This window comes from Mauremys mutica, chromosome 9 (genome assembly GCF_020497125.1).
Source record: "Mauremys mutica isolate MM-2020 ecotype Southern chromosome 9, ASM2049712v1, whole genome shotgun sequence".
Classification (NCBI taxonomy): domain Eukaryota; kingdom Metazoa; phylum Chordata; order Testudines; family Geoemydidae; genus Mauremys; species Mauremys mutica.
In genome coordinates, this window is record NC_059080.1 from 60,738,691 (window position 1) to 61,813,678 (window position 1,074,988).

A 1,074,988-nucleotide genomic window follows, 5' to 3' on the forward strand; every position below is an offset into this window, starting at 1 on the left:
ACCAGCGGACCCTTCGCAGGCAAACCGCCGGAGGCAGCCTGCCTGCCGTGCTTGGGGCGGCAAAATCACTAGAGCTGCCCCTGGAGCCAGCACTAGGCATAAGCACACTAAGCAATTGCTTAGGGACTGAGCAGTTCAAGGGGCTCCCTATTCACTTTTTATTATCATTATTATTAATAATATTGTAGGGGGCCCCAAAATATTCCTGCTTAGGGGCCCCGATGGGCAAACACCACCTCTGACATTGACTTCGGCCTGGTCTACACTATGACTTTAGGTCGAATTTAGCAGCGTTACCTCGATTTAAGCCTGGACCTGTCCACATGACGAAGCCCTTTTTTTTTTTTTTACTTAAAGGGCTCTTTAAATCAATTTCTTTACTCCACTTCCGATGCGGGGATTAGCGCTGAAATCATCCTTGTCAGGTCGAATTTGGGATAGTGTGGACACAATTCGATGGTATTGGCCTCCAGGAGCTATCCCAGAGTGCTCCATTGTGACCGCTCTGGACAGCGCTCTCAACTCAGATGCATTGGCCAGGTAGACAGGAAAAGGTCTGTGAACTTTCGAATTTCATTTCCTGTTTGGCCAGCATGTTTGCAGAGCTCATGCAGAGCTCATCAGCATGATGTGCACATTGCCGGGGCACATTGCCAGGCCCGTAGTTTGTGAGAAGTCTATGACCATGTCCTTCTTGTCACCGCGCTGCCGTCGCCTCCTCGCCTGGTTTTGCGTGACACAATTGTCTGCCGTTGCTCTGACAACATGGCTTACAGGGAATTAAAATCAGCAAAAGGGGTGGCTTTGAATCAAGGAGAAACACAAACAACTGTCACACAGAATGGCCCCCTCAAGGATTGAACTCAAAACCTTGGGTTTAGCAGGCTGTTGATTTCACAAAACAAATCGGGTCAATTTTTTGTTTTGATCCATCTATCTTTTACATCTTAGGCTGGCAGCAGATGGTGTAGTACGACTGCAAGCCATCGTCATCTCCTGGGTGCTTGGCAGAAGACGCTGCATTACGATTGCTAGCTATCATCCTCTCCTGGCTGCTCGCCAGAAGACAGTGCAGTATGAGTGCTAGCCATCGTTGTCTCCTGGATGCTCGGCAGAAGATGGGAATGACCTGGCTGAGTCACTCCCATGTCTGCCCAGGCGCCCCTGACCGTTCTCACTGAGGTCGGCTAAAAGAGCACCCAGGAATATGACGATGAGGGCTACCAATCGTAATGCACCATCTGCTGCCAAAAGGCAACGAGCTGCTGCTGCGTAGCAATGCACTCCCATGTCTGCCAGCACCCAGGAGACGTACGGTGATGGTAAGCTGAGAGGGCTCCATGCTTGCCGTGGTATGGTGTCTGCTCAGATAACCCAGGAAAAAAGGTGCAAAACAATTGTCTGCCGTTGCTTTCACGGCGGGAGGGAGGGGGGTCCTGACGACATGTACCCAGAACCACCTGTGACACTGTTTTTGCCCCATCAGACATTGGGATCTCAACCCAGAATCCCAATGGGCAGCGGGATAGCTACTCACAGCTACCCACAGTGCAATGCTCCGGAAGTTGACGCTAGCCTCAGTACTGTGGACGCAGTCCGCTGACTTAATGCACATAGAGCGTTTTGTGTGGGGACACACACAATCGACTGTATAAAAACCATTTCTAAAAAACTGACTTCTATACATTCGACCTAATTTCATAGTGTAGACATACCCTTAGGAATATATCACTGTAAAGACCAAAGTTACTCCATCCTGTGTTATCCTACTGTTACTACATATGAATCAGATTTCCCACTAAAAAGATAATTTTGAAGGCAAAAAAAAATGCTGTAAATTCACTGAAGAAACTGCTATTAATTGAGGGCAATGCAGGACATTTATTTCATTCTGTTATCAGTCCTTTGTGTGTCTTTCTCTAAAGTTCCCTCTGAAAAAGAGTACTCCCATGGTCTAAGATATAGACACAACATAGGAATGGTCATGTGCCTTAAGAGCAGTGCTTAACTTGATAGTATATAATAGCTTGAGACCAGTACAGATGTTCATAGGCTACAAGTGCTTGATTTCAGCATTCCATTACTATGCAGAAGATTTTGCTCAAATGCTACAAAAATGTAACCAGACCACTCCCACTTTTTATCATTCAGAAGGACAATGTCCCAGAGACCAATACTTTTGGAAAGAGATTTGTGAAGCACTGAACAGCAGATCCCAAATTCTTCTTTTGTTGGATCTCATGCTTTATCCTCCTTCAACCTTGGATCAGGACAGACCTATATTGGTTTCATGGGGGGAGGGGAGGAATGATAAAGCCTTGAATAAGGAAATCTGCAGAGCAGCAACATATGCATCTCTTGACTGTAGTGGAACAATGCAGAATTGATGCTTTATCTTCAGCTGATGCTACATTCAACATTACAGACCAAAATAGCATAAGTAATTAAAACAATTATCTTATGTTCAAGTGTTTATTACCTCTCTCCCAATACAATTACATACAGTAGAACCTATTTATATCGGGAAATTGGTTATAAAGAAACTGATTCTGATGTAATGAAAATTCCAAATGGCTTCAATGCATTAGCATGGACTTTCACACTTCAAGCCTTGTCTACACTAGGATAATTACCTGTTGCTAACAGTAGGTGTCAGCATGAAGTACAAGTAATGCTTGAGGGGGCCATTTAGGGATTTGGGGATTGGTCCTGCTTTGAGCAGGGGGTTGGACTAGATGATCTCCTGAGGTCCCTTCCAACCCTAATAATCTGTGATTCTATGATTCTAAACTGTGGCCAAACATAGGTTCGCTGCAAGTGTAGCAATGATAAACATTGGTCAGCACCACTTCAAATACCATGGATATAACCTTGTTTTGAATACACCTTTATTTTGGAAATGACTTGTCACATAGGATTTCTCTATGCAAATAATACAAGGTATAGGCTACTAAATATCACATTTTTTTAAATGGCCCAAATTCATCTGGTATAATCCCTCTCAAGTCAATGGAGTTGTATCTGGGATGGAATTCATCCAGTATGTTTTTCATTTTTCAATGTATGCATATTGTGAGGCAAACACATCGCATGAAGGGAGACAGAAAATTCATTATGGCTACATAACAGGTTAAGGCGTTATTCCTGGGCCTGATCCCCAGAGGGTGTAAACTAGTGTTGCAATAGAGCCATGCTGCTTTATTGCAGATGAGGATCTCATTCCTAATCCAACATGTGTTGCCATGTATCTTGAAAAAAAATCTTCTGCCAGGACTAAACACACATCCATAGTGTTGGATTTTTCAAGATGCAAGATGACGCACGTTCATGTTCTTGAGATTAAAATAGAGCTCTTAATCTGATTCCCATCTAGCCAAGCTCCTAATGAACAGAGAGCATGAACAGGAGAAGAGCAGAGAAATCCAGGAGTAAGAATAGGTCAAAGTCACTAGCACACCTTTAATTTTTGTCTTCAAGTTTTACAATGCTGCTTCTGAGCACAGTATGGATATGAAATTGCTTGCAATTTTTGCCCAAGGCCAGGGCTTCTCTCTTGTGCCTAAGAAAGCAAAATTTAGCTCCATTGCCTCTGTTGTAAAGGATGCCAGGAAAATGTATTTTAAAAATACTTTAAACAGAAGTTAGTTGGAAAAAAATGGAACCTCGCTTTCAAATCTTCCTTGCTGCTTGACAAAAGCTAAGCAGTCAGGTGCAGTGACTCACTCATTGTGACATTTTTGGAGAGAATGCTGCCTTTTATAACAACATTGATGTTCCCCCAGTGATGTCTCAACACTGGCCAATTTAGAAAAGAAAAATGTAGTGCAAGGTTGAAAGGTTATAGGCCAGCCAAAGAACTTAGAAATCATGGGACCATGAAAGAAGTACAATTTTTAAAATAAAATAAAATAACATAAAATAAATAATAGCCATACAAAAACAAAAACAGAAACTTTCTAAAGGCCAGGAATTGAATTTGAACTCTTCCTTCACATACTGTACAAACATAAACTTCACTGCAAAAGCCACTAAGGGGGTTCTGAAGAGTTTCCCTCCGGAGGTCACATTAATCTATATTGAATGGAAGGAGGGGAGAGGAAATCTTCCATTCACTTTTTGAAAGCTGTCAGGCTTCTTTAGACTCCAATATTGCCATTGTCTGGCCAGTACTCTTCTTAACTTATTCTCCCCACAGTCTGCAATGCCTCTGCAGCCTAGTGAGTGTGAAATTAAATTATGAAATATTTTATTATTTGTGGCTGTTGCATTCTGCTCCATCCTCACTCGTTTCTATTCCTTTCTCAGTCTCCCGTTATTTTTTTTCCTGGCGGAGACAAGAGAGAAGGGGGAAAAAACAATGCCTATAATAAAATACATATATTTCTCCAGTATTAGATGGGCTGCTGTTTGCATCCCAATTAGATTTTAGGATTTTGATTTGAGACTAACTCAGCTAGATTTTTTGTGTCAAGTCCTTTCCATAATCACTAAGCCACAGAGCATCCTGATTTTTTAAAAAGGACACTAATGTCATTTATACCTAATAATAATTGTATCTAAAATAGTTATAATATGATTAAGAACATCCTTCAGATTCTAAATAAAGCAGATTTTAATACCTGCTATGGTGTCGGACCTCCAAAAACACCATTGGACTGAGGTGTTGTGCTCTCCTGTTTTCTCAGCAGTAGCAGTTAACTTACAAATATTATTTGCTGATGCAATATACATAAACCAAGTTGCTTTGGCACAAGAAGGTGTTATATAAACTGAAATTATTAGGCAAACAGACATCTTAACTGCAGCTCCACTTAAATTAGAAAAAACAAATGGTTTCCCAAAGGAATATGGAACAGATAAGGGAAGAAATTATATTTTCAAGGTTCATCTCTTCTGAGTGTAAGAAATAAAAAGAGAAAAGTTAAACATTTGATCCTACAGTGTACTTGACTCTGCCTTTCAGGATCTGGGCCTAACTGACGTAAGAACTTAATCAAGAACCCCATATGGTACTTTCCGGATAATCGCCTGGGTTGCTCCATAAGTATTTCCTTTTTTCCTGTGAAAACTCCATTAAGTACCTCTTGACTCTCAGAGAGTGCAGGGAATTTTAAACATCCCTTTTCCCCCGTGATCTCCCTATTTCCCTCCATGTTTCAAGATCGCTCCAGTTAATTACACACATGAAGAGTAAACCGGAAAAAAAGAGTGAGGGGAATCAACCTCCCAGCACCCATCATTTATCTACTGCTAGTGATCCTTGTTTCCTCTTCTTTGGAACTCTGCCACCTGAACCAGATAATTACTGGACATAATAATGGTAGCAAGCCATAAAATCCACATAAATGCTATCTATCTCGCTAAGTAGAGACTCCCATGCCGTGCCTGACATGGGACTTTTCTACCAAGGCCTGAGAAATTTTTGTGGAAGCCTATGCATCTACTCTACACTGCCTAAGGGTAAATATAGAGATAGGGAGCTTCTGAAGCGGGGGCAGATTTGTTTGTTTCTGATTTAAGCCCTAAATGAACAACTGAATTAGCTTAGAAAAGAAAATATTGTCATTTAGCATTCCCCACTGCTTCTACTGAGATGGCCACTCCTAAATCCTCAAAGAGGTAGAAGGGAATTTAGCCTGACTTGATTCCTAATAGCTGTATTAGGGCATGTTTACACTTATAGAGCTGCAGTGGCACAGCTGTATTGGTCCTCTGCAGCACGTGTGATGAAGATGCTCTATGCTGACAGGAGAGCGGCATAAGCCCCATGAGTGGCATAGCTTCTCCTGCTGACATAGCAGTGTGCACAATAGCGCTTATGTTGCTCCGCGGGGTGGAATATTCACACTCCTGAGTGACATAAGTTTTGCCAACATAGGCGGTAGCATAGGAACAGTCTAAAAACCTTATAGCTAAAACTGCACAATGCCCTAACAATGTACCTCAGATATTCAGACCAAGAATACCAATGCCTATAAAGTATTAATAAATTATAATGACATGCTAACTAATCTCCTTACACATGCTTAGGGCAATTTTCCCCTCATTTTCTGCATCTCACAAATGTCTGTTTCACCTAAACAAGAAGAATGAGCTGGTGAACTACAGAGCTCATAACTCATTTTTAAAGTGGAAAAATGGAATTTTCCCCAAATCCCCGTTTACTAATGTTTTGTGAAATGAACTGTTCAAGACTATCCATCTGAGAAAGGACTGAAAGTCTTCCTCCTCGTCCTCCAGAAGTGGCATAATAAATGCACGTCTGGTTCCTCATGGGATGTGTAGTGTAGCCCATGAGAACGTGGGTTCTGTTTCTTAATACATAGATTTTGCAGACATCCATTATGCATTCACATGGACTTACTTTGCAGCTTTCTTTTTCCTTTTTGCCTTCATCCTTTTAACTGTGGCTTTTATTCCAGGAAAGAAGAATGAGAAGTGGACAAAATATGAGACAAACAGGACAAAAATTGTTGCTTGTTCAGGTCACAGACAATAGAGACTGATTGCAAACTCTTTTCTTATGCAAAATGCCCAACATGGGAATTTTGCCTGAGTAAGAAGTGCAATACTACGTCCCTAAACTTTACAGAGTATACAGTTATAAACTAGTCACCTTAAACCCTGTAAGGTTAGCCATAAATCATTGGGTTAACATTTTACAGTCCAGGAGCCCACAGCTAGGCACCTAACTCCATATTTAAGTGCCTCAGTGGAAGTGTCCTGATTTCCAGAGATGCTGAGCACCTTGACCATTCTAAGTAGGGGGTTGCAGGTGCTCAGTACTGCTAGGCAACAGGCTCAGGGCTCCTCAAAGCTATTTCAACACCTGTCCTGAAATGTGCCAACTGCCTTCTGTGTGGTCAACTGTTGTGGACCTTGGTGGGAGTAGAGGGCACTCAGGACCTGCAAGAGCTAGTGATAAACATCACACAACCGTGGATACAAGGGTAAGTGAGACATGTTAATACTGTTTATGGGGAACCTTTCCAAAACTGTCCTTAGTGCTACACATCATAAACCTATCATGATACTATTAAATAGTCTAAAGTCAGAGATACTGAAGGAGATCAGGTGAGTGCACTAATTTCCCCTGTCACTGCCCTGCCCTTAAACATCTTTTCTGGAGCTCTGAGAGTCATCCATTTTTCTTGCTGCTTTATCCTCCTCAGCTCACAGCCTGTCAGCAATGTTCTTTAATCAGCTGGAGGGCTTAGCTGCAAGACACTCCTTTTCCTTTTGAGGGCAGAATGCTTTGCCTCCCTAACGTGCCTGCAGACCCTGCTATCCAGGGAGCATGAGACTGGCCAAAGGAACTGAGCTCGGAGCTTCTGAATGACAATGAAGAGCACTGTGACAGATGACCTTTTAGTTAACCTCTTTTATATTCATTTTGCAGTGTAACCCCCATGGTTTAACTGTGGAGGGGCTTTAGTTTGTTTACAACAATAGTCAGGGTTGGTACAAGAAAGTGAAGGGCTCCCAGTAAAGCCAGATTGGCTTCCCATTTTTAACACCTCTATTCAAGGTTCTCTACATCCACAGGTTTGATTCAACTCCAACAAAAATTCCTGGGGATACCCCACAAAAACAAAAAATAAAGCCAGATTACTAGGCATCTCTGTAGTTCATTGGTTGGGAACTAAGTCTGCCTGCTTTTAGTTTCATATAATCAGAATGCATGGACTTAATAAGAATTCTTCAAACAGTAATTAAAAAGAAAGAAGCACTAGAGCTACAATAGTTGCCATGGAGGATAAGTCAGAAATCTTTAGTTTTAGGTTGGGTGAGACTGAAAAAAAAATAAATCAGAAGGCATGGAAATTAAGGCAGCACCTGTCAGGGATGGTCTAGATAATACTTAGTCCTGCCTTGAGTGCAGGGGACTGGACTAGAAGACCTCTCAAGGTCCCTTCCAGTCCTATGATTCATTGGAGAATATCGAAGGCAGCAAAATATTGAGAAATGCCTCCAAGTGTTACACCTGTGACGACCACAGGTAAATCTCCTATTGGAGTAACATATCTGCTCCTCTGCTACGGGACCCTGTTACTATCTTGCAAGACATGGGGAGAACAGCAGTGATGGAAAAGACCCACTATGGTCATCTAGTCCATCTTCTGCCAGTGCAGGATTATCGCCTATTGTATATTTATACATGCACTAAGGTTTCTGCAAATGTATAACAGGTTCTCAAGCTAGAGGTTATGAACAGGTCTCAGGGAGTTGCAGTCACCTTGCCCGTCCCATATTGCTAAATAGGCGGAGGGTCTTGGTATGGCAAAGGTTGAGAACCAGTGTTGTGTAGAATCTTTTACTGTATCTCTTGCATTGGCAGGGCCGGCTCCAGGCACCAGCATCCCAAGCAGGTGCTTGGGGCGGCAATCTGCAAGGGGCGGCAGTCTGTGTGTTTTTGCCCCCAAGCAGCACGCCGAATTGCCGCCATGGACGGCGGGGGCAGTTCGGCGCACTGCTTGGGGGCAAAAACAGTAGAGCCGGCCCTGTGCATTGGCACAAACTGCATGGAGACAGCTGACTTAGTTCAACATTCTTGTCGTTTCTACACTATCTGTGGCTTTGTTCCCAGCTGGGATGCAGCCATATGATATCAGCCAACTGAGGGTACACATGCTAAGGAGAAAACAGTCCCTCCACATTTTTACATTACACTTTTTGATTAAGGCAGAAACATGTTTTACTATGACAAAGACAAACACCCCAGGGATAAAACTACCCAAGGGTTTTGCTTATTAGTGTTTTAAACCTCAGTTTTGTTAATCCAGCTCTCTATTGCTCTGCATGCTGTGATGCCACTTGAGCTGAGCGGAGATATAGACAGCCTGTATTCTTTTAACCTCAGCAGGCTGTCACCGGCTTTTGATATAGCAGCTGTCTCAAAGGTACCACTAGATTTCAATTAAAACAAGCCTGTATTTAGGGTGAAAATAGGGTTATTTTAACTGCCAGACCTGCCAACTTTTATTCACTCTCAGTAGTAGTAATTTTATTTGATGTTCCTGATTTTAAGCTGTGCCATCCATAAAATTAAAAGATACTGGAGTTATGATGTATTTTATATTCACATCACCAAAAATCCATCATTAAAAGAAGCACTTCTACTGAGAAGAACATGCTTAAATATGATAAATAATAAAATGCTCTCCACTTATAGCCAGTATTGCTAGCATAGGCTTTCAGTGGTAGGGCAATACAAATGGCTTTCCTATGCCAACAATATTAAGCTCAATACATTTCTCACTGATCACAAGGGTCTGTTTCTAAGAACATTAATGCTCCAGAGAGGGAGCTGGCATGTGGCACATGGGTATAACAAATTTTGTATTGCCAGACACAAGCATTTGTCTTAAGAGCAGGTCATATGATCCAAAGTAAAATAGTTGTCTCCTAGTGTTTCCTTTGCAGCTAGTCAGAAGTTCCCTTCCCATGCTACCTATATTATAAAATTCACATTCAAGCAATAGCTAATACACCAAATTCTCTGCTGATGTAATGCCACTTCAGTAGAGTTATGCCAGCAGAGGACTGGCCCCAATAACTTTTAGGCGCATTCCTAAGGGATAAGGCTTTTAGCACTTATTACGCTTTTTTGTTTTGCCATGGTGTGTGGAAAAAAACCCAAACAATAAATGTGCAGGATGAACTTTAGAATTGTGATGAGCACCACCTGAGAAGTGCTGATCTCCCTCAGATCCTGCTAACGTCAAAAAAAGTTGAGGGTGTGAAGCATCCGACAGAATCAGTCCTTAAATGCTCATGATATCGCAGAGGTGGTGAGTGAGGTAATATCTTTTATAGGATCAACTTCTGTTGGTGAGAGACACATGCTTTTGAGCTTTCGTGGAGCTCTTCTTCAGGTCTGGAAAATGTACTCTGAGTGTCACAGCTAAATACAAGGTAGAACAGATAGTGAAGCATAAGTAGTTAACGTATATTTCAAGGTACCATTCAAAGTGAAGTGGTCTGTGAACACCTCTCAAGTCATAGGGGGGAAGGAAAAGAAAAGCTGAGGTGGGGAGGGTAAGTGGGTTATAAACTGTTATAATAAATTATAAATCCAGTGTCCCTATTCAGTCTGTGATTTTCAGTGTCTAGCAAAGTTATGAATTTATGCTCCCAGGTGCATCTTCTGAAGGTGTTATACATATTTCTTTTGAGAATGAGGATGGAGAGGTGACATATAAAGTGACTGTTTTGTGAAAAGTGTTCACCCACAAGTGATAAGGTGTTTTCTCTTATCATTTTTTGGTGTGTGTTCATTCAAGAGTGTAGTGATTGTCTTATTTTACCCACATAGTTGTTATTGAGGCATTTAATGCACTGGATGAGGTACATCACATGTTGTGATAGGCATGTGTAAGACCCATGGATCTTGAAAGGTGTGTTGTGCGGGTGTTAATCATCATAGCATTGGAGATATGTCTACAGGTTTTGCATCTTTTGTTCTGGCAGGGTCTGGTGCTGCTTTGAGTGGGTGTGTCCTGGTCTGTGAGGAGCTTGCTTCTTATGATGAGCTTGGAGAGGCCAGAAGAGGGGGATCAGGAAAGATTTCTCTCAGTATGGGGTCCCCATAGAATATGAGTTGTGATATCTTTGATGATACCCTGTATAGGTTCTAGTGTGGGGTAGTAGGTGACAACTAGGGGTATGCAGAGGTTTTTTTGTTTTTTTGTTTTTTGTATTGAAGCAGGTTCTCTAGAGTATTTATGTGCCCCATTCCATGATATGATCTACTTTGCCTTCTCCAAACAAGGACATTTCATCAGAAGTTCTAAGTGTGTTAAGGTGAATACTCCAGACTTTCTCCTCGGAGCATATTCTGTGGTATCTGCATGTCTGGCTGTAGATAATAGATTTCTTGGTGTGTTTGGGGTGGCTATTGGGTCTGCGAAGGTAGGTGTGGTGATCTGTGGGTTTCTTGTATATTGTTGGCTGGAGGCTATTGCTGAAGCTGATCCTGGTATCCAGGAAGTTGATGCTAGTGTGGGAATGTTCTAGAGTGTGTTTAATGGATGGATGGTGGTTGTTATGGGGGATCCTCCAGATCTGAGATTTCTATGCTGGCAAGAGTGGCAAATTCTTCCAGAGATAAGACAGCCTTATTGGCCTTCTACTAGCCATTTTCCTACAAGACTATTCCAAGAGGATGTCTGCTGTACCTCCAGTGGAAGAGTTTAAACAATCCATCTCCCTCCAATGGAAGATAAAATTTTGCTCTCATATCAGGAAGCATTACAGAAACCACAGTCATGCAGGTTGTCAAAAGGATATAGCCAAAGCTATTGCTCTAGCAGAAATATCTGAGGCATCAAATGCTGTCTTATGTTCATGTTTGGTCACATTTTGGTCCTCCATCAGAATGGCATTAGCCAGCTTCCTCTGATCATCTAAAAGATTGTCAATAAGGGAAGTCACCTTATTCCAAAGATGATAATGATAATGTGGCATGACAGCTTGGTAATTGGCTATCCTCATTCCTGGGGTTGCTGAGGAAAAGATTTTTTCCCCTGCACATCCATTGTTTTATCTTCTTTATCAGTGGGCATAGAATACACATTACCACTCTTTGATCACTGAATTGACACTACAATTATCAATGAATTTGGGACTCAGTGATTATGAAACATCCCCAAACCCTCCTGAGGGAACTGATATAGCTTGTTAGGCTTTCTAGACATGGGTTGAGTGGTTGATGCTGTGGACCAGATTGACTTTGCTGGCTGGGATAAGCCATCCAACAATGGTAAATCACTCTCACGCTAGCTGAGGAGCTCAGTTTGTGAAAGACTGGAACTGAAGGCAACCCTAAAGCTTTCACTATTTTCTCAACCAGATCTTGAAACACATCCACACCCTTTGAAGACAGAACCAAGTTCACCCCAGCATTAGCAGGAGATGTTTGTTATTCTGAATCAGGCTCCACTTCTTGCTCAGTTTCAGTCGGCTCTGGTTCCTCTTTTTCAGAAAAAGTGTCATGTAATAGAAGGGGTCTTGCCCTTAACAACAGCTTCTATTCTCATACCCAAACTCCTCAGCTCTGGAGCTCTGAAGTTTGGAAAAGATGCTTAATGTGGTCAGATTAGAACTATGCTCCCTGTACTCCTCAGGTTCTTCAGGTTTTGTAATATCTATTGTTTTTTACATCAGCTGGGCTATCACCACCTATAACAGTTCACATAGCAGCAATATCTGCCTTTCATTAAGGGGTTAATGGCAAATCATTGTTTGTGTATAATTTAGTTAAAAAGTTTCTCAAGGGATTAACTAATTTATATCCATTTGTTAGCTCTCCATATCAACCTGGGATCTTAACCTGGCTCTTTTAAAGCTCATGTTGTCACCATTTGAACCACTGGTGAAATGTTCACTGTTTCACCTCACTCTCAGAAAGTTTTTTGTTGTAAACATTACCTAAGCAAAAAGAGTTAGAGAGTTACAGGCTTTAATGACATCCCCTACTTATGGTTTTTCATAAAGATAAGGTGGTCAGGGGCGGCTCCAGGCACCAGCACTCCAAGCACGTGCCTGGGGCGGCAAGCCGTGGGGGGTGCCCTGACGGTCGCCGCTAGGGTGGCAGGCAGGGAGCCTTGCCTCCGGGAGGTCCGCTGAAGCCACGGGACCAGCGGACCCTCCGTGCTTGGGGCGGCAAAATGTCTAGAGCCGCCCCTGAAGGTGGTCTTAAGTTCACTGCTAATAACAGTTCCTCCATGTCAGCTGCACCCAGCTGGGACATCCCGTGAGTATGAATATGCAGAGCCCATTGTGAAGAACTCCAGTGACAGGTAAGTAACCTTCATTTTGTTTTTCTTCATTACATTTGTTTAGATGCTCAAAATATGACAGCCAGTTGACAGTTTCAAGCATGGGACCCAATCCTGCAGCTCTTACTCACATGAATAATGCAACTGAACATAAAGGAACAACTCAGGTGAGTGAGGGGTTCCAGAGCAGAACAATGTCCTGTTCTGTAACTGTACTGAAGGTGAACTATCTTTTACAAAACTAAGCTCCACACCTTCCAAAATATACAGCTTGCTTATTTTTGTGGACAGCCTAGTCCATCAGCAATCATTAAAATGCTGCACTGTATGTAGTCTTACTGTAGTTGTGATTCTAGCCAGGTAGTAAGATCCCAACATCTCTATTCTAAAATGTGAGACTAGCCCACATTTTTAGATAATATAGTTATCTCCAAGAAACTGATGCTGCATATTTTCACATGAACAAGAAGGAAAATCTTAGTATGGTATTAATGTAACTAGGACAAAAGAAGAGGTTTGTTCAGCCAAGAAGCCAGCTCATTGACAGTCCATTTTAGCTTTTTGCCTCTTGTTTGAAGATGTGGATTTTTTTAAGCAGAGGGTTGTTTCTAGAGAGAGGTCCTAGGGGAGAGGAAATTAAAACCAGCCCGATCACATCTCGATATCTGTCCTACATAAAATGTTGGTTGTTTAATGTATGAAGCGCCCACTTCTGAAGGTGATCAGTGTTCTCAACTCCAACTGAAGTCAATGGAGCCATTGGATGCTCAGAACATCTCAGAAGAGGCTCAGCATCTTGCAGGATTGGGCCTTAAAGGTACTTTTTTCCTGACCAAATGTGCTGGTGGAGCCATGATAGTTGTTGCCCAAGAGGTATGTAACATTATCCAGACTGTTACTGGAATATGATGCCCAGTTCTGGCATCCAGTCTTTAAGAAGGAAGTTGATAAGTTGGAAAAGATTCAGAAAACAGCTACAAGAATGATTCAAGGTCTGGAAAACCTGCCTTGCAATGAGAGAAAAAAAAAGACTACATTTATTTAGTTTATCCAAGAGAAGATTAAGAGATGTCTTGGTCACAGTCTACAAGTGCCTACATGGAGAGAAAAATTCTCAAAGCAGAGGACTCAATACCCTGTATCACAGCCATCATCGTTTCGGACAAGGACTGGATGGGACTCTTTGGAGCTGCTCATTAATTAACCAGAGGAATCATTATTAAATTAATGATGCTTTCATACCAGCAGCTGACCAAAAATCCAGAAATGGATCTAGAATGGATACAAGGCACTTACAATCAAGGCCCCTTTTAATGTGCCTCATCTTTTTAACGGGTACCAACAATGACTTTGGAAAATCTTGGCCCATCTTTCTGCATCACTATCACTAGGCTACAGGAATAGTTCTATTAAACCTCACACCTTCACATAGCACATATTCAAGTGTGAATCCATGTTGCTGATTTACAAGCTCTAATCTAATTGGTTCTCAATTTTAATAAAGTCCTCTTTGCCTCTTCCAATTTTGAACTCCTTTTACTTCCTCCTTTTGCTGCAATTTAGCCCCATGCCTGGTCTCTCGCTGTAATTTGACATTATTCCTGATCTCTTCATCTCTCACTATAATTTAGTACTACTCCTGATTCAGAGTCTTGTGTCCATTTAACAACACTCAATTTTTTTTTAACCTCTCTCTAGGTTTTCAGCATTCTTGAGCTCCAAGGCGCTCACAGTTTTCTGCCACTCCTTGTCAATTTATTCTGTTTCTGATCTCTATGTACTGGTTGCCAATTTCCTCCCACTCCTTGGTGTGAAATTGACAAGGAGCACAGTAAAAGTGACATGAAGAGGCACAGAGATCATGCATGAGTGGTATGAAATTGACAAGTGGCAGTGGAACAAGCGGCAGTGACCAGGTTTTAACCCTGAGATCTCCTTTCATATTTAATGTTATATGAGACTGTGTCTGAATAAACAGATATTACAGTTTTCCTCTTTTGTGATGTATATTATGAAGGGTGAGTAGTGACTCCAGAGCTAAGACTGCATTAAGATCTGGACTAAGCCACCTCTGTTCTACAATTTCACCATATAATTTAATATCCAAATCTGGCAATATAAATGGGACAATAGAATTTTTGATGTTATTTTTAACAAAACATTTGTTTAGTGTCCTTTGCAAAATGTTAATATTTTCTTCTTTTTGGAAATGTTGCCCTATTTCCTCATATTTCCTTGTGTTTCTCGAGTTAAACAATCACAGTCCTCAGAAAACTCACACACCTACACCGTGATAATATCCCAGACTGAGGCCCCTCTTGAACTTTTACATCATGCCCATTATTCAGAATAACCTGAGTTTCACCAAGATCAGCTGATGGAACCGTGCAGACCTCTAGGCTATTTCTCTCATCTGACATGGTCATCCTGACTAACTAGCTTTGCTCAGCATGGAGACCCTGCCCTTCCCCACAGAGTGTGTGTGGCCACTGCTGCAAGGTCTCTCACCCCCCACACCTGCCTGTCACTTCCTCAGCAATTAATCCTCCTCCTCCATCCTCTCCCCTGAATCAATTCTTCCCCCCGAGCCCTCACATCATTTCTGCTCCTGCACCAGTTCTGGTTGTCGCCCCCCACCCCCACATGAGCTCAGCTCACTAGCAGTTCAGCCCCCTTCACCTTCCCCCAAGTCCCTCTCAGTTCAGCCCCCCGCCCAGCCTCATCTCTGCTCTTGCAGGGGTTCTTCACCCCCTCCCTGGGGGGCTTCAGCAGGGCCACATTCTCTCTCTTCCAGGCTGGGAGGCAGCTCCAGGGGATCCTTACCCCCTCCCCCTTCCCAGCCTGAGTACTGCAGGGGGAGGAAGAGAAACAGAGGAGCTGTCTCTGTTGCTCACCAGAGGGGAGTGAAAATGCAGTTTGCTGGTGGACTAATTCCCTCTTGCAAGAACGGCCCCTCAGCAACATGAAGAGGGGGAGAGAGAGCTGTCCACATCTGCTCTGATCCGTAGCTCTGCTCCAGAAGGTGGGCTAGTGGAGCAGGCAGCCAGCCAAAGTGCTTAAATTCTCAGTTAGGGAAGCCTTTTGCATAGGAATATGTATATGGACAGTATGCTGCATGTATATGTGCATCTGTCATGAGTGGGGGATCTGTATGCAGCTTATGCATTCTGGTTGAGGTCTCAGAACTGCAGTAAAATAAATGCCTCCATGTGTCTGGAACCCACCATTTGCTGACAAGGGGTGTGTCACTTACCTGCCAGGCCAGGGACAATGGTTGGCCATTACATTTTAGGGGTTGCCTAGTCAAGTGGCAACAGCTTGGGACTCAGGAGTGGCAGAAGCTAGGAGAACTGGTTCCTCCAAATACTCTACAGAGAGAGGGAAGTGCAGAGTGGAAAACCCACAGCAGCAGGTGTTGGTGATAGGTGATATAAACTCTCAGAGCATGCACAGGAAGCATTTGGGTAGAATGGAGGGCCAAGGGAGCATGCAGAGGGTTGCGGGAGGTGAAGCGAGAGAGAGAGACACTCCATGATTCAAAGGAGCAGCCACATGCAAGAGGGGGTACCTGGACTCCAGCAGACTCTGCCATAAGCCCAAAGAACACAGTAGAGTGACGAGTCAACAAAAGCAAGGAAATGCACGTTGTGACAAAGTTCCTCCTCTACCCTGATGGGTCCTGCGCTTATTGGTGGATTTTGCTAGCCTCAGAGATCTTCCTGTGTTGGATCAGAAGTTGGGAGGTTTTGGGGGGGACTGTGGACTGCAGCTGTCTAGAGTGCCTCCTGGTACAGGTGTGTGACAGCTATAACCCCCTGGGCTACTTTTCCATGGCATCCTCCCAACACCTTCTTTGTCCTCACCACAGGACCTTCCTCCTGATGTCTGTTAACACTTGTACTCCTCAGTCCTCCAGCAGCACGTCCTCCCACTCCCAGCTCCTTACACACACCTCACTAACTGAAGTGAGAGCCTTTTTATACCAGGTATCAGAGGGGTAGCCGTGTTAGTCTGGATCTGTAAAAGCAGCAAAGAATCCTGTGGCACCTTATAGGTCTGTTAGTCTATAAGGTGCCACAGGATTCTTTGCTGTTTTTATACTAGGTGTACTGATTAGCCTTAATTAATTCTAGTAACTTCCCAATTGGCTACAGGTGTCCTAATTAGCCTGCCTGCCTTAATTAGTTCTAGAAAGTTCCTGAGTGTTCTTGAATAGTCCCTGTTATCTTACCCAGGGAAAAGGGACCTGCTTACATTAGTTCCAGGTTATCTACCTTCGACCACTCTCTTGTAGCCATCTGGCCTAACCCTGTCACAACGTGTATATGTGTGTGTGTGTGTGTGTGTGTGTGTGTTATTTTTGTCTGGGTCTGAGTAACTGTGTTTAGAAACCCTGACAAAGCCTGCACGTCTCTACTTCTCACTATCACATAACCCTGAAGAGTAAACCCACACAGGGGAGCTCTGGGAAAGGGTATGCAGCAGCTGGAAAGTCTGAGGGGAGTGTGTGTGGCGGGGAGGGGGGTCAGCACTGGTTCTGGAGGCCTTGGGACAGCTGGGCTCTGTGGTCCCATTTTGGTGAAGAAGTGACAGACAGTGCTCATGTGCCAGAGTCGGCACAGGAAGAAAGAGTGCTGCAGCCTACTTGGAGCAAGGGGTTCTTTAAGCCGACAGGGGCTCAGGGAGGTGACTCCAAACACTGCCTTGGTGAGTGTCCAGCTGGGGAAGCTCAACCAGGGAACTGTGTGTGACAACATCACATTACACAAGCACACGCAGCTGTGTGTGGTGCTTTTGCAAAGCACTGTTTTAGGTACATATGCACACACCTATCTATGTGTGTGTGAATGTGGGTTTGGATATAAAATCACAGAAGTGAAGGATGGGAAGGGACTTTGATGGTTCATCTAGTCCAGTCCCCTGCACTCAAGGCAGGACTAAATAACTAGACCATTCCCGACAGGTGTTTGTCTAACCTGTTCTAAAAAATTCCAATCCAGAGATTCCACAACCTCCCTAGGCAATTTGTTCCAGTGCTTAACTACTCTGACAGTTAGGAAGTTTTTCCTAATGTCCAACCTAAACCTCACTTGCTGCAATTTAAGCCCATTGCTTCTTGTCCTATCCTCAGAGATTAACAAGAACAATTTTTCACCCTCCTCCTTGTAACAACCTTTTATGTACTTGAAAACGTGTGTCCCCTCCCTCAGTCTTCTCTTCTCCGGACTAAACACATCCAATTTTTTCAATCTTCCCTCACAGGTCATGTTTTCTAGGTCTTTAATCACTTTTGTTTTTCTCCTCTGGACTTTCTCCAATTGGTCCACATCTTTCCTGAAATGTGTTGCCCAGAACTGGACACAACACTCCAGCCGACACCTTATCTGCGCAGACTAGAGTAGAAGACTGTCTTGTGTCTTGCTTACAATACTCTGGCTGATACATCTCAGAATGATGTTTGCTTTTTCTGCAGCAGTGTTACACTGTTCACTCATATTTAGCTTGTGATCCACTATAACCTCCAGATCCCTTTTCACAGTGCTCCTTCCTAAGCAGTTGTTTCCCATTTACTATGTATGCAATTGATTGTTCTTTGCTAAGTGGAGTACTTTGCATTTATTCTTATTGAATTTCATCCTATTTTCTTCAGATTGTCCAGATCATTTTGAATTGTAATCGTATCCTCCAAAACACTTGCAACCTCACCCAGTTTGGTATCATCCACAAACTTTATTAATATACTCTCTATGCCATTATCTAAATCATTTATGAATATACTGAACAGAACCAGACCCAAGACAGATCTCTGGGGGACCCCACTCAGTATGGGCTTCCAGCTTGCCTGTGAGCCACTGATAACTACCGGTACTCTCTTTTCAACCCTAGTTTAATCTCATTTGTGCCTTGGCCTTTCTAATTTTGTCCCTATATTCTTGTGAGTTTTTTATATTTATCCTTCAAAATTTGACCTAGTTTCCACTTTTTGTAGGGCTCTTTTTTGAGTTTCAGATCATTGAAGATTTCCTGGATAAACCAGAGTGGTCTCTTGCCATACTTCCTATCTTTTGTATGCAGTGGGATAGTTTGCTCTTGTGTCTGACACAGATATAACTGCAGAAATGTATGTTACAAGCAGCGTATGGTTAACAGTTTAAAAGCAAAAGTTCACAAAATGCCCAGTTTCTAAAGCCTTACAGCTGTTATCTGTGCAGTAGCCTCTGTATACAGAAGAGATTTTGTATTGATGATGCCTAAGGTGTTTCAGTCCAAATTGTGCTGGTATGGTGACAGACTTTAAATGAATGGCAGTGGGCTGGAAGTCCACTTACAAAATATGCACAAATATTTGTATATTAATTGCTGTTGGCAGTGTGTATTGAACTTGTTGAACTGTGCAGGGTGCCCATATTTTCAACAGAGATCAATCCCTCTTTGGAGCTTTGTGTATCCCCTTGTGTCAGAATGAGAACTGAGAACTTCAAGAACTGAGAACTGCAAGAAGAAAGAAAAGGATAGAAAAGGATAGAAAATATTTTTTAAAGTGATTTGTGTAGAAACTGTACAGAAGTCTTCACTCCACCCGTTTACAGCATAAAATACTGTATAAATCCTAAGAAAAACAGGACAGGTATCTTGCTTTGCTCACCGTAATATCTTCTGCCCAACTATGAAATTTTGGTAATTATTTAACTTCTAGTCTTATTCTTTATCCTGTAAAAATGAAGGAAACTGCAAATATACTTCCCAATGGATACTAGGAACTAAGCAGGATTACTTGCCTTTATGAAGATACAGACATCACATAAAAAGGTTACATGGAAGAGCTAAACTATATTTACTGAAAAAAATCAATGGATATGTCTCAGAAATTTGCACTTTAGAAATGCCAGGATTACATTTATTTTTAAGAATGGCTCAAAAACCATATTCCAGGGGCTTAATCAAAGTACTGACTGGAATATGTAGGAACTAGGCATAAATGCTCATGTTATGCCTGGAGAAGCAGAAGTGCTGTATCCAGGAGTTACCTATGCAGGACAATTGTGTGAGATTGCACCAAAGAGATCTTACTGTTGTGAACAGTTAAGTTTTTTTGAGGGGGAGGGCCTAATCCAGTATTAACCTAAAATCAGGTTTGGGGTGATTCACCATTTAGTAGCTTTATTATTACTTCTTGTATTAGCGTTGCTATTAGCGCTAGCTTACTCTTAAAGATTCTTGTATGGTGAATCCTTAAAGCCACAGGAGGATTTCTTCCAACATTTTGGTTTGGATAGCGGGAGGTATTGTATTTTTCTTACAGCAAACAGAAGCCAGAGAAGGGAGAGAGGGAAATGTATGAAGAAAAGTCAGTGGGGCATTTAAATTATTAACGTCTAGATGGCTCTACAAGGCTGTACCATACAGAAGCTAAAGTCTCGTTTTAAAAAAAGAGCATGCAAAATGTACTTAGGACCTGATCCAAAGCCCAGGGAAATCAGTGGGAGTCTTTCCCTTGACTCTAGTGTGCTTTGAATCAGGCTCCTGGATTGTAAGCTTTTTGGGGCAGGAATTTTCCTCTATGCATCTGTAGAGCACATAGCTCAATAAGGGCCTGATCTTTGTTGGAGTCACTAGGCACTAACGAAATCCAAACAACAACCTCCATGAGGTTCCATTGCCAGTCACCCAAGGCAAGCAGTGTATTTTGTATACATGGATCAGAAAAGTGACATTTCAGAGAACAGCAGAATTTAAGCACCATTCAGAGAGATTTATTCCATGTCACATTCATTTCAGAGAAATCATGAGCTAAACAAATTTCCCTTCTTCACACTAAACTCTAGCTTCAAAGTACAGTGTCATTATATATTAATTCCCCAGAGGATTTGAGGTCATACCACTCTAAATATGCTTTAAGAAGCTAAATTATACATCTGTTGAAAAATTAGAGCCCAAATTTTAAAACTCAGTTACGGTAAGTAGCCACGACTTCACAGCTGATGGTAAATTGACCTTCCTGTATTTCTTTCCTTATTCTTTGTAATAAGGTGATTGGTGGTTAATTATTAGCATTCAAGTGGATGCAATATGTAGCTCTTTAAGAACTATAATTTAGCATTAATTAACATCCACTTTAGATAAAGTTAACAGCCAATCTAGTTGTCTGTTAAACAAATGAAAATGGAAATTAGAGTCTAGTTGTCAGAGAAGGGGGCTAGAGTGAATCTGGGAGATGTAATTTTTGAAATTTGATTTAAATCTAAAATCAACATCTAGAAACACAATTGTGCTAGGAAAATCTTTTTATCCTTCAAGTAGAGCAAAGTCTAATAGACCAATATTTTTCAGTTTAAATGTTATAACGAAATATCCACTGGCCGAGCTTAGTATAGCCCGGTGGTATTAATGGAATACTAATTAAAAACCCCCAAACAATTCTCTCCTCTATTTTAACAGGAGGATTGCACATATTGAACATTAACTTCAGTGAATATCCAGACTGAAATAGGGTCAGGTATCTGAAATCAATAAATTATGCTAGAAATTCCTTCAATCATCTTAAACCTCATCTATCTGAATTTATCCCACATTCCCCATGACACTTAGATAATCAAAGTTGTACCATACACATATAACACCATTGTGACATTATTACATGAACTGCAACCATATAGATCGTTGTTGCAACCAGGGTCCTATGGTTGCACCAGGTCTTGTACAGAGGAGGTCAAGTGGGGTGTCTATGGAAAGGTTGTAGTTTGCTGGTTATGATTATGCTGTGTGTATCATTTTTGTATTTGAAGTTATGAATATTGGCTATGTACTTGTATCTCAATGCGTTTGATTCTAAGTAGCCTCAGTGAAGCATTTGGTCAGCTTCTTGAGAAAGGACTATTCTCAGTAAATGCCCAATCAAGAAACACTTAACTGACAATGGACTTTGGGAGATGCCAATCCACGTCTGAGCTTTCCTGGGAACGTTCAAACTAACATGTAAACAATGGCGTCGACCTGCAAAAAGCTGAGTCATTCATGTACATGTGACTTGCCCAGGTGGCTAAAAACTCCATCTTGTGGCTGTGATTTTGCACAGAAGAACAAAGGGTTTCTGCCCACAAGAGAGAGAATATAAAAGGCCCTGGAAACTCCTCCATTTTGTCTTCAGCTGGCCCTAAGAGATGCCTGAAAAAAACTGGAACAAAGGACAGTAACTATTGGGGTGTGACTGACTGCTGGACACAGATTAGGAAGGAGTCCAGTCTGTGAAAGAAGCTTATTGGAACATCTCTGTGGGTGAGATTTCATCTGTAATCAGTTTCTTAATGTATTAGGCTTAGACTTGTGTGTTTTGTTTGGTTTTCCTTGTTCTGTCTGCTACAACTTGGAGCCACTTACATCCTACTTTTTATACTTAATAAAATCACTTTTGCTTATTAATTGACCCAGAGTAAGTGATTAATACCTGGGGGAGCAAACAGCTCTGCATCTCTCTCTATCAGTGTTATAGAGGGCGGACAAGTTATGAGTTTACCCTATATACGCTTTATACAGTGTAAAACAGATTTATTTGGGGTTTGGATCCCACTGGGAGCTGGGTGTCTGGTTGCTAGAGACAGGAACACTTCTTAAGCTGTTTTCAGTTAAATCTGCAGCTTTGGGGCATGTGGTTCAGACCCTGGGTCTGTGTTGGAGCAGACTGGTGTGTTTGGCTCAACAAGGAAGAGTTCTACAGGCCCAAACTGGCAGAGAAAACGGGCTCAGAGGTAGTCTCAGCACATCAGGTGACAGTCCCAAGGGGGTCTCTGTGACCCAACCCGTCACAACCGTACCATTAGTTTCACTGGAAGGGAATTTCTGTTATGCCTTTAGCTCACTGAGAAATTAATACATTTCCCCCTCCAATATCTTGCTTAATAAATCCCCAGTCCTGCATTCTAATCTACATCAGATCCCTATGAAAGTAAGTGGGATTTCATATTGGTGTAGGCATCTTCCCTTGGCAATGGGTTGGTAGGACTGGGGCCAGGTATAAAATTCATCCCAGTGCAGAGAGACCAAACAAGCTCCATTTAAGTCGTCATAGCAGAAGAACATAAATTGGGTTGAAGTGGTGGAGACACCATTGTGTTCGCCCTTTCTGCTGGGATGAATATCACAATAAATGAAATAAGACAAAGTATATAGTAACAAGAACCCAGGGAGGGCTACTGCATTCCAAGAACTGTGATTGCTTTGTGTGGGATTGGAGCCTTTAGGCTCAGGCCCCTGGATGGTGATGCCGCACCTCTGCTGCCCCTCAAGAGTAGCTGGAGGAGGAAGCTCAGGCAAGCATAACCCCTCCCCACTGCTCCAGGAGGTAAAAGTACTTTGCTACAGCCTTTTTCAGGGCACAGCGCTCCTCCTCCTCACCTCCGCTTGTCCCCATGCCTAGCCAGCTCTGCTGGGCTGTGTGCTAAGGGTGAAGCTACAGCTCTGCCCACTCCTTGCCTGTTCTTCCACCCATCTGCTTGAAGGGGGACTGTAACCCCCCGTCCCCGTTCTCCCCCACCGAGCTCAGAATCACAATCCACAACGCACTAACACAACAGAGGGTTCACTCCCATATACTCCCCATTGTGGCTGCATTAGACCTGACTACGACTGACCCCACTATTAGCAAGATGTGCGCTTTTAACCTTCACTTAGTGTATCAGATCAAGAGGAGCTATTTTGCTACACTTGTCTTTCAAACATAGATTTTTTTTTAAGTGACCATTTTACAATGACAATTGCAAAACCGTTCCGGAACAGTGGAGGGTAATCTTGCCTCCGTGTCTGGGTGCCATGCCAAAAGCATCTGGACCCAGAGACTGAAAGGCCTCTATACCAAAGTACTAAGTGTCATTACATGTCTGTTTTTTGCAGAGCACCCCCATAGGAGTTACAAGGGAAGCACAAGTGTGTGGGTCCAGTTGCATGCACTAGGGGGTGTAGCCAGGGGCGGCTCTAGGGATTTTGCCGCCCCAAGCACGGCAGGCAGGCTGCCTCCGGCGGTTTGCCTGCAGAGGGTCCGCTGGTCCCACAGGCGGGAGGTCCACCGGCAGGGCGCCCCCTGCGGCTTGCGGCCCCAAGCACACACTTGGCGTGCTGGGGCCTGGAGCTGCCCCTGGGTGTGGCAGTCTGGCGGGGCCAGCGCTCAGCCCTCCAGCTGAGCCCTTCTGGCTGTTCCTTCCCCTCTCAGGGTCCCAGGGGAAACAAACGCAACATCCCACCATCAGCAGGCAAGGTTCAGTAAAAGTATAAAGGAAATCTGTAGGCAGCTTCCACGAGGATATTAGCGTCTCTCATTTCCGAGGGCAGTGGCAGTGTCACTGTCTGCCCCAGAGTTTGCTGGGTCTCTAGTATAACAACTCTCAGTCTCTATCCCTTTCTTAGCCCAGGGGATCTTTGTCCTTCCTCTGCTAGGGTAGAAGCTGTGGTGGCTGCCAGCCCACTCTGAGAGAGCTCAACAGCACATGCACTTCCCAGAGTTCCCCCTTCTGAATGGAGTTCCCTCCTTTTAACTCCTCCTCTATTTCTGGCATGATTTTCAGGTGTGGAGAGGGGGGGCCACTCCAGCCCAAAGCCGCTCCCTTTAACCCCTTCCACTCTGGTGCAGCATTTATATACTCCATCACAACCGTAGCTGGGACCTGTTACCTGTTCTGTACTAGGGAGTACTTTCATTACCCAACAGTAAGGTACAAATAGCAAAAATCAATCAATCAGTAACTTATTTCTAGTATATTTTAGATTTTGTGTCACCGGGTACAGGCTTATTCCTGATGTTAAAGCAGGTAGAATACATTTGCTGTTACACTAAGAACAAATAATGCTACTTGCAGTTCTGGTGTTTGGTTGGTTTTTAACAGCACCAGAGATATGCCCTGTGTAAACTATGGTAATTAAGTGAATGCCATCAACATGATCTAATACCATTAACAACTAAGAAGGAAGGATTCCACAAAGCTGAAGTTTAGCAATGGATTTGGTTAAACAAGGACATACTGTAATTCCTTTGTGTTGTTTGTTAATTGTGGTGGTGTCTCTGATTACACCTTGCAGAGGAAAATGTTCTCTGAATGGAGACTTTCGCTGCCATTGTTAGGGGGCTTGGAACCCAGGATAAAATAAAATCACATGTATAGAATATAAAGGCTATGGAAATGTATCCTTGACACTGGTTAACCCACCAGGACTGGCACTGAGAAGATTCTGGCTTCAGTTCCTGGTTCTGCCACAGACTCTTGTGTGACCTTGGACAAGTCATTCTAGCTCTGCCTCTTGGTTCCCCAGCTGTTACCTGGGGATAACTATATTCCTTTTGCCTCCCTCTGTCCATCCTGTCCACTCAGATGGTAAGTTCTTCAGGGCAGGGACTGTCTTTTGCTGTGTTTGTACATTGCCTAGGACAATGTAGCCCAGTTTGGCTCTTTAGCCGCTACTGCAATATACTTAATGAGTCCTCTCAAAGTAGTGTTAAATTAATAGTGGTTGAAAATTATCTGTGTGCTCAGAATCATAAATCAATTATTGTATTTTGAGACTCTACTCCCCCTCATAAAGAGAATTAATGAGCAAAGTTTTATAACTGAAACCATCTATTGTTTTCTCTTGTCAATATTCTGAAATATTCCTTAATTCTCCCAGTGAATCCTACATGAAAAGGAAACAAAGGATCTGATTTTTTTTTAAAAGCAGGCCTAATTTACATGCATAATTATTACAGTTGTGTTCCCAAATTGAACCATTGCTGACATTCTTCAAAGAGTGAGAGAAAAAGAAATTGACATCAAGCTCAAAATTAATAGCCAGAATCAAACTTAAATTCCTGGGGGAATTCTGTGCCATTGCATGTATGCAGAATTCACGTCCCCTGCAGATTTCTTTGCTTCCCCCAGAAAATTACTTTCTGAAAGGGAAGCAAAGGGAAGCCGCAAGAGTGGTTCCGTGCCCCTCCACAGCAGTGTGGGTGCTTTGTTTCACAAGAACATAAGAATGGCCATACTGGGTCAGAAAAAAGGTCTATCTTCTGACAGCGGCCAATGCCAGGTACCCCAGAGGGAATGAACAGAACAGGTAATCAAATGATCCAACCCCTCTTTGTCACCCATTCCCAGCTTCTGGAAAACGGAGGCTAGGGACACCATCCCTGCCCATCCTGGCTAAATGCTATCGATGGACCTATCCTCCATGAATTTATCTAGTTCTTTTGTGAACCCTGTTATAGTCTTGGCCTTCACAACATCCTCTGGCAAAGAGTTCCACAGGTTGGCTATGAGTTGTGTGAAGAAATACTTCCTTTTGTTTCTTCCTTTTAAACCTGCTGCCTATTAATTTAATTTGGTGACTCCTTAGTTCTTGTTATGAGAAGGAGTAAGTAACACTTCCTTATTTACCTTCTCCACATCAGTCATGATTTTATAGACCTCAATCATATCCCCCCTTAGTTGTCTCTATTCCAAGCTGAAAAGTCCCAGTCTTATAAATCACTCCTCACATGGAAGCTGTTCTATACTCCTAATAATTTTTGTTGCCCTTTTCTGAACCTTTTCCAACTCCAAATCAAGGTGCCTGGAGCAGCCAGCAGAGAGGTAAATCACCATGGGGGGCAGGGAAGGCTGGGGCTGGGGACGCTCCAGCTGGTGGCTCTTACCCTGTGTCGAGCTCAGCTACTAGTCCTGGCTGGGCTGGGGAGGACAGAACTTGCTCTTCTCCTGCAAGGAGAGGCCAAGACGGGTGAGATCCCACCCCAGAAACCTTCCCTGGCTGCAAGAAGCTCCACATCCCCGCCCCTGCTTCCTGCCCCCATTGCTCCTCAGCCCGGGGTGGGAGGGTTCACTGTGTGGGGATCTGCTCCCCTGTCCGCTCAACCCCCATGCATCTGGACCTCCCATACCCAGCACCGCCCCCCCCGAGCCTCACTCCCCCTGCATCCAGACACCCCTACTGAGCCCCCTGCACTCAAACCCCACCCTGAGAAGCTGCACCCCCACTGCACCCAGACCCCCACTCCACTGAACCCCAACCCCCACCACATCAAGCCCCACTCCCACAGCACCTGCACCCCCGTTGAGTCCCCCCACATCCAGACCCCCTCTACTGAGCCCCATCCTGCCACCAAGACCTCCAACCACTTTCACCTGGACCCCCCTGCAGAGTCCCATTGCCCCTGCACCTGGAATCCCGCAATGAGCTCCTGTGCATCCAGATCTCCCCACACCCAGATGCCCCTCTGAGTTGCCTGCACCCAGATTGCACCACACAGAACCCTCTCACCCCACACCTGGATCCCCCGCCCCCACACTAAGCCCCTCCACACTTGGATCCTGCCAGGCTGACCCTGCCTGCCCACACCTGGTTTCTGGGGAAGGCCTTGAGCTGTGTCAAGGTTGGGTGCAGCCTCACCGCTGAGTCCATGTTCCAGAGCGGTGGGGGGATGCTGCAGGGTGATCTCCCACCTCCATACAGCCAATGGCCTGCACTCCTCATTGCCATGCTGGAGCCTCCACATTTATTTATTGACAAATAACATTTGCAGAATTTTAAAATATTGTGCAGAGAATTTTTATTTTCTTGGTGCAGATTCCCTCAGGAGTAAAACTTAGGACAGGAAGGAGAGCAGGGATTATGCTCAAGATGGCCCCAGTAATCATTACACCTAGAAGAGAGGGGAGAACTTGATTGGCCTTCTGAGCAGTTGGTGCTGTGCTTTCATATCCTTGTACATTCTTAGTTACTATAATGGAAGGCACTTTAGAAATATAGGGAGATAGATTCACTTCTGGTCCTTGCAAATTTGGTCCCTAATCCTGCAATTTACAATGTGCGGCTGTTTTCCTGTGACCATGCAGATCCCCACTGAACTCAGACCATGCCTGTCAAGGGTTTAGCCACCACATTTTGCTAGCACCAGCAGCCACAGAGTCACTGCTTCTGCTCCGTTTGGTTGCATCCACTGACTGGCTCAGAGGAGGAAGCAGATGGTGTATATGCAGCCTACAGATGCTAGGAATGCTGTAGTTAGCTCTGCACAGCAGTGTCAATTAACATAACCAGGGTTGGTAACAGGAAGGTCTTATTTCCAGGCCGGCTAGATTGGAATAACAAAAGTTCAACATCATTTAAGAAATGTGCACTATGCTGCCCCTTTTCAGCTGGCCTTCCCATCTGTGCTCTCAGTCCGTTTGGGTTTCTGTTCATGTTCTGAAGTTAAATCTATGAGCAGAAAATTTTAGTTTTTGAACTAAACTCTGGTAAAATATTCCTAGAGGATAAGTTGAAGCACACAAAGGATGCTGTATGATACATAAAGAGCCTCTTCCGGCTGATAGCTACAGGGAGGGTTATGTATGCAAATGCACTGCCCAAATTCTGAGGCTACTCTAAACTACCCTAAATCTTAAGAGAGTCTAGATTAATATATTTTAAGACTAGCAGGGACCATTAGATCATCGTCTTCCATTTTTCAACATGCAGAGAGCAAAACTGGATGCAGTAATCCAACGTTAGTCTAGGGTGACCAGACAGCAAATGTGAAAAATCGGGACGGGGTGGGGATAATAGGAGCCTATATAAGAAAAAGACCCAAAAATCAGGACTGTCCCTTTAAAATCGGGACATCTGGTCACCCTTCGTTAGTCTCATCAAGGCCAAATGGTAAAAATTACTTCCTTTCTCCTACTCTACATCCTTGTTTATACATCCAAGGATCACATTAGCCTTCTTTGCCACAGCATCACACTGGGGGTAAATTGCTCATCCACTACGACTCACAAGTCATTTTCAGAGTCACCGCTTTCAGCCCCATCACCTGCATTCTTTGTTCTTAGATGTATGACCTAATGTTTGTCTGTATTAAAATACATTTTGTTTGAATGGGTCCAAGCTTGCCATATTCCAGATCACTGTATGACTGCCCCATCGTCAGCTTTATTTACCACATCCACACATTTTATCAGGGATAATTTCATATTTACTGCCAGATCATTGATGAAAATGTTGAATAGCATCAGACAGAGTAGCAGAAGCCCACTAGAAACAGCCATGTTCGATCGTGATTCCCATTAATGGCTACTTTGAGATCTGTCAGCTACCTCTTAATCCATTTAACATGTGCTTTACTGATAGTGTATAGCGCTAATTTTTTTTAATGAAAAAGACGTGTGGTACTAAGACCTTATGAAATGTACAGTACAGTACATCTACAAGGTTACAACCAAACTAGTAATAGCATCAAAAATGAAATCAAGTTTTTTTTAAAAGACTATTTTTCCATAAACTATGCTGACTAATATTAATCATATTCCCATTCTTTAATTTTTTTAACAACTAAATCCTGTATCAGCTTTTCAATGATTTTGCCTGGGATTGATGTCAGGCTAACAGCAGGGCCGGTGCAAGGATGTTTCGCGCCCTAGGCGAAACTTCCTCCTTGCTCCCTCCCCCGTTCCCGAGCCCCCGCCCTGAGGTGCACCCCCCTGCAGCAGCTCCCCCTCTCTGCCCTGAGGTGCTCCCTCCCCCTGGCGGCAGCTCCCCCCCTCTGCCTTGAGGCGCCCCCCCGTGGCAGCTCCCCACCCCCCCTCCGCCCTGAGGCACCCTCCCCACCCCAGCTCATCCCTGCTCCGCCTCCACCCCAAGCACGCCGTCGCTGCTTCACTTCTCCCGCCTCCCAGGCTTGTGGCGCCTAAGCTGATTGGCACCGCAAGCCTGGGAGGCGGGAGAAGTGAAGCAGCCACGGCACGCTCAGGGAGGAGGCGGAGCAGGGATGAGCTGGGGCGGGCAGTTCCCCTGCGTGCCGCCTCCCCCCCTTCCTTGCTGCAGGTGGCCCTCCTCGTGCTCCCCTTCCCCAGCTCCCTCCGCCTAAATGCTGGTGGCGACCGGGGCAGACGAAGATCCGGCCGCCGCGGTTGCTGCCAAAGAAAATGGTGCCCCCCAAATCTTAGTTGGCGGTCGCCTAAATGGTTGCACCGGCCCTGGCTAACAGGCCTATAATTAATCGAGTCATCCCACTTCCTCTTTTTGAATGGTGGCACAACATTAGCAGTCTTCCAGGGGTCTGTATTTTTCCTAGTATTCCAAGATTTATTAAAAATTAATGTCAGTGGGCCAGAAATCTCTTCAGCCTGCTCTTTAAGGATACTTGGGTGCTAGTTATCCAGATCTGCTGATTTTAAAATGTTCATCTCTAGAAGATGTATTTTAACATCCTCCTTGGTTACTAATAGACTAGAAAGCCATTAACCCTCCTCATGTGATATGAATGCATCATCCTGCTTCTTTCCAAATACAGAACAGATATTTACTGAACACTTCTATCTTTTCTGCTTCATTAACAATTTTATCATTTTCATCTAGTATCTTATGATTTCTTTTGTTCCTAAAACAGTTTTCTCCTCCTAATCCTTAGCCGTGTGTAGAATGGATTTTTCTTGGATATCTTTAACTTCCCTCATCTATTTTCTACACTTTATAGCTCCTGACTTAGACTGATTGCTATCTACTTCCCTTTTTTCATTTGCTTTATCTAAATCTATAGATATATTATTTGTAATTACCTTCACTTCTCCACTGAATTAGGAAGAGCTTTAACCCAAAGTTGCCCTCTTTCTTTATTATGACATTGTGGCCATATTAATTAATTTGCATTCACATTTTCCTGTCTAAATTTTTCCTTCAAATCAATTTCACTCAAATTATCATTACCTTTGTGAAATTAGTACTTTTGAAGCACCTACTATATATATTACTGGCTGTGACTGTCCTGTTTACACATATTGAATATTATCAGGTCACGATCACTGGTCCCTAAGGAAACTACCAACTTCTAGTCCAGAGAGTAAATAATCTTCCTCCATCAATGAAGTCCAAAGGAGTTACCTCATGTTAGGTGCAATACCTTTTTGTGTTAGAAAATAATTATCTATAATTTTTAGATTGGTATAACCTACAACTTCTTCAGGTTGCTTCCTCACCCTCCCAATGCATATGTTACAATAGACTTCTTTGACTCACTCCCATTTGCCAATGTTTAAGCTTCTTCTGTTGTGTAAATTACACCCACTAAATTCCCTTATATCGTTCACTTACACATAACTGGGCATAAATTACTTGTGATGGATGGTGTCCTCTGCTAGCATTGCTTAGTGGTTAGGGAGCTAATCCTCTGCTCACCTTGCCTCCAGTATTTCCTCTGGACCACAGTCACGTCCTGTGGTAGTCTGCCTTTTGGTAGGGGGTGGATGGTGACCTGACTGGAAGGTCACAATCATTCTTATCTCGTTTCAGGGTAATGGAATCCCAAGGAAGATATGGGGTCCCCTTCCCTCACGGTTTGGGGGGGACTATCAGTTCATCTGTTGATCCCTATGGGTGTCCAATCCCAGCTGTGGGATACTTTGGGTCTTTACCCTGTCATTCTTTCCCCAAGGAAGAGTCTAGAAGTGAGGCTTTTCATGCCCTTCATAACAAGGGGAATTGGCAGGGGATCCCAGGCCCTCCCCCTCCACCAGGCTGTGGCCCAGACACCTGTAGGAGGCACCAATGTCCAGCACCCACGAGTGTCTTAAAGCCTGTCTCATCAGGCTACTTCCTACCACCCACTCTCTCACCAAAGTTTTACAGTTTGCCTTAAAGTACTAAAAGAAAAAGAATAACTGAACCTTCAGCCCCTCTGGGCTCAGCAGGCAGGCTGAGCTATCTCATCTCTTAAGTTCTCTCTCAGGGAAAAGGCTTCTGCAGAGCCCTTCTTCAGGATCTTGTAGGGTAGGTCTCTCTCCCTTTCAGGCCCCTTCTGAGCTGTCTGGCTGTAAGCTTCACCTCCAACTGGAGCCTGCTGTGCAGGTGGGGTCACCCGGGCCCAGCATTGCTCCTGAACCCCTTCAGTTCCAGTGTGGGGTTTATACACATCACGCTCGGGGAGACTAGACCTAAGTTATGTCACCTTCACACATTGCCTGTCAATTGAATCCTGCCATCAAATGGTTTCTGCTATATGGTGCCTACTTCTGTGATATCTGACTATCAGCTGGCATGCAACAATGCTCAGAAAGAAAATTCATGTATGCAAAATGGTGGAAATATTCATCCCATGCAGTATGGCATTATAAACATAATAAAATAAACTTTAAAAATGCTGTTTTTGTTAAAACTGGACTGAAATGGCAGGGTTTTCTTAGAGCTGTGATTACTTCCCCCCGCACCCCCAAAAAGGATATTTTTTACTTGTTTTTATGTGATCCTTTAAGCTCAGTTATTGAGAGTATTCGGCATATCAGTTAAGTGGATTCTTGAGTACTTTCTTTTTAGTTTCCCATCAGTATTATCAGATTTTGAAGGGAGACGTTTATAACCCATTATATACAAATATCCTTCACATCTTCTAAAGAAAGACTCTCTCAGATCTTTTTGCACACTAAGTTTCAATACATCATTCACTTTTAAGGCTATGTTATAAACTCTTGAAAATAGGTGGTTTTTTAATGGAAATTTGGCAGATCCTTAACTACAGTGTTGCTAGGATGAAACTATAATAGAGATTTAATATGGTACTGTATTGCTATATGCAACATTCTATTCTATTACTTTCAACAGAACAACAACTGCAAACCAGAAATGCTGACCTGACTTTTCTTTTTTTAGGAAAGGCCTGAATCATGTTCTGCACATCACAAAATGGAAAGGAAGATACCTACCGATATCAACTTTCATCTATGTTGTAAAATAATGTTCAGATTGTAAATAGTCAATTTAAGTCACAGGGCCAGATACTCAAGAGGTGTAAATTGTTGTAGTGCCAATGGAGCCTTGCCAATTTACACCAGTTGAAGATCTCAGCCATAGTCCTATATATCTCAAGTATCACATACCAGTGCTTGAGTCAATGACTGCTCTATTGTAATTTCTTTCAGCAGGTGTTGTGTGATACTGGGTAGATTACCTCGTATGCTGGTCTGATGTACTAAAAAGCATAAGAAATCTGACAGCATTCCAGCATAGGAAATGAAAACATGGCTTTGAAAATAACTGTTTGCTGCATTTCCAATACATCTCCACTCCGTGCATGGATTAGGAAAGAACAGCAGCACAGCCTCCCTGAAATCCCTGCTGAGGGACTTCTGGTTATGTCATACTGTAAAATTTACATAATATAGGGGAGAAAAATAAAGCTAGTGTATACTGATATAGTACAATACGTAAGTCAAAGTTTCAAAACTCTGACCTGTTCATTAATTTTGTTATATAGCACATCATTAATACATACTATTTAATACGTTTGTGTATATTTTTAATATTTGTGTATGGTCCTGTGTATTGTAGAGTTGTTATGATTTTGTTTTGAAAGTCAAATACAGTAAAAACTGTTTTATCCACTTCACCAACTGGAAAGCTCTATAAACTGGCATTTCTGATTTTAATTGAAAATCTGATTTATAGTCCGGTTGGCGCAGGGCCAGCAGGCGGTTGGGGCATGGGAGGGGGTGCAGAATGCAAGCTCTGAGAGAGAGTTTGGGTGCAGAAGGGGGCTTGGGGCGTGGGAGGAGGTGTGGGGTGCTGGATCTGGAGGGTGCTCACCTTGGGTGGCTCCCCTCAAGCAGCAACCTGTTCTGGGTGCGCTTAGGTGGAGGTGAGGCAGGCTGCTCTGTGTGCTGCATCCATCCGCAAGCGCCATCCCTGCAGCTCTCATTGGCCGCTGTTCCTGGCCAATGGGATCTGCAGAGCCAGTACTTGGGACGTGAGCAGCACGCAGAGCCACCTGCCGCCCTTCCACCTAGGAGCAGCCGGGACGGGTGGCCACTTGCGTGGAGCCACCTGAGGTGAGCCCCTACTCCTCCGGATCTGGTACCTGGCACCTCTTCTTGCACCCCAAGCCCCCTCCAGCACCCAAACTCTCTCCCAGAGCCTGCATTCCCTCCTGTGTCCCAACCCCCAGCCCCACACCTCCTCCCACACCAAAACTCCCTCCCGCTTAGTTAACCGGCATTTTTCACTTACCGGCACCCCCCATTTCCCCAGCATGCCAGGTAAAACAGCTTTTACTGTATATAGGAGAAGATATACTAACAAATCTCATTCATAATCTGTGCTTGTTACCTTTTACAAGACCCATTTGTTGTATATATTCTATATCCAATTCAGTTTACACATGCACTCAAGAAAACTCCTTTCCTTTGGCCCTCACTGCTCTTTAGATGGGAGGGTTGGTTGCCAGAAGACATGGCTTTCTTAAGGACGGATGTATAAAATTTCTGGTCTGCCATTTATTGTCCCTCTGATGACCCTACCAGTTACTTCAGCTCTGATTTGGAGTATTTTTATTAAATACCAAAAAATAGACCTGTTTCTTCAAATTATTCTACTGCACATAACCATTCATCTTCACAACAACTCTTCAATGTGTATTCTTGCACACTCTTTTGTTAACCAATTCTTTTATGAAAAATATATGGGTCAGATCCTCAGCTAATATAAATTGACACACCTCCATTGACTGAAATTGACGTATACCAATTTGCGTCAGCTGAGAATCTGGTCTATAGGATATAACTTGTGACAGCCCTCACTCAGGATTGGTAGGGGAGCACTGCCTAATTGTTAGGGCTTAGACTGGTGACATACAAGGAGTGCTGATCCTCCCACTCCACTGGACTCTAACCCAGGGTCCTTTGAGGGCTATCAGTGCTCCAACAACTGGGGATGCTTTAGGCTGCCCTCCCTGGACCACATCCTACCACCTCCCGGCAATTGTCCCAAAGTCACCATCTGGGGGTAAGGCAGCATGAGGGCAACTGCCTCCTCCTGGGGCAGCTCAGTCCAAGGCTTTCCCCTGCTGGGATAGTCCAAAAAAATAATAAAGGGGATCAATCCAGTCCAGGGTTCATAGGAGAGGGCAATGCTTCCCTCTCAGTGTGCCTCTGCAGCAGGCCCCTCCTTCCCTCAGGGAGGGGCCTTTGGGCGAGATTCTGCCTTCCCTCAACTCATCTTCCTGAAGCTGCAGGTTGCAGGTCTGCTCTCCTGCCTGGTCTGCCCCCAAATGAGCTGCTCTCCTACCTTTTAGCTCCTTCAGTGGGTGCATTTGTTACAGGCATGGCATTGGGGGCTGGCTGAGTCCAGAGGAGTTCCTTAACCCCTTGTGACTCAGTGTGGGGTTTGTACATCCCATCACAAACATGAACAGAACAAAGTAAAAGTAGAATTTACAGCCCTAGCTATCTAATCTATTTGATCTATAGTGGAACCCATAATGGGAACCATGCTTATATAGCTTAGACAGAGATGAATCTGGTATTGTAGAGGTATATAAAATAATGAAAGGTGCAGAGAAGGTAAACCACTTTGCTTATTTACTGTCTCAAAAACACAAGAACGGGGGACATACAAAGAAATTAAATAACAAATTTAAAACTGATTAAAACAAATTGTATATAATTTAACTTATGAGTAACTTGCAGAACTCAAGTGTGTGCATATGTCTTTGCAGGATTGGGGCCTGGGGTACCCAACTCCAGGCACCCAAGTTTGCAAATGTTGCTTGCATTAACCCAAAATCAACTTGGGTGCCTAGTTGGTGACAGCTTAAAGGACATGATTCTCAAATGCCGAGCACCAACCTTCTGACAATCAGGTCACTTCAAGGGATCTTAGTTTACACACTCCAAAATAGGATCACCATTAAGGCTATTAACTTTAACTTGTGACTTTGCTATTGTTATAGATGTCATATGGAAGGGGCTCAGATATAATGGTGATAGGCGGGAGTATAAAACCCTAAAATAGATAATTTGCCCTCATTAATCAGTCACTCCATTACACTTATGTATTTTTGTTGCTGTCCCTAGGCAGCAGCTCCTGCCATGATAAAGTATATTAATTTGTTCATTTTGAACCTTCATTTAATTGTTCTGCTCAATTGGGTCAATAATGCTGATTCTCAGGTCTTAGTCATCTCATGATTTGCATCTCCCCCCAAATTTAGACTTAGAAAATGATGGCTGGCTGCAGTGTTTTCCCCAGGAATTGAAATTAGGGGCGGGTGTTGGAATATTCAGGGGGGCTGAGGGCCAATGTGGGTTGAGACCGTGAGGGCAAAGGTGGGCTGTATGGCACCAGAGTAAAAACTTAAAAATGTTTCATGACCATTTTATTAGTTTTAATTCATGTTTTAAAATCATTAGAAAAATTAAAGTTGTCTACTCAAACCTACTATGAAGTGCTATATCTACAGCTTTCTTGGTTTCTTGTTGTAATTTTGCACTCTTTGGTGTCTTCTTGTGTGTCCGGTACTTCCAGTCCTTCATAATATGTTCATGATCAGGCAGAAGGCGACTTCTTTCAGAACACAAAATTCTATTCAATGAGGAAAAAGAATGCTCAACTGTAGCTGTTGTGACTGGGAATAGCAAGAGATGAATTCCTACTTCTTTCATCCCAGGAAACATAACACAAAGATTGGGTTGAACCACTAGTGATGATAAAGAAGTTGAAGTTAAATCTTCATTCATAGCAGCCCCATTCTTGGTAGTGCCTCACTCCACTCAACTATAGGTGTTTTAAGACAGGCATCTGTAAAAGCTACGTGGAGGTTGAGTAGAATCCAGAAATTGCTATTGTAGATTTGTAAGAATCAAGTCTGTGTACTTTTTCAGCTGTCTTAACAAACACTTATTGTCCTCTTCACTTAAGGAGTCAATATAAGTACCTTCATTAGTCAACTTCTGGACTGAAGTCTTTGCTTCTTCCAGTACATTTTCAATGGATAGCTCTCTGATAGATCCAAGAGTAGCTTCTATAGCTGGACAAATATCAACTACTGTTGTAGCAGATGCCTGGATGATGGCATTGTTTAATGACCCAAGTGGTTTCAACAGTAGACTTACAAGAGAGAGAATGGCAATAGTCTTCTCTGAACTTAGTAACAAAAGTAGTCCAGCCTCACTACTTAGATCTGTCCTATCTTGGTGAATACTTTCCAAAGCCAGTAATAATGGCTGCAATAATTTTAAGACAACAGCCAAGAATCACTCACGAGAAAGTCAGTGGGTTTTCCGACATTGGACTAATTTGAACTTCAATCCCAATATATCTTCTATTTGTTTCCAAGACATTCAGTCCTTTTGGACTCTTGCTGAAAACAAAGGGTATAAAAAGCCATTAAATGTATGGCTTTTTAATGTCTTTTGAAGATTCTGCAGCTCGTACTAGTGCTAGTTGGAGTAGATGGCCTCTGCAGTGTGTATAGGAGAGTTTAGAGTTACACTTTTCTCTGAGCAAAGCTTGTACTTCACTATGTCTTCCAGATAAGTTTGTAGCTCCATCAAATGTACAAGCAGGCATCTGTTTGGGGGTCAATTTACAAGCATTTAACTCTTCTAAAATGTCACAGATGCAGCTGATGTGTCTTCTATAACCTGAACATTTAGAATGCATCTACTGGCCTACCGTGGACATCAAGATAACACACGCAAAGACTTAAAACTTGATGCTTATTTCCATTGGTGTGTTCATCAGCCTTGTATGCACATATTTTGAATATGGTGAGAGATTTCTTCACTTTTTCAACTGCTGAATCTTTCACTGTTGCACCGCATGTTTCTAGAGAGTCAGCTGAGTTTTTTCAGAAAGATAGTGAGCATTTGCCAGTCTTGTTCTAAACCAGTGTCCAATTTCAGGATTAAGAAATGACAATGCACTTAACATTGGCCTCCAGTTTGTAGTATCTCTTGCTTAAATAGAAAATATGATGCAACAACCATGTTGGTTCACATAAACTGAATTGGGTCTCCAGCATTCTTAACAGCCTCATTAAGTTCTTTTATAATTGGCTTTGACAGTGACTGGCTTATAAGGCTTTCTGCATGTTGATGCAGTCAAGAGGCATGGTGTTTTGCACTCTTTTCATATAGGTTGTCAGTATTGGCTTAGCTGATCAGTCTGGCAAACCAAGCTCCTCCACTTTTACTATATAAATCCATGATATGCCTACATCTTGAATACTGCATGCAGTTCTGGTCACCCCTTCTCAAAAAAGATATATTGGAATTGGAAAAGGTTCAGAGAAGGGCAACAAAATTATTAGGGATATGAAACCGATTCCATATGAGGAGAGATTAAAAAGACTGGGACTTTTCACCTTGGAAAAGAGATGACTAAAACGGTATATGATAGAGGCTTATAAAACCTTGACTGGTGTGGAGAAAATGAATAAGGAAGTGTTATTTACCCCTTCACTTAACACAAGAACCAGGGGTCAACCAATGAAATTAATGTGCAGCAAGTTTAAAACAAACAAAAGGAAGTATTTCTTCACACAATGCACAGTGACCCGTGGAACTTTTTGCCAGGGATGTTGTGAAGGCCAAAATTATAACAGGATTCAAAAAAGAACTAGATAAGTTCATGGAGGTTAGGTCCATCAATGACTAATAGCCAGGATGGGCAAGGATGCAACACAATGCTCTTAGTGTCCCTAGCCTCTGTTTGCCAGAAGCTGGGAGTGGACAACAGGGGATGGATCGCTCAATGATTCCCTGTTCTGTTCATTCCCTCTGAAGCACCTGGAATAGTCACTGATGGAAGACAGGATACTGGGATAGATGGACCATCGGTCTGACCCAATATGTCCATTCTTACATAAAAAATAATTATAATAATCAAAAAGTTTAGTACAGAAACTCCCCAAGATAATGACCTCTTGAGATAATGACCTTGGCAAATAATGCATTTTAAAAACCTTGGCCTACTAGGAAATGTATATTTATATAAGTTTCCCAGTCACAAATCTAGCATTCTGGAGTGAAGTCACTAAACATAGTCCAATGTTCTGGCTGCTGTTTGTCATGCCACAGTTCACTCTGTTGTTCCACCTCAATGGCCTTGCGCTGTCACCTTCTGCTGCCCCCTGCCACTGTGACCTCTGCGAGTTGGTCTCTCGAGGTTCTATCCAGCTCTCAGTGATTTCAGCTGAGCTCTCAGTGGGGGAACCTTGCTGCTAGTGCAGTCTGGGCTGTCTCTTCCACAAAAACACTGTCCCACAGCAGATCTAAGCACTTAGACCTGATTATCAGTGATTTCAGCTGAAGTGGTCACTTAACAAAACAAAAGACTATCTATGGAGCCTAATCAGCTCTGTCTTTAAATAGTGGAGCGGGGCAGGTCAACTAGTACTTGTGACTCAGGCAGACCATCAAGCAAAACACCTGTCCCCACCCTCTCTCTTGATGACCTCAGTCAGCACAGGGTAAGTACAGTTCTACTGCCCTTTACTCATACAATAAGAATAACAACATTACCTCCCTCCCCCGCATTCAAGTGGTTTGTAACCCAATCCCAGCCAAAATCTATCACTTGGGCAACACAGTTCTATTTGCTGTATACCTGGGTAGATTAGGTGTGAATGTAAATACAATCTGGTCCTGAAGCCTTTCCCCCCAGCCCCAGCTCATCTCTAGCTGTCAGGGAGAGCTCATTTAGACTTTGCTTGCAAATCATCATTTGAAATTATTAGGTTGGCCAACATCACCAAAATGAATGCACTGACATTGTCATAAAAAACAGCTGTATACAGAAGCTAGTCTATGTTCATACTTTTAAAATCTATTATACTTTTTCAGATATACGTATTTTATCGTACACTGTATATGCTTTTAAAGTGTGTATTAATGTTCAATTTCAATTAAAATTTCCAAACAATCACTAAATTGGCAACACTGCATGTAACTAGTTCACAAAACTAGGGGCGGTGTTGGGGAAATTCGGGGGAGGGTGGTGGTGGTGGTGGTGGTGGTGGTGGTAGGGAAATCCCTGGATGGCTGCATCTTGTTACAGTTTTTGTATTTTGACTTCTTGGAGGAATTGTGGTCAAGTTTGTTAAAACTGCTGGAATAAACTAGAACTGGCATGAATAAAACAATCTAATGAAAACCATATGCGAAATAGGTGTGAGCACTGGCTAGTGGACAGGTGATGGAAAATGCCATTTCAGTAGCAATGTCTTCCTGTCCCATGTGAACACTAAAAGTCTGGCCAAAGCCCTCTGAAGTCATTTGCAGTCTGTCCATCGATCTAGATGGGCTCCACATCAGGCTCTAAATTCAGTTAAAAACAGATGTACAGACAACCCTGGGGAGGCAAATGGTGTGCAAGTGATATACAGGTCATCATCATGACACATGGCACAGAACATGTTTGTCTAGAACATCTCTGGACAAAAGTAAAACAAAAGGAAATGACTGAGTTTAACAAACAGAACTGCATATTGTCACCTCACATAGGTGACCTTTGGTAAAAATGTACATTGCTGTATCTTTAATCTTAAACTGAAGAGATTAAGGGAATGGGGCCCTGAGGCCTAAAGAAGTTAATCATAACAAAAAATTTTCACAGTGCTCCAAGGCAACTAGAATTAAAGCACTTCTGTAGCTGAACACACCGTACTGAAGAATCTTGACTGCAACGCTGTACAAAATAAAACTTATCTACTCATATACAAGCTATAACAGTAAGGAGACAGACTGCAGCACTTCAGTGCATCCTACAAATAATGACACAAGAGACTTTGGCTTACTAGTGTTAAGAACAAATGAAAGGAAACTGTGAATCCTGAAGCTCCAGTTAATAGAAGTGTAAAGGGAAAAATTGGCAATTTTGCAGTTAGTCAGTGGGCTGACTGCTGCCATTGGCAATGCCTATAAATAGATATTTTCAAGAAAAGCACTGGTATATTTTATTACATGAAAACACAATATGTTTCTCCTACTTTGGGTTTGTAAAGTACATAGATTTTGTGTAAGTGAGGTGAGCAATGCTTTGTAAAAGTTTTTCACAATATTAGATTCATTCAGTCCATTTTTATTTGACTCCCCCATGTGCTTCAAACATCCGTTCCTCTTTAATTTAAAGACTCCTGTGTATGTAGCATTCTAACCCTTCCTGGTATGGATGCACCATAGAATTGTATTTAGAAGATGTGCCTTTTTTACAACAGAACTATTTAAGTTCTGTTTCCTAACAGTATGGGTCAGGTCTTCAGCTGGTGTAAACTGGTGTCTCTATACTGATTTCAATGGAGCCATGCTGATTTACAGCAGCTGATTTACACCAGCTGATGATCTCAGCTCATATGTTTCATGAGCCAGTATCTTGCACTCCTTACTCAAGCAAAAGATCTACTGATGTCAACAAGTATTTTACCCGAATATGGAGTGGAGGATTAGGACCTACATTTACACACACTTGGCCCATGAGTTAGAGTTACTGAAGTTTCCCATGCTTGGTAATGGAACAGTAACATTAACACCCATGCTACTTATACATCAAAAGATAATTTCAGATTAAATTGTACCCAAGATCTTGCAGAGGTAGATTATTTAGCATGTGTCCTGTGTAATGCTTGTTCTCCAGCCATGACTTTGGACACTAGCAATAACAATCACAATTGAAAGTGATTGTTGAAGTAGTGCTTTTACATCTTTATAAATAAAGATTTCCAGATTAAAAGGGAATGCTAACCTCTCAGTAGACAGCTGTACCAGGATCCGAATAACCCTTGAACACTTAGGTTAGGATTTTCAAAAGCGCTCAGAATTGGCCTAACTCTGCTCCCATGGACACATTGTCAATGTAAGTTTTACTATTGACTTTAGTAGGAGCAGTTTTTGGCCAACGATGCGTGACTTTGCACACATTCATAGAGATATAGATTAAAAAAATCCATGACCAGAAGGGACTTCAGTGATCATCTAGTCTGACCTCATGTATAACACAGGCCATAGAATCTCCCCAAAATAATTCCTAGAGCAAATTTTAGAAAAACTTCCAACCTTGATTTAAAAATTGTCAGTGATGGAGAATCTACCACGACCCTTGGTAATTTGTACCAATATAATAAGATTTCTCATTCTACCACAGTAAATCTATAGACATCTTAACATAGCAAACAAAACCTCTGTACACATTCAGACAATCCCAGCTCCACAAAAGCTTGGGAGAAAGGGTGGGCACAAAAAGTATATCATACTGTTTGGTACCTTATTGTGAAAGGCCAGACAGCCAACACATGGGAAGGGCTTATTGCAGTCCCCTTTACAAAATGCTACAGGTCCAAATTCTAATACCTTAATTTACTTTGAGTAGTGCCTTATTCCTGGACTATTGATTGCAATGGGATACTCGAAGAGCTTTTGGTGGGATTTGGTATCTACCAGAGACACAGAAAAAAATAGAAATCAATGGGACTGCTCAAGAAGTAAGATACTAGCCAATGAGAGTAAGGCCTATTGTTTTTTAGAGTCTTTTGTTTGTATGTGGGTACATCTCCTCAGAAGTGACCATCTTCAAGGTGGTAGATACCTTGTGAAGAATCATAGAAATGAGATGTATGAGGCCAAGCGAAAGGTAGAAAGTGAAGGGATAGTTAAAACAGATGCAAAAGAAGGTGGGGTGAGGAGGAAGAAGCAGAAAAAGAGAAGTGTGGTAAAGAAAGAAGAGAAGTGGAGGATTAGTAAAGGTTCAGAGTCGAAGAATGGTTATGAAGCGGAAAGGAAAATGGGAGCTGTAACCAAATTCTTTCTAATTTGCAAACAAATATGTTGATTTGGTGTCTAGTCTTTTTACCTTTTAGAAACTAACAGCTGTCAGTCTTTAGTCTCAGGTCAGAACACAAAGACTTCAGAACACAAGCAATAAAAAAAGTAACAGAGCAAAGAAAGGAATATTGTATTGTAAGTCTAAATACACTGCGGTGATGAAAATAATTAATGAAGGTATAGCCTATGATGAATCACATCAAGGCGATATTACAAGAATGAAATCAAATGAGTGAATATTGTTGAAAAATTCCTTGAGTTACTCTGCTCTGCTGAACAGAAGCAAGAAACTAAAAGCTCAGACTCTCTTCTTCACAAACAGTGTAAACAGAGGAGTTTAATGGTAGTCACTTCCTTAGGGTCAGATACCCCAGTACTTTACTTGGGGCTTGGCTACACTTGCAAGTTGCAGCGCTGGTGGAGGCTTTCCAGTGCTGCAATTATTCTCCGTCCACACTTGCAAGGCACATCCAGCGCTGCAACTCCCTGGCTGCAGCGCTGGCTGTGCACCCGTTCGGGTTGGGGTATAAGGAATGCAGCGCTGGTGATCCAGCGCTGCTCATCAGGTGTGGACACACACCAGTGCTTTAATTGGCCTCCAGGGAATAAGGAGATATCCCATAATTCCTGTTCAGCCACTCTGCTCATCAGTTTGCACTCTACTGCTCTGGCCTCAGGTGACCCTCCCTTTAAGTGCCCCGGGAATTTTAAAAATCCTCTTCCTGTTTGCTGCAGCCAGGTGTGGAGTGCAATCAGTTAATCTTTCCAGGTGACCATGCCTCCACGTGGCAAACGAGCCCCAGCATGGAGCACTGGCGAGTTGCTGGACCTCATTAGTGTTTGGGGGGAGGAAGCTGTGCAGTCCCAGCTGCGCTCCAGCCGTAGGAATTATGATATCTTTGAACAGGTATCAAGGTCCATGCTGGATAGGGGCCATGATCGGGACGCGCTGCAATGCAGGGTTAAAGTAAAGGAGCTGCGGAGTGCCTATTACAAAGCCCGCGAGGGGAACCGCCGGTCCGGCACTGCCCCCATGACCTGCCGTTTTTACAGGGAGATGGACGCGATACTTGGGGGTGACCCCACTGCCAATCCGAGGACCACGATGGACACTTCTGAGCAGGGTGGGGGACAGGAGCACAGGAGGAGGAGGAGGAGGAGGAGGAGGCGGCGGCGGCGGCGGGGGGTGGAAACCGCGAGTGAAGCTACTGGGATGGGGGAAGACACCCCAGAGTCCCAGGAGGCATGCAGCCAGGAGCTCTTCTCAAGCCAGGAGGAAGGAAGCCAATCGCAGCAGCCAGCAGTTGCTGAAGGACAAACAGAGGAGCGAGTTACTGGTAAGCGGCTTTTATTTTCAGGGTGGAAATGTTTCGGGAGAGGAGGGGGGGTTAGGGCTGCATACATGCATGCCTAGATGTGGAATAGCCCATTGATGTGGTCTATCACGTCGCGGTAATCGGCTGCAGTAATCTCCTCAAAAGTTTCAGCCAGAGCGTGGGCAATGTGCCTGCGCAGGTTTATAGGGAGAGCCACTGTGGTCCTTGTCCCAGTCAGGCTAACATGTCCGTGCCACTGTGCCGCGAGGGGTGGGGGGACCATTGCTGCACACAGGCAAGCTGCATAGGGGCCAGGGCGGAATCCGCATTGCTGTAGAAGACCTTCCCACTCTTCCCTTGTGACCCGCAGCAGGGAGATATCTTCCAGGAGTAACTCCTGTGGAAAATGTTGGGAGACTGTTTAGTGCAGATCCCCCCTGTAGCTGCTTGCTGTCCCCAACGCACAGAAACCCCTGCACAGCCCTGAAGCAATCTCAGTACCCCTTACTTACCATTTTGTGTCTCCTGTTGTGTTATGTGTGGTCTTATTTGGTATGGGAAAAGAATGCTAAAGTGAACACTGAAAACTCCTTCAGTGTGTGGGAATTACTGCTTGGATGAGATAATTAACAATGCTACCCTGTTAAATGTTGCCATTTTTGCCTTCAAGAAGTGACCTTGACTGCTGGACTGCCCAGAACTACCACAGCACAGAGACTACAAAATCTGAGGAAAAAGCCGCGAAAAACCAAGGAAGACATGCTGAAAACAGTTATTGATCACTCTGCTCGAGAGAGTAAACAGCTGCAGGAGTGGAGAGAAAGGGAAAGCAGGATCCGCCAGAGGGAAAGCAGGATCCGCCAGAGACATTGGCGGAGAAACGCTGTGGCAAAGAGGAAAAGCACAGACCAGCTGCTAGGCATCCTGGCGCGCCAAGCAGACTCTCTCCAGGCACTCGTAGCCATGCAGGCAGAGCAGTCCCGTGCTGCCCCACAGCCCCCCCGTCCCAAATTTTATTCTCTTCTGCCCCAATGTTAGCTCCAAACCCCCTTCCCCAGCATCCAGGTTCTTACCACCACCAGCTGCCTCCAACACCTGTACGTTCACCAACCAGCCCTGAGAACTACGACCCTTACCCTCTGCACTCAACTCCCATCACCATGCAGTATATGCACCCTGAAGTGCAGCAGCCATTGCACAGCACTGCAGACAGGACATATGCAAACTTGTGACTTTACAGTTCACCAACCCACCCCCCTGCCCTAGGTTCCTGAAATGTTGTGTGTCTGTCAATGAAGTATTTTTCTTTTCAATAAAATAAATCTTGGCTTTGAAAACAGTCTTTATTATTGCAGATAGTGAAAGATACCTTATCCCAGTAAAGAAACAGTCACTGGAAATCATGTTAGGGATAATAGAATCCTAACAGTGTAACCACTGCACTTCACTCCCATGCAAGGCAGCAAACATTACTGTTGGCTTTCAGCCTCAAATTGTTCCCTCAAGGCATCCCTAATCCTTGTAGCCCTGTGCTGGGCCTCTCTAGTAGCCCTGCTCTCTGGCTGTGCAAATTCAGCCTCCAGGACTTGAACCTCGGTGGTCCATGCCTGACTGAATGTTTCACCCTTCCCTTCACAAATATTATGGAGGGTACAGCATGCGGATATAACCGCGGGGATGCTGCTTTACCCCAAGTCTAGCTTCCCATACAGGGACCGCCAGCGGGCTTTTAAACGGCCAAAAGCACACTCCACAGTCATTCGGCACCGGCTCAGCCTGTAGTTGAACCGGTCCTTGCTCCTGTCAAGCTTCCCTGTATAGGGTTTCATGAGCCAAGGCAGTAAGGGTAAGCGGGGTCTCCAAGGATCACAATGGGCATTTCGACGTCCCCTACTGTGATCTTCCTGTCTGGGAAATAAGTCCCTGCCTGCATCTTCCTGAACAGGCCACTGTTCTGAAAGATGCGTGCATCATGCACCTTTCCAGGCCAGCCTGTGTAAATGTCAATGAAACGCCCACGGTGATCCACAAGCGCCTGGAGAACCATAGAGAAATACCCCTTCCGATTAACGTACTCTGATGCTAGGTGGGGGGGTGCCAGAATAGGAATATGCGTCCCATCTATCGCCCCTCTACAGTTAGGGAAACCCATTTGTGCAAAGCCATCCACAATGTCCTGCACGTTCCCCAGAGTCACGGTCCTTCTTAGCAGGATGCGATTAATTGCCCTGCAAACTTGCATCAACACGATTCCAACGGTCGACTTTCCCACTCCAAATTGGTTCCCGACAGACCGGTAGCTGTCTGGAGTTGCCAGCTTCCAGATTGCAATAGCCACCCGCTTTTCCACCATCAGGGCAGCTCTCAATCTTGTGTCCTTGCGCCGCAGGGTGGGAGCGAGCTCAGCACACAGTCCCATGAAAGTGGCTTTTCTCATACGAAAGTTCTGCAGCCACTGCTCGTCATCCCAGACTTCCATGACGATGTGATCCCACCACTCAGTGCTTGTTTCCCGAGCCCAAAAGCGGCGTTCAACGGTGCTGAGCATTTCCGTGAATGCCACAAGCACTGTAGTGTCACACGCGGCAGGCGACTCGATATCATCGATATCATCGTCGGACTCCTCACTGTCACTTTGGAGCTGAAGGAAGAGCTCAACTGCCAAACGTGTTGTGCTGACGACACTCATCATCACAGTCCTCAGCAGCTCGGGCTCCATTTCCCACAGAAATCGCGATTCACAGACAGAGAGTAAAAAACAGTAAGCCACTCACAATGGCGCCAAACGTGGCCGGAAAAACTGTGAATGCTGGGATGCGAAGCGATGCACCACGGGGCGTTGGGACAGGAAACAGAATGACCCGCACCCTTCCGTCCCCTTCCCACAACCCACAGCGCCAAAATGGGACGAGGTGCTCTGTGGGATAGCTGCCCACAATGCACCTCTCAATACAGCGCTGCAAATGCTGCAAGTGTGGCCATACTGCAGCGCTGGTAGCTGTCAGTGTGGCCACACTCCAGCGCTGGCCCTGCACAGCTGGACGACCAGCGCTGCAAACTACCAGCGCTGCAACTTGCAAGTGTAGCCAAGCCCCCTGGGCAAATTTCTCTGAGAAATCCGTCCCATAGACAGGGCTTGTGGCAAAACCACAATTTAGGCAATAAAGTCTTATGCTTGTATTACAAAATAAACTAGAATTAATTTCTAAAAGGAGAATTGGTTAAGTGCTTTTCTGATTATGCTTTAAAACAACATAGTGATGAACTCAGATGATGACTCAATGGCTACTCAGACATTGGTGGAAATAATACCGCTCTGGACACTTTCCAGTGTAAGCCACAATTAAGTACTGAAAACAGCCTACAATGCAGTCTGGCCAAACCAGTACATTTGCAATAGTTGCAAAAAGCACTGGCTACATAATCTTCACCGGAACATCCAAATCCATGTTTTGATTTTTAAACCAATGCTAGTGCCTGTTCCCAAGCCATAGAAAGAATCTTTCCACTGACTCCAGTGGGCTTTGGATCAGGCTCCCAATGGTGCGATTATCCGCTAGCAAGCCATAGAGAGGTTCAGGCTGGAGAGAGACCTTAGTCTAGTTTATTACAGAACCTTCATTCAACACATCATAATGCTATTCACACTTCTTCTCCACCCCCTCCAATGGAAATAACTCTTAATATTAGACCCAGTGATGGATCATACAGCTCTAGCATTGATGCACACCATGAGATGATTCATTCCTGGTGTAACTCCATGAAATTGGTGGAGGATGAATTTGGCCCAATATGCATTAAGCACTTGATGTGTAGAGGGAAAAGTTCCATTTGCTTTAAAGGCAGAAACATCCCACCAGAGCTGAGTGATTTACTGACCTTGGAGCCTAAGGCTGATTGTCTGGTGCTCGTGAAAATGAAAAATTCATCATCATGTACCAAAGATTTTTGATTGTCCTAGAAAAATCAAATATTAATATGGTTTAATACAGTATGATTGAAAACCCTGAATGCAATAAGACTTTCATATCATGCTAGTCCAGGGATTTCTTTTTATTATTCATGTAGGTAGTAGAATATCCTTTCCTTCCTATTTTGAGTCTTCCTTTCCAGGGCTGAAACAAAAAAAGCGCTTCTTTTGGTGTCTTTAATTGTCCTTTCAGTATGCGGGCTCATAGGTATTCTCATTCTTTCGCATACATCTTTCATTCAGCTGCTTGCAAACAATTCTACTTAGATGAACTCCAGAATCCTTTGGACTATTTCCTAAAATAGCACTTCAACAGTGGTGGCACAGGCAAGACCAGTGCAATGGTCTGTGCGGTGCTTTGGCATCTAAAATAAATCCACTTCAGCAGGAGAGCTGAGGTAGGAAATGGGGACCTTCACCAAAACAGCTGCTGGTGACTCTTAGGGTTTTACAGCTCATAGAGCTGGTAACAGATTAACTTCATAGATCAGTATAAGGGAGACCAGAAAAGACCAGCTGTGAAAGATGAGTAATTCTGTCTTACATAAGCTGAGACCAGGATGTCACAGAGGAAAAGACTGATGGGATACCTGAGAATAGTGTAAAATATGAAATGGCCATAGGCAAGTCATATTTCTTAATTAAATGCCAATTACAATAAATTAAGAAGCTATAGCTGTTGTGGGCTTGTCTATACCACGCAGCTTTTAGCGACAAGGCTGTGTCGCCATAGCCTTGTTGCTAAAAGTCAGTGTGTATAAACGCTCTTTGTCGGCACTTTTGCCAAAAAAATACTTCCAGCCCTGCAAGCAGTGTTCACACTGCCACTTGCATCGGCAAAACTTTTGTCTTTTGGGGGGGGAGGGGGGCTTTTTTAAGTACCCGTGAAAGACAAAAGATTTATCGACAACTTTGCAGTGTAGATATACCATCAGTGCTAATGATGGAAAACCAGGTTATGGCTGTCACATCAGGTGCTGAATCATCATTTATTTCTTTTAACCATAGCGAATTTAGGGTTAATAGAAGGGACTGGAGTGATATCACTGGATATCTGCACTTGAAATCCTCTGTCCACAGAACAGGTGCCTCCCAGCCAGAGGCAGTGCATGTGTCCCCACACTGCTCTTTGAATGTTGCCTCAATGTCCAACTGCAGGAGCCAGAGTTGATCCATCTCCATGTCTCTTCATTCCCTGTCTTTTCTGCCAAGGGGTGCCAGTTAGTGTTGATGTTTTAATTTTATGGGTACCTTTCATAACACTGGGTGATAATTTGATTTCATATCAGTAAATGGAGGATGATACCAGGGAAACCTCACATCGTAAACCTCAATATTTTTGTCCCCCTGCCCTCATCCTCCTCTTCTGCAGGTCTTTCTGTGGAAGATGGTGATCTAGGTGTAAGTCTTTGAAGCCCATTGAGTTTAAGGTAAACATTCAGTATAGGGTTTAAAGCAAAAAATCATTTAAATTACTTTAGGAAAAAGCAAGCATGGCAAAGATGTGTCTTGCAACTTCCCATGAAATACACGTGGTAAGTCAATCAAAATATTTGAAATTGACATTGTTTGAATGTGGTTAAGTTCTTCTCCTTTCTCTTCAACTTGTTTCTCCAAAAGTGGCCAAGCTAGGTACTCACACTCCATTGTCACATTGTATCCATGTTTTCCCCATGCTGGTACATTTCTATGTCCGCATTCGTCCCTTTCATAAACATCTGTCACATCACACAGCACTACAGGCCTCATTCAACAGACTCTGGAGTCAATGGTAATTCTTTGCTGGGCACACTTAATAAATGGCCTGTTTTATTTGTTCAAGTTGCCACCCATGTGTTGTTCGCATGTTTTCAGGAAATGACGTTTGAAAGGAATTAAGAGTCCCACACAGCCAGGACACTTAGTAAAGAGGCAGCTAGTAGAGTGCAGATCAAAGTTAAGGACAAGCTTCTCAGTCTTATTGGCCACTTAACTTAGACATGTCTTGAAAAGGCTTTATAGTGAATTTAGTGCTAGATTGAACAGTGATGGCTGAAGTCTGATTTACTCACAACCGCTGATACTATCAGTTTTATTAATGTAATTTCCATATTCCACAAAGCCTTATTTTCCCTAAAGAACTCTCATTGTAAGAAACACCTCTTTGCTCTATAAATTCCCCCATAAGCCAGAATGGAAGAAAACCAGATGATTGTGCTTAGTAACTACACATGATTGAACCTGGAGTAGGAACAAGAACTAACACTGCATTCAAAGTCAGGAACCTGCATTACATTGTAGAACTTAATGGAGATCTGATCTGACTGCCTGTACACTACAGAGCATTTAAGAACATAGGAACTGCCAGACTGGATCAGACCCATGGTCCATCTAGTCTAGTATCCTGCCTCCAACAAGGGCCAGCACCAGATGCTTCAGGAGACAATACAAGAAACCCCACAGCAGGCTGATGTGGGCTAATCTATGAAGTACTTATATGGCTCACTACCAGGAGGTTTTATATCCCTTCCAAAATTTGTTAGCATTAACTTGTATAACTCTGGATATTGCTTTTCATATAAATACCTGATCCGCCTTTGAATGTTGCTAAATTCTTGGCCTCAGTGACATCTTAAGGTTCCAGGCCTGCAATGAGCTCTATGTGGCTGTGACCCCACAAGAACGATTGACGTCAGTGGGACTCCATATGGTTGCTGGAGTTTGTCTGCATGGAACTTATTGCAGAACTGAGGATGGCAATACGTGCCTTATAAAGACCTAGAGAGCGCGAGAGGAGGCTAGAGCAGGGATCTCAAACTCAAATCACCACAAGGGCCACATGAGGACTAGTACATTGGCCCAAGGACCACATCACTGAAACCTTTTCATACAACAATACAAAAGTTTAGTCAAAAATGAAAAAAAAGAAGAGTAATATAGTATGCTATTAAAAGTCAATGTATTAACTTTTTAAAAACTGTAATGTGAAAAGTCAGTGCTAGTTTTGACGGTCATTTCATTTTTGGCCACTTAGCTGGCAGCGTTTTGCATCAACCAGAGCATCAATATTAGGTTTGATATCCTGAGACTAAACCAATTTCAGTGTTGCTTGCAAATTGTACCACATTCCATACAAAATACTACAGTAAGAGAATGTTAAGACTGCACAGTTAAGCACATATGCCAGAATTAGGGTTGCACACACAACTTTTTCTCTGCCCTTTTGAGACTGTGTGTTGTCATGTAATCTTTTAATTACAGGGTCACATACTGTTTCTCATATAATATATACCTTTTTTCTACACCCTTAAATTGTATAGCATCTTACAATGATTTTTCTACTGACTTTTATTGTGTTGTCACAGTTGCCCAAAATATGCTTACTAGCAAAGGACTTGTCACTTAGCCACTCAAGTTTATGGTAAGTATGAATGAGGGTGGGCAAATGTGTGGGAAGCTGTGTTGATTTGTGCCTGGGTTGTGTTGTGCTGGGAGATTTTGGTTGATTTGTGTTGGTGGCAAATAAGGGGTGTGTGCTGGGGTGAAGGGCTATCTGTACAGACGCTCCCCGGGTTACGCAAACCCCAATTTACGCAAACCCGCACTTATGGAAAAAATTCCGTAAGCAGTATATATATATTTTTTCACGCAATTGTCGGGTATACATCCCCAACTTACGCAAAATTCGACTCACGCAAGGCATTCTGGAATGGAACACTTGCGTAAGTTGGGGAGTGTCTGTATTTGGACTTGCTGGTTGTGTTGTGTAGGTGGTTGTGCTGATATGTGAGGCAGCAGCTAGGTACAAGGGTGTGGCAGTCGGGCCAAATAATCCACCATTTGTAAAGTCTCCCTCATACAACCAATAAAACTGTAGCATGCAAATTAGCTATTGAGTAAGGGTGGTGATTGGTTGAGTTATCTCTGATATCACAATGGTCTAGTACTCTTGGCACAGCACAGATACACACCTTTCTGTAGTTGTACACGAATTGTCAAGTCAAAATAGCTGAGAACTTCAAAATTGGATGGTAACAGACTGCAGAACCCCCACTCCACCCCTTCCATGAGGCCCCACCCCACCTCTTCCCACCCCTTCCCCGCCCCCATTCCAAACCCTTCCCCAGAGTCCCCATCCCAACTCTGCCCTCTCCCTGCCCCTATTCCAACCCCTTCCCCAAATCCCCGCCCTGACCCGCCTCTTCTCCATCTCTTCCCCTGAGCACGCTGTGTCCCCGATCCTCCTGCCTCCCTCCTGGAAAGTCCTAAGCGCTGCCAGACAGCTGTTTGATGGGGGGAAGTGCTGGGAGGTAGGCGGAGGAGTGGGGACGCGGCGCACTGCGGGGGAGGAGAGATTGGCTGCTGGTGGGTGCTGAGCACCCATTAATTTTTCCCCATGGGTGCTCCAGCTCTGGAGCACCCATGGAGTCGGCACCTATGGTGGGGTGCAGGAAATAACTCCGTGGGTCGCATGCAGCCCACAGGCCACGTGTTTGAGACCCCTGGGCTAGAGATTACTAGACTAACAACTTGCAAAATTTCATTAAAATGTAATTGTAAAACCCAGAACCCTAAAATTGAGCTGATGTTTGTTTATTTAGGCAATATTTTGCTCTCATGTAATTTACAGAAAGACCTAGCCAGGCCAGTACTTTTTGTTCAACGTGTGTAAAACAAGAAAAAATAACGTTTGCCCCAGGCTTGAGCTGAGCCTTGAAGTCCTTTCGACTGAGGTACACATAAACCATCTGAATAGGAATTCATAATAAAAGATAATGCTGCCAGACTCAATAACCTGAGCAGCACAAACTGTGCCATTGTTAGTAAAGTAACTTGCATTTTGGATTTTAATTGTAAAGCTCCTATCCCTCTCTAGGACTGAGAGAGAGAAAACAGTAGTGGCTACAGTCAGTGCTCTTAAGAATAATTGCGGTTATTTAGGACCCATAATTTACCCTCTTTTTATTGCACTACTTCTGCCTCCTGCAGCTGAGATCCTGCAAAAAAGGTCCACAATCATTTCCCTAGCACAATCTATTCCCCATATTTCAAATTCTGGGCTGTACCTTGCCAATGAAACCTACAGTCTGTCTGTTTAGGTACCTATGTACAGGGTCAGATTAAGGCAGGGGTTTTAGGGACTGCAATCCAGGGCCCCAGCCCAAGGTGGGGCTCCTCAAAAATATATCATAGGCAGCGATCTCCAACTCGGGGCTGCTAAAAGTCCCGTGGTGCAGCGGAGCTCTCAGGCAGGCTGCCTGCATGCTGTGGCCCCACGCCGCTCCCGGAAGCCACTGGCTCCATGCGCTGCCCCTGCCCCCAGCACTGACCCTGGAGCTCTCATTGGCCAGTTCCCGGCCAATGGGAGCTACAGGGGCATAACTTGCGGGCATGGGCAGCGCACAGAGACACGCCGTCCCCCTGCCAGGGGCTGCAGAGACGTGCTAGCAGCCAGCCGCTTCCGGGAGCAGCGTGGAGCCATGGCATGCAGGCAGCCTGCCAAAGCCCTGCTGCACCGCTGGCTGGGAGCCACCTCTGGTAAGCGCCTCCTGGCCAGAGCCTGCACCTCACACCTCCTCCTCCACCCCTATTCCCTGCCCCAGATCAGAACCCCCTCCTGCACCCAAACTCCCTCCCAGACCCTGAACCCCCTCCTGCACCCCAATCCCCCTGCCCAAGCCCCATCCTGCACCAAACTCCCTCCCAGGAAAAAGACTTGTATGCAGGGGCCCCGCAAAATCTAGTAGCCCCAGGCCCACAAGAGAGTTAATCCAGTCCTGCCTATGTAGCCACTGTCAGAGAATCTGAACACCTTCTGCAGTATCTGAACATCTCATGGAGTCTCACAAATGCCATTGTCTCCTCCTGAGTCACCTGAGATGACAGTGAAGATACTGGAATCAGTCAGCCTGAGTCACTAGAGTGGTATGTCAATTCCCTTAAATGGATTCTGGTACATGGAAAAGTAACAAACTTAATGAGTTTTTGCTAACAGAAAACTCTTCTGTTCAATTCCAATAATGACAACTTTGCATGTAAAGGCGCATAGTCAAGAAGGGCAAGAGGGAAGATGGTTTGAAAAGGCCTGCCCACTACAAGCAGCAGATAGGCTTATTATAGTGGGAAAAGAGCACTTTTTTAATGTATTTGCCTGTATATAGTGGAATTACACCAAGGATGAATGAGCCACAGTAAATGCCCTGGAAGCTGCTCTACATATGCTCTTGTTATATGAACCAACAGGGAAGTTTTCATTCTATCAAATTCAGATGTGTACATTGTACTGTAAATAATTTGTTACATACAATGTAAAGGGACATCATCAAGTCAATTTGTCCTAAACTTGCGATTGTGTTAAAAAACACACTGTTACTTATCACAGTGCTCCAGATCACATTTTTACATCTGGAGAAGCAGGAGCAAATAAGCATTAATCTGTAAAATAGTTCCACCACACACAAATATCAAGAGTGGTGGAAATCGGAACAGATGTAATGTGAATGGCAAAACTAAAAGGCTAGTTTTGAACTTCCATAGTGAAAACAAGTGTGTTACCAACATGTCCCGATATATCGCACCTGGGATGGAGCTGGTATAATGCCAATTAAATCAGATGCCATAGATGAAAAGGCTTGACTCTGCCTAGTAAAGGTATGAAATGTTGCATGTATAAGCGTGAGGTAAAAACTGAAGAGCAGGATAATTATGGTCATATGTTCAGTGCTGGAAAGGACAGACTAGATAGCCACATGGGTTTCTTCCACCTCTAAGTTATTCACCATGGGAATGAATTATAGAGGCAGTCACTCAATGCAAACAATTATTAGGGAAACATCAGTCCCCTGCACCTCTTACATACCATGAGAATGTTACTTCTGGAAGGAGGCTTGTGTCTCCTTACAACACACTGGAAGAAAGTATATCTTGTTAACTGACTTCAGAATGGGAGCCAATGGCTCATTATAGGCTTTGGCCATGTCAGTCTGCCAAGGCTATTTATATCTATTAGCATGATGGAATGCTATTTCTAATTTTTTTTCCAGCCCTGGAAAAGAATATGAATGAGAAAGAAAACATGTTCTTTCAAAGTCTTGGGCCATTAAGTTGCCCTACCTTGATGAAGGTGAACAACAACAAAACCGGGGTGGAACATATCACTGTTAGAACTCCACTGAAACCATACACCATGGAGGAATCTGGCCTAAACACTAACGGCTTGATCCTGCACAGTGCAGGGGTGAACTGTTGTGCATGTAAGTGCAAGGTAAAGAGTGGTGATACTGTGTACTGGGAAAGATGATGAGGGGTTGCTATTGAGCAGACCAAAGACAAGAACATGTAGCTATGCATTGCACTAGGATACTGAGGATCACACTGAAGCCCATGTCTCCTGACACTTGTCTATTCTCCATCTACATCTCTACATTTCCTTGAGATTAAGTGAGTGCGAGTGCAAGGAACTCGAGACTGACTTCCATGCATTGTGAAGGAACAAATCTGTGCTCAACTTTATTTCCTCAGTGCACAGCCTTTGTGCACCACAAAAGGAACTGCAGGGTCAAGATCATATTTCTTAGCCAGCCATAATTAACACATTGGTAATATATTGATGTGGGAGCAGTTTGGAGCCAAGCATTACACACAGTGGATCAAACACTGCAGTCCTCACTCAGGCAAAACTCTTAGGGCCAGAGTAAGCTTTGTAGAATCAGACCCATTGTGTAAGCAATTATAGTCATTAAATCAAGCTTCCAGTGGTGAGGTTTGTTACTCAAACATCATCAGTCTTTGCTTGGCCGCTATATAGTTCAGATCCTTGTAGTCACATTCTCCACTGTAAATTGCTAAAGCTGTTCCAAAAGACCCGCTCATCTATTTTGCTTCTCTGTAAGGACGGTAATGTAGAAATTAGTTTTGTATGCGGAATTTCTGGGAAAGTAGTTTTGCTTCACGCTACATTTTACACAGAAAAACTAAAAGGCATAATTAATTGATTATCTACTTTACATTAAGTATTCATATAAACCTCTAATTAGGTAGTTGGGAATAGCAGAATTGCAGTAGTTCTTGAATTTTTTGTATCCTGCTGTACATGATTAAGTGATGAGCGACTGAAATGTAGAGAAAAACTGGATATTACTAAGTTGTCTTAGTAGCAAGAAGGTAAAAAGAAACTATCCTGTTAAGGGTATTCTAAATATCATATTAAAAATATTCCTCCATATAGTGAAACATTCTTTATCCAAGTGAGTATCTGTGGAAACATTTTTGAGGTTTTGTATTTGCCCAGATCTAAAAACAACTCACGCCTGTCCAAACTGATCAGTGATTCTGGTATTGCAAACATTTGTGTGGTATTTGTTTTACGTTTCTCCATATCATTCCAAGGAAGGGCATGATATTAGATACAATATTGGCAGCCAACTAGTTATTTAGATGCAGCTTGTTAAACTGGAGGGAAAACTGAAAATAACCATCAGTAACATAAGAGTAAAGAATGTTACCAGAGTGTAGTGACCTTTAGAAAAACTCTCAGAAATCTAAGAAATTCAGAGTTAAGTTTCATGTACCAGAAGCTCAAATATTTGAAAGTATGGAACAGGCAGCGACCCCTAAAAAACTTTAACTCTGGCCCTCTAGTGATGTTGTTCATGTGGTTTCTGGAGCTGGCAGTGACCATTTTCTGTGTAATGGATGCCCAGGATCCACAAGAGAGTTAATCAGGCCCTGCCTATATAGCCACTGTCAGAGAATCTGAACACCTCCTGCAGGATCTGAACATCTCAATGGAGTCTCACAAATGCCAGAGCTAGAGCTTAAAACTACCCTACCCTAGTGGAGGACAGCTGCTCTCCCTCAGGGCAATTCCTTACTTGGGCATAAGAAGGGTGCAAATTTCACCTCCCTGCACGCACAGCGGGATGATTTCAAGCCCATCATTTCCATTTCAGTGTATGTAGCAAATGTAATTCACCTGCTTATGGGCTGTGCTTCTGGGAGGAACGAAAATGCAGAGCACCTTCAGGTACCCATGGTGTCCAATGAAAGATACAGGTTGAGATTTTCAAAACAGTCTAGGGGTTTAGTGCATTGCATTAATGGTTCCAACCAGGGCAGGAAGCATAAGAACATAAGAACGACCATATCGGGTCAGACCAAAGGTCCATCTAGCCCAGTATCTGTCTACCGACAGTGGCCAATGCCAGGTGCCCCAGAGGGAGTGAACCTAACAGGCAATGATCAAGTGATCTCTCTCCTGCCATCCATCTCCATCCTCTGACGAAACAGAGGCTAGGGACACCATTCTTACCCATCCTGGCTAATAGCCATTTATGGACTTAGCCACCATGAATTTATCCAGTTCCCTTTTAAACATTGTTATAGTCCTAGCCTTCACAACCTCCTCAGGTAAGGAGTTCCACAAGTTGACTGTGTGCTGCGTGAAGAAGAACTTCCTTTTATTTGTTTTAAACCTGCTGCCTATTAAAGCAGACGTGCTGAAGTATGACACTTGCTGAAAGCAGGGGCGGCTCCAGGCCCCAGCATGCCAAGCGCGTGCTTGGGGCGGCATGCTGCAGGGGGCGCTCTGCCGGTCACCGGGAGGGCGGCAGGCGGCTCTGGTGGACCTCCCGCAGGCAGGGGTGGCTCCAGACCCCAGCACGCCAAGCGCGTGCTTGGGGCGGCATGCTGCGAGGGGCGCTCTGCCGGTCACCGGGAGGGCGGCAGGCGGCTCCGGTGGACCTTCTGCAGGCGTGCCTGCGGGAGGTCCACCGGAGCCGCGGGACCAGCGACCGGCAGAGCGCCTCCCGCGGCATGCCGCCCTGCTTGGGGTGGCGAAATGTCTAGAGCCGCCCCTGCCTGCAGGCATGACTGCGGAGGGTCGGCAGATCCCGCGGCTCCGGTGGACCTCCCACAGGCGTGCCTGTGGGAGGTCCACTGGAGCCGCGGGACCAGCGGACCCTCCGCAGGCATGTCTGCAGGAGGTCCACCGGAGCCGCGGGACCGGCGACTGGCAGAGCGCCCCCCGCGGCATGCCGCCGTGCTTGGGGCGGCGAAATTGCTAGAGCCGCCCCTGGCTGAAAGGCTGTTCTCAGGACATTGGCAGTCCATTGGAAGCAGGATATAACTCTTCAACAAACCCCAGTCTGAAGAGGTCACCAGCCCCACAAGGGTGGAAGAATTTGGTAAGCAACTGAACTTTAGGTGCTTGTCCAAACTGAACTGAATTCTCCATTGGAGGTCCCCTCCCTCTGTTTTATTTCAGTGTCTCCCATCTCTAGTTGAAACAGAATAAAACACCTGTAAAATGCCCTCTCCGTCCTCCAGTGAGCTGTTTCAGTCCTCTTATTTTGGCTTTCGTCACCTCTCTGTCTTTAAAATTAGTAGCAGTAAGTCTTTCCGATGTGGGTGCTCGAAAGCTGCTCTGCCACTTCATACATGTGGTTCTTAGCCATACACTACATCTATTTTATCTTCTTGTCTGTCTGTCCTTTTATTGTCTCCTGACAGTCTTTGTCCCTCTCTGCCTGCTTTTTGCACCTCTGGTTAAATGGGTGTCAATTTTCTCTCAGTTCCTCCTCGGAAATGTTCAGCCAAGTACTTATTTGTCCCAGTTCTCTGACGATCATGCAGTACCTGCAAGTAGTAAAAATTATTCAGAGAGATTTTCTTTGACAGCCCATAACAAAAGCCTCTGTTCTTTCCCACATAGAACAAACTTGCTTATGTTGCACTGTTAATTACAGCAAAAACTAACATACACAAATATGTCCATTAATTTAATGCAGAGTTACACTACCCCAGTCATTAAGACCATATCTTAATTTGTTTCCCCATGACTAAATTGTGGCTCTCATATGAAATAAGAACTGGTTACAACAAACTTAATTGCTGTTTGAACACAAGTCTATTATCACTTGATGTTTGCTAATGTATCCAGTGGTTAGAGTTTATCTTTCAGAAAGAATTATTGTTTATTTTCCTCCATCATTACCTAACATTAATTAATTTAGCCCATCTGGAAATATAACAAAGGGAATATTTGAATTCCCATGCCCACGATCAGAGCTGGTCAAAATGTTTTGCTGGAACAAAACGATGACAGGGTGTGAAAGACAGAATGTTTCATTTCTTTTGATATGGTCTGGTTTTTAAAATGTTCTCAAGAAAAACAAAGAAAAATAATTTCTTATTTTTTGGCAGAAACAGTCCATTTTCTGACTCTCTGAGCTCATTGCTCTTTTACAAAAGCACGGGGCATTCCCTTAATCCTGTTACTTTCATTAGTGTGGATCCACCTTTTAGATTGAGGTCATTTTGATGTGTGGCTTCCCCAGTGTGGACAGTATGAATGATTAATAGGGGGTAAGGGGTCTCCTTTGCTTGACAAGTTTCCAGTCTGAGGGGCAGCATGAGTCAAGCTAGGGTTATTTTCCATGAAAGTGATACAACCTCCATTGGCCCTCTGTGACAACCCTCATGCAGGAAGATGTGTCAGTTTGTTGGCTGAAGGCATCTCAGGCTATTAGAGGAAAAAGCATATTGATTTCAAATAATTTAGATAAACATTCTTTTATTATCTGTCTCCATTCAGAACAAACCTGACACAAAAATGGGGTCATTTCACCTAAATATGGTTAGCATTTTAGGATTAGATTTTAGATAAGTGTGTGTGTACATATAGCCACAGAAACTTACAATTTAAAGGAACATGGAGATTTTGATTTATTTTTTGTACTGCCTGGCTCTTTAGTATTGGTATGAGGTTGCTGCTTGTGTGTCAGAGGCACCTAAAGGCTCTAGATAGGGTACTTTCAAATCTAAAGAAAAAAATCTCTGTATATGCTATATATTAATTTATACCTTAATTTCCTTTTTGTTGTATCCTTACTTAATACCGTACCTATATTACAGAAGAAAACATATGTTCTAATTTCAGTTTTACAATACATTCACTATAGGCACACACACATTTACATATAGACTATATGCATGATATATACGTGTAGATAAAATTTTTGTGTAGGTTTTAAATTAGAATGTAGAGCTTTACAACTATGTAGGTGTGTATATACACATTAAATTAGAATACCCTACAGATAATAATTTACTTGGTATTGTAATCTTTATACTAATATCATAAAATAAAATTTAAGGTGTACAATAATGTATGTAGCATTTCTTGGTGAAGGGTTACAAGGTAGTTAAGCAGAGGATGTAGGCATTCAGCACACAATATAAATCTATGAGCATTAGATTAGGGTTGTAGATTTTATAGGGAGTTTCCAGATGGTTGAGTGCTGCTGAGCTCCTGAAAGGGTCAGATTCAGACAGTGGTTTTGTGACACAGGATTAGAGACTGACTACAACCCCAGGGAACAGGGCTGAGCCATTGGTGGTGATGAGGAGACTAAGGGTACGTCTACAGTATGAAATTAGTTCAAACTTATTCTATTCGAATTTTCGGAAGCGATTTTAAACATTCGGTGTTGTGTGTCCCCACTAAAGCATGTGAATTTGGCAGAGTGTGTCCACAGTACTGAGGCTAGCATCGAATGTCAGAGTGGTGCACTGTGGGAAGCTATCCCACAGTTCCCGCAGTCCCCATCACCCATTGGAATTGTGGGTTAAGCTCCCAGTGTATGATGGGGCAAAAACTTTCTTGTGAGTGTTTCTGGGTTTGTGCTGTCACTTGCTCCTCCCTCCGTGAAAGCTACGGCAGATGCCCTACTGCCAGCAGACGGTGCAGTACGGTGCACCGCGGTGGAACGCCTGTCTCCTGGTACTATGAATCCACCCTCATGTCCTCTCATCTTTCTATCTACTCTTATCTAACCATTTCCCGCCTTTTTTCGGCTACCGTGAACTGAGCAATACAGCTTCTGCTGCAAACTCTGCTCTCCTGCTCTTGAATTCCTAGCTAGTTTTCCCATGTTGTCTGTCCTGGGCTCGCGTGCAAGCTACAGAAGGCAACAATTCCCTGCCATTTTTCGGCCATCATGAACTGAGCTGCACAGCTTTCGCCGCTTTTTCCATGTTGTCTGTCCTGGGCTCCCGTGAAAGCTACAGAAGACAACCATTTACCACCTTTTATCGGCCATCTTGAACCAAACAGCTGTCCTACGTTTCGTGCCCTTTTTCCAGGATTACCCGGGCAGGCACCATAGCACGGCAAGCATGGTGCCCACTCAGATCTTCGCTGCAGTTTTGACCATTGTAAATACCTCGTGCATTATCCAGCAGCATGTGCAGTGATGACAGTGCAATTACTATACTGATGAGGACATGGACATAGACATTCCTAAAAGCACGGCACGTGGCGATTGGGAGATCATGGTGGCATTGGGCCAGGTTCATGCTGTGGAACACTGATTCTGGGCCCAGGAAACAAGCATAGACAGGTGGGACCGCATAGTGTTGCAGGTCTGGGATGATTCCCAGTGGCTGCGAAACTTTCGTATGCATAGGGCCAGTTTCATGGAACTTTGTGACTTGCTGTCCCCTGCCCTGAAGCGCAAAGACGCCAAAATGAGAGCAGCCCTCACAGTTGACAAGTGAGTGGCCATAGCACTGTGGAAGCTTGCAACACCCAACAGCTACCGGTCAGTCGGGAATCAGTTTGGAGTGGGCAAATCTACTGTAGGGGCTGCAGTGCTGTAAGTAGCCAATGCAATCATTGACCAGCTGCTATCAAGGGTAGTGACTCTGGGAAACGTGCAGACCATTGTAGATGGCTTTAGTGCTCTGGGGTTCCCTAACTGTGGCGGGGCGATAGATAGAACGCATATCCCTATCTTGGCCCCGGAACACTGGGGTGGCCAGTATGTAAACTGCGAGGGGTACTTTTCCATGGTGCTGCAAGCACTGGTGGATCACAAGGACGTTTCACTGACATCAACATGGGATGGCTGGGAAAGGTGCATGACGCTTGCATCTTCAGGAACTCTGGTCTGTTTGAACAGCTGCAGGAAGGGATTTATTTCCCAGACCAGAAAATTACTGTTGGGGATGTTGAAATGCCTATAGTTATCCTCGGAGACCCAGCCTACCCCTTAATGCCATGGCTCACAAAGCCTTACACAGGCACCCTGGACAATAGTAAGGAGTAGTTCAACTATAGGCTGAGCAAGTGCAGAATGGTGGTAGAATGTGCTTTTGGACGTTTGAAAGCGCGCTGGCACAGTTTACTGACTCAGTTGGAATATTGGTTGTGCTGAGATCTAATTGTAATTGCTGCTTGTTGTGTGCTCCACAATATCTGTCAGAGTAAGGGGGAGATGTTTATGGCAGGTGGGAAGTTGAGGCAACTCGCACAGCTGGACAACAAGGCGATTAGAAGAGTGCAGCAGGGCGCGCTGCGCATCAGAGAAGCTTTGAAAGCCAATTTCATGACTGGCCAGGGTACGGTGTGACAGTTGTGTTTGTTTCTCTTGAAGTTACCCGTCCCCTATATATATGAAAGGAAATAAAGTCAAAATTGTTTAAAAACTGTTCTTTATTATTTGTTGCACAACACATTGAGAGAAATCAGAAGGAAGACCGAGGCGGGGGGTATTGGGTTATGGGGGTGGAGGAGGAGGGAAGGACAAATCCAGAAACCAAATCAAAAGTTCGCATATGCCAGCTTTCTGCTGCTTGGGCAATCCTCTGGGGTTGAGTGTGTGGGTCCCCGTAGCCTCTCCCCTCATGTTCTTGGGCGTCTGGGTTAGGAGACTATGGAACTTGGGGAGGAGGGAGGGCAGTTGCAGCGGCAGTCTGTGGTCTTGCTGCCTTTCCCACATTAGATCCACCATACAGCAGAGCATGTCCGTTTGCTTCCCCATGAGTTTGACCATAGCGTCCTGCCTACTCTCATCGTGCGCGTCCCTCCTCTCTTCGTGTTCCTGTAATGCTTTACGGGACTCCGCAATTGTTTGCCTCCATGCATTGAGCCAGGCCCTATCAGTGCAGGGGGACTGCATGAGCTTGGCAAACATGTTGTCCCAAGTTCGTTTTTTCCATCTTCTAATCTAGACCAGCCTCTGGGATGGAGTAGATAGGGGCCACGTTGAAACATTTGCATCTGCGGGGGAGAAAAAGGGAGGGTAGTATTTTAAAAGATTCATTTCAGAGAACAAAGGGGACACTTTGGTGTGAGTAAGCCATCACACATGGCCGGGCAACAGAATTCAGCTTGCAGGCAGCCTAGAGGCACGTGGGGTTCTGCTTCTTCTACATTCATTTCAATGCTTTCAAACTGCTGGGCCCCCTTTCCCATAGCAAGCAATGCCTGGTGGGTTTGCCATATAAAAGGAGGGCCTGCGGGCTCTTTGGGATGATCGTTTCACACAACACCCCCCTCCCCCGCACCCACCGTGTGGCTCCGATCAGGCTCTCACTCACCAGAAATACCATCTCCAGGGTTATGGTTACGGGAGCCCGCCTTGGGAGAGGGGGGAGGCTATTGGCTCCAGAGTTAAGAATAGTTCCTGGCTAGGGGGGAAAAATGGATTCCCCATTTGCCACCTGTGCACTGTCCTCCTCCTCCTCTTCATCCTCCAATGACTCTTCCGCCTCGCTCTGTGCAACTCCCCCCTTGCAGGTGTCCATGGACAGTGGTGGGGTAGTGGTGGCGTCACCCCCCATAATTGCATGCAGCTCACAGTAGAAGCGGAATGTATGGGGCTGTGACCCAGAGTGCCCGTTCGCCTCCCTTGCTTTTTGGTACTCTTGCCTGAGCTTCTTGATTTTTGTACAACACTGCTCTGTGTCCCTGGAGTAGCCTCTTTCCGTCATGGCCCTGGAGACTTTAGCGTACGTATTTGCATTCTTTTTTTGGAACGTAGTTCTGCCATAACAGACTCGTCTCCCCAACATGTGATGAGATCCAGTACCTCCTGTTCGGATCATGCTGGAGCTCGCTTGTGAATCCGGGACTGTGTGATCTCTTGTGATGGTGGACTATGCTGATGGTCACCTGTGCTGATGGTGACCAAACAGGAAATGAAATTCAAAAGTTCCTGGGGCTTTTGCTGCCCACCTGGCTAGTGCATCGGAGTTGAGAGTGTTGTCCAGAGTGGTCACAAGGGAGCATTCTGGGATAGCTTCCGGAGGCCAATAATGTCGAATTGCATCCACAATACTTTTAACCCGGGATTGCAATCTTGATTTAAGTGCTACTCCACTTGCTGAGGTGGAGTACAGAGATCAGATTAAAGAGCCCTTTAAATTGAAAAAAACGGTTCGGTTGTGTGGACCGAATCATTTTTTTTTTTAGAATTAACTTGGCTAATTCCGAAATAACTGACTAGTGTAGACCAGGCCTAACTCAAAGCCTGATTTCAGAAAGTACAAGGGAAGACACAGGGTAGGTTTACTCTTGTATTCCAACAAAATACCAGCATGTGAACTGAATTCCTTTCTAATGGAAAACTTGGCCCGGGTCGTGTTTGTACAGCACCTAGCATAACGGGATCCTGGTCCATGACTAGGACTCCTAGGTACTGCAGTCATATAAATAATAATTGTGATATGATTTCATGCATGTTTGTCTGACTGCTGATTATTTAAATCTTTCTTGGTGAGCTAGATTAGCTTTTTTTGATCATTTATCTATAATGTTTCAGCAAGCCTGCATACCTGGAAGATAGTTACGCTGATAATCAGTTTTGTATATCCTTAATTGTAGAGTTATTTTTGTACATGACAAGGGCATGAAAGAAACCCACACAATGTTATACTAAGTGCTCTAAGGGAGATCTTCCAGGTATACCATGTATATAGACTGCTTAGCATAGTGGAAAGGAGTCTTTGTCCTCTTCACAGTTGTTTCTTCCATGTCTAGGTGCCAATGAAATTATTACCAGTCTCTCCAGTTCAGTTTAGTTGTCACTTATTTAGTCTGTGGAAAATTGTTCCAGCAGGGATTCTTTATTTAGACCCTGTGTTTACTTTGACATGGCAGCATGTGTATCAAACATATAAGGAAAAAGGCTGCTCAGAAGAATTAGCTGTAAAAATGCGGATGTCAGAGGAGACCAATGCTTTGCATGCATCTGGAGCTCTAGCAGCTAGGTCTGCTGTGCTGATGGGCAGACTGCAAAAAGGTCAAAAGTTTGGTTGCGACAAGCACTGAACAGTTTGACTGCTAACACAAACCTGAAATGGTGAGGCTCTCTGTTACTTCTTGTGACTTTTTCTGGAGCTTGTTGCCACTAACATCTACCTGACATCCCATAATAAGCCCATTAAGTCTGCTGCCAAGACACCTGAAAACTTCTTTGATCTCCCAGATCCCCAGCACCTACTAATCTCTTTCCATCAGTGTCTGAGTCCTGGCCACCTTGCTCTCAACCTTCATGACAAACTCCAAATTCCTAGCCCCTCACACTCAGGCATCCCAGCCATTGTTAATGAAGCTGAAGGCTCAGCTGTCAGAGAAGCCGAATTCCCCTCAGGCTGATGGCTCTCTCTTCAGATTTTCCATACATCAGGGTCTCTCCTATCCTGGGCACACAAAGCACATTGCATATCATAAAGAGTACAGTTTACCAGCAGACTGCTACAGCTTCACTGACACTTTACAACAGTACTGGGGCCTTGGATGAAGGTACTTCCTTTATATGAAATGGTCTGAACCACAAAGAGGCATGGGTTTGAATGTGATCACAGATTGGGCTGCTAATCATCCCAATTTAGCCCAGACAATACCGAGTTTTTGCCCTTGGTCCTAGATCTTCCTGTGTGTTTTAGGAAGCCGGGACCTGAGTGGGAAAGTAGTTTATTCACAATTCTTGCCTTGGACTAGTTAGTAGAACCTGTCACTGTGGCTACTGGAGCCTGCAGCTCCTGGTGCTCCGCTGCTGTGTTAGTTGTCCTCCCCCGCCAACTTCACTGGAGGGAGAGAAGGAAGCTGCCTTGCTCGTCTGTCACCCTTTGCAGTAGAAGCTGCTTCTTCTCCCTTCAGGGAAGTGGGTAAAGAGAGAGACAGGAGATACCCTTGGAAAGACATGACAACTAGCAGAAGGGGTGGAGGGAAGCTTAGGAGAGGAAGAGGGAAGAGATGTCCCACAGCGATGTTGGATGGAGAAGATGCCCCTGAAGAAGCAGGAGTGGTGGTCAGTCAGTTCAGAAATGAGATCTTTATGAAGAGGCTGAATGCTGCATCTTTAGCCTGAGGATATTGATACCCCTCACTAGAGCACGCACAGCCCTCTGGTAGCCTGCAAACTCTGGCTTATTTGAATTTGGTTCCTGGGAATTTTTTCCAAGTGTTGTCAACAGTGAGTTTGGGCTGGATCTTATTTTAGCCAGCCAGCCTACCCATCATTTTTCTAAAACCAGAAAGGATGCACCAACACTTTCTTCCCACTACCATGGTTCTCTGTTGAGATCAAGAGACACAAAAACAACCCCAAGTCTGCCATTGATTACAAAAAACTCATAAACATGGAGTGGGTGGCTAGGACAGCCCAGATGTGCGGAACCATGTGTTGTGACCAGAAAATTCACTGTGTATTATAAAATCTAGGGGGCTCATGTGGTCAAGTTAACCAAGCATAATGTGTTTGTTGCATACCAGCAAACAGCTATTGGAAGGCTATTTTTGGATTTCCAGATGTCTGTTGATTTCAGTCTTTTTGTTTTACTTGCTGTTAAACTACCAGATGCTGAGATGTCTGCCATGATTTGCTGAGTGGAAGCTCTTCCCCAGAAAGAAAACATTGAAAAACTTCCTTCCCAAGCAAGAATTTGCTGTTTAGAAAGTCATGCCCAGACATACAATTCCATACCCCAACTCTATGATTTGCTTCTCCCTTGGTCCAACAGAACCCAGGGGCCAGATCCTCAGCTGGTGTAAACTGCATAACTCCACTGACTGTAATAGAGCTATGGCAGTTTATGCTAGCAAATGACCCGAGAAGTCTTTGGATCTTCAGGTCATGCTGTAAGGCCCACCTGTTATCCTGCAGTCTTGGAGGAGAAGGGACAAGCTGGAAGGTGTGTGATTTTGAGGGGTGAGGGTCTTAATAGTCTGGTTGAGTATTGATAGTCTCAATGAGTTGGTTATCAGTAAAGAATTGACTCATATTTTATTTGTTTAAAAATACAAAAAGCTTTGGTAAAATTAGGGCTTATTTTACTGTGCCTACATCAAGAGTACAGATATGCATTTTAAAAGACTAAAATAGATTACTAGAAAGGAGACTGTCTAGTGAAATCACAGAAGGAATACTTAGCTGAAGGCGGCCAGAATTTTTTGAAATACTTTGAGAAAACTGATAAAGTTGGTTTTTCAGAGATTTTTCTTTTTTTTAGGGGAAAACTGGAGAAAGAAAAAAAGGGGGGGGAGTACAATTAAGAGGCAAACTGAAAAGGGAAAGATTTTTACATATTGTGTCAAAATTGGAAAAGTTAAAAAAAGTTTCCATGAACATTCTTGGGGGTGGGGAGTGAGGGCTTTGTCTAAACGAAGCTCAAATGAAAAATTTGGACCAGCACTAATATTTAATATCACTGTAAATGTCCAGTTTATGTTTAAGTCTGACAGCCAATGGAGTGCAAGCATGGGAGAGACCTTCTGTTACATGTACTGGAAATGGACATGGAATGCAGGAAGAGAATTGGGTCAGCAGCAGTCATCTGGCCTGCGTGAATGCCCATAGCAAGGACATTCAGAAACGCCTGATTGTAGTGGAAATAATGTGATTGAACAGTATTCCTCAGCATAGTTTTATACTTTCCATAAATCATTTGTGGCTGTTTTAAGCAGGTTAAAGAGCGAATGAAGTGCTACCACCGCACCAAGTAGCAAGTAGTTTATATGCAAGGTTCTTTCAGGTAAACACCCTCACTTTGCACATATGTGGATAGGGGTTTTTGATGTGGGTTACAGCAGCACAGGGAGGGCAGTTTATAGATAGTTCAATTCCGCTGGCTGCCAGGGGTGATGTAAGATGCGAATCATTTTGGTTTTATTTTATCCAGAGCTCTGGCTAGGTGCTCCTTTATTACAGCAGACATCCAAACAAATCTATAAAATACAGAGAGCACAAGCCTCCTCCTGATTGAAATCAGTGGGAGTTTCACCATTGCCTTCCAGGAGAGCCTTACTGGGGGCATAAATCTGTGTAAGTTCATTTGTAAATGTAAACCCTGACTGTACAATTTGTTCTGTGCAGGTGGACACTTGGACACATATGGCACATGAGTCAAGATACTTGGTTGCATTTGGCTCACATTTTCAAGGTTATCTTCACAAACCTCATGGCTAGAGACTTAAGTCAAGCTCGGGTTCTTGAGAGACTCAAAGATGAAGAATTGAGTCATCAACCTGGTGTAATCTGGGCCAATTTGAGCCCTGTGCCAGTGTGACCAACGCAGTCAGAGAATGATGATTCAGTATGTCCTTGTTGCAGTCTCTCCCCCAGTTGAGCATTTTTGGAGCCCACAGCAAAAACTAAAGTTGCATTGGGCACAATTCTTGAGGGAGACAGTGGAATGCTCCTTTTATGGCAAGTAAATGCCCTGGGAAAGCAGTGGGCATATCTGGTCTGAGGGATGCAATTTACACCTCCCTGCATTGGGAGTGGTGGTGGTGAATCTGGCCCTGTTTGTTAGCTTAAAGCTTTAAGTTTCTCTTTTAACTTCATTAAAAATGTAAATGAATTAACTGTAAAGAAATACATTAGTACCATATGGAGACTAAGATATTAATAACACAAAGGCCAGCAAGTTCAGAGATTAAGTTCCCTTGATGGTCTTAATCTTGCCCCTTGTGCATGTGACTTTTGCCATTATACAATGAATACTATACATTGAGGGCAGGAAAAAGGAAGCAGGTGGTAGAGCTGAGGATATTGTGGGGAAGCCAGAACTCTGATTATTCCAACTTTAGTATAATGAAAGCATCAGTCTTAACCATTCATTAACAGAGTTTTGCATCTTTTCTACTGTACCCTATGTGACACTGTACAGAATCTGGGGGACACTTGAGGATATTATGAATATCAATAGTGTAAAATTGCAATGAATTATGCCAGATATGCTGTGATAAGGGCGGGTAAGCTTCCTTTTATGGACACCAAGCCAGCCAGCTAGCTGTAAAATCCCTCTTTGTAGCTTTTCTCTACTTACTTTACCTGCAAAGTGTTAAAGTCTCACTACAGGCATAGGTAAAAGGAAGTGAGTGGGCACCTGGCCAAAAGAGCCAATGGGAAGTGTAGAACTTTTTAAAATTGAAACAAGCCTCCCCTTTGTCTGTCTGTTGTTGTTCTCCAGAGAGAGGAGACGCAGAGCAGGAACAGGGCTAAACCATGCCGTAGAAAGCTTTAAGCCAGGTCTGAAAAGCCATCAGATCATACCTAGAGACTACTTATCTGAAACCCCAGATATGTAAGTAAATCAGGGAATGTCTAGGAAGATGCAATTAGGGTTATTTCTTATTGGCTTATGGACTCCTCTGTGCTAACCCCCAAATGCTTTTGTTTTGCTTGTAATGATTAAGCTGGACCTCAAGAAGGTTATTCTTGATGTTAAATTTTTGTAAGTGAGTTTTTAAAATCTAGCAAAAGCTTAAGTTCCAGATGTATTTTCTTGTTTTTAATAAAAGTTACCTTTTTTAAGAACAGGATTTGATTTTTTGTGTCCTCAGAGGTTTGTGCATGTTATTTAATTAGCTGGTGGCAACAGCTGATTTCCTTTGTTTTTCTTTCTTAGCTCTTCCCCAGAGGGGCGGTGAAAGGGCTTGAGGATACCTCACAGGAAGGAATTCCCAAGTGCTCCTTTCTGGGTTCTCAAAAGGAGGTTTTTGCACTTGGGTGGTTACAGCAAGAAGCTGTAACCTTGGGAGTTTAATACAAGCCTGGAATGGCCAGTATTAATTTTTAGAATCCTTGTGGGCCCCACCTTCTGCACTTGGAGTGCCAGAGCGGGGAATCAGCCTTGACATATGCCATGTAAGAGATCTACAAAAATGTTATAATTTGCCAGATATGATAATCTCATTTATGTGTTTGTATCACCTTTGTGATATGAGTTATAGTTATGTATATATGTCTGTATTTGAAACTTGTGCTATGCTTCTGGGTGACAACCCCAGACAGTTTGCCATCAGCTCTGCCTAGCCTGCTTGATGGCCCATTAAGGACCATCAGCTATACAATGAACCCATTGAGAGAAGGCAGAGGATACACCTTATGACTCAGCAAGGCATGCAGGGGCATGTCTACAGAGAGAAAAGGCTTCTAAGCCATGTGCTGGGCAGCTTGTGTTGGAAACAAAGGAAGCACAGGCCTTGTGGCAAAAGACTACAAAAGGCAGCTGCATCTTCTCCATTGTGTCTTCAATCCTGCTTCTCACCTCTGGAGGAACTTTGCTACAAACTGAAGCTCTAAACAAAGGACTGAATGACCCATCCAAGCTATGGATGTATTCCAGAAGGCCTTTCAAGCCAGCAAACTCACCACTACTGCTAGAAACCTGATATTTGGACTTTGACATCATTGTAGGTATGTGGCTGTTTTACCATTTAGCATCTCTCTTCTTGTTCTTTTTTCTTTATAATAAACCATTAGTTTTAGACACTAAAGGAGTGGCTGGCTGTGTGGTATTTTGGGTAAGAGCCAAACCTATACTGGCCTGGTAATGTGGCTGACCCTCTGTATATGTGAGCAGAGTTATTTTAAATAATTTCTCAGTGTACTGGACCTAGGTGCTGATTGGGAGCCAGAGAACTGGAATGCAGTAAGGGAGCTGGGTGATTTCTTTTTTTGCTTCTTGATAACTAGTGTGGGAGAATCAGAAGCACAGTTTGAGACTGGTTAGGGAGTTTAACTTCAGTGTTACCCACCAGTCTTGGGTGTATCTGCTCTCCCTTTTGCGGCCTGCACTGACCTTGAGATTTCCAGTGATGACTGCCTCAGGCACGCTGGGTCACACCCTATATACTCGTGTGTGTGTGTGTGTGGATATAGATATATAAAGATATATGAAATTTAGAGGGTGCATGGTCTTGTGGACAGTGTAGGTATTTGAGAGTCAAGGATTCCACTCCCATGACTGCCACTGACTCACTGTATGACATTGAGTAATGGGGCACTTAGGAGGTTTTGAAAATCCTACCCAAGTGACTTCAGCTTCTAAATCCCCCTTTTAAAAGTGACATAAGGACTTAGGAATCTAAGTCCCATTGACTTTGGTGGGAATTAGGTGCCTAATCTGTTTAGGCACATTTGTAAATCCTCAATAGTGCCTAAACACCTTTGCAAATTTGGCCCTATGCCTCAGTTTTCCCACCTGTAAAATAGGGATATTATTTGCCCAATTTTGGGAGCTCCTCCTGATGAAAGGCACAGTGTCAGTGCAAAGTATAATCCCTTTTATATAAAATTTCCAATTAACAAAATCCTAGTTAACAAGAAAAATGGTAACTTAATTTATATGAATCAGACAGGTTCTTTTTCACTCAGATTATAAATTGTAGTTTATTTTACAGCTGATAAATATTTCCCAATAAAATTAATTTACTGAGAACCCTATAGGCAAGCCATGCCGCCCTAAGTCTGAGTTGCATCTAAATGTTAAATAAAGTCTTAATATACACTGACTACCCTAAAGGTATCCAACTCTGCATATATAAGAATAATTTAACATACAGCGCAGTATTGTCAGCATCACTGGTATATAACATATTACCTGTGAATATGCTGTGAAAGTTTTTGATAAAAGAACAAACAGAACAAGAGATAAACAGCTTCCATGATTTTCTGCAGCTCGGTTTATTTAAGCAGTTGCAGAGACAGCATAATGGCTTGTCGTTTTTCCAATACCTCTTCCATTTCATTATGTATTCTCTATAAGCCTGAAAGATGTATTCCACATTATTTATTTTACACTGATGGATCTAGAAGAGCTATGATAGCATAGAAACCTGGTGAGTCTCCAAATAGTGTGCAGTCTTAGCATTGCTGCATAAACATTGCACCCATAATGCACTGATGAAACCAACAATAGAGATGCTATTTGCCAGATCAGATTTTAGCTTTGCACAGAATTCTGCTTTGTTTGTATAGATCCACCATCTCCTCCCTCCACTGAAAAATACATATATATTGTGGTAGAAATAAGCAACTTAAAATGGATTGCCTCAGAAAAGCTGCTGAAAGAGCCCTGGTTAATTCTACATTTTATTAATTTCTGATAGAAAGAACTTGGGACAGTTAAGGGGTTTAATAATTCAAGACTATAGTTTACATGGAGTTACTCCATGATTTTTTTTTTTGAGAGAGAAAAAAATGTTAAGGGAGCCATGAAAAGGCTCTGCTCTGATGGCAAAACAAATCAAACCTTGATCAATATTGCTGTGGTCACGTTGCAGTTTAGTAGACACCGCTGTGTTGTTTTGAATACAGTTTGAAATAGAGCCACATGGTCCCCTGCTTTCCTGATGTTTTGTGGTAATGAAACCCATGGGAAGTCATTTTTGAGTCAAGAAAAGAGCTGTCCTCATTCTACTATTTTCTTTTCATATTTCCTTTGTGGTGTTGCCAAAATTGCAGAGGAGGCTCAGAAGCACGAATGATTGAAGATGATCTAAAGCCATCCCAGTGAGGTCTGAAGGACTTAGAAATGGGATTCAAGAAAGAGTTAGTCAAGTAATATTTTGGGCCATTGATATTTCCCCCACACATACACAGGCTAAAAGTGTGGGAGTTGGGAATAAAAAAACCAGTCTAACTATTTAGATCACTATAGGCTCTTGAGTGGTGATTCTATCACTGACAAATTTTCTCTCTCTTAACAGAATTATTTACACCCATTTAAACCTTTCATTTGCTCGTTCATATCAAACAAGTGTAATCACTCAAATTAACAGAGTTTGTATGCAACGTAAAGAAATTCTCTAGTGGTTGGTTGGGTGGCAATTATTAGGAGACAACCACCACATGTTTGGTAGTTAGGGACAGCACAGCTATCTACTTCCAATCTTACCAGGTGGAAGCCCCAACCAAGTACAGGGCCCCATTTTGCTTGGTACTGTAAATATATAGTAAGAGACTGTCCCTACCATGAATAGATTACATGGTAGCCAAAGCTGGCAGGGTGGGATACAACCTACAGTACAAGAAGATGGGGAACCTAGGTACAAAAGGATTTAAGGACTTGGTCAAAGTCACACAGGAAATCTGTACCAGAACAGGGAACTGAAGCCACACCTGCTGAGTCCCCATCTAGTGTCTTGCTGTACAGAGTTCCCCCACTCCACTCAGTGAATTAAAACCACAATCTAGCTCATACTGTGAACAACAACATACCTCTTCACCCTCTTTTGATTACCTGCTGCTATCACTTTGGGTAGCAGTAGATTACACACTTGGACTAACAGTATTTGCACTGCAGAAAACTAACACTAAAACTTGAAAGCATCCAGCTACTTTCAGAAGATTATTAGTACTTGAGAAGCCATTCCTATTGCGCACACATACTGAACAATAACATCCTCCTGAGTTTGAGCATAAGAGAAGCAATTTTCTGCTATGGGTGGTTGTAGATGAAAATGTAATGGTAACCAAAAAACCTAAAGTATTTAAAATGCTCTGAATTTTCTTCTGGGTCTTTAAGCTGCAGAACTTTCTCCCTCTCAACTTCAGCCAACTGCGAGCTGTGTTGTGCAGAAGTAATGTGATTTCCAGGCTGTAGATCTGGTTTCTGAAACCTTGAAAACTTGATAAAAGGTGAGGAATGTTTTTGTCTAAGAACTATGATCGCCAATGGCTAGATACACACTCAGCTAGACAACTGCTCCCCATTTCCATGGACAGCCAAGTGGTCAACTTTAGACGCCTAGAGATCAGAAAGTGAGTCAATTACCCTTCCTGTTTTCAATGCCACATTAGCAAAAACATACCTCATTACAAGGAACCACATTTGTTGCCACCTTGTAGACTTCAATCCCGTGTTGTTTTTATAAACATGGGTCTTGCTGCTGGAAACTGTCCACGAAGAAGGAAAAGATACAAGGCTATATTCTCAAAAGTGACTAGTGAGTTTGGGTGCTTCAATTTCTGAATGCCCACCATTGAAAACATCTTAAAGAGGCCTGCGTTTTCAGTCCTTTTGGAAAGTCAGGCCTCTTTAAAAGGTCTCAGTTTAAGCATAAGTGCAGGATGAGGGAGACCAAGGGATGGAGAATCATCCTCTCCATGTGAAGATTTAGGGTGACTGCACAGATGAGCCATACCGATTTTATTGTCTCCTGCTGCTTCATAAAACATATTATATGGGACAAAGCCCCCTGAAAGTTAACTTTTTGCATTAGGAAACCAGCCCCGTGTGTAGGAGGAAGTTAGAGAAGGCAATTAATTGTCAGCGCTCTCTAATCTGAGGCATTCGAGTGTATCCCCATTTATTGGGGCATGGTGTCATAGTTTAAAGTATAAATGGTGTAATCTAAGCTGATGATTTTTTAAGAGTATGTAAGTAGCTAACTTCTCGTTGTGGCCCTGACTAGTGCACATGCTAAGATAGCAAAGGGGAGGGAGGCTGGAGATAGCTGAAAATTTGTGGTGAGCACCGGAGCCATAACTAGGGAGTTTAGCACCCGGGACAAGCAAGCATATTTACATCCTTTAGAGACAATGCAATGGGGGCTTGTAGGCTCATGAGGCCCCCTAGATTTATACCTTCCACTTAGCACAGTGCTTTTCAAACTGTTGGGCATGTCCCATAGGGATGCAGACCCCAGAGTTTGAAAACCGTCATATTCCTACCAGGTGTGGTCGAGTCAGAAGCTAGTGGGAGCCGACCAGCCCGCTTGGCCCCTGGCTGGCTGCCTGCCCAGCAGCCCCCTCTGCCCTGCTCCCCAAACCAAGCTGCCTCGGCATGGCTGGGTGCTCGCCAGGCGGTGGGGGGAGCACAGCTCTGAGCTCTGCCCCTGACATGCTTTTGCTTCTCTCCTGAAGGAGCCTGGTGCCAGCCAGCAATTTGCCCCAGAGCGTCAAATACTTTGAAAACTTCTGTTTGAAATGGAAGGCAGAAATCTAGGGGGGGACATGATCATTTTTCCACCCCTGTGGCTTTGTGCCCTGGGCAGCTGCCCCACTCACTCTGCCCCCGTGAGCACACAAATTAGGATCTATTTATGCAGCTTCAGCTAAAGGGTGAGGAGTCCCATGGCACTTTATAGACTAACAAATGTATCGGAGCATAAACTTTCATGGATGAATACCCACTTCATTATGCTCCAATACATTTGCTAGTCTATAAGGTGCCACAGGACTCTCTGTTGCTTTTTACAATCCAGACTAACACGGCTACCCCTCTAATTCTAAAGGGGGAGGGAGAGCTCAGTGGTTTGAACATTGGCCTGCTAAACCCAGGTTGAGAGTTCAATTCTTGAGGGGGCCACTTAGGGATCTGGGGCAAAAATCAGTACTTGGTCCTGCTAGTGAAGGCAGGGGGCTGGACTGGATGACTTTTAAGGGTCCCTTCTAGTTCCATGAGATATACCTATCTCCATATATTTATTTTTTTTAAAAGGTGGTCTTGTGGTTAAGACACTGTATTGGATTTAGGTGATCTAGGCTAAATTCCTACTTCTATCAGACTGTGTGATCTTGTGGTAGCCCTGTAATCTCTGTGCTACATTATCCCCATTTAACAGAAAGGGAATGAACACTCCCCTGCCTTGTCTATTTGCATCATATGTTTCTTGGGTCAGGGACCGTCTTATGATGTGCATATACAGTGCCTGGGCCCTGGCTGGAGTCTCTAGCCATGACTGTAATACAGGTAACTGGTGCATGTTCACTGGGATATTTGCATGAACAGGCCAGGTGTGTGCACTTTCAAAAGGTTGGGCCTACATGTCTTATTTGTAAGAAAGACATTCAGAGCTACTTCTCCCTTTGCCTTTTTAGAGGAAGATATTGACCGTTGGATAGGGTCAGGGCCTATGCGTGGGTTTTAACACTCCCCACTTCTGAGGAGACTATCTTAATTTTTTTTCTAAACTCTCTGCTGGTGATTAGTGTTATACTGCACTTACCAAGCTCTCCTCTGTATCTGGGCTATATAATTCCCTCTTGCTCATCACATGCTCATCAAATGTTCAGCTTGCAAACTTTCTGTGGTGCATAGTGGAATGTCAACGTGTTCAATGAAAAAACTCCTGCAGCTGTGCTTTTCTCAAACTGCATTTTTAATATGGCCATGGGTTTATGAAGGCAGTGCTAATTGCTTAATAAAATTCTAACTTTTAATCCTAATTGTACTTCTAATAATTCATTTCAAAGTTTAATTAGTTTTAGATGTAATAATATTCAAGAAAAGCCCACTTCAGAGAAGAAAAATCCTTCAAAATTACACCACATACTTTCCCACAAAAGTCTTCATGATATTTGTTTTTATAAGCCATATTCCTAAGAGTAAAGAGATGGGTCTGAAATAAAAGACCCAGTTCCAGAGCCTCTGAATTGGGGGACAGTTTGGGAACCACATCCCAGTCTCACAGCTAGCATCTCTCTCTCTATAACGGGCTGAACACTCTTAATCCAAACTCAGCCAGATTGCGAGTGGTATACAATCTGGATCTATTGTTACGGGTCTGGCTCATCCTACTTAGATGGGCTATAACACTTGCCTGACTTTCCTGTTCCAGGTGTACATGTGGACTTGATCATGTGATAGTAGTAAAGAATCCTAGAAAGCCTGGTCAATGTCTTGCCTCAAGGGCGATTTGGTCTAGTTGATTCACTTGCATTATGAAACTGAGTTGTGTCTTTTTGATCATTTTGTAGGACTCCACCTTTCATTCAGCTCTCATCTCCCATTGCCTCGCCATACTCACATTCTGGCCCACTCATCATGGGAACAGGGGCGGCTCTAGCTTTTTTGCCACCCCAAGCAAGCAGTCAGGCACCCTTCGGCAGCTTGCCTGCAGGAGGTCCGCCGGTCCTGTGGCTTCAGTGTACCCGCCGCCAAATTGGTGCTGAATCCGTGGGACCGGCGGACCTCCCGCAGGCGCACCGCCGAAGGCAGCCTGACTGCCACCTTTGCAGGGACTGGCAGGGCGCCCCCCAATGGCTTGCCGCCCCAGGCACACGTTTGGAGCACTGGTGCCTGGAGCTGCAGCTGCTTGAGAACCACTGAAGCCCCTCATGTACCCTTTCCATTGCATCAACCTGCAAAGGACTTTGGGACTACAGACTCAGTCACTTTATTCCTAACAATGAATGAAGAAAATTTTATAATTCCTAAACTTACTATGTCTGTCTCTGCTTCATTGTAGAACTCTTGCCAAGCTGTCCCATCCACCCTGACTTCCTGCCACAGATTTAAACAGTACACATCTTCACACAGATTTGTTTATATCAAATGATTTAGTAAAAGGAATTAAGTTTTCTTTAAGACATCACCTTATTTTCTTTTTGTGGGTGCTCTCCATACAGTATTCACTCTATTTCCTAGATTTTAATATAAATATTCAGGGGCAAATTTTGCTCTCCATTTAGCCTGTCAAACCCCTACTGATTTCATATAGTGCACTATAGTACAGCTACAGCTACTTTTCTACTGGAAACAAAACCACAAGCTTTCCCCAGTGTTTGGAACGTCAGTGTGTGACCTGAAAATTTCCTAGTTATTAATTATACTTTGTGGTTGAAATGTGCTTGTGACTAGTTTGGATATTGTGCTAGAGGACAGTCATTGTGAGCAACACTTCGGGATTCCAAATCCATAAATGTGATGGATCCTGTTACACAGCAGATATTTAACTCTGGTTTCACATCAGAGTTACAGCATGAAGACACCATTGCAGAACCCATTCCATTGCACAGGGCAGCACTTCTTGAGCAGTATTAGGATGGGAATGTTCAGACTATCATGTTGATACAAATTTTAAGGCCAGAAGAGACCATCATAATCATCTACTCAGACCTCATTCACATTGCAGGGCACAGAACCTCCCCCAGCCACTACTATAATAGACCCAAAACCTCTGGCAGAGTTACTGAAGTCCTCAGATCTTGATTTAAAGACTTCAAGTTACAGAGAATCCATCATTTACTCTAGTTCAAACCAGCAAGTGACTCATACCCCTGCTACAGAGGAAAGTGGAAAAAAACCAAGGGTCTTTGGCAATCTGACCTGGGGGAACCAATCCCAAATATGGAGATCAGTTAGACTCTGAGCAAGACCCATCAGCCAGACACCTGGGAACATAGGTACTGAGTTTCTTTTTCCCAGCAATGCTCCAGTCCCACTCTGCCCTGAGACCCCACCCCACCCCATGCTCTCCATCGAGGCCCCACCCTCACTCCACCTCTTCCTGTTCTTGCACCACTCCTTCCCCAAGGCCCTGCCCTCGCTTTGCCTCTTCCTGTCCTGCTCCGCCCCCTTCCCGAGGTCCCCACTTGCTCTCTGCCCTTCTCCAAGCCCCTCCCACAGCCACCAAACAACTGTTTGGCAGTGCCTCCATCCAGCTAAACAGGGGTGCCTCCATTCAGCTGTGGCTGGTGGGTGATAAGCACCCACTATTTTTTTTTTCCTGTGGGTGGTCCAGTCCTGGAGCACCAATGGAGTTGGTGCCTATGCCTGGGAAAGAATTCTCTGTAGTAACTCAGAGCCCTCCCTATCTAGGGTTCCATCTCTGGCCAATGAGGATATTTGCTAACAACAGAGAGAGCTCGGCAGTCTCATACCATCCCCTCCATAAACTTATCAAGCTCATTCTTGAAGCCAGTGAGGTTTTTTGCTCCCACTGCTCCCCTTGGAAGGCTGCTCCAGAACTTCCCTCTGATGGTTAGAAACCTTCATCTAATTTCAAACCAAACCTATTGATGGCCAGTTCACATCCATTTGTGGTGTCAGGACTCACCCTTAATATAAATAACTCCTCTCACAGCTTGTTGTTTATCCCTCTGACATATTTAGAGAGAATAATCATATCTCCCCTCAGCCTCCCTTTGGTTAGGCTAAACAAGCCAGCCTCCTTATGTCTCCTCTTCATTCCTCTGATCATCCTAGTAGCTCTTCTCTGCACCTGTCCCAATTTGAATTCATCTTTCTTAAACATGGGAGACTAGATTTGCACACAGTATTCCAGATGAGGTCTCATCAGTGTATAATGGCAATAACAGGTCCCTATCTTCACTGGAAATGCCTCACCTGGGGTATCCTAGGATTGCATTAGCCTTTTTCATGGCTGCATCATATTGGTGTCTCAGAGTCATCCTGTGATCAGCCAATATACCCAGGTCTTTCACCTCCTCTGTTGTTTCCAACTGATGTGTCCCAGCTGTAAAGAACAAATTTCTGCCTGGCCATAGATAACAGATTTCTTGGTATTAAACTCCCTCATAGATTTCTACCACAACTTCAACAACTACCACCCATCCATTAAAAATCACTCTGGAATACTCTCACACTAGCATCAACTTCCAGGACACCACAATCAACTTCAACAATGGAACTCTACAGAGAACCATACACAAGATCACCACACCTACCTTCATAGATCCAGTAACCACCCCAAACACACCAAGAAATCTGTCTACAGCCCAGCAGTTAGATACACAGAATATGCTCCAAGGAGAAAGTCCAGGATATACACCTTAACATACTTAAAACCACCTTAAACAAGAACACTCCACCAGAGAAGACTGCATCATGGAACGGGCCACTGAAATAAGCTGAGTGAACCTACTTCAATACAGAAATAAAACCCTTTCTGACTGCACACCTACCACTCTACACTGGAACCATATGGGGCATCATTAAACTACAACCCATACTCGATAGTGACCCTCCCCTGAAAGAAATCATTCCTGAACCCTCTCTTCTGGCCTTCAAACACCCCACCCCCCAACCTCTCCAAGCTCATAATCAGAAGCAAACTCGCTGTAGGCCAGGACACACCAACTCAAAGCAGCACCAGACCCTGCTAGAACAATAGATGCAAAACCTGCAGACAAATCTCCACTGCTACAATAATCAGTACCCCTCAAAATGCACCTTTCTAGATCCATGGGTCCTACATACGCCTCTCACAACATGCGGTCTACCTCATCCAGTGCACTAAATGCCCCAGTAACAGCTATGTGGGTGAAACCATGCAATCTCTACACTCTCAAATGAACTCATACAGGAAAATGATGAGACAAAACAACCTATAACCTGTGAGTGAACACTTTTCACAAAGCCATTGCTCTATATCTGACTCTCAGTCCTTATCCTCAAAAGGAAATCTGCACAATGCTTTCAAAAAGCCTGGGAGCTTAAATTCATAACTCTTCTAGACACTAAAAATCATGGCCTGAACAGAGACACTGTTCACATTTAGAATCATAGAAGATTAGGGTTGGAAGAGACCTCAGGAGGTCATCGAGTCCAACCCTTTGCTCAAAGCAGAACCAACCCCAACTAAATCATTCCAGCAAGGGCTTTGTCAAGCCTGACCTTAAAAACCTCCCTAGGTAACCCATTCCAGCGCTTCACCACCCTCCTTGTGAAACAGTGTTTCCTAATATCTAACCTAGATCTCCCCTATAGCAATTTGAAACCAGTGCTCCTTGTTCTGTCATCTGCCACCACTGAGAACAGCCTAGCTCCAACCTCTTTGGAACCCCCACTTCAGATAGTTGAATTTATGGCTTATTACAACAATCTGTAACCCACTAACCTCCTATTTTTGTCCTATGACTGCAGAGGTGTTAATGGTCCACTCTGCCTTAGAATGTGCACTAACTGCTTATGTTAAACAATCTGTTCCACCTTGCATTTAGCTGTGACACTCGGAACACCTTTCCCAGACCTGAAGAAGAGCTGTGTGTGGCTTGAAAACTTCTCTCTCAGCAACAGAAGTGGGTCCTCTCTCTCTCTCCTCATCTACCTTGTCCTTCTTACTGAAATCCAGGTGGATTAGATCTACTGCATTTCCTTTGTCTAAGAAAATTGGTTATGTTCTCAAAGAAAGAGCTCAAGTTGGTTTGGCATAATCTAACTTGTTGTATTTTAATCACATGATCTGTTTGGCTTGGTACTTTATTGCTCAGTTAATTTCCTCATGAGTCAAGACTAATGTTTTAGCGTTGGATTTTCAAAAGCACCTAATGGAATTAGAAACTTTAATTCCCACTGAAAGACCGTGGGAGTTAGGTGCCTATCTTACTTGTGTTTTTTGAAAATCCTAACTGTAATTAATGGTTTTGTGATTGCAGAAGTGTAACATTTTCAAAAGCACCTAAAGGGAATAAATCCTATTTATTTTCAATGGGGACATATTCTCTTTTTTAAAAAAGTTACCCAAGGAAAATAAGCAAAAGTTTAAAAACATAGGAGCTGCTATCCTGGGTCAGACCATGGTCCATCTTGCCCAGTATCCTGTCTCCAACAGGGGCCCGTACTAAAGCCTCAAGGGAAGTGTATAGAATAGGGCAGCTTCAGTGACCAGAATTTTCTAAAATCAAAGCTCTGAAAGCTGTGTGAAACTGCTACTGTTTTTAATATTCAAAAACCAACCTATCTTGGTTGAAGGCATAACTAACCTTAAGGTTATCTGAACTTCATATCAAGAAACTTTATACAGACTATGTAAACCAGCTGAGCTCTGCTTCAATAACATGCCTTCGATTCTAAGCAAGTCCTATCATGAAATAAAGTACAGATTTGCCAGCAAGCCAGAAAACAAACAAAAATAATAAAGAATAGATCTTTAAGTTGAGTACACCAGTAAAAATCAGGCTCCTATTTCAGAGTTTGATTCTGCAAAGACTTATTCACATGAGTAATCCTTACACACCTGAATAGTGCCTTTTATGGTCACTGTGCAAGCATGACGGTCTGCAGGATCTGGCACTTAGTGTCTATTTTGGAACACCAGATGTGCGGGTTGAGCATTTGCTCTTGTAGAAGTGGGCTCAAACTCTCTTGCTTCAAAGGGTATTACTGACCTGACATTAAAAATTAACCTCTTTGTGGATGTCCACAGAAGTGCAGCTCTTCCTCAGCAGCCTCAGATGACTCCCAAAATGTATACCTATGTGCCATTTATACATATTTTAATAAAAGTTTTATATTAGTTTGGCCCCACATTATATATGGCAGACAAGGCAAAAAACCCCAAACATTTCCCACTCATCTGTATGTTTAAGATACTCATCAGCAGAATTATGAGATAGAGCTGTGTCACATGCTCAGGCTCCAGCTATGAAGGCTGTCCTTGTAGTCAGAGGCATGAAAAGCCCTGCCACCTCTCCATATCGAGCCATGGAGAAGAGTATGCTGTGCCCCCTCAATGGGCAGTAGAGGGGCTTCATTCCCTCCAAGTGCTTGGTCACTCTGGGAAGAGCAGTTTCTCTTTCAGGGCAGAGACCCTCGAAGGGAGTCATGAACCACTGAAGGGCAACCCGTGCCACAATTTAGCCCGGAAATAGCGACAATGTATATAAAGTGTAACACTCCTCGGGTTTAGCAATAGGATTTAATGACTTTTTGTGTTATTCTCTCAAAGCTTCATTTCACACTAGGAATATAGCCTTGCTGGTGACCATGCGTTACCATAGCAGATAAAGTTAATTAAGTTAGGCTGATGAGTTCCAAATTGACTCCCTTGAAAACTGCAGTGTAAACACTGTATGAAAATCCATATCATGTCAACAGATACTCTACAGATCTTGGATGCTTTTAAAAAGCATCCTGGAGTCAGTCAGATATGCTGACAGGATATAGATTTTTGGCACTAATTGATGAACTGTAAGTCAGAAGGATGAAGCCACTATTTTGTTTTTTGTCTGAAATTGGCTACAGGTGTTGTTCTCCCTCACATCAGCTGGATTCTGTTTGATTGTTCTAAAAGAAGCAGTTGTATTTCTATTATTGTAACCAAATCTGAGAAAGGAACCCCATGGTGCTCATGGCATTGTACAAATAGAGCCTGAAATCAAAACAGACAAAGGGAAAAGATACCAAAAGAGGAAGAAACTTGTACAGGCTAGAAGAGGAGCCAGGTACAGAATCCTGCTCTCTTGAATCCCAGGGCATGGCTACACTTAAAGATGTGCAGTGCTGGGAGTTAAAGCTGTCTTCGTACAGCTGTGTAGGGAAAGCGCTGGTGTGTGGCCACACTCACAGCTACCAGTGCTGCAGTGTGGCCACATTTGCAGCATTTGCAGCGCTGTTGGGAATGGTGCATTATGGGCAGCTATCCCAGCGTTCAAGTGGCAGCAACGTGCTTTTCAAAAGAGGGGGGTGGGGTGGAGTGTGACAGGGAGCGGGGGAGAGAGAGAGTGGATTTTTGGAGCCGACACTGTGTGTCAGCTCCCTTGCCTTGCAAAAATCTGAACATTTCCTCGACCCCTCATTCACTCAACTGCAAATAGCCTGCAGACCAGATAAGCAGCTGCTCCAAGGGACTCCCTTTCTCCCCCTCCTTCCCTCCCACCCCGTTTCTCTCCTCAAGCAAACAGCATTCATCCCCCTGCCTGCCTCATTCACAGCAAGGTAGTGGGTTATCTCAATTGATGGTTCACAGTCAGTTACAGATTGATCACAGCAAACAGGAGCTGTGTTTGTTTTTTAGATAAGCAGCTCCGGGAGCCCCGAGTTCACAACAAAGCAAAGAGGCATCATAACAAAACAAAGAGTAATTTAGTTAAGAGCATTCTGGGATATCTCCTAATACCCTGGAGGCCAATAACAGCGCCTGGTGTGTGGCCACACTTGACGAGCAGCGCTGCAGCACCAGCGCTGCACTCGTTATACCCCAAGCAGACCAGGTGTACAGCGAGCACTGCAGCCAGGTAGTTGCAGCGCTGGATGTGCCTTGCAGGTGTGGACAGTTACTAAGTTGCAGCGCTGTAAAGCCTCCACCAGCGCCGCAACTCTCCAGTGTAGCCAAGCCCCCAGTCTAATGCTCTATCCACAGCACTGCTATCTCTTGTATCATATGATTTTGGCCGCTGCTGGAGGTCATCTGTCAATGAGGGGGGAAGCTCCAGTCCTTGTGCTCTTTGCAGCCCTGCCCCACTGACAGGTTGACTTGCTCCCTTTTCCACCTTCTGGGGAAGAGCAGCCAACCATGGCTGCCTCAGGAAGCTCTCCCTGCTTCCTTCAGAAGCCAAGAAGAGTTTTTAGGTAGGAGTGGGGGGAGAGGAAGTGGACAAAACCATTTTTACAGGAGGAAAGTGCAGAAAAAAGGGAGCAGAAAGTGTCCACCAGCTCAGGGTGGCTGTACAGTCTCCTCCAGTTTAAAATGGGGGAGTCTGCTCCTCCTCCCACTCCTCTCTCCATCCCTGCCACTTGGAAGAAGACCACCTCACTGCAGCAGTTCCCCCAGGCCTGGGAGAAAGAGTGAAGAACTCCTGGAGCTGCAGGAGGAGCAGAGGTGTGGTGAGGGCAATAGGTAGATGCAGGGTCAGCTTCAGCCTTTTTGCCGCCCCAAGTGGCGGGAAAAAGAAAGAAAAAGAAAAACCTGATTGAGCTGCTGCTGAAGAGGAAGAGAGGGAGCGAAGGACCCACTGCCGAATTGCTGCCACAGACCCGGATATGCTGCCCCAAAAACCAGGGCCGGCTCCAGACCCCAGCGCAGCAAGCACGTGCGTGGGGTGGCCCTTTCCCCGGGGGGCGGCAGGCTGGGCCGGCGGACCTGCCGCAGTCATGCCTACGGGAGGTCCACCGGAGCCCCGGGACGACCGGACCTGCCGCAGGCATGACTGCGGAGGGGGTGCTCGTCCCGCGGCTCCAGTGGACCTCCCGCAGGCATGACTGCGGACGGTTCGCTGGTCCCGCGGCTCCGCTGGACCTCCCGCAGGCGTGCCTGCGGCAGCTCAAGTGGAGCCGCCAGACCTGCGAACCGTCCGCAGCTGCGGGAGGTCCAGCCGAGCCGCGCGACCAGCGGACCCTCTGCAGTCATGCCCGCGGGAGGTCCGCTCCTCCCGCGCATGACTGCTTGGGGCGGCCAAAAAGGTAGAGCCGCCCCTGCCAAAAACGGATGGAGTGCCGCCCCTTTGTATTGGCCACCCCAGGCACCTGCTTCCTTCGCTGGTGCCTGGAGCCAGCCCTGGGTAGATTTGGGGCTGAATGAGGAGATTGGGGAGGGCGAGGGACCACAATGAATTAAAAGTGAGAGGTGTAGCGAGAAGCTGGATGTTCCACACCAACAGGCAGCATTTCATGCAAACCTGTGTAATTTCATCTCAGTTGGGTCTCCTAGTGAGAACTTCTGCAGTGTTGGCACTACTAATTGTGCATGTGCGCACACACCCACCGTGTGTGTGTGGGGAGGGGAGGGAAGAAATGGAAAGACACCAAAAAGCACATAAAAAAGGAATTGTTTTTGGGTCAATCTCATAATCTTGGGATGTCTGGGGTTGTATCACTCTGCCTGTCTCATCACCTAAATGTAATTCCAGTCTAAGAGAATGGATTTTCAGAGTCAGAGCACTGAACAAGTAACCAGGGACTTTTGGTCTTCCTCTTCATACACCATTTAAAAAAAAAAAACCATCTGGGGAACCGGATGTGATCAGTGAAGGGCTCTAGAAAGATTTACATGGTTCCTTTCCCCTATGAGGACACAACTTGTGGCCAAATAGTGCTTTTTGAAGCAGTTCAGAGAATATTTCAGTGCATTCTTGGACAGGCTGCTGGGTCTGTGGGTTTTTGCCCAATTTCCTGTTCTGTATTATTGTGTTGCCCTGTGCTGCAAGCCACAGACCAAGATGGAGATATAAAAAGAGATCAACAGCATACTGCAGTATTATTATTCAAGCCTAGTTGTTCAGCTAAGGATATATTAAATTTAGCTATTGGCTTGTGCCTTTCTTTGGGGAGAACAGGTTTTTTCCTCCATTTTGCCTGGAGGATGGATAACTACCTATGGGACTGCTGAGAGTGCTGCCTCTATAGCAGGCATGCTATCTGGTACTGTCTTTGCAGAATGCATGAGTTCATACAGCCTTCATCTGAATAATGGGTTTGTTAGAGACTAGCCTTACTGAATCATTTCCAAACAGGCTGCTCCTGCTTTCACTGAAGTCAATGGTAGATTTGCCTCTGACTTCAGTGGAGGCACAATTGCCGTCTCCTGCCCCCATCGCTTACAGAATGTTTAGCAATTAGTGACATTTACTAATTCTCTGTGTAGAGAAAACATTATGAAAAATGTAAAGCTTTATACGACCATAGTTAATCTTCTGCTTTTGTTACATTTGCCCATGGTTTATGGGCCTCTGAGGAGAATAAATGATCAGGGCATGTGCTCACATTGTTATTTGTCTGGGTAGAAATACACATGCTCAGCACTAAGCAAGAGTTATTTTTCATGGATTATGTAGCTTTAGGACTTTTCAAGGTCAGGAGAGAAAAGCGGCAAGTGACTGCCTCATTTGCTGCCAGCTCTCCCCTTTTAAGTAAACTCACACTGAAGTAGCCTGGGGAGGCCTTAAGACTAAGAAGCATCAAGAAAGAACTGCTACTGTAGCAAGTACTTCTGTTACCATCCTCATATTAGCATAGTCACTTTAGTACAATACTCTATATGGGAAAATGGTAAGTCTATAGAAGTATGATGGTCAAGTTCACGACTGATGTGAACTGACAGCTCCAGCTTCTGCTTCTCTGCTGATACAAATTAGTGCATTGAAATTGGCTCATGATGCATTTGGTGCATTGAAATATCCCCCCTCCCCCAAAATAATAATTAAAATGAGCCCATAAAGAATGTGAACACTTTGGCCTGGATTCATTTGGATAACAGGAAGATATTTCCAGATTTTAAGTTTCCCTGAATAGGGACCACCATATATCAATATCAGCACCTAATGCTTTGTGGGCACGAGCGTATTCATGCTAAGTGACCTTGTAAATTACAGAGCTCGTTGTGGTTGAGGCCATTTCTTCATTATGCATATACAATGCCCAGCACAGCAGGGCCCTGATCCTGATGTGATGCCGCTGTGTGCTAAAGCTATCCAATAATATCCACTGTAAGGATAATTCTAGTTATAGTGCTCATATTTCTCTGTATATTTAAAAAATAATCACAAAATTGATAATAGTGCAGTTCAGCATTTCTGAAACATTTTACTCTAAATATAGAAATTCAGTAATTATAGCTACTGTGACAAAGTTCCTCCTCTACCTTGGTGAGTCCTGCGCTTATTGGCAGATTTGCACACCTCAGTGATCTTCCCCTCTGGTGGAACCCACAGTCTGGGTCAACTCCTCCTGTCTCTGATCAGGAGTTGGGAGGTTTGGGGGGAACCCAGGCCCGCCCTCTACTCCAGGTTCCAGCCCAGGGCCTTGTGGATTGCAGCTGAGAGCTACAACTCCCTGGGCTACTTCCCCATGGCCTCCTCCAAACACCTGCTTTATCCTCACCACAGGACCTTCCTCCTGGTGTCTGACAACGCTTGTACTCCTTAGTCCTCCAGCAGCTCTCACTCTCAGCTCCTTGCGCCTCTGGCTCCCAGCTCCTCACACGCCCACCACAAACTGAAGTGAGCTCCTTTTTAAACCCAGGTGCCCTGATTAGCCTGCTTTGATTGGCTGCAGGTGATCTAATCAGCCTGTCTGCCTTAATTGGTTCTAGCAGGTTCCTGATTACTCTAGTGCAGCCCCTGCTCTGGCCACTCAGGGAACAGAAAACTACTCATCCAGTGACCAGTATATTTGCCCTCTACCAGACTCCCCTACCCCACTGGTCTGGGTCTGTCACACTAGAATAATTTACAATTTGAAAGAAGATAAAGATTAAAAGCACCATTATTTGTCTAACTTTGACAAGCCAGAATAGCTAGCATTTGTCCCTTTCAGCCATCAGAATCTGCTCTCTATACCTGAAATGGGTCTTGATTTCAGTGGGCTTTGGATCAGGCCTTTTTACTGAAATCAACGTGAGTCTTTCCATCACCTCCTATGGGCCTTGGATCGGGTCCATATTCCTCAAAGAACCTTGATGAAATGTAAAACATGGATCCAATGCCATGTAAAACAAAGGAGGGAAGTGAAACATGTTGCCAAAGTAGATATCAGATAGTGCCAAACATCTGCTGTTTGAGTCCTCAAAACAAAGACTCATTTATTCAGAAGGTGGTATCAAACAACATACAGTAACAGAGCAACTCATATTCACACCTCTCAGTTATCTTTGTTCTGATATTTTGTCCCTCTCTTTGTTTCCAGTCAACAAAAGATAGCAAGAAAAATTATGAGAATTAGTCTTCCCCCAAGTCACTGTCTGGTTAAATGCATTCCTTAAGGTAGTTTTTGCTTTCAGAAAACGGTTTTAAAAATGTTTGAATTTGTGCATCTTCACTACAAAGTAGCCTTATTATAATAATTCTGACTTATCTCCCAGAGACATGAGGGTAAAACATATTTGAATCCAACCTTTGTTACCGAAACATCATGGAAGACACTGAATAATATTTTCAACATATGAATCTGTTTTGGATAGCATGTAGTTTGCTGTGGATTGCTGAGATTGTACCGCGTATATTATACTGCTAAGCATAAAATATATTTACACACAAAGCAGATATGAATTTCTCAATTATCACCTATACAGAGGTTGCCATAAAGGAAACAATGTATTGCAATATTACTGTTGGCTTGATCTCTTTTTATGTGACTATGTTTTAATTGAGGGAAGAGATGTCTAGAGCAGGTGCCTTGTATATTATATTGAAGTAGCTAATAATATCCATCTGGGCAAATTTACTTCAGTGGGATTGCATAGGTGTAAATAAGGGAAGAATTTGTTCTATACAATTCAGCAATGGTAGAGCTTTACCTAGTTAAACTGCTCTCAACAGTATATTTTCTAGTGTTTTCTCTAGCTTTGTGTTAAATATCCCAAGTAATGGCAGTCACCATTTCCTCTGGAAGACTAAAAATACTCATTGTTAAGAAGAGAAATAGTAAAATGAAAAGAATCCCCATTTAATTACAATCACATGAAGGCAGACAACTAAATATTGAGAAGTTTTATAAAGTGCTTGTATACAAATGCTAGAATTCTACAGTCTGGTATTAAATGAGGATATAACAGTGTACAAAATATATAGGCTTGACAGAATAGATCATGCTGATGGGGGAGTGGCACTATATGTGAAAGAAAGGATAGAGTCAAAGATAGTAAAAACCTTAAATAAATCAAAACTGTACCATAGAATCTCTACGGATAGAAATTCCATGCTTGAGTAATAAAAGTACTGTATATAGCACTAGGGATATACTACCAACCACCTCACCAGGTGGATGGTGGAATGCTCCAGGAGCTTAGAGAGATTATAAAAATAGAAAACTCAGTAAAAATGGTGGATATCAACTATCCCCATATTGGCTGGGTACATGTCACCTTAGGACGAGATATAGAGAAAAAGTTTCTAGACACCACTAATGACTGCTTCTTAGGCAGCTAGTCCTGGAACCCACAAAGGTAGAGGCAATTCTTGATTTAGTCCTAAGTGGAGCACAGGATATGGTCCAAGTGGTGGATATAGCTGAACTGCTCGGTAATAGCGACCATAATATAATAAATTTAACATCCTTCTGGGGGGTGGGGGTGGGAGGGAGAATACCAAAGAAGCACACCACAGTAGCGTTTAAGTTCAGAAAGGGGAACTACACAAAAACGAGGAAGCTAAATTAAAAGGAACAGTCACAAAAGTGAAATGCCTGCAAACTGCTTGGAAACTTTTAAAAATCACAATAGAGGCTCAAATTAAATATATACCCCCAAATTAAAAAAAAATGGTAAGAGGACCAAAAAATGCCACCCTGGATAAACAGAGTAAAAGAGGCAAAAAGGCATTCTTTTAAAAAATGGAAGTCAAATTCTACTGAGGAAAACAGAAAAGAGCAAGCCAAAAAGAATTTGAAGAGCAACTAGTCAAAGACTCAGAAACTATTAGCAATTTTTTTAAGTACATCAGAAGCAGGAAGCTTGCCAAACAATCAGTGGGGCCACAGGATGACTGAAGTTCTAAAGGATCACTCAGGGAAGACAAGGCCGTTGCGGAGAAGCTAAACGAATTCTTTACGTCAGTCTTCACTGCAGAGGATGTGAGGGAGATTCCTACACCAGAGCCTTTTTTTAAGGTGACAGATCTGAGGAACTGTCTCAGATTGAGGTGTCATCAGATGAGGTTTTAGAACAAATTGATAAATTAAACAGCAATAAGTCCCCAGGACCAGATGGTATTCACCCAAAAGTTCCGAAGGAACTCAAATATGATATTGCAGAACTGTTAACTGTGGTATGTAACCTATCACTTAAAACAGCTTCTGTATCAGATGACTGGAGGTTAGCTAATGTGATGACAATTTTTTTAAAAAGAGGCTTCAGAAGCAACCCTGGAATTATAGGCTGGGGGTAAGCCTAACTAGCAACGGGCAATACCAGGAAATTTGGTGGAAAATGACAGTAAAGAACAGAATGATCAGACACAAAGATGAATGTCACACCTCAAATCTATTAGAATCCTTTGAAGGAGTCGACAAACATGGGGGCAAGGGTGGTCCAACTGATATAGTGTATTTGGACTTTTAGAAAGCTTTTGACAAGGTCCCTCACCAAAGGTTATTAAGCAAAGTAAGCAGTCATGGATCAGTAACTGGTTAAAAGATTGGAAACAAAAGGTAGGAATAAATGATCAGTTTTCAGAATGGAGAGAGGTAAACAGCAAGGTCCCCCCAGGGTTCTGTATTGGGACCAATGCTGTTCAACATACTCAAAGGGTTAAGCAGTGAGGTGGCAAAGTCTGCAGATGATACAAAATTACTAAAAAGACAGTTAAGTCCAATGCAAAATTCAAAGAGTTGCAGAGGGATCTCGCAAAACTAGGTGACTGTTGTGTATTTGGTTATCATGGTTTTTGGTTCCTATGGTAACTGAGTTAGATTATTAGGGGATAGCTCAGCCAGCTTCAGCCGGCTGGGTGAGTTCTCTGAGTCTGTAAATAAAATGGTGGTTTTGTTAGCTGTCTGCTGTCTGGCCTCAAGTGATTTCTTCCTAAACCGGCTGCCCCCCAAGGATATAACAGTGACTGTGATAAGTGCAAAGTCATGCACATTGGAAAACATAATCCCAACTATACATGCAAAATGATGGGGTCTATGTAAACTGTTACCCCTCAGGAAAGATCTTGGAGTCATTTTGGCTAGTTCACTCAATGTGCAGCAGCAGTCAAAAAGGCTAATAGAAGGTTAGGAACCATGAGGAAAGGGAGAGATGAGACAGTAAATATAATGCCACTATATAAATCCATGGTATTCCCATGCCTTGAATACTGTGTGCAGTTCTGGTTGCCCTATATAAAAAAAAAGATACATTAGAACTGGAAAAGTTAGAGGAGGGCAACAAAGATGATTAGGAGTATAGAACAGTCCTTTTGATCTCTCCTCATATGGAAACTGTTCTATACTCCTAATCATCTTTGTTGCCCTCCTCTAACTTTTCCAGTTCTACTGTATCTTTTTTTTTTATATAGGGCAACCAGAACTGCACACAGTATTCAAGGCATGGGAGAACCATGGATTTTTATAGTGGCATTATATTTACTGTTCAGCTTGGAAAAGAGATGACCAAGTATTGATATAATAGAGGTCTATGAAATCATGAATGGTATGGGTAAAAAGTGAATAATTACTCCTTCACTTAACACAAGAATCTGGGGTCACCCAATGAAATTAATAGGCAAAGGTTTAAAACAAACAAAAAAGGAAGTACTTCTTCACAGAATGCACTGTCAACCTGTGGAACTCATGGCCAGGGAATACTGTGAAGGCCAAAACTGTAACTGGGTTCACAAAAGAATTAGGTAAGTTCATGGAGAATAGGTCTATTAATGGCCATTAGGCAAGATGGTCAGGGATGCAACCCCATGCTCAGGGTGTCCCTAAGCCTCTGATTGCCAGAAGCTGGGACTAGATAACAGGGGTCACTTGATAATTGCCCTGTTCTGTTCATTCCCTCTGAGCATCTGGCATTGACTACTGTTGGAAGACAGGATACTGGGCTAGATGGACCATTGGTCTGACCCAGTATGGCCATTCTTATTTGAAGTTCTGATGTTTAGTCTAAGATTTATTTTCCTTTATTGCATCCCATTACACCTTGGTATACCTCTCTTGCATCAACCTACTAAGTAATTCTTCCCCTTTCTAGAAGGTTGTAGTCATCATATTTTTGGAGAAGATAGTGATTGCTTAGCCACGCTCCATTTTAATCCCCCCCCTCCCCAGAAATCTTTCCATTGTTGATTCTGGTCTCTGGCATTACTTAAATTTGCTTGAATCTTTCTTGTATTAATATGCCTAGGACAGCCATTCTCACTTCTGGGAAGGGACTATCACCTCCTTGCTTGAATATGATGCCGCTGCTTACATAGAGAATTGCCTTGACCTTTTTATCTACCTCATTGTCTAGTTGAATCCATCAGGAACTCTCCTGCTTGTCTGTGCCACTGTAAGGCCTGGTCTACACTAAAAAGGGGGTTCGAATTAGGGTACGCAAATTCAGCTACGTGAATAGCGTAGCTGAATTCGTGGTACCCTAATTCGAACTACTCACCCGTCCAGACGCGGCGGGGTCGAACTCCGCGGCTCCAAGGTCGACTCCGCCACCGCCGTTTGCAGTGGTGGAGTACCGGAGTCGACCGCGGCGCTTCCGGAGTTCGAACTATCGCGTCTAGATCAGACGCGATAGTTCGAACTCCGAGAAGTCGAACTCACCGCGTCGACCCGGACGGTAAGTGTAGACTAGCCCAAACATTCTGGCGGTTTATCCTCTTTTTGCTTAATTCCTCAAAGCCTTGCAGGTCCAAACCCTGGGCTGACTCCCCTGAATGCTTCATTGCCATGCAAATGAAGGTAACTCCCCCTTCCAGGCTAATTGTTGCATAGCAATCTATAGAACACTGAAATATTACACTCACTGTCAGATACAATTCATGTTAGACATACAAGGCTGCACACACAGGCACGTAGGTTTACACGACAGACAAGGCGGCTTGGTAGGAATGGGGCAGTTGGCAGAAAGTGAATCTTCCTGGACAGCCACTGCCCTCCCTTTTGCTACCCTGCGCAGATTGTAGCAGCTTCCCTGTATGACATCCCCTCAGGGCAGCCCTTTGATTGTCTGCCAGGAGGGACAGCCCCACTATCTATCCTTTCCCTAAGCCAGAGATTCTCAAACTTTTTCTTTCTGAGCCTCCCCCCTCCAAACATGTTATAAAAACTCCATGGCCCATCTGTGCCACAGTAACTGATTTTCTATATACAAAAGCCAGGCCTGGCATTGGGGGATAACAAGCAGGGCAGTTGCCTGGGGCCCCATGCCACAGGGCCCCTGCGAAGCTACATTGCTCAGGCTTTGGCTTCAGCCCTGGGTGGAGAGGCTCAGGGCCCCGGGCTTCAGCCTCATGCTGTGAGGCTTCAGCTTTCTGCCCTGGGCCCCAGTGAGTCTAATGCTGGCCCTGCTTGGTGGACCTTCTGAAACCTGCTTGCAGCCTCCCATGGGACCCTGGACCCCTGGTTGAAAACCACTGCCCTAAGCTCTCTTATCAGAGCAGGTGTTTGTCCTCCCCCTTGCATGAGACAGAGTGGGACACTTGTTGGTAGCAGTCCAAAGGGCCACACAGGAGACAAGAGTAGACTGTTGGGTCAGAGGCTACAATCTCTGTTGGAGAAGTGGGAGGCAGTTTGGAAGGGAGCTTCATTCTGCCAGCTGCACCTAACCCCTCAAGAAGCCACTTCCTCCTTGTTTTCACCCTCCACCTCTTCAAGGCAGTTCTTATTCCAACCTGCCTAAACAGGCCAGTTCCTTCACTTTTCCCTTTATCCTGGGCCGAGCGCCACTCCAACTTTCTTATTTTGACTGATGGTGTAGTATAAACTAGCAACAGCCTGCTGCTTGTTCTGCCCCAGAGGCTGATATACCAAACTCTCCATCATCTTACTAGGGCTTGAAATTAGATTTACCAGATGGGAATTGCCAGGCTTTTTGAATTCCACTGTTCTGAGACATGCACAAATGATAGACGACCCTCCCACCCACCTGAAATGTGTTTTGGGTCAGAAATGAACCTCAGAAAAGCAAGGCAATTCAGAATCCAGACACACTTCATAAAAGCTTCTGGATTGCAGGATTTTACTAGAGTAATGAAAGTCATTTGACAGGAATAAATGAATCCTCTCACAGTACAGACACACTTGAGACCTAACCGGCTCAGAGAGGAGGAGGGCTACATAAAGCTACTTTACTACTCTAGTTTTATCTTAATTTTTATGTTTAGAAAAGCAGTGTTAAAGAGCAGGATACCCAGTAGCAGAGGCCAAGCTACTGGAGGCTCTCTCCTCACCCCTGTGTTGCAGCCACTTACCCTGTTTACACTACAACATCCAGGCAGTCGGTGGTTTTTGGGGTGTGTGTATTTCAAAATGATACTTTTTGAATTCTATGCAGATGTTTAATGTTTTTCTAAACGAGGACACCCCTTGGGATAACAAGATGCAAGTGCTGATGGAATCTGACACAGAGAACAGGCAGTTTGTTTCAAGCCCTGTCCCAAGGTTTTCTCTTTTCTATCCAGCCTGACATTGTCCCATAATCTCCCAGATCAACGTAATAGATCTGTCACCTGGAGTTTCAAACTCCCCCTTTCTACCTTGACTTACTAAAGCCTCAGATTTCAGCATGTTGCATCTTCCAAACACATCTCATGTCTCAAACACCACCACTCTGCAAACTCATGGTCTGGACACAGCTTTCCTTTATGTTGTAACCAGTTGAAGTCAGTGGCACCTTCTCCCATTGTACTTTGAGACTGGAAGCAACCCTCCAGTCTTCTTTGCCCTGTCATGATTTGCACCTTTATTGCTCCTTGAACGACAGATATCAGCCCTCATGTCATACACAGGATTTATTGCTAGGTCACAATAGGTCTGCCATGTGGACTCTAATTTCTGCACTTCTCACTGAATTTCATTGCCAAAATTCAGTGGCAGTTGCTATTTTGGTTGCTCTTCCCTGGAACCTGCGCGTCAAGTAACAAAACAGAGGGCTTGTAGACATGGTATTGGTAGTCAACCTCTTATTTCATAGTCATTGCCATCTCTTTAGTTCCTTTAATCTATTCATTCTGTATGTGGAATTCCATGTGTTTTATCTCATAGCGGAGAATGGGTTCCCCTCCCTTTTCCTGTATTTAAATGGATAAGTGCCTAGATCCCACCCAGACTGCATGACACAAGCTTGTAGTTCCTTTCATTGACCTAGGCTCTCTCCTCCCACTCACACAGAGGGTGGGCACAAGTCATAGAAAATAAAAATTGATGTACGTTATTCTTTTTATGAACCAAACCTGTAGGTCTCTGCATGTGCTTAACCGTCTAATTTAGTTTGCTTCTAGCTCTTCATCATTACTTGTAATACAGCAATTAATTCCATCATAATTTCTCACTACACTGATGGCTGTGCTTGTACAGAGCTAATAACTCACCAGGAATCCAGTTCTGTATGTACAATGTGCTCATTTTGCTATAATGAGCTTTTTTATCTTACTGACAATTGACATGTTGATGTTGTTAAGGTTAATGACCCACTGATAAATACCAGAAAACACTTTTACAATCAAATAATCTCTAGCCATAGCTGCCATGAAACAAGAATATTTTGTGCCTGAATTTGTAGACTTCTGGGACTTCCCAAATATCCCAAGCCAGGCTTCTAAGCAGCAAGATGGCTTCCCTGATAGATGGTCTTGAGGCGGTGTATGGGGTTTGCACGTGAGCTTTTCTTTTACAATTTTTAATGGCTTGCACTGCATGTTCAGTGTGGTTGATTTTCACCATGGTGGTTTGGAGAATCTGATACTACTATTGCTTTTTTGCATTGTATTGTTAAAGAGCAATACCAAGGAGTTCATTGAATCGTCATTTAAATCAACATAGGCCACCTACAGATGGCTAGAGAAGCACTTACCATCTTTAATTTGAGGTCATTTACAAAATTATGTGTCTGAGTGAAGGGGACCCTTTTCAATTTAAAAATTTAAAGGACTTAGTGCTCATGAAAGGTGCTGGATTGATAGCACTGCAGCCAGAATTATTATCCACAGAATACACACAGGATGGGCAAGGGCATTCTAAGCAGCTCTAGGATTACCAGCCAATGGGCCTTAACTTTATTCTGGAATGTGCTATATTAAAAATGCTAATACACAAGCTTTAGCAGACTCAATGCCTAATACTCTTCTGATTCAGTGTCATCTTTATCCTGTGCTGCAAAAGAGCTCAGTATATTAAGAGCACATCTGAGACAGTGACAACTAGGGGAAGAGGAAAAAGCACTATAGGGGAAGGGAGAAAAGAGAAAGGTGAAGCAATAACTTAATCTCTTCTTCCGAACTCAGTCTCTGTTTCTGCTTCTGGGATTGAATAAAAGGTGGAAGCCATAGGGTCAAATATGTGTCTAGATGAGCAGTCTGCATTGCTGTAGTTATGCTATTACCTACAAATGCTGAGGGGCTCTGGCAGTTCAAACACAGAAGGGAGTCTTAATGCATTGGAGGAGCCTATTCCTGTCTTAAGAATTCCAACACTAGCTCCATAGTATGGCTTGTAAACAGTGGTGCAAGTAGAAATCATTTCTTGCCAGTACTGTACTCATGGGAGGGACACATGGGGGGGGATGTAACCTCCCCACATGACACTCCATGTGACTCCTCCCCACCCTGGGGACCCCATGCTCTCCCCACCCCCTCTGATGCCCCCTTTTGTATATACAAAGATCAACATGCTTAACTACTCACTTTCCCCCCACATATGTAGTATTCAGTCTGTTTATATGGAATATGGGAGTTGGGTGAGGAGCCATTTCAGCATGTCTGACTTATTAAAAGGCAAATTTTAAGTAGAACTGTATCCTGAACTGCTTTATGGTGTTGTTCCCAAACATTGCATTTCAATGGGGGATTCAACTTCCTTTAGGAACAGACACCTGAAACTCTTACCAGCCCACAAAAGTGGTCCATAGTAATGCAAATAGTCTTATTGTCTTCAATGGGATTGATCAAATGATTAAGGGTTTATAAGATTAGGTTCCAAGTTTGTAAATTGTTCTGGATGAAACTGACAATGCCTGAGCTATCAGATCAGAAGGAGCTTCATTCGAATAAAGGTGGGCAGACATGTGATAAGTCTTAGCTCTGTTGCTAAGATGAGGAACATTTTCAGCAAAGTTCTTGGCCTTAAACCAGCAGCCTCAGGAATCTGCCATCAGTGTCTGGCATTATAATCTTTACTTATAGTTCTCTCACCCACAAAGCTGGAAAATGAGGCATTTGCTTTCTTTGTTTTGCTGCTCCAGTTCCAGGTAGCAAAATGCATCTTAAACTAGTTGGGCTGCAAAGAAGAATTCTATGTACACTGGGTACAACACCTGATTCCCATCATGCTGCAGAACTGACATCACAATCCAAACATCTTCTGGTCAGTGCAAGCAGAAGCATTCCTCTCATGATTTGGACTTGATGTGATGCAGTATGAATGTCATAGATAATTCAGACCAATGGTAAGAAAATAAAAAACACTGTTTAAACACCTTCCATCCCCCGTTCCCCCTTGAGGACTCCTGACCAATATAACAGCACAATACATATGCTAACAAACATGTAAACAAAGCCTTTGTTTACATGTTTGTTAGCATATGTATTGTGCTGTTAAAGCCATTTAAAGAATGAATGTTCTCCCTAGCCCCGTTCTGCTCCTTTAAGGAGCAGGGCAGAGCACAGCCCCACCCCACCCTCTGGAGGGAGTGGGGCTAGCCCCAAGTCTTTCCGGTACCCCGTACCTTCTAAAAATCTCTTGCCGGTACTGCATACTGGAGGGTACTGCCCTACTTGCACCCCTGATAAGAGGTGATAAAAACACAATAATGAAGCAATTTTCCTTTTGCTTTGTTTTCCTGTAAAGCACACTATTAAAATTATAGCGATTTCACCAATATAGCAGAGTCTGGGTAAGACACATAATAGAAGCATATGCTGTGCACATTGTATATTTTTATATCCACATTTTATACATACATATGGAAAAAGCAAAGTCAGGGAGGAGGGACCTATTTATTACAGAGTTCTGCGGTCTCAAGCCTGTACCAATCTAGGAGAAGTAAGGCCGAAGAGTCTAGCTACTAACAAGCTAAGCACCTTGTGGGATCAGGCTGTTTGTTTAGTTATTTCAAAACTGTGTCCATCTTCTGTCCATCTTCTGCTAGTTAAACTTCCAAAAAGAAATGCTGCCAACAAGAAGTTTTGAACAGTTTGCCCAGTCCTTGACATTAACCAGTAAATCTCAGAGCAAAATGAGAGTATCAGCTTTCAGGAGGGAAAACAATAGTCCTGAATTAGTGCCTTACCTCAGACATCGCTGCCAGGGATGATCCACAGGTATCAAAGATGTATCAAGATGCAGATGATTCAGGTGGTAAGCAATCAATTCAGATACACAATGGCTGATGGATCCCTGAAGGCAAAAAGGAAGGGGAGGGGGAGAGAATTGACAATAGATTAGAGACACAGATGCATAAACTTGGCATTGGTCTATGGAATTCTTGGATACACTTGAAAGGTTCTTCTCAGGAATAAAGTACAATTTCTATTTGTTTTGAACCTTGAATAATCTGACATCATTTGACATTTCAGACTTGTTGCGTAGTTTCTTATAAGGGGCTGCCGCTGCAATTAACTGATCAGAAAGCATAAGGCATGATTGTTTCTGTAGACGAACATTTTTGGCTGATGAATTACAGCAAGTTAAATTAAATGATAGTTATCGTTGTCAGATAATTAGCTGCATGCCAGTTGCCAGGAATTTAAGAGCAAAGTCTGTCAGACTCCCTACATCATTCAGATATTGGAGAACTGGATGTAAAGCATCGTTATATAGCTTGATAACTACTCTCTTGCTTTACTGTTCTTATCTTCACGGCATGGGTGTCCATGCAAGGACTGTATCTCACTCCATTGACTCCAGCAAAGGAGACTCATTTATCCTAGGCAGTGACCAATGCGCCGATTCAGCCTAGTTAGTGCAGAAGCCTATTGTTTAAAGATTTCCCCACCCCCAATCTTCATTGAAAGCCCACTCTTTCATTAGCCTCAAAATGAACAATGCCTCTCCCTATACAGCTACTAGGGGTTACTGGGTCACCAACATACTCTGCTAGAGATACTACTTTTGGGTGTCTGCCTGGTTTGGAAAATTTCAGGCACTTTTTGCCCAGTTTTGTTTTAGCAGACATCAGTACTGTGCTCAGAGGAGGAATCGAGAACCGTAGCATGATGCCAAACACCCACTGGGTGGTTTGAAAAATTATTAGCTATAGAGGGTGTCACCTTCCAGGTGTTGCCTGGGAAACATGGGCGATAACCAGAAGGAGTGAAGAGATGAACAGAAGATTGCATTTTAAACAACAATTTTTTTTAGTCTAATGTCCCATAAAAACAGTTTAGTTTCACTTACAAGACTCCAGTAACAACACTCATGCAAAATAAACACCCTTTTAGAAAAATCCATCTTTAAGGACAAGAAGGCTTCTGGCCAAAATCTAAGCAGCTCTGGGGTAGCTTCTAAGCTAGGGCAAGCTGCTCTACTAGGTAAACTTTAAGCTAAAATTAATTCCTACCCCAGGATATCAGCTTTAGAGGCCTTCAGCTCCTCCCCCTTACCAGTTTTAACCAATCAGCCGCTCCCAGGCCTCCCTCCTGTTTAAATGGAAAGCTGTTGTGCTGCCTCCCTTACAATGCTGCATTTCTAACACCAGAGTAAATATCATCATTCAAAAACACTCCCCCATGACCCACCCTGGCGTCTAACAGCCAGCAGCAAACCCTGCTTCTGCAGAAAATGCCAGTAGTGAGAGTGGCGTGGTGGGGTTTTTTTTTGGTATTTGTAATAAAGTTAAGGGCAATTAGTGGAAGCCAGCTCTGTAGATGGAGTCTGTTTTTATTTTCCCTTGTCATTTTATATAAAAATAGTAAGGGGTTTCAATACACACAGCTCTTGATGACTTTTCTGTATTCTTCCTTGCTGTATCACAGGTATCAAGCTGCACAAGTTTCATACCCAAAAAACCAAACAAGGTCACAGAAATCTTGTCTTAAATTGTTGCCCAACCCTAACCTCTGTTTTGCACACTATTTTCTCATTGTCATTTTTTTCTGCTCCCCTTCCTCTCTCTCAAGCAGAATGTGAAGCTGCTAGTATTTAAGTTGGAGTATAACTTTTCCTCCCAAGCTGATCACGGATGGTTTTCTAACCCACGCGTCATAGTGCAAAGTATTCTGAGTTCCCTGGTGGTATTTTTGTAAACATTCAATACTGCTGATGGGGAGTGGGGAGGGCAGCAGAGTGAGGGCAGCTGACTTCAGCAGTGTTACTGAGCATGCTCAATACAAGCCAAATAGCAAATCTGGATTTTATTTTATTTTATTTTTTTTAAGAACAGGACAGTCATTTAGTGATTCTTCCCAAACTGCAGGACACAATGATTCACTACATAACAAAGCTATCTGATGGGAAAATTTCACAGACTATGATGCTTGCTTAATGCACTATAAAGGGTCTTATTAGTTTTATTGTCAATGTTACTACTTACAGCACAGGTGTTCCCCAGTGCAATCAAGTTGTGCCAAATCAGTGAGCTATTGCTTGGTTATTGCTTTCCATCTGTCTATTTCTGTTTGCCTTGTCTATATACATAGTCAGACAGTCCTGCCTTGATCCCAGCTCTGATATCTAGGCACCACTACACTATTCAGTATTTATTATTTGTACTTCTGTAATGCCTAGGACCCCCAGTCATGGACAAGGGCTGTACAAACAAAACGAAAAGATGGTCCATGCTTCACAGAGCTTACAGTGCAAGCAGTAATAACATTGGCAACTATAGAGCACCATTATGAACCAGAGATTGTGACAAGAAAATAGAATGCAAGATCTTTGAGGCAGGGACTGTGTCTTTGTTCTGCTGTTGCACACTGCCAAGTGCAGTAGGACCTGATGTGGAGGCCTTCCCATAAAACAAGTAATGAGTGTGTGAATTAGTGTTGTATAGAAACATAACACTGTAAACACCTCACTGGTCTGATCTGGAATGACAAATCCTGAACTTATGCTACTTGTGTTTAGTTGTACCTATATTTACAATTTTGGCCCTATAACGAATAAGTGAATCACTATTACAGAATTCTATTACTTTTTCTAAGAGAGTCACAGAGTGGGGGAAAATTACTTGGGGAGTGAGTGATCTGGCACTAGAGCATACTTATGGCTTGGTATTCTAATGGGTCTCTCTTAACACTAATCCTGATGTTGTGTAGATGTTTCTAAAATAAAGAAACTGCTAGGTGCATGGTAATACTATTCTACTCTTATCATTGTATATAGCAAGAGAGAGGCTGGAAGAGAGAGGCAATGGGATGAGGGAGTCGGGGGAGGGGGAATTGGTAAGTCCCTTTCTTCTAAGGTAAGAACACATGACCATATGCCCCCTCCTACCTGCCAAGTTCTCTCCTGCATGGGACAGGTGACTGCACACCCTGCTATGCTTCCAAGACAAGACCTTGGCTTCCAAAACTCACATCTCCAGGAATTAAATCTCAATCTTCCCACACACTCATCTGACTCCCACCAAGCTGCCAAAGTCCTGCAACATGGGAAGCCATGCACCTCATCCTAGCTGCCAGAATTGTTCTTTAAGCCCCAGAAAAAGCTGCACCCGATCTTATTTCCATGATATTGCTTATTGCTCAAGGCCTAGATTGGATTCCTTTTAGGACACACCATCTTGCTTCTTGCTTGTTACCAGGGTTGATTCAGAACAACATGAACCCTCATTTGAGATAGAACATCTGCAATGCATGCAGTTCTAGATAGCTGGTGGAGTGAAAGACTAGACCAGGAAGTAGTACCTGGCAATGAATTACACTGACCACAAAGCAACAGATGGCAATTACTCTTTAGAGATACTATTTGTTGCTGTTAACAATAAATGATTCAAATAATTAGGGTTAACTCTTAGAATCCTAAGTAATAAACTTTCCCTCATCTTTGGGGTTCAAACATGCAGAACACGAGCTGAAAAAGCTCCCATCTCTGTCTCTTCTATGCTTATCTGAAACAACCTCACCCCGCTCCCACTCTTCCTTAACCTCCCTCTCAGCACCTTATTGAACCTCTCCCTGTACAGACCTTCCCTGATTCCTCCAGGAGCACTGAAAAGAGCCAACCGACCAGGCAGAAAGCATCTATCTCCCCACCTCTAGCCTGCCCTGCGGGCTGGTGTTTGAACATGAAGATACTATCTGGCTTTATGCCCATTCTGCTCTGTCTGCTTCCCAGAGTGGAACGAGGTGAAAGCATCAGAAGGAGATTCAGGAGAAGGCTGTATAGAAGAAAAGGACCATTCTTGGCAGGGAAGAGGCAGGACTCCTCAGGACAGGATTATCCAGTATCTTATTTTTGTCAAGCTTCCCTTTGAAAGGAAAGGAAGAAAATTCTATGGCAAGACAGAATGCTCTGAGCACACAAGCTTAATCATGATATCTGATCACCTATGGCCTTGCTGATCCCTCCCGTGGCCTTCTACTTTTCCAGGCAGTCTTGTCTGGTCACTGTCAAAGGCTGGTGAAATGAAGCAGTAACCTTCCATCACAAGAACTCCAAAGGAGGCGAAGGGATGGTGTCAGATGGAGAAGTTCAGTGGCTAATTATAACTCTAAGCACAGGCAGACTGGCTACCTCAGTACAAAGTCAGTGTGTTTTGATCATTCATATCCCTCTTTCAACTTATCTTTCTACCATTGATAGCATTTTCAGCTACTGTGTCAGTTCATGTCACATTAAATTATATCTCATTGTTCAGCAGTAAAATGATACACCATGACAGAAGTTATATGAATATCATCTGTGGCATGTCAAATCCAAAAAGTTACAATATTTAATATAGGGGCCTGACCATCCCATCAGTCTTTTACATCCCTCTCTCTAGCTGAAGTTGATCAGAGTTCATGTGTCAGGATAATCAAGACCCAGAAGTGGAAGGAAGGAAGGAAGGAATGACAGGCTATCTGCAGTGGTTTTACTACCAACATTTATTTCAGTTAACCTAGCATCTCTAATTCTCATAGGAGTCTGTGGAGCATTCCCTGTTGTCATAATGTCAATTAATGCCATTGAGCTTGGCTAGTCACTTACAAAGTCTTGAATAAGCCTAAGGAATAATAATGAATTGCTTTAAAGCTATTCACCTTCGTTTTCTCTGACTCCATTGGCTTTCCGAAAGGTATCCAGAGCAAGCTGCTTACATTTCCTCCCATGAATTCTTCTGCCTCTAGGTCTGTATGATAGTGCAAGACTTGGTTTAAAGAAGGCAGAAATTCAGCAGGCACCATAATTATAGCCTTACTGTGCTTACTACAATGAAGGCTTCCTTACAACATAAGGATAAGCAGCGCCAGATATTCTGTCTGGGGTCCAACCTAGACAACGTTCATACCAGCAGCTGTTAGTTTTCTCTGTCCTGAGCACTATTTTTAATATATGAAATCTTGAGCTGATGACAGGGTAAAAATAAGAGATGCATAAATCTGGCATCCATACATAAGAACTAGCAGGTATACAGTCTCTTCTATTTTGAAGGATTTTTTTTTAAATCAAACTATATATATTGTACTTAGTCTATGACTGAAGCACAGTCAGCTCCTGCATTGAAATAAAGTGAGTGTTTAACACACAGCAATGCTGCATGACAGTTTATGGCAGGATCTATAGAATATCCACGTACAAAAAAAAAGTCAGGAATTTAGCTGGGAACAGTGTAATACAGAGCTGGAATATGGCCAGGCTACTAGAGTTTATAATCCTGCCCTTGCACAAAGTGTCTTGGAATCTGTAGTTATCAAGTAATGAGGATTTCAGATTTTCCTCAGCTGAAAGACTGTTCTGGAGATACACCTCAGTAGTTACTCAGGATACAGCCAGGAAGATAGTGATATCATCTGTTTCTGTCTCCTCAACTTGTCTGGTCAGAACACCTCTGAGGATCAGGAAAAAGGCAGCTCACTGTAAGGAAGTGAAAAACACTAGGCACGTGGTAGTAGTGATGGCGATGTTGCTGCAGTTTCCTTGTCATGTTCAGAGTTCACTGCCACACTTTCTCCAGAAAGGAAATGTCCAATAGAGGTGGCAACCTTGTCCCATCAAACTTGCCAATCAAGACAAATGTCCAGTGGCCCACAAACGCCCCCCTCTTCCATCTTACAAGCCTGATAAAACATTTTTGTAACTTCTCCAGAAACCTTCAACTCCTCCTTATTTATCCAATCAAGCTTTTATTTTATTCAGACAGACTGTTTAGGTCACCTTTGGTCCCATTCTGTGCTCTCTCTCAACCATTTTACAGGTCACATTTAGAGGCTAAAATGACCTTTCTACCACATTTCACCCCTTTCGGGCAATTTAAGATTTCAAGATTCAGAAGAATAGTCAGTCAGCAACAACGAGATTTGCATGTTAATAACTTTGTAAGTAGAATGAACATTTGTGTCAATAAGAATTTGATTCGTTCAGCATATTTCCTATGTCCCTTTCAAAGACTGTCTCAGCAAACTTAACTGGGCTACACAAAGGAAACAGGACACAGGAGGAGGATTAAACAAACTAGACATTAGTGGGTCCTAACCCACTTGTGCAGTATCCCAAAGGACTGGAGGACAAGCCCACCTAGGCACCTAAATGATAATAGGGGGATAAGTAAATAGCCAACATGGATTTGTCCAGAACAAATTATGCCAAAGCAACCTTATAACAGGTTGGACAAACACCTGTCAGGGATACTTGGTCCTGCCTCAGTGCAGGGTGCTGGACTTGATGACCTCTCGAGGTCCATTCCAGTCTTACATTTCTAGGATTCTACAACAGATGGATACAAATAGGGGGAGTACAAAGCAACACTGAGACAATATTGGTCAGCATGATAGGCGGGGGGCTCAGCAGTTAAGGAGGCCAAAGTTTCTTCATCCCGCAAGTCTTGATGCTGTTCTTCTAGGAACTCAGTTCAGTATGAGGTTATAATGAGGCCTTTCTGCACAGGAGTTTGGTGCACCTCTTCCCTACACCTGACTATAAATCAAATCTTCTCTTAGGGGACACATTATCCTGCATCTGCCTTCCATGTTACCTAGCAGCTCTGTGATGACATGTAGGGGTATGGTTGCTCTCCAAACAGCGGAGGAAACCAGGACTATCCTGCACCTTCCGCCACCCAGGAGGCTGTCACTGGTTGCATTTGATGGTATATGTCCCTTTCGAAACCACAATGGCTTACAGAAGAATGGGACGGAGTCTGGTGTGGTCTTAGTTTGATAACAAAACTTAAGTGACTCCCCCGTGGCAGTCTGCATGCAATTGGCAACACTTTCCCAGGGCAACCCGAGGAGTTGCTGACAGCGTAGAACTGGTAGTGACACTGCAGGGCCAGGGGTTGCTTCCATTCCCATAGAATCCATGCATGTGGTACAGCAATTTTACTTCCTGAGTTCCTGCTGGCAAGCACCTCCAGAGGTATCACAGGTTCAGCACAGAGCCTGGACAACATCAGACTCCAGACACTTAATGAACAGCAGGAGACTGATGCAACACTGGGATGTCATGGTTCGTGTTCAGGACCAGTGAGGGGGCAGAGATGAAAGAACAACTCCCACACTCCCTCCATATATACTGGGAGAGTCTGGGACCAATATTGCAGGGTGAACATGAAGCAGTGACCTACATGAGGGTAGCCATAAGAGGTCAAGGACTTCTCTGGCCTTTTCCTGCCTCAACATCAGGGTAGGCACACCTTCTTGTCAACTGTTGGAAATGGCCAACGTCCACCTTGATCACATTGGCCTTGTTAGCACTACAACAATAGTTTTCCCTCTCTTGATATTCATTCCTTGTCAACTGTTGAGAATAGGCCACTTCCACCTTAACTGAATTGGCCTCGTTAGCACTGACCTCCCATTTGGTAAGACAACTCCCATTTTTTCATGTGCTGTAATATATATACTGCTTACTGTATTTTTCACTCCATGAATCTGATGAAGTGGGCTGTAGCCCATGAAAGTTTATGCTAAATAAATGTGTTAGTCTCAGGTGCCACAAGGACTCCTCATTGTTTTAGCACCTGTAAGCACTCCCTTGACTGGAACTAGCCATAAGGGTTGGGATGAATGGCTAGTTCATGTGACATGGGGCCAGCCATGTAAATAGAGTAAAAAGGGAATTAAGTGATTGGATTGCACCTGTAGAAACAGGAATCTCTTTAGTTGATGCTGCAAACAGACGTTCTGGCTAATAAACTCATATGCCACCGAAAATATAGGAAAGATGGGAACCCCACTAACAGCATTGTTGAAACAGTTAAGTGAGGAACAGCAGTTAAGTAAGGTATTTCCTGGGTGGAAAAAGATGAAGAGTTAATGATGTCTGGTGTACAGTCCCTCCAGAATGTCTCATTGATCTCAGTGCATGAGCAAACTCAGGCTCTCACCCAGAACATAATCATGGGAATGATTCGGCAAGCCATAGCAGAACAAATTCCCATGGAGGCAATCAGCTTAATTCAGCCCCATGTAACGGAGGAAAACTAGTCTCCACCAGGGCCAGAGGACTAATTTAACACTTCATACAATCACCACCAGCAAAACTTGTGGTTATTCTTGATAACTGTGGCAGGCAAAGAAATTAGAGTAATCCACCCAGTAGTCCCAATGGAATTACAGATTAATGATAACTCAGTAATGTACTCCAGAGACCCTAACACTTGGGCCTGGCAGAAAGATAATGTATGGAACACGGTAAATGTAAAGGGGTGTAGGAGAAAAGAAGGTGGGTTATATATCTGTGAACACCAAGCATCTAAGGAACATGATGAATTCTTCTTCCCACAACCTGGGAATAAGTCTCACTGTTCCTTTGACGTTATCCAGGAAAAGGGGTCTGTTTTTATGTTGGTAAAGCATGTGTGTGTGTGTAAGAACTAGATGTAATATTGTATTAATGGACACTGGATTCAACCTATGGTGCCTTACGTTAATCACTGTTTCTGTAATGTAACCACTATTGTTAGTTGTAATATTAAGTTTACTGTGCCTATATGGACATTTGAAAGCCTATCCTGAGCTCTACAAGGATGTTTCCCTCATTTCCCTGGGAGTTGGTCTCATTGCCATTAAGGGACTATTAACTCATCCCTCCTTACAAACTGAGCTACAGAAGCTCCGAACTTTGGACAAGAATGGCAAACTCAAGATTCGACACCACAACCAGTAGATCTCCAGGCTAGCAGCTACAATTAAAGACACAGGCCATCACTGCTGGTGGGATACTTTGCTTGGGTGGAGCCCCAGTGAACAGGTCTTTTAAATATCATGCTTCACCCCATTGTGGTGATCATTGGTTTCCAAATTATTCTAGCAATTGGTCTGGTTCTGCTGGTTTGCTGGATCCAGCGACTGATGTGGTGGCTGCGACGGTTTGAAAATCAGACCCAGTACCATGGAGTAAGGATGTGATGGGGATACTCGCTCAATGCAAGCACCCCATCAATGGGGGGGGGGCTTATTACCTAGCAGCTCTGTGTTCTTGGGGAACCAAAGGCAGTATCCACGAAAGACCCCCTGCACCCAGCCTCTTCCTGAACCAAATCTGCATCAGAAAAAAAAAGACTGACAAAAAGCAATGAAAAGGCAGTGAGACACACACCTAACCCCCTGGGATAAGGATGACAGGATTAAGAAAACTCCCCTAGCTTCATTTGCATCAAAGATGGGACAAGGAGGTATCTCCATTAGCATACAGAATGGAGAACGGATTCCAAGGCAAGAACCGTACGGAACTCGGACCAGAAAAACGGAGAAGCACACTTGCACACACCCAGCTCAGTAGTTATCAGACCAATTCTAGTAATAAATCCTTTATTGGTATCCAAAATAGTGAAGCTCCCTAACTGCATTGTGAGCTACGTCCAAGGAACACCGCCCAGAGCCAGGAATGATCAGCTCCCATGTCTAGCTTGAACAAAACAGCTTTGGTATTCTCCCTTGTTTACACAAACAAATCTAGTGTTCTCCCTTGAACCATTGTTATTTCTCTACAGAAACCCCTATTCACGCTCAAGTCAGTGTTCTGATGCCTGGATCCACAATTTGCATCAGTTTCATTGAGACTTCATCTTCTCCTGACGGATCATGCTGGGGGCTCTGCCTGTCTCCAGCACTCGGACCCTCAGCTACCACCACCACTTGGGACCCTCGATCGATTCAAGCTTCATGGACTTATGAGAACCCAGCTCTCTCTCGGTACAGCCTTCTGACCTTGACTTGTGTGATCAGTTATAGTTTTCTAAACCTGACTTTTACAATTAAGTTATAATATTAAAACTAATTTAAACTGTTTTGTTTGGCTCCCCTATGGTTATTACCTGGCAATAAATAACTCATGATTAAGCTAGTTGCTTCCCTCTTTTTCTCGATCGTGGGAGTTTTTTGGTTTCCTCATTCGCTCTGCAGCAACGCTTCTCATACCTAAGCTAAAAGATTCCTGCAGCACCCAAAAATCCTGTGGGGTTTGCTCATCAAGTGGGTTACAACCAGATTTTATAACGTGAAAGTGGGGATAGAGACCTGCTGAACCAGGGGCATATGACGATGACAGCTTGGAAGTGCTGCTCGACCCAGCTTACTGAGTCCAGGGACATATAAGGGGTCAGCTTGGGAGTGCTGATTAACCCAGTCCTCCACTGAGAGGAAGCTTGCAGCAAGGAGAAGTAGAGCTCCCTATGAGAACACAAGTGACACAAGCAGTACATTGATAGAAGTACAGAACCCCCCCCTACAGAAGAGTAACCCTAATAAATGAGTGTACTCCAAAGTAACAGGCAAAGCTGGTAACAACCAGGAAGGTTTCATGCACTTTCATCTGAAGCATCTAGTACTGGCCACTGTTAGAGGAAGGATACAGGACTAGACAGATCACGGTTCTAATCCAGCATGGTGGTTCCTATGTTTCTATGGTGCCAGGAAAAAAAAGGGACATTCTGCCGAGTTCTGCCTTCAGTGAATTCCACAACAGCATAGTCAGCCACATTTATTTTGTTACAATAAAAATTGTCAGACTAAAAATGAACTCCTTGAACCAAGAATCCAGAAACTCTTCTTTGGGAGTGACTATACTATCACTTACTTCATCATAATTTACATTGCTCAGGGTTGCATACAATCCACCCCTGAGCGATGTAAGTTACACTGACCTAAGCACCAGTGTAGACAGAGCTTCTCCTGCCAACATTGCTACCACCTCTTGCAGAGGTAGGAGCAATAAAGTTGATGGGAGAGCTCTCCTGTTGGCTAGGAGCGTCTTCACCAGACGCGCTATAGGGGCACATCTACATCAGTGCACCATGCAGCTGTGCCGCTGTTAATGTAGACTACCCCTTAGTCTTAGACTAATGTGGAAACGGAGCAGAAATTATCAACAAGAACTTTGAAAAATTGATCCAACCTCCCAACTGCTCAGAAAACCTGATAAATGGCTTATTTGCCATTGAACCACAGCGTTAGAAACCTTGACCACCACATGGAAAACTTGATAGATGACAGCTCTTGCAACAGTATTTGGAAGCCAAGGCCCTAAGCACAATATTAGTGTCTCATAAAATAGTTACAGATTAAGCCCATGGATACGTTTATTTATGCAATGGTTAGAGTGCATTGTAATGCATTGGTAACTGGCATTTAACATCTGGAATAACAGCTTTAGTCCAGCCATAAAATTCCCTTTAATTAAATGTTTGCAAATGATTTTAATGTTATGTATCACTCAGCCAGCCACTGCTAATGTTCTACTGTATCTAGCCACTGCATAGCTGTAATTCATATAATAAAACCCCCAATGCTTTGCCTATTTTGGGGAGAGTGTGGGGGAAAGGTGGTCTCAAATGCAGCAGCTTTGTTCACAGAAGTCTGAAGGCTGTGCTGCCTGAGAAAGTCTCTCTCATTCCTCACATTGTTACCATTCTTCATCACCTTTCAGTGTGAAGATCAGTTGCCCTTATTCCAGTGAAGTAATTTACAATCACATCAGCTTTGCTTCACTCACTCTACTGTGGGAATCAAACAAACATTACCATTCTCTTGCCTCTCTTCTCCCTTTGATTTCTACAGTGAGACAATACCTATCTTCTGGTAGGCCCTGGTCCAGCAAAGCATTTAAGCACATGCATAACTTTAAGGACTCCCACTGACTTCAGTGAGCTTTGAGTCCAGCCCATTGTTTTCAATAGAGCTAGTCATGTGCTTAAAGTGACGCACATGCTTAACCGCTTTGCTGGATCAGGGTATCTTATTGGCAATAGGAGGCTTCTCCAAAAGCAAACTATTTTAAGGGATCATCTACACAGAAAAGTGTTAAAACATATGATTGCTGCCTCACCCTAATTAGTTCAGCTGCTTGTGTCAACATACTGATGTAGCACAGGTCAAAGTTATTCCAGTTGTAACTCTGATTGTTACACACAAACAGCTGATCATTTTAACAGAGGCATCCAGATAGAAACATTATCTATAATTTGGCTGAAAGTTAAAGATGGAAAAATATTTAGGTCTACAGTGTACAAGGTGTGTGCTGGCTTGAATTGATCTGTGGAAGAGTAGAACACCAGTAGTGGGAAGGGAGAGGAGAGCAGAGCAGTCCTGTATGTATGTGGTAGGATGAGCAGATCCTGGACTTTCAAAAGGAGCTGGCCAGAGCGGCTTTTGGAAGGACACTAACTCTGCATATAACTACATAAAGCTCACCCCTCGCTGTAGGTCTAAAGTCTCCTTTTAATCACCCTCCAAAAAGGTGGAAGATGTTTTCAGATGCTTACAATATTAAGCTCTGGAGAGGAGCAGCTACCAGTGGAGTCAAGGAGTAGAGTCACTTGTTTGCAACTGCCAGGACAATGAGGTTTATGATGGAAGCTGTGTCCTTTTTTCCTGTTATAAGGTGGATGAGTGGGGGAGTCTTTGTATTCAGCTAATGGGGGAATGGAAAGAAGCCCTGGTGTTTGCTTAGAACTGCAAGCTATTCCATAGGCCGCTTCAGGAGTGTTCTTTCCCGGTTTCTGATTTGGCAGCAAATGCTCCAGAAACCCGAGTATGACACTTGAGCTTGTGTTGATCAATTTAATCTTAGAAATTTGAGGGGAATCAACAGTTTAGAAACTTTTAAACTAGAGACCTAATGCCATATTTAGTCACTTGAATAATTGGCCTGATTTCCAAAAATGTGAAGTGCCCAGAAGCGGGAATTCTTGGGTGGCTTAGCACTTTTGAAAACCAGACCACTATTTAGGTACCTAAAACCTGGGCATAGATGTTTCAGTTTAGCCTCCCAGTTTTGAAAAAAGTCACAACCCACATCATCTTATGCAGAGCCATTTTCAGCAGAATCCAGAGACGTGAAAGGTCTCAATATGACTCTACAATGTTCTATTTTGCTTTGAACTGAGTTTTATCAAGAAAACATCCTGAATTGCCATAAATGCTGCTGAGCTAGACATTCAGGGTTAATAAGAGGGCTGCTATTTGTGCAAGCCTTGTTGGAAGTGCTTCTATTTCTGAACAAACCTTGTCTTTGGTCTTACAAGACACGTATAATGTATGCCTACAGAAATAGTAACAACGGCGGAGTTTCTCTCTGATTAAAATCTGAACAATTATAAGCACATTGGGTGCATATCTTGGGCTCCTTAGACATTGCCAATACAGCCATTGGTGCTATAAAACATGGATTCCACTGGCCTGAATAATAATTCTTAGTGCTCAAGTAGTAGGTTTCATCCACAGAATTTCAAAGTCCCTTACAAAAAGTTATTACAGATTAATATCCCCAAGGGAATACTGAGTCAGAGAAGTTAACTGGCTTGGCTAAACTCAGAGCAAGACAGTGGCATAGCTAGTGACAGAACAGAGTGCCCTGTACATGGAACATCCATACACAGTATGAATAGCCACCATTGAACGCATGTGCTATGTAATTTGCATTGAAAGGTTGAAGAAAAAGACCAGCTTGTATATGGAGCTATCAAGCACAGTACTACAGAGCTAGCAAGCCAACATATTTTTTTTTGTATTCTAAATAATTTAACCAGTAGTGTTGAATAATAAATGATTTTAAACATTTCATAAAATATAGCCATTAAACATTCATTTTTTAAAACTTTCAATACCTTTTATCTTTTAAGTATTTATATTCATTGGCTTGCTCTAAAAACATGGTCTTAATTACCTCCTAACTGAACATTTGCAGCAAAAAAGTAAAAGCAAAATCACTAGTTATCCCACCTAAGGTGTTTAATGCATGTGAAAGCAAAATATATTTGTTTGTAATTTTAGATTGTGCATCCTTTACATTCTTTCTTCACGTTTGAAAATAGTATGATCCTTGGGGGTGTGTGTGTGTGTGTGTAAAATTATTCCCTACCCCAGAGGAATCTGCTGCACTTCAAATAGAATTTCTTCTATTTAAGAAAAAAAAGTCCCATGCATAGTAATAAGGTGCTCCAATTTCCAATTATTAGAATTATCTGAATAATAATTTTGGTCATGGATGCTTCCAATGTTTGTGAAATATACAGAAACTAATATCTCATTTGATTAGATGAACTGTTACATTTTTATTAAAACAAAGGAATGTATTGATTTGGGGAAGGTCAATTGCAGATGGACAAGGTCACATGTTTAGATTTTATTTTGCAACAAAAGTTCATTAAAAATTCACAGCAAACATAGCTGAATAATTTACATTGCCTTAACTCACTGGGCAGCATAGTTGAGATAAAAAGACTATGGTCATTCAAGCAGCAGAAAGAATATGTCCTAAGAAAAGTATATTAAAGGCATGTACTTTTAAATGGTGGGCTAGATGGTTTTTATGTTTAGCCAGTAATTTTAGGTTCTAAACACAGTAGGTTTCCAATTTTAAGAGTCTACTTTAGTAGTGGAGTTGGGTCCCAACCCAGCTATTCACACTGAGGTCATGGAAGAAGGATCTTTAGCATTTTAGATCTTTACCTAATATTGACTTGAAGGATCATAGAGGTGTACAGTACTCTTAATCTTGAAGGTGAGATGCCATTACATTTTAACAGCTGCCCTTGTAATGATTCATGGCTACACAGCACATACAGAGATGATGGTGGCCAGGCACATCACAATGCAGCTTGGAGTATAGAACTCATGACCTTCAGCTCTATAAACACAGACCTCTAATTAGTGGGCAGCCCCACGAGCTAAGCCTGTGAACATATTGATAAACGCTTCAGGAGTTCTGATGTAGTCTATGGAATGATGTTGGTATTAGTTCTGTAAGAATATTGAGGGTGGGGTTTTCAAAGCTGCCTAGAGAATTTGGATGCCCAGCTCCCATTCCTTGTATTGTAATGCAGCATCTAAATCACTTAAGGGCTTGGCTACACTTGCAGCTGTGCAGCGCTGGGAGTTACAGCTGTCTTCGTACAGCTGTGTAGGGAAAGCGCTGGAGTGTGGCCACACTGACAGCTACCAGCACTGCAGTGTGGCCACATTTGCAGCGGTGTTGGGAGTGGTGCATTATGGGCAGCTATCCCAGCATTCAAGTGGCTGCAACGTGCTTTTCAAAAGAGGGGGGTGGGGTGGAGTGTGACAGTGAGCGTGGGGGAGAGAGAGAGTGGATTTTTGGAGCCAACACTGTCAGCTCCCTGCCTTGCAAATTCTGACCACTTCCCCGACCCCTCATTCACTCTTAAATGCAAATAGCCTGCAGACCAGATAAGCAGCTGCTCCGAGGGACTCCCTTCCCACCCCCCGCCGTGCTGTTTCTCTCCTCAAGCAAACACTAGCTGTAGACATTCATCCCCCTGCCTGCCTCATTCACAGCAAACAGGAGCTGTGTTTGTTTTTTAGATAAGCAGCTCCGGGAGCCCCGAGTTCACAACAAAACAAAGAGAGGCATCATAACAAAACAAAGAGTTCTTTAGTTAAAAGCATTATGGGAAAATTCTGGAGGTCAGTTACAGCGTAGTAAGATTAATCACTGTTTACACTGGCACCCCAGCACTGCAGCACCAGCACTGCAGTCGTTATTCCGCAGGCAGACGTGGAGTACAGCCAGCACTGTAGCCAGGGAGATACAGCGCTGTATGTGCCTTGCAAGTGTGGACGGTGAGTGAGTTGCAGCGCTGTAAAGCCCCCACCAGCGCTGCAACTCTCCAATGTAGCCAAGCCCTTAGGCTTTGAAAATCCCACCCTTAATGTTGTTCTTACAGAACGAATACCAAGCTCTGCTTTGTCTCCAATCAACCTGCGAATGGAGGTCTGCATATATGAGTAAGTTCTGAGGCATGGGATTCCATTCAAGTCTGCCAGTGAAAGAAACACCTTGGGATATGCAGAAAAATCAGAAAAATATTAAGCCTTTATTATAGAAGCTTGAAATTGTGGCCTCGTAATAGAGCTTATAGTTTTTTTTTTAAACTGTTGAATCCACAGAGCAGAGATGTGAAAAACTGGAATCTTGACTTTTTTGAAAAGTCAGTAGAATTTTTGAAAGAAGACTGGAATCTTTAGTTCATGCCAGGCCAGTTATAAATTTCAGGAGTAGCCTCACAAAATACACACTCTTACCATACTAAGTCTGGGCCATATGTTGTCAAGTGCCATCGCTTCTACAGAGAAGGGTTAATTGATTAAGGCATCTTAATCAGCCTCAAGCTATTGAATAGATAATATTCGAAAGCAGTACATTGGGCAATTTACAGGAACAGTAAGGATGGGCTTCTAGTCCTCATTGAAATACGCGGGAATCAGTGAACTTGTAGATGATTAAGTGAAACAATGTTACTATTTTGGCTAAACTATGGCCCTCTCCTTTCTAAATGAGTACTGTAGTAGATATGTATGTTGTAAATATACTCTCCGCTCTGTTTTATATGTACCAAAGGCATGTAAATTATCCAGATTCAAAACTGCTATTAGCACAGATTTCTGACACAAAATACTAGCCATACTCTAAATATTTCTACAGTACATATTTTGGCAGAAGCTCAAATAAAGTGAGGATCATATGCCGCTCCTTTACAATGCTGTGTAACTGAGTGCACAATATATCTCTAAAGAATTATTTTAGGAAGCTTGTAATACCCCAGATGGGTTATCTGAAAACTGAGTGGCAATGTAGAATATCCATCATAAATTAAGAACCTGTATGAATAATTATCTCCGAGATAAGCAAAGCCGAATAAAGATGTTCTTTATTAACACCATCATACAAATTTAGGAAGAAAACAATAACAGTTGCATTGTGATTGCTCAGTAAAAAGTAATAGTCTGGAATTGCATCTGACATCTTACTTAGATTAGTATAAGAAACTGCACATCAATTAAAATCAACCTTCTGGGGGTGTTTTTCTGAAAAGGTTACAACAAGTTGTGCACCTTTCTAATAAAAGTGTCAAGCAGTTGTAAGCCTAAGAACTTCTGCCCAGCTTCCATGAGCCTGATGACCATTGAATTCTCTAGAGGATAATTTCTTCAGGGCTGACATGGCCTGGAATATTGGACATGAGGCAGATTTAGCCAATTTTTTAATGCTGCTTTTCACTGAGTATTTAGCTAGTCATAAATGTTCATGTGCTAACATTTTGGGAAGTAATATACAGACATCAATGGCAGCACTGCCCCTATTAGCCTGAAAATGCTGTTAAGTGATTTTAGCATCCTTATCAGCTCCAAAAGAAAAATTCCCATTAAGGGCAGGTTTTGTAGCTAAAAGATTAAGCCAACATTTTCAAAACTGGGTACCTTAATATAGGCTCCTGCATTTAGGCATCTAATTAAGGGAGTCAATTTTTGATGGTGCTTTGCACCCAGCAGCGTCCACCAAGGATGTCATCATTCCATTAGCTACATACTTCACCTTTTAAATGTAGAAGTTGCCCTGCCTGCTAAGAGGCAGCTGCCACTTTATGTAACATACTGCATCTGAACCACAACACAGAGTCTGTGTGCTCACTTTCTTTCTTATGGAAATTTTGTTAGTTTCTTTAGTCTGGAATAAATTCTATTTAGACTGAAAAGTACATGCTTCCACATTTTCAGTTCCTGTCACTTCACTACAAATTGAGCTTGCAATTCTCAATACAAGTAAACGCTGATTATGTTCCTCCTCTGGGGGGCGGAGGGGCAGGGAGAATAGCTGAAACCTTTAGCCAGAGTTTAGGGTAAAAGGAATTTGCTTTCCTATATTAATTTTGGACACTGGGCAGAAATGAAATTTGAATAGCTGGGTTTACTTGTATTAACATGAAGGGCCCAATTATAAGAGTGACTACTACATGTCAGGTCAATAAACAGGTCTAAATGCCCCTTAACTTTGAGGTATTAAAATCTAGAGCTAGATCTAAAGCTAAAAGTTTGGCAGCTTGAGTTCATATTTATTGGCCACCAAAATTAAGAATTCAGCTCCTGCAATTTGAAATAAGCAGGAGGTCCCACCAGTATGGGTAACAGAGTCCAAGATCCTGCACTTACATGTGAAAACAGGATTTGTTTGTACAATGTAGTCATCTGTATTTGAAAACAGAGCCCAGTGTCTTCCTTTTCTCTTTCCACCAAACAAATAGAACGCTTTAAAATAATGTATCTGGAATGGTGTAGTGAGAGGTTGTGTTTTTAACAGGGATACATTTTTGAGGGACCAGACACACAACTATCATTAAAAATGTATTCTCATTATTGTGAGTCACAATAGTTGGTTTTTTTAAGCTCCTGCTCTCAGATTTGTAAGAATCTCAGCTTCAGTTAAAAATTCTGTAAGTTTCTAGGCCTAGTGAAAAAAAAAAGAAAGCTGGGAAATGTGACCCCATTGCACACTGATAGCTTTGAAATGGGAAGACAAATAAAAAAAAATCTCAAAATTCATTGTTTAAATAGGATTCTTTGAGTCTGACTTATTTTTGCATGCTTAAGGTTAGATATACTGTATAGTAGGAATGGAAACATATAGCTTACATACTCATCACCAGCTCTTTTTACCTTAAGTTTTCCTAGATCAGGCATTAGTCTTTCCATTGGAGAACATGTGCATTTTGCTTGCATTTAATAAGATGCTTCTTATTCCCCAGTTAAATTAGGCTAAATAAACCCCAAGAAGCACGGCAGAGAGAGCAGGTATAGTAGAGAGGGCTTTTAGGTATTGGAATGAGTTGAAGGATAGCCACCAATCACACTACTCATCCTCTTTGACACAATTAACATGAAGGCTTTATGACAGCTTTGTGCTTCTGGAGCGGAGGAGGTCTGGCTCCCCGCCGCCCTGAAGGGGGATGAGCCTCTCTGGACACCAAACTGGGCGGAGCCAGCAAACCCTGCGCCTGCCCCTCAGAGGTCAGGGAGCAGGACAGGAAGTATAAAAGCCCACCCCCAGAGCTCACTTGTCTCTCAGCCACTGGAGCGACCAGACGCTTGCGGTGTAGCTCCCAGCAGGGAGACCACAGCGATTGGCAGCTGACCCGAGGACTGGCCAGACCGGACACCACCTGATGCTAGCCCAAGCCCAGAAACGCTGCCAGGCCTACCGTGTGCCAGTTACTCTGAGGAACTGCCAGGCCTACTGTGCGCTGGTTCGCCAAAGCCTCGGTCTCCAGGCTGACCCATGCCTGGGGACGATCCGGCTACAATGCATCCATAGTGACGTGCGACCCTACCCCAGTGCCCAAGTCCGACTGACCCTGGATGGAGTCACGCAATCGATGGTGGTCGGCTTGGCTCGGCCTACCTGGTGATCCTGGGGCACGATTGGCCAGACTTCCCGGAAGTCCTCTACTCCAGTGCTGCCAAGACGCCCACCACTACCGCAGCACTGGAAGGGAGCTTCCCTGAGACCCATTCGGAAGACGGGGAAGTGCCAGACTTCCACAGACCAAAGGAAGAGCCCGAGGACTCCTCTCCAGAAGCAGTGGCGGAACCCCTGCTTCACACTGACTTTTGTCGGGACCCAAGGGCAGATCCCACCCTCAGTCACGCTTACGAACAACTAGCCATGGTCGATGGGGCCATCATTGACCCGCACCGGGCCAAGCAGTGACCACACTTTGAACTGCATCAGGATCGGCTCTATCGGATAGAACAGGACCCATGCACGAGAGAACCCCAGAGCCAGCTGCTCGTGCCCCGATGCCACCAGTGGGCAGTAATGAAACTCACCCATGACATCCCTGCTGCCGGGCACTTGGGGCATGAGAAGACTCTAGCTCGGATACTGACATGCTTCTTCTGGCCTGGATTGCATCAGGAAGTAAGGACCCATTGTAACTCCTGCCCAGAGTGCCAGCTAGCCGCACCCCCGCGGACACCCAAGGCCCCGTTGGTCCCCACACCCGTAGTAGAAACGCCCTTCGAATGCGTGGCCATGGACCTGGGGAAGCTACTCCTGAAAAGCATGGCGGAATTTCATAACCGAGACACGCAGAGCTGCGACTTTAAACCCAGGAACCGGGTCCTGCTTCTCCTGCCCTTGAGTGAGTCCAAGCTACTGGCCCACTGGCAGGGCCCCTATGAGGTAGTCCGGAAGGTGCGGCCCGTCACCTACGAGGTCAACCAACCAGATCGGCATAAGAAAATCCAGAGGTACCATGTCAACCTCCTGAAGCCCTGGCGGGAACGCGAGGGCCTATTAACCCTTACCCGCCAGAGCCAGAACTGGGCCCCCCATGTCGCTCTAACCCAAGACACCGGGGGGCCCCAGCACAGAGACCCTCACGGACAAACAACGTAAGGAAGTCTGGTGCCTCCTGCAGATATTCCCATGAACCTTCACTGGCCAGCCAGGTTATACAACCCTGGTCTATCATACCATTCAGACAGAACCTGGGGTAGTGATCCGAGAAACAACCAGGCCCTTGCCACACTGCATGCGGCAGATCGTCAAGGAAGAGGTATAAGCCATGCTAGAACTAGGCGTAATTGAACCCTCACAGAGCGAATGGCATAGTCTGATAGTGCTTGTACCCAAGCCCAACGGAACACAGTGCTTCTGCATCGACTTCCAATGCGTCAACGCCATTTCCAAATTCGACGCATATCCTATGCCACATGTAGATGAGCTGCTTTGCTGGTTAGGGGAGGCTTGTTTCCTCACCACGCTCAACCTCAGCAAGGGCTACTGGCAAATCCCCCTTGACCTCGCTTTGAGGGAGAAGACCGTGTTTGCCACCCCAACAGGTCTATGCTAATTTACCTGGATGCCCTTCAGTCTCCATGGCGCCCCAGCCACGTTTCAGCGGCTGATGGACCGTGTCCTCCAACCCCATCGAGACTATGTGGGTGCTTACCTGGACAACGTGGTCATCTACAGCCGCCAATGGGAGGATCATTTGGTATGAGTAGCTGTAGTCCTGAGATCCCTGTGGGCTGCCAGGCTGACAGCCCACCCAAAAAAATGCCACATGGGATGGCAAGAGACTACTTATCTGGGCTACACCATAGGGAACAGACAAATGAAGCCCCTTGTGGGAAAAGTCCAGGCCCTGGCGGCCTGCTCACCTCCCACCACAAAGCATCAGGTGCAACAGTTCTTGGGCCTTGATGGCTATTATTGGTGTTTCATCCCCCATTTCACATCGATAGCCGCCCCTTTGACCGGCCTTTTAACCAGGGACAGCCCTCGATGTGTGGTTTGGACCCAGGAATGCGAGGACGCCTTTCAGCAACTCAAAAAGAGAGTCTGCCATGAACTGGTCCTCTACAGCCCAAATTTCCACTGAGATTTCAGCCTCCAAACTGATGCCTCTTCCGCAGGAGAATAACTACACGGTGGTGGAGAAGGAGGCCCTTGCAGTGAAATGGGCCTGTGATGCCCTATGTTATTACCTTCCAGGAGCCCCATTCACCTTAGCCACTGATCATGCCCCGCTTCGGTGGATGAACAGAATGAAAGACAAATAATATGAGGATACAGCGTTGGTACCTAGTGCTCCAACCCTATGCCTTTACAGTTCGCCATAGGGCAGACAAGGACCACACCAATGCTGGACTTCCTGACCTGCCTGGGAGGTATGGAAGAGTCTGGCCCTGATGAGCAGGAGCCAGACTTAAGGGGTGTGTGAGTGTAACGTGGAGGTCTGGCTCCCCGCCGCCCTGAAGGGGGATGAGCCTCTCTGGACACCAAAGTGGGCAGAGCCAGCAAACCCTATGCCCACCTCTCAGCAGTCAGGGCGCAGGACAGGAATTATAAAAGCCTGACCCCAGAGCTCACGTGTCTCTCAGCCACCGGAGCGACCAGACGCTTGTGGCATAGTTCCCAGTGGGGAGACCACGGCAATTGGCAGCCAACCTGAGGACTGGCCAGACTGGACACTGCCTGATGCTAGCCCAAGCCCAGAAATGCTGCGAGGCCTATCATGCACCAGTTACCCCGAGGAGCCTATGGGGTGTGACCCTGCGGAGGATACTGTCCGGATCCAGGTACCTCTAGAGGGGGAGGAAGGAAGTAGCCTGGGGGCAGTCGACCCAAGTCTGGCTGCAGCACTGCCAGAGCCCATGTCAGTGTGTTGCGGTCAGGATCCCCACTGACACAGCAGCGGGTCTTTGGCTGCTGCTAGGGCCCCAGGCTGGAACACAGTGGAGTGGGGGGGCCTGCGTCCCCTCTGCCACCCACCTCACGGATGGCAGTCTCCCCCTCTCCCTGGCTGCTGAAAGCCAGGAGCCTGGCGTTTGCTGTTGAACCTGTCTGCTCAGCCCCTGCCTGAGGGCCTGAGCTACTGACTGTTTGCTGCCGAGCCAAGCTAATTCCCCAACGTACCAGACCAACGTAGTGAGGTGGTCTGGTTCCCTACCGCCCCGGAGGGAGACAAGCCTCAGCCAAACAGCCTACAGCTTCTCATCAGCAATGCATACAAATGGAGTAAAAATGTACAAATAATGCAGCAGACCAGGACCTGGGTCACGGTTTTAAACCATACCATATACTTAGGCTTTACACATAGTTGGAACTTGTATCCTCTGGTGAAGGATGAATTTGAAATACCTACAAAAAAATAGGTTAGCCCTAACTTAGATTTATTCAATACCTCAGTCAAGGCACTGATTGAATGTGTCATTCCTGAATATATTTTCAGTGCATTTGTTATGGTGCAGAAAGCTAGATTAATGTGTGAATACATCCTGCCTGCTGAAATTCTCATATTTTAACTGGATAAGGTATTTCACCTTGCTTCCTGCCCTGGAAAGTGTTGAAGTATTGATGGCACCTTTATAACAGAACTGGGGCTGCTGCATCCCATCCAAGCCATGGCTTTGGTTTGGTGGGGGATGGGGTGATTGCCAGGTTTATAGAGTTTGTAATTATGTAAAGCACCTTGATGCACCCAAGAAGTGCTACAAACATCAATGATTATAATGCTAAACTACGAACAATGCACATGGGTTTATGGCCATTGTTATTTAGGATTAAGAAATGGCCATTTGATATGATGTGTATCCCCCATTCTTATTGCTTTAAGGCTTAGAATAGTAGATTGCAGAGTGTTCTTCACAATAATGTGTTGCACATTTTTCAGAACTGAGCATTGGGGTGTAGTAGATATAGTAGCATGATGTTCAACCAATCTTGGCAGTCTTCCCAAGCATTTTTGCTATTCTTCTACACATCAGTAGTGACTAATCTGATCACTTTCTGATCTTTCTTGAGGACTCCTGAGCATCTTGTGTAAAAAATTACAGAATGCATTTTGCAGCAGCAATTATACAGCATGTTGTCCTACCCTCCCAACCCCAACTATCAATCATATGGTACAGATCATAAACTTCTTGGTAGAGTGGCCATGTGAAGACAATGCTATTACACTAATGATATGGATTTTCAAATTGCTCATATTACAGCTTTATAGGCTGAATCAGTAGATACGGCTCGTCTTCTCCAGTTTTTGGCATTTCTTGCCTTTGTCATGGAGCTGTCTGAACAGTTTATTGCCTGCACATCACAGAATCTCACCCACACCCTCTTGTAACAGGCCCTATTTTTCCGCTGTTTATTTCATTCAAGTCAATTTTTCAATTGCTCAAAGCCACAATTGGGTCCATATTTTAAAATGAGCTCTGTTCCCATAGGCACCAAAATAATGTGGCCATATTTTCAGAACAGCTCTTCAAACAAGCAGCTGCCACTTAGGGAAGCTGAGGGGCACAGACAGTCTGGGTCTTCACATTCAGATGGTGTCAAGTATTTTCTTTGACTTTAATCACTAGTTCCACTCACAGTATGGGCCTGATCCTGTAGCTTCCAGTGAAGTCAAGAACATAACCTCACCAGTACCTTGGAATTGAGGGGTGTGTTACCCCAGAATTTGATCAAGCTAATTGCATCCATATTGTGTCCATTCAGCCACCATGAATTAGTAAAATAGACCACCACATAGTTAAGGGTTAATTTGGACAAGCAAGGCTTTTGGAGGCAAGGTCAAATGCTAACAGAAACTGCAAGCCTGAAGCTAATCAGCATGGGAGGAGGGGAGAAAAAAATCAACAAATTATGAGACAGAAAATAAGTAGATGAGACCTTGAGTTTGGGCACCTTTGATATAGAAGCTTATTATGGATAAGATTGTTCTGAACTTTTTGTTGATAAGTAGGTGGAGTTAGGAGAAGTGATGACTCAGTAGGGGTCACTATGAGCTATGAATTTTGTAAAAATTAGTTATAAGGTGACTAGCTATAGAGTGTACTTTTGAGCAGTTATCTGAAGCTATCCTGAAAGACTGTATCCTGACACCAGACTCCCCAGCAGGGAAGCGACCAGCCATTGCTGATGTGCTGCTAATGACTCAAAACCATCTCAGATTTTAGTTAATTTCCTAAACCCAGTACTTACATCTCTGTGTGCTTAAATCTAGTAAATAGTAGCTTTAGATAAGAGCACACTTACTGGTATCAACCTTTCATCAGCTGGAAGTGCTGTGTTCCCATTGATTTATCCCTGACACCACCTGGAGTTAAACAGTTAATTTACCACTGCTTTGGGTTCTGAAAACTCTGGATAACAGCCTCTGAAATTTTCAATTTAGTCTGGATATTTTGGTCACCTCCAGACAAATCCTAAGAAATACAGAGCTGCATCATAATCAAAGCACTCTGTCTGACATTTCTAAATGGATTCCAGTGGCAGTGTGTTCAAAGGTTGTATAAGCCAGACAGATTTATATAGGTTTCCTGATAATTAGAAAGTTTATAAAATTCTGTAGCATTTTGACATAAGTTTTGTAACGGACTGAACCATTTGAGAAAATTATGTGACTTCACATCAGTCAACATTTCAATTTTATTTTTTTTAAAGAAACATTAACTGCACTAATGACAGGTTTCAGAGTAGCAGCCATGTTAGTCTGTAACCACAAAAAGAACAGGAGTACTTGTGGCAACTTTGAGACTAAAATTTATTTGAGCATAAGCTTTGTGTGTGTGTATATATATATCTATATCTTCCTACTGTATTTTCCACTGCATGCATCCGATGAAGTGAGCTGTAGCCCATGAAAGCTTATGCTCAAATAAATTTGTTAGTCTATAAGGTGCCACAAGTATTCCTGTTCTATTAACTGCACTTAATACAATGCAATGCAACTTGAATACGCAATACTTTGTTGGATGCGTGTCTTGACAGAAAACAGTACAAGTTCAATGAAAAACTTGAGTCAAGAACAGAGCAGCTGAACCAAAATTTGATCAGACTCTGAACTTGAATCACTTGGTAATCTCTACCACACTGGTCCTGCCAGTACCTCCCACTTCACCCTCCCCCAATGGAGGCCTATTTCCTTCCCTTATTTAGCCACTCACTCCTCCTTCCCCCATGCCCCCATCCCTTTCCCTCCTCCCTCACCTTTAAGGAGATCCTGGGAAACTGTGACAGGCACAAGGAAGGGTCATTGTGGTAGAGAACAGTCTGTTAGCTTTTCATTGGTGCAAGAAACTTCAGCCCTTAATCTCTGAATTTCTGTGAGCATGGGATGAGGTTTGTGAATGCCTCAAACATCACAGGTAAGGCTCAGTTCAAGCGGATTTGTCAGAAGTATTTTGCACAGCTTTAGGCCTGGTCTACACTACACGTTTAAACCGAATCTAGCAGCGTTAAACCAATTTAACTCTGCACCTGTCCACACAAGACCCTTTATATCGCTATAAAGGGCTCTTTAAACCTATTTCTGTATTCCTCCCCGACGAGAGGAGTAGCACTGAAATCAGTTTTGCCATGTTGGATTAGGGTTAGTGTGGCCGCAAATCGATGGTATTGGCCTCCGGGCGGTATCCCACAGTGCACCATTGTGACCGCTCTGGAAAGCAATCTGAACTCGGTTGCACTGGCCAGGTAGACAGGAAAAGCCCCGCGAACCTTTGAATTTCATTTCCTGTTTGCCCAGCGTGGAGCTCTGATCAGCACGGGTGGCAATGCAGTCCCAAATCCAAAAAGAGCTCCAGCATGGACCATACAGGAGATACTGGATCTGATCGCTGTATGGGGAGACAAATCTGTTCTATCAGAGCTCCGTTACAGAAGACGAAATGACAAAGCATTTGAAAAAAATCTCCAGGCTATGATAGACAGAGGCCACAGCACAGTGCTGTGTGACAAGCGTAACAGAAAGCCAAAGAATCAAATGGACACTCATGGAGGGAGGGAGGGGGTACTGAGGACTCCATCTATCCCACAGTCTCCGAAAAGCATTTGCATTCTTGGCTGAGCTCCCAATCCAGGGAAAAAAGGCGCAAAATGATTGTCTGCCGTTGCTTTCACGGAGGAAGGATTGAGTGACGACATTTACCCAGAATCACCCGAACACTGTTTTTGCATTGGGATCTCAACCCAGAATTCAAATGGGTGGGGGAGACTGTGGGAACTATGGGATAGCTACCCACAGTGCAACGCTCTGGAAATCGACGCTAGCCTCGGTACATGGACGCACACTGCCGAATTAATGTGCTTAGTGTGGCCGCGTACACTCAACTTTATACAATCTGTTTTACAAAACCGGTTTATGTAAAATCGGAATAATCCCGTAGTGTAGACATACCCTTAGTAAACATTCACAAAGGACTGAGGACGTGGGGTTCACTTAAATTGGAGAAGTAGAGCTGCCTAGCTAGAAAGATGGCAGAACTGAAGCAGGAGAGAACAAGTTTGTAGTGGAGGAGGTCAGCCTGATCATGGGATTTTTCACCAGAGATGCTCTGTAGCCTGAGAGTAGGAGCACAGGAAGCTAACTTTGGGGTTGAGCCAGGGCAGATCTTGGGTGGGGGCGGGGGAGAGGAGAAGTCAGAGCGGAGAAGAGTGAAGCATGGAGATTGTCAACAATGGTACAAAGTAGGGGGCTGAGAGCAGATGAGAAGTAGCCAACACTGATGTACTAGAATTTGTGGATTGTGAATGAGGTGTGAGGGAGCGGCTGATGGATGTTGCCAAAAGATGTTGCCAGATGATGGTCACAAAGGGGGAACTTGGCAACAGAGAGATCCCAAAGAGTAGTGCTTGGCAAAGATACTCAAAATATGAGTTTTATTTTGATGATTAAAAGCTAGTGATTAGAACTTCTGGATTTCCATTCCATAATGTTTTTTACCTTATGCAATATCTGCCCTATATTTCCATGTGTCTCTTTTTCAAACCTATTAGGACGATTCAAATTTGTATTGCCCTCCTTGGTTTCCCCAGTTTGGAATACATTATTCTTCCATTTTGTCATTTCAAGTTCTCTCTCTTCCCCCCCACCCTTTGGCAATTGATATACTATGAACACATCCTTAACCACTGGACCATCTTTTCTTCCTATTTAGACTTGTATGCTTGCATTAATTTATTTAAAAAACTAACCTTCAGTTTGTCAGTTTGTTTAGACCAGACTACTGTACCCCTTTCTGGAGTCTGGGGATTTCTGCAGTGGCCTGTGAACATCCACCATTACCTATCAGGGGACCCCCACTCCTAGAACCAGGGCCCTTGTAACAAGGGAGCAGAGGGAAGAATGCCCTGAGTTAAAAGTTCCAAGTGAGAAGGTTGGTGGTGGCGACAAATATCTGAGACTGGGTTCAAGGAGACCCAGGATTGTGACAAGAAGCTTTTCTGTTTTTGGAGGGTAGGGGTGCAAGTGACAGGTTGCTCCTTTTGTATGTCTCTTGGAGCTCTTCATACTCTAAAGTTCCCCCTCTGAGTCCCCCAGGTCTTGCCTACCACCTCCCTTCTACACCCTATGTAATGTGACTTCATCAATCCACGTGGGTTCAAACAGAAACTCTATGCTGATGATTCAGCTATGCTTTTCCATTCATAACCTGTCTCTTGCATTTCAATCTGGCATCATCTCTCTCACTTGGGTGGCTCACCCTCAGTGGAAGTGACAGCTGCCATCTTGGCTGACCCCACAGATTGAACTGGGACCCTCCAGAGCTAAGTATGTGTCTCTACAGTTTGAGCTAGAGCTGTGGATCAGGCAGGATTGCAGTGGGGGAGAGAACACGCTAACCAGTGGGTTAGACAAGCTTAACATAGCATAGAAAACTGAACTCCATTTTCCCCCACCCCCACGTCCTCTGTTTTCCACTACTTGATAGCACCACCTTTCTTCCTGTCTCCCAAGCCTATAACTTAAGGCTTACTTATTGGCTATCTATGGTAAATGTTACCAGGCAAGGTGAAGCTGACATGACAAGTGGGGGAAATAATTGGTATAAAGAATATTCAAAGAAAAAATAAAATGCAATTAAATAATTTTATTAGTACCTATAAATTTTTTAATAACCTTAATTTTAATGTTGGGGGGGGGTTTGTGGTTAGCTATAAAAATTGGATCACTTTCCGGCTAGGAGTAATGAGATTTTAAGAGAATGGAGTTTGTAATATCATATCTGCTAATGGAAGATAAAGATCTTTTGTTGAAATCAGTTGCTAAATGCACTCTTGCTGAGGAACAGCAATAATATCAATGAGTGTCTTTTGTTGAAGGAAAACTTAATCAGATGTTACATCTTGCAAGGAATGGTGCAATGGCAAAAGTTCACCCTCTCTCCATGTGTGTGATTAAATGAAAGGCAGTATTGTCTAGTGATCTAAGCAAGCAACTGAGCGGAAATCTTGAGTCCCACTGTCAGCTTTGCTACTAGTAGCTGTGCAGTTTTGGAAAGTCCAACTCTCCAACCTGAATTTTTAGAAGTCACTAATGACAGTGAAATCCTGGCCCCATTAAAGTCAACCGTTGTTGTTTTGTTTTAAATACCATTGACAGTGGGGCCAAGATTTCGGAGACTCAAGCAGTTGCAGCAGGTACAGAAGCATCAAGGAATGTGGAGGTGAGATGATATCCCTTCCCATGCACACAACACCCTTTTATGGGTTCAAGGAGCAAAAGAAATTCCAGAGCAGAACAAGGCCGCCCAGAGGATTCAGGGGGCCTGGGGCAAAGCAATTTTGGGGGCCCCTTCCATAAAAAAAGTTGCAATACTATAGAATACTATATTCTCGTGGGGGCCCCTGTGGGGTCTGGGGCAAATTGCCCCACTTGCCCCCCTCCCCCCCCCGGGCAGCCCTGGAGCAGAATCAAAGCATCGAACCAGCAGAAGCCATAGGAGAGACACCTGTGGTCACTGATAGTCATCAGCCTGTCTTCTCTGAGAATTGACTCTGAGCATTCTCTCCCCACTGCCAGCCTCTTCCTCCCCATCCACTGCCTCCAAGTTTCTTCATGTCACTATCCTGGTCAGGTGGTCTGTAATATAGCCCTACTGCTACATTATTTTCCAAGCATGGAATTACTATTCATAGAAATTCTATAGTACAATTTAGTTCATTTAAGATTTTTACTTCATTTGATTCTATGCTTTCTTTCACATATAGTGCCACTCCCCCACCAGCATGACCTGTTCTGTCTTTCTGATATATTTTGTACACTGGTATTACTGTGTCCCATTGATTATCCTCATTCCACCAGGTTTCTGTGATGCGTATTATATCAATATCTTCATTTAATATTAGGCACTCTAGTTCACCCATCTTATTATTTAGACTTTTAGCATTGGCATAAGCATTTTAAAAACTTGTCATTTTTTGGCTGTCCCCTATTGCATGACATAATTGAAGGGGACTTTTTTTCATTTGACTGTTTCTCATCAGATCCTCTCTGTATTTTATCATTTTCCATCCTCTCCTCCTTATTAGGATATAGGGAATCTGCATTTATAGATCCTTCTTTAAGGGATGTCTGAACCACATTCTCCTCCACACCTGTCAGCTTTCCCCCAGCCCTTAGTTTAAAAACTGTTCTACAACCTTTTTAATTTTAAGTGCCAGCAATCTGGTTCTGTTTTGGTTTAGGTGGAGCCCATCCTTCTTGTATAGGCTCCCCCTCTCCCAAAAGCTTCCCCAGTTCCCAATAAATCTAAACCCCTCCTCCCTACACCACTGTCTCATCCACGCATCCATCTTGACCTCTCAACCACCTTCAATACTGTGTTCACCATGCTCTTCTCCTTGAAATTTTGTCATCCTTTGGTTTCTGTGTCTGCCTTCTCCTATCTCTGTAATAGCTTCTTACTGAGGATGCAGCCCTCCTGCTTTCTGTGAGGGCTCTACAGGTCTCTGCTCTTGGTCCCCTTCTCTGTTCCTTCTACACCTTGTCTCTGGGTAATTTAACAGAAACAAATTCAGCTACTGTCTCTATGCTGACAACTCTCAGATCTAGCTCTACTCTAAGCCTTTCTCCGTTCGTCCAAACTAACACCTCAAGCCTGTTTCAACTAACACACACCTCAAGCCTGTTTCTCTGACCTCTCCTCATGGATGTCTACCCATTAGTCAAGCTCCACATAGCCAAAACAGAGCTCAATCTACACCCTCCTCTCCACCTCTTTTCTCAGTTACTATGGACCAGTGGTCCTCAACCTGTGGGCTGCATGTGGACCAATCAGTACACAGCTGCAGCCCATTGACATCAGGCCCATACAGGTAATATAGATATTGCGTGGATGCGGCCCACATAACAGAGCTGCAGATGTGGCCCATAATGGTAAATGAGTTGAGAACTACTGCCACCATCCTGTCTGTCACCCAGACTCAACCTGGGCATCATCTTTGACTTGGACCTCTCTGGGTCCTCATATCCAGGCAGTCACTAAATCTCACCTGTCCTTTCTGCATCACATCTCTAAGAGATGACCTTTTCTATCCATGCACAGCCAAAATGCTTGACCAGGCTGTCATCAGCTCATGTTTCTATTACAAGAATGTTGCAGTATGTGTCAAGGCCAGAGAAAATCTTGCCTTGGTCATATCCATTCAGACTGCTGCTGCAAAGATCATTTTCCTAGCCTGTTTCGAGAATATCTACATGTGTGTCAGGGATGGGGAAAGTGAAAGCAAGGGAAAATAATTCCATTATTAAAGAGTGCAACACCTGTCTTCAATTTCTGTTTACTAGTCTGCAGATAGAAAATAGCTTTCTTCACAAAAGACACTAGCTATTAAGGGAAACATGCATTGCTCTCATTTAAGTCATTAAAACCACAAAAATTTCTCCATGGGTGGCATGTGGCTCTTTCCTCTTTCTTCACAGAGAGACTATCAATCATTTTTCTATAGTGTGATGTCCACACTTTCCTGCCTCAAAGCACCAGACTTTTATATGTACAGTTTCAAACCATCCTGCCCACCGGGCTTCTTATAATTTATCATGTTTTAAACCCGGGTGGGGGGGGAGGGAGGGGATGTTTGAGAAAAATGAAATTAAACGAAAGCTTTGACATTTTTCTATACTCTGAGAACTCTGAATAATGGAGCACAACAATGAAATTTTTCAGGTGCAGATTGTTTAAGTACAGCAAGGGCATTATTTCTTGAACAAACTCTTAATGCGCAGTATATTTTATGTTTTCAATCTTAAAAATCTATGGGTGGGTGTTTTTGTCTTACTTCTTTTGTGCTTAATGCTAGGGCTTGACAAGAGATTCTCTGTGTTGCGTTCACTTTGTTTAATGAGCGGATTTCCTGAGGCCATGTCTATTGTTTGTGCTTAAAGATTAGCTTGACAAACATAACATTGAGATGCAACTTGTACCACTAGGGGCCTGATTACTGAATTTAGTCGTAATGCAACAAACTACTCTCCAGTCTACACTGCATCTGGGAAAAAAAAGAGTCCCACTCTGGATCCTTAGACATGTGTTTAGCAGGGCCGCAGCTGCGCTCTAAAGCTAGCCATGTAGGCGGTGCTTTGATGTTGTGGGTCAGGAACTCAAGCCCACCTGCCACCCCGCACGGCCTCAGAGCCCAAGCTCCAGCCTGCACTGCAAAGGCTACACAGCTACTTTTAGAGCACTAGCCTGAGCACCACTAATACAAGTCAGGGGGAGGTTTAGGCTGGATATTAGGAAAAACTTTTTCACTAGTAGGGTGGTGAAGAACTGGAATGGGTTACCTGGGGAGGTAGTGGAATCTCCTTCCTTAGAGGTTTTTAAGGTCAGGCTTGACAAAGCCCTGGCTGGGATGATTTAGTTGGGTTTGGTCCTGCTTTGAGCAGGGGGTTGGACTAGATAAGAACATAAGAACATAAGAAAGGCCGTACTGGGTCAGACCAAAGGTCCATCTATCCCAGTATCTGTCTACCGACAGTGGCCAATGCCAGGTGCCCCTGAGGGAGTGAACCTAACAGGCAGTGATCAAGTGATCTCTCTCCTGCCATCCATCTCCATCCTCTGTCGAACAGAGGCTAGGGACACCATTCTTACCCATCCTGGCTAATAGCCATTTATGGACTTAGCCACCATGAATTTATCCAGTCCCCTTTTAAACATTGTTATAGTCCTAGCCTTCACAACCTCCTCAGGTAAGGAGTTCCACAAGTTGACTGTGCGCTGCGTGAAGAAGAACTTCCTTTTATTTGTTTTAAACCTGCTGCCTATTAATTTAATTTGGTGACCCCTAGTTCTTGTATTATGGGAATAAGTAAATAACTTTTCCTTATCCACTTTCTCAACATCACTCATGATTTTATATACCTCTATCATGTCCCCCCTTAGTCTTCTCTTTTCCAAACTGAAGAGTCCTAGCCTCTTTAATCTTTCCTCATATGGGACCCTCTCTAAACCCCTAATCATTTTAGTTGCTCTTTTCTGAACCTTTTCTAGTGCTAGAATATCTTTTTTGAGGTGAGGAGACCACATCTGTACACAGTATTCGAGATGTGGGCGTACCATGGATTTATATAATGGCAATAATATATTCTCAGTCTTATTCTCTATCCCCTTTTTAATGATTCCTAACATCCTGTTTGCTTTTTTGACCGCCTCTGCACACTGCGTGGACATCTTCAGAGAACTATCCACGATAACTCCAAGATCTTTTTCCTGACTCGTTGTAGCTAAATTAGCCCCCATCATGTTGTATGTATAGTTGGGGTTATTTTTTCCAATGTGCATTACTTTACATTTATCCACATTAAATTTCATTTGCCATTTTGTTGCCCAATCACTTAGTTTTGTGAGATCTTTTTGAAGTTCTTCACAATCTGCTTTGGTCTTAACTATCTTGAGTAGTTTAGTATCATCTGCAAACTTTGCCACCTCACTGTTTACCCCTTTCTCCAGATCATTTATGAATAAATTGAATAGGATTGGTCCTAGGACTGACCCTTGGGAACACCACTAGTTACCCCTCTCCATTCTGAGAATTTACCATTAATTCCTACCCTTTGTTCCCTGTCCATTAACCAGTTCTCAATCCATGAAAGGACCTTTCCTTTTATCCCATGACAGCTTAATTTACGTAAGAGCTTTGGTGAGGGACCTTGTCAAAGGCTTTCTGGAAATCTAAGTACACTATGTCCACCGGATCCCCCTTGTCCACATGTTTGTTGACCCCTTCAAAGAACTCTAATAGATTAGTAAGACACGATTTCCCTTTACAGAAACCATGTTGACTATTGCTCAAGAGTTTATGTTTTTCTATGTGTCTGACAATTTTATTCTTTACTATTGTTTCAACTAATTTGCCCGGTACCGACGTTAGACTTACCGGTCTGTAATTGCCGGGATCACCCCTAGAGCCCTTTTTAAATATTGGCGTTACATTAGCTAACTTCCAGTCATTGGGTACCGAAGCCGATTTAAAGGACAGGTTACAAACCTTAGTTAATAGTTCCGCAACTTCACATTTGAGTTCTTTCAGAACTCTTGGGTGAATGCCATCTGGTCCCAGTGACTTGTTAATGTTGAGTTTATCAATTAATTCCAAAACCTCCTCTAGTGACACTTCAATCTGTGACAGTTCCTCAGATTTGTCACCTACAAAAGCCAGCTCAGGTTTGGGAATCTCCCTAACATCCTCAGCTGTGAAGACTGAAGCAAAGAATCCATTTAGTTTCTCCGCAATGACTTTATCATCTTTAAGCGCTCCTTTTGAATTTTGATCATCAAGGGGCCCCACTGGTTGTTTAGCAGGCTTCCTGCTTCTGATGTACTTAAAAAACATTTTGTTATTACCTTTGGAGTTTTTGGCTAGCCGTTCTTCAAACTCCTCTTTGGCTTTTCTTATTACACTCTTGCACTTAAGTTGGCAGTGTTTGTGCTCCTTTCTATTTGCCTCACTAGGATTTGACTTCCACTTTTTAAAGGAAGTCTTTTTATCTCTCACTGCTTCTTTTACATGGTTGTTAAGCCACGGTGGCTCTTTTTTAGTTCTTTTACTGTTTTTCTTAATTTGGGGTATACATTGAAGTTGGGCCTCTATTATGGTGTCTTTAAAAAGGGCCCACGCAACTTGCAGGGATTTCACTTTAGTCACTGTACCTTTTAACTTTTGTCTAACTAACCCCCTCATTTTTGTATAGTTCCCCCTTTTGAAATTAAAGGCCACAGTGTTGGGCAGTTGAGATGTTCTTCCCACCACAGGGATGTTGAATGCTATTGTATTATGGTCACTATTTCCAAGCGGTCCTGCTATAGTTACCTCTTGGACCAGCTCCTGCGCTCCACTCAGGATTAAATCTAGAGTCGCCTCTCCCCTTGTGGGTTCCCGTACCAGCTGCTCCATGAAGCAGTCATTTAAAGTATCGAGAAATTGTATCTCTGCATTTCGTCCTGAAGTGAAATGTTCCCAGTCAATATGGGGATAATTGAAATCCCCCACTATTATTGGGTTCTTAATTTTGATAGCCTCTCTAATTTCCCTTAGCATTTTATCATCACTATTACTGTCCTGGTCAGGCGGTCGATAATAGATCCCTACTGTTATATTTTTACTAGAGCATGAAATTTCTATCCATAGAGACTCTATGGAACCTGTGGATTTGCTTAAGATTTTTACTTCATTTGAATCTACACTTTCTTTAACATATAGTGCCACTCCTCCCCCTGCACGGCCTGTTCTGTCCTTCCGATATATTTTGTACCCCGGAATGATTGTGTCCCACTGATTGCTCTCAGTCCACCAGGTTTCTGTGATGCCTATTATATCTATATCCTCCTTTATCATAAGACACTCTAGTTCACCCATCTTATTATTTAGACTTCTGGCATTTGTGTACAAGCACTTTAAAAACTTGTTCCTGTTTATTAGCCTACCTTTTTCTGATGTGCCAGATTCTTTTTTATGTGACTGTTTATCATCTGATCCGGCCCTTACATTATACTTCTCATTCCTCTGCTCCTGACTATAACCTGGAGATTCTCTATCATCAGACTCTCCCCTAAGAGAAGTCTGTGTCCGATCCACACACTCCTCTGCAGCAGTCGGCTTTCCCCCATCTCCTAGTTTAAAAACTGCTCTACAACCTTTTTAATGTTTAGTGCCAGCAGTCTGGTTCCACTTTGGTTTAGGTGGAGCCCATCTCTCCTGTATAGGCTCCTCCCATCCCAGAAGTTTCCCCAGTTCCTAATGAATGTGAACCCCTCCTCTCTACACCATCGTCTCATCCACGCATTGAGACTCTGAAGCTCCGCCTGCCTACCTGGCCCTGCGCGTGGAACTGGGAGCATTTTTGAAAATGCCACCATAGAGGTCCTGGATTTCAGTCTCTTCCCTAGCAGCCTAAATTTGGCTTCCAGGACATCTCTCCTACCCTTCCCTATGTCATTGGTACCTACATGTACCACGACCACCGGCTCCTCCCCAGCACTACACATAAGTGAGTGCTGAGGAGGTCCTGAGGTCCCTTCCAACCCTGAGATTCTATGATTCTATGATCTAAGTCTTTGGACCAGAGCTAGGAGGCTTGCTCCCAGATGCAGTGCAGACATGCCCCCTATAGGTCTTGAGAATGTCCATTCAGCACCAACCCATAGGATGCAGCCTGACGCTCTAACACGCACACACATGTGCACACACCCCACTTTGTTCTGGGGATTATTTGATTCCATGGGTCTGTTTTGGCACATCTATACTGCAAAAAAAAAAAAGAACCCACCGCAGCAAGTCTCAGAGCCCAGGTCAACTGACTTTGGCTCAGAGGGCTCACGCTACAGGGCTAAAAATAGCAGTGTAGACTCTCAGGCTGGAGCCCAGGCTCCAAGATCCTCCCTGCTTGCTGCCTTTCGTAGACTAGGCTCCGCCCAAGCCCTAGCCTCTACTCGGCCATTTTTAGCCCTGCAGAATGAGCCCTGCAAGCCAGAGTCAACTGACCCTGTCACTGAGACTTGCTGCTGTGGCGGGAGGGTTTTTTAGTGGTTGCTGCATAGACATACCCCTAAATGCATTCTCCTGTCCACCCAACTAATAAGATCAGAGAAAAATCTATAATGAACTAGTAACCTCTTGGTTAACATTCCTCTGAGGAGAACTACCCCTAATGTGAGACAGAAAAAGTTAATTATAAACACACATTGGAAAAAGCTAAAAGGATACTTCTTGTGAAACATGAAACAATACGACTTCCACATACAGTGTTTAACAACTTTCCAGTGGGCAGTTTTCCAGTAGCATTAATTAGGTACAGGAAAAATTAGGTCTTTGAAGACTACTATATTTCTCTTCTCTGTAGAGGAGCATGGTGGTGGGGCATGCCATAGCAGCCTCTTAACCTGGTCCCCCTGCCAACAGTCACTCTGGTCATACAGTGGTCTGCTTCTTCTCATGGCTTAGCCCTCCAGCCAGCTCACTTTAAAGTGTCACTCCTTGCAGGGTGCTGTACAGTGTCCCACACAACTCTAACGATCAACAGCATCTTTCACCCATCCTGGCCTCCTCTGCAGCATTCCCACTCCTCTCTCAGTACTAGGTTTTCAGGCTCCCCCCACAGAATGCAGAAACCCCCGAGACAAAACAAACCCAACAAAAGCAACCTCCTGCATGTCAGAGCTCGAGCGTCTAGTCCTTCTGGGTTCTCCCCAGCTCCCTGTTCCAGGACACGGACTCCCTCTGCCCAGGGCTGCTTCCCCAAAGCCTTGCCTCATTCCCAGGGCCTACTACTGGGTACCGTACTTCCTTTCCTACAGCTGCCCATGGTTCTTTTCCCAGAGTGAGACCTCTAACAATCTCTCTGCTGTGTCTTTGCCCTGAGTCCTTCTAGACCTTTTCCCAGCTGTGTCCAATTAATGGCAATTAAGCCACCCAATCAGGATCACTGGGAGATGGCAGCAGTCTCACAGGCAAAGCTGAGCCTAACTCCCCTTAAAGGACTAGCCAGCCTCTGACACCATTCTTAAAAAGCATATTGTCACTTTTTTGAATGTGCCGTTTACGATGAACTGTATGAAGGAACCCATTTAGGTCCATTAGCCTACTGGGTCACTTATAACAACCTTGCTGCTTTGTGGCTGGCTGTTACTGACACTACTCTGCTCCCTGTTCATTGTGGAAAAATATGGGGAATGGGATACGGAAAATAAAATAGCCCTTACCTCCCATAGTCTCCAGGTTTTCCTTCAGAATTAAGATAAGCAGATGTAGCAGCAACTACACTTCCTTTTGCATTGCACCTCTCTAGCCCCAAGGGCCGCGCTGTCTCCTCTGAGGGGATGAAGTGCACAGAAAGATTAGCCCCACATAAGCCAAAGAAGAAAACAGGAGTGATGATGCAGTGACTTTACAGCAATGATATGAAGCAGCTTTTCCTTGCAGAAAAGCCTCAAACTCAGCACTGTAGTAGTGATCCTTTTATGATCAAAACTAGTTCTTAGAGTGCTTTCACCCAAAAACCTCAGAGCACTTTGCAAAGGGGGTCAGTATCATTACCATTGTGCCGAAACGGCAGCTAGGGCACAGGGAGGTGATGTCCCCTGCCCAGGCTCCTGAGTCCTAGCTCTGTGATTGTGGGTTCAGTCTTTGTCCAAGTCGGGGGTCAGCAACATATGGCACACATGCCAAAGGCAGCCCACGAGCTGATTTACTGTGGCACGCTGCTGCCGGCCTCGCTCAGCCCATTACCGGCCTTGACTGAACCCCAGGCCGGCAGCGGGCTGAGCAAGGCCAGGACCCTGGCTGGCAGGGGCCAGCAGAGAGAACCCCAGACCGGCAGCAGTCTGAGTGGCTCAGCCCACTGTCAACCTGGGGTCCCAGCCGCTGGTCCGCTCAGCCCACTGCCAGCCTGGGGTTCCATCCGCCGGCCCCTGTAAATGTAAAATGTATTACTGGCACGCAAAACCTTAAATTACCGTAAATAAATGAAGACTTGGCACACCACTTCTGAAAGGTTGCCGACCCCTGGCAACCTTTGTAGAAGCAATATGTAAGCTGAACTGCCCTTTGCTTTATAAGTGCTTCTTACATGGACTACTATATTCAATCAGCCTGTAGTTTACACAAACTTCCTTTTACTCCGCATTTCCAAGAATTAGAAGTCAGTGATTTATATCCTCCACCAGTCGTTCATTAAAACATGCACAGCTCAGTGATAATATTGACTAGTAACAGGCAGAAAAGCATTGAAGTGAAGCTGTTGATTCTTTCCAACATTTCTATTGTTTTGATCTTGCTTTCCTAGGCTTCACAAATGTATTTTGTGCCTCTGTAAGTCTGTAAGCTAGGCCCACCTCTACTGCAACAGCTGTAAGAACTCATCAACTAAAGGATGGCCCAGGAAACTTATGGTGTTTGTTTTAAAATGATTTTGAAGCCATCAAGGTGTGTTTCCCCATTTCAGGGAAGCACATGTGTAGTCTCACTGGAATCAAGTTTTGTACTTTGGAGCTTGATTTGAATGGTTTTTAATCAGACCATTTTAGGCTGCAGCTGAAGAACTGCACAGATAGAATATTAGGTTCTTGGAACTAGGGGGCAGAGCATTAGCTCATGTAAATAGGCAGCGTTCTACTGACTTCAGTGGAGCTATGTTCATTTAGAAATGTGGATGTTTTGAGTCCATGAGTTTTACACCTCTACCTTGATATAACGCGACCCAATATAGCACAAATTCAGGTATAATGTGGTAAAGTAGTGCTCGGGGGAGGGCTGTGCACTCCGGTGGATCAAAGTAAGTTCGATATAATGCGGTTTTACCTATAATGTCGTAAGATTTTTTTGGTGCCTGAGGACAGCGTTTTATCAAGGTAGAAGTGTATTATAATCTCTGTAAAGAATATAGTTAAGGTTCTCTGTGTATTGGCTGAAGGATTCAAATATCTTGGAGTACGGAATTCAAGGTGACCTTCAAATGGGAAAAAGATGAGCTTGTAACATTTTGCATCTTTGCTATAAAAAGACCACCTGAAAAAGGTTTTATTTTTTAAAAGCCTTTGTGAGTTTGCACACTGAAAATGCAGTCCTCTTATCCTAGGAGACTGATGCCTGGAAACCTAGTGATGGACAACATCATAACAGTTGAGAGTGAAGGAGGGAAGAGATTTTTAATAAAGACTACAATCAAACTTTTTCATGGACTTCTATGGTTATTTTACATCAATGGCAGCTTAACATTCTGGAGAAAGGACATCTGCATTAAAGTTTCACCAAATTCTACATTTAAAAGGTGAGGACACCCAATTCAAAACATTGGACACCATCCTCCAAAACATCCAGAAGGTCTTTCATCAAAACCAAGACTGACCTTCCAAAAATTAAAAGTAGTATTTAAGAAAAAACTTCAGAAAGCAGAAACTAAAGAGCTATAATCCAAGCAGAGAATTGACTATACCATGGTCTTTTCCCAAAGTTTTAAAACACAGTACTACATGTATCTTGATATACAGAACTAGACAGGGAATGGAAGAGTTGGATTAGATTTCACAAAGAACTGTAATAGTGTGAAGATGACCATCTCTACTGTGTTTATGTTCATACATTTAACACTGCTCTCTTTACACATGATTTCACTCTCAATAATTACCTTTTCTGAGAAGGAGTTAAGAAGGAGCACACTTACTGAATGCACATATGTGATGCATAAGCTGACGTTTCCTTTTAATATAGTTTCAGATAAGCTATCATCTCTTGTGTTCTTATTCCCAGGTGATTTGGTGCATGCTTGCATTTGATGGAGCATACTTTTCCTTGAACTAGCCATATGCACTTCACTACCATAGGAGATTCCTATGCTGCTATTTTACATTTTCTAACAACTTTCATACATTCAAGAGCATTTTCTGCATGGACCAGGGTTGGAGTTGAGATCCAGCACTTGAAGGGTACTTGTTCTAGGTGAGTGTCTGACATTGTTAGCCACACCCTCCTGGCTGTCCAGCCCTGTGCTTTACATGGCCTGTTTCTATTGGAGTTTTTTTTTTCTTCCCCTAAATAGCTTTTCAAAACTGAGGTCTCCAGGAGTCCACTCCTCACACCCTTTGCCTAACTCAGCATATATTTTTTTTGGATCAGTGTTTAAAACAACCCTGTCAGGATGCTGATTTACTTGGCATTGTACCTTGTGGCAGCAGTGGATGGTCAGCAAAACTGTCTGAAAGTGAAGATGAATTTTTATGGGTTTCTAGGAGTGACTTTGCAGTGACTCTTGAGTTGTTTTACCCATGCACCCTTATGCATGGTACAGTGTAGCATGGAAAAGAAATGATTGAAGTAGCAAGAAATCCAGCAGCAGCACCTAGAGCAACATCCTTATAGTGATTCACAGCATCTGGATTTCATCCCCCTCCAGTGAGACTACCAGATACACAGGAATTAAAAATAGAGGAAATTAAACAAATGCTAATAGTTTACACAGCTGAGACCTTGCACCCAGATAGGCTGGAATCTACTACTCATTTCTTGCTAGACTCCTAGGGACAGGATTTGGGTTATGGTCAGGCTGTGCTCAACTCCAGGACCTGAGGAGGGTTAAGTCACCTTTATGGCTCCTCTATCCTGGGCATAAACCTGGAACTGATCCCAAAACAATTCAGAGCAGTTTCAGGGCTGCTCAGCGCTTCTTAGGGCTATTGCACCAGCCAGGATCACTACAGCACAAGGCATTCTGTGCACACACCTTTCCTGCCTCTGATTACACCACCTACATCAGAGAGGCTAGGCATGGGTAGTGTATAGAGTTGCTTCCATCAGCTTTGTGCCATCTGCGATTCCCCTACATAACGGGGATCCTCAGCTGGCTATTTAAATGGCACAAAGAAGATGGAGTGGGGCCAAGGGTCTGGCTTACGGTTCATGTTTTTAGATATCTGGATGACTTTTTATAGTTTCCCTTCCCAGATATTTAAGTTGTAGATAGAGTAGATATTGCACCTTTTAATATCAGGCACCCTCCTTAGCTATTCTCTAGGGCACACATCCAGCCACAATAAGCACACAAAGCTCCCACTAACTCACTTTGGAGTTGTGGGTGCTCAGCAACTCTGGGAACCAGGCCCTGACTGTACAGCATTTAATTCCAGTCTTTAATATGTTAATTTACTTGTGCACACATAGCTTTGAGCATAAGATACTTTTTCTGTGGATAGGAACCTTTCCTCTCCTTCCAGTTCCAACTCATTCCATCTTATTTGTTCATTACTGAACCAGTATATCTTCCTGTGTAGAAAGCTCTTCTTGTGCTTATGTTTGATGGCTTTCCTCTACCTTTGCTGCCTCCTATATGGGCTCTACGCAACTATGACCATAAGTCAAGCACATTCAGACCCAAAGGATCATCTAGAAATAATGAATGCTTAACTCAACCAGTCTCCATCCTCATCTCAATGAGTTAAGCAAGCACCCACACTGACATGGTGAATACATGCAACTTAGACTTCCTAGTCCAATATAGAATCCTGAATCTAAGCATGGAATTTCATTAGAATTTTTGGAATTACACAGTATGTGGATATTTGCAAAATATTGCAAAGCTTGTTCTATCATTCTGTTCCACACTCAGAAAAGGTTGTAGGAGACTAGCTGATATTTAGTAGACACAAGCAAGATGACTTCCCATTAGGCTTTGAGGTTGTTTGGACAACTGAAATTGAGGCAAAGATGTTTCATTTTGTGCATTAGGACTGGTTACTGCATATCACAATTTTTACCAAAAAAGTTCCTGACAAAGGGATTGATCCTGCTGCCATTGAAGATAATGACAAAACTCTCAATGATTTGATTAGAAACAGAAGTAGGTTGCGCATGAACTTACAGAGTCAAACAAAGCACAGCTCATTTACTCTTCATTTTCCATCCTGAACTGTTAAGGTATTTCTGTGTACTGCTAACACACCATATAGGGTTGCATTTTACTGCTGGGTGAAGTGACTCTCTTAAAATGTAGGGACAACCCCTGATATCCTTACTCAAATTCACATTGTTTAATGGAAGTTTACCTGGGTAGCGACTGAGTACAAACTGAGGGGCGGCCAACTGCTTGATCCTTTGGCAGAAAACACACTGTATAAATTTGCCTGCAGTACTTAGAACGTAAGCTCTTTGGAGAAGGGGCTGTCTCTTGCTGTATGTACAGTGCCTAGCACAATGAGAACCCACAAGGGTTGAGGCCTCTAGGTGCTCCCACAATACGAATGGTTAAGAGGATTTGTATATTTCTCACTATCATTAGATTAAAGAGATAAAAATGAAACATTATGAACATTTCACACAAGAGCCTATATAGGCTCAGGCTTCACCACATATAATGGGCTCATTACACTGCTCCTTCCGTTATGGAACATTTTAATACAATCTGTTGACAAATCCATTATCTATGGAATAATATCGCTTACAAATGAAGCAATCATTACTTTGGAAGACACGTTTCCAATAGTTTACTAACCAGTTTGTCAGCTATAGTCACAACGATGTGAAGATGGAAGTAGTTAACATGAAATAGCTTGGTGGTCTGACTATAGCAAGGCTCAACTTTGAAGTGACTAGTTCTGTTATAGGCCGCCATTTCATTAAGGATTTATGAAACTGCAATGTTCCTGTTAATAAAACACAACTGTAGCCTCTCAGAGAGACTGATGTGGAATACTTTGCTTGTTTTATGATGTAATACAGGGGGGACTGGTAAACCCTTTTGATAGAAAATGAGAGAAGAGATGAATGAGCCAGACAGCAGCTTTGGCCTCAATTATGCCTCTTACAAGACAGAGTGAGCAATGAAGATATGCAGCCCAAACAAGGGTGCCTGAAGGCATTATTGCTATACAAGGAATGATGCCTCCTGGGCACTGTAGGTAGCGCACACTGGCTACGCTGGTATAACTGGCTGGAGCAGAGCTTTCCAAGTGTTGCTCTGTTAGCATGTTGGGAGCAGTGAGCACGCATGCTTTACTGGAATATATTGCCTCAGGGACCTGATGGTAGCAATGGCATAAACCATCTTGTCCTGAAGCTTTTCCCTCCCTGCAGTTGAATTATGATCATCCTCTACCTACGTAGCACTTCTGCATTGGAGTAGCCAGGATCAGGCCTTTGGGGTGGAAGTTTCAGAACATTTAGTATTGGCCCAACTGAGCTGTAAAAACTCCCATCGGCTGCAATGGGACCCGAGTTTGGCCCAGGCTGAGAGATTTTGAGAATACACAGCCGCAGGTCTTTTCTGTGCTTGCCTATGTTTGTATCAGAGCAAAGCCGAGAGTATCTATGGCTGCACCGAGTCAGGATGAGACTTTTGGCATTTTGGTCAGTTACTCTATAGTTTGGTCTACCATTGGCATTCACTGAAGGCAAACGAAAGAGGAGGATGTGATCTTCATGGATTTGCTGGGATTTTCCACACCGAGTGCTGCTAAGCCTTTTGATTCAAGGCTTTAGCATAAATCTGCATGCTCAATGAGGGTGTTTTCCCCCCCCCCCACCATCTCCCTCCAAACATCATGCAGATGTGGGCATGCAGAGGGCAGGGGCGGCTCTAGCAATTTCACCGCCCCAAGCAAGGCGGCACGCCGCGGGGGGCGCTCTGGCAGTCGCCAGTCCCGCGGCTCCGGTGGACCTCCTGCAGACGTGCCTGTGGAGGGTCCACTGGTCCCGCGGCTCCGGTGGACCTCCTGCAGACGTGCCTGTGGAGGGTCCGCTGGTCCCGCGGCTCCGGTGGAGCATCCGCAGGCATGCCTGCGGGAGGCCCACCGAAGCCGCCTGCCGCCCTCCGGTGACCAGCAGAGCGCCCTCCCTGGCATGCCGCCCCAAGCACGCGCTTGGCATGCTGGGGACTGGAGCCGGCCCTGGCGGAGGGAGGCAGGGGGTTTCCTATCCTAAGATGGTGAATAGGTCCCCTCTCCTGACCTGGGGTGCGTGTTTGTGGAGGGAGCTAAAGGAACAGTGGTTGGCAGCTTCCTGATAATCAGCAGGTGGGAGGAATCTGCCATATGGCCCAGACAGGGCTATGATAAGGGTGGGGCAAGAGATGATCCTGACTCCCCCACACCTGAGGGGTGGCTTAGGTTATCACCACAGCAATCTGACACAAAACAGCTCACAGTCCTCACCATGAGGCTCTGCAGCATCAGCTGTAAACACCACACTAGTGTTTATACCCATCCCTAGTGGAGCGGGGCTCCTAGGGGAGCCAATGGCAGCTGCAGCGTTGGGAGCCTGGTGTGAACTAGCTCTTCTGTCCGGGCTGCAGTGTGGGGATTTCCATTTTCATGCTGGCACTGTCTCTCAAGAAATCAAACTGCCACCCGTCATCATCTGTACCCCCCAAGCCCATACAGCCCCTCAACACAGCCTGATCCTGAAAGGTACAGATTTCCATTGACTGTACTGGGAGTTGGGTTGGGCTCTGCAAACATAAATGCCATGAATTTTATCTAATGTGAATCAATTAAAAAGATTTGAGTTATCCTACACACCCTTCTCTGCTTCCTCCAACAAGTAAAAGCTAACCCAGGCCCTAGCTGGCTTAGTGATCACTTTCGCCTCATCCTAGGTGATGGGTTTTTCAAATGGTGTTCACTCAAGAGCAGCAAACTGTCCTGATCAATACACCCCTGTCACCTCAGACTCTTGTGGGCAGTTTATAGAAAGAAAATGGACATTTTCCTCATTTTTCAGCCCACGTCTTTGGTCTCTTCTGTTTCTGATCCCTGCCCCAAATCTCTTAAGTCCCCTCCACTTCTGCTAGCCAGCCACCATCTAGTTTCTAAACATTATGCACTGCTCATGAAGCACAAAGAGCCCACATTAAATCAGCCTTCCTAAAATAGTTCAGTACATTTAGTTATTGCCAGTAGAGAAAGAACCCATGAAATGAGCAAATCAGAATGTCATTGGTTTAGTATGTCATATACCAGAGTCATTCCAGCCTGCCATATTTAACAGATTTTTTGAACCAAGGTTACAATTATGGAGTAAATTTAAAAAACCCAATAGATTGACAGAGCAGCATTATACTGCAGCAGTACCCTCTCCATTAAGCCTTGATCCTGCAAAGCTGTATGTGCTGAACTTTATTCTTGACTTTAATGGAGCTACTCAGAGTGTGAAAAGTTAAACAGATGCATAAGTATTTGCATGAGTGGGGCCCTCATTGTTTCTAACCTTGGTCCCCCTGAAGTCAATAAGATTTTTGTCATTGACCTTAAAATAGAGCAGGATTGCATATTATTTTAGTCTACTTATCAAAGTGGCAGCACAGCCAGAGAGCCAAGAGGAAATGGGGGTAAAAAAAGAACAACTGGTTAGAACAATAAACCTACCAGATGGGTAGGTTTACGCTTTTATGATGTTTATAGAACCAAATACCAAACAGCAAGAAAGATTTCCCAGGGCAGAACATGACAGTTTGGTCAGAATCATTTAGGTTATACAGTTTACTTATGAAAACTCCCTTGAGCAACAAAACAGAAGCCCAAGCAACATCAAAAATTGGTTTATTACCACCCACATATTTTCTTAGTCAAAATAGTATGATTTGAAAAACCTATTCAAAATTTCTGTAAAAGTTTCAGCTATTAAAATATACTGTATGCGAAACAGGACGAGAGATATTAAAAATCATTCTTTCCAAAAATAATGAAGCAAATGAAAATTAGAGTTTAAACTGAAAACATTAGTTGCATTTCCTCTTTTGAGCTTTAGGTAAATAAACTGAGAATTGAACGTCTGGCTGTATTTGCAAACACTGTATACACTACCTATTAAGTATAAGTAAATATACAGCAATTAATACTGCAATGCTAATCGTCTTGGAAGAGAGAAGAGGCTGAAAGAAATATGAAGGAAAGGAGGGAAATTAGGCAAAGTGGAGAAATGAAAAGCAAGAAGTATGTTAGAGTTATACATAACAGATAAAGGTAAGTTAGAGTGCAGAAATATGAAGTATCTACCTAGAAGGCCAACCTTTTATAATGTGCTCATCACCAGGGAATCTGCTGGATAAAGAGTAAAGGGGAAGTAGAGAAAGACCCCATGTGGCAAGCAGTTAACCAGCAGACCTAAAACAGACTACAAGAGTCCAACAAACTTTGTAACGCTTGCAGGTTAAGAACTAGTTGTTCACACAGACTCCTTTCAGGATTTGTCTTGCATACCCGCATGTTTCCCCTCACATAAAAACTACTTGCTTACAAAATCAGACATAAAAATACAGAAGTCACAGGACATTATTACTGAAAAATTGCTTACCTTCTCATTTTTACCATATTATAAAATCAATTGAATATAAATATTGTACTTACATTTCAGTGTATAGTATATAGAGCAGTGTAAACAAGTCATTGTATGTGTGAAATTTTAGTTTGCAGTGTCTTCGCTAGTGCTTTTTATGTAGCCTGTTGTAAAACTAGGCAAATATCGAGATGAGTTGATGTACCCCCAGAAGACCTTCGAGTACACATACCCCTGGTTGAGGACCACTGGTTTAGACTACCTGATTTAGTTATCTTCTCCTTGCATTGCTTCCATTTATTTTCCTACCTATCCATACTTCTGATTCTTCTCTCCTGTAGACAGAACCAGTTAGGCTAAGATTTTCAAGGTGATTTGGCAGCTTTAGTTCTCAAGCCCAACTTGAGATGCCTAAAAAGGGCCTGACATTCAGTGAGCAGGTGCTCAGCACTTTCTGAAAATTGGGCTCCCAAAACAGAGGCAATCAAAAATCACTGGTCGCTTTTGAACATCTTGGGCATAATGGGCAATCTTTTACAACTGCAGACACCTGACAGCCTTTACAAGGAGGAATCCACATATTTCAGGTACCTGCTCCTCAATTTCTAGAGACCAAAGGAATTTTTAATCAGTGACTGATGGCTTTAGAGAGACTCTCATTTTTCTTGTGCTGGATTATGAGGATTTGAAAAGGAGGCTATCAAGTCATACTTTGAAGTGTAGCTGTCAATCAAGGGTAATACAGGCAACATTACATTTTTAAACCTCAGTTACCAGAAGCAATTAATGTTGCATACACTGAGTATTTATCCTCCCATATAGGGCGTATTTGCTAAGCGGCCACTCAAAGCTAGGGGACATTTCAAAATCTACATGTGCTCTGGGCATCTAGCATACCTAGCTAGGACATTGAGAATGCTGATCTTTATGCCACATGCTGGGGACACTTTTGTGGTCTTAAATTTTGGTGAAATATGACATTTTTGAGATGGACACTCTACAATCCCCTCTTCCCCCATCAAGAGTGTGCTTTATTTTTCAGGGCCTCTGTATTACTCAAAGGAATTTTTGTGGCATAAATAAAGACTGAATTCAATATCAATAATGCAGTTGAAATGCATGGTGTCCAACAGTCTGGGCAAAATTGAAACCAAGGACATAGGAGATCAAATGTTCAGTTATGTAATAGGTGAGACTTTGTGCAGTGTCCTATACATAACCTTAGGTATAGGTATCACTGCCAGATCAGCCTATAGCAGCTGGAAGCCAAAGTAAGATTGGCTAGACTACATGTGCTGTGATGAAGGAATTTAGACTGTTACAGTTTTGTCTACATGAATTCTAACATGCTGAAGGTGATTTAAAGAGTGAGGAGAAGTATCAGTTAGTGTGTTCTAATAGTTAAGCCTAGGTGAGACCCAGGTATGAATCAGATGTTGAGGTGCATGTCAAATGGTAATGTGAAGTAGTTTGAGTGTTTCATGGTGGTTTGAGATAATTTTGAGGGGAAAAACCCAGAAACAAGACAACCAAAACGTGTATTTCTAACCCGGGTCTCATCAGTGGAGACAAATTTGGCTCAGATGATGTAGGGCCAAATCTTTGTTCTGCTGAAGATTTCAGCAAAACAACCATTGACTTGAATGACAAAAAAATAGCCAAGATGACGACACTCCAGCAGCTAGGAAGAACTAATAAAAAAATCTTTTTTCCAATATTAAGCTTCAGACTAAATGCTCAGGCTTGAATCTTGGGCTTATAAATACTAAGCCATAAAAGCACTTGAGCATAGAGTCCAGAGGAACAGATACCGTCTATTAATGCAGATAATTAGATCTTAATAGATATTACTCACAATCATGACTGATGGCCAAACCCATATCTCTGAAAAAAACAGAGCCACAAACAACGGGCTTTGAGATTAAACTACAAAAATAGGATCACACTATGCCATTTCAATCAGCTAGCTTTGCAAGTTTAACTGGTGTGATCCCTACAAAAATAATGAGTCTAATTGTATGTGCTAATATAGCTAACTGTATGCAATAGCCTCCTGTGATGCAGTGTCTCTATAATATATCTTGTTTGTGCACATCACGATCTGTGCATCTGTCCATCTTTTTCTCTCTGAAATCTCACCTTACAACCTCATTTGTGTCTGAATTAGAGCACGCTTCCTTCCTTTGTGAGAACACACTCATTCACAGCTTGACATTACAGTACATCCAGACTACTCTGAAATGCAAACTTGTGTGTGTTGCATAGGGTCACAGCTTGCTTGTATTCGTTTCCCCTCAAGATATTTAAAATTAAATTAGTGAAGCTTGTGTCTGGAACAACCAACTTTTTAAAACTAAAATCACGTACACATTCACCCTCACTTTCACACTCTCCCCACTAGCTCACACCTTCTTTCGAAATTTCTGAGTGCTATGGGGTGCAGTTGCATTCATTTCAAGTTAGAAATGCATTAGCACATTTTCCTTAGGCAGTAATCTACTTGAATTGCATACCGAGAAGATATTGTTAAGGTTAATGACCTAATGATTAAACTGCACATGACACCTTTGCAATCAAATGAAGTGCAGTAGCTGAATTACTAAAAATCAACAGTGAACTCTGGTCTCTTTCAGTTTTGTTCATCAATACATAATGGCAGGAGTGACATCTTCCTGAATCATGACTTGTCATTCAACAACTGCCTCTTTAACCTAACGAATGTTGTGACCAGGTTTTATAATTTTTATGAGGAAGAACTGCATTTTAGTAACAGGGAAATGATTTCTCAAAATGTAAGACAGAATTGGCAATTATACCAGTAAGCTTTTAAAAAGGTTACGGAGCAGCAATAGCTACAGGTCAGGAGAACGGCAGACTCTACCAGCATTTCAGAGGAAGACCATACTCTTATTCACAGATAATATCATCGATGGCAGATTCTCCATCTATAATCTGTGGAGTAATGGAAGCAGCATGGTTTTGGCCATGGAGCTATAATAAGGTGAGGTGATGAGTGATTTAGCTCCATACAGGCCTTGCCTATATTACATTTTTTGAGACCTGACAGTGTAGGTGGCTGTTGGAATTTTTAATCGCTGTCTGTACCTGATCTGAGCAGGGGTTGATGGCAGAGAAGTAAAACCAGCATCCTGTCTATGGAGTGGTCCCACTGATGGAACTGTCCCACTGATAGTGGAACAGTGTGGGAGCTCTGGGTCGAAAATTCTGTCCAATGAATGTTTTCAAGAATTTGAAACTTGTCCTGATGCAAATGAGGACAAAACCAGACCTTTCAAAGTTTTCTATGGAAAACTATAGCACCCCCTCCCAAAATAGTCAATAGCCTGGTGGTTGGGGCACTCATCTGTGATGGGGGAGATCCAAGTTCAAATCCCTGCTGTGAATCACTTCTGGTAGAGCTATTCCACCTCTTATAAAGATTTATTAGAGCAGAAATTTGAACTTGAGTCTTCCATATCTCAGCTGTGAGTGCCCTAACCAATGGACTGTTAGGGGAGCAGGAAGGGGAAAAACACCCACTAGTTTAGACCAGAAATTTCATCTGGGATCTAAAAAACCTTTCCTGACAAGTAGTTCAGTCAAAACTGGAAGGTTCCTGAAAAGTTCCAGTTTTAATGAATCTGCATTTTCCAATTAAAAATTGTCAAAAATGTCCTGACCAGTTTACTCAACAGTCTGGCCAGGCCATAGCTAGAGTCTTGCAGACATTCCTGTCCATTTTGCTCACCTGCAAAGCTCCATGTTACTATCAGCCAGGGCCGGCTCCAGACCCCAGCGCGGCAAGCACGCGCGTGGGGCGGCCCTTTCCCGGGGGGGCGGCAGGCTGGGCTGGCGGAGGTCCACCGGAGCCCCGGGACGACCGGACCTGCCGCAGGCATGACTGCGGAGGGGGCGCTCGTCCCGCGGCTCCAGTGGACCTCCCGCAGGCATGACTGCGGACGGTTCGCTGGTCCCGCGGCTCGGCTGGACCTCCCGCAGGCATGCCTGCGGCAGCTCAAGCGGAGCCGCCGGACCTGCAAACCGTCCGCAGCTGCGGGAGGTCCAGCCGAGACGCGCGACCAGCGGACCCTCCGCAGTCATGCCCGCGGGAGGTCTGCTGCTCCCGCGGCTCCGGGGCGCCTCCCACGCATGACTGCTTGGGGCGGCCAAAAAGGTAGAGCCGCCCCTGCTATCAGCACTATGGGCTCAAACCTAATCTAGTTTTACCAATAGTTTATCCAAGACGCAAGACTATGATTGGTTACTGAACCTGGTGTAACCCTTCTGCCAGGTGGAGCCAACAGCAACCAGGGCTGGGTTCAATATCTAGGGGTTCCTTTCCATTGACAACACAGAACCAGCTTAAGCCCCCACCCAGTAACCTGGGAAATTTACACACCACTCCTGGGCACCTCTGAAAGGAAATACTTTCCCACTTGCAAGCACAGAGTCAGAGTGTAGAAAAGAAACTTATTAAAAGGAGGGAAGTAACTGGGTGTTAATCTGGGAAAACACTGTGAACAGGGTTCATTAACATAAACCATGAGTAAAAGACCCACCCCCCAAGTATGTTGGGCAGTGTCCTTTTCCCCTCAGGTTCTTAAGTCCAGCAACCCAAAAGTCCCTTTCATGTACCTGATGCTTCTCTGCACCCCACTCACAGTTGCTGTCCTTGGTCAGTGCAGACCCAGAGTTCAGAGGTGCATCTGCAGAGTTCATCTCCCACCCAGGTGGGGTAAAGAGATACCTTACTCGCCCCGCTGCTCTGGCACTCTCTTGCAGCCCCTCTCTGCCACCACCCTGCTGGCTGCTCACCAGCTGCTCCTGCCAGCCACTGCTCATTGCTTCAGCTGGCAGCCTGCTCACTGCACCGCTCCACCAGCCGCCCCATTGGCCGCTCATCGTATCTCTGTGCCACAGCCCTGTTGGCCGCCTGCTCACTGCTCTTCTCCACCAGCCACCCTGCTGGCCACTCATCACGCCTCTCCTCTGCACCAGCCACTCATTCACCATCTGACAGAGTCACCTTCTGCTGCCCCTCTGCACTTCAGTCTCTTAGTAATTTTCAGCTCTTTGCAGGCTGGGCAGAAACAGTCCTACCAGCACTCATTTTAGCTCTGACTGAGCATTTAACGAACAAAAAGGCTCCTAATGAAGCCTATTTAACTCTATTCTTTTAACAGTGGGGAAGAACAGGTTAAATCAGTTTAAGGGTGTGCAGTCTACTGACTAGGGATATCTGTCCCCAGCCCTCTTACTTTCACAGCACTCTGACATTTAACCCGCTGGCTTAATGAGGTTCTTTCAACTGAGGGTGGCCCCCTCATTTGGGACAAGTTAAGCACAATCCTGCTTTCCTGCAATCCTACAATAATTACATTGGTAACCATATTTCACTACCCCTGCATTCAGTACTAAGGTGATTTGTACCCAACACCAGCCAAAGTTGATCACTTTGACACTGCTGTATCTGATGAATATGTAAACAGAGCAGGAGCAAACTAAATTTACATAAGCACTCCCAAAATCTCTTCCCCTCCCAGCCAGCTGTCAGGAAAGCATTCATTCAGTCCTTGCTTACACTGGTGTTTGCTGTTGGCAGTGCAGTGCACTCCCACTGAAGCCAGGGGCTGGCCAAAGAATCAAATCTGTAGCAGCATAAACTGAACATGATCAAACTTGAGTACTTGTCTAAAAGGAATACAATAGCTAGCCAATGCCATTGTAGGCATGCTAAAATAACTGTGCCGCTGCATAGTAGCTTCAAGATTTGTGCTGAGTCAATCCGTGTAGGTGTGTGTGGGGAGTCTAGGTATTCACTCTGATTTCAGAATGCATTCACTATTGTCATGTGCTGTGTTCACTTTCCACAGGTTTTGAAACAACATAGTTCTAGTCAGGTTGAATGTTCCACGAAAAGGGAGTTTTAAAGCTTCTGTACTTGAGTATTCCTGTCAGAAGTGGTACATATTAATTGGGTTGGGACACTACAGCAGAGGTTCCAGAGACCTGGCAGAGAAGCAGTCAAGAAACAACCCCCATCTCCCCACAGACAGACAAGGATAGAACTATACCCTTCACAGCTAACATGCTCCCAGTTATTGTGCTGGGCTGTATTGATGACAGTAAATTAGACCAGTACAAGCATGAAATACACTGGATGAGAGACTATTCAACTACCCTAGTGAATACCTTAAGTATGTGAGGAGACAGTATTTCATAGAGATGGGGGTGGGGAGGGCAGAGAGTTCCCAAATCCCACACCAGAGCCTCAGTATCAAGGCTGTCAAATAGGAAGTGCAGGATTTCTCTCTCTCAGATACCCTTCCTCTCCCCACTTGTATGTGACTGATGAGAGAAAAGTCAATTTAAACTCTCCACAAAGCCAATGAACCTAGTAGCCTGTCACAGGGCACACCACTCACCGCTGTTCAGACACCTCCTCCTGGTCTCTCTGGGAATTAACTCTGAGGTAGATGCCTTCTTCTGCAGATTGCACACCATCATGCCAACTCTGGTCTGCAGCACCTCTCACTCCAGGACCCCCAGCATCTACTTCATGACTTAGCCCTGCAGCTGGGTCACTCAGCATGCCCCCTTCCAGGGCTCAGTCCATCAGCAGTGCTAGGCAGTCTTCCCATTCACTGACTTAGTTCTATACCATTCCTTCAGTAGCTGGTAGGGGAACCCAGGCCTGCCCTCTGCTCCAGGTTCCAGTCCAGTGGTTCTAGGCTTCCCACCTCTGCCCACACTGCTCCTTTCCAGGACTGCGTGCACGCGCGTGCACACACACGCGCACACACACACTCTCAGCTCCCAGAACCCTCCTCCCTGGGAATGACTCCTGCCTGCAGCCTTTCCTATCAGCTCCCCAATTTCCTAATAGGCTTCCCCAGCAGCCACTCTGTGGCCTGCTACCTGGCTTTATAGGCTCTGCCTGTTCTTGCACGGGTGAGACTCTGTCTAATTAGATGCCTTCAGGCAAAAGCTCCCCTGTTGGCAGCCTAATTAGCTGATTGGGCCCACCTGGCCTAATTCAGCTCTTGCACAGCCAGTGTGGGGGTGTACACCCCATCACATAGCCTAATTTTCCTAGAAATGATGCTTCTGGCAAGGCCTACATGTGGCACAAAATTAATTTTTTTTTAATAATTCCCCAATTCTGCTACCAGAACTGCAGCAGGATCAGGGCATTGTGAAGGTGAGCTTTAATTCATCTTTGTGTATACGTACCTCCACCCTGTACAGATCACCTACATCTGAGGATCAGTCCCCCAGTCTATATTTCTCTCTCTCTCTCTCAGGATGAGAGTTACTGGGTGAAACATAGCAACTGCTTAACAGTGCATGATGACTCTTCACAACGGGGTAGGACAGAGTGAAAACTGCTGTACCCAACTGAAATTGCAGGGGGAATTTTGGCAGTGAGGCTATAACAAGCCCTATAGGAATTTCATCCAAGTGCCAGGGCTAGCACCCACTTTTGCAAAATGTGCCATTGGAGTTTATTTGCCACACTGGTAGTCAGCACTCAGCAACCTGGCTTTACATCATACCCCCAAAGATGTCTGATAGGCTAAAGTCTGCAATCAGCAGGAGATATGAAATACATTATGTACAATAAAATAGACAGAGAAGGGGGCTTAGCTATTATTCCAGGGGCCTTTAAAATGTATTGCCTGTAATTTTAATCATATCATTAAATAAGCCTGTTAAAGGACAATCCCCTATGCCCCCAGGAACCTGCCGAGAGAGCACTTGGTGGTGGGGGGAAAGGAGTGGATTGCTCTTTAAAAGGCTCCTATTTAACACAGTTGCAAAATATCTCAACAGCACTTACACACATTTTAAACAGTCAAATACTTTGTGGTTGCCAGTGACCAGCATAGGTGGAAAGAAGTGCTGCTCTTTAGAAGGCTGCCCTTTGTGAAATTGCTGTATGTAGATGGGTGGGAAGGTATCTCCTTTGTACATTGTAGCAGATTAGTTACTTAAATTGTACAGGAAACTCTTTATGTCAAGGAACCTAAGGAGTGTCCGATAGCTGTGTGTGCGCACATGGGAGACGCTAAAGGGCAAATCCACCAGAGGGAAGAATATGGGAATATATATGGGCGAATGGGTATGTATGGGACTTCCACAGATGGGCTCCATTAGAGTTGTTCGAAATCAGAGGGTTTTTGTGTGTGCTGAAAAGTGAATTTTGTCTAACAAGTTTTTCTTTTCCATGCCAAAACTTCTTTTTTTTGAAGAAAATATATGGGGTTTGCTTGAAGAAAAAAAATTTTGGCTACAAAAAAATAAAAATGGATTTTGGTTTTTCAGTGAAAACTCAAAATTTCTCACAGAAGAATTTAAATGTACGGGAAAGATTGTTTGTCAAATTTCACTGGGGGGAGACAGTTTCCTGGGCAGCTCTAGGCTCCATTGCTTGGAGCTCTGTTCCACCGGGGTTCCTGACACCGTAGCCTGCAGGAAGCTTGCAGTAGGGCTGGTTTGAGTTAGTAGATCCACAACTAAACAGATCCATCAGAAGGTCCCCCCGCTTATAGAAGAGCCATAATGCTGTGCAATGTTAAGGATGCAGTAGCTCAGCTAGTGTGCCACAACCTGGGGAAGCAGGGGTGGGTCCTGTCCTCTGCCAACTCTACAAGACAAACTCCCTCCCTGTGCTAAGTGACTTGCCCTTAAAAGAATGGAAAATAATTGGTGTTGTATCAAATTGAAACAAGATTAGAGTCACTCCGCATGAAGGTACATGAGTGTCAATAAAAGCACTCATGGGGTCATGTGAATAACAATTCTAACTGCATACTGCTAAGCCAGAAAGGGAAGTTTACTGCTATCGCACACTGGAAACCAGTTGAACTAGGGCTGGTTGTGCATTAAAATGCATTGTCTTAGAAAAATAGACTTTGTGGAATCTGCAAATCGGCACAAGAACAAAAATATATTCAGCTTCCAAATTCATATATTTACGCAGGTGAGGTGGCCTGTTTTATATCCCACATTTAAAAACAAAATATCAAAGACCTTGTTTGCCATCTTGCTGGGTTCTGTTTGCACAGGTGGGGCTGGCACACTCACACTGTTTTGGAAAGGAGCTGGCATCTTTGTTAGTGGGTCTTTTAGGAGCTGCAGATGGCACTGCTCCAGTATAATGTTTTTCAAGCCATAACATGAAAGCCCCTAAGACAAAACACGCATACAGTATAAGTTTAATATCAATAACTCAGCTTGGGTTGGTTCCAGCTTACATCCTTCCAGGAATGGAAACCAGTCCCACTGGGTACCCTGACTAAACTGGGTCACTACACCTTTGAGATGAAAGTGAAAGCACAGACATGAAGAACCAAGGTGGGGTGGGGAGACATGGGCCATTATTTTCCATTTAGAAATAAAACACTCTGCAGATGATGACATCACCACCCTTGGGGGATGAATCTGCAGTTGCACCATTCCATTCACCCTGGGGAGTAAGGGGGCAATGGAGTTAGAAGCTTTACTAACCCCAAATGCAGCACATCCTCTGCCAGTATCTCCAAGGCTGTTTAAATTAGTTATCTGTGCTGCGGGGCAGTCAACAAAGCCCTGCATTGTAACAGAACTCTGAAATCTCCGCTGTAGCATGGCAGCTCATTTAAGCATCTATAACGATTAAGTTTCATATGCCAACCACTGCTGGAAAAAAAGCAGGGTCATTCTGATTTGACTGTTGCTGTCTCTGCCATAGTTCAGTCTTTGTGGCTGAAGATTGCAGCGGGTATACTATATAAACTCAGCCGGCTCTGAGACTCATGCAATACTCTAGGCACAATAGGGTGAATTAAGAGGATGGAGTGACAGTCCCAAATGAATCTTCTTGCTTTTGGCTTTTCAAGTGAGACGCTAAACCCTATGTTTTCAAGGAAGTATCTGGGATTAAAGTCACAGGCTGGTACAAGAATAAATCCCATGACTGAAAGTGGAGGGGTTATTTTTATTTTAAACTTTAAAAAACAAAATCTGCTCTCTCCAGTTTCTCCGGTCACTTCAGTGCATTCTCAAGCTATCTAACCCAGTAATTGAAATGCCCACAATAGGATTTTTACTGGTGATTCAAACAACTCAATACAAGTTTTAAAGCTCACCAAAGCTGCCTTAGTGCTGCTGCTTTGACACAAAGGGATACAGTGGCTTCTCTTAGGCCAGCTCATCTGACCCCTATCAAGCTTGCAGGGTTTTCCCCCAAAATGGGAACACACACATAGGGGGTCAGGTTTTTACCTCCATACCACTGTTTCCTCACTCCTGCCCAATAAAATCCCCCCCTTGGGGGGTCAAGGATCTGCAGCACAAATGGAGTCAATGTGGGGAGTGCTGGAGTGACACGCGTTGTCCTTCTACCACACCTTAGAGAAAACCAGACAGGGGACCTTTGGGGTGGGGGGTGGAGCTACAGCCCATTCCATAAGCAGGCAAACATTCTCTGCTCAGGGATTGATCTTGACCCAACCTCATCCCCATTTCTGTGGGCCCTTGTGCCTATTCAGAGTTGGGAAAAAATGTTTCTTTATAAAACTCGGAAGAAGGGTGGTTTAGATTTTGAGAGGACAGTGCAGGCTGGTTTACTTTCAGCAACACGCTGTGGATGCTATTTTTCCACAGGTAGACAGTAGAGTTAGGCTGGAAAGAACACAAGGAAATTCTGAGCTCCAATGAACTGTAATTAAAGGCATTATTTTTTCCCCCATGAACACAGAGCTGTACCAAGCAAATACAATACTGCCAAATCCACCTGCAGCATGCTGAATGGCTGCTGCCAACTCACCAATTTTCCCTTATTCAAAATGGGCACCTGTTTTGAATCTCCTATTATGGTCAGTGGGGCTGAAGCCAGCAAGATAGCCGCCATTTCCCCACAGTCTTTCTGCATGTGTAAGTCACGTCGTCCCTAGTAAAGTGGGCTGTTGTGTCCCATTGTTTTCAAGAAGATTGAAGCCACGGCCAAAGACAAAGTGGCTGCCACTCTGTGGCTCAGGGGCAAGATAGGACACAGGGGCTGTGAGAAGCAGCAGAGACACTTGTGGAGAGTAAAGGGGAGCAGGAGGCAGATTTAGGGGTTAAAGGGGAATAGAGGGCAGGAGGGAGGCTGAAGGGGGTGCAGAGGATGGTGATGGAGTGGGAGATAGAGGGGATAGAATGGCAGCTTCCCCAGCCTGGGAGTAGTGGTGGGGAAAGCTCCGAGCAGCCAGGGGAAGGCAGGTTGACCATATTGCAACACCTGACTTGACCATGAGTCCTGGGATTTTGGAGCCTGCAGCAGGAGCTGTTGTGATGACGTGAGAAGCTCCTCCAATTCTGCGATTTTGGGGGCTGGACAGAGCTCTGTGCAAAAGTTTGGGACTAAGATCACAGATCTTCCTTGTCACTGAGCCCTGCTTTTTATGTATGGCCCTATAGCAGTGAGAGGGTCCCAGGGCAAGAGGAGGCAATGGGGTAGGGAGCTGCTGCTGGGTCCGGAGCCCAGACCCAGGGCAACACTTCTGTGCTGCAGGACTTCTCCTCTACATGGGATCTGGGCAGAGGAGAAGCTATGGGTTGCAGCAAGGGAGGAGGGGAGTCAGGGAAGTGGTGGACCCAGGTCCAAGGAAGGGGAGAACCCTGGGTGGGCAGCAAGGCAAAGGGAGGAGAGAAGGGGAGCTGATGTGGCCAGGTCCGGGGATGGGGTGAATTCCAGGGACAGCAAGGTGCGTGTGTGTCCATGGGATGTCAGGGAGAACACCAAGGGTAGTAAGGTGGTGGTGGGGTAGTCAAGACAGTAATAAGAGAACTGCCAGCCATTTCCAAACCTGGGGGTGAGGAAAGGATAAGTGGGAGATGCATGCTTGTAAGATTAACTTTTGAAGCTGAAATTATCACACACATTCACAAAGGAGTAGAGGGAGTTAACAAGGTAAGAGACTAAAAACATGGTTTGATGTTTTTAAACACTCACGATTTGTTGTGTCAGTCTTGGGATTTTTGATATCTTACAGGGGTCCATCTCATGTGTTTGGTCTCTCAAGGTCAGCAATACTGCAAATAGGAAGATGGAGTTGCTGCCTACAGAGCATAGTGCCAGATTTTTAGCAATATTGAAACCAGTGGGAGTTAGGAGCTTGAATATCTTTAAATATCTGGCACTTGGCCCGACTCATGCAAATAAGATGAATGAGACCTGTCGCTGTATGGGGACACTGCCAGTACAAACATTTGCAAGAGAAGGTTCTGTGTGGGGAAGATTTTCAGGAGGGGAGTTGAAGGTGGATGGAGAGAGGGCTTGGCACACAGGAAACCAAAGGCTGCTCCAAGGCTAGAGGGCTAGGTTGAAAGAAGAAGAAATCAGAGATAAAATATATGAAAGACAATATGTGACTTCTAGGAGCACACTTTGTTAAAAGAGCAAGTCTCTTGAGCTACCAATGTGGATCATAGAGTGTATAGATGATGTGAATAAAATAAATCAGGCAATAGCTTGGCAATCTAAGTGAAAAGCCTTGCATCAAGAAATATAGTTCAATGGTGCAATAATTATATAGGAGAATATCTTGTTCTCTTGGCAAAAGAAATGCCAGAATGTTTCCCCATATTTCTGTTTTAGTTAATTCTGGTGAAAGAAATGGCCACAAACTAGGTAAGGATGACACATCACTGTAGATAAAGCCTACTGAGATGGCTGATCAAAACTGACTCTTTGGCACATTTTGGAATATGCAGGATTCCACAATCATGTATGAATCTTGCTGGGCAACGTGTGATAAGCTTTAGGAACATGCCATTAGGAACAGTTCATCATGCTGAAATTCTGGAAACTATATTTGTGCTCACAGGGGTAAAGTCAATTTAGTATTCAGCCTTAAGGGGAGATAGAAAGTATGTCCATAGACCAAACTGAAGTGTAGTTAACATCAAACCAAAGCACTGCAGTCATCTTGAGTATAAAACCAGCGATTTCACAGCAGCTGGAGGTGAACGACATGTTCCCATAATACAGCTTTACAAAAAAAAATCACTTAGTATTTTACAAGCAATTCAGTGATGAGCTATGAACAAGCAGGACAGAGTCAAACAAGCAATCTAGTGGGAAATGTTGGTGCTTTAATATTACATTAAGCTGATTTGGATAATTAAGAATCAGAGGGTGCACTTGCACCACAATAAACATGCAATAAAATAAACAAACAAGCAAATAAAAACATATAATCCTTTCAGTGGCTTGACAAGTAGAGGTAAACAGGGAGAAAATTTCATGTATACACTGATGAGATTATATAAATGCAACCAGATGTCTTATGCTTCATAATACCCTGTGAACCTGTGAGACATTCGCAGAAAGTGCTTTGAGGATATCATTTTGAAATTCTGCCTTCTGCTTCCTTTTCACTAATATTCTGTTTCCTTTTACAATGGGCAGGTTTGCTTGAAGCAGATGTTCAACTTGGTGCAATTCAATTCTCTTTATTTTAACAGGATAAGGAGTTGAAAATAAGTTATGAATTTAGGGTTCCCAAGGTTTCTTGCTTGAGTAATGCTTGCACCAAACAGAATTATTATAAGATTAAAAATGTGAAACCCGCTTTCCCAACACCATGTATGTATTTTCAGTTTAGTTGTATGCTGTATTTTTAAAAGCTTTAGAATCATGATATAGTGTTGATAGCAGAATTTAGCTACCATGGTGACTTTTTTTATTCTTCCTAAGATTAATATGAACCTGGCCGTAGAGGGCTGGATCATTTAAGGCTTGTTCCTGAGGAATATTGATAAAATGTTGCCATCCATTCCAAAAACAGATAAGATAATCCTCTTAGGGGACTTTAACACAAGAGTTGGGGAAAGAGCCAAGCAGTGCACATACACTGTAGTGATGTGAACCCAATACACACTCAATTTGTTTTTAAAAAACATCCATACATGCCCTTTGAAACTGTCCTCCTGAAGAACTTCCTCTTGGTAACAACTCATGCTCCATTGGGTCTGACAGACAAGGGGGAAAGAGACTTATTTTATCAGTTCTTTTTGAGGAAGGTTTAACCTGCCTTGGAACCTTTCATCTCCCCTCCAAGTCTTTATGGTCTCCCTGTAGCACCCCCTTTTAAAAACACTCCTGTTGGAGTGCGGGTCCTTCTTTTACTGAGACATCTATACCTAGCAATGTGTACTAGAGATAGTGCTGGGGCCAGACCACTGGACAAATCTAGATGCTCTCTGGAGACCTAGTAAAAAGAAAAGTATCCTATATACACATGGAGTGTCATTGAATTCTGTCTCCCATGTTCATCCAACTGTATGTGCTAGTGAAAACTGGCTACATGATTTTTTATTTATTATTATTATTATTTTTGGCAATCACCATAGGGCGGAATTTAACCCAAGAAACTTAAGACCTAAAGGAAAAGAGGGTTAAGTAAATACTGTGATAGATGAGAATGTTTGCCTTCATTTTGGACACTTTGGCAGCAGCAGCATGGGTGCAGCTCAGATTTAAGCACTATATTGAGTTAACTTCCCCTCCTGAGCAGACAGCAATGAAGCAGGAGCAAAGATGGGCAGAGAGCAGAAATCCAACAGGATGAACAATAGAGCTGAAATTGGACAGAATGAAGAACAATATAGAGAGCCCAGGAGGAAAAGAATGAGGTGAGGGAGAGAAAATAATGGAAAACTATATATATATTTGTATGGATACGGATGGGAGAAGCATACGTGAGAAATCCCTCTCCAAAAATTATAAAGACCTTTTAAAAGAGGGAAAAGAAATTAAATGCTCTATAGATTTGCAATAAGAGTTAGGCACTAGAGCCGGATATAATATTTCAGCCAAAACTTTTGTCACCCAAAATGCAGATTTGGATCGACTGAAACATTTATGAATTCATCTTCACTGAATTGTCTCTGTTGGAAAACAAAGACACCAGAATTCTGACAATTGAAACTCTTCACTTGGACATTTTCTAAAGGAAACAGTTTGATTTCTTGATTTGAAAGTACTTTGTTTCAAACTGTACTTAAATTTTATTCTAGTTTTTTAAAAAGCTCAAAAATGAGAAAACACTGTTTGACCCCAAATTATTTTTTTTAACTTTTCATTCACTGAATTTTTTTAATCAAAATTGTTTCAGGTTGACCTGAAACAAGGTAGGGTTTTGTTATATATATTTGTTATATATAATATGGCTAAAAATCTGTTTTTCCACATAACTCCTTTGACCACTCAACTCCTCTAGGCCTCTTTGAAGTCCTAGTCAAGGGGCTTGACCTCCTTCACGGTGGGTTCTTGTATCTGTAACACTGTACACTTAACACTAGGCTTTAGCTAGAAAAAAACTTTTTTGTTCTTCTTTCACTCACTTAAAAGACAACTAACTACAACTCCAGTTTCACATACAGGAAGAAAGGTTTGCAATCTCAGACTTGTTTTGTGAACCCATAAAATAATGTGTGAGGTTCTCAAAACCCCAAAGTTTGGGCATCACAAAGTTTGCCCAACCCTAGGCATAATGCCCTTTCTGAAAACACAGACCTTGGACCACAGAGATGCATTTTCATTGAGCAAGTTTAAGTGAGGAGCAGTTTGGCTTAAAATTTTTTTAAAAGCCACCGTGTACACTCTTCATCTTCTCTAATAGAAAACCAAATTAAAATGGGACGGGGAGTACGCACAAAAGAAATTAGAGCATACAGGCCAGCAAGAAAATAAAACACTCAATGTAGAAAATAAAATCCTTCAGGACACAGTTTTCCCTTCAGCACAGCTGAAGAAATTTCCTGGCAAGTCATTTTCTTCTTCCCTAGAGTATTTCCTGAGAAATTATCCTTGATTTCCTTGGACTCTTGACGTTTGAATGGTTGTTTCTATAAATTAAAGGTATCCCAAAGGAAAAGTGGCTTTCTCTTCTGTTATTTCAAGCATTCTGTGTATTGATGAGTGTCTTATGCTCTTCCGTTGTGTTCGCAGAATGGGTTCTCTCTTGATACTTTTGCTTGTGAATATCAGTAATCAGATTCTAACTTCACACAGGGTAAATCCAGAGTAGCTGTGCCTTAGCCACCAGACAAATCTTTCTCTCATCCTCCAGAATTCCCATTACATCACACACCCACAGCTCCACTAGACATGGCAGTTGTGTTCCTGGGAACTTCAAGGGCTCAGATTGTCCTAATGAACAGGGCTCCTCTCTGATTTTTATTTTGAGATGATAAAACTTTTATTACAGCCGCAGAGATTGGCCACAGTAATCATGGCTCCTACCCAAAGCTCTGCTCAGACTTGGATGGGAGGATTCACTGTGTTTTGCCAAGAAGCAGACAACTGGGAAGCTTTAATTTTGGGCCAAGAAACTTCGTCTCTCCCATCTTGGCTGGATGCTTTTCTACAATGTGTTAATCTTTGGCTACTTCCAATCACAAAACAATTTCCTCTGCAGTCCATTACTTAGGGTATAAGGTCAGGGATAAGCTCTGGATATCTTCTGTTGTATCCTTTGCTAAAGATTAGCCTGATGTTCATAATTCTACTCTAACTCTTGTTTGAGTTCGCCTTAGTACTGTTACTGTCTCTCACTTTCTGTGTCTGCCTGCCTGCCTTCCTTCTCCAAAGTTTGTCTCTCACCAACAGAAATTGGTCCAATAAAAGATATCATCTCACCCATCTTGTCGCTAATATCCTGGAACCAAAACCACTACAACAACACCTCCTTCCCAATTACAATAGTCTGTTACTAGCCCTTGCTATCCTGCCCTCACGTGCAACCAAAATAAGTTGTTGCCTGGAAGTTAAGCAGAAGAGGTGCTTAAATGGCCTCTTAACTAACTTAATCACCCTACTTTATTTCTCCCAGTGGGAAAAACCTGCAAGTGTATATAGGAAATGTTCTGCCTGAATAGGAGTCAAGCGTTTTTGTTTTTAACTCGTGAGTGCCTCCGCTTAGCATCCCTGAAACAGAGCTATGACCCAAACAGGCACGTGGGCTCCACCAGCTCCATTTGGTATTGCATCCAGAGGCTGACAAGTTAAACGTTACAACACAATGCTCTGGCTGCACGTGTAAGTACAGTGTTAGCCTTCATTTCTGAAAAATCAGTGTGATCAAAAATATTTTGTAAATTACATGCCAGTTGTCAGCTATTTTAGTATTATCAACAATTGCAAAATGTGTGCTTATAAACAGAAATAACACTCATTATTGCCTCGTGTTCATATTTAACATTAACATACTGCACGTCGCTAAGTTGTAGTGACTCTGACGTGCTGTAGATTCTGCTTTGTTGAAGCTTTAGACCTATTCGTAATCATTGCCTCCAGCCAACAGCAGCTGTACTATATTTGCCGCCATATACATCCATAGGTCAGCTAATCCAGTTCCCTGCACTGAGACAGGACTAAGTAGTAGGCGGTTTGAGGATACCTTAAAAAGTGTCTCCCGCTGCTCACCCCCGCAGCTATTTGCCGATACTAGTGATGGTTTCCCAGTCAGAGCCATCTCCTAAGAGTATTCTTGCTTTCCGCTGTCATTATAACTCATTTATTTAACTCTGCAAATTTGATCACCAGTTATTGTCATGAGGAAGTAATTGGCACATTTCAGTTGATTGTCTGGGCCAATTACATGTCCCCCTGCTATGCCAATTAGATTCACAGAGAAACCCTAAACCTCATGAGAAATAGTTCCTGTCCTATTAAGAAAATACTCTTGAACTCTGTCTCCTCTACATCAATTCTGTAGTCTTGGCATTCAGCGGAGATCACAGTAGCTATACCTGCTAAGTTAGAGAGGGAAGCTTGCCCTACATCCTCTTATATTTGAAGTTTGATATTCCCTATTCAAGAGCAAAAAGGTTCCCTAATTTGCTCCTGTAGGGGTGGCAATGATTTGCCTAAGCCATGATGAAAATGAAGTATATGAAAAGGGCATTGCTTGGAAGCACTGTTTGCCTTGTTCCTGTGGCTGTGTGGCTGGCTGGTATTTAGGTAGGAATGAAACATATTTCACATTCTTATTTTGCCCTAGAGTGGGAGGTGGATGGCAGCATCAAGGAGAACTGGAACAAATACTTCCCCATTATATATCTATGACTGCTGCCAGTGCCAGGGTTGTTTTGCATTTAAATTTTCTAGTCTGTAAAAAAGGGGCTATTACAACTTACTTGCATATCTGTGGCTCTGGACATAATACGTAGATGACATTAGAAAGTCAACATTTGACAACATGGTTACCACTGAGATTTCCTGTTTAGAGTACTAGTAGTCAGCTACCACTGGATAATAACTTGGCACATGCTGAGTCTTTAATTCCTAGTGTTTTCAGATAGTAACTATGGTAAATATTATTTCCACTTTACAAGCAGGAAACCAGAGTTTCAGAGAAGTTAATGAACTTGTCTGTGAACATTGTGTTCTATTGAATTATGCACAGGACTAGAAACTGGACGTAAGTTCTGATTGTGATTCTGACACTAATTTATGTGACCTTGGTGAGAGTACAACACTCTGAGATCTATTTTCCCAGGCAAACAATGACCTGTGGTCACTTCTCTGAAGTTGGTTACTTTTTCCACAGGTGGTATCACCACTGTAGCTTTCTTTGTATTTAAAGAAAGGCCAAAATGTAACTGAGGCACTAAAAGTGGCTCAAGAGCTTTACATTCAATTTAAGATGGAACCAAAGCTGAAAGAATTGAGATGACTGACTGCTAGCTGAATCCGCTGGAGGGAAAAGCTGTGATCAACCAGTCATGCAGGTGGGAAGGCCCTTGTGCTTTGGTAGAACCGCTATCACTATTACTAGTACCTTGTATCATTTTTTGGTGCTATACAGTGAAAGAGAGCAATGTGCAGTGTTGGTGTAGTAGGGGGCTAGTTGTTGATAGGTGAATAGAAATCCCCATTTAAATCCAACAAGACTAGGACACTTTCAGGTTGTGCAGATCTGAATTGCTCTATAACAAAATGTTAATTTTCAACGCGGAAAATCTGACCACTTCAGATTGGGGAAATGGATGCAGCCTCCTTAGCATTTTGTGTAACAAAATAAAGGGATCAGTCTCTGGAATTACCTTGCTGCTTCAGAACTGGGGATATCGTTCAAATCTGCATCAAGTGCTGGGATGTCTGAAAAAGTCCCCTCCCCCTTTTCTAATGGATTATTGTAATGCTGTGGAGTCTCTAAGGAGCTAGGCCCCATCTGCTTCTGGGTGCAGGGGACTCAACAGTAGTGTGGGAAGTGCAGGTCCCATGGCAGCAGCAGCTCCCTTTCTCTTCATCCTATAGAACACTAGTTCCAGTGCAGGGATTGGGGATGGTGGCTCACATGGCAGCCACAGCATTGTGCCGTGTGGCATTCCCCATTCCTCAGTGCAGGTCATAGTCACTGGGAAACACTAGCAGCAAGGCTAGCTAGAGGGTCTGGAAACCAGCTGTATGGTCCTGTGGATCTCCCAAGATCTGTGAAACCAAACTCCACCCACTTGGATGAACCCCAGCCATTTCCCCAGTGGGCAACCCCAGTGGAACAACTGAGTGGTAACCTTGTGTGTGGGAAGTTGCTTTCTCTCTCCCATGTGAATATTTTCCCCTTCAGAATATGATCTGGGCCCAACGGAGACATGTGAGAGAAGCCCTTAAATAGTTACTGAGTAGCCACTGGCAATGGACAGGCTACACTGGTCCAGGTTAATCTCCTCCTCCTTTCTTTGGAAAAATGTATCCTTTCATAGAGATGGCATTTCTTCAAAATGGGGCTGCAAGAAGTGACGGTGGTAATGTATGGGTTTAAATGCACATTTAGGGTGTGGGTTATTGTTGCCACTGGAGTTCAAAACCTTCCTATTTGTGTCCTGTAAAGTTGCCTTTGAATCTCACTGGAGAGGCAATACATGTAAATAAAATCAGTCTCTGCTCATCGAAGCAGAAAGTCTTTTGGTTTAGTCCTTGGGGAAGGGCAGGAGATAATTTTTGGTTTCCAGGTGGTTAGATATGATGAGCATTCTTTCCAAAGTGACTATTTCCTTCAAGATGTGAAGCTGGCAAGCAAAGTTTGAAGGGAAATCGTTATACAGAAAAGAAGCCAGACTTCTCCTCTATTACTTGCGCTAATTCTGGTAAGGCTCTTCGCCACATCTAGAGCTGTATCACAGTGGAATTTCCAGGGTGAGGGAGGCTTTCCTGCACATCCAGACAGTTCCTTGAGCCAAATGTCGCTATTCTGTTAAAAAGGACTTATTCGGGCCCCTGCAGGGACTGCTGACAAAGCCCTCATACAGTGTTACAATCATTTCTGTCACTAGAATAGCAGGAGGGTATGTTACTCTGTAGTGTTGGAGAGTTTGGGCCTGCCATTAGGAAGAATTAGCCTTCCAATCACACTTGCAGGGGGGGTTGTATATTTTTTGGGGAAATGACTATCGAATTAGAAGAGAATCAGGCTTTTAAAATAATGTTTCTATTTTGAAATGTAAAAAGAAACATATTTTTAATGTAATCAGGAAAAAAGTCCCTTGAAGTGAAGTGAGTCTGGACTTCAGAATGAGGCAGTTCCACAGATTAGGATGAATGTGAGAGCTTTCAAATTAAAAGGCCTTTTACAAACCAGTGCTTCAAAGAGCAAGCAAGCTTCTTTCTTCAGAAGAGGAGAAGCTGCTATTGGGAATGTGGGTCAAAAACCTAAAGCTTAGCAGAGACCGTGTTGTGTGGACTGTGAAGCTGAGGCTTTTACCTATAACGCAGGACTTGGAATGGGAAGCATTTTTAACCAAGTATGCATGGAGGCAAGGGATGCTTTAAAAGGCACCACTCAAAGCACCTTAGACTGGGAAAATAATCTGAATAAGAACAAAAAGACTTGGACTGATAGGAGGATGAGGAGTCATTTATATACAGTAACTGGAGAACTAGGCTCAAAAGTGTGTTGTGGCTCATTGGTCTGTTCTGCCATACAACCCATTTAAGAATTACGACAAGAGGAAGCATGGAGATATTAAAATAAAGGTAAATAAATTAAACAGATATGATGTCTAGCCAGCTACTTTAACAGAAGAAGGAGACTGTTCTGACATAGGGATAAAAAAGATACTCTTTAAAAGAATTTAAAACTGTGTTCCAAAATGGGGGTGTCCATCTTTGTCATCTCTTGCGTGGCAAAGCAATGACTGAGATAGATCAATAGTCAGCCACCTGGTGGGAAAAATCTAGGATTGGTTTCACTTTCCAAGGCAGAAAGATAGCACCATAGTGCCTACTGGTGACAAAAGTGGGATGTTTCTATCTCTGGACATACACTGGCTGATAGTAGGATAGGATAGGACAGGACTACATTTCATAAACCTGAATTCAGTATTTGGCAAAGGGCACAGCTATTCCAAGGCCTGTCTTTTTGCTGAGGTGAATGAAGTGGTTGGGACATGGTGGGGGTGACTGTTTATGGAGTCTTGTCTATTGGTTGCATTAGGGGTAGAGATTTACTGGAGTTTTCCTGAGAGATTGCTGCCAGTTTTGTGTTATGTTAAAGAATCCCAGAATAGCAGATGGGCACCTGTACATCTCTTTAGTGGCATAAATGGCAAGAAAGTGAGAAAACTGCTACATACTAAAGAAAATGGTCATTTCTTAACCTACGGGTATGTGTACACTGCAGTCAGGCATTCCCCAAAAAAATGTGATCAAAGTTTACTCAGGTATGCCTACACGGACTGCAATCATGCCTCCTGATTGCAGAGCAGACATACTCTAAGTGTGACCCAACAGGCTTTCTAAGCAATCCTAAAGTTCTGTATCTGTCGTTCAAAATACAATATAAAGAGGTTAAAATCTTTTTATTTTAGATTTTATCAGTTCTGTAACTTACAATAAAGATGATGAAAAATATCCAGAAAAAAGTTACAAACAATTCAAATAGAGGACACAAGATCCTGTTGTGGATTATGTATTTTTATTACCATTCACAGTTCACCGTCCTTTACAAATCACACCATTTATTACAATGTCTCAAAGTATCCTTGCTAATTATTATTAAGCCAATGATTCTGGACTGCTTTTTAAAAACTCTTTTTCAGGTTCAGTACTGAAAACAAACTGAAGAAAGTTGATGAGTTAATTCAATCAAATACAAGTAAAAATTTTGAAAATAAAACAAGTGCTCAGCTGATGTGAATAGTTACTAGGGTTTGAATATAGCTTAGGGCCAAAACAATCTACTTTGGAGTTTAAAATACACACAATACAATTAATGTAAAATAAAAACGTAAATGTCCTATTAGTTTCCATAAAAGAAGGTGAACTAAAGAAGACCAAGAGACTATAAGTTAATTTTTTAAAGGCCTAAATAACAAAGCAGGATTTTTTATTGTAACTTCTACTCCTGGTGTATTGTAAACATTCATACTATATTAGTTTTGATATATTAAAGTACAGTAAATACAATAAATGGTTGTATGTTGCAGGTTTAGTATACTGGTTTCTATTTTTTATTCTAGTATTGTCCCATATAATAAATGAGGTACAATAAATGTTTTATATAGTATTGCTGCTACATCAGCCTTTTTCAGTAAACATTTGGAAAGTAGTGGAACATGTTCCATCCATTCTTCATCGCTAACATGGAATTAGAAAAGCTCCAGTCAAATGAATGTTTTTAATTTTCCAATTAGAGAACAAGAAAAGTCTTATTACTGCTTCTCTTGGATACTGTTTATGAAACTTGTCTAAGTGTTTTGCCCATATATGTTTCATCATCCATAGGGCATGAGCTGTCTCATCACTCTTTTCAAAAACAGAAAATAGCCCATGTATGGTCACTCCCTTTCCTGTCAAGTGGGCAGAATTCGACTCAGTTTCATATTAAAATGAATCCCTTCCCAAAATGCACAATCTTCTTTCAGGCCAGATTCTGATTTCAGGTTGTACCAGTGTAAATCATTGTAGCCAGTGGAATCCATGTCGAAGTAGTGCACGCCCCTGGGTCCTGTTTCACTCCTCACTAAACTTGGAGGACCAGGTAGTATCACTTTCCAAAAATGCCTTTTTTTCACCTCCAGCTTGCTAGGAAAATTTGTGTCTTCCTCCCAGATGAGGAGCTTGCCACAGCGATCCATGCATTTGTTACCTCAGGGCTGGATTACTGTAACCAGGCTGGATAACTGTAACTCCTTGTATCTGAAGTTGAATGTGAAGATATGCAAGCTCCAACTGGTACAGAATGCGGATACCCACCATCTCCATGATTTAGACTGCTCTGAGCACATGAGACCTTGATCCGACTTTTCAAAGCAATAATAGAGCAAGCCCCAGCTACATCAAAGACCAGATTTTGATCTGTGACCACTGTGCTCCTATGGGACAATGCAGGTCACAAAGTCCAGATTGAAGTATATGAACGCTGGGGACAAAACATTCTTTGTTGAGTAGATCTGGCTATGGAACAATCTTCCAGAGGAGATCAAGCAAATCCAGTCTGACTGTCTTTAGGAAATGCTGCAAAATCTTCTTTGAGAGAACTTTTTCACCATGAGTGATGCTCACAATATGAATACTCTACTTCTCCTATCCCAAGCAGAGTTTTAACCCCCAAAGGGAGAAGTATCAGAGATTCTATGGACTTGTCTACAAAAGGATTCTGGAAAATTAATCTGAATTAACTAAAGGTGTGAATTTAAAGTGGATTAGTTAAACTGCATTAAACCCTGTGTGGGTATTCTCATTCAGAAATAAAGTGACCTTAATTTGGTTTAGGTTCTAAACAGGAATTTAATGCAAGAAGATTGAATTCATTTTAAATTCGCACTGTTAGATAATTCAGATTATTTTTTCTAAGTATCCGCATGGGGCTATTGCTATTGATTTTATGGGGAAGGTGCTGATATACTCTAGTGATGGGTGGCAGTATAAAACCCGAAAACAGCGAGATTTGTAGTCAATGGAGTTACTCTGAATTTCCATAATATAATATCAGATTTGTGCCTGAAATAAGATTCTGCTCTTTGGGAAGGATTTTATGTTCTTGGGCCAGATCCTTTGCCAGTGTAAACTGGCATAGCTCCACTGAAGCCAGTGGAGGGGATCTGGCCCCTTCCTAACAGTCGGCCTCACAACCACATGGAAAAGCCTCAGAACCTCTGCTTCCACAACATTTATGAAATAAGTAAATCAAATGTCTGATGTTGGCATTCTTGCTGGAAAGTTTGTCTCAAATCTCCTTTCTTGAAAGACCAAGTGATCTTGCTCAATTTACTGCACATTTAAATAGAAAATGTAGCTAGCTAAAAACTTACTTATGTCACTTAATCAGTCTGATCCAATTTCCACAAATTTAACATCATATCCTTGACACTCCAGTATTGCAACACTTTTGATATAGTCTCTGATCAGCAGAACTTCCTAACATACGAATATGCAGATACAGAATTTCATTAGGAGATATGTTCTTGATGTCTCACTGCTTTCTTTTTCATTACAGAATAAAGCAGGCTACAAATCTGATATACTGTAATGAATTATGGAAAAGAGGTATCTGACTAATTCCATTTTTAAAGTGCATGAAAAATGTCAGTACCTATTCTTGCTATTGCAGCCTAAAAGCCTACCATGTAAACTCAGAAGATATATGAAAACATTGTTTTCTACTTAGCTGAAAAGTAATTACACAAGTGTATATTTGCAAGGAGTTTATAAAACTAGCAGTACATTACTGGTCAAATTAAATGTCCATAGCTTGTAGAATAATTCAACCAGGTACTAATTAGGTGCACAGAAAGGCCATCATGGATAAATTATATATCCCCCTGTTACAGACAAAGTGAATAAATGTTAATTGCTTATATTATGCAACAAATGATTTTTTAAAGATGGTGTTACATTAGATGCTAATATTATAATTACAAAGTATTGGGCAATTTACTAAAGATTAACTATAATGATAAAGTGCAAACTGTAGAACTTGTGCAAGGCAGTACTAATGCATTTTGCACAGATATGAGAACATTAGCAGTTGATACCTGCTATCTAATGAAGAACTTTCTGTATTGCATAAAAAGCACCAATAGATTTCAGTTAGTGTATGTCCATATATAAATGAAAATCATACTGTTGTAGAGTAACAGCTATTCTAATACGTTAATAAAGCCCAGAATGTTCAATACTATGCCATTGTAAGGACCTGATACTAATCTCAGTCACAAAGGTGCAGCATGAAAATGTGGCTGATCAGCTGTGTCCTGGAGTCTCCTCTCAGAACTGTAGCAGCACTGCGGTAAGGCTGTCTTTCAAAAGACATTTGAGCAAGATGGATGTATTGAATACCTGCCCTAAAATCCAAAAAAGGGGGCACACTTTGATCAGAAGTAAGAAATATTAGCTTTCATAAGTAAGAAATCTAATGCACCCATTATTTCTATGCTTCTTTCTGAGTCCAGTGACTTAGACTCTCATACACACATTATGTTGTGATATACTCTCGGTGCATTTAAAAAATTTGGTCCAGTTCTAGAGATATTAGTGAGTCTAGCAGTGTTCCCCATTTGAAGTCCAGGAAACCATTCTGAAATCTATAATCTCTATAACCAGAATTAATTTTAGGTGTACCCATTTTCTATCTTGGGCAATTTTTTTTTTTACTTTTTTAGTGTCTTAATATTTAATTCATGATTGGGAAGAATTCTGGACTTTTGTGGAGATGGAATAGCTAATCTAACATTATCACTGTGGCAAGTGTGGGGTTTTTTTTTGTTTCTCTTTTTGATGGGAGCATGTCACAGCTAAAAAAGCCAAGTTTTGATCCACTTTTCACGGCTCATTGACAGACATGCCATGTGCCACTAAAAGCAGTAACCCTAAGAGCACAGTGTTGCAGTAGACACTATGTGACTTGAGCATATACTATTCCTAGGTTATATGAAAATTCAACAATGATATTGTGAGAGATGATGGCAAATATATTATACTGCAGATGGTATTTCCTATTCAGAGTGAAATCTGCCTCTGTGCAGAGAGGATGAGCAAAGGCTTATGAACAGCTTGGGTGCTATTTGAACAGTGCATAGGCCTTACGGGGGTTCTCTGACAGGGGTGAAATTTCACCCACATATTAGTTATGTGCAATTCAGCCAATTTCAGCCAGACTCGGAGCTTTGCTTATTACTGTCCATTCCTATTCAGTTACCACACTTAAACACATGCTTAAATTCCATTGATATGAATGGGACCTACTTAAAGTTAAGCATGTGCTGTGCTAAATAAGGATGGCTTGCTGAACCAGGGTTATAATGCTTGTAACAGTTAAAATAAGGCTCTATACACATGGGGAAAATTGACTTGGGTTAACGACAGACCAGATGGAGCATATGGAGAGAGATGGAAATCTTACCCAATCTCCATACACAGATCTTCTGAAACAAATGTGGCAGTAGATAATTATTGCTGTGCAGCCTTTATAGAGCTCAGACAGATACTATTTGTACCTCTAAAGATTCATTACTGAGCCAGAGTCCTAAATTTCTCTATGCACTAACACAATAGCATGTGCACTTGAAAATACGTCTCACTGTTGCAATATGTAGGCTAAAATTATGGGCCAGATGCTGGGGTGTGGTAAGTTGCACAGAGTGCAAGTAATGGCATATGAGCATAAAGCTGCCTTAATAGTACCTTTGCAATCTTCAAATCCTGCTGCAACTGTTCACAGGGCCACTCTCCCTGTACCTTCAGGCTGCTCTCACTTCAGCAGGGCTTCAGTAGCCCAGGGAGGTTGAAAACACAGCTGGGGATCAGCAAGGCATCTCAGCCACACACCATTTCTTCCAACGAGCATACCCACTTTTCTCTCTGCTGGCTCAATGCTGTCAGGAGCATCTCCCTTATGCAGGGATGATCCTCCCTAACAGGAGCATAACCTTTATGTTCAGGCCCAGGATAGATTAGTGGTGCAGTGCAAAGCGGCGACAGCACATCAGACAATTTCTCTCTCTATGTTAAGAATTACACATCACTATTGAAAAAAACTCCAACAAAACAAACAAACACCCTCAGCAGACTCATTTTAACCCACAAATGAGCAAGTTCTTGACGTGCCAGTCTTTGCATTCACCAACACTGGATATTGCAAAAATAGATTATATCAAAACAACAAACATAAAAGAGCACTGGCTAAATAAAATTCATAATTGCTTGGCAAAACTATGTTTACATCTCATTTTTCATCTGAAAAGATATACTGTACTCCATTTGTTGGATATGATCAGCTGTTTTTGCTTTATTTGGATGTGAATTTGATTCCTAATGAAGAATATTCCTCTATTCAGCTCCAACTCACCTGTGAAGAAAAATGCTTCGTAATGTGTTAGATACAATATCCTATTATGTCTTTAAAGCTGCAGCACATTTCTGATGTACACTATGAACATGTTACATGCTGGTTTGACCCTTACTCTCTTTAAAGTGTTAAATTCAGTAGGAGATGTTCTAGTTATGTTAATGTGAAACGTATTGATGTTGAGCTCTCCATAGTAACTTTTTCTCCCTTTCCTCCTCTGTACCATCTGTATTTATTAAAATATGGGTTGAATCCAGTGAAGTGAGTTGATGAATTTTTCTCCCTACAGTTTGTGCAGTGTTATTTTAGTCTGGTTAGTTTGAAAGGGGCTGGATTAACTATTGTCTTGTGTAATACACTAGACACATGTGGAAATTTATAAACCAAAATAAAGATTAAAATATTTAATCTTTCAGTTTAGCAAGACTGATTCAGAGTCTACACCAACCTCCAGCTAATGGGGATTAGGAAGAAAATTTCTCTTTGGGCAGGGTATTTCATAACTGCCTACTGCAGGGTTTCTTGCACCTTCCTCTGATGTACTGGTATTGACCACTCTTGGGTATATGATACTAGGCTAGATGGATTGCTGTAGTCTGATCCAGCAGCACAATGACTCTTACAGCACAATTCTCAAAAAGCAGATTCCGGTACGCTGTGGATGTTCAAACTCTCTCACAAACTAGAAGTTGCACATCTGGAGAGACAATTTCAAAACACAGACCCAGATCCATATTTTGGCACCTAAATACACATTTGAGATATTCAGGTGCTGATATACTCACCTAAATATTGATTTCTAGGTTCCCAACTATGAAAATACTGACTTAACAGCCAGATCCTCTTCTGGTGTACATCTGTGAATGACTTCAATGGAGTTTTGCTGATTTACGCCAGCTGAGGATCTCACCCTAGGTGTCTAAATCAGCATTTGGGTACTCATTGCTCATATTTAGGTGCCTAATCACGGATACAGCTGTCTAAAGGCAGGTATCCCATCTGGTCCTGTGAAACTGTAAAGAATTAGGAAATCACTTCAAGGTACAAAAGGAAGAACTTGCATAACTGCCCATGTGAATGTACACTTTTCTAAAAGGACTCAAGGGCTGTAAAAATGTGCATAAATGGCAATTTTACTGTATGCCTGCATAGGCTGGTGCTGTTCATTTACTGTATCAGTGAACTCTGAAAAATTGTATGACAGCAACTTTCATACTATGTTTGCAAGATTCATTCTCATTAATACAATGTGAACTCACTACTTATTAACATGTTGAAAAGTCAGAATTCTAACACTGAATGTTTCATGATAATGCTCTAAGCATCTTATTCCTTTTTGTCTTGGTGGTGCCAGATTGTTTTTCCAGCATTACAAGAATTGGAATGCGACTCTGCTTGACGTGACCACTCTCAGTTTCCACATGTGTAAGCTTTTGCTTATGCAGTTATGCACTTACACATTTTTAAAGACCAAATGCAACAATGTCAAATCTCCTCCTTTGCGAATATAGAGCTAATTAGTAATTTTTGCTAACACCGCATGAACACATACAAGTACAATGACATCCTGCCCTCCTATTCTATACTGTCACACCCAGAACTGGTTGATATGATATACTGTTTGTCTCTTGAATCAATGTCAGTGCTTGTATAAATCTAAGTGCTGAAAGAGATGTTTTACTCCCCCTCCCCTCAAAAAAAATTAAAGGCAAATGTCTTTACATTAAATCTTATCATAGCCTGCAGCATGAAAATGGCCATTAAATGGTGGAAATGGTTATGAAATTAAGTAAAATGTGTTAACAATCCCAATGCTTCATATATTTATCATTAATCACTGTACTCATACCGTATCGTATGTATATATTTTCAATGGCACTATAAATACAGTTGTCAGAAAATACACATATTAGTTCTCAGCGCATCTAATTACATCATCGTACCTTTCCATCATAGTTTCCAAACACGTCAGTGTTTCCTTGATTTAAATAAAAAATTCTCATCACAATAACATGAAGATTTCTGACACTGTCTAGTATAGAAAATCAAAGTGAGAAATGACTGATAAGGTTGTTCTAGATTTCAGATTGTTTTACATTTACTTCTTTTGTGATAGCACAATTTAAAATAGTAAACATAATTAAATAATACATGGTTTATGGAACATATTGTACTATAGAGATCTACAATTCATGGAGACCACTTTTTGGGCAAGAGGAATTCAAACACTTTATATCTCTGACATCTAGGTGGAAACAAGGTCCTCTCCAACAGGAAACAGGTAAAATACATTTGAACTAAATTAGCTTTTTTCATATATAACTGCATTCAGCTGATTAAAACATTATAATGTTTACTTATGTTTCCCTTTGTCAGACATTCATCCAGTAAGCTTTGAGCATATGGTAATGAAGTTTTGTGTGGCAGGGAAACTCATTGTCTATATGCCTCGGTAAAATGTTAAGTGTTTCTAAAAATTTGTTTAAATGGTAAAGGCAACTATACTTACACATTACAAACATACCATATGTTTTTTTATATTGTGTCCTAAAATCTAAACAGTAAGAGCGAAAACAAAAGGGTCAAACATGCTCTTACCTTCTTGGCCACTTAGGAACTTTATGAAACTAGTAGAGAGTATTTCACTTGACATGGTTCACCACTGTAGACATAGGTTATTAGCTGTCACTAGAGAAATACCATATGCATTAACTTGCACCAGAAGAATGATCGTTCATTTGAACTTATTGCAAGAATTTAACAAACAGAAACAACCAGTGAGATTACCCAGTGAGTAAAATGGGAAAAATGCCAATACAGTAATTTACAATTTTAGTGTTAATTATTTCTACCCCAATAACTTAAACTACTCAGATCCCCTGTCATCATTCCCTTTATATCTTGAGTGGATAAGATATTATCAAGGACCTTCTTCAGACACAGTGTAAGTGCTGACAATCACTATCAGCCAATCTCAGCCTTTTTTTTAGCATTCATTCTAACATACCATATAATATTAGAGAGCCATTTAACTTTATTTTCCATTGGGTAAGGCTGTAGGTATAAATGACAATGGACAGAAATTCTTGGACAGTTGTTGCAATACAATGCAGCTATGACAGACAGTGCCACAAAATCGCTAGTGCTGTTACAATGAAAAATGAGGAACTGGAGGCTAGATTGCCCACATTTCCGGCCAGATTGTGTTTAGAAGATGACTTGGTTGTGGTTGTGGTAGACGTGGTGTCAATCTTTTTCACAGTTGGTTTTGGTTCATTCCTATCTTCTGAATAGGCCTTCTTTTCTTTGAGTACATCTGACAGGAAAAAAAAACAAAAAAACAAGAAAAGAGAACATGATGTCACTTGCCCATTTTAAGGGGATGCTCAGTACAATGTCTATTACTAGAACACCTTCTGAAGTAAGCACTCTGACTTGTATCACAGATGCTCTCATCTGAGCATGTGGGAATAAGACTAAAAGTACATATAGCAGAGCTGGTTGAAACACAGGAGCAGCCTGGGAACTCCCCCTGGAGGTGGGGTCCCCCACTGCAGAGCTGAGAGCGTAGAGGTCCTGAGAGCCCTTGCTCCAGCCATGGCTTCCAGGGCTACCAGCCTCCTCTTTGCACATCAAGGAGCCTGGAAGCCCCAAGAGTCTGGGCTCGCTGGCAGGAAATGAGGCACATTTCCAACACAATTGTGTTTCAGTGGAAGTTCATTGAAACCGAGACTGTTGCCACAAAACACTTCACAACCAGCTCTAATGTATAGTACCTTCTAGTGGAAGGTTCCAAAACTTTGTTTCCTTCTACTGCCCTCATCCAACTTCAAAATGTCAAGTGCAATGGGATCTCGCCATAGGCCAATGATGTTTTTCTCCTGTGGTACTGGATTAGCAATTGATGGCACTATGTAAGGTCAATCATGCTTTAAATCATAATGTTAGGGGTCAGATGTGGTTTTGTATGGGGCACTGTGATGGTGGGCTGCCCTGGGAGCAGACTGACTCACTCACTCTCTGCTTCCTGGTTTCCCCTTGCTCTCTAGGACCTGGGAAAGTACCCAGCACCATCCCTTTACCTAATGCAATGTGTCTCCTTTGACACACTGATATAGCTGTGTTGACCAGTGTAGTATTAGGTGGAGCCAAGGCTCTACTATTCCCCAACCTTTCTGCCCACGTGAATTGGGTGGGGATGTAGCAGCCTGACATAAGTTGCTTTCTCCCTAATGCATCTCCCCAGTGAATGGGTAGATGACACGGACAGTAAAGGGATGTCCCTTTGCTCCCCATTATGGGTGCATAATCAGGCTCATTGAGAAAAACAAGTCAGAAGGTAAACTTGAAATATCTTTTCCCCTCAAACCAATCAGATACATCTACAAATATTCCCATATTGAAGCAAATATCTTGTTTAGCAGGGTCAGTTCCCATTTTGTTTAATTACTTTTCCTGGCCATTAATCAGTTTCATTTTTTTAAAGGTTGAAGTATTAACAATTTAGCACTGTTATTTTTCCCCACACAAATTTCCTATTAGGACCCAAACCCATTAATTCCTTTTCATTCCTGAAGTTACTTTGTGACAGTCTGTGGCTCTGTTTCTTCCTGCAGATCTTGCCTTAGGATATTTCATTCTTATTAGCGCTACTGTGCCGCTTGCATGCTGTCCTATTTGTTTCCATTCGGATTATTCAAACATGCTTTGGAGTATGTTTGCTGCCTGGCCTCTCCATGTGGAGATGGATGTACTTGGATTAATAAGTATTAGATCATGTGCAAGTCTTAATTTGTAACGGGTGCACATTAACACGTGTGCATGTTCATGCACAAGTGGAGCATGAGGCATAATACATCCAATTCATCAATGGAGGCTGGTGGAAACCAAGGCTGAATCTGACCCAACATCTCTAAGGGTAAGTGCAAATGAAGTCAATATGAAACCATTTTCTTCTTGCATGGAAGTTGTTAAAAATTATTTCCTTAGTGGATTCCTACACAAAATGAGGACTTTTAAAACAATGAGCTGACTAATGATGGTAGTTTTGGAAAGTCCAAGTAAATAAAGACATCTACTTGTGTGTAGTCCTGAAATCCTACTGTCTTTGAGTTTTTTTATTACCACTGATAGAAAAATTACCATTTCATCCAATACTGAGTGCATTTCATTTGAAAAAACCCAAATGTCTAGCAAAAACCAAAACAGCTTATTAATTAGCAGCCATTGTTCATGTCCATACTTTGTGAAAACAATGAATGCAATGTATATTTGCACAGAGAGCAAATACATAGATTTGTAATACGGATTAAGCAACAGCCCAATTTTAAGATAACTCCGAATTATAGAAGCAAATTCTTGGAACAGATTCCAGAAATGTAAATGCAAACTGAGATTATTGTTTGTAAGTCAGTAGTTTTCAACAGCTGTCAATAAACTCACTTTTAATAAAAATGAGTGATTGTATTGGAAAATACATATTGTTCTTTCACCAATCCTTCATCTGTCTCATAATATCAACATTAATCTGGGAGGAACTAATAATGTCTAAAACTGAACCAAGGTTGAATGAAGGGAAGGGATGCTGGCAGATACGCAGTGGAAACAGATTAGCCCCTCCAGCTGCATTCACAGTTCCACTACAGAGCATATACAGTAGTTACAGTTTCTCTTCAATAATAACTTTGTGGCAGAGTTCAGAGAAGGAGAGGGAAAAACATGTGGCAAACATTTAGAAAGTATCAGTATTCTGAGAACACAAGGAAAAACAGACAACCTTCAGAGGGTCATTAAAGTAAATTAAGAATAAATCACTGAAATAGGTGTGTTCTGACAGTGCTTAGCTTCCCCTTCCATCACTGTCATTCTCCTTTTCAACTGTGGTAAAGGTAGCTCTACTTTTATTTCTCTACTGCGGTTTATATCATCCCAGCCTGCTGACTTCAGCTCTCTTGGGCCAGCTGATTAAATTAAGACCTCACTCAGGTAAATCTATTCCCCTCATTCACTTGGCCATGCCTAGCATTGTAACTTGATTGGCCTCTATAAATCAGGCAGGCTGAACTGTATTAATTCATTTATTTTTTTTATATTGACTTAACCAAAAATCTAAGGTACGATTTAATGCTATCAGGGAGGCTGTTGGTTTTTAAAAGCCTTTGTCTCAGCAGTGACTGCTTAATGCACTGCATAACAAGCGCTAAATAATACATTAGAAAATTCTGCCTTTAACATTTACAGGGGAAGGACTAACATTTTAATCCTCTCTCTCTGCCTTTATAGCAAAGGGTATTCTCTGATACATTTCTAATTTTGGGTTTAAATGTGCAAAATTGGTATTTTAAGATGCATGGTTTTAAAAAGGACCTACCATGGTTTAAATTCTTTTTCAAACATGTATTTACTTTTCATTCTACAAACTTAACTCTTAAGTATTTAACATTTTATTGCACTTTGATAGGCATGCCCATTGCTTGTCCATGTGTTTTGGTTTTGGTGTTTGCTTACTCATGTCTCTCTCTCACTCATCATCTCAGAATTGGGTCTGGTTATGTTCAGTTTAGCATTGACATTCACATAGGAAAGAATAGTGGTTGTACTAAACATGTGTCAGTGTTACCACTGGCTTAAAAAAACCCCAGTCCTAGTGCTGCCAACCCCAAACCTTCAAAAACCAAGAGTCAAGCCCCCAGAAGTCATAATATTTCTTTTAAAAATAAACTTTGGATTCTTTTTACATTATTCTTCTGTTTTTTGAGACTTTAGGGTTCATGCTTTAAAGCTTTTCTCCACAGCCATGACTTTTAAAAAACTGAAAGCTGCGAGTCTCATGTAATCACATGGCTCCAGGAGCTCGGGCTTTAAGAAGACTCCAGATAACATGAGACTTGTGATAAAATTGAGAGAACTGGCAACATTGGATCTTGAGATTATATTATGTTTCATTTATTACATTTCAGTTAATTAATTAATTATATTTTTTAGTAACTTCACTGTATTTAATATAGGGATTACCTGTGAAATGCAGCATTAGGAAATGTAGTTTGTAAGCTCTTTGGAGTAGGACCATCTTTGTGTTCTGTGTTTGTACAATGTGGCCCTAGTCCATGACTGGGGCTCCAGGTACAACCACAATACAAATAATGCTGAACTAATGTTGTCTAAGGCAAAATTTTAAAGTTTTAAAAAGTGGCCGTGTAGCAGGGTGGACCCCTGCTCCTGCCCTGAAGGGGTTAAAAACAGCCCTGGGAAGGGGCTGAGGCTGGAGAAAGCAGCCTTTAATCTGGGCTGATTGGGGAAGTGGCTGCAGCTGGGCCACACCCCATCAGGCCACAGCTGGCCCCTATAAAAGGCCAGGGAAGCCAGAAGCACAGGGGCAGTCTCTCTCTGCTTTCAGAGAGAGAAGGGCCTGGCTGTAGGGAACTAGATCAGGTACCTGAGTGGAGCAGGGCTGGGGAAAGGCCGAGGAGCTGGGGAGCCCCAGGCTGCGGCCTAGCATTGGGCTAACAGGTACTGGGGGTTGCAGAGGGCAGCCCAGGGGTAGGCCAAGGCAGCAGGTCCAAACCCTCCTTGCCAGTGATGAGTAGGCTGATACTGCAGTCTGCCCCAGGACCAGGGGCTAGACAATGACTGGCAGTAGCCATATACTGAGGCAAGGTGGGGATAGAGGGTGGGGGTTCCCTGGGGAGGGGAGACCCAGAGAGAAAGGGGTTACTGCCAGGGGGAAGCACCCCATGTAAAAGGGCACCGGGTCCAGGGAGGGACATGGGGGCCAGAGGACAGGCAGATCACTGGCCTGCAGAGGGTGCTCCTGAGCTGGAACAAGCTAATTCCCCGGAGTCACCAGCAGGAGGCGCCGCAGGGGTGAGTCGACCCATCTACAGGCCACTACACATGAACAGGAGGATTTCAGTAGTCCCAGCTCTCATGAGGTGATCTTCAGAGGACTAAATGCTTTGACAGCAGCACTAGCATAGCATGGTGAATTTCAGTGTGTTACTTTCTTTTAGAATTATTGTTGTGAATAACCTCATTTGTTAGCTAGATATGCCCTTTTTCTGTTGGTAAGTTATCTGAACACATCATGAATTTTTTACTGATTTGTCACTCAATTCGTATTATTTTATGAACAAAGTTGAGCCCATGGGTTATTTGTGTGCTGTCTACAGTGAGTCCTCATTCATGGGAAGACCTGCCAAGACAGACAATGAAGGAATAAAAAAGGACAGTGGAGAACAAGATTTTCAGAATGAGGGCATGAAGCACAGCAGACAAATCAAGGAGGATGAGAATGGAGTAGTGGCCCCAAAATATGGCTAGGAAGAAGTCATTGGAGATGTTGGCAAGAATAGTTTCAGTGTCATAGCCAAAAGAGAATGAATACATTTAAAGAACAAGGCAAAGGGAGGAGCTGGAAGGGAAGCAAGTGAGAAAACTTGGTGGTGATGGTGGTTATATGGCAGAGGAGGTTGCAAGTGATAGAAGGGGAAGAGGAGGAGATGAGACATCATGGTTGAACTTTGGCAATCGCTTTGACATCAGCAAGTTGTTACATGGCGAGAGATAGGTGGTGTGAGATCTGAGGGTGGGAAAGTAGTGTCGTTTGGCTAGGAAGATGGGAGAACTGGAGGAAGAATTAATTTATAGCGGAGGAAGATTGTGCAGTCATAGGACCAGGAACTGAGCAAGCCAGGGTTGGATGTTTGTGAAAAGCATTTTGTGGTGAAAGAGGGCCAAAAGCCAAGAGCGGAGATACTGAGTGTCTGTCTTCCCTCTAATTTAAAGTTGTATTTATTAATTTTGTTGGAAAAAGCCAGGAGTTTTAAAAGACTCTTACTTTCTTCCTCCCAAACATACCGTGTCAATACACAAAGTATTGCTGGGTGATCACCTTACACTTTGACTAAGTGTTTGAATGTGAATATAGGATTCTAGGGAATATATGTTTATTTGTACACACATTTTAGGGGGATGGAGGAGTGAGTGGGCATGCATTCCTGTGTTTCACAAACAGCTCCTCCACAAACACTGGTACAAACAATAAATGATTCTACAAGAGCTGCTGGAAAGGTGGAAGAAAGTTTGAGCATGGTCAGATCAAATTCCAATTCTGATCTTGTGAAAATACTTGTGAACCATTTCCCAGCATTCAGCCAGCTCAGCTGCCCTGTACATTGTAAACGTTTAAGGGATGCAAGTGTATTTGTTTCTACTTTTTCAAATGTTTATTGATAATACAAGGCCAAATGTATCAGAATAAGATATAAAAGCTCAATCCAGGTTAGCTATTTACAGATTCTCTCTTTTTGCCAAAGCTCACTGAATTAATTTTACTGAAGAGATGCATTATATCATTTTTGTCAATTTGTCTTCTACATATAGTTGCATCTGAAAAATTCCAAATAAAATCTAACCATTCCTTTTTAAACTGTAGCAGTTTCCAGCGATATTTGGTGTCTCTTCGTCCCCCTTCCCCTCCAACATTGTATCCAATCACACTACACTTTAATCAGAGAATTCTCTCATGGCTTAAGGTTGACAACTGACGTAGTATGAAGGATGTTAAATGCCTACTTAGATACAATCCAAATAAAGACTTCATTCAAAAGTTTAAAATAAAATAAACAATAGATGGATGTACATTCATGTTCCTAACTTTGCCTTTAAGAAAGATAGCCTTTCCAAAATCCGTCATCTCTATATCTGATTGAACTATTGGGTATAACAGATTTGAAAGAGCATTTGCAAGGAAGACACATGCCAAGAATATATGGCTATGTCTTCACTGCAGAACTTACTCAAGTTATCTACACTCAAGTTACTCCTCTCAATTTAGCCTCATATGAGTGAGAGCAGTCACACTGTGAAATGACACTTGAGCTGCTGTGTTCACCCTGACACTGCACTCACTCATAAGAGGCACTAAGACTTGCAGTAAATTGAGCTACTCTAGGATTTCTTTCCCAGTGAATTGTGGGAGAACTTGTCTGTCCTTCCTGGACATATGAGGGGAATTGTGGGAAGGCATTGGAGGACTAGTGGCACTCAGAGGACACAGCCTGCATCCCCACTGCAGAGTGCTCATGTTGGCAGCCAACCAGTTGTGCTCACATGAGCTCTAGCTTATACCCCCACACTCCAATTAAGGGGTTTTGTGTGTGGCTGTGACTCAAATGATCTCTGCAGTGAAGACAAGCCCTATGATTTCCTTGGGTAGGTACAAAAAGAAAAGTTCATGATTTGTTCACAAGAATTTCAACAATTAGCACACAACTATGTTTTCCTTCACATAACACCTACTCTGCACTATGTGCCACCCAGTGGCCAACTGAAAAAGAGAACAGATTGTGAAACACCTGTTTGTAAAAAGCTAAGCGCAGTGGGGTAGACCCCTACCGTTTCATGCTGGAGAACAGAAATACACTAACAGGTGACAGTACTCAACTACCACTGAGTTATCGTTTACATTTCATTTTGTCTTTCATAAATCAGCAGTTAAAGCTAACTCATCAGGCGAACTACAGCTCAAGAAAAGCTTGCAGGTAAAACAAGTCCAGATATTACAACAGGAATGTTAAAGCCTCACCTCTTTCCCAGGAAACAGAGTGGTGTGCATACAGAATCGGGATGATCAGTGAGAACCTGGCACTGTCAAAGCCTAATTATACTAACCAAGGTAGAGACGAATAGTGGAGGAATGTTCAGATGTAACCACAGACCTTTGCTCAAGTCGCAGTCGGGTGATTCTGATTAATTGCAAAGCTCTATTTCCAGATCAGATGCCAATTTTCTAACCGTGCGGATGATCAAACCTAGTAATTTGTTGCCAGATCCTCAGAGAAACCCTAAGACAGGGACAATCATTATATTTATTATGCTGACTGTGTTGTAAAACTGCCTGAGAGACTGAAACATTGATTTGTTATGAATATTCAAACATTAAGTTATGAAATATTTGGCAGAGAATAAATTCAAGTCTTTTAGTACTAATCACCAGTGAATTTGAAAATATTTTTTTTTCTTATGTAAGCAGGGGGTGTAACATTATGGGAAGTCACCAGATGACACTATTGCAGATGCTCTTGCTAGTTGTTTCTCTGAATTTACTTGAGGTAGATCTTGAAGACAGTCTATGGCCTGCTTTTCTTTTAGAAACTGACCATTCTAACAGAGCCTAAACCTCATTCTTAGGTCTTAGCTACTGCCTACAGCAAGCAAAGGTGGTACATTCAAAATCACTGGGGTGGCTAAGAAAGTGTGGAAAATAGAATTCAAAACGGAGTCAATACGTTTAGGGTTTATTATGGTAAAACAGTAACACACAACTGTGATGGGCCAGATCCTGGACCCTGCTCTGCTCTCAAGAGACACAAAACAGCCATAAAGCCAGTTTAAATGGGCAGCGGAGGATTCCCTCTGCCTGTGATATTAATATGTGGTGGCATATAGCCACCATAGTGGCTCGTATGCCATCCCCTCATCTTGATCCCCTGTGTAAAGGATATGTCTGGAACATCCATATATCCCAGCGACTCCCAGTTGCTGGAACAGCTTTTTGGGGCAGTTGAATGCCAATTAGAGCAGCTTTGAGGCTGTTCTGACTCCTGCTGAGGACTAGACCCATCCCTGGTCAGTAAAGATGACTCAAAATCCGCTAAGATCCTCCCATTTTGCACTGAGTACAGCTCATCTAGACCAGAAGATCTGGGCCACCGTTTAACTGATCTTGCATCCTTGTTAGCAGCTGTTAAAGTTGCCTCTTGACAACACAAACAAAACACTTAATGAAAATTACTTGACATTGATGTTTAGAGCATTTAGTGTTATCTTCACCTCAAAGATCTAACCACAGATTGCTATACAGTAATGTAACTGCCTCTCAGATGGGGCTGAGAGTCTCATAAATACTCACACCAATCAATACATTCCTTTGGAGAGGCTAGCCAGCATGCTAGGGGAAGTGGAACACGTGAGGCCTTGTATTGTGTCTCCATAGCTTTCATGTAATTGTTCTGCAGTGTTGCCCTGGTTGTGGCCCTGACACGGCCAATTAAAGTTCATCAAATTCTTTACTAGAGTGTACAAATACTACTGCCCTCTACTGAACACAACCAGGAAGTCCTGCTTAAGTGTGTACTAGGGTTTTTTATTGACGCTCTGAGGGATGGGCAAGCAAATTTAATTCAAATGAGAACTATTAGTTTTTGCCCTTGTGTTGGAGTGAGCTAAGCTCAAACCTTTCTCTGAGGTTACAAAACATTTAGTGTGCTGTGGTGCCTCCCCTCACAGAAACTGCTGTACTTGCTGAGCTTCCCTCAATCCTTGACAAAATAATGCTTCCACTGAGGCCAAGAAGAGACTGCCAAGTCCCCTTTGACTGCTAGTGATGCTGTTGTCAATGAAGAGGGGCCGTAAAGATAAGAGGTAAGACGGGGAATCTTCTCAAAGTATGGGGCACTTGGATAAGCTTCAGATGAACATTTGAACTGGATATTGACAAGTCCATCTCTTCTTAGTCTCACCATCTGGTGGCTGCACAGTGAGGAGAATGTTACTGACAGGGAAAAGACGGTTACTCACTGTAGTAACTGTTGTTCTTCGAGATGTGTTGCTCCTATCCATTCCAGTTAGGTGTGCGCGCCGTGCGTGCATGGCTCTCCGGAACATTTTTACCCTAGCAACTCCGGCGGGCCGGCTGGGCGCCCCCTGGAGTGGCGCCGCTATGGCGCCGAATATATACCCCAGCCGGCCCGTCCGCTCCTCAGTTCCTTCTTGCCGGCTACTCCGACAGTGGGGAAGGAGGGCGGGTCTGGAATGGATAGGAGCTACACATCTTGAAGAACAACAGTTACTACGGTGAGTAACCGTCTTTTCTTCTTCGAGTGATTGCTCCTATGCATTCCAGTTAGGTGATTCCCAAGCCTTACCTAGGCGGTGGGGTCGGAGTGAGACGTGGCAGAGTGTAAGACTGCTGAGCCGAAGGCTGCATCGTCTCTGGATTGCTGCACCAATGCGTAGTGGCAGGCGAAGGTGTGGACAGAAGACCAGGTGGCCGCTCTACAGATGTCCTGGATGGGGACATGGGCCAGGAAGGTGGCCGACGAGGCGTGCGCTCTCGTCGAGTGAGCAGTGAGGCGGCATGGTGGCACGCGAGCAAGCTCGTAGCACGTCTGAATACATGCCGTTACCCAGGAGGAAATCCGCTGCGAGGAGACCGGCTCGCCCTTCATGTGGTCGGCGACTGCTACAAACAGCTGGGTTGAGCGCTGGAAGGGTTTCGTCCGCTCGATGTAAAAGGCAAGGGCCCTGCGGACGTCCAGGGTGTGAAGCTGTTGCTCCCGAGGGGAGGCATGCGGCTTCGGGAAGAAGACCGGGAGGAAGATCTCCTGGTTGAGGTGGAACGCCGACACCACCTTTGGGAGGAAGGCCGGGTGTGGTCGAAGCTGTACCTTGTCTCCGTGGAAGATGGTGTATGGTGGACCAACCGTTAGAGCACGGAGCTCAGAGACTCGTCTCGCTGATGTAATTGCGACGAGGAAGGCTGTCTTCCAGGAGAGGTAGAGCAGAGAGCACGTGGCCAGAGGCTCGAAGGGCGGTCCCATAAGCTTGGCCAGAACGAGGTTCAAATCCCAGGTCGGGGCAGGATGCCGCACTGGCGGGTACAAGTGGTCCAGGCCTTTAAGGAAGCGGGAAACCATCTGGTTGGAGAAGATGGACCGACCTCCCATAGATGGACGAAAGGCGGACACTGCTGCCAGGTGTACCCTCAAGGAGGAGACCGCAAAACCTTGCTCCTTAAGGTACCAGAGGTAGTCCAGGATGGTAGGGACAGGGACTACAAAGGGATTGAGTCCTCGTTGATCACACCAGAGCGCGAACCGCTTCCATTTCGCAAGGTAGGTGGAGCGAGTGGAAGGCTTTCTGCTCTCTAGCAGGACTTGCTGTACTGCCGCCGAACAGTCCCTCTCTGCGTGGGTCAACCACGCAGGTACCAAGCTGTAAGATGGAGGGACTGCAGGTTCGGATGGCGGAGTTTGCTGAAGTCCTGCATGATGAGGTCCGGCCATAACGGGAGGGGGATGGGATCCCGAACGGAGAGCTCGAGCAGCAGGGTGTACCAGTGCTGCCTCGGCCAGGCCGGAGCTACGAGTATGACGTGGGCTCTGTCCCTCCGAAGTTTCAGTAGCACTTGGTGCACGAGCGGGAACGGAGGGAAGGTGTAGAGGAGGTGATCCGTCCAGGAGTAAAGGAATGCGTCTGACAGGGAGCCTGGCGAGCGACCCTGGTATGAGCAAAACAGGTGGCACTTCCTGTTCTCCTTGGAGGCAAATAGGTCTATCTGGGGAAAGCCCCACCTCCGGAAGATTGTGTGCACGACATCTGGACGGAGGGACCACTCGGGGGAGAGGAACGACCTGCTGAGATGGTCGGCCAGCGTGTTCTGCACTCCCGGAAGAAAGGACGCTTCCAGGTGAATTGAGTGGGTCACACAGAAGTCCCACAGGAGCATCGCTTCCTTGCAGAGCGGGGAGGAGTGGGCTCCGCCCTGCTTGTTCACATAGAACATCGCCGTCATGTTGTCCGTGAACACCGCTACGCATTGGCCTTGCAGACGGGCGTGGAAGGTGTGGCACGCCAAGCGAATTGCCCGCAGCTCCCGGACGTTGATGTGGAGGGAGAGCTCCTGGGGCGACCAGAGACCCTGGGTGTGGAGGTCACCCAGGTGGGCCCCCCATCCCAGCGCCGAGGCATCCGTGGTCAGCGTCACGGATGGACGAGGAGGGCGGAACGGGACTCCTGCACACACGACCTCTGGGTCCAGCCACCAGCTGAGCGAAGCGAGGGTAGGCTTCGTGACTATGACTACCCTGTCTATGGAGTCGCGGTGCGGGTGGTACACTGATGCCAGCCAGGATTGAAATGGGAGAAGGCGCAGCCTCGCGTAGGCGGTGACAAACGTGCACGATGCCATGTGGCCCAGGAGGCGTAGGCAGGACCGAACTGTCGTAGTGGGAAAAGCGTGCAGGTCTCGGATGATGGAGACCATCGTCTGGTGCCGAGTTCGAGGGAGGCAGGCCCTGGCCACCGTGGAGTCGAGGACCGCTCTGATAAATTCCACTCTCTGCGATGGAGTCAGTGAGGACTTCTCGGCATTGACGAGAAGGCCCAGTACCCGAAACAGGGATAGTATCTCGGAAATTTGGTCTGTTACCAATTGTTGGGACGGCCCGCGAACCAGCCAGTCGTCGAGATACGGGTAGACGTGAACTCGACGACGGTGGAGGTCTGCAGCAACTACCGCGATGCACTTGGTGAAGACCCTCGGCGCGGTGGATAGGCCGACGGGTAGTACCGCAAACTGGTAGTGCGCACTGTTGACCATGAAACGTAGATAGCGTCGATGGGGAGGGTAGATCGCGATATGGAAATACGCGTCCTTCATATCGAGGGCGGCAAACCAGTCTCCCGGATCCAGGGAGGGAATGATGATCCACAGGGTTACCATGCGAAATTTGAGCTTGACCATGTACTTGTTGAGCTCCCGGAGGTCCAGTATGGGTCTGAGACCTCCTTTCGCCTTGGGGATGAGGAAATAACGGGAATAGAATCCCCTGCCCCACCTGTCGTGCGGCACCTCCTCTATGGCACCCAAACTCAACAGCGTCTCGACCTCTTGTAAGAGGCATTGCTCGTGAGAGGGGTCCCTGAAGAGGGACGGGGAAGGTGGGCGGGAGGAGGGGGCGAAATAAACTGAAGGCGGTAACCATACTGGATAGTACGAAGTACCCAGCTGTCCGATGTTATTTGGGACCACGCCGGGAGGAAGCAGGAAAGGCGGTTGCAAAACAAAAGGGTTGGATCCTGGAAAGAGTCTGATGGGCCGTCCTCGGGCGTCCCCTCAAAACTGTTGTTTGGGCCCTTGCGGGCCCTTGGACGACGCCTGGGCCTAGTTGCGCCTGCTGCCGGAAGGCCTACGGCGGTTTAGACCGTTCCGCCGACTATTATAGGGCCTTGACCTGGCCTGGGTAAAAGGCCGGTAGGGTTGTTGCTGCCGGAAAGAGCGCCTCTGGGTAGCTGGTGTGTGCATACCCAGAGTGCGGATAGCTATACGACCGTCCTTGAGGGTCTGTATCCTGGAGTCCATTTTCTCCGAGAACAGACCGTGAGTCTCAAAGGGGAGGTCCTGTAGGGTATACTGCACTTCCGGCGGCAAGGTGGAGGACTGCAGCCAGGAGATGCGCCGCATGGTCACTCCTGAGGCCAAAGTTCTGGCCCCTGAATCCGCCGAATCCAGAGCAGCCTGGATGGAGGACTGGGAGGCTTTTCTGCCCTCTTCGACCAGAGCCGAGAACTCTTGTCGGGAAGCCGTCGGGATCAGCTCCGAAAACTTAGTGAGGGACATGAAAATGTCAAAGGTGTAACGAGCTAGGAGGGCCAACTGGTTTGCAATCCGCAGCTGGAGACCCCCCGCCGAATACACCTTCCGGCCCAACAGGTCCATGCGCCTGGCGTCCTTGGACTTTGGGGCCGGGGCTGGCTGTCCGTGCCTCTCACGGTCGTTAACAGACTGCACGACGAGTGAGTCTGGAGCGGGGTGGGTGTACAAATACCCGTACCCCGTGGGGGGGACCGAGTATTTTCGTTCAACGCCCCTTGCAGTAGGAGGGACGGACGCCGGCGACTGCCAGATGGTAGTGGCATTTTTCTGTATTGTCTTAATAAACGGGAGGGCCACCCGCATCGGGGCCTCGGCTCCGATGACGTTGGTCACTGGGTCTTCGTCTTCCGGGACCTCCGCCACCGGGAGGTCAATAGCTTTCGCCACCCTGCGAAGAAGGTCCTGGTGGGCCCGCAGGTCAATCGGGGGAGGGTCCGCCGTAGCGGCACCCGCCACCGCCTCATCCGGTGAGGAAGACGAAGAAAGAGTCTGTACCACCACATCTGCCGGTGATTGCTCCGGGGCTTGGGAAGCTGTATCGTGCCCCGGATGCACTGCGGGACCTGACGGCGACAGGGCCTCTCCCGGTGGTGTTGGGGGAGGCCTGCTCACCGTGGCTTCTGGCACCCTGCGTTCAGCACCCGCGGGACGCGGGGGAAAAGGGAGCCCTTGGGGCTCATGGTAGGCCCAGGGGACCCAAAAACCCCACTGCTGTGGTCCAAGGTCCTGGCTCTGGGTGGCAGCCCGGAGATCTGTCCCACTGCCCGCCTGGGAGGTGACGGATGGCTGACGCGAAGGCCACGGGGGGGGCAGAGGCGCTGATGGAGTGCGCCGTGGAAGGAGGCAGCTTGTCCCCGGATGGTGCCGAGGATCAGAGCCGGCCGTCACGGTGCCAGGATGGAGATCGGGACCGTCGACTACCTCGGTACCGGGAGCCTGACCGCGACCTCGATCGGCGGTGACGGGAGCGGCTTCAGGAGTCATGGTGTCGAGATCGGTACCGGGAGCCGGACCTCCGACGGTACCGTCGGTCCGGTGACCGGGACCGTGAGCGTCGCCGGGAGTGCGACTGGTACCGCGATACTAAGCGGTACCGGGACTGCGACCGGTGCCGAGACGGGGAGCGGTACCGAGACGGAGATCGGTGCCGGGATCGGGATCGGCGTGACGGCGACCGTTTCCTGGATCGGGACCGGGTCCGAGACTTGGAGCGCCGTCCATCCCGTCTGTCGGGGGTCGGGGGCCGCATCATTGCTGCCTTGCCCACCGACTGAACAGCCCGCACCGGCGGTGCCGGGGGCCGGAGGCTCGGTGCCTCTGCGAGCTCAATAAGCTCTCTCGCCGTCGCGAATGTCTCAGGCGTGGACGGGAGATGCAGCTCGACCGCGGTCGGCACCGGGGAGCAGGGAGGTACCGGACTCGACGGCTCTTGAGGTGCCGGAGTCAACGGAACCGTGCACGGCTTGTGCACTACCACAGCCGGTGCCGGAGGTGCCGGTGATGGCTGGGTAAGCTGTCCCGAAGTTGGAGGCTTAGGAGTCGAGTGCGCCGTCTTCCGCTTCCTCGGTGGGGAGAGGGAACGGTGCCGGGACTTCGGTGCTGTCTGCGACTCTTTAGCTGCGTCGGTACCAGGGCGGCTCGGTGCCGCTGGTGCGCTGCGCGCCGAGGACGGTTTCGGTGCTGCCGGGGACGGAGCGGGAGGCTGAAGTGCCGACTCCGTAAGGAGCTGTTTGAGGCGAGAGTCTCGCTCCTTTCTCGTGCGCGGCTTAAATGCCGTGCAAATCGGGCACTTATCTGTCCAGTGAGATTCCCCGAGGCAGCGCAGGCAGGAGTCGTGCGGGTCGCCAATGGGCATGTGCCGCTGGCAAGCCGCGCAGGGCTTAAACCCCGGTGCCTTGGGCATGAGCCCGCACCGGTTGTGGAAGAAGAGGGGCTAACCCCTCTAATTCCCTTACTATACTATAACTACTAAACTTATTCAACTAATCTAACAACTAAACTAAGTTAACCAACTATATACACTGAAGAGATGGAGAAACGCTAGGGCTGTGGAGGTAAGAGAGCACTCCACTGTTCCAACTGGCCGTCACGGGCGGTAAGAAGGAACTGAGGAGCGGACGGGCCAGCTGGGGTATATATTCGGCGCCATAGCGGCGCCACTCCAGGGGGCGCCCAGCCGGCCCTCCGGAGTTGCTAGGGTAAAAATGTTCCGGAGAGCCGTGCACACGCAGCGCGCACACCTAACTGGAATGCATAGGAGCGATCACTCGAAGAACTGTTTCTACTTTAGTGCAAGAGGTAAAACAGTGACGTTTGTGGAACGGGAAGTGAGCCATGGGCTCATGAGTACTATTCCGCATGCAGCCTGCGTGTGATCAGCTGACAGCTGTGGAGTGTGTGCACATATGAGGCCCGGGATCATTACGCAAGATGAACGTACAACCCCTGTGGGGTTTGCTTTGAAGAGAGTCACAGAATTTCTTTTGAATAAAACGAAATGCAGAGCTATTTGCCAGTCTACTCATAATTATATGGGCTTCGCGCGTTGTGGGGAGAGCTGTGGGGACCAGCTACTACCACTACAACTCTAGGCTAGGACGAAACAAAATAGGGAGCTTGAGTCAGTTCCCAAACACCTTAAGGAGCATGAGCTTTTGGGGAGAACTTTCACTGTGCTGAAATCTGTGACCTTTCCTGGGTTTGGTTCCCCCCCTCATTAACTGCATAAAGTCAAACCTGTCAGGGTCTCCTCAGGCTTTCCTGCAAGTGCTGTACTTTGAAAAGACAAAAGGTGTCAGTGAATATATTGGACAATTTGTGCCTTGGTCATGAGTGAATTATCATGGTTGGAATGAGACTCAAAACATATGTTTCAAGTGAGGTATCAGTACCTGCTGTCACTCTTGACGTTGGTGCTCAGTCACTTGGTGAGTTTTACTTCTATCTTAGTGAGAAAATTAAAGCAAGGTGCAACCTGCTGGAACAGGCTCTTAAATTACAGTAGGTGCAGTATTATAATTAGCTTTTTATCACCTCTGGAAGCACAAGCTGAAATTACTTTTACATATCCCAAGGAAGGAGCCCTGAAATCTCAAAACAATGTAATATCCCTAAAATGCATAATTATTCAACAGCACCAACAATCTCCAAATGATGTATTATCCTGACATCGTGACCAATACTAATTATTTTCAAATGTAGCTGCGGCAGACAAATGGGAGAAATGAAAGATTATACCTCTTATAGGGGAATTTGAGAACTCTCCAACTGTCAAAAAACCTCCTCATCAAGATTGGAGAATTCATAATGAAATTCCAAAAATGTTGGGTTTTTGAGTGTAACTCTTTCTGCAGAAACAAGGGACGGGGTAGATAATGTGATGTTCATTGAAGCAGTAAGAGGTAAGTTTAGTACACAAGCTTTGGAGCCAAAACGACCTCTGAATTAGATAAATAGTAATACCTTTTTGGCCTCCGAATTTATGTAATGTTCTTAGTGTACCAAATTCTTCATATGAATTTGAGAAATGTGTACCCGATAGGCTGTTTCCACACAAAGCTCCTTATAGGATTGCAACTTGAGGTAGTGGTGAATGAGGAGCTATAGAAATCTTAAGGAAGCCCTCTGGAGTTAATACAACACATAGTAGATTCACAAATGAAAACTTCATAACAAGTTTCTGAGGATACCTTCCTTTCCATTCTGGGAAGTTTGATGTGTGAAGTCCTTGACTACCCAGAACTGTATCGATGACAGCCGACTTGCCTCAGTTTACTAATTTAAATAATTAGTTATCTCGATGGGTTTAGGTCAGAGAGAGGAAGATACCTTGGGAGACAAGGTTGTGAGTGTTAGTTGACCTCTATAGTTGGCACTGGTGCGACCACCGCTGGAATACCATGACCAGTTCTGATGCCCACAATTCAAGAAGGATGCCAATAAACTGGAGAGGGTTCAGAGAACAACCAGGAAAATCATTAAAGATTAGAAAACATGCCTTAGAGCAATAGACTCAAGGAACTCAATCTATTTAGCTTAACGAAGAGAAAGTTAAGGGATGACTTGATCACAGTCTATAAGTATCCACATGGGGAAAAGATATTAGATAAGGGGCTCTTTAATCCAGCAGAGAGAGGTATAATATGATCTTCTAGCTGGAAGCTGAAGCTAAGCAAATTCAGACTGGAAATAAGGTGTAAATTTTTAACAAAGTGTTATTAACCATTGGAACAATTTAACAAAAGTCATGGCAGATTCTCAATCACTGACAATTTTTAAATTAAGATTGGATGTTTTTTCTAAAAGATCTGCTCTAAGAATTATTTGAGGGGTGTTCTATGCCATGTGTTGTACAGGAGCTCAGACTAGACGATCACAGTGGTCCCTTCTGGCCTTGGAATTTATGAATCTAGTCCATTTGGGACCTCAGGTGAGGGACAAGTTCTAGAAAAAGTAGATGGGAGGCAGGATGAACTTGTAAGTACAGGATTGGATGAGGGCCCAGAATACCTGAGTTTAAATCCTTATTCTGTAACAGACTTCCCGTGTGCTCGTGGGCAAATCACTTATTGTGGGTACAATGGAGATAATATTTCTTCCTTTTCCCCACCCTTTGTGAACTTTGAATGTCAGCTCTTCAGGGCAGGGCCTGTGCCTAGCATATCGAGGAACCAAAGTTGGCAGGAGTTTCTAGGCACTGTAATAAAAATAAAATGTGTGAGAGAAAGGCAAGAGTGTGTGATAACTGTAGGACAAGTCGAGATGTCTGGCACACACAAGTCATACTTAAACTGTAATGGCAGCCTCCTTCCACCACTCCCAGCAATCAGTACTGTATATAAACTTATGTGCAAGCAACATATTCAGTATCCCATTGACTGAGCCATATGGTAGTAAGGAAGCCTGTTCCTATATTTGTTTTGCTTTTGATATACAGCTGCTACAGTAAGCCAGGCATGATTTTCATGAGGCACAATAAAATTCTATTAGTTCCAAGAGCTAAAAAGTAAACCCACAGAGATAACTGTCTCAGCCTCCACAATGATAAAAATGTCAAGGTAGGCCAATCTTCATTCCTTTCCTTGGGAAGAAATCGTCTAAAACATCCAACCTGGGTGTACCAGTGGTAGTTCCATAATCAGTCAGTCATCCACAACAAAAGATTTTATAACATTGTGTGTATTAATATAGGACCTATTCGAATGCAGATAAGCTGAAAGCATGTGTCCAAAACATGCCAAGCATGTTTTACATTTCCTTGAAACATCTGTTTTTATTGCAGTAGCAGAGACGCATTTATCATGGTTTCATGTTTAGGCTTAATTAGCTTGCCCAGTACCCCGAGTGTATGAAGCACAGCTGATATTGTATTCTGGTACATAATATGGAAGTATCTGTAAAACATGATGTTCCTGGTACATTTGCTTATCTTTTGTTGTAAGTTTTCTTCTAATGAAAGAAGCCATTAAAAAGCTCTGTGACAGCCTCACTGTATGGTACCATTAATTAATTATGCCTAAAAATTCTGTACATACTTCACTAGTAACCTACAAAAGCCTAAGAGTGACTCTGATCCTGCATGCTTTGCACGCTCAAGACTCCCATTAAAGTTAATTGGAGATGGGGGATGCAAGGAATGCCGGATTTGCCTTTATGGCTAAAGACAAATGCATGCTCCCAACTTCAAAGGTTAGGTATTCCTGCCAGTCTAGGGGGTGGACGCGATCACAGCACCAAGCACTGAAGGCATCTGCTAAATGTCATGCCACAGCTAAAAGCTGTAATTAAAAAAACCAAACAGACTGAAGAAAGAAAAATATTAGTAATAATTGAAAATGCTTTGGCTGTTGCATTCATCCTGATGATCTCATTCATTCTGGTTAAAGAAACTACTCTCAATTGGCTGACATGGGGTGTGCTTTGTTTGTGTTCTCATTCTACCCCCATCTTTCCCAGTTAACTTTTATTGCTCAATGCAAAGGTCAAACCAAAGACTTAATTAAATTGAATAGAGGGAAACTATAAACTTATTTTGGATGGGGGAATGAAAAACCATTTAAAGTCATCTCATTCCTCTCCCCCACACACTCCTCATTTTCTTCAGACTAAAAAGAGCTTGTATTGAGGGTAATCATTTGCTTAAAGATAAACTGCGCCTACTTCACTTGAAAGTTTATATAGCAAGAAGTGTTTCAGCCCATTTATAAACAGCTAATAGCATTTACAAAGCTGCAATTATAAATGCCATTTTTAATTAAGCTTGGCAAATTCTGAGGCAGATGAAGCCCCATCTTGCTAAAACCAGACAGTATTTATGATACTGCACCAGCAGTAAGGAAGTCCAACCTACAGCAAGGATCTAGTCCCCTGTGCTTATCTTAAAGGACTTCAGTGGTGTCACTGAAGTAAATGCAACTACTCACATGCTTAAAGCACATGTAAGTCTTTGCAGGACTGGAGCCTAACTGTAAACCAAATTCTCTCACAACTAAAGAGTCAAACCTCAATCAATTTCTTCCATCAGCTCACCCCCCAAATTTCAGAAGCCATGATTCTTGTAGCATGTTCTACTGTTCACCAAATCCAGGTTTCCTCCACACTAGTGATTACAGCAATGAGGAAATAAAATGTTTCCTGCATTTCTGGTTGTTTTTTTGTTTTTTGGGGGGGGGTGGAATTACTGAAAATAAATCATCATATTAAAAAAAGACTTTAAGTCCTGGTATGATGGAGTCATGATTTATGTTCAGTTACAGAATAAACACACCAGAACCACATTTAAGCAGACATTAACTGAGTTTTTATTGCACCTGTTAAATTAGATGACAATGGAGGTTAGTCATAATGTCAAGGGAAAGTTCCAGTCCATAGATAAATTCATAGGAAAAATTTATTTGTTCATTGAATTTTGATACTGTTCACCTTCAGTGGGAAGTGAAATAAAAAGAAACTATAGCAAGGTATTATTTGAACTAAACATTTTAGACATATTAACAAATGCAGTAAAGAGAAAACATCATAGTATTAGACTGGTTTCTCCTCTGCTCTGGAAAGTTTACATTATCCTTTTTTCATGCTCTAGTCTGGTAATATTCAGCATGCATACCCTCCATTTCACACTGATAGGCTTATCTGGCAACCAGAACCTCAGTTCTATCATAGCTGACAGTTATTGATGGAGAAGTTGATTAGAGCCATCACACTACTGAATATTGATAGCAAGAAGAACATGTTTCATGTAGAAATACCAAAAGGTTTAGAAACATTATTGTATTAATAGCATACTGTGAAACTGATGAACCCTTTTCTCATTCAACAGGATGAATATTCAAATCAGCGTCAGTATAAAGGAGACAAAGAACTAAGGATGGAAAGTAAACTTTTATAATAAAATGTTTCTCAAAATGAAGCGTATTTGCAATATATTAGCATGTAAGAAAATTACCTGCAGGCAACACATGGCTGTGCAGCAAACAAGAGAAAGGGAATTCACATTCAAAGCAGATACTGCATTCTAATGGCCCAACTCCACTTCTGGGAGTTTGCACCAATGTCTTTGGCTGGAGTCACCCAGGCACATCTAGGGGTTGAATTTGGCCATTTCTCTTGTGCTGAGGTATTGTGGCACATGTGATATTAGATCAATGGGTTCTAAACTTGTCTGAAACCTCCTTTTTCATAGCAGGAGCCCCCCATAAACCTCACTCTGGGTTAGACAGCAGCTGTCTGAGACTCCCCATTCCTCCATTCAGCAATATTGGAAGGGCAAGGTGGTCCCATCCCCTGACCTGTCAGTCAATAGCTGAGGGTTGTAACTCCCATGTTGACAACTCCTGTGACAGATGAACAACACATTAAGAATAAAAACTGAGGACCCCAATGGATCAAACTTTCAGCAGGCCTCTAGGTGTGTTCATGTATTTGCGCAGGTGGTCTTAGTGATATAAAAACTGTGTGCTTTCCCATAGCTTCGCCTTACCTGCAGCACCCCACCAATGGCTGATGCCCTGGGGCTGAGAGTGTAAAATGTTTTTGTTTTTAAATAGGAAGAAGCTAGAGGGACGGAGAAAAGCAGGTGCCTCAATGGAGGCAAGCAGAAAGCAGCTGGAGTCTCCTGGTCAGGGAATTGAAGAAACTGCTGACCTACTAGGTGATCCTTGCAGATTCTCTGAAAATATGGGAGACCAGCAATGCTTGTTTGTGAAGCAAAACTGACATGTACATATGCAAAGTGGTTAGTTCAGTGACTAAGTACGGTACTTGATTTGTGCATGTTTTGGTCAGTGCAAAGAGGCTTTGACATATGCTCAGCTTCATCTCTGAAACTTATCTGTTATTGCCAATTTTCTTTTTCATAAGAGCTTAAATCAGGGGAAAAAATCTGCTAGAACTTCATGAGTGCTGACAAAATGTGCTTCAATGGATCTTTTGGCACTGTTGTGGTCTATTATGTAAATATGCATCAATAGATTTCATAAAACAAATTATGTAAATACCTATTTAGAGACTTTTAAAAATGCATATTGCTCACCTGATCTTTAGAGACAATTAATGTCTATCATGTAAATCTGCACTTAGGAATCGCTACGTAACAGTCTCGGGATGTCAAGGCCTAACTAACCCTTCTCAATATGCAGATCCAATCTTGCCATGATAGACTTATGCTGTAAAAATCAATGATGTCATGACCTACTGAAGACACATATCATTGACACTTTAGGTTGTAACCACTCCTTCAATCCAGCTGCTATACCAGTGCTTTAAGGGCCTGGTCTTGACTTCACATACGCAGCTCTGATAGTCATTCATTTAGGGCTGGGGCGATTTCAATTTTTTACATACTAAACCCCCATATTTTTAGGAACATCAAAACGTCTGTGGGGGTGGGAGATTCAGAGCCAAAGTTACTGTGCAGTAATTACAGTATTTATGGTATTTTTTTAAAAAACTGGGCCCAATCCTATACCCACTGGAGTCAAAGGCAAAATTCCTTCTAGATGGGAAAGACTGGGCCCATGTAAAATTTTTTGGATTATAGTGGTAACACCGTATAGCGCAGGGGATTGGGAATGGGGTACAGAGCATTTAACCTGTACTAACTACTTCAAATTTGGCCTACCATTGGCCCAGGACTAGACTTAGTATTTTTTTGCAAAACAAATTTTACACTTCACAAATCAAATGTATGTGACTTTTGTCCACTATGTAAAATTGGTGTGAAAGGAGAATCTGGCTCAAGGGGAAAAAAGGTATGCTTAAGACAAGGCAGAAAAGAGTGAGGGAAGCTATTAACACCAGTATAAATGACCAGCGCTATCTAAGAGTGACAAAGACACAGAAGAAATATCTATAATAGGTAGACCAAGATCTGAAGGATTAGGCCTGAAGACCAAAAAAATCAGCATGGAAAGTCAAGATACAGCACGATTCTAAGACATGAACTGTTGCTTTTGCAACTGAGAAATAATAGGTCTTAATGAAACAGCTGAGTCTTTATGATTTTACTCTTTTTACACATCTATGGAAACCGGGAAAGTGTTATGTTCATAGTTCAGTTAAAGATAATTGCTAATTGTATAAGAGAAAGCTGCTCTTGAGCTTAAAAATAGATTGTACAGTGATCCACCAGAGGTGGGTTTCAGCTGATGATTCCTAGAAAGCCAAATATCAACTTTCCTGATGTAGGGAAACACAAAAATGTTGGTACCCTGTTTCTAACTGGCACTTCATTCTTGTTTAATCACGTAAGAGCCAGATTTTCAAAAGAACTCAGCTCCCATTTAGGCATTTAGCTGAACTGACTAGGTTTTTCACAAGTTCTGAAGCATCAAACATCTTCCATTGTTCTCAGTGGGAACTGCTGGGCACGGAGGTCTTTTGAAAATCTTGTCCTAATACTACAGTGGTTTGCTAGAAAAGATTCCAGAAAATCTACCTTGGCAAAGAATACAGGAGAATTGGTCTTTCAGGAGTAGTAAAAGCAGCATTTGTTGAACTTTATTAAATCCTTGTCTAACTTAAATTGAGATGGGTGAAATTAACCTTTATATCCCTATAGTGCTCTTCTTTTTGAAGCAATTGAATCAAAGTAGTGTTAGCAAGGGCATCATTCCATTTTATAATCTCAAAGAACATTTATTCAGAGATAGCATGTGAGAACCACTTAATTGGAACCAGCCTACAGTGAAGGAGCTGCATACCAAGTTATTAAAAAAAAAAAAAAGACAATTTGAGACGAGATTGGAGATCTAAGACAAAAGTTAGTAAAGACAGGTGTGTTACAAAGAGGAAGTAATCGTTTTCTAGAATGACAGAGGTGGTGCGGGACACAATGGAACAGTTCGAACCACTGCTGGTCTTGGTGCATTTGCTGGGATGTGTGAACTGGCAATGAACCACTCTCCAAAAAAACCCATGGAACCAGCAAGACATTTGCAGACCACCACTCTGCTTTCTCTACTGTTACATTGTATTGCTTTTACTGAACCCTACAGCCTTTCCTTTTCAGTACAGATTCTAAACTTTTTAGGGCAGGGACTGTAATTTACATGGATTTGCAGCACTTCCTACAATGGGACCCTGATCCTGGTTGAGACAGCCAGGAATCACTGTCATATAAATCATTACAATGAATCAAAGATAGGTACTGTGAGGATTAGAAAAGAGCAAAAAGATAAAATTCACAATTTTTGCTTTAATTTCAAACTAACCATTCACTGATGTGCACATCACAATTATCCACCATCCATTAGCATCAAAACTCAGCTCGGGAGCCTCCATAAATCTGCTGCCATTTAATTATGAATTTAAATTAAAGAATTACAAAATAATTATAAAATGCAATCGGCCTGTTCATTTCGCTGAACCAATCTGCATCTAAACTGAATTATAATTAATATGCACTAAAATAATATATGACAATAAACTCTCAACAATCCCAAATTTTATAGACTCAGTAATATATGATTACTAAATCTTCAGAGTTTACAAGGATATTAACACTCTCTATTATTGGACAGTTTGCTATGATAGGAAGTGTAAATGTCTTCTACTCTGACACATCCCATATCAAATATCACACGATATGCGATAAAACTGAGCTATGGCAATGCTCAAAGTTCCTACTTCTAGCTCCCCCTGGGAGGAGCAAGAGCACATAGGGAGACCATCTCAACCTTATCTCCCCGTGCCAGAATCCTGTTCCTTAGTGAGGTCAAGAGGGGAGGGTATAGCTCCACGATCAGAGACAAGTATTATGAGGTGGATGTGCCTGGGTGAGGCCAGTGTCTTTAAAAGCAACTCTATAGCCCCGAGTTTGCATTTCCAATAGGAAGGAGCCTCTAGTAGAGACAGAAGTCTAAGAAATGCTGCAATACCTTCCTTTTTGAGAAAACTTTTCCACCATGACACTCACAACGGCTCCTTCTACACCTAAACCCTCTACCAAAAAAGGGAGAGAGAGAGGAAATTAATAAACCCGTAAAAAAAAATCAAGTACCCTACCCCAAGCAGAGTTTTGAACCTGAAAAGGGAGAAGTGCCAGAGACTCCATGAAGCCCACTTGGGCCTTAGCTATTAATTTTATGTGGAAGGTGATCAGATATGATGGTGATGAGAGTCAGTATAAATTCAGCACACAGACAGAAAGAACTAGCTCATAACGTTGTGACTGGTCTAAACATGATCCTTCTCCCTAGACCCTGCTTTTCAGAAGTTTAAATCGGTTAGGCTAAGGAAGGCCCCTTCCAACAAGAAAGCAAGCCAGTCACCCAGCTCACCAGGCAGCTCTCCCTGCCTCCTGATCACCTTTTTCTCTCTCTGGCTTCTATGCTTCCTCCTCTGTAATTTTCATTTGGGCTTTGTAACCCATTTCTCTAGGGACCACCCCTTATGTCAGGGAGTGGGAGGGAGGGAGGTGAGAGCTCTCTAGCTCTATTCCACCCAGAAACTCCCTGCTTTGTGACAGCAGCATACAAAGGAGGGTCTGGCTACTTACCTCCACAGGAAAAATTAATTCTTACATACATGTGTGATCAGCCATCTTGACTGACACACCAGGGCTTGACCTGGGAACCTCCAGAGCTGAAAAAGGAGCTATGACAGCTTGACATAAAGAGCAAACACTCCCTCTCTGTGGGCTGTAACAACTCATATTCTCTGACAGGCAGCACAGAGGGGGATACATTACACACAACCACCCACCCACGCCCCGGGTTACACAGGCAAAGCAACAGGCATCTGACAGGAGACCCACTTAGCCATAATTCAGCATACGCAGAGTGTGGGTAACTACTGAGTAATCACAATGGAACAGTCAAGGATTACAGTTGGGTGGTGAAGAGGGTTTCAGTTTCATCCACAAATTTTTTAGTGTTTCTAATTAGAAAACTGGATATTTGAAACCCTGGATACTCTTCTGATTCTAGATCTGAGAAATGGCAAAATTTGGCTATCCGGTATGTGTATGTGTGTGCACGCCCCATGTACTTGCAGTCTGAAAAGGCAAATGAAAAATGAAATATCTGATTAGTTTGTGTGACTGAATTTGTAATAATCTCTAAAAACGGAGTGTGAACATCTTGTAGATGGAATATACATTGGGAGCCACTACTGCAGAAGAGCTAGCCGCATGGAAGAAAGCCACACAAGGCACGGTTTTAGCCAGTGAGAGGAATTGCTGCATAGTGTAAAAATCCAATATGGATGATGCACGGAGGGTATGTGAAGCAAAGCAAATTACGAAAACATAGACATTGTGTACAGAGGCATGGGTGCTGATTAAGGAGTCCCTGTGCAGGAAACTCAAAGGCTAGCCAAGTTCCTGTTAATTTTCAGGCACTCATTCAAGCAGCTCAGCTAGTAAAGAGAGCATTTTCTGTGATGCAAGCATCCATAATGGTGAAAAGTTGTATAGCGATGGATGATTTGGAATGTCATCGTGAGCTACCATAACTGTTTCAGGACAATACTTCCTTTAAAAACCTCAGTAATCTTGAATGAAATTTTAAAGAGTGAGATTTGAGCAGCCCAGCTCCAGCATTCCTTAGCAGCATGGGACAACTGGGATTGTGGGTGGATGTGCTATGTGTCACTGTCACATTAAACATCTGACATTTGGAGTCTCTTCTGTTGTAGTTTTACTTTCTGAACATTGGGTACATAGCAACACATTTGCAATGTGCAACAGGAGTATTAGTCATCAGCATTCTCAAGGCCATGGACAATTGTTTCTGTTCCTCTGCAGAGTTCTGTTATTTAGCTAGTTTTCTCTTTACTGTTCTTCTCAAGATATCCTATTTCCTTTTACTTAATTATACGGAAGCCTTCCCCTTTAATCCTCTAACTGAAAAACAACCAAATGGCTTAGAAAAGCCAGAGCACTCTAATTGGGCCTAGATTTGTTCAAAAGGAGAACATCTGTTTACAACTAAGCACCCTCCTTTTTCACTTTGAATCAGAAACCATGTATTATTTAAGCACTAGGTCAAATTCTGCTCTGGTGTGCAGATGGAATAACTTCTTTGGAACTATTTTAGATTTACACCAGTATGTCTGAGAGCTGAATTTGACTCACTGCAGTCAAATAAGGATTGACTTAGTAGAGGGGCAGGGAGATCACATTGTGCTTCAGTTGGGGTAAATTGCTAGATTTGGCAAAAAGCTGCCAATCTGACCAAAAGTTTGTCCATCTGAAGATCAGCAAGTTTTGATTCTTACTCTTTTAAGAGAATCTGCTGTAAACAAAAGCAAGGGCAGAGATGGCTGCTCAGAAATTTACTTAAATTTCATTTGTGGGCTGTACCTATTGGGTTCCAGGAAGTGGGCACCCGCTCCTGCCCTGAAGGGCTTGAAATCAGCCCTTAAAGAGGGCTGCAGGGGTAAAAGCAGCCCTGGAGAGGGCTGCAGCTCTGAAAGCTGGGCCAACTGGGAAGCAGCCACAGCTGTAGCTGGCTTAATAAGGGCCCAGCTGGCCCTTATAAGAGGGCAGTGGGCCAGAAGCACACACAGTCTCTCTCTGCTTTCAGAAAGAGAAAGAGAGGGGCCTGGCTGCTGGGAAGCTGAGGGTGCCTAGAGTGAGGCAGGGCTGGGGAAAGGCCAGAGGGGCTGGGGAGCTCCAGGCTGGCAACTCCCCAGGCTGCAGGGCCTTGTCCAAGGCCCCATAGAGGTACTGGGTTGCAGAGAGAGGCAGCAGGTCCAGACCCAGCATTGTCTATGATGAGTGGCTGACACTGCAGTCTGCCCCAGGGTGCTGGGGTGAGTTGGTGACTGGCAGTAGCCTACAACTGAGGTGAGGTAGGGATAGGGGGAGCTTTGCGAACAGGGGCTGCTAACAGGGAGTTTCACAAGGGAGTTCTCCAGGTGAAGGAGGAGCTAATACAGCATCTGTGGGGTAAATGACTGTCTGTAGTGTGTGTTTGTTTGTGTTTGGGGGTTACTTGCTGTGTGCTGAGCTTGTGTTTGTTAGTCTGTTTGTTTGTTTGTTTATTTGAGGGACCGTGTGCTCTGGCTGGCAGTTGGAGGCAGGTTTGAAAGCTCGAAGCCTCTGGTAATTGGCTGAGCCTTAATCAATGGGCAGGGCATTCACTCAGGCCAGGGCTTTATAAAGCCGCGCACAAGCGACCAGGGGCTGCTAACAGGGAGTTTCGCAAGGGAGTTTAGAAGGGGAGTGGGAAGGGAGTGGGAGTCCCTCACCAGCCCTAACCCCTTCCCTGTGGTGCCCCTAAAACCTATAAACCGAACCACATTCCAAAACCCCTTCCTGTAAACCACCCTTCCACTAACTAGGAGACAATGCAGGCAGAAGCCCAGCAGCAGAGTGGGGGCTATCCAGTTTATTGCACTGAGTGTTGCATGTATGATTACCTGCCCTGTGGGCGGGTGGCGTATGTGTGCAGTCGGTGCAAGGAGCTCCTGAGCCTCAGAGACCATGTATGGGCTTTGGAGGCCAGGGTGGCGGAACTGGAGGAGCTGAGAGAGGCAGAGAGGTATGTTGATGAGGCTTTCCGGGACACTGTAGAATTGTCCCACCTCCGCTCAGACAGCTCCTGTGCTGTTGAGGAGGAAGAACGGCCCAGGGAAGTAGAGCAGTCAATGGGAGCAGAGGGAAACCTTCCCATAGTTGGGACCCTCCTTCCAGATGGTGCTGGGGTTGCCTCTTGCACTGAGGTTGCCTCTCTGGGGGAGGGAACTCCAGTTTCTAGGAAAAGGCAGGTGTTAGTAATGGGAGATTCGATTATTAGAAATGTAGATAGCTGGGTCTGTGATGACCGGGAGAACCGTATGGTGACTTGCCTGCCTGGTGCGAAGGTTGCGGATCTCTCAAAGCATCTAGATAGACTTATGTGTAGTGCTGGGGAGGAGCCGGTGGTCGTGGTACATGTAGGTACCAATGACACAGGGAAGGGTAGGAGAGATGTCCTGGAAGCCAAATTTAGGCTGCTAGGGAAGAGACTGAAATCCAGGACCTCTATGGTGGCATTTTCAGAAATGCTCCGAGTTCCACGCGCAGGGCCAGGTAGGCAGGCAGAGCTTCAGAGTCTCAATGCGTGGATGAGACAATGGTGTAGAGAGGAGGGGTTTACGTTCATTAGGAACTGGGGAAACTTCTAGGATGGGAGGAGCCTATACAGGAGAGATGGGCTCCACCTAAACCAAAGTGGAACCAGACTGCTGGCACTAAACATTAAAAAGGTTGTAGAGCAGTTTTTAAACTAGGAGATGGGGGAAAGCCGACTGCTGCAGAGGAGCGTGTGGATCGGACACAGACTTCTCTTAGGGGAGAGTCTGATGATAGAGAATCTCCAGGTTATAGTCAGGAGCAGAGGACTGAAAAGTATAATGTAAGGGCCGGATCAGATGATAAACAGTCACATAAAAAAGAATCTGGCACATCAGAAAAAGGCAGGCTAATAAACAGGGACAAGTTTTTAAAGTGCTTGTACACAAATGCCAGAAGTCTAAATAATAAGATGGGTGAACTAGAGTGCTTTGTGATAAAGGAGGATATAGATTTAATAGGCATCACTGAAACCTGGTGGACTGAAAGCAATCAATGGGACACAATCATTCTGGGGTACAAAATATATCGGAAGGACAGAACAGGCCGTGCAGGGAGAGGAGTGGCACTATATGTGAAAGAAAGTGTAGATTCAAATGAAGTAAAAATCTTAAGCGAATCCACATGTTCCATAGAGTCTCTATGGATAGAAATTTCATGCTCTAGTAAAAATATAACATTAGGGATCTATTATCGACCACCTGACCAGGACAGTAATAGTGATGATGAAATGCTAAGGGAAATTAGAGAGGCTATCAAAATTAAGAACCCATTAATAGTGGGGGATTTCAATTATCCCCATATTGACTGGGAACACTTCACTTCAGCACGAAATGCAGAGATAAAATTTCTCGATACTTTAAATGACTGCTTCATGGAGCAGCTGGTACGGGAACCCACAAGGGGAGAGGCAACTCTAGATTTAATCCTGAGTGGAGCGCAGGAGCTGGTCCAGGAGGTAACTATAGCAGGACCGCTTGGAAATAGTGACCATAATACAATAGCATTCAACATCCTTGTGGTGGGAAGAACACCTCAACTGCCCAACACTGTGGCATTTAATTTCAAAAGGGGGAACTATACAAAAAAGAGGGGGTTAGTTAGACAAAAGTTAAAAGGTACAGTGACTAAAGTGAAATCCCTGCAAGTTGCATGGGCCCTTTTTAAAGACACCATAATAGAGGCCCAACTTCAATGTATACCCCAAATTAAGAAAAACAGTAAAAGAACTAAAAAAGAGCCACCGTGGCTTAAACAACCATGTAAAAGAAGCAGTGAGAGATAAAAAGACTTCCTTTAAAAAGTGGAAGTCAAATCCTAGTGAGGCAAATAGAAAGGAACACAAACACTGCCAACTTAAGTGCAAGAGTGTAATAAGAAAAGCCAAAGAGGAGTTTGAAGAACGGCTAGCCAAAAACTCCAAAGGTAATAACAAAATGTTTTTTAAGTACATCAGAAGCAGGAAGCCTGCTAAACAACCAGTGGGGCCCCTTGATGATCAAAATACAAAAGGAGCGCTTAAAGACGATAAAGTCATTGCGGAGAAACTAAATGGATTCTTTGCTTCAGTCTTCACGGCTGAGGATGTTAGGGAGATTCCCAAACCTGAGCTGGCTTTTGTAGGTGACAAATCTGAGGAACTGTCACAGATTGAAGTGTCACTAGAGGAGGTTTTGGAATTGATTGATAAACTCAACATTAACAAGTCACCGGGACCAGATGGCATTCACCCAAGAGTTCTGAAAGAACTCAAATGTGAAGTTGCGGAACTATTAACTAAGGTTTGTAACCTGTCCTTTAAATCGGCTTCGGTACCCAGTGACTGGAAGTTAGCTAATGTAACGCCAATATTTAAAAAGGGCTCTAGGGGTGATCCCGGCAATTACAGACCGGTAAGTCTAACGTCTGTACCGGGCACATTAGTCGAAACAATAGTAAAGAATAAAATTGTCAGACACATAGAAAAACATAAACTCTTGAGCAATAGTCAACATGGTTTCTGTAAAGGGAAATCGTGTCTTACTAATCTATTAGAGTTCTTTGAAGGGGTCAACAAACATGTGGACAAGGGGGATCCGGTGGACATAGTGTACTTAGATTTCCAGAAAGCCTTTGACAAGGTCCCTCATCAAAGGCTCTTACGTAAATTAAGCTGTCATGGGATAAAAGGGAAGGTCCTTTCATGGATTGAGAACTGGTTAAAGGACAGGGAACAAAGGGTAGGAATTAATGGTAAATTCTCAGAATGGAGAGGGGTAACTAGTGGTGTTCCCCAAGGGTCAGTCCTTGGACTAATCCTATTCAATTTATTCATAAATGATCTGGAGAAAGGGGTAAACAGTGAGGTGGCAAAGTTTGCAGATGATACTAAACTACTCAAGATAGTTAAGACCAAAGCAGATTGTGAAGAACTTCAAAAAGATCTCACAAAACTAAGTGATTGGGCAACAAAATGGCAAATGAAATTTAATGTGGATAAATGTAAAGTAATGCACATTGGAAAAAATAACCCCAACTATACATACAACATGATGGGGGCTAATTTAGCTACAACGAGTCAGGAAAAAGATCTTGGCGTCATCGTGGATAGTTCTCTAAAGATGTCCACGCAGAGTGCAGAGGTGGTCAAAAAAGCAAACAGGATGTTAGGAATCATTAAAAAGGGGATAGAGAATAAGACTGAGAATATATTATTGCCCTTATATAAATCCATGGTACGCCCACATCTCGAATACTGTGTACAGATGTGGTCTCCTCACCTCAAAAAAGATATTCTAGCACTAGAAAAGGTTCAGAAAAGGGTAACTAAAATGATTAGGGGTTTAGAGAGGGTCCCATACGAGGAAAGATTAAAGAGGCTAGGACTCTTCAGCTTGGAAAAGAGAAGACTAAGGGGGGACATGATAGAGGTATATAAAATCATGAGTGATGTTGAGAAAGTGGATAAGGAAAAGTTATTTACTTATTCCTATAATACAAGAACTAGGGGTCACCAAATGAAATTAATAGGCAGCAGGTTTAAAACAAATAAAAGGAAGTTCTTCTTCACGCAGCGCACAGTCAACTTGTGGAACTCCTTACCTGAGGAGGTTGTGAAGGCTAGGACTATAACAATGTTTAAAAGGGGACTGGATAAATTCATGGTGGCTAAGTCCATAAATGGCTATTAGCCAGGATGGGTAAGAATGGTGTCCCTAGCCTCTGTTTCGTCAGAGGATGGAGATGGATGGCAGGAGAGAGATCACTTGATCATTGCCTGTTAGGTTCACTCCCTCTGGGGCACCTGGCATTGGCCACTGTCGGTAGACAGATACTGGTCTAGATGGACCTTTGGTCTGACCCGGTACGGCCGTTCTTATGTTCTTATGTTTCTTATGGGGTGGGGGTTCCCCTGGGTAGGGAGACCCTGAGACTGTGGGGGTATTGCCAAGGGGCAGCACCCCAAACACAAGGGGCACCGGGTCCTGGGAGGGACATGGGGGGCCAGAGGCAGCGGGACACCAGGCTGCAGAGGGCGCTCCAGAGGCTGGAAAAGCTAATTCCCTGGACAACCAGCAGGAGGTGCCACAGGGGTGAGTCACACATTGCTACATGGGCATATTAAAATAAGAAATCAAACCCCTTAAAGTTATATTTACAGGTGATCTGACTGGTGCCTGTGGATATTACTGTAATATGCATAATATATGCATGGGTGTTTAAAATTTTAATTTTATTCAGCTTTGTTTCTTCATTGGTCTAAAGTAGAAATCATTGACAACATCCCATTTCAAATGTAAGGCCAGCATTTTCAAATGTGAGGGCCAAAATGATTACGATATTCAGAGCATCTCTAGAAGATACAGCACAAAACTAAGCATGCAGCTGCATTCTGCATTAACTGGTTTCCAAATGGTATTTCAGGTATAGCACTTTCTAGCAATCCAACCTGGAGATGATGATAAAAAAAATCACTGTGTCAAAGCCAATACCTGAAAGAATGTTGCTCAAATGCAGATTAGAAAAACACACTAATTCCTGAACATGAAGAAGCATCTTAGAATCCAACAGGACCATTGAACTGCAAATGTGAACAACAAAACCCTTCAATACAGGGGACAGACATTGCCTTCACCATTCTCTTTGCTTTCCACTGGTTTCCAGCACTACCTGGATCATATCTTGGAATGGGGTTGCCAGGGGAGGGATAGCTCAATGGTTTAAGCATTGGCCTGTTAAACCCAGGGTTGTGAGCTCAATCCTTGAGGGGGCCATTTAGGGAACCGGGGTAAAAATCGGTCTGGCAATTAGTCTTGCCTTGAGCAGGAGGTTGGACTAGATGACCCTGAGGTCCCTTCCAACCCTGATAGTCTAACTTTCTACTCACACAAAACTGAAAGCATTGCCCCACCCCTCCTTTGAGGCTCTGTTGCTCACTCTCCCCAACCTTGCTCATTTTCATCAGGCTGGTTCAGGGGTTGGGGTGCGGGCTCTGGACTGAGACTAGGGATGAGAGGTTTGGGGTGTAGGAGGGTGCTCTGGGCTGGGATTGAGGGGTTTGGAGGGCAGGAGAGGGATCAGGGCTGGGACATGGGTTTGGGGCACAAGAGGGGGTCAGGGGTGCAGGCTCTGGGCAGTGCTTACTTCAAGCAGCTCCCAGAAACAGTGGCATGTCTTCTCTGCAGCTCCTACATGGAGGTGTGGGCAGGCAGCTCTGTGCACTGCCCTGTCTGCAGGCACTGCTCCCACTGGCACCGGTCATGGCCAATGGGAGCTGTGGAACTGGTGCTTGGGGCGGGGGTAGTGCCTGTGGAGCCCCATGGCTGCTGCTCCCACGCCTAGGAGCCAGAGGAGGGACATGCTGCTGCTTCTGGGAGCTGTGCAGAGCCCAGGCAGGCAGGGAGCCTGCCTTAGCCCCGCTGTGCCACTGACTGGACTTCTAATGGCCCGATCAGCAGTGCTGACTGGAGCTGCCAGAGTCTCTTTTCAACCAGGCATTCCGGTCAAAAACTAGACACCAGGCCACCCTATCTTGAAATGGGATCATACACGTAGTTTCAGCTCTCTTTTTAAAAAATATGGCTGGTGCTTGAAAAGGAAAATGCACAGCATATATAAGGCCTGATTCGCCACTTCCCTGACCCTTGCTGTCATTTTACATATGTGAAGAATGGGTGCAACGCACTACTGACCAATCTAAGTGTGGGGAGAATTGTGACTTGGTAGAACTTATTTTGCGGAGGTGTAAATGACTATGTAAGGTTCCAAGCAGTGGTGAATAAGGCCCACAGAATTTTTCTTTCACTTCCACCATTAAATGCTTCCCTACAGTGCAAGGTACACTGGGAAAATCAGACCTTCAGTGCTGCATGATGAACCAAATCCATCATGACGGCTGTGCAATTTCAGTTGAACGGAGTATTAAGAGAACAGTGCCACAACACAAGCACTGCAGTAGAAAACCAAAATTCTAAGCAGTTGATATATCGGCATTAGTAGGTATAAAATGAAAGCAGTTCATGGGTTATTTTAGCCAGTACAATTAAAATCAAACCTCCTTTTACAGCTGCTGCAATTGATACTGTTAATGTACCCATATAATTTTTAAATGGTCTCCCTGAAAAACATAATGGAAATAAGAATGCAAATAAACAAACAAAAAACCCAAAGAAGCACCCCACTCCCTAAAACCATCCTCCTGCAAACACCACATACTTTAAACACTGTAATACTTCTTCAGTGGCTGAAACAACTGTACTTTGGCTGAATTCCCACAGCCTCTTTTAATACAATTTCTGATGCAGCAGCTAAGTAATCTATATCCTTCTCTGGATTCAGCCCTCTACATTCTGCTTCATTATGGATGCCAGCTTCTATACTATCTTCTGTCATTTGCCATTCAAAGCTTTTCTTTAGTGTTAACATAATCACGTGACTCACATTTTCTTTGTAACTTTTTACAGGAAGGTGTCTTTATTCATAAATCCCCTCTCTCTCCTTTTCTATGCTTTGAGCAAGATTGGGATACTCCTATGCTGAATGGTAGTTTACATCAAGAGAAACCCCACTGATGTCAACGAGAATATCTGTGGAGTAAGGTATTACCTATTGCATGCAAGGGTAGCACAGTCTGGTCGGATGATTCAGACTGAAATGAACACAGTTAGTTATTACTGTAATACACATGGTAAAGGGAAAGACTTGGGCAGGTGGAGAACCCATTCACCAGACACGGTATGTAAAGCATTGCTCTTGTCACCTTTAGTTTTCTAATAATCAAAATGTCCAGTGGAAGTACTGATCACACTCTGCATTCCTATAGCATTTTCCATGTAAGGCTCGCAAAGCCTTTACAAATACTGAATCTGACAATGCCATTGTGAAATATTTCCCTCATTTTTCACATGAGGAAACTGAGGCAGAGAGAGGTTAGAATGATTTGGCAAAGCTCACACAGAAGCCTGTGATGGAATCAAGAACACAGCCCATGTCTTTGACTTCTAGCCTTGTGCTTTAATTCAGACCATTTCTAATTAGGAATGGACTCCTGCTTAGTCATTTGCTGCAGGCACTCTGGTTTAGCTAAGAGCACAAAGGATTAATTATACAAATGTATAATATCAGAGCCTTGTGTAACTAGCAGCTCATCACTCTTCTCTTTAGACCCCTCAATTAAGGTACAAACCACTGACTTCAAGTGACTCAAACCCCTAGGACTTTCTCCTCAGATCCTTGGTATGTTCTTAATGGTGGTTTGTCACCTCTGGAACTCCAGCCCATAATCCATCTAGACCTGACCTTGGTCACCTTAAGAGAACACTGCAAAAATATATCTTTGTTCAGGAATAAATAGTAGGTATTGGAATCTCCTTTAGGCAGCATGTAGAGTACAGACATTGCACTCCCAGTTAGCACAGGTATGAACAGTAATATAGATGGTGAGGCATAGCTCAGGTGATTAGAGTGCCCTACATGACTGAACCCCCAGGGTATATATTCTACATGGCTCTCTATATGATCAAGCACTCCTATTTTTAGCAGTGGAGTGTCCTGCTGTCAGAGCCTTTCCCCTACCACAGTGGAAAGGTTCTGGCAGTGGGGAAAGGCTCCGGCAGTTCCCCACAACTGGAGCCTTCCTTGCTGCCTTTCCTCTGCCAGAGCCTTTCTTTGTTGCAGTGAAAGGCCCCAGCATGTATATGTATATATACATCCCCACTCCCAAACAGTCCACTCTAAAAAGGCCAGTGATAATGTATCTAATAGCTCATCTGAAATTTCTTTCCCAGTTCTCATATGTAACACTATTTAATTCACATTCATTTCCAGGGGAACTCCATACAATAGCAGATTAATTCATGATATATAACTGAAGTTCCTATGGGGCTCAGGATAAAATGCTACTTTCTTATCTTTACAAGTAAGGGTAGGAATCTAGTAAGAAGCGTATGTTACAAGCCATTGAAATGGTCTATGGAAAATCTCTTAATTATTAGTGGAGCTTTTGTTAAATTTGTTAGCAAACCTCCTTCTCACTGTCTGGCTATACTGAAAGAAGGACAGGAGACACTGAGATGGGTTTAATCAGGCCACAACTTGATTATTAGATGTCTGGGACTACCCAGCAGATAAAAGTGTACAGTGCAGGTAACCCCATGTTTATTTCATAATTACCCTTTTACCAGCTCCCTCTCTTTTTCCATCCAGGTCCCTCCAGCAAATCCATTGCCAGAACCTTACCATCCACTCTCCCCCTCGCAGGAGGCTTCAGGTGGGCTATAATCCTGGGGGTTGGCTCCCTGACGTACCAATCAACTGCCCCCTGTTCATTCCTTTACTGAACACCTCTTTTTAAGTCCTTTTCCAAGCCATTTATCTGCTCACTGTATAGCTTTTCTTTGGAGTACCTGCACTGGACATCCGCCACAAGGAGGTGCCAAGGAATTTGGCTACCCCAGGCTCACAACCCACCTGGAGGATAACAAATTCACCCTGGCTGACTTGATCCATCTTTGACCGTTGCAAGTTTAATATCACTGAATGCTCATGCCATTGTATATCACGCCGTTCCAAAGCCCTACCTGTAGAGTCCCTAATGGCCCCAGGTATTAGCTCACTGGTCCTGAAAGCACCAAAAAATGCTATCAAGAATGCTGCCCTCAACAAGGCTACCTCCTGTCCACTATGACGTATGGCACCAAGGATCTGCACGCGATCCCTGAACATGTAAACTGTGATGGGACGATGGGAATCCTCGCTGGGGCCACCAGTATGCAACGACTCTGCCAAAAACCTGCAAACTAAAAAACACTGCAAGGATCTGGATAACCATTTAGCCTACTGACGAATGTAATGGCAGAAAGGTGATTCCAGATTGTGGAGGACACCAGTTGATGGGTTGCAAACAACAGCATGTACCGCAGCACCTGTTCCTCTGTAATGGGCCATATTGTTGAATGGCCTTCCTGATCCTCTGCCCTCAGCCTCTCTCTCCCTCTCGTGCAATCACCTGAGTGGAATGTCCTGGATCTGGGTGACCAATTACACTTTGTCTGGCATGTAATGCTGCGGAAACAATCTCAGACTCAATAACTCTGGTTACTTGTATCAAATCCCTGCTGACTGTCCCACCGGCAAACGCAGTCAGCTCACTTGCATGGATGAGTGAAGAGCAGGCTGGCCAACCAACTGACCATGCTTACCAGGAGCCCTCAGGCAAGTGCTTGGAGAATTTGGGCATTGACCCCCACTACCTCTTGCATGCAAAGCGAGCACTATATGTATCACTATTTAATGCACATTCAGTTCCAGGGGAACTCCGTCCAACAACAAATTAATTCATGACTTATACATGAAGTTACAATGAGGCTCAGGATAAAATGTTACTTTCTTATCTTTACAGGCAAGGGTAGAAATCGAGTAAGAAGTGTATGATACAAGCCACTGAAATGGTCTATGGAAAATCTTCTATTTATTAGTGCAGCTTTTGTTAAATTTGTTAGCAATCCCCCCCCCTTCTCATTTTAGCAGTATCTGCCCTCCACAGATTAGGATGTAAAACAGCAGATGAACAATCACCCATTATCAGTGGGATATATACAGGCTTAATCTAAGTTGAAAAGAATTTGATTCTGTAAACCTTGATGCCCTGCTTACCATGATGTCTCAAAAACAAGGTGTAAGATATTCATAGGTAATGCAGTGACGTAAATAAATTTAGCAACCATTATATCAGGGGTCGACAACCTTTCAGAAGTGGTGTGCCGAGTCTTCATTTATTCACTCTGATTTAAGGCTTCGTGTGCCAGTAATACATTTTAACGTTTTTAGAAGGTCTCTTTCTATAAGTCTATAATATATAACTAAATTATTGTTGTTGTATGTAAAGTAAATAAAGTTTTTAAAATGTTTAAGAAGCTTTATTTAAAATTAAATTAAAATGCAGAGCCCACCCTGGACTGCTGGCCAGGACCCAGGCAGTGAATGACACTGAAAATCAGCTTGTGTGCCGAAGGTGGCATGTGTGCCATAGGTTGCCTACCCCTGCATTGTACTATAGGATCAGCTCCAGCTTTTTGCCCCAATCCTGCAAATTCTATTTTTACTTGATTAAGTTTATAGCAAAACAGGACTTGAGTGGATTAAGTGGTGTAGACATCTTCTGCCCGGGGGTAGATTACACTCTTAGAGAATTGTCATCTTGGCAGTGGCTTCCACCCGCACAGTAAACAGAGACAGAGACAGTTTAATTTCTTCCCTTGAGAGAAGCACCTCAAGTGAAACAACCCCTACTATTGCACTGCAGCTTCAGGAGAGAGTGTCATCCAGAGACAGGCAAATCCCAGGCGGTTTGGTGATCTCTCTCTTGATCTTGCAAACATGAAGCCAAGGGGATTATTTATATCAATAAGGTTGGCAGGTTTGACCCTTGGTGCAATTCAGATCGGTATTATCTCAAGCTTTTCTGAATCTCTCTGGGCTAGAAACTGGTTGAGAAATCTGGTGATAAATAACTCTCATGGGATTTCCTGGTTTTGACCTGGCCGAAAAAATAGAACTCCCTTATCATGAGATTTTATCTTACAGTTCTGACCCACATCAGCAAACACACAGGCCTAGAAATAAGTATATTGAACAACAAAGTAATATGCAACCTTACGGAAGTTTCTTGTTTGGGTGACATGAGTTTGGGGAGAAGGTTTGACCGTATCATTTTATTTGACCCCTCCCTCCTATGATCCCAAGTCCTAGTGACTCCATGGAAACAAATGCTACCAGCTGATCACATGGACACTGACAGGGGATCAGTTGTCAGGGAATGCCAGCAGCTGCTACGTGTGGCAGCGATGTCCGTGGAATCCCATGTTCTATTATATCATTATTGGTAGTGATTGCAGGCACTCATTGTTTTGTGCTAGGCTCTTCTGTTACATTCTTCTAAAGCAAAACTTGACACCATTGTAAGACATGGTATGCTCTTTTGTGTTTTTTTTTTAAAAACTGGATACTTGTTAAACTAAATTGGATGGGAAGAAAATTATAGTTTTCTTTGGTAATAAAATAACATTTCTGCCTGGAGCACTGTTTGACAGTCCTGTTCCAAACAGCTATCAGTTCATTAGGAAATTCCCAACATCTATTAAATGTTGCCAGGCAACAGCACCTCCCTGCTAAGAAATGAAGTTACCCAATGACAACTTACTTCTTAGATTAATGTGGGACATATGCCGTGAAGGTGATTTTCAAAGGCTGGTAGAGGGGCTAACTTGCTTTTTGCCCATCAGTTTAGAATTACTTTATTATTCTATCATTGATACATAATGAATTACCATGGAAAGATAACTGTATGCTTGGTCAAGTGTGAAATGTAATTCACATTTTTAAACCATTTGGCGCACATCCATTATTATTGTTGTCTTTGCACTTTTTTCCCCTTGTATTTTTCAATATTCATTTTTGTTGTGGATCTGCACTGAAATACAGAGTGCACCTTCTTTCAGATCAGCATAAATCCAGAGTAATTCCACTGAAGTAAATGGAGCCAGCCTGGTGTAAATGAAAGGCCATTCAGAACCAGTAAATGTATTCTTATGAAAAGCATGTTAGCAACGAATATAGAAATTAGGTCCATAATTATTATCCTGATCCTGTGAGCTGCTGAGGAAGGTTGGTCTTCTGCTTAGTGGTCTCAGAAGGATTAAATTCCCAGCTCTGCTATAGTCTTCCTGGCATGATCCTGAGTGGGTCGCTTACGGTATGTCACAGAGCCCAGGTCAACTGACTTAGTCTGGTGGGGCTCGGGCCGTGGGGCTAAAAATAGAAGTGTAGATGTTCAGATTTGGGCTGAAGCTGGGCTCTAAGACCCACTCCTGTGCAGGATCTCAGAGCCTGGGTTCCAGCCCAAGCTGGAACATCTATGCTGCAGTTTTTAGCCCCGCAGCCCAAGCCCCATGAACCTGAGTCAGCTGACCTGGGCCAGCCATGCCGCAGGTCTTTTATACAATGGATTGTGAGGGGCAGAGATTCTGAGGTGAAGGGCCATATAAGTACCTAAGGCTACATCTACACTGCATACTCCTTACGCGCTGTATAGCATACATATGCTGCACACACCCCTAGTCTGGGTCTAAACAGCAGCATAGACAGTGAGGCATGGCTTAGGTGAGTACAGTAAATACACTCCTGACCCCTAAGGGTGTATGCCATACCCAGCTCTCTACATGCCCAAGGAGCGCCTCCTCTGGCTACACTGCTGCTTTTAGCAGTGTAGGGTCCCACTGCCGGAGCCTGTCACTGACATGTATAGCCACACACCGCAGAGTGGGCAGAGCCTGCTTTTCATTGTGGCGTGTAGCTACATATACCTAGAGCCCTGTGCGGATACAAAAATGTGGATCTGCATCCGATCCGCATCTGCCAGATCAACCTGCGATCCAACCTGCTAGCCATCTTTTACCTGTATCAGGACCCGCAGCAGCAAGTTGTCTCACAAGGGCTAGCGACCCGCGGGGAGCAAGGGAGAGAGTGGGGGGAACGAGGTCTTGCAGGGAAGAGGCAGCGTGAGGGTGGGGGCTGGGAGTAAGGTGCAGCATGGACAGGGGCAGCTCTATAAATTACGCTGCCCCAAGCAGGGCGGCACGGTGCGCCGCCCTTCCCCGGTCCCGCGGCCGGGGCAGAAGCGTCTGCGGCGGGTGTGCTGGTTCGTGGCTCCGGTGGAGCATCCGCAGGCACGCCTGCGGGAGCTCCGTCCGAGCTGCGGGACCAGCGCACCCGCCGCAGTCATGCCTGCGGGAGCTCAAGCGGAGCCGCAGGAAGAGGGGACCCTCCGCAGTCGTGCCTGCGGCAGGTCCGCTCATCCCAGGCTCCGGTGGACCTCCCGCAGGCATGACTGCGGAAGGTCCGCCGGAGCCAAATGCCGCCCTGCCCCGACAATGCCGCCCCACGCGCCTGCTTGGCGCGCTGGGGTCTGGAGCCGGCCCTGAGCATGGAGGCAGGGTCTCGAGGAGAAGGGGCGGCATGGAAGGCGGGGCTTGGAGAAGGAGCATCGCATCACGTGCTGCTCCCAGGGGCTCTCGAGCGACGGCACACAGCAGCACCAGTGCGTGTTGCAGCACAGTGGGGTGGAGGGGTGTGGCGCACCCTAAGCTGCCGGATGCCATGGCACTGCCGGTGAGTAGAGCCCTGCGCAGTTGTATATGCATCTGATCCACTGTCCACAAAATGGTCCATGGATATGAAGCAGATACAGGTCTGTCACATCTTACGCACATTTAACATGTGCGATTTCGGCTTTACGCGGTCGGCAAAAAAAAAAAAGAGAAAAATAACAATTTTAATACTGTACCTGTAGTGCGGGCGATTCTGCCCGCCATTGAACTCAATGTAATTTTAACTATACGCGGTTTTCGCTTTACGTGCTAACTGCGGAACAGAACCCCCGCGTAAGATGAGACAGACCTGTATCTGTGGATTTACAAGGCTCTACACATACCCTACACAGAGCCGCAGGTGGTGTGCAGTGTAGATGTAGCCTAAGACGATTGAATGTCACCTTCTCCCCAGCCCCCGTAGAGACGCTTGGACTCTAGGCATGAATAGGGACTGCAAGATGTTCTGGCCCCATACAGTGGGGCGGGGGAGGCACTGTGTGCCCCCACTCAAGCCTTAGACTCAGTCTAGCTATCAACTGTTAGCCTTGCTTCTTTTTGTTCCTGTTCAGATGGAGCTATTTCATCCTTCTTGTGGATGAAATCATGGAAAATTTTCCATGAGAGGTTGAAGGTAGGAATCCTCCTCCACCCTTAAATGAAAGGCAAATGGAAAGAAAATCTACTGACTTTCCAGAATATTTCTGTAGGTAGTCTGCTTTCTCTTCCCACATCTCTGTTCTCCTCCAACACCCTACTTGCTTACTAGAATCCTGGCACTAGCTTATCCTGCTTCCTCAGAGCATTTCTGGATATACCACATCCTGAGGGGAAAAGCACCAGCTGACAAATAGGGAGTATGTGGTGCGACGCCAACCTGCTTTACATGGTGACACAATTCAAGTGATAAACTGGGATGGAATCATGATAACAAAATTCAGTGTGTGTTTGTACAGGACACAGGGACGTTAGGGCATGACACAAACTGAGCCGGTAGGTATAATTGTGAGGTGGGTCTCAATGAAATGCTTCCATTTGATACTTTTGTGGTTGTCTTGCATCCAAAACAAGAGAGAACTTGTGGGCTGATCTTGATTTATGCAGAAAAAATAAGCACCACCTGTTTTAACAGGGGAAAGGTGGTTAAGATTTAGGGAGGGAGAACCTCACATCAATAACTACTTTGCGTAAAAGTGAAAGGAATGGGCTCCACCATAGACAAATACAATAGGAGGGATTATCATTTCCCCTCAGTGTCACAGCTATTTTCTGGCTCTAATTGGCCAGTGGAAGTGAAGGGAATTCATTTGTACGTACATCAATACACCATTAGGAATGTGCCCAGGCATGCAGAGCAGTAATTTGAGGTTTACTTGCTTATATACCTCTTGTAACAATAATCATTGACAGTCATTATGAACCTGTTCTAATGTAAATCAAATAGGCAAAGTGCTGTATTATTGTGGTCTTTTGGTCTGGCTTCTTTGGTAACTGGGCTTCTTACTATTAGCAGGTGTAAGATTATTAATATCCTGCCCCATAAATCTGTGACTGCAATATTAATGGGGAAGATTTAGGGCCCGATGGTGGCTGACCCCTGTGTGAGCTGGGAGATGAAGAGGGTGTGTGAGAGGAGCATAGCTATGCAGAGCCCAGTCTCAGTGGTGGTTTGTGTTCTGCAGAGTAAATGAGTGCTCAAGACTAACATCCCTGCCAGAGCTTGATTCCCAGGAAGATGGGGGGAGGGAAAGGCTGGAGCTCTGGCCCCACCTTCCTGAACACCTGGCTAGCTAAGCTAAGGGGCAGTGAACATGCAGCACTCAGCCCCAAGCTGCTACACTGGCTGGAGGTCCTGGAGAATGGGTGAAAATCCTGGTTCCACTGAAGTCAAGGAGAGTTGCCATTGATTTCAGTAGAGCCAGGTCTGCACCCAGTGTCTCCAAACCATTGTCTGCAGAACAGTGGGGAAGTGCCTCTATCCATTCCTCCAGGCTATGCTCCAGGGTTAGCCATGGTTAATGACCTGCACTATCACAGCAACACCACCCCTGTGCTTTCACCAAGTGAGCTGTGCCGTCTCTGACTGGACGCAGGCATTGCAAGGGCTACTTGTGCTGCTACAAACAGGCCAGCATTCTTTCCTGTCCAACAGCCACAGAGAGTTCAGAAGCTGAAGTGAACTTCTCCGGCAACCTCTTCCTCATATCCCCTCAGCAGGCAGGAGGGGGAAAGAATCCTTTTCCCTTTTGGGGACAAAGAGACAAACTCAAGAGAAGGGAAGAACGGAGAGTGCGGTGTTTGAACCCAGGAAAGTGCTCAGTGGGAAAGATCATTTCCCTGCCTCTGATGGAGCTCCTTACTCTCTCTGGGTATTTCTGACTTATCCTATTTACTTACTATTAGTTGTATTATGGTCACACTGATCTACTACCTCAATTGTCAAGACAGATAAATGGTCTGGAGGAAAACTGAGGCAAAGTGGCAAGGTGTCACAGCAGGTTAGCAGCGCAGCTGGGAACAGCACCCAGGTCGCTCTGCTCTTAGTCTAGTCTTAGCCTATCCACCGGACCATGTTACTTCTCTAGTCAAGCTATTGTATTTCAATTGTAAGTTCTTTGGGGCAGGGATTGGCTTTTCATTACCCATGTACAGAGTGCCTAGACCAATGGGGCCCGGATCCCTGATTGGGGTCTCTATTCATTACTGCAATATCACTACATAAAAATATCAGAGGGGTAGCCGTGTTAGTCTGGTTCTGTAGAAGCAGCAAAGAATCCTGTGGCACCTTATAGACTAACAGACGTTTTGCAGCATGAGCTTTCGTGGGTGAATACCCACTTCTTCGGATGCAAGTAGTGGAAATTTCCAGGGGCAGGTTTATATATGCAAGCAAGAAGCAAGCTATAGATAACGAGGTTAGTTCAATCAGGGAGGATGAGGCCCTGTTCTAGCAGTTGAGTGAAAACCAAGGGAGGAGAAACTGGTTCTGTAGTTGGCAAGCCATTCACAGTCTTTGTTTAATCCTGAGCTGATGGTGTCAAATTTGCAGATGAACTGGAGCTCAGCAATTTCTCTTTGAAGTCTGGTCCTGAAGTTTTTTTGCTGCAGGATGGCCACCTTAAGATCTGCTATTGTGTGGCCAGGGAGGTTGAAGTGTTCTCCTACAGGTTTTTGTATATTGCCATTCCTAATATCTGATTTGTGTCCATTTATCCTTTTCCTTAGAGACTGTCCAGTTTGGCCGATGTACATAGCAGAGGGGCATTGCTGGCATATGATGGCATATATTATATGAAGGGGCCACTGACTACAGGTGCTAGTGATACTCCAGCATTGGTCCTCAGGCAAAAATGAGTGAGTTCCACTGTTCTGTAGGAATACCCAGGCTTATGTTTGGCTTTGAGCTATTAAAAACACCAATTGACTGAACTACTCCCCTCCCCCAGGAAAAGCAAATATTTAGAAGTGCCTTGGCTAACTTCTTATCTGCCGTGACCAGGTATGTTGATTAATTGTGATGGGCTTATTAGCTGGCCTCATTAGCTGTAACAATTTTTGTAACAGTAAATAGAATATCACCTCTTGTTTTCATCCCCACTCCAAGTAAAGAGGCTGCCATGTAGTGAAATTGCAAATATATCCTAGAGCATGTTGTGCACTGTGATATTTCCTATTCTGCACCCTACGGTTACTCAAAATGAATATGGACAGGTATTTGCTATAATAATTACCATTTGATAGCAGGGATTGTATTCTGTCCTGGATCTGCCATTTCCCTCTAGTGCACATTTGGTTGGATGTGTAGCATTCATTAGAAATGAACTCATCAGCATTTTGACCTGACACCAATTGTTCCCTCCATGGCAGTTCAAATGGACCTTTTCATTTGATATGGTATGATTCACATTGGCATTCTACACAGTACTGTCACCGTGCCCCAGAGATTAAAGGGACATGATTTATGTTGCAGTAGCAGAACATGGGATACACATTGCTAATTGCTGCTTAGCAAAAAAGTGCATGCTTGATCCATACACAGGAAATGGTATTAACATCAATACCACATAAACATCAATAGAGAAAATGAAACAGATAACAGGGCTACAGTTGCAGCTGAGCCCCCCTGCTCCATTCATTATTTATTACTATTATTAGCGTGATTTGATTTTGTTTGAAAAGATGCACTCTGGTCCCTTGTCTGTGGGTGGAGAGGAGGACAGGCAAGCACTCTCAGAGAAATTTGGGTAGCAGCACCTCTCGACACCTGCTTTCACTAATATTATCTGGGAATGGCAGAAGTGTTGACTGCTAAATATCTCTGAATTTATGGCATCCAAGATCCATGCTTGAAAAATAATGTTTCATGTAACACATGAATAGGAATTAAAGAAGCCCTGATTTTCAATAGAAACATGGCTATATATCTTGCCCACATGTGTCTGCGGTCACACATATTCAGGGGTCCCTCAACAAGCTGCTCCTGCTGCCTAAAGAAGCCTGTCTCCCAGTGCAGTCTCCCACCCACCCCCCTTTTCTCTTTGGGATGGGGTAGAGCAGGAAGAAGCAGCAGCAATAAGCACCAAAGAGGACCACTGGAGGGAGGAAAGCTTTATACTTAACACCCTCACTTCAGGAAGCTTTACCACCTTTATGCAGCGGCCCTGGGAACAGCATGCTTGGAAAGGTAGCCACCATCTCAACCTGGTCTCCGCTCCTAGGGCAACGCAACTACACACTTCTTGTCACTGGGCTCATGGCAAAGCCCTATCAGAGCAGTAAACCTACTAGCAGCGCCCTACAAAACTCAACCTCCAAAACCAGAACACAGCGTCCCACTAATGGAACCCCCCCCCCAACAACCACACCTCCTCCCACCCCTGGATCCTGAGTTAATAGTGTAGTTTGAGCTACTTCGGACCAAAGCTGGGGAAAAGAGCTTCAAAAAGCTAAAGGCCCCTCATAGCAAATGATCCACAAGGATCCTTCCTTGAAACCAAGAGGGATACAGCTCAAGGGTCTGTGCTGATCCTAACTGTGGCTGCCTGGCTCAGGGAGAGACACAGATCCTCTCTGGTTTACTTTACCTTAGAGAGTCTCTGTAAGATGTACATGATGAGGGCATTACAGATAGTACTGTTTAGCTGCAGCTGAAGGAATATCACTGGAAATTCATGGCCAAATCCTGAGCCCTTCTTATATAGCTAGATTACATGGGTTGTATGTGGGGAAACCATGCAGATGACTGAGTGTTTGAAATCCTCCCCCGAACACATGGGGAAGGTACAGGGCATCTGGGCATTCCCTCTGTCGATGCTACTAGAGATTTAAGACTGCAATAGTAACCCAGGCTCACTACACACCCACTCTATGGGGAGCTAGGCCAGAAAATCCATGTAGCTGTCAATCCAGTGGTTGCGTCAATGCTCTCTGATCAGTCCCATCACCCTTCCATCAGAGGCCAACTGTGAAGGCCTCTGCAGCACACGGGGGCAGAGAGATCTCCTCTGTGATCTCTCCACACCTTACCTCTTCCCATTTAATGGAAGTGCACTGGTTTCACTGTGCTCAGGAATTTCCAGGCAGGGTAGGAAGAATGCTCTAGTGCGCAGGGGTTCAAGAGACCTGGATTCAACTCCCAGCTCAGCCATAGGCATCCTGTGTGACCTTGGACATGTTTAATCTACCCCAAGCTTCAGTTCTCCATCAATAAAATGGGGATAGTACTTCCCTCCTTCACAGGGGTTTTGCCATCATCTATTTATGACTGTGAGGCCATAAAAGTACCTAAATAGTATACTAGTATACTAATACTAATAGCTAGATCCCACATCCATGGAAAAGAGAAATTACAAATGCACGTGAGAAATGTTACCTTCTCTCCTTCAAGAAAAACAGGAAAAGATAATGAGATGCTGTTTGAATACCATTGATGAGACAAGTCTCTTACTGAAACACCTGCACTGCTCACAAGTTTTTATGTTATCAGTCAATCAAAGGATTCATTATCTCAATTCCTGGGCTGGAGAAAGTGGGAGAATGACTGACTCCCTTATCTTTCTCATTCAAGGCTAATGCCATGGGTATAGTACTTTAAGGAATGAGGAAATTTATGCTGTGGTCTTTCAGCTTTGTATCTAACTTGCGAGATAAAAAAATCAGTTTCTAGCAACTTAAGGAACTTCAAGAGAACATGGAAATTCTGTGGTACCTCGGAGCTTTTTTTGATCTACCTAACCTCACATTATGCAGGAAATTATTGCGGCAGTCTATTTAGTACAAATAAGTAGACCAGCTAGCTTAAAAGAGTCTTATCTATGGAATAATTACTTTTTACAGACCTCAAAGCAGTGATAAACATGCATAAATAAGCCAAGGCAATAGAAAACAGTTCTAAAATAAATTTGTCACACTTTCATTGCTGTAATGAAAATAAATAAATAAATAAATAAATAAATAAATAAGCAAGCAGTCAAACCTAAACTAAAGCAAAGTCTGACAAATATATATAAATATTGTGGGTACCATTTCTCCACTGAGGTTGTTCAGTTTTATTTGGCCTGTATCTCTGAAGAAAGAGTGATTCATTAAAAACACAAACTGCACCAAACAACTTGGTGTCAAGCCCACACTTAAATCCTATTACAGTAGAACCTCAAAGATATGAACAACAGACTTATGGACTGACCAGTCAACCGGACACCATGTGGAACCGGAAGTAACCAATCAGGCAGCAGCAGAGACAAAAAACCACCACCAGCAGCAAATACTATCCTGTGCCTGTACTGCATCTTAAAGGTAGGCACATCTGGGCTGTGTGTCCCACCCCTGCTCGCCACATAGGGGTGCAGCCACTTATAGGTAGGAGATGAAGACGCTGAGTTAATTTCACAGGCACAGCTATGAGCCCCCAAGCAAGGAGAGCAGGAACAGCACTGGGGTCTGCACTGATTTCCTGTAAGCCACAGGCACAGTCCTCACGCCCTTTCCATTGGCCAGGAGGGGGACAAACTTGCATGCGCATTCCCATCCGGGAAAGAAACTTCCTGAGCTCCTGCTGGAATCTGGCCTGGAGTATTTGATGCTGGAGCTAGAGCCCAAGTGCCTGACTGCACGCTGAGCTCTGGAGAAGCAGCTCAGTTTTAAAGGGCCACAGCTCCAGGGTGCCTCACTCATCACCCTTGCAGCTAGGGGGCTAAAACAGCTGCCTATCACCACCCTCACTAACCGGGCAGCCACTAACAGGTAGGAGGTGAAGAAGTTGATGTTCGCAGGCACAGCTGTGAGCCCTCACTCTGAGGAGCATCCCATAATGTCTTGTTTAGGGTTACGCACGTTCCCGAGGTGTCCATAACTCTGAGGTTCTACTGTAATGCCAATGGGACATGTGTAAGTGCTTTGCTAAATAGGGATGATTTGGTGACTCGGGGACATATTTGAGAGGGAACAACTGCTACCAAGCCTGTTGAAAACTCCTCATGGTTTATCCCCGTTATTTATCTGCAGGTAGCCATTGGCAACACACTTTTTGTAGGCACACGAGGTTTGATTAAATCTGAGTAAATAGTAAATTCAGAGAAAAGTTTACTTTGGTTTTGTTAATGATGAGAAAACACTGGCAGACATCGGCTCTTGTATCACTACTAGATTTCGAATAGGACACCCTGCAGCATAGCCAGGCCCGACCTTTAAAACAGAGGTGCTTCAATTGGAAAAATGACAGAAAAAGAAGTGGAAAGCATTTGCAATCATGTCTATAGACACACACAAAAAGTTCAGTCTCCAAGAAAGGCAGGATACTGGCAGTATTAACAACCTTCAATCAGGGGCGGCTCTAGCTTTTTTGCCGCCCCAAGCATGGCAGGCAGGCTGCCTTCAGCAGCTTGCCTGCGGGTGGTCTGCCGGTCCCGTGGCTTCAGCGTACCTGCTGCCAAATTGCTGCTGAATCCGCAGGACCGGCGGACCTCCCGCAGGCAAGCCGCCAAAGGCAGCCTGACTGCCACCCTTGCAGGGACCGGCAGGGCGCCCCCCGCGGCTTGCCGCCCCAGGCACGCGCTTGGAGCGCTGGTGCCTGGAGCCACCGCTGCCTTCAGTCTCAACTGTTTGCACACATAAGATAAACTTTTTTTACTATGCAAAGTGACGCTTAGGCAAAAATAAAAGGCATTTAGATTTATTTGTTCCAAATGTTAGTCTTATTTTTTTTATTTGGAGAGGAAAAGGAGCCATGGGCAGCTTTACGTTGCTCAACTTTTATTCACTTTGGGCCTGATCAAAGACCACTGAAGTCAGTGGAAGGACTCCTGTTTACAGCTGGCTGATACTTGGAATTTCTGGTTTGTGGAAAATTTCAAGATTTATGAAATTTCTAGTTGGTGGAAAATGTCAACATTTTGCCAGGGGCATCCATACCAGTGCCGTCTGCCCAGAGGTGGTACGGTATACGCTCCTGTCCCTGACCTGTAGTAGCACTGCTTCGGTGCCTGTGCCAATAGAGTCCGTAGGCTTACCAGCGGTTTCTGCTGCAGAGGGCCCATGCAATCTGTGGGTACTGTGCTTAGACACCTTTGTACCATCAGTACTGAGGAGACCAAACGTGGTAGGCAGGGCCGGCTCCAGACCCCAGCGTACCAAGCACGCGCTTGGGGTGGCATTTTGCCGGCAGGGCGGCAGCCGGCTCCGGTGGACCTTCCACAGTCATGCCTGCGGGAGGTCCGCCGGAGGCGCGGGACCAGTGGACCTCCCGCAGGCATGACTGCAGAGGGTCCGCTGGTCCCGCGGCTTGGGTGGACCTCCTGCAGGCACGTCTGCGGATGCTCCACCGGAGCCGCGGGACCAGCAGGCATGTCTGCCAGAGGTCCCCCGGAGCCGCGGGACCGGCGACCACCAGAGCGCGCCCCGTGGCGCGCCGCCCTGCTTGGGGCGGCGGGATTCCTAGGGCCGCCCCTGGTGGCAGGTACCTCCTCTGGCTGGTTCGGGGCTCACTGTGAGGGCTCGAAGCTCTCTTTTTAGAGGTCTTACATCAGGAATCCCAAGATTTCTTCCTCACTTCACCGTCCTTGGAGGTGGAAAGCCACAGAAATTACTCACGTCGCCTTTAAGACTGTGTGTCCTAAGAGGTTTGTGCAAGTTGTTTAATTAGTTGGTGGCAACAGCTGATTTCCTTTGTTTTTCTTTCTCAGGTCTTCCGTGGAGAGGGGGTGAAAGGGTTTGAGGGTACCCCACAGGAAGGAATTCCCAAGTGCGCCTTCCTGAGTTCTGAAAGGGGTTTTGCACATGGGTGGTGGCAGCATCTACCCATCCAACGGCAGAGAGAAGCTGTAACCTTGGGAGTTTAATACAAGCCTGGAGTGGCCAGTATTAATTTTTGGAATCCTTGTGGGCCCCCACCTTCTGCACTCAAAATGCCAGAGCAGGGAATCAGCCTTGACAGCTGACATGGGCAAGTCTCAGGTTTTATGTTGCTGTGTAAATATACTCTTAGGTAGCTTTAAAAATCTGGCCCAAAATAATCAGCCTGATTTTTAGAGGTTCTAAGCACCCACAGTTCCCTCCACAGGAGACCTCTGGCAGGGTGAGGGTGCAAAGACCAGCACAAGGGCTATGCGCCACTCAAGCCCTCAGAACAGGGCTTAAGTGAGACTTAAATGGTGCCTGAGGCTTTTCCTGACCCTCTGCAGTGGGCTGACTTTCATTCTCAGTGCAGATGCTCAGCATATTTGAAAATCAGACCAACGTGTTTCTGTACCAGCCCTTGTCCTATTTCTGTCTGTTCCACTGTGTTTCTCTTAAGCTAGATCTGTGCTATGAGCTAGGGGTGTGATTCCACTGCTTGTGTACACATATTCCTGCTAGCTCTCATCGAGTGGACCTACCAGCGACTACACTGCCATTTGTACTTGCACTGGCTCAGTGAGAGCTAGCAGGAGTATGTGTACACAACAGGGCCGGCTCTAGGCACAAGCAAACCAAGCATGTGCTTGGGGCAGCACATTTTCAAGGGCAGCATTCTGGCCATCTTTTTTTTTCTTTTTGCTTCCGGTAGCAAAACCCTAGAGCCGGCCCTGGCAGCAGCAGTGTGTCGTGCGTGGGGGGTGCCCTGGGGCCACTGCAGTTTGCGCCGTGGGGGAGCAGCGCCGCACCTTGTGGCTGGGATGGGCAGGCTCTGAGCGGGGGACACTTGGGCTGGGGGCCGCCCCGTGGGGCACATGGAGCCGCCTGCAGGTGCCGCAGGGCAGCCACCCCCCAGGGCCACAGCTGGGGCTGGGCAAAGCAGCCCGAGCTACCCAGGGACTGCGGCAGGGCGGCCAGAAGCAGCAGCAGCAGCGGGGCCATAGAAGGCGGGGTGCTGCCGTGTGGGGCCCGTGTCCTACTCTCTGGGGCTCAGGGCCGGTGCAACGATTTAGGTGACCTAGGCGGTCACCTAGGGCGCTGGGATTTGGGGCGCCATTTTCTTCGGCAGTGACCGCAGCGGCCGGATCTTTGGCGATCCCGGTCGCTGCCGGCATTTAGGCAGAGGGAGCTGGGGCAAGGGAGTGCGGGGAGGACCGCCTGCAGCAAGTAAGCGGGGGGGGGGGGCGGAACGCAGGGGAACTCCCCTCCAGCTCACCCCTGCCCCGCCTCCTCCCCGAGCACGCCGTGGCCGCTTCACTTCTCCTGCCCCAGGCTTGCGGCAACTAAGCTAATTTGCGCCGCAAGCCTGGTAGGCGGGAGAAGTGAAGCGGTCATGGCATGCTCGGGGAGGAGGCGGGGCAGGGGTGAGCTGCTTCACTTCTCCCGCTTCCCAGGCTTGCGGCGGGGGGGTGCCTCAGGGCGGAGGGTGGGGAGTTGCCACAAGGGGGCGCCTCAGGGCGGAGGGGGGTAGCTGCCACGGGGGGGAGGGGGCGCCTCAGGGCGGGGGCGCAAGGTGGAAGTTTCGCCTAGGGCACGAAACATCCTTGCACCGGCCCTGCTGGGGCTCCGTTCCCTCTGGGGCTACCCTGCCCTGGCTCCTCAGTCCCCTGGCTCTGCCCTCCTGGGTCCTGGCCAGTCCTGGAGGCAGGAGCTCTGGCTGGAGGGACCCTGGGCTGAGGTGCGGCCCAGGAGCCCTGCTGCTTACCCTGACCCTGCCAGCGCTGGACTGGCTGGAGGCGAGGGGGGAGCGGGTGGAGTCAGCACTGGTGGGGGGGAGCCCAGGGCTGGGGCAGCAGGGGGTGCAGGTGGGGGGGAAGGGGGGAGAGCCCAGTGCTGGGGCAGCAGGGGGAGCTGGGGGGGGGAAAGAAAGCCCAGGGCTGGGGTGGGGGGCAGCCAAAACTTTTTTTGCTTGGGGTGGCAAAAAACCTATAGCTGGCCCTGGTACACAAGCAGGGAATCACACCCCAGCTCCTAGAGTAAACCTCTCCTCATACTCCTTTGATTGCCTTGCTGCTTATTAGCTCAAAAGGCTGAAGTGTTGCTGTCACCCTTTGATAATAGCTGCCTTATCGTTAGCTGCCCCTTTCTCTCCTCACTTGGCTGATCGTCTTTTTTTGCTCCTCCTCCTTTTGTCTTCTGGGTCTCCTCCTCTCTCTCCAGTGCAGCCTCCCTGTGCTTTCCCATGGTTCTCGCTCTCTGCTCCTCTTCCTTTTCCCCAGCATCCAGCTCTCTCCCCAGGCTCATACTACTGTGTAGTAGCATGTGCACACACGTGCTCACACACACACAGCCCTGCTTTAAGACTGTCTCCCCCATTTGGTCTTTCCCCTTCCCCAAGCTTTCGAGCTGGACCTTTCCCAGGCTACTCCATCTCCTCTCTCCACCTCCTGACTGCCAGTATAGACTGCATCCCCATCCCTATGCCTTCTTCTCCAGCTGACTTCACCCCACCTCGACTTCTCCCGGCCATGTAAAACAAAATTACTCACTGTCACATACTTTGATAAACAAACTAGCAGATTATGTAAACTTTGAGCTGTGGTCCTACAGTAATATGACCTCAGACTAGAAAACTCAGATATGCTGTGTCTGTTTAAAAGTTCGTATATAAATGTACAGAGGGACTTCATTAGAGCTTAGCGTAGCAAAACTTGGTCTTGTGTTTCCATATGCCAGAAGTTATTATTTTGGAACATGCCACTGGGGTTAAGAAGAGGGAATTAGAAGGTTGAGACAATGTTTATTTAAATTTCTGATGAATTATACAAAGTCTGTATGTTTATCAGAATACTGTCATTTCAGCAAGACAAAATGATGGGAAAAACACATTTGGTGAAGAATCTGCCGTCAAGAAGAATGCAATTAATCTTTAGTAAGCCATTCTGTCTAGTATTTTACCACGGTGAGACGTACACAAGATAGTCCTTTCCAAAATACCAAGACAAGGACAGTGCTATGAATCTGAGATAATTTTTGCTTATCTGAAGGCTTCTACAGTAACTGAAAATTAGTTCACGCTGTGCATTGCAGCTGAATGCAGAAGAATACATTTAGACTGAAGATAAATGATAGAGAAATTGTGGTGGGTGTTTTCAGTAGATTCTTTTCAACTGAGGCTACATTTCTATTTTAATATACGTTACATAAATAAGCAACAATAGCCCTTTTGTCTTTTAGGCCAAATGGATTCTTCATCTTCACTATTATGGGCTTAAAAACTTATCTATTTCCTAAAACAGTCTGGTCAGTCAGCATCTGCTTATTCTGTCAAGTTTCTGAGTGAACTCTGAACTCCTGCTTCCTTGGTCAGTAGAGACCAACAAAAAAGAGTGACATGTTGCTGATGTTTCAGGGGCATTCCACATTTCACAAAGAAGAGTCCTGATCCTGACAGATGCTAACTTCCTGCAACTCCAACTGACTACACTGAGAATTGCAAAGGTTCATTCACTTCTCAGGTACAGGTGCAAAGTGAAAGTTACCCAAACCATTAGAAAAAAGTGCAAAATGCACCTCCAAAAACAGGGTCCCTTGCTGCTTTCATGTGTACAGCAGTAAAGGTGGAACGCAATTGTGGATTTCTTGCTTGAATTACAAAACCATATTCGAAGTAGTTATCAGTGATATGCTGCCCAACATGGAGGATGTATCTAGTGGGGTCCTGCAGAGGTCTGTCCTGGGTTCAGTACTATTCAATATTTTCATTAATGACTTGGATAATGGAATAGACAGTATGTTTATAAAATGTGCAGATGACACCAAGCTGGGAGGGGTTGCAAGCATTTTGGCAGACAGGATTAGAAACTTCGATGCATTGTAGAATTGATCAACAAGATGGAATTTAGTAAAGACAAGTGCAAAGTACTGCACTTTGTAAGGAAAAATCAAATTCATAACTACAAAATGGGGAATAACTGGCTAGGTGATAGTACTGCTGGAAAGGATCTGAGGGTTATAGTGGATCACAAATTGAACATGAGCCAACAATGTGATCTTGTTGTCTAAAAGGCTAATATAATTCTGAGGTGTATTAACAGGAGTGTTGTATGTAAGACACAGGAGGTAATTGTGTTCAGTTTTAGGAGCTACACTTTAAGAAAGAGGTGGACAACCTAGAGGAGAGCAACAAAAATGATAAAAGTTTTAGAAAACCTGACCTAAGAGGAAAGGTTTGAAAAACTGGGTATGTTTAGCTTGAGAAACGAAGACTGAGGCAGGGACCTGATAACAGTTTTCAAATATGTGAAGGGCAGTTACAAAGATGGTGTTCTCCATGTTCACTGAAGGTAGGACAAGAAATAATGGGCTTAATCTGCGGCAAGGGAGATTTAGGTTTGATATTAGGAAAATCTTTCTAACTATCAGGATAGGTATATGTGGTCCTTCTTCAGTGTAGAGGGCTGGGCTAGGTGACCTCTCAAGGTCCCTCCCAGCCTGGCATTTCTATGAGGCAAAGAGGAGGTGGCCTTCTGAAAAGGAAGCTTGCTCAAGGACCTGGTACCAGATGATTCCATCTTGCAACAACATAGAGGGCTGGGTCCAAAGCCACATGATGTCCACAGGAATGGCACAGTCAGGAATTTTTGTGAAAATATACCTGGTTCAACAAACTTTCCATAAATCACAGGCAGGTTTCCGTGATCTTCCAGGGTCCATGGCTTTGGGTAAGCTTCATATGTGAACTGTGAAGGAGATCCTAGGACTTCCAGGATCCATGGCTCCAGGGTAGCACCACCATGCAAACTGCCCTATGGCTGAGCACACTGAGATTCTTCTTCGAGTAGTGTCCCTATGGGTACTCCATTGTAGGTGTACATGCATCCCTGTGCTTCTGATCAGAGATCTTTGGTAGCAGTGTCCGTTGCCCCACACATGTGCTCTCCCCTCCTCATGCTCTGCTTTGAGACTAATTAGTGCTGGGCCAACAGACCACTCTCAGGCTATGGCTATACTTGCACTTCAAAGCGCTACTGCGGCAGCGCTGCCGCGGCAGCGCTTTGAAGCGCTAAGTGTAGTCAAAGCGCCAGCGCTGGGAGAGAGCTCTCCCAGCGCTGTCCGTACTCCACCTCCCTGTGGGGAATAACGTACAGCACTGGGAGCCGCGCTCCCAGCGCTGGGGCTTTGACCACACTGGCGCTTTGCAGCGCCGCAATTTGCAGCGCTGGAGAGGGTGTGTTTTCACACCCTGCTGCAGCGCTGCAAATTTGCAAGTGTAGCCATGGCCTCAGTTTCTTCTTAACTGCCCCTGGCTAGAGACAGAGCGATTAGCAGTCCCTTCATGGATACTTTACTTCTATAGAAATGCGTTCTTAGCTGTTTTTACTGCTTTTGTTCTTTTCTTAGTCTCATAGAGATTCCTTTGTTTTTTTCTTGCCCTGTTTTAAAAAAAGGTCTTTAACCCTTTTTTCTCCTATTCTGGGGATTGCCCCCAGCAAGGGCCATGCCTGGGTCTCCTGGGTTTAAGAGGTGCGTCTCCTGCAGGGAGGCCATTCCGCTAACGGACAGGCATTCCCACTGTGTCTGTTGCCTTAGCGAGGGCCACATTCCATAGAAGTGTACCTTCTGTCAGCAGCTGAAAGCCAGACCCTGAAAAAAACAGGAAACTGAATCTGCTCCTTGTGGAGGGAGCTCTTCAGCCTGAGACTGAGCCACAGCCTGAGAAAGAAAGAAAATACGTCTGGAAACTCAGGCTATTGCTAGATTAAAAAAACACTTACAAGGATTAAGCATCAAGAATAACTTTCTTGAGGTCCAGCTTAAAGGTAACAAGCAAAACAAAAGCACCTGGGGTTGGCAGAGAGGAATCCACAAGCCATAAAGAAATAAACAGAGATAAACCTAATCGCGTCTTCCTAGACATTTCCTTATCTACTTACATATTTGGGGTTTTAAATGAGTAGTTTCTAGGTATGATCTGATGATTTTTCATACCTGGCCCAAAGCTTCTTACAGCATCACTGCTCTGTCCCTTCTCTCCGGGAGAACAACACAGACAGACAAAAGAGGAGTCTTGTTTCAATTTTAAAAAGTTCTAGCCTTCCAACTGGTTCTTTTGGTCAGGTGCTCACTCACTTCCTTTTACCTATGGCTGCAATGAGACTTTTTAACCCTTTACAGGCAAAGCAAGTAGAGAACAGCTACTAAGAGGGATTTTATAGCTGACTGGCTGTCTGGGTCCATAAAAGGGAGCTACCCTCCCCTTCGTTTATCACACCAGCCAACTTGGGCTGTAGGGCTGTTTCATTGCTGTGTAGAATTCTAAGCTTGGGCTGGAGCCTGAGTTCTAGGACCCTGCAAGGTGGGAGGGTCCCAGGGCTCCAGCCTGAGCCCGGAAGTCTACACAGCAAGAAAACAGCCCCTCAGCCAGGGCCGGCTCTACAGTTTTCACCGCCCCAAGCAGCACGCCAAATTGCCGCTGCAGGTGGCGGGGGCAGTCCGTGTGCCGTTAGGGCGGCAGGCGCGTTTCCGCAGGGGCGGCAATTTGGCGGCAGCTTCTATGTTTAACTGAAGCCGCCCCTGACAGCTAAACATAGAAGCTGCTGCCGAATTGCCGCCACCATGGAAACGTGCCTGCCGCCCTAAGGGCACACGGACTGCCCTGCGGTGGCAATTCAGCACGCTGCTTGGGGGCAAAACAACAGGGACTGCCGCCCCTTGCAGAATGCTGCCCCAAGCACTAGCTTGGAATGCTGGGGCCTGGAGCCGGCCCTGTTCTCAGCCCAAACCCCACAAGCCTGAGTTGGCTGGCACAGGCCAGCTGCGGGGTTTTCTTTGCTGTGTAGTCATACCCTAGGTGCCTACAGATGCAGATAGGCACATAGTAGTGGGGTTGCACAAATGCTTTCGATGCCTGGGTACATTTGAAAATCCCACTAGTCACCTAAACACCTTTAAAAATCTGGCCATAAATCCCGATTTAGGTGCCCTACTTTAGGCATCCACATTTAAAAACAGCAGCCTAAAAGTCCCTGAAATATTAACTAATTTGGTTGGTTTAGATTAAAAATTTCACACACTCACTGACCCCCCCCATATTGTGTGAAAAAATGTGTGTTATGCTGCAAAGAATAACCCAGGCAATAGTTGTACAATCTACACTATTATTAGTCCATGCACCAATAAAGAATATCATTCTTTGAACTTAAAACAGAAGGAAATTAGAATAAATTAGAGATAAAATGAATCTTTATGCATTTGTCCAAAGAGCCCTATATATCCAAGTCCTATAATGGGATTCTTCCTCGGTGCAATAATAGAAGCTTAATATAGATTCATTTAAGCCATTATTTAAAATAACACAGAAGACATTAAAAATAATCAAATAGCCTGAGCTTTAAAATGTTCTCTCTGTTCTATACATAGATATAAGCACACACATCCCACACATATGTATACATATAAAGAAACATTTAATGATTTTCTTTGAAATCATATAAAATTAACTATTAAGCACATTCCTAAAAAGTGTACTAATGTACTTGAATGCTTTTAGTTCACCACCTAACTCCAGTAACTGTTGATTATATGGTCTTCTCTTTTTTCCCCCCAAAGGTTCTCATGCAAAACTTATTTAAATCACACATTTAAAAGTGATCTACTTGAAATATGCACATTTCCATATTTATCAAATATGACTTTACGGTGAAAACAAAATGAAAATCTATTAGCGGCAATTCAGAACTGTGACTACAGAATAATGGTTCCATTATGAGTGGGTTGATGCACATTCTAACCATGTATTCTATTGCAGAAGCATCTACATAAAACATACAGTTCAGCAGCAACACAGCCTCTTTTCTACTGTGTTTCTTTCACAACAGCACACACAAGATTACCTTCCATGAGGAAGGATGGTCCAGGGTGGTGGCTGTGCTAGCCTGGGATTTAGGTGTCCTGGGTTCAACTCCCTGCTCCACTGCGTAGCAAACCATGCATCCGACGAAGTGGGCATTCACCCACAAAAGCTCATGCTCCAAAAAGTCTGTTAGTCTATAAGGTGCCACAGGACTCTTTGCTGCTTTTACAAACCACTTAGTCTCTTTGTGACTTGGTTCCCCATCTGTGCAATGGAGCCATCAGTACTGCCCTACCTCAAAGGGGTGCTGTGAGGATAAAAACACGGAAAGATTATGAGGCAAAGAGACACTACATGAATGGTTGGTGTGTACGTTGCCATTATAATTAAGGTTGCATCATGATATCTGTTTACAAGTCAGCTTTTCTAAGACCTCTAAAATCAACACGCTTAGTAGGATTTCTTTGAAATCTGCCTTAGGAGGGTGCAGCGTTGGGTTAGTGACCCAAATATGGAGTCATTTGAGCCAGGCCTTCTGGAGATATAAGCCCTGAAAAAATAGCTATTTTAAAAAAAAGTTTTGATGTGAGGTTTTTTTTGCGCAGAGCTAGAGATCAAACTATTGATGTGTTGTGGGTCCAAATGCTCTCAATCTGGTGAGTTTTATCCAAGATTGTGCATGGCACCCACTAAATATTTGGGGACCTAAACTGAGAACAGTATTAAAGAAAATGTACATTTTTACATGGCATATGTGCCAATACAGAAAAATGGCTAGAGGGTTTCCCTTTCTACCATTTTACATGCTTTAAAGAATGATTGATATAAGTGCTCTGAAGTGTCCCTAGCCTGTCTGCCAGATGCTGGGAATGGGCAACATGGGATGGATCACTTGATGATTACTTGTTCTGTTCATTCCCTCTGGGGCACCTGGCATTGGCCACGGTCGGAAGACAGGATACTGGGCTAGATGGACCTATGGTCTGATCCAGTATGGCCACTCTTATGCTCTGAAATCCAAACCATTAATTGGATTGTTGTGAAATTTGGTATGGCTCATGGGGAGTGCAGGGTTGCACTAGTGATCCAATTTGAGGTCATTTGACCAAGAAGTTCCCAAGTTACAGCCCCCTCAAAAACAGTTTCCTTCTGCTGCTTTGGACTGTTACACTGAGAGGTACTAATGACTGGATGAATCACAGACCTTCTTGAGACTGATGGTTGTGAACTCACCCTTCAATTATCATAACAAGGGATAAAAGCATCACAATCCTCCACCTAAAACAGAAGGATTTGGGACTGAAAAGCTGGAGGTTGCTACAATTTGTGAATCATGGGTGGCAATTTTATTTTTGGGGGAATGTAACCCAAGTATTTTTGGGGAAAATTAAACATGAATGTTTCATAGAAGAGGATGAGTATTATGGGTGGAGGAAGGGGGCAAAGAGGGGAAAAGGGGGTTGGGGCTGCAGTGAGGGGAGGAGGGTTATGGGGAGGGGAATAAAAATAGAGATGGACAGTAGGGGAGGCAAGAGAGAGGTTGGGGGCTCAGGCATAGGCACCAACATCTACTGGCGCTGGTGGGTGCTTGACCCCCCTCTGCCCCAGCCCCGCCCTGGCTCCACCCCTGCCCCGCCCCCTCCTGCCTCCATTCCAAGCACCCACTAATTTTTCCCCATGAGTGCTCCAGCCCTGGAGCACCCATTGAGTTGGCGCCTATGGGCTCAGGTGAGGGAGGCATTGCACCCCCCAGCTCTGCCAATGCACCCCAAGCCCCCTGTTCCCCAGCCACCCTGAAGCCTCAACTCTGCGGTAGCATCCAAACTCCCATGCACTCCACAGCACGGCCTGTGCTCCCCAACCCCACTGCATCCCCAGCTCTGAAAGTGTACCCCAACCCTGAACCCAAGCCCCTGAACTAGAACCTTCCTCCACCCCTACAGTTCTACCAGTGCATCCCACCCCTGTAGCCAACCCTCATGCACCCCAAGCCCCCTGCTCCCCAACCACCCAGCAGCCTCAGCTCTGTCAGACCATCCCATCTCCCATGCACTCTACAGCTCTGCCAGTGCTCCCCAAGCTTCCTGCACCCAACTCTACACACTGAGCTCTGCCAGTGTACCCCAACCCCTCTGCACTCCCAGCACTGCAAATGTACCCCAACCCTCATGCACTCCACAGCCCTGCCCAGGTACTTCAACCATCCTGCACCCCAACACTATTCCACTGTAAAATAGTTGTCTTTTGCTCTAGGCACTGCATGGAAAGTCGGGTTACAGGAGAGGGGAGGTAACCACAATAGAAAGCTACTTTACCTTTAATAGTGTAAAATGGAATCCTGTGGATGAGAGTGAATGGGTTGTAAAAGCAGGTGAAAAACTTGTATATTTCAGCAACTGTGGGGTTGACAGTGTAAAGGTATGTGTGTTCAAGGTGTATTGGGGTACTGGAGAAAGAGGGCAGAGTTAAGGTTGCCTATGCAACCTTAACTCTGCATTTTGGAGTTTACAGATGTTTGAGTTTTGCTCAAATCAATGTTCTGCAAGGGGATGACTCTGTGTTAATGTAGTTTTTTGCCATTTGATAGATTATAGTGACTTCCACTGGAATGTAACAATCAACCTTTTGTTGACCTAGCTGACGGAAATTCATGTGAAGAAGCCTTTCATGTTTACTAAATCCTTATTAAGTCTAATGTCAGATTGTGAAATGAGAGGGGGAAAAACAGCCACGTGGAAATTTAGGCCAGAATCTGAGTTGCTGTAAATTGACATAGCTCCACTGATTTCTAAAAAGTTATGCTAATTTACATCAGCTGAGAATCTGTCCCTTACTTTGGGGATTTCCTTGGAGCCAGGTGCAACATTAGCCATGGAATATAACTGCTTTGAACCTCTTCGCTCTGTATTTTAGGCTGAATCACTTATCTGTTTGTTTTCCTGTTGGTTACTGTCTTTCATAACATCTGTGGCCAGGCTTTATACAACTCATATTGAGCATAATGTCAAGGTGACATACTGTATATCCCTGTGTGTATGGACAGTTCAGATGTGGGGGCAAACTTGGAAAACTTGTTAGTTTATATTCCACCTGTGAATAATAAAATACCCCCAAATCCAGTCTTCAACAATGAAGAACAGATCTTATTAACCAATCTCACTACACATAATAATAAAGAGAAACACTGACACATTTTATCTTCATAATTAATTCCATGCAATAAATAGCAATAATGCAACAGTAAGGTTGAGAAATCAAATCCTCAAAAATCAGGGAAGTCAAAGCCAAGGTGAAAACCTCAACTTTAACTCTTTCCTCTTTGTGCTTTTGCTGTAAATTGTTCTCTGTCTTTATATTTTATACATTCTTTGTCAATTAATTCAATATGAACTCGATTTCTCGTCTAATCTTATGTACAGTACAGGTGGTGTATGGTATGCATTATTGAGACTTTGCTTGATTTTTAATCCTCAGTGAGGTCAATAAAACAAAGCTATTGCGAAGAAAATCAGTTTATTTAGGCCATATTTTAGAGCACAAACACAAGAGGCAGGATTAAGTTTGTGGTTTGAGTTTTTCTGACTTTTGAGTGCTTGATTTCTCATTGTCATGTCATGTAAACACTATGTTTTGCATGGAATTTCTGTGCTCTTTTTCAAAACAATTATTTAAAGAAAAAGAAGGAATAACACTACAAATACGTGTAAGTTTCATGAACAAGAAGTATTTAGATCAGGGGTAGGCAACCTGTGGCACGCGTGCTGATTTTCAGTGGCACTCACACTGCCCTGGTCCTAGCCAGTGGTCCGGGGGGCTCTGCATTTTAATTTAATTTTAAATGAAGCTTCTTAAACATTTTAAAAACCTTATTTACTTTACATACAACAATAGTTTACTTATATATTATAGACTTATAGAAAGAGACCTTCTAAAAATGTTAAAATGTATTACCGGCACGCGAAACCTTAAATCAGAGTGAATAAACGAAGACTCGGCACACCGCTTCTGAAAGATTGCCGACCCCTGCTGTAGACTCTGTATATGATGGAAACCACTTCAAGCCAGGAGTTTTTCCTGCATAGGGTTGCCAACTTTCTGATTGCAGAAAACTGAACACCCCTGCTCCGCCCCCTGCCCCTCCCCTTCTCTGGGGCCCGCCACTGTCCCCGCTCACTCTACCCCCCCTCCCTCCATCGCTCACTCTCCCCGACCCTCGCTCACTCGCTCATTTTTCACCGGGCTGGGGCAGGGATGTGGGAGGGGGTGAGGGCTCTGGGGTGGGGCTGGGGACGAGGGGTTTAGAATGCAGGAGGGGGCTCCAGGCTGGCGCAGGGAGTTGGGGTGTAGGAGGGGTGTAGGTATGGGCTCTGGGAGGGAGTTGGGGGCAGGAGGGGGCTCAGGGTAGGGGTTTCAGGGTGTGGAGTGGGCTCTGGGCAGCACTTACCTGAGGCAGCTCCCGGAAGCAGAGACATGTCCTCTGGCTCCTAGGCAGAGGGGTGGCCAGGCAGGCTCTGCATGCTGCCCTCACCTGCTTTGGATGTGGTTCCCGGCCAATGGGAACCATTGAGCTGGTGCTTGGGGCAGAGGCAGTGCACAGAGCCTCCCTGGCCACCCCTGCACCTAGAGACTGCAGGGACACATCGCTGCTTCCGGAAGCCGTGGGGAGCCAGGGCAGGCAGGGAGCCTGCCTTAGCCCCACTGCATCACCAACCGGACTTTTAATGGCCCAGTGCTGACTGGAGCTGCCAGGTTCCCTTTTCAACTGGGTGTTCCAGTCAAAAACCGGACACCTGGCAACCCTCCCACTCCCCTGCTTCTTTTCCGAGGCCCTATCCCTGCTCACTCCATCTCCCCTTCCACTGCCGCTTGCTCTCTCCACCCTCACTCGCTCACCAGTCTGGGGCAGGGGTTGGGGTACAGGAGGGGGATCTGGGCTGAGCAAGGAGTTGAGGTGTGGGTACAGGATCTCAGCTAGGAGTGTGGGTTCTGGGGTGGGGCCAGAAAAGAGGGATTCAGGTTGTGGGAGGTGGCTCTAGGCGGGGGCAGGGTGTAGGTGCAGGGTGCGGGCTTTGGGAGGGGGTTTGTGTGTGAGAGGGGGCTCAGAGCTGGGGCAGGGGATTGGAGCATGAGAGAGGGTGTGGGCTCTGGGTGGCACTTGCCTCGGAGGGCTCCCTGGAAGCGGCGACATGTCCCTCAGCTCCTAGGCGTAGGGGCGGCCAGACAGCTCTGCGCAGTGCATACTCACCACCTCTGCTCCCATTGGCCACAGTTCACGGCCAATGGTACTGCGGAGCTTGGAGCGGGGCCAGCACCTGGAGCCCCCTGGCCATCCCTCTGCCTAGAAGCCAAGGGACATGTTGCCACTTCTGGGGAGCTGTATGGAGCAAGTAGGAAGCCTGCCAGCCCCGCACCAACTGGACTTTTAACAGCCCGGTCAGCAGTGGTGACCGGAGTCACCAGGATCACTTTTCGACCTTATGTTCCAGTCGAAAACCAGACACCTGGAAACCCTACCTAGTGCTGCACCCCAGAAACCCGTATTTCTAGCACCTATGCATGGGAGAAAGCATGAAGGTGCTTACTTGAAAATTTAACAAGTGGGCAATGGAGGCTGGCACCATGGGTCAACTGGAGGTGGGAGTTGGCACTTCAGTAGTGAATGGGAGATGAGAGGCGGGGGGATAGACTGTGAAAGTGAAGAGAACTAAGTTATGTTTGATAAGAGAAGGGGCAACCAGTGGAGGGATGGAAAGAGATAGGTGATGATCAAAGTGACGGGCTAGGAGAAAGATCTTTGCAGCAGTATTCTGAGTAGTCATGTGCAGGGCAAGTTTGTGTTTGTCAAGGCCAGAGAGAAGGATATTATAATAATCAAGAGGCGAGATGAGGACAGCCTGAATGAGAGTTTTAGCTATACGGATGGATAGGAAAGGCCATATCTTAGGGTGAATATGCAGAAAGAATCTGCAAGATTTAGACAGCCTGGACGTGAGGACCTTGAGAGAAGTCCGAGTTGAAGGTGACACCCAGGTTACAGGCCTGAGTGACTGGCAGGATGGTGGTGTTGTCCACAGTGATTGGGAAGGGTGGCGTAGGGGAGACTTTGGGGGGGAAGATTAAGAGCTCTGTTTTACCTATATTGAGCTTGAGCTGGTTAGCTGACATCCATGAGGAGATGTCAGAAAGACAGGCCAGAATTTTCATTTGGACAGAGGGAGACAGATCTGGAGTACAGAGTTAGATCTGTGAGTCAGTACAGGGATGGTAGCTGAATTTGTGCTAGTGGATGAGATGATGCAGAGAGTAAAACTCCCATTGACTTCAGTGGGGGCAGAATTACATCAATGCTGAGTACTTCTGAAAATCCCACCCGTACTGTTTTGACCACGAGTGCAGAATACTGTAGGTATTTATTTTTCTTTTAAAACAAGGAGTGTCATCTGAGGAAGCCTGGGATGCCTGCAACACAATTAGTGAAACTTTATCTCCCACAGGTAACTTCAGAGTATCATGTTCAAGAGCTCCTACTTTTTCCCCAAATCATTCTACATGTCTAATAATTGACATATATTATTTTAAAAACACACAGCTCATAAGAACTAAGTTGTTCTGAACCTTCCTTTCCCCTGTAAGCTTATCATAATTTCAAAGATCCAGAGAGTGCAGGAATACAGTATTTCAAGTCATTGTTAGTCAATAAAATAAAAAATGCCATTCCTGTTTTAGCAGATGGCAGCAGAAATACAATACAAGGAGCAAGAACACTAATATAGAAATCAATATCTATTACAGTTTAAATCACATTTTGGTCCTAAAATGATAATAGCAATCCTTTAAATCCTTTAATGTTGATCCTGTTTGTATTAGAAATCAGTTCAATGTGTTTCAGGATTTTAATTCTGTTACTGACATAATTACCTCTTAACCTAAATGTTCAAACACCAAACTCCCTCTCCTCCCCACCCCCAGCACCTCCTAACTGAAGAAAACCCTAAACAAACCTAAACCCCCTTCTTTTTTTCCAACACAGTAAAGAACCTGGGGAATGGATTTTTAAGCAAACCAGTAGGAACTCCTGTGACATCTGTGGCAATGTAATTTAGAATTATTATTAATGTGGGCATATTTTACACTTGCCCGGCCTATTTGGACATCTTGAGACTAATATAAAGAGAAAATAAAATGAGTCTTTAGAAACTGGAAGTAGAGAGAAGCCTTCATTATTTCAGAAAAAAACTGCATTATTTTTACAATCAGTCTTTTTGACATACTCAGAAATGGGAAAACAATTCACAACAACTACTCTGTTTGGTAAATTTAGTCCTTTTTTTTTCTGTTTGCAAATTATCTGTGCTCAGATCTGTCCAAAGCTGAAGTTGATTGGTGAATCATTTCTATGAACAAATGTAACTTATGGTATGTTTGTGAATATGCACAGTAATGTATCATTATTTGCTTTTCAAGATATGGGACCAGTCACATAAGTAACTTGGTATTGTTTCTCATTCCAGGCTGGAAGAACACAAGTCTCAAACAGGAAATGAGCCTGAACAAATAATTGGGACTTTGATTCTCTCAGACAGAGCAGGGATGGGGAAAAGGAGAAATTTGGTGAGAGAGAGATAGGAGATGATAAGGAAATATTTAGCATCTTTTCTATTCTCATTTGGACAAAGAGGAATATTAGGTTGGCCACATAAGTGAATCCTAGATTTGAAAATAGCTGGATTCTTTGAGAAAGAGAGAAATGTCATATTTATTGTCTGTCTAGGAAAATTTACATTCAATGTTCTTTGGTCACATTCACACCAAGTGCTTGTGTGCATGTACATGCATGTCTGGATGTCCATTACTAGATGGAAATGGTAGAATTGTCAAAAGTAATACAGAAAAGGCAGATATGTTACATAAATATTTCTGCTCTGTATTTGGGAAAAAGCCAGATGATGTACTCATAACATATGATGATGTTCCAAAAGTAACTTTCAGATGTTAAATGCAAGCTACTAAAGGTAGACACTGCTAAATCAGTGGGTCCAGAAAACTTGCATCCCAGAGTTTTAAAAGAGCTGGCCAAGAAGCCCTCTGGATCATTAATGCTGATTTTTAAAAAGTTATGAAAAACTGGAAATGTTACTGGGATTGGAAAACAGCTAATGTTGTGCTAATATTTTAAAAGGATAAATGAGATGACCAGAGTAATTATAGGTCTGGTAGCCTAATGGATATCCTGGGCACAATAAAGGAATGGCTGATACAGGGCTTCATTAATAAAGAATTATGAGATGGTAATATAATTAATGCCAGATAACATGGGTTTATGGAAAGTAGATCTCGTCAAACTAACTTGATATTTTTACAAGACTACAAGTTTGGTTCATAAAGGTAATAGCATTGATGTAATAGACTTCTGTATGGCATTAACTTGGTACTGCATGACATTTTGATAAAGTAACTGGAACAAAATAAAACCAGTATGGCACAAATTAAATGGATCACAAACTAGCTAACTGACAGATCACAAACTGGGGAATCATTACTGTAGGGTCCCCCATGGGGAGTGGTCCTTGGTCCTACACTGATAGAGTTGCACATGAATTGGAATGTCCATTCTGTGGAAAATTTCACAATTCGGAAGGTTGGTATTTTCTGAGTTGGAACAAAGGATCAGAAATGTGAATTTTTATATGGAACAGATTTTAAGAAAAAAATTCAGGGCAGGAAGCCAGCCAGGCAGCAATCTATCTGGGCAGCAATGGAACCCAATCACCTGCCTGCCAGGTGGGCAACCTGGGAAGCCTGGCAGCTGGGGAGCTGGCTAGCCAGGGAAAGCAGGAGTCCACCAGATGGAGAATTGGGAAGCCAGGGAGCTTGGGGAGCCTGAGGAACCAGGCAGCCCAGTCACTGACTGGCACGAAACCAGGCAGCCTAGTTAGCCAACCTCCCTGCCTAGTTTCCATCAAAACTTTTGATGGAATCAACACAATCCTGCAGAATGTTTCAATTCTGTGGAATCAGCATTTTCCAAAGGAAAAGTGGTGTGTTGGAAAATTTTCAGTTAGTTCTATATGCTCTCTGCCTCCCTGCCTCTACCTGCCTGGTCTGCCCTGCTTCCTGGACTTCCCAGCTCTCCACCTGCCTGGTGAGCAGCAGGCAGCCCTAGGAGCCTGGCAGCAAGTTAGCCCACCAGGTAGGCCATTGGGATGCCAGAAATTCTGGGGACCGTATTTTGTTTCAGTATTTCTAATATGAAATATTTTGGAATTTCAGTCCCCTGATAATTTTCATGAATTGACTTTTTAATCCGGATTATAAGAACATAAGAATGGCCGTACCGGGTCAGACCAAAGGTCCATTTAGCCCAGTATCTGTCTACCGAGAGTGGCCAATGCCAGGTGCCCCAGAGGGAGTGAACCTAACAGGCAATGATCAAATGATCTCTCTCCTGCCATCCATCTCCATCTTCTGACGAACAGAGGCTAGGGACACCATTCTTACCCATCCTAGCTAATAGCCATTTATGGATTTAGCCACCATGAATTTATCCAGTTCCCTTTTAAACATTGTTATAGTCCTAGCCTTCACAACCTCCTCAGGTAAGGAGTTCCACAAGTTGACTGTGCGCTGCGTGAAGAAGAACTTCCTTTTATTTGTTTTAAACCTGCTGCCTATTAATTTCATTTGGTGACCCCAAGTTCTTGTATTATGGGAAAAGACGGTTACTCACCGTAGTAACTGTTGTTCTTCAAGATGTGTTGCTCCTATCCATTCCAGTTAGGTGTGCGCGCCGTGCGTGCACGGCTCTTCGGAAGATTTTTACCCTAGCAACTCCGGCGGGCCGGCTGGGCGCCCCCTGGAGTGGCGCCGCTATAGCGCAGGATATATACCCCAGCCGGCCCGTCCGCTCCTCAGTTCCTTCTTGCCGGCTACTCCGACAGTGGGGAAGGAGGGCGGGTCTGGAATGGATAGGAGCAACACATCTCGAAGAACAACAGTTACTACGGTGAGTAACCATCTTTTCTTCTTCGAGTGATTACTCCTATGCATTCCAGTTAGGTGATTCCCAAGCCTTACGTAGGCGGTGGGGTCAGAGTTAGATGTTGCAGAATGCAACTGCTAAGCCAAAGGCTGCATCAGCTCTGGACTCTTGGACCAATGAGGCAAAGGTGTGGACCGAGGGCCAGGTAGGTGCACAACACATCCCCTGAAAGGGTATGTGAGCCAGGAAGGCAGCAGAGAAGCGTGAGCCCTGGTGGAATGTGCAGTAAGGTGGCTCTATGGAACATGGGCCAAAACAGAGGAGGTGCGGATGCACAACGTCATTGAAGATGAAATCCTCTAGGAGGAGACAGGTATGCCCTTCGTCCGGTATGCCGGTACGATGAAGGTTTTGTGGGCGTTACGAGAGGGCTCTGTCCGCTAGATATAGATTGCGGACACCCTACGGATGTCGAAGGAGGGCAATTGTTGCTCTCCTTGCAAAGAGAGTGGCTTCGGAAAGAAGACCGGAAGGAAGATATCCTGGTAGATATAAAAGGCCGACACCTCCTTAGGGAGGCAGGTCGGACGTGGTAATAACTGCCCTTGTCCTTGAGGAACACAGTATACCTTGGGCCTATTGTGAGAGTCTGAAGCTCGGAGACTCGTCTGGCCGCAGGAAAGGCTACAGGAAAACTGTCTTGCAGGACAGGTATATCAATGAGCATGTTGACATTGGCTCGAATAGGGCAGTCATAAAACTGATTAGAACCAGATTGAAGAGCCAGGTTTATGGCGGGGCCCCACTGGGGGGGGCGGTATAAACGCTCCAAGCCCTGAGGAACCAGATGGAATGGAGCGGGACCTCAGCGGGAGAAACATTGCGTGTTTCGGAGCAGCAGGAGAAACGCTTCCACTTGGCCAGATACTTTAACCGAGTGGAAGATTTTATACCACCCCGCAGAATCCTGTAGAACCGGGGCAGAACAACGTAACTCGGATCGGTTTAGCCACGCAGGAGCCCTGCTGTGAGGTGCAGGGATTACAAGACCGGGTGGTGAAGGTTGCCGTGATCCCGCGTCATGGGGTCTGTGCCAAGAGGGTTGCGACCGACAGGTGTAGCAACATGGTGTACCAGTGCTGCCCGGGTTACGCTGGAGCAATCACGATCAGAGGCACTCTGTCCCTGCGGAGTTTTAGCAGGACCGTGTGAACCAGCGGGAACAGTGGAAAGCGTACAGCAGATGGCTGATCCACGGCCTCAGGAAAATCCTCCAAGACCGAGCCTGGGGAGAGGCCTTGGAACGAGGAGAATTTCTCTCTCTTTCCGTTCTCGCGAGAGCGAGGAGGGCTATGCGGGGAAAGACCCACTTCTGGAAAACAGAATAGATAAAGACCGGAGGAAACTACCACTTGTGAGACAGGAAGGATCTGCTGAGACGATCCGCCAGCTGAATTGCCTGGTACACAAGGCAGACTGCTCTCAGCTCTCGGACATTGATGTGTAAGGCCAGCTCTTGCGCTGACCGAAGGCCGTGAGTGCGAAACTACGCCAGGTGCGCACCCAGCCGAGAGATGGGCTGTCTGTCATGAGGGACCCCGAGGGGTGAATGAAACAGCATCCCTGGATACACCAGGAAGGACGCTGACTCCCGGTCGAGAGAGCCTAGGCTGCTCGGGGGGAACGAGACGACCACGAGTATGCTATCTCTGCCCGGGTGACACACCCAGGTGAGCCACGATTGAAGTGAACGGAGGCAAAGCCTGGCATGTTTGGTTGCAAACGTGCAGACAGCCATGTGACTCAGGAAACCTAGGCAAGTGCGAGCCCAAGTTGGCGGGAAGGTCCGTAGACCTTGTACAATTGTTACCCTCGCCTGAAACCAAGGCTGAGGTAAGCAGGCTCTGGCAAGTCTGGAGTCCAGGACGGCCCCAATGAATTCCCTTCCCTGTGTGGGAATCAGAGTGGATTTTACTATTGATCATCAGGCCTAGACACAGGAATAGGTTCGTGTCGATGCCCACATGACTGATAACTTGGGCCCAGTGGTCCTTCGAATGAGCCACTCGTCTAGATACGGAGAACGTGTATCCGACGGTGGCGAAGAAAGGCGGCGACTACAGCCACGCACTTTGAATACCCCTGGGCTGTATAGAGGCCAACCGGGAGGGCCGTATACTGGGAATAACGATGGTAGGCCCCAAACCGAGGGTACCTTCTGTGTGGAAGAGAAATGGCGACGTGAAAACACGCGCCCTTCATATCGAGGGCGGCGTACCAGTCTCCGGGATCCCAGGATGGGATGACGGTCGCCCTGGGTACCATGCGGAACTCATCTACATCGTGACTTGTTGAGTTCCTGCAGGTCTAGGATAGGTCTGAGACCTCCCTTCGCCTAGGGGATTAGGTTTCGCCCTTAGGTACCTCCTGTACAGCTCCGATGAAGAGGAGCGTCCGGACCTCTTGCCAGAAGAATTGCTCGTGAGAGGGGTCCTTAGGAGGGACGAGGATGGGTAGGCTTTTGCCCCATTGGTGGTCAGAAGGACCCTAATTTTGGCTCCTTTGGGGTCTGGATTGATGGCCACGACCGTGTAAGCCACGCCCGCTGGCCAAGTCCTGACTTTGTCACGGCGCAGGGTAAGAGCGGAGGCTGGGGACGGAAACGTCGGCCCTGAATCACCGGTGTGTGCATGCCGAGAGAGAGAGAGAGAGCAAAGTGACCCTGCTGCCCTTTAGGTTTTGCAACCTAGGGCCAGTGTTTTCAGAGAACAGGCCTGTGCCATTGAAGTGCAAGTCCTATATAGCGTGCCGCAGCTGCGAGGGAAGGCTCGATAACTGGAGCCATGAAACGCGCCGCGTGGCAACACCCGAGGCCAGAGTCGTGGCAGCGGAGTCAGCTGCGTCCAACGAGGCCTGGAGGGAAGCTCTCTCCAGCTCCGTCCTTTGCTGCAGGAGGGCATCGAACTCTTGACGGGAGTTCCGAAGAACCAACTCTGTAAATTTGCCCACCGCCACCCACAGTAGCGGTTAAGCAGGGCTTGCTGGTTTGCTACACGAAGTTGCAGGGCCCCCTCCGGGTACATCTTACGGCCCAGTAAGACCACACACCCAGCCTCTTTGGATTTAGGGGCTGGTCGCATTTCGATTAGAGGAGGGCCGGAGGGGTATGTTCCTGCCCCCGCCTCATCTGGGGAGGAGGAAGAAGAAAGGCCAGGGACAAGCGGGTCCTGTGTGGGCTCGAGCTCCTGGACGACCTCCTGATCCGGTGGGATCTGGGAGCCCGGTGCCGAACCGGGGGTTGCTCTGTACCGGTCGGACGGGGACGACTAATTGTCGCCTCTGGCACCCAGAGCTCCGAGGGAACGGAGCGAGATGGGATCACCGGTACGCCTCTGGCGTGGTAGTACAGCCAAGGCGTCCAGAATGACCACTGATAGGTCTCCTGGAAGACTCTGGAGGGCACATCAGAAAACAGAGTACTACGCATATGAAGTGTCCGCATGGGATGCGTGGCTGGATGGCCCTGGAGGAGCTGAAAAGCCCTTGGTAGAGTCTCCGTCTCTAACTGACATCGCTCGATGCGGCACCGGGGATCGGTACCGGTAGACATACCGGTACCGAGAACGGGACCTGCCACCGGAGCTGTGCCGGGCAGTTGACCAAGGGTGTGAAGCTCAATGATCAGGAATGGCTACGGGCGTCCCGGTGCCTGGGGCGGTGCCGGGAGCTGGATCGGTGCTGAGTGTCCCGGACCAGCGAACGGGATGCTGACCGGTGCCGCGAGTACTACTGGTACTAACATGGAGAACGGTGCCGAGACTGTGAGCAGCGTCGGGACCTAGATCGGTGATGGGACCGAGAACATCTGCGGGACCGCGATCATGAACGGTGCCGCTCTGCGGTGCCGACGGAGGGTGGTCTGATCAAGGCAGGCTTGCCCATCGACTATGTAACCCGCACCGGCGGTGCCGGGGGTTGAGGCAGCGCAGACGCTGTCATTGCAATCAGCTCCCTCGCCGTGGACACTGTCTCCAGCGTGGAGGGAATAGTGAGCTCGATCATAGCTTGCACCACGGACGCAGCTTCATAGCGAGCTCGACCACGGTCCGTACCGGGGAGTGTTCCAGCACCGGACTCGACGACTTTTGCCTGGCCGGAGTTAATGGTGCGGGCATTGTCGGTGCCGCGGCAGACATTGGTGCCGGGCGATCCGACTGAGCATAGCACTCGGCTGCGGAGCAGGCGGCTGGGAAGCAGCTTCAGAGCGAGCTCGACCACGGTCCGTACCGGGGAGCTTTCCGGCACTGGACTCGACGGCTCTTGCCTGGCCGGAGTTAATGGTGCGGTTCTTGTCAGTACCGCGGCAGACCTCGATGCCGGGCGATCCGACTGAGCATCACGCTCGGCTGCGGAGCAGGCGGCTCGGACGCAGCTTCCGGGCGAGCTCGACCACGGTGCGTACCGGGGAGCTTTCCAGCACCGGACTCGACGGCTCTTGCCTGGCCGGAGTTAATGGTGCGGATATTGTCGGTGCCGCGGCAGACATCGGTGCCGGGCGATCCGACTGAGCATAGCGCTCGGCTGCGGAGCAGGCGGCTCGGACGCAGCTTCAGAGCGAGCTCGACCACGGTCCGTACCGGGGAGCTTTCCAGCACCGGACTCGACGGCTCTTGCCTGGCCGGAGTAAATGGTGCGGGTATTGTTGATGCCGCGGCAGACACCGGTGCCGGACGATCCGACTGAGCATAGCGCTCGGCTGCGGAGCCGGCGGCTCGGACGCAGCAAGGATATTGTGCCTCTTCATCCTCCAGAAGAGGGATCCATGCCGAGGTTACATCGGAGCCAGCGACGGTCGTGCCAGGAGGCCTTGGCGGTACCGGCGATCCGGTGCCGAGGGAGCGCGCCTTGAAAACTAACTAGCACTCGGCGCCGAGAGCGGAGGAGCAAGAGCTACCTCCCTCAGGAGCTGTTTAAAACGAAAGCCCCGCTCCCCTTTGTTCACGGATTAAAGGCCTCACAAATGCGGCACTTATCTGTGAGGTAAGATCCCTCGAGGCACTTAGGAGAAGATCTCTTGTCGGCAGCGGCTTGTGGCCGGCTGAGCATTAGAAAACCCTGTGGACCGGGCAGCGGACCCGGCACCGGGTGAGGCGAAGGGGATAAAGCCCGAACCCCTGTAAAATAAATACACTATACTATTCTACAAACAAGCAAAGTTAACTACAACTATAAACAGAACGAGAGAAAACTACGAGTAGCTAGGGAAGTGGAGGTCAGCTGAGCTGTGCTCCACTGTTCCAACGGCCGTCACGGACGGAAAGAAGGAACTGAGGAGCGGACGGGCCGGCTGGGGTATATATCCTGCGCTATAGCGGCGCCACTCCAGGGGGCGCCCAGCCGGCCCGCCGGAGTTGCAAGGGTAAAAATCTTCCGAAGAGCCGTGCACGCGCGGCGCGCACACCTAACTGGAATGCATAGGAGCAATCACTCGAAGAAGAATAAGTAAATAACTTTTCCTTATCCACTTTCTCAACATCACTCATGATTTTATATACCTCTATCATATCCCCCCCGTAGTCTCCTCTTTTCCAGGCTGAAGAGTCCTAGCCTCTTTAATCTTTCCTCGTATGGGACCCTCTCCAAACCCCTAATCATTTTAGTTGCCCTTTTCTGAACCTTTTCTAGTGCTAGAATATCTTTTTTGAGGTGAGGAGACCACATCTGTACACAGTATTCGAGATGTGGGCGTACCATGGATTTATATAAGGGCAATAATATATTCTCAGTCTTATTCTCTATCCCCTTTTTAATGATTCCTAACATCCTGTTTGCTTTTTTGACCGCCTCTGCACACTGTGTGGACATCTTCAGAGAACTATCCACGATGACTCCAAGATCTTTTTCCTGACTCGTTGTAGCTAGATTAGCCCCCATCATATTGTATGTATAGTTGGGGTTATTTTTTCCAATGTGCATTACTTTACATTTATCCACATTAAATTTCATTTGCCATTTTATTGCCCAATCACTTAGTTTTGTGAGATCTTTTTGAAGTTCTTCACAATCTGCTTTGGTCTTAATTATCTTGAGTAGTTTAGTATCATCTGCAAACTTTGCCACCTCACTGTTTACCCCTTTCTCCAGATCATTTATGAATAAATTGAATAGGATTGGTCCTAGGACTGACCCTTGGGGAACACCACTAGTTACCCCTCTCCATTCTGAGAATTTACCATTAATTCCTACCCTTTGTTCCCTGTCTTTTAACCAGTTCTCAGTCCATGAAAGGACCTTCCCTTTTATCCCATGACAGCTTTAATTTACGTAAGAGCCTTTGGTGAAGGACCTTGTCAAAGGCTTTCTGGAAATCTACGTACACTATGTCCACCGGATCCCCCTTGTCCACATGTCTGTTGACCCCTTCAGAGAACTCTAATAGATTAGTAAGACACGATTTCCCTTTACAGAAACCATGTTGACTATTGCTCAACAGTTTATGTTTTTCTATGTGTCTGACAATTTTATTCTTAACTATTGTTTCGACTAATTTGCCCGGTACCGATGCTAGACTTACCGGTCTGTAATTGCCGGGAGCACCCCTAGAGCCCTTTTTAAATATTGGCGTTACATTAGCTAATTTCCAGTCATTTGGTACCGAAGGCGATTTAAAGGACAGGTTACAAACCTTAGTTAATAGTTCCCCAACTTCACATTTGAGTACTTTCAGAACTCTTGGGTGAATGCCATCTGGTCCCGGTGACTTGTTAATGTTGAGTTTATCAATTAATTCCAAAACCTCCTCTAGTGACACTTCAATCTGTGACAGTTCCTCAGATTTGTCACCTACAAAAGCCAGCTCAGGTTTGGGAATCTCCCTAACATCCTCAGCCGTGAAGACTGAAGCAAAGAATCCATTTAGTTTCTCCGCAATGACTTTATCGTCTTTAAGCGCTCCTTTTGTATTTCGATTGTCAAGGGGCCCCACTGGTTGTTTAGCAGGCTTCCTGCTTCTGATGTACTTAAAAAACATTTTGTTATTACCTTTGGAGTTTTTGGCTAGCCGTTCTTCAAACTCCTCTTTGGCTTTTCTTATTACACTCTTGCACTTAAGTTGGCAGTGTTTGTGTTCCTTTCTATTTGCCTCACTAGGATTTGACTTCCCCTTTTTAAAGGAAGTCTTTTTATCTCTCAGTGCTTCTTTTACATGGTTGTTAAGCCATGGTGGCTCTTTTTTAGTTCTTTTACTGTTTTTCTTAATTTGGGGTATACATTGAAGTTGGGCCTCTATTATGGTGTCTTTAAAAAGGGCCCATGCAACTTGCAGGGATTTCACTTTAGTCCCTGTACCTTTTAACTTTTGTTTAACTAACCCCCTCATTTTTGTATAGTTCCCCCTTTTGAAATTAAATGCCACAGTGTTGGGCTGTTGAGGTGTTCTTCCCACCACAGGGATGTTGAATGCTATTGTATTATGGTCACTATTTCCAAGCGGTCCTGCTATAGTTACCTCTTGGACCAGCTCCTGCGCTCCACTCAGGATTAAATCTAGAGTTGCCTCTCCTCTTGTGGGTTCCCGTACCAGCTGCTCCATAAAGCAGTCATTTAAAGTATCGAGAAATTTTATCTCTGCATTTCGTCCTGAAGTGAAATGTTCCCAGTCAATATGGGGATAATTGAAATCCCCCACTATTATTGGGTTCTTAATTTTGATAGCCTCTCTAATTTCCCTTAGCATTTTATCATCACTATTACTGTCCTGGTCAGATGGTCGATAATAGATCCCTAATGTTATATTTTTACTAGAGCATGAAATTTCTATCCATAGTGATTCTATGGAACATGTGGATTCGCTTAAGTTTTTTACTTCATTTGAATCTACACTTTCTTTCACATATAGTGCCACTCCCCCCCTGCATGACCTGTTCTGTCCTTCCGATATATTTTGTACCCCGGAATGATTGTGTCCCATTGATTGCTCTCAGTCCACCAGGTTTCTGTGATGCCTATTATATCAATATCCTCTTTTATCACAAGGCACTCTAGTTCACCCATCTTATTATTTAGACTTCTAGCATTTGTGTACAAGCACTTTAAAAACTTGTCCCTGTTTATTAGTCTGCCTTTTTCTGATGTGCCAGATTCTTTTTTATGTGACTGTTTATCATCTGATCCGGCCCTTACATTATCCTCTTCCGTCCTCTGCTCCTGACTATAACCTGGAGATTCTCTATCATCAGACTCTCCCCTAAGAGAAGTCTGTGTCCGATCCACATGCTCCTCTGCAGCAGTCGGCTTTCCCCCATCTCCTAGTTTAAAAACTGCTCTGCAACTTCTTCCAGTTCAGGATTGGAATTTTTGTTTTGAAAACTCAACATTTTTCGCAGGCTGGAAATTCCATTTTCCCCACCTGCTCTACTATAAAACATCTACTGAGAGTTGGGACCAGATCCTCATCTGTCTCAGTTTCCAAGCCAAAGGTGCACTCAGGGACCTGCTGTGTATTTTCCATCTCACATACAACACATGCTATTATATGCATCTGCTAAGTTTATTAACTGGGGCCACTGGTCTTCGTTTTACATCACACTACCATCAACCATTCACCAAAATGACCAGTCACGTGTATGTGCACAACAATATTTGCAAAGACTATGATCACATACTCTTATCAGTTTCATTGTATTGGCTGTGTTTGTGCGAGGTCCCATATGTTCAGGTTCAAATTCACGCACAATGTCTTACTGCTATTTAAGTGTCCCTTATACTGCTATTTTTCATATATCTACCAAGTGTTTTACTGGATTTTCCAATCTCACATTTTCTGTCACTATTTTCTGTAATCACTGACAGTCACCAACGATTCAGTAGTCACATGTGTGCGTTTAGTCCCAGTTATGAGGGTTGCAGTCATCTATTTGTGTGTGTCCCATATGACTAACTACTTCAGAGCAAGACCTTTGGCTCCAGAGGCTTGTCTCACTCCCAGCTTATAACTGTGCCCCACCCCTGCTCATAAATAAGAACTCTAGTCCATATATTTGCCAAGTGCATTGTTTCTAGGTACTGGTCTCCATTTTTTTAGCACTGCTAACACTATTCCCCAATGCCACAGTTTCAACAGTTTAGTAGTTCCATGTTGGCTTGTCCAATTAGTGAGTGGCAAGCTGGGGTGTAAACTACACCGCGCTAGCCTGTCACACACAATCCATGTGGACCCTGCTATTGTGCACTAAAAGCTTCCTAGTGCACTCTGATCTAACTCTGTTTTGAAATGGGAGTATGTCAGTACACACTAGGGAACTACCTTAAATGTGCTGGGTATATAAGAAAAAAAGTTTATCAAAAAGCTTTGCCTTTAAAACAAACTGATTTATTAAACAAAGGAAGTATTATCTGTACTTAGTAAATTGAACTGATTGTTTTTGTTCACCATATCCTCCATGATTTTAGAATTAGTAGATCTCATCCTCTCACATCTAGTCTTTATTCACAGATTAGAAGAAGAAAACAAGGTTTCCTGCTTTTCAACTCCCAGTCAGTTTCTCAACTTTGAATGAACTGGTCACTGAAAAAACTGAAGTGAAGAAAAAATTCTCTCTGTAACTGTAGAAGAGGCTACTGCAGTCAGAAGCTGGTTTAGCACTTCATCAAGCCCTGGTTCCAGGTACTTAGCCAGTTACTTCCATCAGTTCAGTGGTTTGACTTTCTTTAAAACTTGGCAGCAAATATATACTGCTTAATAATATTTTTTGCATTTAAATAATTGTAATAGATCATAATAATTTTAGGGCTTATCATAGATCATCAATTTCAAATTTAATTTTAAATAATTATAATAATAAAATTTGATTTAAATAAAATTCCATTAAAACACTAATTTTTATCCACTCTGGTCTGTTATGCAACTCATGGGGTCTGATCCATAAATAATGACTTTAAGAAATTGTGGCTAATACTGTACAAATAAAACAAACTGAAGCAGCTAATGGTTACATACATCAGTCAGTATAATAAACCTCTGCTGATTTATTATAGGTTTTTAATTCTTGCAATCTATAAAAAGGTTAAATTAATCATTGCTATAGAATCATATTAATATTTGGCTCAAATGACATATCTCTGCAGTGCAGTTTGCCTGGAGGAATAATAAAAAACTGATTATTAAAACAACTGGATTTGCCTCTGATTATAACACCACATGACAAAGGGAAGCAGCTGAACTACAAGGAGAAAAACTGGGCAAGTAAATGAAAAAGGATAGATAATGCTGAATACTATACATTAATATTCACTAAGGAATTAAAGAGTATTAAAAACATCTTAATATGGTCAGCAATGAAGTGTGAAATATCCCACTGAAACATGTTACCCACTTCTAGGTCAGAATACAAAACAGCAGGAATAAGAAATAATGAAAGGTCTAGTCCCATACTTTGACACTTAACTGCACTATACTACCTTTGGAAACACAGAGAAGTTTTGAAACAGAACTGTGCAAACCAACTATCTTTTGTTTTGCCTGTATGCATGTGTGAAAAAATAAATACTTTGCAAATGATCTGTGCCAGTGGTTTTCAACCTTTTTTCTTGTGTGGACCTCTAAAAAATTTGAATGGACATGAAGACCTCTTTGGGAATCTTAGACATAGTCTGCAAACCCCCAGGGAGCCACGAACCACAGGTTGAAAACTACTCATCTATGGTAACAACCACCTTCTGCAGACCTCCAGGGGTCCATGGACCACAGGTTGAAAACCACTGATATAAGATCACATTTCATCACCAGACACAGCTATGGCTGTGAGTACAGTACGTTCTGGAAGATGCTAATCCCAAATTTGCCTCAGCGATTAAAGGAAGCATTTCACAGTGAAAAAAACTTCCTTTTTTTTTAAACATAAAGGATTTGTTTGTGATTTACAAACCTACCTTAGACTAATATTAGAAATGTGTAGGCAGTGAACCATCTGCTTTTCTCAGGTAGCCCAACCTACTAATAACTTGCAAAGTTTTGATGCAGGTGTTTCATAATCATATAAGGGGCCTGATCTTGACAATCCTCATCTCAGAAGAGTATGCCTTATTGAGGTGAATAATAGTGACTTCAGTGGAACTCAATTTGTGAGTAGGGATTATTTGTGTAAGAGTATGGGTTTATATGTCTGGATGTGGGATTCCCTTATTCTCAGAAGGCCTCCCAAATTCTTTTTTATATCTTGTGGCAATCCGCGGATGGCTCTCTTGATAGCACTTAATTAGGGGACATTCCACATGACAATCCCATTGATTTTGAAGAGAGTTCTGCTCATGGAAAGACAATGGAATCAGACTCCATATGTGGAGGTTCACTTGCTTAAACATCGTGGGCCTTGATTCTCCAGTGCCTTGCTCCTTTTATAGTGGCTCACACCAGAGTGCCAAGGGGGAGTTCAGAGTCTCCAGATCAAAATGTTCATGTTTGTTTCCCCTCACTCCTGGAGGAGGGCGAAGTAATCTACAACAGCCCTCTACCTGGGGTAGAGTGCATCCTCTGGGGCATCGGACAAAACAGCGGGCCAACACTATGGCGGGGATGGGAGGGAATGAGCCAAGGTGCAAGAAGGAGACTTGAAGCTTTGATAAGGCTGTTCTCCCACCCCTGCAACCCTGCTACCTGTGATGCAGCCTGGACAAGAGAGAAAAGGGGTGGTTTTATGCCCCCTTACTCTCTTGTGCAGATATATAAGGCAGTCGTAGCTCATATCTGAACCTTGAATATTAAAGGAGTTCAAAAATGAAGAAGAAAAAAGTACTAGTTTGAATTCAGGTCTAAAAATGAGTTGAAGCTTGGGGACCTGGAAGAAGATGTGTCAGAGTCTAAAATGATGTCCTCAATCCCTGTGACAATATTACATATGCTTACAACCCAGGTGAGCCCCATTGTGGAAATAATCAGCTCAAGTTTTCCATCTAAAGTCTCATATTTGCATCTACAAATTATATTTGGCCCTATATACATCTTTGTTTTTGTTCCTTTAAATTTAACACAATAAATCAGCACCTTCTGCTACACTGGAAGCCCTAGATATTTAAAAGAACAATACAACAAAACAAAATTGCCAGCAGCCCCAATCTTTGGAAACACTCCAGCAAAACTCCACCCCGACACAAACCAGTGGGTGATACATCCCTTACCAAACTCCACCTTTCATAAACAATCATCCCTGTAAGGCCTCGGCCTTTACAGACACTCAGACAAAAATATGGGCTTTGCAGCATACCTTGAAGATCAACAATCCCTGACTATTTTGGACCAAGGTTGGAAGTAACATAAGTTGGAAACCCAAATAAATATATTATGATTTATAAATAAATGCAAGTGTACTTTGCAGGCTGTGTTAAAAAACGTCTGTGGCTCTAGGTGTGGTAGCTCAGTATACAGCCACTAAACCCACACCCAAATCAAATGCAATATAGGAAATTGTTCAAGATATTGAACGTGCATTGAGTTGTTACAGTGCATCAGTACAAAGGGCCAGATCAATGCAAATCCTACCCATCTTCTGGGTAGTGGAAGCTCAGAGAAAGCCATGAACACCAGTGTAGTGTTAGGGTCTGGAGATATTACTCTCATTGAGGATACTATAAAACATGTACTGCTAAAAATGCTTAATGGCTCAAAATGTGCTCATGGCTTCTTTTTATTACACTCTATTTGGTTCTGACTTTATACTTGACATGTACAAAAAGCACAATACAGGCTAAAAGATGTTATCAATATAATTGTATAAGCACTAAGGAAGAAATAAAAAGTTAGGAAGAACAACAGAAAAAGTTCACATTAAGTTTTGATATGGGATATCTCACATTCCATGACAAAGGCAGAATAAGAAGACACATTCATGTTGTCAAATGAGAATATCTTTTTTAATACAAAATGTGAATGGAATTTCCTTTTTACCAGTTCATCATGGCTTAAGGTCAATGTACTGAATTAGATCGTTGTCAGGAGGCAAAGGAACAATGTTACTACACAAGTGTCCTACAGTATCTTAAGTATATTTTGGACTATATATATATCCTACAGGAAGTGGGTTCACAGTAAGGTGACCAGATGAGATGAAGAAAATATTGGGACACATGGGGCGGGGGAGGACACATACAGCTGATCGGAAGTGCCACGCAGTGGTAGGTTTTGGGTAGCAAGCATTCTCACAATGGCAATGAGCCTTTTCAGAATATTTTGCCAGTAATGAGATTCTGATGCAATCTTCTCTTAATGCTGATCATCTATGGTGGCCTTTAACCTTAGCCTCATCTCAAGCTCTTTCCACCTATGGAATGCTCTCTGGTGATTTGCTGTCTTCTCATGGCATGCCAGATTTCTAGCCAGATTTTTCCAGTCCTTTGTTCCTGTAGAACCCAATGTGGCTGGAACATTAGACTGGAAGAGTTTGCAACAAAAACAGTATGCAGCATTCTGGGTTTTTGAGTACATAAACCATGGCCTCTCCACTTTGTCACCATTGGGGATTTCATGCCAGTAATATATTGGATGGAAACTTCTATTTTCATTGTCTTTGGGGAACATGAAGTTTTTCACTTGCTGTGCCCCATGCAGTACAAGGAAGTCCCTCAGACTACTGCTCAAGTGGGTCCACAGTCCTGGATCATCTAGACTTAAGGAACAAAACTCAGCAGCAGCTGTTTCTTGCGCCTCCACCACACTCTTCTCTGATCTACTCTTTTCTTCAGGAATATGCATGGTTACATCCATTTGAAATGGAGATACGGATGCTGCAGTAGCTGCCAGGTCACCTGCACGCTGACTAACTGGAAGATTAGGCATCTCCTCACCACTCACATCCTCACTGGGGCTGGAAGGCTCACCGTGAACATTTGTATCTATGTATCTCAGGAGAGCTCCTTCCTGCTTAGATAGAAAAGCTTCCTTTGCTTGCTTTCTTTTTCTGAATGCTGCCCCAGAGGGGCGTTTTCTTCTTTCACTCATGACTGCTGTTCTGTGCCACCTATAGTGGCTCTCAAGACTCAGTTGAAGGGGACAAATAAGGAGGCTGGTAGCAGGAAGATATCAGCGTCTTAAGCAGGGCTGCCCAAAGGTGGGGGCAAGTGGGGCGGTGGTCCGGGTCTTTGGCGGCATTTCGGTGGTGGTGGGCCCTTCAGTGCTGCTGAAGACGTGGAGCGACTGAAGGGCCCCCTGCCGCCGAAATGCCCAGACCGCCACTGGGTGAGTACAAGCGCCACAGCTCCCCCGCTTTGCCCCAGGCCTCCTGAATCCTCTGGGCAGCCCTGGTCTTAAGGGCCTAACTGGCTCCTACTACTTCAGTTCTCCTCAAGTGGGTTCAGGGAAGCAGCAGGAAACAGGAAGCTCCCTGAGAAGCTGGTGTTAATCATTCCAGGCTCCTGGGGGTGCTAGAGAGGTACTCTCTCTCCCTTTAGCTCCTGCTGCTTTCTGTTATTCCCTCTCACCTTTTCTCCTGCCTGCCTGTTATGTCTCTTGTGCCCTTCTTCCTCCAGCACAGCACTCCACCATCTCTGTGCATCTAGAGCAGAGAGAATACCTATGCAGCAGCAGCATAGGTGTGTGCACTGGGTGTGCCCAGGCACCCCTAATGCAGGGGTAGGCAAATGGCCCCACTCTCCGGGCGCTGCAAGCCGCAGGGTCCGCACTCCCAGATCGGAGCACCCGGCCGAGCACAGCAAGCTGCCCGTCCCTTCCCTGCCTTCTCCCCTCCCCTGGAGCCATGCCGCCCTGCGTGCTCCCATGGGACAGTGTTTTGCTCCGCGGGGAGATGCTCCCTGCTCATCCAGAGCCATGCCTCAGGGGTATGGGAAGGGATTGGGGAAGGCAGGGAGCAGGGTGGGGTTGTATGGGTCAGGAGTTCTGGGGGTCCTGTCAGTGGATGGGGAGCTGTTGGATAGGCATGGGAGTCCCAGGGGTGTGTCTGAGGGCGGGGTTGTGGATAAGAGTCAGGGCAGTCAGGGGACAGGTACGGGGTAGGGTCCTAGCGGGGCAGTCAGGGAACAAGGAGCAGGGAGGCTTAGATAGGGGGTTGGGTCCTGGGGGGCAGTTAGGGGCAGGGGTGCCAGGAGAGCGTATTCGGGGGACAAGGAGCGGGGGGGTTGCGGATTCTGAGCGGGGCAGTCAGGGGGCAGGAAGTAGGAGGGAGTGGATGGGGGAGGGCGGGGGCAGGGCTAGGGCATGGCAGGGGCAGGGCTAGGGCAGGGCTCCCTGGGTGCACACCCTAATGAAATGTGCTGTGCACACCTATAACCAGCAGCAGACACAATTTTCTACACTCTGGGTCCTAGTGGCACCGCCCTCCCCCACAGTCTGGCACCTGAGGTGGCCGCGTCAGTTCGCCTCATAGTAAGGCCAGCCCTGCAGGCTCAGGTAGAGCTCAGACTTTGGGTCCCAAACAGCTCAAGGCATCTGGAGCACGGAGAAAAGGACTCACAGCATAAAGCTCCCGGAGCTAAGAGTGGTCAAGTGGATGCTGTGATGTTCCAGTCCAGTCTAGAGAGGAACCATGTGCTGATTCAATAAGATAACATGAACAACCAAGAGCGAACAAGGAGCCCACCACTGCACATGAAGCAAGAGAAATCATGCAGTGGATGGACCATTCTCCTATTCCTCAGAGTGATTCAAATAAAAGGAGACCTGAACTGAAAAGTGAACTGGCTCAGCAGGCATAAGGCCAACCACAACCTCTGAGTGGTGCCTGAATCAACCAAACATTCAGCTTTCCTTCAATCGACCTATTCATGAACCATAAGAATGCAAAGGGACCAAAATACTTTGCCAGGGAGGTGGACCTCAGATCTGTGGTCCAGATACCTTATTGCACAGATGGATGCAGGGTCTCCTCTGCACGTTTCCACTCTTCTCATTATGAAAGACAATGGTCCAGAACATGAAGTAAAAGCAAGCAACAGTGATGCTGATAATTCCATATTGTTTAAGGAGACCCTATTTTTCACAACCCTATTTTTCACTTTGAAAGCAACAGGACAGTCTTTTGTATGGTACTGTTCATCATCTGGACCCAAACCAGCTGAATCTAACAGCCTGGCTATTGAAAGGGAAGTGCTAGTATCTCTGGGTCTGTTCTCCAAAGTATCAAGACTTCTTTCATCTGTAAGAATATCAACACTAAAAGTGCACTCCATCTGGACCAGGTTCTGTGACTGATGCCTGGAACACAAGGCAAATCCCAGGAAACCAGGGTTTCTGGCTATTTTGGACTTTCTTCAAGAAGGCTTTGACAAAGGTCTCCAACCCAGTGCCATAGCACATCAGGTGTCTGCCTTTAGTGGTATGATGTTCGCAGAATCCTTGGGTTGCCTGGCAGAGAAACCCCAGGTAGGCAGATTTATTAGAGCAATCTGATTAGCCAAACCGGCAGTTAGGCAGCTTTTTCCAAAATGGGACCTATCACTCTCACTGAGAGCCCTGACAAGTCATCCCTTTGAACCACTGATGTTAGTGTCAGCATTCTATTTGCCCATCTAAACTTGCTTTCTGGTAGCTATCATGTCTGCCAGGCAAGTGTCAGAGCTGGCAGCCTAACTATGCAGAAGCATTAATTTATGTTCCTTGAGGACCAGGTGGTGCTCAGAACTATTCCTAAGGTGAACTCTTCCTTGCTTCTTCCTTCATTCTCTACAACACCCCACTGAGAAGAGCAGGCACAACTTAGATGTCATAAAAGCTGTGAAAATCTACCTGAAACATACAGAATCCACGAAAAGATTGGCACCCTATTCATATCTTTTCACAAGGACTCAGAGCGTCCAGGTACTCCAATACACTGTGGTGGCATACACGGCTTTGGAGATGCCGATACAAGAAGGCATCAAGGCACACTCCCCAAGATCCCTGGCCACCTTGTGGCCAGAAAAAGCAAATGCATCCACATCAGAAATTTGTAAGGTGGCCACCAGGTCAACAGCTACTATCTTTATCAAGCACTATAAGGTGGCCTTCCTGTCACCCGTAGAGGCTTCCTTTGGCAAGAAGGTGCTCCAGGCAGAGGCCCAGAAAGAATATTTTCCTTTAAGCAAATCTTATAAATGGGGATGGGCACCATATTTTCCTCTTTCTTATCTTTTCTATAACCTTCCCTACATCTGTTCATTGCTTGTAACTTCCCAGATGTTCAGAATTGTGGGAGATGCTGGGCAGCAGAATAGAAAATTTCTTACTGATAATTTCCTTTCTGCAAGCAGCATCTCCCACAGTTCTACCCATCCTGGATGGGTTACGAGCCAAAATGTCAAATGCTGAGTGGGGTCTTTACTATGTGACCATTTTGAGTCTGCTCTACATAGTCTAATTTCCACATTTGTTACTAATATTATTATACAAGTTTTTACAGCTTTGGAATAAGTCATCTGGCAGCAAGCACACAGGCGTGGCCAGAGCACGTGTCACCGAGACTTTGATCGGCCTCCGTAAACTGCCTAGAAGAGGGCAGCAGCCCAGGAATCCACAATTGTGCAAGATGCTGCTAGCAGAAAGGAAATTATCAGGGAGAAATTTTCTGTTCCTACTCTTGTTCAGCTGGACTGGAGTCATGTAACTGATACATTTATAAGCTTGTTCTTGAAGTACATAGAAAGTTTTGCATCACTATCTGCTTAAAATGATTGTCAGAATGGGTGGCAACCAATGCTTTCAAGCATGCCACCAACCCCACCCCCCATGCTAGACAGGAACTGTTTGTGGGAGAACAGTGGCAGAGGGAAATGAATCACCAGAAATGTACATAACTTTTCTGTGTGGCTTAATGTTGTGGCATGACATGCTGTTTGAAATAAATGTTGTAAGCAAGAGACTCCAAGGTGTTGACCTTGATAAATCTGGAGCAATGGAACAACTAGACAAAGCAAAGTCATAGCTACAGTATTATCGGTCAGATGAGGGATTTCAAAATGTTCTGAACAGTGCACAGAAGTTGGCAGAGGAACTTCACACTGAAGCTATTTTCCCACCCATTCAAGAATACAAGAGTCACCAAAGAAGACAACATTTTTATTGTGAGGCACGGGATAATCCCATAAGAGACCCCAAACAACAATTCAAAGTTGAATTCTTTAACCAGGTGCTAGATTGTGCATTACAGTCAGATGAAGAATGTTTCATGCAGCTCAAGGAACACAGCAGTATATTTGGGATGTTGTATGATATTCCAAAACTCCTCACTATACCTGAAGAAGACCTACACCAGCAACACAGGGCACTAGAGACAGTGTTGACACATGATGACATGCGCGATATTGATGCGAGTGATTTAGGTGATGAACTGAAAGCCCTTTCAAGATACATTTCAGCAGGATCAACTCCAAAGTCTGTTCTGGAATATATGTGCACAAGTAAGATGACCATCCTCTTTCCAAATGCTTTTGTTGCTCTGCACATATGTCTAACACAGTTGCCAGTGGAGAACACAGCTTCTTCAAGCTGAAGTTAATAAAAACACATCTACGCTCCACAATGACACAGGAGAGGCTGGTCAGCCTTGCAACCATCTCAATAGAGCATGAGTGGCCCAGAGTGTGGACCTTCAGGAAGCAGTTCAAATCTTTGCAACCAAGAAGGCAGGGAAAGCACCACTTTGATTATTCAAACAGATAAAAATGCCAGTGTTTACTATGCAGACAAGAAAAGTTAAATTTGCTATTCAGGCATTTGAAAGTTAAGTGTTACTTAACATTTTTAAACAAGGCATTTTAAATTGTTAGTTCTCCTTTATTGGGGTAGATAGCAGAGCAGTACCATGAGAGGAGTAGAACAGGAAGAAGGCAGAATTGAGACCTTTCAAAGTTTTGGCCCAAGCGAGGGGACATGGGGGCATCACTTGAGCTCTCCGTCTCAGGTGTCAAAATATTGTGGGCCGGCCCTGTGAGTCTGGCTGTGATTACCACCACTGTCTCTGTAAAGACTCTGGGGGCCAAGAGCAAATAAAATGGGAACATTCAGTACTATATTGCTTCCTGCTGTAAGCAAACCTTAGAAATTTGCGGTGCCACGGTATGAGGAGGATATGGAGGTATGCATCTGCCAGATGTATTGATGTCATAAAATCCCCTGGGACAAGGACAACACCATAGAGGCCAGGGTCTCCATCTAAAACGTTGTTTTCTTCATCCACTTGTTGATCCTTTTGAGGTAGAGAATGGCTCAGATTCACTCCTTGCATTTCTGAACAATGAAGATGAAGTGGAATTCTGAGAATCTTCTCTCTATTACTCCCGTATCTAAAAGATGAGATCCTTTCATTTTAGATCAGATTGCACTTCACAGGGTCGTTGAAGATGGGACAAGATGAAGAATGGACAGGGTGCAGCCTGTCATTTGAGGGTGTATCCCTGACCTACCATCCCCCTGATCCACTTATCCATGGACAATGCAACCCACTGTTCCAGGAAGTGGGAAATTCTGCCCCCTATCTTCAACTACAGATGGAAGCCCATGTGGTCTTTGTCTGGAAGAGGCTTTGAGAGGGGCAGGGTTCCCCCTGTACTTCCCCGCCAAAGCTCTGTTCCATGGCTTTCCTTTGGAGATCCTGCTGCCCCTTAGCTGGTATCTCTGCAAAAAGGAAAGCCGAAAAGAGCGCCTATGTGCAAAGGCTGGTCTTAACTCTCTCCTGATGGCACTAAGTGTGCCCACTTGAAGAAGTGTAGGGGAACTGCAACCTCAGGGGATGATTTGAAGGGAGAGAATTTACTCTAGAGCTTACTCTCAGGAGTCTGTTCATGTTGAATCTGAATTGTGGAGACAACCTTGCTGCACCTGGTCTCAAATTTCTCAGGGGAAAAAAATCTTTACGGAGTTTTTCCCAGTCCTGTATGGATTCAGAGTCCAACAATGCACCGTTCTTAGTGGAGGAGGAAGATTCATATCTCTTAGGCCTTGTCTACACTACAAGACTATTTCGAATCAACTTAGTTCGAATTTGTGGATTCGACCTTATGAAGTCGAATTTGTGTATCCATACTAAATACACTAATTCGAATTTCTGAGTCCACATTCACGGGGCCAGCGTCGACTTTGGAAGCGGTGCACTGTGGGAAGCTATCCCACAGTTCCCACAGTCCCCGCTGCCCATTGGAATGCTGGGTAGAGCTCACAATGCCTGCTGGGGGAAAAATGTGTCGAGGGTGTTTTTGGGTAACTGTCATCATTCAACCGTCACTCACAAACGCCCTCCCTCCCTGAAAGCGCCGGCGGGAAATCTGTTCGCTCACTTTTCTGATCAGTGACAGCGCGGACGCCACAGCACTGCGAGCATGGAGCCCGCTGCGATCATCGCTGCACTTATGGCCGTTGTCAACTCCTCGCACCTTATCGTCCACCTCTGCAACAGTCAGCTGCTGAGAAATCGGGCGAGGAGGCTCCAGCAGCGCGGTGAGGTGAGTGGCGCAGACCTCTCAGAAAGCAGGGTACGCCGGGCAGTGGAGATCATGGTGGCAATGGGTCACGTTCATGGTGTGGAACGGAGATTCTGGGCCCGGGAAACAAGCACGGACTGGTGGGACCGCATAGTGCTGCAGGTCTGGGATGACACAGAGTGGCTGCGAAACTTCAGGATGCGTAAGGGCACTTTCCTTGAACTGTGTGACTTGCTGTCCCCTGCCCTGAAGCGCCAGGACACCCGGATGCAAGCAGCCCTGAGTGTGCAGAAGTGAGTGGCCATAGCCCTCTGGAAACTTGCCACGCCAGACAGCTACCGGTCAGTAGCGAACCACTTTGGCGTGGGCAAATCTACCGTGGGGGTTGCTGTGATGCAAGTAGCCCACGCAATCGTTGAGCAACTGCTCTCAAAGGTGGTGACCCTGGGAAACGTCCAGGTTGTCATAGACGGCTTCGCCGCGATGGGATTCCCAAACTGCGGTGGGGCTATAGATGGGACTCACATCCCTATCCTGGCACCGGCCCACCAGGCCAGCGATTACATTAACCGAAAGGGCTACTTTTCCATGGTGCTGCAAGGACTGGTGGACCATAGGGGACGTTTTACCAACATCAACGTCGGGTGGGCGGGCAAGGTTCATGACGCACGTGTGTTCAGGAGCTCTGGTCTCTTTAGACTCCTCCAGGCAGGTACTTTCTTCCCGGACCACAAAATAACGGTTGGGGATGTGCAGATGCCTACAGTGATCCTCGGGGACCCAGCCTACCCGCTAATGCCCTGGCTAATGAAGCCCTATACAGGCGCCTTGGACAGAGAGAAGGAACTCTTCAACTACCGGCTGAGCAAGTGCAGAATGGTGGTGGAGTGTGCTTTCGGACGTCTCAAGGGGAGATGGCGGAGCTTACTCACTCGCTCGGACATCAGCGAAAAGAATATCCCCGTAGTTATTGCTGCATGCTGTGTGCTGCACAATCTGTGTGAGAGCAAGGGCGAGGCCTTTTTGTCTGGATGGGAGATTGAGGCAAATCGCCTGGCTGCAGTTTACGCTCAGCCAGACACCCATGCCGAGAGAATATCCCAGCGGGAAGCGCTCTGTATCCGGGAGGCTTTGAAAGCAAGTTTCCTCGGAGATCAGGGTAACCTATGACTCTCCACTTGCTTTCAAGAGAAACTGACCCTGGGCCTGTGTCAGTTTGTGTCGATTTGGATCTGCGGCTACATGCCGCGTTCTCCAAGTTTCCCCCACTTCCAAAGCACGTTTTTAAGCAAATTAATTGTTACACTCATTAATAAATCTTTCTTTTACTTTGCATTTCTGTTCTGGTGTTGAGACATGGACGCATACTGTGCTGGGCACGGTGTGCACTGACGTACAGACCGCTTCCTCCATAGAGGACTGACATCCTCCTGCTCCTACATAGGTCCCTGGGGTGGGGGACGGATGACAGTGGTTCTGCATGAAGGGGAGGGTTTGCAGGAAGGGGCGAGTGGTGCCTTCTTTGCATAGGGGTTTGGATGACGGCAGTGGGCTGCGGGTTTCTGCGTGGGAAGGGGTGATGGGTGTGGGAGAAGGGTGACTATCTGTCCGTGGATGAGGGCTCTTGTTGGGGCTCAGGGCAGCGGATAGGCTCGTGGATCCGTTGCAAGTGCATCGTAAGGGCAGCCTGCCTTCACAGTAATGGCGTGGCAGGCGCTAGGACCCTGGACAAGCATACACATTACGAAATGATCAGGGGCAGCATACACAACACAGAATGACCCTGGTGCCTACTGACTGCAGTGTGTGTGTGCCCCGCAGTTGATCCTTTCCCCAAGTCTGTACCCTGGTACTGTAGGCTATACCGTGCAAGTATGAAACCCCTGTCCACCCCATACACCGAAAAATCCTCTGACAGGAAAGACATGACGGAAACAGTGATTAACAGCAAACATCTTTTATTAATCTAATAAACAGTGGGGGGATGAACCTTGGATTTGGGACTGGCTGAGCCTATAAGGGAAGCACTTCTACAAATTTCTAACGTGAGAAGTGCGGGGTACACGGCCGCTCTGCTCTGGTTCAGTGACAGTTCTCACGGCCTCTACCACCCCTCCGTCTTGTACTTTTGGGTGAGGGGGGGCCAGGACTTCTTGGCTGGGGAGGGCGATTGCAGAGACACTGCAGGGGGGCCCTGTCCTCCAGCCTGCTGTCCTGCAGGACATCAACAAGGCGACGAAGCGTGTCCGTTTGTTCCTTCATGAGACCAAGCAGCGTTTGGGTGGTCTGCTGGTCTTCCTGCCGCCACCTATCCTCACGTTCCATGAGTGTGCGATGCTGCTCACATAGGGTCTCCCTCCAGTGTTTCTGCTCTGCAGCCTCTGCTCGGGAGCAGGCCATCAGTTCAGCGAACATGTCGTCCCTAGTCTTCTTCTTTCGCCGTCTAATCATTGCCAGTCTCTGCGAGGGGGATGCCGGGGCAGTCCGGGAAGGAGCCGAAGCTGTGTGATGGGGAAAGTTAGTGATTTCCTTGTACAGATACATTTTGGCGAACAGTGAACACCGTCTAGTCAATTTCTATGAAGAAGACCGTACCGGACAACAAGTGTCACGTGGTCTCCAGAGAAGCACAACATTTTGGCCTACGCTCTGATTGGCTGCGCCATTGAACAGGAGAGCGGAGAAGTCGGGAGAGATAGCAGAATCCCTCTAGCAGAGAGTCCTGGTAAGCCTTACAGTACATTATGCTTATCAGTTAACGGATAGCTGTGCCGTCGTGCTAAAGGCAATCTGGAAATCAGATACTATGACCCTTTTGCAGCCACTCCCGACACTGCAGGGGAAAGATCAATGTATGCTTTTCCTGTGTGGCCTACAGCACGTGGCTGCTAAGCACGGGGCTTTGTTATGCAAAGTATAAGTAAACCATTAAGAACAGTAACTATTCGCTAATTGCCCTAATTAGATGCAGCACTTCAGTAACGAGATTACCCTGAGGCGTGTCTCTCGAGTGCAGAAAGAAAGGATGTTAAGGGAAGCACTTCACCGACCGGGACCCTACGCGGCCATGCTGGTAGAGGCGATGGTTCCCCTGTATCTGAGGATGTCGTGGCGTGGAAGAGTGAGCTTCACCGGAGGACCAAATAAGGCACCTCTTCCTCGAAACCTCCTGCGGAGGGTATTTGAGGAACTGTTTGAAGCATTTGTGGAATTGTCCATGAAGGACTATTGTTCCATCCCAATCTGTGTAGACCTACTGTTCGTTTAGTTTCCCTTTAAAAACTTTTAGATATAGTATTTATAGATAGAATTTATATTTTTGGTATACATGTTTTCGAGCAAATAAATATTTTCTTGTTTATACGACTTACCGCCTGATCCTTCCCCTGACTCTGAGTCCGGGTTCACGGCCGGTGAGGGTTGGTAGGGGATCTCTGTGAGGGTGATGAAGAGATCCTGGCTGTCAGGGAAAGCGGCATTGTGTTCGCTGTCGCCTGCGCCTTCCTCCACGGACCCTTCGTCGTCTTGCCCATCGGCGAACATCGAGTAGGAACTGTCCTGGCTCACTATGCCATCCACTGAGTCCACGGTCACTGGTGGGACAGTGGTGGCAGACCCACCGAGAATGGCATGCAGTGCCTCGTAGAAGCGGCATGTCTGGGGCTGTGCTCCGGAGCGTCCGTTTGCCGCTCTGACTTTTTGATAGCCTTGCCTCAGGTCCTTGACTTTCACGCGGCACTGCATCGCATCCCGGCTGTATCCTTTCTGTGTCATGGCTTGGGAGACCTTCTCGAAGGTCTTTGCATTACGCTTGTTGGAGCGCAGCTCCGACAGCACAGACTCCTCGCCCCACACAGCGATCAGATCCTGGACTTCCCGGTCTGTCCATGCTGGGGATCTCTTTCTATTCTTGCATTGGGCTGACTCCTCTGCTGGAGAGCTCTGCATCGTTGCAGGTGCCGCGGAGCTCGCCCCGATGTCAAAGCAAGAAATGAGATTCTAACTGTCCAGACAGGAAAAGGATTTCAAATTTTCCCGGGTCATTTCCTGTGTGGCTGCTCAGAACATCCAAGCTCGGACTGCTGTCCAGAGCGTCAACAGAGTGGTGCAGTGTGGGATAGCTCCCGGAGCTACTAAGTTCGATTTGCATCCACACCTAGCCTAATTCGAGCTAGCAAGTGCGAATTTAGCGTTACTCCACCTGTCGGGGTGGAGTACCAAATTCGAACTAAGGAGCCCCCTAGTTCGAATTAAATGGCTTCCTGGTGTGGACGGTTGAGCGATTAGTTCGAATTAACACTGCTAAATTCGATTTAAGATCCTAGTGTAGACCAGGCCTTAGATCTTTTGTGCTTTTTCTTCGGCTTTTTGCCTCTCTTTTTTGTATACTTTGAGATTGTGTGAGCTCTGTTGCCACTTTTGTAAGGGCTTGTGTGGCTAGTCTTCTTTAGGGCTGGAAGCCCTCAGGAGAGATTTCTCTATGAGTCCTCCTGGTTGGATCCCACTCTCCCTGAGAGGGAGGAAGGCAACAGGATTCCAGAGAACTCATAGTTGAATTGGGAAGAAGGTGGGATGTTTATGAGCCCTGCTTGTTTCCCCAGGGCACTCAGGACCCACTTTAAGACATGGTGGTGGTGGTGGTAATTTGTGGCCCCACAAGTCTCTGTTCTCCAGGGACTCCTTGGGATTTACCCCCCAAATTGATTGACTGGTACATGGCTGCTGCAGTGGGTAGGGAACCTCGTATGCCTGTCTGACTCATAGCCCCGGTACCTAACAGGTAGGGACAGAAAGCTGAGTGCAAGCTGAGCACAACTCACTGTCTGCTGAGCACGCGAGGGTTCTCTCACAGATGGAGCGCCACTTAGGTTTTCTTTGCAGCTTTTTAGGCTGCTCTGCCATGCCTGGGAGGTGGAGAGAAGTCAGCAGGGAGATTCTGTAACGGAAGCTCATAGGGGTTAAGTCACCTGCCTGTAAACCAATCCAGGGAGGATAAAAGGGCTAGAGAGGGCGAACACTGATCACAACTGCTCCCCCCTAAGTAGCTCATAACTTGCTGAAATGAAGAAAACAGACGGAAGCAATGGAATCCCTGTCCACATGCTGCTGTGGAGGCAGAGACCCTGGTGACAAGTAGGAGCAGAGGCAAGTCCAGAACTCGCCGCACCAAGATTTGGATCCATGAGCTGCTGAGACGAGGGGAAGAGCTCAGACCTCCAGAATTCTGGGAGATGCTGGGCTGCAGAAAAATAGTTTGTACTCTGACTTTGAACATGTTTTAATATTCTTGATCCCAACGTTACGTGTTCCTGACTCATTTAGAAATCTCTGAACTTCAGGGATTATGCCGGCTCCTAACACCAAGAGCACAATTCAGCTTATTTTTAGGATTACAAATTATGGAAAGCTGCACTGTGCTAAATTACACATTGTGACTGTGAGGTTCTGAACCACGTGGAAGAATCTTCTTGTCGGCCTCTGTGATTCTCCATCCTCATTAAAATTTTACCTGAAAATGTGTTTTTCCCCCATGCACAGTTCTTTATTCCTTCTTCATTATCTTCATCATAGCAAATTCCATAGCCTCCTTGCATAGTGAGTACCTCCCAGATGGATCTCTAGTGAGGTCCGTAAGATGATCTGACTGGATATTAGGATTATATCCCTTTTTGGTGATCTTATCACACCACTGAAGTTTTGGTGCAGCTGCATAGTGGCATTACTTGGTAAACATGCTTCAGAATTCATTGGTCTTCCATGCTAATATATCCATACAGAGAAAGTTGCAAAATTTGAACCAGGGCTGATGGAGGCTATTGGTGGATTCATTGCTGATCTTGTCCTGCCACATGATGACATCTTAATCAGAGGTTCAACCCCTGCAACAGCCATGTCCTTGATGCTGAATCTCCTGCTGGCACATGGCTTTATTGTAAATGTCAAGAAAAGTTCCTTGATTCTGTCCACCAAAATACTGGTACCCCACTTAGGAATGGACATAGACACTTCTATAGCAAAGATCTACCCATTTATAGCTCTAGCAGCTAAGGAAGACTCATACCTTCTGTTATTATTTTAGCTCTCCAACTGGATGGTTTATCACTGTAGAAGGTCACAAGCTGCTCTCAGTTGACTTCAATGGAGTTTACTGGATTGAAACTGGTGTAACTGAGAGCAGTACAGGGCTCAAAATGTTTTGAGATACAGAGGATGGGCTTCATTCTACTATCTCCTTCTCCTCTAAATAACTTCTGAAATCCCACTAATCCACACATGCCACCCCAGTCCATTATCTTGCACTGCCTTAGCTGTACCTTTGAAGAAGAGCTTCATTTCATTCTCTGTTGTATATTTTACCAGCTGGAAAGGGACCTTTACACATATGCACTATGTGAATAATAAATCATAAACATCACTTGTGATATGAGTTGAGTTTAGTTGATACCTGTTGTCTCTTGGGTAAATTTACTAGTGAGTACACAGGTCCAACTGACTGATACTGCAACCTTATTTTTCCTCCTAGAAAATGCTAAGTAGGAGGAATTAATCAGACCACAATATGCTGTGTGAATGGAAGCCTGATTAGGAAAGGGTTGTATATCTCCTTAATGAGCACCTGCTGTAAGAGAAGCTGCCAATATCCTGTGCAGTATCCTCTACCAAGAGTAGAGAAGTAGGTATTGATTGGTGCCTGCAGGGTGTGGGAAGCACTGTTAAAGGTCTCATGAGAGCACAGCCTACTCTATTTCCTTTGAGATGTGTGAGCTGCCAGTAATAACATTATTCCTGCAGTACCCGTAACACAAATCTGCAGTGCCATGGAGCAGAACCGACAAAGACTTTTTACACAACCTGCAATTCAAACAAGAATCTCATTTACTAACAATGTCATTTTAAAGCAGATATATTAAATAAAGCCCAATTCAATGTTTCTAAGTAGCATATTGTTGTGGGGAAAAAGACACTTTGTACAATTGGGACTTCTTATCTCTAGTGATGCCAGCTCAAAAAGCTAAGATGGATTATATGTGATGTGGTAAATGTCACTTAGTCACAATGTGAGATGTCCCTCCCAACCCTCAGGGATGAGAAAACAGACAGAGCTACAGTCATTTCGTACCACTTACAGAAAGTTTAGTCACCAGAGAACCAAGGAAAGACTGCCAACTGGGTTGGGCAAACAGAATGAAGGAGGGGGAGAAAGAGAGAACTACAGATGCTTGAATTATTATGAGAGTTTTAAGAGCCTAAATTTAATTAACTGAGCAGATATTTTTGGAAGCAAAACATTTATTAACATGATGCTCATATTAAAATGATAACTGGATTGTTTACTGGTATAAAATATGTCACTTGAACTAGCATTTCCATATAATATGCTGTGATTTTGCCTCAAGGGCACATGCTTACACTTTTTCTTGAAGAAGAATTAAATAAAAGAAAGGAATGTTTTTTTCTCAACTGAGTTTTACATAATTATACAAATGAGTTTACACTTCAAAAGATATGTTAGAAACACAGTATTTGGAAATGAATCAATGATGATAAGACCCTTTAGCACTTCTTTCGCTGTTCAATGCAATGATCTTTTCAAGCACTTTGGGGAAATACATTTGCTAAAGTACTTTTAGGTTCCAATTTAGTACGAATAATTTTGGTGATGCTGCTGCAATATAAAGGACTATAAACAACTACTTTACAAGAAAAGAATGGCATGTAACTCCATTTCATTGAAATACTTTTTGGGGGTAGGGCTAAAGGTAGATGAAGGTTACTTATTAGTAGCCAGAATTCTTTGGGATGAACCTCTGTACATCCTATTATTGGGATATGTACCAACTACTGACATATATTTCGTTAGTGGGAATATGGAGAGGTCCATTTGAAGATGAATAAAAGGCCATTTAAGCCTTGGGTTCTCAACCTGGGAGTGGTGGGGATGTCACAACCAATTTTCAGGAAGACGTGACCACCCTCCCTTTCTTTATGGTTAGATGTGGGGAGGGCGAAGGGTCCTGAAATATTCTTCCATTTTAACTGGGGGTCAAGGTGTGGAAAAGATTGAGGCATACTTTAATTCTTGACCGGGGGACACCTTTTACTGCGACCAAGCCTCTTGCACGAATACATTTGTGCAAACGGAGTGACATCCTATAGCCAATGTATATATGTTCTCTTACATTAAAAGAAATAATAGAAACAGTAGCAGGAAGGCCCAAAGAGTGGATATATCACACTGCTATTTTCAAGTATCAGAGGGGTAGCTGTGTTAGTCTGGATCTGTAAAAGCAGCAAAGAGCCCTGTGGCACCTTATAGACTAACAGACGTTTTGGAGCATGAGCTTTTGTGGGTGAATTCGTCGTTGCATCCGACGAAGTGGGTATTCACCCACGAAAGCTCATGCTCCAAAACGTCTGTTGTCTATAAGGTGCCACAGGACTTTTTGCTGCTATTTTCAAATAACAGAAAAAGCTAGATACATTGAATTATTCGTAGCACTGTTTATTGAATTTGGAAGAGACAGAACCTATGCTATGCAAGTCTTTTTATGGGAGAGAATGGTAAAAGATTAGGATGGCAGCAACTATAGTAGAGTGCATCATACCTAAATGGCTCAGGGACATGCAGAATACTGTACATATTGCAATTGAACTGATGCTATGAGCCGCCAATGTGATGTGGCTGTGAAAAAGACTAATGCAATCCTAAGATGCATCAGGCGTGCCCTCATCTGGAATACTGTGTGCGATTCTGGCCTCGCATGTCTAAGAGAGATTAATTGAAACTGGGACAGGTGCAGAGAAGGCCTATTAGGGTGATCAGAGGAATGGAAAACCTACCTTATGTGAGGAGACTCAAAGGCATTGGCTTGTTTAGCCTAACCAAAAGAAGGCTGAGGCAGGGGCGGCTCTAGACATTTTGCTGCCCCAAGCATGGCGGCATGTCGCGGGGGGGGCGCTCTGCGGGAGGTCCACTGGAGCCGCGGGACCAGCGGACCCTCCGCAGGCAAGCTGCCAAAGGCAGCCTGCCTGCCGCCCTCCCGGCAACCGGCAGAGCGCCCCCCGCGGCATGCTGCCCCAAGCATGCGCTTGGCGTGCTGGGGCCTGGAGCCGCCCCTGGGCTGAGGGGAGAGATGATTGCTCTTTATAAAAACATCAGAGTGACAAATACCAGGGAGGGAGAGGAGTTATTTAAATTAAGTGCCAATGTTATGGTGACCAGATAGCAAATGTGAAAAATCGGGACAGAGGGCGGGGGGTAGTAGGAGCCTATATAAAAAAAAGCCTGAAATATCGGGACTGTCCCTATAAAATCAGGACATCTGGTCACCCTAGCCAATGTGGACACAAAAACAAATGGATATAAACTGGCCATCAACAAGTTTAGGCTTGAAATTAGACGAAGGTTTCTAATCATCAGACAAGTGAAGTTTTCAGACAGCCTTCCAAGCGGAGCAGTGGGGCAAAAAACCTAACTGGTTTTAAGACTGAGTTTGATACGTTTATGGAGGGGATGGTATGGGGAGACTGCCTAGAATGGCATGTAGCCGATGTGTGACTGCTAGCAGCAAATATCCCCAACCATTGGTGATGGGACACTAGATGGAGAGGGATCTGAGTTACTACAGAGAATTCTTTCCCAGATGTGTGGCTGTTGGGTCTTGCCCACGTGCTTAGGGTCCAACTGACTGCCATATCTGGGCTCTGGAAGGAATTTTGTCCCCAGGTCAGACTGGTGTCCTGGAGGTTTTTCACCTTCCTCTGCAGTGTGAGGCCTGGGTCACTTGCAAGTTTTAAGTTGAGTAAACGGTGGCTTCTCTGTAACTTGAAGTCCTTAAATCATAATTTGAGGACTTCTGTAACTCAGCCAGAGGTTATGGGTTTATTACAGGAGTGGGTGGGTGAGGTTCTGTGACCTGCAATGTGCAGGAGGCCAGACGACATGATCATGATAGTCCCTTCTGGCCTTAAAGTCTATAGGTCTATGATGCAGTGGCTCAACAAAATGGCTTAGTTTAAATGTCAGTGCTTCTTTAAAAAAGAAAGAAACATGGCCTGTAATAACCGGGTAGATATTTTGAGTCTTTCATCAGAGTACGAGAATAAGTTTTGCGAGCCCCTTGACCTCTGCCTGAAAACTGAATGATGGTTACTTCGTGAGTGACTAAAGGTCTGGTAAATTGCTTGGCTTCCCACTGTGATATAGTAAGCATGTTTGGCAAAACTCAGTCAAAATGATGCGTGTCTCTGTGCTAGCCACATCATGATGAAAGAGTGGGAGTTCCTGTACTGTGACTTTAACAGATGAGAAAAATCTATACTCACCCACTACACGTGCCAGGCAAGCAAAACCAGTATTAACAATGACAAAAGGTGGGTTAGTACTCAGGGAAACATTATTTCAGCTTCTTACAAACTATAGATTTTCTGCATTTCAGCTTTCATCTAAACAAAGGTTTTGCTTTTGGAAATTATTGACATTCGGAAGTGGTAAGATGTTAGTAATTATGACCTCTTAGACCAGACAGAGAAACTTTCATTTTATTGAGGGTTGTGTTTTGTTTTTTCACTCAGATGGGTATCTTCAAAATTGTTGACCTTTCGGTTAACAAACGACTCTGTCTAACCACAGAGCTAATAGTTACAACTGTTTTATTGACTGAAGCTCAAAGCCTTGAGGCTGGAGTTTTCAAAGGAGTTTATGTGGAGCTGCTTTTTCTCACCTGCGGCATTCAGTAGATATCTTGGTACCGTTTAACCTCACAATAAGATAAACTCCGTCTATCCATTGCTTACACTGGTTTAGATCCACCTATCTTTTAGCAATGGTGTGAGCCCTAGTGTTGACAGGCTGCAGCAGCCATTTTTAACACCATGCTGACCTGCTCCACATTGGTGTTCCATCTACACTAGGGTTCCCAATGCAGCTAGCATCACCACCACCAGTCAGAAATGGCAGGGAATAGTTTAGAAAATGCCCCTAGAGAAGACAGGGCCATAGAATCTACACCAGGATTTTCACCTGTGCTACCAGACTTCTGTAATAATAGAGTTCTATTTCAGGAGGCCAGTTTAAATGAAGCTTGGGAAGAAGGGAAGCTGAATACTACAGGGGCCAAAAGAAGCATAATCAATCTTTTTATTAACAACATTTTGGGCATGTTTCTTTCTTTTCTGATCACCTTCAACAACCCCTGCTGCTGTGTGTTAAGGGAAGAAGAATATACTATCTCAGAATTGTGCAAAATAGGTGCAACATTGTTCATTCATTTTTTGTCAATTCCTTTTGCCCATATTTTCCCCAAATTATTAGTGTGACAATTCCACTTCCAATCTGAAATCTTGTACTTGCCAGATGTCATGTGGAAACATTGTGGCAGACATTTTTGGTAATTTTGGTTTGTAACACAGAAGAGAGAGGTATAGGGGAGTGCAAAAAATTATAATTGGACTGGTAACACTTTCCTGGAGAGGCCATGGTAGTGGGACTGTGTCAGAGAACTTGGTATCCTAGCACTGCAGGGAAAGGAAGACACTGCCTCTTCCCAACTTTTGGACCAGCAGCACTTTGTACCTCTCCCATATACACTAGGTCCCGCATCCTGCAGTCTTGGAAAGGCAGTGGGCCAAGCTGAGCCACTGATGTGAGTGTCAGCAACAGAACTGGGAAGAAGAGCAGCAGGAAAGTATTGCTGCTGAATAGGAGCAGGTGTTGACCCTCACCACTGCTGTCTCATGGCAGTCACTGGAACAAACTAGAGCAAACCCTGAAAGAGGAACTAATGATCTCTGAACACCAGCATGGTGAACACAAAGAGGCACTGCTTATGTCTATTAAAATAGGACGTAGGTGCTTTTGAAATTCCCACTGTTAGGTGCTTAAATATTGAAATTTTTGGCCAAAGTAAAAAATATCCATAGGTGTTACCACCGCATGTTCATGATTTAGAATTTTCTGCTTAACTAATCTATGTATATTTCCAAAGTATTCATTACTGTAGCATCTTGGTGGACTACAGCATTAGGAGATACACAGGTTTGCCCTGCTGTCATCCACTCCTATCCCTTTTACTTTTTCCCCCCAAAATTATTTTTCATGATGAATTTCCCCATTTTACATCCCATCCTCTAAAAAGTCAGTGCCCAATTTTATATTTATAGAAAACCCATAGTAATCAACTGCTTGCATATGGGATATTTTGAATTGCAGGCTTCAAGGTATTTAGATCATATTTACTGAATTTGTACCTTGCTGTCTCACTCCCCTTTTACTGATGGCGGATGCACTAATTCACCTTTTAAACATTAACACTGATGGTGGCCGATTTACTAAACAGACATAATAAAGATTCCCAAAATTATAGCAGCAGCTGCTATTACATAGTGGCATTTGAGACCTGTATTGATATATTTTAACCTCCAGTGTGTTTGAGATACCTAGTGATACGTTCAATACTTGAGGCGATATACCTCATGAAAATCAGTGATAATTAATGTATCACCTTACAGAGGGCTCTCAGTGCTTGCAACATTTGCCTTAATGTTCAGGGCTGTGTGCTTCTGCCTATTAGAATCATATCAAGCAAAGCCATAAGTCAGCCCAGAGAAATTCTCCTCTAAAAGTAAAGCGAAGCAGTTAAGCCACGTTTCACAAACACAAACCTGCCTCTGCTGTGATGTCTCTAACTCACCACCATCTGAAAACCACTTGTGACTCCTGAGGCCACTGTTATGACCAGTTCATGCAAACACAACTGTCTCTGCTATATCATGTTCTCACCCATTCACACAAACCAATATCCATGACTATAGATGATGCTTTGGACATAAATGTCAGGGACCACAAATCATTAGTCACTTTTGAAAATCTTGGCCTTTTTCCAATAGAAAATCATCACAGGACCAACGTCTCCTGTGTTGAAAATAAGCCTCTTTACTTTCCCTGCCATGTGGTCTCGTACAGCAACCGGAGACAACTCAGTTCAGAGACCTATGGTGGATCAGGGAATCTCTCTCTTTCAGACTGTCAGTCTGATGTTGGCCCAGATTGCTAGTGTCTGAAGGCTGTTACTATCTGATGGGTATTCAGTACCCTGTGTAGAATGGATTGGTGCTCTAGTCTAAACCCAATTTCTAGGGAACAAGTATCCAGGCCACAAAACTTCCATCACCACAATGGGCCCCTGTTGGCAGGGTACCCTTCCCAGCCCCAAGGCCAATAGCTGGATCACCCTCTTACTTCTACGTCAAATCCTCTAATTCAGAGTTAAAGGCTCAGCGTGGGATGTTGATTATGTCGGCAATTCACCAGGAGTGTTTCTGGGGATAAATAAAGGAATGTAGTCTTTCCCCTGAGTCCTTCAGTGGACTTTGGCTCAGTCCCTAAAGTTGTCAATCTGCCAACTTCCATAGATACCCAAAATGAGAGTCTGAACCAGGATTTGATTTCCCAGCATGAGCCTTTCTACATATTAAAATCTGAATATCAATGAAGGATAAAACAAGTTACTATTAAACCCTCTACAATGTTAACTCCCCCCCTCTCCCATCTTCCTCACAAGCAACGATGACAGTTTGCAAAAACTAAGATTTCAGATTGTAAGGAAATCAGAAAGTAAATAAAGACAGATAAACCAGATGACTTCACACAGTATATCACAAAAAGCAAATGACACTATTTGACATGGATTACTGACAGCAGCCCAGCGGAAGTCACATTTTACCTCCTACATATCAATCGTCTCCCTCAAAACGTTGCCAGCTAATACTCTAAATTGCAAGCTACAGAGCAGCATCATAAGTATCACCTTATTAAACTCTCCTCTATCATTGTAATTTAATTTATTTGGTGCCAAGCCCATTTTTGCTCAGGATTGTTTTTCAATACCTGTGGTAATGGATCATTTACCTAGAGGACATTTTATTTCATTTTTACAATTCTAATCTAATCTGCAAGGTAATGGAATTGTTTTAGCAGCCATAAATTCAGAGGGACATATAATAGCTTGATTAGAAAACAAGCTCTTTCTTTGCTGATGGTTTTAAAAATGAATGTTTCCCTAATTTCCATGTGTAAGATTATAAACTGTATGATACTCCTGAGGTTAGATAGAATAAAAAGGGCTGTGTTCCATTATCACCATTTTATGTAAAAAAATATAATAAACACAGAAGGATGCTTGTTCTTATTTTATTAACAACACTGAAAAAATTCAAAATCAGTCTCTATGTTTCTCAATTTGCACAGTGTGTTTAAGTTTTTTAAAATATCCCTTGTGAAATATTTAACTACTCAATCAATACATATCTGTCCCTTTCAGACCATTGTACTACATACTTAGGGCTAGGTGGGAAATGGTTTTTCTTTCCTGCAAATATTTTTGAGAGTTTTGTTTTTCCCCATCTCAAATTGGAATAAAAACAAAAACAAACTGAACCCCCCCCCTTCCCCCCCCATTCAGGTCAATTGAAACGTTTCATTTTGGTAATTCTGAAATGTTTTGTTTCAATTTTAACCTTTTTTCTTTTTTTTTAACCTTTTGTCAGTCTCATTAGCTTAAATTTCAAAACAAACAGTCATTTCAAACCAGAAAAGAGTTGTTTCTTTTCAAAAGCGACAAACTGAAATGCTTCTACAATTTCAAAACATTTTTTCTCTGCATTTTTCAAGTCGGGTAATTTGTTTCATGAGCAGTTTTGTTTAAGACAAATCACCGTTTCTTGATGAAAAATGATTTGTCCCAATATTCTCTACCACCTCTCTATCAACGATGCCTTTAAATTTCTAAGCAATTTGCTCTCGAAAGAGGGAAGCAACCATTTTGCTTTCTGCTGGATGCAGCCTGCCACAGGGGAACACACAGACTGTGTTACCTCACAGAGATTTGATTTTGATCTCTTTTTCTTGTTTTTCATTAATCTAAAATACAAGTCATACAAACTGTAATTACATGGTTACACTTGGAGTATGGAAGGATACAGCAACCATGGGAAAAGCTCTGCATCAGTACTGAAGGTCTAACTCCATGGAAATTTCCAGCTGGATCCCAGGTAACAGTGTTCCTGGTTTGACAATTTAATACTCCTCCTCTCTACGCTACTAGAGCTCTTTAGCAAACTTGTTATTTGTTTTTCATATTATCAAATAAGAGCCTGATCTTGCAATGTACCAAAGGCCAGATTTTTAGGGGCTCAATGAGATTTTGAAAAGCATGTAGGCACCTAACTCCTGTTAGGAAGTAGACACCTGGGTACTTTTGAGAATACCACCAGATGCCTATCTGCATCTTTAGGTGTCTAAATATCTTTAAAAATCTGTTTCCAAGTGCCTTTAAATTCCAGTTCAATTGGTAGTTGATGGTGTACAGCACCCTGGAGCCCCAGGCCCTAAATGTGGGGTGGAAACACACTCAATCTTCAAACCATTTTGATGGTAATCTGGGTAACAATTACACAGAAACAATCACATCTTTGCTAAAACTCCCATTTCAATAAGAACAAGTGGAGAAGAGAGTATATGGGTCTATATCCCCCTTTGAGATTTCTCACCAAGGCTCCAATTCAGCATGTGATTAAGTCCCACTGAAGTCAATGGGACTCAAGCATGTATTTCAGTGCTTTGCTGCCCAGGGATGCACAGCTGAAGCAGGGCCAAAGGCGCAACATGGGGGAAGTGCAATTTGTTGAAATTACGATCTATATTAGCCCCCAAATATTGCAAGGAGTGTTTCAATGCTTTAAATTGCAGCTTTCACGACAATGCCTTTCTGCACTTCATTGAACTCTTCAGATATCTCAGTGTTTGTCTTAAACCCAATCATTTCTTTAACAAACACTGGATGGGTCAGTACAGGTTATATACCGTGACCAACTGGTTTATCCTTGCACAGGATCCCTGCAGTTTCTCTACACACTTGAATTTTCCGATGTAGCAATATCTAAGGAAAACATAAGAGGATAAAGAGGCAGTGCCTGGCAGGCAGCTCTGCCACGTCTTCCACAGCTGAAAAGCTGCCTAGGAGGAACCATTTACAAACACAGCCACTGTGGGACATTTCTATCTGCTCAATCCGATGAATGAATTTTGATTCACCTCAGATCTGAAGTATGCAGAATGCCGTCAATCATATCCAATACATTTCCTACGTCGAGAACAAAAGCAGCCCTTGGAGACGCGCAGAGTTACTTGTTGAATTACGGCGTTTTCCAAATTTTTCTTGTGTTGTCTATTAATAGGTGCCCCTTGACAAAGCCCATGTGGCCAGGATTAAATAATTTCTGAAGCTTCCCCTGCTAGCCTGCAGTGTGGCCACACACCTGCAGTCTGCATTAAGCAAGGACACCAGACTAACCCCCACAGGTCTCTGAGTCTTCTAACAGCTTTCTGAATTAACTGCTGCAGCAGGGATCTTGTTTCCAGGGAACGATTAAGGAGTTTTAGGAACATAGGGTCTGGCTGTTGATCCTGGCAATAGAATTCATACCTATACCCATGATCTCCAGATCTGCCTTTACCAGCCTTTTAGAGCAAGCTCACATTCTTCTGGGACTGGGTTTTTCATGTCTCTCTGTATCATCCAAGTGCAGCAATTTGATATCTTACAAGAACTCCCTAATCACCTATGGGTTATAAGGAGAGGATGAGGCAGACAGCTTTTTACCAAAGTCCATGAAAGCCTGTTTGATCTCTTTTGGATCCTAAGTTACCTTTCCCAGAGGGGAGACTTTATATTTGAAATTACTGGGGTTTTGTGATGTTGCCGAGTTTTCTGTCCTAGCCGTGTTCCAGCCTTTTTTCCTTTTTAATAATACTGCTGCATAGCCCAAGGGAAACAAATGTGATTTTGATTTGGATACATTTTAAATACAAATTAAAGTAATAGATTTTAGCCTTTTTAAAAAAGTCTATTGTTTGGGAGCCTCCTCCTACCAGTTTAAGATTTCTCTCAGATAATTTAGGGTTAATCTCTCTGTATATATTTCCCCCCCTAAAGTAAAAAGGCTTTCATTTTGAAGGTGGGACTCACACTTCCATCCAGGGCTTTGCATAATAAAACTGGCTAAGGGCTGCATCAACGCTAGCAGGTGAAACAAGGACTTAGCACTGCCAATATGGCTACTTTAAAAACTTCCATTGAAGTTAAACTGAAAGGCGTGCTGTTTTGTTAGTGGGTTATGGTAGCCACCCCTTTCTGATTTACCATTAGATGGTGCTGTTAGGGCCTGACCCACCCACTGGCTTGGACAGATGCTTTGTTTGTTTCACTTGGGTGACTCGCCAGGCTTTTTTGCAGCTCAACTTGTCAGACTTTGCAGGATTCTTGATCCCTTTTGCATCCCAGGACATGTCACCCCTTTCCCTCCTTGCACTGATTGAGGGGACAGTTGTGCCTTTAAGGCCCAGTCCAGAATTCGGGGGTGATGTGGAGCCAGCTCAGGGAGGAATTCTGCCTGAGCTCCCAGCTCAGCCCCTTCAGGCTGTTCCAACTTTTCCCTCCTCATTGTCTTTGGGGAGGGTGCAGAGATGAAGCAATCTCTGCACTTTAAGGAGCATATGGGCTGCAACTGTGTGTCACTGCTGTTCAGGGATACACGGGGGAAGAGCATCCTGGTTCCCTCCTGGCAGAAGCTGGCCTCAATTTGGCTCTTTTTACCAAACATTATTTTTGCATTTCGAAACCCAACAAGCCTCTCCTGCTCTTTGTAAATACAAATCCCGCTGGCACGGCACTTTCTGATGAGAAATCAGACCCTACTGTGTAACCCCCAATGCTCAGGAGTATTAAAAATCCATCTGGTAATCTTCAGTTTATCTTTTTCCAGCATGTCACCCCGGACAACGCCAAAGAAACATTTTTCTTCCACCGCTGCCTTCCTCTTTCCCTTCGTAACCAAAGGGAGTGAGAGCCACAAGTTCTAACCAAGGCATTGAGCCCCCAAGCTGAGTCCTCCATGAGCCTGCCCAATACTCTCTGTAAAACAGCAACTGAGAACTATTGACAATTAACCTGTACAGCGTCTGACAAAGACTGAGCCTAAATAAATCAACAGTGTTCTTTTAATCAAGCTAAAGAATCACAGAACAGAGCATGGCAACCCTTTATATAACCTCTGTCTCGGACAGCTTCCAGACAGCACAAGGTCAGCAGCCCTTCTGACTTATGAGGCTGAAAAAATATTCCACTCCTTAGGTTGATCACAGTAGTAGCCTAAGATGCAAGACAATTAGTAGATGGATGGACATATGTGCATCCACACATAATGATCTGTTAATGTAAAAGCCACAACACTAACATTAGCCATCCAAATATATCAGATTGCTTGTGGATGCTATCTGCATGCAGACATGTGATCTGCTATCCTAAAAACCAGAGTGATGCTTATGAAGAGGTGACATACTTCCACCTGAGGGTTCTCCTACATGGGGAAATCGAGCAGCATAGCTATAGCAGAATAATCTATTCAGCTATTGCTATGCCAGACAACTCCCCCTCTGGACACACTATTCTGGAATAAAAGTGATTTCTGAGGAGGAGTAATCAAGCACAGTTATAGCAATTTCCCCATGCAGACAAGCCCTAGGTCATGTAGAACCATAGGAAATAATACCCTTGTTCCCCGAAGCAGAACTCAGGAAAGATCTAAGTCTCCTCTGTCAGCATGAAGAGACTTAGGCCTGGTCTACACTAGGGTGGGGGGTCGAACTAAGGCACGCGACTTCAGCTACGTGAATAGCGTAGCTGAAGTCGAACTACCTTAGTTCGAACTTCTTACCTGTCCAGACACCGCGGGATTGAAGTCCGCGGCTCCCCCGTCGACTCCGCCACCGCCGTTCGCGGTGGTGGAGTTCCGGAGTCGACGGGAGCGCGTTCGGAGTTCGAACTATCACGTCTAGATTAGACGCGATAGTTCGAACTCCGAGAAGTCGAACGCTACCTGTCGACCTGGCAGTAAGTATGGACGTACCCTTAGAAACAGAGTGAAATGACTTCTCATCCTTTACAAATGTAGGCTTCAATGATGAGCCAAATCTCCATCGTCAATAAGCATGGTCAAAAGTTATCTGTGAAGGAAACCACCTAATTTCAAAGTTCATCCAAACTGGGACCACTACTTGACACACTGGTGGTAAATGTGGCAGGTATATAGGAAAGTGAAAGAAAAAAATAACTGATTGTGACTTCAAACTTGCAACTAGTTGTTACACTCAGCAAGTTATAGTCACCTTGTGGCACTGTGATGGAGTGTACCATCCACTGGAAAGGAAGGGGTTAAAGACGTACTTTGGGCCCAGTCAGCCCCACCCTGCCACACCTGCAAGGCTTACATGGGCTAGAGGAGGATTTTAAAAGGGAGAGGAGAGCAACTGAGGAGCAGACAGACAGTGAAGGTGAATGGATCCACAACATTTAGCTCCTTGGAGGCAGTGCTCTGGAAGGCCTTGCTACCTGGGGCCCCTGACTATTGAGAGAAAAAGGGGCTACCCGACCTGCTGAGAGAAAAAGGATTCTGGATACTTTCAAGGTCTGGGCTTTATTCATTATTTTATTTATATGTCTTTGCTTTGCCCTTTTGTGAAATTGAGCTGATAGGAAACAATCCATAGGAACAGCTCCACAGCACCTTTGGGGATGCAGAAACTTGCTGCCTACCACAGGTCCCTGTATTGGAACCTGTGTTCCCCTACCAGCCCTTAGATGGGGACAGAAGGTGGAAAACCTATGCCTGATATGGGCAACATGAACCAGGAAGACCAAGGGCCAGGACTCTGGGACCTTGGCCTGGTGAGGCCTGGAACCCCTTGCCTCACAGTGAGGCTACTTTTTCTATAACGCAAAAGGGGTTGACACAATTTGTGGCCTGGCTGGAGGGCCGAGTCACTGAAGGGGCAGACCACTTCAGGGCTGGAGCAACTGTCAACAGTAGATGCTTGAAAAGGAGAGCCTGCTACAACCTTGCCTGACCACTAGGAGGTGCCTGTGGTGAGTGAGTCCCCCTTCCCAGGCACACTACAGCTGGTTGCCGAATCACAAATACACACTCGCTGTATTACATTCTTTACACTTCACTCACATGAATATACAACACAACCCAAAATGCTGCACTTCATACTGTTTCCTTTGGAACCAAGTGAAAGTAAACACAATTTGACAGAGGGGCCAATGGCCAATTTGTTTCCTGGATGTTATTTAGAACATTCTTGGGAAAACATTGTCACGGATCATTCACTGTGGAACAATATTTCAGGTTAATTCTTGTGGCTCAAGTCTACCTGACCAAACATAAAGGTGACTAGTCAGTGAACAGATCATTAGGGTGAGTGACATGAGATCTGCATTTGGTCACCACAGGACACTTTGAATCAAGAAGAAACTCCAGCCTAACAGCAGCTGTGATGCTGGCTACAGGCATCAATCATGTGCGGGGTGATTGTGAAACTGGAAAATCCCTCTCAGACAGATCCAGGCCACTCAGATGTTCTTGGCAAGCAAAGGAGGACTGGAAATGGCATCTGCTGCCATGCAGAGAACCACACCAACAGGAACAAATCACTGTGACAAGATTATTTTTGCCTTAATTCAACAATAATTCAATCAGCATTCCTGTGTTATTTTTTGTGTAAGAAATAGGGATTGACCCTGGGTAGCAGCTGTATGTTTTGTCTCCAGTGTTCCTCTGCAGTTATTATTGATATACAAACTACAGTCTAGCTTCTTTGCCACGTGTCTTATTATTTTGTTGATCTAGTCTCAGAGCCCCAGTCTCTCTCTTAACTGCACAGGTAGTTATGCATATGAGAAAAGTCCTATTTAATTATGTATACATGCAGGGTAGATTACATTCACACAGAAATCTGCATTGGAAAAGTGCCCATTATCTATAAAAATGACAGAAGAGGTAGCCTTGTCAGAATTAGCAGAGCAGTGCTGACACAATGTACTATGCCTTGGGGATTAATGTTGTGTAACATGCATAACAAGATGAAATATGTTCATTATTTTGAAAATTAGCATTGGAACATAAGGTTCAGAGTTTTAATCTAGATTTATTTCTAATTTAAATTTCATCCAACTTTTTCTAAATGATTCCTGCAATATTTTGATTTAAATTACAGTCCTCAGTTCAATTCATTTTAGGTGTGACAGTAAAAGTAGTATACTGTAAAATTCATTCTTGAACTCACATTACAGAATCTTTTTTAAAATGGGACTGTCTGAAGTAGCTGCAGCTTTCTGTGCATTTGCCTTTAAAAATGTCTCTAGAAATATTATGGCTAGAGAAACACTGTGGTAAATGAAAGTGCTTTCTCTGGACTCCTTACCAGCAGCACTGGCTGTATAAGAGAAAGATGCTGGGTTTTAGGAACTGCCTGGGTTTGTAAAAAAAGCTAAATATAGACACGAAAAAGCACTCTGTTCCTGCATGGGGAGTGCATGCATATTCTCATGTGCAATTTGCTGGGATCTTACCTACTAACCTAGAAAAATAAATAGTGTGTTCTAATGCACTCAGAGATACAAACAGCCAACTACCGTTACCACAAGGAAGAAGCCCAACCAACCATCTTGAGAGACATTCCTGCAACCATTATCTTGCTCTCCTACTTGCTGAAATCCTTTCTTCATTTATTATAATGGTGTAGCGTTTCCACTCAGGCCCTGATTCAACAAGCCTGTCCTTGGCCTCCACAAGTCGGGGGAGAACATCAAGGAATTTTATATACTCTGGGGCACTTCATCTCCAGAGTGCTTTCAGAGTGTGTGGTGAGAGCTCTACTGCTGCGGAAAGGAGTGGGTGGGCTGCCTGACCGTCCCAGAAGAATGCTACACCTAGGATCAGATGGTAGCAAATCTACCACCTAACCCATGGCTGCTGAGAAAAGGCCTGCGGTAATAATGGTACAACCATTCCCTACCCCTACTGTTGTAAAAGCCCTAGGCAGTTGGTTAAAAGCTACAGAGAAGTTGTGTGAGAATAAAACCACTGCAGGTGAATAATTAATGACTGAGTATAAATAGAAATTACAATGGGTGTGGGTGCTGGTGATCAGTGCAAATGATGAGTAGTGTAGTTTATAATTAAAGCGAATTAATGATTTAAACAAATTGAGTAGAGTGCGTTTTCTCTGCTGCAATCATTGTAGAGGGTTGAAAATGGGGAAAAAGACCTGGATTTGTTCCCAAACTCTGCCACTGATTTGCAGGCCTATCTTGGGCAAGTTGCTTAACTTACCTGTGCCTCAATTACCTTGCTTCTAAAATGCAGCTAAAAATACTTCCCCCGCTCTGTAAAAATGCTTTGAAACTATGGATGAAAAAGTGTCACACATCTGCAAAGTATTATCTGTACCTCTGAAGAAAGAAGGCTGTATGCTTTCTAGCCTCAGAAATGGTACTGCTATCCTAATAGTTTTTGCTTGCATTGCTGTTAGCCTCATCAGTGTCCTTAGAGTTTCACCAGGTTTTTTTGCACAGCTAACATTCCCAGAAGACATCTGTTTTCATAACCTGTGATTGATCTGAAAACTACTATGAGAAAAAAGAACATGGAGTAATTGTGGCACAGTAATTAAACTGTCGGTGGCCTATTGCCTAAACAGAATTGAAAAAGTACCTAAACAGTTATATTACTTTATAGAGGTTATGTTAAACTACTGCATATGCTGCACTGCCAAGTTAATACTTCACATGGAATGGAGACAAAGATGAAAATAATGATGGCACAAAAGAAATTCATTTATTAAAGACCTATAGTCAACCCATTGCTTAGTATAAAGCACATCATGCATCTGGTAGTGGTATGTAATATTTCTGGCCAGATTCTATGCTCCAATGTTTGGTATAGATAAACAAGTAGGTTTAAATATATCTGCTAGCCTACTTGCACCTTGAGCTGTATGTTGGCATGAACCATGTCAACAGGAGTTAGAATCCACCCTTTTCTGTGCAAATTCTGTAAATTATGCACATTCAGAATAGGGCCAGAATGAGTGAATAATTGGTGTGGTTTTGTTCAGGAGCTGGGTGAACAACAACAGAAATGTACTTAGGATCAGTTTAGGATCAAACCAAAATTAAAATGTTTCATGTTTTCTTGTTGAAATGAGAAATCTGGAAACACAAACTTTGTTTTGGCATGTTTCCAAAATGAAACTTGCTGCCTGGAGACGAGCAGCTGCCGGGTGAAGCGCAGAAGAAAGCCAGTTTTACCCAACAGTGGCCCTGGGACAGTCTGCATGGCATGGCTGCCTCAGAGGTGCAGACCCTGGGTGCCTGAGCTGTCCTGTCAGGGTTCTCAAGGTTTCCAGACTCCCTGTTGCAGAGCCAGGAGCTGAGCCTCAGGTAGGGTTAGGGTTCCCTGGCAGGTTTTCTGCCCCGAGCTGCAGACCCTGGAAGTACCAATATCCACAGAAGCCCACCAGGGAGCCTGCTTTGGATTCACCCAAAGTTAATTTAACCCTGATGTTTCAGGTGACACATTTTGGGCTTGATGAATCAGCATTTTCCAACAAAAAAATTCTGACATGTTTCACTGGAAAATTTTTGAGCCGTTATTGGCTGCAGGCATGTGAGAAAGAAGGTGCAGAGGGGCACAGAGCCATCCTATACCAGTAATGCTGCCAGGGGCACTAACCAAGATAGTTTGCCACAGGGTAGCTGGCCCTGTGGCGGGGAGGTCAGGCATCCAGCCTACGTTTGACATACTCCACTAAGGAGAATGAGCCAACTCAGAGCCAACTGTGGATGATTAATTGCCTGTCAGTGAACAAGTTAAGGAACACCTGGGTGTTAGAAAGGGTTATGAGGGCTCAGACAGGGAGCACAGCATGGAGAGAGCTCCTAAAGGTGACAGCTTCTCAGGGGAGCTCACCAGGAAAGGAAACTGAGGAAGAGCTGTGAATGCCAAGCCCTAGTGAAACCTGGTGCCTGTGGGAGGCCCTCACTGGGTAGCAGCAAAAGCTCCATCTCACAGAGAAATTGTATGATGTTCCCGAGAAAGGTTGCCATGGTTAAACTCTGCAGGCACCTTGAACCCAGATGAGGAATCCTTCCTTACCTACTGACAAGAGACCCCGTCTCCTCTGGTCCTGGTAAGGTGCCTGGATGAAGGAGGTAGATGGACTTCAGTGCGGTTGATGGACTAAGGTTAACTTGGCCCCCATCTCCCCTTTGACTCCACTCCAGCTAGGATTCAGGGGTGGAGGCTTATTTGTATGAAGGAAGCCTGAAGTGGTACAGTTCTCTTTCTCTCTCTCTCTGTCTCACTGAACTTATTGAAAGCACACTAAGGGAAACTGGAGCAGAGATATAACCATGGGGTGCTCCAGGGCTCCGTGCCTGCCCTTTTTTTCAAAGGCTGCACTATGTGCTGCTCATCATGCTGGCCTCGCCATGGCCCAGCATTTGCTCCTCTCCTGTGGAGGAGTCTAGATATGGCCATGGTCCTTGGACTGATCATGGTGATGAGCTCATACATGGGCAGGCACACACTCATCGGAAAAACATTGTAAATGGACTTCCTGATAGGGGATATCTACACAGGAGCTGGGGGGGGGGGTGCAATTCTCAGCTCTGGTAGACATACATGTGGCAGGCTCTGACCAAGCTAGCAGTGTGCCCACAGCAGCACAGGTGCTGGCTTGGGTTAGCTGAGGACAGTCCCAGCCAACTCACTGTGTCTCCTCTCTGGCAGCTAGCCTGAGCCACTGCTCATGCTGCCATGGCCACTCTGCTATAGTTAGCCACTAGCTTGAGCAGAACTAGCTCATGTATATCTACCTGAGCTGAGAAATACATCTCTGAGCTGCTGTGGAGAAGTGCTCTCATGCAGAAGAGCCAATCAGATCCAACTGCAATATGTTGTAACTAACTGCTGCAGAAAGGGAGAGGAAAGACATCTTGCTCACTCTCCTCCACTTTGTGCACTTATGCAAGGCTAGTCACAATAAATACATGTGTGCAGATGTGTTTAGCAAACTTAAAGGAGTTACAAACACAGGGCAGATGTCAATTATATCCTAGGGATGTTAACTCAAATGTGCAACGTAGAAAACATGGTGTTCACCTTCGCATTGCAGGGGAAGTTCCTGTACTGGTTCAAATACCCCCACATCCTGTTACAAATAAGCCCACATGTACCTTGCGGAATGGCAGCTTGGTCCAGGCCCAAAATATAAAATGCTGGGAAAGAAAATAAGGCACCTCCCATTTGTGACCTATATCATAGTGTTTTTCAAGTTCCTTCAGTATTGTTTCCTTCATGATCTTAACTGGTATGATGGGCTCTTTCTCTTCAGGGTATTTTGCAGTTCAGCAAATACAATTTTATAGAGCTATGGTAGTTTTTAAACTGAAAAGGAAATACACTTTAGATAAATGAAATGGTTCCAAGTCCATTTTCAAATGCATCCACTCTTTTATATGGAACAATTTAAGGGCATTTTGCATAGATTTATACTCAACTAATAGCCTCTGTCCTGAACAAATGCTTACTGTAGTATTTCTCTTAAGATTCTGCTCCTAGTCATAGACAGCTATCATGATCATAATAATTTGAATACATTTTGGTAAAATACTTGGAAATTAACACTTAATTTTATCCAACTGTTAATTTCTTATTAGTCTGAACGGATTGACTATAATGGAGCCAGCTGCTTTGAATTATTCCAACTTTCCAATTTTTGAGCTAATTGGGCTAAACTCAGCCCTGGCATAAACAGGTACAACTCTATGCTTCAACAGCATTATACCTGCCTATGCCTCAGACGAATTTGGCCCACTTAGCATAAACTAATATAAAAGGGTTAAATTCACCTTTGTTACTCCATAAAAGAGAAAATGCTATAAAACTTTAATTGCTAGTTAGTCAACTTATTGCACAATAAATGAATCATTATCTTGCTTAGCCCTCATGTGGTTTAAAATAGCATGAAAATTATATGTTCATTTTCCCCAGAGGGCTCAGCAGTAGTGAACTACTTCAAAGATGAAACAATTTACCCAGAACCCTTTATTTCCGAGTATTCACAAGCCCACAGTTGAATGTGTATATGAAAGAACTACAGGATTTCTGAGAGTGATAGTTGCTGAAATACACATAGAGCTTTCCATGTGAAATAGAGTTTCCAGAAATGAAAGCTTTTTGGAGATAATTTTCAAGTGCAATATAACTTAAATTCTGCAAACACTCCAGTTTCCAAAATAGAAAAAAAACTAGCTGCAAGGATGTGCATAGCACTACTTTCATGTCAGCCACCAAAAACTGCTCCCTCACACAAATTCTGAAGACATTAAAAATGAGACCCTGTGAAGGAATGGATTGTTTTGCTCATTGAATCTGCTGCATTCAAATACTGTGGGTCTCTGTGTGTGCATGTTTTTTTAAACAGTGGTTTTACACCTAATTCCATTGGTTTAAATGGAGTTTGTCTAATTTACACAGTGCATATAAGAGAAGAATCAGGGTCTGTGGACCAAATATTCAAGTGGGCTGCAGCCGCAGAAGGCCCTAGGCAGCATTTTGCTGCTCAATCCTGCGGCCAAGCACCCTGAGTATCCTTTCCTGCTGTCTCAAGGCAACAGTTACAAAGGAAAGAAGCAGTGTGAAACTTAACTGAACAATGAATATCTGAATCTTCCATGGGGTTCTTTTAAAACTGCTTTTGACCCCAGTGAAACAAATGCTAAACTCTTAGAAATCTAAATTAAGACCTCGATCTTGGAATGAACTTTTCTGGGCAGACTCTTATATCATTATAAACCCATATAGTTATAGAACAGAAAATATTCAGTTCAATTTGCATCATCTGTTTTGGCCACAGGATGTGAAGAGGTGAGAATATTTGCTTTCCTGTACAATAGCTCAAATAAAATGAGTGCTAAGGTCACAGAGTATTTGTGAATGTTTTTTCTTCTGCTCTGTGAACCAACAGTCTTGAATGAATTAGAGCCTATGGAAGTGGGGGAAGGTGTTTTAGGCTGAGGACATAATGTCTGCAGCTCTCCTGAAGCACAGGACATAATTCTAACATTTTCCATTCAGAAGCGGATTGAAAAGAACATCTTTGTACATTACAAATACTACTTTGTAATCAGTCCTGTGATTACATTTTTATAGCATATGGTACAGTAAGGATTGCCTCTCCATCACTGTGCTCTTTATGGAATTTTAAAAACACCTTGCAAAACTGAGTGCACATTTTCTAAGGTATTCCACACTGTACATTTATTACAACAGAACATGGCATTAACTAAAGTTGCAGGTAATCCCTAGGTAAAGGTAATTCAGAATTTGTTTTTTTAACATTTAACTGAGAATGGAAAACAAAAAGCCTGCTGTCTTAAATCACAGACAGTATATACAATCCTTGCTACAGAGAGAAAGGTTTGTTCCACTTTCCACATTACAGTCTGTTTTCCAAGGTGTTATAACAACCTGAGAGTTTACATTTGTATAGACGAAAACTTTGGGATTACTGGAATGAGAGTTCATTTTGTGTTTAATATATGCATATAAATTAGGCATGTGCCCCTCCTGCTGTTTAATGCTGCTGCTCATAAACCAATGTTAAATTCCTGCACGTTCTTCCCTTTAACTTAGACAGCTTACCTACTGAAGTCATGTTTTGCCAGAGTAAGACCACCATACACAAGCAACAGCCCACAACCTGAGTGACGAAAAGAGGACTGTTTTATAGGAGGTTTCCTTCTACCATCTGTAAAGATGTAAACTGGGGCAAGGTGTGTCATGCAAAGGAAGTAGTTACCTGATTCAGACAAAGGTGAGGTTCAGAAATGACTGTTGCAGGTGATGGGTGAGAGCCTGAGTTGTTATCTACGTGAGTAGCAGGGGAGACAAGGAGAAGCAGAGAATAAAATGCTGTGGAATCAGCATTCCATGGTGGAGGAATCTTCAGAAATCACCTATGAGGAGTGGGACTGGGGAATGCTGAAGAGAACCTAAAAAACTGGCTGCTTAAGGGGGAACCAAGGAAATCAGTTCTTGAAGGTTCCATCAGCACTATAAAAACTGATTTCAGAGTAGCAGCTGTGTTAGTCTGTATCCGTAAAAAGAACAGACGTACTTGTGGCACCTTAGGGTACGTCTACACTACGGGACTATTCCGAATTTGCATAAACCGGTTTTGTAAAACAGATTGTATAAAATCGAGTGCGCGCGGCCACACTAAACACATTAAATCGGTGGTGTGCGTCCACGGTCCGAGGCTAGCGTCGATTTCTGGAGCATTGCACTGTGGGTAGCTATTCCCTAGCTATCCCATAGTTCCCGCAGCCTCCCCCGCCCCTTGCAATTTCCGGGTTGAGATCCCAGTGCCTGATGGGGCAAAAATCATTGTCGCGGGTGGTTCTGGGTAAATGTTGTCAGTCACTCCTTCCTCTGGGAAAGCAACGGCAGACAAGCATTTCGCGGCTTTTTTCCCTGGATTGCCCTGGCAGATGCCATAGCATGGCAATCATGGAGCCTGTTTTGCCTTTTGTCACTGTCACCGTATGTGTACTAGATGCCGCTGACAGAGGCGATTCAGCAGCGCTACACAGCAGCATGCTTTTGCTTTTGCATGACAGCAGAGATGGTTACCAGCCGTACTGTACCATCTACCAATCCATAAATTGGTAAAAAGATGATCATGGTTACCAGTCCTTTTGCACTGCACCATCTGTTGCTGTCATAAGTGCCCCTGGCTGCTCTTAGCCAGGGGCGCAAAAGCCAAAATTGGGAATGACTCCCTGAGTCAATCCCTCCTTTTTGGTATCTAAAAATAGAATCAGTCCTGTCTAGAATTTGGGCAAGTGTACTAGAGAACCACTGTATCATAGAACCAGAGAGCACAGCTGCTCTGTGTCAGATCCAGCAGAAATTATGAGCTGTATGCTATTCACAGGGGGTGCTCCTGCAACAACCCCACCTGTTGATTCCGTTCTTCCCCCAGCCTTCCTGGGCTACCGTAACATTGTCCCCCCACTTGTGTGATGAAGTAATAAAGAATGCAGGAAGAAGACACAGTGACTTGTTAGTGAGAAATGAGTGGAAGGCAGCCTCCAGCTGCTATGATAGTCCAGACAGGACAGTAAGGAGTGTGGAGGAGAGGAGCCCAGCATCCCTCTGCTAGTCCAGGGGCAATTGAATCTTTTCTTTACACATGAAGGGTGGGGGCTGATGGAGCTCAGCCCCCTGTTGCTATGATGACGATGGTTATCAGCCATACTGTACCATCTACCAGGAAAAATTAGGACCAGGCACCCTTGATTGACCTTACCGATGCTAGTCGGCATGGTTACCAGTCCTTTTGCACTGCCTCATGTGCCAATAAGCTGATGATGAGGACGGGTACCAGTCGTTTTGTACCATCAGCCACCCATGGCGGGGGGGGGAGCAAGGATATTGGCACTGAGTGCTGCAGCATCGCATCTATCTGCAGCATTCAGTAAAGATAGGGTGACATGTAAAAGAGTCAAGAGAGGATTGTTTTCCTTTTCACTTCTGGGAGTGGGTGGGGGGGTGCGTAGATTGCCGAGCTATGCCCTGACCTACCGCGGACACTGTGTTTGACCCTAGAAGCATTTGGAGCTCAGCCAAGAATGCAAATACTTTTCGGAGACTGCAGGAACTGTGGGATAGCTGGAGTCCTCCAGTCCATGAGCGTCCATTTGATTCTTTGGCTTTCCGTTACGCTTGTCACGCAGCAGTGCGCTGAGCCCCTGCTATGGCATCTGGAGATTTTTTAAAAATGATTTTGAATTTCGTCTTCTGTAACGGAGCGCTGATAGAACAGATTTGCCTGCCCTTACAGCGATCACATCCGCATGGTCCATGCGGGAGCTCTTTCTTTATTTTGATTTTTAACTGCATCGCCACCCGTGCTGATCGGAGCTCCACGCTGGGCAAACAGGAAATATTCAAAAGTTTGCGGGGCTTTTCCTGTCTACCTGGACACTGCATCCGAGTTCAGATTGCTGTCCAGAGCGGTCAGTGGTGCACTGTGGGATACCGCCCGGAGGCCAATACTGTTGATCTGCGGCCACACTAACCCTAATCCGATATGGTAATACCGATATTAGCGCTACTCCTCTCGTTAGGGAGGAGTACAGAAACCGGTTTAAAGAGCCCTTTATACCGATATAAAGGGCCTCTCAGTGTGGATGGGTGTGGCGTTAAATCGGTTTTACGCTCCTAAAACCGGTTTAAACGCATAGTGTAGACCAGGCCTTAGAGACTAACAAATGTATTTGAGCATAAGCTTTCGTGGGCTACAGCCCACTTCATCGGATGCATAGAATGGAACATATAAGAAGAGTATATATATATATACACATACAGAGAAGATGCCATACCAGCTCTAAGAGGCTACTTAATTAAGATGACCTGTTATCAGCAGGAAAAAAACTTTTGTAGTGATAATCAAGATGGTCAATTACAGATAGTTGACAAGAGGTGTAAGGATAGTTATCATAAGGAAATAGATTCAAGTAGTGTAATGACTCAGACATTCCCAGTCTCTAGTCAAGCCAGAGTTAATGGTATCTAATTTGCAAATTAATTCAAGCTCAGCACTGTCTCCTTGGAGTCTGTTTTTGAAGTCTTTCTGTTGCAAAATTGCCACCTTCAAGTCTGTTACTGAGTGGCCAGAGAGGTTGAAGTGTTCTCCTACTGGTTTTTGAATGTTATGATTCCTGATGCCAGATTTGTGTCCATTTATTCTTTTGCATAGAGACTGTCCTGTTTGGACAATGTACATGGCAGAAGGGCATTGCTGGCACATGATGGCATGAAATATGATTGTGGCTCAACCATGTTATCATGCATTATGCTCACTCTACTCAGGCCAAAATTATCTCTCTCTGCTTTTAATGGTTATTGAACTTAATTGCTGTCATAGTACAGACAGAGCCAAGGAGGGAAGGAAGGATTTTTAAAATACTGACTAGTGAGTGAAAGGCAGGAGGGCCAGAAAATAAAATAGGCTTTGAGAAAGGGTCAAGGCTTGAAAAATTGTGTCTCAGAAAAAAACAGGGGTTAATGAAGAAATCTAATGGAAAACAAACTAAGTTCAAACCCGGCATGAACAGATGAAACTTAACTGAAGCTAACTAAATTGCACCTGCTTACACTCAACATAAATTTGGCCCAGCCAGCAATCGCTACACTACATTGCACAGTAATGGCTGCAATAAGATTTAAAAGTACAAGGTAGAGAATAGAATTCCAATCTGTTCTGCTCAGCACAGCATAGGTAGTGCATAAATAAAATATACATTGAGTGGACTTTGCCCCTTGTGAATTCTTATCTGTGTTCACTTAAGGCATGAATATGACGTCTTAATTTAGCCCATCACATATCCTCTCTGTACAAGTCTGTAAAATGCAAATGTGTATTCTTGCACAGTGACTTACCATTTGAGAAATTAACAATTGGATTCAGATCACTTTCTTGTCTGAAAACAAAGAATTTGCGCATAAATGCCCGACATCCATACTGAAGTTGGAGGTATGTTGGTGGTACATCATAGGGTTGTGGGGAATTATATTTGTGAGAGTTCCTAGGGTTAAGGGTATGTGTGTGGTGCGTTGGGGGTGGATCACAGGGTGAAGAGAGTAGAGATGAAATAAGACTCTTTCCAACCTCTTCTGTTTGTATTGAAATAGTTTTTTACAGGTAACCTTGATACCTGATTTGCCATTGTTTCTTCCCCTTAGAAAGTGAAAATTTTGGGGAGATGAAACTTTCACTGAATGTATCTATTCTTTTGTTCTTCAATGTTGTGAATAGTATGAAGCTGGTCTGGAAAAAAAATCAAAGATTTTGGAAGCCTTTTCATTTCTTTGATCAAAAGTGATTGCACACATAATGCTAATTTTAGTTTGAGCGCATGCGTGCTCTCGCTCTCTCTGAGCATACTAGGAAATGCTCATAGGTATTAAATATTAAACACCAGGAGTCAAATTATTTCCTGACTTACACCTAATGCAATCTCATTGGCTCCACCAAAACCATCAGGAACAGATTAAGCTCGCTGACTCCATTAGGGTTGCAAAGGATGTATGCGAGTAGAATATTCGGCCCTGAATTTTCTCAAATTTGATCTATTATAAACTGAGAAAGAACCTACAGTTGAGAGCAAATATGTTTTTCGGTCTTGGCATACTTGCTAAGCAGCAATGTTTGACAAAGCTGTATCCAATAAAGAATTAAAAGTAAACGGGAGAGCATGGACTCAAGTGCATGTGTGTGCAAAGCACAATCTGAAGCTTTCATAGTGCCACAATAATATAATATCAAACTACAAGGATTCCAGCATCTCCTAAGAAGGCTAGAGTTTGTGGGTGCCCTTACGACATGTAACTACATTTTCCTAAATGGTTTGGAAATCAAAAGTCATTATTGGACAGAAATGATTCCACTCTCTACCACTGCTGGCACACTACCTGATAATCTCAGGCCTGGTCTACACTAGGACTTTAATTCGAATTTAGCAGCGTTAATTCGAACTAACCGCTCAACTGTCCACACCAGGAAGCCATTTAATTCGAACTAGAGGGCTCTTTAGTTCGAATTCGGTACTCCACCCCGACAGGTGGAGTAACGCTAAATTCGACATGGCTAGCTCGAATTAGGCTAGGTGTGGATGCAAATCGAACTTAGTAGCTCCGGGAGCTATCCCACAGTGCACCACTCTGTTGACGCTCTGGACAGCAGTCGGAGCTTGGATTCTCTGACCAGCCACACAGGAAATGACCCGGGAAAATTTGAATTCATTTTCCTGTCTGGGCACTTTGAATCTGACATCCTGGCTGGACATCGGGGCGAGCTCCGCAGCACCTGCAACGATGCAGAGCTCTCCAGCAGAGGAGTCCGGCCAATCCAAGAATAGAAAGAGGTCCCCAGCATGGACAGACCGGGAAGTCCTGGATCTGATCGGTGTGTGGGGCGAGGAGTCTGTGCTGTCGGAGCTGCGCTCCAGCAAGCGGAATGCAAAGACCTTCGAGAAGGTCTCCAAAGCAATGACAGAGAAAGGATACAGCCGGGATGCAATGCAGTGCCGCGTGAAAATCAAGGACCTGAGACAAGGCTACCAAAAAGTCAGAGCGGCAAACGGACGCTCCGGAGCCCTGCCCCAGACATGCCGCTTCTACGAGGCACTGCATGCCATTCTAGGTGGGTCTGCCACCACTGCCCCACCAGTGACCGTGGACTCAGTGGATGGCATAGTGAACCTGGACAGTTCCTCCTCGATGTTCGCCGATGGGGAAGATGAGGAAGGGTCTGTGGAGGACGGCGCAGGCGACAGCGAACACAATACCGCTTTCCCTGACAGCCAGGATCTCTTCATCACCCTCACAGAGATCCCCTACCAACCCTCCCCGGCCGTTAACCCGGACTCTGAATCAGGGGAAGGATCAGGCGGTAAGTGCTATAAACATGTAAACATTTATTTTTTATAAAACAGGTATAAAAAAATAGAAATACTATATATAACATTTTCAATGAAAAACTATACGAAAAGTAGGTCCACACATATAGGGATTGAACAATAATCCTCCAGGGACAATTCAAGAAAGGTCTCATTTAGGTCCTCGAAAAGCCTCCGCAGGAGGTTCCTGGGGAGAGGTGCCTTGTTGGGTGCTCCGTGAAAGCACACTCTTCCGTGCCAGGACATCCTTATGTAGATGGGAATCATCGCCTCCACAAGCATGGCCGCATATGGTCCTGGTCTCTGCAGGGCTTCCCTTAGCATCCACTCTTTGTGACTCCGAGGGACCCGCATCAGGGTGATCTCGTTCATGAAATGCTGCATCTAATTAGGGCAATTAGTGTATTGTTACTGTTGTGAATGGTTGACTTTTACTTTGCATAACAATGACCCTCGCTTAACAGCCACGTGTTGTAGGCCACATAGGAAAAGCATACATTGATCTTTCCCGTGCACTGGCGGGAGTGGCTGGAAAAGGGTCAGAGTATATGATTTCCAGATTGCCTTTAGCGGGAGGGCACAGCTATCCATTAACTGATAAGCAGAATGTACTGTAAGGCTTACCAGGACTGTCTGCTAGACGGATTCAGCTGTCTCTCCCCACTTGTCCGCTCTCCTGTGCAATGCCGCAGCCAATGAGAGCGTATTCCGAAATCTCGAACTTGTCCTGAGATCTCGTGAGACTTGTTGCCCTGTATGGTCTTGTTCAGAGAAACTGACTAGACTGTGTTCACTGTTTGCAAACATGTATCTGTTCAAGGAAATCAGTTACTTTTCCCATCACACAGCTTCGGCTCTTTCCCGGACTGCCCCGGCATCCCCCTCGCAGAGGCTGGCGCAGATTAGGCGGCGAAAGAAAAAGACTAGGGACGAGATGTTCGCGGAACTGATGGCCTGCTCCAGAGCCGAGGCGGCAGAGCAGAGACAGTGGAGGGAGACCCTATGTCAACAGCATCGCACACACATCGAACGGGAGGACAGGTGGCGGCAGGAAGACCAGCAGGCGACTCAAACGCTGCTTGGGCTAATGAGGGAGCAAACGGACACGCTCCGGCGCCTTGTTGATGTTCTGCAGGACCGCAGGCAGGAGGACAGAGCCCCCCTGCAGTGTATCTGCAACGCCCTCCCCCGCCAAGAAGTCCTGCCCCCCCCTCACCCAAAAGTACAAGACGGAGGGGCAGTAGGGGCCGTGAGAACTGTCACTGCACCACTGCATAGCGCTAATGTACCACACACCTCTCACGCTATACATTTGTAGAAGTGCTTCCCTTACAGGCTCACCCAGTCCCAAATCCAAGTTTCATCCCCCCACTGTGTATTAGATTATTAAAAGCTGTTTGCTGTTATTCACTGTTTCGGTCACGTCTTTCGTGTCAGAGGATTTTTTTGTGTATGGGGGGGGAAGGGGATTTATAATTGCACGGTATAGCCTACATTACCAGGGTACAGACTTGGGGGCATGATCAACTGCAGGGCACACACACACTGCAGTCAGTAGGCACCAGGGTCACTCTGTGTGGTGTATGCTGCCCCGGGTCATTCTGTGATGTGTATGCTTGTCCAGGGTCCTAGCGCCTGCCACCCCCTTAATGTTAAGGCATGCTGCCCTTCCCATGCACTTCCACCGTAGCAACGAGCCTCTCCGCTGCCCTGAGCCCCAACAAGAGCCCTCATCCACGGACAGATACTCACCCTTCCCCCACACCCCTCACCCCTTCCTACGCCCAAACCTGCAGCCCACTGCCATCATCCAAACCCCTATCCAAAGAAGGCACCACTCGCCCCTTCCTGCAAACCCACCCCTTCCTGCAATCCCTCCCCTTCATGCACAACCACTTGCAACCGTCCCCCACCCCAGAGACCTATGTAGGAGCAGGAGGATGTCATTCCTCTATGGAACAAGCGGTCTGTACATCAGTGCACACCGTGCCCAGCACAGTATGCGTCCATGTTTCAACACCTGAACAGAAATGCAAAGTAAAACAAAGATTTATTAATAATGAGTGTAACAATCAATTTGCTTTAAAATGTGCTTTGGAAGTGGGGGAAACTTGGAGAACGGGGTATGTAACCGCAGATCGAAATCGACACATACAGACACAGGCCCAGGGTCAGTTTCTCTTGAAAGCAAGTGGAGAGTCATAGGTTACCCTGCTCTCCGAGGAAACTTGCTTTCAAAGCCTCCCGGATACACAGCGCTTCCCGCTGGGATATTCTCTCGGCACGGGTGTCTGGCTGAGCGTAAACTGCAGCCAGGCGATTTGCCTCAACCTCCCATCCGGACAAAAAGGTCTCGCCCTTGCTCTCACAGAGATTGTGTAGCACACAGCAAGCAGCAATAACTACGGGGATATTCTTTTCGCTGATGTCCGAGCAAGTCAGTAAGCTCCGCCATCTCCCCTTGAGACGTCCGAAAGCACACTCCACCACCATTCTGCACTTGCTCAGCCGGTAGTTGAAGAGTTCCTTCTCTCTGTCCAAGGCGCCTGTATAGGGCTTCATGAGCCAGGGCATTAGCGGGTAGGCTGGGTCCCCGAGGATCACTGTAGGCATCTGCACATCCCCAACCGTTATTTTGTGGTCCGGGAAGAAAGTACCTGCCTGGAGGCGTTTAAACAGACCAGAGTTCCTGAACACACGCGCGTCATGAACCTTGCCCGCCCACCCAACGAAGATGTTGGTAAAACGTCCCCTATGGTCTACCAGTGCTTGCAGCACCATTGAAAAGTAGCCCTTTCGGTTAATGTACTCGCTGGCCTGGTGGGCTGGTGCTAGGATAGGGATGTGAGTCCCATCTATAGCCCCACCACAGTTTGGGAATCCCATCGCGGCGAAGCCATCTATGATGTCCTGGACGTTTCCGAGAGTCACTACCTTTGAGAGAAGTTGTTCAACGATTGCGTGGGCTACTTGAATCACAGGAACCCCCACGGTAGATTTGCCCACGCCAAAGTGGTTCGCTACTGACCGGTAGCTGTCTGGCATTGCAAGTTTCCAGAGGGCTATGGCCACTCGCTTCTGCACACTCAGGGCTGCTCGCATCCGGGTGTCCTGGCGCTTCAGGGCAGGGGACAGCAAGTCACAGAGTTCAAGGAAAGTGCCCTTACGCATCCTGAAGTTTCGCAGCCACTGTGATTCATCCCAGACCTGCAGCACTATGCGGTCCCACCAGTCCGTGCTTGTTTCCCGGGCCCAGAATCGCCGTTCCACACCATGAACTTGACCCATTGCCACCATGATCTCCACGGCGCGGCGTACCCTGCTTTGTGAGAGGTCTGCGCCACTCTGTGAATTCCTGTCCTCACCGCGCTGCCGGAGCCTCCTTGCCCGATTTCTCAGCAGCTGACTGTGGAAGAGGTGGACGATAAGGTGCGAGGAGTTGACAACGGCCATAAGTGCAGCGATGATCGCAGCGGGCTCCATGCTCGCAGTGCTGTGGCGTACGCGCTGTAACTGACAAGAGAAGGGCGCGAACAGATTTCCCGCCGGAGCTTTCAGGGAGGGAGGGCGTGATTGACGGTTCAATGACACCAGTTACCCAAAAGCACCCTCAACACATTTTTCCCCCAGGAGGCATTGGGAGCTCTACCCAGCATTCCAATGGGCAGCGGGGACTGCGGGAACTGTGGGATAGCTTCCCACAGTGCACCGCTTCCAAAGTCGACGCCAGCCCCGTTACTGTGGACTCAGAAATTCGAATTAGTGTATTTACTGTGGATACACAAATTCGACTTCATAAGGTCGAATCCACAAATTCGAGTTAAGTAGATTCGAAATAGTCTTGTAGTGTAGACAAGGCCTCAGCAAAGACTGAATGGGTAGAGATGCCAGATAACCCTCTAACTGAGGGGTCTCAAACTCCCAGCCCGCGGGCCATCTGCAGCCTAAGAACCTCCCCAATGTGGCCTGTGGGGCTCCAGCAATTTTGGTGCCAGGTCTCTCCCTTGGCCCCACCTGCCGCCCCTGGACACTTTCTCCTCCCGCCCCCCCGTGCATCCCCCCGGGTGATTTGAAATGGCTTGGGGCCCCACCCACCACCGGCAGCATAGTGGAGCTGAGCAGCTTCCTGCGTGCTCACTACACGTGGCTACCAGCCCACCCCATGGCCCTGGAGCAGGGCGGGGCTGTGCCTCCGCATGCTGCCCCCGCCCCGAGCGCCCCTGCGGCCAATGGGAAGCTGCAGAAACGGTGCCTGGGGACAGCAGCACATGGAGGTCCCCCGTCCCATCCTGCCTTGGAGCCCCAGATAAGCGCTGCACCCCCAACCCCCTCCCAGAGCCTGCACCCCACCCCCTCCCCACATACCCCCTCCTGACTCCAAACTCACTCCCCCTGCCCCAGCCCAGAGCCTGCACCCAGCACCCAAACTCCATCCTAGAGCCTGCACCCCAGACCTCCTCCCAGAACCCAACCTCTCACCCCTTCTGCACACAATCTCCTTCCCAGAGCCTGCACCATGCACCCCAATCCCCTACCCCAGACCTCCTCTCCCACCCAAGCTCCCTCCCAGCGGCTTAGGCGGGGGGGGCAGAGTTTTGGGGAGCGGGTTCTGGGTGGCATGCATGACATTATTGGCCTGCTGGGAGGATTTGAGGACTGGCACTGGCCCTAAGGTAAATTGAGTTTGAGACCCCTGCTCTAACTCATCTAAATGCTCTCAAGTCAATAGGAGGGCAATGTTGGGATGCTGTGGGCCCTCAAGCTACAACAGCCACAAGGCACTACAGAAACACTTCCACGTCAAAATGTTCAGGTTTAAACAAAGTTTTGGGTTGAAATATCTTGGGGTTTGGTAGAAATATTCCAACTTTTGATTCTTCATCAGAAGTTTCCATGGAAACCCCTCCTCCCCACTGATTTTTCTGATCAACGCTAGGTACGAAGTGATGCTTGCAATTGAAAAATACAGATGAAAAGTTCTAAGGAAAGATGGGTGAGCCTCTTTATAAAGCACTTTGAGATCTATGAGTAAAAAGGACTGTGGAAAAGCTTATTCACAGAGGACATCATTTCTTCATATGAGGATGAATTTCACCGGTATGACTTTGCTCTCTATTTTCTCAACGATCTGAAAAGCCTGTTCCTTGTTACTCTGCCACCTATGCTCTTTTAGAACATCCCCTAAAGAGCACTTTCTGTTCACCTCAGTCAGGTGGACATGCTACTGCAGGGCTCCAATACATCCTTAAATCCTAAAACAGCTGGTTATTTTCTGGGAGGAAGAAAACAGAGAAGAGTTACACTGTGTAAAAATTGTGACACTGGACATTATAGTCCATCATACCCATCTGCCAATCCACTGTAAACATAACCACTTGCAACGAGCTTGATTTTCTTCATCATAAAATTTCAATGACAGCCTTTTTACACATTGACAGCCTTTTAATGCTGACTAGTCCAACAGGCTGTTTCTTAAAAAAAGAAGGAAACTTCAAAACAAAACATCAGGTACAAAACATAACAGGGCTTTTAGTGCTTTATTTGTGTCCAAATAACAGGGCATATATCATTTTTCTAACAGTGTGTGGTGCATATACTCCTTCTCTTATTATGTAAAACCATTAGGGCTGTTAACCTGTAAATGGCAGCTGCAGAGTCAGGCAATAAAAATGCACTTAGAGCGATTTTAACTCCACATGTAAGTAATTTGAGCTTTTAAATTATTGTAAAATGCAGTAATTGTGACAGAATGGAGATTTTTTCCCCTCACAGTGCACATATTGCATCAGGAAGGGAAGATTCTGTCTATTGGCTGTGGGAGTTTCTCAGGCCTGATCTCGACTCGGTTTTTGTACTGGTATAACTATGTCAGTTGGGGGTGATTTTGTTTATACCAAAATATCTACACTTTTGCAGCTCTAGTGTGGATGCAGTTATATGGTATAAAAGTGCCTTAGACTGGTCTATCTTATTCCCCATCCTGTGCTGGAATAAGTGATCCTAACAGAAGCGCCTTTATGCTGGTATAACTGCAGCCACACTAGGAAGATCGTATTGCTTTAAGTATGGAGCGCTACACATGGGGACCCCAAGGTGTCTCTCCCCATCCACACCACATCATTGAAGTGGAAGTGGCAGAGGCAGAGGCCATCCACAGAAGAGTTGCCTGCTCAGCTGCTTCTAGGAGCTGGTACCATTCCTTTTCAGGCACACAAAGGTCTACCCCGCTCCCTAGACCATCACTGTTTTCAGATAAGCTGCCATCTGTCCACAGGAGAGAAGACTTAGCTCCCACTCAAGCAAGCATAGGCCTCTGTATGTGGGGGAACGGGGCATTACAGCACCACCTCAGCAGAGCCATAATGGAGCTGTGGAAGTAAAGGTCCCCTGCACAAACCCACACCCAGGATGAAATAATAGCCCATTTAAGTCAAGGGGAGTTTTGCTATTGATTGCAACAGTGCCAGGAATTCACCCACAGTGCTGTGCTGGGGTGGTCTTGGTGTAGACCGTATCAGAATAGTGGGTCTCAGAGTTAACAACTCACTGAGATGAATGGGACCATTCACACCTCTCAGTTACTGTTTCAAGCTGTCTGCAGACTCAGGCGGATATGACTGCATCACTTGATTCATGTTTCCAAGGTCAATTTCACAAACAGGAGAGCTAGAAACAACCATGAAAGCTGAGATTTTGAGGTCCTCACTTCACTCCAGGAGCTGGTAGGGTGACCAGATGGCAAGTGTGAAAAATCAGTACTTTTTGGGGGAGTGATGAGGGGTGGATATAGTGTAATATATATGAAAAAGCCCCTAATATCAAGACGTCTGGTCACCCTAGGAGCTGGGGCCCGAGGCACATGCCCTTAATCTGACCCTGTTCACACCTTTACAAAAATCCCACCCTTTGGCAAGCTGACAAGGCTGCACAGCAACAATATTTTCCACTGATGTAAGATTAAAGATAAGGCATCTGTGTGGCTATTGTACGTTATAGTCTCTCCTTCATTGTATATTTTAAGCCCACCTGGTTATGAGTGCCTTTTTCCAGTCATATCTATTGTTGCATCTAAAAAGCACTTCATGCGTTAAAAGATGAGATGTAACTTAATGCCTTAGACCAGGACAAGGACTGAGCTGCATCATAATATATAATCGCAACTAAGTGACCTAAACTAATAAGACCAAATGTTTCCTCAGGCAATAATCAAACTTGTTCAGTACAAAGGGCTAAATAAGGAAAATCATACAGAAGACTATGCAGGAATAGCCCATTTCCAGAGCAACCTTTGCCAGCATTCAAAATATCTTAGCAGTGCAAAATTAACCATATTTCTATGTATGTTTGTTTGTTAATTTTGTTTGGTTAGGAATCTGCCCAATGGTTGCATCACATGATGAATTTCTACTGTCTCCTTTCAGTCACCAGTTCAAGGCAATGGGACTTGTATTTGCCCCTACCTCACTCAGGTGCTTTTGAAAATCACACCCTCTGTCCCTAATTGTTCTTCCTTTCCCATCTGAATCCCAAGAGGATCCTGGGTTTCTGAGGCTGCATCTGTCTTACAGCTGTGGCTTTCAGGACTGCGGCTTCTGGTACCATGGACCTTGATTTCAACTCCCACTTAAAAGTTGTATTGGTACTCTAATTTCAAAGGGCACAATTCTGCACTCAGAATCATGCCTCCCATTGAAATCAATAAAAGTTACAACTTTAAAAACCACCAAGGACCTATTCTTTAAACAGTGATATATTGGCAGGGCTGAATATGGGCTTAGCACTAAATTAGAGCACCACTAGGCACACCAGAGTTCTCTCCAATCCACACTGTAGGCAGGGTACTGGATTGCTGTAGCTCAAGAGAAATTTGCTAATGTAAGTATAATACACACATTGGTTCTCATAATAAGATGGACCACAGCTTCAATAGAGAAGTTATGTGGAAGACCTTCACCCCTCTGATTCACAATTGCATGAATCCCTTCCCTTCCCACTAACAGTCATATGACATCCCTCTGGCAACTTCAGCATGCCAAAGAATATTAAATGATCTAATGCATTTTTAGCTTCTTGAAATGTAATTCAGCAGCTGGAAACTTGGAGCCAGCACCACATGGCTAGCCAGTTCTCCATGGCCACTAAAAAATGCTCTGTGGACCACGGATCACACTTCGGAAACCTCAGACATGGAGAATATACTGTACTGCATATAGAATAAATACCTAGCTTCTGAATATAGTTATTCATTACATTCTAATTACCACTGCTCAAATTACAAAGGGCAAGATTCTTCCCTCAGACCTGCCCAGCAATTCTCAACTAGATACACTCCACAGGGAAAAGAGAATATTCCATGTGAGTGATTTTGTTTGATGTCAACAGGTGACCTGCACATCTAGGAAGAACAGAATACCAAAGATGAATGCTGCTTTGGAGATCTGAGAGAAGATTGCCCTCAATGCCTAAATGCATATTTATCTTGCGGCGGTATTTAACTTTAGTGAGGTATTTGCAATTTCCTCCATATGTAGAATGGGAAATATTAAAGCAACTTAAACTATTTCTGGTGGTAAACATCCAGTTTTAAATGGCGCCCCCTGTAACTATATATAGATTTATACATTAATCAGAAATTAACTGAGCAGTTGCGATAACTTAGCTTGGAGTTACTTCTCCAGCTTACTCTAAGTAGTTTCTTTTCTCCAAACTCTCTCTGAAGCTGTCTGTGTGTATTTTCGTTCCTGAGTCAGTAAAGTTCTGTCTCTCTGACTAGAAAGACTGAAGACCGAGCATGAACCCATCAACACTTTGCATTTGTTGTCAATGATGGATAGCCAAATTGAGTATGTGGATGAATGGTAAAAGTACTCTCATTCATTGTCCGAGTCAGAGATAAGGACACCAGTCCTGACTGGTTGCATGTTCAGTCCTCATCTATAGCATCCAAAACACAGTAGCTTAAATTCCTGTATTGACAAATCCCAAGAAAAACTGCAACACAAGCCAAGAAAGTGGGTGCATTCGTGCATATACTATAGAAAGAAACAAAAATAAAAGATAACATTCAGAGCTGCTAAAGATAACTCAGTGCCTAACAATTAGTAACAAATGCAAGTAGCATCAAAAGCCTTTTAAAAACAGAAATTAGAATCTTCTCCCTATATTGCTTAAAATGAACTGACACTTCTGCTTTAGCAAGATCCTTTGCACAACACTAATCTTAAACAGCAGTCTAGTTCAGCTGAGATTTTATTCAAATCCAATACAAGGAATTATTAAAGAGTTGTTAGGAAAAGAATCTTGAATGGTTAGGTCAGTTAATAATTTTGAACTGGTTTCAAAGGGATGGTTTTAGTGGATCATCAACAAAAAAGACTCTGATATGCACTTTATCACATTATCTCCAGGATATTAGTTCAAAAATGAAAAACACCTTCTCTCAGTCATCAGGGGTTATTTGACATCTGGAAAATATTTACACACATAACAGTTTTAGTGCTGCTGTTACTTCACAGCAGTTGAGTCCAGACAGAACTGTTCTGACCAAACAGCACATTAAAAATATACCCACTGGGTTCCACAACCCATTTATTAATTTATAATAAATCAAAAGTTTACATGGTACTCTCATTAACCCTACACAACCCAAGTGTGAGCAAAGGGCTGCAGGCATGCAAATGAATGCAGCTTTTAACCTAGTGTAACATTTTCCACCTATGTCTACAAAGCATTGATGGTCGTTGTCTATTCAGATCTCATCATTGCTAAAGAATCTCTCCACACTTTCTGACACAGGCTAGAGAAACAAAGCAATAAGGGGCAAGGTACACACTTCTGCCACTCATTGTGATGATAAATTGCCACAACCTGATGCCCTATTTTCATTTTTTAAAACATTATTTTGACACTCTCTGTGATGCTGGTAGACCAGATGCCAGTTCATGCCGAAGCCCCTAGGTCTCATTGGACACTGACAAATGTTTAGCTGGAAACCAGTCTGACTCACCTGTGTGTTATCATTGTAAAAATAGATGTTAAGTTATAAAAATGTGTTTAGACTTCATGAAATGCTTGTAGGATGCTGCATGTATTGATCTTACTTACAATCTCTGTATCCCATGGTATAAAGTTATATTGAGTGTGCGCCTCGTAAACCACTGTAACTGCGTAACTCAAACAGGAAAGAAGTATTAATTAATGTAAAGTGCTGGTCCTGCACACAAGAAGGCCCAATGAAACCAAATGAGCCACTGTGAAAGATCAAAGGACAAAGACTTTTTTGATTTACACCTCCTTCCCCCTCTCCTGTACACCCATGATGTTATACCCCATAATGCTTTATGGAAATATGCTTATGAGTGTAAATATAACATAACTGGAATGTGTTTTGTGCTAGATATGCCCTGTAACATATCTTTGCAAAGGTTATGTTCTTCTGCATATATTCACCTTATTCATATGCATGTATCATTTTTATATCTGAAGTTATGAGTGTTGGCTCTATGCTTGTATTTAAAGTGTTTGCTGTAGAAAGCACCTAATGCAGATGTGGTCAACATAGTGTGAAGGGGGCAAAGAGTTCTGTGGCACCTTATAGACTAATGTATTGGAGCGTGAGCTTTCGTGGGTGAATACCCACTTCATCAGATATATGTCATAGTCGGATGCATAGTGTGAAGGGGTTATTCAAGTAATTGGGAGTATTTGGTTAACAATGGACCTCGACAGACACCAATCCACATCTGAGCTTTCCTGTGAACATCTTGTAGAAAACTGAGTCATGCATGTGACTTGCCCATCTGACTCCAAAACTCCATTTTGTAGCTGGATTCTACCCAGAGGACAGGGGGGTTTCCACCCACAAGAGAGAAACTATATAAACCCCTGGATACCCCTCCATTTTGTCTTCAGCTGGCTCAAGAGATAGCCTCTCCACCCCCCAAAGGATATCTGAAAGAAACAGGAACATAGGACAGTAACCACAGGGGTGTGAGTGATTGCTGGACCCAGACTAGAAGGTGGCTAGTCTGTAAAAGAAGCTTACTGGAACATCTCTGAGGGTGAGATTTCATCTGTAATCACTTTCTTACTGTATTAGGTTTAGACTTGTGTACTTTATTTTATTTTGCTTGGTAATTCACTTTGTTTTGTCTGTTATTACTTGGAACCACTTAAATCCTACTTTTTGTATTTAATAAAATCACATTTTACTTATTAACCTAGAGTATGTATTAATATCTGGTGGGGGGCGCAAACAGTTGTACATCTCTCTCTATCAGTGTTATAGAGAGTGAACAATTTGAGTTTACCCTGTATAAGCTTTTGAGAAGGCAATATTTCCAAGCATAAGCAAGTGATCTCCAAACTGCTTGGCTTAGCTATAGAGGACAAAGAAAGAAACTGTAACTCAATTGTGTATGTATATTACCTGCTTTAACCTTGTAAAACACTCTCCTTTTTGTTTTTCTTAGTTAATAAACACTTAGTTTTTTATAGGATTGGCTACAAGTGTTGTCTTTGGTGTGAAGTCTAAGGTGCAATTGACCTGGGGTAAGTGACTGATCCTTTGGGACTGGAAGTAACCTGAATATTGTTGTGATTTTTGGTGTAAGGGACCATCTATCACAAAGGCAAGTTTGCCTGGGTGGCAAGTAGGTTACCACCTGGCTGGTATTTGAGTGCCCTGGCCATTTTTTGTATGGATTTGCCGGTTGCAAGAAAAATAAATTAATCTACTGTTTTTTTTTTATGTGGGTCTAAAATTTGCATTATTATCACAATAGGCTGGGATATCTAATGTTACGTATTTCTGTGTCCAACTAAAGATGCTGCAGTGGTCTCACTTCACCAGTTTAAGTGATAACAGATCAAAACTGTTGAAAATACAGCAGCTGTGTGCCCACCAACACACAAGTGCATCGCACGCGGAGCTGTGCCTAGGGTACGGCAAATCAGGGCAACCGCTCCGGGCCCTGCGCTTTGGGGGGCCCACAGGAGGCAGGTGAGGTGGGAGGGCGAGCAAGGTGAGGAGACGAATGGAGGGGTGAGCGGCAGGCGGCAGATGGGCGGGTGGTGCAAGGAGAAGCCTCCCACCAGAACCTCCCCCTTCCCCCAGCACCTCTTGCCTGCCAGTGGGCCCCACCAGTCAGCACCTCCCCTCCCTCTCAGCGCCTACCATGGATCAGATGTTTTGCCCATGGCATCAGGAGGTGCTGGGGGTGGGAGGGGAAGAGAAGCAAGGGTGCAGTGTGCTCGGGGGAGGGGGTAGAACTGGACAGGGAAGAGGTGGGGCAGGGGTAGAGCAGGGTGGGAAGAGGTGGGGCCTTGGGGAAAGGGGTAGAGTGGGGGCGGGGCCTGGGCGGGTCGGGCAGCACCCCCCCGGCAGATTAGAAACTCGGCGCCTATGTCCCGGGCCCTGTACCTCGCTAGGGACATCCCTGACTGCATGTGTGTGGTTTGAGTGATGGGAGAGTGAGGAGATGTGCAATCTTATCAATCTTATCTATATGTGTTATCTCTCTACATATTATAAGTGGCTGTTGAAGTCAGGGATTGTGGAGTTGCCTTGTGGTTGGGGTTGCCATGGGCTTTCCGTGTGTGTGTGCATGTGTGTGTGTGTGTGTGTATGTATTCCATTTTTTCTGCATTTGAAAGGGGGTAACTGTAGTGGCAAGATAGACCAGAGTGCCCGAGAGGACTGTCCGTGACTCCATGGTTAGGCGGCTATAGTGCTTGAGGCATTCACACTTGTTATTTGGTTGGTGAAATCTAAGTATAGAACTCAAAGCCAAATTGGGGTTTGTGGCCTGCTTCTAGACAGTCAGCCCTGAGGCTGGCACTCACACTTGTGAGCTATTCCAGACAGCGTGACACCCACCACCGCAAAAAAAAAAAAGGGGGGGGGTGGCTGGAGAAATTGTCTTTTGCAAATAAAATATTTGGCTCATTCTGTGTACCCACCCAGGGCAGCAAAAGGGCATAAGATGCCCCTTTCCTCCATTATGCTGCCATAGTGGGTACCTGCCTGAAGGGGAGAATAGACTCTGTGGGACCTCTACATTCCTTCCCACAAAGTGGGTGGAGAATGGACAGAGTTGGCTACACCTCCACAATGCACGAGCTGGCTCAGCTGTGCCTGCATGCTTGGGGACCTACGCAGTGCCACATGGCAGGCTGGTGCAGAGTTCACCTCACGAGCAGTTATAATTGACTTCACAGCTACCTCGGGGGCTTTGCAGCTACGTGGCTCCCTATATACCGGGCTCATGCTAATGCCACAAGTTAGCCCACAGCCTATTGAAACAGTGTGAAGAGGAGAAAATATAAAAAATGGTGGTTGTCTGGGAAAAAATGATGGGACATGGAGTGTCTTAGGGGAAGAGTGATTTGTTTAGTCTGTTCTTTAAAAGATCCTTAATAACCACATGTTTCAAATCCTTCAGACTGCTGTCCTATCCCCCGCTCCAAACAGATGAAGCAGTTACCGGTATGTTAGGGTTCTTTGTTTTGGGGGTCAGAACCTAAGGTTTACAGAAAGAATCTATAGAGGAAACCGACCTGTTCGTCAGCATCTTTACCTAGTAGTTAAACCCTCACTCACCAAATGTACACCAAAATCAACCCCCTAACACAAAACCAGATACACCAAGTTTAAAGTAAGAGTCACTAAGCCACAGAGTGCTCCACTGGCTATTCTCCAGAAACAGTAGTGCAATGTAACCTGACATCTACTGTATGTATATACACCTAAATCAATGTTTATACTGTACAGTATAATCTTTCAGCAACAGTATATGGACATGATTCACAATTGGTCATTGACTCCAGTGGAGCCATGCCAATTTACATCAGTTGAAATCCTAGCCTGAAATGTGTATTAGTATTCACATTTATTTCTGTTAATTCAAACTGATATATATTTATTTAAAGTACAGTGCAAATGTACTTTTAAAATAGATCTATTACTACTTTAGATTACCAAACACAGTCCAACTGGCTGAGACACAATCCCATGAATTGGTAATTTATCAAGGAAGTTGAATAACAAGATAGGCAAAATTCCTTACTCAGCTTGGTTAAAACAAGGGAGGATTGTGTGAGGAACTCCCAAAGAATTTAACAAATCTAAAACTGGGCAACCATGGCTAGAGCAAGGTAGTTTAGGTACTTGTATCCTACACAAGCATACATGGAGGTTACTCACCTGCAATCAGAGTTCTATGAGACTGAATTAGCACATTCACGCCTCCTGACCCCCTTCTCCTCTTCCATGGAATCCTAACAGCCTACACAGACTTGAGGAGTGGGCACACTCTGGCTCCCTGTTATGCCCTTGTCCTCTGCAAACTTTAACCTCTCTGCCACTCCCTCCCGCCCCCCCAAAACCTAGGTACCTAGGGGTGGCATCATGGTCTAATGGACAGGGCACAGTGTACAGGAAGTCAGGTGACCTGGGTTCTATTTCTGACTCAAGAGCTGATCTGCTGGGTGACCCCTCTCTGTGCCTCTGGTTCCCATCTTCTCCCTTGTCTGTTTAGACTGGAAGCTCTTCAGGGCAGGGATTCTCTCTCAACTGTATGAAGCCTAGGATAAAGGGGCCCCAATCATGGTTGGAGCCCTTTAGAAGCAACTGTAATACAAATAGTAAATAACAGCTCAATGAAGACACATGCTCAGTGTCCAGCAGTAGTTACAAAATAAATATAATAGAAAGGTGTAGTCAGAAAGCGGTTGCCAAGGGTTCTCAGACTGTGGGTCAGGACTCCAAAGTGGGTCATGATGCCATTTTAATGGGGTCACCAGGGCTAGACTTGCTGGGGCCCGGGGCTGAAGCTGAAGCCTGAAATCACCCCCTGCCTTAGTGTTGTGTAGTCATTTTAGTTGTCAGAAGGGGGTCGTAGTACAATGAAGTTTAAGAACCACTGGCGTAGGCAATAATACAGAAAAGATAAAACCATTATATAATTAAATGGATAAATTAATCTAGGAATAATATAGCACCTATTTATATTAAAAAACTATGAATTTAAAACAGATATAAGAACACTATTATGTAATATGATTCACCTACGGAACTCAGTTAGTCAAGCAATTTAGTAAATTTAAAAAAAGATTACACATTTATATGAATGAGTATAGCAACTGAAGTTAGGTTAAAAATACACTGGTTACACATACAAACAGTGCTCTTAACTTTAAAAGGGCCGTGGTGTGAGCTCAGCTTGGCACAGAAGTGTCCTTACAGCACAGTGTGACATCAAGGTATGTGCAATAGTTAGTGTGTGACTCTGGATACCTGGGTTCAAATCCCCTTTCTGCCACAGACTTTCTGTGTGACTTCATCAAGTCAGTTAGAGTCTCCCTGTCTCAGTTCCCCATCTGTAAAATGGGGATAACAGCACAGCCATAGCTTATAAGGGTGTTGTGAGGATAAACAAATTGAAGACTATGAGGCACTCAGATACTTCATGATGGGGGCTATATAAGTACCGTAGACAGACAGACAGTTGAGATAACAGGATGTTGTTCTAGTTTGAAAAGAAATGCCACAGTGGTTGGGAGCGAAGGTTGAAACCTGATATGGGAGCACATTGTGTATTTTATATCTATAAATGTATAGCTATACCAACAAATATAAGTTATTCATGATTGCCATACTCGCTAGAAACTGCAAGCATTCTGTTTGCTAAACAATTTGTAATAGCAAAGCAGTGACATATTTCTGAGTCGTACTGTTTTGCAAGGTAATTTGAGAGGCCATTTTCTTCAGTGTTCAGATCTTGAAGCATATCAAATTGCTGGAAGGACCACTCTTGCAAACATTTTGTACACATTTTATCAAGCAAGCCGGCTAGGTTCTTTACTGCAGTATGGCTCTGAAACGCATATGAATCAAAGACTCTTTCAAATATAATGGGGTAAAACTTGGCAGGTGACTGCTGGTTCTCGGTGCCAACAAGAGAGGCTGTCATTGTTTACTGTCAGCTACGCTACATAAATACAGTCCATTACACCACTTCGCTCATCTTTAGTTTATAACAGGAGAAACTATTAGATTGATGAGACACCCTGCAGGAATGAAGGTGCATCTCTCTCCTGAAATTCATTCTTATGAAAGAATGTGCCACTGACAGATACTGCTTGCAAGGACTGAAAGCACCGTAGCTTGCGGTGAACTATATTATTTTTTGGTCTCTATCACCAATGGCAACAAAAAAAGAAACAAAGATGGTTAAATACTAGACCTAGCTGGGAAGTCTTGAACAAAATGTTTCTCTGCCAGAAAGCTGATTTGTCAAAACTGAAGGGTCACTTGATTTCTTTTAAATTGACCTTTCATTTTGCCATTTTCGCAACAAAAAATCCAGTTTTCCAGTTCAGAATAACTTTTCTTTTTGAAATTTAAATTTAATAGTAAAAACAAAAAGGAAAAGGAAAAAATGGTTGAAATCAAAACAAAATATTTTTGATTGACCTAAACCAAATTTACTTTCAGATTTCTGATTGGTGAAAATTTTCGAAATTTTGACTTTCCATATCAATTCAGAAAACTTTTTTGATATCTCAAAATGTTTCACAAGTTAGGAAAACAGTTTTCCAGTCCACTCTACTAAATAGATCAAATAGATCTCTGTGAAAGAGCTATTTAAATTGTTTTTTGTTTTGTTTTTGTGTGTGTTTGTTTTCTTTTAAATTCAGTACATATCAGATGAAGGATTCCTTTTCAGAGCTAGGTCACATTCTGCGACTTTACAAAGGAAAATCTCCCATTGTCTATGTCATAAACAGATAGTTAAGGGTTAAGGTCTCTTTTACCTGTAAAGGGTTAACAAGCTCAGTGAACCTGGCTAACACCTGACCAGAGGACCAATCAGGGGACAAGATACTTTCAAACCTCGGTGGAGGGAAGCCTTTGTTTTGTGTTTTTTGTTTTGGGGGGTGTTCTCTCTTTGGATCTAAGAGGGGCCAGACGTATATCCAGGCTCTCCAAGCTTCCTGAAATATTCTCTTCTATTCAGTATAGTGAGTATTAGAAAAGCGGATTAGTCTTTTGATTGATTTCTGTATTTGCAAATGTGTGTTTGCTGGAACAATATTTTACCTCTTTGCTGTACTTGTACTTATGCTAGAGTCCCTCTAGTTTTTATAAGCTGTATACCCTGTAAGCATTTCCATCCAGATTTTACAGAGATAGTTTTTACTTTTTCTTTCTTTAATTAAAAACTTTTCTTTTTAAGAACCTGTTTGATTTTTCCCTTGTTTGAGACCCCAGGGGATTAGTCTGACTCACCAGGGATAGGTGGGGGGAAGAGAGAATCCCTCTTTGTTTTAGAATCCCTCTTTGTTTTAGATTCAAGGAGTTTGAATCAGTGTGGAGCCTCTGAAGGCAACCCAGGGAGGGGAAAGTCAGGGAGGGGAAAGGAGTGGGGAATGGTTAATTTCTCCTTGTGTTAAGATCCAAGGAGTTTGGATCTGTGTTCCCCAGGGAAAGTTTTGGGGGAACAGAAAGTGTACCAAAACACTATATTTTTTGGTTGGTGGCAACAGTACCAGATCTAAACTAGGATATAAGTTTAGAAGGATCCATGCAGGCAGGGGCGGCTCTAGGTTTTTGGCCGCCCCAAGCAGTCATGCCTGGGAGGCGCCCCCGAGCCGCGGGAGCAGCGGACCTCCCGCGGGCATGACTGCAGAGGGTCCACTGGTCGCGCGGCTCGGCTGGACCTCCCGCGGCTGCGGGCGGTTCGCTGGTCCGGCGGTTCCGGTTGAGCTGCCGCAGGCATGCCTGCGGGAGGTCCAGCCGAGCCGCGGGACCAGCGAACCGTCCGCAGTCATGCCTGCGGGAGGTCCACTGGAGCCGCCGGCCGAGCGTCCCCTCTGCAGTCATGCCTGCGGCAGGTCCGCTGCTCCCGGGGCTCCGGTGGACCTCCTGCAGGCATGACTGCGGCAGGTCCGCCGGCCCAGCCTGCCGCCCCCCCGGGAAAGGGCCGCCCCAGGCAGGCGCTTGCCCCGCTGGGCTCTGGAGCCGGCCCTGCATGCAGGTCCCCATCTTTTGGACGCTAAAGTTCAAAGTGGGGAACAAACCAATGACAGTCTACAAAATCAGAAAATTATTTTTGTTTTTTTTTCTCTTTGATACAGTACTGCACTTCTTTGTTTCTCAAATGCACTAAAACTCCACTGCTGTCATCATCATGTTGAAACAGCCTTTTTAAGAGAACCAAAACGTTTTGCTTTTAAGGCTATTATGCTTTTAGCATGATAAATATACTTCAGTAATAATAACTATCTAATAGACAGCAGCAGGAGGTGGGGAGGGGGGGAAATCACACCACTGGAAAACTTAGCAAATTCCCAATTCTCACCGCCCCCCCACCCCGCCATTCTCTTCCAGCAGCTTTGTGAAATGCAAAGTGTTTTCAAATAAAACTCAAATTATGTTCATGGAAACAAATGCAGTTTTTTTCAGGGGGGGAAATCTGCCTTTCTGTCCAATGGGAGAGGGGGAGGATTATATAAGACCTAAACTGGACTGAAATGAAATCTTCCAGTCCTATGATTCTAAGTGTGGTAAGGGAGTCAGAATCTTGAGAAGAAATATGCTGGAATTTCACCCAAATTCTCAAGCCCCTGGCTCCCTAGTGGATTGTTTTTGTTGGCTTCTGGACAACAAGAAGCAGCGTTCCAGGACAACATCTAGCACTGTACATGAATTTTGTTTAAGCTGGGGCTGGAATTCTCACAGTATTAGAAGGGCTAAAGAAGCAATGTATACTCCTCTACTTATATGCACCCATAAACTTAGTATCTGAGTTCCACAAACATTAATGGATTTATCCTCACAAGACTCCTGTGAGGTGGGTAAGTTTTATCATCCTCATTTAAAAAACAGGGAAATGAGGCCCAGAGAGATTAAGTGACTTGCCCAAGATCACACAGGAAAGTCTGTGGCAGAGTAAGCAACTGACTCCTGAGTTCCTGTGTCCCAGGCCAGTGCCTTAATCATCCTTCCCACAATGACCCTCAAACCATCATGGATGAAATCCTGGCCCTACTGAAATCACTGGGAGCATTTATCATTGACTTCAATGGAATCAGGATATCAACCTATGTTTGCACTCATGGAGCCTGATACTTCACTCTTGCTACACCAGGTTTATGCTGCTGTAACTCTAGTACATATGCATGATTGAGTAACTGGGGATGGAAATGTGTTAGTAGGCAGCATGCAATAAAAAGGCCCGAAGTAACATGCCCTATCTATTGAGAACATTAGGAGATAGTGATTCCCATCAATGGCAATCTATACTAATGCATTTGCTAACTGAATGACAAACCAAAATAATTCAAACTATTGGCCTGATCCTACTTGAATTTAAGCTAATGGCAAAACTCTGGTAGATACCAGAGGGATTTCTGCTGTAGACCAAGGAGAGTATATAGCTCTAAGAATTGGATTTATTTAAATGGGTTTCTCAAGAGGTCAGGTCACTAGAGACAGATCATATTGCTATGTATTTCTCTGGTTTGAGTCACTTTTCGTATGCCAGGAATGCTGCTGAGTGCAGCTCTAATGCCATCCCCTGCCAGATTGATAGAGGGAGAAGATGAGGCAATTTACAGTACTGGGGGATGCTTTTTTCAGGTTGATCTAAGCAGTGTCGACATTTCTTTTTTCAGGTCCTCACTGTAATTACAGCATCCCAAGCTCAATTAACACAAAAAGTTAACTGTCAAATTATATTTGGCAAACAAGAGCTTACTGAAGACACAACTAACAGTGTGTATGAATTACAGGATAGTGACAGAGTTAATGCCCAGAACTACCATGTACCTTTTATATTGTACCTAACACAAGGAGTCCTGCTCCCCTACAGCAATATTACCATTATTTTTTCTTAGCATCCTTCTCTTCCCTTGCCCAACTTAGATGAGGAGAGACATACAACAAAAACATGGTGAGTTACTGTGCTGGGTCCTGGAATCGTCCCCAAATTTGCTAGACATCTATTGTGCTGAATTCGATGCAAATAAGTTGAAATATTAGTTGTCCGGGTAAAATGCATAGCCTTCATCGATCTCACAAAGGCTTTTGACCTTGTCAATAGAAGTGGACTATATCAGCTTCTAGAAAAGATTGGCTGTCCCCCCAAGCTCTTAAGCATGATTCTGTCCTTCCATGAAAACACGTACAGCCTAGTTCATACAACAGCTCAGTCTCTGACGCTTTCCAGATTCGTAGCAGAGTTAAGCAAGGCTGTGTACTTGCCCCTACTCTGTTTGGAATCTTCTTCTCCCTGCTACTGAAACAAACTTTTGGTTCCTCAGCTGGAGGAATCTACTTGCACACAAGATCAGATGGAAAGCTGTTCAGTGTTGCAAGACTCAGATCTAAAACCAAGACTTGGGAGGCCCTTATCCAACACCTCCTCTTTGCTGATGATGTAGAAGTGACAACCGACACAGAAACCCATTTCCAAAGTCTAATGGACAGTTTTTCCATAAGCCTAAAAACGATGAACATAATATGCCAAGGAGTTGAGGAAGCACCCTTCATCAAGATCAACATCTATGAACTTGAAGTGGTGAATGAGTTCACATACCTGGGTCCACTATCGCAGTACACCTCACACTTTTAATGGAACTCAACATGTGCATCTGAAAAGCTGCCACAACAATATCTAGACTGAGCAAGAGGGTATGGCAAAACAACGAACTGACAGCACACACAAAGATCGGTGTTTATTATGCATGTGTTATCAGCACACTTTTGTACGGGAGTGAGACCTTATACTCTCATCAGGAAAAGAGGCTCAACAGCTTTCATATCTGTTGCCTTCATCAAATCTTTGGAATTTCCTGAAGGGACAGAGTCAACAACATTGAGGTGCTCAAGTGGGCCAGCATACCCAGCATGCAAACGCTCCTCAAACAGACGTCTCCGCTGGCTTGGGCATGTGTGCCGACTGAATGATAGCGCATCCCAAAGGACATCCTCTGTGGTGAACTGACATCTGGAAAAAGACCCAAAGGATGCCTAAAATTGCATTTCAAGGATGTGTACAAGCACAACCCCAAATAAATGGACCTGGATGTGGATAACTGGGAAGATCACACTCAGGACCGCATCCTTTGGAAACAAGAGGTTAACAAAGGTCTCCGGAGTTACAAGAGGAAGCAATTCGGCTTAGCAGAGGAGAAAAGAGCTCACAGAAGGCAGAGCCCAAAGGGTCAAAACACCACCTTTAAATGTGACAGATATGGCAGAGATTCTCTCTCTATTCAGCCACAGCTGCAGCTGCCGTAAAACCAATTGCCGTAAAACTTCACCTCTCAGGGGCACATAGCCATCGTCTCTCGAGACCAAAGGATGCCTGCTACTACTTCAGTGTTGGGATAAGTAGATAAATTGAATGCGGTGAAGTGAGTTTATTTTATCCTACTATACAGAAGCCTACACAAGGGATATTTCTTATATATAGCAATCTGATACCTGCTTGCCTAAAGGCTTCTGTCCACTGCTTGAAGAAAATGCATTCTAAATACGATATTAGCACATTACCAGGTAACACACTTTTAGCATGCTGAAATGTATTCCATTTTCACAAGGGCCATAATTCCTCTGAGAATCAACTTTTATGGAAAATCAATTTTTGACTTTCATAGCCATGTTTAAGTATTTTACCTTGGTTGCTGTGTACTGAAATGGCTTTTATGATAGCTTTCTCAATATTAATAATAGTCTCATATATGACAGAGCAATAAATATGACACTCAGCACTTATATCCACCTGGTTTACAGTTATACTTATGACTTTTTATGCCATCTCCTATGGAGGCTGACATATTTGTCAACACTGCTTTTTCCAAACTTTTTTTCCCCCAGAGGCTTATTGTTTCTAATTTTTCTCTTGGTCACTGTTGGATGCTTTTACAGAAGAGGAAAGAAAAGAGATGTGACTCTCTTATATAGATTACTGCATCTACAGAGATTTGTTGTCAAGGAGTTTTTAAGAACTTCTGGCTCTTAAAGTTTAGAGTTTGGAAGCTTTCTTTAACTAAAGCAAGTGTAACTTTTTATTTTAAAGTTACAGAAGCCAGAGGGCATGGCATGAGTTTAGGAAAGCAAGGATGATGTGAATCAACTGGAGGACACAGCTGGGAATAGTCAGTAGAAGTGGCCAAATGGGGCACGAAATGGGACACCTGAATAGAAGTGGGGGATGGATTTTATTTTCTTGGGAATGGTAGTTTTTGAATAAATGGGGGAGCAAAAGTCAGAGTTGTGGGGTTGCAACCTAAGACACTTGTAGCTGCAGCTGAAGTCACCGAAGTGGAGCAGCTTCACCAGAAGTCAGAAAAACAGGTTGTTTGCACAGATAATTTGATTTCTGGTCTTATACGTGGACCATAATGGATGCACACCAGATTGGCACTGACTAAGAGACTCTACTTATAGTTGTATGATTCTGAGTGCTTCTGAAATCTTGAATAAAATAACTTCTCTCTTTACTCTGTCCTTATTCCTGATTTAAACCAGTGTCAGTGAGAGAAGAATCAGGTCTGTGGTGGACAGTATGTTCTAGAAGACCTGGCATAGTGCCAGGGACTGGAGGAAGGTGGGAGCTGTAGAAAACAACCTGGGTTGTTTTCATTGAATGAGAGAGAGATGTTTTGAAAATCTGAATGCCAGGAAAGATCAGAATAGAAGAGGATAATCCCTAACGATGGTCCTGCTCCAGCAAAGCACTTTAGCACATGCTTAACTTTAAACATGATTTGCTCTAATGTAATTAAGCACATGCTTAAGTGTTTTCCTGGAGTCCGGCCTTTGAAGGCCATCCCCCATTTATATCCAAATGTAGGCTCTGATTCTATAAACACTTACGCACATGAATTACTTCATCCCACTGAGCTATTCTGATCCCTCTCATCCATTTCAAGATTGGCTCCTTACCTTCTCCCCACACAAATTTGCTGCTATTACTCTTATTTTATATTACCATCGTGATGAGAAAATGACACAATGCTATTTATGTTAGAGGGATTAAACCTGTATCAATCTAAGTCTGCTACACTAGTCAGATCCCTTTGACAGTGCTCTCTACAACTGGGCTTTGGCAGGAGTAGCTGCAGAACAAGCCAGCCTGGTAGAAAATGGTGGAGTTGGAATGCAGTGTTGCTGATGGGAGGGTTTGATTTGCTGCTGACATGTTAGACATTTTTACATTTCTGACGTCTCTCAACTGAGGCCATTTGGAAGGTAGTTCTGATCGAGACTAGAAGCATATAAATAGCCACTTGAAATGTAGGATTAAATTGAATTGTGCTATAGTTGTAAATGGTCCTATTTGTGATCACGTAGAATTTGTCAAGAAAGTGTCTAAACCATTAAAGGGTTCTTAGCAAACCCAAGGGACAGAATCCCACCACAGGTTTAGTAGGTAGAATGGGCAGACTCTCAGGACACTGGGAAAGTTCAGCTGATGTGTCAAGTGGAGCAAGGAGGGGGAAGGCATGTTACCTGCAGAGATACTTTGAACAGGAGGGGAGCAGAAAGAAGGAAGCTGAAAGGAATTTTGGGAAAATCAGGAAGGGAAAGGGCAGAATTGCCAAACTGATGATGGCCCAGATAAGGGTATGTGTGTGTGTGGGGGGGGAGGGGGGAACAGTATCTCTTTATATTTGTGAGGATCGACAGGAGCATGCTAGGCATTTCCCCCACCTCCCCACCCCCTTTTCATATAGTGCCCTGATTGACAATAGTTTGCCTGCCTGCTGCATGCAAAAGCATCAAAAACCATGTGAGACTCATGGCTTCTAACATATGGTCAGGACACTAAGATTAACATATCTATTGTTGTAAAAAAGTGCCATGGGATCTTCAATGAGCAAGAGGGATTGAGATTTTGGTTTTACATTTCCCAACCAAAAGAGAGTCCTTCCCACTGAGTGCAATGCTAGAGCCAATATCATGATAGAACATTTGCCAAGTGTTGACTGGAAAGAAAATATTGCACTTATTGATTCACCAACAGTGCTCCCTGCACCACCCCTGTTTTCCTCAGAAGTCTCTAACACAAGAGAAACAGAGCTTGATGCTACTTAGCTCTTAAGAGCTGATAAGATCATACCCCTAGGTGGCATGAAGTAGCAGGAAACAATAAAATAGGTCTGAACAATGTGCAGGTGATGGGTTTACTACAAAATGTGAAAAAGGATCATTTAAATAAGTTTATTACAAACAGAATGTGAGATTTGTCTAAAGCTAATCACCTTAATTCTGAGAGATGAACAGACTAGAGCAGTGGGGAGAACAGCAAATCTATAACAGCATTTATTCATGTAGCCTGAGAAATGACATTGAAAATTGAACTTTTATGGTAATAAAATTATTTTGACGTTAGATTTTAATGCAGAAAATATTACCATATACTTCCTCAGCAATGAAAGAAATTAGGCCTGTTAAAATTGTCTCTAGTTTTTTAAATAGAATTATATTTTAATTTCAGCAAGTCTGAAGGTTTCACATTTTAATCAGAGGACACAATGCAATTTGTTAATCTCAAAACAGCTGAGATGCCAGGGGACCCCCTCAGCAGTGTTAATTGATGATTAATAAATTTGTTATAGTTAGCAAAACATATTCTGTAACATAAAACCTAATTGTTCTTTTGGCAGGAGACTATTTTCTGTTCATGGTCAAACATTGCCTGTTTTTCCTTTACAAATATTTATTTTAAAATTGGGGTTAACAATTTTTTTCAATTTAATACAACATTTAAAGAAAAGGGGGATTCTCGGTTGCACACTGTAAATAGTTTTATTGCTAAGTTACGGTACTGAGTCCACAATCTAACATGGTGATCCTTTGTAATATATGTGCAGAAGAAATAGATGAAGTGAATACTAAGGAGCATGTTCTCTGAGGCTGTAAATTTGCATGGGTGAACTTTGTGGAGCTATGCGGATATACACCAGCTGAGGATATGGATTCTGTTTTTATTGATAATACACAGTATAGGAGTGTCTTCTGGCAGAAAGAAGAGAAGCACTCAGAGAAGTTTTCCATCCTAATTCTAGCTCCCTCCAAAATCCACAGAGAGGCTGCGCCACTGGCCCTCTGGCAGATTCTGGGGTAATTTTGGGAAGGGATCATACATTAAGGGACTATGAATACGGCTGGTGCTGGCCCTCTGAACCTGTGACTATGGGGGGACCATTTTGATACTGGATCAGAATTGGGCCCTGGGGCCCAATCCTGAGGCCTGCTTAGCACTTGCAACTCCCATGGAGAACTAACAGGCAACTCCTATGAGTTAACTCATGGGACCAGACTTATTTTGTATACAAAAAGCTTTCAGTGCCTTGAGAAAAATATTCAGTGTTCAGTTGGTCTCAATACAATAAAGGAAAAGAAAAATAGCAACAGATCCCAAATTCTGCTCCTCCTACAGAGAAAATAAAACTCTCTAATCCAAGGTTCCCCAAGAGCCCCTCTAAACAACACACCTCTGCAGTTTTTAGCATTTGCCCAGAGTAACTTCACAGGCCATATTTAGATTGGAAAGTAATAAAGAAATCCATTAGCTATATAGCAGATTATTTTAGCATCTAAAGTGATTCTATTGATGTTGGAGCTTTGTTTGTTTATCGCAGGGGTCAGCAACCTTTCAGAAGTGCTGTGCCGAGTCTTCATTTATTCACTCTGATTTAAGGTTTCGTGTGCCAGTAATACATTTTAATGTTTTTAGAGGGTCTCTTTCTATAAGTCTGTAATATATAACTAAACTGTTGTGGTATGTAAAGTAAATAAGGTTTTTAAAATGTTTAAGAAGCTTCATTTAAAATTAAATTAAAATGCAGAGCTCCCCGAGACTGGTGGCCAGGACCCGAGCAGTGTGAGTGCCACTGAAAATCAGCTCGTGTGCTGCCTTTGGCATGGGTGCCATAGGTTGCCTACCTCTGGTTTATAGACGCCATTAAGATTTTGGAGAAAGAAATCTTATCGTCTGTTTTGATGTGATACATTTGTTTAGATCAGCTACTTATTTATAGATAAATATAAGCAAAAAAAGCCCAACAAAAATATTTTTGGTGCAGCATATTAGCTTGCAGTCATTTAATTTGAATGTTTGTTTCTGTATCAAAAGATACTAAATTAACATAATACTTGAAATTGTACTTAGCATATATGTAAGGTATGGAAATGAGTTTTGCTTAGCAGTATATAATGTGCATGCATTATCACAGGCTACTGAAGCCTGTGATAATGCATGTACATTATCTAAAAAGATAATTTTAGAAAAAAGGTGTGGGCTTCCTACTGGTTCATCAATTATTACTTTCCTTTGCCTTATATTACTTGAGAATTTAGCAGTCATGCAGATGGCATTAACACTGACAATTTTCTCTAATTTCTTTTCAGTACAAATCTCCTTAAGCACATAATATCTTAAAACTTTGCAAGCATAAAGACCTTACATCATGAAAATTTAATGTTAACCTACTTGACATGTAACACATCTATTGTTACTGTAGATTGTACACAACCCCAAGAGAAACATTTTATACATTTTAGTCAGTCTCTACGGAAAAGGATAAATGGACACAAATCAGATATTAGTAATGGCAATATACAAAAACCTGTAGCAGAACACTTCAACCTCCCTCGCCACACAATAGCAGATCTTAAGGTGGCCATCCTGCAGCAAAAAAACTTCAGGACCAGACTTCAAAGAGAAACTGCTGAGCTTCAGTTCATCTGCAAATTTGACACCATCAGCTCAGGATTAAACAAAGACTGTGAATGGCTAGCCAACTACAGAACCAGTTTCTCCTCCCTTGGTTTTCACACCTCAGCTGCTAGAAGAGGGCCTCATCCTCCCTGATTGAACTAACCTCGTTATCTCTAGCCTGCTTCTTGCTTGCATATATATTCCTGCCCCTGGAAATTTCCACTACATGCATCCGACGAAGTGGGTATTCACCCACGAAAGCTCATGCTCCAAAACGTCTGTTAGTCTATAAGGTGCCACAGGACTCTTTGCTGCTTTTACATTTTAGAAGTGATGTGGGAATTACCATTAATGTGTATTTTGCCTTGAGCCTGTGAAACTAAGACGGCTGCTACTCTGAATCCTTACAGCATGTGCTCATTGACTTCACTGAGGCTCTGTGTGGATGCAAAGACCTGCCTGCAGCATCTGTGCTGAGAACTGCAGATTATTATAAATATAGAGAAACAAAATAAACCTTCCCAACCAAACTAATGGCCTGATCCTGCAAACCAATGGGACCATTCACATGGTGATGGTTTGCAGAACAGGGCCCTATGCCTTAGAAGTTCTTTCAGGGCCAGATCCTGTACCACTGAAGGGAGACATAGCAAGCACACAAGGGCAAAGAGACTGAAAGCTCATTGGGAAAGGAAAGGATCTTGTTTTTTGTTAACACCTACCTAACTTCAATAACTAATGAACATTTTCGATAAGGGACTTCTTTGTTAAAATCCAACACCCTGGCTCTTTTGCAAGTGCTCAATAAACATCTAGAAAGATATCCAGAGAAGCATCAGTACATTACTGATACTTCTAAGCAGAAAGAACACGTAAACAACAAAAACACATTACAAGTTTCAGGCATCCTTTAAGTCATAAAGAAACAAAAATAAGCACAATTCTAATTAAAAAATAATTTGCAGCTCATCTTTAAGGAATTGCCAAATCTAGGTAGTGTACATTTGATACAACTCTATGCAAGAAGAACAAACACAAATAAGAAATGCAGTAACGGGTTAAGGTAGCATTCATGACTGGCACTGTGTGAAGAATTTTAAATTGATGATCTGATTTTTAATAAGACGCAGAGAGTTCGCACATGGCTAGTCAATAGTGTAGTACTTTACATAAATGCTTTACAAATGGTGACACAGTAATTACAATTCCAGCAAATGGTTATTATCTATCTGTTCTGCATTTTACAGACTAAGTAGAAATTTCATGCATATTGAATACACTTGTGCTAGTTCAATTCATTTTTTCTCCTTTTATCATAAGTTGCATTTTATTAAAAATGCAACTGCACTCAAGCCATATGCATTATGTTTGCATAATCTTTTGGAGAAAATTGTTGTTCTAGCAATTTATAATTTGCATCTCTCTTACAAAAGCTTCATTTGACATTCTGTAGATTGATGGCTTTTCTCTCTCTCTCTCTCTCTCTCTCTCTCTCTCTCTGTAAATAAATATTTATTGTTGGTTGCATATTTGCTCTTTTGCAGCACACACTTTTTCTTAGTTGTCAATATATTTTCAGCTATTTTGCAAAATAAGTTTGCTCTATCTACAATATATAAAATTAATTTCAAATCTTCTTGAGTACCAAGTACTTCCAATTTTTGTTGTGACACAGATTATGCAAATTGTCTTGACAAAAGAGTATATGCAAGCTGATTATAAAGTAGGGATTTAGCTACGAAGTTTAGTTGACTGTATCTAGTTCTGTGTATTAAATCAAAGGAATTTTGATTTTTTAAATTCCCATGTATAAGCATAGATAACTCTTTGTTAGCGGCTATTAAGGAGATTCCCACTGGGCATTTCTTGGTGATGTATTTGGGTATGATGCTGCTGAACCACAGTATGTCCCCATTACTGTCATGCATCTTTGTAATTTACCGACAGCCTGTCAAGGGCCTGTTGAGATGTCACAAGATCATGGAATATGATGAAAGAGGTTTTTTGATTAAACCCTGACCTATCTTAATATACAACCAGAGCTGATATCAGGTGAGAGAGAGAGAGAGTCAAAGATCTTAGAATAGTCTGCATTTTCCTACTCAATTAAATAGAGCTGCATATACACCAGAATACCTGTAAACTGGATCGATTCACACTAACTTATTGCCAAATGACTTGGATGTACCTGGTACCAATACCAACTACAATTCAGAAAAGAAATCCAGCCATGTATTTGCCAGCATGAACCATCACAGGATCCTTCTATATGTATGTTCTTCTTGCAAACACCCTTTCCCTTCATACTAGTGTCTCCCAACCTTTTCTGGTAGGAGACATGCCCTTTCCAACTGCATTTGTACCAGTCCCTTTCATAGAATCATAGAAGATTAGGGTTGGAAGAGATCTCAGGAGGTCATCTAGTCCAACCCCCTGCTCAAAGCAGGACCAACCCCAACTAAATCATCCCAGCCAGGGCTTTGTCAAGCCAGGCCTTAAAAACCTCTAAGGATGGAGATTCCACCACCTTCCTAAGTAATCCATTCCAGTGCTTCACCACCCTCCTAGTGAAATAGTGTTTCCTAATATCCAACCTAGACCTCCCCCACTGCAACTTGAAACCATGCTCCTTGTTCTGTCATCTGCCACTACTGAGAAAAAGCCTAGCTCCATCCTCTCTGGAACCGCCCCCTTCAGGTAGCTGAAGGCTGCTATTAAATCCCCCCTCACTCTTCTCTTCTGCAGACTAAATAAGCCCAGTTCCCTCAGCCTCTCCTCATAAGTCATGTGCCCCAGCCCCCTAATAATTTTCATCGCCCTTCGCTGGACTCAACACAATACTTTCACCTGTGCCCATGCCCAGGTGAGCTTGCCAAGTTTCATTTATTTACAGGCTACTTTCTCTTTGATTTCTTGTTTGTTTTTCTTGTCCAGGTACTTTCCCTCGTTTCTGCTTTCTACTTTTTCTCTTCTTTTGGTTTATGTTTATAGGTGTCTTTATTTGTTCCTCCTCTTCTGCTCTACCTTCTAGTTCTCCCTCCCTACACTTTTCCCAGATCTCCCATCCCTGTGTCTCACAACATACCGTTCTTTCCCTTACATCCCACCAATTTCTGTCCTTCCTCTGTTGTGGCCATTACTGTCAATGTATGTTCTTGTGCAACCTCCTCTAGCTGTCAGCTTTACACAGTGCAAGCTGCCTTTTATCAAAGAGAATGCTGAGAGAATACATGCCAGTGATAACCCTGCTGCTTCCCCACTTCCCCCCAAGCCCTGTTAACATAGGTCATGACACCCTATTCCCAGAGGTGTCTGGCATGCACCCCACAGACTGGGAATCTCATCCTTATAGTAACAGGAAATGTTCTCATTCTACTCAGCTACCACAGTCCAAAGCCTCAAACTTAGAATAATATAGGGCCACATTTAGGACAATTTTAACTGCATCCACCCAACCTGCATTGGTGTGGGTATGTGTGTTCTTCAGATGCACTATCACTTATTCTAGGTATGCAATGGGTATGTTTAGAGGACAGTGAGTTTCCTGAAAACTTGTTGAGCACAAAGTTTTCCCAGGGAAGTGATGTCAATTTCTGAGAAACCAACTTTATTTAAAAAGAAAAAAATAAAAACTAAAACACAGTGTTCCTTTTCCAAGATCTGGGGTGGGGCTTCAGATTTATCAGCCAACTACTGGCAAGAGGCTAGAAGATAGACTACATTTTTCAAACCTTGGTCTCCCTAAAATTTATTTTTATTAGTTTCCAGTGACAAACAATATGCAGAATTGCCATTTCCCTGCCGCCACTTAGCAGGAATAGGTACAGTGGCAAGACTGATGGTGTCAGCATCTCTTTAGATTAAACATAAAATAAATCATTTTATCTCTAGCATCTCTAGAGATTTTTTCATTTTGTTCAAAAGTCATTAAAGAAGATTATTGCTCCAAAGTATGTGGAACTCGTATCTTTAACATGCATACAGATACACCTTAATATAACTGAAGAGGTGAAAGAAAGACAGACTACTGCCAATGAACCTGGATACTTGGGCACTTTCCAGAGAAATAATAAAAATGGTGTGTGAACATAAGATTTTTTTCAGTCTCCAGATGTACTATGCAAGTCTTTTTTATGATGAGTGTTAAAAATGTTCTAACTCGGCTGACATAATACAATATTGTTGTAATGGGATTTTATAGTTTTCCATGGGATGGGACAATATCTCAGTCTTGACTGTACACTTGTTCTATCACCAACAGCTAATCTTGAAATGCTGCCATCAGCTCAATAGATTTATAAATAATAATGTGATAAATACAGTATCATGTCTTTACTATTCTTTAACATGGAACAAACAATATCATTAGTATATCGGGGCCAGATTCCATCATTACTACTTATGCTGAGTCATACCTTACTTTGCAAGGAGCTTTCTTGACATCAACACAACTACTTACTGAGTGAGGTCCTTCTCAGAATGAGTAAGGGGAGACAGATTCTGACCTTTAATTTGTTGAGCCAAATAGTCATTACACTGAAGTCAAAGGCAAAACCTCTCATCAATGTTATTGGGACCAGAATTGAGCTCTTAAACTCCCTTTCAAACCTGTCTCAATGCTCAGGGGCATGAATGATATTTCACATACTTATTTCGTATACTATTACACAATTGTTGTTAGATAGAGAATGGCTTGTGCATGAATATATTATGCTTATTGGAACTAGCTGGACATTTTACCTGATGAAAAGTGTCTTTTGGATAGAACTTGAGAATTTCTAGTTTCATCTAATGTTTTTAGGTTTTCATACAAAAACTGAAAACTCAAACTGAAATTCCTCAATTTTTCTGATTTTATTTTTTGCTGTTTTTTTTTTAATGAAAATGATACATTTTCATTGACACTGAAACTTTTCACAGGGCACTGACTATTTCTCGACCAGTTCTAATGATTTTATTGCATGACAGACGCATGTTGCTATTGTTTTAACCTGAGAGAGTCAGATCCCATAACATTGTCAGGTTAATAAAGCTAATTCTCTGCCCTGGCTATAATCTATAGCATTGTACAGTATGTACTGCAGCAGTATACATATTTAAGTCTGGTCTTTTACAAGCATCTTTCAAAAGATTTTTATCTAATCAAATTTTAAATAGGAAATTACTTGTCTGACTTCACATCAGCAAGGTTTTCCCTTCCACATTGCCACGGATCGGATGATTAGAATTTCACTATTGAATGGACAGTAGCATATCTGAGTCACTAAACTTATTTTTGGTCTATAAATACCAGATGATGATTTGTTACCTGGCAATTTCTACACTGCAATGGCTAACTCCTGTCTCTTTAATTTGGGATAAGCAGAAAATGGTTTTGAAACGTGAGAAATGTTGAAGTTCTCTATGCAAAGAATGGATAACTTACGGGCAAGCACAAAGCAGAATTTTTCCCCTTAATCTATTCACTTCAATCTATCTACTTTTTAGTGATTCAAAGGATTTCTTCAATCCCCATGCAGATCTAATCCTGCTTATCTTTTTGAATGAACTGCCAGCTGTGGACAACAAATAACTGGAAAATGGGCTAAAACTTCCTTTTTGAGAATGTTTAATGATTTTTACAAGTACATTGAATAAAGTGAAAGACTAGTTATTACCCTTGAATGCTTTCTCGGTCATCACTGTTTAACATTCATGCTTCAAGGCTTGTTTTATCACTGCTGACATCTTGACTTTATTTCTCATAAGAGCTTATGATCTGAGTGCTGCCAGAAATCCTACTATACGCTTGTTCAGAACTTGAAGTTCTTTCACCAGAATTACATTTATTGCTCTCACCTCTTGCTAAGTCCTAACTATATAGTTATTCTTTTAAAAATAGAACTAGATCTCACTACTGTGCAGGGATGCTAACCAGGTAATATTTGCTAGTAAAAGCACTATGTAGATAAAGAAAATGTGTTGTGTTCTCAGAACACACATAAAAATGGGAAGCTGCCATTTATTTACCCGAAGTGAAGACCAGCTTGTAAACTTTTAGAGAGATGTTCATTTGGGAGATGAACAAACTTTACCTTCACATAGTACACTTGGACATAATAAAACAGGATTTATCTTGATATTGTGGAGTAATTTAATCAAATTCAAAGTTTTTCAGTTCTCACATGGTTCTACTAACTGCTCGTAGTTCAGAAGAGTACAACAAACTAATCAGGCACTGGAGGAATTTACTTGAGAGGAAAGGCTAAGAGTTAAAATGACTATGGGGCGGGGGACCATACTGAGAGTCTAAATGATGGAAAAAATATTTCATGTGAGATATAGAGTTCATCAAACATCAGAATTTCCATTCCATGGGACATTCTGAAATTCTGAAAAATCATTCAGTTTTGGCACAAAGAGTAGCAATTTCAAAATTTCTCATGGAAGGGAGAATCCAGAAAAGTTAGTTTTGGAAATAATCAAAACATTTTGTTTCAAAAGCTTCAAAATGAAACTGATCCAGGAGCCCAAGAGCTTCTATGCCCCCAACTCAGCAGCAGAGAACCTAAATACCCTGAGAAACCCCAGGGTTTCTAGGCTCCTGGCTCTACAGCAGGGAAGGCCTGGGATCCCCAGCACAGGGCAGTCTGACTGGCGGGACTGTTCCACAGCCATGGACCCTAGAAGCCCTGGGCCCTATCCAGCAGCCTGCCAGGTGATCCATGTAACAATCTCCCACTGGAAGTGGTAGAAACCCAATCTTTTGAGCACTGTAAAACTAGACTACACGACAATATGAGAGATACCATAAGAAGCAATCCTGCATCCAGACCGAATGATCCATCAGTTCTTTTCCATCCTTAATGTCTATGATTAAGGCACTATGTGTTCCATAATTCTGTGGCTATGGACTTCACCACCATCCATGGAATTATATTATAGAATCCTAGTTTTTATATAAATACTGTGCTTTTCTCTCTCATGGTTTAAAGAGAACCTTGAAAACATGAATGGAATGTAAACAGATGCACTGTTGCCTTCCTGAGTCTGCACACATCCTGAAATAACTGCTCTGATAGATGTGAACTACCCTGTTTATCTCAATAACATGGATCAGTCTGAAACCTAATGATGGAAATTTAAATGCTCACATTGTTAATTATTTCACTGATGATAATTTTAGCAGAAATAGCCAGATAACGTGCTTATCCTGCAATTTCCCCAGCCTTCCTATGCCTTCTCAGGGGCCAAAACTCCTAGCCACCTCCTACTCAGCTGTCAAAACTTCCAGCTTCCCCCAACAACTGCTCCAATGCAATTCTGCATTCTCAACACAACACATCTGCAGCATCTTAAAAAAACCAAACCAAAACAAAAAAAAAAACAGAAAAAGAAAATGTGGGAACAGCTTAAAATAAACTGAATTTAGCACCAAAATAAATAATGCAGGGGCTACTATACCAATTGCATTATTCATTTCTGTATTTTATTAATTAAACTCTCTATTTTTCATTATAAATGAAGCTGCTACAGAATTTCTGATCAAGGAACCTTGCAGTTCAGTTTCTTTACCTGTTTTCTGCTCCCCTAATACACAAGTAGTGCTGTCATAAATTATGGTAGACAGGTGTAAATATGCCCCAAATCTTTTTATGAGCCATCTACACTAGAGTTTTACTCCTAAAAAACTCCTTCATGATCCGTGGGAATCTGGGCAAAGACTGGAAGATGGAAGCAAAAATACAGCTTTGCATTGGGGGATCTGCTGTCAGAGAATCTTTCCAAAATATATATTTGCAGAAAAATATTATTTAACTCCTGCTTTCAAGATGGAGGAAGGCAAGTAAGCAGTTTTAAAACAAGACACATAGGGGCATTGTGGATCAAATCAGAACTATGATGTAAAAATCCTCTTTTGGGTGAAAAAAGTGCCCTATCTCTGACTTCCTTGCAGGAAAAGTACCCAACAGTGAGACTCTCAGCTGGTTTAAGCTGTCATAAGTACTTGGATCTCAGCTGACCTATGATGATTGACACAAGTGGACCTGACCCAGTAAGATTATGCTCACCGTTATTAAGCTGCATGCCTCAGCCTCTGTTCTTCCCAGGTGACCAGAGAATACAATATATAAGTAATACGTTAGTTCCACAGGAAAACTGATAAACCAAAATGCAATTTCTTATGGGATATCATTGCATTCCTAACTGATCTCCCTTTTGCTGGAGAGGACAGTTAACATGTCTGTTGGCTTTATAATGGCCAGCCAAAGTAGCACAAATTTGTGGTGAGGTAAGGGCTATGAAAGCTTATAACACACATCAGCCAGTTAAGGGCTGTGAAAGCTTATAAGACAGAGGGGGACGGAGGTACCCATCTGTTGCCCTGACATTTCATCTCGGGAGGTATGCTGCCTGCCGGGGGCCCATATCCGAGATGTTATGGAGGCATTGTCAAGGATTATCCAGCCCTCTGACTAGTACTCCATGCTACTCATCCATGTGGGCACACATGATACTGCAAGGTGTGACACTGAGTGGCTCAAGAGTGACTACAGGGCTCTGGAAGTACGGGTGAAGGAGTTTGGAGCGCAGGTGATATTCTCTTCAATCCTTCCTGTCAAAGGTAGGGGCCTAGGCAGAGACATGTGCATCGTGGAGGTGTATGCCTGGCTGCGAAGATAGTGTCGCCAGGAGGGCTTTGGCTTCCTTGACCACAGGATGTTATTCCAGGAAGGACTGCTAGGCAGAGATGGCGTTCACCTTTTGAGGAGGGGAAAGACCCTATTTGGACACAGACTGGCTAACCTAGTGAGGAGGGCTTTAAACTAGATTTGATGGGGACAGGTGAGCCAAAGCCCACAGGTAAGTGGAGAACATGGAGACCTGGGATATGGGTCGGAAATAGGAAGGAGCGTGAGCTATAATAGCAGAGAGAAAGGAGGGTCAGGGCAAAACTGGGAAGCAAGATCAAATCAGTATCTTAGATGCCTGTATACAAATGCAAGAAGTATGGGTAATAAGCAGGAAGAACTGGAAGTGCTAATAAATAAATACAACTATGACATTGTTGGCATCACTGAAAGTTGGTGGGATAATACGCGATTGGAATGTTGGTATGGATGGGTACAGCTTGCTCAGGAAGGATAGACAGGGGAAAAGGGGAGGAGGTGTTGCCTTATATATTAATAATGTACACACTTGGACTGAGGTGGAGATGGACATAGGAGACGGAAGTGATGAGAGTCTCTGGGATAGGCTAAAAGGGGTAAAAACAAGGGTGATGTCATGCTAAGAGTCTACTACAGGCCACCTAACCAGGTGGAAGAGGAGGATGAGGCTTTTTTAAAACAACAAACAAAATCATCCAAAGCCCAAGATTTGCTGGTGACGGGGGACTTCAACTATCCAGATATATGTTGGGAAAATAACACAGCAGGGCACAGACTATCCAATAAGTTCTTGGACTGCATTGCAGACATCTTTTTATTTCAGAAGGTTGAAAAAGCTACTGGGGGGAAGCTGTTCTAGATTTGGTTTTAACAAATAGAGAGGAACTCGTTGAGGATTTGAAAGTGGAAGGCAGCTTGGGTGAAAGTGATCATGAAATCATAGAGTTCACAATTCTAAGGACGGGTAGACGGGAGTTCAGCAAAATAGAGACAATGGATTTCAGGAAGGCGGATTTTGGTAAGCTCAGAGAGCTGATAGGTAAGGTCTTATGGGAATCAAGACTGAGGGGAAAAACAAGTGAGGAGAGTTGGCAGTATTTCAAAGGGACACTATTAAGGGCCCAAAAGCAAGCTATTCCGCTGGGTAGGAAAGATAGAAAATGTGGCAAAAGACCAGCTTGGATTAATCACAAGATCTTGCATGATTTAAAAAATAAAAAGGAGTCACATAAAAAAATGGAAACTAGGACAGATTACAAAGGATGAATATAGGGAAACAACACAGGCATGCAGGGGCAAGATTAGAAAGGCAAGGCACAAAATGAGCTCAAACTAGCTACAGGAATAAATGGAAACAAGAAGACTTTTTACCAATACATTAGAAGCAAGAGGAAGACCAAGGACAGGGTAGGCCCACTGCTCAGTGAGGAGGGAGAAACAGTAACAGGAAACTTGGAAATGGCAGAAATGCTTAATGACTTCTTTGTTTCGGTCTTCACCGAGAAGTCTGAAGGAATGCCTAACATAGTGAATGCTAATGGGAAGGGGGTAGGTTTGGAAGATAAAATAAAAAAAGAACAAGTTAAAAATCACTTAGAAAAGTTAGATGCCTGCAAGTCACCAGGGCCTGATGAAATGCATCCTAGAATACTCAAGGAGCTAATAGAGGAGGTATCTGAGCCTCTAGCTATTATCTTTGGAAAATCATGGGAGACAGGAGAGATTCCAGAAGACTGGAAAAGGGCAAATATAGTGCCCATCTATAAAAAGGGAAATAAAAACAACCCAGGAAACTACAGACCAGTTAGTTTAACGTCTGTGCCAGGGAAGATAATGGATCAAGTAATTAAGGAAATCATCTGCAAACACTTGGAAGGCGGTAAGGTGATAGGGAATAGCCAGTATGGATTTGTAAAGAACAAATCAGGTCAAACCAATCTGATAGTTTTCTTTGATAGGATAACGAGTCTTGTGGATAAGGGAGAAGTGGTAGATGTCTATACCTAGACTTTAGTAAGGCATTTGATACGGTCTCACATGATAGTCTTATAAATAAACTAGGCAAATACAACTTAGAAGGGGCTACTATAAGGTGGGTGCATAACTGGCTGGATAACCATACTCAGAGAGTAGTCATTAATGGTTCCCAACCCTGCTGGAAAGGTATAACAAGTGGGGTTCTGCAGGGGTCTGTTTTGGGACTGGCTCTGTTCAATATCTTCATCAATGACTTAGATATTGGCATAGAAAGTACGCTTATTAAGTTTGCAGATGATACCAAACTGGGAGGGATTGCAACTGCTTTGGAGGATAAGGTCATAATTCAAAATGATCTGGACAAATTGGAGAAATGGTCTGAGGTAAACAGGATAAAGTTTAATAAAGACAAATGCAAAATGTTCCACTTAGGAGGGAACAATCAGTTTCACACATACAGAATGGGAAGTGACTGTCTAGGAAGGAGTATGGCAGAAAGGGATCCAGGGGTTATAGTGGACCACAAGCTAAATATGAGTCAACAATGTGATGCTGTTGCAAAAAAAAGTAAACATGATTCTGGGATGTGTGTGTTATGAGCAAGACACAATAAGTCATTCTTCCGCTCAGGGGTGGCTCCAGGCACCAGCACGCCAAGCGCATGCCTGGGGCGGCAAGCCACGGGGGGCGCTCTGCCAGTCGCCGCGAGGGTGGCAGGAAGGCTGCCTTTGGCAGCATGCCTGCGGAGGGTCCGCTGGTCCTGCGGCTTTGGCGGACCTCCTGCAGGCTGACGCCGAATTCGTGGGACCGGGGACCTCCCGCAAGCAAGCTGCCGAAGGCAGCCTAGAGCTGCCCCTGCTTCCGCTCTACTCTGCGCTGGTTAGGCCTCAACTGGAGTATTGTGTCCAGTTCTGGGCACTGCATTTCAAGAAAGATGTGGAGAAATTGGAGAGGGTCCAGAGAAGAGCAACAAGAATCATTAAAGGTCTAGAGAACATGACCTATGAAGGAAGGCTGAAAGAATTGGGTTTGTTTAGTTTGGAAAAGAGAAGACTGAGAGGCGACATGATAGCAGTTTTCAGGTATTTAATAGGGTGTCATAAGGAGGAGGGAGAAAACTTGTTCACCTTAACCTCTAAGGATAGAACAAGAAGCAATGGGCTTAAACTGCAGCAAGGGAGGTTTAGGTTGGACATTAGGAAAAAGTTCCTAACTGTCAGGGTGGTTAAACACTGGAATAAACTGCCTAGGGAGGTTGTGGAATCTCCATCTCTGGAGATATTTAAGAGTAGGTTAGATGAATGTCTATCAGGGATGGTCTAGACCAGGGGTCCCCAACGCGGTGCCCATGGGTGCCATGGCACCCGCGGGGGCATCTAAATGCGCCCGCGTCCTGGCCAGTGGTGGAGCATCCGCCGAATTTCTGTGGCATTTCAGCAGCGACGCCTCTTGATGACGCCACTTGCCGCTGACAAGCGGCGTCATCGAGAGGCGTCGCCCACGAATTTCTGCGGCATTTCAGCGGTGACGCCTCTCCATGACGCCGCTTGTCGCTGACAAGTGGCGTCATCAAGAGGCGTCGCCGCCAAAATGCCGCAGAAATTCAGCGGCATTTCAGTGGGTGCTCCCCTGCCACAACAGTCCTTCGTCTGGCGCCCGCCAGATGAAAAGGCTGGGGACCACTGGTCTAGACAGTATTTGGTTCCTTCTAGCTCTAGATCTATGTATCTGAGCCCTTCAGTGAGTTCTCCAATAAAAACAAGAAAGGTCAGAATTGACATTGCTGATATTTCTTGTGGAGCGGGGAGAATAAGCAAAAATAACACCTCCCCTGCTTTAAAAACAACAAAAACCCTTTTGGCCATATTTATAAATCATAAAACAAGAAAAAAAAGCCACAGTTTTCTTTCATTGGCAGCTCAACTCTACCTCTACCACCAACTTTCCATTCTGCATGGCTATCACTTCTTGCATGTCAGAGGAACTGTAGATGAAGGAGGTTTTAATAGGGACATTACAAAGTTTACAGCCTTTGTCATCTTCAAGACACAAATCTGATTTGTTTTCAGTGTTTGTCTATGGAGCCAAGGAAGCCTTAAGTACATACAGAAGTTCTTTCTGTAGCTAGGTCTAATATATTGCATAGTAACGAGGGGGTAAAGTAAGTTCTATTTATGGGGCACTCCAAGCAGGGGTTCTAGTTGTTTTTCAAGTTCTTGGATGCCCAGTGCCAAGCCAAGCTGTTGATGGACGCCCTGTGATACCATCTCACTAGTGATCCTGTCTAGCTGTGAACATAATTTGACCCAGAACTTGGGTCAATCTAAGGTCATCTGCCACCTATCATTTAGGAACCTGTCTCAGTTTTGCCTAAAGAAACTCAAATTGATAGTTTCTATAAGACCTCTGGATCTGATTTTGCCATCTTTCTGTTCAGGGAGAGGGACTACTGTAGAGAGCCACATGTACATATGCATTGCCTCCCACAGCTGCAGGGGCCTCCATCAGAATTAAGTGAATCAAGGCAGTTACAAATGGCCGGTGGGGCAGGTTTAAACAGGAGCAATTGCTAGACTTCTGGGTTCTGGGTAACATGCCCTCTTTACCTGCTCTGCAAGGAGAGCTGGACAAGGCTAAGAAGGGGTGCACAGGCTCTGAGCAATGTAGTGCAGCACATGGAGTAAGCACTAAGATGCTGCTTGCCTGCTTGTTCACCAGATCAGCATACTTGTGTGTGGAATCAGGCCTAATTCATAATGGAAAACACTTTCCTTAAGCAGGAAGGGTATTTTTTTACATGTACCGTATAGCGATTCAGCTTCCATTAAGTTATATGGTTATCTATTTGGGAGTAATTCTAAGGCCCTTGTATTGTTAGCTCCTCCTAATTAATTTTCGCTTCATGGTGTTTTTGGAGGCAAATTGCCTTAGCCTTCACATTTATCCCATTGCTACTCAGCATGACTGAGCTATTACAGCTATTGTCAGAGGGAGCTAAATCATATACAGCTTACTGGAGTTATTCAAGGAAGAGAGTTTTCACTCCTGCGTACTCTGCCTTTCAAACTCTGGTACTTCCTCCACTCAAGTCACTTGCAAATGACTTCCATGGGAGTAGACACTCTCAATAACTAGGGTTAAACTCTCTGCTGACCTAACTCTATTGACCTGAAGCAGAGAATACAGCCTCTGATGTTTAGTAATATTAGTTTACTATAGAGTTTGGCTTCCATGCATCTCTAACTACAGGCTATGCCTTCTCAGTGCATGTGCCTTCTCATTCTGGCTCCATCATTTCTATCAGTAGCTTCATAGCTCAATGTCAAGATGATTTTTCTTTTAAAAATGAGTATTTGCAAAAGAGCACTGTAAAAAATGTGACAGGGAGTTGAGCAGAAAATTAGTTTGGGGAGCTTCCAACATACGGCTATTTACAAAACAACCCCCTGACATGTATGTACTTAAATAATCATTTCCGTGTAAAGTAATCAAATCAAGTATCAGTGACAAGCTAAAGTTAGTAAAATGTATTGCAATATAAAGTCTTCTATGGACTCAGGATTAATGGTACTATTTTCAGACAGAAAGTCTTCAAAATGATCTACTGTGATGTCTCTGATCACTGTTTGGTTATATAGGGTTATTCCAAATAGACAAACCCCAAATGTCCTGACCTCAGTCTCCCCTGTGCTTACTTCACCCTTGTTCTACAGTGCATTTGAAGGTTTACACTGTAAGTACCTGAGATCTTCTTACCTTTTATTTATTCCTAAACCCAGCTACAGTAAGCACAAATGTGCTGCAATTTATATTTATCTGATGAGATGGAAAATTAAACTTCATGAATTACCTTTGTGCCTTTTTGAACAAAGATGATGCCAAAGTTATTTAACAGTAGTAGCTTTAGTCCTCTTTGGCTCAGCTCATCTATCCACTGTTATAACTAAAATTAGGAGAAAACTATGAGAGGACATGGTCACTCAATCAGCTGTAACATGGGATATTATTAGAGAAGAGGATCTAAATCACTCAGTAACTCAATTTATTTGGCCTGGCAACTATTCATGTCTCTCTTAGTTGTCCAGATATGAAAGTGGCTATTATGGGGCAAACTCTGATCTCAGTTACACCATTGTAAATCCAAAGCAAATGAATCAGACACTATTACTTTCATTTCCCAGTGTCTCCAAATCCCTAGTTATGTGAATGTTAACAAAGGAAAAGGAGTTAAGAATGTTCACTGCCATTCTCATGCTTTTCAGTATAAATCAGGCTCTTATGAATGTTTCCCTAATGACAACAAATTATCTTTATTATAACTTAGCAGACTTTAACACAGATTTCACAAATAGGCCTGGGGAAATCTTGTATGTGAAAATGATTTTTCATTAGAATTTTTCATTTCTCTTTTCTGTTCCTTTTCTCTGAATTGCTCTCTGATCATCTCCTGATGAACACCACTGAGATAATGAAGTTATAACAGTGTCAATCCAAAGTAACTGGAATCAGAATCTGATCTTCTGTATTTGTTTATTTCCCTCCATCTTGGCTCATTTTTTCACACTATTTTTAATGCATTTTTTTCCTCTGCTCCTTCTTGTTCCTCCCCCTTCTCTCAAGTCTCTCCTAAGTAGAATACAGACTCAGTTGTGTTTGACCTTCAGACAAACATTTCAATACATGGTGTTAAAGGCCAACTGGTGGGCCCTGCTTATGCTGTAGTTAGAAACAGGTAACCCTCTTCACCAACACACGAAGATGACAAAAATAACAGTTTGAAACCAGTGAGCCTTCCTCAGAATAAATATTAAGTAGAGAATTAAATTGTTGTTTTTTGAACAGGATGAGCCACTTAGAATGGTATTACAATAAAGGAATTAGTGAGTGTAGTAAAAACTCAGTAGGAAACACAATATCTCATGAAATAAAGAATACCTAAAATGGATAAAGAAAGCCAGTAACATAGGGATGGTATGTAATGTAGAGGATTCAAAGGACAGGAGAAAAGAAGAGCTTGGAAAATGCAATATTGACACCATCTGGGATAATCAGCAATGGAACTGAAGACATGTGGAGATGAGTATTTGATGTGTGGGCTGGCTGCCAGCAGATATTCCATCAATATTCTGAGATGATAATAATAATTACACAAATCAGTAGCTGTAGAATTACGTATTTAGATAAATACAAGTATAATGTGGTGAATGGGAATGAAGTATGATTAAGATGACAATTTGTACAGTACACTGATATTTAGAAAAGAGATAAACAAGGAGGATAAGGACATCATAAGGGACAAAAGGATCCTGATATGCAAAAGAAAATCTGATGATGAGAGAATTCATGTACAATGAGAAAAATACATTAACCTTCAACAGCTGTTGAGATCTGATACAAATCAGGCAGAAGTTAAAGAGAAAAAGCAAGTTCTTTTCTCTGCATTTAAAAAGAAAAGATGCTCTCAGGGGGAAAAACCTGCTCATGTGCCCTCAAGAGGAAATATATAACCAGATAAGCTACCTGGTTATAATACTTGGAGGAGAGAGAGAGAGAGAGAGAGAGAGAGAGAGAGAGTGTGTGTGTGTGTGTGTGTGTGTGTGTGTGTGTGTGTGTGTGTGTAGCAAGATGCCTCCATCTAAACAGTCATGTAGGAAGCAAGGATTGGAATTACGTCACACGATAATAACCCAGCCTGAATGCTATAATGAAGTAAAATGCCAGGTATCTTTAAGATGACAAGAAGAAATGTGACAACAGGCAGGATATACCACCAGGAGAAGAGAAGAAGAGAAGCATAGCAGTATCATGAGTAGTTAGTAAGAAAGAGTTGTGAAAGAAAATGGTTAGTATTGGATTGATAAATGTTTGTCAAAATCATTTATCTAAATAGACAGCCGGGTGAAAAAACTCATTGAACACTCCCTGTTCACTGTTGAAAGCCGGCTGACAATCCAGATATTGCAGCATTTGCTCACTTGTTCAAAGCTTGCTGTATCAGATACAATTTTAGCTTATTGATGAACATTTGTCATTCCTATGAGACAGCATTATTCAGGCTCTTCCTCCCTTTGCACTTCATGACCTCCTTATTTTTGGGGTGGAGCTCCAGGGGTAGCAATTGATGGGGAAGCACAGTTCTGGAAGAGGGTCTGTGGGGTGCATACAGCTAGTGCAAAGGCACAATATGACTTCATTTCTGAGATCCAGTGTTTCAAGGCTTTTTGGGAGGTGGAAGTGAACACCTAGCTTGTTCTGTTTGGGACTGGCATTCCCAGGCCCTGATGTGGGTTATTTCCATGCAGGGACCAATCTGACCCAAAGGCTCCAATGTGCAGGTACTGAACAGGTTAGTCTTATTTCATGGGTAATAAGCTGATGAATACCCTGACTAGAGTTTATATGCTCCTGTAAGACTCAATTGTGAGCTTGCTCATATTCCTATTTAGGGGAGTGAGAGGGTCTCCTTATGTCCCCTCAGTGCTCTGCATGGGCTACCTGCATTGCCAGACCCTGCACACAGGGGAGACCAACCACCACCAGCTGTTACTCCCCATCCATGCAGGTGTGCAGAGACTAGGTGGAGTCTTGGCTGACTGATCCCCAGAATGTGCTGGCCAGCACAGCTCCACTAGCACAAGGACAGACACATCTTTCTTTCTCCCCAAAGTAAGGGAAAAGAAGAACCAGACTGCGACTTGCACAGTCACTCTTGTGTCCCTTACTCGGGCTGGATTGCCAGGGGCCAATCCAGCCTCTGATATGCACTTTTGTGACTCAGTTCTGCAAGGTGCCAAGGACTCTCCACAACGCAGCAAAGCATTTAAAGATGTGCCAACTACAAGCTTATAAGTAGTTGTATTGAAATCAATAGGAGTACTCACATGCTTAAAGCTAAGCAGGTCCCTCACTGCACTGCTGGACTGGGGACAGAGTGCCGAACACCTGTCGGATGGATGTTAGTTCACACCTACACCTAGAAACCGACATGATCTGAATGGTCTTATACCTGAAGGTAAATTTTCCCCTCCCTATTAGACATTTACATGGCTTACTTTCTTCTTTCTAATTCTTTCTTTACAAAGCCTTGGTCACAAATGATCAATAGACGTTGTCTTTAAAGTGTCAGTACATGCCAACAGTTACTATATGGCGCTATCTGAGTCACAGTGCTATTTCCACAGCATTCTCCTATACTTGGAATGTGAGATATCTGTGATAAGCAGTAACAGTTGGAAAATGTTAACTTTTTAATGGCTTTCATCATTGTGACCCTGCACCAGTAAGGAAGGGGTTAAGCAGCTGCTGTGGACCCAGGCAACCCTACCCCACCCACTTGAAAAGCATGCATGGCTTGGAGGAAGAGTCCAAAAGACAAACAGGCCAATGCGGCTTGGCAGCAGACAATGGAGATGAACTGACCTGCACCCTGAGCTCTGGAGTCCTAGCTGTCGTGATGTTGCCAAACCCACAGAGAAGAGACTGGTGATTCTCAGAAGGTCTGAGGCTTTCTTTGATTCCAGCTATTTAATGTCTTTACTTTTCTTGTTGGGGAAGAGGGTCTGGTAGGAAGTGTTCCAGGGAGGCAGCAGTGCGGCACTTTGGTGGATTGGAACCCAATGGAGAGGGTGGGACCAGGTTCCCCTACTAATCCTTAGGAGGTGCTGAAGGCAGAAGCCTACCCCTGATACTGGGAGTCTAGAGGAGAGAAGGCCCTGAAGACAGAAGGTTCAAGATCCTGCGACCTCAATCTAGGCGGAGACTCAGAGACCCTGCCTAGAGGGCTACCCTGTTGCTGGACTTTTTATATACCCTAAAAGGGGTGGGCATAACCACAGGACCTGCTCAGAGGGCTGAGTCACAGAAGAGGCAGGACACCGCAGGATCAAAGCAGCTGTTAATATGTGGTTACAGGAAAGAGAGAACCTCCCACACCCTGCCTGACCCCTAGGTGGCATCTGTGGTCAGTGATCACCTTCATAACCATATATAATTCTTCAGAACTTATTTATCTCAGTGGTATGAAATCATCTGAGTAAGCCCATGTGGTACGGGCTATATAATTAAGTACAGTATGCTTAAATGTATAAGTAGTGGTCTTTAGAGCTACTAATAGATTTGACTATAAAAGGCTTATTTAAAACTGCCAAAAACAAAACACAAGACTACATAATACTGTATTCAGGTACAAATCTTAATGGAAGAGATGAAGGGAACTGGTGAATTTAACTGATATTCAGAAAATATTCTAGATAGCTGGAAAATGGCAAACAAAACTTCAAGATTTGAAAAGTGCGGACAGACTACTGTGAAATATATTGATATTGGTTGTGGGTAAAAGCTTGAGGAGCTGTGTATGAATATTTGAGTGCAGAGTTGGAATATACAAGCATGGGATCAGATCCTCAGCTAGTGTAAATCAAAATCAATATAAATACACTGATTTAAACCAGATCAGGATCTGGTCTCTAACGCTCTTTCTAGAGAAAGTGGAAACTGGGGAAGATAAAGACTTTTGGTCAGGAAGACTTTTAATAGGCCTACAGTTAAATATGTTGAAGCAGGTAATCTAGATGCTGGTGAAATCCATCTGCTTTGGGGATTTATTGTTTTTGTTGGGAGGAAGGTAGGGAAGGATGTTTCAATAATATTGAAAAAATAGTTGTAAGTAATCATAGAATCACAGAATCATAGAATATCAGGGTTGGAAGGGACCTCAGGAGGTCATCTAGTACAACCCCCTGCTGAGAACAGTCCATACATTAGGCTTCACAGCAGCAATGCTTCTCAATCCACAGACCATGACTGTAAGCACGTTTGTAAATTATTTTCATATCGATTTTAAATAAATGATGACTATTTTAGTGTGCTGTGCTGGATTCTGGTTTCATCATTTCAGAGTCAGATATTTAGCCATGTCCTCTTTAGGGAGACTTCTGCATAGTCCTGGTGTTAAAATCATCATCATTATTATTATTGCTCTGCCAAAGACATTTACCCTTTGAAAGCCTTTTTATTACATTTAATCACATGCAACAGCATTCACGGAGCCTGATACTTTAGAGTTGTCATTTAAGGCCTGATCCAAAGCCCACTGAAGTCAATGGAAAGATCCTCACTGAGTTCAGTGGGCTTTGGATCAGACTCCTATTCAGTGCTTAGCCACTAGTTTCAGAAGTTCTCACTTCAAGTGAGCTCAATTTCTTGCCTTGCACATCTACAAAGCAATAATCAGAGCACTCTTGGTAGATCTCAAATTGTGTAATGTAACTTTGCAATTAAAAAGCACCATAGTTTACAGACACATACCAAGAAGAAATTAAATGAAACTGAAGTGTTTTTATATTTTAACATTCTACTAAAGCAAAGGCATTTTGTAACGAGACTAATCTCGTTTTATCTCTTAATTGCGTCTAGATATGCCAAACAAATTTACTGCTAGTAACCTACATACAATATAATATATTAATTATAAAACACTATTACAATTTTCACAAGAAGGAATAGCTACTCTTACTGTTCTGAATCCAAATCATTTGGTTAAATTAATTGTAATTATATTTTTAGTTGATATAATCCCAGCTAAATCAATGGAAGGGCTAATTATGCAAATGTAATTCTTTTTAATCCATCTCATCATAAATAATTTTATTTCAACAGATTGCAAAAAAGAAGGAGGAGGCATTATGTTGCTTCCTTATTTCACATTACTAAAGTTAATAATAAAACATATTTCAAAAGCTTCTATTTTTTCTTTTTTGAAATCTAACTACAAAAGAGCCATTGTATATTTTGGCAGTATAGTACTACAATATATAAATCGTTTAATTATCAGTTGAAAATGATTTAGCACCTGGCTATTGTTTATAATATACCACATGAAGACAAAAAACATATTACTTAAAACTTTCATCACTGTAATCTCCTGCGTCTGGGGCATCTAGAAGAAATCTTTTCACAAGTCAGATACAATACACAAACAATGAAATATTAATTGATGAGCACATAATTTTTAATTGATAATGTATTCATCTATGTTTCCCTACCTTTGTTTATACAATGGTTGTGAGAAGAATGTGGAAAATCTCTAAATTTATTTGTTATTCAAAATTATTTCTGATTTTCATAAACACACTTTTCTCCACATCTGAATAGCTCACAAACATTTGTTGGAAATAGGGCTGGCTAAAAGCAGCAATTTATGTATCAGGAAAAATTTCAAGGTTTTGAAATTTATTTCCATTCTGACAAACAAAAATGAGACCTTTTGAAATTTCTTTGTGAAAAGACATGAGAAACACACAGGGCCGGCTCCAGACCCCAGCGCGCCAAGCGCGCGCGTGGGGAGGCATTTTAACGGGAGGGCGGCAGGCGGGTCCGGCGGACCTTCCGCAGTCATGCCTGCGGGAGGTCCAACAGAGCCGTGGGACGACCGGACCTCCCGCAGGCATGACTGCGGCGGGGTGCGCTGGTCCCGCGGCTGGTGTGGACCTCCCGCAATCGTAGGCGCAGGACCAGCGGCACGTCTGCGGGAGGTCCCGCGGAGGCGCGGGACCGGCGCCCGGCAGCGCGAGCGGCGCAGCGCGCCGCCCTGCTTGGGGCAGCAGAATTCGTAGAGCCTCCCCTGGAAACACACACAGACACAACCAACCCACCAGAGCAAGGACTTGAATCTGGGTCTTCTACATTTCAGGTGAGTTTTCTAAATGCTAGGTTATTGACTTTTCTGAGGTCTCTCTTGTCTCCCCTCCAGCTCCCTCTCCAGGCATGAAAACCCTTATTTTGTCAAAATCAATACATTTCTGCTAAAGGTTTCAGTTTCCACAGAAAAAAAAGTTGACATTTTTTCAACCTGCTGCAGTTGCAAATGTTCGGTATTTCAACTTTGCAAGTTATGTTGTTTTGGTTAGTTGCCTAATGCCTCTTCTTTTTTAAAAAAAACTCGTCACCAACACAATGCAAATTTCAGATTTACAATCCAATATGGAATTTTGAAATTCACTTTCAGCAAATATTTAAGATACAAGTTTAAATTCACTTTCCACAAGCATCATGTTTTCTTTTACCTATGTTCATGGAAAGGCTCCAAAACACTACTCAACTGAAACCTGCTTTAAAATGTGTATGAATATTCAGAGAACATTTCCCCTGCATTTACCTGTTGTGTGAATTCTGTCACCCGATCCTTGACATCCATCCTCATCGTCACAGTCCCCGCTTGATTCCATTGCTTCACTTTTCCCGCCCCCACTGCCACTTTCCCTTGAAGCCCATCGTTCCAACTTCAATTTTGTCTTCTCTGTATCCAGCTAAAAGACAAGAAAACAAGTCACAATGAAATGTAGTGTCTTCAAACAATTCAAGATGCAAGTGACAAAGAGCCTGATTCTAGAGGGCCTAGGACCCTTGGTTCTTAAATACTATGGGTCTGATCCTGCTGTTCAAAATGTTATATTTCACCATACGGTTAGTGCAATGTTTTGGGTTATTTTCATATGAAGTCAACAGTAAAGCTTCCTGGTTTGGGGGGGGGGGGAGAGGCTGTCATCAGAGAGGTGTTTCAGGTCTACATGAGGGCCCTAGTATCTTACAGGATCAGGCCTTAAGGTAGGATTTTTAGGGCATTGAGCAGTTGACAAGATCAGGTCCAAAGCCTGTGCAGACTGCAAGTTGTGCATTTCACTTTAACTTGAATCAGCAAAACATTTGACTGAAACAAATTTCTTGTAATTACTATAGAATAAGAACAAGCTGTTTCTGGAGTCACTCTGAATTCACAGCATTAGCTCACGCTAGCTGAAGTACTGTATTTGCTATGAAACGAATCTTTTTTGAGGTTTATATGCCATCCCCATTTTTTGTGTGCAGTGGTTGATGATGAGCTGTCATACTTTACAATGTAAGAAACACAAATGTGTCATCACAGAGGTCTAGACCACCATTAAAACTTGTTTTCAATGGCAGACTAAGTGGCCGGCTCTTCTCCCTGTTTGGGGGTGGGCTTTTTCACTGGTAGTTAGAGGGGAAGAAGGTTATAGCTGATGCTGTGTATGTCATTCTGGTTATGCTGGAAAAGCTCTGACAATAAGGAAGTTTGGCAGCATTTCCTAAACTTGGCCACTCTGGATTTCTCTAATCTCCTCTTGGAAGTTAATTAATTCCATGGTGGGGTCCCCTCAACTGAGAATGCCTTGTCCTTAGCGCTCACATACATCATTCTGGGCTGTGGTTTTGGCAGTTTGAAGATGGAACAGCTAATAGAGCTGGGATCTGATCCGATATATTTACAGCTTTGAAGATCAGGACAGATCAATCTGGCAGTGGAAATGGAGTGAGAGCCATCCGAGAAACTGGAGCTCAGGCCTGATACACTAACAGAGACCTAAATGGCAGAAGAGGCAGGCAGCAGCATTTTGCACCACCAGGAATCCTTGAATTGCTTTCACATTCCTCTTCAAATACAGTGGAGCTTCCATAATAATGCAGTCTGGAGATGGCAAATGCATGTCTCACTGTGCCTAGGGGTCCTGTTCTAGTGAACAATAGTTGCTACCTCGTACTGGGGAGAACCTGGCTAATTTACCCTTTACCTGAAATTGTCTGTTTTGGTCATTCAGAAGATGCACACATCACTGCACTGCAGTGGGAAGATGAGTTTGTGAGGGAGAGGAATATGGATTTTAGTTGGGAAAGGCATTGAACACTGTCCAGTTGTTGGTTTTTTTGTTTTTGTTTTTAATAAGCTGCCTGGTAATAATAATTGGAGATATACCAATCTCCTAGAACTGGAAGGGACCTTGAAAGGTCATTGAGTCCAGCCCCCTGCCTTCACTAGCAGGACCAATTTTTGCCCCAGATCCCTAAGTGGCCTCCTCAAGGATTGAACTCACAACCCTGGGTTTAGCAGGCCACTGCTCAAACCACTGAGCTATCCCTCCCTGAGCATCATTAGTCACAGGCTGAAAGCCTGATGTCATGGTGAAGTAAGAGAGCAAATATTTTTAGCAAAAGTAAAAAATAAATTTGTGTACGTGGAGGAAAGGATTACTCAGTTACTTCATAGATTTATTGTGTCCTGACTCTCTTGGAGGAGACTCATTCATTCTTCGTTATAATCCTTCAGAATGAAAAGAAATGGCTAGGTGGTGAACAGAACAGATGCAAAATTTAATAAAGGCTTTTAATGATTGTTTGCCAGTCAAGGCAGAAATGTTTACTGCCTGTTAAGGTAATAACTCTTTTTCAAATTGATTTCACTCAGCACTCATGACTCAAAAGTGAATAACCAAACGATGTGTGTTCAGCTGTCTTGGAAAAGGCCAGAGCAATGAGCTCTGTGTTGAAACATGGGTGCACTGCAGCATTTCCCAGACTACTGAATGCTATGTCCTGCCTCCCCTTCAGGAAAACAGCTCAATGGCAACTTATATACACATCTACTAGCCCTTTTCCCCACATTCTACAGTTCCTCCCCCAAACCTCCTCTTTCCTAAAGTCTTTCCCAGCAAAGACTTCTACACCTACAGTATCTCCCAGCTGGTGTAGCAAGGACCCCAGCCAAGTCTCCTTTTCCTTTGGCTGAAGAAGCTCCCTCTAATAGTAAGCCCCACCTCTGGGCTGTTGCCATGTGACCTTTGGTCCCCTGACCCAGTGCCTTGAAACAGGGCACTAGGAAACATGCATATACCCAAGGACATTTTAATGGCCCTGGCCCCCTACCTATCAATTGCATGTCCCATGCTTTGGGAAATCATAGAAATATAAGATTGGAAGGGACTTTGAGAGGTCATTAGTCCAGCCCCGAATGCTAAAGCAGGACCAAATAAACCTAGACCATCCCTGGCAGGGGTTTGTCCAGTCGGTTCTTAAAAACCTCCAATGATGAGGATTCCACAGACTCCCTTAGAAGCCTATTCCAGAGCTTAACTAGCTTATACATATTTTTTCCCCATAATATCTAACCTAAATCTCTTTGCTGCAAATTAAATCCATTACTTCTTGTCCTACCTTCAGTGGGCACAGAGATCAATTGATCATCAACCTCTGTATAACAGCTCTTAATATATTTGAAGCTTGTTACCAGGTCCCCCCCCCCCTCAGTCTTTTCTCTCAAGACTACACATGCCCAGTTGTTGTTTTTTTAATTTTTCCTCAGATGTCAGGTTTTCCAACCTTTTATCATTTGTGTTGCTCTCCTCTGGATTCTCTCCAATTTGTCCACCTCTTTCTTAAAGAGTGGCACACAAAGCTGGACATTATACTCCAACTGAGGCCTCACCAGTGTCAAGTACAGCAGAACAATTATGTCACTAGTGTCAAGTGGAGTGGAACAATTACGCTTCTGTTAATACACCCTACAATGACATTAGCCTTTTGTGCAACTGCATTATATTGTTGGCTCATGTTCAATTTATGATCTACCATAACCCCAGATCCTCTTCGGCAGGACTACTGCCTAGCCAGTTATTCCCCATGTTGAGGTTGAGCAATTGTTTTTTCTTTTCGACAATTCAGTAAAGACAAATACAAAGTACAATATTTATCTTGTTGATTTCAGACCAATTCTCCAATTTATCTAGGTCTTCTTGAATTCTAACATGGGTATAATAGGCCAGGGGAGGCTAAGCCTCCCCAAACAGCCGCCGACCCACCACCTTTGAGAGTGTGGAGGGTAAACCTAGGCCATGGCCCCACCCACACTCTTCTCCCGTGGCCCCGTCTGCAGCAGAGGAGACGAGCGAGTGACAGCGGCAGGCAGGGGGGCTGAGTGGGGAGAGGGCTGAGTGGGAACAGGACCTGTGGTGGAGTAGATGTGGGACCTGGGGCAGAGCATGGGTGGGGCGTAAGGGGGAGGAGGCTGAGAGGGGTGGGGCCACAGTCAGGGAGCCGGGGGAGCTTCCATCGCTCGCACCAGCCTCCCCAAATGCCAGAGCCACACGCTGCCCATGAATTCTAAGTCTGTCTTCCAAAGTGCTTATAACCCCTCTCATCCTGATATCATCCACAAATATTATAAAAATACTCTCCTCACTCCATTATCCAAGTCATTAATGAAAATATTGACTATTACTGGACTATGGTTGGTGTACTGGCGCAGTTAACTAAAATTAAGAATAGATTTAACGTGTACAGCAGTAGCAACTTTAATTACTCCCGAAATACTTATTGCATAATAAAGACTCAGATTATCTCCCCCAGATGCATGCATGCAGGTCTCTCCTACTGCAAAGAAGTGGTCTTAGCTGCTTCTGCAGTGCCAGTTCCATCTCCTTCAGAGGTTTGAGAATATGCAAAGAGAAATGGAAGGAGGCAGAGTCTGGGGGGAACTGGCAGGCTGGGATGGGGGTGGCAATAGACATTATCCTCCTTGTGGATCTTATGCAAAAAGGATTATACAGTCTTATTATCTTTTTGTGTGTTTTTGTAGGTCCTGGAGCCAGCCAGGTCAGGGATGGTCACTTGTGCTTTGTTCCAATGGGGCTGTGCTACCAGGCTGTGAGAGGAGCTTCCACTAGGGGCTACAGCTAATATGAAGGACCAAGGCTTTTGCCCTGATGGTCCTGACATGCAATGGAGCCCGATGAATCCTGCAAATTTGGAGACACAAACTCTCATGGTTTTTTCTATGGACAAACAGAGAGAGAACTTCTCCAAATGGATGCTCCGCCATGGAAAAGACTGATCTGGATCAATAGCTGGCATTTATTTCACACTTTCAACAAAAAAGTTCAATGAGGTATAACTTTACTGACTGTACTAGCTATCTATCAATACACCTGCAGATCAATTCATTCATCACAGAAACCCAACCATTGCCACCTCTGGCCACTTAAACAGTGAACAGGAGCCCTGCACTGTAGTTAGTATCAGAAGAGAAGAATGCAGTACCTTATCCAACTGAAACAGCAGAACTGGATTTTTGTAGAAGAAATGCAATAACCCCTTTAGATTTGTGCCAGGGCACTGGAGCTAATATCTCTACCCTTGTAGAAAACATCATGGGAGTTTTAACAGGAGCATAGGACTTTAGGACTTCAATTTTTTCACCCAAAAGATAGCACTTCCAAAAGCATAGTGCTCTCTAATACTATGCTGGGCCACTGGTTTGGTACTGACTTAATTAATAGACCAAAGCTGTAATGAACAGCTCCCGTCCTGCGCTTGCTTTATGAGAATTGACAGACTGACCACCAGCGGGTAGGTACAAATATCCATATTATATCTTTTGTTCATTAAAAGGCAACATAAGGCCTAATCCAAAACTCCTTGACATTAATGGGAGTCTTTCCACTGACTGAAATAGGCTTTGGATCAAGCCCATAGTCCTCTAAAGAGTGTAGAGAACATACACAAAATTCCTGAATAGATTGCTTTGCATTTGATTTAGCTGAAATGTGTGTAAAATCACATGTAACCAGACAGCTCTGAATTAAATACACTGCTGACAAGGTGCACGCATATCGTTTATTCCAGCAAACGTCTGGAGTATATTATATGCAGGAAATGTGGTTCACCATGCTTGTCCAAATGCTAAGTGACACATAGGGCCCAAATCTCCCACTATGGGCCAAACCTTAATTCATTCTCTTGATCTTTGACTATAGGGCACGGTTGAATAAAAATTTACTCTCATATACTTTTTGTACAACAGCAGCATTGCCAGTTGAGCATCAATTTTGTGAATGCCCCTCCAGATTAATTAATTAATAGCTGCATAGCTCCTTGAGATACTATTCTGTAAAAGTGCAACTATTGTATCCGAGCTAAGAATTCAGCGAAATAGAATAACAAGGGTTCATTTTATCAGAAAATAGGGGTTTTTTTACATTATATTTTGCACCATACTTTCAAGTTTATCAGACCAGTGAACATTGCAATGGAAAAGCTACGAGGATACCATATGGATACGATAGGATTAAGTCTCCTAAAAGTGAGTGCTTGGAATAGTCAAAGAAGACTCCTATATGCTAATTGTTTCCCAAGTGGTCTGTTAGTTTCCTCTATGATGTTCTTCAGTATGAATATTTTTATATTCCAAAAAGATGGCCATTGCTATGAACTGAATAACTTGACAGTAGTCCACCTGTTAGTCAATTACAAAGAGTATGAGTTGAAACATCTCTCACTTGCAATGTTTTCATAGACATCAAGACAGACATAAGATATGCATCATTTAGTAACTGAAGGTAAAACATGATCCTTTCTAAAGAGGCTGACAAACAATTTTCTTTCAAAACTGCTCTGATGAAATACGTATTATCATCTTCAGAGACAATGGATTTTGCACGAACAATGTAAAAAAGCCTACTCTGGAAAATAAAGTCACAAATGACTCAATCCTTCCTGTTAGAATATAAGTATTTTTTCTCAGCCTGCTCAGTGTTTCATTAAAAAAAGTCCTTTCTAAACGCTTATTAGGTCAGAAATGACTACAGCAGAATGAAACAATACTCTGCTTCCTTAGCCAATTGTCTGTATTTTTTCATAAGAACTGACAAAATTAGTGCTGTACATAAAGGGCTGGATTTTACTGGTGCCTGAGCAGATGCTCAGTCAATTCACAAAACAATAGGAACCTAAGAAATTTTAGGACATAACAGCCACATATACTTATTCTAAGTGTGCCCTTTCCTTTGAGATGACATTTATAGTCAATTTCCCTCTATATGTGCACTTAATCCACTCTTAAAACTGTTTGCTTTTGTTTCTGCCCTTCACATTTACTCCGTGTAGTCCTTTTCTTTCTTTCGGCATAAAGAAGCAAAACTCTTCTTTTTCTTCAATCTCTTGTCAGGCATTTTCTTCAGTCAGCTTCCCTCATGCCTGTATTTCACACTAACTCCAAAGGGCTTGTTGCATTTCCCTTCTCTAGTCCCTTCAGAGATGAGAATACCTCAGTAAGGGGCCCTCTTATGTTCATTTTTACCTAAAGAATAAAAATGTATAACTTTTTTGAACAACGGAGACTCCTAAGTACCATTCTGGTTTCCTTCTGCTCTATTTACCCAATTCCTTACAATAACCCTGGCAAAACAAATCTGGTTTCACCTATATGATACTATACTAATCTAGTCAAATTGTTATGCATACTTCATTAAATTTGGTTGAGCACGTTCAGTGGTTTTAGAATTTCATTCATGTCTTCTCCCCACTCCCCACAAAGCCCTTCTGCTTAGTCTTTTGACCACTGTGAGAGTTGATATCCTTTTCTTAGGTTTTATCCCAGTCTAATCACCTTCATTTGTTTATGGCGAATTTTGTAAGTCACTTCTCTGCCAGTGTTCCTAGTTCATGCAAGTAATTTTGCATTTTGATGCCTTTTCCTTTCTACTTAACTTTTTCCCACTAGTTTTGTTTCATCAGCAAATTTCATCAAATGTTCCCTCTTCTAGGCAATTTAGGATGATAAATGTGAACAAAACTGGTTCTAGTGCTGATCTTTGTGGACTCCATTATTCACCTCAATTCACCCTGAATTGCTCCACTTACAAGTTGACCTGAGTCTTCAATAACAAACCCAATTCTTTATCTATTCAAGCATCTTTAGACTTAGATTTTCCAGAAAGCTTTTGATAAAATCTGTCACCAAAGACTCTTAAGCAAAGTAAGCAGTAATGAGCTAAGAGGGAAGGTTCTCTCATGGATTAGTAACTGGTTAAAAGATAGGAAACAAAGGGTAGGAATAAATGGTCAGTTTCAGAATGGAAAGAGGTAAATAGTGGTGTCCCCCAGGGGTCTGTACTGGGCCCAGTCCTATTTAATATAGTCATAAATGATCTGGAAAAAGGGGTGAAGAGTGAGGTGGCAAAATTTGCAGATAATACAAAACCACTCACGATAGTTAAGTCCCAGGCTGACTGTGAAGAGCTACAAAAAGATCTCTCAAAACTGGGTGACTGGGCAACAAAATGGCAAATGAAATTCAATGTTGATAAAAGCAAAGTAATGCACATTGGAAAACATAATCCTAACTATACATATGAAATGATAGGGTCTAACTTAGCTGTTACCACTCAAGAAAGAGATCTTGGAGTCATTGAGGATAGTTCTCTGAAAACATCCACTCAATGTGCAGTGGCAATAAAAAAAACAACCAAAAACCGAACAGAATGTTGGGAATCATTAAAAAGGGGATAGATAATAAAGCAGAAAAGATCATATTATCTCTATATAAATCCATGGTATGCCCACATCTTGAATACTGTGTGCAGATGTGGTAGTCCCATCTCAAAAAAGATATATTGGATTTGGAAAAGGTTCAGAAAAGGGCAACAAAAATGATTAGGGGTATGGAATGGCTGCCGTGTGAGGAGAGATTAATAAGACTCGGACTTTTCAGTTAGGAAAAGAGACAACTAAGGGGGGATATGATACAAGTTTATAAAACCATTACTGGTGGGGAGAAAGTAAATAAGGAAGTGTTATTTATTCCTTCTCATAACACAAGACCTAGGGGGTCACCAAATGAAATTAATAGGCAGCAGGTTTAAAACAAACAAAAGCAAGTATTTCTTCACACAACACAGAGTCAACCTGTGGAACTCCTTGCCAGAGGATGTTGTGAAGGCCAAGACCATAACAGGGTTCAAAAAAGAACTAGATAAATTAATGGAGGATAGGTCCATCAATGGCTATTAGCCAGGATGAGCAGGAATGGTGTCCTTAGCCTTGGTTTGCCAGAAGCTGGGAATAGGCAACAGGATGGATCACTGGATGATTACCTGTTCTGTTCATTCCCTCTGGTGCACCTGGCATTGGCCACTGTCAGAAGACAGGATACTGGGCTAGATGGACCTTTGGTCTGACACAATATGGCCATTCTTATATTCTTATCTTTCCTCCTACACCTATTTACTAACATTGCATGTGACCACATTTTACTAAGCTATAGATAACTCATAATTTTGTCTCCAACCAATTCATGTTTTTGTTATTGCTTTAAACAATTCTAAGAATTTTATGTCAATGGTTGTCCGTCTGTAAATCGATGGTAATGAATTTTAAGTAGGAATTAAGGATAAACTTTCAAAAGGGAATCCAACCTGTACCCTCAGTTGAATTACGGTGGCAATTCTGTATCTTTACCTAATTGTAGATACAATCTGCAAGTTAGTGACCAAATGACTCCTACCTTTACACCTACATTTGATATTGCTGGGACATAAATCCAAAAAAGGAAGGCTCGGTCTCAGCCCTTTTGTAAATACGTTCATTATTTTGCAGTAGATTGGCATTTTTGTCTTGATTTGTAAACCAATATTTTTCTCAGTGCTTAAGTGAAGGTTACAGGCCTGAAATTATTTCTCTCTTGCCTGTCCCTTATTTACCAATAAAACACCACAAGATGTGTTCCTAAAGTATATTGTGTGTTTCTTCTGCCCATCTTTTTGCTTACTCCCTTATAAGAATTCTAGAAAGGGCCCAATCTGAGCTCAGAATTTTTGTCAATTTTAAGTGTTTTTATTACTTGATCAACTCTTCTGCTGTGATTCTGAGTCCCTTCAACACTATTTATTTACCTCCTGGGAAATTTGTTATCTTTCTTGCATTTCTCTCCCCATTCTCAGGACAAATAATGGATTTAGTTAGTTGGTGGTGGTTTTTTGATGTTGTTCTTGTTTTTGTTTAACTGTGTCTATCATAAGTCATTAAATTACTCTTCTCATGTTTTAAAGGACATTCTGATTCCTTCAACTAATTTTAGCTTCTAATCATTTTTCAAATCTCTCTTGTAATCTCTCTTTCATTCTCCACATATAACTGCTTCCTTGCTGTTTTACAACTTTAACATCACTTGTAATCTATTCAGTCCTTTGTACTTGAGGTTTTGGACTTTCATGTCTTTCTTACCTGTGATTAGTTTTTTTCACTTCCTGGTGTATGCAAATGGACTTTCTGGTGTGTTGATTGCTAGAGAAAACACTTACCACTATGGCAACAATAATTTATCTTTGAATACTTTCCATTTACCCCGTGTCCTTCCTCTAATTTTGCTTTTTGCCTACTCATTCTACTTCACTTCCCAAAGTCTTCTAGAATGTGCATAGTCAATGGAGCCTGGTCTACACTGGGGGTTGGGGGAGGAATTGATCTAAGATACACAACTTCAGCTATGAGAATAGCGTAGCTGAAGTTGACGTATCTTAGATCGAGTTAAAATTACTTACTTTGCATCCTTGCAGCGCTGGATCAATGGCCGCGGCTCCCCCGTCGACTTTGCTTCCGCCTCTCGCACTGCTGGAGTTCAACAGTCGGCGGGAGAGCAATCGGGGATCGATTTATCGCATCTACACTACACGTGATAAATGGATCCCCGATAGATCGATCGCTACCTGCCGATCCGGCAGGTAGTGTAGATGTACCCTGGGAGATCTACATCCCAGAGTAAACAGGTTAAACAAAAATTACTTTTTCTATCAGATGTAATAGGCTTATTTAATCAGGAATCTAAACTGGCTTTAGAAGTTTTACCTGATTCTACAGTTCAGGATAGCTCTATTTTTGAGGTTAGCTTTATAATTTTTTCCTCTCAGATCATTATTAAAAGTGGCCATGTTTATGCTATGTTTTTGCGGAGTGTTTACAGTATGATTAGTTTAATGAGCTAAAAATCTTGGGATGCCCTTGAAATATATTTACTCAAATGTATAGATCATACTGTGGAAGACAAATAGGAATGTGAATTCTGTGAATCTTTTGAGTTATTAACAAAAGCTCTGTAACAGGTGTGCTCCCCATTACTACAAACTATCAGCTGTAATTCACTAATTCTGAATGATCTGAAGTGAACATTTTATCTCTTGTTACTTTACTATTCATGCTAAACAATCACTAGTTCTAGGTGAGCAGGAAAAATGAGAGTAGTGGGGTCAAAAGACATAGCTGGCTTCAAGACTAAGCTTGATAAGTTTATGGAGAGGATGGTATGATGGGACAGCCTAATTCTGGCAATTAATTGATCTTTGATTATTAGCGGTAAATATGTCCAATGGTCTGTGATGGGATGTTAGATGGGGTGGGATCTGAGTTACTACAGAGAATTCTTTCTTGGGAGCTGGCTGGTGACTCTTGCCCACATGCTCAGGGTTTAGCTGATCGCCATATTTGGGGTTGGGAAGGAATTTTCCTCCAGGGCAGATTGGCAGAGGCCCTGGAGGTTTTTCACGTTCCTCTGCAGTGTGGGACACTGGTCACTTGCTGGAGGATTCTCTGTACCTTGAGGTCTTTAAACCACAATTTAAGGACTTCAATAACTCAGACATAGGTTAGGGGTTTGTTACAGGAGTCGGGGGTGGGGGTGGGGGTGAGATTCTGTGGCCTGCATTGTGTAGGAGGTCAGACTAGATTATCATAATGGTCCCTTCTGACCTTAAAGTCTATGAGTTTGAAAAGACCTGGCATATTTTGGTTGATTTGGTTGGTAGTTTAATAAATAGTCATGTCTCAAAAGAAGAAATAAGCACCTGACATACTTTTTTACATCTTAGCTACTCATAGATTACACCTGTAGAGGGTGAAATTCACCCCATATTAAAAGACACAGAAAACTATGATCTTGTGATTCCACTTTTCTGTAAGTGTGACAGAACCAGAGTGTTGGTGAAATGAGAAGGGGGATTCTTAGAAAAGAAACAAGACATATCCTCTTCCTTCCAAGAGGAGATCATTCAGTATCTGCTTTTAGCTGTGGCTGTCCCACTCAGTGGCCTTGATTCATGTCACAGACACAACATTTTGATGACAGCTAGCCTGGTCCCCTGATCCTGGCAAGGGATGCTGGTGAGAAGATGCTAGTTGGGTGGGCTAAGAGCTCTACCCTGAGGGATAATCCAGCTAGGTTCCTTGATTACAGATGCTGACTATGTGTCGGATTCTGCATATGTACCCATTTGTGGGCCATATTCACAATACCATTTTTATTGGGAATTCTGGGTCATCAAGGTGCTTGAGTTATGTTGGCACAAGAGTGTGCTCTGTACCAAGGAGACCTCTGAAGGGAGCAAAGGGGGTGCATTGAGCATGTTCCTTTAGGATTGATGCTGCCACCTCAGTAGCGATGATAAGGGTGCATGTATGCAATGGGGTGTGTTCCCCAAACACACCCTGAAAGGGTTAACATAGGCCAGATGGGCCAAATAACCTATGAGGCTGCAAACCCGAGGACATTTAGGCTGAGAGAAAACCCTAATCAAGGGAAGCTCACCTGTGCAGGAACAACACTGGTAGCAGAAAGGAGGCTGCACAGAGGACAGCTGCAGTCACTCCCCCTGGGACAAGAGAGAGAAAGAGATTTGGACCCAAGAGAAAGGGTTTGTCTAGCACAGTGGTTCTCAAAGCCGGTCCGCTGCTTGTTCAGGGAAAGCCCTTGGCGGGCTGGGCTGGTTTGTTTACCTGTCATGTCCGCAGGTTCGTCCGATCGCAGCTCCCACTGGCCACTGTTTGCCGCTCCAGGCCAATGGGGGTGGCGGGAAGTGGTGGCCAGCACATCCCTTGGCCCGCGCCGCTTCCCGCAGCCCCCATTGGCCTGGAGCAGCGAACCGCGGCCAGTGGGAGCCACGATCGGCCGAATCTGCAGACATGGCAGGTAAACAAACCGGCCTGACCCGCCAGGGGCTTTCCCTGAACAAGCGGTGGACTGGCTTTGAGAACCACTGGTGTAGCAGACCCAGAGGAAAGGGGTTGGTTAGAAGGGTGGAGAATGGGAGCCTGGGATAGGCACGGTAGGAAGTAGTCCAGGGGAGTGGCAGGGAGGTTTGTGGTTGCCCAGACCTTTGCTGCTGGAGATAGGGCCCTGGACTGGAACCGAGAGTAGAGGGCAAGCCTGGGTTCCCTCCACCAGCCACTGGGTGAGTGGCACAATCTGGGCAGTGAACTTGGAGGCTGTCTGGGACAATGTGTTTTAGCCATTGAGGGCGTGAGCCAGCCAGGGTAGTGGACTTAAGGACTGCCTGGGACAGCGAGGAAGATGTTATTACCCTAGGAGGGGAGGACTCTTGTGACTTGGCCGGAGGGCTAAGCCATGAATATGAGGAGCTGCAGCTCCTGAGGAGCAAGAAAGGGGGCCACAGACCAGGAGAGTGAGATGACGGGACGAGGAACCACAAGAAGGGCATCAGACTAAAAGCGCCAATCCTTAGAGTGGCCAAGAGGAGGCACTGCAAAGTCGTGAGCAGAGGTCCCCATGACAGTGCACCAATATCCGGGCTACTGGTGGATGGTGCTCAGACTGCTATAGGTCATACATAAATGCATCACAGGATTAAAGACTTCAAAACTAGGGTGTTAGCATCTCCAATTTGTGAGTGTGCATGTGTAAGAGAGAGAGAGAGAAAATGCCTGTCTGTGCTAGACAGATGTTGTTGATATCACTGGCTGAGGTAGCTCTTATTCCTGGGTACAAGTGTGAGGCATAAGGTTGCCAACTTTCCAATTTCTTAAAACTAGACACTACAGCCCCCTGCTCCCCATGCCCCTGCCGGTCACCTGCTCTCCACTCCCTCAGAACTCACCTGCTGCCTTCAGAGACGAACTTGGAGTTGATGCAGAACCTGCCTGCCCATGAGATGCAGGTGGAAAGTAGCTTTGGCTGAGAAGGGACTGGCACAGGTTCCAGTGCTCCACCTCATGCTATTCTGCCTCCTGCACTGGCGCCTCCCAGTCCCCATGTCCCAGGCCAGACTGGCAAGAGATGGGGGACAGGCTGGTGGTGGCATTTGCAGGTAGCAACTCCCATTCTAGTACCCTCCAGGTGGCAACTGGACTTTTGATGTCCAGTCAGTACTTCTGACCAGACACCTTACAGGTCCCCTTTCAACTGGAAAGTCCAGTTGAAAACTGAACATCTGGCAACCCCAATCAGGCACCCCAGAGAATGCCTGATCAGCGTACCATGTTGGATGATTGGGACACAGAGACACTCTACCCTACACTGATTGAGAGAAAACTGGAGGAACTGCTGCAGCTGGGTATCAGCTGTTATGTTCAGATAACATTTGTGATAAAATTGTAAACTGACAACTTCAGTACAGGGATAGGTGTAGTGTATTTATTTCATGTCATCCTGGAAGGTGACACTTGCCAATTCCTTGTTCCTGACTGAACTGTTTTTTTATGTTTATTTTACAATTTTCATTTTCTTTAACACCTGTTCTATATTTTGCTAGATATTATTATTCTGCAACTGTTTTTAACCTCTAAAATCACAAACCAGAACCATTCAGATTAGCTTAATCTACTGGAACGATATTTTCAAGACTGCCTAATTTCTGTGTGGGCAGGACCAAATTATGTCCACAGTTACATCTGTGTAACCCTACTGCAATGAGTGGGGTTTCACAGGAGGGCAGAATTTGACTCAACATTTATTAATTATTGTTCACATTTAACCTGGGATATGGCTGCCCTGTTTAACTAAAAGCTCAGACTTGTTAGGTTTTAGAGTTCTAATAATAGGACAAGAACATTCTATTTGCTCAGACTTAGGAAGTGTGAACTAAGAAGTGCCTGCAATCAGCAGGCTGGTTGCACTCCATCAATCCTTGAATGGCACCCTTTTGATAAGATGCATGTTTTTATGGATTAAGTAAGTAAACATTGGCCTTTCTAAATTGGCTGAAGGAACCGAGCCAAACCTTTCTTGCTGCTTTGTACACAGACAGCAATTACCTTTTTTATTTGCTGAAGGAAATGTTCATGCCATGCTCCACTGCATGTTAATTCTGTTCCATGTTCTTGGATAATTATCTGGTTTCAAGCTCTCTGTTAGTGAAGATCATTTTCATCACAGTATGAAAAGTTGGATGTTTCATTGGGAAGACTAGAGAACAATCCAAACATCTCACTACAAGCTGCCATTCACTGTGCTCAGGTTTTGAATGTGATGTCTCAAATGTTAAAACATACATAGGGCTCTGTTTAGCTTCCTCGAAATAAATGCCATCAACTGAGTCCTTCAGTCGCAATATTCATCTCATTCTATGGATATGACTGTGGAAAAATAGCAGTAAGAAAGATGTGTTTGTGGATTTTTAACATAAACAACCTTATGTATTAATTACCCAAGCTAACTAGCTGTAATACAGCTAGCACTCAGTACAAGTGAAGTACAAAAAGTTAGCATTGTTTAACCCACACACCTTCTGGGTGTGGTGTGCTGTCCCATCTAGTGGCACCGAGACCACTTAAAGAGAGATATAAACTGAGTCTGTTCTACAGCCTTAGCTAAGAGTCAGATGGCTTTTAGCTCATGCTGTAGAGGCTCATGCACTAAGCTACAGAGATTCCTGGTTCGAGCCCACCCACCGACGAACAGCGTCTGTCACCGTTACAAATGGGGACTCATCCGGGATTTCAACTGGGAAGTTGCTGAAACTCGGGATATGCTTCCTCAGCTAGGGGAAGTATGTAACCCACACACCTTCTGGGTGTGGTGTTGTGTCCATCTAGTGGCACCGAGAAGACTTAAAAAGAGCAATTAATGAGTCTGCTCTACAGCCTTAGCTAAGAGTCAGATGGCTTTTAGCTCATGCAGTAGAGGCTCATGCACTAAATTCCAGAGGCCCCAGGATCGATCCCGCCCATCGACAACCAAAGTCTGTTGGCGTTACAATTGCACTTAAGGAAGAATCTAAAATCAATCATAACATCCCTGTGCCACTTGGCTGCTAGGACATCTAAAGAAACAGGTTTACAAATATGTTCTATGGTACATAAATCCACAAGGGGATTTCACACAGTCCCCCATGACATTCTTTTAAACAAACTAGGGAAATGTGGTCTACATGAAATTACTAGTGGTGGCACAACTAGTTGAAAATCTGTATTCAAAGAATAGTTATCAATGGCTCATTGTTAAATGGGAGGGCATATCTAGTGGGCCCTTTTGGGGGTCAATCCTGGGTCGAGTACAATTCAATATTTTCATTAATTATTTGGATAATGGAGTGGAGAGTATACTTATAAAATTAGCATACAACACCAAGCTGAGAGGGGCTGCAAGCACTTTGGGAGGATAGGGTTAGAATTCAAAATGACATTGACAAATTAGAGAATTGGTCTGAAATCAACATGATTAAATGCAATAAAGGCAAGTGCAAAGTACTACACAAAGGAAGGCAAAAACATCAATTGCACAACTACAAAATGGGGAATGACTGGCTAGGCAGTAGTACTGCTGAAAAGGATCGGGGGTGTGTATAGTGGATGAAAAATTGAATGAGTCAACAATGTGATACAGTTGTGAAAAAAATTTATCATTCTGGGGTGCAAAACCAGGAATGTTGTATGTAAGATGTGGAGAGGGGTGTAGATAATTGCTCTGCTCTTCTCAGAACTGGTCAGGCCTCAGCTGGAGTATCATGTCCAGTTCTGGGTACCACACTTTGGGAAAGATGTGGATAAATTGGAGAGAGTCCAGAGGAGAGCAACAAAAATGGCAAGTGTTAGGGTACGTCTACACTATGGGATTATACCGAATTTACATAAACCGGTTTAACAAAACAGATTGTATAAAATCGAGTGTGCGCGGCCACACTAAACACATTAAATCGGTGGTGTGCGTCCACGGTCCGAGGCTAGCGTCGATTTCTGGAGCATTGCACTGTGGGTAGCTATTCCGTAGCTATCCCATAGTTCCCGCAGCCCCTTTGAATTTCCGGGTTGAGATCCCAGTGCCTGATGCAGCAAAAATCCTTGTCGCGGGTGGTTCTGGGTAAATGTCGTCAGTCACTCCTTCCGCTGGGAAAGCAACGGCAGACAAGCATTTCATGCCTTTTTTCCCTGGATTGCCCTGGCAGATGCCATAGCATGGCAATCATGGAGCCTGTTTCGCCTTTTGTGACTGTCACCGTATGTGTACTAGATGCCGCTCACAGAGGCGATTCAGCAGCGCTACACAGCAGCATGCTTTTGCTTTTGCATGATAGCAGAGATGGTTATCAGCCATATTGTACCATCTACCATACCATAAATTGGTAATAAGATGATCGTGGCTACCAGTCCTTTTGCACTGTGCCATTTGCTGCTGTCATAAGTGCCCCTGGCTGCTCTTAGCCAGGGGCGCAAAAGCCAAAATTGGGAATGACTCCCTGAGTCAATCCCTCCTTTTTGGTATCTAAAAATAGAATCAGTCCTGCCTAGAATATGGGCAAGTGTACTAGAGAACCACTGTATCAGAGAACCAGAGAGCACAGCTGCTCTGTGTCAGATCCTGCAGAAATTATGAGCTGTATGCTATTCACAGGGGGTGCTCCTGCAACAACCCCACCTGTTGATTCCGTTCTTCCCTCAGCCTTCCTGGGCTACCATAGCATTGTCCCCCCACTTGTGTGATGAAGTAATAAAGAATGCAGGAATAAGACACAGTGACTTGTTAGTGAGATATGAGTGGAAGGCAGCCTCCAGCTGCTATGATAGTCCAGACAGGACAGTAAGGAGTGTGTAGGAGAGGAGCCCAGCTTCCCTCTGCTAGTTCAGGGGCAATTGAATCTTTTCTTTACACATGAAGGGTGGGGGCTGATGGAGCTCAGCCCCCTGTTGCTATGATGACGATGGTTATCAGCCATATTGTACCATCTACCAGGAAAAATTAGGGCCAGGCGCCCTTGATCGACCTAACAGATGCTAGTCAGCATGGTTACCAGTCCTTTTGCACTGCCCCATGTGCCAATAGGCTGATGATGAGGACGGATACCAGTTGTTTTGTACCATCAGCCATCCATAGCGTGGGGGGAGCAAGGATGTTGGTGTTGAGTGCTGCACCATCGCGTCTATCTGCAGCATTCAGTAAAGATAGGGTGACATGTAAAAGAGTCAAGAGAGGATTGTTTTCCCTTTCACTTCTGGGGGTGGGTGGGGGGTGTGCGTAAATTACCGAGCTATGCCCTGACCCACCGTGGACACTGTTTTTGACCCTAGAAGCATTTGGAGCTCAGCCAAGAATGCAAATGCTTTTCAGAGACTGCAGGAACTGTGGGATAGCTTGAGTCCTCCAGTCCATGAGCGTCCATTTGATTCTTTGGCTTTCCGTTACGCTTGTCACGCAGCAGTGCTCTGAGTCCCTGCTATGTCATCTGTCTGGAGATATTTAAAAAATGATTTTGAGCGCTGATAGAACAGATTTGCCTGCCCTTACAGCGATCACGTCCGCATCGTCCATGCGGGAGCTCTTTCTTTATTTTGATTTTTAACTGCATCACCACCCGTGCTGATCGGAGCTCCAGGCTGGGCAAACAGGAAATATTCAAAAGTTCGCGGGGCTTTTCCTGTCTACCTGGCCACTGCATCCGAGTTCAGATTGCTGTCCAGAGTGGTCAGTGGTGCACTGTGGGATACCGCCCGGAGGCCAATACCGTCGATCTGCGGCCACACTAACCCCAATCCGATATGGTAATACTGATATTAGCGCTACTCCTCTCGTTAGGGAGGAGTACAGAAACCGGTTTAAAGAGCCCTTTATACCGATATAAAGGGCCTCTTAGTGTGGACGGGTGTGGCGTTAAATCGGTTTTACGCTCCTAAAACCGGTTTAAACGCGTAGTGTAGACCAGGCTTTAGAAAACCCTGCCCTATGAGGAAAGGTTAACAAAGCTATTCATGTTTAGGCTTGAGAAAAGACTGAGAGTGGATCCAATACATCTTCAAATATGGTAAGTGCTGCTACAAAGAGAATGGTGATCTACTATTCCCCATGTCCACCAAAGGTAGGACAAAAAGTAATGGGCTTAATCTGCAGCAAGGGAGATTTAAGTTAGATATTAGGAAACACCATCTAACTATAAGGGTAGTTAAGTTTTGGAATATGCTTCTAATGGAGTCTGTGGAATCCCCGTCATCAGAAGTATTTAAGATTAGGTTGAATAAACACCTGTCAGGGATGATCTAGGTTTACTTGGTCCTGCCTCAGTGCAGGGGGCTGGACTTCATGAATTTCCTGAGGTCCCTTTCAACCCATCCTTCCATGATTCCATCACACTAATGTGTCAGATCAGAAGGCCCAATCCTCCACTGACGTAAATCAGCATATTGACTTCAATGGAGCTTATCCAATTGTCACCAGCTGAAGATTGTGGCCAGAATATTTAGTAGGCTAAACCACAGAGGATTTGGTACAACAGAGAAGTCTTTCTAATTTGCTATGGGTTTGATATATATATATATATATATATAAACCACACTTCCTCTGTGTTGTACCATCATGACTGCATTCTAACTTTCCAGGACACATGACGTAGAACTGCTTTGCCAAATCAGTTTCATTAAAATAATACACGTGTGTGGGGGTCTGGAGAGAGAACAGGCCGGTTGAGGGCTCAACCACACACTCCCATAATAGATGATTATAGAGAGCAAGAGTACGTGTTGAACTAGTTACCACCTTTGCCTTTCACATCAAATATTTGGGTTCTTTTCTTGCCTAAAACAAGCACGGTATGTGAAATGAGCTCTGATGCTTCAATCTTTCTTTTAGCACACAGTCTATCATCCTATCCTATTACCTTTTCAGAAAACCACTAACAAGATTATCTGGCCACAAAGATCGAAAGCTGTCAGATGATATACTCGAGAAAAATGACAGCCATATACTATACAAGGCAGAATGTGGCTATACAGCAGTAGATGGAAATTAGCCCAAATTGCAATATATATAAAATGTTTTGAAAGCCAACAATTACCATCTTTGTATCTCATTCAGGCTGCTTAATTGAGCTATTGTACTAAAGAAGAGGATTGAAACCTCCAGTATAGTGCACTGGCTGCACTACCAGCACTTAGCACAGGGAACTCATTCAAGCAGCCTTAGTGTATATATGCAACATTCATTTGTTCTGCTGTTTTGTCTACTGCTGTATATTTTATTTCAGATCATTTGCTCTACAGTTAAAATTCCCATTAAATAAATCAATACCTTCACTGAAACATGCTTATTGAGACTTCTGAAGTTTTCCATTTCTGTATTTTTATCTGTCATCACAACATTTAAAATAAATCCCCTCTCCTTTTTGATGATGGGTCTAAGTTAGATTCCACTCTTGAATAGTGTTCAGATTTTAACTAAGTTACAAGCAATGCTGGAGATGACCAAAAATTAATGGTCAACTCTACTAGTGACAGGAGAGAGAGTCCCATTTGAGACACCTTCTGTTAGGGTAATGAGATTTAGTTTGGAATGGGCGAATGACAACGATTCCAAGTGTTCCCAGCAAAAGACTCTACTACTAATACTGAGGGTATGTCTACCCCAGATCAGCAGGCAGCGATCGATCCAGCGGGGGTCGATTTATCGCGTCTAATATAGACACGGTAAATCAACCCCCAAGTGCTCTCCCGTTGACTCATATACTCCACCGCCATGAGAGGCACAGGCAGAGTCAATGGGGGAGTGGCAGCAGTTGACTCACCGCAGTGAAGACACCGCGGTGAGTAGATCTAAGTAAGTCGACTTCAACTATGTTATTCACGTAGCTGAAGCTGCATAACTTAGGCCTGGTCTACACTAGGACTTTAATTCGAATTTAGCAGCGTTAATTCGAACTAACCGCTCAACCGTCCACACCAGGAAGCCATTTAATTCGAACTAGAGGGCTCGTTAGTTCGAATTTGGTACTCCACCCCGACAGGTGGAGTAACGCTAAATTCGACATGGCTAGCTTGAATTAGGCTAGGTGTGGATGCAAATCGAACTTAGTAGCTCCAGGAGTGCACCACTCTGTTGACGCTCTGGACAGCAGTCGGAGCTTGGATTCTCTGACCAGCCACACAGGAAATGACCCGGGAAAATTTGAATTCATTTTCCTGTCTGGGCACTTTGAATCTGACGTCCTGGCTGGACATCGGGGCGAGCTCCGCAGCACCTGCAACGATGCAGAGCTCTCCAGCAGAGGAGTTCATGTTATCTGTGAATAGAAAGAGGGACCCAGCATAGACTGACTGGGAACTCTTCGACCTGATCGGTGTGTGGGGTGAGGAGTCTGTGCTTTCGGAGCTGCGCTCCAAAACAGGGAATGCGAAGACCTACGAGAAGGTCTCCAAAGGCGGGATGCAATGCAGCGCCGCGTGAAAATCAAGGACCCCAGACAAGGCTACCAAAAAATCAAAGCGGCAAACGGACGCTACGGAGCCTGCCACCACTGCCCCACCAGTGACCGTGGACTCTGACGATGGGACAGTGTCGACGGCCAGTTCCTCGGTGATGTTCGCGGACGGGGAAGATGAGGAAGGGTTTGTGGAGGACGAGGCAGGCGAGAGCGCTTACAACGATGGGTTCCCCGACAGCCAGGATCTATTCATCACCATCACGGAGATCCCCCAACAACCCTCCCCGGCCATTAACCCGGACCCTGAATCAGGGGAAGGAGCAGTCGGTAAGTGCTGTAACCATGTTAACTTTTATTCTTAATATAACAGGAATCTGAAGTGTGTGAGAAGGAGGTCTCTCTATATATGGTGATAGAACAGAAATCCTCCTGGGAGATCTCCACGAAGCTCTCCTTCCGTTAATCGATAAGCATCAGCAGGAGGTTCCTGAGGAGAGCTGCCTTATTGGGTGCTCCGTGATAGCACCGTTTTCCGCGCGAGGCTTTCATGCGGTATTCAGGGAGCATTGCCTCCCATTGCACGGCTGCATCGGGCCCTGGTTCGTGCTAGCTTTCACGCAGCATGCGCTCTCTATCTCCTTCAGTGACCCTCCTCAGGGTGATCTCGCTCGGAGACTCCTGCATCTAATTAGGTTAATTACTGTAATTTTACGCCTGGTCCAAAGTATTTTTAAAAAATCTAAGGACAGACGGCATAGCACAGACTCAGCACGCAGCTGCGTGACGAGCGTAACGGAAAGCCAAAGAATATAATGGACGCTCATGGAGGGAGGGGGGAATGAGGACGCAAGGTATCCCACAGTTCCTGCTGTCTCCGAAAAGTATTTGCATTCTTGGATGAGCTCCAAATGCTTCTAGGGTCAAACACAGTGTCTGCGGTGGGTCAGGGCATAGTTCGGCAATTTGTGCACACACCCCACCCACCACCAGAAGTGAAAACAATCCTCTGTTGACTCTTTTACATGTCACCCTATCTTTACTGAATGCTGCAGATAGACGCGATGGTGCAGCACTCAACACCAACATCCTTGCTCCCCCCACGCTATGGATGGCTGATGGTACAATAAGATGGAAATCCATCCTCATCATCAGCCTATTGGCACATGGGGCAGTGCAAAAGGGCTGGTAACCATGCCGACTAGTATCAGTAAGGTCGATCAAGGGCGCCTGTCCCTAATTTTTGATGGCTGATGGTACAATATGGCTGGTAACCGTCCTCATCATTGCAACAGGGGGCTGAGCTCCATCAGCCCCCACCCTTCATTGTAAATAAAAGATTCAATTGCCCCTGGACTAGCAGAGGGATGATGGGCTCCTTCATCCACACTCCTTAATGTCCTGCCTGGACTATCATTGCAGCTGGAGGCTTCCTTCCACTCATTTCTCACAAACAAGTCACTGTGTCTTATTCCTGCATTCTTTATTACTTCATCACACAAGTGGGGGGACAATGGTATGGTAGCCCAAGAAGGCTGGGGTAAGAACGGAATGAACAGGTGGTGGTGTTGCAGGAGCACCCCCTGTGAATAGCATACAGCTCATAATTTATGCAGGATCGGACACAGAGCAGCTGTGCTCTCTGGTTCTATGATACAGTGGTTCTCTAGTACACTTGCCCATAATCTAGGCAGGACTGATTCTATTTTTAGGTACCAAAAAGGAGGGATTGACTCAGGGAGTCATTCCCAATTTTTGCTTTTGCGCCCCTGGCTGCTCGGCCAGGGGCACTTATGACAGCCCCAAATGGGGCAGTGCAAAAGGACAGGTAACCATGCCCATCTTATTACCATCTTATTACCAATTTATGGTATGGTTGATGGTACAATATGGCTGGTAACCATCTCTGCTGTCATGCAAAAGCAAAAGCATGCTGCTGTGTAGCGCTGCTGGCCCGCCTCTGTCAGCGGCATCTAGTACACATACGGTGACATACACAAAAGGCAAAACAGTGTCCATGGTTGCCACGCTATGGCATATGCCAGGGCAATTCTGGGGAAACGGGCTTGAAATGATTGTCTGCCGTTGCTTTCCCGGAGGAAGGAATGACTGGCGACATTTACCCAGAATCCACCGCGAAAATGATTTGTGCCCCAGCAGGCACAGGGGTCTCAACCCAGAATTCCCAGAGACAGCCTAGACTCAGTTAATTGTTCGCAAAAATGTATCTTTGCAAGGAATTCACTCCCTGTTTCCCATCTCACAGCTTCCACTGTCTCCAGACCTGCCACAGCATCCCCCTCGCAGAGGCTGGCGAAGATTAGGCAGCGAAAGAAAAAGACAAGGGACAAGATGTTCGAGGAACGTATGGGCTGCTACTTAGCAGAGGCGGACCAGCAGAGCCAGTGGAGGGAGACCGTCTCTCTGTGCCAGCGCTCACACAGCGAACGGGAGGAGAGGTGGCGTGAGGAAGACAAGCAGGCGACTGAAACAATGCTTGGACTAGTGAGGGAGCACACGGACACGCTCAGGCGCCTTGTGGATGTTCTGCAGGACCGCAGGAGGACAGAGACACCCTGCAGGGCATCTGCAACCGCCCTCCACCGCCACAAAGTCCCATACCCCCCTCACCGAAAATAATCAGGAGGAGGGGCGGCCGGGGACGTGAATACTGTCACTGCACCACAGCACAGTGCTCAAGTACCCAAAAGCTCTCATACCCTATATTTGCCGAAGTCCTTCACTTCCAGACTCACAGTAGTCCCAATCCCAGTCCCATCCCCTAACTGTCTACTTAATTAATAAAAATGCTTTGCTGTTAATTACTGTTTCCGTTATGTTTTTTCAAAGAAGACTGTGTTCGAATGGGGGGCGTGGGGAAGGGGGTGGTTAATTGCATAGGACAGTCACCTTTCCCAGGGTACAGACACGGGGGCAGGATCAGCAGCGGGTCACACACACGGTGCAGTCAGTAGGCAACCTGGTCGGTTTTTGGAGGTGGTTTCCAGGATCTGTGTGGGCGGGGGAGATGTGACTTTGCAGCGGGGGAGGGCGGTTACAGATCTTATACAGCGGTCCTTGTCCTGGACCGCTGAGTCACGCAGCTGAGGAATCTGTATCCGTCCTCCTCCACCACAAGGTCACATATCCGCCTGCACACAGAATTCCATAAAGAGGGATGGCAGGCTCCGTTGAAAGAAGCATTCCGGCACTGCGGACCGCTCTAGGAGCAGGAGCCTGTCATTCCTTGAGTTTAGAGGCGGTCTTTACATCACCGCACACCCTACCCAGCACAGCCTGCGTCCCAGTTTCAACCCTTTCACGAACAGTCATGAATAAAGAAACCTTTGTTAAGTAACAATGGGACATATATTTTATTTTTACACGTGTGCTGGAAGTGGGGGTAACGGGGTGAACGGGGTATGTAACCGAAGAGGAGAGTCAACAGTAACTGGGTAAAGAAACAGGGGCAGGTTCAGCTTCTCTGTAAAGAAACTGAACAGTCACAGGTCACGCTGCTCGCTGGTATTTGAAGAGTTCCTTGTCGCTGTCCCAGGCGCCTGTATAGGGCTTCATGAGCAAGTGCATTAGCGGGCAGGCTGGGTCCCCGAGGATGACTATAGGCATCTGCACATCCACAACAGTTATTTCGTGGTCCGGGAAGAAACTACCTTCCTGCAGGCGTCTGAGCAGCCCCCAGTTCCTGAAAACACACGCATCATGAACCTTGCCCGGCCACCCGACGTTGATGTTTGTAAAACGTCCCCTATGGTCCCCCAGTGCTTGCAGCACCATTGAAAAGTAGCCCAATTTCTCAGCAGCTGACTGTGGAAGACGTGGACGATAAAGTGCGAGGAGGAGAAAACGGCGATGATCGCAGCGGGCTCCGTGCTTGCAGTGCTGTGGCGTCCGCGCTGTCACTGACCAGAAAAGTGCACGAACAGATTGCCCGCAGGCGCTTTCCCGGAGGGAGGGAGGGAGGTTGTGATTGACGGTTCAATGACGACACTTACCCAAAACCACCCTCGACACATTTTTTCCCCCAGCAGGCATTGGGGGCTCTACCCAGCATTCCAATGGGCAGCGGGGAGTGCGGGAACTGTGGGATAGCTTCCCACAGTGCACCGCTTCCAAAGTCGATGCTGGCCCCGTGAATGTGGACTCAGAAATTCGAATTAGTGTATTTAGTATGGATACACAAATTCGACTTCATAAGGTCGAATCCACAAATTCGAACTAAGTTGATTCGAAATAGTCTTGTAGTGTAGACAAGGCCATAGATTAGTTCCCTCCCTCCTCCCGCTCCCATGTAGACCAGGCCTGAGAAATACTCAATTTAGATATAAAATGTTAGATTGATATTCAATCTTTTCCTCTTTTCAGCAAGATACTTTTGCTCTTCATTTCATCTCCCCTCTGTCTGTTTCTCCCATCCTGCTCCTCTGTCACCTGTCTCATGCTTCTGTTGGTCCACCCCGTTCCCCTCCTGAACATAGTTCCCTGGTCCTCTATGCCCCTGGACATGTTGCACAGCCATCTGATCTTCTCCTTCCCCTGCTCCCCTGGACAGCTAGCTATTACTTGTGAATGTTCCTCTTCTGTTGGTGGCTGGCAGTGCCAGTACCACTCATAGGCCAGGCCTTAGGTGACTCCACTCATTCTTTCATAGATTAATAGTTTTTAAAGTGAGAAGACATGATTATGATCATCTAATCTGACCTGCACAATACAGGTCATGGAATTTCACTCAGTTCTCTTATACAGGTGAGACCTCTAACGAAGGAAGCTCAGCTGTTTCCCACTCCTTGTTTGTAGCTGCTTTCACATGCCTCTAGCCTCTCCTTTACACTGAGTAGCTTGAGCAGGCACCTGGAAGCAAGGAGGAGCAGCAAGCACCATGAGTCCAGCCAGCTCTCCCTGGTCCATTAGTAAGTGCTTCATGGATCACAGTTTGTAAATTCCTGGGCTACTCAATATCATGCTGTTATTGCAGGGGCAGGATAGTGCCGGGTTGCTCGCTGCTGCTAGTGCCAGGCCCCCCACTAACACCCCAGGTTGCCCTGGACCCCACGTTCCCCTGAAGCATGGGGCACCCCAAAGCATGGGGCCTAGGGCAGTTGCCCTGGTCCATCCTATGGCCAGGTGTGACATTCTATACCTTGGGGGAGCATGCTGTAACCCCCATATTCCTCATTTTCATATAATTGTGATCTTACGTACAAGGCTGGCTCCAGGCACGAGCCGAGCAAGCTCGTGCTTGGGGCAGCAGATTCTACGGAGCGGCATTCCATCCAATCCTAGGGTGGCACGGCCGTGTTTGTTTGTTTTTTTTTTTGGTTCGCCGATCCGGCCGCCCTGTAGTGGGCGGTGGCGCGGAGGAGGGGAGCGCCCTGAAGCAAACTCGGCAGGGCAGCCCATGTCCTTCCCTCTCCGCTGACTGGAGTGGCGCAGAGCCCTTCTGGCAGTTGGCACGGTGGTTGGGGCCGCATGGTGAGTGCCCCGCTGAAGCCCTGGCCGCCCCCTTCTCTCTGTCCCCCTCCCCTCCGCTAGCCAGGGCACGTCTGCAGTGCAGGGAATCCCCCTGCACCCTGGCTCCGGCCACGCCGCAGGTTTAGGTTTTTGTTTTTTTTCCCTGCTTTGCTGCTCTGGCCGCACCGTTTTTTTCCCCCCTGCTTTGCCGCTCTGGCCGCGCTGCAGGTTTTTGTTTTTTTTTTCCCCTGTTTTGCCGCTCTAGCTGCGCTGCAGGTTTTTTGTTGTTGGTTTTTTCCCTGCTTTGCCGCTCCGGCCATGCCGCAGGTTTTTTTTTTCTTTTTTCCCCCTGCTTTGCCACTCTGGCAAAAAAATGCCAGAACCGACCCTGCTTACGTATAAAGCATGCCTTGTAAGATATCAGGGGAAAGATTATGATCTGCTGAAATTCATTTCTCGATCCATTAACTCTATCCATATGTATTCTCTATCTATTAATGCATATGAAGTTATGAGAATTGTGTTGTATGGTTGTCACTAAAACATTCTGTAAGTTGGAGAATCAGCCAGATATCAGCTCCCCAGAGGCAACAGCGAGGAAAGTAACCAACGCCCGGGCAGGGTGTCAATCAACCCATCAACAATCATAGTCCAGCAAGGGAGCCACAATGCAGTGACTCACCTGCATGAGGTCACACCAGGGGAATTGCTCAACCTTGCTTGGAGAGACTCAAGGTTTGGCTACGCTGGCAATTAACAGCGCTGCAACTTTCTGGGTCAAAGGTGTGAAAAAACACCGCCCTGAGCGCAGCAAGTGGAGGTGGCTCTCCCCTAGCGCTGCGCTGCATCCACACACGGTATGTTAAAGAGCAGCTGTGGCAGCGCTTTAGCATTGCTAGTGTAGACTAGCTCTCAGCAATGCTCATCTCTCTCTGAAGGGGGGGTGACAAAGCCAAGAGGGAAGAGAGGACACGATAAAAGGGAGAGATTTGCCATGCTCTCTCTCTCTCTCTTCCACCTACTTCTACAGACACCACCACCACCAAGCGACTGAAGCACTGATCAAAGGGGAGAGCCTAACTGAAGAGCAACCAGTCAGCCAGTGATGAGAAGCATCTAAGTTTGTAAGGACACTGAAAGTGTTAAGATCAGCTTAGAATGCATTTTGCTTTTATTTCATTTGACCAAATCTGACTTGTTATGCTTTGATTTATAATCACTTAAAATCTACCTTTATAGTTAATGAATTTGTTTGTTTATTCTACCTGTAGCAGTGCGTTTGGTTTGAAGTGTGTCAGAGGCTCCCCTTGGGATAACAAGCCTGGTACATATCAATTTATTTGTTTAATTGACGAACTGAAAGCTGGCATAACTGGACACTGCAAGACGGAGGTTCCTAGGTTGTATCTGGGACCGGAGATATTGGCTAGTGGGGGTTCTCACAGCAAAGCAGGATAAGGCTGGCTCCCAGAGTGAAGGATTGGAGAGGCCTAGCAGATCACTGGTCCAGATAACCCCAGAGGGGACCGTCACACCGGGACAGCTCTGCCTGGACCCCCGCATCCTCCTGAAGTGTGGGGCCCGGGATGCAGGGGCGGCTCCAGGCAGCAGCACACCAAGTGCGTGCTTGGGGCGGCAAGCCACTGGGGGTGCTCTGCCGGTTGCCGCGAGGGGAGCAGGCAGGCTGCCTTTGGCGGCATGCCTGTGGAGGGTCTGCTGGTCCCGCGGCTTCGGCGTGCCTGTGGGAGGTCCGCCGAAGCCACGGGACCAGCAGACCCTCCGCAGGCAAGCCGCCGAAGGCAGCCTGCCTGCCGTGCTTGGGGTGGCAAAATGCCTAGAGCCGCCTCTGCCGGGGTGGTTGCCCCGGTGCATCCTATGGATGGGACAGCTCTGCTTGGACCCATTCTGAACACCACCAAAAGTTATACAAACCTGGCGCTCATGAATGAGACTCCATTCTCACTGTAGCCAAACATAGAAGCTCTGACTATCCTAGAAATCGAAGGTGCCAAGATCACTCAAAGAACCATTATCATGACAGCTACATTTGTTTTTTAGGAATTCTTGAGGTACTACAGCTGTAGCATAACATGATCAACAGCAATAACACTGCCCTCAGATACTGTCATCTGACATTAATTGTACATTAACCTATGGAAAGAAACAATCAGTCTTCAGGATAACAACCAGGGTAGCATAGCTTCTCTCTTGCGATCAAGATTTCAGCACATTTTTGGTAATGGAAGAGACATTTCTGTGATTACAGCTACAAGAGAAGTAGCTACAGCAGCATCACGTTCACCATGGGAAATCTAAGAGATCAGCAAGGATCAAGAATGCTAATGTTTAGCTACCTTATTGCTCCTCTAATGGCCTCTAGGTGACAGGCTGTTGCTAACTTGTTCAGATTATTCTGCTGTTGTGGTCAATGGCTTCCATGTTATACATCTGGGATGAAATTCTGACACTACCACAGTTAATGGGAGTTTTGCCATTCACTTCAGTATGATCAGGACTTCAGCACTAGGTCTGCTGCCTGGGACTACCAATCCGTTCAACCCATGGACTACTGTGGGATTTCCTTATGAAGCCCCCACAAAATGAATTATGTATCTCACTGGGAAGTTTCAGAAATGTGTTATTGGAATAGATTAGCCCTGCCCCAGGTAAAACACATGCTAAAGTCTTCTTAATGACAGAGAAGTCTGGATTTCATGGGAAGGAGGGTACTGATGCTCATTGAAGTCATAGGAATGGAGTAAATTATATCTTAACCTCTTCACTCCCATCCAAATCTGAAACATGGAATGTCCATCCAATGCACACTCCAGAGTACCCTTTAAAAAAATTGTGGCACTAACATGAGTTTTACCACCATTACATTGACCTCACTGCTTGTGTGTCATATCCCTTTCCCCTACCCTTTGTATGGCTATGTCTATTTAGATTGTAAACTTTCCAAGGAAGGGACTATCTAGTACTCTGTGGGGATGTCTGCACTGCAATTGGAGGTGTGATTTGCACTCGGCTAGGCACACGCACACTAGCTTTAATCTAGCTGGTGCACCTAAAAATAGCAGTGAAGACAAGGCTGCACAGACCCCAGCATGGGCTAGGAACGAGACTACCTACCAAAGGTTCAGTTGCACTTGTACGGCCCACACTGCCACATTTGATTGTAGTGTAGACATAACCTGTGTTTGTGCAATGCCTAGTACAATGGGGCTCTGTTCTGGGTCAGTCCCTAGGCCCTACTGTAATAAACATGATTGTTTTTATTATTATGAATCTTCTTTCCTTTTTGTTCTTTCCATAAAGTACAGATGGTAGAGTTTTATTTTAAAAGTCTGATCTAACCACTTCTACATTACAGTGTATATACAGCAGTTAACGAATCACTCTATTTTCACAAGGGAACAATGCTTAAAATTCTACCCATTTTTACAGTCAAGTCCTTCTAATTTGACAGGTTTTACAACTCCAGAAGAGTTATATCATAACTATACACTCTGAGAATCTTATCATGAATATTTAAATATAGCTACCCACTAATTCTCATTTGCTTCAGGTGTTTTTTGCTAGGAGATGGTAATATGGAACCATAATAAAGGATCTCCTTGTCAAATTTATCTTCTAGGAGGCTTGAATTAACATGAAACACAGCTGAGGTATCTGTGTTTTGAAGTGCTTGAGAGACTCTTTTAATTGCCACAATCTGTTGTGCCTCTTGGATCTATTTGTGAAGGTGTTCGGCATGGTAGGCGTTTTCCTGATGAGCTTTTCTATGTCTTCTAATGCAGAAATGTTTTGTCTTGTGTCAGATGGTAGAGTTGCTGATATTTAAATGTTTAAGAATGGGACATGAAAGGAAGAAGTCTGAATACTAACAAAAGAAGAAAAGCGGATGAGACAATGGCCATTAGATGTGATAATATGTGACGTTACATTATTTTATTTAACTCTTTTCCTTACAATAACTGGGATTTAGGAATTTGTCTTTTAGGAATTACCCATATAACAGTTTTCAAGGATAAAGTCAGTTTATGACAGCAGCCAAGTAAACTGTGCTGTGTGTATGGGTGTGCACACATGCATGTGTGTGTTATTTTTAACTCACTCTAGAAATAGATAAGTATATTCTTTAGTTCTGCAATAAATGATTTATATTAGTGGCCTTTTTCTAACATTTCTCTAAATGTTGTAAATACAGTAGGATGTTCAGTAATAATGGTCTACTCTCTTTGATTTTCTTTCCAAATGTAGCTATTCTATTCTTTTAAAATCCACTACCGAAAATTACCAATCATTTCTCCATATGGATGTGAATATCTTTGGAGCACAGAACTCCACTGTGAAAACTATACTTTGATATTAATGACATTATCTATTATTTTCATAGCAGTAGCAATAATCACATAAAGTGGCAAGTCCAGATCAGCAAGTAGTTATTATTTTATACTCCTCATTGTTTGTAAGTAGTGGTGGGTGAAATTCAGCAGCTTCATAATTAGAACGCTTATGTAACGCTTATGCAATCTCCCTTCTCCTCCTTCTCCCTACCGCTTCCTAATCAGATTGTTCTTCATTCTGCTGACCACTGACTCCTATATCCCAGTAAGGTCCAAAGACTCCTCCCCTAGATCTCTTCCCCTAACAGCTCTGCCTGCCCCTGTATCTCCTGGGGCTGATGTTCGTATCCTTACTCGGACCGATCTCATACAAATCTCTTAGCCTGCCCAAACTCAATCATGGGTGGTTGCTTAGGTCAGGCACTCTGAAAACCCACCACTACTGCAGTTTAATTGCTGTATTAACTGGAAGTCCCCCATCCTTTTATTCTGCCATATCAACAATAAAAAAGAAAGCATGTGTGCCCCTTCTAATCTCCTCAAAATGGAGGTATGCCTGGTATTTGCACAGGTATTTATTGATATTTGGAGCATGATTCTGATCTCACACAATGGCATTAACCACTGTTTGCAAGATGAGAATTGAGTGCTCCGAAGATAAATTGTATACCACTCCCATGTATGACCATATGCAATTATTTTAGCCAAGAATTCCTCATCTTTATGTTTCTGATTGAATTGCCAGGATGCCCAATACAGGATGAGGGATAATGGTCTCCCTCCAGATCTGTGTTTAATATTTAAAAACCTCTGATCAGTATTTAATTTGGAGCAATCCCATATTGCATGCAATAGAGGTCTCTCTACTGTTCCACATCTGTTAAATATTTTAAATATTTTAGCTTTATATTTACAGAGCTGGGATGGAGTATAAAGTCTGTTAATATGAAAAGTGCATGAGGTTATGTTGGGTATTCTGAGAGAGACAGATTTAGCAAGCTTAATAGGAACCATTCAATCCTCTATTGAGATGTCAGATTTGTTTCTCACAGTTTTGCACATTATATTTAACTCTGTTCTTCCCATCAAAAGCAATTCATATATTCCAGCAACACACTCAGGCATGGCTTCCTTCTGATGTCCAGCTGCAGTTCTTCAGAATAAATTATACCATGGACTGTAACAAACATATGCAAAATGACGTATCTGTAAAAATGTCATGGAGCCCAACTTGCTGTCTACAAAGAGATGGGCCCTCTTGATTTGATTATGGGGATCTTGTTAACACCTGACATTTGGATAACACATTTCCAATGCAAACAAAAACTCTTTATATGAAATTTCTAAACCTTTGATCAGCCAAGAAACCACATACAATATGTCATTTAAATGTCAGATAATTTTCAGCTAGTAGATATACAAGGCTTGAACATCATTAGGTGGATGGTATGTTGCCAGCATGTCATTTTCAATCACTCCATTTGGGGCTCAATCCTGCATTTACTGAAATCAATAGACCATTGACTCTAATGAGTCCAGGCCTTTGTCTTCAAACATATCAAACTTGCCCTCAATGAGTTATATGAATATTAAGTCTTTGTTATAGATACTACTGTGGCTGGTGCTGCAAGAGCCCAGCCAGACTTTATCTTCTGCAACTCTCCTGCCAGGATTCCATAAAGCAGGATTGGGGTAAATAGGATGCCAGTTACATATAAGGATCAGAGATGATGCATGGGTGGGGGGAGGGGGGAAGGGAAGGGATGCTGGATGCGCCCCAGATTTGCTGCTTGGCTTGTACAGAGCATGCTCGCATGGACTGAGCATGCTCAGTAACACTGCTGAAGCCAACTTCCCTCACTCTGCCCCTCCACTATAGGCAGGCATGGGTGTCTCTGATAAGGATATCATGGTCACAGGAAGCAACCTAGAAGCCAGTGGGACTCTTAAGTATGGCAGACAATCAATAACACTCCCACAGTAGTAATGCATCCTACTATCAAGTCTCAATGCCCTAATTTAAAGAGATCTTAGTAACCAGTGATACTCTTGCAAGTCTTAGTGAATAAACTGGGTCATACCAACCCAGAAGTTCTACAATGTCCCATTGAATGAAGAATTTTGTGTAGCATGTCACAATTAGAGAGTGGGTTAGTAGGATCTCTATTAAAAAGAAACAAAGAAAGACTCCTTTACTCTACTCTATAATTTACAGCCATAATCTTCCAATGAAACATATATGTAACAGTATTTATTTTTATTTGTGATATCAGAGCATTGGTATTTTGCTGACAATATACACTTATGCAAGATGTTAGTCAAGCTTATGAGACAATTCTGAAAAACTCAACATTTCATTTTAAAATATATTCTATATTTATAGGTTGTAAATTGGTAAGAAAGATTTAATAAGGCAACCAAGGAGGACTATTAGGAAAGAACCACTCTTAGGGGACTCTACTACAATACAAAAGATGCATTGCTGTTCAGTGAATTACCTTTACAAGCACTTGGTCCCTCATTACAGCATTAATCTTTGCACTTTTGATACAAGACTTAATAAGATTAATATTTCATATTGCTCTGAGAGGAACTAATGTACTGCAGAACACCATTGGCCTCTACTCCTGTCATCAGCGTCTGACAGTTTCAAAGTCTAAACATGCCAAACCATTTACTTATGTTACATTTTGCACTTCCACACAGAATGGCTCTGGCAGGGCCAAGAGGTTTAGTTGTTCTCTCTCAGACAATCTGATAAACCACCCAAATGAATTTACCACACCTCTCCTCTGTGTCCTCTTCTCCCTTCTCCTTCCCCATAGCCAGGGTGCTGCTCTAGCTTACTCTGTTCTAGACCAGCTCCCTATAGACTGGTCTACCAGTCGGGCTTCAGCATATAACATTTTGCTCCACTACCACCCTCTCCAGTTCGTGTAACGTACCCTCCCTGCCCCAGAATGTCCCTTCCCTGGCCCCAGCAGCCTGGACAAGCTCCTGTGTTGCAGGGAGGCAGAACATAAGAATATAAGAACGGCCGTACTGGGTCAGACCAAAGGTCCATCTAGCCCAGTATCTGTCTACTGACAGTGGCCAATGCCAGGTGCCCCAGAGGGAGTGAACCTAACAGGCAATGATCAAGTGATCTTTCTCTGCCATCCATCTCCATCCTCTGACGAACAGAGGCTAGGGACACCATTCTTTACCCATCCTGGCTAATAGCCATTTATGGACTTAGCCACCATGAATTTATCCAGTTCCCTTTTAAACATTGTTATAGTCCTAGCCTTCACAACCTCCTCAGGTAAGGAGTTCCACAAGTTGACTGTGCACTGCGTGAAGAAGAACTTCCTTTTATTTGTTTTAAACCTGCTGCCTATTAATTTCATTTGGTGACCCCTAGTTCTTGTATTATGGGAATAAGTAAATAACTTTTCCTTATCCACTTTCTCAACATCACTCATGATTTTATATACCTCTATCATATCCCCCCTTAGTCTCCTCTTTTCCAAGCTGAAAAGTCCTAGCTTCTTTAATCTTTCCTCGTATGGGACCCTCTCTAAACCCCTAATAATTTTAATTGCCCTTTTCTGAACCTTTTCTAGTGCTAGAATATCTTTTTTGAGGTGAGGAGACCACATCTGTACACAGTATTCGAGATGTGGGCGACCATGGATTTATATAAGGGCAATAATATATTCTCAGTCTTATTCTCTATCCCCTTTTTAATGATTTCTAACATCCTGTTTGCTTTTTTGACTGCCTCTGCACACTGCATGGACATCTTCAGAGAACTATCCACGATGACTCCAAGATCTTTTTCCTGACTCGTTGTAGCTAAATTAGCCCCCATCATATTGTATGTATAGTTGGGGTTATTTTTTCCAATGTGTATTACTTTTCATTTATCCACATTACATTTCATTTGCCATTTTGTTGCCCAATCACTTAGTTTTGTGAGATCTTTTTGAAGTTCTTCACAATCTGCTTTGGTCGTAACTATCTTGAGCAGTTTAGTATCATCTGCAAACTTTGCCACCTCACTGTTTACCCCTTTCTCCAGATCATTTATGAATAAATTGAATAGGATTGGTCCTAACACCACTAGTTACCCCTCTCCATTCTGAGAATTTACCATTTATTCCTACCCTTTGTTCCCTGTCTTTTAACCAGTTCTCAATCCATGAAAGGACCTTCCCTTTTATCCCATGAGAGCTTAATTTACGTAAGAGCCTTTGGTGAGGGACCTTGTCAAAGGCTTTCTGGAAATCTAAGTACACTATGTCCACTGGATCCCCCTTGTCCACATGTTTGTTGACCCCTTCAAAGAACTCTCATAGATTAGTAAGACACGATTTCCCTTTACAGAAACCATGTTGACTATTGCTCAAACAGTTTGTGTTTTTCTGTGTGTCTGACAATTTTATTTTTAACTATTTTTTCGACTAATTTGCCCAGTACTGACATTAGACTTGCTGGTCTGTAATTGCCGGGATCACCTCTAGAGCCCTTTTTAAATATTGGCGTTACATTAGCTAACTTCCAGTCATTGGGTACCGAAGCCGATTTAAAGGACAGGTTACAAACCTTAGTTAATAGATCTGCAACTTCACATTTGAGTTCTTTCAGAACTCTTGGGTGAATGCCATCTGGTCCCAGTGACTTGTTAATATTGAGTTTATCAATTAATTCCAAAACCTCCTCTAGTGACACTTCAATCTGTGACAGTTCCTCAGATTTGTCACCTACAAAAGCCTGCTCAGGTTTGGGAATCTCCCTAACATCCTCAGCCGTGAAGAATGAAGCAAAGAATCCATTTAGTTTCTCCGCAATGACTTTATCGTCTTTAAGCGCTCCTTCTGTATTTTGATCATCATGGGGCCCCACTGGTCGTTTAGCAGGCTTCCTGCTTCTGATGTACTTAAAAAACATTTTATTACCACCTTTGGAGTTTTTGGCTAGCCGTTCTTCAAACTCCTCTTTGGCTTTTCTTATTACACTCTTACACTTAAGTTGGCAGTGTTTGTGCTCCTTTCTATTTGCCTCACTAGGATTTGACTTCCACTTTTTAAAGGAAGTCTTTTTATCTCTCACTGCTTCTTTTACATGGTTGTTAAGCCACGGTGGCTCTTTTTTAGTTCTTTTACTGTGTTTCTTAATTTGTGGTACACATTGAAGTTGGGCCTCTATTATGGTGTCTTTAAAAAGGGCCCATGCAGCTTGCAGGGATTTCACTTTAGTCCCTGTACCTTTTAACTTTTGTTTAACTAACCCCCTCATTTTTGTATAGTTCCCCCTTTTGAAATTAAATGCCACAGTGTTGGGCTGTTGAGGTGTTCTTCCCACCACAGGGATGTTGAATGCTATTGTATTATGGTCACTATTTCCAAGCGGTCCTGCTATAGTTACCTCTTGGGCCAGCTCCTGCACTCCACTCAGGATTAAATCTAGAGTTGCCTCTCCCCTTGTGGGTTCCCGTACCAGCTGCTCCATGAAGCAGTCATTTAAAGTATCGAGAAATTTTATCTCTGCATTTTGTCCTGAAGTGAAGTGTTCCCAGTCAATATGGGGATAATTGAAATCCCCCACTATTATTGGGTTCTTAATTTTGATAGCCTCTCTAATTTCCCTTAGCATTTCATCATCACTATTACTGTCCTGGTCAGGTGGTCGATAATAGATCCCTAATGTTATATTTTTATTAGAGCATGAAATTTCTATCCATAGAGATTCTATGGAACGTGTGGATTCGCTTAAGATTTTTACTTAATTTGAATCTACATTTTCTTTCACATATAGTGCCACTCCTCCCCCTGCACGACCTGTTCTGTCCTTCCGATATATTTTGTACCCCGGCAGGCAGTGCTTGAATTATGGGGGCAATCAGGGGGGCTTAATGACAGTAAGTAAATATAAAGGAAAAAACACTCTCTTCCCCCCTTTGAATAACGACAGACGTGAGGTAGCCCCTAAGGAGGCCAAGCCCTTCAACCCCTCCCTACATAATTGAAGCACTGGGGGGGAAGGGATCGATGAGGAAGGCCTGGTGCCTGGGGGAATCCCTTGGAAACCCCTATATGGCACCTTTAAGATCACATTCCAGTACTGCAAATTGACCTTCGTAGAGCCTAGGATCTGGCCCAAAGTGTACAACACAAAACCCAGTTTGGATCGCAGTAAGTGACTGGAACTGTAAAACACACAGGAGACATATTATCTGCACCTGGAGAGGGAAAAAAAAGTCATATAACATAACTTTTCAGGTAGGAAACTTATTCAACATGACATCAGCTTCAAAGGAAAACCAATAGAATCTTTTGATTTACAGTTGCAATACCACATCCTCTCTGGGTCGATTTCAGAGGACAAGGTAATGCGTTACGAGTCCTAGGAGCCGCAGAGTGAGGGCTTGGATAACTTGCTCAACCCCGAAAGGATACCAGTCCAGATAGGACAATCATTTAAGAGTCAAGTGCTGTGATTTTAAATGTCAGTCTCTGAATGTGTGAATAATAGTGCCATGAGCAATCATCATGGGGGGAAAACAACTCCCTCCCCACCACAGTTCTGTGAATTCATGACACATAAATAACCCCATGTATGATCTTACAAAGAACCCTCCACAGGACACTGTGAGCATGCACTGAGCACCAGTGAAAGGGATTCCTTAGATATGCTAATGACTTCTTAGGGAGCATGCGGCTGTGAGCTGAGAGGAAGTGCAACTGACACTGTCCATTAGTAACCCTTGATGGGTCCCATTTAAAAAAAAATAGTAGTGTAGGAAATGCCTGGATGATAGGGTAAGTGGTCATGTAAATTTGTGCAGGCTGGCAGACAGATTCTCATCATTCACTTCATGCTGGCTACATCATTTGAAGATATGGCACTTTCTTGGGGGTTTGCAACTGTGTTTGAAGCACACATTTGTTGGTAAAATTATTTGCTCATAAACTTAGTGTCTAGCTCTTTCAGGGGGAAAAAAAGGTCCAGCACTTTCAAGCTGTTGCGGGGTTGAAAGGATCATTTAGTTTTTCAGGATCAGCTTTATTTTTTTTTTATCATCGTCATTTATTTGAAGATTGAAGAGGCAGTTTGGTAAATGAAAGAGTGAGGAAGCACGTAGAAATTCTACTACTGGCAAACAATATGCTGCAAAAAGTTTACTCACTTTGAAAATTGCTGTGGTTTTAATTTGGTCTACAATCAACTGAGGAGATTGTGAGGTTATTATGTGGGGGTCATGAGCTGTCAGCCCCGCGAATGGCAGGGCTCCGCGCCTGGTGGGGCTGGCAGCCTGAGCCTGTCCGGCAGCCTGAGCCCGTCCAGCCTACTTTGCCTCCAAAGAAAGGGTGCCAAAATAGAAGTTTGCCCAAGATGTCATTTTCCCTAAGGCTGGCCCTGGGACTGAGATAACATTAGAGGGCTTGATTGCTCAGCAGCTGAAGAGCTGCATTAAACCTCAGACCAATCAGAACACTGAGATCGGCCAAAAAAAAAAGTAATTTATAATTTAACAGTCAGACACACAGGCAGGGGTGGCACTAAGGGAGGGATCATGGAGGCTATAGCCACCCCAAAATTTGCCTTAGCACCCCATGTTGCCAACCCTCCCAGCGCAAAGATCAAACGTTATGCAGACGGCTCTCCAGCCACCCAGCTCTGAAGGCAGTGCTGCAGTCAGCAGCAGCGCAGAAGTAGGGGGGGCAATGTGGCGCTAGGTCGCCTGTGAAAAAGTGACATTGAGAAAGTTTCATGTGCCCCCCCAGTAACTTTTTAATGAAATAATTTTTCTGCTTATAACAAATCAATAAAAATTTGTTTTAGTCTTAATTTAAGAGCAATGGGAAAAGGTAAATTCATTTAAAACAATAGGATTACAAATTTAGCATTTAAAATAGTATTAAATATAAAAAATGTGTTTTTAATTTATAAGGGGGAATGCACTCAGAGGCTTGCTGTGTGAAAGGCGTCTCCAATACAAAAAATTTGAGAACTACTGTGAGTCTAAATTAATATCCATTGCATGCAATGCCATCACATGAAGGTACAGAATTGGCCTCCCTACTTTCTGATTTTTCCCCTGAGCATTTGGAAATTGCTGAGGAGCCTCCCTGTATTTGAATGGCTGTGTTATGTAATAGTCTCAGTTGATATGGAGTAATTTCTGATGGCAAAAGGACAGTTACCTGTTCCGTAACTGGCGTTCTTCGAGATGTGTTGCTCATGTCTATTCCACAGTAGATGTGTGTGCTCGCCACATGCATTGGTGCCAGAAGTTTTTCCCTTAGCAGTATCCATACTGGGGGAGCACCGCGGCAACCCCTGGAGTGGCGCCTGTATATCGTGCTATAAGGGGAGCTACGGGCTCCCCCCACCCTCGGTTCCTTCTTGCTGGACAACTCCAACAGAGGGGAAGGAGGGTGGGGTGTGGAATAGACATGAGCAACACATCTCGAAGAACACCAGTTACGAAACAGGTAACTGTCCTTTCTTTTTTGAGTGATTGCTCATGTGTATTCCACAGTAGGTGATTCCAAGCAATATCTGCTGGAGGTGGCTAGGAGTTCACGATAGCTCGGGACAAAGTACCGCCCTGCCGAACCCAGTGTCATCCCTAGACTGGGAGACGATTGCGTAATGTGAAGTAAATGTGTGAATTGAGGCCCAAGTGGCCACCCTACAAATGTCTTGGATAGGGACATGGGCAACATAGACCCCTGATGAGGCCTGAGCCCTCGTAGAGTGCAACCTAATGATTGGTGGCGGGGGCACCCCTGCTTGATCATAGCACGTGCGAATGCATGAAGTGATCCAGCGGGAAAGCCACTGGGTGGAGATAGGCTGCCCTTTCACCCGCTCGGCCGAGACAATAAAGAGTTGCGAGGATTTCCGGAACCGCTTGGTCTGATCCAGATAAAAAGCGAGCGCCCTATGCACATCAAGCGTGTGGAGGCAGTGTTCCTCGTTCGAGGAATGGGGCTTAGGACACAGCACGGGAAGAAAGATGCTCTCTTCCATATGGAAGGTGGAGACCACCTTCGAGAGAAACGTTGGGTGTAGGAGGAGCTGGACTTTATCCCTGTGGAAGTCAGTATAGGGGGGTTCCGAGATTAAGGTCCTAAATTCCGAGATACGTTGGGCCGATGTGATCGCTACAAGGAAGGCTACCTTCCATGCGAGGTGAGACCAGGAACACGTGGTCAGGGGTTCAACTACATTTTTTGCATCAACATCACTAGCTGTCGGGTCAGTTATGGGAATGGTGATTGTTAACAACTGTCACTGGTGCAAAGATAGCACAAAATAACATGCTGTCTGCTAACAGAGATCAAAACAGTGTTGGTTTGGGCGAGCCTCCTTTTTCCCCCTTCTTCTGATAAAAACAAAACAAAACATATCATTTTAATCTTTCAACGATGAAATAGTAAATTAAAAGAAGGAGAAAACTAGGGCCCAGAATCTTAGCTGGTATCAATATAGCACCATTTATTTCACCAGCACATGATCCAGCCCTACATATTTACAATCCAAATGCTTTTCCCCATAAGTTTATAACATCTTTTACAGTAGTCCTCATGGAAAAATCAAACAATTTAATACAGAATGGTAACCTTTCTACAGGATGCTTAAACCAGCCTATGCAATTCTATAGCAACATTATAATTCTCTCCAGAGTTATACAGTTTGCTCAGAAGAATTCCTATAGAATCCTATACCACAGCACCATGTAAGTTTTATCCCTATTATATTCTATAGGATTTTTCCATAAGGGAGTACAACATTTGGGCCTGAAAGCCTTGAGTATTTTTTAAAACTGTCCTAGGCTTGTGAGCCTGCAGGATTATTTTTCTAAGTAGGAAGAGCATGCTCACCAAAGAAGGTATTTCAAGGTTCTCAGGGCTCTAATATAAAGTTACTTAACAAGTTGCTGAGTGACTCTAAATATTAAACATATTTTACAACTAGATGCTTTGCCAGCTGCAGTACAGCTGTAAGCATTAAATATTTAAAGAGTTGCCTTTCCCAGTTGCTGAGTGGTTAAATCTTAACCATACACATTTTTCCCCCCACTGGACCTCATTGGAATACAGCTGACTGTTAAAAGCAACTGTGAGATTTTGTTGCTTTTCAGTTTCTCCCCCAAATCTCATTTTAATCTGTATCTGTGGGACCACCCATCTGATTTACACTGTAAACTGTAACAAAGTGGGAGGAAATTCTAAATCAGAGTGCATGAAATGAATCCTGAGTTCAGAATACATCATCAAGGCAGAGTGAAAATTTCCTGTAAGCACCCTTCTGGGTGAACATCACTGACTGGGCCTTCACTTATATTTTAGTATGGTAGAAAATAATGTACTAGCTGTATATCTATGTCCACATGCTCAGCAGCATGAGTGTTATGAATGGGGACAGGAGGTTATGGCAGGGAAAGTTTGGCATGCAGGATACATCCAGATTTAAGATTTCATTATGCTGAGAAATAATGGTGTAATTTTCAATTGATGGGAGCATCTATAAGCCTCAAAGCTGAATGCATCTATTTAGAATGATCATGAGAATTATCCATATACTAGAGCTCCTGTAAGATGAAACCTATTCACAGGGACGTTAAGTGAGTTTTTCCTTTCTGATGTATAGAGTTTCTTTTCAACTCGCTCTTCTGGGCCTTCTGTAGGGTTTATACTGCTATCGCATGGTACTGTTATGTATACATATCATTGGGTTACTTTTAAAAATATAAATCAATGTTAATTATATTAACAGTGATTTCTCTCAGTGTAAAATCTTCTAATCAGCTCTATGGAGCATATATAAGATAAGCAGTAGAAAGGACGAATTACCTCTGTTTGAGCAAACAATATAGCTTCTCTGGTTACTTCCATGCTCTAAACAGGAATTTTGCAGCCTGTGGTTACAACGGTCATAGTAACAACATTTTCAAATAGAGCAAAGATGGTTCCTATTATTATTTATTTTTATAGTGCCATAAATATGCATAATAAACGAAACTGGATTTCCTGTCCCAAAGACTGTACGTAATAAGGGTGAGATTATGTAGGTTAGCTCTGTTCTAGCAAAGTCTGTGTGTGCTTTGTCTTAAGCATGTGAGTAGCCCTACTGAAGTTAAAACATATGCTTATGTGGTTGCACAGCCCTGAGTCTGGGGCATTGCGTAGCTGCACCACCCCAAGAGGCACTGGGATTTAGAGAAGCATAATGAGGCTGAGGCCCTCTGAGTACACTAGGGAAGACAATAACTTGCTACAGTCCTTTTCCGGGTGAAGTTTATTCCCTTCTGCACAGGGGAGGGGGGTAAAGATCAGGGGCACCATTTCAGATTTTGGTGGTGTGGGGGGCAACTTTAACCAAGATTCCAAAGGCTACTCAGGCACCTGAAAACTCTTGGGTTTTTTTTTCAGGTAATTTAGAAATTAGCTGATAGGAGCACTGTATCTAATTCTTATAGGAAAAAAAGAGGATTTAATAAATATTAGATCCACTCAGCTCTAATACTAACATGTTCTCACATCTTGTGCCAAGTCACTTAAGGAACACTGGTTAAGTTTAAAATGTTAATGTATATTCTTTGTTACTAACTCTTGATTACAACAATTGAAACAATTGTAGAAAAATCTAGATTACTTTCTATCACTTTTTTGCAGTTCACCAAGCTTGGAATAGATCATTTAACTTTGAAAACATGCTACTATGGCAAGACCCCATGAGTTTATACTGCACCTGCCTGGGGCTCTAGAGGTGTTACCTCACTACAAATAATAGACTAGAAAGGTTATTAAACAGGAGCAAAACTGACACTTTCCGGTCACTTTCATAGTATTGCCAATCCCAAATGTTCAAAAATCGTGAATTAGGCTCACCAAAAATCATGAGATTATGTAAAAATAACAAATTTGGGGTTCTTTTTATTTGCCTTCTGCCTTTTGAGCCTTTAGGGTGCACTGGGGTACACATTTTGAAGCTTTCCTCACAGCCACGAAGACTAGGAACTTCATTTTTAATTTAAGACTGAAGGCTGAAATCATCACATATCCATTTGACTCCAGGAGCTGGGGCTTTAAGGAAAACAATTATCATGAGACTCAAGACAAAATCATGAAAGTTGGCAACACTGCTTTTACCTCTGTTGAAAGGCTAGTTACTTTTCAGAAGGCTCGTAAACACAACTCTACAGCGATTGAGTTACAGTTCTCACAGGAGAATATTTAAAACCAAACACCAAGAAAATTATATATTTTAAAGTTGAGAAAAAAAACAGAGACTTCTGAGATACATCAGGGCCACTGCAGGCAGGAAAGGAAAATAAACAGGCACAGGAGCTCTGGGCAGATCTTCCTTTAGAAAGAAAGTTGGAGGGTCAAATCTTCTATTCCTTAGTCAACTAAAATTTCTATTGCCATCAATGCCTCTACTCATAGATATACACATCACATGTGAGGTCAATAACTATACACGTCATACTTAAATATCTGAGCCATCTTATCCAGAGTTACACATCTTATATGCATTGGCTCAGGGACTGGATTTTCTGGCATATTCTCAACAGTCCTGAGTACACACATGGTGCGCAGTGAATAATGCAAATCATGACAATAATCTCCTCTCATCTGACTCTCATTCTTCATCCTTCCTAAATTCTGTGCTGCTTTTCATGCTGTCAACAATGACATCCATCCTGGGACTGAAGCGTTTGCTGGAGTCTCAGAGAACTGGCCACTTTGGTTGTGCTCCCACCTATCAGAATTCTCTTTTTTTTTTTGCAGCATGCAGCAGAGAGAGAGAGAGGCTGGTCTGCTGGATAGGGAGCTATCCCTGAAAGACCTGGGTTCTACTCCCACCATGGACTTCCTGTCTGATCCCCGGCCTGTGCTTTAAGGACAGAATTTCAAAGATTTTTAGGCACCCAAAGATGCAGCTAGATATCTAGTGGGGTTTACAAAGCACCAAACCTTCTAAATGCATTTGAAAATCTCACTAAGTGCCTAAATACCATTGAAAATCTGGTCTTTAGTCTGTGTGTGCCTCAGTGCCCCATCTGTACACTGGGTATAACAGCAATGCTCTACCTCACTGAAGGGCTGGGAGGAGAAATAGGTTAGACATTGTGAGGCTCAGCCTCAGATATCATGGTAATGAGGCCACATAAGTACACAATAAGAGTGGGAACTTTTCTATACACTGCTAGCCCTTCCCTGGGTTTGACAGCTTCTTTTAACCTATGTTCCCAAACTCCCCCTTTTCTGAAATTAACCTAGGCTCAGTGCTTTGCTGTATTTTTTCTGAGACCCCTGTTTGTTCTCTCTAAAAAAGTGGTCCCCAACCTTTTTCGTCTGGCGGGCGTGAGACAACGAGCCACGGAGGACCATGGCGGTGGAACAAGCATCTGCTGAAATGCTGCCTTTAAGGTAACAAGGGTTGGTTTTTTTAAGCAGTGTCTCAGAATTTGTGGAAATGAAAGTCATATTCCAAAGGAAAGTTACTCCACTTAAGAAGTAGACTTGCTGATGAGAAATAATCACCTCAGATTTTGTTAACACCTGGTATCTTTAGTTTCTGCTTTGAGTGAGATTTGACAGTTGAATTGTAAACCACTTGGAGCAGGAAGTTCCAAATGGAAAAGGCACTGCTACTTCTCGTTTTTGGGGCAAGCCAAATGGAAAGTAATTTGTCATCACAAATACAAGCCACATTTATCAGTGCTACAGATGTCACACAGAAAGAACTTTTGGATGTACTCTGAGCAAGTTCAAAGTTCACAGGATGCTGGCTTGAGACATTAATGCATACTGTACATCACAGATGATAAAGCACAAGATCATGTGTAATGTATTGAGCATTTGTTAAAAAATAGCAAAATGGATAGCTACATTAGTACATTGTAAATGTGGCTCATTCCTTAGCAAAACAAAATATGTATTAATATCTAGAGACAAAGATTCTACCAGCCATTCTGCCTGAACTAAAATATAAAGGAGGCTATACCAGAGAGAAAATAACCAAGTGTAAGTCACAAGGCCATTTAAATTATTGTGATGGAACCCCTTTGAATTCAGTATCTGGAAAACTGAGTTACAAAGAGCCATTGAGAACAAAGAATCCACAAACTTTATAGTATAGACACTCCCTGGGCTATGCAAGACCCGACTTATGCAAATTCGCACTTATGGAAAAAGTTTCATAAGCCAGAAATAGGATTTTCGAGTTGAGGAAATTTTTGCATAACGTATGGGTATACATTTCTGACTTATGCAAAATTTGAGTTATGCAAGGCTTTCCGGAAAGTTCTCAAAGTAGTGTAATGACTCAGCCATTCCCAGTCTCTATTTGCAAATCAGATACCATTTACTGTGGCTTGACTAGAGACTGGGAATGGCTGAGTCATTACACTACTTGAATCTATTTCCTTATGATAACTATCCTTACACCTCTTGTCAACTGTCTGTAATTGACCACCTTGATTATCACTACACAATTTTTTTTCCTGCAGATAACAGGTCATCTTAATTAATTAGCTTCTTAGAGCTGGTATGGCACCTTCTCTGTATGTATGTATATATATATATATATATATATATATATATATATATATATATATATATACACATACACACTCTTCTTCTATGTTCCATTCTATGCATCCGATGAAGTGGGCTGCAGCCCACAAAAGCTTATGCTCAAATAAATGTGTTAGTCTCTAAGGTGCCACAAGTACACTTGTTCTTTTTATGGATACAGACTAACACGGTTGCTACTCTGAAACCTATTTTTCTTCTTGTGCCCTTTGTTTATGGAACAATACTTTTTTTCCCCAAGACCCTCAATGTCATCTTACCCCACACTGCAGGGGTGCTGAGAGCCATTCAACCAAACTATAAACCACTTCAAGGCAGGGGGTGCAGTAGCACCCCCAGCACCAGTGCTACTTTGTGTGTGTGGCTGTGCTTTCAAAATACCTTTAAATTGCTGGCTGTAGTGGAGAGTTCTTAAGATATTTAATTCTGAAGATATTCAGAATGTAGGTCACATGCACTAAATTAATGTTTCAGTGGTCAAAACACTGCCCCATGTCGTAAATATTGAACTTGCTTTTGTCTCAGTCAGTATTTAATTCTTGGGTCAATAAGTCTTGATGTTCTCCTCAATGCAAGTCGATATCTGGTTAATATTTCATGATGGAGCTAACCAGCAAGCACCAAATAAATCTGCTTCCTTATGCTGTGGGAAATGAACACGAGTAATCCAAATGATCCGTACAGATCTCTGAGGGTATGTCTACATTACCTGCTGGATCAGTAGGTAGCAATCTATCGGGGATCAATTTATCGCGTGTGGTGTAGACGTGACAAATCGATCCCCGATCGCTCTCCCGTTGACTGCTGAATTCCAGCAGTGTGAGAGGCGGAAGCAAAGTTGACGGGGGAGCCGTGGCCGTCGATCCAGCGCTGCGAGGATGCGAAGTAAGTAATTTTAATTGGATCTAAGATATGTCAACTTCAGCTACGCTATTCTCATAGCTGAAGTTGAGTATCTTAGATCGATCCCCCCTCCAGTGTAGACCAGGCCTGAGAGAACATTTTGATTTCCCCATACTTTGTTCTGTGTAATGGTACAGGTTACCATTTGATTTCCATTTATCTTGTTGTGTTTACATGCTGCAATCTGGAATCACTTTAGATCAGAACGGCCCATGTTTTCACTGATAAGCAGGTGATACCTAGGCCTGCCAGACTCTTCCTACCAAATATCAATGTGCAGTCTTTCTTCTGTTTGAGTACCTCAGACATTCAGCCTGAGACTGCAACCTAATGCTATGGCTTTGCTGTTGGTTCAATCCACATGTCTCTTGATACTAGTCATATCTGTCCAGGTTATTAGAAATCTTGGTGTCTTTTTGAAGTCTGATCACTTTTCTGAAGATCATCCCTATATAATATAATCACAGATTTTAGTCACATAGGGCCAAGTTGTCACAGCCTTTACTTGGCTGTGCAGGGGAGTAAGAGGGAGTATGGCTCTCTGGTTACAGTAGAGAAAGCAGGAACTTGTCTGGTATTCTCTACGGTGAGGGGATGGGAGTGGAAGGAGGAAAAATCTTTGCTCCACATCTCCCCGCTAGCAAGAGCAGCTGGCTGGGTCCATAGGGAGAAGTATGCTGCTCCACAAAAGGAGGTGAAGTAACCCTTCCCGATATTTCTCCTCCAAGCAAGGGGAACTGTGTCTCAGAGTTACCTCCTGGGCCACTCTTCTTGTGCAGTTGAAGGATGTGCTTGAAGTCACAACTCTACCTATCCTAGGTGCTTATATGGCCTCCACTACTGTAGCAGCTGAGCACCTCCTCTGTGATGTAGGGAAGTGCTATTATCTCCCTTTTACAGATGGGAAGCTGAAACTCAGGCCCAGATACTCAGAGGTACTTAGGGTGCTAACTTCCACTGAAACCAATGGGAGTTAGGTGCCAAAATATGAGGCTCTGACTTTAAGTCACTTGCCTGGTTTCACACAGGAAGTCTACAGCAAAGCAGGGAATTGAAGCCAGGTCTGCCAAGTCATAGGCTTGTGTCCTGACCCCTGGACCACCCTTCCTCTGAGTAATTGGCTGGGCTGAGAATACTGTTTGACAAGACATATTGGTGGGTCCCTTTGTCATGTTATTTCATTATTGCAATTAATTTATGCAGGACTCCCTATGGTGTCATCCATCAGCTCCAACTAATACAGAAGGGTAGCTGCCTTTAAAAAACAAATGGCAATCAGCCTTTTCAGTAGTTAACACTTCCTAAATCAGTCCCTGGGCTTGCAATTTTAATTTTTTTAAAATGTACTTTGATTTTATTGCAAAATGTACAGTAACACAAACAGTGAAATTATGAGAGCTCTAGTAACTTTCCATGAATAAACTGTTTCTCTTGCAGTGGATACTTTGAGCAACTCTGACTGCCACATTTTTGGAGGGTTCTTTAATTTTGCCCCCCACAATTTTGCAGCAGATGCCCACTTTGGGCACAAATTATATAATGTGCATGTTGCTACATAAAGACACTTTTCCACAAACATTCAGGCCTTATCTACACATAGAAGTTACACTGGTTTAACTTAAATCTATTTCAAAACCCATTTAGTTAAATCAGTGCCTAACCCTGCACAGACACTCTTTATTTTGACTTAGGAGTGTCTCATTTGGGTTTAGTTTAAATTAGTTCCTAATTGACTTGAGCTAAATTGATATGAGAGGTCGATATGCACTGATTTAACTAAAATTAATTTTAGATCATATGTTTACTAAGAGAGTTGCAACTTTGCCTGTAAGCAATTCCCAGTGCATGGGAGTAGTCTCAGGGCTGGTCTACACTACGAGGTTAGGTCGATTTTATAAGCAATGCAGCTACACAACCAACCCCGTTCCATCGACTTAAAGGGCTCTTAAAATCGACCCAAAACCACCCGCAACAATCTTTTTGCCTGATCAGGCATTGGGAGCTTAACCCAGAATTCCAATGGGCAGCGGGGACTGTGGGATAGCTACCCACAGTGCACCACTCTGTAAGTCGATGCTAGCCACGGTATTGAAGACACACTCCGCCGACCTACTGCGCTTAGTGGGGACATACACGATTGACTGTATAAAATTGCTTTCTAAAGACTGAATTCTATAAAATCAACTTAATTTTGTAGTGTAGACATACCCTCAGGGACTGAGAGGGATTATTTGTGTATGCCTGGGTACCTGTGTGTGGAAATGGTTATAGGATCGGGGCCCGAACCAGCTCAATCAAACTTTAAAGACTTAAGTACTTGTAATTTTGTACTTGCAGATGACTCCATAAATGTATGTACATTTGACCTCTGGCAATTCAGTGATCCATATAGGAAATTCTACCTTTACACCAATGGAGTGAGCAAAAGTTAAAGAAGAAACCCTATGTCCAGGACTGTACTAGCACTGTTAATGACATCCCTGCTCTTTACAAAAAGAAGGAAGTAAACACATAGGCTTGCTGGTTTGTGCTCCATAAGAAACAGAGGTGGGGAAAAATTAATGTTGGCTATGCAGACAGGACAAACACACCAGGAAGTCAACATTACTTTCAAGGTTCTAAGAGGGAACAAGGAACACGGGGACAAAAGAACTACATAAGAGTGGTTGACACTGGGCTTTGTCCTCAGCAGCTCCAGGTATCTGCTGAGTTGCAGCCAAGATGTGGGGAGTCGCAAATCAGATATTTACAGCTTCTCAATCTTGGGGCCAGCTGGGAACCAGCTCAACCCCAATGTAATTTAGAGCAGCCTGAAGGCTCCTCTAAACTATATCTGACTAGCTAATGGTCCCAAGGTTCTGTCTGCCAGCTGGGGACAACCAGAGTGGAGCAGTGCTCTGAGAATGCCTCCTCCCAATGGGAATGGTCCCAGCCAGCACCCTATATTATTTGCTGAGAAAGGGGTAGCCTAGAAGCTGGCTATGCCAATTCTGCACCATCCAGACTCCCTCACACCGGGCAAACTCCAGCTGGGAAACTTTCTAGCTCCTTTTCACTGCTCTAAGTGGGACTCAGGATTAAACCTATGTTTTCTAATTACTGTGTTTGTGATGTCTTGTTTTCCATTAGAAATGGCCCTGAAACAAAACCCTGGCTCCATACAAGCCCAAACATAGGAAACTTTCATTGCTAGAGCAGAACTTTGTAGCTCAGGCACATCTCTATTTACATATTGACCCTTCTGAACACAGTTGTCCTGAGGGAGAATTTTTTAATTACAACTTTTAAGTGTTTGTGTTAATGTCAAAGAGCTATGCATTCACTGCCATGTGCAATCATGCCTGCAGATGTTGTAGGGTGGCTGTGCAGTAATATGTGGCTTTATGATTCTTTGTAAGGGGTATAAGTATGAACTTCTATCATCCACGTTTCATATTGGATTCATATTGGATTCTCTTTTATATTAACACTTTGATATTGGAATGTAGAAACTCTGGTTCTGGAAACAAAACAAATAACTCATATAAATCAATTATATCTGGGTTTCCAAACTGGTGTCCATAGTACTGGCTCTCCTCTTGGTTTACAAATGAAAAAACAGAACAGATGTGAAAGGAACAGCTGAAATAGACGTTGTGACTAACTTTTTCAAACACAACAAGACTGTTATTGCACCAAAACCAGCTAAAAGGACAAATACTTTGCCATTGAGAATAATAGAATCATAAAAACACAGGGTTTTTTTTTTTACATCCTTCCCCATTCTCTCTCACCCACACCACCACCAAAAAAGGATTATTATTTTTTTGCAAAAATTAAATTTAAAAAATCTGATTTGTTGATTAAAATTTTCTGAATTTTGCAAATTCAACAACAACTGGTTGAATTTTTGGTAGAAAAAAACCCTGTAGCATGAGTGGTTCATGAGACAGTCTGTCTGTCTAAGATGTGGCCCACACAAGGAAAAAGTTTGGGAACTCCTGTATGAGACATTAGATACTATCTTTACTTGAGTGAAATGGGTATATGTTAATGCGGACATGTTACTGTTACTGACTCTATGATTAAAACAAATTACATGTGTATTTAATAATGTTCAAATTTTAGCATATGCATCTTCCTTTAAATGTAGTGACACATTTTCCCTGGAGTCTGTATGAGTCAAACGAGTCACATGAATTATCTGTTGGTTTCTCTACCTTTTCTGGGAACACACAACCCTTAGAGGTGGAACCAATAGGTGTTTTGTTTTGCATAGAATGTAGATTCTTAATTAAATCAAGATCACTTTTGTCAGAAAAAAGGAAATACTTATCTGACAGTTTTGTGAGGAGAAAAATAGGATTTATGCCTATTTAAATTTTGCTTGTAGTATATTGTAAATGAGCTACAAAAGCGCATGTTAAAACCACTGCTAATCTGACAGAAAGTATTTCCAGAAAATAGTTGGTCTTCATCTGCATGTGGCATTCTACCAAATTGCTTTGTAGGGTTCATCTGTCTGATGGCACATCTAAGAGTGCAGCATCACTGTCGTACAGAACTGTAGCTTCAGAACTGGGGAGTGGTCCAAGCCTTGATATGGAACTTCAGCCTTTTCTCTGTGCTTTTGGTCTGTTAAGGACCCTGTTCCTGCTCAATTAAAATAGCAAAGGTCCATATAAACCATTTGCTGAGGTAACTGTTGTGAATTACTCTGAAATAACCTGAAAACCAGCATGAATTGGCACTGCTTCATTTTCCCTCATGAATATGCATAACTAATGTATAAAATGCTAATCTTGCCCTCCTCCATTTCCTTTCTGCCTTCTCCGTCTGCCCCTTTTGGAATTAAGCACTCATCTCTCATGTAGTGAATAGGGCTCCATTATGTGAAGGGCTGCAGAATTTTAATGAATTGCAAAATATAGTTAATTATGGAAAAAGACATCTTCTGCACTTTTTCATGTAAATTAGACAAATTAATTGGTGTTCAGTATTTTTTTTAAATGCATGCAGCCCTTGGAGGGGAAAAAAAACCTTGACAATTCAGCATCAGGATCTTGATAGAGAAAGAAAGAAAAACAGAGAGGGGGCATTTTTGATATGTTGAGCTAATCCAATCTCCAAAGTAAATGCTTCCTAATTCCAATCTAGAACCGTGAGAAAGTTATGGAAGGCTGTTCTCATAAGATAAATTATTATTTTTTCAAGTTTTCTGCTGTTTTAGCTCCTGAACCTCAAGAATTAATAGCACTGGCTAGATCTAAACATATCATGGGGTAGGCATTGTGCAAACTTTCCAACACTGTTCTGCCACTGCATCTCCATCCTGATCTTCTCTTTAGATGACACCAGAAATTGTGTCAAATTGTATGGAAGTTCTGTGATGGGAACAAACGTCCATTACAGACTACAATGAGCACATTTGACTAGTTTTCAGTTATGGTCTATCAATATTTGAGTCCAAGAGTCACAAAATAAAAAATAAGCCATTATGGGTGAAATCATGGCCCCACTGAAAAAAGAGGCAAACTTCATATGACTGAGTGTACAATTCAAAGATTTAAATAAATTTTGATATTCTGCTTAATTCAATAATCAATTTTAAGGCCTAATTTGAAATCATTGGTGCCTAGATAGGACTTCTAGTTGCTCATATCAAAATTCAGGCACATAAATGGGCATTTCTGTATCTAACTGTCAAATGTGAGATAAAGACTTTTGTTAGTTTGAAAATCAGGCTCCCAATTAATTTGCTCTACAAGAAGTGTATTTTATTTCATTAAAAAGAAGACCGACACTACGTAATTTCAGGGAATGTTGAGTGTCACTAGACAATGTATTGTAAACATAATTTATAATACAATAATAATATCCAGCTTTTATATAGCCAAATGAACTGTTTCTAAATAACTTCCACAAAATAGCTTTTCATGCTTCTGCAGTTGGAAAGTATCCTGGTAGTGTTCTAAAACTAAACACTAAAATTACATATTATAACACTAAAATTACATTTTAAAATCTGCTCTGTTGTAGGATAAATGCCCCAAATCAGTTAGGGCCAGATTCTGAGTGGTATTTTATTCCTGAAGAAGTCCCAAGGAAATAAATTAATTATCACACACTTGTAGGAATCAGAACACTACTCAGCATTGTGCAGAAATATTGTTTCCCTTTAAATACTATGTGACACAGATGTGGCTTTGCCCTTACTTTTTGTTTTTAATCTGGATTTTGAATGCCTTTATTCGCTCACATAATCCATCTCTCACTCAAGTTTCTCCAGTCTGGTTTTAGCACATTCTAATTAATGTAGCTTCCAATGGGTTAAGAAAAATAAGTTTTGTTTTTTTTTCAGGAAAAGAACCCAACCTAGGGTTTTTTGGTTTTGTTCCCCCACCCCCAATTTCTGAACATTATAAATATTTTTCATTATAGAAATGCCCAGAGGCCTCAGTCAGGATCAGGACTCATTGTGTTAGATGCTGTACAAACACATCTGAATAATAATATTAATGCCACGTAGCTATTATGCAACACTTTTCATTAGCATACCTCAAAGTGCTTCACAAAGGAGGTCATTTTACAGACAAAGGCACAGAGTGGGGAAGTGACTTGCCCAAGGTCGCCCAACAAGCCTGTGGCAGAATTGGGAACAGAACCCAAGTCCTCCTAAGTGCCAAGCCAGCACTCTATCTACTAGGCCACACTGGGATAAGAGGGATGCTCTCTTATGGATCAGTAACTGGTTGAAAGACAGGAATAAATGGTCAGTTTTCAGAATGGACAGAGGTAAATAGGGGTGTAACTCACGGATCTGTACTGGGACCAGGCCTAGTCAACATATTCATAAATGATCTGGAAAAAAGGAGTGAACAGTGAGGTGGCAAAATTTGCAGACAATACAAAATTACTCAAGATAGTTAAGTCCAACGCAGACTACAAAGAATTACAACGGGATTTCATAAAACTGGGTGACTGGGCAACAAAATGGTAAATGCTGATAAATGCAAAGTCAATGCTGATAAATGCAAAGTAATACACATTGGAAAACATAATCCCAACTATACATACAAAATAATAGGCTCTAAATTAGCTGTTACCACTCAAGAAAGAGATCTTGAAGTAATTGTGGACAGTTCTCTGAAAACAATCACTCAATTTGCAGCAGCTATCAAAAAAGTTAACAGAATTTAGGAACCATTAGGAAAGAGATACATAAGACAGAAGATATAATACTACTACTATCTAAATCCATGGTACACCCACACCTTGAGTACTGCATGGTGTGTTGTGGTGGGCCCCATTTCAAAAAAGATGTTAGAATTGGAAAAGGTATTGAGAAGGGAAACAAAAATGATTAAGTGTATGGAACAGCTTCCATAGTAGGAGAGATTAAAAAGACTGGGACTTTTCAGCTTGGAAAAGAGACAACTAAGGGGGGATATGACAGAGGTCTATAAAATCATGAATGGTATGGAGGAAGTGAATACAGAAGTGTTATTTACTCCTTCATATAACACAAGATCTAGGGGTCACCCAATGAAATTAATAGGCAGCATATTTAAAACAAACAAAAGGAAGTACCTCTTCATACAACACATTCAACCTGTGGAACTCTTTGCCAGAGGATGTTGTGAAGGCCAAAAGTATAACTGAGTTCCAAAAAGAACTACATAAGTTCATGGAGGATAGGTCCATCAATGGCTATTAGCCAAGATGGTCAGGGATGCAACCCCATGCTCTTGCTGTCCCTAGCCTCTGACTGCCTGAAGCTGGGAATGGATGACAGGGAATGGATCACTAGCTAATTGCCTGTTCTGTTCATTCCCTCTGAAACATGTGGCATTTGCTACTGTCGGAAGACAGGATACTGGGCTAGATGGACTATTGTTCTGACCAAGTTCAGCCGTTCTTATGTTACATTCTTCTGTTCTGTCTCTTCCCCAGTTTACACCAATACAATAAAAGCTGAAAATTGAATTAGGCCCTATTTAAGTGTTTTACAAATATTAATTAATTAATCCAAAAACTATCCCTGTGAGATAGGCACTGTAAGTAAATATTATTCCCATTGTATGGATGGGAAGAATGAAATTGGATGTAACAAATATTAGCATTTAAGATAACTAAAATTGCTATATGAAAAATGAACTTGAACCTGACAGAAGAATGGTAAATGCTTCAATTTTATCCAGGTAACAGTTCAAAGTGATGCAAACCATGGCTGATGGTAACTGACGTAAAGAAACTATCCCTGAAAGATATTAGAGCTGTTTTCCTATATTAATTTATTTGAAACATGAAATATTTGCAGACTTCGACTTTTTTTGTTTTTTAAGACATAGACAAGTCATTCAGGAAGTTGAACAGAAAAGTAACTTCCTTTCGGGTCAAGTGCAGGCAACTTGTAAAACTGATAGCATGGAATGTGATAGAAAGTATTAGCTAACAAACTAGGTTTATAACAGAGGGAAATTGTTTGCTCTTAGGCTACATTTATGTTTTGTTAGGAACTTTAAAAGATTAGTCAATTTTTTGAGTTAGGAAACATTTTTAATTACATTAGATCCTTAGTATCAATTAAAATTCAAATTCTAAAATATTATGCAGAGCTTCAAACTTAAATAATTTTTCTTCCATTCACTATATTCACCAATCTGGTTTATGCATTTGACATTAGGCTCACTTTCATCTTTGCAGGTAAAGGACGTGATTCAAAGCCCTTTGAAGTCAATATTTTTCCATTGACTTCAGTGCATTTTGTATGAGGCTGCTAGTAAACAGCTGTAATTCTAGCCATCTGTTTAACTTTTAAGCACATGCTTAAGTAAGCTTCTCGCCCTCTGACAGTGTCCTCTTTTGGGGAACCTGAAACATTGTAAACCTCTCTCTATGTTTGTATGCGATGATCTTACATTTAATATTTTTAAGAACACAATCATGTATGGATGAAAAATAAAAACACACAGTCAAAATTGTTTTAGATTTCATCATTTCAAGGACTACATCTTCATGCCTGTTTAAAAGGCAAACTCCAAAATGGAGTCCCGATCCTGACTAGGGCCTGTAGTTAGAGTTGTGTGAACATCTTATTTTTCAGTTTGCTGGCCAAACCAAAAAGTGGAGGGGTGGGGGAGTCAACCTGAAACAATTTTTTTTTCAATTTTTTTGCAAACCAAAAATATCAATAAATTTAATTTCAGGTGAAATGAAATGTTTTGTTTGACTAGAAACCACATGTTTAGTTTCCCCAGGGTTTTAACCTTTTAAAAATAAAATTGAAGTAAAATTCAAAACAAAAAGACATTCTGAATAAAAAAATTGAAACAGTTCATTTTGAAAATGTCAAAACAAAATGTTTTGACTTTTTTTCCCAATTATTGTCCCTTCCCCCCTCCCACAATAACAATTCAGAAAATTTGATACAAATTTGAAAATCATTTTGGTCTACCTGAATCTGCATTCAAATTTTTTTTTGCCCATCTCTACCTGTGGATGCGACAATAATATTATATATATAGAATAAAATAAATAAATAAATTCATGTTCCTTCTAATTCTACTAACCATACATAATTAAGTTCCCTTGATCTAGAAAAATGTTGACTATGTCCAGGTATCACTGTAATGGCAGATGGCCCTGGCTTTTTCAATGTGAATGCCATTAAATTTAGCATTTTGACTCCAAGGTAACTGATTGGGCACTGCTGTAATAGATTAGGCTGAAGGGCAAGCACCACATACTCTGCAGCACATTTCAATCAAGTCTGTCAGCCAAAATTTCCTCAGCTGGTATTATCAATGTGATTTCAGGCCCCGATCCTCCACCACTGAAGTCAGTGAGAGCTTAACCACTGCTTTCAGTAGAAACAGGATCAGTCCATCAGGGAAAAAAATCTCATAGAATTAAGCTGCCTACTACAGGAACAATTATGATGAAACTGGTCTTGATTAAAGGAAGCAATGTGAGATAGCTCCAGTTTCTCAGCTACAATTATACTGTCTGGAGGAGCACATGAATGTCAAATGGGATTAACCTATGATGCTGGAAGAACTGACAAACTTAATTCATTCCCAACCAAAGAATGAATTCTCTGCAAGGGCCTGATCCAAAGCTCTCCGAAGTAAACAGAAAGATTCCTATTGACTGACTTCAATGGGCTTCAGATGAGGACCTAAGTCATCTAGTACAACACTTTAGAGAGAACTAATCAGAACCTTTTATGCTCTGCCTATTTAAATCAAATGTTTTCTGAAGAGGATGATTGCCATAGCACTGAGGAACAATAGATACCTTACAAGGCTGTTGTGAAGACTATAATATTTGCCTATATGAAGTGCTTTGACCATGAAAAGCACTATATAAATGCTAAGTATTATTATCACCACCATGGATAAGGCTGATTGAGAAAAAGTAAATCAGGAGAAAATTTTAAGGTAGACAAAAATATTGTATGTATTGTATGTAACGTAGAACATTATCAAAGCTCAGGGTTTTTTGGCTAAATAAGATTTTTTTCACTAACAAAATATATTTGCTAACATATTCCCACAGTACAGATATCTAACTATTTTTCTGCTAATATACAGCACATTTTACAAAGACAAACGGCTTTTAATGGTGGTTTCAAAGATGTCACTATTTAGCAACAGCTCCTATCTGCCTATAACAGAAAAATATCAAAAGGTTTTACTTAAAAATTCTTCATCTTACAATTTCTTGTAAAAAGCAATCATGTTCATCAACTCTGTTTTCTATAGTAGACCATGCTGATAGATGCCCTTTAGTTTAATTTTTTTCCTTGTACTAAAATTACAAGTAAAAGTTGAGAACTCATGGAGGACTGGAGAAGAGCAAACTTAGCACCTATCCTTAAAAATGGTGAACAAAGAGGATCCAGGGAATTATACACCAGTCAGCCTAATTTTAATACCTGCAAAGATATTGGGACAAGTGATTAAACACTCAATTTGTAAGCCTCTAAAGCAGGGGTCGGCAACCTTTCAGAAGTGGTGTGCCGAGTCTTCATTTATTCACTTTAATTTAAGGTTTCGTGTGTCGGTAATACATTTTAATGTTTTTTAGAAGGTCTCTCTCTATAAGTCTATATATTATATAACTAAACTAGTGTTGCATTGTAAAATAAACAAGGTTTTCAAAATGTTTAAGAAGCTTCATTTAAAATTAAATTAAAATGTTGATCTTACGCTGCCGGCTTGCTCAGCCCACTGCTGGTCTGAGGTTCTGTTCACTTAAGCCGGCAGCGGGCTGAGCAGGGCCTGTGGCTGGGACCCGAGCCGGCAAGGGTCCGGCAGCCAGAACCCCAGACTGGCAGTGGGCTGAGCGGCCCAGCCCACTGCCGCTCAGGAGTTCCATCCACCGGCTCCTGCCAGCCGGGATCCCGGCTGCCAGATCCGCTCAGCCGCTGCCGGTCTGGGGTCCCGGCCCTACCCACATACAGTGGGTACCTACCTTCTCCCTGGTTATGGCCCATTCTCTTCCTCTCTCTGCACTGAGCTGAGGGTGGGAGTGCACTGAGCACAGGCTAGGGGTGAAGGGTCTGGCCAGGAGCTAGAATGAGGGAAGGGACTCAGGGTTGGGGCAGGTGAGCTGGCAGGACCAAGCTTCTGCCCATAGGTATACGCAGCACATTTAATTAGGGTGTGCATTCAGAGAGCCCTGCCGTAGCCCTGCCCCCGCCACGCCGTAGCCCTGCCCCCGCCCTGCCCTCATCCATTCCCTCCTACTTCCCGCCCCCTGACTGCCCCCCTCAGAATCCACAACCACCCTGCTCCTTGTCCCCTGACTACCCCCTCCTGGGACCCTTGCCCCTGTCTATCCCCAGGATCCCATCCCCTATCTAAGCCTCCCTGGTCCTTGTCCCCTGACTGCCCCCCTAGGACCCTACCCCCTACCTGTCCCCTGACTGCCCCGACCCTTATCCACACCCCCACCCCCAGACACACCCCCGGGACTCCCATGCCCCATCCAACCGCTCCCTGCCCCCTGACAGGACCCCCAGAACTCCCGACCCAACCTATCCAACCACTCCTGCTCCAACCCCTCTCCATACTCCTGCCTCCTGACAGCCCCCCTCGAACTCCCGATTCATCCATCCCCCCAGCTCCTTGTCCCCTGACCACCCCCCTCCAGAGACCCCTCACCCTAATTGCCCCCCCCAGGACCCTTCTTGCTCCCTGTCCCCTATCCACCTCCCCACCCCCTGACAGACCCTGGGACTCCCATGCCCCATCCAACCCCCCCTGCCCCCTGACTGCCCCCTCCACAGACCCCCACCACCTCTAACCACCCCACCCGGGATCCTACCCGCTATCCAACCCACCCTGCCCACTGTCCCCTGACTGCCCCCACCCTTTATCCAACCCCCCTGGACTCCTTACCATGAGGCTCCTAGCAGCATGTTCTGCTCCGTGCAGAGCCAGGCACGCTGCCCCGCAGGAGTGGGCAGCCCTGCCCCTCAGAATGCTGCACGCGCGGCAGCATGGCTCCGGATGAGCAGGGAGCATCTCCTTGCAGAGCCAAACACTGCCCTGCAGGAGCGCGCAGGGTGGCATGGCTCCAGTGAGGGGGGAAGACGGGGGAGGGGCTGGCAGCTTGCTGTGCTCGGCTGGGCGCTCCGGCCCAGAAGCGTGGACCCCACGGCTTGCCACGCCGGGAGAGTGGGGCCATTTGCCCACTCCTGCATTAGGGTGTGCCTGGGCACACCTGGCACACCCCGTGCACACGCCTATGTTTCTGCGCCCTGCCCCTACGGGGGGAACGGAGGGTGGAGAAGAGCGGGCCGGGCCAGGCTGGGCAGGACTTTTAATGGCACGCTGCTGCCTGCTGGGACTGCGGCAGGCAGCAGCGTGCCATTAAAAATCGGCTCATGTGCCGTCTTTGGCACACGTGCCATAGGTTGCTGACCCCTTCCCTAGAGAATAATAGGGTAATAAGTAATAACCAACATGGAATTGTCAAGAACAGATCATGCCTAACCAACCTAATTTCCTTCTTTGACAGAGTTACTGGCCTCATGGTTAGGGGGAAACAGCAGATGTGGTGTATCTTGATTATAGTAAGGCATTTGACATATTCCCACATGACATTCTTCTAGGAAAACTAGTGAAATGTAGTCTAGATGAAATTTCTATAAGGTGGGTGCACAATTCCTTGAAAGATTGTACTCAGATAGTAGTTACCAGTGGTTTGCTGTCAAGTTGGGAGGATGTATCTAGTGCAGTCCCGCAGGAGTCAGTGCTAGGCCTGGGACTATTCAATATTTTCATTTAAGATTTGGATAAGGGGGTGGAGTATGCTTATAAAATTTGCAGATGACATCAAGCTGGAGGGGTTGAAAGCACTTTGGAGGACAGGCTTAGCATTCAAAATGGCCTTGACAAACTGAAGAATTGGTCTGAAATCAACAAGATGAAATTCAATAAAGACAAGTGCAAAGTGCTACAGATAGGAAGGAAAACTCAAATGCACAGCTACAAAATTGGGAATAACTGTCTCAGCAGCAGTACTGCTGAAAAGGATCTGGGGGTTATAATGGATAACAAACTGAATGAGGCAACAGCACGATGTAGTTACAAAAAAGGCTAATGTCATTTTGGGGTGTATTAATAGGAGTGTTGTACATAATACATGGGAGGTAGTTTTCCCTCTTTACTCAACACTGGTGAGGCCTCAGCTGGAATACTGTGTCCAGTTCTGGGTGCCACACTTTAAGAAAGATGTGGACAAACTGGAGAGAGTCCAGAGGAGAGCAATACAAATATGACCTATGAGGAAAGGTTAAAAAAACTGGACCTGTTTAGTCCTGAGAAAAGTAGACTGGGGAGATCTGATAATCTTCAAATATAAAAGCTGTGATAAAGAGGACTGTGATCAGTCGTTCTCCAGGTCCACTGAAGAAGGACAAGGAATAATGGGCTTCATCTTCAGCAAGGGAGATTTAGTTTAGATATTAGGAAACACTTTTTAACTATAAAGATAGTTAAGCACTGGAACAGGCCTCCAAGAGCAGTTGTGGAATCCCTGTCATTGAAGGTTTTTAAGAACAGCTTAGACAAACATTTGCCAGGGTGATCTAGGTGTAACTTGGTGCTGCCTTGAAGTGGTTTCCATCATATACAGGGTTTACACTTTGGTTCAATGGCTCTCAGCACCCCCACTACACAAATTGTTCCAGCACCATTGGTCTCTTTCAGTCTCTTGCCCCTGGTGATTCTCACTGTTCCTGGCAGGGATTCAGCTCACTACAGGGGGTCCCTTTTGAGTCCAATTGCTTCTAGTCCCTGGTGGCTACTGCCACCGGTTGTTGGTTGGGAGTAGCCCCCCATGGCCCCTCGCCCATATCAGGCTGCAGTGTCTGTCTGCCCCACAAACAACGATGGGGAGAAAACGCAAACCACTACTGGGCTCCCCTTGCTGCTGGAGCTCACTGTCAGGCCCTAGCAACCTCTCCTCCTGGGCAAACCTCCCCGTTTTGGGCAGCCAATGTCACCTTTTCAAGCTCCCCTTCTTCAGGTGGAGCATGTTCTGCAGGTGCAGCTAATTGGCAATGCCTATGCTCAAAACACTCATTAGCCTTCCTATCAGTGGGATTGGGCATGTCCCACCATAGCAGCTCACTCCCCTTGTGCTGACTAATCAGTAAAGGAAAGCAGAACTGGGTCCTTCCTGCCCCTAACCTCTTCCCCCTGGGGCACTTATCTGGCAAGTAGTCTCCTGTACTCCACAGCAAGGCTTTAAGTAGCAATGACCTGGGAAAGAAATGGGGGACCTCCTTAAACCCTCCTTTAAAAATAGTACTCAATGTTAATCAATAGTATGCACCCTGCAAGAAGAATGTCTCCTGTGAGACAGATTCAGTTATAAGGCTTCAGAAAGGTTGGTCCTAAAATTGATCCCTATTCCATTCAGAACAAAAGATGGGCAAACAGAGCCAGATTTTTTTTTCAAAGGCAGACCAAAGCCACCTAAAACTCAGGCCAAACCACAGTGAAAACTTTCCTTAAAGGTTAAAAATGTATGAATGTATATATCATCAATATATGCCTCACAATTCCCAGTGCTGGCAGAAGCACAAAGACATCTATTCTAGCAAAGATTTCTAATGCAATCTTTTAGATTCAAAAGGATTAGAAACCTTAGATACACTTGCAAAATGGGAGTGTTTATCTTAACTGAACTCCTGAAATGTTCATTCATTAGAACTCAGAACTCCCCCTCACACATGAAAAAGCTTGCTTTTTTTTTCTTTTGCCTCCTGCTTCTAAGCCAGTTTTCTATCCCTATTTCATCTATGTTCTAGTTCTATGACTTTACCTTTGCCATTAGGCTCTGGTAGGCAACCTTGTCAAATGCCAGGCACCCTAAAATGTAATTATAGCCAAGTTCAGTTTTCCTTTTTAAATTTTATTTCATGGAATACAGGGCTCTGTCTTCCAGCTTGATTGAAAACATTTCTTTTCTAAATAAATACAATTTAAACCTAAAAACAGTTGAACTGACAGCATTCTGCTTTTTGCAGCGTCTTCTAGCTCCTACCGTCAGTCTCGCATACCAGGTTTAATAAATGGAGCTTACACACCTGTAACTGGCAGTTCTTTGAGACGAGTGGTCCCCGTCTGTATTCTGCAGGTGGCTGCACATGCACAGCACATGATCAAGTCTGGAAATTCTAGCAAGTAGTGTCTGCTGACCTGCACATGTGCAATAGTTGTCCTTGTGTTGCAGACCGAGGGCATAAGAGGCAGTGTGACCCAATGCCTCTCCAGTTCCATTTCTTACCACAAATCGAGCAGAGGGAATTCAGGGTATGTAGTGGAATACAGATAGAGACCACACATTTCAAAGAACTGCCAGTTATAGGTAAGTCACCTCCATGTCTTCTTCGAGTGCTGGTCCTTATGTGTATTCCACAGGTAGGTGATTGACAAGCAATATTCAGATTGCAGTGGGGTCCAAAGATGCCAGCAGCAAAGATGCTCGAAGTACTGCAGTTCTCACTGCTGCATGCTGACCTAGTGCGCAATGGTTTGTGATCATGTGAATGGAATTCCAGGTAGCCATTCTGCATGTGTCTGGTATCGGTACTTCCTGCAGAGATGCTGTAGAGGCAGCTTGTGCTCTGGGGAAATATGCCCTTACCCTGTCAGGTGGAGGGATAGGCACTAAGTGGTAACACATAATGATCCACCTAGAAATCTATTTAGAGATTGTCTGAGAAGATACAGCTTGTCCCTGTGACCTTTCTGCTATGACAAGAAATAGCCTGGGTGAGATTCTGATAGGTTTGGTCCTCTGCAGTTAAAATGCCAAGGCACATCTGATATCAAGGAAATGAAGTCTCCTCTCCTCAGCAGAGTCATGGTATTCTGGGAAGAAAACGGGTAAGTGCGTAGTGGAATTCAGAAATAACCTTTAGGGAGGAATTTAGGATGGAGGTGAAGCGACAGCTTTTCCTTGTGAAAAATAGTATACAATGGGTCTGCCACGAAAGTTCCTATGTTGTTCACCCTTCTGGCTGAGGTGATAGCAAATAAAAATGAAACTTTCATGGACAGGTGGGACTGGAGCATTTTGACTTTTAAAGGATTTAAAAGGATTTAAATGGTACTCTGATGAGCGTTGACAGGACAAGACTGAGGTCCTCGTTGAGCTGTAGGTTTGATCACATGCGGAGAAATCCTAGCTAGGCCGTTCATGAATCTCACTGTCATAGGGCGGTGAGCAAAAATGGAACATCCTTTTATTGGAGAAAGGAAGGCCTTGATTGCTGCAAGATGGACCTGCAGTGAGCTAATGAAAAGATGTGAGTTTTTAAAAACAGGAGACAATCTAAAATGATACCTGCAGAAGGCTGATGATGCTGAGCCCAGGAAAGAAGCATTTGCACTTAGCTAGGTAGCAGATACTAGCTGAGTCTTTCCTACTTTGAGTAGGAGTAGCTTGGACATGTGCTGAGCAAGAACGTTCTATTTCTGAATCTCATCCAAACACCATGCCATGAGGTGGAGTGGGTCTGGATTGGGGTGTCTGATTCTTCCCCCTTCCTGAACAAGGAGACCTGAGAAGGGTGAATTTTTCTAGGAGGCTCCTCAGGAATTCGAGAAACTAAAACTGTCTGAGGGCTTGGCTACACTTACAAATTTGCAGCGCTGCAGCAGGGTGTGAAAACACACCCTCTGCAGCGCTGCAAATTGCGGCGCTACAAAGCGCCAGTGTAGTCAAAGCCCCAGCGCTGGGAGCCGCGCTCCCAGCGCTGTCCGTTATTCCCCACAGGGAAGTGGAGTACGGACAGCGCTGGGAGAGTTTTCTCCCAGCGCTGGCGCTTTGATTACACTTAGCGCTTCAAAGCGCTGCCGCAGCAGCGCTGCTGCGGCAGCGCTTTGAAATGCAAGTGTAGCCAAAGCCTGAGCTAGTTGGGTGCTAGGAGAGTGACACTGGCCCTATCATGACAGATCCACAGGGGAATAGGAGGAAAGGCAAACTGGAGTTTATTTGTCCATGACAATAGGAGAGCATCGCCCTGGAGTCATGACCCATAGCTCCTCTGGAGTAGGTCAAAATAAATTTGTTTGTTTGTTTGTGAAATGAAGAGATCCCTGTGATGTGTCATTCCATATTCTTTATGAAAATATGCTTATGATATGGATATGACATAACTGAGATATACTTTATGCCAGATGTCTCATGTGAGATATCATTGGAATGGTTATGATTTACTGAATATGATTATCCAATTTGTATGGCTGTATCATTTCTGTATCTGAAGTTAGGAACATTGACTATGTATCTGTATTTCAACTATGCTACTTTGGGTGGCGCCCAATGCTAACACTTCAGGTTCAACAATGGAAAAGACAGAAAGGGCGGATGGCCCATCAGCGAGGACAAGGGACTGTGAAATGCTTGGCCTTCCTGTGGAATCTCCATGCTGCCCCTGATTCATGGATGCTGTAATCCTACAGAGTAAGGTGGCCTTGTCGCCTGATACTAAAATATTACCTGGGACTTCTTGTAACTTTCCACTGTAAGGGAACGGGAGGGGTCAAACTAGGGAAACAAAGTACTCCCGCCTTATGCAAATCCTATTTAAGGGTGGGGAGTGAGGTAATCCAGGTCATCAGTTCTCCCCTGCTACCCCACCCAAGATGACTGCTGGAAACAACTATGACTGAACTGGGGGAAAGAACTGCTGGACCCAGGCCTGTGAAGGACTCTATCTGAAACAAGAACTAGGATGAGAAATTATTATTTGTCATGAGTTCTTTAGTGAACCTGGCTTAGATTGCCTGCTTTGTATTATTTTCCTAGTAATCTGCTTTGTTCTGTTTGCTACCTTGTTAACCACCTACAATACACTTTTTATAGTTAATAAACTTATTTCTGGTTTACAATGATCATGTGATTTCCTAACTTGGGGTGGGAGGGTGAGAAGTTGTGTACACCCTCCTCCACATTAAGGGAAGAGGCAAATTTCATATAGTTTTGGGTTTGTACTCCAAGGGGAGAGGGGTGGACATCTGGGTGCTGTGGCAAGCCCCTTAAGCTGAGCCTTCCCAGAGCGGATCTCTGTCTCTCTGTGCAGCTGGGTGTGGCCCTGCCTGTGTGCTTGGCTGGAAAAGGCTGGGGAGCCTAACCCAGAAAGGCCAGGTAAAGGGGACCCAGGCTGGCAGAATAGTCTGGCTGAGTGGCGTCCCAGCACACCAGGTGACATCCCAGGGGGTCCAGCCCGTCACAATCCCATTGAAATGTTCTCCATTGAGTGAACATCTCACTCAGGACAGAGCTGTGTATCTCTCACTTGTGGTCTGCAGAGAAGTGTTTGCTCAGGTTGTCTGCTAAAGAGTTTTGAGCACCTGGAAAGTTGTGGCTTGGATGGTGATGCGGTTTCTGATGCACCAGTTCCAAAGCCTGATTGATTCTAGGCATAGGGGAAGAGATCTTGTTTCACCCTGTTTGTTTATGTAAAGGACCATTGGTGATATTTTCTGACATCAGTTGGACATGGAGAGAATGAATGAGTGGGAGAAAAGCCCTGCATGCCAGGCGTTAGTTCTAGTATATTGATGTGCAGTCTGGCCTCCGGTGAGGTCCAGGTAGTTTGTATGGTATAGAAGTTCAGGTGAGCACCTCAGCCCTAAAAGATGAATCTGTTACAATGGTGGGACTGAGGGTGGGAGTAATGAAGGGGACACCAACTCTTACTCGATCTGGGTTCAACCACCAGGTAAGAGAGGTGATGGCCCTGATGGGAACGGTCACTCTGGTGTTGATGTGATCTTTGTCTGGTGACTAGTCAGACCAGAGCCAGGCCTGTATGCAGTGGTGAATGGTGTCACATCAGTGCATGAAGCCATATGACCTAGAAGAGAAAGGCACACCTTGACCATAGTTCTTTTGTCTGTGAGTAACCTGTGCTATCAGATTGCTTGTTATCTGAAATCTTTTCCTGGGGAGGAATGCTCTTGCTGAAAGGGAGTCCAGTGCTGTTCTGATAAAGTTTATCATCTGTGTGGGTGTTAAAATGGACTTTTCTTTGTTCAAACAAACACTCAGCACTGCTAGAAGATGGAGCTACCTGAATGGCACAAATAGGCTGAAAAGCAGCCAGATCTGCATGGCTGAGAATTTGTTCAGCATGTTCAGTTGGCACAGAGTTAATATAGCTAGCCTGTGTACCATCTCCCTACTTGGGGTTGTTGCAAGAGGCATGTCAGGGCATGGATGTAGCTGGAACACTTTGCACACCAGCTATGCTCAGCTAGTATATGACCTCTTGGTGACCATAGCCAGATGGCAGAAGATAGACCAGCCCCCAGGCTGCTCTAAAATCTGTTTTGGCTCATTGTTGTACGAATCTATCCTGAGAATCAGAGAACCATAATAACTGACTCCTGGAACAGAAGCTCAGCTCAGTGTCTGGGCCCATTTAGCTACACAAGGTTTTCAATAGCATGCTTTAACTAGACACATTTTTTTCCTTCTAAACATCGTGGCTCTGGTTTATTACAAGCCTGCAATTAATCAGCGGCTGCTTTATAGGTCTTACTTAAGTAGCTATAGTAACAATTAAGCATAGTTAGTCACGGTCACACTGTTGACCTGTTCCAGATATAGCAGCTATAGTTGGAGATTTTAAGTTTTTTTAAAAACAAAGCTCCTTCATGTGTGTGACATTTTATTGGAGTTATTCAGTCCAAACACACATCATGTGATTGAAAGCTGTCAACTCTGTGATTTGCCCCTCAATTATACAATTTAATTGTTTATGATTTAATGAAGTGTTCAGTAATAAAGTGAACATCCAAGATGAAATTAACACTGAAACTTAATGGTGACAGCCAGTATAAATGTCACTCCTGAGCACTTAATTTATACTCTCTGGAAGCATGGGGTATTTGCAGTTCTAAGCACAGCAAGGCCCGTCTGAAATGGCACTAACTTTCAGCAATTAGTTATTAACCACAGCACTGAGCTGAGATCACATACTGGCCACTGTGTACTGTGCATGAACCTAGCTTAAATTCTGCTTTTTCTTCTTGTGTGGGCATGTGGGGGGTGGGGGAGAACTGGAGTGTGTTCATGCTCATCCTCTCTTTTCTTTAAAATAAAACAATGTCTTCAATCTATCCTTCTTCTCGCTCATAATTATGTTAGCTTATTATGCAAATGTCCTAAAAATATAAATTTGACTTTATCTTCCATCCTTTGGACTTCAGTATGAGTTACACTCCCAAGGACCAACCCAGTAGGAATAGGGGAGAGGCTGGGGTTGGGAAAACAAAACAGAATACACCGTAAACATAAATACAAAGTGAACAGAGTGAAAAAAGGCAGGGGAGGAAGAATAGAAGGACAAAGGTGGCCCCTGGGAGTGCTAGGAGATGAACGTCACCTCTGTTCTTCTGTGCTGTGGCCAATCTACAGGGCAGAAGTCTACTGAGAAGATGCTGGAGACAACTCTATGTTCCCCTGGTGGTATTTCTGTTGGGTCCTGTGGTGAGCCTGCAGCATAAAATGGCTGTTCTTCCTTCCTGGGCCACCTCTTAGCCATGTCATGCCTCACCCAACTCTGCAGGCCCCAGAAAGGAGGAATTTACTATGTTGGCTCTGCTCTGCAGGTCCCCCCTTCCATGGATTCGGGGACCTCTCAACTATGTATTGCTCAGTTTTGCTCCACTCCATGCCTTACAGCACAGCAGCCTTAATTTTAGTATTTACTGTAGATTACAGCACTCTCATTACAGCACATATTAAACCCAGATACAGCATAAGCCATTTAAAATGATTATGTTAAAATTTACTGAATCATGGATTAACTCGTTTCATTACTGACAGCTGAGCTGGCTGTCACTGTACTACCTTGTATTCACATCTATGTCTTTCAATGCTGGTACTAACTGTGTGGTGCACAACCTGTGATCAGATGCCATTCTTCAAGGCACTTGGCCTTGACAGGCAGAATTTCCAGGAAAGAGGCTAAAAACCTGGTAGCCCCAAAAGCAGCCAGACAAGTGTGGAGTGCAGGTATCAACAATCAGAGGTGCCTAAATCATTATAGTGGTAATCTGATCTCCACTTTAGACAGGAAAAGCAGACAGAGCACTACTAGTAGAAATAAGGGAGCACAGGGCCTGTAATTATCCTCCATGTGACAATATATGGGAACAACACATTTAATCAAATTAATTACAAAACCTTATGGAGGAAAGGTTGGAAAATCATCTGTAAATCTGTTTAATTGAAGGTAGCATTTTCCACTCCTGAATTTCATCTACCTAGCATAAAACACATAAGAACTACCCAAAACTCTTAGAATTTTTTGGTCCCTTGAGGGATTAGCGGTTGAAAAAAATGTCCTTCCCCTCTCTTCCAATCCAAATGCCTCTACCTCAGCTCCTTTTAGAATCTTTTCAGTCAGTTCCTGAATGAGCAGCTAGCAAGAGCTCCCCTAACACCTCCAACTGTCAATTTTCCAAAATCCACAGAATCTACAGGTATTCACCAATGGTGTGAAGAACTCTTTCCCCCCACCTCCCATTCTGAAAGCAACACACAGCAAAAGATAGTACCTTAACTTCTGAAGAGAGGTGGGTGGAAATCCTGTGCATGGAAATCTTCAAAAAAGATAAATGACAAGACGGCCATTATTTAGATATCTCCCCACTCCCAAGATATTTACTTCTGGAGAGGGGAAAACTTGAAGGACACTGTATAAAACAGAATTTAAAGAGTGCAATTTATTGTGGAATAAACAGTGAAAAGAGTAAGCCAACAAAGAAAAATGGTCCTTCTGTGCTTAACCCCCCTCAAAACTTAGGTATCTAAAAACTTCTCAGAGACATGAAGGAACTAAACCTCAAGGACACAAAACCCTTTCACATCTGCCTCCCTGAAACGGTCATCCTGAACCAAGGACAAATTGAAGGAATAGGTGAATTTAGAAACCCTCATCCTGGAAATGTAGAGCAACACAAATACAGAGTGCTCAGACTCCTTGCCTGCAGACAGACAGTAAGCAGCATCAGTATTGAATAAAATACCACTAGGCCAATTATGATTCAATCCAAACCTCAGACTGACTATCTTGCCACTGTCTCAGAGTGAGAGCCAGGACATGGCCCTCATCTGCAGTCTGACAGGTAATGGACACAGGGAAAGACATTAGTCACAGCTCCTGATCCCTGAATGCCAACCCTGCCGCTCCAAAAGCTGGTGTCCAGTGAAAACATCTCGGTGAGCTCTTCCATGCCAGAGAGAATGTTTCATTCAAAGTTTGAAGAGAAGGGCATTGCTAGTCTGGACACGGGGAATGATAATCGGTTAGACAGGCCTCATCCATAGGAGGAATCCTTTACTTGAATTTCAGTTCAGAGAGTCCATCTGTCCCTTAAAATTCATGATGAAAATGCTGCTGTCAGGAGTAAATCCTCCATGTAGGAAGCTGATGCCATTGGTAATGAGGAGGATCAGGATAGTTTCATTTTATGGATGATCACCAAAATGTCAGTCCAACATGACAGATTGGGTGGGGCAGGGGGGCGAAGACAAGTACCAATATGACAAGCACAGCAGAACAATCAGTTGCAATAGCTGAGAGAGGCAGATGGTTATCTCTGACAGATTCACAGCCTTTGAACCTGATGTCTACAAAAGCAATATGTGCAAATGGTAATGATGTTAATTAGCCACCCAACCCCTCGCTCCCCATCACCACACAGAGCTTCAGTTGATAAGTTTTCTGAAGGACACTAAAATCTAGATAAAATGGGAATCACAATGATTAAAAGTACACTTTCAAGTCATTTTGTAATATTATTTTGCTCTTTAAGCCATACTCAGAACAGCATATGCAGGCCAAACAACTTGAGAAACATCACATCAAGAAGACAAACTGCAACCACAGAGCCCTGTGTGCACGGATACTGCAGAGCTACTTGGAGATAGGGACGGCAGAGAGTTCATGAAAATGAGTTCACCGAACCCTTTATTCCTCGGCTCACTGTCCCTTGCACCCTATGCTATTGCTCACTGATTATTCCTGTGTTGGGAAGTGGAAATGCAGAGTTTAAATCCACCACATTTCCTCTTCATTGGCGAATCACTGCTGTCTGCCTCCTTTTCAGCCTTGACTGCATTTTCCCCCACAGGAGCCACCCTGACAAGAGACCTCCCCTATCAGCTGCCATCTCTCCTGCAGCTCATCTCTGGGGTGCTCATGGCACGGTGGAGGAAACATGTGAGTCACTGCAGTAACATACACTGATTTGCACAGGGAGATGAACTGAGTGTCTGTCAAAGCATAGCCAGCTCCACTCGTGGATCAGAATACCTGAAGAGACAGAGTTTAGGTTGGAATAAGGGGCTAAGTGTGCATTAGCTCACCCAGCTTCTCCCGCTGCCAGACCCAGAGGTTTCAGCTCCCCTCAATGTGCAAAAGCAGAGTGCAGGCTGTGCAGCCTATGTAAATTAGTAGGGATGAGATCCTTACTCCAAATCCAGCTATTTCCACCATGTAAAGAGGTCCTAAGAGCCCCATATCCAGCTGGAGGAAGATCTCCCCAGCACAGACATGGTGGAATGCTATGCTAGCTCCCAAGGACCTCTTTGCAAACCTGGTGCAAGGGACAGGCAGGAAAAAGGGCTGGGATCAGGAGGGGCAGAGATGGAGTGGGCCATGGTACACATGCTGCAGAGGTTCCATACAGTGCTCTGGCCAGGGGCGGCTCTAGGAATTTGGCCGCCCCAAGCACGGCGCCATGCCACGGGGGGCGCGCTGGCGGTCGCCGGTCCCACGGCTCCGGGGGACCTCTTGTAGACGTGCCTGCGGAGGGTCCACTGGTCCCGCGGCTCCGGCGGACCTCCAGCAGGCATGACTGCGGAAGGTCCGCCAGAGCCGCCTGCCGCCCTCCCGGCAAAATGCTGCCCCAAGCGCGCGCTTGGCGCGCTGGGGTCTGGAGCCGGCCCTGGCTCTGGCCCATAGACAGCCTGGGGAAGTGGCCATAACATGGATGGGACCAGTGCTGCCAACTCAGCTCTGCTGGAGATGGCACATGGTTATTAGCCTTTCCCAGGAGAAACCCCTCTCTGATTGGCTGTCTTTCCTGTGTGTCACCTAGGGAAAAGCTAGGGTGTTCAGATGTCCCAGTTTTATAGGGGCAGTCCCGATTTGGGGGCTTTTTCTTATATAGGCTCCTATTACCTCCCTCCACCCCTGTCCTGATTTTTCACATTTGCTGTCTGGTCACCCTAGGAAAAGCAGCCCATCAAGGCTGCTGCAGAAATCAGGTCCAGCTCTTCCCCCTCTCCTCAAAAGCCAGAGAAATTGTAGGGGAGGGCAGGGGAGAGGAAGTGATCAATATTATTTTCACAAGAGGGGAGGACGGCGCGCACACACGCGCGCACACAGTTGCGCCAGGAACCTGAACCTGCCTTCTGAGAAACAGGTCTTTTGATTCTCTCATACCCTCTTACTCTTGTGCAAAGTGTGACATTTTGTAGGATATTGAAGTTAGCTTTTTATGGATCATTAAATTATTTCAATTATAGTTGTGCCAATTTGTGCACACACTAAAAATATGAATGCACCAACATCATTGTTCTTAGCACAGCATTGGAAGTGTCACTAGATGATTAGAAGTAAAGAGAGCATAAAATAAAAAGTTATAGGTCATACAAAAATAAGAAGCAGCTTTTTTAAGGCATCAGTTAGATATTCAAAATCCAAAGGGACTTTCCCCTATCAAATTATAGTTATTTTAATGTATTATAGATCCAATTCTGGGCCTTCAAACTTAGTTTGTATCTTAAATTATTAGAACATTGCAGTGCTAAATTAAGACCTCTTATTGCAAACCATAATTATTCAGTTTTCCAAAATAAACTTAATATATTAGCTGTGCTTGAGTACCTCAGAACTGAATAGCCATTTGTCATCTTTCGCTTGGATTATTCAGTAATATATCAAATTACTAGGCCAAAGGTAAATTCCACATGTGGTAGACATTTTGTAATTTTTCAGTATACTAAGTAATTGGAGGTGATTAGTAAAATTGAATGGAAAAAAATCCTTTAAAAAAGTGTTCTAACCAATAATTGAGATACTCTTTATGATAAGAAAGTATAATATCATTTTGTATGGTTCATAAACATTCTAAATGAAGTCCAAAATTGGATTTTTATACTTAAAGAGCTTCATTTTTAAGCACCTCAGTTAAAATTCCTTTATCATGCTACATGACTCAACATTACCTTTGAGACTAAAACTTCATGCAACAAAGCACCTTAATATTAAAGTTTTATTCAAGTCCCTGGCACAAATGGTCATTTTTATAGAGAATTTCAAAGAGGCTTCAACTCCACAAGGCACCGAGACCTCACTTTATGATTTCATCCAGGCCCAATTATATCGTCTAAGAAAGCCAACTCTAAAACTTTCCAATTACCATTCTGAAATCCATTTTATATGATTAGATTCTCCTATTTCAAATGCCACATCAAATATGGTCCTGCATCATTTTATTGCAGTGAAGCACAAATCATATTTCGCTATATTATCCAATCATTACATTGTTTGCCTGCCAGTTCACTCCCATAAACATGTCATTTTGAAAAACTCTACCGAGAGAGGCTCTTCTAAGAGATACCAGGAGGAACAAACAAAGTAAGGCACAGACTATTGAAATGACACTGTGAACACCCTTTGGTTATGTCTGCAAGTCTGAGATGGAATGGGACATATGGCTGCACCTGAAACACTATATGGTACCTGTCAAAAGTCTATATTGGAATCTATTTGCTTCTGGACATTAAAAAGTTGCATTTAAACATAATCCATTTGAATTAGTTATTAGAAGAATGCTGATTGTATAGAGCAGGGATCGGCAACCTTTGGCCTGCAGCCCGCCAGAAATCAGCAATGCACATAAGTATGTGCATAATTTTAAATACTCGAATCGTCTCATTGGCTACTCACATGCTCATGGTTAGGCACATGTTTAAGTACCTTGCTGAATCAAGGCCTCAGTCAGAACCAAATAGGGGAACAGATTATGTTTCTGTGAATATATGAATAGTTTTGTGGGAACTGTTTGGATTTTTGGAGGAGACAAAAACCAGTTTCGATCATTTTCCTAACAAAAAAATATTTCTGAAGAAATGTTAAAATTATACAATAGTGAAATTCCATCTGGAACAACTTGTGAAAAGCTCAGATTTCATACATAACTATTGACATTGGGTGAAATTCATTTTGTATAGAGGGTCAGCACTTAAAGGACGTTAGTGGGACTTAAATGGTGCATAGATCCATAGCACGGAGATGACTTTCATCCTGTGTGAACATTGGCATTTTTGCACGGTTCTAAGGTGAAGTAGGGAAAGCTGCAATGAAAACCTAAAATCTCTGTAGATGAAGCAGCCCTGTTGTTACTGACTACCTCTCATTTTTTCATTTTAGCTATTAGTTTTGATGTAATGCAAAATCTACCAGTTTCTGGGCAAAATGATGTTCTGCATAATTTAAAGGGCACCCTTTGTTTCTGGATCCCTGTGCACTCAAACCCAAATAGTCGCCCTTCCCGAGACGACTGCACTGAGGGAACCTTTGACTTCAAATGCACATGAAAGGGCAAGACAAATAAATGCAGCATCATCCTATTTACATGCGTGCAACCCCAGGATGCAGAGTGGATTGTAGGTGTCACTAAACAGTCCAATGTAAACACCTGATATTTGCAGTGCTGGCAACAGGAAGGAACCATCAACTATAATAACCACAGAAGTGTTTTGGAAGCATGAGGCTAGGGCCTAGGTGTTTTCATAGAGACAGTTCCCAAGCCCTCACGTGGTGTGCATCCTTGGGTCTCCACATACACCAGAGATAACCGGGATGTAATAAATGTAGGAACTTCCTGGATAGGGACTGGAGGTCTCTAATCACTGCTTAAGGCATGACTCTTTGTAGTTATATCCTCTCACTACATGGGGTCAGAAGTGAGTGAATCCCTCTTTCTAAATAAGGAGTGAAGGAAAGAAGAGAGACCCCCAGACTGCCAGAGTGGTGAGTGAGTGGGGTAAGTGGAAAATCAGGAAGGAGACCAGTGAAAGATGCTGCACTGAGACAGGGCTCTGCCTGCTGCAATGGAACCCATAGCACCAATGTCTCTGTTAAAGAAGTTTGATTTTGTTAACTCAGGCAGCTGGCCTTTCTGGATCCATACATCTGAGGATTCTGGATGCCTTCTGATTTAACAGAGAAAGCACAAGAATACCAGATACACACCTTGATACGTGCCATTGGTGATGCTCTGCTGACATCCTATATACTGTAACCCCACACTACTGAGGAAAAGACAGACTACTCCAAAGTGAAAGAGGCTTTTGATCCCATGTAATAGGCAGACAGAATATTATATATAAAAGGACCAAACTTAATAAGAGGTACAGGAACAAGGGGAAACAACTGAGACTATTATTACTGGAATTCACAGTTTTGCTGAACATTATAAATATGGAACGCTAAAAGAACTAGTAAGAGAGGGGACAGTTGTTGGCATAAGAGACACCAATTTTTCAGCACAGCATCAGTTACACCTAGATCTCACAGTAACAAAAGCTATAGGAAAAGTAAGACTGCAAGCGACCATAAGGCAACAGCAGTGTGACTTACATGCTAGCAGAATAAGGGAGACTGCATCAGACGATACCGACACAGTGAAGAGAATGTGACAGAAGCAGTCAGACAAAGTTTCCAACATAAGAACAGTGCACAACTAGAGAGTGGGAGACCAAACAACCTTAAAAGGAGGGAAGCTTGGAAAAGCTGTGGAAGATGTAGCAAGACACCAAGCCGCAGCTGGCACCAATGAAGAAGCAGAATGTAGGAAATGCCACAAAATGGGATATTTTGCAATAGCGTGCAGGCAGGGCCGGCTTTAGGAAGTGCGGGGCCCGATTCAAATAGTTGTGATGGGGCCATGGCAGGGATGACTCACCTGGCGGTGCTCCGGGTCTTCCGTGGCACTGAAGAACCCACCACCGAAATGCTGCCGAAGACCCAGAGTGAGTGAAGGACCTGCTGCCGGAGCACTGCCGGGTGAGTAAAGACTAAAAAGGCACCTAAGTTAGGCGCTCTTCTTTAGGGTGCAGGGCCCTCTTGGGGAATCGGGGGAATTGGCCTAAAGCAGGTCACCAAGAGTAGTGGAAACAGTCTAAGAGGGAGAGTTATCATCAGATAACAATGAGTCCATACCTCTAGGGACGTTAACCTCAACAGAACAGACAACACCTTGGTACACAAGCATGAATCTAATAGTAAAAAACGCCTAAATTTAAAACTAATATTAGGGCAGTGTAGTGGGGCAGTTGTCTCACTCCTGAAAAAGGCTAGGCTGATTGGGGAAGCAGCCACAGCCATGGCCACATCCGACCCTATAAAAGGGCTGTGAGCCAGGAGCTGAGGCAGTCTCTCTCTTGCTCTGGAGAGAGAAGTACCTGGCTGCCTGGGAGCTCAGTGTACCAGAAATAGAGCAGTGCTGGGGAAAGGGAGGAGGAGCTGGAGAGCTCTGTCCTGGCAACTCCCCAGGCTGCAGGCCTTGGGAAAGGCCAAAGCAGGTACTGGGGTTGGAGAGGTGCACCCCGGGGTTAGGCAGAGGCAGCTGGTCTGACCCCCTTGCCAATGATGAGTGGCCTTTACAGACAGCAGTTTGCCCCAGTGAGTGGCGGCTAGATGACAACTGGCAGTAGCCACTGAAGCAAGGTGGGTGAGAGGGATGGGGGTTCCCCTGGGAGGGGAGACCTAGAGCAGGGGTACTAGAGCAGAGGGCAGAACTCCAGGGTAAGGGGCACGGGGGTCTGGGAGGGACACGGGGGCCTGAGGCAGGTGAACCACCGGCCAGCAGAGGGTGCTCCAAGCTGGAATCGAGCTAATTCCCAGGACAACCAGCAGGAGGCGCCACACCAGTGAGTCTCGCTCCGCTACAGGCAGCAATCGCTGAAACTCCAAAAAAAGATGTTCAGATTTGCAAAGACTTAATAAACTTCTACATGGAGCTAGTAACAATACATTGGATGTTTGTGGCCAGTTCCTTGGGAAACTGGAGAAAGGATGGAAAGTTCTTCAACAACTAATATATGTAATACAAGGACTGACAACTCCCCTAGTAAAGCTGCCAGTAATATAAGGACTGCACCTACTTGAGAGACTGGAATGCATTAATGGCAAAAAAACAAACTATACATGAGATATATGACCATGTCTTCACAGGGCTAGAAGAGCTGTCAGGGGAGAACAAAATAAAGTTGGTGCTATCGGTGACCCTCTTTGCTCTCACAGCCCTTGCTCTGGATTTGTGTGGACCTGACACAACTTAATAAAAGTGTGTGCAGAGAAAGACACATGCTTCCTGGAGCTGACTGGACATTATCTCAATTATCAGAAGCCAAAGACCACTTAAAGTTACAGCAGGCTTCTAGCAAACCCTCCTTGCTAAAGAAGCTATACTATTAACTACATTCATCACACCATTTGGAAGGTACTGTTTCAGTTGACTCCTATTCAGTACACCTTCAGCACCAGAACACTTTCCAAAAAGAATCTCTCACATCATGTCAGATTTGCCTGGCATCCTTGGCCGTGCAGATGTTATGCTGGTATCTGGTAGAAATACAAATGAACATGATGAGTGACCACATGCAGTTTAGATATGCTTCCAACAGACTGGCCTCACTTGGAAAGAGAAATGTGAATTTGTAAAGGAGCAGATAAAATCTGTAGGATACATAATTAGCAAACAAGGAATTCAGCTGGATGCAGATAAAGACAAGGCATTACTCACTTTACAGAAACCCAAAGATGTTTCTGCTGTAAAAAGATTCTTAGGCATAACAAACCATTCTGGGAATTTTTCCAAAAGTTAGCTCATCTAAAAAAATCCTTATGAGATTTCCTTAGTGGTCACAATATATGGATCTGGGGTAGCTCACAACAACACACATTTAATAAAAAGAACTACTGATATCTCCACCTTTAAAACACTCTTCAGGAAACTATCCAACAACAGTATCAGCAGATGCATATTCATATGGTTTAGGAGCAGTGTTCACAATAAAAGCAGCCAGAAGTAGACCAGAGATCTATTGCATTCATATCAAGAGGTCTCATAGAAACTAAACAGTGGTATGCTCAGGTGGGAAAATCAAGCTCTAGCAGTCACTTGGGTCTGTGAATGGCTCAGTGCATATCAGTTTGACTTGAATTTTAACACAGAAACAGAGCACAAGGCCTTAATGGCACTATTGGGTTCAAAACCACAGGATGACCTTCCACCTAGGATTCACAGATTTAGACAACAGCTGATTTGATTTTCTTTCAACACTGAATGCATACTAGGGAAAGCACCTATAGCAACAGACACTCTGTCTAGATCCCCAGTTGAGCAGCTACCAATGGAAGAAGAAAAGATTTTAGAGAAAGATGTCAAAATCTACAATGACCTTGTTCTGGCAGCAATTCCAGCATCTGCCAGCTGAGTTCAGCAAATTAGAGACAAACAACTGAAGGATGAGACTTGCCAGAAACTGACTCAGCTTTGCCAAAGAGGGTGGAGTCAAAGGAGTCAACTTCCAACAGACCTGCTACCATATTGGCAGGACCAAAATGACCTTCATATGGCCAATGGCCTAATTCTGAAAGGATGACGCATTCTTATCCCTGCAGTTCTTCAGAAAGGGATGGTCTCCAAAATTCATGTGGGACAAATGCAGGGTATGAGCCCAACAAACTGTATGGTGGTCTGGTCTGAGTAGGCAAATTCAGACCTTAACCAGCTGCAACATATGTAACAAGGGAAAAACAAACAAACAATCAATCAATCACCAGGACCATTACTCTCTACAAAGCTACCTGACAGATCTTGACAGTGGGTAGTCACAGATTTCTTTTTCTGGAAAGGAAATACATACATCATCATAGTCCATTATTTCTTCAGGTATATTGACTTGGCTATATGTACACACACTTTGCTGGCAAAGGTCATCCAAAAACTAATGTCAGCATTTGCAAGACAAAGTTTCTGAAGTCCTTATATCCTTTATTTCAGCATAAGCTTTCGTGGGCTACAGCTCACTTCTTGCATTCGAAAGCTTATGCTGAAATAAATGTGTTAGTCTCTAAGGTGCCACAAGTACTCCTGTTCTTTTTGTGGATACAGACTAATACGGCTCCTACTCTGAAACCTGTCTTATAGGACAGTATTTGCTAAACTGACAAATGACACAAGTGCACTGGAGTGATTCTGTCTCTAAAAAACAGGAGGAATTGCTCCTACCATATAAGAATAACATGTGACTATTTCCTGAAGTGGAAATGAAAGACTGCAATGTTTGTTCCAGGTACTACTACTCTTCAAAATCAGGCTTTTCTTTTTGAAATCCAACGATAAGTAACTTTGATAAAAAACATGCAGATCAAGCACTCCTCTGATGCCTGCTCTTGGACCTTAGTTTCTTTTAGAGATTTTAGACTATGATATTAGGATGTCTATTTGAGTTTTTCTTGCACCTACATCATATGCTTTTTAAAAAAGGAATACATGATTTATTACCCAAATACAAAGTGCATGAAACTGATTCATAGCTTTTAGCTTCTCTGCATCCTCTAGCTATGGTTAGGAGACATTTAAAAAGGATATTTGGGTAGGTAAGGAACTCTAACTTATTTTATATTATATTGTCATAGAGGAGTCTCTGCTAAATGGCACCATGACTTCCTCCATTTGCCAGTATCCCTGCCAGTTTGGGGCTGGATACTGCATTCCTGGCACATATACACCTCCTGAAATTCACTGATTCACATCCAGATTCAGACACCCTTGCTCATATTCAGTAGCATCTTACGTAAAGAGTAGTCATATTGATATCAATGGGACTATTGTGGGATAAGGCTGTGAAAATAAGAGTATCACATCTGGTGCTCAGTTTCTAGTTACACTCCTGGATCAGAAATAGTAAAAAGTAACAAGTACTCATTACCATACAGCTAAGTTTATCCAGATAGTTATTTGTATTCCAGTCTTGCGGAGTACAATGGCCCCCAGAATCTTTTTCATCCCCTTTCCTCATCCACTCTGCCCTGCAATGCATTTAATGCATAATAAATACATACAAATACATTAAAATAAAACCCACCCAAAGATTATCATGGAACTGCCCTGAGTCTTTAAACCACTGCTCTGTTTGTATGGTACATCCCTTTCTGTCACACCATGTCAGTTTTATCTATTTAGGTGGTGATCCTGCAAGTTGTAATGCCTGTAACTGGCTTCAGTGGGATGCTGCACAGGCAGACCATTACAGTTTGCAAGATTAGGAATTTAGTTTGTAAGCCTTTCTGGGTAGGGACCATCTCTCACTCTATATGTGTGCAGCATTTTTCATAAGGAGGTCTTGATCTCAACTGGAGTCTCCAGGTGCTACTGGAATACAAATGATAAATAATGATAATCCATTCACTATACGTAGCTAATATCTAATGGTTTGAGCTTTGGACACTAAAATGTTGGGCTCTGAATAACTTGTAGATTTGTTTTCATTAAAATGTGTTTTACATTGTTTGCTTAGAACATCTTTTTTGAAAGCGTATGAAATAATCAAATACTTGAGTGGTGCTTGTGGAAGGGGGTTATTGATCCTCTTCATTCAGTGATTGAACTGGGAACAAGGAAATTGTTAGCCTGGCCCGAACCCGACATTTGGGCCATGATCAGTCTGATGGCCCTTTCTCTGCCCCAAATGAACCATGATTTCTACAAATTTCTCCCTCCCACTTTTCCATGTTAATACTCTGATCTAAGTCAACTCCCAAAATAAATATATGGCCATACCTTGGATGCATTGCTCAGAATGAGGTCAAACACTGGCATCCACAACCACCCAAGAAGTGGCAATATTCCAATATGTCACTGTAGCAGGGTGAACCCTTGCTCCTGCCCTGAGGGGTTTAAAAAGCAGCCTGGCAGGGCTTGAGAGCTGTGGCTCTAAAAGCTAGGCTGATTGGGGAAGTGGCTGCAGCTGGGCCACACCCCAATCAGGCCACAGCTTGCCCTATAAAAGGCCAGGGAAGCCAGAGAGTCTCTCTCTGCCTTCAGAGAGAGAAGGGCTTAGCTGCAGGGAGCTTGAGACTGGATACCTGAGTGAAGCAGGGCTGGGGACAGGCTGAGGAGCTGGGGAGCTCCAGCCTGGAAAGCCCCAGGCTGCGGCCTAGCGAAGGGCTAACAGGTACTGGGGGTTGCAGAAAGCAGCCCAGGGGTAGGCCAAAGCAGCAGGTCCAAACCCTCCTTGCCAGTGATGAGTTGGCTGATACTGCAGTCTGCCCCAGGACGTGGGGCTAGACAATGACTGGCAGTAGCCATATACTGATTCAAGGTGGGGATAGAGGGTGGGGGTTCCCTGAGGTGGGGGAGACCCTGAAAGAAAAGGGGTTACTGCCAGGGGGCAGCACCCCCATGTAAAAGGGCACCGGGTCCAGGGAGGGACACGGGGGTCTGAAGACAGGTGGATCACCGGCCTGCAGAGGGCGCTCCAGCGCTGGACAGAGCTAATTCCCGGAGTCACCAGCAGGAGGCGCCGCAGGGGTGAGTCTGACCCCTCTACAGTCACATACCACTGTCATGTGCTAAAGTGACAAGAACATTACCCTGGGTTAATGCAATAATTTCAACCATGAAATAAAAATAATGAAATACTTTGTAACTTTAATAAACCTCCACATGTCCCTATGTAGGTTATAATTGTTCCATACTCTACGTATTAAAAAAAATCATTAATTACAATTAAAAATAAATTAATACAGCTGTCAAAGATATGCACTCCTTTTCACCTCATGTGTGATTTCTGGTCAAGGACAATGATGTCCTCCGACAAGTTGAGTTTGATACCCCTTAACACAGGTTGGATAATACCTTACATCACAAAGGACTGCTTATGGAGTAATAGTCAGTGCGGGAAAGGTGTCACAATCTGGCCCTTAGCGAATGAAGGTTCTCCCTAGCTCTTTCCTCCTCACACAGACAGTTCCCCTCAACACACAGAGCCAGCTATCTTCTGATACCCACAGTCAGGTTTCCCACAACAAGTTCACTTCCCCCTTATCCACAGGGCAAGCTCTGGTCTCCATCACTCACTCATCCTACAGCAGTTTCCTCCCTCCTGGCTCCTGCCTCTGCCTGTTCTTCCATAGTAGCAAACAGCATCCTTTGGTAGACAGGACCAGAGCTCCCAGGTAGAAATGCAACCACATAAACCATTTTTGGAAACAAAACAGGAGTGCAAATGCATACATCTGCTTTGAGGGAGTCAACAACAAGGTGGTAATAAGTTGGGGCAGAGAGAGCAGGGCCACATTCCTTTCATCACCTCAAAAAAGGTTGTCTTCACTTCTGACCCCCCTCTCAAAAACGGGGAGTATTGTGCTGCTGCAGGAGTGGAACAGCAGCATTATCAAAGGAAAGGAAAAAAGCCAGTACTGGCAATACAGATTTTACTGAAAATAGCTCACAAGTTAAAGCACCCCTGAGAAAGTGAATGCTGCTTCTTTACACAAATGTGATACCCAAAAAAGTAGATGTACCAGAAGAAGGTTAGAAGTTACATGGTCAGTGTCAATTAGAGCTAACTCAATTACCTGTTCCACGCCCTGGGTTAGTCTGACTTAATTCAGAGCTCCCAAGTGGAGGTTTATGAGCCCCTTAAAGAACTGTCCCTAATTGCAGGCCTTGCTTAACTCAGAGTGCTTTTCTAACCCTTTCCTAACATGGATGTTTTAATACGAATGACATCGGTATGACGAATGCTTCTGCGCAGCTCTCTGCAGCCAGTTCTGTTTCATTGTCTATAAGCGAAGTGGAAGGCAGATTTATAGGAAAGCAATCATTAGTAACCATCCTGAGTGGCCCCAGTGTTACATATGAGTTCCTAGAGCTTCAGAGATACCAGCCCAGGCCTGTTTTCCATTCCTGGGCTTCTGGTGTCACAACAAATTAGATCCCTTCGGAAACCTGCCCCTTCTTCTCCACTTCCGCTCATCACACAAGATACACAATTCATTTCAATGGGGCTATGCCAACTAACACCAGCTCAGGATCCAGCTAATTAGTGTTGAGTACTGCCACACATGCACATCCTAGGGCAGACTGTCTCTTTACAAGGATGAGATATTCCTTTTCTGTGTTTTTCATACATGTGAAATGTTTCAGCTCTGCTATAGATGGAAACAGTAATACTTTTTTCCTCATTGGCTCAAGTCACTGCAATAAGTCAGTACAGTATATGATTTTGATTTACGATTAGTTTTCCATAATGAACAAAACAAAATGTACACAATGACCCGCCTGGGCAAATAATTTATTGACAATACTTGCGAGACAAATGGTATACTAAGACACAACACATGAATAATAAATGGGCATTTTAGAATTATATATTTGCCAGCACATAAGATATGTAGGATTTAGTAGAGATTCAGAGTTGTCTTATTTAAACCTGTTTTATTTGTATTTAATTGAGTCAGTACATGATCTCTGTCTCTGGTAAATCTTTATGCTATTTTAATTCTGAAGAATGTTCCTAATTCATAATTAGCTGTTTAATTATATCTCAAGTCAATGCATTTTACAAAAAACAGCGGCCTTGAAGCTGCAGTCCTTAAATAAACAAAACTCCATTGATTTCAGTGGGACTTGTGAATACCTGTTGGCTCAGGTCCTAAATTAACTATAAATTATAATGTTATCAGATACTCTCCCTAAAATTTTGCTCCAGGGGTGTTTTTGCAACTGAACACATCTCTGAGGGGGAAAAACTGGGCAACCTTTGAAAATGTTTAGAAAAAGCTAAAAAAAGTAACCAGTTATAACTGGGCCCAGTGGGACATTAAAAAGAGATTAAATAAATCTCCACACAATTCAACTGTGTGTTTACTACTCATGACTTCTGAGGTCTGTTTACTTTAAGGAAATTTGCACCGGTTTCACTCCATTGATGGGATGGGCTGCATTGGTGTAGCTTATTTTTGTACATTCTAAATTTAGCTACACCAGTAGAAGTCCCATTCTGTGCCTGTATAGGGGTTTGCATTGGTCTAATTAATTAATGTCACTATTACAGCTTCTTAGTGAATTTGGATGCTATTCCTCCAGTATCTGTGCACAACCATGTGAATGGCTCTCTGTCCCTAGAAGCTTGATCAAGATTCAAAGGGAATGTGAGAAATCTGGATTTGGAGGGCAAACTGCTAACATTTCTAGAGTATCTCCTTGATAGATATCCCTGGAGATGCAACGTTAAGCAGTTTCAGTCATGTACACTGACCCCTTTTGCTGGGGTTTTACTTCTGGATTACTTCTCATGGAGTTTTCCTCCCTTCATGATCCCCTGTGCAGGTTTTGTAGTGGGAGTGGTGGTCCCCAGTTGAGACTGTTGGTTATACCAAAATACTGTATGTACAGCAATCTTAATACATTTAAAACCAGCTACATTTCTAATTTATTCTAACTAATTTGTACTTCTTTAAAAGCCACTGTGGTTTGTACTTTTAAAGTTGTTTGCTGCTGTGCCCAAACAGAAAAGACACAAGCCTTGACAATGCCTTTGACGAATACATAGGCTGCCACATTCCCCGTTCTCTGCCTCTCTTCTGGAGAGATTACAGTCTTTTAAAGGGGATCAATAATTAAATTACTCAAACAAATAACCATCAAAACTCAATTCAATATGCATTAAACAAACACACAAACCCCCTTTTTTTATGGACTCGCGGAAAAGGAAAATAAAAGTTCTCTCTTAACTGCATGAGGATGAATACAATGGGAATTTCCTTTTAGTGGCCCTAACCCAGGAGCGACCCATCCATATAGGCGAACTAGGCAGTCACTTAGGGTGCCAAGTTAAATGGGGCACCAAATGCGAGGAAAAAAAATCAAATAAAAAAAAATTGAAATGAAAAAGATGAAAAAAACCCACAAAATAACAAAGATGTCATTATTTGAATTCCTGTGTGTGTACAGAGGGAATATGAATTATAATTAATTTCTCTACATTTCTGAGAATGTATTAATATGGCAAATCTTTTATTTACTGCAAAAATAAAGAATATTTTAGCAATTTTTTTTTCAATTTTCAACGTAGGGTCAAGATGACCCACTCCGCAATTTTGATAAGCAATAACTCAGCCACAATGAAACACATCTGCTAGTGGCAAGAGCTGCAATGCTAGTGACACTTAACTCGAATATACATCAAGGTTGCATAGCCAGAAATTCATGTAGAGCTGAGATATCGCGAGTTGATACATGTCAAACGGTCATTTTAACACACATTGCAGATAGATGGTTAAGAATCAAGTGAATGCTATGGAAAATTGTGTTTCTTGGTGCCAAAGCATAAAGAATAACGTCTTTCAGCATTATAAATCCAAAATGTGAGTATCTTTAAGCGTTATTAAACCTTAGCGTTATTATTGGGCTGTATAATTATAAACTTTTCTTTGTTATAACTGGTTCACATGTAATAAATAAGGTGCATAAAAGAAAAGTAACAGCATTAATGCTTAATAGACTATGAAAGTTATGATGTCACACTCCAAGCGGGTAACTGTGGGGAATGGGATTACTTTCCAAACAACTGGTGTCAGATTATAATGTCGAAAAAGGTCACTTTGTTTCCGTGTAAACGCTGTAACTATTTTAATAGGTAAGTGAGTGTATGTTACTAATCACTGAACCTTTAAGCAGTGAAAAGATGTGTTGGGATGGCTGCAATGTGGTTTAAATTGCTTTAGTGAGAGTTCTCGGTGGACAAAATTTAGCATTCCGCAGCAGAAATGAAAAATTATACACTCCAGATAGTGGAAACTTTAAAAAATTTGTTGAATACCTAGCTTTGTTTGATCCCGTCATGAAGGAGCATCTACATAAAATAACTGATCATGAAACACATGTTCATTACTTAGGAAAAAATTATGCAGAATGAACTAATTCAAATCCTAGCGAATGCCATTAAAAAGAAATTGTAGAAGCTGCCCATTCTGCAAAATAGTTTTCCAATAATACTAGACTATACACCAGATGTGAGTCCTGTAGAACAAATGACGATGATCATTCATTTTGTGGCTATGGAAAAGTCTGCAGATGAAGATAATGTTGAAGTGCTCATAAAGGAACATTTTTTGGTTTTCTTACCACTGAAGGAGACGACTAGAGCATTTATGACTGAAACTATTCTACAAGAGCTTGAAACAATGTCACTATCTGTTGAAAACTTAAGTGGCCAAGGCTATGACAGTGGGAGTAATATGAAGGGTAAAGACAATGGTGTGCAAAGGAGAATGATGGAAATCAATCTTAGGGCCTTTTTCGTTCCTTGCAGTGTGCATTCTCTGGATTTGGTTGTCAATGATGCTGCTAGATGCCATTTGGAGGCAAGCAATTTTTTTTGACTTGGTGCAACATGTTTTTCTCAGGCTCAACACGCCGTTGGGAGATTCTGACTCGCCATGTGAATTCTCTAACTGTGAAACCACTTAGTCAGACAAGATGGGAGAGTTGCATTGATACTTTGAAGCCTCTTCACTATGAACTTGGAAACATTTATAATGCCCTAATTGAAATTTCTGATGATACTACCTTTACTGGATCATCTGGCAATACAGCACTTTCAGATGCAGAAGCTCTTGCAAATGGCCTTTCCAAGTTCAAATTTGTGACTTCACTCATTTTGTGGTATAATATCCTTTTCAAGATTAACCTCACTAGTAAGCAGCTTCAGGAAAAGAACTTGAACATATATTCTGCTATTCAAAAACTGCAGCAAACTAAAAATATTCTGGAGGAATTCAGAAGTGACGAAGGGTTCGAAAGAACACTGGTAGATTCTCTCGAGATTGCTGAAGAAATAGACTTTCCGACAGAATTTGAACCAGATCCAGTTTGCATTTGGCAAAAGAAACAGAAGCTTTCGTATGAAGGATAAGACACACCCATTCAGAACCCAAAACAAAGGTTCAAAGTGAATTTCTACTTCACAGTCCTTGATACTGCTATTCACTCAGTTGACGAAAGATTTCAATAGATGCAGCAGCTAGAGACATTATTTGGCTTTCTATATGATATCCACAGCTTGCAAAAGAAAACAGCAAAACAGATAAGAGAATTTTGTATAAAACGAGTCAGCATTGAAAATTCAGAAGACATTGATGCTACAGATTTGTGTAGTGAGTTTCAGGCTTTTTCAAGACAACTTAAGAAACATTTCATTCCTGAAGAAGTACTGAAGTTTGTTTGTGAAAATAAACTCACAGACAGTTTTCCAAACATTTTTATAGCTCTACACATTCTTTTAACTTTGCCAGTTTCCGTAGCTAGTGGGGAATGTAGCTTCTCAAAGTTAAAATTGATAAAAACATATATCTGCCTTCAACAATGGTGCAAGAGAGACTTGTTGGACTTGCCACAATGTCAAAAGAGCAAGAAATAGCTGGAAAACTGGATCTAAAAGAACTAGTGACTGAATTTTCAAAACTTAAAGCAAGAAAAGTCATGTTTTAAGAGCACAGAGTATTTTTTACTCTGAGTGTTTTGTAAATACAGGTTAAAGTTCATTGAAGAGTTTTCTTATTTCTTTCTATATTGGATGTGATGGTAATGGCAATTAAAGCAGGATAGTGTAATGCATGGTTTTGGATTTGTAATAATAAAAATTATAATTCATTTTTTTAATGCATTTTTATTTGAAATCAGACTGAAATATCATCTAGCTGTTGTGTAAAAATCTATTCTGAAAAATTCGTGTCTTTATTTTATGTGATCTCAGAAACATTGGTTGGACAGACAGATGGATGGACAAACTGAATAATTAAGCCTCTATTAAAAAAAAATAAAAATAAAAGCTTAAAAAATATTAAAAGGAAAAAGAAGAGCAAAATGTTTCCCATTTTACCAAAAACCTCAGCCTAGATCTGCCTTTGGGGTTTGGGGGTGGGGGCGCCGATTGCATGATTCGCCTAGGGTGCCAGTTGCTGGCAGCTAGTCTAGGGCCACCCCTGCCCTAACCTTTAGTTACATAGAAAGGAAGTTAAAAGCAATATACATAGAATTTCCTCTCTGTGGGACTACAAACTAAATGCAAACCTAGTCACTATTAAAGTGTCACTATTAAACCTAGTCACCAGAAGCACCTCGATTGCACAGGTCTTCCCAATCACTTAATTCCTGGTTTCCTACCTGACTGGTAAAGCAGCAGGCAGGATAGTCTCTATTAGTGAGATGCTCATTGTCTCAACTTAAAACTTGCAAGGCATCCAGATACTATGATGATGGACTTTGTATAAATAGTTTTAGTAATGCAATAATATCAGGAAAAGGGATCAGCACACATGACTATCACTGAAACCTCCTACTCCAGAGAGCTATATGGAAACCTATGGTTTTGATGTAGAGCTGTCAGTTTTTACAAACCATAATTATGGATCAATCCAAGTCCTAATGAACCAGTGGAAAGACACCCTTTAACTTCAGGGATAGACTGGGTCCCATAAACAGTGTTGAAACAACAGTTATGGGGCAAACCATCACTTCTTTTATATAAAAAAAATCCTTCTTATAGTTTCCTTCTTCCTGGTATACAGTGCTTTGAAATTGCATAACAATCTGTAACAGTATATTTCTCAATCTACATAATCATTTTTTGTTCATTTCAAAGGAGACCAGATATTTTTGCTGAACAAAGCTGCTGGCTTTCCGTATTGCCTTCAGGAAAGGAGGTTCACAGATACACTTTTTGTTGAAATTCATTAACAATAAAATGAAGACAGGTCATTGTCATACAGCAAGCTCAATTGTTTAAAGTAGCTATAAGGGTCAGGGGAGACATACAGCAGCAGAAATCATAAATATAGATATCACAGTGATTAAAAATTTGACATGTTGGGTTTACCTGCCAGAGAATAAAGACACTCCCTTCTGACATTAAAAGCCACAAAAAGGAGGATTCACTAAAGGAGGAATGCAACTCACAGTCAGCTGCTGCTCTACCTCTGAGGAGGGCTAGATGTGTAGCAGAGAACAATGATCAGGACCACTAGTTCTTATGAAAGGCAGAGATCTGCAGGAGGCCTGGGGCCAGTTCCTCATTCCTGAGGATCTACATCTCTCCATGTTCCCTCCATTGCAGGATCCCAGTAACACAGTCTCCTACCATTGTTGGGGCTCCCACCTGTTGCCGATGCATATCCTACCTGAGGTATGGAAAAATCCCAACTGGGAGTGTCAAAATTTGGTCTCTAAATGGACCATGTCATTTCATCTAGAAAATGTCCTTCTGAATGTTATAATTCTTGACGTCTGATTGGTGTGCCAAACTGGACAGTCTCTACGCAAAAGAATAAAAGTGGAGACAAATCAGACGTCAAGAATTATAACATTCAAAAACCAGTCTGAGAACACTTTAATCTCCCTGGTCACTCTATTACAGACTTCAAAGTCACAATACTCCAAGAAAAAAACTTCAAAAACAGAGTCCAACGAGAAACTGCAGAATTTGAATTAGTTTGCAAACTGGACACCATTAAATTAGGCTTGAATAAAGACTGGGAGTGGATGGGTCATTACACAAAGTAAAACCTATTTCCCCATGCTAATTTTTTCCTACTACTATTACTCACATCTTCTTCTCAACTGTTGGAAATGGGCCATCCTGATTATCACTACAAAATTTTTTTTCCTCCTGCGGATAATAGCCCACCTTAACTGATTACTCTCATTATAGTTAGTATGGCAACACCCATTTTTTCATGTCCTCTGTGTGTGTACACACACAGATCTTCCTACTGTATTTTCCACTGCAAGCATCTGATGAAGTGGGTTTTAGCTCACGAAAGCTTATGCTCAAAATAAATTTGTTCCTCTCTCAGGGCATTTTAGAGACTAACATGACTACGTTGTATGGATAGGTCTCTATGTGGCCCCAACCCAATGTATGCATCAGGTTTCCTGTGATTTTATTTTCTCTTCCAACTGGAACACTTGAGTTAAATATAAGATGCTAAGTAACACTGATAGGTAAACAGTGAGTATTCTCATCTGAAATCTACAGGCATTACTGCTCATATATGGCCAGTATTGTACAGTTAAGTGCCACCACTTAGCCTCAAGTCTGCCACTTCAAGGCAGCACTGCTATGTAATACACTGCTTAACAGAGAAAGAGTGTTTAAAAAAATTCCTGTGGGGTAGTCAAAGGTGTCCAACAACAGAATGCAAGGCACTTTGTCTCAGCTTTGATTGACAGGGCAATGTAACAATACATTAGAAAAGCCAAAAGCAATGAAAATAAAGATGCCTCACTGAGAACTGTATATGACAGAAACGTGCTTGCTTTCACAAAGAAACCAAAGAATGCTAAATTACAGCTAGACTTTTTTTATACTGGGGTCAAACTGATGGTGGCATCTTTTCTGAAACAGACATGACAAGATCTGATTCCTCAAGTACGTGTTATGAAATATTAATTATACTTGTGAATGTATATTTCTTGAGAAACGGAAAATTACATGTGAACCTGGGGTCTTTGTCTCTGAGGGGGCTGGACTGCGTTAAGTATTGAGATGAATCTCTTCAAGTGGGTTATGAAAAAGGGTCATACATTATCTCAGGGCTGGGAGCATTAAGTTTCCATCCCATAAACAGAGAGATGTCTGACTCCCAGCATGGGGCGGGCGGGGAGAAACTGTCTATTGATATAATTAAAATGCACACTATAAAAACAGAACAGAAGGAGGAAGGGAGGCGGAAATGACTATGCACAATTGATTAGGTAATTTGGTAACCTGCTTATTGGTTTATCTGGAGTGAGAGATCAGCCATCATTACCCCCTGTGGTGGTAGTGGAAATGAGCACAGAAAGAATAAACAGAAAAAGTCACATAATCTCTCTCAAGCTTCTTGATGTTATGAGAACTTTAAAGAATAGATGTTAGATTTCATTAAGTCTGTCTTTAGCTCTCACTGGCAGTGTTTCCTGCTAGTATTTATGAAACTACCAGTGAGATTTGCATACATATAGTTTCTGTATATCGTTTCCTCTATAGATTATATTTGGATCTGAAAGTGAGGTTTGTCGTCACCGTTAGTTTCTATGGGAGTAAATTCCACAATCTTCAGCCTGCCATGCAATTCTACACTGATATGTAATAGAAAAAGTCTCAGAACACATATGCCGAGGTGGCCAATTTTATATGAGCCTGAAAATGTTGCATATACAGTACCTACATTTCAGTTAAGCACTACGTAAGCTAATTTACTGAATTGTCCTGTACTTAACCTGATTTAATCCATTTTGAAGATTCAGCTATTGCTGGCTCACACTACTTCTAACAAATCTTTCAGTGTCATTACTTCAATCTTTGCTAAAATTGTCTCATTTACAGTATATGCATTTCTTAGTTAACCTAAGTCCCATTGCCTTGCTGAATTAGGACCAGACTTTTGAATATTCACATCTTTTCCAGGCAACATTTACAATCTTTGTAATCTCAGAAATGTCAGAGGACTTAGGTTATGTTTTATTACACAGGACAAAAAGAGTGGAGAGTTAAATTGGAGAGCATATAATCTTAGAGAATGCCTATAGTAAATGCTTTGTCAGTTTCCTAACATTCTCATCAACTTTCCAGTGTAATTGATCCTTTAGGATTTCTAACCTGAGTATCAATCAAAGTCTGTCATGTTTGAACTTGGCAAATGTGTTATAGTGAAAAAATACATTAAAATATCTAAGTATCACTATTTGCTGAAAAGTGGCTCTAAAAATAGGCATGTGGGATTTCATGTTATCATTTCTCAGTGAATCTCAGATCACATCAGCTTTGTTTACTAAAGAGTGGAAAACATGTTATTTCTCACTGCTGTTTCTTCAAAATCAATCTGGGGTTTCATCCGATCTGATGCTTGTGCATTATCAAGAGTAATAAGGATTTTGCAATTGTAACTCAATTAATAATTCTGTTGATATGTGAGGCTGCTTCTATAATTGGAGTAAAGAGTATTAAAATATTATATGTCAGTGATGCAAAAAATAGCAAGGGCCGAACAGTATTAACTGAATGCAAAATTTAGTGAATTTTGGCTCTGAGAAGAATTTGTGAATCAGTTTTATTTGCAAATCTATTTGCTATTCAAAAGTATTAGGGGTGAAATACTGGCTCCACTTGAAGAAAATGGACAAGCTTCCCTTGATTTCAGTGCGGGCAGGATTTCACCCTACATGCGGGTTATAAGTGAACAAGTTGTTCAGTACAGATTGTTTGTGAAGTACCAGCTGAGATATACCACCACAGCAGTTTTACAATGAGCCCAGCTTCTAGTCCTGAAACTAATACCAAACATGAAGGGTTTAGGAACCAAGAGGATATTAACACTGGCCTCCTCTTTAGCATTGGAGGTTAAAATCACCCCCCAAGGACTTACACAAAGGAATAATGATTTTACATCAAAGAGCCTCAGATGTTCAGAGTGGGAGAATTTAAAGCCAGAAAAGACCACTGTGATCATCTAGTGTGACCCCCCACCCCTTGGACCCCGCTACATAACGCAGCCCACAGAACTTCCCTGAATGAATTTTTATTTCACCTAGAGCATATATTTTACAAAAAAAATCCTCTCTTGATTTAAACATTTCCACTTATGAAAAATCCACCACAACTCTTGGGTAGTAGTTCCAATGGTTGATTACCCTCACGGTTAAAAATTTGCACCTCAACAGAGCAGAATCAGTGAGTCAGAGAGTTATAGACAGGTGCCCAGACATTCTGCATGAACATGGACTTGTGATACCGCACCAATGCAAATCTCTATGTGATGCTGTTTAGGTCAGGGACTTTAGCCCCTTAACTCTATTGGTGACTGTGGGCATCACTTGGTCAGCAGACTCCATCTAATTTCTCTTCCGCTATAGAGGGTAAAAGTCTCCTTCATTGTCCAATATAGGTCTTACATGTCAGAGCTTATTCTCTCTCCCCTACATGATCCCTAACTGATCCTTCAGACACACAGCCTGCTTCTTTCGCGCTCTTAAAATCCATGTCTCTCCCCTTTCCAGGGAGGGACTTGTGTTTCTACAGTTAAGCAATATCATTCAAACAGGTGCTCGCTTACCAGTGTCATTGTTTCAAATCACTCATGACAAAACACATTCCTCCTTCCCCCTTTACCCTCCGAACCCCATCCTTCTCCAGAATCCCTTCTGTAAAGAAAACCTGAAGTTACTACACACAGCAAGGTAGCAAATTTCATATAGTTAAGAACAAACAAAGATAATACATTATTTGTCACATTTTAAATTCCACCCTTTATATTGTCTGTGGAAAAAAATAAAAGAGAATTATTATTCTTTAAATTCAATTCACCTGTGTGACTGAGTGCACCCCTATATTCACACCCTACCATTGTAATAATCTTTGTACAAAATATGCCTTGTGAGGTATCATTTGAAAATGAGTAACTTGCTGATCAGTAATATCATGGGAAAATGTTAAGTGAAGTTATGAATTTGCCCTGAATGGTGTTGGTGACATGTTCAAACCCACGTAGCCCTGATTAGGCAGGACTGGGCAAGCAGCTCCTAAACAAAGGAATGTATGTTTACCTCAATTCACATACAAGTTTTAAACAGGGTCCTGAAACAAGAGGGAAGACAGGAGACAAGAAAAAAAATCCACATTCGAGCAAAGCGCATGAAATCTCTTTCACAATCTCATGTCTCCAGTCTCACAGCAGAAAGGCACTTTATTTAGGGTTAATTCTCAGGAAAATATATTTCAAAGGGTTGGACAAAAGCACCTCAAGTATCTCTCCCTATGCACCTCTCTCTTTCCACCTAAGAAGAGAAAAGAAACAGCCTGTGGACTCTCTCTAGCTCCTGAGAGAGAAGGACTGGGCTGCCTGGGTGCTGAGAAGGGTACCTGAGGTGGAGCAGTGCTGGGGAAGGGCAGAGGGAGCTCCAGCCTAGTAAAACCCCAGGCTGCAGGCTTTGCTAGAGGGCCAAAAAGGATACTGGGGCTGCTGAGGGGCAGCCCAGAGATAGGCAAAGGCAGCAAGTCCAAACCCTCTTGCCGATGATAAGAGGTTTACAGACTGCAGTGTGCCCCAGTGAGCGGGAGCTAGATGATGACTGGCAGTAGCCACTGCAGCAAGGTAGGAATAGAGAGTGGGGGTTTCCCTGGGAGGGGAGACCCAGAGAGTGGGGCACTGTCAGGGGGCAACACCCCAAGAGAAAGGGGCACTGGGGTCTAGGAGGGACACAGGGGACTGTGGCAGATGAGACTCTAGCCTACAGAGGGCGCTCTGGGCTGGAAGAGCTAATGACCAGCAGGAGGCGCTGCGCTGGTGAGTTGTCGCACCGCTACAAGGTCAAATGACAAAGGATGAATATAAACAAACAACACAAGTATGCAGGGATAAAATTAGAAAGGCCAGGGCACAAAATGAGATTAAACTAGCTAGAGACATAAAGGGTAGCAAGAAAACATTCTACAAATACATTAGAAGCAAGAGGAAGACCAAGGACAGGATAGGCTCATTAGTCAATAAGTGGGAGACACAATAACAGAAAATGTGGAAATGGCAGAAATGCTACATGACTTTTTGTTTCAGTTTTCAAAAAAAAGGTAAGTGCAATTGGAAATCTAACATACAGAATGCCAGTGAAAATGAGGAAGGCTCAGAGGCTAAAATAGGGAAACAAGTTAAAAATTACCTAGACAATTTAAAGTCACCAGTGTCTGAAATACATCCTAGAATACTCAAGGAGCTGACTGAGGAGATATCTGAGCCATTAGTGATTATCTTTGAAAAGTCAAGGAAAATGGGAGAGATTCCAGAGGACTGGAAAAGGGCAAATATTGTGCAAATCTATAAAAAGGAAAATAAGGACAACTTGGGGAATTACAGACCAGTCATCTTAACTTCAGTACCCAGAAAGATAATGGAGCAAATAATTAAGCAATCAATTTGCAAACACCTGGAAGACGATAAGATAAGTGACAATCAGCATGGATTTGCCAAGAAATCATGTCAAACCAACTTATAGCTTTCTTCGACAGGGTAACAAGCCTTGTGGCGGGGCAGGGGGTAAATGTGGTATATCTTAAATTTTGTAAGGCTTTTGATACTGTATTGCATGACTATCTCATAAACCAACTAGGGAAATAAAACCTTGATGGAGCTATTATAAGGTGGGTGCATAACTGGTTGAAAAGCCATTTCGAGAGAGTAGTTATCAGTGGTTCACAGTCAAGCTGGAAGGGCATAATGAGTGGGGTCCTGCAGGGACCAGTTCTGGGTCTGGTTCTGGTCAATATCTTCATCAATGATTTAGATAATAGTATAGAGAGTACAATTATAAAGTTTGCAGGCAATACCATGCTGGGAGGGGTTGCAAGTGCTTTGGTGGATTACAATTCAAAATGGTCTGGACAAACTGGAGAAACGGTCTGAAGTACATAGGATGAAATTCAATCGGGACAAATGCAAAGTAACCCACTTAGGAAGGAAAAATCAGTTGCACACATACAAAATGGGAAACGGCTTCCTAGGAAGGAGTACTGCGGAAAGAGATCCAGGGGTCACAGTGAATCACAAGCTAAATAGGAGTGAACAATGTAACACTGTTGCAAAAAAAGCAAACATTATTCTGGGATGTATTCGCAGGAGTGTTGTAAGCAAGACACAAGTAGTAATTCTTCCGCTCTACTCTGCACTGATTAGGTCTCAACTGGAGTATTGTGTCCAGTTCTGGGCACCACATTTCAGGAAGGATGTGGATAAATTGGAGAGAGTCCAGAGAAGAGAGACAAAAATGATTAAAGGTCTAGAAAACATGACCTATGAGGAAGATTGGAAAAAACTGGGTTTGTTTAGTCTGGAGAAGAAAAGATTGATGGGGGACATAACAGTTATCAAGTACATAAAAGGCTGTTACAAGGAGAAGGGACAAAAATTGTTCTCTTTAACCTCTGAGGATAGGGCAAGAAGCAATGGGCTTAAATTGCAGCAGGGGCGGTTTAAGTTGGCCATTAGGAAAAACATCCTAACTGTCAGGGTGTTTAAGCACTGGAATAAATTGCCTAGGAAGGTTGTGGAAGCTCCATCACTGGAGATTTTTAAAAGCAGGTTAGACAAACAGTGTCAGGGATGGTGCAGATAATACTTGCTCCTGTCATGAATGTAGGGGACTGGACTAGATGACCTCTTGAGGTCCGTTCCATTCCTATGATTCTATGCAGATCTCCTTAAAGGGGCAGTGGACCTCATATCTGGACTGCCCAGGAAAGGGCTAGACAGTGCAGAGTGCCTGGTTTTTTTTCAGGGGGTGGGGAGGAGAAATCCAGGACTGGCAGTGTATTGGAATTACTCTGTAAGTAGGAACCAAGGCTGCTGGAAGCCAGAGTATGTCTGGAGTTTGCTGACAGGCTGCTGGGGTCAGAGCTGCGTGACCAGCATTGTGGTTATACTCAGACAATCTATTTCTAATTACATTTGATTGTCAGAGTTTATAGAAAACTATTACACAGATCAATTATAATTACTATTTATAAAGTAAATTAACACTATTTGATAACATGCAAAAGCCAATAAATAATGAATAATCACTTTACCCAATCTGTCTTAATATTTATTTCACTGCAATATTAAATACCACATCCTGTTGGAAGTTATAATTCCCAATGGCAAGTTAAATCAATACACAGAATCCCTAAATCTTCAGCCTAGAGAAATATTAGAACCATCTTAAATTTAACAGCAGTACTAATTGATGGCTAGATTGTGGATTTGCCACAAGCCCTGGGTAAGGAGCAGTACAAATTTGTGCTTCTCAAGAACAAACTGTTGACACAAAGTCATAGCTACTCAGTTCCTTGCTTCCTCTGGGACCCAGGAAGAAAATAATTCACCCTAGCACATTATCTGGTGCAGATTACTTTCTCCTCCATACCTTCCAGAGCAGATGAGGTTAGGTCCAATAACCATTGCCTATAAAGTGCCTATTTTCAGTCTCGTGCTATACCATTCTCTTATGGTGAAAAATTAGGGATGAGTTCATGTATAAACACTGCAGACTCCAAAGACACAAGCTATAAACATTCTTTCAACTGGACAAGAAAACATGTCTACTTCACATGAAAATCAATTGCTGTTAAATGTTAGCTCTAAGCTAATTTAGACTGACGCTATTTCTGCAACTTGCATTGAGTTGTGCTGAAGCAATAGTACAATAGAATCATGATGGATTCAGCACTGAAACACAGCAGTTCGGGTTGGACAGCAAGCACAACCAAGGGAGCATGAGCTGAGAGTTTACGCAGACTAGGTTAATCATGTTTCTGGTAAACCTATCGGCAGATCATCTTTCCTTTTATGGCTGGAAAGGTTAGAAATCACACTCAGGCAAGGAAACATTTTGAAAGTTGCACACAAGGTTAATTGGCCTAGTCAAACTCTGTATTCTGACTATGGTATTCTATGGAATTCAGTCACCACAGATTTGGGGATCCACTCTAGCAGAAAACAAGTGTGCTCCAGGCTGAAGGAAAATTCCACCAGCCTAGGAACATCATAGGATGGCATAGGCAGCTTCACACTTGTCACAGGCCCCTGTGTAATGAATGGGGCTGCGGATAAGGAGGCATCTCCCCAGCCCTCAGGGACTCTGGGTTGCAGAGCAGCCCATTGACAGCTGTGGGAAGGCTGCCATAAATTGGACCAGCTCCCAAGGCACAAAAGTAGTTGATAGCCCAGTTATGTCACCATCCCACAGTGCTGTTCTTTAGGTTCTGTGCTTCAGTACAGTATACAATATACAGTAACTCCTCACTTAAAGTCGTCCCAGTTAACATTGTTTCGTTGTTATGTTGCTGATCAATTAGGGAACATGCTCCTTTAAAGTTGTGCAATGCTCCCTTCTAATGTCGTTTGGCAGCCACCTGCTTTGTCCACTGCTTGCAGGAAGAGCAGCCTGTTGCAGCTAGCTGGTGGGGGCTTGGAAGCAGGGTGGACCGGCAGCCCCCCCATCAGCTCCCCACTCCCCTAAGTTCCCTGTGCAGCAACCGCCCAGTAGGCTATCAATTGCCGGGCAGTTCAGCTGTCCTTCCCCCACTGCCATGTGCTGCTCCTGCCCTCTGCCTGGGAGCTGCTCCCAGAGACTCCTGCTTGCTGTGCAGGGGGGGAGGAAGGGGCGGGCTAATGTCAAGGCGTCCCCCTCCCCCTGGTCCTGCACCCCGCTTACCCCTTCTCCATATAGAGCAGGGAGCGGACACTGATGGAGAGAGACCGAGAGCCTGGGGCAGCAGCTGCTGTCTCAACTTCCTGATCCACTTAAAAAGACAATGCACTTAAGAGTGGGTCAGCTTACTTAAAGGGGCAGTGTGCATCTCTCTTTCTCACACACACTTACTTACACACACACACAGTGCCGCCCAGAGGGTTCAGGGGGCCTGGGGCAAAGCAATTTCGGGGGCCCCTTCCATAAGAAAAAGTTGCAATACTATAGAATACTATATTCTCAAATTGCCCCACTTGCCCCCCCCCTCTGGGCGGCCCTGCACACACACACACACACACACACAAGTTGTGTGTCTGTCTGCTATGCTGTCTCCCCTCCCTCCTGCTCGTGATGCCTTGATGAGAAGCTACATTAACAACAATGTGTTAACCCTTGAGGGCTCAGCCAAGTGCTAGTTCATCATTTAGCAGCAAGGCATTCCCTGGGAAATATCCCACCCTCTTCCACCCTCTAACTTCACCACCTCAACCAAGCTTCACGATCATCACAGCTGTGAACAGTATTAACTTGTTTGTTTAAAACGTATACTGTGTGTCTATCTATATAATATATACCGTATATTCCGGCGTATAAGGTGACGGGGCGTATAAGACGACCCCCTAATTTTTTCATTAAAAAATTAGTTTTGCCATATACTCGCCGTATAAGACGACCCCCCCCTTCTGCGGGTGGGAAGTCAGAGGGCTCTGGGCTGCCCGCCGCGGCGGACAGCCCAGAGCCTTTTAAATCCTAGCCGCGGCAGGGAGTCAGAGGGCTCTGCGCTGCCCGCCGTGGCGGACAGCCCAGAGCCTTTTAGATCCCAGCCGCGGCAGGGAGTCAGAGGGCTCTGCGCTGCCCGCCGTGGCGGACAGCCCAGAGCCTTTTAGATCCCAGCCACGGCTGGGAATCAGAAGGCTCTGGGCTGCCCGCCGCAGCAGGGAGCCCAGAGCCTTTTAGATCCCAGCCGCGGCTGGGAGTCAGAAGGCTCCGAGCTGCCCACCGCGGCGGGGAGCCCAGAGCCTTTTAGATCCCAGCCGCGGGTGGGAGTCAGATGGCTCCGGGCTGCCCGCCGCGGCGGGGAGCCCAGAGCCTTTTAGATCCCAGCCGCGGCTGGGAGTGAGAAGGCTCCGGGCTGCCCGCCGCGGCGCGGAGCCCAGAGCCTTTTAGAAACCGGCAGCGGCTGGGAGTCAGAAGGCTCCGGGCTGCGCGCGGCGGCGGGGAGCCCAGAGCCTTTTAGATCCCAGCCGCGGCTGGGAGTCAGAAGGCTCCGAGCTGCCCACCGCGGCGGGGAGCCCAGAGCCTTTTAGATCCCAGCCGCGGCTGGGAGTCAGAAGGCTCCGAGCTGCCCGCCGCGGCGGGGAGCCCAGAGCCGTTTAGATCCCAGCCCCGGCTGGGAGTCAGAAGGCTCTGAGCTGCCCGCCGCGGCGGACAGCCCAGAGCCTTTTAGATCCCAGCCGTGGCTAGGATTTAAAAGGCTCTGGGCTCCCCACCGCAGCGGGCAGCGCAGAGCCTTTTAAATCCTAGCCGCGGAGGGAAGTCAGAGGGCTACAAGTTTATACCCGGCATATAAGATGACCCCCGATTTTTGGGGGTTGTTTTTTAGCCCAAAAACCCGTCTTATACGCCGGAAAATACGGTATATTTTTTGTCTGGTGAAAAAAATTCCCTGGAACCTAAACCCCCCATTCTTATGGGGAAATTGGATTTGCTTAACATCATTTCACTTAAAGTAGCATTTTTCAGGAACATAACTACAGCATTAAGCGAGGAATTACTGTACCCCAGAGTTTTCACCTTCAGATCCCTTCTAAGACCCAACGTGGAAAAGCTTTTAATTGTGAGACTTACTTACCTGGTTAAAATGATGAAGTTTGTCAATTAAATGACTGATGAGAGGGTCTAATCCTTTGACTTTCAATTCTGGGTTATTAATTTGTGCCTTCAGTCCATTGGAAACAACTCTGCTGGTGTAACTAAAAAAAGGGAACAAATGATCAACCAGAGAGAAAATATTTACACTGAAAGTGAGAGGGTAACATTTTACAGGCTATTTTCATTAGAATAATGAACATACACAAGGTTTCCTCAATGTGTCAGGGTCAATAAACATATTACAAAGCAAACATGTTTGTAAATAGTGTAATTAGTGCAAACAATTCTTTCATCACCCCAGATCTGCATAACATGACATGATTTCTTGCAGTATTATCAACTCCAACCATTCCAATATCACAAGTCAGTCCCCAAAAAGATCATGAGATATTTAAAAAAACCCAGCCTTTCAGGTTTCTTATTTGTATTTTGGTGTTTGAACCTTTCAGGTTTATGTTTCAAGCTTTTCTGCGCAACTCTATGGGCTGGAAACTTGCTTTAAAAATCAAATTTGAGATCCTCAGATAATCACTGGAATCCAGGGGCTTTAAGGAAGACAACAAATATCGCGAGACTTGCAGTAAAATCGCAAGAGTTGGCAATGCTGTACAATTTCTCAATCAGCAGGGGAAATGTTCCACTCAGTGAAATGAGGCTTTTCAGGAGAGGTCAGCAATTGAGAAGATGAGATTGCCTGCTGGGCTTCAGCCTTAGATGTACTGTAAGAACTCCTTCAAGCGGCACAATCTGCTACATCAGCAGTCTTCATTTCAGTCATGCATTATCTTTATCATTATGACTTTGTTAGGAGCAGTTCAGATATAGACATACGTAGAGCCCGCCTCTAGGCAATCTCACCTTAGACCTTTGGATCTGAAAAACATCAGCTGTTCTCACACAGTAAATGCCCGCCTCTATCAGCATCCTTATCCTATCACCATGGACAAAGTTATAGACACACACCAACTAATCATTCAGTCATTGCTGTAGTTCTGTTTCAGCACCAAGATATTGTTCTTTCTACTTGTTTTTGCATCCTTAAATACAAGTAACGAATTGGGTCCCCATTTTTCTGGGGATCCTATGCAAACTACTTTGATTTTCCTGCACCTCCTCTGCAGCAAAACTGGACGAGGTGGTATTCATGGCCCAGTTAGGCAGTGGGACTGATGGGGAAGGTCACTCAACAACTGGCTTCCCCTATGCACCCATATCTGCTTGGGAACTGTGAATCATCATACCAAATGTACGCCTTTGTAAACTCAAGCAGAAGGAGGTTGCATTCTTCTGGATTGGAACTCAAAGAGAAAGGTCCTGTTACAATTTTCTCCTTAGCCACAGCTACATTCTCTACATGATAACTCAGATGTTCTTTCAGTTTGTCAGCAATCTTCCCTTGATAGCTTTTTAAGACTGGAAAACTAAGGATGGGGCTTTCACAAGAGGCTAAGAGAATTAGGCGTTCAACTTGTATTGGCTTTCAATTAGAGTCGGGCACCTAATACCCTTTGAAAATGCCAGCATAAATTATCTCTTCTCTCAGTGACAAACAGAATTGCAAATTATAATTGGACCTTTACTAGGATGTTTGTCCTATCTTAATTAAAACCAAACAAGTGAATAAACTTAGACTTCAAGTAAACCTGACAGTAAAAACATTACATACTGCTGTTTAACATTTGAGTTCAAGGGTATGCTTGAAATTCTGGTGAAGAATAGAAGAGGTGGCATGGTCAGTTTTTAAGGAAAATTATCAATGACTTTAACCTTGCAGAGAAAGGAAAGATGACAAGAATAAAAAGTGCAAAATAATGGATTTAAAAAAAACCCAAAACATTCATTGTGTTAAAATACACAACCAACAGCAGCCTGTCTCCTAGTATTAGATGCAGAGAATGCATTTGATGCAACTCTTTGGGATCATCCTGTTGCAGTACAGGAGGAATTTAGTTATGGACATCAATTTATAGCCTCCATCAAATTGTTCTACAATTCTCCACGTGCATTCCTTTGGCTGAACATCTTCCCATCACAAACAGCAGCACAAGGCAAGATAATGCTTTGCTACCTATTCTTATTGCTCTATGCTTTTTATCACTTGCTATAGCTATCAGAGTTTCTCCAGATATTCAGGGCATCACAATGATAAAGAAGGTAAAAAAAGCTTTTTTTCCACCTACAAATGATATTGCTTTAACTCTGCAAATCACAAGCCTCCATTCAATGCTTTTCAGCAGCATTAAAGGCATATAGCATTATATAGATTTTGTGCAAATATGATCCAACCAGAAGCAATGCCTTTAGCCACCCCATCCAGTGAGCCTTATTCATTTTCCATGCCAATGATCCCCTGATGGATTCCAATGCCTGGAGGTACAAATCTCACCCAATGTTATTATATTGCTTGTTGCTACATGGCCACCCTCTTTTACTTAATTTAGATAAAGAAAAATGGCATAACCGTCATTATCTATATTTGGTTGAGTACAAAGTCCATTCAGATCAGTGGGGCTATTTGTGTGCTTAAATATAAGCATGTATGTAAGTGTTTGCAGGACTAAGCCCCTAGATGCCACCACAATGTTCAAATCCGTCTGCTGCCGAAGTCATTGTTAGTGTTTGATATTTAGATATCATAGAACCATAGAAGTGGAAGGGACCTTGAGAGGTCATCTAGTCCAGCCCCCTGCACTCAAGGCAGGACTACGTATTATCTAGACCATCCCTGACAGGTGTTTGTCCAACCTGCTCTTAAAATTTCCCAATGATGGAGATTCCACAACCTCCCTCTGCAATTTATTCCAGAGCTTAACCACCCTGATCGTTAGGAAGCTTTTCCTAATGTCCAACCTAAACTGCCCTTGCTGCATTTTAAGCCCATGGCCTCTTCTCCTATCCTCAAAGGTTAATGGGAACAATTCTTCTCCCTCCTTCTTGTAACAACCTTTTATGTACTTGATAACTGTTATCATATCCCCCCTCAGTCTTATCTTCTCCAGATGAAACAAACCCAGTTTTTTTCAATCTTCCCTCATAGGTCATGTTTTCTAGACCTTTAATCATATTTGTTGCTATTCTCTCGACTTTCTCTACATCTTTCCTGAAATGTGGCACCCAGAACTGGACACAATACTCCAGCTGAGACCTAATCAGTGCAGAGTAGAGCGGAAGAATTACTTCTTGTGTCTTGCTTACAATACTCCTGCTAATACATCCCAGAATGATGTTTGCTTTTTTTTTGCAACAGCATTGCACTGCTGACACATATTTAGCTTGTGATCCACTATGACCCCCAGATCCCTTCCCACAGTACTCGTTCCTAGGCAGTCAGTTCCCATTTTGTCATTTCCCATCATTTAATCTTGGAATCAGGGAAAGCATACATCAAATTTGGTGGCTCTATCTTCTAGAGCTATTTATATACATATTCAATCTGTTACACCTATAGCCAACTGCTCTCTGGAGAGAGGGTTAGGACCCACAGGACCTCAAGGGTCTGTTACTCACATGCTTAATACATGAATGGCTGTAGGGGCCATACAAATAGCATGACTGACATGCCTGGGCAGCCAACTGCTGGCCCCAGATGTGGCTGGGACTACCCAGACATATGAACTGTGACAGGAGCTGATGTTAAGGGCAGCCAGAGGAAGCCATTTGCAGAGCACAACAACTATTGGTCCTAGAAAACCCAAGAACTTTAGTCCATCTTCTTGTGTGTCACTTACTGGCACCTTATCCATTAACTATTTACATATAGAACACTTCTCTAACAAACTGAGTCCAGAGAGACAAGGTGGGTGAGGTAATCTCTTTTATTGGGCCAGCTTCTGCTGCTGAGAGAGAGAAGTTTTCAAGCTTACATGCAGCTGACCTGAGATGTGAATTCTTGTCTCTCACTCACAGAAATCGGTCCAGTAAAAGATATTATTTCACCCACTTTCTCTCTCTAATATCCTGGGACTGACTTGACTATAACAACACTGAGTCCACAGAGACACAGTCCAGAGAGAATGGACTGAGTCCAGTCCATTGGCTGTAGGGAGGTGGGTTCCAGAGAAGATATGCCCCCCTTGGTTGCTCTTGAGGGGAAGGAGAATGAGGAGTATTGAAAACCATGTTAACATGATAAACTATCACTTGAACTTATAAGGGGTTTCCTGGACCTACTTGCAGGTGAAGAGGCTAAGTAGGGATGCGTGTGATCAGAGCCAGAGTGCAGAGCACCAGCCTAGAGTACTGCGGGTTGAATTGTGCCTCTGTTTTAAGGAACAACTTGCTGTCTCTCTCTTGGGTCTTGTGCACTATTGTTCTCAATTCTAAGACACAGTGTTATGTTACAACCTTCCAGCAAGAGTATTGTGTATTTTTATCTAACTTCTCTGTGTATGTTGTCAAACATAACAGAGAGAAGGCACACTAACAACTCAAAGTGAGTCACAGAGCCACTGAGGAGGGAGGACTATGTGCAGGCTGCCACAACTGGAGATCAGGATTGTTCCAGGAGGCAGCTATACATCCATCTTACTTGAAATCCTATCCTGTAGGCACAGAATTAACCTGCTGGCTCTGTATCAGGTCTGATATACACCTCTACCCCGATATAACACAGTCCTCGGGAAACAAAAAAATCTCACCCGCATTATAGGTGAGACCACGTTATATGGAACTTGCTTTGGCCCTCCCTGTTCCTTGTTCCCTGACCGCCCCCTCCAAAGACCCCCATCCTTAATCACCCCCAGGACCCCACCCCCTACCCAACCTCCCTGCTCCCTGACTGCTCCGACCCCTATCCACACCCTCCACACCCTGACAGGCACTCACCGGCAGTGGCAAGAAGTGGAGCAGCCTGGCCCCAGCCCCCTCCACTCCACCACCTTCCAGCCATGGCGCTCTGCTTCCCGCCGTTGGTGAGTGCAGGGAGGTTGGGGAAAGGACACCCCCCCACACACTCACCTGCGGCGGGAAGGGGAGTGACGCGGCCCCAGCCTGCTCCACTTTCCTTGCCCTGGCCCCAGCCATGTTGCTGGAGGGGGCTGGGGAAAGGTCCTGCACTCACCTCTGGCGGGAAGTGGAGTGCTGCAGCTGGGAGCTGGCAGAGTGGAGCTGGCTGGGGCTTGGCTGCTCCGCTTCTTGCCGCTGGTGAGTGCAGGGAGGTTGGGGAAAGGACGGCCCCTGCACTCACCTGCGGCGGGAAGCAGAGCGCCGTGGCTGGGAGGTGGCAGAGTGGAGCGGGCTGGGGCCGGACTGCTCTGCTTCTGCTGCTGCCAGTGAGGGCGGGGAAATCCCTTCCTCCAAGCCCCCTCTCCCGAGCGACACGGCTGGGGCGAGGGAAGCAGAGCGGGCTGCTCCCAGCCCCCCGCTAATCCCCAGGGCCACTCTGGGACTGCAGGGTCCCCCAAAGTGCCCTCCCACAGCTCCTGCCCCCAGACCCTGGGAGCAGGAGCCCCTGACCGCCCCCGAGACCCTTTGCCCCTTATCAAACCCCTCAGCCCCGGCCTGGCCCGACACCCTTAACACACTGCTCAGAGCAGCGTGTCAGAGCTTTGCCGTGTTGTATGCAAAACCGCGTTCTATCGGGTCGCGTTATGTTGGGGTAGAGGTGTACTTTGTAATAAACAATACATTTCCTGAAAGGTAATTTGATTTGTTTACTTCTTTGCACTATGTAACACATTTTTTGTGTGCTGACAACAGATCCTGAATTACTGAGAATATACATTAAGAATAGTCAGAAATTGGCTGACTTTATCTAATAATCTGTAATTTAACTGAAAAAATAGTAGTACAGAATTGTTAATGCCAGTGATTCATAGATTCCAAGGCCAGAAGGGAGACTAGTGTGATCATCTGGTCTGACCTCCTGTGTAACACAGGCCAAAGAACTTACCCAAAAATAATTCCTAGAGCAGAGCTTTTAGAAAAAGCATCCAATCTTGATTTAAAAATTGTCAGTTGTGGAGAATCCACCATGACTCTTGGTAAATTGTTCCAACAGTTAATTACTCTAATTATTAAAAAGTTACACCCTATTTCCTGTAGTACTTTATTCACACTAGACCCTGAAATGTCTGTATCAACAACCTACAGGTTAAAAAGACCAGGAGATGTGTATAAAAACATCATCTATATGCAGCAATTCTGAACTAGCTATGCAATGAATAGCAAATACAGGAAGAATTACTAATCGGTTTCAAAACTGTGGGTTTAATAGTAACATTATTCTACTGATCTACTGGGAAAAGCTAAAAATGTTTTTTAAAAAAATCTTAACAGCTTTCCAGAAGTACAGTTTAGATGATTTTTAGCTCACACAATTATCCTAAGCTTGAAATGGGTCAGAAGCAAACTGTTGCCTAGACACTGGCATGGATAATATTTTGAATATAAATATACATTTCTTTCCTTATTTTTAAAAAAATATTTTGGCTTTAGAAGTTCTTTTTAAAGTCAGAACTATACAAGTGATTTTGAAACACACTGTATTATTTTTCATTTGTAATCTGAAAGGGGACAAAATATAAGATGCTCCCAAACAACTGCCTATGCAATGTCCAAAACTAACCCAGTGTTTCCACTGGCTCTTTAGATAGCTAAAGGTTTCAGAGAACAAACATTAAAACTAAAAGATTCCAGACAGACAGCTGCAGGAGCTGCATTTGATACAGTAGTAATGATATTTAGCCACATGAGACTGGGAAATGGGGGTGGCATTATCACACCGTTCCCTTCCCTGTTCCCTACAGGAGACAGTACTAGTTTGGTTACAAGTATCTGATCAAAGCTCTTATAGGCAGCAGTTCCATGTATTATTGATCATGTCCAGCTGGGAGAGCATTTCCATTGCTCCATTTCCCTCAGGATGCTATTACTCTGAGCAGGGCCACTATATGCCATTAAGCACCCCAGTGCTCTGATCTGTGGTGGCTAATGGTCTATGCTCTTCCGAGGATCAAAAAGAAACTCTGAACACAGATGACCAGCCTGAATGAACTCAGTCTGAATAAGGAAGTCAGCTTCCACATATACTTAAAGCAGGGATTAGAGAGCAACATGGAAACCCCACCAAAATTCATATGCACAGCCTCGTACACTGAATTTCTCAATTTCTTTTTAAAATAATACACGTCTACCCCAATATAACGCGATCCTATATAACGCAAATTCAGATATAACGCGGTAAAGCAGCGCTCTGGGGGGGCGGGGCTGCACGCTCCAGTGGATCAAAGCAAGTTCAATATAATGCGGTTTCACCTATAATGCAGTAAGATTTTTTGGCTCCCGAGGACAGCGTTATATCGGGGTAGAGGTGTATTAGTGTACTGCAAACTTGATATTATAGCAAGGTCTTTTCAAGGAATACACTGAACTCATCTGGTGTAAATCAGTATAGTTCTATTGACTTTAGTCCTATTTTACTCTGTCTGAGGATTTGGCTGAATATATCTAAACTCAGAAGTTGATGTAAACTATCTATGTTAGGACTTTCAAAGCTGCTTATAGGATTCAGGGGCCCAATTCTTATTAATTTATAGTGGAAATAGGATGTCTACATTCTTTAAGTCAGTGGCTCTCAACCTTTCCAGACTACTGTACTCCTTTCAGGAGTCTGATCTGTCTTGCGTACGCCCAAGTTTCATCTCACTTAAAAACTACTTACTTACAAAATCAGACATACAAATACAAAAGTGTCACAGCCACACTGTTACTGAAAAATGGCTCTCATTTTTATCACATAATTATATAATAAATCAATTGGAATATAAATATTGTACTTACATTTCAGTGTATAGTATATACAGCAATATAAACAAGTCATTGTCTGTATGAAATTTTAGTTTATACTGACTTCGGTAGTGCATTTTATGTAGCCATTATAAAACTAGGCAAATATCTAGATGAGTTGATGTACTCCCCTGGAAGACCTTTACATAACCCCAGAGGTACACATACCCTGGGTTGAAGACCACTGCTCTAGGCCACTTTGAAAATCTAAGCCCTCATTTTCTTCTCAAAAGTAGTTCTGCAGTGGGCATTTGATTTTTCCTTCCTATGTGAAGTACTTTGCACTTGTCTTTATTGACATCTCCAATTTGTCAAGGTCGATTGAATTCTAAGCTTTTTCCTCCAAAGTGCTTGCAACCTCTCCCAGCCCGGTGTCATCTGCAAATTTATAAGCATACTCCCCACTCCATTATCCAAGTCATTAATGAAAATATTGAACAATACTGGGCCCAGGATGACCCTATGGGACTGCACTAGATATGCCCACCACACCACTGGTTTGATAGCAAACCATTGATAACTACTCTTTGAGTTTGGTCTTTCAACCAATCATGCACCCACCTTATAGTAATTTCATCTTGACCACATTACCCTAGTTTGCTTATGAGAATGTTATGTGGGAGTGTGTCAAAAGCCTTACAAAAATCAAGATACAGCACATCTACTGCTTCCCCCTAACCACCAGGCCTGTAACCTTGTCAAAGAAGGAATGTAGGTTGATTTGACATGATTTGTTCTTGACATATACAAGCTGGCTTTTCCCTATAACCTTTTTGTCCTCCAGCTACTTACAAATTGATTGTTTAATAATTTGTTCCAGTATCTTTCCCTCTATTGAAGTTAGGATGAGTGGTCTATATTCCCATGGGTCTCTTTGTTCCCCATTTAAAGATAGGTACTATGTTTGCCATTCTGTAGTCTTCTGGGACTTCACCCATCCTCCAAGAGTTCTCAAAGCTAATAGCAAAATTTTCAAGATTGCTTCAGCTAATTCCTTAAATACCCTAGGATGAATTTCATAAGACTCTGCTGACTTGAATACATACCTAACTTACCTAAATATTGTTCAACCTGATATTTCCCTTGCATTCCTCCCCCGCTGTTGTTAATATTAAGTATCTAGTCACCATTAACCTTTCTTAGTGAAGACTGAACCAAACTAGGCATTAAACAGTTCAGCTTTCTTGTTGCCATCAGTTATTGGCTTACCCGCTAAGTAGGAGACCTACAGTTTCCTTCACCTTTCTCTTGTTCCTAATTTATTTAAGGGACCTCTTCTTCTTGCCTTTTATGTCCCTTGCTAGGAGTAACTCATTTTGTGCGTTAGCCTTTATGATTTTGTTCCTGCATGCTTGTGCTATTCTTTTGTGCTCTTCTTAGCAATTTGTCCATGTCTCCACTTTTTTATAGGATTCCTTTTTGATTTTCAGGTCCTGATGGAGCCATCTTGACCTCTTACTATTTTTTTTTCTTTCTTTTGCATCAGAATAGTTTGCAGGTGTGCCTTTAATAGCATATCCTTGAGAAACTGCCAGCTCTCCTGAACTTCTTTTCCCCTTAGATTTTCTTCCCATGTGACCTTACCTAGCCATTGTCGGAGTGTGTAAAAGTCTGTGTTTTTGAAGTCTACTGTCCTTCTGCTGCTGCTCTAACTCCTTCCTTTCCTTAGAATCATGAAATCTATCATTTCATGATCACTTTCACCCCAATTGCCTTCCACCTTCAGATTTGTTACCAATTCCTTCCTGATTGTAAGAATCCAGTCTAAAATGGTTGGTTATTTCTTCCACTTTCTGGAACAAAATGTTGTCTCCTATACATTCCAAGAATGGTTTGGAAATTTTGTTTTTTACCATATTAGTTTTCCAGCAGATATCTGGGTAATTAAAGTTCCTCATTACTAGCAGGTCTTGTGTTTTGGATATGTCTGTCATTTGTTCTAGAAATGCCTCGTCCGTCTCCTCTTCCTGATGTCATGGTCTATAATAGACCCTCTCCTACATCACTCCTAACTTTTACCCCTTTTCTCAGAGTCTCCCAGTTGGTCTGCGTCCTACCTTTTTCTGGCCCTCAGAACATGTGTATATATTCTTGTGTAATGCACCCCTCCTCCCTTTTTACCCTTTCCTTCCTGAACAAGCTAAGTCCATCTATAACAATATTCCCACTCATGAGACTTATCCCACCAAGTCTCTGTGGTGCAAATTAAGTTATAATTTAGCGTATGTACTAATACTTCCTGTTCTTCCTGTTTATTCCCCATACTCCTTCAATTCGAATATAGACAGCTAATATGCTGAGCAAATTTCCTCACTCATTTTCCTTCCATTGCTCCTATGACTAGCTTAAAATGCAATTACGCTTAACCATTAACCCACACCATTATGTTATACCCCAAATTTTCCATTTTAACCATCTCTTCTGTGTTTTATCAATGCAAATCTCAGCACATCTGGCCTTATGAACCATAGGACAGTATAATGAGTGATTTCCACCCCCCAGGCAGATGTCATAAAGTTGGTACATAGTACAATATGCACAATAGCAAGAAAACTGTATTGCTAAAGAGTGCAGTGAAATAAACCATCAGCCTTATCAACTTATGTCTTAACAACCCTGAATACTTGCCTTTGAAAAATGGGCATGAATACCAAATGGAGAGGTGTTTTATACCACCTGGATGGCAATCATGGTATCCTACTGGCTGCTCACCAACCAACTTCATGGCGTCACAGTGAAGACCTTGTGCTTAATGTTGTACCAATTTCTAAAACACCAGTTCCTTGGCTACCATCTACTGATCCGCAGGATGACACTACCAGCTGGTGGCCCTCAGTGATCCTTTTGGAATGACAGATTCATGACTGTGACTGACAGAACTGTGCTTCATGCAATAGCAATTCCATCAATAACATTACCCAGTGAAACCTGTTATGTACTTTTTTGCCTTGTGTTATATTTTTTATTGGTGCAAAGATCTCTCTCTGTTCTTTATTATCTGGATTACTGAGCCACTGTGCAAGACAACTGAGACGTCTCCAAGAGAGGAATGATTAATCTACTGACACTTAGCAAGCAGCTGTATCACCTTTCATTAAGATGCAATGTTCAAGAAAAGTTTATTAAAAAAATAATTAATAAAAAACAAGAAATACATCTTGATACATTTGTTGTCTGAGCTCCAGCAAACAGAGATATAAAATAATGCACCAGTTTGTGTATATATATATATTTAACCAACCTATTCTCTTTTCCCAAACCCTAACACTTCCCATGATACAAATGCTTGCTAAAGTAAATTTTTGTAGAACTTCAGACTATACATTTTATTAGTTGGGCCTGATTCTCCTCTCACTTACATCAGTGTAACTCCACTGACTTAAATTAATATATTCCTGATTTATGCCAGTGTAAAAATGAAAGGATACCCAAACCCCACATTTGTAATACGAAACTTGCAATGAAAAGAGTCAAATTCCAATAATTAGCTGGCAAAGTTGTTCTCTAGTGGGACCTTCCTGCAAAGATTCATGGTCTTGGTTTGTGCACATACTGGTACATGGCACTTGGAAGGCTGAAAAGTTCCAGACATTTTTAGAATGTCACAGAAGCCATTGTGTGTGCATGGAAAGGAATAAACCACATCCCACAGCCTCCTTTTGGCTTATGGTACTAAGTGAGCTAGCCTAACTTGCCTCAGTTCTCAAGTGTGTGGGTGTGGATCTGTGCATGGCACCTCCACCTTCAAGCCATTTCATTGGCTCTCCGCTGCACTGCAAGCTCAAAAAGCCCTGTTCTTTTTTCCAAGGCCCTATATCATGCAGCTCAATTGCATCTCAGAGTAGGGTGCAACCCAGCCCTCTCTGCTGTGGTAATGATGCCAGCCTCATACCTTTTTTATGCCTTCATGTCAGAAAACTCTCCTGCTTTCATACATATCACTTTACTCCTTGTTGTTAGGATGGCCTTCCCTAAACCTTTCTGCAGAGCTGCCACTCTCAGTGTGTTCAAATCCCTTCTTTAAAGCGCACGTTCGCCATCCCGCCTAAGAGAATTAATAGGCATGGAAAGGTGGTAACACAGTAAAACTTAATGGTACCTTCAGAATTTGTACTCATCCTACAGAATAAATGTGTGATCTTGCAAGAGTTGCAGTTTCCCCTACTCTGTCCTTGCCTACCTTCCCTTTGTGAGACTTGATCAGGAAAAAAGGTATTTACCTGTTAACATATTAAAACTACAACTGCCTTGTCCATACTAGGATTTTACTATGTATTCATTACCATCTGTCAGCCTAGTAGGGACACACTTGCTGTCTGTTTGTGACTTTCACTGGGTCATGTTGAGTCTAGATGGCACTGTTCAGGGCAGGGAATGTATTTTTTCCATTTGTTTGGCAAGGCACCTAGCACGCTGCTGGGTACCTGCAAAATAATGAAATATAAAAAAAAATAATGATGGATACTCTACTTAGGTATTTACACATAATTTACACTTTCTCTAGAGGAAAAGGACGATAATATCATCCCTGACACTAGAGCTAGAGGAGTATATAGAAGACCAAGCCCTCTGGCCCCAATTCTCTCTTTTATACCTTGTAAAAAACAGTCGTAATTCCACTGAAATCAGTGGAGTTACACTGGGGGTAAAAGCAGGGTGTGTGATAAGACATTCAGACCATTGGGCACCACAGAAAATCTTAACATGAGCTAAATATTTAACACAACTAGGCACAAACACTTAAAAATATTCTCTAAGAGCAAATAACTATATATAAAAAAGAGAACTTTGGACAAGGGATAATGAATGCAAATTTCAGTGATATGCCTGAGAGACTGCAGCACAGACAGTCCAATTCTAGCTTCAGTACATAATGCAATGTCTAGGGAACCACATCTAGTAAATGAAAATAAAAGCGAGTGAGGCACACGCGGTTGCCCTACAGATCTCTTGGGGCAGACATGACTTGAGGTGGATACTGTCTCTGGCAGAACTGCTATAATAGGCTTTGACTTTCAGAAAATAGCCTTACCCAATAACAACAATGGGAAATGCAGGGAGAAATACAGTTTGCTAATGTTCTTTGACAGGACTAAGTTGATGGTGTCAAAAGGAACACAAAATTAAATATCCTTTTTAATTATCTTTATCCACTTCATGTAGAACTCAAGGGACTTTTTACAGTCTAGTTTATAATGGAAGGCCTCCCAAATATTGGCATAAGGGCAGGTTGGCAGACAGACTTGAGTGGTTTGATGACACCACCTTCTAAAGACATTCTGGATGCACATACCATACAAGACAAAGTACACTTTGAAAAGTTTAATGCAACGCAACTCTGCCACTGGCATTTGTATACAACTGATTAAAGCAAACCTAGTATTCTACCATCTGCCAAATCAATTCGTTGGTGTTACTAGGAGAATATTGATTTGGGCTATGAAATGCATTTGAAAAATGCTTGAGATGTGCCCTTAATAATGCTTACCTTCTTCTAGGTATGTGAAAAACTGCTGCCAGGTAGATTGCCAAAGAGAACTGTAGATGTTAACCAAGCAGGTTGTATTGTGTTGAGTGAAGGAATGTATTTTCTTAGAACAACATCAGTTGGGATGCATCTTCCATTTAAACTTATATGGCCTTTTCAAGGGGACTGAAAATAGTTCTGATATTTCCATATACACATTTAATGCATCAAAGCCAAAATAATGGGGTCAGGATATGTCTGTGATACAAAATGGAAGGATGATGCACTGACTTGGAGATCTGGCTCAGACATGCTTCCCTTTTAAAAGATATTTTTCAATAAAGCCAGGAAACAGGACAAAACAAACACACACACACAGCAAACATCTGTCAAGGGAACATTTGCAGCAATGCCCAAGGGACAGTGCAAAACAGATAAGGAATACCTTTTTCCTCAAAGACCCCACTGGTTTCCTAGACCATGAGATGGGATTCTTCAAATACAAGCACAAGTAAGATCACAAAAGAGCTAAAACTAGACACAGAATTCTATTCAAAATCTCCAGGAGACTTTACACTTGAAGCCTGACATCATGTAAACCTTCTCAACAGTTGCAGACAAAAATGTAGAATGTTGGACACAAACTGGAACACCTGACAGCCTAACTTTTTAACCTGGGCAGCTGGATGACAATGGTAGAAAACAGGATTGATACAATATACAAGAAGATGCAATCTCAGGAGACTAGAGTTCTTGAACTCTCTGAAAATAGAAACAAACTAGCAATAAACTTCACAGCAGTGGAGACATACTGAAAAATCAAGCCAGATCTCATAATACTTGGCTGATAGGACTTTTGGCACAGAACGAGAGCAGGGATCCAACTCCCTTTATAGAAAGCCGTAGTTGCAGAAATTTTAAAAATAGGCTTTAAAGGTGACCTATGATGTACAGAAAGATATTTTATGATCCCAATGCAGAATTTGTTAGAAAGCATAATGAGGACCATCAGAATTTTTATATCATCAGATATATGTTGTAGGGATAGGATATTGGCTACACTTCATACAGAAACAAAACAAAAACAAAACATACATTTATTTTGAGAGGTCAAAACATCTGCTTTTTCCAGAAGTCAGTTGCTCAAAAGAGACACGGTTAAACTTTTGGAATTAAGTAACAGCTATCAACAGGGAATATATGAACTGCAATATTATATGCACTCAGGGATTGATCCCATTGACTTCAGTGGTCTTTGGATTGGGCCCTTCATGCATGCTCTAGCCTCCACAACTCTCACATCATCCCCATCTCCCTCTAACCAACACAAACACGGCAGATTATCTTTCTTTTTGGGCTTGATCCTCTGCTCATTGCAGTCAAAGCCCCCACTATTCTCAATGGGGTAGGATCAAGAACTAAAATCCCTCTGCTGCATCAAGTTCAAGCCTCTTGTTCTCCTCTTCCAAGCTCTTCACAACTGTGACCAACCCTACTTTTCTGCTTCGCTCTCTCACTGTGTCACCCCCTCCGCTCTGCCATTTATGCCCTCAGCTGTGCTTCTGTCTACTTCTCTCACAGACACCTCCTTGCTTTCTTCCACTCCATCTCACACTCACAAAATACCCTCCCTGGCCTAGTCGCTAAGATCAGTCATGACCGCTTCCTCCAGATCACTCAGAAGACCTTCTTTTATTATGATATCCAGACAAAATTGCCAACTAATAATGGTTTGTGATGGGCTGATGGGAATAGTTGATACTTATTAGAGGAAAACAATTTTATGTTTTATCCTTTTTCTTCATCCACTTGCATTGCTTGACTTAAACTGTGAGCTCACTGTGATAGGTACCTTCACAGAATCAACCCTTTAGAACAGCTAAAAGTAAGAGAACCTTAAATATTACTACTACTTTTACCAAGATGGACCTTTTAGACTTAAGGTATTAGTTAAGGTTCTGACTATAATCTTTTTTATATTTTCCCACATTTTGTAACAAATTTGAAGAAATACATTTTAAAAAAAATCAAAGTACTGGAAGTCTGACAGGACCAGCTATAACATTAGAGGGAAGCCATTTGGTTATACAACAGCATAGTTATTATAATAATGATAAAGGCCTGAATTAAAAATGTATAGTCTTTTCATTCACATCCACAAAAGCTTAAAGCAAGTTAATTAAGAAGACCATTTGTATTCAAAACTGGTATGTATTTTCCATATGCCATATTTAACCTGAAAATTTATTAGATTTTGGTCAAATGTAGTCTCATCAAGACTGTGTCGCACACTTTTATAATAAGCAAAAAAAAAAAAGCTTAAAACAAGACAGCTAAAGGTTGTCCAAAAAACAAAAACAAAAAGATCAGGAATGCTCACTTTGAAATCTCGTTGAGTTACAGTTCTTCAGCCTCTTACTCTTCCTAAATCCTTTTCAGCAGACATTGAGCAACATCACCCTAAAGCAATGAAGTTCTCTCAATGTAGAGAAAGTGACACTTTGCTGGGAAAGCGGGAGTGGCATGTATTATACAATTCTTTTGTAAAATACATCTGATTCCTTCTTTTACTGGGCATAGATCAGGAAAAAAATCAGCATTTGTGTGATCTACTAGTTGAGGGATCAAAACAGGAAAAATTCAGTTGTGGTACTCAAATATCTTTGGTTGATTTCAATGGGGTTTGGATAGGTCCATGACTATTCGAATAATCCCATAGGCACCCTGCGTTGCTAGAATTCCTTACAGACATCCCAACCTTTTCCATAACAAGCTCAGAGGGACTGTGGACTGAATATGAATACTTTCAGGATTAGTTTAAAGGTTTAGGTCCAGCTCAGGTAAGCCATGACTGAAATTTGTAGCCAGGTGATATCTGATATCCTACGTGAAATAAACTATCCTCTGTCCAGCATCTAGGAAAAGGTTGTTCTTATCTCCTTTTGGCAATCTCAGTGTAAGGCAAGGATTATGTAAGTATATAGAGATTCTTCTCTCTAAAGTGGGTGACCATCCAGTTTAAGGTTGAAATACTTCAGAGCAGTGATACTGACCTCAGTGGTTCAGGAGCCAAATTAGTGATCAACATTACCCAAAGAAGCCACAGTAGTGTGAATTCATTGTTTCAGTTATGATTTTTATATCTATATCTATACCTATAAATAAAAATCAGCAAAATGACTGACCCAGTATTATTATTATATCAACTACAATTGGTTGCATCCGAAGAAGTGGGTATTCACCCACGAAAGCTCATGCTGCAAAACGTCTGTTAGTCTATAAGGTGCCACAGGATTCTTTGCTGCTTCTACAGAACCAGACTAACACGGCTACCCCTCTGATACTTGATACAATTGGTTAATAATTAGTAAAAGCCTCCTGACTGGTTAATAATTAAATCACACAGTGTTTTAATATCATGTGCTGCAAAGAGGAGAAGACATATTAAAGAGCCACTTGCGACTTGCAAGCCTCAGTCTGATTATCGCTGCTCGAGGGGAAGCTTGCCCTGTCCACGCTGCAGCTGTTTTGTGTAAATAAAGGGCTTCATTCACAAGCACTAAATTTACTAAAAAAGGAGAGGTCCGACAAAGTGACTTTTGTGCTAAGACAAATTTGAAAGCAAGAACATTTACACAAACATCAATTTACTTAGCCTGTACTTTTCAGTTCTCCTGATGATATTGTTCAAGATTTATGTCTGATTTAGTTTGTTTTCCATCACAATTCAGCTTCTACTTCTACCTGAAGTAAAGTAATAATCCTAGGTTTATGATTTCACAGTCTGCTGGCACAACATGACTGGTGTCACAAATTCAACACTATAATTTCATTGCAGGATTAAGTAGGGCAAGGTTTGGATTGCTAGGGAGAAAACTCTTATTTAAATACAATGCCATCAATTGTTAACATATTTACAGGAAAAATTAAGAAAAATATGTAGAAGAAAATGGATTAAAGTATAATGAAGACTAGTTTTTTTTACTATGAAAACCCTCCTTAAGATTCATGTAGTTTAGGGCTAAGTTCCGCCATCCTATCAACATGAGCAAGACTGGCAGAATGTGGTTCTTAACTGGTATTTCTGACCAGAATATCATTGGACTGATATCACTCATTGGTGTCTCCTGATAGTCACAGGCTTTACTTGCTGGTTCCATTATAGCCTCAGTTTATAATCACATATAGTGTTAACCCTTATGGCACATTTCGTCATAGCCCTGACTTCTAATGCATAGTGTTTCTCCAGTTTTTTAATCCACTTCTTTTTGCACACCATAAGAGCATTAAGATCTTTGTCAGTTTCACTTTAGATACAGTCAAAATGCTCTGACAACAATCCCTATGTACTGACAAGTAAATAAGCTACCAAGCAGCTCAACTGTCTCAATAAAAAATAGATAAACTAAAATGAACTTCTTACAGTGCATGCACACAGACTCTGCCCCCAGAAAACACACCTGGAAGCAGATGGGAAAACAACCTGAACAATGCAATAGGAAAAAAGAAAAAACCCTAGTTAGAAATACCACTAACCGGAATAAAGACAGCAATTAGAAAGGAAAAGTGTTCTCAAATATATAGGGCTACCTGGTGGATAGCCCTGCATGGGTGAACATTAAGAGTGAAATCCTAGCCCTGCTTAAAGTCAATGACAAAATTAGCATTCATGTCAATGGCACCACAATTTCACCCCAGGGGAGCAGGCATAAAAGGCCTACCTTTCTGCCTCCACTGATGTCAATGGAATTTTTGTTATTTACTTCGAAAGGAGTAGGCTCAGATTCAAGCTTCCTTCCCTTGGCATTTACACCCTTGTGCAGGTGCCAGGGCTGCCCAGAGGATTCAGGGGGCCTGGGGCAAAGCAATTTCGGGGGCCCCTTCCATAAAAAAAAGTTACAATACTATAAAATACAATATTCTCGTGGGGCCCCTGTGGGGCCCAGGGCAAGTTGCCCCACTTGCCCCCGGGCAGCCCTGGCAGGTGCCAGGAAAATTCTCTGTCTGCACACTCCCAGCACACAAGGCCATGGATAGTAGCGATAGGTTGCCCAAACAGAACATGCTCTTCTGGTAGGGAGCTGAGCAGAATGGGGCAAAAAATGCACACAATAACCTGTTAGAGTGCAGCACAGGGCTTTCCTGCACTGGCACTCCACACAAAATGCTCAGGAGTTTAGCCCTGGCTGCCTTTCTCCAATGCAAGCCATAGCTTTATACCATAATCTTGCCTGAAACTATCCAGTAACATCTCATTGTTGGATATTTAATTTTAAGGTGCAATCCAGAGTATTTCACACATTGAAGATGGCCATGTATATCAAAAAGGAACTGGCAGTTTTAAGCTACTCTGATGATCTAGGGGGCATAGATCACAGCTGCTGTCTGGAGGGAGAGGATTGTTCCAAGCCTTTCTAGAGATTCGGAGAATTGTTGACACCAAAACACACACTGGAGGCCATGTGACTCAGGACGGTGAAAATGTATGTGGCTGCACTCAGCTGTAAGGAAAGGTCTATAAACATCAGAAAGAAAAGAAACCAAGTGGAGGAGTGAATCTGATTTCCTGCTAAAACCAGCAATAAAGAAGCCACTTTGACACTGACAGGAAGTCAGATTTTTAATGTGTGTGATAATAAATGAACACAGCGAACTGAAATCTTTCCAAACACAAGACAAAAGGAATGAAAGAATAGCAGGCAGTTTGTTGTGCCACAGTAGTCAGCTACAAAGCAGCATTTGTTATCCACTCACAAAAAAACAATTTATGATTAATGTCAAGGAAGAAGGAAAAACGAAATAATAGACGAGAGAATGAATGATGTAGAGACACTAAAACAAAAATAGAAAACTTGTGACATTTCAACATTTACAATAGGATTTGAACTGACTTTGGTTTTCTATAGCATCATTCATCTTGGAAAGATCTTGAAGAGCTTTACAAAGCAATGTGTTGAAGTCTGGTAGTGCAGCGACTGCACCGGCTGCTGGAGCAACCACTATTCCCGAAGCAGCTGCCCACAAACAGCCAAAGACATTAGAATATGTTTTCAATATAGAGAAAAAAAACTTGCATGTTCTGCAGCTATCACATAATTCCTCCCAAAGGTTCCATGGGCTCATTAATTGCCACCTTGAACAAGTGTGACTGGATGGTACAAGGAAGTTGGGAATAGGCTACCATTCCCTTTGAAGTCATTGGTTCAAATTTTCCTGTATCTATGTTAGAGTACCAATACTACTCAATGGCTATTCAGCAGCCCATGTTAAAGGTTTCATTTCCTTGTGGACATCTTGGGTTAAACTTTTCAAAACAGACTAGTGATTTTAGGAGTTCCATTTTTTGGGTGTCCAACTGGAGACATCTGAAAGAGAGGCTCTTTCTAAATATCAAGACCTTAAATAAATATTAAGGTGTCTCAAGTTGGGCACCTCTAATAGGGTTTGCTACTCACCGCTGTGGAACTGCCTTGTGGCCATGTCTGAGGATTAGCTCTTGACCAATCTGGTGCCTTCTCCTTTGATTTCTCACCCTGTCTCTCCCCCTCTCTGGACTTGATTGCTCCCTCTTTGTACATCAAGCTGCTCCCTCATCATGGCTTGGCCCTGCAACCAGATCACTGTAGTTTTCCCCTTCTGGGGTATCAAAGTCCCACTGGACAAACTCTCTCCGGCAGTCTGCCATACCACTGCCCAGACTATGCCACTTCCCCAGTGACTGGCAGGGAAACCTGGGCCTGCCCTCTACTTTGAATTCCAGCCCAGGGACTCTATGTCCAGACAATATAATCTAAGAGACCCCAGACACTGTCACAGTTTCCCTGGGCTCTTTCCTGCCTGCTTTTCTCTGTCTTCCAGCCCACTTCTGGGTTACCATTGGAACATCCTCCATTCCCTGTGGTTATTTCACCCTTTCTTGGGTTCCTGCCAGAGAGTTTACTCCCTAGGATGACTCCTCTTCACCTCTTACTCGGGCCCCTCCTCTCCAGGGAATGACTGCAGCCTTCCTTTCTACCACCCCTTCTTCCTCACCACTTCCTGGTTTTCTACCTGCTCAGCCTGTCCCTGCCCAGCTGCGCATCATCATCAATTAGAGCTTAGCCCCCCTGACTCTACTCCAGGTGCAACTGTCACAGGGTTAATTGGCCCTTTCAACCTATTCAGGCCTTGTGTGGGATAGACACCCCATCGCAGCAGCCAAACATTGAGGCAGCCAGAATCACGAGTCACTTTTGAAGATCTAGGGGCCCTGTCCATAAGGTATGCCTATTGGCAGTCACTGCTAAACGCCTAGCGACTGAATGGGCATGGTCAGTGAGCTGCCTCACCATTCCTCAAGCAGCCTGGTAGGGCAGTGATGCAGTTCTGTGGGGAAGTTTGTAACTTTTGACAGACAAACAGAGCACAGTTGTTTTCTTCAGGAAACTAAATTAATTTAAAATTAAACTTAAATGGCATCTACTGAGAGACAAAGAACTATTGTTCAAAGGACGGTATCTGTGACAGAGCAGCAGCTATGAGTGCTGTACTCTGTCAGCAGTGGATGTAAGTTTGGATGTAATGTGGTATTTGAACCCATCCCTTTCTGGTTCTGAGGTAAAAGTGCTACCAGCTCTGCACCTCGTTCTGAGAGAGAGATGTGCCAGCAGCAACAATTCAAGTAATAGCAGTGACAGGCATCTATGACGCTTCCTTTGCTGACCCACTGATAACGTTATGGATTCACATTATGCTTCTTATATGATAAAAGTCATAAGCCTAAATGTAGTAAACTGCCTTGTGTTAAATGGTGAAATTATCTTATTGAAGCCTACACTGGTCATCCTCAAAATGTGCTGGTTTTGCCTTATTTATTTATTTAGATGTAAATAGTAAAAACAACACCTATCCATAAGCAATAGGCACACTGACATTCACTCAATATCGCAATCATAAAACACTTGCAGCAACATTAAAAACAAACCTCCCAACAGGAACAAATAACTCAACTCAGCTAGCCAGCCAAAAAGACCCCTCTGCAAAAACCCTGTCAGACAAATGGGCTATTTTGGACCATATTGGGCAAAGCAAGCTCCAGGATCCTGGAGCTCTCAGGGTATGTCCACACTACAGTTCAAAACCCGTGACTGGCCCATGTCAGCTGACTCAGGCTTACGAGGCTCAGCCTAAGGGGGCTGTTTAATTGTGGTGTAGACATTTGGGCTTGGGCTGGAGCATGGGCTCCAGGACCATGCAAGGTGGGAGGGTCCCAGAGCTCAGGCTGCAGCCCAAGCCAGAACATCTACACCACAATTAAACGGCTCCTTAGCCCAAGCCTGAGTCAGCTGGCATTGGCCAGCCACAGATTTTTAATTGTAGTGTAGGCATACCCTCAGAGAATGCCCTGCCAGCAGCCCCCTCTGACTGCAGCTATGGCAGTATGGCACAGGGAGAGAGATCATTCCTCAGGTAAGCCAATCCCAGGACATTTGGGGCTCTATAGGTCACGACCAATACCTTGAACTCACCAAGAGACCAATAGAAAGCTAGTGCACATTCTAGAGCACTGGTATCATGTGCTACCAGTGAGATGCCCCACTCAGTAAGAAAGCTATTGCATTCAGCACCTGTTTCAGTCTCTGAATGGCCTTAAAGTGCAGCCCAATGTAGATCACACTGCAGTAGTTTTAGGGTATGTGATGTCTACACAGCAAAAGCTGTGCATGGCCTAGCCTACCTGAGCTAGTTTGAATCCAGCTAATATGGGTAACAGTAGCAGCGAAGGCAGTGCAGCACAGATAGCATAAGCCAAGCACAGACCCTGGGTACATACTCAGTTTTCAAGTCCACTTAGAAGCCTGACTTTGCTGTCTTCACTGCTACTGTTACCCACACTAGCTTGCTTCAAGCTAGCTTGGGTAGGTTATCCTGTGAGAGCTTGTACCATGTAGACATACCCCAGGTGACACAGGCGTGGGTAATAATGACCAAGAGAAAAGGTTGCAATCTTCTGGTCCAGTTCAGATGGTAACTAACTGACTGGTCATTGCTCTAATATGACTGATCCCACATAGCTGAGGGTCTAGAATCACCCCTACGTAGCAAACCTTGGTAACTAAGAGACATGCTCCCTGCATCAAGGAGACTGACATTACCCCCACCCTCTCCTTGGGCTGCTTCCCCAATCCATCATCACAACCTTAGATACATACAGTTAACTCAATAAGGGTCTGACCCAAAGCTCACTGATGTCAGTGGGAATCTTTCCACTGACTTCAGTAGGCTTTGAATCAGGTCCCATTTAATATCTATGGGCTGGTCTACACTAACGTTGTAAGTCGATCTAAGTTACGCTTGTTCAGTTATGTAAGTCACGTAACAGAAGTAGACGTAACTTAGGTCAATTTACAGCGGTGTCTACACTGCACTATATTGACGGAAGAGCGCTCTCCCGTTGACTTAGCATGTCTTCACCAGACCTGCTAAATCAACACCGCTGGATCAATCGCAGCGGTGCTGCTTTAGCCAGTAGTGTAGACATGGCCTGTGCTTCCATATATTTACTATAAGGTATACTCTAAATACTGTGGCAACATTATTTAGTTATCTAAGGCAAATTGGCAATTTTTTAAGAGTGGCCCCTGTATCGTGAATCACTATTCTTATTTGAATGACATTTGCCTGGGGTCGGGGGAACCACCTTAACCACTATGGTTTTTCTGCCAAAGCTGACAGCAAAGGGCCTCCAAATGGCGTACGGCAGTGGCACAGCCAATAATATTTTCTTCAGCAGGCAGCTGAAATTGAAGAGTCTAACGGGGTTGCTACCATTAATAAAACATTTTCCCTGGTTGAGGACTCTTCTCTGGAGATGTGGCCAGGAAATGATATCTGAAGCTGTTTTGCTCTGATTCACGGGGAGAGAAAAAAATCTCTACACACCGGTCCCACTACCTGCGCAGCTATGCAGAAATAAAAAGAGGGGGCAGGGAAGGACCAACATGCTGTTTATCATCTTTGGTGACAGTCCTCAATAGTCCTTTCACTTAAATGGCAAGGAAAAAGAAGGTAGGAAATCTATACATTATAATGGGCTAATTTCTGCTCTCAGTTACACTGGCTTCAGTTCACTCCACTGAAGTCAAAGAAGCTACCTCAGATTTCATGAAGTGTTTCTGGGAGCAGAATATGGCCCCACTTCATGTTGTGCTGCCTTTTATCTTAGGTCTTATTAAAATGAAAATACAGGTGGTATTACTATTGGAATATCTCTTCTTTAAACTCCTAGCTAGACAACTCTGCTTAAAGATTAGAGAAGACTTTTTTTTGTCCTTGATTGTTCCTATTCCATTTGGGACTTTGTAAAATATTCAAAAGTGCGATAGTGATTTAGGAACCTAAGTCCCATTGAAAGTCAATGAGGATCCTACGTTAATTAAGTATTTTTGAAATTTTTAACTGAGGCCTTTAGGTTGGGCTGCCAGGCTTCCAAAAGCTCCTGAGCTTAATCAGGACAGAAAAATATCTTCTACACTGATGCCTAAGCATTAGGAACTCAGCTTTTAAATCCAACCATTGGGATCCAGATATTTTAAAAAATGCACAGAATACAGAGTTTGCATTATTAATTTTGAGGTGAGCACATTTGCATCCATATAGCTCTATGTACATTAGAAACTCCTGAGTTGGATCTTGCCCTGCACGAGAGTAATTATTATAAAAAATTAATAGCCTCCATATAGCCACTTATGGTCAGCAATAATGATCTCTAAAAACATTTCTCCAAAGCATTGCTGAAAACCTTCATGACAGCTCTCCTTCAGGCATATAGTGCAAGCAGAGGGAACTGCTTGTGGGGAAAAAAAACATTTAATCAATTTTTTATTAGTTTTCATTTTGAAAGGAGCAATACAGTACCCACATCAAAAGGAAACGTATAGAAATAGATGAAATTACTTTTCAATACTGAAATACCCAGTACAAAACTTCAGCAGGCTAGATGATCAAAGCTATGTAGCTGAATGTCTGTGCTCCTTTTGCAGAGAAGTGAGAACAAGTGCATACAAGTCTAGCACATAAACTATAACTGCATCCAAACTTTCAATTTTTCACCAAGAATTAAAGCCAATCATATTTCCTTAACTGCATGCACCCATGTATTCAAGCCAGCCCATTTATCAGAGCGTATTCAGGCTCTAATCCTGCAATCAGAATCACTAGTCCACTTGGGCGACTCATGGGAGGGACACAAAGGGGGGCACCAGCTAAAGGGGGCACGTGACCCCCCATGACTCCTCCCCACCCTGCCTCCAGCCCAAGGGCCCCGTGTTCTCCCCATCCCCATGTTACTGAGGGCGGGGGGGTCCTGTCCTCCTGCTGCATGGGAACCGCAGCCCCGAAAGGAGAAGAGCATGGGGCCACCGAGCAGCCCCTGACAGCAGCTCCTCCAGCACAGCGGTACCGCCCCAGGCCTTCCATACAGCTGCATCTCCTGCCTGGGGTGGGGTCTGTAGAGCCCCGCCAGAGGACAGAGCTGGGGGTGGTACTGGTACAGCCGTGCCAGAGATGCTGCCAGCGTGGGGCGCTGCCTCCTGGGGTGGCAGCCCCACGTTCTGCTCCTTTTGCCGCTGCGGATCCTGGGAGCGCCCTTCAGTTCAGTTTTGGGGCTCGACACAGATGCAGATGTCCAGGCTAGAGGATGCCTTAGGCCTCAATTCTGCAAACAATTATGCTTGGGACTACATAAATCAATGGGGCTACTCATGTGTTTAAAGTTGCACATACATAAGTGTTTGCAAGATTGGAATCTTAGTTAGCAAGCAGTCAGAGTTACATAAAATCCATTAGCACAGTAATCCAGTAAATGCTATTGATGAACACATAGTGATCAGAAATTATCAGACTTTGTTATAAAGCACACATTTTCAGCTCATGGTCTACATTAATAAGCAACCAAGCGGCTGAGGTTCTGTGCTGTGCCTGTGAGAAGCACCGCCTGCCACTTCTGGGATGCTCCAGGCATAATATAGACAGCCCTGGATTATTTCCAAAGTTATGGCAGCCTGTCTCCAGCTGCCCTGGGGCAGCAGCATTTCCCAGAATCTCCACAGCTCAGTGCGCTGCAGTTCCAACCCCTTCCACCACCAGCCCAGCCCCTGGCATGCCCCTACATAAAGGGGCCCTTAGCGGATGGCCTGCAGCTGCCTCTCTCATTTCCTGTGAATGGGGACTGCTTCCCGAGAAAGAATCTGTGTGTTTATCGCCCCTTTATGGTGCTCATGTCCCTTTACCCAACATACAGAGGCCAGAGTAGAGGTGATAAATTCACCCTAGAAATCTGATTTTTTTTCTAAACCTCAGATGGAAGTGCCTCCCCAGTAATGCAATGATCACTGCCTTCCCATATTATTTCCTTTTGTGGGGCAGTGTTAACAATAGCTCCAAGGCAGGGAGGGGGGCATTATTGCAAGTTGATATTAGCAGTTGTGCAGTTCAATTCTCCTTTGTGGAAAAACTTATGATTTGTATTAAAACAATCCACCCCAAGCTGTACCAATATAACCTCCTTCTGTATCTGCTACTCCAGCATCCTAGCTGGAATAGTGGCCACAGCCTCTCTGCTCTACTTGTGTTAGTTGTTAAGGCCAGTAGAGCCACGTAAAGACAGAGCCAATATTCCCCACCCTTTCCTAGTGCCACCTGTTTGGGGCAGTGCAGAGCCCACCCCCTCTGGCAGGTACGTGGTACAAAAACACTCAATGGTGGCTGCTTGGCCAAGACTATCTTCTGCAGGACAAACAGAAGGGTTATATGTCTGCATGTAGTCTCTCCATGGCAGCGTGAATTTCCCCCACAGTGAATATCAGTGCTTGCTTTCATTCCATTGTTCCCATGGAGGACCTCAGGACTAAGAGTGCTGTATGTTCAGTAAGAGGAGTAATTAATCTCACAGCTGTACACTAGCAGGAGCAGAAATGAAAAGCCTTTTACTGGCATCCTCATTGTTTAATGATAATTAGGCCCGGGTGTGACATAACTGCCCCCAATTTTTATTTTACAAATAGGAGGCAAATTCATTGCTTTTCCTACAGCTGTCTTAAAATCTGTTAAATCAGACCCCAAATGAATAGCAAGCTGGAAATGCAATGGCATAGCGGTGTCTCTATAACACCGGGAAAAAGCAATCTCTTACATACAAAATGTGTGAGGTTTTAGCTGCCTAACTTGATCTTGCAATTTTTCAGTGCTGGTCTCCTGCAGCTCTACCTGCCTCATTTCCAGTTTCTACAATTGCAGGAGGCACATAAGAATTGCCATAGCTCACCAGAGCAGTTATCCAGGATTCCTGCCTCTGCAGCAAGCCAGGACTTGATGCTTCACAGGAAAGCAAAATAAATAAAGAAAAGCAAAAGGTGCTGTCCTCAATCACAGTTACCAACCTGTAGCCTCAAGCATGAGATTATTTTAGTTTGCGTCTTTACGCTTTTACTGCAAGTGGACTATCATCATCTAAGATTTATTTGTAAAGGAGGGTTTCTTATCCCATCCCACCCCCACAAACATACTTTCACTCCAAGACGGGAAAGCAACCTCTTACCCTATAAAAGGAAGAGAGAATTACCCAAATCAGAATCAGGGGTGAAATCCACTGATCATTCCATTGACTTCACTGGGGCCAGGATTTCACCCGAGTTACTGGAGCCATGCACAGATTCAAAGCAGAGGCACAGCATGTCTACCTAAAGTTCTACATAGCACTGCCGTTATCTACTGAAGACTTAATTTCAACTTTTTTTATTCCTTAAGTGTGTATTATATTTTTATTTTTAGTACAGGCAGAGAAAAAGCTTGTTCATTCCTGTTTCTGAGCATCACAAATCAATGAGGAAATTTGGCAAACATTTGAAATAAAAGACAGAGCCACCTCTAGCAAGTTTTGGCAGGGATCAGCATAATTTTGAAAACTGCACGGACAGAACTTTGAATATGTGGGTCCATGATTCTGTTCTATTAGGTTTTTATATCGTGCCCATCACCATGGCATCTGAGGTACTGCAAGTGTGGGGGAGTTATTTTAACATGCTGAGACCAGTGTAGGTTTTAATTATAGTCGTACTAAATTCTGACTTTCTGTAGAAAATGAGCTTAAGAATTTTCATTTCTAATTTAAAAGACTGTGCAGTCATTTTCTATCATTTCAATGTGCTCATAGGACACTCCAGTCACAAAAGTGATCCTCTAAGAACTGCGCTTCAGTTTTAATATAATTGAGGATAATGGCACATCCATTGCAAAAGCACAATTACTGCCGAGTTACCATGAAAAGTTAGTGGTACAATTCAGAACTGCCGCCACAGAAGCAGCATTGTATCAGCTCACTTGTATTACAAAGCTCCTAAGGGTGCTCTACTGACTCTCAAAGGATGCTGCAATGTAGATATTATAGTGTGGTTAGTAACTCTGTTTAGATGGCACAATTGTTATAGGTGCATACGAATAATGTGTATGCAACTAAAGAAAATGCATGATTGAAAAGCCTATTTTAGTGCCATTTATGTTGAAAAAACAAAGTAGCCATATAGTTACACTCAATAGCATTAACCTATAATATTTCAAGTACCAGATTCTAGGAAAATCTCCATTTACAGTGGATTCTAATGCACTAAACAGTTTACAAAACTTGAGTTTGGCAAATAAACTATTGCAATGAGTATTTAGCAACTTTTTGAACCTTGAGCTCCCCCTTGTGTCAAGTAACCTAATTACCAGTAAGTTTACTGGATTTTCCGTCAGTCAGTGGATGCAGCTGGTTCTATCCAGTGCAACTGTGGAGCATTGTGCGTGTCAGTACAAAGTAAAAATTGATGAGCCAAATAGGAAACGCAGTGGGACCAAACTACATTAATTAGACCCCTGCTGAGTGGCCCAACGTTACTCCCATACAAAAGCAGAAATCAGACCAAAGAGGGGAGCATGTATATTATTGGATGCATAGTATTGCTAAACCCAAAAACAATGGATTAGCAGCTCCCCTCCCCCAAACAAAATATCACCTGGGATTGCCTTAAAATCATGGGATTTGTTATAATTAATACATTGTATTCTTTTTCTTTGCCTTCTGGTTTCTGAGACTTTAGGATTCATATTTTCAGGATTTTCTCTGCACCTATGAGGCCTAGAAACTTACTTTTTAAAAAATAAAAGCTGAGATCCTGATGTAATTCAGAAGCTGGGGCTATAAGAAAACACCAAATACCGTGAGACTTTCAATAAAATTGCAAGAGTTGGCAACACTGTCTTCATTCACATGCTGAAGCCTGAATCAGATTTCTGTCTCTTTAGACATGCCTGCACTTGTCCCATTTTCCCCCTTTGTTCTTGAGATAAAGGCAACTGGTGCACATGAGGTTTTCCTTTTGTTTATGGATTTTAACTAGAGATCAACTTTATTGGCCCTCTTGTGAATCTATCATTCACACTTCCATTAAAACAGATCATCCTTGGGGTTCATATTGTACATTCCAAACAGAGTTGTAGGACCAAGAACTCAACATCTTCCTGGTTTGATTTAGATTGATAGGTACCGTTTAAAAAAAAATTCCTCACAAAGATGGAAATGCAACATAATCTGCTGCTGCCTCAGTCCCAAAGTGATAATTGGCTCTGAAAATCAGAATATATATTGCATGCTTTACATGCAGCAAAAACTGCAGACCAAATTTTCTGGTCACTAAGCTAAGCCAGTTCTAAGGAGCGTGTTTCATTTCAACTATTGTATTCCATCTTTCAGGCCTTCCTCTTCCATACCAAAATAGCAGGCATTTCCGTGAGCTCGATCCTGTCGTACTAGCCCACATGTAAAGTCTGAATGAAAGAATTTGGCTAGTACTGTGACTAGAATACAGGGGTCTATTAAAATGGACAGCTGAGCACTGCAGAAATGGCAGCTTTCTATTTAGTTAACAGAGAAACAAACATTTCTGAAAAATAAATAAAATTTCCCCTGGAGAAAGGAAGACAAAATTCCCCTGGAGAAAATCTACACTGGTAACTGAATTTTTCTCATATGCAAATAAAAGCCTACTAAAAATGACCTCTCTTTGAAATCAAATGAACGTGTGCACAAAATGCCATGACAAAATCCCACAAAATGTATTAGTAAACACTCCTGCACACGGACATAGGCTATTTTGTGCCTAGTACTGCTCCTACTGAAGCCAATGAGGAAATTTGACTTCAATGAGAGCAAGATAGGACCAAAAGTTTGCACTCCTCTACAGAATCGCAGTGATATGCATAAGCGTTTTAAGATGCAGCGTCTAAGATACAGCATGATAAACGGGCATGTATCACATATGTTAAAGGTGCAGGCATTTTGGAAGATCCATTAATGGGATAAGCCCCTGTAAATTTTTTCTTTTTTTTCTATTTATAATAAAACATGTCATTAAAAACTGTCATGACATTCCTTAGTACCTTAAAGTTCAGTTCGACTCTGAAATTGGCATCTTGGGGTTTCATGTTTACTGTCTTGCTTATGATTTCTCTAGTAAATGCATTCCATTTGCAAGTAAAAAGGTGATGATTGAACTGGCAAACCCTGAAAATATGATTGGGATCTATAAGCAGAGCTGAATTCATTCCTTCTCACACATCTTTACCAGTAATAAAGGTATTGGAAGTTAAATTAGGTCCTCAGTGACCCTGGGCCCTGTACGACCCCCATTGTCTTCAGTGGGTTCACACAGATGTAATTGATTGGGAAGTTCAGAAACCAATTCTGTTGATACGCATGACCAATAGACCCAGCCATCAATATGGACTTGCAACAGCTATCTAGGTATTTCAAGGGAAAGGGGAAACTGAGATCCAGCCAGAGTTCTCTCTCCACTGGGCCCAGAACCTTGCAGGGGCACCAGAGCTCATGTGGCCTCAGCCCTGTTCCCAGCCAGATGGAGGAAGAAAACTTCTGGGAGCAGCCAGCCAGAAACAGCCAGTTTGAGCAGAGAGAAGCAGCTGCAGCAGGGACCTTCAGCCTCTGATTATATCATCAGTTCCCTGTGACTTTCTACAAATTTTTATCCTGGACATAGTCTCCCCTGCTGTTCTTTCCTGCCCCCTCCCTAACAGTCTCCTCACTTTGCCCTCACTCTACCTGTCCCCATCTCCCCTCATGTCTCTCCTTTACCCTTAGCCCCTTCCTTCACTGTCTCCTCTCCCTCCCTCTGTTTAGCTCCTCCCCTCCCAACACAATTCCACCCAAAACATAAAAATAACCCAAACAATTGTTTTGGAGCAGGATTGTCTCCTATTCTACGTTTGTACAGTGCCTGGCACAATGCGGCCTCTCTCTCACCTGGGTTCCCAGGTGATATGGTCCCTCAGGTGTCTGGGCACCTCCAGTGTACATGAGTGCACCAACATCTCAAAATGGATAAACACACCTTTATAGGGGTGATGCTTTGGGGAGAAGCTCTTGTCAAACATGTTGACATAATTTTTAAAACAAAACATGATTAATTTGGGGTCCATCTGAATCACGGTGCAGATTTAAGGACCCCTTGACCCTGCTGTATTTACTCTAATATAAAGATAAAATCACAGTTCTGTGAATGTAGTTCAGGTTCACTTTGGCCTTGGTAGACTATCACCCTCCCATCGTTCCTCTCGGAGAGGTTCAGCTCCACCATTGGTAGCAAAAACAGAACTGCTAGTGGGCTCAGAGCACAGGGCTCCTGGCTTCTTGTTGTTTTTGCCCCTCTCCCCTGCTCTGATGCAGGGTAGAGCTGCCCTGAACCAGCTGTGTCTGCCCCAATGGGAGAAGTCCTGAAAATTGCCAGTGTACACATAAACTACAAGAATTTTGGCTCCAGTCTCCTCCTCCCATCTTGTACTGTCCGTCCCAACTGCCTACTTCTCTGGCTGTCAGAACTTCTCTTTCCTCCCCTTTTACTGCTACTGTTTCTCCAATAGGTCTAGCTTTCTAGAAACAGAACATGAGTTCTGGATTCTGGTTGGCTACCAGAAGGGAAAGGGTATTCTTGAACTAAGAGAACTAGTGCTGGAGGGAGCAGAAGGAGACTCTTTGGCAGAGGAAGCTGGGACTAGAAGAAGAGAAGAGTGCTTGTCTCTGGAGAGGGGGAGGAAGAGAGAAGTAGGCTGCAGCCAGAGATGGAAGGGCATGCTAAGATGAGTGGGGTTGGGAACTCAGGAGATATAGAGAGGAAAGGGACACCCAGGAAGGACAGTGGTACTTAAAAAGGGAAAAGAGGAACTTAAGGAGCAAGGGGAGGGTGGAAGAGGAGGAATTGTCTGCAAGAGGGAAAAGGGGAACAGATGAGAATTGAACACAAGGAGGAGAAAAGAGCAGGAATGTACAAACCAGGAAGAGAGAGAGAATACAGGAAAACACAGGAGGAAAAAAAGAGAAATGAGTGAACAAGGAGATAAAAAGAGCTGAAACATGGTAGGAATTTTTCAATTTACTTAAAATATTTTGGACAATTCCCTAAAACCCTGTTATTCCTCTTTTATTCTTTCCATCTGTACCTTCTGTCTTGCTGTTGCTTCTTTTCATCTCCATTTCTGTTCCTTTGGAGGTGAAGGAGTGCAGGGCGGTATGACTGTGGCCCATCGGGGTCAAGGGGTCCTTAAATCTGCATCGTGATTCAGAGGGACCCCAAATTAATCATGTTTTGTTTTAAAAATTATGTCAACATCACCTATGAATGAACTGCAGGAAAATTAAATTGAGGAAACTTTGTTTTGAGTGTGTGCAAGAGAAAAGTACGTGTTGTAATAAAGCAGAGTTGATCTATTGTCATCTCTCTTAATTTGGCTAACCCACTTTGACTGATCACCACAATTTACCACACAAATAGAGCAGCTGGAAAATCATTCTTATTAAGTAAAAGAATACATCTCCCAAAGCTTGATTGTGGGGGATCGCTACCAAAAATATGACCTATGAAATATATTCTCAGCTCAATGCACACAGCTCTAGACATAGATTTCAAAAGAAGAATAATGAAAGTTGCATTGTTAAATCCCACAATGCTGGGCAGAGAATATTCCTTTCAAATGTAAGTTTGGTAGCTCACTCTTATGTTTACATATTTTACATTTCATATCTGAGATTGTGACAAGTTTTGTATAAAGCACGCAGCCATACAACGGGTGCTACTAAAACATGTTTTTACTGCTCCATGATACTTTCACCTTTTATCAGAGTATTCCTTATACTTTAAAAGGGAAAATACCACCATTCTACATTAAATCTACTGCAGCTGGTGAATGTCTGAATTTATTAGGTGCTCATTGTCTCAGAAAACAATTATTGATCAGTTTAAACTGCTAGTGCGCAGAATGCTTACTTTTGGGTAGCTAATCCTACATAGTTTGTCTAAGCAAAGCCAGGATCTACAGTGAAAATAAATGGGAAATAGAGAGAGAAGTTTGAACAGAATCTCTACCGTGCACACTTTAATAATGAATGAATGGAAAGTGTGGAGTTTAACGTTTGTATGACTCTTTACATGATGTCCTGCTGTTCTATGCTAGGCAGCACTATAAATAGTTTTAGTATGAAGTTAAAAAGAAGTTATGGGAACAGCAGAGAAAAAGGACAAAAGTCCACCAGGAAATTGACATCTGAAAAACTCAAACTTAAAATAAAATATTCTAGCCATGATTTATTCATCTTCTTTAAGCCTTCTCCTGTATTGTTCTTGTCTATCTCTCTCTCCCTTTTCTGAGCGCCTCTCTACTGTTGCTCTCAATGATATCTGTTAATAATTGCAGGCAGTGATAAAGTAGAGTCCTGCTAGCAACTGGTATGTTGGCTCAATAATGCAATCTCACTTACGGACAATCCCTAAAAGTCAATCTATCAAAAGAAGAATAAGCCTTCTCCTTTGTCCCAAGGGCAGAGTCAGAGTTTTATTAAAAAAGGAGGAGGGGGTTTCAGATAGATTTCGTTCTCAAGAGTTTTTTTATCATTAGATTTTTGTTTTCATTTCAGTATTGAAAAACCATGTGCTCCCCATCTCTCTTTTCTGGTCACTCTATATAAACAAACCCAATGTAACAGGCAGGGGCAGCTCTAGCTTTTTTGCTGCCCCAACCATGGCAGGCAGGCTGCCTTTGGCGGTTTGCCTGCGGGAGGTCCGCTGGTCCCATGGATTCGGCGTACCTGCCGCCAAATTGCCGCCGAATCCACAGGACTGGGGACCTTCCGCAGGCAAGCTGCTGAAGGCTGCCTGACTGCCGCCCTCGCAGCGACTGGCAGGGCACCCCCTGCAGCCTGCCACCCCAGGCACATGCTTGGAGCGCTGGTGCCTGGAGCCACCACTGGTAACAGGGCAGCAGTGAACAGTGGATTTACAAATGAAGGGGATGCTCAACTGAGGGCCATTCATACAGTATCTCATATTTCCACTACATGTGAATGACAGGATGCTTTTCTTTCTGGAAATCTGTTGTTCTTGAGATATTGATCCTACTCACAAAGCCCAATTTATAACCTATTCTACCCCCACAGAGAGGGTCTAGGTTTGTTTTACTCTCTTCCCTGCCTCTCCTCAGTCACCTTCAGAAGGAATCTTTCACTCTGATGGGGCCTGGGTTCAGAGCAGAGTTGGCAGACGCTGCTCACAGATTTGTTCTTGTTCGACGGTGTTTCAAAGGGCCTGCACAGCTGCAATGAGAGAAATTAGGGAGGACCCGGCCTGCAAGTGAGATATCCCTGAGGTCAAACCCTCACTCAGAGACAAATTCTGTGAAAACCAATGAGTACCTGATTGTGGTTCTGGTGTCCACTTTGACTATGGCTACGTTTGTTCTGCTCAGTACCACAAGAACATTACCATTCTTATTTCTCTGGCTCTCTCTGCAGCTCTTACCTCAACTTCAGCCATCTCTTCCTACCTTGCACCCCTCAATGATAACCTCTCCCTTGCCTTCTTTCTCCTCATGTTGGCTTGTCTGATACATCTTAAACTAGATGCACTAGAATGCGCTTTTGCAAACAAAAGAAGACACATTGTAAATTTAAAGTGCTATGTAAACAACCTCAACTAAATACTAATAGCTACTCACAAGACCTGTTTTTGGGAAGTTATAACTAATTCAGAACTCATCCGTGTGTACAGTACAGCGAGTCTCATTTAAACCGTTCATTCAAACTGTTCTGACAGACCCCATTTCAGCAAGACACTTCATCACATGCCTGTGAATAGTCGCATTGACTTCAGTGAGACTATTAATGTGCTAAAAGTTAGGCACAGGCTTAAGTATCTTGTTGAATTGTGGCCAGAGTCTGAATAAAAAAAAATCTATTCAAAACCAAATCAAAACCTATGAGCGCTGATGGCTTTGTGTGTCTGTTCAACTGGGGCTAACTGCTCGATTAAGAAGGGAAGGAAAACCAGAAACTGCAAAGAAGGAATGTGTTTGTAATTCACTCGCTCTCTTCTTTTGGGGGTTTGGAAGAATCTAGGGACCAGACTGATTCTGGGATAAGGAGAGAGGATGGGAATGATTTTGCTCTTGGTCCCACTGGTGTAAATTCAGCATCTGTGCATGGAGTCACTCATAAGTTACACCCGTGTAAGTCAGGGCAGAATTTGGCCTTTTGGCTAAAATAAGCCCCTCTGCTTTTTGTGTATTTGAATCAGCTCATGGAGCCACTTTTCTGGGTTTCTGTCTAGTGCTGAATCTCAGCTTGCTTGACCCATGACTCTCACAAATTCACAGGCACTGGATTTTAAAAGAGACCAAACTCCTTTTTTACTTGGACTCACTTTGTATCTGTCTCGGTCACTTGCTGGCCCTCAGCTCAAGATGGAATTTATTACAGTTTAATGTTGTGTAGTATGTGTACAACTATGAATTAATCATTGTCAGAGAAGAATAAAGATAATTAGTTTCCTACTGTATGTCTTTTTCTTTAGCTGTTAATTATCCATGTAGGGACCTGCACCTTTTACAGAGTCAGCACATTTACAGGATCCAAATGTCATTACTCAATCTCTCTCTGAGAAAATATTAAACATCTTTGATAAGATGCCTAAACAGCATTGAAAGTTAACTTAATCATCCAAATTTTATTAGTTCAGTGGATATATTATTATGTGGCGATGATGACAGCAAGATTGTTAAAATGCAGCAGACTGCTACGCAGTAAACATTCATGTTCAAGTGTGTAGGCAAATTCTCCAGTCCAACTAATGTTAAAATGTTGTACAATCTTTAAGAATTAGAAAAATCTCTGTGTTTAAATAATTAGGAATGTAACTGTGCATTCCATGTATGGAATCTTCCATATTTTATTAAAATACAATAAAATAAGATACCACCATGTTTTGAGCAGACATATTATTACTGTACTGAACTAATATTAAACTACACAGAGATCATATGACACAGTGTATAGAGTGCCAGGCTGGGAATCAGAACATCTGTTTTATTGTCACCTCTGCCAGGGACTTTCTATATGACCTAGGGCATGTTACTTAACTTCGACATATCTCAGGTTCCTTGTTATGAATTGGGATAATGACACACTTTGAGCTCTGTGGAGAAAAAGGAGCTATTTAAGGGCTAAATATTAATATCACTATGGTACACTGAGAAACAGAGAGTTTCTGTGTTAGCTTTCCTCCAAAATAATCCTTCATTAGAGTATGAACTTTGATCCAAACAGCATTGAAGTGTTTTATTTATAGAGCTGTTCTGGTAACAAAAAAGAGGAACTTTTGCTAAAATGTTTGTTTAGTTATTTCATCAAATGTAAACATTTTCAGCCAGCTCTGGTTATTTACTGTAGATCGGGGGTGCAGCATGTGGCCACTAGGGTAGGGGGAAGAGAGCTATGGCTCCACCTCCTTTCCACCCACTTTGGGGCAGCTAGCACCCATAAGGCAACAGACCCCCTTTAGGGAGTAACAAGTAGGATGAAGTACTTGCATGTAGAAGCAAAAGAATGGGGAGGAGACATTAACACTGAATCCTCACCCCTTACTACTTTGCACACCTGTGCAAAGGCCTGTCAGTCTGCACCTTGAAGACATCTAACAACTGGAAACATGCCTCAGGGACGATTTTAGGATTTAAACCAATGGCTGACTATATTATTACTTAATTCAAGTTAATAGACTGGTATAATTGTAAAGGAGTTATAACTGCTAATTCTTGAGCTCAGGCTACATTTAAAAGATTATGTACATGAATGATATCTGTCTTTATAGCATTGGACAGGAGGAGATACCTTCCAAATTAAACTGGTGAGAACTCAAGGCAGCTGTTAAACCAAATGACTTGGGTGGAAAGCTGGAAAATGAAATGGTGCCAGCACAAAACAATATTCTGTGATGTGAACACATGGCTAGGAACCTGTAGCTATGATTCTTTGAAATCAAAGTCCCTGTAGACAAGGACGTGAAAGTGAATTTCAAAGTTAACTTGCAAGAGTGGTCTTTTTCATACTACAGATCTCCAATAATGGCTCTCACCAAGAATAGGTCTGAATATTCTCTCCCCTAACAGACAGAAGATGGCAGTATTTCAAAATATTAATATTATTTATAAAGAGATACTAGCTGGTTTATGCAGTTTGGATGCCTGCTAGTGCTATATGATTGTATTCATTAGAATTACAGGTCAGTAGCAATGCTACACTATAATCTAGTGACTAGGGTATCTGAGGGATGGGAAAACATGCTGCAGTGTTATTATTCAAGATAACTCATTCTAGGGAAGGTGTATTAATACCTGCCTGCCATGTGAGGGTCCCTTACATGATACAGAACACCAATGATTTTTTCTGGAATCTGCAAAATGAGTGAAAACATTTGAGATCATGAGAACTGAGGTCTCTACAGGAACACCACAGGGCTAGTCTCATAATATAAATGACGACCCCTTTAAGATCTATTCATTCTTTCAATGTTGGTTTCAGCAAAGTTTCAAGAAAGAATTCTCTAATGAGAATAAATTTGATTTCAGTCCGGATCTGTAACTAAAGGAGGCTGCCAAAGAATGTCTGGCCCACTTTAAAACACAAGCCTGGGTTTATAATCTCATAATATCTCCCACATAAATGTCAACAAAAGTATTTTGAGCAAAAATGAACAAGCTACTGAAAATCTTAGGAACATGGCAAAAATGCCCTAGTCACATAAATATAGTGAACTTTGCTTAACCAGACATGCTTAGTACAAAGATTTGGTTATAGAAGAAAAAAAAAGAGATGTTCCAACCAAATACATTAAATTCAATACGTTTATCATTGGATACGAGGCACAGAAGTGGCAGCTTTAATGGACACTTACTGACTGTTTACGTAGACTTTATTAGAGCACTTGGGACAGGCAGAGGAGAGATGGCGGGGAAGATGGCAGTTTTGGAAATAAGATAGAAGAGCTACTAAGATGTTTGCCTATCAAACAATACCATTTCGATTGTGCTAACTTACTTTATATGTTACCAAAGAAACCCTAAAGTACAAGCATTATAGTAACATGGCCTATCACATTCAACCTCCTTAGAAGTAATGACCAAATCCTAGCACTGTACTCTGGATCTAATCTTGCCAATTATTCTGTTGCGGGAGGATCAGCGTGCCAGGAGATAAATGGAGACAAGTGCTGTGCCTCACATCTGTGCCTCCACAGGAACTTTCCCTCCCCATTCACTGGCTTCTATATTGGGCATCCAACCCCAGGACTCTTCCTAAAGAGGAAACCCACCATATGTGGGAAGGAGAAAGCAGAAATTTAACAAAAAACCTGGTTGTGCTACATTTCAGGAGAAATTTCCACAGGGCCAATGGGGGCTCCTCCCATTATCACATAAAGAATCTAAGAGCCCCAGGACCCCACAAGATCCTTCCATGGAGTCTTAGGGAACATTGTCACAAAGAATCCCCTCCATGTGTAGATCGGATCCTCATGAAATTTATCTGAGAAAAGGCTAAATAAAAGCTGAGTGAGGCTCTCAGGATTTGACCTATTATATTTACCCAACTACCAAGGGAATGACAGCAAACCTAGTGTTATAGGAAAACTTGTGGGCATGGAAGCATTATCTGGAGTCTCTCGTTTTACTAATAGATTCTCTCACACTGAGACATCCTGCTTATACTTTAGCACAATTAAACTCACTGTGATGGTTAGTTATGCTCTTCCTTCCCTCTTTATAATACATCTGTCTACCTACCAGTAAAAGAAGAAAAAAATCCTGTCACTCTAAATAGTTGCGCATAATAGTGTTCAATAATATATTTTTGTTTCTGTAGAAGAATTTTCTCCTGTCTACTTGTGTTTTCATTTCTTTCCTGTGTCTTTAAGACATACAAGTTTTACAGAAGGAGCCTTCAAGTACTCTGAAAAAAGATTTCCACTAAGGCACCCTGGGAACCAAAGACAATACTCCTGTCTTATTCTGATGTGATCTGTGAAGCCTTAAAACTAATCTAAAAAACCTTTGTTCTATTAAAAGGAAAAGATCCCTTCTGGGGAAAAATATTTCCATAGGGCATGATACACAGGGGGGAAAAAAATCATGAAATATATGAATCTTGATTACACATAGAAAATTGTTTCATGCGCTTCAAAAGGCACTTGCTTAGCTATGGTCAAAAGCCAGTCAGAAGGAACGAGCTTGAAAAATAAAAAACTATGTGGGAGATCCCTGATGAATCAAAGGAAGTCTCTTGTTCCAGAAAGGAGGAGACAACCACCCGGGAACTTGGCTTGCAACCCAGTTATGTGATTGGGAGTATTTTAGGGTCAGAGGGTAACAACTCAGGGCCAAACTCAACCTGTGCAGTGTGTATGGATTTGACCTCTCAGGCACTAACTCCCTGATAAAGGAAATAAAAGAGATCTTATGTAACTGACAGGAATTTTAAAAGAGGAGATTACACATTTTCTTTCAGATGTTTTTCCAGTTGTATTATCCTAGGGCCAGGTTCTGCAGCTGATGTTCAGGCAAAACTCCCACTGAAGTCAACAGGAGTTCTGCCTGAGGAAGGACTGCAATGCTGACCCCTCAAATGTCAAACATCAAGCAACTGATCTACACTGAATTATGACAGCTCTTTGCATCGCTATCTGACTGCAGCCTCAGAGAACAACACAATAAAAACAACTTTGGTAATCCCATTTCTTCGGGTGTGTAAATATAATCCTGTGTTGAGCTTGTTTCTGGCAAATGGAAAAAATAGCAGCATTTCAATTTGGTATTCTGGGCTAAATTCTGCTCCTGTTTATACCTGCCCCCAATGAAATCAATGGCATTCCAAGGGTGTTAAAGAGAGCAAAATTTGGCTCTCTATATGTTTGTTAAAGGAAGCTACAAAAAATTATAACAGCACCAAGAATCCTGCACTACTCTGGTGCTGGTTGGATTCAGTCAGAACACCTGCTGACCTGCTTCTTCATGGAGAATATAATGTAGCAACATGCACAGCACCGTACCCTGCTGTGGTCAGGAAATAATGCTTTGTGAATGTAGGTTTTCCTTGGCTCTCTGCAGAACTATACAGAATCTATACATTTTTGATTGACAGGAATTCTATACTTAACTGTCTCTACAAGAACATCCTATTAAAAGTTATTGATTAGATATTCAGTTGACAACTCCACGCAATTTAAATCCATCTCTCCACACAAGCAGCTGGCTAAGTAATAAAATTCTAGTTCATTCTTTTAATCAAATCCAATTAAACTGAGGGCCTTGTGTGTATTTTTTTCTGTGATGGCCTCTTGAGTGTGGACCTTGCTCCCCTGTGTCCATCCCCCCCTCTTCAAACACTTTCTGGGTAGGATTTTCAAAGCCACCTATCAATATTGGACACTCAATTTCTGCTAATTTTATGGGAATGGAGCATCAAATACTTTATGCAGCACTGAAAATCTTAGCCTATAACTTTATTTTTTCAAAGTTTTATTTTTTGTAACTCATGAACATTGTTGGCTGACCCTGTATTTATCATCTTCCTCAAGTCCCTTTCCCTTGAATTTTAAGTGCTTGTTTTCCTAATGATGTTTTGATTATACTGTATGGTCCCTTGGCTGAGGGAAACACTTTTTAAGTAAACAGCAAAATAAAATAAAGCTCTTTTCCCAAGTTGAGCATGTCTGCTGTCCTGCTACACAGGTCCACAGAGAAGACCATGAAGACTGAAGGGCTTTTCCCAGAACTAGAAAGGCATTTATAGAGAATGTCTTTCTGTCCAGATGCAAGCTAACCCAAATGTCTTGGATCGTGAGAACTGCAGTTACAAATAAGAAGGCAATATACATTTGTGGGTAAGATTTATCTGTATAAATATATGGTTATGGTCACTGCTAATATCGCTGCTTGGAAATTTTTCATCTAAACCATTTCTCAATGAAAAATGCCATTTTTGTCTAAATTGAAATGTTTTGAAAAACATGTACATTTTGATAAAAATTCCCATGGCAAAAAATATTTCACAGGGGGAAAATGTACATTTTGGAAAAAAATTGGTTTTGAAAATTTTTAAATTGTGTTTTCAAATTCCCTTTAAATTTTATTTAATTTTTGTTTGTTTTCCTCTTATTCACGACATGTGGTGCATAATATCCACTTCTCAGGACATGTCATAATGTGACATATAATAGCTGAAATAGTCTATTATTTTTAAAATTGTTATAGGCAGCTGCTACTTAGTGCTGATTGAAACATCTTCTCTTATCTAGATTCTACGAAGTATCAGACTGTTTTGTTCCAACGCAACCAGGAGGTACTTTGATTTAGAAAATAGGAAAAGGTTACTCCACAAGGATTTGCGCAACAGGGTGAGACTCAATATGAGGAAAGGTGGCAGATCCTGTTCCAAATTGAGAACCAGATGAGGCCATTGGGCACAGGCCTCAGTGGGCGGTGATGAATAGACACTCCTGCCAAGAAGGTGCACCAGAAAGCATCATGACCACTGGGAGATCCAATGCCTTCCAGGAATCTCCTGTTATGAGGAGGAAAAGGGAGTAATTTGTAGTGCCCCTTTGCAAAGTGCAGCTCCTAACCCTGTATGTCTATCAAGCACTTCTGATCAGTGCAAAGGGAGTATGGAACCTTGGCTCTCTGCCCATTCCCCATTCACTAGCTCCTGTGGGGAAAGGGGGAGCTTTTCCAGTGCTGCCCCTGCACTTCTTGAGCCCAGAAGCTATAATCCAGGCTGTGTGTACGCACCAATCAGATCCTTACTTTTTCCTACTTCCCTGAACAGCTGCATCATAGCTAGGCACAGAAACTCAGAATAGCTAACAGACAACTTTAATACAGAAACATGTTTCTTCTTATGAGGCAAAGGCTAGACCACTCTGTGAGCACTTCACACACCTGGCTGCTTCCGCGTGTACTTTTAGGAATGTTTGTTCCATACATTTAGTAGCAGTGAGTATGTATTAGCATTTTTTAAAAAGTTTCTCCCTGACTTCATCAATTGGGACATTAACTAACATTCAGTTTATGAAGACAAAAGGAAGAGAATTAATAGAATGGAAATGCCCCTATGATGTAATCCATTTAAGTACTACTAATGTGCCACACAATCAATTGTTACTAAGTTGTATGTGCAACATAGAGAGAGGAGGCACTGACAGCAGAGGGGGAAAAAGAAAAACAGCTATAGAATAAGAGGGAAAAAGCCCCAACTTCCAAACTAAACCCCAACCCTCCCTTGCCACAACTTCCCTCCCTCCTCCTATCTTTCACCCCCCACCCCCCTCCAAGCCCTCCCACACTCTCCAAACCCCTCACTGCTTATGGCCAAGTGCAGGCACTGAGCCTGTCACTTCCCTTTACACACAAGACATCCCACATTTAGTTGACGTGAGCAGAGGCAGCAGCAAGGAGCAGACAGAATGGAGGGAAGTGACTTTAAAGCCAATTGATTTTGCTCCCCCTCACTGGGAAGGATGATGGGGGAGGCTGATGGGCAATGTGGGGGCTCAGGAAGACAAAAGGGGTCTGAAAGAGAAGCATGGACCAGAGCTGATGAAGTGATGGGGCTTCTGGGTTTGGTAGGGAAAGTTGTCAGGTCAGGTCCTAAGGTGGAGTAAATTAGCTTCAATGGAACTTTACTTAGGAACTGTCCCTGTCCCTGTCCCTGTGGGAGGGCAAGGGGGCTCACCTGGGAGAAAATGTCTGCTTGAGGGGCCTGAATTTTCAAGGTGCAAACATTTGGTTGATCCACACCTAGGGTAGCCTGAGTCTGCCTGTACCCTCGGTATTACAAAAGGAAGAACCCCTGTCTTTTCCTATTGTTCTGTAGTTGCGAATTTCTGAACTGGTGACATTGACTTTTAGGAGGCATTAGTTAAAGGATGAAGTTTGAAGGCTCAGTTACACCAGGGTAAATCCTGGGCCCAATTCTCCATTGGCCTGTACCACATTTAGTAATTTATGCTGGTCCTAGTGAGGAAAAGGTGTAAAGCAGAATAGCAGCACCTTATACCCACATTGCACTGGCAGAAATGACTGTATTACAACAGAGAATCAAGCCCTCCAGATGTCAGCGTCTTTATTTTGAAATGGCACTGGAGAGAGAAAGATGAATTTGGCCCCTGGACTCTAGAACTAGCTCTTATTCTCAGAACTTTAACATCCCATTTCTCCTTGAAAAAAATGTTCTCCCCAGTCAGAGACAGGCAAGATCAGTGATCCAAATGCAAATATTTCACAGTCTCTTGCTCAAGCACAGATGAATGGCTGGCATGAAGAATGTGTCCACCGGAGATGTGAGATGCCCTGGGGTACTCTACTCTCTTAAGTGGATCACTCTGTGGCTCTTTTCCAAGTAAAGGTGCAGGAGTGAGTGTTTGAAAACATTTGTTGATTATGTTGGCAGAGGTCACACCAGAAAGAGTGAGCAGTTCAACCTACTCAAATGCACAGGAGAAAAATTAACTGATGGCAAGACTCAGAGAAAGAAAGAAAGAAAAAAAAACTACAGCAAAGTTCAGAGCTGCTAATTCAGCCCTCTACTAAATTAGGAAGAGGCCATCTGTTAGTTCCAAGAAAAAATCCCTTAAATGATGAACAGAGTCATTTAGAGCAATTCAAAAGAAGTGTGAATTGCTGGAGCAAGTCTACTGGCTAATGTGTGCTGTGTAATGGCTCAGACAGCATAGATAGTTTTACTCCAGAAATGTATCCCTGTGCTGGGAAAAAAAATACACAGCTCTCAGAGCTGGCAGCACCAAACTGAGGCTCTTTTAGGACTCAGGAACCAGAAGTGTCTGGGGAGGGGAGGCTTTGCAAACAAAGAAAATATCTAGAGAGAAGTTTCTGGGTTGGCTGCTTTTTGTTCCCTCTCTAAATTTTCCATCCCTAGGCGCTGACTCTGTGGGAGCTCCAGGGCTCAAGCACCCACTGAAAAAAAAATAGGGGGTGCTCAGCACTTGCTGGGCCAGATTCATCTTTTGTGGGCCACCGGTGCTCAGATTGTGGCTTCACTCACGCTCTGTCCCCAGGCCCTGCCTCTGCTCAGTCTCTTCCCTCTGAAGCCTGCCGCTCGCATGGGGGGGGGGGGGGGAAGAGGGTGGGAGAAGGGGGCAGAGAAGAGTACCCACTGGCAAAAACAGTACCCACTGGCCTCTGTTTCCATCTGTCCATCCATCTTGCTAGTCTTGTTTTTCCTACACCTTCCATCTCAGTTGTCTCTAAGACCAGCATCACCTGTAATTTTATTCATCCCCCTTGATCTCTCCAATGTTATGCTGACTCCTCCCCTTTCGTTTCTTTTAGTCTGTTCTCTTTGTTATACCCATATTTCCATTTCTCTCCCCTAACCCCTCCTTAATGAAAAATGCCAGATTCTGACACCCCCCCCAGGTTTTACATTGATGTGACAACTAATTTCAGTGGGATTATCATCATTATTATGGGTGGGATTTTCAAAAGGATCTAAGAGAATTAGGTGCCCAACTCCTAATTAATTCTAGTGGAGTTGGGTGCCTAACTCATTTAGATACGTATGAAAATCTCTCTTTGTTTGTGTATCAGTGGCATTTAGGGGACACAAATGAGATAAGAACCTTGTTGTGCTAGGCACTGTACAAATAGTAAGAGACAGTCCCTGTTTCAAAGACCTTAACATCTAAAAAGATAAGACAAAGGAAGGATTATTATCCCCATTTCACAGATGTAGAAGTGGGGCAGAGAGAGGCTAAGTGAACTGTCTGCACTGAGTTTGTAGAAGAGCTGGGAACTGAACCCAGATCTCCTAAAACCTGGCCTGGTACCTTAACCACAAGGCCCTCCTTTCTCTTGCCCGTAGTGTAGTCCATGCTTTCTGAGTACTGATTTAAAATGACTGCTGCAAGTGAGGTCAGATACCTCAGAGATTACCCATGACATTTAAAGGGTCTGAAAAACTCAGAGGGTGCTGGTGCTGGCAGGGGTTGGCCCACCTTTACAGTCAGCCTGGACTGCTGGCCAGCCTAGGTTTTCTTTCATTTGAATAAGAAAAATAGGAGGAAGGGGAAAAAAGCCCACACCCCTTTTTGTTTGTTCTGTGCCTCAAGGGAAGGACTTTTCCACAGGAATGCAGCAGCTTTCTACCACTGCTTCCCCATCTTTACCCATGCTAAGCCACATATGCAAAACAGTTTTCCCTCACCTCCTCTCTCTGCTTCCCGCTTATACATGCTCCTTAGTGCTTCCATTAGCCTCACAGTGACAGCTTGTCATAACCATTTCAAACAGATTGTTGGGCAGAGGGCGTGAGGAAGAAGGTGTCAATGGACACAAATGAATCATCAGTGATTAGAAGTTTAGCAATTCATAGGCAGTTGCACATTATAAACTAAAACCAAAAGCAGGTGAGCAACTGCGATCACAAGCACAATTGTATTAAAGAGTCTTTTTAGTCTAAACCCTTTTATACTTCATTATAAATTGAACTGTTTCCAGTTTAACAATGGGACTTTTTCCCCCCCTACACTGATCAGAGCCATAAGAGCTGCAAGCTTCCACAGCCCTATTGCTTCACTGAAAAATCATTTGTTTTCAGCATTTTAGTTTGGAGACTGTATTAAATAAACAGCTCAAATCAGACAAGAGCCCTCTCTTCAAGAGATGCTGGGGGAGGTAGAGGGGGGAGAAGGCATCTTGAATTTCAAGTAGACTTGTGAGAACTAGAAGATCACTTATGTTTGAGAAGAAAGAAAACATATTTGCATCTGGCACACACATCTCACCAGCAGAGCAACCTTCATGATCCATAAAAGTAACACCATGTATTTATACAGCATCTTTATGAAGAAGCACCAGACCCTGAAGTGTCTGATAAAACATTTCAAGTGTAAAAATATATAGCCAAGTTAGAAACACAACAGTTCTGATACATCAAGGTGATGGGTCTGCTTCTCCACTGCCTTATGGTCATTTACACTGGCATGAAGTGGGTAATCTTGCACACCCACTTTACACAGGTTTAAATGATTACAGAAGAAGCAGAGCAGGGGATACTCATATATTCCAAAAGAGTGGCATTAAGAAAGAGCTGCTCATGTGAATGGCCAAGTTAAGCCAGAAACAAGGGTTCAATTCCATCGTGACTTACAGTCATGCAACTCTCATGGGACACTGATGTATATCAAGACACAATTTGTTGCAAATTTCTTCCTAAAGCTGCAAGTAGGAGCTTGGAATGAAAGTGAGGGATCAACTCTTGTTTAGCTCAGTTAAATGTCTTGGCTCAGGATCAAAGTAGCAACCGCACAACAGATCCACTACTGCTCAGTGACCAAGGTAACACATTCTCCCTCTTCCGACCCTACAGAGCCCCTCTGCACTAAAGCCCAGATATTTGGGTTTGCATGGGATTAGGGGCAGGAGAAGGGTTTAGCCCTGAGTGAGCAGAGAGAAAAGTTCTCTCTGAAGAACCTGTTTCCTACACACAGTGCAAACATCAAAGCTCTAGAGAGAAGGGAGTTGGTTACATTGTTCAGTCTGTGGTTAGGTTGCTGGGATTTGGTAAATAAAAAACATTTTTACAACTCATTAAGAGGAGTTTTGGGAAATGTTCTCATATCCGTTTTCAAGAGGCTGTGAAGAGCCCATATTTTCCTATGGGAGTATTTGTTTTAAACTAAATGTTCAACATGAAGAAGCAGATCAGGCTGAGGAACAGTGACATGTGTTAGTACTTTATAGAGCTGATAAATGGCAGATTATTAATGGGCTATTGCTTTTACCTGTTAAGTTTGACAAAAGGACAGTGTTTAGACATCATCATAAAGCAACTGCAAACCAGCCCATGAAGATAAGTGTATGTAACCAGAGCACTTGAGCTGGTTTTGCAAGAATAATCAGTTATTTTCATGTTCTGTTATTCTTTATACCACATGAATAATATTTTCCATGTGTGTAGCTGAAATTTCTACCTAGACTTCATAAAAGCAGCACTGGTCTCTCAGGTCCTTGGAGGGAGCAATAAATCATAGAAGAGTAGGGGGTGGTCATTTAGTCCAGTTCCCTGCACTGAGGCAGGACCAAGTATACTTAGACCCTACCTGACAGGTGTTGATCTAACCTATTCTTAAAAACCTCCAATGATGAGGATTCCACAATCTCTCTTAGCCTATTCCAGTGCTTAACTATTCTTACAGTTTTCTAATATCAAATCTAAATCTCCCTTGTTGCAGCTTAAGCCCATTATTTCTTGTTCTCCCTTCAGTTTATACTCTATCATTATCTTTCCATTACTCTTCTATGCCAGCTCTCTTTGTTAAAGTAAACCACACATGGAAGCTCCTCTGATCTATGTTTGGAGGGGACCTACTGCACATAGTTTTGGCAATCACTCAAGGAAGTAGAGGTGGACCAGCCACCCACTCAACATTACCCTGCCAGCACCTCAAGGAAAGCCTTTAATGAAATACCCAAGTGTTGCATGTGCAGAGCACAGCTGGAGAGGACCACAGGCTGAGAAGGATGTGTGACCATATCCTCTTCCCTGCAGCCCTGTGGGGAATGCACACCACAAAAAGTACAGCTTTCTGGTGTATTCCTTTAGTAATGTGCCCCCTCTGCTTTTGGACAACCACGTATAGGGTGGTTTTGGGGCCAGTGCCAGCTCAGGCATCTCTGGCAGCATGAGCTCCTGACTTGAGAGCCTCTGACACCTGGTTTTGATAGAATCATGCTGGATATGAACTGGAACAGACCTAGCGGGGCCTAGAGTTGGTGCAGAAGCACAGGGCCCACATGGTTTTGATTTTTTTTGTGGATTCCCAGGGATACACAGAGTTGGGGACAGAACTATTGCCTGTAAGGCAATGTCATAACAGTTTTGGTTCTCTTGCTCCTCTGCCCTGTAGATATTTTAATAGGATCAAAGATACAGGCCATTATCAGGCACCATTTATTTCTCTACTGCTTGTTCCAGGAGACAGTGTTACTATAATTTTTTACAGACCTTAGAAAAGGCAAACACCATAATTTCAAAATCTGTCTATCCAAAAATATACCGTGTCTTTACTTCTATATTAGGGGACAATAAATAATGATAAATTAACCTTCACAGAGTATAAATAGTACTATGTTACTAACTGCAAAAACTGTCCACGTTTGCAACTAAGCAAAACAAATTTACTGGCTTCAAAGAGAAATTCCCTTTTAGAAAAATCTTTGCTTCTGGGATTAAACTATATGATGTGTAGCAAGTATGTGCTGATTCAGATAATTATGTAAGTGTAGGTAACCTGTTATCAGGTAACGCTTTGCCTTTTGAATATTTATGCTGAAATATTTTTGGGTAGGGATGAACTAAAAGTAGCTAATGCATAGGGTTTGCCATTAAAAAGCCAATGGTTATAAATAGATTTGATACAGTGATAACATAAGAACGGCCATACTGGGGTCATACCAACGGTCCATCTAGCCCAGGGGCCTGTCTTCTGAAAGTGTCTGGTGCCAGATGCTTTAGAGGGAATGAACAGAATAGGGAAATTATTGACTGATCCATCTCCTGTCATCCAGTCCCAGCTTCTGGCATTTGGAGGTTTAGGGACACCCAGAGCATGGGGTTGCATCCCTGGCCATCTTGGCTAATAGCCATTGATGGACCTACCCTCCATGAACTTATCTCATTCTTTTTGGAACCCAGTTATACTTTTTGGTCTTCACAACATTCCCTGGCAATGAGTTTAACAGGTTAACTGTGCAATCTGTGAGGAAGTTCTTCCTTTTGTTTGAAACCTGCTGCCTATTAATTTAATTGGGTGACCCCTGATTCTTGTGTTATGTGAAGGGGTAAATAACACTTCCTTATTCACTTAATCCACACCATGCATGATTTTATAAACCTCTATCATATTCTCCCTTCATCATCTCTTTTCTAAAATGAACAGGCCTAGTCTTTTTTAATCTCTTCTGGTATGGAAGCTGTTCCATATACCTAATCATTTTTGTTGCCCTTCTCTGTGCTTTTTCCAATTCTAATATACCTTTTTTGAGATGGGGTGACCAGAACCGCATGAAATATTCAAGGTGTGGGCTTACCATATCTTTATATAGTGGCATTATGATATTTTATGTCTTATTATTTATCCCTTTTTAATGGTTCCTAATATTCCGTTAACTTTTTTGACCACTGCTGCACATTGAGTGGATATTTTCAGAGAACTATCCTCAATGACTCCAAGATCTTTTTCTTGAGTGCTTATGATACTCCAGTTATTTCCTGTGTTAAGTCTTTATGTTATTATTTGCCCAAGTAGTTCAAGTAGCTCCACTGAGGCCAATGGCACTGCTTGTGTGGATTAAGGTGTTATTCACTGTACGAAAGTATAGTTCAATCTTGCCCATTATGTCTAATCAACCTTCTTCTTGTGGTCTGATCTCAGAGACAGTGTTCTGAAACAATTAAATTAAAATAAGTTCTGCTGCATCTGGGCACATTTACAGCTATAGAGGAGGAATAGAATTTTCCCTTCAATAAGTCATTGGACAGTCAAATAAGATCATGAAGAGCTCAGAAATGTCCCTTATATATACAAAAGAAAATCCAGGTTTTAATTTTCAATTGAGAGCTTCACACTTCAATATAATAGATCATCATTTCTTACTATAATAGTAAGAAGAAAGAAAACATTAGGTTCTTTTAAATTGTCATTATTTAATCTATAGCTTTGCTTAAAATCTTGAGCTTAGAACCAGATCCTCAGTTGCTGAATAGTGGTGTAGCTCAAATGACTTTCATGGAGCTATGCTGATTTACACCTGTGGGAGATCTGGCTTTATGGGCCTTATTCTCTGTTAGCTCACACCATTGACTTCAGTGATGCCCTTCCTGGTATAGGGTTTGCTTCTGCATCACTGCTGTCAGTGGGAGCAGAATCAGACCCTTATACTGGATAATCAGGCCATCCACCATTATGGAATCAATTATATAAATCAGGCAGACCATATCATCCCTTTTCTGGCCTTTTGGTCCTAATTGCAGTGAACATCTTTTAATACAAATTTATTGATGGGATTTTAACACCTGTACTTTGATCTAGAAATATTGTTAGGATCTGTAACATTCAAAGGAATTGATAGTTACTATAATCTAGAAAGAAAAACATAATTCAACTTAATTTAAATGTCAAAAGCCTAGAAGTCAATTAGTATAAAATACTTGGTGTAAAGGTAGGGTTGCCTGAGCAGAAAGCCGAGGGAAGAGCAACCTGGCATCTGAGCTCTTCTGAATGGTTAATGAATTTGATCGTCACAAAAACCCTGTGAGGTAGGGAACTATTATTGCCATGTTACAGAGGGGAAGCTGAGGCACAGGGCAGACCGAGTCACTTGCCCAAAGTCAAACATGAAGCTTGTGACTGAGCTAGGAGCTGAACACAGCTCTCCAGATTGCAAGCCCAGTGCCCTGTCCACTACACCAGTGTTTTTTAACCTTTTCAGCTCAGTGACCCCTTATTAAAAAAAAAAACAAAAACTTTTTGGTGGCCCCCTGCCATGCACATTTTCTTACTCTTACTTTTACAGTATCAGTGGTAAGTCTATATAATTTTTGGTGTGTGTACTGTGAGAGGTTGAGAGAATACTTGACCTTGAAGGACATGTATATGCGCAGGAGCAAGATTTTCTTTGCTTTGCTGTAATAACATTTTCAGTTCCTCACAACCCCCAATTGCCTTTTGTGATCCACCAGTTGAGAAGCAGTGCATTAGATCATCCTTCCTGCGCTGCTAATCCATAAAACCCTGGACACCAAAGTCTTCTCAGAGTAACTGAGTGAGACACGGTCTGATATGAGGACATTCACATGAATGACTGCTTTGATGTGATAGCCCAAAACGTGAATTCTCCATTTTAGACTCCCCATAGGTAATCTCTGGACTCACACACACAGCTATCCATATTCCTCCAATCCTGGTCAGACCACTTTCTCCCTTCAACTGGACATAAAACTTTATTCTCTGCCAAAATCCAAAAATTACTTATAGCAAATTGTACCAACCAGTATGTAAAGGAGAAGAATTAATGAAGCACCATGACCTCTCCCTGATAACTGCTGTAGAGACACGTGACTCAAGTATCTAATCATCCAATGCCAGTGCCCCCCAAATTGTTTGGGTTCTTTGACAGCCTGTGACGGAATATGGATGCAGCATGAGAAGTTGAGTATTGGTGGTGGAAAGAACACCTACGCCTATGACACATCACAATGGTAAACCTTTTGAGGTGCTCTCTTCACTAGTCTGAACAAAGCATATAAACCGGGCTAATTTTCCCTTAAGTATGTAAAACTGATTTATTTTGCTAAATGTGGAATTCTGTTTAAATCCATGTTCTGGGCCACCTGCAAAACTGAAGATGTCATTATGTGAGGAAGTAACTAAATATTTAACAGAAGATGATAAAAACTCATCCCGTCTTTCCTTTGCTTGAGTGTTCTAAGGAGATTTTAGTTTGCTGGGAGTTGTTTGTTCTCTATCCATTAACACATGGATAAGAAATTAGATTACACATTATAGTGGAATAATATTTTGTCATGAAAGAGCATCTAATTAAGCATCCTTCTTAAGTTTTAAAATGTTCAGCAGTTTACAAATATGTTAAAGAAGGGTTCTCTTAAAAAGGAACATAGATGAATTCAAACATAACCAAATAAACTTAAAATCCAGCACATCTGTCCATGCTGAACAGAGATTTGCACATTTGAAACCATCTTAAAATTCAAATACTGATTTTAGCTTCATGCTTCAAAGAGAACAGCCTAGCCAATGAGGAGTGTTTGGAATTAATGTATTGGAATGAAATCTGCTGATTGGCAGGAAGTGTGATGAAGCCGACAGCCAAACATTTTCTGGGATTGTTTCAAAGAAGTTATACAGGACTTGGATTATGAATATCCCTGAGGAAGGAGTCTGTCACTCCTGATTAGTTTATCAAAATGATCCTGTTTCATCAGGTAGACTGAATCGGCTTAATCCTTGCATTTGGTAAATTTTCCTCCTCACATTTTTACTCATGGCACATCCAGAAGGCACTGAATTTTGCTACATTCTGACACTTTCCATAGAGAACAATTATTAATAATTCTTCAAGGCATGAAGCTGAACAGAATTCCTTAAGATGATGTCAAATAGCGAGAGATGCCGAAAACGGGCACAAACCGTAATTTAGCTCTGTCAATAGCACTTTCCATTATCCTTCTGGACATGCCCTTCAGCACAGCCTTCCAGGCTTTCTTTAAAATGAAGCCTTCTTAATATTAACAATCATGGTTCCTACTGTTGACACTACAAAAGTATCTCATATGCAATGGTTATAAGTTAAAAGAAATATAGAGGCTCAAATACTGCACCCATTGAAATAACTGAAAGATCCCAAGAAGGGTACAAAATATTTATATTCATTTTCCTGAATGTCAAAAGAAGTCTGGGTCAGTTCTTATTTGAGGGCTGATTCTGATACCCTTCTGAATAGGACTTTATTCTATTCACTACTCGCTGAGTAAAATGCTACTCCGCGTGAGAAAGAGAATCTTGCAGCAATTTCTCCATCTATCCAATGCACCATTTCACTGTGCATTTCCCCCCATTTGAGTGCATAAGTAAAACAAGAAATCACTGTCAATTAGACGATGCTAATCTTTAAAATGGAAGTAATTTAAAACTGTTATCACAGTAGTTTGCGTGTAAAACTTCAACAGCAGCATCAGCTTTTACAACTCCTCAATGCAGATTTCCAGAGTATTGTTTGAAATAATGCTTGAAACCCCAGTGAAAACAGAAGTGAGGTTTTCTTTTCCTTTAATACTTTTGTCATCTTTTACATCATTGAGAAAATAATAATTCTTCTGAAGAAAAAAAAATACCTGCTGGTATCATTAAAAGGCGTAAAAAACTACAAGATACAACTCTCTGAAGTCAAAGTAGCTATTTCTGTCAAAGAAAACAATACAGCAATTTATAACTCTGCTCCCAAGTTTTATGTTATTGCAGAAAATTTGGTCCTTTAACAATTAATCATAAATCCAATCACTGACAAGATATTGGGCTCCCTTTCCTCTGAGAGGGGAGTGGAATGTATCTCAAGAAGTGAAAACAGCAGGCTGTTTGCCAATTTGTCAGACCAAAGCCCTGTTCAGGGATGTCTGAATTTCCTACCATAACAGTAATGTGGAATTTCTGATTCAGCAGTAACTTAACGACCGGGACAGCCAAGCGTCAGATGGAGTCTAAGGGTTTTGAAATGAGTTGCTGTTTTGGAATACTTAATGAATTTAGTGCAACAAGAGTTATAAACCCTAGTGGAATGATTTCTACACTACATTTTTGCTGTACATCAGGGGAAAGGCTAGGGGAGAAGACTTTAGGTAAATGGCAAGAGTGTAGTCGTAATGTCAAGGTACAGCTGAAGAGTGAGACACATGAATTTTTCACATGAGAAATGGGCAATTGGTTTCATTTATTCAATGATCATTCAAAGACACACACACTGATGAAATACTGGAGCCTTCACATTAACAGTGATGTTACATGTCTGAAGCAATTCATATTGAAAGAGAACTGCAAACTACAAATATAAATTGCTTTAAAAAAGTGTAAAAACTGTCCAAAATTCCTGTATGTGTCATTTATATATGCTGTATAATTAGCTACCAATAGCTTAGGCTGCATATTTATCTAGTTTGCTTGTTTGTGAAGTAGGATGCTGTGTATGACACCTACCCATTATATTTTACATGAAAAAGTATAGAGTCAAAGAAAAATATGGAGTTCCTTGGATTCATGCAAGAGACTTCAAGTATACAAAATTAATGGTTGTTTTTTCTCTGCCCCCTAAAGGTAGCTGGAGCCCTCCAGAGCAGGGGCGGCTCCCGGCCCCAGCATGCCAAGCGCGTGCTTGGGGCGGCATGCTGCAGGGGGCGCTCTGCTGGTCCCCGGGAGGGCGGCAGGCGGCTCCGGTGGACCTCCCGCAGGCGTTCCTGAGGAGGGTCCGCTGGTCCCATGGGTTCGGTGGAGCAGCCGCGGGACCGGCGACCGGCAGAGTGCCCCCCGCGGCGTGCCGCCGTGCTTGGGGTGGCAAAATGGCTAGAGCCGCCCCTGCTCCAGAGAGAAGGATTTGGTGGCAGAATCATCCACACTGGGAGCAGTTCACCCTTCAGACCAGTGGTTCTCAACCCGTTTAACACTGTGAGCTGCATATGCAGCTCTCTGTGTGTTATGTGGGCCACATCCATACAATACATATACTACCGGTATGGCTCTGAGGATGTCACATGGGCTGCAAATGTGTGCTGATTGGGCTGAAAGTGGCCTGCAGTTGAGAACCACTACTTCAGAACAACAAATGACTCTTTCTTAGTAAACTTAAAATAAAATGACCCTCTACAAAACTAGTAACTGGATACATTTTAATTGTTCAGACAGATTTTCTTGCTGATAAACCAAATAGTATGTTTCAGCCTCTTGCAGATAAGGGTAAGAACCAAGTGTTCTTACATTTTTCGTGGAGGAGTGTAGCATATTTTGAGGTATTGTTAAAACAATAGCAAGGAACAACATTTCAGTTTCTGGGAAAGATGCCCTAATCTAGAACTAATGGGGTCTGTCTAGCAACACAGGACAGGCTCCTGACAACTAGCTAAACACCCTTAATTTCATTTGCAACAGACCACAGCACGCTAAATCCTTTGATAGAAAGCAGTGTTGGAGGAGGCACTTATAGTGGCTTGAGAAAATAGTAACTGAATGTCACTTGTGCTTCTGGTAAGGTTTTAGAACTGAAACAAATTCCTATTCAGCCCAGGAAGAGTGTAACAAAATGCACCTGGGTAGGTGAATGGGCAATATGATGACAGATGAGGTTCAATGATGATAAATGCAAAGTCATGCACACTGAAGGGGAACAACTGAACTACTCATACACCTTGCAGAGTTCTATATTAATTGTACTGACTGGAAAGAGACACTGCTTGGCATTGCTGTGGACAGACTCAGTGAAGACCTCTGCTCAGTGTGCAGTTGTGGTCAGAAAAGCAAAGAAGATGTTAGGATGCATGAGAAAGTCCTGTTTCATTGTTTTCCCATGCCAAGCTCTTGCTCTGTGTCTTTCCCTGTTTGTCAATGTAGATCATACTGCTGAATGGTCTGTTCAGATTACAAGGCTGGGAATTTGATCTGTGATAACTAACAGGGCTCTGGGGACTGCCTTGAGTTCTAACGTCTTGATATTGTAGTGCCTGCATACCAAGGGTCCCTGAGCTGAAACCAAGTGGTTAAGGTCTGTCTGGTCAGACCGCTTGTTTTCTTCCCTGGATTGCTTCCTATGTTGGTCGATCTCCTCCTCGGGGACTTGTATTCTCAGTGTGGTTCTGCCCTAGGGACAAGCCCCTTGTTCCAGTTCTCAACATAAGAAAGGAAAGGGAATTAATAGAAATAAAGAGTAGCACGAACTTCTCATTTCTAGCAGGATCCTCCACCTGTCTGCCCTACTGCTCTGTGCTCACAGACATCTGAAGGTAGCCTGGCTCTCTGTTGTGCTTCTCTCTGGGAGCTGAGGATGAGAGATCTGTCCAACTCCCAGGCTGGAGCCTTCTGGACTGAGCTTCTTTCTTTTTTAAGGCTCCCCCTCCAAGACTAGCACACCTCACAAGTGTGGTGGGTGGGGCTGCCTGAGCCCAAAGCTGCTCTTTAACCCCTTCTTGCTTGTTGTGAGATTTGTACACCCCACCACAACTGAATATTGACTCTTAAATCCTGGCCTAAGCTTTTCAGAGACAGGCAAAAACCTGGAAATAAAACAGAAAGGAGAGCTCTGAAATGCAACCAACTGAAGGTGGATACTGAGTTTTTATGAAAACCTGACCTGAACTGTGCATTATGGATGAAAGATCCATTGGTGCTACCTAACATCCGTTTATCCCCCGCCCCCCAAAAGAAGCATATTAAGTCAATCTGCCAAAGATATTAATCTTAAATCACTGAAAAGAAAAACAACAAGGAGGCTATTCAGAAATTATTTCCATTGCCATTCCTCTGCCATGGTTATATGCCTGCTGTGTATATTTATTCTTTGGGGCACTTGATAGAAGGAAATACTGCCTTCAGATTTACATTGCAATGTTCAAAAAGGCCATAGGGAGATGCACTGCTGCACTAGGATTTCTGTTTAAATACACTGTCATTTTCCCAACAAAGCACAAGAAAACTTAATAGAATTTGCTTCAGCCTTCAAGCCTGTGGCTTGCCGAGGTTCTGCAGAAAGAGCCATACAGCTTCCAAGTAGTCATGGTGTTCTCCCAGCCTGTTCACAAGGCAATTCCACACAGCCTTATCAGGATGAGAGACTGGTAAGAAGTGCTGCTGCCCAACCCATAAACCAGGCTACATGTGAAAGTGATATGCTGGTATCATATCTGGCCCCAGGACTACAGTTCCACATTCAAACCTTGAGAGCACCTGGATTATAGATGATGGGCACTTCTGTTGGCGTGTAGCACCATCGTCTCCCATGAACTTCAATTAACTTATCCCCATGTGGCATAGCGGACTGATCACTGGCATGGGAAAAGGATCAAGGATGTGACAACTAAAGGGGCAGGCCATCACCTCCCTGCCTGCAACATCTCCCATGACTCTTTAGAGACCAACAGAGCTGGGACATTTTTCCAAATGCTATTTGAAAGCTCAGATGGTCTGTCCTCATTTGTGCATTCCCTTGGCAAAAAGGAACACTGCTAACACCAAATGGCAAGCTTGCTGGAGGGAGTAAAATGGGGGGGGGGACTTCTGCAGAATGTTATATTAACTCCTCCAAACATCTTCCACACTGACTCTTCAGAAACGGCTTACTTGATTTGAGACAGCACATTCACACAATTCAGGTCTGAATACTTACTATTAAACTAGCGCCTAACATCTCTGTGAAATATTACCAGCTGCCTAATTTCCATATCATTTTCATACCTAGCAGTCCTGGTGGGATTGTTGAGTTGCTACAGAGGCAATAAGCACAGGACTAATATGTAATCTTTTTCTTTCCTGTGGGAGTTTGTAGGCAGTTCTTCTGGGTTTCTCAAAAAGAAAAGCTGTAATTTCTCTGTTTCTGTGTTAGAACTAGGAATACGAAATCCTGATTAACATTTCTACAAGGAATGTAGCTCAAATCCTAACTTGCCCTCAATTTAAATAACTGCTTAGTATATCACTTTCAAGCTGTTATTCCAAAACAAAAAACCTTTTTTTAACCAGGACTCAGGTGTGTCAGCGGAATACAGTAGCACAGTGGTCTCCAACCTTTTTATGCACAAGATCACTTTTTGAATGTAAGTGCAACCCAGGATCTGCCCCGCCCCTTCCCGGAGGCCCCACCCTGCTCACTCCATCCCCCCTCCCTCCGTCGCTCGCTCTCCCCCACCCTCACTCACTTTCACTGGGCTGGAGCAGGGGGTTGGGTTCAGGAGGGGATGCAGGCTCTGGGCTGGGGCCAAGGAGTTTGGAGTGTGGGAGGGGGCTCCGGGCTCAGCCTGGGGCAAGGGGTTGGGGTGCAGGAGGGGGTGTGGAATGTGGGCTCTGGGAGGGAGTTTGGGTGCAAGAGGGGGCTCCAGGATGGGGTACGTGGTGCTGGCTCCAGGAGAGGGCTCAGGGCTGGGGTAAGGGCTTAGGGTGCGGGCTCCTGCTGGGCGACACTTACTTTGGGCAGCTCCCAGTCGGTGGTACAGTGGGGTTAAGGCAGGCTCCCTGCCTGCCCCGGCCCCATCATGATCCCAGAAGTGGCCAGCATGGCCCTGCGGCCCCTGGAGAGGGGCACATGGCTCTGCATGGTGCTCCTTCCTGCAAGCCCCACCCCCTCAGCTCCCATTGGCCACAGTTCCCTGTTTACAACCAACGGGAGCTGAAGGGGTGGTGCTTGCAGGCAGGAGCAGTGGGTGGAGAACCCTGTCCCCGCCGGGGGCTGCAGGGGCGTGCTGGCCATTTCTGGGAGTGGCATGGAGCCAGGGCAGGCAGGGATCCTGCCTTAGACCTGCTGCGCCACCAGACTTTTAGCTGCCAGATATCGTGATTGACTGTCAGAGGCTCCAGGATCGACCAGTTGATGACCACTGCACTAACATCTTCAGAAAATCTACACTCTCTTTACAAAAAGTCTGTCCCTTTACCAAAGCAAACATAAATATTTCAAAGTCTGGACTGGAACAATTAAGGGATCCTGCCAGTCACTCACTATCACCCCAATCAAATTATACCACTGGGCCAACCTTAAATTTGCCTCCTGGTTCTATTCTGTAATGAAAATATACAGCTGGGTGCAACTGTGGATTTCAGGTATTGTTTATTAAACGTGTAGGTCAGACTTCAAAGGTATATTCTGAAGGGTACAACAAGTTAAGTCTGCGTTCTGTATATTTTCTCATTGTGTATAAGTGTTGGTAGAGCACAAGACTTTTTATGAATACAACTGAAATGACTCAACTTTATATTAGAGTGACAAGGTGGGTGACATAATATCTGTTACTAGAGCAGCTTCTGTTGCTGAGAGAGACAAGCTTTTGAGCTTACACAGGCAGCGGGGGCTCCAGGCACCAGGCACCAGCGCTCCAAGCTTGTGCCTGGGGCGGCAAGCCACAGGGGGCGCCCTGCCAGTCCCTGTGAGGGCGGCAGTTAGGCAGCCTTCAGCGGCTTGCCTGTGGGAGGTCCGCCTATCCCGTGGATTCGGCGGCAATTCGGTGGCAGGTACACCAAATCCACGGGACCAGGGACCTCCCGAAGGCAGCAAAGAATCCTGTGGCACCTTATAGACTAACAGACGTATTGGAGCATGCATCCGACTAAGTGGGTATTCACCCATGAAAGCTCATGCTCCAATATGTCTGTTAGTCTGTAAGGTGTCACAGGACTCTTTGCTGCTTTTACAGATCCAGACTAACACGGCTACCCCTCTGATACTTCATACTTTCAGAGTGACTAGCAAGCTCCAGTAATATATTCCGTACATACACTCCATATCTGGAGGTGATAATCATGTGATAAATTGCACAGGTAATTTATCACATGCCTATGACTGCATCACATGCCCATTAATCCATCTCTCACTGATTCATTTCAACATTTCAAACCCTGGAGTAGCTTTAAATAGTCAATGTTTTTTTTCCTAATAGTAACTAACCTACTAAATAAATGTCTGCCTTTCCCCAGCAAAAATGTGGGATTTCTCTCCAAATTTCCATGGCTTCAGTCAAAGGAAAAGATTTAGTCCATACCCACTGCCAGCTTATCTAGAAAAATATCACAACCTTGAAGTTCAAAACACCATGGCCCTGCATGGCTAGAAATCTGAATTTGATTCTGTCAGGAAAGGTGATTCCTTGACTTCCTACTGGAACCAGAATCGATTCCCAGCTCTGGAAGGGCCCATGATATTAGACTTTGAAAAATGTCATAGCATTTTCATAGATAGAAAAGTTGTTTAATGTCATTATTTAAAAGTAATATAGACTTAATTTTCATTTCTAGCTCCACCTGCTCTCTGCCTAATTGAGCTAACTGGGCCAGGTTCTCAGCTTGCAGTCTGTAGAGCTATGCTAATTTACACCAGCTCAGGATCTGGTCTAGGAAAACTAAAGCATCAGGCTTTAAAGGCAGTATAAGATACAGCATCACTAGAATTCTCTGAAACACTTTTTTTTTTTTTTTTGGCAGAAGGCAGATAACAGTGTGGCATAAAGGTTTATTCAACAATCATTTGGCTTCTCCACTAGTGAATAATGCAATCATCTCAAACTCTGTTGATAAAAATCTTTAAACCAGATGATAACCTCATATAATACACATGTAGAAAATGACAATTTTGCATCTTTTGCAGAATTAGCATATACTGTGTAATCTAAAACAAGAACCTACTTTCATATTCAATGGAAAACTGCAAAACATGATGAAATACAGTATTAATTTATAACTTTCTTTTTAATCTGTTAAATAAAATTTTGGACAAGCTGATGCCTTAGCACTTTTTTCCTCTGAACACCTTGATTTGGTGCTGTAAAGAACTATCTATTTCTCTCTCTACCACACTCATGGGAATTGAACTGATCAGAAAGAAAAGAAGGTTAAAAGACAAAAGAGAACTGAATGCTTCTATTCAAGCATCTTCTGTGTGTTTCTGAAAATCTGTCCCATTTCTGGAACTGAGCAATGTGCTATGTTAATTGTTGATAGTATGAGGTGATGAAAAAAAGGAGGTGAAGAAAATCCAAAGATAATGTGTTTAAAGGCTATAAGAAAGTGAAAACCATGAACAAGACATTGATTGTATTCCAAATACACAAGAAAACTGTAAATGGTAATACGACACAGTCCGATTGCATTACACACTCAGAAGACACTTGAAAGCATGTGAAAGTGCCAGTAATAAAGAAAAAAAAATTACATTCGGGCCAGTTATGTGTTTTGAAGATCCCTTTGGAGCTGATTAAATAAGTTGATTTCTGTCAGCAGTATGTTTTTGTTTGTTTATATAGATATTACAATAAAATATTCCTGTATGTACCAATGAGAGCCAGGGAGCCAATATATGGAATGTTAACTATAATCTGGCATTCAGGGAGAAATACCAAGTGTAGAAGGGTGGAAAAGATTCAAGGGCCTTTCTTTTAACCACCTCACCCCTTTCAGAGAGAGTCAAGAATGGATGTTGGTAGACAAAGGTGGAGAACAAGCTCTAAAGAAATCAAACCATGTTGCATTTTCTCCCTTCTTGTGTTCCTCAACACAGTATTTCAGTGTAAACTTTCCCTTTCACGCATGGTAATAGAGATGAAATCAACACATACCAGAAATATGAAAGTAAAAAAAAAGAGCAAAGACTTCTCCAGTCCTGTATTAATACAGGAGAAGTCAAGTGACATTTTCTAGTTTTCTCACATCATACTTTTGTGCCCTTTGTGTTGTAATAAACCAAAGTGGCCCTGTGGCTTCTGGCAAGTCAGTTGTGTGGTCTATCACGTTGGACAAGTCGGGCATCGCTGAAACTAAAGACACGGAAAAAGTCTTGGTTCTTGTAAAACTCCTTTAGTAGAAATGCTGTTCTGCAGATTTATGAATGTCAAATACCTTCCTTGGCTCATAAGAAATTACTCTGTTTCAGTATGTTGGTCAGTAGGTTGCAACTTAATAAATGCAGAGAGAGTTGAAGTTGCACAAGTATTTCCATTTAAAGGGCCTTTTTCAGTGGTTTAGGATTTTCTCAAATATTACCTTGAAGGCTAAAATTTTGCCCAGGGGTTGTCAGCCGAAAAGCTTATATTTTTGGAAAGCATAAGAAAAATTGTTCCAACTCTCTAACACATACTATTAACTATTTTTTGCAACTTTTTAATTCAGCTCTTTAGTGGTTCAGCGGAAGGTTGTAGAAACTGGAAATTTGGCAGAGATAGTGCTACATTCCGCAACCAATTACATCAGTGTAAATTCAGAGTAACACCATTGACTTGAACGGATTACTCTGAGTTTACAGATGTGTAACTGAGCAGAGTCCCTAGACCACAGATATGCCCTTTGGTGGTCTGGTGAATATACAAAATTGAATTTCCATTGGATTTGTACATGTGTGGCATTGTGAGGGCCAGATAGCCACACTGCATTATAGTGGGCTACATATATAATGGTTTTTCATATCCAGAGCACTTATAAGTAATATCTAACTAATAATTCAAAGAGAAGGTCCACTCACTCCTGGATAAGGACCTTATTGCTCATGTGTGATGTGTAGAAGCTGACCTAGAGGATGTTATATCATAGCAGGGCCTCCTAAAGCGTCTGTAAGATTAATCACAATTGTTGGAGGATGGTTAACTACAGCATTAGCCAAATGGTGTCTCTAGTCTCTGTTTGCCAGAAGCTGGGAATGGGAGACAGGGGATGGATCACTTGATAATTGCCTGTTCTGTTCATTCCCTTTGGGGCACCTGGCATTGGCCACTGTTGGAAGACATGATACTGGGCTAGATGGACCTTATGTTCTTCTGGCCAATTTCCAAAGTTTTCAGATGAGAATTAAATGAGTAAGAAGTTCAAGGAACTATCTTTGGCACTAGCCAGTCGTCGTCCCTCGAAGTTGCAAGAGGCGGCTGATCATGGAGAATAGTGAATGGTGAACTAAGTCTGTATGTCTATTAGTACCTGTATATGTCCCTAGATCAAGAAGAACATTTGCCTTTCACATAGAAAATCCTACTTCACATGAGACATAATTGTGTCATTTAACTTTTTCACTGCCACTGAAAAATACACGTTTTAAGTCTTAAACTGAGCATCTATTCAAATGAAGAGGGCAGCAGGATGTACAACTTATTACCAGCAGCCCTGGACAAGCACACTTGATAGCTGTACCCGTACACCATTCAGCACAGAAATGATCAACGGATACCCTGAATCAAAATCGTCATTGAGAAAAGGAGAATCAGTAAGATGGTCAACAAATCAAGTGTTAATATCTCCAACAGTCAAAAATTCTGCTCCAACTTATGGTGGTGTAAAGCCACATCAATGTCACTGATATCAATCAAAGTAGCTGAAGCCAGTGGAGTTACTTGGCATTTACAAGCGAAAGCAAAATCTTTGGAACTATTGTTCGTAAGGAGCTTTGACAATGACGGGATTTCTTATTCAGAGCTTTAGCATAGAAACATGTAGTGCACATTGCTCAAAATAAAAAGTGTACTTAATTGAGAATGAAAATGGGTCATGCTAACAAGCAAAAAGGATTAACTAATGGCCCCAATGTCATAGTAGCACTACTATTTTTTTTTCAGTGCAAGCCTCAACCCCATGAAGGTACAGTTGAGAAGGAAAGGTTGCCAGAAGATCCACGGAGTAGAGCCCATAGGAGATGAGGCAGCAAATAAACTGGTGTTTGTTGAGAGAGAGCTTAAGCTAACCTTTTTCTTTCCTACTGTGGGAATTTGACAATCTGCAGCAGGATTGTGTTGCTGGGCTTTCCAGCTCTTCTGCATGTTAAATAACCATTGCAACGTCAGGTTGATAATTAGATGCAAAGTTTGCATAGCTACAATTTCAAAACTTCACTTCACTATTTTGGTTAGGATATTCCAAGGGACTTCTCATTAGCAACAAATAAACTGTCAGTCTTTTCCCTGGCAGATCTCATCTACCTCCTGCAGTCCAAGTTTAGTTTTTTTTTCTTGTTGAACTTAGCACATTATTAGCACCCATATCATGCCTAAAAGATTTCTGATAAAATATATTGCCTGAAGCATACTTTTATTAAAAAGACTTAACCCTACAGTAGTCACATGTATTGATAAAACACCAAGTTATAATGAAAAAATAACTTTCCATTGTCTTTAAAACGAATGCAGAGTTCTACTAACTAATTTTATTTTGTCCTTTCAGAGGCCAAAGATTTTCTGGTTGGTTTGAGAAGTAATCCCGGGTAAGGATAGCTGGTGGGAGTTGTAGTTCACATGAACCCCTCCCAGACTGACCATGAAATTGAAGAACAGTATTTGTTCATTAGCTGTATGAAACTGATGAAAAAAATTGCACACTTTTTCACCAGTTCATATCACCAGATTTTTGCATACAGGAAGTTTTTATTTTTCATGAAATTTCAAGAGAATAGGATTTTTTTTTCACACTAGTTTTGCTGGTTGTGGTCAAACACCTGAAGTGAAAGCAATCCTTTTCGGTGGTGGAGACATCCTCAGAGTGGCAATGAATTCTAGTGGATTAAACTGTGGGCCAGGCATTTCTGAATTCTAGTCCCATGACTGCCATTGACTGTTCTTAATTAGCCTTGCATTGAGACTATTTAATTATACTTCACAACACATCCATGAGGTAGATAAAAATAACTAACTGAGTTTATAGGGAAACAGAGTCAGCAGGGCCATATAAAAATAATTGCTGGAAATAGGATTAGACCAAGGCATACTACTAGACAACAGTCCTTAATACACACATCTCTAAGCCTCAATTTTCCCATCTATAAAATGGGGGCAAATTATAGTTATTTACCTCATAGGAATCTTGAGGTGCATTCCTAAAGTTTATAAAGTGCTAAGTATTAACAAAGCTAGTCAGGTGCACAGGTGCAAGAGAGGAGACAGATTTCCTGCTGAGGACACACCAGGCGCGCACGCACACACACACACCTATAGGGTATGTCTACACAGCTACAGGGAGCAAGTCTGACAGCCTTATGCTAATGGGGCTCACACTAGAAAGCTAAAAACAGCGCTGTAGACATTGCTTTGATGTTGAGCTTAGGCTGGAGCTCAGGTTCTGAAGCCCACTCCTTTGCTTCAGATGTCCAAGCTGGAACGTCCACATTGCTATTTTCAGTGTGCTAGCACAAGTCTCTTGACCTGGCTGTGAAACTCACTCCCAGTAGCTATGTGGGCATACCCTAAGTGCGGTTTTTTGAGCCAAAGGAACTTTTGGCATTTCAGAAACATCCAGACACTGGAAAACTATTTTACTGAAAACAAAAATTGGAAATGAAAAATATTTTGCAAAGATGCTGCATTTTGCAGACATTTCATAAACTCGGAAACAAGCAAATTTAATTAAAAATTATTTTCCCCAATGAATAATGCCTCAGTGATAATATTTAATCAGCACTCTATCTATACTAGACAATACTGTCAGGTATACCTTAATTCTACATTTCGTGGCTTTTGTGGCATTTTACTCCAATCTTTCATTATAATAGCACTACTTTTTATATTCACAGGGATTTGACTGACATAAGAAGAGCAAATAATACATCTCCTCTTTTGCTGAAAGGCTCTCATCTGTTTCACCCGTTTTTGTTGGTTTGGTAGGGTGACAGCAGAGGTTCATGCCCTGTAACTCCTAGGTAGACATAGGGGTGACCTGCTTGGTCTCTGAGGAACACGATGCCAGACACTGCACTAAAGTACTTCAGCCTTAGCTGCAGGACAAGAGCACACTGCCTTTAAGAGATGAATCGGGTTTACTCTGTCATTTCAACATCCTCTTTCCTCAACCGGGATTAGACTGATACAGGAGAAACTACACTAGTGGTAAGGAACAAAGTGGGGAGAGAGGAAAAGAGAGAGAGAGAGAAAGTAAACTCTTAGCATAATGTATATGATGAGATGTTAGTTCAAACATTTCCTGCCAAATGTTCCCAGGCATTCATTCTTACATTTCACTATGGATTGCATTATAAATTGTGCCTCCCTTGCAGGTGCTCCTATAAAATGAAAAAATAATAGGAACATTCATGAGGCCTCTCTGTGTGAAATAAAGTTAATCTCTTACAAATTGACACAGCTGAAGTGCAACAGAATGGCAAACATCTTTCTGCACTGTTCTTGTGTTACAGTAAGTCTAGTATTCTCTGCTTTTGCTAAAGGACTCTGAGAAGTCTTTTAATTATGCCATGCTGACTCCCTTCTCACTGTCAGCATTTGTTGAGTAGCAAAGAACCAGCAGGGTTCCTAAAATCACTCAGCAGAATCCCTGCTGGAACTCAAAACACCCCATCCTTTGAGAAGTCTATTCTGTTACACAACAATTCCACCAATATAATTATGTTTTTCTCATCCATTGACACAAAGGGTGTTTTCAGATATAGGGTGAAGTGTCACAAAGCAGTACACATTTCTTTTCTTCAAGGCAATCACAAATTTGAATGAAAGACTGACACTTACAATATTTTATTAAATTCCACCCTCAAGCTCTCTCATACTCCTTATGTTACAGTAAAACATGAGATATTAAACACCATTACCAATTCTTAAAGCTTTTATTTCATTCCTTTGAAATTCAACAACTTTAATAGAAAATTAAGTACTTCTCTTCTGTATAATTTTTTTCCTTTGAAATATCACTGCTGCAAATACAGGGATGTCATACTGTCATAGCAATAGCATTTACCTTGTGGCATCTTGAGAGATTTATGTTGAAACCTTCTGATGCAGGTTTGTGATAATTTCTTTGATAACTTTGAAATTACTATTCATCACAGGAGTAGGAAACATTCATTTAAGCAGCTGACTGACATTTTTGCAGTTTCTGATTCAGAAGCAAGGATGGAAAAAATAGCTAAACTTCTGCGATCAGGCAACATTATTATTAGAAGTAGTAACAGCAATAGTATTTGAATTATGGCAGCGCCAAGAGGCTGCAACCCCTAGTTGTGCTAGGCACTGTACACGTACACATACAGACACACAGTCCTTGGAAAAGCTTACAATTTAAATAGACAAAGGTTGGGAGGCAAAGAGGCCCAAAGGTGACCGATTTGTCCAAGGTCACACAGCAGATCTGTGGCAGAGTCAGAAATAGAAATCCAGGTCTCCCGAGTCTAGTAGTTTTGACAAGGCAGAAGCATCAGGAGCACTTTTGCAGGAAGACACCCTGTAAAGTGCATTGGATTGGAGACTCGTTTAGCCTGACTCCACCACTGCTCATAGGGCAATTAGATTTAGGAACTGCAGAAACTAACAGAACCAATCACTCAATCATATTTTTTTTTGGTTTTGTTTTCTCCTCTCTAGAGAAACCACATTCATTTAAAACCCCTGCTTCAAACTACATTGCTAGACTTTGGCATTCTGTGTGCCACTGCCCATGCGGGAGTTGGGTAAGAAACAGCTATCTCCTAACTCCGGCTCCAGGAGGTGGTGTGCCTGAGGCCTCTAGGAGCAATGGGGGAGCACATGCAAAGGCAGCAACTGCTCTGCATGAGGTTTCTAACACTGCTGTCAGAGTCTGAGTGCCTCAAGAGCCCATGGCCCAAGATGCAGTTGGCTTTTGCACAGAGGCACAAAGATGAAAACCCCTGGTGAGCTGTACCCACCACCCACTAAAGTCTAACTTACCCCCTAAGTTATAGGAATGTGACTTCAATTTTATGATCTTTTACACACATGTGGCACAGAATTTCAGCTAGTGTAAACTGGCATCACTTCGTTGAAACTAATTTGCACTAGCTGAGGGTCTGGCTTAATTATTTTAAATTAGCTATATGGAATTAGCTAGATGAAAAAAATTGCCCTCCCTTTTTTAACAATATAACAGGAATTGCAGATGCTGGGATTGTGCTGAGTAATTCTCATGCCAGGCTTATTCATACTGGTCATCTTATTCAGCTTCACTGTATTAAAATAAACAATAGGCAACACAAGCAGATGATGCTCACTTAATGGAAATCATGTTATAAATGCCTCCACTGCAACACGCACCTGTTGGGTGGGACATGTGAAAAGATTTACACACAAATAGCCATAACTTCTGAAGGAATGTGAGTCAGAAAGGGAATACCCTTTTGCTGGGAAATCTGATATTTTCCAGAACAGATTCCAGCAATGAATGCAGTTAGAGCAGTTTTTATGGTCTATTACTTTTGCATTTGTCATATTTGTACAAGTTCTTTTCCTTATATTTGATACAAGTAGTAAAATAAAAATACGATTGACAGACTGTGTCACCCCTTGTTTTCTTTTCCAACAAGATGATGTGTTAATTTTGTGGAACACAAAAACTGAATAGTACTCTCCAGATGTATAAAATTTAGTTTTAATGACCGACTAATGCGGGAAATTCTTTTACAGGATCACTGTTTCCTCAATTAAATTTTAAGAGAAATCAGCCTTGGAAACACTGAGTACTATATTTTACAGTTCTCCCTAAGGAAAATAAAGAAAGGAAAATGCATGCCTACTTTCAAAGTGCATAGGGTCGATAAAGCATATTACTTCAAATTCATCAATTTTATACTCAGCTGTGTTTGTTTGCATAAATTTTCACTGTGTAAATATGCTATAGTTGATAACAGACTTTAGATTTTTAATACTGTTACCATACTCTCCAGAGTATTATAGTCACACAGTTTGCAATATTAATTCAATATTTAGTCTTAAGAAGAAAAGAAAGGAACACAGCTAACTTGATGTCTGAGATTTACATTTATACTATTATAGCACCTAAAGTCCCCAAGCTGGAATCAGGGCCCCTCTGTTCTAGGCCTTGTACACACACATAATAATACAGTCCCTATCTCAAAGAATTTACAATCTATATAAAGCAGACATTGCAATCTAGCATGGATGTAGCAACTCTAACATTGGGATGGAGCAGGCAAGTTGAACGCATAGTGGGAGAGGCTGCATTTAGGCATTGCATATTCTGAGCAAGGACGAGAACCTTAATGAGAGAACCTGTTGGTTGTCTTAGGACCTCTTCAGGCAGAAGTGTGCATCTATGTGTGCATTTACATACATAAAACACCGGAGTGGAAATCTGGATCTACATGGCATTAGATAAAGCCAACAAAGTAAACCAACAAAGCTGTCAATAACTGGCTCCCAGCGGGATAGAAAAAGACAGAATTGGTATAACAAGGATTAAAAGAATTAAAGAACCTGAAAGAATTTGCAAATAGCCTTGCAGAACAAATGCTTCTGTAGGTGTCTTGTGGATTACATGTGTCTGCAGTAGACAACTGTCAAAATTCTCTTCTAGCTTTTAGTTTAGCCAGTCTTGTAAAATGATTGCCAAAGTTTACCATCCCAGATACAACATTTAATAAATGAAAAAAAAAAGAAGAAAAAAACCCTAATAATATTTGACTCACTTTTCAAAACAACAAACTACAAAAGTCCTGCCAGGTGAGAAGAATTTTTCTAGACTGATTTAAGAGCACAAGGATGGATGCCAGGTGGCCTTCAAAATATGTGATCAGTCACTTGTACCTTGGCAGCATTTAGCCATCCAGATTGTATCCTGAATGCAGTTTTAAAATATTGACAAACAGATCCCTTTTGTAACCATCTGGGGGAACAGCCAGCCTTCATAATTGGACAAGAGCTGGTTAGTTTCATAGAAGAGTGTTCCTGAGAAAGAGAGAACGTCTTTCTCAAGATCTGTTCATACTGACTAACGCCCTGACTCAGGACAGCATTTCTGTTCAGAACAGCATTCAAGCATGTTCTTAACCAAGAAATGAATTTATTCCTTTTTGGAGAGAAATGAGAGGACACAGATACAGTAAATTCTTTTAGTTATTTTACATTTACAATATAAATGTGCAATCCCTGTTCTACTGTTGCACTGATATTATGTGGGTAGTAATGAGCAGAGAGAGCACATTTTCTGCCTATGTTTTCACAAAGATTATCAAGACAAACTAGTTGTCCTCTAAATTAAAATTAGCTTTAGGACTGGGCTATGAGAACTTGAACAATCCCTATTCAAGGATATACCACAATATGTGTCTATATTTGTGTTTTTATTTCTTATGGGCTTTTTGGCCTTCAGGAATAGTTTATGGGGTTGAAATAATGTAAGAGCTGGTTTTCAGAAGGTATTTCTGCTCTCTAGGAGCTAAAATACTATATTACTTCAGTCTCAAATACTGCTTCCTGAGGCATTAAACATGGGCCTTAAGATACTGATAGTATGTGAAAAACAAACCAAACAAGTTCAGGCCTGAACTAGAACACTCCTACAAAAACAATTGCAGCAACCAGGGACTTAACTGTAAATGGAATTCACACTGTATACACACCCGTGTTGCTATCTGTTACTGTATCCTGCTTTGCCAACTACTTATACCTATACGAAGGAACATGAATCCATACATAAACCATCCTACTCATGCATGACCATGCTACATGAAACGTATACCAAGCTTAAGACACCTAGAGCCATGTATAATGGTACATCAATAACTGCACATATGCTTGCAAATGATATTGCTGTACCAATTACAAATTATACTCCCTACCACTGTCATAGAATCATAGAATATCAGGGTTGGAAGGGACCTCAGGAGGTCATCTAGTCCAACCCACTGCTCAAAGCAGGACCAAGCCCCAACTAAATCATGTTCTTGTGAACCAACTGATATCTAACAAATCAGCACCCAGAATGTATGTTTACATTGACCTACCTAGCTACACATCAACTAACTTGTATATCTATCTACCTATGCGCCTTTAAAATAAATAAATGGATTTTAAAATCCCTTGGAAAAACTAGCACAGATGAAAAATAGAACCCATACTCACAGTAATTTAGTCAAATAATTAAACTGAATTAGCTACCTATGTTAAGGAAATGTATAATAAAAACCATCTGAATGAATGACAATAAATAGAGTGGAGGCCTGATTTTGAAAGGCACTTTGCCAGCCCTCCCATAATTACAAGCACATCTGATAGATGAGGTGGGTGAGATAATATCTTGTATTAATGCTGTGAAGGTGAATAAGACCAGTACAAATAAGACAAGCTTGGTCCAAACAAACAGAAGTTGGTCCAACAAAAGATATTACTTCACCCATCTTGTCTCATTAATATCCTGGGACCGACACAGCTACAACTATACTGTATACAAGCACATCTGATGTCATTTAGACTTTTAACTACCTAATTTGCAGTCACAGTTATGTGTAAATGGCATCAAAACAGTGCTGACATAGATTTGTCCACACAAAAATCAGGCCTTTAACATTAATGTGCATCTAAATCTAATATATAAATGAAAATAAACTGTATTTAATATAATATTTTAATAAGGTTGGGAAGGGGAATCGGGCTGTTCATCATGGCGAATGGATTATAAGACATTCTTGTCAGTCTAACTTTATCATTTGACAGCAAAAATCTGCTGTAAGGTTCTGTGAGGCATAGCCTGTAAAGAAAGCAATGTCAAAGAGGGAAAAACACGTGATTCTTTAAAGTGGGGTGCAGTTCAATCCCTTTGGCTGAGCCGTTAGTGCCCTCATTAGAACACTGCACATATCACCCATCTCCCTGAGTGAGCCCAGTCAAGAATTCTATTAGTAGAGCTACCTCTTGCCCCAAGTGATAAACTGCATCTATCAAGGACATCAGTACAAGGAAAACTTGACCATTGCCTGTAGCAGATAACTAACTCCCCTCCACCCCGACATATGTGTGCACTGGCAATGGAGCCAAGGCCTCATCTGCTCCCTGCCAGCTACCAACATGTTCAGTGCTGGATAAAACAGAGGAAGACATGTTTCCTTCTCAGCAGATCTGAACCTTATGAACTTATGAAGGGCCTCATCCAATACAATGGTGGGCACCCACATCTCTCTATGAAATTACAGGACAGGCCCTGAGGCTTCTAGATCAGATGGTAGAAGACAAACAGCAACCAACCAACTGCATAATGTATTGGCTAGCCAGGCAATGGACCCCACACATAGTAAAGCATTTTCTCTCTGCGTAGGTTTTTTTTTTTTTAAGTATATAAATAATAGCATATCTGCATGTGGTGGAACATCTATTCTCTTATGGAAGAAAGTTCCAATGAAGACATCAAACACACTGTAGTCTTTTCAATCAAATAATTCCTCATAGCACTAATTTCCCCTCGAATGTCATACCTCAGTCAGAAGCTCTCTCAACCCTGACAGCTAGTGGGTGGGAAAGCCCCATCATTGTAAACACATCTGCGCTACTCTGAGGAATTTATTGACGTTCAGATTTCTCAGTTCCCTCAGAGTTAGTTTGTTTCTACAAATTGACATGTTTTCTTCCTTCTTGAGGTTTTTAATGCTTTTATTGAAATTCCTTTTAAATTCAAATTCCTTTGTCTCTGTAGATTTCAATTTACACAACAATACTTCTTTCAGAGTGAAAAAAACAAGACAAGTATTTTTTTTTTCCAGGGGAACTAATGTTGAGCAATGTGAAGCCATGGTAACCGTCAACTTACACAAGGTTGTGCTTTAAAGGAAAATGAATTGGTATAACAATCTCTTAAACATTTCTGTGGGTTATCACCATAGTAAATCTAACAATAATACACTTCATCCTATAACTAGATTTTCATTTCAATGAAGGAAACCATTGATCATTTTAACCAGCTATTCATGATCTACAGTCAGTAGTTCCCATAGGAAGTAAATCTGTGCTGGGGTGGTGGGAGAGGAGGAAATGTATCTTTTTCAATAGTTTCTTTTTGAGGAGTACAGGGCAAGGGTTGCCAGCAAAGGATGAGATTTAGGGGCCCTTGCTGGGGTAGGAAATGCTAGATAGAAGCAGCTATAGATTTCGTGCAGTGCAAGAACCTACAACAGTGTTCAGCTTCACTGTTGTTTGAGCAAGTGAAAATCAATGACTGTGGGGGCCAATTAACTACATGGAGTTGCTGACGTTGTAACAAACACAGAATAAACTTTAGCACAGCACAGTCACAGCTAGGAGTTCTTGTGAAGACTGCTACACAACTGTCATCTTAGAAACGAAAATCAAACACTCCAAAATCTCATAGTTAAAGATAACATCGTCACTGTTTACACTTAACTAGGTATATGTGGATGCTTTAGGAGGGTCTGAAAATCCTTTATTTCTGGCAATGACCATTGTTGTCCCAACTGCTCTACCTTGGCTCCCTTTTTCTACCGTTCTACACACTTTATTTGAATGGTCTAATATACTTTCCTGGTTCCAACTATCTTGTCTACAATGACTTACAAATCTCTGTACTCCTGTCTTGTTTCCATATATCCAATCCCATATCCTGACCTGTCTCTTGAAGACACTGACATTTCTTCTTGGATGTCTCACCGACAACTTGAACTCAGAATGGCCAAAACTAAGTTCCTGATCTTCTTTCTCAAGCCATCACCCTCAATACCACCAACATCCTCCCCATTCTCCAGGCCTGTAATGTGGAGGTCATCTTAGATTCTTCTTTCTCCCCCTTGCCTCAGGACACACAGCACATCCAAATCCTGCATTTTCTTCCACCTCAACAGTTCTAGGATCTGATTTTTTCTCTCCATCCCATGGAAGCTTTCTCCCAAGCCCTGCTTGACAGATGCAACTTCTTCCTCTCTGCCTCCCTGACACCCATATGCCCACCTCCAGTTCATACAAAAAACGACCATTAACAATCTTCCTTGCCCATGCCCTTATACTGGCCATGTTGCCGCTCCGACACTGGAGTTCCTCCACTGGTTCTCCTTCCTCTAAGAAAATGGTGTACAGCCTCACAGCTCTGCACAACTCTACTCCCCACCCCTCTGCATCGATCTCCACTAGCTCTGGTACTTCATTGATTCCAGCCTCGTCCGTCAGCTTCTCACACAAGCCTCTCTATTGCTTTCTTCCATGCTGTTCCCCTAGGCATGAGATGTTCTTTCTGAGCTCATCCACAAGCTCCCAGCCCTCTTCACCTTCAAATCCCTCCCAAGGAGCCATCTCCATCACACAGCCACACTGGCTGACAATGTTTGTGTTTCTGTAGTTGTCTATCTTTAGATTGTAAGTCCCCACAGGCAGGGGTTGACATGTCTCTGTTTGGAAAGATCACAGCACTGCAAACATTAAAAATGCCACACACAACGTATGCTGATCACTGTAATTGGGTAATACTGGTATGTGAACACCACTGTAAAGAGGGCCCAAGGAAGTCTGTATGGTCTATATTGAGGTGCAGGGTTTTAAATCTAGGAAATCCCAATCAGCAAATATTAACTTCAGGTCTTAGTGTCTGTACCCCAGACACTAAATGTGACGAGCTCCCTCTTAGATTGATGTCTGGCTGAGCATTATTCCTGCAATCACAGAACTGACCATAAGGGAATAGGCACCAATTAACAATTTGTAAATTAAGCATTAAAACATTTGTTGTGTGCACTACAGAATGAGTTTCTCTGACAACAAAGCAATTTGTAGAGAAAGAGTACACATAGATTTTATCATGTTTTACACAATGAATCTGGTAGCAAGGAAAGAAGGGACAATGAAAAAGGATAATTCTGACGGAGTACAGTGCAGGTAAAATATAGCAAAGCAAAAACAAGTCAAACCAACTATTGGTTTAGAAGACAACGTCTATAACTAGACCCAGAAATGTTAGCCGGGTAAATAATTGTGAGATCCTGATAGGAGATTAAAGAAGCTGATACTTAGCTCTGAAAAGTAATATTAAAGACTGACTACGCCAGTGGACCCTTGCTGCAAACACTTATAGAAAAGGTTTTATCCAGCAAGTGTCACAATCATAATTATTTTGGTATTTGTGAAAGTCTTTAAGAAGCAAGATTTCCCATCCTCTCTGAGACTACTGCATAGCCATCAGGATGACATCCTCCCCCATAAGGCAGTCCCAATCTCATCCTAACATATGAGATCTCTGCAGGAGGGAATCTAGTCATTTGCTCCTGCCACTATTTTAAAACCCTAATACTTCAATCACAGCAAAGCTGTCAGCATGGAGCAGTAAGACTGATTACTGGAACCCAGTCCTCGTTTGGGCTGCAGCACCCAGCCACTCAAGCTGCAGGAGGCAGGGAGAAGGAGCTGCTCCCCTTTAGACAGTAGCCCTCCTTCACTGATGTCCAAGACTGGGCACAAGTGAGGGGAGGAGACGGTGCAAATAATAGGCCTCATATATCCCCTTTCTGGCAGATTTCATTTCAAAGTATAACTGCATTGTGAGCCAGTTGTTATCTATGAGGGCTTCACTGAATCATTCAGCTATGCATTATTCATTGGTGACACGTCTAGCCACTTTTCTTCCATTGCTGCCCTGTGTGCTTGGTGGGAAGCGCATGCTGTGACAGTATGGTATTCCTTTCAGTGTGGCAACCCAAAGATATAACTTGAGGTTATGAAAAATAAGCCCCCCTCCTTGGTCACACAATGTTTCCATCATATGCTGGGCCATTTTACGTTTTAGATAAATTGATGCAGACGTTGACTTTGTTTCACTTCTTTAAAAAAACATTTTGAGAAGTTTAATTGATACCACTGAAGTTAGGTATAGTTACCTGGATAATAGCACCATTTCAGCTATGTTTGTACTCCCCAACAAACTGCTCCACAAATCTAACCATGAGTTTACATTGTGTGTGACTTGACCAAAAACTTCTCAAAGTTTACTATGTATGGTTTGGTGGTGTCTAGAGACAAGAAATTAAAAACCATTTACCAGGCTGCTATTTTTTGTAGCTTCACTGTAAGGTTCAAGAACAGAGGCAGATAACCTAGAAACATTGAGAGAGTGACTCCGAATAGCATACAGCAGAGATTTATGGGGGAGTTGGAAAGGACCACCAAGAATGAGCTGCATTTGAAGAAAAGCTTTTGGTTTGCCCATTTTTAATTTATCAGGAGTGCCAAAACACTAAAAGAGATGTTTGGGGTTTCAGGTGCATTTCAGAACTCTTTTAACATGAAGTGTTTGGGTTATCGAAATGAAAAATTTTAGGCCATGAGCGTTTGTAGTGAACTACAAACATTGGAATACATGGGAGGTGGGGAATAAAACAAGCTACATTTTGTCAAACAAACAGCTACTAAGTAACTATAATCACTTATTAAAAAGGGCATATTATCTGCTAGTGTGAACCAGTGCAGCTATTGAGGTGGCAATACCCCAGATGAGATATAACCACAGGCATGAAGCAGAGTGTTAAGAATGGGGATGGAGACAAGAAGATGGATTTTAGAAATGGTACACAGGGAGAAGTAACTAAATTCTATGAATGAGTACCTGAAGGGGGAAGAATCAACTATAACCTTTACATCTGCAGGTTTCAGAAACAGGAAGGATTATGGAGTTATGAGTGGTGATGACCAAAAGTGAGTGGTGCATGGAGAGGAGGAAAAAAAATGAGAAGATACTCTGGGTTTATACCAATGTAACTGAGATGAGAACCTGGCCCAGCACTTCTACTGAAAACCAATTGCCACTTACCAGGCTTTGTTGAAAATTTGAGAATGAGAAATTAATTTCTTTGAGGTCTTCTGGCAAAAGAAGACACTTACACAGTGGAATGTGTCCTGTCAGTTTCATGCTGCTTAGATGTTGCTGCAATGAAGATAACTAACCCTGGAAATTCTGCTATCCCTAAGGGAACTGTACCTATTAGTTTTACCAAACTGAGTTTCTTAACATAGTAAATATGTTCCACTACATGGTACAAAGCTGTATCCCAAACAAGTGTCTTTAAACTCTTTGTAATAAAATACAGGAGATGAAACTCCTGCCATACACAATTATGCCACATATGTAACCCTGTGGTTACAAAAACTGTTTGCTGTGAATGACTGAATACAGAAGCAATGTCACCAACTTCTTTAATAAATGCTGACATTTTAATTTTTCCACTAAAGTCATGATTGAACTAGGCAAGTCTAAAACAGCATCCTTATCCCAACAATATGATTTGGAAAAAGCAGTTTCAATGGGCAAACACAGACACTCCAGAATTTAGAGGTGCTAGCCTTGTTTCGGGGCTTGTCTACATTGTAAATTAAGAACATAACAATGACCATACTGGGTCAGACCAATGGTCCATCTAGCTCTGTATAGCAATTGCCAGCTGCTTCAGGGGGAATGAACAGAATAGGGCCATTACTGGGTGATCCATGCACTGTTGTTCACTCCCAGCTTCTGGCAATTAGAGGCTTAGCGACACCAAGAGCATGGAGCTAATAGCCATTGATGGACCTATCCTCCATGAACTTATCTAATTTTAATTTTGAACCCAGTTATACTTTTTGGCCTTCACAACAGCCCCTTGCAATGAGTTCCACAGGTTGACTGTGTGTCATGTGAAGGAGTACTTCCCTTTGTTTGTTTTAAACCTGCTGCCTATTAATTTAATCAGGTGACCCACAGCTCTTGTGTTATGCAAATGGGTAAATAACACTTCTTTATTCATTTTCTCCACACCATTCATGATTTTATAGACCTATATGATATCCCCCCTTATTCGTCTCTTTTCCAAGCTGAACAGTTCCAGTCTTTTAAATCTCTTCTCATTGGAAGCTGTTCCTTAACCCTAATCATTTTTGTTGCCCTTCCCTATACCCAATTCTAATACATCTTTTCTGAGATGAGGCGACCAGAACAGCACACACAGTACTCAAGGTGTGTGGGTACCATGGATTTATATAGTGGTATTATGATATTTACGATCTTATTTTCTATCCCTTTCCTAATGGTACCAATCATTAGGTTAGCTTTTTTGACTGCCACGACACACTGAGCAGATGTTTTCAGAGAACTAGCCACAATGACTCCAAGATCTCTTTCTTGAGGGGTAACAGCTAATTTAGACCATTTTGTATGTATAGTTGGGATGATGTTTTCCAATGTGCATGACTTTGCATTTATCAACCACTGAATTTCATCTGCCATTTTATTGCCCAGTCACCCAGTTTTGTGAGATACTTTTTGTAATACTTTGCAGTCAGCTTTGGACTTAACTAATTTTGTATCATCTGCAGATTTTGCCACCTCACGGATCTTACCCTATTCCATTTCATTTATGAATATGTTGAACATCACTGGTCCCAGTATAGAATCTTGGGGGACCCCACTATTTACCATTTATTCCTACCCTTTGTTTCCTATCTTTTAATCAGTTACTGATCCATGAGAGATCCTTTCTTCCTGTCCCATGACAGCTTACTTTGTTTAAGAGGCTTTGGTGAGCGACCTCGTCAGAGGCTTTCTGAAAGCCCAAGCACACTATATCCATGGGTTGACCCATGTCCACATGGTTGCTGAGCCACTTCAAAGGATTCTAATGTATTGGTGAGACATGATTTCCCTTTACAAAAGCCGTGTTGACTCTTCCTCAACAAATAGTGCTCATCTATGTGTCTGATAGTTCTGTTTTTTTACTTTCATTTCAACCAATTTGTCTGGTCCTGAAGTTAGGCTTTCCGGCCTGTAACTGGGAGCCTTTATAAAAAAATCGATATTACATTAGCTGTCCTCCAGTCATCTGGTACAGAGGCTGATTTAAGTGATAGGTTACATACCACTGTTAGTAGTTCTGCAATTTCATATCTCTTTTCCTTCAGAGCTCCTGTGTGAATACCTTCAGGTCCTGGTGACTTCTTCTTGTTTTATTTATTGATTTGTTCCAAAACCTCCTCTATCGACACCTTAATCTGGGACAGTTCCTGAGATTTGATACCTAAAAAGAATGGCTTGTGTGTGGGACTCTCCCTCACATTCTCTGTAGTGAAGACCATCGCAAAGAATTTATTTAGCTTCTCCACAATGACCTTGCCTTCCTTGAGTGTCCATTTGGCACATAGATTGTCCAGTGGCTCCACTGATGTTTTGGCAGGCTTCTTGCTTCTCATGTACTTAATTTTTTTTTTGCTGTTAGTTTGTCTGTCTTTTGCTAGTTGCTCTTCAAATTCTTTTTTGTCCTACCTAATTATACTGTTACACTTGACTTGCCAGAATTTATGCTCCTTTCTATTTTCCTCACTAGGATTTGACTTCAAATTTTTAAAAGATGCTTTTTTTTGGCCTTTAACTGCCTCTTTTACTCTGTTATTTAGCTATGGTGGCATTTTTTTGGTTCTCTTACTGTTTTTTTTTTTATTCAGGGTATACATTTAATTTGAGCCTCTATTAAGATGTTTAAAATATTTTTCATGCAGCTTGCAGGCATTTCACTCTTGTGATGGTTCCTTTTAATTTCTGTTTAACTAGTTCCCCTTTTTTTAAATTAGATGCTACTGTGGTGGGCTTCTTTGGTATTTCCCCCCTACAAAGATGTTAAATTTAATTATATTATGATCGCTATTACCAAGCGGTTCAGTTATATTCACCTCTTGGACCAGATCCTGTGTGCCACTTAGGACTAAATCAAGAATTGCCTCTCCCTTTGTTGGTTCCAGGACTAGCTGCACCAAGAAGCAGTCATAAGTGGTATCTAGAAATTTTATCTCTGCACCCTGTACTGAGGTGACCTATATCTAAGTCAATATGGGGATAATTGAAATCCCTCATTATTACTGAGTTTTCTATTTTTCAGATTAAGATTCAGATGAAGGTATGGTGGGTATTAAAAGCACAATAGCCATTCCACATGTAGACGCTCTTATTATTTTGGAGAGGCAGTGCTTTGTTCCTGTGTAGCTTAATCTACACAAACAGCTAATCCTGAATAACTCCATGTGAAGACAAACCCTTAGCCTGCTTTTGACAAATTCTAATTGGCTGGTTATATAAATGGTCATTTCCCCCAGATATTCACAAATATTACAAGTCACTAAGACACCAATTCAGTAAAGACACTTAAACATGTGTCAAACTTTAAGCACATGATTTATACTTTAAGTAGTAGCTTGAAGTTCAGCACATGCTTAAGTACCTTACTAAATTGTGGCCTAAATCATCACTAGCCGGTTGGTGTCCTGGATCACACAATGTTCTAAATGGCATGAGTTAATTAGTACATCAAAACTCACACCCAAGTCATGGCATTTAAATAGCATGTTTTTTTATTTTTGGTATAGCATAATAGAAGTTCAATTTTCCATTGCCACAATCGAACAATGAAATTTCACACTCCCACTTCGTGTTACGGCCAGTCAGTATGAAGCACCTGCAGTAGTTAAACCTTTTTATCCCTGTGGGTGTTCTGCTCAAATGTGGCATTGCTTATTCCCAGAACTGAGCCCCCACAAATCCCAAATTTACTGACACAAATACTACTATCTAGAAGGAAAATTCATAGAAAATCCATATCTGATGCGTATTTTATTGCTAATTGTTCTTGTAACTTAACAAAAAATACCATACAGTATTGACAGTGGCATTGTAAAAACAGTCTGTAAATACAAAGGGAGAAATTAAATTAATTTAAAATTTTGATTTAGATAGTGTAGACCCCTTTGTAAATCTGTAGAAACCACACAGAAAATTCCAAGGTTTCTATAGTATAGAAATTGGGAGGATGTTTATATTCTTAAGCTGGATGAGGGCCTGTTATTGATGCAAGTCCTTGTATGTATAGAATATATAGGCTTTGTAAACAGTTCATGTCAGTCTGTGAGGATGTAACTGAAAAAAAATCTTCCTATTAGTAAGGAATCCTTTTTATGTTCTAAGTCTGTTTGCAATCAGCAGTCCTCTGTAGGCACAAGGCTTAGCATCCTTTGCCAAATCTCAATGTGTGGCCAGTGTATGAAACTGACTAATTCAGTGCACTTGGAATTCACAAGATGCCTCATTTTCCAAGGAACTTGTTGGATAAGGAAAAAGTTTAAAAAAAAAACTGTCACATTAATTTACATTTCTCTTGGATTATAGATTTAATTTAATTTAACTTAATTCAATTCACATTTAACTCCTGAGAGACAATTTTGCTCAGTGTTAATTCCATCACCGGTTATGAAAGGAAACTACCTGTATAAAATAATTAAATCTCTGGTTCAAATTTAGTACAACCTGGTAATGGCTAAAAGTTATTATCTGAAGGCTGCTAGGTGGTTTATGAGAAAAACAACGCTAGTCAAGTTACTTTCTGTTGTGATTGTCTGACAAATGTAGTGTTCTTTTCTTCTAAGAATTGTTTGCAAACTGACCTGGATTTCTGTGAACGTGAATGTAGCTGTCAGCTGTAAGTATCTATCAAACATTCTGATCAAAGAATTTTCATCCCAGGGACTGCTGGCAGACAGTTTTCTACTTGGGATGTGTGAGTAGCCACGTAAATTACATTGTTTGCAGTCTGCTCCCTGAAACAAGTACAGTATAACAAATAGTGAATAAGAAACATGCATGTTCACAAACAAATACACTTTTTCAGGGGTGCTGAGAGCTATTGAACCAAACGGTAAACCCTGCATACGATGGAAACCACTTCAAGCCAGAGGTGCTGCCGCAACCCCAGCACCCGTAGTTCTAGCACCTATGTATGTTTTTGTCTGTGAACATGTCTTAATTAAAACAGCCATTCCCCAAACATTCAAACACAAGCCTCTTTGAATGCAGGTTCACAAAGAGTGAATCAACACGGGTTCAATTCAAAAAGCTGTTTTCCAGCACTTGAGCAGCTGATGTCTAGTGGACTCAGACAAGCGAAGGAGTGGATGGCTATGGAGGATGAAGTGGGGGGCCTGAGGCTGAGGCACACTGGTGGGTAGTCTGTGGAAGCTTGCACTCCAAGAAGCTCACAGTACCTGTCCAGTGGAACAGCAGAGTAACTACCAGTCCTGCACCTTTCACAAACGTGGTACGCCGGTGCCCTTCGTGAAAATAGGATTTTGTGCCCCCTACCCAAATACACTACACGATGGCTGGTGTGTGCCACTGCAGCCAGCAAAAAAGATCCTGGGGTGAATCTGAGTTTGTCTTTCCTGCTCCTTGTTTCAATGTTTCTTTCCTTCTTTGCATTTTTCTTCTTTTGATCTCCTTTTAAATCTCTTTTCCTGACTGTTGCTATTTTTCCTCTCTTTTCTTTTTCTCTTTTTTTTGTAGTTGCTGTATTTTTAGCTATTTTTACCCTGTTTGTGTCATTTGGGGTGGGTTGTTTTTTCTGCACATTCTACTTTTCTTTCATAGACTGTATGGGGTCAGCACCAGATGCAGTTTAAAATATGCAAAGAATACAGCCTCCAGAAAAACACGCTCCAGGAGTTGTCTAGACTAGGAATTTTTGTATCAGCATAGTAGGACCCTTCTTTTCCTGTCCTTTTGTTTAAAATTTCCCATGAATGTATCAGTGTTTATTACAAAAATTAAAATTGGGTGAAAATCAGTGCAAAAAATAACACAGTTTCCTGGATAAATATTGGGGTTAATACTGGAAGGTGAGAGGACAGAAAAAGGCAGCAAATAGAGAAAAATAAGAGTAGTGAAAGAAAAGGCAGTTAAATGCTGTGGTCTATTACAGAAACTGTATGTGACATTTTATACCTTGGGGGAGCATACCGTAACACCCATATTCCTCATTTTCCTATAATCATGATTTTACATATAAAGCATGCCTTGTAAGGTATCAGGGGAAAGGTTATGATCTGCTGAAAGTCATTTCTCTATCCATATAGGTATATCATTAATGCATATGAAGTTATGAGAATTGTGTTGGATGGTGGTCACTAAAACAAGCTGTAAGTTGGGGAATCAGCCAGATATTAGCTCCCCATAGGCAACAGCAAGGAATGTAACCAATACCCGGATGGGGTTTCAAACAACCCATCAACAACCATTGTCCAGCAAGGGAGCTACAATTCAATGACTCGCCTGCATGAGGCTACACCAGGGGAATTGCTCAGCTTTGCCTGGGGTCTCAGCAGTGCCCCCAGACATGCCTGGACTTGTGCTCCCCAAGCACATAGGACTGAAGGTATAAAACAGACACAGTGGCCACATGCTGGGCCTTTCTCCATCACCCACCTACACTGGAAGCCACAAGGACACTCTGAAGACTCCAACTGAGGGGACTGGCCTGGCCCATTGCATTATGAACTGCAATATCCAGTGGGGTGAGAAAAACTGCTTAGTCTAGTTGTTGCCAAGTCTAATAGGGTTGAGAGTTTAGACTGCGTGCATATATATTATATTTTATTTTGGTAACTAACTCTCCCTTTTTGCCTATCACTTAATATCACTTAAAATCCATCTTTTGTAGTCAATAAATATGTTTAACTGTTTATCTTTACCAGTGAGTTTGCCTGAAGTATGTGGTAAATCTGTTCAGGTTAGCAAAAAAGACGGTTACTCACCTGCAGTAACTGTTGTTCTTCGAGATGTGTTGCTCCAATCCATTCCAGTTAGGTGTGCGCGCCGCGCGTGCACGGCTCTTCGGAAGATTTTTACCCTAGCAACTCCGGCGGGCCGGCTGGGCGCCCCCTGGAGTGGCGCCGCTATAGCGCAGAATATATACCCCAGCCGGCCCGTCCGCTCCTCAGTTCCTTCTTGCCGGCTACTCCGACAGTGGGGAAGGAGGGCGGGTCTGGAATGGATTGGAGCAACACATCTCGAAGAACAACAGTTACTACAGGTGAGTAACCGTCTTTTCTTCTTCGAGTGATTGCTCCAATGCATTCCAGTTAGGTGATTCCCAAGCCTTACCTAGGCGGTGGGGTCGGAGTGAGACGTGGCAGAGTGTAAAACTGCTGAGCCGAAGGCTGCGTCGTCTCGAGACTGCTGCACCAAGGCATAGTGGGAGGCGAAGGTGTGGACCGAAGACCATGTGGCCGCTCGACAGATGTCCTGGATGGGGACATGGCTCAGGAAGGCGGCAGACGAGGCTTGCGCCCTCGTGGAATGAGCGGTGAAGCGGCCCGGGGGCACGCGAGCCAGCTCGTAGCATGCTCCGATGCATTGAGTTACCCAGGAGGAGATGCGCTGGGAAGAGACCGGCTCGCCTTTCATGCGATCGGCGACTGCTATGAAGAGTTGTGTAGAACGCCGAAAAGGTTTCGTCCGCTCGATGTAAAAAGCGAGCGCTCTACGGACGTCGAGGGTGTGTAGCTGCTGTTCCCGAGGCGAGGAATGGGGCTTCGGGAAGAAGACCGGGAGAAAGATGTCCTGATTGAGGTGGAAAGCCGAGACCACTTTTGGCAGGAAGGCCGGATGCGGACGAAGCTGCACCTTATCTGCGTGGAAGACGGTGTATGGCGGACCTACCGTCAGCGCCCGGAGCTCCGAGACTCGTCTGGCCAATGTTATGGCGACGAGGAAGGCCGTCTTCCAGGAGAGGTAAAGAAGAGAACATGTGGCCATAGGTTCGAATGGTGGACCCATGAGTTTGGACAGGACGAGGTTCAAATCCCAGGTCGGGGCCGGACGCCGCACCGGCGGGTACAATCGGTCTAGGCCTTTTAGGAAGCGGGAGACCATCGGATTGGAAAAGATGGAGCGACCTTCCAGAGAAGGACGAAAAGCGGACACCGCTGCCAGGTGTACCCGCAAGGAGGAGACCGCCAGACCTTGCTCCTTAAGGTACCAGAGGTAGTCCAGGATGGTAGGGACGGGGACGACGAAAGGGTTAAGTCCTCGTTGGTCACACCAGAGCGCGAACCTCTTCCATTTCGCCAGGTAGGTGGAGCGAGTGGAAGGCTTTCTGCTCTCAAGCAGGACTTGCTGCACGGCCGCCGAACAGTCCCTCTCTGCGTGGGTCAACAACGCAGGTACCAGGCTGTAAGATGGAGGGACTGCAGGTTCGGATGGTGGAGTCTGCCGAAGTCCTGCGTGATGAGGTCCGGCCATAGCGGGAGGGGGATGGGATCCCGAACGGAGAGCTCGAGCAGCAGGGTGTACCAATGCTGTCTCGGCCAGGCCGGAGCCACGAGTATGACGGTGGCTCAATCCCTCCGCAGCTTCTGGAGCACTCTGTGCACGAGCGGGAAAGGAGGGAAGGCATAGAGGAGGTGAGACTGCCAGGGATACAGGAAGGCGTCCGACGGAGAGCCCGGCGAGTGACCCCGGAACGAGCAAAACTGGAGACACTTCCTGTTCGCCTTGGAGGCGAAGAGGTCGACCCGGGGAAACCCCCACCTCTGGAAAATCGTATGTGCAACGTCGGGACGAAGGGACCACTCGTGGGAGAGAAACGACCTGCTGAGATGGTCGGCCAGCGTGTTCTGCACTCCCGGAAGAAAAGACGCTTCTAGGTGAATGGAGTGGGTCACGCAGAAGTCCCACAGGAGGATCGCTTCCTCGCAGAGGGGGGAAGAGCGGGCTCCGCCCTGCTTGTTTACATAGTACATCGCAGCGGTGTTGTCCGTGAGTACTGTTACACAACGGCGTTGTAGGTGGGAGCAGAAGGTTCGGCAGGCGAGGCGGATGGCCCGGAGCTCGCGGACATTGATGTGTAGCGCGAGCTCCTGGGGCGACCAAAGGCCTTGTGTGTGAAGCTCGCCCAGGTGGGCCCCCCAACCGAGCGCTGAGGCATCTGTGGTCAGCGTGACGGATGGGCGAGGAGGATGGAACGGGACTCCCGCACACACGACCTCCGGGGTGAGCCACCAGCGGAGGGAGTCTAGGGCCGTCCTGTTGACCGTGACCACCATGTCGATGGGGTCTCGATGAGGCCGGTACACCATCGCGAGCCAGGACTGGAAGGGGCGAAGATGGAGCCGCGCATATGCGGTGACATATGTGCAGGAGGCCATGTGACCCAGAAGGCGCAGGCAGGAGCGCACTGTTGTGGTCGGGAAGGCGACGAGATCCCGGATGATGGAAGCCATCGTCTGGTGCCGGGCGCGAGGAAGAGAGGCCCTGGCAACCGTGGAGTCGAGAACCGCTCCGATGAACTCCAGCCTCTGCGTTGGGAACAGGGTGGACTTCTCGGTGTTGATGAGGAGACCAAGGCGCTGAAAGAGAGACAGAATTTCCGCCATCTGTTCTATCACGAGCTGACGGGACTGAGCTCGGACCAGCCAGTCGTCGAGATACGGGTAGACGTGCATCTGACGACGGCGGAGGGCTGCTGCTACGACTGCCATGCATTTTGTAAATACCCTCGGTGCCGTGGAGAGTCCGAATGGCAACACGGCGAACTGGTAGTGGGCGTCGTTGACCACAAACCGAAGGTAACGCCGATGAGGAGGATAGATCGCGACATGGAAGTAGGCGTCCTTCATGTCGAGGGCGGCAAACCAGTCTCCCGGATCCAGGGAAGGAATAATGGTCCCCAGGGTGACCATACGAAACTTGGGCTTGAGCAGGTATTTGTTCAGCTCGCGAAGGTCCAGGATAGGACGTAGCCCGCCTTTCACCTTGGGGATGAGAAAATAACGGGAGTAGAATCCCCTGCCCCGCCTGTCTTGAGGCACAGCTTCTATGGCCCCCACGCTCAACAGAGTCTGAACCTCTTGCAAGAGGACTTGCTCGTGAGAGGGGTCCCTGAAGAGGGACAGGGAGGGTGGGTGGGAAGGCGGGTGTGAAACAAATTGAAGGCGGTATCCCGACTGGACTGTTTGAAGCACCCAGTTGTCCGATGTTAAGCGGGACCACGCCGAAAAGAAATGGGAAAGGCGGTTGTAAAATAAAGGGGAAGGATCCGGTAGGGAGAGTGATGGGCCGTCCTCGACCGCCCCATCAAAAGGCCTGCTTAGCCCCCTGAGGGGCCTTGGAAGCGGCCTGGCCCTGGTTGCGGCGGTTGCCGGACGGACGACGGTGATTTTGGGGCGGTCGTCGGCTGACATAGGGGCGATAGCGCTGTTGGTAGCGGGAGGGCTGCGGCCGGAAGGGCCTGCGTTGCGTCGCCGGCGTATGCATGCCTAGCGTGCGGATGGCAATGCGCCCGTCCTTCAGGGTCTGGATCCGAGAATCTGTCTTTTCGGAAAACAGACCCTGGGTGTCGAAGGGAAGGTCCTGCAGGGTATACTGCACCTCCGGCGGCAGGGTGGAGGACTGCAGCCAGGAGATGCGCCTCATTGTCACGCCGGATGCCAAGGTCCGCGCCCCGGAGTCCGCGGCGTCAAGGGCGGCCGTAATAGATGACCGGGAGGACTTCTTTCCCTCATCCAGTAAGGCGGAGAATTCCTGACGTGATGTGGAAGGCAGGAGCTCCGTGAACTTCGCCAGGGACGTCAGGATGTCAAAGACGTACCTGGCGAGGAGGACCATGATGTTTGCGATCCTAAGCTGCAAACCCCCTGCGGAGTAGATCTTACGGCCGAGCAAGTCCATGCGCTTGGCGTCCTTGGACTTAGGCGCAGCGGCAGGCTGGCCGTGCCTCTCGCGGTCGTTAACAGATTGGACTACGAGGGAGTCCGGGGTTGGGTGGGAGTAAAGGTACTCATAGCCTGATGGTGGGGCTGAGTACTTCCGCTCGACCCCGCGTGCTGTGGGTGGAATGGAAGCGGGGGTCTGCCAGAGCGTGGTGGCGTTTTTTTGAATGGTCCGGACAAAGGGTAACGCCACGCGGACGGGAGCGTCCGCACCCACCACGTTGGTGATTGGATCCTCGTCCTCTTGGACCTCCTCGACGGGAAGATTCATGGACGCCGCCACCCTGCGAAGCAGGTCTTGGAAGGCCCGGAGGTCAATGGGCGGGGGTTCGCTGGCCGCAGCACCTGCCACCGCCTCGTCTGGCGAGGATGACGAAGATGCACCCTGCAGAACCGGCTCAGGCTCTACGGCCGGTGGCTGAGCCTCCTCCGAATCGTGGGGCATGGGTGATTGGCGGGCCGGATGAGCAGAGGGCTCATGCGGAGGCGAGGGAGGCGGCCGGCTAATAGTCGCTTCAGGGACCCTGGTGCCGGTGGTCACATCCCTCCTGGGAAACGGGATACCCTGCCCTTCATGCTGCCCCCATGGGACCCAGTAGCCCCACTGCTCGTGAGGGAGTCCTTGTGGGGTCGGCCACCAGTGGGTAGCATCATCGGCACCGGAGGCCACGGACGCTGTGCGGGATGGCCAAGGTGGTGCTGTGGTGCCGACGGACTGAACCGCTGAAGGTGGGAGGCCCTGCACCGACGGTACCGAGGGTCGATACGCAGAGCGCCGACGGGACGGTGACCGGGAGCGTGGGCTTCGGCGGTGCCGGGAGCTCGACCGGGAGCGGGATCCGCGGTGCCGGGAGTGACTCCGAGAGTCGCGGTGCCGAGACGACCTCCGACGGTACCGACGGTACGGTGACCTAGATCGGTGCCGGGAGTGCGACCGGTACCGAGATTGAGAGCGGTACCGGGACTCAGACCGGCGTCGGGATGGCGCTCGGTGCCGTGAAGAGGAGTGGCGACGAGATCCCGAACGGCGGGACGGGGACCTGCGCCGGGACCGGGACCGGGACCGGGACCGGGACCGGGACCGTCTTCCATGCCGCTCGTCGATAGAGGGCGGTCTTGTCATCCTGGCTGGCTTGCCCAGAGAGACAACAGCCCGCACCGGCGGTGCCGGGGGCCGGAGGCTCGGAGCCTCTATGAGCCTGATGAGGGCTCTCGCGGAGGAGAAAGTCTCCGGCGTCGAAGGCAGCCTTGGCTCAACCTCGGTCGGTGCCGGGGAGCGGGGCGGTGCCGGACTCGACGGCGCTTGCGGGGCCGGAGTCGAGGGCTCAGGGCCCGCTTTACGCACTGCCTCAGCCACTCTCGTGGCGGTCTCTGTGCGTGCCTTCGCTACAGCCTTCGCCAGTCTCTGCTTGCGTGAAGGCGAGAGCGAGCGGTGCCGGGTCGTCTTAGGCGGCGGTTTGGGTACCGTGGCCACGGTGCCGGAGCCGGTCGGTGCCGCGGGTGCACTCTGCACCGAAGAAGCCCTCGGCGCCGGCGCTGACGGTGCCGCGGGCTGGAGGGACGCTTCCATAAGGAGCTGTTTGAGGCGACTGTCTCTGTCCTTACGGGTTCGCGGCTTAAAAGCCGAACAAATGGCACACTTGTCTGTGCGGTGTGCCTCGCCCAGGCAACGGAGGCAGGAGCCGTGAGGGTCACCCACTGGCATAGGCCTCTGGCACGCTGCACAGGGCTTAAAGCCCGGTGCCTTGGGCATGAGCCCGCACCGGGGAGGGGAAGGGAGGAAATACTCCCCCTATCCTTATCTAAAACGCTAACTAACTACTAAAACTAACTATACTAACAGTGAAGAACTATATACAACAACAAGTGGAGAGAGCTAGGGATGTGGAGGACTACTGAGCACTCCACAGTTCCGACTGCCGTCACGGGCGGGAAGAAGGAACTGAGGAGCGGATGGGCCGGCTGGGGTATATATTCTGCGCTATAGCAGCGCCACTCCAGGGGGCGCCCAGCCGGCCCGCCGGAGTTGCTAGGGTAAAAATCTTCCGAAGAGCCGTGCACGCGCGGCGCGCACACCTAACTGGAATGCATTGGAGCAATCACTCGAAGAAGAATATGGTGTATATCCACTTTCCACTGATGAAGTGGTGAACCAACTAATAAATTTGCACTGTTTGTCTTGAGCAGTGCAAGATGGTAGGTTCCTGAGGTACAGGGCTGGGATGGATTTGGCTGGTGCCTTTCTCTGTGTGATTCATGAGTGGCTCCGGAGCATTTATGCAATCTAGCTGGATGTGGAGCTCCACATGCTATTGTGCTGCGTGATAACAGCACCTGGAGTGGCTTGCTGCTTGTCACTAGCAAGCTATTGTGCGAGATAGCCCAGGATGGGGAGAGTTCTGAGAAGCACAGCAGTTCCACAGTCCCAGGCTGCACCCCGGGGATCCCGTCACACTGTACATTAACAGTAGGTACACATATGCACACACATACATATGTGTCTATCTTCTACTACATTGCCTTTCTTTAATGGACAGCCTTGTATTTACATTAGACTAATTTGTTATTAACACAAACACACCTACCTACTAAAATGTATTGGATTTTCTTAACGTAATCAGTATTTTGATATACTTGAGTGCTTCAAAATTCAGATGAAAAAAATCAGCAAAAAACAAATAGCAGCTTTTGTAAAACCTGGGAATTTTTCAATTAAAAAAAAGCAATTAATGAAGGGCCTGATAGCATAGCTAGAACCATCCCAAACCCTCTTTGCAGATGTACCTCAGTGGTTAAAGTGGAGCTTGAACTGGCTGGGGAAAACTGCACTTGTGCAACCCCCCGTTACACTGGTGCAACACTTATGCTCAGGGGCTTTGGACTAGGGTAGCTATACTGATGCAGCTAGACCAGTACAAAAATCCCTAATGTAGACAGGCACTAAGAATCTAACTTCTAATTCCTTCCATTCTGCCCCTGCTGCAGGGCTAAACTGATTAGGATCAGTCAGTAGCTTTTGGCACTCAGCTCAGTTCATATGGAATCTATTGCAAATACTAGTCAGTTTACTTTGCTGTCTGTTAGGCTTTTGAAAGCCCTTGGGTGCACCTGCACACTGGGTTGGTTTTAGGAGCAGGTGACCCAGGCAACTGCCTGCAGTGCTGGGACTGGGGGCACTGGGCTCTAGGTGTTGTAAGGTATTCAAAAGTTTAATTAATGGAGGGGGGTGCCAAAGATGCTCCTTGCCTGGGGTGCATTTGGTCTAGGGCTGGCCCTGCCTGCACAGAGGGGTGGGCAAACCCTTGATTCTTACAGTCCTGGACCTTGTACAAGAGGGGAGCGCTGGCACTGTCAGCAGTACTAGACACACTAAGGCTATGTCTACACTACTAGCCAGGGGGTGATTCCCCTGCTCATGTACACACACTCGCCCAAGCTCTCATCGAGCCAGCACACATATAAAATTGCATAGTAACTGGGGTAGCACTGGTAGCAGCAGCGGAGGCATCGCTGAGCCATACTGAGGACAAACCCATCTGAAACCAGTGGGTATGTACTCGAAACAGCTCATCCATACCTCTGCCGCTGCTATCCTGAGTACTGCAGCTACACTGCTATTTATGCTCACCCCAGCTCCATGAGAGCTGGCACGAATATGTGTACACGAGCATGGGAATCGGACCCCTAGCTCATAGGGTGGGTGGACCTGGGAGGGTGCTGGCAGGAGAAAGAAGAGACCCACGTCACTTTAACCCACAAAAATCTCCCACTCCTCTGCCTGGTTGTGTTCTCCACATTCTCCACATCTCTGACTCCTCACACACCCAATCCAGCCCCCTATGCATAACACCTGTCTGGAGGAAAACACCTCCAGCCCTCCTGCCCCTCGCTCAGCAGCAGTAAATGCACTTAACAAAATTGAAGATAAATTATACAGAATTTTAGATAACCTTCAGCTTCTCATAACATTAATGGATGAAGAAGGTTGATATTGTGGTTAAAGCAAAGGGCTGGGACTGAGATTACCTCGATTCAGCTCCCAACTCTGCTAATCTCTCAGTGCCTCAGTTTCTGTGGTATAATACTTTGTCTGTTTTGTCTACCTTAAATGTAAGCTTTTTAGGGCAGGGGCTGTGCCTTACTCAGTGTTTGTACAGCTACAAGAACAATGGAGCATCAAAGGTAGTTGGGGGCTCTATGTGCTACTGTGATACAAAAACCACATCATAATCATATGAACAACATTTAATTTAGGTTGGCATTTTGGCACCCAACTTCCATTGAATTGAAATGAGATCAGAGCACCTAACACCCTTAGGCTCCTTTAGAAATCCCAATGTTAACAAATGCAAAAGATAAAGGGATAATGGGAAACCATCACTTTACTAAAATGTATCCATTGATTGTATGCTATTTTGCATTTATCTAAAAAGGTTACTGATGTTCAGGTTCCTTAAAGTTACAGAATATTTCATCAAAGAGCAGCTTCCTTTTAAATTTTGCTATGTGGCTAACATCATCGTACCAGCTTCGAAAATCTTGGGGATTTTGAGGAGTTCATTCATTAATACAGCCCCCTCACTTTGCATATTGGAAGCACACTGCATATTATTTTGAATCCTATTTGACAGGCTTTATGCACATTACTTATTGCTGAGGGAAAAAAGTAACAAAGGAACCCAAGAGACTACACTATTTAATGAAGTCCCCAGAATTAAAAATGACGGGATTAAAGCATGGATATAGCCCAATGTAGTTCATAATTAAACTTGAATTCTTACTTGCAAAAGCCTGCTTATCAAAACTGAAAAATCGCTTGAACATTTCTTTATCTTCATGTTGAAAAATATGAGACAGTCTTCTTATAAGTATAGCTGTACCAAGTCAGGAACAAAGATTTTTTCAATGCTTTTGATCAAACAAAGTTAAAGGAGTTCCACATCTAGTTTGAATTAGTAGAGCAGACACATTTAAAAAAAGATATTACCATGAAGACAGTTCTGTGTTCTCATAAATGCTAGATACAGTGCTAACAATTAAAAAGCAGCATTTGCCAACTGTTACTGTGCAGTGGGTACTGGAGATCCCACAGGCCAAGATGAAACAATAGGGCACTGGTTCTCAAACTTTTTTCCCCCCAAGGTCTCCTCTGGCATCTGACTAGTGTACCATTCAAAGTAGCTGTATTATTTATAGTTATAACATGTTAAAAGAAAACAGAATTTGGATGGCACTTTTGAACATGATTTTGGTGGTTGGGCCTCACTCCTTATATTTACTGATTTTCCTTGGTGCTGGGTTGATATTTGCTTTAAATGCTGCGGTTCCTTGCTATGCTGTAAACAGTTTATTACAAGAGACCAAACATATTTTTTTAACTTACTTGGCTTAGCCTTGCCAGCTGAGCTTTAGAACATTTTAAAAAAAATGGATTTAAACTTGTTATTTTTTTTTTGTTTGTAAATTGCAAGTTATGAGCAGATGACATATTTCAGTTGTTTACATTTTTAAACTTCCATTTTTAATTTTTATATTTAAGCATTGAATAAGGTTTTTTTTTTAAATAGGAGAAAGAACTTGTTTGCCCTGGGCATTGATAATTGTTGTATTTCAGTAACATTTTGTTTTACTGTTGTTTTTCTTTCTTCAGTTTTTTTGTTTTGTATTTTAGCGATTTAAGATTTTAGTCAACTTACTGTTGCACTTTTTTTTTGATAAGCAGTTTTCACTGTTTATTTTTAATAACTTACTATTATAATTTACTATTTGTGTGTGTTTAGATTATATTTTTGCTAGTATATTCAGAAGTAGATAAGCTATATAGACTTTTTTAAAGTGATTTAAATTAAATTATTTATAGTTAACTTAAATTAGATGTTTTTTGTACTTGCAGTAGCCAGAACCATTTATTATTTACAAACACATTTATTGTGACAGGCCCATTTTTTCTCCAGAATGGCTGTTAAGGTTTTTTTAGGGAAAAAAGTATAGTAGTGGTAGTTGTTACCACCTGACTTCTTCTTGCGTAATTTGTTTAATTACTAAGGATTTCATTAGGTACAACAGCAGAACTACACTGTTATAACTGGGGTTTTATTATGAAACTAAGCATGTTTTTTTCTTTTAGATACTTTAATGTTCTTTTTAAATATTTTAACTTTTTAATATTTTACTTACTACTTTTGAATTGTTAGGTTTTTTTGAGCTTTGCAGTGAAAAACTCCTTTTAACTGCACAAGCCTTTTTCTTAAATCATTTACTTTAGTTTTTCATTGTTTAATATGACACTTTTTTAAGACCTCACTAGCTACTATATTCTAGGACTGTAACTCTTATTTTATGTTTTAAGAGTAACACATTTTAGCTAACTTTTTTGGTGGCTCTAACTTTTTTTTTTTTGGCACTTATTTTTAACTTAGTGCAGGCAAAGATGCACTAAGTACAGTCCTTGAAGCATGGCTGGTTTTTAAATTTGATTTATGCAAATAGATAACAGATATTTTGTTCTTCCTGATCTTTCAGGAATCTTTTCAATTTAGTCTGTTTTCTCCTCTACAACTCTGATTTGCTTTTTATGTTTTTTTTTAAATTCATTTCTTAAGGTGGCACATTTTGTTTGTAGAGTTTTAGCCACCAGAAACAATCCTTGTGAAACTGCTGCTTTGATCTGGGCTTTCTTTGCCTTAGGATAAAAAAAACCTAGATACTATTTTTTCCATGGCTGGCAATGGGTCCTATTTTTTGAAAATTTCAGTGGCATTTAACAGACTGTTGCTGTGTTCTGCCAACATTATTTATTTATGACATTCAGTGGACCTTGCTGTGCTCTGCCAAGAATTCTTTGGTTTTGATTTAGGGGTGAGGGAGTATTGAGGGGGCTTTTTTAAAAAAAAAAATCTAATACTACTTTGTGGAGTTCCTTTTTCACCTGATCTCAGACTCCACCTAATACTTCTCTGGGGAGTCCATAGGGTCCGCCCTTAGGTTTAACCCACTTCTCCAACATTCTAAACATACTAAATTCCTCCTAATTAAACCCTTAAACCCTTCCAATGTCACTTCTCTTAATGCTAGGTTGCGACCCTCGCAATAAGGGTGTATATTTTGATAAGTAAGCTGGAGAAATGCTGGCTCAGCAGAACTACCATGTGGTGGATATATAAACCATTAAACAACTGCAAACAAAGAGTAACTATTAATGGAACAATGTCAGATTGGAGGGAGGTCTCAAGTGGGGTTCCCCTGGGATCTATTCTGGGTCCAGTGCTGTTTAACATCTTTATTAATGACCTGGATATAGGAATAGAGAGCATGGTAATCAAATTTGCAGATGACACAAAGCTAAAGGGGCCTGCCAACACTTTGGAGGATAGAGCTAAAATTCAGAGGGAACTTGATAAATTGGAGAACTGGGCTATAATCAACAAAATGAAAAGTAACAAAGAAAAATGTAAGTTGTTACACTTAATGAAGATAAATCAAATGCACAAATACAGACTGGAGGGTAACTGGCTTGGCAGCAGCATTGCTGAGAAGGATCTGGGAGTTGTGGATCACAATTTCAACGTGAGTCAGCAGTGGGATGCTGTTGCAAAAAAAGCAAATGCAATATTTGGTTGCATTACCAGAGGCATAGCATGCCTGTGACGGGAGGTGATAGTACCGCTCTGCTTGGTGCTGGAATTCTCTGTCCAGTTTTGGTCACCAATACATAGACAGGTTGTGGAGAAACTGGAAAGGATCCAGAAGCGAGTGACAAACATGACCAAAGTGATGGAATCTAAGCCATATGAGCAAAAGCTGAAGATACTGGGGATGTTTAGCTTCAAAAAGAGGAGATTAAGAGGGGACATGATAGCGGTCTTCAAATACTTGAAAGGCTGCCATAAGAAAAGATGGAGAAATGTTCTCTCTTGCCACAGAGGGCAGGACAAGAGGCAATGGGTTCAAACTACAGCACAGCAGATTCAGGTTAAATCTCAGGAAAAACTCCCTAACTGTAAGAACAGTAGGACAATGGACCAGACTGCCTAGGGAGATTGTGGAAGCTCCTTCACTGGATGTTTTCAAAAGGAGGCTGGATAGCCATTTGTCTTGGATGGTTTAGACACAATAAATCCTGCACCTTGACGGGGGGTTAGACTAGATTACCCTTGTGGTCCTTTCTAACCCTCCAATTCTATATATTACCTGCTACAGATGAGCGGATCTATTTCATGGCACAACTACATTGGGGTTTCTCCTAACCTCTTCCATCTGGTTTCCTAAGAATTTACTCCTACTCCAGTATCATCACTCAGGCTCCTTTTTTTGGCATACAGCAAAGCTATACTTAATTGATCAGACTCAAACATAGAATTTGGGTATAGGGCATACCACACAGCAAACGTCTTCTTTGTATATATTAACTATATATTGCATCACACATTTGGGGATTGGCTTGGTCACTTTGTAAGAACCAATCCCTCTACAGCAGTGTTTCCCAAACTTGGGACACCACTTGTGTAGGGAAAGCCCCTGGCGGGGCGGGCCAGTTTGTTTCCCTGCTGTATCTCCAGGTCTGGCCGATTGTTGCTCCCACGGGCTGCAGTTTGCTGTTCCAGGTCAATGGAAGCTGCTGAAAGTGGTGTTGGCTGAGGGACACACTGGCCGCCACTTCCAGCAGCTCCCATTGGCCTGGAGCAGCAAACCACGGACAGTGGGAGTCGTGATCGGCCAGACCTGTGGACGCGGCAGGTAAATGCTCAACACCAAGATTTCTCTGGGTCGTATTCAAAAAAGTGGATGTCTGGCTACTGTGGCTTGGAGAGGAAGCTACCTTTTTTTGTTTGTCTGTTTTGTTTGTTTTTAAATCCAGCTCTAGTATCAGCACAACCACATGGGATGGAATTGCTGTTCAGTAAATTTTGCTCCTCCACTAGACATTTTTCGAGCACTGGAACAGCTTTCAACAGTGTTTCAACTGCTACTGCACCCACAGCTGCCAAGAGAATAAGTTCTGGGACATTTGTAAGCTCAAGGTCCCCTATTCCTGATCTAATCATAATTCTCACACACAGAAATTGGAAGGGACGCCAAGAATACCTCACAAAATTGAATCTATTCTAAATTGAGCTTTGCAATTATTCTTTAAAATAAATACAAATCTATGTCAAAAGGCAACAAATTTAATCCAAAAATGCAAAAAAAAAAATTAATATACTCTTTAGTAGCATCCACGTCAGATAAAAGACTGAATATGGCCAATAAAGGATCAGGGCACTTATATATTTTCAAGTTTTTAGTGTACATTTAGAACACTTGAAACCCATATATATTTAAATGGTCAACATTTAATGGTGAAATGGATAATTGCTAGAGCAGGTGAACTATTTGCAGTAAACAAGTTGACAAATGAGACTCTTTTTCTGTTCATTAATTGCTCTCTAAGACCCAGATTTTTGAAGATATTTAGGTGTTGCTGCACTCAGCATTGCATCATCTAAGTAATTTAGGAGCCTAAATCATTTTCAAAAGTGATTTAGGCATGTGGTAACTGCCAGTGGGATTTTGGCTCCTAAGCACCTAGATCCTTTTTGAAAATAAGAATTTATGTATTGTAATGCTATGCGCAGCAACACCTAAATACCTTCCAAAATTTGACCCTTAGAGGTTCTGTTTGTTATATGTTAAATGTTTCTTGTAGCCTCTAAAGCCTTGTCTTCACCAGGAAATGTAATCATTTTTCAGTTCCATTTTTAACAATTGAGTTAGTTGACATGATGCTGACTGGTCATGTTCAACATCAGGCCATAGACAGGTCATGTTCAACATCAGGCCAGGCAGACATGGAGCAAACCCACTGAGAACAAGGTTTAATCACAGTTAGCTGACATGACCTGTCCTTGACAGCACTGAGCAATCATCACTGTGTCAGCTAACTCGACTGTTAAAAATCATGTCTGAACATGATTAAGTTTCCTTCTAAAGAAAGCCCTTTGTCAGCACGCTGGGCAGGGGATTGGGGAACATCTTAGAAAGCATCGCTCTGTTGGGCTAATGAAACACTGCTGTATTTGTAATTGATTTTGCTGGACATCAGCATAGACAATCAACCGGAAAGGTAACAGTGGCTGGAGAAACGGCTGTGCAAAAAGCCTTGTGTAGATGTTGGGGGGGGGAACATTCTTAACTGGGGCACCACTAAGAGCTTCATTGTTGCTCCAGACATTTTGGCTAATAGCCAACCAGGGAGATATGCCACAAAGAAAGATAAATCGTCTCTATGAACTGAATACCAAAGGTAGGAAGCCTACTGCTCCCACCCTCCCATCACCTAACTACTTTATTCAGTTACAAACGGCTTGTCAGCTACTGGCCAGAAATAAGTTTGATTACTCTGATTTATTTCTGTTAGGACCTGGTCAGAATGGGCAGTGTGCTTGTCATCTGACAGGAGCCCCCAGGTAATTCCAGCAAACGAGGCACTTCTTGTAAAGAGTTGGTCAAAAAGTCACCCACTTCTTGGGCTTCATTTTACTGATGAAAAAGGGCAATTCCACATGAGTAAACATGAATCCTGGCCTGGGTCTTGTGTCCAGGTGTGCTACTCTGAAGGTTCTTTTCTCCATGCCTGGCTGCTCCTAAGAGCTTGCAGCATAATCTTTTCCCTCATGCTTGGTTGTTCCTTTCTCTATGGACGTATCTGTCCCAGAGCCCTCTCTCAAGAAGGCTACTCCCACTTCCCTTATATTCAGGGTCAAGTCTGAGGAGCCACATCTGCTCCTGTGAGTTAGCAATAATCAATCGGAAGCTCTCTGCAGAGTTCTAACACCTGCTAGCTGGGGAATCCTGTCCTCTCTCTGCCAATCCCAGATCTGTCCCAAGACTGTACAGACACACAGAAAAGTGTAGCCCCTGAGCAGAATAAAGTACAATCTAAAAGACACATTTCTACAAAGGGTGGGGAACAGGATTCAACACACAAGCAGAATGATCAGGGCGATGACTGCCATTTGTTAGTCCCATATTTCAGTTATTTGGGGTAATCATCTTTATCATTTTGATTTGCTTTCTATGTATGATCTATCTCCAATGTATCTTCTAATTACCCCCAAATGATGGTGGCAGTGGTGTTATTTTTATTATTATTATTATTATTAATTATTTGTATTACAATAGCACAGAGAGGGGCTCAGCTGAGGGACCCATTGGGCTAGCCATTGCATTCACATACAATACAGAAGATAGTCCCCTGCACCAAAGTGCTTACAATCTAAAGATATGATTAGATGCAACATGTGGAGTATAACAAACAAGGAAACGGGACAACAAGGTAGAACTGAAGGGATCATGTTTGGTACTATAGCCGGCAGTCATGGCTACTCATGAATAATGTTCCCTGCTGTTTTGCAGCTCTAAGAAGTACCACAAAGATAAGATAACAAAAACACAGGTGGGTAAATAAATCTCATTGTGAGGCGGGGAGGTCATTATTATATGGGATATTTAAATAGAATGAGAAAAAAACTATAAAAAGCCGTATATCTTCCTCTTTTCCCCTTGAGTCAGCCTGTATCCTTTATAATTAAGAGAAAAGCATTTATGAAGTTCTATATATAAACACAGCAATTTCTCTCTAGAGAAGCTCACACAAAGACTTTTCTCCCTCCACAGTGTAGACACACTTGAACAGCCTTCCTTCCAGTAGCAACTAAGCGTTCACTTTGAAGTTCAGTCCTGCTCTAGCTACACACAAACATGCATGTCTATCGGGACATACCCACAGCTGTTATCCCTCCCTAAATAAAGAGTTACTAAGAAGATAAAAGCCCATTATTACAGAAGGACAAACTCATTAGGGGCTCACACAGTTGCAACTCTACGTAAGTCATCAAAACTTGGTTTCCTCCAGTGAAGTTGTATCACAGACCCCCGACAAAGTTAAATCAGTCTGCCAGTCAAACCCAAAGAATCTTACACAAGGGAAACTGTAACCCCCTTCTCCTCGATTCACCTCCTCCCACCCATGACACTTTCCCCAGAGTTTGCCAGCTACATGAGAGCTGAGAACTCCCACTGTGGCAGGGGTGTTCTCAGATGGGCAGTCAGGACCAGATTCAAACCCCTTTTCATCACCCGTGCAATGCAAAGTAGGGGGAGGGGAGAATCTGTTGTGCAATCTTGAAGTACGATGGAATTCAGCATATCCACATAATTACCGTGAATCAAATATTTCAAATCAGTTCGTTGGAGACATTGGCTTAATTCCATAAAACTGAAAATAAAAACATATTTTGCATTTTCTCACCCCTTTAACATCAGAGTTTAGGTTTTCATTGGGAATCCATATGGTACTTTAAGTAGCTATATTGAAATGTTTGCCTTTCAAACTGAGTGGTTCCAGAACAAAACAGATCTGTTTTTTTTTAAATCAATCAAAAAAGGTCAGTAAAAGTACACAGCGGATACTCAAAGTTAAAACAAGATGTTTGTACAGCAGTAGTTTACTGAGGTTGTAGAATGAACAACATATAGCTTAAGTTTCTTTTACTGATGTTTAATGTACTTGCTAATCCAGCATTGTGTCACCCCTGCCTTCTAGTGGATGGAATGTCAGACCCACTTATCTGTGTGTGGGTGCGTCATCTTCTAATGGCTGAGCTATAGAGGATATGAACCTGAATACTATGACAGCTAACAGAAATTGTCCTTTAGCGCAAGTAAAAGAGGACTGTGTATTTGGAATGGAATAGCCTGGATTCTATCCCTGATGTTGCAAATGTTCAATTTAGCTCATGACTATGGTGGGCAACCACAGATTCATTATAGTAAGCAAAAATACATGCATCTGCCCACAACTGTGCTGTGAAATAATTGCTCAGTGCCATCAATGTAACCACTTTGCTAAATTACCACTAGGATTCAAATAACATCTACGCCTCTTGAACCTTTCACCTCACAGGATTCAAAGTTGACAACAGAAAATGAATGAAAAAAAATGCTTTACTCTTCCATGGTTCAGTCTCACATATAGTGATGCTGAGTTTTGTCAATGACGTCAATCAAAGCAAGCTTTTCATTTAAAGCCATTGCCATGGCATGAAAATGAAAATAAATTTACAGAGGGAACAAAGCAGCAAAATGAGAAAAAAAAAACCCTATGTTTTGGCCCTCTAGATTGGAAAGTATGAGACAGATTTCCAGCCTACCCTGGAAACTACAATACCTGATGAACAAATCGAAGCAGTGTGAATGCCTGATGAAGCTTTATAATGGGTATACTTTACAGCAAAATAATATTCCCTCTATCAGATTTCTGAGGCAGTAGGACTTGGGTCATACTGACTGAGGATATTTGAATGTCAAGAGGCCTCTTTCTAATAATTTTGATCCCAATTCAGCAATCTACTTATGCACATATGATCCAGGGACTTCTTAGTGCCAACTGACAGAGGGCACAGGGGGCATATAGAGTTTTACAGGGGATCCCCTGGGTCAGATATGTACATAATAGTTCACCAAAGGATGGCATGTGAGGTCTCAATCAAAAGCCAGTAGCCCACTGGCCATCATAATCATTTCAAAATGTATGTATGGCTAATATTCAAGGAGCTATATATCCATCTATCCTGGAAATCATGTTCCCAAAGTCTTGGAGTTAAGGCAGGTCACCAGGAGGTGACATGTCCTAGACTGGTTTCTTTCAAGCAGAAGGTAACAGATGCTTATTTCTGTCTGTTCATGTTTGTATTGGGAATGATATGTCTCACAATGTATGCCTGTTTGCATACTGAGCCTGATACCAGTCGAAAGATTGTGAAATCTCCAAGAGACAAAATGTACAGGTAGAAATGAACAGCAAGAGGGGATTCTTTTTATAAGTAAAGATCTGGGATTGCAAAGGTATATCTGAGGGTGCAGAGATATAACCTGTATCCTTACCTAGCAGAGGTGCTGACAATATACCTTGTCTCCTGAAAAAGGGATCCCAGCATCCTTGGCTGGAAAGCACTGGACATGAGAGTATATTGTTTGCAGTGCTGTTGTAGCCATATTGGTCCCAGGATCTGAGATAGACAAGATGGGTGAGGTAATATATTTTATTGGACCAACTTCTGTTGGTGGAAGAGACGAGCTTTCAAGCTTCACAGAACTCTTTTTCAGGTCTAGTAAAGGTAACCAGAGTGTAACAGCTAAATACCAGATGGGATACATTGTTGCTAGGCTCTAGATTTTATATGTTGCTCCCATTTGTATCCAATACTTCTACTTGCTATCACTGGAATCTCTATTCTTCCTTAAATAAACTTTTACTTGCTTTCACCTTATCTATGTGTGGTGTATTGAGCAGAGTGGTGATCTGAGGGAGAACTGGTATTTACCATTTCTTTGGAAGCAGTGAATCTATAAATAAGGTGAGTGTCCAGTGGAATAGGGGTTGGATGTTCCAGGATATGCTTGGAGGGCTCAGGGGTTGCAGGGTGCTACTGGCTGGCCTGTAGAGAAAAAGTGGGGTCCACATAGGCCTAGTGGTCGAGATGAGGAGCTGACCCAGGGCTAGGGTGACCAGATGTCCCAATTTTATAGGTACAGTCCCGCTATTTGGGGCTTTTTCTTATATAGACACCTATAACCCCCCCATTCCCTGTCCTGATTTTTCACACTTGCTATCTGGTCACCCTACCCAAGGCAGGCACAGAGAAGGCTTCCTCATTGTAAAGGCAGGTGGTAGCCATGTGGCTCACCGTCTAGGGTACCCCTAGGAAGAGTCACTGGATGTGCCTAACTTCAGGGCACATGAGTTCTACTGACTTCAGGGGGATTACTCGTGTTATTAAAGTCAGGCACATGCTCAAGGAGGTTGTTGAATCAGTCTTAAATAGCAAGTGGCACATGTTGCTTTATACTGTGTGTTTTGGAGGAGATTGAATGGAAACCACCATGCTGTGACACATGTGGAACTGACTACCTGAGCCGAGCACCAAGATGGGACTGTCAAAAACACAATTACAATTCATAAAACCAATGGAAATGTTTTAGGTAGCATTTGCTGGCTTAGTGATTAGTGAGAGTACTGGAATTTCTATTAACATGACTTTATTTCCGCATTTATAAATACTCATATTTAATTTGCATTGAAATGAAACTTGGCCCAACAGGTTTTCTCTTGGATAATATCTTTCCTTATTTTGAAAAATGTCAAACTGATTATCTTTGATTTTACTTGGCAGGTCATACTAAAATGTTGCCTGGATGCTCTCTAAGGTCCGGACCCAAAGCCCAATGAACACCTTTTCATTGACCTGAATGGGCTAAGGCCCAGACCCTCAAAAGTACTGGGAGTTAGGTGGCTACATACTTCTAGGATCTGGGCCCAGATGTTTTTCCATCAAACTTTTGAAAAAGAGAGAGCGTGAGCACACTCTTCCAAGAACTTAGTTCCTTCTATGAAATGGCACTTGTATACTTGCTGCTTTTGTTTTTAAAACCTGGCTTAAGAGACAGCTTCTTTCTCTTACAGATTTTTTCTCTTACAGATTTTTTCTCATTGTCTTAATACCTCCCATTGCTACAGCAAAACTTTAATAAACATCCCCATGGTTTTCCTTCCTTCCAAGTAACTTTTCCCAACTGTGGCAAACCCAAGTATAATATTATAGGCAAGTACATATTCAATTCTGTTTTTACACACATAGAGATTCAGCTAAACTGCTTTAGTTTAGGTGATCTCTTGATGCAAAGCTGAAAATATAAAAGGTCACCCTAATCAGACTAGAACAAAGATGTGGCTTTCCAAGAAAGGGAACCCATCTGAAAGTTATTTAACATTCCTCATCCTACATCCTACATTCACTCTTCCAATATTTGTTCCTAGCAGATGTGTGCATAAAACTGGAAATTCTATTCCCCTGTGTAGGCAGATACCAGTTACTTCTGCCATCAGAGCCTCTTCAAAGGTACAGGTGCACCTAACACCATTCTGGGTCATCAGTTGGGAATATCACACTCTCTTGAGAATCTGATGGAATTTCATCCCAAGGTAGTATGGCTGGTAACACAGGTTGCATCTCTGGGCATAGTATCCAGCTATCACCTGAAGAGGTTGTGTCAAATTTGCATTGTTTACCCAGGATTCTAATTCATGGATCCTTCGCTTAGAACATAATCATCATAAGAATGATTCTAAAGTTTCTGGAGATATTCCTGCCATTTCAATTGCATGATAAAATCATGTGACTGATTCATCTGCATGTTCCAGCTGCTTTGGACCTTTCAGGTGATGCAGATCAGCAGTAAGCCCATTTTAATTGGCAAACTGGAGCAGACTGGTGAATTAGGTATGAGAATTGGGTAGAATATTAAACCTTATTTTAATATGCTTGTTTAACTTGACTGATATGCTGCAGATTTTATGAGTTTTCAACTCCACAGCCCTGGATTAAAGTAAGATTTGCCTTTTCTTGTTGATGCCACCATATGCACATAGCTATTGCAAATAAATGAAAATAAAATTAAATCTCCTGGCTGGAAAAACCATTGATTAAGAAAGCAAATATACTAGGCAGCCTCAGAAATCAAATAATGCTCTCCCTTTCCATGCACCTTTCTAATGGAAATTTGACTTTGACCTTTCTAATGGGAATGAGTGGAAAGTCATTATGTTGGATTAAGAGCAAGAAAATAAACTTTAGCTTGAATGTTTTCCACTGAAAAATAAAATGTTGATTTTAGCCATGCCTATGTTGTTTTTCTTAGAGGAGTTTCAATGACTGGAACATTGCTATATTATTACTGCATTATTTTAATTGGGAAGTTTCATTTTTCTGACAAAACAAGGGCTGTTCTTTATTTCTTCTGAGCAAAAGAATGTGTAGGAAAAATGTTATATAAAATAAAAACAAACCTGCTAGTCATTCCTCTTCACCACCCTTCAGTAGAGATGGCCCTGCAGTTGCCAGAACAAAATATATCACACAGCGATATCAAAATAACACCTATTACAGTTGCATCTATATTATATTCCTGCACTGCAGCTATGTACAGGATTGTACAGCAAGACTTATTCTGTCATACCTTCTGTTCAGGATGGACCTGACCCACACAACACTGAAATCAATGGGAGCCATTCTATTGACTTAGTGGATTTGGGATTTGCCAATATAGGTTTACTTTTCTCCACACTGTTTTCAAACCCAGTCCCATGGCTTAGTGAATCCTCACAACTTGATAGAAATGGCAAGCACTGATGTATTAAAAAAATGTCTTAAGGAGGCCTTTGCTACTTGAACCATGATTCGGAGTTAGGAGAAAGAACACACATCACAATTATTGATTTGTGCCATCAGCATATACTATGTAGGCATCTCATGATAGTAATATTCATAAAGCAGGATGAAAGCTTTCTACAGCACTACATGAATGATAGATGTGTTTCCTGCTGTCAACAGCTAGATCATTTTTAGTCAAAGAATGGAGCACTCCTTAATAGTGGATTTTTTCAACTGTCCATACATAGCACCCCCAACTAATGTGCAAGGATGGATTTCATCATTTTACATCGCATTGTGCAGTGTAAGCTACATCACTCTCTTAAATCCTAAAGTGGCGGATGAGAAAGACCCATTGGTAGGATTATTAAACCTTGGGAGGAGGCTGCCCAACTGCCTGCAGAAGATGAGATCCAAGTGGCTGCCAAGCCATTCCTTCAGGTGACCCAATACCGGACTGAGGAGTGCAGCGGTTGGTCACCTGTGCAGGCATCATGCACATAATGAATGGAGCAGCAGATGCCATCTCTCCTCATCAATGCCCAAGGCAACAACCTACTCCCTTGCACTTTCTTGTGGCCTGATCCTGCAAATATTTGTGCCCACAAGTAATTCTGCTCACCTCACCTCAGAGGCACTATTCAGTTGGGTAAAGTTACTGATGTGGTTAAGTGTTTGCAGAATCAAACCTTTGGTACTCCGTTTGCAAACCTTCTGAATTACACATCATGTGAACTGCATCCTCTCCTGCTAGTGCCACCTTACACCTGGCATAGGGTAATTAAGCATTTCACTCCTTCTCTCTGCTAGTTCATCTCTCTCAAGTACTGGCAAGAAATTCTGGTTAAAAAAATAAAAATCCCTTTCACAGAAGATAATTCTATTCTATGTACAGTTTCCAGCCTTGCAACCCCTCAGATTTCCCTCCCCAGTTCATTACTAAACAAAGGAAAGAATCAGCTAGTCCAAAACTATAACAAATAGTCCTGTTTTAACTTTGCTGATCATTCTTCTTGAATGTACAATAGTGCCCTCCTCTAGGTTTGACTTTGGGGCACAGCTTGTTCCCAGCCAAGAACAAAACAATGAAAGCCGTGTAGGTAGACTAGCACACCGGCTCAATGCACCCTTGTGCTAGAATGTCAAGCCTTTGCTTTCACTTCAGTTCACTTCACTTCAGTTAGCTCAAGTCCCAGCAGGCAGTAAATGACAATGTTATCACAGTAAGTTTCTGGATCTCAATTGCAATGACCATGCTCATGAAAACTGTTGCCTCTGTGAGAAGAGGAAACTAGATCTCAAGTAATCTTATGCACGCCCGTGGCCAGAAGCACATACTGTGAACCTGTACACTCTTTTGATCAGGAGCAGATGTTGGCTAGGAAGAAGTTATAGGGAGTCTGTAGCTATAGATGTCTGGATGAAGCACATTTCTTGGAAGAATAACATTCTTCAAAGAGAACCTGCTTTCTTCAACTCACAAGTCTGAACAAAATGATATATGCTCCTTAAATGTCTAATGCTGTCTCTACTTGGATTGAAAGTTGGTTACATCTTGAAGCTTCTGATTACTTGTATGCAGTTCATAGAAACTTCTTTTTCTGAAGCCTTGAGGGTTAAAAGGTAAAGTTCCTTGGGTCAGTTTCAAACCACACGCAACACAGATCAGGGGACAGGGCACAAAGCCGGGGTAAAGCCCCCCCACCTCCTTTTGCCCTCACCTGATCCTGAGGCTGTTGCATGTAGAGCTGACTGCATCCGCACTGTAAGGTAGTGCAGGCTAAGGGCTAGTCTGGATGATGGTGTCTGCTAACATTCCAACAAGCCAATACTGTTGTTATCCCTCTTTCTCCCCGCCAGGAGAAATGACGTGCTCTGCAATGCCCCATCTGGCCATTCACTTATGCCCAGTGCAAGTTGGGCGATAGTGACATAGGCACCTCTATGCTGCTTTGTGTCCCCTTGAACTGGAATGATCTTACCAGGGCTAGAGGTGCCGGCTTTAGGGACAGAAGCAGAATGTCCCTGAAGCAGAATGCAGCTGCTTTTCAGCCGAGGATCTGGCTGCAAATGTCTCTCTCACTCCCACAGTGAACCTCTGTGGCACTCTCAGTATTATAAATATGTTAAACAGCAAATAAACAAATGAAATAAAATAATGCTAAAGATGAAGGAAAAGAGATTTCAAATGAAACACCAGAGACAAATACAACGCATGATTTAGATACACATTCTTTCCAATAAGGGACAGATTTTTAACAGAGCTCAGGACTAGATTTGCAAAAGTGAGTACTGAGCATCTCCTACTGCAACCCAATGGGTTGAGCTCTTCTGAAAATCTGGCCCCAATTGTGGGTGCACATTGGAACATCTGGTCTTAAATATAAATCAGAACTTCAAAAGCAGAACTCAAAAGAAATGAGTACAGATCTTAGGGCATATTTTTCTGGAGTATTCTTGCCAATGTCTGCAACATCTTTTTGTATTAATTCATACTGACATAACTCCCCACCCTAATCCCTTTCCTTCATATATTTATCTAGTCTTAAGATACCAGCCTGAAATAATATTTGCAAGCCTGATCTAGCCAAAAGGAGTTGCTCTGGTTGTTAATTAGACTTGCACAAAACTCAACGGCTTATGATTATCAAGTATCAGAGGGGTAGCCGTGTTAGTCTGGTTCTGTAGAAGCAGCAAAGAATCCTGTGGCACCTTATAGACTAACAGACGTTTTGCAGCATGAGCTTTCGTGGGTGAAGAAGAAGAAGTGGGTATTCACCCACGAAAGCTCATGCTGCAAAACGTCTGTTAGTCTATAAGGTGCCACAGGATTCTTTGCTGCTTCTATGATTATCAAGGGTTTCATTTAAGCATTTTTTCTGCTTGGGTGCTTACAGAGTTATGTCCCCCAAGTTTTCTTATGATTTGGAGTTCAAATGAACCTAAACTCTTGTAGCAAAACTCAGCTGTCAAATGTCAAAACCATACAACATTTCTTATCATAGTTACAGATGGTTTTATTCATTTTAAAGGCTTTTAACTATAGGCAACAGAGCAATCAAAACACAGTTGAAGTGAGGATCTGTAGTAATCAAAGCAGGCAGTGCATCCACCAATAGGTGGGGCTGTATCTTTATCTAGTGTTAAGTGATTGCTTTGTTTTGATACTGTGTTGTTGTCTTGGTTGGGGGGAGGCTAGGAAAAAAATTGAGTCCTTCCTGTGTACTGGAGTTGTTACTTACAGTGTCCTAATAAATCTATTTATTTCTATAAGCAAATACCACAGATCCCTACCTTGACACAAAGCTCAAAAGACCAGAGACCTTTCACCTTACATAGTTGTCCAAAGGTCAGTATAATTCTCTGGGAGATTTCAAACCCCATTTCTCAGGATACTCTCTTTTAAGCATAAGTACCTAAATCCTTCAGTTTACATCAGTCTATTGTATTTGTCTTTCTGAGCTTGTGGAAAGGATGACAGCTTTGGAGTCAGTACATGGATTTTTAATAACTTGTATGTTGAATGTGGTTTGTTAGTTGAAGTCATTGTGCTTTCTTTTTATAAGAAAGACTTTATTTACTGTAGGTGCTATATATAAACGTCCTCTGCTAATTGATTGTTTTCTTTATATGTTTGTAAGTGAAACGGATAGGAACAGTTTCTTTTTTTGTGATTTTAAAATAACATTTTGGACCATATTTTCTGTTCCTAACCTGAAGCTGCAACATGCCTTTCTATTAAATCCTGTTTCGGTTTGGACTTGGCACATTCTATTGTGCTGGAAAAAAGTACAGACACATATATCACATTGTCCACATATCTATTTCCTAGTGTTGATACAATTATTTGGAAATGTTATATTTTAGATGAGTGCTGACTTTGTAAGTATCTTCTTTTAAAAGGAGATGCAAATTAAAACAGCGCTCTGTGACGGCAGTATTTATACCACATGTATTTTAATGAAAGTACTGTAGTTTATTAATCCAAAGTAAGGAATAGGACTAATCCCATACTGTGCATAAAGCTCTGGGTTAAAAATGTAATTGTCCCTTTCTGGCATCAATGAAGTCTCTTGCCTTGTAAAAATGGAATATAATGCAGGCTTCTACTTTTTCCAGTGCATCTGACAGCTATTAAGTAATTCAACTATGCACTGAAACTTAGTAGCTTGCTGGTAGCATGATCTTCAAAAGCTTAAAGGTCACCAGAAAATATACATCATTTTAAAGCATGCCATTTCGGAATAATTTGCCAAATGCCCCACATAACGAGGGTAAGAGGGACATTCAACATATCCTTAATTTAACCCTGGCCATCTTGTCAAAATGGTCCTAAACTCCCCAAGCTGGATTTCTGATCTCAGTTACACCAGTGTAAATCCAGAGTAACTTCACTGGAGTAACTGTGGATTTACCCCCAGTGTAACTGACATCAGAATTTGGCCCAGATGAGCTGGCTCCCAGTATATGGTATCTCAGCATGCACTGCTCAAGACTACCTCAAAACCCATCTTAATGGTTTGCTTTTCACCAATAGCTTCCGTCCCTATACTGATTCCCAGTTCCTCTTGCCTTACCTCAGTCTCCATGTGCACATATCACAACTCAGGAGGTTTCTTCCCTCTGTAATATGACACATTCTTTATATTTGTTTTAAAACTTTCTTCTCAACCCTGTTCCTTTCTCTGTTTTCTTCACTTTGTAGGGTCTTGTCTTCATGGGAAATTTTGCTGGTATAGCCTTAGGTGTGAATTTAAACCCGTTTAGATAAAGCGATGCAAACCCCTGTGTGGATGCTCTTCTTTCAGTTTATGAGTGGGGTTTTCCAACATAGCTTAAGCCAATTGAGAACAGGTTTAAACTAAACTGAACAACAAAGCCTCTCAAACTGGAATAATACTGTCCACACAGTGGTTTGCCCTGGTTTCATCACACTGATTTAAAAACCAATTCAAGTTAAACTGGTGCAACTTTCCTATGTAGCTGGCTAATTTGGGATCAGACTCTCCCTTGCTCTTATGCAGATGCACAGGGGAAAGGCCACAAGGAGCTTTCCACTACTACCTTTAGTGCACCCCAAGCAAGGACCAGGGGCAATTGCAGTCCTTGTGCTCGCTCCATGTGCCCTTAAGGACACGCATCACTGCAGGGCGTAGAGGGCCAAACAGATTCAACTATAGTGCAGACAGTACATTCCCACACATACACTTGCCTGAAAACTTGGGCGGGACAATCTTTAGGACCCGGCTCTTAATTTTTAAAGTTATATTTTGACAACAAATAGGCCACCTGAAAGCTCCAATATTTTTTACAAAGAAATTCTCATTCAAATTGATAAGAATTATTTATTTTTATTATGATGATTATTAATTATTTGCATTGTGGTAGCATCCAGCAGCCCCAATGATGGAGCAGGACCACATTGTGCTAGGTGCTGTACAACCACGAACAAATATTAACACTTAAAACCAGAAAATACAATCAAATAATAAGTGAAAGCCTGTATTCCTTCATTACTCATGCAGAGAAAGAAAGAACAGGGCCCTGTGTTGTCTTTTGCTATTTAAATGATCCACTGCAGTGATCAGTGAAAAAATCAGTTCAGGCAGAAGAGAAAGCAGTATTCTCTAGATACTTAAGTGATCCTGACAATTCTAATATGCCTCCGCTGACAAGCTGCCCTTCAGAGCCAAGACACAGCATCTGATCCCTTATTCCAAAAGATCTGCTTTGCCAAGAGCAAATTATCACATTCTCTCTTCAAAACAATATAAGTGCCCATGACTAAAAACTTCTTTATATACATATAAATTTCATATTTAAAACACAGTCAAGGAAGATTAATTTTTAACAGAGTGTGTGTGTGGTGGGGGGGGAGGGTGCGGGGGACAGGGTCCAATTCAGATCTGGCATTAGCGGGTTTGACTTCACTGGAGTACCTCTTACTAGCATCAGGTCTGAATTTGGCCTGCCCGAAGAGAATGCAAAGCTATATTTAATAAACTGTAATAAGTCAGAAGTTGTCACGTAAACTGTATTAATTATTCAGCATAACCTAACTGGGACTGACTGTACATTTTAAAGGGTATAATCATACATAAAGGGCTAGATTGTAACTGTATCATCTGCCCTGATTCAGGGGCAGCACACAATTCCACTACCCCAGGAGCAGGCCAGAGAACAAACTGTAATTCAGTAATAGTTCCTGCCCTGGTCCCAGCCTTGATCTGCACCATACTGGTTAACGACAAGCACAGTAGCACAAAATACTATTAGCCATTCTCTTCAGTTTCTTTGGAATTTCAGTGCCAGATCCTCAGTTAGTGTAAACCGGTTCCGGCCCACTGAAGCCCATGGAAGTCCACTGATTTACACCAGTTGAGGATTTGCCTCTTAAAACCAATAAAGGCTGATAAAATGGAAGGGGGACTGTGATGTCCCCTAACTACCTTGAAAATGTGGTTAAACCACGGTATACTATAGCTCCAATCCAATTTTGGCTATTTAAAATAAAGTGCATACATTTTCTCCAGCTCCTTGTTTATCTCTATGGAAAGATTAGTATAAAGGTTGCACAGCATTCTGTCCAAGGAATATTGGAATTACACAGCTCTGCATCATTCTCTCAGTCAGATTAGGCAAATGTATTCCTCAGTGTCCATTTCCAACACAGGCCGTACGATAGGTTTTTTTCTGCTATACAAGGTAGCAACATTATAAAGTTTGGGTTGTTTCCTATAAATAAAGTATTTTGCAGCTTCCACCAATAGGTAATCACCAGAAATTGCTAGCATTGAAGAGCAGAACAGGCTTAACACATTTTAAATATTGTGATGCTACGGAGGCTTAAAAGGATTTTGTCTCCCTTTTCTCTATGCAGGCAACTGCTTGCTAGTGCCTTAGAAAAATTACAGGAGGGACCAGGCAAGTTCTAAGATCACAAAAAAATCACAGCATTTTAAAAGCAGAATCTTTGAAAAGAAAGTCACCCTGATTTGTCAGTTCCTTCTCTAGCATGCATCATGCCCTCTTCCCCCGCAAGGGTTCTAATGACCCATGCAATGATCCATAGACAGCTGTAATGAGGAAAACCTGAAGGGCTCCACGACATACAAAATTCCAAAGAGAGGTACTAAAGTGAGGGGAGAGAGTATGTGAAAAGGAAAGAGAGATCAGAAGCCATCATGATGGTATATTGCTTCCCCCCATTTATCACCAGTGACTGGGCAGCAAGGCTGTTTTTCTGTGAATTTTTATTCCAGTGGTTACATCTGGAGCACATTGAAGGTGGGTCTACTCTGAAAAATGGCTATATAGAAATAGCCTCTTTTCTGCCTACAAATCAGAGGTATTAAGAGTCAAAACTGCTGCCTGAAGTGACAAATACATTTTTACGACTTTTCACTCCTGACTACAGGGCTAATATAGAGATGGAAGAGTGAGAAGCAGGACACTAGCCTGGCTTGTACATTGTTAACTAAGTTCCAGTGACAGGGTCACTACATCATGGAAGGCAGTAGGGTTGCACAGGTGTAACTAAGAGCATTTCTACACTACCAGGGCTGCAGCTACACTGCTGTAGTGTAGACACTTGTTACAGTGACGGAGGGGGTTTCTCAGTTGCTGTAGCAAAACCACCACCTCAAGAAGTAGTAGCTAGGTTGACAGACTAATTCTTCCATCTACCTCACAATGTTTACACTGGGTCTTAGGTTGGCATAAGTATGTCTCTCAGGGGTGTGATTTTTTCACACCCCGGAGAGACATAGTGGCATTGACATATGTTTTAAGTCAACACAGAATTTGGCCTGCAGAATCTCTATGACTGGTGATGATGCATAATTTTGTAAAAGCTCAATTTAACTTTTAGATTCCAGGCTGAGTGTGCATGGGCTTGACTGTTAGAAAAGACATCACTTAAACTATGAACTTGGGAAATTTCACCTTGAAATTATTGAGAGGCAACAAATGTGGATTTCCCCCACCCCTAAGCCATTATTCAATAATCACTTTTCTGAGCAGAGACAAACTTTAAACTCCTGATTTAGCTATTTAAACAGATGCTTCAACTTGAAACTTCTGTTGAGCCTGGTAGATGAAAGGAGCCTGGAGAAATAGACAGAAAAACAACCAAAAAATATATAAGCTTTAAGCATTTTTACAAAGGTTATTTATACTTTAGGCACATTACCTAGCTCTATAGCATATACATGAACTGATCTCAGGATAAAAATAGTAATGAAGCTAGTTGTTCCTGGTGGATTTAACTGGAAATGGGCAACTCAAAAATCACGTCTGAAAGGATTTTACCTGCTAGTGTTATGAATAGCACCTAAGATCCCTAGAACAGAAAGAGATTACCGGGGGATGGGGCGAGAGGTTGGGGGGGGCACCGACATTTTCTTCATTTTTCATTTGGTTTGCTTTGTGTATTTGACCACCCTTTGCATATAGTCAGTTTCACTGTTTGTCTTGCTGGTGCCTATCTTTCACACAGCAACAGGGGAGAGAATTAAAAAAAAATAGGAAAATATGATTGGCAAGGAGACTGCAGGGCAGGCGGGTGCAGTACCTAGAAAATAGTATGCTTTAAACACTCTTTTTAATTGACTACATGTCAAGTTGACAGTGTCCCTTTAAATTAGAGATAGACTGCAGAAGGTTCACTCACTAGCTAGTGTGCCCTCCCATGGCTAGGCATAGTGTAGCAGCCCTTCTGTGTCTGTCGCCCCTGCTGGCAGCTACTCTGTTCCTTCTTACCACTGACAGCCCTCTGGAGTGGGTGTTTAGAGCCTCATCCCCTCCACGGTAGCAAAAACTCCAAACAGAGCAGGATGTCTTAGTGACCAGGCACCGGGACTTCAGCCCTGATCTGGGCTCCAGAGCCCTTGTCCCCTTACTCCAGAGGCTTATACCACCCTCATCATTAGGAGGGTCATAAGAGGAACCCAGGCCTGCCTTCTCCTCAGGTTCCAGCCTGAAGCCCTTGTGATAAGCAAGTAGAGTCTGTTTCTTATGATCCTTCCCATGGCTGTTTCTTACTTTCTGCCTGTAGTTACCATCTGTCATGGAGCTGTGCTCTCCTGCCCCCATCCCTGTAGTTTTGTCTTTCTGTGCCCCTTTTCTCACTTTGTGGCTGAGGAGCTTTCTCAGGGTGGCTCTGGCCCATTGGGCCACCACTTGGAACCAGTATGAACTTATATTGCAAGCTCTCTCTGCTCTCAGTCCTCCCTTATTGGACCTGCAATACTTCCTTAGTACCAACCACCCAGTCTGTTTCTCCCCAGCTGGGTCTAATCCTTAATTACTTCTCTTCCTCCCCTCCAGGTGCCTTCAGAGAATGGCTCTCTGGCTCCCCCTTATCCTGTCACTTCCAGGGTGGGGTTCATACACCCATGATGTGGGCAAACTGGTTCAAACTGGCCTAAGTTTTGTCCAAAATCAAACCATGTGTAAAGTTGATATAAAGAAACTCATTAAAAAACAAAACAAAAACACAAAACAAAACCCCTCTGCACTCCCTTGTCTTCTCTTGACCTAGAGGCAGACACATGAAAATATCGAAAGACGATTCTCTGGGTATTTCTGACCTTGTTGAAACTTGGAAGCCCTGAAAAATCTTGAGTGAACCTGTTTTTTTCCAACCCGATTTCCAGACTAAAAAAAAAAGAAGCAAATTGAATCAAGTTGCTGGGATCTTTTGAGTTTCATTCCTCACTAATTTAAGCAAGATCTGACATCATCAGAAGGGTACAACAAGCTAAACAGCAAATTTTCCTAAATGACGGCCATGCCTACTCCTATTGAAATTAAAGGGAGTTTTGCCATGATTCAGAGGTAGCAGGACTTTATATCCCAAGCTGGATTATGGTCCTGATCCTGCAGTTGGAGCCACTAGCACAGAGTGCAGGCAGATACCTGCTCTGCCTTAGTGGAAACAATCGCAGCATCCAGGATCATAATTACTCTTAATCTTTAACTAAGAACATAAACTTTAGTAAAGCCATAAAATTCCCTTTTCATTTGCTTGAGACTTTTGCAAAATGTCAAAGTGTCTTGCTTACAACACTCCTGTTAATACATCTCAGAATGATGTTTGCTTTTGTTGCAACAGTGTTATACTGTTCACTCATATTTAGCTTGAGATCCACTATGAGCCCCACATCCCTTTCCGCAGTACTCCTTCCTAGGCAGTCATTTCCCATTTTGTGTGTGTGCAACTGATGGTTCCTTCCTAAGTGGAATACTTTGCATTTGTCCTTATTGAATTTCATCCTATTTACTTCGGACTATTTCTCCAGTTTCTTCAGATCATTTTGAACTTTAATCATATACACCTTAACAGTCATGACTCTCCTACTGGGACATTAGTTTATAAGTGGGTTTGACACAGAAATACCACATCACTTTGATCAGTAAAGGCCATACAAAACGACTCTACATCATGCCCATGATTATGGATTTTCTCCTTCTGAGGAACAATTCCCTGTAGAACTTTAAAGCTTTCATTTCTACTACCCAGACCTATCTGAAGGTTGACTATTTTCAAATAAGCTTTTGTAACTGAAAAAGTAGCTTCAAAAGCAGCCACAGAGGTAGTCTAGATCTGGGTTACCACCTGCAGCCATGCCAATACATGCTGTGATCCCACTAGAGCTCACAAATTGAGCAGTGTCAAGATGCATCAGTACTGGGATGGGAGATTTCCAAGGAATACTTAGGGGCTGCCGGGAGGGCTGTCCATGATGCCTTGCTGTCTCAGAGGCAGAGTGCCATGGAACCATTGCACAAGCATGGCGTTAGGGGGCACCGTGCTGCTGGAGTTCTACCAGGGTATAATACGAACTAATTTACACCGCATCTGCTACAGGATTTCTGTATGCCTGGCAAACACTAATTATACCTTCACAACACCCTTGTGAGATCTATATTATCTGAAGCATGAAGCAATTAAAGCTAAAATTTTCAAATTTGGGTGCCCAAGTTAGGAATTTAAAGGCATATTTAGGCACCTAAATACAAGTGGCCCAATTTTCAGAAGTGATGAGTATCTGCAGCTGCCATTGAAGCCAATTACATTAGTTTTTTTTCCTACTCCTGTTTTCTTTCTGCATAGGAACAATAACACTGTTCTTTAGCTTATTGCAATGTCACTATAAGAAAATGGTAATTATGTGGTGGGTTTTTTAATTGTAAAAGCAGCCACAAGGACTTGTTCAGTAAAAGCTGGAGATCCAATATGTCAGCGGTAATTTCACAGTTCTCATTGGTTCCTGTCAAATCCTGCATTTGAATCCACGAGACTGCAATATTTAAGTAATAACAATGCATATCCACAGTGTATTAATCAGTTTAGATCAGTAGTGAAAAGGAGGGAGGTGGTGTCCTCCTCGGAGCAATTCATCTCTTCAAAGACATGGCATGATTAGTTACAACACTGCATGATTCATTATTCTAGATAGGTCTGGCTCTAGAATCAGAGACATTTTGAGGCCCGCTGGCACAGCGACATGGGGAAATGTGCATACCACCTGTCTGTATTATGCTTGGCTCAGTCAGCTGCATTCGTACCTCACTTTAATGAACACCAAATTTATTCACAATTGTTCAAATGCTCTAGATTTAGATTAATTGTGTTTGATTAATATTTATTACTGCTTCATCAATGGAAACTGCACACACATTGCTAAAATGACTTGTAGCCCAGTGGGCTAGCTTGTCTTCATTATACTTACTGCTTTGCATTATATTCAGCAGTAATGCAAGAAACTTATGGGCCTGTATCCTGTAAGACATTAGCTTCAGCAAGTTAGCATACATATGTCTGGGGTCTTTCACCTAGATAAATGGAGCTAAAGCATAAGGTCCATGTATGACTGTGACCTGTAACATAGAGGATGCATTAAAGCAGATTGGCATAGGGGCTTTCCTAAGTTCATACCCTTTTAAACTTAACAGGTACACCACAATTTAGAACTTGGAAAGAACTGAAATAACCAGTTAGGACAGAAATAACAAATGTGATATCTAACCACAAAAGGGCCATGGTAACGAATTGATGTATATAATAAATTGAGATAATTGAAATACTAACCTATAGGAAAAAGACACTCCAACATCAGAGAGGTGAGGAAATACAAATAAGGAGAAGAGAAAAATGCCCTACTGAATATGCATTGAACATAATGGCATCAGTGTAACATATTATAAAAGTGGCATCCCAGCCTAGGGGCAGTAGGAGAGAGAGATGTAGTCCTTGGGAGATGCCAGAATGGTGGCCACTGGTGATGATGGGGAAGGTGATGAGGAAGATGATGGCTAACGTTTCAGGTTGTTCTACAAGGGATGGTGGTGAGTATATGGGTGGGTGGGTGGATGTATGTTCTGTAGTATCTCTGTCTATCTTACTAAGTTGGGGTCTTTGTGTCTGTGCTAAATGTATTAATAAACTATATTTGTAAATATAAAAGAGCTCCTACATTGTGAGGGTTGCAACTGTGCACATCAGGGTTCCCAACTATATAATAATTTAAATAATGCTGGGCCTGATCTTGGGGCAAGAACCTGTCAACTCTCAAAGTGATAACTGGAGATTCTTAAGTAATCAATATAATTAACACATAATCTAAGATCAGGTTACAGACTGTCTAATTTCAGTGTAGTGTACCTATTCTAAGTACCTGTACATCTCCTGCTAAAATGCTGAATTCCTCAGGGAGTATCACCAGAGAATCTCTACAGTGCACCTGGACCAAGAATGTACCAGCTGGACTACTTTTCCTTTCTCCATCCACAGAAAAAGGACTGCATCAGAAAAGATTGTTCTACTATGTATCAAGGCCATAGGAACCTAGGTTTTCTCTTGGGATCTGATCCAAATACCACTGGGGTCAATGGAAAACCTCCCACTGAGTCTTTGGATAAGGCCCTTAGGGACCTACGTAAGTACAATTTTCATAACAGATGAGCACATGGTAGTTCCCTGTGAATGCCCATGGACTCAAGAGCTGAACTTTAGGCACCCAGTGCTGCAAATCATCGCCCAAGTTTCTGATCCCCCTCTCTTCACTAACAATAACAAGGCCTATACACACAGCCTGATAATCTACGCCCTCAGCTCCCAAGGAAGCCAGCCCCTTGCAGGACTGGGCCTTTACAGTCCACTTCAAAATGTATTGAGACCCTGCTGGTTGGTAAGTGGGGCAAGGAGAAGCAGACTCCTCTAGTGATTGATGAGAGGCCATACCTAAAAGGAACAAAGGGATTGTGTTTCAAACAGCAGCAACAAAGTAGTATTTGCAAATCACAGAATGTTCCTCCTAGAGGTGTTGTGAGGTACTACACTAAGGGTCAGGGGGCATACAAATACCCTATGATTATTATAGACAGACTTTTTTTCCCACAAGGTTTCATGAACTAATAGTGAAACTTTCCTTCCCACAAGAAACACCTCTATTCACAGGCAGGATAGTGTTAGTGGCAAGTGGGGGCAAGAAAGCTTATTCCCACTGCTGTCATTCTATAGCCTGTGAAGGCCCTAGTGCATCGGTTTGGAGGTCATTGGTGGGGCTGTCTTTTGTTGCTCATCTGAACAGCATTCCCTTGCTAGTCACAAATCTGCACAAAACACTCAGTTTCAAACATTTTTTCTTCATAAAAATTCATAGAAAAAATATTGACACAACATTTTACATTGCCGTCGTATTACATCATGGTATGGTCATTTCAAGTCTCAGATATGATTTAGAAAGCTACAATAGAATGAGACATTACAGTGTGAATGTTGACACCAGATCATTTGGCAGAACTTAACAATCAGCTATATCTGCTGACTGATGTACAGTACAAGCCCATTTTTGAAGACTGTCTCATGGTGTTTTACGTTGTATTTGTGTGCTATAAATAATGTAAGCATTGTATTTGTTTTTCTTAAAGAGCCTGAATGTCAATTAGTGTATGCCATAAATAAATATTGCTCAGTTTCCAGATATCCAGATATCTTCTTAAAATACAAGAAGGGACAAGGAAATAAAAACTGGGATGGCTGCCAGTTTCATAGGCTGAGTAACCTCAAGCTAAGGTTAACAAGAGATCCCACCATATTAATATTAATACTGATAATTTTCTGATACAGCAGTAAGTCTATATTTTGGTATTGGTGCTATTTATTATCGAAGAAATCTTACCCTGGGAGTTCTGGTGTACTGGGAAGGGAGAAAGAGCATTAGAGAAATGAATCTTCAGGCAAGTAGCAAGGCAATATTTCTACTCATGGCTGAAAAGGGCATGAGGAGGAAGAACTGGCTACTACGCCAGCCTGTTAAACAGGTTATCAAAGAAGCTGTATTTGCCAGCAAGGGGGCACATAAACCCTGCAACCAGCTATTACATGTAGCATTGTCAGCAGCACACATTGTCAGCAGCACAGGGCTGGTTGAAAAACACAATTTTTTCCTGCCAAAAATTTTGAATGAACAATTTTCATTTGAAATTTTTCCATTTTGGGGTGGACATTTTAGATATCAATCAAAATTTCCATTGTACTTGGGCTTTTGAAAAGGAAATGTGTTCAATATTTCAGATTTTTCTTTTCCCCTTTTGACCCCCACTTATTCCTCTTTTCACCCCCCCCCCTTTCAACTTTTCAAAATTTACAGAGTGGCAAGAGGAAAAATGAATCACTGCAACTTTACACCATATAACTTTTCCAAATGTTCTCATCTTCCAGTATTTGGAACCTTTGGGGGGTTATCAAAAACCAAAGGAAAAATTTCAGATTTGAAATCAAACAAAACAATTAATTTATTTTAGAAGCCCTCCACTAAAAATTGAAAAAAAAATTAATTGAATACAAAGTTTTCCTGTAACAATTTTCTATGAGGCCTCACTTTGGGGGCAGAAAATTATTTTGTTTGAAAAATTTTGACAGGCACTTAATGTGCAACCTGCAGTATGCCTCGTGCACTGCAGGATCTTGGAGCAGCAGCACTGGCCAGAATCACAGATGGATAGACTGTCTTGAGTTGTTGACTTCTTGGGTTCTCTTCCACCCCTACATTTCTGTTTCTATAACCCTACTAGTGCTAATCAGTGAAGAGCATGACTCCTTTTATATCACTATAAACTACTGTTTAGAATATTACACTGTTGCTGACATCTCCAAAATTAGCCTGCATGCAATCATTTGTCATACACAGAGCTCCTTAAATATTAAATTTCCAGGTTATCTCCAGATACCATAGTTTTTTATTCAATTATGTTGAAGCTATTTACACATAGTGTTATAAATAGAGCTGTTGAGGACCTGGAATGTCTGTTTTATGGGAAACATGGTGATTTCAAATTTTGCTTTTGTTCCAGATTGGACCAAAAATATCTCATTTTGAAATTTCCAAAGAAATGAAATGTCCACAGAAAAAAATTGTTTCAGATCAGCTGAATTGTATTGTTTTGATAAAACATTTTGAAACAATATATCACCGTAATCTATGATATAATGTAAAATAAAACACAGATCAAAACATAATTTTGTCAAAATCTTCACATTCCCACTGAATGTTTTGATTTCAGTGGATTGGTATTTTCCAATGGAAGAAACATTCATCTGGAAAATTTTCGATCTGCCTGAATTATAATGCACTGGAACACATTTGTCAATAACAGTATTGGACACAGCTAGACTCTAAGACCCTCTTCTGTCCCTAGAGTAGACGTTATCTTATACTGTAAAATCTTCATACACAGAGTACCAGAAATGACATTGGAAAGAGTCCCACAGAGAGAGTGAAGCACATTCTACAGCATTGATTTCACTGGGCTGGGACGAGGTGGGAGAGACTAAAATAACTATTTTTTTATCATCTCTTTGTTAGTTAACAAAAGTAAATACACTGTCACGTGACATAGCTCTCTGCCTGTTTCCAGGCCGGATGATATCTTTATATGGGCTCACCTGATTCTTTCTTTCTGGAATTAAAAAGTATTTTCATGAGCTCCTTTAAAAACTGCATCCTAATCACTTTACTTTTATGACACTTTTGTGTGCAAACTCGCATATTTCTAGTAATGGCTGAGCAGTACAAAAACCAAACTAGAACATAAGAACGGTCACACTTGGTCAGACAAAAGGTCCCTCTAGCCAAGTATCCTGTCTTATGACAGTGGCCAGTGCCAGGTGCCCCAGAGGGAATGAACAGAATGTGTAATCATCAAGTGATCCTTTCCCCTATTGCCTATTCCAAGCTTCTGGCAAACAGAGGCTAGGGACACTATCCCGGCCCATTCTGGCTAAAAGCCCTTGATGGACCTATTCTCCGTGAATTTATCTAGTTCTTTTTTAAACCCTGTATAATTTTGGCCTTCACAACATCCTCTGGCAAAGAGTTCCATAGGTTAACTGTATGCTGTGGGAAGAAATACTTCCTTTTGTTTTAAAGCTGCTGCCTATTAATTTCATTTGGTGATCCCCTAGTTCTTGTGTTTTGAGAAGGAATAAATAACACCTCCTTATTTAATAGCATTCTCAGAAAAGAGCAATCTGGTTTTCAGAAAGGGCATGGATGCACAGACCAGATCTTCACTCTACAAAACATAACAGAACAGTGCTTAGAATGGCAACGGCAACTCCACATACATTTCAAAGACTTTGAGAAGGCTTTTGATAGCATTCACAGGACCAACCTATGGCACATTCTGTGGGCATATGGAATTCCTTTCCATATAATCAACATCATCAAAAGCTTCTATTTCAACTTTACATGCAGTGTTGATCACAGTGAGCTGAGTTTTGGAGTCAAAATAGGAGTATGTCAGGGGTGTCTCATGTCTGCAATCCTCTTCAACATTACCATCAACTGGGTTATGCAGCGTACAACAGAAGACATGCCAAGAGTCATTAAATGGACACTTTTCTCATCCCTTGAAGACCTGGACTTCACAGATGGTGTCACTCTCCTATCACATACCCAACACCATATACAAGAAAAAACAACTCGACTCAATGCATTCAGCCAGCAAATTGGACTGAAAATCAACCACAATAAGTCAGATATCATGTCCCTTAATATTGCCTCACCATCACCAGTATGGATAGAGGATTATGTTCTCGCCAATGGAGAAAGATTCACATACTTGGGCAGCACCATTAGCCAGGATGGTGGAACAAGCCAGGACATCTGGAACAAAATCAGTAAAGCCAGGAACACCTTCAAAAGCTTAAATACAGTCTGTAAATAATCGAAATACACCATCAAAAACAAACTGAAGATTTATCAGAGCTGCATACTTTCAACACTACATTATAGTGCAGAATGCTGGGGAATGAGAAAGTATGACATGTTTAAACTGTCTTCATTCCATACAACCTGCCTCAGAAAAATCCTCCATATCTTTTGGCCCAGAACAATCTCAAACCAAGATCTATTGACACAGTGCAGCCAAGAGGATATGAGCACCATCATTGCCAAGAGGCATTGCAGATGGATCAGTCATGTGCTTCGGGTGGAAACTGATTCCATCACCAGATTAGCAATAAGATGGACACCCGAAGGCAAGCGAAAACGAGGCCGTCTGAAAACAACATGACGAAGAGCTGTGGAAGCTGACCTGAAAAACCTGGGGCACAGCTGAGGAGCCATTGAAAGACTTTCCAGAAACAGACAGAAGTGGAGGAGCTTTGTCGCAGCCCTAAATGCCAGAGGTGTAATAGGAACATGATGATGATTATTTACTTTCTCCACACCAGTTATGATTTTATAGACCTCTGTCATATTCCCCCTTAATCGTCTCTTTTCCAAGCTGAAAAGTCCCAGTCCTATTAATCTCTCTTCATACGGAAGCCATTCCATACCCCTAATCATTTTTATTGTCTTTTTCTGAACATTTTCCAATTCCAATCTTTTTTGAGATGTGGCGACCACATCTGCATGCAGTATTTAACTAAATCTCCAACTCTGAGTTTAAGTACAAAGACTGGTTCATATTACCTGAGGAACAAATGAAGAACTACAAATTCCTAATCAGGGCCAGCTCTACCATTTTTGCTACCCCAAGCAAAAAAAAAAAAAAAAAGGTCGCTCGGACTGCTGCCCAAACTGCCGAAGGAAAAAAAAAGCAAGAAAACATGTCTTTAAGGTGCCGCATATCAACATGCTGAATTTGTGTGTGAACAGAAATGCCATCAGAGCGCAGCACAGAAAAGTGCTTTACAACTATAGCAAGTCATTTTTCAGTGTGAGGTGCTTGTTAGATTTCTATAACTGAATTTGTCACATTTGTCATATTGCGGGTTGGACCACTCATATTTCAGATTAAAACCAAACCATGTCATGCAATGTCAAATACTCCAAAGAAACAAATAGTCCATCTTCATTAGTCTTCCTGTCCCCTGATAGTAGCTGGTGATACCAGTATCTCAGCTTCATCTGAAACATAGCATGGCCTCATCTTACTGTAGTTCCGCAGTTGCTCACAGAGTACCCAAAATGAAACTGGTTTTATGCTTTCAATCACCCAGTCTCTGTAATGCTCAGGTTATTTGCTTTCATTGGTTTGGGAGTTTTTTCACTAAATGTAAGGGCAAGTTTACACCCAGCCCCGCATGGACTGGGAAGAGCAGGGAGAAAATGGCACACAGGACCTCTGCTTTGTGCACACACGCAGGAACAGGCAAAGTATGGTCCTTTCACACTCCTGACCTCAATTACTACACAGAGCTAGAGCCAGTCCAGAGTAAGCCCCCTTACACACACACACACACACACACACCCCAGTAGCACTAGCCAAGCACAAAGAGGGCCAGACACTGCACTCTCTTCATGGGTGACGAAGCAGCTGCTCTTCCCTCTGCATTCCCTGGAAGCTCCAGTTAACACTGACTGCTTCAGGCACAGTAAGTCTTTGAGCTGCATCTCGCCTGGAGCTGCACTGCCTCCCCAGCACAGTGGCAAAATAGAGCCTGTGAACCCCAATCCTGCAGTGTGAAGCACATGGATGAATTGACTTTTATGATCGGCTTCAACATTGTCTGCAGGGGTGCAGCAATCTGACTAGGTGCAACATATTGCAGGGTTGGGGCTTCCATCTGGACCCTCATTAGCTCTAAAACTGTTTATGTCCTCTCTGTAGTGTGAACAAAAGTCTTGGATCCACCATTTCCTAGAAGCCAGTGCAGACTTCAGCAATTATTGTGCCAAGGAAATTAATATTGTTGTCTGCTGACAAGGCTTTTGTTTTGTTTTGTTTTACACAAACTCCTGGGGCCATAGTATTTCAGAGGTCAAACCAATACATACTTAGTCACCAGAAGGGGGCAGATTGGGCATGAAAGGATCCAAGGTGAGAAATAGAGCATCCAACTGAAAGTTCCATTCCTACCCTATCAACGTCATTAAACTCTAGGGGTCTGTCTACACTGCAATGAAACACCCACAGCTGGCCCGTGTCAGTGGACTTTGGGCTGTGGGGCTATAAAATGATGGTGTAGACGTTCTGGAACCTTGGGATCCTATGAGGGCAGAGGGTCTCAGTATTCATGCTCCACCCCAAGCCTGAATGTTTACACTGCAATTTTACAACCCTGCAGCCTGAGCCCTGTGAGTCTGAGATACCTGACCTGAGCCAGTTCCAAGTGTTTTATTGCCATGTAAACATACTTTGGGAGTCTAATTAACAATTGCGGTACATGCTCTTTGCCCTCCCATTTTGCTTATAAAACAAATGAGTCTGCACACTCAGAACGACCTACATACCATAGCTGCTCCATTGCCTCCTTTCAAAACGCAAGGCAACCAACTTAACCTCACTGAAAAACTTTACTGGTATGCAGGTTAAAAAAAGATCAAGACAGTATGATCTGGTATTTCTGGACCTAGAGTGTCCCCATCTTACTGTTAAAAGCATGACCCTTATTTTCCCAGCAAGGAGGATCTGCAACTGGGTCAGCAAGTTACTGTAGGGCTTCAGTGTGCCAAAAGTGGGCCCAAAATTAGTGTTACTTAGTCTTCTTTGGAAAGTGTTTCAGTTCACTGTATAATTCATTATAATTCAAAATGGTTTTTTTCCTCATAGAGATTATACAACACTACTTGAAGACCCCATTATCGCAATCTCATGTGTTTAAAAATGATCAGATATTTAAGGATCATGAAGGTCATTAAACTGTTTATAGTACATAAAGTAATATGACATTTCAAGACAATGCATCATATCTAATACAACATATTTTAAAGCACCAGGAGAATCTGGAAAGCCAGTTTTGTGTACCCAAATATGTCCATTTTCAGTACAAAATTTGACTCTCACAATTACCTTTCCACAACATCCTCTCCATTCCAGCAAGTCGAGCTGTCCCGCATCACCAGGTCCCCATCACACAGCCTTTCTGCTATAGAGGCATAAAAGGTTCGGGATCGTTTCATGTAGCTGATGAACTCTCTACAAATTAGGAAGAGAAGAAATTAACAGCAGAGCAGTGAATTCCTGGGGTGAGTTAAATCTTTGGTTCATGGTTCTGTAAAATTAAAAGTTTGCATCCCTTTCAAAAAGAAAAAATCTAGCAAAGTTAATTTGCTCTTGTTTAAAGTGTATTTCTGTTGTTGATGTATCCTCTGTCCCTATTCACCACAGCATTAATAGATTAAATTGTGTTTAAAAGGTAGTGTTAACAAACAGCATTAGTGCATCCCACACAGATTGAAAAATTCATTTAAAGCTTTTATTCAACAGAGAAAATATTATTTGGGGGTTCTACTGTTAAATGGATGTGTTCTGTCTATAACTAAAAGTCAATATTTTTACCTCCCCCCTCCCCAAGGCAGGGGGAGATTAATTAAGATGCTGTCAGTGCTATTACTGGATGGAAAAGGCTACCTATAACCAACCATGCAATCCTCCATTCAGTGACTAAAGCATACAATTCGAGTGTAGAAAAGCCAACGTCCTTGAGTTGTGAGGGGGTTAGCACCACCCCACCATCGCCATCCATGTCAGGTTTGTCTTAAATAGGATGCACCCTCTCATCAAGTCTGGCACCCTGCCTGTAGTAATGGTCCGTGCTTCATGTTTTGGAGGGAAAACAAAAAGTCTGGACAGCGCAAATAGCCTGTTGTCTGATGTTGCATGGAGGGAAAAATTCCTACCCAGGGGCAACCAGCTGATGTCCTAATACATGATTACACCTGTTTTACTGAGGTGACCATATAAAAAAAATAATTACCAACATGATAATAGCTTTACCTCAGATACCAGAGTACTTCTCTGTATTTAGAATACCAAGGAGTGAGATTATGGGGAGTATTTCTGTAACCTTAGGTACTCCTAACTGGTACCCATGATGTCTATGGGCTTGTCTACACTGGCAATAAACAGCGCTGCAACTTTCTCATTCAGGGGGGTGAAAAAACACCCCCCTGAGCGCAGGAAGTTGCAGCGCTGTAAAGCACCAGTGTAAACAGTGCTCCAGTGCTGGAGCCATACTCCCAGCACTGGGAGCTACACCTCTTTTGGGGGTGGTGTTTTTTTTTTAGAGCACTGAGAGCTCTCTCCCAGCACTGCTCCACGACCACACAAGGCACGTTAAAGCACTACCGCGGCAGCACTTTGGCGTTGCCAGTGTAGACTAGCCCTAAGCCTTGGTGCTATGAAGATACTATTCTGGACATGAAGCAAAGCCATGCACAAAGACTGAAACTAGAGCTCTAAAAAAGTCAGTTGTTGCTATTCCTGCTCTCCCATGTCATCAACACTGCAGTATGGAAAGGCAATGCAACCATTCTGGTTCAATTGCTTCCAGGGTGCAGGCTGTATAGGAGGACATTCCATGGAGGAGGGGTTTGGTGATACGGTGGGGAGTGCTGCAGGGGAGTTGTTAATGTATTTGTTACTATGTTGGGGACAAAGGGAGCCCTTAGCAATACTCATCTCCCCAGGATGTAGCAAACACAGCAAAGCGGCTAGACACCCACTCCTGCCAAACCATGGGTTTGGGGGATGGATTCCTTTTCCTCTAGCCCTTCTTAGGCCTTGTTTTCATTAGGTAATAAGGGGTTTTACCACCTAGTTTTAGTTATTATGTGGTAATAAACACATGATTAAATCCTAGTGTGGACACAGCTGTTGTAGTTTTAACCTGAGGGCCATCCTAAGGAAGGTGTGAATTGGCCCTATTCATGTCATTTTAGCAGAACTGTGCAGTCACTCTGTGTTCACAAGCATGGAATGAGCACTCTCTCTTTCCTCCTCCTCCCAAATTTTCTCTCTGCTTGGTGCAGTAATTAATTAAGTAGTAAACCTATGACTTATACATCACTTCCTGCCCCCACGGGATCGCCTTATGGGCTATCCATTCTATGAAGGTTGCAGAGATGCCTAGCTTTAAGGCTGGTCAGTCTACCAAACATACTGTTCTCTCAAAGTGCACTCTTAGTTCTAAGAGTGTGCTTCTCATCTTACCCTGTTTTCCCAAAGCTGTAAAGTCCCTTGGTATTCTTGAAAGATTTCAGTTATGTATGTACATACATAAATACAAAGTCTCAAAATAATATCTTAGCAAATGTAAAATGATGTGTTGATTTCTACTGTTTTCATTTCTTACAAAGGCACACTATTTAAATTTTAATAGGAAAAATGTAGTTTCCAATAATAAACCATTATTGATTTCTAAAGTAGCTTTATTCAAACATCTGTCTTTCCTAGATCAGAGTTGGTAATGGAACCAAGAGCCTTATAATTTGGATGAGCTACACAAAGAGACAACAAAATATGTCACCTTGTTTTCATTCTTACCGAGAGATTTTTTTCAAACGTCTGGATTTGTCATTCTTTGAAGCTTTCAGAGGCAGAGAACTGGAATAGGCCGGGGAGAATAAACATCAATCAGAAGAGGTTGGGGGTGGGGGAGAAGCAGGAATTCAGGCAAATGAGGGAAAGAAATGAGAAACAAAGAAAAAAGTAAAAATTATTTGAAAGAAAAGGTCACCAAGCACATGCATAGGATTATCTCAGAAAACAAATGAGGAAAACTATCATGAGATTTTCCAAAGTATAAATACAATAAAAATATGTCAATGCATTACTGAAAAACATCACAGGTTGGTGGTTGAAGAGCTTTTTCCTAAGATAGCTTCAAACAAAAATTACAATTACAAATGCAGCAAATACAACAACATGCTAAAAATAAATTCTATGGACTTGAAATCTACCATATCCATATACAGAATGAATGAGTTGTGAATACAGGTCAGCTGCCATGTATATGAGAAAATAATAGGAAAAATGGCTTTGAATGTGCACCACACAAAAGAGAGTACAAGTGGAAAGCATTTGTTTTTCAGGATAATGAGCAATTTGTTTAATCTCTTCATGGTTATGCAAGTACAGATTTTTGTGCTGTTCAGTTCTGGGGCTCAACAACTGATAGCATTGAATGAGACAGGTTCATGTGCATAAGAAGAACCTTCCAAAGTAGAAAAGCCAGATCACAGGGTCATGCCAGAGGAAACAGCTCAAATAGATCACTCTAGGAAAGCCCTCATTTTCACAAGATAATGGCTCTTTTAGCAGTCCAGATTCAACCATACATATGTGTTTTGTGGTTCTGCCATCCTGAGCTGTATAGAAACATTTGGCTTAAATATATCTCGTATGGTGAGGAGCATTATTATGCTCTCATTTACACCAGAATAAATCAGGAGTAGTCAACGTGAGAGCAGTCTCTGGATGGCTAATCTCCCCTAAATACTTCTGCATAATGCAATGGCTTCGTTAGGAGCTATAAATGCATGTAAAAGGCAACACAGACCCTCATGCACCTTACATACCTAGTGAAGCTTTACTGAAGAAAATGGACTATATTTTCAACAGCACTGAGCAGCACAAAGCAGAAGTCAGAGAGTTGGGGGAAAAGATGGCAGAGGAAGGCTGCTCTAAATTACTAAGGCTGCTAATGGCCCCAAAAAGCTATGGATTGTCAGCATGCGGAGATGCCCTGATCACTTCCTCTTTAACCCACCATGCCCCCATACTGACCACATGGAGGGATGGTGTCATGGGAGTGCTGCGAGTGATGCTCCTAGAGGGCCAGCTAAACACAAAGCAGACCTTACGCTGGGGAACAACAATGGCCAATGGGGACTATGTGCATGGTCAGACTACCAACACTTGGTCTGAAATGTTTTAATCTTCTCCATAGCCATTTGCTTTGCAGTTGGCATTAACAATGTGTTTTGTACTTCCTCTTTGATTAAATTCGAGCACCTACAGTTGGATCCAAAGGATACATTTAATTCAAATCAAATCGGTGGAATTGATTTCATACATTTCTTAAGAAACTCAAAATTAGTTATTTTAATAAGAATAAAAGATCCTCAGGTCACAAAATAACAATGAAACCCTAACATAGTAAGATTTCAATTGCTGCCTTCTCTAATCAGAGACCAAATGCCATGTTTTATTTCTTTGCTAAGCAGAATATATTTCTATATTTGTAGGTAGATCTGTATCCAGTTTGTTTAGTGGAGTGAAAAATATATTACAGAACAGATATTAAAGGAGGGTATTTTGGCTTTGCCAAGTGTTCTGATCCAAGCCCGAAGAATGTTTTGTGCTGTAATCAGCAATAAAATCCCAATTTACTGATTGAGATATATGCTGTTTGCATTCCTACATCATCATGGAGCTTCACTTTTCCTGACATTCCTGCTATACATCACAGTAACCTCCAGGTTAAAAATGACTACAACAGCAATGTTGCCAGTTTCAGTTTTAATCTCTGAAGAGTGTTGTGCAATTAAAAAAAAGGTAATTAAATCTATAAATCTTCTTCGTGCTGTATTGTTGTAAATACATTCAGAGTTAGAAATTTACTAAGACCATGCAGTATTTGTACAAATTTCAGTTATCGTGCATTGTCCCAAAGGAGACAGATTTAGCAGAATTAAGAAAAAAAGGTGCAGGAACTGAATTTAGATGCAGATGAATTAGGGAATCTATTTAGTGAGAGATAAAGTTTAGCAAAACATGTTATATCAGGAGAGCACTTAGAACATGAGCTTAATTTTAAGTACATGAGTAGTCCCAGAGCTGAGCATGTGATTAAAGATTTAATTCAGCAGTCCATCTCTATTCAGCATAGGATTTAGATGTGTGCTTAACTCAAAACACATCTTTAAATCCATTGCACTCAAAGGGATTAAAGCACGTGTTTATAGTAAGACACCTGCTGAAGTCCTGTGCTTAACTTAAGTATGTACTTGAGTAGGTTGCCAGATCAGGAATAGAGTATCAGCATTTTGAATTAGTTCACTGAATAACATCTACTCTATTTTACAGTATACTGGCATCCCTCAGTAGATTAATGGCACTGTCGCTCTTTACAGAGCATGGTGTATGCGCTAACGAGTTCTCTGATGACTGCTGAGTCCGATGCGTGAGTGACAGTGAAGTCCACAGGTAGGGCACACCTATGCGCTAGCAATGATCTGAATCCAAGCAACAGATTCTTTCCTCTTCTGTCCTTGGTCATCACAAAAGCTTGATCCAGTCTGCCTTGCTCCATCTACAAACTGACTCCAGCAAACAGAGCAGCATTCTGCATTCCTTTTCCAATCATCCACAGATACTAAGGGTACGTCTACACTATGGGATTATTTCGATTTTACATAAACCGGTTTAGTAAAACAGATTGTATAAAGTATAGTGCACGCGGCCACACTAAGCACATTAATTCGGTGGTGTGCGTCCATGGTCCGAGGCTAGCATCAATTTCTGGAGCGTTGCACTGTGGGTAGCTATTCTGTAGCTATCCCATAGTTCCCGCAGTCTCCCCCGCCCCTTGGAATTCTGGGTTGAGATCCCAGTGCCTGATGGGGCAAAAATCATTGTCGCGGGTGGTTCTGGGTAAATGTCGTCAGTCATTCCTTCCTCTGGGAAAGCAACGGCAGACAATTATTTCGTGCCCTTTTTCCCTGGATTGTCCTGGCAGACGCCATAGCATGGCTACCATAGAGCCTGTTTTGCCTTTTGTCACTGTCACCATATGTGTACTGGATGCCGCTGACAGGCGATACAGCAGCACTACACAGCAGCATTCATTTGCTTTTGCATGATAGCAGAGACGGTTATCAGTCGTTCTGTACCATCTGCTGCCATTGTAAATTGGCAATGAGATGACGGTTATCAGTCCTTCTGTACTGTACTGTCTGCTGCTGTCATGGGTGCCCCTGGCTGAGGTCGGCCAGGGGCGCAAAAGACAAAAATGGGAATGACTCCCCGAGTCAATCCCTCCTTTACGGTATCTAAAAATAGAATCAGTCCTGCCTAGAATATGGGGCAAGTGAACTAGAGAACCAGTGAATCAGAGAACCAGAGAGCACAGCTGCTCCGTGTCAGATCCCGCAGAAATGATGAGCTGCATGCCATTCACAGGGGGTGCCCCTGCAACAACCCCACCTGTTGCTTCCCTCCTCCGCTAGCCTTCCTGGGCTACTGTTGCAGTGTCCCCCCATTTGTGTGATGAAGTAATAAAGAATGCAGGAATAAGAAACAGTGACTTGTTAGTGAGATAAAATGAGGGGAAGGCAGCCTCCAGCTGCTATGATAGTCCAGACAGGACATTAAGCAGTGTGGGGGAGAGGAGCCCAGCATCCCGCTGCTATGATAGTCCAGGCAGTACAGAATCTTTTCTTTACACATGAAGGGCGGGGGCTGATGGAGCTCAGCCCCCTGTTGCTATGATGAAGACGGTTACCAGCCGTTCTGTACCATCTACTGGGAATGACCGGGAGGCCAGCCAGGAGCACTCATGGGCTGATGATGAGGACGGATACCAGTTCTTCTGTACTGTACCGTTTGCCACCAGGCTGATGATGATGATGGATAGCAGTCATATTGTACCATCTGCCACCGGGGTGGGGGGGGGGCGAGGATGCTACAGTTCACTGCCGCAGCATCGCGTCTACCAGCAGCATTCAGTACACATAGGGTGACATTTAAAAGAATCAAGAGACGATTTTTTTCCCTTTTCCTTCTGGGGGTGGGGGTGGGGGGTTAAATTGACGAGCTATGCCCTGAACCACCCCGGACAATGTTTTTGACCCTACAGGCATTGGGAGCTCAGCCAAGAATGCAAATACTTTTCAGAGACTGCAGGAACTGTGGGATAGCTTGAGTCCTCAGTCCCCCCTCCCTCCATGAGCGTCCATTTGATTCTTTGGCTTTCCGTTACGCTTGTCACGCAGCAGTGTGCTGAGTCCCTGCTGTGGCCTCTGTCTGGAGATTTTTTTAAAATGCTTTGGAATTTCGTCTTCTGTAACGGAGCTCTGACAGAACAGATTTGTCTGCCCATACAGCGATCACATCCGTGGATCCATGCTGGAGCTCTTTTTGGATTTGGGACTGCATCGCCACCTGTGCTGACTGGAGCTTCACGCTGGGCAAACAGGAACTGATATTCAAAAGTTCGCGGGGCTTTTCCTGTCTACCTGGCCACTGCATCCGAGTTCTGATTGCTGTCCAGAGCGGTCATAGTGGTGCACTCTGGGATACAGCCCGGAGGCCAATACCATCGATTTGCGGCCACACTAACCCTAATCCGATATGGTAATACCGATATTAGCGCTACTCCTCTCGTTGGGGAGGAGTACAGAAACCGGTTTAAAGAGCCCTTTATATCGATATAAAGGGCCTCTTAGTGTGGACGGGTGCGGCGTTAAGTCGGTTTAACGCTCCTAAAATCAGTTTAAACGCGTAGTGTAGACCAGGCCTAAGTGATCTTTGCAAGCATCCCAAAATCTGTGCAGTAGTCTGGGTCTCTTTCTAGTCTCTTTGCAAGCTTCAGAGTACAGCACACTCTTTGGGATCCAGTAATCCAGCATTCACTTGACATGTCCAAGCCTCCTTAGCCTTTTCTTACAAATGAAATGTTCCCATGAATGACATACCAGCCCAAATTAACATTTCCACATTTGTCACCCTTCTTATTCAAAGAATTTTATGCAAGCATCTATATGAAAGCTGTTTAGTCTTATGGCATATTTGGTGTCAGTCATAAATACTGATTTTCACTTTAGTTGACAATTTGTTATTGTTCTAGGCTCTGTCTTGCAAAAGATCAAAGTTCTTGGATGCTTTGCTGATTCTACTAGTGAGCTCAGTATCAAGATCTACACTGCTGGTAACAGTCGAGCCAAAGTAGCAAAACTGGTAAATAACATCCAGATGAATACCATCTAAGGCAGGGGTCAGCAACCTTTCAGAAGTGGTGTGCCGAATCTTCATTTATTCACTCTAATTTAAGGTTTCACGTGCCAGTAATACATTTTAACATTTTTAGAAGGTCTCCTTCTATAAGTCTATAATATATAACTAAACTATTGTTGTATGTAAGGTAAATACGGCTTTTAAAATGTTTAAGAAGCTTCATTTAAAATTAAATTAAAATGCAGAGTTCCCAGACAGATGGCCAGGACCCAGGCAGCGTGAGTCCGACTGAAAATCAGCTCGCGTGCCTCCTTCGGCACCCGTGCCATAGGTTGCCTACCCCTGATCTAAGGTGATATCTAGAACTGGTTCTGAAGAGCCTTGGTGCATGATATGGTTCTTCAAGCTTATTGATAGCCCAAAGATTTTGCATGACTCAGAGAACTTGGTAATAAGATATTGTGGGGCATATAAACACTCTGAGCCACAAGGGTGGCATCATCTGCAAACCGGTCCCTTATGATGATCTCCTTCACCTTCATCTTAGCTCTGATCCTTGCAATGTTAAACAAACCTCGATCATGTATGGTGCTAAGATAGACACCCTCTTGAACATCACAGAATGCATGTGGAAGCAGGAAAGAAAAGTAAATATTAAACTATGTAGAAGCCTGTATGCTACCCTGCTTCTCTCCACTATTGATGTTAAATGAGTCAGACTTTTGGTTTTCATACATTACAGTTGCCTTCATGCCATTGTGTAAGGATTTCATTATGTAAGCTTCTTCAGAACACTGTAAAGCCCTGACCAACTAACCCTGTCAAAGGCTTTTGTTAAATCTATAAAAGCCATGTACAGTGGAATACACTTCTCTCTGCACTTTTCTTGCAGTTGTCTTACAGAGGAGACCATGTCTATGGTGGACCTGCCCAAACTGAAGCCACACTGGCTCTCAGGAGAGATTCTCTAAGCTAAAGTTTGAAGTCTAGATAAACGAATACGGCTTAAGATTTTTCCCACAATGTTAAGAAGAGATATACCTCTGTGGTTATTACAATCACTTCTGGCTCCTTTAATTTTAAAGAGTTGGATGAAACAAGCATCCTTAAAATCTTGCAGAACAGTTTCTTCCTTCCAATAGAGTAGCAGTACCTTGTGCAATCTTTGCAGCAAGTCTTTGTTTGCACATTTATAGATTTCAGCAGGTAAACAGTCAGGTCCCGAAGCTTTGTGGTTGAGAATCTTTTTGATGCTTTATTCAAGTTCCTCTAGAGTAGGTTTGGCATCCAGCAAAGTCATAACTTCAAACCCAGGCAATTCTGCTCACACACATTGGTCTACTACAGACTCCCTTGAGTATATCATTCCATAATGCTCAATCCACCTCTCCAGTTGCTTCCCCTTATCAGCTATGATATTGCCATCCAGATCTTTCAGCAGAGCTGTCTTGTTCTTTATCGGACTAATGGCCTTTCTGATGCCCTCATATAACCATCTACTGTCACCTGTGTCAGCCGCCCGTTGGATGCTGTCACAGAGACCCAGCCAAAATTCTTGAGCACACCTCCTGGAAACTGTTTGAACAACCTTATGAGCTTCTTTTAGGTTGTTGTGCGAATCAGTAGTAGGAGTATACTTGTAGGTGATCAGGGCAGATCTTTAACTCTCAACAGTATCTCCAAATGATCTATGAACTAGTTAACTTTTTTTTAGTATTCTTTCCAAAGCTCTTGATTGCCACATTGTACATATTTGTCTTCAGAACTTTCCATGCATCTGAAGCAGCTTCAGTAGATACTCTATTGGAAAACCTCTCTTTGGACCACTAAGTCAAATCCGTATCAATAAAACTTGCTATTTTCGCTTTGACGTAGTATAAATGGTCACAGATTCTTTAAACAGCATAGCAAGGGATTTCACTGGCACACAAGAGGGCCATTCGGTGATCATAAAGCAGCAAGGAGCGGACAGCCTGGGAGTTCCATGAAAAGGAATGTTGAACTGAGAAGGTCCTGTTCCCAACCAGATCCTACCAGAACGAGAATGGAAAGGCAGAGCATCTAGGCTGATAAGTAACTGTCTCAGAGGAACAGAGGGGGAAAAAGGTTCACTCAATCCACTAGTCATTCATCATTTTATGGCCTGATTTTCAAAGGTGTTGAGCACCCTCAGCTCCCACTGAAGTGAGTGTGCGGTGCAGCATCTTTTGAAAATTGTGATTCTGTATATGGCTCTGCATAGATAGACTCCTGTGGAGCTTACTACAGAATGGTGGGCTAGGCAAACAACTGCTAGACATTCACTCTCTATATTTTTTTTTAAATACAGGCTGTCTGATTAGGAGCTGTACCAGAGATCACTGTGATTCCCCCAGTGTGTTGGGAAAAGAAACGTGGTAAACTACAGTAATTCTTCTCTTTGAACTCGGGATCATTCTGCAAAGTTTATGGGCCTGATCCACAGCTGATGTACACTGGTGGATTCAGGATGAGTAGGAAGGATAGTCTCATTTGCTGAGCAATAGACTGGGACTCGGGAGACCTGGATCCTGTTCCTGGCTCAGCGAATCACTGTATCTACCCAGTTCTTCAGTTTCCTTTCTGTAAAGTGGGGCTAATACTTCTCTACCTCCCAGAGTCTTGATAAAATCCACTAGTTACTGTGGTCTGCTATGAGGACCATGTTAGTACCTAAATACAAAACTGAAAATCTTGCTGCTTATATTCTAAATTCCCAGAAGTCATGGCACCACATAGCATTATAATTAATTAATCCCATAATCTAGATTCTCCATAACAGTTAAGATATCTGCCTGTCTAAATATATTTTAACATAATTCACTGCACTTAGGATTTTATACATCAGTTATAAAATTTTATATTAGCTAAAATTGCTTTTTATTGATAACATATGCGATTAAATGACATATGAAGAATAGTAAGTCCATCACCGTATATTTCTTGATATTTATAGCTCTCCAGTTATCTCCAAAAGCAAAGCACAAATTTTACGCAACTGTTTTCCCACAGGTCTTGGAAAGATGAAGTCCATCCCTCACGTATTTACCAACGCCAGCTCACACATTAACTCCTAGTATGCTGGTTCTTCATCACACCTTTCTCACTACATTACCATAAAACATCATACTAACCAGTGAAATGTAAGGATGTGCTCTGCTCAGTTGATGTTATGATGTATACACCAGCTTTTGGCAACATTTTATAATTAGTGGAATATTAGTTTTATTATATTTTCTTTGGTATCTATACTACTAAACATCAAACAACTGCTCTCTGGTTAATTAAAAGTCTCAGGGCCAGATCCTCAGCTGTATAAATTGGTGTGACTCCATTGCTCATTTACACCAACTCAGGATCTGGCTCATAGGTCAATTCTGCTAAAATGCAATTCTGAGTGAAGATAGTGATATAGATCTCATTGGGGACAGAACCGGACCCGTACATTTAAAAAACAAATTCTGTTAACTGTATTTCAGTTTATACTTCAGATTATTACCACTGAATTTTTAAAATCTAATTTACTTTTTACCAGCCATGCTGCTTGCTTTTTTATATCTCATGCAGTTTATACAATGAAAATCAATTAGCCCCAAACACCAGCACAAATTGTTGTGCTTTGGTTTCAAACTGCAGAAGAATGTGAAAGATAAGTACACTGTGGTCCCAACTTTTTTTTTTAAACAGTGTATTTGGTTTTCAGAATGTATGTAGAATTGGACAAAAATCAAAATAGATGTGAGTGCAAATCTTACAGCCTGAACTCATCTGTGCAGGCACCCAGGTGGAATAAAGCCAAACTCTGCTCTCAGTCACACCAGTGTAAATCCAGAGCCATCTCCACTAACTTCAGCAAAGTTATTCCAGATTTATACTGATGTAGCAGGATTTAACTTAGCCAGTAATAAGCAATTGGAATTCTATTGTTCACTGACAATGAAATTCACGTAAACGTATCCTGGGTAGGATCAGCTTCCCTAAAGCACACATGGAAGAGACACTCCACAGAGAGACGCGTCCCCTTCTGTGGCACATCCTCCTTCCCCACCCAAACCCTAATCTAAGGTCCATGTGGAGGAGGGGGTAAAGACCAGGCAACTTGGGGGCAGGAGTGCATAGGCCGAGAGGGGCCAGAGAGGATGCACATCACAAAATTCCCTCTCCCCACCACATAATTTAGGCACAAGAGAATCATGGCAGAGGGACACCTTGATAGCACAGCTCCTTTGTAGCTGCACTGACAGGTGGCTGGAAGGCTGGAGCCAATGTGGAGGCACAGGGCCTATGTGCGGATGGACCTGGCCTTGCTCTAATCCCTGAGAATTCACCAGAAGCCGACTGCCTAATCCACTACAGAATAGGGGAGTAACTGCATCATGGAAATTCCCTTCCTCTTCCATCCCTACCCCCGCCCCATCCCATCCCATGGATGATCCATCCCAATATCAATAGTCCTTAAAGACCTGGAGCAAACAGACTCCTATAGGGTAATGTCCTGAAGTCACCCAGTTTTTACGTCTGGCAAAGCTCCCATTGTTTACAGTAAGAGTTTGCCAAATTAAAGACTGAGTCAACACTGAGTAATGACATCAGGACTGGCCTGCAACAAATACTGTCAGTCTTCAACTGGAAAGCACTACATATTCCCTCAAATACATCTACTCAACTACCAGGAAAGCTAGAGCCAGCGCTAGGCCTAAGCAGACTAAGCAATTGCTTAGGCTCCCGAGCAGCTCAAGTGGGCCCCTTATTTGCTTTTTATTATGTGTTGTGGGGGGGAGCCCCCAAAAGATTCCTTTTTAGGGCCCCCAATGGACTAGCACCGCCTCTGAGGAAAGCCTAGGGCTGTTGTGGGTGGATATCAGAGGACATAATTGGGTTTAAACACTCTCGCATGAGAAACAGTTAGTGCAAACTATGAGGAATAAGGTTTATTTCAGTGCACTTAGAGATATGTTTCACGTAGGGTTACCTCCTTTTATTGTTTAGATTAGCAGAGTGAGCCATCGTGAGGGCCTGTGTTTCAGACATGTCCTTTGCTTGCACTATATTATCTGGTGAAGGTTTTGCTTCTCTTTCTTGGGGCTGGCCACACACTTTGTCAACCTGTAACAAAGAGGGAGGGGAAAAAACAAATGTAATTCTGTTGTTTGAAGTAAAAAGAAGATTATAAATAGCACAGAAGCAAGTTTGTCCCTTTTGGCTGATGTGGTGTATGAGGGAATCTCTGCACCACACCACAAGAGGCTGGGGCAGAGTAAGGATGGATCCTTGCTTTCTTGGGATCAAACCCCTGCACTAGAGTGTTAACGTCAACAGGCATGGCATAGATGATTGCTACCAACAATTTACCAGCTATTAGGATATCATGCAGTGTCCCAACTGTGTCACACCTGGAGATGGACTCCAAGAGTGAGCCTCAATCCCCTCTTCCCACGTCACAATTTCACTTTACTTGGTGACCAACCTGAAGTGCAATGTGTATGGACAGTGGGCATAAGGAAGCTGCCTAGCAGGAACTACACGTTGGTGTGGGGCCTTTCCAAAGGCCAGGGGCTGAAGAAAGTGTGTCCACACCCATTTGTGTTTACCTGGCAGTCTGGCCAGTAGGTATAGGGTATATGGAGTAAGGTGGAGTCTGGCCTGTATCTAGAGGCTCAGACCCTATTTGGAGGCTGAACAGGCTAGTTACAGAAGCTTTTCCAGCCTGTATCAGGAGGGTGGATGGGATAAAATTGGGGTCTTCAAACCTTACTGGGCTTTAAAACTTAAGGTGCAAAATTATGTAGGCTCTAGTCTGTAGCAGACGGATGGGTGGAGGGAGGGTTGTACGTCTGGCCTATATGAGATAGTAAGAACTGTACTGGTGTCTGTGTTCAGAACTGCTGATTGAACTGGGGGAGGAATGAGCCTCTAGCCCATTCAGGGGTGTTGTTTACCAGTCAAGACGCAGGAAGTAGGTGGGTCTAGCAATGCCTATGGCCCACAAAGAAAATGCAACTGGCATAGGGTGTGATACAGGGGTCAGCGTTAAGGATGGCAATGAATCTTCAATGAATTTCCTGACTTTTAAACATTTTGTTTCTTTTAACTGCTGCACGGTGTTCTGTTAACATAATTTTTAAGGGCGATATTTCCAATAGTAACTCAGTCTTAACTAAGGTTTGTCTGGGATTTATGGACAAATTTCCAAATTTGGCTACCTAAAGTTAGACACCTAAATCCACATTTAGAGATAATAAAGGTAAAAGGTAATAATTGGAGATATACCAATCTCCTAGAACTGGAAGGGACCTTGAAAGGTCATTGAGTCCAGCCCCCTGCCTTCACTAGCAGGACAAATTTTTGCCCCAGATCCCTAAGTGGCCCCCTCAAGGATTGAACTCACAACCCTGGGTTTAGCAGGCCAATGCTCAAACCACTGAGCTATCCCATTTAAGTAAAGGCAGCCTGACTTTTAGTGAGCCCTCACAGCTGCCACAGGTTCTCAGTTCAGTGCCTAGGCTCTATTGTGCACTCGAGTTTCAAAGTTTTAGTCTGCATATATTTTTTTGTCCCTAGATTATTCCCTCCCAATTAAAATAGCCAACATCTGAATTTGACCCAAATTAAACTGCTTCAGGGCCGCCCAGAGGGGGGGGCAAGAGGGGCAATTTGCCCCAGGCCCCGAGCCCCACAGGGGCTCCCACCAGAGTTTTTCGGGGCCCCTGGAGTGGGGTCCCTCACTCGGTCCGGGGTGCCCGGCAAACTCTTGCGCGGCCGGGCGCAGGAGCTTCTGCCGCTCCCGGTCTTCGCCGGCGGGGGGGTCCTTCCGCTCCGGGGGAGAAGGACCCCCCGCCGGCGAATTACCGCCGAAGACGGAGCGGGACCCGCCGCCGAAGTTCAGCCCGGTCTTCGGCGGTAATTCGGCAGCGGGGAGCCCTTCCGTTCCGGGACCCACCGCCGAAGTGCCCCGAAGACCCGCGGCGGGGCCCCCCTCCGCCGAATTACCGCCGAAGACCGGGCTGCGCTTCGGCGGTAATTCGGCGGAGGGGGGCCCCACCGCGGGTCTTCGGGGCACTTCGGCGGCGGGTCCCGGAACGGAAGGGCCCCCCACCGCCGAAGACCCCGGGCCCCCAGAATCCTCTGGGCGGCCCTGAACTGCTTATTGTAAACTAGCTTCTTCCAGGAAGGAAGACTCTGTTGGAATTGAAAACTATCACTTTAAGAGTGTGGAAGGGGAAGCGGGGGTAGATACTAGTCCTGCTTGCAAAGTGTGGTGCGTACAAGCAGAGTCAGTCTGAAGAGAGCCAATTAAAGCAAGGTGGGGTGAGTTGTGTCTCTCTGCCTTAGGTAGCAGCCTGTTTTCTCCCTCTGTTTGAGGGTTCTTGTGCATTATTGTTTTGATTTCTAAGGAAAAAAGCAGTGTTACACTGTAGCCTTCCAGCAAGAATATTTCTGTTTTTTAACTAACTTCTCTGTGTATATGCTGTGAACACAACACCATTGTATGCTGGGGGTGTCACAGCAGGACTAAACAAGTAGGAATCAGCAGGAGTAAATCTCTGTCGATAAAAATCAGTGCATGTTTCCATAAGTAAAATAACCTTGGGGAATCACTCAGTTCCCAGGCCGACCCATAAACATTCACCTTTGCTCTTTTTCCAGCAGCCCTTCCCAGGAGGATTTTCCAAGGGGAGGGGAAAGTGAAGTTGGTGTTAACTCCTTGTGTATTGGGGTCCAAGTACTGCCCCTACATGTTATCAGACTAATATACTTCAATACTCTAGTACAGATAACTATTAATAATAGGGCAATGGCCATCACTTTATAAGGTGAAAATTAGCATCTTTCAATATTTATTTATTTATTTCTACATTAAAAACTTAAAAAATACACGAAAAGCAATACAGAAAAATCCATCATTCAGCATAGCATTTAATTTGGTGTTGGGGGCCACTGCCTCTGTCTCTTTGCTTATGCCATTTGATTATATGGATTCTTGCTGTTCTGTGCATTCTGCTGCACTTATAAAAACCCTACTGACCTATGTCTTTCTCTCTGCCATTTGCTGAGCATTCCTGGACATGGATGACTTCAAATATTCTCTCTTTCATCTCTTCACACCAGTGAGCTATGTCTCTCTCTCCTCAGCACAGGTACAGAACAAATAAACCCACCTCCAGGACAGTTACTGCTACGTAAGCCGAAGGGACACTTTAACTTGAGAAGTAGGCACACTGTAGATATTGAAAATGAACACTTGGGAGACCCCATGCAAGATGCAGACCAACAGTGCTAGGAATACAAGTTACTGCGTGTTCCAGTGTAATGTACTGCAGTGAATTTGTATTACGGCAATCTGATTTAAATGCAGTGGATTAATCCTAACATTTCACATGGCAGCGGGAGGTGGAGCCATGCACCTGGCTCAGCAGTGGCATATGCTTTGGCCTCACTGCATGTGGGGCATAGCTTTAAATATGCTCAAGGCAGAGCTTTGTGAATGAAATATTTTATTTCAGTCTCTTTCAAACCTTTGAGAGAGCAAAAAATCAAAACCACATAATTGGAAACATAAACCAAAAATCCCATTTAAACCAATAGGAGACTGGGCAGATGGGTGTAAAAGCAGCTAAGTCACATTCTGGCAAAGTGTTTCTTGCATCCTTTGCTCTGTACCTCAGGTCTCACACATTGCAAAATTCCAGTGTCCCAGTACAAGCTACTGCAAACACATCTCTAACTGCACTACATCAGAAGAGCTAGGAGCCACTGCCTTTAAAAATTAGACCTGCCAAATCAAGTCTCTGACTGTGGATTAGTTTTAAGGCAGTTCTTAACTAACGAGCAGAATTCATGGGAAAACTGAAACTTTTCCCCTGTGAAATTTCAGTTGAAAAAAAAAATCTTTCTTTGAGGTTTTTTGGTTTGCCCCTGAGAAGTTTCAAACCCCTTGTTTGTGAATCGACATGTCAAGAAACAAAACAAAAAATTTCACTTTGTTTTTACTTAAAACATTTCCATTTCAAAAAATCAAAATGACTTTTTAAATCAAAGTGACTTTTTTTTCCCAAAATTTCCCGAGGAAAAACTTAAATCATCACAATGGAGCCAATATTTTCTTGCCAAAATTTAAAAAACAACAACAACAACAAAACCCCCAGCTTTGTCAAAAGAGTATTTTTCGGCAGGAGAACTTTCCCATGAAATATTTTGAGCAACTCTACTAATAAGTTGATAGGTTGTGCTGTGAGATGGTAAATCTCACTGATAGTTTATTGGTTCGGGGTGAGGGGTTATTCTTTCTCTCTCTCATCACCACTCTGGCACCAAAGGGGAGGAATATTACATAAATCAGCATATTACACAGCTCTTACCATATTCAGGTTTTAGAATACCTGAAATTTACTACTAGAGATGATTTTTCTGTTAAAGAGGCTAAAAAAGTTGAGAGCTTAATTCTCTGGTGTCACTTTCATAACATACAACAGTATTGCCAACCTCAAGTTATAAAATACAATGATATTGGCTTAAAAATTAAATTCTAAAACAAACAAAAAATATTGATATTTGTTTTCTGGTTTTTGAGACTTTAGGTTTCATAATTTCAAGATCTTCTCTTCCACTATAAGGGCTAGAAACATGGAGGGGGCTGGGAGAGCCTGTATGCTTTAAAAAAAAACAACCTAATCACCTGACTCTAGGAGCAGGATCTTTAAAGAAAACATCAAATTTTGTGAGATGGGATAAAATCGCAAGAGTTGGCAACACTTGCAATAAGAACCAATCATCAGTAAGGCTGGAGAATAAAGCAAGCTTGGGATTTTGCACAACTAATTTTTCAGTTACCTCAGATATTTCTAAAATAATCTCATAGTCAACACAGACTATTAACAACCTAGTCTTTCAAATTTGCTTCTTTAAATTTCCAAATCTCAGCATTAAGCCTGCCAAACTTCAGTTCTAATAGATGAAAAGTTACATCTCTGTCACCTATGATAGTGCTAAGCCCTTCCTATTGTCTCATTTTAATAATAATAAAAATAAAAACGGAACCCTATTTTCTAAAGGTGAAGAACTACATTGAGAAGCTGGTATTCCTGATAAGTTGTTGCCACCTGAATATCAATAACCTTTTATGATGCCTTATATTTTTCTTGGGCTTTTTGCTTTAAATGCCAAGGACTGTTAAATCCTAGTTTATCAGATAAATGTTAGCTAAGTTTTGATCTAAGTGTCTCTCTTGAGTTTTCTTTTGTGGATTTCCTTAGCACAGAAACATATACTCATGTACATGAAGGATTACTTGACTGCTGCCATGTGTCCTTTATAAGAGTGATTATTTACAATTGTTGCAAAGGCTTAACAAAAATAAATTGAAAAAATGTCATTCAAAATCCTTTGAACTCTCTCGCTTGAGCAACCTTAAAAAATTAGGTCATATTTAATATACTTAATATAATCAAACAAGGAGAAAATGTCATGCCCTTCTAGACTTGGAGGGAATATTATTTCCCTAAATCGGGAGACCTTTCCCATTTCAGAACACAGTGTTCTCTGATTCCATAGAGGGAAGATTTGAAATTTTAAAATACGATATATTTTCATGTGGTTAGTACTGGAGTTACTATTAAAGCCCTTGTGTCCCTTCAAACAGCTTTCTGCCTTTAGCTGTAGCCAAGCAGCCCCAATGAAATCAAGTCCAACATCTGCCCTGACAAACTTCACAATTCCAGTGACTTCCATGGGGTTGCCCAGGTGTAAACAAGAGCACAATTTTGACTAGTATGGTCACATGGTGATAAGGGTAGAGTTACTCTTTTCATGTTGGGCTCCCCAGAGGTCTTCCCAAGCTGACTCAGAGGTCATTGATTGGCTCAAGACCATTCAGCTGTTTTTTTCCCACCTAAACCTTGCCTTGCATGTCTTGCCCACACCCAATCACTATATCCATCTATTTCTCTGCTCCTCTGATGGTGTCTGACCCAGAATCCTAAACTTGTCTCAGAAACAACAGGGAGTGCCCCACCCCTCCATGTGCTAACAATTCATAAAGACATTCAGCTTTAGCTGAATTGCAGGTTAAAATATTATTCTCCCTTCAAAAGAGATGTGTGAGATCAATTTTCACATTAGGTAAGCTAGAGCCAGATCCTGCAAGTCCTTACTCATTATAACTTCTCAGGAACAGGACATTGTGGACAGCTCAGCTAATGAAAACCACTGCTCAATGTGAAGCAGAGATAAAAAAAATTAAAAAGCAAACAAAATGTAGGGTGGATCAGGAATGGAATAGAAAATAATATTGAAAATTACAATGGTTTATATAAATTATTGGTATGTTTTTATAAGTAAATCTCAAAGCACTTTACAAAGGAGGTTGGTATCATTATCCCCATTTTACAGATGGCAAAACTGAGGCACAGGGGAGAGGTGACATGTCGTAACTAAATGCATTAATTAATTGTGAACTCATTGCCACTAGATATCATTGAGGTCAAGAGTTTAGTACTAAAAAGCATTATACATTTATATGGATAATCAGAACATCTGCTGAAATATTAGATAGGATTTTTTTAAAATAAGGCATACAAACCCATATGCTCCAAGGCATAAGCCAGCAGAAGCAACTTCCCCCTCTGGCAAATTATTCAATAATAGTCCACTATAGAGTTTCTTGCATTCTTTTTTCTTTTTTTGGTAACATCTGGTACTGGCCAGTAGAATATTGGACTAGATCAGGGGTCAGCAACCTTTCAGTAGTGGTGTGCCAAATCTTCATTTATTCACTCTAATTAAAGGTTTCGCATGCCTGTAATACATTTTAACGTTTTTAGAAGAAGGTCTCTTTCTATAAGTTTATAATATATAACTAAACTATTGTTGTATGTAAGGTAAATAAGGCTTTTAAAATGTTTAAGAAGCTTCACTTAAAATTAAATTAAAATGCAGAGCTCCCCGGACTGATGGCCGGGACCGGGCAGTGTGAGTGCCACTGAAAATCAGCTTGTGTGCCGCCTTCGGCACCCGTGCCATAGGTTGCCTACCCTTGGACTAGATGGATCACAGGTCTGATCAACTATGGCAATTTCTATGCAATATAGTCATTCACCTTTATGGGAACAAGATTTAGTCCACAGTTATAAGACAACAAGATTTAGTCCACAGTTTGTATGAGGAAATTATTTTAATTAAATTAAATGACTGCACTTCTATAACAAAAGTTCATTCAGTAAAGGAACTGCCAGCTTCCCTGAAGGGTAACTGCTGATCTGGAGGTAATAACGTATTGTTATTATTATGTCTCTCAGGAAGCAGTAGAGCCCTGTAGCTATGGCAATGGGCTGGGAGTTAGAAGATCTGGGTTCCATTCCCACCTGTGTTACTGACCAATTATGTGACCTTGGGCAAGTCAATCTCTCTGCCTTGTTTATATAGCGTGTAAACTCTTTGGGGCAGAGAGAGCTTCTTACTATGTGTCTGTGCAATGCCTCGCAAAACCTCTGTTGGGGCCTATGGGTGCTATTGTAATAGCAATACATAATAGTAACAACTGTAACAAAGTTCTTAACATTTTTCATCCCGAGTTTCACTGTGGAAAAAAATTGAAATAAAAATGAAAACTACATTTTCCCTATCTAGGTTTTTTTCTATTTTGCAAATATTTAAACAGCACTGAAGCCAATTTAAAATTCAACAGAGCAAATGTGCCCTTTAAATTTGATCCATTATAAACAAGCCATTAAAAACAATCAGTCCATTTTTGGAAAAAACCAAAAACATATCTATAGATTTTACAGGGGAGAATTTGGCTGTTAATGTATATGTTAACTATGGGATTATTTTAACTATTAATTATTTGAATTGTGGTAGTGTCTAGAGGCTGCAGTCAGGGATCAGGGCCCCATTGCGCTAGGTGCTGTATAAGCAAACAACAAAGTCCCTCCACCGAAGAGCTTACAATCTAATTTTAAGATAAAAGATAATTGGTGGATACAATAAACAGATGGGGGAAATCAAGACAAAAGAGATGATTATGCTCTTGAAACAGTCCTTTGTACATAAGAAAGGCCATACTGGGTCAACCAAAGGTCCATCCAGCCCAGTATCCTGTCTACTGACAGTGACTAATGCCAGGTGCCCCAGAGGGAGTGAACCTAACAGGTAATGATCAAGTGATCTCTCTCCTGCCATCCATCTCCACCCTCTGACAAACAGAGGCTGGGGACACCATTCCTTACCCATCCTAGCTAATAGCCATTAATGGACTTAACCTCCATGAATTTATCTAGTTCTCTTTTAAACCCTGTTATAGTCCTAGCCTTCACAACCTCCTCAGGAAAGGAGTTCCAAGGTTGACTGTGTGCTGTGTGAAGAAGAACTTCCTTTTATTTGTTTGAAACCTGCTGCCCATTAATTTCATTTGGCGGCCCCTTGTTCTTATATTATGGGCACAAGTAAATAACTTTTCTTTATTCACTTTCTCCACACCACTCATGATTTTATACACTTCTATCATATCCCCTCTTAGTCTCCTCTTTTCCAAGCTGAAAAGTCCTAGCCTCTTTAATCTCTCCTCATATGGGACCCATTCCAAATCCCTAATAATTTTAGTTGCCCTTTCCTGAACTTTTTCTAATGCCCATACATCTTTGAGATGAGGAGACCACATCTGTACTCAGTATTTAAGATGTGGACATACCATGGATTTATATAAGGGCAATAAGATATTCTCCATCTTATTCTCTATCCCTTTTTTAATGATTCCTAATATCCTGTTTGCTTTTTTGACTGCTGCTGCACACTGCATGGATGTCTTCAGACAACTATCCACGATGACTCCAAGATCTCTTTCCTGATTAGTTGCAGCTAAATTAGCCCCCATCATATTGTATGTATGGTTGGGGTTATTTTTCCCAATGTGCATTACTTTACATTTATCCACATTACATTTCATTTGCCATTTTGTTGCTCAATCACTTAGTTTTGTGAGATCTTTTAGAAGTTCTTCACAGTCTGCTTTGGTCTTAACTATCTTGAGCAGTATAGTATCATCTGCAAACTTTGCCACCTCACTCTTTACCCCTTTCTCCAGATCATTTATGAATAAATTGAATGGGATTGGTTCTAGGACTGACCCTTGGGGAATACCACTAGTTACTCCTCTCCATTCTGAAAATTTACCATTTATTCGTACCCTTTGGTCCCTGTCTTTTAGCCAGTTCTCAATCCATGAAAGAATCTTCCCTCTTATCCCATGACAACTTAACTTACGTAAGAGCCTTTGCTGAGGAACCTTATCAAAGGCTTTCTGGAAATCCAAGTACACTATGTACACCGGATCCCCCTTGTCCACATGTTTGTTGACCCCTTCAAAGAACTCTAATAGATTAGTAAGACATTACTTCCCTTTACAGAAACCATGTTGACTTTTGCCCAACAAGTTATGTTCTTCATGTGCCTGACAATTTTATTCTTTACTACCGTTTCAACTAATTTGCCAGATACTGACGTTAGACTTACCAGTCTGTAATTGCCAGGATCACTTCTAGAGCCCTTTTAAATATTGGCATTACATTAGCTATCTACCAGTCATTGGGTACAGAAGCTGATTTAAAGGACAGGTTACAAACCATAGTTAATAGTTCTGCAATTTCATATGATTTCACGATACTCTTCTATTAATTTCCCTTCCTTCCTAGCAAACAACAAAATACCATTTTATTTAGAGTGCTAACACCCACCAGAGGCTGTTTTAAACCTCAAAATAATGGGATTATTTGATACTAAATCCTCCCCTGACTCATACTCATTGAACCCCATTCACTGAAAAGGGCCTGTATGGGTGACAGCAATATTTTGGTACTTATGACGCTACTGCTCTGTACTCAGAGCAACAGAACCACTGACCCTGAGAAAATCCTGAGGCATAAGGTACTTTTCCCATTACCCAAAGTCTCCTCCTGGCTGCTAACACACTGGCTGATTTCTCTTTTGTCAGTACCTTGCTGCTCAGGGAAACCTTTGCCTCAGGCTCTAGCTCCCTGTTTGGTGTTCAGTCCTCTCACTGATGTTTGGCAAGTGAGTTGTACTGTAAGCTTTTGGGTGTCAGGTGTCTAAGCTGTGAAGGCAGAATGTCTCGGGAGGCTGTCACATTCTGGAATGCAATCCAGACCAGTGAGGGACCATGTCACTGCATGCTCTGTACCCTGAGTGCCTTCAGTACTTTGCTACTGTGGCTCACAGCCTGGAGCCAGCAGCCGGCTTGTTACACCCCAGCCACACTCTGGTACCCACCAGCCTTGGTTACTACTGGCCAAGTGACCTCAACACACTCCTAGTCCCAAATTGCCCAAAACCATGATCACTGCAATGTCCAGCCGTTTCCTGGGCCATTGAGAGGAATAATAAGGTTCGTTTGCTCCTTTAAAGAGTCAGCACCCATCAGCTTGCCACATTAACTGGAGTTAACAATCGCTTTGATTCAAACACAGCACTGGGTTGGTTTAGATTAAAATAAAACAAATTTATTAACGACAGGAACTAGGCTAAGTGATGCCAAGTAAAAGAAACAAAGGTGGAGATGGCTGCAAGTAAATAAAAGTGAAAACATGCATCTAAAATTAATCTAGCAAGGTGTAAGCCATTCAGATGGTTTCTCTCATCAATCAAACTTTGCCCAGAATGGCCAATTGTCTCTTAGTCAGGACCGACAATCAAAGTACAGGGTGCTGGTTCCCCATTTCTTCCTAGGTCAAAGAAAACTAGGGATTCTTTGCACCTCTCTTCTATAGTCCAGTGAACCTTTAGAATGGATTCTTCTGAAAGTTACACCCCCAAAATAAAGTTAATTCAAGTTGTGAAGAAGGAGACATGGACAGGGCCAGCTCTAGGTTTTTTGCCACCCCAAGCAAAAAATGTGCCGCCCCAAGCTCCAAGAGCGCAACTGCCCAAGAAAAAAAACCTTTTCAACTTATTCATAAATGATCTGGAAAAAGGAGTAAACAGTGAGGTGGCCCCTGGAATTGTGCTTGCTTTGCTGGTGCCTAGAGCCGGTCCTGGACATGGAGTCTGGCAGTGAAGGAAGTTCCATGATGGTTTCTTCTTCCCTGGGGTTTGCTGAATGCAAATTGATCTGTTCCTGCCCTCTCCAATGTAAATGAACTGCCACTTGATATGTGATTGCTAATCAACTCTGGTGAAACGTGGCAGGAGGCACTGGCTTGTCCTTTGTCTGGGAGAAACCCATTTACTCACTACCCAGGCTTGTCTGGTGAACACATTTTAGTTCTGCATTTCCTTCATATTTGTATGGTCCCTTGGGCGTTTACGATACACACACCATGAAAGAATATTAATGATCAGTGTGTTATTAGTTTTCCAATGATACCTTACATGATACATATCTGATACAGTTTATGACATTAATGAATTGGGGTACACTGAATGGTCAGGCCAGCTGAAACAGCAGATGCCAGTGAGCCCCTTGCCCTCTTGCACTGGGATGCTGTTAGGGTCACAGAGATGCCCCAGACTTATAATCCAGGCTCCTTGTCTTCCTCTCAGGGGACTATGTCCCATATAAAAATGGAATCATAATAAATGAGTGCTATTTACAATCTCAAAATACTGGAACATTATCATTAAATCAAAGAAAGCACAACTAAATTCCCTGGCTAAAAATGGGGCAGTAACTTCAGGCAGTCATTTCCTTTAAGGTTATGGGAAGATTACATGAAAGCAGTAGTTAGACCTCAAGCCTATGACAGATGTGCTAGGAAACTATTAATTACATAGATTCAAGAGAAGAGAAATTAAGTAGGAAGTTCCCTTGTAAGACCCAGTAATAGACTGGGCAAATCTAGCCTATCAAACAATAGTTGAGCATTTCCTAAACTGTTTGAATTGGAAAAATTAAAAGACAAAGTCTTATTATTATTTCAAGTTCACAAACTGTAAACTAACTATTGCCTCTCCATTAGCAAAACAGAGCCAAAATAGCCTCTAGTGATGCTCCTAACTGCGTGGGACAGGCTCAGCCAGTCAAGGAATCAGAACCAATAGCATTGTGACCAGCACTAACTAATCCATCTTGAAACTCAAAAATGTTTTGCAAAAGGCTGCACTGAAATTTTTACAGATACACAGATAATGGGGCGGGGGGGGGGGGGGGCAGAATCAGTTCCCAGTTTAGTTGCAATATTAACCTTGCACAAGAAATGCAAGCTCCATGAACGCCAAAGGAACAGGTTTCAAGTATTTAGAACTCTGTGAATAATTCTTTAATGAATTCTAACGAAAAGTGAAAACTTTAATGACCACTATTACAGTATATATATATTTTAAAAACAGTTTAACCTGATGAACGTTGAGGTCAAGTTATTTTTCTAGATATCTCTGTGGAAAGTATCATGTAATGAATCTGTCCATCTATCCAAAAAGGTTTAATCTATCTTCCTTTTGGAAAAAAAAGGTCAAGCTTTCAAGCTAGTCTATTTATTGGAAAAGATGAGCACTTCACAGAGTATGACAGCAAAGTGTAGTTTGCAAATCTGCCATGAAATTGCTTATTAAAAAGTAAATGCCCAGTTAGGGCTTTTTAGGCTTATATGAATATGTATTGGTTTTCCTTTGCATGTCTTTTCTATGGCAGAACAGACACACACTCAATGACACCCTTTCATACACAAACAGTGGGTCAGATTCTGCAGTTGCTACTTGAGCAAAATTCCCAACATCTTCCACAGGTATTTTGCTCAAGTACGGAATGCAAAATTTACCCCATAGTGATTTGGGAGAGGATTTAAGGCCAGAATCAGCCACACACTTTAGAATGTGCTTTTGTTTATTTCTATTAAGCAAAGCAGTTAAGTACATGCTTGAACGCAACTGAAGTACCATTGGTTTCGGATTTAAACATATACTGAAAGTGAAGCTCATACTCGTATTCTTCATTGAATATGTATAGTTTGCTGAACTGGGCCTTAGCATGTATTTTGGAAATTTCATGTAAAGTCACTGTGACACCTATTTATATGAACATTTAAGAAACCAGCTGTATATTATTCTGCCTTTTCAACAGCAAAACTGTGGACTGGTAAAAGGCACATTCATCTAAACAAAATATTTTTATGGCACTTCGTGTAATCTGACAGTCAATTCTTTTTTTCTTCATTTGCTTTTCAAATTGCACATATTGTATCGAACAACTTACAGGATATCTGAATGCACACATTTCACTGGTCAGCTTTTCAGCATTTCTTTAGTGATTTAAAAAATCATTGCTATTCAGTAACCCTAACTGACTGATAAATACTTATCTATTATAAAAATAAAACAATATACAAGTACCAGAAGAGGACAATGATTAATTTCTCCCTACTAATGCACTGAAGATCACATACTGATCATTTCTGACAGTCAGCCCTTGTTAGTGATGACATTTGTGCTTAGATATTGACAACCTGGAAAGGATAAGGCTAATTTTATAATTAATTCCAATAATCTAGTAATGAAAGGGAATTCTATTGGGAATCAATCCAAGTGAATCACTTTAAAAGCTCTCAAAAAAATTAGATAATTCTCTAAAGTTAACAAAAGAAGAAATCTATTAAAAGATTTCAATTTCATTTGATTTCCTTTTATCACTTTTGAAATTAATTTCATTAAACCAGAAATGTAATGGTACATGGTGTTTTTATTATTCATTTTCATTCTGAAATGAAAACCTTTTAAAAATATTACTGAAGTTTCTCCTATCATGCCAAACTTAAATATTAATGTGATAAAATTCATAAAAGCTTGTTCTTCCAACAGGCCAGTCTAGTAACTGTATTAGAGTAAAATGCTCTCAAGAAAAATAAAATGCATATTGCAGAACTTTTTAAAACTAAACATCAGAAACACATGCACATACACATTGGTCTTGTCTGCTTGGAAATTATACTGGTATAAAAAGGTGTGAATTTAAACCGCTATGGTTATACAATATAACTCCCCATGTGGACAGTCCTAATTCAGTGCCTCTTCCCAGTTTAGATTCTGTGACTTTGAAAGGGGTTTAAGTGAAAATGGTAAAAGCCACTCTTCTTCCAGAATAAAAGTGCCCCCACAAGGAAGTTATACCAGTGTAACTATAGTGGTTTAACTACACTGGTATAATTTCCCACACAGATAAGCGTCTGGTTCTGCCACACTTAGTCATGAGTACCTTAGTTCTCAAGTAGGTCCATTGATTTCAGTGAGACAGACTGTGAACCCCTCCATCAAATGTGTGATCCCACACCCATGTGATCAGTCCCATTAACTTCAGTAGACTAGTCATGCTACTAACTGCCCATCAATGTGAGCAAAGGGTTTCCAATCTAGTCCATGGAAAACAATGGACCCACTTGAAGAGTAAGGTACCCCTCAAAAGTGAGTAATTCAGACAGAATGTGGTTCTAAATGTAGGCCCCTTGTTACTGATAGAGTATAAGTACACTAAAGATGGTTTCCTGCAATTATGCTGGGGTTAGAGCCCTGTGATACTAATACCTTATAGATTTGACCCACAGATCACCACTGGGAAGCTGGGCAGTTTATTTACATGCAAGATGTTTTCTGTTATTAAAATATTTCCCCTTCCCTGAGGCTTGTTTTTGGTAGCTCTTTCAATGAGACCTGGAGACTTAAATTCCTATATTTATCTACAGAACAGCTGCAGCTTGGACAGTACCATTAAAAGCTTACCCACGTGGTCTCAGAAACACTAATTTGAATGTGAAACCTTTATGGCTGAGTCTTCACTGTTGTTTATTTCTTGGCCTCTCTGGGACCACCAACAAGGGTGCCAATTAGCGACAATGCAGTTGTGATTTCTGTGAATCAGATAAGTGGACTGCAGCCACCAACTTCACACATAAACAGTTAACAGTTTATAATGTCTCATTGTGAACCTGATCTGAATTTGACCAAAGGTGATTTAGAAGCAAAAGTTTCAATATTTGCTTAATTCTCTGCGCAAAACACACCCACACATTGTGGATACCATCAAAGCCTATGCTGATTTGCATTTGGTTATGAGGGTAGACAAGCAATTATTTCACTGGCAAGACTGATGCCAATATTGTTACACTGATTAGTCCAAAGATGCCTCTAAATTGATGCATCTTGTCACCACTTTTTAGGTCTGGCATCCAGAGCACACTCATGAGAATTATTCAGTAAGCACCAGCAACATGCTCAGTGCGATACAATACACCTAACTGAAGGCGATAAGCAATGGCACTTGGATCAGGGTTTGCTAGCTCACTCCTTGACTTGCATTACTTTCACTGTCCGCGTATTACTATGGTAATTGTTATCTGCTTTTGTACAACTTGCTATCACCTTCAAGCTTTGAAATTGGTTTAGCTGAATATATGTCTCTCTCTACACACACTGCACCTAGTGGAGCTTAAAATGAGAACTACTGCTCATTCGTTACATTATTGTCACTGTAACAACACTATCACCCTGTACTTTTTCTTGTTTTGTAAAACTATAGATAACTGGAAATGCCTCTGGTGATGTTACACTCCATATTCTATATGTAAATATGGTTATGATATGAATAACATATAACTAAGATATACTTTATGCAAGATGGCTCTTGTAAGATATCATTGGAAAGGTTATAATTTACTGAATGTGTTTATCTAATTTGTGTGCATGTATCATTTTTGTATCTGAAGCTGAGAATATTGACCATGTATCTCTATTTCAAATGTGCTACATTGGATGAGGCCAAACAATGTTGGTGGCATATTGAAGAAATGCACACAAGCACAAGGATTACCCCAGGATCTATGGGCAATAGAAACCTCTCAGAGATAGCTCTATTCAATGGAAACTGTTGGACCCAGGTCACAGCAAAAATGCTTTCCAGCAAGTGGCGGGAAGATATAAAAGAGGACAATGACAACATGAGGGGACCTCACTCTCCCTACAACAACACACCTGAAATCACCTGAGGAATAAAGACTGAACTGTGAGAAGTGATGGTCCCAGGCTGGAAGGATTTTTAGCCTGTGCAAGAAAACCTGGGAAAGCCAAGGCAACTTGTGCCTTAAGAATCCACCAGCCTGTCTATCACTCAGGTTGAGAATTTTCTAATTTGAATCCTACCTAGCTAGTGTGTTAAGCTCAGTTTGTGGCTTTTGTTTATTTACTGAGGTAATCTTCTGTGTTCTGTTTGCTATCCCTTTAACCACTTAAAATCTACCCTTTGTAGTTAATAAACTTATGTTGTTTATCAGTAAACCCAGTCTATGTAATTTCTAACGGGGGTGGGGGGCAAGAGGTCGTGCACATCTCTCTTCACATTGAGGAAAAGGGCAGATTTTTATGAGTTTGCGCTGTGCAGATTTTTCTATACAGTACAAGATGTATTATTTTGGGTTCATCTCTGAAAAGGGGCAGGCACGTAAGTGCTGGAGGAGTCCTTTCATGCAGAGCTGAATTCAGTCTGTGTCTGCAGTGGGGTGTGGCCCTGCCTGTGTGTGTGCTGCAAGAGGCCAGAGAGCCTAATTCAGCAAAGCATAGAGAGGGAATCCAAGCTGATCGAGCAGGAGAGGCTCAGTGAAATCCCAGTGGCATCCCAGAAGGGGGATCCGACCCGTCACGCCTCTCAGAATGGTTTATATAATCTGCAAGGGCCCCCCCTCTGGTTTGATTTAAAATGACTATTTGTGTTTCTCAAGATTAAATCACAGGTGCCTCTAGAGAATGAAATCCAATTGTGTATTCACAATAAAGATATACAAGGCAATTCCCATTCCTAACTTTGCCCAGAATCAGATCATCATAAGTCTGTGCTGAATTATACGGCACCATATTCAAAATGTCCATTGTTGGCCAAGATTTCACCTGGTGTAAATCAGCATAACTCCATGTAAACCATCTATGTCAAATTATCTCAGCTGAGGATCTGGCCCTACATTTAAGGACAACATATCAGATAATGCAGTAAAAAATCTTTGATAATACATTATCTCTATATGGATGCACTGACGCAAATGCATAAACATAGTACACCCTATGATGTGAATTATGTTGTTATAATACAATTCATTCTATTAATTAAGTTACTTGAGCTAAGTGCGGCCAGATCATCTCTCATAAATAGCCGGACCACAGATTAAAAAGATTCCTGGCAGAAGGAAATCTCCCTCAGGATCAACAGAAGAGATGCTAGTCATGTCTACTGGTGAGTGGAAACGGGGGCTAAACTCTGATGAGAGGGAGTCTCACAAGGAAAGAGCTGCCTTCATCATCCCCAGTGGGGTCAAATGACACCCTGGAAACCAGTAGTAACCTTTTAAAAGGATGCTGCAAACTTCTCCACAAAAATCATATCAAAGCGTCCTACTATAAATGTCCCGAGAAAGGCCTCACCATGTGGTACACAGAAAAAGGCAGACTCTGACCTTTCTTTTGTTTGACATAACCCTTTTACCTTGAGCCAACTGAAGACAGAACAGCACTATTATGAGCACCTACAATCCTCGTATGATTGCCATATTTGCAAGAGGAATTATACATTGGTCAGCTGATGAGCTCAAATAAAGCACTTTTCAGCTATCGCACTGGAAGAGGAAGCAGTGTAGGATTGGTAAACCAAAGGGTACTGCATGCTTGGCCTATTTTCACATGGGATTCTGTTAATCTATTTAGGCAAAGTTCTGATCTCCAGATGGTAAGGGAAGGCAAGACACAGCATAACTGGTGGCAGGGCCGGCTCTAGCTTTTTTGACGCCCCAGAAAAAAAAACAAACAAAAAAAAAACAGGCGGATGGACTGCTGAAACAAAAAAAAAAAAAGGCAGCTGCAGGGAGCTCGTGGAGGGCAGTCAAGGCGGCTCACAGGGGGGTGAAGGGCAACACCCGCCTGCTCCCTTCGCCCGTGGGCAGCCAGGGGCTGCAGCCTGCTCGCAGCCGGGTGAGAGGGCTCCCCCCTCAGGCCTTGGGGTGCCTCTCCTGGCCGGGCAGCCTCTGAGGGGGCCAACACAGGCAGCGCTGGCTGGGGTCTGCGACCTCCGTGCGGGGCCGGCATTGCAGCAGGGCTCAGCACAGTGCAAACGGCACTGGGATCAGAGGGGCCCACCCCTCCGCTGCCCGCTGGCCACCGCAGAACCCTCCCTCTCTCCCTGTGGTGCCCGCTGGGCTGCCGCAGAACCGTCCCTGGCACCGCTGCCCGCCGGGCCGCCGCAGAACCCTCCCTCCCTGGCACCGCTGCCCACCGGGCCGCTGCAGAACTGTCCCTGCCACTGCTGCCCGCCGGGCCGCCGCAGAACCGTCCCTGCCACCGCTGCCCGCTGGCCACCGCAGAACCGTCCCTGGCACCGCTGCCCGCCGGGCCGCCGCAGAACCCTCCCTCCCTGGCACCGCTGCCCACCGGGCCGCTGCAGAACCGTCCCTGCCACCGCTGCCCGCCGGGCCGCCGCAGAACCGTCCCTGCCACCGCTGCCCGCTGGGCCACCGCAGAACCGTCCCTGTCACCGCTGCCCACTGGGCCACCGCAGAACCGTCCCTGCCACCACTGCCCGCCGCAGAACCTCCCCTCCTTCCGGTGCCTGCTGGGCCATCACAGAACTGTCCCTGCCACCGCTGATCACCAGGCCGCCGCAGAACCCTCCCTCCGCTGCCCGCTGGGCCGCCGCAGAACCTCCCCTCCTTCCGGTGCCCAGGGGGCTGCAGAAGGTGGTGGCTCAGCAACTCCTTTAAAGGCGGCTAGGCCAGGCCAGGCTCAGAGCGATGCGGGAGACGGAGGCCAGTGCAGGTGGCGGCCGGTGCAGGCAGCGGGGAGTGGTGCGTCCTGGGAATCCCGGCGGCACGATGAGTGGCGGAGATCACTAGTTCCTGCCCCTCGGGCCAGGGTCCGTGTCTCTGCAGGGCTGGGCTGGCCGCCCCAAGATTGGCCGGAATGCCGCCCCTTACAATGTGCCGCCCCAGGCACGTACTTTTTCGTCTGGTGCCTGGAGCCGGCCCTGTCTGGTGGGCTGCCCTTCACAGAGCAGACAATGAAAAAAAATACCCCAGATCTTTTCATTATGGAAGCAACTTTCTTAACTAAGAAGCAACTTTCAGGAAAATAAATGGGGGGAATATTCCTCAAGAAGACTAAGGACCAAAACATCTAGCCTAACATTTCTCCAGAAGGAACTACCATTTGTGAACTGTTAACCAGTTCAGATAAAGTACAAACTTTTACCTGAAATTCTAACAGAATACAAAGGGCAGCGTTATTGAGATTCCAAAATTTTCATCTCTCTTTTTAACAAAGTGTTTCTTATTGGCTTTACAGCAGCACAATGCCAGCTCCCTTAGACAATGAAAACGGTGTCTTTCTGCTCACAGGATCCCCTCAGTCACTTGAAACAGTGGCTCTCAACCTTTCCAGACTACTGTACCCCTTTTAGGAGTCTGATTTTTCTTGCATACCCCCAAGCTTCACTTCACTTAAAAACTACTTGCTTACAAAATCAGACATAAAAATACAAAAGTCACAGTACACTATTACTGAAAAATTGCTTATTTTCTCATTTTTACCATATAATTGTAAAATAAATTGCTTGGAATAAAAATATTATATTTACATTTCAGTGTATAGTATACCCCTGGTTGAGAACCACTGAAAGACACAAAGTACCAATCCCTAAACCCTCTGGTTCCACCAGGTGTCATGAACACTGCCTAGTAAAAACAATTTGTGCAGGAGGTAAAGAAGCGGTGATATTAAGCTCAGACATCAAATTAGCTGAAGTAACCCTAGAAGTTTCTGCGGTTGCTAAATAAACATGTCAATAACAACCAGTTCTCAGCTCCCTCAAAAGAATGTCAGTACGATCTTCCTCTTTCACAGAAAACTTAGAAACACAATTAAAAAGATCTATTGAGACATTTGTTAGGTTTTTTCTATGAAATTGTATTTTTTTTTCAATTACAACTACTTGTTGACAGCAGACGACATATTTAGTGAGTTTCCTCTTGCTTTTATTTTGTCTGAACACAAATTAAGCAATTTTAGGGTAACACTATTAATAGGAGTACTTGTGGCACTTTAGAGACTAACAAATTTATTTGAGCATAAGCTTTCGTGCATCCGAAGAAGTGGGCTGTAGCCCACGAAAGCTTATGCTCAAATAAATTTGTTAAGACTCTAAGGTGCCACAAGTACTTCTGTTCTTTTTGTGGATACAGACTAACACGGCTGCTACTCTGAAACATACTATTAACAGCAGAACTTACCAAGAACAGTCAGAGGTATTATAACAACATACAGCAGTAATATGAAGAAGCAGAGCAGCAGCTGAAATTCAGGTGGTGGTCAATATTCTTACAAGCCGTTTCTAACGTGGTGACAAGATACAATGTATTCTAAAGCTAATTCTAAGATTCCTCTAGTTTCTCCTAAACAAAATGCACTGTTTCTCTTCCAATGTACTATCCTTGTACTGGCGACAATGGAGCAAAGAAAACACACTTTTACTTTCTTTACTGCAAGCCTGATCCATTGTTGTCAATGGGAGTTGTGTCATTGACTTCATTAGAAGAGGTTTGGGCCATGGCACAGAAAGTAAAGCCTGACCTCTTTTGGGGGTTAGATCCAAACCCCAATAAAGTCAATGGAAACATTGGCTTTGGATCAGGCTTCTGGTTTCCAAATGTACGGGGTCCTGGCAGCTCCCATTCCCAACCGGAAGTCACTAACTCTATATGTGGTGAGAGGATGCCTCTATTTCAGGATTGTTATTGTTTGTTAAATAATCTGGTAAGAACATATGAACAGCCATCCTGTGTAAGACAAATGGTCCATCTAGCCCTGTATCCCATCACAGACAAGGGGAGTGTGCACAACAGGGCAATCATGGGAAGATCCATCCCTATCTTCCCCTACCAGCTTTGCTGTTGTTTAGGGAGCTCTGATAATCTGATTTATCTTGCTTGACCTTCTCTTTAATAGTTGATACACTTGCTAGACAAATGAACAAAAAAGGATATAATATTGCTGTTAAAACCTGAACTATAGATCAGACCTTTAATTTGTAATAGTGTACCTTTAGACTTCATCATGCAAAAGCTCACCCTGATAATATATTAAGCAAAAGGCATTTTTGTGTATTTTTCCTACTTTAATTTTAGAAACCCAGGGTTAAAAAAAAACAGGCTAACAGAAGTGTCTTGTTAAATTGTCTGCTTCCTGCAGAACTCTGATTGATTGTGCTGGAAGTGCTATAAGGCACTGTTGTTAGTATGGCAAAGTTTGGTGATAGAAGAAAGAACCAACAGAGCAGGAAAGAAACCAACAGAGCAGGAAACAAGGAAGGAAAATGTCTATTATGGAGCCATGACTGTGGTTCCATAGTTGTGACTGTCAGGTCTATTCCATTCCAAGCTCTATCTCTGACCCATTCTTTGTTAACACAAAAACAACAAAAGGGTCCACTTCACACCATTGTATCTAGCCAAGAAGTCCTGTCATCATTTCTCAGTATATAAACCATTTCTTCACTGGTAGCACACTGAGACATTTCTTAAATCCATTCATGTACTTGTCTGGCCAATTTCTGGTAAAGTTGTGCACAGGGATGGGGGGAAGGGAGACTCTTCCTTTTGACCTGAAAATTCTCATGCTCAGTCAAAAAGCTGAGAAAAACTGTTGTGGAAAATGTGATGCAAATCAGACAGGCTGTTTCAGAGTCAGAGGCTATAAAAAAATTAATGTTGGACTTAAAAATTACATGTATATCATTGGAAGCAAATCATACCTCAGAAAAATGCTTTTAGACCCCAATCCAGCAAAGCACTTGCATAACTGTAAGCATGTGAATAGTCCTATTGAAATCAGGCACTGAGTCGATAATGAAAGTATGTTGAAGTTACATGCGTGTCTCAGTCCTTCCCAAGAACTAGTGATAGTTCCCCTCCCTCCCCCCCCCCAAAAAATGGTATAAAAATTCAATAATTATTAGAACATTTCAGTGCAAACTGACAGGGCATGAGCCACCAGCTCTGGTAACATGTTAAATATGAGCTTTGAGAGGCATTGATTATGCATCAGCAACCAGGCATGCAGTAAACACATTACACAACACACAATCATTTACAAAGTGGCAAAGTAAACGTGTTGAGCCTACAGGAGAGCTAGATAGGCCCCAACAAGCTGTGGAGAACGAGATATATGTCAGATATGTACTGTGTAGAGGGGAACCTAGGCTTGCAAGGAAGAATGCTCTTGTGGGTATAGATTGGGACTTAGGAGAAGATCTTATTTCCTCTTCCTGGCTTAGTCACAGCCATCCTGTGTGATCTTAAAGCACATCACTTAACCTCTAGGAGCCTGATTCAGCTCCCATTGAAGTCAATGGTTCAGGATCGAGCCCTCTGTGCCTCAATTCCCCATCTGTAAAATGGGGATAGTATTTCCTACCTAAAATCTGTTCATGTTTGTGAGGTGCTCAGGTACCAGATATGGCTCAGAGGTCAACAAAGTACCTAAACCAACAGAAATTTTGCATCACTGTATTTATCATCACTGCAGCTAGTAAATATTTTATACTCCTTAGTAAATAAATGTGAGTCCCCAAGTGCTATGGTTTAATATATTTATATAGTGTTAATATGCATAACAAAAACAAAGAAGAAAATTCCCAGAGCAAAAAAAACTTGGTTAATGGAAAGTTAAGGTGGCTTATTTAAAAATAGAGAGTCCAGAAAATGCTCAGTTAAGGTTCCCAGTACAAACTTTACTATCCCCTCACATGTGTGCATTATCTAATTTCATTATAGGATAATTAGGCTCCTGTTGTATCTTTTTGGGGTGGTGGAGAGGGAAGGAGCCCACTCCTCACCTCTTTTTGCAACAATCTTCACTGGCAATTAGTAATACCACTACTTTGCAGTCCTATGGTCTTTCATGGAAAGCTCTCTCAGTGGTTTACAACAACATTAATTATTATAACTACCTCTCACACCCCATGTCAGATAGGTAAGCATTTATATCACCCCCATTTTACAGATAGGGAAACAGAGTCAGAACAAATCTCACAACAAAAAGTGCTTGCAAATTTCTTGTGAGTCAAAAGCTCTCCTTCCAAACACCAACCTCCCTCTCAAGGCACAATGTACCCAATTAATGCCCATGGCCATCCATCAGCATAGCGTAACAGCAAGCATTGTCACTGCTGACTGTTTAAGGCTGTAATTAAAGTTTTCTGAATACACAAACTTGTTTTCCTCAGTATTTGTTTTCCTTGCATTGAAATAGGAATTGCAAGCACTTCATGGATTTAAAAGTGATCCATTTTAGAATAGCCTCCCCAAACACCTTTATATGTTCTGCAACCATTCTACTTTGTAAAACATATAAGTGGAATTCTTCATGAACAACAGATATCCCTACACTTCCTCCAGTAACAACACACAAGAGAAGGGTTTAATTTCTCTCTTTCTCGCCAGCAGCGGAAACACACCCCCGGCTTAAACTTATGCTAATTAAACCACTGGCCCTTTCGGCACCAATGCCAAGGGTTCCTGCCCTCAAAGTACAGATCCACAGTAATGTAAAACACAGGCAAACAAAGAGCAATTTATTGTTCCCTGGCTTATCGTGAAACCCTGATCTCCAGTCTGTGATCTCCTCCTTGTGTTGACAAACTGGCGCTCACACTAACCAAGAACCCGAGGGAGGGGAAAGTGGAGGGGGAGGGGGCAGGAAAGAGTTTATTTTATTTTGTGGCCGCAGTAACAGCCCTTCAAGCTCAATAAATACATGCTACGATTTCACTCTGGGTTTTGTATTTCTTGCTTTTTTATAATCCTGTCTTTGGTTTCTTTTGCTTCATGCGAGATTCAACACACATTCAACCTGAAAGCCATTTTCTGTTTGTTGCTCAGTACAACAATGACATTTTATTAAAAATAGAAAGAATGCCATTCTTCTTCACCTCAATGTTAATGTTGTTGTTGTCACCTTGTCCTGTGATAATCAGATCAGATCAGGCCAGGCCATGAAGTTTGAGAATGAATTTGGTGACTCTTATAAGGTCCTTTGTAAGGCACAAATCCAAGAGTAACACTCTTACAAACCCAAAGAGTAACACTTTTCTTATAATATGACAGTCAAAAGCATGGGCAGGTGTTTAAGCCTGCTCTGAACACCACTTACAGAGCAGATATCTTGGTCTCATGTCTGTTGATATTCATTGCTGTGTTATGTCCTGTTCGCAATCTCACAACAGTGGATGTTATGAGAATCTGAGGAACTTTTGACCATTTATTTCAGCTAACACTTTCCTTGATGGGGCATTAATATCCTTGACTGGTGTAATTCCTACCTGAGCTTCCGATCGTACAACTCTGGCCAGATCATCAGCTACACCTCACTCCTATATATACCACTGTGTGATAGAATCCATTGATAAGTCAATTTATTGCTGGCACATGGTGCTAATAGTAAAGCATTCTGAACACCTGCTGTCAGAGACTATGATCTGGCAGGTTATTCCTAGTGGTTAGAGCAGGAGTCTGTCACGGATTTGGTCAGGTGCCCCCTCGATGGCTACCCACCAGAATGCTCTGAGGGGAATCCAAGCCTCTGAGTTCCTGGATCCCCAGAGTTCCTGCATCCTTGGAAAATCAGTTTATTCTTACCCTCTTGGAGAGAGTGGGGAGCAAGGAAGGGGAAAGCAGTGGAAAGTTACCAAAAGGCAGAACAAAAAGCAGCCAGGTGACCAGAAGGGGTTTAAATAAGGACCCAGGTAGGAGAAGCAGTAGTAGGTAGGAGATAGCAAGGTCACACAAGCTGGAAAGGATGCTCCATGAGGGAGAAGCCACCCAGCATGTAACGTTTGCATGAGGAATGGTCCCTGCCTGACTTCCTAGAGAGATGGCCACAAGGACTCTCAAGGGACTCTGACCTCACCCCATCGAATGCCCTGGAGTGATAAGGAAACTGAGGCAGAAAATGTGTGCAGGGTTTATTGTTTTGTACTCTCACTCTTTCGTGCTTTATTTGATTAAGTATAAACCACCAATAACGAGAGCTGTTGATTAATCGCAGTTAACTCATGCGATTAATTCAAAAAATTAATCGTGATTAAAAAATCACAGTTTTAATCACACTGTTAAACAATAGAATACCAATTGAAATTTATTAAATATTTGGATGTTTTTCTACATTTTAATATATATTGTATTCTGTGTTGTAATTTAAATCAAAGTCTATATTATTTTATTATAAATATTTGCACTGTAAAATAATAAACAAAATAAATAGTATTTTTCAATTCACCTCATACAAGTACTGTAGTGCAATCTCTTTTTGTGAAAGTGCAACTTACAAATGTAGATTTTTTTTGTTACATAACTGCACTCAAAACCCAAACGTAAAACTTCCGAGCCTACAAGTCCACTCAGTCCTACTTCTAGTTCTGCCAATCACTAAGACAAACAAGTTTGTTTACAGTTGCAGGAGATAATACTGCCCTCTTCTTATTTACAATGTCACCAGAAAGTGAAAACAGGCGTTTGCATGGCAATTTTGTAGCCAGCATTGTAAGGTACTATGTGCCAGATATGCTAAACATTCGTATGCCCCTTCATGCTTTGGCTACCATTCCAGAGGACATGCTTCCATGCTGATGACACTCGTTAAAAAATAATGTGTTAATTAGATTTGTGACTGAACTCCTTGGGGGAGAACTATATGTCCCCTGCTCTGTTTTACCCGCATTCTGCCATATATTTCATGTTATAACAGTCCTGGATGATGACCCAGAACACGTTGTGCATTTTAAGAACACATTCACTGCAGATTTCACAAAATGCAAAGAAGACACCAATGTGAGATTTCTAAAGATAGCACTCGACCCAAGGTTTAAGAATCTGAAGTGCCTTCCAAAATCTGAGGCACGAGGTGTGGAGCATGCTTTCAGAAGTCTTAAAAGAGCAACACTCCGATGCAGAAACTACAGAACACGAACCACCAAAAAAGAAAATCAACCTTCTGCTGATGGCATCTGACTCAGATGATGAATATGAACATACGTCAGTCTGCACTGCTTTGGACTGTTATAGAGCAGAACCCACCATCAGCATGGACATATGTCCCCTGGAATGGTGGTGGAAGCATGAAGGGACACATGAAGCTTTAGCTCATCTGACATGTAAATATCTTGCTCCGCTGGCTACAAGAGTGCCATGAGAATGCCTGTTCTCATTTTCAGGTGCTATTGGAAACAAGAAGCAGGCAGCATTATCTCCTGCAAATGTAAGCAAATTTGTTTGTCTGTGTGATTGGCTGAACAAGAAGTAGGACTGAGTGGGCTTGCAGGCTCTAAATTTTTACATTGTTTTATTTTTGAATGCAGGTTTTTTGTACATACATTTGTAAGTTCAACTTTCACGATAATAAAGTACTGTCGTGCAATCCCTTTATGTGAATTGAAAATACTATTTCTTTTGTTTTTGTTTTTACAGTGCAAATACTTGTAATCAAAAATAAATATAAAGTGAGCACTGTACACTTTGTATTCTGTGTTGTAATTGAAATAAATATATTTGAAAAGGAAAAAAAATCCCAAAAAAATTTCTCTTATTGTTTAACAGTGCTATTAATCGCGCAATTAATTTTTGTTATCGCTTGATAACCCTAGCAATAAAGTGTTAGGCTTATGCAAGTCTCTACGTGTTGAAAGCTTCACAACAACCGCATGCCTTCAGAAAGGGTTCAGTTGTAACTAGAAGATTCACACCTTTGGGGGTGGTGCTCCAGGACAACATGTGCTGAAGTATAGGAGACTCTGTAGTGTCAGCGCTGTGCCTAGGGGCGAGGCAGCTGGACAGCGGGTTCCAGCTCTCAGAAGGGGTGTCTGCACCCTGAGAGCATGCCTAGGAGCAGTGGCTGGACTCTGATCAGGCACCAGGAGACTTAAAAACTCTCTGAGAATTCAGGAACCCAAAGGCTTGGATTCCCCTCAAAGCATTCTGGTGGGTGGCCATCGAGGGGGGACCTGACCAGATCTGTGATAGACAGATCAAGGTATTGATCCTGCAAGGTGCTGGACACACTGGCCCCAATTCAGCAAAGTACTTGAACACATGGTCCTGATGTGCTGAAAGTTGAGCATGTGCTTTGCTGGGTTTGGGCCAGAGTGCCCAGGAATCTTGCAGGATCAGACACTAAATCTGGATTCAGGACTGTGTATCCATCACTTCCCTGAGCCACATGGACCCAGAAAGCCACAGATTCTAAATTGGATGCAACAATTTAAAAAACAAACAAAACAAACAGAAAAGTTCTGAAGCATCAACTTGCAGAGCTGCCCAAAGGAGTAAAGCTCATGCAAGGTACTCCTCACACCCCGCAATCCCAAGCCCCTACTGCCAGTTCTCAGCAGCATTTAGTTCTTCACCCAGGACAGTGCAAAGCCAGTGCAACCCTGCCATCATAAAATGCAGGTGTTCTGCTTCTCCTGACAGACCATATCTATCCCCGAGAAAGAGGTGCCCACAGAGTGCCTAATTTTTATCTACATTATGGAGTGGGAGATACATAACCTATGCAACAAGGAGCAGCCTTTGTCACTGTGGATCCTTCACAGGTTCATTTTGAATCAGGCTCCTTTGCAGTAACGTTAGGAAATCTAAGGTATGGCATATGAGCAAATTACTGAAAGAAGCACTTAGCAGATCTGTCACATTAACATATGGTCACCTGAACGTAAACAAAACAACCACAAGATAAATACATTTTAAACCTCACAGCTGTATAAAGAAGACACTGTCATTTTAATTCCATTTTCAATGTCAGTATCCTGCAAGGCAGTACTAGACATAAGCAAGTAGCTTAGTTGTAAAAACACGCAATGATCTAGCAAGAAATAATAATAATAATAATAAAATACTATTTATTTCCCATTTTCAATTCCCTGCATTCAGATTTTATTTATTTTTATTGCTATCTGTATAAGTTTGTTAATTTCTTCTAGACACTGGGGCAAATCCTGCATATCCACTGATGTCACCCTATTGATGCCAATGCACCAATGTAACAGAACTCAGTTTATCATCATAAATTTGGGGATCGATGTTAAAATATACAGAATAGGCCTAAGTGTTGCAAATATTAAAATGGACATTCAGCGAGCAAACAGAGGTTAGATATTAGAGGGCAGGGACTGGCTGGCTCAGGGGACTGGTAATGAGATCCAGAGACTTTCACCCAGGTCATCCATTCAAATCCAGCAATAGTGATTGGAAATTGATACTATTAGATGGCTATTCAGTTATCTATATGAAAGGAGATGATGTTAGCCTAGTTCCCAAGAGATATGAGTTGACATTACAAAATATATCACCATCAAACTCAGCCTTACCAGAGAGACCATGTACTGAATGGTTATGAAGACTGAATGCTTTTTGTATCCTAGATGTGATCCCTCCTGTTCAGAGTTAAGAAATATTTGGGAATAGAGTGAGGGTAGACTGTCATGTAAAACGTGTACTGCCACTACACGTGTGCTGTCCATATGGTCTTCTGTATCCTGAGCTGTCAGTTCAGAGCAATAAAATCCTTATCATACAAGATATTAAATGATTAATGAGATACACGGTGTGCCATGAACGTGTGCTGAAATCAATGTGAGTTGAAGGTGTATAGCTGTTTGCAGAAAGTGCCCAGCACCCTCAAAAGAAAAAGTCTAAGGTATACATTAATAAGAACATAAGAAAGGCCGTACCGGGTCAGACCAAAGGTCCATCTAGACCAGTATCTGTCTACCGACAGTGGCCAATGCCAGGTGCCCCAGAGGGAGTGAATCTAACAGGCAATGATCAAGTGATCTCTCTCCTGCCATCCATCTCCATCCTCTGACGAACAGAGGCTAGGGACACCATTCTTTACCCATTCTGGCTAATAGCCATTTATGGATTTAGCCACCATGAATTTATCCAGTCCCCTTTTAAACATTGTTATAGTCCTAGCCTTCACAACCTCCTCAGGTAAGGAGTTCCACAAGTTGACTGTGCGCTGCGTGAAGAAGAACTTCCTTTTATTTGTTTTAAACCTGCTGCCTATTAATTTCATTTGGTGACCCCTAGTTCTTGTATTATGGGAATAAGTAAATAACTTTTCCTTACCCACTTTCTCAACATCACTCATGATTTTATATACCTCTATCATGTCCCCCCTTAGTCTTCTCTTTTCCAAACTGAAGAGTCCTAGCCTCTTTAATCTTTCCTCGTATGGGACCCTCTCTAAACCCCTAATCATTTTAGTTGCCCTTTTCTGAACCTTTTCTAGTGCTAGAATATCTTTTTTGAGGTGAGGAGACCACATCTGTACGCAGTATTCGAGATGTGGGCGTACCATGGATTTATATAAGGGCAATAATATATTCTCAGTCTTATTCTCTATCCCCTTTTTAATGATTCCTAACATCCTGTTTGCTTTTTTGACTGCCTCTGCACACTGCATGGACATCTTCAGAGAACTATCCACGATGACGCCAAGATCTTTTTCCTGACTCGTTGTAGCTAAATTAGCCCCCATCATGTTGTATGTATAGTTGGGGTTATTTTTTCCAATGTGCATTACTTTCCATTTATCCACATTAAATTTCATTTGCCATTTTGTTGCCCAATCACTTAGTTTTGTGAGAACTAAGACACAAAGGGCCTGATTCTGATTTATGCTGTTCTAGCCATGTAAAGGGACTGGTTTATACCTACTTTGAAGTCTCCCTTTACACTGACAGAACACTGGAAAAGGGCCTTCATGAAAGTGAGAACCTATCTCAAAATTATATTTTATACACACACACACACACACACACACACACACACACCTCTCTTAACCAAAAAGCCTGTTTTTTCTTTCAGCGGACAAACATAAAACACGGTAGGTTAAAAAATAAAATAGGCTCATTTCTAAAACTGGTCTTAATACAGTATGTCTGTAATAACGAAAAAGGGTAAATGAAAAGCTTGCCAACCCATGTTACTTTTTGAATAAGGACATGCCTTGGGTAGTATATGAAACCCCAGAAATGTAAAATATGAAACTAATAAGCATACAATTGCTCGGAACCTGATAATGATCTTTGTGAAACAAAATCTGAGGATTTTTGGCGGGCTTTGATGAAACTGAACATGGAATTAAGTTGAATATATTTTAAATTAAACCCAAAATAAAAACAGCTGTTGGAAAACATGCATGAAAAAATTCCATCTGAATATGTGCTGCTTTTGGCTATTTTGTTTCAGCTTATTCTAAAACTTCCTTGGCATTCAGTACATTTAATTTCAATATAAAGCAATTTACAGTAGCTCTTACTGGTGTTCATCTAAGTCAACGTGATTTTATAGACATTTGTCAAACAATTCAAAATTACACTCTCATACTGCCAATCCCACCAACGTCAAAGTTTAAACTGCCCAATAAATGCTTTGTTTGTTGTTGTAGCTGCATTTGTGCGATGAAATGGAGCTTAGAGACATACAGTAGTCACTTAGGTTAACCCACTCCCTGTACCTAACCGCCAAGGGAAGAAGGACCCATTAACCAAGATGCACGTTATTCTTCCCATAGCCCAGGATCAATCTGAAACTACAAAATTTGCTGTATCCTGAAACTGAATTCTCCCATTTTGAAGGATTCATGTACATCCCTTCAACAAGTAGCATGTAAACAGTCATGACACATTTAATAGACAGGAGAAATATGCAGGAGGAGAAATCTCCACTTACCCTAATGGGATATTCTTGCTCATATCTGTTAGTGCAAGCCAGAGAGTGTACAAAAAAGTATAGAATTTGCTTCCATTTAGGAATCCGATTATGAGGCAAAGGCTGTCGATGTCAGAGTGGAAATGCTTATAACTGAATAAACTTTTAAATGCTGTTTCTTTTGGGTGTCTGACCTAGTATTCTCTGGTCCAACACTACTGCAGGATTTAGGAGAAATTCAACAAGAGATATGAAACAGAATGTACTCTAGAGAGTTTTGATCTTGCAATAATTTTCATTCCTGTAATGTTTTTGTATCTATCAAAATCTTAAATCATCATTCTGAGTGATTCTTTTGTAGTTACTCGAGTGACAACACAAAATTTAAAACATTCCTTTGTAGAATACATGACTAAAATTCATCCTTCATCCCACGTTAAGGGACCTTCTTTTAGGCATGTATGCAGAGTGACACCAGTTATAGAAGCAGCAAAATGTAACTTCAAACAATTTTTTGTAAAAACACTGGAGGAAGATTTATGGGGTCAGATCCTCAGGTGGTGTAAATTGGTTTAGTTCTATCGAAGTCTCTGGAATCACAGAGATTTGCATCGGCGGAGGATATGGCCTGTTATGTTTATAATGTACAAATACTGCTGCAATAAAATTATTTTCAAATATAGCATGCTCTTCTGCAAATGAATGAAAGCTACCTTATCATCATCACATTTTCCTGAACAGGTTTGATATTTGTTCCCTTCAACCTTTGTAAAGATTATTCCCATGAAATCACACACTCCCTGCTTTCTGTTTTAATGTCATCTTAACATCTGCACATCTAGGACATCACTGCAACACTTTGCAATGGAAAGACAGAGATTTGGCATTAAGGAGACAATGAGGGAGGATGCAGTTATTTACAAAACATGGGCAATACACCTTAATTCTCCCAGCTATGTGACCTAAAAGATAGACAGCTAAGATGATGGCTAATACTGGAAAAATGGTAGATCAATTTTCAGCTAGAGAAAGCAAAATAGTTATTTACGTTAGAGCCAACAAATTGCCCATTTATAACTAGTACCTTAGTTACTATTCTGTATGAAAAAATGAGAAGATCACCATGTGAGAAATATGCTCAAAGCCGGATTAAAAACAAAACAAGACAAAAAATATAATTTAAGATACTCTTTTTTAATATGGTCTAAACAAATTACAAAGCTGAAAGAGGATAAATACTAGCAGATCAGTGTTCTTCACTGATATTTGGTTTTGGAAAGAAAGTCAGAAGAGGAGAGAATTCACTGGTATAAGAATGAAAATCCAGTTCAGGATCCAGACAGACTTCTCTCAAAGATTTCCTGTTCTTCCTCACTGATACCATTTAGCAGTAGAGTTATTCCTTCATTATATTGCACAAAATTCACCCCCTCCATCCCTGCCACCCATGACTTGCATCCATTTCACTTGCAAATTGAGTATCATTAAAAAGAAACTTAGGCAATTAGACCCAAGATAATCATAATGTAATCAGTGTTCCCTGATCCCCACAGAGGTAACAGTGGTTCTTGACTGATTATTGCTTTACTCTTTGCAGACGTGTGGGAAGCACTCTTGACTCTGAAGCAGCTTGGTTAATGGAATATTCAGCAGGGCTTTCCCAGGTTTTTCAAGAGCTTTCATTAAAAAAGGTTTATGAAAACTTTACTTAACTTGCTTTGTCAGTGCTTATTTACTAAATTATTTCAAAACAACGTCAAAGCTCACAGGAATCCGGCTTGGGAACTTTTTGAGAGACTGTAGGTCTTGTATGAAAAGCCTAAGCAAAACAATTTTCAGTAAATAAAACAAATTGAAATGCACATTGATAATGTTTTCAATACCATTTTTTAAAGGCACACAAATCTTTCACAAAAGAATAAATGTTGACAGTTTCTCGTAATAAAAATTAATTGTTGAAAAGAGGAAACTTTTCAACATAAAAATCTTTATGGAAACCTCTCAACCATCTTTACTCATCTACAGGGAATTAGTGTCATATCTCCCAAAGACACTGTTTTATAAAAACGAACATGAAAAAGTCACTAATATATACACAAATAATTGGTTACTTACAAATATAGATGCTCTTTGACACCCCCCTCACCTTAACGCCCTTAACATACCCACAAGGAAGAATGCAAGTTCCTTTCCGAATTGAATGCACTAGGAAGTATGTTCCCCTCCAATGGCTTGTGTTCACTACCGCGCTACATTGGCACAGCTGCATCAATGCAGCTGTGCCGATGTAGCGTGTCTGGTGAAGATGCACCATGCCAACGGGAGAGCGCTCTCCCATCGATTTAATTACTCCACCTCAATAAGAGATGGAAGTTAGATGCTCTCCCAGCACTTTAAGTCGATGTAACTTACATTGCTCATGTGTTTTCACACCCATGAGCTATGGAAGTTGCATCCACCTAAGCGGTAGTGTAGACAAGCCCTAAGGATCCAAATCCTGAGCCACTGAAGTTAATGGGACTTTGCTACTGACATCATTTGGAGCAGAACTGGGCTCTGTTTTAAGTGGCTACACTGGAAGTTAATACTATGTCAATTTCCAGTGTATCACTCTGGCACTGTAACTACATTCCTGGAAGAACCATCTAGAACAGTTTTTGAAAAAAATCTACTAATTACTGTTGATACTGTGTTCATATTAAGCCAAAGAGGGAGGATTACAAAACATCACCATGTTTTGTGATTTTTTTGGATCTTGTTATTGTAGTAACTGATATGCTAACAATCCTGAAAAACTACATGTGTTTTTAATTTTTTTCAGAAAGAGAGGACAAATAAAAAGTGTATACATTTACATTGGATTAGCAGACAGATCATCTTCATGAGCTAATGCAATTTATTTTGGAAATTCCCAATGAGAAAGTTGTTGACAATTTGAACTACATAACACCACATGTTTTTTTGACACAGGAATGCAGCCTGCAAGTTTATTTACAAAAGATGTAGGGAGAATTCAAAAGGGATTCTAGATTGTGGGTTAGAAGCTGTAGAAAATTCAAGATTGGAGGGAAAAAGGAGGCAGACGTCAATGCTAACAGTAACAATAAAGAAAAGAAAAGCTAATATTTTGCTATGCGACTCACAGTAATGTTGTTTTCCTTTTCCAAAGGCTATTATTTCTAAGTAATTTACATTAGAAGGCATTATCTTGACATAAAATGTGTATCTTATTTAAAAGGTTGTTACTTTTATTTGAGAGAATGTAGAAGTTTTCAAAATGTCTACATGGAAAAAGCAGTTCTCCTCAGAGGTATAATCTGACAATTTTCACCAGTGACCTATTAGAAAAGTTTATTTGTGAAAGGATAATCTTCAGCGGTTTGAACTTTCTCACCAAGTTCTCTTCTCATTGCTATGCAGTGTGGGAGGTAAGTGTACTTGCAATGCTAAACATGTCTATCGAATCAGAACTAACCTTTTGTTCCAAATATTTTCTTTGCAACTTTTGGCCAAAGGGGGACACTCCAGGAAAATATACTTTTATACATTTGAAGCCTTGGTGTCTTTTAGATAATTCACTTCCATGCTGGTTCAGGGCCAATAAAGATTCATCATTTTATGGAAGATGGTTCAGGACTTATCATGTAAGGCAGAACAATGTAGCCTTGTTTTGTCACATATGCTTTATGAGTGCTAGATGTACAGTAATATATAAACAAAACAAAGCATCTAAGATAATGTAATTGAAAAATTATACTGCAGACTAGTATAAAATTACAGACTAGAAGACAGATTCCCATTGCTTATAAATATAGCAGCATGGCACAACTATAGTAGATGCCAAAACTAAATCAATTTCTAAAAAATTAACATATTAAACATCAGCGTATTCATGATAGCACAAAACATATGAAGAGAAACAAAGAAAGATTGAAGATCAGGCTACTAGTTTTAGTCTATGAAAAAGAAATATTTCTTGGGGGGATGAACATCCATAATGTGTATGACAGAGAATTATGTTTTGTTCTCTCTATATATTGCATATACATATGAAACCATAAAATACATGTGCAGATTACCATGTAAAGCAAAAAAACACTGCTACATCTTGGTCTCTGAATAGAACTCACACACAACACTAGGCATATAAGTGAAAAAAAATATCAAACTTTGTTTATATAACAAGAGTATAATTTTTATAATTTTGAACTAAAGATTTAAAACTTTGCATAAATTAAGCTTAAAACTTTGTTTTTCCAAAATGGTTTCATACGACTTTTTTTATTTAATTAAAAAAACACAACTGGTAAAGTGGTGTACTGGAAGAGTGACACTGGGGAATCTGGTAAAGAAAAAAAAATCCGCTTTTTCATCAGCCAAGCCACAAAGCATCCACAGAGCCTAATTCATCATGAAAATGCCTGGATGTCTGACAGCTGATTGACAGGCTAGCCCTTCCACTTGTTCCCTCTCCCCTTGTAGGAGAAACTCTTTGATACAACATGGTTATTCCCCATGGGCAAATATCTACACAAAGTGGTTATTGACTGGACTTTATCTAGGGAAACAGAGGGCTGCATGTGACACAAAGGGAATATAAAACTGCCCCGATAGGACATGTAGGGATTCTCCAGGTGAAGAGAAATACCTGTGTCAGGTAAAAACACCATTGCCACTCATTTCCCCCTTTGCCTCCCTGTATATAAGGTGTTTCCTAGGCAAGCTGAGGAGCATAGCTGGACTACACTGTATTTGAGCAATCTCCTGCCAGTTGGACAGTCACAAGGGGATCAGGCTAGCCTCTGTGGCGTAGAGCAGTCCTTAGGGCTGCTACCCCTGCCTTCTCCAGCTAGAAGCAATAACTGGCTGTGGCCCAGCAGGGTAAGTGACCTATACCTGACTCCCATTGTAGTGCTGAGGATTATCAGCTCGAGCCTGCCGGGTGCCAGTGGAATGACTCAGATGCTGTAAAGCTAAACACCTGTGTAAGTGCTCTGCTGGATCTGGGCCAGAGTGATCAGCACCATACAGACTGGGCCTTGCCTCCGCAGTGTTAACTGAGACTTTCATGCAAGCAAAGCTCTTTAACTTAAGGTGTGCTTACTTTTTCAGGATTGAGTTAATTTATTTTACAGGCTATACATGCTCGTTGGATTCTCCTATATGCGGAGGCCATTTTACACTGCTCTGCCAGCAAAGTGTCTTTCAAGTAGGTATAAATGTAACTTACATCCACTTTAAGGTCCCTTTTCACTGTCTGCGTGATGCAAAGCTGCATTGATGTACATGAGAATCAGGTCCTCTGTTTCTGACTGAATGGGCCATAATCATAACTCGAATTACAGATACTTATCTCTGTAACAGAATAACAGGACTTGAGAGATTGTGTTGTGCTGTTTTAAATTTTTTTATATTCTTTACTAAAATTAAAATGGAATGGATACAAATCTGCAGTGAACAAATGTTTCAGAAATGTTGGGATAGAAGGTTAAAAAAGCACTAGCTTATTTATATATCCAAATAAAAATAAAATATGAGAAATAAGCCAAAAGTGAATATGCCTTTTCTGTCACGTTTATACCTCAAACATTATCACTTTAGAAGTAACCAAGTGGACAAATTATTCTATATTGTGAAATTTAATCAATAAGCCATCTTATCTTTAATTCTCCCTCGCCAACCCTCTCCCTCCCCCCAATGGTTATGCTGGGTATTTAAAAAATTGTCATGGTATAAGTAAACTTAAAAACTATTGGTCCCCTCCTTGTATTAAACCATACTCATATCCTTGAAGGATTGCTCTCAGAAATTAAATTAAAGAAAATGATGAGAAATTATTGAGATAATATAGAATAAATTTACTGTCTTCGGGCATGTCTCTAAAAGGTTGAAATACTATAAAGTGAAACAACTGCAATTCAGCTTCAGATAAACTTGCAGTGGGAAATTACGTGCCATAAAAGCCCTCACAAACCTGGCATTGCATTCAGTTTGAGAGACCAAGTCATGGTTGAACACACAACTTTAACTTGCTCAACATGTCCCCACTCAAAGAGCACTGACTTTGGAATGAAACAAGAGTAAGGGCTTGGCTACACTTACAAGTTGCAGCGCTGGGAGTTACAGCGCTGGTCATGCAGCTGTGTAGGGCCAGCGCTGGAGTGTGGCCACACTGACAGCTACCAGCGCTGCAGTGTGGCCACACTTGCAGCACTTTCCAGCGCTGTATTGAGAGGTGCATTGTGGGCAGCTATCCCACAGAGCACCTCGTCCCGTTTTGGCGCCGTTTTGGCGCTGAGTATTGTGGGAAGGGGAAGGAAGTGTGTGGGTCATTCCGCTTACGCCGTGGTGCATCGCTTCACATCCCAGCATTCTGGCGCCATTGTGAGTGTATTTCTGCTCTGTGTGTGAATCGCGATTTCTGTGGGAAATGGAGCCCGAGCTGCTGAGGACTGTGCTGATGAGTGTCGCTAGCACAACACGTTTGGCAGTCGAGCTATTCCTTCAGCTCCAAAGTGACAGTGAGGAGTCTGACGATGATATCGATATCGATTCTCCTGCCGCGTGTGACACCAAAGTGCTTGTGGCATTCACAGAAATGCTCAGCACCGTTGAACGCCGCTTTTGGGCTCGGGAAACAAGCACTGAGTGGTGGGATCACATCGTCATGGAAGTCTGGGATGACGAGCAGTGGCTGCAGAACTTTCGTATGAGAAAAGCCACTTTCATGGGACTGTGTGCTGAGCTCGCCCCCACTCTGCGGCGCAAGGACACAAGATTGAGAGCTGCCCTGACGGTGGAAAAGCGGGTGGCTATTGCAATCTGGAAGCTGGCAACTCCAGACAGCTACTGGTCGGTCGGGAACCAGTTTGGTGTGGGAAAGTCGACCGTGGGAATCGTTTTGATGCAAGTTTGCAAGGCAATTAATCGCATCCTGCTAAGAAAGACCGTGACTCTGGGGAGCGTGCAGGACATTGTGGATGGCTTTGCACAAATGGGTTTCCCTAACTGTGGAGGGGCGATAGATGGGACGCATATTCCTATTCTGGCCCCCCCCACCTGGCATCAGAGTACGTTAATCGTAAGGGGTATTTCTCTATGGTTCTCCAGGCGCTTGTGGATCACCGCGGGCGTTTCATTGACATTTACACAGGCTGGCCTGGAAAGGTGCATGATGCACGCATCTTTCGGAACAGTGGCCTGTTCAGGAAGATGCAGGCAGGGACTTTTTTCCCCTGACAGGAAGATCACAGTAGGGGATGTCGAAATGCCCACTGTGATCCTTGGAGACCCCGCGTACCCGTTACTGCCTTGGCTCATGAAACCCTATACAGGGAAGCTTGACAGGAGCAAGGACCGAGTGTGGAGTGTGCTTTTGGGCGTTTAAAATCCCGCTGGAGATGTCTGTATGGAGAAGCAGCATATTTGTGAAGGGAAGTGAAACATTCAGTCAGGCATGACCACCGAGGTTCAAGTCCTGGAGGCTGAATATGCACAGCCAGCTACAAGGATTAGGGATGCCTTGAGGGAAGAATTTGAGGCTGAAAGCCAACAGTAATGTTTGCTGCCTTGCATGGGAGTGAATTGCACTGTTTACACTGTTATTCTATTATCCCTAATAATAATATGATTTGCAGTGCCTCTTTCTTTACTGGGCTAAGGTATCTTTAACTATCTGCTATAATAAAGACTGTTTTCAAAGCCAAGAATTGTTTTATTGAAAAGAAAAAAACTTCCTTGACAGACAGACAGACACACAACATTTCATGAAAACAAGAGGGCAGGGGTGCAAGTTTGCATATGTCCTGTCTGGAGTGCTGTTTAACGAATCCTGCACCAGAGTGATGAAGAACAGTTTTCAGCATGTCCTCTTTGCTCTTTCAGGGATTTTTTCTCAAATTTTGAAGCCTCTGTGCAGTGGAACATCTGCTCAGTCCAGTAGTCAAGGTCACTGTAGAAACCCAGAAATGACAACATTTAACAGAGATAACTGAAGCAGATTACCGCGACGTGATAGACCACATCAACGGGCTATTCTAGTCTGGCATGCATGCAGCCATAACCCCCCTTCCTCTCCAGAAACATTTCCACCCAGAAAATAAAAGCCGCTTACCGTTAACCCGCTCCTCTGCTTGTCCTTCTGCAACTGCTGGCTGCTGCGATTGGGTACTTTCCTCCTGGCTTGAGAAGAGCTCCTGGCTGCATGCCTCCTGGGACTCTGGGGTGTCATCCCCCATCCCAGGAGCTTCACTCGCGGTTTCCTCCCCCCCCCCGCCGCCTCCGCCTCCTGTCCCCCAGCCTGCTCAGAAGTGTCCATCGTTGTCCTGGGATTGGCAGTGGGGTCACCCCCAAGTATCTCGTCCATCTCCCTGTAAAAACGGCAGGTCGTGGGGGCAGCTCCGGATCGGCGATTCCCCTCGCGGGCTTTGTAATAGGCACTCCGCAGCTCTTTAACTTTCACCCTGCATTGTAGTGCGTCCCGATCATGGCCCCTATCCAGCATGGCCCTTGATATCTGCTCAAAGATATCGTAATTCCTACGGCCGGAGCGCAGCTGTGCCTGCACAGATTCCTCCCCCAAACACTGATGAGGTCCATCAGCTCGCCATTGCTCCATGCTGGGGCTCGTTTGCCACGTGGAGGCATGGTCACCTGGAAAGATTAACTGATTGCACTCCACACCTGGCTGCAGCAAACAGGAAGGAGATTTTTAAAATTCCCGGGGCATTTAAAGGGCGGGTCACCTGAGGCAAGAGCAGTAGAGTGCAAACTGATGAGCAGAGTGGCTGAACAGGAATTCTGGGATACCTCCTTATTCCCTGGAGGACAATTAAAGCGCTGGTGAGTGTCCACACCTGCTGAGCAGCGCTGGATCACCAGCGCTGCACTCCTTATACCCCTGCCGGGATGGGTTTTCAGCCAGCGCTGCAACCAGGGAGTTGCAGCGCTGGTTGTGCCCTGCAAGTGTGGACGGGGTGTAATTGCAGCGCTGGAAAGCCTCCACCAGCGCTGCAACTTGTAAGTGTAGCCAAGCCCTAAGTTCTTCTCACCTACCATTCCACAACACAGAAGCCCAGGTGGTTGGGTTACAGCAGGGTTAGTACTCAGTGAGGGGTGACGCTGCATGGCCAGAAGTCTCTCTCTACCTCTGCGCATGTGCCCTCCTGCTCCTTTTGTATAGGGATCTGGTGTAGCAATGTGTAAAGCACAACATGTCCTTCCTAGCAGTATTTCTGCTGCTGTTGGTTGTGACATATAGTGAGTTAACCACACCCACTGAAGGATAAGATGTTTCTTGTACTGGTATGTTCTGCAGCCACTTCTGTTTTGCTCTCAAGCCGGTGATTTCTGTGTATATCACTTTCCTCTGAAAAGGGAACTTTGACCCAAAGAGGAGTCTCATTACATTATTTGCTACTACAACAGCAAACTGATCACAGTACATTTCAGCAGGGAACAAAGAATAGGATTTAGGGATATAAACTGAGAAGTAATTATTGCTTTACTTCATTCTGCAGAACATCTGATAGTGTGTCTGATTCTGATCTCATCCATACTAGTGTATATTTGAAGTAATGCCACTGAAATCAATGGAGTAACACTAATGTAGAAATCTTTTGAGACCAGAAGGTACAGACTCAACACTTTTGTATGTTCACCTGCTAAGGTGAGTACACCTGAACTCAATGAAGCTCTGCTGAAAATTCAGATGTTCAGGGTATATTGAAAAGGATATGATATTACTCATTGTGGTCAACAAATCTCTCCTCCCTCAGCCAACATTCCTCATGCTGAAGACAGGCTTTAAAAGCTCAACAAGGTTTTCACTCAGGCATCTGTTGTTTTTCCTCATGTAAAGGACACTACAGAAGGCTTTCCTACCTTAGGGACTATTCAAGGTGAAGTAACCTTTTAACACCCCTGTAGTCATAGGGAAAAAAGGAGGGTTAGCGAATTACAGACTGTAGTAATAAACCATAAATCCAGTGTCTTGATTAAGACCATTATTATTAGTGTCTAGCAAAGTTATGAATTTAAGCTCCCAGGCTCATCTTTATAAAGTGCTGTGGAGGTTTCCTTTGAGGATGAGGAATAATAGCTCAGATATAAAGTGATCACTTTGTGAAAAGTGTTCTCTCACAGGTGATATGGTCCTTTTATCTTTTATCATTTTCTATGTGAGTTAATTTGCAAGCGTAGAGATTGTCTGGTTTCACCCACATAGTTGCTATTGGGGCATTCAGTGTACTGGATAAGGTACACAACATGTGTTAGCCATCTGTAGGCATGGATCTTGAAAAGTGTGTTGTGAGGAGTATTGACCACTGCAGCAGTGGAGATATGTTTGCAGGTTTTCCATCTGTTGTTCTGGCAGGGTCTGGTGTGACTTTCAGTTGTTGTGTCCTGGTCTGCAGGGAGCTTGCTTCTGATGATGAGCTTGGAGAGGCTGGAGGGTTGTTTGAAGGCCAGAAAGGGGGGGTTCAGAAAATATTTCTTTCCTGATGAGGTCCTCATTGAGTATGGGCTGTAGTTGTTTGATGATACCCCATAGAGATTCGAGCATGAGGTGGTAGGTGACAACTAGGGGGCTTTATTTCTGTATTGAAGCATTTTCTCAGGGCATTTAGGAGGCCCGTTCCATGATACGATCTACCTGTCTGGTTGAGTTTCTTTGTTTGGTGAAAGTGGTTTTGAATGTGTTAAAAGTGTATATCCTTGACTTCCTCCTCAGAGCATATTCTGTGATGTCCGAGTGCCTGGCTGTAGATAACAATTTCTTGGTGTGTTTTGGTGTGGTTAATGGACCTAGAATTTTTTTTTCTCCAGAAAAAAATAAAAAATTAAAAAAATTTCAGCCAGCACTAGTTTCTATGTTTATCATCTCGCAATGATTTCCAGATCAAGTGAGCTCAGTTTACATATTAAAAAAATTCAATCTAAACTCTAAAAGTCAAGTTGGTTTGTTTCCTGCTCATTCATCATATTCATCTATCCAGCTACTTATATAGCCCTCATCACTGGATGCAGTCCATCATAAATGGATTTTTTATTTTTATCCTCAATATGCCTGTGAGACAGAGAGGCATTATCCCCATTTTATAGACGGTAAACTAAGGCATAGAGTAGATTAGGCTATTTCCCAAGGTCACAAAGTGTGGCAGAGCTGGGAACTGAACTAAACCCCAATCTATTGCCTAATCCACTAGACCTCCTTCCTACCCATAGCCAGTAACAAAGATCCTTCAAGTCAAGTCAGTAACATTTGTACAACACCATAGTCTACAAGCCATTGTCTCAGTGGCATCTGTACTACACTTTTGATTTAATTGGTTTTGCACATGTGTAACCGACTGGAACTTAGAAAAAATTCCATGGCTGATTTACTAGAAGAAATAGAATTCAGCTCATTCTGCCACATCTGTGTTGGCCCCAGCAGGGCCAAAAGAGTTTTAAAAACTAAAAGGAGCAAAAACTTATTTTGTAACTAATGTCAGTCAACTGGACGCTATAGAGTCAAATGTCACCATTTTACACAGCCACTATTCAGAGCAGAACCATGCTCTGTGTGTTATCAATGTTTAAAATTGATATAATTAGGAACTGCTTATTTTTATATTGTAAACAGCTACATTTTTTCCACCAGCATAAAGCAATGCACTGTTAGAATTCCAGCCACAGAAACCAAACTGAGATACTGATCATTTGACACTGAGCTTCTCATAAGATTACATCCCTTTCATCTTGGAAACGGATCACTAGGGGATAGACACAAGGTGTTGGAGAGAAGAAAACCCCTGAAACAATCAGTCTGAACACCTGGCTGTAGACAGTGACAGGAACCGAACAAGAGTCAGGGAAAGTCGAAGGTGCTCAGCCTCTCCAGAAGCTGCTCAGCACTTTCTATGATTGAACAGCACTTTCTATGATTGAACCTATTTTTAGCTCTGCTAATTTTTGGCCCACTAGCTCAAGCAGAGTTAGCACCTGTCTACTCGTGCCAGAAGGCATGTTTGCAGGTGCAGTGTAGACATACCCTGAATCCAAGTCTAACAGTCTAGTGGCTAGGGCACTGGATTGGAAACCAGGAGACTCGGATTCTATTCTCTGCTACATGACCATGAGCAAGTCATTGCATCTCTTTCCTCTCTCCCCATTTGCTTGTCATGCAGAAATTATCCAGTGAGGTTATCTGACCTGTAGGTCAAACTAGATAATCATTATGGTCCTTTCTTGCCTTCACATCTATTAACCTATTCAGCAGGCAGGTCTTCATCTAAAACAAGAATACAACAATCAAATCTTCCTTTTGTTCATAGGACAAAGATACAATTCAAGAATGTTCAGAGGTGAGTGTCATGTAGACTCTCTGGGTAAAACCTATACGATTATACTCCAATAAGCAGTCTTATTCTAACCCACCTGTTTGCATGGCAGATCCCTGATCCACCTCTAAAATAGGCAATGAGAATTCAACATAGTTTAGATACTTGGAGGATGATAAATCCTGCAGAATGAGTTGTAGAATAGGTTCAGGAGGATAAAGCTGCCAGTGGAAATCCTCTGCAGGCAATAAGTCCCAAAAAGTTATAATTAAATCAAACTCCCAGAAGGTATTCCACTGAGAAGCTGTTCATGTCCTGAACACAAGCACTCTGCAATCTGTCATATTTTAGAAATCTCAGGGAATGGATTAACCTGTTTCTTTGTAGTCCCAAAATCTTCAGGTATTTTTGGACTTTAATATATAAACATATTTAAAAGTTTTAAGTTTAAATCCAAGGACTAGGAAATTCATGAAGATAAATCAGGAAAAAGCAATAAGAATTCTACTCAAATCATTAGTGATTTATGCGGTTTATGGCAGATTCAGGAAGGCTGCTGGCTTTAGTCCACTCATATAACTCACTCATCAGGAAAATAGCAGGAAAGTTCAAAGTGGGATGTAACCAATCAATGATCCTAATATTAAGATCATGATAAAGAGATACAATATGGCCTTTGACAAAATTTCCAACTTGAATCCTACTTTAAGGTGTGCTTTTTTATCATTCAAAATGTGTCTTTGTCGACCGAGATAGCTGAATAATTGTGAGTGAAGAGAACTTAAAGCAGAGAGGGTCACAGAGATGAAGGATGCATGGAACTTTCCAATAAATCTAAACCAACAAGAGTGAATGTAACTGGGCTATTTAAACAACAGTCACGTTTTCACACATTATTTATTCTATGCTCATATGGAATAAGATAGCAACAATACCAAAAGGCAATTGTACATGAAGTCTACCCCAAGACAAGAAATAGAATTCATTACTGACTAGAAGACTGCTTGTACACAGCTTGAATAATATATACCCAAAGCACCAACTGCTTTTGGGGACTCAATCAGAACACATTTGAAAATAAACAGTGTTAAAATATGTGAACATGTAAAGTACAGTTACAATTTATTATTATACAAGTGTATCAAAATTCCATTGGTATTCTACAACTATATTTACAATGACCCAGGTTCTTCCATAAACTCTTTTTGCCTGGTATGCCATAAAACATTCATAATTCTCTCATGAACAAGTACATCTTCTCTATTCATAGACTGTTTTTATGTTATCACCATTTATATCTTCACATCCCTATGGTATAAAAGAAGATGAAAACTGAGACTTGGATTAATGTCCACACTACTTAAAATTAGGTATTCTTAAAATACACTTCTCCTTCAGTTATTGTTTGCTGCATTGTAACTCTTTATTCTTAGCACCAAATTACTGTCCCTATAGATTTAATCTGCTACAATATCTTTCTCTGTTCAGTAAAGCCTTGGTAATATTACTGTAAAGCAATTGTAAGGTGTCATAATGTGGGTCACCCCCTCCTGAGGGATACTCCTGCATCCTTAGGGAACTCGTGGGAGAGGATTTTAGGGGAAGAAATCTCCATAAAGATGCTTGCACTCAATTCTGTTGATGCTGTGGAGAGAGACGGGAAACCCCATGGAATAGGCTGTCTGCCTGTCCACTAAACCCTTGGCAGTGGCTCTGCTCCTTCTAGTTCTCAGCAGTGCAACACCAGTGGGCTGCATTTTCTTTTTCTAGGGGGTCTCTGTGGGGCTGCAAGTGGGGAGTGGATGGTGTTTGTAGCCCTGTTCCCTCAGTAGCTCTGCTCATTCCCAGTCTCTCATCTGTCCCCTAGCATGGACCAAAGATCTGCAGGAGCATTCTCTGTGCATAGATCTAAAGGGTTGAGTACTGTGCCCCACATTAATCCAACTAACCCTTTTAGAACTAACCTCATCATAAATCTGGGATAAGGAGAATGTATTCTCTAGAGAAGAGTCAGATGGAAAGTGGGGAAGTATTTTCAGCAAAACATGAAAAAGAAAACTGGGGATGGTGGTAGTTCTACCTACATTTTTTCACATAATTTTTCTTCGTGTCTGATCGAAAAATTGGAAATACTCCTTTCTCTTCCACTGCCATCTCTTGCCATCCTTGAAGCCATCCCTACCCAAAAAGCAGAATCCCCAAACAGAGGTCACTTTCCTTTCATCCTTTTTAACCTGCTTTCTTGCCACAATCACCAGCTTTGACACCACAAGCCCTGTTCTGAACTTGCATTAAAAAATGTACCATTAATATCATGTGGTCAATAACCACAGTCCTCTATAAATATGGAGAGAAGTGTTGTATTTAGAGTAAGAAGTTGAAGATCGTTTATTTAAATCTCTTAACCTTTTCCTAATCTACCAGATTCAAAATGTCAAGAGAGAAGCATTAGAAACACCTAGCATTCTTTAGAACACTGAATGCATAAAATTACCAAGTACAAAAAACTTAGGGGCGTTTACAATCTCAGGCATTGTTTGTTTTCGATTTTGTGATCCAAGTAACTTTAGAAGAACTGGAAGATAAGGCAGATATATTAAAAATGGGCAGATAGATTGCTGAGTCAGGATACCAATCCTGAAAAATAAATATTGTTTCACAGGCCCACCGCACAATGCTAAAGCTGAATCTACTAATTATATTCCTCACTTAACCCAGGTATTATCTATTTTGTAAGATTCACAAGGCAGGGGCTGTACACCAGATGTTACAAATAAAACTATTGGGCCTGATCTTCAGGTGGCTTAAGTCAGCGTAGCTGTATTGAAGTCAGTGAAGCTAAGAGGATTTATACCAGCTAAGTATCTACCCCATAGCATTTATACATTCTTTGACTAGTTCCCACTGCTGCCATGAATTTCCATATTAAAAAATATTAAAGCTTTCAGCATGAACACAATGGAAGACTCAGGTTAACCTACTACGAAGAATTTAGCTGCTGAGTTCAATGTTATTTGTAACACAAATCCACTTGAGTTGGTGGGGCTAAATATAGCTTAGCTATGCTGTAGAAAAGCAATGAGCAATGTAAATGCGTATGCTATGATGGAGGAGGCTCACACCTATAAGACTTCTAAATGCATTGCATTTCTTACAAGAAAAGGATGCTGGGCTACTAAGTGTAGTTTCAATGCCGGTTCATGGATTCACTGACTATATATTTTCAAATTTCAATAACATTAACAAATCATTCAGTATTATTTTCAAACCATGGAGGAACATTAAATCTAAATATTTATGAAGAATTGAGTTAAGACTGAAATATCTAGTGCAGCAACAGGCAGCAGTCATGGCCAGACTCTGGTAGGTGCTAAGTACGTACTCTAAATTCTACTGAGGATGGAGCCCCAAGGTAGGTCAAAATATGGTACAGTTTTAGATGACAAAAGAGGTACAGTGACTTTGCTTCACAAATGGAGAGATGCAAATATGAGTAGAAAATATGAGTAGCAGAAAAGTAAAATTACTTTTTGCAGCATGATTTTGGACCGATTAGAAGGGAGTGAGGTGGGACTATCATATTCCAGGGCACAATCCAGACCACCCTACCCCACAACCTTGGGTGCTTAACAATGCTTTGCTGTTGTAGCTCCCAAGCTGGGGTGCTCACAAAGAGCATGCAGGTCACATCCTGACTGTTTGTGTATAGCTGCAGTCCTGGTCCAGCAACTCTGACCCCAGCAGCCTGTGAGCAACACACCCGCCACACACTGGCATCCAGCAGCCTGCGTTACCACTTTCAGGATAATCCCAACACACTCCTAGTTCCCCAAAACATGTGTTCTGCACGGTTCAGCCCTCTCCTGGACAGTTCAGATATTACTATAAGTCCATTGCTCCTGAAAGGGGTCAATATCCAACAGTTTGGGTAACTCCAGTTAAAGTAGAAAACAGTTCGGTTGAAACAGAGCATTGGATCAGTTTTGATTAAAGAATAAAACAATTTTATTTAACTACAAGGAGATAGGTTTTAAGTGAGTACAAGTACAAGGTATTAAAGTCAGAAATGGTTAAGAACATAAGAACGGCCATACTGGGTCAGACCAAAGGTCCATCCAGCCCAGTAACCTGTCTGCCAACAGTGGCCAATGCCAGGTGCCCCAAAGGGAGTGAACCTAACAGGTAATGATCAAGTGATCCATCTCCTGCCATCCATCTCCACCCTCTGACAAACAGAGGTTAGGGACACCATTCCTTACCCATCCTGGTTAATAGCCATTAATGGGCTTAACCTCCATGAATTTATCTAGTTCTCTTTTAAACCCTGTTATAGTCCTAGTCTTCACAACCTCCTCAGGAAAGGAGTTCCATAGGTTGACTGTGCTCTGTGTGAAGAAGAACTTCCTTTTATTTGTTTGAAACCTGCTGCCCATTAATTTCATTTGGTGGCCCCTAGTTCTTATATTATGGGAACAAGTAAATAACTTTTCCTTATTCACTTTCTCCACACCACTCATGATTTTATATACTTCTATCATATCCCCTCTAAGGCCTGGTCTACACTAGGACTTTAATTCGAATTTAGCAGCGTTAATTCGAACTAACCGCTCAACCGTCCACACCAGGAAGCCATTTAATTCGAACTAGAGGGCTCGTTAGTTCGAATTTGGTACTACACCCCGACAGGTGAAGTAACGCTAAATTCGACATGGCTAGCTCGAATTAGGCTAGGTGTGGATGCAAATCGAACTTAGTAGCTCCGGGAGCTATCCCACACTGCACCACTCTGTTGACGCTCTGGACAGCAGTCGGAGCTTGGATTCTCTGACCAGCCATACAGGAAATGACCCGGGAAAATTTGAATTCATTTTCCTGTCTGGGCACTTTGAATCTGACGTCCTGGCTGGACATCGGGGCGAGCTCCGCAGCACCTGCAACGATGCAGAGCTCTCCAGCAGAGGAGTTCATGTTATCTGTGAATAGAAAGAGGGACCCAGCATAGACTGACTGGGAACTCTTCGATCTGATCGGTGTGTGGGGCGAGGAGTCTGTGCTTTCGGAGCTGCGCTCCAAAACAGGGAATGCGAAGACCTACGAGAAGGTCTCCAAAGCCATGAGAGACAGAGGATACAGGCGTGATGCAACGCAGCGCCGCGTGAAAATCAAGGACCCCAGACAAGGCTACCAAAAAATCAAAGCGGCAAACGGACGCTACGGAGCCTGCCACCACTGCCCCACCAGTGACCGTGGACTCTGACGATGGGACAGTGTCGACGGCCAGTTCCTCGGTGATGTTCGCGGAAGGGGAAGATGAGGAAGGGTTTGTGGAGGATGAGGCAGGCGAGAGCGCTTACAACGCTGGTTTCCCCGACAGCCAGGATCTATTCATCACCGTCACGGAGATCACCCAACAACCCTCCCCGGCCATTAACCCGGACTCTGAATCAGGGGAAGGAGCAGTCGGTAAGTGCTTTAACCATGTTAACTTTTATTCTTAATATAACAGGAATCTTAACTGTGTGAAAAGGAGGTCTCTCTAGATATGGGGATAGAACAGAAATCATCCTTGGAGATCTCCACGAAGCTCTCCTTGCGTTAATCGAAAAGCATCAGCAGGAGGTTCCTGAGGAGAGCTGCCTTATTGGGTGCTCCGTGGTAGCACAGTTTTCCGCGCAAGGCTTTCATGAGGTACTCAGGCAGCACTGCCTCTCCGAGCACGGCTGTATCGGGCCCTGGTTCGTGCTAGCTTCCACGCAGCATGCGCTTTCTATCTCCTTCAGTGACCCTCCTCAGGGTGATCTCGCTCGGAGATTCCTGCATCTAATTAGGGTAATTACTGTAATTTTACGCCTGGTCCAAAGTATTTTTAAAAAATCTACGGACAGACGGCATAGCACAGACTCAGCACGCAGCTGCGTGACGAGCGTAACGGAAAGCCAAAGAATATAATGGACGCTCATGGAGGGAGGGGGGAATGAGGACGCAAGGTATCCCACAGTTCCTGCTGTCTCCGAAAAGTATTTGCATTCTTGGATGAGCTCCAAATGCTTCTAGGGTCAAACACAGTGTCTGCGGTGGGTCAGGGCATAGTTCGGCAATTTGCGCACACACCCCACCCACCACCAGAAGTGAAAACAATCCTCTGTTGACTCTTTTACATGTCACCCTATCTTTACTGAATGCTGCAGATAGACGCGATGGTGCAGCACTCAACACCAACATCCTTGCTCCCCCCACGCTATGGATGGCTGATGGTACAAAACGATGGAAATCCGTCCTCATCATCAGCCTATTGGCACATGGGGCAGTGCAAAAGGGCTGGTAACCATGCCGACTAGCATCAGTAAGGTCGATCAAGGGCGCCTGTCCCTAATTTTTGATGGCAGATGGTGCAATATGGCTGGTAACCGTCCTCATCATTGCAACAGGGGGCTGAGCTCCATCAGCCCCCACCCTTCATTGTAAATAAAAGATTCGATTGCCCCTGGACTAGCACAGGGATGATGGGCTCCTTCATCCACACTCCTTAATGTCCTGCCTGGACTATCATTGCAGCTGGAGGCTTCCTTCCACTCATTTCTCACAAACAAGTCACTGTGTCTTATTCCTGCATTCTTTATTACTTCTTCACACAAGTGGGGGGACAATGGTATGGTAGCCCAGGAAGGCTGGGGTAAGAACGGAATGAACAGGTGGTGTTGTTGCAGGAGCACCCCCTGTGAATAGCATACAGCTCATAATTTATGCAGGATCGGACACAGAGCAGCTGTGCTCTCTGGTTCTATGATACAGTGGTTCTCTAGTACACTTGCCCATAATCTAGGCAGGACTGATTCTATTTTTAGGTACCAAAAAGGAGGGATTGACTCAGGGAGTCATTCCCAATTTTTGCTTTTGCGCCCCTGGCTGCTTGGCCAGGGGCACTTATGACAGCCCCAAATGGGGCAGTGCAAAAGGACAGGTAACCATGCCCATCTTATTACCATCTTATTATCAATTTATGGTATGGTTGATGGTACAATATGGCTGGTAACCATCTCTGCTGTCATGCAAAAGCAAAAGCATGCTGCTGTGTAGCGCTGCTGGCCCGCCTCTGTCAGCGGCATCTAGTACACATACGGTGACATACACAAAAGGCAAAACAGTGTCCATGGTTGCCACGCTATGGCGTATGCCAGGGCAATTCTGGGAAAACGGGCTTGAAATGATTGTCTGCCGTTGCTTTCCCGGAGGAAGGAATGACTGGCGACATTTACCCAGAATCCACCGCTAAAATGATTTCTGCCCCAGCAGGCACAGGGGTCTCAACCCAGAATTCACAGAGACAGCCTAGACTCAGTTAATTGTTCGCAAAAATGTATCTTTGCAAGGAATTCACTCCCTGTTTCCCATCTCACAGCTTCCACTGTCTCCAGACCTGCCACAGCATCCCCCTCGCAGAGGCTGGCGAAGATTAGGCGGCGAAAGAAAAAGACAAGGGACAAGATGTTCGAGGAACGTATGGGCTGCTACCTAGCAGAGGCGGACCAGCAGAGCCAGTCGAGGGAGACCGTCTCTCTGTGCCAGCGCTCACACAGCAAACGGGAGGAGAGGTGGCGTGAGGAAGACAAGCAGGCGACTGAAACAATGCTTGGACTAGTGAGGGAGCACACGGACACGCTCAGGCGCCTTGTGGATGTTCTGCAGGACCGCAGGAGGACAGAGCCCCCCTGCAGTGTATCTGCAACCGCCCTCCCCCGCCACAAAGTCCCATACCCCCCTCACCGAAAATAATCAGGAGGAGGGGCGGCTGGGGACGTGAATACTGTCACTGCACCACAGCACAGTGCTCAAGTACCCAAAAGTTCTCATACCCTATATTTGCCGAAGTCCTTCACTTCAAGACTCACAGTAGTCCCAATCCCAGTCCCATCCCCTAACTGTCTACTTAATTAATAAAAATGATTTGCTGTTAATTACTGTTTCCGTTATGTTTTTTCAAAGAAGACTGTGTTCGAATGGGGGGCGTGGGGAAGGGGGTGGTTAATTGCATAGGACAGTCACCTTTCCCAGGGTACAGACACGGGGGCAGGATCAGCAGCGGGTCACACACACGGTGCACTCAGTAGGCAACCTGGTCGGTTTTTGGAGGTGGTTTCCAGGATCTGTGTGGGCGGGGGAGATGTGACTTTGCATCAGGGGGAGGGCGGTTACAGATCTTATACAGCGGTCCTTGTCCTGGACCGCTGAGTTACGCAGCTGAGGAATCTGTATCCGTCCTCCTCCACCACAAGGTCACATATCCGCCCGCACACAGAATTCCATAAAGAGGGATGGCAGGCTCCGTTGAAAGAAGCATTCCGGCACTGCGGACCGCTCTAGGAGCAGGAGCCTGTCATTCCTTGAGTTTAGAGGCGGTCTTTACATCACCGCACACCCTACCCAGCACAGCCTGCGTCCCAGTTTCAACCCTTTCACGAAAAGTCATGAATAAAGAAACCTTTGTTAAGTAATAATGGGACATGTATTTTATTTCTACACGTGTGCTGGAAGTGGGGGTAACGGGGTGAACGGGGTATGTAACCGAAGAGGAGAGTCAACAGTAACTGGGTAAAGAAACAGGGGCAGGTTCAGCTTCTCTGTAAAGAAACTGAACAGTCACAGGTCACGCTGCTCGCTGGTAGTTGAAGAGTTCCTTGTCGCTGTCCCAGGCGCCTGTATAGGGCTTCATGAGCAAGTGCATTAGCGGGCAGGCTGGGTCCCCGAGGATGACTATAGGCATCTGCACATCCACAACAGTTATTTCGTGGTCCGGGAAGAAACTACCTTCCTGCAGGCGTCTGAGCAGCCCACAGTTCCTGAAAACACACGCATCATGAACCTTGCCCGGCCACCCGACGTTGATGTTTGTAAAACATCCCCTATGGTCCCCCAGTGCTTGCAGCACCATTGAAAAGTAGCCCAATTTCTCAGCAGCTGACTGTGGAAGAGGTGGACGATAAAGTGCGAGGAGGAGAAAACGGCGATGATCGCAGCGGGCTCCGTGCTTGCAGTGCTGTGGCGTCCGCGCTGTCACTGACCAGAAAAGTGCACGAACAGATTGCCCGCAGGCGCTTTCACGGAGGGAGGGAGGGAGGTTGTGATTGACGGTTCAATGACGACACTTACCCAAAACCACCCTCGACACATTTCTCCCCCCAGCAGGCATTGGGGGCTCTACCCAGCATTCCAATGGGCAGCGGGGACTGCGGGAACTGTGGGATAGCTTCCCACAGTGCAGCGCTTCCAAAGTCGACGCTGGCCCCGTGAATGTGGACTCAGAAATTCGAATTAGTGTATTTAGTATGGATACACAAATTCGACTTCATAAGGTCGAATCCACAAATTCGAACTAAGTTGATTCGAAATAGTCTTGTAGTGTAGACAAGGCCTAAGTCGCCTCTTCTCTAAGCTGAAAAGACTTAGCCTCTTTAATCTCTCCTCATATGGGACCCGTTCCAAACCCCTAATCATTTTAGTTGCCCTTTCCTGAACTTTTTCTAATGCCCATATATCTTTTTTGAGATGAGGAGACCACATCTGTAGGCAGTATTTAAGATGTGGACGTACCATGGATTTATATAAGGGCAATAAGATATTCTCCATCTTATTCTCTATCCCTTTTTTAATGATTCCTAACATCCTGTTTGCTTTTTTGACCGCCTCTGCACACTGCATGGACATCTTCAGAGAACTATCCACGATGACTCCAAGATCTCTTTCCTGATTAGTTGCAGCTAAATTAGCCCCCATCATATTGTATGTATAGTTGGGGTTATTTTTCCTAATGTGCATTACTTTACATTTATCCACATTAATTTTCATTTGCCATTTTGTTGCCCAATCACTTAGTTTTGTGAGATCTTTTTGAAGTTCTTCCCAATCTGCTTTGGTCTGAACTATCTTGAGCAGTTTAGCATCACCTGCAAACTTTGCCACCTCACTCTTTACCCCTTTCTCCAGATCATTTATGAATAAATTGAATAGGATTGGTCCAAGGACTGACCCTTGGGGAACACCACTAGTTACCCCTCTCCATTCTGAGAATTTACCATTTATTCCTACCTTTTATCCCCTGTCTTTTAACCAGTTCTCAATCCATGAAAGAATCTTCCCTCTTATCCCATGACAACTTAATTTACACAAGAGCCTTTGTGAGGGTCTTTGTCAAGAGCTTTCTGGAAATCTACGTACACTATGTCCACTGGATCCCCCCTTGTCCACATGTTTGTTGACCCTTCAAAGAATGCTAATAGGTTAGTAAGACATGATTTCCCTTTACAGAAACCATATTGACTTTTGCCAAACAAGTTATTTGCCCGGTACTGACGTTACATTTACTGGTCTGTAATTGCCGGGATCACCTCTGGAGCCCTTTTTAAATATTGGCATTACATTAGCTATCTTCCAGTCACTGGGTACAGAAGCCGATTTAAAGGACAGGTTACAAACCATAGTTAATAGTGCTGCAATTTCACATTTGAGTTCTTTCAGAACTCTTGTGTGAATGCCATCTGGTCCCTTTGATTTGTTACTGTTAAGTTTATCAATTAATTCCAAAACCTCCTCTAGTGACACTTCAATCTGTAACTATTCCTCAGTTTTGTCACCTACAAAGGACGGCTCAGGTTTGGGAATCTCCCTAACATCCTCAGCTGTGAAGACTGAAGCAAAGAATTCATTTAGTTTCTCCACAATGGCTTTATCGTCTTTAAGTGCTCCTTTTGTATCTCAATTGTCCAGGGGCCCCACTGGTTGTTTAGCAGGCTTCCTGCTACTGATGTACTTAAAAAACATTTTGTTATTACCTTTTGAGTTTTTTGGCTAGCTGTTCTTCAAACTCCTTTTTGGCATTTCTTATTAGACTTTTACACTTAATGTGGCAGTGTTTATGCTCCTTTCTATTTACCTCACTAGGATTTGACTTCCACTTTTTAAAAGATGCCTTTTTATCTCTCACTGCTTCTTTTATATGGTTGTTAAGCCACGGTGGCTCTTTTTTAGTTCTTTTACTGTGTTTTTTAATTTGGGGTATACATTTAAGTTGGGCCTCTATTATGGTGTCTTTGAAAAGTGTCCATGCAGCTTGCAAGGATTTCACTCTAGTTGCTCTACCTTTTGATTTCTATTTAATTAACCTCCTCATTTTTGCATAGTTCCCCCTTCCTGAAATTAAATGCCACAGTGTTGGGCTATTGAGGTGTTCTTCCCACGATAGGAATGTTTAATGTTGTTATATTATGGTGACTATTTCCAAGCGGTCCTGTTATAGTTACCTCTTGGACCAGATCCTGCGCTCCACTCAGGACTAAATCGAGAATTGCCTCTCCCCTTGTGGGTTCCTGTACCAGCTGCTCCAAGAAGCAGTCATTTAAAGTAGCGAGAATTTTGTCTCTGCATTTCGTCCTGAGGTGACGTACCCAGTCAATATGGGGATAATTGAAATCCCCCACTATTATCAAGTTCTTTATTTTGATTGCCTCTCTAATCTCCCTTAGTATTTCATCATCACTATCACTGTCCTGGTCAGGTGATCGATAATAGATCCCTACTGTTATATTCTTATTAGAGCATGGAATTACTATCCATAGAGATTCTATGGAACATGTGGATTCATTTAAGATTTTTACTTCATTTGATTCTACATTTTCTTTCACATATAGTTCCACTCCCCTCCCCCGCACGACCTGTTCTGTCCTTCCAATATATTTTGTACCCCAGAATGATTGTGTCCCATTGACTGTCCCCACTCCACCAGGTTTCTGTGATGCCTATTATATCAATATCTTCCTTTAACATGAGGCACTCTAGTTCACTCATCTTATTATTTAGACTTCTAGCATTTGTGTACAAGCACTTTAAAAACTTGTCACTGTTTATTTGTCTGCCTTTTTCTGATGTGTCAGATTCTTTTTTATGTGAATGTTTCTCGTCTGATCTGGCCCATACTTTGTCCTCTTCCATCCTCTCCTGCTGACTAGAACCTAGAGAATCTCTATCAATAGACTCTCCTCTAAGAGAAGTCTCTGTCCGATCCATGTGCTCCACTGCAGCAATCGGCTTTTCCCCATCTCTTAGTTTAAAAACTGCTCTGCAACCTTTTTAATGTTAAGTGCCAGCAGTCTGGATCCACTTTGGTTTAGGTGAAGCCCATCCTTCCTGTATAGGCCCCCCCATCCCAAAGTGTCCCCAGTTCCTAATAAATTTAAACCCCTCCTCTCTACACCATCGTCTCATCCACACATTGACACTCTGAAGCTCTGCCTGCCTACCTGGCCCTGCGCATGGAACTAGAAGCATTTCTGAGAATGCTTCCACAGTGGTCCTGGATTTCAGTCTCTTTCCTAGCAGCCTAAATTTGGCCTCCAGGACATCTCTCCTACCCTTCCTTATGTCACTGGTCACTACATGTCCCACGACCACTGGCTCCACCCCAGCACTACACATAAGTCTGTCTAGATGCCTCGAGAGATCTGCAACCTTCGCACCAGGCAGGCAAGTCACCATATGGTTCTCCCGGTCATCACAACCCCAGCTATCTATCTTTCTAATGATCGAATCTCCCATTACTAACACCTGCCTTTTCCTAATGACTAAGAGGTAACCTCAGTGCAAGAGGATACCCCAACATCATCTGGAAGGAGGGTCTCAACTATGGGAAGGTTTCCCTCTGCTCCCGTTGACTGCTCTGCTTCCCTGGGCCTTTCATCCTCCTCAACAGCGCAGGGGCTGTCTGACCGGAGGTGGGACAAATCTACAGTGTCCCAGAAAGCCTCATCAACATACCTCTCTGCCTCCCTTAGCTCCTCCAGTTCCACCACCTTGGCCTCCAAAGCCCGTATGTGGTCTCTGAGGGCCAGGAGCTCCTTGCACCGACTGCACACATACGCCTCCCACCTACAGGGCAGATAATCATACATGCTGCACTTGGCGCAATAAACTGGATAGCCCCCAATCTGCTGCTGGGTTTCTGCCTGCATTCTCTCCTACAGCTACCTAAGTTAATTATAGGGTTTTTGTTTAAATCAAGAAGATCTGATTATAGTTTAGTTAAAGGTTTTAAAGACTGGCAAATGTACCTCACCCCTTCCCATTCCCCTTCCAAACTCCCTCTCAAAACTCCCTGTTAGCGGCCCCTGGTCACAAAGCTCCCTGGTCGCTTGTCACTGCTTTATAAAGCCCTGGCCTTCCTGACAGCCCCACCCTCTGACTAAGGGTCAGCCAATGAACAGAGGCTTCTAGATTTCAAACCTTGGTTAGAAGCTCACAGCTTCCAACTGCCGGCCACAGTACACAGTCCTTCAAACAAACAGACAGACAGACAGACACAAGCTCAGCACAGAGCAAGTAACCCCCAAACACAAACACACACTACGGACAGCCACTTACCCCAAGAGTCCCGTATTTGCTCCTCCTTCACCTGGAGAACGCCCATTTGAAACTCCGTGTTAGCGGCCCCTGTTCGCAAAGCTCCCTGGTAGCTTGCTCAAGAGAAATAAAGATAAAACACTTCCTCGTAGCTAAGACTTAAACTAGATTTGGTTCAAGGTAAAAATCTTACTACATATTTCCAACAAGATAGCTGACCAAATTTTCAAGTCAGGATCTGCCCTCAAACTAAAAAAGGCTGGTTCCGTTGTCTTCTTCGGTGAAAGAGAGAGAGAAACAAATAGGTAGATTCGGGTGGTTTTTATCTCACTTTTATAGTCCAGTCCCTCTTTGAAGTGGCTTCTTCTGAGGATTACCCAGAGGTGAAAGTATGCCGGTGCAGCCTTGCTTCCCCAGGTGGCAATTTAATGGGCCTGGGGATCCCAGCAGCGGCTGGAGCCCCAGACCCTTTAAATTGCCGCCAGAGCCCTCCTGCTGGAGTCCTGGGGTTGCGGCAGTGGGACTCTGGGGGTTATTTAAACCCTACCCCAGGGCTCCAGCGGCTATTTAAAGGGCCCAGGGCAGTAGAGGCAGGGGATCCCCCGGCCCTTTAAATAGCCCCTGGAGCCCTGCTGCCAGAGCCCTGGGGTAGCAGTGGCAGCCGGGGGCTCTGACAGCGGTTTAAAGGGCCCGGGGCGGTAGCGGGGGCCGAGCCCTGGGCCCTTTAAACTGCTGCTGGAGCCCCCAGCTGCCGCTGCTACCCGGTGGGGAAGGGGAAGGGCACTTACCAGTACAGGGTAGGCCGGGGCTGGCTCTGACCCATCTCCGCCCCTTGTGCCCGAGGCCCCGCCCCTTCCAGGGGCCAGAGCAGGCCCCAAGCCAGCCCTGTACCGGTAAGTTCCTAGTTCTACTTTCACCCCTGGGATTATCCCTCAAAGCAAAGTTTATTTAAACAATAAAGAAGGCAACCTGGAGCCTGGGGGGTGAGGGTCCTGCCATGCTCTTTCTTTTCCCCTGTGTATGCTGAAATGCAGAGCTGCTTTGTCTCCCTCTTCCTGTCTCAACGACCCTATTTACTACTTATATGAAAACTGAGGTAAATACACATTCCTTTGTTTAAGACAGACCTGTTTAACCACTCCTGCCTAGTCAGGGCTGTGTGGGTTTGAACATGTGCTACTAACATCACCAGGGGGAAATCATAACTAATTAATGTTGCCACATATATTTCACCATGATACTATCAACCAGTGAGTTATTAGTTTTCAGATGATACCTCAAAAAGCACCTCTTGTACAAAGATTATTACACTAGTTTGTAAGGTGTGAATACAGGGGTGCATTCAGTCACTGAGGCTAGAGAGGAACAGGATTTGGCAACACCCTGGAGGTACAGAAGGAAAGAGTCAGGAGTCAAAAAATGACATGGAAATTGTGAAGCTCAAGTGACAGGAGGGATGGTACAATTGTAAACAGATTGGAGAGGGGGAGGTAAGTCAGAGAAGCGAATGAATAACATGAGGAAATAAGGATACAATTGCTGGGGAAAAAATACAGTTACTGCAGAAAAGTCTTTACCAGTCCTGAGTGAGAGATCTGTTAGCTGTGTAATAGTCTCCCATGGGAAGTGGCCTCACTTGAAACCAGTTGAAACTATAAAAGTACAACCACAGTAAATAAAGTAAATATATAATAAGGTAGAAATCACCACTGGCAGTGAGAGGGACTATCAGGTCTTCTGAATCTCTAGATTCTGTGACTGGACACTGAGAGCACTGATGGCACTTCAACGATAATAATAGAAACATCCCTCCTCTATGATGTGTTTGTACAATCCCAGGCAAGACATGGGGAAGAGAACAAAGACACACAAACATGCTGCCACTACCATGTAGTGTGTTGTAATAGGAGGGAAAGGGATGGGTGAAGTAAATATGCATTTCCTGATACTGGGAAGCTATTGAATATATAAAGCCAAGCAAAGAAATTTCCCCAGCTTCCCCCCAAAAAAATTACTCTAAGTGCTAATACAAATGTGTAATGCATCTTTTCAACATTTTTCCAAAAGGGCAGGTGTTTGAATACATGACCACCCCCTTACGCCCCCACCCAAGCAATGAAGTAGAACAGAACTTGAGAGGAGCAGGACCCTGCAGTGGCCTTATTATAGACAAGAAATGCACAGAAAATGAAATGGCATTGGTGGCAGAACCAATTTCCATTCCTCAATGAATCTGTCTTACGTTAGAGTAAACTGGCTTCAAACACCAGACATGGCTACAATTAAGATGCACAAAAAAGTGACAGTGAGTAGTGCAGCAAACCCTATACTGCAGTCATCTGAACATAAACACACAGAATTAACACTTTCTTATCATGGAACAAAATGGATTTCCTAATAGACATCAGTAAGTCTCAACCAACTTGCTTGGTCTTGGGAGAGCTGGGAGAAGAATTAAGAGTAACACTCTAGTACTGTAACAAACAGATGTTTATTTTGGTTCCCTTTCTTCCAACACTAGTGTTCCACTTCTAGCACCAGAGTCACCCCACTGCTGAGCAGTAGCAAAATCCTGGTGCATTGCAGGTCAGGGAAACAGTCAGAGACAGACACACTAGTCCTGGACAAAAGCCATCACAGACAGCACATGGGCAGTCCCCTCTTTCAGAAATCTCAGCCCACACACCAATGCCTCGTTCCCAAGAACCACTCTGCCCCATAAATTGACTCTAGTTAGTGAGAGTAAGGCAGACAGCAAATTCTCCCACTGTTTGCCACAAAGGACTGTTGCATAACCAAACTAACAACCATAGAGCTTTTCTTCAAAGACTAAACTCTTGCAAGCTAAGAAAAGTAACTTGGAAGACTATGTGTAGTAGTACCACCTGATGACATCAACCATAACAATATGGTATAATTTAGTTAGTTGAGGTAATGAACCTCTCTCTCTCTCTCAGCACCATTCCTTCATATACATTATGGTTTTCCTTAAAAGAACAACTCTCCCTCTGCCCCCACTGACTCTCTAATGCCCTCCCTATAGCCCTCATCTCCTTTGTCCCTCAGCTTCTTAAATGTGCAGGCCATCTTCATTGCCTTGTCTTCCTTTCTACCTCGCTCTCTCTTGCATATCTGCCATCCAGTTTTCCTTCTTTTTCATTCCATGCAAACTGCTCTCACCAAGGTTACCAGTTACCTCATCCTAGGTACGTCCAGGGATCATTTCTGTGTTTTTATCCTCCTCAGTCTACCCACTCCTTCACTTCATTTTTCTCTCTCTCCTTGGGTTCTCCTTCCTCTCTCTCCGTTTACTACTTCAGTATCTTCTTCAGTGGCTTCTCTTCCTCACGCTGTTGATGTCCCATCAGGATTTTTGCCCATGGTCCTCTCACCTTTCCCATTTACACTTTAGATGAGTTCATCAGCTATATAATGGCTTTAACCACCACCTCTATGCTAATGACTCCAAATCTTCTTCTATCCCCCAAACTTTTTCCTCCTCCATCTCTCCTCATGCCAAAGCTACTAGCAACAACTCATCTCTGGCCTTCCTATTGCTCACTTTACTCCCTTGGTCCTTAAAGAAAGCAAGATGGTTCTAAAGTCAAATCCCTTTGCTCTTCTAACCACACGGTGGGGAGCAAGTTTACTGCCTTTATGTGGAGCCCTCTCAACCCCCCATCAGTAGCAAAAGCGAAGCTAATGTAGACAAAATGTAAAATCAGAGCTCAAGTTCTCACCATAAAATTAAAAGACAAATACAGCCCTAAGGAGTCATTCTCCTATTAGGGTCAGCATTACAAATCTTGGTGCTGGGGTTAGCTCTCAAGGTGCTGCACTTCAACACCAAGGGCATTTCAGCAGCCAAGAGGGATATCCTCCATCAGCCAGGAGTAAAACATGAAGTGCATCATCATGCTCAGGAAACACACTTGACTACTAACACTCCACAATCAATTTCTGGCTTTGCTGTTGTGTCTAACCTCCATCACAGGAAATATGGGATGGCATTCTACCTCAGAAGGTATTTCAGCGTCTCCTGTTTCATCATCCGGTCTAAATTATGTTAATGAATGGCAGGCTATAAAAGTGAAGGACCTGACTCTGATCAATGTCTGCAATCCTCCATCTACGAACTGGCCAACTCCTATCCTACCCATCTTCTCAGAATCTTTAATCTACTGTGGTCACGCCACTCTCACTGGTGATACCCTGATGATGCTGTAAATGAAGTAAGACTGGAGGAGCGGGTGTTGACAGTTAACCTGCAGCTTCTGTATGATCTTAAGCAGCCACCCACTTTCCATAGCAAAGATGGACCTTGGGTTCTTTTTCTGACTTTGCCTTTTTTCCAACTGGACTACACCATATGGTGATCACAGAGAATAAAGTTTTTGATATATTTCCTTGATCCCAGCATCGGCCATGCCTGATCACAACAGGCATGCAAATTCCAACTACAGCAGGCTTCCAGAAATGTCCATGGAATTTCCAGAAGGTAAGATGGGATCTGTTCCAATCCAAGTTAGAGTCTCTTGTGGCTAAAGACTCGGAATCAGATATTCCGAACAATATCAACATCATCTACCAAGCTTTCTGCAATAAAGTTCTAGCCAATGCAAAGAAATCTATATCTTGGGGATTTCATCAATTCGTTTCTGGATGGCCATCTGATGCAACCACACAATATCAGGAATTTAAATCCTCCAAGAATGGCCAGGAGGTTTTTGACAGAAACAGAGACCTTTTTCACCTTCTAGATCATCCCAGGCAAGAATGATGGAAAGAAACTATCTCCAAATTGAATTTCACACACTCCAGTTGCAAAGTCTGACCAACAATTAAGAGGATGAGCAGAGATTTTAATCTGGGCAAGAGGAAATACCCAATCACAGCAAACTCCACCGCATCCCAGCTGGTAACCAATGCAAAGCTCCTAACCCAGATAAAACTTTCAGCCATGCAGTTAAAATGATTGCTGCTGAGAGATGGCAGTGAACAAGGGTGTACATGAATCTAATGTCTCCTTTTTATACATCAATTGCAACCGAACAAGGCTCTTCCTGATCTAGGTAACATCCACAACCAAGTTTGTATCTCATTTTGGGCCAATCATCAAAAGCTGGCAGCTTTGATTTCCGAATCATTGTACCCAGGATTGTTGCATTCCAAATGTCTGGTGAGAGTAAAGGTCTTAGCTGTTCCCAAGCCAGAGAAACCACTGTCAGACCCAAAAAGCTACTGACCAAATTTCCCTACTGTGTATTACCTATAAACTTGCAGACAGTCTAATCCTGATGCAGATTAATGAGGTAGCCAATGCTCGGCTGCCTCACATTTTGGCTGGATTCAGGATGGGATAATGAACCCAAGATTAGGTACCTCGATTCAAGGCACAGATAATACATTTGAGTCAGGAAAGACAATTGATGCAGTCCTTATTGATCTGATGGCAGCCTATAACAGTGAGTGGCACATTGGGCTGAATGCCAGCGATGTGGTTCATCTGAGAAGTGATTAGTAACTGAGGCTTCATCCTGCAAGCTGGGAGAAAATTAGTCACCTTAAATCTCTTCACAGTGGCTCTCCTTTTGTTCAATATATACACACATGACCTTCCTGAAATGCAGTCCAAGAAGTATGTGCTGATGACATCTGTATTTTTGACACTGGAAGTGATTTCCATAGGAATGAAGGGAATCTCAGCCAAGACATGCATACTTTGACCACTTAGTCTCCATTGCAGGAATTAATTCTTAATGAAACCAAGACAGTGTCAACTCTTTCCAGCTAAATAATTGTCTTGACAATTGTCCCATCTTGATACATGTATGACTGTTACTGCCATTCCAACCAGTTGTCACATACAGTACTTGGGAGTATTTAACCATAGCCTAATATACCACCTGGAACACTTGAAAATGAAGATCTTTTCCCTATACCGCCTTGAATCAAATACTATAGGGGAGTAGCAAAGAATCCTGTGGCACCTTATAGACTAACAGACGTTTTGCAGCATGAGCTTTCGTGGGTGAATACCCACTTCTTCGGATGCAAGTGGGTATTCTATGGGAAGAAGTGGGTATTCAAACACGAAAGCTCATGCTGCAAAATGTCTGTTAGTCTATAAGGTGCCACAGGATTCTTTGCTGCTTCTACAGAACCAGACTAACACGGCTACCCCTCTGATATAGGGGAGTAGACCCTTCGGTCTTCATACATCTGTATTAGAACTGGTGTTTGTGCCAGCTGAATACTGTTCTGTGGTCTGGGCAGTCCAGTGCCACAGATTTTTGACACAGAGGTGAATTCGGCCACTCGTGTTATTAATGGCTGCTGGAATTATACACTCATCTCCAGTTTGTATTTGCTAGTGTGCACAGTTCCACGAGACCTTAGATGAGATACTGTTAAGTCTGCCCAGAGGGATTTCACAGAAAAAAACAACCGATTACACCTCTGTTTGACTGATACCCCATTCTCAGACAGGAAAGACACAGAAATGCCAACTTGAAGATCTGCTCATGTTCAGGGGAGGAATCCCTGACCAGACATGGAAACTAAAGATCAGAATAGTCAGCATTCGGCACAGATTCTGAAAGAAATGTCTTTGTTTAGTCAGATTCTAGTACTTTTAGAATCTGTAGCTGACAATGAAGAGCTGAACATCAAAAAAGATGTGGCCACACCATAAGGGTCAAATCCAGCTTAATTTACTCACACTGCAAGTCCCGCTGATGAAATTCCATTGAGTTTTAACAGAGATAATAGCTGTACTTTGAAGTGAGATCTCAGGGAGGTTGCTAGGGGATAATATTTGAATAACCCTTATGCCATTTCTATGCAAAAAGACTGGGATGCTTTGGTGGGCATGTGTGACAGAATACACTGCCCATATTCACACCCTACACACTATTGCAATAATCTTTGTACAAGGTAGGCCTTGTAGGGTATCATTTGCAAACTCATAATTTTCTGGTCAGTATTGTCCTGATAAAATGTGTGTGGGAACTTCGTATGTAAAGTTATAAGACTCCCCTGTATGATGTCATTAATACATGTTCCAAATCCCACAGCCCCACCCAAGCAGATGTCTGCAAACAGGTGTGTTCTAAACAAAGGAATATGTGCCTTAATTTTCATTTAAGCAGTAAACAGTAAACAGAATCACGAAGCAGGAAGGAAAAACAAAGGAAGCAGGTGGGAAAAAAAGACAGCTGTGAACATCCTTCCACATAGACTCTGTCTCCTGGTTCTCAGCTAGAAATATTTTTCAAGAGGTGGACTGAAACTATAAAAAAGGCAGGCAAACACCCCAAGACTCCCTCCCCCACTGCATATTGCATTCGCTGCACCTGAGAAGACAAAAGGAAACAGCTGTTCCTCTTGGGCTGACCTGAAGAGTTTGGTCAGTCATCTTGCTGAAAGTGTGTGGTGAGAAATTTTGCCTGAATGTAATATAGTTTGTTAAAGATGGGTACTAGAAAGTGTTTTAACTTATTTTACTTGTTTAGTTCCAGCAGCACACAGAGGATGGGGTGATGCTGCCAGCTGGCTGAGGTCTTACTGGTGCAGCTGGTATTTTTACCTTCAGGCCAGTTGCTGGTAAAGACCATTTTTATTTCAGTTAATCAACTTGATGTTGACATAATTATTTTACAGTGAAATAAAAAACAGGAGGGAAACCAATTTCTGACCAATTATATAGAATAATTAAAATATTTTTCGTTCCATGGAAGAAATATTTGGTACAGGTGACAATGTTAGCTGGGGCAGATGGGGGAAGAATCACCTCATGCTGCTTATGGTCCCAAACTTACTTGGTCACCTTACCCCAGCAGATACATATCCTGCACCCATAAATTCATTATTGGCCTTTGGCCTTCTTTTACTTCCTTAATCCAGATCCTCAGCTGGTGTTTCAGTGGATTATACCATTTTACACCGGTTGAGGATCTGGATGGCTGACTGGACCATTTTCATTCTCCAGCCCTGCAATAATATCCCCGAGGCCTGGATTCTCTTGCTTTTAGCATGTGCTTGTCCTCTCTAAGGTCCCTGCTACCAGCCTTAGTTTGGTTTGCTCCGGCAGCCACAAGACTGTTTCACCCTGGTTCTCCCTAGTGATCCTTCTTATAGTCTGGGCTATTACAGATTTTGCTGTCCCCAGCTTTTATCTCAGTATATGATAGGCTGCTCCTTCCAGGTCTCCTTTTTACCTTACATCTAGCGCCTATACCATTCTAGACTCTCAAGTAAGTCAGGACAACAACTTGACTCATCTATACCTCTAGCCAGTGGTCGAAGAGGATAAAATTTCTCCCCGAGGCTGATTTTAAAAGGTTCTGGGGCATCTGGCTTAGTTGGGTTTTCAATGGCCAGGAAACAAGCAGAGGCAGGAAGTTATATACCAGTGGTTCTCAAACTTTTTTACTGGTGACCCCTTTCACACAGCAAGCCTCTGAGTCAACCCCCTCCTTATAAATTAAAAACACTTTTTATATATTTAAGACCATTATAAATGCTGGAGGCAAAGCGGGGTTTCGGGTGGAAGCTGACAGCTCGCAAACCCCCTGGAATAACCTCACAACCTACTATGGGGTCCTGACCCCCAGTTTGAGAACCCCTGTTATATATCTACAAGTGAGAAAAACAGCATATCCACATTGCTTGAATCTTTCCTTGATTACAACGAGATTGAAAGCTATTCATACCATGTCAATTTAAAAAAAACAAAAACAAAAAAATACTCTAGTTTCTAATGCTACATAATTAGAGAATCAGGAATAGAAAAAAAAAGAGGGGGAAATGTGCTTAAATATAGGTTTTGCTCCTGCAAAAAATCTAAGATAGATTAGATGTGAGATCAATGACAAGCCCATACAAACAACCTGAGAATGTTTACTATTTGAATTGGCAAATCATCTATGGGCAACCAAACAGTTAAAAAAAAAACCCTAAAAGACCCAAGAGAATTAGCTGTTGCTAAAACAATTTTATGGTCCTTTCCACTTCAGTGGAGGTAGTTTGTATGGCTGACTGGAATCTATTCAATGCTGTCAAACATCTAACACTCCCATAGCTAGACGCCTTACAATGAATAACAAGCAGTCTAGCTGCCAATATACTGGAACTGCATTTTTCACTAGGGACTGGACCCCAACCCAGCAACACTCTACCTTCATTGTCTGAGGCCTTGTTAATTTATAAGACCAACAATTAACCACAACAAACAGAAGTGCCAAAGATTCCAAACTACTGCAGCTACAGAAATCCATTATTTTTAATAAACTACAGCAGCCTTAAAAAGAAAAAAGAGTCAGCTCCATAAAAGATGCATATTTCTTTTTTTGTGTGTCAATTGATCCTCTGTAATATAGAGGAACATTCATATATTTTCAGTGGACCACATATACAATGAATGTGAATTTTATACCACCACCACCAAACAAAATACAGAAGCAAAGAAAGGAAACAAAGAATAGAGCAGATGTAGTTTTCTGGAAATAGCAGGCATATTTGAGTCATGCTGCTTAATTGTGATTGGTCAGGTAAATCAAATAAAATTGCATCTATTTTCTGAGCATCCAAACAATTTTGATGAGAACCCTCCCACTTACAAATTCAAAATTATTTTTTTGTGAAAACTCATAATTCACATTCTGCAAACATTTGTGGCAGTAACTCCTGATTCAATTAATGTTTCTGAAAATGGAGGGAAATGAATGGGACAAATATACCAAACCATTCAGACGACTAATTTCCAGAAAAGTTTCTGGGGTATTCAGGGTTCAAAATGCTTGTAAACCAAGAAAATAATGGAAATTAGGTGACCGCTAGCAACAAATCCCAGTAAGTGTTGGACACCTAATTCCCTTGGGGGCTTTTGAAAATCTCACTCTTCATTATTTGACTATCACAGCAGAATAGTGTCTTAACAAGTATGTAACACAAAAACAAAAAGCTTAATGTTGATTTAGAAGACTGGTTTACATCCAGGGTGAATACTATCCCTGACCTTTAGTAAAAAGCTCAATCATTCCATTCTGAGGGGTTCGTGCAGTACCCGTGCAAAAGAGCCTTCACTGTGTAACCTACTGGTGAGTGTCTCACACGTCCCCCCTCTGCGCCTGATCTGCAGATAATTTCAGGTTGTAAAAGGCTCATTTAGTCTTGGCCCTTTAGCTCAAGATGTAGCAGCTCATGCTTTCAGTTCTGGACATCCCTGGTGCGTCAGCCAAGCTGGTAGCTGTCACAAATTCATTTAAATAAGGTATTTCATTTTAATAGGCAGAACTTACAGGGAAAATATTCTGGTTCCTCATAACTCACATGTGGGTTCCTCACTCAGAGCTGGACATTGCTTCTATTTCCTGGGTTCTCAGGTTGTTCCTCAGAAAGAAAGGCCTCAAAGAATTGCAACATTAGTTCTTTTACGATATCCCTAGTGGGTGTCCTTCCTGTGGTATTGCATTAACATATAATTCCTTGCACATTTCTATTGTTCTTTTCAGCAATCTAGCGACAAGAAATTAAATGTGATATTTTAAACTACATACAGTGTGGTTTTACACTTGTTGACAGCTGGTGTTGATCCTATGACACTGGTAAACTTTCAGGAAGGAAGCACCTGGGTTCAGTTCCTGGTGTTCTCTACAAGTTGTTTTATGACACTGCTCAATCTACTTACCCAAGCAGTTAGTTACTGACTGCCAGTTACCCTTCATTATTATGAATTCACTCAGCGCAAAGTTACTTTATTCACAGTACTGCCATTTCCTCTTCAAATGTATAAAGGTACTGTGCAGTCATCTCCTGCTGCTTTATGTTTGGTAGCTTTTTCTCTACACTCATTTTCCTAAAAGTGACTATTTTGACAACACTATCTTTTCCTAAAATTGTTTTTTCTTTTCTGTCCCAGACCTTCCAAATGACTGTCTCCAAAAATGTTGGGTCCTTTGCTGAATTTGCTTTAAGAAACTTATTTCATTTTTACCTCCAACTTTCTGCCCTCCAGCAGGTTCTGACTCTGTAGCCAAATTAATACTAGTTCTTTAATTCAGGCATTTCAGTCTCTTTGAAAAGAACATGTCCCTTGAGGATAGTGCTGGAAACCAGGAAGAGTTCCTGAGTTCAAATTCCACCTCTGCTGCTGTCTCACTGTGTGGCCTTGGACAAGTCACTTCCCCTCTCTGGGTTTGTCTCTCCATCTGTAAACTGGTGATAATATCTATCTACAGTAAAAACAACGAGGAGTCCTTGTGGCACCTTAGAGACTAACACATTTATTTGGGCATAAGCTTTCGTGGGCTAGAACCCATGCATCTGATGAAGTGGGTTCTGGCCCACGAAAGCTTATACCCAAATAAATTTGTTAGTCACTAAGGTGCCACAAGGACTCCTTGTTGTTTTTGCTGATACAGATTAACATGGCTACCACTCTGAAACCTATCTACAGTAAGTACTTCTCAAGGGTGTGAAGCCACCAGGAGGTTGAGTGGGATTGTACATGGGTAACTAGCCTAAGCCACTGCCCGTGGCTCTGCAGTCACACTGCTGTTTTTAGGCACCAGCTTGACCACAGCTAGCCCATGTACATGTATCTGCACTGGGAATTACACCTCCTGGCTGCTGTGTAGACGTACCCTGACTGTGTGTTTGTACAGTGCCATGCACAATGGGGCCTGATCTTTGTGCAGTCTTCCAGGTGCTATTATACTGCTAATAATGAGTGTGGAAATACTAAATATTATCAAGATGATAATTCTCAGGCCATGAGCAGTAAGGAGACTTAATGGAATTCATATGCTTAGCTATGTGCTAACAGCAATGAAGCCAGCTCTCTCTATAATTTCTTTCAGTTTACATATCTCTTTAAACATTAAGAAAGCTGCAAGGGCCATCGTTTTTCCTCGTCTTTTTCTTCCCAACATCTTACAATAGCGCAATGGATAGTGCCCAGTCTGTGATATAGGAATTTTATCTTCTGTAGCTGGATGTGATATATGGTTTATTACACACACACACACACACACCTGGAGACTTTTTTTCCCCATGTGACGCTTGCCTCATTCAGTACACAGGATGAGTGGTGCTCAGTGAATGAGCAGCTATTCAATATATTTTCTCCTCATTGTTCAATGTGTGGCTCCAGGACTTATTTACTGCACATTATTCAAATCTTGTTCTGAAAACAGAAATAACAATTTCTTCATAGGCTTTTCTGTGGTGCTCATTATTATAGTATCTGAGTGCTTCACAAATATTCATAATTTATTTTCACAACACCTCTGTGACATAAGGGTGTTGTATTATTCCCATTTCAAAGATGGGGAACTGAAGCACCGGGATTAAAGTCAAAAGTATCCATTAATTTGGGTGCCCAATTTGACATACCTAGGATTTGATTTTTCAGACTACTTCGCATTATACATAATTTCTATATTCAAAGCACAGTCCTGAAGATGTTGAGTGCTCTGCACTTCTGCAAATCAGACCTCAGAATCTCAGGTCAGGCACCAAGAAATTGAGGAACACATACTTACTGAAAAGTTTGGTTTAAAAGACTTTCCCAGTATCACATAAGAACTCTGTGTCAGGTGTAGAATCGAACTCTCCAGAGAAGCGTTCAACTGTAACTTGAAGTTAGACAAATTCAGCCTTGAAATAAGACACACTTTCCTAGCTCTAAGGGTGACTAAACACTGGATCAGCTTACCAAGGGAGGCCGTGGACTAACCTTCTCTCAGAGTCTATAAATAAGATTAAACCTCTTTTTAATGGGTATGTTTTAATCTAGCTTTAGGGAGAAATTCTGCAGCCTATGTGTGCAAGCAGTCAGGCTGGGTGGTCATGGTGATCCCTTCTGGCCATGGAGTCTGCGAGTCCCCCTCTTCATCCCCTTTCTTCATGAGTCATGGGGAGAACAAGAGTGCCTGTATTGCCTTCAACATGCTCTTAATATGTGTAGCTCTGCATTAAGCTAATAACTAAAAGCAAGTCTCACACTTCAAGGCTGCAGCCCATTACCTGCAGGGGTCAGGAAGGAATTTTTGCCCTGATGCACTATTGGCTTGATATATTTTGAGGTGCTCTTCATCTTCCTCTGAATCATCAGAGATTGGTCACTGGTGGAGGTAAGACAACAGACAGGATGGACCAGTGCCCTGAGGTGGTACCAAGAATCCATTCTAGATGCCTGGCTGGTGTCCCCTGCTCACATACTCAGGGTCTAATTGATTGAAAGAATTTTCTCCCTAGTCAGATTGTCAGGACATTGGGAGTTTTTCATCTTCCTCTGCAGCCCGGGTGTGGGTCTGTGACAATTGAGGATCAGACACCCCAACGGGAGAACAGGAAGGTCTGAATCAACTGCCTGTAGACAATGTTAGTGTGTATAAAATATGTCAAGGAAGGTCTTCTATGACAGCTTGTAATGGCCTGAACTTGATCATCACTAGGAGATCTGTATACAGGTTATGGATATGAATACAGGCATGTGAATACATATAGAAAATTGTAATTGAATCTATAGTTTAACTACACCATCACCTCATAGCAGTGTTGTGAGGAAATCAGGTAGTAAGGGCACCTCCCAGGCAGGTGTTCACACAATACCGGTCCCAAGTAACTAGCACTGTGCAACCAGGAAGAGACAATGGTAGACCATTCAAGTTAATGGGAAAACACCGAAACAACTTGAAACTGAAAAGAAAACCCCAGTTTGGGAAACCCCCCTGCTCTGTTGTAACCATGAATTACCATAGGCCATGTCTACACTAAAAAAGCGGGTCGACCTAACTTACTTCGCCATGCAGCCAGCACAGTTATTAAATTGCTTGTGTGCGCGCATATTTGGCTTCTTGTGCCAGCAGTTTGCATCCCCACCAGGAGCGCTTGTATTGATTGTACTGTCAGTGTGGGGCATGGTGGGACAGCTCCTGAAAGCCAGTAACAGTCAGTGTATACAATGCCGTGTCTATACTGACACTGTGTCAACCTAACTACATTGACATTGACTCTATGCCTCTCGGGGAGGTGGTCTTATTTAATCAGCATAGGGAGGCACTTATGTTGGCAGGAATCGAATTTAAGTGACAACTCTTCCACAGTGAGGCTGACACAAGACAGCTTATGTTGACCTAACCCTGGAATGCAGACCAGGTCATAGCCTGAGAAAAAGGAAAAAACCTGCAAACCCTGTTAAAAGAGAAAGGGTTTGAAGTGAAAGCTATCCAGAAACTGAGAGTCAGCATCTAAGCGGGATGCTGTCTATGAAGCACTGGATCCCCTCTAGGACAGAGGGCATGCTGGGAAACTATTCAGAGGCAATAGGCAACTTGCACTGGAGAAGGGAATTTAGCTACTGGAGAAGTGTTAAGCCTGCGAGGCATCTTTATGGGGTTTTTTTCTGTGTCACTTGTCTGCGTTTGCTTTTCCTTACTAGTTCATCTTTGAATCCATGATTGTTTTATTAAATAAAATTTTTGTTTATTTTTATCCCAAGCAGGTATCTGTTGTGCAAACTATGTGGCATGTGTGTGCCGAAGTGAACTCATAATTGGGTGCAGGTTTCATGCCTTCGGTGGTGATGAACCAGAGGGGGAAAGTCAATGTGGCTGGTAGTTAAGAACTCGGGAAGATGGATTTGGGGAGACTAAGGACCAGAAGGGACTATTGAGGTCACCTCACAAGAAGAAACTCTCTCAAAATATTAATTTGGCCAAGAAGAGGAGAATTAACTGATTGAAAGCAATAATAATGCCTCCACATATAAGTTTGCATATGCCATTATTAAAACATACTTATTTTTTCCTTGATGAACTTTAGTATGATTGGTATTGGGGGGAAATTGACATAACTTACATAGCTCTAAGGGCACAAATGGCAATATAGTTTATTTCAGTGAGAATATATCTTGGTCTACATTCTCTTTTCTATGGGTAATGATGATGCAAAGTTAAGTCATCATGGTGGTAAACATTACACCTACTAATAAGTGTTTGAAAGATGGGGCTCTTATACCACCGCAGTAAATGAAATGTGCATCTACACAGTTCTAGCTTTCTTTCAGAAACCCCAGAAGGGAAATGACATAATGATGTACTTCATGTATGTTCTAGAATTTCTAAATTCTTCCTTGAAGGGTGCCTGCCATGTGAAGTTTTTACAACCCAGATCCTGTGTAATTCTTTTAGACTGTAGATGAAGCATCATCCATGGACAAATTCTTTTTTTTGTGTGCGTGACTTTTGGATTAAAATCCAAAAATGATTATCACCTTCCACATACAGCCCTGTATATCAGGCATTCTCTCTAGTGATTTCCAAACTAACAAGACCTTATTTTCCCTTTAATATTTTGGGAAGTAATTAATATGATCTTAAATGCCTTGCTCACTTGTACAAATTCTATCTGGCTTCTATTCTCTGGGGTAATTAAATTCCCTTTCACCTTCAGGAAAATGTATCACAGATTTTGGGCGGTGACCGCATAGCAGAAGGCAAAGATTTATTTTTATTTGGGCTCTCTTTATCATCAACCTCATGCATCACTAATCTCCCATGCCTGTCCCTTAATGGTATCATTGACTCTGTGCCAAGGTATTTCTGTTTCCTATGTATTAGAACCTTAGTGCCAATGCCACACTACATCCATCTATGGCAATTTCAAAATTGAAACATTAGCGATGAAGTCATATAAACAGCCAGGTAAATATTTTTTAAAACCCTTATGGATAAGTTTTTAGAAGAAAGAGAAGACTGATGCACATGTATCTTGGGTTGACATTCTACCCCATCTGTAGGATGAATGCCACTTTTAAAACTACCTAGAAGGGAAGGAGACTAAGGAACCCACCACCACCACCACCACTTCTTGTTCTCCTATAAATTATATCTTGCCGTTGATTCTCATTGACATTATTTGCTCAGATTTATCTATCCATCATTTCAAGGCTATACTTTGCTCAGCTTGCAATCGGTTCACAGTCTCTGATCTCATACGCTCAATTGCACAATCTGCTGACTGGGCCACCACCTCTATGAACTGATGTCCACCTGCAAGTGACTGGAGAGATGGGGAGTACAACAGGAACGAATGTCCACTGGGGAACATGGAAAGCCCAGTTCACTAGCTAAATGCTCACTTTACTTTCTTTCCTTAAATCACCCCCTCAGGAACCGGTGCCTAAAACAACTTTCACCTCCCACCCTTGCTTGGAGCAACAGGAGAAGATTGTTAACTTCTCTTTCAAGAAAGTAAAGAAACACTACTGAAATGATTAGCCCAAACCAGGCACATCCTTGTTTCACTACAAGATCTTCACTTCTCCCCTTCTGTCACTGCTGAAGTCAACCCAATCTCATCTAAAATACACCCAGTCTTCATTAGATCCCTTGTCAACCTCAATTATCCACCCCTCCTACTTTCTTACTCTTGTTCACTATGCACCTGACCTAACTCCCGCTGAAGTCAGTGAAAAGTTTCCTGTTGACATTGGATCGACTCCTATATCACCACTATCAACTACTCCATTTTCCACTGGCTCTTTCCCTGACACCTTAAAATTGCCACTTACATTTCAGAAAAATCCCTCATTTGCTAACTACCATCCTGTCTCCATTCTCATTTCCCGCCCCCCCCAGCAAGGTTAGCTCTTTTCTCACAACTCTCCCAGCATAACCTCCCTAGCGACACTCAGCCCCTCTAATTGTGCCTGTCCTTCTCCAGGTGATTAATTAACTCAGGTCACAGAGATCCCTCTGCCTTCTCATAATATTTGACCTATGATCAGCTCTTGATATTATGATCACACTCCATCAGGCTCTCTGTCAGCTGTTGTTTTCTTTAGTACAACACAGCAAATACAATTTGGCAGATCCTCAGAGGGAGTAAATCAGTAGAGCTACACTAAAGTCAATGGAGCTATGGCTCTTTGTGTCACCTTAGAATCTCAACCAATCTCTCTCCTATTTCAGGTATTAAAGTAGTGATAAGAAGAAAATACCCAAGTATCCGTATAAAATCTTTATGAAGCACAAAGAACAATCCGGACATAGGAATATGTGTCTTTCCCACATTCTATCAACTTCCTCTTTCTAAAAATAAACCTAATATAGCTGTACAAATCAACATTTTTGAATCTTGGATTTTAAGACCCTGATCCTACAAAGAAAACCTTAACGGTGGACCCATGAGCCTATGCACAGGCCTACTGAAATGAATAACTAGATCCAATAAATCCACATTATTTCAATTTTACTATGACACTCTATGGGCAAAAACCTGCACTCCTTACGAAGGGCTTGGTCTTCCATGCTACTGAATGCTTTTGCAAGAAGTGAAGAGCCAAAGCACTGACACCCAGCTGTGGCCACCCCACACAAGATCTGAAGGGGTTAAGGTGGCCAGGTAAGCCAATTAACTGCCCAGGCTGCACCTTGAGGAGGTCCCAGGCAGCAGAGATTAATTAGAGAGGAGGCTCAGGTGGACAGGAACAGGAGGTGCCCACATAAAGCCCAGTATCTGAGAGCAGCTGAGGGCTGAAGGGAAGTAGATAGGTGAAGGGAGCTGTGTTTGGGACTATGGAGTGTCTGTAGTCACTCCCTGAGAAGAGGGAGTTTGGGCTGGCAAACTCAGAGAGGGGGGAAGCCAGGAAGGTAGGCAAGGCTCAGGGGAAAAGCAGTAAAGCACAGGATAGTGCAGACCGTGGCTGCTGATCAGAGGATCCCTGAGCTGGAACTGGAGTAGAGGGTGTGCCTACTAACCACTGGTGAAGTAGCACAGGCCAGGCAGAGGAGAGTGGAGTACCTGAGAAAGTTTCTTCCAAAAGACCTTGATACCCTGGAAGGGTAGGACCATAGTGGAGTGAGAGGAGCCGCAGAGTGAGCGAGGACAATGGGGGGACTAGACCATCAGAGGACGGCACAGCCCCTGGAAGGAGCTAATCCTCAGAGTGGCCAAGAGAAGGTGTCCGTAACGGTGAGAGGATCCTGTGACACCAGCACTCAGCATTTGCCCAACACTTATGCAGAGAGGTTTGTAGATAGCATAGGGAAACATGCTTGGTGCTCAGCAATGTGAACAAACCTGTGGACCTCACCAGCAAGCTTCTCAAAAGGCATAAAGAGCATTAGATGTCCAAATCCCATTGAAAATCAATGGGAGCTGGGCTCCTAACTCATTTGTGTCTTTGCACCAATGAAATGAGCAGTGATGAGTAGCAGCATTAGAAGTTGTAGGGTTTTTTATTATTATTTTAAATGAGAGCTGATATTTTCATGTAGTCACTTGACTCCAGCAGTTGCGGCTTTAAGAAAAACACCAAACATAACAGTTGGCAACTTTGCGATCTTAAGCGCTTAAATGCAATCCAGTGATTGCAAATGATGCACTGACCAGCCTGTTTTAACTTGCTTGGCTGGTTCACTCAAATGTGCTTAATGGCTGCACTTAGAAAAATCTGAGAATTGGGCAGCCAGCCATGAGAGCCAGCCACTGGCACAGAAATGTGTCCAAGGGCTCTAAGAAAACATTATATTCACAGCAAGCAGCTCAATACTTCCCAAGATCGATGAGACACTGAGTCCTTGCCAGCCCACCAGCCTGCAATGCCCACCTTATTGGACTGTGAACAGAAAAGCCACCATGGCTCAGCAGCCTGACCCATGAATGCTACAACACATTACTTATCAGCATTCACACAGGATCAAGCTGTCAGGCAAAGCTTCTATTTACGTCAATAAGTGTTTTGCCTGAGATCAGTGGGAGTTTTGCCTGTGTAGAGACTGCAGAACTTTGCCCTAGACAAATTTTACATTTCTAAAGGTTGTCAAATATTTTCTACTTCTATTTTCAACTCCTGAATATTAACAGAACTCTCCATTAAACTGTCCAGCCATACTCAAATGGCCAGATTGCATTTAGCCCCGTAGAAGGGCATATGTGGGGGACAAAGAATACAAGGAGCCTTAACTCCACAGAACCCTGATCTCCCCTGGCCCAATGATCCCCACACCATGCACCACTCTGCGCCTGCAGGAGGGAGTCTGACTCCTAGTCAGAGTTAATACTTTCTTGGGCAATACATGAATTGATGCAGATGAAGGATATCTCTGTTTTTGTTTATAATCTACACAGATTCTATTAACTTTGACAGAGATGACAGAGAAAGACAGTACCATCTTTCAGAACTCCAGGTCAAACCTCCAGCTGGGCAAATTCTCCCATGTCCACATGCTGCATTTAACCTGTGTAGCCTAAGTCCATCCCAGCCCTAAAATCCCTTTGTATGAGACAGTGTGTGGTAGGTCCCATCTGGGTCCCATGAGGTCCATGAGTGATTGGTCCTGGAACCCACTTGGGCAGCTGCATCCCAACCTCCTCCTTCCACAGTGGTTCTACAGGAAGCAAACACACACAAGGGTCTGTGGTCAAGCACAGCATGTTCATCTGGGCAAAAATTTATCTATACTATATGGTCTCTATCACTGTAGTATCTGAGCACTCCACAATCCTCATAGTATTTATCCTCTCAGCATTCCTGTGAGATATTAAGTGCTATTATCCCCCTTTTTACAAATGGGGAACTAAGGCACAGTGAAACTAAGTGGCTTGCCCAAGGTCTCACAGGAAGTCTAAGGAGGAACAAGGAATTGAACCCGGCTTTCCCAAGCCAGTATTCTAACCACTGGACCATCCTTCCATTCAGACCCAGCTGCAACTGAGAGAAGGATAAGTAGTGGTAATCTGGAAGGAAAGTGAGCAGACTCAAGACAAAAGCAAATGCTGATGTTCTCCTTATACCCCAAAAGGAGAGAACCTTTAAATTACTACTACCCTACTACTATACACTTTCAATTCATAAGTCTTTAGCAAATATTCTCTTCCCTTCCAAAAATATTATATCAGACTGAACACTCCAAAGGTGATGTGCAGAAAGATCAAAAAAAGGCATAAGGTCGAATTCACTCTACATCAGTGGAGATGCACTAGGGATGAATTTGTTCCATGAGATTTTAATCTCATTGGGCCCAACTGCAGAACTCTCACTCACCTTGGTGAGCACTTACTCATGAATCATTCTGGTGGCATCATTTGCAGGTATGAAATGTACATATCGATTTGTATGAGTAACTGTTCACCAATGTGAGGAAGGATTCCACAACCAAGACCCTATCAGCCCCCCACAAACAGCTGCAATACCACCTTAGTTTGATTTATTTCCAAGAATTACTAACCCCAAAATGGATATACAGCAGTGACTGTGGCATCCATTCATCAATGCACAAACATGTGCTTAAGTTTCTCTGGAGTAAACAGAACTATGCACGTGCTTAAAATTAAGCATGTGCTTATGCACTTTGCTGAATAGGAATGGACTAAAAGCACGTTTTATGTGTTTTGTTGAAAGCCATTATTTCTTTAATCATCATCTTTTAGGGACAGTGACCTTTTACTGTTAGTGAATATGGGAATTTGGCTTATCCCTGGATAAGCAATGTGTGTACAGTTCCCACAGGTGCCAGTGGTAGCATGCATTTCAGTCCTGCTTCACCTCAATTAGCATTTTGTTCAGGGGTACCTTTCTTCCACCTTGCAGGAAATAATAAAAATGTACTGATGCATGAAATACAAGGACTGTACCACACAACTAAGGTTGATTTTATGTATTAAAAAAAAAGTCTCAAGCTTTAGAATGCAAAAACAAAAGAGAGGCGGAGGGAGAAGAGGAAACCCTCACTCAAAGTGATATCAAGAGTACAAGCTAGGGCTACATATCTGGCACCATGATGCAGTCAGCATTCCTTTCAATATGACACACAATTAGATTCCAGCAGACGAAACAGAAAATAATGATTATGATTGCTGATGCTGCAGCCCATGGCAGACTCGCATTAGTTTAAGTAGCTGGGTGTATGCCAGCCTCATTGAACAAATGGCACTGCCTGTTCTGTAGGAATCTGAAGAGAAAGAGTACGAATAGCTTAACGGTGACCTGTCACACATGCCATCCAGGTGAATCCGACAAGTCTTTCGGCTGTAATGGACCAGATCACTATAGGCCAGTCTCAAGGAAGTTACATACCATTCATGAAAATAGATTTTTTTTTCTTACACATATGAAATAAGTTTCTCTTGAGCAAAAAGTATAGTAAGCACTTTATTGGTTTACTTATCCCTTTCCCCACACGGTAAAGAATAGCCAGCTTTCCCTTATTCATTGTCAATTAGCCAATCAGCTAATATGAAACTTTATTTTTTTAGCATGTAAGCTCCATGGGACTATTTCAAAAATTGTAAATGTTTTCTAAAAGAGAAGGTGCATTAATTAAGGCTGGCTTAGGATAAGTGAAACTGACTAGTAGTGCTCTGCTTCTGGATTGAGTTTTCCATGGTTAGAGTATTTACTATTGAATGAAGTACTGTGTTTGTTACAGACATTGCTGTCGTAAAAGATCTACATCTCCTGGTTTCCTGAAGCTGAAAAATAAACTGCCTAAATATGAAATGATCACTACATTGTGATATAAAAAGGAATGGGTAGTTCATGTACGTACATGAAAGCATGTTTCAAATAAATCAATATAACAGATGCAAATACTGTCAGAGCAGCGTAAAGGGGAATGAGTGTATTTGAGGATCAGGCCCCAGGATTCTAATCAGCCATCACACAGCTGGAAGTTCTAAAATTGTAGCCAGAACTCTCGTCCATTTCTTCAGAGAAGCTAGTCTGACTAAAGGAAATAGAGCATAATTGGGCTTAATCTTCTAAATAACGGTTATCCCCTGTAACTAATCATGAAAGTTTTAAACCAATATCAGACTGCATGCTTACTCAAAATACCAGAATGTGCTCTGTCACAGAAATATTATCTTACCCTACAGAAATCTGACAACTAGGGTGACCAGACAGCAAGTGTGAAAAATTGGGATGGGGGTGGGGGGTAATAGGAGCCTATATAAGAAAAAGACCCAAAAACCGGGACTGTCCCTATCAAATCGGGATATCTGGTCACCCTACTGACAACTAAAATGAGTGGAAGACTGAGGATAACATGAACTGCAGTATACTTTTTATCTTCAAAACACAACATTTCTTCTGCTAGCCTAAAGATCAGTCCACGAAATAATAAAGAAAAAGAATACACAGCCTTCTTTGTACACTGAGATTCCCCTAGTGAAAGCAAATGAGAAGATCTTTGAAAAGCAGAATAAAGAATTCCATGTAGTTATCTAGCTGAGGTCATCTGGAAAGCTGAAGGAAAATGTTTAAGTTTAATGAAAGGGAATCATGTATGACTCAGATGAGACACTCACATTAGGATTAACAGAAACTTCCTCAGCCTGAAAGACATTTCAAGGCCCAACTGTGCTTCCACTGAAATCAAAGGTAAAATTCTCATTGACTTCAAGGTGCAAGATAAGACTCTAGATTATCTGATATTCACCTGCATTGTGTATTTCCCCCTCCCCAACATTAAACATCAAAATTATAGCATGCTGATTATTGTGCTGACGAATGCAATGCAATATGACATAAAAATGCATGCTAAAATATAATAGTTCCTGCAACAAATGCAATGTATGTGTCAAGTCATTTTTTCTGTAATAGTTAGAAAGCCTAAGTTTGCTCTCATTTACCACCTTGGAAGTCAGTGTTGATGTATGGATCTGATTGAGGGGAGATTTTGGTGTATGTACTGTAATTCTCCTAGTGACCAGATGCGCCTCTTATACAATACATGGAAGTATACAAATTATCTTGATCACGTATCTACCTCTAATGTATCACAACAAGGGCATCAGGATGGAGGAGTGGAATGGGTCTCTAACACGGATAATTTGTTCTTCAAGTATCTGGGGTATGGGTGGGGTTTTTTAAGCATACAATGCCCTATGGTGCTACCATGGACTCATCATCAAATGGAAGGAAGTTCCACAGCTCATGCACACTGCACAAGATGCCTATGAAAACACCATCATGGATCATTTAATGAAACCACACAACCTTGTCCTAATGTTCTGAGTTTATCCTTGTATGCCAAACAGAGCAGCAAATGTCTCCACAAATTCAAGTATGATTGAAGAAAGAACATTCTTGAGCCTGAGACAACATAGACCATAACAATGCCTCTAAGTATATATTAAAGAAATGTTTTAATCATATAGTATATTCTTATTTTTTACATTTTCATTTGTGCTCACTGTCTTGCCTTATCATCAGGGGCAGCTCCAGGCCCCAGGACGCCAAGCGCGTGCTTGGGGCGGCAAGCTGCGGGGGGGCGCTCTGCCGGTCGCCATGGGGGCGGCAGACAGGCCGCCTGCCGCGGCTTGCCTGTGGGAAGTCCACTGGTCCCGTGGCTTCGGCAGACCTCCCGCAGGCACGGCTGTGGGAGGTCCACCAAAGCCGCGGGACCAGCGGACCCTCCGCAGGCAAGCCGCGGCAGGCAGCCTGTCTGCCGTGCTTGGGGTGGCGAAATGTCTAGAGCCGCCCCTGCTTATCATCTGTTCAAAATTGAAAATGTTGCTGAATTTGATATCTTTACTATTGCACTAAACTATAAACACTTAAGTTTGCCACACTGGCATGTCCATCTGGCACAAATTTTCCTGGTTTGGAATTGCATTCTTTATGCCTCCCCTTTCTTTAATCTCTCAAGTATTTTCCCCCTAAATCATATGGTAAGCCAAGTTCAGCACAGGAATTAACCTTCTAAAGCTCTGCAACTCATTTCCTTCTCACTTGTCCTGAGTATGGTTTCCTTTTCTTCTAAGTCAAGGGGATCAATCTGAATTTTCCTAGATTAGTCTCAACTCTGTTTTGAGCACAGTTGCCACGATTCTTTATTGACGGTGGTGTTGGACTTCATACAAGTGTAGCCAGCTGCATCATTAGTCATTTCAATAATTTCTGGCCCAGTTTTCAACAATTTATCAGAAGGCTTGTCAGTTATGTGTTGTCATTATTTATTGTGTAATTCTAACACCCTCGCTCTGCCTCCCTAATCCTACCAGCCATACAAGATGGATCTACTGTCAGCATATTTTTAGCCTTCACTCATGTAAATGATGTACATTAAATAGCGTTTTTAATAATCTCACTACTCTTCCATTCCCCATCCATTTTCTATTCATTGTCATCATATCATGTTACTGTTTCCTCCCCCACACACATCATTCTTGGGTTTTTTCTCCTGATAGCTTGATATTTAGCACTAAAGAAAGTGCTCTTAGGAATTCTTAGCAAAAAGAGATAGTTACACTCACAATCCCACTTTCCTAAATACCCCACATTGTAATCTCCCTGTCTTTTTTGTTAAAAAGTCCTCAGTTGGTATGTAACTTCTGCAAATGTTGCTAGGAGTTTTAGCATGCAAATGTGTAGCTGAAGTCCCACCACACATTGATCAGATTTGTAAAGGACTCTAAATTCTCTATTTAGCAAATTCCACAGAAAGTTTACAATTGTCTTAATTTCATTTTAAGTCAATTGCTACTGAATCCCATAGTCATTATCTGTGATATATGCATGTACTATTGACAAAGTTCTTGTTGACTGCCAATTGACACAAAAACATCAAATGATCAGATGTTTATTCATCAAATAAGGAAAGCCAAAAAGTGAACTTCAGAACAATTACAGAGTACTTACTGTGGCAGAGAGTTGTGGCCCATTCAATTGTGCATGCAGGATAGCGTCATTGATTGAATTATTGATTCTCAGAAGTGCAAGTTCCAGATCATGTGACCCAGCCATTTCATTAGTCAGATATTCCAGTGTGGAGATATACTCCCTCCATTGAGTGTCCAGCTCAGACACACTGGCCAAACAGCCTCGCATTACATTTAAACAATATCCCACACAAGGTCTGATTAGTGTCAGTCCTTGGCAATGTGGACAGTACTGCATCTTCACTAGTGCTCTGCTACATTCCTTTGTAAGAGCGGCATGTTCAGTTGTGTTTATCACTTCAATGCCCATATTGAGGGCCTGGTTTAGCATCCTACTTGCCCAAAGAGATTTTGACAGCTCTGTAACCACTTCTTTAGAATAATGTCCAAAGGGATTTATGTCTTGTCTTGTTAGTCGTAGACATTCGGTATATTCCTCTGATAAATCTATAATTCCAGGGTTTATTAGCCGACTGTAAACCAAAGGAAAGAGACTGTCGAAGAACCGTAAAACTGCATTTTCCACTGTAGTCTCAGCACCCAAAATATACAGAGAGAGGTCTGTAAAAAGTTCTTTGACAGGCTCTGCAGCTTCTTTTGCCATGGTTCTGTAAGCCGTCTCAAACAGGGAGGTTGTGTGATTCTCTGCAGAGCGAAGCAATGACTCAAAGGCCTCTGCAAAACATAGACATGTTAGAGGTTGATAGAAAAGTAGTTTATAACTTACTGATGCACAGGGACACTGATAATAAAATTATATGACTCTGGCAGATTGCCCCAACAAGATTACCAGATTCTGACTATTTAGTGCCTGATTCGCAGACAATTGAAGTCAATGGAAATATTCCCATTGATTTCAATGGGCTTTGGTTCAAGCCCATGGGCAATACTTGGCAGGGCAAACCCACACAGCATTAGTAGCTGCAATTGTATGTGGGCAGGTCCATTTGCCACATTTCCAAAGCAACACTCTTTGACCAATAAATGACACAGCTCCAACTTACAATGAACAGTCTGATATTCTAGTAACAAGTACAAGTGAACCAAGAAATTAAGCATCAAATTCCTGAATCAGCAAAAACCCTTTTGATGCAACCTATGTCTTGCTATTATGTGACAGTAAGGCAAGCTGGTAGGATTGCTTTATGATGAAATGCACTGCAATTGTAAGAACCCTGTTCTACAACAATTGCTTTACCATGCAGTATAAGCAATTTTATAATATTTGCATTTAATAAGAGGGAATATTCTTGTTCACTAATTCATAGTATCTTTGTTTTCACACTTTGCTCTCAGTCTTGTCATTCAGCACTCTGTATCATCATCAGAATCAGTGATGAAGCTTTATAATATTAAGTCTAAAAAAACCCAGTTGACAGTAAGAATCACTTAAATAACCAAATATTTCAGTTAATAGAGACTCCCATCTTAGACCACATCTTCACTTCTCAAATATTACCATATTGAAATGACTTGACAAATAATTTAAGAACTCTATGCCATGTGACTAATGCACTCCTTGATACATAACCATTGGCTAGATCAGGGATCGGCAACCTTTGGCACGTGGCCCGTCAGGGTAAGAACCCTGGCGGTCCGGGCCGGTTTGTTTACCTGCCGCGTCCTCAGGTTCAGCCAATCACGGCTCCTACTGGCCGCGGTTCGCCGCTCCAGGCCAATGGGGACTGCGGGGAGGTGGCGCGGGCCGAGGGATGTGTTGGCCGCTGCTTCCTGCCGTCCCCATTGGCTTGGAGCAGCGAACCATAGCCAGTGGGAGCCGCGATCGGCCGAACCTGTGGACATGGCAGGTAAACAAACCATCCCGGCTCACCAGGGTGCTTATCCTGGTGAGCCACATGCCAAAGGTTGCCAATCCCTGGGCTAGTGTTTAAATTGCTTCCCACCTCACAAAATCTAACTGCTGCCCCCATAGAACTATTGAAATCATACATTGAAAAGACAGAAAAACAAGCCATTTACATCCCTCTAAAGACTATTCAGGTTTATAAAACATACACTTGTAATGATTTGGACTTTTGATGTGAAAAGTGAATGTACTAGAATGAAGATTAAATAAGAACATAAGAATGGCCATACTGGATTAGACCAAAGATCCATCTTGCCCAGTATCCTGTTTTCTGACAGTGGCCAATGCCAGGTGCCCCAGAGGGAATGATTAAAACAGGTAATCATTAAGGAGTCCATCCTCTGCTCCCATTCCCAGTTTCTGGCAAACAGAGGCTAGCGACACCATCCCTGCCCATCCTGGCTAACAGCCATTGATGGACCTATCATCCATGAATGTATCTAGTTCTTTTTGGAACCCTGTGATAGTCTTGGCCTTCACAACATCCTCTGACAAAGAGTTCCACAGGCTGACTGCATTGTGTGAAGAAATACTTGCTTTTGTTTATTTTAAACCAGATGCCTATTAATTTCATTTGGTGACCCCTAGTTCTTGTGTTATGAGAAGTAGTAAATAACACTTCCTTATTTACTTTCTCCGCACTAGTCATGATTTTATAGACCTCTATCATATCCCCCCTTATTCATCTCTTTTCCAAGCTGAAAAGTCCCAGTCTTATTAATCTCTCCTCATATGGAAGCCATTCCAGACCCCTAATCATTGTTGTTACCCTTTTCTGAACCTTTTCCAATTCCAATATATCTTTTTTGAGATGGGGCACCCACATCTGCACAAGTATTCAAGATGTGGGCATACCATGGATTTATATAGAGATAATATGATATTTTCTGCCTTATTATCTATCCCTTTCTTAATTATTCCCAGCATTCTGTTCCCTTTTTTGATTGCTGCTGCTCATTGAATGGATGTTTTCAGAGAACTATCCACAATGACTAGGGGGGCAGCTACGTGAATAACGTAGCTGAAGTCGACATACATAGATCTACTTACCGTGATTGTTTCATACGGTGAGTTGACTGCTGCCGCTCCCCCGTTGACTCTGCCTGCACTTCTCACCGAGCTGGAGTACAGGAGTTGACGGGAGAGTGCTCGGGGATCAATTTATCGCATCTAGACTAGATGTAATTAATCAATCCCTGCTAGATTGATCGCTGCCTGCCAATCCGGCCAATAGTGAAGACATACCCCAAGATCTCTTTCTGAGAGCTAATTTAGACTCCATCATTTTATATGTATAGTTGGGATTCTGTTGTCTAATGTGCATTATTTTGCATCTATCAACACTGAATTTCATCTGCCATTTTGTTGCCCAGTCACCAAGTTTTGTGAGATCCCTTTGAAGCTCTGCACAGTCTGCTTTGAACTTAACAATCTTGAGTAGTTTTGTATCATCTGCAAGTTTTGCCACCTCCCTGTTGACCCCTTTTATGAATATTCTGAATAGTACTGGTCCAAGTACAGATCCCTGGAGGACACCACTATTTATCTCTCCCCACTCAGAAAACTGAATAAAGCTTGGCATATCAAAAACAACCTTGGATAAGCCTGGGCAGTAGCTCAAAGAGCGCTTGAGAGGTAAACATTAAAGCTTCTATTTTGCAATGACTAGCGTGCTGCTTCTTGCAGAATAACACTTCACCGGAGGGTTAAAGAATAAAATCAAAGCACAAACTGCTCTTAGGGTATGGCTACACTACCCACCAGATCGGCGGGCAGCGATCGATTCAGCAGAGATCGATTTATTGTTTCTAGTCTAGACATGATAAATCAGCCCTCAAGCCCTCTCCCGTCGACTCCTGTACTCCACCGCCGCAAGAGGCACCGGCGGAGTCAATGGGGGAGCAGCAGCAGTCGACTCACCACAGTGAAGACACCACAGTAAGTCAATCTAAGTACGTCGCCTTCAGCTACGTTATTCACATAGCTGAAATTGCATAACTTAGATCGATCCCCTTCTCCCCCCGTGTAGACCAGGGCTTACAGAGGGCCCCAGCAGATGAGTAGTGGAGTAATGTAGGTGCAGCTACCACTCTGACAATTACTTTCTCAATATTAACCTCTGCTTGACTTGCCTTTTAGCTGCTGTTTGGGAGGGGGATGGGGAAGGGTTTGGGGAGAAGTTTGCTGCACATCACAACCAAGGAGACAAAATTACATCCAATTACAACAATCTATAGTTGATCTTTTCCCTACATCACTTTACACCAGGGCTGAGGCTCTCGCCTTAACCGATTTATTGGCCTCATCAGAAGCGCCATGTAGTCTGGTAACATTTGGAACAAACTGCACTTTCTCTTATACGGGGGCCTGGCAGAGGTGTAGCCAGGGTGGTATAGGCCAGGATTAACATGCATTTGCAGAACTATGTTGAAAAGCTTGCACAGGGCCTTTCCGTATTATGGCTGCATGTGCTACTACTCCCTCGGTGATTGGACTTGAATGCTCATGACAGCAAAGGGTACTATTTAACTAGGTTGCTAACTCAAGGTGTCCCACAGTACACTGTGTAAATCAGTATTTTAGCCACTATTTTTTAAACCCGGGCTTGTCTTTCATCTGACAGATTGGAACAACTGCATCAGAATCACTCCAGCCATCTTCATGGTATTACAGCAACTAATACCATGGAAGGTTGTTTGTTTGTTTTTTTAAATCCTAGAACTTAAGAATCCAGCTAGAATTTGGTTTAAAAAGAAAAAGTTCGCTCTCAGGCAGAGCCCTGGTTTGCCAAGTTTCAGCCTGAAGCAGATTTTTACAGCTATGTTACAAAATGCTACAAATGAGGTTTATAATGGAAATACTGACACAATCTTAACTCTAACATAGTTAACTACATAGTACTGTGCTAATAAAATATATTTTCTTTGCCAAGACACCCCTATTTAATGTGTTTTGTTTGCTTTATTTTATTCTAGTGGAAATCTGAACAGTTTTTATTTGACTGAAACCATTCAAAACAAATATGTTAATAAAAGAAAATGTGGAAAGCATTAAGGCCCATTTGTGTTCTTTTCTATTAACGATATTGATCCTTATATCTGCAGTATGGGGGGAAAAGGATTGTTCTCCCATGTCATAGCAGCACTGATAGATTCCCACACTGTCACTTTACATATCTAACCCTTAATCGTGTATTGCAACCATTCTCCAAACAGGACTGAATGAGACATGCTTAAGAGCCAGTCTAAGGCATCCCTAAGAAGTTACAGTTGAATGAAATAGCACTTTACCTGCCCCTAACCTCTATACCATACCCTTGGCCTTTACAGCATGAAGAACAAAGGACTGAAACCAAAAATCAAGCATCCAGCATGGACACTTCACAACACAAGTACTGACCCAGCAACCTCTTATGCAAGTGCTTAACTAAGCATATAAGCAGGCTCATTCAAGTCAAAGGAACTGCTCATGGGCTTAAAATTAAGCATGTGTCTAAGACACTGAATGATCCGGGCCATACCCACTATGCTATCAGATCACAACAATGTTGTTTTAAAAATATCTAGGACTAAGTTGTAGTTTTTGTAGCTCAAGCGGTTAAGCCTCTGTTAAAACAACAGTGTATGAAAAATGACAGCAGGGAGAAGAGGGAGATTTTCAAAGTCAGAAAGGGCAAAATGGCATCTAAATCCCATTAAAAGTCAATGGGATTTGAGCACGTAACTCCTCAAATCTCCCCCTGCATCTGCACCTTAAGGGTAAGTTTATGATCAAGGTTAGTAGTGGAATATGTTGACATTGTGCTATGACTATCAATCTGCTTCTAATGTTCACATCATTATTGCCACACAGTCTCATTCTTCTGAAACTGAACTTATTTAACACTGAAATTACCATGTTGACTAGAGGCCGCATTGTACAAGGTGCTGTATAGACAGTAAATGACAATGCCTGCCCCAAGGGTTTCAACTAGTAAAATAGCTTTATTGGGACAGTAGGTTGTTAGCAGATGACAATACACTTTGTTTCTAATCATTTTATTGTGAAAATTCTGCACTCCATAAAAACAAAAATTAAAATGTAATAAAACAGAAATGTTTCTGACAATGCCACTTGTTTCCTAGTGTGATGGGAAGAAAGTCAATTGTAGATCATACCTCCTGGAAACTGAACTGAAATGTGCCAAGTTCACAGTATGAAAAGAATATTTTTGTTCATTTTAGATTTGCGGTGAAGGGCTATAAGTATATTAAATGACATTTGATTCAACGACAACAACAAAAATGAAAACTGTCACTTTTAGGCACTCAACAATCTTGAAGGAAGGAAATCTGCATGCTTTTTTCCATTGTTATAAAACACTATGAAAGCACTAGATTGGCTGAATAGCCTTAGCCCTCTAATTAAGAATAATGGGGCCTCATGCAGTTGAATGGGTTCTGTAACAATGGACAGTTTCCTCTCGGATTGTACAAAGGAAGCAAGCTGACCATCTTGTTTGAAAAGTTTTTAATGATATACTTTTAATTCACTTTGTGGAGTTTGTTGTATGACGTTTAAAAATTACTACAAAGCTTTCCGCTTATCTGAAACAGTGGGTGCTCACTTGTGGAGACTAATAGAAAGTGTTGGAGACATTTATAGATTTGCAAAAGATCATTCTAAGCCTGATCCAAAGCTCATTCAAGTCAACAGAAAGACGGACACTGTCAGGCTTTGGATCCACCCCTTTAACAGCAATGTCTAGTTCAACACAATTTTACTAGTCGTTTCTATTATGACAAGAGATGAGCCTGAAGCAAACTCCTGGAATGGAAGGCCCCTGAATTTGGGGGACATTCAAATTGACTCAAATTTCGTACCTTGGGCCTCTCTCTCATTCTAAAATATACAGGGGAAATTAGCTTTATTTTCAGGTTCATTACCTGCCCATTTCAATTTGAGCCCATGTGAAATGTGAAACTCGGGATGTTTTCAGCCAACTTTTGAATTTTAAAACTATATGAGCTCACTGGTGACTATTTAATGAAAGCCAAGCAATGACATCTTCCATGGGGAGAGTTTTGCTCAAGTTGTTTATCATGCTCAGAGTGTACTTGTCAGTGGGGTTGACGTTGTGTCTGTGATGGCCCAACACAGCTGATCAAACACAGCTCACCTCTGGAAACTTCCCATCTGAATTGCTGGTCCTTTAAAATTAGCTTCTGGAGATCAGCCAAGTCATTACAGATTCCAGACTGTCTCTGCTTGTGCACTGTCGGTATAGAAACTCAATGCTGTGCAGCTGATTATTTTGTACACTAGGGTTCTCCGCTGGTTCTCAGTGCTAATGCACAATAAGAAATAATGCTTGATGCATGGCACAAAAAAGAACAAACTTTTATTGAAAGGGACAAGGTGGGTGAGGTAATATCTTTTATGGGGCCAACTTCAGTTGGTGAAAGAGACACACTTTCAAGCCACACATTACCCTCACCCACCTTGTCTCGCTAATATCCTGGAACTGACATGGCTGCAACTACACTGCATACTAGGGTGACCAGATGTCCTGTTTTTAAAGGGACAGTCCCATATTTAAGCCTTCCTGCAGGTGTCCTGACTTTTTTTTTAAAACAGGCAAATTGTCCCATATTTGCTGTCTCTCCACCTTCAATCAGTTGTGGCGGTCCTGCTGCTGGTTATGTCCCTGCTCGCCGGCTGCCCACCCACCAGTGGTGAGTGGAGGGGTCCAGTGGCTGACAATGGGGGTGAGAGCGCAAGACTGGTAGCAGGGTGAAGATGCAGCACACAAGGCCAGCTGCTCCCCCTGCTGGTCCATTAGCTCAGCCCTCTCTGCATGTCAGCTCTTGGACAGCAGGGCCCCAACCCCCATCCTGTTTCTGGCCAGTCCTGGCTGTGTGCAGGGAGCTGCAGTGGCTGGTGAGTGTGGGCAGGCGCCAGGCAGCGGCCAATTATGTATCACCTCTGCTGCCCACCCAGCCTTTTATGTTTTCCCCTTCTCGCTGTCATCTCCGTGCTTTGTCCCTTCACCATCTCCAGCCCTGCTGCTCCTACATATCCCCCGGCAGGGCGCGTCCTTCTCTGAGAGCTGTGCAGAGAACCAGCCCCTGATCGGAGTGCTCTGCTCACCAACAGCCTGGCCGGCGGCTCCTTCCTTCCCCCTCTGCCTCTGGCTGGGCTGATGCCCCTGGAAAGCCCAAGATCCTCCCAACCAGGGCGCTGGCCATGAGGATTGAGCTCTGCATGTGCCAAAGCCCCACACAGCGCTGGCACAGGGAAGCCTCTCCGCCCCTCAGCTAAGCCCTGGAGTGGCGGCAGGGAAGTTATTTCCAGCCTCTTCATGCCCCAAACCTGCAGGCTCCACAGCAGCCCCCTGCTTAGCACCCTCTTCCCCTGCCTGCCCTGGGCTGCTCCATCTCCTAGGCACCCTCCCAGCCACCCTGCTGAACCACCTCTTGGCTGAGTTTGCTGAAGCCCCTGCAGGCAGGTTCCCTTGGCCCTGGTGCACAATGCACCCTTAGGGCTTAACTCCTTCCTACCCATGCTGTAGTCAGTAGCCAGCAGCAGCCTGGAGACGTTAGCTACCTTTTGACACTGTGCGGGCTGGAAGGGACAAGCTGCTTCCAGTCACAAAGTGTGGGGAAAGAGATGAGTTCTGCAAAGACATGGGCCAGGTCATCCCTTTCCCCCCTGTGGCTGGAATCAGTTCCCGTCCCTTCCCTCCTGCACAGTGTTGAAAGGCTGCTGTTGGCCACATACTGGTGTGAACCCTGGCAGAAATCTGAGGAGGAGGGCATATGACCCTGTGTGCCCCCCCACTTGTTGCCTTGGCAGCATGCAGCACCAGGAGAGGCGGGTCCATCCCAGGGCCCCCTTCTTTAGCAATAAACACTGCATTCTAGAGTGAGGCATTACTTCTGATAGAAGGAAATTCACTATTTAAGACATGCAAAGGACCTCACATGGGTCCTCTGCACTGGGGTAGATTCCACACATCAAATGCAGTAAGAGTAGGTCTGACTCCGACCTCAAGCCAGCTGTACGCTGGTGTAACTCCATTCACTTTAGTGGCACTACTACTGATTTATTCCACAGCAAAATCACAACCAGGTCCACATATCTTGGGATCTCTGTTTAGTCTTCAAGTACAAACGGAGCAACAGGGGTTCAGCTGTTTGTGCAGAATGTACTTGCCAGGCTTGGAATCTGCACGGGATGGCTGAGGCAGGTTCAGGAAATGTGCACCAACCTACTCGTCACTGCAGAGCTACCACCTTCCAAAGAATACCCTAACCCTCTTCTGTCAGTTTCCTGTGGAAGGGGGCAATTGGGCCCTCAGTAACAATGTAAACAAAATGTATCATTTACACAAATTGAGCCAGATCCCCATTTGGTATAAATCAGAGTTGCACCACTAAAAACAATGGGCCTATGGTGATTTACTCAGGCTGGGGATCTGACCCATTGTTGTGATTTCTCGTGTTGTTTTTAAATTGATGTATCAGTGTTTCAGTGCATGCTGCTCTCCACAACACTGATAATTCATTGTACGATGCATTAACTGAACAGATGTTGCATTTAAGCAAAGTTATTTTTAAAAAATCCTTTTAACAATCAAGCCATGATATTAACTTTGCGAACAGGGGCTTTGCGAACAGGGGCTTTGCGAACAGGGAGTTTCGCAAGGGAGTTCTCCAGGTGAAGGAGGAGCTAATACAGCATCTGTGGGGTAAGTGACTGTCTGTAGAGTGTGTGTGTTTGTGTTTGGGGGTTACTTGCTGTGTGCTGAGCTTGTGTTTGTCAGTCTGTTTGTTTGTTTGAGGGACCGTGTGCTCTGGCTGGCAGTTGGAGGCAGGTTTGAAAGCTCGAAGCCTCTGGTAATTGGCTGAGCCTTAATCAGTGGGCGGGGCATTCACTCAGGCCAGGGCTTTATAAAGCCGCGCACAAGCGACCGGGAGCTTTGCGAACAGGGAGTTTCACAAGGGAGTTTAGAAGGGGAGTGGGAAGGGAGTGGGAGCCCCTCGCCAGCCCTAACCCCTTCCCCGTGGCCCCCCCCTAAAACCTATAAACCGAACCACATTCCAAAACTACTTTCCGTAAACCACCCTTTCACTAACTAGGAGACGATGCAGGCAGAAGCCCAGCAGCAGAGTGGGGGCTATCCAGTTTATTGTACTGACTGTCGCATGTATGATTACCTGCCCTGTGGGCGGGTGGCGTATGTGTGCAGTCGGTGCAAGGAGCTCCTGGCCCTCAGAGACCATGTACGGACTTTGGAGGCCAGGGTGGCGGAACTGGAGGAGCTGAGAGAGGCAGAGAGGTATGTTGATGAGGCTTTCCGGGACAGAGTAGAATTGTCCCACCTCCGCTCAGACAGCTCCTGTGCTGTTGAGGAGAAAGAAGGGCCCAGGGAAGTAGAGCAGTCAATGGGAGCAGAGGGAAACCTTCCCATAGTTGGGACCCTCCTTCCAGATAGTGCTGGGGTTGCCTCTCGCACTGAGGTTGCCTCTCCGGGGGAGGGAACTCCAGTTTCTAGGAAAAGGCAGGTGTTAGTAATGGGAGATTCGATTATTAGAAATGTAGATAGCTGGGTCTGTGATGACCGGGAGAACCGTATGGTGACTTGTCTGCCTGGTGCGAAGGTTGCGGATCTCTCGAGGCATCTAGATAGACTTATGTGTAGTGCTGGGGAGAAGCCGGTGGTCGTGGTACATGTAGGTACCAATGACATAGGGAAGGGTAGGAGAGATGTCCTGGAAGCCAAATTTAGGCTGCTAGGGAAGAGACTGAAATCCAGGACCTCTATGGTGGCATTTTCAGAAATACTCCCAGTTCCACGCGCAGGGCCAGGTAGGCAGGCAGAGCTTCAGAGTCTCAATGCGTGGATGAGACGATGGTGTAGAGAGGAGGGGTTCACGTTCATTAGGAACTGGGGAAACTTCTGGGATGGGGGGAGCCTATACAGGAGAGATGGGCTCCACCTAAACCAAAGTGGAACCAGACTGCTGGCACTAAACATTAAAAAGGTTGTAGAGCAGTTTTTAAACTAGGAGAGGGGGGAAAGCCGACTGCTGCAGAGGAGTGTGTGGATCGGACACAGACTTCTCTTAGGGGAGAGTCTGATGATAGAGAATCTCCAGGTTATAGTCAGGAGCAGAGGAATGAGAAGTATAATGTAAGGGCTGGATCAGATGATAAACAGTCACATATAAAAAAGAATCTGGCACATCAGAAAAAGGCAGGCTAATAAACAGGGACAAGTTTTTAAAGTGCTTGTACACAAATCCCAGAAGTCTAAATAATAAGATGGGTGAACTAGAGTGCCTTGTGATAAAGGAGGATATAGATTTAATAGGCATCACAGAAACCTGGTGGACTGAGAGCAATCAATGGGACACAATCATTCCGGGGTACAAAATATATCGGAAGGACAGAACAGGTCGTGCAGGGGGAGGAGTGGCACTATATGTTAAAGAAAGTGTAGATTCAAATGAAATAAAAATCTTAAGCAAATCCACAGGTTCGATAGAGTCTCTATGGATAGAAATTTCATGCTCTAGTAAAAATATAACAGTAGGGATCTATTATCGACCACCTGACCAGGACAGTAATAGTGATGATGAAATGCTAAGGGAAATTAGAGAGGCTATCAAAATTAAGAACCCAATAATAGTGGGGGATTTCAATTATCCCCATATTGACTGGGAACATTTCACTTCAGGACGAAATGCAGAGATAAAATTTCTCGATACTTTAAATGACTGCTTCATGGAGCAGCTGGTACGGGAACCCACAAGGGGAGAGGCGACTCTAGATTTAATCCTGAGTGGAGCGCAGGAGCTGGTCCAGGAGGTAACTATAGCAGGACCGCTTGGAAATAGTGACCATAATACAATAGCATTCAACATCCCTGTGGTGGGAAGAACATCTCAACTGCCCAACACTGTGGCCTTTAATTTCAAAAGGGGGAACTATACAAAAATGAGGGGGTTAGTTAGACAAAAGTTAAAAGGTACAGTGACTAAAGTGAAATCCCTGCAAGTTGCGTGGGCCCTTTTTAAAGACACCATAATAGAGGCCCAACTTCAATGTATACCCCAAATTAAGAAAAACAGTAAAAGAACTAAAAAAGAGCCACAGTGGCTTAACAACCATGTAAAAGAAGCAGTGAGAGATAAAAAGACTTCCTTTAAAAAGTGGAAGTCAAATCCTAGTGAGGCAAATAGAAAGGAACACAAACACTGCCAACTTAAGTGCAAGAGTAATAAGAAAAGCCAAAGAGGAGTTTGAAGAACGGCTAGCCAAAAACTCCAAAGGTAATAACAAAATGTTTTTAAGTACATCAGAAGCAGGAAGCCTGCTAAACAACCAGTGGGGCCCCTTGATGATCAAAATACAAAAGGAACGCTTAAAGATGATAAAGTCATTGCGGAGAAACTAAATGGATTCTTTGCTTCGGTCTTCACGGCTGAGGATGTTAGGGAGATTCCCAAACCTGAGCTGGCTTTTGTAGGTGACAAATCTGAGGAACTGTCACAGATTGAAGTGTCACTAGAGGAGGTTTTGGAATTAATTGATAAACTCAACATTAACAAGTCACCGGGACCAGATGGCATTCACCCAAGAGTTCTGAAAGAACTCAAATGTGAAGTTGCGGAACTATTAACTAAGATTTGTAACCTGTCCTTTAAATCGGCCTCGGTACCCAATGACTGGAAGTTAGCTAATGTAACGCCAATATTTTAAAAGGGCTCTAGGGGTGATCCCGGCAATTACAGACCGGTAAGTCTAACATCGGTACCGGGCAAATTAGATGAAACAATAGTAAAGAATAAAATTGTCAGACAGATAGAAAAACAAACTCTTGAGCAATAGTCAACATGGTTTCTGTAAAGGGAAATCGTGTCTTACTAATCTATTAGAGTTCTTTGAAGGGGTCAACAAACATGTGGACAAGGGGGATCCGGTGGACATAGTGTACTTAGATTTCCAGAAAGCCTTTGACAAGGTCCCTCACCAAAGGCTCTTATGTAAATTAAGCTGTCATGGGATAAAAGGAAAGGTCCTTTCATGGATTGAGAACTGGTTAAAGGACAGGGAACAAAGGGTAGGAATTAATGGTAAATTCTCAGAATGGAGAGGGGTAACTAGTGGTGTTCCCCAAGGGTCAGTCCTAGGACCAATCCTATTCAATTTATTCATACATGATCTGGAGAAAGGGGTAAACAGTGAGGTGGCAAAGTTTGCAGATGATACTAAACTACTCAAGATAGTTAAGACCAAAGCAGACTGTGAAGAACTTCAAAAAGATCTCACAAAACTAAGTGATTGGGCAACAAAATGGCAAATGAAATTTAATGTGGATAAATGTAAAGTAATGCACATTGGAAAAAATAACCCCAACTATACATACAACATGATGGGGGCTAATTTAGCTACAACGAGTCAGGAAAAAGATCTTGGAGTTATCGTGGATAGTTCTCTGAAGATGTCCACGCAGTGTGCAGAGGCAGTCAAAAAAGCAAACAGGATGTTAGGAATCATTAAAAAGGGGATAGAGAATAAGACTGAGAATATATTATTGCCCTTATATAAATCCATGGTATGCCCACATCTCGAATACTGTGTACAGATGTGGTCTCCTCACCTCAAAAAAGATATTCTAGCACTAGAAAAGGTTCAGTAAAGGGCAACTAAAATGATTAGGGGTTTAGAGAGGGTCCCATATGAGGAAAGATTAAAGAGGCTAGGACTCTTCAGTTTGGAAAAGAGAAGACTAAGGGGGGACATGATAGAGGTATATAAAATCATGAGTGATGTTGAGAAAGTGGATAAGGAAAAGTTATTTACTTATTCCCATAATACAAGAACTAGGGGTCACCAAATGAAATTAATAGGCAGCAGGTTTAAAACAAATAAAAGGAAGTTCTTCTTCACGCAGCGCACAGTCAACTTGTGGAACTCCTTACCTGAGGAGGTTGTGAAGGCTAGGACTATAACAATGTTTAAAAGGGGACTGGATAAATTCATGGTGGCTAAGTCCATAAATGGCTATTAGCCAGGATGGGTAAGAATGGTCTCCCTAGCCTCTGTTCGTCAGAGGATGGAGATGGATGGCAGGAGAGAGATCACTTGATCATTGCCTGTTAGGTTCACTCCCTCAGGGGCACCTGGCATTGGCCACTGTCGGTAGACAGATACTGGTCTAGATGGACGTTTGGTCTGACCCGGTATGGCCTTTCTTATGTTCTAACTCTAGTATGCACATTTAGTAGCCATCAGAAGCAAAAATACAAGCAACAACCAAATACAGAAATACTTATAAATGTAAAATGTACATACAGTGTAGCATAAGGAAGCAAACGTGACAAATTCAAGTAGCACTGTTATTTGTTTAGACTAATATAGTCTCTTAAAGCCACACTAATATTTGACATTTTAGCCTTTGAGTCCTTGCACTGATTACAAAGCTGCAAGTTGACAGAAACCACAATATGTAGAATAAGTACTTGGGAATTCTTTTAGGTCCTTCAGGCTTTCTCTGTGATCCTTACAATGTTTGCTAAGGGTACGTCTACACTACGGGATTATTCAGAATTTACATAAACCGGTTTAGCAAAACAGATTGTATAAAATCGAGTGCGCGCGGCCACACTAAACACATTAAATCGGTGGTGTGTGTCCACGGTCCGAGGCTAGCGTCGATTTCTGGAGCGTTGCACTGTGGGTAGCTATTCCGTAGCTATCCCATAGTTCCTGCAGCCTCCCCCGCCCCTTGGAATTTCCGGGCTGAGATCCCAGTGCCTGATGGGGCAAAAATCATTGTCGCGGGTGGTTCTGGGTAAATGTCGTCAGTCACTCCTTCCTCTGGGAAAGCAACGGCAGACAAGCATTTCGTGCTTTTTTTCCCTGGATTGCCCTGGCAGATGCCATAGCATGGCAATCATGGAGCCTGTTTTGCCTTTTGTGACTGTCACTGTATGTGTACTAGATGCCGCTCACAGAGGCGATTCAGCAGCGCTACACAGCAGCATGCTTTTGCATGACAGCAGAGATGGTTACCAGCCATATTGTACCATCTACCATACCAGTCCTTTTGCACTGCACCATTTGCTGCTGTCATAAGTGCCCCTGGCTGAGATCAGCCAGGGGCGCAAAAGCCAAAATTGGGAATGACTCCCTGAGTCAATCCCTCCTTTTTGGTATCTAAAAATAGAATCAGTCCTGCCTAGAATATGGGCAAGTGTACTAGAGAACCACTGTATCATAGAACCAGAGAGCACAGCTGCTCTGTGTCAGATCCCGCAGAAATTATGAGCTGTATGCTATTCACAGGGGGTGCTCCTGCAACAACCCCACCTGTTGTTTCCGTTCTTCCCCCAGTCTACCGTAGCATTGTCCCCCCCACTTGTGTGATGAAGTAATAAAGAATGCAGGAATAAGACACAATGACTTGTTAGTGAGAAATGAGTGGAAGGCAGCCTCCAGCTGCTATGATAGTCCAGACAGGACATTAAGCAGTGTGGAGGAGAGGAGCCCAGCATCCCGCTGCTAGTCCAGGGGCAATTGAATCTTTTCTTTACACATGAAGGGTGGGGGCTGATGGAGCTCAGCCCCCTGTTGCTATGATGAGGACGGTTACCAGCCATACTGCACCATCTACCAGGAAAAATTAGGGCCAGGCGCCCTTGATCGACCTCACGGATGCTAGTCGGCATGGTTACCAGTCCTTTTGCACTGCCCCATGTGCCAATAGGCTGATGATGACAATGGATATCAGTCTTATTGCTCCCCCCCCCCAGCCACCCATGGCGGGGGGGGAGCAAGGATGTTGGTGTTGAGTGCTGCAGCATCGTGTCTATCTGCAGCATTCATTAAAGATAGGGTGACATGTAAAAGAGTCAAGAGAGGATTGTTTTCCCTTTCACTTCTGGGGGTGGGTGCGGGGGTGCATAAATTGCCGAGCTATGCCCTGACCCACCGCGGACATTGTGTTTGACCCTAGAAGCATTTGGAGCGCAGCCAAGAATGCAAATGCTTTTCGGAGACTGCAAGAACTGTGGGATAGCTTGAGTCCTCCAGTCCATGAGCATTCATTTGATTCTTTGGCTTTCCGTTACGCTTGTCACGCAGCAGTTCGCTGAGTCCCTGCAATGGCGTCTGTCTGGAGATTTTTTAAAAATGATTGTGAATTTCGTCTTCTGTAACGGATCGCTGATAGAACAGATTTGCCTGCTCTTACAGCAATCACATCTGCATGGTCCATGCGGGAGCTCTTTCTTTATTTTGATTTTTAACTGCCTCGCCACATGTGCTGATCGGAGCTCCACGCTGGGCAAACAGGAAATATTCAAAAGTTCGCGGGGCTTTTCCTGTCTACCTGGCCACTGCATCCGAGTTCAGATTGCTGTCCAGAGCGGTCAGTGGTGCACTGTGGGATACCACCCGGAGGCCAATACCGTCGATCTGTGGCCACACTAACCCTAATCCGATATGGTAATACCAATACTAGCGCTACTCCTCTCGTTAGGGAGGAGTACAGAAACCGGTTTAAAGAGCCCTTTATATCGATATAAAGGGCCTCTTAGTGTGGACGGGTGTGGCGTTAAATCGGTTTTACGCTCCTTAAACCGGTTTAAACACGTAGTGTAGACCAGGCTTGTGTTACAGTATAACATCTAGACATCCTTCAGCAACAGGATTACAAGTCAAAATGCTGTTCTTGATTTTACACAGAGCTTTATGCATGCAAGACAAATTCAGTTAGTGGAGTTACACCTACAACCCTCGGTTATCTGGCAATGAGAATTACTGGTAAGAATAAAGGATGAGCCAACCTCTTGAAGTTTGGATGTTCGATTTGGTTCACAGCAGGGTAGATAAAAATCATTGATTTTATTGACATTTAAAAAAAATTGGGTTTTTTTTTAAATCAGATTTTTGTATTTTGTTATTTATAACATGTTTTTCTTTTAAAAAATAAACATCTTTAAAATTAAATCTGAATTTAATACAAAATATGCTAAGGCCTACACTTCTTATAATCTTTTAAAACATTCAAATAAACAATAAATATTCTGAATTCATGAGTCTTTATCACAACCTTTGAGTTAAAAGCTGCTTTTCTACAGAAAGGGAGAATCAGGGGACAAACGTGTAACTTTTGTGGTCAAGCTTTATGAATATGGCACAACAGGTCATATACTATATTAGGGGCTGTTTTGTTTTATTAAAATAAGTGTTATATGCTGTTATGTGCAAACTCCAGTTACCATCCTAATGAAGCTTGACACAAATCATGAGCAAAAAGTTAAATATGTGTAAATAAGCAATATATCATTCATTTTTTCCTAATATAATAAAAATGTACAATTAATAAGAATCTGAAAATATTAAGCTCCATAATTGCTTAAATAAATGTATATAGTTATAGTGTATCCTCCTGGGTAGCAAAAAGATGTACCAAATCTAGTGTAAAGGCTCTATTTAGTTGTAAATCAATGATTTAATGGTTATATCAACCAATGAGAATGCATCTTCCTGTAGAAAATAACTGAAGTGCAAATGGAAAAGTTGATTAAAATCAATTATTTAAATTGAGGCTTTTCACTTGGCAATTTACATCATTATTTAAATTTCCTTGATGTAAATCAGTCTACCCAAGTTCACGGGGGTGTCATCCAAATGTATATGGATAGCTATCGTTTGGAAATCTCAAGAGATCAGGCTCTCACTTGAGACTTACAGAACTTTTGCTAACAGCAATAAATCTAAAAAACAAAAAAATGGAATTTTAATTTCAGGTTTTGCCTGATTTTCTATCTTGAGTGAAGGATGAAAGCTCTTTATTCACGTTAAATCGTCATGTATGTTATTAGTTTTACACTGGCAGGCCATATGGACCATATGGATGTAGTTGCTCTTGATGAAGCTGACAGCAGAAACAATTAACATATGTAAAGAACAGGGTTATATCAGCAATCTTGTGGCAGCAAAATGCCCATAAGGCAGGAAATTCAAGCTGCAAGTGGGCTCCCAAAGCCCTGAGGCCAATAGGAACTGCGAACACTCAGCCCTCCCCCACTTCCCCTGCCCCCCCCCCCCCACAAGAGGAAGGCCCTTATGTTGCTCTCTAGTGACCCCCTCTGGCATATACTGAATGGAGCTAAGAGACTCTAAGGGTATGTGTACACTGCATTTAAACACCTATGGCCAGACCAGGTCAGTTGACTTGGGCTTGCAGGGCTCAGGCTGCGGGGCTGTAAAGTTGTGGTCTTGGGTTAGAGCCTGAGCTCTGGGATCATGTGAGGAGTGAGAGTCCCAGAGGCTGGGCTCCAGCACAAGCCCTAACATCTACACTGTGATTTTATAGCCACGCACCCCTAGCCCTGCAAATGCACGTCAGCCAGCACACGCCAGCTGCGGCTGTTTAATTGCTGCGTAGACGTACCCTGACGGGTGCTACATCCAGATCTCTTCTGCTGCTGGGAAAGTGACCACAACTCAGGTCACTTAAGTAGGGAAAATAGGGACTCCAATGAGATAGAAGAGAAAAAAATGTAGAGAAATCATATCCTCACTTTTCTTTATTTAAAACAAGTTTAGTTATCAGCCTGAATTTTCTAATAGCATTAACCTGGGGCCATAAGCCCAATGGCTCGATCCTCAGCTGTGTAAATTAGTGTCGCTCTACTGAAACCACTGGAACTGTGTAGTTTACAGCACTGAGGATATGGCCTAGTACTTCTAATAATAGTTTGGAGAAAAAACATTGCTTCTTACAGGAGGTCAGCATTGCCCCTGGACAATGCATAGTTACAAGTCTCTTTTCAAAGGTCACAAGTTTGGAAACGGATATTCTAGTATATGACAATCTTCCCATATATCTCAATTCACCATACTTTTACACCAGTTTTACATCAGTACAACTACACTGTAATGATTACAATGGAATTACACTGCCATAAATTAGAGTGTTACAGAGTGCAGAATCCAGCCCTCAGGTATGTTCACACTGTAGTGTGAGCCCAGGATTAGTAGAACTCAAGTTAGCAGAACTTGGGTGTGTTAACCCTGAGTGCCTACACTCATTTGTAACCCCAGGTTAGGAATTGTTGACCCCTCTGTCCCAAACTGGGACTCCAGCGTCTACACTGCATTATGCAGGCCTGAGTCTCACCACTCACATCCCAGACTTCCTAACGCCTTTTGTTAGTGGTGCAGTGTGGGAAAACTTGACTGTCCATGAAACTTGACTTTCCAGAGGACAAAGACAATTGGCCTGTGGGATTGTAGAATACTTTTGGAGGAACCCCAGACAACGAGTCCAGTGGGACTGCATCTATGCTGCAAAGCAATAAGGCTAGAATCCTAGGTCCTAGTTTGACTCAGGTTCGGATCGTCCACCTCTATGGGGTCCAGGGACTTTGGGTCTGAGCCCTGGGTTAGTGCAATTTGTGTGTAGGTGGAAGGGAGGTTAGACTTGAGCCTGAGTTCGAACCGTGGGCTTACAATGCAGCGCAGACACCCCTTGAGAGTACAAGGAAAACAGGAGTTAATGGGCAGTTTATCTTGTTATTCATCTATTAATTTACCATCAGTTCAGCTATTTATCCAGGATACTGATGGTCTGATTCTTTTCACACACTTGGCTAAATGAGGAGTAATTTTAATGAAGACAATAGTTAAACTGGTATAAATTCATTAGAAGGGAGATCAGAATCAGGCCAGATTTAGTGATATACATGAGTTTATTCTAGCTGTAAAATCAATTCATTTGAATACGTTCTTTGCAGCTAGGTTGTTTTTTTTTTAATGGTTTGTGGATGTTTGGTCTGGGCATTTAAAAGGACACTATTGCTTCCCTCAGGGATGAGCAACTGGTAACTGCATCTGACCCCCAAGATCACTTTATTTGGCTCCATACATACCAACTTGCTCCTACCAAACAGGCCATTACCATATTGGGGGGCTTGAGTTGCTTCAAAAGGAGCAAAGCTAAAACCAAAATATATTGGCATCAGCTAGCAAAAGGGATTAAATGGAGGCAACACACTTTGAAGTTATGCCAAGAGAGTGTCTTCTGAACTTTAATGGCAGCCATACCCTGCATAGACAGACAAAGCCAGGGTGTGACAGCTGGCCATAAACATATCTATTGCACAAAACAGCAGTCCAGTGCTCAATCACTAGGAGCTAATAAAGCTATACAGCAGACCATCTTGTATGACTCAATTACAGATGGCCTGGGGAAAAAAACAAAAAACAAAAAACAAATCAGGAATCTGCTGTTGAATTTATAGGTAATACCATTAACTGCTCTAGGATTCCATCTTTACCTCTAACATCAGCCAAAGTCCCTGTGATGAAATGGCCGATATTGCTCTTCATAAGAGCACATCAGAATGTGGTAACTCCTTTCAACAGACATTGGCCCTTGGATTCTCTAGTCTGGCCAACCTGTACTCAGTACAACACCAAGGGGTGGAAGTTTTACAGTGCTTAATAGTTATAAAATAAAGCTACTCCTATGCTCCCTTTACTTTGCAGTTGGTCCCCAACCTAAGTTAGACTAGCCCTGAGGCTGCTGTGACTTATAACCAGCTGCCCAAGGTCTTTAAAAGTTCTGGCAACCAGAGATAGCCAGAGCACAGACACACCCCGTCTTTCCAGCAGGATTGTAAGGGGACTGATTTTCAATAGGAGTTGGATACCAATTCCATTAGGCAACTGAAAAGCCCAGTTTAGGCATATAAATCTCCATGTATGTTTGGATATGGGGGGACACAAATCTCTTTTTCAGTCAATCTGTAGGTTTTCTTCAACTCTAACTTTAATTGCGGGTTTAATATGAAATCAAACAAATGGTGCTGGGAGGAAAAACACATGGTTCAATTTCTGGTGAAACTGACCAGGGCCGCCCAGAGGATTCCGGGGGCCCAGGGTCTTCGGCAGCGGGGGGCCCTTCCGTTCCGGGACCCGCCGCCGAAGTGCCCCGAAGACCCGCGGCGGGGGTGCCCCTGCCGCCGAATTACCGCCGAAGCGGGACCCTCCGCCGAAGCGCAGCCCAGTCTTCGGTGGTAATTCGGCGGCGGGGGGATCCCCGCCGCGGGTCTTCGGGGCACTTCGGCGGCGGGTCCCGGAACAGAAGGGCCCCCCGCCGCCAAATTACCGCCGAAGACCGGGCTGAACTTCGGCGGTGGGTCCCGCTCCGTCTTCAGCAGTAATTTGCCAGCGGGGGGTTGTTCCGCCCCAGAGAGGAAGGACCCCCCGCCGGCGAAGACCGGGAGCGAAGAAGCTCCTGCGCCCGGCCCCGCAGGAGTTTTCCGGGGCCCCCCGGAGCGAGTGAAGGACCCCGCTCCAGGGGCCCCGAAAAACTCTGGTTGGGGCCCCTGTGGGGCTCGGGGCGAGGGGCAAATTGCCCCTCTTGCCCCCCCCTCTGGGCGGCCCTGAAACTGACAAACATTTGAAACAATTAGTGTTAGATTATTTTGTTTTTTCTGTATTTGATGCTGGCACGACAGTGACAGAAGCGATATCACCCAGCCAAAGACAGATTCATCGCCTTCCAGGTTGGCAGCACAATGAGAAACAATTGGCTAGACATATAGATATAGGAGGCACTCGTGTTACAAAAACAATTTAGATCCAGATATATAGCTTCTTTGGTGCTGACTTAACCATTTCACGTGAAATCGAATGGTAATTTCTGCAGTCCATATTTTGGAAATATTTCTGCACTGCTGCATATAGTCATCATAATACATCATTGCCAATTTTAGGAGTCCTCTTGCTTGACGATTAACAAAACAGCAATATACAATGAAGTCACTATTGGCTGCAAAAATATTAATCAAAGACACAGTCAAGGGAACCCGCATATACTTCAGTGCCAAGCTGTGTCTGCCAGTGTTTTTTGCTATGTCTTGATTATCATTTCTAAAGAAAACACTGGATGGAAGAGTTTATCCAAAAACTCTTCTCCAAGACTATGCGCTTAGGACAATTTAAAAAAAAAAAAACTGTTCACCATTTAGCCAATCTTCATTCTTCTGATAAATACAAACACTGACCAAGACTGCTTATCTAAACAATTAAATGGGAACTGTATTATTTTGCTACAAGGCATTTCTATATAATTGTATATTATTCTTATATGCTGTAATTGGAGATGGTACTTGTCTATTCCTTTTAAGGTGAGCAGATAAGAGTACTACTAGTTTATGAGAGTGGTGAAAAGGCTCGAGTCCAGATGTGCTGTAACCTTTAATGACACTAGTGTGCTTCTGCTGTCAGAAAAATAAAACAAATAGTTCTCCTATTTCAGTACGAGTCAGAGGGACTTCTAATGTTCCAATGGGACGATGAGCTAGATGAACCGAAAGCCTTGAGGACTGTGCAGCTATCCATATTATTTCATCAATCAAAATATTTCTAACATCATTCACATGATCTAAACCAGCTGAATTTGAGCTGGGTAGCTAATATTTTATGCTCTCAGCTCATTAGTATTAACCAAAGCTGGGCAAGTGCATTCAAATAAAAACTACGAATGTGCTTCAACGGTATTTGCGAGCACCATTATTTACTCCTTGAGAATGTCTGTGTTGGGAAAATATGTTCTCAAGAATGTGCAAGGAAAGGGAAATGCTGTAAATACATATTTGTACACAAATAATCCTGTATACATGTATTCTGAGATATCTGTTCTGTTCATGTGGCTAGTATGGAAGTTCTTTGTGGGTTTGGTAGCCATTCAAGTCAGGAAGCGGACACAATACCATTTGATTTAGCTGACCAACCACACAACATCATTCATTCATTCATCATTCATGCCCGTCACCCCAACCGGGGTATGGGCCGCCAACCACAGATCTCCAACATAGATAGCAAATATTTGAAGCAACATCCCCAGTGAGTAATCTCTGAGCTATCCACTGGCTGAAATACATTTACACAAATCATTTGTCAAATAACTTTGATAAGCAAATCTGTAACAAGCAACGTTTGTTTGCAGATAATTAATTTAACAGGCAGAATGCATTGAATAGACAGGTTGCTGAAAGAGTTCACCTAGCTCCATATGTAGTAAAATTTAATGTTTGTATTTTATATAATTTAAAATAAAGAATAAAAATAATAATGTAGCATGTATTAAATGTATTGGTGTATAATTTGATTGTATCCTGCCAGCCACCCTTTTTGAATAACAGAAAGGAATGGCCTAATGGGCCAATGGGTAAAAATACATAAGCCAGAATCTGTGTCTGGACTGATTTCAAAACACTAACAGACTTTTGAGGGTCACCAATTTGTTGTAGATTTAGCATTTTAAAATAAGTAAAAGAATGCCATAATTGTTTACTTTTGCATTGCAATTTGTTGTTTCTGTTCAAAATGTTCTGTGTAAATTAATTCTGTTTTGTATGTGAATGAGGAATATATGTGTTAAAAAATAAGTGTAAAGGCCATCACTGAACCAGATGTACGAGGGTGGAACCGGAGACAGACGCAAGGGTGCCAGGAGGCTGCAATACGCAAATTAATGACTAACAATAAAACAGGCATCTATCAATGGTACCAAAATAGCTGTAATCAAAACTAGCATAAAATAACTCCCTAAAAAATTTTTTTTAAAAAAAGAAAACATTTTAAAAAAACAAGCACTCAAACAACTATTAATTACAGAATGATGGTGCAAAACTCATTAGTCCCAATAGTCTGTGTGTGTTGTAATTAAATGCATATGCTAATTGTTCTATCTTCAATAAATGTAGCGTATTGCCTTTTCCCCTGAAAAAGATCCTGTATGCTTCTTATAAGCATAACACATACTCGGTGGAGATCAGTCTGTTTCAGGATTTGAACGCTAAGGGTTTGGACTCCACCATGAGGCATGGAGGATGGCACAAAGTACTGCTGTACAGAGAGGTGTCCAGGGATTAGGGAGGTGGTCAAATGATCGATTTCTTTTTATTTTAAGGAATGTCCATTATGAGAAAAAATATGAAAATAAAATTTCATCAAATAGATTGAAAGAGAACCAGTTTAGAGTCTCTGAACAGACTAATGAGTTGAACCTTCTCTGGGTTCTGTCTCTCTGCCACCATCAATAAAAGGGAACTGAGGGAGGGACGCTGCTATCCTTCCCTTTTTGCCATCATATGGGAGCATGAGGTGGCACATTTTCAGAGATAGGAAAGTTTTTGCAAAGGGCAGCATTTGAGCTAACTGGACCCCGAGACAAACGATATGAACAGATGCATGTTTGCATGGGGAAGTGAAGAAAGTGTCCATTGACTTTAGAAATACAAATTCTGGTAAAAAAAATGCAACAACCTACAGAATATTTTTAAAAATAAAAATAAAAATTAGCCCAAGGCAATCTTACTCCATGGGATTAGACCAGCACATCATTCCCAGTCACTCTTTAAATCAGGTCCTGGCTGAGGTTCTAGGTAGGGTGGGGTATAATGTTTAAAAATTAGTTAGAAAGATTAAGTCCTTGATCCAACAATGGAATGAATTTCATTGTGTTAGGTCAGGCCTTAGAAGAACTAAGTCTGCCCTGACTGCTCTTCTTGAAGGTCATGGTGTTTTGGAGTTAGAATGGGTTGTTGTGTCATCACATCTGAGATGGCTTGATAGTGAATTTAAATATCTACAGCTGTAATTCATTTGAGTGAACACAGCTTCCAGTGGCTTTGCACAGTTTTCCCATTGTTTTTCTAGACTCTAACAGTCTGACTATTAAATTCTAACACACTTTTAAGAACTTTACTCAGTTGCTGCCAAAAAAAACTTTCCATAGGTGCAGCTCTAAGGGATTTCCATTTGGTGAGAAACCCAAGGGGAGAGCTAGATTTGAGGATACAGGGGACCAACAGAATTTGGTCCAATAAAAGATATTACCTCACCCACCTTGTCTTTCTATAGAGTATACACAGTTAGAGTTTTTAAAATATTTCAAAGACATAGCACGGAGCCTTCGCCCCTGAACCTTTGTAGATATTTTCTAGTACAATATGGACACACATTGAAGACCAGATGTAGTTTGGTAATTCGTCCTAGTTCTTTGAAATGTGCATAATAAAATGAATCCCAACCATTTTTTTTTATTTTGCCTCTTTTGTGCATCCCTAATTGTTTGTATTGTAATCCCCCAACCACTGTCCAGGCCCCACTGCGCTAGGCCCTTCACAGAGCACAAGGCAGTCCTTGCTCTGAAGTGCTTACAATCTCTATAGACAAGACAGTGCATTATCAAAGTCCACAATGGTTAATCGTGAGCTCTGTAGTGCAACAGAGAGAACTGATAGAGATTCTGGGCCAAATTCCATTCCAACTTCACCGTGAGTTACATCAATGTAAATACAAGCAATGTAAAGAAAAATGTGATAAGCTGGGAATGCACCAAGAAGTAGGTAAAATGTAAACATATTATGGCACTATCGCACCATACTATTCTGAAGGTGGGCAATATTCCAAAAACAGAGGGGGGAAGGGGGAATGCCAGAAATTGCTTATGCAGCTTTCATTCAAATGAAAACTATGGAGAAAGTAAAAATTATGCTAACTACACACAGTGCCAGGTACTAATAGTGGACAGGAAAAGATGCTACCATTCAAGAGAGAGCTCAAAGGCACTGCAAATTTGACACATTTCGGTTTGGAGAGAGAGCAAGCTGGGATTTCCAGAGGCACTGCAGAGTGCTCTCTGTTGTCCGATTCACAGAAGGCATTGATGATGAACCTCAAGGAGCTGAGCATCGTATTGGTTGCAAATGGATAAAAGGAGAAGTAGTGGGTCTAAATTATACCTCTAGAGTCTTTTAGTATCTGAACGCATCCTCCACCACAGTATTGAGTAATCTTTATATAATTGCTGTCTGACACATTGCGACATGACATATTTGTGTGTTTTCTAGCGGGAAATACTTTACAGCTGTCAGTAACTTTGGGGCAAAGCAGAAAGTGAGGTATTTTATTTGTATACCTCTGGTGTACTGTAAGCTATTAAGAAGGGAATGGCAAGTATTTTAAAAGGTTATAGTTGGTTTAAAATGATTTTTTTTCCTTGTAAAGCCCATCAAGGCAAAGCAGGAATTTGATCTGCTCAGATATAAGACTTTCTAAATACTTCTGGGAACTTTTTCATTAAGAGAGTAGCAACCAGACATGAGTCTCTAGAGAGAGACTTTTCTTGACCCTCTGATTAGACAGTTCAACTGGCAGTAGGAAAACTAATACGTTTGCTTCAGAAGGTCATGAACTGTTTCATGATTTCCAGCTGAATTGGTTAGGTCATTGACCTGTTCCTAAAATCTACGAGAAAAATAATAACCACCTGAGACAGTACTAAGTTTAACCAAGCTAAAGTTTTTTTTAAAGTGGTTTTTGAGCTATTGTTTATTTCCCGAAGTAGAAATATGCCAAATATTTTTGAGTCCTATTTGAGTACTGGGGCCATGATGGGGATGGACAATAAAAAAAACCCCACAACTTAAAAAAAAGATTAAGTGCACGTTTATCAACAACTTTAAGCTGAAGAAAACAATCTTTTATGTAGGGAACAGCAATAATGCAATCCTGTGTGCTCCACAATGGAGAGTTTCTAACCCAGAACTGCCAGCTGGCTTGGAAACTGAACTCCCTGTGCCCACATGCCAAGATTTCAGCTCTCAGTTGCAAGAGGAAAAAGGATCATTATTCACCATGGCAGCTAGACACTGAATGGCAGTTTTCACAATCACTGTGTTCCTCATCTCTTCAAAAGTGTGGACTACAAATGCTTTTTGACCATCTCTCCTAGTTCTGAATTGGTTAATATGAAGTGGACGCTACCTACTGAGAGTTCACGATATTCACCCACCCACATTTATCAGAACTTGTTTGCTGTCAAACCACCACAAGAAAGTTAAAAGGAATTTCCAGCACCAGCAGGTTTCTCTGCTTTAAAAAACAGCAGGTATCCATTAATTTTGTTTTCAGTCAGCCCTAAGGACTTGATCCAGTGGCCACTGAAGTCAATGGAAAGACTCCCATTGACTTAAATGGGTGTTGGATCAGGTCCATCATGAATATGGGAAAGCATGACTGGTTTTGCTTTTTAAAAGCTTGACATATTCACAAGCCTAAGGAGAACTTAATTAAACTCAGTAGAGAGATTAAAAGTTGAACGACGTTGCAGATAAATTTAACATGTTTTTCTATGTGGTTTTTTCTTATGGTAAAGATTTCCTCCTTAATTTATCTTCAACTCCCTTTGAGTAAAACGACTGGCATGTGTTCAGCATATGGATCTGCACTGGCAGAGGTACAGGTGTTGGTGATTTTATAGTTAGCCAGATGTTTTTGGGAAATCAGCTACAGTTATTCCACAGAGAGAATGCACAGTCCATTAGTGCTAATAAATCAATAACCCTATAGTTCTCTATTGTAATTTTGCCTATATATGTATTGTGACAAAGTTCCTCCTCTACCTCGGTAGGTCATGCGCTTATTGGCGGATTTGCTCACCTCAGTGATCTTCTCTTCTGGTGGAACCCACAGTCTGGGTCAACTCCTCCTGTGTCTGATCAGGAGTTGGAAGGTTTGGGGGGGAAGCTGGGCCCACCCTTTACTCCGGGTTCCAGCCCAGGGGCCTGTGGATTGCAGCTGTCTAAAGTGCCTCCTGTAAAAGCTGCATGACAGCTACAACCCCCTGGGCTACTTCCCCATGGCCGCCTTCAAACACCTTCTTTATCCTCACCACAGGACCTTCCTCCTGGTGTCTGATAATGCTTGTACTCCTCAGCCCTCCAGCAGCACACCCTCTCACTCTCAGCTCCTTACACCTCTTGTTCCCAGCTCCTCACACACACCTCACTGACTAACTGGGAGGCTTTTAACTAGTTCCAGCCAGCCCTTGATTGGCTTCAGGTGTCCCAATCAATGTAGCTATCTCCACTGCCTTCTAGGAGGATCTTAATTGGCCTCAGGTGTCTTGATTAACCTGGAGCATACCTGTTCCTTACTACTTTACTATAGCCATCTGTCCTTGCCCCATCACAGTATGTATAGAGAGAGAGAGATGAGTTTAGAGTAGGTTTTCCAATCTCACTGACTACTGGAGGATAGCACAGGACAAGAGCAACAACAACAGTCAAAAAAACAATTATATGTTTTTTCTCAGACACACAAAATAACCCCCAACACTTTAAAATAATAAAGTCATCACAACAGCATGCTACATACTTCTATCACAAGCCAGGAGCCCAGTGAAGCCAGCAGGGTTCCACAAGGTCACAGAAGTTTGCCTAAAGGCAAGAATTTGCAGGATCAAGGCCTATGCTTATTCATTTGTCATATACTTAAGCAACACTCTGTTGTTGTTGATGCCACAGTTGAGTAACTGATCACCACAGTGGATGAATTTTGAAAGAGCAGTGGGAGAGGAACGCAAGGAAAAGCTTTGTCAACATTTTGATATATAAAACTGGCTTTTGATTAATTCTTGTTTAACTTTTCCCTGCCAAAAACAAACTCACAGGGTTTAGGTCTAAGCGAGTTGATTCACGCTCCATCGTGACCAATGAGATCAGTTGAGACGTTCTCATTGGGAATCCTTAGATTTGTACATCTAGAGCAGGGGTCAGCAACCTTTCAGAAGTGCTGTGCCGAGTCTTCATTTTTACACCCAGTAATACATTTTAACATTTTTAGAAGGTCTCTCTATAAGTCTATATATTATATAACCAAACTACTGGCATATGTAAAGTAAACAAGGTTTTCAAAATGTTTCAGAAGCTTTTTTAAAATTAAAGTAAAATGCAGCTCTTATCAATTTAGTGTGATCCTTGCCCTCGCTTTTCCTTGATGAGTTTTCCAATGTCTGGCACGTATTTGGATACTTTAAACTGCACATAGGCTTCTGAGTGATCAGTTGTTAACCGGCTCTGAGAGGGACAGAGGACAGATTTCCTGTGTGAAAATACCTGTTCACACAGGTATGTGGATCCAAATGCTGAAAGCATTGCAAACACAATTTTCTTCAGTTAAATTTCACTGGCAAGGACATCCAGCAGGTCAGAACAGAGGCTCCATGATCTCTCTTGGTAGCTTCAAGTGCGCTCCACAGATCCACAAACTTTGATATCCACAATTCTGAGCTTTTTAACTGAATGAGTTACATTTTGAAATCTTCAACACCCATCCACTGAAATACAGACAAATCCAAGTCACTTCCATTGAACTTTTCAGGTTTAATTAGAAAAGAAAGCATTGGGCTAAATCGCTGGAAATCTTGAAATGTCAGAAAATTCTGATTCCAGTTCTTCCATGTACTTTCCAATCTCATCGACATTGACAGTGCAATGTGTTGATAGCTCCTTTATGAATTGGAAGTAGCGAAAAGTAGAAGTTTGAATATCCCTGGAAAAAACTGCTAGTTTCACAACAAATGCTTTCCAGGCTTCATAAAGATCCAGAACTGTTTGACCTGCACCCTGGAGACAGAGGTTGAGTTCGTTTAGGTGAGCGGTGATATCAGTTAGAAACATGAGCTTACACACCCATTTGTCATCATCCAGTTCGGGGTAGTTTTGTTCTTTTTCCAACAAAAAGGCCTTGATTGCATCAAAACAGTTTACAAAGCTCACCAAAACCTTGCCACGACTTAGCCACTGAATGCTGCTGTGAAGTGGGATGTCATAAGCACTGTCCATCTCTTCTAGCAGTGCTTGAAATTGTCTGTGTGTCAAAGCAGATCAAGCAACAAGGAAATTCACAATTCACACCAGTGTATTCATCACATTATTAAGCTCTGAATTAGAAATTTTAGTACACAGGTTTCTTGATGGATGATACAGTGAAATTTGATTGTTGGACAGCCAATTTGATCTTCGGGTAACTTTACAAATCCCTTCTGTTTTCTGACCATGGCAGGAGCACCATCCGTCATCACACAAATATTTTTCTGATGTCAACTCCTCGTTCTTCAAAATGGTTTACAAAACTTTCCAGTATATCTTCCCCCTTTGTTCTGCCATGCAGGGGTTTTAGGTAACAAAGTTCCTCTTGGATTTCATCAGAAGCACAACATCTTGCAACAACTGCCAAATGTGGAACGTCGTTTATATCCATGCTCTCATCAACTGCAACACTAAGCACTGCTGGGTCTTTCAATGCAGTCGTCTGCTTTTCCTTAATGTTTTCCTTAACAGTCTCTCAACTGTTCTCGCAGAGATGGGCAGTTCTTTTATTCTAGATATGATTGTATCTTTATTTGGCAAATCATTGAACAAGATCTCCGAACTGCTGAGAAAAACTTCTTTTATATATTCCCCATCTGTAAACGGCTTTCCATTTTTTGCAATGCACTGTGCAATCTTGTAACTTCCTTCTGTAGTTTGATTTTTACTTACACTTAAGCTTTTAAAACACTGCTTTGCTTCTCATTGGCTGCTACTGCCTTTTTGATTGATTCAGTCCTGTCTGCTTCATCAAGAAAGGTTTTCTCGTGCTTCTTTTCAAAATGTCAAACACTTGATGTGCGACAAACAACACTTTCATAACAGAAAGCACAAATAGCACGGGCCTTCTTTTCAATACATCCAAATGCGTCTGTCCAAGCAGGCTAAAATGATCGGACATCTAGCTTTGCTTTCCTAGGAGCTGCCATTTTGTCAAATGTTCCCTTCAGCTCTCAGTGGGGGAAAAAAATGGCGATAAAAGGCAGGCACAAGGTCAAACGCAGCATCGTCTGATATAAGCAATTTTAAGATGGGGGTGCTGAGCTGCACCCACTCTTGCCTCGTGTGCAACCCTCACTATCCCAGGCTGGGGACAGTGGGCCACAGCGGGGAGGCTGAAGAGCACTGATCCAAGGCCAGGTGCAGAGCCCAGGGTGGCCTGCTGGGACTCCAGCCTGGAAAGCAGGCTGAGCAAGGCTGGAGATCCAGACCCCAAGCTGGCAGGAGATGAGCGGCTGGAACCCCAGATCAGCAGCTGAGGTGAGTGGAGCTGGTAGCTGGTAGGGCTGAGCAGGGCTGGAGGCCTGTCTGGCAGGGGGCCTGCGTTGGAACTCCAACCGGAAGGTGAATGGGGTTGCGGCGGGGACCCCGGCTGGCAAGGGGCCAGCAGTGGGAACCCCAGAGCAGCGACTGAGCAGCTCAGCCTACCCCCGCTCTGGGGTTTCGGTCACTGGCTTCTTCCAGCCGGGGTCTCAGCCTCCTGCCAGCCTGGGGTTCCTTCACCCAGGCCAGCAGCGGGCGCTGAGTGGGACCGGCGGCAGGACCCTGGCTGGCAGGAGCTGGCGGCGGAAACCCCAGAGTGGTGGCGGGCTGAGTGGCTCAGCCCGCCGCCATGTGCCATCAAAAATCGGCTCATGTGCCACCTTTGGCACACGTGCCATAGGTTGACAACTCCTGATCTAGAGTCTAGCGGCAAGGCAATATCAGAGGAGGGCCCTTAACGCTGGAATTTTCCCATTAGTCCAATAGAGCTCAAGCTTGTTGACCTCCTGGGTATGCTGAAAGGCTATCTATTTATTCAGGCTTCTGGCTGAAGGGCCAGCGTAAAGGGGAGCTGGAGGTTCTTTTGTTTGGGGAGGCTTTTGAGTTCTCCTGAGATACCACTGAGTCAATGATGTGTTTTCGTTTAAGTAGCTTTACTATGTACTTTCATTCTAGAGAATGTGATCGACATTTCCGATACAGACGTAGTAGTGCAGGATTGTTCTCCCAGGACTGGGCACAGAGGGGATCCTCCCTGTGTGTTACCTCTTCATTCCTAGGTGAAAAGCTGTATTGTGTGTTTAGGCGGGGCAGAGTGGGAGTCAGCTGTTTCTATGGTACCCACCCTGCCTCCCCATGACACTTCCCCGTCCCAAGACCTCTCCAGGAGCAGGAGATCTGAATGGAGTCTGAGGGGGAAGCACAGCAGAGAATCCAGAGGGAAGGTAATCCAACCTGAGACTACTTGTTCTTAGCCCCCATTCTGCACTGTGGAAAGCCTCTATATAAGAAGCCCCACAGGCAGCCACCACTAGGGTGACCAGATGTCCCGATTTTATAGGGACAGTCCCAATTTTGTCTTTTTCTTATATAGGTTCCTATTACTTGCCACCCCCATCCCGATTTTTCACATTTGCTGTCTGGTCACCCTAGCCACCACACTGGCATGTACAGCATTCTGGGCAACAGCACGAGATCCCCCCATTTGCATTAAATTGAACAGACTCTTTATTAGACAGATCTTGAAGCTCTGAGCTTCTCCAGTTGCAGCATAGCATTTGTACACAAACTGATTTTCTGGTGCCTCCTCCAAACTCTTCTTCCCTGAAACCCACACTCCTATCTCCAGGTTCCATGCAGGCTGGGTAGGGGGCATCACCAAACCTACTTCTCTGTCTTCCTCTGGACTCTGGGAAGGTTGGACAGCCTCTATAAGGGAAAACCTCATGGATTTTTTCCTTCCTCCAAGCCTCTTCCCACAGAAAGGAGTGATTCCCCACTTCTCAATAAAAGTTTTTTGTTTTTTTTTAATTTTTAAGGTCCTGATTAAGCAAGGTACTTCAGCATGAGCCTAACTTCACGGGGACTCTTCATGTGCTTAAAGTTAGATGTGTACTAACTCACTGAATCTGGGTCTAAAGAAAGATAAGCAGCAGATAGCTTTGGTAGCAGGGGTAACAGCTTATCTGGGGCATAATTTTCCTCTCCCTCTTTCTCAAGCTGTGTGGTAGAAGTCCCCCATGCATTTCTTCTCTATTACTTAGAAGTGTTTTGCAGATCACATCCTATATTTGATTTGTTTAGTTTAGTTATGGGTTACCAGAGATAGAGACTCAATTACAGAAATATTACTATACTCCTATGAATTGAGGCTATATCAAGTATGCCTGTCACAACAGAGGCTTTAATATGTAAGTTTTAAAGTCTCTCATTTGTATACAGTTTTTATGTTCATGTTTAATGTTTTCTGTTCACTTAATCAACAATCTAATGAAAAATAAGAGTTGCTGATAAATCAATTCGACAATAGAAGTAAATTAGACATTTTGTTCCAGTAGACTTCCAACATGAATTATTGAACTGGAGGGTGATTGACTGCAGAAAGATAATACTGTATTTTAATTACAGTTCAGAACTTATTTTGCAGGTAGCTTTAATGAAACTTAAGCTAATGAGTATTCCTAAATAAAGCTCCAATTCCACAATCTGATCTTGGCAAGTGGGCCCTTAGGGTATGTCTAGACAGAGATAAGAAACTCCTGGCAGACCCGGGTCAGCTGACTTAGGCTCATGGGCTCTGGCTCCAGGGGCAAAAAACTGCTGTGTAGATGTTTGGGCTCACACCGGATCCCAAGCTCTGGGACCCTATGCGAGTGGAGGATCTCAGAGCTCAGGCTCCAGCCTGGGCCCGAATGTTTAAACAGCAATTTTTAGCTCCACAGCCTGAGTCCTGAGAGCCCGAGTCAGTTGACCCGGACCAGCCGCAGTCATACCACGGGCCTTTTATCCCAGTGTAGATGTACCCTAATTGTCCTAATGAGCCAGTAGCACTCCACATAGGAAGAGGGATTGGTCGACAAGGGTTAGATTAAAGATTAAGGGCTTGAACAAGCCCTGAAAGTAAATAAATGAATAAAGTGCAGCAAAAGAGCAAAGATTTTAAAAATTGGCTGAGAGATTGAACTCAAAACAGATTAACATGCTGAACTGTTGATAGCTAGATTCAGATATCATGGCACTCACTTTAAGTAGAACCTTCTTCCACCAGTGGTCCCATTGATCTAAATGGGATGCCCCAATGTAAGGTAGTATTCACAGTGAGTAAGAATGAGAGCTGGGTGAAATTGTTTGGCTGAAACTTTGGGAGGAAAATGCAGATTCAGTGACACCAAAACATTTTGTGAGTTTGTGTCTGTTTCGCCGAATTGCTTATGTAAAAAAAGTCCGAACATGTCACTTCAATATTTTCAAAACAAAACACATTTTGATTCAAACAACTTTTCATTTTGAAATTTCCTTCCATTTTATTAAAGAATAAAGAAAACTATTTTTAAAATGCTGGCAATCAAAACAAAAACAATTTATGTTTTGTTTACTAATATTTCTCTTTTTTTGTGGCCACCCAACATGAAGTTTTGCAATGGCCAGCAAACTAAAATATCAGTTATTTGCCCTGCTCTAGTGGGGATATTGTGATCTGGTCTGTCAGAGATATCATGTACAGTGTAGATGCAGAGGGTACAATCTACAATGGAATACAAACCGCAAAACCTCTCTGGTGCTATTCTTAGCAGGTTAGACGCTGCTTTCCTCCTATTTATTGGCTTTTGGAGATTCTCTAGAGTTTAGTTTGTGGAGAGATTCCCAAAACAGATTTCTACAAAGATGCTCTGTCTCTATGGAATGCCCTTCACGAATGACCTATTTTACTCACTTGTCTGATGTTATTAGGTGTCCTCATCTGCAAAGAGTTTGGGGATCTTTCAAAACTAGAAGAGAGTTGGAACAGATTTGTGAGAAATATGAGCAGCAGCAGCCTGGCTGAAATGTGACTGATCCATTTACAGGAGGTGTAACGGTGGTGTGTTTCATTTTTCACTGATAAACTGCATTTTGATTTTGCCATCTACTATCCCTGTTCAATAGTGTACATACTTGCACATAAATCACTAGGATACAGTATCTGGAATCTGTGCCAACTCATTTCTTTCTCAGCCAGGAAATAACCTACCACTGAAGTCCAAGCTTTCCTGACAGCTCGGAGCTGTGGAGGAATCTTAGTCCATCATCTCAAAGATGTAGATAGCTAAGACATTGTTTCAAACATGCCAGCTTTCCAATTTCACATGACAATACAAACGTGAACTTCAATGTATGCAGTGATTGAACATGGTAAAGTCTGTCCTGGGGGGATCACATTTGTTCTCACTATTATAAGAAACAATGGTTAATTCTCACTGTGGGGTTGCCTGGATATTACAGATATCTTTTCAATACTACAACTTCATAGAGAAGAACTTGACTATTCCTTTTTGACCTAATATTATAGTATGTTAAATTGTGTGTAATGTGCAACAGTGCACATACACTGCTAAAATATTTAACATCTTTTATAGGCAGCAATTAAGCCTCCTAAAATGCTTTAGCCTGATTTTCAATCTATATTACATCAATACAAATATACTGACTTTTCTACACATAGTTTAGATACCACATCTTTAGCCCCTAATACAATCCCAAAAAGCAAGCACAAGTAGTGGGATTGGTTTTTCTTTTGTTTGTTCTTTTGGGGTGAGGAAGGAAGAGAGGAATCATACAACTCCTGGCAGCGATCACATTGCTTTGCTTTCACAAGAAGCCACAATGTATAGACTCTTTTATGGTCAACTTCATATTTTCCCCCTTCTGGATTTTTCAGTTAATTTGAATAAAAACCTCACATGAATAAAAACCTTCATTCGCTGCAGCCCCAGAGGCAGCTGTTCACCTCAGAGATCAGTCGGTGTGAAATCTCATCCACGTAACCTGTAATGAGCTCAACCCCTTCATCAAACCAAATAAAGAAATGACTTCTACAAAACCAAGAGAAAAAATCCATAGATAAGAAATTCTGGGTTCTTAGGTCTCAAAAGATGCAGACGGAAAAGAAAAGGGGAAAGATAATGGGGATGCTTCAATACACTACATGTGTAAAATAATATATACACGATCAGCTGAAGCAAGAGATCTAATAGCAGACAGCTAAAGGAAGACAAGTTTTTAAAGTGCTTATATACCAATGCTAGAAGTCTAAATAATAAGATGGGTGAACTAGTATTAAATGAGGATATTGATACAATAGGCATCACAGAAACTTGGTGGAATGAGGATAATCAATGGGATACAGTAATACCAGGGTATAAAATATATCGGAAGGACAGAATAGGTCATGCTGGTGTGGAAGTGGCATTATATGTGAATGAAAGTGTAGAATCAAATGAAGTAAAAAATCTTAAATGAATCAAACTGTACCATAGAATCTCTATAGATAGAAATTCCATGCTTGAATAATAAGAATATAGCTGTAGGGATATATTACTGACCACCTGGCCAGGATGGTGATACTGACTGTGAAATGCTCAGGGAGATTAGAGAGGCTATTGAAGTAAAAAACTCAATAGTAATAATAATGGGGGATTTCAATTATCCTCATATCGACTGGGTACATGTCACCTCAGGACGGGATGCAGAGATAAAGTTTCTTGACACCTTACATGACTGCTTCTTGGAGCAGCTGGTCCTGGAACTCACCAGAGGAGAGGCAACTCTTGATTTAGTCCTAAGTGGAGCAGAGGATCTGGTCCAAGAGGTGAATATAGCTGGACCGCTTGGTAATAGTGACCATAATATAATTAAATTTAATATCACGGTGGCAGGAAAAACATAACAGCGGCCCAACACTGTAGCATTTAATTTCAGAAAGGGGAACCACACAAAATTAGGAGGTTAGTTAAACAGAAATTAAAGGGTACAATGCCAAAAGTGAAATCTCTGCAAGCTGCGTGGAAACATTTTAAAGACACCATAATAGAGGCTCAACTTAAATGTATACCCCAAATTTAAAAAAAAAAGTAAGAAAACCAAAAAAGAGCCACCATGGCTAAACAAAGTAAAAGTAAAAGAAGCAGTGAGAGGCAAAAAGGCATCCTTTAAAAAGTGGAAGTTAAATCCTAGTGAGGAGAATAGAAAGGAACAAACTCTGGCAAATGAAATGTAAAAATACAATTAGGAAGGCCAAAAAAGAATTTGAGGAACAGTTAGCCAAAAACTCAAAAAGTAATAGCAATTTTTTTTTAAAGTACATCAGAAGCAGGAAGCCTGCTAAACAACCAGTGGGGCCACTGGATGATCAAAGGTGCTAAAGGAGCACTCAAGGACGATAAGGCCATTATGGAGAAACTAAATGAATTCTTTGCATCGGTCTTCACGGCTGAGTATGTGAGGGAGATTCCCAAACCTGAGCCATTCTTTTTAGGTGACAGATCTGAGGAACTGTCCCAGATTGAGGTATCATTAGAGGAGGTTATGGAACAAACTGATATATTAAACAGCAATAAATCACCAGGACCAGATGGTATTCACCCAAGAGTTCTGAAGGAACTCAAATGTGAAACTGCAGAACTACTAACTGTCATCTGTAACCTATCAATTAAATCAGCTTCTGTGCCAGATGACTGGAGGATAGCTAATGTGACGCCAATTTTTAAAAAGGGCTCCAGAAGTGATTCTGGCAATTACAGGCCTGTAACTCTGCCTTTAGTACCAGGCAAACTGGTTGAAACTATAATAAAGAACAATATTATCAGACATATAGATGAACATAATTTGTTGAGGAAGAGTCAATATGGTTTTAATAAAGGGAAATCATGCCTCACCAATCTACTAGAATTCTTTGAGGAGGTCAAGAATCATGCAGACAAGGAGGATCCAGTGGATATAGTGCACTTAGATTTTCAGAAAGCCTTTGACAAGGTTCCTCATCAAAAGCTCTTATGCAAAGTAAGCTGCCACGGGATAAAAGGGAAGGTGCTCTCATGGATTGGTAACTGGTTAAAAGATAGGAAACAAAGGGTAGGTATAAATGGTCAGTTTTCGGAATGGAGAGAGGTAAATAGTGGTGTCCCCCAGGCATCTGTTCTGGGACCAGTCCTATTCAACATATTCATAAATGATCTGGAAAAAGAGGTAAACAGTGAGGTGGCAAAATTTGCAGATGATACAAAATTACTAAAGATAGTTAAGACCCAGGCAGACTGCGAAGAGCTACAAAAGGAAACTCTAGAAGAGGCTACTTCACCTATTGACTGGTGTAGCTCTACGCCCATTTGGCATTTGTGAGACCGGAGGATCCTCTCAGACACACATCCTCTTGCCCGGTGATTAAAGTAAACTGAAACAGGGAGAGAAAGCTCTCTTTGAACCAGCTAAGGAGGAGACAGAGCTGTAGGGCAGAAGGTTGCTTACCCAAGTGCAGGAGAGGAGAGGGAATTTAATTTAACCCTTGCTCTGACTCTGTCCCTGTTCCACCTCCCATTGCTCTGTCATAACGGAAGCCCTGCGCAATGGAGCTCTGGACTATGGATGCCCCATGCGCATCCCCTCAAATCCCACCTTCCCTTCAGGAACAGAACTGCACAGGTTCTGATGCCAGGGCAATGGTCGTGTTGTTGAAGGCCAGATGTCCCCCTCAGCACAAGCTTTTACCTGACATGCTCATAGAGATACGAGTTGGAAATCTTCCCTGCCTTTCTACACTTCCATGCAAAGAGGGTCTCTTAGAATCAAGAGCTTCCCATTTCAAGATAGTGTCAAAACAGCCTTGAAATGGGCATTCATCAATACTGAAAAGCAAATTTTGAGAGGCAGGGCTGGAGAGAATTCTCCAAACAGTAATTGAGCAGAAACTAACAGAACGAGCCCGGAGACAGAAGTCATTAAAAAAGAAAGTGGCAGGTGAGAAGATTTCCATGTTTATGGAGAGGGTGACCTTGGGGACTAGTTAGAGGGTAGGGGAGAGATTTGGTACTTGAGGAATTTCATCCTGATGAAGGAAGCGGAGTGGGGAGAATCGCAGAAAAGCATTTGATCACAACCATTAATCAGATTCTGAACAGTGCAGAAAGAGTTAATATTTAAAAGCTTTAATATTTAATATTTAAACTTCCAGCAGGTCCAGAAACATCGTACATTCCTGGCAATGACAGATCCTTCCATTTCAAAGTCCTGGTTACACTCTATTTGGATACTGTATATAAACAGCCTTTCAGGCTTGCAAAAGTAAGCACCATGCTGCTGTTATTAGTCTGTTGACAACAGCAGTGGAAACCAAAGGCCTCAGGCGGCAACAAGAGTCTGGGGTGCACAAAGCATGCAGCACTGGGCCCGAAACTTGGGATTTGATTCAGCTTGAAACCACAGAAGTGTCATGAAATTTGCAGGGAATTTGCAGGTGTTTTGCATGTGACAATTACAATGGGCTGGGGATTTTGCAGCCCATTGTAATTGTCACATGCAAAACACAGGAATTATCATACTGGATCAGAGCAGAGATTCATCTAGTCCAGCATACTTTAGCAGAGAGTGGCCGGCACCTGCTGCCTCAGAAGGTGGCACAAAAACCCCTGCAGTAGGCAATTCTGGGGTATAGAGTAACTTGCTCATAGGGACCTATCCAGTTTCTCACAGGTTTCCTGCTCCTCATATACTGCGAGAATTCCTTGTTGTTTATTTTTGTGTCTTTGGCTATTTGCTCTTCAAATTCCATTTTAGCCCTCCTAATATTCTTTTCACACATCAATCAGCATAGATTACGTCCCTGTCTACTGGATTCAATAGGGTTGGATGTCCATTCTCTGAAGGATGCCTCTTTGGCTCAAATAATCTCTTGAACTTTGCCATTTAGCCATATGGATTCACTTCTTGCTTTTCTGCTTCTTTTATCTGCTCTGACTCTGCTGTGTATGCTGAAGCAGCCTCCATGCCAAATCTAAGGGACTTTAATTTCTTGATTTAGTCACATTTAAACCAAATCTCTGTAAAGATACCACCTCCTGTAAGTGCCTTAATCAGGCCACTCAGACCAAAATTAGCTCCTCAAAGCAGCAGCTAGGCATCTGCATATGGGCAGACAGAAAGCAAGAGATCCAAGCTTAGATCCAAGATCAGTCTTCTGCTCCTTAATTTTTATAAAAGACTGGGTCTTTGTGAAGGTATAACAACAAAACAGTATCTACTGAGACTTCAGATAAGTTGCAGAGGACAATGACTGCCACATCCCCATTCTAGCCACTTGTAGCACAAGTTAAAAAGAGACCATGTGACCATCTCCTGCTGGGCTAAATGGCTATAGACCTCCAGATCCTTTCAGGATGGATAATGTGACAGCAAGGGTCTCTCCCATTTTGAAGAACAAAAGAAAAATAAAATTTGCACAGAAGAAGGCAATAGGCTGTTAATGTCACCCGGGCAGGGCTCCAGCTAGGCCAAAGATAATTCATTTAAAACTGAAGCAAATGCTGCGAATTTTTGGCAGGGTTTATATCGCTCTGCTAAACAGGCGGTTACCCTAAAAATAGGCTCACAGTTGTTTTCTCTGGTGCCTAAGTAGAATGAGAAGTGTTTGAAAAGTTTATACTTTGAGTGTAAAAGAGTTGTGTGTCCTGCGGGTATGAGAGGATTTGCACATTTCAATATGACTCTTCATAATCCAGGTTCAGCCTCAAATTAACCAAAGAAGAAGAAAGGTATTGGAGCTATGAGTTGACAGCAAGTGAGAGCTCCTGCAAAGGCTATCAGCACTGCGAAGATCAGCAACATATTGTCTTAGCCACAGACCTGCACTCAGGAAACCAAAACCAGAATTTTATAAAGGGGCTGACGTGGAAAGCTTTGTGACACTTTCAGAAACTTTTTGATAAAATGAGGACACCTAGGAACTCGGAATCCACCAGTGGGATGCTAGGAATTTGTATAAAAAGTTGAACCCCACTAAAAAATGTTTTGATAAACCATTGAATATGTCTAAATACAAGGTACTTGGGTTGGGAATCTCAGATTTGTTTCCCTTTTGTCAATAAACAATAAGGAAGATCCAGATTCTGATTCCCTTACTCATAATGAGCAGGACCTGATTAGACAAGCAGTCCCATTCATTTCAATGGGGCTACTCCAAAATTAAGGTAACCCCTCAGCATGAGTCAGGGTTTCAGAGTCTGGCCCTAGATTCGTTGTATTCAGTATCAGACGTCTCCCTCACCAATAGATCGATTACCCCTTGACTGATGACAGAAGTAAATCTCAGTATGTCATCCCCCTTCAAGAGCCTCTGTGGATTTGCCTCATACAACCTCTCAGAATTATTCTCTTCTGTATTCCAGCCCTTTCATCACGCTCCTCAAAAGCCTGACTTCTTCCTCCCCCTCTCTTCATAGCCCATGGTATCTTCCATCTCTGCTGCAGTCACAATTTGGAACAGTCTCCCTGACTCTGTTAAGTCCCATCTCAAGAACTCTTTTTCTGGCATTCAATTTCAAATCTCTTTGGAATCAAATTAAATCCTACTCCCTGTACCTCTGTTTTCCTTGCATTATTGTTCCTAAATTTAGTCATTGTCTGACTCCCTTCGCATCTAGCATCATGGTATTTACCGATGCTCATGTAAACTCCAAACTCAGATTTGCATTTCTAGGGACAGATACTCCCACAGGTGAAAATCAGCACAGTGAATGGAACTACACTTATTTACATCAGCTGAGGATCTGGCCCATAGCAGACTGTGACTGGTTGGGTAGGGCATAGGCATTTTTGTATGACAAATGCAAATATAGATTTAATTTACTGAGTTGCTGTCTTCGAATGCCAGTAGCATTTTGAAAGGAATTCTCAAAGTGTCAGACATTTCACATGTCATTTAGTGACAGCAACTGCCTGCAAAAATGTTTGCAAAAATAGCTTCAAATTGTAAATTTTGTAGAATCTCATTTTCTTTTAGGGTGCTTCCTAAAAATAGCCTCTCTGCTTCACATTACCATCAGATATTTTACATAAAAATAAGCAGCACTTAACATTTAACAGTCAGTTTCAATACCATATTGACAGAAGAACAACAAAATGATTTCAGTGGCCAGTTTCGGAAACATAATGAAAAAAGAACAGGTCCTGTTCTGCTCTCCTCACATTCATCCGAACCCCTTTAAGCGAGCAGGGCTCCACTGACATAGCTGAAGGCAGAATTTCCCCCATTACATTTTATTTTTTCTATATTCATTTATCAACATCAACATCCATTTACACCACCTCTGACCATTTAATTCTCCAGTGACTCTGGACTGTTAACTTAATAAAATATCATCATAAATCTCTGCTAAATAAAACCGCACAGTAAAGACTGACTGGTCACAGCACTGGTGTCTGACTTATTCCGGCTGCGTGCAGAAGGCATTATACCTAAAGGACAAAGTCACAATTGATACTGTAGGGCAGATTCTCTGCCCTGTTCTCCTCCTTTTGGAACACTCAGGGGCTCAAAAGGACTAGAAATCACCCACATGTCCCCTGCTGGCAATTGCTATGGCAGGGGGAAGACACCAGCAGGCACTGAGCCAGCATAGCTAGCTCCCATAGCTCCTTCTCTGGAGTGCCTGGTACAGAGGGCACCAGGGTGGGGAGGAGGAGTGGCTGGAGCATGATGTCTTCTGGCTATTTCTAGCTGATGTATGGCTCGTTGGGACCTATGCCAGCTACTGCCACTACAGTGTTTTGTGCTATTAAAACCAGGCAAAGACTTACTGCTTTAAAAATAAATCTCAATCTAAAAATCACAAGAGAGTCAAATTTGTTCCTTGGTGGTAAGAAATAAACTGTGCTTCTCTGTAAAATATTCCCAATATACACACAGGCATTAAGGGAAACTCCCCTGGCCTGGCCTAGCCCCTGCCATGGAAACACCCAAAGTAGAGGTGTTAAAGACGGTAAGCCTCCTGCACAAGGAGTCCCTCACAGAGACACCCCCACGTTGTCCTATTGGAGGGAGCAGGGTCCCCTCTATGGAAAATCTGGCAGATCAGCAGGAGGACTAGAGCTATCTGTCAGAGGCCCTCTGTTGCTGCACCAGCTCTACCCCAGCGGTCCCCAGCCCCAACTCCCTGGAAGTGGAGCTCCATCTGAACTGCACTGTTAAGCTCATTCCCAAGGCCATCCCGGACAGGTGGGGAATGCCAGGGACAAGATGCTCAGCTGCAGGGTTTCGGGGATGTTACTTGCTTCTGCCATGTTTAAAGTTGTTTCATGGAGGGCCTGATCTTTCCAGGCACAAAGCATTATGCAATATATTCAAAATATGAGAAGTAATATTCAGAGCCACCTGTTTTGTAAGTTATTGGGACTGAAAATTATTGGGACTTATAGTCCAGAATTGCTCAGGTGCTTTGGAAAATTTCCCCCATAATTAAGAGTTATAATGTATTGTCAACCTATTAATAATGCATGGTATTGATGTAAATCACACCCGCACAAATTACATCGTATCTGGCTATGAATATATGCCTCTTATAATTTCAATATATAGCATACTGCATACTTTAAAAGGCACCTTTTCAGAATACATCATTTCCAGTGCTATTTGGTCCAAAAGACATCCCCAGAACTCTCAAAGGCTCGAGTGGGTCAGTGTACAACAGCTGGTGGGAATAGTGGTGTGACTATAACATGGAGAAGCTGCTTTATTTTACTCCCTCCTGCTATCATCTTTTGACCACATACACCGCTGCAGATGTGTCTTAACGCAACCTCTCCCCGACATCCCTGGAACTCTGTCTTTTTGATTGATGAGGAGGACTCATCTTCTGAACTGCTGGGTGTTTTACGTGGAATTACATTACTTTTCCATAAGTACCAAACTGGCACAATTTAGAGCACTTTGGCACTTGTGCACACTCACTGATCGTTCACCCAACACATGTAACTTATGCCACCAGTTAATGCCGAATTTAGACCCGTGACTTTGATAATGAAAACAATTCAGTTTAAGTGGGACCAGAGCAAATATCCAGACTGATCATTCAAGATGGAACACTGTAAATACAGATTACGTGATTCCTTTCCATGATCCACTCAATCTTCCATAACAGACCTCAAATCAACTCACTTTCCATGCAAGCCTAATAATTACTGTACACATTCTAGCTATTTATTTGTTTTGCTTGGGCCCTTCTTTTGTCTGCAGCCTATTACTTCATGTCTGGGTCTACATAAGCCGGTTTTATGTTCCAAGGGCAACATGCACATCTACTTCATAATAGACTTCTATAAGTTCTCTACTTGGGTCTGTAGTATCTGAAACATGCATGCTCCATTTTGGTCCAGTGTATTGCTCAGTTATGGTGTTAATGAGAAGTATTATAAAGGTCCCTTTAATACTGAAAATTGCTCTGCATGGCTAAGTGCCCACTATGCTTGTCTGGTCTCTTCTTTCCATGACTGTTAAGTGCATGGGGGAAGAGGGAGGGCACAACAGGAGGAGCAGCCACTGCACACATTTACAAATATGAGTTAACCAACAGAGCACTATGTTTCAACTTCCTATAGGAATCTGATTCAAAGTCCATGAAGCGATTCTTGTTCACTTCAATGGGCTTTGGATCTGGCCCGCTATTTCACACAAGTAAATGTTATTCTCAGGAATAGCCATGGTTAGAATCAGCTTTGAAAAAAGATATTTTGACTTCCTAATGTCTCAATGCGGTTTCTAAATTGGCATTAGGTTGATCCTGCAAACCCTTGAGGTCTAAATTAAAAATAATAATAAAAAAAAAAAAGGACAAAATTCACCCTCCAATGAAACACTTAAATCCGTGGCTCTCAAACTTCCCAGACTACTGTACCCCTTTAGGAGTCTGATTTGTCTTGCATACCCTCAAGTTTCACCTCACTTTAAAACTACTTGCTTACAAAATCAGACATAAAAACACAAGTGTCACAGCCACACTGTTACGGAAAAATTGCTGATTCTCTCATTTTTACTAAAATAAATCAATTGGAATATAAGTATTGTTCTTACATTTCAGTATAAACAAGTCATTGTCCGTATGAAATTTTAATTTTTACTGACTTTGCTAGTGTTTTTTATGTAGCCTGCTGTAAAATTAGGCAAATATCTAGATGAGTAGATAGGAAGACCTTTAAGACTTCTAAGTACCCTCTGGCATACATGTACCTATGGTTGAGAACCACCAACTTAAGTTAAAGCAGTTGCACTGGGGATTAATTGGGCCATTATCCTGCAGGCTTCCTAAGCAGCAAGACCTAGGCTGCTGCACAACATAAATGAAGGCTGCTTGCCAAGGTTGGTCTCAAAACACAAACATTAGCCGCCTTGAGCCTTTTAACAATTCCTTGGCTTTTAGGGTACAGGCGGTACCGGGAACCGAACAGACGAGTTATTCAGTACCTGCTGACTGCAAGAGATTACGATGATGAAAACAGAGAAGGGCAAAATACCTACAAATGGCACTGAAAGAAAAGCAAGTATTCTCAGATGAGAAACTGTAATATAGATAAGTCAAAAGTTAAGTGCCCACTCAGTAGTATAGTCTCATCTCAATGCAAGTTCACAGCTCTTTTTACATTAATGGGAGTTAAGTAAATGCACCAAGAGAAGGCAATGCCCCTTTGTGTGCATCCATATAAATCATCATTAGCGGAGCCACACATGCAGAAAGGAGCTTGATTTACTTGAAATATGATTCCAAAAGTCAGCTGTAGTGGAATAGATGATTTTTAGAGCAAACGTGAAATTTATATCTAGCCATACAGGCATATAAAACATATGCCAATCACTCAATAGCTGTGCTGCACCGAGAATAAGCTATATTTTTCTGGGTCTGTATAATTTAGAATTTGAACAGCATTACACACTGTTGATATCTATAATACTTCTGAAAATGCAGTTATAGTATTGGTTTGCTTGTGTATACTGTTCTATTATTATTTGTGTATACTTCCTTGGATATACAGAAAACTGAAGAGGTCAACAGTTGAGATTTTTCATCATGGGACTAATCCTGTTCCCTGAGCCACCGCCCTTAAATGACCACCACTTCAACCTGGGAGAGATGTATTTCTTTCCCATCCTTCAAACTGGACCCTCCCAGCACACAGATAATTTGCTAAGGCTGTGTGCTTGGGTGAGGAGCTGGCCATAAATATGGGTTTCTGACCCGCCAATTTAATTAAAAACTTAAGACCTTATAATGTTACTTTCTGGAAAAACACCTGTGACCCAGTCCTGAAAGCACATGCTTAATTTTGCATGATTAGTCCCATAGACATAAAATTAAGCATGTGCTTAAGTCTTTGCAGGTCTGGGGCTATATTTGTAATGTTTAACTGTGATGTGGAATTGTGAGGCCAATTTCTGCCCTCTGACACCAATGCAAATCCAGAGTCACTCCACTAACTCAAGGGAGCACGCCTCATTTACACTACTGGAACTCAGAGCAGAATTTAACCCTTTATTCAAATTTCCATATAGCTACGAGAAAGGACTCTAAGTTATTTCTTTCCTGCAGTCCTTTCCCCCTAAGACTGCTCCTCTGACATACAGTGACAGCTAAGATTGGTTTGGTTTTTTTTAAACTGACAGGCTAGCAATTAACCTGCTGCCATAAAAAAGTAACAAAAGGATAAAACAATAAAATGTGAGATATGAAAGATTAATCCCTGGTGTCAGAGATAAGTCTAGAAACAGCAGAATTTCTGTTTGGGATTCTTCTCCCATCCCGGTCATGTAGACTCTCACTTCAAAATATGCAGCTTTTCAGTTATTATTTCAACTTCAGTGTTTTATTTTCCCCTGGGCATTTGAGAGGTGGGAAAACAGGAAAGGAAAGCAAAAGAGTATGAAAATTTTTAAAAAAAGATCACCATGAAAATCTCTACTTAGCTTTAAAAGATCTAATAAAGCAAATAACCCTAATCTAGAGCTGCAAGAGTTTAAACCACTTAGTACTCAAATGGAAAAATGACACTGACAACTAGAGCTGGTTGCAATATTCCAATTTTTTTCAGAACATTTCATTATTTCTAAACAGACCACTAAAATGTTTTGGTTCTTCGATGAAAAACAAAGCCAGAAACATTTTCTACAACTATTTATACTAGAAATGTTTGGGAGTTGGTAAGAATGTTTGATTTAAAAGAAAAAACAGAAAAAATTGTTTCATAAAAAAAACCTAGAAATTTTCAACCAAAATTAAAAATTTCCATACAATATTCTTTTTTTTTTTAAATCAAAATGCCATTTTTGACTGAAAAAAATATTTCAGTGAAAAAAATTCTACCAGCTGTACTCAAAACCATCAATCCTGACATTTATCACACTCTCCAAGACATGCTAATTCTGGGAATGACAACATTATTTTTATAGGGCTTGCTATCTAAAAGTCACAAAGCACATTCCTGACATTAGGGTAATATTTACCATGGTACGGAAATGCCAATGCAAGGCTGTCTATATCAACTTAAGACTTCCATGAGATGGTAGAGGTGACCTGTGGCAGAGTCCCCACACACAGGAGCCTAAAAAGCCCTTCACTCCCCATACTGAGGAAGAGGTCTCTATGCTGGCCCCATAGATACTATCATGGTAGTCCACCAGGAGGGTGGGCAATGGCAGGGGCTACACATCAAGTGAGACACAGAAATACCGTGGCCACTATTAGAGGCCCACGGGTGGGCTCCATGCAGTAGCCTGAACTCTGGTTTTGGGTGGTTCAGGTGCATTTCACTTTCCCAGTCACTTCACACTCCACTCATCTACATCCCAAATATTGACCTGTGAATGAATTCAACACCCTTCGAAGTACAGTTGAACCTCAGAGTTATGAGCACCTCAGGAATGGAGGTTGTTTGTTATTCGGAAATGTTCGTAATGCTGAAAAAAACGTTATGTTTGTTCTTTTGAAAGTTTACAACTGAACTTTGACTTAACACAGCTTTGAAACTTTACTACTGTATGTAGAAGAAAAATGCTGATTTTAACCATCTGAATTTAAATGAAATAAGCATAGAAACAGTTTCCTTACCTTGTCAAAAAATTTTTTAAAACTTTCCCTTTCTTTTTTTTTTTTGTAGTTTAGGTTTAACACAATTCTGCTGCTGCCCAACTGCATACTTCTGGTTCCAATGAGGTGTGTGGTTGACCGATCAAGTTCATAACTCTGAGGTTCTACTGTAAGTATTGTTATCCTTGCTTCACAGGTGAGGAAACTGGTGCATCAAGAGAAGATAAATGACATGGCAAAGGCCATTCAGCAAGTTTGTGGCAAACCCAGGAAGAGATCCCAAAATCTCTCAAATTCTCATCCTGCGTTTTAGCCCCTAGATGTGTTTCCATAGTAGCCACTGGGAGCATTCCCCATGCTGAAGTGGTATCTCTTTCAACATTACTGCTACATGGACAATTTCTTTGTTTTGTCACCTTATTTTTCCCTTTAGCAATTTATCATTCCCCTGATAAAACTGCTATGGTGAATAAATGACCTGTAAAAATGTATAGTGCATAAATCTTTGTGTACTTGGCACATATCCACTTTTTGCAGCATTTAGGTTCTCTAGTGTTCAATACAGAAATGGCATATGAGCTAGAAAAAGGCATTTCTAATTTTTTCCCTTCTCTACTTTTCTTTTCAGAATGTGATAATGTAGTGCTCTTAGATGAGGAAACAGTTATTCAGAACCCCAGAGAACTCCGCTAATACACTTCAATCCTGATCTCTCTCAGATTGTAAACTCCTTATGGCAGGGAACTTTGGAGTTCTAGTTTTGACTGGGGCCTCTGGGCTCTACTGCAATAGAAATAATATGCAACAACTCTCTTTTATTTTGGGTCTTTCTGCAGCAGTCATACCCCAAAATGGCTTTAGGATCTAAATTTAGGACCTTCTATCTCCCTGGGACAAATTGCCACAGATGAAATCAGCAGACTTCTGCTGGTATAAAAGACAAAGGGGTATTGGCAGGCAAAGGAAGATGGATGGCTTTGGAATTTCCTCCTCTTAATCCAAAATAGCCCAAATATGACGACTGTCAAGCATGTTGTAAAAATGAGGCTGGGGTGAGAAAAATTGTCAGGCTGGGAAAGAGTTGTAGAATGGTGGTGGTTTGAACTTTTAAGTTATCTGGTTGGTTGATGGTGAGTTACCTGGAACTGTTGTACTACTGAGCTCCAGTTAATGTTGGGGCAGTATTTTTGTTGAATTTGAAAGTGATTTCAAGACTACCAGAGGATGTGGACAGACTTCCTGGTGAAAATGCTGGAGGAACCAACTAGGGGCAGATCTCTTCTTGACCTGCAACAGGGAAGAATTAGTAGGGAAAGCAAAAGTGGATGGGAACCTGGGAGACAGTCACCATGAGATGATCAAGTTCAGGATCCTGACATAAGGAAGAAAGGAGAGCAGCAGAATATGGACCCTGGACTTCAGAAAAGCAGACTTTGACTCCCTCAGTGAACTGATGGGCAGGATACCCTGGGAGAATAACATGAGGGGGAAAGGAGTCCAGGAGAGCTGGCTGTATTTTGAAGAATCCTTATTGAGGTTGCAGGAAAAAAACATCACAATGTGTAGAAAGAATAGTAAATATGGCTTGACTTAACAGTGAAATCCTTGCTATCTTAAACACAAAAAAGAAGCTTACAAAAAGTGGAAGCTTGGACAAGTGACTAGGGAGGCATATAAAAATGTTGCTCAGGCATGCAGGAGTGAAATCAGGAAGATCAAATCACACTTGGAGTTGCAGCTAGCAAGAGATGTTAAGAGTAACAAGAAGGGTTTCTACAGGTATGTTAGCAATAAGAAGGTGATCAAGGAAAGTTTGGGCCCCTTACTGAATGAGGGAGGCAACCTAGTGATAGAGAACGTTATAGTGGATGAGAAACTGGATATGAGTCAACAGTGTGCCCTTGCTGCCAAGGCGGCTAACAGAATTTTGGGCTGTATAACCAGCTGATTGCTGGAGGGAGGAGGGAGGCTGCACGCCATGTCCTCGCTCCCCCCCCCCCCCAGCCTCCTGAATGCCACAAACCAACTGATTGCCACGGGCAGGAGACAGGGGGAGCAGGGGGAAGGCGCTGATTCGTGGGGTCCGCCGGCAGGTGGGAGGTGTTGGGGGGAGTGGGGGAGCTGATAGGGAGGCTGCCAGTCGTGGACAAAGCAGCGGGCAAAATGACGTTATAGCAGAGCATTGCACAACCTAAAACGAGCATGTTCTGTAATGGAGAAGGGATGTAACATCGAAACAACGTTAAGCGAGAGGACGTTAAGTGGGGAGTTACTGTATTTAGTCTGCAGAAGAGAAGAATGAGGGAGGATTTGATAGCTGCTTTCAACTACCTGAAAGGGGGTTCCAAAAAGGATGGATCTAGACTGTTCTCAGTGGTAGCAGATGACAGAACCAGTTGCAGTGGGGGAGGTTTAGTTGGATATTAGGAAAAGCTTTTTCACTAGGAGAGTGGTGAAGCACTGGAATGGGTTACCTAGGGAGGTGGTGGAATCTCCTTCCTTAGAAATTTTTAAGGTCTGGCTTCACAAAGCCCTGGCTTTAGTTGGGAATTGGTCCTGCTTTGAGCAGGGGGTTGGACTAGATGACCTCCTGAGGTCCTTTCCAACCCAGATATTCCATGATTCTCTGTCTAGCATCTGTATAAATACAAAATAAATATCAAATCGTGTGATAGTTTTGCAGCACAGACAAGATAAGATCACTGAAATCATTCCCAGTTGTGACTCAAGTCAACATTTTCATCTCAGGTCTCCGAAGATGAATAGCTAGGGTATATGAACACTAGTCCTCAGAAATTGAAATCTTTGACCATTTTTAAAGGTTTCAAGGAAATAAGAAAAAAATCTTAAACTGTACAAAAGAAATTACACTTGTCGTTATCTAGAAAAAACTGCTAATGTGACAAACTTGGAAAAGCACAGAAAAAGCTTTTAAATGAATTTATCTGTATTCTAAAAATTAAGCCCCATCCAAAAAAAGTACATTGAAGGTTTATAGTATGGTAATGATGTATTAATGGTTCTTCAGAAGTGCGTGAGTCGCAGAGCAAATAAGTGAACTCTATAAATTAATGTGAGTTATAATTACAATAGGTTTTAAACCATTGCAAAATAAAGCAGATATTGAGTTATTGCAATACGTACTCTATAAGTCTCTCTCACACGCAACCCCCTCTCTCTGCCTGTACCCTGATCATATATTAGGTATTTGGAACACGTCCACATTCTTCAACCCACAAATCACATTCATCCCATTACTGCTCCTTTTTCTGCCCTGTGCACCAGGCTGCATGAGGCCTTCGAGGGCATTGAGACCAATCAGCAAAATGATTTTATCTTCCTTTGATTTAACGGCATTCAGTTAGACCATTAAAATAATAGACTGTGAATTTTTTCCCCCCCCAATGTTTGTGCTTATTGTCAACAGTTGGGCTATTTAGCAAGCAGAGAGCTTTTGGTAGGAAGTATATACAGTAAATACAAAAGTGTCTTTGAAGTGTCTCTCCCTATTGAAAACAAATATATTTTGCTTTAAAGTAACATTCTTGGATCAATTTCACTACAGAATGTAGGCCACATAAAATTATTCCACCCCACAACAGCAGCATATAAAAGTGGCCTGATTAAAGTGGTCTATGGTCTCTCTTGACTCAGGCAACACCTCCTACTGACTTCTGTGGAAACTTCTGCCTGAGGAAGAACAGAGTAAGAAATTCAGACCAGTAGGTACATTCACAAACTAACTGTGAAGCACATTGACATACCTCTGTGAAGGGTGCCAGGGCACCATTATGCGGTGTCTTGAGGTCACTTTGAAATTGGCCTTGGGTATACAAGATTTTTAGTCCCTAGCGAAAACTACTGGTTTAATTTGTGCAATATGAGTTTTATAAAAGGGATTCTGCAAACCTTTATAAGCATCTACCACTAAGACATGTAATTAAATAATCTTACACTTTTGTAAATCCACACTAACTTTCTGAACCCAACAGATTTACACCTGGATAAGTGAGAGCAGAAATTGGCCCCATAGGTATTAAATGCAATAGGTTAGATTCAGCCAGGACAGACACTAGCAGAGGGACCGCGGCAACAGAAAGTTTATCTGGAAGTGAGTTCTGAAGAGGAGCAAGGAATCCTCAAACATGCTCCTCTCCTGGGAGATCCACAGCTGCCAGCAGCATTGCACAAAAACTAGGCAGTACTGGCTGGGGCAGGACCTATGCTCTTACTCAGTTCAACCAGCAGGCAGATTTCATTAGCAGGGATCATGTGCAGATTAAAGCTGTCCTCCCCCAGGGTAGAAAACCAGGCAGGCAGGCGAATCCTCCCCAGGACAAAGCAGGCCATACTGAGGCAAGGAGATGCAATTTTCACCTCTCCACAGTGCTTTCCACCAGGGAAATTTGACAAAAGTTTTCCCAAGAGGGCTGCCAAAGCAAAGCACTCCAGCTCCTGCAGCTGGGTTAGACTGTGGGAGGGAGGAGGTGCAGAGACTGAGTGCTCAGGGTCCCCGACTTGAAGGGGGAACAGCTGGACTCTGCCTCTCCCAACCCTGGAGCTGCAAGGCTCTTGTCAGTTTCACCTTCCAGGCTGGCAGAGATGAAGCTGAAAAATCCCCAACACAGATTTTTTTCTTGAGAACCCTTCCTGTGGACGAATTTTTTTTCCAACCCCCTTCCTTGCCCCAAAATTAATTTTTTTACAGGAGGGATTTCCATTTTCTGGCCAGCAGTAGTCATTAACATTCACTTTGAACACAACAGCTTTGATTGTGTCTATATTTATTTGACTGCTCACTCCAAACACCATTCATTACACCTAACACTCATTCCACTGAACTGTTTGTAGCAAATTCTATTTGGAATAACAATATGCATTCAATAAACATTTTTTTAGTTATAAAAGACCCAACACTTTGACTGCTAAATGAAAAACTGGAAACTTTCGGGTATTCCAAAAGTAAATTTTGGGATATCACATGAAACACAGACATACGGTGACTTTTAGTTAAAATGTCAACTAAAAATCTTCATGTATCAGCACAGTATACATTTTTCTGAGGATAAGGAAGTTGTAAGAGAATTAGGGTCACTCCCTCCAAAAAAAAAAGAAAAGAAAAATAGAACATTAAATGTAGTCTATCACTCATGAAAAATTGTAAGCCTGCAGTTATGAAAACTTCACATAGCTTTTAATGTCATCTTTTCTGTCCAAGAACAAGCAGACAAGAGTATAACTGCTACTGAAACTCTAAAATAATAAATAAATGGCCATGTTCCTAATTAAGGTGAATATAAGCCATCTGTTATGAAGCTGGACAACCAATTAGAAGAAAGGTGTCTAATTTGATCATCCTTCATTGGCCAGATTAATTCATTAGAGGAACAAAACAATGTATAATCTTTTCTAATCACTATTGAGTTAGACAGGATTATACAGGAGGTATCTGATGTTCTAACAAAATCCAAACATCAATACTATATGTGTTTTCATTACTTCATTCTTCATTTTTATTCCTTATGGTCAACACTAGATAACTTGCTGGAGAAAAAGTGTTCCAAAAATTGTCACACACTTATCGAAGTAGAACAACAACTATCAAGTAAAGCAGCAATATTTATCACTAAACATGTAATTCTTTGGTAAGATAAACATCTTTTTCCCCCCTTTCTAGTGAAATATTTGGCTCAAGAGTGGTAAAGTTAAAACTGCCACCTTATATCTACTTTGCAACAGAAACAATGCATGAGATTAAAAATGGCATCCAAGGTTTCCTCATCTGTGAAACATCAGCACCTAATTCTAAATATATTTATATGGGGGAATTGACTATAACGGACGGATATAATGAGTACATGATAGATAACAGTGGATCTATCATCAGCCGTGTAGCACCATGTAGGCTTTTAACATTGTACAGTAGGTGTCCTTAATTCCCCTATTGATACTTGCTGCCTGATTATCTGGGACCATATGGATTCCCAAATTCTGGTAGGTCTTTAACCCTAAAGAACCTGCAAAGTGGACTGATGGAAAGCCCCTCCATCTGTAGCTGCTCTGCTCAATATTTGTCATGGACAAAATACTGGGGAAACAACGAGGAAAGACCCGTTTAGGTGACTTTTCAGCAGAATTTCCCTTTACCCATCTTCACATTTTCTTTATTCACTTTTTCAAGAGCATCTGGTTGAGTGAAAATTTGTTCATATGAATGTTGAGAAAACATGAATTCTGGGTCCAGAGACAAGATGCATTTAATCATGAAACAAAATTCAATTTATGAATAAAGTTGGAAATGACAATAGTTTATAAAAGAAAAGCCAACCAAGCAGGAAGCAGGCATCTTAAGTCATATGCTATTGTAGCTAAGCACACTACTCTTATACAGAACGATGAAAAATAAATAATTGATCAAAGGAATGCAATGAACAATGCACAGTCCAAAAGCTCAACTGTTCATATGGTACGAAGCATTAATTGCATATATAGAAATTGAAACTGCTTCAGTAAACTCTGCATGAATTTGTTAAATGTCCATGGTTAAGAATTCATTCAAATTCTACACAGTAAATCTGCACCTAACTCTTTTGCATTTAACATATCACACCAGAGTCACCCCTTGTGTAACTCCATTGACTTCAGTAAAGTTTAAGTCATCCATGATTTCACACGAATGACTATTATTATTTCACACTACCAAGAGTGTCTGTGGCAGTGAAAATATTTTTTCATTTCAACCTGGCTTTATCATTCTTACTTTCCAATTTGGAAGTATAATTTTTTTTTAGAACCCTTCTAACAAGATCCCTTTGCACAACCAAAATTAATAGAAAAGCATATAGATCTTCATTTATAATTATTAAATGTTTTATTCAGCAAACCAACTGCTCCTTGAAAATAACACCCCACTGTAAGTACAATGGAAGACATGAATAAAGGAAAGCTGTCACCCTTTGAAAGTGCACATTACTTTACAAATGCATTAAAAAACTTTAAAGGGAATTTAAAGCAAATGGCAGGGAATCATTTAAGCTGGGATCTTCAAAAGAGCCTGATGGAGTTAAGCACCCAACTCTCTTAGGACTTATTGTAAACCCCAGCATTAAATAATTTCTCCTGTGCAGCCTTCTTGTTTGGCAGCATCTCATGTTCACCATCTCTTAGAGTAGCGGTCAGAATCACTGTTTGCCTGCTGTTGTTATTGTGAATGTCACTATGAGGTGATAGTGAGTGTCACCCAATCACTATCAATGAGACAGTACAGTACTAAATGTATTATACTTTGCTTTCCCATAGGAAACAACACTGGTAGGTAGCTACTAATGTGTGTTCATTTTCTGGGAGCCCAGCTTCTCATTTGAAGAAGTGATGAGTGCTCACTGCTGCAACTGAAATCAATGAAAATTCTGCTCTGAACATATGAAATGCTCTAAAATGCTAAGTTTTCTAAAATATCATGACAGACATCTCATACAAGGCACCTAAAATTAGCTTATACTTTTACCACTGTCTCTGTGCATCATCATGTATAAAATGGGGATAATTATACCATCTCACCTCAAAGATGTGTTATGAAAACAAATACATGAATATTGGTGAAACACTACACTATAGTGATGAATGGCATGAGATGAAATCCAGGAGGAAATGAAGAATTCTGTATTCACTGTAGTGTTTGGATGGGGTGCAGTATATAAAGAATGGGGCTATACCTTGAACAATGACAACACCACAAAACAGTAAATTGCTGCTTTGTCAGTCAGCACTATCCATCTTGTGCACTGAAGGAGGGAAGGTTTGTAAGGAAAAAAATAGCTTTTGATCATGTAATTAAGGACTTTATCGTACTGCATAAGCACAAGGGGGCTAATTAAGGTTGCACAGGCAACTTAATTCTAGTATTGCCTAACTTTTGAGTGCTTGACTTTGCAACTTTATCATCCTTTTAATGTAGTTATTTGCATGTAATTGTAAATGTATCACTGAAATACACGAGGAAATCCTCTCAACCCCCCAGCTATTGCATCAGAGATAGGGGAATATTTTAAAAAATATAACCATATCTGGGCATTTAGAGTCTTTTGTAACTTCATCCCTTTTCTGCAAATTACCAACATGCACATAAAAAACCCAACACATATTTTTGGGAACTGTCCCCTGGCCCTGACGCCAAACACCCCTTTGCTCTGAGAACTATCATTTTCCATTATAAATATAATCACAATGTACATCAAAATTGCCTCAGAGCCTGTGTGACAATGCAGAGTCTCTATCCTATTAGCAACAGCCTGAGAGTTAGTTATCTGATGACTGTAGATCTCCCATGGGTGTACAGGGTGGAACAGCATAGCAGAGCTGAGCCCTGAAGGCTCCAGTCAACATTCAGAGGCAATCCAAGGACCTCTATGAGAGCTTTATTGTGCCACTTAGGCAGAGCCCCAAGTAGGGAGGCAATGCAGTCAAGCTGGTTAAAACTCAGAATTTCCATTTTGCATGAAATTTCAAAAATTATTGTTGTTCTAAACCAAAATGGAAACAAATAGGTTTAAAATGTCCTATGAAATGGAAATTCTGGGGGAAAAAATCCATTTGGAATGTTACACTTAGGAACATTTTTGAAAATTAATCTCAAAATGAATTTTTGTTTAAAATGTTATTTTTAATTTTTATTTATTTTTATTTTTATATTATTTCATGACATGTCAGTAGTAGCGTGGCACAATATTACATATAATATGTCAAGTTGGGCCATAATATGTCTTATTATGACAGAATATTAGAATATTTTGGCTATTTTTTTTTTTTTAACTCAAGGGCAGCTGCTGCCACTTATAAGGCATTTCAACCTATACTCTCATTTTCTAGTTCAATGTGTCTTTTGTTTCTGTTGTAATGAAACAATCTGACCCTTTGAATAAGAATTCACTGTACTAATTTAGAGGAGCGACAGTATTCAATAAACTTGTATTAATCTGGAATCATTTTTCAGTAGAAGGCATCTATTTCATGACATGTCAGGGTCATGTTATAATGTAAATAATAATAAAGGTGACAAACACAAAATAGAATTAATTTCAAAATGAAAATTTCATATGAAACTTTTCCGTAAACCAACTACATTTTTTTGTTTCAATTTTATTCCCCCTCTTGCTGGAGTTTCATCAAAATCTATACTTCACAAAATGTGTGGTTCCATCAAAACGGTATTTGCTGACAGAAAACGTGATCATTTTCCGACCAGCTGTACAATGCAGAACCACAGTCTCTCAGGCGTTGCTCAAGGAGTGTGTACACTGCATCATCTTATAAATATGTAGTTTGATAGGATTCTGGCTATGTTGCAAAGTTAATATAGCAACACATGCAGGATGTCAGATTGTAAATGAGTTGGCTGCCCCTCTTGCACCCTCTTGTGGCCGGGGTGCATCTGCATCACCCTGTTTCAAGCCCTTTCAGACAGAGTCCACCCGCTTGCTCATCCAATCACCACCCTTCCTTGGGCAGGGATTATTCAGAGAAAATGACCTCAAGAGTAAACTCAAAGTCCCCAAAGTCTGTCCCAGGGCATAGCTCCTATCTCAGAGCCTAGGTAAGTGAAAGGGTGCCCTCACAGGATCCTTTTATTCATTCTCAGGGTGTGACCCACTCTGGAGTTTGGCTTCCTGCTGCCCTGCTCAGAGTTGACTCCCTTGCAGATTTCCCAGAGTCAGTTCTTATAGGAAACCAGCTCCTTGAAGTTCCTTCCCTGTGCCAGGGGTCTCTGGTTGACTTATTTAGCAAGCCTGCTCCAGGCTTCCAGTCTCTTGCAACGAATTCCATCACTCCCTCTGCTTTCTCACAGATATTGCTGAGTTAACCTTCTTGTGGGGGCATTGGCTTTTGCATTTCCTTGCCTTCTGAAATATCATCTGTGCAAACTTAACATTAGGTTAATCCAGAGTATCCACACTTAGCATAGATATCATTTATTACTGGAGAAAAAACAAAGAAATATTCCTTTCTGAAATATTGTGCAACTATTTCCTGAAGTGATTTCAAAAGTCTCAAAAGTAGTATGACCCAATTCAGACTTCCAAAAGATTCACATAAAACAATAAACTTTTAATTTCCTCCTCCAACATTTCTCAGCATCATATCATTTTTTCCCATCACCAACACTGGTACAGGAAATCTATAACAAATGACCCAGAGGGCTCTACAACATTTGTTCTATATTACTTAATAAAAATGTTTAATTTACAAGTGTCTGGAGAACAGTATGTTAAATTTATTTTTAAAAAGGGTTTAAAATGTCTAAGTTGGATTTCTTAAGGGATTTCCCACACCTCAGTGCTTAGACTGGAAAATGCACAGAAATAGTAATAAAGGGAACAATTCAGCAAACACGTGATACAGACTGCAAATAAAAGTATTAAATACAGTAAAAAGTAGTTTTTAGACTGAAAGATGGAGATGGAAATTTGGAAGATGAAACTATGAAATAAAAATGTATTGGAAACAGGTCCAGTTTTTTAAAGATGTGTTTCTTTTGTGCTAAAGTTTAATAAAAACAAATCAGTTGTCCTAAATGAAATTGATTAGATTAATAATACAACGTTATTTCAGCCATATATTTTCAAATATGAGACCTATTTATGAATCATAATTTTATCTTTTCACTCTATAATTACACCAGAAGCAAAATGTACGTAATGCATTTAGAATCTTTGGTCCAGATCCTCATCTGGTCCAAAGCAGTGTAGCTCCATTGACTTTGCTGGAGCTATACTGATTTACACCAGCAGAGATCTGGCTCTTTGCCAGCAGCTCCATTAGCTTGGCATAAAATAGCTCAGCACAGTATGATATTTCCTTTTAGAGTTCATTTTAGAGGCTTTTTTGGGGGGGCGGGGGAGGAGGTGGGAGGTTTCAGAAGAAATTTGTCTGAACAAGATTCATAGATGTAATATTCAAGTTAAATAAAGAGACATATTAATTGCTCAATTCAACATTTTAATACATAAAAATTAGTTTAGCTCCCTGTATAACACAAGACATTAGCCATTATCAAGGGAGTGCTATAATACATAACTCAGGATACACAGCAGATGGACTGTGGAGGATCTCCTCATATGCTATATTGCTCATAGCATTCAATCATTTCCTCCATGTATGTAGTATACTAACTTTTATATACGACTTTGATCTAGTGAAATCATCTTGTGCACTTTTGGATTGTAAGTACTATGGTATAGTACTGAATATCAGCAACAATATTCAGTTCAGAATGGAGCCCCTCCATGTTATGTGACTGCTTTTAAGAATCAGTAGCCCACAGGAGAACCCCAGGAAGGAAGCCTTCCTGACAGTGATCTAAAGGGAAAGGGCCTTCAAAGAAGCCCAGAGTCCTAGGTGGAGTGTAGCAGAAATTGTGTTACAAGTAACTGATCCTTTTGAAGAAGGCAATTGGTGAGATATGCATCGACCAAGCTAGGAATCATCACAGAGATGCCGCTGTCTACTGACAATTCACTCAAGAGAGAGATGTCAAATATATGGCCCTTATGATACATTAATAGGGCCTTTGCAACATACCCAGATTTTCCACAATCTAAGCATTTTTAGAGTAAGTTTCTAATCCTCATGACTGCAGAAATAACCTTCCAAACATCAACTATGTAACTGATGTCTGAAACAATGACTTAGAGGTGTGAACTCCCCCACTATCCGAAATCTATAAACCCAGCGATGACACTTCAATATCAACATTAGCAATGTAATCACTGATCACGTTGCTGGGGTAAGGGGCAGGACTGAAGCACTCTGGGTTGGAAATTGCAGCAGGAAAGAAATGCAGGGAAAAAACCAATGAAGGAGACTCACACAGAGAGAATGGGGAGAAAAAAGAAGATTGGGGAAGGAAGAAAAACAAAGGACAGAAATAATGATCGTCTAAAATGGAGCATATTTTCTCACTGAGTGATGAATGAGAAAATACAACACTCAATAAACAACAACAACATTTAGTTACTACATAAAGGCCATACTCTCCCTGTGATCTCCGTGCAAACATCATACTGACGGTGAGTGCATTAATAAATTAATATATACATTTATACTCTAACCCATGGACTACAGTTCAACATGGAAGTCCACTCTCTCCCCCAAAAGAGTCTGACACCCCTGACTTAAGCAATGACGTTCCAGTTCAAAACATCCACAACACTTCTGCATATAGGGTATAGGTTGCAGACTGCAGCTGCATACCTGCTCCATAATCTGTCTACACTAAGGAGTCCCTACAATCATTGTAACTGTACTTGCTTATCCTGAGGTGACCCGCTTTATGTGCAATGCACATCTTGGTCAGGGTGGCATGAGTTAAATCAAGGTGATGTAACACTTTAATTTCCAATCACTTGACTTTTTTAAATAATTGATTTAAGACAGGTTGAGTCTTTGGAAAACTGATTTGAAAATCTGTACTATTGTGATTTTTTTATTTAAACGTATAATGAACTAAATAGTTTGTTTTTAATGCCACTATTGATAGGATATCTTCTCTGAAGTTCATAAAACTTCTGTAGATAAACAAAGTATTAAAAAATAATGCTCAAACATGTAAGCAGGCACTGTGCTCATCCATGTGCTTAAAGTTGGGCATGTACATGAAGTCTGAAGAATCAGGGGTTAAAATTACTTTTTATTGAAAACATTCTCTTGGTGGCATAAAATCTTTGTCAATTCAAATAAAAATTCTCATTGACTTCAGACAACAAATGCTGATGAAGAAATACAACCTGGCTACAACATTCCAGTTTTCTAGATTTGTGGAAGATCAATATATGAGAAGCAAATGTCAGCTACAAATAGAGCACAAGCTACTTGCTTATCAGTCTTGCATTTCATTTTGTCCTGTTCTCCCAGTAAGGATGTTAGCGAGGACTTACACTTGTCTTTTTCAGCAAAGATGTGAATTTCAAGTATGACACTTCTTTAAAAAAAACTATCAGATATGAAATTCTACTAACAATGAGAAAACTAATTAGAGAAAAAAAGTACAAAATTGTGACAATCAGGGTCTAGACACCTCAAGGGGAGAACAGGCGATCTGACCCCCCCAAATAGCGAGTAATTGAATCAACTGGTTGTAAACAATGTTATTGTGTATACAAATATGTAGAGTAAGGTCTTTTATGAAGGGTTGTAATGTTCTGAACTTGGTCATTAGGAGATCTGTAAACAGACTGTGCTTATGAATCTATGTGTTTAGAACACGATGCTCATGACCTGTACTACAATTTCAAATACACCTCACAGCAGGGAGGGACCCTCCCAAGCCAGGTGTTTTACACAAAAGCAGATGAAAAGAAACGCCACGGTACAACCCAGGAAAAGACCAATGATGAGCCATTACAGTGAATGAGAAGACACAGTTGCCCCAGCTATCAAGGCCAGAAGGAGTCCGTCCCCCCTCCCCCTCCCCCAAACACACACTGAAAAACCATAATCTGAGAAAGAAAAACACCTTGCAAACCTAGTTAAAAGGTGATCAAAGTGGGAAGGAACCAGAAAATGAGGGGCAGCCTCTCAGCAGGAAGCTGTGTGGGAAACGCTGGATTCCCTCTATGACTGGGGACATGCCAGAACCTGAAGTTGTCTCATTCTGTTTGTTTTCTGTGTAACTTGTCTGTGTTCGCTTTTCCTTACTAGTTCATCTTTGAATCTGTGATTTTACTATTAAATTAATTTTGTTTATTTTTACACCAAGCAGATCTCTGATGTGCAAACTGTATAGAATGCATGTGCCACAGTGAATGATAACCAGGGACTGTTTTCACACCTTCAGGGGTGACGAATCGGGGAGGAGGGGTGTGAGTGTCTGGTAGTGAGCAACTTAGGGTAGACAGATCTGGGGAGACTCTGGACTGGCGGGGCTCTTGGTATCACCCTGAGAGGAGTAACGAGGCTGGTGGAAGTCAGGGTGATACCTGTGTGCTTGAGGACTGGCTACTGGTGCCAGGGCTCTGAGCCATAACAGGTCTGCATTAAGACACCCAAAGTTACAGGGCTGGTGGTGACAGAACCCCCACTGGTCTGGGTGAACCCCAAAACATCCACTTCAGCAATTTACAACTATTAATGGGAAGAAAGGAAAGAACCAGCAACATATAAATAAAAAGTCTGATTTAGAGGTAAATGTGATTTACATTTAAACAACCTAAAAAAAAAAATCATGATTTTTATCCACCCAGGTCATGGTTGATTTAAACAGTCTCAGCTTGTGTCTAAAAGAGGCAAAAGGCAGGCAATGCTGATGGACACTTCAACCACCCAAGAACTTTAGTTCATCCCCTTGGAATGCACTGTTTATGGTCCCTTCTTGCTAATTATACATCGAAAGGGAAACAAAGTTAGTCGTTTTGTGGATATGACAAACATATGCATACATGGCATATCTTTGGCAACCAATCAGAAAGCTCTAATTGTGTCCAGAACTCTATAGTAATTTCACAATACACATGCATGTACTATAGTACAGTAAAGCATATTTTGTTTTTCTTTAGAGTAGATGCCAAGTTATAATTCATTTGCCAGGTGATTTTCCATTCACAAATACCTAGGTGAATGCAATGCCAAAGAAACTCTCACCTTATTCATTGCCCAGCCAACACCAGTGATCCATATTTTCAAATCTATCCATGAACATGGACACTCTACAGCAGGCACTTGAAGCAACCAGAGAATTTTCACATATGCCATCTCATTTTTTAAGAAATAATGTTTGCATTTGTCATCTACTGTGTTTCACTCTCTCTGAGGGAGGGATTATCAGCCTCCCGGAATTAGTGCATTGGAAGGGACGGACTTGTAGAATTAAATTTCTGTATCAAGTGGTTGGACAGGATACCAAACATCAGAGTCCTGAAGCAGTGCTGCGTGACAAGTATTGAATTTCTAATCATAAAGGAGCAACTTTGCTGGACTGGTCAACCTGGTTCATATGGATGCTGTTCATCTCCTCAAAGCCATATTTTATAAGAACAGCTGAAAATGGGAGCATGTACACTGAGAGGCCAACAGAAATGACAAGGACACTCTCAAAGATCACCTAAAAGCCGGCCAAGTCAACCACATGCGCCAACAGATCACAATGGCAGTGGTCCTGTTGGCTGGCAGCTGAAGCCATTGGAAACAGCCAAACAGAAACAGCTAAAGAGAAGCGTGAGCGAAGAAAGCAGACTCTGGCAAAAACGTGTGGCCACATCCACCCAATATGTGCACGCATCTGTGGATCCCTTATTGGTTTCGATTCACACACAACAACACGCTGAAATAAACTGATCCTCATATACCACGTCTGCAAAGACCCTTCCCCCGACGCTGGGCCAAGCACAGGTGTCAGCCCTAATAAGGTTGGTAGTTCTATGCCTGTCCATGAATAATGCGGGCAGTATCCCCAAAAGAGAGACCGAGGAACAGCATGAGGGCCAAGGCAGCAGATTAAAGAAAATTTGCTAGTTGGGCCCTGCTTTTGGGATTACCTCTGATTTGGATTTTTTTAAATGGACCATTAAAAATATTTTAATAGGTTTATGCTTCAGCCTTGATCAAATAACAAAAATCTCAATTAATAGTCATGTTCCCTTGTTAGAGTTATATTGCATAAGCTGTTGTTTAAGATGTTTGTAACCAAAACTGATTTGCAAAGTAATAAGGTAATAATTGGAGATATACCAATCTCCTAGAGCTGGAAGGGACCTTGAAAGGTCATCAAGTCCAGCCCCCTGCCTTCACTAGCAGGACCAATTTTTGCCTCAGATCCCTAAGTGGCCCCCTCAAGGACTGAACTCACAACCCTGGGTTTAGCAGGCCAATGCTCAAACCACTGAGCTATCCCTCCCCAAAAGTGAGCAATGAGCTACTTTTTTTAGGTAGGCATGAAAGGGTCAAAAAAATTTTAAATTAGTAAATGTCTATTTCACCATAGATGTAATAACCAACAAAAAAATATTTCTAGTAATGATAATTGAACTTTACAGATTGGCAAAAAAAGAAAAAGAAAAATGCTGCCTGAGAATTTATCAGAATTTGATTAGAGGCCATTTACTTTGCATATTTTGACAAGTGATGTTGACAATGTGTGTTTTAACAGGTAGAAAGCTTTCATTTTTTTAATCTCAGCATCTACTGTCATTAAATAATTGTCTAACCTCCCTGATAAATTTCCTGCAACTGTGAAAATTTATAAGTTAAAAAAAAAAAGCTTAAAAAAACCAAACATCACTGTCCTCCATCACAATGATTAAAAAAAAATTAAAAAAAGAATTCCGCCAAACCTACTTTGAGGTCATTTTCTTAAACATTTGCTATGCCAGTCTCTGTGATGGAAAACAACACTATAATAAGAACATTTGGAAGAGGAAACAATGTTTATTTGTTATGGGAAACCTTTGGATGTTTGAACTAAGTCACATCATGGTCTGAAACTCACTGGGAAAATATTATAGAGAACAGATACTTTGGAATGAATGCTTCATTTATTCAAGTGCCTTTATCAAACCCATATGTACTCAAACTTCTTCATTTCAGCTACTGTAAGTGGCAAGTCTCTCACACAAAGCTGAGAGAACACTGCAGAATGAATCTTTCATGATAAGAATTTAGCCCTTTTTTCTTTTAATGACTAAGCCAAGAATAGTCTGTGATATTTCCTAATTTAAGCCTTCATTTAGCAAAGTGCTTAAGCAGATGCTCAATTTTAAGCATGTGAGTAGCTGATGCCCGTGGAACTATTCACATGTTTAACTATTCTGCTGTATCAGAACCTTGGTAGCTTTTCTTATTTGTTATCTTAGGGGAAGACAGTTTTCAGCCTATGAATAGCTTGCACACTATTCAATGTGAATATGCATTAGAGTGCTCCATACTCATGCTATGTGATTGGCCATCCATGTCACAATGGATTACTTTTGCACCTAACCTGAATAAACAGAAGCAGGGGCGGCTCTAGACATTTCACCGCCCCAAGCAGGGCGGCATGCCACGGGGGGCGCTCTGCCGGTTGCCGGAAGGGCGGCAGGTGGCTCCGGTGGACCTCCCACAGGCGTGCCTGTGGAGAGTCCGCTGGTCCCGCGTGCCTGCGGGAGGTCCACCGGAGCCACCTGCCGCCCTCCCGGAGACCGGCAGAGCGCCCCCCGTGGCATGTCGCCCCAAGCACGCGCTTGGCGGGCTGGGGCCTGGAGCCGCCCCTGAACAGAAGTGCCTAAAGAATCACTGGGCACTGATATTCTCAGGGAAAGGATGAGGATAATTTCAGGGGCACGGGGAAGAGAGAGCAGAAGATGACTAGGTTTAGGGACTTCTAGAAATTTTAAAACATTTTCCTGTATTGTATTTGGCTCCATACATGGACTCCAGATTTTTCAGAATACCTGGGATTCTTCATGACTAAAGAGTGGTGGATTGAATCCAGTGGGCTCTATTTTGTATCAAGCAATTCACTACAGTCATTAACTGCACATACATGCTTGTTCTTAGTGCAAAGGAAGTGGTCATGTACCCACTGTACAGACCATATTGGTGCAACTCCTCTCTCTTCCTGGAGTCTTGGGAATATTGTCTTACGGCTATGCTAAGTAACTCATCCCACACAATACCATATTTTACATCCCACGCTATTGAATTTGCAGTCTCCAATTTTCACTCCCCACAATCCTTAGAGGTTTTTAAGGTCAGGCTTGACAAAGCCCTGGCTGGGATGATTTAGTTGGGTTTGGTCCTGCTTTGAGCAGGGGGTTGGACTAGATGACCTCCTGAGGTCCCTTCCAACCCAGAGATTCTATGAATCATTGCCAGTCACCAACAATTTAGTAGTCATGTTTGCCTTGTCAGTCCCCTTTTCCAAAAGATGCAGTCACTTACCTTTGTGCATCTCCTTTAACTAACTGCCTGAGGGGCAGAGCTCTGACCAGGGGGTTTAAGGAATTGCTCTCTTAATTGCCATTATCATTTTATATAAAATCAAGCACAAGCATTTAATTAGGATATTGGTCCCCATATATGCAAGCATTCACCACATTTTTGTCACCTGCAATTTAGCAGCAGTGCATACATCCTAGGTACCAGTTGAGAAGGGTGCATTTCTTGCCAATAGCCTGTTCACCAGCAGTTTTAGGATTAATTCTGGTCTCACACTGTGTCAATCTTAAGCAGTGTCGTTTGAGTTTATTTTAGTTACCCTCTGTGTGTCCCTGACAATTATTTAAAATCACAAGCAATAAAAAAGGAGATAGCCAGTAGCATCCCGACAAAACAGTAGTTAAACAAACTGCACTGTGCAGATAACATAAAAGAAATATTGCACCCTTCCTAATCGCCACCCTTCAAGCAGCAATTCCATCTCCAAAAAGCTCCCTTAAAAAGATTTGTGCCCTGAAGGGCAAAGGGGGGACGGGGAGATGTAATCCAAAGGAAAGGGACCCCTGCATGAAATACCCTGCCCACTGCTCCATCTTTTATATCAAGGGGGCTATGCATCTGACCCATAGCAGCATGGTTCAGAGTGGGGGGGGAGGAAATCTCACAACTAGAGATATCTCAGGCCATTTAGGACTTTATAGATCAATATCAGCATCATATGTTTCACTCAGAAGCCCACTCGTAGCCAGTACAGATTACAAAACAATGGTGTAATACACTCAATGGTGGAAAACTCTGCTTAACCAGCAGGCTGCCACATTCTGCTCTCACTTAAGTTGCCAAATGGATGTAAGGTCTAACCCCAGGTAGAGTGTCTTTGGGTAGTTCAATCTAGAGTTGACTTAGTAACAGTCATGGTGGATAGGAGGACCATGTCAGCAAGAAATTCACAAGCTCCAGGTCAGACATATTTGAAAAAAACACACATTGGCTACTGCTTGAGAGGGGAGCATCCAGCCATAATGGAATCTAATCGGTTGTGAACATGAGCAACACACCCTCAGAGGGTGGAAATAATTTGTGCCATATTTTCCAATCACTTTCCCCAACATCACCTTTTTTAAAATCTGGATTGAGCCTCAGACACTTAACAGCATAAAATTTCCCAAGGGGTTCCCTTCCAAGCAATGGCGACCCGTGGGTGGGAGGCCACGAAGGATCACATGACCCTCCCCAAAATGCCAGGGAGGAGAGGGGCGGGCAAGGCCAGCAGCTGAGGAGATGAAGGGACAGGGCTTCAGCCGGAAGGGAAGAAGCGTGGCCAGAGCCTCTCCTCTTCCGGCGATGCTGCCAGGTGCAGCAGGCAGTGTGGCCGGAGGTTGCTTGGGAGAGTGCAACCGCTGCGTGCTGCACCACGGGCAGTGTCCCAGGCAGGCAGCATGGCCAGAGGCTGCTTGGGAGAGTGCAGTCACTCTTCTGTGTGCCACACCATGTGCAGCGTCCCAGGTAGGCAGCGTGGCCAGAGGCTACCCAGGAGAGCACAGTCACTCCACTGTGTGCCGTACCACAGGCAGTGTCCCAGGCAGGCAGCATGGCAGAGGCTGTCTGGGACGTGCATTAGTGGCTCCACATGCCAGGGAGACTGGAGCAGAGCCACACCTCCTGCCAGGTAACACGGGATGGGGAGGGGACAGGAAGAGCACGCGTCCCCCAGGCTGGGGATGAGTCACATGGGGGGCACATGTGGAGGAGTCATGAGGGGGTCATGTTGGAGGGTCACGTGCCCACCTTTAGCTGATGCCCCCTTTGTGTCCCTCCCACTAGTCGCTTCTGCTTCCAGTAATATTACGGCAACCTGTGCTACTCTACCCAGCAAGGGAGACCAGGAAGGATCCTGTCAACACACCTGCAATCCAGTTCCTCAGTTAGCTTGCTATTTATACTGAAGTGTAATGCAACATGCAAATCATCATTCAGAGAGTTAACAATACACCTGAACTCTGATCTCCCATATGACAAGTGCACAGCACTACCATTGGCTTGGCAAGGTTTGAAATTGTACAAAGGAAAGCACTGAAACACAGACATAAAAGGATATATATAGGTGACTGACCAGCTCCATTGTTAGCTTGACTGAGATCAAACATTCATCAGAGGGATGTCTCTTGAATTGGTCCCTTTTATACAATCAAAGAAGAGGACACTGTTTTTATTCACTTTATAAAACCAAGAACAAGCTAAAATGTAGAACACTCACTGACAGTGCATTTTCAAAGACACTTTGAATTGCCAGACTTTCTAGCCTGTGATAGTTGGCTTCCTTCCTTGCAAATGGAAAAAAAGAGTGTGAAAAGAGATATATTATATGTGTTTCATTTTCTTTAAGTTTACATAAAACAAATATATCTACTGGAACTCAGAGATGAGTTGGACTATCCATCATTATCATGGAACTGTAAAGAACATGGTGCCCTTACGTTCTGTAAATTTGGAATGATTCTCACATTTATCTTTTGTGAGTTCAATATGAGAGATTGCAAGGAAAAGTTTGAGGATCTGACAGATTCTAAGGGTAATTTTGCCGAATTTGATTTGCAATATTTGTACAGGGAGACTTTGGCAAACCAGTAAAGTGCTTGAAACCACTATGGCTTATTGTTAAAGGCGGCCTAGTCAGCAAGCTGTAAATTGGCCATTCAACAATCTCAGCTTGACCAAGGCAGGAGGGGAGCGGGGGTTGGGTGCCACAGAAAGGGCAGCTTGATCCCGCATTCTTCGTAATAAGAATTGTGTTGAAATTGCTGATACATGCATTTTAAAAGTGTAGGATATGCCCCATGAATGTCTATTGGGGTCTCAAGGCTGCAGACTCTGGAAAAACCCACCCCTGGTTAATCAATAATCAGAAGGAATTTCTTGCTTGATCATTAAAATGCTTACTTAACAAGGTTTCTTTAAGGGACATGTTATTCTATTACAAATGTATAAATAAGGGGAAAAAGCTTGAGATAGTGGGACTCATATGGGGACTCTTCGGGACTGGTCTCTCTCTCTGGATGCATCTTGTCTTCCCCACCGGCAGACGGGCTGCTGCTGTGTCACTCGAAAGCCACACTCAGCTTTGGTAATTATCGAGGGTTGGGGTGTTTTACTGATCTTGTTGTGGACGTGTGTAAGTGCTTGAGACTAGTAAAGTTTAGCTTTAAGTGAAAGCACTCTTGTGTTGTCCTGTTTGTGCCAGCCATCTATTGGTCGGACGGCCGTGTCTCCCCTGATTTATTTCCTGACACCTCCTCGCACAGAGTAAAAGTTACCAAGAGCTTTGGGTTGTAAGAATCCTGGGTAACATTCATCTGATATAGTTGACCCATTTGATAATACAAAAAATAGTTCCTCCTATTTAATGAGCCCTAGAAAGTGATGCTGGGATACAGTACTTTCATAAGGCCAATTTTGCATAAGAGATTTTTAGAAAAAGAACATGAATTTTCAAACCCATGAAAAGATAAGGAATTTCACCTCAGCAATTCAATTTACCACAAATGTTCTAGTTCTGCTGTTGATTAAATTAGTTATTTCACATTGCTAATCATGTCTGTAATTCATCTTTTTTAGACTATATTGTTTGCTCAGTAGGGCCAGATCCTCAGCAGGTGTAAATTGATGTAGCCTCATTGACTACATCAATGGAGCCATGATGATGATTTATATCATCTTCACACATTTAAGGCCAGAAGAGACAGTTATGAGAACATATTCGGACCTGTTCCAGAACACAGACTATACAGGAATTACTGGATGAAATTGTATCAAGTCCAATGACTTGCGGATGAATTAGACCATGCATCTTTTAGACATCTAATCTTGATTTAAAGATTTCAAGTGATAAGAACATAAGAACATAAGAATGGCCATACCGGGTCAGACCAAAGGTCCATCTAGCCCAGTATCTGTCTACCAACAGTGGCCAATGCCAGGTGCCCCAGAGGGAGTGAACCTAACAGGCAATGATCAAGTGATCCATCTCCGGCCATCCATCTCCATCCTCTGCCGAACAGAGGCTCGGGACACCATTCTTTATCCACTTTCTCAACATCACTCATGATTTTATATACCTCTATCATATCCCCCCTTAGTCTCCTCTTTTCTAAGCTGAAGAGTCCTAGCCTCTTTAATCTTTCCTCATATGGGACCCTCTCCAAACCCCTAATCATTTTAGTTGCCCTTTTCTGAACCTTTTCTAGTGCTAGAATATCTTTTTTGAGGTGAGGAGACCACATCTGTACACAGTATTCAAGATGTGGGCGTACCATGGATTTATATAAGGGCAATAATATATTCTCAGTCTTATTCTCTATCCCCTTTTTAATGATTCCTAACATCCTGTTTGCTTTTTTGACCACCTCTGCACACTGCGTGGACATCTTCAGAGAACTATCCACAATGACTCCAAGATCTTTTCCTTACTCGTTGTAGCTAAATTAGCCCCCATCATATTGTATGTATAGTTGGAGTTATTTTTTCCAATGTGCATTACTTTACATTTTTCCACATGAAATTTCATTTGCCATTTTGTTTCCCAATCACTTAGTTTTGTGAGATCTTTTTGAAGTTCTTCACAATCTGCTTTGGTCTTAACTATCTTGAGTAGTTTAGTATCATCTGCAAAAACTTTGCCACCTCACTGTTTACCCCTTTCTCCAGATCATTTATGAATAAATTGAATAGGATTGGTCCTAGGACTGACCCTTGGAGAACACCACTAGTTACCCCTCTCCATTCTGAGAATTTACCATTAATTCCTACCCTTTGTTCCCTGTCCTTTAACCAGTTCTCAATCCATGAAAGGACCTTCCCTTTTATCCCATGACAGCTTAATTTACGTAAGAGCCTTCGGTGAGGGACCTTGTCAAAGGCTTTCTGGAAATCTAAGTACACTATGTCCACCGGATCCCCCTTGTCCACATGTTTGTTGACCCCTTCAAAGAACTCTAATAGATTAGTAAGACACGATTTCCCTTTACAGAAACCATGTTGACTATTGCTCAACAGTGTGTTTTTCTACGTGTCTGACAATTTTATTTTTAACTATTGTTTCAACTAATTTGCCCGGTACTGACATTAGACTTACCGGTCTGTAATTGCCGGGATCACCTCTAGAGCCCTTTTTAAATATTGGCATTACATTAGCTAACTTCCAGTCATTGGGTACCAAAGCCGATTAAAAGGACAGGTTACAAACCTTAGTTAATAGTTCCGCAACTTCACATTTGAGTTCTTTCAGAACTCTTGGGTGAATGCCATCTGGTCCCGGTGACTTGTTAATGTTGAGTTTATCAATTAATTCCAAAACCTCCTCTAGTGACTCTTCAACCTGTGACAGTTCCTCAGATTTGTCACCTACAAAAGCCAGCTCAGGTTTGGGAATATCCCTAACATCCTCAGCCGTGAAGACTGAAGCAAAGAAACCATTTAGTTTCTCCGCAATGACTTTTCGTCTTTAAGCGCTCCTTTTGTATTTTGATCATCAAGGGGCCCCACTGGTTGTTTAGCAGGCTTCCTGCTTCTGATGTACTTAAAAAACATTTTGTTATTACCTTTGGAGTTTTTGGCTAGCCATTCTTCAAACTCCTCTTTGGCTTTTCTTATTACACTCTTGCACTTAAGTTGGCAGTGTTTGTGCTCCTTTCTATTTGCCTCACTAGTGATGGAGAATACACATATAGATACATTATTCCAATGGTTAACTACCCTTGCTGTGTACCTTATTCCCAGTCTGAATTTGTCTTGCTTCAGTTTCCAGACACCGGATCTTATTCTGTCATTGTCTGCATTGAGGCAAAGAGTTTCATTTCAAGGCTCTCTTTTTCAGATGCTTCCTCTAAAATTATCTGTCCATTAAACAGGTCAAAATGTCTTGCAATAGTATCTATTTCTAATTTATTTGTAATCCAATTTCCAGGATGTGATCTCCACCACATCATCTGGCAATAGTCAGGGATAATTTTGGCTTAGACAACTGAAGGCTTGTTTACCCAAACATTTAGTTCCCGGCAAGCCAGGGTGTGAATCTACCCTGCACTAGCCTGCCACAACCCTGCTATCCACATGGACATGCACTAACAGCTCACTAATGCACTTTGATCTACCCTGCCTTGAAACAGGAGTAGATTACAGCACACTAATATTCTGCCACTGGGTCACTGTATGACCATAAACAATTCACCGATTAATCTGCTTTCTGCCTTGATAGAGCACTCTAAGAGGCACGCTACGAGTGGGGTGTTATTACTACAATATAGAGAGCTTGAATTCCTTCAGATCACTAATGTTCATTTTTAAATTTAAAATTTGATTGGTTTCCTCAAGGCAATGCTGTTTCATTTATTACACTTGCATCGCATTAAAGCCTGTAATGCCTGGTGCAGGTTTCTCCCTGTGCTACACATGGGGCATGATTACGAAAGGGGCACAGGCCAGGGATTTGTGGCTGAAACCATGTGGCCAGATTCTCACAATGATTTTGCTTCATGCACCTCCCAGCATTTCCAACCCTAAGAACTAACAAGCCTTGCAGCCATTGGCTGAATCTTACCCGTTCCACTGTCCTGAACCCTCTGTGACCCTCAGAGCCCACTGGCACGGGGCCCACCATACTGTAACTTATACCAGGCCTGACACACTCACCCACCCAATCATACTGTTGTCGTAACACACATCTAAGGCATATTGTAAGGTATCATATGTACTTGGTGACATGCTGATCCTGAAAATCATCGTGCTGTGTGTGTACAGATTGTGTACCAAGTGTTATAGATATGGGCTGGAAATAGGTCATTAAAATGTGTTTACAAGGCAGTGCATATACCCAGCCTGCGCTAGACAAAGGAATGGGGATTCACCTTCTTACCACCTTGATTACAGGCACAGGACAATCAAAGTACATTTACATATAAGGTAAACAAAGCCATCAAGCTAACAAGCAGCTGCTTGGTGAGCAACCCAGGGGACAAGTCTGCACCCCAGGAATCCCTCCTGGCTCGAGGTAGACACAATGGACTTTGGGTAATATGATGATGTTCGTCCATCGTTTTCGAAGAAGACCTTAACATCTATCAGGTTGTGAGCTGTCCACAGTGCGTCCGCAAATGGCTGGTAAGGCCAATACGGGCACGGAATGTTCTGCCACATGTCGGGCAGACATGCGTGGGCACCACTGTTACAACATTTGCAGCTCTGGCTTTACGGAGTGCTCGCTTCTCTTGTGCTAGTGTTATCCTTCTAGCTTCAGATGTCTGGCAGCCTTGGTGGATCAGCGTACGCCATGTCGATCGGTCTTGTGCCAGGGTTTCCCAGGAGGTGATGTCGATATCCAGGGACTTAAGAGAGGCTTTCAGCGTATCTTTGTATCGCTTCTTTTGTCCCCCGTGCGATCGCTTTCCTTGAGACAGCTCACCATAGAAGAGCTGTTTGGGGATGCGGTGGTCTGGCATCCTCACAACATGGCCTGCCCAGCGTGTCTGGGCTTTCATAAGCAGAGTGTAAACTGATGGCAGGCCTGCTCTGGAAAGGACTTCTGTGTCAGGCACCTTATCCTGCCACCGAATCCTCAGAAGTCTGCGGAGGCAAGTCGTGTGGAAGTGGTTCAATTGCCTAGCGTGCCTCCTGTATACAGTCCAGGTCTCACTGGCATACATCAAGGTAGTTAGCACTACTGCTCGGTAGACTTTAAGCTTTGTAGCAAGGCTTATTCCACGGCGGTCCCACACGTTGGTCAGCAGTCCGCCAAATGCAGAGCTTGCCTTGGCGATTCTGCAGTTGACCTCGATGTCAATTGTCACTGCACGGGAGAGGGTGCTGCCAAGGTATGTAAATTGGTCCACTGCTTGCAGCTTTTGCCCCTTCACTGTGATGATGGGCTCTTGGTGTTGGGCTTTCGGAGCTGGCTGGTGCATCACTTCGGTTTTCTTTATGTTGATAAGAAGGCCAAAGTTATCGCATGCTGCTGCGAATTTGTCCATGCTGGCTTGCATTTCCTGCTCTGATCCAGCATTCAGGGCACAATCGTCAGCAAAAAGGAGGTCTCGTAGCACAGTCTCCTTTTATAAAGTGAGCAAAAAGACATTTTAGTTATCCATCACTTCAGGTGCTGTTCCTTATGAGCCTGTGAAAGTTGGAGTTTTTTGGCCGCAAGGGCATGAGCTGCTGCTAACTTGCTGAACGTGCGAGGTGGTTTCAGGCAAAGATATAACTTGCCAGAATAAAGTTTTAACCACTAGAAAGCACGTTATGATTTTGTTTGTAATAGTACCTGTCTTTTCCTCTTGCTTAGTATCACTTAAATCTGTGTTCACTGTTAATAAACTTATCCTTGTTTAATTACAAAACCATCTCAGTACTGCATATAAAACTGAAGTTGATGCGTGCCCTGTCTCTTTGGAAGCAGCTAACTTAATTTCTGTGAGTGCCACAGTAAGAGGGGCTGGACACTGCTGAGCGAACTGAGGTTCACTGCATGTTACCTGCAAGGCCAGGTTTAGACTGGCAGAGTCTCAAGGAGATTAGTGGTGAAGCAGACAGACTGGTGTGGCAGGGAGGTGGAACACAGTCTAAATCGCCAGCAAAGCTCACATCTGCTGCAGTAGAAGGACGACACAGTGGCTTATAATTCTGGGTGTCTTGAGCAGAATGTCACACCCTGTGTTGGTTCAGGAAGTTACAGAGATGGGTGTCAATGCAGGCACCATTTGACATTAATGTAGAGTGACTGCTCCTTGATTCCAGCCTCCTTTCTACTGGCCTCACAACATCTCTGTCATTGTCTAACTTGCTCTTAAAAAATCTCAAAATACCAGTCAGGGCTGGTCTAGATAACACTTAGTCCTGCCATGAGTGCAGGGGACTCAAGGTCCCTTCCAATTCTACAATTCTATAGCTTACCAAGCTCACCATTTATTCTTGCAAAGAGTTTAATTGCAGCTATGTATTGGGGGAATTATACCATACAGCCACCTTGCCCTCCTCACACTTCTTCATTAGGATTATCAGTTGCATTTCCCTTCTAATCCACGCAATGGATAGGAAAGGCCCAAGACTGACCACATGCTGTATTCCATGTACCACATGCTGTATTCCACGTATGTAAACATGACAATTGCCATTTTGGCAGACACTGGGGACTAAGCAGAGGACCTCCACAGCTGAAAGCATGAGTCCCTACAGCTTGAGCTAGTGAGACAGGTTCTCAAACAGAGCCATATGGTGGTGGGTTTAGTGGTTACCCTCTGGGAACTAGACTGAAATATTGCCATTTTGCATAGGCCATCAAAAAGCCATCATATGGGAATGTATTTAGGTCACTATCTAGCTCGGCTGTATTTGAATCGGCAGCCTAGAGATTAAGTGCCTCTATTTTCAAAAGTGACCAGTGACTCTGGATGCCCAACTTTGAGAAAACTTTAAAAAGACCTGATTTCCAGATAGGGCTGTGCGCCTGCCTTCTGCAAATCAGGCCCTTTCAAAGTGTCACACAGGATCAGCATCTAGAAATTGAAATATTCAAAATCACTAGTCATTTGTAAAGCTTTGACATAAATCTCTCACTACTAACATCATGGGCCATTCTATCTCCCAGCACAGATGTTTGTTTGTAAAGTTTTAAGTCTGTACATGCATTAGGTTAGTGACCCAGGCATATTAACACAGAATTTTGTATTAATTTAAAATCCATTTAAAGTTCATTAGTAAATGCTGGCTTCCCCCTAAGGACAACCTCTCCTGTTGCTGTCACACTGAAGTAGTACAGTTTTCTCTGCCACCTACACCACTGCTGACAACAGGGCTTCTAGAAAAACTTACTTACTGACACTGAAGAGAGTCAACTGTTATACTTCTCTCTCAGTCTTAAAAAGGAGATTGTTTGGAAGCTCATGGAGGCAGGTAGAAGGAGAGATGATTTTGTGGTTCTGGCACCGGGCTAGGACTCAGATGATCCGGATCCAATTCTCAACAGTATCACAGACCTCCCCGGGCAAATCACTTAATATCTCTGTGGTCTTTATCTGTAAAATGGGGGAAATTCTTCCTTTGTTTTGCCTACGTGTGTCCCGATTCTGCAAATACTTAGTGGCATACTTAGATTTAAAATTAAGCACATGCTTTGTGTTTGCAAAAACAGACTGTCAACTCTCTGGGGTAAGCACTGCTTCTTATTGTATGTATGTACAGCACCTAGCACAATGTGGGTTTGTAATGGCATGGCAGACACCTCTTGCAAGCGCTCTTTTCTGGTTGGGTGTGTCTGCAGTCCTTAAACAGTCCCAGCCCTGGTATTGGACAATACCCCCAAGGGCTTACTCCCTGGAGGCAATGGTTTCATCCTCTCTGGGCCCTTCTAGCCCCAGCACTACAGCTGGACCACTAAGTAGTCCAAATCCCCTTCTGGGGATTTAATCGCTGTTCAATTGTAGGCCACTTCCCCAGTGGCCTGTGTGGGGGGAGAGGGGGAACCCGGGCCCTCCCACTACTCAGGTCGCAGCCCTGGGACCCTAAGAATAGCAGACACTGTCCCTTTAATGAAACTGCTTTCAGTTTCCTGGGCCAATCCCCTGTGGCCCCAGCCTTCATCAGTGCTTCACTCTTACCTAAGGGCTCTTCTATTTGCAGGCCCAGCAGCCAGCCAGGAGCTTTTCTTTGCTCCCCTGGTCCCTGCCAGCACTGAGCTGTCTGTGGTGCTGCAGTTCCTTTTGGCCAGCCAGGAGCAAAAACTGCACTTCTCTGGCTCCAACAAGGAACTGAACCTGTTATGCAATGAAGCTCCTTTTTATACTAGCCTGCAACCCTCTGATTAGCTAGCCCCTTGCAGCCTCCCCGATTGGCTGCTTTCCTGCACAGTCTCTCTAGACCACTTGGAGGACACAGTTCTACTGCTCCTTTCCTGGGAGGGGTGTGGCAGGACCTTGAGGCCTCTAACAGGGGGGCTCTGGGCCTAGTCTACCTTGTGGGTAGTACAAATAAATAAATAATTTATATTTGCATTGTTTACAATGCCAAGCATTTTTGAAAACTCAATATATAGCTATAGATATATAGAGATATAAATCACATTCCAGAACCAGATTTTTACTACCATTAGAAGCTTCCCTACACAACAGGATATTTCCATGTCAACTGTAACACGTACCATGGAACTATGGATAAGAGTGTTTCTGAATTACTGTTTTCTCTGCTTACAGAGCAGTATCAAAAGGCAGACATTGTTTAGAAAAGGTAATGGTACTTGATAAAAGAAGCCAGGTTGAGCCATCTGCCACACACTGATTATTTCAAAGAATTCATTTGGTGTTGTTCAGATTACTAAGAGGTTGACCAGTGGCTATTCTATCAATATTTCATTGTCATTCCTTTAGATCTGATGATATTTCATACTTCCCAATAACTTTTCAAATAAGGACCTGATCCTGATGAGATTTAGACATGCTTATGTTTACATACAGAATAGCCCCACTGAGAACAATGGAACCACTCACAGTGCATAGTTAAGCATGTGCTGAAGTCTGTACAAGATCAAAGCATTAGTCACTACACTATTAGAGACTTTTACCAGGGGAAAAAAATACAATATTTGGAAACTTAATTTCTGCCTACTGAACAATTCAAATAGAACCCTATAAATCCTGTGATGGTCTTGCTGAATTGGTGACACTTGGCAATCAAAGAATTCAGCCCTACATTGCTTTAAGAGAACATTTTGATATATTCAGTACATAACTCTGCGTTTATGTCTCTGTATCTACAATCCTTGCTACCTGATTCCACTTTCTGGTACAGGATAATACTATTACCTGCTTTCTGTCAACAACTAGGCTAATCAATCACCACCACCACCAGACTGATAATTCACAAATCCTGTTTGCAGGATTATCTGCTGGTCAAATCTGAATAGAAACCAAAAGATAGGTTACTTTGACAAATGTGCTAAAAAGTGATCATATATCAAAGATCTTTCTGAGCTGGAACCCAATCGGAATTAAACTGCATATAATGCAAAACACTTTCATCCAAATATGTTAAATTCAAATGAAAAGGAATTAATTTCTCTGTGCCAATACAGTTCACACACTCTTCTATTGCTAATTTTTGTTTTCATTTTTTTTTAAATTGTTAACATATTAAGTCTGGGATTTTCAACTTTCCTGAGATCTGAAAAAATACAAGTTTAACCCAGTGGTGTTACAGAACAGGCTTGCCACACATCTAAAACACTAATCCTGCAAACATTTACTCATGCTTTAAGATTTCAAGTTGTCCATGGGACTACATATGTGTTTAATGTTGAGCATCTATTAAAATGTTTGCATGCTTGAGTTCTATGTTTGTGAAGATGCACATTAACCCAGTATTATATTCATTTATTCACATTAACCATTTATTAAAAAGAAATGTAAATCTCAATTTTTTTGTAAACGCTTGGGGTTGGAATTACAGGTTAATGACAAAACTTCTACTAACTTAAAAAAGAGAGGAGGACTAGGCCCTAAATAAATGCAGAGTACAACATGAACTCCCACAGGGGTGGGGTCATTCTATGTGACAACCCAGGGCTGCCTTTTTTTTTTTTTTTTTTTTTAAAGAAAGGTTGTTCAAAAACTGTTAGTCCCTTAAAGGCTACTGGAATTACTGTGCAAGGCAAGTGCTTTCCTGTGCACTCTCTCTGCACTTGATCAATACTGTATGTGACTTGGTTAGAAGCTATAGCTTTTAAGGACAGCAGCTTTCCAAATGTATGTGTACAATTGATAATCTCTGCTAAATCTCAGACATCTCTTAGGGATTGTAATGCAATCCCTATCAATCCAGTAGTACTTGCTTTCACATGAGAAGGTGCGCACTTGGAAAACACTGGCAGGGACTGTCTATCAATGTCTTTAAGAATTCATCCATAATTATTCATCTACTGATCAATTAGGCCTGCGGAAAGATGGTTTATTACTTTAGCTCCTTTCCCCTGTACATTTATGCATTTTCATTGTCCTTTTCCTGCCTGACTGGTTCATCACTATTGTCCTAATCAGAAAGCACTGAAGTACTATCACAGAAAGCTAAGAAGTATGATGCTGAAGTCATTTATTTTAATAAAATCACCTCAATGGCTCATTACTCTTTGGATTCTTTGATTTCAGACTTTTTGCTTTCAGACTTTTCACCACATAATTTAAATAATACATGTAGAGTGAAGAACAGTTCAAGTTCCACAGGTTTTAAAAACAGAAACTTGGGAACAAAAAGAATTATACTGTGGCACTCCACCCCATATTCTTCATAGAAATATTGTTATGATATGAATACGGCATAACTCAGATGTTTTATGCAAGATGGTTCATGTAAGATATCATTGGAAAGGTTATGTTTTACTGAATACGAATATGATTATCCTATTTGTACATACACGTGATGTCACAGTGTGGCTTCAAGCCATCCTGAGGCACAACCGATGTGATCTTTGTGGCATGACAGATTCAGGAGATGTGCAGAAAGCAACACCAGAAACTATTCATGGCATTCATCAACCTAACCAAGGCCTTTGACTATCAACCGTGATGCCTTATGGAAGGTGTTGTGTAGGTTTGGCTGTCCACAAAAATGCATTTCCATCATCAGACTGCTCCATGATGGGATGAGTGCCACCATTTTGTGCAAAGGGCTCAGAGACCGAACGATTCACCATTCACACCCGTGTCAAGCAGGGCTGTGTCACTACTGCAACACTCTTCTCCATGTACCTTGCCATGATCCTGATTCTCATTCGCAACCACCTTCCTGACAGAATCAGGATTGAATATCGTATGAATGGCCAACTCCTCAATCTTCGACATCTCCAAACAAAATCAAAGATCATAAAAATAGGCATCACTGACCTTCAGAATGCAGATGACTGTCCTTCTTGCGCGCGCACGCACACACACACCCACACCCCTGCAAAGCACCCTACATTTTTTTTGCAGATGCCTATCACAGCCTGGGTCTCTTTCTCAACATTGGGAAAACCAAGGTACTCTACCCGCTCTCACCTGCACAAACTACTCTTCATACTGCACAAATCACCATCAGCAGAGAACCCCTGGAAAACGTGGACCATTTTCTGTACCTTGGTAGCCACCTCTCCCAAACAGCCGGCATTGACACAGAAATTGAATACAGGATCCGCTGTGCTAGCACATCTTTTGGAAGACTACTCAAATGAGTCAATGATAGGGATCTACAAACTGGTACCAAGATCGTGGTTTACAAGCCAGTTGTCATCCTCACCCTTCTCTATGGGTGTGAGACCTGGGTAACCTACAGACGACATCTCAAGCAGCTGGAGTGGTTCCAGCAGCGCTGCCTCAGGAGGCTTCTCAGGTTCAGCTGGGAAGATCAACGCACTAACATCAGCATTATCTCTGCAGCCAACATCAGCAGTACAGAAGTGCAGGTCATGAAATACCAACTCTGCTGGACTGGCCACTGCGTATGTATGCCTGACACTTGCCTCCCGAAGCAAGTACTCTTCTCTAAGACAGGAAAGAAGGGTGAGTGGCAGGCAGCAGAAGCGTTTCAAAGACGTACCGAAAGTACATCTTAAAAAGGGAGGCATCAACCCAACAAACTGGGAGGACTTGGCACAGAACAGAACACTGAGGCGCCACACAATACACCAAGCCACAGCTCACTTTGAGGAGAACAGATGTGCTCATGAGACAGAGAAGCGACCAAGGAGGAAAGAAAGGGCACAACACTCCAGCCAACAACTATGTCTCCTCCAAGATTACACCTGTCACTTCTGTGGGAAAATCTACAGGGCAAGAATTGGGCTCCTCAGCCACTTAAAAACTCTGGAGTCTCCCAATGAACCCCCTTGGCAGATGTCATCCTCACATTGAGGGACAGCCGAAGATACAGGTATCATTTCTGTATGTGAAGTTAGGAATATTGATTACGTAACAATTACAGTTGTGGTTACACCTGGGAAATGCCCCCAGACACTATTCAATCAGCCTGGATGAGCCATTAGGAAAGACAATGGGTCTTTGAATATGCTGATCTCTCATCTTCCCAGCGCTCCTTCCTGTGGACATTACAAATAAATTTGTCTCATGGCTGCTTTAACACTGCGAGGTCGTGTGATAATGTCACCTGGTACAGAGTACCCCTTGGACACTGCTGGTATTTTTCCACTGGAAACAAAGGATTCCCGCCTTATGTAAATCCTATTTAAGGTTGGGAAGTGAGTCAATCAGGGGGTCTTCTCTACTGCCTCCCCGCCAAAGAAGGAAGATTGCTGACAACACCTGAAGAAGCAAAGAAACTAAGCTGGAGAAAGGCAAGGGCTGAGTCCAGGCTGAGACGGGGTCTACCCTATGCAGAGAAATACCTGGAACTCTGAACTGCAGAAACTCTGCAACTTGCCTAAAATAACATTTAGGTTGAGAAATTACTATGTGTAACCTGTTTCTTTAGTGCATTAAGCTTAGTTTGCGTGTTTTGTTTTATTTGCTCAGTAATCTGCTTTGTTCTGTTTGCTATCCCTTATAATCACTTAACATTTACCTTTTGTAGTTAGTAAACTTATTTTTTGTTCATTTCAAAACCCAGTTTGTGCAATTCATATCTGCGGGGGGGGGAGGGGGCAAAAAGCTGTGCATATCTCCCTCCACATTGAAGAAGGGGGCGATTTTTATGAGCTTGTGCTGTACAGATCTCTCTTTACAGCCCAAAGGAGGTGTGCACATGAGTGCTGGGTAAATCCCTGAGCTGAATCCTCCCACACAGAGCTGATTTCACTCTGTGTCTGCAGCTGGCCATGGCCTTACACGTGTGTGCGCGCTCGACATAAGGCTTGAGGACCTAGCACAGCAAGGACAGGGTGAAGAAGACCAGGCTGGTGGAATGGGTGGGCTCAGTGGGACCCCAGCAAATCAGGTGGCACCCCGGATGGGAAGGGGTCCAACCTGTCACACGTATCAACTCAGAACAATGATCCATTTACATCAGTCTCCTGTCTCTGTGTCCAGACAGTCTGAGAGTGGCCAGTACCAACTGCTTTAGAAAAATGTGTAGGAAACCCTGCAGCAAACAATTACACAATAAGCTACCCACAGGAGAACCCCAATCAAATTAGTTATTCTCTAAACTAATCCCCCTCCTCCTCTCCTCTCCCCTCCAAAAACAAACAAAAACCCCTCACACATCGGTAACATTGGGGGTTTCTAATATGCAGACACTTATGATTTTCTAAGCACAATCATAACATCATAGAGTAAATAAGTAGGGAATAATACAAACCTATAGTTTTCTGTTCAATGAAACAATTTATTGCAATGGAGAAATGTGGAAATAATGTTTATTCAATGCTCAGTCCTGCATTCTTTGCTTTCCCCGTTGACTTTAGAGAGTGTTCTCGGTGCATGGCCAGGCACCCTACAAAAGCCACCTCTCACAGTCCACCCAGTCACCAAGAATGAGTTTGACAGACAACCCTTTCAAGATACAGAATCCATCTTCACCATAGGCATAGAGTCCTGGGCATGAGCAAGGACCGTTAGTAGTGCCCAGTCATGTTGGGAAGTTATGTTGCAATGACTACTCCACTAGCGGTTCAATATTAGGGTGAGATAAACCACCTTTTTTTTTTTTTTAAACTCATGACCTTTTGCAGGATTTAAACTACAGGGTGAGCAGTAAGTGGGATAGCACAGCATCTTGAAACAAGCTCTGTGGTTTAATGTGATCTCCTTCCTGTTCAATTTGCTAATTAGTTTGCTCTCAGGATCAGATTTAGTGCTGCACAGGCAAGTCTAATTGCCTGACCTCTGCTTTCCTACTTCACAGTATTACCAAGAATGGCCCTACATACACAGGCAGGGAATAGTTAGCGGAAAGACAAAAAGAGAAAAATTAATACCCTGTAATTCTTCTTCACTGAATATATTGTTCCAAACAGGATCCTGATCTGAGTTCCTCAGTGCAAGTTTGGCAAAACTCCCTCAGCTCAAATATTTTTGGCCCTTTAGGGGGGCAGTAACAGAATAAAGTGTGATACTACTGGATACTGCATACTGGCTGTATTGAAGGGTATAAATATTGCCCTCCAAATATTCCAGTAAGTGTCTTTGGTTGTGAGGTAGGCAATGTTCATAGGAGGGTATGGACAATAGTCTGATTGAATGATTCATTGAGACTTATGAGCATAAGGGCCTGCCACAGCAGAATTGGAGCCCTAGCAAATAGTGTTAGAGTCAATAATAAAACTGGTTTTGGCTTCTCTACATGATACATACAGCTTGTGATGACAACGGGTACTGGTGACTGTAGTAAGCTTAGGAAAGTTTGTCCAGAAAGTGCTTCCTTTTATACATTTTCTATTTTCAATTCTTTTGAAATGCTCATCAAAATATAAAAATAAAAAGAGACACCAATAAAGAGATTCTGCCCCTTTACTCTTTGAGCAACCTGACTGAAAATGAGTAAGACGATTTATGAAGTAAAGTACTAATCAATATAAGTAAGGGGAGTCAGACTTTGACCCCAAGTGTAAGAAGGAAAGTATAGAGGCATACCAGCACTGACAGTGTCCGTTACTACTCTGATATGTTGAAGGGCCATTACAGTTGTAACAAAGACGTTATCAGTCCTTGTGAGGTCAAATATTTAACATTTTATCATGGCACTACAGGTTAAAATGGCCAAAATTAACTTACCACTCTCTAAATAGGGTTTATTCCTAGCAGCATTAAATAAAAAGTCATTTTGTGACAAATTGTCTTTTTCTACTGTAACAAAGCATCTGAAAGCTTAATCTGTCCACCAAACCCACAGTTTATGTAGTCAAGTAAATGCATTTATCTTGTTTTAGGAATAGTCTACTGAAAAGCTCTTGGCTTAATCTATCAATCAGCTTCAAAAGATAAACTCATACAATATTGCAAACCTCATCCAAATCCCAAACACCTTGTACTTCTGAACATGTTTGAACATGGCAATAAACTAAGACTAGACAAAACTCTTCCAAGTTCGTACAATTGAACGATCTCTCATGGATGCTGCAGTGCTTGGATTTACTGTGATTGAACAAACAGAGCAGTGCTCCAGCCACACTGCCAGGATTTCCTGGCACTGCTACAGATGATACCACAAAGTCAAGTAAGTTAACAGCTAATTCATGATGTCAAGCAGCAAGTTTTGGGGTGGTCTTTATTATCAAAGACAACATCAGCTTTCACATTTTGGTGCATTAGTGTTTACCACAGTACTATCAATGTTTCCCATCTGCTGCTGTATAACTAAAGATCTGTCACTATCAGAAACTGTTTCACATAAAGAAATTTGTTTATTTATATTGATTTTCACTTTCCTTGGTAGTGAGTCCTATTGCAAACTCTTAAAGTACCTTTAACACACACAGTTACATTGATCATGCTAATAAGATCATCTTTCTTAGCTTTATCACTTGATATTTCTAATGCTGATAAATGAAAAATTATACAAAGAAAAAAATCACCGCTTCAACAGACTAGTGGCTATTCCTTATTCTTTTTAGAAGTTTGTCCATAAATAATTCCAGACAAATCAATAAGAGAGGGATAAATCTAAGAGGAGAAGCAGAGTCAAGTAATTTATGATACAAGGGGTTCTGCAAAGCAGTCAAATTAAGAATACAAGAAATTCCAAATGATAAAATGAGCAACAAAATAAGGGTGGATAAATCAAACTAAAGACAGATTGCCTGAGTGACCATTACATGATAGTAGAGCTTGCCAACAATAAGGAAATAGCTTCTGCTAACATTTTGCCCTCATCATCCAGAACTACAAAACTGTGTGTTCTAGTCAACTTTGTCTTGAAATCTGGGCGGGATATATATAGAAAAAGCAGAGGTATGACATCTGGCCAAGATGTGACAGAATCCTCACTGATGTCTGGTCACTTTGCTTGATTAGGAGGAAAAATGGTTTGAGTTACAAGCATTTAAAAATTGCATACTGAATACATGCAATAGATTTACACATGTAGCTAGCATAGGGCTTGATCCTGCATCCACTCAAGCACTGCTTTGCTTTGAATTCAAATGGAATTACTCATGTGCATAAAGGCATACACCCCTAACATCTTTGCAGGATTGAGGCTTAAGGGTCTGATCCATATTCTGCTGGAGTCAATGGTAGTTTCTTCATTGACTTCAGTGGGATTTGGAGCAGGCCCTAAATGCACACTTTTCACTGCCAATTTACCTATTTCAAAGACCTATAACTTAATACAATTATTCCAAGTTTCTTCCTGCTTGACTTGTATGCTAGATTTCATTGAGACCTAAAAGTTTGCAGAAAGGCAGATCAGTAATGTATGGATGTTTAAAACCAACAAGCAGCAACTTCTGCCCTTGTTTTCATTAGAATTCAAATTGAACCAATAAACAGAGCATTTTGTCAAACTGTATTAGACTACACAAAGCAAATGTCAGTAGGCAATATGATTTTTTCCTATTGCCAAATATTATACTGATGCTAAGCTAGTTCTGCAGCATTACTGAGATTTATTGGTCTGGAAAGAACAAGGAGTCCCTCAAGCTAAAAGAGTGATCTACTATGAGATTTGTATTGGATCAAAACACTGGATACAGTTACACCAATGGGACTAAATGAAAGCACTGAATTTACACTTATTTTTATAATTATGATGAAGTCAGCATCTGGCTTCCTTTGCTAATACTAACAAACATTTTTAGCACAGTTCATTGTTATGCTGTATAGCTAGAGTCAATTTATACTCTTCTGGACAGACACATCCTGGTGGGGGGGAGGGGTTAATAAATAATGTGACAGGGAAAAATATTTTTCACCTGCAAGGCTCCATCTAAAGTGAGAAGCTTTATTAAAGTTTGTGACATTTTACATTTGTCCTTTGACCTTGTTGAAAGGGCGCTGAGACATGTAGTTGCTACTGCATTTATCCTGGTAATGAGCTAGCAAGCAATGCTTGCCACTTGTTACTGTACAGAATAAAGAAATTTCTATTTGAAACTGGAATGAATCTCTCTTGAGTTTTGCCAGCACTGACCCATTTGGGTTCTTTAATTATATTAATCTGTAATTCTGGCATAACAAAGGGTTGGTGTTGAACTGAGATATAACTGTACTAAATGCTGTTCTCACCACAGGGAACAATAGGCCCACTCAATGCAATTCTAAACAGAGATCGGGGCGGCTCTATGTTTTTTGCCGCCCCAAGCACGGCAGTCAGGCAGTCTTCGGCAGCGTTTCTGTGAGAGGTCCGCCGGTGATGCGGGTGATCTGCCAGTCCAGCACCTTCGGCGTACTCACCACTGGATTGCTGCCGAAGCCGTGGGACTGGCGGAACTCCCACAGAAACGCCGCCAAAGGCTGCCTGACTACAGCCCTCAGAGCAACCGGCAGGCCGTGGCTTGCCGCCCCAGGCACACGCTTACTGCGCTGGTGCCTGGAGCTGCCCCTGTCAGAGACAGTGGTGTTCAAGAGCAGAAACAGAGTTGGAGATTCATGGCAAAGTGCACTGATTTTTCCCAGATTTGACTCTAGGCCATGAACTGTGAACATCCTAATCCCACACAGTGGCAATAAGAAGCTCCCAATACCCTTGTGACATGTCAGGTAGAATCTGTCATAAGGATTAAACTCCTCAAGAAAGCTGGTCAGAGAATATACTGAATCTTCCACCAAAAAGTTTTGATGAAATTTTGTCCTAAAATGTTTTGGGTTTTCATCAAAAAACAACAAAAGAACATTTTTGATGTTTCATTTTATGATGAAAGCCACACAAAAAAATTGATGAAAACTTTTCAACCAGTTCTGCTCTTCAACCTACAGGCCATAGAGTGATGTATTTTTCCAGCTGTAGCACAAATCATCAAAAGTTGGATACTTTTCCATTGGGTGTCTGTAGTTAATGGGTTGCATTCTGCAGTTTGTACCCACAGTTCAAATGTTGGTGCAAAAACACTAATTGTGGGCACGTGTTTTGCATGTTCACATCTTGTAGGTGAAAATTGCACCAGCAACCTGGGAGAATGAGCCTTTTGAAAATCTAGCCTTATGTATTTTAAATTTTGAAAAACTTTCAAAAATCAACTAACAACTTTGGAATAAAAACAAATAAACAAAAAATGTCAGACACTGGTTTGTAGGCCTCAAAACTAAACTGCAGCAATAGGGGTTCCCTATCTGAAAGATTTTTGAATCACAAATATTTCATCATAGCTCCCTACTCCCCTCCCCAATATTTCACTACAATTTTACTTTCTATATCGCGCGCGCGTGAGAGAGAGAGAGATCTCAGATTCTCTGTTATGCTTGGATTGTGAGTTCAGTGCCATCTTTTTGTTCTGTTTGTACAGCACCTAGCACCGTGGGTCATGGTTCATGCCTGGGGCTCCCAGGGACTACAGTTATGCAAATAATACATAATATTCGCTTTGATTAAAACCAAATATTATCTATAAAGTTTTCTATGTACGTAAGGAAAAGAGGCACTAAACGGAAAAGTTACATAAGACTTAATCTAGAGAGTGGGACTGTATCCAGGACCTAATCTCAGTCTCCTGTCCCATTGAGGCAACGTTTGCTCAGGTGCAGTAGTTTGGATTGAGTTAATCTCTGTTCTGTTTCTGGTGCAACATCCATTATATACAATATACAGTACCCACTCTAACTCTTTCTATTACACACTAAAACCATATTAAAAGAGCATTATGGTTGCAAGTCAAGAAATTAGTGGATACTTTTGACCTTAATCTCTGTGTTTCAATTCACCATTTGTAAAGTGGGGATAAACCCCCCTCACCTCCAAGGGGTTTTGTGAAGATAAATTCATTAACGTTTGTGAAGCACTCAGATACTGAAGTCATGAGCGCCACGCAAAAGCGCATGAGGAAATTAATAATTTTGTCTTCAGAGCAGGGTTTGAACAGTGATCAGAAATAAGGCATGAGACCACACATCAAACAGTGAAGGGAAAACAAAATACTGATGGTTGCTCTTTAAGTGAGCCCCCTCCATCCTATGCACTGAATTGGGCAGAGGTCCTAGTATTGGGCAGGGAAAAATAGTATGTGATTGTGTAATTGAAGACTGCATCATGAGGCACATGCACAAGAGGGCCACATTAAGGTTTCAGAGGCAACCTTAATTCTTACATTTCATAACTTTTGATTTTGGGGGCCCAATACAAGACATCCAAGGCCTAATTTTTCAAAGTACCTAGTATTATATGGTACTTCACATGTTCAAAGCACAGCTCTCCCATTGATTTCTATTGCAGATGTCAGTGGTCAGCACTTCTATACATAAATCAGCCCTCATGGTATCAAGTTCGCCCCCAGAAAATGAAGAACACACAGTTAGTGGCCACCTGGGAAAAGCTTGGTTCAGGGACTTGCCCAGCATCGCACAGGAACTCCGTGGCAGAGGCAGGGGTAGAATCCAGTTCTCCGGGGCAGCATTCAATGAGCTAAACCATGAGACAATACTTTCCCTTCCTTCAATCCTTGCCCGAGTCACTATGTACCTTCCAAATTCTGCAACAAATGATGAAACGATCCTACAGACAGCAGCGTCATTCACTACACAATCCTGATTCATCCCCGAAGCAGGCTCATCCTGTGCAGTGAATGAGATGGGGTGTTCCATGGAAAAAATAGTATGTGATCATGTAACCAAAGACTGTCATAATGCAGACACACAAGAGGGCCAAATTAAAGCCATATAGTCAATGTACCTCTGAGCATTTTCAAAGCTCTACTTAGGCATCAAAATTTCTTTGTATTTACCTTGGCCAGAATAAAGCTATTTTCCATTTCCCTAGGGGCATGCTGGCGGTATTCATTCTGCACATTAGACAGCTGTCCACTCCCTATTCATTTATAGTCAAGTTGCCATGAGTGTCAGTCATTACATATTTCTGGACAATACTAATCTGTTTGAGCTATGTTTAGACGATGGATGCTATCTAGTCCAGGGGTCTCAAACATGCGGCCCGCGGGCCGCATGCGGCCCTCGGAGCTCTTCCCTGCGGCCCGCGGAGCTCCCCCAGTTACTTCCTGTCGCCGCCAAACTCCCCTCACCCCGCCCCTCTCCCCGAGTTATTTTCTGTGCCTAAGCTCCCCGCGCGCTGCTCCCCAATGTTTGGGGCCGGGTCTCTCCCCTGGCCCCACCTGCCGCCCCCATGCGCCTCCCCCCAGTGTCTCCCGGCCCCCACTTGCTGCCCCCTCACCGCCCGGGAGCCTGCCCGGGAGCTCACGCTGACTCCACTCCTCCGCTATGCCGGCTTCTGGCATCACCTGCTGCCGCAGGGTCCTAGCGCCCCCCCTGCACTAGGGCCAGGGCAGGCTGCCCTTCCCCTGCCCTTCTGCCCTAGTCCTGAGACTCTCCAATGCCCCGAGCCTCTCCAATGCCTCAAACCCCTCACCCTCAGCCCCACAGCCCTCACCCCTGCACCCCCTCCTATCCCCAAACTCCGTCCCAAAGCCTGCACCCCCACCCCCTGCCGCAGCCTGGAGCCTGCACCGAGCACAGAGCCTGCACTCCAGACCCCCTCCCCCACCCAAACTCCAGCCCAGGGCCCGTACTCCAGACCCCCTCCCCCACTCAAACTCCCTCCCAGAGCCTTAGGCAGTAAATCTAAGTGCGTGTTTTGTCCTTTGAGTGAGGTGCATTACTGAGTGTATATATTTATTAAAACTGCTTGGAAATGACTTCGTCAAAAAAAAGAACACTCATGGAAGAAAAGAGAGTTTTCCAAGACAAATGGGAGAATTTATATTTTTTCACAGAGGTAAAAGATAAAATTCAATGCCTTATTTGTCAGCAAACGATTGCTGTTCCCAAGGAGTATAACGTGCGTCGGCACTATGACACGATGCACCGTGAAAAATATGATGCATTCACCGGAAAAATCCGAGAGGAAAAAGTTCAGCAACTTAAAGCAGCATTTGCCAAGCAAAGAAATTTATTTACAGGGATTAACAAGTCTAGCGAAGATTCAGTAAGAGCAAGTTTTGTGATAAGCGAAATGATAGCTAAATCATCGCGACCTTTTACAGAAGGCTTATTCATAAAAGAATGTCTTATGAAGGCCAGTGAAATTTTATGTCCTGATAGGAAGAAAGTTTTTGAAGGCATAAGCTTGTCTGCATATACAGTTGCCTGCAGGATAACGGATTTAGCTGATAATGTGCAAAAACAATTGATTCAAATGGCAAAAGACTTTGAAGTATTTTCAATTGCTCTTGATGAGAGTACAGATGTATCAGATACCGCACAGTGTGCAGTGTTCATTAGAGGTGTGGACTGCAATTTGAATATAACTGAAGAATTGCTAGACTTAATGCCAGTGAATGGTACCACAACGGGACATGACATATTTCAAGGATTGGAAGAGTGCATTGAAAAAGCTGCGCTGCCATGGAACAAACTCGTATCTTTGGCTACGGACGGTGCGCCATCAATGTGCTCTGAAAACATTGGTGTGGTTGGATTATTGAAGACCAAACTGAACAGCCTCAATATACCAGGAATTAGCTTCACCAGTATACATTGTATTTTGCACCAAGAAGCCCTGTGTAGTAAAAGTCTACAAATGAAAGAAGTTATGGATGTAGTTGTTAAAACTGTTAATTTTATACGTGCACGAGGGCTGAATCACAGACAGTTCACTTCTTTTCTAGCAAGTATGGACAGTGAATATGGGGAACTTCTGTATCACACTCAAGTTAGATGGCTGAGTCGTGGAAATGTTTTGAAGCGTTTTTTTGCACTTAAAGAGGAGATTGATTCCTTCATGAAAATGAAAAACAAGGAGGTTCCACAGCTTGCTGATTCCACTTTTATCTGCAACCTTGCTTTTCTAACAGATGTAACTGATCACCTGAATGCACTGAACTTGAAACTTCAGGGTAGAAAACAGGTGACAACACAGATGTATGACAGTATTAAGTCATTCAAAGTCAAGCTTACTTTATGGGGGAAACAGCTGACTGCTGGCAATTTGGTCCATTTCTCAACTCTGAATTCCTTAGGAAAAGTTGAACCCAAATCCTTGAAAGAATATGCAGAGATCATTTCTAACTTACACAAAGTTTGATGTGCGGTTTAAAGATTTCAAGGCACTTGAACCACATTTTCAACTTTTTTCCACACCATTTGCTGTTGAAATTGACAATGTTGCAGAGGAAATGCAGATGGAGTTAGTGGAGCTTCAGTGTGACACGATTTTGAAGCAGAAGTATACAGATGTTGGAATTCCAGAATTCTTTCACAGGTTTCTTTCACAAGAAAGATTTCCCATGTTATTCTCTGCTTCTGCAACGATAATGGCAATGTTTGGAAGTACATATATATGTGAACAGTTTTTCTCTTCCATGAAGATTAACAAATCTGTGTTAAGGTCAAGGCTCACTGATGAACATTTGCAAGCAACACTGAGATTGGTTTCGTCTCAGGATATCAAACCTAATATTGATGCTCTGGTTGATGCAAAACGCTGCCAGCTAAGTGGCCAAAAATGAAATGACTGTCAAAATTAGCACTGACGTTTCACATTACAGTTAAAGAAGTTAATAAAAAAGTTAATAAATTGACTTTTAATAGCATACTATATTTTAATACTATACTACTATATTACTCTTCATTTTTTTTTCTGCCTACCTCCAGGTGCTTCCCGCCGCCAAGCCGCCAAACAGCTGTTGGTGGCGCTTAGCACTTTCCAGGAGGGAGGGGGGAGGAGCGGGGAGCCGCGCGCTTAGGGGAGGAGGTGGAGAAGAGACAGGGCAGGGGCGGGGCCTCATGGAAGGGGTGGATTGGGGGTGGGGCCAGGGGCAGCAAAGGGGCGTGTCAGTGATGCGGCCCTCGGGCCAATGCACTAGTCCTCATGCGGCCCTCGGGGTCATTTGAGTTTGAGACCCCTGATCTAGTCCATCATGACTGGTGGCCGAGGAAGTGTAGAACTCAGGAAAACAGGACTGGGAAGAACTCGGATGAGGACAGCGGAAACCGTTATTACACAATGCAGAATAAGAGGAACGAAGGGAATAGGATGCTGAAAAAGACAAAGGAAAAGATACAGCAAGGAAAGAAAAAATATGGTGTGAAGGTAAAAGAGAAGGAAGAAAAAATGCAAGGAAGACAAAGTTCCAAGATTATTTATAGAAGTGTAATGCAGAAATGTTAAAGTCCAGCACAAACATGGGCAGGGCTTTCGTTAAGGACTTGGGGCCGAGAGGACTCCCATAGGCCTGGTTCAGCAAAGCACATAGGCATATGCTGAAGAAGGCGCTCGAAGCGGAGACAAAATTACTCACACACTAAAAGCTGAGCACATGCTTTGCTGAATCAGAGCCAAACTGAAATTCACTAAGATCCCAACTCAGGAAAGCACTTAAGCACATGCTTAAAGTTAAGCATCCTTTCAGAATAGGAATAATTTCCCGAATCATGGCCTCAAGCAGCTTAGGGTGAAATTCAGACTTGCACCTATGACCAGAACAAAAGCCATTGCACCTCTTAAATCCCACTCAAGTCCTCAAAACAAATAAACAGGACATAAATGGTTCATCAGCCTTGTGCTATTCCCTTCCAGGAGGAAGGGCTCATTATCTCTGCCGCTAGCACTTCTCCTTAGTGTTGCTTGTGTTTTACTGCGATTAGCCTTATTTCATTACAATGTTTTTGTTCCATTAGACTTGGAAATTTTAAAGGATAATGTCCCATTTTACCCCCCTCCTTTTTTTTTGTATTGGTGGCAGAGAATCCCAGATTAGCATATTTCTGAACTAAACCCTGTGGTTTGCTCTATATTACAAGGATAATATGCAAGTATCAAAAACAGACCTCTTAGGTTCAGGCATAAAACAATACAATTAAAATATTTAAAAGGCTGACCAGATTTTAAAAGAACTGAAGGTAAAACACTGAGGGACCACAGGAATGGAGGAAAAACGCATCCACTGCAGTAGAGTGGCTCAAATATCAATAAAAGATTTTTTTCCAATGTTCAATGGTGAAAGATAAGACTAAAAGAATAGGAGTACTTGTGGCACCTTTAGAGACTAACAAATTTGAGCATAAGCTTTCGTGGGCTACAGCCCACTTCATCGGATGCTGTAGCCCATGAAACCTTATGCTCAAATAAATGTTAGTCTCTAAGGTGCCACAAGTACTCCTGTTTTTTTGGCTGATACAGACTAACACGGCTGCTACTCTGAAACTTGTCCAAGATAAGACTGGCTCTCAAGAACACTAACAGACAGAAGAACTAGGCAATAAAGCACTAACAAATGCTGCCTGGTATAATTTACCTAAAGCACAGATCAGATTTGGAGGAACAGGATTTAAGAAAATGGATTAGGGACTATAAAGCAAATCCTGACTATAGGTAATAAAATTGCCCTAGACATTTACAACCAACAAAGCAATATGTGGCCATGGGCTGTACATGTCAAAGGAGACAGAGTATAGTCTAACTATCTCACCAGTTACACTCCCAGAGATATTTTTGCAAGTTCACTCAATTCACATAACTATCAGGACTATAATTAGCCAATACTTGGTTTGTACACCAAGGCCTTTGATCCTACAAACTCAAGCCCAAGCATAATTTTATTGATGTAAGCGGCTGCACTGATATCACAGGAGGTTTTTACCTAATTAAATATAAAAAGGAATAATATCAACAGTATAGTATTCCTTGGGTTATTTATTCGGCTAATGTTCCAATATGTACCAATATTCAAAAATGGCACGCTAGATGACCTGACTAACTATAGGCCAGTTTCCTCGAGATCAATTCCAGGCAAAATAAAAGAAGCGCTGACAGAGGATTCAATTAATAAAGAATTAAGGGATGGAATATAATTAATGTCAGTCAACATGGCTTTTATGGAAAATAGGTCATGTCAGGAGATTATAAAAGTTTGGTTGTTAAAGGAAATTGCACAGATGTAATATACTTAGACTTTTACAAGGCATTTGACTTAGTACCTCATGACACTATGATTAAAAAAATAATACTATACAATATCAATAAAGCATCTATTAAATCGATTAAGACTTAAGAGGTTTAATACTGCTTCTTTCAGATGACAATTTGAAAGCAACATTAAAGGTCTATGTCCAAGTTTGTCATCTACTTGATGGCTTCTGATGACCTGGAATAAATCTAGGCTGTCCCTCTGGAGACAGGCAGCAATTCTCAAGATGTTCCAAGGTTTGTCTGTGTGATGGGGTGCTCCACTCACTGCTAGGAGGATGCGCCTCCTTGTCACTCTGGGGATTAGCTCAAGCCCCCTCCCGTGGTTGCATGCAGTCACCCTGTCTCTCTCTCTGATCAGCAGCCCCTCTCTTGTTCTGGGAACCACAGCATTTTCTTCATGACTTGACCCTCTGGACCGGTCATTATCTATCTGTGTTTCCCCCTTCCAAGGTTCCAAAGTCTTCCTCCAGTAATCCTAGGCAGTCTTCTCCAGTACCGCGCTGATGGTGCCACTTCCCCAGTGGCCAATAGGGAAACCCAGGCCCACCCACCACTCAGTGTTCCAGTCCAGGGACCCTCAACCCAGCAGTTCTGGGCTTTACTCTCCCAGCCCTCACTGTTCCTTCTCTGAACAGCTTCTTACAACTTCTGGTTCTGCCCCATTTCTCTGGGTGTACCAACTCCAACCCCTCCCCCTCCAATGCAGTGACTGTGTTAGGCCTGAATAAAGATGTAGCACAAAACCAGTTATGCCAACCTGACTGAAGTCAGGCTAACAGAGGTTTCTGGGTAATCCCAGAATGGAAAAATACTGAAAAGCAGCATTGTTTCACAAAGCCCTGGAAAGAGTGAGAAAAACCAGGGATTGCATTCCTGGCATAGTACCAGCTGTGTTATGTTAAAACAGTGTTAGAAGAACTGATAAGAAACTCTAGTATCTCACAGTTCAGATTCTAACTCCCTGGTTGAGTTATAGATTTGTTTAAAACTCCCCTGTATTCCTAACTTTTGGTGTTTGTTAAGAAATAATTAATAATCTAAAGTTGTAGACATAAAGTCTAGGCATGTGTGTATATTAAAAGGGTCTAGTTTTAAGTTGTTAAACAAAGGGGGGTGGGTTTTGCTCAAGTGAATGATCTATGACGTAATAAAACTGTCTATATAGGCTAATACTAAGCTGTAAAGGGGCGGCTGGTTTTTTTCGGATACGAGCTGTTCTTTATTGACGCGTGCACTTGTCAATAAAGAGCTTTTTGATCGGACCTTGCTGGTGTTGCCTGTCTCTCTGCGGTCAGACAACGAACTTCGCTGTCGGGGTTCGAGTCCCTGACAACTGCTACCCTTGTCTGTTGTAACTTCCTGGCTTTATAGGTCTCACCTCTTCCTTCCCATCTGAAGCTCCTTGTGATCAATCCCTGCTCCCTGGCTCTTCCCCCAGGTGCAGCCTGTGGAGTTAATAGGCCTACCTGGCCACCTTAACCCCTTCTGGTCCTGCATAGGGTGGACATGGTGTCTTCTATACATTCGCATATCGAGCTGTCCTCCATTTGCATAGTAGGTAATTGCAATGCCTGTGCGAGGTTCTAATGGAATTCACTGCAATCCATCTCTTAAGTGGCAAGGTGAAGCCAGGTGGTTAGTCTGTAGGATCTGTGATCAGGTCTTGATTCTTGGCCCTGCTGTTTTCCCCACAGTCTCTGCCATGAATTCATCTAGTTCTTTCTTTGAACTCGGTTATAGTCCTGGCCTTCACAACATCCTCTGACAAGGAGTTCCACAGGTTGACTGTGCATTGTGTGAAGAAATACTTGCTTTTGTTTGTTTTAAATCTGATGCCTATTAATTTCATTTGGTGACCCCCTAGTTCTTGTGTTATGAAAAGGAGTAAATAACACTTTCTTATTTACTTTCTCCACACCAGTCATGATTTCATAGACCTCTATCGTGTCCCCCATTAGTCATCTCTTTTCCAAGCTGAAAAGTCCCAATCTTATTAATCTCTCCTCATATGGAAGCTGTTCCATAACGTTAATAATTTTTGTTGCCCTTTTCTGAACCTTTTCCAATTTCAGTACATCTTTTTTTGAGATGGGGCAACCACATCTGCACGCAGTATTCAAGATTTGGGCATACCATGGATTTATATAAAGGCAATATGATATTTTCTGTATTATCTATTCCTTTCCTAATGATTCCCAATATTCTTTTTTGACCGCCGCTGCACATTGAGGGGATGTTTTCAGAGAACTATCCACAATGATTCCAAGATCTCTTTCTTGAGTGGTAACAGCTAATTTAGACCCCATCATTTCATATTTTTGTTGGGATTAGGTTTTCCATTGTGCATTACTTTGCATTTATCAACATTTAATTTCATCTGCCATTTTGTTGCCCAGTCACCCAGTTTTGTGAGATCCCTTTATAGCACTTCACAGTCTGCTTGGGACATATCTATCTTGAGTAGTTTTGTATCATCTGTAAATTTTGCTACCTCCCTGTTTCCACCTTTTTCCAGATCATTTATGAATAAACTAGGGAAACAAACTAGGGAAACACAATTAGATGGAGCTACTATAAGGTGGGTGCATAACTGGTTGGAAAATCATTCCCAGATAGTAGTTATCACTGGTTCAGTGTCACGCTGGAAGGTCCTAATGAGTGTGGTCCTGCAGGGATCAGTTCTGGGTCTGGTTCTGTTCGGTATCTTCATCAATGATTTAGATAATGTCATTGACTTATAAAGTTTGCAGATAATACCAAGCTAGGAGGGGTTGCAAGTGCTTTGGAGGATAAGATTAAAATTCAAAATGATCTGACAAACTGGAGAAATGGTCTGAAGTAAATAGGATGAAATTCAATAAGGACAAATGCAAAGTACTCCACTTAGGAAGGAACAATCAGTTGCACACATACAAAATGGGAAATGACTGCCTAGGAAGGAGTACTGCGAAAAGGGATCTGGATTGGTCCCAATACAAACCCCTGGGGACACCACTATTTATCTCTCTCCATTCTGAAAACTGACTATTTATTCCTACCCTTTGTTTCCTCTCTTTTAACCAGTTACCGATCCATAAGATGATCTTCCCTGTTATCCAGTGACCGCTTACTTTGCTTAAGAGCCTTTGGTGAGGGACCTTGTCAAAGGCTTTCTGAAAATATAAGTACACCATATCCACTGGATCCCCCCTTTGTCCACATGCTTGTGGAGTCCCTCAAAAAATTCTAGTAGATTGGTGAGGCATAATTTCCCTTTACAAAAACCATGTTGACACTTCCCCACCAATTATATTAATCTATGCTATGTTCATTATTGCACAATTGTACTAACATATTATTTCTGCTTCTCTTCAGAAGGATGTCGGTAAGATATGCATGAGGATGGAGAGCCACTCTGTCTGTGTTAACTTCATCACTCCTGTGACATAGCAGTATTCAATTGCAGGTCAACAAATTTCATACCATACCAACTAACTCACAGATCTCAAAAAGTAGTCATCAATGGGGAATCATCATTGAATGCAGGTGTTTCTAGTCAGGTTTCAGGGACTGGTACTAGGCCCAACACTATTCAATATTTTCATCAATGATCTGGAAGTAAATATAAAATCACTGCTGATAAAATCTGAAGATGACACAATGATTGTCAGAATAGTAAATAATGATGGGGGACAGTCATTCATTCAGAGTGATCTGGATCGCTTGGTAAGTTGGGCCAATTCAAACAAAATACATTTTAATGCAGTCAAATGCAAGGTCATACATTTAGGAATAAAGAATACAGGTCAGAGCTACAAATAGGGGACTACATCCTGGCAAGCAACAACTCTAAAATGGATCCAGGGATCATAGTGGACAAAGAACTCACCATGACTCCCAATGCGATTCTGCGGCAAAACAAGCTAATGCGATCTGTTGCTGGATAAATAGGGGAGTGTAGCAGGGTGGACCTGTGCTATTGCCCTGAAGGGGTTAAAAAACAGCCCTGGGAAGGGGCTGTGGCTGGAGAAAGAAGCCTTTAGGCTGAGGCAAGAAGCCTGGGCTGATTGGGGAAAGTAGGCTCAGCTGTGGCCATGCTCCAATCAGGCCCAGCTGGCCCCTATAAGAGGCTGTGAGCCAGAAGCCAAGACAGTCTCTCTCTAGCTATAGAGGGAGATGGGCTTGGCTGCAGGGAGCTGGACATAACATACCTGAGTGAAGCAGGGCTGGGGAAAGGCAGAGGAGCTGGGGAGCTCTCACCTGGAAAGCCCCAGGCTGCAGCCTAGCATTGGGCTAATAGGTACTGGGGGTTGCAGAGGGCAGCCCAGGGGTAGGCCAAGGCAGCAGATCCAAACCCTCCTTGCCAGTGATGAGTAGGCTGATACTGCAGTCTGACCCAGGGCGTGGGGCTAGACAATGACTGGCAGTAGCCATATACTGAGGCAAGGTGGGGATAGAGGGTGGGGGTTCCCTGGGGAGGGGAGACCCTGAGAGAAAGGAGTTACTGTCAGGGGGCAGCATCTCATGTAAAAGGGCACTGGGTTCAGGGAGGGACATGGGCCCAGAGGACAGGCAGATCACCGGCCGGCAGAGGGCGCTCCAGAGCTGAATTGAGCTAATTCCCGGAAGTCACCAGCAGGAGGTGCCGCAGGGTGAGTCCGCTCATCTACAGGGAATAATGAGTATGAGCAGGGAAGTCATTTTAGGTCTATGTGGCCTTGATGAGACCAATGCTAGAATACCGCATAAAGTTCTGATGGCCACATTTTAAAAAAGATGTTGAAAAATTGGAAAGGGTGCAGAAATGAAACTGTTTAGCTGAATGAAAAAGAAGATAGAGAGGTGACTTGATTTCAATGTATAAGTATCTTCAGAGAGAGAAAATACTGACTTTTACAGGACTCTTTAATCTATCAGAGAAAGGTTAATACAAGAACCAATGGCTGGAAGCTGAAGCCAGACAAATTGAAATGGGAAATAAGGCACAGATATTTTAACAGTGAGAGTGATTAATGACTGGAACCAACTATCAAAAGAAGTGGTGGATTCTTCACCTCTTGATGTCCTCAGATCAAGACTAGATGTCTTTCTGAAAGTTATGCTTTAGCTAGTCACATGTTATGCTTTAGTCAAACACAAGCTGTTAAGTTATTGGGCTCAATACAAGGGTAACTGGGTGAAATTTATGGCCTGTGAAATACAGGCGGTCAGACTAGATGATCTAATGGTCTCTGCTGGCCTTAAACTCTATGAAAACCCTCTTCACATCTGCACAAATGATTGATGCCAGCAACCTAATTTTCAAGGGATGCAAAGAGTCAGAGCTGCATTGATGTTATAAAACTTTTACTTTTTAACATACTCTGGATAGAGATTAATATTCTCTGCTCTATATTTATCATGGGTTCACTTGCCTGGAAAGGGGATATGCCAACACTTTGGTAAACTTAGCAAGTATCTCTGCTTGCATTGTATCTCCTTAAGCAGCCCTGGAACCTTTGTTGAACTGCTATTGTATAATTTCCCACAACAGTGGTAGGAAAAACATTTAAATTCTGGGTTTTTCATTTCATTCTGGTTTTAGTATGCATATCACCATTTGGTTTGCATTGAAAAATTATATGCATTTTTTCAACAAAATGTATTCAGTGAGACCCAGATTCAACAAATCACTTAAGTATGTGCTTAACTTTAACAACATTAACGTTGTGTATTTGGTTGTCATGGTTTTTGGTTCCTATGGTAACCGAGTTAGATTATTAGGGGATAGCTCAGCCAGCTTCAGCCGGCTGGGTAAGTTCTCTGAGTCTGTAAATAAAATGGTGGTTTTGTTAGCTGTCTGCTGTCTGGCCTCAAGTGATTTCTTCCTAAACCGGCTGCCCCCAAGGATATAACAATTAAGTCCACATCTATTAAACTAAACATTTAATCACAACTTTAAATCTCATTGACTTTTATAAAATTTAAGCATATGCTTAAGCACAAGCTGAATCCAGACCTACCACTGTACAGTGGAGTTGTAATCCTGCTTTATATGTTGATGTCTTTACAATGTACAGAAAGATACAAAATCCAGATAAATAAATATAGAACTATTTCCTATTTATCAACTTTCAGATTTTAACAAAATGTAATTTCTCAGTTGCAATATTTTAAAACAAATTTATCCCTGATCCTGCAAACACTTATACAACTGCTTAACTTAAGGCACCTGAATAGAAATTAAAGATTTTCAGGATCAGGGGCCTTACTCGTGAACCCTTTACATGTGACCCACTCACATTTTCTAAAAAGTGTTAATGGCAAGAGCTAGCTTTGATCATATAAGTGTTGAAACTTTGAAACAACTAGTGGAAATAAACACTTGTCTTCATCAGTCATGGAAATGTAATTCTAAGGGACACCTTGGATTTTAATTTGAGGATCCACACACAACACAATAGAATACTGAGGCAAATTCAAAGTCTTGACCCTTATCTTCAAGGTACTCAGTGCCCTGGGCCCAGGATATCTAAAAGAACCTAAACCACAGGATGAAGACTGGGATCAACAACTCCGCTCCTCTGGCCCATTGGAACCCTACAAGAATAAAGCAGTGCGGGAGACAGAGCTGTCTTAGAAGCTTGTCTGAGACCATGGATTAAAGGAATTGAGGACCATCACAAACCTCATCACCTTCAACTCCATATGTAAGGCGTGCATCTACCACCTGCCTTCTCTAACACACACACACAGGCACAGAGCAACTCATACACACAAACAAAATAAAACCCTACTGAAACAAAACACTCCACTGCAAACACACAATCCTCCTTCTAGGGGATGATTGGAGAGAACAAACCACACGACAGACGTTAATCACATTGCTAAATGGACTACTGGATGGTGCAAAGGTACTACCATGATAAGCATGGTACGAGAATAGTACAGAAAAGAACACTGGAAACATATTGCTGCTAATTAATCAATAAAATATGCTAAGCTGAAAAGGCTTAGAAAAAAGTCCATGAAAAGTGAACGAGAGAACATTTTAAGTACACTTGTCTCTACAAATCCTTGAGGATTCACAAGAGGAAGACGGTACCCTGTCACCTAGTGGAATGCAGCACCCTGACCTAGGCCCCCAGTACAATGCATGGGGAGAATTAGGCATCTAAGAATGGGACTCTCAAAAACCAGCACACTGAATGGGGAGCTGTCTAAGCTAGCTAATAGAAAATGCCAAGGAGAGGAGCATGGCCCAAGGGAGTTAGGCGCCTATCTCCCCACCTCCTAGATGAGTGCTCTGACCACTGGGTTATAGTGTCATTCTCACTCCGTCTGACCCAGTGACTAGTTAATTATTTATGCACACTAGAACAGCTTCAATGGGGGGCGGGGTGGGGGGAGAGATAGAGAGAGAGAGAGAGAGAGAGACTCACCCCAGAATATATCATAGCCCAGTAGTAAGGGCACTGGAAAGTGAGTGACCCAACTTAAAATCCTTTCTCCACATCAAGCAGAGGGGGGAATTGAACCTAGGTCTTCCATCTCCCAGGTGAGTGCCCTAACCACTGGGATAAAGGTTATAAGGGGACCACCCCCACTTTTGTATGATTTAGGCATGTTCAAAGCACTCCTACCAGATCAGGCACAAAAGGCAAGATAGATACTGGGATGCCTAACTTGTGAGTTGTGCTGGGACTTAGGTGCCGAGCTGCTAGGTGGTGGCAGGAATGAGATGGCAGTGGCATGCCCAGCTGCCGAACGTAGGCACTTTGAGCACTTTAATGGTGGAAACTTAGACACCGAGGGAACTTTAAGTGTGTACAGAGTTGGGCGGCAGCTGAGCAGTGGTTTTGTGAATGCCAGTGGTGCATAAAGGTGGGACTCAGGGGCCTATGTCTCCCCTGTGAATTTCTCCCCTTGTGTGATTCGTTCCAAGCTTTCCAGGAAAAAAAAATCTGTCCTGGAATGAAATTCAGCATGTGAAATTTGAGGCGGATGGTCTTGATTTTGCTGAAGTGGGAGGTGAGGTACAATCAATCAATCAATCATCAGGCTTATAGTACTAAGCTAGCTTCAGCCATGGAGAAACTACACCTCTCCATAATAAAGGGGATATTTCTTTTAAATAGCTGCTTCTGAAGTGCCACCTCTACAGAAGAGTGCTTCAGTTAAATGTATCTTAACCAACCAACCAAAGGTGCTCAGATACCATGGTGACAAACACAGTGTCAATACCTAGATAAATGGATGGTATTTCAAGTGGTACAATTAATTTTTTCTCTGTGGAAAATGGAAAAAAGAAACCTTCACAACTGTTCTTTGCCCGACATATAAAACAGATATTTAGTGAATTAATTTTATGTAAATTTGAGGAAATGTATAAGAATGTGAGAAGTCCCCTTTTTTCCAGTAAAAGGCCGGTGACACATCCACAGATGGAATGTGAATGAAATCAGGTTAAAAAACCCACACAAACCAGTGCTTGATGCTTGCAAGCAGGGCTAAAGGCAAGCCAAAAATAGGACTAATGAGTGGAGGGCCTTTACATTATTACAATCCAAACATTAAAGCAGACCCAGATACCACTAGATCATAATGGCACTATCTGAAGCATAGGCACTAGCTGCTCATAGGTCTGAAACAAGCCAAGGTGAAAACTTGTCCAAATAACTCTAAACATCACCATAAAGGTTTTGTTCCATTTTTTGAACCAAATCACTAATCAAACAAATCATCATATACAAGAATCTGGGAAAACCAATGGTTAATCTGTAAATCTTAAATGCCCTAAAGCAGTTAAAATTGATTTCCTGGGGGATAAACTAAAATGTGTGGGAAAGGGGAAATGGACCAATCTTACTCCAACCCACCCATGCCTTTAAGCACACGAAGAGTCCCAGTGAAGTCAAGATTGCATCCCAACTGTGTAAAATCACCCTCCAGAGGCTCTGCTGCAGAAGGAAACCAGCCTAGAACTGTTGATCTGAGGGCTCAAAGAACTCAAACAGCAGAATAAATAAGATATACACAGAGTTTAGTGCATTACTGTACTGCAGAAGATAGGGAGCAGATAAGCTGCTTTGTAGATTTACGAAATATATTCCTTTCCTGTTTAACCTGCAAAAATCTGTGGAAAACATACAGGGTCTAGTTCTGCCATACTGAGTAGTAGCTTATTGCAAGAGCAGTTACACAGAAAACAGTGGGATTACTTGCAGAGGAAGGTACTACTTAAACTATGAATCATGAAAGCAAAAATTTGGTTGCTACCAAGTTGTGATTAATGGTGGCCCGGACCACCAAAGAGCATGGCCAAAGTGCACCTGTTACACTCGTCATATTAGCGTGTGACTAGATAGCAGGAAATGCAGCAGGGATGTACAACTGATTGGTGATATATTGCAATGGACACACAGTTATAAAATGGCTGTTCCCTTCATAAATTAAAAAATATAGGAACATGCCCTAGGGAAAGAAAGATGGTTCTGCGGTTAGGAATTTTATTCACTTTGGCCCTAGTCATGCTGTCAGAGCTCTGTGAGTAGACTTTGCCCCAAGATCAAGGAGTTGTAACTTATTCCCCTTTTGGTCCCCACCCTCAACACAGCGGAGGATCTGCCCCAAAATTAGATGGTTCTGTTTCACTTTGGGGTTCTCATAAACACATCAGGAATAATTGTTCCTCATACAGTCTTTTGATCTTCAGAAGTGTTATTTCAAATTTGACGCACCCAACACATTGTCATCTGTGCAAAATCAGCAGGAAGAGAGCAATGGGAGGTGACTCAAGGAAAGAGACAAAACTTCATTTCCTTGAGCTGAGGAGAAACTAAAAGGATGGCTCTCAACTGCAGGGGCATAGAACGGAGGAGACTGTTGGCTTCTAGGCATAATTCCTTATTCCCCAATGGATTTTCCAGGCATCAGGCTCCTCTGGTGTTTGGGGGTAGTCTGGAGAAGACACATTCTTCAGCATGAACACATGCCCCGCCACTCCTGTGGCAGCAGACATCCAGGTGAACAGCTGTGGCTAAGTCATCTCTCCCAGAAGCAGCATTAAGCGAGTCTGCATCTGAAACTTTATCAGAAGGTGGATTTGGCTAAGTGCTGAGCAACATCAGCATGGGAGAGGAGGAGGAGGGCAGTGGCATAAAGGGGAAGGCCTTCCTTGGGGCTGGAGGGTTCCAGTGAGTCCCAACTCCCACCCCATCCCCTCTCCTCTCCCAACAAGGCAGATTGAAAGGTAAGTGTGCATGGGTCACTTTGCACAAGGTTTGTGGTCTCCCTATCCTTCTCACATGATTTTGGTCTTAGGCTTTAAAGCAATAAAGATGGATACATGAATATTTGTTAAGAAATATTTCCTACCTCCCCCAGGAATATCAGATTGCTACATTTCCTCTAACCACATCCCAAGCCCTGAAAGGTGTTGTGTCCCTTTGCCTGCCATTCAAACCTACTCCTGCTCCTGCCCCATTGGGTGCTTAGCCACTTGCAGTGGGAGCAAGCCCAGCTGTATTGCAGGGGGATTCTCCAGCTGCTCTGTGCCTCTCCACAAGTGGCTTTTTATGTTTCACGGATTTCAAAATAAACTGAAAAATGTGGGGACAAAACCCACAACCATCATAAACCAAGATCAAACACAAACAAAGGCAAGATGCCGGCATGAGAAGCAGACCTTGATGATAACTCAGAAACTCATAGAAAAGCACATCCTTAAATAATGTTTATAGCCGTAAGACTACTCCATTCAGATGGATTATAAAATTAGATAAAACTATCTAACTGCCTTGAGTGATGACAGGGAAATTAATGTTTTCCCCTGCGCAGCGGCAAGAGATTTCAGATAAGATTTGTGTCAACCTTCACGGGATAAATCATGACAGGCCTCACTCTTCTCTTGTTTATACCAGCTATAAGCAGATGTAACTTGATGGACTTCAGCCAAGTTACTCCAGATTCATACCAATGTGAGTAAGAACAGATTCAGGCTCTAGAGAATGACAGATAACTAAGAAGTTTCAGGAACCTTCATTAATTTATTTTGCAATTTCCTTCAACCTATGCCATTCTGATCTTATTTTATCTTTGCCATGCATCAGCTGACTATTTCGAAACATGCTGTTCTCAGATATGTAGATTAAAAAAAACACCCAAATACTTAACATTTTCCTATATTTCTCTGGTTCTTGTCCTTGAATTCCTAAGTATTCCTACTTGAAATACCAAATTCATTAAAATATTGCTGAGGATAAATTTGCATCACGGAGATTCAGTACAGAAATAAAAATCAGAGCCAGTAAAAAAAAACAACAAAATAAAAAATGTGGAAAGTTTGTAACATTTTTACTAAAAATGTGCGCTTCTTTTCCAATTGAAAAATTTGTAAACAATGTTTTTCAACCAATTCTGGCAGTCTATGGGTGCTAGGGATCAGAGCTCCTGATTCAGGCCCATGAATAAGTGGGGCCTCTGTGCAGACCAGTTTTATGTCACAGATGTTACAACCTTAATTGTTTCCTGACAACACTTGTTAGTATCATTCAATACACAAAAGTCTTTGTAAATTTCTGTCCTTACATTTTGGTATCAAAGTAGTACTGGTTTCCTCCCAGTATTTCATATAATTGATTCCTGGTCAATGACAATGTGGGTCAGATCCTCAACTACTATAAATCAGTATAGCCCCATTCCATGCAATAACACCAATTTACTACAGGTGAAGATCCAACCCTATAGTCTTAGAATTGTGAAACAAGTATTTTTAATTAACATTTCTAGCTTGTATGTAATAAAATATATAGCATCATAATCTCGTTTGATTTTGGACTAAACCTTTACAAGGCTAGATTTTAGTTCCTCTTGTAATTACAGTTCATGCAAATTATTAAACTCAAATGAAACATCAGAAGTTTCAAAAAGGATAAAAAAAATCCCATCAACATGCTGCATTTTATTTTAATACTTCTTGCTTTCTTGCAGGCCCCCTGCATGAGCGTGTGAGTAATTCTACTCTCAAGAATCTGGTTTTTTGGGTCAAGTAGCAGGTTGCGAAGAGGAGGTTTCTCAGTAATACTGGCCTATTAGGACTCTCACTAACTATGATTCACACATTTGCCATTTAGAAATATATATTTCATTCAGCTTCACAATAACATATCTATGTTTGGGGAAATTAAAGCCTCTCCTTTCGTTTTCTTAGTCATTTTTAAAGGAGGTACACGTTTGTTTCATGCCGATGAGGAGCTAGAAGGCCGATGCAAAGTCACGGACAGACTCTCACTGGCTTTAATGGGCTTTGATTCAGGCCTTGGGTGAATGCTTCATTCAATTGTGTAAAGACTATTTTTAATAGTTTTAAATCATAGGGGAACATGTTCATTTGTTATACCAGGTGAGGAAGAATATTCATTTTGGTAAGAGCTACTCTGACCTATGCTGACAAGCCATCTATCCGTATCTGCCTTCTTTCCATGAATAAGTGGCTTGATATTTAAAGGAAGACCCTCAGCTGGTGTCATTGACTTCAATGGAGGTCTAAGAGTTTACACCTGTTGAGGATCTGATATTTAATGTTTATATTTTCTTAAGGTTGGAAAGAACTTTAATTCCTATTTGTGAATCCCCAAGCGAAACCCAGAATAGGCAAACTGGGGCTAAAAAGGCACTTCTCCTGCAATCCATTTCTGATTTATTAAATTTATTTTACCGCCAGATTATGTGCCAACATCTTTATTAATCCAATCAGAATCTGGAATAATTGTCTCCATCACGGATAAAGACACCAAGTCAGCTGTATATAAAGCTGTTTTGTGTTCTTTGGTAGCTGTCTTTTCCCCTTTCATCTCATTATTTGATCCAAGGAGGAGCAGTGAAGGGTTTTAGAACAGTAACAATAAACAATAACCCTGTCTGGTTATTCTGGTTAAGTTAAATGAAAAAGGAATATTTCCATTAATAGCAATAGCAGACAATCAAATGGAGTATTTTGAGCCACAATGAAATTCCGTACCTAGGCTAAATCTGGCAACAACTTGAAACATGAACAGCAACAGCATACTGTCAAGCACCTTCTCTGTATCTAACAAAATCATCATTGTTTCAATGTTTGGTTTTGCTGCATAAATAGGATTTCCTGAGGCTCATCTCTCTTCCACAAAGCCTGCTTGGTCATTCCACATACTATCTAACCCGACAGTCAATATTTTAGATAAATGTTGCATGTGAATTTATCTCTGAGATTAGCTTTCATGCACATCAGAAAAAGAGAAGAGAGGAAGTTATTTTCCAAGTTTATGAATTACTCAAGGGAAGTATTTTGCTTTCATAAGAGACCTTATACATTTTTAAAGGATAATGAATTGATTTGCAGAAGTCTGGGAGACATCAATAGCAAAGCAATTTGGGCTAAAGGATTTCTTTTCCTGCAGTTGTTTTATTGTCTTTTTAATTTCAAACTCATCTAATAGTACCCCTAAAACTTCCCTTTGTTGGTCATTTATTTAGGCAAGATTATCTTTTCTAAGTACTGTTTTATAGGTGACTGTAGTTGAATGAGATCTTTATGGAGTATTTAAAGGATTAGGTAAAAAGCAACATTCTTCAAATGTCCTTAATATCTTTACATTTACAGCCTCTTTTGTTTTTGAGGACTGGTGTTTTGACCGCAGGGTTAAAATTTTACTATGTAGAAATACATTCAATTTGTTCTTTTTTCCATTAAAAAGAAATCTGAAGAAGGTACATTGTGTTGCAGTAGCTAAAAAAAATTCAAAACATGCCTTGCTTCCTGGAGTTTTAGAAATACAATTGAGAGATGGGAGTTCTAGACGTTTCTTTTTCTAGAGATACCATTAAAGGGCCCAGTCCTGCAAATCTTAACTCAATCATGCAGTCGGATGGGATAATACTTGTATATATGGATTACTCACATGTGTAAAGGCTTGCAGTCCTGGGCCCATAGGCCCCTGTGCAGCAAAGCACATAAGCATGGGCTTATTCCCAATGAAGACAATGGCAGTTACATACATGTTTAAAGTTAAGCAAGTGCTTATGGTCCAGATTTATAGAGGTTGTTAGACGCTGATCCACTCAGCATTGCAACATGTAACTGAAGTAGGAGCCTAAATCTCATTTTCAAAAGCAATTTAGGCACTTAGGAACCTAAGTCTCAATGAAAGTGAATGGAATTTAGGTTCCTCTTGCAGATGAGATAGACTCTTAATATCAGCAATGCCCAAATACCTTAAAAAATCTGGCCCTTATAAGTGACTTGCTGAATCAGAATCTTTGAGTCTAATGGGTTTCCCCACTAGTATAAATTGGCATATCACCCCAGAAGCTAGTGGAGCTACACCAGCTGAGGGTCCGACTCCAAGGTCCTCTTTCAAAGGAAATCATCTGTACACTCAGGATGACTGTTGATTGTCCTCCGAGTTATTAGACAGAAAATCATCAATATTTGTTTGTTACATGAATGGAGTATCTTATCAGAATAGCCTGGATTGTCCCCTTGCGGAGCCATGGAAGGAGACTCCATGTGTATCTCTCCCCCTTAAGCAGGGGAAGTAAGGAGCAACACCTTTAGGGCACCTTCTCCCCTTCCCCGTGCTGATGTCCCTTCCCCAGGGGAGTCCAGATGGTGGGAGCAAATGGAGGAAGGGGGATGCTTCTCCCAAAATACATTATCCCCTTCTCTCTGCCATGCTTTCCACCCATAAATCTGGGCCAGAAGCAACAACTCATATTACCTCTCTCCAGGTCCCGACGCTGCTACTACTGAGCAGCCACAATCAATGGACAGCATGGATCCTGCTGGGTTTTTGCTGCCAGGAGGTAGTATGACTAATGAAGCAGCAGCAAATATCCATACAGATTTAGATGCTCAAGAGGGAGCATATCTTCCAAAATCTGTAGCCCCCTAAACCTTGAATAAGTCATCAATATTGGTGCAACACCTGTCCCCTCATGTATGGCACAGAGTGCCAGGGACACAAAAAAGGAGAATCTGATAAGCAGCCTGCTTTGCTTGGCCCCTCTCTCCTCTGAAATCCACAAAGCAAGGAGAGGCTGTTGATTGTATAGTAAACCTCCACTTTTGTAAACTGAAAGTTATGTATAGTAACAGACTTCAAAGTCACCAATACAAGAATGGGTAGAGAAATTAGAAGATCCCCCGACGCCCCTCCCCTGCCATTAGTTACAGTCAGCATGTTTCTGGTAGACATAGATAATTAGCCCAAGGATTTTTAAGTGCAAAATAGAAACAGCAGCCATTGAATGCAAAGGAGCAATACCAAGGATACTAAATTAATGGCTCTTTGATGCCTATTGCTTCCAGTAAAAATCCATGTTGATTTATGTTATCAGATCACCGTGATCGATTTGCATTATTTTCCCCATTTCAACCAGAGAATGACTTAAATGAAACTATAAAATGCGCTTCTGCAGACCCCTTTGGATTCTGAATTTAGCATGACCTGTCAAGTGACTGCTAGAGACGCAAGCTTTTATTCATTAGTCAGTCAGTCTCTCTAGCCCTTTTTCCTTTCAAATGCGAACCTCAGTTACTAGCCTCACAAGTGTGGGGGCTGATGAGTGCCCTTACAACTTGCTAGGGGCCTTCTCCTGCAGAGAGGAAAAGGTTCACAGAAAGTGGGGTGGGGAATACCCCCAAATTCTTCACCTCCAAACCCTTGTCTCACTAGCCTTGTGGCTCCCTGTGGACTTCCACTGCAGCAAACCAGAGAGCTCTCCTCTATTGAGTCATAGAAAGGAACATTGGGCGGAGAAGTGAGGAAGCAGCAGCACTGTTTTACTAGTGCCCCTCTCTCTCACTCCTCCTGCCGCACCCCTGAACTGCACCTGAGCATGCTATCTGCTCCCGTCATCCTTCCTCTGGCCTCAGCAAGAACTCTTATTCCCCCCATTATCCTTCTGCCCCCATAAGTCCCTCTTCCTCAATTGCTCTTCTCCTGCGACCACTTCTCCACCCCTCTAACTCCTCCACCAGAGACCTGATGACTGGGAACTCAGCATCATTTCAGGGTGTGAGAAGGTTGTGCACGAGAGAAAAGGATGCATTAGTGCACCTCTGCCTTCTTCACTCAACAAAGCTCCTGTTGGGGGGTGGGGGGGGGGAGAGGAGGAGGGGATTGCATCAAGAGCACTCTGTTAAGGAATGCAGTTTGCAGTGAAGCAGTATTGTGTGCTACTAACTCATCCAGACCCCAAACCATGTAACTTCCTTGCAGCACAACCTGGCAGATATTTAAGAGAGAGGATGATAAATAGAGATTAAAGCTATCTCATATTTATTTATACATTAATTTGCAATATGCCTATCAGAATATCTATACAAAATTTCAAAGCCCAATCAATAGGGCTACAGAATCAACCCACTCCTTCAAACAAATCACATATGCTCCATCTTGGAGACAGACAGCAAAAGCATTCCAACCAATCATATCTGGCATGGTGGAGTATAGGGGAGGAGACAATCTCAGAGACAGCCAATAGAACTTTATATAAAATCACTGGCACCCTGGTGTACACTGGAAATGAACATTAACACACGGTAGAGCTTGAAGCAGTTGTAAGCTCCATTTAATACATGGATAGCCACATTCTGCATCTGCTGAGGTAGAGTTTGATACTCCCTTATGCAAAAATAGTTAAGTATAAATTACAAAGTATTTCAGATTACTTAGCAACTTCTTTTGTAGTTATAGTCAAACATCTGATTTTAGAGTGCACATCTTAAGCTTTATGTAGGGATGGTGGTAATTGTGGATGTAATATTACACTGAATAAATCCAAATGCCCAAAGGAAACAAACAGAAATAAAGAAAAGGCTTGCATTCAAATAGCTACATTTCCAAGAATTTGCACTCCATATGCAAGGCTAAAAACATGGAAATGTAATCCAATAGCTGGACAGGCACAGAAGTAGAAGCCCATGTTAGTTTCACACTAGTGCAAACTTGCACATAAATAAATTTATGGACATTTTTGTACCTGGGGAAAAATGAGCAAAATGGCTTGGAGTCTGATCTAGAGTAACTTTTTGCTGACAACTGTGTTTACATACATTAACATGCTCATTTGGCAACAGGCCTGGGCAAACCTGTGTTTGACCAGCTAGCCCCAGGTGTTAATGATGTGCCACAATTCACCTTCAAAATATTTTATATTTATATCTTTGTTAAATGATCAAAATGTTAGCAAAGGGAGGAAGTTTTAAGGGACTGAGTCTCTCTCATTCGCTCCTGTTTAACTCAGCTGGCATCAGTAGTGCTCCTCCCAGTTTACACTGCAGTAAGAGTAGTGTTAGACCCAGAGGAATTAGGTTATTGTCATGGCACAATGACCACTAAAATGGGCTGACCCTCCACAGGACTGGGGCGGGGGAGTTGACTCTAGGCAGATATGCTCTCTCCATCACCTCCAAGAGGAGCATCTCGAGAACAAGCATAAAAGAAGAGAGAAGTAGAAGAAATAAGGAGACAAATAAATAAATAATAATAAAGCACATATATCCCAACATGTTGTATGAGCTTTGCATGTAAGATATACAATTACAAATCAAGTCTATAAAGAATCAGTTTTGCCTTTTTTCCTTTCAGAACAAGCTTTGCCATTTCCTTTATTTCATACAACTTTTTAAATGTATCAATCTAGGGACCAATGTCCACAAGTGTGAACCTTCCTAGATCTGCCTTGGCCCCTTTCTAAAGGAAAATCATTCCCAAGCATGTTCATCTCTTCAATCCTACCCCCTACCTGGGAACAAACAGGTCATACAGTGTGTCCTGAAAGGCACAAGCTTTTTGTGGAGATGATGTTAAGTGTTGCAACCCAAGCCCAGAACCCCGAACTTGGATCTGGGGAGGTAAACATTACCTTGTTTTTAATTTGGGAAAAAAGGTAATTTTAAGTGCCGAGACCTCTACCTAGTGTGCTGGCCAGTATTGTCTCATTGTTTCCTTGTACTCTCCCATCTGTCTGTACCCAATGTGTCTTGTGTGATACTTAGACTGTAAAGTATCTAGGGGCAGGGACTGTCATTTTATTGTATTTGTGTACAGTGCCTACCGTAATGAGGGTCCCATAACAAATAAATAACCTTTTTCTGTTAACTTGTAATTTAAAACAGTTTTTCCAAACAATTAAAAAAAAATCTATCCTCTAAGAACATGCTCTCAATATTTCCAATCAGTAAAACCTATTAAAAAAGTATTTAAAAAGTACAAAAACATCTTAGAAAAAATTCATTTGTTGCTTATCTGTTCTGAAGAGAAGGAATGACAAAATAATACACTCGTCCTCTAAAAGGATTTAGAAGTATCTAAACCACCACTGTGCATTTCCCTCCTGGAACATATTCAATGTAATGAAAAAAATACTTCCTAATGCCATTTTATCCTGAAAAGTTGTTTTTATTCTTTTACAAGTCATTCATCTACACTCTGCAATGGGCAGGTGATATAATGCTGCAAGCTGAAATGGAACATTGTTATTACCGGGCTATAGGGCGAATATTTGCCTCTATTGTTTTCTGCAGAACACATTCCCTTTCAGATAGCTGCTCTCTTAACCTTGTCAGTCTCACTTACTCACTTTCTTTTAAAAGCATAAAAATGTGACAATGAGGGTAAAGTGACAATTGCCTGCAAACCAATTCTTTCATCTTTAGTTGATTACCTCCAACGGCTGCTTTTATTGAATTGCCCAACAGTAATAATACATAACGATAACATATATTCTTCCTCAAAGGACATGTTAAATTGTGCATCTAAAAGGCGTATAAGGGCTTGCTTGATCAGTTTTCAATTTCATAACAGACTAATAAAATATCAAAACCAAGTTACCAATTAATCACTTTTCTTTAGGAGGCAGGGAAGGGGATGTGTAATTTAATCCTGAATCATCATTAAAATATTATTAGTTATATATTGCACATTGTCTTTGGCAGCGGCCTAAAGCCCTGTTTTTAAAAAATTTGCCCCCAGTTTCCATTACTGGGATGAATTATCTACCTTTGGCATGGAGGAGATTTAATCAATTATGAAAATTGGAGTATACTAAAACCCTGCCAGGTCTAAGATCTTCAATCTGAACACAAACTTTGATTAGGCCCATTGCAATCTGGACTACATTATTAATATACTCATAAAAGCATTCAGGAACAATGTGTTTGCCAATGCCCCCATTCAGCAAGCACTTGCTAGTATCCCAGTGAAGCCCAGAGGATTTAGGGGTGGTTTACAAGAGGAAAGTGACCAGAATATCTTCCCATGTAGAGAGACTATTGTAGAAGAAAAGTGATTTTATTCCAGAATAATTGACCTGCTTTGAAAGTGCATTAATTAATCCAGAATAGAATGTCCACTAAGGGAACTATTCCAGAATATCTTACTTCGCAATAGCTATTCCGGTCAATTTCCCCACGTAGACAAGCCCTCAATCTTATTTGCTTGCTTTGCTCTTTGTAGGTTTTTCCACATTTTCTTTTTATTAATAGACAGTTTGCTCATTTATCTTTGTGCTTCCCTTCTTTTGGGACTTATCCATCAATTATCTATTGACTTAATCCTGCATTGTGCATTCATACACTGGGGAGGAGGCAATGGCCAGCCAGGGCATTTTCACAGTGTTGAAGAAATGCACTGCAGTCATTTAAAGCCAGTTACATTAAAAATATTGGCACGCACACTGATCAATAGATCCCCATTAAATTGTTCTGCAAATTTAGCAGTCAGCAGATTTCAAGAGTTAACTCTTTCCTGTTTTCCCACAGAAATATGAATCAAGATGGTAACTGTGATGATAGGTGGTTGAAATAGGGAAACTCAAATATTTAAAATGAATAAATAACACATTATATCACATATTAGTTGTACTGCAGTAATGTGCAAAGGTCCCACTGCCATCCTCATTGTGTTAGGCACTGGATAAGTAGATAATGAAGAGAGTCCCTGCACCAAATTGCTTACAATCTAGGAATCAGATGAGAACCAACATATGGAGTTAGGCAAACAGACTAAGGAAGCCCAACAACAATCACATGACTACATGGGTTAAATTGATCTTATCTTATTTGTTTTGACTTTAAACTAAAACTAGTTTTTAATGTAATTTGGTTTTACCTTTTGACATATAATTTTAAAAATCGAGGTCACCAAATCCTCTACTAAGTTTCCTGATCCTAAATGTGTACTTTCTCAATACTTATATTTAGAATATTTAAAAGAAGCCTACCAATACACACAGATGTTATCAAAATCAAATCTCTCGGTATAGGAGTCCAAGCAGTGCATTTCTAGTAATCAATCAGAGGAGAAATATTTTCATATTCATAGCACTGCTATTAAGAAATAACAGTGCAATTATTATGCAAGTCCCTGGATTCTCCGTGGCTTACAATGGTTGTCAGTCATCCAGAGTACACGGTTCTGCAAACCATACAGTTGAAAAATAACCACATAGTGATGTCACAAAGCAGACTTGCACACTGTTTCATGAATCCTGTGTAACAGAGGACTCACTGTACTATTATCCACTAGTACTGATACAGCATCCCTGTACTCTGATTGGCTGAGATAAGCCTATTTCAGTATAATTAATTATAAGACCTGATACAAGGGTCCTCTCTACATTTAAAAGGAAATAGATTATGTTTGCAATGCAGTCAGTTACCAATTTTAGTGATCATGTAATGACTTCTTTGGACATGATTTATGTCAGTGGACCTGGTTTGCAAGACAGTGATTTATAATCGAGAGCTAGGATTAAGTGTTCCCATTAGGTTTTTGTTCAATTTTTCATCTGAGACTGCTATTTTGAATGCTTATCTGAAAATCAGCTGAATTTTTAGGATACCTTTTCCTCCCTTTACCTCTCTTGATTTTTCAGTTTTTTAAATCTCTCTCTCTCTTAATCACACAGTCAATATAACAAAATGCCAAAGGGAAAAAAATAGCTCTTTTCTAGTACATCCAGAAAACCCCCACAAAACTCAGAAGACAAATACCAAGGCTAACAACAGATTATTATATTATTAATTATTAGTATTACCATAACAACTAGGATCCCTAATCATGGACCAGGACCCCATTGTGCTAGGCGCTGTACGAACACTGAACAAAAAAAAAAGGTCTCTACACTAAAGAGCTTACAATCCAAGTGTAATACAAGACAGTGGGCAGAAACAAAAGGGAAGTACAAGGAAACAATGAGATTGGTCAGCATGACCAGCATTGGTGTCAGCACACAACATACAGGGTGACCAGACAGCAAGTGTGAAAAATCAGAATGGGGGTGGGGTGTAATAGGTGCCTTCATAAGGCAAAGCCCCTAATATCTTGACCATCCCTATAAAATTGGGACATCTGGTCACCCTACACCTGCACCATGACCATTACCAAGTGTTTTGTAGGCATCAAGGCAGATGAGAGTTATAAGAGGGATTTGAAGGACGATAGTGAGGTAGCTTTGCAAATGTTTACAGGGCGCGCCTCCCAAATGCAAGAGGCAGCATAGGAGAAAACACAAAAAAGCACTTGTTTGAAATTTTAACCAGTGGGCAGTGGAGGGTAGCATCATCATGGCCAAATGGAATCAGGAGTCAACATTTCGATAGAGAATGAGAGAGGATAGGTAGGCTGGGGATAGACCATGAAGGGTTTGAAAATGAAGACAAGCAGCTTATATTTGATAGAGAAGTGGGAGCCAGTGCAAAGATTCTGAGAGAGGGGTGACATGATGAAAACAACAGGCTAGTGAAATGATCTTTGCAGCACCATTCTGAAGGAATATGAGATAGGCAAGACTGCATCTGTTATGGGCAGAGAAAAGGATGCTGCAGTAATCAAGACGCAAGGTGAGAGCTGCGAGAGAGTTTTAGCTGTGTGCATGGATAGGAAAGGTCGTCTCTTAGATATGTGATGCTTAAAGAACAGAAATATTTGGACATAATCTGGATGTGAGGACCTAGAGAGGGATTGGAGTCAAAGAAATCTCTCAGGTTACTGGGCTGAGCATGAGGCCAAGATGGTGGTGTTGTCCATAGTGATCAAAAAAAGGAGGTGGGGGAGGGAAAACTTAAGAACTGTGTCTTAGCCACGGTGAGCTTGATCTGATGGCTACACAGCCACAAGATGTCATCATGCTTTCCTTATTGCACATCCTTATTCACCTGCTCTATCTAGATCTGTAAGTTCCAAGAGACAGCTTAATAATATTTAACTCTTGTGTCGTGTTTTTCCTCCACATAGCTCAAAGCATCAGGGTGCCATTATCCCAATTGTCCAGATGGGGAAACGGAGGCAGAAAGATAAAGGCTCTTGCCTAAGGTCACACAGCAACTCAGGGGTAGAGTCAGACACAGAACAGAGGTCTCCACTTATTCAACTGGACCAAGATATGTGCTTGGAAAGTATTACTGTGAAAGAGGATTTTGAGGCATCACATGAAAAAAATTGACTTGATGAATGTTCCTCAGTTTAACTCAAAATATCACTGTTCCTGCAGTTATATAATGTCCCGTTTCTACAAATCAATCATCCTATACATTTTGGGATATAAGTCGCTAGTTGCCTGCAGTGCCATTTTATGTTTAAAGTTGAGTTAAGAGGAACTTTTTCATAGAGAGAGACAGTCTGATGATGATAATGTGATACATGCTATCCCACTCGGACATGAACTATCAGGAAAGCTGTAATTGTTCATATTAGAAAAGAGACGACTTGCTGGTGTTTTCTGGGTTTTTAAAATTAAGTAGAATCTGCTAGATTCTAGAAAACTTCTTCAGATTGGCAACAACTTCAGGAAAAACAAGGTTTAAAAAGAGTCAAAGTTAGAAAGTAGTCAATGAAAACAAAATTAAAAAGAGAACCTGATTTCCAGCTGCTAGAAGCCTGGGGAAAATAAACTAGAACAGTGAAAAGAAGCAGGTTTGACTAATACAGGCATTTATCCTGCTTGTTGGGCCTAATTCAGAACTAGCGTAAGTAACATCAGTAGAGCTATGACAATTTAAATCAGCTGAGGATCTCTGCCCGCCCTCCACTTTACATAGGTGCTGATGGATTTCCCAAAATTAGTTTCAATTTTATATTCACAAAAGAAGATCAGGACCTCAGCGATACAAGTGATCTTCTAGCCACAGTTCAGATAGCCTTACTGCATCCTAAAATATGCAGGGAGTCTTGTGCTGAATCATATAGAAAATGAGTGGCCAAACTGCATGGGAAGCATGTCTTGTTGGAAACCCAGGCTCATTTGTTTTCTCCGAAGATAAATATTCTACCAGCCACAGTAGGAGAGCTCTGGAAATGCCACTGCTCTCTGGATCTGGACTATCAACACACAACCTGACTGGTTGAGTGTCAACTTGTAGTGTTAACTTATTCTTTTTTTCCCCCCAATAAATAAAAAATACCATCCAAACTATACAAAATATTCAGTTCTTCCAGTTTGGACTACATATAAGCCTTCTAAATACATGTTATTGCTCTGTACTAGACTACAGTTTTGTTATTGTCCCCTCTATTACTTGAAGATTTATATCACTACATTCAGTAGTGCTGGATGGAGTATTTTAAAACACTTTCCTTGCATTCATTGGTGTGTAGTAAATTACCACACTGACACAACAGCCATTGTAAAATAAGCAACACAGAGTAGACAAGCCACACTTTTCTTCTATGGCATCAGAAGTTGCAATCGTTTTTCATATGAAAATCTGTCAGTTTGAATTTAAAAAGCTCAGAAAGAGAGTCATGTACAACTTCTGACAATGTACTGTATTGCATAGGCTCCCAGAAAATAATCCTATTGCATTCCACAGCCAAACAAATACCTCATTCCATTTGAAGAGTTTGGAGGTCAAGTATGCACAAGATGCACACTGCAGGGCAAGCTCAATAGTCATTCGTTCACAATGTGATGCTCCCTGGCACAGCTCAAAGGTTTTTTAATTTTACATGTTCGGAAGATAAAAAGGTTAGAACTTCAGGGAATATTGGACACAGCAACATAACAAATTATACTTTGCAGAGAAAAGGATACGGATCAGAAAGAAGTTTCAACTTTTACTCTCCATATGTAGACTAAATTGAAAGTATTAGTGAAGCTGTAATGGGAAGTTCATAATGCTTATGTATTCTCTGTCTGTTTCTTGATGCACAGCGTGAGAGGGAGGAAATGAAGAAAGGAGGGGTACAGTCATAACACCGAGGATGAATAACTTCAATGAAGATGATCCTTCATTCAGAATCCCAAGCCAGTGTCTAATCCATTGTTCTACACTGCATCTCATAATGGACAAGACTGGGGCTCAGGAGACCTAGAGTCTATTCTTGGCTCTGCTACTGGCCTGCCAGGTAACCTTGGGCAAGTTACTTCATCTCATCTCTCAATCTTTAAAATGGGGAAATGATAGTAATATTTGTCAAGTGAGATCTATGAATTAAAAGTGCTATAAAGAACTAGGTGTTATTATTAATAATAAAACAAACAGTAGTGGCAATATGATGCTTGATGTAAGCAAATGTATCTTATACCTGTGAAGATATAGTGCCATCCCAACTGGTAAACATGAGAACACCACAAAGGTAACAGGAGACAAAAGACTATGTATGCTCATCATGCATAAGATGCCAAGGCTAAAAGGAATATTCCAATCTTCCTTTTAGACAAATATTTTTTTTAAAAAATAAGAACTTTCACAGCTACAAACAGAGATAATTTGGCCCATTTGAATGGGATTGAACCATGTACAGGAGAGGAAGAGAAATACTCCAATGTAGCCTCTCCCTGGTCTCTCTCTGTAGGGAGTCCTTTGTTCAACAAGCCAAAACAAAATTATACATCCTGGCCAACTTTCAGCTCAGTAGGTCAGTAGCGTACAGGACTCTGCTTAGCAGGGTCATGCATGTGGAAAGGGGTGTGCAACAGTTTGTCTGGATAAAAGACCAAGTATTATGAGATTACAAAAAACTATTTAAAAACAAGACTCCTACTTCTCTATTATCCAGCAGTAAATAATGGAAACCACAGGCAGGATTTTTTTGTAAATAGCTCATTGATTTTGGATGGCATCCATTCACCACACTGTGCCTACATTTCATATAGTAATTAACTACAAACCAGAATGTATTTCTGCAGCCAAGTCTTTTTTTGTTTTGTAAATTTCATTGCATGTCAGCTTTGCTAACCAGTTGCCCACATTTCAAGCTAGTATTTCCAAGCTCAGTAAAATATGTGTCAGCAGCCCTATGACTCAGCAAACTCATATGTAGAATGCTCATTTCATAGGCCAGCCAGGAGGCTGGCGGTACTGGCTAGTTACATTACTTCTTTCTTAGGCTGCCAGCTGTCATGCAGGCAGGGACACCAGTGACATGAAGATCCAGCGCCCATTGATTACTGCACTGTCAGTCATTTTACTGTCTGCACTGAGAAAAGGCCAGACTAGACCTGGCTTTTGTAATAAGGGCATAAAGTGGGAGGCAGAGTGGTCTAGTGGGCAGAGCGCTAGCCTGGGAGTCAGGAGTCCTTAGGTCTGAGCCTGGTTTGCCACAGACCTGCTGAGTGATCTTGGGCAAGTCGCTCCATCTGTCTGTCCCTCCATTTTCCCTCCCACTTATTGCCTGTTTAGATCACAAACTCGAGGTGCAGGGGGGGAGGAGGGGGCAGGGACTGTCCCTTAATATGCATACCGTCTCAGTGGGGAATCCAGGCACTCATTATTAACAATACAATAGTAACAGGGCATCGCTCCACCTTGCATTTCCCTACTTTGTGTAGGGCAAGCCATCCTCACAGCCCCTCCAGACACCTCAGGGGTGAAGGGGAGGAAGGGCCAGGGAATGGCACCAGCTGTGAATTCCCCGTGCGTCAGGGCACCATGGGAAGAACTGTACCCGTTGACTCAAATGGCTCCTTCTTTACAGCTGTGTCTGATAGGACAACAGAGCCCTAAGGGGGGACACACAAAATCTGGAGGGGGGGACCCAAATGTTAAGTAGTAGGGCTGCTTTGACACTATGACCCACAGAATAAAAACATTGCTTTATGGCCAATATCCTTTTGTTCACACAACAGTGTTTCATTCAACGCCTGTGAACATCTATTTCCTGTAGTCTGTTGGGAAAAGTAAATAAAATAGGAGAGAAATATGACAGTGAGAAACCAAATTTGTCAGAAACTGTTAGACTCATACAAAGCATTTTCTGTCTGCTCTAACACCTGCTAATTTGGGGGCTGAAAATTGGTATAGGGTTTCAAAGTACATTGTCCCGCCTCTCCCCAGATATCATCAGCCAAATGAATAAATTACTAGCAGTTGGATTCTCGTTACCACAAATTAGCCTCACCGTAAGATGACAGGAGCAGAGCCAACCTTCTGTGGTCTCATACAGAGCACCTGTTAGCATTCCATTGAAAAGGCACTGAAGAGGGAGGGCGGGTTTCTCTCTGCTGTCTGCACACAACAAAGCTTTATTGTCAGACTATTGATACCTCTTCTGACAGCAACTTTCAGTCTTCACACTCGCACTGCTTTTAATCCATTAACAATGAATCCAAGTCATCTTGTTTGGAACTCTCCCCATGAGGAGTGCGGGGAGTGAAGGGGAGGGTAATGGTGGCCAGGAAGGTGTCAAATAATGTGTAGTATCACCACAAGCAAAACCTGTTGTACTCTAACCTACAGCAATTCAGCTGTTGAGTTGCAAGTTGAAGAAAGGAATGCTTAGCTCAAAGAAGGATATTCTGTTATCAGCATAAATTAAAGAATGAAAGGCTTTGTTAGTCGTAAGGTTGCATTTGAGATTCTGTTCAATTTAAAAGTAAGAAAAGGACTAGTTGGTCATCCCAGGCTGGGGAAGGAGGATCTGCTGGACAGTGGGGTTGAGGGATGGGACGGATTAAACTTTCCCATACTGCGTATGATAAAGTACAACCTGATAGTGGCAAGGAAGTTGGCATGCTGTGATCCCTATACAGGGGCGGCTCCAGGCCCCAGCACGCCAAGCGCGTGCTTGGGGCAGCATGCCACGGGGGGTGCTCTGCTGGTCGCCGGGAGGGCGGCAGGTGGGTCCGGTGGACCTCCCGCAGGAGTGCCTGCAGAGGGTCCACTGGTCCCGTGGCTTCGGAGGTCCACCGAAGCCGCGGGACCAGCGGACCCTCCGTAGGCACGCCTGCGGGAGGTCCGCCGAAGCCGCGGGACCAGTGGACCCTCCGCAGGCACGCATGCGGGAGGTCCACCGGAGCCGCAGGACCGGCGACCGGCAGAGCGCCCCCCGCAGCATGCTGCCGTGCTTGGGGCGGCGAAATGTCTAGAGCCGCCCCTGTCCCTATACCTGGCCGACTCAGACCTGTAAACATTCTATTCTATTTATTTGTTACACTGTTTTCTCCACTCTGGCCCACTTGCTTGTCCCATCCACCTTCTACATCTTCTCTTTTAGACTGTAAGCCAGGGACTGTGGCTGGGACCATCATTAACAATATGTCTGCACAGCGGTTGTGGCTTTTAGACTTTTCCGTGATATAACATGTTAAATAATAAATCCAGGAATTTGCCCATGAAACCGTTACAATATGCCATATATACAAAGACTTTTTGATTTTGCATCATCTCAGATACTCAGGGCCTGATTCAGATGATAGGGTGTCTGTCTCTTTCATCACCGTAGAATCCAATTACTGGTGGTGCCTTTCATGATCCAATTGGCCAGTTGACAACAGCCTACCAGCATCCATCCATCCCCAACATTACCAGGAAAGGTGTCTGCCAGACCTGTAGCCAAGGCCAAGTGGTCCCTTTTCCTATTCCACTCAGATATTACAGCAACAACATAAGAGGCAGGAACACAAGCTAAGACATTTGCAGAATGTGAAAGTTTGATTTATTAAGTGTTTGCACTAGCACAGGTTTGCTCATATTGCAAAATTTAAAGAAAAAAAGGATTCAGCAGTAGTGCTAAAGCTGTCCATATGTCTGAAATGGGCACTAATCCAAAAATAACAAGTCTGTCCACAGATGTAATACATTTAATTGAGTTTTATACACTAATTATTTTGCGTGACTCTGGCAGCTGTTAAAAATAGTTCTAGTTCAGCTTTGACTGCAGAATAATTTAAATACCTGTGTGTTTTTTTTAAATAAAAATAAAATGAAGTCTCCTGAGTCCAAAATATAGACAACCTTTTGGGGTTCACATGCATGTCAGAGAGAGTATTCAGTTGAACTCTCTTCATATTGCCCTGCTTGCATCAAAATCTCCTCTCTAATCAAATATCCAAGCCTTCCCATTAATACTCTTAGAATCCAATTACGGCCATCTAAGTAAATGGGATTTAGCCTCCACACAGCAAAATGAGAAACAACATTGCCCAACTGGGAGGGTTTTTAAACATGCATTTATCATTTTAACCCAGCACATCGCTTTTGGGTCTAACTCTCATATGTGCTAAGCTCTGGCTGAACTAGTCTTGCATTCAAGTCCAATTCCCACTGACTCCCAGCAGGAGCAGAGTTCGTCCAACACTAAGCCCTTTTGAAAAATCTCATCCTAAAAGCTGTATTATAGTTTTAAGAATCACGCTCACAAAGTGTGCATAATACAATGGTTTTGACTTGTGGGAGTGTATAAAAGCATCTGAGGCTTATTTTTCCCCAAAAGTAGGCAACAAGGCCTACTAGCGAGCTACCCTCTAAAAGGGGGAGATCTTGTAAAACATTGAAGAAGGCAAAGAAACTTTCACAAACAGTAGACACCCTCAAAAATAAGCAACCGGAGAAGTGGCAACTCTATCTTGACTGATGCTCTATTGCTTCTACAGCACCAAGCCTGAGGAAGACCCAAGGCCCTTTAAAACAAAGTTTGTTGAGACAAAGTTGATTCATCTGTTTGCAGCCCTGACCTTTTATAATAATGCAAAACAGCAGCAGAACAAAATGGAAAAAAAGGACTGAAATAATTCAATACAAAGATCTCTCTTGGTAAGCGTCCTGTATCTTACCACTCTTAGCAACAGAATGTCACATGAAGAAAGGAACTTTGGTTTTGTGCAAAGGAAAGCCTAAAGAACAAATGAAGCTCTTGGTGCAACAAAGCAAAGCTATATTATCAAAAGTTCTCACCTAACCTAGATAGAAGACAGTCCATAATTTACAACAAACAACCTATTTGACCATTTCTAAGAAACGATTGGAAATTTAAGCTACTTGAAATGTCCAAAGACTCTTTTCCTTTCCTCAAAAGGCTTCATCAGCATCAAGCAATAAAACTCCTGGCTTGACCTAAGGGGTTGATAGGTTAATCTATTCTGACCGTATCTTTATTCTAAAACGATACTGAAAGATCACTTGAATCACTCACCAGCATTTAACAATGCCGATGTATTTCCCCGATTTAGGGCTGCGCAAAAGGGCCTTGCTACCAGATTTTAAAGCCATGTGGGCTATTGAAGCATTTTTCAAGATCAACTGTGAAATAAAGTAAAATGCCATGTCTCTCATGTGGTCCCCGTCCTGCTCTCACCTCCCTCCAGCTTGTAACATCCAAAAGTAAAAGCAAACTTTTAGTTTGTAATCTGACTGTCTTTTTAAGCTTTCAGCATTTGTTATGGTCATACTTTATGCCAGTGGTTTTAAACCTTTTTTCATTTGAGGACCCTTAAAAATTTTAATGGAGTGCGGACCCCTTAGGAAATCTTAGATCGTCTGTTGACTCCAGAGTTCATGGACCACTGGTTGAAACACACTGCTTTAAGCCATTTACTAATTTCTATATATTTTAAATCATCTTTTTTCCCTCCAAAGGCAGCATCTAGACAAGAGATCTACAAATCTGCTGATAACATTGAGTATAGCATGATGCTCATTCTATTAATCAAATGAATCCTGGTCTAGTTTAGTATATTTTAAGTTCTTTTAAAGGCTTAATCCTGCAAGGTGCTGAGCACTTGGGCCCAAATACAATAAAGCACTTAATTGCAGACTTTTTTTTAAGCACAAGTAGTCCAATAGAAATCAATGGGACCACTCACACGTTTAAAGTTAAGCATACGCGTAAGTGCTTTGCTGGACTGCCAACAGTGTTCAGCATTTTGCAATATAAATCCTATACAAGCATTTGATTTTCTTTAGTAATACTGTGAACAGAAGACACCAGCCTGAATAAATCAATCTCCAGATGAAAGACAAATCTACTTGTTATTAAGATAACTGTCACTCCCTTCAGAGCTCAGAGGATAATCTTTCGAATGTCTATTCCTTCATGCACTCACATTTAACTGCGTGCCACGACCCTTCAAAAAGGAATCAGGCTTCAAGTGACTCAGTAGTTTGTGAAACATTTTAAGGCATTAGTCAGATGAGAATTCTCTCTCTGAACTGTATCAGTGATCAGGAAGAAAAACATTTTATTCTACTTTCTGTGTCTCTACGTCCCTTGGCACTGAGTGGGAGAACTTAGGTAAAAATGTTTGCAGTGTTGTTGTAGCTGTGTTGGTCCCAGGATATTAGAGCGGTAAAGTGGGTGAGGTAATATCTTTTACTGGATCGATGTCTTGAGAGAGACAAGCTTCTGAGCTATAGAGCTCCTTTTCAGGTCTTAGTGTCCATCTGCCATTTGTGCCTTGGAAAATCCCAGTCTGTCTTTTTCAAGCCTAGAAGGTAGGCCCAAGTTCAGTTAAACACTTCGGCATTTGCTTAAATCCATGTCTCGTTAGTAGAGAATTTAAACATGCACATAAAGTAACACACACGCTCAAGTGCTCTCCTGAATAGGGATGTTTTCCTGAATCAAGGCCATAGAAAGCTGAGGGACAAACAATGACTCAACATCTAGCAGAAATGATAAAAACACAAGTGAGAGAAGCTTGCCTGCAATTATATAGTAGAAATTAAATAATGTCTACAACATTATCATGCTTATTTTGTGGGGTCATGAAGTTTCATGTGTGTTTCCTACCTTGAAAAGCTGTGATATGACCAACTATCATATATTTCAGTTCAAAGTTCAAGGCCTGGATGTTCTGAGTCCTCTCTCTCCGAACAGCTGTCTGGTAGCTTTCTTCCATCTTTTTAGTGCAACAGGTTGGTGCTCGATGCTGGCAGATCTGCAAATCCGATTCTTTTGGAAAACAAAAACAAAACCAGAAATGGAAGAATTAAAACTACTTTCTAGATACATACCATACAAGTAAAAGAAAATGCATTTTCTTACAGTCAAATTACAACCTAGGAGCTGGATGTCCTACAATAGACAAAACCCATAAGGAATGAAACACTGAAATTGAGTTAGCACTTTAAGGGCTCTAATTTATTATATTGTATGTCAGTGTCAGCCAGATCTGAATAACTTCACAGTGTCATGTGCTCCCACTCTTATGTCATAACACTGTTAAAAGCTTGTCACTTATTCCATCATTGGTTGATGCTGAGTGTCATGATGAAGCACTAAAAATCACAACAAGCTAGAACAGCACACACAAGAGGCACAAAAATCACCTGAACTAAAGAGCTAGATTATATTAAGAGCTAGATTATAGTACAGTGATACCTTAAACCCACTATATTTAAAAGAGCAGTATTTCCGCTGGAAACCATGAAACAAAGTGTCAGCCCAGAAGAGTGAAATGTGTGTGTCAAATTCTGCTAGGCTGGAGTAGGAGTTATGTGGCCCATAGGTGCTACTGCAACCTGTTTTTTACTCCCAGCCTTACATTCAGAAGCCTCCTTACTAATAAAATAATAAATTTGGGGGAGTTTTGTTTAAATAAAATGTAACTTTAAATATTGAGGGACAAATTCTGCCCTGCCTTACAATGCAACAAAACTCAAGTTACATTTTGCTTTGCAACCACAGAGAAAGTGACTCATTAAATTGTGTATAAAAATACAAGTTTTTCTGAATGAGATCTGTCTGAATTTTTTTTAATCCTTTTATGTGTATTTTATGCAAGTTCAGTATTCCTGATTATGGAATTTGCACTATATACAGTCATGATGGATATTCACAGGTTATGTACTGTATTCATAGCGATAGCAGGTGCCATAAAGGTCGATAAAAGGAATGGTAATAGAATACAGATAAAAATATCTTGGTGATTCATAAAATATATTTTTCCAAAGAAAAAGCAAGAAAGAACAGAGAAAAGAGGAATAACTAAACACAGAAAATACTGGTGCATAGACAAAACATTTTACAAAGAGACGCATTCCCCCTCTCAAGTATGCAATTTTTACGTAAATTCAGAAGGTTAAGAAAGTCCCTAGAAGAAAAACTGCCTAAAATGAGTGGTTTTAGGAGTTAACCTCCCCCGCCCCAGCAAAAAAAAAAAAAATCTTTCAATGCAAAAATAAAACTTCTGCAGATCAGGCAAATCCTGAGTGTAACCAACTTTAGGAAACGTTGCAAAAAATCATCTTTTTTCAAAAACAAAAAAACAAACAAACAAAAAAAACAACCTTTCCACCATAAAAATGACACTCACAACACTGACTCCTCCTTCCTAGTCTTACCTCCCCCAAAAAATGAAATTAATAAAAATCTTAAAAAAAAACAAACAAACAAAAACCCTCCCCCACCGCTGTATCCCAAGCAGAGTTTTGACCTCAAAAGGAATAAGTGCCAGAGACGCCATCAAGTCCATTAGGACTTGGCTATTGCGATTGATTTTACTTGGAAGGTGTGATAGATATGGCAATTTCCTGCATATCCTTGGGAGACTTTATTGAATTAAGATTAAGTACCTTTGGGCTCTGCTGTATGAAATGTAAAGTTGATGTAATACTGTGGGCCAGGATCGCATGTAACCTCTCTCCTCTCTAGGGGAGAGATGTGAAGTGAGCGCTGGGAGTTCAAAGGGCTATATTGAAAATGTTCCAAGCAAGAATGGACTTCTGGGAAAATACATGTGAAGTGGATTTCCTGGGGAATACATAGGGGCAGGTGAATGCAAAGTCCCCGCATCTGGTTATGCAAAACTCCAGCGTTTTCCAGCTACATGAGGCGGACTGGATCATTGTCTGTGGATTTACACTGGAGATCAAAGGCTCAAGCTGTATAAGGTGACAGCCAAACTGTCCAGCCTCGGTTCTGGGTCTAACTTTGAGACAGTCATGAACTTGTAGCCAGGGCAAAACCCAGTTGTAGGTTTTCAAGACCAGACACCTCTCAGTGCCTGGAGTTAGGGTGACCTCCGGTAAGTTTATTAGCATGTATGTAGGTTTTAAATATGCTTTCACCTAAGAATAACTGTGCTTGCATTAACTTAGAACTGTGGGCAATAAAGTGGCCACAGCCTCTGGGGAGAAAGCAAAGTGCAGATGAGCATTTAGGTTGCCTGGTTTGCTGGGGCCATCACGGTGTAAATCCAGGGAGCTGTGTGGCCTTAAAATCCCGCTTTGCAAGGAGTGAGACACAGGCGTCTGCCCAAGAGAGGTGACAGCTGGGAGCGAGAGACTAGAGTGGGTGCCTTTGAAGGACCATGAGAGGGAATACAGGTGCAGTTGGCCTGCAATTGTGACAGAAGGCACTTAGCTACTATGGTGGTGGGCAGCAGGATACACCCTTAAGACAGATCTCTAACATCTGCATTATTTTCAATACATACCTTGTTTGAGAAATATAAATATGGTTTAACTTTAAAAGTACAGCAAGTGAACAAAAAGAAGATTTGTGTCACTAACTACAGTTAATAGGAATTTTCAAAAGTGCCTACGGGTATGTCAACCCTGCCAGAAAGAACTTGGGCACCAAGTCTCAGAGCCTAGGTCAATTCACTCTGGCTTGGGCTGCAGGGCTAAAAGTAGCAGCGTAAATATTCCCACTCAGGCTGGAGTCGAGGCTCCGAGCCCCTCCCCCTTGCTGGGCTTCAGAGCCAAGGCTCCAGCATGAGTGAGAACATCTACACTTAGCCCTGCAGTCCGAGCCCCACCAAGGCGAGTCAGTTGACCTGAGACTTGGCACTACAGGTTTCTCTTTGTGGTGTAGACATACCCATTGTTGACCAAAAGGCACTAAGACTTTTGCTTCTAATTCATTTACACACTTTTTGAAATCCCTCCCTGGGTAACTAACATTCCATCTCTGACAAATAATGAATGAATAGGACTCCAATTTGCCAAAGGGAGCCATATACACAGATTTCAAGTGGGATGCTGTGCATCTGGATCCCTTTAGAGAATCAGGCCCAACAAAAGCAATACTTGTTAGTATTTCACAGACTAATTAGTGCATGAATATGAATATGAGAAACATAAAAAGTGCACAGTATACAGAAGCATGTCTGCAGGAATACATGTTTGTTGCTCATTTAAATTCAAAGTCCATTGAGTGACTCCCATCATTTTAGAAAATACAGCTGTTTTCCACTCCCATGTTCACATGCACATGGATTACATATATTTCACGGACAACATGACTAACTTATGGGCCAATTCTTCATATTGATGCCAAGAAAATGAGCTGTGCACACAGGTAAATGGAAGCAGGGTTGAGGAATGAGAGTTGGGTAACATTTTCCAAAATATCTAAGTGACATAGGAGTAGACCTGGCTGGGAATTTTCCAATGTTTTTTCCATCAGAAAATGCTAGTTCATTGAAACCAAAATCATTTCCAGGAAAGAACTGGTTCTTAGATCTCCCCAAAATTGAAAAAAAAATTGAAATAAAGATTTTGAAACTGTTGAAACAAACTCATTACTGCATTTTCAAACTGAAAATATTTGTTTTTTCTGTCTGAAATGACACTGTATTGAAATTGTCTAGATTATACTAAAAAGGTAAAATAAAATTACAAAATTTAAATTGAAACAAAAGCTTGAAATTATTGAAATTAAACATTTCAATTGATAGGAGCTTAAATGTTTTGGGAATTATCGATTTGCAAAAAAGTTTATGATTTTGACTTTTTGTACTCATTTGGGATGAGAATTTTTTTTTTAATCTCAACAATTCTTGGGGGACAAGAGAAGTGTTTGCTGCCCAGCACTACTTTGGAGCATGAGGGCTTGTCCATACAAAAACGTAGTTTGCGGCAGGCTGGGGTATAAATCTATCCTGCTCTAGTTGCCAAGCAGTAAGCATCCATGTGGACCCTGCCACTGTGCATTAAAAATCCCATAGTGGGCTTTAATCTCCTCCCACTTCAAAGTGGGGTAGATAAAAAATCACCAGGAAACTTTAACTGCATGCAGCAAGGTCCATGCTGTTAGTGTGCAGCCAGCTAGTGTGGGGTAGATTTACATCCCTACTTGCTGCACACCAATGGTATGTCTATACTACTCACTGGATCGGCGGGCAGCGATCGATCCAGCGGGAGTCGATTTATCGTGTCTAGTCTAGACAGCGGCAGCAGTCGACTCACCGCAGTGAAGACACCGCGGTGAGTAGATCTAAGTACGTCGACTTCAGCTACGTTATTCATGTAGCTGAAGTTGCGTATCTTAGATCGATACCCCTCAGTGTAGACCAGGCCTATGTGTTTGTATAGATGAACTTTAAGGCTCATTGAAAGTCAATAGGACTTAGGTTCCTATGTGACTAAGTCACTTTTGAAAACAGGACTTGGGCTCTTTTGAAAATTGTACCTAATATCCTTAGCTCCAAGCTGCTGTTACTCAGGATTCTGGACTCTTCCCCTTAGCTCCCATAGTCCCTCCACACAAAGGTGTTCTGAACCCCTGCTCTGGAAGGGCTCAGATTGACAGTGTATGGAGTTTGAGAACTAAAACCCTTCATGCCACCTCTGTGCTCATCCCATAAAACTGAAACATGGCATTTCTGTAGGTTATGCACCTTACAGGCCCATGCAAAAGGCCGGAGGATTTGAACCAAAGCAGCTATCTGGAAGAATCTAATGTCTCCTTAAGAAAGCTGTAGGAAGCCCCAAGGGAAGCTGCTCTCCTGGAATTCCTCACTCAGTAAACTCCCTGGATGAATGCTGCGGGAAGCTGATGATTAGGTCTGCTGATTCAGAGCTGAAAGGATATAAAAGGGATTCTTAAAAAGCAACAGCACAAAGACCCTGAAAGTTAAGAACTTGATGTAGAACACAGAGTATTAAAAGATCAACAAAACGATCCTTTAGTCTCCTAATGATACTTTTAAGTCAGTATTGTTATCATATAGCAAGTTTGGCAGCTCTCTCTTATTTAGAATTAGCCTTGGGGGAGAACCTTTAGCCCAATTATAGAACTCTAATATAAGCTTTCTGTACTCTACATTCCTTGGTGCGGAGATTAATTAGAGATGATTAGCACTGTCCTGAAGACTTTAATAATGCTGGAAATATATATAATAATAAATTCATCCCATTACATCTTAATGCAAAACACAGTCTCCATCAATAAGGCATACGTGTGGGAAGGAAAGCACTGACACCCTGGTGACTGAGTGGCAAACTGCATTAACACCACTGAGACAGGCTCAGGAATACATATCAGATTTCAGACCCATAGCTGCTAAGGGTGCTGGGCAGGTGACTTACTAAACACAAGTATCAGAGGGGTAGCCGTGTTAGTCTGGTTCTGTAGAAGCAGCAAAGAGTCCTGTGGCACCTTATAGACTAACAGACGTTTTGTAGCATGAGCTTTCGTGGGTGAATACGAAGACGTGGGTATTCACCCACGAAAGCTCATGCTACAAAACGTCTGTTAGTCTATAAGGTGCCACAGGATTCTTTGCTGCTTTTACTAAACACAGCAATCTGTTCTGTTTGATAAGGGACATCACAGCCACATGATTGTTCCTAGAGCTGAAGTGGCTAAGCCTTCCTTAAAAAAAATCTCCTCCAAGTGCATTGTGAACAGTCACTAAAATAAAGATGCTCTTTTCAAATTACAGAGGTAAAAGAAAGGAAGAAAATTGATCAGTGATGACATTTCAGTGACTAGCACCCATTAAATTCTCTCTAGATGGTATATATGCTTTTTCTATACTTTCTGTGTATTTACTGTACCATCTTGCATACCATTGTGGAACAGGGAAAGACCATGCCTTGTGCTACACTTACGGCATGGATTCTTCAGGGCTGCTTAATGGTTGGTAATATCCTTCTGAAATGGTGTGTCAGTCAGTTAATCATGGTGCAGGGATACTGCACAGTCACTGACCCAGGGGAGCCATGTGAAACATTTCTCAGAAAATATTTGTTGAAAGCTATTTTTGAAATTCAGCGTGACCATGTTCATTGAGTATATAGATTCCCCTTCAACAAACCTTTGAGCTACCCTCGCATCATGGCAGTACACTGTCAGGCTGTTCAACAGAGTCTGAGGAGCTGAGCAGTAGCCAGCAGACCTTTGATCAGTGCAATCCACAAAAACCATTCTGAAAATGCACTTGAGAGGGGGACAATAGGAGTGCTACAGAGCTAGTAATATAGCTATTCATCTCCTTACCCATCTAGTTTTCTGTAGGGTCACTGATCACCATGGTATCACAGCACCTCGGTATCTTGGAATCAGCTTTTGGAATTGAGCATCTTACTAGCTATACATGTACTTCTACCACTTTATATGCACCATTCCCAGCTTGACAGTACTGTTTTCTAATCACTGCCTGACATTTTAACATTCAGACACTTAGTTCATTTAAAACATATCACATGGCCCTCTTTGAGGGCCACGTCCATGCCAAACACCATGACAATCCTGCTGAACAGGAACCAGCCAGGCCGTCACATGCCTGTTCCTGTCTCTTCATCTCTACTGTGAGCAGAATGTGGGGTGGAAGGAGAATGGGTGAAAGTGCCAGGCCAGCCTTTGACTCTACCAAAGTAAATGGAAAGCACGCACATTGCAAGCATGCACAGTGCTCACTTCCTGAGGTGTGCACTTATCCATGGAACAGGGCAGTTCTACTGCACATGCATAGGCTGCAGATTTCAAGGGCTCAGAGCTTTCCAAAAACAAACCAGTTTTGTACAGTATTTTAAGTCAAGCAGAGTGATTAGTCCTCAGGGTGCCATGTACATGCTATACTTCAAATGTCAAACTACAGCTGGTTTGCAGCAATACAGGGTAAAAAAAAAAGTGTGGTTAGATTGTGTTTGGGGTTGTTTTTGTTTTGTTTGTTTTTTTGGAAGGGAAAAGCATTTTTCTCACATTTGTTGAACTAAAAAAATAAAAATAGCTCAAAGGATTTTGCTCAAACTTTAAGAGAAACAAATCACTTTCGGGCAGAGACCAGTTATGGTAAATTTCAACCCCAAATATGAATGTTTTGGAAAGTTATGAAACCAAGGGCTCCTATTGGACATTTTTCTGCAATCTTAAAAATACTTAGCATGCACAAATGTGCAACTGCTATTATTAAATACACCCCAGCAGCAGCAGACTAAAGCTATATAACCAGATCTTCAGTTGGTGTAAATCAACATAGCTTTATTGAAACCAGAGGAGTTGTGACCATTTATGTCAGTTGAGGACTTGGACCAAAGGTCAATTGAACTCAGAGATTTTTGCCACTGGCATGAGCAGAACCAGTTTTTAAGAGGTATATGAATAGGTCCGTGAATGCTAAAATAAGGCTCATAGTTAGGAATGAAATCTCCATGAATCTAAATCAAAATACACCCTCTCTGAAAGGTATATGAATATTCATTTTGGTGCACAAGAGTTTAACCACACAATTTTCATTAACATCAACAGGAGAGAAACGGCCAGTGCTCTGCGAGGATACTGAAAAAGCTGTGTTCCGAAGTCAAAGGCCAGATCCTCAGTTGGTGTAAACTGACCTAGCTCTACTGATTTCAATGGAGATAGGCCAATTTACACAAGTTGAGGCTCGGACCTATAGTTTTTACAGTGTAAAGTACTCCTGTGTTGTCAGTATCAAAAAGCCAGCTCAGTGTAACCTCTCTGTTCTGCTATATTTTGACAGGCTTTTAAAGCAAAATTTCCAAACAAAACCCTAATTCAAAGCCTAACTTTTAATATTGTGCAAACTTCCCCAAAGACTCCTAGAATGACTAAGATTAGTAATACAGGAAGGTGCGAACTAAGTACCTTGCATTCAAATCTGGCTGGGCTGAACAACAGCCAGCGTTGTGTCTTTCTTGGGACTCATCCATGTGGGGCAGCTGTTGCCTCAGCTCCAGGAAAGGTCAGCAATCAGGAGAAACCAGTTTAGATTAGGAGGCTAAACCCAAACAAAAAAAGAACGTTTCCAAACACTGCTCCCTAAATGATTACCTCCTACAGGCACAAAGCCCAAATTAATACAGCAGCACTATGGAAAGTGCATCCCCCACCATCCCATACTAGAGCCTGCAGAGAGGTTAAACTGGACAAAGGAATTGCACAAAGGTATGGGCAGAGCCATCACAAACTACTACAACGCCACTCATGATATGCACCCAACACACAGAGGAACAAATCCCCCCCCTCCCACAACAGGAAGCAGGGTCCCTCCCCAGCCACTAGCTCAGACACTGCACTTTGTGGGTCTAGGAACTTTGAAACCCTGATTTAACTTTCTCTGCTACTTCTCCTGCATCCAAAGAAAGAAGCAGAGCAGTGTCCTCCCCAACTCCGCTGCGAGGAACCAGTACACATCAAAGCTATGTCTTCACTGCATGCTAAGCACAGGTGAGGCAATCATAGGGTAAGCGAACCTGGGGTAGCCTAACCCATGCTAGCATGACCACATTGAGGTGCTCTCACCCCATGTCCGCGCTGGTGCTGTACCTGGCTTCGACAAGCAATACAGGCAATTGGGCACATATCCCAAGATTTCTAGCACAATATTGCACCGTGCCACTGCTCACATTCACAGGGTATTGTGGGACAGCTTGGCCGCTCACTCTAGGAACTGTGGGAGGAGATGATTTCCTGACAGGACCCAAGCTGGCATGCTGTTATGTGCCCTAGGGATGGATCCCACTTACCCTGATAACTGGGACTGACAGCTGCAGCCTTTTGTGGAGACAATTATTCTTTTTCATGCTAGATGCAATGCCCCCCACCAAAGCACTGAAGTCAGTTTTCAGATCCGACTCTCTTCCTTTCACGGAAACCCTATTGCACAGATTCAAGGACTGCCCCACACAACAACTCCATCTTAGACTTTGCCGTTAACAATAAATTGGGTCTGGCCAGGACTGAGGAGGCAGTTGACTGCAAATTGCAAAATACTCATCTTGAGGGCACTACCCAGGGTGTGAAATTAAATAAGAATACATGGTGGTATTCATTATCTGCCTCAGTTTCCACACTTTACATAACATAAGAACACTTTCAGCTGGGATCTGAGCCACAGAGACATTAAGTCATGCCTCAGTTTCTCCAGTTTCAGCTGGGATCCTGGCCATGACAACACTGATCTGTGCCTCTGCTTCCCCACTTTCAATGGCCCTTGGCTCCTGTCTCTACGTTCCCTATCAGCGTTGGATCAAAGGTGTTTGATTTGTAACATTCTGCCTAATGGCTGCCAAGGAACCAATGGTACCCCTTATTTTCCAGATACTAGGACCTGGGAAATTCCAGGTTAGTGATGCCCAACTCTGGGAACGTCCCTTCCTCTCCTATATTCTTCTTTTTCCTACTGGTCTGTGGTGGTGAGGGTAAAGCCCAGTCAGTCCCCCAACCCTCTAAGAGCCACTTATAGTCCACTTCCAGTCAGAGAGCTATGAGCAGAGATTGGAGGACCATCAGGTCCCAGCTAGTGTGACCGCATATCTTCACAAGTACCTTGGGATAGCAATACACCTTCACAGCTATAGCCCTATCAGCTATAGCTCACGGAGCAGTGGCTAACTTTCCACATAGCATGGGCAGAGGTGCGCGGATGTGCGACCATGGAGCATGTTAAGGGCAACCCCGTGGTTGAGCCCAAATTAAGTCTGCCATGAAGACAAGCTCCAAGACATAGGCTGAACCTCCCTGCCTCCAAACATCATAACATGCCTTTAAAAGATGGGGGAAAAGGACTCCCTATTTGCAACCCCACTTCCCACTACCCTAGAGTGGAGCTTTACTAGCTTTGTCCCGTCCCAGAGCATAGCCACAGCACAGGTGTGGTGGAAATTTGCCATACTTGGGGCAAGGTCATGGGGCCACCCACCAGTTAGAGAGCCCCCTAGCTCCCAGGTGTGAGTAAGCCAAGTTTCTGCCTTGCTAGTGTCCCTTCTAGATTTTCGGTGGTCCCCTTCTTCTGGACACTTGGCCCTACAGCCAGGTTGCACACTGTTGCACCTCTTTCATGGTACCTAAGTCCCACATCCAAAATATATATATCAACCACTGTACTCACACTGCCTACAGGCCTTCCTTCCTGGGCTTCCCACAACATAAACCCCTCACTCAATTATTTCCCACTCTGAGTAACCCCACCAAAGTCCTGTTCCCATCTCTTACTTAGTCCCTTCCAGGGACCTATTTTAGGCTGCCCACAGAGAGTGAGTCTCAGTTCCTTCCTGGTTCTTCTTGGGGCTCCAAGTCCTCCTGCTGTCCCACCTCAGGCTTTCTGCTGAGCCAGGAGCCTCAGCCTGCTTCCACACGAGTCTCCCATTTCCCAGCCTGCCTGTCTGTTCCTCCCTGAGGACTTCCTCCTTTATAAGTCTGCTCTCTTTCCCAGGTGCACCAAGGCCAATCCCAATGAAGACCATAAACTCCCCTTTTGTAGGAGCTGGATTTTATAATGTACTATGAGAATTAATGTATGATTTGATTTCATCCTGTCGGCCACCCTTTTTGAATGGCAGAAAGGAATGACAGACCAGAACAATCCTTATGAGTGATTATGGTCACCCTTTTGTTTTAGGATAAGTTATAATGTCTATGGTTTCCTATATGTATTACAAATTAGGCACTCTAGTTAAATATACATTTATTTGTTTTAAGGTTTAGTAAATAAGAGATAGGATTCTCTATTGTGTCTATGTTAAGTAGATTAGAGGAACATTGAAGACCCGGGTCTCAATGTAAATTGTCTTGGTTATTGACTGTAAAACTTAGCAAGGTTTAATTTGCAATGCCTTTTTGCTCGATATAAAATACTACTGTTTGTATTCTCAATCTGTTTGTGTGAATGAGGAATGCATGCATCAGGAAAAGATAAGGTGTGAGGCCATTGTTATAGCCAGAGTCAAGGAAGAAGGAGTGAAGAGGCTTAAAGGACATCAAAGAATCATCAACGCACACCCATAATGAAGGGCAGGTTGACAACCCTGAGATGAAGGCTGGCACCCCTAAGGACAATTGATTAAATTAGAACAAAGGACAGGATGACCCTCTCGGAGGTGTATTGGGATGTTTACACCAATTAAGAAGTAACCAGTCACAAACTGACACAGCAAAATCCATAGACTTCAACAAAGGAAAAAACCCTATAAGAGCAGGGTGCTTGGCCATGGGACTTTGGGTTCCTCTTGTCACACTCCAGGAGCATTGGATCACGACCGACAAGAGCCCAGCTCCACACTCGTGCTCAATCTAACTGGCCATTAGATTGACTCGAGCTACAACGGACTGGTAACTATGAACATCACTGGCAGGAGGGAGGGAGGGAGGAAGGGGGAAGAGAGAGAGTGTGTGTGTGTGAGAAAGAGAGAGAGAGAGAGAGACTAAAAAGCATATGCTAACTGTTGTATTCTCAATAAATGCTGTGTATTTACCTTCCTCTATAAAGATACCGTGTGCTTTGTATGAGCATAACACTTTCCAGGTTTTGCAAGGCTGTCTTAACAAAGAACCTCTCCATTTCATCAGTCCTTTCATGGGTCCTGTTCCCTTTTACCTAAACTTCCCTGAGGGAGGGAGAGGGTTTACCCTTTCAGGCACAGGACCCTGAACCAGCCCTGATACACACATCTGGTGCACTTCACATACAACTCACCACCACAAAGTCCCTCAGGGAATTGAGCAGTCTTGCCACTCTCTGTACAGTATATCTGTCACATCATGAAATCACCATGACAGCCAATTAGGCAACACCACACCTCTCGGCCTCACCCAGGCATCTCATAGCATACCATATTTTCAAAAACACAACCAGGATGCTTTTGTGAAGGTATTTTTTATGGCTGTGAAACAATTATACAAAAGTACATTAAAAAAAATCAGCTGCATACTAGTAGTGTCACTACTCCCAGTTTATTATGAAATACTGAACATGTACCATTAACAGCCACTCTGAGCAACAAAACAGCTTTGATAGCATCTATACTCATTTAACTTATTGCTTCAGTACAAACACGTTTTTACACTGGACACTTATTCCATTGGACTGCTTTTTCCTGGTAAACAAAGAACAAATTGCACCCATATAGCAAAATGCCTAGAACAAATGTTCTGTAGTTATAAAACCTGGGATATTTAATGTGTCCTAGAAAAAATTCCTGAGACACTATGAAAAATTGTGTCTGTCCCAGGAAAAACCAGGATGCATGGTCAATTTAGGCATAACAATAAGAAACAAATAGGATATACTAACCAGCCAACAGGAAATGCCAACCCATCAACAGCTACCTCTGATGGTCCCAAAACACCCACCACCCCAGGAGCTCAGTCTCATGCTGATCAACACAAGATCTAAAGTCAGTAAGCCCTTTTGCCATCCATGACTTGCTTGACCTGATCTGCATCACAGAAACCTGGTTGGTTGACACCAAGGACTGATGTTAGTGTGCTCTCTCTTCCCCTTGCCTCCCGGAATATTCATCAGACACACAGACTTAGGGAGAACAAATCTGGAGGTGGAAAGATCAGTCTTTTTTAGGCTGAACTGTAGGGAAAGCTTGCTTAAATCAAAACCCTTAAGCATTTGTATTGTGATAGGACCTACAAGCAAGCTAGCCAAGTCCAGGATCCATTGTGAGAAGTACTGTACAAATATACAGAAAATGGCAGTCCCTGCCTCAAAATTTAAAGTCTGAAGAGTACACCCAGCAGGCAGATGAGAGAAGCAAGTGGAAACACTTTTGCAATCTTAGTAGACTCTTCTATCAGCCTTAAAGATTCTTAGAACTTTCAGCATTGCCAACCCCCAGTAATCAAAAATCATGAGTCAGGCCCACTCCTCAAAATACCATATTGACTTAAAAATCATTAGATTTAAAAAATAATAATAATAAATTTGGGTTAGTTTTATTTGCCTTTTGATTTCTGAGGCCTCATTCATGTTTTCACGCTTTCCTCCACAAAAGCTAGAAACATACAAATTTAAAAGATGAACGCTGTGATTTTCATGTAATCACATGACTCCAAGAGCTGGGGCTCTAAGAAAAAACAGCAAATATCATCAGACTCTTAATCAAATTACGAAAGTTGGAAATAATGAATTTTTAAAAGGATTTTAACAATATTTTCAAGTAGACAAGGCTCTCAAAGTAAATTAAGCACGCCAAATGGCATGTTTGTATTATCTAACAGTCAATAGTTCACTTACCAATGTTTAAAATGCATGCAGTGATTTCTGTGAGGATCAGTTGTGCCACAAGTAATCAGGGAACTCAACAGTCATTACAACAGATTAATTACTGGACAACCTTGTTCATTTGCAAAATGAGTGGAAAATCCATTGTGAACTGCTGTTGTTAGCAAAATGGATCTAAACCTGTAAAATTTCACACATGAGCAAAGCACAGAATAAAGGAAAGGCAATTAGAGTGGGGTGCCTGCTCTTCCATGGATCCTCCTCCTCCTGGACCAGTACAGAGAGCTCCCAGATCTGTTTCAACCTACTTCCACCATTGTGCCAAAGCAATCCCTATATTAACCTGATCAATATAAAGATTACATTAATTATGTTAAAAGAACAAGTTGCAAAAGCCAGCATTCGATAGTTGGGAAGTGGCAGAATTAAGGTTTCCTGTGCCACTCAGGTACCCTTGTGCGCATAGGCATTATCACACAGCCTGAAAGGACATGATCACATACTATTTTTTCCACAGGACCCGTCACACCCTATGTGACATTAATGATGGAATTTCTAATTTTTTAGCACTTGGCTTCACATACACACTTTCTTCTAATGGAGGTTTTTGGATGTGATTTCTTCTGTTTTCTCTAGAGCTTTAAAATTGGGGGGGAAAAACCAAAACCCCATATCATGTGGAATCTGGACCCCAACATGGGTCAGCAGCAGAGCTGGGATCTTAGTATTTCCTTCCAAATTTCAATTCCCTGCTCCAAGGCATGGAGCAGCTAGAGCTGTTCATTGAAGTGGTTTATAAGAATTGTTTTTAACATGGGCAAAACAATGCATTTTTCCTTAGTTTTGGTCTCAGAAATGGCTGAACCATTTTTGCTGAAATTCCATCCTGCCCCCTTCCCCTCCCCCCCCAAAAATAAAATAAAATAAAATAAAATAAAAACCAGCAGCCTGAGGCAGACACCTGGCATAGAAAATCTCACACTGAATGGTTGTTTGATGAAGTTATAAGCATCTGAAAAGAGTATATGGGAAGTGTGGGACAGCCTTGAAACATAGGTAGTGCTGCCTATAAACAGAGTCAAAGGATTTTCATTCCAGTGAGTTTCCCTACATGTGAGCCCGAGGGGGAATGGAAGGGTTAGTCCACCTCCAGATTTGTCCTCCCAGAGCCTGAAGAGCTTAACCCTGGCTAGATGAGAGGAGCTAATACCAGGGCCAGCCAGCCAAATGTTTGTGGTGCAGAGCAATTCAAGTGACTCTTCAGTGATAAGATTATGGATGGTGAATGGCTTATCAACCCTAGATCTCATGAGACTTCATGGAGTTATAGTGACTTACTCCAGCTGAGGAGCAGACCCCCCCCCCCATGTATACAAGCATTGCAACAGGAATCATGTGCAAAGTGAATAGAAAAAGCAGCATGTTAATTATTGTAATACCAAGATGTTTCTTTAACTTTCCCATAACGTGTTATGAGACAAATTCCCAGAACTGTGACAAATCAACTGAAAAAGTCTGATTTCATTCTTGCTACTCTATGTCTCTCTGTATCCACAGCAGAAATGCTATCCTTTGACATATTTAAAAAGCACACACACTGTTTCTTACAGCAGCACAATAAATCTCTCTCTCTCTATGCTTTTTAGGACCGCAGTCAACTAATGGCATTATATTTCCTCTCTCCAGTGTGGGGAAGCATATCACCGTCACAGTGTACCAAGAAAAGTGCCACAGGAAATACATGCAGTGGAAATTCTAAACTAAAGCACACATGTGTCTCTTTCCATGGATTAGTGTTTATAGCAGAGTTGAAGCTTTGATTTTTTAAATGAAAGAAGTAGATTTCTAGCCTTTCTACTTGCAAAGAAAATTCTCAAGTGCAAATCAATGAAGGTGCATCTTTCTAGTGAAACAGGGAGACAAAATGAAATAGGTCTGAGAGGTGTGAACTGCTTCATTCATCTCAACTCTGAAGCCAAATAATAATTCAGATGTTAACACTGTTTTACCACTGACAGACAATCATTTCAGCAGGCTCTCCCTGCTAATAACATCACTTGCTGTGATAGGATTCATTTGAGGGGGCACGAGGTGGAAAAAATAATTTTCAAGCTACATATGAGTTAAAGTTCTATCATATATGTCGTTTTTTCTCCTTTTGGTCGTCAGCACAGGAAATCTATGAGAAGAGTCAGGGCTAAAAGGGAGGTGAACACAGAAGAGGATTCTAAAGCAACTGGAATATCTTGGGGGGTGGGGGAAGAGAATGATCTCTAGGGAGAAAAGGACAGATCTTAGGGAAGTGATGGAAGACTGTTTTCCCAGAAAAGGTAAAGCTCACTGACGTTAAGTCCAAGGGTAGGATTTTCAACATTACCTAGCAATTTTGGGGGCCTCAGCTTTTGGTGAAAACCTTAAAGAGGCATAATATTCAGAAAATGCGGTGCACCTCCCTTCTGAAAATGAGGCCCCTTTAAAGGGATCAAGTTTGAGACCCAAGATTTGAGACACCCCAAATCACTAGCCACTTTTGAAGACCTTGGCCATTTGTTATTTGAAGCTAGTCACCAAAGATAAATATAATGTATAGAACAATTTATCAATTTATTACATGTTTTATTTGGAAGGAGTATACTTTAGAAAAGAAAAATCCAGATTTTTCAAAGTTGGTAATTAAATTCCAGGGGTCATCTGTTTGGGTTTTTTGGAAGAGGGGAAGGAGGAGGAAATTCTGCAAATCTGGGGGCATTTCCACAGATTTCCAATGACCCTAATCAGGATCTTTCTACACCAATAACATCAGCAATCACACAGTACTGAACTAAAAATCCACAGCTGATTACAAACAAGTTTCAAGGACTCTCTCTCTGTATGTGGCTGATTCTGAAAATTAGTTGATCATGCCACTGTAACTACTTAGAATAGCGGGTAACAATGGCTCAGTGTAGCAAACTCTCTGGGCTTGGTTTACCACTGCATCACGCCAGTGTTTTGCCAGTGTAATTCCACTGAGATCAGATGGAATCACTGATGTAAAACTAAAGTAATGCAGTGGTGAATTGGGCCTATTGTGGCTAAGATAACATAAGCCCACAGCAGACAAAAATGGGTGAACACACACCCAAAGACGCATAAATTTGTTCATCATTCATGATATATAAATGTATTATCACAACTCTTAAGAGTCCCAGTTGTAGACCAGGCCTCGCTTCTGCTAGACGCTTTACAAACACAGAACAAAAAGATGGTCTCTGCTCCCAAGAGTTTACAGTCTAAGTGGAGTTGTTTAGAGATTAAGGACATTCAAAATGGCTACACAATACATAAATAAACGCTTGCAAATCTTGTCTCAGCAATTTGGCACAACACCTTAATCTACACCTTAGAGCACTGGTAAATGAGGAGTAGAGATGACCGAGCAGAGTGCCTTGCTCTTGATTGTGATATGCTGAAAGGTGCTGTACAACTGCAGAAGACTACTGTGTAAGCAAAGCCATAAAGTTTGCTACAATATCATGAACCACTGCCTAGAAACATCATTTAACAGCCCTGGTAGTCATTCCTAAGAAACTATACAACCACCACAGTTCTCAGTTGCCTCTATGCCAGTGGTTCTCAAACTTTTGTACTGGTGACCCCTTTCACATAGCAAGCTGCTGAGTGTGACACCCCCTTATAAATTAAAAACACATGTTTATATATTTAACACCATAAATGCTGGAGGCAAAGCAGGGTTTGGGGTGGAGGCTGACAGCTCTCAACCCCCATGTAATAACCTCCCCAACCCCCAGTTTGAGAACCCCTGATCTATGCTGTATCAGTTGTAAGAGACATTTCACATGAAGGACAGGAGGGAGGTATATCCTTATCGTCTGAGGTTTTGGAAGCACAGGTCTTAACCCAACAAGCATTCAAGTCAATAGAAAGACTCATTGACTTTGATATTCATTAGTCATTATATCAGACCCATAATTCTACTTCTAGCTATATATAATTCTGAGATTTATAACCATAAGGAAGAGGTAACTTCAGGTTACTATGGCCCTGAATTCAGTGGGTCTGGATCAGGCTGTTAATAAGGATTAGATCACCAGGGCCCTGAAAACCCATGGGACAGACCCTAGGCATGCAGAATCCAAGTTACTGTTAAAAAAAATCTGCTAAGAATTATGATTCAGTATCTCTTTAGTCACTTAGAAGATACAATACATGACATCCACCCATATACTTTCACAGAGTTAATTGGGATTTTAGCTGCATGGAACTCATTAAAGTCACTGGATGGTCACATAAGACATTGGACTGACAGAGACCTTGTGGGTCAATTCCGATCCCCTGCTATCACAGGGAACCCTGTGATACAATCCTGTTCATAAACTTATTAAGCTTTGTCTTAAAACTAGCTAGGCTATTTGCCTCCTCCCCTCCTCCAGATCCTCTGTTCCAGATCCTCTGATCCTTAGAAACCTTCTTCTAATTTCCAGCCTAAGTTTATTCATGGCCAGTTTATACCCATATGTTCTTGCACCAACATCTTCCTTTAGTTTACATAGCTATTCTCCCTCCCTGGCATTTATCCCCCAGATGTATTCACAGAGAGCAATCACATCCCCTCTCACCTGTCACTTTGTTAGGCTGAACAAGCCAAGCTCCTCATGGAAGATAGGCTAAGGCCTCATGCGAATTTGTAGCCTTTGGGGCTAATAGTGTTGATGGGCAAAGGAGACTTTTCATTTAACCTAATTTCAAGCTGTCCAGGAAACAGCATGGTCCCATTAGAAGACTGTATTACATGAGACAAAGACTAAGTGAGAGCACTTCCACTTTCTTTGGCAGTGCTCTTTGAATGTGTGATGGAGGAGGTCTTTGCACGTCCCCTTCCCCACTTCTTTCTTTTTCTTTTCTTTCTTCTATACACTTTGACCATGGATAATTGTCTGGTTGTTCTGGATACAAACTGGCATTTTCTTCACGACAGTTGCAATGAGAACATAGTTATTATGCACTGGGTAAGAGAAAGTCCACAGTGAAATCACATCAGAAGAGGCCTCTTGCACACTTCCAAAAGTCAGGGCTAGGAGTAGCCAGCTTGGGGCCAGCACAGTTCATGTAGATTCCTGCCCCTACTAGGTGAGTTTAGCAGTAGGGTCTATTTCTGAAGAGAGGGAGTCTGCTGAGATGACTTGAATTAACAGATGTTCTCATCCTAAGAATAGGAGAAATGAAGGGTTCTTCAGACAATTCCAAAAACCTTCACACCCTGACTACAGATCAGGAAAATGTGGAGTCCAGCATGGAAATCTGTGAAACACTTTCAGGTGTGCTGATGGAAGACTCCATTACCCTCAGGCAAGTCATGTCGTCTCTGGGCCTCGGTTCCTCATCTGTAAAATGAGGATAATATTTCCTCTCTCTGATACTTTATCTGTTTTCATTATGTAGATTGCCAGCAATTCAGAGCTGGTGCTGTCCATTATTGTGTGTATCTCTTTACAGTGCCTAACACAATGGGGCCGTGAGCCATGCTTCTCCCACCTGAGACACCAAAACAAAACACCACTCACAATACATTGTGCTGATCTTCGGATCATCATGTCTCCTTTCTTGCCTGCTTTGTTTATCTGTCAACTAACCAACAACATTGACGTTTAGATTATTGTTGTTATGCTTCAGAGTTAACACACCATGGAGGTGGATGGGACAGTTCAAACCTCTCAGTGCTGTTGTTTTAAGCCATCTGTAGACTCAGGCAGAGGACAATGTATTGGTTACACTCTATTCCCATTTGGGCGGTGTCTTCACAGCCATAAAAGCTAGCGACTTGTACTCAGCTTCCATTTCAAACACAATATTGCAGCCTCCAGAGAAGCATACCAATGTGCCAAATTGACATAAGTTGACGTAATTCCACCTCCACTATTGATCTAAAATATCAGCATCTTTGATAGTATCCCAAGAATGAACTTTTGGATTCTTGTCTACAATCAACAGCCCTTTAAGAGGAAAGGACATTAGCATTTTAACTAATTCCTCCCAAGAGGGGTTATTTCTGTGAAGGAGGGATACAGGGAATGGTAGATTAGTGTTCAGTGACAGAAAAATATACCAGAAGCTTTAAATTCACAACTAGGTACAGTCAAGTCACAGTTACTTTTTTAGGAAGGCATATTTTTATGTTTCCTGACTTATCTAGGGCAACCCAGATTAGGAAGGGAAAAATTGATTTATTGAAGCTTGAATCCATAAAGCTTGAAACGAAGGAGGTGATATTTTAGCCCACTAAACTCTGAACAACTCTGAACGGCAATAAATACATTTCCTTAGATTTCAATAAAACAAAGAACTTTTAGACTCCAAAGTCTAACACTCCTGAGAACACTAATTTGAAGACACTCCTTTGATTGGTTCATTTGAAGGCAATGGTCTTTAACAGTTCTTAGCTTCCAAAGTTCTGTTCCATTTCTTCATTTGGCTCTCTCACCTTCAGACTTGTTATAGAGTTATTCTAGATTGCCCATGTCAATATAATGGGTAATGGAGCAAGTAATTAAGGAAATAATCTGCAAACACTTGGAAGGTGGTACGGTGATAGGGAATAGCCAGCATGGATTTGTAAAGAACAAATCATGTCAAACCAATCTGATAGCTTTCTTTGATAGGATAACGAGTCTTGTGGATAAGGGAGAAGCGGTGGATGTGGTATACCTAGACTTTAGTAAGCCATTTGATATGGTCTCGCATGATATTCTTATCGATAAACTAGGCAAATACAATTTAGATGGGGCTACTATAAGGTGGGTGCATAACTGGCTGGATAACCGTACTCAGAGATAATGGTTCCCAATCCTGCTGGAAAGGTATAACAAGTGGGGTTCCGCAGGGGTCTGTTTTGGGACCAGCTCTGTTCAATATCTTCATCAACGACTTAGATGTTGGCATAGAAAGTACGCTTATTAAGTTTGCAGATGATACCAAAGTGGGAGGGATTGCAACTGCTTTGGAGGACAGGGTCATAATTCAAAGTGATCTGGACAAATTGGAGAAATGGTCTGAGGTAAACAGATGAAGTTTAAAAATGACAAATGCAAAGTGCTCCACTTAGGAAGGAACAATCAGTTTCACACATAGAGAATGGGAAAAGACTGTCTAGGAATGAGTACAGCAGAAAGGGATCTAGGGGTTATAGTGGACCACAAGCTAAATATGAGTCAACAGTGTGATGCTGTTGCAAAAAAAGCAAACGTGATTCTGGGATACATTAACAGGTGTGTTGTGAGCAAGACAGGAGAAGTCATTCTTCCGCTCTACTCTGCGCTGGTTAGGCCTCAACTGGAGTATTGTGTCCAGTTCTGGGCACTGCATTTCAAGAAATATGTGGAGAAATTGGAGAGGGTCCAGAGAAGAGCAACAAGAATGATTAAAGGTCTTCTTAGAACATGACCTACGGGGAAGGCTGAAAGAATTGGGTTTGTTTAGTTTGGAAAAGAGAAGACTGAGAGGGGACATGATAGCAGTTTTCAAGTATCTAAAAGAGTGTTATAAGGAGGAGGGAGAAAACTTGTTCATCTTAGCCTCTAATGATAGAACAAGAAGCAATGGGCTTAAACTGCAGCAAGGGAGATTTAGGTTGGACATTAGGAAAAAGTTCCTAACTGTCAGGGTAGTTAAACACTGGAATAAATTGCCTAGTGAGGTTGTGGAATCTCCATCTCTGGAGATATTTAAGAGTAGGTTAGATAAATGTTTATCAGGAATGGTGTAGACAGTATTTGGTCCTGCCATGAGGAAAGGGGACTGGACTCGATGACTTCTCGAGGTCCCTTCCAGTCCTAGAATCTATGAATCTATGTCATGTATCTCTAGGACCATATGTCACTCTGGATGGGGGCAGCCTTAATGTGAAGTTGCTCCATTTGGAATAGATATATTGTGGCTCATCCTGCAGCGGTATACTGTGTGAGGGGATACCTCTACTACTAACCCTTAGCTCAGCCACACAAAACACCAGTTATCATTTGCTGAGCACTGGGGGGTGGGGAGAGTCAGCTGCCAGAATACCACATACCTGAGGCACTATGGCCTCCCTGGCTATAGAACACCCATCTTTCATTTTTCCTAGAGTGAAGAGAAAGGCTGCTCTACTGGTAGGGGCATTAGCCTAGGAGCTAGGCCTAGGACTAGCCTTGGGCCAGTCACTTAAGCCCAGAACCTCACTAGGGGTTAGGCACCTAAATAGCTTTGAGGATCTGGGCATTAGGGAACTGAGGCACAGATAGACTATCTGTGAAATGGGGATACATATTGTGATGTTATAACAATATTTCTATGAAGAATATGGGGTGTGATATGAATGTGGCATGACTAAGATGTGTTATGCCAGAGGGGTCATGTGTGGTATCATTGAAAAGGTTATGATCTACTGAATGTGTTTATCCAATTTGTACGCATGTATCTTTTTTGTATCTGAAGCTAGCAATATTGACCATGTATCTGTATTTCAAACGTGCTACTTTGGGTGATACCCACAACTATCCCTTTAGGTACAACAATGAAAATGTCAGACAGGGCTGATGGCCCATTTAGAAGAAGCAATAAGACTGTGAAGATACTAATAACTCTTCTGCCTGAGAGGTGTCCTGGGACATAGCTCTGACACTACCAGGTCAGGTGGTCCTGTAACCTGATACAAAATACCACCTCAGACACTGCTGGTACTTTTCCACTGTAGGGTGATGGGGCTCAAGCAAAGGATTCCTGCCTTAGGAAACCCCTTTTTAAGGGCTGGGGAGGGGGTTGATCTGGGGAGGGGATTCTCCACTGCCTACCCAAGGAGGAGGACTGCTGAAAGAACCTGAAGGGACAAAGGAATTAACCTGAGGGGAAAGGAAGGAGTGAGTCCAGACTGAGACAGGGGTCCAGTCTGTAAGAAAAATAACTGGAACTCTGAGCTAGAGAAACTCTGCATCCTGTTTAAATTCAACATTTAGGGTGAGAAATTACATTTTGTAACCTGTTTCTTTAGTGAATCAAGTTTAGTTTGCACGTTTTGTTTTATTTGCTTAGTAATCTGCTTTCTTCTGTTGGCTATCCCTTATAATCACTTAAAATCTGCCTTTTGTAGTTAATAAATGTATTTCTTGTTTATAACATAACTCAGTTTGTGCAATTCATATCAGCGGGGACAAGAAGCTGTGCATCTCTGTCTCCACATTGAGGGAAAGGGCGAATTTTTAGGAAATTGCGCTGTATAGAAAGATCTGCATAGCGCAAGACAGTATTATTTTGGGTTTATTCCCCAAAAGGGGCATGCATCTGAGTGCTGGGTGAATCTTCTCACAGAGAGCTGACTTCAGTCTGTGTTTCCAGTTGGGTGTGGCCCTACCTGTGTGTGTGCGCGTGTGCACGCGCTGCAAGAGGCTGGAGAGCCTAATTCAGCAAAACAGGGAGACACAATCCAGGCTGGGCATCCCAGATTGGGGGTGGGAGGGTGTCGTCTAACCCATCACACATATTTCCATGCTTCACAGGGATGCTGTGCGGATAAAGTGGTGTTCAGATATTACAGTGAGGGGGGCCATAAGAACCTGAGATGAAACAGGATAACATCAGGTGGCCAAAATACAAGAGGGAGCATATCCAGCATCTTTCAAGCCAGCAGTAAATAGTGTTGCTGTTAAGGTTGCTTTACTGCTGTGCAAACAATGTCTCAAGCCACCTCCATGCACCTATAGCACTCATGCTCCAGGTTATTGCTCTGCACGTCTCACTAGCATCACTGCAAATGGGACATGACTGAATTTGGCCCTTTGTGAGTAGTTTTTTTAGTGGATCCTTCCTCTTCTCTTTCATTGTACCACAAACAGTGGATTAAAGTTGTTTGGAAGGGTTTGATTTTACTTTAATAAATCTGGTATTTCATATACCATTTTTGTATATGGTTCTATACTCTATCTACAATGTTAAAAGGTATGAAGAAGAGAAAAATTTAGTCTAATATTAATCATCAAAAAAAGCCTTCGGGCCAGATCCTCAGCTAGTGTAAATTAACAAAGCTGCATTGATTTCCAATGGCCTTAAAGTTGTAAGTTTCTACTCACACTTCCTTTTTGCCAGATTACCCTTCTTTTCCAGGCATCTACCAGCATGAATGTATATGGCAAAACAGCCCTGGAGATATACCTCAGTGTAGCTCCAGTGAAATCTATCTACTGAGGACCTGGCCCTTACACTTTCTCGAGTGTAGCATTTTCATTTCACAGCCCTCATTTAGCTCCTTATTTATAGAGAACAAAGGCAAGACTGTGCCAATGTCCTACTACTTAGACTTGAACTAAGTGGAAGTGAACATGTAGCTGTAGAAGCAGCCCTTTTCAAAAGCAAAATTACTTTGTCAGGGTCCCTACATGCTATGTGCATGGATGGTTTGCAACAAACACCACCAACAAAAAAAACTGTCTTTGCACATCACCCAGGTCAGAGTTAGAGCACTTGAAACCCCTTAGGAATTCAAGCACTTTGGGGGACCTGAAAGGCTCTCTCAAGCAACATGTAGCTTCTGTATGCTGTTTTGATGTGCCCCTAAGAATGAGGAATCTTAATATGTAGGTATGTGTGAGGTTTTTAATATGGAAATATCCCTAATATATATAAACTGGAAAATCTTGCTAGATTTTACCTTTATTAATATTATCTAAGATTTTTCAAACCTGGGTGCCTAAATTTAGGCGCTTGGGTCCTTATTTTGGTATTTGGAAATACAGGCCACTTATTTAAAGTGCTGGACACCCAACAACTCCTACATGGGTTTCCTATTAACAGCATCATAGCAACATTTATATTTATTGACTCTCCGGATACCCTCTCGAATACTGTATCTTTCAAAGTTTTCCATGATAAGCCAATACTTAGTTAAATAAAAAAAGGATTGTAGAAGTTAGGGATCAAATTCTCACAAATTCCCTTTCTTGTGCATAGTACACAAAACATCTTTTCTAATTGCAGACATGGATGTGTAAACATAAGCTTTATTCTCCTCCTCACTATGCACACTTAACCCCCAGTAGCATTAATAGGAATTATGCATGCATAATGAGTGGAAAATAGACCCTCCATGAATAGAGCCCTTGTTGATATAATGAATACATTTAACCATTAACGTTTAGGGATGTGCTGGAACTATCCTGCATAGCTACCATGACCTATCTGATACTGTGAGATTGTGAATGTGGATTTCTGAAATTTGTCTTTTGTTTGTTTTTAAAAGGACTCAACACAGGTACACCAAAATGAGGGCCTTGCGCTACACTCCTCTTCCCTGAAAAGAATGACTCTCCAGAATGCTTTGTCATATGTATTTTGTGCTGAAATAAACCCTAGAAAAGCAGTGGTCAGGGAATAATTGGAGAAATACAACATCAAGAAGGGCCCAATTCAGTCTTCAAAAGCATATATACAGTCTCCACTGATTTCAATGGAAGCCCCATGGAAATATAAAAAGACCAAATAGAAGTCATACTATACACTCAGAAGAACAGTAGTTCAAGCAGCAAAGTGTGAATGCTAGTTAATGAAGACTTTTACTGGAACAACTTGCTCTCTGCTGCAGCTGTGGAGTCACAACGGAATTGCCTGACTACATGTGTCAGCTAAATCAGAGATGAAACATTACAAATATTACAGACACTTCCTGAAGGGTTCAGAGTCCATAAAATCATGAATATATTTACTAGCATCATCTATGAGAAATCTAGAATTCTTCCAATATTTTGAGTGCTTTGTGTAGTCTTCAAACAAGTACTCTAAAATTTGAAATGAGAAGCTTCTCTATACATGAATTACACATGCATGAATAAACTGAAAATATAATTAATTTGGCACCCTCTTTTAAAACTGATCTTTCCAAATGAGCAAATTAGATGCAGTCTTATTTTAATTAACACACCCGGTAGACAGTGCTTACCCAAAATGTGAAATGGGGTTGCAGCATTATGTACTACTACTTTGTCAAACACCGACAATGAGCTTGGTGCTGTACAATACAAGAAATAAAGGCACTTCCTGCCCCAAAGTAGCTTCAATTTAGCATGCCATACCATGTGTAAGATCACTGGGTCAGGGACCATGTCATCTTGTGTGTTTGTATAGCACCTAACATGATGGAGTCTCCAACTGATTGGGCCTTTGGGTGATATTACAACGTTGAATAATAAAGTAATAGTGCCGTGGAACACCCCATCTGACTTTCCATGGCCAAAAACCATAAGAATGATAAGCTTCTCATTTTAATGATACATTTGCCACAAAAAGCTGAAACCTCTATTACTGCAATGCAATGGAGTCTTGTATATTGTACCTCTGAGCTTTACAATTTATAGCCCTGTGACGTAATGGTTAGGCAAATGGACTGTGTGACTCACTGTGTAGCCTTGAACAAATACAGTAACTCCCCACTTCACGTCCTCTCGCTTAATGTTGTTTCGATGTTACGTCCTTGTTCCATTACAGAACATGCTCGTTTAAAGTGTGCAATGCTCCGCTATAACGTCATTTGGCTGCCTGCTTTGATCCACGGCTGGCAGCCCCCCATTAGCTCCCCTACACTGCCCCCCACCAGTGCCTCCCACCTGCCAGCAGACCTCATGGATCAGCGCCTTCCTCCTGCTCCCCCTGCCTCCTGCCCGTGGTAATCAGCTGTCTTGAGGCATTCAGGAGGCTGGGGGGAGGGAGAGGGGAGGCTGCGCGCCGTGTCCTCACTCCTCCCCCCCCAGCCCTCTGAATGCCACAAGCAGGGGCGGCTCCAGGCCCCAGCATGCCAAGCACGTGCTTGGGGCGGCAAGCCACAGGGGGCGCTCTGCTGGGCGCCGGGAGGGCGGCAGGCAAGCTGTCTTCGGCAGCATGCCTGCGGAGGCAGGGGCGGCTCTACGAATTCCGCCGCCCCAAGCAGGGCGGCGCGCCATGCCGCTCGCGCTGCCGGGCGCCAGTCCCGGGCCTCCACGGGACCTCCCGCAGACGTGCTGCTGGTCCCGCGCCTACGGTGGAGCTTCCGCAGGCATGCCTGGGGGAGGTCCACACGAGCCGCGGGACCAGCGCACCCGCCGCAGTCATGCCTGCGGGAGGTCCGGTCGTCCCACGGCTCCGTTGGACCTCCCGCAGGCATGACTGCGGAAGGTCCGCCGGACCCGCCTGCCGCCTTCCAGTTAAAATGCCGCCCCACGCGCACACTTGGCGCGCTGGGGTCTGGAGCCGGCCCTGTGCGGAGGGTCCGCTGGTCCTGTGGCTTTGGTGGAGCCGCGGGACCGGCATGCCTGCGGGAGGTCCACCGGAGCCGCGGGACCAGCGACCGGCAGAGCGCCCCCCGCGGCATGCCGCCATGCTTGGGGCGGCGAAATGTCTAGAACCACCCCTGGCCACAAGACAGCTGATTGCTACAGGCGGGAGGAGCAGGGGCTCATCCGCGGGGTCTGCTGGCAGGCGGGAGGCGCTGGTGGGGGGCATATGGGAGCTGATAGGGGGGCTGCCAGCCTGTTTAATACCTGTATTAAATTGCTTGTTTAAAATGTATATAACGCCTTTTGTCTGGCAAAAAAAGATTTCCCTGGAACCTAACCCCACCTATTTACATTAATTTGTATGGGGAAATTGGATTCGCTTGACATCATTTCGCTTAAAGTTGCATTTTTCAGGAACATAACTACAACGTTAAGTGAGGAGTTACTGTATTAACCTCTCTGGCTCTACTTACTTCTCTGTAAAATGGGAACAACAATACTTTCCTTACCTGCCTCACACAGTTTTAAAGATTAATGGTTGCTAAATACTGAGGACATGTAAAGTGCTAATCTGGGTATCATTATTACAAAAATGTTTAAATCTAGCACAGGGTGAACCTAACTATTGGATGAAAAATGACCATGTTTTCCTAAATGATTTACAAACTACCATATACCCCTTTCATTACTGGAGCTGCAGTGGGAGACCAATGTTCATAAATGGCTCATGAACAGAGAAGTTTCATCACACTTATGCCTCAATTAGCTAACCTTCTGGACTGAGCTCTTGGTCTGGTGCTATAGCTGCTTTAAAAAAAATCAAAATATAAAATATTATGCAGAAACATTTTGCAATTTTAATTTAAGCATTTCCCCCACTCCCAAAATAGCAAGTGGCCACAACTGCTTAGCAGGAAGTGGTGCCAATCTGTTGCTTCCAGTCGTCTTTATATACAGAAAAGATAACTTGTTATATATTAGGTGAGGCATGCATATAATTTCATCTAGTGGTGCTTCCTACAGAAGTACACCATATAATATGAATGAAACGTATTACATCTTAAGAGGTATTTAGAGAACATATAATATGTAAACCAGGATGATTCAATCACATTAAATGAGGATAGCTAATCAAACTGACAAGAGTGAAAGACTGGGCATAAATTCTCAGTGTGTCACAGACTTGGCTGCTGTTAGGAAATTAATTCTGATCCATCAAAACACATTTTCCCATAGAAGCAGATGCTGTGCTATATACTGATAAATGATGAGTAGCTAATGAAGTATTATTAAGCATATTCCTTTTTTCATGTCATTTTATGCTTTCATGGAAGGGGGATCTAATTACAAAGTCTTTGCAATACACTGAATGTTGTCTATGGGTTTTATACACATTTGTACAGATAAGAGAAAAATCTGCTCTATTGTATAGGGTACATTTTACATATAGCTTTGCATTTCTATGATCCTCAGCTTCATGCCAGCTTACATGATTAATTCTTATAAAAGCTCTTACTAATTTTGCTTTTATTGATTTACATACCGCCTATTACCATGGGAGCTTTGTTTCCATTTATCATGTTAATGCCTTTTTATTAGCTCTGCCCTTTTGTAGAGAACCTATTACTATAAATAGAAAGAGGGCTAACGTCTTACTGTACTGTCTGTAGATAAAAAAACAACAACAACAACAACAAAAACCCTGACATTTCCTACCATTGTTACCACAGGTTCAACTTCGGCCATGGGAACGCTAGAGTAGAAAGAACTCTAGATAGTTACCAGCATTTTAAAGGACCATGCTGTGCAACCCTGGCTTTTAGTAACCCTGTTTTGAGTCTGCGATACAGTACACTATTGGAACCACTAGATCTTAGGAGAATCAAAATAAATAATCTCCACCAAATCTTCCCAGCTGAGATAGTGGCTCTGGGGCTTCTATCTCCTGTATGTGGTAGATAGATTTCTTCATAGGTTGAGCTGATCCTATCAAGTTGTTATTAAAGACACTGTGGGAATTCTTCCCACATCTGGACAATATCCAGTACCTACCGGTTTTAAGTAGTTGCTAAGCATCTAGAGCAAAGGACTGGAGTCCAGTGCCTATGGACATGTCATTCTTGGACAGGATGGACTTGAAGTTATCTGCTGTAACTGTTCCTGGAGAAGAAGCTGGATCTGACAGAGAAGTTCCATCTAATCAAAGACATGAAGCCTATATATGTCCAATCTTCATCTGAAGAAGCAGAGAAATTTGGCTCAAGAAATTTGCAAACCTAAAAGGTCTACCTGCCCCCACAGAACTTTCTACATTCCCTTTGTGACTTTTTGGAGGTAAGCAGGGAATCTGTTCTTTTCCCACCATTTCAACAATTGCCTTAACCAGAGGCTTTCTTCCACAGTAGATAGGTGAAGCCGTTAACTGCTTGGCTTGAGAGTCAGCCTTCCATGACTTGAGCCGAAGCAGAAAATCTAGCTGCAAACTGGAAAAGACAGAGGCTTCAGAAACAAAGGGCACGACGAGTGATATTTTCTGCAAAATGGATGTGGACCTTCTGTGCAAGTTTATCTATACATGAGAAATTGGCTCTTCTGAGGCATATTGCTGGTGTGAAAGCAGTAAGTTACAGTGCTTTCATACATTTTGACATTAAGAAATGCATTCTTCCATCCCTTAGGTTTTTGGCTAGAAATGTCCCACAGAAGGGACTATCACATCTTTCAGTAGAAAGGTAAGAACAGCACCTCTCAACCCCAACCCCTGGTTAATAAGAGAGAGAGAGAGAGAGAGAGAGAGAGAGAGAGAGACCTCTTGATTAGCTTTCAAGCACTGACTAGAACCTCTGGGGGTTTCCCTACTAACTGAGCAATCCCACACAGAATCTAGGTCTGCTTCAAGTGTTGAATATAAAGGGATACAAAGTCCCTTTTCTGAACATGAAGAGAAATACTATCTAGCCATTCAGCTGCTATCCTTGGTTTTCTTACCCCTTTTCCTTTCAGTTGCTCTTGCTCAGGTTGAATGTCCAAGCTGCTGATCTATTTTTAAATCACGAACTCCAAATATTAATGAGGATATGGATGGATGCTATGGATATCATCCCCTGAACAGTCATGCTTAAATTCAGAAAGTGCTCCTTTCTTAAAATCCAAAGTATACCTGCTGGAGAATGAGGAACTTGCTTTCTTATTGGTTTTGAGAGGAAATTTCAAAGGAATCTAAGGAAGTTTATAGATTCCAAGGCTAGAACAGATCATTGTGATCATCTAGCCTCCTGTATAAAACGCCATAGAACTTACCCAGAATAATTCCTAGGAGCTGATCTTATAGAAAAACATCCAATCTTAATTTAAAAATTGTCAGTGATGGAGAATCCACCATAACCATTGGTAACATGTCCCAGTGGTTAATTATACTCTCTGTTAAAAATGTACACTCCATTTCTAGACTACATTTGTCTAGCTTCAACTTACAGACATTGAATCATGTTAAATGTTTCTCTGCTAGTATGAGTGAAGAGCCCATTTTAAAATATCTGTTCGCCATGTAGGTACTTATAGACTGTAGTGAACTCACCCCTTAACCTTCTATTTGTTAAACTAAATAGATTGAGCCTCTCAGGCATGTTTTCTAACCTTTTGATAATTTTCATGGCTCTGCTCTGAACCCTCTCCAATTGATCAACATCCTTGATAGGACCCCAACTCCATCGAAAGGCAATAAATAAATAAAGCCAAATTACTTAATTTTATAGAATTTGAGGAATTTTCATAACTCTTGGATTATGGACTTGAACAAGATGACCATTTGCTCTTTCCTTTCTGTAACACTGGGAACTTGTCAAATTCCTCAGCTTCTGCTGAAGTTGAGGAAGATGAACCTGAGTATAAAAGACGATTGATGCCGTCCCTCTCTTCTTATATTGGATTTATTTCCTTTATTATGTTTAGAGGAGAATCTGATCTGAATCACTAAAACAGAGTCACTTTTTGTTAACCTGAACCAAATGTTCATACAAATCACTGAGGATATTGCTGTTTTTCTGAGGCTCAGGGATAGGAGGCTGGAGATGTCCATCTGTCTGTGGCACAACAATTCCATCCTGATGAGGAACTAAGCAAATACAAACAGATTCTCTGCTTATGGACTGTACATGGGTTGCTGGGGGGGAGGCATTACAGAGTGGGCAGTTGGTCCCATGTCAGCTAGGAGATTTATTAAGGGGTTGGGGAAGCAGAGGGAGAGAAAGGAAAATATTGCCACTGGCAGGAGTCCTGCCTGTTTCTACAACAAACCTGGTGAGGTTCGCAATTCTAGTGGAAGATTGGAATGCTAGCTGAGAAGAGTAATGGAGGGAGCATCATGGATCCTAGGAGCTGCAGGCAGATATACGCAGATATTAGGAATGGCAACATACAAAAACCTGTAGGAGAACACTTCAACCTCCCTCGCCACACAATAGCAGATCTTAAGGTGGCCATCCTGCAGCAAAAAAACTTCAGGACCAGACTTCAAAGAGAAACTGCTGAGCTTCAGTTCATACGCAAATTTGACACCATCAGCTCAGGATTAAACAAAGACTGTGAATGGCTTGCCAACTACAAAACCAGTTTCTCCTCCCTTGGTTTTCACACCTCAGCTGCTAGAAGAGGGCCTCATCCTCCCTGATTGAACTAACCTTGTTATCTCTAGCCTGATTCTTGCTTGCATATATATACCTGCCCCTGGAAATTTCCACTACATGCATCCGACGAAGTGGGTATTCACCCACAAAAGCTCATGCTCCAAAACGTCTGTTAGGCTGCTGAAGGGCAGTCATTCTGAAGCATCAGGGAAGCAGGTGCAGTAGCAGCAATCTGAAGCAGACTGCTGAGGCCTCTGGAATAATTGCTGCCTTACCTGAGCTGTTTTCCCACCTAAGTGGGAAAGTTGGGGGATGGGAGGACCTCAGATTCATTCTCCCATTGATCAGGGATCTAGTCTAATCTCTGGCTGCTATGGAGATGGGGCACAAAGAAGGAATTTGCTGGAGGAATGAAGAGACCTCAGGAGACACCCTGCCTGCCAGCTAGCTCTATCTTGATCTTTTATAGCTGCTTTCCTCTGCAGAGCTCAGAGCACTTCACCAAAGAAGTAGCATTATCCTCATTTTACAGTGGGGAAAACTGAAGCACAGAGCAACTTGCTCACAGTCACCCAGGAGGACAGCAGCAGAGCTGAGAATAGAAACCAGATCTGGTGAGACACAGTTCAGAGCTTTATCAACTATGGCACGAGTCTGGGCCAGAATCCGTGCCTTAAACCACTAGGAAGAAGCCAAGTGTGTATCTAGTGTACACATTAATTTTACATACTTTAGGAAAAGGTGACATACTGTACAACAAAGCACCAGCTGGGAGCATTGGCTAGCCAACTGCAATTGCAGAGATTTTCTGCAGAAAACTATGAGATCATGTAAGTAAACAGAAAGGAAAGGTTTATAAAATTCACCTAAAACGTCTGCATCATTTCTAAGCATTAATGAAATCAGGCTTCAGCACCAGCCACAACTCCTCATATATATCCCTGGTACAAAGCTATTGATTTCAGTGGCACTACATCATTGATGAATTTGGACACACAGGATCATAGAAGTTTTGGGTTGGAAGAGACCTCAGGAGGTCATCTAGTCCAACCCCCTGCTCAAAGCAGGACCAACCCCAACTAGGATCAAATATCAGAGTTAAGAGTAAACTTGAATATAAATTATGATCCAGAATTGATAATTTCAGTCACTCATTCTGATGTGGCAAAACTTTCCAGGGACAATGAAATGAGTACATTTTGCATCTGGCATACGCCAGAGTTATAAGTGACTGGCAGAATGCTGCTGCGAGCAAACTGTGTTTCAGTACCGCACCTTTAGCAGTGGGAATTACACAGTTCTCATTAAGATGAGAGAAATAAAGAGCTGAGCAGTAATAAAAGGAGCAAACAGGAAAATAAAGCAGTGCATGACCCATTTTATAATTTAAAAAAAGGTACACTTAACGGATATTCTCAGACAGCTCCTGCTCCCCCTTAACTGAATGGAAGCTTTGTCACAGATTTCACTTGAAGCTGTTCCAGCCAAATGTGTATACTGTAGCAGCAAGCAGTTATTGATAGGAATCTATGTATTTCTTATAGCTATTCAGAAAGAGAATCAATTTTCATGTGAATGCATAAAGTAAATTGTTAACTCATGCCTGATCCTGCTATTGGCTACTCAGTGTGTATCCATGGTAATAGACTAATTTACCAATTTAAAGGTGCAAGATCAGGCTCAGAAGGATAAAGAAGTTGTAATTAGGACAAATACCAGTCCATGAGCATGGGCTGTTCAACCTGTGTGTGTTACAAGTAATAGAGAAATAAGAGTGAGCATGACAAGGAAGATATTTAGATATTCCTTCACAACGTGCAGCAAGACAGCCATTTGGGAGGTAACAAATTACCAGAGTAACTATCCCTCCAAAGGTACTTTTCATAAATAGTATATAGATTTAGATCCCATTTCTTCCATCATTACTCACACTATGCGGTACTTTTTTCTGGGAATCACCCCAGTGAAATCAATGGGACTATTTCCATAATAACATGCTAGTCAACAGGATTAAAGGAGACAAAAGGGAGCCTTTGGAGAGGAAGGATGTTCTTGTGGCTAAGGGACTGAACTGGAAATCAGGAGATCTGGCTTCTGTTTCTGACTGTGCCACCACCTCATGATGTGAAAGTAGGCATGTTGCTTACCTTTTGCCTCAGTTTCCCCACCTGTAAAACTGGAAGGATATCACCTCGTGTTCAGGTGACATTCAGATACTATGATTCTTAGCTCCACAGAAAAGCTTATAAAATATGGGAATGTAAAAAACAGCATGCATGCAAATGGAATTTAAAAATAAATTCCTAGTCTCACAATACATCACTTACTAGCAGCCCCAGATGTGGAAGGTATGGGTACCTTGTGGGGTCTAAGTATCAGATTTGAAATATCTTGATGCCCTGGAATCATAGGCTCTTCATTCAAATTTTAGGAGCACAAAATGAGTGGATTCCACTGGTAGCAGGGAAAACATCCCAACCTTCCCTCAGGGTATGTCTACACTACCAGATTAGTTCGATTTAATTTAATTCGAATTTGTGGAATCGACCTTACAAAGTCGAATTTGTGTGTTCACACTAAGGACACTAATTCGACTTTGTGAGTCCACACTAACGGGGCAAGCGTCGACATTGGAAGCGGTGCACTGTGGGAAGCTATCCCACAGTTCCCGCAGTCCCCGCTGCCCATTTGAATTCTGGGATTTCCCCACAATGCATGCTGGGGGGAAAAATGTGTCGAGGGTGGTCTTGGGAACTGTCATCATTCAATGTGCTTTCGGACATCTCAAGGGGAGATGGAGGAGCTTACTGACTCGCTCGGATCTCAGCGAAACCAATATCCCCATTGTTATTGCAGCTTGCGATGTGCTCCACAATCTCTGTGAGAGCAAGGGGGAGACCTTTATGGCGGGATGGGAGGTTGAGGCAAATCGCCTGGCTGCTGATTATGCTCAGCCAAACAGCCGTGCAATTAGAAGAGCCCAGCAGGAAGCGCTGTGCATCCGGGAGGCTTTGAAAGCTAGGTTCCTCAGGGAGCAGGGTAACCTGTGACTGTTCAGTTTCTTTACAGAGAAGCTGAACCTGCCCCTGCTTCAGTTACTGTTGACTTTCTTCTGCGGTTACATACCCCGTTCACCACACGTTTAAAAATAAAGTTAATGGAACATTGTTAATTAACAACGTTTTCTTTATTAATGAATTTGCGTTAAAGGGTTGAAACAGGGACGCACACTGTGGTGGGTAGGGTGTGCTGTGATGTTAACACCGCTTCTACACTCGAGGAATGATAGGCTCCTGCTCCTAGAGCGGTCTGCAGTGCCGGACTGGTTGTTTCAACGGAGCCTGCCATCCCTCCTTTTCGGGACTCTGTGTGCGGGGGCTATGTGACTTTGTGGTGGGGGAGGACGGTTACAGATTCCCCTGCTGCGTGGCTCTGTGGTCCGGGACAAGGACCGCTGCATAAGTTCTGTAACCGCCCTCCCATGCCACAAAGTCACGTACCCCGCACCCACACAGAACATGGAAAACACCTCCCAGACCGACCCGGGTGCCTACTGACTGCACTGTGTGTGTGACCTGCTGTTGATCCTGCCCCCGTGTCTGTACCCTGGTAAAGGTGACTGTCCTATGCAATTAACAACCCCCTTCCCCCCACCACTTCACAAACAGTCTTCTGTAGAAAAACTTGACGGAAATAGTAATTAACAGCAAACTACTTTTAATAATCAACTACACAGTTAGGGGATGAAACTGGGATTGGGGCTTCGGTGAGCCAGGAAGGGAAGGACTTCTCAACATTTAGGGAATGAGAGCCTTCTTGTATTTGTGCACTCTGCAGGGGTGCAGTGACAGTTTTCATGGCCCCTGTCGCCCCTCCTTCTTGTTACTTTGGGTGAGGGGGGTTTGGGACTTTGTGGCGGGAGACGGCGGTTGCAGATACAGTGCAGAGGAGCTCTGTCCTCCTGCCTGCGGTCCTGCAGAACATCCACAAGGCGCCGGAGCATGTCAAATTTTCCCTGGGCATTTCCTGTGTGGCTGGTCAGAACATCCAAACTCGGACTGCTGTCCAGAGCGTCAACAGAGTGGTGCACTGTGGAATAGCTCCCGGAGCTACTAAGGTCAATTTCCGTCCACACATAGCCTAATTCGACATAGCCATGTCAAATTTAGCGCTACTCCCCTCGTCGGGGAGGAGTACAGAATTCGAACTAAAGAGCCCTCTAGGTCGAACTAATTAGCTTCCTGGTGTGGACGGGTGCACGGTTAAGTCAAATTAACGCTGCTAAATTCGACATAAAGTCCTAGTGTAGACCAGGCCTCAGTTTGGAGTAATTTGAATAAGAAGCTCCTGAAAATCCCCAACAGCTCCCTTTAGAATATGACTAGTATAGATCATTGCAAGTGAGTCTTTCAGATGACAACTTAAAAACAGAAGCCCTCTCTGCAGTGAATGGCCCTTAACGAGTTCAAGACATTTTTTCGTAAGGTAGTGGTTTGCTCAGATGTCCTTGGCCAAAAATTTCCCTTCTCCACACTATTGTGCAGCATGCAGTCTCCCTTCCTCTAATCTACACGTAACTGAATTTCAGTCAGGAAACGACTCATGTGTGTACTACATATACTGTATAAGGCCAGATCCTCAGCTGGTGTAAGTCTGCAGAGTTCCACTGAAGTCATTAACAGGGACTACAATTAGTGACTTCAGTGGAGCTACACCCATTTATACTACATGAGGATATGACCCATAGTCTGGAAAGTGCTTTAAGATATAAAAAATTAGTTTTATTATTAGTTTAACAGGCACCACCTGTAGAAGGAAAATAGCTCCCCTTAGGCATCCCACACCCTCCCTTAGCCTGATATGCAAAGGTGCATCTCAGATTTTTAAGTGCTTTCTAGTCTGTTCAGGTTCTTGCACTGCCCTCAGCACTGTAGTATCTGAGCACCTTCCCATAGTAGGTTAAGCAATGTGACTAACATCTGTCACATGGGTCTTATTCCTTCTCTTATCCTCCCCACAGGGAGTAAATTGTGTGTACAGTGAAACGTTTTGTTTTGGTGGTGGGATCTGGGGGTAAAAAGGAGGAGTGTTGACATCACACTTCTATGGGCAGGTAGGGTTCTCCCTTCTACTGATAGGGAATGTTTGACAACCCGAATATGGCAGGACTGGGCCCATATTTTACATCTCTTTACAAGCTTCATAAAAATATGTACCAGTAAAAATGACATGGTTGTCTCTTACTAAGAGGAGATATTTGAGATGAACCTTCCCCGAACTGAACTGTAAAGTCCATCACATCATATCTCTTTTGTGATGCCTACAAGAAATCAGCCAACTACAGCTGGCCAGGTCAAAGGGAGACAATATTTATTTTAAAAAGCAAAACCAAACAAAAACCCATTCAGATGATTCAGAACTATCCAGCTGTGCACACAGGGCATGATCCAAAGCCACTGAAGTCAGAGGGGACTCTTTCCATTGGTTTCAATACATGTTGGATCGGGCCCTCTATGACTGCATGACCTGCTTACTGTTCCTCTCACCTCACCCCTTTCCCTCCTAGTGTGCGTTATCCTCTGCTGTGTACAGTCTAATTAGATTGTAAACTCTTTGCAAAAGGGACTATCATCCTGTGTGTTCATACGGCGCTAATACAATGAGGCCCGCAATTCTGACTGAGGCCTAAAAGTGCTACCACAATATGAATGTCAAATGATAGAAGAAAGAGGTGGTCACTGTAAAAATAATTTGTGGTTTCCTGCTAGGGGGAAGAAAACCCTACAACCATAAAGGTAACCAAATGAAGAACTGATGTACTGAAAAATAGTTTAATACTTAATTAAGAGGACACAAGATAGAAGGCATTATAGCCTGACAACAGGTATTGCTAAGCGGTTCAGAGTTAGACTTCTGGGGGAGTTGGGAACACTTAATGCACAGAGAATATCAATATTGCCCTTTGTGCACTTCTTCCCTCCCCCTACTTAATTAAAGAGAAACCTCCATGTCAGCCAAAGTTTAAAAGCACATTAACTTTTAAACATCTGTAGCTCTTCTCTTCTGTATGTCACTTATTTTTGAGACAGTTTGCTAGTCAATAGCAACATTCTATGTGAAACTAGCATACTATGGAGACTACCTCTCCTCTGAAAAATCACAACAGATTGCTACTTGACATTACACTGAGAAATCTAACTTCACCATGCACAGGCACAGCAACAGGCCATCTCTTCCTTCTGAACATATGCCCTTTCTCCCATTTTGCCTACGATAGTAGGAGTTTCATGGGGGAATGGAAAATTCACAGGCAAGCTTTCCATTAAGTTTGGAGAGTTTCTTTCAGAAACAGCTTTTTGATTTCTACCCACAGAGACAGTCATCCACCAACTCGTAAACTTTCTGAAATACTTAGGGATTAGATAGTCCCATGCATGGCTGAGATGTAAGACATCCCACCCCTTACCATTCTGGCCCCTCCCAGGTTGTAAGATGTCTGGCAACAGCATGAAGAACAGGTGCTACTTGGCTCATACTTCCCATTGCAGACAATTAGGTTGGGAGCCCTGACACTGTGCCCACCAGCCAAAGAGTAGCTTCCTATCACACAGGGGGAAGAAGCTGCTCCACAGAATGGGGTGAAGCAACGTATTCTCCTCCCTAGAGCATGCAGGGAGTAAGGGAAGAATTAGAGTGTTTCGGATCACAATTCATTCATTGGTCTGCTACTGGGGTGGAGCAGATGTGAGCCACCCTTTATATGGGGCAGACTGGAAAGTCACAATCTAGCACTAGGGAAACAGAGGTATAAGAAATGCTTCTTTTGCAAAGCTAACCTGGCATATTTTAGGAAGCAAGAAAACAGGTCGTGTCCAAACAAGTCTCATCACACATTTTATCAGCTTTTATATGTATCCCTCAGACTTTTGTAACACCTTCCTGTGCCTGGTATCTACTATTTTATAGCACAAGAGACTACTAAAATAGCTCAGGTTTTCAAAACACTGCTCCTATGAATCTCTTTGTGTCACAAGAACTTTTATCCACAGATCTCAAAGTGCTTTACAAAGGAGAAGGAAATGATTGTCTGCACTGATTCCACAGTGGGATACAACACAGAAATTGCAATAAGAGAACAGTCCATTTAGTCTAGCATTCTCGCTAGGAGAGTGGCCACCCCCAAAGGCCTGATCCAAACCCTAGTTAAGATTATGGGAGTCTTTCCACTTCAATGGGCTTTGGATCAGCCCCCAAATGATTTAGAGAAAGGGATTTAAAAAAAACCAACCAACCAACCTAAATGGACATTTACACAATTGCATGTCTATAGCCTTAGTCACTTAGTCACATAGGCAGTTAATAGTTGACCTATGACCTGAAATATAACGGTTGATAGTCCTTATGCCTTTTGATCCTACCTCTTTGTATTATATTCTTAAGACACAGGCATACTATAGACATGGATATGATAAGTGTCTAGTTAGATAGATGATAATTCATCTAAGTGTTTAATCATTGAACACTACAAAACTATTTGCCTCTGCAATATCCGGTGATGAGTTCCACAGGTTAATTATGGACTGTGTAAAAAAAAGTATCTTTTAATAGGTTTGTTCTTGACTTGTGTGAAAAGCTGAATAGAAACACCTGACCAATATTTTCCATACCATTCATTAATTTACATGTGATAAATATTAGATACAATATTAGCTATGTAAAAGCTAGGTTCAGTTTATTATTCTATATCTCCATGTTGCCTCTTATTCACCTCTCTAAACAGAACAGTCCTAACCTTTTCCCTAATTCATCTTTCCTCTGAATTAGAAAATTACAGTACATCTGCTTAGAGAAAGCAAAGAAAAAAAACCAAACTATAATTTATCCTTAAAAGAGCTCCCTATTGACTCAATTATTAATCCATTTTCTAGGTAATGGATTATGGAAAATGTTGCAGTCTTAAGTCTTTCCCAGACATCACAACATTTTTTTTAAGTTAAAAAACATGGTAACGAATAGTAAATTCTCAGATCTTGTTTTCACACATTTCAGTGAAATCAGATGTATGGAGACAATCAATGAACTATATAAGCACAACTTTTTTTAAAAAAAAAAAGGACTACCAAAAGCACAGTTGCTACTTCTAATTATATAAAAAAGTTTTCTTTGATTTTAATATGTGCCAAATGTATCCAATTTTGTCCTACCTGTGATCTAGTTAAAAACTGGTGCTATAAAATGTTCCACTTTGCATTAGTGTAGCCACAAAACTCTATGGGTCAAATTTTCCAATGAAGTTAAGTCAGGAAATAAATGAGCCCTATAAACCTAAACTGCTCCTAGCCATACAGCATAGAGCAATGTATGTCCTCTTCTGTGGCAGGGACCCAAGAGACTTTGGAAGTCTTTTCAGATCCAGAGAGCCACAGCGATTTACTGAGTTCTGAGATTTGTTGCAATAACAACTTATTGGAAGTAAACACAGGAGTGTAAAATGGAACTGGAAAGATCAGCACACTAAGACTTGTCAAGGATAAAGAGTATCTAGTATTGTTAGCTATGAGGGAATTTTGAAAACATTTCTGTTTTGTTCCCGGTCTTCAATCTTTCTCAGACATCCAAAAAAGTTGATGATGTTGTTTTTTTTATTTAAAAGCCACATGGACCACAACAGTCAGACACTCAGATGCTTTTCTGAAGGGAACTTTCTAAAGGATCTGGGTAAAGAACTCTTCACAGTGAAAATGACTCATGAACTTTCAGGAAACTTTGTAGCAAAAATGTATGTATATTTAAGTTTTAGTTGGCATTGTCTCCCCTATTTGGCCTGTGATCTCTGCCCTTTCCTCCACTGAGAAAAATGCATGGAACTGGCATCATCTGCCCAACTTTGCCCCTAACCTGTGCAAGGGTGACTAAGAGGAAAGTTCAACCAGTTCTTAAAGGGGACACTATCCCCGAATGCGTTCATGTCTCTAAACTATTTGTAGGAAAGTTCATCTGCTGTTGTCCGCATCTATTTAAACTCCATTGCATCCTCCCACCCTCCTTCTCTCTGGCTTGGGGTCTTTACGTCTCCCCCTTGTCTTGATGTTGGTCTGGGTCTGGGTGCTGGTTAGCCTCTGTCCAGATTTCCAAAGAAGTTTCCTTTAGGTTTTAAAGTGTGTCCAGGCGGGAAAACTTCAGAGTCCCTGCCCCCAAAGGAGCCTGGTGCAAACGCGGGGTGGCTGGGGAGGGGGAAAGGGTTAAGGGGACAGTACTGACCGGCAGTGGGCACATCGGGAACCAGCTTGAGGGGGCCGATCTGCCGGATCTGAAACGCCGTCCTCACTTCGTGGCAGCTGGGAGACTTGACTGCAGAGACCCCGCCGCACAGCCCAGTAGCCGCCGCCGCAGCTAGCAGCAAAAACCCGAAACGCTGCCGGCTCAAGACCCTAGGGCTCCTGTCACCGGCCATTTCCACATTCCCCCCGGGGGCAGAGCCAAGCCAGGAACCGCAGCACGCCCCCGCTAATCAGTGCCCAGGAGCGGGAGCGGGACCGGCCCCTGGGCGAAGTTGCGAGCTGCAGGAGACTGGGGGGGGTCTTAGTCCGCTCGGGCACCGAGCGCTGCTGCCTCCGAACGCCGGCACCAGCTGAGCTCGCGGAAGCGTCCGAACGCCGGCACCAGCTGAGCAGCCTCGCACGTCCGATCCCCCCCGGCCAGCTGAGCTCGGTTCCTGCCGGGCTGCCTTCAGGGAGGGCGCCGGGCGCTCTTGCTGTTGCCGCCTAGCCCCGCTCGCTAGGCAGGGTCTGGGAGGGGAGCAGCAGCCGATCTGCTCATTGGCTTGTGCTATAATTAGACTAAAAAAAAATCTGGAGGGAGTCTCCTTTAAAGCCGCACTGTCTGCAGCTAGTGGGCAAGCTCGCCGCCAGCGCAGCCCAGCCCGCTCGCTGTGTTAGCCACCGCGGGGAGCCCCCACTGAGCTTGCACAATGGGCCGCTGGGCGACTCGAGGCTGAGCGACACGCCCTGCCCTGCCCTGCCGTTGGCTCAGGTCTATCCGAAAGCTAGGGTACCTAAACGCGGGCCATGGGGAGAGGAAGCACTAGAGAGGAACTCCTGCCCCACTAAAATCCAAGGGAGATCTGCTGGGCTTCAGTGCGGCTAGGATCCCACTCTCGGGGCTTTCCTGCCTCGGGCCTGGGTAGAATCTGTGCGAAAGGGACGGCACCAAACCCAACAGTAGGAGAAAGGAAACGCACTCAGGCCAGGCTTGTAAAGCCCTCTGTACACTGGGTAGAGTTTCAGATACCACAGGATTAAGGAGCGCTTTGGCAAGGCAGCCTGATCCTGTGTAAGCCATGGGACTTTGAGTAAAGAGAGGGAACCCACGTGTCCTGGCGCTGCCACTGACTTCCTGGGTAGCCCTCAGTCTGCCACTTCAGCGCTTTCTGCCTCAGCTTCCAGAATTACCATAATCGACTTAAAATCTGTGACAAGCACTCTGAGAGCCTCAGCTGGAAGGAACTCTGAAAAAAAACCCAAAATATTTAGTATTGTTTATGTATGAGTTTTGCTGGACCCCATGCAAAATGAATGGCACTCACATACAAGGACAGGGCCGTATAACCATCTAGATAGCTCCACTTAAAACCAGGCAGAGTCTGACTCCTACTGAGTTCCACTTTAATTTAACCTCAGAGTTCAGGGGGGCACAAATCTCTACCTGAACAGACAAAAAAAAGGGGGGGGGAAAGGAAGGCTTTCTGGTCTTCAGAGTCACTGGAACTTTTAAAAAAAATTGCAAAGTGATACATGGAATAACATCTGACAGTCCCTGTGGTTTATAAAACCCCAGTTACACAGGTATCAGCGACCTTTGAGTAGGATCAATTTACAGCAGGGTTTCCAGAGGGGGAAAATCCATACTAAAAGGGACAAGTTACCCAGGGGAAAGTAATGCCTGGTTCCCAAGGAAAATAGATGTAAAGATGAGGGAGGAAATCATGTTTAATGACATCACTAGATTTAAAAACAACAACAACAACAACAAAAACCTAAGCACACTGTGCTGGAAAATCCTGGGCAGGTTTGCTTGTTTTATATTCCAAAAATCCATATAGATGACATCGAATGCCAAAGGAGAGTCCTCGGGAAACAGTTTATAATAATGACCAACAGACACTATTGTAAACAGGAGTACCTTTAATTTCACACCCAGGAAATCCATACATTTCTCTCTACTGTTAATAGTTCTTGCAATAACTCAGTAGCAATTAAATTCTGTTGCAATTGCCGTATATAGTTTCTCAAGCAAAACAACATTGAGAATACATTGCAAACCCACTTGGTGCTTTAGATTATTCCTGAAGGCATTAAAAACACATAAACCAATAAATCTGCCTGCAAATGTATCAAATGTCAGGAAGGGCTCTGCCTGCTAAAGGTACATATCCATTTATAAATTCTTTAGAACAGAGTTTACATGTTGACTGTGTTACCAAACTAAGCAATTTTTCTGTTTGGGGTCCTGCTCCCATATTACCTACATAGGCAGAAAACTTCCATTCCCCGTGGGAATTTTGCCAGTGTATCAAATATAGGATTGGTCCTACTGGAGTGAATCCAGAGTAACTATTGACTTCAGTGGAATTAGATCATTGTAAATATGGAGTAATTGAGATCAGAATCTGGCCTTCTGTGTTTAGAAACTTGCTATTCACCAGACATGCTGAGAAATATTCTGTGTGTTTCTGAAGAGCTGCACTATCAAAGGTGCAGCGAGAAGGTGGCTACTGTGTGAAAGAGACCCTAGCATAAGTCAGAGAAGCCGTAGTCAAGCATTATAGTTATTCCCCTTCTCACCCCCTAGTCTGGGTCTTGTAAGGTGATGCAGCATAGACCCTGTGTTACCCCTTTGCTGCTCCTGGGCTGGGGGACTTCCCCCCAGCCCCTTGTGGCCCCTATGCCCCACTGGAGAGTATTGGGGCTGTACATTTCCATATATGACTTCTCTATACCTGGGACCCTAGTGTGCAGTAGCAAGTTCCACTGCCATTGAGGTTTTATGCAGGCTTTGGTCAGGTTGCAGGAGTTGCCCCACAGTGTTCTGCACCCATGAAAATGTATAGGTATTCCCAAAGCATTAAAAAAAAAGCCAGTAAATTGAGCTAATTTGCATGACCATGCATGCAGAGTATGTTATAAACTAGAAGAACTAGCTTTGTTTGAGGCCATTATACTTGATTTTTTTTTAAATTACTTGTAACTCTCAATAAGCTTTTAATGCTCTGAAGGAACAATAGAGGAGCCCACCTGTAACTAATTTAACCTTTATAAATTCCCATAGGTGGTAATGAAAGACTGAGCAGCTTAATACTCTAAATCAGTTGTCTTTGTTATATTTCAAAGGTGAGGAGTGCAGATCCTCTGAGTTTTTTGCCTTTATTAACTTTTTCCATCAAGTCAGTTATAGATTAATTCTTACCACTTTTGTAAAGTAAAATCCAATTTCATTTAAAACACTTATCATACAAACTAAAATCAAGTAAGAAAAAGAATGGCTCAACCACTTAAATGACCCCTGCCATATTACAAAAGCATGGGTTACCCTTCAGTTCTGAGCTCCAATTATTTATTTGAATTGTAGTAACTCTAAGAGGCCCCAGTTGGGGATTGGGACCTCATATTATGAAAAGAATTGGCAATCTAAGGCCCCAGGACTGTAAACACATATGCACATGCTTAATTTTAACGTGGGAGTAGTTCCATTGCCTTCAATGGAATTGCTCTCATGCTTAAATGCTTGCAGGATCGGGGCCTAGATATAAGATGAGAGACAACAGGTGCATACAAAAAACAAAAAACCAGCAGAGCTGGAAGTAACAGTGAAATAATTATTAGCATAATAACCTGAGGTCACAGAATCCCATCCGCATGGTTATCATCAAGTGTGTGGGTTTATGAACCCAAAGAAAAAGCAATGAGTTAACCACAGTTACATTTTGTTTAACTTTGGGACTGATCCCTAGAACCCTTATTCAGGCAATGTTCACATTGATTTAAATGGGAGTTCTCCCAGAAAAAAAAGATGACAGAATGATGGATCTGTCCAATAATATACTTGACAAATAACAGCATTATTTGCCATATACATACTCTATGAATAGCATCTGATCCTTTCTATTTAAGGGCCTGAGGCATCTAATTCCATGGAATTTTTGCCATTGTCTTCAAAGGGGGTCAGTGACAGAAATGACTAATCCTTTTCTAACGTGGCTGTTAATCAAAATGCCATATATTCATATGTTGAGGCTGTTTTATGGTCTTTTTCTGGGTGTGTCAAATAGCTTGGTCTAGACATATATTTTCTAAACACGTTCTCATTTTGTTATAATAAAGCCATCCCATCATAACATTACTATTAAACCACAAAAAATACTGTTAAGAGACTGAATTACACACATAAAGACAAAGAAAATTCAGAGCTGGAGTTACAACTATATGTCATCTGGGTTATTACAGTACATAAATTATGAAAAACCATTCAAGTTTCTGACAGTTTTGTAATAACTAAGCAGGAGAAGGTGGTCCATTTGGACATATATATTTAGTTTTACATCTGAATTTCTTTTCTTTGCAGATAAAAACAGTCCACACACATTATATGAAGGTAGCTTTTTGCCACTGATTTAAATTGTATTTTTAAACAATAAACTAGTTTAAATTGTATGATGATTTTTATAGTAGATGAACATTTCCTAGACAATATTTAGACCTCATAGACCATCATTAGGTTAACTGTTTGAAGACATATAACTATGTAATTGACAAATTGAAAACAAATATACAATGTCATTAGTCTATGTGCATACTAATCAGATGGTGATAATCACCAGCATTAATAAATACTATAATGTAATATGCGCTGATATAGTTTAATTTTTGCTTTCATTTACACTGATGCAGCACCATTAAAGCCACTGAATTTATGTCAGTGGAACAGCCAGCATTATATGCTCCATGTGATATTATTTTGTTGATAGTCTAACAGTAAGTCTCAATGAGTGTTTACAACAATAGTCTATCATATTGGTGCTTAAATACTGAAGTGACTGATGCCTTACAAATCATGGGTTTGACTCTGTAATTTGCTAATCTTTCCTGTGAGATGCTGAGGAACCTCAGTTCTCACTGCCTCTGAGGGTGGACTGAGGGTGCTCAACACTTCATAGGTGTTTCAGAATAGAGCCCAAATAACTTAGGTTCTGATCCAGCAAAGCACTTAAGCACGTGCTTACCTTTGAGCACAGGAGTAGTGACACTGTCTCACAGGGAGTAGTCAGGTGCTTAAAGCTAGATGCTTTTCTGGACTAGAGCCATAGATAATATAAACATATTTAACCAAGCAATTTACATGACATTCTGTCACTCTGCAGCCATTTGCTTGGAACCATCACAATCTACCTTGTCAACGGGTATTCTTGTTTTTTGTGTAATGCATATTTACTAAGTTAACCACAAAGCGTTACAACATAGAGTATCAGATCAACCCTTAGAACAGCAATATGAATATATGAAAACAGTCCACTGTGGCCCTGATCCTGAATTGCCTGAGCATCTAAGATGACTAGTGATCTCATTGGGAACTTTGAACATGCAAGGCAGGATCAGGATCAGGTTCTGCATGTCCGTGGACTCAGTCATACTCCTATTGAATATACTGGGAGTTTTGTCAAGGATTTCAATGAAAGCAGGATCAGTTCCCATACATTAAAAACATTAAAAGTAGGCCTCAATTCTGAGACAGGATCCAGCTGTGGTGGACCCCTGAATCTTCAGTGGGATGGATTCTGAATGGGCACAGGAGTCTGTCCATGCTGGTTTAGTTGGGGGATCAGGCCCTCAATGTGCATGTCCATTAGCCAGTCCATAAAACTGAATAACCTAACCATTATAAATTTATTTTATTTTTAGAGGCCCCCAGTTCAACAAGATGAGCATCGAAGTGGTCCCACTGGCTTCAGTGAGATTATTCACACGCGAAAAGTAAAGCACCTGCAGAAGTAACTTGCTGAATCAGGGCTTGAACACCAAAAGAGTGAACACCACTGGCAAATTTTCATATAAAAACAGCTGTTGTCTTTGGGCTCGTCTACGTGGAGAGTTAATGCATGGCAAGCCTGAGTGTGAATTTTCAGCGCACTAACTGCCCAGGTGGGCCCTGCAACCACACTAAAAATAGGCATACATCAAAGCTCACTATGGAACTTACAGTGAGTCAGAGCAAGGTCTATATGGCCAGTTAGTGTGAAGCAAGCTGGTGCACTGTAGCTGCACACCCCGGCTTGCTGCACATTAAGTCTCTGTTTAAACAAGCCCTTTGACCTAAAAGAAGTCCAAAAACCTCTGTTTATAGCAATCAGTAAGCTTGATACATTTTTCTTTTTGCATTTCTATAATTTATGGTAAGCAAGGATTTTTAGGGGAACCCCCCCCAAAGTTATATATATTTTCTGGAGGTGAATCAGAGTGCCATGTTTCAATTAAGGATAAATTTTAAGACTGAGTTCTAAACTTCTCAAAATGGACTTTTCAATATTAAAAGCACTCACTCATCCATAAAATCACCCTTAACTATATCAAGGCTAGCAAGCACTGCTCAAAATGTTGTGTCTGGTAATTTTATTAGAAGTTTTCTATCCTGTCAAAAATGATGAACGTCATGAAATTCTAAAAGAACAGAAAAACTGTCATGCTCTTTTGGCTAGGGATTCCATTGCCTTCTCTTCTCATTTACCTTCAATACTTCTGTGAGCATAATGGAAATAAGTGTTTCCATAACATGAATTGTTTCCTGTGCTGTATGAATTCCACATGGAAAAATGTGCACAGTCCTTTTTGATGATCAAAACATAGTGTTACTCTGTTCTCATATTATTCTGGGGATATTTTCCCTTTACTGGGCATTACCAGACCAACCTGTCCAAATGCTTGCACAAAAAGCAGCTTTTGCACTTACACTTTTTTGAGGTTAAGAAAAATCAATGCCTGAAAGGCACAGCTTTTAGCTATTCAGTAAGGCTCATCTGTTCTATTTAGACCACCATCAACAAAAATCTATGAAAGAAATTCTAACAGCATAAAAACCCAGCAAAAGCCAGGACATCCTCTTATTAAGCTTAAGGCTCACCTATTATCTCCTCCTGTGTGACCCTCCACACACATATCCTCAAAGGTGAACATGAAGATTCAGCTTTCGTGTGCCAAATTCCCCTACCTGCTGCCCAAACATTTCCTCCCTGGTCCCACAGTGCCAAGCAATTGAGGCGATTGGGTGGTGGATGCTGAGAAAGAAGGAGGGGCTACAAAGCAAGAGGGGAATAAGACTTTTCCTGGAACAGTCTGAATCGCATTAGATCGGCATGTACTGAGACAAGCAAAGGGCTTGGGTACTCCATGTGGTGGAGGGAAGTGTTTGTGACAGCCAATGAAGACTTATTGTCTTGATTGCAAACAGTCAAAGATGAGATAGACAAGGAGAATGTATGTATACAAAGTCCTTCATCTCTGGGTGACCACTTCTTCTCTCTCCTCGGTTGCTAGTGACCGAAGGACTTTATCACCTGATGGTCCATGGGTGGCCTGTGTGAAACAAGTTGGGGATCTGAGTCTAGCTACCAGAAGAAGAATACTTATTTCATAAAAACACCATCCCAAGTGGTACTCTGGTTGGAAGTCTCACCAGAGATGCCAGGGACCGAATGGCCATGGAGACTGAACCACCTTCTCAGCCAAAACATGGGTCTCAGTCAGACCTGAGCTGCATTGCATGTATAGGTTTGGAAAGCGAGTATAGTAGATAAATAGGAGTTCAGTCACAAGTGCTACCGGTCTGTTCTATTCAGGTTCTTATGCTGCCCGTAGTTCTGTGGTCTCCAAGCACCAATAAGCATTAATACAACCATGGGCCTTATCCTACACCATTTATTCACATGGCCTAGATGCTGATCCCTTTCCTCCTGTTAATTAGCACCTTATTGGTTGAATAGTCCTACTGAAGTCACTGAGAGTACTGTACTTGTAGAATATGGGGCTATGCAACATGAGTAAAAGTATCTGAATCTGACCCATGTTTATTTTCATTTACTTCAATGGGACTAATCATATGAATAAGGGAGACAGGAATGGGCCTCATAGGCAGATAAATCACTGACCCACCATGATCTGCCAGAAATTCCCCCTCCTAAAAACAGCATTGCTGAGAATAGTATTATACATAGTGCAAATTGGTATATTAGTAATGAATACTGTATTTTCATTTTAAGTGCATCCTCCTCCAAGACACAGTTATTGATGGATTCACCTCTCGAGAGCTCCAAATTCAATATTTAATTGAACTAAAAAATGTAAACAGAAATATACATCTGTGTTGTTTATTGATCTCAGGAAGGGACTTCCACACATACTGATATATGATACCATATTCAATATGTCATTTTTAAACACAGGACAATTTAACCCTAAAGGTACATGATAAAAATCTGTCTGAAATTTTTGATAGCCTATAAAACAAATGAACTGCCTTTTACCCCGCCCCCCCCATAAAATAGTAAAATAATTGGTTCCTTTTACAGGCAAATTGCAGCACGTTGGGATTAGTTTGTCTGAAGTTGTTTATGAAGCAGGTAAGCATCTAAAACCAACCTATTTGTCTAAAGAAAATATTGCTCCTAAACCAGATGCCTGTTGCATTAAGGAAATTCACCATCTAAATTACTAATCCCTAAAAAAAATTAAAAGATGGCATAACACAACAGAAGTGCAAATAGCTTCATAATATTTGTAATAGCTTTTTCTGGCAGAACAAAATGCTCTAACTTTCATTTGTCAAGCTGGACACTCACAAAAGAGGATTTTTAACAATGTGTCAGAATTTGAACTTAATTAAAATTAATTTCTCAGTGTACTGTAAGTCATGCACTGAATTTTCAAATAGCTCTGTTACCATGGGATGGATTTACTGAGTGCTGATCACTCCCATGCTGAATTCTTTTTTTTTTTTTCCTTAATTGTATTGTTTGAGTTGTTTGTCCTTCCTCTAGTTTGTTATATTATGCCGAAGGTCATCAGTACTGCCAGGTTCATAGTTAGGATCAACACTTTATTATCAACATATGATGGAAACTTTTCCTAGGAGAAAACTAGGTTGTCAAGATAAATGAGCTCACGAAATTTCATATTCCTGCTCATACTAGAAACCAACTTTCTGCTCTCATTTTGATTCTTAGCAAAACAGTATTTTTCTACCATTCCAAATGAATGTACCTAGTGAATGGTAGTGTGTTGTGCATCATCATTAGCATATGACTTGTGCTAAAGTAGATCTCTGTCTGTGGACAGTAGTAGTAGATCTATTAGCATGGATGTGATTCAACCACTAGAGGGAAACAGAGAGAGCGAGAGAGAAAGAGAGCGAGAGATAGGGAATGAACATCATGACACTACCAGGTTAGTTGCCAGTGCACTCTTGTATGCAGTGGCAGAATCCCATCACAAGCCCATGAGCATTAGTGGGTATGAGTTTGCTCTCCTTTCTAGTTTTCTTCTTACACATCTGGGAAGGATTTAAAGCCAGGTTTCTAAGATTGCTGGGGGCTCAAGTCAATATATTTAAACACCTTATATCTGCCTAAGTGATTATATTTTTGGCATGAGGACATGCCATTATAAGTTATCCCATATTCTCTACACTAGTCCAGTTTCCAGGGGTCAAATCTTGCCCATACCCATTCCACTATGCAAGGGAAGGTGACCAAAACAAAGAGAGGCTGCACAGGGTGTTTTAGACACTGTGCATGCCAGGAAGCAGAGCTGTACTTTAGCTTTCTCTGTAGCAGCACAAAGTGGAAAGGCATGGGAGGACATAACATGAACAGTAAGTGTATCTATTGACCAAAACCACCATGTAGGGACTGGGGTGCCAGCTCTTCCTACAGCCCATGTGACTGAGTACTAGTTTTGCTTGCGCTCCACGGGTAGAGGATGATTCTGTTTCAACTGGACTCCACAGAGATCACCTGGGCAAAACACCCAAGCTTAGTGTAGGGAGACCCAAGAACTTAGCCTGTGAATTGTTTTATTCTTTTAGGGTGGTGGGTTGCATTACAATAAAGAATGCTAGTTTTAGCTTTAGACCAGTGTTTACTGGTTACAGTCTACTGAAAAAATGAAATCATACTGATTCACATGTAGAAACATGCAGTGCTTTACAAAGTTGATCAAACTTCAAGCTGTTTGTTTCATGATACCCCTAGTTAATTACATAATGAAGGGCAGTGACAGACTGATGGCCTGGATGTAGGAGTGCTCAGAGAAGGACTGGCACAAATAAATGCTGAGAAATGCCCAGGAAATGTGCTAATCAAATATTAACACATAGTTGTCGAAAATACAATCCTTATAAAATATGCATGTTGGGAAGAGTTTGTTCTAATTAGTATTCAGTTTTGTTGATTTTAAACAAAGTACTGCTCCATCTAAAACACATAATATTTGCAAAAGAACTTATTGGGGGAGAAATCTGCACCTTTGGGGAAACCAGTGAATACTTTTATTTTCACTAAATGAAAATCAAATTCTGTAATACTGGTGTAACTTCACTGTCTTCACATTTTTCCTCTAGTCACACCGGTGCTAACCCCATTAGCCTTACATGAGCTTGCACAAGTGTCACTGAAAGCATAACCTGCAGACAATAGGTTTAACACAGATAAATCTGAAAGTGTGTATTTTAGGCCATGATTTGGCCACAGAACCTTTATTATTGGTTATGATGCACAAGAGGAAAATGTTCCAGCATGACTGTCACAGCCCTGGGGTGAGTTTCCACAACTGCCATTCAAAATTATATCTTTTTACTTGCAACCTGAGAAAATGTGATCCAGAAATCAGTGAGAAACAGTGTATGTGGAACCCCATAATGCCATTTATACTGAGAAGAATTGCACTTTACAACTTAATTCTTCTGGCTAGCCTTCCACTAACCATTATCTCCTGCTTTCTTGCCTTCCACACAAATATAAAACAGACAGCACAAAATGATGCTATAAACCCACTATTAAAAACCTGGAACTGAATAAATGTTAGCCAAAGTGAAATGCAAGTCTCATGATTTTTTCAAATCTATGTACTCAACCTAAATTTTCCTTCTGGGCTTGCTCACAGCAGTAAAGCCAGAGATGTCAATGGGATTCTTCACAGAAGTAAAGTACTGACCCGTAAGCCCCAATCCTGCACTGGGATCCACTATCTCATCACAGACTCCCATGGAGTCCTACTGACTTTAATGAGACTTTGCACCATTACAGGGGTCCATGCAAGTGGATCTTGACTTAGGAACAGAGCCTTAAATTGTAAGCCCATTGGAACAAATACCTTAATTTCCTCTGTCTCCAGAATTCCATGATACATCTATGACCCTGGAGAAATAACAAATATGATGATAACTCCTCCTGCCTAAGTCCTCTTCCCACTATCCTTTCTAACTCCTTCCAGAGCTTACTCTTCAGTCCAGGATTCTGAACAGATACAAGGCTTATTACCAGCTACAGAATTTTTCTAGTGTATGGAAGTAACCCCCTCTCCTCTGACACTGCAAGAAAATGCGGAGGCCCTTAGTGAGTGTAAATTAATGCTGACGCGAGGCTTTGCGTCTATGATGGCAATAGGGAGCTGCCTGGTGAAATAAGTTTATATATATATCTAAATCAGAGCATCTACTGCACAAATCAAGCACTTGGGAGACATTGCTGAGATTTACAATACACCCTGCAGGACCATGGGGCCATAAAGCTATGAGCAGATTACACACCATCTATTCTTCCTGTTGACTTGCAAGACTTCTTAGAGAGAATGGAGAGTGACAAACTGAAAGGAACCTTTACCAGTACTTCCTGATGTAACAGATGTTTGTTTTACTTTGAAGTACAGATTGCTGTGGTGGCAACAGTACAATTCTTACACAAAGTTTGGGCTTTTCTTTGAAAATGGAAGCTATGGGACGGACTGCATGCTGGCATCCACCCTATGCAACACCACTAAAATTAATGGGAGGAGGGGTGTTAGACATGGGGTCAAAATTTACACCAACAAATCTTTCCCCCATTCTTCCCTACACAGGAGAACTGAAATTCTGTGAGTGCTTTTTTAATGTTTATTATGGGCCTGATCCATGTCCTATTAAAGTCAATGGAAAGGCTTAGACTTTGGATCAGGCCCCATATGCTTTAATGTGGCTAAAGATGGAACTTTCCTATGTCAAACTGGGGCCCATGAGAATGACAGCCCTGCTTTCACAGCTGGGCCACAATGAAGTGTCTACATGGTCTGCAAGTACCTAGGACCTGTCTTTGTTCTAGCTGTACAATCCAGCCATTTTTTTATTGCACATCCATCAACATACAACAACTATAATAGTAATTTAAGGGCAGATATTGAGTCACATGCTGACACTGAATAATATCTTGCACCGCAAATAATCCCGCTGACTTCAGTGGGACTGCTCATTACGTAAGGATATCAGAATACAGCCCTTAGGTAAAGATTGTTTGAAGAATATATAATCTTTGTCAGAAACTACTGGCACAAAGCATTAGTCAATATCCACATCAGCAATAAATTCTATGTTAAATATTCCCTCATCACAATCACACATAATACATAACCTGGTATTACCATATGCCTGACCAGCATTGCAACATTTTGCACTTAGAGTTGCAGAATTTGACATGTTTGTTATTAAATGCAAACTATTACCCTATAGCCGTAAGAAATGGAAATGCTGCCCATGGCTGCATGTAATCTATTAACTGGTTTATGGAGTCAAAGACCTTCAGAGAATATTACAAATCTATCTCATGTCCCCGTGTGCCAGATTTTATACTTGAATATGTGCACTGGCTGAAAGATGCCTAAGATCATACGTAAATCTCCTATAACCAGGCATCACATACTTTGTTTATGCCAGCAACAAAATGGAATATGCTGAGCTCATTAACTATTTTCCTGATACATTACTTTCAAGATAGGGATACTTGTTGCATGCTGATTTTAGGTTTTAACTGATACAAACACCCCCATACAAAAAGGGATGGGTGTTTATCCAACAAACTTCGGAAAAGGTTACTCAGTTCGTATTGACTTCACCAGTTTCCTGGTGCAGTTTGTTCATACCGGCAATGTCCCTGCTGTCTGGCTTGTACCTAAGGCCTTGTCTGCAGGCTGCAGTAATGAGGACAATGGGGGTGTGGTTTCTAAGGTGCACTAACGTGTTGCGCATAATTGGTCTGTATAGACTCTGGTGGGGGGAACTAACAGTTCCCAAGTGTGCTTTAATGTAGTGCTGTTTGAAACAGTACAGAGATGATAGATCCAACAATAAGGTCAATATTTTGGATAATCTACCTGTGACACATGCAATCCTTACCTAAGTAAGTCCAGAGCGCTCTCTCGTTCTGGCCAGATCCTGCCCCCTGCTTTGTGTAAAGCAAAAGAAGAACTTTTGCAGTTCCACTATGCAGGGGACAGGCTGCACAAAGGGACTTGCCCACCCTTTCAAGTGGGGGCAGTTAAACCTCAAATGTGCTGTGGAGGGACACTCTGCCATAGCAACCAGGGAGCTATGGAAATTGGCTGCAGGAGTGAGGGGGAAATTGGCTGCAGGCATCTTTCAGCCAGTGCACATATTCAAGTATAAAATCTGGCACACATAGCTGGCCTGGTGAGCCATTATTAACCAAGAGCTACTGAATAAGGGTGGTTTAGAGAACCGCCCAGGGGCGGCTCTAGGAATTGCGCTGCCCCAAGCAGGGCGGCACGCCACGGGGGGCGCTCTGGCGGTCGCCGGTCCCGCAGCTCCGGTGGACCTCCTGCAGACGTGTCTGCGGAGGGTCCGCTGGTCCCGTGGCTCCGGTGGACCTCCCGCAGGCACGCCTGCGGATGTTCCACCGAAGCCGAGGGACCAGCGGACCCTCCGCAGGCACGCCTGCGGGAGGTCCACCGGAGCCGCGGGACCAGCGGACCCTCCGCAGGCGTGCCTGCGGGAGGTCCACTGGAGCCGCCTGCCACCCTCCCGCGGCACGCCGCCCCAAGCACGCGCTTGGCGCGCTGGGGTCTGGAGCTGGCCCTGGAACCGCCTCCACAAAATCCCCTCTAGCTTAGGAGAATGTGCACTGAGCTGCAAGCCACAAGTGCAGGAGTCTTATTCCCACCTCTTCCACTGACCTGACTACTACTAAGATATAGGTGGGTGTTAACCAGAGGTGAAAGTAAGCCAGTCCGGTCCGGTTCGGCTTACTGGCAAGAGCCGGTATGCCATGCCAGACTGCACTGGCTTCCGTGGAGGGGATTTAAAGGGCCTGGCGCTCCGGCCACTGCAGGGAGCTCCAGGCCCTTTGAATCCCTGCCCCAGCCTGGCTGCCAGGGCTGCGGGGGGGGATTTAAAGGGTTGGGGGCTCTGTGGCGGCCAGAGCCCTGGGCCCTTTAGTTCACCCCAGAGCCCCGGGGGCTCCCAGCCACCTCTGCAGCTGGGAGCCCTGGGGTGATTTAAAGGCCCTGGGGCTCCCAGCCACAGCCCGTGCCCCAGGACCTTTAAATCTTGAGAGGCCCCATCTCTTCCGGTTAAGGCCACGCCTCTTCTGGGTGAGGCCACACACCCCCTCAGGACTCTGGCCATACCGGTAAGTCCTGTAAGTTACTTTCACCCGCTGTCTTAACCATTAACAGGGAATGGTGCACTGGGCTCCTCTACCAGGAGTTTTTCGGGGAACTCCCTCTGTCACTCAGTAGACAGGCTTTGAGCAGATACCTGCACAGTGGTTCAGAGCTGGGGATGGAATGCTGCACCCAGTGTGGTGACTGAGTAGACAGCACTAAGCAATAGCACCACAAAGCATGCATAGGGTCAGGAATATAAGGAAATCAATTCTTAATGGAATTGTGGCTGCACTGCAGAATACCCATCCTGTAGGTTAGAAAAAAAAATGACAGCTTGACAAATCCTTTGTTTTCCCCCTGACACTTGGATTCTGCATCAATCCCATGGTCAGAAGGGTACTTCACCAGGCTTAATGTGTTCCTTTTAGGTGGACATCAGCAACAGGGCACTTCTTGCTTAGTATGATTGTTCTGGAGGAAAGAAACAATGGAGCAGTGAGCCTTGGAGCATGGGGGAAGGGAGTGATGGAGAATAGAAGAGTAATACTGTAAACGTCAACCCAGAAAATTCTCTTTGGCGAAACCTCTCCATAAAAACGTGGATGGAAGCAACCTGTGTTACTGAGCCTTCCTTCCACATTTCTTCTTCTTGAATGGTTTCTCATGGCAGAGGTGGCATTTTTCTCTCCATCATAGTCACTCACCACCTTGCTATCTAGGCACTGACAATGTAAGAGAGCCCCCACCTCCCTTTCTGGGAAACACTGCAAATGTAAATGTGGCTTTTTGCTGGTGTAACTGAGAACAGAATCTGCCCCCCAAATGTTTATACAGCAGTACCTAAATATTTTAGAATGGTGAATGACTTTGTCCTAATGCAGTGGTTTTTAACCTGTGGTCCGCGGACCCCTGGGGGTCCTCAGACTACGTCTAAGGGGTCCATGAAAGGTTATCATTACCATAGAAGAGTGGTTTTCAGCCAGGGGTCTGACCCAAGGGGCTCCACAAGCTATGTTTAAGATTTCCAAAGGGGTCCGCACCTCCATTTGAATTTTTTTAAGAATCCGCAAATGACAAAAGGTTGAAAACCACTGTACTAGTGGAATGCACCTGCACTTTTTTGAGCATCTCTTATTCAGAGAATCTCTTTATTTTCCACTCCAAATATTACTATGGCTGCCAGGTGACTAGGTTTATTTATTTATTTTGGTAGATATGATGTAAATCGGAGCTTTATTTACAAAGAAAAGATTTCCTCCAGATGGAGGCACAACTGTAGCAAATGAACTGATGATGATATATTAGAAAGACCAGCTCTATCTGAAAGTGTTATTTCATATTTTTGATCACAGGAATTTTGGTATAGTTTAGCTAAGGTTCTAGAAACTGGATAGTATTTCCTCTGTTAAAAATGCAGTTTTCCCAAGTAAACAATAGTTATAAAAAACTCTTAAGATTCTTTTTTTAATAAAAACACAAATAGCTGATGTTGACAGTACAGTAATATAATTTCTCCATTAGATCTAACCATAATCCTTTCATGGATCCCAACAAGGCTGACTAAATAAATACTGATACACAAATAAATCAGTGAGGAGAATAAATTTACTAAACACCGGTTTCATAAATTCACCATTGGCACTTCAACTTTTCATAAATGAACAACTGGTAAAGAAAAAAAATCATTTACAAAGAAAAATAAACCCAAACAAATAATTGTACTGATGATTAAACGTTAAATATATACAGCTGGAATATAATATGTTTTATGCATCAGCATATATATCAATAGTATATGCAATGAAATCTCTCCTTCCCCAAAACGTGTAACAAAGGAATGGACATGTTGCAGCAGTAGATTTACTGCACATCAAAACAGCACAGTTAAGAGGTCTCCAGAGCAGTATTATCTGCTAGGTACTCACTGATTGATAGCAACTTCCAATTCAGACTCCTTTATTCCCTAACATATGTCATTATTACATTAAAGGGGTTTGTTTGCTTGCTTTTTTTCTTTGCATGCAGAGTTAAGAACATGGATACTTGCTTTTAAAAATGCTGTCTAAATTATAAGAGCCAGATTCTGACACCCATGCTCACATTAAGTAATACCATATTCATGTATTTCCACTGATCTACGGGCTACTCACTATGAATATGTGTAGCAGAATCTGGCCCAATGGGAAAAGCCTAATTGTAAAGTCTTCTGAAAAGACTGCACTTTATACAAAGAACTGCTAAATATAGCCTCTCACCCAAAGTCCACTGAAAACTATGGGCTTTGGATCAGGTCCATATAGCTAAAGAAAATCATTTAGAGGTGGCCACTTTATCAAAAAATGGCTTAATTTTACTCCTTCTCTGTGGAATGATTATCTTCAGTGCTGACTGAAATTTGTTGGGGTTTCTGAGCCCTCTGTGCTATGTCTCTGTACCCTAGAGACTATATTATTACGCAACTGGTAGAGCATTATGAGTAATGTAATAAAAACAACGATCCATACCGTGCCATTGATTTTACAGCTGAACTCCCCATTGAAACTGATGTCACAATATGACCCAACATTATTGTTTGATTCAATTACTGAAGGATAATTCCTTCCCCCCAAACCAAGATTGGTGGATTTTCATGTTTGTGTCACTGTAAACAAGCTCATGATGATTTGATTAATTAAAATGTATTAGTGGCATGTAGGAAACCTCACTCAAATCAACAGTGTAAGGCCCCAATGCTGCCAGCTCTTACACATGTGCTTAATTTAGAGTCATTCTAACTCACTACTTGCAAAAGTTAAGAACATGCATAACTGTTTGCAGAACCAGAATCTAAGTCAAAGGACAATTGGGTCCAATGTATTTTATATCTATCATGCAATACATTTATCTGCCTTATTTAAAATCCTAAAACTGGTTGCTCTCCTTTTATGAGCAGATTTTTCTTTCTTTCATTGATTCTTTCCTATTTCCTTTAAAACCAGAAATGTTATGTGTGTGTGTGTATGTATATATATAACAGAATATGGTTCATTTGTTGGCATTCTGTTTGTTTTTAAATAAAGAACAAACTTGTACATCTCATATTAAATAAAGAGTGGCATAGAGTAATTTTGGAAAGTTTTTTGCAAGAGAGAGTCTGTTTCCTTTATGTCCATATTTGCTGTCTGCATGCTAATCCACACTTTTCTAAATCTGCCTCACTACCAGGATATACCCAAATAAATCTAGGATTTTTTTTAACAGTTTGAAACAGGTGTAGCATATGATTTACACAGCTGGATCTCACTGTTCCTGCAATTTTTATTCAGGGTCACAAATCAGACTACATCTCAAATATGCATTTGGTTTTAGATACTATGTATAATAGTATATTTCCTGGAGTCCTATGTTAATATTTATATATTCTCTCACCTTTTCCTGGTTAAATTTCTCCTGTGTACTATGCTGCTATTTATTAAAATCAGTAAAAGAAACCCACTGCCCTACACTAAAGTCCTGCTAATTAATTAAAGATATTCTTACAGTACCATGTTCTGGCTCAGTGCGGGAAAAAAATTCTGTGTCCCATACTTTTCCTTTGTTTTTAGACTTCCATACTAAGGCAAATGGCTCTTGCATTGAAACCCTATAATGGATATAATGAGATGCAAGACTCTTCTGCTTCTATGGTTACTATTTACTAACAAAACTGATGATGTCAGGAATTTAATTGGGTTGTTTCTAGCACAGACATTTTAAACCATGAAATCATTATACTGTCTAATCTTTCTTTTCTTTTTTCAGAAACTCATCCCCGACAAAAAAACTAAGCACCATTTTTCTGTTGCAGAAAGCTGAATTCTAAATGTTTTGCCAGGTATAACATACTAACAGGTTTAAGAGTAATTAACACAAACTATTCTATACACAAAAACAACAAGGAGTCCAGTGGCACCTTAAAGACTAACAGATTTATTTGGGCACAAGCTTTTGTGGGTAAAAGACCCACTTCTTCACATTCAAGGACTCCTTGTTGTTTTTGTGGATACAGATTAACACGGCTACCCCTCTAATAGCCTACACACATTATTTTTTCAAGCCATGCCACAGCAGCAGCTGCCACTAGCATTGCTGTGGTTGAGAGGGTATATCATTTTTTTTAATAAAACCTTACTTTCAAGATTTATAACTTGGTTATAAATATTGGCTTTGGACTAAAATTTGACATATGTGCTCAAGCAATATTTTTTTTAAAACCAAAGTTGTTATAAGTTGGATTAGTTGGTTTTTTGTTCTTTTTTAAGGGGTGCAGACATGTAGATGGTTTGTAATTTCAAATATTTTCTGTGTTCCTTTAACACAACTGTACTTTTATTTGGGTGAAACTACACACCCACTATGTTCTCGAATGAACTCACTCAGCAAAATGATAAAAGACAAAAACACCATATCACCTGTGGGCAAACACTTTTCACAAAGCAATGCTTCCATATCTGATTTCTCAGTCCTCATCCTCAAAGGAAAACTGCAGAACACCTTCAAATGATGAGCCTGGGAGTTTACATTCACAACTGTTAAAACACTAAAAAACATGGATTTAACAGAGACACTCGTTAGAAATTACAACATTTTGTAACACATCCTATTGCCTGCTAACCCTTAATTGCCCACTTAATTTTAAGTGATCTCCTACAGCATGTGTGAACCCCTTATGCTTCTGCCTCAACTTGTATTTAGCTTGGACACTGTGGTTACCTTCCCCAGATCTGAAGAAGAACTCTCTGAAGCTTGAGAGATTGTCTTTTTCACCAACAGCCATTGGTCCAATAAAAGATATTACATCACCCATGTTGCCCCTCTCATCTCTTTGGATCAGCAAGGCTATAATATCACTGCAAACAACTCTACCTTTGTCAGTCTAATCCCTAATCACCTTCCACATTGAAACAACTTGGGGTCAGATCATTCCCTGAGAATCCTCACACACAGGGGAATCTTTCAGCCATGGCTCTCCAACTGCCTGCGTCTTAGCCAGCTCCTTCTGTGACTGTACCTTCTTCCCTTTGCCCTGCAGATGACCCTCATTAGGGCTGGAGATCGGTGAGTGGGAAGGGACAGTGATCTTTCCCCCTTCCTTGCCTTCAGGCGAACCCACTCAGGAGTTAGTGCAGCTAATGGAGCCCTGCCACACAATGGAAAGCCCTCACTGGAAAGGGGCTAGGATGATGCACCAAAACACAAGTAAACTGATCTAGGGAACACAGTGGATCCAGGATTCAAACTCCCTGCTTGGGGAGAAGCAAACTCCATGCTTCAAACTTCACAAAAGGAGTCTCACACTTTCCAAGCCCATATGCAGGTCTATCCTCTTCACTGTCATTTAAAATCAGCTCCATGCTCCTAATTTTCCCAGGCAGCATGCACACCAGACTCTGTGAATCCCTCAGATTCACATAGATCTTGAGCACTTCCCCAGAGGTGACTGGATTTCACCCAGAGATGCTTTGTCTTCACACAGCCACACTGCCCCTTCCTGCTGCCACTTGATAGGGGGCAGTGTCACTTTAAAACAATCCAGTGAGTAGTTTCTCCCAGAATCCATGTGGCCCTGGAGTGGGGAGGGTTCACAGAAAGGAGAAGGAACCCTCACAAGTTGCTGCAGATGCTACTTGCAGCAACTTGCACTGTGGTGTCAACAAGGGTGGGGGCAGGCAGAATCCAGCAGAGTGTGGCCACCCCCCAGCCAGTCTGATACCAGTCAGCTCTGTGTTCTTAGGGAACCAGGGCGCAGTATCCAGCCTGTCTGACTCATGGACACCCCTCCCCAGCCTCTGCTTGAACCAAAGCCAATCAGAGGAAAAACTTACAGAAAGCAATGAAAAGGCGGTGGGAGACACACCTAAACCCCTCCTGACAAGGCAACTCCCCTAGCTTCATCTGCACCAAAGATGGGACAGGAAGCCATCTCTATTAGCATACAGAATGAAGAACAGATATTCTAAGGCAAGAACCACACTGAACGCTGGGATCAGAAAAGCAGGGAAGCACTGCATCATGGGGGATCTCTGCTCCAGATTTTAATGAACCTATGCCTGCACACACCCAGCTCAGCAGTTATCAGACCAATTCTAGTAATGAATCTTTGATTGATATCCAAAATACTAAAGCTGCCTAACTGCATTTTGAGCTCCCTTGAAGGAACACCACCCATAGCCAGGAATGATCAGTTCCTACTGTCTAGCCTAAAGAAAACCCTTGAGTCATCAGTTTACCCATAAACAAATCTAGTGTTCTCCCTTGAACCATTGTTGTTTCCCTACAAAAAAAAACCCTACTCACGCTCAAGTAAGTGTTCTGATGCCTGGATCCAAACTCTGCATCAGTTCTACTGGGACTTCATCTTCTCCTGACTGATCATGCTGGGAGCTCTGCCTGTCTCCAGCTCTCAGGACCCTGAGCTAACACCATCACCTGGGAACCCCAACCAGTTCAAGCTTCAGGGAGTAGTGAACCCTCTCTCTCTCTCTCTCTCTCTCTGTTTTCTTTTCTACCTCAGGTATAACTTTTTAACCCTGACTTGACTTGTTTGATCAGGTATAGTTTTCTATATATGACTTTTGTAATCTTTATAATGTAACTGTTATGTTTGTTTAGGCTCTCCCTGTGTGGTTATCACTATTATTCAATACATAACTTTTATGGTTAAACTGGTTGCTTCCCTCCCTCTCTCTCTGAACTTTACTCTTTTGTGATTTTGGCTTCCCCATTTACTCTGCAGCAACGCTCCTCTTCCCTAAGCTAAAGATCCCTGTAGTGTCCAAAAATACGGTGGGGTTTGCTCATCAAGTGGGTTACTACCCGAACAATTGTAATGTGAAAGTGGGGATAGGGATGTGCTGAACCTGTGGCATACGAGGGTGGCAACTTGGAAGTGCTGTTCGACCCTGCCTGCTTAGTCCAGGGGCATATAAGGGTGGCAGCTTGACAGTGCTACTTGACCCAGTCCGCTGAGTCCAGGGGCATATAAGTATGGCAGCCTGGAAGTGCTGTTTGACCCAGCCTGCTCAGGCTTACTCTATTCCGAGGTGGTACCTGTGGCATATAAGGGTGGCAGCTTGGAAATCCTGCTTGACCCAGCCCACTGAGTCCAGGGACATATAAGGGGTCAGCTTGAGAGTGCTGATTGACCTGGTCCACTCAGACTTGCTCTGTTAATGTGTGTATGTGTGTGTGTGTGTTCATCTGGTTCTGCGGCCGGAGGAACCCAGCTCTGGAGAACCTAGATCCTGCAGGATAGCCCCATTAGGAGGGGACTTGCAGAAGTCCATTAGGAGGGGACTTGTAGAGCTCCATATGAAAACACAAGTGACACAAGCAGTACATTGATAGACTTACAGACACCCTCTCCCCCTGAAGAGTAACCCTAATAAATGAGTGTACCCCAAAGTAACGGGCAAATCTGGTAACGCGTACCTGCTTGTGTCTGCTCCCTACCTGCCACAAAGCTACAAGCACCCATGAAGGGGCTATGCAGGATGGAGCTGAGGAACAGTATTATGCAGCAGAAGTGGCTCCTTCTCCCAAGCTCCCACCAACCAAGGATCTACAGGATCTTCTGTTCAGAGATGATGGCTCCAACAATAAGCAAGAAGGTATAGAAAATCCACTCAATGTCAGCAACATACCATTCTCATATAGCCAAAAATAAAGGAGGGTTGGGCTTGAGGGGCCTGGGCACAGAATGGCTTGTTCTCTGGGAGCTTTGTCTCTGAGGCTGGTTTTTACAAACTAAAGGCATGAGCCATAGCCCAGTGAAGTCAATGGGAGTCTTCCCATTTACTTCAGTAAAAATTGGATCAAGCCCTGACTACACAACACACCACCGATACATCATTTAACACAGCAAAGCAGCACTGATGTCAAAATACTTGACAATGGCTGGGCCCACCATGACTGCTGTTTTTACACTAATCATCTCACAGTTACCTTGTGTGCTGTTGTATCCACCCATTGTCTCTCATCTTATATTTAAACTGTAAATTATTTGGGGTAGTTTTGGGGGTAACTTTTTGTTATATCTCTGAGTAAAGTACTTAGCACAAATGGCCCTGAACCCCAGTTGAGGCTACCATAAGGTAAACAATGCTAGGGTAGGTTAAAAGGTATAAGCCCTGTTATGGTAACCTCAGCAAAGCTGAGCCCTATGGAAAATTCATTCCCCTTTGCTACAGCTGTGATGGCAAAGCAGTTCTTTCAATTATCCATCATGGTAACAGTAGTAATGATGCACAGAGCAGGGATATCCTGAAATAAGCATAAAATGCTCAAAGCAAATAAACCAGAGAAGAAAGACTTTATTAAGTCCCATATCTCCCAGATGGAAAAAAAAAGGCTTTCCCTTTTCTGTAGCTTCCTCTTTGTCATCGTGAGAAGGGATTCCATGAAAGGAGGTGTCAGAAATTCTCAGTAATATGAATGTGATCACACATAAGAATAATTTCCCTGGAGAACAAAAACAAAAGGTATCACTTCCAAGTGAAGTAAGCTAGAAGGCAAACTCGAGAAAACAAATCAACACATGAAATCACTGGAGGCCACAAAGATAATTGTTGTGAGCAAACCCTTTAAATCAGAAAACTGATGAAAGGTGGATTAGCAGAGAATCGTTATACTGAATATTTGGAAAACCCACGGATGGTGCGCAAGGTTTGTCATCCCAGAAAATCAAGGAAATTCTGATTTGCTCACATTCACGGATAATACACTTCCCACAGAATTTAAGTTAAAAATTAAAGATGATTCCCTCCCCCAGACGTAGGGTCTACCTTAGGTTTACAATGAGGGAAGGAAACCCACAGCTGAAGTAACAGCTGGGAGCATTAGATTAATATCTTCATCTGACTTGTGACAATTCTCCAGGTGGCCTGTGCAATTCAGGATGGAACTTTTGAAGGAAATAATCCATCGTTCTAAACCAGAAGCAATATTTAAAGGGGTCACCTCTAGACAGAGAGAGGGAGGCTTTTATACTATACCCAAGGAAATTCAGCTCACTGCTGTATTCCAGTGGGGAATGAAGTGATTCCGAGTGTGTTTGTCTCTACATGCATATTCACTCACTTACACACTTGCAGGTACATAAACACAAATAGCCTGTCTAGTGGTTCCCATTTCTAGCCCTGACACATCATGAGATGTTGGATTTTAAAAACAGTCACTGGATCGGTGCTGTACACTGTCTATCATAGGCCATAGGCCAGGATAATTTTGGGAGAGAAATCGACATCTGATGGGAAAGGAGGAGGCATTTCTCTAGAGGTTGATTTTTCAAAATGGCAGCTGTCTGAAAGTTTCTCAGGTACATATCGAATGTTAGGCCACGTTTACACTTACCGGGACGGTCGACGCGGCGAGTTCGACTGCTCGGAGTTCGAACTATCGCGTCTGATCTAGACGCGATAGTTCGAACCCCGGAAGCGCTAGTTCGAACTCCGGTACTCCACCGCGGCAGGAGTTGTTGCCGGAGTCGACCTTCGAGTCGCGGAGTTCGCTTCCGCGGCGTCTGGACGGGTAAGTAAGTCGAACTAGGGTAGTTCGAATTGAGCTACGTTATTCACGTAGCTGAATTCGCGTACCCTAGTTCGACCCCCGAGCTTAGTGTAGACCAGGGCTTAGACATAGTCCTGGTGAAGATGGATTAGTGGGGAAAAGTACAGAAAAGTAAATCAAAGAGTATAACCACAACCATATTCTAGTAACAGCTCTGAAGGGCACATAGAATTGGGACCAAGGTATTTACTTCTAATTTTCCTGAGTGGGGCCGTGCCCATCTGGCAGAAATGGCACTATTTGGGCCTTATCCAGTCCATATCTGAACCTTTTGAGATACTCTCATCAATAATTTTTTGGCCAATCTTACTTTTTTTCGTCTGTAGAATCCTTTCCCTTTATACAACTGCCCTATAGTGTCACCTTGGAGCTGATCACAAGAATGGGAGGATCTTTTCACCAAATTATTCCATCACAGGTATGGGTCCAGGACAAACTTTGAGGTTGAGGATCTACTGCAGCCCTGGACCTCCAACCAACCTGCCAGAGATCCCTGGTCCATGGACAGAAGAACTGCTGCTGAAGATAGTGTTTGCCCTCTTTCTTTACACATAGGACTCCAAGCAAGGAAAGTCTTCTCAGTGCATAGAATTTGGGGATATGATCAGGCACATTTTTATTATAGTGATTTCCACTAAAATGTCATGGAAAGTGACCATGCAGTAGCCTCTGAGACACCACAATATCCCCCCAATATTTAGAATAGAGAACAACCATGGCATCTCAGACATCTCTGGGGGGTCACTGTAAGTAAATGCTGACATACAGGCACCCAGTGTATATTCTAGTCAATAGGTTTTTTAGATACAATGTGTCTAGTCCTTTGCAGGGAATTAATCCCCGGTGAAAGCATACGGTACATTTTCAAAAGTACCTAACTGATTTAGTAGCCTAAGGGTACTGCTACATGGCAATCAGAGGTGTGACTGCAGCACATGGAGACATACACGAGCTAGCTGGAACAACAATACAGTGAATCTGCGGCAGCATGGGTGACAGCATGAGCTAGCTGCACGACTACGTACCCAGGGTCCCAAGCAAGCTAGCTCGTGTATGTCTACACCTATTACAGTCACATCTCTGATTGGACCTTTGGTGTTTTTGAAAATTTTATCCATAAGGCCAAATTGTGTCCCTAGGAACACACTGACATCAATGAGGGTGTATAAGGTATGTGTCTGGGTAGAATTTGGCCCATACATTTATATTGAGAGTTCTGCATGGCTAGTAAAATAGCTTAAATCTGTAGGTAAGGCAGGTGGAGACTGAAGAGACCTTGTTAGTTAAAACTTGGCACATTTAGGTAACAAAACAAGCTTTTGGAATAGCTGTTTTTCATAGTTTTTAAAAATAAGTCTGACCATGACCAACTAATATGTTTTTAACCACTACTGTCTGTGTCTACACAGAATAATGTAGTATTCAGAAATGTTAAATAATGTATTAGCTAAGGGTATGTCTACACTACAAGAGTAGTTCGATTTAACTTAGGTCGAATTTGTGGATTCGACCTGATGAATTCGAATTTGTGTATCCACACTAAGGACATTAATTCGACTTTGTGAGTCCACACTAATGGGGCAAGCGTCGACATTGGAAGCGGTGAATTCTGGGCAGCTATCCCACAGTTCCTGCAGTCCCCGCTTCCCATTGGAATGCTGGGTAGAGCCCCCAATGCCTTCTGGGGGAAAAATGTGTCGAGGGTGGTTTTGGGTAACTGTCGTCATTCAACCGTCACTCCTGCCCTCTCTCCTTGAAAGCGCCGGTGGGAACTCTGTTTGCGCACTTTTCTGGTCAGTGATAGCGCGGACACCACAGCACTGCGAGCATGGAGCCCGCTGCGATCATCGCTGCACTTGTGGCCGTTGTCAACTCCTCGCACCTTATCGAACACCTCTTCCACAGTCAGCTGCTGAGAAATCGGGCGAGGAGGCTCCGGCAGCACGGTGAGGACGTGAAGTGTGAGAGTGGCACAGACCTCTCACAAAGCACGGTACGCCGCGCCGTGGAGATTATGGTGGCAATGGGTCACGTTCATGCTATGGGACGGCGATTCTGGGCCCGGGAAACAAGCACGGACTGGTGGGACCGCATAGTGCTGCAGGTCTGGGATGAATCACAGTGGCTGCGAAACTTCAGGATGCGTAAGGGCACTTTCCTTGAACTGTGTGACTTGCTGGCCCCTGCCCTGAAGCGCCAGGACACCCGGATGCGAGCAGCCCTGACTGTGCAGAAGCGAGTGGCCATAGCCCTCTGGAAACTTGCAACGCCAGACAGCTACCGGTCAGTAGCGAACCACTTTGGCGTGGGCAAATCTACCGTGGGGGTTGCTGTGATGCAAGTAGCCCACGCAATCATTGACCTACTGCTCTCAAAGGTGGTGACCCTGGGAAACGTCCAGGTCGTCATAGATGGCTTCGCCGCGATGGGATTCCCAAACTGCGGTGGGGCTATAGATGGCACTCACATCCCTATCCTGGGACCGGCCCACCAGGCCAGCCAGTATATTAACCGAAAGGGCTACTTTTCAATGGTGCTGCAAGCACTGGTGGACCATAGGGGACGTTTTACCAACATCTACATCGGGTGGCCGGGCAAGGTTCATGACGCGCGTGTGTTCAGGAACTCTGGTCTGTTTAGACGCCTGCAGGAAGGTAGTTTCTTCCCGGACCACAAAGTAAGTGTTGGGGATGTGGAGATGCCTACAGTGATCCTCGGGGACCCAGCCTACCTGCTAATGCCCTGGCTCATGAAGCCCTATACAGGCGCCCTGGACAGTGACAAGGAACTCTTCAACTACCGGCTGAGCAAGTGCAGAATGGTGGTGGAGTGTGCTTTCGGACGTCTCAAGGGGAGATGGAGGAGCTTACTGACTCGCTCGGATCTCAGCGAAACCAATATCCCCATTGTTATTGCAGCTTGCTGTGTGCTCCACAATCTCTGTGAGAGCAAGGGGGAGACCTTTATGGCGGGATGGGAGGTTGAGGCAAATCGCCTGGCTGCTGATTACGCTCAGCCAGACACCCGTGCGATTAGAAGAGCCCAGCGGGAAGCGCTGTGCATCCGGGAGGCTTTGAAAGCTAGGTTCCTCAGAGAGCAGGGTAACCTATGAGTGTCCAGTCTCTTTACAGAGAAGCTGAACCTGCCCCTGTTTCAGTTACTATTGACTTTTTTCAGCGGTTACATACCCTGTTCACCAGGTTTCCCCCCTTCCAACAGACGTTTAAAAATAAAGTTATTGGAACATTTTTAATTAACAAAGTTTTCTTTACTAACGAATTCTCGTTCAAGGGTTCCAACAGGGACGCAGACTGTGGTGGGTACGGTGTGCAGTGATGTACAAACCGCTTCTACACTCGAGGACTGACAGGCTCCTGCTCCTACAGCGGTCTCTGGGGGGAGGACGGTTACCGGAGGGTGTGCAGGAAGGGGTGGGTTTGCAGGAAGGGGTGAGGGGTGTGTGGGAAGGGTGAGTAGGTGTGGGGGGATGATGGCTCTGGCTGGGGCTCAGGGCATCGGAGAGGTTCATGGCTAGGGTGGAAGGGCATGGTAAGGGCAGCCTGCCTTGCCATTTGTGGATGCCAGGCGCTCGGACCCTGGGGCAACATACACCTCCCAGACTGACCTGGGGCAGCAGACACCTCGCAGAGTGACCCGGGTGCCTAGTGACTGCACTCTGTGTGTGACCTGCTGTTGATCCTGCCCCCATGTCTGTACCCTGTTAATGGTGGCTGTCCTATGCAATTAACAAACCCCTCCCCCCCCCTTCACACAAAGTCTTCTGCAAAGAAACATGACGGAAACAGTAATGAACAGCAAACTATTTTTAATACTCAACTACACAGTTGGGGGATGAAACTGGGATTTGGGATCGGGTGAGCCAGGAAGACAAGCAATTCTCATACTTTAGGGAATGAGAGCTGTTTGGTACATGAGCGCTCTGCTGGGGTGGAGTGACAGTTTTCACGGCCCCTAGCGCCCCTCCTTCTTGTGATTTTGGGTGAGGGGGGGACAGGACTTTGTGGCGGGGGAGGGCGGTTGCAGATACAGTTCAGGGGGGCTCTCTGCTCCTGCCTGCGGTCCTGCAGAACATCTACAAGGCGCCGGAGCGTGTCCGTTTGCTCCCTCATTAGTCCAAGCAGCGTTTGAGTCGCCTGCTGGTCTTCCTGCCACCACCTGTCCTCCCGTTCGCTGTGTGAGCGCTGCTGCTGAGAGAGGGTCTCCCTACACTGGCTCTGCTGGGCCGCCTCGGCTCTGGAGCAGGCCATCAGTTCAGCGAACATCTCGTCCCGAGTCTTTTTCTTTCGCCGCCTAATCTGCGCCAGCCTCTGTGAGGGGGATGCCGGGGCAGTTCGGGAAAGAGCTGCAGCTGTGTGATGTGAAAAAGGAAGTGATTTCCTTGCAAAGATACATGTTTGCGAACACTGAACACAGTCTACTCAGTTTCTGTGAACAAGACCATACAGGGCACCTAATCTCATGTGCTCTCAGGACAAGTTCGAATTTTCGGCATTCACTTTCATTGCCTGGGGTCTTGCACTGGAGATCGGACAAGCGGGGCAGGACAGCAGAATCCGTGTAGCAGCCAGGCCTGGTAAGCCGGAAACTTTAGGCTGCTTAACAGTTAATGGATAGCAGTGCCCTCCTGCTGCAGGCAATCTGGAAAGCATAAAGTCTGACCCTGTTCCAGCCCGTCGCGGCTGTCCCCGTGAAAGATCCCTGTATGCTTTTCCTCTGCAGCCTACAACACGTGGCTGTTAAACGACGGTCATTGTTATGCAAAGGAAAAGTCAAGCATTCACAATAGTAACATTAAAGTAATTCCCCTAATTAGATGCAGCAGTCCCCGAGCGAGATCACCCTGAGGCGGGTCTCCAGGAGAAACAGAGAGCGCATGCTGCGTGAATCCCTGCACAGACCAGGGCCCTATGCTGCCATGCTGGTTGAGGCGATGCTCCCATTATACCTCCCGATGGCCTGGCGCGGAAGAGTGTGCTTCCACGGAGCACCCAACAAGGCACCTCTCCCCAGGAACCTCCTGCGGAGGCTTTTCGAGTACCTCTCAGAGAGCTTCGTTGAACTGTCCCAAGAGGATTTCTGTTCGATCCCTATATGCATTGACCTTCTTTTTATATAGTTTTTATTCCTGTTTTGTTAAAAAATAAATGTTTACATGTTTATAGCACTTACCGACTGATCCTTCCCCTGATTCGGAGTCCGGGTTAACGGCCGGGGAGGATTGGTAGGGGATCTCTGTGAGGGTGATGAAGAGATCCTGGCTGTCGGGGAAAGCAGTATTGTAACCGCTGTCGCCTGCCTCGTCCTCCACAAACCCTTCCTCATCTTCCCCATTGGCGAACATCGCCGAGAAACTGCCCCTCGACACTATCCCATCCTCAGAGTCCACGGTCACTGGTGGGGCAGTGGTGGCAGACCCACCGAGAATGGCATGCAGTGCCTCGTAGAAACGGCATGTCTGGGGCTGGGCTCCGGAGCGTCCGTTTGCCGCTTTGATTTTTTGGTAGCCTTGTCTCAGGTCCTTGATTTTCACGCGGCACTGCGTTGTATCCCGGCTGTATCCTCTGAGTGCCATGGCTTTGGAGACCTTCTCGTAGGTCTTTGCATTCCGTTTTTTGGAGCGCAGCTCCGAAAGCACAGACTCATCGCCCCACACAGCGATCAGATCCAAGACTTCCCGGTCAGTCCATGCTGGGGCCCTCTTTCTACTCTGAGATTGCATGGACTCCTCTGCTGGAGAGCTCTGCATCGCTGCCAGTGCTGCTGAGCTCGCCATGACGTCCACACAGGAAATGAGATTCAAACTGGCCAGACAGGAAAAGGAATTCAAATTTTCCCGGGGCTTTTCCTGTATGGCTGATCAGAACATCTGAGCTCAGACTGCTGTCCAGAGCGTCAACAGAGTGGTGCAGTGCGGGATAGCTCCCGGAGCTAGTAAGTTCGATTTGCATCCACACCTAGCCTAATTCGACATAGCCATGTCGAATTTAGCGCTACTCCCCTCGTCGGGGTGGTGTACCGAATTCGAACTAAAGAGCCCTCTAGGTCGAATTAAATGGCTTTCTGGTGTGGACGGGTGCACGGTTAATTCGAATTAACGCTGCTAAATTTGAATTAAAGTCCTAGTGTGGACCAGGCCTAATATGTTCACCAGTCACAGACAGTCTAAATATTATTTACTAGACTGCGCTAGACAGTCTGTACCATTTATGATGATATTTTGTCATTTTTATAATTCAGTTTTATAATTGTCATACCTAGTTTACATAGTGCTTTTCATTAATAGATCTCAAAGCATTTCAGTCTTTTAATGTATTTACCCTCTTGCAACTGTGTAATTCTCATGCGCCTATATTAAAAATACTTATTTGTTTTTATGATAAGTTTTGCATAAATGATTTCCTCCTCTTCTTTGATCACTTAGCAAGATGTATCTCTTCCTGGATACAGTTGTGCTATCGTTCCCATCGGTTTCCTTGGACCCCAGAACACAACTATGTGCCATGTTATTGCAGGAAAAGCAGAAACAACCATTTTTGGCTCTCTGCCATGGCAATTTCACTCGTTTTCATCTTAAGTGCAAACTGTTCTTAGCTTGGCAAAAATAAGATGTGTGTGTCACAGCAGGGAGGAGGACAGTATGAGTTGAAAATCAAAAGGGCACATTCTGCTCACCAGGACATGTTTTCGTGAGCTGATTGTCACCCATGTGATCTGCTGACTAAGACTCACCAGGGAAAAGCTGTTCATGCAGGGATCCACCCCTGAAGCTTCAAGTGGTGAAAAATTAGCAAGATTCCTTTGACTTTATTTACATTGTGTTGGAGAAAAATATATTGAGCATGGTTTATCTTGTCAGAGAAGAGTGAGAAGGACGAGGTGGAGCCAAGGATTGTTATCAGAAGCAGAGATTGTTTAGTGGGTCATACTGTGGGGAAAGAATGTGATTTATTATTGTGTCCTTCCCCTTTGAGCTATCTATCTAAATTAGACGAGGCAAATAAACACATGACAAGCCATAGGAGCACCATCCAGGAGAAGGAGGTTGTGGACACTAATAAGGAGGGACTACTTGAGGAGGAAGAGTTTAAAGGAGTGATTTGAAGGAGGACAGAAAGGCTGCTTGGTGGATGTGGCCATAGAAAGTGATGCAGGCATAGAAGGTAAGATGTGAGAAAGCATGAAGCCAAGAATGGGAATAGAGCAGGGTGGGAAATGTTTTTCCCACACCATGAGAATTTGAGATTTCAAATCTATTTCCCATGTGAAATCGTGACAGAAAGTCAAAATGTCAAAAAAATAATAATTACAAACTGATAATCCAAACAAAATTTCAGATCTGGTCAATCAATATATTTTGGATCAATTTTTACTTTTTACTTTTTTTTTTTAGTATAAATTAACTAAATTTCAAAATGTAAAGTCAATTCAAACCAAAACCCTTCATTTGAAAAATATTGAAGTGGGATGTTTTGATAATTAAAAAAAAATCAGGAAGTTTTTCAAAAACTATGCTTTCCCACTAAGAGTTTAGACAAAAACCGTCATAGAAAAATTCCCAGCCAGCTCTAAGTGGGAATGAGGCTTGATTCTGATCTCACTTATATTGCTGTAATTACGTTGACTCCAATGGAGCTACTCCACACTCAGCCCTAGAGAATGCCGTTATCAATCTGTAGAGACCAAGTACCACATAGTCAACAGTGATTCAAACTCCCCTGTGCTTCTTTCTCAGCACTCCCCAGATGGTGACTGGGTCTGGACAAGAAATCACTAGGAATTGGAAAGCAACCACTCAGCTAATTTAATGGGTCCACCATACTGCTATCAGTACAAATGTTCATTCACTTCTCCCACATGCTATATATTTGAATTACTGTTCTTGAAGGGAAGGATGGTTCTGAGGTTAAGGCCCTAGGCTGAATCTCAGCCTGAGTTCAACTCCTAACTCTGCCACAGACTTCCTCTGTGTCGTTGGACTACTCTCTATGCCTCAGTTCTCCATCAGCAACATGGAGCTAATACTCCGATTTCCTTCAACCATTGCCTGCCTTGTCTGTTTAAAAGTTAAGCTCTTTGGGTCAGGGGATTGTCTCTTACTGCATTGACATATGGTGCCATGGATATATGGTCCCCCCCACCTCAGTTGGGTGCCACTGTACTACAAAAAAAATAGACATGAAAGGTTCTGCACTGAAGTATGAGTCCACTTCTCAGGTGTACTGAAAGGTTTCCAAAACCACTAGATCTTATCTTCTCAGAGTGCATGAAAAGGAGAGAGAAAACATCTCCTCCACCCTTATCTAGAGATGTGGCAGTGGAACTGACATCAGTGAATTTGCCTGAGGAAATTGCTCAGGATTTGATCCAACTGGTTTCTGTAACACATCTCTCATTTGTTCCTTGCCCATCTGATCAACAAAGTAATTTTAGATGTAGGCCCCAATTCTGCAAGAGAACCATGTGAGCAGACCATTGTGACTACAAGGAGCTCCATTGTCTTCAGCAGAGCACCAGGCAGGCTCATGTGGTTCTCCTTGCAGAAACAGGCCAGGTCTTGCATGCAATGATAGCTATGGATGGAGGCATAGAGAGCACAAGGAGTTTGCCAACCTTGTCTTCCTGTGAAAGCAGGGGGCCTTATAAAAATGTTTGTCTTCTTTGGAGAGGGTTTGGGAGAGCTTGGGTAGTGAATCCTAAAACTATTATCTCAAGCCATTGCCCAGTCAGGTTTATGTCCTTCAGGCCAACTGATGTTTTCTCGAGAGCAAGATCACAAAGGTTTTTTGTCTTTGTAAGGAATAAGATAGCTGAGCTTGGAGTTTTCCTCATTGACTGAAAACCTTGAGTGCATTATTCATAGCAAACATCTTATCCAACTTCTTGTCATTTGAAGCTAGCTGACTGTTTAAACTGAAGGTATTCCAGCCAATGGGCTGATAGAGAACTATGTGCCATGACTATTGCTTTGAGGAGTTGCTATTTGCTTTTCCTGTTGTGTAATTGATCACCTGTGACATATACTTTTATTTCTGCTTCCTAACTGGATGATTCCCAAACCCACATAGGCCAGTGAATGCTTCTGGCATGAATAACTCATGAGAACACACATACTCACAAGCATGTGTGTGCAAATACTTGTGACACATTCCTCTGGACAAAATGTCACTAGTGCAAATGAACATTTGAAAAGAGAATCTGTCATTCTTAGGGTTTTATACTGGCACTTGTCACCATGGCATCTGAAGGCACCCAGTTTATACCAGCAGAGCAAGGTCTCCACTGGCTTTTATGGAATTTTCAGCTCTTCTCCAGTTAGGGGAATCTCCACTTGGGGATTGCAGAGGTACAGTGAATGATGTTACAAATATCACTGAAGCGAATTCATGCTGATTATTTGAATGAACAATGTTTTGGGAATTTTTTTTTGCAGTATTTGTCCAACTCTAATTGCCTGGATTTAGGCTTTATTGTTAGCCCTGCAGATCTGAGAGCACAACCTTATCGATATTCCAACCCTAATCAGTGTCACTTAGTGTCTCCCATAAGAGATATGCTGCAGCTGTCTGAAATCTGATCACTCTTCCTTTGGTTAAGAATTTGCTGAGCTGGTACACTAAAAGTAGCCTAAAAAAAAATCAGGGCACTAATTACATCAAAATTAAGAGACTGATGTCCACTGACTTTCTCCACTTTTATGTCAACGTAGTCCATTTTACTCGAGAAGGAATTAGCTAACTTAGATTTAAATGTGGAAGTGGTAGGCTAGATCAAATTGGCTCATCTTTTTTAGTGAGGATCTTTTCTCTCTCAACAGCAGTTCCGGATTAGATTGATTGCGTGTTGTATACCGTGCTTTCAAATTAAGGTTTTATTGTGCACTAAATGGAACACAAAAAATGCATATTAAATCTTTTTTATTTTAATTGAAACAGGGTTTGTTTTTAGGCGTGGTACTTGACAGGAGACTTTGTCCAGAAATAATAAATCTCTCTCCTCTCTCTCATATATATATATATATATATATATATATAGTACATTAAGCTGTCAGGGCAGCAGGTGGTGAATTGCCAAAGGGATTTTGGCTTTTGTTTAACTGAGGATGACGGCAGAAAAATAGGGAGGGTGACAACACAACTTCACAGTTTGCCAGAGCTAGGAGTCCAAATACAAGCTCTTTTACAAGACTCATTGGGCCCCCAATGAAACTTAATTTCATGGATAATAAGCTTGGATAGAAATGTAGGGCTGAATTTGAAACCTTTCATCTTACGTGTGCAGCAGAACTCTCAGCATAATGGCATTCTGAGTTGTGCTTTTGCGTTTTAGAGTCCAAATGCCATGTATAAAGTTGCCTTTATTTCTCGAGCTCCATGGGGAAGTGATGATCTGACTGTCCTACATCCTGAGTAACTCTGTTGACTTATCAGAGTTACCCAAGAGTACATAAGAGCAGAATATAACCCGGTTCATGCTTGCGATTTTCAGCAGTGCTCAGCACTGCCATAATCCAGCCTCTATCGAATTAAATGGTAAAATTCCCATGGACTTTAATGGGAGCAGAATTAAGCCAATAGGGGTGAGTACTTTTAAAAATGTCACTCCAAGACTCTGCAAGAGGTCAGTTTCATCTGCACAATGGCCCTGAGCTTGATTTGTCATCATGCCAGTGAAGAGAATTGCAGTTGCAAGGACTTTACATAGAGCCAGGTGGCTGCCCAACATGCACAAAACTGTCTATGGCCATGTGAGAAGGTGTTTAACCCACACAGGCATAGATGGGGTTAACCATGCCCTGCCCTGGAAGGAACAACAGAGGTGAATCCTCCAAGCAGCCCAGAGATGCTGTGTGGAGCACAAGCAATCAGGGAGGAGTTGCAGGGAGCAACCAAGGTGGGCCCAGCAGGCTCAGATAAAAGAGAGCTGCAAAGCAGCATAGGATCAGTTGCTGCTGGGAGCTCAGGGAGTATGGACTGTGTCCCTGGAGGGCAGGGAGAACTGTAAGCACCTTGGACAGAGCAGCTGCTGGCAGGGACCAGGGGAGCTCCTGGCTGGCTGCGGGACTGAGCCACTGAATGCCCTGAAGTGAGGGTGAAAAAGATGCTGGGGCAGCGGGGAAGTGGCCCAGGGAAATATAGCAGAATTGACAGAAGCTAAAGAGACGCAGCAGGAGGCTGCTATTTAGAGGGTCCCTGGGTTGGGATCCGGACTAGTGGGTGGGCCTAGGTCCCCCCCACTCACCACTGGAGAAGTGGCTGGACACTAGGACTGTGATACGCACCCTTGGAAAGGGGAAACACAGATGGCGACCTAACCAGAGAGCTGAGTCGCAAAGAAGATGCAGCAGTTCCGGAAGCTGAGAGAAGAGCTGTGGAAGGAAGCAGAGACAGAGTGACAGTGTGCAGACCACTTTTCCTCCTGGATTGACCCCAACACACCAACTCCTGAAGTGAGAAGGATGCTAAATATTTTATATTAAGTTTCTTTGTTCAGAGTTCCTGGATTTAACACATGACTCAGATCATATCAGCAAACGTAAGGCTAACTGCAATCTGGACAGATGCTATGTACTACATATGCTGAAACATTATTTGAGCTGAAAGCTGTAGTTACCTCAATTAATATGACTCAGCATTTAGTGTCACTTTCAATTTGTGTTGTGGTTCCTTTTCCCCTTATTAAAACAGAGAAAGGATGAAAGGGGAAATATGATTCTACCATATGGCTTGTGTTACCTACATGTGCACAAAAGCAGGTTGCTATGTGTGTGAGTGCTATGGGGGTCATGCTATCCTTACTCTCCGGTGCACTTTCATGTGTAATTGGAGATTCTCTGCCTCTTTATGCTTATGTATGTTGTCATGATGTCTAACATTTGTGTAAGAGCTTCCCCAGGCATGACAAATCACTGAGAAGATACAGGGGAAACAAGCTAGCTTGCAGCGTTAAGGCCATACTGAGAAAGGCTTATTCCCACGCAAACAGGCCCATTGGAGGCAGCAGGATTTCTCATGTAAGTAACTCCTCACTGGGGCGAGTAGGTGGTTTTCAACTGTCTTGTTATTTATCCATGTATTGCTGTGTGGGGGAGGAAACAGCCAAAAGAGCCCATCAACACAAGGTGGGATTTCCTCCAAAGTGCTCAGCATTGGTCTAATTCAGCTCCCATTGAAGTCACTACAAAGCTCCCATTTGACCTCAATGGGAGCAGAGTTAGACTTCCGAGAATCCCTCCCACAATAAATACACCATGTCCAATGAGTAATTTAAGGATTAGGAACTTTATTTTGTTTTATTATAAGCCCCATTTGCCCTCGCTTTGCTTTAGCATCCACTATAGTTTAAAACCTTTGAAAAGATACATTTCCCTGATACTCAGAATCAATACTCTCTTTTGAAACAGCTGATGTACAGCTTTGTTTTTCAAAATACTTTAGCTGCAGTTTTTGGGGAAGGGACTTGGACTGGGTTTCCACCCAATTATAGAGACATGTTGTGGCCTGTCTCACTGTAAGAGATAAAGTTAATTAGCCGCTGACAGCACAAACAGGCCTTAGAGAGATTACACAGGACTAGGTTTTTATGGTGGAAAAAAAAAAAGCAATGAATTGAAGTTGTGCTCTATAGTGGACAAAAGACACCAAGGTAACAGATGCTGGATATGCCAATGGCCTCCCTTTACTCACTCCTGCTGAAGAACTAATGTAAATAAAAATTAACAACTGAAAGAAAGAAGAAACAACAAAGGGATTCATCTGAAAGAACCACCGGGCATGCTCTATCTGTTCTACAGACTTCAACTGCAGAGGATTTTAAACTCCAAGGGATAGATCCTCAGCTTACAGTCAGTGGAGCTACACTGACTTACGCCTGTTAAAAATCTGCCCTCATGTGCCAAATTCTCCTCTCATTAACACTGGTGCAGCCCCGCTGAAGTCACTGAAGTTGCGCCAGTGTAATTGAGGAGGTGGGATTTGTCCCCAGCACCTTCATGAGCAGTACGTGTCACCTAAATAAAAATGAATAAGACGATAAAATGGTTTTCAAATACGTTAAGTGGGGACTGGACTATTCCAACAGCAGTTAACATCGAGAATAGGAGGTGCTTTCCATATGAAAATTTAGAGTCTGAGCTTCCACCAAGGCACAAACCCTTAGTAGTGATGAAATTCCTGTCTCGTTATTTAAAACTTCAAAACAGTCTGGCAAGAAGGGCCAAAACCAGAACATCCTGTGTTTTGCCAGTTAAGGTAGGTCCAGAGAGAGTCAACTGCAAGCTCTGCCCAGCCCTTAATTCTTCTGGCAGCTCATAAATTCTGGTCTGGGGCACAGTGGTAGGGTAGGAGCTCTCTGAGCAGGGAGAGAAATGATGCTTCCCCAAATAGATTGTAAATAGACCAATGAATGGCCAGCTGGGAATGCAAATGCTGCTGAATACTGTATTTGCTTAAAATCTATTTGCTTAAGGAAGCCAGAGCTAAACCAATGGAATGGCCAATAGGGAAAGCCAACTGGAGGCTATAAATAGTGGTCCCCAGTAGAACTGCCTAGAAGAGCAGCTAAAAAGCATTGACAGAAGGACCCTGAGGAACACTAGCAAAGCTCTGTAGAAAGCAGAAGGGTGGGTGTAAGGCACACGCTGGATTTGTGATATGTATCTCTAGCTGTAATTCTGCAACAAGCTTAGGTACTTGACAGTTACAGAAAATCCGCAAATATCTTTGGACATGACTGAAACCAGGGCTAGGTCATGCTTAAACCTTCGAACATCTCTCTAAAGATTAGCTATGGTCTGTTGTGGGGAGTCAACTTACAGCACTAGGAAATGAAAGCAAGTAATACCGTACAAACCAGCTGGATACGGTAACACTAGGTTGGCTCCAAGTCACGTGGTAGCCCCCTAGGATGGAACTCAGAGTGAACATGCTAATGTGAGTTAAGTATACAATTTTGTGACTGTTTGGAATCAGTGTGGCAAGTTGTGACTGCTGTAGAAAATGAAAAAGTCCCTGTCCCATATAGAGACCAAACACAACAAAAAACAATGCACTTGAACATGCTGCATTTGTCCTGTGCTCATAAATTCTCTACTTTGTCTTCTCCCAGGGGTAGGCTTGGTGATTGCACAGTCTTAGGTAGATTATCACCAGCAATAACTGAGAAATTCTGAACAGGCTTATTTTATCCAAAATCTGTTTTTTGTTGTGCATGTCACTGATGGGAAAAGGAAGGAGCTGCAGGGTTTCTCCACAGTACAAACCATTGTCAGTAATTGGGAAAATATGCAGAATCTTCACCTCTCTCCCCCTCCTCTTACTTTTCTGTTTTCTTGCTGACATACAAACATCAAAAAATTATATTCAGGGTGAGATCATGTCACAATGACTCAGTCTGAATATTACCATATGGTTTTAGAAGTTTTGTTGGCTTCCACATTGGAAGCAGTTTAAGTTTTCCAGAAGCTCAGTGGCCCAATTTAAGAAAAGAAAACAAAAAAACAAAAGTTTTGGACCAAATTAATCCTTGGTGCAGTTCCAGGGCAGTCAACAGAGCTACACTAAGGCAAATTTGGCACTTTATTTCATACAGATATATACCTAATATACTGCATAAGAAACAGCATTAACATCTGAAAACAAGAAATGAAGCAATGTATTTTACAAACAAAAAGAAAGAAAACAGATGCTCCAATTTAAACAAGAATCAGCATCACAATTTATGATCCATTTAAGTTTGTCTATGTCTGTATTTCACCCACTGCATCAAGAAGAAAATAACGTGAACATTCCACCAATAAAAACATTCAGAAACCTCAGAAATATAATACTTATATTTAACTTTGCCACAAATTTAAATAAGATATAACCTTACATATATATGTAGATTCCAGGCCTCAGCTATTATTACCAAACATTGAGCCCACTGCTATAATATTCTTTATAGTTACTGCATGCATACTTTGGTGTCTGCTATACTGAGTCCTTTCCAGAATTATATGACCTTGATTTACTCAAGAAATCACTAGCAAAATCCTTCCTCCAGAAAGTCTATCCTATTGTATATGTGAGACAAAAACTTGGCAAGGTAATATAATGTTATACTGTCCCATAACAGGCACAGTCATGAGTTGTATATGCTTACACGTAAGCATTCAATATATCACAGATGGCTGCTGTGATACAGTCATATAGAAATGCCTTCTTAGTTCAAACCAGACTTTTCCCCTTAGTTATAGTTCTTGAGCTTTTTGTTTCTCTGCTCCTACTTTTCCCTCACAAGATCCTGTGTCCTATAACTCAGTAATAAAATGATAAGTGGAATATCATTACTATTCTTCTGTTGCTTTCCAGCCACAAGATTCCTAGTATTATCACTTGTATGATGGGATCTACTACATCCAGATCCAGAATTTCTGCAGTCAATTCCTCTACCAATTCACTACGGCTCAGACCTCTGGTATTCCCAGGTCAGTGGCTAGGTTTTCCAGTAAGGTTCCATATTTTTCCACACACTCCTTTAAATGCGTTACACCAACTTTTTCAAAAGTGCTTTAGATAATTGTCATAGGTGGCATGTGGTGGATGCAGAGAATGTTTGAAAATCTGACTCCATCAAGTAGGTGACTAAATGGAAAAGAAACTCTAGAAAATCTGGACATTAATTTAAGAACCTACATGGGAGCTGTTGGATGCTGAGCTCTTTTGAAAATCTGGCCCTCTTGTAGCAACATCTCCAGATGGGTCATCAGCAAGGATTGAATCCACTACCTCTAGACAGAAAAGGATGAACATGTACTGCCTGAACTCAAGGGCCAGGGGCCAGATTTACAAAGATATTTAGGCACCTTGTAGGATTCACAAAAACACCTAACTTAGGATCCTAACTTCCACTGAAAGTCAATGGGAGTTAGGTGTTTAACCAGTTTAGGCACTTTCTAAAATCTCAGTAGGTATCTATCTGCATCTTTAGGCACCTAAATACCTTTAAAAAACTGCCCCCTGGTCCATTAGCTCAAAGACAGTACCAGACTCAAACCTCTATGTGTGATCTAGCCACTCATCATGATCATCATCATGGGAGATCCCAAAAGGACATGGCCTCCTTTCAGCTCAAGTGCCAGAGAGGTTGATCTCTCTCTCTCTGGCTAGGTTTTCAAATGGTCTGACAGTATATTCAGTTTATGTACATCACTGGAAATTTTATTGTGCCATTGAAGCTTTTGGTGCCCCCACAATTGCTGGCCATGTAGTGGCATTACTTGATACACACACTTTGGAATTCGCCAGTCTTCCATTGTAATAACATGTCCATACGGAAAACAGTGCCTAAACTCAACCAGTGCCGATGGAGGCAGCTGCTGGGTTTGGTTTCAGATATCCTCATTGCTGATCTTCTCCTGCCACTTGATATAGAGCAACTGATGAAGATGATGAGAACTGCAAACTTCAATCCAGTGCTCTTCAGCCTTCCTGAGCATCCATGTTTCACTTCTGTCCAACACAGTTGGTATAACAGTGATTCTATAGAGCCACAGCTTCATGTAACGCTGTCCCCCACAAAGACTGCTGATGGACACACAAAACATGGCAGCAGCTGCTTCTATATGAGCGTCCAAATCTTTTGAGCATCCTCCTGCACTGTCTGTGATGCTGTCCAAATATTTGAGAGTTGCCACCTCCTCGATGTCCCATCTGGACAGGTTAATATCAAACTGGAAGTAATCTGGAGCTGGTGGCTACTTGATGATGGCCAGGAATTCAGTTTTTTATCCAGATTAATAACCAGACTAAAGCTTTCTGCTTCCTGCCCAACCAGATTGGCCATCAGCCATCAGGATTCACCAAATTGAGCCAAGAAGACAATTTCATCTGCACGTTTGAGATCTTGAAGCAGAATAGTGTTCAGCTAAACATCACCACAATAGCTGCCGATCAGTATCAATAGTGATCAGTGATGGTGGCAGAACACAGCCTTGCTGAGCTCCTGTGGAGATGGGAAAACATGCAGTATATCTGCTGTAGTAGAAAGAGGGCCTGAAACATAAGCCTGAGGCCTGGGCTAAAGTAGTCAAAACCTTACTGACATAAAGCAAAGTTGTGAGCACGAGGCAGGCCCTGCTCACAGAATTTGGTGAGCATAGGGTTGCTATTGTAAAATCACATATTCCTAAGAGGTGCTAGACACAAAACATTCACACAAGCACATTCCAGAAGCAGGGCCGGCTCCAGAGCCCAGCGGGGCAAGCACCCGCCTGGGGCGGCCCTTTCCCGGGGGGGCGGCAGGCTGGGCCGGCGGACCTGCCGCAGTCATGCCTGCGGGAGGTCCACCGGAGCCCCGGGAGCAGCGGACCTGCCGCAGGCATGACTGCGGAAGGGACGCTGGTCCCGCGGCTCGGCTGGACCTCCCGCGGGCATGCCTGCGGCAGCTCAACCGGAGCCGCCAGACCAGCGAACCGCCCGCAGCTGCGGGAGGTCCAGCCGAGCCGCGCGACCAGCGGACCCTCCGCAGTCATGCCCGCGGGAGGTCCGCTGCTCCCGCGGCTCGGGGGCGCCTCCCGGGCATGACTGCTTGGGGCGGCCAAATTTGTAGCGCCGCCCCTGCCAGAAGGGTGGTACCAGAACACTCTGATAAACATTCCCCAAAGATAACAGGAATATGCTGACCCATCTTAAGGATAAGGTCAGGATGACAGCATGATGGATAGAGATGTTTTGATCAAACTTACAGGTACAAGGCAATGGGTGGCACCCTAATACATCAGAGGGTGGCGCCCTGATACATCAAGGGTGATATGTAGCTTGTTTGTATTGGTGTATAAAGTTGTATCTCAGAGGGAGTGTTTTTGTCCAGCTGAGGGGGCAGGGGAAAGTCCTGCCACTGAGTGAGCTGTATCCATTGTCACGGGCATACATGTGCTAGTGTCACTGTAGACATTGATCCTGGGAGCTAGAACTGTGCTTTGCTGACAATAAAGCTGACCAACCTTAATGGATTTTGTGGTCTTTGAGTGGTTCGCTTGAGATCTGCTGGGCCAGCTGTCTGAGCAGAGCTGGGACAACACACAGAGAGAACGCACACACAGCTGAACATCTGATAACATCTTCCATTGACTCAAACACTGATTATATCTGGAGCTTCTAAAAGTTTGATTTGATGTATCTGTCTTGTTAATCTTCTAGCTGCCCTAGTGCTGTGAAATCCAGACTGAAAACAAACCCCTCTATGGAGAACTAAATGAAAACTAAAAACTGCAGAAAACAATCAAAATACCAAGCAAATCAGGATTTCCACCCATAGGCAGATAAGGGAGGCCAACCAACCTGCTGCCAGTCTCTCCTCTTGTTGGCATTATTTTTAGCAGATTGTTTAGGCTGATCAGGCAAGTCAAGATGATGAAGGTTCCAATTCACATCTCACACTGGAGTAAATCAGGAGCAAGCCCATTAAAATCAATGGAGTTAAACTTGGGCAGTATGAAAATCAGAATTAGGCCTGAAGTTTTTGTTGTTTGTTTTGCTATATGCATTTCCTCAAATGCCTTGATCGGGACCAAAATTAAGGACTTTTGCTGATGAACATCACCAGACTGGAGGGATTTGCTCAGATGTACAACCCTTGGACAACCTTGCTGAAGCTTTGTATCTCTGTATGACCTTAATACCCAACAGTGTGGTAAATCAGTTAAAGCACTGCCTCCTATTTCTTTGCCAGCAATAACCACCAAAGAATTCTGAGTTTACTACTAAATTGAAAAATAACATTGAAAATGATCCCAGCTTCTGAATAGTGTCTCATCATAACTCAAATATTAATTAAATGAAAAGCACTAGCCAGATCAAGGAATTGGTAATAGGGCACTGAGTTTTACTTCTGAGTCACTGATTTGAATTTGACCCAGGTTGATAATATTTATTGCCATTTGATGGCTGCTTGGGTGATCATCCTTAAGAAACAAGTTGGTTGTCTCAATCCAATTCTTAATGAGCAGGTATCATTACATTTGACACTAGTTGGCATGCTTGTTTTCAAGCTCAATAAGAAGGTCAAGAACATAATGGAAATAGACACTAGAGCTGGTCCCTCCAGCTCAGAGTTGAGGGGCAATATAAAGAAACATATGCCAGCATTCACTACCAGGACAGTTTTGTTCTATTCGGTGGATAAGGACTTTAGTCTGTAACAGGGCCGCCCAGAGGATTCCGGGGGCCCGGGGTCTTCGGCAGCAGGGGGCCCTTCCGTTCCGGGACCCGCCGCTGAAGTGCCCCAAAGACCCGCGGCGGGGACCCCCCGCCGCCGAAGCGGGACCCGCTGCCGAAGTGCAGCCCGGTCTTCGGTGGTAATTCGGCGGCGGGGGGCCCCCCGCCGCGGGTCTTCGGGGCACTTCGGCAGCGGGTCCGGAACGGAAGGGCCCCCTGCTGCCGAATTACCGCCGAAGACCGAGCTGAACTTCGGCAGCGGGTCCCGCTCCGTCTTCGGTGGTAATTCGCCAGCGGGGGGACCTTCCGCCCCGGAGCGGAAGGACCCCCCGCCGGCGAAGACCGGGAGCGAAGAAGCTCCTGCGCCCGGCCCCGCAAGAGTTTTCTGGGCCCCCCGGAGCGAGTGAGGGACCCCGCTCCAGGGGCCCCGAAAAACTCTCGTGGGGGCCCCTGTGGGGCTCGGGGCCTGGGGCAAATTGCCCCTCTTGCCCCCCCCCCCGGGGGGCCCTGGTCTGTAAAGCTTTCACTCTGACATTTCTTTTCTATTAAATATACAAGGATACAAATTAACAATAATTTACTTGAAATAAGCCTTTATTTTACTATTTCAAATTGCCTTTTAATAATGCTCCATTAACACACAGTAAGACTGAAGAACATAAATACAGGAGCTCAGATTCAGCTCTGGTATTAGAAGGTGCATTGCCATGGTCTCCAGGGATGAATTTGTCCCAGGAAGGGCCAATGAAAGCCTAACAAATGTAGAAGCTGTAGATTTCACAAGGTAATTTTTAGGGTTTAACCTAATATGTAGACAAAATTGTCTGAACAGGCAATGTTAATTAATGATCAAATGCATTCTCTCTGCTCACTGAGTTGAATATAAAAAGATAGAAAAAAAGGTCAAAAAAGAACGATAGTTGGAGAAGATTAATGTTGGGTGAATTTGCAATGTACCTGTGTTCTGTTATCATGCCATTACTCATTATTAAAAAGAGAAAAGGTTGTAAGAAGCCATTACCACATGACTTCGAATGGAATGACTGGGAGTAAGTCCCATTAGAAGAGAATAAGGATAATGATGAACAGCTTGATGGGGATAAGCAATTAACATTTCTTCTGTTACACTTCCAATGAGCTGGAGCAACCATGAATATTAGACAAAAGTTTAAACTCTGATTGGGGGCAATTAAGCTTTTATAGTCTGCTGAACTTTCACATTTAAGGAAAATTAAATATAAAAATATTGGGGTTTATTTAATTTACTTGCATTAGACTTTTGGTCGGGTTACAGTAACTATGGCCGGGGCAGATTAAGGTATAGACAATATAGCCCCATGTCCAGGCATCCAGCTCTTGGAGTCATCTGATTACATCAGAATCTCAGCTCTCAGTAGATGCATTTCTAGCTCTTATGATTGAAAAAAAAAAAAAAAGCTTGAACACATGATCTGAGAGTAACCAGTGCAGTGGTGGTGTCTACCTGAGTTTGTAGAGCGCTTCAAACAAAACTCTGAAAGGGGAACTGCCCCATGCATCTCAATGGGGTGTTAACATTGATGCCCACTGCTCTGAGGAACCCTGTCAACACTACTACAGTTGACTGTGGCAGGAGAAAAGCACCAGCAAGGGCTGGCCCAGCCACAGAAGCAGATACTGGGGCAAGAACTGGGGGCACCTCAATTGCCACCCTTTCCTCTCCAGGGGTGAGGAAGACCCCTGTTGCCACCTCTGCTACTCCCATGAGCCTCTTTGTTGCCATTCCTGGTGGGAAGAAAGGGGCCCCATGCTGCTGCCCCTAACTCTTTGTGGGGGGATGGACCACCTTCCTGCCATTGCTACTCCAAGATGGGTAAGGGCCATGGGGACTGGCGTCATGGTGTACACCTTGACTGCCTTAATCCAGCCCTGACTATAGCATAACATCTGTAATATCATGGGAAATAATACTGTCTACTTTCAATAGGTTTGTGTTCTCCTTGGGGTAGTTGAGCTCAATGGCACTAGACTCATGCTTAAAGTCAACCAAGCTTAAACTTAAAATGCTTCACTGGATCAGAACCTCCACTTTAAAAACAGGTCTTGGATTCAGTGATGAGAAAAATCCTTTACACATCAATCAAGGTTTCCTTTTCCACTTTGGGTTTCCTTAAAAAATTACCAAATGACTAATATAGACACCTACTTAACATCCCTTTATAAAGGAATCAAGCATGTCATTCCAACCATGTAAAAGTCAGATTCAAAATGTTTTATTCATTTTAATGGTAAGAAATTGTCTCAAACTAATGGCAAATGCTAATCATCTGGCATGTCTAGATCTTCAGCAACTTCTGGCCTCTTAAGATAAACTCCTGCAACATTTTTATCAGTCGATGTAACTGACTTCATTTTGGCAAGAATATAAAATAGAGCAATTTTGGAAATGTACTTGTCTTACACAGAACTAAAGAAAAATACCCCAGAAGTTTTCAACTTGAAAAATTAAGCAATGAAAGGCATGTTTCAAAACATTCTTTGGAAAAGTATGTGCTTGACTCTACATTTTGAAAATTTCCTCCTATAAATATCAGTAACTGTTGCCATATCAATGAAATCAGATTAGCTAAAGCGCTGAGATTTAGGATGCAGACACTGCTCAACCTGTTGGAACACTGATTTAGGATGTGATCATCCTTTGCTGAAAGAGCTATCTGACTGAATTTGTGATTTATAGATCGTATTTAAGATGAACAAACAAACTAACCCATTTATCATCTTAGAACAAACCAGAAACATTTTCATTGGCCTTTTTGAATGAAAGAAAATGCTCCTTCAAGTCAGCCTGGTTAGATATTCAGCACACACATTTTTTCCCCTTTTTTAAAGTTATGAGTGTCAACCGTATGCTGTAAAAAGAGAGAAGAGGATAAGGGGCAAACTCCAGGCTTGGATCATTGCTGATAGGCCCAGGGGAGGTGGATGGAAGTCTGGGGAATGGCCCTGCAAGGGAACAGTAAGATGAGAGCAGGAGAAAGAGACACAGGGATATTTGGGTGGGAGGTGTAAAGACATTGGGAGGAAATGAGAGTAAAAACAGATACAGAGATATAATATTGAAGTTCCCCAATGGCACCTTTTTTTCTGCAGCTCAGCGTCTCTATTCCTTACAGCAAGTATTAAATCTTGCCATCCTATCTTATAATTCACACAAAACTGCCACTGGTGTTAATGGGAATTTTGCCCGTTTAAACTTTGGCTCTAAGCATGCACATGACAGGTACAGGAAACATTCTTTTGTGGCACCATCTGCAGGTAATCATCTGAGAACTTAATGAGCCCATGCCAAGATTTAATTTATAGGTGTACCAAAAAAAATCAGAATCGAATTTCTGTTACTGTTATCATATCTCCAGCTTAACAAAGGAATTGACTATGCAAATTTAAATCTTGAGTATGGCATGCCATGTATTTTGATTTTATATGAGATATTCTCCTGCAACCAAAAGAAACCATTCTGGGTTTCTGAAAGCTCTACCTAAAGTTTCTCTGGGCCTTCCGTATGTCAACACCTGCAAACAGTAAACGAGAAATAAGGAACAACAACAAAATACACCTTGCATACTTCTCTGTGGATCGCTTTTGGGTGCCCTAGTTTAGGCACCTTAAGGAGCCTGATTCCTTAGAGTGGGTGCTGAACACTTTCTGAAAATCAGCCCCCTTTTGAAAATCTTGGCCATGAGACTTTCTTCTGCTCTATTGAAGTCAATGGCAAAACTCCCAGTAGCTTCAATGGTGCAGGATTGAGCCATAGGGAAAGCTGGGGCAAGTGATCCCCAGATAATTTGTATTTAAGAATTTGTATTTGAGCTGGTGTAACTAAGAGCAGAATTGGGCCCTATAGCAAATCCATTCTTACAGCTGCTGAGAGATCTTTCAGATCCAGAAGGAACACCTCTCTATCCTTCAGCTCCTACCTTTCTAGGCATTGCAGCCCTATGGAGTCCAATTCTGCAGTGCAGCCTTCCCTCTGTGCTCTGGGATCATATTCCTCTGCCCCATGACTCATAGGTAAGATATGTATGGTCACAGTGTCCTTACTCATGAAAATGGAGGTAAAAATGAGGACCTATTTATTTATGTTTAATGTTTCACATTCTGCCACTAGTAATCCAATTCAGTTCAAGGTTCGCAAACATTCTGGAACCAGATTAGAGGTTCATTAACGATAGCGTTGCTAGTAGAATCTAGACCAGTTCAAAATCCTTAGAAATGCTGCTCATAGCAAATCTATTCTGTTCCAGACATCTCTGGTCAAACTGCCCCCTTTTTTTAAACACATGCAGGTGAGACTTTCAACCAAATCTTTGACCAAACAGATGGATTTATTCAGACAAAGCCCAGACACAGAAAACCCACCAAGGCGATATATTATTGTAAGTACAGAAGTGAACAGGTGTTGCAAGAGATATTATGTACATTGCAAAGCAAGCTCTCTAGAGGACAAGTGACCAAATCACTGCAGGCCAGGGTTCTTAAATGGAAGCAGACTTTTCTACACAGTCTGCTCTGAGTGCATCCATGCTTTTGTCACCTCTGGGTTAGACTACTATGATGTGCTCTATATGGGGCTATGCCTTAAAACCATTTGGAGACTGAGCCAATCTTTGGCTATCAAAGGCCAAATTTTCAGAGAGTCTCTTTGACTGTATCCACGGTATTTGTGAATACAGCTGTTAATACATGAAAGTTTGCATGTGTACATGCTACTACATGCAGTCGTTAATACATGCAATTACAATGAGAATGTGCTAAATACACTGATGATGGATGTAGTGTATAAGCCTGAATAGAACAGAAAAAGTCCATTTACACATATCATTAAATGTTTTTATCACATCTAAATGGACATAGTTGAAAATATGCAAATGCAGTTGAGCAGGAACCTGGAAGATGTGGCCCTGATAACCCAATCTGATGCACCAAGATATTTCGGATTAACTGTAGAACACACATAGAGGATAGATCTTTGGGATTCTCCTTGACTCAATCTGCTCCTTTCCTTCCAGCTGCAGCTGAGAAGTATAGTGTCCCTAGCCTCTGTTTGTCAGAGGGTGGGGATGGATGGCAGGAGAGAGATTACTTGATTATTACCTGTTAGGCTCACTCCCTCTGTGGCACCTGGCATTGGCCACTGTCAGTAGACAGGATACTGGGCTAGATAGACCATTGGTCTGACCCAGTACGGCCGTTCTTATGTTCTTATGTAAGTGCACAATGTATCTCGGGAGGGAGGGGTGCAAAGGTGGCTCTAAACCCTTTTTGCATTTCTTCAGTTCTGGGATGGATGTATTCTGCTCTGGTCCCCAGCCTATACTGGGCAACTGCCCTACCTTGCACCAGCAGCCCATGAGCCTGAGGAACAAATACAGCAGCTGGGAATGACTGGGGCAAAGAGAAGCCCCCAGCCATACTCCCTTTCCTCCATCATGTGCCCAGCAGAGCTTACAAGGAAAGATAACACAGACTGGGATTGCAATATCTTTTATGTGGAGCCCCCTCCACAGCATGGATACTTTTTTAATAGAGCTGGGGCATGTGTTCCATGGTCAGCCAGGATCATGGACAATGCCTGGTAACATGGCAACACCTCTAGGGTTGCAGGCTGCTGGAGCCAGAGCTGCTGCAGACACACAAGGGTCTCTTTTTGAATTGGCTGGGCCTCCCTCTGATTCTCAGGAGTCACAAGGATCCCAGGGAACCTCTGATATTTGGGGCTGAACCTTGTGACCAGTTATTGGGGGCGGGGGAAGGGTTTCTGTGTGGGGAATCTACTGATACTTCCTATTACTTAGATTGTGAGTCCTTTGGAGCTGGGGCTGTCTCTTATTATGTGTCTAGCACAATGAAGCAACAGCCCATAGGTGCTACCACAATACAAAATAATAATATATAATCCAAGACTACTTAATCTTTGGCATTAAAGAAAAATTAGATGATTTCATCCTTTCTGGGAGGAACCCACAATGTAAATAGAAAAGAAGAAAGAATTTAAAGATAAGAAAAATGGAATAAACCATTTCTATTCTAGAACAAATAAAAGGAAATTTAAATGTCCTAGATATTGCTCAGTGTTATTTTGGACAACTACTGTATATGTTCTCTAAAGGGCCAGCTCTTCAGCCAGTATAAAATCAACCTGCTTCTTATATTTATACACATTTAGTTTGTTTCCAAGAAACTCCGCAGTTGGACACTTACGAAATAGCCAGCCCACTGAAGTCAATGGAACTATCCACCAGATGAGCATATAAATTATGTAGGCAACGGTGCTGCAGCAGAGTTTTACCCCTGAACCAAGAAGGATACCAGCCATAAGAACTGTAAGGTGCTAATACTAATTATACCTTATTCTGCAGGAATATGCAAATTATTATCCTGCATTGTATATGTCTCATTTTCCAAAAACTAAATCACAGAGGTTTACTTCTAAAGATCATTTTCCATTACCTCTATTGCTTGTGAGAACATTTTCCATGGTAACAGAGCAGTCTCTCAGGAAGAAGGCTGTTTGGTGCTCAAAGATGTACTTCATAATATCCTAGCCCAGACAGATTCCCCACTGAGCAGGGCAGAATAGCTGGCTCCACAACTTCCATGATATCTGAGGGCTCTGATTCTGAGGAGCCTGACAGGAATCAGTGATGGGGAAAAGATGCTAATGAGGCTGCAAAAGCTCACTACAGGCCAGGAGCGAGAGGGCGAGTGTAGGGCTCCTGGCCTGTCCCTCAGCCTAGGAAGGACTAACACCACCCCCAAAGTCTCTTTAAGTCCCTTCCTCAGGGCATGGTTTGCTAATTCAAATAAACTCACAAAGTAACAACAGCTTTTCCCCTCACCAGTACAGGCTGCAGGAGCCCAGAGGCCTTTCACTCTGCTCCAGGGCCAGCCACAGGAGTCAATCTCCTGGCTGCAGCTTCCCTTTGCACGCAGCTCTCTCAGTTCTCTATAGGAATCATTTGCAGCCTTCCCAGCTGAGTCTGATACATGAGCAGGACTGGCTAGGCCCAGGCTTCCTGGATCTTAAAGGGATGGACCACCCTGTAACAGCGAGACTGTTGCAGGACAAGGTTAGGGAGAAAGCCAGAGGATGGAGCACTGTTGAATCCCCCTTCCCAAGCAGATGCCCTCCAGGAGCTTTTTAAGTTTCTATTTATCACCTGATTAAAGCCCTCTACAGGAAAACACATCAGCATGCGAGTAATCCAACTGAAGTGACTGGTGTCACTCGCATTAAAGTCAACAGAACCACCCACATGCTTAATTTCATGCTCATGCATAAGCAGTTTGCTGGGTCGGGGCCTAAATCTGGAATTTTGCAATGATCTACATTTTGCAAAGAACTTTCCTTGTCCAGCTTGAGGAGGCCCAGAGCCAACTAAAGAATAATCACTAGACAAGTCGCCTGAGTGAAGGGAACAAAGCGCTTTGACAAGCCCCAGAATTCAGAGGTCATTCCCCCTCCATCTCTTTTCAATATTACTATATCATCTTTTCCTTTCTTAAATTTAGGCAGATTCTCTCCAACATGCATCTGCCACATATTTATCCATTTGTTTGGTATTGTAACCACTGCATATCTTTTAAAAAAAGATTGAAAATATCCTTGGCTATGTTGTACTGCCTGCCCAAAAATGCAGCCTCTTGACAGAGCTCTAAAGCAAGTGCAGCTGGACTGTTTCTGGGTGGGAATTTTCCTTAGGGGAATCTGGCTTAATTTCTTATTGGATACATCCAACTTCTTGGAAGTAAAAGACAAATAAAGGCAAAACTTCAAACCAAAAGGCACTGTGGGGAGGCCATTATGTTCCACAGGTATCTTGTACTACTTAGCACACGAGTACACTGGTATAATAACTTCATAGACAATTCAACGCGTGCACCATATTAATTAGAAAAAAACTTTGATAAGGACTTGAGAACAAAGACATTTACTTTAGCTGACTTACATTTCTGAAAATATAAGCTAGCAAATGTTTGTGCTAGCCTTTCCCCTCTCAACTCATTATCATATCCACTGTCACCCAATAAAAAAAACATTAAAAAGCGGAATGATACATTTATCTGTAATTGATGCCAGATTATTCTGTCCCTTGTTTGTTTCGATGATTCTTTACATGTGGTCGTGCAAGTAGGGGGGTCTGTAATCTTAAGCATCCCTACAGTTCACAGGACACACTACTGCAATGATAATTGTACAAAATTTGCCTTGTAGGGTATCATTTGAAAATGAATAGCACACTGATCATTTAATATCATTGTAAAATGCACGTGTTAAATTTATATGTGAAGTTATGAATTCCTTCTGTATAGCGTTATTAGAATGAGTGTTAAGAAGACAGCCTCGCCTAGGTAAACATGATAAAAAGGTCTGTCCTAGACAAAGGAATGTGAGTTTACCTCAATTTACATATCAGCCGTAATCAAAGCTATCAGGCAAACCAGTGGGGGTTTTCCTGATCCTGAACTTGAGAGAGGTCTTTAAATCATGATTTGAGGAATTCAGTAACTCACCCAGAGGTTAGGGGTCATTACAGGAGTAAGTGGGTGAGGTTCTGTGGCCTCTAGGTCAGACTAGATGATCATGATAGTCCTTTCTAACCTTGAAGTCTAGAAGTCAGAAAATTAATATGGCTCCCCTTGCACCCCAGAGACCTTCTGTGGAAGGTACTGACCAAGAGACAGCCAGCCATGCTGCACCAAAAATAACTGGTGAGTCTTAAAACAAAGTCTGTACCTTGCTAGATTACATTTGAGACTTTTAGATGTGTGTTTTCACTTTTATTTGCTTGTAGCCATCTTTTCATTTAGTTCTTTTACTTGGCTTCGCTCAACCTATGTCCTGTTGCTAATAAACTTGTTTTATTTTAATCCAAGCCAACACAGAGCTGTGTTTGAATGGAAGTAATTGTTAACGCCAGTTAATGTGGCAAGCTGCTGGGTACTGTCTCTTTAAAAGAGCAAACTAACCGTATTATTTCTCAGTGTGGTCCAGGAGAGGGCTGGACTCTTCAGGGCAGATGATTATGGGAAAATTTGGGACTGGAAGTGTGTTGGTGTCATTGTGGCAGGTATAACCAAAGCTGGTTGAAACAAGGGTGGGGATGTTGTGTTGCAGCAGGTTACTGTGGTCAGAAGCACTAGACCAGGGCTGTGCAACGCACATACAGTTAGCAAGCTGCATGCTTGTCTGCTGGCTGTTGGTGTCTGGGCTGCGAGCCACAGCTGCAGAGCATTTAAGGTACCCAGGGTTACAGGGCAGGCAATGACACAACCTCTCACTGATCTGGACTGCACCCCAGAATGTGAGATGTATTATGCATGTGTAGGCGGAGACGTTCCAAGCTGCCAAGAAGATCTGGGTGCGCAATTTCCATGAAGCTGAATTGGGGCCACATCACTGATACTGCTCTAGAAATACTAACTCAGATGTCAGTGCTACTATCCAGCTGTCAGTGGTAACAAGTCTCTTAATGAGTGTCTAAATCTCCAAGGCAGTTTTAAAAATTTCAGCTGTAATATCCTGCAGGGTGATGGACCATTTAGTACAGCTTCTGCCATCCTGATGAAGCATTATATGGGAAACTTCATCGGGGGACCTAATCTACTCATACTGAAACCAGTGGGATTGTTGTCCATGATTTCAAAGGGAACAGATTCTAGCCCCAGGACTGACTAGTCCCAGCCTCACAAAAATGATGCTGTTTGCCAGATCTCTTTTCTTATAACACCCAGTTTGTACTGTTGTCCATGAAGGCATCATTCAGAGATTGTGTGCCAGATTTGTCACCACTGATAAAGGGGTACCTCCAACTTTTGAATCAGCATCTCTAGTAAAGCATCAGTAAATTGTTATCACAGATTTTGCAGAAGCTAAAGCTACAGTTAAGCTTGAAAATCAACTTCTAATGTCACACGTACCTTTTTCAAGTTTAGTTTTGGGTGCTGAGCTCTTGAAATTGGCTATAAAGATCACAGTGAGAACTGAGAACATTTTAAAATTTGGCTTATGTTTTGGTGCCTAAACAGGAGCTGAACTCTTTTGAAAATCGGACCCCAAATAGTGGTGCTGAGCAATTGAAAACCTGGCCCCTAATCGTTGTGCCTCATTTCCCCATCTGTGAAATGGGGATATTACTTCCTTTCTCCCACTCTGTCTGATCTATTTAGATTAGAAACTCTACAGAGGAGAGCCTGTCTTTTATAATCCTGCCTGTACACCTAGCACAACTGAACCCCAGCCTCAGGTGGAGCATCTAAGTGCTACTGTAATACAAACAATTATTAAAAACAACACAATAAGAACCTTGACCTTTTCATTCCTGGGCTTGAGTGTTTAAATTTGCAACCTTAATATGTCATTCATCTAAGTTTTTGTATTTAATTCACAGGATATTTAAAACTAGGAAATATATACCAATCTCTATATTTGCAGTCCCAAGGAACTGAAATAACTTCTTGGCATACATTTCATATAACATCTTGATGAAATAGGATTTTAAATCTTTATTATTGTACAAAAAGTGACTGGCTGAATTTTTCCCATTTATGAGGTACAGTGCTTTATGCCAATTTAAAGTTAGATATCCATGAATAAACTGCTGGTTATTGTGCTAGAAAAATGGCAACTACTTCTAAAATAATTGATACATTAGTGAGCGTCATTTGCCAACCATTATATGGAACTATAAACATGAATATCTGCTCCCTCATTTACAGAGACGGTGCATAACTCAGACTATAGCCCTCTGTACTTTCCACAATTGAAGCAGGCTAAAAGAAGGTTTGGCCTTCGATATTTTGGTGATACTTTCACATACACCCCGCCGCTGGCTTCACATCAAAAGGTGATTGATAGATCAGCACTATAGGCTATGGGCTAAATTCTGCTTCTAGTTTCACAATGTCAATCCCGGCTAACTTCACTGAGACTGATGCTGGTATATCTGAGGAGAATTGCCCAGTGTGACTTTTTTTCCCCTAACAAGAAAAGGGAAATCTATAAAACACATCAGTGTAACGTGTCTTTAATATACATTATTAGAATAAATATTTCCTTATTTGCTTTTTCCATTTCCCCTATTCATTATTTACTTGTATATCCACTCCATTTATCTCTCCATCCCCTAGGTCCTTCTCCAAAGTCACATTCTATTTAGCTGTCTGGGATCTTTTGGCTCAGTCCCTGTGTGCGCCCCACCCCCACCCTCTGGATCTCTCCTACATGCAAACTGCCTTTCTCTTCACATACTAATTTTTCTCTTGGGCTTCCCTCCTGCCACATACACACCAGCCCCCCTCCCTCTACAGTTCAATGACTGCAGGTAGTCTCTGCAGTGACTGGATGGAATAGGTAATCCCATCTTGATTGCCAAGTGGAATACAAATCTCCATAGTGGCCACACAGATCTGACTACTTACCTAACTAACAAGATGCTGCTGTCCATCTGGCACTGGTCCCAGCAGTGCAGGGGCAATGAGTTGCTAGGGCAAGAAAAAGCACTGAGGAACCAGCACAGTCCAGATGAACGGCTGTCCAGCAGCATGTCAGCTAATCAAGTGACTCCCTCTGTGTGCCAGAACCATATCTGGTTTGCTGGTACTGCACATGCTCCCCGGTCTCCCAGCATTGTGACATTTCCTGACATGGATTTACTTCACTGCAGGCCTGTGGTACATGCGGCATGATGGGAAGAGCATGCTGGCAAGGGCCCAGCTCCTGTGGGCATGCCCTCTTTCCACATGCCTACTTTCTCTATGACCATGCTCCCCAGTTTCTTAGAATATCATAGGAATGTGCTCTCCATGCATAGCAGGTGTCCAGTAGCACCAGTGCCCCTTCTGAGCAGCTTAACCCCTTTTTGGCTACATGACCCATTAGTCACTTTAATTGGCAGGGCATGCTGCAGAAAGGATGCAACAATCAGACCACAGGTCTTAAAATAAAGTATTATGAAGACACCCTATTTAGGACCTGTCCATTATCTGTGAGTGATTCCATGGTGAGTGATGCTCTCCACCAGGACTGGCTTGCATGGGAGCTGCTGGTTCTGGGCACCACTCAGGATTTGGCAATTCAAACTGAATGTTTTATTTGGAAGCCATACCTGATAAGTGCTATTTATAAAGGGGAAGGGGTCAGATTTAGAAGTGGTTTATAAAGGGGAAGGGGTCAGATTCAGAAGTGGTTCATCTGCTGCTAACTTAAACCTATCTACAGCTTCCAGGAATCATTTGCAACCTAGTCAATGTCATTACTGGATGTTGCTATGTTGTGACAGTATTTTCATTCCTAGGATTTCACTCTGTGCTGGGTGGTTTGGGCATTAAGTCAGTGGTAAATGCATCCCAGGCGTCCTACAGCTGCATCAGCGCCATTTGGAGGGCATATATCCAGAGTGTCAAGTGTTTGGTCTGATGATATGACTAGTAAACTTAGTTCCCTTAACCAAGGTTGCAAAAGCACCAGGGAGTTTTAAGGAAGTATGCCATCTAAACTACAATGAAAACGTCAGTGTGCTGTGTACCAATCCAAGCAGCCACTCAGTGAAAATAATTACTAGCCTATCCTTCACTCCCAGTAGATAGTTACCAGCATTCTGTGTTTTCTCACACCCCACCCTTCCTTTAGTTCAAAGGGATGGAATTTCCTCCAGCAAAGAAGGATCCTAACACCAGCATTTTATAGACCAAAAAAACGGAAGTGTGCACAATTCACTTTGAAAAATTACTATTGCTTTTGTAAGATTTTATTATTATACACTGTTGACTGTCTTTGTGTGTGCCTAAGACTGTAACTAAAAGCAGCAGGAGTCTGTATTCCCAGCACAAACATCTCTGTCAGTTTCCTTCTCTTCCTTTAACAGTTACCATAGGAGCTGAAAGTCAGCTATGTGTAAATAGCAAGGATTGTGTCCTCAGTGAAAAAAAGGACTAAAATGGGCTTCTGCTGAAGGTATATGTAATGGATAAACACTTTATTCTAAATAGGACTATGAAGAGAGTGAAACTTCAGAAAATATTTGAAGCTCTGCTATTTTAAGGATGTAACATTTTGCATACTGCTCGATGCTTTAGGGGGAATTGAAGTGGCACAGTGAAAATATAGTATTTTTGAGCAGTTTTTCAGGAGGAACTTTAATACCCATCCCAACTAGGCCCATTAGTTTGTTTCAAGAATACAGATCCAGGAGAGTCATCATAACACAGTTGAGTAAGCTAGAGAAGCATTCTGGGGACAGGTATACAAATGAACATAGAAAAATTTTGCTTCTTGGATTCCCGTATCCTAAGCTACTACCTGGGACGTGTTGTACAGAGGCATACGAGATGAATTCTGCTCTCAGTCACATTGGTGTAACCCCATTAGCTTCAGTAGGACTAGACTGCCCTAACCAAGAGAAGAATGTAGTTTACAATACATCAAGTCTGTCCTCAGAACTATGGCAACGATCAAACTTCCTGCCTTAGCATAGTGAACTGAAGAAAATCCACAGACCTTGAGTCTATCTGGAGCCACTAATACATAGTTGTGGAGAAACTGCAAGGAATGTTCAGGTTTCTCAACTCTACGTGCTTGGAGCAATTTAACTACTGGAAAGGAAATATTTGAAAAGGAATATTATATAAACATCATTTTCTGCAACCATCCACATCTTTTTCCTGCCCTAACCACACATATGCAAGTAAGGCTCACTTCCATGACAGGAGCCTCGAATACCAATGGTCCTGAATTATACTAAGCCAAGACTGCACATTGTCCAGTTTCCACCACTTTTTCCTTATAGTCCAGCACTCATCTTTGTCCACAATCCCTCTCTCCAGCTAAGCCAACAGTATCTCTGAAGTTTTAAGCAGACATAGTCCTAGCCTCTTCCTTAAGCTTCTGACACATGAATGATACTTTCTGTATTATTGTTATTCAGGTCCAATAGCTGGGGGTTAGCATCGGACTTCAACAGGTGGAAGAGCAGAAGTTCCAACATTGTCCTTTAACTGAAATACCTATTTGCAAAGTGCTACAGGTTGGATGGATTTACATTTCTATGCAGTCAGTGCCATTATAATCTTGACATCTACCACTGGCAGTCATTAAACTTACAGTGGATTTTGTGGTATTTCCCCACTCCAAGTATAATGAACACCACAAACAGTGTAGAAAAGGTAAATAGTGTGGTGCAGGAAATGTCAAGAATTTAATGGTGCCCATTATACTACTTCATGCCTTTCAGGTACTATTGAGAACTGTCATTTATTTTCCTCCAGTGAGTTTTGACATATCAAAAACAGGTTAGCTGATTCTACAATTAACTTGGGAAGAAACTTCAATGTAATTTACTAATAAGCAATGTATTTTTTGAGATATTAACAGTCTGGGCCATATCCTCAGCTAGTGTATAGCAGCCTAGCTCCACTGACTGCAAAGGAGCTATGCCAATTTACAGCTGCTGAGGATCTGACCCACTATACTTAGTGGGCTGATCTTATAGCGTTTGTTGTTCCTTCTTTCTTTATACTGAAGAAGGAAACTGTAGATGAATTACAGATGCAGGCAAAATCTTCCAAGCCACATTCAGTTTGGTTGCTTTATTATCATTTAGTCCAGATACCATGAAATGTATAGCTACACAACAGCATGAATTCAAATGTCACATATTAATGTTATCTATTATTATATGCTTGAAAAAAAACCACTTTTTTTCTTCTGAGCTGTATATTTTTTCACAGCTGTTATTTCAGTGCAATTTTGAAAAGAGAGTGGATTATTTCTGAGGTCTGGTATTCATTGTGCAGCAGGGCTACTGGATGGCAGAATCCCACAGAACCTAAATTAAGCATTTCAGTTCCCCAAAAATACCTCACTTCAGCTATTTTTCAGAGACATTTGAGATCTGAAGGTGAAAGACCCCAGTACATAGTAGCATTTAACATGGCAGGAATGATGGCAAAGTTTCAGTTAAAGTTACCATTTTTGTATGTTTTTTTAAAAGAGAAAATACTATATTGATTTAAATGACTTCAGACCTGGATTGGGCCTAAACCCTGGACAGATGTGCAAGGATCCCTGTTCAACTGTAGTCAGTCTCTGCTCCTGGCTAGCATCACTAGCAGCATTATGACTCCCCATCCCTTCTGCACTGGCTCAGAGAGCTGGCTGGGCTTGGAAGGCTGCATCCTTTAAACAGGTGACAGCAGCTGCACCCTTCAGGAGGCATTGCACCTGCTTGATCACAGAACTTCTACTGCAGTGGTTCTCAAACTTTTGTACTGATGACCCCTTTCACATAGCAAGCCTCTGAGTGCGACCCCCCCGTACAAATTAAAAACACTTTTAAATATATTTAACACCATTACAAATGCTGGAGGTAAAGCGGGGTTTGGGTGGAGGCTGACAGCTCGGGAGCTCCCATGTAATAACCTCACAACCCCTCAGGGGTCCCATCCCCCAGTTTGAGACCCTCTGTATTGCCCCCACTACAGGGCTATTATGGGTGTTCAGGGCACAATGGCACAACATGTCCTTAAAGCACATGACCAGAATGAAGAGGGTACTTCCAGCTCATGCTTAAATTTTTTGAACTGAAATATTGTGGCACCATGTAATTTTTTAGTTCACACGGGCAACTCCATACAGCTAAACAAAGATTGCTAGAGGAATTTCAGGCAGTGAACAATTTACTAACGTCTTACATGAGAACTGCATCACAACAAATGCAAGCATTTCTCTTGATCTATTGCCTATACATTTGGTTAAACAGAACTCCAGCTTTAATAGTGCCATCTAGTGACGCTCATACTATGACATCATGTATCTTCTTTTAAAAACTTTCAGATCCAGTGAAGAAAACTTACAATGTTTTTAATCCCTTAAACAGAGAAATAATCCCTTCCTCTCCCCACCTCACTCCCAGTATAACAAATACATTTGTGGATACATTCAGCAGATTAGTGAGAAGAGATGCTGTGAGTCTTATCCAGCATTCCCTCTGCTCCCAAAACTCCTAGGCATTTCAGTCAGAATTTTGGGTACACAAGGAGGGGCAAATCTTTCTCTCAGTTCACTATCTGAGTATCCAGGAGGTCACAGTGAAAGTAACAGCTCCCACAGTTCTACCCCAAAGCTGGGCTCCACCAAATACAAGTTGTGTGCACCACAGACCCTCTGAGTTTACCTAAGCCTGCCCTACCTGTGCAGGGACCAGTGCATCATCATTGCAGACAGGTTTTTCTGCTGGCAGGAGAGGAGCTATAGAATTTGCCATAGAATACAGAATCAGGCCCTAAGTGATGAATTTCTAAAACATGAAACCATACAAAATACAAATATGTTGTAGTCTAAATGACAATGAAATGCTGAGCACAAGGAGTTTGCTCATCATTTATTTTCAGGCATGCCCCTGACTCAGTGACTGATTGACTATGGCTCCTTTCAAGACACCCTGTGCCATAGTTCAGAAATAATTATGCAGAGGATTGTAGGCTGTGATACAAACACGGTTTTGTATCACAAATAAAAGACTGTGGGCCAAAGTCTCTTAAAAACAAACTTTGTCCAATATTCGTCATTGGGGTCTCCTTTGTTTCCTCAAAATGTAGATTCTATGGGTGAAACCCTAGTTTCATTAAAGTTGATGGCAGCTTTGATCTCCCCTTCTGTTTGTACAGCACCTAGCACAAATGGCACCTCATCTGGTTGGCTTCTAACAGCAACAATAATAATGATTATATGGTAAAATGTTGAGCTGAATTTTTCCCTCACTGCAGCAGAAGTTTTTTTTTTTTTAATTAGTACCATTTGTGCGTGCAGAATGTTCCAACTGAAGTTATGAGAGTGCCCGGCTCTGAAATATCACAGAGGGTCTGAGGATCTAAGGATAAAAATGACTCTTACGGACACTGATCCCTGATCTCAACTAGATGCTGGGGGCATGGATCAGTGTTCATGTTGTGCTCTCTGTCAGTACCCAGCCTGGGCCAGGGAAGCTAACCAGCAGACCAAATTCGGTGATGAATCCTGGTCACGTGCCACCTGAGGTACATTGTGCATATGCTAAGAACTAGTTGCTTCTTGGGCTCTTAATATTAAATTCCTTGGGTCTCTAGCATAATATCATTAATCTTGATAAACTTAATTGGTAATAATGCCAATGCCGGCTCTCGTAAGTGCTTTCCACTGTAAGGCAGCACTAATTGGACCATTACTTTTCAAAGCAGCAATTTTTCTGAATGATCATGTCCTTTTTCAAATCCTGACAGGGATGTCCTCTCACCTTTTGTGTCAACTCCAAATGTAATTTCCTCACCACTGCTCCATCCCTGCCTACCCTGACACCAGCCTCTGTCCCCATTGCCTCCTCCTCCTGTCTATGCTCCTTCCTATTCTCCCTCCATAAGGCCCCCCTCCCATCCTCGTGCCTTCCCCTTTGCTCTGGGACTTGTGTGCCAGATCAGCCCCTCTTCTTCATTAAAATCCCCCCTTAAAAACACATTGCATCTGGGAGGCCTTGCAGCAATAACCCAACCCTAGAAATAAAAAGCCAGATTCCTATAGCATTAACACAGATGTAAAAACAGTGTGAATCCATGAGGCTGAATTCTGATCTCAGTTCATGAATGTAAACCTGGAAGAAATTTAAATTCATATGTTGTGAGATCAGAATCGGGGGTATTTTTCTTATTTTTATTTTCAGAATACCTAACAAGCTTGGGTCATTTGCAGGCTTGACTTTCAAAATATGTATTACAATTCCTCCCCTGATGGGCTAAGAATTACACACAACCTATTATTTTTGTTACTAATTACTCCCCCATGTTAAGTCCTTGTCTTTTACACTGTAGGCTCAATGGGACAGGGATTGTCATGTTATATATGTTTGTGCAGTACCTGGAACAATAGGGCACCAACCTGATTGGCCTATAGGAATCATTGTAATATAAATGATAAATGTTATTCTCAGTGTCTAAACTGAACTGTGCACGTCTGATTTAGATTGTAAGCTCCTTGGGACAGGAATTCTCTCTGTGCTGTACACCAATGAAGCTCAATAAATCACTGAAGTTCTTTTAGCTCTTGGATTTTGGAAGTTTGTCTTTAAAATAATATATTCCCTTCTAAATATTTTAGATGCATGAGCCAGGCCAGCTCAAATTTAATATCTAATGAAACACTTGTGGCCACAGAATATTGAGCATTATCTAGAGCAGGCGCTATGGTCCAAAACCAGATACAGAGAGTAAAATCAGGTTATTTGCACAGTTCTTTGTTCTCTGATGTCTATTTCTGCTGGCTATATTTCACTGGTAATCACCTTGAGACATGGACAGAAGAGAAACTTCAAAGAACTCTTCCATGATAAAGCAGCGAGGCTCATCTTAGCTCAGGCAGCAACCTTCATAGGCAGAGGTTAAGCAGATACAGTTGCAGCTGTGATAAAATAAGGCTAGAGGAAAAGGATATTAGATGAGTGTATTGCTTCCAAAAAAATGGACTGGTGTTGTGCCCCACCCAGTTCATATTTATAAGGGTTGTGGTGTTTAAAGGCTTCTAATTTTAACTTGCTGTTTTGCACTGTGTTTCAGAATGCGGGAGTTTGATATTATTCATCATATCGCAACAGCACCTAAATGCCTCAGCCAAGATCACGGACCCGCAGTGCTAGGCACTGTAGTCACAGACAAAGCGTGGGAGGAAGAAAGCATTATCATCCCCATTTTACTACCAGTGACCTGAGGCACAAAAAGAGTAAACTTGAATGAGGTTGCCCAGGAAGTCTGTGGCAGAGCCTGGAACTTGATCCCAGATTTCCTGAGTCCCACTCTCCAGACCATTCTTCATGATTCTGATACTACTATTTTCCCCAGACTACCCAAAGGAGTGAGCCATGCTAGGTGGGGATTTGTGGGGAGAAGTGGAGAAATGGGGTAAGCATGGGGAGCAAAGTAGAGGTACATGGTAGGTGACAAAAGTTCAAGTAATTATACAGAGCTGAGATTCCTGGATATACACATCCAAGGGATTGATTCACTGTGCTAGTGATAGATACTTCTGATCCCACTGACCATCTCATGGTACGTGTGTGCTGGTTACTGGTCTTGCTTAGGTTCCTGACTAGACACAAGCTTGCAAAATAAAATATATAAATAATCATTCTCCAGACAGTGCTAAGTCCATTCTCAGCACACACTACTTATATTATACAACTTCATATTACTTTTAAGGACTTATTGCGTCTGGACTTGGACCTTACAGATGCTTTTATATTCATGTCTTTATATTATTGCAGTCAGGGATTCCAGTATGAGGTTTAAACTTATATTTACTGGTAATAAAAACCTGTCAGAAACAGACTGGCAAATATTCATCATATTGAAAAAAAAGAAGTCCTTTTTTCCTGATGCACTGGGTTTAAGCACTCCAGGTCAGCTTCATGCCACTCAGACAATTTCATACTGGAGAGCAGTTTAGCTCTGATATCCAGAACTTCACTTACTGGGAGCAGCACAGAAAAACAAGCACAAAATTTGGCCTTTTCAGCTATGTATGTAATTTCCTTAACAAGATTGATGACATTTTTAGCGAATAAATGCTAAAGCCTGTAAGCCCTCATCCTAGCCATTTTTACCACATGCACTGCTAGGGTTTAACAACTTCTCCCTTTTTGCTGTCAGCATGATTTGTTCTCATTCTGGATTTCCCGGATGAGATTCAGGGCTGTGATTCAGAGGTGCAGCACAGAACCCACAGCCCAGGGGAAAGAAAGCTATGATGGCTTTAAGCCACATTTGTGCCCTCCTGATACTGGCTGCAGAGGCGCTGTCCATAGTTCCAAGGGCTGCCATAGAGCCCCCTGGCATCAGGTTATGGTGTTACACAGGTCTTCATCTCTACCATCCCTTTGTGACCAGTTCTTTGGCCCCACAATGGCCTGTCTCTGTTTACATCTTCTGTGGCCCAGCCCTTGGGCCTGGGCACATTTCAGTTCAGCCTGCTTCCTGTGTGACAAAAATCCAAATAAATGCTCCTTCTCTCCCCTCTCAAGCTGCACTGAAGTTCCCTGCTCTTCATCGGACCTCCCAGGGACCGCAGAGTTCCTTCTTTGCTCCTTTAGCCGAGCCTTGCTTCTCTGGAGGCCCTTCTTCCTTGCTGTCTCCCCAATCCAGAGACTCTGGCAGCTTCTCCCAAGGACCTCCCTGCTTCTTACAGGCCATATTTCAAAGCATCCCACAGGAACCTAACCTGCTCCCTGTGATTCTCTCCAGCCTGCCTTCACTGGGAACAACCCTTATTCCTCTCTGCTGAGTCTTCTCCCTCACTGAGCTCACCTGTCTCTCTTTATGTCCTACCTGACTCTTTCACATCTAAGATATTTTATGGCAAAGCCACCAGACCAGGATTAGCTGGGGAACAGCTGCTACCTCACAGACAAGGCTGAGCCCAGCTTGCCTTAAAGAGCCTGCCAGCCTGCAATAGCCCCCCGCCCCCCAGTGTAACAGACTGCTCTGGTGGCCTAAATTAGAGCAGCCTTGCCAGACTGCTCTATCCAAAGCACTGTGGGCCCAGCTCCAACACCAGTGCTGGTGCAGGGCTCTTCAGAGGACAGCCTTATGACTGTCTCTGCAGTGCCTGTTCTGGAGGAACCTTGCCCTGGCCAGATGTGTACAGTCCCTTTACACTGCTTCAGCCCTTGTACCCAGTGTAAAGGAGCCAGAGCAGGGGTGACGATGTCAAGCGATGTGTTTGATTCTCCTCTCTCACACACAAATTTCACAGCAGCATAAGAAGAGCATCAGGCCCCACAAGTATGTTCTCTGGAAAGTAGACATTGGCTGAAGGTTCAGAATCAGATCTGGCTTGCAAAACACTTCCAATATCAGGGGTGTTGCAATCTGGGCTGTGGTTTGGCCCTTATAAAGGTAGGGGCCAGCTGCAAGATTCAGATCCAGATTGGAGTCTGCTTAAAGTTTGGAGTAGCTTGGATCAAACCCATCTCTGGTGCATAAGGTATATACCTGGAGGGATGAGACATCATCACTTGTCAATTTAACTGCTCTTCCCTCTGCAATCTAGAACACTAGTACTAAGATTTACAGAATGCCCTCTGCTCCTACCATGTTTTCTGATGTGGTCATCCTGGCTGATAGAGTAGCATTGTAGCCTTCCATACTACTGAGCCCTTGCCATGCCAGCCACTTCACTTGGAAATGGAACGCATTCATACAGGATGTCTCAGCAGAAAGAAAGGCATAAAAGACTAACTAAATAAGAGATTTTGAGTGAGGGTCAGATCAACTTTCTATTTCATGTAGAAATATGTGACATTTGTTAAAAATCTAGCATCTTTAGTTTCTAAAGAAAAAAAAATCTGTATTGCAATCAGTATTTAGCAAACACTTGACAACAGACCAAATCCCGATGTCCTTACTTAGGTAAGTCTGTCTGTGTGCTGTGCTCTCTCCCACACCTGTAAAGGGGGCTAAGACTCCTCCATGAACACATCCTTCCTCCTTCCTCCAGATCCTGCCAAGGACGTAGAGCTCTGTGGATCTGTATAGGGTAGGGCAAATATGGATTTCCCATCTGCTCTGCTGAGCTAATGGGATAGTCCAGGTGGTATTCCATTCCTTGAGCCCTTCCTCCCTGGCGAAGATCCCCAGGCAGAACTGGTGCAAGGCATGGGGTCTCTGCACAGATGGCTCTGACCTCCTGCTGATCCTCTGAGAGTCAGGAAGATCCCAGGGGCTTGGCAGGGTTTGGGGCTGGCCCCACAACTAGTTTCCCAGGTGACACTAAACCTGTTCCACCCAACAGAATTGTTTGAGACAAAGTTTTCCTGACCCTTAGTCACATCATCAGGCTTCCTTTGGGGAGCGAATGATTGTCACCCTAATTTTTATTCAGGTAAACTCCCCTGTAACAGGGTTCACTCATTGCTAGAACACTTCCTTGCATCACGTGTGGGGATTAGCTCACAACCAGTTTGACCCTCCCTCCTTTGGTTCTCACTTTGTAGTCTCACTCTCTCTCTCAAGTCAGTTTACTCCCTCTTCCTCACACAAGGTGCTACCTCTTCATGGCTTGGCCCTCTGGCCATCTTACTGTGTGTTTTAACTCTTCCAGGGTATCAAAGTCCCTCCAGATCAGCTGGCAACTCCCACAATCCTGTGCCACTTCCCAGTGTTTGGTAGGGGAACCCAGGTCTACCCACTACTCCAGGCTCCAGCCCAAGGATCCTACAATCATCCGATTGCACAATCTATCTTCTGGCCTCCCACCTCTTTCTCTGGGCTGCTTCTTACTCCACCTCCTACAGACTTTCTTCTCCACCCTTCTGGGTAAATCCCTCCATCAGGTCCATAATCCCAGGGCTTCTCACTGGGTTTCTTCCTTTTCCCTCCTAAGCCCCTTTCTGGTCAAACTTCCTGGCCTATTACCTTAGCCAGCTTCTTCTCCAGCTGGTCTTTATCAGCCATAAGTCATTTTCAATCAAGCCAGATTCTCCACCAGGTGTGGCCTATAAGGTTAATTGGTCCTAGCTACACCACTTTAGCCCTTTCAGAGTTGGTGCAGGGTGAATAGCCCATCACAATCCAGTGAAGTGAATGGGAGTTTGGCTGAATGAAGGCCACATAAAAACTGAGGAAGGAATTCAAGACTATGATCACCACCAGGCCCTACTCCTGATAAATGTATGTAATTCCCATCGACTTCACGTAAGTTTAACTCTCCCCTTCTTACAGATGGGAAATGAAACATGGAGGATTTGATTCTCCCATGCCTTGCACCTTCTGGAGACATTTACAGCTTGACAAAGTGAAGGCAAAGTTCTGATTTGGTATCATCTCATGCCCTCTTTGCATGGCTGTAAGTGACTATAGGAGGCACAAGGCAGTGGAAAATTAGGTCCAATGGACCTGATTCTGCTTTTGCTTACAGCAGTTGTACACCAGTACACCATAAACTTTAACAGACTCAAAGCCCAAGTAAAGGAGGGTTTGCAATACCAGCCACTCTGCAGAATCAAGGAAATTTCTAAAGTTGCATGGAATGTGCATGTACCACCCAATAGCATGTTGTTGTTGGTTTAAATAAAAGGAAAATAATTATGCACATTCCATGCAACTTTAGAAATTTCCTTGATTCTGCAGAGTGGCTGGTATTGCAAACCCTCCTTTACTTGGGCTTTTGTTTTCATGAAACCCAAAGTAAGAGTGGCATCCCCAATAATTTTGGGGGTATTGAGACAAGTGGTCCTGTTTTCTTCCCCTTTCTGTGTATTCATTCTCAGACACATGCAACACATGCTTGATAAATCTAATTATAGAATAAACCACCAGTTTGGGGGATTACCTGCCCTCTTCCTTGCAGTCTGTCCTGCATGTAGTATTCTCAGCGTGGCCCATCCAGGCATCCGGTCACAATCCCTCTGTAACAGGGTGATTGTTGCTTAAAGGTAGTAAGGACTAGTGATCAGTCAATACCTGTTCTGTGTTAAAGATGCATCCCTTCAACTTTAACTGTGACTGAAGACTTAAGGAAAGCAGAGCTAGGGAGAGGGGAAGATGGTACCAGCAGAATAGTCAAGGCTTGGAGAAAGACCTGGCTACTGTCGTTAAGGTTCTGGGAGCAAGGTAGGACTGCCCTCTCTCCCAGAGAAACAGGACAAGCTCTGGGAAGAAGACTATACATATTCTGTTTCTTCCCTGAGAACAAGAGAGACACCAGCAGAAGGTCTGCCTGGTGAACCCTCAACTTGAGAATGAAGGACTGATTCGGGGAAAGGATCAGCTGGAGACTAAGCTGGTTGAGGTTCTACAGCTGGCCTAAAGTACAACTCCAGATTCAAGGAGGAGAGTTGGGGCTGGAGCAGAGAGCAGATGCCAAGGGAGCAGATGACTCCATCTAGATAGGACTGGGAAGAATGAAATTTGGACTTTGATTATTTTATTTTGATTGGAAAAGTTTATGATAAACCAGGATATTACTGGAAGAGAGTTTTTAAGAAGTACAAGGGGAACTGAGGCAAGGTCTTCTAAGTCATGGTTGGTCAGAAGAGAGTGCTAGAGGGCAGGCACACCCTTTGACAACCCATGAATCTATTTTAATCTTTCTGTAGAAAAAACAGACATTTGACTAGTGCAGGAGCTTTTAAGAAATGAAAAATGAATCTCACAGCTAGAGCTAAAAAGTATTAAACACAAAACTAGATTTAAAGGTTAAGGCTGCACCAATCAAGCATTCTATAAAGGTAGGAACTTCCAAAACTAGGGCTGAGTTCTTCATTCAGCCCCCTTGTACCATGCACTAGGATATAGTCTTTCATTCCGTGATCATATATTATTTCTTCCCTTGTGACGAAGTGGGACTGTTCGCACTGGGGGCTGGGTACAGATCCTAAGTATCTAGCAGCAAAAGGCCATGCAGCCAAATGCCTGAAGCTCTGTCTCCTAGCAACGGATGGCCCGGCCCCTCCCAGCAAAGGTGCATCTAAAGGTGTCGGAGACAAAGGGGTCAGGTGACCTCCTAGCCCGGGAGAGAAGCTGAGGAGAGAGGAGGGGCCGGAGGGGGCTGGGCAGACTGGAATTGTCTGGGGAACCGAGGGGAAGCAGAGAGAAAGGGCTCTGATCCCCGATGGGGGTTATGGGGTCCCAAGAGGGACCTGACAGGGGGGGATCCTATTATCTGTGCCTGCAAGACCTGTGTTGGACTGTATTCCTGTCGTCTAAATAAACCTTCTGCTTTACTGGCTGGCTGAGAGTCCTGGTGAATCGGCAGGGGGCCCGGGGGTGCAGGACCTGACTCCCCTACACTCCCCATGCACTAGGATATAGTCTTTCATTCCGTGATCATATATTATTTCTTCCCTACAGAACTGGAACCTTTAGAGCCTCAGCACGGACCTCTGCCACTTAAGCAATGATGGCAATAGTAAGCTGTCATCTTCCAGGCAGGCCAAGAGTTGAGGGGAATGAGATGCACTTTGTGAGAGGGTTTCACAGATAATTGCTGACAGCAGAGGAATGGTGAGACTTGGGAATCATGGGCTCAATTCTAAATTTCTGGAGGAGTGTTTCTAGTGATCACAGACCTGTCTGCCCCAAGTTCTGCCAGCCCTGCTTGTGTCCCCTCCAGGCTGTCCTCTGTGCCAATCCAGTTTCCTCCCTCCCAGGTCCAAGATCCATGATCAGCTAGTCCCAGTGCTCTCCTCCCTGGCTCTTAGTCCCAATCTATTCCCTCCCTGTCTTCTGGTACAACTCTTGCCCTCTCTGCATTTCAGTCATGCAGCCTCCTACTTTACACTGCCTAGACATCAGCATAGGGAACACAGGAGAGACTCTCTCCCTGTTCTCAGTTCCTGGCACCACTGCTGCTCACTGCAAACAGGTGCAACAATTGCAAGGAAAGTCCTCCTTAGCCCTAGCCTGTAGTGTGTCCAGTGCAGATGGATTAACTTGAAAATTTAGCTACCAAGCTAACAACTCTCTACTGAGCATGTGCAAACTTAGATTTTTCAAGGGAATATAACTTGGAAAAATGTGGGTGGCTTTTCACAGAAACAGAAAGATCATGTTTGCTGTCACTAAGGCAACCCCTTGCCAAATCTGAAGTCCCTGCTCCAAAGCATGGAGGCACTAGGGCTCCTCAAAGAAAAGATTGTAAGAATTTTTTGAACATGGACAAAACAATGTATTTTGCCCAGTCTCGTTCCTGGAATTGGCTGAATTGATTTTTTCGGAAACTTCCCAAACACAGTCAGCCTAAGGCAGACACCTGCCATGGAAAATGTAGCCCAAAAAGTTCAAGCTTGACAAAGACATAAGCAACTGAAAACAAGTCTTATAACGGGGAAGTTTGGGGCACCTTATCCATAGGTGCCAATAGCAGCTCCACCTATAATTCTGAAGAAAAGTGGTTTAAAGAGAGCACCTAATATCCCTCACATTTGGAAAGAGTAACTAAAAGCAAAAGGCTTTCACTGCATTCTTCTTGCTGTTCCCCATATTATCAGAGATTACTATTAGCAAAGAGTTTTCTCCATCAGTTCATTTTTACAAGGGGAGCCATAAGCCTTTGTTTACAACACCACAGTCTGTTGCTATGGAAGTGATTATGATGTCAACCTTATGACTTTAATGTAAGATGAAAGGCAGCAACAAGATGGGATTGCAAGGAAGAAACCCCCAGTTCAAACAAACAGCTTGATTAATTATTATTGAAAATAAGAGACAGGCTGAAACTGTAACATCTGGATGTGGATTTGGAACAGCCTGAAGGTTCAATAGTACTCAGCTCTCAAGTGTTGGTTTTGCCCATTATAAATCTAAGGACCATTTGCAAAATTTGGATCCAAATCTGGGTTCAATTTTAGAAAACCCCCAAAGTCCACTGCTATTAGGTTCTGAGGTTTGAGCCTGGCTCTCATCAAGTGGAAATGGCAAGAAAAGCGATGAACATAGCAAGAAATACTTCCTCTTTAACTGCCATGTTAGTTACTAAGCACATATCAGAATCGGTGGTGTAATACAAAGTACTGTAACTTTCCTGTCAACTAAATGTAGTAACATTGGAACAAAAGTATTGAGTGTCAGTAATGATGATGAGAAGGTTTTGTTGGGAAAGAGTCAGATACTGTCTGACACATGGAACGGCAGAAGGAGTGTGGAAATTAAAGATCCAGACATATGCTTTCTAAAATTATCCATGAAACTAATACCAAGGGCAACATACTTAAAATATTCTTCCAGCGAGCCTGCAGACAGTCTGAGTGCAAGCTGCAGGACTGCTGTCAGGAGAAGGGAACTGCAAAGCAGTCTTTCGTGTCACTCTTGGAATCTGCTTTTGATACTAAAGCCTTGGACTTTGACACCCGGTTATCCTGCCCTGCCCACCCCAATAGCTGTTGCCTATAGTGCCACGCATTGTTAGTGCAATGCTGCTGGACATACTATCAGAGAGCTCAACTAGAGGCCTCAGACAAGGTATTCCACATTTACTTTGTTATGGCTTAACTGACTTTCCTCCCCCCCTCCACCCCGGATAACTTAGAGTCAGAGCATCCCTCTTTTTTGATGCAAGGAGATTTTAAACTGACTGTGGAAAACAGTTTAACATTTGAGGACAAAAATGAAACTGCAGACCCTTATGTGGAGGTCTGATAGGATCCATGACTATCCTGATGTAGAAGGATGGTGTATTTTAATTCACCTTCTGTCTCAGTTCTCCATCTGTATAACAGGAATAGCACTTATCTACCTTATAGAGATGTTGTGAGGATAAATCTATTAACGATGGTGAGTCGCTCATGTAACAGTGACAAGGGCCACATCAGCACTTAGACAGATAATGCACTGACCCATGGTTTAGCATAACTTTCTCTTTTCATCATCCATTTTCCTCCTACACTTCAGCGATCTACCATTTTAAATAGGCTTACTGTATTAAAACAGTGGATAACTGATATTCTAGCATAAAACCCACCAGTGACAACCTAGCTGTCTAGCAACACACCCGAATTCACAGTCACTTTGATTACCTTGCACAGTTCTCCTCTAATGCTTCTGGGATCTAACGGAAAGACTACTCCAATTGACTTCAGTGGGTTTGGATCATATATAATTTCTTTTGCTAGAAAGAGGTAGACAGGCTGCCTTCTCCCACTTTATGTACCCAGCAACACCAGGGCTGGCTCTAGGTTTCTTGCCACTCCAATCAAAAAAAAATTTGTCTGCCCCCACCCGAGCCCTGGGCTCCCCCACCCCAGCACCTCCCTGCTGCCCCAGCCCTGAGCTCTCCCCCACCTGCACTCCCCTGCCGTCCCAGTCCTGGGCTCCCTCTTTCCCCCCACCAATGCCCCCCCACCCATCCACACCCTGCCGCCCCAGCCCTGGGTTCCCCCACCCCACCTGCACCCTCCTTCCGCCCCATCCCTGAGTCACTGGTAACTTGCTCCCAGGGCGGCTCATTCAGCAGGAATTTTGGATGTGCACAGAACACAGATAGGACTGGTTCCCATATGGTTACAGAACTGCAGTAAAGTGGAACAATTTTCAGCTTGTGTGATTGGAGGATATCTGGATGCATATTATAAGACTGTCCTCCATAAATGAGGAAAAGTTGAGGTGCCTTTATTATTCTTTTGTTCCACTCTTTGTTTCTATGGGGAATTTGCCAATGCAATATCACTGTCTTCCTTTTAAACAAATAAAACTAAAAAAAAAAAGGCAATGGCTGTTGAAAATAGCAATTCCAGTCCTAAAAACCACTGGGAAGCATTTCTTGCTCAATTTTATCCTACTTTTTCTACAGCAAATTACAGTGGATCAGTATATTTGATTTGGGAGAAATGAAGTAACAGCTGCCCAAACTGAGCTTGAGCACTCCTGAATTTTGAGGTGTTCAAATCTGGAAGGCAGGTGCTAGATTCCCTTTCTGAATATTAGCTAAATCTGGAAAGGAAAAGTCAATTTCTGCTTCTATGGCTCAGAAGTGGAAATCCTCCTACGTGCCTGGTACTGTATCTAAAGCTGCCCAGGTCCAGAGCCTCCCCTCCCTTACTTTTCATTTTAAATTCTAGTGGGATCCACATACCTCCCTTGCTAGGCTTCAGATAGAGAGGGGCACTGTCCATTTAGTCCACCCAATTCCTTGTTTGGGGGCTGCAAGGTGAGGTCACACCAGTATCCCTAACCCAGTCTGGGGATGTCTTCTGAAGGGGATATCTGGGCCAAAGCCTTCTACTCCTTGGGCACACTTGTTCCCCATTCATAGTGCCACCCCGCTCTAGCAGTAAGCTCTCCATTCACAGCAAGCTGCAGCATGAGGTTTCAGCTACCATACTCCCCCCTCCTTTCCAGTTGATAGCGGCCAAGGGAATGCTGGGAAATGTAGTTTGTTCCCTGCTCCAGGGCTGGCTCTATAGGAACCAAAGAACTACAACTCCCAGGGCCCCCTGTGGGTTCTCAGCTCCCAGGCTGGATCCCTGCCAGCTACCGCCCCTGCAAATGGGCTGCCCCAAGCAGCTGCTTGCTTTGCTGGTGCCTAGAGCCGCCCCTGAGCAACACCAAAAAGGTTTTGCCAGGTCCTACTGCTGCTTCTCAATTGGTCCTTTAGCCCTACACTGGGGCTGAGAAACCCCTCCCACAAAGAGTACACAGCAAAGAGGAGATCTCCCCCTACCACCTTGGTACATTCTGGTGTGCTTCAGCCCTGGAACAGTTAAAGGTGCAGTCCAGAGACAGCACTGGGACTTGGTGGATTCTTTATGATCTCCCAAAGAGATAATGGAGAGCAAGCAGGGGGAAGGTCAGGAAGAGCATGGAAGGGTCTGAAGCAATGGAAGAAAATGCTTGGCAGCTGTTCCTAAAGATCCTGGGACAGGGGAGGGAGCTACCCACCCCAACAGAGATACAGGCTGGGGAAGTAAAAGGCACCAGTATGTTGGTGTTCTCCTGAAGACCTCAAGCAAAAGCTGAGGGAGGGGGAGGGAGTGTGGGGTCTGCTGGAGAAAGGGGGTTCCCATGGGGAAATAAGAGTGAAGCAAAACCTGGGTCAGGTTTGTCAAGGGGGCCATAAATCTCACTGAGACAAGTTCTGGACCTGTAACAAATCAGAGACTAGGTGACTTCCAGAATCTGGCTCTACTCCTCTTTAGGAAAATTCTATACAGTTGAAATCCTAATTTTCCTCCCATTTCCTACAATTTCTGTCACCCTCTATAAATTATATATTCTATAGATATGCGCCTGATGTAAAGACTCACAGAGGGACTTCAAATCAGGGGGCTCATTTAATTCCTTCATCTGATGCTCCACAGTATTTTATGCAACTTGTAGCCAAGAATATTTTATTAGTTGCAGACTAGAGGGTTGATGACTAATGTTATCATTTAGTGTAGGTTAGATCAAGCTACATGACAAATCCCAACTCAAAAGGAGAAGCAGGGGGGGCAGGAATGGGTCCACCCCTTTATTTTAGTGTCAGAAGGTGAGTGGAGACAGAGCTCTCATCTAAAATCAGGGTAGTTATCTCTTGTTTTAAAACTGGGACAGTATGTAGCCAGAGCCCTCTCAGAGTAAGAAAGATGACACCAGAACTTTGTAATCACGGGGCCAGAGAGATGCAGAACCAGACTGTGTATGTGGGGTAGAGGGGCCTCCTTAAAATTGCCTGGTTGTTTTGAAGAACAGGGAAAGGGCTAGATATTTACCACTGGTCTTTGGGGAATGGGACTAGGAAATACTGCCTCCTGCACTAAGTTTGAGTTTAATTTATATAGAACAGAGGGAAGATGTAGGTTCTTAATTACAGTGGGCACAAAATACATTTGATACGTTGACTAACAGTCAAGTCCCCACTTAAAGATACAGCAGCCACAAAGACATATGGCTCCTCTAAGATGTAGAGGGGGGAAGACAGAAGTTAGGATTCTACAGCAACACAAAAAACAGTATCCTGCTGCCTAACCAGCTGGAAAAGTAAAAGGTGGCCTGAAGCTCACAGCTCAGATCTGGACCCCAGCTTCTCTCATAGCTGTGGGGTGCTTGGAGTCAGGGTTTGCTGCAACTACTTACATACATGCTTAATTTTACACTCAGGAGTGTTAGTGATGGCAATATAATATTTAGGCCTGTTTATTTGCCTGAGATAGAATTTTGGGTTTTGTTTGCCCATTTGAATTTTGATAATTTTTAAAAATGCAATTGTTTGTGTCTTATATCCTTATTGACATATGTGAACAAGGAACAAAGACACTGTGTGTTGCTTCTGCCTACAGCCAGATGGGTTTTTTAGTACAATGAGAAAAGATAAGAAATAGAGTTAAAGTGTTGTTGGATATGGTGGGAGTTTCATATATGAATGTACAATTGAAGGACAGTTCTTCCCCGACTCCTCTCCCAAGAGAAGGTCAAGCAACCAGTTGGAAGGGGCAAGAGAGAGAGTGGGGGAGGCATAACAAACACTACAAGCCAAAGAAAAGGTGACCTTGGCCAAAACACAACCTCACTCCCTACTCCTCCCATGGGGTACAAAAGAGGAGGCAACGAAGCCCCCAGAATCAAGACCCTCCAAAATGGATTATGACAATAAATTGTAATGGGTAGTACCAGGGGAGAGCACTACAGGTATAATTAAGCCTACTAAGAAGTAGGAGTGAGGAAGGAAGCTCTACTGGTGTAAAAAGCTGTGGTTATGCTTGCTTGTTAACCCCAATAAACATCACATTGTCTGCACTTTGGACTCTGACCTTCTGCTTTCTGTCTTCAGGACAAAAACCAAGGGAGGGTAGGGGAGACCCCTAACATGATGTAATCCCATGGCAAGGATTCAATGGGGCTATTTCCTTATGCGAACTTCAGTATGTTAAGTTTTTGCAGGATGAGGGCTTTGATTTAGGCCCAGTTCTAGCAGAGATAGGTAAACAACATCAACAACCTGCCACAAAGTGAAACTGTGAAGCGTGTAGAGCACTTTGAGATTGTTGGCTGCAAAAGACCCAGCCCAGAAACACAATTGTAAATATGAGGCAACTAACTGAAATGTGTATTACATCTGAGCCTATCAACAAGGGCAACATAAAGATTTCAAATTATTTAATAAAGACAAAAAACTTTTTTTTTAAAATGTATTGCTATTCAGACAAAATAGTCAGCAATATACCAATACCTTTAGAATAGCAACCTGGCACCTGGCAATGAGGTGTAATCTGAGATTTTTGGAGTAAAACTTCTGTGCAAGTGCAAAATATTTTTGGGGGCAATTTTTGAATGTGGATGTTCAAGTCTGGCTCCCACCCTGCACCTGATTCAGTGTGAGCAGATCTTTGTTCCCGTGCAGAAGCCATTTGCAGGGGTTCTCAAACAATTGGTCATGACCCATCAGGGAGTCACGAGGTTGTTACACGTGGGTTGCAAGTACATGCCTCCCTTGTAGAGCTGCCCAGCCATGAAGGCAGCACCGCAGCTAGCAGCAGCACAGAAATAAGGCTGGCAATGGGATTCTAAATCTGCTGTGAAAAGTGATATTAACAAACAAACAAATACCGCTTTAAAATAATGTTAATATCAATGTGTTTTTAATTTATGGGGGCGGTCGCACTCAGAGGCTTGCAGTATGAATGAGGTCGCCAGTACAAAAAGTTTGAGAACCACTCCATTACAGGGTCGGGGCCTTGGACACCTAAATCCATATTTAGGCATCTAGGTAGATTTTAAGGATCTAAGTGCTGATTTTAGTGAATAAACTATCAACGGTGGGGCCAATTCTGTGGAGTGCTGAGCATTATAAATTCCCAGTGACACTGATGAGAGTTGGAGCATTTGTAAACTCACAGGATCAGGCTCTACACAAATGGAAAGAAATATTCCTGCAATGCAATACTCCCACTGCAGTTAGCTGGTAAATACTTCTACACCACAGAGGAAGTTGAGAGGGCAGTGAATGCTGCTGTTTAGTAGCTTGGTGGTGGGGAGTAAAAATAAAAGTAGAGGGTGTTGTAAACTCTATGGCAGTTACTGCAGCCTAGTGAATATTGTTAATAGTAGGCTCCAGTTTATAATGTCTAGAAAGAAAAAATACCAGAAGGATATGAGATAAATATTCAGGTGAAACAATTAAAGGTTAATTATGGCATATGTCTCTGAGGAGAGCCACTCTCCCTCTTCATTAATGAAAGAGCATCCAGAATGACAAAGTTTAATATTAAGTTTCTAAGATCCATTCTGTCTCATCCAAAAAGACACTGATTGGAGTATGCAAAGTTCACCAAGCTGGTGGAAATCTGAGTCCCCCATGCCTTGTTCCTGGGATCATTCTTCCTCTCAAACTATGATGCAAACTGTGGTACCCCTTGATCACCATTTATAGAAACATTTATATTTTCTGTACCTCACTGAGGCTAAATGAGAAAACTGCAGAGCAGGGTCACATCTGAACAGTAAAAGTTTTTAAAAAACCAATCACACAAAGAAGAGGTGCAAGAGATCTTGTTTTCCTCCATTCTGCCAGAGTAGATCATTCCCTACGGTAGATATTCTAGCATTGTCCAGTCTAGTTTTAACTGCCTCAAGTTACAGGACTTCCCCCATTTCCCCTTGGAAAACTACTCCACAATCTCATATATTGTAAGTTGTTTCCTATTGTTTCAAATCATCAATCGGTGAAACGGAACCCTGCACAGAAGTTGCCAGCACCACTTACGCAGCATATAGGCATCTGCCCAGGAGTCATTTTAATGCCACATGAATATTGATGCTATAACATAGTATTGTGCCTGTGCATCCCTGAGATTTTCAAATGAGCCTAAGGGAATTAGACACTTAACTCCCATTGAACTTCACAAGGATCTTGACTCTCAACTATCTGAGATGCCTCTGAAAATTCCAGCCTTAAATTCTAAGGTGCACATATTGTCCCTTAATACGTGAATTCCTATGTTCCGTTGCTTAAACATAACATATCACAACAGGAGAGGTCTTCTGAATGAACCATAGTTTGTTCTCTGCCAAGTTATGTTGTAATAAGAATGTTTATTGTTTTCATTTTTCGAGGTTATTATTAGAGGGGAAACATAATTTCTACAATGAAAGAACAATGCCCTCAGCTCTGGTGGTGTTACTGATGTTTGGTGCCCTCTACTGGTATTCATATAGCAACACTATTAGGTTCATTTTTAGAATGTGCATTTATAATCACCCAATCAGGACTTCTAAGCTTAGCCCCAAAGATTTGCTCAATGCTAAAATGTGTTGAACAAGATCCCAGAGGGGATAGCTGTTAAACCAAATTGGCAGAGATGAGGGACCTGGACCAACTGGGATATTACAAAATTAGAGAAGTGCAAAAGAGAAGATATTCTGTTGAATTTAAAAAAATATATGTTCTTTTAAGTCACATAATCCTCCCCCCCACACACACACACACAGCTTAATTCTCCATTATGAAGTTCTTCACTCCGACAGTGTAAAATTAAGATATGATTAGTAGAATGTGTCCTGAAAATTGGCTATGCCTTGGACAGTGAGGTGGGAAAACAGACATGAGCTGTATTCAACACTGCTTCGTGCGTCCAGCTACTGATTATAAAGGTTGTTTAAAAAGAGCTACATCTGTGTTCATTTTAAAATAACTCATTTCAAAACTTGGCAACACTTTAAAACAATTGGCTTAATCATCATTAGTCCTTTTTGTACGAGCTGTATAAACATTCATTACCAATTAACTCTGACTGGCACAGTTACAGTGAATGCTACAACAATAATTAACATGAAGATCATAGGTAGGTTTTCACAGCAATTCAATATTAAATATTACTTGTTAAAGTGTTTCAAAAACTATTCTAATTTTCTAAATTGCCACTATATGGTGACTTTCTTTAAAATATATAATGCAAGAACGAGAGGCCATTCTATGAAACTGAAAGGAGGCAAATTCAAAACTAATAAAAGGAAATATTTTTTTCACATAAACTGTAGTGAGTCGGTGTGGCTCCCCTCTTGCCCAGCAGAGGGAGCACCGGTACAGACACCCAAGTGGGCGGAGCTACCGCCACCTGTTCCCGCCCCCCGGAAGTCAAGGGGCGGGACAGGAAGTATAAGAGCGGGTCGCCAGAGCTCAGTACAAGCCCAGCCACCGCTGGGAGCAGACGTGCCGGCGGGAGCTCCTGACTGGGAACCCTCCAGGACCCGAGGCAGCTGTCCTGACTGGCCGGAGCTTCCTCGCGCCCGCTACGATGTGGAGCCACCGGAGCTTCCCCGTGACCGGTACCCGGAGGGGCCGCTGGAACTCCCCCGCGCCCGCTATGAAGAGGGGCCGCCGGAGTTCCCCCAGCCCTGCTGCTACCCAGAGGAGCCGCCTGAGCACGCCTGGCCGGACTTCCCGGAGGAGCTACCGGACCTGCCACCAAGCCCTGGTCCCGAGGAGCCAATGCAGCTTGACTGGCCTGGATCCGGTGCAACCGACGAGGTAGGCCCTGAGGGGGATATGGAAAGTAGCCCGGGGGTAGCTGACCCCTGTCAGGCTACAGAGGCAGAGGTCCCGATGTCAGTGTGTTGCGGTCAGGACCCCACTGACCAGCGGCAGTGATAGCCGCTGTTAGGGCCCCGGGCTGGGACACAGTGGAGTGGCCGGGCCTGTGTCCTCCCTGCCACCCCACTCATGGGTGGCAGTTTTTCCCCCTCACCCAGGTGTAAGGACCTGGGCCTATACGCCTACTGCCAGTATACTGCTCAGCCCCCTGCTCCAAAGGGCCTGAGCTCCTTATGGGACTGTTTGCCGCTCAGCCCCTGCTCCAAAGGGCCTGAGCTCCTTATGGGACTGTTTGCCGCTCAGCCCCTGCTCCAAAGGGCCTGAGCTCCTTATGGGACTGTTTGCCGCTCAGCCCCTGCTCCAAAGGGCCTGAGCTCATTATTGGACTGTTTGCCGCTCAGCCCCTGCTCCAAAGGGCCTGAGCTCCTTATTGGACTGTTTGCTGCTCAGCCCCTGACCCAAAGGGCCTGAGCCACCTCGTACTGATTGTTGCTCAGCCTCGGCACCAGGGGACTGAGCCTCCTGACTGTGTCTTTGTCGCCAGGAACCCAGAAGGGGATCAGCCCCTGCAAGACAGACTGTAGTGAGTCGGTGTGGCTCCCCTCCGCCCTTGGGAGGGTTGAGCCCCGACCCGCCCGGTCACATAAACCCACAGTTAGCCAATGGAACTCACTGGCACAAGATATTATTGAGGCCAAGAGCTTGACAGGACTCAGAAGGGATCAGATATTTATGAAGATAATATAAATATCCAGAGTTATAATAGTAACTATTAAGAACATCAGCAAGAGTTTTGGAAGAGATATAAACCTTCTTCTTTCAGGACATGAGCCAACTTCTAACTACGGAGGCTTAGGAAGAAACTTTTCCTTTTCTGGATGGGTTATTCTAAAAGGGTCTCCCGCATGGTTTCATCCTCTGAAGCATCTGGTACCAGCTACTGTCCAAGACAGGCTACTGCCCTAGGTGGACTTCGGGTCTGATCCAGTATGCCAATGCTGGGGAAATCAAGTTCATGTTTTTTCTTAAACTATTTATTATTTGAATTGCATTAGCACTTAGGAGCCCTAATCCTGTACCAGGACCCCACTATGCCAGGTGCTATACAAATGCAGAACCAAGGCAGGCATTATTTTTCTCCTCTTTGGAACTGAAGTGCTCTTTCTCCTCCCACATATTGTTCCTGTTTTCACTGGTCCCCGGCCCCCCTCTTCTCTCAGACATGACTGCCACTCAGATACCTTTCCTGTGGCCAAGAGCATATGTGAGCAGCTCCTCCCTTTGAAGTAGATGCCAGTTTTGGCTGTGTGGATTATACTGTTGGAGTAGCATGACTGAGTGCCTCATCCCTTCACTCTGTCCAACATCCTGGAGGGTTTAGAAATCTGAGCTCCTAAACCCACATCTCCCCATTGGCATAAAACTGAAGGAAATATTTTAAGGAAGAATTCTCCTTTAATTCCCATTCCTCTGCCCACTAACCTCCCCGCCCCATACAGACACCTACCTCTGACTACACAGAAATATTAACAGTCACCCTATGTTCACATATAGAATCAAATCCGAGATTCTCACTCCAAGTCTAGCTGATGCAGTGTCATGAAAGGCCTGATCCAAAGCCTGGTGACGTGAATGAAAAAGTTTTCCATTGATTTCAATGGACTTTGGCCAGCCCTATAGTCAGCACAACTGGCCTTTATTTAGGAAGGTGTTGTTTCACAAGTCACAAATGTAAGACACCTTATGAAACATCCAGACCTTCTCTGAGCTTCAACATTAAACAGACTGTACTCAAGGTCAGTGAGGTCTGCCTTCTATGCAGAATCAACCATAGCAAAGTACAGCAAAGGAGAAGAGAAATCTTCTTTTCGATGCACAATAAATACAAGGATGAGCTGAGAAGGCAAAGTTCAGATCCATATTAGGCTTAGGCTAAGGTTGGGGGTTCAGGTTTGAGACTGGAATATAGCTAGGGTTCGAGTTCAGGTGGGATGGCACAGAAATTTCAAAGGAGTAGATTGGGAGAGGTGAATTCATATCTAGGTATTTGGATGTAAACCCTCCCACACCCAAAATTTAGAAGGTGGAGGTCAGACCTTCTCTGCACTTTATCTTAACAATAGCAGCAAAGCCACAGCCGCACTTGAGATCTTGGGTATGTACCTGAGTGCTGTGCTGCTGCAGTTTCACTGCTATTGATATTCGAGCTAGCGATATCAAAGCTAGATTGGGTATGCCTACATGTGCTGCAGTCACATCTCTAATTTCAGTAGAGACATACCCAGAGAATGATGTCCCAGTCCTGTGCTGAGTACCCACTAGCAGATGGCAAATCCAAGAACAGGGTTTCATAAGACGTTAGTCTAGATCTGGCTACAGAGGCACAGCATCAGACAGCATCAATCAAGAGTATTTGGTCATCAGCAATGGACATGAAGCGTATGTCTACACTTGGAGCTGGAGGTGTAAATTCCAGTTTTGAGGAAAATCTCACACTAGCTCTGATCTAGCACTAAAGATAGTGTAGCCATGATGCAAGCATCAGGAAGTGCTCGCTGTCCTAAGTACCTGCCTAGCATCTTGGATAGGTATGCAGTCGGGGTGGTTGGTCCCTAGCATCTTGGATAGGTATGTACTCTGGGCAGTTGGCACCTCTCACTACTCGCACCACAGCAGCTACACTACTTTGAGCATCTTAGAGGTAGCGTGGCTGTGTCTCCTTGTGCTTGGAATTACACCTCTAGCTCAAAGTGTGGACATACCCTAATGCTCCAGGCCCTGCTCCTGCATTGTACAGTGCCTGAGTGCACTGCTGCTCCCACATGGAGCCCAGCTGAAGTGAATGGGCACAGCAGTCTGGCCGCACACTGCACAACACAGGGTGGGAGTCAAGAGGAACACCTGTCAGCATGCCAACTTTGACTTTGGTGCCAAGTGACAAGCAAGGAACATTCCTGGCTGGAGAGATTTAAGCAGTCATACAGTAGCAATTCCTGAATGAGACAGAGGAACTGCAATTCAGAGAGCCAGCTGGAAGACAACGTCTGTTCTCCATTTTCCTAGAAGCCAAGCCGCAAAACACACCTTGACATTCCTGCAGATCTTACCAAGACCACCCTTCCTGAGCAACAGACCTGGGGATATGTATTAGAGAATCGGAAGAAATATGGTAAGTCTACCAAGAGCTGTAGTTTGGTGAAGAGATTAAAATATCAGAATGAGGGTTATAGCCACAGATCCGAGAATATGAAATGCCAGACCTCTCATGTTTCTATAAGGCAAGTTACTCTGCATTCTCCACTGAAAAACATTTCTCTCTGTATCCTTACTTCCCTAAATTTAACAACATCCAAGGGAATCCTCAACACATCCTCACTGGAAACTAATCATGCTGAAATTTAAGTAGGTGGTACCCTAATCCATAGGGTTTGTATTAACTTCACATATGACTAACCAAAAAGGTGTAAAGCATAGAAAGTCATCAATGAAAACATTTCTTATCATAGTAGAACCCCAGAGTTATGAACACCTTGGGAAGGGAGGTTATTCATAACAAAATTTTATGGTTGTTCTTTCGAAAGTTTACAGTGGAACATTGACTTAATATAGCTTTGAAACTTTACTAAGCAGAAGAAAAAATGCTGTTTTTAACCATCTGAATTTAAATGAAACAAACACAGTTTCCTTACCTTGTCAAATCTTTTTTAAACAGGTTTTTTAAACTTTCCTTTTTTTTTTTTTTTTTAGTAATTCACATTTAACACACTACTGTACAGTATTTGTTTTGTTTTTGTCTCTGCTGGCTGATTGTGTACTTCTGGTTCCAAATGAGTTGTGTGGTTGACCAGTCAGTTCATAACTCTGGTGTTCGTAGCTCTGAGGTTCTACTATAATAAAATTTAATTGCATACATATTTCTTCATCTCCATTAACAATACTTAAAGGGACATGGTCATTTTTAACAGGCCGCAAATGTAATCTTTTCAGCTGGCTCTGTGATCCTAAAACATCTAACAAGCTCCCCAAAAACCATGACTGTAAGCACTTATGCACATGCTTAAATTTACTACTGTGAGAAGTCCCTTTGCAATCAATGGAATTGCTACAGCTAGTAAAGTTAGGCACATGTATAAGTATTTTCAGACTCTAAATTTAACTACTAGAGTGGAGTGAACAACCAAAAAAGCATGTAATTTTTCAAAAATGGTGATTTTTTTTAAATTTTGGAATTTTCTAAAAAAATTTTTTTTTTACTGTAAGTTTTGGGGTTCTAGTTTTCCCTACTGCCTCCCTGTTTTGCCACTGAAAAAGAGGGGACAAGTTTAAAAAGTTAAAAAACAAACAAGACAATAGGAAAAGGAAAAACAAAGCAAAACTGTGATTTTCTTAGGAAAAGGGAAGAAAATTTTGAAAAAGTAAATGTTAGGGAAAAAATTGGTTTTGGAAAAAAAGACCATTTTTTACAGGAAAAAAATTTCATTTGAAAAATTTCAACCAGCTCTATTAACTGCTCTAAGGAGCGGTTTTCCAACATCTTACCCAACATTCTGTGTTTCTTCAAACTGTGAGGTTATGTGTATGCGTGCTTGCATTATATATGTTATGCTTTCCATCTGTTCAACTGGGCTGCTTAGTTCTTGTGAGTGAGCAAGTCAAAGAAAGTTGGCTGCTCTAATATTAGATTTGACTTCAATGAAAGTAATTCCTTCTCCCCTTTAAAACAGATACATTCTGGCTGATATGACAATTAAGAATAATATTCCTACTACCTTTTTTAAAAAGTCAAGTTATGAAGCAAACACATAGGATCACAGAAAACATTAGCAATAGTTTGATCCAGCGGATTGCACAACTTGCCTCATAGTGGGCCTGATTTTTACCCTGGTATAAATGAAGAGCAACTCTAGCGAAGTCAACAGAGTTTCATTCATGTAAAACCAATGTAAACATTGTTTATCCACAGTTATTAAACAAAGACTGTGAATGGCTTGCCAACTACAAAACCAGTTTCTCCTCTCTTGGTTTTCACACCTCAGCTGCTAGAAGAGGGCCTCATCCTCCTTGATTGAACTAACCTCGTTATCTCTAGCCTGCTTCTTGCTTGCTCATATATATACCTGCCCCTGGAAATTTCCACTACATGCATCCGACGAAGTGGGTATTCACCCACGAAAGCTCATGCTCCCAAACGTCTGTTAGTCTATAAGGTGCCACAAGACTCTTTGCTGCTATCCACAGTTAAAAATTCTGAAAATTAAATCACACGCACAAGTTTTCACTAACAGAGACACACCCAGATAATGGGCAAATTCCTTGTTATACGTTGCTTTCGTTCAAGAGATTGAGAATGGGGTGGGGGGAATTGCAGTCAGACTAGGTAGATTAAAAGTGACACTGTAGCATTACATTTCAATTGACTTAAAGAGCAGGCTTTCCTAGGGAATGACTGCAGAAATATTGGAGAGTTGCTGCTAGCTGGGAGTGGGCATTGCAGACTTTGTAATAAATATGGAGACTGTTTTCTACTGTGGAAACAAAGGAATGAAAAATAAAGGCTTTGGATCCTTTTGCTGTTCAATTATTTCTCTCTCCTCTCCCCTCTTTTAAGATGAATCTTACATTGACTCTACTGAAGTTTCATGCACGTAAATGAAGTCTTTAGGAGATTAAAATCTAAATCACTTCCCTCATATTTCTTTCAGAGGTTATTCATCACACAGCACCCTTTACATAATTACATGTAATTAATCAATCCTAGTAAGCATACAGTGACTAGGTTTGAAGACAACTGGCTTGGTTCTCTTTTGGTCTCTCTTCTCTTGGTTCTCAAATGAAGTGTAAAAATATAATTAAGAAGGCCAAAACAGAATTTGAAGAACAGCTAGCCAAAAACTCAAAAAGTAATAGCAAAAAAAAATGCTAAGTACATCAGAAGCAGGAAGCCTGCTAAACAACCACTCAGGCCACTGGACGATCGAAATGCTAAAGGATCACTTAATGACAATAAGGCCATTGCGGAGAAACTAATTGAATTCTTTGCATCTGTCTTCATGGCTGAGTATATGAGGGAGATTCCCAAACCTGAGCCATTCTTTTTAGGTGCCAAATCTGAGGAACTGTTCCAGTCCAAGGTGTCATTGGAGGAGGTTTTGGAACAAATTGATAAATTAAACAGTAATAAGTAACCAGGACCAGATGGTATTCACCCATGAGTTCTGAAGGAACTCAAATGTGAAATTGCAGAACTACTAACTGTGGTTTATAACCTATCATTTAAATCAGCTTCTGTACCAAATGACTGGAGGATAGTGAATGTGATGCCAATTTTTTAAAAGGGCTCCAAAGAGGATCTCAGCAATTACAGGTCGGTAAGCCTAACTTGAGTTAGGGTAACCCCGATTTTTGGGTCTTTTACTTATATTGGCCCCTATTATCCTCCATGCCCATCCCGATTTTTCACACTTGCTGTCTGGTCACCCTAACTTGAGTACCGGGAAAACTGGTTGAAACTATAGTAAAGAACAGAATTGTCAGACACATAGATGAACATAATTTGTTAGGGAAGAGTCAACATAGTTTTTGTAAAGGGGAATCATGCCTCTCCAATCTACTAGAATTCTTTGAGGGGGTCAATAAGCATGTGGACAAGAGGGAATCCAGTGAATATAGTGTACTTTGATTTTCAGAAAGCCTGTGACAAAGTCCCTCACCAAATCATGGGATAAGAGGGAAGGTCCTCCCATGGGTTGGTAACTGGTTAAAAGATAGTAAACGAAGGATAGAAATGGAGAGAGTAAATAGTGGTATCTCCCAGGGGTCTGTACTTGGACCAGTACTATTCAACATATTCATAAATTATCTGGAAAAATGGGTAAACAGTGAGGTGGCAAAATTTGCAGATGATACAAAACTACTCAAGATAGTTAAGTCTACAGCAGACTGCGAAGAGCTACAAAGGGATTTCACAAAACTGAGTAACTGGGAAACAAAATGGCAGATGAAATTAAATGTTGATAAATGCAAAGTAATGCACATTGGAAAACATACTCCCAACTATACATATAAAATGATGGGGTCTAAATTAGCTGTTACCACTCAGGAGAGAGATGTTGGAGTCATTGTAGATAGTTATTTGAAAACATCCACTCAATGTGCAACGGCAGTCAAAAAAGCGAACAGAATGTTGGGAATCATTAAGAAAGGGATAGATAAGAAGACAGAAAATATCATATTGCCTCCATATAAATCCATGGTACGCCCACATCTTGATGCAGATGTGGTTGCCCCATCTCAAAAAAGATATACTGGAATTAGAAAAGGTTCAGAATAGGGCAACAAAAATTATTAGGGTATGGAACAGCTTCCGTCCGAGAAGAGATTAATAAGAATGGGACTTTTCAGCTTGGAAAAGAGACGACTAAGGGGGGATATGATAGAGATCTATTAAATCATGACTGGTGTGGGGAAAGTAAATAAGGAAGTGTTATTTACTTCTTCTCATAACACAAGAACTAGGGGGGTCACCAAATGAAATTAATAGGCAGCAGGTTTAAAACAAGAAACAGGAAGTATTTCTTCATGCAACACACAGTCAACTTGTGGAACTCTTTGCCAGAGGATGTTGTGAAGGCCAAGACTATAACAGGGTTCCAAAAAGAACTAGATAAATTCATGGAGGATAGGTCCATCAATGGCTATTAGCCAGGATGGGCAGGGATAGTGTTCCTAGCCTGTTTGCCAGAAGCTGGAAATGGGCGACAGGGGATGGATCACTTGATGATTACCTGTTCTGTTCATTCTCTCTGTGGCACCTGGCATTGGCAACTGTCAGAAGACAGGATACTGGGCTAGATGGACCTTTGGTCTGATCTAGTATGTCTGTTCTTTGGTTGTAATTATAGTTACAGGTACCTTAATGTACATCCACTTTGGAGGAGAAAAATGTATGGAAAAGTAAATCTCTCATATGTATATGATAAAGACAGAGTGAGGATGTTGAAACATCATACAACAATTCTAGTGCTCTAATGATTTCTGTGGCCTGTGAAATACTGATTGTAAAAGCAATGAGCCTCGAACCAACTCTTCTGGTGTATGTACAAATACAGATGTGAAGCAGGGTTGGGAGATAAGCAGTTCTTTCAAGTTAACATGCCTGTGAGATAAGACTTCTAGAAAACTAACAGAATCAAGGGAAAGAGCTACAGCAGGGCACAGATAAGCACCAATATTAGGTCCATCACTTCCTGTTTGCCTGCAGTTTTGACAGAGACTACCAAAATAATACACAATCAAAAAAGCACGCCATGGCTGTTGTACCATCAATCCACAAAAGATGATCAGAAGGCAAGCAGAGGAAAGACATTAAAATGATTAATCCTGAAAGGTAAACTAAGTATATTAACATCCTGCCCTGCAAGGTACTTAGAAACCCCAATGGAAGAAAGAGAGAAGGAAGCAGCGCCTAGCCATACATTGCGGAGTTCTGCTGCCCTTATGACTGGACCTCTCACCTGTGGGGTTCTGCTTCTAGTGGCTCAAGAGAGGTCACCAGCACTCACTGAAAGATGCCAGATTGGGATCACTTGCAAGGCGGGAGTGCTAAATTTATAGCATCACAGAACAGCATACAATGGAGAGGTGCAGCACTGCAGCTTTTCATTGAGTTGAGTGTGGTGGCGGGAGGGGAGAACAGCAAAAATCTGGTTTATTTTTATTTGCCTTTTGTTTGTTGTTGTTGCCTTGACACAGGTGGCTGTGGTTGGTGGCCTCTTTCCTTACTACTGGCCCTAAGGTGGCAGATTGCTTTAATGGTTAAAACCAAAAACACATGCTACAAAGGAAAACAAAAAGAAAAAGGTGGTGTTAAAAGGCAGCATGGAGAGGACTGGTTGGCTGAAATCAAAGGCAAACATAGTAAAGATGCTATAAATTGGAGCCCTGAGCTTGCAAACTGCTCCATGTGGGTGGACCCCTATTGACCTCAGTGGGGCTCTGCATAGACACAAGGGTCTGTCTGCATGCATGGAACCATTTTCAAGACTGTGGACCCGGTCTTCAGCACCTTTAGCAGGCTTCAGGCCTCCTCTAAGGGCTGGATTTCCTTGGAAAGGATAATTTCAACCTGAACTGATATTTCCTGAAGTTATGTAAAGATGTTTAATCAGGAGTTAATTTAGTTTGAAACTTTAAAAATATACTAGTTTTATATATAATAGCCTTCAGCGTGATCTGTGTCCTTCATTCTCTTCTTGCTGAATGACGACCCTGATCCTGCAAACACTTAGGCATGTGCTTAGCTTTAAGCTTGTGAGTCATCCCATTACACTGGGCCCTAAATGACTTGAGAGCCAGAATCAGGCACATAAAGTGCATGAGTACTTAGATGCAGACCTGATTGGCAAAGTGGGCCTTATTGGGCAAAAAGTGAACAGAGATCATAAATAAAGGAAATGAATGTAAGTAAGAATGGTTTTATTTCTCTGTGGTGGCCCCTGTGTCAGCATCCCACTGTCTGTAATGTATTTATCCTCACAACACACCAGAGGAACAGGGAAGTGCTACCATTTTACTGATGGGGAACTGAGGCACAAAGAGGCTAAGTCTGAGGTCACACATGAAGTCTCTGGCAGAGCAAGGAAATGAATCTAGGTCTCTCAAGTCCTAGGCTAGTTCCAAGTTCACTAGCCTATCCTGCCTCTTGTGGTCAACAAGGCAGTGGGGCTGAGGCTGTGAGGATCTGGGCCGAATTCCCAGCTCTACCATAGGCTTCCTGGTTGACTTTGGATGAGTCACTTCCTCTAGATCCCAGTTCCCCAGGTATGAAATGGAGACAACACTACTTTGTTTTCTACCTTTTATCTATATAGGCCCTGATCCTCCAAAAACTTCTGCAGAGTCCTTACTGTACACACTTGAGTAATCCCACTGAGGTCAAATCCCTGCTCCAAAAACCTTACGGGTCTAAGGTCCCAATCCTGCAAAGACTTACATATGGTCTTACCTTTCTTTATGCTTGTAAGTAGTTCCACTGGAAAATTTGTTGTTGGTTTGGTTTTGTTAATACAAAATTTTAAACAAGGAAGTATCTGTTGAAATGGCTTCATCCTGCAGCTTATACTTGGGCAAAATTCTCATTGAAATCACTCAGGCCTGGGAATGGGCCCAACCTTTGCAAGTACCTTTATGTTAAAATAATTTATCTGATTTGCGCATTTTTGAATAGGAACTTTTTATAGTTTTATGTTTGTTAAATTAACCTGATTTAGCAGTTCAATAAAATGATACAGATTAGTATATTTTAAATAAGTTCTTATTAAAAGTTATTTTTACAGCTTTAATAGTTCAGCATTGATCTAATTGCTCTTGTCTCATGATCAAAGCAACATTAATGCTGAAATAGGGATTGGAGGGGGGTCACCAATCCTACAGTGAGCTCCACATGGGATCGGAGCCATCGGAAGCTGAAGGACAGCTGACTTCAGTCATGTTGCAATGGAGAAGTATTTGGACATGGACATAACATTCCTTTCTACCAAAGGACAGTTAGGAGGAGATTTTCAAAGGGCCCCAAGAGACTTAGGTGCTGAAAGCTAAAGGGCTTTCAAAAGATCTCAGCCTGGAGCAGTTGGGAATCAGGTGCCTAAATACCTTTGAAGATCTTGACCTTTGCACATACACGATAGGGAAAATTCTCTGATTGCAGAAGGCCCAGATAGCAGTGGAACCAGTTCAGTTTCCATGCACAAATAAGAGCGCTGGTAGCATGCTGGGAGACCACAAAACAGCTGTGCCTTGTGGTGCTCCCTGTTCTGCATTAGAGAAGTGTTCTGCAGTGTGGGGGATGGGGCAACTAGCAGATCTTTATATCATTCCCTCCACAAAGAAGGACTGTGACAGATATGGTGGCACTTGTAGCCCTAAAGCAGCAGATATGGAATGGCCTGCAGTGAACGGTCCCTTCTTGCTCCTGAGGAGGAGAATACTGGTTACCTGAACTTCACAGAAGAACAAGGATTTGCGGCAGCCTGCTTAATCACTATATGGGAGTAACACTGGAGTAAAAAACCAGAGTATGTGAGAGGAGAATCAGGCCTCAGGCCTCCAACTCATGTGTACAATATGTTGCATAGATGAACTGTCATGTAAGAACATAATTAAAGTAACAGAGCTGTAAAGTTTTGGAACAGCATGAAACAGAAAAGCACTTTCAGCAACTGACCTTTGGTACCTTATTGGAAACCCATTGCAACCTGGAGCACATACAAAGATTACACTCTGCTATTATCCGGTATTAACTGAATTTGCTCTGGAATATTGTCATCCATAAAATAATCCTCACTAAGGAATAAAACTGCCTAGGTGAGAGACTGTAACCGACCATTTTCTTAACATGGACCAGTAATTACAGACTCTGATCACAGCTGTTCAGCATTATACTGCAGCAGAGCTCCCATTTTTCTCTCGTGTTCATCCCGTATGAGTTCAATAGATGAAAGATTTGGAAACTAGAGAGGCCTATGGATATATATTAACATGGTATCTGGCTTCTTCAATTAATAGTCTTTCACCATCTGGAAGACTCTTTACATTACTGGCCTGTTTCATGACAAAAATGAAGGCTGATCAGATATCCAAATAGAAAAGATGAAAAATCCAAAGAGAAATACTCAGAAATCCATCTTGCAGGATGGAATAATCATTCAGGGCCTGATCCTACAAAGACTTCTGCACTGCAAATACTTCCATTAAAGTCAATTTTATTCATAGTTCATAAAATGAAGCATGTGCTTAAGTCATTGCAGGATCAGAGCCTCAATTTTTAAACAAAGATGAGAACTTGAGAACTTGAGACACATAGGGACCCTAAATATACTGCTAAAACCAGAAACCGAATTCAACCCCAGCATGAGGTCCCCATTCAAGAAAACATTTAAGCATGTGGTTAAGTCCATTCCTATTCAGGACAGCACTTAAGTCCAGCACAACATGGGTGTTTAGGACATGTCTGGATTTGTCCCCCAGGCTCCAAATCACTATGTATGTTACAAATCACTATGTATGTTTACCTGTTGCACGGCACTGAAGTTTTTTCGTGTAACTGTTGCAAACAAGTGATTTTAAACTGTTCTTCTGAAATCCTGTTATTATGAAACTAGGGAGCTCTAATTATTGCCTTTGATATGACTTAGCAACTGCATTCGTGTTTCAGCAGCTAGAATTTTGCAGCTTCGGTTCACTTCTGTTCTGATTTAGTTCATAACAGGAAAGAGATGTATATTTTTTAAATATTTTTCAAGCCATGTTATCGAAGTTTCTCATTTCTCCCTGTCTAACCAGACCTAGCCAGATCCCAGGTCCTGGAAGTAAAGGTCAGAACCTTTGGAGGTTTTCCCACCCTTTGATATTTACGTTTTGAAATGTTTCACAGTGTAGGAGTCTGAGCGGCAGTCAGATTGATTTCCATGTATTTGTTTATCTAAACTGATTGACACTGTAGCAGAGTAAGTTATGAAATAATAATGAGGCTGTTCCACTGCGACACAGCGGGAATTGCAGTTTCATTATCATTCCAAGTCATGTCCTACCATGGTGGAGTCATTTGTCATAGCTATAGCTGAGCCAAATCACAGTTACTGAAAACTTTAAACCAATGAGCTGCCCCCCCATTAATGTATGTAGCTAATTTACATTACTTATGTAATGAATTTATGTAAATATAGACTATGAGGATATGGTTGCACATAGGGGCCTTAACCAGGTGAGGGGCACATTGCGTTAAGCACTGTGTAAACATACATTGTATAATCCCAGCAAAATTCCCACTCATCTAAATATGGCCAATATTTCACCCCTAGTAAATGACAATCCCTGTTCCAAATAGCTTACAGTTTAGTTAGACAAAACATAGTGAGTGAAAATACAAGGTGGCGAGAGGAAGGGAGGATGAGGCAACAACTCTAACTGGGTGTTTTAGTAGAGACTAGCTGTGTGCACTATTTGCAAATGTAGTCAGCCAAGTAGTAGCAGCAATTCCAGTGGTAGACTGTATATTCCATTTTGGAGATTCTTGTAGTTCTAACAATCTAAGGCCCCAATCCGTGATTCACTGACATTAAAGGGACTCCTCACAGGCACGGGGATCTACTCAAGCAGATACATTTGCAGAATGAAGCCCTAAGATATTAATAACAACACAGATAAAAACATTATTTGGAAAAAAACAGGCTCCATATTTTAAAAAGTGTTGAGTGCTAAGTTCTCTAGCTGAAATCAGCAAGGGCTATGAGGACTCAGTACTTTTGAAAAACAAGCCCATGGCTTTTATCTGAGGAGAAAAAAAAATATTTTTTTCTCTTTGCTCATTGGAATATCTTTGGCATCTACAAGAATCAGTAAGCAACACACAAGTAAGGGTCATGTAATTGATTCCTAGACCATCAGCTGTTACCTAAATCCTCCTTCCTCCCAGCCCCCAAGTCTTCTAGTTCTTCTGCCAGTCCATATAAACTTCAGTGTTGGACTCAGTTCTTGTCTTATCTCTAAAACTTGTAAGAGAAATTTATGGGGTGCCAGCATCTCTTATCCTTGTAATCCTACAAGCCAGTATATATGTCTCATCTGGAGCTGCATGAACCAATGAAGAATTTTCCAAGTCTGATGCACTTTCCATCTGGTTCCCTTTAGTCTGATGTGCTGCCCTATTGGGTCCAGCCCCTTTGCAGAACCAGATGCTACCTGCTAAGTTAGCCAAACCAATTTTTCATCAGCCTTGTGTCACCGGCCTTAATCGATGGAGGACTTAAAAACTGTTTCAGTACTGTCTGCTAACTTTAAACTGACATTTTATTATTTAAGAGCCATTGATTGGGACATTCAGCACTTTTGTTTCCTCAAACCCCACTCAGGTCAACTTGAGTTCAAGAAAATACCTGACTGGAGATGCCTATGAAGTTGAGTTATAGCTATGCTCTGCTATGCAGTGAATGATAATGAGATACAGTAGAGACCGAAGCACTGGAGGGAGTAGAGCAACATCTTCACTATATTCTGCTTCCTACCCCATAGACTAGGGCTCCACACTTTGGAGAATAGAGAGGGAGCAGCTCTGCCCCACAATATTCTCTCCTCGGGGAGAAATTTACCACAAAGTTACTGCTGTTTGAACCCACAGTAACAAACTCTGCACAGCTGCAGCCTCCCTGAGAGGGTGTTTCATTGGAGCTGTTGGTGGAGACTAGGAACCAAGCAGCTATTGGGGGTGGGGGAGGCAAGGGAGCAGCATGGTGGCCATTGGACGGCATGAAGGGTATCGTGTATCTATGCAGATCTCCAGACATCCATCTTGTATCTATGCAGATCTTCAGACATCCAGACTACCTAGGAGGTAGTGACTTGGGCCAGTTCTGCAGGCCTGCAACTGTCCTTCTGGCCCCTGGGAAGTCGGAGAGAACTCACTAAAGGGAAACCTAGGGAATTTCCTACTAACTTGGCCTCCACCCTATCCCTCCACAGAAGAGCCTACAGTGCAGGTACTTCTGTCCCTGTATTGCAAAGAACCCATTGGCTCCCTACTGGGGTCGATGTTTAACCCTCAGTGCAACATGCAGCCAGCAGAGGCCTCCATAATCCCTCCAGCACAGGAAAGGATAGTACTGCCAGAGTTCAGAGGGCACCTAACTGAGGAAGACACCAGAGCAGCAGGCGGGAGACAGCAGCCTGGGAGCTGACTGCAGAAGGGAGGCCTGATGGCAGGCCACCTGCGAGCTGGGTTTGCATGGCCTCAGAGCTCAGCTGAGATGCACCTGTTGCTGGCAGGGGGCAGCAGTGTCTGCAGTGGGAAGATAGAGATCTGTAACCTGCAGGCAAGAGGATGATGCAGAAGGTTTACAATGGAATATTGTCACCTATTCTCTCTGGACTGCACTCCCCTGAAGGGCTGGCATGGGGATGGTTGGGTTCACGTTTGTTAGAAATGTTCATCGTGCTTGCAGCTTTTGTGTTCGGGCAGCCATAGCAAAGGAATCCTCTGTTGTGTATGAAGTATGTGTGTTCCTGGGAACGCCTGAGGGCTAGAGCCTGAAGGGCCTTGTGCTTGGAGAGCCCACAGCACTTACCTCTGAGCATGAAGCACAGCCAGTGCACTCTGGTGACTGACGAGCCACAGCAATGCCCTGCTGTGGGGTCAGTGACAGTATTCGCCAACATAGCTGGGTGGTCTAAATGCCTGTCTGTGATGGGCAAAAGGACCACATGCAGATGGGATGCTCTATGCTGAGGTGCCCTGAGGCTGAGTGAAGAATGAAACTAGAAACTGACTGGATGGGATGAAACTTCTCTTTTCCAAGTGGTCTGGCTGCATAGCTGCTAAGGGGAAAGACAGCTTATCAGGCTGAATTAGGAGATCTGCCAAAATACAAAGTAGAACTTTTGGATGAGGTATTGCACTGGGACTTGGGAAACCTGGGTTCAATTCCTGGCTCTGCTACACCCTTCAGCTGTGACCTCAGGCAAGTCACTACTTCCCTCCCTCCCTGGGATGTTGTGAGGATACATGCTTGAATGATTGTGAGTTGCTCAGATAATACAGTGATTAGATCATGTAAGTACCTAGAGAGAGCTTTCAGCCTTGGATTTCTTGTGCATCCCAACCTCACATTTGACTTCAGTGACAGGCTTTGGTGCACAAAGGTTTTAGGATACAAACTCATAATCAAATCCTAAACCTGTCAGGAAAACTTGATCCTTCTGTCCCCCAGTCATAATGAGAAGCACACTGTCCGGGGTCTTTCACTTTGAATTCTTGTTACACATTCAGATGATTTCACATCCCTTCCTAAAGAGGCTCACATCAGCATTGACAGAAGCAATCATGGTGGCATTCCAGCTGTCCAGTGGCTGATCCACATAATGAAAAGCATACGGCTTCCTATTGTGAACATTTTCCAAGTCTTTCCTAAGTAATTGATGTCAGAATCAATATACTGCTTTTCCTGCTATATCTTAGCAGAGTTTATGATTGGTTTCTCTTTACTGTACTTTCATTTTTTAAATTCTCTGCTCTTCGAATCCCATCCAGTAAATTCCTTGCATGATTTTTATGGAGTTTTTGATCATGTTTCTTTGAGGGTAATTCTTTTGGGATGTCTCAAGCACTGAGGAGTTCAAAAGAATTATTATCTCTGACTAGATGTTTGACCAGGGACAAGTGTTTTTCATTAAGACAAGGTTCTATTTTCTACTTGTAAAAACAAACTTCCTGCATATTGTGCTTACAAGGAAACAGCCTTATTTTTATATAGATGAGTTGACATTTAAAGCCAACAAGGTGCTTGGACATAGACTGGGCCTGACATGGCCTTTTCTCATATTAGTGTTTGCTTTTTGTGCCCTTGCATAACTTCAGAGGAGCTTCCCTCAGTAGTTCATCAGTTTTGTGTCCTAAGCAAAACAATCCCGCAAGGTTTGCTTGGACTAGCATAGTCTGGATACCTCCTTCCCCTACTCCCATTTAGTGTATGTTTGTCTTAATAATAAGTCTTAGCTCTTAGGTAGTACTTTGCATTTTACAAAAGGAGGTCAGTGTCATTATCTCCATTTTTCTAGATGGGGAAACTGAGGCACGGGGAGGTGACATGACTTGCCCAAGGTCCTACAGCAGTGAGGAGAGCACAAGAAACCCTCTGCATCAGATAATTGTGGGGCCAACAGCTATTTCCATCATCAAATGGGAAGTGATCTTGTCTAGTGTACAAAACAAGTTAAGCATGGCTTTAAGTGCTTTGCTTATTAGGGAGGGAGATTGCTCATATGCTTATAATTAAGCACATGCTTAAGTGCTTTGATGAACCAGGACCTCAATGAAGGTCCAGAGTCCATTAAAGCTAATGGGAGACTCTCTCTGACTCCCTCTGTGACCCCAATCTAGCAAAAGAACTTCAGCACATGTTTATCTGTAAGCTTATGAGTGGAACTCATTGCCAGGTTATGTTGTGAAGGCCAAAAGTATAACCGGGTTTGAAAGAGAATTAGATAAATTCATGGAAGATAGGTCCATCAGTGGCTATTAGCCAAGAGGTTCAGAGACACAACCCCATGCTCTGGTTGTCCCTAAACTTCTGACTGCCAGAAGCTAATTGCCCTGTTTTGTTCATTTCCTCTGAAGCATCTGGCACCACCCACTATTAGAAGATAGCACACTGGGCTAGATGGACCATTGGTCTTACCCAGTATGACTGTTCTTAGGAGTAGTGTCATTGACTTCAATGGGACTCCCTATGCGTAGGCTTAAAATTATGCACGTGCCTAAGTGTTTTGCTGGATCGGCATCAGAGTACTCGGACCCTTAAGGATTGAGCCCCTGCTGTCTATAAAGTGCTTTGAGCTCTCCCCATGGAAGACACTGCATTATATGAATATAAATGTAAAATAGAAATAAATACATTTATTAAACAGATTCCTGAACACATGCCCTTGCAGATGTGTGACAGAAGAACTGATTTTCAGAGGCCTTAACTTCAAAATGTAACTGAAAGACTACATGGATAGTCTATTACTCTTCAGTTTGGGGGGAAAAAAAGTGTCATTTTCCTAACAAATATTTAAAATATTAGATGCTTTGGGAGCCAGATATAAAAACAGCAGCTATGGTCATTCCAGGTTGCGTCAGAAAAGTGAAAAATGGGTTACCTAGAAGAATTTTTAGCCTTTAAATCAGGACTGTCTTGTGTAACCTATATAAAAATGGGCATTCGCTATTAGCTATATGAATTTCTCATTGCCATAGGGACACTTGGAAATATGCAAGAGATGAGGGGAGGGCAAGAGAGAGAGATTAGAGGAGAAATACTAATATGAGGGTGGTCTCACATTAATGAGATAGTGGCTCAGATAGTTACAGAAATGGGAGTTGTTTGTTAAGAAATATTGCTGGCTATAAAGGAGCATGGGAGGGAGGTGCTTGATAGGAATAGTAAATCATGTTTACAGTGTTTTGATTAGGCCTGTAGTTGATTATGCATGTTGGGCTTATGTTTCTATGTCAGTTTCAAAGCGATTAGAAATTGTGCTGTCTTAAGCTTTCAGAATGTGTTGTGGGACTTCTGTTATCTCCTGTACGTGCAATTCACACAGTGAGGAAAGAAATGACACTGTGTTGGAAGGGAAAGCATGGATCTTTGCCTCTAAGCCACAGCCAAGTTAATAAACAAACTGGGATAAGTGAGTACATTTTTGATAAGGGTGAAGAATTTTCTGATGCATTGTTCAGGGGGAGTAGTAAACTACTATTCGCAATTAGAAACTGGAATTAAGCCAAAGAAGATGGTTTAATAGTCTAAATAGAAGGTTTGAAAAACCTGGGGTCAAAATTTTCTGCAAGTGGAAGTTGATGAAGTTCAAAGAGATGTGCCAGTTAACACCAGCAGAGATTTTGGTCCCCATTCTCTATGGAGCTAAGGTTCAAATCCCAGTATCATCAGTTCAACCTTTCACCTTCTATGGGGAACGTCCATTGAGAACTATGTAGTTTCCAGTGGGGAGGAATTATCATTTAGAAAACAATCTGTTAGTAAAGGACTTGATGGACATTCAAGATTATTAGACAAGTCTCATAGAGGGACTGGCCCAGAGACCTTAGCCAGAAGTGTTCCTTCTTCCCACTGGGTTACAGATAACAGTGCAGACTTCTCATATTCTTTTCCTTCCCACTGTGTGATTAAAACTGTATTTATCCAGTCCTAAGAATGATTTGGTGATGAAGCATATATCAACTACTTAGCAACAGAGCAATATGTTTGGAGACTGACATTTTGGCAGGACAGTCCCCATCTACTGATTGATCTTAAATAGGGCTGTCAAGCAATTAAAAAAATTAATTGCGATTAATCTCATTGTTAAACAATAGAATGCCATTTATTTAAATATTTTTGGATATTTTCTATATTTTCAAATGTATTGATTTCAATTACAACACAGAACACGAAATGTACAGTGCTCACTTTATATTTATTTTTATTACAAATATTTGTGCTATAAAAAAAGAAATAGTATTTTTCACTTCACCTCATACAAGTACTGTAATGCAATCTCTATCATGAAAGTTGAACTTACAAATGTAGAATTATATACAAAAAAATAACTGCATTCAAAAACAAAACAATGTAAAACTTTAGAGCCTGAAGTCCATTCAGTCCTACTGCTTGTTCAGTCAGTCACTCAGGCAAACAAGTTTGTTTACATTTGCAGGAGATAATGCTGCCTGCTTCTTGTTTGCATTGTCACCTGAAAATGAGAACAGGTGTTCACATGGCACTGTTGTAGCCAGCATCACAAGACATTTACGTGGTAGATGTAATTCCTGGGTGGTGCACAGAGTGGAGGTACAGCTGCACAATTGCGCATGTAATGCTGTGCTCCTAGACAGGTCATCAGCTGCTGGGATTGAACCTGAGAGCTCTGGATCTTAAAGCACAAGCCCCCACTGCCTGAACTGAAGGACCCAATGAGGCTAGCAAAGGCTGTCATGGCTTCAATCTCTGTAGGTGGTGCAGCCACGACTAGAGGGGGGGACAGTGCCACACTGTGTGATTGTGGGGAGAAGGCTCCCAAGACAGAAAATGATGGGGTCAGGTGAGGAAAGAATGGGGCCAGTGCATCCCCCATCTGTGTCTAGAACATTAAACTGCTCTCCCTGGCAGAACCCACAGGGGAGGCCAGTTGTAGTACCTGGCCTTTGTGTACGCCTTCTTCAGCACAACTGCCCATGCAGAGGCAAGAGTGAATCCAGCCTATTGTCTACAAATCTTGGCCTTTTGTGTCAGAATTTGAAGTCCCTTATTTTTTTAACATTTGATGCCAAAGGAAATTGGAGACAAAGTTTCCCCGGTTAGAGCTGCCCAGCGCTAGGTGTGGAGTGGGAAAGCCTCATACAATGGCCAAAGAACAAGCAAGAAGGCAACAAGAGAGGGAAATTCTGACCATCTCATCCCAGCAATGAGGAAAGAGGCTCACCATGAACACTCCTTAAAATTCTAAACAGCAGATGCAAAATAAAAATGGCACCACAAGTAATTTTAGTCTAAAGGCCTGATTCCAAGCCCATTGAAGTTAATGGAAAGATTCTTACCAAATTCAGGGGGCTTTGTGTGAGAGATTGCAGGGATAATTGTAGTTTACACAGATACCCGTGCTTACTTTATAGCCTGTGTCTTTTACTAGACTAACTGGGCAGTTACCTACAAAAGCTTACAACAGGAAACCTGGATGCTATTGAACAGCATAGGAAATACTCTTTCCTCTTACTTTGAACCTGCCTTTGGTGGCTGTATTTTGCCTTCATTCTCATGAAGAAGTCCCAGTGATACAGGCCTTGATTCAGCGAAGCATTTATGGATGTGCTGAAGTCTCATCAAAATCAACAGGACTTAAGTGCAACATGTGTAGCTGTATCAGGGCCATAGGTACTTTTCCCAGATCACACAAGAAGTCTGTGGCAGAAGCAGGAATTCAAGTCAAGTTTTTCAAGTGCCACTGTAGGGCTGTAGCCACAAGACCATCCATCTTCTTCTAACATGTTCATGACCACTCCTCAGATCTTCTCCAGCTCCTTAGGTGAAGAAAGACCTAGGTAAGTTGCTTGCCATCTTTTCTCTGTGATAGAAACACATCTTTAGAACAATCTTGTTGCCTAAAGCATGTCTTGGTAGGTAACCTGGGAATTCCAGGGTTTTTTTTAAGCCTGCCATTCTAATTAATAAGGATTTCTGATTCCCACTCTTTCAAAGACACCTAGCCCACCATGAATATGAAAGCAGTTGGTGATTAACATTCTGAATGTAGCTTTGAGCTTCAGTTTGAATGTAGGAAGTAGCTTCTGTATGCAAATTACACACTTAATAGGGACTTCTCCTGCTCCTATTGAAAGCCAGTCCTACACTAGAAAAGGTTTTCTGGTACTGTATAGCTGCACTTGCAGGCCCTCCTAGTGTAGATGCAGCTTATCCCAGTTTCTCAACTGAAATAAGTTTTACAAGGAAGTGCACTGGGCTTGTTCTGATATAGAAATGTTGTGTGTACATGCAAAGACAATCTTACTTCTAATTTACCAGCAAAACCACCTAGTGCAGAGTTAAGGGAAGCCATTGAAAGTTTGGCTGTTGATTTCAGGATCAGGTCATTTATATAGTATGCAACTTATTCTTCTGCTTAGATCACAGCCTGATTTTATTTTTCTTGATAATATCAAGGTAAGCATTTATGTGTATCTGTGCTAGGTATTTATAGGACCCTCTTTACTGTAGCAGTTGCACACCTTTAGTGTATTTAGCCTCACAACACCCTGAGGTAGGGAAGTATTATCCCTATTTTACAAATGGGGAACTAAAGCCCAGAAAAACTAAGTGATTCTCTCAACATCACACAAGAGGTCTGTGGTGGAGCAGAGATTTGAAACTCTAAGTCCCAGACTAGCGCCCTAATGACTTGACAATTCTTCCTCTTCAGATATTTCAGTTTCTTAACACTCCATCTGCTCTGAGCTAGTCCTCCAGAGACATGTTCCCACTCACATTTAAGACCTGCTATCCATTAGACTTCCCCTACAGTGCCTATATCAGAGAAATATGGGCAGCCCATTGAAAATGTTTTAAAGAGTTTATATTAAATGTGCTCCCTGTAGAAAAGTGAACTCACTGCTGGCATGCCTGGGGATGGTGTAGCAGCTCTTTCCTCTCTAGCACCTCCTGTGGTTGGTCACTCTGGTCCTGTGGTGGGGTCTTACCACAACGTAGCCCACCAGCCAGTCACATTTTAGTTCTGTCCTTTTTGGGTAACAAAGTCCAACAAATCCAGTGTCCTAACACCTGCTTTTCTGCTCCAACTCAAGGTCCTTATACCCTTTTCCCTTGGGGCTTTAAATCTTCCTCATCCCTTTATGTCAGGAGGCTTCCCTTTGTGTCAGTGGCTGGTAGGGGAATCCAGGCCCACCTGCTACACAAAGTTCCAGTCCACCAACCCTATAAGCAGCAGCCAAGGCCTGCTCTTTCCATCTCCTTGCTGCTGCTGCCTCCTTAGATTTCTTTCTACTGTAGCCTTTTTTCAGGCTCCCTTCCCACAACCTCTAATTCCCCTGCCCCCATCCTTCAGGTCTCATCTGGAATCCCTCAACAAATTCCCAAACAAAAAGTACAAACTTAAACCAACTTCTGCCCTTCCTCTTAAGTTTCCCATGCTCTATTCCTCAGTTGAACACTTCCCAGGACTCTCTCCATAGAAGTCCGGATCCTGCCCTTTAATCAGGGTTCATCAAACAGAGCCTGCTCCACCTCAGTGGGCTGTTCCATGTTGCTCCTGGCTTCTTGCCAGACATTACTCAGGAGAAGATCTCAAGGCCAACTATCTCCCTGGGCCTTCTCTGTGACCCTGCTAGTCTTACTGCTCTGTGGCCAAAAGAGGGACCACAGAGCTCCTTTCCTCTCTCCTGCAGCCTCTTCAATACATAAAAATGTGCCCACTTTCTCCTTCCTACCCAGTGGGTTTGAGTCTTCATCCACTGAACTCAAAGGCAAAAGCTCCCAGTAACTTCAGTGGTGCATGGTCAGTTTCAGAGAATGCAGATATGAATTATATGTTACAGGCACAGGATGACTGGGTTTGTCTTCACTGCAGAGTTAACTCGAGTTATAACTTGAGTGTTGCTCCTAACTTGAGTTCTGTCCACACACACAGAAACCCTTAACCTGAGCATCATGGTGCTTTTAGCTCAAGCTGGCTGGCCAGACAAGGGATACAGGCCAATTCTTGAGTTGGCACAGCTGGTCTGCTGCTAACATGACCACTCAGAGCTTGTCTTCATTGCTTAAAAAAAGAAATATGAAACCACAACATGAAGACCAGGCACTGTAGTCTTGCCATAGGTAGATGTGCCAAGGTAGAGGCTGACCTCAAACGTCACTTGTGGCAAAACTGCAGTGCCTGTCTTCACTGTGTTTTTCCCTTGCAATAGCTCACAGGAATGAGTCACCTGAGGTTTAAAAAAAAAAACCACTCACCTTTTTTAGCAGTGAAGACAAGCCCTGTGCTGCTGACACAATCATGCTTTGCAGATTGAGTGTTATTTTTCAGTGATTGCTCTCACTTGAGCTAGGGCAACTTGAGAGGAGTTAACTCAGTTTAGATAACTTGAGTTAACACTGCAGTGAAGACAAAGATAAAGATGTGCCCTATCTCAGGAAGAAAAAACTGTTCTGAATTCCAGTCTGCAGCATCCTGTATGACCATGAGGGTATGTTAATGTAGCTTTGAGATAAAGAAAACCATCAGCGCCAATCTTTTTCCTTCTGCTGGCCAAACAGAAGCGTCAGTTTTAAAGGGAAAAAAATATATTTTGAGATAATGGCCCCTTTCCCACTTCCAATAGCTTCTTCCCATCAGATACAGGTTTTAGGCAAACAGAATTGTCGGTTTGTTTCTCCGTTCTTAAGTGTTGAGAGAATGTTACCTTGACGACAGGGAAAGAGTAAGAATGTGTGCCAGACACAGACAGCAGAGGGAGCTAGTTCCCTTTCAATGAAGACAAATTGACTGAACAGGGTGATCAACAACCTTGGTTTTCAACTGCAAAAATGCTGATCTGTATAGCCTCTTGGAAACAACTTATTCAATTAGGAAAGTTCCATCTCCTGCACAGACCTCATCCATCTAACCAAACAGAACAACAACAAAAGTGTAAAGCACTACTGAGAGAACATGAAGGGGGAAAACTAGTTATTCAGATGGGTGGAAGACAAATTCTTCAGTGGCCATGTGCTGTCTGTACTATAGAATATTAGGATTAGAAGGGACCTCAGGAGGCCATCTAGTCCAAACCCCTGCTTGAAGCAGGACTAATCCCCAGACAGATTTTTACCCCAGTTCCCTAAATGCCCCCCCAGGATTGAACTCATAGCTCTGGATTTAGTAGGCCAATGCTCAAACCACTGAGCTATCCCTCCCCACTAAGAACATAAGAACAGCCGTACCAGGTCAGACCAAAGGTCCATCTAGCCCAGTATCTGTCTACCGACAGTGACCAATGCCAGGTGCCCCAGAGAGAGTGAACCTAACAGGCAATGATCAAGTGATCTCTCTCCTGCCATCCATCTCCATCCTCTGACGAACAGAGGCTAGGGACACCATTCTTTACCCATCCTGGCTAATAGCCATTTATGGACTTCACCACCATGAATTTATCCTGTTCTCTTTTAAACACTGTTATAGTCCTAGCCTTCACAACCTCCTCAGGTAAGGAGTTCCACAAGTTGACTGTGCGCTGCGTGAAGAAGAACTTCCTTTTATTTGTTTTAAACCTGCTGCCTATTAATTTCATTTGGTGACCCCTAGTTCTTGTATTATGGGAATAAGTAAATAACTTTTCCTTATCCACTTTCTCAACATCACTCATGATTTTATATACCTCTATCATATCCCCCCTTAGTCTCCTCTTTTCCAGGCTGAAGAGTCCTAGCCTCTTTAATCTTTCCTCATATGGGACCCTCTCCAAACCCCTAATCATTTTAGTTGCCCTTTTCTGAACCTTTTCTAGTGCTAGAATATCTTTTTTGAGGTGAGGAGACCACATCTGTACACAGTATTCGAGATGTGGGCGTACCATGGATTTATATAAGGGCAATAATATATTCTCAGTCTTATTCTCTATCCCCTTTTTAATGATTCCTAACATCCTGTTTGCTTTTTTGACCGCCTCTGCACACTGCGTGGACATCTTCAGAGAACTATCCACGATGACGCCGAGATCTTTTTCCTGACTCGTTGTAGCTAAATTAGCCCCCATCATATTGTATGTATAGTTAGGGTTATTTTTTCCAATGTGCATTACTTTACATTTATCCACATTAAATTTCATTTGCCATTTTGTTGCCCAATCACTTAGTTTTGTGAGATCTTTTTGAAGTTCTTCACAATCTGCTTTGGTCTTAACTATCTTGAGTAGTTTAGTATCATCTGCAAACTTTGCCACCTCACTGTTTATCCCTTTCTCCAGATCATTTATGAATAAATTGAATAGGATTGGTCCTAGGACTGACCCTTGGGGAACACTACTAGTTACCCCTCTCCATTCTGAGAATTTACCATTAATTCCTACCCTTTGTTCCCTGTCTTTTAACCAGTTCTCAATCCATGAAAGGACCTTCCCTTTTATCCCATGACAGCTTAATTTACATAAGAGCCTTTGGTGAGGGACCTTGTCAAAGGCTTTCTGGAAATCTAAGTACACTATGTCCACTGGATCTCCCTTGTCCACATGTTTGTTGACCCCTTCAAATCTCATAGAACTTGAAGGGACCCCTAAAGGTCATCAAATCCAGCTCCCTGCCTTCACTAGCAGGACCAAGTACTGATCTTTTGCCCCAGATCCCTAAGTGCCACACGGAACATACCACATCTGCTGAATTTTACAACCCTGTCCTCCCCTTTTATAAAACCTTCATCCTTACGTGTATGATGTCAACTCGCATTATACTTTCACTTACCCTTCATTAAACTCACAGATGACATTCACCTCCCACCTAGCTGTTGACAATCCCTGTGGCAAAAGGGCCTGTACTCAGCCTATGCAATGCAGCACTGACATGAGGCATACTGGATCTCCCAACAGTCACATGCACCTTGTTCCTTTGATCATACACACAGGAGTCAGGAGGACAGGCTCACACACACACCAAGAGGGCCACCTGGTATCTCACTGCAGGCCTTCCAAGTGCTCCAACTTATTCCTCCACCATCCAATACAGCTATACTTATCTGCATGAACTCCAGCTGCATTCACTTTATTAATTCCCAGTGGTTATTGCCAGCTCCAGGGGGGAAGAGTTAAGGTTGTGTGGGCATGTGCCTTAGCTCTGTATTTCCTTGTTTTCACAAGTTTGAGTTTTGCTGAAGTCAACATTTTGGAAGGGCACAAGGATACCCCTGGCCAAATTTAACTCTGCATTAATAGGGGCTTTTTACCATTTCATTAATTCATTAATAACCGTCTCAACATCATCTACATGTATTTAAAAAAGAAAAATGTTTAAAGGTTAAGGGGTGGGATTTACAAAAGTGCTTAAGTTATTTAGGAACACAAGTTCTACAGAAAGGAAAGACAGATCCCCATTTATGTTCCCTATGGTCCTTACTGCACTGAACTCCATGAGGCTTGTGCTCCTAAATCATCTAGGCACTTTTGCAAATACCACCCTAGAACACTACATTTGATTTTATAAGAGCCATAACCCCTTTTAGGAGTCTGCTTTAGAATGCCATTCTAGCACTTCCCACGTGCTGATAACGCAGGCCCCAATTCTGCCACCTTGACTGCCTGAGTACTCGCATTGAGTCCAGTGGAGCAAGGTGCTATTCAACAAGAGTAAACATTGGGCTAATCAAGATTTTGCCTCCAGGGCTCACAATATTGAAACTGATGCATGGCACATTCACGGATACATTTTCCTCTGAAGTGTGCTATTGCTGATATTAAGTACACCTACTGCCTCCTCAGACCTCTGAGATATAAGCCATTTTATGTGTTCTCTTTTTACCAGTCATTTTATGGTCAATTTTATTGTAGCTGGCTGCTGTATAAAGATGGAGCTATCAGTGGAGACGAACAACTCCCACTGGCATTGAAGGAACCTAGGTTCATGAATCAAGGGGAAAAGAGATGCTGGAGTATTTGAAAACTTTTGTTCATGCTGCTAAATTCTGTCCACTCTTTGATACCGTAATTACATCTTTGATGCTAAGTCTTATATTTAAAGGATGATCTCTATTGTCTTGAGGCATGAAAACAATGAACAGCTGCTGATTGCTTAATAGCTAGAGTGCACCTGGAGCATTCAATCAATCTGAAAAACAACATATTGGAATATATTACAAAGCAGTAATATTATTGCTATGACACATTTACCTGTAATATGAACATGGAAATACATCTTACTCAAAAGGGTTTGAAAGTGCTATGTGGCCAGTTTTTCAGATTATTGACTTAACTTCACCTTGGGACATTGCTGCGATGAATAACTAAGTAGGGATGAGGTGCAGGATTGCCGAACTTAAAAAAACTTTGATTAAGTCTTTAATGTAGATGCAGAAGGGAGGGAACATCTCATGAGAGCTTTCCCACCAGAATTCCAAATACCACTGCCTCTTGTTTTATCAGATGCAGATTATTTAGGTGTGAAAATGCTACCAGTGATGACAGCTATGAAAGCAATGTGGAGCCTGTCTACACATCCAAAACAACCAAAATTAGCAAGAGCTGAAGAGATGATGCTGGTGTATATTGGCATAGCTTGGGATCTGGCCCACAATGTCTTCTGGTGTTGAACAGGGTTGTGATGTTATTTGGCCTACATAGAAGGGGCCAAACTATGGCTATGTCTACATTACAGAACTTACAGTGGCACTGTGCCACTGTAAGGTCTCCTGTGTAGCCATTCTATACCGGCGGGAGAGAGCTCTCCTGTCAGCATAATTAAACCATCTCCAGCGAGTGGCAGAAGCTATGTTGGTGGGAGAGTGTCTCCAGCCAACATAGTGCTGTCCACACTGGCACTTATGTCAGTGAAATTTCTGTTGGTCAGGGGGTGTTTTTACCACACCCCTGGTCAACAAGAGTTTTACCAACAGAAATGCTAGTGTAGACATAGGCTATGTTATATCCAATTTAAAAACCATGCTTTAGCCCTGATCTCTAAGGGCTCGACTACTCAGCTAACTGCATCTGGGCTAGGCTTAACTATGATTTGTTGCCAGGTATTAATGTGAGTTTAGTAAATATCAATCAATCTGTCCACACACGATGTTTCAAAGCCATGTCCAAATGTGCACAATAAGAATCTGACAGTTATCCAACACCAATTCAACACCTCCTGATGCACGGTGCATTCTAAGTACAGATGAACCTGAACTGCAAAACTGTCTGGATTTCAATCCCTTGAAAATATGGGATATTTAGATCTTGAGTTTTGGTTTGGCCCATTATAAAGAGAGGCCAGATGCAAAAAGTGGGGTTTGGATTTTGGACACATGCGTCTATTTCTGGGAGGCTGTCTGCCAGTCCCAGAATCTGCATGTGAGAAGTGCAATGCTGGCAATTCTGAGTATTTCCAAAATGGCCACCCGCATGGCAGATGCCTCTGCTTTGTCCTCTGGGTTTAGAAAGGCTTTGCCAGAGGGGATTGCACAGAGCACACAGCCATTGGTATCTCCCACCTTTATGGCCCATTGACATTCAAGACAGAGTACCAATATATGGTTCCTCATTAACTGGTCTCCCAAATCGTGACATGAGGAGACAAGTCTGTGCACTGGCAGAATGGAGCTGCAAGACCAGGTCAGGTTGACACTAAATGGCTGAACATCAAATGAATAAGGTTTCATTCAGCTTTTGCTGCAAGGAGCTTACTGTGATGTTACAGAAAATATCTTCTCCTGTGGGAGCTGCAGTCAGTCCCTGTGGACAATGGAAGTGGCATTACTTTATGAAGGCTGGATGCCAGTGTTAATACTGGTCCTTGGCACTTCTGTTCCATGTGGGCAAATCAAGGGTTGATGCTACTGGGCCGGATCCCAACTGCATTACATGAGGGAAAGTTTGCACTGACCTGTGATGCAAAGCTGTCCTAACACCAGCTTACCTAGCCCATAGAGGATCTTGGGGTGACATAGAGCTGCTATAGCACTTCCAGTGGTCACTGAAAGGGGCATGGCTGGGGAAAAAGTAGTGTGGTCAAGGAAATCTGTGCCATACAATCCTTGGTGGCCTTTTAGGCTTCATTGCTTGCTAGCACAAAGCTGCCCTAGCTTCAGCCTGGAGACCAAACTGGTGCTGCATAGCCCTGGGATCAGGGTGAGTTCAAAGGTGGCTTAAACCTTTAAACATTTAAGTGGGATTTACATGCTTCATATGTAAGGGGAAAATTTTTGTGATTATCATAGGTGTGCCATCTTGGAATGCTCAAACAACAACTAGGAATCCATTTTGGCTGTCCTTCTCCCCGCTCCTCAGGTGTAGTTTCCCACCCTTTCTACCACAAGATGGGAAACCAAGCAAATCATGTGACCTGTGATCTGCCTAGTAACAGCAGGGCCTATAAGGGCCTGGAGAGCAGAGGGAAGGGGCTGCCCTTCTGAGGCCTGGTCTACACTAGGGTGGGGGGTCGAACTAAGGTACGCGACTTCCGCTATGTGAATAGCGTAGCTGAAGTCGAACTACCTTAGTTTGAACTTCTTACCTGTCCAGACGCCGCGGGATCGAAGTCCGCGGCTCCCGTCGACTCCGCCACCGCCGTTCGCGGTGGTGGAGTTCCGGAGTCGACGGGAGCACGTTCGGAGTTCGAACTATCGCGTCTAGATTAGACGCGATAGTTCGAACTCCGAGAAGTCGAACGCTACCCGTCGACCCGTCCGTAAATATGGACGTACCCTGAGTGACAGAGTCTGGGGGTGCTGCTGCTGCTGGAAAGCACAGCAGACACCTCAGCTCTCTAGATTGCCTCAGTGGAGTATGCTGAACACCGTGCTCATTCACCTAGTTGTGGAAGGGTAATTCTCACTTGCATACAGAGAATGTGTCACCAGCTGCCACTCTTTCACTGAGGACAAACACACACCCGCAACATCACAGGGGGAGTTCAAGCCAAGTCATTGCTGCGGCAGAGCTGTCATTGCCTGATATTGAGGTCCACTCCCCACCTGTGGGTTCCACCTACTTGGATGGGATCCGGAGCTGTCCTGTCATTGCGAGGGTCCTCAGAGCTGCAAGACATGGTAGTGGTCCATTGATCCTCATCCTGTTACCTAGGTCCTGTCCTAGGTGAAGGAGAGAACTTATCCTCAGTCACAGTCAGCATATTGCCAGTTCTTTACTTACCTTTATCACCTGTGTGGTGGTCCTTGCTTTACCTGTGTTCCTATTAATTTGGTTTACCTCTGGTTTACCTTGTTTAGAACTGTTGATGGTTTAATAAACACCTTGGTTGTTTACACCCACAGATCCTTCTTGGTTTACCTTTTTTTTTAAGGGGCTAACAACAACCCCCCAATGATAGATGCAGGTAGGGGGACATTCCTTTAGACTGGGTTAACACATAGATAAAGTGGTCAGAAAACTGACTTTTTTTCCTGCAGAAAATTACTTTTGACCCCCCAAAAATAAATAAATAAACCAAGAACTTTCGGCCGAAGCCAAAAACATTTTGACTGAAATCTTTCAATTGGGAAATGCTACCATGGTGCTTCCTTTGGCTACACTTGCATTTCAAAGCGCTGCCGCGGCAGCGCTTTGAAGCGCTAAGTGTAATCAAAGCACCAGCGCTGGGAGAAAACTCTCCCAGCGCTGTCCGTACTCCACTTCCCTGTGGGGAATAACGGACAGCGCTGGGAGCGCGGCTCCCAGCGCTGGGGCTTTGACTACACTGGCGCTTTGTAGCGCCGCAATTTGCAGCGCTGCAGAGGGTGTGTTTTCACACCCTGCTGCAGCGCTGCAAATTTGTACGTGTAGGTGCCTCATTCTCCTCTGTGGGCTGGGTTCTCTGACCAGAATACATTTCCCATGATGCACTATGATCCACCATTGATCTAGCATGAGGGCTCATAGGAGCAGGGCCGCCCAGAGGATTCCGGGGGCCTGGGGTCTTCAGCGGCAGGGGGCCCCCGCTTCGGCGGTAATTCGGCGGCGGGGGCCCTTCCGTTCCAGGACCCACCGCCAAAGTGCCCCGGAGACCCGCGGTGGGGACCCCCCGCCGCCGAATTACCACCGAAGACCGGGCTGCATGTCGGCGGCGGGTCCCGCTTCGGCAGTAATTCGCCAGCGGGGGGGCCTTCCGCCCCGGAGCGGAAGGACTCCCCGCCGCCGAAGACCGGAAGCAGAAGAAGCTCCGGGGGCCCGTGACCCGTGAGAGTTTTCCGGGGCTCCCGGAGCGAGGGAAGGACCCCACTCCAGGGGCCCTGAAAAACTCTCGTAGGGGCCTGGGGCAAATTGCCTCTCTTGCCCCCCCCCGGGCGGCCCTGCATAGGAGATGTGGTCTAGCTGGGAAGCCTGGCTCAAAAAAGGTGAATAAAGGCATGGGGTATCCAAACTATACCTCCCATAAGGCACCACAATGACATTTACCAATCAAATTTTTAATTTTTTGGGTTGAAAGTTTTCTGTTTTGAGATATTATTTTTTAGATAAAGTCTAAATTTTCCACAGAAATCAAGGCATTTTTTCTTAAAAATAACAACAACAACAAAACCCCCACAAACTTGTACCTCAAAATCCCAATTTTCTGTCAAAAAACAGTTTAAAAGAAAATTTTTAAACCAGCCCTATTCATAGGCCCTGTGTGGGCCCTCTGTACAGGGATGAATTTTGCCCTGAGAGAAATACTATAGAGATTCCAGGCTAGCCTCTAATCACTTACAATGACATAAATCCAAGTAACTCCCCCGAATTCCATGGAATGTAGTATAAAACCATTGTAATTAAAAGTAGAACCAGATCCTCTATTTTTCTCCCCACAAGGATACTGTGTACAGTTCTATCTTTCCTTGCCCTTTGATTGAGTCCTGCTGTCTAATTAGCATGATCATTACACAAATTATGGGATCAACCTGACCATTATTAACTAATCAACATACAGGAATTTGAATAATTGCAATTCATTTATTTCTAATAGCTATGCAGTTATTTCTCTATGTATTCAAATGTATCCACTCTGGCTGTAAAAATTCCTCTGCCCGAATTGCTTGAAATTTTCAAGTACAGTAGCCAATTTGCCAGCAACAAAGAGGTCACCTCAATTTGAGCTGGAAAGGTACAACATTTTCACAAAAGGGAAGAAAAGCCCCAAAGCAAAGAAAAATGTAGCTGTGAAACTACTGAAAAGGAAATAGCTATTTTTTAAGTGTATATATAATTCCTTGTGGCCAAATTCAGATCTTGTAAGTGTAGGTACGACTCTATTTACCTGTGTATTCTTTACATCTGTAGCATTTGGGCTGTATTCCTGGTGGAGGTACTCAGATATTCATGCTTTCTGTGATAGTTCTGTATATATCAGTTTTGTTATGTGTTTTTACTGTGCAAAAAGCCCTGTGGAGAATGATTTGTCTATTTAAGCCCAGAGTGTCACAGTCCTCATCAGGTTTCCCTTGTTGGATGCTCACCAGGTTGCTGTGTCCAGATCCCAGAACTGGGCCAGTGTGCTTCCACACTTTACTGAGTTTGAGCCAAGTCCAGGCACTGCCTCTGTCTTTCTAGGCACATTCTCAGGGTTCATATTCTCCATCTAACACTCCCTTCTGAGATCTGAGACCCTGTCATCCAACTGCCTACGCTCTGAGAATAGTACCTGCTCCCCCAGACTCTCCAGCACAATCGTTTCTAGAGCTCCAACCTTGTGGGCTCTCTGGTTTACAGTTTACCACTTCAGGGACATGTGATAGTTGACATGATCAAACGTAGGCTTTGCAGGGGGTTTCTTAAAACATTTACTAAGCACAAGAGATATACAGATCCAAGTAAAGTCAGACACAACTAAACACCATCCCCTGCTTCAGTTTCTTTATCAGTCTTGAGCATTCTTTGGGGTTTGGGTCAGTGTCTAAGAAGTCCCAGCTCCTTCCTTTTCTGTACATGGTTTCTCCTCCAAATCACGGAGTCACTCTTGGACATCTGCAGTCAACTTCCTCCCTCTCTAGTTGGTCCACCTGGCAAAAATGTTTTCCCCCCAAAGCCTGTGCATTTTTATTCCCCTCTCGCTCCGCCTCTGTGGTTTTAAAGGCTGGCACTAATTATGTCTTTTGTTCTCTCTCCTGGGAAAATTCCATTCCTTCAAACCCTAGCCCTCTGCAGAGAAGTTGAAGAAAACTGGGTTTATCTAGGATGCAGTCTTCCTCTGTTCTGTCTTATCAAGATCTGTTCAGATGCTAATATTCTTTAACAACCAACCTATTCATAGACAGACATGTAGGTGCCATTCCCTTGTCCCTTAGCACAAGGAGCGTGAGGTAAGAACACAGTAGAAGACACCCACAAGATATAAAGATGCAGACAGTTCATAAAATCAAAGTGGAATTCTTAAGTTGTAAATAAGCAGTTTCCCCACATTGTCAAAAAGAACAAGAAACTTTAAATTAGATGTGATGGTAAAAGTACAAATGCAATTTATTTTTCAATAAACGGATATTACATGACTATATGGGGGAATGTTTCTTTATTGATTAAATGAGAAACATTCTCTCTCTCAGAAACAAACTGTCCGGTTATTGCATTGCCCTAGGGGTTCATCCCATTTTTTTTGTGTTTTGGATTCTAATTCCATCCAAACAGTGCTATTGTTAAGGCAAAAGCATCCACATGTGCATTCTTATTAATGTACCTTTATTTCTAGTCAGTAATAAAAAAGAGACCCGGTTTGTTCCAAAGCACATCACACAGTGCTTAGGTCTGTGGAAAAGTGATTGCTTGGCCATTAGAAATGGGACCACCCTGGGACAGGCACCAGGTGCTGCCAGTTCCAGAACTATTCCCCATCAGGGAGCAACTCACATAAACAAGTATGCCATCCAAACTGTATTTCCCCTATTCCCAAGGGAAGCTCATGAATGCTACCTTTGATTCTAGCCTCAGACAGAGATGACTGATGTCCCTGCTTTTGCTTCCCAGAGAGATATTTACAGAAAGCACTTATTGATTCGACCTTCTTAGGATAGGTTAGGGGAATATATTCTTTAGCACATGCCCCTTCTATAATGCAATAAAAAGGCCATTAATTCACAGAAAACTTTGTTACTGCAAAAATTCTTTAGCAAACTTTGGAATGTGGACTTTGAAGAACTGAGCCTTGCTTTTTGCACCATACAAGCCCTTTGAATTAATGACCCTCCCTGACAAAGGAGCATAAATATTTGAAAGTAACTTAAAAATAAAATACTTGTTTATTCCAGAGTAGCAGAAGAGAAAATACTGGTCTCTTTCAGCAGATGCTGTGCTGTTAAATGCTATGGTATCTGCAGGAAAGGGTAGTCACTGCTATAACAAATTTGCATTTGTGTGCAACATGGAATTTTCAATTACTGCTCAGTAGTGTGAAAAAACGCAAGTCAGTGACCATTAATAAAGTGTTCTGCTAATTGATCTGTATAAGCATTTGTATTGAGCACAGTGCATCATTGCTTCCGCAGTATTGTCACAAATGAACTTTGACAAAGGGAGGACAACCAAATAAGAAGGCATGCAGCATATTAAAAATGCTGCAAGATAGTCCACAGTGAATGTGTTGGGCAGATTCCAGAAAATGTGGAATTTGGTTTGGCATGCAGTGCTAGGAATGCAATTTATTCTACCCCAGCAAGTAAGCAGCCTCTCCCATCCAACAGCTTCTGAATTAAAAAATCAGATCAAACTCCTCAATATTTCTGTATTCCAATGTCATTTTTAGTCCGAGACAGGCACAGTCGGGAAACAGGAATTATAGCAACTCAGAGCACTTGTTCAGTTTGATCTACAGCAGACACAGTTGTTTTAAATTTCCTATTAGTTCTCTGTTTATAATTGCCCCAGTTCCATTTAATGTTACAGAATGGAAATCCTTAACATTTATTTGCATTTTCAATTTGTTGTTAGTAAAGAGAAAAGCTTTATAAAATAGTTAAGATTGAAAGCATGTATTACTAGAACACAGTTATCAGGTCCATCTAGTCCACTATCCTGTCTCCAACATTGGTGGGCACTAGATGCTTCAGAGGAAGATATGAGAAACCCCACTGTAGGCACATATGGGGTACTCTGCCCCCAGTGAAGGTCTCATCCTAATCCCTAATCGTTAGAGATTAATTTAAAACCTGAAATGTGTTTTTGTCACTCTTCCAATCCCATTCTTGTTAGCATTAGCTCCTTTAACTCTGGATAGTCTTGTTACTCATATAAGTGCCCAATCCCTCTTTGAATCTTGCCAATATCTTAACCCAAACCACATCCTGTGGCAATGAGTTCCACACTAACTGTGGTGTTTACCTAAAACCCAGACAATGTATTACCATTTTCATATAATAATTCTATCTCAAAAATAAAAAGAACTCAAAAGTGAGAGTCTGGAAAGGAACAGTTAAGGTATATGGCTACTTCAGCTATGCCATTATGCTGCCTTCTCATCATCCCATACTAGTTATATCTCCTCACCTAACCTAAACCCTTTTATTGTGTTCTGGAATAAAAAGATATATTTTGGGGTTGTCACAAGGCACAACACTCACCACTGGACTGGGTCCTTCTCCTAGTTGCTGTGGGTATTTGCTCAAGGACAATGCCCCACATCCATAGTTTGCACCCCATCGCTCTGTCTCCACTGGCAGTCTCTCCAGGAACCGCTGCACGCTCTTCATGACTCAGTCCTTCAGTCACGTCACTGTCTGTTTCTCCCCCTTCTGGGGGTCAGTACATTGCAGTCCATTTGCCCAGTCATTTCTCTCAGTGGTTAAGAGGGGAGGATCTGTCCACTACTCCAGGTGCCAACCCAGGGACCCCCTAGGGGCAGCCTCTTGCTCCATCCCTTCTAACTGTTCAGCACATTTCCCTGGGCCGCTTCCCCACAAGTCCAGAACCTACTTCACCCTTACTTCAGGGCCTCCACTCCCTTAATCCCTGCCAGCAACTGCTCTGTCCATGGTGCTAGCACCTCTTTTACCAGCTAGGAAGCCAGTCTTTACCCCTGAAGCCCCAGGCCACAACTGCCTGGCTCGGCCCACGCAGCTCCTTTTTTTTTTTACAAGAGCCCTGCTAAGTCCAGAATGGTCCCTGCAACCCCTCTCTGATTGGTTGCAGCCCGTGCAGCCACTCTAGGCTGCTCAGAGGACTCACCTCCACTGCTCCTGGAGGGGTACACACCCATCACAGGGCTATATACAGAAGCAATAATATGCTATTTATTTAATTAGAACTACACATTTCAACCCTTATTGAGTCCAAGGGTGCATTAGTAAATGTCAGAGCTGCTAGTGGCTTCTGCTAGTGAAATACACTGACTGGATGGCAAAAGGAAAAGCATTATCATTTGTGGGTTTACCGAATGTGTTGAATTTATGGACCCACATCTGCAGAGCTGACCAAGTGAGAAAGAGCACTGTTGCACGGAAGGTGCCATTATGGGACTCAGGGATCACAAAGGACCACAATACTCTGGCCATACTCCCTTTTCAGTCATGTCCTCTATGCTGGCCACAGAGAGAAAGCGAGTGACACAGGAGTCACTCCAGCAGCTCCTGGCCACCTGAGGATGCTGCTATGTAGGAGAGATCACCTGAAGGCTGGATCTGTTGGGTTTAGGGCCACTAAAAAAGAGGATTAATGTCTTTATGGGGTGTATTAGGGGCCTTCTACCTCAGGATTGTTTTTCAAGTTCCACAATATTTGGAACTGCTTGATGTAGTCTAAAGCCACAGAGATTTTTCCTTTCAGAGGTGCCTTTGTGAGTCAAGGCTGTAACAGGGTCAGCCATCACCCATGTACTCTCTCATGCCAGAGGTCACTCTGCAGCACCCTGCCTGTTTCCTCCCTGTTCAGGGTCCCTTACACAGACTCCAAACACTTTTTCAGTGGTCAAAGTACCACTCCTTAGGGCTTGGGTTTATTCATAGAAGATAAACTCAAAATACAACATATGCCCAAATTAAAGCCCAATCAACAACATTTCTCTTCCTCCTTCTAAGCCTCCCTGCCTTGGGCCATTTCTTCTTTGGCGGGCCACTCTGAGGCCCTACATGACTGGAGTCAAAGTCCTGACTCTCTGCTAGAGCCTATTCCCTCCTATCAGTCTCTGATTCCTGAGCATCCCCCTTCTTCTTCTTGGGCTTTGTGGCATAGCAGACTCACTTCAAGATACAGTCTATGATTGCCATCCACTGTGCTTTGTGTCTTGGTCATGGCTTTGAGTCTTGCACCTTTTCCTTGGGTTCTTGATACACGTTGCAAAGAAAATTCCTCCTCACTGCCACTTCCAGCTGCCCTTTAGAAGGGAAATTACCTGATCCTCTCAGGTGTGCCTCTTTCAGTAATACGTGTTGGCTAGGCCCTCCAGCCCTTACTTCCAGGGCAAGCCACCCTGTTGCAAAGGCCACAGAATCATTCCCAGCAGGAATGACTTAATGTTGTGCATAGATGGGTTGAGTTCCAGTAGCAAGACCCATCTGAGCAAAGTGGGGGCCTCCTGCAAAGCCATTTGATTGAGCCCACACACCCTAGGTCCAAGACTGAGTGTGCAGCCTTCCCCACCCCCGCTTTTCCCAGACTGCGCTTTTGTTCCACCTAAGCAGGTTCAGAGTGGGGGCATGGACCAGTCCCACATATGGAGGGATAAGGGACATGATAGCAAGTATGTCCAGAACTGGTGGGTGTGTTTTTCTGCAGAGAGTGAGAGGCGCAGTGGATGGAAGCTCTCTGTTAAGCAGCGGGAAGGTAAACCTATGATGACCTCAATGCAAGGAGAGCTCGCGTTATGATGGTCATAGCTCTCTCAGGCCTGGTCTACACTGCGGGGGGGTTCAAACTAAGGTACGCAAGTTCAGCTACGCGAATAGCGTAGCTGAACTCGAAGTACCTTAGTTCGAAGTACTTACACGTCCTCACGGCGCGGGATCGAAGTCCACGGCTCCCCTGTCGACTCCACCACCGCCGTTCGCAGTGGTGGAGTTCCGGAGTCGACAGGAGCGCGTTCGGAGTTCGATATATCGCGTCTAGATGAGACGTGATATATCGAACTCCGAGAAGTCGATCGCTACCCGCCGACCCGGGCGGGTAGTATGGATGTACCCTCAGTCTGTATGAAGCAGCTTGCACTCCACAACTGTGGGGCTGGAACATGAATTGTGAATAGGGCTGCCAACTTTCTAATCACACTAACTCACTTTCACTGGACTGGGAAAGAGGGTTGGGGTGTAGGGAGGGTGAGGTCTCTAGCTGGAGGTGCAGGCTCAGGGGTGGGGCCAGAAATGAGGGATTCGGGGTGTGGGAGAAGGTTCTGGGTGAGGGCAGGGAGTTGGGTGTGGGGGGGGATGAGAGTTCTGAGCTGGGGGTGCGGGCTTTGGGGTGGGGCCAGGGATGAGGGCTTTGAGGTGCAGGAGGGGGCTCCAGGCTGGGGAATGGGGCCAAGGGATTCAGAGTGCGGGAGGCGGTTGTGGGTTGAAGCAGGGGGTTGGGGTGCAGGAGGGGGTGTGGGCTTTGGGCTGGGGGGTATGGGCATAGGTGCCAACTTTCTACGGTGCTGGTGGGTGCCCATGTCCCCTGCCCCTGGCCCCGCCCCCACTCCAACCCATCCCCGCCCCGGCCCTCCCCCAATTCCAACCCCATCTCTAAAGTCCCCGCCCTAACTCCACCCCCTCCCTGCCCCTATTCGATCCCTTCCCCAAATCCCCGCCCTGGCCCCGCCTCTTCCCCCAGCACACCGTGCTCCCTCTCCTCCCCCCTCCCTCCCAGCCCTGCGAATCAGCTCTTTTGCAGCACAAGTGCTGGGAGGGAGGGGGAGAAGCAGGACACGGCAGCGTGCTCGTGGAGGAGGCCGAGGCAGAGGTGAGCTGAAGCAGGGGGGCGGAGCCACAGGGAGCTGCCAACAGGTGCTGAGCACCCACCAATTTTTTTCCATGGGTGCTCCAGCCCTGGAGTGTGCCTATGGGTGTGGGCTCTGAGGTGAGGTTGGGGATGATGGGTTCAGGGTGTGGGAGAGGTCTGTGGGCTGGGGCAGGAGGTTGGGATGCAGAGGGGGTGAAGGCTCTGGGCTGGGGGTGCAGGGTTTGGGGTGAAGGAGGGAGCTCCGGGTTTGGGGGGGGGGGGCTTAGGCTGGGGCAGGAGGTTGGGGCTCAGAGTTATTACCTCAAAATTTACAACAAATGCCAACCAAAATAACCCGAGAAGACCTTCTCCCATAGAGAAAAGCATACAAATTAGAGAGATATTGTAAGCAGCAATTATTGAATTAGCTGCTGGATTTTTTTCTCTAGTTTTATACTATAGGGATTTTATTCCCAGTTTATCTAGACATTTCTGACCACAGATGGCACTGCAATATATTATAGATGTGTGCAACTACACACTTTTAGATTAGGCTGAAAAAATCAGATTGGTGTATTAAGTAAGTGACGTTCCTTTCCTTATTACCCACCCTTCTCTAAATAGTGGTGCTATTTTATAGCAATAGAAACCCATTCAGACTTTTGCAGCTGACTCAGAGCCAAAGACCTCTACTCATTTAAGAGAAAGGTGGGGGAAAAGGTAATGTCTAAAGTGAAACTAAAGTAGCTACAAAACAAAATAGTTCCAAGACATTTAATTTCATGTCAATGCAGGTGAACTTTTATTATTTTTTTTAATCCAGTACATCAAACCTGAGTACTGCAGTTCTTTTAATATACTGAAAGTTTTTTGCAGTTAACAGATTTGATAAGAACAGCCATGCTTGGTCAAAACAATGGTCCCTCAGACCCAATATCCTGTCTCTGGCAGTGGCCAGTGCCAGGTGCTTCTAGCAGTTGGAGGGTTAGAGACACCTGGAAATATAAAAATCTTATTGCCACTTTAGTGAAAAATAGATGATTCCAACTTTTTTGTATAGAAGAAAAAATGTATTTTGATATATTCTGCTCTATTTCATTTTATAGAGTCTATTTCAGAAACAGGAATAATAATTTGCAGAGACCATGAGGTTTATCTTTATTGGCTTAATTGCCCTCTGCATGCTGATGAATGCATTAACAGGTAAGTTAACTTTTATATTTATCCTTTATTTTTTTCCATCCGCCTTAAATATTTTAATCTAGATCTGTTGACTTGCATTTGATATAAAATGTTATTAATACACCGGTCACATTTGCCTTCATTATTAGCAAACAGTATTCAAATTGTATCATGGAGTGACTGGAAACAGAGAATTCTTTATTCAGCTGTTTCAAACACAGAAGTTTAGCTGTCAGTAGGCTCCTATCAATGCATTGCAGAGCTGGTCAGCTTCTGGGCTACACAGCACCTCTTTGTACACTGCAAACCCTTCCATCTGAGACCTACTACTGATTATTTCTTATTTATTTACAGATGCCCGGCCAGTAAAGGATGAAGATGGTAATGCTTTTCAGACTTTTTCTCCTTCCCCTACTCCCCACACCATTCCTAAAAATTGGAAGAGCCACTTGTAACTGGCGGGCCCAATCCAAAGTGCATTATAGTCAGTCGGGAGACTCCCATTGACTCAGTGGGCTTTGCATCAGCCCCTGATATAAATGTTTTCATCTGTTGCTGATAGAGTATGAAATAAGAAATAAATAAATAAATACATGAAGTGCTGCTAGGCAATTGATTAAAAATATAAACTTTACAAAGAGAGAGGATGTGTTAGCAAAGTTAAAATAAAAACAGCAAAACTGATAGCTAAGGCATGTCCTTCAATGATCACCAAACTGTGTGTTTTACAGTGCTATCATAAGTTAAGAAACACCAGACTTTTAAATATATTAGACTTGCAGGAACCTCAGGATGCATGTCTACTTATTGGCGAGAAATCCCAACTTCCAAGATAAAAAGCTTAAAATCTACAAATGAGCACACAGCCAATTTAAAAAAAAAAATAGGAACACATCCTCAGCTGGTAAATATCAGTATAATCTATGGAGCTATGCAGATTTACATCAGCTGAGGATCTGATCCATAGTATGCAATGTTTGCCTTTGCTTTAAAAAAGTCATCCTAACAACATTTCAATTGCCTTATTGATAGGTTTTGGTGCTTTGGATGGTAGCTAGTTATTCCTGAGGACAGCATGGGGAAATTGTGACAACCGTATATTTGCCTAAATTCTTATTGAGAGCAAAGAGCAGCAATGCTAGACAATTTTTCTAGCACTGCTAGAAAAATGCTGAACACAAACACTATACGGTGTTCATTGAAATGTGTATTGGCATGAGAGTGAAGACTGTCTTGGATCTGCTGATATCCAGTAACGTAACATTCCACTGGAAACAGCAGTGCCTATCAAAACATGAACCTAGGTGGACAATGGGGAGGTGGCATGGAAAGAATTTGACTATGTTAATTGAAAACAAACACTTTTTTTAACTCCATGCAACAAGCCTCATTGGCTTGCTTTAATTACACCTCACAACTCAATTTTTCTGATCATTTTTTTCTGTGCTTTAACAAATGTGTGTGCAATAGTTTATTTGAACACAGGAAATATTTTTTGATGCAACATCACAATTAAATAACCACACATCTCTTCTCGGTGTGTTCTTACAATATAAAAACCTAGCTGGGGTAATATTTTACAGCAAATGTTTTTTTATTTCACATTGTGCCAAGGAGCAGACTGCAGCATGAACCTAGAGATCAGCTAATACTCTATTCCACCGACAACAGTAGCTAATTAATTTGATTTTGTTTTGTTACCATCTGTGACTATGCACTGCAAATTCTATCTTATGAAATTAGGGCCTGATCCCAGACTGGAGAGAACTGCTAGTTCCCATTAAAGGGTCTGATCTGAAGCTCATCAAAGTCAATAGAAACACTCACCACTGATTTCAATGGGGTTCGGACATAGCCCAAACACTAGGGGAGCAGTGGTCTTCATCCAGCAAAGCACTGAAGCACACATTTAACTTTACCCTTGTAAGTACTTCTTCAGCTAAATTCCACATATGCTGAAGTGATTTGTTGGATCAAGGCCCGAGGGTGCTCAGAACCTGGCAGCATCAGGCCCTGAGCTCATTGAATTGGCAACTCAAGTCCAGATTATTTTTTATGTCCTCTTTAAAAACAAAGCCAAAAACTGTCTGTCTGCCAAGTTGGAAGTGTCTGCAGCTGCTGGACACTTCCTACTTGGATCTCTTTTTCCATCTCTTTAGCCTTTGGTTTCTACTATCTACAGAGAAGAGACATAATTCTGAGGCTTCAGACTTCCGCAGGGCACCTTAGACCCCGATGCTGATATTTAAAACCTTCCCCCCGTGCCTTGCCCCTCTCCCAGCAGAGCCCTATTGATGCAAGAGTCAACCTGCATGGATCCACTTGCATGATCACCTCTCAGAGTGGGTCTGCTGCTATTCCCACTGTGTATGAGAAGTATCAGAGGGGTAGCCGTGTTAGTCTGGTTCTGTAAAAGCAGCAAAGAATCCTGTGGCACCTTATAGACTAACAGACGTTTTGCAGCATGAGCTTTCGTGGGTGAATACCCACTTCTTCGGATGCAAGTGTATTCACCCACGAAAGCTCATTCTGCAAAACGTCTGTTAGTCTATAAGGTGCCACAGGATTCTTTGCTGCTTGTGTATGAGAAGTCTCAGGATGTGGCCTGTACCAAAGGCTGGAAGCTGTAGCCAAATAAATGTTAATAATGTTATCATGGAAAAGTATAGAAGAGTTCTCTGCTATTCACAGTTTAAGGAGAAATGGTTCCAGTTTGGGATCCTCTTAGCTGATAGCAAGAATGAAACTTGGCTGGAATCCCAGCAGGAAGGACAGGGCACTGCTGAAAAGTATTCCACAAAAATCATTTGCAATGTGTATAGGAGAAGCCATCTTTATTTGCAGAATAATTAATTCAAGGTAGGAGGGTCTTGGAAGGCCTTGCTGTATAAAGCCATACGATGCCATCAATTTTCATGCAAAGCTCCCATTGGTTTAATTTCTCTATGAAATGTCCTAATATTGAGCACAGCATTTTCAGTTACACCCTACTCAATTTGGAGTACTTCTAGCTAGGTTAATAATGGCCATACTTTACTTTACAATCACCAGGGTCGCCCAGAGGGGGGGGCAAGTGGGGCAATTTACCCCAGGCCCCAGGCCCAGCAGGGGCCCCCACGAGAGTTTTTTGGGGCCCCTGGAGCAGGGTCCTTCACTCGCTTTGGGGGCCCTGGAAAACTCTCGCGGGGCCCGGACCCCCGGAGCTTCTTCGCTCCCGGTCTTCGCTGGCGGGGGGTCCTTCCTCTCCGGGATCGAAGGACCCCCCCACCGCCGAATTACAGCCGAAGCTGGACCCGCCGCCGGAGTGCAGCCGGGTCTTCGGCGGTAGGGGGCCCTTCCGTTCCGGGACCCGCCGCCGAAGTGCCCCAAAGACCCACGGTGGGGGCTGCACTTCGGCGGCGGGTCCCGCTTCGGCGGTAATTCAGCGGAGGGGGGTCCCCGCCGTGGGTTTTTGGGGCACTTTGGCGGCAGGTCCCGGAACGGAAGGACCCCCCGCCGATGACTTACAGCTGAAGCGGGGGCCCCCCGCCGCCGAAGACCCCGGGCCCCCGGAATCCTCTGGCCGGCCCTGACAATCACTAAGTTGGTAAGCACCTCAACACCCCTGTAAAATAGTTCACAAGGACTATACCTTTAACTATATATTCCTTTCCTGTCCCAGGCAGAGGAAAAGTGGTTGAGGGGGATGGAAAAGGTGATTTAAAGCCACCTTTGCCTGACCTAATTTTGGACTAGGCCTAGTTCCCAACCAGCCCACAGCACAAAGTAGAGCAGCCCCAGTTCTAAGTTGTGCCAGCTTCTAACAGCCCTCTGTGGGCCATTATACCAGACCACAGTGTACTTGGACCATGCCTTCTTTCACCCCCTCCCTGCTCTACTTATCATCTCCCATGCACCAAGGGCAAAGGAGTGGGTAGTGTAGGGCTTTTACATTCACTGTCTGCCAGGCCACAGCCCTAGAGAGAATCAAGGCCTGAGTGAGGGTGAGTGACCTGCTTCATAGTGAGACCTAGGACTAGAACCCAGGAGTCTAGGCTCCCGGTCATGCTCTAACCAACACATTTCATGTTATGTTAATCTAATTCTGCAATTTGTATTGTAGACCCGTATGAGGAACCTGCAGCCCTGCCATATTGGCCTTTCTGGTCCAGTGATTTTTGGTCGTACGTGGATTATTTCCGGACCCTGGGAGCATACAACAGAATCAACGAAATGGCCAGAACCCTGTTTGCTCAATACCCTTTTGGAAATAACCTTGGTTATGATGTTCCCTACCATGAGCACTAATGATTTTGCTCATTTTGCTAAAGCTAGTGCTGAGACCTTTAAAGGAATTTACTGCTGCCAGTAAACATGCCTGAATTGCCCATTCAGTCTATGTTGTTTCAATGTTTTTAAACATTAAACATATTGTACAGCATTTCCATATTTGTAAAACGGCAGATAATTAGTCCGGCTTTTTCTTTCAATATAGTGTATTCTTTTGTGCAAAAATTAAAAATTCATTAATTTCAATCCTGTTTTTGGCTGTTTGTATTTTAAAATTTATAAAAGTGCCCATTGGGTAGTCTCTGGACTTTGACCAATATATAAAGAGTAACATCAAAAACTTGTTGACCCAAATCACCATAAGAATCCTCCAACCCCATAATCACTCCCTTTTTGCAAAAACCAAGAGAAGAGATTAGTCTTAGTCTTGTTGACCAGTACACTTGGGTTCTGATAACCCATCTTGGACACGGAATTCCACACCAAAGGCCTCCACTGACAATGCTTTGCCACCTGCTCCCTGACTTTTAAATTGAGAATTTGTAGTCCCAATTCTCCACTATGTTTGACCGCAACAGTGCAGAGTTGATTTTGGCTCCCTCATTCAGTGCAAGTTAGTGCAGAAGAGATCCCACTCTAATTTATGCTGTTGCTACTGATGGCATAAAGTCCTTTACACCAGCAGAGGACCAAATATTGAGCAGGGGATACTTCTTGGCACTAGTGGGAGGGATTATCACAGGCTGTGCTTCCTCACCCTGGATTTCTCTCCGCAAGTAGTTGGCACATGCTCTTACATAAATTCACACTATACACTTTTGACAACATTTTAGGCAGCTTCATGTCCCATTACCATAAGGCTTTTCTCAAGTCAGTGTATTCTCTAACCACAGGATGAGAGGATGGGAATAGAGATCTCATTTCTCTGGACTTCTGTGTCTTCTGTCCAGTTTCAGCCCTGCTCTCACCCTTCCTGTCTCCTATTTAACAGTCCCCAGCTGATGAGCTGATTGCTGTTAACTGGGGATATCTCAATGGTTTGAGCATTGGCCTGCTAAATCCCGGGTTATGAGTTCAATCCTTAAAAATTTGAGCAGGGGGTTCAACTAGATGACCTCCTGAAGTCCCTTCCAACCCAGTGATATTCTATGAATTATCTCCCAATTTGGCTTTTGCAAGAGCGCTTACAAAGTGTACAGAGTGGGACCTAGCCCAAGGCTATTCCCACTTTGTCACACAGATACACTTCCTCCACTTGCTGTACACAAGCAGAGAGACCCCCTACACAGGGGGAATGCTCTGCTAGAAATCTCGAGCCAAGTCAAGGCCACTTTGCACTGCATAGCAATGGCCTTTGTAGAATGGACAATCTAGGACTGTTAGTTCAAGAGTCTCTATTAATCTCAAGTGTCATGCTGGCAGCTAGAGAGGGAGGCAGTCTTGCAGGTGGCCGGAACCCAAAGGGATTCTGAGTGCCTTCTATCTATATTTCTTATTCATCTTCATCCCTTTCCTTTTTCTATTAATGTATTTTTTCCATAAATGATGTTTTGAAGACACTCTCACCACTAGTTGAACCAGTCTTCTACTTATCTTTGCATTAGTGCTTCGCTCTATTAGCTACAAACTGAGAATAACCTTTCTAGAGGCAAAAAACAGTTTAAGGCTTGGTTCTCTAATGCTTTGCATCTTGTGTAGTCATTTACACCTTGGCAGAATGGACATAAAGTGCTACCATTCTGATCTGGTTACCTTTTACAACCACCCTGCACAGGTGTAAATGACTCAACAAAGTTACAGGGCAATGGAGAAATAGAACCTCTGTCACCAGAATATCACAGTATAAGTCTCTCCTAAACAGAAGCTGCCTAGCACAGCAAATTATTTATGGTAGTTCAACAATAAGGATTATCCTACCTATTTTAGGTCCTTATAGGGTACCCATTACTGTAACATCTTGGTGTCTCAAAATCATTAGTATATGTATCCCTACTAAACCCCATGAGGTAGTGAATTGCTATTATTCCCATTTTACTGATGAGAAACAGAAAGACTAAGTACTTCACTCAACATCACACAGGAAGTCTGTGACAGCCCATCGACCTAGTTACTGCCTTTTGAGGACGTGGATTTACTACAGTGATGGAAAAAACCCTTCTGTCACTGTAGCAAGTGCCTACACTACAGAGGTGTAGTGGCAGCACTGCAGCCATAGCGCTTATAGTGTAGACGTACTCTTAAAAAATAAAGGCCCATTTTCAAAAGTGACTTAGGCACTTAAGGAATCTATGTGTCACTGAACATCTTTGGGACCTAAATGTCCAAGTCACTTTCGAAAATGGGACTATGTCAGTTAGGAGTGTGATCTTTTCCCCTGTATAGTTATATTGGCACGGCCCCTAATGAGGGTGCAGTTATGTCAATATAAAGTGCTCATACCAGCGTGGCTTATCCCCATTCCTGTATGGGAACAGTTATACTGGTATCAACCTAGTGCTCCTGTCTAATGGCAGCCACACCAAGAGATCGTACTGCATTATGCCAGGGCAGTTAAAGTGGTACAGCTTTGGTGTGCCAAGAAGGTCTAAATCACTTCAGTGCTTTCGAAAATGTTGCCGTGGCTCTTCTGCTGAGCGTGAAGAGGGGATTTTTTCTAATCCTATTGCTGGTGGGCAGAGGGGTAACTAAGAAGTGGCAGGAATTAGGCTCTGGTTCTGGCCTGATGACCAAGGGGGAAAGTGTGCATCTGGCAAATGCTGCTATTGACAGCGACTCCCCCAGGCCACGCAAGGTGCACTGGAAGCCCTAGCCGCACTGCAAAGGGTCATGGGAAATCCTGTATAGTGCAAGCAGTCGCCAAGCGCCTGGACTGATCATAGCTTAGGCCTCCTAGGGAGCCCCTGCCCCAACTCGGGCCAACCGGAGCCCTGAGCTGTGCTTCCCCTCAGAGGGCACGAGCCCTCTGCTCCTGCTCTCCCCAGGACAGCCAAGTAGTGCTCGGGGGCGGGGCAGAGCTACAGTGGCGACCGGGGCGGTGCCTGAGGAGGCCACGCCGGCAGCATAGAGCGATCGGTCCTCCCGGCTTCCAGAAGGGCCACGAGAGTGGAGCTGCGCAGACTCTCCAGACCGGAAGTGGTTCGAGGGGGAAGGCGCTGCCGGCCGGGGCCACTCGCGAGCCGGGGAGCAGACAAGGCGATGAAGCCAGCAGTGGACGAGATGTTTCCCGAGGGCGCGGGGCCCTACGTGGACCTGGACGAGGTGATGATGCTAGCGGGGGGGGGCGGCGCGCGGCCCCCCCCCGTTAGGGATGCCGCGGGCTGAGCTGGCGGTTAGAGGCTCGCGCTGGGGGAGCGGCGGACGAGGGGCTCGCGTTGCGTTACGTGTTGACAGGACGCGAGTCTGGGCAGCGGTCCCAGATCTGATTGGCTGGTTTCTAGCGCCTCCTACAGGGCGGGGCACCCCGGGTGGTGGCAGTTCCCCCCCTCGGCCCATCTGTGCCCCGCGGGAGCCCTCCCGCTTCTTCCCCGCGCGGGGCCCTAGCGGCTGTGCTGGCCTGGTGCACGGTGTGGCGCCTCCAGCTGCGCGTCTCCCTGGGCCGCTGAGGGACCAGACCTGGCCCCGCTGGGGCGTAGCGTGGGGGCTCCCCAGCGACAGTTAAATGCAGGGCTCTGCTCCAAGCACCCCCTAATCCCTGGCCTAAGGCCGAGTCCTGAGCTGACACCACGTGCCTTTGGCGGGAAGCCTTATGTCCCCAGTGTTAAGCGGTGCCCAGTGACAGTCCTGTGCACCTGCTGGTTGCATGCTCAATAAAGGGACCCTGCTCCTTAGAGCCCCATAATCCCTGGCCTAACGCTGAACCCTCAGCTGAAATGGAGAAGGGTAAATTGCAGGGATCCCCCAAGGGTCTGTACTTGTCAGCATATTCATACGTCATCAGAAAATGGGTAAACAGTGAGATAGGAAAATGATACTAAAGTGCTCAAGTTAGTTAAGTCTGAAGCTGACTGAAGAATTACAAAGGGGTCTCACAAAACTGGGTGACTGGGCAACAAAATGACAGATGACATTCAATGTTGATAAGTGCAAAGTAATGCACAGTGGAAAAGAGTTATACATACAATATGACAGGGTGTGAATTAGCTGTTACCACTCAAATTGATCTTGGAGTCTTTTTCTGAAAACATCTGCTCAATGTTCAGTGACTCAAAAAAACTAATAATGTTTGGAACCATTAGAAAAGGCATAGAGAAGAAAACAGAAAATACAATGATACTAGATAAATCCATGGTACGCCCACACCATGGATACTGTTTGTAGTTCTGGTCTCCTTAGCTCAAAAAAGATGTATTAGAACTAGAAAAAAGTAGAGAGAAGGGCACAAAAACTAGGAGTATGGAACAGCTTTTTATGAGGAGAGATTAAAAAGACAGGGACTGTTCAGTTTAGAAAAGAGATGGCGGGGGGGGGGGCAGGAGGGAAGAATATGATAGAGGTCTATAAAATCATAAACTGTGTGGAGACAGTGAATAAGGAAGTGTTATTTACCCCTTCACATACCATACAAACCAGGGGTCACACGATAAAATTAAAGACGTACATTTTCACACAGTTCACAGTCAACCTGTAGAACTCCTTGCCTGGAGATGTTGTGAAGGCCAAAGTATAAATGGGTTAAAAAAGAATAGGTCAATTAATAGCTATTAGCCAAGATGGTCAGGGATGCAGTCCCAGGCTCTTTGTATCCCTAAGCCTTTGACTGCCAGAAGCTGGGACTGGACCACAGGGGATGGCTAACTGAAAAATTGCCCTGTTCTGTTCATTCCCTCTGAAGCATCTGGCCTAAGGCTGAACCCTTAACCGAAACCACACAAGTGTGATTCGAAGTGTTACATCTACAGTGTTAGCTGATCCCCCAGAGATCCCTGCAACTGGGAGAGAAAACATTTCTCTATTATCAGTGTATTTATTTTGTCATTAGACAGCACTTTGTTCTAGTGCTTAACTACCCTTACAGTTAGTAAGTTTTTCCTGATGTCTAACCCAAGTCTCTCTTGCCGCAATTTAAGACCATTACTACTTGTTCTGTGTGCCAGTGGTTAAAAATTTATCACCTTCCTCTTTATAACAACCTTTTATGTAATTGTTTTTATGTAAAGTGCTGACTAGAGTGGAAGAATTACTTCTTGAGTCTTGCTTACAACACTCTTGCCAATACATCCCAGAAAGCTGTTTGTTTTGTTTTTTTCACCACCACCCCCAACAGTACATTACTGTGGTGTTCTATGTAAGCATCACAGTGTTTGCCTAGAATTTACTGCAGGATTGGGATCTTGGTTATCTCTGTCACACTTCCACTAAGAAATTTAGCATATGACAGGCTGGGAGAAAATGAAGGTTATTGCTGATAAAACAAGGTAAGTTCAGGCTCCCTAGAAGCAGGAGAAACAGTCATGCCACTCAAATGAGTTGTACAGATGGCAACAGAAGAGGGAAGAAGATGGGGCAATGTACTATACCTCACATGTTAATTTGATAGGTATGTAAATGTGTGTATGAATGATCAAGATAATTAAACGTATACAAAGCTTTAAATAGTGAATATTATGATTTGCCACTAAACTATGCACAGTAGATGACAAAACACTGTTCTTTCTTAGGCAGGAGGAAGTACAGGTTTATTGATGGATTTAGCAGCTAATGAAAAGGCAGTTCATGCAGATTTCTTTAATGGTAAGGCAATTCAACATATTTCAGTTCCAGCGCTACTTTATTTTTATATTTTAGTTATTTTATATTTAGTTATTAATAGTTTACAGTATTTGGTGCTAGAAATTAACAACCAGAATCATTAGTTTGGGAAGCAAGAATAGCCAAGACCAGCCTACCTTTGATTTTATCTCCAGTAATGTAGCATTACAGCTTCTGCCATATTTGAGATAAACCTGCTTTTGGGTTATTGTGTTCTTTACATGTCTTGAACTTCAATTTTTGAATGGAAAAATTACATTTTGTGATATTTCAGTTTGTACTTTGTCACATTTGTAATAATTAAATCACATTAAATAGAAAACTGGGCAATGTATAAAAATTGCTTGTCTGCCTCCACCTCAAAATGAATTTATCTATCAGATTTGGTCATTCCAAATGAAATTGCCCGATCATAGTTGCATGACTGACTCTGTGTTAGTAACTTTAACTAGCAGTATATGGAAATTGTTTACCAAGTTATTGTTTACAAGAGATTGTCTCATATATCAGTACCTCAAATCCTTTACATGGTAAAATGGATGGATGTGACTATTTTCAAGAATAGCCAGTTGCATAGTTGAGGAATAACATAACTTCGTATTTGGCCAGTTTTGGATAGGAAATACAACGTATGCCTGGGCAATACGCATTTTCCATGTTTGGTAAATAATACAGCTTTGACAGCTATACAGCAAAGAACTGACAGAAACCCATGGTATTACTAAAACTTGCTGTGGTTGAGGCATCATTGTCACAAACTATGGAAAATGGTTGATCTCAAAAATGTCTTGAGACTATTTAGGGTTTCTGTCTGTGTCCAAAGTGTTTTTAAGTTTTTACATCTGGTTAGTCAACCCATAAATTAAAGTGGTTTTACTTGGAATTACCCAGTTTTTTAGTGCGTATGTCTTACAACTGAAAGAGTGACTGCATAGAGTAGAGCCAGGCACAATTGCCATGCAAGCATCTCCATAAAGTTCCCCCAGTGCATTTAAGTCAAAACATTGGAATAGCAAGGGGGTCAAACCTTGGACCTCTCCTAAACAGAGATTGTGAGTAATAGCAAATTGTATGGCAATATTCTCACATAAGCAAGTGTCCAACAAGGACTAGGTTTCAATGACAAGGCTCATCTGTACCTGAAACCTTGACAAGGTACAAACCCCAGATTTCAATGCACATCATAACCCCCCCCCCCCCGAGTTCTTAATAGAACAAAGAGTGCTAGGTGGTTCATCAGAAGCATATTGTGGTGAGATTACAGTGTATTCTTAGAAAAAGAAACATGGGAGTAGCAGACATAACTATGATCTGAAACCCAGGGTCCTGAATCTGCAAAGCTCTTAAGCATGTGTGTCAAGTTCTGCTTGAATTAGTTGTATATTATCAACTAATGCCCCAATCCTGCCAAAATGTATATACATGAGACCAGTTACATGCTTAAAATTAAATACTCAATTGTTTTGCTGAGTAGAGGCAGAGTGCTCTGTACTTTGCAGGATTGAGCCCTCTTGAACACAGTGCTCAGTCAGTTGATCTCTAAAGAACTTCAGGCCTTGATCCTGCTCCCATTAAAGTTAAGTGGCAAAACTCCCACTGAGTTCTCTGATGCAAGATAAGGGCCTCAGCTGACATCTTGGGTCTGTCTTTTTTTTTTCCTCCTCTTTTCCTACAGTAAATTACTTCTTGTAATTTTTATACTTCAGATTAATTTAGTTTAAAATGTATGTGCCTTCAGTCCAGAGTGATGAAAAACTATATGTAAATAGCATATGCATGGGTACTATATTAATTTTCTTTTGTTATTTTCTGAATAGATTTTGAAGATCTTTTTGATGATGATGACATCCAGTGAAATTACTCTTCCAGCTATGCAATGCTAAGGTGTGGAATCCTCCTGTAGGATTGTCTCCTGTTCGTTTAAAAAAAAAAAAAAAACCCAGAGAGAATCTGTATGTTATCTCTAAAGAGCCACTGGAAACTAGAAGATTGGTAAAGATGACAGAAGAAAGGAGTTGCGAACTGTTATCACTAGGTTACGTGTAGATTTTCTTCAATTTTATTTGCTGATGTGCTTGTTGAATAAAATATGAACAAAATCTCTCTCCGGGATGTACTTTCAGTTTAATAGATGTTGTCACGGACTGAAATTCCCTGATGAGCCATAATTTTGTAAAATCATTCACCATTACTTTTATTTATTAGGCAAAGACAAATTGCAGGATTTACCATCTGCTAGATGAATTTTGTTTCTCATTGTGTGGGATTAAGCTATCCAGTCTTTCTCTGAGTAAAACATTGAATATATTTGTGTTTTTACACATAGCGCTATGAAGGGAGTGTGTGTTTTACAATTTCAAGTTTTAATATCCAATTTCTATAGCTATTTTAGCTTCCGTCCAGGACATTTTTTTTCATTAACAATAAGTACAGCAATAATGTAATCTTAAAATACTAAAATGAAACCTAGATCATACTATAGGAATATTTCATGATCCTAGATCATACTATAGGAATATTGATTTAAAATACCCAGATCTATTTTAATGCTTGAAAATAAATTCCTCCTTCACTGATGTGCCAGAATATATTGTAATATTTTGTGTCTCTTGAAGCAGTTGATGTGCTCATAACCCTATTGAAGAGTACAAACCATGCTAAAGTGGACTGTACCAGGCATACATTTTATTTCCCACCAATTAGTACAAATTATAGTTAAGAAAAGCATGTGTTTGTGTGCCTGCTCCTCCAAGTGTTCAAATACTGAGTTTTGCAATTAAGTTCAATGTACAATGGAAGTTTATAATTGGTATATGTGTTTTCATATTCAGGAATGCTACCCAGTTTAATCTTAGATTTGACTATATCCCATCACTTTTAATCAGAAAAACTAACCTTTGACTGTGATCCTTATTCTGGACTAAATTATGTCCAGGCTGCTCCGTTATAACTGCCCATAGCCTAATTGTAACCAGGATTTTGACCCTAATTGTTGTATTTCACATTCCCACACTCTGACTAGGACAGTGCCCGTTTTATTACAGTGAGACCTTTCTCTTTATATTTGCCCTTGAGCAAAACTCTGACAGAGCATGTTGTCTTTGTTTAAAAAAAAAAGTGAAGAGCTAGTGTCTTTGCCTTCCCTGGCTCCATTTGCATGTGTAAACCATGTAAATTCAAATTCTCCTTTTGGCATCTCTTCTTTTATACTTTCTTCATTCTGAATTGACAGCAGTATCAATGTCAGCTGTAATTTCTTATCTGGCCTTTGTAGCTGGACCCTTGAGCCCTACACAGCTATTGACCTTCATTTCCTTTTCACATGTGACTCCTGTTTACAAGATTTGAGGAGGTTGAACTAAAGGCCCCATAATTCCTAAATTTCTCCTATATCACTGAGAAGTGCTGCTATTTTACCATATTGTATAATAAAGCTTCAGTTTACTCAATTCTGTCTTTCCAGCTTTTCACAGATTATTCTGTGCATGGTTTGATTATTTTTATCTTGAAGTACTACTTCTGGGGTAATTCTGCATCACTGCATGTGCGCAGAATTCATGTCCCCTGCTGATTTCTTTGCTTCCCTGCAGAAAAATGACTTTCTGACAGGGAAGCAAAGGGAAGCTGCAAGAGCACCACTCCCTAGCAACGCAGGTTCATCATTTCAGGAACCCGGAGCAACCAGCGGAGAGGTAAATCATCACTTGGGTAGGGACACCCTAGTCCATGGCTCCTGTCCTGAGCCAAGATCAGTTGCTAGTCTCCTCTGGGCTGGAGTTAGGAGAGGATGGAATTTCCTCTTCCCCTGGAAGGAGTGGCTGCGGCTGTGTCACACCCACCCCTAGAAACCTCCCCTGCTTCCTGCCCCCATTGCTCATCAGTGGGGAGAAGGGATCACTATGGGGAGCTGCTCCCCCATCTACCCAGCCCCCCCATACATCCAGACCTCTCATGCCTAGATACCCCTACCAAGCCTCACCCAGTACATCCAGAACCCCCTAGTCTTCCATACCTGAACACCAACCCAATGAACCTCAACCCTTGCATCTGGAATCTCCCTTCACCCAGACCCTCTGCCTCCGAACCACCCCTCCTTCACTCAGATTCTCTGCCTCTGGACTCTCACCCCTGCATGCAGACAACCCCCCATTGAGCTCCCTGAACTCAAACCCCCACCCTAATGCCCCACCCCCTGCACCAGCCTGAGCCCCCACATCCAGGACCCCATGCCACTTACTCCCAACTAGCTGCACCCAGGCCCCTACCCCACCAAGCCCCACTCCCCTAGCACCCAGGCCTGTCTCCTGAGTCCCCCACACTCAGACCCCTCTGCTGAGCCCCAACCACCTTCACTTGGAAGCCCTTGCAGAGTCCCATTGCCTCTGCACCTGTAAACCCCCCCCAACGAGCCTCTGCGCATCCAGATCCCCCCACACCTAAACCCCACACAGCTGCCTGCACCCAGACTGTCCCACATAGAATCCTCTCACCCAACACCTGAAGTCCCCTCCCCTCCAAACTGATCCCCTCACACTTGGATCAGTAGGACCCAGGCTTGTGGACTCAGTGTTTCTAAACCTGCGCTGGAGCATCGACACAACATTGTGAACTTGGGCTTACAATTTCTGGAGCTGGGTCTCACAGCCATGCTAACATGTCCATGCTGCCCGCCACAGACCTGACTCAGGTCTGCAACTTGAGCTGCAGCCACACTGCAAAATAACAGGGGTTGGACCTGAGTCTGATTGGAACTTGGGGTCTGACCTGCTCCCTGCAGCAAAGTCCTAGGACCTGAGTCCTGAATATTTGCTGACCTGTGTCAGACTGGTTTGTGTGTGGACCGAAGGGGGGCTTAGGCTTAAACCTGAGTCAGAGCCCAGGCTTAGGGTGCAGTGTAGACATATTCTCATTGACTTCAGTCGCTGCAGGTGTGTTAGTAGTAGCCGCTGTTGCAATCATACTGATAGTCCAAGTGTTAGTTTACAGAATGTAACTAATCCCGAGTCTGAAAAGGGATGCTAAATGTAAATGGCTGCTGGGTTGTAAGGAGGTAGCAAATATTGAGATGGTGTGTGTGTGGCTGGCTGGCTGTTGGGGCAGCTATTTTAGCCACTTGCTTCACCTATGGAACTGTTGGCACCAGCTTCATCTGGATTGTGTAACTTTTCCTGATTTCTCATAGGGGATGCTTCTGAGGTTATTTTCTGTCTTATATCAGCAAAGAGCTGTGGCATATCTAGGTATTCTCATATTTGCACACAGATGCTGTCAAAAAGCAGTGCATCCTGCTATGTCGATATACTAGTAGTAGTTAATCTGAATCATGTGAATTGTCCGCTATTCTTTCCAGCTCCTTCTCTACGCAACAACATGTTCAAAGATTAAAATCAAGAGCCGGCTTAAAACTATCCAGGGCTTGAAACACATGCTATCTATACTTAGTCTCCTTTGTAAGCTGACTTCAGAGTGAAAATTTCTCTCTCCTAATAGGGTGAGAATGGAATACAGTTTCTGCTCTTCAGGAGGGTTATAGACTCTTCAGTGAAATTTCTCATCAGGAACTAAACTTATTGTTTAGATTCATTTGGGGATAATATTAAAAAGCATTGGTTAACTTAAGCACAGAATGCACTTGATCTTCATACTGTCTCTAAGTGAACCCATGGTGAGACTGTTTTCAGTCTAGTTCAGTGGTTCTCAAACTTTTTTACTGGTGACCCCTTTCACATAGCAAACCTCTGAGTGCGACCCCCCCCCTTATAAATTAAAAACACTTTTTTTTATATTTAACACCATTATAAATGCTGGAGGCAAAGCGGGGTTTCGGGTGGAGGCTGACACCTCACGACCCCCCCCACATAATAATCTTGTGCCCCCCAAGGGTCCCGACCCCCAGTTTGAGAACCCTCGGTCTAGTTAGTCTGCAGGCAATGTCCTGTTGTCAGGAAATAATTGTAGAGTCCAAGCCTGTCCAACAGAGGTTGCTTTAAAAGGGCACTTTGTTTGCCTCAACCATTTCATTACCCAAGGTTTGAGTTTCTGTCTTGCACCTTGTGAAATTATTTACGGCAGTACAAACGAACTGTATCTGAATGAAAGGGTGAATCTGATGAGGTAGCATTTTGCACCAGTATAAATGACTTTACAGGCTGCAGGGCAGTAGAAAGTCAGGCTTCGGGCCCCGTTAGAAATACCGATTTTGATGGGAATTAAGTGCCTTGATACCTTTGAGGATCTTGGCCTCAGTGTCCAAATAAAGGTCCTGCTCATCAAAAGACTTACGCGGGTGCTAAACTTTATGCACTGTGAATTATCCCATTGACTTCAAAGGAACTACGCACGGGGCACATTCATCATATACATAAGTCTAGGTCAGATTGGGTCCAAAGTGCTAGTGCTCTATAGCAGGATAGTGTAGTGCAGAGATAAAAACATCATTGCAGAGTACTAAATCCAGCTTGTCCTGTGATATGCCCCTTCCCAGAAATCTGATTTCTCACCTAATATATGTTATGTTAGAGAAAAATGTAAATATGTATATAGTTCAAATTTAACAGTTCTATTTCTATTAAAGAGACAAAAGAGCCAGGCTACATCTTGTCAAATAATTGTGAGGATCTACTTGAAAGCAGCAGTTATAAGGCTGCAAGGAGTTTGCTCTCTACTCTGTGTACAGTATTTCTGCAGTACCTCTTCTGAACTGACTACCAGCTTAGCAGGGGAACCTAAAGTTCCAGACAAGCTCTCATAAGATTAATAAACAAGATCTATTTTAGATTTGTCATGGTTTTAGTTTTGTTTGGTTCTTTTATGATGGAGTTAATATTTCTGAAGCTGAAAAGAAAAGGCTGTGCCATAAATATTGCATATGAATAATGGAAATCCACAGTAGTTTCTCAATGAAGAAGGAATTGATTTGGATCAATATATCGAGGCTTGGCAGAATTTGACTTGTATTTGTTTATAATTTTGACGGATAATATCAGTGTTTACTTTTAATCTTTTTTTTTAGATTTTTATTGTTTTAAATGTTGATAGCTGTGTGAAATTTTGGGATTGGTGGGGGGTTGTCCAGCCAATTATTTAATGACAGTAGACATTGCTATTCAAAAAGTTAAAGCTTCATAAACTGTCAACATAAATTATCAATATGCCAAATGTATAAAGTAAATATCCTTATATCAACAAATTATACCTGTTTTTACTATTTGTTCTCTAATCTATTTGTAACAAGCCTAATTCATGGGATTTTAACTCAAAGATCTCAAGCAGCATTTTTCTTTTTCTGTATATTTTGATTACTATTGATTGAAATATTTTTTCATCGCTATGTGTGGGTACGGTGAAATGGATGTTTATCGACATTTACCAATGAAAATCTAACCCTTCCAAGCCTAAATATATCAATTGACTTAATCTAGCTTCCTCAGTCTGTGAGGAATCTGGTAATTACCTTCTCACACATTCTAAATACAAATTTATTCAGCATATCAAAACACACACAGTGACACTATTCTTTGAAAATCCCAGTTATCAGAGAAGTGAGGTGAAATGTTCAAGCAAAGTCAGCACTGTCCCTGGAAAAAACAGGTACAGTTTAGACTGAAGTTCTCTAAGAAGGGGAGGATTTGCAGAAAATATGTGAGTATTTCTATTTTTCATCTTCCAGGTTTGTAGTTTGTATAATTTATCTCACCTTTGCCAGGCAGCATTGTGAAAATTCCCTAAACACCACTGTAGCTCTTGGCCCCAGCTACAGACAAGGTGGGCAGAGCCTGACTTAGGGGCAAAGGGGCAGTGGTTTTTAAAAGCAGTTTTTAGTCCAGCAGATTGGCAAATAGGCCCCTTTCTTGTGAAAAACATGTTCCTTTTTAAAGTACTGAATTTCCTATTTAGAAAATTTCCAGCCAGCTTCACCTTAGCCAGCTGCGCATTGGTCCAAGGGATCCATACAGGAATTGTTGAGTGCAGGGAATCCCAAGCCACACTCACTTCCCCCTGGCAATGCCCTCAACACATGCTGCAGGAAGGGGGGCAGTGTAGGAGCCCCCAGAACTTGCTCCTACACGGAGGTGATAGATCTATGCCTGGCCACCTGTGCCATCTATAGGGCTGCTTTGCGCTAGTGGAGATGTGACACTTCATTCACAGACAGAACATAAACCTGTTTATTAAAACAGCTGCAGTAGGTGAGGAAACCATAGTAACATGGCTTAATGAGAACTGCACTCTCCAGGAGCTGGAGAAAGCTGTGTGGGGGCCTGGATCCTGTACAGAAGCATACAACTTCACTGAGGCTAGCATTGTGCTTCCAGTGGATCCCATGGATCAGAGGTAATCTGGAGGAATGTCAGAGCTTGGAGCCAACCCCTGGTTTCTTCCATTGGGTTTGAAGCAAGCTCCAAGTAGAAGAATTTGGAGAAACTCTTTGAGCTGAATCTCTCAGAGATTTTGGGCCAGATCCTCAAAGGTATTTAAGTGCCTAACTCCCATTGATTTCTATGGGAGTCAGGCACCTAAATACCTCTGAGGATCTGGGCCCTCTGCCCTCCTTGCTCCCCTCACATGGGGTTTACTGCAGGAGGCCACAATCCAGCCGAGGACCTGGAAGAGGAAGAGGAGGTGAGTTAGGGACATTTTTAATGTCTCCATTTCCCTATCTGTACAATAGGGTAACCCTTTCCTATGCAAGAGGGTTAATTAGTTCATGTTGATCCAGCGCTTTGAACATGGAAAGTGCTATATCAGAACCAAGCATTATTCTGTGAATGGTGTTTGCATACTGAAAGGACCTGTAACCATGTACAGCCCAGGTAATGCCTGGTTCAAACTCTGCTTACAATAGATGCCAATTAAAAATAAGTCCCTCCCATTTTCTATAGTTCCGGATGTTATCAGGTTTTAAAATGGATGCTCTTACAGTTGAAATTAATGTATTGCTACAGGAGCAGGAGTCAGAACTTCCTGGGTCCGTGTCCTATGAGTAGCTCCGACTGCCAAACAAATCACAGCTAAAGGAGAAGGCACCAGGCATGGGACCCTGTCTCCCACCCTCCTTGTAAAAAGTGGCATTTTCCCCCTTTAGCTTCACTGCCCATTTGGTCACCACACTTTTCTGTGGCTGTTTTTAATGATGGGTTGTGCTGCAGGGCAGCTACCCTGAAAAGCACCCTAAGGCTTGAGGGAGCCATTCATTGAACTGCACACTTATTAGGAGTACAACGCCCACAGTACATAGAGATTAAGGCAGCAATTCAAAATTTTTTGCAAGAACACCTGCTGGGGCAAGATTAAAGCTATTGCAGTGGCAACCACTGAAAAGTAGCAAGGTCACACATGGCATGAGAAGGAAGGAAAACGCCACAAATCGCTCCTTCATTCCAGTGGGGAAACTACCTGTAAAAGTGCTTGTGCCTCTTGTAGGGGCAGCTCTTTTTCACTGATCACAGGGCTGGCTCCAGGCACCAGCCGAGCAAGCTAGTGCTTGGGGCAGCAGATTCCAAGGGGCAGCATTCCGCCCAATCTTTTTTTTTTTTTTTGCGCTTCGCCGCTTCCGCTGCCCCTGCAGGTTTTTTTCTTTTTGGTTTACTGCTCTTGCCGCCCTGTAGGGGGCGGCGGTGTGGAGGAGGGGAGCTGCTGGGAGCGGTGCCAGGTCTGCCGCAAGCCCGGCATGGCAGCCCGCTCACTGAAGCGGCGCGGAGCTCTCCCAGCAGGCGGCACGGCGAGAGGGGCCGCATGGCGAGCGCCCCGCTTAAGGAAGCCCTGGCCGCCCCCCTTCTGTCCCCCCCCCGTGCTAGCTGGGGTGCGCACTCCGCTGCCCGGGGTCTGCAGGGCTGGGAGTCCCCCTGCACCTGCGCTCCCGCCTTCCCGCAGGTATTTTTTTTTCTTTTTTGTTTTTTTGTTTTTTCTTATCTTCGTTGCTCCGGGCGGCCGGCAGGTTGGTTTCCTGCCCCTCCTTTGCTGTTCCTGCTGGCTGGCAGGTTCGCACCCCCCCCCCCGCTGTTCCCGCTGACTGGCAGGTTTGTTTCCCCCCCCCTTTGCCGTTCCGGCTGGCTGGCAGGTTTGTTCCCCTTCGCTGCTCCGGCCAAGCGGCAGGTTTGTTTCCCCCCCTTGCTGCTCCGGCCACCATGCAGGTTATTTTTTTTTTTTGCTTGGGGCGGTAAAAAGCCAGAGCCGGCCCTGACTGATCATTACTGTCCCTCAATCAGTCCCAGCCAACCACTGATCTCAGTAGTTATTTGGAATGGGACTAGGAGCTGTGCTACTTTGGAAATACTCTACAGTGAAAAGTCACTGCTGGTTTTCCTTTAAAACTGTTAAAAAGGGACTGTAAGCATGAAAGAAAGCAAAGGGATTGGGATAAAGCCCTATGCTTAGCTAACAAACCATTGTATCATTGTGCAGCAAACATATGTGAATGATTCCTAGTTTATTTTTCACCATTTTAAAAATCTACAAGGAAATCCTGGATGGACCCCGCCTGGGTGTAATGTTGCCAGGTGTGGCCTGTCTCTATGCATCTTTGCTAGCTGGAGATATATTGCTAATGGGCTCTCTGTCCAGGCAAGTTGCTGAGGCCCCAGTTTAGCAAAGCACTGAAGGATGTGCTGGGTTTCAAGCCTGTGAGTGTTCCTGTAAAAGTAGTTCCACATCTGGGGAATACTCAGTTGTGGCACTTTTGCAGTCCCTGGTGCTAGGGCCAGTGCAAGGACTGATCGGAGGTGACTTGTGTCTTTCCTATTTGGGGTGGCTGGAAGCTGTTTCAACCCCTGACAAAGAGTAGGGGGTCCCTCAGACCCACTGTCATTTCCCTATTCACTGCTATGCCTTTCCTACATCTCCAGCCTTCTGTTCACTTCTTGTCAGTCTCTGACTGAGCCGGAAACTTCCTATCATGCCCCCGCACCAGTGGCTCCTTTAGTAGAAAAGCCTCCTGAGACCTTGTTATTCCTCAGAGGGCTTATGTCTGCTCTACAGCCTCTTTGTGCCTGCACAGCCTGTACAAAGCAGCTGTGGGGCAGCAATGAACTGGGCACAGTTCACAAAGCCTTTGGATGAAAACGGGGCTACATAAAGGAAGAGTATTATTGGGACAAACGGCCTATTCTTGGACAAACTACCAAAATACATGGCTACAGGAGTGGAGATCCGTGACATGGCAATAGTGTATCTGAAATATTTACTATACAGCATGCACAATCTGCAGTGTCAAGTGTAACATACATATAAAATCATGCTAACTTGGGACCAGAGGCAGAGATTTAGCCAGAATGGAAGCATCTTGATTCATTAGGAAAAGAACACCCTCACTTCACCACCTCCCAGTTCCCCCATGCCACAGGCCTGGCATAGTGCACTATGAGAGCCAGATTTTGAAATGAGCTCAGCAGCACCCAGGAATTCTTAATGTGACACTTGTTGTGATCACTTTTAAGCGCTTAAAAGTGGACCCTAAATGATTAATTTCTTTGCACCATCTAGTGGACATACATGGTAATTGCACTCCTAACTACTGACTAGGGCACTGCTTCTTGAACCTTTTCCTAGGGTGGACTGCATGTTAATACAGCGATTGTCCTGAAGAGCATCCGCTCCTGCATCATTCAGACCACTTCTTCTCACCTGCAATTGTGTTAGATTTCTGGGAAAGCTATTTTTGGTTGTATGAAGTATATTTTATAGTATTGTTACTTGCTGCAATTGTATTTTAAGTGTCCTCTAACACTATTTGGCAGAGAGCCATTGATAAATATAACTACAGTGAAGAACCACATTGCAAATTGGAAACAATGCATTGTACAATAAGTCAGCAGAAATGTGTCATGAGAATGTGTGAATAAAGTATGTTTATTAGAAAAGGGGAGTATGGGAACAAATCAAATCCAATGAATTGTGTCATTCTAACCTGGACAGATGCATAGACTTTTGCTTAGGTAGAGCCAATGAGTAATTGTGGAGTACTTTTAAATTGAGTTAAATTTCTCACATTTAAAAATATTTTTTTCTCTCTTTACAGTCTTCAGTATATACATAGCTAAGATTTTAGTCCAAACAATTAAAGTTCGGCAAAGTTACGAGCAACTGAAAACTGGGTTTTCAGACAGAATGTGTCAGGCAACCTTAACTATAGGTAGTGCTACCTGCGCCATCTATTAGGGGCATTCTGCAGAGTTTCAGATGCAAACGATAGCCCTTGAATTAGGTTACAAAATCTTGATGTCTCTAACACTATTAAACCCCAAGCCCAAGATGAAAAGTAAAATATTCAGTGACTGAATTAGAACCTGCAGAAAACAAGAGTTTAGGCCGCTTGCTATAGCAATCACAATTTGATGTCTGTCTCTGAATTCATATTAGACAGACAAGGTGGGAGAGATAAGGTTACCAGAAGAATTTGTATTCAGTTGCTCTGTGAATTTATCTAACCTGGTAATCAAGGTGTTGAATCGCCCTAAGGGAATTTCCACGGAATCAAGCTAGCCTTGCTGACCCTTGAAAGGACACGGATACAGCCCTCCGATCAACAATACAACCTTAGAACAATACAACAATACAACCGTTAAACTTTTCAATGTATGACATATAACAAGATAGCCATTAAACATATAAGTTTTCAACATTAAATACTTAACACTAAACACTTAATACTATATATCCAGTAAGCACTGGCCGGGCAATTACTAGATGGGTAGGGGGAAGATCTCACTCAGACCACATACATTCAGCTTTATTTACACTTGAAACCCATACATTCTAGGATATTAAACAGAAAAAGGTTTAACTTACAGAGGCTTCCTAAAATCCCTCTGATTCGTCTCTGGATCGGTCCTTCTGATCTGTCAGATTAGTACTTAGTGAGCGCCATCTGCTTACGGTCGCTGGCTGCTTCTGAGGTAAAATGGCTCCTCTCCTGGTTGGGTGGCAGAAGCAGTCATTGCCCCAGTAACCCTGAGCTGCTGCTACTGCTGCTGCCATAGCCACTCTTCAAGCAGCTCTCTGCCTTGCAGGGTTCTGTTGGTGCTTCTCGGCTGGCTTCTTCTGTGTAAGTGTATCTTCTAGTCTCCTTTCAGGAAGGGGTGGCTCTAGGTATTTTGCCGCCCCAAGCACGGCAGGCAGACTGCCTTCGGTGGCTTGCCTGCGGGAGGTCCCCGGTCCTGCGGATTCGGTGGCACGCATGCGGGAGGTCCACTGAAGCCGCGGGACCAGCGGACCCTCCGCAGGCATGCCGCCGAAGGCAACCTGCCTGCCGCCCTCGCGGCGACCGGCAGAGCGCCTCCCGTGGCTTGCCGCCCCAGGCACGCACTTGGTGTGCTGGTGCCTGGAGCCGCCCCTGCTTTCAGGTCTTGGTCCCATTACGATCCCTTGCTACCAGAGCTTCTGTTCTTTACGGTCTGGTCCCACTACTGTCTGCAACTACAGGGTTTAGCCTGTTGGCTCTCACTCTTATATACTGTTTGCTCTTGCAAGCTTATCCATTAACATAATTTATAATTGTAATTCAGCCAATCAGCTTTCCTGTATTAGCATATGTCCATCAAAGTTAACTCCTCCCCTGCCACCATCTTGGGTTCTAGGACCATCTACAAGGTTCTAGACGGTCTGAGGACTTTACCAGAAGTCCCATGTATTTTTATGGGCTGCAATGTATTCCTATGGGGTTTCTCTTAGCTGACCTGTAGATGACCCCTAGCTGCTTCTTGAGTGAGAGCCTCATATACTCCTAAGGGCTCTAATGTATGTCTATGGGGTTTTACTTAGTCTTTCCCCACAGGAAGTGAAATTACATCACCCTATGGCCATCCTTACTGAATTTTCTAATTTAAATTATTATTAAATTAAGTCTTTATTTTTAAAACAAATTACTACTCTAAGCATTCTAAAGGGTCCTGACACTATCACCACTCTTTTTACGTCCAGTTAAACGAGTTATAAGTTCTCCGAATTTAAACCCCTTCCGAGGCTTTTCTGCAAACATTTCATTTAAAGTGCTACAAGGTGTTTCAGGCAACTGAGGCCAAATTCTTGGTCACAGTAATATCTTTTATTGGACCAACTTCTGTTGGTGAGAGAGACAAGCTTTTGAGCATACACAGATCTTAAGCCTGAAAAAGAGCTGTGTAAAGCTTGAAAACTTGTCTCTCCCACCAACAGAGGTTGGTCCAATAAAAGATATTACCTCACCATCCTTGTCTCTCTAATACCCTGGGATCACCATATCTCCAACAACTCTGAATTCATGTCTTTTTTGCCCTGTGTGCTATTGTCCAAATTTATTTTCTTTGTAATTCCTCTCTGTAGGGAGCTCAGAAATTTTTGAATAGGCCTTAGGGCCAAATTAAAAATTTTATGTAAGCAGTGAAGTTGCACCCCTTTACACCAGGTTTAAGCAGGCCGTCTGTCTCTGAAAGTATAGTTCTGGTGTATCACTCTCAGAGTCCTCATGGTCTTTGTCCATCGAATTGTTCCAGTGCAGCAGCAGTGCCATCTAGTGGGCAATCGGTTTTTGACACTTATCCCTCTGTTTTGCAGCTTAATTTCTAAGTTGTTTTGGAATTGTTGACATTTTGCCTCCAATTCATCTGTTTGGGATCACCTCACATCTTTACAGCAAATGATTCTGCCTGTCAGCTCCCTTCTCAGACCCAGCTAAACCCAAACAGCTCAGCTGTGAAGTCTATGTTTAGGGCCTGCTGTCTGCAGCTCCTTCCTGTGTTCATTATGATGCAAATTATAGTGCTCTTCATTACTAACTATCTTCAAACAATTCGTAATGAGGCAAAATAAAGCCTTAAACTTTACAAAGTTGGTTACAGCAGCTTAGAGAGAAGTATAGACAAGGAATGTACAAAATAAAAAAGTGATGAAACATACAGTGATGGGTAAAAAAAGATTATATTTAATAAAATTTGTTATTATTATAGTGCTTGATATGTTCAGAACATTGCAGAGACATTAACTGATCAACCTGCACAATACCCCTGTGATATTATACATGAACACAAATAAGGAAACAGAAAGACTACACAGTGAGCCAGTGGCTGAGCAAGGATTAAAATCAGTGCCTCCTGACTCCCAATCCTGTGCTCTTCCCTACAGTTTAAAAGTGCATAATGATGTAAATTCTTGCACACTAGTGACAGTGAAGAGATGAAAGTAGCTGATGGGAAGGTTCAGGCTTTCAAATCAGTCTTTGATTAGGGGCAAAATTATCCTTGGATCCACACTATAGCATTGATCTATCACATGTGCTACTGTAGTTTTGGATGCAAATTGTCATGAGCTTCAGTGAAAGTTCTGCAGGTGGAAGAATTGCAGAATATGCAACTGACATTCACAGTGTGATAAGAAGTGTACAGTGTGACAGGGAGTTGGGAATTTTGTCCCCCAAATTTTAAGCACACAACATTAAAATATGTAAAGAAGTAGTCTGTGGCACTGTTAAGAACTGGACCCAGGTCTTCTGAGTCCTAGTCTACTGCCTGAACTGCAGAATGATCCTACCTTCCTTATTGGAAGTGCATGCAATCCATTCCTGATATATGGGGTAATACTAGAAGCCCATTTGTACCTGCTGTGTAGGCAGCCCTGAAGTGGTTTTTGACATTGGGAATCTTTAAATTTGGTTTTACTCCCAGTGCTTAGTCCAGTTATCTGTAAGCACCGTATTCATTTCTACTTTCATGCCTTTCAGAAACTTTAGATCCTCAAAATTTAATAATGCTATAAAAGGTCTAACCTAGGTGCATTTGGTCTAAGCCTCTTATACCATTAGATACAGCAGTCACTACATTTCTGTCCCCTTTCTTGCTTACAGACTAGTTTGTTTTTCCATTCTCTTTATATTAATATGCCTCGCAGTGAGGAGTGGAGGGGGACCGTCTCAAGCTGGCTGCATTAAACATCATCAGATCTAGCATCAGATTGATCGTTTCTAAATCCATCGTTGACATTTCCCTGTTTAAATCTCATGGCCCACAGGGGATTCTCTCTTAGGGAGGCCATTCATGATGGATTTAGATTCATTGTTAGCTTAGGACAAACAGTCTGGAAATAAATATTTCCATAAGTTGTTCTCATTATCTTATGAGAAGGCTATCAAGCAGGTAACCAGAGGTCTCCTGGTGTGGCAGGGCAGAGAGACAGAGCCAATTTTTTTTTGCATATGCCACACAAAAGTGGAAACGCATGAAGCATTGGAAGTATTTTCTAATCATAGGACAATATATCATAGGGTTGCTAAAGCTTGTCTCATTTGAGAAGAAGAAATACATTGTAAGGTGCACAGAGACTACAATGGTGGATGAGATATAAAAACCTGGATGTAAGGTATGGTTGGATTAGATAGGGTGGGTGGGTAGATGGATAGATAAATCTCCTTCGGATTTGATGAGAAGAATCCTGTCTTACAGGAAGCAAAGAGCAACTTCCAATGAACTTAGCTTAATATTCCTCTTAGTGGTTCATTGAAAAGGAGTCACCCTGTCAGTTCACCTGATAGAGCTGTTGTCTTGGGCCCATGAGGCTCCTGATCAGAGTTTCCACTTCCTACAGCTGCTGGTACAGGAGAGGCGGGTCTCTGTTGTCCAGTCTGCTGCAGGACCAATCTCTCTGCTAGGAGACATGTCTCACTGTCATTTGTTGTGCAAGAAGATGATGAATTATTAATTTATGACACTGTAAATCCTAAGAAGTAGGCCAATAGATGCATTTCTAGATATTCAGGTTATAGAAAACATATTGGCTGCAACCCACATCTTAGAAGAGTTAAATGCTTGTAAATTGGACCCCAAACAGATGGCTGCTTGTGCAGTTGATGGAGCTGCAAACTTCTCTGGAAGACATGGTGGAGTACAAGCTTTGCTCAGAGAAACGTGTAACCCTAATCTCTCCTCTACACATTGCAGAGACCATCTTAATTTCAGTACCTGGAAAGATAATGGAGCGAATAATTAAGCAATCAATTTGCAAACAACCAAAAGATAATAAGGTGATAAGTAACAGTCAGCATGGCTTTGTGAAGAACAAATTGTGTCAAATCAAACTAATAGCTTTCTTGGACAGGGTAACAAGCCTTGTGGTTGGGGGGCGGGAGCAGTAGATGTGGTATATTTTGACTTTAATAAGACTTTTGATACTGTCTCGCATAACCTCATAAACAAACTAGGGAAATACAACTTAGATAGAGCTACTATAAAGTTAAGTGCATAACTGGTTGGAAAATTGTTCCCAGAGAGCAGTTATCCCAGAGAGTAGTTCACAGTCAAACTAGAAGGGCATATCAAGTAGAGTACTGTAGGGATTGGTCCTGAGTCCAGTTCTGTTCAATATCTTCATCAACGATTTAGATAATGGCATAGAGAATACACTTATAAAGTTTGCAGATGATACCAAGCTGAGAGGGTTGCAAATGCTTTGGAGGATAGGATTAAAATTCAAAATGATCTGGACAAACTAGAGAAATGTTCTCAAGTAAATAGGATGAAATTCAATAAGGACAAATGCAAAGTACTCCATTTAGGAAGGAACAATCAATTGCACATATACAAAATGGGACATGACTACCTAAGAAAGGGTACTGCAGAAAGCGATCTGAGGGTCAGAGTGGATCACAAACTAAATATGAGTCAACAGTGTCACACTATTGTAAAAAAAAAAAAGCAAATAACATTCTCGGAGGTATTAGCAGACGTGGTGTAAGCAAGACATGAGAAGTAATTCTTCCACTCTAGTCTGCGCTGATAAGGCCTCAACTGGAGTATTGCATCCTGTTCTGGGCACCACAATTCAGGAAAGATGTGGACAAATTGGAGAAAGTCCAGAGGAGAGCAACAAAAATGGTTAAAGGTCTAGAAAACATGACCTGTGAAGAAAGATTGAAAATATTGGGTTTGTTTAGTCTGGAGAAGATAAGACTGAGGGGGGACATAACAGTTTTCAAGTACATAAAAGGTTGTTACAAGGAGGAGGGAGAAAAATTGTTTTCATTAACCTCTGAGGATAGGGCAAGAGGTGTCATCAGATGCTACCGGTGTGGTGCTCTGCTCTGTTCAATGTTGATATCAATCGGCTGCATGCGTGTTCCCTCTGTGTGCTGCCCCGGTTCTGCGCAGATAGCTGACACAGCAGACCCCGAGAGAACCCCCAATGACCACAGACTCTAGTAAGGTACGAAGGCACATCGGGCCAGGTTTATTGTCGAAGAGAAACACAGTCTCCAGCTTTCCCTGGCATAGAAGTCCAAGGTGCTGCTAAGGTGCTGCTAGCTAGTACAGCTGTGCTCCCTGACAATGGACTCAGCTCAGTCAGTGGCTGGACTTTCCACTGCCCCCTAGGCTGGACAAAGGCATCCACTCCGGGGTGCATTCTTATACAGAGGTACAAACAAGTTACACATCGCTCCTGACATATTGAGCTGCAACTCCTCTGCGTAGCAAGGTACAATCCCTCTATGTAGTAAGGTGCCGCCTCTCTCCTTGTACATGTTGGTTCGAACAAAACAACTCTATCCATCATATTACACTTTTGGCCCTGTCATTGGGTTGGGTCAGCTTGTTCCTTGTTATCAGGGTGGAGTGTACAAGTATGCGAATGTTCTGATATCTGGTGTCCAGTACCTTTTAGGTATGTCTCTTTTTGCAGTATCAGCCCTTTCCTTGCCAGCTTCTATGAGCAGGGCCTGCCTCTGGCTCACAGCTTAACTTTGCTTTATGTTAGCAAAGTCTTGACCATTAGTTTAGTTCAGGCCTTAGGCCTCATACCGGGCCTCTGATAAGGGTTTATGTTTCAGGGCCTCATCTTACTACAAGAGGCAATGGGCTTAAATTGAAGCAGGGGTGGTTTATGTTAGACATTAGGAAAAAGTTCCCTAACTGTGAGGTAGTTAAGCACTGGAATAAATTGCCTAGGGAGATTGTGGAATCTTCATCATTAAAGGTTTTTAAGAGCAGGTTAGAAAATCACCTGTCAGGGATGGTCTAAATAATATTTAGTCCTGACCTGAGTGCAGAGGACTGGACTGGACGACCTCTCAAGGTCCCTTCCAGTCCTATGATTCTATGATCTACTCAAGTAGCACTAGTATGAGCTGCAGAATCTTCAAAAGACATTAAAAAAGCCATAAATTTAATGTCTTCATTATACCCCTTTTTTCAAAAAGTGTCCAAAAAGACTGAACGTCTTGGATAAAATAGAAGATGCTCTGGGACTGAAGTTCAAATTAGTCCAACATGGGAATACCCGCTGGCTTTCTCATGATCCTGGGCTGATGTCTTAAAGTTACTGCAACCAATATTGCTGGCTTTGAAAAGTATCTACCCAGATGGGACAGATCTAGGTAGTGAGGCTGGTTGACTACTTTTGCTTCTATGTTCGGAGAAAACAATCACCATTCTGTCTCTTGTAAGTCTACTGTTGGAACCAGTTGGGTCATTAAACAATGTCATCCAGGCATCTGCTACAATAGTAGTAGATCTTTGTCCAGCAATAGAAGCTATACTTGGATCAATCAGAAAGATATCCATTGAAAACATACTGGAAAAAGCAAGGACTTCAGTCCAGAAGTTGACTAATGAAGGAACTTATATTGATTCCTTAAGTAAAGAGGACAAGAAGTGTTTGTTAAACCAACACTCACAAAACTACAACCGCGACTTCTGGATGTATCTTTTTCAAATGCCTGTCTTATAAAGTGTCGACAGTTGAGTGGAGGGAGGTACTACCAGCAATGGGGTTGCCATGTGATTAGGGCAGAATAGAGAATTTAAGCACAGAGTGGAATGTCGTAAGAAGAATGAATTAAAATTTGACTTCAACTTCTTTTTGGAAGTACTGCATTGCATTAACAGAGTTGTACAAAATTACAACCAAAAAAACAAGACGCATATGGGTGTAGTATTTCATAGAAGGCTTGAGTAGCCAACTTTAATTTGTGTGATGATTTTAAAATATGAGTTAAATCTAATAAAATGGCCATGAAACATTTTTCTGTTTTTACTATTGTGCCATAAAGCCCACCTTTGCCCTCATGGTCTCATCCCTTGGCCCTCATGCCCCCCCCCCCGTAAATTTGAATCTCCCCACCCCCCATTTCAGTTCCTGGGGAAAACAAGTGTGCTTCAAAAAAGGACTGAGTACCTTCTTTATGTTATTTTTAAACAGCTTAATAATCTTTCAGTTTTCCTCCTAGATTTTTTTTAATGGTTCAGCATCTGGCTTTTGGGCTGCCCATCTGTCTTAGGAAAAAACATGTCCTTTGTCAACCTCTCCCCAAATAACAACAACACGATGACAACAACAACAATAAAAAAGCCACAGAGAGATCTGAGTGAGAGAGACAAATATTTTTATTTATAATATATTAATTCATTGGAGTGCAGAAAATACTGCTATGAAAACAATTTTTAGTGGAAGCAGTGATACTATTCTACATTTAGAGTAATGTGTCAGTTTAGGAACCAACCAAAACAACCAACCTATCAAAGCAAAACTGGATTCTTCATCTCTAAATCTATCAGAGAAGCTGATTTTCTTTTAGATAAAATCAAACAAGAAACTATGAGAGAGATCAGCTCATGGTAGGAATGTTACTAAGATCACCAATCCTAATAATCATAGCAACATAGAACTAGTCTTGCAGATAAGTGGGCCAGTTCCTCTGCTGGCATGAATCAGTGTTGCTCTATTGATGTCAATGGAGCTATGCTCATTTACACCAGATGAGGATCTCCCCCATAGGTGTTCTAATCATTAGTGGATTATATTTATAGGATGGAAAGGTGATTGCTAAACTGAAGGCACTACTGGCTTTTTCATAGAGAAGGCACAGAAGATTCTAGGTGAATTAACAATTCATTCCTGACCTCCATCTGAAATTAAAGCTATAAGATACTGTCAAACCAAACACACATTACAGCACGAGTGCTGAACTGCTACATCTTTAAATACAGTGCAGATCCAGTGTTTTAATTAGAGATGTGTTTATATTTAAATATCTTCCCAGCTGCCTGTTGGTGCCTCCCATTCTCCAAATATCTGGTACTGTATGTTGTTTGCAGGGGGATGCCATGATTTTAGAACAGTCACAGAAATATGGTCTCTAAAGAAGTGAAGCTTCTGGAACAATCTAATATTCAAGATGGTAGTAGCCATGAGTTGTTTTTATGGTTATTTATGTAGCCCAATAGGTGTATGTAATGCTTTCCAGATAAATAAAAAGACACAACACCTGCCCACAGAGCTTGCAATCTAAATTAGACATAACATTACTAGGAAAAACACTAAACAATGGGAGGAGTTAGAAGGCCCGAGTAAACTGCAGGATTACAATGGCAATGGGATGTGTTTATTGGAGCTGGGTGGAAAACAGGAACAAGTTTCATATAATTTTCATGAAATACTTTCTTTCTTATTTTGGTAAAAAATTGAAAAATTGAACTGAAAAGTTCAACATTTTGAAAAATTTCAGCCAGCTCTAAATTGTGAATTTTGTCATTGACATTCAAAATTTGTGAAAACTGTGAATTTCAAAAATATTTCAAGGAACTGTATTATTTATGATTATATTTATTATTTGAATTATCATAGCACTTAGGAGCTCTGTCATGGAACAGGAGCCCAGTGGACTAGACGCTATGTTAGCTCTATTTCTTTAGTGAATGTACTGATATTTGGGCTCAGAGTTTGGAAAGAGGGCAGAAGTGGCGAAGTGGGGTGAAATTATAGCCCCACTGAAGTCAATGGAAAAACTCCCATTGATTTCAATGGGGCCAGGATTTCATCCATGGTGATTATAATACCTAGTCTAAAGCCCTACAAAACAGTTTGCTAGTAACCACAGTGTGGAAATAGTGCATAGGAAAACCTAGAGTGTTCGCAAATCAATTCCTTGGCTAATCCTTCCTTTCCTCCCTCATGTACTGGACTCCCACTTTAATGAAGACCCAAGTCTGGATAAAGGAGGAAACCCGTGAAAGTAGAATCATTGATATTATCAGCATAGATGCCATTGTTTTCTTTTTCTTCTTCTCCATACACTTGAATCCAGACTTCTTCTCCGGCACTCAGGTGAAGCAAAACAGACCCGGAAGCTTGGTCGACATTGTTTTTCTGGAACTGATCATAGGTGAATAGCATGGCCTTGTCCTTCTTGTACAGACTGACTTTCACATCTGTTATATACACAGTGAGGTGGTATGTGAAATAGTACAGGCCTGGGATACTGCAGCGGAACTTTCCCGTGGTTTCATCGTAGTGATTTTGTTCGTTGTAGAAGATTTTTGTGAATCTGATGGGAATGTTGGGGACGGGGGCTCTGCTGGTGAGCCCAACACTGAAGGCAGATCGGTAAACATAAGCACCTTCTCCGTTCTCCCCTTTCATCCCTGGGATTCCTGGAAATCCTCTTGGGCCTTCAGTGCCAGGAGCTCCTCCCTCTCCAGTATCCCCTTTGGGGCCTGGCTCACCTATAAGGGAAAATTATTTTGATTAGAGTGATCATATTGGGAATTTCCAACAATAAACCAAATCAGATTCATGTCAGTATATGTGCTGATATAATAGTTCTGTAGTAGGAGATGATAAAACAATCCCTGTTTGAGAACAGTGGGAGATGTTGAGCGGTGGCCAGTTGGGCAATTTTTAATAGGCTTACTAATGCCTATTGAAAACAGGCCCATGAGATTTTAAATCCTTATTCAAAAGGCTTCCAAAAAAACCCAAAAACCCTCCAGCGTGGAGCTCAATTTATCTCAGACAAACAAAGGGTTGACTCAACCCTGCTGGAATTCACACCCATACTTCAAGGGAGCGTAGCTATTTCAAATCTGATGCTTAGCTTCATTGAGCCATCTCCTCTGGTTGCAGTGGATACTGCTGCAATGGTCGGTTGGTGTTCTTTGGAACTATCATTTGCACCCTGCATGGACATATATGGCACACTTTTAGTCCCATCATAAAATCCACTTCGAAGTTTTTGCTGTTACAATTTTTTATGATTAATTATTTTACTGGTTTTCATAAAGAAACAGACAATGAAAAGGACAAAAAGGGAATGACTTACAGCTAGTGTATGTTTCCAAATACCGCAAGCGTCATGGGATCACCAATAGACTGATGGAATTACACAGTTTTACAAGCTGTCAAAGCTGCAATACCTGACCAGACAATTCTGCATAGACATAACATATTAGGGTGGGGGTAAAAGTAATAAAACAGGAGAAGCCAAGCATAAATAAGGAGAGGGAAGGAGGGGACCGGACAAGGGCAGGGCACACTCAGGAGAGGAGGGGTTAGGTGGAATGAAGATCTGCCATACTTTGAGCCATCTCAACATTTTTATCCAAAAAGGTGGGGGGATCCACATTTTTTTCAAATCAATATAATTGCTCTCTACGGCCATAAGCTATTCTTTCTTTGGCTGCTAACTCAGACAGATTCAAACACCACTGCTTTATGTTGGGCATAAGACTATTCTTCCATTTTTGTAAAATCATGCACTTGATGATCACTGCTGCCCTCAAAACCCAATGACTTTATGGCACAGTTAAACCCAGCTTTTCAGATAAATAACCTAGGATATCATTTTCAGCTGAAGCTGAGCATTAGTTTAACTCTTGTGGCTGCCTCTTTCCACAGCTGCCTGACTGTTGGACAATCCCATTGCATATGCATCAGAGTTCCTTTTTCTTTGTTACAGCACCCACAAACATCAGAGAATACGGCCTTTTGCAACCTGTGTTTTGTTGCAGCAAGGACAGCCTGTAATCCACCGAAGCATTTTTAATTTTTTTGTAATATGCTCTGCCATTGGGGTTCTTTTAAGGGCAGTGATAAATCCCCTTCCCACTCTTTCTCAAAGAGCTTCAGACTAATCAAGTTCTTCATTAACAAAGTATGCATAATGGACATGGGCCTGGGGAGTTTTTGGAGCATTTTTAAGGTTCTCAGTACTTCTGGGCCTCGGGCAGTCTTAGGTCATCTGGACCAAACTGATACGTTAGCAAATGTCTGAACTGAAAGTACTGCCACGCCGCTGAGATCGGCCTTTGGCGACTTGCCTGCGGAGGGTCCGCTGCTCCCGTGGCTTCGGTGTACCTCCCGCAAGCATGCCACCGAATCCGCGGGACCGGGGACCTCCCGCAGGCAAGCCACCGAAGGCAACCTGCCTGCCGTGCTTGGGGCGGCAAAATACCTAGAGCCGCCCCTGCTCACATGGGTGGAAACTGAGCAGATATTAATGCATCTAATTCCCCAACAGGTCTCCTCTTTTTGTCCAATGGAAAAAAAATAAGGTGCCTACAGTGATGGCTGCATAAAGGGTCAGAGCTATCCTAGCTAAGAGGTTCCAATTTGCCATCATTCAAAAGCACCTATTTGGGACAACCGAGACATGCAAATTAGGAACAAACCTACAATTTGGAAGTACTAGCTGGGTATCGTATGGATTTCCAAATTAGTCAGCTATGAGGGCTTTGTCCCTTTTCTAACACTAAAATGCACGTGCACGGTAATTGAAATAATTGTCATTTTTTCATTTTATTTCTAGAATCTTCAAAAGCATAAACTGCAGTTTTTCACGGAAAAAAACAAAGCTAACCAAAAAGTTAACCAATGATAACCTCAACATTTTCTCAGCTGTTTGGGAAGAGACCTTCTAAGCCAAATTTTAGGTGAGAACTACATTTTATAAATGACATAAAATAGTTGCTGAAAATGGAAATGCTGGCAATGTTTACAGCTGTTGCTGCTGAATAACACAGTGACTTCAAATACAAACAAATATTGGCAAATTTGACTAGCTTTCTCTGTATTGCAAAATAACTACACACTGCATTGAAATAAAAACAACACTCAGATCCTTAAACATTCATTTACCACTCTGATACCAACAGGAGCAGGTAATTACATAGACACAGAATCAGTGGTTTGTTTATAGGGAAGAAGCCAGGGAAATTCTTTCCTCTAAACTGTTACCTGGCTCCTAACATTTCAGAACTTTCCAGCCAAAGGACATATTTGTCCCCTCTTCTGTATACACATTCTGTGCCTTATGCTCTCATTTGCTAAATATGGGATGACACATTATTTACCTCCAAATAGCTCTGAGAACTTTAGGCCTGATTCAAAGCCCATGGAAGTCAGTGGAAATCTTTGCAATGACCTCCATGAACTTTGAATCCTGTCCCTACTGAGGCTTCCTTCCCGCAGAAGTCAGATCATGTTTGATTGAAATGGTATAGAATATTAAAGCCTCACGCGGACCTGGCACTCCGTTCTCTCCCTTTTGCCCGTCTTTCCCATCCTTTCCATCTCTGCCTGGGACACCGTTGTGGCCTGGGTATCCTGGTGCTCCTCCCATCCAATTTGCACAAGGCCCTTTAGGTGGCTGTGGTTCTTCATCTGCTGTTTCAGCGTGATACAGTTTCACCAGCAGCAGCAAGCAAAGAAGGAGGTTTGGCACCAGCTTCATTGTGAACTCTGAAATGGACAATGACTCTATTAGCATTTTAGTCCAAGGAACCTGAATGCCAAAGTGGCGATGGTCATTGAGCCAACAGAGACAGAGGACAAACAGTTGAATGCATAAATCCTTCCCTGGGGAAACTCCATTCCACTCGAGATTGACACGTTAACAGGGTATAATTCTATTCATTTAAATGCCTCTTCTCAATTCAGAGTTGGGTACCCTCAGCTCCCATTGAAATCCCAGGATCAGGCCCTCAGAAGCAAATGTACCCACCAATGCCTGGTTGAGTATCTTGATTAAGTGCTGGAATGATGCTGGCTATGGTCCCTGCTCCTCATCTGGGCCACCCCCACTCCCATGCACTGCTACACACGGAGCCCCCTGCATAGTTGGGTTCTGCACTAAACAGAAGATGACCTTGCATGGCCATTCCCAAGCCCTTTCCTGCTTTATGCTGCAGAACTCTTTTCCTGCTAGGGGCTCTTTGCACCCCGAGATGGAGTGAGGGGAGAGATGTGAGCAGGATTTGCCCCTCAATGCATGATCTCTCTAAGCTCCAGGTCAACTCAAAAGCTTGTCTCTTTTGCCAACAGGAGTTGGTGCAATAGAAGATATTACCTCACCCAGTTAGTCCCTCTAATATCCCGGGACCAATACAGCTACAACAATACTGCAAACATTTTGTTAACATCAGAGGAAATTTCACTTGTCTTCTGTCACTTACCGAGTGGCAATAACTTTTATATATTTTCCCACACACTTTATGGCATCTTCAATGTTTTAAAGCAATGACTAATCAGAAACTGTCCTAATTCTGACCTCTCTTATCCTATTCTAAATTAGACAAAGGAGTTTTTCTGGTGCAAAACTACTGTGAAATCCAAAACCAAACCCTCCAGGACAGATTCTGAGCTTACTACTGGTGTAAATCCAGACTAATGCCATTGAAATCAACAGAGTCTCCAGTAACTCCATTGACATTAATGGAGGTTTTTTGGATTAACACCAGTGTAGCTGAGGTCAGAATCTTGACCTTAGATTTTTATGTTGAATATGGTGATGACATGCCACCAGGTGTGTAGCTTCTTTTGCAGTGTTCCAGTCAACTAGATGATGACACAATCCAACTTTCTGCTTGGTTGAGTGAACAGCTGATGCAAAATACAGTCTGGCAGAACTCATAACAAAATCTCATATGCCACCATGTATTGTTACAGATACAGTACACTAACCTTGGAGCATCTACTGTCAGCAATCTACATTCAGATTTCCAGCCTCCTATAGGTGATCCTATCAGATTTTAATGCTTTTTTTGTTTTCCATTGAGATCTGTCAATGCGGAAATGGAATCTGATGCACTAAGTATCTGGGAGTTGTATTACCAGACTTTTGCTCTTTCAAATGGGTTGCTTTTATATTAGAAGCAAACAGTATGCCTTCCCAGCTTAGCTCCTGGGTTAGTATTTAAGATAAGGTTTACAGAATAAAAATCCTAAATTCACTATTTGAGGGTCAAATTCACCACTATGCAGTGGGACATAGATCTGCTGATCACAAGAGGCATGGCAGATAATAAATTTTAATAAAGGGGTGGTGTTGCGGGGCCACGTGGTTAAGTCAATATGGTTGCACTCAGCCACTGGGCTGTGTGGTCAGTAGGACTCCCCTTAACTGCAGGGAAGTATGGCCCAATTTCCAGAGTCAATAGGGTTTCCCTTGTCTGCAGGAAAGCGTGACCCAAAGGCCGGAGTCAGTAGGACTCCCCTTAACTGCAAGGGAGTGTTTCCTAATGGCCAGAGTCAATACAACCACCCTTGACTATAGGGTAGTATGGCCTAGTAGCCAGAGTCAATATAATCACCCTTGGAGGCAGGTTAGGGTGACCTAGTGGCCAGAGTTAATACAGCCGCCCTTGGAGGCAGGGTAGGCTGGCCTAGTGGCTGGTGCCTGGGAGCCATCACCACGGAGGTGGCAGCCCCAGTAGCAGGGCTCAGGCCCAGCCGACCCCACTGGGCCCTGACCAGGGCTCTAACAGCGTTGGAGTGGTCCACCACTGGGTCAGCAGGGAATCCCACTGAAACACACTGACCTCATGAGGGTGGGAGGTATCACTCTCTTAACCTCCCTGGATCACTTCCTACCGGCTTTCCTGCAGCAGTGGTCCATAAGGTATCAGGGCCTCCAGGCTTCTCGGCACTGGACGCTCCCTGGGGTTCCAATAGCGGCAGGTCTCGGGCTCTTTGGCTCCCACAGGTAATGGCTGTAACGGCTCCTGGGCCAGAGCCCCTACCAAGCGTCCTTCCTCTTCGGCAGAGCACCCAGACTGAGCTATGCTGCTGGCTTTTATACTGCAGCAGCAGGTGGAGCATGCCCAGCAGGGTCGAGGGTGCATGACTTTGGCTGCTGAGAGCACTGCTTTAACCCCTTCTGCTTCAGTGTGGGGCCAGTCCACACTGTCACACACACTCCCCCTGAAGAGGGCACCTGTCTGATGTCCTTCCTTGTCCTTTTCCCTATCCCGCCTCAAAAATAAATCTGTGTTGGCATGTGCCTTACCCGGTCGATGGAAGACCTGGAAATCGTACAGCTGTAGGGAGAGGTACCAACACATGATCTTTCATGCTATTAAGCCAGCAAAGGGATGCGTGGTCAGTAATTAGTTGGAAAGGGTTCCCCAGTAAGTAATAACACAGGGATTCCACTGCCCACTTCACGGCTAGCGCCTCTTTCTCGATGGTCAAATATTGGGTCTCCCCCTGGGGTACAGTTTCTGGCTTAGATATCGGACCAGGTGTTCTTTCCCATTGACTTGCTGGGAGAGGACTGCCCTGAGCCCCATTTGTGAGGCATGTCTGTAGGATGAAGGACCTCAAAGTCTGGGTGTGTCAAAACTGGCCCCTGAGCTAGCCATTCCTTCAGCATCTGGAAGGCCACCTCGCATCTCTCGGACCACCGGACTTTCTGTGGTTGCGAGTTCTTTGTCAGGTCCGAGAGAGGGGCTGCCAGCATTCGGAAATTGGGTACAAATCAGCGGTAGTACCCCACCAGTCCTAGGAACTGTCTCACTTGCTTCTTTGTCATGGGGGCAAGCCAGTCTTTTAGGGCTTGAACCTTATCCATTTGGGGCCTCAGCTTGCCCCACCCACTATGTACCCTAGATAGGTCACCTCCCATTGACCAAGGTGATATTTTGCTGGGTTTGCCATGAGCCTGGCCTCTTTTAGGGCTCCTAGTACATTGGCGACGTGCCGGAGATGGTCCTCCCAGTTGGCACTATATATCACAATGTCATCAATATACGCCGCAGCATACTGGTCATGGGGCTGCAGGATGAAGTTCATAAGTCACTGGAAGGTGGCAGCGGCACTGTGCAGTCCAAAAAGCATTCTCACAAAGTGAAATAGGCCAAATGGAGTAGGGAAAGCTGTCTTCGCTCTCAAGTTTGACATAAGGGGTATTTGCAAATACCCTTTTGTCAAATCAAGCATGGACAAGAACACAGCTCCCCCTTGCCTCTTCAAGAGTTCCTCCACCTGGGGCATGCATCAAAGCAGGAGATGGTGTTGACTTTCCTAAAGTCGATACAACAGTGGGTGGTCCCATCTGACTTCGGGACTAGGACAATCAGGCTACGTCATGCGCTCCTTGATTCTTCCGCTACCCCCAGCATGGTGTCTGGTTCCCTCGTGATGGCATCCCACATCTTCCTCGGGAGGGGTCGTTGGGCGTCACAGACCTTTTGGCCTGGTATAGTGGCTATATGCTGGTGCATGACTTCTGTCTGCCAAGGGCAGGCAGATAAGACTTCTGGAAAGGCCTGCAAGACACGCTGCAGCTGTCCCATCAGCTCAGCTCGGCACCCATCGTGGCCAGCCCAGACTCTAGGGTTCTGTCGACCAGCGGTCCCAGTTCAGGCTCAGGAGGGAAAGGGGTAATGGTCTTCCCTGGCCTTCCACACCTTCAGCAGGTTAACATGGTATATGCGTGTCTCTTTCCATCTCCCCCGTAGCCAGATCTCATAAATCTACTGGTCCCACCCGTCAGGTGACCTCATAGGGTCCCTGCCACTTGGCCATCAGTTTGGAGTCTGTAGAGAGTAACAAGAGCAGGATGTTATGTCCTGGCTCAAACATGCAGAGTCTGCCCCCCTTGTTGTAGTGCTGTTCTTGTATGTGCTGAGCCTGTAACAGATTCTTCTGGGCAAAAGCCCCCAGAGTATGGAGCCATTCCCACAGTTGCAACACGTAGTGGATCACCCCTGTGACTCGGGTCATTTGCTCTTCGCAATCCTCCCGAACGAGGTCGAGGATGGCCTGGGGTTGCTGCCTGTAGAGGAGTTCAAAGGGGAGAAGCCGGTTGATGCCTAGGGTACCTCCCATTCAGAGAACAGCAGGGCTGGAAGTAATGTGTTCCAGTGCCGGGGGTCCTCTTCCAGAAACTTACACAACATCATTTTCAACATCTGATTGAAATGCTCTACCAACCCATCCATCTGAGCGTGGTACCTTGACAACTTGAGAGCCCGGATGTTGAGTAAGTGGCAGAGTTCAGCCATCAGATAGGACATCTGGTTGGTACTTTGGTCAATCAGGATTTCCTGTGGTATCCCCACCCTGGTGAAGACTATAACTAGCTTGGTGGCAATCATAGGTGCCTTGGCCATTCACAATGGGATGGCTTAGTCCATTATTACCAGGTTGTAGCAGTTCCCCATCGCACTCCTTTCCAGCAGCCCCACCAGGTTTAGACTAATACACTCAAAGGGAACCCCATAACAGGTAATGAGATGAGGGTTGCTTTGGGTACCCTCTTTGGTCCGGCATGCTGACACTCTGGGCAAGAGGCACAGAAATCCTTTACCTTCTGGTGGATGCCTGGCCAGAAAAATCATTGGGCCACCCTTTGGAGGGTCTTCTCTCTCCCCAGGAGCCCTGCCCATGGCACTGCATGGGCCAAGTGAAGGAGGTCAAGCCGCAGCCTATGTGGAACCAGCAGCTGTCGTAGGTCTTCCTAAGCCTAAGGGTCTTTGACCACCCAGTACAGGCGGTCCCGCCGGATCTCAAAGCATGGCCCTTGTGGGTGGCGGGTACAGGCCTCAACTTCCGGGCCTGGGGTTGTTGCTTGTTCCCAGGTGTGGCTTAGGGTTGGGTCTTCCTTTTGCTCCCAGACGAAGTCCCCTTTGGCCTCCAGTTTCCTTGGGGCCTCCTCCATGGAAGTCTCTGCCTAGGGCGGTGGTCCATCTCAGGCCGGGGAGGTGTCAGAAGGGCCCTCCCCCAGGTCAGGATCCACCGATCGGCCAAGTAGCCCTCCCCACAGGGTCGTTACCTGCTCCCTCCCTGGGTTTCAGTGCCCGTAGCCCCATAGGAGCTCCTTGAACCAAGGTCAGTCATGCCCAAGGATCACAGGATACGTTAGTCTGGGGAGTGACCCCAACCTGGAGGACTGCGTCATGTGGGGCTATCTCCAATTTAACCCTAGCCGTGGGATAGAGCCGTATGTCCCCATGGATACATTGTAACTGTATCTCCTTCCCTGTAGGCTCAGGGTTAGGTACCACCCCATCACGGACAAGGGTCTGGCTGCATCCAGTGTCCACCAGGGTCAGTGTCGGGCCCCATTTACCCTCATGGGGACTACAAGTTTCTCTGAGCCCTTCGGGCCCGGGGGCTGACCACCCATACTTAGCCATAACTGCAATCCACATATGGGCAATCTTGGTGAAAGTGTCCCTCTTGCCTGCACTCATAGCACTGGTTCCAGCCTCCCCCAAGGGTGCACTGGTCTTTGGTGGGGGTACCCCCTCCGATGGGTCTCCTTCCTTCCAGGCTGGTCCTCGGCCTGCTAGTCGCCTTTCTTGGGGGCCCATGCTGGTAGCTGAGGTTCGAGCTAGGTGCCGTGCTCTCCCCAGTTCATTGCGATGAGGGGTCCCTCCAGCTGAACCATCCTTCCTCTTCAGGGTTGCTGGCTTGTGGCCCCAGGTTATCTGCTGCCAGGTAGTCCTCCATTAACTCGACGGCGTCAACGAGGATTGCTGGCCTATGCCGCTGGACCACCTCCTTCCCTCCACTGGGGAGGATCTGGGTGAATTGCTCGAGGATCACTTTTTTGGTTACTTGTGCCCCTGACTTCCCTTGTCTCCCTTTTATACTGCAGCAGCAGTTGGAGCATGCCCAGCAGGGTCGAGGAGGCGTGGCTTTGGCTGCTGAGAGCACTGATTTAACCCCTTCTGCTCCAGTGCAGGGCCAGTCCACTCCATCACAGATGGTCATTACAATAAATCATCTCATTTTCTCCTTGCTAAAAATAAAAGTTGCTTCCACATTTCAAGATGGATTTTCTTATGAAATGTAAATGTCATATTTTGAATGACATTATCAGCAATTATACAAATATGTTTACGTGGTTTAAAGAGGAAAAATAAAAGAAACCATGGATAGTGCAGTTGTAGGAACTGGGAAGTTTAAACAAACATTCAGAGTTCTATATTGAAGGCCTGTAAGGACCAAATAAGACTTGCAAGCCCTAAAGCTTTTTTACTCAAGGCCAGATCCTGCCACGCTGTAATAGCAGAAGTAGTACAGTAATAGTATTTTGCTCTGCCAGCAATCCCATTGATTTTTATGGGCCTCTTTAAGGAGTAAGGCACTATGCAACATGAGCTGACCCTCAGTGACTAGACAGGTCTATAGGAATTAAAAACAATTAAATGTTTGTTAGAAGTGTCTTTGTCCTTCTCTCAGAGAAGTCTGCTGTTCCACTGGAACAAGGGACGCAGCAATGGTTTCTGAGCAGGTGGGGACAAGTGAAATTGATGCCTGTAAATGCCAAAAAAATATTATCTTTAGGGTGAAGGCATCTCTGAGAATGTTTGGCAAACGGTGGGGTACATATCTGGGCATGGTCTAGCAACACTTCTTCGCTGTACCCAGGGGACTGAGATAAGGAACAGAGTGCTGGTATGGTTGCTATTTCAGGAATACATATTCAGGATCCAGCTATGCTCAGAACACATGCATCTTCAGCATGCCAACTAAGTACTCTGTCCAAGCTATCAGTAACGGCTTTGCTGACACTTGTATTGCACAGCTTTATTGTTAAATATGATATAATTCAATACAGCAAGGTTTTAAAAAATTAAATATTTTAAGCAGTGTATTTTGATGATCTTATTGGGGCCATATTCTGGTATCACACAAGTCCCATGTGTCTGAAATTTCTGTGTGATATTAACAAGCTGGTCATAGATCCTCAGTGGGTGCAATTTGACTTCAATGGAGCAACACTCATTTATACCCACTGAGGGTCTGGATCCTTTTGTTGAAATTACACCAAAATGGCACTCTGAGATAAATGAAATCAAATGACTTTCAAAGATGCTTCTGATTATATTGAGGGGACAGGAAATCAGTTGCAAGTCCTATAATTAACAGCAAAACACCACCGACCGCAGAACCCAGGGAACGGTATCTATTTTCCTTGTCAGAAAGGCAAATCACAGTGCAGATGACATCCTTGTGGAGTCACGTAGAAGCGTAGAAGGATGAGTATATAAAAATAAAATGGAAAGATTAGAGCATTAGGTATGCATTTGGCAGCCAGCATGCAGAGTCAATTGTAGTTAAAACTATTTTTGCTGGCTACATTTTTATGGTTTTCTCCTCTCTGATATGAAAAGCAACAGTATGCCACAATGTGTTAGTGAGGATTCATGGCAACTTGATACAAAGCTATTCTATGTTTGACTCTAGTCCCAAATCCTTTGTACATTAATTCTCAAAGATGCCAATTTGTTGGCCATAAATATGTTGCTAAAGGGCAATATTGGCACAAGAACAAATGGGTATAACCTGTGCATGAATAGATTTCGGCTGGAAATCAGAAGCAGCTTTCTACGAATCACTGGTTCTGTAAACTGGAGTTGTGGGGGCACACAACCTAACTAGTTTGAAAATGGAGCTTGATACATTTATGAATGGGATTATATGATGGGGTTGCCTGTAATAGCATGGATTGGATTTGATGACCTAGGATGTTCCTTCCTTCCAGGTGTCCTATGTTTCTATGTCCTATGCTGCACAAAAGAAACATTTCTAGGGTGTGTTGCACATTTGCAAACAGTTGTGAAGAACAGAACTCTGAATTAGGTATAACACATTTACATTGTCTGCATTTCCATTCCTCTTTGATCCTAGCATGTATCAGCATAATATAAAACCACACAGAGATATATGAAATGTATTGGGGATTCAGTTTGAAAGGCTGAGCTGATAAATATTGGTAACTAATGGATGAGCTAATTTTAGTGGGTCTCAGTTAATTTAGTAGCTATCAAGAGAATTTAAATTAAATTACATTTTATAAAGTGCATTTGTTTATCAGCATTGGTCTGCATAACATTAATAGAAACAATGCCATTATTCCGTGGTTAAAGAATTATTTTTGAACACTGTGTATCAAAAAGCCTTGTGGCATATTGCACAAGCCTAGAAATAATGTCATGTTATATTATCAAACTCAAACATTTTCTTTCAGAGGAGTCTGACCAATGATGTGGGTATTATTATTATTATTTATTTGGATTAAATGCAGACAGGCTAATGCTATACAAGACACAACTACATTTGCAGTGACTGCCCCAATGACCTTACAACCCGAAGCTGTGCTATGTAAATCTTTACATTTTTGTATGGTAAGTAAGTATATGAACTACTCATAGTTTACAGATCACTGGAGCAAAATCAAGCTTTGCATGATTCTTCTAAGAAAAAGGAGTGAAATCTAAATGTAGTAATTACCCTAAATGCTCCATTGTTTTCTCTGTTGTTCCAGATCTGTTTAGAATTAGTTTTTTGATTGCTAACTCAATGCAGTGCTTTTGAAAGCAAAGATCACCCACTGCCTAAAAGAGATGTGTTACTCTGGTTTTAAAATAATCACTTGGTTTACCAACAATAACAATACCTAACCTTAATAACAATAAATGGAGTTTCCTTAGAACATGAAAATCTATATGAATGATTCAGTCTGAAAGAAAAAAAACCCAGAACCTTAACAAAAATGGGTCTTACCAGCAGCTTTAGAGTCCTGGCTGGTTCGCTGCAGTCCCTTTAGAAATGCAGTCGAGAGAATAGTCATGCCACCACATCATTATCTCCAGGGGGCATGTGGAACTGTCAGTTAAGATGCTCTCCTTTCTATTTGCTATTGAGCATGCTGATTTAACGTGTGGTATTTCTCATCAGTTTTCCTGTCTGCAGCTCAATTTTGGGCCACTTTTCTAAATACTAATCACAAAGTGATACGCTTTATTAAAAAAAATCAGCTGATGTTTAGAATTTTCAAGCCAACTGCAATTTATATTGATTAATTCAGTTTGGTAGAAAAGTCTATATTTTAAGTTTTCAGCTGTCAAAGACTTGGCTTTTATAATCTACTATCAACATCTGCAGCATAATGTGAAGTAGGAAGAATTGTTAGTAGTCCAGGGAGAAAATATGTTCACAGATTCTGATTAATACATCCTGAATGGGAATTCTACGTGTTCAATAGTATTACTTAATGAATGGCTGTGTGACATTTGTTTCTTTTGCTTTTTAACAGAAAAGGCATTCAAATCTTCTGGAATACATACACTGTGATGTCAAATTTATTATTTGTACCCCCACCACCAACGAGGGAATGGACTGATGAAGAGAGCCGTGTGGGTTGCGAAGAGAATTTGACAACAAAAAGACCCTGAGTTATATGGCAACCCAACCCATCATCAGTCACCAGAGTAATTACAGTGCAGCTGCTTATGGGTCAACATATCAGAAACTTGCTACCAGCCTTAGAGGTACAAATAAGTCTTTGTCCTATGTGGCCTTCCTTAAAGGATGAAAAGTTAAGAGATCTCAAGCCTAAGAGGTCTTAGGCTTTCTTCTATCATCATCAGAATGCAGCCAAAGACTTCCTTAAATGTAAATTAGGAGACTGATAAAAATGAATGAGGACAAATATTATACATGTGCTGTTGGAACTGGATGTAGCTGAACAGCAAGGTCCAGGACCTCAAAGGTGCCTTTATCTATTGGGTTTCCAGGAAATGGGGCGGGCAAAGCCCGCCCCATGCTAACAGAACCCCCCAGCCTAAGGGGAGGTGCCACAGAGCCTCAGAAACCCACTAATTGCGGGGGACAACTAATAAAAGAACAGGGATAGGAGTGCGGTCAAAGGGTCATAAGAAGGGAGCCTGACGGGGACACCGAGCAGAGAACCCCGGACAGAGCCCACTGCTCCTCGAAGGCGTCAAGGGAGCCAGCGGACGCCGCCCAGAGGAACTCCGCCCGGAGACGTGAACGGACTAAGGATCGGAAACAAGCCCCACAGTCGCAGGAGTCTCCATTGGCCAACCGCCTCTCCCTGGTCACGTAGATGGCCATTTTTGCCAGGGCGAGGAGGAGGTTGACCAGGAGGTCCCGCGACTTTGTGGGGCCACGGATAGGGAGTGCATGGAGAAGGAGGTGGGGGGAAAAGTGCAGCCAGAAACGCAATAGGAGATTAGTGAGGAGCCGGTATAGGGGCTGCAGCCTGGCGCACTCTATGTAAACGTGCGCCAGGGTCTCCCTCACGCCGCAGAAGGGGCAGGTGTCTGGGACAGGGGTAAACTGCGCCAAGTACACGCCCGTGCTCACGGCCCCATGGAGGAGCCGCCAACTGATATCCCCGACGGGCCTCGGGACCAGGGTGGAGTACAGGCTGGCCCACCGGGGCTCCTCACCCTCCAGAGGTGGCATGAGGTCCCGCCACTTGGTGTCGGGGTAGGACACGAGGGTGAGGAAGTGAAGGGTGTGGAGCACGAGCACGTAGAGCTGCTTCCTTGGCGCGGTTTGAAAATGGACCGGCTGCAGATCGTGCAGCCGACTGGCGGAGAAGGGGCGGGGGGGCCGGTTGGGTCCACGGGGCAGAGGCCCGATGAAAAGGTCTGGAGGGCTTGGGGTGGGGGGTGGGCGGGGCGTGCCCTCACGCAGGACCCGGTCGAGGTAGGCCCGAGCAGCGGGCGGCAAAGCGGCCTTCACCTCCTGTAGTAAGAGCCGGGGAGTACAAGGTCTGGAGAGCCCCATACGCCGAGCGAGCATCAGGGGATCCAGCCAGTCTCCCCGGTCGTAGTCCAGGAGGTCTCCGACCCTGGTAGCTTCCGCCAGGACCAACCTCTGGCGCACCGCGGGGGACTCCGCCACCTGCACACGGAGCTGGGGGTTGTGTAGCAGGGGCTCCGCAAGGAGACCTGCCCCCTCGGTGGCCGCCACGGACCTGGTCGCAGAGAACAGCTTCCAGGTCCGGAGGAGGTCCTGGTAGAAGACCGGCAGCCAGGAGAGGTCTCGCGGAAGGCCCCTCGGGTCGAGATAAAGGAGCTGCCAGTCGTATCGGAGCCCTTGGAAGCGGCGCAGGAAGGCGTGCGCCAGGGCTCTCCATGCCGGACTACCCGCACCATAAAGGAGCCTCTGCAGTGCCTGGAGGCGGAAGACGTGGACCTGAGTGCGCAGGCACTTCAGGCCCTGCCCTCCCTCCTCCAGGGGCAGGTGGAGCACCCCTACAGGGACCCAGTGCAGTCCTGGCCAAAAGAACTCCAGAACCACCTTCCGGAGGTCGGTCAGGAACCCCAGGGGCGGGACCAGGGTGTTGAGCCGGTACCAGAGCATGGACAGGACCAGTTGATTGAGCACCAGTGCCCTCCCTCGGAGGGAAAGGCACCGGAGGAGTCCTGTCCATTTCCGGAGCCGCTCTGCCACCCTGCCCTGCAAACCTTGCCAGTTCTCCGGCGGAGAGAGATGCATGGCAGAAAGGTAAACGCCGAGATAGAGCAGCGGACCCGCGCTCCACCGGATGGCCTGAAGCGCGGGTGGGAGGGAGCTCGCCTGCCACCCGTCCCCGACCACCAGGCCAGAGCTCTTGACCCAGTTGACCTGGGCGGAGGAGGCCGCCGAGTACACGGCCTGGCAGGCCTCCACCCGCGCCAAGTCGCCCGGGTCCTGGACCACGAGGAGCACATCGTCGGCGTACGCCGACAGGACCAGCCGCAGCTCCGGCTCCCGAAGCACCAACCCCGTCAACCTCCTGCGGAGGAGACAGAGGAAGGGCTCGATCGCCAGGGCGTACAGCTGGCCCGAGAGGGGGCACCCCTGCCGCACTCCCCGCCCGAAGCTGACCGGCTCGGTCAGGGTCCAGTTGAGCCTGACCAGACACTCCGCAGAAGCGTACAGCACCTGGAGAAAACCCACAAACTGGGACCCGAAGCCTAACGCCTGCAGAGTGCCCAGGAGATACCCGTGGTCCACCCTGTCGAACGCCTTCTCCTGATCCAGGGACAGGAGGGCGAACGACAGACCATCCCTGCACCCAAGCTCCAAGAGATCCCGGACCAGATACAGGTTGTCGAAGATGCTACGGCCCGGGACGGTGTAGGTCTGGTCTGGGTGGATCACGTCCTCCAGCACGGCCCCCAGCCACAGCAAGATGGCCTTGGCTACGATCTTGTAGTCCGTGCTAAGGAGCGAGACGGGACGCCAATTCCGTAAGTCGCGGAGGTCCCCCTTCTTCGGCAGTAAGGCGAGCACGGCTCGCCTGCACGAGAGAGGGAGGACCCCGCTCCGCAAGGACTCGGCCCAGACGCTGACCAGGTCCGGGCCGAGGACGTCCCAGAACACGCGGTAGAACTCCACGGTCAGCCCGTCCATGCCCGGAGACTTGTTGGTGGGCATGCGGCGGAGGGCTTCCGAGAACTCGGCCAGAGAGAGAGGCAGCTCTAGCCGGTCCCGGTCGCCCGCGCTGACCATCGGGAGCCCGTCCCAGAGCACTCTGCAAGCGGCAGGATCGGTCGGATCCGGGGAGAAAAGGCACGCGTAGAAGGTCCGGGCCCTCTCGCACATCTCCGCCAGATCCGTGAGGGGGGAGCCGTCCTCCGCCAGAAGGCAGGTGACGTGCTTCTTGGCCCCCCTCCTTTTCTCCAGGGCATAGAAGAAGCGGGAGCCGCGATCCATCTCCCGAAGGAGGCGGATGCGGGATCGAACAAAGGCGCCCCGGGCCCGATAGTCTTCGAGGACCCGGAGCTCCTCCCGCTTCTCCCGGCACGCCCCGCAAAGGGATGGATCCTCGGGGTTGGCGGCCAGACGCCTCTCCAGCTCTAAGACCTCCCGCTCCAACTGCCCTATCGCCGCATCCCTCCGTCGGCTGGCGCCCCGGGTGTAGTCACGGCAGAAGAGCCGGGCGCGCACCTTCCCCACATCCCACCACCGCCGCGCCGAGGGAAAGGCACGCCGCTGCCCTCGCCAGGCCAGCCAGAACTCCCGGAAGGATGCCACAAAGCCCCCATCCTCCAGCAAGCTGTTGTTAAAGTGCCAATAGGCCGGCCCCGGCCTCTCCGCACAGAGAGAGGCCGTCACGGTGACAAGGTGGTGGTCCGAAAATGGGGCCGGCCGGACGCTGGAGGACTGGGCCCGTGAGAGATGGAACCGTGATAAATAGATGCGGTCCAACCGGGAGTGGCACGACCGATGGGCTTCCACCCGGACATAAGTGAACGTGGAGGCATCGTCCGGGTGGTGGTCGCGCCAGACGTCCACCAGGGAGTGATGGGTGACAATCTCCCGGAGGACGTCCGCGGCGGCCGGGCTCTGCTCGGTCCCCGAGCGGTCCCGCTCCTCTAGGATGGTGTTGAAGTCCCCGCCCAGGACCAGGCACTCGCGAGGATCCAAGGAGCCGAGGAAGGCGGAAGCCTGCTGGTAGAACTGCAGCCGCTCCGGGGCCGATGTCGGGGCATAGACGTTGACGAGGTTGACCACGAGCCCCTCCATGCGGACCCGGAGGTGCAGCAGGCGGCCCGGCACAGCCTCGGCGACCCCCAGCACCTCGGGCCGTAGGTAGGGGGAGAACAGGGTGGCCACTCCAGCCTGACGGGTTGTGAGATGGCTGAAGTAGACCCCGTCCCCCCACTCCAGCCGCCAGCTAGCTTCGGCGGCCGGATCCGTGTGGGTCTCCTGCAGGAAAACCACAGAGTACCCCCCCTCCCGAAGGAAGGAGAGCACCTGGCTCCTGCGGAAGCCCACCCTACAGCCCCGGGTGTTCAGTGTGGCAAAGGTGACGAGTGCCATGAGGAGGGCTGGGGGGGATCCTCGTCGGCAGGGGCGCTCACAGCCCCCGTTGGGCCGCGCAGCAAACCGTGGCCCACCCCGAAGGTGAGCAAGGAGTCACGGAATTTGCGCACCCGATGGTAAGCCGCAGCACCCTGCTTCCCGGTCCTCTTTCCCTCCCCCATGAGGGCCCTCGTGGCTAGGAGGATTTTGTGGAAGTCCCCCCAGCGCTGGAGAGCAAGCGGGATCTTGTTGCGGGAGCCCCGGACGTCCTCCAGGAACTCCTGCAACTCCTCCCTCAGCGTACGGGGGGATGGGGCCTCTGGCGCAGCCCCATGGCCCATTGGGACGGACAAGCAAGGGGCGGACCCTGGCTCAGTGGGGGGCGGCGGAGGGAAGAGTGCAGCTCCTAGTGGGTCGGGACTGTGAAACTCAAAGGCCGCTCCCTGGGAGTCATCCTCCGGGAAAGGGAAGGAGACGGCTCCAGGGGCGGCAATAACATCGTGGGAGGTGGAGGGGGCAGGGCTGGGGTCAGGAGCAGGGGTGGGGGGAGGGACAGAGATGGGACCCTGGGCCGCAGGAGCTGAACCATCAGTAAGCGGCTCCGCACGGCCAGGTACGGGGGTTTGAGGGGCAGGGAGGGGGTCCCCAGCGACACCGGGCTCGGGCTCAATGGCAGGTAGAGCAGCCTTGGCGAGGGGAGATGCAGAACCCTCAGGGGGGCCCCTGCCCGGGAAGGAACTCGATTGCCCCGCGCCACCGAGGGACACCCCTGGTAGCCCTTCCCCCAGCCACGAGGCACCGGCCGTCGCCACAGCAGGCTCGGCGGCCAGCAGCAGGGTGCCGTCCGCAGCCGGGCAAGTCGAGGGGCCCAGGGGACCCTCGGAGGCGGGAGCGGACGCAACAGGAGGGACGGTGGAGCATGGGGAAGGGGAAGCTGGGGTGAGGTTAGCTAGGTCGAGGCCCATTAGCAGAGGGTCGTCCTCCCCCGGGGTGACCGGGGTCAGACCCAGGGCCTCGATCTCCGCAAAGATGGAGGGGAGCTCACCTCCCCCCACCCCAGGGTCCTCCCCACTCACGCCCGAGGCGACGCTCACCTCGGGTAGTGCAGGGGGTACAGGCGGCAAGGGAACAGGAGGGGCCGCAGCGGAGGCCTCCGCAGGGCGGGACTGCGGAGGAGGGATGGTGGTACCCCCCGGTGCTGCCACGTCTGCCCTAACCGTCATCGGCAGATGGGTCAACCCCTGGGGCACGGCGGAAGGCTCGGTGTCGGCGGCCTCCTTCCTGGTCTTGTGGGGGGTTTCCGCCTCAGGTGGCACGGGCGGAGCCCGAGCCTTCCGCTTGCCCCGCTTACCCTGTACCTGGGTCCAGCCCTCCATGGCATCGTCTTCGGGCTGGTCGACAGGGGTTGGGTTGGGGGGCAAGGATGCCTGTTCGGGGGCTTGGAGAGGCACTGGGGGGACAGTAGGAGAGAGGGAAGAGTCCCCCTGGGGAGAGCCCTCTCCCACGCCCGGCAGTACCCCTGCCGCACCCTCCTCCACAGGCCCCGCCAGAGTGCAAGCAGCAGAGGCAGTGCTCTCCCGCTCGTCTGGGCGCACTGGAGGACGGACCCCTGAGGCCCGAGCAGGAGCAATGATGGGCTGAGGAGGAGGAGGGGCGACTCTGGGCACCGGGCGGCCAGGGGCGCCGGCGATGACGGGGCCGGAACCCTGCCGGGCGCTCCCCTGTGCCGGGCCAAAGGACAGTCCCTCCGAACGTGCCCCGTCGCCTGGCAGAGGTAACACCGAGCCTCCCCCGTCGAATAGTGCACCCGTTAATGGGCCCCCTGGTAGGGGACCAGGAAAGACCCCTCGAGCGCCTCTCCGCCACGCGCCGCCGGCGGCAGTTGAAGCTGCACCTGCCGGCGGAACGAGAGGATGTGACGGAGGGCGGGGTCCTTGCAGCCCAAGGGAAGAGGGCTCACCACGGAGATGGGCTTCCCCAGAGTAGAGAGGGCGGGTAACAGGGCGACATTGGGCAGGAAGGGAGGGACGGAGGTCAGGACCACTCGGACACCCAGGTCCTCCAGCGGCTCGAGGGGGACGAACACGCCCCCCACCGCCAGGCCCTTCTCCACCACCTCCTGGGCAGCGGCCTCCGAGGCAAGGAAGAAAACCACCTTGCCGTACATTTTGGAGGCCGCCACGATGGCCGTGGGCCCCACCACCCTCGCCAGCGCCCGCACGTAGGTCTCCACGTGGGGCGAGGCGGGCACCAGGAGGCAACGGATGCCGTGCTTCCGGGTCAAGGTGGGGAAGGGGCCCCGGCCTCTGTAGATGGTAGCGGAGGCGGCGGTCGGGGGAGATGACGTAGCGGTGGGCGGGGAGGCCGCCGCCACCTGGGCGTATGCTCTGGGGGCCAAGGGAGGGGCACCCGCAGAGCTGGTGGAGGGGACAGCGGGGAGGGATGCCGCGGCCAGTGGCGGGGCCGCGGCAGCGGTGGCAGGCTCCGCCATGGAGGGCTTTGTCTTCCTAGCGGGGCCTTTTCCCTTCTTTTTGCCCTGGCCCTTTCCACCGGCTGGAGGGGCTCCCCCAAAGGTGGAAGGGGCGAGGGACGTGGCAGCAGCAGAGGGCACCCCATCGGTCGCCGCTGCCGGCGCCTCAGCGGGAGCGGTGGCAGCTGGTCCGGCAGCGGCGGGTGAGGTCGAGACTGGGAGGGCTTTGGGGGGAGCAGGCAGGGGAGGGGGGACAGGCGTTGTCCCGGGGGTCCCACCCGCCGCGTCTCCCACCATGCTGAGTCGGGAGGGAGGGCAAACACCGGAGAAAGGAAGGGGGGAGGGGAACAGGTCAACCACTCCTCCCTGCTAGGCTGTGGGCAGGGGAGGAGGGTGCCAAACTGGGGGAGGGGGGCAGATAGGGGAAGTATCAACGACTGGGGGGGGGGGGGTCAGTCACCGACACGAGATTGAAATCTGGCTCCTCTAGCTGCACTAGGGGAGGGAGGGAAAACAAGAGCAATGGGGGGTGCAGTGCAAGAGGGGCAACTTAAACAAGGGAGAGGCACAAGTGCACTGATGGGGCTATGGGCGCACGAGGGGAGGGGCTAATCAGGGCAAGGGGCCGCGGAGGGAGGGGAGCAACCAGGCTGGGAGTGGGGCAGAGGGACCAAGGGGCTGGCTTCAGGGCTGGGGCAGGACAAACAAAGCTTCAAAGGGAGACGGGCGGGGCAGGCAAACAAACTGAAGCTGGGCCGGGGGGTGGGGGGGGGAAGGCTACTAGGGGCAAAGCTAGGGGGCCTGTTGCAGAGGGGAAGGGGTCAATCCAGGGGAAGGGGGGGGTGCGTACACCCACAAGCACTTGTGCACAGTCAATGGCTGGCTGGCTGCTGCTGGAGGCCCAAACGTTGGCAATAGGGCGTGGCAGGCCAGGCGAGCAGCTGAGTCCCAGAGGCAGGAACTGAGGCAGATGGTAAGGGACTGCAGGGGTGGTGGAGGGGGCAGCGGTGGTGGTGGGGGTTGGGGGGGGGACACAGATGGACCAGGGGGCAGGCTCCACGCCACACCCCCTGTGCCCCCACAAACACAGTCTAAACCCCCACCACTAGAGCACAGTTAGAGAGTTACTCAGTCTTTAAGGCCCCCTCCACAGTGGTCTTCAGAGTCCTGTGCACTCCCCAGCAGCCGGTGGTCTTCTCAGTCCTTTTCCTCCTCCAGGCTCCAGCAGCTCCCCAGGACAAACACAGCTCCAGCAGCAGCAGCAGCAGCAGCTCCTCCTTCTCCAGCAGCCCTGGTGGCTAGGCAGGAAGGACCCCCCACAGGTGGTAGCTGTAGTGGTGGTGGTGGGGGGGGTCCTGGCTCCTCCCTCCAGAGATGGGGGAGTGGGGGCTGGCCAGCAAGGTCCCCCCCACCCCTCACTCACTTGCTCAGCAGCAGTGGCAGCAGCAGTCCAGGGAAGGAGCCCTCCAGCCAGCAGCAGCAACAGCAGCCCAGGAAGGGAGAAGGCGCTCCAGCCAGCAAGGCAGCCAGAGAAGGGGGAATGCTCCAGCCAGCAGGGCAGCCCAAGCAGACAGAGCAGGTCCGGTAGCGGGCTGGCTACCCGCTCCTGCCCTGAAGGGCTTAAAACAGCCCAGGAGAGGGCTGTGGCTGGGGCAAGAAGCCTGGGTTAATTGGGGAAAGTAGGCTCAGCTGTGGCCATGTCCCAATCAGGCCTAGCTGGCCCCTATAAGAGGCTGTGAGCCAGAAGCCTAGACAGTCTTTTCCTGGCTGCAGGGAGCTAGAGACAGGGAGGGATAGCTCAGTGGTTTGAGCATAGGCCTGCTAAACCCAGGGTTGTGAGTTCAATCCCTGAGGGGGCCATTTAGGGATCTGGGGCAAAGATCTGTCTGGGGTTTGGTCCTGCTTTGAGCAGGGGGTTGGACTAGATGACCTCCTGAGGTCCCTTCCAACCCTGATATTCTATGATACCTGAGTGGAGCAGGGCTGGGGAAAGGCAGAGGAGCTGGGGAGCTCCAGCCTGGAAAGCCCCAGGCTGTGGCCTAGCATTGGGCTAATAGGTACTGGGGGTTGCAGAGGGAAGCCCAGGGGTAGGCAAAGCAGCAGGTCCAAACCCAACCTTGCCAGTGATGAGCAGGCTGATACTGCAGTCTGCCCCAGGATGGGGGGGTTAGACAATGACTGGCAGTAGCCATATACTGAGGTGAGGTGGGGATAATGTGTGGGGGTTACCTGGGGAGGGCAGACCCTAAGACTGAGGGGTTACTGCCAGGGGGCAGTGCCCCAGATATCAGGGCACTGGGTCTGGGAGGGACATGGGGGGCCAAGAGGCAGTGGGACACTGGCCTGCAGAGGGTGCTCCGGAGGCTGGAGAGCTAATTCCTGGAAGAGACCGGCAGGAGATGCTGCAGGGGTGAGTCCACACTCCTTTACAGTGCCTGACTTCCATTGAAAGCCTTTTAGGCACCTAAAATCAATGGGAGTTAGGCAACTAAGTGTCTTTGAGAATCTGGTCCTGAGATCCTACATGGCTGAACATGACCAAGGTACTAAATACAGAAGAAATATATAGCTTTTGCAACCACTTCCACATGCAGCTGAATTGCTGTGTGACCCTAGTAACAGGTGGCACAGCATTAACAAAGGGACTGTAATCCTATTGAATAGGATATGATCATTCAAATGTATTAACTGGACAAACTCTTCCTCAAGGCCAGAAATGACCCAGTCTGAGCTGGTGACCTGTCTGGATTGAGTTGTTTAATTAACTCTTACTATATATGTTGGTTACGCAGAAAGAGGATAGGGGGCAGGAGGGAGAAATGTAAAAATATCTATCTTGTTTCTTTAAAACTGGAGCAGGAAGGAGCCAAGTAGGATTTCAGACAGAAGCTTTAAAGTGAAGCAGGGAGAGAGGCAATAATGCTGTTTTCCTTATTCTGATAAAGTTCCTTGTTCAGTGTTTGAAGAAAGTGACTTCTGTGACTCTTTACCATTGTCACCTGACTATGATCTTGCAGGCAATGGTCAGAACTAAAGCAAACACTGTGGGTATACATATGCCTAATCTTTTTTGTAATCACAGATAAAATCTGGGGCAAATTCAGTCCTGAATGGACTTAATGGAGTTGAGTCTGAATTTGGCCTATGGGTTACATTTTACTCTATTTTAGCAATACTAAACTACAACAGCTGTTGTGGAAAATCCTGGCATCAGCTGTACTTAACCTAACCATTTGTTGGACACTTGGCAGAACATTCACTTTACTCGGGCTTGGATGCAAGTTTTTGACCTGATCGTGCAGTCCTCACACAGAGCCATACCTCTCACCTGCCCAAAGCTCAGGTTCAAGGATGATGCATGACTGTGTGGCTCTATGGTTTGCAGTAGCAGCTGTGGAGTTGCTGAACAGATGCTCTACAGCCTAGGGGGAGGATCCAATCCCATACGACTTCCCAGAAGAAAGAACCAGGCTCAGATCTTCCATAGTCACTTCTGCAGCCCATCCATCTGCACAGTGGCAGATTCACTTCCTCTTCCCCAGTGCTCCCCTACAATACCACCAGGACCCCTCTTAGATACAGACTCCACCAAGACCCCTGCACAGATAAGCCATGTGGTGCACTACCACAATGTGGACCATCACTGCATGAGTCTCCTGTGGCCTTCCCTCTCCTGTGGAATGGAATGTCTTTCAGTCTTTACAGGTTTGTGGGGTGGATGTGAGAGAGGAGCAGAACTTGTCCACAGTCCTTCCTTACTTTGGCAAAATCTGCAGTAACTCCAGTGGGAGTTTTGCCTGAGTAACCAATATATGATTCAACCCAGTTGTATTGAAACTAAAAACAATTTGGGGCTGCCAACTGATGTGCCAAGACTACTTCTGCCCTTGCTTTCCCTGCCCTCCCAGCTTGGGACTTCAGTGCCCTGCCTGGTTTGAGCCAGACTCGGTAGCCTGCTGCAAACCCAGACCCAGGTCTGAACCATGTCCCTTAACAGCTGTAGGCTTAATTGAAAGCAGGTTAAGAAGAGTTCCTGTCTTCAACACTCAAATGCTCAACTCCCAAATAAATCCGTTTTACCCTGTATAAAGCTTATAAATTGTAGAGATGCACGGCTGTTTGCCCCCGCCGCAGGTATTAATACATACTCTGGGTTAATTAAGAAGTAAAAAGTGATTTTTATTAAATACAGAAAGTAAGATTTAAGTGGTTCCAAGTAGTAACAGACAGAACAAAGTAAGACACCAAGTAAAATAAAATAAAACATGCAAGTCTGTCTAATACAGTAAGAAAACTGAATACAGATAAAATCTCACCCTCAGAGGTATTCCAGTAAGCTTCCTTTTACAGACTAATCTCCTTCTAGTCTGGATCCAGCGATCACTCACATCCGCTGTAGTTACTGTCCTTTGTTCTAGTTTCTTTCAGGTATCCTTGGGGGTGGAGAGGCTATCTCTTGAGCCAGCTGAAGACAAAATGGAGAGGTCTCCCAGGGGTTTAAATAGACTCTCATGGGTGGATACCCCTCCTCTCTCCTATGCAAAGTTCAGCTCCAAGATGGAGTTTTGGAGTCACATGGGCAAGTTACATGTCCATGCATGACTCAGAACTTACAGGTAGCAGCCATGGTTCATATGGTGCCTTGAATGTCTCCAGTAGACTTCTTATGTGGATTGGAGCCTTCCAAGATCCATTTTCCGTTAAGTGCTTCTTGACTGGGCACTTAACTTGCACATTCCTTTCTCAAGAAGCTGAGCAAATGCTTTACTAAGGCTACTTAGAAATCAAGCAAGTACACAGACAATATTCATAACTTTGAACACAAAAATGATGCATGCATACAAATGGGAGGAATAGATTCAGTAGATCATAACCTTTACAGAGATATGTTACATGGCCTATGTAGCATAAAACATATTCCAGTTATGTCATATATACATTCATAAGCATATTTCCATAAAGCTTTATGGGGTGCAATGTCACAGGTCAGTTTGACAGTAAGGCCTGTTTTCTGTGCCTACAAGTCAAACTCAACTTTGAAATGCCTGATCTGGACATCTTATTAAGGCACCCATACTTGAAAAGTGGTCCCAATATGTTTAATTCCTGGTTTTTCTTTTAAGGAATGTCATTTGGTTTCAGCTGTTTGCAAAATACAGTGGTGACAAATCAAACACTATCAGCAGCTTGCAGAATATTATCATCAATTTGCAGAAGACGTGCAGAAAGCAGCATGACTGTTTTGTGTCTGGAGAAACAATCAACAGATCAAGCCTCCTGCAGCCTTTGACATTTGCAGTTATTTATGTTTTATATACCCTTGATTTTCAAATCAGTGCAGGTCTTAACACAGCCAGCCCTTGTTTTCATCAGCCAAGTGAAATGTTATATGATCCAGTAAGTTATATTTGGCTACATGATGCGAAAGCACTTGAAATGCTCTGCATTCTGCCTGGTGACGAGCAAAAATCACTCCACCAAATTAGAACTAGAACAGTGGTGTCATATGTTAAGATGTTACTCAGAGGCATCTGGTCTGGTTGGGGTTGCTGTGTCTTTTCAATTCAGAGATAATGGCGGAGCCCATGAGCCAATTGTATTCTTTCAGTGCACTTTCTGCTTTCAATGTATTCACCAGCTCAGCAGCACAGAAGAGTGGTCCCACTATAGTAACAGAGCTAGGGATCCCAGTATGGGTCTAACACTATTTTCTCTCTTATTGCTTGATCCAAAGCCCAGTGGCAATAAGTGAAAGATGCCCATTGACTTCATGGGCTTTGGATTGGACCATTCCTTACAAACAAAAACTAAGCAGAAAATTATTTTTAAAGTCATGTGAACATGAATAAAAATATAGTGGGACTGAGCCTTTCAATGTCATCTATACTCTGTCTACGTGGGGACTAAATCATCACTGGTGTAATTCCACTGACATCAGGGAAGGGGGAATTTGGCCCTTGATTTTTTAATATCGGTATGTTAGAGGTGCATTGTTATTAGCAAAACTTTCCAGGGCCACTGACTCTGGTGGGAGACACTTTATATTATACTTCCCCAGGCTGGGCTGGTCCCAGCAAACAAGGAGGATTCCCCTCTATAGAGGGCACTGCCTGTCTTTCCTTGGGTTTTCTACCATCTGGGGCAGATGTAAAATCTCCATAGGAACCCACTGAAGCTGCTGAGGGGATTTGCTGAATCAGTGCAACCCTGGCCACTTAGGCCATTTCCCCTCTCTGGCTAACACCACTCACTTTTTGGCCTGAGCTGGCTCTCCCAGGCAATCGAGTGGTTGTGGCTGTTTTGCACGGGAATAAATCGTGATTGTGACGATGGGGACAAAGGAGCAGAAAATCCAGCCAGTCCCTTTTCACTAGACCTATCTAAGCTAGGTTTGCAGTGACTTCAGATTTCCAGATGTCTAAGCTGAGGGAATTAATCAACAACAGCAGAAAAACTCCTATTCAGACAGTGGTCATTTCACATTTTCCTCCCACATAAGTAAAAAATGATCAGGCCAGGCATGTTTGTAAAAGCTGTTTTTACACTGCCTGAGCATCTCTGCAGTGGGCATACTGCTAGAACTCCTTGAGTTTATAAGAGTGTTTCTGATTCCAGCAATAGTCCCTATACCTACAGCAAGGGATCCTGTGTGGACCACTAACACCACAAACTGAATGGATTTGGGAAGCAGGCCCAGTGTAGAGTCTGCTCCTAGAATTCAATAATGTCCAGACAGATTTTTACTAATTATTATTATTACTCCTAGGCTGAGGATTTCTATTCTGATGATAAGGCATGATCAAACTTGCATGACTAAGTTTGAGACCCTTAGAAACATGGCTCCTAATGTAATAAGGACAAATTCTCCTTACCGCTAGGGATATAATTCTGTGTACAAGATAAAAGGGATGCTAAGAAGCCTGTGTGGCTTGAAAGCTTGTTTCTTTCCCCAACAGAAGTTGGTCCAACAAAAGATATTACCTCACTCACCTTGTCTCTCTAAATGGAAACAAACTGAGACATGCCATAGGGTTGCCAGGGGTTCTTAGTTTTTGGCTGTGATTGCTGAGTGTGCCCTGCCACATACCACCTGGCCCGCTGGCCCTTGTGGTCATGTCACAGCCACACACCACCACGCACCACTGGTGCCCAGTCCTCATCACTGAAAACAAGAGAAGAACCCCAATGACTGTTGGCCACATTCAGCAATAATGTGACCGCTTGCAGCTCTACTGGCATCTGTGGCTGCATCTGCTTACACCAAGAGCTGTATTTGGCCCATGATGTTTCATGGGTGGGGAGCAAGTTACTAGGGAGATTGGAGTTACCTTTCACCATAGCTAAGGTGGCGGAAAAAGTGTGCTTCCCTTTGAAGTGCCACTGCAATATTAGCTCCTCTAGGCGACACCTCTGAGGGAACCTCCACTTCTCTCAGCCCCAGCCATGCTCATCTGAAACTATTTCCTTGTGTTATATCAGGAATATTGGGTGTATGTTTGAAAGTATTGTGACACTGTGGGATTCAGCCCAGAATGGTAAATGGTTGTGTCACCACCTGCTCTGCAACTCTGGGTGCCTTAAATGCTCTGGTACTGTGGCACACAGACATGACACCAACAGCCAACGTGCAAGCACACAGGTCTCACCCTGGCTTCCACTGTGCAGATACTTTTTTGCAGGCTGACTCAAACACCCTCCCAGTCCTGAATTTCCCCAACACCATCTGCCCTGTAGTGTCCAGCCCTCTTCCTGAACACTTACAGATGTTAAGTTTGCTGCTCCCTTAAAGAGACAGTACCCAGCAGTTTATTACCTTAACAAACCCTCTGTCTTAGACAAAGCTCTGAACTTGTTTGTAGTACAGGCAAACAAGTTTATTAAACAAAAATAAAGTGACACCAAGGATAAGGAATGAAGTTAGAAAGTATTCCAAGCAAACAAATATAACAATACTCTTCTAAGCCTAACACCTGTGCTCAGAAATGAGTCTCTTGTTCAAAGAAGTGTTTCTTACCAAGTCTTTTTTCCAGCATGGCTAACCAGACTCTCTCGCCAGGCCCCTTCACAGAGCTCCAAGTGCTCGGATCCTTTGTCTCTTCAGGTGAATGATGCCAAAATGGCTTTTTCTCTCTCCTTATATCTTCCCCAAGTTCACTGACCCTGCTTCAAGAGTCAGGAAGGCTTTGGAGGGCAGGGGACGGAGTCTCCATCCCACATTGAGACTGAGTTGACATCATTCCCCACATGCTCTCTTGATGGTTCTGTTTTCCTTGCATGCAAATGTGCTTTTCTTTCATTGGTCACACCTTGCTTAATTTACATTGAGACCCATTGAAGCAGGCGGAACTACGTGCCTTTGTCTGGAGCAGGCGTGACTTAGGCACTGCTTGCCAGATACATTTTAGGAACATCTTTCCAGCACATATCTTCAAAGTTCTTTGTGGATTTATTGTACATACATCACACCAAGAATATTAATCATTAGTGAGTTATTAGTTTTCCAATGATATGTCTGTGACGGTGCTGCCCATGGGAGCCAGCTGAGGTCACTCAATCAGGGTGACCTGCAAATAAAACGGGGCAGACAAACCCCAAACGCTGGTAGTGATTCCAATACTTAGATTTAGCAACCAACACAAAACAGCTTCTCTAGTACCTCACTGGTCACTTAGAAGTCCAAACCATGCAGTTCCCTTAAAGTACCCAGCCTCAGGCCTCCGTCCAGACACACCTGTCAGATATGATGATGATTCCTGAAAATCTTACTTCATCATATAAAAGAAAAGGTTCTTCCAATCCCAAAGGATCAGCCACATACCCAGGTCCAATTATAACTTAGATCTTACCCAAAATATATGCTATAGCCAATTCTTATTAACTAAGCTAAAATTTATTAAAAAAGAAAAGAGAGAAAGTGTTGGTTAAAAGATCAATATACATACAGACTTGAATTCAATTCTTGAGGTTCAGATACATAGCAGAGATGAGCTTGTAGTTGCCAAAAGTCCTTTTAGAAATAGTCCATAGGTTATAGTCCAATTTCCATATTCAGGGTGGCTCCAGTCAATGACTGGGGATCTCAATCCTTCTGGCTTAAAGTTTCCCCCTCTTGAAACCCAAAGCAGATCTGAGATGAAGCAGGATCGTGTCCCAGGGTTCTTATACATTTCCAGCAGCCTTTCGGCCTAAGAAAACAATAGGCTTAACTCCTTCTCCCAAACATTCTGGTAATTAGCACAGAGTAATTTATTCATTAAACAGTTCAGATACAGGTTACCACAACCTTCAAAGAGACACATAGACCTTAATACTATTTCACTCAAGTATCATCATAAATGTTAATATTCCTTTTTTGATCTTTGAATTAAAACTATAGCAATAGACAAGACTTGTTTGCTTACATCACAAGACCTGAGCAAACATCTATCCTTCTACCTCTAACAATGCAGACTTGCATTTCAAAGCTCTATTCATTTACATGTCTTCCTAACCAGTCCTTAAGGTTCACCCATGGGTCAGGTCAGTCCGTGAGTTGATTAACTCTTTCTGGCCCTGTCACCTTTCAATGAAATATTATATTATACTCATAACGTCACAATGTCACATGCTACCTTTTTTGTATATATCATGACAAGTGTGGCAACTGGCATTGGGTGTTCTTGGGATCACAAGTGTCCATTTTTGAAAATCTGAAATTATTTAAATATTACAATCCTATTCTCTGTATACCACATGGAATCTGGGTCAACCAATCAGATTGCTTGCTGGCTGATCCACAAATCACAGCTTTGGTAACCCTTGAGCAGTTAGGTTTTAGAGTGGTAGCCGTGTTAGTCTGTATCAGCAAAAACAACGAGGAGTCCTTCTGGAGAGAGTCTACATAGCCAGATAATCCTGCTGTCAGGGTTCGGAATATGAACAAGAGGCTGCTAGACAACTCTCTGACACCACATTCTACAGGCCATTATCCTCTGACCCCATTGAGGATTACCAAAAGAAACTATACCATCTGCTCAAGAAACTCCCTAAAGAAGTACAGCAACAAATCTACACTGACACACCCCTAGAGCTCTGACCAGGGGTATTCTACCTGCTACCCCAAATCCATAAACCTGGAAATCCTGGATGCCCCATCATCTCAGGCATTGGCACCCTGACAGCAGGATCATCTGGCTATGTAGACTCTCTCCTTAGACCCTATGCTACCAGCACTCCCAGCTATTTTTGAGACAACATTGACTTCCTGAGGAAACTACAATCCATTGGTGATCTTCCAGAAAACACCATCCTAGCCACTATGGATGTAGAAGCTCTCTACACCAACATTCCACTCAAAGATGGACTACAAGCCATCAGGAATAGCATCCCCGATACCATCATGGCAAACCTGGTGGCTGAACTTTGTGACTTTGTCCTCACCCACAACTATTTCACATGTGGGGACAATTTATACCTTCAAGTCAGCGGCACTGCTATGGGTACCCGCATGGCCCCACAGTATGCCAACATCTTTATGGCTGACTTAGAACAACACTTCCTCAACTCTCGTCCCCTAACACCCCTACTCTACTTGCTCTACATTGATGTCATCTTCATCATCTGAACCCATGGGAAGGAGGAATTCCCTTGAGGAATTCCACCAAGATTTCAACAATGTCCACCCTACCATCAACCTCAGCCTTGACCAGTCCACACAAGAGGTCCACTTCCTAGACATTACAGTGCTAATAAGCGATGGTCACATAAACAACACCCTATATCGGAAACCTACTGACTGCTATACTTACCTACATGCCTCCAGCTTTCATCCAGACCACATCACATGATCCATTGTCTACAGCCAAGCTCTAAGATACAACCGCATTTGCGCCAATCCCTCAGACAGAGACAAACACCTACAGAATCTCTATCAAGTGTTCTTAAAACTGCAATACCCACCTGGTGAAGTGAAGAAACAGATTGACAGAGCCAGAAGGGTACCGAGAAGTCACCTACTACAAGACAGGCCCAACAAAGAAAGTAACAATGCCACTAGCTGTCACTTACAGCCCCCAATTAAGACCTCTCCAGTGCATTGTCAAGGATCTATCAGCTTATCCTGAAAGATGATCCCTCACTCTCACAGACCTTGGGAGATAGGCCAGTCCTCGCTTACAGACAGCCCCCCAACCTGAAGCAAATACTCACCAGCAACTACACACCACACAACAAAAACACCAACTCAGGAACCAAACCCTGCTACAAACCCTGGTGCCAACTCTGTCCACATATCTATTCAAGGGACACCATCATAGGACCTAACCACATTAGCCACACCATCAGGGGCTCGTTCACCTGCACAGCTATCAATGTGATATATGCCATCATGTGCCAGCAATGCCCCTCTGCCACGTACATTGGCCAAACTGGACAGTCTCTACGCAAAAGAATAAATGGACACAAATCTGACATCAGGAATCATAGCATTAAAAAACCAGTAGGAGAACACTTCAATCTCTCTGGTCACTCAATAACAGACCTACAAGCGGCAATTCTTCAACAAAAAAACTTCAAAAACATGTGAAGCTGCAGAACTGGAATAAATTTGCAAACTGGATACCATCAGATTAGGCCTGAATAAAGACTGGGAGTGGTTGGGTCATTACAAACCCTAAACTTAATTTCCCCAATACTAATTTCTCCCTACTGTTACTCACACCTTCTTGTCAACTGTCTGTAATGGGCCACTCTGTTACCACTTCAAAAGTTATTTTTCCTCCCTTGGTATCCTGCTGTTAATTGATTTATCTCATTAGAATGACCTCACACTTGGTAAAGCAACCCCCATCCTTTCATGTATTTATACCTGCTCCTGTATTTTTCACTCCATGCATCTGATGAAGTGGGTTCTAGCCCACGAAAGCTTATGCCCAAATAAATTTGTTAGTCTCTAAAGTGCCACAAGGACTCCTCGTTGTTTTTTTTTCTTGAGCAGTCAGATTGCTAGATTAACCACAAATAAATATTATTTATTTGTATTATAGTATCACGTACAGGCTCTAATCAAGGCTGGGGACCCTGTATGCTAGACCCTGTATAAACTTGGTCCAGATCCAAAGTCCGTTGTAAATCAATGAAAAGACTCCCACCAATTTCAGTGGGCTTCAGCTCAGGCCCTTAGCATCAGAGATGCTAAGGTGAATGATCTTTCCTGTGCCAGGCATAGAGTGGAGGGAGCCATAGTGCAAATCTCCTGCCTCACTGCTATTCAGCCAGTATTGTTCCTGATCTGAAGCAGCCCCCAAAGTCTCATGTTACAGACAGACAGACAAACAGAAAAATCCCATTGAGTTGAGTGTTAGGCCTGACTTTGCTCCCAACTAGATTTTGTGACTCACGGGGCTCAATTGATCCTGGGTTTTGTTGAGAAAATACAATGGTTCAAGGGAGAACACTAGATTTGTTTATGGGTAAACTGATGACTCAAGGGTTTTCTTTAGGCTAGACAATAGGAGCTGATCACTCTTGGCTATGGGTAGTGTTTTCTTCCAGGGAGCTCACAATGCAACTAGGCAGCTTCAGTATTTTGGATATCAATCAGTGATTCATTACTAGAATGTGTCTGATAATTGCTGAGCTGGGTGTGTGCAGGCATAGGTTCATTAGCATCTGGAGCAGAGATTCCCATGATGCAGTGCTTCCCTGCTTTTTCTGGTCCCAGAGTTCAGTGTGGTTCTCTGTTCTCCATTCCGTATGCAAACTGAGATGTCTCCCTGTCCCATCTTTCATGCAGATGAGGCCAGGGGAGTTGTGTCTGTTCTTCATTCTCTATGCTAATAGAGATGTCTTAATCTTGTCCCCCTTCTCAGGAGGGGTCTAGGTGTGTCTCCCAACGCCCTTCACTGCTCTCTGCAAGTTTTTCCCTCTGATGGGTTTTGGTTTAAGCAGAGGCTGGGGGGTGTGGGGGGGTCTTTCATGAGTCAGACTGGATACTGCACCCTGGTTCCCCAAGAACACAGAGCTGACTGGTATCAGTGTAGCACCATTGAGTTGGGTTGAGATGGTTTATGTGAATACCAGGATTTCAAAATTCTTGCCGTTTATACCATGCCCATTTGCCAGGTTAACTGAGAGAGATAGACATTGGGAGGAGTCATTTTTACCAACCTGGGGCCAACACCAGGTCTGTGGGGGATTTTAAAATTAGCGTACAACTTTCTTCACTGTGGACACTGCACCGAGGCCAGATTCTCAGCTGTGCTGAGCTTACACCAGCTTTCAGCTCCTGCAATCCTGGGGCTACAGAGAGCTGCTCTAAGCTACAACAGCGGCAACAGTCCATTAGGGACCTTGCTGCTACTGAGGCTTCTCACCAAGCTTGTGAGTTTCTCAGCACCCCTGCTAGGGCTGGTTCAATGAGCACAAAGAGACACCACAAGTTCTGGGATGTCCCTGATGAAGGAATTGGTTTAATTCTTGTTCCTCTAAAGCAACTATCCAGTAGTGTATGTTGGTTGCCTCAGGTGTCTGCAGACAGTAGAATGATCTCCTGTTGCACTGGAGAGAGATTTATGTCCATCCCACTCATTTTTCTTTCCAATTCCTCTGGAAATAAATATCACTGAGCCACAGGCTAGTGCCTACTCAGTAGTGGGTTCCTTGTGTTGCCGGCACAGAGGGCCCGAGGGGGCAACAGCGGGGTTCGTTGCCCAGTGTGCTTCGCGCCAATGAACACACCAGGGTGGAGAAGCAGACAAAGTTTATTTGAGATCTCAAAGCGGTGCAAGGAGACTGGCACGTCTCAAATCAAGCACGCAGATACAAGCAGCTTTCCCTTTTTATATTCAAGTCGTTTGCTTCAGCTTAGTTTCTCCCCCTTTCTTCCCGCCCCTTCCTCCCTACCCCGTAGCAGCTACAGTAAGCAACATTTGCAGCTCCAAGGGTAGCTTGTTAGCAAAATTTCCCAGACCTGTTATCTTGTGCTTCACAGAGGCATGTAGGCTTCCCTTATCACTACTGCTTCAGACTGCCTTGAGCTGTTAGCTGACTGTTACACATTCTGTTTTGCAGCTACTGGCATCTTAGGTTGGTTAAGGAGCTTTGGTTCACTTAGGCCTAGAGCAGGGGGGCTTCATCAACACTTGTGGTCTTCCACCCCCTTCCCCCCCGAGTTACCTAGAGTTATGCCTAGTGACACCAACAACTCCCTCCTTTGAGAACACTCAACAACCTTTTGGCTGAGTTTTCTCATATTCTGAGGACAAAATGTGATTAAGCAATGAGGAGCTGGGATCCTCAAGGAGAGGGTATGATCAAGAGATACAGTGTGGAAAACAACAGCTGCATTTTGTTTATACATAACTCATCCTGATATCTTGTTTTTCTTACTTCTGAGAGACGTCAGTCTATCTACACATTATCTACACAAGGTTAAAACAACTTCTCACACAGTTCTTTTCTGCTTGCCTCACACCATCCTCGCTTCTACAAATCTCGCGTTATTAGGGTTACAATTAGCCTAACTCTGGCTAACAGAGACTGTCATGCATGAAGATCCCCTACAAATCCCTGTCAGTTCTTTCTGTACTTTTACATTCCCTCCTTTTGTACTTCTAGTACAACAAATATTTTCAAAACTCTATTTGCATTAAGCCATGGATTTTAGATTCTACATCAGATGTTTCAACCTTAGGGGTTTTGATTGAATGTAATGACCATGCATGATTAGCATGGACATGAAAGGTATTACTTTCAGTACATCCTTTACAACAACAACAACATAATCCTAAACTAATTAATAGCAATACAAGCAAAAACATTCCCATAGCAATAATATGATGGGGTTGTTGTACAGTTTTGGTCACAAAGCACAATACATCACACTTAGTACATAAAGTGGTGGTTTTAACATACGCACAGCTATCATTAACTTGAAAAAAGTAGGTGTTCTGTCAGGATAGTTCCTTGTCCTCTACCCTTCCAGCAAACGTTATCATGAACAGTGACAACTTCCCCTGGCTTCAGTTTATAGATACACTGAGGCTGTAGGGGTTCTAACAGCCAAAATGTCCATTGACTCCCTATTCCTATCCAAAATGTCAGGTGTTATTCTAGGGGCACTGACTATAAAACAGTTAGGTATACCAGGTGGTCTAATTTCTCAGATGTCTCAGTAAATAATTCTGTCCCACATTCATCCTCCCCATGGACCCAGCAGGATTCGGTATGTGGGAGCCCACACCCCCCCAACCAGTCCAAATGCTTGAAAGGAGCACTGTAAATGTTCACACTTCCACCCAGAAAGTGTCCAAGTATGTCTCCATGACCACAGACCAGATGGTACTTCTGATATTTTGAACCACTTAAAGGAGGGGAAAGTGATCAGGAACAGTCAGCACGGATTCACCAAGGGCAAGTCATGCCTGACTAACCTAATTGCTTTCTATGATGAGATAACCGGCTCTGTGGATGAGGGGAAAGCAGTGGAGTGCTTTTTCTGGACTTTAGCAAAGCTTTTGATACAGTCTCCCACAGTATTCTTGCCAGCAAGTTAAAGAAGTCTGGGCTGGATGAATGGACGGTAAGGTGGATAGAAAACTGGCTGGATGGTCGGGCTCAACGGGTAGTGATCAATGGTTCCATGTCTAGTTGGCAGCCGGTATCAAGTGGAGTGCCCCAAGGGTCGGTGCTGGGGCCGGTTTTGTTCAATATCTTCATTAACGATCTGGAGGATGGTGTGGACTGCACCCTTAGCAAGTTTGCAGATGACACTAAACTGGGAGGAGTGGTTGATACGCTGGAGGGTAGGGATAGGATACAGAGGGACCTAGACAAATTAGAGGATTGGGCCAAAAGAAATATGATGAGGTTCAACAAGGACAAGTGCAGAGTCCTGCATTTAGGACGGAAGAATCCCATGCACTGCTAAAGACTAGGGACCGAATGGCTGGGCAGCAGTTCTGCAGAAAGGGACCTAGGGGTTATGGTGGACGAAAAGCTGAATATGAGTCAACAGTGTGCCCTTGTTGCCAAGAAGGCTAATGGCATTTTGGGTTGTATAAGTAGGGGCATTTCCAGCAGATCGAGGGATGTGATCATTCCCCTCTATTCAGCACTGGTGAGGCCTCATTTGGAGTACTGTGTCCAGTTTTGGGCCCCACACTACAAGAAGGATGTGGATAAATTGAAGAGAGTCCAGCGGAGGGCAACAAAAATGATTAGGGGGCTGGAGCACATGACTTACGAGGAGAGGCTGAGGGAACTGGGATTGTTTAGTCTTCAGAAGAGAAGAATGAGGGGGGATTTGATAGCTGCTTTCAACTACCTGAAAGGGGGTTCCAAAGAGGATGGATCTAGACTGTTCTCAGTGGTAGAAGATGACAGAACAAGGAGTAATGGTCTCAAGTTGCAGAGGGGGAGGTTTAGGTTGGATATTAGGAAAAACTTTTTCACTAGTAGGATGGTGAAGAACTGGAATGGGTTACCTAAGGAGGTGGTGGAATCTCCTTCCTTAGAGGTTTTTAAGGTCAGGCTTGACAAAGCCCTGGCTGGGATGATTTAGTTGGGTTTGGTCCTGCTTTGAGCAGGGGGTTGGACTAGATGACCTCCTGAGGTCCCTTCCAACCCTGAGATTCTATGATTCTATGACTCTATGATATGTCTGTAAGGGCAATGGGCCAAGTCTGGTGCTCAAGATCATTCCAAATGGCCATCAGCTGGTCATTCAGGAAATCCTGAATTTCTAAACATACTAGATCCCACTGCAATGCCTTCCCAGCCTCAGTGATATTCAATACCATCTCTGTCAGTAACTTCTGGGTCATAGAACTAAGGGTAGAAATGACATGTAACTCACCAACTCCAGCCTGTACTTGGGTTAGCTGAGCTCCAGAAATAAGGCTAGTGGCCTTTTCTAGTTGGCCCAATTTCTCATCATGTTCTTGGCTTCTAAGAATATTCCAAATGGCTGCTGCACTATTGGTCCCATCCCACAGGGATCTGATCAATTCCCTCTTCTTCCAGAGGAAATAACCCAGGCTCTCTGTTGTGCTAATCTAATGGCAGCCCCTTGTGAGCAATTTGGGTATGTAGAAGTGATCTGGAAACTGGATAAGGGCAATGTCATTTAAAATCCAATTAGGGAGGGCAATACATGCTGAAGGATTTATCCAGAACACAGGGCACAGCCTGTAGAATAAACCCCAAAATCCAATCAATATCACATTCCCAAGCAGGGGTCCCACAAATTTCTTCCTGCCAGTGTATAATTCTTTGTTTCTTCACCAGGATCAGTTCTTAATGTCCTTTCTGGTCAGGAATTCCTGGACTTTGGCAATGTCAGTGGAGTGAGTGTTTCTTCTTCTTTCCCGAAACAGTCGTGGTTCAGCATCCTACAGGGGAGAGGTTACCAGCACATCACCCTGTAATGGTTTTGCTTCTTCTTGAAAAATTCAGAGGCACAGTAGATCTGTCAGTGGACAAGGGAGAGGTTACTAGCACTTCACCTTGTCCTTTTTCCCTGTTGTCCAGAAGGCACAGTAGAGCTAGAAGAAGGAATGGGCTAATCATCAGTAGGAGAATTCTCCTGAGATGGAGGGGTCTTTTTGCAGAGAGAATCATGGGTCCAAGCAGTCAGTCTTTGGCACTTCACAGTGGTGTTTGTAGTCAGCAGGACTTAATAAGGGCCTTTCCAGCATGGAGCCAAAGCAGTCTTTCATTGGTGGACCTTTACATAGATCCAGTCTCCTGGTTCCAAGGAGTGGCAGGGCTGCTAGGGTCTTTGGGTAGCGCTTCTTTACCTGTGAGAAAAGAAACCTAACACATTTCATTAGTGCCTGGCAGTGTTTTGCAGATCTCATAGCTGCTTGGGCACATTCAAGTCCCCCCTTTTTCTTGGTTGTCAGCCAAGTCTTAGCTGTAAGCGGTGTCCTTGACTGGGGCCAGTGTCTTATCTTTAGCCTGAGCTTGCTAGCTATTTTTTTTCCAGTTAATTCAGTCTGTTCTTTTTCCTTCTTTCCTTCTTGGCTTCTTTTAACCTACAAAGAAAACTTCCACTCTTCACTTACACACCTTTTTCCATACCATGAACACATAAACATTGTCGTTATACAGTACATTAGTCTTAAGTCTTATTATTTAATGTATGCCACATACACCCTTCCACTAAAATAACTTTATTACAGAGCTTTGGAGCAACAAGCCAGGACAAGCACACTCACTTTGAGGAGTTCACTTAATATAACCTCTAGTCCAATAGCTTCCCACCATCCCCAGCCCTCTGGCTAGAAATCTGAGGTAGCCAGAAGGATCCCATGTACAATATGGGGAGTGGGTTAACTTTTCATGTCCTTGCTTTCAAAGACTGTTGTTATGCAAATTTTAACAACAATTTTCAATTAACAATCTGCCCAATGAAGTTTCTTTTTCTTACTTAAGGAAATGTATTAGACTTTAGTATATCATATTTTCCTGATTTATCCAAACACTTTGTATTTCAAAGTTGAATAAAACAAGTATCTGCATTTTAATTCTTCTGTTTGATTTTTAAACTAGACCATCCTATGAAAATATTAAACACAACAATTCTGGCCACGAGACAAACACCACAAGACAGGACATAAAACACAAAACATAATTCCTATTGTGCCAGTAAATGCATGGTACGTTAAATGCTGTTCAGCTGACATCAGTTTTCTTTGATTATCTGAAAGACAAAAACAGAGGTCTACCCCTTCTGGGCAGTCAATCATTGCTTAAAATATACAAATACCCTTGTTGATTTCAGGCAAAACAGAGGAATTACCCCATATTTTCTTGTGTTTGTTTCATAGGCAGCCCAGGTTTCAGTGGCTTCTACCTTATCAGTAAGATAATTTGCATTAATACAGTTGCTTTCTGGCTTGCTTCTGAATCCAAAGCTATCCACAGCTGTCTTGATCTAGGGAAATACTCCTGTCTGAGTCGCTCGGGTAGGATCAGGCCCACAGGCAGGATCGAGTCCTCTGAAGCCTGGGTCAGAACAGCACACAGCTGGGGGAGTTGGTTTTGAGGCAGCCGAAGGACGATTTTACCATCTGAAAAGAAAATCTGAGCACGCAGTTTACACAACAGATCTCTGCCCAACAGATTAACTGGGGAATCCGGAGCTAGCAAAAAGGCATGGGAGGTGGCGACACCAGAAATTTTCCACAGTAGCCTCCTGCAACACAGAACAGTCAAATGGCTTTCCACCTATACATTCCTTTCTGAACACCTTTCTGAACACCGGGTAAAGGCCATTTACTTAACATATGATCCAAAGGGCTATCCTTAGAGGGTTTATCCAGAGACCCACTCATCTGTCTTCTGACATTCAAACAGAGAATTACACAGAGAGCAGAGGGAATTATGGTCTAATCCAGGTTTTCCTACTTCTATTACACTGACCGCTACAGGGGACGGGACAGAAGGATCTCAATTCAACCTCAGAGCTTCATCGCACGCAATGGCTTCCACCCCGAGGAATTACGAACGAGAGGTTCAGTTCCGCCCACACACCTAACGCCCAAATGAACAGCAGAAAAACAACAGTAACCGGTTAACCAGAACAGAACCAGAACCCAGATAGCAAACCAGAACCAGATAGTGTTTCCTTATCCTATTAGGGCTCACCTGATCGGAACACGAACCCCAGGGGCCGCGGTGAAACAGAGAAAGAGGGGCCAAACACCCCGTTGGCGCCGTTCCCAGTTCGCCGCAGCCATCTGGAGTCCAATGTCCGAGCTAGGAGAGTCCCGTCTGGAGTTGCCAGAAACTGTTACCGAAATATCGAGTCTGCCTAGCTGAGAGCCAATAACAGCCTGACAGGGATAAGGAAAAGATGCTTTATTCTGCAGAAGAAAGGAGAATTCTGTACTCAGGTACAAAGAACTCTGCTGCACACAAGTTTCACAAGCTTTTTATACACTTTTGCAAAATATCTGTTCTATTTTGTAAAGCCATAAACGATTACACATACAGATGTTCATTTCATTTACCCGTTCGCTGACAAAACAGGAGTAATTGAAGGATCGTGTTATAATTAAGTGATCCTTCTGGTGGCCACCTTTCCTGGCTCTCTAGCTGATATTGAGGCTAGTCTACTGTACAGAACCTTTTTAGCTTACTCGTAGTCATCGGATCCTATCCAAACACTTTCCAATTTGCTAGAATGCATTCTAAGGGTTTACACCTTGCCCTGCCTGCCATACTCTGGCCCTGCCCCATACTCTAGGGATACGGAGACACTGGGCGTCCCCAGGTCTTAACAGGCAAAAGTCCAGACCACTGGACTGTTCCTACCTTATCCAAGGGACTGGTTCCACACCGTCGCCTGCAACTGCTTCTCCGCTATCCGAGCGCGTTGCACCGTTGTGCCCTCTGGGGTCGATCAAACTGCGTCTCCACCGAGGCCCCTGATGAAATCACTGGTGCGCACTGGGCGTCGGTCGTCTCCGCAATCCATCGACCGCCGGGAGGGATACGGGCAAGGCTAAATTTTAGCCTCGAGCCCCATGTTGGGTGCCAAGAACTGTTGCCGGCACAGAGGGCCTGAGGGGGCAACAGCGGGGTTCGTTGCCCGGTGTGCTTCGTGCCAATGAACACACCAGGGTGGAGAAGCAGACAAAGTTTATTTGAGATCTGAAAGCAGTGCAAGGAGATTGGCACGTCTCAAATCAAGCACGCAGATACAAGCAGCTTTCCCTTTTTATATTCAAGTCATTTGCTTCAGCTTAGTTTCTCCCCCTTTCTTCCCCCCCCCCTTCCTCCCTACCCCATAGCAGCTACAGTAAGCAACATTTGCAGCTGCAAGGGTAGCTTGTTAGCAAATTTTCCCAGACCTGTTATCTTGTCCTTCACAGAGGCATGTAGGCTTCCCTTATCACTACCGCTTCAGACTGCCTTGAGCTGTTAGCTGACTGTTACACATTCTGTTTTGCAGCTACTGGCATTTTAGGTTGGTTAAAGTTCATCATGGAGGAGCTTTGGTTCACTTAGGCCTAGAGCAGGGGGGCTTCATCAACACTTGTGGTCTTCCACCCCCTTCCCCCCCGAGTTACCTAGAGTTATGCCTACTGACACCAACACTTGGTAATGGATTTTCCCATGCATTTAGAAACACTAACTGGGATACTGCTGAGTCTTCTTTTCCAAAGCCAGGATGAGATTTATGGGCCCTTTATGACCAAATAATCCTGCAGAAGAAATGTAGAGACTTGCGCATGAGGTCTGGCAGGAGACTCCTGTAATGAAGTGGGAGGTAGTTTGATTTGGATAAGCTGTGATCTGATTGTTTAGGCACCTCCCAGCTGCTGTGCTGTTATCATTGTCATCTTGGCAACAGAACTTCCCTATTTCTGCTGTGAGGTTGGTGCCATGCAGGGCTGCCTTTGAAGGGGCAGTGCTAGATCCAGGTTCACATGGTGCTGTATATTTTCCCCATGCTGTGGATATTCTACAATCAGATAGAAGTCCTCCTTGAGGGTAGGGTGGATTGTAATCTGTGGATGCAGTGACTGTATTTCATCTCCCTTGTTGCATCATGGAGGGTTATCAGTAGATCTTATCAGCACTGTTATCTTTCCCTCTTTCTCTCTTTGCCCCTGTTTGTGCCATAGCTCTCCAGCAGTGCAGTGTGTACATCAGAACCTATCTGCACACATGAGATCAAGAACCAGCTCTGACAATCCTAAAGGACAGCTACGACTGTGAAATCTCTGAGGCCTTCAAGGTGCTATTGAGCTGGCAAAAGAGCAGGAATGTTACAGTGAGAACTAGCTGTCAGGTTTTGGCTAAGACCTTTCTCATGGATTGCACCTGGAACAGGTAGGGGACAGCAGGGCAAGACTGTCTGCAGTGTAACAGCCCTTTTCAGGGCATGCACTTCCTGTCATGCCATTCTTAGTCTCTTCCATTTATAAAGTGAATTCCACTTGTAAATAGTATCTTTAAAACTAATGCTTAGTGCCCTCACCACCTCCGGTTTCTTTTCTCTCCTCTTTTAGGGTGTGACCCAAAGCCCTTTGAAGTCAATGGGAATCTTGGAACTCCAGTGGGCTTTGGATCAGGCCCTTAGTGGTTACTGCTGATCAAATCCACCAGCAATTTCATTTCAATATGGGATGTAAATAAAGGATTCTGCCAGACTGAATTGTTGCAACTCCTGGTGGACGTCACAGTGCCATTTGAAAACAGGTCACTGGCCTTCCACTAGGCCCAAGCTCAGAAGATGCTGAAATACACCCTGCTGGCCAACACCCTGAGAGCCCAGGGCTATGAGGTCCAGATCCATGCCCTGGTTGTGGGACCCCTGGGCGCATGGGACCCCCACAACAAGCCAGTGCAGAGAGGGTGTGGAGTTGGTCGATGCTACACCTGGCTCATGAGACAGATCATGGCGTCTGACACCATCAGGTGGTCCAGAGACATATACACGGAGCACATCACATGTATCAATATTATCAATACCAGGTCAAATAATCGAGAACACTGGTCAGGGAAATAACCCACTTCCTCCCTTCCCTGATAAACCAAGTGGCACACCCCACTTATTCACTACACCAATACTGACTTGGACTCTAAATACATTCTATGGGTGGCATACCCGAGATCACTTATTCACTGACATTTTAAAAACTCCCGTACCCCAGTCTGGGTCTGTCATAAACAGATAGTTAAGGGTTAAGGTCTCTTTTACCTGTAAAGGGTTAACAAGCTCAGTAACCCGATGAACACCTGACCAGAGGACCAATCAAGGGACAAGATAATTTCAAATCTCTGTGGAGGGAAGTCTTTGTCTGTGTCCTTTGTTTGGGTTGCCGTTCTCTCTTTGGATTTAAGAGAGGCCAGACATATTTTCCAGGCTCTCCAAGTTTCCTGAAGTATTTTCTTCTATTCAGTATAGTGAGTATTAGAAAGGCGGTTTAGTCTTATAATTAATTTCTACATTTGCAATTGTGTGTCTGCTGAAGAAATATCTTTATTTCTGTTTGCTGTTACTTTGATTATTCTGAGAAAGGAGTGTGTGGGGGGGGGAGCCTCTCCAGGTTTATAACTAGACCCTGTATATTTTCCATCTTGGTGTTACAGTGAGAGTGTACTTTCTTTCTTTCTTTTAATAAAATCTTTTCTTTTTAGAACTTGATTGATTTCTTCCCTTGTTTGGATTTTCAGGGGAAGGGGAGGGGGAAAAGTGAATTCCTCTTTGTTTGATTCAATGAGTTTGAATCAAGGTATCTCTCCGAAGGACTAGGAGAGGGGAGGGGGGAAGGAGGTGGGGGAAATAGGTTATTTCCCTTTGTGTTGAGATTCAAGGAATTTGGATCTGTGTTCTCCAGGGAAAGTTTGGGGGAACAGGGAGTGTGCTAGACACTGGAATTTCTAGCTGGTGGCAGCTTTTACCAGATCTAAACTAGGATTATAGTTTAGAGGAGTCCATGTAGGTCCCCATCTTGTGGACGCTAAAGTTCAAAGTGGGGAATAAACCTATGACATGGTAGGCAGCGGCTGGGATGTTTTAAGAACCAGGAGCCATTGAGAGCTATTCTCTCCCTCTAGAGCAGGGAAGCAGCCTGAGAAAGGAGCGGGCGGGTAGAGGTATTCAGTTTCTAACAAGGTATTGTTAGAAGGAGTTTTCCAGCTGGGCTAAGCTGAAGGGAATAGGTTTTTCTAACAAGGCTTGTTAGAAAGGACCCCCACTGAGAGAGCATTAGCAATTGCTAGAAACAGGACGAACCAGTTTTTTTTGGTCTTTTCTCAGACAGCAAACAGCTAACACATTTGCAAATGAAAAGTTTTGTTTTCTTTTTATTCCGTCGGGAGTAGAAAGGGGTAGGAACTTGTAATCCCAGCAACTGAACCAAGCAACACAGGTAATTCACTGACTGCAGAGGGGTGTGGCCAGCACCAGAAAGCACAGAAACATGAGTACCAGTGAAACCGTTGAGAAACTCGAACTGGCTAGGATGGAAGCTGCAGAAAAAGACAAAGAACATCAGAGATGAATGGAACTATTTAATGCAGAAATGGCCAGGGAAGAAGCTGCCCACAAGAGAGAGATGGAGAGGCAACAACAACAAATACAGTTAAAAGTAAAAGAGCTGGAAATCCAGAAGCAGGCTCTGGAATTAGAAAAGGCTAAGCAGAATGTTCCAGCCAACCCCAACAACCCTTCTCCAGGCACTGTCCCCCATCCCAGGAAATTTCACACCTACATGGCAGGTGATGACACTGAGGCCTTCTTGGAAAATTTCGAAAGGACCTGCCATGGGTACCGCATCCCTGAAGACCAGTACATGATAGAGCTGAGGCCACTGCTCAGTGGACCCTTAGCAGAGGTGGCAGCTGAAATGCCTAAGGAAAACATGAATGATTATAAACTGTTTCAAACAAAGGCCAGAATCAGGATGGGGCTAACCCCTGAACATGCCCGTCGGCGGTTCAGAGCCCTAAAGTGGAAACCAGATGTGTCATTCCCCAGACACGCCTACTACATTAAAAAGAATTGGAATGCCTGGATGTCAGGACTAAAGATTCAATCTCTAGAAGACCTGGCCCACCTGATGCAAATGGAACCGTTCTTAGATGGTGTTCCTGAGCAAATAGAACGGTACATCCTAGATAGAGTGCCCAAAGATGTAACAGAGGCAGGGGAGATTGGAGGCAGATGGGTGGACTTAGCAGAAAAGAAAAAAGCTACTATCAAGGAGAGTGAATATAACAAGGGGCAAGCTGACAATAAACCCTACCACCGGGGGCCACCCAAGACCCCTGCTACAACCCAAGGAAAGCCTCGGACTACCTACAGTCCCACCTCACCAGTCTCCAGCAACCCACCTCGGCCCAGTGACCCATCAGCTGGGCGATGTTTCAAATGTAATGAACTGGGACATATAAAGGCCAACTGCCCCAAGAACCCCAATCGAGTACAGTCCATTACACCATCATCATGCCAAGGATCCCCAGGCCCAGATATCTCTCAAATACCCCCAGAGCGCAGGGAAACCTTGAGAGTGGGCGGGAAGAAGGTTACCGCGTGGAGAGACACCGGGGCACACGTGTCAGTTATCCACCAGTCCTTAGTGGACCCAAAATTCATCAACCCAGAGGTCAAAATCACAATTTCTCCATTCATATCAAAATCTGTAACCTTACCTACAGCTGAATTGCCTGTCCAGTACAAGGGCTGGTCAGGAAAGTGGACTTTTGCTGTCTATGACAATTATTCCATCCCCATGCTACTGGGGGAGGACTTGGCCAACCATGTGAAGCTGGGCAAGAGTGGGGGAGTGGTCACCCGCAGCCAGGCCAAACAAACTTCCACTCCCATCCCTGTTCCTGAGCCGTCCACCCGGGCCCCGTCTGTGTTACCAGAGACCCAGACAGAGGTGGTGGAACTGGATCCCATGCCAACAACTACAACAGCCATAGTACATCCAGTCCCAGACCGGGAACTGGAAGAACAACCAACAGCAGCACCATTGCCAGCACTGACGCCAGCGCTTGCAACCCCATCGCCAGAGGGCGCCAGCGGGCCTGAACTGGCAGAAGCAGCAGACAACCCTAACCAAGAGGCTCAGCCAGAGCCTGAAATATCACCTAGTGCACCAGCGGAGAGCGGTTCACAGTCAACTGAAACAACCTCATCACCTACATCGCTTCCAGGGGGACCAAGCCCAAGTCCACAGTCTACGGAGGAACTGGTGTCTCCAGCCTCAAGAGAACAGTTCCAGACTGAGCAGGAAGCAGACGACGGCCTTAAGAAAGCTTGGGCGGCGGCACGGAGCAACCCACCACCTCTCAGCTCTTCTAACCGATCCCGGTTTGTTGTAGAACAAGGACGTTTATACAAGGAGATTCTTTCTGGTGGACACCAGGAAGGCTGGCATCCTCAAAAACAGTTGGTAGTTCCAACTAAGTACCGGGAAAAGCTCTTAAGCTTGGCCCATAATCATCCCAGTGGTCATTCTGGGGTGAACAGAACCAAGGACAGGTTGGGGAAGTCCTTCCACTGGGAGGGGATGGGCAAGGACGTTGCCAAGTATGTCCGGTCTTGTGAGGTATGCCAAGAAAGCCCCAAGACCAGGTCAAGGCCCCTCTCCAGCCACTCCCCATAATTGAGGTCCCATTTCAGCGAGTAGCTGTGGATATTATGGGTCCTTTCCCAAAGAAGACCCCCAGAGGAAAGCAGTACGTACTGACTTTCGTGGACTTTGCTACCAGATGGCTGGAAGCAGTAGCCCTAAGCAACACCAGGGCTAAAACTGTGTGCCAGGCCTTAACTGACATTTTTGCCAGCGTAGGTTGTCCCTCCTACATTCTTACAGATTCGGGAACAAATTTCCTGTCAGGGGCCATGAAAGACCTGTGAGAAGCTCATGGGGTGAATCACTTGGTTGCCACCCCGTACCACCACCAAACCAATGGCCTGGTGGAGAGGTTTAATGGAACTTTGGGGGCCATGATCCGTAAATTCGTAAATGAACACTCCAATGATTGGAATCTAGTGTTGCAGCAGTTGCTGTTTGCCTACAGAGCTGTACCACATCCCAGTTTAGGGTTCTCACCATTTGAGCTTGTGTATGGCCATGAGGTTAAGGGGCCATTACAGTTGATGAAGCAGCAATGGGAGGGGTTTACACCTTCTCCAGGAACTAACATTCTGGACTTCGTAAGCAACCTACAAAGCACCCTCCGCCATTCTTTAGCCCTGGCTAAAGAAAACCTAAAGGATGCTCAAGCAGAGCAAAAGGCCTGGTATGATAGACATACCAGAGAGCGTTCCTTCCAGGTAGGAGACCAGGTTATGGTCTTGAAGGCGCAACAGGCCCATAAGATGGAAGCGTCATGGGAAGGACCATTCACGGTCCAAGAGCGCCTGGGAGCTGTTAACTACCTCATAGCATTTCCTAATTCTTCCTTAAAGCCTAAGGTGTACCACGTTAACTCTCTAAAGCCATTTTATTCCAGAAAATTACAGGTTTGTCAGTTTACAGCCCAGGGAGGAGATGACGCTAAGTGGCCTAAAGGTGTCTACTACGAAGGAAAAAGTGATGGTGGTGTGGAAGAGGTGAACCTATCCACAACCCTGGAACGTCTACAGAAGCAACAGATCAAAGTAGCTGATGAACTCTCTCGTAAAAGTTTCCCAGAATCAAATGGTTAAAAAGTGTTCTTAAAATGTGAAAAATCTTGTTGTTTACATATTTAGTAGTATATGTAATGGTGCATGTGTTTTATTAATCTGTTTATTTTAAAGTTCTAGGAAGAAATCACCGCCAGTGTGGTTCCCCCACTGTCTACGATTTGGGGGGCGTGTCATAAACAGATAGTTAAGGGTTAAGGTCTCTTTTACCTGTAAAGGGTTAACAAGCTCAGTAACCTGATGAACACCTGACCAGAGGACCAATCAAGGGACAAGATAATTTCAAATCTCTGTGGAGAGAAGTCTTTGTCTATGTCCTTTGTTTGGGTTGCCGTTCTCTCTTTGGATTTAAGAGAGGCCAGACATATTTTCCAGGCTCTCCAAGTTTCCTGAAGTATTTTCTTCTATTCAGTATAGTGAGTATTAGAAAGGCGGTTTAGTCTTATAATTAATTTCTACATTTGCAATTGTGTGTCTGCTGAAGAAATATCTTTATTTCTGTTTGCTGTTACTTTGATTATTCTGAGAAAGGAGTGTGGGGGGGGGAGCCTCTCCAGGTTTATAACTAGACCCTGTATATTTTCCATCTTGGTGTTACAGTGAGAGTGTACTTTCTTTCTTTCTTTCTTTTAATAAAATCTTTTCTTTTTAGAACTTGATTGATTTCTTCCCTTGTTTGGATTTTCAGGGGAAGGGGAGGGGGAAAAGTGAATTCCTCTTTGTTTGATTCAATGAGTTTGAATCAAGGTATCTCTCCGAAGGACTAGGAGAGGGGAGGGGGGAAGGAGGTGGGGGAAATAGGTTATTTCCCTTTGTGTTGAGATTCAAGGAATTTGGATCTGTGTTCCCCAGGGAAAGTTTGGGGGAACAGGGAGTGTGCTAGACACTGGAATTTCTAGCTCGTGGCAGCTTTTACCAGATCTAAACTAGGATTTTAGTTTAGAGGAGTTCATGTAGGTCCCCATCTTGTGGACGCTAAAGTTCAAAGTGGGGAATAAACCTATGACAGGGTCTATGATGGTTAAGTACTATGTATATATCTTATGAATCTTGTAACCGACACGTGTAATCCCTCGGAACCCAAGCCTGACCCCAAATGTACAGTACCTTCCTTCTTAACTTGTGTAAATTTGATTTTAAACATTAACTTTAATAAAATATATTAAACTCCTCTTGGATGTCCCTACTGCTGGGGAGTTTTCCAGCGATTTAAATCCCTTTCCAATATCAGCTGAGAAGAGGACCCCAGCCCTGAGTATCTACAGTATGGTACTCGTCAGTGCTTCAGTTCATACTGGATGTTTTCAGCTCTGTAGGCAAACAGACCACCATATGCTTTGGGGTCACACGGTGACCAATAGCGCTAGGCATTGATAACACCCCATGCAAACCTGACTTTGTTGAAGTTGTTGGGGATTTAAGTCAGCACGAGGAGCCCCAAAGAAGAAAATTTCTTCTATATTCTACTTCTGCAGCTCCTCAGGGTCCTTGTCTCTCCCAACTCACCTCCCCACGCAAACCCAGGTGTGAGCCTAGTTGAAGTCAGAGTTCTGGGACCAATGGGTCACTGGATACCATCTCACCAGGTACATATTCCTGACACAATACCAAGATAGTGGATGTATATCAGAATGCTGGCAAAGCCTCCTCTGTTACTAAGGTGAGATGCTGCTGCTGGACATGCTACAGTAGTTTATAACTAAAATAGCAGGTGCGTCCTGTCCCAGTCTGATAAACTAGAACATAGACGCTTAGAGGTAGCATAGGGGTTGGCACCTTCTGTTGCTAAACTTGGGATGCGCGGCTTCTAAATTCCTGCTGCACACTGGCATGACCTTTTAGCTCTCATTATTGCTTTGTCTGCATGGGATGATGACATTATGATGACATTATGGTGGGTTATAACTAGTGTTAATTGACATGCATTAAGTGGCACAGTTTTTAGCCTTACCTAACACTCCTTGTAGCCCCACGACCAAACAACACACTTGGGAATGTGACAGTCCTTATCTACGCTGAGTGTTTAACACAGTATCAGGTTATACTATTCTCACACAACTTCATTACCCAGTGTAGACAAGGCCTGTTATGGCAACAAATCTCCTCCATGGGCCAATTTAGAAACAGTGTAAATTCACCCTGAGGTTGGACCTGATACAATGCTCACTGAAGTCAATGGAAAGACTCTTGTTGATTTCTATGGGCATTGGATGGGGCTCAAATTCTACAGAGCCTTAGACAATGGAAGCAGCTCACTGGGGAGTGTCACAGAGTGGCTGGCCCCTTTAAGGGGAAATGGGGCCTCAGCCCCACCTGTGAGAAGATCAGTTCACCTCCCCAGGTGGTTAATAGTGAATGAGGTAATGAGGTCATGTGATTAATTCAGGCCAAGCCTTGGGGATATAAGGGAGAAAGGGGGCAGACTCTTGTGGTAATGGAATGCTTAATGTGCTAATTGGGCAAGCTGGGTATGCTAGGTAGGCCAGAAGCCTTGGAAGCAGTAGCTGAGAAGGAGGCTCCTGAATGAGACCGTTGACTGGGAAAAGGGGTGTGATCTGAGAGAACACTCCAGCTAGCCAGGCCTGGGAATGCCAGGTAGGGCAGAAGAGCATGTGAGCCTGCAGGGAGTGACAAGGCTCCTACAGGATCCTGGGCCAGACACTAACTGGTCAAGTTTCTAAAATCATTTCAGGAAATTAAACTTGAGCTTGGTATTGATTAGCTCTTGGGTTCATTTAGTTGGTTTATTTTTGTTCTCAGACAAGTCACCCTACTGAAGACAACCAGTCTGAAGCCTTCTGGATCCCAGTGATCCAGGATAAGAAGCAAATTCTGATTTAATATAGAATCAGGTCATGGCTTGGATTCCTCTCTTCCAAATGCCTTAAATGTACATGTTTCAGGCATGTGGGCACCATGTGTAGGTTCAATATTGACCTAATCCATGTAGTTTTATATTTGTCTGCCTGTCTGAAGATGGTATTTTTAATTGTCAGGCTATGTTCTGCACACTTGCTTAGGAATATTAGACCATTTTTGTTAATTTTTCCAATGCCATTTTTCCCAATGACGCCTTGCCAGTTGTTATCTTTACCTATTCTTGCACTGATATCTCCTAGGATAATTAGTTTGTCACTTTGTGGTGTTGACTTGATGAGAGAGTCGAGATCAGAATATAACTATTCCTTAGCATCATCAGGGTTTATTAAGCTGGTTACATATGCACTGATGTCGGTAGCAAATTGTGACTTATTGAGTGGTAACCAGAGTTTTGTGAGTCTTTTGTTAATGCCTATTGGAGTTTGGTCTTGATGGCAATTCCCACTCCATGGATTCTATCTTTGTGTGGTTCTCTTCCCTTTCAAAAGAAGATGTAACCCCCAGCTGGTTCTGTAATAATGCCCTCATCTGCCAATCTAGTTTCACTGAGCGCTGCAATGTCAGTGTCATACCGGGGTAGCTCTTTTGAAAAGAGAGCTGTCTTCTTTCAGATTGAGGGGTATCGTCTTTGTCTATCATAGTCCTTATGTTCCAAGCAGCGGTCTTTAGTGCTTTTTTAGTTATCTTTGGTTTTCAACCACATTGAGGATGATCCACCAGCCATGGTAAGCTGGCCAGATTTAATTTGGGCAGGCAATGTTTGAGGCAACTTTTTTAGCCCATACCCTTCCAAAGGGAGAGCAGTGCAATCATAAAAAGGGCTGCTCTGTCACCTGGGGTGTTGTCGAGCTTCCCTGCTGCCTGTGGGTCAAGGATGGGCGACCAATGTCCCTGGCCGCCTGCCTGCAGGCTTGTGGCTAAGTCTGCCAGTAATCATCTTCACCTGTGGCGATGGGGGAGTGGCAAATTGACAGGACATTTGAAGAGAGACATGCATGAATGACATGTGAGTGAAGTTGATTAAAGTGGGAGAGTCATTGCACTGGGACAATTCCATTCTCTTGGCTGCTGAAGCTTGGCCCAGCGGCATAAAGGCTCCTTTAGCTGCAGTGGATAGCCATGACTTCTGTAGTCCCTTTCGCCTTCCACAATAGATTGCTGCACTGCTTTTCAAGCCACTGGACCAATATATGGTCTCTTTCACCTTGGCTACCAGAACAGTCTTTGTATGCTTGGGAGGGCAATCCCTAAATCACTGTCCGTTTCCACACTTCCAGTTACCCTTACCTGGTTTAGTCTGCCTGCCGAGGCAGCTTACCATGGTGTGGCTGCTGTCACTACTTACAGCTACTTGGAGCCACAGGTGAGAGCTGGGTGTACAGTGAGGACCAGAGAGAAACAGAACCACTCAAGGAATGCGGCAATTCGAATCACTCAAAGGTACTACATCTCCAATAGGCCCCGTACACCTCTTTCCCTTGGTACTATTGAGAGACATAGAGCTGTGCTCCAGGCTACTGCCAAGGAGAGAAGTTAATAGGATTGAACAAATAGAAAGGCAGTAAGTTAACTGTTGTTCCAGCCAATAAGGAATATTTCAGTCAGGAATAGTGGGAACACCAGCTGTGTCTGGTAAGATCTTTGTTAGCATTATACTGTTCACACAAGAAAAAAAGGGTTGGGGCACCCATTAGTCCATGCATTGATTTATTGTATGTGGAAGCTTGTGTGGTCTCCATAATGGGGCAGGATAATCCAGTGGATAGAAATATACATGGTGATTTTCAGTCTGGCATTGTTCAACTCTTAATAAATGAAGGAACAAAAGTCTGGAGACCCCTAGAGAGGAGATCTACACTACTGGAGAAGACTTGTCTGGACACTAAGGAATCCATACCTCTGTAGGGGGCCAGCTGGCTCAGGCTAAGGGCTGTTTACTTGTAGTGTAGATATTCAGGATCAGTCTGGAGCCTGGGCTGTAAGAGCCTGTGAGGTGGCATGAAGCTGGGGACATGGGACAAGAATTCAGGGTAGTTCAGTGCGGCTGCTTGCTAACTCAAGAGAATGCCATAGCTAACAGATTGATTTTATTTTTATATATGGTTCCAAAGAACTGGGACTCTGTTCTGCAACAGTGTCCATATAAAATGACACTTATTGACAGGTCAATAGATCACAATGAACCTGAATACAGTCTGAATAGAGACAGCAATTCAGACATGTAAACAAACCAAGTTCTTATGGGAACTTCTTGGTATGTTATTAAAGAAGTTGGAGTATTGAAAACAATTGTCCGAACATTCCTATAACAATCATGTGCCAGGACATGCTAGTAACATGGAAAATAGCAAAACAATATTTTATCTAATTTACAGTTCCTCTCCTAGGAAGTTCTGAGGGCAGAGCACCTACCTGCCATCCCTTACTATGTGCTGCATCTTGGAGACGCAATCTAGACTTTACATGTCAAATAAATATAATCAACAGAATTGATAGTATTTATTGCTACCCTCCTTCCATATTATTGTCCCCCTGCCCTGCTACGAATAGGACAGAGATAGATTTTACCAGCCCCAGTCTGCCCATCTGTCATAGAAATGCTCTGGAGGATACCAATGTAAACTAGGACAAGGCATTGACAGTCCTTCACTGGCTCTTGTTTCTCTGTGGGTGACACCCTTTCCTACATCAAGAATGAATGCTGGGTCTGTCAGCTCAACCAAACCTACAGTGAGCTGCTGCAGTGACTGCCCCCAGCAGAAGGTGTTGCGTTTACTGTTAGACCTACATGCCTGGCTAAGAACACAAACACACTAAACATCTAATAATAATGGTCACAATGAGTCTTGTGAGGGGTTTTGATGAGTGACTTCACTCTCCTTACTCAATCAATTGAAATAAAAAAGCTAAGTGAATGCAAACATAGGAATAAATTCTGCTACAAGATTGTTTACACTGTATCTAGCACAACGAAGCCCCAATCCTGATAAGGCTCTCTGAGCATTACTCTTATACAAATGGTAAATAAAGAACAACCTCAAAGCTCTTGCCAAGGGTTCTTCCAAAGTCTGCTGGCAGCATGGGTCCACCCCTTTAAGAGTTGCATGAACTCTGAGGTCCATTTAGCTCCAAAACACAAAGAAAGCTTCACAAAAATGAATAGTTGTGGGAACTTGGCAGATGGGTATATGAGAAGCCGAAGTGTTTAGACTTCAAGGACGGGCTAATTAGGCTGTGAACTGTGTAGTGCGAAGCTGGCCTTGGGCTGGTTCTCATCTGCCAGTAGGCAGTAAACAGGATAATAAATCAGAAAGTTGTACAGGATGATAATTATCCAATGAAGTTATAGCTGTGCCTGTGTGTATCTTATTAACCAATTAGCAATTGCCTGATTGCTTGCCTTAATTGTATATAAGAGTATGCTGGAGAGAAATAAATGACTTTGCTACCAATCACATTGATTGTTGGGTTCTGTCCGTGCCCGCCTGAGAGGCACCGAGACGCAACAAATGGTGACCCCGACGTGATTCGAATCGAATGATGATAGTGTCGGTGGCCTAGTGTCGGTGGCCTGTTCCAGGCGGAGGAGCTGCGGTGGGGAGTGCTGGAGAAGCCCCCGGGCGTCCGAAAGGAGAGGCGCACCTGGGCTCAGAGGTGAGCAGCTATAAGCTGCTGGGCGTCCGAAAAGAGAGGCGCGCCTGAGCCCAGAGGAGAGCGGCTAAGTTATGAGTACTGCTGTATCAGCTGAAGAAAAGATAACACAGAAGCCTTTATTGCACATTATGAACCGACAGGGGGAAAGAATCTCCCCTGCTGCACTACCTCACTTATTAAGGAAAGAGGGGGAGCTGGAGAGGCTCCTCCTGAACGCCCTGCGGGCACAGGACGAGGAGGTGCTCCGCTGGAAGCGAGCCCTGGACGGGAAGACGTTGGAGTGCACGGCGCAGGCAGAGGCTCCGTGCCGTGGCCCCGGAGGTCGTTCGGACCTACAAGCAAGTAAGTTGTTTTGGCAGGAACCTGGAGAAGGCATCCTACGCTGGCTGGTCTGAGCCAGGGACAGTGCCGAGAAAATCGTTATGCCTCTCCGGTATGAGCAGCAACAGCTGGGTGTTCTGACACAGGATTTACAGTTTAAAAGAAGCCAAGCAGGGAAAGTAAAAGAACAGAATGAGTTAATCGAAGACAGCTCATTCTTTTTTTCGCCCCGGTCAAGGACACGCCGCTCAGCTAACGGAATGTGTTAGCTGTTTCTTCTCACAGGTATGGAAGAGCTGCCCAAAGATCCTAGCAGCCCCCCCCATTCCTTGGAACCAGGAGACTGACTGCCTGGACCCATGATTCTTACTGCAAAAAGACCACTTCACATCAAGAGAATTTTTTTTACTGATGATTGGCCTATATATATACTTTTTTTTTAGCTTCATTGTGTTTTTAAACAGCAGGAAAAAAGGACAAGGTGATGTGCTAGCTAACCTCTCCCTTGTCCGCTGCAGCCCCCATTGTGTTATTGGATTTTTTTTTTGAAAGAAGCAAAACCACTACAGAATAATGTCCTGATAATTTCCCCTGTAGAAGCTGAACCACGACGGTGCTGGAAAAGAAGAAAAAACACTCACATCATTGATATTGCCAAAGTCCAGAAATTCCTGACTAAAAGGATATTGAGAATTGACCCTGGTGAAGAAACAAAGAATTGTACACTGGCAGGAAGAAATTTGGGACTCCTGCTGAGAAATGTGATGTTAATTGGATTTTGGGATTTATTCTACAGGCTGCGCCCTGTGTTTTGGATAAAATTTTTAGCATGTATTGCCCTCCCTAATTGGATTGTAAATGATATTGCCCTTATTTAGTTTTTTGTTGTTGGAGCTCCGCTAACCCAGGTACAGGCTGGAGTTGGTGAGTTACATGTCATTTCCGCCATTAGTTTTAGGATTTAGAAGCTGTTGGCAGAGATGGTATGGGCTATTACTGAGGCTGGGAAAGTATTGCAGTGGGAGCTAGTACGTTGAATATCCTGAATGACCAGCTGATGACCATTCGGAGTGATTTTGAGCACCGGGATGGCCCACTGCCCTTACAGATACATTAGGAGTACCATCTGATTTGGGGCTGTAGAGATATACCTGGACACTGTCTGGGTGGAAGTGTGAATATTTGCAGTGCTCCTCCCCAGCATGTGGACCGGTTGGGTTGGGGGGTGAGGGCTCTCACATACCGACTCCTGCCGGGTTCATGGGAGGATGAATGTGGAACTAATTACCCCAGCTTCCTAGAGTTTAATTGTTTTTTGTTCTTAAAGTTTGAGAAAACTCAGCCAAAAGGTTTGTTGAGTATTCTCAAAGGGGGGAGTTGTAGGTTACTAGGCATAAATTTAGGTAATTTGGAAGAATGGCTTTGAATTTATGTGACCCTAAGTACCTTTATGTAAAGTGCTTTTGTTAGCCTTGCTAGATTTTTGTAAATTTTGTGTTATGTGCTGATATTGGCAGCTGTAAGATTGCTTGATACTAGATGTAGCCTATATTAAAATAGATAGGCTGAAAGCAGATGTTGTAATTAAAGTTATCCTTGAGAATGTGGCCCCCACGGTGGGAAAGTACAGATAATTGTTCACAGAAGAATACCAGAAGGATGGGGGCTAGTTAAAAGGTACACCCTCCCAGCTAAATTGGTAGTAAAACAAGTTGGTATCCTTGAAAGGAACGGTTTAGCAAGAGGAAATAAGGATCGGGCCCGGGCGGCCAGGCCATAGACGGAGAATTTGATGAGGAAAAAGGATCAGGCCCAGACGGGCAGGCAATAAATAAAGAGATTATAAAACTGGTTGGAAACTTGTGAGGGTGTAGTGGAACGAACAGGTCATTGAGCACAAGCTTGGGAATTTCAAATATTTAGGAGGATACTTGGAATGGTGATTTAAGTTGAGAAAGGTAGTTGTTGGAGAACAAGCGAGTAATTTGAGGCACAGTAAAAGGTTAACTTTGTAGTTGCTGGAGGAAACAGCAGTTGAATATTGTAAAATGCTAAAGAGAAATGTTTTTGGTGTTTTTGAAATGTTTGTAAATAAATTTAGGCGAAGAAATTAGTTTGCAATTGTTTGGCTATGAATAATTTTGTTGCATTAGCTGAAGGATGTATATAGTGCTATGTAATTGAGATTGTATTAGGTCCTAAGGGCATATAAGTGGTGATGTTTTTTTTTTTTAGTGTTTAAAACCAGAAGTTAAAAGTAAAGAGCAAGCCAAAAAGCATTTGTATTAATGTTCCCCTGTTTTGTTTAAAATTAATAAGAGTATTTGTATATTTTAAGTAATGAAGATTGATGCCAGCTGAATAGCGTTTAATGTACCATGCATTTACTAATAGAGTTAAAATTTATGTTTTGTGTTCTATGTTTTGTCTTGTGGTGTTTGTTTTCTGGCCAGAATTGTTGTTGTGTTGTTTTAGGGAAGATTTTTATGTGGTTTTTGGTGTGTTTTTCTAGGACCCCCCCCCCTCAGTGTCAGTTTGATCACCTGAAATATGAGGGATGAATTGGTAATAGAAATTTGTCACAGGTTGGTGTGCAATAGAGTAGGGGGGAACCCTGCAAAATTTACACCATCTTTGTGTTTTACCCTTGTTAATTTATGTTTGTTTTGTCTGATGTTGTTGGTGTTATGTGTTAAGAATTGCATGGTTATAGGTGCGCCCTATAGAATAAGGAAATATTTTGATTTTGAGTAAAGGGGGGAGACGTGGGAAATGCTGTGTATTTTTGCTGCTTGTCTTTTGTATTTTTGCTATTTGTGTGGCCGCCGTTGTTGTTGTGTGGCACGCACATTGGCAGGACCCTCCTGGCCCCTTGGGCCACTTGCGTTACCTGGAGGAGGGATGTAATAGGTAAAAGTAGGGCACTGCGGAAGATATTGTTACGGTTTAGTTAGGCAGTTGGTGTTTTTATTTGCCTTTTAGCTTTGGCTTGTGTAGATTGTAGTATTGATTTTATAAGTTGGGAATGTTTTGCTAATGCCTTCTCTCCTTTTCTTTTTGATTTTGAGAAAAGGGAGGAGATGTGGGAACTTGGCAGATGGGTATATGAGAAGCCAAAGTGTTTAGACTTCAAGGACGGGCTAATTAGGCTGTGAACTGTGTAGTGCGAAGCTGGCCTTGGGCTGGTTCTCATCTGCCAGTAGGCAGTAAACAGGATAATAAATCAGAAAGTTGTACAGGATGATAATTATCCAATGAAGTTATAGCTGTGCCTGTGTGTATCTTATTAACCAATTAGCAATTGCCTGATTGCTTGCCTTAATTGTATATAAGAGTATGCTGGAGAGAAATAAATGACTTTGCTACCAATCACATTGATTGTTGGGTTCTGTCCGTGCCCGCCTGAGAGGCACCGAGACGCAACAAATAGTAACTGAAACTTTCGGCTGAAACAGTTACTCTATAAGGGCGAAACTGAAGCATTGGCAACAAACATAGTACAGCTTCCTACTTAAGTATAATAACAGGGAAGGCAAGTTAACCTGATTAGAACCTTGCGCCAAACTAATGTTGAAATTGACTAGTCAGTTTTCTTGATCTGAGAGAATGAAATGAGTGAGTGAAATGTCTTGCTTTTTTCAAAAACAGCAAATGTCAAATAGCATTCTACAACTTTTTGTCTCAGAAACCTGAGGATACCTTGTGTGATGGGTATGGACATGTTCCAATCCTGACACAAAATCTATTCATTCACCTCTGCAGTACTAATGATCACATTGCCAAGTCTAATGATATTATTAGTTGCCAGTTTAAACAAATGAGTCAATCCAGGCAAAGGGGAGAGTAGAATTTAGCAAAGCTAATCTAAGGTGTTACTATTCTTACAGGCCCTAAAGTCAATTCTGTATTTTAAGTGTATGCATACTGATTAAAGTCTAAGCATAATCACATCTTTGCAAAGATGTAACGTCTGATTAATGCCAACAAATAGTTATTGTTCTGTTAGAAGAAAATAACTGTCTTTATGGTATAAAAATTAGCAAGAATCCTCTTCAGTTCTACTTTTTCAACAATAGTTTTTCTACATTGACTACAATATTCCCAAATTAAATGGTCAGGGTAGACTCTGTATTGAAGCAATCGACTCTGTGCTTGTCAGAGAAATTAAGTGCATCTAATAGAATGGTGGCTTTGTGCAGGGCTTCATTCAGAAGACTAGGTGGCCTCAATAGATAAGGATGTCATCAGTGATCAAATTGGTGCTCTTAATGAACATCCCCAGATGAAGGCAGAGGAGGAAAGATAGATGAGGCTTCTACAACATTCATTTCCCTAGGATCCCTGTACCCTATAGGACTAACTTGCTTGCTTGTGTGTATATATATACACTTATAGTTTAAGTATTTGGTTTATTGTAATAGGTTTATACATTTATATTAAAGTAAGTTTGGCTGTAATACAAAAGACCTACAGGCCATATCCTGTATGTTAAGCTAAGGCAAAGTTATCATATCTATATTAAAACTTTTTACTCAAATTGTAAAGTTAACTTATATCTTGTTACCTAAATAAATAAGTACCCACACCTATGTCTATAACCTTTTATCTAAACCAATAAACAATAAAAAATGGCATAGGGTTTTTTTCAATGTTGTACCCACAAACTTAACAAGCACACCACGAAAAATTGATGTGTCTATATACCTGTCATCAATATGCATATACATATTATCCAATGGGGTAAGTGTATCCTCACATTTTGTGGGTAAAAAATAAAATTTGGGCATAAAAATGTTTTCCAGCACTTTACCCTATAAAAGAGGTAACCCACCTCAATAAAGTACTCTATCTCCATTCTCACTTACTTCCTCCAATCTCTCTCTCAATCTCTCTACAATAACTGCTACTATTAGTAGGCTGTACTTGTTCTTTTTAAACTTAAGTTCAAGGGAATTAGGCTAAGCTTGGTTTCCCTAAGTTTATTCTTAGTTTTGTTTTGTTATTAGGTTTAAAATTAAGTTAAGTTAGTCAAGTAACCCCTAATTAATTTTAATAGCTTTTAGCATTACATTTTTCTAAGCACTGCATCCCTCACTCAAAAATTAAAAAACCTAACTGTGTCTCTTACCACCAGGTTATCAAAAAAGGGTATATGTATATTAACCAAAGCTTTGTTGCATATAATACTATATTAGCATATGTATCTTTTAAATAGCAGTAATGCAATTGTAACTTTATAACTCTAAGTATTTTACCATTTACTTACTATTATTAACTGTAATAAAAAGTCTTTAAGTCTATATCTGTCTCACTGTAAGCTTTCTGTCATATCCCCAAGGGTCCTTTGTAAATTTTGTAAAGCCTAATTCAAAACAAAAGCATTTATCTTCTAATCAAACAAATTAGTAAGTCTAAAACCCACACTATTAATAATTTATTAGTATTAATATTAAATAAATAAATAAAACTAAAATGAAATAGAAATTAAATTAATAAATTTCCATATTATCCAAATCAATATTATCAGTACACCCTAAATCAGGCTACACCCATTATCCCAGTACAGCTCCTTATGCTGTCTCGATTGAAAACTCCTTGTCTAGGCTGGATTCAACTTTGCTTGAAGTCCACGATAAGGCACTTTGAGAAGGAGAAATGGGGAGAACTGCACAACCCATAGATATGCCACTAACCATGCAAATATCATTAACACTGCCTTCTCCTCTATAGTCTTAGAGGAGCTCCACTGTAGCTGTCTAACAGAGTCCCATATTCCACTAGAGCTTCAGTGGCACCCTCTGATCTTCATGTGATGTTGCACTCCATATGCTTTATGGAAATATGCTTATGAATTTCACATAACTGGAATATGCTTTACACTAAATACCCCTTGTATGGTGTCATTAGAAAGCTTATCATCTACTACGTGTGTTCATCCTATTTGTTTGCATGTATTATTTCTATATCTGGAGCTAGGAGAATAAGATATAAACTTGTATCACTGAAGTAAACATATTAAGTGGTGGCCATTAAGGGTGCTCCAGAAACATTTCAGTTGTAAATGGCCTTAGTTCCTTGAAAGCTTTCCTGTGTGACACCCATGGGGAATGGAGACTAGGGGTCTCACAGGACATGTGACCATGTCTCGATACTGGAATCCATCTTAATCCTTGTACTTTTCCTTTGATGAGGCGTAGGTGGGGACAAGCACAGACAAAAGAGTACTGCCTTGTGCCAAAGCTATAAACGGGGATGGAGCAGAACAAAGGGGGCTGCCAGTCATGACAAAACCACTGCTTACCACCTGAGATGTCTGCTGGATCTCACAAAGACTGTATCTGGGGAAAAGATTGGGTCCAGACTAGAAAGAAGTCTAGTCTGTGAAAGAAGCTTATTGGAACATCTCTGAGGGTAAGATATTACCTGTAATCAGTTTCTTAATGTATTAGGCTTAGACTTGCGTATTTTTGCCTTATTTTGCTTGGTGACTTACTTTGTTCTGTCTGTTATTACTTGAAACCACTTAAATCCTACTTTTTATACTTAATAAAATCACTTTTCTTTATTAATAAACCCAGAGTAAGTGATTAATACCTGGGAGAGAAAACAGCTGTGCATATCTCCCTATCAGTATTATAGAGGGTGGACAATTTATTAATTTACCCTGTATAAGCTTTATACAGAGTAAAATGGATTTATTTGGGGTTTGGATCCCATTGGGAGCTGGGTGTCTGGATGCTGGAGATAGGTAACCTGCTGAGCTGTTTTCAGTTATGTCTACAGCTTTGGGAGGCGTGTTGCAGCAGACTAGCATGTCTGGCTCAACAAGACAGGGTTCTGGAAGCCCCAAGCTGGCAGGGAAAATGGGCTCAAAGGTAATTTCAGCACATCAGGTGACAGTCCCAAGCGGGTCTCTGTGACCGAAACCGTCACACTTCAGTTTTCTGGTCAAAGCCTCATCCTGGGGAACTTTCTCTGAGGGATTGTCACAGAGTGACTCATCAGCCACCTCTAACTGGATTTCCAGATAGCACCTGAGCCAGGTAAGTGGGAGAGCCCAGACTGGAGGAGCAGTTGAGAGGCTGGCAGGTGCCAACTGGCAAGATGGGGAGATTAAAGAAGCAGGGGAAAGCTGCAGAGAACATGACAGGCAGTTGCTGCAGGAATCAGGGTCTGCTGCAGAGCTAGTCTCCTGGCTACCTAGCAAGCACAGCTGGCCTACGGCAGGCTGCCAGATTGACTGGGAGGGTCAGCAGACAGGGTCTTAAGCCAGCAGCAGCTCGCTGGCTGCTCAGTGCTCACTCCCACCTTTGAGACTATGGCTGTGTTGCCTTGTTCCTGCTGCCCCTGCCTTGCCCTGCCTCAGGCTTGTCCCTGCCTGAGACCCCATCTTCTCTGTTACCTTGGTGATTCAGCCTCTGGCCCTCTGCTCTTCTCTCTGGTTCCTGTCTTTGCCTTTGATTGTTGGCTCTGATAGCCAATTCCTGACATACAGCTTGACTCTTAGCTCTGGTTTCTGACTAGTGCCTCTGGCTCTTACCATAGCCCCTGGTTTCTGATGTCTGCTGGAAAGAGGGAGAAATTGTCAGGAAGCCAGTGGAGGTACTTGTTTAATCTGTTGTTAACATTTTCCAAATTATTGGGATTCTACTACCACCTTTGGTAACCTGTTCCAGTGTTTAACTATTTTTAGAGTTAGGAAGTTTTCCCTATTATCTAACCTAAAAGTCTCCATTACATTATGAAGAGCCCTACATTCTCCATTGTGTGTTAAAGGTCAATTGATGTGCATGCAGCCTGAAATACTCAGAATTAGAGGTCCATGTTGCTAATTCCCTTCTGACCAGGCAGAGCCACATGGAGGAACAGGGAAACGCAGGGTGTTGGTCAATATTTTCAAACTTGGGTACTGAAAGTCAGACACTCAAATCTACATCTAAGAAACTAAGTAAACAGCCTGATTTTTCAAGATGCTGAGCCTCTACCTATGTCACTGACTTCAGTGGGAACTGGGAGCCTTTGGCAATCAGGCAGTTTAATTCAGATGCCTAAATATGGATTTAAGAGCCTAACTTTAGACACCTAAGTTTGCAAGTGCTGACTGTAGAGTTTAAAGGCACAGTAAATATGGCCTTGGTATAACTGGTGGTGTTTTGTTTCCCAGGTTCAGGATTACACAATGAACTCCATCATCTACTCTTTGCCACTGCCGCCTCCTTATTAACATCAAGGCTGCTGATATGTAGGCCTGGACTTTGGATGGGTCAATCTTTCCTGTCTCTAGTATTATCCATTCCCTCTCTCCATAGAGAGATCCTATGCAAGGAAACAATGTATATTGCACACAGTTAGCTGCACAGCCGTAGAGGTTGGCCGTGTCTATGTGGAGCATTGCACCAGCTTAACTAAAGTGTGCATTTAAACCAGTTTAGTTAAACCAGTGCAAACCCTTGAGTGTATGCTCTTAATTTTGTTTGAGTGGCCTTTTTCACTTTACTTTGTCTGTTAGATCAGGTTTAAGCTGAACTGAATTGTTTTCCCAGGTCTTTCACTCCTGTATGGTGTGAACTGGAGAAGCACTGAGCTTCCTTGAAATAGCTTCCACAGTAGAAAATGGTGATTATTCAACTTAGCCTCCTTTTGTGAAAGGCTTTCACATGCAGGGATCTAAATACTATCTAGGTATTAAGTGTTATGTCTTTAATGGCCCTTTGTTGCACATTTCAGAGCCCTTATGAGCCACGATGGCAAAGGCAAATTGCTGTACTTCAACCATCTAATGAGTAGACATTAGATCTCCATTAAATCTTCCCCGGCTCTTCTTAAAAATAAGAACATTCAAATGTGGTTGATAAAGACAGATCCTTCTTTCCTGGTTCCTACTTATGTTGCCTCTTGGAGTATGTAACTGAGAAGCAGTGGACGACTGAGGATATATAGCAGCTGCTCAGCTGTATGTCACTGGGCCAAATTCTGTCCTTGGTTACACTCCTACAATTCCTCTGAAGCCACCACATTACAGAGTAGAGTGAGCCCTTGTACAAATACTTTGCTCTCCTATGGAATGGTTCTAGCTCCTTAGGGAAGCACTGGGGGTACTGTGGATGTTGATATTTAATATCTGTTCAGAGGGAATATTGTTTAGAGGGAACATTTTCTATGACTTCACATCTCTGGGGGCTGGGCAGACACTCGGTGGTGGCTGCCAGTGGTCCCATCATGAGACTGCTGGGGAGGGCAGCAACCTCTTGTTTCTTCAGGCACCATCCACATTCATCTCAGCATTGCTCCCTGTGATGTGCACATCGAGGTGCTTTAAAATCCAACTCTAGGACAGTCTGGAGAAAAGGAGTTGTGGAAAGAATCCCACTGAAGAGAAAATCCACATTGCCGAGGAAAAAGATGCAGACTGGATCTCCAATGCCCCAAGCTGCAATGTGAGTGTAGTGAGTCGGTGTGGCTCCCCTCCTGCCCTGAGGAGGGAGCGCCCTTGCAGACACCCAAGTGGGCGGAGCCACCACCACCAGTCCCTGCCCCCCAGAAGTCAAGGGGCGGGACAGGAAGTAGAAAAGCCGGCCGTCAGAGCTCAGTCAGAGCCCAGCCACCGCCGGGAGCAGATGTGCTGGCGGGAGCTCCTGACTGGGAACCCTCCAGGACCCGAGGCAGCTGTCCTGACTGGCCGGAGCTTCCCCGCGCCCACTATGATGAGGAGCCACCGGAGCTTCCCCGTGACAGGTACTGGGGGCAGCCGCTGGAACTCCCCCGCGCCCCCTATGAAGAGGAGCAGCCGGAGCTTCCCCGCCCCTGCTGTTACCTGGAGGAGCCGCCTGAGCACGCCTGGCCGGACTTCCCCGAGGAGCTGCCAGACCTGCCACCAAGCCCTGGTCTGGAGGAGCCTATGCAGGTTGACTGGCCTGGAGCTGGTGCCCCGGACGAGGTAAGCCCTGAGGGGGAAAATGGAAGTAGCCCGGGGGTAGCCGACCCGTGTCAGGCTACACAGGCAGAGGTCCCGATGTCAGTGTGTTGCGGTCAGGACCCCACTGACCAGCAGCGGTGATAGCCGCTGCTAGGGCCCCAGGCTGGGACACAGTGGAGTGGGTGGGCCTGTGTCCCCCCTGCCACCCCACTCACGGGTGGCAGTTTTCCCCCTCGCTCAGCCCCTGCTCCAAAGGGCCTGAGCTTATTGTGCTGGGTGCTGCTCAGCCCCTGCACCAAAGGGCCTGAGCTCCTTATCTACTGTTTGCTGCTCAGCCCCTGCACCAAAGGGCCTGAGCTCCTTATCTACTGTTTGCTGCTCAGCCCTGCACCAAAGGGCCTGAGCTTATTATACTGTTTGCTGCTCAGCCCTGCACCAAAGGGCCTGAGCTCCTTATATACTGTTTACTGCTCAGCCCCTGCCACAAAGGGCCTGAGTTCTCTGACTTTGTTTGCTGCTCAGCCCTGCCACAAAGGGCCTGAGCTCCCTGACTATTTGTTTGCCGCTCAGCTCCCTGCCACAAAGGGCCTGAGCTCTCTCTGACTTTGTTTGCTGCTCAGCCCCTGCCACAAAGGGCCTGAGCTCTCTGACTGTTTGTTTGCCGCTCAGCCCTTGCCATCAAGGGCCTGAGCCTTTTGTACTGTGTGTTGCTGCTCAGCCCTGCGCCAAAGGGCCTGAGCCCCGTGTGCTGTGTTGCCGCTCAGCCCCAGCAACAGAGGGCCTGAGCTTCCTAACACTGTTTACTGTTGCTCAACCGGTCCAACAGAAGACGTGGAGTGAGTCGGTGGCTCCCCTCCTGCCCTGAGGAGGGTTGAGCCCCGGCGCGGCCGATTACAGTGAGTAAGGGCAACTAATGATTTATAGACAAACTCTCTCCAGGAAATGGTAACGAGTGAAAACTCACCTCTGGGAGACTGAGTCATGGACAATGTGCCTGTGATTTTAACTCATGGAGATAACTGAGACACTGATCTGTATTTAAGAACTCCTGGTGATGCGTGAGCTGGCCAATGTGTGAACTTGACCAGAGGAAAATGGCTGTAATCTTGATATGGGGAAAGACAATGTAAGTCAAAGATCCATTGGGGTCTCGCCCCTTAAGCCACAGATTTTAGCAAAGTCCCACTCAGGCCAATAAATATTCTTCAAGACTGATATAGTTATTTAAAATTAGTTCACATGAATACTAGAAAAATAGAGAATAGGCAGCAACATTTTCCAGAAAGTGAATGTACCCCCCAACCCATATTCAAGATTGTCACAGGCAGCAGTGTTAGTTAGACTCTCCTTAACTCCTTTTTAAAATAGATGAACTGAACCTGTCTCCAATTCATCTTTATAGATGACCATATCATAGTTGTGTAATGCTGCTGCAACTTTGGAAGCTTGTTCTGTACACTTTTGAGTTTGTTGATCCTCTTGCTAGTGGATGTGACTCTGCAGTTCATAGTTCATAGTATACAGTCATAGTTCATAGTATACAGTCAAAAAGCTGATGACAGATCTTATTCATACATCAGAGTCCCAAGTACATTATAGAGCAAGTAGAAATTGAATTTTCTGTCGGGAAGTCCCAAAAATATGTAATGATTTCATCAGAGATTATAAATAACTATAGTGAACAGGCTTGATCATCTCACATAATGAGAATTCCCAATCTCAACAGCACAGCACCTAGAAGCCTGATCTTGAGGTGATTTGAATGCAGAAGTGTGTGTGTGTGGGGGGGTGATCTGAATGCAGAAGTAGGGGCCACACATGTGTAGCCTAAGATGTCTAGGGGCCACAGACTTCTGTGTAAGAACATAAGAAACATAAGAATGGCCGTACTGGGTGAAACCATAGGACCATCCAGTCCAGTATCTTGTCAACAGACAGTGGCCAATGCCAGGTGCCACAGAGGGAGTGAACCTAACAGGTAATGATAAAGTGATCTCTCTCCTGCCGTCCATCACTACCATCTGACAAACAGAGGCTAGGGACACCATTCCTTACCCATCCTGGCCAATAGCCATTAATGGACTTAATCTCCATGAATTTATCCAGTTCTCTTTTAAACCCTGTTATAGTCCTAGCCTTCACAACCTCCTCAGGCAAGGAGCTCCATAAGTTGACTGTGTGCTGTGTGAAGAAGAACTTCCTTTTATTTGTTTTAAACCTGCTGCCCATTAATTTCATTTGGTGGCCCCTAGTTCTTATATTATGGGAACAAGTAAATAACTTCTCCTTATTCACTTTCTCCACATGACTCATGATTTTATATACCTCTATCATATCCCCACCCCCAGTCTCCTCTTTTCCAAGCTGAAAAGTCCTAGCCTCTTTAATCTCTCCTCATATGGAACCTGTTCCAAACCCCTAATCATTTTAGTTGCTCTTCTCTAAACCTTTTCTAATGCCAGTATATCTTTTTTGAGATGAGGAGACCACATCTCTATGCAGTATTCAAGATGTGGGCATACCATGGATTTATATAAGAGCAATAAGATATTCTCGGTCTTATTCTCTATCCCCTTTTTAATGATTCCTAACATCCTGTTAGCTTTTTTGACTGCCACTGCACACTGCGTGGACGTCTTCAGAGAACTATCCACAATGACTCCAAGATCTTTTTCTGATTAGTTGTAGCTCAATTAGCCCCCCATCATATTGTATGTACAGTTGGGGTTATTTTTCCCAATGTGCATTACTTTACATTCATCCACATTAAATTTCATTTGCCATTTTGTTGCCTAATCACTTAGTTTTGTGAGATCTTTTTGAAGTTCTTCACAGTCTGCTTTGATCTTAACTTGAGTTTAGTATCATCTGCAAACTTTGCTGCCTCACTTTTTAACCCTTTCTCCAGATCATTTATGAATAAGTTGAATAGGATTGGTCCTAGGACTGACCCTTGGGGAATACCACTAGTTACCCCTCTCCATTCTGAAAATTTACCATTTATTCCTACCCTATCCTTGTCTTTGAACCAGTTCTCAATCCATGAAAGAATCTTCCCTCTTATCCCACGACAACTTAGTTTACATAATAGCCTTTGGTGAGCGACCTTGTCAAAGGCTTTCTAGAAATCTAAGTGCACTATGTCCACTAGATCCCCCTTATCCACATTCTTACTGACCCCTTCAAAGAGCTCTAATTGATTAGTAAGACATGATTTTCCTTTACAGAAACCATGTTGACTTTTGCCCAACAATTTATGTTTTTCTATGTGTCTGACAATTTTATTCTTTACAATTGTTTCAACTAATTTGCCTGGTACCGATGTAAGACTTACCGGTCTGTAATTGCCGGGATCACCTCTAGAGCCCTTTTTAAATATTGACGTTACATTAGCTATCTTCCAGTCATTGGGTACAGAAGCCGATTTAAAGGCCAGGTTACAAACCATAGTTAGTAGTTCCGCAATTTCACATTTCAGAACTCTTGGGTGAATGCCATCTGGTTCCGGTGGCCTGTTACTGTTAAGTTTATCAATTAATTCCAAAACCTCCTCTACACCTACAAAAGCCGGCTCAGGTTTGGGAATCTCCCTAACATCCTCAGCTGAGAAGACTGAAGCAAAGAATTAATTTAGTTTCTCTGTAATGACTTCATTGTCTTTAAGTGCTCCCTTTGTATCTCGATCATCCAGGGGCCCCACTGGTTGTTTAGCAGGTTTCCTGCTTCTGATGTACTTAAAAACATTTTGTTATTACCTTTTGAGTTTTTGGCTAGCTGGTCTTCAAACTCCTTTGTCTAAGGAGAGTTAATCCCTCCCTTCTAATGCTTCTGTGCTCTTTGCACATGCAGGACTCATTATATTTATCAGTAGGAGAACTAGGACTCACTTGTCTTCTCTCTGTAAAGAGCTTGGAGCCACTGCTCATTCACCTCCAGAACAGGCACCCAGAAAGAGCTATGATCAGATGAACTTAGTGTTCATGAAAGTAAGGGATTTGTCAAGCATGGGCAGATATTTATACAAGTAATTCCATCTTGACCTACAGTACATCTCCTATTGCAGTCCTGTTTCCCATATAGCTCTGCTCTGGCTGACTCTTCTGTCCTCATCTGTAACTTAATACTGCAATTCCAATTGTATGTCTTTCCCCTTGCCCAATCACCAAATCCCATCCTTATAGACAATTTGGTCAATACACCCCAGACCTCCATCTCTCTGCCTTAACCAGGGCATAACAATTTCTAAATCTGCTCTCCTTTGTAGTGCCATATTAATATGAACATTTGCCCATAATAGAGCAAGGACAGCACTATAAAAGTCATTTTCATTGGGATTTCAGATAGGATTTGAACTGAGCCCTCAGAAAGGAAAGGCCCATGGGAAAGAAAAATGCAGCTGAATTTTGGAGAAGAGCATGCTTGTTGTTTCAGATGGCTTGGGGTTGGATAGGAACTCTCTGGTGGCAGCCAGAACTACCTCCAAAGATCCCATGGTTCTCCTGGAAAGGGCAGCCAGCTCTTGTTATTTATTGAGCTTTGTTGCCTCGTGGGGGGGAGGAGGGGGGCGTCTCCATGGAGGTGTCATAAAAGGCAATTCTCAAACTTCTTCAGAGGGAAGGAAGTGTGGGAAGAATCCTATGAAGGAGATAATGCCAATCACTGAATAATACAAAGTAGATGACAACTGGATCAACAATATCTCAGGTACCAAGAGAACCAAAGGCACCAAATGATTGAACCAACAATGCCTGAGCTGCAAAATGAGCAAGCGCAACCAACAACCTATAGATAAATGCTGCAGGAAATGTCCAAAGCTGAAACTCCCCTCTGAGAGAATGAATAATGAACAATGTGGATATGATTTTGTTTACTCTGACATCCGAAACCACCAAGTCTCCACTTGTAGAGGTAGAAGAGCTTATGGCTGTGGTGGTGCATGAGCTATACTGGAGGAAAATGGCTGTGATTTTTTTTAAATGGGAGATGAACATTTTATTCAATGAAGCATTGTGATATTGCTCCTTAAGCTAAATATCTTATCAAAGTCACAGTCACATCAATAAATATCCTCAAAGTGTGGTACATTTTAATATATACCCGGTATATATTTCTGCATTTGAGCTCCACTTTAGGCCACAAGACTTTTCCAGAAGTTGAATATAACCTCTAAATTCAAGATTAACAGGTAAAGGTGCTAAAAATTTCCTTAACCCCCTTTTGAAAATAAACTAAGTGAACTGGTCTCTCTCTAAGTCTCTCCTTATAAATTACTGTATCATAGTTCTGTAACATGGCTGCAAACCTCGGATCTGCTGCAATTATCTTATGTATTGTATAATCGGATTCTGCTGAAATTGTACAAGACTCTGTAGCTTTTAGTGAAGAATGTCCCAGTCAGTGCAAGAATAGGTGTCAAATTCTTTTTATTGTAAGGAGAAACATCTCCTTTCTAATGCTTCTTTTTCTTTTACACTTGCAGTGTACTAATGTACTAGGAAAAGAATATGATCAGCTCACCCTCCATAGCTCTTTGGACTCCTTTATCAACAGAATAAACAAGATTAATTTCTTTTCTATTTGTAAAGGGCAAAGCCTAATCCCATGAGATCCCATGAAGGACTGACCTTTACCCCCATTAGCATCTCAGTTATGATTAGCATTAATGCTTCCAGACCAGAAAGCCTTTGGAAGCCTTAGTAAATGGTGAACAAGGGTATAATAAATCATTAAATCATTCATAACTAAGGGAATGTGTCTAAATGCATCTGAGAACAAGAGCAAATACTCAGCATCCCTTCCCCAATATGCACTGAACAATCAACCAAAAACTCACATGAAAGAGAAAAACAATTATGCACGTAAGTACAGTTCTACTCTGTAAAAATGTCATGGTGAGGTTCCATGTCTCTAGCCTCTGATTTCCATATCTGATGTGCTTACTTTACCAATAAAACATGTATTTTCTAGCTGCTCTGAGTCAAACTGGGCTTATTGCTTGTCTTGGATCATTACCAGTAACTAATGATCTGCAGGGCAAATTAACTCATTGTTTTCAGTGGGTTTGCACACATGTAACTGATTTGACATTTGCAAGCCAATTCTGTTGATTCACAAGAATCAATTCACTCAGTTCTAGTAAACAGTCTTCTGTGAGGCCCCTGGGATGCTGCAGTTCACTAGTCCCAGTGTGACAAACTCCTTGGTAGCATGCCAGGCTCACACAGCTAGGCTAGCACTTCTGCTACTAAGGCTGTATGGGCACTAACACCTAGTGGTCCTTACATGCATTCCCCAAGTGCCTCACACAGAGCCCTTCCAGAGCCCCACACACTCTACTCCTGTGGCCCCCAACTGCCACACAGCTTTCCTCTCCCTCTGAGCCTCCTGAGTGGTAGGAACAGAGCAGCCACAGATTCACTCCCTATGGATTCACCACACTGCACTCCCCTCTGAAAAGGATGTGTCCTGGCTTCTGCGTGAAACTCACAAGGGGATCCACCATCTTCAAATACCACCAGGGCTTGGCCGTGAAGTAACCGTCCAACAAGATCCACCTTAGTGGCCTCCTCTCAGCCGTTTATTGTTACAGCCCACTCAAATGATCCAGTTTGCCACGTCTCTGCCATCCCAAGTACAGCTGGGCAAAACTTTTCAGATGCAACCTTTTTTGTGTGCCAAAAATGCAGATTTTTGGGTCAACCAAAATATTTCACCATTTGTGTCAAAAGTGTCAAATCATTTTGGTGAAAAAATCCAAAATTTCAAAAAAGTCAAAACATTTTGACTCTGACTTTTTGTTTCAGATTTTACTTCAGCTTTATTCAATTCTTTTACATGGTTTCAAAAAAACCTCAAAAATATGTGTAGCATATTAAGGTCTGGCCTATGATATACTATGGGATTTCAGTGATGTTTTCACAGAATGGGATTCTTCTGCATCATAATTATGGAGAAGCAGTACTGGGCTGGGCATTGGCTGTGAAATTAAGCCATGAATGTTGTACTTTGAGTCTGACTCATAATTTCCCAAGACTTTGAATTTCCCAAGACTCCTTTGTAGTGTGAAGTTGAGGCTGTGATCTGTGAGCATGGGTGGTTAACTTAGCTATGTGGACATGTGTATCTTGTCAGGATGTTGTAGGAGCTACTACTAGGTTGGCCAGTATTACTCACTCCTTTATAGTGTAATAATCTGCTGACATGTCCCATTCGATTTATTTAAAACTGTGTCTAGAACCAAAAACCAAGTAAGCTTCTGAATGACAAACAGCTTCGTTATGGATGTCATCACTTACAAAATCCAGCAGCTCAAACAAGGAAATAAATAGCTAAAGGCATCATAAATCTTACACTGCCCACTTAGTAAGTAATTCTTATCAAGAATAAGGAATACATATTTAATGAAAAACTATATATATATATATATATATATATATATATATATATATATATATACAATCTTATTAAGCAAAAAGAAACATTTTTAATATGGGTTGTGTTATATATATATAACACAACCCATATTAAAAATGTTTCTTTTTGCTTAATAAGATTGTGTTTATGGCTGTGGATTGTGCAAGATTTATGATGCCCTTAAGTGTTTCCTTGTTTTTTAAGTGCTTGAGTTTTGTAATTTAGGCATTTAAATTACAAAGTTTTTGTTTCTGGAATTAAACTAACCTTTATTGTGCCTGTGTTACAGAATTTCATACAAGGGGAGCCAATGGACTACCAATCCCACAACAGCCTATGCTAATATAGCATATCTGACTAGCTTTGGAAAGCAGGCTTTTCAGTCTCTCAGCAAGGCAGATAGCCAGAGCACATCATCCACATTTCTGACTGCTTCATAATCTCATTGTGGTCTGACAAAAAGATTTTTAATAAAAAGCTAAAGACCAGATTTTGCAAATGCTAACAAGCATAGGTTCTCATCCAATCTCCTTTGGCATTCATGAAAGGGATCCCATTGACTTCAATAAGCAGTGCATCAAGCTCATAGTGCTTTCTGTAATTGACCATTCCTGGCAGCAACAGTTCAAAGGAAGAAGCCCTATTGAATTTTCTAGTGAGAAGTAGCAAAGTGACCCATTTGTGAGTTTCCAATTGAAAAAAATACAATTTTCACCAGTGGGGTTGCTCTCCTGTTGTTGCACACCATGTGCTTAAGCGACAAAGAGTCCTATGGCACCTTATAGACTAACAGAAGTATTGGAGCATGAGCTTTGTGTCTGACAAAGTGGGTATTCACCCACGAAAGCTTATGCTCCAATACTTCTGTTAGTTTATAAGGTGCCACAGGACTCTGTCACTTTTTACAGATCCAGACTAACACGGCTACCCCTCTGATACTTGGCCTGTGCTTAAGGTTACTTCATTTAGGGTCCTATATTTAGAAAGCCCTCTAAAAATTCACCTACAAAACATGCAGTTGCATCTGTTTGTGTTTGCAAAGACCCTATTTACGGATGAGAGTATGTTTGCATGTAGGCACTGGGTAAATGCATGTGCAACAGGCAGCTCCATCTGCACACGATTGACACATCCACAGATCTTGAAGGTGTAGTTGGGAAGGTCCTTTGAAAATATGTACCTATTACCAGGTTCGGGAAGTACACAGTGTTTCGCCTTTTTTAAAAATTAAAGACAAATCATTCTACCCAGGTTTTGATCACTATGCAGTGCAGGTGCAGAGCACTGCATAGGTACATGCAATGTCAAAAGGGATTAGCAGGACATGCTGCTCTGGGGACCCCAAATTTTAATGAGCATGGTACTCTGGGATCACCAAGTTGTTCCAGCCTAGTAGCATGAGGAAGGCTACAGAGAGGCATGTGGAGCTAAGTTCTATGCCTACAGCCCACAGTTTTGTTTTTTTAAACCTTGGGCTACTGACAGTAAAGGAATGATTGTGGATGGAGGTTGAGTAGAGAGTGCACTGCCTACTAATAGTTAATTTTTGTGGCACCCAGGTGTGCTCTCTACTCACCAAAACCTGCCCAGCTGCACATCTTGGGCTTGACCCTGCAAGCAGCTGCCCTTCCTGGCCCCAATCTAGCAAAGCACTTATGTTCTCATCAAAGTACTTATGCCCCTTGTAGCATTGAGTCCTAAAGAATCAAAGCCACAGTGAGTGAATTGTCTCTGCTTCCACTGAACCATAATACCAATAAACACAGCACTCTGGCCATGCCCCTTTCTCTGACATCTTCCCCACCGAGGGCTGTGAGGGGAATGCCACAGAGCCAGCACTGCAAGTTCTGTGCCCACAGGCCTTCCCACAATGTATGTCAGAGCAGCACTCTTACGTAGGTGTAAAGGGGTCTGAACCGCAGAGAGGATCTGCTTCAGTATCACCACAGAGCTCTCAGTTGGCATGAAGAAGCTCATTTGCCACAACTCACAGCACTGCAGTGTGAGCAGTGACATCATCCTAGTGTTTTCTGTTGTTGGTGAGACTCTCTGAGCAGTCACTGAGCAGGCCTGTCAGCCTTGTCTGAACTGCTTCCTGTGCACTCCCTCTTCAGTCTGTGTACAACAATGCTGGGCAAACCATCTCTTTCACTTGCCACTCCAACCATCTCCACTTCCTCTTGGAATCCCTCTGTTGGCTTCTGCTTAGCTTGTCTTCCAAATCCATTTCATGTTCCTTGTCCTGCAAGGCTCTGTTCGTGCTAGCTTCTGTCTACTCTTCTATGAACTTTGCTTCTTACGCCTCCTCAACCTTTCTGCCCATGCCACATGCCAAACCACTGCCTTATTTGTTTACTCCCACTCATCTCTATGCCCATACAGCCCCACTCCCTTCCAGACCACCACTGAGTGTTCAGTAAAATGTCCTCAAATCCTAGAAAGTCAGCCTGGAAGTGCATGATTCATTGTTATTCTCCCTTTTGTTGTTGTTGTTGTTTCAGTTATCCAATCAGGGATCAGCAATAATACCATCTGACTTCCTGCAGGCAACCAACCATGCACCACTGAATAGTCAAAAGAAATAGTACATGAGCAAGCCATGTAACCAGACACCCCCTCCCCCGTCCCCAGCTGCTGTCAATCTACATTTCTCCATTGACTTCCATGGCAAAGAATGACACGTGTGTGTGTGTGTGTGTGTGTGTGTGTATCTTTCCTTGTGGACGTAGTGCCAATGTATTTGTGTGAGTAAATTTATATACATCCACAAATGCTTGAAGGAGTGAAGTCAATAATTTCAGGTGGCCACTTGCCAATAAATTATTAGGACAATGAGACGAAGTTGAGATTTCCCTTTAATTTGCTGCTTCAACTTTAAAGGAACCCCACAGCTTTGCTATGGAATTGCCCTCATTTTGAACAGATCTGTTCAACGGGCTTGATTATTCAGTTCACAGTGGGCTTTTAACCAAGTCAATTGATCTGAAATTCTCTAGCTGATAACGTTCACTTTTCCAGACATGATGAACAACCACGTGTAAAACAGTTTCTTGTATCTGTTGCCAAAAGCAACCCGAAGATGCAATTATTTTAACACAGGAAGTGATGACATAGTATGGTATATGAAGAAAATAAAAAGACATCTCTGCTTCTCATCATAGCTCACACTCCCTGGTTTCCTGTGACATTTCTATTTATACACAAATATGCTTCTCAAGCTAATCTCACTTCCGTTGCTTCTTGTTATAATCTGTCTTTTCCCCTTTTAGTAATCATCTTTTTAACTGCATCGTGTTTAAAAAGTTTTATTTGCCCAAAGTTAAAAGAAGGAGCATTGAGGCTGATTCTCTTTTCACAGTTGTCTGAATCAGGAGTAACTCCCTTGAAATCATTGGAGTCACAAGTGCCAAACCAGCAAAAGAGAGAGAGAGAAGAATCAAACCCCAGTATAGATGTCAAAGATAATTAATATGTAAGATTTTTTAAGATCTGTTAGTCTAATCAGATGTCTTCGGGGTTTGGATTTGACAGGTTTGGAGGCCGGAACATCACCAGCTGAGGATCTTGCCTATGATCATTAAAACTATCTCTGTTGCCAATATAGAAAGCTGTTGCTGTGTTGTGGAGGGATGCACTTAGTATGATGTGCTTCTGATGAGCCCAGAGATTGCTGCTGGTTGGAGTGCTCAGTCAGTTGATGAGCTCTTCACTAGCATTAATAACTTTTGGTTTGATACAGGTGCTGTTCCATAATGGGTTGATACCAGCTCCTTTTCTGGCTGTGTATCTGAGCACTGAAGATGAGCTCTACTTTTTGCTACGATGCTCAAGGATAAGGGCTGGAAAAGAGGCTTCTGAGAAGCAGCACTTGTCTGAATGTTACCTCGTTGGACTCAAGTTTTATCTTCAGAAAACAAATACCTTGTGGGTTGAGGAGACAAGCGGTATTGATCTTACCTTTTTTATTTCTTCCCTGTCAATATTTACAGGTATCTTCTTGGCCTGTGTGTTTATTATATAAGGGACAAGGGAATTCTCCCTTGACCCTGGTTTTTAGGGTCTCTGGAACTGAAGAAGCCATGTTATCCGTCCTTCAGTTAAGAGAACCTCCTAAAGCTGATAAAACCAAGGGTTTAGATAAAGGTCTGCCCCTGTGGCCATCTAGACACATGGAAATTAAGCCTTGTTTCTAAAAGCTTGAATGAAAAATAGGTTGTTGTTTTGTAAAAGGATATCTATCAACCAAAAACATGGAGATTGGAAGAGCCTAATTAGAAAATGCTTGCGTGCTAGAGAGGCTGAGTCTTATAAATATAGATGAAAGATAATGTACCCAATACCCATCATTTAAATAGGTTTTACCTTGGTAAATCTTGTGGGGTTTGTTTAGTTTAAAGATATGCTCTAGTTCAAATTGGCTCCATTGGCTTCAGCTCAGGATCTGGCCCAATGACTTCAAAGTAGTTACTTATGTTTCTCACCAGTGTGAGAGGAGAATCAGCCCCATGAATATCTGCACATCAAATGCAAATCTGTGGAAAATAATATCCAAAGTAGAACTCTCAGATATCACAGGTCTACAATTTTTGAGAAGTTGTCTGCTTCAGAGATAAAATGTGCTATTTATTATGTATTTTGATGTGCTGAATTCAAATATGACAATTAAAACAACTGATTGGCTACTGTTTCTAAGTTATGAAAGTTTTTACATTTTATGTCTATGTATATTGTGTAGATAATAGAGTTTTAGTCATAAATTGTAAACCTAGGTCTTTTCATGTGTTTATGGTTGCTTTACATGACAATATTTCACCTGTCCTGTTTATGTAACACTTTAAAAATCAGCAAAAGGGTTATATAAATAAAATTTATTATGAAACAAAAGGCAAAAAACTATTATGTACATAGTTTAGTCCTATTCAGTGTCTACTCGGCGCTTCTTGGCTTGTCTCTTGTATTCATTAAATGGAGCATCTCTTGTCACTGTCCAGCAATAGTCTGCAAGCATTGATGGGCTCCATTTGCCCTGATAGCATTTCTCCATTGTTGCAATGTCCTGGTGAAATCGCTCGCCATGCTCGTCGCTCACTGCTCCGCAGTTCGGTGGAAAAAAATCTAGATGAGAGTGCAAAAAATGTATCTTTAGTGACATGTTGCAACCAAGGCTTTTGTATGCCTTGAGGAGGTTTTCCACCAACAACCTGTAGTTGTCTGCCTTGTTGTTTCCGAGAAAATGTATTGCCACTAACTGGAAGGCTTTCCATGCCGTCTTTTCCTTGCCACGCAGTGCATGGTCAAATGCATCATCTCGAAGAAGTTCACGAATCTGAGGACCAACAAAGACACCTTCCTTTATCTTAGCTTCACTTAATCTTGGAAATTTTCCACGGAGGTACTTGAAAGCTGCTTGTGTTTTGTCAATGGCCTTGACAAAGTTCTTCATCAGACCCAGCTTGATGTGTAAGGGTGGTAACAAAATCTTCCTTGATTCAACAAGTGGTGGATGCTGAACACTTTTCCTCCCAGGCTGCCATCACACCATCGATGTTGTTGCAGGCTACAAGATCACCTTCCATGAAGAAGAATGGGACAAGATCCTTTTGACGGTCACGGAACATGGAAACCCTAACATCACCTGCCAGGAGATTCCACTGCTGTAGTCTGGAGCCCAACAGCTCTGCTTTACTCTTGGGTAGTTCCAAATCCCTGACAAGGTCATTCAGTTCACCTTGTGTTATGAGGTGTGGTTCAGAGGAGGAGGATAGGAGAAAATGTGGGTCCTGTGACATTGATGGTTCAGGACCAGAAGTTTCATCCTCTTCCTCTTCCTCGTCTGACTCAAGTGAGAATGATTCTGGTGCATCAGGAACCGGCAGTCCTTCTCCGTGGGGTACTGGGCGTATAGCTGATGGAATGTTTGGATAATGCACAATCCACTTTTTCTTCTTTGACACACCTTTCCCAACTGGAGGCACCATGCAGAAGTAACAATTGCTGGTATGATCTGTTGGCTCTCTCCAAATCATTGGCACTGCAAAAGGCATAGATTTCCTTTTCCTGTTCAACCACTGGTGAAGATTTGTTGCACAAGTGTTGCAGCATATGTGTGGGGCCCACCTCTTGTCCTGATCTCCAATTTTGCAGCCAAAATAAAGGTGATAGGCTTTCTTAACCATAGTGGTTATACTGTGCTTTTGTGATGCAAAAGTCACTTAACCACAAACATAGCAGAAGTTATCTGCACTGTTCTCTGCTCACTTTGGCTAAACAGAAATGTGTCCCTTTGCAAAATCGAACACTGACAAATAAGAGAGCACAACACTGTATGATTTCTAGAGCTGATGTAGGGCAATTTGCTCAGCAGAGTGATGTAAGCTTCGTTATGATTGCATCATCCATGACTTCTAGGAATAACATGATGCAATTCATATCATATATGACGCAATACCAGCTTCAGATTGCATCATTCATTGTTTTGTCTAAAAAGCAAGTACTGTCCAAACCCAGTCATAGATTTATTCATAGATCCAGTCAAGGATGTATTTTAGTCATTTCTGGTTTAAATTGAGATCCCTTCCCTTTATAACTCACTTATCCTCTGCTATTCCCAAGTCAAGGGTCGTATATACTGACCCAATAGCATAACTTGAAAACTAGAGCCAATCAACAATTTTAAGCATCATTTTCGTTCTCAGTGACCCAGAATTAGTAAAGTTTGACTACATTTATTTCAGAAGCATTTTGGCTGTAAAGCAGTGTATCTGGACTGCCCAGCTAGTAATGAAGGAATTGATCCTCATCAATTTCACAAATACAGGGCCAGAATCAATGAAGCTCTGCCATTTTACACCAGCTGAGCAAACAGCCTACTGTGATTAGAGAAACTTTAAGACTGATTGCTGATATGTCTACTGAGGTTTGATGCCCTCACATTTTTACTCAGCACCACAAAAGGAGAGGTTACATACATGTACAGCAACTGCAGTTCAACATCTTTTGTCCTTATGGGTGCTCCGCCACTAAGATGTGTGCACACCCATCCTGATTGGAGATTTTCATCAGTGGCCATGCCTGTGTTCTATATATCATCATGCTCCATTGCAAATGTATGTAGGGAAGGGTGGACGGCAAGGAACCCATCCTTTTCCTTTGAGTTGTTATCTCTATGAGAGCTCCATGGTAGGGGACACCCAAGCAGTGTTTCAACATAAAGGGAAGTGCTGAAGAATTGGATGCAGCACTGTTTAGAGAACAGCATCACCAAAGACCATGTCCATCTTGGAAGTAGGTAGGATAGCATAGTGCTTGTAGAACATGTGAACAGAGGACCAGTTCACAGCCCTGCAGATGTCTGTGATGGGTATGCCTTTAAGAAGAGCTACTGAAGGGGACTAACCCCTGGTGGAATGGACAGTTACTGTTGGAGGAGGATGCACCACAGAAGCTTTGTAACAAGCTGAAATGCATCCAGAAATCCACATAGAGTTTTTGAGTTGAAATCAGCTGACCCTTCATTCTGTCAGCGAAGGAGATAGAATCTAGGGGAAGCCCCAAAGGGCTCTAGTTCCATTGAGGTGAGAGGCAAGGGTATGGAGGATAGCCTCTTCCCTTGAGGAATGAAGCTTGGGATAAAATGCTGGCAGTCGAATATCCTGATTGAGATGGAATTCTAAGGAGACCTGAGGCAGGAAGTGAGGATGGGGATATAAGATCACTTTATCAATGCACGTCATAAAGTGGGGGGAGGGTCAGCCATGAACACCCTCTAGCTCTTCTACCTCTCTGGCCAAAGATATGGCTACAGGGAACAAAGTCTGGAAGGACACATGGAGGAATGAATAGCTACACATAGGTTCCAATGGAGGATTCCTTAAGGGGTTAAGAGTTAGGTTAAGTTTCCAAGGAAGGGTAGGTTCTTTGATTTGAGGAAACAGGTAGACAAGCCCTTAAGGGACCAAGTTTTTGTGGGGTGCATGAAAACAGAACACTCTTCAGTGGGTGGGTGGATGCTGTAGTGGTAGCCAGGTGTACTCTAACTGAGCTGTCTGACAACCCTTGCATCTTTAAATTCAGCAGGTAGTCAAGTACATTTGTGAAGCAGGACTCGGAAGGTGATGTGGATCTTTGAGTATACATGCTCTGGAAATGTTTCCACTTTTGCTGGTAAGTTTCCCTGAGGCAGTTTTCTACTGCCCAGGAGAAAGGATTTGATTTTGTGAGAGAAGTCCAATTCTATAATTGAGAACCATTGAATAGCTAGACCTGGAGGTGCAGAGGTTGGGATGGATTATAGTACTGGTGTCAGGAGATCTGCTCTGAGAGGAAGGCAGAGAGTCATATGCAGGGGGAGGCAAATTAAATCTGAGCACCATGCTTGTCTTAGCCAGGGTGATGCTAAGAGAATAGCTACTGCTTGCTCTTGTTTCAGTTTGTTCAGGACCTTGAGAGTCTATGGTAAAGGGTAGGTGTACAAGGAGGTGCAAGGCCTTGGGATGAGCAGGCATCCTACACAGAGTTAAATCATAACACCTGCTTGAGCAGAACCATGGGCACTTACCATTGGATGGCAATGCAAAGAGAGCTACCTCTGGGAGACCCCCATGACAGGCAAGTGTTCTGAAAGATCAAGCTCAGGGAATCTGCTATGGTGTTTTGCACACCTGAAAGGTAGACTACCAAGATGCCTATGCAGTGGGAAACGTACCAGTTCCACAGTTTTAGTGATTCTGCACATAAGGATTGGAATCTTGCTCCCTCTTGATGATTTACGTAGTACATTGCTGCCCTGTTGTTGAGCAGCCCTTGATGTTGCAAAGGAAATACTGATACCCGTAGCAAGCTGCCCTGCATTCCAGAATGTTGACATGGAAAGATGCATTGGAGTCTATTTGCCCAGTGGAGTCTTGGAAACGGGAACCTCAGCTCAGGAGGAGGTGTCTGGGGTAATGACCCTTAATGGCAGCAGATGCAAAAAGGGGACTTCCACACAAATCTTGTGAGGATCCTTCCACCAGTTGAGAACTCTCAGGTATGATCACTCACTTGGAAAGAATGTGTTGGTAGGGGTATAAACAGACATGAGCGAGGCCTGAAGACATTGAAGGTGTAGTCTTGCATGGGGTGTTACGAATGTGCAGGGCAATATGTGGCCTGTTAGCTGACGGCAAGCCCTTGCTGTGGATTGTGAGTTCTGCTGTAGTGTGGAGGTGAGATTGGCCATTGTGGTGAATCTGCCCACAGGTATGTAGGCTCTGGCAGTTGAGGAGTCCAGAGTGGCTTCGATGAAATCTATATGCTGTACCAGTGTTCTTGTAGATTTCTCTAGGTTTAGATGAAGATCCAGGGAGTGAAAGAAAGCGAGGGCCTTTCTGGCTGCCAACTGGACTTTGAGGAAAGAATGACCTTTGAGGAGCCAATTGTCCAGAAAGGGGAAGACAGTTATTTCCCACTGATGCAGGTGAGCTACAGTGACAGAGGGGACCTTTGTAAAGACTTGCAGGGAAGCTGAAAGGACAATGTGGAAAACAGGATACTAATTATGCTCTGTGCTGCTGCTGAAATGTAGGCAGCATCTGTGAGATGCGTGCATAGCTATATGAAAGTACACATCCTGGAGGGCAATGAACCAATCCCCAAGATCTAAGGATGGAATTATCATTGCTAAAGTTACCATACTGAAATGCTGCAAAAGGATAAAGGTATGAAGTCCAGGATCAGATGCCATCCTCCCTTCCTCTTGGGAACCAGGAAGTACCTGGAGCCAGAACCCCCTTCCAGTGAATCTGGTATGCGGACTGGCTTGATTGCCCCCAGAAAGAGGCGAGATTGAACCTCTTGCCTTAGGAGACACTTGTGAGAAGGTTCCCTGAAAAGGGATAGGAAAGCAAGATGGGAGGGAGTGAATGAAATGGAATTGGATGGACTATTCCATTGAAACCACCTGTAGGACGTGATGAGCTCCCAAGCAGGTAGAAATGGGGGAGAGAGGGCCCAAAAGGAGTGTGGAGAGTTGTTTCATGCAGCATGAGATCTAGAGTGGGGACAGTTGATAACCCTCAACCAATCTGTCAAAATGGTCATTTGAAAGAAGGCATAGACTGTGAGGTTGCCATCAAGGTAAGTCCCTTTTTATAAGGGTAGGTTAAGAAAAGAGCATTTAAAAACGTTAAATAATATTGAAAAATAGGCTAAAAAAGAACACATCTGGCCAAAAAAGGGAATTTACTAAAGCAGAGACTGTTTAGTAAGCACATGGTAAAAAGTATAAAGGGAGGTTAATAGAAAAGCATTTAAATGATTAAATATAAAAGTAGGTTAAGAAAAGAGCATTTAAAAAGAATTAAATAAAAGAGAAACATCTAAAGATAGGTTAAAAGAGAAAACAGGGCAAGAAAAGGGAAAAGAAAGCCCCTTTGCAAATGGCAAAGATAGACAGCACGTGGTTGAGAGAGAGAGAGTGAGAGAGAGAGAGAGAGCTTACCCTTCCAACTGTTCCTGGGGAAAGAGACTACTTCCCAGGTTCACAGCCCCTCAGGCTAGTTATCTCCACCTTTGGATCAGATCAATCAAATGCTGTTCTACAGCTGCATCATAGAATCCATTTTCCTGAACCAGTCCTATAGTCCCAAGATTTTTAAACAAGTGCCGCCTCTCTCCCCTACCTTCCCCCCGCCACTTTAACTGCCTTATTCTTATCTAAAAAAAAAGACCCCAAACATCTTTCCCACCATATAGCCCTTTTACATAAGTACTTTAATAAAGGTTAAAACCATAAGCCTTTAGTAACAAACATTTTTTTAAAGTTTTCCCCCATGTTTTAGACTAAAACCATAGAGAACTGGTTTATAAAAGTAACTTATAGTGATAAAAAAGTTTCCCCCTATGTTTTAGACGAACATTGCTTCAAATTGTCCTTACTAAAAAATGACCAGTGTGCTTTTTCAGCAAAGCCACTGTTAGCAAAAACAGCCTTTGTAAGCCAGTGGATCAGAGATAAGAAGGCTGCTTCTTCGCCCGCTTTTTAACAAATATAAGTGAAAGTTATATTAAGTTTTGTAAAGGAATACGGTAAATACTTTAAAAGACAAACCTATATGAAGACACATCCCGTTATTTAACATGCCTCAGTTTCCTCATCTGTAAAATAGGAATAATGATACCTTCCTTTGTTGAGTACCTTCCGAGGAAAAGTTAAATATTTTTAGTGTTTTTATTGTTGTCAATAGTGTTGGCAGAACTAAGCAAGGAGTACATGGTGACTTTAAAGAAAGAGAGTTGGCTCCTACAGGAAGAAGAGAGCACAAAGAGCAGGAAACAGTACCTGGAAAAGAAAGGGGATCAGTCCCAACTGTTGTAAACACTCAAAACACTTGTCCTTTGCATCATTAACAGCTTTTTTATATATGTGGTGTGTGTAAAGCTGTTAATGATGCAAAGGACGTTCGAGCATTTTGAGTATTTATATATATACACACACCATTCTTGAAAGATTTGTCTGACAAAGTATCAGTGTACACATGAATCTATTTACCTTGTGACTGATATTGTTGGATGGTCTTTTCCTAGTTTTCCTTATGTAGCCAAGTCCATATGCTCTTGGTGCAAGATTCCAAAAGGGGGAGAGATTTACTAAAGTAAATATGTTCATGTGGAGGAATTACAGGCCAGACAAGCTTCTTCATGCACTCTACCCTCCTAACATCATCAGATGCTTCCATTTCTTCAGTAGCCATTACGCACCTTTTGAAATAAGATGAATGTTTCAGGCTTGATTTGGTTTTCCAATTCCTGAACAGTAGTATGTGATCAGGGAGATGAAGCATATTCAAGTATTGGGCAAACTATCAAGCACTATGTTGTTTTCAGTGCCCTAACACACGAACCCCAACTGATGCTGGCAATACATTGAAGAAGATTCAGTCTCTTCTTTGCTATGGCTGCCATTTTTATCACTTGTGGTCCAAACCTTAGTTCTGTGCATCCCAGGTTCCTCTCAGTGGCAATGCCTTCTCCAGCCAATGTCAATTTCAGACTGTAGTTCCATCTCTTACAGTTTGTGGTAAGGTAGATGGACTTCGTTTTTGCTAGATTCAGCTGGAATTTGTTTCTTTGCCCATCTAATTACAATTCCCAAGGCCTCATTCAATTAATTCTTCAATACATCTGTTTCATGACCTGTGATATGCAGTGCAGTATCATCTGCATGTGTGCATACAAATGATTTCAAGTGGCCTAACAGCCTGGAGGAGTTCAGCCAGAAAAGAAGAGAACTAAAAACTGAGCCCTGAGGAACTTCTGTCCTGAGTGGCCTTATCTTCAAAAAAGTACTCCTTACTCTTACTGTTATTTTCCTGTACTATAGGAAATCTCTCATCCAGAGGCACATTTTGCCACAGACTTTCACTAAGAGCTTATCATGTCAAACTCTGTTGAATACCACACTGAGATCCCAAATGACTCCCATTGATGACTGTGGTGGCTTTTGTTGGAATCCATCAATAACAGACTGACTGAAGGCCATCAGTAGGTCTGTGGTTGAGTGCAAGGGCCTGTAAGCCATATGGGTAGGTTCTATCTTTCCTTCTTTTAGAACCCACCATAGAAGACTTAATTGTACAATTCCTTCCAATATCTTACAGAAGTGACGAGTTAAAGATACAGGCCAATTGCTGCCCAGTGAAGAGGAATCTGTGCCTGTCTTACGAAGACAAACAATAACTGCTTACTTCCACCATTTAGATAGCTCCCTTTTGTCCACAATTAGTTAATGATGTCCAATAACCTGGTTTTAGCCCGCTTGCCCAAGTGCTTTATCATATGGCCGTAGGTAAGGTCCAGTCCAGGGGTTGCTTGGTTTGAACTTCTCTATTGCATCATCTAACTCAGAATACAAATAATAATAATCAATTTTAACTTGTTTGATGTGCTGGGCACAGAGGTCGTCAGCATACATTGCATGGGAATTCCCAGTCACCTAAATATAAAAATGTGCATACAGATACTGCTGAGTATCTGGCCTCAGAAATATCTTTTTAATATGTGATAATGTGTAGGAACTCCAGTCAGGCACCATTGTGCTAGGTATTGTACAAACATAGAACAAAATGATGGTGCCTTCCCCAAAGACCTTACAATCTAAATAGAACAAATATCTGCATCTTTACTACCAATACTGTATATTTTTGCAGAGGTTCAGTGTAATCATAATATAGCTCTTTTTTATATAAATACATGTCAATGGGCTGAGTATCATTTAACATTAAGACTCACCTGGAACCACTAGCTCTCTTCCTTGTTTTAATATGTTGCCTATAATAGCTTGTTGCCTGCCTTTTAAGGCAGACTACAGGCTGAGCATGATCCTGGTCCTGGTTACATCCAGAACAGGGGGATTCTGGGAGTTGTAGTTCCCAGGCCACATGAGAGCTATAGACCTATAAGTCAGGCATAATGGGAAGGGAAACTATAAAGGAAGGTCTGTTTCTGTTGTGTGAGGGGGATCACTAGAGAGGGAGAAAGACTTGCTCTTGGCTGTGTGTTGCGATAAGCCAGGAAGGAGCTGGCTGTGGGCCATCTACTGAAGGGAAAACTGGGAAATGGGCAAGTGCTCTGAGTTTTGTCAACTTTGGAAGAAGCCTGTGAAAAGCGCCTAGAAGGAGGCCCAGGATGTGCACATTCATAAGGAAAAGAAATGCCTAGATGGAGAAAACTGTGTGGTGTTTGAGTACTGAGCCTGGCTGGGGACAGCAACTGGAGGGTTTCCTGGAATACCGTGAGGAGGGGCAAAATGTATTGGGGTAGCTTGGGGTCAGACCAGACAACTGTTCCACTGGGCTGGAGTCATAGAAAGGAGTAAGTGAGCTCTACATTGGCTTTGGTGGAGAGAGAGTATTACTGCTGTACCCTGGAGAGAGAAGAAGGCTGATACACCCTTGACAGAAGACTGTGACTCCGTGTGAGGGTGCACAGAGCTTTGGAGGGAAGCTGGTGGCCCAGAGCGAGGAACTGGGTGGAGGATTGCTGAGGGGGCAGCTCTTGTACTATAGGGCTCTTAAAACCCTGGAACATGTGGTTTGGTTTGACCAGAAGGCTAGATTATCCTACTAGAGAGGGAAACTGAGGTGTGGCTGCCTTATCCTGACAGAATGGCAAGTTGTGGCTATATTGTTGTCAAGGCTGATTCCCCACTCTGGCACTTTTAGTGCAGAAGGTGGGGGCCCACAAGGATTCTAAAAATTAATACTGGCCACTCCAGGCTTGTATTAAACTCCCAAGGTTACAGCTTTTCTCTGACCTTGGATCAGTAGATGCTGCACCCAAGTGCAAAAACCCCTTTGAGAAACCAAGAAGTTGTGGAGTACCCTCAAGCCCTTTCACCCCCGCTCTGGGGAAGAGCTGAGAAAGGAAACAAAGGAAATCAGCCATTGTCACCAGCTAATTAAAAAACACATGCACAAACCTCTTAGGACATAAAATCCAATCTTGGTCTTAAAAATTTTATTTAAAAAAAAAGAAAAGAAAAGAAAATACATTTGAAAACTCAGGGTATTGCTAGATTTAAAAAAAACACTTACAAAAATTAAACATCAAGAATAACCTTCTTGAGGTCCAGCTTAAAGGTTACAAGGAAAACAAAAGCATTTGGGATTAGCAGAGAGGAGTCCGCAAGCCATAAAGAAATAAACAGAGATAAACCTAATCACATCTTCTTAGACATTTCCTGATCTACTTACATATCTGGGGTTTTAAATGAGTAGTTTCTAGTATGATCTGTTGATTTTTCATACCTGGCCCAAAGCTTCTTACAGCTTCGCTGATCTGTCCCTTCTTCTTCCCGAGAAAAACAGATAGACAAGGGGGAAGTTTTCCCCCCAATTTTAAAAAGTTCTAGCCTTCCCATTGGCTCTTTTGCTGAAGTGCCCACTCCCTTCCTTTTACCTATGCAGGGAGACTTTTTAACTCTTTATAGGTAAAGCAAGTAGAGAACAACTACTAAGAGGGATTTTATAGCTAACTGGCTGGCTGGCTGTCCATAAAAGGGAGCTCTCCCCCCGCCCCTTCATTTATTACAACTATAATGGCAGTTTGGTTTGCTTTTGGTTAAGGCCTGTTGTTTTTCTTCCTTGGAGCCCTGCCTCATTGCATATTCCTTTTAGATCAACCTATGAACACTGAATGAAAAATTCTACTCAGGTTTCTTAAGCACTGTTCACAGAGCAATCTGGTCATTGAAAGATTGGTACTTGAAACAGACATTTATTGTTAAAGAGCAGTAGGCATGCATAAGCTTTATTATTTGAACCCTTATAACTCAGTTAAAGCAAACCATGTATATGGGGTATACATCCAAATCCTGAGCCCACTGTTGAGTGACAACTTCATTGTTACTCAGGCAAACTTCCACTGAAGTCCATGTAATTGTATTGAATTTGGCCAAGAAATTCCTAAATATATATTTATCTATTGGTAACTTTTTAATTATCTTTACTTATTTGTTTATCCAGGATCCCAGACAAGAATCCTACATACTTTTCCTTTAGCAACAAACATTTCTTCTCTTTTGCCTCAGCTGTATGTTTTTCCAATGTACTATGTGTTTCAAAAGCAATTATAGTACCTGTAATAGTGCAGTGTTTTATAGTAAGTGCTCCTGGTGCTCAGTCTACAGAGCATACTTTGCTTTCATACACTAGTCAATATACTTGACAAATTCTTCCATTAGAGCCAGCTGCTAAGGCAGAAAAGTAACACAAATAGTTTTGTTTTGTACCTTAAGTACATTCAATTTCTCATTTGTGGGACTAGAAAATAACCATACATCAACACAAGTTGTTTGCCCCCTCCCCCACTAAAATATCAGTGGGTTCAAGGCCTGGTTTTTAGAGCTGTTGAGCTCTGTAGATCTGCTCAAAGTCAATAGGAGCTGCAGGCACTCAGTATCTGAGTATCAGACCTTACTTTTACATGAGAATGTGCATTAGATATGACAACCATGTGTTGGCATGAGAATGTAAGCAGCTCTGTAGCAAGGCTGCTGACTCACCAGCGCAGTGCCTCCTGCTGGTCAGTCCAGGAATTAACTTATCTAGCTCAGGAGCACCCTCTTCTGACTGGTTTCTCCCTGCTCTTACCTGCCCCTCTGCAGTCCCTTTCTCTCCACCCTGTGTAGGCCTCATGTACCTCACAGACTTCGGTGCCCTTTACCTTGTGGTGTTGCCCCTCACCCAGGGAACCCCATTCCCCAGAGCCCACCTCGCCTGAGTGACCCACTGCCAGTCTTCATCTAGCCCTGTCTCTCTGGGAAAACTGCAGTCTGAAGTAGCCACTCATCATTGGCTAGAGTGTTAAACCTGCTGTCTTTCCCTGCAGCCCCAGTACCTCCTTAGGCCTTCCTGTCAGGCCTCAGCCTAGGAGGTCACCAGGCCTGAGCTCCCCAGCCCTGCTCTGTTGAAGGTACCCTGTGCTCCCAGGCAGCTCAGTCCTTCCCATCCCAAGGCTGGAGTGAGACTCTCTGTCTCCTACCTCACAGCCCTTTTTATACCAGCCCTACCAGGCCTGGACTGGCTGCTACCTGCCTTTGCCTGATTGGCTCCTCAGGGCAGCCCTTTCCCAGAGCTGGTTTTAACCCCTTTCCACCCGAAGTAGGGTGCTCTTGCTCCACTAAATCCTCCCCCCCCCCGCTCAAGATCACCACCCCTGGGGGTAAAGGGGTCTCCTCACCTGGGCTAGTCGCACATGCACCACCAGAGTGGCTCATTTCTTTTCCAACTCCTCCAGCTGCTTACGCAAATGGGTCTCCTCCTCTACAATGGACGCATACTCTTTAGCAAGGTCCAGGTCATATGCCTCAGCCTCACGGCAGGTCTGCTCTGCAGCCTTCAGCCACGCACACAGGCCAGAGTCCCCCAGGCCCTCTTCCTTCAGAATCTAGGTTCCTACTGCAACGTGCTCCATGACAGTCTGGGTCGCAGCCTCTTGCTGGGCCCACTCTGTCCCAGTCTCCTTTTCTGCAATCCCCTGTTGGTGGCTCTCAGGCAGGTCTACTGCCATTACTGCAGCATCAACCCTGCCAGCCTTCGACCCTCCCAGGGTCCTTAGGTATCTTCCCCTGCACTCCTCGGGCCTTTCCAACTCCTTCCTAGGCCTAGCCCTCCCTGGGCTGCCCTGGGCTGTGCTCCCTGGGTCTGGACAATTTCTCCATAGGTGACCTCACTGCCCACAGGTCCAACATGTCAAACATGTCCATCTCCTCTTGGGTTTCTTCACCCAATGGGCCTTCCCAAGGTCTTGTCCCTTCTCCTGTTCTGGGTGAGGCTCCTTGCCCCCAACCCAGTAAGGACAGTCCCCTCTCAAATGTCCCTGCCTCCCATAGGCATAACAAGCCCTTTAGTCTGCCCCGGGACCAGGGGCAGCTCCAGGCCCCAGCACGCCAAGCGCATGCTTGGGGTGGCAAGCCGCGGGGGGCGCTCTGCCGGCGTTGCGGGGGCGGCAGGCAGGGTGCCTTTGGCAGCTTGCCTACGGGAGGTCCCCTGGTCCCGTGGCTTCTGGACCTCCCGCAGGCACGGCTGCAGACAAGGCAAGCCGCCGAACGCAGCCTGCCTGCCGTGCTTGGGGTGGCAAAATGCCTAGAGCCACCCTTGCCTGGGACTCCTGGCCCTGTTATGCTTAAACAAAGCACACAAGATCTTTTATAGGGGAGGAGGCAACACACCGCATTTATTGAGAATGCAGCAGTTAGCATATGCTTTGCAGTCACACACACACACACCATGCACACAGTCCCGCCAGTCAATGTTTATAGTTACCAGTCCAGAGTCTGGATCAATCTAGTGGCCAGCCAGATTGGTCTCAGAGGGGAGCCGGGCTCTGTTGGTTGCGATACAATGCTCCTGGAGTAGTGGCAAGATGAACCCAAAGCCCCATGGCAAAGCACCCTGCTCTTATAGTCCTTTTTCTCGGTTGAAGTCTATGGATTTTGCTTTGTCAGTTTATGACCGGTTACTCCTTAATTGATGTTCACTTTTGATGTTAACATTCCAAAACACCTCTGAGAGGGTCATCCTGTCCCAGATTTGATTTAATCAATTGTCTTTAGGGGTGCCGGCCTCCACCTCAGGGTTATCGATCTGCCCTTCTCAATCATGGATGCGTGTTGATGGTTCTCTGGTGTCAATAAGTCTCGATAAGTGTCTTCGCTTCTCCTTTCTTGACCATCTCGTTAACAATGGCCTTCACACCTTATCTTTTCCTGATGCATGCATTCCTCATTCACACAAACAGTCTTTTACAGAGACCTGTGAGAATACAAACAGCAGGATTTCATATCAAGCAAAAAGACATTGTAAATTAAACCTTGCTAAATTTTATAACCAAAACAATTCACACTGAGGCCCAGGCCTTCAACGTTCCTCTAATCTACTTAACATAGACACAATACAGGATCCTGTCTCTTACTAATTAAACCTTAAAGCAAAAAACTAAATGGGCTCAATTTGTAATGCATATGGGAAACGGAATCCCATAGTCCCAGAGGGTCATTCCTTTCTGCTATTCTAAAAGAGTGGCTGGCAGGATGAAATCAAATCATATGTTAATTCTCATAGTACAATTATAAAATCCTGCTCCTTCATATCCCCTTTAGACCCTTCAAGAACAATTCTTGAGTGGGCAATATCTTATATAATTGTTTCATAGCCACATATTGAGAGGCAATTTGAGCTTGTGGTTGCAATTTAACAAACATTCTTTTTGTTCAACAGCACATACAGAACATCACAATTAGGCAGGTACAGGGTAGTACCAATACAATTAACAATGGATGAAGCATAATTGACAATATGCCTTTGGAAGTGGGCAAACAGACTGTAAAAACATCATACCAATGATATGACCCTTTCAGAGTCAGCAATTTTAATCATATCTCCATTTGTATGTGTTATTTGGAGAATTTGGAGAATTCGCTTTCCTACATCTTTTTGAGTTTTTTGCAAAAACTGTGTTACTTTGGCTCCTAAAAGCAAATGATCAGCTAGCTCTTGCCAATCCAAACTTAGAGATATGGAGAAATTCACTAAGGGGGCAATCATAGTACTTGAGACTTTCTCCAGCTTGGGAAGGTAATAAGTATGATTCTTAGTATATAAAATGCTTACATTGCATCTACACTCATCCACTCTTGGCTGGCTAATACTATAATCCTCTCAAAATATTGTTTCCCAGGACACAACACATACACATTGTCCATTATATACCACACAAGTTATATTTTCTAGTTCATCCCAGACACATGTGCTTAGCGATGTGTCCCTACTGCATGGTTCTGTGGTGGCTGGCAGGGAGAGGCATACGAAGTTGCGAGGGTCCCACTCTGTACACTGTCATGTGTCCAATAATCTTTTCTCTTTCCCAGCCCACTGACTCATAATGCTAGGTAACCAGAAAGATCCCATGGCCAATTTTGGTAGTACACTGATTTTCCATAGCTCTGCCTTCATAGATTGTTGATAGGCAATTTTTAACAATATTTTTTCCTAGTAATAGTCCAGGCTTAACCATGCTGGAGACATACTGTATCCATTCATGCTTATATGCATCAAACAAAGATCTTTTCCATTGTTTTAAAAGATGTTCCAATACTTTAACATTTCCTGATATTATTCAGAACATTTCATGTTCGAGTGATGCTAACCTGAGAATCTGCATTTCAGTGCATCCGATGGCTAAGGCAGTTTTATTTCCCAATTCCAGCTGTTCCTGTGATGTTCATAAGGTGAACCTTAAGTCCCACTTCCCCATCCCAGGTATAAATATTGGTATTTCCTAGTGGCCTCAGGATTTAATTTGTATATTTATCATACCATTCTAAGAGGATTCCTGGTTCCCTGACGGGGATCCACAATTGATTAGTTAGGAGGAAATTATCTTTGACCAGGGAAGAGATTGTGGTGTGCTCCCCCAAGATATTTTTAAATATCGGGGACATACAGGCCCCCAAGAACAGGGACTGCCAAACCTTATACTGAGGTTTCATGGATTTGGAGGGTAGTAGGGGTTGAGCAGCGTCTTATGTTCTGAATCCCAGGAGTTCTTTCTTGTAAAAAGTCCAAGACATTATTATTCATGCAAAAGGTTTAATTTGTGAAACATGTACCCATTTCAACTTTCCATTCTTTTCAATATGGTATACCAATGGGCTGAGGCAGTCCACTATGGAATAGGGTTCAGTCCATTTTAATTCCAAGGAGTGGCCCCTTTCCCCCAATTTGAGATACATGACTTGATCCCCTGTTCTCCTAGGGTTGTTTTGGTATGCTTTTGTGCATGGATTTTTTTATTCATTTGTTCAATAGCTTGATTGACCCTATATTGAAGAGTGGTTTTATCTTCTTGCAGTTGTTTAAACCACTGCAAATATTCATGCTGTGTTACATTAGGGGTCTCTCCCTGATCTTGTATTAGGTGGCTAGGGTCAATCATAAGGTGCATTGAATGTCTAAACCTGATTTGATAAGGCTGGATTTTGGTATTCAGCCTGTCGCTGCTGCGGATAGCTGCTTGAATCAGAGGCAGCTTGTCTGGCCAATCCTTTCTGGTATGGCTTACTACTTTCCATAATGCTTCCTTAATGGTGCAGTTCATGCGCTCTACCTGACCTAAGGATTGTGGTCGGTATGATATATGGAATTTTTGTTCAATTCCTAAAACTTGAAACATTGATGTATACAATTCCCCAGCAAAGCCCCTCCCCCATTATCAGAATCTATTATTTCAGGGGTACCATATTTATATACCACCTCATTAAAAAGCTTCTTAGCTACCGCCTTGGTGCTATTAGTTTTAGTGGGAAATGCTTCTACCCATCCTGAAAAATAATCAATTATTATTAACAAATATTGAAAGCCTTCTTTACTTCTTGGCAACTTGTCAATAAAATCAATCTGAAGTCTATGCCAGAGCCTGAGCCTCCGTTGGTGCATCATGGGTTGCCAATGAGGGGGTCGTGCTTTAGCCTGTGCACACCGAATGCAATTCCTTACCCATGTTCTAACATCATCCTCCATGTTTTTTCCATTCTGCAAATTGTTTTACCCTATTCAAGGTTCCTTTTACTCCCTCATGCATGAATTGATGGGCTACATTAATCAGCTCTTGCCTTTCCACTTTTCCTGGAGTTTGGTGATTTATAGAAGCATCCATTGGCTCAGGGGCCTGGGTGGGGGTACCTTTAGCTTGGCTTTTAGTTACAATTGCTATACTATGCTGCCGGGCTATTGTATCTACCCGATTGTTCCAAATGGCTTCCTTGCCTGTTCCCTTGTTGTGAGCTTTTACATGCCTGATTTTCAATATTTTGTAATAGTGTGGCAGCCAAGGCCATGTTATTAGCCGCCAAACGAATAACAAAAGGCTGTGATTCATCAGGGAAACGCAGGACTGGGGCTCTGAGAACCTTCTGTTTTAGCAGGGCTAAAGCGGAGTTCTGCTCTTTTCCCCATTCCTATTTTGTCTCTTTCTTTAGCAGTTTCCACAATGGGTGAGTTATTGCAGTATATTTATAAATGTGTGAGCTAAGAAAATTGAATCATCCTAGCAGTACTCTTAAAGAGTGGACCTCAGTAGGGGCCGGCATTTCTACTAGTGCCCTTACCTTCCTCTGATCTACCTGTCCCCCTTCTTGTCCAATGACTATGCCCAGGTGTGTAACCTGAGGTAGCACCAACTGAACCTTGTCTAAGGCTACTTTGAACCCCATTTCCTGAATTAATGCCAAAACTTTTTCTGTTAATGTTTGAGTTTGTGTCTCAGTTTCCCCTTTTTATACAGCAGACCAAGTTTATAAGTTTTTGCATTTCTTTTACCCCTTCTACAATATACACTGCACAGTTTCTGGGGAAAATGCACATTCCTCTCATAGTTGAACTTCTATAACATTAGCCATATCAATTTTTACATAAGGTGTAACTGTTTCTTTTGTGCTCACAGTTTTTATGTATCCTTAGAAAAGTGACAGTTTAATTACACAGAGCTCCTTAGGGCTCAGTGTGGGGCACTGTCTTTCTCTCTTTTACTACATCTCTTATCTGCTATTTTGTTACCAAAAACCAAATCCAGAATCTTTTCCCATTCTCCTGGTTTTGACTGCCCTGCTGCAGCCACAACTTTGAACTGTGTCTTTATTTAAAAACATGGGAAAAGATGGGAGTTGCCTTACCAAGTGGGGGGTTGGCCAATGTACATGGCAGAGGGGCATTGCTGGCACAGGATGGCATATATCACGCTAGATGTGCCAGCAATGCCCCTCTGCCATGTACATTGGCCAAACTGGACAGTCTCTATGCAAAAGAATAAATGGACACAAATCTGACATCAGGAATTATAACATTCAAAAACCAGTAGGAGAACACTTCAATCTTCCTGGACACTCAAAAACAGATTTAAAAGTGGCAATTCTTCAACAACTTCAAAAACAGACTCCAATGAGAAACTTTAGAACTGGAATTAATTTGCAAACTGGACACCATCAAATTAGGCATGAATGGGTCACTACAAAAACTAATTTTCCCCTGCTGATACTCATGCCTTCTTGTCAACTGTTTGATGTGGGCCACCTTGTTTACATTGGCCTCATTAGCACTACAAAAGTGATTTCCACCTCTTCTTGTCAACTGTTGAGAATAGCTCACTTCCACGTTAATTGAAGCACTGACCCCCCACTTGGTAAAGCAACTCCCATCTTTTCATATGCTATGTATTTATACCTCCCTACTGTATGTTCCACTCCATGCATCTGATGAAGTGTGTTTTAGCGCACGAAAGCTGATGCCCAAATAAATTTGTTAGTCTCTAAGGTGCTACAAGGACTCCTTGTTGTTTTTGCTGATACAGACTAACACCGCTACCACTCTGAAACCTGTCTTGCATGGATAAGTTATTCAATAGGAGTGAGGGTTGCAGAATCTGTCTCTAAACTTTCACAGTTTGCCATTTGCAAATGAAATTTCAGCTACTTGACTATCTTACATATGAATTCAATATTAGAATTGGTTGAGTATGTTGGAAATGTATAAAGTTAACTAGTTAATGCTAACTATTGAATACTAAAAGATCATATGGGAGATTGCTAATGTTTTACTGAAACAAATAATAAAATCCTCCCAAAAAACACTGTCTTTCCATTAGACAGAAGAATGATGGTCCTACTGTCTTCGGATATTTCTGCAATTTTTTCCGGTGTAGTATTGCACAATATTATTCAACTGATTTTTTTTTAAAATGAAAGCTTAACTCAAACAGGTGTTTTAAAGTAAGAAAATAAAATATAAAGTTCTTACAGCCCTGTTACCTCTTGGCACATCTGGGGATTTTGGCATATACTTAAAAACATAGGGTGAGCTCTTCATGTGGTGACAACTGACTGATTTCAGTTGAGCTGTGCTGCTTTACACCAGCTAATGATTTCTCCTGTTAACTGTAATTTATCAGCCTGCACACTTAATGTTAATACAGGAAATATACTTCCTATAATCTTTGAACCACACTAGACCAGCTGGTCTCTCCACGTTTAGCTTCAATAAAGTTTAAAGTGAAAGGAATGTTTATTTCTTTAATGCATGCATAAACATATTTTATCTCTAGCACCAGCCCTAGTGTGCCAGACACACCCATTAACCAGTGTATTCCCATGCAGCTTGAGAATGTGACCACACAAGGCATCCTTCATGGTGTCGGAGAAAAACTCAGTTCTCGCTTTTTCTTTGGGTGCAGCAAAATCAAATACTTTATTATTTCTCCAGTAATTACAATAGAGGGAGGGAGTGCCCTAGGACACAGGGTCGGCCCAGTCCCGGACAGGTCTCTCAACAGGTAAACAATTACAGCAAGCATTTATACCTTTATTATAGACAATAATGAGCAACAACTGCATTTTGTTTATACATAAGCCATCCTGCTATCTTATTTTTCTTACTTCTAGGAGAAGCCAGTCTACATATTTGGTTATCAGTTGCAAGGTCATAATAACTTCTTACACAGTTCTTTCCCTCTCGCCTCACACCATCCTCGCTTCTACAAGTCTCACGTCATTAGGGTTACAGCTGGCCTAACTCTTGCTAACTGACTGACATGCATTAAGATCCCCTTCAAATCTTTGTTAATTCTTTCCCTACTTCCACAATGGCTATTGCTGTAACAGATCCTGTACCATCTTTCTTTCCATTGGCCAATGGCACATTCCACCAATTGCTCAGTGTGCAGTGAACTTCCTCTTGTCCTGTTAGTGTAAATCAGAATAACCCTTTGTCAACCAGGGCAGCAGAGGGTATGCTGAGTCAACTAAAATCAGTGGAGAAGGTCAGCCTATTGATAACTGTATTGGGGGGGGACGGACACAATGTACCAGCTTGCCCATGTTGAGACAGGCTGGACCTTCAGAACACCTTGGCATTATGCACCCTGCCTGTTCATCTGATGTATACATCCATGAATGTGTTGCAAGTCACTGACACAGATTTTGTAAACAATAGATGGGTTCCTCCTGCCTCCCCTTCAGGTGGTACTATCTGTAACTGCAATCAGAGACAATGCAATCCTCTTAGGTTGCTGAGTGTATAATGTGAATAATTCAGCACCAGAGTGACATCAGGTTACCATCTATCAGTTACTGCTACTGCAACATGCAAAATATCTTGTTTTTAATTGCTTTCTAACCACGAACAGGAAATATAATGCATAATGAATTGTGTGCTTAGGTAGCTTTGCCCAAAACCACGTGGCCCTGCTAAGAGGCAACATCATAGTTCAGAGCTTTTCCCCTTTCCCAACAAGCTATACACAAATTAACTCTGCAAAATCAATACTCATACTTGCTTTTATTCTGTCTGCCCATAGACCCATCCACAACCCCCGTGCACAGATTTCTGCTATCAGAAATAGGCATCATCTCAGTAAGGGGAAGTGTATGCATACATGGATGCAGGTGAACTACATGCCATAGCAGTACATATTTTCCTCAAATGCCTCTCTGCAGCAACAGGGAAAGTATGGGATGTGGCAGGACAATGAATAATAATACTAGTACATTGCTGTAACCTGTAATGTGATTATTCAGTGTCTCAGTTTAGGCTTACAAACCTCTTAATAGTTCAAGACTTTTTTTTATCAGAGGGGTAGCCGTGTTAGTCTGTATCCACAAAAACAACGAGGATTCTGGTGGCACCTTAAAGACGAACAGATTTATCTAGGCATAAGCTTTCGTGGGAAAAACCCACTTCTTCAGATGCATGGAGATGTCTCCATGAATCTGAAGAAGTGGGTTTTTACCCATGAAAGCTTTTTCAAGACTTTTTATAACTCATAACTGTTGTGTCATATTCTTTGGGCAGCACAGAAGGAGGGGAATTTGAAAGATGAAAAGGTAGTGGTGGCTTGGAGATAGGAGAGCATTCCATGTATGGGTGAGTGGGAATGCGTGGTGTAATTGTGGAAGAAGCAGGTAACTGCATTATTGAGACTGGCGTCATTGGTGGAGCATGGTGAGTGGTGCCATAGGAGAGACTAGAGCTAATGAACAGTGAAATTGTGCAGAGCCATCTATTAACTGTGTGTCATATCTCATCTCTTTTCAGCTGCAAATGTTTCAAGCCTGTGTATGGCTTCATGAGCCAGGGCATAAAGGGGTAGGCTGGGTCCCCAAGGATAACTATAGGCATTTCAACATCCCCAATAGTTATCAGGAACTCTGGTGCCAGCGCCGTGGGGCCCGGGCTGGAGCCACAACCACGGGGGCCGGGCTGGAGCCGCGGGGCCAGGCCCAGCACCGGCGCCCGGGACCGGCTAGGC

General features: G+C 43.3%; 4 protein-coding genes and 2 long non-coding RNA genes across 16 annotated transcripts; 2 read left to right on the forward strand and 4 right to left on the reverse strand.

Moving 5' to 3' along the window:
- Positions 1 to 173,858: 173,858 nt before the first annotated feature.
- On the reverse strand, positions 173,859 to 828,413 carry LOC123376999 (glypican-5-like). Of its 6 annotated transcripts, XM_045029331.1 has the most exons (9): positions 827,729 to 828,407; positions 787,161 to 787,322; positions 662,790 to 663,484; positions 581,669 to 581,802; positions 571,267 to 571,326; positions 568,792 to 568,917; positions 445,018 to 445,138; positions 346,106 to 346,256; positions 173,859 to 175,294 (listed from the first exon to the last, which is right to left on the reverse strand). In XM_045029331.1, exons 1-9 carry the CDS (start codon positions 827,919 to 827,921, stop codon positions 175,092 to 175,094), a joined length of 1,845 nt encoding a protein of 614 aa, XP_044885266.1. In that variant the 5' UTR covers positions 827,922 to 828,407; the 3' UTR covers positions 173,859 to 175,091. The 6 variants fall into 6 exon arrangements, with proteins under 6 accessions (XP_044885266.1, XP_044885268.1, XP_044885267.1 ...); XM_045029333.1 differs by lacking the exon at positions 787,161 to 787,322 and having other exon boundaries at positions 827,729 to 828,410; XM_045029332.1 differs by lacking the exon at positions 571,267 to 571,326.
- On the reverse strand, positions 625,931 to 638,518 carry LOC123377000. Its single transcript, XR_006582031.1, has 3 exons — positions 638,156 to 638,518; positions 626,833 to 626,926; positions 625,931 to 626,056 (listed from the first exon to the last, which is right to left on the reverse strand). It is a non-coding gene; the product is annotated as an uncharacterized LOC123377000 (long non-coding RNA).
- Positions 828,414 to 925,286: 96,873 nt separating the features above from the next.
- On the reverse strand, positions 925,287 to 941,836 carry LOC123377878. Of its 2 annotated transcripts, none has more exons than XR_006582374.1 (3): positions 941,302 to 941,836; positions 935,772 to 935,871; positions 925,287 to 926,623 (listed from the first exon to the last, which is right to left on the reverse strand). It is a non-coding gene; the product is annotated as an uncharacterized LOC123377878 (long non-coding RNA). The 2 variants fall into 2 exon arrangements; XR_006582373.1 differs by having other exon boundaries at positions 925,287 to 926,667.
- Positions 941,837 to 942,042: 206 nt separating this feature from the next.
- On the forward strand, positions 942,043 to 950,219 carry OTOS (otospiralin). 5 transcript variants are annotated; one of them, XM_045031374.1, is made up of 4 exons: positions 942,043 to 942,154; positions 945,694 to 945,790; positions 946,124 to 946,150; positions 949,872 to 950,219. In XM_045031374.1, exons 2-4 carry the CDS (start codon positions 945,733 to 945,735, stop codon positions 950,054 to 950,056), a joined length of 270 nt encoding a protein of 89 aa, XP_044887309.1. In that variant the 5' UTR covers positions 942,043 to 942,154; positions 945,694 to 945,732; the 3' UTR covers positions 950,057 to 950,219. The 5 variants fall into 5 exon arrangements, with proteins under 5 accessions (XP_044887309.1, XP_044887311.1, XP_044887306.1 ...); XM_045031376.1 differs by lacking the exon at positions 942,043 to 942,154 and adding an exon at positions 943,864 to 943,908; XM_045031371.1 differs by lacking the exon at positions 942,043 to 942,154 and adding an exon at positions 944,475 to 944,608.
- Positions 950,220 to 953,085: 2,866 nt separating this feature from the next.
- COPS9 (COP9 signalosome subunit 9) lies at positions 953,086 to 958,947 on the forward strand. The gene is made up of 3 exons (XM_045031300.1): positions 953,086 to 953,296; positions 955,696 to 955,768; positions 957,604 to 958,947. The coding sequence occupies exons 1-3, from the start codon at positions 953,234 to 953,236 to the stop codon at positions 957,639 to 957,641; spliced, it is 174 nt and encodes a 57-aa protein (XP_044887235.1). The 5' UTR covers positions 953,086 to 953,233; the 3' UTR covers positions 957,642 to 958,947.
- An 18,512-nt stretch (positions 958,948 to 977,459) lies between these two features.
- On the reverse strand, positions 977,460 to 990,383 carry ADIPOQ (adiponectin, C1Q and collagen domain containing). Its single transcript, XM_045031541.1, has 3 exons — positions 990,317 to 990,383; positions 981,044 to 981,259; positions 977,460 to 978,246 (listed from the first exon to the last, which is right to left on the reverse strand). Exons 1-3 carry the CDS (start codon positions 990,381 to 990,383, stop codon positions 977,714 to 977,716), a joined length of 816 nt encoding a protein of 271 aa, XP_044887476.1. The 3' UTR covers positions 977,460 to 977,713.
- Between the last annotated feature and the right edge of the window lie 84,605 nt (positions 990,384 to 1,074,988).

Excerpts from the sequence above, each read along its gene's own strand:
- LOC123376999 (XM_045029331.1), bottom strand. The coding sequence starts at position 827,921 with ATGGCCGGTGACAGGAGCCCTAGGGTCTTGAGCCGGCAGCGTTTCGGG. Across the intron at positions 787,323-827,728 it reads TCCCGATGTGCCCACTGCCG|AATCGGATTTGCAGATCTGC; the intron begins GTCAGTACTGTC and ends GTTTTCCAAAAG. Across the intron at positions 568,918-571,266 it reads CGTTTGAAAAAAATCTCTCG|AGAGTTCATCAGCTACATGA; the intron begins GTAAGAATGAAA and ends CCTAATTTGTAG.
- OTOS (XM_045031374.1), top strand. The coding sequence starts at position 945,733 with ATGAGGTTTATCTTTATTGGCTTAATTGCCCTCTGCATGCTGATGAAT. Across the intron at positions 945,791-946,123 it reads GCTGATGAATGCATTAACAG|ATGCCCGGCCAGTAAAGGAT; the intron begins GTAAGTTAACTT and ends ATTTATTTACAG. Across the intron at positions 946,151-949,871 it reads GCCAGTAAAGGATGAAGATG|ACCCGTATGAGGAACCTGCA; the intron begins GTAATGCTTTTC and ends TTTGTATTGTAG.
- COPS9 (XM_045031300.1), top strand. The coding sequence starts at position 953,234 with ATGAAGCCAGCAGTGGACGAGATGTTTCCCGAGGGCGCGGGGCCCTAC. Across the intron at positions 953,297-955,695 it reads CCTACGTGGACCTGGACGAG|GCAGGAGGAAGTACAGGTTT; the intron begins GTGATGATGCTA and ends GTTCTTTCTTAG. Across the intron at positions 955,769-957,603 it reads TCATGCAGATTTCTTTAATG|ATTTTGAAGATCTTTTTGAT; the intron begins GTAAGGCAATTC and ends TTTTCTGAATAG.
- ADIPOQ (XM_045031541.1), bottom strand. The coding sequence starts at position 990,383 with ATGACTATTCTCTCGACTGCATTTCTAAAGGGACTGCAGCGAACCAGC. Across the intron at positions 981,260-990,316 it reads CCAGGACTCTAAAGCTGCTG|AGTTCACAATGAAGCTGGTG; the intron begins GTAAGACCCATT and ends TGTCCATTTCAG. Across the intron at positions 978,247-981,043 it reads GGGAGAGAACGGAGTGCCAG|GTGAGCCAGGCCCCAAAGGG; the intron begins GTCCGCGTGAGG and ends TTTCCCTTATAG.